Source organism: Harpia harpyja, chromosome 5, assembly GCF_026419915.1.
Source record: "Harpia harpyja isolate bHarHar1 chromosome 5, bHarHar1 primary haplotype, whole genome shotgun sequence".
NCBI lineage: Eukaryota > Metazoa > Chordata > Aves > Accipitriformes > Accipitridae > Harpia > Harpia harpyja.
Genome location: NC_068944.1, coordinates 5,703,912 through 6,857,344, shown reverse-complemented (window position 1 = coordinate 6,857,344; position 1,153,433 = coordinate 5,703,912). Strand labels below are relative to the sequence as shown.

Below are 1,153,433 nucleotides of genomic sequence, written 5' to 3'. Positions count from 1 at the left end.
ATGGTCTCAGCTCCATCAGCTGACATTACTAAGAAATACATGCCATGGTTTCCTTCACAAGACAAACAATATTGCAGCTACAAATTCTCTGTGTTTCTTACAGGCTTGCTGTAATCTTTATTTTCTTTCACATTCTATTTCCTAGGTTATAAACATATGCTTTGTCCCATCCTGCGGCACATCTACAAAACTTAACTGAACATTTTAATTATATTTCTGCTGAATCACCTCAGTCCAAACTTGCTAATGAAGCTTTGGGAGCGCCTTAAGGAGGAGATATTTAAACCCATCCATAACTAAGATTCTGTAAATCTAAATCCTCTCTGGCCATTACGGTCCCGCATTAAGACCCTCAAGTAAGAGCTTTTAGCTCTCTCATGGTTAAAATCAAAGCTCTGTTGACTCATCGACGACGTTATGGCTGATGCCGGGTATTCCTGCACAAAATGGGTTGGCCTCAGGCAATCAGTGCCCAGACAACACAGGATCTTGTATAGATGAGCCCAGAACTGGTATAGGAAATAAAAAAGGGGACATGTGATCCCCAGACAGGTTGTATAATGGGTTTCCTTTAAAACATTCTGCCCGTGGTCTCCATGTCAGTTCAAATACAGTTTATACAGGCAAAGGTCTGGAAGGTACCTCAGGAGGTCATCTTGTCCAGCCTCATTCCCTAAAGAAAATCTACTACCTTTATGTTATTCTTGACAGATATTGTCTAGGCTTTGGCACTTTCATCGTTGGAGGTCTTTACATGCAATCTCTTCAACCAATTTATTCCTCTTTCTTTACCACAAGGAAACAGCTCTTAACATCTGCCCTATATATTCCTTTCTGAATTTTAAACCCATTACTTCCTGAACCACCCACCACAAATTAAAAAAAATGAAAAATCAGTGCTTCCTTTGTCTCGGCAGAAGCCTTTTGTATATTTGAAGCCCATTCCCCTTCCCCCCACCCCCAGTCTTCTCTTCTTATGAGAGACTCTCTCCAAACTCCTAGGCCAGAACATGCTGTAGACCCTGCTTTTGGTCTTCATCCCTAGTTATCCATATTGTGGACCTGGCTGAAACACCAAGGACCTCTGTCAGCTTGCATGCCTGGTTTTCTTTCCTAGGAGTTGAGGCATCTAGGGGTTGACGAAAGAGGAGGGAGCCCACAAATGGCCAAGGTCCTGGCCAGACCCTAGGAGGGAGGAAGGACTTTCCGACTCCCACCATGTCCAGCTCCGACCTGCAAGAGCACACTCCAAAGGCACCACGGCACAAATTGCTGTGGCAAGGTCTGAACTTTCTGAGATAAATACCTGGTTTAAAAAAAAACAGTCAACGACAAACTATTAGCTTGTGTTCCTGGGTTGGTTTTCTTTCATTCCCACTACGTGAATTTAGCTGACATAAGGAGGACAGCAGGGCTCCCAGGTTGGAAAAGGACCTGCTCCTTGCATTGCTAGCAGGATCTTGGATTGACTCCAGGCACAAACTGTAACATCCCACAGGCTCTTCCCCTGTTCAGTGTAAAGACCACAGGTGCCAGATTTGGTATCTTTTAACACACAAGTCTACACATCAAATGCCCCTTCTCAAGTCAGGAACTTGGTGCTGAGTGTCCCAGCCCAGAGCCTTGATGGGCAGGAGTCCTCTAGTTAGACTGAACCTGGAGTCAGAAAAACGTTCATGTTTCTCAGCGTAGCTGATTTCAAATTAACGGAAATTACACTCCCAAATAGTTTTCTGAATCTTATTCCCCCTGTCCACTTAATCTCCTGTCCATTAGGCACTCAGACTTTTTTTAGTACATGTTTGTAGGAGTACCACCTACTTGGACAGCAGCAATTTCCTGACATATGAAGAGGGAAGCCCAGATTTGGAATACACACAAAAATTTTAATTTTAACTGATTAGCTGGCGGAACTAACCCCAAGCCCATATGAACAGATTCAAGGAACCAGCAACTGAGCAACAAGTGATTGTTGAGATCACTTGAGAGAGTTGTAGGCATCTTCCAATGCTGTGAGAGGAACATATGAAAATATTTCCCAGGAGGATAAGCATGATGGAAAACGGATGGACTGAAAGGAAATTGGAGTTCTGTCATCTTTTCCATGGTGCTTGTTATTTTGAACCAAAAATATAAGTAAGAGTATACAGATTCAAAAGCCACAATAGGAGACAAAGGACAGAAATTATTGTCAGTGTTGATTGTTGACTATGTTATTGTAACAGAGTTTTTTCAATGCCATGTGCAAACCATGTGCAACTGAGAAATTAGATGTGATTACCTTTCTGTTTCTAAGATTTATCTCACCCTTTTTTTTTTCCATGAGTAATAGGTCCAAAAATGTGTAAAACCTGATTTCTCCAATAAATTCTGTGGTGTCTCTAAAATAAAATAAAAGCAGGCATTAAGAGGTACAGCTACTTTTTATATACCAGGGACTTCTGATAAAACACAGAGTCCATACATGGAACAAGGCTCTGGAGATAGTCAAATGCATCCACCAGTCATTAATTAAATCCATTATGTAGTTGTTATAAGACAAATGTCAGGAAAGCAACAGCAAAAATGTTGCTGAAAAACCAGACATCAGTAAGCTTAAGAATACATACATCCAAAGAAATGCCTAAGAAAATCCCATAATATTGCCTGTACATACACACATAGCATTAAAGCTATAAACAGTTACTCCTGCTAAAAGGAAAATTTCAAATTATTTGTGTAGTGTCTAGTTTTACCCACAGCCTTTCTGAAAGTATATTCCTTTCAGCTTGCTCCAGTATGTTAGAAAGTGAAGAACACATTGCTGACTGCTGAGAATCAATAGAAGTTTTTACTGTTGAACAGAGATGCTTGACAGCTTCTCTTTCAGGACTTCTTGATATATGCTTGCCCTTCTAATTTTTTTTTTTAATCTTACATTTTCATAAACTCATTTGGTGAGAAACATTTGTTGTATGTGCTGAACATCTTCGTGGCCTTCATCAGTTTTGTTTCAAGAGAAGAGTATGATTGAGTATGGTAACTGTCAATGGAAGAGAAAAATGGAGTAAGGAAATAAACATAAATCTGAAATATTGATATAGGTTAATATATTAGAGTAAAATAATATCTTTCCCAGACTTCTAAGCTCTTTGCCATTATTTAAAATGCAATAGAGAAAGCTGTATCAGCAGAGACAAAATACTACCCTCCCTTTCAGGCATGGGAATGATTTCAGAAGAAATAAGAAGTAAAACGACAACAACAAAAATCTTTCTAGCTCTCAATAATCCAAGAAAAACTATCTCACTAGCAAGGGAATGCTTTAGTTCCTCAGTATCTTCTCAAAAACAGTTGGTTCTTTTCTTTTTCTTCCCCCCCCCCCCCCGGTTATTTCGAAACAAACTAGCATTGAGTTTTGGAAATATCTAAGGGACGAATTTCTCTGTGCACCTGTTTGCAAGATCAGTTTTGGCTATCCCAAAACTCTAAGGGGCATGCCCTTCCTTATTCTAGGAAATTACACTTACTATGTTTTTGTGCTCTTTTATTTTGATTCAGTAAGACCCTCATTGAAAGTAACTATCTAGGTCCATCTATCTCTATGTAAATTAATCGGACTCAGAACTTATACTTGCAAACACTAATACTGCAGAAAACTAGAAGCCTTACTGCAAAAAGGGCTTCCATTTGATGTTGCTGATATAGGAAGAGTACCATCAACACACTGCTCTACCATAGTGATGTCTAACTTAGTGGAACAGAACCCAAAATGTTGCCCACGAGCCCCACCAGCATCGCGCACACACAGCCCCAGGAAATAAAACTTTAAGATTAAGACCAGCAACGTGAGCGAAGTCTGATATTCTCCATTGCATGTTATTTACTCAGCAGCTTTCCTGAATGCTGAAAATTAAGGACCACCAGCAGGAAGTATTACCCAAAGAACTATAACTGGCAGTTGATGTCCCTCATCAGAATTTATTTCTTGTCGCTATGTTTATGAAGTACTGCGATGTCCCCAGCAAGGGCTACAGATCCGTCTGCTTCTTCTCAGAGGTAAACTGTGCGATGAACATGAAAGCCTCTTCTGGGCATCTCCACATGTGATCTGCCAGAGCTCCCTGAGCTAGCTGGACATAAGTCACCTCCAGTCCTAGCATAATACGGCTACATAAATCCTCTCAAAAGTCAGGACTGACTGGTTTGAGACAGGTTGATTAGTGAAGGTGCAATGCTGGGTGAATAGGGCTAAGGCGCACCTAGATCCCACCAAGGATCTGCACCAAGTACTGCTGCCTGTCATGAGGATCGTAAAGACTCAGGCATTTGCAGTTTAGCCATCTGCACATTACATCGACGACAGACATGGTACCTATATTCCACTGCATGCCTTTCTCTTTATAAATATCAATTTAATCAGGTATAGGACTAGCTGACTGTTCATCGCCACGCTAAACACGAGCAGCTTCCCATACTTCATGTTGCACAACAACAAAAAGAAATCTTCAGTTTCCCTGTGAAATTCACCAAATCCTCCCACCCGATCCATCAACCTTATTCCATTGTGTTTTTTAACACAGATGCCACCACTTCGTGGAGTCATAGCCTTTGAGGCCACGACTCTTCAGTGAACTACTGTGATATCCTGTGAATATGAATGTATATCACAGACCTCAGTTCAAACAGGTAGCTCCCTATGGAGAAAAAGAAATCAAGATAAAGTGGTTGGCAAGTGGCAGGTTCTAGACAAGACTATGTTGTCCTCATGATTATTTACCATTCCGTTAATCTAGCAGCAATGATCTTTTATTAGCTTCGTGAACACTGAGGCAATTGTACTGTGCTGCGCACAGTTTCTGTCCCTGCAGAAGACCACGAGAAACACCTACGCTCAACGATGGCTCTCCATTGACAACTACCTGCGTTACCTGTCAGCTAGCGAGATTTTAATCTATTTAACATGTGTTTATTGACACAGTATAGCGATACGTTTTTTTTTTTAAATCAGAACAGCATGTTGTACAAAGTCAAATGCTTTTTAAACGTCTAAGTGCACCACACCTACTCATTTACCATTTCAGCCATATATACCATCATCAAAGAATAAAAGCAAGTTTAACAAAGATCTATTTTGCATGAAACCACGCTGGCCAGTATTAATTTTATTCAGATCTTTGGGGTTATTTATGAACTACTATGACCACAGGGTGTTGGCTTAATTTACCACGGCGTGAAACCCACCCTACCATTTCCCAGGCCTTGTCACGCACCCTCTTGGAGTCTCAGGGTAACATGAGAGGCAGTCTTTTGTCCTGGAATTTTCCCCGGTTTACTAAAATTTATTGAAAGCAAACATGGCTGAGGACACATAATTTCTTTGCTCACTTTTTCAGGTCACTTGCATGCAGGTTTGAAGAATCTGCTGGAGGTGTGGTTTGTCTGGAATTTTTTTAGCTTTTGAAGAGAATCTTTAACCTTCTTAGTTGTAAATCGCAATATGTATCACAGCACACCATTATTTATACTCTAGTGTATCTAAGCAACTAAGCCTATTTTAATAGCAAAATTGATTTGGTCTAGCAAATTATGACGGATGATTAAAAAAAAAAAAAAACTGAACTATTTCTATATGTAAGGTCCTCTGCCATGGAATCTGGTGAGGGGGGAAAAAAAAAGTCCGCCCTCCCAGTAACACGGTTCACAGATCTAACACGCAAAGGAACTGAGCAGAACAGGTGACTACCGGATTTCTTCTCTCCCACTCTGGGAAAAGGAAGCAGTGCAACAATAGTAACTCTGTTCCTATCACAAATTAAAATTTATTTTTTTAAAATGTATAGGGAAAAAATGTAACCGAACAGTGTTGATTTACTTACAGATTATTTCTCTTTCCTGCGTTTTATATCAGTCTTACATAACTCCTGGTCTGAAAAAGTCTCTGGTCACATAAGTTTAACTTCAACATCAGAAGCAGACCAGCTAAAATAGAGGAAGCTTCTTGCAAGAGAAGAATTAAATATGTGCACAATTGTTTGAAGGATCAGGACGAGTGTTGTCAGTAATTGACTTTTCACTCACAAAACAAAGCAAAAAAGGATATGTATGTTTATTTTGTAAGATAAGTTAAAAATGTAATTTACTGAGGAGTTTTTAAACTCTAAATTTATTGTTCCATGCTGCTGCTCATCTTTTAATGACCTGAATTCTTTTTTCACTCAATTTTGACAATTTTCCAAATAAAAACTGTTTCAACATTGAAAACAAAGATTATATTAAAACATTGGAATGACACCTTTGATTTTTAAATAAATCATTTCTGTGAATAAAACAGACTCAAAACCTCTGGTATCTTTGGTTTCTTTAAAAGGGCTATATTTGGAAAACATTGGCTGTATGTTTGCACAGTACTCAACTCACTATAGCAATAACTAGGATGAGGGCATTGAAATCCAGCTATGATATACTTTGGGTATGAGCGATAAATAACTACTAATCAGCCATTATAGTAGCTGATATTTTCCACTTTACATTCTTGCAATACATCATGGATTGTTTTTTTTGTATTCTAAAACTGAATTCATAGCCAGCCTTTTACTTAACAAAAAAAAAAAAGAAATAAATAAATCTCGGAGACTATATTTGGCAATAGACAGTACAACAAATCCTTGCCTGATTCATTAAGGTTTCAAAAGAAATCTTTTCAAGAAGTGTGGCTTTCAAAAAGGTCTGTATTTCAGTAGGTGCAATTCTGAACATCAAGTGAGCTTCAGAGTATGAAGGCTCACTGTGCAAAATGAATCCCCAATTATTTTCAATGTTTCATCAGTTCTAGAGAAACGATATCATTAACATCAAAAACATTAGTACCGGTGCACATTTTCAAAAACTAGAACAATTACCAGGTTGTATTTTGTGATACTTTTCCAGTAAAGTACGTAATTCAAATGTACTTTTAAAAAGAAGCAATGGTCAATTCAAAAGCCTCCTTTTCTCCCTGTGAGCAACAAAATTCAAAACAAATACCATGTAAAATCAGCCTAGATACACTTGTAGTCATAAGAGTGTCTTTATTATTAAGCAGACAGAGCTCCCATGTATGAAATGCTGAGAGTCCAAAACCGGAGCTGCACACCTTCTGACAAAGAACTACTCTCCTGGTTTTGCTGTTGGTTTTGAGGTTGCAAAATCACCCAGTTTCAAGAATTTCCTATGAATATAAAAGGTGCTGTTATTATCAGGAAAATTACTTATGTTCTGATATTAAATTTTAAATTGTGGATGTCTTAAAGCAAATAAAGCTCTCTTCTCTTTCTCCTAGAAAAGAAAAAAAATGCTAGAAAAAATTGTAAACCTTATTTAGGTTCCTTGGATTTAATTTTTTCTGATTTCATGGGGGGAGGGAGGGGAGAATCCCACTAGCACTGGTAATTGCATAAATGCTATAGAAAAAAAAAAAAAAGGAATGGATGAATAAAATAATTCAAGCAGTGACGTTTACTACCTGGACCAGATTAGTTTGCTGCAAATCTAATTTGCATGAGATAACATTAAATATAGGGGAAAATGTAACTAATGCCCAGAACAGCTTATAGATATATAGCTACCAGTAAAAGAGTGTGAATAAGTGAAAATAAGGACATTATTATTTATGGGATTTATATTTAAAAAAGAAGTCATTTTGAAGATGTTACTTTTCATCTTCATTTAATTTCCTTTCCTCCTGTCTTGCATTCCTTTTACAGTGTGGAAGTTTGCCTCTTCCAGCAGATGATCTAAGCAGCTTCTAGGCACATATTTTGATCCATTATAAAGTTCTATGCACTTTATTAGAAATTAAAGTGATATTATGAATATTCTCAATAGCAGTGAAAACTCAACACCTCTAAGACATCGGCCAAGGTGTACTTCTGATGCACTTATAAGATTACTTATTCATCGTGCCGCTACTGAATACAATAAAAAATAAGGTGCATTATGTTAGAAAGCACTTTATTGTCTTCTTCTGTATCTCATTTTATGCCTAAACTAGTAAATGGACTTCTTTCTAATGACATAGCCATGTTATTATCAAAGTGCATATTGTACTGCCCAAGATGAAAGCAGCATGTTTGGAAATCCAATTACAAATTCTTTCAATCAAAAATACTGTGAATGCATTTGAATATTTTTTGACCTAAAAGAATTAAAACTACAGGTATACTATGTATTTAACATGTAGCTGCTTTTTTCAATTTTCCATTTATTTCTAGGTTCACCTGAAAACACAGCTGAGTCAAATTCAAGTAACTTTGGCAGTTCTGAACATAACATTACTTTTCCACAATAGGAAAAATTACTCACTTTTTGCATATGGTGCCCATGAATAAAACACTTGAGACACTAACTGTTCAACCCAGAATTTGAAATTTATCTGTCGTTGTCAGGGATGGTGATTCTGTATTGCACAAATCAAAGAAGAAAAGGAATAAAAGAAGGCAGGCATGAAGGAAGCTTGCTTTTCTTCAAATGCCAACATACAAAATTAAAGCTGAAGTGAACACCTATTTGAAGAAGTAAATGTGTAAAAGTAACAATGTGAACACCTAAAGTTTCGGCTTCAAGTGATGGTCGTATCAGTGTGTTCAGTCTTAGAGGAAAACCACAACCTTCCACCTGCCAGCCCTGTCAAATTCAAATAGGATGGATGGACAGGCCACACTCTTTTCCTCGCCAGTAATAATGCTCCTGCGAGCCGGATCAGTCTTTCAGTTACATTTCTTCAGCTCCTCATAATTCTTCCTGTTAAATTCTTGTTAACACCTTTGAGTCAATTGCTTCTTGAAACAGTTTGTCCTGTCACACAAAAAAAGGAAAGAAAACTTTTGCCTTGGTCCTGAAAATAGTAGCAGACTGTCCATTCGCTTTACTTTTCATACTCAAACTGGGTATAAAATAGGCATTTTAAGTCAGGATTCACATGACCTACTTTAGATGTCATTTTTAAAAGGACGTGATCTGAGCCCCTAGAGGTGCACATTTCTCTCCTTTAACTCTAAGAGAAGCCAGAGATGAGGAGTGCAGATGCTTGCATGAATACCATCCCATTTCCCTCTGATGACTTTGGAGAAGGATGAGGCATACAAAACCAAGCACTGAAGGAGTTTAAAAGAAGCAGACCAATCATAAAAAAACAAACCCCCAAAGAAATAAAGATCATTAGCTACAACATGGAACGGCAGGCAGAAGCAGGAGGCAAAGAAATATTATTTTGCGGATGTTGAGACTTTCAAAGACTCTCCAGCGATGCTTCCTCAAACAGGCTCCTCCGAAAAATGACTTGCTGTTATTAGATGGGTGCTTCAGCACAAGTCCCATCATGGGGCAGGCACATGAGGAGGATGTGGGAGAAGCCGTGAGAGAGGGAAATACATGCTTCTCTTTCAAAAGACTTGGCTTCTGGAAAAAAAGGAGGGAACTGGACCACAGGCTCCTCAATTCTCTGAAAGTACCTGGTGTTCAACCCTAGAAAGATGGATCCTCTTTTTGTTATCTGGAGAAAAAAAAAAAAAAAAAAAAAAAGACCCAAACATGGACCTCTTTTAAGAATAGGGCATAACTACATTTAGGATAGGTTTTCCAGGCTGCAGATCCTTTGTGAAATGTCTGCCAGTTCTTCTGGTGGCACCATGTAAACGACAAAGCCAACAGAAGGCCCTCGGTCCTCTGCATTTTACGCCCTCAGCATTGGCCTTCGTAGACATTTCCTTTTCACTTCAGTGGAACTGGTTTTAACTGCTCCCACTTAGATTTGTTCCTTTTTTAGGATGCACGTCTACATTTCTTTGCCTGATCTGAAAGGAAGATAATGGAGTAACCAGGGTATAAGAGTGCTCTGATTCCTCCCAGTGTGGTTTACCTCAAATCCCTCAACTGCTCCACACCTCATGGCTTACCTAGTTTTTCATAATCTTTCCTGATGGTAACTAATCCAAATAACTGTCTGCTACAGCTTTTGTCATCCCGCTACTCACCAGCATAAACGAATTTGTTAAAACAACACTGACCATTGCATTAAACCCTGGGGCACCTCCCTGTTAACCATACGCCGTCACGGAAACATGCTATTTTTACTAGTCAATTGAACGGATTTCCAAGCCAAGCACTATAGTTTCCATAGCAGAAGTAGTTTGTTTCTTTAGCAGCTCATAAGGGGCTTCTGAAAATCTAAAGGAAAAATAGCTGTAGCTGTGAAAGCCAAACACATCAGCATCTGAAAACTCATTTAAAAAAAAAAAAAACCAAAAACATGCAATGTAAATTAATTCTTGCTCTCTCCAAAAGCACTAGCTTAAATTTTTCCTTCTCCTTACCCACCACCAGTAGGTGCAAAGTAACCAGAAAGTCTAACAGAACCAATATCTGATTAATGTAAAATGAGCTGTTGCACACATCTCTCAGATTTTTCTCTCGATGCCTGCTTTCTTCTGGATATAAAAGCCAGCCACACGGCTGAGGGAGAAGGCTGTTTGGATGGACCGCTTGTCTCCTGAACTTCTCTGCCTACTACAATGTTTTCTTGAAAGCTGCTGCACCTGGCAAAACAGTGGGGCTTGGGCTGTTCTTTAAGGAGCAGGATGAGAGACGTAAACGTAACACAGTGTCAAGGTCCTCTGATGGAACAGACACAGTATCAATACATTCTGCATTTTGTCCAGTTCTAGTCACCATATCTCAGAAAAGAACAGTGGAAAAAAAGACTTGACAAATATAATCGGATGTTCAGAAGCAATCTCTTGTTCTTTTCGAACAGCCGATGGAGACCTTCAAAAAAATCCAAGCTCTGCTGAGGGCAATGGTGTTAGTGAGTGACAAAGATTTCATTCCAGCACCTTTTGTAGATTATGTTTGTAAAGTATTTCACAGACACAGCATTCCTCATATGCTGTGTGACTGTAATGCCATTCTGACATTAGCTGTATTTGGGAGACAGCAGGATTAAGTATTTCTACTATTTTTCAGTATTTGAGCAACACAACCAGTAAAGCATCATTGGCTCCACTAGAGAGAGCTCTTGTGCTAACATAATTATATTAATAAACATAATTACTTATTTGCAATCAGTGGAATTACCTATGGAGGAAGATGTGTTACACACACACACGAAGAGTTAGCAGAATCTGATGTTGGATGACCAGCGTTTCCATGACTTACCAAATACATGCTGCAAGACATTCCCTTTGTGCTCACCTTTGGAAAGTGTTTAGCTAGAATGTTTCCTGTTTGCGTGAAGATCTTGTCAAATCACCCTGGCTGTGGAAAAAAAAAAAAACAAAACAAAGCAAACAAAAAAACCCAACCAAAAATCCCAAAACACAGGCTCTGGCCCAAAACCAAACTATGTCCTCCTAACAGGCATTTGCAGCTTTCTTGACTTGAAGGCCAGTGCTCAGCATAAATTCAGATATTTCCAAGTTGTTAGAGTGACTGTAATCCTATTGAAATTCCATTGAGAATAAGCAATCAAAGGGGGGCATAATTGGGTTCAATATGCTGACGTGGGTCCTACAAAGCCCTAGGTACACATAGAGCTATGGCAGACAGGATCGGGATCCCCGCTCTGGGCTATTTCAAGGAAAAATGGATGAAATATTATCACTGAAGGAGTAGGAAGAGATTAGTAAAGTTTTGACCTAATCCCAGTGGGGTTTCGATTTTAGCTATAATCACTCATCTGTCTTAATCCTACAAAGTGGCTTAATACAGAAGAATTGAAGGAGAACTACTGAAGCATGCACAAAAGGTACAGAGAGGACTATTGATTGAAGGAACTAAGCTTCCTTTTCTACTCTGTTTCCCACTGCAATTGTTGTATCCAGTTTTATGCTTTCAAATCTTAATTTCTTTGTTGAAAATGCACAGATTGGTTTTGCTATTTTTTATGGATGTTTTGGGAAGAAGAACAACTGAATCGTAGCCTTACTTACCTGAAATATCCTGACTTCAGTAGTACTTTGATAGAGTACCAGATCTAAGACCTAAGGCTGAACATACGTGGTCTAAAAAGAAAATATTTTGCCTGCCTTCTTACCATATAGTACACCAAAAGTCCATCTGAGTCTCTCCAATAAATCTGTAACTTTTTGATCGATAAGAGAGTACTGTAGTATCAAAGGAAGCATTAAATTACCAGTGCACTTTACTCCCCCCCCCCCTTCATCAGTGCTTCCCCAGTTCTCACTTGAGGCATATATTGAGTTGAAAGGCTGCTTAACCCATGGCATCCCACTCGTTCTGTTATTTGTTCGACTCCTACTTACCACAATGAAGACTTTGGGGAGTCATCATATTACAAGCCTGTCTTCAAACTTAAATACACAAGTGCTTTGGGTATCTTATTTCCAATCGAATCTACTATGTTCCCCTAATAGGTACAATCACTGTAAAACAAGCTCTCTTACTTTTTTTTTTTTAAACTGAGTCATTAGAGATTTCTTTAGTGCATTGGCACAAAATACAAATTTATTTGGCTGATTGCTTCTGCTCATGTCTCCTCTTTTAAGAAGCATTAGCATCACATATCACATATATCAGTCCAGTGCCTTTACATTTATTTTATAAATCTAGTATGCAAAACATAGCATTTTCCCTGGCTTTGTATATGAACATAAAAGAATGTGACAGTAAATTACATACATCAAATTATTTCATAATTCAAGAATTAATAGCATTTTTAGTTTGCTTTGTAAGGAATTTTCCACAAGTATCCGCTAAAACTCAACATTTATTTATATTCCTGAAATATATATCACAGGGTCTTTCGTTCAGATACCTGTTAATCTGATGAGCTCTTCTAACCTACAGATCAGAAAAGAAAACCCAAAGTCCTTTTTTCTATGTTTCTACTATGCACTAAGCTGCATAATCTTGTTGCTATGTGAAATTAGCAATAAAGATCCCTGTGCAAAACAAACCCTGACACGTACTGTACGTGAGTTACAGTGAGACAGCTACCTAATCACAGAAAACCAGGTCATATATCCCCGGCTATATATACTATACATAGCTAAGATGTATGGATAATTCCTCCTTCACAGGGCTGCTTTGCTGACAGCTGTTACACAGACAGAATTTGCGACTTCCTTATTTAATATTTACCTTTAAGTGCTAATCAAGTTACATTAAATAGTAATATTAAATGCAACTTAAAGAAGAGCTTCGCAGAGAGGGTTATCCGCTGGAGAGTCAAATGTGAGAAGTACCAGTTTATTATTCATCCACTAAGTTAGTCCTTCATTTTCCAGTCTTAACAAATTGTTCTGGGAAACTGCAGAGGTAAAGGATTTCAACCTATGCAGTGATTCAGTACTTGGAAATAGGATATACTGACAAAGAAGGTAAACCAATAACAAAATACATTCAAAGACAACTACCCTTTTCTTTATAGATCCCAAACAGGGATTTCCCTATTTTCTTAGTGTTTAATTAGTTTCCTCAAGTGCTCCCTCAAATTTCACTGCAAGAATCAAAACGCTGGTACAAAGCAAGCAGTCAACTCACTTCCTAAGCCAAGGTAGAGCAGTTAACATTGTTCCAAAACCACTAAAGAAAAATGCTGATACCACATTTGATAAAAGTGACAGTGCTCGACCTCTTCCAGAAGTTTGTAACGCTGTCATCCTTTATTGAAGATAAAAGCAGGAGCAAAGCACAATACAGAATATTAACAACATGTCCATTCTTTCAGCTTCAGACAATAAACCATTTTATTTTAAGGCTTGGTTTTTTTGTTTTGTTTTTACATTGTGAATTATAGTTTGCCTTGGTTTTGTCATCTTTTTGAAGTGTGGTTTTTATGACCAGCTTTTTCCGATAATGGGTTGTTATAGAGTGGCTGTTCATGAGTTAGGGAAACAAACCTAGTCCTAACAGAAAATAGTTAATTGATTTCGTTGCATGTCAGGTAGATTGTAAAATATATCAAAACATATTTCACCTAAATGTATTTGGATGTTTGAAATAAGCAAATCCGTTGTGGTTTTACTGTTGTTTTTCTCCCAGCGGGACTCAAAATTTTAGTAAAACTTTATTTTCCCATGGAAACTAGTGACAGCGAAAGGTCCTTTGACATAAACATTGCATGTACTGAACTCCAAGACACACACTTATATTTTGATTCTTAAAACATCAGAATATTTTAAAAGTCAAAATTGTGTGCTATCTATTTATAATGTGAACTAGATACAAAAAGAGAAAAACTATTGGAAAGATTTGCTGAACCATTTCTGTATTTAAATGTTCATCAAACTGTTAAAAATAAATCTTCACTTCTTTTGAGTGTGAGTACTCTGAGCATGCCATGTCATCTCTAATGGAAAAGTCAGGTCATTTACTCAGGTATGATGCACTTGCTACTGAAAAAAACATGATGATTTGTCTCTTTTTATTACATATTATTCAGATAGTGCTAAATAATTAAGCTATTTAGAATTGTGGAACTTGTGACATTACCAGAGTAAACAGAGATGGTAATAGGAAAGGATTTGGAATATTTTTCCTTAGATTTTTGCTATCCAAAAAGATTTCACAAAAGCAGTTGGAGAGATACAAGTAATTTTCAAAACTCTTAAAATTCCATTCAATTAAACACTGATATTTTATCATGTTATTCTAGGAGCATTATAGGAGAAAAGACAGCATATGATTTAATTACACATCAGAATTAATTTCCAGATCCTTTATAGCTGAGGTTATTTTATAGTCTGGAGGTGACTTCATGATTTAACTATAGAAACCAGCTTGTCACAGAAAGATTAAATGAAAAACACAGCTAAGGCAGGATTCAGCTCTGGACTCTGAAACACCACTTTAGGTGTTTACAGTAGGTGTCTGCACGTGAGCCGGGGGTCTCGGCTCCCTCTGAAGTCGAAGGAGATTTTGCCGACGTGGCCGAGAGCTTCTGGAGCCCCACGGCAGGTTCCTGCTACCGAAGGCTGCCTGGCCACCAGCCGCTGCTCCGGGGGGGCACGAGTCTCCCCTACAACCCGTGCGAGATCTGCCGGACCTTTGGGATAAAGGCGATGCCCATGGCAACTTAAATGATCCTAGATGCCTACATATAGGCAAATGAACAAGTCCCAGAGCCCCACGGACTCTGACAGGACTGGGACACTCGCTCACATGTGAGCATCTCCGCTATCAAGAGACACTTCTGTTCATTGTCTGAACGTAGGGCTGAATCACAGCCACAGTCTCACCCAGCACATGTACCATAGCTTTCCTTAGGAGGAATACCCTCCTAACTTAAACGTTTAATCACGAAACTGCTTCACAACCTGAAGTCTTGATGTCACAATATTTTGTATACCTGGGGTTTTTTCTCACTTTCTTTTTATTGCTCATAATTGCATCTTCTTAAACCATATGAATTTCCTGAAGCTCAAAAACCTTCAGCCGTGATATACTATTCGTATACTGCTCTCTCTTTCTTACCACCGTTCCTCTGCAGTCACCTCTTGACAAAGCTGTGCGCACTTCACTTTTATACTCTGTCGCCATAAACCAATTTTGTCTCCCATTGTTTCCATCCGGATTATTTTTGTTGTTCTCTAAATTTCTCCCAGGGTCTTTTTAGTAATGTGAAATTCAGAACTGAAACAATATCGGCTGCTGCCAACAAAGCTGCGTAAAGTGTTGTTTGTATCTGGGAACTCTTCCAGGGCAGAAAACAAAATGCAGGAATTAGAAGTGGAAAAAAGCTGATAGTAACTGATGTGCCAACTGTATTACAACCATCTCTGCTCTGAATCTTTGTCTGTCCAAATTGGTAGGGTCTATAAGAAAGTAATTTTCATTCCTAAGAAGAATAGGTTGCCTTAAAAGTAACTTGTATGTACTGTCTGCAGGAAATCCATTAATGAATCTTCATTCTGTTCAGAGATAATTTTCCCAGTTTCCCTCAGTTTTGTTTACTCTCATAAATGGAAATTATCTGGCATAGCAAAAGGACTGTATTCAATCATTGCCCCACAATCTACTAAAGTGTCCGAGGTAAAATTTTAAAAGCTTATAAATAATTTAGAAACCAAACCCAAATATTCAGAAATTAATATGACACTACCAGTATTTCAACGCAGGAACATGCAAAGGGATGCTTAGTGGGTTTTTAGAAATTGCCTATTGTCTGTTGCTTTCCATAGGAATTCGGAAGCTTCAAGCTTTTGAAAATGGTGGCGAGTATAAATAGTCCCATGAGGAAATTTACAGCACTACCTTTTTTATCAAAAGGCCGCTACTTCAAAAATAGAGATTCTCTGCTATTTGGCTATGTAAAAGAAGCTACTGTGACCAGAGTCCTTTTTCTAGCTATATTTGGCTAAGATGTAACCATCTTACCTCTGAAATGACAATCACAGTACTTTATTGGCATTTCTAGATCAGAATATTGCAGTGAAATCTATCTGAAGCCACATCTTTAAATTTATTCTCAGACTGAAAACTCATGCACATATTAGAGATTTCTTTTTAAATGCTCTCCCTGCTCTTGTCAATGGGTTGCAAGATCTACTTCTAGGTAAATTTTAAGACACTGCTTTTCACCTGTGCACTGATTTGTCTTTTCTACCTGAGACACTGTATGTTTTCACAGGACATATTCCTGCATTTGAGACCTGTGGATACCTTTCCTTTCAAACAGAAGAGGTACAATCAGCATTTTCTCTTCAAAGGCAACATCACTTTGGACTTAATATCCTCCATTGGCTCCGAATAACCAGAGACTGTAACTTCCTTCTGTTTAAGGCAGGCCTAGAGTAAGGAATTACCTTTAGAATTTGCATCACAGTAATTTCTAATTTCAAAAATACCAGCTGATGGTTATTTTTATAGGCAATGACCCAGGAGACAGGTTACCAGTCCGGCTTTGTGATTATTCCTGTACTGTGTTCCTCACATAAACAATAGAGCTAATAGTGGAAGTCTTTTAAAAATGCAGGGAAATGATTAATTAATGTGTCTATTAATTATGTGGGAAAAGGTGAAGTCCAAGGTGGCATATTCACAGATGTCAAAATAATTTAGGTTACTGAAAACCAGGAAGAACTGTGTGGAATTCCAGAGGCACTTTAAAAGATAGACAACTGCGCAGCCTGACTGCAGTTAAAACTCCATGTTAACAAAGGCATGTTAATGTACAGTGGGAAGTAAAACATTCAATATGATCTGAGCTGATGATACACCTTCATGAGCTCTAAGCGAAGGGTAATCATTTGGGAGTCGGGCATAGGAGACAATGAGTCATTGCTGGCATCTCCATTAACATAATTATTAATTATTTGTGGATTTGGGGAACTAAATTTTAAAATATATAAAAAATTGGATTAAATAATACCTGGAAAATTATATAATGCCTTCATTAATCAGATTAGTTGGGTTTGCGTTAACTGCTCATAAACCATTTTATTTCCTTGCACACTTTCCCTTTCTTATTTCTATAATTTATTCACCTTTTTAACATCTGTTTTAAAATTTGATTGGAAGATCTTCCAGGCAAGAGCTCCATGTTTGCACAGTATGCAGCCCAAAGGAACCTTATGCAGTCTGGAGGCTTGCGGACACCAACACGCTACAGATTAACGCATACTACTAGAGACCAGTCGTATGCTTTCATTTTGAATGTTGTGCTTAAGTCCAGTCACCTCATTTAAAAGAAATAATAGAGTGCAAATGGAAGGTGTTCACAGAACATAAATGTGAATATAACAGATTTTCATGAAATGAAGGCTTTTAAGGATCAGGATTCTTTCCTTTAGAGAGGAAACATATCAGAGAGAAATAAAATGATGCATGCAAAAGCAAGAGCAAATTGTGAACTCTTATTCATCTCCTCAGTGCAAAAAAGCAAGGAAACAGCCAATAAAATTAAAGGAATATTAACAAACAAGAAGACGAATTTCATCCTTCCCTTGTGTGAAGGGGAGCAGAAGAACTCACTGTTATAGCATACAATTGAGCCCAACAGCTCTAAAATGAACAGGATGGAAGGGGGGCATTCAGTTGCCTGAACATGCCACATAGAGACATTTAACATGATCTAAAGTATCCTAAGAGGTCCGTGTGGCAAATGTGATGGAAAACCTACAGGAGACTTGCACTCTTCTGCAAGCGAGTGGAGACCAATGGGGACACTCAGGACATCTCCATAGAATAAAAATTCCTTAAGGATAGAAAACTTCATTCTTCAGTGTATAAACCAACAAGTGTCTGACTAAAATAGCCAATTTGCCTTCAAAGAAGGTTATTCCTACAGATTACATTTAATTGATAGATAACGGCCAGTGCCGTGAACAGGTTGCTCTTGCAGTAGCACAGTACTCTTGTGTACGATTTCTTGGGTTTCCCCCAAGACCCCTGTATGGGTTGCTCAAAATTGATCTGGCTTTTACTGCTTATCATACCTCATCATAAGATTGTGCCCAATTTGTTGACAGAAAATTGGACGGACAGTTATTTTTCCAATAGGGAATTTAACTTAACGTTGCCATCAAGGATCTGGGTGCAGATCTCTTCTCAAAGCCAACTGGGTAGAGTAAAACTGATTATCCTACATCACTGCCAGGAAATAAGCTTTAGGTTCTTACTACAGCAGAGGCTTAAAAATTGAGTGAGGGATTTCGGTATCAGATAACAAAGTGTGTCTCATGGTCTTTTTTGCTTTTACTGTTTATATATAATTATGGATATGGTTTGGTGTCATTCATTGCACGTAGAGACATCTGTTTCTTGGAGACTGGCATCTCAAATACTTAGTCCACAGCCCTCTGGTGAGTTGAATATTGGAAGTAAGGTTTCTTCCCAGCAGACTCTACAGGTTAGAAACATGGTCAGAATTTATCATGATTATTGAGTCATTCATAATAGTGGGGAGGAATGGAGGAACACGTCTGTAAATACAGCTTCTTCTCTGGTTGCATAAGCAGCCAGTAAAATAGGAGGCAGTTTTATGCCTGAGGGTTTTTCCCCTCCATTTGCCATTCACTAATATTGATAACGAGCACTATCTTCTATACTCAATCCAATCTATACTTGTCCCCTTAAAGCCTTTTTTATTTTTACATCTGAGGTCTATCTTTAAGCCAACTTTGCCAGTGGCTTCAAAGGAGCTGGAAAATCTTTTCAGAAACTGGAAAGGTCTGGGGGAGGTCGCTGGGAAGTACTGCACCGGAAAGAGAAATGACGTTTTCTGTCTTTTGGGAAGTGTGGCAGCTTTGGGACTTTCATTTAACATGACCTCAGTCTGGCCTGTGTTGTCTTGATGGGAAATATATTACCAGCCTGATTTGTCCTGATACAGTAGCCTCCATTCTTTTGTTATTAGATACTGAGTGTACTTTTCCAGTGAATGCCAGCAGGCAAGAATCACAGCATGAAATCAGCATGTGGCAAGTTCAAAACAAGCAAAAGATAATACTTCATACAGTGAGCTCACAAGTGTTGGAACTCCTTGCCACAGGATGCTGCAAATGCTGAAATGCAGAGCAAGTCAAAAAGGAATCAGAAAAATTAATGCAAGAAGAAAAAAAATCAGGGCCCAGTAAACACAGAGGTATTACCTTTATCACAGATCCTGATCTGAGAATGTTTGGAGCCTGGGAGAACATCACTATATTCTTGCCCTGGTGCTGCACTTTAGCAGAGGCATCCTCTGTGAACCTCTCAGAAACAAGCTGTGGATCTCGTGTTAGGGCTTTTATATTTATTTTTAAAACATTTCATTTTCAAAGCTGCTCAGAATTTGAAAAGTAAGCACAAGTTTCAGGCAAAATCATTTAATGTATTTTTTTCAAATAAAAGTGTTTCGTAAAACAATTTTGCCAGATGTGTTCACTATTCCCTTTGTTTCCCTTTTGTGATCAACATTTGCTCTTTTTTCTTTTTCTACCCATATCCTTTTATACTTTGATTTGTAATCGGTCTTTTCCTGAAAGTACTTAATACTCACATTGTAAATCTTTCATTGTTTGTACATGCCCCATGTGCAAGCAGGCCTCGAACTCTCTGAAGTCCTGTAGGCATCTCAATTTGCATAGCAAATGATTGATGGTGACAAAACCTGATGTCATATTGGTTTTCTTTTTTAAATGGTGTTCATGCAAGAGCTTTGAGGAAAAATGTTTCTAATGAAAAGAAATAAGAAAAAGAGTCTTTTAATAACCATCTCAAAATAATGCTTCAGCGCCGTTCTTATTGTTTGATAGCAGAATCCCAGAATTTAGGAAGAGATGATAAGCGTTGCTTACAAAGAGAAAGTGCAGTGAATTTTACCCTGTAAAGTCTTGCAACAGGAGAATCCATCTCGATATCCATAGGAAGGGCAGATAAGGTCTTACAGATACAAATCCTTACTCTAATGAAGACTTCAAAAAAACTGGAAAGCCTGATGTTCTCAGCGGTTGGGAACAGCCTCTCAAACAGATACATCTTTTATTAAAAATTGCAGCAATTTCTGTAAAAGGGTTGTACATGATTTAGGCCCCAGGGATGAAAACAATTTTCACCCAGTTTTATGAAACTACAAACTTAAAATCATGATTACAAAAGTGTTTCGAGAAATAAAAACTAAAAAAAATAAAAAATCTTGTCATGTCACTGTATAAATCTAAAGTGAACCAATATACTGAATACTGTGTACGGGTGTGATTCTGTCCTCCATCTCAAAAAGGTGGAAAATGTACATAGCAATGTGAAAGAAACATCAAAGTCATTTCACATTAGATACAATGGAGAAGGGGGAACCTTCAGGGCACCTCCCCGGGGATGGGCCGAGGCTGGGCATGATGTCAGCCCAGAGGTCAGGATTGGGATTGGACCCAGCGAGGGTAACCAGGACTTCATCGTCTTGGACTCAGAAAGTCCCTGAACCACAGATTGCTGGAGGTTGGCAGATTATTCTGAAGAAAAATTTCTGTAACCTCCTCCTGCTCATATACACTCAGCAGTCAATATCTGCCACTATCGAAGGGAGGGACAGGCCAGGACAGCCATCCTTACGTTATATTCCTATCATGAAAAAAGATGGAGAAGGGATGGAAGTGGAGAGCATGACTCAATCTCTTGATTGGGAGTGGCATCAGCTGGACTGCGCATAGACGGAGAAGCCAGAATCATTTAAACAAGGCTGTCTGTTTTCCAGATGGAAAAGACTGTCTTTATCCGGCACTGGTGCAGTAAAATGTTAATTTTGCATACTTTTAATGCTGAAATAGTCAGTTGGCTTAACCAGGGTGAGGTGATTAACTAGAGTGTGAAAAGGTACAAGAAAGGGAAGAAGAGCTTCTTAAGTTGTATAATGAAGTTATCCATCACATTGCCACACAGGACAGCTCTTCTACACCTCAGTATAAAAATTGGCTGGCTCTAGAGATATGATTTTAGTCGAAGGTAAACAAATTAGCAACTCACTGAGATGACTGTAAGTCCTTTTCACAGAATCACAGAACCACTTTTCTGTGGAAAGAATTACTTACTACTCATTCAGTCTATCATAATCTCCTCCTCTTTGCCAAAGTCCATCTGTAAACAACCACTGCTTATTCCTCACATTAGCTAAATAACAGTTCCATGGCCTGGAGACAGGGAGTACAAATGACTCTGAGGTACCCAGCTTCATAGAGAACAAATTTACAACCACCTTCTTCAAACCAGAATGTCCAAACCCAACTATCTGTTCCAAGGAAGGAAAGGAGGCAGAAAGGGATGTAGAGTAGGAAACAGGAGTTAATGAGAACAAGATGACGATTAGCAAGCACCTCCTTTTTAAAAAATTTCTCTTACCTTTCTTATCTCAAAAAACTACAAGTCAAGTCTTTCCTGTAGCCTAAAACAGACATCAAAATAAATAAAATAAAAAAATAAATCCTTCACATTAAGCTAATACAGCAGTAAGCAGCAAGGCTACCATATAGAAAGAGAATATCCCCCATTATGTAATTAGAAAACGAATTATCTGTAGTATTCCAAACATTTGCTTGAGTATACAGCCATATTCCTCAAATAGAAAGTAGAGGTTTATACATATTTTAGCAGCCACCTCTTAAAAGGCTTCACAGAAAGTCTCCTTGGGAGGGAAAAGAAATTCCCCCAAAATATTCTGAAGCAATCATGAAGAAATAAATCTTGCTCTCCAGAATTGTTCCCAGAGAAAGCGAATCAAGGGCAATTTCTAAATGGATTTCTCCCAGCTGCTTCATAACCTAAAAGGAAGCCTCCTTCATCGAAAAGAAGGGTGCACTCTGAATCCAACCTAATCCTGACACCTTCAGGCTAAGCAAATGCATGTCCTTTAAGCAAGTATTGGAACTTTCACGTAGAAGGGAAACGTCATCCTTTGTTATTGAGAGGTTGCTGGTCTACAGTGCATTGAAACTTTTGTACATTCTGCTGCAAAATGAAGTAGCCAAAGCAGAGGCATCACCTCTGTGCTTCCAAGTTCATAATTACAGTGTCTACCTTGTCTAAAAATGCCAGTGGCTCAGAATCTGCTTCTCGATACTCAAAAGATGAGAAGGGACCATAACACATGCTCAACCAGGAGGCCCAAATGCTAGGAAACAGTTTCCAGAGTAGTCTTCCCAAATGACAGTAAGAACCTCGGAATTATGTCTGAGCCTTCCAAAGAAAGGACAGATACTGCCTGACCAGGAAGGGGGTGGTAGACAAGAGATTAGTTTGATGATTCTTCAGGACTGTAAGGAGTCTACAGACCCTGATGAAGAGGAAGTCTTGACTGCAGAGTCTGGTACGATTGTCTGAGGAGGCAATCTATGCTGACAAAATACTCCTTAACTGCACGAGGTGGAATGCATGGTTCCCATCACGATGGAGAGGGCAGGTTTGGGAACTGTTTATGTCACCCAGTGAACAGAGAAATAGTGCCAAAAATTCTGTGGTTAGCTTATCAAAGCCTTATTGAACAACTTTCTGCTTTTGGTGGTAACAACTCTGGGCAAGATAGTAAGCCACGTTGCAGGGGTGGAACTGAATGCGCTCTTGCCCAAAAAGGAGAATGTATCTGGCCCAATCCTCAGCTAGATTCTTAGGATTCAAATATTCTTGGTGTTGAAATGTTGCAAATATAGATGCCATCTGATATTAGGTATTGTTAACGAGAATTTCCATAGAGCAATTATTCACATTTAAATGGATTTAAAGCTACTCAAAGGCTTTTCTTTTCCCTTGTGATTTTAAAGCACAATCTTGCTTTTTGCAAAAGCAGTTTAACGCAGCTATTACTAAACTTGCAAAAGATGAAATAGCATTGTGAAAATTACACATGCTCTAATGTAATACATAAACTTGGAACATATCAGAGTATACAAGAAGGAAATTAAAGAAACTGATAGCCCTGGAAATAAGATTTTCTCTATCTAAACAAACTGAAATCTGTAGAATGGTATACCGGTGTCTAGAGAAATTAAGGTCTAATGGGCACAGAGTACATGACCAAATAATCCATAACAATGCCTGGGTCAGTGGTTGAGAGTAAGCCTCTATTTAAAAAAATCCTGAGTCGAAGAGTATGAGTGCAAGTGAAAGTAGTCAGAAGTGTCCTTTACCTGGTCTATTTGCCAGATAGGTATAGATATATTCCATGCTACTATGACTTGTAAAAAAAACCAGCTGTCCTGGTTTCAGCTGGAGTAGAGTTAATTTTCTTTCTAGTAGCTGGTATAGTGTTATGTCTTGGATTCAGTATGAGAAGAATGTTGATAATACACTGATGTTTTCAGTTGTTGCTGAGTCAAGGATTTTTCAGCTTCTCATGCCCAGCCAGCAAGAAGGCTGGAGGGGCACAAGAAGCTGGGAGGGGACACAGCCAGGGCAGCTGACCCAAACTGGCCAACGAACGGGGTATTCCATACCATGTGACGTCATGTCCAGTATATAAACTGGGGGGAGTTGGCCTGGGGGGATGGCTGCTGGGGAACTAACTGGGCATCAGTCGGCAGGTGGTGAGCAATTGCATTGCGCATCGCTTGTTTTGTATATTCCAATCCTTTTATTATTATTGTCATGTTATTACTGTTATTGTTATCATTATTAGTTTCTTCCTTTCTGTTCTATTAAACTGTTCTCATCTCAATCCACGAGTTTTACCTTCTTCCTTCCGATTCTCTCCCCCATCCCACTGGGTAGGGGGGGAAATGAGTGAACGGCTGTGTGGCGCTTAGTTGCTGGCTGGGGTTAAACCATGACGCCAACCTCCCCCCCCCCAAAAAAAAAACCTAAACTGCAGTCAGCATTCAAGAGATATTTTCTTAACTTCCCTTCTAGGAGTACTCTGTTATCCCTGAAGTGGGCAAATAGATCTTTGTCTAAAGTATTGGATTCAGATTAACAACAAAGATTTAGAGGATTTAACCATAGAGGCATCAAGTGTTAGAAGAGACAAGAATCCAATTTCTATTTTTTGGTCTTCTAGTTAGGTGTGCATATCATTAACCTAATCTAATTTGTTCCCATTCCCAGTTGCTACCAGTAGCTGTCATTAGGCACTTAAAGGTGCAAAAGAAGTTTTGATATTTTTTTTTCTTCTCACTACTTAGCAGGTATTTCTAAGTTTTGAAGTATTTTCAGCTAAACAATGTCAGGTTTTAGTAACTGCAACGAGGTTTGCTTGTTTTTTCCAGTTTAGTACAGACTATATTTTCAAGGAAAGATTAAAATTTTCTGAGAATTTCCATAAAAAGTTAATTCATTTAAATTGTTTTTGAATCAGTTACATTCCAAAACTTTTAGCTCAGTATTTTCAAAGACAGGGATGAAGAAAAGTCTTTCCTATACGTACATATATATACACACATACACACATGTATGTGTCTATGCATATGTACATATATTTGTTCGAAATGTCTCAATTACATCTGGATTTCAGAAAAGAGAACCTTTCTGCCATACACCTCTCCACTCCACCTTTCTTCCGTCCTTGTTCAGGCCCCGTAGATCTCTAGAGAGTGCTTGTGCGCTCAATGTAACTGTTGAAAATCAGGCTGCGTATATGTGGATTTAAGTGAAAAGTTCCCTGAAGGGACCAGTTCTGTTCTACCTCTACTCTCAAGGTTTCCGATATGTAAAAAAAAAAAAAAAAGGAAATACTGTCAGAATTTCCACTTCAGAATTGAAATCTGAATGTTTTGACTGAGGGACATCATTGACACATGTTCAATCTGACTCACAGAAGAACCTGAATTCAGGTTCCTATCCTGCTCCTTTAGAGCTGAATCTTTCATCACAAATTGCTCCGACTTAAATGCATCAGAGGACAGACTGCAGCAGGTTTTTGCTGCTAAATCTACTGTCTTAGTCACAATTCTTACTTTACTTTTGCAACTGTTAAATGTCTAAATGAAATTTCCTTCCTAACTATGACTTTATGCAGCCTTTTTTGCAGACGTTGGCATGAGGAAATGAGTTCCATCCCTTGTTACATAAAAGAGTTAAGAGCTTTCTCCAAAATGTGACATAGTCAAAGAGATGCTGAGCATCAGCTGTTCCTGACCAGAGTGGAAGCTGCTGATGCTCAGAAACTCTGAAAAACGTATTTAGGTTCCTAAATATGTATTTTGACTCCTGGTTTGGTTCAACAGCTAAAGAAAGAATTAACACTGACAGATTACCAAGGAGATATTGCTGCCAGAAGGACAATTTCCTCTAAACTGGTTAACGGAAGTCCAAATAAATCTGTCTTCAATGAAAGTTTTAAAAACAAGACCGTGCGCGGTGCATTGGGGTAAATATCCTCGATAATCTTGGCAGCCAAAGGAGAAAGAAAAGCTGAATCTGGAAGAAATATGGGAATGGCTATTCTGGAACAGAACTAGAGTCTATCCAGCAAGTATCCTATTTCGGATATTGACCAGTACCGTCTGCTGCAGAGAAAGACTAGAAAAACCTCTCCTAAAGCAGCTCAAGTTCAGCAGCTGGCTTATGCCTTAAGACTTGATGGTTTATGTCTTTACAAATCCTGGGGGCAGATAAAGCAAGAGGGAATATTCTGGGCATTTTATTTACCTGCAGAATTACCCTTCTTTTCTGGAATCTTGTTAAATGAAGCTTCTAAGTACTTAGATGTAAAAGCTGGACTGCTCTTTATGTGTTTAAAAGTGTTTTGGGACGGGCAGTTTTACCACATCAATTTACTCATTTCATCCGTTGCAAACACTATGAAGTTAAATCCGGTAGAGGAAACAAAATCAAATTGGTTACGTACACAGAACCTGTACCACTTACACAGATCTATATAGTACTAGCATAAACCTTTCCTTCCAAAGGAAAGAAAAATATTAGGCTTACACAAGGACCTTTGATGGGATTCAGCTGCACTGGGACATGGTTCTGCAATGCACATGTAAAAGTGGATGAGAGAAGTCTTTGGTGTGAATGTCCTAGGCCGTCATCTGTCTTGCTATTTTTCACCGTAATCTCTTTTTTTTAATCATCTTCTGGGAAACTCCTTCCAAGTTTTATTCCAGCCAAGCTTCTATATTAGGCTGCTTTAAGTTTAGTTCCCCTTAGCATTTACTCTGTAGTGTGATCGCTACTTGGGAATGCCGTCATTTGCTTGAAGGTAAGTTCTTTGAACTTGATTTTGAAGATAAACAATATTCTTCTCATTCAGTTTTCCAGAGCATTTCAAAATAGCTTCCAGATCTGAAGTAATGAACAATTACTATCCTTAGTGGAATTCACTAATTGCGTGATTCATATGTAACACGAGATTCATTCTTTATTTGTATTGTTACAACTGACTTTATTTTTCCTAGTTCTATCTATAAAATTTTCAATTGTAAATTGTACTATTGAACAAATTTACCTTGGCACGTGCACTTCCGTGCAAATAGCAAAACTACAAAAAGGAAAAGTGGCATTCAAAATAGAAAAAGTTTTTATCATTATCCTGTTTCTCAGTGAGTTTCGTGTGGATTTTTTAATGCAACCGAGGCAAGACAAGAGTAAACTCATATGGCTCGGTGAAAGAAAGAAAGAAAATGAAGAGGGAATTGGGACTGGTCTCCTGAACTGCAGTTTTAATGACTGTATTTTTATAAATTCATAAAGGTCCCCCCTGCCTGTCTCTTTTGGTAATTCTGAATTGCCTTCAGAAAGCTGGTCTGAGTGATTTTAAGTTCTCTAAACTGCAGGTGAGCAATGCTGGGGATTGTTTAGCTAGCAAGCCACAGCGCTTTGTAATTCCAGGAAAAAAAAGAGACAGGTTAGAGAGCCTTATAAATTTATCGGTGATTACTGAAACACAAATTAAGCTGGGTTTCTTGAAAGTAAATATATCACATTAAGTAGGGGAAAAAAAAAAATTGCCTTTGGCTTTGTTTCTTCTCTCAGGCAAAGGTCAACCATTACAGTCACATGACTCATAATTTGCTCCAAAAAAGCTATTTAGGATCACCTGTCTCAAAAGCCAGCATAACATGGACCAGAGGAACAAGCTGCCCTCCCAGTCCTCCTGCGACCCTCTCTGCTTTCAGGAGTGACTGCAGTACCCCCATCTGCCTTTTCGCAGCAGTGTAATTCACACAAAATACTTTAAATTGGAAAAATTCAGATTCTTAAGTCTTACTTACATTTATGGAGTCTTCCCCCTCTATCTATAGCTTTTTCTTTTTCAGATCATCTCAGGTTTTACTCCGCCGTGCTTTCTGTTTCAAATCTCTAAGTTTCATGAAAGAGTAGTCGGCTGGGATTGACGCTTCCAGCCAGTCCTCCTCCCAAAGGCTCAGGGCGACTAGAAAGCACCGTCTGAGGCCCGGGAGCTGACGGATTTAGGAGATCTTTCTTTACACATTAGTGTAAAGCAGCTAACTGCTTTGGAGACCTTTGGCTCCATCGTGTCACCTCAGCTGAAATTTCCTCTGGGTGATGGACGGTCCGCCGCAGCAACCAGCTTCACCAGTGTCACCGCCGGCTCGGCTCCGTCCCTGACCACGCCGGGTCTGAGCGTGGTACTGACATTTTCTCGGTTCCTGGATAAGCAGCTCTTGTCCTGCTCCACTCCTCTTCCACCTGAGAAATCGGCTGGGAGCCTTGTGCGAGGCTTGAACCGTCAAAAAGGACACGCTCTCTGCGGACACGTGCGGCCGCAGGTGTCTGCTTTTTATCGTTTACCTCCTACGGTTGTCTCTGGGTATGGGCAAAGACAAGAAACAGAGTCATCCTCCCAAGGAAGGCTCTTCCTTCGACACTAACGAGGATTTTGCAGAAACCCCTCAGCTCCCGCTGTCTGTGTCCTTAGGACTGATAGCTCTACCTGCTATGAAATCAGATGCTTGGGAGAGGAGGAGGAGGAGGAGTGTTAACTGGAAAATACAGTGCAGATGAAACATAGCACCTTACGACAAACATGACTACATTTCATATCTTGACTGCACTGACTTTTTGCAAACCTAAAAATTAGGTGTATGAGCGCACTTTTTTCCTTTTTTAATCATATTTAACCCTGCCTGACATGTATTTTCAGTGAAATGATTCTACTTTCTAGACAAGTTATCCCAGGTTTACCCAGCTTTAATCTGAAGCCAATATTCTGACTTGTTTTTTACTTCAGCTCTTCTATATTACTGCAGTTCAACCATTTCACCACAGGTTAAAAAAAAAAAAAAAAAAGAGTTCAAATATTTATTGATTTTCAAAACAGGAGGGAGAAGAGAGGGAAATGTAGGAATGTTCTACCGTTTCTCAGAATTTATGGAGATACTATATACTCATAAATCCATGTGTTCCTTTATTAGAGAAACAGCCCTTTTGAGATAAACAACCTAACTATCCTGGAAAAAGATCTTTTGACTGCAAAGCCTTCAGAAAAGAAAAGCTTTTAAATGCTTGTGAACAGTGGATTGGAGTAATTGGTGGAACAAACATTTAATAGAAAGTTCAGGGGGGTTTTATGCAGACTTGATTTGAACTTGGCTGCAGGTCACAGTTGCTAATTTGGTAGATGTGAGTCTGTTGTGAATATTATGGGTATTTGCCCGTCAGAATAAACGTATCAAACTGTCTTCTACAGTCCACAGTCCCTGATTAAAAGAGTGTCATGGTTAGACTATTACCCTTATTAAACAGAGTTCTTTGACGAAACCTGAGTCTTATTGGTGGTTTTAGTCTTGTATTATATTTACTACATGCAATTTAAAAATAACTATTATATAACACATGTATTGTCAGCAATTGCATTTTTGCAACTGCAATCTACCGTGGATGTTTCCACTGCTCAGTGACCCTCCCACCCACCTCGCACCTGCAGGGTGCAGAATTACTGCATGGAGCTATATTAAATTGTTACTTTTTCATGACATAACATCAATATTAAGTGCTCAAGGATTCTTATGATATTTAGGATTTTGAATGACCAAGGAAAAGGTACAGAAAGGATAAAGATGCATTTATCTCTTCAGCATTATTGTCATTTTTTTTCCAGTCTCAGTTTAACACATTTGAAACATAGAGAAAATGTTAACATGCTACTAAGAAGATTATTAGTGAGTATTGAAAACAGGTATACCCATTGGAAAATATTGTACTTGGTCTTCTACGCAGTATTTTCAGTCTTCTCTTGGAATATAGTCCCTTCATCCAGTACAGACCCTTCTCTGCATCCTTTCCCTCTTGTGTGTGTGTGTGGATGTGTACATACAAGTGCACGGACACGGATGTGCGTGAACGTACATGTGTGCATAATTCTGGTTCCACTATTTCTAAACTTTCTGGGCTGAGGAACAACATATACGCAGTTTAATTATTTCTCATCGGTGAATATTTATAACAAGCAGGCATTTTGCAAAGGTTAGAAGTTAACCCTTATCTCCATGGTATGATGGCTGTGGGTCTGTGATCTGCCTTCATGGCCCAGGTACGGTCAGGAGCGTGGCTATAGATCGAGATTGCAGAGGGGAAGGAAGAGCTGCTCTGAACAGAGCACCTCTGCTAAAAAAAAATTGACTGGTAGCGACCGTTCAGCTTCTACATATTTCTTAACACTTTCCTGCCGTCGAGTCATGCCGCGTTATAAAATCCCCTCGCAACTCAGAAAATTGTGATGGTTTAAACACTTGTATTTTAAAACAGCCTCCGTTGCTCATAAACTACAGACCAAATGCCAAGGTATTTATTCATAGAGTCGGATCCTACTGAGCATTAGCTGGCATACTACCTCAGACTGCTACCCACAAAAGCTGAAGGCACGCTGTGACTGTTTGAGATGTTCAGCACCTTGCAAAGCCACGTGGGTGTTCAAGTTAGCACGATTAGCCCAAAGAGAGGAGGAAAAAAAAAAAAAAAAAAGAAAACCGATGTGGGCCACAATCAGATAGCTGGTCCGGTACACTCTTGAACACGATACAGGTTGCAGGGTGACGTTCTAGTTCGATTGAATTCAACAGAAAAATGCTTACTGGCTTTAACAAGGACGTATTTAATCCCAGCACCTGAAACATCTCCACAAACCAGTTAAATTTCAGTATAAAATGTCTAAATGTACGTTTTATCAAGCCACTTTTATGTTTCGCTGGCCCCTTTATCTTGTGTCAACCAAAAATTCATAATACCAATTTTGACTGAAGGCTGGCTTTAATTACAATTTCTTTTACAGGTCTCGACTGCTTTTTGTATCCTGGGAAATGAGAGCAATTCTTTCTATCATATTCAGAAAGAAAATGAAAAGGTTGGTAAACGTATAAGTAATTTTAACTGATTCATTGATCTGAATACTTTTAAAGTAATACAGTAAGTATTTCTGTCACACTTTGAAGTTAAGCTTGGAGCTCAGTTACATCCCTTAGGGTTATTTTATAGCCATTAAGAATGTGTACCTTTTATCTGGTGCCTTCAATTAATTGAATTTCAAAAAAATTCTCAAATGTTTTTAGAAAATCATTTAGTTCCTGGAGGACATTCCTGTGTGATTTATTGTTACAGTAATTAAAAGCAGTGAGTATTACACTGGTCACTGTTGGAACTCCCGTCTGCCTTTGGCTATATTTTGGTTTAAGTTAAAACATATAGTGCACTTGAGAGACTTGTGAAGGGAGGCAAGAAAAAAATTAATTCTTTTCAGATTGCTTCAGAATTTTGGCACACTTAGAAATAACCTCTTAAAGTGATCACAGTGATATTTACATGATAATTATATGCAAGCACAATTAAACTTCTATATTAAACAATTAAATAATGCTTTTCCTGCTATGGTAAATTATTCCTGACTACCCGTATTAGTATTCTGTAGTTCTAATCAGTGCCATAAATAATTTTCGGTTTTACACATTCTGCTCTGAAGCAATTATTAAGAGCTCTCAGGAAGAGTTAAAACAGCTAATGAAAATAATTAGCAGGAAAAAAACGATGGCTCATCCTGCATTGGAAGATAACCCTAAGTGAAAACTACAAACGCCGCTTTAATTGCATCTTTGTTTTCTGAGGCACACGCGGTTCTCCTCCGCAATCCCTTCCGCGCAAGGAGGGACGACTCCCGAGTAGCATTTTGCGGAACTACTCGCTCGCGGGAAGATCGATGGGATTAGACCCGTGGTCCACTTCTCTTTACTTGTAGAACATGGAGGAAGGAGTTTATTCCTGCCCCGCTTCCCTGGCCCTCCGCCTCCGTAGCATCGCTCACCTGGGCAAGGTGTGCGGGCTCCGGCCGCCCTCCCCGCTCAGGCAGAGCTGCGGTGCAGGAGGGAGAACTTGGTGCTGCTGACCCACTCGGTATCTTCTGCCTTTTCAGGGTCTTCAAGCAGGGTTGAAATGGCTAAGCTTTTAAGCATTTAAAATGATGCTCTTTTCCTGCGAAAAAAAGAATTCCCTCCACCCATGCCTGTATTGAGTACACGAAGACAGCCTTAGCTATTTCTCTAACCGCATCAACATTTTGTTCTGCCACAGAGTAAGTGTCTTCTCAAAAGCACGGGCTCACAAAAGGAATTACGGTAACGCTTCCTTAGGAAATTATTGAAAAAATAATGGTGAGCCTATACCTTTGTGGGCTGCCGAAGACCCCCAAATGACCACACAGAATCTGAAAATAAATGTGTTTTATTAGCGTAGGCATGCGTTTATGAATAAAAGTATAGTTGTACAGATTCTGACCGATGCAGGTCAGTACCAGATAAACATTTCACATTTAAATGTACACACTGAAGTCATTGTTCAAAGTAATAACCTATCCTTTTAATAAACCGTCCCTTTTACACTGAAATGCCTAAAGGTTTTCTAATGTGTATCAGTCTTTTGAACATCACATAATGAATTTAATGTGAGAAAAGGAAAAGAAATGTGCCTGTATGGATCCCTGCACATTAAGATAAACCTTGCTGCTCTGAGGCTAGCATAAAACTTGGCACCCGAACCAGAGGAGGACAAAAATAGTTTCAGTGAAAATCTGGTTTCTATCCATGTATTTACTACATTCTGAATTATATTGGCTTTCCTGTGAAATTATTCCAGTTACGTAAATTATCTCAGAGGTTTCATGATTAAGCTAATGTGTTTCTAGGACCTCCGTAGTGTGCGTGAGTTATGAGACAAGCATTAGTATATTATTCCTTGACTAGGTGTGATTTAGTAACCTCTACAGAAAACTAAAGGCCAAAACAGTAAGAGATCAAGCTAGTGTTTTCTCCCATCTGATCTCTTAGAAAGTAGGTCTCCAAAAAACAGCCAAGGTGCTGCAGGAATTGACACTGGCAATTAAATGATACTGGCTTTCTGAACGGAAATATGTGGTGCTATCACCAGTGCTGTCTGTCTAATGACATGGAAAATTAAGGTTTTTTAACCACTTGGTATCATTTAATGATGGCCTTTTCACAGCAGAGAGGGTGTTGATCTAGCTACAGAAATGGGAAAGAATGCCAAAGAATGCCAGGCTAGGCAGGACCAACGCCATTCCTACAGTGAAAAGAACACCTTTTAACAGTTAAACATTAAAAGTGGTTGAAACCTTAGCATTATTGGTCTTTTAAAAAAAGAGGGGGAGAAAGACAATCCGTAACAACATCAAGCAGAATCTACAAATGCCCTCCCAGCCGTGGGCTCTGGCCCATGACTTTTGGGGAGCGCTTCCCAAAAGCTCTCGCTCTGGTTGCAAGCACCTTCCCAGATTTATTGGTGACCGGCGTTCCTTCCCTCAGCGGTTTGTCCCCCTCACGTCACTATGGTTGACCTGCATGCATGTCCACTGGGATTTCAGCTCCGCTCAGCTCGATCGTCCTCCTGCCTGGCTAGGCCAGTCTTTGTCAGAAAGCCACCGAGCTTTCTGGTGCGTAGGTCAAGGTGGCAATTTCCAAGGTGCGCGGGTCGACACGAGCAAATTGGAAAAGACGGACTCGGGAGTCTGCCCGCTTCCTTTAACCATCACTGGAATAATAATAATAAAAAAATGTTGATCTCGCGGAACCGAGGTTGTTACGTTACAAAAGATACGCATTAATGTACTGTTACTGGTGGTGGCTGTACCTACAAAAAAATGATTTTTTTTGAACGATGCCTCCTGCCCTTGACCATAGTAGCAAATTTCAAGGGGAGGGACGGCAGCTGCACCCAGCAGCCCCCCAGCACCTCACTACGGCCACTCTGCCACCGGGAAAGGCAGGGGTGGCAGCTCCCCGCGCACCCAGGCCGGGGTGGAGGGTTGTGCTACGGGGTCCCGGTCGCCCAAAGCACATTTGTCACCTCCGGGGGGAGGATGGTGTCACCCCACCGTGTGATGAAACACGGCCTCGGGCTGGCGGGTGGCTGGACGGGGTCCTCAGGGAGAACCGGAGGGGTGTCCGTCCATCCGTCCGTCTGTCGTGTCCCCCCCCCCCCGGGCCGGCGGCTGCCCCCAGGAGCCCGGGCCCTGCTTCCCGCGGGGGCTGCCTGGCTGGGAGGCAGCCTGGGGCAGGAGCCCGGGGCAGGAAAGGAGGAAGGAAAGAAGGGAGCGAGGAAGGGAAGAAGGGAGGAAGGAAGGAAGGAAGGAAAGAAGGAAGGGAGGAAGGGAGGGAAGGAGGAAGGGAGGAAAGGAGGAAGGGAAAGCATCCCCGGTCCGCAGGGCCAGGTCGGGGGTCAGCGCCCACGGCTCCTGCGCTGCCGGGTGATTTGGGGAAGACGTTAAGTGTCCCGTGGGGTGGTTGGGAAGCGGAGCGGTGCCCTTGTCCCAGGCCACATGTCCCTCCGTCCTCCCGGCAAGCAGGCCAGCCCCGGGCGGGCAGCCCCAGGCATCCACGTCGCTGTGGGTTTGTTACTCTGCTTTAAAATGCAAAGGCTCGCTGCATGATTGGCTTTCTGTTTACAAGTGCAGATGGGGAGAAGGCTCACGTTGTCTTTCTCCGGGTGGTTTCCCCGCCTTGGAAGCTGCAAGGGCAATCCGAGGAGGGAGAAAGGGGAAAGAGAAGAGGATTTCCCAGCCTCAACATTCATCAGATTTACCCTGTCATTGCACTACAAGGTGCAGCGTGTGTCGAACATTACGAGCACGGGTCCATGCAAATGACACAGGCATGAAAGAGCTCCGGCAAGAATAAATCTGTCGATGTACAGATGTTCCCTATTAACGTTACTGTTCAGCCTTGGTGGTTACGGTGGGAAGACACCGGATTAAAAATTCCCATTGCCACCCCACCTCTCCCGAACCTTTCTCCCCACACCTCTTTGTCTTCGCTTAATTAGGTAGGGCATAATATTCTCTTTTTCTCCTCCTCTGTCTTATTGAGACGTCTGCCCAGGCTCACGCCTTTAAACAGGAATGATATTGATCCCTCCTCCCCGCTTCTGTCAATCCCGATTTGTCCCTTTTCCTGCCGAACAAACAATTAAGGAAAGAAAGTACCGACCGCGCCGTAAAACTTCGCAGGCGACCGGCCCCCCCGCGGGGCTGCGCGGCCCGGGGGCAGCGGCCAGGACCCTGCAGCCGGTCTTGGGGGGCCCGGGGGTGACAGAGGGGTGGTGGTGAAGGGGGGGCGGGGGGCTGCACACCCCCAAACACATTTAAAGCCGGGGGGGTCGCTGCCAGCTCGCCCAACCTCGGGCCCGGGTAACTTCTCCGCAGGAGGCAGCGGCAGCCTACGGCTGATACCGGCCGGGACAGACGGACCGACGGACGGAGAGGATAAGAGGGAGACAGCGTTGCTGCCCCCCCCCCCCCCCCAACCCGAGGAAGCCCCCCGGGGCTGCGCTCAGGGCGGGAGGCGACGGCCCCGGGGCGGCGGGGCAGCGGAGGGGGGGGGGGGGGGGGGCTGCGAGAAACGGGTCCCGGGTGGCGGGAGCCGCCGCGCCGCCCCCCCTCACCCCCTCCCCGCTGTCGGGGGTCGCTGGGCCAGGCAGCCCCCCGGCAGCTCCGCTTTTCCCGACTCCGGGGGATAGCTGTGGAATAGAGCTGAACCCGATGGGCGGACAGGTAGAGGTGGCCGTCTGGTGAACGTAGGGTTTAGAGCTGGCGTCCCAGCCCACCTCCTCAAACGGGAGGGGAAACAAAGACGGCGAGAGAGGCAGGGAGAGTTGCCTGTAAGTTTAAGCGCCTTTCTGTCGCGACTCGCGGAGATAAATGAGAGTTTGGAGGCGCGCGCAGTTAATCAGCGCTACGGCTGCCTTAACAGCGCGCGCAACCCGCAGATCATTAGGTTAAATGGAGGACGCTCGCGTCCTTCCCGAATCGATGCAATTATTGCCGGCGAGGAGGCCAACCGTCGGAGCGGCAGCACTAATTTTACTAACCTGCTATTAATTATGGTGTCCCCCACGCCCCAGCCGGCGTTTATAACCCGCGGGAGGGAGCGGTGCCGGCTGCTTCGGTTTTAAACCGGGAAAAGTTGGACAGCCGGAGCGGAGGGTGGCGTTGGGAAGCGTGAAATCGGTAGGCAAGAGTGTGATCGGTGGAGCTATTCACTGGAACGTCACTCTGGTACAGGGGGTTAGGGAAGTGGCCGTGGTGCCTGGGGACCCGAGGGCTCCGCGCTCAGGTGCCGCACGCTGAGACATGGCTGCGGTAGTTCTCCGCAGCTCCCTGCAAAGTCAGCCGGCGCAGGAGAGAGGAGAGAAACCCTGCCATGGCACAGCCGTCGCTCCGAGGTTTTAGCCGAAGCCTGGCGTGATCGCAGGTAAAAGAAAAAAAAAAAAAAAAAAAAAATTTTTTCTGCTTGTTTTGGTGGTGATGCTTGTGCGTGTGTGTCTGTCTCTCCCTACGGAAGCGCGGGGGGGGGGGGGGGCGATGGGGTTTATCCCCCCCCCCCCCCTCCTTCGGAGCCTGCTTTAGCAGCAAGGCAGCTGAAAACGAACTGCTGGAGGGAAGAGAAACTCTCTGTGATGAATCATTTGGCTTTGTGCAATCTTTACCTAGGACAGAGGGCAAATGTATTTTAACATATGTGTTATTTCTTGGGAAGGGGGTGTGGATATGGTATTCAGCGAGCGCTAAGGTAAGGCATCGAGTCAAACTTTCCGGATTTTAAGGCAAACTTTAAGAATTCGACCTTGCGAGTAGGAAAGTTTTTATCTTCGCAGGGAAGTATGCTCACGCTGGCCGCTGCCAGAGAGCTCAAAGGCGGTGGCGTCCGAATGCCCACCGGTCTGCGGCACTGGGGGTACAGGAGCTGCAAAGGGAAACCTTACCCAACCTTTGCTTTGCTCGTAAAAGCGTAGTTGCGATGCTCTGCACCGGGCAAGGCAATGTGGATATGCTGTAGGGTCCATCTAGGCACACAGCAGCTGCCCGGGTCGCAGCGTTTGCTTCTCTTGCGGAAAAGTTTTGCGTGCGGGTGGGTGGGTGGGTGGGTGTGAGAGCGCGTGTGTTGGCTCTAGTTCTTAAGTGTGAAAAGTTAATAAATCCAAAGAACAGAACGAGCATGTGAGGCCTTTCTGCTTTAATCTAGACTGTTTGCCAAGAGGATTGAAGACTTACAAAATGAAAGCATTGAAATGGACAGCTTTGAACAACTGATTTTGCGTGCGGTTGTAATCTGAGTAAATTAATTAGCGGCGCCTTCTTATGCAACTGTTATGTTTGTCATCGCAGCTCTACCGATGGCAAGCCATTGCATAGGTTCGTGCAGGTCGGCAGCATCGGCTCGCTGTGCCTCGATTCAGAGTGCAGGAGATGCAATTACACCTCAGATTGGCTCAGGAAAAACAATCGTATTTACTGTCGATAGCGAGTTTATGGGAGCTAATCTACTTGAAAATGTTGTAGGCTGCCCTCGGTTCCATGTCAGATCCCAAATGGGCAACGTGTAGAGCTTCACAGCGTTTGTCAGGCGGTGTCAAGGTTGCTTTAAATCTGTAACGTGAAAACAAAGCAAAGTCGACCGAAAGAGCTCGCTAAAGTCTGTTTAGCCCATAAGCAAATTCCGTCGCTGAAATATTTCCAGGAGTGGCAGTAACCCCTCCAAAAGAGGAGGCGATGAAAATGCAGATAGTAAAAGTGTAGCTGCATTAACTGCCTCTAGATCATGTCCCTGAAGACGTCCATCAAAGCGTTAGTCCTGAAGAGGTTCTCTGTTTTACCTGCTGTGGCCTGTTCCAGCATCACAGCGTTTCCTTCTCGTTTCATGCTTTTATGATAAAACTTGTATGAACGTTGGCTCCAGGTTCTCGGAGAAGAAACCCATAACCCTCGGAGACAGACGTGGTTGGGCTCTGGCTCTAAGATTCCTGCTCGTCTGGGGGTGCAGGCTGGCTCTTACAGGAGGGGAAGGAACTCTCCAGCCTTTCCTCTTGGTCGCGATGGGTTTACTGGCTCCAACTTTGGAGAAAGCGGTGTGCGTTTCTCTGTCTCGAAAGCTGTTAACTGCTTTGCACAGGAAAGGGGCTTTGACAAGGATCAATTTTTATTGCACGGCAAAGACTTGCATTTTCCAAATGCTTAAGGATATAGCCCACAGCAGTAAGCGTCTTTGCTTGGATTTGAACAGTGTTACGTTGTTTATGTGCAAGAACCACAAAGGTTGTTTTAAATCATTGTGGGGCTTATTGCATGGTTGTGCGCTGGCACCAAAAATTCAAGATGAAATATAATTGCGTTGAGTTTCTTATCAACAAAGGGCCATTATTTGTAGATTGTAAGTGAAACCAGACATGAACGCTGGAGGAAGGTGTAATGTCAGCTTTTAGCGTTTAAGGTTATTAAGTTTTTTGTTGTTGTTTTGGGGCTTGGGGGTTGTTTGTTTGGGTTTGTTTTGGTTTGGGGTTGTGTTTTTTTTTTTCCCCCCTCTAATGACTGCTTTCTAGGGAATACAGATTGGAACTGGCACAAAGCTGACCGGGGGTAAAGTAGTAGAGCAGGCAAGCTGCAAAGAAAAATGTCAAATAATTATCATGATTAATACAGGAAAGTTCAGCGCGAAAATGGGCACCGGAGTATTTGCATGGTGCAGTGAAAGACAACTGTGATATATAAATAGACAAGGACTATAAATATTGAATTTCACCTTGTATTTTAAAGTTTAATAGACTCATCTAAATATCAAAACCTGTAGTGTTCTGTGGGCCACTGCGGAGTTGACATCTGCAGTATTATCAAAAGAGGGAAAGAAGAAAAAAAAAAAAAAAACCCCAAACCCCAACAAGACCCAACCACAACACCAGGACATCTCCCAAACTCTAGCCTGGAAAACTGGGAGGACTTCTCCGGGCGGTTCTCTAGCTCTCCCAGCTAATTATAGTGCTTTACAGCGAGCCGCTCTTGAGATAAGTGCAACTGTTTTCTTCCCTAGCGCCGTTGAGTTATACTCCAGGGCTTAAATAAACATCCCCCAGCGCAACCAGCGCAGGAGGCAGAGGGAGCAGCACCAAACGCTGCGTGCAGACCATTGTGTAAACACCGGGTGGCTTTTCTTCCCAAACAATGCGATAGCCCGTCAGCACGTCGCGGAGAAGGAAGCTGCTCGTAAATAGTAGCTAAAAGTATCATTATATCCTGGCAGCACCGGGGGAGCAGGAGGAATAGAGGAGCGTTTCTGTAAAAGGAACCCAATGGCTAAGTTATTAATATTCCCAGAAAGAAGAGGGTATTAGCATTTCAGGTGGGGAAAGAAAAAGCACTTTCTTCCCCACCAAAAATCAATACAGAATTCAAACCCGATTATTAATGTCATTTGATTCCCTTTCTTTATACGTTTCTCCCGGCTACAGATACTGAGCTGTCAGGATAATTTGCATGTACCGTATCTGGTATCTCTTATTTGCAAACACTCTAAAACGCCATAAAACGCCGCTCGTCGTAGTCTAACTCAATCCGAGAACTAGTATTTTCATCTGTAAATTAAAGCAATTACGCAGCAGATATTATATTATGTGTACTGTGGTCTCCAGATAGTCATCAATCACCCTCAATCGAGCTGTCAGTGTGGGCAGATTCGTTTCTGGGAGGCAGTCTTCCAGCTGGGGAGAAGAAGAGAACATCATCATTAATTAGAGTGTGACCCTGGGGCTATTCACATGTCTGAACCCAGGAATCTCTCTGAGCAAGTCTGCACACCACGGGTGCAGCCTTCAACTGCACCAGCAGCCGAGCTTCAGCCTCGGAGCTGACTCCTCCGCTTCCTCCACCCGCCCTGCCCCGACGGTAGCTGGTCGTCGGGGGAGGGAGATGCCGGCAGCCCCAGCATCTCCCCCCCCCCGACGACCGCTGCCTCCGACAGTGAAGCAGAGGAGGGATGCTGTTTGGGGGGGATGCTGCTTGGGGGGGGTGATCTCCCCCCCCCCCCCCAGAGGAGAGGGAGGCTGATAGCAGAGGTGGGATGGAGACCAGACTCTTCCCCAAGCCCTCCGTCACTCGGGGGGGTCCCGTCGATAGCCCCACCGCCAAAAAGGTGTTTGCTCTTTGGGTGAGAAACAGCACTTTGGGAGTTGCACACCCCCTCCTCTCCCTAATTGCCCCCCCCCCCCCAACCCCGCTTTTACCCCCTCGGAGCACGGGCAGGCTGGATACGGCCCTCCGCCCCGCCAAAGGCTGGCTTTTCCAGCGGAGGTTTGCGATGGGATCCAAGTGGTTTTTAACGTGAAAAGTCACGTCCTTTCACTCATTCCCCCGGCATACGCTTGTAGGGTTTTCTACCTGTAATCACACGTCTGGAATAAAAGCCGAAAAGAAAAGCAGGATTGCATGTCATGTGCTTTATTGTCAGCGTTAGCGCTAATTTTAACTGTTGATTAAATCTTAAATGAAGACTCAGTCGTGTGTCCCTTCATACGTCTTGTTTGTAATTGAGACTAATTATTACTGTGGGGTGGGAAGAAGCAGCTGCTCATTAATTAATTTCTAATTAAAAGTGCTTACCAGCCCTTCAGTGACGAAGGAGGGTGGTGGTGGGGGGGAAATCTTAGCTGATACAACATTGATCCTTCAGATTAAAACCATTCATTTCCTCCCCTTCCCCGCAGAAGAGCACAGAGATGTTGGAAGCAGGCGTAGCCGCTGCCGGAGAGCTTTCCAAACTTTCGCTCCTCTCAGGCAGGCTGCGAGGGATGCTGGGGTGTCTCTTTTCCACGCCGGGGGAAAGGTTCCCGAAAAGAAAAGTTAAACTTACAGGCAGGTTAAGTTGAATAGGTTTTGCGTGACGTCAGAGGCTCGGCTCTTTTAAAACAACGTGCTTCTGAACTGCTGTATTTGTATCACTTTTCTTCGCCCCCCCCGATTTTTCCGTGGGTGCAAAGTATGTATTTCTGCCGTCACGTTTGCCAGCCTCGGAGCCCACACGTAACATTTTTTTTCTGTTTCCTAGCTGTAGAGGGGAAGGTGCTAAAATCACTATGCATCTCTTTTTGTTGTTGTTGTTTTCTTCTTTTTTTTTTTTTCCTTAGGTTAAAGAAAGAAAGTTTAAGATTTCATGTAAATAAATTAAATGTGGTTTTCTGCTTCGTCCTATAAGCATCTAGGGACCTGTGGTTACCAATCAATTGGTACAATAGAGCAGAGCCAGGCTGCAATAGCGTGCAGATCAGACGTCTCGCCTTGTTTCTAGATAACTGGGAGCCTCTGTACCATGTCATATCCTCAGTTTGGCTACCCTTACTCCTCGGCACCCCAGGTAAGACTTTTTGCCTACCAACGTTAATTGATTGAATTTCAGTCCTTATTGATTACTTCCCTCCAGGGCTGAGAAGGGCAGCGATCCTTTCTAGGATGCGGGAGCGGCAAATCGGCCGCTCGCTCCGCATCTTTCCAAGATGCTCAAGTTCTATCATCTCCCGCACATATTTTAAAATGGGAAGGAAGACGCGGGATTTAGGGTGTTCGGGGGTGATAATGACGCGTGGGGGAGGATTGCAGAGATGAGGGAGGTGAGAAGGGGAGCTAGGCAGCCCCCAGCCCCCACCCGCTCTCCCCCCCCCTTTCTACCCCCCCCCCCCCCAGCGCTTTTTTTCTCTTTCCCGATTAAATTCACAGTTTACCGATTAAACACGAAAGTACTGAGGTCCGGAGCGTAGAAACATAATGGGATATTCTAAACCAGCAGGTTAATAACAGATGCGTGCGTGGCTGCTACAAATCTGCAGTCAAAATAAATATGCATGAGTGATTTAGAAAAAAGGTTTAAAAACGCAGATGGGAAGCATTGTGCTGCAGGAGGAGAAAACCGGTGTAAACCCAGTCTTGTGAGAACACACCAGAAAAGTTAGTTTTTAATTGCAAAGGGCTGGAGCAACGTATTACAGAGGATTAAACGCCCACAGTCACGGGGCGTTTGTTTGCGGTGTTGTGGGGTTTTGGGTTGTTTTTTTTTTTTTTAAACTGATCAAATACTTGCACCTCTGCGTTTCTCCAGAGCTTTTTTTACCCCGATTGAAGTAAAATAGGGAAAGGGAGGGAGGGGGGCGACACCCCAAATCTGCGACCTGGTTTAAAAAAAAAAAAAAAAGCCAAACTTGGTTACAGTTTGGGAAGTTGTGTGTGTGTCCCTCCCCATCGCCCCCCCCCCCCGCCTCCCTCAGCGCCTCTCTCTTGCCCTCCAGTTCCTAATGAGCACCAACTCCCTGACGACCTGCTGCGAGTCCAGCGGCCGGACGCTGGCCGAGACGGGGGCGGCCGCCTCCGCGCAGACCCCCGTCTATTGCCCGGTGTACGAGAGCCGCCTGCTCGCCACCGCCCGCCACGAACTCAACTCCGCCGCCGCTCTGGGGGTCTACGGTGGTCCCTACGCCGGTCCCCAGGGCTATGGAAACTACGTGACCTACGGCACCGAGGCTCCTGCCTTTTACTCCTTGGTAAGCAGCCGCCGGGGATGCTCCCGCTCCGCCCGCCGGACCCGCGTTCCCCCCCCCCCCTTTCCCCGGGGTGGGGGGTGGCCGGTCGGCGGGAGCTTCTTCCTCTTCCTCCTCTTCTTCCTCCTCTTCTTCCTCCTCCTCCTCCTTCCCGGCCCCCGCTCCAGCCGAGCAGCCCGGCGCGTCCAACCCCGCGGTCATTAAATATTCAAGTCCGGCGCGGTTCTCACGGTAACGCAATTAAAAGTCGCGCCTGACGAGGTGCCGGCCGGGCGGGTAGTTTGGGGCGGCCCAGAGCCCGGCTTAGCAAAAAATGATGCGCTCTTCCCAGCCAGCCTTTTTTTTTTTCTTTCCTTTTTTTTTTTTTCCTTTTTTCTTTTTTTTTTTTTTTTTTTTCTGGCACCGTAACACCGCGAGTTAATGTCTCTATTGATCTCGCTGGCCGCCCAGGGGCCTCCGGGAAGGTCCGTCGCGACCTCCCCCCGACTCTCCCCGAACCCCCCGCGGTGGGGGGGGGGGGGACACGGACACGGGACACCGGGGCGGGATGCCGGGCTCCCCCCGCGGCGGGGGCTGAGGGCGGCGGCGCGGTGTCTCTTGCAGAACAGTTTGGAGGCGAAGGACGGGAGCGGCTCTGCGCATGCGGGCATCGCCCCCGCGGCTGCCTACTACCCTTACGATCACACCCTCAGCCAGTACCAGTACGACAGGTAAGCCCACAGACCCCCCCCCCCCCCCAAATTCCCCCCCCCACTCAGCGATCCCCACCCCTTCCCACCCGCCCCGCTGCGCGGCCGAGGCGCGGACCTGCCTTCTCGCCTCCCAGCATCTTCCTCCCGGTCCCAGGGATGTCACCTCCCCTTCCCCACCGAAACGTTGTCCCCCCCCCCCACTCCCGCAGGCACACGGGGGCTCCTCTGCCCCCCCCCACCCCGGACGGGCGGGGTGGGGGGCTGTCCCTTTCCACGAGGGCGGTAATTAGCTTTTCCTGCGCGGAATCAGGCTCAGGAGCTTGGGCATCACTGGTATGTTTATTAGTTTTAAACCAGCGCAAACCCACTTCCACACCGTTTACAAGCTCTGAGGCCCGTTGGGCGCCGCTGACCTTTCCTGGAGGATGCGCATTAAATATTCAGTCGCAGCCCAGTGTCATCTGCGTTAGGTTTCTACAATTTCAGGAACAAAAGGCTAGGAGAGATTACTAATAAAAGGAGTAAGAGGAAATATATTTCTATTAACAGTTACACCCTGGGGTCACCCAGATGTATTCCGTTTGGGGGGGAAGGGCTGATCGAACAGCAGGGCAGTGGGATTTCTGCGCGTTTGCAAGCTGCTAGGATCTCCCTGCTGCCCGAAACGTTGACATTGACTTTACCGCGAATAAAGGCAGGCGCTTGCTTCCCTCTGGCCGCCGCCACGGCACAGCGGGGATTTGCATCTCCCGGTGCTGCTGCTAGCTGAACCCTTCCTCCTTGCTTTCTTCCTCGGCCTGAATTCTCGAGGCAGGGCGCTCTCTTAAAGCCGAGCTGTCCTCGCCCAGCTTTCCCCCCCCCCCCCCCACCCCCGGCCGCTCCGGGGGGCTGCCGCAGGCAAGCAGCCGGTGCCCTGGGATCCCACGTCGGGCAGGATCGCGGGGGGGGTGTGGGGGGGGGGGCGAGGGTGCCGTGTGTGACCGGGGGTGCGCTCCCCTGTACCCGCAGGTACGGCACGATGGACGGCGGGACGCGGAGGAAAAACGCCACCCGGGAGACGACCAGCACCCTCAAGGCCTGGCTGCAGGAGCACCGCAAGAACCCCTACCCCACCAAGGGCGAGAAGATCATGCTGGCCATCATCACCAAGATGACCCTCACCCAGGTCTCCACCTGGTTCGCCAACGCCCGCCGGCGGCTCAAGAAGGAGAACAAGATGACCTGGCCCCCGCGGAACAAGTGCTCGGACGAGAAGCGGCCCTACGAGGAAGAGGAGGAGGAGGAGGAGGAGGAGGCTTCGCGGGAAGAGGCGATGAAGAGCGGCAAAGCCGAGGGTACCCTGCTAAAAACAGGCACTTAGCGGTTCGGCGGCGGCGGGGGCTCGGCCCCCGGGGCGGGCCTCGCCCGTGGGGGCGGCCGCCGGCCTCGCCCGTGGGGGCGGCCGCGGGGCAGCGCGGCCCCCGGGCAGTGACCGTCTGTCTTGTTTTTGCTGTCCCTTCCCCCGCCCCCACCCCGCAGAGCCCACGGGCAAGGAGGAGAAGGAGCTGGAGCTCAGCGACCTGGAGGACTTGGACGCCGTCGAGTCGGAGAGCTCGGAGTGCGAGCTGAGGCGGCCGTTCCCGCACCCGCTCCCGCTCCCGCACCCGCCGCGGGCCGCCGAGCCCCCCGCCAAGATGCCGCTGGCCGCCGGGGAGGAAGAGGAGGAGGAGGAGGAGGAGGAGGAGGAGGAGGAGGCGGCGGAGCGGGCGCGGAGCTGCTTGAAGACGGCGGCGGGGGGGGAGTGCGGCCCCGAGGTGCTGGGAGCCCGGCAGCGCGGTTGCGAGTCCAAAATGTGCTTCCAGCCGGGGCAGCAGCTGCTGGAGGCGAAACCCAGGATTTGGTCCCTGGCGCACACGGCCACCTCCCTCAACCAGGCCGAGTATCCCTCCTGCATGCTGAAACGGCAGGGGGGGGGGTCGGCTCCCCCCGCCGCAGCCGCAGCCGCCGCCGCCGCCGTCTCCGCCCCGGTGGGTGTCATCGATAGGCACCAGGATTCGCCGGTCACCAACCTCAGGAACTGGGTGGACGGGGTGTTTCACGACCCCCTGTTCAGGCACAGTACTTTGAACCAAGCCCTGAGCAACACGACAGTTTCCTGGGCTACCACCAAAGGAGCCGTGCTGGAAACGGGCGCCTTGGGACGGGCGGTGGGGAACGGTGCCAACGTGCTCAAGGGGCAGCTCTCCAACCTGGCCCACCATGACTCGAACAAAGAGTTTCTGGCGTTTCCCAAATCAGGAAGCAAAATGTTTTGTTCCTAACGGGCCCGCCCGAGGGGCGAAGGACTTTCTAAACGCGTGGTGAAGTCAGCTACACTGAAAAGAGAGACTTGCGAGAGTTTAAAACTTTTTCCTTTTTTCTAAAAAAAAAAAAAAAAAAAACAAACACCAAACAAAACCCCAACAGAAACGAGGATTTAAAGTTCAGTTCGCTCAGTTCAACGGACAGACTTTGCTCATTGCTGTTCTGAAGAATTTCTCCTGGCTGCGACTTTAAGGGATCAATGTCGTGAAAGTTATTTAATTCCATGTCCAAAAAGCACGTCCTATAGCGTAGACCTACTTAAAAAGTTTACATCCGAAAGTTTACAAACGGGAAATTTTAAGTCAGATTTAATTTAAGGCATGCCGACATTAGTTATAAAGACTTTTCGAGAGTTTTTCCTCCTGATTTCCTTGTTAGCATATAATTCACAAACAGCACTTCTACTGAGTTTACACCTACTGCACAAATTTATCTTGACAAAAAAGAGAATATGTTAAAAGCTATGTTCACTCCAATAAATTGTCTGTTTCAGAGGTAACACAAGTGGTGGCGTTTTACATTGCGAAAAAAACAACTTTTAGGTTTCAAAATTCCGCTTCGCCCCCCCCCCCCCCCCCCCCCCCCCCAGCCCGGTCCCGGTAATTCCAAGGACTGTCAACAGGCTGCCCTGGGAGAGGAGGAGGAGGGGGGGAAAGAGACTCAGCGGAGAGGGATGCTTGTCTGCTCTTTACCGGCAGCCCCCCCCGGGCCGGGACGTGTTGGGGGGGGAGCATTGATCCCTCCATCCCCCCCCCCCCCCAAGAGCTGCAGACGGACGGGGGTCGGCCCCAAAAAGCGGGGGTCGGCCCCAAAGGGCCGGGTTCGGTGTCGACGTCGCCTCCGCCTTGCGCGGAGCAATTGATTCCCATGGAAAATTGGATCTTTTAAAGAAACGTTTTAGCTTTCCGGCTCCTCTGCCAGGATGGAGAAATCGCTGATCCTCCATGAATATTTCAGCACTTCAGGACAGATGCTTTACCGTTTTGACATTAAATAGAGTGCAGCCAACAAAAAGAGAGAGGGAGAAAGAGAGAGGGAGAAAGAGCGCTCTCGACGTGTGATCCAGGAGCGCTCGCAGCTAATTTACCACTTTTAGATTACAGGCGTTTAAAAGATTTCCTTTCCATCCCGGCAACGGGAACAAACTTTACAGATCTCCGGACCGGGAGAGAGAGAAGGAGAGGGAGAACTGCTGGATGAAAAACTGCGAGGCAAAACCAGACCCCGGCTTACCCAGACCGGCCTAAACCCCCTGACCGAAAGCGCCCGAAGGACCGAGCTGACAGCGGACAAGCAGAGGAGCTTTTCTTGCCTCCCGCCTTCCTCACCCATCCCACCCCTGCGGCTCCCCCCCCCCATAAATAAATAAGAATACAATGCGCGTGTGTACATATATATATATATATATTTACAAAGGACAAACGCAACCGAGACAGCACCCTGCCACAAAATATAACGTACTGCACCCCGCAAAGTTTCTAGCGAGACCTGTTAGTGCAAGGACTGAATAAAGGAATCCGGGTGCGGAGATCAGATCAAGCCCTTCCCCTCTCTGCGAGCAGCCGTAATTGGATTGTATCCAGTCATATTCCCTGTCATTGTATTGACTTTCGCTCTCTTGGATGATATTATCGAGATCACTGAACCCCTCTGCTGATCTGGCTGTCAAAAGGCTCAGACAGGAGCCCCCGGCCTGGAAAACGTGCATCAGCCAAGATAATTTGAAGTGAAATTTTCATTTTGACAGTAAACCCCTCAATTTCTAAAGGCTCTGCACCCGGAGAGCTCGGTGGCAGGGGGAGGCTTTACAGAAAGCCCACGTCTTAAACTGAAAAGGGCAAAAGAACTCGAATTAGTTGTAATAGATAAAAGGGCAAAAATAAAGAGTCAAGGGTACTTGACAGTAATAGCGAAAGTGGAGTCTCCGGGGAGCCGCGATCTCAGCTAAAGGCTGGGCCGGCAGGAATTTTAATGCAGCCGGGGCGGCCGGCGAGCTTTGCCTCTGAAACCCTTTAGACAAAGCAAATTATTTTCAGCCAAACTAAGGAGGTGGGGATGAAGGAGGCGAGAAAGAGGGAAGGGAGTAAAGGCGAGTGTTTGGGCTGCCCTCAAACCACTGAGGATGGAGGAGGGGGGGGGAACACCGCTGCCTGCCTCCATGGTCATTTTAAAGCCGGGAGGTTGTGTTTTTTTTTTTGTTTTGTGCTGAGCAGCCAAAAATCTCCTTCAGCCTTAAAAGTGCCCTGACTGCTGGGGAGGGCCGAGCCTGTCCTGGGCAGGCGTTTCGCAGGTTCCCCCGCCCGCAGCCGGCATAAATCACGACCGGCCGGTGTTGGCTCGGTCAGTAATGGGATTTCGTCTGCCCGTCATTTGGGAGGCATATTCCGCCCCCCCCCCCGGGACTTAAAATGAAGGTGATAACACTGTGGGCAAAACACAGACGCTCTGAAATATCAGAAGCCGAAAGAAAAGCGGATCGAACCTTTCTCCCTTCATTTTCGCGTCATTGGCGTTATAAAACAAGTTTGAGTAAGTTTACGACTGTTATACAACAAGCCCGGCTCCCTGCGGAGCACGGGCCGGGCCGGGTATTAGACCTGGTGGGTATGTGTGTGTCTGTATGCCCTCACACCCATCAAAACATTACCGATCCTGAGGTGAGACTGTAGAAATTATGGGGGAGGGAAAGTAGTTTCTTGCTTTGGTACACGGATCTTATCTCTAGATCAGCCGTCAAATGCAGTCGTCTTTCAAAAGGGTTGTGTGGTGGGTTTGGGTTGTTTTTTTTTTTTTTTTAAAGTCTGGACAAAAGAGTGTGAGAAATTAATTTTGCCATTTGATTCAATAGCACAGATCAAAGATCAGGTTCGGCTGCTTTAGAGGAGGCTATGGGGCTGCAAGGGAAAGCCGTGCAGCTCCTATGGCTGTACAAAGCAGAAATATAAAAGGCAGACTGAGAAAGAAAGAGAGGAGGGGAAAAAATCATAGAGAAACGGCTTGAAACTGAGAGACTCTAAATCATTCAGCCATGGCAAATTCAAACACACAAAGGAGGGGATGCTAAATTAACAGTGCTTTTTACATAGAGCCCAAATAAAACTGTAATCAGCGACGCGTTACTTTTCATTAAGCGAGTTTGACAGCAGCATATTCAGCCTCGACAAGGGAACAGGAGCGAAGAAATATACGGCTCTCCCAGCCCGAGTCATAAGATAATTCCTTAAGCTCCATTAACAACTCTTAGCCGCAGGAAATGGGCTCCCTGAAAACATCTCCAAATCTAAAAGCTTTATCGACCTCTCAAACCTCTGCTGATGGTTCTATTTTTTTAAAAAAACTTAGAGGCGAGACGTCCAGCAAGGTAATAGACTTTGACACAACACCTTCTTAACTAGAGAGAGAGAAGCAGGGAAAACGAGACCTTAAATGATATTTAAAAGGCAGCCAATTAAGATTTAAAATGATTGTCTCCTGAGATTACGCATGCGATTTATGTCATCTACTTTTTTTCCCAGGCATGCATGCAAAATTGCAATAGGGCATATTGCCTGTTCCTTGAATAATAATAATAATAATAATAATGATAATAATAGAAGAAACAGTAGCAATCAGCAATCTGTAACTATCTCACATAATGGTAAATGCTAATTTAGGAAAGGGCTGGCATTTAGGTAACCTGATTATAGAGCACCTTGCAACAGCCAGCTTATTTATAGGTGCCTAATTAAAAGACAGACGAAACGATACACACATTTTCTACTAATGTTTAGGAGCACATTTCTTTTTATCTTGAGTGCATATTTGACTATTAAAGTCGCGTAATAGGCTCATAGTCACAGAACTCAGTGTAGCAGCTCCTTCCCATCAGCTACATGAAGAGAGGCGTCCAAGAAGACTTTGTCTTGGCAAGACTTCGAACATTACGTATTTTAAAGATATAATGGTTGAGAAGGAGACTCTGACTTACTACAGTCTTTTTGATACACATTTTCCCTTTAAATCTGACCTTCAAATAATATGAAGGCTTGAGAGTGCGAAAGTGTATCCAGTCAAATGCCAAGAAAAGAGTTAATGCTCACATTGTACTAGTTCACACAGAAATTCTGGAAAATGCAAGAAAAGATTACAACTTGCTGATTTTGTGAGGGATCAGAAACTGTTTCAATGAGTGTGATTCGTAGATGAATGAGGAGGAAAAGGATCATTCGAACACCAGTCTGTTTTGGCCAAAGTGTTTAGGTCCCCCCTTAGATGAAGTTAGTACTGACAACAAAGTGATGAGCTTGGGTCCGAGTCCCGTGTCTCTTGAGGTTTGTGCCTGTAACTTTGTACCTAAAAAAGTGAAGAATGGAAGGATGTTAATGGTCAAATTATATATTTTTATTTGCCTGATAAAAAAAAAAAAGGTAATAATTGTGCTTCCCCTTAAAGAGGAAGCTGTTTCTAATGGAATAGCTAATGGCCAAAACACGGGTCCTGAAAGTGTGACATCTGGCATGTTTTAACTCACATTTACTGTCAAAGAGGCTGTGAGGCGCTTAGGACTTGTGGGAAGGGTTCTCTTCACACTCCTTGTGAAATGGCATCACTGCAGAAGATAATTCCAGATTTGTAGGCCCCCCAAAAAGCAGTTTTAATATACACACCAACTACATAGGTCTGGGGTCAGTTTAGTACACAAGCCATCAGTCTCCCGTACCATATGACTATATAGCCAAATCTCAATTTGCCTCAGAACTTGAAGATACATTTAACGTAACCTGAAGAACCAAGGGAACAGGAAACACTTGGGAGCAACTCAAAAGCAAAAGACGATATTCGCTTCCCAGTGTCCCCCCACCCCATTGAGAAATGGGACTGGGTTCAGGGAGGAAAGAAAGAAGCCTCCGCTCGACCCAGAGAGAGTGCATATATGCAAGCCCCGCTGGTATCTTGCTTTCCAAAGTGGGGAACGTGGTCCAGGCATGAGAACTGCAATTGACCTACTTAGGATGCTCAAGAGCTATTTCTTGTCCATCCCAGTTTAAGGAGAGCATGAAAATGAAGAAAATATCTTGAAGGAAAGTGTTCTCTTAATGTTCTTTTTTTCCTGACACAAATACATGAAAAAATTCTTTTTCTCATTGATTTGGCTAGACAAAAATGAGGGCATACAAATCTTTTTCTTCTCAGTTTTACATCTATTTCCTTTGTCCAAATCAGCATGTCATTATTTAAATTTTGAAATGGATGGATTTCAGTTGCAGTTGCTGGGTATTTTGTCAGTGGTTTCCATGGGATCATAATCAGGCCATTTTTCAAAGAATACCTTAGAAATCCTTTCTGAAATACTGCCAAGGATGATGGTGGTGATGAAATGGAACCAAGGAAACACCTCCCTCCAACATTATTTCTTTGATTTATGAGACTCTTATGGAATGTCAAAAATCAAACAATTAAAAAAAAAATTGTACTTGAGGCCTCATTAAATACTTTCCTCCATGCATTCTATTGTGAAACAGGATTAAAACACTTGCTAGAAAATAAAACAAAGCTGAATAACAAACGCTTTAGCTATGTCCTTATGATGGGAGATGTGCTACGTCAAAGGCTGATGAGTTCTAAAGCTTTGTCCTCTGTCGTGGTATGCACTGATACTGGGCTTGTGATAATCTGACAAGTTATTCAGAGTAAGTTCTGTTGTCCTCAATCTGAAGGTGCCCAGCTACCTAGCTGGTTCACTATATTAGTATTTTTGCCAGGGAGAAAATTATTGGAACAGTAGGATAGTGTCCAAGCAATGAGCTGAAGGGGAACACTTTCAGGGTAGGAGAAGTGGCCATGAAATGAGTAAAGGGCAGAGTGCTTGGGAATCCTTTGTGTGCGGCATTCTTCTTCCTTCCTTCCTGCAAACGGGAAAAATGAGCAGCCAGGCTCATACAGAAGGTATATAAACCACGGCATAATGTTTTTCCTTCTGGCCCGGTTAGGTTACAGCACAGAAAGAAGAGTGCTGTATGTGAAAGTGATGTCATGTAAGTCAGCCCCGATGACATCAGCTGTTGGTAGCCATGTGAATAGAATGCTTTGATTTTGAGGCTTCATGCCATTAGGTTGCCCTCTTTCTGAACATACCATCGTCTTCTCGCTGACCTTGTGACACAAAGAGCTGATGGCATATTAAGCAGAGAAGGTAGAAGCTGGGAGCTGTTGCTGTAAGTAAAGGTGACAGATAACTTTTGGTCTAATGTCACACCTGTGATCAAGTACAGATAACATTATTTTTTGGGGGTCTTATTTGCCACAAAGTCTGGTGTATGCAATTTACTTCTTTGGTTACAGCCTTCACAGAGAAACAAGTGACAACCTGCTCACTTAAAGGAGCAATCTCATACTCTTACAGGTAAAAGTAAACCGGATCTGAACCAGCCTGGACAGTTTTTTAGTTAATTTACCACAGGTTTGGCCCAAACTAGCTGAAATAAACAATAACTAAAAAAAGTAAGGTATCCGTGTTGATTTTGCTGGGGAAGTAAGGTGGGAAAGTCCCACCGTGTCAGAAGCCTCACTAGAGAAAGAGGAGCAGGGGATGGGAGGTTTTCGTGAAAGGAATTGGAGCTTTTTATTAAGTCCATGCATCGACCCGGTACTGATTTCTGCCTTCCTTTACACCAGATTTAGTCAGCTGTAACTCAGACTAACTTCGTTAGAGCTTCTCCATATTTATGGTACCGTAACAGACAGCAGGAAGGATACTTGTGCATGAAGCTGACTTGGGAAAACCCTCTGCTGACACAGTTCCTGCATGTAAACCTGGGGGTTAGCAACACTCACGAAGTACGTGAAGGAATCTCATGCTATGCAACTGGTTTAGATTAAGGATTTTAGTCACGTAAATGGAATGCTTTACTGAAGCAGGCCAGTTCAAGTTATGTTACTTCTGTATTAAATTGAAGCAAATGGAATCAGCAAAGGTGGAGGCCAAAAGTCCGATTCCCAAACTTCTTGCCAGGTTTACCTTCAAACATTTCCACTAAGCGTCTCTCCTCTGACAGTAATGCAGGAGAGAGAAACATCAAGAGTTTTCTCTTCACCTTCCCATCTGGAGGAATGCAAAGCCTCTGTTGGTTGACAGATCTGTGAAGGAAAGAAGGACATTTGCTCTTCTCTCATCTGCTGCCACACAACCTAGTCCCTAAAATGTCTTCAGATATAACTATTGTCTTGCTATCCACGAACCTTTACTGCTACTCTTCCTTTGCCTGAATTTTTCTTTTCTAGGAGAAGTGAAGAAAGAGAGAGAAAAATCAGGTAGGAAGAAATGTCCTTCACTTGAACCAGGAGTCACAGATGCAAGCTCATGCCTATCACTATGGACGGGAGGCACTGTCAGTACTGGACTGAATTCTGCAATTTAGAGCAACCGTGTAATACAAAGGTATTCCTGGAAACAGCCACACCTCCATTCTATACATTTCATAAAATAAAACTTTGCCAAGATCCAAAAGTAAGACTTGTTAATTAAAATGAAGGACCTGAAGAACTCAAATTACAATGCACTACAAAAAAACCCCAAGAGATAGCGCCAATTTTGCAAGCTGACTGAAGAGTAAGGAACTTACTTAGTATAAGAAAACGCTGAGGTGATTCTGTGAAATGAGCCTTGTTCCATAGTAAAAGCAAAACAAAAGGACATGAACACCAAATCCTGATCCCAAATTATGCATGAACAAGATGCACAAACCAAGCCTGAATTTTCCCCTAATAAACGATGTCCCACCTTTTCCTGTTGTGACTCTCTGTTGCAAAAAAGAAAAGGTGAAAAGCAAGCAAGCAAACAAACAAGGCGGAAACTGAGTTATGCATCAAGAAAGGCTGGGAGAATGGGATTACACACGTATAGTATGAGTAGGATGAAAGCAAAACATGATAAACAAGTAATGCTGCAGTCTCTTGATATATGGCCATCAGTGCTTCCTGCAAACACCAAATTCCTGCTTTTGGAAAGGCTTTAATTAGCTATGCAAAGACGACTCCCATGCCATCCTTCTCCAATTAATAACGACCAAACAAATAAGCTTGACATGGTATGTGCACAGAGGTACCATAGAACTAATTTATAGCTGCCACTAATTCAAAACTGTAGTTCCTTAATCCTGAAGAGCATCAGTGGGCCAACTATATCACTGAAAGCGCCCAGGTTTTAATCCAGGCAAACTGTATTATAATATCAGCCTGGAAACCTTGAGTTACAATGCGTGGGGAAATCAGTCTATTTACTTACTGTCCTCTCTGATCAGCCTCCCGTCAGGATTGTTTGGGCTGAATTTGAGCCTGGTGCTCTGCCTTTCAGAGCTGATCTCCCAGCTGACTATAGCTAAGCCAATATCCCAACCCATCACAAACAAATACCCCAAGGTCTTCACAGCCTAACTTCAGGCTTGGACCTTGAAGACTGGAGAGCCTTGGTACTCCTGAGTGTGAGGGACCCACGGGGAGGGGAGAACGTGGTGTGTCTTGAAGTTTTCTCAGTGCCACTCCCAGGACCGTTAGAGAAGGGATGCGGTCTGTTCTTGGTCAGCTGCGAGCAACTGCTGACATCCTTCTCTCTCTAATCCCAATGGTAGGGCAGATAGTGACAGAGCGGATCGGGGACGTTTTATTTTGTTAGAGAGTGGTGAAATGCAATGTTCTGTTCACTAAGAGCACATTCCCAAATTTGATACAAAGCCAGCTGAGCACAGGAGGGGATTCTGCAGACCAAGAAATAACGGCAGCTCGTTGTTTCCCTGTGAGCAGCTGCTGTGTGAGGCTATCTGGATGGGAGAGCCGCAGAGGTACAGTTGAAGGATTCTTACAAAGAAGACAGCTGCAGAGATTCCCCTTTCGGGCATACCTCGCTTCAGCTGGTATGCCCCTGGGGTTGTTATTTTCAAGCAGTTGGGACTCTAGATGGCGAGGAGAATGTGATGGGAAGTATCGTTACAAGACCTTGATTGCTGCTGTCACAGAGGTAGCTGACTGGTAGACAGATAGCTCTACAAATAGGACAACGTTAAGAAAAGGATGTAAGGAAGTGTTTTATTTTCATTCCATTGCTTTTAACTACTATAAATTCTTCAGACACTGAGACAAGGTTCTCAGCCTTCATCTTGACTTATCCTGATTAATGCTCTGCCAGAAGGAAGCAATATATTAATTGTTTGTGATCTGGAAAAGGATAAGTCCCTGACTTTGCATATGTTACCAGAACTCAGTCAGATAATGCTGTCTTAAAGGCAGGCTTTGGCACAGCTCTCGCCAGTGAGGTTTCCTGAACTAAAGAAGGATGTGTGGCCATGATCATTGCATCCAGCTTCAAATAAAGGATACCTCCTTCTTCAAAGCTGGAGCAAAGAGGCTGAATCCACTCCACATGCAGATTCACCTGTGGGATAAAAATGGAAGATACTATAGTGTAGCACACACCATGTCACCAAATCTTTTTGTGGAAACGGTAAGCCCATTAGAGCCGTAATTTAAGAAATAGAGACCGAATACGGTCAGCGACTGCACCCGGCACAGAGACAATAAATGCTTTTAATCAGTAACACATTTTCTAACAGCTTCGGCAATGAGAGGTTGCCACATGTTTTGGGGGTTTGGATTAAAGGCTAGGCAATTCTCCGAGAAATGGAGTTAATCGCTTTTGACCGATTTGCTACCTTCACTTCACAGCTGTAGCTGCAGCACATTTCACTGTATGCTGCTGATGCACTGTGAAGTGGTTAAGCAGGTCTTTTATCCTTCTAGATCTGGGCCTTGGCACTTGCATAAATAATACTGTGGAAAAACCTTTTTTCAGACTAGACTAGGGCATCCCTTCCCTCCTTTGTTCCTCTGCAAGGTCCTGAAGCTTCTGAGTCAAGAAATTGGCAATGATGCAAACCATATCTATATGAAATTTGCTTAAAAACCCAGAAGTTCAATATTTTGTTCCTCTTGAATGCCGACTTCTCCCATCTGTTGTTCCTGCCCACCAGATCTTGGCCCTGCCCTTTTGAAGAGCATAGGAAGAAGTAAGGATCACAGAAGCTGCTCTCTCTCAAACTGTGACCCAGCACACATGTCATTTGCTTTAAATAGCTTGGGAACTGAACCTGCCTCATGTGTGCACACACGAATGCCAATCATGATCTACATTGTTCAGTGCAGTTTGCCAATATTAAGACTAAAGGCTAGGAAAAAGGTGAGCAAGTAATTCAGGGTGGGATTGCTGTGCACTAAGCAAGCTGCATGATAAATCATGCACAGAACTTTATATAACCTTGTCTAGTTTAAGCAATATCAATTTCTTGATTACCACTACTATTTGTATTGGTTATATGAAGAAAAAACCACTTGCATAGTCTCAGATATTTGCATGTACATACCTCTGTAAGCAGAAACAGAGGTGTTTCCACCAGACATACTAAAGGTTCTGAAATTTTTTCTCATTCTTTTCATATAAATATTTGAGCTTGGTCCCTAATACGCCAGCAAAAACTAAATGAATATCAACTAGTTAAGCTGCACATTTTAGCTGTGATAAAATTCAGTACATTATTTCATTTATTTTTAATAAATTTAAGTGTGGCATAAGTTAAAAACTATCTGTATACTTTAATACATATGGACAGACACATACATTTACAAAGCTTGCTTAAGTAGTCTTCTCATTTTCTTTCAAAGTCCCCAAAGGATTCAAATGACATATGGCAAGAATTCTTTTAAGGTAATCATATAAGAAAAACTAAGCAGATGGAATAACATGATTGTTGACTATAAGATGAAAGGTCCCCAGTGAGTCTGTTGTGAACACCCAGTCCATACTGAAATGGGTTTTTATTCTTTCTAATCTGTTTTCTCAATTTTGTACAAGAAGTGTGCTTTCCATATTAAAGTAAATGTGAAGTATGTGCACATTGAGTGATAAGATTATTGGTTTTGAAAACAGAGTTAGACTAAAAATTCTTACTTCCAAGTTTAGGATCAGGTATTTTAAAATAATAATTATTTTTCTATTAGCAACTCTCAAAAGTTATAACTGGAATACAATTTGTATTCAGTCATAATAGTCCCACCTAAGGCAAAGACACCAGCTACTTCAACTGAAAGTTGAGGCTCTCACTTTTCACAGTTGACGCACTTGCTTCCTTTTTTAGATTTCTTTGAGGATATAAAACAATAAAAAAGCAGATGGGCTTTTATGCTGCCGTTTCTAGTCATTTTTCATTCTTTACTGCTCATGTTTTAATAATTAGCACAATTCAGACGTAGCGATGTTTTTAATGCCTCCAGGAAAGAGAGTATTTACACTAAAAAAGTTTTAGATAGTTTAATTATAATGCAAATAATCAAGAAACCATTAAAAATTCACATAATTTTCACAGAAAAGCAATTTTACAGTGGACCAGTAATACCAGCAGTTCCACTATTATAATGTAAGGGATTGATAATGCGACACTGTGACCAAAATTGTTAAAGATCATTTACTCTTTAGACATTCTCACGTGTATAAGTGATTCAGAGTTTAGCCTATTTGTCACAACAAGTTTGATTTTCAAAACTGGCCACTCAGTAATTGCCTGCAGTTTTACTAGGAGTTTTGCTGAGCCCTGCAACAAAACCCCCCATGATGGTGCAGCCATCGGTAGTCAGACTACCGTTTCAATTCTACAGAAAAATAATCCTCATTAAAAGACTTCTTTGAATCCTGGCCCATCTTTTTACAAATACAGCCTGAGAAGCCGGAGTACAGCAGTCTGTGAATCCAAGGAACGTGAACATCCAGAGAAATTCAGGCTTTATAGAAATTAGCTGGATCCTTATATACTGTTGACTTTCCATTACGTGTTGTTGGTATTTGACAGTTACACACTGTACATAATTAATTTAGTTCTTTCCCCCATAATGTACATGACCTGATTGTAATTTGCCCAAATTAGATCATTTTTCATAATTATTCATCATATCATTTATGTGAACAAATGTCAGACTACGGTTTGTCTACAAACGCAGAGCTGCATCTTCTGCTATGTGTGACTGACCATGTAAATCAACTCCCCCGCCCCTTCTCTGGATACCCTTAGCTCTATAAACGTGAGCAAAGCCAAAAAATATTTCTAAGGCTTTGAAATTTTAAGGGAAAGCAGAGAGCACTTTAAGCAGAAAAAGGCAGCAGGCAGAGGAAATTTAGGACAGCTTATGCTTTTCCTGTCATTATTTGCAAAACTTTCCTTTTTCAAAGGATTCTGTTTGATTACATTCGCAGACAGCAGATTAACAAATAGTTTGGTTTCTCTGGGACACATTGAAGTCAATGGAAGCACATGACTTTAAGCATTTCAAAAATCTCAGGCTGCTTTGCAGTAACTTAAATTGCAAGGTAAGTGTCTCATCCTAAGCCAAAGAAGTATGTGGCTTACTGCCTAGCTTAGCTTCTTATTTTTAAAACTTCAGCTTTTTCATTGTGCCTCACAGAGAATTTGTTCCTGCGTAATGAGAAGAGTGGGAAACCCAGCTGCAGATGAGTGAAAAAATAAGGTGTTTCACCTAATCAGCTTGAACTCCCTGTATAACCAGTGGAAAGAGCTGCTTCCTATGGCAAGTCCTCTGACCTCCAATATCCGTGGTAGGTTAGAGGAATCCCACTCAGGGTCTTGCTGTGAATTTAGGCAAGTACTCTTCAGGGCTTTCCTCTTCACTAGCTATTCACTGGCTGTTACTTCACTCTAACACCTTGGTCACGAGTTCAGACCTGACAGAATGCAGGTTTCTTTATCTGAGTCTTTTTAATAACACCCTGTAAGGAAGTCCCAGGACCTGACATGTACAGGAACAGGAGATCTTGCCAGCATTTTGTTGACACTAAAGCTTTGTCTGAACTGAGGAACAGGCTTGTGCCTTCACTCTCCCACTCCCAGTCCCTTGACTACCCACAGCAGGGGATTGCTGCAACAGATCTTGACTCCCTCCTTGCTCGTTCAGGTTTCCTTCAAGTGCAGACAGGGTGCACAGAAGAAACGGTGATTACTGGGGATTTGTCTTAGCATTCAAGCAAGAGTGGCTAATGTGGTACCCTAACCTGGGGACCAGGACACAGCACCCATGGGTGACTCAACCCGGCTGGACCTTCCTCTCAGCAGTTCCAGCACCACTGTCAAACTTCCCCTAACCCGAACACAGAGCTCTTAGCACTGGTTCAGACAAAAAGTCTGAGTATGAAATAATCTGGACACATGACGGCCTCTTCTCCGTCTCTCCCTCAGCAGCACTCTCTGTTGAGCTGGTTTGTGTCTTGATCTGGACTTTCCACAAAGAAGAGTGAAGAGGGATCAGCATTAGTCTTCATAAGTAAAGCTGGGAGCTAAATATCCCACACACCCGTTGAAATAAGGGAGACATTGCTAGCATACCTCTCCATCCTGCAAGGCTTGCTATCAGCATCGTGCAAACCTAACTGGCGTGCTGCTACTTCTTCCCTTTCCTATTAGCTTGCAACTGCGGTGGCTGCTGAGGCTGTGTGATACAGTCTTTGCTTTGATACAGCACAAAAGGCTTCAAAGTGGAACACGCCACAGAATTAGGAAGGGTGGACTGGTTTGCTTCCATGCATCGTAATCTTCTCTTTCTTCTTCTCCCCCCTTCCTCATGCCTCTTAACTCTCATCCTAGCTCTGCACTGGCACTGTTCCCACTAGCGCTGCTGTTGTTTTTCCTCTCTCAGTCTCTCACCATTACTGTTCTGTATCCTCTTATACCTAAAGAAACTTCCCTGCCTCAACCTCATTTCCAACTTACTTTTTTTTTTCACTCCAATTCCATTCAGTCATAACAGTAGTAGCTGTAAATAGCTCCCAAAAGTTCCAAGTGGCTTCTCAGACGTGTCCATTTCCTTAAATGACCCTGCAATAAGGAAGAAAAAATATGTTTTATATGTATTTACCCTGCTCACCACCTGAGGAAAAGGGGTACTTTGAACCTAACATGAGGACGGATGATGGCAAGCAGTGATAAGTGGGAAAACCTGCTACCAGCTCCCGACTGGCCATGTTCTCTTGTGATAACTTCATGCCTCCTACTCCTCCAGAGTGTGTGAACAGCCACCCACTGCTTCTTATTGTCCACAGGCTGCATTCGCTCTACACAGATCTGCGCACCGAGGCTTTGGGGGATTGGCTAGAGCTTGTCGCGGGATATCTGAATGCGAGGAGATCACTTCACTGATATCTGGGATCTAGACTTGGCTCTTAGGTCAAAGAGTCCTGGTGTGTCTACTGCCTTGTACTTCCTTCTTGAAATGTGGGTTTTCTTTGTAAGATCGGTTCAAAAGGAACAGAAGTTAGCTGAATTCTGGGTAGTAATGAACATAAGCAGAGAGCTGGCAAAAGGCTGTACCAGGGCCGAGCAAGGATCACTACCAGGGATTTTGACTTTGCAAACCAGAATGTGGTAGGAACCCCAGAGTGGAAACGGTGACAGGAAGACTCCAATGACGGATCGTGGTACAACACCGACTCTTGCAAAGCTGGCAGAAATATCTGCCGTCGGAGAAGCCTGAAATTGCAGCTCTCTGGCCACTGAGGCAAACAGCTCCATCAGCTCTTCAGGTGAACGGCCACTGCACAGGGGGCTGTGATGAATTCGTCCTGAGCACCTCTCCTCGTCGCTTCCACCGCTCTGTTTAAGCAGCAGTCCTGTTATTCTGAATGGCTGACAGCAGGAAGAGCTTAAGTTCAAATGTAGTCAAGGATTTTATTCAAAAAAGCCAATTTAGCCCACCAAAACAGCAGAAAAGTAACTCATGAAAAAAAAAAAAAAGATGAATAGTTGTTTTGCTATTTTAGTGAGCTGATGTCAATCAGCAAAGGAACCAAGAAGTGGAAGAGCAGGCAGAGGTCTGCAGCTGGGAGCGGTGACAGGGAGGAAGGAGCAGGGGAAGGAGGATAGGAAGCAAGGATGGGGCATACGAGATTTCCTCCTTTTGTCTGCAATAAGACATTATGGGCTCGACCGCCTGTGAAACTGCAGCCTTGGGGTGAAGTTATACGCACATTTCAAGCTGATAGAATTGTTCACTGCTGCCAGAAGAAGGAAGTCCTCCCAGCTCCGAGGCCCCACCAGCTTTGCTGGATCCTGTCACGCAGTTGCTTGTAACCCATCTCTCCACTCCTCCTTTCCTGCAGGTTTTCTTGTGGAAGACTCATTTTCAGAAATCAGATCAGAGTGAATTTAATAACGGAGACTTTCAGAAAAGGGTTTTTGTGAAGGGGGTAACCTTGTGCACCCAGGGATAACAATCACTTAATAATTCTGCCTTGTTTGCTTTGCAAGGAGCAGACATGCTGACAGAAGATGACCAGTTAGGGAATGTGTAGGGGTGTCAGCATGAAACGGGAAGCCATCACTGATAAGAGCAAAAGGTATACTGGTTTTGTAATTTAAATAGAGGCAGAGACCTCCACAGTGACGATACAAGGTGGGAATCACACAAACATCATCTCAAGCTCCTTAGGACATCTTTTGTTTGTCTTTAAATCTGGGTCTTGTTCTTGCAATTTGGATATCTGTCTACGTTTCACTGCTTTGTAAAAGTCTTTATGGTATAAGTCTGAAACGTGAAGAAGCATCAGAAACGCGTGTCCTGCTCCTACAAGATGCAGTCCATGGCTGTGTGCTTGTTCCTGGTACTGGGCCAGACTCCCTGATGCTGCCAAGTTCCCAGGGCAGTCAGAGAGCTGGTTATAGTTTCCTAGTTATCTGAGTCAGCTGCTGCAATGTATATATACCAGATGACAATCATCCCACAAGGGACTGTTCCCCTAGCTAAGAATAGCTGGAGCAGTGAAAAGAGTGGACTATAAGGGAGGAAAGCTGTCCCAGAGTCTGCGCTGAATGGACCAGGTTGCAGCTTGTACAGCTTTATCATAATTAATAACAAAAGTGATAGGGCCGACAGGCCTGTAATCTTGGCAGCCCTTCAGCATCTGATCAGCCTCATTCGGTATCTTGAAGTAACTCAGATCTAAAGCACTAGAGCAATCAGGCTCCTGTCAGAGGTGAAAGAGGGTGTTTCTGAGTCTGATCAGAATAAAAAGTTTGGCTCCTTGGAACAACATCAAGTAAACCCACCAACTTCTGAGTACGAAGAGCCCACCACGCCCTCGGGGATGAGCTCAAAACAAAGGCTTGCATTGTACCGCCGAGACCCTTGAAAAAAACACTCCCTTCCCAAGACACAGGGGACAGACCTTAGGGACTTCTGCCCGTACAGGAGCCTTCCCGCTCCCAACTCTCACCAGCACTGGCGATACCTCCTCCTTTGCCAGCTCAGCCAGCACCGGCCACCCCATGGCGCTGGGAGATACCTGCTCCTCCTGCCACCAGATCTGGTTCTTTTGCTTTTTCTCTGTTTCCGTGTCAGGAGTAGCTGTTAAAAAGTTTTAACTCTGTTTCATTTAAATACCTGAAGCAAGCACACATTTACATTCAAGAAGCTTTTTGATAAGGATCTCCTATTTCTTCTTGATCTCTTCTCCCGTGTAATTTAGCTCAGTAGAACAACATGCACCATATTCAACTCTTCGAGTCATAAGAGTAAATACTTCTATGCCCTCTGTACTTTAGATAGTATAAATGGTAATGCTTAGTCTCCAGCAACAATTGTCATTTGGGTATCTGGGCAAGACAAAACAACCAAACTGTCAAAAGGCTACTAGTTAAAAAAGGCAAACTTGCACCTTCTGATTTTGCATTCCCTAAAACATTTAGTTTGCGTGGCTGAAGTCTACTTTGAGCTCTAATTTCACTGTGCAATTGTTGTGTGACACGTAAAAACTCTTTTTTTTTCTTTACCATTTTCAAGTTACTGGATGATATACAAGTACTTAACAGGAGTATGGCAAGGCCATCTCTCCCACTCTTCTTTCTTAGGTAACAAAGCCATTAACTTTCATACCGAGATGCAGCTGAAGTACTATTGCAGGCTTTCTAATCCACAGCCACCTTCAATTTATTGTGTTACATCAGTAGTATTAGCTATAGACTAATTTACGTATGGCTATAAATGTTCTAAACTGTCCAAAGTTATAATGCCTATTCTGAAGAAATTTATGCCTTTTTACAGTGTATTCTTACAGAATTACTTGTGAAACATGTAATGTGGCTCTTTAATACTTGGGGAACAAAATAAGCATTTCATAACACACATTCTCACTAGAGAGGAGTCGTTCTCTACAAAAAGCACAAGGAAGAAGTCTGAATAAAGACTGCGGTGAATGAGAAAAACAGGTAAGATCTCCTTTGAAAGATGGAAATCTTTAGCTCTGAGTGTAGATTCAGGCCTGTGGCCATTTGTAAGCCATTAGAGGCTTGAGGCAGGACTTATGGCCTGGGTTATGAAGCCAGTCATCCCAGAAACCTGGACTGGCCTTCCGGCATTACGGTCTGAAAATGTAAGCCAAAATATGTCCTTGTATATTATTTGAAGTTGGAAATCTGTTTTTCTTCACATATCCTGAAACGACTCATTTCTATCCAAAAGTAGTAGAAACAGATAATCCAGGTTTCAGTTTTATGGCAGCATTACAGCTCATGTCTTTGTAACTGTATGTTCTATGTATATCACAGTAAATATTTTCAGTAATTTAGGCATGAAACAACATACTTTTTCTGTTCCTTTGAAATAGCAGTGATTCTGTGTATTTTTCAGTCCTATTCTGATTTGAAGGCAAAAGGGTCTCATTTTCCTCTTGTTAGCAATCAGCTAGACTGCTCAATTTGTATCCACTTCCTAAAGTTAATATTTGCTCCTAACATGATCATTGGACTATCATATAAATAGACTGTCACAACCGTTCCTCAGGAAAGCACGAAGACTATGGGGAACATCTGCCGACCTCCTGCTCCTTCTGAAAGTGGAATTCTTGATTAGTCAATGGAGTTTTCACAAGAGACCAGCGATAGATAGGAATTAAAATCCCTGGCATGTGTGTTTAAGATCATTTTTACTGGACTTCACTCATAATTCAGCCTCCCCTAATCTTTTCAATAGTTCGTTATGTTTTCTTTCCCTTTTTCTTTTCATGTTTTGGTCTACTTTTCACGGGTTTCCAATTTTGTCATGTGCCAAGTGGAAAGTAAATATAAGGGCTTCTTTGTCCTGCCTTGGAATTGCTCAGATGACTCATTAAGATGAGAGCACACTCATTTTCCAACAGAAAAGAAGACCGCATTTTAGTTTTGATGTTCCCAGCGTAAAAATCTCAAAGTGTCATTAATGGTTCTTCCAAGCTCACAAGCAAGAACTATTAACAAAATTTTGACATTTTTGCGTTTTCTTTTGACAATTTCCCAGTTAATTGATCATTAAGGCAGAGATCACACTCATTCTCTGTCCTTGTCCCTCACAGACACAGATCTCTCTATGGCACCAGTCCCCCCAGACACACACACACACAGAGCCCCCCCACTCCCCCAGTGTCTTCAAGGCTTCTTAATCCCCACAAAGCCCCATCCTGGCTCAACCACCAGCTCTGGGGCAGCAGGAGCTGCCCTGCCTTCCGTGTGGGAGCCGTCGCATTCGGCAGGGAAGAGATGGACCCCGCAAGGTCCTCTTGGGTGCTCCAGCTGTCCCAGCGGGCCAAGTTGGATGCTGCGCTCCAGGGGACCGACAGTAAAAGCACTTAAACTAGAGCAAGGGTTTGAGCCCTGGCCTGTCCCAGTGTCAGACAAGGAGCCCACGCCGTGGCTTGCAGGATGCTTCTGCCGACAGTGACCGTGTGAATTCTCGCAGCCAAAGGAGGGGAGGCGATCTATTTCTTACGCCTGGGTGTGGGGTTTTTTTGCAGGTTACAATTCTTTCTTTCAAGTGATGGCTATAGTCCCAGTCCCTCTGTGTATCCAGGCTATAGTTTTCAGAATATCCTCCTTGAGGACAGGTAAAATTGTTGCTGTGTCTTCTCCCATCTAAAGGAAAAGCTCAAGGATTAACGGCACAAAAATGAGCTTTCTAGCATTTTTCAGTTGCATCACGGTATATTCACGATTTAAAGTTCACAGCCATAGAGAGAGCTGTGACAACTGTCATGTCTGAGCGTGGCTGCGGTGCCGTTGTCAGCCAAGCTAGTTTGCCGTGGTTAGGATATGGCCCTGTGTTTTGCATGCATTTGTGTTATTTTTCACATGAATGCTTCCTTTTATAACTATTTGCAGGTTCAAACAAAATGCACATGAACGTACTTACATACACACAAGCCAACATGCACACATGCATACATGTAAATGCCCCAAATACCTAAAAAAATGTTTCTTTTAAACAAACTATCATCACTACACAGTAACAGGATTTTCTGCACAGTCGATGAATATAAAATATCAGGTTAATGTGCTGTGTGCTTTATCCGTTACTGTGGATTTGACAAACGGGTTATTTCTACTGGTTTTGTTAAAACACAAAGCTAATTTCTTTGAAGTCTGTATTTTTTACGTTTGGAAGTAAGTATCCCTTGAAAACAATCAGCTTTTGCAATGATCTTATTTCATATCTTCTTACTACTCAGCGGGATGAATTGCTCATGCAGCAGGCAGCATTTAGCTTTATGTTTGCATACCCAGCAATGTGGCCAGGTTTCATAATGCTGTGAATACCAAACCATAAAACTGCTTTTCAAAAGCAAATTCATAAATGCACTCATGCATACCTTTTTGAGTTATGAGGTGGCTGCAGATTTGGCAGTGCTGACTTGATGCAGTTTTGACAGGTTAGGTTAAAGGATTAAGTCTAGTCTGTCTTCACTTTGCCCTGGCTCTGACACACTCTAAAAAAAGTTGTAGGCTGGCTCTGTGCCTAGTATGACCTCTACATCTCCTCAGAGTGACAACACTTCCCTTTAAGGCTCTCCAAAGGTCAAGGCAGATAACTTGTTGAGTCTTCCAGATACTTTCTTATCTGTGGCTCTTCCTCCTAACCTCACACAGTGGAAGAAATATGCAAAACCTTGGAGAAGAATAAATCAGGCTTCATAAGGAACAACTTGCATTAAATCAAATATATGCATCAACCTTTTCTTTACTATACAATCCTTATTTACAACGAACATCCAAGATCACAGGTTGCTAAAATCATATGAAGAGATTTCACCACCCCTCTTCTTTTTGCCCTGGCTAATTTGCAATTGAAAGCAACTTTTCAAGCACTTAAAATGAGAGAGCTGGGGAAATAATGAGACGATGATAGAGGAGTTCAATGTTACAAAAAAGCCTGTAATATTTGTTTAACAACTGTTCACCTTTGAGAAAAAAATAATGTGAACTAATAATAAGGATAAGCCCAGCCTTCTATTCTGGCATTATGCCAAAGACTTTTACAGAGAAGTGTTGGTGTATGCAAGATTCGTAGAGGTTAATAGATTTTTAAGACCAGAATATCATCTGGTTTTCTGTATGATTTAGCCATTTAATTTCATCTAGTATTGAGTTTAAGAACTTGTGACTGACTGCAAAATATCCTTTAGGAAAGACTAAAAAAACCCATTCAGTTTTGACGTAGAAGTTCAAATAAAAAAAACCCCTTTCTATACATAGTGTTAGCACTGTATATTCTGATTGCTGGAGCGGGTGCTTTTGTCTTCTGAATTCAAGTGCCCTATTAAAAAGAAACACTCTCGGTAGTTAGAGAACTATATACAGGGCACATACATCTCCTGGAGTACGATTCTTTAAGATACACTAAAAACTTTAAGCTTCTTGTAGGTTTGGTCATAAGGTGGAATTTCCTGTCTGTAAAATCATTCCTATAGCTCTTCTCTGGACACTCTTTAAGCTTTTACTATCTTTTTTGAAGAATAGATATCAGACTGCATTTTGGCAATGGTGTCAGTAACTCTGTGGACAGAGATAATACAGCTCTCTCCCCGTTTGATGATTTGTGTTTGTAAACCCCCAGACTTACACTAATTCTTTCGGCTGTAGCACCAGATGAGAAAATACTTCCATTGGAAAAGTATTACTGCCTTTTCAGGCTCAGCGCTTCTTAAAGTATTGTCTCCCTAATGTTAAATCTTGTACTTTTTATCCCTAGGTGTTTGGCCTTGCATTTGGTTATATTAAAATGCGTGTTATTTCTTCCCAGTTTACTAAATGATGCAGAGGATCCTGTACAAACGACCTGTCGTCATGTTTTTTTTACCATTCCATCTGTTTTTGTGGCACCTGCAAACCTTATCAACAATTATTTTATATTTTCTTATGTGCCTTTGTCAATGATTTACGGCTGCACTGGAGCAAGAACTGGTCTCTGTGAGACCTCAGAGGAAACACACTTGATTATGATTCTCTAGTAATTACTCTGTTGGATATTTATCATTCATATATCACGTATCATATCGTCTTATGATAGTGAGAAATTTGCATGGTAATATGTGGAAAATTGTACAGACATTCAGCCTGATCAGGCTAATAAATGTACCTTTAATCAGCCCATCATCTCTTAAGAAAGGAAATGAGGCCAGCAAGAACTATTTTATGTAAAAAAAAAATACAAAAAATGTCAACTGAAACAAATTATATTCTCACCCTTTATTTTTCATATCAGTTATCCCATTATTGTGGTAGACGCAGTGTCATCTTTACTGGTTTATTCTAATGACTGTTTTAAAATACAAATTTACTTGCCATCCTTTAGAACTTCCCTGTCATTCTGAAATTTTAAAGTGTTACCAGGAACAACCCTCACAATTATTTTAATACTCTTGGATTCAAGTGATTAGGACTCTACTTTGTAAAAAAAGGCCTTGTTATAGTTGTCTAACTTGTTTCTGAAGCCTGTTTAGTTCTAGGAGTGCAAATGACTTTGTGACCACTTTTCTTCTGTTAAAGAGCACATGAAGTAAGAAGTTACAAACCCAGTTACCAACTTACAATGTAGCTATAAGCTAAATTATTGACAAATTGAATTCCCCATATATTTCTTTGAAGGTACAAATGAGTGACATCAGTCTCAGGCCTGTTTGGGGCTGGTTTTTCGTCCCTTTTTAGAAGAAGAAATGCAAGCAGGAGAGAGGGAAGAAAAAAAAATCCCACGAGGTTCACCGTCCGCGTTTTCCTTTGCTTTTCTTTTTAAATTTTTTTTTAAACCATTGCCAAAGGTGATGGGTGCTTCATGGGCTGAAGGAGCATGGGGGTGAGAAGATGCTGGCCAGGGCAGGGTGCTGGGACAAGAACACCCCTGTCCCTGTCTGCCCCGCTCCCGGCCAGTTTGGGAGCCGTGCTGCCACCGCTTGCTCCTCGGCCAGGGGTGCAGCCCCAAAATCCCAACATCTGCAAATTCCACTTCTTGCCCTTTCTGTCTGTGTTTATCCTTGCATATTTCGTTTAATTATTTTCTTCCACCTCCATAAATAAAAACAGGTCCTTATTCCTGTTCAGTGCCAAAACATACAGTTTGTCACCTTTGGCAGCGCATGAGAAAATTTTGTGCCAAAAAGGCAAACCAAGGCACTCCAGTGGCTTTGCCACAGCACCCTGCCCCGCGTGAGCATATGTACCAAATATAGTACTGTATGCAGACTGCCCTCAAGGTGAGGAGTGCTTCCTTGAGTACATTTTATAGTCACTACCTAGCAGGTACATAGACGTTTAGTAAAGTACTGAGGTTCAATACCATATTTTCTGCTCTTCAGTCTACACCCAGAAAGATTAAGAGCGTGAGATTTAAGTTTTCTTTTTAATGAGCTTACACATCCTTAAAGCTAATTCTCCTATGGACCTGAAAAACAACGTGATGAACTTAAGTACCCATTGATTGTGATTTTAGACTAGCTTTAGCAGGCCAATTCCTACATAGTGTTATTATCCAGTGTGCATTGCTGAGTGTAAAGAGGACAACGGTTCAACAAGGAAGGAAAACGAATTTCATGTTTTAACATTAGAAAGAGTAAAGAAGATCATGTATTAATTAAATAAAAGACTAAACAGGACAAACCTTTGGAACAACAGACATAACATTTAAGAATAAAATCAACATGGCAGGGTAAAGGTCGGAGAAGATCAAGTAAGACGCTAATAGTTGTGCTTTTTCCATTTTCTTATCGATCAATATTATGTTTTTCCCAGTGAAAATGCAACAGCAGAGTTATTGCTGACCTTTTCCTCACCCTTCCATTGTGTATAAAATCACAGCAAAATAACAAACAACTTCATAAGCTGCAGAGTTTTTTGAGCCAAAAAGCATATGTCCAGAAAATAATTGTTTAAAACATGCGGAGAAAAAAACGTTCTTTCTATGGTAAAAGGTAATCTACTTCTCTCCTAATTACACATGTGAAAAACTTTGTGCCAGCTTAAAAGTCAATAGTTACACATCCTTTTCAGAAAATTCAGCAATAAACTTTGTTAGCACTTTAAATAATTGACAGGTCAAATACACTCTCAGTAACAAGAATAGGAATCAAGTATATATTTCAATAAGGAATAGAACTGGACACGTACATTTCAGTTGTTATAATATTTTTTCTGATTTTTAGTTTCTTCCTTTTCACTTCAATGCACTATGGATCAAAATCTTGTTTATTAATAATTATTACCCATATTGCCATTTTAAAAACTAAGAAAAAGCTTTTGTAAGAATTTTACGACATTACTCACTAATAAGGACACGGATGGCCACAGTGAGCAATTCAATAAGAAAATTGTGTTTTCTGTTCCAGCAAAATGACGCTTTCCACTTTCTGTCCCTGCCACCAGGAAGAATGACACAGAAATTGAGGCAAAGAATAAGAGAAATTAAAAAAAAATTAGGAAACAAATAATTTACAGTGATTTTACTTATTCCAGAACAAATAAAGTGAGTATTTTATCCCTTTTTGTATTTTTTTTTTTGATCAGTTAAAATAAGATTGGGAACAGAATAAAAGTTTACATATAGAAAGCTGAACTGATTCATCATTGTGAGTGTCAGCATAAACCACAGAGTTGTTATGACATAACATAAAGAAACACCACTTTCAAGTAAAGGAAGAAGTGTTTATATTTTTCTACTGTAAAAGTATTTGCAGATCCCTGTAATAATATCTCTATTATTTAGAGATAATAAAAAATAGCTAACTCATTTATTGAAAAATATTCACAGTTGTCCTTTCAAAAATATATACTGAAAACACCATCAGAAGTTAGTAGCTGCCTAGTAAAAAGTTTATTGCCATTTCAAATGTGCATGTAGTGAAGATATAATTGCTTTACATACAAATTAGATAATCACAGGATTACCTACATAAAAGTTTAGCTTTATAAACTGTATGGTCTGGTGCTCAATGATACAGTAAGGATATGTTTTCTTGCAGCATGTTATATGCTCACTAGATGTCCCTTTATGTGACATACAGGGTGTGGTGACTTTTGTAGACAAAGGAAGCCTCTTTGTCTTCATAAAAGTTATAGCTGTTTCCCTTATTAAAAGCCACCAAAGAATAGAAGCTTATAAGGTAACTTGAGCATCCATGAAAATCTCAGTATTACATCTCAGATTTCAAAACCTGAACATTGGCTACAAAATATTCAAGACATAAATGCTTTGCGGGAGATTAGAAACCTTTCCAGCTCTCACAGCTTTCTCTGGAGCAGTGATATAGTTGAAATTTACTCTGAAGCCTACAAAGATACGTGATTATTGGGGAATCCCCGCCTTTGTTCAGAAAAGCAGGTCGCAGCCAACCTGGCTGCACGAAGACGCTTGAAAATGGAACCTCACTGTATTCCAGAAGTAGTCTCAAAATGCAGATGGCAAATGCAGAGTCCCCAGATGCATTATTTATTATCAAGTCTCATAATTCATTTAATGATGTAACTGTTTTACAAGCCTGAGTCATCATCTGTGAATATCTGAGTGTAGTGACATAGAAGCTAACCTAATAAAATGTCACTATCGTGCTTTACTGTGCCACAGCAATTACTGTAGGCAGAATGCAGCTCTCACTTGCTCTCCTCCCGTTCACTATCCTTACCTTCTGCACTAAAGTGAAACTAATGCCACTTGAAGTTACAGAAAACAACCTCCAACAAGAGAGAGGATGTTTTCTTTTCTGGTAGCCCAGCAGTTATAACATTCCCTTGAAACACTGGAAACACACTGGAAACTCACCAAAACTCTGGAACTCCAGACTGGTTCCAGTAAGATCTGTGCAAAAAAGACGACATCTGAATACAATAAAACACCATGATGGAGACATAGGAAAATGCAGAACCTTCCATACTTCTTTTCTGCTATTTCTTGTTGTAGAGTTACTGCTTCAACCCCATTTTTCCATATTTTTAACAATCACTAGTACCCCACAACAATTCAAAGCTGAAATGAAAAGCACGTCACAATCCTCCATCTGGTGAGACACTGGCTTTGTGGAGGATATTACTGTTTGGATTATCAAATTCTCAAGGTGAATATTTCCCATTGGTAGGCTTCACGGCTGCTCCAAAATGGCTTTTTTTCCCCTCACAAAGGTTGCTGTTTAGGGACACTCCTCCTGGGATGCTATGGCTTTGGAATAAGCACACTTCTCTCTCTATTGCCCAAGATGCACAAAAAGGTATTTCTACAGCAAGGAACCACAATATTTCTATTGCAGTAGAGGACCTTTGGGTGCCAAAAGATTTCATGGGTTGCAGCTCACTCTGCTTCTTCTCCCCCATATCTTCTCATACCTTTTGGAGGGTTTTTAACTCACATTCCCTTTCCACTTCCTTCCCAGTTTTCTCGCTGGGGTCCCCTCTCTGTTCCTATGCTCTTCTCATTCTGCTTGATTGCCTCTCAAGCTGTCATTTTTTTCATCCATCCTCCACTTTTATCCCCTCAGCTTGCCATAATTTTATCACAAATATGGTGACACACAGCTAATTTTAAAAGTGTCTGACTTGTGGGTCATACATTTTCCTTTATTCAAATCGCTTGTTATCTCCCATAATTTTCTGTGGGACTCGGACTCAAGAAGGTCTCTGTGGCAGCAGCTGCATTTTCTCTCCACTTTTCGGTGACACTGCAGATCTTGGCTGCCTGGCTAAAGACGTCTTGGTACTTCTTTTATTTCTTCCTGGAAGGAGCCTTGGAAAGACAATTGCATTTGAGGTCTGTGCATAAGAAGCTGAAGAGATAGTACAAAGGAGAAAATGTTTGGGTTTTTCTAAGTGGAAGAAGAACATGGGAGAAAGAAAACTATGTTGCAAGATATTTGAGAAGTGGAGCCTCAGTAACAACGGCAAAGATAGGAAAAGTATGCACAGCGTATTGTTTGTTCTCTGTATTTTTCAAAGATGTGACAGCTGGACTGTATATTCAGAAGTCTTCACAGGACATGGACGGTAATCACAGAATTATCTTTGGTGACAGGACAGGGCAAGGCAGAGCATCACCTGAGCCTGTGAAGCTGGCCCAGGTGACCAGAGATCAGACTGGACCCAGCTGGGAGAGACCAGCTTACTTTCAATACTCATTTTTCTCCCTGCAGATTAATTAGATTCGTGAATACAGTAGAACGGGATATGAGGACTGTGCTGTTAAAAAGAGTCTTGGCCCTAACCAAACTATGAATTTGCTAAGTGGCCCTGCAATAGCCTTCCACGTTTGCTTTTTTGCAATTTTCTCTGTTATTTTTGTGTAATTTTATAGTTAGGTGTTTTTTTCTCCAAGGGATGCATGTGATTTTACATTTTCATGGAATTCCCACCACTTGACAGAGAAATGCCTGCTTATGAAGAAGATCAGTAGGAGATTTAAATTCCCCAAATTCTGAAGCGAATAGGGCTTTACTGGGACCCTGAACCAAGCATTTTATTTTGAAAAGGATCCCTTGAAATAATTGACAACTCTAGCTCTTATTACTGCTGGTGGTTTCTGCCAGAAGGGCTAATGTTTGGAAGAGGAAAGTTACAAAATGTATCTTGTGTTTAAACCTCAGGAATAAAGAATAAAAACTCATATCCTGGGAGGAAAAAAAAAAGCATTTTCCAAGAACAGAAAATGCAACGTAGCTGTTTGTGAGTGAGAAATCTAGCACAGTTGCTGTGCGCCCATCAATCAGTGGCTGAGATGAAGCCATTTGTAAAAGTTAATAGAGCAAAGTATAATGAAAGACAAATTGGTGTTATTAGTCTAAAGTTTATGGTTCAATTAAACTAATAATATGCAGTAAAGCAAAAAGAATAATTAGAAATTATGATAAATATACATGGGTTTGCAAAAATATGACAAAACTTTACATATTTTGTTCTTTTTTTTGACTATACTATCTTTTTGATAGCTTTATACACAGTTGCCTTGGGGCATACAAGAAAACTGCAATAGTAAGATTTAAAACAGATAATTACTTGAAACCAAATAGTATTAAATATGCAACATAAAATTTACAGCGGGAATTATCCTGAGAGCTGAACCAATTTGAGATTTTAAAAAATAAAAGGACATTTTAAATTGGTTTCATGAAATTACTTGTTTATCAGCTTTATAAATAGATAAATTATAAATATTTTATAGCTAAGGATTGTTATTCCTTTCTCTGAACCCTCTAATATTTACAAAATACATACGATAAACTGATCTATCTACCATGAACCAAACCTTTTATGTCCTCAATACTTTTCTCTCTGGAAATGCATAAAGGAAAAAGAGTCCTTGTCACTTGGCTAGCACCCAGCACTGTCCCTCCCCTCCCTGAAGCGTGCCAGGAAGACCAAGGAAACTTGTACCCTCTTTTCCGCAGAAAACCAGGTAGAGAGGTAGGAAGCCTGGCCGGGAGACTTGCTTACTGTTTAAACTGGCTTCTTCCCTAACCCTTCTCGGAAGTGTCCAGAGAACTGATGCGATCCTGCCAAGCCTTTTGGCTCTATCAGGCTTTCCAACAAGGCATGGCTTTGTCAGCGAGTACCCAGTTAGCCTGGGGATGCAGTGCTCGGTTCTGCAAAACGATGGTTTCCTCAGCTCAGGAAAACGCTTATTACTTACACATTCGTATCTTTGACAAGAGGGCAGATTGGGTGCTATAGCCATGAGCACAGACTGCTCAGACATGGCTGGAATCAGCAGGAGCAGCTGAAGTTGTGACTTAGATTGAGAGGGTGAAACTGTATAAACATCAGCCCGATCGATGTTACGCTTAGCCTCTCAGCCTCCAAGTTTGCAGTACAATTTTTTTAAAGTTTTTTTTTTAAAAAGGTTATTGGGATGCCAGCAATATATTTCGGTCATTGAAAGATGGATGGGGAATTTGCATGAGGAGAATCAAACACAAATCCTACAGAAATAACCCCTATTTCAAAATTTATATTTAATCTATATCTGACTCAATCTGCAGTTGGTGGAACATCAGACTTTCTTCTGTCTGATTGGGGAAGCACAACATCGGAAAGCTGCAGCAGAAAGGAAAGTGGGAAATAAGACAGTAAAAATTTCAGGTTCAAAAGAGGACAGAGGTCAGTTTTGAAATGTGATGTGAACGCACCTGTGGGATTTTGTTAAACAGACGAAGAAACTAAAGGGAACTTAACAACAGAAAAGTAATTAAACCAAGTAAAAAAACCAAAACAAACCAAAAAAAACCCCAAGAACAAACTATTAATTCAAAATTTTCTGAAAAAAACCAAGGAAGCCCACCCTGTTCAACAAGATAGTTTGATGTCTTTTATAGGCTTTGAGCACAGAAAGCACCATCATATCATCTTCTTGGGGAAGCTAAATTTCACACATCTTTAATCAATCAAATACCTTCCCTCAAGCCCCGGGGCTGTGACATTTCAGTCAGTCAAAGGCAGAGGACAGCAGAGACCAAGACAGTTCCAGGATGGGAACCTGATTAGATGTATAGTCCACAAATGCTCCATTACCCTCACAGCAAAGAAACAGTATTGTATTTCAAGAAATGATGTCTAGCTTCAGTAGGATCTCTGGATGTTTTTGTCAACAAGTTTGGAAGCCCCTACTGTCAGAGCTTTTTTCCACTATGAAATTCCTGTTGCCAGTGATCAAGTTACATCTTGGTCTTCTTTTCAAATAAGCTGAGCAACATGAGCTCTGAAAGCCTTATACCATAGGGCTCAAATATTTTGATCTCACATAGCCAAATATTTTGAAAGAGAATGTCCCAGAAAAAAGTTTCACACTTTTTCCAAAAAAACCCCTACATATAAAAAACATAACTTCCATGAAAATTGCTTTAGACTAGATACTATTTACCACAATTTAGCCTAGAAAGTGGAAAATGTTGAGAGGCTCTTACTACTTCTATTCAGCATTTCCATTTTCTTGCCTTTTAATTGGGTAAATTAATTGCAACAACTTGGTCCCTACTTATATTCAGAAACTGTCTCTTTTTTTGTGTATGTTTGTAATTTGAAATTTTATAACAGATTGCTTAGGCAAAGATGTTTCAGTCTACAAAGTAGCACTTGCCTACTGCAATCATTGATTCAAATATTGTCTCACTCAAACTTCTTATTTCCAGTTACGATTGATTACTTAAATATGGGAAGATATTGGGGTATTCTTCCCCTTCCTGTTAGTTGAAAGACTTAAATTTACAAAGAGTTTCCTGCAATGATTTAAATTTGAACTTAGCAAGTAGTCTCCACCTAACAATTCAGGAAATGCATTATTATCTTTCTTATCACTAACTCTCTGGGGAAAGATCCTCAAATAAAACTGATGTGTTGCTAGCAGGAGTTGTTCTTCCCCTTCTTCCCACATACATACAGTTTACAGATCACATACAGTTCCCTGGAATAGTTAATATTCAAAATTCAAAGTCTTTTGAATGTTCTCACTAATTTTCACTACTGTAGTATTACGCTGAATTGGTTGAACACAATGGCCATTAGGCCTGCACAACCAAAAACCTCATGGCAAGCAAACCTTGACCAGCTTTACCCTCTTCTTATTTGCTACACTTGCACAGCAGCAGAGCTTGAGGAGCACATATTTGAGATGACACTTGTCATTCTCTCTAATACAAGGCAAACCACTTTTGATGCCAGCCTTGGTCTAAGGGACGATGGTCACTTTGGACACCAGAGTGAGAAAGAAAAGGGAAGAAGTGAAAGCAATGTCTTTGTTTGCTTAGGCTTGGACAACACAGAAAATTCTGCCTTGCCCATTCCCAGCTAAAAAATGATCCCTCTCCCAAGACTGTCACTCCATTTCTGCCCTTACTCAAATTCCTTTACCATGTCCTCAGTGCTCCCACTTATTCAAGCTACAGAGGATCACATTTGTGGGAGAAACACTAAACATCGTGCAGAGGTAAGGATAACATGAGCAATAGACATGTGGGAAGGGGAAAATTGAGCCTGGAAAGAGGGAGCGTCCCTGAAACAGTTTTTCCTGCAGGAAGCACTGGCTGTGGTCTCCCTCTGAAATCATTCATTTTAATGAGATTTTGATTCTGCCTTGGAAGTTCTTTTCCCCCTCCCAGATTTCCTCTTGGAGAATCCAAGCACCATCTTGAGATCAGGCCTGCGGTGCCTTTGTTAGAATAACTTAGATAGTAGAGATTTAAATGGATGGGAGAAGAGTTTAAGTTTTCCTGTTGTCAATTATTAATACATTCTTCAAAATGTTTGCAGAGGGCATTTCTGGAGGGAGGGAAAAGCTTTCTGCTTTGTAAGTTTTTATTTTCAGTTAAGGGAGTCAAAATTACAACCCTTAACCCCTCGCTCATCTGAAACAACGCAGGCACACCTGCCTCAGCCTGGGAGCACCTGAAAGTCCACGGACATCTCATTCACATCTCTAACTCTATCCTCACTGCCAGTCATGTCTAAGAAAGTTCCCAGGATGTCTTTGGGGATCTCTGAGAGGCCTGAAGCTGCTATGTGCTATATGGAGGAGTTCCTCCAGCAAAGTTGTGCAGGACCAGATCCACCTTCCCTTTGCACAGCAGGGAGAGCGCTCACTGGGAGTAGGAGAGACCAGGGCTCAGCGATGGCTTTCCCTCAGCTACCAGGAAGCTTCCTAAATCCCAGGCTTGGGGCTATTCTGGAGCAAAACCAGCCTGACCTGCCTGTAGAAGGGGTCAAAATTTGAATGGTGGTATCATTAAACCTGAACTAAGACACAGAGAAGTTGGTGTGACAACCTAGCCCAGTAGTCAGAGCACTTGGTGGGCAGAAGGGAACTCCTGGACTATATTTAATGGCTGTTTGACTAAAATGTTTATTCAAGCAGAAGCTTTAAACCATGCCTTCTCTCTTCTTGCTGAGTGCCCCAGCTCACAGACTCAGGAACATGCCTGGGTCTTCACACGCCTTTTCTATCTGATCCAGTAGACTTCTTTTTTGTACAATTCGAAGCACCAGAGCATAAATGGGAAGGTACGGGCTGTGCTACCCTCTGCTCGAGGGAGCCCACAGCCTCCTGCTGAGGGCTCTCAGGTGCCAACTTTGATTTTCTACAGGCAGAGGAAGGGCTTCACGCCAGGCGCCCTAAAGACTCGGTCCCCAGTCATGCCAGAAACTGTCAGAAACTCCTAGCTTGAACTAGATGAAAAGGAGTGTTTGATGGGCAAAGAAAACCGCAGTACATTTCCACAGCCTTTCCTGGTGGATGCCTCCGGCAGGTCCTCGCTCCGTGCTCTGTCTGCTTGGAGTCCCCTTTTGTGGCACATACCCTTCCCTTCGGTCGTGCGGGAGGCTCAGGGACCTGCCCAACCTAAGATACAAACTATAGCTGTGGCATATAACTGCTCAAGACTGCATTGTACCACTCAAAGAAACAGAATTTCAGCCAACGCTGAAAAGCTATCCAGCCTCGGAAAGTCAGTCGCTGCTTTCCGAACCAGCAAATATCCTGAAGTCTGTGGGAAGCCTGCGTAAACACCACGACCTGGTATTTCTGAAGTGGCCGCGAATCTAAGTCAGCTGAGGAAACAGTGGGTGTGCCTTGAAGCTGGGCATAAAAACATATTTTGTAAGGGCTAATTTTCATGTTGTCCTGTACTTTGTTCCCTATTTCTTTTCTGCATTTCAGCCAGAACCCGAGTCCGTATGTCTTTTCAAACAAACCACAAATAATTTTCCCTCTTGAATCTGTTTGCCATTGTAGTGACACTATTTTACAGCGCACCAAGAATTTCCTGAGTTTTTTTAATACTATAACAATACCTCAGTTTTAATTACTTGAACAAAAGGGTTTCAAGTCCGTCAGAATGCCTTTCAAGGCCTGCGAAGATATTAACTGATTCCATAACCAATTACCTACATTTTCCTTTACTTATTGCAAATGTGACCTTTTGTTAGAATTTGATTGCAAGTTTCCTGCTGTGAGTATATAACTATCTGTGTGTCTGAGAACGGCTACGCTCCACTCATGTGATGACTGCTGTTAATTTTAATACACTTTGATGGCTGGAGAACAAATAAGTGTCTGTGACATAGAGCAGAGACATTTGAAGGTGGATAAACTACCACTTTAATGAGTAGAAATCAGCAAGTAAAGGGGCCTTCCAGTGACAAACCAGAAGACCTTCAACCTAAGCAAAGCAAAGTATTTTTCAGTCTGGAGGGGATTAAAAAAAAAATCCTACTTTCCATATAGAGATAGAATAACAAAACAGCCCATAAAAATGATGCAAATCAGAGAAAAGAGGAATACATAAATAAATGCTCTCAAGAGATAATCTATTTCTCTTATAAATGGAACTATGTGGGAGAAAATATTTCAGAGAAACTATTGCAGTTGTGTGGTTTTATTACCTGTTGATAGTAATTCTCTGAGATACAAAAAAAATTGGTTTGTAGACCTGTTTTCTCCATACTGGCACTGTATTATTGTTGTTTGTTTAGGTTTTTTTTCCTTGACTCCAAAGACAATCCTCAGGCTAGAATCCTACCTCTGAAGAAAAATATACTCACAGATTTGTTGGAGTCCAGAGGAGAGCAAGATGGAAAATTAGGAAGCTGAAAGGATTCAGCTGCAAGACAAGATTAAAAAAAGTTACTTACCCTAAGTAAGTAATGATCAAGGTGAAACATGTTAATTCTTTATAAATATTTAAATACTATGAATCCTTAAGAGTGAGAGGAATTAATTAACAATATTAAAGGAGTACTGGGATATCAGAAAGGTTGTAAATAGTCTAAAAATACGTAGACTCGATAATTTATTGTACAGAAAAAATATACAAATTCTCAAAGAAAATGAAGAAAAAATATTGCCTGCTTATGTAAAACGATACTGGACTGAAGTTTGGCTCTTGAAGCTGCATTCTTTTCTTTACTGTTATTTCCACTAAAAATGCACAGTTGCACAGAGAGGTTCCATTGTGCAAAACCAGGAGACAAACAGAAAAGCCTTGCACGTAGGTTCTTTTTTTCTTCCTTTTCTAGTTTTCCTCCACAGTTTGTGGGTGTATTCCGAAACCTAAATACCGACTTGTTATCACTAGTGGAAGAGTTTGCAGAGCACAGCAACATGTCTGATTACATGTAAAAAAGGAGAAGCAAGCAGAAAAGATTCTCTGAATATATTCTTTCCTACTCAGTCACTACTGAATGGTTCCCCAAATGGATGAAATGATCAATTATTAGCCTACAGAATTATCTTTCCTCTTGTTCCCAATCACTGATTAGAGAGTCTCATTTATTTTCAGGAAAAAACAGTTTTAATCTTGTTGCCTGTAGAAAGAAATCCCATCTTCACACTGACTCCAGAATCTACCACTTGCCTGGACCCTTACTGCCTTACTAAACACTCTATGCAATAATACGAAAAGTTGCAGATTTGCATGAGGACTTAGTGCGCTCTACAGCGTTTTAGTTTCACAGCCTATAGCTGACGTGTTTTCTGTTGTCATTGTTAATTAAATAAGCAGAGGAAGGGCATTGCCTTTGTTTAAGATGCAAAATATTTCCCATTATAAAAGTATTTTTCAGTAATAATAATTTCTGCCAATCTCTTAACATTTTGGTCTGAAATTGCCCATGCGGAGTCAGATCATTTTATTCTAGTTGCTGGAAGAGACAATTTCAGCTAAGATAACACAGCTGATTCCAAGAGTCAGATGAGCAAAATTACCATGCTGCTTATTCCAGCTCCTCCATTCAGTGACGGTGTCAGAGGATACCCTGCTGTAGCTGACATCCTTCTCAAAAGGCAAGAAAAAGCTCTTGGTCTGACCGCCCCCATCATCACTAGTTCATCCTTGCTAAGGTAAATTTTAATGGTCACTTGATGGTCACTATCATGAAGTGGTCCCACAGTTTACTGGGACTTGCACTGTTGGCACACACCATCCACAGAGTCATCCAAAACTCAGGGTGCTGCTCTCCTGTTTTTTTTTTTTTCCTATCTAGGTCACTAGGAGAAGGTTGTCTTTGTCCCATTGCCAGAGTAGCTCCATGGCTGGTAGGTAGCCGGCCTCCACCAAAATTGCCCTTCGACTCTTCTAATGTCAAAAACCTGCCATGATGCAGCTACCAGCTTGCACCAACCTCTTTTATTCTACTGACCCCAGGAGTGGCCAGCAGTCCTCCATAATCCACCACTATTATCTTGCCAACTAGTCAATGAGCTTTCTAAGCCTCCTGCCTTGCTAGCAATAAAGTTCTGTATCAGAAAGTGGTTTTTCAAGACATTAATAAATACTCTCTTTCCTTTAGTGCACCAGACTGGAGCCCTTGAGGTACCTGGTGCACGCATGGCTGGCTGTCTGGAAAAGAAAGCCAGTTTCCAAAGCAGTACTTTAATGGCAAGAGCATGAGGGCAAGCAAGGCTTGAGCTGTGAGTGCTACACTGATCGTAGCACAACACTTGAGTGTAAGCTCATTGCCAGCTTGTATCCAGACTTGGCCGCCTTCTACAGTGCAACTAGCTGACATACTACATAGCATTTTGGAATACAAATTGACACACAGGGGTTGAAAATGATCCTGAGGAGGATGAGCAAGGTTTGTGCTCAGCAATAGCCTCAGACTGGAACTAGCTCATCAGCCAACAGACACAGTCAAAAGAGGCCTGGCACACAAGTCCAAAGGCTTGGGTGGCATTTCCAAGAGGAATGACTAGTGACAAGTACTTCCACACAACTTCTTAAAAAATCAATGTTGAATCCATGTTCACACTGAATAGAACCTATCTGTAAAACAGAGCACTTTGTAGAACATTGTTCACAAAAAGGTTCGGTCAGTCTTGCCTTTTTGTATCAGTGTGACCTGTGATTTTTTTTTTTTTCCTGGTTCTCATTAAGTATTACTAAAGCAAGCAGGAGGGAGGAAGTGCTTATATTACAATGGATATTGTTTTTAATAAAATGTAATTCATAGCCAGATGTATGTCACTCAAGGTCATGAAACCTGGACTGTGAAATGCAGTGAAATAGCAAATCTTACCAAATCTGCTTATATTAAGGGCAAAGAGCATTTCAAATATAAGACAATCAAGATGAATCAGAAATCAGAATGATACAAGATGCAAAGCTGCATGTCTTTCAGAAGTGATACTGCTTGCTATTGGCACACACTGTATTTACACAACATCTTGCAGAATGACCCCGATCTGTATCTTGCCTCATTATCATCTTCCTTGTCTTGTTCTTATTAGTTTCCAATGGGAAGTTATTTATACATTTCTGCCTTTTTTGATCTCTTAGAACTGAATTTACCATATTTTTTTTTCTTTTTTACTACATCATAACCTTCTAAAATTAATTACAAAAATATTGATAAAACCAGTAAGGAAAACACTAATAGCAAGGGAAATTATGTATTTCCAATACACACTTATTAAAATGCAGTCAGTCTTTGCAAACCACAACTTAAAAGTTGTACTGTAGACTGTAAAGTTTCTTTATGAGCAATAAAAAGGAAAGCCCGATGCTTTGCATCAGTGAAAAAGTGTTACTGGACCAGCTATGCGATGACAAGGGTTTTCAAATTGATTTATTTTTTGCTCCTTCCTCTGCAACAACAGAACAATTTTAACCACTGTGTAGATTGAGATAGATTGTCACATTAGTAGCCACTGGTCTTGCTGGTGAAGCAGAATGATAAGAGGAATTACACTGCTTTCAGAGGCTAGAGGTATTTTACGTGCAAGATGGACAGGATTGGTGGGATTCAGTTGTCTAAACATTGTCACCTCATGCTATCTGAGATAGCCAGGGGCAGCCACAACATCTGCATGGGGCTGGCAGGTCTGAGGTAGGACTTCAGGGAGATCCACTCCCTAGCAAAACAGCAAGTAGAGGCCAGGCAGGCTTAAAATGTCATAGCCAATACCAAAAGCGATACTTGACACTTCTCTTCAGGCAACTGAATTTTCCCCTCCTCCTTGAGTATTCATTAGCTTGACCTCCTTGGAGTGCCTGGGGCTGTAGCTCGCCTTTCACTCCATTCCTACCAGGAAATGGAACTTCTTCAGAGATTTCATCGAAACTGAAACTTGCACCCCAAGATTTTGATTCCCCAGTTATTCAGCTGGAAGAGGATTGAAAGATTTCTGTCTGTTTCCTTTCTTCCTCTTCAGGAGTTCACAGAAATTATGGGATGCACTAGCTGGGTCCTCATACCCCACCATGGTGGAACACAAGGGAAACACTCCTGAAGGTGTTAGCGTTTGCTAACAATTGTCAATCTGTTTTCAAATGAAATCATAGAGTGGTTTGGGTTGGAAGGGATCTTAAAGATCACCTAGTTCCAACCTCCCTGCCATGGGCAGGGACACCTTCCACTAGACCAGGTTGCTCAAAGCCCCATCCAACCTGATCTTGAACACTTAGAGGGGTGAGGCATCCACAACTTCTCTGGGAAACCTGTTCCAGTGTCTTACCACCCTCACAGTAAAGAATTTTTTCCTAATATTTTGTCCTGGTTTCAGCTGGGATAGAGTTAATTTTCTTTCTAGTAGCTGGTATAGTGTTATGGTTTGGGTTCAGTATGAGAAGAATGTTGATAACACACTGATGTTTTCAGTTGTTGCCAAGTAATGTTTAGTGTAAAGTCAAGGATTTTTTCAGCTTCTCATCACCAGCCAGCAAGAAGGCCGGAGGGACACAAGAAGTTGGGAGGGGACATAGCCAGGACAGCTGATCCAAACTGGCCAAAGGGATATTCCATACCATTTGACGTCATTCCTAGTATATAAAATGGGGGCAGTTGGTCTGAGGTGGAATTGCTGCTGGGGAACTAACTGGGCATCAGTCAGCAAGTGGTGAGCAATTGCATTGTGCATCATTTGTATATTCCAATTCTTTTATTATTATTATTGTCATTTTATTATTGTTATAATTATCATTATTATTTTCTTCCTTTCTGTCCCATTAAACTGTACTTATCTCAACCCACTAGTTTTACTTTTTTTTTCCTCTCCCGATTCTCTCCTCCATCCCACTGGGTGCAGGGGGAAGTGAGTGAGCGGCTGCGTGGTGCTTAGTTGCTAGCTGGGGTTAAACCATGATATATCTAATCTAAATCTACCCTTATTCAGTTTAAAACCATTACCCCTCATCCTATCACTACACTACCTGAGAAAGAATCCCTCCCCATCTTTCCTGTAGGCCCCCTTTAGGTACTGGAAGGCTGCTATAAGGTGTCCCTGGAGCCTTCTCTTCTCCAGGCTAAACAACATCAACTCTCTCAGCCTGTCTTCATAGGGGAGGTGCTCCAGCCCTCTCATCCTCTTTGTGACCCTCCTCTGGATCTGCTCGAGCAGGTCCATGTCTTTCTAATGTTGGGGGCCCCAGAGCTGGATGCAGTACCCCAGGTGGGGTCTCACCAGAGCGGAGTAGAGGGGGAGAATCCCCTCCCTTGACCTGCTGGTCACGTTTCTTTTGATGCAGCCCAGGATACGGTTGGCTTTCTGGGCTGTGAGCGCACATTGCCGGCTCCTGTCCAGCTTTTCATCCACCAATACCCCCAAGTCCTTCTCCGCAGAGCTGCTCTCAATCCACTCATTGCCCAGCCTGTATTTGTGCTTGGGATTGCCCTGACCTGTGTACAGGACCTTGCACTTGGCCTCGTTGAACTTCATGAAGTTCGCAAAGGCCCACCTCTCAAGCCTGTCAAGGTTCCTCTGGATGGCATCCCGTCCCTCCAGCGTGTCAACAGCACCATGCAGCTTGGTGTTGTCGGCAAACTTGCTGAGGGTGAGCTCAATCCCGCTGTCCACGTTGCCGACAAAGATGTTAAACAGCGCCGGTCCCAATACCAGCTCCTGAGGAATGCCACTCGTCACTGGTGTCCACTCAGACATTGAGCTGTTGGCCTAAGACACATGACCTCTCACAAAATAAATAAAAGCTACTGAAATCTTTGCTGTCTTATTACATTGTTCAGTAGTGAGTGCTCTCAGTTAGGAGGTGAAAGATCTGCTCTGAGATACCTATTAATTTGGAAACAAGGAGCTCAACTCACTTCTTCTACTAGCCAGGAGACCGCCTGCAGCGGAAAACCATTGAAGAATTGCAGGTGCAGCCTTCCCAGGCTTGACAGAGCTGTTCCATCTCATGTTAATAATTAAATATTCATTGGAGCATGGACCAGAACCTGACTCTCCCACTTCCCAGGTGATAGCCCTAATTACATGCCTATGTCATCAATCTCTGTCTCCGCTATAATGAATTGTCATTATTTGTATATACTGGAAGAGTTTTAACAGGAGACAGCTCCCCTCCCTCTTCCCCTCCCCTCTGAATATCTGACAGCCAAGGGGTTGCAGCACTCTTTCTGGCACAGATGAAGAGCTGGGTTCAAGTCTTTACTCTGAATTACATGGAGTAATGAGTCTTGAGAAGAAGTGCATGGAGAATAGCCATAGTCACTGCAAGGTAGCCCCTGAAGACTCTTCCTTTGGCTAAGCTGAGGGAGACTGAATCTGGTAGGAATTCGACTGAGGTCATTATGAAGAAGGATCCTGACCAGGCTGGTTGTGGATATGTGTTCGTGCATGCCCATTAGCCTCTGAACTAGGGCTTTAACAATCTTGCTTGATCCTTGAGACTAGAGTTATGCACCAAAAGGAACTTATGGATGCTTAAGTCTCTTTGCACATCTAGCCCTTGTTATCTACAGGATTACCTGCGGAGGTATACATTGCTTCAAATAGTTTTCTAATGAAAGACAGTATCAATAATCAATATACTGGCTCTATGCTCCTCTCCCTTCAGGTGTCATTACACAGCCCTTGCCACTGACTCAAACAACATGAAGATTTCACATTAAGACTCACACAAAAGATCCTTCAGACTCTATAATCACATATTGCCTCTCCAGGGCATTTTCTACAGTGCAATACCATATTTTCATATCCATTACTCACATTCTTTGTAATACTTTCAGCACTAACGCTGTTGAAATTACTTGTGCAGGCTTTAAATAGGCTGGTTTTACTACATTAAATAAGCGTTTCCCCAGAGTTTTCCATAGCTAGGTGCTTCCTGAAATACAGCACAAGAGAATTAGTTTATCACAAGTTAAGAGTCTCTTAATGTTTACCTTTTCTTTAGGAAAACAAATGAGATTAGAACTGATACACTTAGCACTATTTATAATAGACTCACTAGTTCTGTGCACCCTCTGTGTGTGCAGAATTACTAACTCTATGGTGTAGAAAAGGTTCTATTACACTCCGGTCAAAAGAGAGATGGATTTTTTTTACGTGACATCTTTACACATTAACCTCTTTAATACTGTAGCCTCTCTCTTTAGTGTCTGAGTGCTTTGCCAAGTCAAGCTGCTGCAGGGGCCAATGCAGTCCCTACGTGACTGGGAGAGGTGAGGGACAGAAGATGAGTTTTACCCCTTGCACACCTGATCACATACTGAGGCATGACCCTTCTTGCCCCACCATACACTAGCCAGGACAAGGCTCCCACTTGCCAGCTACTGCGTGGTGTCACAGATCCCCTTCAATGTTCTGCATCTGCCTCCTGTGACCAAGATGCCAAGGAGAAACCGCAGCACATACCCAGGCTCCCAGTGCTGCTGCAAGGAGCTGGAGATGGGGACTACTGTGTTCTTGTCCCTTTCTGTACATCTGCACCTGCAAATACTGACTGAATTTTATTACAGATAACATGCTTATAGCCGATCCATGCCCATACCATCTATCTTTGGTCCTTCCCTGTTGCATCTATCATGTTTGTTTTAAAAGTAATTACGAGGTAAGGCAGCAGTAATTAAAACATTGCTTTATAAAATCTATTCAAAACTGTAATTTTCAAAATGGTCCCATGTAAATCTTTTGCACTCCAATTGTGCTTTTGTTAACAGCAGTTACAGCAGTTTTCCCCCAGTGAGTTCCTTGGAATTACTTCTAATTTCACCCTAACAGAAGTGACAGGAGAGTCAGGCTTTCTGAATCAGGCTTTAACACACTCAGAGGGAGAAAAACACTGAAGGTAAAACTGAGTTTTTGCTTTGTTCGTGCCAGCATTCAAACATCATGCTCGCATCCCAGCATGGTCTTTGTGAAGCCATACAGATGTGCAGCAGGACAGTGTATACTGATTCACAAGGTCTTTTGGGACCAAGGCGAAAGTTTCACCTGCAGTTGGGTATGAGGGAAGGAATGGCACACTGCTAGAGCCTGGATCATAGCGTTTCCACAGCAGGAAAGACAGGAAAAGCAGCGAGACCATCTATTAGGACCCAAGCGTGCTTTCTGAAATACAGCTACAAGTACTATTGATTTAATCTCTTTCATACAGGAGAAAGACAAACTTTACCTCTGCTTATCATTGCTTTAATAATTAAGAAACTAAAAGCCTAGCTGTGATCTCCCATATATAAGTAAGAAAACATGATGAAAAACATGAAGAAAAAGGGAAGGGAATAATGTTGCCTGAGCAGTTGACTTGGCTACTGTGCAGAACGTACTAGTACATCTGCCTTATCACATTATTATTATTGTGGTGGCTTGCCATGCCATCTAGCAGGGACTCAGGGAACTACCAGTTCTGGGGAAGAAGTGAAAAGGCAACACAAAAGCAAGACAAGGAAAAAAGTTCTGGAATATATATTTACCAAGAGTAAATATAAGCATTTGCATTTTTCAGATAAAACAATTTCTGAATGAAGAGTAGCTTCTACAAAAAAAATCTTCTACCTTTAATTCTGTAATATAGACTGAGCACTTTCACAAATTCTCTATACATTGTGTATGAAAATATTTTTCTTCTACTTTTAAATGTCTCATATTTGCTTATTTTTTCTAATATTAACAAAGAAAATCTGCAGCTGGCTTCCATACATCATGCAGCATTACTATTTCACTTCTGCTGCGTTCATTTTCTTAATCCCTTCTCTGATTTTTTTTCTGATGCTTCTTTGAGTTGAACCCCTCTTGTTTCTAGACCAATACTGAGACTGCATTCTCAGTGGTTTGTGAACATCACCGATGACCAGATAAACTACACGCCAACATCTGTCTAGTGTAGTTGCGCTTTTCTCTTTACTGGCACGCAAAAATGGTTTTTTAGACTTTTTTTAAAGGGGTAACATGACACTTTTTAAGTTAAAGTCATTTCCCATCCAAGAAATTACTAATCCCCACCAGATATACCAAATCAAACCAGTACATTAAGGCAAACTTCATCACTTCAACTTCCTACTTGAAGACTGTACTTTATATTGCATGGACAAAATCATATTTCTGTTCTCTTTTTAAGCATTTTCTGAAGCAGGAATGTTGAATGACAAACATTTTATTTGTTCTTAAGATAAAGCTACAGCCATTCTATCACTTGGCCACACAGGCAAAGCCTTTCCCAACCTGTACATATACCTTATGTTTGCCCCAAGCAACTCTTAAAAGGACAAGAGAATGCCCCAACTGCTGCCCCTCTATCTTTCACTGGAAGCCCCAGCCTCTGGCATTCTATAGACATTAATAACTTTGACATTTCTCCTTCATTTTCCCTCCCTTTTCCTCAATTTCTATTGTATCTATCTTCCCTCTCTAGTATGAATGCCTTACACTCCACGCCTTTAGCCCATATGCCTTTTCTCCTCACTTTAGCAGTTTTCTTTTGCTTTCTCTCTTGCAATGCATAGCAGATCCTACCAAAATGTGGTTATGACCTCTCCTGCAAACAGAAGCACTTTGGCTGCATTCTCCCCATTGCAGCTATCAGGATCACCCCAGACAGTTCAGAGAAAAAATCTGGACAAGCCAAGATCTGTTGATTCTACCACTGTGCTTCCTCCAGTCCCCTCATCCAGCAGAATGGGCTGATGGGGAAAACAAGGACACAAGCTCTGGCTAAGACCCAGCACATGACTCCAGCCTCACCCAGCCCTGCTGTTGGCCATGGACCTATTTTTTCTTGGTCCCCCTGTGAACACAGGGGCATCAGTCCCTAGAGCGTGCATCAAGTGTGTCATGTTGCTGACTGGCAGAGCTCATACCTGCAGCCACATCTCTTGGCATGTAGAAATGCCAGGGTCTCTACCCATCCTGACCCTGCATCTGTGTTGTCCTGGTTGCCAGTTCATCCCATTTGAAAACATGCATATGGGAATTAGAGGCAGGACCGTTGGCCATGGCAACACTCTCCAAGAGACAGAGAAATGCGGTTTTCTCCCTGTCACTGAAGAAACCCTGCTAGACACGAGAGAGAAGGGGAATCCAGTTGTTGGGTCATCTTTGTACCTTTCGGCATATGGGAAATCTTTAAATCCTACTACCCACCTGCCCCAGGATACTCATCTCCCAGCCTAACCCTCCCATTGGGCTGTACCAACCTCTCTCTCTGCTATCTGCTCTCCTGCCATTACAAGTTACAGACAATATACTGGTTGGAACATGGTGTCAGAGGGTCTTGAGTCTTCACTGACAATACAAGGACTCCCTCTACCAGCTGCATTATTCCACTGAAAAATTCCGTGATTTTCTTCTAAAACCTAAGGCACATTTGTAGGAACTGGTTTTGGTCTAGGGGGAAGGCCAGACTCACAAAGGACTTGCACACCTTTCTTTCATAATGCAATCTAACAAGTCAGTGTAGATACTGGCTCAAGTTTCCTGGCAAAGCACCACTGAACAGCATCTGTTGCCTCCTTGGATGACTACAGACTGCCAGGCACTGCCAGGAGGACTTCACTGGTGTCCATCTCTTGTTTATTTGCTTTGGACTTTTCAGCCTTGTTCCCATCCCTCCTTTTTCAGTTATCTTCCATAAAAAGCAGTTGTCTTCTGTAGCCCTGTATCATGTTCTCTCTCAGTCATCTTTCTTCCAAGCCAAAGAGTCACAGTCTGTTTAGTTTTGCTTCATGCAGAACTTCTGAATCTCTGACTAGTGCTGCTGTGAGATGCCTTGATAAAGGGTTCTGCAGATGCTAAGGACGTAATCAAACTTTTCACAGAATTATCCACAACTTCAATGTTCTTCCTTGCATAGATTCCTCCCTTGTCTGCATTATTTTATATTTACCAATACTGAATTCCTAAACCATTTTACAATTCAGCTAATCTGTACCTTGAAATTCTTCTGTGACTCTTAATTGTTAACGCCCTCAATAATTTTGTATCATAATTTTTTCACATAAGTTTTTAATCTCCTTTTCCAGATGATGCAAGAATACGCTGAATGCTATTACAGATTCCTATATGTAACCTGTCACAAAAACTGACCTGTTATTAACATAACTTTTCCCTTGTCTCCTGGACAGTTATTAGTATACAAGAGGACCACACAACAAATTCCTTACTCCACAGGCCTGTAGCGATGGAATCACTTGAATATCCCTGGAGCTCCTTTAAAAGATGTGTACTGCAATACTTATCTTCCATTTCTGCCACCAAGGCTAGCTTAGATGATATAGTAAATACTAGAATTATTAGTTCAGCAATATCTTACTTGGGTGCTTTTAAAACCTTGGGGTGAACCCTAGTTGAAGCAGGCTGTTACATCTAATTTAAAAATTTGCTATATGGTGTCTGGAACTCCTGTTCAAAATTCAGTTTCCCAGACTCATCCCTTAAAAAAAGCCCATGACAAAACAAAAGCAAGCAAAAAAACCCAAGCACAGAAAAGAGTCTCTGGCACGGGAATCATGATCTGCAAAGACTCTGCTTGTATGAATGACATCATTTTGATCAAAAAAGACCATAATTCTCTATTATACCCTCTAGAACTATTCTGTATAGACTAATGCTTTCATTTTCCGCAGTTTTCACAAAGAATCCAGTTAACCAAGACGCTTCCAGCAAATGAAAAGCAGCTCTATGGCATATATAAATGTTACATATACATACAGACACATCATTTTGTCTGCCTATAAGAGCTCTTACTTTATTTTTATATATTTTGCTCACTTGCCTTTCATTCACACCATCTCCTTTTATCATGTAAAAATGATCTTAAATAAAAATGAAAATGCAAGAATTATATCAAGAATTATCTAATGATGTGTTAGAAAAAAACATATTGAATTATTTGGATCATTTTACAAATTGATTTGACTATAGTCTCTCTCTGGCCTTTCTCTCGGGCAAGCAACACGGCAGGGGGGAGCGAGACCCAGGGAAGGGGCCCTCAGCCCCCACCACCCTCCTCCTCCTCCTCCTCCTCCTCCCATATTTGGGCGTCTTTTGGGCCACAGGCCCACCGCGCCCAAACCCGTCATATTTGCCCGCACGCATCAGCCGCAGTCGCAGTCGCCATCACAAGGGCCTGCCGATGCCGCCGGCCCTATATAAGCAGGGGCCCTGCAGCCGGCCCACAGATCGCCGAGCTTCCACGCCCTCAGACGCCAAGCATGCTTGGAAGGAAGAGGAGCCGGAGCAGCGAGGCGCGTGGCTGCCCACCTCGGCGTGGGACAGCACGCAGACGGTTCCTGCGACCGTCAGAGAGGAAGGCACCTCCCAGGAGCCTGAGGGACGACAGGCGGTGGAGGAGGAGGAGGAACAGCATCCCTCCTCGTGCCAGGAGAGCGATGGCCCTCGCTCACGCTACCATCGTCGTCCAGTGCGCAGCTGTGGGCACGTCGGGGAACAGCATGGGGCCCCGGCGTACCTATCTGCTGAGGCACGGTGGGAGGCCCAGGCATGGCAGCCCACCGAAGGACGACGTGGAGCCCGTGGAGGTGGATCCACCTCAATGAGAACCACCAAAGGCAGTGGGTGCACCTGCCACAGGGGTCACCTGGCTGCACCCCAGCCACCCAGGCTCCTTTGCCACACGCTGCCAACACCGTCACAGGAGCACCCGGCCAGCTCCCTGCTGGCGGCCCAGCCTCTGCACCTTCCTGACTCGACATTAAAGAACAACAAAAGAGTAAAAAAGCTTGTGTCCTGTCTTCTTTGGTTTTTTAGGCCCTAACATCAATAATTTGATAATACTTTTTGAAATGGATTACAATTGTCACCATAAAAGCCATTGAACACTAGGAATTTCTTGGTTCTAAAGACATTAGTCTGTTAAGAGATCTGACTTGTAGCTTCTAGACAGAAATTTAGTTTCACAGGAAACGCCATGCAAAAATGCAGTATTTTCTTGCCTCGACCTGTAAGTACCCAATTTTTGACAAAAGTTTAGAGCATCCTTTCAATGATCTGAAATGATCACTTTACATTTTCAGCACATAGCTGATACTATTCTTTGGTTATCTGTGGTTTTCAAAATTTCCTGCTATTCCCAAAGGGAAGAGGTACAGACACATTTCAATGAACTTAACAGGAGGTTTGCATCATTTCAGCATCCTTATGTCAACCCACAGGTTTTGTCTCTTTTACCCTTCCAATTCTCTCCCCCGTCCCACTCAGCAGGATGTGAGTGATCACCTGTGTAGTGGCTAGTTGCCAGCTGGTGTTTAACCATGAAAATTATGTGGTGCAGTTTGTATGGTTGAGGGAAAGGATGTAATCCAGAGGGATCTTGCCAGGCTTGAGAAGCAGGCCAATGTGAACCTCATGAGGGTCTACAAGGTCCTGTGTATATTCCTGCACCTGGATTGGTCTAATCACCAGTATCAGTACAGGCTGGGTGATGAATTGATTGAGAGCAGCCCTGCAGAGAAGGGCTTGTGCATACTGGTGGATGAAAAATTATATATGAGGCAGCAACGTGTGCTTGCAGACCAGAAAGACAACCATATCCTAGCCTGCATAAAAAGAAGCATGGCTAGCAGGTTGAGGGAGGTGACTCTCCCCTTCTACTCCACTCTTGTGAGACCCCACCTGGAGTTCTGCATCCTGTTCTGGTGTCCCTAGTACAAGATGTGGGCCTGTTAGAGCAGGCCCAGAGGAGGGCCACAGAGATTATCAGAGGGCTGGAACACCTCTCCTATGAAAGGGTGACAGAGGCAGGGTTGTTCAGCCTGGAGAAGATAAGGCTCTGGGGAGTCCTTATTGTGGCCTTAAAATACTTGAAGTGGTCCTACAAGAAAGATGGGAGAGAGACTTTTTACCAGGGCCTGTAGTGAAGGACAAGGGCTAACCATTTCAAATTGAAAGAGGGTAGGTTTAGATTCGATATAAGGAAGAAATTTTTTGATTATGTTGGTGGCACACTGGAACAGGTTGTCCCGAGAAGCTGTAGATTCCCCATACCTGGAAGTGTTCAAGGTCAGGTTGGATGGGGTTTTGAGCAACCTAATCTAGTGGAAGATGTCACTGCCATTTGCAGGAGGATTGGAACTAGATGATCTTCAAAGGTCCCTTTCATCCCAAACCATTCTATGATCCCATGACTGGAATCACTAACCTTAGCAAACAGATTAAAAAGAAGGGACGCATAATAAACCACATCAAGTTACATACAAGGGACTACATCAGGAGGTTGTTACTGAAAAGTAAAATACTTAAAAAACAATTCCACTGTTTCTCACACAACCAGCTTTCAGCCCCTTGATGTTTCTACTCTGGACACTAAATGAGGCAAGATTAATGAGGGGAAAAAATTGCATATGACCATGCAATGCAGAATCAGAATGCAGATGCAGAAGAGAGACACAGGAAGCACATGCAGACAACTGTAAGCTCAGCTCTAGATTTTGAGTGCTGAAAATTACAACAGAAATATTCTTCTAATATAATTCTTACCAAAAAAAAAAAAAGGAAATTCTTAAGACTGATTCTTTGTTTGCCTGAAGCTTAAAGAAAACAACCACCAAAACTTGACAGTACTCTAACAACTGTAGCAGCAGAAGCCACTACCTCCAAGCTCCACTACAGTGACACGTCAGTACTTTCAGCACAGAAGTAACCACTGTGGTTGTAGTTTTGGCTGCTGCTGCAGCATCTGTTATCGTCTTGGCAGTAGCACAACCTGGATTCTTCAGATGTTCACCAGTTTTTGATAGACTGGATATCCCTAAGAAGGGCAAATGAAAGGGGAATCCAAATTTTACCACTGTATAGGAGTGAAATTTTCCAAGATAATTAAAAAGGCACTTCTACAACCCAACACCTTTCCACTTGAAAAATATCAAAAGCTGTATTTCACACACACAATAGCAGAGTGCAGTTTTTTCAGAGAAGCACTTAAAAGCATCCTTTAAAATGTCAAGAAATAGATATCCTAAAATATAGGATATTTATCAATTCTCCTTTGCATTGTAAAGGATATACAAAAGATCTATCAGGCCCTTCTATTCTACCCTTCACAACAAAGCATTCAAGAAATGTAAAAATGGAAAATGCAATCTCCCCGAAAAGATCTTTTCTCCATAAAATGTGTGTGGACTGGGGAACATGCTGCTGCAATTCTTTGAAGATTCTTAAGGTCTTAGCAAGTTTCAGGAAGCATACAGAAATAACAAGAGGATCTAAAACTATAAATGTTGGTTAACAAAAAAATATATTGAATATAATAATCTTATTCTTTGTTTTTTAACATGGATTTAAGACATGATTAAGAAAATCTTATGGGTTGAGGTGCACTGATTATCCCTACACAGCACCTAAGTAGTTTCACAGCTACAACCTCAACCACTCGTTGGGATTATTTCTATGAAAAGGACACAAGAATGGAAATGGAAATCACTGTGGGTTTGGGGATTTTTTTTTTTTTTTTTTTTTTTTAGGCTATGCAAAATGCTGAGTGAGATCAGGTTCACCTGTCAATACAATTCCTGAGTCTTCATCCGTAACAATAAACAAAACATTTGGAAACAAAAGATAGTTCCAGACAACCTGCCTGTTTCAGTATTTTCAGTAACTATTGCAGAAGGAGCTGGGTTGACTTCCAGAAATGGCCATACTACTGGAGAGGAATGAAGTGTCTTTGAATAGCTATGAATTTTCACACCCAACACTTAAATCCTTTAGTAAGTTTGATACATCATCTAACCAAGATCAAGAAGTACAGATCAGCTTTTCTGTGTGCCATTAGCTGTTATCAGGGGGAGCAAAAGTGGTAATAGAACAAGGTATGTAGCAAAAATAAGAAATAAAACCAAATCTTAGAACACTTTCGCCCCACCCCTCCCTTCTTCCCAGGCACAACTTCACTCTCGAATTCTCCACCTCCTCCCCCTGAGTGGCACAGGGGGACAGGAAATGTGGGTTGCGGTCAGTTCATCACACTTTATCTTTGCTGCTCCTTCCTCCTCACACTCTTCCTCTGCTCCAGCATGGTGTCTCTCCCACAGGAGACAGTTCTCCATGAACTTCTCCAGTGTGAGTCCTTCCCACAGGCTGCAGTCCTTCACGAACTGCTCCAGCATGGGTCCTTCACCTGGGCTGCAGTCCTTCAGGCACAGACTGCTCCAGCGTGGGTCCCCCACAGGGTCACAAGTCCTGCCAGAAAACCTGCTCTAGCGTGGGCTCCTCTCTCCACGGGGCCACAGGTCCTGCCAGGAGCCTGCTCCAGCGTGGGCTTCCCACAGCGTCACAGCCTCCTTCGGGCATCCCCCTGCTCCGGCGTGGGGTCCTCCCCGGGCTGCAGGTGGAGATCTGCTCCACCGTGGACCTCCCTGGGCTGCAGGGGGACAGCCTGCCTCACCGTGGTCTTCCCCACGGGCTGCAGGGGAATCTCTGCTCCAGCGCCTGGAGCATCTCCTCCCCCTCCTTCTTCACTGACCTGGGGGTCTGCAGGGCTGTTTCTCTCACATGTTCTCTTTCCTCTCTCCTGGCTGCTGTTGCCCAGCAGTTTTTTCCCTTTCTTAAATATGTTATCCCAGAGGTGCTACCACCATCGCTGATGGGCTCGGCCTTGGCCAGCGGTGGGTCCGTCTTGGAGCCGGCTGACATTGGCTCCATCAGACATAGGGGAAGCTTCTAGCAGCTTCTCACAGAAGCCACCCCTGTAACATACACACACCCCCTGTCCCCACTACCAAACCTTTGCGAAACAAACGCAATACACTGTATCAAAAGTTCCAGAGACTCTTCCAAGCACATGGTTTCTCACTCAAACTCTCTTATATTTTATCATTTGCTAACCTAAGGACTGTACTAACACAACAACATTATAAAGGAACCAAGATACAGCTTTGTAGACGGATGAGCTGCCTGTTGACTACACGTGAAAAAGCAAATTAAAGTGCACAAGTTGAAACTGCTATGACATTAAAGAAAACAGTGGTTAATGGCATCAAAAATAAAGAACTGGATGTAGTACTAAAAATAATAGTAATAATAATTTTGATCGCATTTCTTCTCCTTGAACACCTAGACTGCTTTGTGGGTAGTTGCCATAGGGTTGGAGCATACAAGATGCATCTGCACAGTAAAGCTCCTTGAGTTTCTCATGGACTACCCAAAACCTGAGTTTAAGTGACCAGATTGGCTGCAATGAGCACTGGCAAGGAGGAGGTTGAAAAGCAGGAGATACGGATCCTTCCTGTGGCCTGGAATGAATCTTTACTCAGACAGCATCTAACCATGAACCTTACCTCTCTGCTCATTCTTAAAGACAGAGCCAACCTCCTCTTACTCCCACTCTCTGCCCTACCTTTATGTACTTTGTAATATTCTTGGCATTTTTCTGCCTTGCCTAAAATGTATGAGAATGTGGCTGCTCTGCCCCACTTCCTTTTTATCCATCCTGGCTGAAGAGCTGATATTCAAGATTATTCTGTGACTGCCTCCACAGTAACTAAGGAACTGCCTGCCAAGAAAATGAAAGCACCTGTCACATCCATTTTCCTAAAAATAAGAAAATAATCCTCCCCCACTTTTAACATTCTGCATTACTAAAATGCCACAAACTGGTACTTCCACCTACTCGTTAAAGTTTTATTTTTCCCACTGTCTGTTCAGAAGATATATCTTTGGATGTGCATGTCTGTAAGAGGCCATAACAATACATTTTGTTTTATTTCACCTAAACCAAGTAAACTTACATGGGGGCAGTTATAATACAAGGTTAGAACAAAAATTGGTTTCAAAATGCTTTGAGGATAAGAAAACATTGGAAGAAGTCTTCAAGAAGAATTTTATACCTGAGCAAACATAGCTACTTTGTATGAAGATCTCAGTAAGAGCTTTTGGTACAGATACAGCAATTACAGAAATCTTCAGTGAACAGTCTGGCCCATGAAAGGATTTACACAGGAAGTGGTATTAGGGACACATAATGAAAAATGAATATAAAGCAACAGTATAAACATGTCAAGAGAGTATCAGAAAGATAAGGCACAAAGCAAGATTTGGTTAACAATTAACATTGAAGGCAACAACAAGCAGTTCTATAGCTATACTGAAAAAAATCAACTCAAAGGACAAGATAGGCCCTAGAGGACTCTCTCAGAGTTTCTCTCTGCATTTACTTTTTAAAAACAATCAACAAACAAACAAAAACACTACTTAAGGAATTACATTTGAACCTTCTTTACAGTAATCCCTGGAAATATTAAGCAGTATGCCTCAATCACATAGAATGAGGTAATTTAAAAATAACAAATACCACACACAAAACAATCCATATAGTTTTACCAACAGCTCATCATATTAACTTCCTCTCTTAGCAGGCTGATTACCCTACTTCTCCCCCCTTATCTACTAGGCTACATATCACTGTTAGTTAGGCTGCATATTACTCCACACAATAAGCCTAAAGCAAGCTACGGAAGGCAGCCATGAGATGGTAACAGATCTCCACACAACCACCGCCTCTTTCTTTCCACTTAGTGTACTAATAATCAAGTGACAGATCTGACATTTCTCACCAGTTCAACCCACAGTGCTCTCTCTGACCACATGTGGAGAATTTTAGGATGTTGTCTCAGCTGGGAAAAACATAAGGCCTGCAAGACTAATTCATGCTGTGATATCCACCAGTGAGCAGAAGCAGCAAAACCAAAATTTCTGTCCAAAACCACTGCGTGTCCATCTAGGCCAAAGGCATATTTTAATGAGATTCACATCACAGTTCAGCTAAAATTCTGTTTTGACCATGGACCAATACTGCCTGCTCCAGGGGGAGGCCTGGGCAGCTTTGCATTTGACAGTCATGGATTGCTGTAGGAAATCTGGCAGATTGCAAGAATCAGTCTGATTGTACAGTACTACAAGGCAAGGTAGCTCATAGCTTTTTCCAACCCATTCACATTTTTGTTGTGAGCCTAACCTTGCTTTTAAAATCCTTTCATCTAAATTCTGTTCTTTCTTTTCATGTCACGGCCTCTTCGTTAAGCCTGTGTCCAGTCAGTAACCACAACTGCAGAAGTGTTTGGGTATGATAGAGTAGGTTCAGAGAGCTCAAAGCTTAAGGCAGCTATGGCTGGAACACTCCGAAAATTAGAAGCCAGCCATTTACAGGTCTCCTGGCCCACTGCAAAAGCATTATTCCCTGAATTTACAAATTTGCCAAAATGTGAAGACATGCTTTGGCAAGAGAGAAAAAGATCCCTCTTTCTCTCTGACAATGTAATTGTTTTCTTGCCAAACACCAAGAATTTTTAAAGAGCAAGCTATTTGTTAATGGTGGCACAATTATTTTTTGGCAAATTCACGGCTAGACTTTCTGTTCGAGCTTTCATTCTTAAAGGAAATCAGTTAATATATTTAAAACAGATGGTAGAAGGTTAGAAATGTATAGGCTCCAAGACGACCAGCTTCAAAGCAAATTCACTCCCTTTTTGTTTTGGTGGGGTTTTTTTAAATGCAAATAGGATGCTTCCTTTAGTATTGCATGAGGATGGTTTGTGTCTTAAGGGAGAGGAGTACAAGAGGAGAACAGCAGTCTTACAGTCAGGCTCTGGGTCAGATTTGAGAAATGCCGCAGTATCTCCTGCTCTGTCTCTAGCAGCTGCCTGGTACCTGTTCCATTCACTGCTCTTAATAGGTACACCACAAAATGCTAATAAATAGGTTTCATTTTGCTTGGCTAATTAAAAAACAAAAGCTAGAAATGAGTTAGTTGACAGATATTTGCTATTTGGCACCTTATGTATGTTTTGCCTAGATTCACTTTCTTTCGTCAGGCTTGTATTTAATCTGGTTTGGTCTACATATAGTTATACCAGAGTCTTACAGAGAGGGACTATTAACTCTGTTTTACTTGATCACAGCCCAGAACACCACTACCCTTGAACTTGCCACTTTTTCTATATCTGCACATAACTGCAATTGACCTAATAAAGGATTTTTTCCAGGCAAACTCTATTTACATAGAACGTTAATTTAGACTATTCATTTATCTTTTCTGATAACGTAATTTAAAAGATACATGAAGAATGAATACAATTATCCTTCTAGGCAGTGCTGAGGCATTTTATTTTTAGTTTCCAAGTTCTTCTATTTGCAGCTGGTATTGAATGTTTTCTAAAAATTCTTCCATGTAACGTGCATAGATATTTTCTGTATTAGGAAAAGAAATCGAGACAAAAATTTAGAACAAAGTTTGCTGCCTCTCAATTCCCCTTTTGTCCCTAAATACTCACTAGCTCTCATCTTTTCATCACTACTTCTTTTCCTATCCCATTAAGTCCCTCTGCCTCCAATTCTCCTTTGTTTCTGCTTTCATGTCACTTATCAGTGGCTTATGTCAAGACTTAAGTGCTTTTAAGATGAAGCAGATTATAATGAGGTACAGATTATATGATTTAAAATACTTTTTCTTTGTTGCCATTGTAAAAAGCCACAGAAGTATATAGAAGATGTATAGGAGCCATAGATGTACATAGCAAATCTATGTATCTGTAAGTCTTTCACACACCCAGACATGGACACACATGTTTCTTGGCATTTTGTATTCAAAAGTAATAAAGTTGGACAGAAAATATTTCACAGGTGACCTGCTGCCAAGAAAAATTTGTATTATTTTTGGTCATTTTGAGTTATGAGGTCTCAAGATGAAAGAAAAGAACATTAAGAATAAGCCATTAAGTCACTTAACCAAACAGTCCTAAAGGAGTTTACTGCTCAAGTGAACCACATTTCACTGTTCCTCTACCTGCTGTAATGAATGATACATGAAGCACTTCAGATAGTACCATGGGACATCAAAGTGATGAGCTGACAATGTGACTTTCCTCGGCTTCACTGGCAAGCCACCAAAAAAAAGTATTAAATCATTGTGGGTTTGTTTGGGGTTTTTTCCCCCCAACTTTTTCCAACTGTCTAATAAACACATACATATTTTTACCTGAATGACATAAGGCTCTTTTCCCCCCACTCTTCATAATAAACAAAGTACCGCATAATGTTTGCTTTGTAACTAAGTTAGTATTTACCAACATGGAATGCTATCCTTATATTTGTAAAAATATTTTACAAATATCTATATAGGGAAATCCTCAATGCAATGAATATGACTCAGTAAAGACAGTACAGAAAGTAAAAAGTTGGGATAAAAGAAAATAATCTAAGCCTATACCCTCGCTCCACCTTTTAAATGATATCAAGTAGTAATAAAGTAAAGAAAGAAAGGAAGATTATTCTATGCTTTTTTTAACGTAAGACGTTATTTGGAAAACTAGATAAGAATACACAGGAACATGGCAATTACAGAATTACACCACATAAAAATCACATGCCCAGCCTTAGTTTTGCCTAGTCTCAGCTCAGGCTGGCACCGCTAGCTCCTGATAAGAGGTGGCCTAGGCTCCTTCGTGCCCGAGAAGGTGCGGCCTAGCACGGCCCTCACAGGCCGCCCAGCCGGGCGGGTTCCAGCCAGGCCTCCCCGCCGGTCATGTCTGAAGCAAGGCGGCACGGAGCGGGGGCACCCATCGCCGCGAGAGACTGCAAGAGTTAACGCCTCAGACGTTGTGGCGGGGCAAGCTCTGCCCAACGACGAACCCCGCGGCACAACGAACCCGCAGAGCAAGGAACCGCGGGTGGAAAGAAGCCGATCAGCACAGGACATCAGCAACAGGACAACAGGACAGGCAGGTCCCTGTTCCGATAACGCTGAGCAGGGCAGCTCCTCCTGCACGGCCAAAGATCAAACGATGGTCACGTCTCCAGGGAAGGAGAAGTTACTCCCCAAACGACCCCCAAGCCCACCGACCCATTTCCCGAAGGTTCTGAAAGCACAAACCCCACACAACTCCTAATTAGCCTAACGAGTTCAAGTGCCCGAAGGAGGGGCAAGGATGATAAAAGGACACAAACTGAAGCCCCACGCACACGCATCCACCAGGACTGGACCCCTCGGCTGACTGGACCAACACTGGACCCAGGACCTGTGAAATCTTTCTCCTCTCTCTCTTTTTTTTCCCCGTAATCCCTACACTTTAACCCTGTAGACTTTACCCCTGTGAGTGAGCGGCCTTGTGGTGCTTTGGTGCCAGCTGGGCTTAAACCTTGACGAGATCTTACTAGCTTTATATCATCAGCTTCTTTTCAGCTTCCAGATATACTGATTTTTATCAGGTTATGTGAAAAATTAATAAAAGAGGATGGTATACAAAATTAATAAATAGGAGAATGAAATGGAAATTCCCTAAAATACCAGTAAACTACCTGCCAAGAAACTGTCATTGGCTAGTGAGATGATCTGTTTCAGCAACACAAGAATTTGAGCATTGAGTATGAAGGTTTGTTTCCTTTTTGAAAGAAGACGAAAACATTGCATAGATTATGACCACATAGGTCATCAGAAGTCGGGTTATTCATAATTCTGACCGTGCATGAAGCACAGGCAATTTCAAGACAGCAAGTCTGACATGCTTCTTCCTCTTTGACTTGAACGGGTACAGCATAGCAGACCAGGTTTCTTGATTCACACTTTTTATTTTCAAGCATTTTTTTTCTGTTCCAACAGCAATACAGTAAGTTACAGACTGTAACAACATAACAGTAACAACAGTCATAACAACAACTTGAAATGTGGAAGTGATTAACTTCACCAAATAAAGTGAACAACTGTAGCAACCTCAAGAAACCAACCATTTTTTTGTTCGTTAAATAATGAACAGAAGTGTTACTAGAACTGTTGGAAAAACCCTCTTAAAATATGCGGGAGAGGTTGAAAAAAATTCTTAATGGAATGGGACTTATTTTTCCCAAAATACTTTTTCTTTGCAACATATTTTTCAAGTATTCAGGTAGAACTCGAGAACTGAAAAACTCAGTCACAAGCTGGAAAATTAGGGGTTTCACTTGTCATGAATTAAAAAAAATAAATAAATCCTGGTTTGGTTATTCCTCCCTCCACCACAAACACACATATCCCAATATTTGCAAAGAACACAATCACAGAAAAAAAATATTATTATGAAATTTTCAGTACTTTTCAGTCAGTTAAGAACTTTGGATAAGAACCTGCTTTAAGAGGGAATAGTAGATCACAGTCACAAGTAACAACATAAACTATTCATGCATATGATCATAACACAACTGAAATAAAATAAAATAACAGGGGATACAGAAAATGTTCTACATAATCAAAACTTAAAGAACAGGGGACACAAGGAAAAAAATCTGTATTTTAAAAGATGTAAGGCTAGTAAATGTTTTTAGTACATTAAGAAAAGTTTTATGCTATTGTTATGTTTCTACCATTAGATGAAATTAGAAATAGCTAGGTGGCAGATTTCTAAAAGTTGTTCCAAATGAGGAAATTCATGTCAAACAAGGATGTTTCTCATTAGGCAAGGCCTGACACCAAGCAAAATTGTTATCCAGAATTAGAAAGAAATACAAACCCATGTCTGATTATGCAAATACTTGCAGAGAGGTAAAAAAAAGACACAGATAGAACTGCTTACAAAGTGATTTGAACCACTCAGCTGAGCACACCTAAGATCAACAGAATTTCATACAATCAAGTGCAAGGTCACACAGTCAGGAACAGAACTAGCACACAGAACAAGTCTATAGCATAGGAATTGCAATGAGAGAGGATCCAGAGGGCACAGTGGACAACCAAGTCTGCATAAGCTTCCAGCACTATGCTATCCAAGAAGGTGAATGTGCTCCCTTGTATACAAAGGGGATTCCTTCCCCGCTATTTTATTTCTGCATGCAGCAGCAATGTGCTTAATGTTGTTATATTCACTGTAGCTAATCATATTTTAAGGTGTTGAAAAATTGCGGAGTGTTGAGTCACAACCCCCCCCCCCCCATTCTGTGCATCTTAGCAGAAGAAAACAAAGGTTATAGGATACAATATATAAAAGCCTTCATGGAAGTAAAATAACAGACACTAATCACTCTCTCTTTTAATGGAGCAGGAAACAATAAGAATGAGCAGCAAGATGCTGCCATCAACAGCATCTTTAAATATTACCATAGTAGCTTTCTTGCAGTTTTCTGAAGGCTTACCTGTGTTCCAAGAGGTTAGATCTGTCAATATCAGTGACAGTGAAAGCTCTTCAGCCACTTGTTTTCAATGTTATCCAGTCCCACCAGTCTAAAGGTCTTTACTGGGAGTATATGCCTAACATCCTTTCCATTCAGTGTTGGAATAGAACATACTTCACCACCATTTAATATAAGTATCCACAGTTTTCCAATCACTAGACATTATTTATTAAATATTTTCTCTCTTTTGAATATTTCTGATATTTTCATCTTTTTAATGTAGACCACTATTAAGGATTATTGTTTGGGGTTGTCATTGTTTGGATTTTTTTAATATACTTTAAAAATCCTTCCAATTGCTCTTAGCATTAATAAAGATAGATGTTTCACTGCTATGTCTTAGGCTCCCCCAAAATGTCTCAATATGACGACTTTTAATTTATGCTAATTGGCATAAACATCAGACATTTCATGATCAAACAGTAAACACTTTATTCCATGGCTGTTCTTGAGGAAGATGCTATTATCCAACACAGGAGATGCTGAATGCTAGCTACTTCATCAAAGCCATGGAAAACCTGAGAAGCCACTGTAATCCAGAGTGGCATTGAAGAGGGTTAGCAAAGCTTAGAGAAGTACAAGCCTCTTAATTCCAGAATCTGGTATAGTATCAAGAGCACCACAAAAGCAATACTGACAAAAATAAAATTACGGTAACCTTTGGAAGCTGGGACTTAAGTTTGAATGGAAACAATCCTTTTTCATTTTCATCCCAAAAAGGAGTGCCGATTTCACATATGTTCTCTTAACTGAGAAAGTGAGAACAGATATGAAGTCCTCTAACTGTCCATGTCCTAAAGCGCTGACTTATTTCTTTATTTTAGTTTGTCTGGATTTGTTAGGCCCCAAACAGATGATGACAGTCCCTCATTGTGATAAACATCAGGAGGTGAGGTTTGGTCTTTTTCCACATTGCTACAAAGCCAGAGATTCTTTTGCAACAGCAGAGTTCAAGTCCCCATCACTCTACTGACTACTAGGCTATTTTTGTGGGAAAACAAAGTTCAAGTCCTTTCTGTGCCTTATTCAGAACAGGTCTGGAAGACATTTTTAACAGCACCACTGTTCAATGGAACCAGTGTCTCTGGCCTGATACATATTTCATTTCTACGGATTGAGAATGGACCACTGCAATGATCTAATTACCTTTGTAACACAGTCCATAATGGTTTACAGATTGCAGCCTTGTTTCAATTAATACACATTTTAGAAAATATCAACCTTATAAATAGAGTCAGGAATGCTGCAGAATCTACTGCAGTCCTTGGTAAATCACACTGTGAAGCCCCCTTTCCCCTGGTCTGAATCTGCTTGTCTATAGCTTCCAGCCACTAGATCTTAGCCTTTTTAGCCAGATTAAAGATCCCATCATCAAGGTTTTGTTCCCTGCATTTGTAGTGGTAGACCCTGATCAAGTCAGCCCTTAACCTCATTTATGAGGAAGTGCAAAGATGAAGCTTGTTAGATCTTTCACTACACAACACATTTTCTACTCTTGTAATTAGTGCCATGGCTTTCTCTGAACTTTCTCTAGCCATATTAATTAATAAACCACAGACCTCAAACTGGACACAATATTCAAGTATCAAATGCACTCATGTCAAATTCAGAAAGGTATGCCTACTCAATGCATCTCTATTTATTCCCCCAAAGTTCATAAAAGTTAAAGACACAGAATTGAACTGGGAACTTATAGCGATGTGATTATCAACAAAGTCCTCCAGTCAAATGTAATAGTCAATGTTTCCTGCTACCTGAAGTTATAATGGCTGCTACTCACACAGGGTAAATCGCAACTCAGGCTGTTACAGTTACCGCTTCACAGAAATACATTTTTAAAATAAATATGGACAGCATTTTATTTTTCCTGTACAGTTCATTGCGTTGAAACATATTCAGCTTTGTGCCAACTTTGGCTGGGTAAGTGGCAGCAAACTGTATCACTGCTGAATCCTCTTCCTTACTTAACAGTGCTTCAACCTTTCAATCCTCGGCAAACCATCAGTAGATATTACATGGGGTTTTTAGGCCACTGATAAGAAGCTAAGTGCCATAGGGTTGAGAAAGGATGCCATTAAGAGTCCAAGAGGAATGCATACTTTCAGCAATGAGTCTCATTTTACACTGACATTTTCACACCTAAGAATTAGCTACCCTTTAATACATGTAAAACATGTGAAGTGTTGCTGGTTGATTACACAAGACTTTCATTTCTGAATCAAAATATGGACTACTAAATCTAATCTGCACAGAAATCAGAGGATATTACATTTAACACTTTTAGCTTTATCAACCACTACTTCTAATTTCATCAAAAATACATCATGCTAGCTTGACATGGTCTGGTTTTCCTGTAACTCATGTTGATTGGCACTAATTATACAACACTTCCTTAATTCATTATTAATTAGGTCCCTTATTATTTTGCCCAGAAGTAATGTCAAGCTGACAGACATGTAATTATCCAGGTCATGCCTTTTACCCTCTTTGAACGTTGGCATGTTAGCCATTTTTGTGCTCTTTCTCCAGTATTTCAAAGCTTATAAAAAAATCAACATTAATGATCCAGGAAGCTCATTGGACAGCCCTGTTGAAACTAATTATCTAGGCATGCCACTTTAAAAATGTCTAAATTCAGCAACTACTAAAGAGCAACCCCTTGAGTCCCTATTACTGGAAATTATTTCATTGACTTCCTATTATACAATTACATAATATAACACACACATCTTTTAATTTTCCTATCTTTTTATATCACTTAATTCACCACATCCCTCTCACATTAGACCAATACATCTGTTAAGACTGTTTCTGATTCTGAAGTAATTCAGTGCTTCATGTTGGCCTTAGTTATGCTCACTATCAGTCTTGTTTCCCTTCTATTTTCTTCATTTTCCTTCAGCCTTTTACAATATACATATTACTTAATTTTATAGCTCTACTAGCTGTCCTCTGAACATGGGGATAAGTTTGTAATCCATGTGGCCTCCTTTCGTCCTGCCTCTAAGCCAACAACTAAAATTTCCATATAGCACACCCAACTTTTTTTTTTTTTTTAAACTTTTCTTTTTAACTTGACTAAATACTCCCAGAAGAAACAGGTCATCATTATCTTCTGGCTTTTACAAATATCTGTGATTTTGCCTTTAAAACAGACAATCAACCTTTTCCCCACCATTCAGAATTTTGTAGACCTCTATCATAACCCTAAACAGACTAAGAGACTCCCAGACTACTCGACCTGTCCTTCCTTCTACAGAAACCTTTATCATGTTTGCCGTTCTCTAAGCTTTTTCCCATTTTAATATACCTTTTTTTTTTTTTTTAATAGGAGGGCCAGAACTGTATGGAAAAAACAAGACATGGGTAAAAAATTAGTTTAGGCAGCAGCATAACTGTTATCTTTTTCACACTACTCTTTTCACAATAATTCCTAATACAGATTTGATTTTGCGACCGCTACTGAGCTTTGAGCTGATTTTTTTTTAAAAAATTGGAAATATGATAACCCTAGAATCTCACTCCTGTCTGACTCAGCTCAGATTCATAATTTTGTATGTGAAACTAAGCTCACATGCAACACTTTACATTTATCTACACCACATTTCAGTTCTTGGGGGGGTGGGAGGGGCACGTTGCCCAGTCTAAAAAGCTTCTTTGGTAATTCTTCAGAATAACTTTCTCTTTACTATCTCAAATAAACTGATAAGAAGATTTGCCATTTCACTTTCCAGGCCCTTTTCCAGGCCTTCTACAAATAAGTTGAACAGTGTTTTACTGGTACAGCTTTATTATACGCAAACAAATCACAACCACTTCTGGCTATGCTACCAGGACCTGTTGCCGTGATTCAGGAACCAGGCCTGCAGGGCTACTTCTCAGCCACAGGGCTTTGAAACCTTCCCAGACTCCAAAGCCCTGACCCCAAATCATTGCAAGATCCAGCTGTACCTTAGTCCCATTCTTTCTCCTGACCCCAAATCATTGCAAGATCCAGCTGTACCTTAGTCCCATTCTTTCTCCTGACCCCAAATCATTGCAAGATCCAGCTGTACCTTAGTCCCATTCTTTCTCCTGACCCCACACTTCTCTGCTTTGGTTACAGGAAGGCCATTGAGGAGCATAAGCCAAGCAAAATAAACGCAAGCATGTGTTCTGGCTCGACATCCAGTGTTAATAACTGGAGACCACAACTGTGGACTACATTGCAACATACATGTGCACAGGTAATGTCAGTAATCCTGCCAAGGGCTGCTAGGAACAATAACGGCCAGCTCAAATACCTCACCGTTCCTTCCCAAAAACCCAAGCAACCCATCCTTCTCAAGTATAAACAGAGCCAACTTGAACTCCCATCCAGAAATCTAGGAAGCTCAGTCACCAGATCTGACAATATCAGACTTCACCACATCCAATTCATAGGCACTGAGTCCAGAAACATACCTGTGCAGAAGGAACAAGAATCAAAATAAACTCAAGAAAGTTTATAAATCAATTAATCAACAATATTAGGTAAGAATCTTCTGCCATGTGTAGACAGACAATAGCCTCATTCCTGATCCTCATGGTTATGAGTGACTAGCAGTCGGTACATTCAAACATCAGCCCCTGTATCCCTGCCTGCGTATCACTTGGCGTGTTTTTCAGGGTGGGCACAAACTGAACATGGAGTAGGTCCAGTTCTCACTCCATGTGCTGCTCCTGAGAGTGCTCTGCAGGAGGCCACAGCTGATGGGATTTACAGCTCCAGAGCTGATCAAGAGGGCAACTGCCACAATCCCTCTGCCAGCTTCAGCCCTTATCAAAGCTTCATTTCAAATCTGTCCATGCCCTCTCCCCTCATGGAGGGACCGGGGCTGTTGGGGACAACAGTGGAATCCTTGCCACATGGAATATGTTTATGGAAGAAAACCTTTTTCCTTCTGACAATCTTTCATTTTCAGTGTCCAACCTCCCTTACACCCAGGCACTCCAGGTTACAATTAGGTCAGGCAGATACCACTCTTCAATCACACTGCTGTACTTCCAACATGCCTTCATTACGCAACAGGGATAATGGCATTCTATTATCTTAAAACTTTAAATTAAAAGCAACTTTACGTTAACCAAGATGTCTATCCTTAGCACCTACCTGATATGCTTTCCGTATTTACTCATATGCTGCCAAAGAAGTTATTTTTCTGTACAGTCTCACTACCCATGTGAAGCACTCAAAAAAAAAAAACAAACCAAAACCCCCGACAACCTCAAAGTTGTTTACCAAAAGGCACTGAAAGAAACTCCCTGTCCTTACTGTTTCAAGTCAGAGTTCAGGACATAATTTGATTAGGTTAAGATTTAGGACTGTTAACATGAAATCTGCAGTACACATCAGTCACATCAGAATTCTCCAATATAACGTTACCTTCTTCCCTACAGATAATGAACAGATGCTTAGGGCTAATAATCTTGTTTTGTATCACCATTTGAGGTTTTCCGCTACAGTCGCTGTTACACCAATTTGTTTAGAAATCCATTTTTTAGTATCTAAAACACATTTCAGCACCTGATGCCCAAGAACCAGGTTTTACATTTTGTAAAGGGGAAAAGCTTCCAAAGAGCACTTCACAGTCCAAAGATTAAGATATTTCCCCAAGTCTAATTAGGTACTAAATCATAAGTCTGCTACCAATCACAGACTATTTAGAGAGGAGAGAGAAGATGCATCTTGTGCTATTTTCTCCTTCCCTTCATCAACAATTCCTTCCTGGAAACAAAGAACCACCTTACTCCTCCAACTTTTCTTGAAACTGATTCTTTCTTACAACAAATCAAAGTTTAGTAGAGGAATATTATGGCTAGAATTTTTTTTTTTTTTGGTGTGTGTGTTCTAACTACATCTTTTGGAAAAAAAGATTAAAAATCATTCTGTCCCAAGTAAATATACTACAGCAGGCTTCTACACTAATTTCTCCCTCTTCTTTATATCTCCCATAGAGAAAACAAATTTACATCTTAGAAAGTTATTCACACCAACGAAGTCAGCGATTTCAATATTTAGACAAGGTTAACACAACCAGAAAACACCTGCTGTTAAGACGAGTCATAAGTGAAGACCAGTAGAGTTTATGCAAAATTTTATGAGGTTGCTATACTATAAAGTCTTAGATCTTTCTCCTGTTTGTAATTAGTCCAAAATAAAGAGATCTCATTTTAATTATTAATGACTGTAGTGAAAGCTGCCTAGATTTCTCAATCCACACGACATTAAGAGAAAAATCTAGCCAAATGACTGCCTACTTAGATCACTTTAATTTATGCCTTAGACCAAGTGACAGAGTTCCAGAAAGAACAGGCTTTTGAGTTAGGCACTCTTTTATTGAAGCAGGAGATAAGCATTAGAGGCTGTTCCAGAGAGACAACTTTATTATACGACAACCATTGCTTTGTCAAAGACCTAGTCCTTAATAAAGGGATTGGGGGAGGGCAACAGAAACAAGGGAGAGGACAAGAATGAGAACAGGAAAAAAGTTTAAAAATGTAAAGGAGAAAAATATAACCAAGGCCAAAGGTTAAAAAAAAGTAAGAAAATACCTACAAAGCTGCAGCTAGTTTTACAAATTCCATAATGTTTATTTTCATTTCACGACTGAATTCACACTGCTTACACTGCTTAGGGATAAGAACTTTTTGCTTGAATTCTAGCGCTCACTAAAATGACATCTCCACTAGAAAGTGCTGTTGGTAGCATTTGTCCTGGCATACAGTTGCCAGTATGTCAATAAAAATGTGTGCACAGCAGGCTGATGAGGAGGACTTCCTAAAACAGGATGTTTTATCAGCAGAAGATGTATAGATAAGTGCAGTTATGCATATTCTCACAGCATTTATATCACACTAAGGGAAACTAACAACCCCTTTAAAAAAAAAAAAAAGAGAGGTGCTTTAAGGCAATGTTCCCAGTGCTCCATCACATCATTTCCATATTGCACAGATTACATTCCTGGTTCCTCTGTTGCACTTCCATAATCTGTACTTCCACATGACAATTTTTGCTTTGTCAGCTCAATTCTTGGCACCTGAATGCTGAGGATTTTGGATGGTGAAATGAGCATCAAGTGATTGGATGGCAATGCAAACCTGGAATAATCAATAATGACTGCATAACTTTCAGGTGCAGAAAAATAAGTTCCAGTAACTGTCAGTTAAATTCACCATATCTCAAAGACATCTGAGCTCCACAAGCTGCTTTGTGCATGGAAAAATGGATAATCATCATGTTCCACTTGCAACACTCTGCTGCAATCAGCAGAAAATTATTTGGGATCTGGAAAGCCTGGAGTGAAAACTGAAACTACCTGGGCATGCGAGGTCTTCAACGCATATCTTGCTGCACAAGCTACTAGCACTGGGCAATGCTTGACAAAAATAAAAGCATGCAACAGGATGATCATCCACATCAGGGTAACATTTACAGCAACGATACGTACCACGTTTTTAATTCTACTTTTTTTGCTCTACTATATTGCTGCTGATTATGAAAACTGAAACTGCTGTTCTTCCCTAGTTACACAAGTTCTGATGGACCTCTGAAGAGGGAGACGCATGACAATTTGCACCATGAACTTTATGACAAGGTGAATGCTGGGTCATTTTCCCCTGATCAATCTATTCCACTGGCAAGACTGAATTGCCAGATGTGCTCCTCAAGGATCCCTGGCTTTAAATTTAGATGACATACTCAGAGACCACCACAGAAAGATTGAATTGCCTCTCAAAACAACATAGACCAATAGCAGGGAACACACTAAAGAATGCCAACAATGTGGATATTACAGAACCAAACATTTCTATTGCTATTACAGTATGCTGTATTTTATCTGATACTTGCAATAGCATTAAATAAAAAGTGCAAGAGAATAAGAAGCATAGGGATACTATTTGCTGATTTGGAGAAGCCTGTTATGAGAGCAACTTCCAGAGCACAATAAGATGGCATACAACTGAAAGAAGTTTTAAAAAAGGTGCACTTGCATATTATGCCATAGTCATAGTAGTTCTTTGTGCTCTTGTGAACAAAGAGGACTTGCTTTGTAGATTCATTTTAGTTACTTTTTAATTAAAGGACAGAGCTACTAAGTAATATGAGGAAAAGGATGGACGGTCCTATTTGTTTTGGAAGTTTAAATATACAGTGATTTTCACCAAGAAAAGCTTAATGTATGTGGCAGTGAAAAGAGCCTATCTGGTTTTAGTAGGTAAAGGCAAGACACAGTTGTTAAGACAAGCTACACAACAATGTAGAATACTTTGTATTTCCATAGTGACAGAGTATAAACCATGGTTTGTACTCTGGTAACTGGAGTAAGAGACTATAGTTCCAGCCTGGGATGAATTACCTACAAAGAACAAAACAGTGACTGATAAAAATTTAAGTCTTAAAGTTTTATTCCACGTTGCTTTCTAGTCTGAATTCGTTGCCCAAGAACTGTAATGCTGATTTGATACTGATGTGTTTTAGTCTATCTTCATACATCCATTCCCACAGGTATCTGCTTGCAACCACCACAGTGAAAGTTACTGCTTTTCCTCACCTCTTTTTCCTGAAGATCAAGGCCGGCCTTTCCACAGGTATGTGGATGGTGTGGCTCAAAGTGCAAGACTTCATATAAACAGCCATTCACAACTAGATACACAAACTTAGCACATAGGAAACGATAAGGAGCAAAGTCTGAAGTTTTCCTATGAAGGCCACCAGAGCTAAGTAGAGACCTTCTTTGTTTCACTGGTGTCAACAGCTTTACATATCACAATCACTTCAGGAAGAATATCAAAGAACAGCATTCCATAGTTGAGACCAGTGGGATGGCATTTGTCTGGGTCCTCAGCAGATGCCGTGCCAATTTAAACATTGTTAATTTATTATAAGCAGCAGTGATCCAAGCAGATATATTATTCATAAGAAAATCAAAAGCCCAAGGAAAAGGACAACATATGATTACTTATTTCAGGTCACTTTGCAGAGATGATTGCACCACGGGAGAACTGTGCCAGCCAAGACACTCTACAAACTGGTAAGAGCGCCAGACTAAAAAGCAACCAGGTCTATGCTTAAAAACAGACACTGCAAGTTCAAGTAGTTATTTTATATTTAGAGCATGAGATGGACTTACCTACCACAAGACCATTTATAATGTCACATTTATGCTCAGTTGACAGATCATTCGCCTAAGGTCAGACAGGCTGAATGCAAGTTACTGGGTTTTATGAAAGGATCCTTTGCCATCTTTGTACATGCTCAAGTGCCACCTGAAAGGCAACATACATTAAGTCTTCTTGAACTTGGCCACTGCACTAACATTACAAAACTACAACCATCATCACAGCCATCTAGCCTCAGTCAGACCCTGGGCTTATAGAGTCAGTGCTCAACAACCTACACTGAATTTACAATGCGTAACTCTAATACTACTTCCTAAATCTAGGTCATTACAAAGAATGAATTAAAGGCCAGTCAGATGATTACTGAAACCAGCAGCAATGGAAAGAAGAAAAAGAGAGGGAAGGAAGAAGAAGGGGAAAAGATAGAAAGGGAAGTTAAGCTGTTACAGGTGGAATGAATGAAAAAAGCAGAGGGGTGTACATGCATGTGAGTAATTGCAGTATAGCCTCTAAACACACAACTTCTACAGACAGAATAGTTCAGACCTTGCTTTAAGCCTGACTGTGTTGGTTCAACCTCACCTATAAATTGACACAAGCAAGTTAAGCAGCTGTAGGCCCACATAATTTGGTTCAACTTGATACCACCACATCAATTTAACTAAAGTGGTATGAACAGCAGGTTTAGAATCACACCCTGTTAAACTTTGGCCAAGCAGCAATTACTACCTGGGACCATGTTCCATCACCAGCATTTAAAAAAAGACAATTACTGACAACAGATTAAAATGCTCTCTGGAGCAAAGACCAAAGCTCAGACCTTCCTTCTCCAGACATGCACCCTGTTTAAGAGTCATGCTTATATGGCAGAACGCTACATAAGTGAAATTAAGAAAGAAGGTAAATGATATCCTACAACCAGCCTCACACAGCCTAGGTGGTATTACACATAGGTGGATGCTCTCATTGTCCGATTATCTGTATTAAAGGAGTAGAAGCTGCTACCTGAAATGGAGCAACCCCTACTTTGAGTCTGACAAGGCTCAGTTCCTAAAGAGGTTTCAAGGGTGTGAATTCCAAGCAGAATCAAGTATTTATACTCTGATCCTCTCAACTGGAGGACAAATGCTTACATCCTCACCTTTCATGTGTGCCAGCTTAGATGGTTCTCCAGCTCACACCGATTACCATTCTAAGGCACTGGCTGTTTCTTTTAAACAAGTAGCAAGTATAGCTACTTTAACTCAGGGATGACCACTTTGCTTCCAGGAGTAAGTGTTGTAATGCTGAGTATCATAATATCTTTATGCTTCCATTTGTGAATCTAGCTATAGATACTAGGCCATGAACAAATTAAGAGTGTCAAACAATGCCAAAAGACAAACACTTAGGATAATTAATCCCCCAGTAAACATTTACATCCAATTTAGTGTTGAAAAGAATACAAATCTACCCAGTACAAACCAAACTTATGCTGCAGCCAAACGCCCCTTCCAAGCCTATAAGAAATTTGCCAAACAAGGCAGGACATTTTTTCCATGAAAACCAATTAAGTATAAAGCAGATATTGTAATACCATTCAGCTCTCAAATACCCGACAAGCTGGGCTTTAGAAAGGTACAGACTGGACTTTCCATGGTTAAGATAAACACAAACAGTAATCTTGGGTTTCTAAATATATTGTTTATTTATAGTTAAATGTTAACATCTGAACAGAAATCTGCAAGCATGCAGGGATAATCTTTCAGTGATGTTTCTGTTTAAACTGAAGTCCACAGTAGCCACATGTTCCAGTCTTTGTATCTTTGTCCTGCAAAAATATAAAAATACAACAGCTGCTAGTTTCACTTTATAAAACTTTCAGAAATTACAAATCTTCTCCTATTTATATGTGCCATCTTAAAACAGATCAATATAGCTGAAGTACAGAGTTCAATCTTCTTTGAAACACTGGAAGTAAGAACGATGGTACGAGGTTTGTGCTTGATTTCTGTATCCTATGCAGTTTCCCCTCTGCCAGCCTTTTAACTACTAGGCCTAATCTCAACAATATAATTTTAAAGTCAAGCCAAGTGATATCTCTTCAGCAATAAAGTTCTTACCGAACTGGACATCTTAAGTCAGTTCAGTCATATCTGTTCCAATGTTCTGAAAAGATAATTTCACAATTATTTTAATACAGAATAGGATTTGGCATTTCCAAGTTATATTAAGACAAGGATTTTTGGCCAGTAATGTAACTTGACAGAGTTAGTTGCAGGAAGGAGGAAATTTCAGTAGGATTCTAGGGGAAACTCTGAAAGAAAATGTTTTATAGAAAAGTAGCAGTTACTACTGTATAAAATTTTATTCTTCTCTCCAAAAGATACTTTTTTTTTTTTTAAATTTAGAAGTGTGACTGACTGCGAGCTGTTGTTGTAGTCCTCCTTAACACGAAAATAGCCAAGAGTTACGTAAACACTAAGGGATCTTCTGCTATTTAACAACATGACTATTTGCAGTCATGAAGTGAAGTAAACTCATAGTTCCCCTTCCTTGATACAGGATTGGAAGTAAAAAAATCCAGACTACCCTCCACCCCCAAAAGCCTGGATTTCAATTATTAGGGCTAGGGGAAACAAGCTGGTCTAATACCATTCTCTCTTTGCAGACATTAGCTTTCAAGAACTAACCCACAGACATCTTGCAATTTGATTGTTAACACAAAAAGGTTTCAAAATTCACAAAAACTAAAGCATTCCTCAAGAAGTGTGGCACAGGTCAAACGAATCAACATAAATGCAACTTATCAACAGTGTGCTACGGAAGGTAACTGAAGAACACAAGCTTCCTAAGTTTTATAAATTAGAACCTCCAAGCATTTGACTTTGAATAATGTCAAATGAATCATCATAAAGTGCTTGCTTTGTTCAAAATAGAAATGCTTGTGATTATAGCTAGGAGTTGCAACAACATGACACTAAAGGACATCAGCTCTCCCCTGCCATTCTTTTGGGTATTAAGCAAACATCAAAGTTTAAGTGAGCAAGCAAAGATTTTAAGACATCTGCCATCAGGGTCTGCCCAAGAACAATACCTAAGCAACAGGTCGTCGTTGATTCCACTGAGGTCATATGACAGTAGCCTCAATATTCTTACTCTCTAGAATAAGAATACACTGGAAACTATCACTGCTGTCAGGGTAAATACAGAGATAAGAAGACATTTATTCTTCACTGATTCTCTAACCATGATGGAAACTTTAAATCTTCAGAACTACCAAGGTTCCCAAAGACTGAAAGAGTTTTGTTTTGTTTTTCTTGAACACACAGGATTCAAAATAAATTGCATATTCCTAAGAATGTTGCAAATGTATTCTCAACCTACATGGTGGCATTTAAATAATTAGAGTAAGTTTCTCCAAACACAGCAGGCATATTATTTTTTGCTCACAAGGCACTGCTTGTTCATATTAATTGGTAGCTAATTTTTTTTTCCAAAAAAAAAAAGATTGCCCCATCAAACCAATCAAAATCAAGAGCAAGAAATACCTCGTAACTTCAAATGGAAACGCTCCAGCTCTTCTGAATAAAAATCCTAATTTTATATTAAGCACCAAATAAGATTAACATCTCAGGTGGTTAATCCTTTTACTTTGTTAAACTAACCTGCCAAGAAGTAGAGGCTCTTACAAACAAGCAAAGCATGCCATACACAGATCAAAATATATTACCAAGTTTATGTATACTTTAGGATGTCCCAAAGCTCCACCACCACCATCGCATGATATCACTCTGCTTTCAACTTCACTCACAGGCTGCTCTGCTATCAAATCAATTGCAAAATTCTTGTTCACCTGTAAGAGAAAAAAAGGAAGCTTTCAGATACCTTCCCCACTCAAACAGAAAGCAAGTGCTGTTTACCATCTCTCCAAGCAATTCCACTACAGCCACTTTGAGAAGTTCCTGCATATGTTTCCTCCCACCTCCTCCACCAACTCTTAAGGCTGTGCTATAAGCCAGATCGGCGAACTAAGTACGTTGACTCTGCAAAAGTAATCCCCTTCCCCTGATACCCAGGCCATATCAGTGCTCAGGTTTACAAAGTGACCTAAGCAGAATCAGCAGAGAGGTCAGCAAGAACAAGCAGCCAAGAACAGAAGATATTTAACTGACACGGCCTCTGTATTGTGCTTTAGCAACTACATGATAAAATTGCAAAAGACTCACTGCGGATAAACTCAAAAATAATGGTGGGACAAGTAAGGTCAGGAGTGAGTTAAAACAACTGCTGGTAATTTAGAGCCTCTCACCACACACCTTATTCTGTCACTGCATAGGAATCTCAGGAAAACACAAACATGATGCGTAACAACAATCAGAAAGACAAATTGTTCAACATTAGAAAAAAAACAAAAAACCCTCTAAATGCCACCACGCCACTCTAAATCCATCTCATACACACTTCCTGAATATGCACATCCCTGGTAAGTATGGCTTTTTTCCTAGAGCACATCTACGTGGCCTGGCAAACATATCCAGGTCTAGACAGGCCTGCGACACAGCAGCTTGTGCCTCTGCAGGACCAACAGCACCCAGCCACAGCGCTTTCCTCCTTCATCCACACCAGCCTCTTCCAACCCAGTCTGCACCAGCACTGAGCAGACAACCATCCCTACCCCTCAGACAAACCTGCTCCAGGAGGGACCAGCTTTTTCAAAGGCAATGTTATCACGCAAGAACATAAAATAATATGCACACCCAAAGAAGGCACTATCGATACACTGCTCTGCGTATAAGGTTCATAAGCATGCTGGTATTTGAACAAAGATTAAATTCTTAGGAACAAGATACCTAAGTGTTAATTAAATTAATCCCCGAGAACTACAATGGTATTTTTATACAGTTCTAGTATACAACTTAGGGCCTTTCACCAAGCCTCCAACTAAGTCTCCCCAAAATTTGCATTTTTGGTACAGCAGTGGAAAAGTCAGTTTTGGATAAAGAAAATGCAGTTGTTGGCAAAGAAGATGATAGCTAAATAAAGTTAACAAAAAAATTAACTTTTGGTATTGAAGCAAATTAGCAACATCAAGAACTTCACTGCCTGGGGCCTGTGTCTGCAAGTCATATGTAATCTTTGCCAACCTGCAAGGATTTTTACTGCTGCTTTTAATAATGCTCAAAATGGTGCATCCTTCATTTCATGCTAAAGAAGGAGGGAGATAGCACCATGATGCCCCTCTGCTTCAAGATCAGAAGCGGAACTCCATTATTCCCAACATTTCTTAACCACAAAGGTATTTGTGGGGAGAGAGGGGAAGCAAGAACCTCTCATCCACTGTACAGCTACGACTTGTCTGTGGTTCAGCCTACTAAACAAGAGAATCTAGGAACTCGCAGGGAAAACATGCCAGAAAAAAAAACAGAGACTGAGAAAAACTGTGAGGAAAAAAAGAAGTTGTTTCAGTCACATTGTGTCCCTTCATTTAAAGCACAGCAGTAGCTAGCGGGAAGGGACCATTTCCCTCAGCACATCCAAACGCACCTTGCCCAATGCGTAATTCAATGAGCAATTTTTTTCCTGGCCATAGTGCCAGTTTGACAATCCCATTGCTGCTTCTGTCCACCTACTTGTCTGTGCCAATACATGGTCTGGGAGGCAGAGAGATAAAACCAAACTTGGAATTGACCCAGGTCCAAAGATCCAGAGGGAAGGCAGGAGGTTGTATTTAAACAGGACCAGCACTGAGGTCAGTTCTCCTTGCAGCTTCAGCTGCTGCATCAGCCCAAGGGAAAGCGTAGAGCCGAAGCAGGAACGGCAGCATCGAATTAGGTCCTGTGGCACCTTAGGGACTGTACAAGGGCAGGATGACCCTAGCTGGACCGCAGCAGATGCAGCAGATGACCAGTTGCCATGCTCGGTCTTCTCACAGCTACTTGCTTCAGGCCCTTGCCAGAGAGCACCAGTCCCCTGGTTCTGCACATCCAGTGCAGAGAACAGTGATTTTAGCTAAAACACATGGATTTCATTAGCAGTTAGGCTGGCAGAACTGAGGGGACAATAGCCACATACTCTGGGCTGTGCCCCCGGGCCTGGTCACCACCCGGAGAGGCCACCTGCAGCACCCAGGCATTGGCCCAGACGTCCTCACCGAGGGCACCTGCACCCAGAGGCTGCGTCCCCAGAGAAGAAAGCTGCCACGGCTGGACTGGGCCGATCACAAGGCACACTCGACCACCCGGAGCGTACTGAAGGTGAAGAGAAGAAGCAACTGAGAATGTACAGTCACCCACTTTGCAGGCTAGCTTTAGCTTCAGAAACAAGACAACACTCAGACTACAGACACAGCTGTGAAACCCTAATACTAGCAGCTGAAGCACATTGGGGAATAATGGCAAAGCCCCTAGAGAGACATCCCATTAATAAGCACAGATGAGGATCATTTCAGTATTTAACATGTAGGTTTTGCTCCAATTTCACAATTAAAACCTACCATTAAACCTTGCTCAGCAGACTTAAAGCTTGTCTTTTGCTGGAGAAGGAGAAACTGGGTTGAACTGAAAACGCTGGGTGTTCCTCACCACAGAGAGTCTGAAATCAGCTGCTGGCAAAGGCACATCAGAGGGACCAGTGCCCTGTGGAGAATTAGGCTTAAGGAGCATTTCCTACAAAGTTACAGAAGTAGCCAGAAACAGGCATTGCATTTAGGAAAGACCTACTTTGCCACTATCCTCCCAGAAGTAAACTACTTCAGCATTTTAAGTGACATTTTCATTTAACTATTTCCCATGTAGAATCCCCATTTTTGCCACACAGCATGAATTAAATTGCATCTGTGATACAGTCAGGTAAACTCAATGTGGAAATTCAGAAATCAGCATAATTAGTTCAGATTAATTTAGGAAGGGAATAATTACACACAACTACATTAGAAGTCTACCGCACCATACATTTAAGGCCTCTACTATACATACACATTTATAGCATTAACACTAACACACTAATCAGACACTCAGGCATTAAGGAAGACAATTTAGCTGAAACAATCTCTGCTTCTCTCCAAAAGGCCAGCAGACCCCTCATGAAGCTGTGCTGCTCGATCATTAGAGAGAATTCAGCGCTAAAGGACTTACAATTTCACAGACCCACTCTATTGATAAGCAGCAGCAGCAACAGGCCCACAAAATAACTTCACAGTAGCACACTTGGCTGATGCTAGTGTTACTAGACTTTGCCTTTGAGGCTTTGTTATTTCAGAACACTTTAAATTTTAGTTTTATTTGTCACATAACTGTTTCAGCAAAAGCTTCCCAGGGTCTGGAAATGAAGTGGCCTCATTAAAAACTCAGTTTGCGTAAAGATCAAGATTTTAACTAAGCAGAAGCAAATTAAGCTTCAAAACACACATTTAAACAGATATATAGATGCACAGTTCAGCAGACCATTTAATTATGTGATTTTTCTGAACTCAAATGGCACTAAAAACATGCTTAAATTTTCTTAAAACACATGCTTAAAACAAAAAGTGGTCCAAGTTTAAGATGCTCAAATATCTACAACTTTCACAGCCTAAATGTAAGTAAGCACTTAAGAAGCATAGGACAAGTCTTGAATTTTTCCAAATTTGCCAAAAGTAGGGAGGTACACAGAAGCTACTATAAGCTGTCCTAAAAGAAGACTTTTCACCGTAGTGAAAAACACACCAAAACCCAAAATCAAAACCAGTTTGGTTGGTTTTGGGGGTTTGGTTGGTTTGTTGGTTGTTTTTTTTAATGACAATCAAGTTGAGGACATCAATATCAGGTATTAAAAAACCCCAGAAACCACCCCCTCTCCCGTGAGTAAAAGTAGAATGAGTTACCTCCTTTTGACGTCCAACGAACCTAACTCTTCTATAATCCTTTTCTTCATATACCTAAAATATAAAATAAACTTGGTCTTATTTAAAAAGCAATGACCATAAACAACACAAAGGCTTACAGCACTGTCAAGACTAAATGGTTTAAATAGTTTCCTCGGTTTCAAGTATTGTCATCATCTTACAAGTATGTACTGCACAGAAAAAGTAGTTTCTGTTTCTCTCACCCAGGAAAATAAATTTTAGGTTGGAAAATAGAAAAGAAGGAGGGGGAGTATTAATCCAGTAAACAGAAGCCTTAGCTCTGACCATAGAGACGAACACAAGATTTATTACTTACAATGCTGTTCCTCGATCCCACACTGCCATCTGGAAGGTGAACTAAACTAGGAAATTCAAGTTCCATATTTTTTTTTTTACGTTCGAGTCAAGTAACCACAGCGAGGACCTTCCACCACATCTCCCTCTCTCCCACCTCCACAAGATACTACACAAGCCTCCCCAGCTCGCACGCTCGCTTTTTTTACACGAAAGAACAGGGAAAATGGATTCACGAGGCACTGACACAAGGACACCTCCTACCTGCCAGCTCCTCAGCTGTGTCAGACCCCGGGTTCAGACCACAACGCCTGGTCACGCCTAACGACCCTCTTCCTAATTAACAAGCCTCTTTTTTCGACATCGCACGTACCTTTGCGCCTACGTACCACGCAACAGCGTTCATTTCCACACCGCCTCGCAAACGAAGCGGTACACCAGCGTGCCGCTCGCAGCCCCGGCAGCGGTTTCCCCGCAGGCCCCGGCACGGCGGTTGAGGCGGCCCGGACGCTTCCACCCTCCCCGGGCAGCACCGACCCCCGGGCCTTCCCTCCTCCCACCGCGGCCCCACGCTCTCACCTGCCCCGTGTGCGTGACCAGCTCGCCGGTACCGGAGGCCCGCACGCCGTAGGACCGAACGGCGGCGGCAACCGGGCGGAACGGCAGCAGCAGGCGGAAGGTCGCGCCGGGCGCCGCCATCTTGAGGCGGCCACGTGACACACCCCCCTCCCACGCTGAGGCGGGCGCAGGCGCAGCTCTTCGCCCGCCCTTCGCCGCGCATGCGCGGGGCCGCCTGAGGCGGGGAGGTGAGCGGCCGGCTGCGGCGGGAAGAGGGGAGCGGCGGCGGTGCCGGTCAGTGCCCGGTGCTTTCCGTTCGGGGTTCGGGGGGGTCGGGTGTCCTCACCGGTTCGCTGTCCCCGTAGGGCTCGGAGCATGCTGTCCCTCCTGACCAGGGTCGCCGGCGGGCCGCTCCGCTCGCTGGGCCGCTCGCCCTTCTCTTCCCTGGCCCCATGGTGGCGGGCGGCGGTGAGGCGGGCCGCGCCGCTGTGGTGCGGGGCGGCCGCCCCCCGCGCCTCGCTGCTGGCCGCCTCGCCGCCGCCCGGGTTGCTGCTGCCGCCGGTCCTCCTCGCGGGGCTGAAGACGAAAACCTCCTTGAAGAGGCGGTGCAAGGACTGCTTCATCGTCCGGCGGCGGGGCCGGCTGTACGTCCTCTGCAAGACCAACCCCCGGCACAAGCAGCGAAAGCTGTAGCCCCCGCCGCCGCCGCCGCCGCCGGGAGCCTCTCCCGGCCGGGAGGGCGGCTGCGGGGCCCCGGAGGGGAGGCGTTCGCCCGTCGGGCCTCGGAGCCCTGCCTTCTGCCTCCCCGCCGCTGGGACCGCTGCCCCTTCCCCGGGTGACCCTCGGGAGCTGACCGCTGGGGACGCGAATCCCAAAATGGTGTCGGTGAGGGTGTTTCGTCTTAGCGCTGACGTAGAGCGAGTCAAGGTCTTGGCGGCCCTTGCCGTGACTTCGGACCGTGGATGGGGAGGACTGGAGTGGGAAGCCACAACTTTCAGGACCTCCAGTCGTCTTAGCCGTGAAGCCTTAAAAATCACCTCGCTGTTCAGTTAGTAAGGGCAAAGTTGACTCACTGGTACGCCGAGATCCATTTGTGTTTCATTAAAGCAAAATGAAAATAAACGCTGCCGATTGTGCATTATTACAATATACAACGAATCTTTCTTAAAAGAAAAAAAAAAAAGCCTAAATATGCAAAGCTGTGATAACAGAACCAATAGTTGCAAGCTCAGGTGTGCCCCTCTCAAGGGGCAAATTAATATGAAATATGTTGCATTGCAAGGTAATGTTCTAGCTTTTGGCTTGGCTCATAGGTGAGGTAAAAATTTCTTCTAACTATTGAGTTGTGCAGACATAATCCCACGTAGCTTCAGTAATGCCAATGTAAATAACCCTTGCTGCTTATCACGGTGGGTTTTGAGGGGAGATGGTGGTATTTTAATTAGTATAAAGTAATCCACACTTTTTAAAGTTTTAGTGTCTAAAGTTATCATTTAATGGTATATTGACCATTCACAGTGTATTCAGAAGAGTTCTTAGCCTCATCTTCCTTCAGAGAAGTCTCCTCTGATGTTTCTGGTGTACCTACTATTTCTAAGGTTTCCCAAACCTTAACCCAAATAAAAAGGCAATACCTAGGAATCATTGCCTTTTGGGTGGAGTTTGTAAACCATTTTGTGTAGGTGTCTACAGCAAAGAAGATAAAAATAGTAATTTCAGATTCCAGCTAATTTGCCTTAAGTTTCTGCAAAGCTTCAGGGTCACTCACATAAATCAGGGAGGCTTTAGAATTAGCCCCCCCCCCCCCCCCTTTTTTTTTTAATGCAACTTTTCCTCTGTCCCTTGAAACAGCTCTCTCCTAATAGAGGTGTGGGGAGAATGACTGGGAACACTAATGCCTCAGAGGTCACATAGCCAAGTATGCTGTTGAATGCAAACTCTAATGGACTGGTACCTGTGGATTACAATTAGACAGCCAAAATTGCTACAATCCCCAAAGGTGTTCCTCATGCTTGTGAATATGGTGATGCTTGAGGCAGGAGTGTTCAATCTTGTGAACTGCAAGTTCTCAACAGAAGGTACCAAACTAAACTTTTGGACAACTATCAAGTTTGTGCTACAAGTTTGCCAGAGTACTGTGAGAGAGTGTCCCCAACTTAGAAGAGGTGAAATTGGTTGAGCACTGTGTTTCGGGTTGCTGTAACATTGGATAGTACGATGACTTGAAGACCTTTTCTGCCCAGTTATAATCCCACAACTTTAAAATTTCAGTAACTTTTATAATTACATTTTTTTTTGCTAGGTGCTTGATGGACAGTGAGAAGCTAAGCCTGGAAAGCTGTGGCTAAGCAACCCAGAGGCAATAGTTACTGACTGCTTCCCATGTGTTGGGCAGTTTATCTTTTCACTCATGTGTCTCATCACTGGAAATGTGGGTCTGGAGAGAGAGAAGGAGGTTAGTTAATAATGTATACATCCATCTTCGGGGACACCGAACAAGTTCACAGCAACGAAGGGGGAGAGAAATGGCTAGCTTCATCTAACTAAAGAGACACAGACTGATTCAAAATGTAGAAGCCTCCTCAAAGCCAAAGAACCTTGAAGTAGTGGAAAACTTGCTCTACTTTCAGAAGGTTTGGTTGAAATGTAGGCACTCACGAATAAGAGCTTCTACTTTCTAAATACCTGTAGCTTGTGCATGTAAATAAAATGTAAGCAGAGAAAGCCCTTGGAAAAGTTTTATACCTTTAACACGGTTTGCAGTTAGGCAGAAAAGCTCTGATTCTCAGATCAGAGTTAATGGTACACGTTTCTAGGTGTGTGCTGTGTGTTTTCTTCTGGCAGAAGAAGAGACTTGTATGCTCTGAACCCCTGTGATACCTTAAAGGTGTACCAATAGCTACACTCACAAGGTAAGTGGTGTATGTATGTCCGGAAAACCCAGTGATTTCCAGGCCCACCCACTTTGCTGGAGGATGATGAGGACTGTGCAAAGACCGAGCTGTGGATTGAATGAGTTGGCCATCAGGTGAAGTGAGGGTATGCAGGGGGGTTTTTTTAGGAAAGGTGATTGGCAGCTGGTCTTATTGCCTCCCAAACAGTTCATCTAGCCCCTTGGTCCTGTCAGAAAAAAGGGCAGCTCTCTGGTACAAGACAAATTGTGCTGGCGGGTTGCTGGGGAGATGTTCAAACCAGGGCTCGCTTGCCAAAGAGCAACTTCAGATGGTGAAGAGAGAGACCTGCCAGTATGAGTTGCCAGGGCTAGGAGCAGCAGTCGATCTCTGGCCAGACTTTTTGAATGCAGTAGTGTGTGGGGCTTGGGGACAAATTTACCCATGCCAGGCTGGTGCCTGTTAAATACAGTCTACACTCAGCAACAGGGAGTGAAATTTAGGGATAGGATTACTGTACAGCAGAGGGGGGCACAAATTTCTATGTTTTCATCTCCGCTTTTAACCCAAGACTTAAGTTTTATGTAGTGCTGACTCAGCAGCCTATTTCCACAACTTATAATTAGGAAAAATTGTTTCACAATTAAAGCCATTGAATTTAGTGCTGCTAGTCAGAAACTTGAGATGTGAAGTAATTTGAATTCAAATGTTTAATATGTCTGTAAATTATTCCTGTGTCGTGATCTGAACAACGCATGTTTGTGCTACCTGGGGTGGAGCGTTCAAAAGAATGGAGGATTCACGGCCATCACTGAAACGGCATATTTGGTCGTGCTAATAGATTTTGGAAAGAGGATTATAGGATTAGAAACTAGAAGGCTCTGAAATGTAATTGTACTCTGCCATTGACTTGCTGTATAATCTTGAAAAAATAATTTTGCCTTTGTCTCAGTTTCTCCATCTGTTAGGCAGGAGTGCTGAGTCTCACACTTCTAAGTACATTTTTTTAGTTGATGTTCACAAACTGTTGCAGAGGGAGGTGTTCTAAAAAAAATCAGATTCTATAGCTTTCTGTAATTTGGATGATGTGAGGAAGGTGACTAGAGCTGGTGGTGATCCATGCTTTTTTTAAGTTTACAACAACTACAAAATGAGAAGCTGATATAATGTCAGCCAGTAGCCTAGTGGTTGGTAGCTAAGAGTTTACATCCTTCATTACAGACTTTCTGAATGTTGTGCTACTTAAACAACTGTTTTCAAAGGATAGGGTACACAACTGCTACTTAAGCTACCCAGGCCAAAAATTTAGTCCTGGAATGCTAAAAAAGCCAATCTGTATTAGTTCCATAATTGCATGCATTTTCTTTTTTATTTCTCCCCCCTCCATGGATGTTGTGTGGGCAGAAGATGAAAGGGAGGGGAATGATAAGGAGAGCACAGCTAGAATGTAAAATGGTTTGGGGGGGAAATAGGACCTGATAACACAGGAAGAAGAATCCATACACTGAAAACTGAAATAAGACTCGGGCTCCAGTTACATTTTCAGCTTCTGGTTTCCTGCTGGTTTTGTGTCTAGGTTACCCCTTCCAGAATTCCTTCATTCTTCTTTAAATCCCCACAGTGGAGTAGGACTGTGACAACTGATGTTTCCTGTGACTGTCTCCATCATACAGTTATGAAAATCATTTGCAGTTGTGACTGACTGAACTTGTTTAACTCCTCAGAACTGTTCTAGGGAATGAGACTGTCAGATTCCTGATACGCAACAGGTAGAGATGTATTTAGGTCAACTGGAGGATAAATCTTAGAGCTCATGTATATTAATGATTGTCAGACTTTGTCTGTGGTTGTGTGTATGGTAATTATGGTATTGGTTGCTGAATTCAGGACAATAGCTCCTCAATGATGACAGGTGAGGGAGAAGTCTTTGGGGACTGTAGTACTGAGGGAGCTGTGTCTGCTCGGATCGAGGCGGTACGTGCTGAAGTTAGGTGACTGACAGGTGACTTTTTCAGATTCTGACACCACCAAAGTCAGTTTCCCAGGCTCAGTTAAAATAATAGCTATTTTTTGGTTCTGTAGACACCATGTTGCTTTTCCAATTATTTTATCTTACCCTGTATGTAAGCAACAAAATATAAAAATAAGCACAAGAAAGAGCAAACCTTAAGAGCAATTGCTAATGCCTTTGCAAAGTATTAACAATCAAAAGCTTTCCTTTATTTGTAGAGGTGAAGTAGATGGCTCTTCTGTAATATCCATGAGTCCTTGACTAGGCAAAGGGGAATTAAAAGTTGGAAGTATTATTTCACAAGAGAAATAAAACGAAAACATAAATACTCTTAAACAAGGAAAAAGAAAGTGAGAAGCAGGCTGCTTTCTCTTACTTGTTTAACAGTGCAATTGGACACGACGTGCTGTTGCAGGCACGGTTCACAATATCTTCTCTGTAACGCCAAGGTCTCTCTGTGGTTTCAGTGAGCCCCATGCACCTGATATTAGAGAGGTTTCATTACCAAAGCTAGTTTACGTGTATCTGCAGTGTCACCATATTCTAAAGTTCTGAATCAGCGAGGGTGGACATAACCTTGACATACACTGCTGAAAACTGTCAAATGACTTTTAAGGTGCAAATTAAGGATACAGTAGTCCTATTCAGTTTAATAAGGTTGATCATACCTTTAAATACTGGCATTCATTCCATTGCAGCTCATCAGATTATTAACTTGGAGCTTGAAATTCGTACCAGTGGCTTAAATTGAGGGGGGCTGAACGTTAGTGCCAGAGGCTGAGAAGGGGCTGGGTTCTTTCCGACTAGCTGGGACAGTTTAACTCACCGCATCTATGAGGGGTCATGCCCTCACCTGTGTGGTCTCCTCTGCTCTGCAGGACTGAATTTGTCTTCCTGTAGGAGTAGCTGAACTGCCCACGAAGCTGTTATTGAACTGTCACACTTTACAGCCCAGTTTATTTAGGTAAGTGGTGGTGTTTTACTTCTATACCTCTGGGAGATAAACTGCAGCAGTTTTGTTATTGCTCCGTATCCCACTTGTAGTGGAGGCAGCAATTTTTATAAGAGCTTCATCACAGTGAAGACATTGAACCTGATCTAAAAATGATGAAAGTGGGTATGGGGAGAATATTGGCACCCAAGATAAAGCTGTCACTTGCTGGAGTTACCCACCTGCCTCCAGAAATGGAAAATTCACCATTTCACCTAGAAGCTTGTGCATCAGACTTTGAAGTCCATTGTCTGTAAATGTGAATACAGTGTTGAAAAAGAGCAGTATTTTTCAAGAAGCCACCTGTTTTTATGTGGCACGTTGTGCAAAAAGGAAAGAAAAGTGAACTTTGTGAAGTTGTTTGATCTAAAAATACGTTGATTCCATTTAGTGGTTGAAAGTAAGCAAAGGAACAGGCAGGGAATGCTGTAAGCCTCTGTTGCACAGGATTGAAGTTTGGTAACGGATAGTGCCTAAATGAGGAAAAGGCTGGGAACAAGCAGTCTCAGAGTCTATACGGTTTAAAAGGGGACTCATCACTATGAAGAAAATAACCTGGGAAGCTATTCTTTATAAAAGCGGTGACTGAGATATCTAAAATAGGTCGCTTTCATAGGAAGTTCAGGCTTTAGATGAGAACCATTGCATGTAGATTGTGCGCCAAGTACTTTGGTTTTCTTTGAATGCTCATCCTGCTATTAAATAACAAGTTGGTTTTAAGAAAGTTGTCTGGTCATTCATCCTGGTCACCGATTGCATAGTCACAAAAAGGGAACTTATTTGATGTATTTAAGTGAATGACAATACAGTAAATATGAAATGGTGAACCGGGGCTCAATCTGAAGGCCAAAGAATTCTGTCTTACCAGAGGTAAAGGCATGAAACCTAAAACAGGGCTGCAGCCAGAGATCACATAGTGGATAGGCGAGCAGCCTGTCATGCAACTACGGGTCTGTTCCAAAATACTGTCGCTTCACTGTCAAAAAGGTGAGCTTGTTTGCTTTAATTTGCAGTTACTGAATTTTGCCGTGCCTTTCTTTGTTAGGGTCCTGTATTTTTTTTCTTCAGAAGGTACAGAGTCACTAAATTTGCATCACCCTTTAGTCTTTTGATAAGCTAATCGGATTAATCATTTTAGGTTTGTCACTATAAAATATTTTTTCTAGCCTTTGGATATTTCTATTTCCTGTACCCTCCCCGCATTTCTTTCTAAAAATACAAACACAGTAACTGTAGACAGAATCAACCTTAGTGATGCTGAACACTGAAGTTAAAATGCTCCTGAATTTTGCACTCACCAATCTTCTGCTTCCTTCATCTGCAGATCGCATTATTGCTACAGCTTTCCATGGAGTCCATGTTTGTTGTCAGTTTTCTGTGGCCAGTAAAGGCTTTACACTGCTTAACACTTCACAGCTTTCTGTTCTGCAGGTGTAGGTGCAATGCCCGATTGCTAGATGCACGACTTTGCATTTTAATGTAACAAAACAAAATTGTTTTGAGTAGGTTCAGCGTGTTGAGCAGCATAAAATTTTCCCCATGACTTCATTATCATTATTACTACTTTGCTGATTTTTATTACCCTGAATTTATCAGTGGTTGATCTATATCATTCCCAAATCACTAAAAAATCCACAGGGTATCTATCACTTGTCCTAATACCCCTGAAACCACAGTGAAAGACATTCAAATTTCATGATGGTTCCCATTTCCAGTTATGTTTTGACATCTGTTACTCAAGCAGTTGTTAATTCATATATATATATAGATAGATTAGGATTTTTTTTTAGAATTTTGAAACTTAAGACATCTCACTAGTCAGTTTGAATCACTGTGGTTTTAATCCTGGATCTTGTTCACTTGATCATCTGGCCTGCATGCATGATGGACAGCTTCCAGGATGCTTTCTTTCCTCAGAGAAAACCCAGAAAATGTTCTGTGTCTAGACTAGTTGAGCTATTCTCATATACAGTGTGGCTGGTTCCTCCAGCCCATCCTGGGCCTCCGGTACTACTTCAGCTGGCCTTGCGGTCTCACATTTCTTCATACCATGGTCTTCTGCATGCAGCATACATCCTCGGCATCATCCAACAGAAGCACAAACATGGAAGGCTGCAAATCACCCATCTCATCATCTTGGGCACATAGTAAGGAGATGCTATTTTTGTAAGGATTTGTAACGTGATGTTCAAAGAGGGGTTAGGAGGGAAAATAGGCAAGGAAAGACAAGGAGATTGTGGTGGAAGATCCTTTCTGGTGAGTTTTGGGTGCATCCCTTGATGCTGCTTGAAAAAGTGAAGAGCAAAACTAAAAGCATCCCACATTAAGGCTCACAGTGAGAGGTGGTGTAGTTGGGCGCTAAGCATGAATCGGACAATGACTGTGTGTGGCGTGAGCAGCAGGTCGGAGAGCTGTGGCGGTAGGGCTAGTGGTAGGGGCCAAGGTAGAGATCATTGGTGTTAAGGCCTGTGAAATGTTCAGCATTTGGAGTCTCCTTAAGCATTATGTAGTTGTAGTGTCTCCAGGCACTTTAAAAGATGCTGCCTGTGAATAGTATGGTCACCACCAGCTCTAGGCCAGTTCGTTGGGAGAATGGTGATAACTGGAAAAAGTTGTAAGGGCAATGTACATACATAAACTCCAACTCCCTGCTATTCTGGCAACTACTTCATATAATTATTTAAATAAATTCATTAAGTTCTGCATTGAAAACTAAGTGTCTTTTGCTAACACCACTCTCTGAAAGATAGTGTAGAATTTCCCTCCTCTTCCGAATCTTCTTCTAACTCCAGCTCTACATTTATTTGGGACTTGTTTATACTTATGCCAACATTATCTTTTATGTTAAATAGCACTTCTGTTCCTGGGGAATTTACGTGCTTGATATTTGTTTCTAGGCAGCTATCATGTCCTTTCTCAATCTTTGTTTTCCTAAGCTAAACAAGTAATTTTAGTCTTTTCTCATGAAGCAGACTTTCTGCTCCTCTCATCATCCTAATAGCCCTTTTGTGTAACTTTTGAATTTGTGAGATAAGGTTTGTAAGGAGAGGTAATATATTTTATTAGATGACTGATGTAGTTAGAAAGAAATAGGAAAGCTTTTGGGTATACAAGTCATTCTCGCGTATGCCCAAAGCTTACCAGCTTTTTTTCCAACTATCTCAATTTTCTAATAAAAGATATTGCCTCTGCCTACAAGCATTTCCTCTCATACATTCTTAGACATTATTGGCTACACCATACACCTTTTGAGTTAATCTTTCCTGAAATATTTTATACAATCTTGTCCTCCCAAATATTTCTGGGTTTGCCAATATGACAGATGAATATCTACCTCTGTGTTTCTTGGAAACACACCTCACCCAAGGTATTTTAGGATTGCCTTTGAACAAGTCGTGGGACAGCTTATATTAGTGCTGCAGCATCTTTACTTGAGATACCAGTATGCACAAGTTTTTGTCCTACAAGTAGCCAGCAGCCTACTTTCCTTCATTCAGTTCATGGGTGTTTTTATTATTATATTTTCCCCCATGTTGGTTTCCTATTGCTACCTTGCCTGCACATTTGACTGAACATCCCAGTTTTTGTGATAGGCTTCTCAATAAATGTTTGGGGGTTTGGCACACCCATCCAACACCTCACTTTTAGCCACTTCCTTACCAACCTTAAATTCATTAGGTAATCCTCCTTTTCTCTGTTTTAATTAACTTCATAAATGAACTGTCACATGTTTTCTTGAAGTCCTGGTAGATTAGATCTACTGTGTTTTCCTTTTTAGAAAAAGTCAAAGAAAGATGCTTTCGTTTGACATGATGTACACATGCTACATTGTGTTTCATTTAATCCTGTTTTCTGTTTATTTTCACATCATTACTTTTGTTCCATATCAAAACCCTTTTACACTGTGGAATTTAGCTTACAAGCTTGTGGTACTTACTTTCTACTGCTACTGTTTCAGTATTTTAAAAAAAGTATGAAATCAATAGGCCAAAAATATCCTGAGCCAGCTCTTTAAAGTCTCCTTGTAAGTTATCTGGATCAGCTGCTGTAATGTATTTATGCCTAGGTACACACTAATTGTTGTCTGTCATCAAGTGGTTTGATGGCGTAAGGCTACCAAAAGATTGAACAACAACTTATGTTTTGGGTTTGGGTTTTTTTGTTTGAAACAGCAAATAAGAGCAAAAGCTATTTCGCTGTCTTTCCTCCCACACCGCCCCCAAGTGTAGACATATATAAGGGGTCATGTTTTCACCAGGGTAAACAACGTGCCTTTAAAATGCTAGCCAATGTGTACGCAATTCCTCATGAGGACAAGAAAAGTTTAGTTTCAACACATACTACCAGGGGTGTCTAAAACTGCAGGTGTTTCTTAGCCACCCAACCCATACACCGTAGAAGTCGCTGTGCTTACACAAGGGTTTTTGTATCCTTCAAGTAGTATGTATGACACAGTAAAAAGAACCCTTCATTACCTTTCAAAAGGTACATGTATGTGAATTCGGATACTGAAATACATTAATATTTGAAAAGAAATATTGCACACTATTTTTTTATTTTAAGATTTCAGAATTTCAGTAAAATAGCACCAACCTGACCTAATCCCCACTGAAGTTAAGTGGGAAGAAGCTGAGTGACTTCAAGGAGTAAGATGCCATGTATATGTTCTCCGCAGAGCACACCCTGTCAGAGGTCCCTCCCCAGAAGAGGGGATAAGGTGGGAGCTGGGATGTGTGAAGCCTGTCCAGTGATTCACGCCTGTGCAAAACAGCTGATCTAAGGGCTTGGAGAGTCCCTCAAGGACACACAAGCTGCATTTCTAATACAATTTCAAGTGAAGAGGGTTTCCTTGCCAAAGTCGTCTTATTCTCAGCTCCAAATAATAGATGATCCTACCAAAATTATATAAAAATGAGATGTCTTATAAAGATGAATGGCATGCTTTGTAGGATATCAAGTGTACTCCTCTTAAACAGTCTATTTTTAGTGATTTCTTAAGAAATGTTATGCATGTTTGTATATGTGAAGGTTTGACTGGACTCACCCATCTTCTTTTTTTTTTTAATAAACCAGCATAAAGTAGAATTTATTTACATAATGCAATGATCCATGAAGGTTACCATAACATCAAGGGACCATATTAACCGCTTGAATGGAATTCATTAGAAATTAACTACCACTTAAATTAATTTTCCCACATTCACAAGGCTGTAATGGTGGAAAAAGGAACCGTCCATCAGCATGTACTGACAGGAGAGCTGTCACTGCTTTTATTTATAGGTGAATACATTAACCCATGAAGCAGCCTTTTCAGACCAAATCTTGAGCTTCTGTACAAATAAGCTCCTTCAGAAGACTTTTCTTTTAATAACTAATCCAGCCTCAGTTCAACAGGAACACATACTGCCTAACACTTTTGCCACTGGCTATACATATTGTAGCCTTTTCATAAGAGCAGTAGAAAAATTTACTCCTAAAACCCCCAAACTTCACACTGTACATAGTTTATTTTCAATGGATAATATTATTGATTAGATCTAGTTATAGCGATATGATGTTATCGGTATTGGTACTGCACAAACAAAAGATTGTCCATTGATTTTTCTTCTTTTGTAGTTTGTTACATTGTTTGAATTTTTTAACTGTCTTACAAATGAATATATGTGCAAGTCTCCAAACCGTAGGATGAAGGTGAACGAGACTTGGACCCGTCTGTGATCTAGGTATGCTTTGGGCAAATTTACTGTAGTACATTGTGATAATCAATTTGAATAAGCTACAATGGGAAGGAGCTTTGTGGCGCCTGGTAGACTACCATAGTTGTGACAAACCAATACAGCGTTAGAGGGGGGTGTCTTTTATCTATGTAAACCTCATAGCTGAAATGCTCTTAGCACGATTTCCTGTACGGTTTAATCCAAACAATTTTTTTCATGAATAATTATAGCTCAGAGCTAAAAGCTGGCCCTTACCAATTGATAACATTTTTTATTTTCTTTTTAACAGAGAAAGTTCAGTAAAAAAATGATAGCATTTTTAGCTTTTAAGAAACGCCCCCTATCTATGACCATTAATACTAAAATAACTAAATAAAATCAATTATACATGTTTTTCTGTTGGATGCTACCATATGTAATAAACAGTGGTGACACAACAACATCAAATGAGCCTGTGTGCCAGCAGTATTTCTCACTGAAGTGGTTCACTCTCATTGCTGTCCAGAAAGAGGAAATACAGAAGTTACAGTGAATCTCATAGCGTTGTGAATGCTTTCTCTTACGTTCCTCCATGGTTTCCATACCAATGTCAAAGGAAGCTTCACCACACAGTTTCTCATAGGAGGAATTTGGAGGGCCAGTGGCCTTCTCAGGTATTTCTGTGAGTTTATTGCTGTGTTCAGACACTTGGCCAGCATAGCAAATAGATGAGCTTTTCCTGGGTTACCCACAAGTCCCTATATTCAAAAGGAACTAAAGGCTGTCCTGTTACTCCAGTGATAAAATTGCATGCTGTTATCTTTTATGTTGTCCCCTCTGAAGATTCTTTCCAACAGCTTCTCAGATGTTACATGCTCAGGGCTAAAAATATAAACTCAGTAAGTGAAGAGAAAATATTTTACAAGCCCGGGCCCCAATAATATATGTAGTTTTCCATTTCAATTATTTAAATGTGGCTGTACTATGCTATTCAACTATGCTGAATTAAAAACTCAGCGTCAGTATTACCCAAAAAGACTATCGTTGCAGTTGTGTCAGTCTCAGCCTGATGTCACACAACTTCACAGAGAATTTGTTCGTGTTCACTTTTCTTATTTTTTATAGCTATACTTTAACTAGTTAAAGTGAAAATCCCTAAGTGCTTCTACCAATGGCTTGGGATGCTATTTATTTAGAATATAGGCAAGTGATTCTCTGATGTTCTCATGGCAGCCTAAGGAAAGCTTGTAGCTGCAAACAGACTAGCCACTCTCCTTCAAAAGTAGCAACTGTCACCAGTACAACATATGATTTATTTATTATTTAATGGATTTAGAGCATTTAAAATCCTTACAAACACTATTTTGTCTAATTCTTCCACATTTTATGTGGCACTGCCTTTTAGTTTGTCTGATTTGTATACGCTAATGTACACACATAATGTATAATGTGAATGAGTCAAAGTAGAAAATTACACTATTCTACTTAGTTCTCATCAGGGACTATAGTTAATTTGGTTAATTGATACAATATTAACTAAGTAATGACTCTCACTTCTGTCAACATTTTTACATTTGTTAAATTCCCCTGCCTGATTCTGCTTTTCTGCTTTATTTCCTTTTAAAATTTAAACATCTTAAGAAAAGGCTCTTCTCAATTAATGCATTTCATGATTGAGGAACACTGAAATTAACTTTTAGCCAATTAAATTTTTACGAGTATTTGCTATTGTCGACAGTAGTAAAAACTTCTGTTTCAGCCACATCAATAATTAATTTAGAAGCACATGCCTGAAATACTTCCACACATGCAAAGGAGTTGTTACTCTCCCACAGCTTCCCTCACAGTCATCCTGGTGACTCCCTTGGCACTAGTACGCCATTATTTTGTTGGCAGCATTTTGATTTCTGCATGGTTATGATTAACCTGTACAATGTGTTCCTCTTAATGCAAAGCTGTTTTCTTATCCCTTCAATTCTACAAACTGGAAAAAGCATATAGCCGGAGGCCACACAGAATAATACCAGTGTCAAGCTTTAAAAAACATATTTGTTTTGTGTCCTCTAAGGACAAATGATAGACATGTAAAAATGTTTTCTCTGTTTCTCTTTCAGGGAATACTTACTTTAGAATTAACTTCTGTCACAGAAAACATAATTTGAAGCATCTACTATATATTATTTCTGACCATTTCTGCTATAAAGAGGGAAAATAGTACATTGTGTATGACATGTGTGATTACAAGGTTATAGAAACTCTTTATGTTTCTCTTGTTGTTATGGTTTCTCCTTAGAAAGCTTGTCACTGGAAACAGAAGAGCGTCCTTCCTTCAAAAGAGGCAAGTATATAATACTATTAAGCAGCGCAGTGTAATGAATGTAATTAATTGCTTTATAATACTTTAAATTCCTACATCTCTGAAGCGCTCAGTGCTCTTCATCCAATCCAGCCATGTATCACTTTTGAAATACTTCAAAGGAGAAAAGAGATTTTTATGATACATCCTTAAGTCTTCTGATGATTACACATGCTGTAACCTATTTCTTCATAAATGTATTCTGTCTTTAATTTTGTCCTCTTCAAGATACAATCATCCTAGTGTCCTTTTATTCATAAAGATTGTTCCTTTACATACTTTCTCTGTCTTACCTATTTGTTAATTCTTTTTCTCTGTGATATCAAGCATACTTCATTTCATGCTTCGTTGTCCAGGTTTTAGTTTCAGCTCCAGTATATTAAATATTCCCACCCTTTTGCTCCATATTTTATAGTCGACAGTACAGAAGCGTTAAAAGCCTTTCTCAAGCAAAGAGAAAGATGAGTGTCCTTAATGTGGAATTCTCTTCCTTCGGAAACTTGATTGACCCCAAATCTTATGACTCCACAGTCAAGAAACATAAAACTCATTCAAGGCAAAAAGTATCTCAGCAACACTTTTCTGAAGTTAAAATATTAGAAATTTTCACTTTTCTCCCTATTTCCCACCCTTTCCCCTTGAAATAAAGACAAAACCTATACATTAAAATGAAAAAAAAATGAGAGGGGGCCAAGCATCCCGAGATCAGGCTGACGGGAAAGAGAGGCCCAGGCAGCCTGCGCAAGGTCTGCCAGCGCTCCAGAAAGGAGTTGTTGATTGCCAAGTGTGGTGGGAGCCCTTCTTTCCCATTGCCCAGCCCTGGCCCTGGAGCGTGGAGAGGTGCCATCTCCTCTGCACGGAGCCCTGGGGGAGAGGGGAGGACAGGGCTTGTACATTCGACTCCTGCGTCCAGAGCGTTTATAAAAACATTAAAGAGCACTGGCCCTAAAAGTGAGTCCTGGGGAACCCCACTGGTGACTGGCTGCCAGCCTGACGTAACCCCATTTAGTAGAAGTCTTTGAGCCTGACCCATCAGCCAATTGTTCGCCTAACGTATTACGGACTTGTCTAGCTGTGTGCTGGACATTTTGACCAGCAGGATACTGTGAGAGACAGTAGCAAAAGCTTTGCTAACATCCAAAAAACCCCACATGGACTGGCTTGCCTTGGTTGACTAGATGGGTGACCTTGTCCTAAAATGGAATTAAGTTAGTTAAGCAGGACGTTCCCCTTGTGAACCCATGCTGGCTATGACCAATGACTGCCTTGTCTCTCGCGTGTTTTTCGGTAACTCCCAGAATGACCTTCTCCGTAATTTTAGCTGGCACTGAAGTGAGACTGACAGGCCGGTAATTACCAGGGTCTTCCTTCTTACCCTTCTTGACAATGGGGCAACATTTGCCAGATTCCAGTCAATGGGGACCTCTGCAGACTCCCAAGACTGTTGAAAAATAACGGAGAGAGGTCCTGCGATAACATCGGCCAGCTTTTTCAATACCCTGGGACGAATCCCTTTGGGCACCATAGACCTCGGTGTATCCGGCTGGAGCAGCAAGTCTCCAAAAGTTGAGAGTCATCTGGGAGTTGATCATCCCCGCAAGTCACGGTCTTCCAGCACAGGGCTCCAGGGTCCCAGGGCCCATCGTCATTGTTAAAGACAGAGGCAAAGCGGCATTGAACATCTCTGCTTTGTCTACGTCCCTATTTGCGGGGTGACTGAGCTCATCAAGCAACGGACCTGTTATCTCTGAACCTCCTTTTGCTGTTAACATATTTATAAAAGCCCTTCTGTTGTCTTCCACAGTACTGGCCAGCTTGAACTCTAATCGAGCCTTGGCTGCAGGAGTTTTCTCCCTACCATGGCGAACGGCATGTCTGTAGTGCTGCCACGTCACCTGTGCTTGCTTCCAATATCCATCGGCTTGCCTTTTGCGCCTAAGTTGTAGAAGAAGATCCCTGCTCAGCCAAGCCGGCCTTCTGTCCCGCTTGCTTGCCTTCCCACACTTTAGAATGGCCCGCTCCTGCGCTTTTAAGGAACGGCTCTAAAAAAGTGACCAGCATTCGTGGAGCCCAATACCTTCAAAAGCAGATTCCCAGTTCCTCCAGCAGCCCAGAGTCTGCTCTTCCCGTGCCCAGGGCCAAAGTTTTCCTGGCAGTTTTTCTCCTGTCACCAGCGACTTGAAACTCAACTCCTTGGTGATGACTGTGACCAAGGCAGCCACTAATCACCACTTTGCCCGTGAGACCCTCTCTGTTTACAAACAACAGATCTGGGAGGGCACCTTTCCTAGTCAGCTCCCTTAGTGCCTGCACCAAGAAGTTACCTTCAAGGTGCTTCAGCAATTTCCTGGACCTGTTTGCGCCCGCTGTATGGTATTCCCAGTTAACGCCTGGGAAGTTCAAATCACCCGTAAGGAGGGACGAGGGCAGGTGATCTAGAGATACCCCTTAATTCCTTACAGAATAACTCTTCAGTGTCGTCGTCCTGGCTGGGTGGTCGATAGTAGGCTCCCCCAACAACATCCGCTTTGCTTGCTTTCCCCTTCATCCTCACCCAGAGGCTCTCAACCGTGTCGTCGCCAACCGCAAGCGCCATACCACCCAACCCCTCCCTGACATCCAGCGCAGCCCCCCCCGCCTCGCCTGCCCTACCTATCCCTCCCGCAGGGCCTACAACCATCCATCAGAGCACAGCAGTCACAGCACTCATCCCACCAGGTTTCGCTTATGCCAATGCTGTCGTCGTAGCTCTGGGACTGGGCCAAAGCTTCGAGCTCCTCCTGTTTATTCCTCATGCCGCCTGTTCGTTAGTATTGAGACATGAAGATGTACATCTCTCTGGAGCAAAAATATTACATTTAGGTTGGCCTAACTGAGCCCGGCTCACTAAGCCTGACCTAGGCTTGGTGAATATTACTCGTCAAGACAGAGTCCTGGAGTGTACCAAAATGATGCAAACCCTCTGTTAAGTTCATGGGAATGTGTCTGTACCTCCTCCCTTTGGGAATGGCAGGAAATTTTGAAAACCACAGATGAAAGGAACCAAAGCATAGCATCAGCTATGTGCTGAAAATGTAAAGCGATCATTTCAGATCATTGAAAGGATGCTCTAAACTTTTGTCAAAAATTGGGTGCTTACGAGTCGAGGCAGGAAAATACTGCATTTTTGCATGGCATTTCCTATGCAACCATCTTTCTTTTTAGCAGCTACAATCCAGATCTCTTAACAGACTAATGTCTCTGGAACCAAGAAATTTCTAGTGTTCAATGGCTTTTCTGGTGACAATTGTACTCCATTTAAAAGACTAGTATCAAGTTTTTGGTGTTACAGCCTAAAAAACCCCAGAATGTAAGGCACCGCCAAAGCGCGCGGGTGGGCATGGAAATGGAAAGTTTCCAGAAAGAGCCTCCTACTCAAAGACAGAGAGCGCGAGGTATGACAGGAGTGCAGACGCAGTTGCCCAAGTGCTAAATAAGAGAGGACACAAGCTTTTTTACTCTTTTGTTATTGTTTATTGTCGAGTCAAGAAGGAGCAAAGGCTGGGCCGCCAGCAGGGAGCTGGCCGGGTGCTCCTGCGACGGTGTTGGCACCGTGTGTGGCAAAGGAGCCTGGGTGGCTGGGGTGCAGCCAGGTGACCCCTGTGGCAGGTGCACCCACTGCCTTCGGTGGTTCTCATTGAGGTGGATCCACCTCCACGGGCTCCACGTCATCCTTTGGTGGGCTGCCACGCCTGGGCCTCCCACCGTGCCTCAGCAGATAGGTACGCCGGGGCCCCATGCTGTTCCCCGACGTGCCCACAGCTGCGCACTGGACGACGATGGTAGCGTGAGCGAGGGCCATCGCTCTCCTGGCACGAGGAGGGATGCTGTTCCTCCTCCTCCTCCGCCGCCTGTCGTTCCTCAGGCTCCTGGGAGGTGCCTTCCTCTCTGACGGTCGCAGGAACCGTCTGCGTGCTGTCCCACGCCGAGGTGGGCAGCCACCCGCCTCGCTGCTGCTGCTGCTGCCGCCCAGCAGGCAGACTCGCTTGGGCTCAAATGCCCAAATGTGGGAGGAGGAGGAGGAGGAGGAGGAGGAGGAGGGTGGTGGGGGCTGAGGGCCCCTTCCCAGGGTCTCGCTCCCCCCTGCCGTGTTGCTTGCTCAAGAGAAAGGCTGGGGATAATTGTACTCCATTTAAAAGACTCTTCCCAAATTACTAATCTCTGAAGTGCGGCATTTTTTACTCTTTCTTTCAAATCCTTAATTTCCTGGCTCATTTGTGATATTGGACCTGATCACAGAAAAGGGTTTCCAGGACCTGAGGAATTCCTGCTAAAAGGGTGGCATCTTGGAAAGTTTTCTGCAAACCCTGTTGCTTATTATAGCAGAGCCTTTGGTGACTGCGGAGATGCTCATAAAATAGTCATGGTTCAGCCTGTCCAGCACTTTCTTTTGTCAAAGTCTATAATGGCCAAACAACAAATGATCCTGGTAAGTCAATTAGAGAAGATCTTGTAAGCAGCACAGATCATCAAAATAATTGTGGTCCAAGAAAGTACAGGTTTGGCCTTCATGGATCACATTCCCCAAACTGGATCCATGCTGTAGTGCAACGACTTCTCTATGATCTATAAAAATCATGCCGAGAAGTCCTATGTGGCACCCGGTCGGCTCTTGAAGGCTGGCCTTCAACTGCAGAGTGAGCACAGCCCACCTTCCTGGGAGAAGGAGCATGCAGTTTCCTGAGGACTTGGTCAGGAACAGGAGGTGCCCTGGGCTGAAGATCCACGGTCGGTACCCAGAGATTTACGAGTGAGCATCAAGAAATTGCCTCCAAGGGTTTGGCCTGAGAGGGAAGTAGTCCCTTCAGGTAGTCCTGGTCACTTTGAGTCACTGGGGAACCAAAAGCCAGCAGGGAGAGTCCTTCTTCAAAGTGTCCTCTTCACAGGACTCCAGTGGGGTAATTACAGCAATAGCTTGGCCGGGTGGATCTCATCAAAGTGTGTGGCAGAGGGCCCAGTAGCAGCCTCAGTTGTGCAGGATAATTCTCTCTCCAAAACGGAGGGAAACTGAGCCCTGGTTTGTGCTTTCCTTCCTTTGCTGGAAGATGAAGTCTCTGCGTTTGTTATCAGAGGGTCTGGAAGCAGTCAGCCGGCAACAGCATGCAGGGCAAAATGGTCTTCCCCCTTCAGACAGCTCTCATAATTTCCTACAGCCTCTTCCAGCCATCGCTGGCATCCTTGTGTCAGTAGGGCAGGCAGCCACGGGCCAATGCCCTCCCGCATATTTTGGGAGCCAAGCACTCCTCTGTGCTGGCCCTAGCTGAGGAGCCGCCGAGAGGAACAGCGCAGCATCCCTTTGCGGTGGTGGGATCTGCGTGGACCTGCCTGAGCTAAAGGCAGCTGAGAGGGGAGCTTCTGAGGGCAATACTGCGGAGAAGGAGTGGGGCAGAGGTGAGACTTCTTTTGTTGTTTGCAGAACAGAATGCTTTCTGTAGCTGTAGATCCCTATTCCCTCTCTCGTATCTGTTTTATGATGTGCCAGCATTTCTCCAGAGCGGAGGATAAAATACGCACAGGATGCTTTTGTCTGTTTTGTCGCCTTTGCCTGTCCCATAACATCTTTTTTCCCTACAACAATTAAATTATCCTCAACTTTCCCTCTTCGGTTGCAAAGCGTCCTGCAGATTTTCTGCCTGGAGTGGAATTGCAAGAAATTTCTGAATGTATTTGACACAGATGTATTTTAAATAAATGCAAAATTCCAGCAGTTATTATTGAAGTACTGTCTAAGTCTTGGGTTCAGCTGGGTTTTGGAGAACGTACTGGAAAATGATGACTAAGAGCAGTTAAACAAAGAAAGAAACACCAAGAATCCCAACAAGTAATGACTTAAAAATAGAGAAAAGTTGATAGTAACAGAAGTGAAGCTAAAATTAACAGCAGCGTTAAAAACCTAAAGTAAAATAGTTTTAATACAGCAGAATAAAAAAAGCAAACCAACCAGCTATATAGATCTTAGTTGTCAGTTGAAATGCTTCAAACAAGACTGTAGAAAATGGAGATTTTATCTTCATTTTGCCTTGTGAACTAATTGCTTCAGAATTAAAAGGAGATATTATCGTACTGATGGTACTAGGATAGAACAGAAAGAACCACATGTGTTCTCCCTGATCACGATCCCATAGTAGTGATTAAAAACGAAGAGGAAAGGAAAGATTTTTCTGTCTATAATAGTTGGCCTCATTAACATATCAGCTACGCCTTCTTTGATTTAATGGAATATCAAACAGGTTGTGCTCCCACTTACAGTCATTAGGCTTGAAGTGCTGATTGCTGCATATTCGAGGCCGCCGGCTTCTGTGGCACCGTCACGAGGAATACCCACAGGTGTCTTTCTTACTGTTCAACAGTCGCGTTTGAAGGTGCATTAAAAATCTGATTAATTTGTCAATGAACAAAGCTGATTTCTGGGCAGGCTCAAAGAATTTTATTTATATATATATATATATATACACACACACATGCATGTATACACTTTTAAAAATTCCTAGGTCAGAACTTCTCCATATAATATATTAATGATTTAAAGCCACACTTACACTTTTTAGCACACTTTCTTTCCTGTACACGTGCTGGAAAATTCTTATAAATAAAAAAGCAAGAATTTATTTAGGTTGACAATGACTTTCCATTATTTTGGGACAGCAACTAAGAAATTGAAGTAATTTTTTACTTATAATTATGGCTGCTCTTAGAAAAATAGAATTTATCAATGGAATTTCTTCACGGATCAAATGTTTTGTACAGGCCACACCACTGTCTGCTGTCCAGACATTTTAGTTCACTTTGACAGGAAATATATCACCCATTTTGCTGACAAAATGAGAGTTACTTCCCCTTAATAAAAGGGCTGTGAGCCTTGTTATGATGTTTCTGTGGTTTGTAAGATGAACTAAATGGTATGCTTTACTGTTTCTGCTTGGACCACCACGCTAAGTTGTGGCACAGAGTTTACAGCAGTGAGTGTCACAGGTAAATGGCTACTGACGAGCATCATCTGTCGGTGGCTCTAAAAATGCCCCTTCCTTTGGAGGCACAGCAGACTCTGTTGGGGAGCCATGGAGTGCAGAACCCTAAAATACCTTGGGCCATAACTCATGCAACTGTTGAATGCACCAGCAACAGAAAATTGTGGAAGTGCTTGGGTGGTGTTTTCATTTGCCTTTTATGTGATTGCAGTGTGGCAATTAGTAATTTTAGAGAATAAACAAGATGACAACTGCTTTGCAGCAGAAGGCAGAAAGAAAGAACTCATCAGTGCTGCCATACTCCCACTCCTGTTGTCCCATTCACATTATCTCAGTCACACACCGTAATTGGAAGTTAAGGCAGCCCCTCTTTTTTACACAGAATAAAGATATACAAATAACAAGCATTAAATAAGAAACATCGCACCACATCAAGATTAACAAAAGTAATAATGCTGACCTTGCTAGCACTCAAGTCTTTTCAACCGCGAATAATCTTCCATCCTGACAGGGAAGAGCAAGACATCTAATCCTCTAGCATGTTCATGATAGAAGAATTGCCACTCCTTCCCAATTAATCATTATGTGAGACAGTTCCCTTATACTTGAAAAGATTATTCCTTAGCCCTTTGCCAGCTAAGGTTCCCCTTGTACAGAGAAGAGCCAGCTAGAGGTCTCTTAACTGTGCTCCGGCGATAACCCTTGCATTTCAGATCTAGCATGTTGTATTTGTCTAGGCCCAAATGCCCCTTAAATGGCTGTCGGGTGCCTTTGCCCCAGTATCTTAAACAAAAGCATATCTAAATATTTTTGAGGTTTTCTACAGATCACAACTAATGTCTGTTTGCAGTTTTTGTAAACACACTTTGGGTAGAGCTTTAGCATGGTATGAAGATTAATGACCCTTAAGAGGAATCCTGCAGGTTTCATTTGTATTCTCTGTGCTATGTTTTCACACTTTCAGAGAGCAGTGCTGAACTTCTGAACCACTTTGTCAACCTTGTTAATTTGACAGTGATTTACATCCCTCTCAATTCATACTGGAATATCTTCAGCTGTAGCTATTTGTTAGTTATTCCACTCAGGAGGGGAAATTCTGGACTCATTGCTACAGCACAAGGTCTCAGCACACGCAACTGGGTAAATGACCTTGACTGAAAGCACCCATTTTTTCAGCCCATGTTAGTATCTGAGTGTGTGTATAATAGAAGTCAGGCACATTGTGTATTCTGCTTCCATTTCTCACTCGGGACCCCAGCCTCTAAAATCTTTCTCCTCTTCCCTGAAAAGAGAAGAAATGGGATCCTTCTTCCTAGAGAAGTAAATATGTACAGGCAGATGAGACAGTCAACAGTGTTTATATCTATATTCGTGTCATTTTTGTATAATGACTAGAAAAAAAGTTGGGAGTTCAAGGTTACGCCTGATGAAATTCTTGCAAAGGCTGACGCAATTGCACCTGTGGTTAAAATTACTCAGTGTACTCTGACAGTGTACACAAACCACGTTCAGCACCTCAATTCTGCAAAGTTGTACTTGCCCTTACCGGGAGATACTGACAGTGTCTCTGGAAGGACTGGCTTCTAACCCAGCAAGCGGCAGAAACATCTGCAACTGCTGCAAACTTTGCTGAACTGTGTTTCATGTTGGAGAAAAGGCTAAAGCAGGGGCTGACTGCCTCATAGGGCACCATCGATTTTACAGAAGCGATGTTTGAGGAAATTTCTATTGTTAGGCTTATCAACATACTTTTGAGACCATGGAACACTAGAATGCAGATGCTGTCAGCTGGAGGGTGGTCTCAATATTGCACCTCCTTAAACTTAGTGATTTTCTCTTCCTTTTTTAGATATATTGAAAAAGTAGATCTCTCCCTCCAAGATCAGATTAGCTGTCTGTAGGGTACCATTACATTCTATTTTTTTAGGCAAGGATGAGCAAGCTCAGCTCCACTTTCCAATGCATCTTGTGGCCACATGACTCTAGTTAGTACTTTGTTAAGAGCAGACAAAAAGCCTTGAGCGAGGCAAAATGTATCGACTTTGTCTCAGCAGTGCATTAATTCTGCTAACTGTTTTTTGCTTGGTTTGGAACATGGGCCAAGTGATATGGATAATATCTGTCTGTGAAGGACTATAAAAATATACTCTTAGCCTCAGCATTGGACAGTAGGGTTCAAGTTCGATTGTTTATTAGTAGTTGAGTATAAATGCTTCTCAATTGCTGCTTCCTAATACACAGTGTTTTTCCTTTCCCTTAAAATGACACTGTACTCTCCCCATCGTATTGTTGTGATAAGTGATGTACATTGTACTTCTCTGAACAAAAATGTATAATGATAATTTGCACCCAAATTTGTAAGAAATCCAGTCATTCCATGTAGGCACCTTATTATTTACAGTTCCATCAATATTGAGGTAACCTGTGCTATGGACAATATATCCATTTGATTATCTATTGTCATTTACAATTACCATTTGAGATCAACAGACTGTAATCAATTCTTTTACTACTGTTATATTGATTTAGTTTGATATTGAGCTTTTTACCAGAAATTGTGTCTAGCTGTTGCTACAAACAGCTAACTCATCTTCAAAATGTTTGGAATGCAGCACAACCCCCCCCCCCCGAAAGTTTATCACATCATCTGCTGCTTTAGGATGAAGTAGCCAAACCCTGTCATATCTTTAGCATGCTTTTATTCTAAGCAATCTGAAGCTTGTTAGATGATGTGATCGACTACAATATTGAAAACTTTCTGAGAAATTCTACTGTTACTTCAGATATGGTTAAGCTCTTTCACATTTTTATCCTTAATCCAGTGTATCTAAATGTTTGGGTTTGTTTTTTTTTTCACTTTAAGGGACTATTGGAGTATATGCTTTCCCTTTCTGCATACTTTGACAGGTGGTAGAACACCTAGAGAGGCCCAAGCTGCGGGTGATAAGGATTTAGGCATTTCAGTTTCCATCTATAGGAATTTATGGCACCTAGAGGCCTGTAGACTTCCATGAAGTTTGTCCTTAGAAATTAGGGTGTCCTACACACTTACAAATGTTTATGAGGACAAAAACTGAGGATACATCTGGGTGAAATAATTTTATGAACTTCATTATTATATGTATATTTAAGGCAAACTACATGTATACCTAGGGTGTTTTTTGGATGTCTAAGTTGCTGGTATAGATCTACCACCAAGACCGGTAAAGAAAGGTGATATGTCTTAACAGACCAGCTGAAATGATCGGAGACAACTGACATATTCTATCTCAAACCCTCTAGCCTGGTCTGACGAGAAGCAACAAAGTCCCAACAAACTCCAGGTGAGACACAATTGCTGTTCTGCTATGGTGCCTCCACTGGAAGTGCCCAGTGGTGGTACTGGTTTGGGGATCTTCCCCTTTTCTCTCACTTGCCGTATGCTGTCCTGCCATCTCCTTATTGCTGTGCTAGCCCAGCTGGTTTTGCTTATGGTACGTGAGCTCCCTTTGACGGGGAAAGATCAACAGGAAGCTTTTAAGAGGCAGCAAGAGTCCATATTTCTAAGTCTGTATTTTAAGACTGAGAATGATAAATGCAGTCATTTTATTATGTTGACAGTTTCCCCACAAAAGAAGATAAAATAACTTCTGAATTTTATATTTTTTCCGCTTGAATTTTCACAACAGTCAAATTCTGGTGGTACTACTACTGAGACTGTCAGTTAAAAATTCAAAGTGTGGTTCACAAAAATGCTATGTGAACCAAGAATAAGGCAAGGAGCTCTGGGTTGGATAAAGGCATCACCTTTGTAAGGTAATAATTTTTATTCTTTGAAGGAAGTTGCTTTGTTTTAACATTTTTTAAAAGTTTTTTAAAGTTACATAATGAGAATGTAGTATTTGTTTAAAGGAAACTGCTTTCCATGTACTCTACTGTCTGTTGTATTTCTCTAGAACAAGCATTGCTTTTAGTATTCAACTATTTACATTTCTGTGAGAGTTAGGGTTATTAGCACTAGTAATAATTATATGAATTGTAACAGAAAAGTAAGTTTTCATGAAATACACATTGCTTTCCTGGATTGTATTTTTTTTAATTCAATTAATTGTCTAAGTGGAAATTATAAATATTCCTACAGATCTTTTTCTTTATTCACTGGAGGTGACTTGCACATAAAAGGCTTACTTACATTATTTTTTAAATCATTATAATTTAAAAGAACTAAGTCTTTAATAAACACTTCTCCCTTTAAAAGAAAAAAAACAACAAAAGCATTAGTTGCTTCATGTGATTATATATTTCAAAACCATACGTGTATATGAAGTTGCTTACACTTACGGTTTATGCTTTAGCAAACTTTGCAGGAAAATGAGAACAGAGAAGACTGCAAGTTTGTTTTTATTTTAAACATTATGCTCTTTTGTATTAATCTTAATCAAGCATTACACAAAATCAATGACAATTTGAATTAAGAAATCGGATAGCAGAAGAAAATCTCTGTAAGGGCCCTTTTTCATCAATAGGAATCTGAAGGCATTTTCTAGTAGGCAAGAATGGCATAGTTGTTGTCTTGTCAGGTTTTTATATATTTTTAATTTATGAGAGAAAGAATCCTAGTTTCAGAGAGACTGCAAAACAGCATAAGCACTGATCACCAGGAACTGTGGATCCAGTTTTGAAATTCAAATACCAAACCAAAAATACTCATAACTTGAGAAAGCTTCTCTGCATACTTTCAAGGAGAAGTGAAAGACACATCCACAAGCAGAAAAAGGATAGGACTTCCAATATACCAAATCATCATTACTATTATTTTAATGCATTGCATCAGCACAGGCCAAGGATAGATCTAGTGTTAAAAATGGTAGTAACACCGTAGAAAAGGCAGAATTGTTCAGCAAATACTTCTTACCTGTCCTAACAGGTCCAGCATCCCAGCCTGCCTGTGGTTAGCATGGAGAACCCTACAATGTGTTCCTTCTTCGAGCTCCTCTGTATTTCTTCCACTAGCCCTATGAATTTTTTTTTTTTTTTTTTTGAGTGTAGGTTGACATCCCACTAAAATAGGAAGAACAAACTTGCACAAAATGTGGGTTTACAGCCTCCTGGGCCAGAGAGGGTACTGAATGCAGCTTCCACGTGCTGGATGAATGCTCTACTTGCCAGATGATTAAAAAAAAAGTCTGTAACCGAGTGATATTTTTTCTTAGATGTGGCTTCTTTTTGTCTGGCTATGTTTTAAATGGGTGGAGCTATATTTTTGGCTACCAAATCCAGTCTGTAGTGAGGCCCCGAAACTACAGCTGATCCATCTCCCATGTGGCATGGGCTGAGAAGCAGATAGTTTCGCAGTCCAGCTCAAGCATGAGCATAAACAAGCAGAGCTGGAGCAGAAAAGTCCCTCCTGCTCGGAGAATCAGCAGAATTAAGACTCTTTGCTCCTCAAAATTTTCAAGGTCAAAGAGGGGGGGTATCTAGGAAGTTTAATTGCTTCGGGAATTAAGGACACTGAGCAGAGGTTTACGGGACTGCAGCTTGGCTTGTCGTCTGTTTAGCACCTCTTCCAATCTTTTATCCAACTCGTGTGTGTGACCCAAACCAGCTAAGCTACAGTCGCTTGACTAACCTCGTTACAGCGACTAGTTTGCAGTATCACTGCTGTAGTCAACAGAGAAAGCAATGCCCCTCTATAAAATAGGAATAATGATTCTCTTTTCCCTTCTAAATGTTTTGAAACATACAGATGAAAGTCTTACACAACAAGCAAGTTCCTATTTTAAAACAAGCCTGCAATATTGTTTGCCTGCAAAGAAACAAAGGTTACATGTTTCAAAAGTTTGCACAGTAAGTACTTACAAGCTGCACATTGTTTTTCATTACCAATGATTTGTTTTCTTGCAGAACAAATTCTTCTAAAATATTAAACATAGTCAAAGTGACTAATGCATTTTTTTAATCTAAGAATTGCTCAATTAAAAATTTACAAGGCACGCAATTTTGATTTCTGCCGACAATAGTCAAAACTTGTGTATAAAGATTAATTACTTATAAAGTAAAACACATCTTTTAAAAACTGACATTAAATTTGCATCTGCGCTGTATGTTGGATTTTATTCTACTCTCTTTAAGCAAAGGACTTCTGGTGGACTTTTGATAGAGTTTTAAACTACTGATGGAAATGCATTGTATGAATAGAGTAGTGCTTGAAACAGCTAAAACCAAGAAGCAAACCATATTTTGTACTTTTGGTTTGATGCATTCATTCTACCCTATGGATATCCTACTTAACAATATAAAAAATATACTGCCTTTTTAATTACATTATTTTATTGTGAATTATTATCTTACGTCAAAAGGTATTCATATTTCATATAAAATCAAACAACTTTGTTAAAATCTTTTTTAAAAATAGTTGTGCTTTTTAAACTATGTTATAACATTTTGTACTGACTCTACATAATCGAGGTTTCTAATGACAGAAAAATATATATTTCTTTTACTATACCAAGACTGCCCTCTAGAGTCTCATTGGGCCAAATTAATCTCTGGTGTAAATCCTCTCCAGATTAGCTTTGAAATGTACACATCTTTACGGACCCCATTATGCAGTGCTCCGATTTGCATGATACAATGCTTGCTTGAAAAAGTAGGCAATACAATTTCAAGACAAAGATGGGAATTTTTTTAACTTACTATGAGCTCTGATAACTCATTACAAAAAATTACTTGTAGCCTCTTTACTGCACACATTTTTGCATTCCAATTGAGTCGTAAAATATTAGGAAAATGATGAAAAAGAGAATAGTTTTAACCTCTTCTTAAAACCACGAGAGATGTGTATGTCTATAAAAGATGACAGAGGGAATGCATGCAGGCAGGATAACTGAATTAGGCTGGTACTTGTTCTTTCTTTACAAGTGTTAAAAAGCAGCACTTCTCCCCTCTGAGGGTTGGATTAAGCTTCCACGAAGCCAATGGCAAACCTTGAGTAATCAAGGAAACAGAATTATTGCACTGATTGCCAGAAGCATTTGTATTCCGTTGTTAAATTAATAATGGGTATCTGGTTCAATAAACAGTTGTATTTCCCATTAAATTGTAGCTGCAGTGCTGCTTCTTATTACTTACCAATATATTATGCAAAAAAGGCAGGGGAAGGAGGATGAATGTGAAGTAAACAGACTCACACAGTATGGTTTTAAAATATAAGATGCGATTAAATGAACTCTTAGCACACGCTTTAAACCATGCACCACCTTATATCATTAAAAGACAGACTCATTTTCAAATTAAAAGAATGTAATTCTTAATTACAACTCTATAATTTAAATCAAAGAATATAATAAAAAAGTAAGTGGGGGATTTTTCCTCCCTCAAAGAACAGAATTTTCACTCTTTTCCTGTTTCCCAGCTCCCAGTAGGAATGGCTCATTCAAATCAGGTTGCGCTTTGCATTTATTATATATTTGGAGGCAAAACTGGGATAAATAGCCCCAGCAAGCTAACTGAAATTGGCTTCACTTAGATAAAGCCCAAAAGATTTGGCCCTACATTGATATTTACAGCAGTTGCACATGAGACTGAAACATGGCTTATTGAATTATTTACTGCAATCTGCATTTATTCAATAAAATTTTTCTTTATTCTGATCTTTCTGTAGGAAGTAACAAAAAAATCAATCTGGATCTCAATGAATGGTGCAGAACTCGTAACTGATTGTTTTTCACTATAATTTTGTTGAGAATAAACTCCAGTGACTTCATCATTCTGTATTATATGGTCCCAAGTTCTACTAGTGTAAATGCACCTGTATCTGTCTTAGCAGGGAGATCCGAGACAATTCTCTCCTGAGCAGCAGTGCACAGTTATTCTTGGTCACTGTGACTGCCACATGAAGAGTTACAGGCAGTCATTTTGGATATTTAGGACCCATTTCACATACTGAGGGCAGGGCATGCAGGAGAAACACTATACACACAGAATAAACAAGAATCTTTACTTTGTTTAGGTAGCTGGCATGCAAGCTGGGAAATATTTCGTTAGTATAACAATGCAAAAATTTACAAACATTACGTTACACGTTGTAGACCTAAATTGACAAAAACACCTACCAAATAAACTATGTTTCTTGCATCTAAAAGAAATGTTTGGAGTTTAATCTGAAGGCCACTGTGGAAATCTTTCCATTGACGTGAGTTGGCTTCTTACCTGTTCCTTCTTATCCTCTGTATACTTGAGATGGCAGGAATCAATTCAGACCATCTCCTAAACACATCTACACAATCTAATGATCACAGGACACTGGATGAAGAATATAAAAGCCTCATACATCTCCCTGCTGTTCCAGGAAACCAGTTTTGATATCACTTTCTTCTGTACTTCCTTTGGCAATAATGGGAAAATATTCTACATTTCTCAGTATCTTTTAAACTGGAATAGGTTTCCTATTATTCTTTATAGTTTGGATCCTCTTTTCTGTCTATGCCTTGGAAATACTTGCAGTCATTCCCAACATAAAGATATGCTTTTATCTTTTAGGCAGTATTGATTTTTTTAATCTTCTAATTTTGTTGCCTTCGAGCTGATGATTTTTCACTATTAGGCTGCTTTTTCACTAAAGCAGAAACCCAGCAAAAAAGAGGCATTTTAAGAAAAAAGCTCACTATTGATTTTTTTGAAAGTCTTATCAAACATTTTTCCCCACCTAGCCCTATTACAACCACGATTTCGCAAATAACGGGTAGTTCATTGGATTTGGATGCTAAATGAAAGAGGAGTTAGATTTGCACTGTTTAGAAAGATAAGAGGTATTTTATATAACCACCTGCTGTAATACATGCATGAAGGATGCAAGCTAGAGTTTGTACTCGACCGAAGAGCATCCTAACCATTAGCCTACAATTCACTTTGAGGCACTTTGACGCTTTCCCAGTGTCCCCAGTTATAGCAGTTTCACTTTGCCTGAAATCACTGTGATAGAGTAAGCTTGTGAGAATGACTCCACTGCTTGGTGAGGGTGATTGCCTGCATAGTGGAACTATATATAGTGTTCATAGCATTCTCACCTGCTTTTAAAAATGTTTGATTATGCTAGAAAAGGAAAGAGAAGAAATCAAGAATTCGTCCTTTCTCCTTTTCCCCAATATTCCCTCTCTTAGTGATTAGGACAGTGTTTAAGAGTAAGATCTGTCTGCACTCCCCACAGTAAGAGAAGGGAATTGTGTGAACGTGACCAGTTACCAAAGTGAACGACTGAACCGCTGCAGACAGGGGTCCATGGACCTTTCAACTCATCTGGTGCCGGTGCAGAACTGAGAGCATGTTTCTGTTCTGTGCCTTGCACTGGCACTAATGCAAACAGGCGACTAGCCAGTTCCAGCTGAAACCTTCCAAAACCAGCTATCAAATTTTGGGCAGATCTGCTTGCAGGAAAGGATCAGCTCTGCACGTGCAAAGGAGTGGAAGGGAATGCATGGCGTACGGCTGAGGTGGAGGGAGGTACCGTAGCCCTGAGAGATGGCAGTTTTAGTAGAATAGTGCCTGAACTATTTTGAGCAGATTCAATAGTCTGTGGTTGGTATAAGAGGAGTTCTAGTTCCTGCTCTTCTTCTCCTTCGTATTTGCCCACAGATGGTTTTCTAATCCCATATTTCAATACTGAAATAAGTAACTTGCCTTTTAAAGTGCTGATGATTGAGATGTCCTCAGGGACATGCTTGGACTACATTAATGATTTAACCAGAAAGTTCAGCTAGAAATTAAACTACAAATGTGGTATCCACGGAGAAACAACACCAAAACAGCTTTCAAAAGGGAAAATCACACATTCCCCCATGTTATAATTGCTTCCCCATATTCTTTTCAATACTAACATCTTCAGATTAACTATTTCTTCAAGAAGGGGATATATGAAGAGGAAGATAACTTGAACATAAGCCATAGAATCTCAGTTAATTATTCTATCAAAACTTTCTTTCTTCTGCTTACTTTTTTCCTTCCACAATACCTTTCATTTAACCAAACGTTTCTTTTTACATCTTGGCATTACCAAATTCATCCTCTCCCTCTAACATCTATTGCACATACAAGAACTGCATTGTCTCTTTTGGAAGGAAACTGCCACTCAGTGTTGTGTGATTGACTGATAAATTCCACTCCATCTCTGATTATTGTTTTAACTTTTTAAAAAAATCATATTTCCAATCCTAAATCCCAACAGTGTGAGAGAGGAAGAATCATAGCGTATGAGGTGTCTAAACATATCATCATATTTGAGCTGGTAGACAAGAACACTAGGTTTGTGTGTGTCCATGTGTGGGTGTATTCATTTCAACAGACGTCCATAGAGCTAAATTAAGAAAGAAAAGGGTCTATGCATTTTTTTTCCCTAGACTCTCAATTTCTTGCCCTTGCTACATAACACTGATGTCAGGTAAGGATTAAAGTTATGGTGTTTCTTCTATAATGCAGAGCAACAATGCTCTATTTAATCTAAAGTCATTTCTGAATTTGAGATGAATTCTTCACACATAACTGCTAAGGGCACAACACCATCCCGACTGCTGTCCCAAAGAGAAAACCAAAATACAAACTGAAATTTTGTCCCTGTGTGGTGGATGAGCCTTGCACAGGAGGTGCACGTAGAAGCCATATCTCTGGAGACAATGACATGTGCTGCATTGCTCTGACTTCCCTGTGAGTCTGCACCAGTGGTCTTGGAATTAAGCCAGATCTCAGAGTGATTAAAGCTTATACATTTGAAATTAATTTTGCAAAAGCAGCTTAAAATAGCCACTTAGAAACTCTCTAGGTTCTGAGATATTTTGTCGAGCTGGCACGGTCTCATTCTGAATTTATACAATCTCCCCAGTAAATTTTGAAATCTCTTCAGAACTTCCTTCAAACTTTCTTTAAGGATCTTTCTGAATTCTTCCGTGTAATTAGGGTTATCCAGATAACAGATATAATCTACCCCTTGCATTTCTTGTTCCATTATTCTTTGGATCCCAGAGGATGCACTGGTTACCCTCCTCAGCCAATATTGACTTTATAGCCCCACAATTTCTCACAATACCTTCACTGCGGGAAAGGCAAACAGAGTCCTACAAATAATCCTGAGTCTGTAGTTCGTTCTGGTGCCTTTCCACAGGCTGTCGCACTACATGTGTCACAGCTCTAGCTATAAAAGATACAGAACTGCATCGTCAGCCACAACTGGCCCCGAAGTTCCTACTTTCTACCAAATGTATGTCTGTACTAAATGTCTCCGTCTGACATTACACTTGTGCTCCCCAGTCCAGTCTTAACTTCGTAGCCAATTTTTTCTTCAGCTGGAACAAACAATTCTACTACAAATAACTCCAAAGGTAAAGAAATACATTCATAAGCTGCAGTGGCAGAAAGCATGGCAGAGACTGCATGCCTTTGGTAATAAATGCACTTTTTTTAGCCTCATTCCCACCCTGGAAAAAAATATCTACTTTTGTCCCTCGATAATCACAGGTGCTTATACTCCTAGAAACACAGAGGAAGGTGCATATAAATGCTGTTCTGTAGCCATAACTCTGTTCCTGTAGCTGAAAAAGATCTTAAACATGGTTCACTGGAACATAGGACTAGGACCTCCCTTGAGTCCTGGCCCTTGATATCACAAACAACTGTATCCTAAAACTGATTTAATAAATGTATTTGGTTTCATTTCAAAGTTAGGTCTTTTTAACAGCAATGACTTCTCTGGCAGAACTAGGATAATGCTTAGGAACCTTCTTCTAATTTCAGGTCTAAATGCATTTATAATCTTTTTATGTCTATTTCTTCTTATGCCAACATTGCCTTTTAATTTAAATAGTTATTTCCCCCCACTGTGTTTACACCCTTGATATATTTATAGCTTGCAATCATAATCTCCTCCGCACTACAATCTACTTAGATAAACAAGTCAGCCTTCTGCAATGTCCTTTCCATAAAGATGGGTTCTCTGTTTTTCTAGTCTTCTTAGTAGCCTCTCTGTGCACCTGATCCCGTTTCAGTTCATTGCTTCTGGGCATGGGTGAGAAGAATCACCCGCAGTACGCTAGGTAAAGCCTTGCAATGTCAACATGCAACATCCACATGTCATGTCACTAGCCCTTCTCCATCTCTACTGCCTGTCCCTGTAGTATTCCAGAATTCCTCAGTACTGATGGAGCTTTCGACTTTGTGCCAGTGTCATCAGAATAACTCCGACAAAATTGTGGTGTTCAATCATGAAAATATTAAATAAAGTTAACTCCAAAATCATGAGTCTAACTGGTAACATTTCAGCCTTTTATTTCAACCTGCCACTTTCAGCACTACCTGTTCCAGTCTTTGCTCACCTATTTTCCTTGCTTCCTACCTCCCTTACATTTTCACCAATAACTCCCATTTTCTCAATTTTGCTTGAGGTTTCCCACATGGCACTTCTTCAGGTCCACTAATGCAAATCAAACTGACAAAGTCTACTCCCTCTGTTTGTTTGTATATCAATCGCAAGAGGTCAGTCCCACAAGACTTTGTTTTGATTCGTTCTTATTGCACTTCATATCATTTTCTCTTTTCTTTCTATGTTTTTTCATCTGTTCTAAAAAGAAATTCTTATAGAGTATAATATACCCTTGAGATGAGGTTTCCAGGATTGCAATTGGTTTAGGTTACATTTTTTTCATTCTGTAAAACAGGCACTACATTCACTATTTTTTAATCATATTCTCAGTCATCCCAACACCAGTTCATACCCCAATATCCTTCTCCTCATCTGATTGCAAGACTGTTGAAAAATCTCTCTTGTGATGCTTTAACTGGAGATTCCTATGCCAGTTCTTTGAGACTATTTGATCTCCCCCAGCTTGAATGCAATAACATTTCTTGAGTGTTACTCCTATCTCAGTTGAAGCTATTTACGTTTCAATAACCTAATTAACATTTTCCATCTTCCTTTTGCTCCCACTAAAACATCACATTATTTGAAACTGAATCTAAGTATTCACTTAGTTTTGAGGCTAAACTGAAAATGCCTTCCATCTAGAGGTTAAATAGTCACTGTGTAGCAGCTTTACTTCTCCTTTAGTCTTTTGTTTTACTGTTCTTTGCAAGGTCTACTTCATGTTGAGTCTCTGCTTGTTCTTAACATCCTTCTTGAAATGACTATTCATCCAATTAGCTCTGGAGTCCTTTCCCGTGATTTTTTTCCCATTTGTTTGAGATAAATTTTAATAACATCAGCACCTTGGGTTTGATGTTGGAGGCCCTGAGACTTCATTCTACCTGGATTCACTATCCAGTTCCCTGTGTTTATTCAGGTTTACCTTCTTACTTAGCTACAGGTCTGTTGACATTTAGCCTTATATTTAGCTAAAACTGAATTGACTTGTGATCACTAAACTAAGTTTTTCTTTCTGTTTTCAATTTCACTTAAACGTCCTTATCACTAACTAAAATGAAGCCTAAAATGGTATCATCTCCTGTTTTAGCAGTGACACTTTGGTGGAGGAGATTGTTTGCTTCCATGTAACATGGAATATCTGTATCATACCATACTTATTACTGTTTATTTAGCTATTTCTGCAGTTTTGTTGTTTATCTTCTGCAAAACTGTTCAAACCTCTGCTTCATCTCACGTCTGTATCACATGTTCTTGTTCCTGACAGAAATCACCACTGTTCTGTTGCACCAGAATTTACACTGTAGCAGATGTGCATAGATACTGTGGTTGAGTAAGAAAATCTTATTAAAATGTAAGTACATTTTACTTTACTGTTATTAAAATATAAGCACGTTTAATTTACAAATGTAACCAGTAACGTTTTTTAAAAGATTCCCACTTCATTTGCGTAGGAACAACTGAGCTCCTCTTCAACTTTCTCACCGATATCAACCTCAGAAATGTTAAAACTGTGGGGGACTATGCGATGATCATGTTGTTCCCCCTCCACCTCTAACATAAGGTGCTGAAATTTGATCCTCTTAACTCTCTTCCAAAGTGTTTCCTGTCTAAAACCAGAATATTTTTAAGGAATCCATAAATTTTGGATGTGAAGATGGAGAATCCATTGCTTCCTATGGTAATTTGGATTTGCCTATTTCTAACTCCCATTTTTTATTACATGATTATACACTGGATTTTACAAAATCCTGTATTATTGGATATTTTCTCCCTTTAATCATACTGCCTTCATATCACTTCTCAGTCTTCTTTTTGATAAACTGAGCCCTTGAATTTTCATATTTTACAGTATTTTTTCCTGCTCTTGAATTCGATTGTTTTCTCCAGTTTCCCCACACCCTTTCAAAAATATCGACTGCATGAGTGGAAATAATAATTTGTTATGAGTCTTAGTGCTACTTCCATTTCTAGTGCAGCTTTCTCTTCTTTTCTTAATTTATACTGAACAGCCTTATTAGCTGGTTTCTTCTTGGAAGATTCATAGGAGATTAGCAAGTCATTACCACTATTGGCATGTGTGCGAGCGGGGAGCACTAGAGTTGTCAGCATGCCCAGATAAAAAGAGTGATATTATTTGAGCCTTGTCCCCTGACAAAACGCAAAATATCAGTCACAAACAGTGCTGGTGTGCTGTGCCTCCGCTCTGATCCACACTCTCTGAGATTTATTTTCAGAATGGTGTGTGCACACGCACACGTGTAATTTCACGCACATGCACAGACGCTACTGCTGCCGTGGGGAAAGAAGAGCAGAGTGGGAGTGGGGGGTAAATCGGGAGGGATTGTCTCTCTCTGTTGTACAATCTGAGAGTAAAGTTAGGAATAAGATTTAGGAATTTGACACTGCAACACCCTGCTGCTTGGCTGCACAACTGACTATCATATTCTTGGAAGAGAAACATTAATGTGGTCCCTGATAGGTGACTCACCTGAATGAAGGAAAAATACTGTGACAGTAACAGCTAGTGAGTGTGAGTCAAAATTAATATTGCAAGATGAGTTGTCTACTTTCTTGAATTTATAATTGCTTAGCAAGGAAAATATGAGATTATAATTGTCAGATACTCTGCTTTTCCTGACTTGGTCTTGCGATAATTTTCAGTGCTCACAGTTTGTTTGAAATTGAAATTCGGGAATTGCAAAACTCAAAAGTCAATGGAGTTTTAAACTGTCCTGTTACTAAAACTATATAAACTGTGATTTTAAGAAAGCTCAATAAAAAGAACATGACTTCTGGATGCACAAGTTTCTATCAAATAGAAACTTTTTTAAAAAAACAATTACCATTTATGAGAAGATAGCATTCTGGGCCTGTCTAGTAGGTTTAACAGGGTAAAATTATCAATATACGCAATAGCGTTTAAACCCTTCTGCAAGAAAGCTTTGTTTGCCACATGTATTTTTTATTGACCTGAGGTTTTTGTTTCAAAGATCACAAGCTCTATACACTTTTTAGTGCTTAAAACACTGTGTTGGCATGTTCTGGACACTACAGAAAGCTATCCCCACATTGAAAATGCTTAATCATAAACAAAAATCTTAACCCTGCCTAAGCCCTTCAAGTGGAAATGCTGCCTGGCAGGGCGGGTCATCGCAAGAGCTGTGTGTCACTTGCTTACCAGTACATGTACTGGTGCCGGTACTCAAAATAGGGCAGAATGATTTTCACTGGCCCTCTCTAAGGGCTTCATTTTAGTCTCTAAATGCACCCAGACAGCCTCAAGTTTTTCAGGGTGAAAGAGGTAAAGTTCTGTGAAGAGCCTTTTGAAGTTTGGGTAGGATATCACTGTTTTAACAGTTAAGTGATGTACGGCACCTTCTTCATTCTGCAGCTGTTGGAAAATCTCAGAAACAATAATGTTTTTGTCTGCTGCACTTTTCTATGTTTTCAAAGCAGCAACATGACTTACCTTATGTTTAACTGCAAAGTATAAGTGCAGTCTGTAACAAATAAATGTAAGCGGTGTAGGCTGGAGCCCTGGGACACATATTACTTATACATATCTTGTTGGTAACAGAACATAAATACTTCACTAAAGTCTCCATTTGTAATTTGTGCTGAACGTTTCTGAACATATGAAATATGAATTATATTTTGTAATGGCCCTTTGTGTTGAGGTCTAGCGGGAAAATATTGTTCTCCATGAGACAAAGTAAATTGCAATGATTCCTGAAGGGACTTGACTTTTGTACAAGAAAATACATTTAATCTGACATAGTTACTCTAATGATCTCTCATGTTATCTTTTATTGAACACAAAATGAGGTACAGCCATCAAAGTTTAGCATGCTACCGAGTGCACCATCATTAGATTACCAATATGGGGCTAAAGGGAATTTACTTAGCTCTACACAGTTTTAGGGACTCACAAGTTTAGTAGAAAGGTCTGTACCACCTGCTATTTAAAGGAGGAAGGCTTGCAAAATGTAGTTTTAGAAACGTACACTCGAAAGAAGTTAGAAACAATCATTCTCTCTTCACATATATGAGGCACCAAAGGATCTCTTAAGAATAGAGGGCTAAGAGGGGAACTATCGCTGTCTTCAAGCACCTACTGGGACGTTACAGAGAAGGCAGAGCCAGACTCTTCTTGGAAGTGGACAGCAAAAGGACTGAGCGAGCAGCTGTGTGGTGCTTAGTTGCCAGCTGAGGTTAAACCACGACAGTCCTTTTTGGCGCCCAATGTGGGGCTCAAAGGTTTCGAGATAATGACAGGTTTGATTGGAATGTCCCAGACTGAATTTATAGCTGTTATTGCTGTTTAGCCTTTTAATTCTGTTTTTTAATATAAATGTAATACTCTGGAGAAGATTAAGGAAAGACAGAAACCTTTCTATTTACATTGCAGTTTCCATTATAAAGCTGTATGTATACTTCTTTGTAATATTGTCTTTGACTATTTATTTTAGTTGAATGTTGTTATTTCTTAATCTGAAGGCAAAAGTGGGGAGTATTGCATATTTAAAAAAGAAATTAGAACATGGTATCCTGGTCATTTTTCAATGACGTTCATTTAAAAGCTTGACAAATCTATATGTTTCTTGAAGGAATTTGACTCATAAAATTGCTCATTAATAATATTCTGAACTTTTAATATAAATTACAATTACAGCTTTCTTTCATATTTCCTCCCGATTTCCCATGCCAATGGCATGCAGAAGAGGTTCTAGTTAAACAAAGAGTATAGTGTTGTTTAGTTATAGACAATTTCAAGCCCCACTGTGCTGCTACTGAAATGTTACTTGGACTTTTGTGTCTGTATTCCAGAAAGATGAATCTGAGCTGGATCAGGTGCATGCTGGGTTGTTTCAGGAAGCATAAAACCAACACAGTTTGGTTTTATGCTTAATCATAAACAGGCCTATAAGCTGGCGAGTGATCCCTGCCTCTTAGGCCAAGTAACTCAGTCTCTGCAGACTGTTCCTCTCCACGTGCCGTAGCTCTTGGAGCCTTATCTGCCTTGGTACATACCCCAGGGTCCCTTTTGCTTGCTCACCAGCACACTTGGGCACATCATTGTCAAGGTTTCAGCTGGGATAGAGTTAATTGTCTTCCTAGTAGCTGGTACAGTGCTATGGTTTTGAGTTAATTTTAACTATCCAGCAGTAGCAAAAGAAATCCCAGTAACCATTTCAAATCCATTTCTATCAGGTGACAGAATTTGGAAATGTCAAAGAATAGTCAGAAGTGTAACACTTAGGGGCTTTGTTTTAAAGGCGGAAGAGAAATACTTACCAAATTTTTGAGTTCGTGTCCTTATTTTTAACATTATCTGAAGACAACATTAAAAAATAGTGTCTACTGATCTTAAACATTAAATCAGCAGCTCTGTATAATTTTCACATATATTTTCAATGCACTGCCTGGAGAGCAATAGCTGACACTATTTTAATAATTTTAACTACTGAAACTGTAATGGAAATGCTGTGAACAGAGGGAAAACCACTGTTGTGTGGTTATTTTCAAAGGGAAAGTGTAAAGAATAAATACAGGCTAGTAAGTCTGATGTTGGTACCAGGCACAATAACACAGCCATCGGCGTGGGAGTATTATCAATAAGGAACGAAAGAGCAGACATATAGTGGAGACACATCTCTGATACAGGACCAGTCTGCACCACTTTGGTCTGCAGCGCTGCGCAGTTATGCCAACATGAACTCAACTTTCTTCACTTTGTAAAGGTTTTCCACCATAGGATGGTCAAAGCCCACCAGCAATCAAACAAAATACCCTGAAACAAAGCAACCTGGAAGGAGCCAGTGGCTCTACTATGGTTTTGGAAAAGAAATCTGGCCGGGGGGGTCTCAGTGACCCTGCACAGGTGCGTGTTGTGCACTGTGTGTTGCTGAAGCACTGCTTAACCGTGGCCGGTGGTTGGTCCGTGGAGGAGCAACGACAACATAAAGCAAATTAAATACCACAATAAGCGAAAAGATTTCATCTGCAGGTTAATAAAAAATTCTTTGTTTTTTTAACCTATATTAAACTACTAGAAACCAATGCTTCTGTTCTAAAATGTCACAGGCATGGGGAACTTTGTTACAGAACACAGTTGGGTCCCCAGCTATTTGGTAATATCTGACATTTCTACAAAGGTTCTATGCTTTTCCCCCTCTGAATGCTAATAACTGGCCGCATGGTAGCTCTTCTTACAAAGGGAAGGACTTTGGCTGTGAACACTTTCAAAGATGCTCCTCTTTCAAACAGGGAAAAGACAATGCAAAGTGATGGACTGGGGTGCCATATTTAAATTTTACCCATTTCTTCAGCTGTGATGCTTATACATAAAATCTGCTTTCAAAAATAATGAGATGAATACTGTTCTGTTGCAATATCTCCGCTTGTTATTTTTTTAATTTGAGCTAAAATAAATGTTAAGCTGGCTTAAAACCATGATGATGTTATTGGAGGTAGTGGGAAATGCTTTCTTTTATGGTGGAAAACTTAATATTTCACAGAATGATTAGATTACAGAAATAACAAAAAGAAGGACAACAACTGTAAGAATTTCATCCTAGTGCTGCCACTGGTACCAGGGTTACTCTAGGCAGGCACATTTTGTGCACTCTGCCTGGTGAGTTATGCTTTTGAACCCAAAAGTTTTGACCATCACTTTTCCTTAGTACTAACAGAAACTTTAAAACAATATTACAAGCATTATCAGAAGCAGAATTTGTCTCAAGAAACCCATCTGATTTGTTCAACAAGATATTCACAATGTCTACCCGCACTGCAATCAAATCGGGCATGTGGCTTATGGGGTTCAGTTCAACTACAGCAATGCTCAACAGAGTAAGAATTTGTTTATCCTTAGTGATAAATATGTATTCTGACCCTCTGTTGTCTAGCAAAACACAGAGAGGATGGATAACATTGCATGTAAATGCCTAATGACAAATGCCAGGATTAATGTGACTAAGCCTGGCGGTGAGATAGACCTACTTGCTGCATATTCTGCTAATGGATCAAAAGAAGAATTGTACTTGCACAACGAGTTGCAGCAGAGGTTAATGCATCTTGTAGAGAAAGGGAAGATCACAATCTCCTAACAACAGCTCATACAAAAAATTCCCTCTTTGACTCTTCCTAGGACAATTATATCTACAATCTAATTGTTGGGGTTTGCTTTAGTTCAAAATATAACATGACTCTCTACATTGTGTGCAAGCAGTTCGTTGTTCAACAGAAATATCACTCATTTTATTAATTGTATCTCATAAAAATCAATTGTAACTGTACCTGTGCATGTAAAGTTACCGCAAAGTTTTTGGTTTATGATTTGACTTGTTTATAGGCAGCCTTCAAATGCTATGTGTGAAAGAGGCTTTTTTTTTTTCATTTGTATTTGCTAAAGAGTGATTCCTTGATCTTTTAGTATAAATGAATATTCAAGTTTTTTCAGCCTAACTTTTTATTCAGGAGATGGTCCATCTCAGTGAGAGAACATTTGTTACATTTAAAATTTATTGCCACGTTCTTTGTGGGAAATGCAGCCCTGCTAAGAACAAACCATTCTGAGCACCATGCCAGATCTTTCTGCCTTTTCTTACCCCTCCCCATGCAGAAGGCGGCTGTGAAAGCATGGCATCCTACCTTGGCCACGTGCAGTGGTCTCAGGAGGGTCAGAGAGACCACATCACCTTCTGAAAGGAGAAAAAGGCCAAAGGTCTGTGAGGATGGGGATGAGCTCTGCAGGGATGGGGACGAACTCTGCACGGATGAGGATGCTAGCGTGAGTTTGGGGACTTTTGCTGACCCTGAGCATGCCCATCATGGGGGGCACTCTCTCATAAAAACGGCTCTGAAGATGACCTTCTATGAGTTTTTCGTATCACTCGACCTCAGCCGGAGGGAGGACTCAATTGGAAAGCTGGCAGCCTCCTGGCAGGGAAGGTCTGTCTGCCTGAAGGGAGAGGACCTCACGGGGTGTACTGCAGGGATACGCTGTATTTCCAAATGTGGGACTGCCCCCCCCAGACAGTAGCCTGGCTTCATGAACCAGCTAACAGGGCAAGACAGAGATGGGTAGGCTGAGATGCCATGGCTCTGAGACTCAGCCCTACATGACCTAGACACTTTGGGTTATGGCAATTCAATTTCCCCTCTTTGTCCCTCAGAGTACTGCATCTTTCTGGCCTAATACCTCTGACTTTCCCAGACTAAAACTTCTCAGTCGATGCTGATGTTAACTGCTGTTTATTTGGTCACTTCTACTCTGTTCCAGCCAGACCCTTCTCTATCACGGCATCTGCCAGCCAGTCAAGTTTACTGCTGGCATTTGCTGGCACAAGTGTATTTCAGCATTTTCCCATGACAAGAGCCGCTGTCGCAGAGCTGCGCTGGAGCTCGTACGGCTAAAGAAAATCACATTGTCTTGTGGTTTGATAATGCTTTCATACTGCCAGAGCCCTCTAACAGGCAGCATCTGCCTTCTCCACAGCTGACTAATGGAGCTCTGCTCTCCAGAGGAGTGCCAGCTCTTACTTTCCGTTTCTTCGGTCTCTTTCAAACCGCACATGCCTAAACCCCAGCTAACAGAGCAGGTGGGGGAAAGAGCCCCATGTCAGGTTATTGAGGTTGCTAATCACAGTATAGTGGAAATAGTTCTGCAAGCCCCAGTGCTAGCAGTTTGGTACACCGCTTCCCTGTACGGAGCAGGATGCACAGACGAACGGCTGCACTTAGGCAGCGTTATGAAAATTAATCCTGGAAGGAGGCCCAGTGTCATTGCTCACAGTATCCACAACAGCTCCCAAATACTCAGCATTTACAGAAAGATTGTCCAGTTGCTACCACTGAATATTGCCCTTTCACAGCATCCACACTTTGATCTGATCTCTTACATTACGTGAACACACGTTTCTCCTCACAGGTGAGGAAGGCTGTGCAACGAGACCTTCTGCTCATAAGAACATCTGCAGAGTTTCAGACCAAAGGCCCATTTCGCTCTGTATTGTGCCTCTAACTGTGGCCATGAATGGATGCTTAGAGAGAAAGCATCAAAGAAAATCATGGGGTAGTATCTCCCTGCAGTATCTCACCCAGCTTCCAACAATTTGCAGAACAAGGCTATTTAATCTCTTCTTGTATAGAAATCATTCCTTACTTCAGATCCAGTTCCTGTCACTGTTCTCTGCACATTTTCTACTTTTACAATATCCTTTTTTTATGAGGAAGAGGGCCAGAACTGCATACCATATCCCTGGGCACACCAGTGTTTTATATAATGACATGATAATGCTTTCTATGTTGTTCTCTATTTCTGTCCCAACAGTTCCTACCATTCTACTTGCCTTTTGATAACAGCTAAGTACTGAGCAGATGTTTCCAGAAATCTTCCACAAAATCCTTTTCTCACTAATACATATTCAAAAAATAAGCAACAAACCCCCCAAACCCCACAAGCAAAACAGAAGTTATTTGTGTCTAATTATAAAGGTGTAAATTTTCTCTTTCTCCAAAGAATAAAAGGGAAGTGTTGCACAGCACGGTCCTTAAAATACAAAAGAGTTAACATTCTTTCTGCAATATTTTTTCTGGCCATTCACTAAGGTTGGATGAATTCATTATATCCATCTACCAACCTCTAAGTCCTGAGCATTCAAGCTGTCATTCTAGATGTTCCACGTACACTGTCCTCTGTGTGCTTCCTGCTCACACTGTGAACTTACTGAAGTGAAACAGTCCAATTAAGCAAGAAAGGCTCTTAGCTGCCCTGCACATGTATTATTAGGGGTGTTGGTATTAACTTCATACTTATGATTTTCCATTAAAGAAGTACTCGAAACCTTTTCTTGAGAACTCCAACATTTCTGATGTTTGCAAGAGACCTTCTTTGTAACTGAGTAATTGAGATAGGGAAGATGCTTTTGAAATAAGTTAATGTAATTAGATCCAGTTTTGACTGGCTATGAAATATTGAGAAATTACCAGTCACTGGCTTTGAATAGCTTAATAGTATCAAGGTAACTATATATATATATGTAAAAATATCTTGTTACTTAAAGGAGCATGACTGGAAAAACAGGTAGCAGAGGTTCATCCTTGTAACTGCAGGTGACTTCAAGAGCATCCCCTGTCCCTCCCTCTGCATTTTGCTGATGTCATGGCGGGTGGGTTGAGAGGTAGTCTTGAAACTCAAATGAAGATGACAGCTTTCATCAGGGTTTTCAGGCTCAGCTTGACTAAATAGTCTGAAAAATCATGCAGCATCTGGAGGAGCCCTGGTAAGCAGAGGACAAACACAAAAGAGCTGCATAAAACAGATGAGATGTTCCTCATCATATGTTCTTCTGGTTCTTAAGGCGAAGGGGAAGTAATTGCTCAACTCTGTCAACTAGATGTGTAAAGTGCCACATTGGATATAAGTTAGTAAGTTTAATGCAGTTAGGGATACAAGATATCTTGACAGGGTATTCCACCTCCACTGGCATAGACTTCAGACACAGAGAGATTGCTGTGATCGTCGTTTTCTACTCCATGTGAAGAACAAGGCAGAGGACCAGCTCTTAAGACTGCAACGCTCTGCAATTCTTTGGCAACCAGACACGCAAAACTGATGAGCATCTGTGCCTCTTGGACTCAGCTTAGATTGGTCTGTCAGCATGGACAGTTCAAGTGAGTGCTTGGCCAAGATTTCCAGCACAATATAACTCCTTGTCCATCCCAGCGATTGTGTGAGATTTATCCAGTATGAGCTTTTGAAGAGCTCAGCCGGAGAAGATGGTGACCATACAGTCTGTGGCATCACGTTCATTTTATGAGACCTTGAGACATGACTGATGACTCTTTTTGGAAAGAAGAGGTCTCACTCCTTCCTCCATCAACATCTCATTTTTTTAAAACACCAACCACTCTTGTTTGCTGTCTGGATGTTTTGCCAATTAAAAAAGACAAAAAGAATATACTTACTCTACCTTCTGTTAAAACAGCAGCACCGAATCAAATGTTATATATGTTTTGCTGCATACTTCCATTTGTCTCTTTGCAAGGTCCAGCCAAAGTAAATCCATATTTCTGCCTAGACAAATAAGACTGTTCTGGACTAGAAATGCTTTCCAGAACAGGTTGTTTCACATAGAAAGTATTAGGACCTCCATCTACAGTATGCAAAGGGGAAGCAAGCAGTAATAACTCCAGCAAAGTGTTTAGGAAGAAAAAAAAACCTCTTAGGCTAGGCTTGGGCCAAGAGTCTAAAAAGGTCAATATTAAAAATTTGTAAGATCTACTTGGGAGCCATAAGGAAATACTGAAGGCCTCTGAGCATCACGTAACTTCCCAGAATAGCTGTCCCAGTACTTAGGTAATGTTTGGGTCCAAATAATTAACAAAATCAAGGTGTGTGTGTGTTGCAGGGATTTGAGCTAACATATTTAACTTTGCAAGTAAACAGGAGAGGAACACTCAAAAGTCACAGAAGGCTGGAAGGTGGTATACCACACTTTAGTGTTCTTTTTCTGACCTCCAGGTTGAATTTCTACGTAACTCACTGTCATTATGTCCATATTATATAGAAGTGTGAACAGATCCGAAGAGAAGCTGGCCCAGGAGACCTGTTTTTATTTGAGGCCTAAACCCCAATGCAGAGACACCGTAGTCCAGGTTTGGGCACCTGGAGGTATGAGGCCATGTGAGAATCTCAGCCTTAACTTTAAACAAATACATTTCTATGCCTCATGCCGTGGGCAATGAATTAAATGTGTCCTCAGTTCACCCTAAAGCTTCCAAAAGTAGCATGTAGCTAAACCCCAAATCCTTCTTGCATCCAGCCCCTTACTTTTTAAGCCAAAGTCACCAAGCTAACTCATTATTTGGGATTTCTGTTGCTAATGCCACAAAAAACAGGTTAGGGCTTGGTAACGAGCCTTTAGGAGTTGAGCAGAAACCTTCCCCAAAACAACAGCAGCAACAGCAGAAGGACCCAAAGCAGTTCCACAAAAATAAGTGGGATGGTGGAGGGCAAATACTTGACTTGTCCTTTTCTCCTTCTGTACCAGGCTGTTCCTAGAAGTGGGATCACACGAAACAGTTTTGCCTGTGGAATTCAGGGCACCTTCTCAGACATCTCGAATGGACTCTGCTACAGTATTCAGGGTGACGATTTACAGTGTCACCGACTGCAATTACTGTTAGAGCTCTGAAATTTAAACAACAACCCCCCCACACTAAAATGTCAATTATATGTTTGTGACTCCATTCAAGATCAATAATAGTTTAATAAAAGCAAAGCAAACTCAGATTGCCACTCAAGAAAATGATAAACTTTTAAAACTTCCTTAATTTCTTTTTTTTTTCTGAAAGTCATTGTTTCCATTTATTTGACTGGCAAAATATTCTTGTCAGAATTCTACTACTTTTGCCAAACTTTTCACTTTAAATGCAATTTTTTTGGACCAAAATCATATTGCAAGATTTCAGCCAGCTCTACTATTTTCTTTTTATGTCTCTGATGGTGCTTATTTGCTCTAATTACATTGCTCTAGGCATTGTACACACTCATAAATAACAGTCCTTTCCCCATGTCTGCTCTCCAGCTTCTTCTGTGCCCACCCCCACTGATGATCACCCCTGTGATGAGCACAACAAGGCAACCTACCAAGACTATCTAGCATTGTCATCCAATGACACTGGGTGATGAGAGAAGCAAAATATCCAAGCTTCTCCTCACCATTCAGCTTCCAACAAGCAAATAGAGTTCTTAGAAACCTTAAAAGAAGGGATGAAAAATATACCTAGGGAAAACTTGGTAGCAAGAATCTCTAGGGTTTTTTCCAAAGTAAAGAATGACTTCATAAAACATAGAATGCATGAAGCCAACTCCACTCTTTGGAAGAGAAGGATTAAAAACTCGCTCAGGCTTGACCCAGCCTAGCAGAGAGAAAGAATTGTTAAGAAAACCACACCATGATAATCACAGCCACCGCACAGAGGACTGGACCCAGAAGACCTAAGAAGTAAAGCTGAAATTAAGGTTTCAAGACTCACCAGTCCTTGTGGAGGCCAGACACCAACCCATATCAATATTGGGTGACCCTCTGTTAAATTGTTTGTCACCCTCTGCTAAATTGTTTACGGTATGGCTAGGTTTTATGACAATGTTGGAAGGGTGTCTGCTGCTGGAGAGGCCAGCAAGGCCCAGAGCCTTTGTCCTGTGTTGACGATCTCCATCCTGATCTTCCACGTAAGGAGAGGGCATGGTTTTACTGGGAATGCGTAGGTCAGGGAAACAAACAAAACTGCTGGACAAGGAAACCAGGAGGATTTATCTGCAAAGAGGTGTTACCTCAAAGGAGAGAGTAGCCCTCAGCAATTCTAAAGGCTACATTTGGACTGTGAACAAAACAGTCTGTATTTGGAGAAAAAAAATAGGAAGCAGAAGTTGCAGAAGTTGCTTACTCATAGTTTTATTACTAATCTTTATACACTTTTATTCAGAGACGTTAGACAAAGCAGCATGTTCTAGCCTGCAGTATTATGAATAAACAAATGATTTCTGATGAACTGAGCAATCTCTTTATAAGGTAGGGAAGACTGAAGGAAAATTCTCCCAGCTGAAGGAAATAGCAGAATTAGGGAAACTTGATGTGAATTTTAGAAGCTTTCTGAGTCCTGAGAGGCCTTTCAGAGATAAAAACAAATTGCCTTGGCATACAATATGCACTTTATTAAATTCAGATGACTGGAGGGAGAAAATCTGGGGTTTGATACCTGCATTCACCCAAAGAAATGTCTTAGAAAAGGGACAGCAGCCAACTTTAAAGGAAACAAAGTAAAACCAGCCATCCTATATATGTAAAATCCTCATGAGCTTGCCAAAAAAAAAAAAAAGACGCATTTTCCTTTGCATTTGTTTAGTTGGAAGCAAATTCCCTAAGCATAGCTTGAAAATGTGAAATGGTTAAGAACTCCATTATCATTCATGCTTCAGCAACTTCATTATGTACACAGGCCCAGTCTTTTACAGGCTAAAAGAGCAATCCTGATCCATGCTGCATGCCATCTATAACGTAGCCTTGCTGAAATACCCATACCACTAACATCTGTCTTGTGCAATGTTAAGTGAAAAAAAAAAGGGGGGGAAAGATTCCCATAGATAAAATGCACATGAGGATGACAAAAAAAGAAAATACAGAAACCTATGACAGACAAATTTTATTAATGGCTCGACCATATGCATCCAGGGCATAATTAACTATTCACAGGTGAAATTAGCAGATAGGAGTGTCTGTTGTGAGCAAATTGAATAGACCCTGATTATATCAATAGTTTTCAACCAGTGTCCCCTGGTTATCAAACTATCAAATAAATTTGTCCACTCTCCTCTTTTCTGGGAGGAGTGGGTTAGGAGGGAGGGAGAACTTTAATTATCCGGCCACGGTATATGGCAGGTCATTAATAAAACCTAGTTATCTGGCTGCAGGTTTTATAGTTTTACTGTTATCTATCTTTTATCTAAATAAACATTTGGAAAATGTCCTTAAAATTACTGGAGATACTTTGCCCCTTCTCCACCAGATATTTGAAAATGAAACTTTGCTGGATTTTACTATACAATACATGGCGTCACCTCAAAGACTCCCACTTTCTTCCTCCTACCACTATAATGGAATTATAGAGTTTGGCAGTACATACATTGATGGATCTAACCAACCTGCAAATGCAGATAAGGGTAAAATCACTTGATGGGTTAGTTCTCCTTAATGTATATTTACTCAGCCTTTATGTTATGTATGCATTTTTTACTTTCATGCCACATATATCAATGACAAATGTAAGAATTGAAAAGCCGGTAATAACATAAAAGAACAGCATTTTTTTTTTCTCTGTGGTGCAATTGCCAGAGACAGTATCTTTTCATTTAAATAAAGAATAGTAGGAAATTAACATTTTTGGGGTCCCGGTCCCGATTCTGTTCCAAGTAAATCCAATTTCTAAACTCAAACCCACTTCTACAACACAGTTTTCCAATATCAAAAGTCTAACATTTCATTTGCACTGTATTTTTCAACAATGAGTATTATAATGATGCTTCTTATAAAGGAATATGAATGTTTATTTGATATACATTTATACAAGCTCAGTATGGAAAAGGCCCATGTAAAAACATTTCTTTTGAGGATAACCAGTTCATAGATAAACTATCCCATCTGACAATTTTCAATATTTTCTCTTCTGTCTACAGGATACAATATATATTTTCTGATTTTTAATATTACCTATTTCCTTTTCCTATTGACCTTCAGAAATGTGGAAATATAACATTCTGTTAATTAAGAAAGATCTTGGTTATCCAATAACTTAAGAGAGGTTATATATTCCAGGTTTGCGGGGGTTTTTTGCATATATGATCTTTCATAATTCTGGGAACATTTTTCTACAGCTTTTAAGTTCCAAAACAAAAACAAAACAACAAAAAAAAAGAATCTAAATCAAATCACAGGTTGGTGAAAGCAACTTAATTCCCACTTTCAAAAACTGTAGGCCTCAAACACTTATATTGCAGGTTTCGTTAGTAGAATTATTAATTCTGATGAGTACTCTCCATGTGACCGGGAGTAAACTGACACAATGCACACTATTGGGATGGGAAATGAAAGGAAAGCTGATGTACTGAAGTCCCTTTAGAATAAATCGGGATTACAGAAACCCTATTTGTTAATCCTCTATTAGATTGAAAAGGAAAAACCATAGTGAGACCTTTTTATGATTTTACATTTACAGCACTACAATTCCTTTCAATACAATAGGATCACTCCTGATTTAAAGAGTAAAAACATTGACAAAAGAGTGAAAAGTCTCTCTTCCTGACGAATCTCTGTAGTAGCAAGAGCCTGTGTTCACAGCAAGTCCAACTGGCCTTGGTGGGAGTAGAAGGGGGGTCTACTTGGAGGAGTCATGCTCCTTTTTTGGAGTGGAACTTGGGAGAGGGTTTATATACCTCTTCCAGCTGGCATATGATGGTTCATATTTACCATCTAAATTACAGGCAAATATAAGTAATAAATACATTGGAATTAATGTAGTTTCACTGAAGTCAAAGGAACTGTCGACTTGTTGAAGGCTTAGCCCTTTGGGAGTTTTTAATCTACATAGTATAGAAATGCAGAAATTTGAAAAAGTACACGACTGTCACAAAAGAAAAGGAAAAAACATCCACCAGTAAAGAAATAATGCATTATTTACAATTTCTAAAGATTAATCTTCTGGTCAGATGTAGTAATCTTGGAATTCTTTGTTGGCTGAGGTAAGTTAATCACATCCCTTCACTTTTTGAAAGATATCCATCTGAAACACATCTTTAAATAGTGATTATATCAGGGAATTCACCCTTATATCAGTTTTACTAATTATATCTTGGCATTACTTTTATATTTTCTGTATTAACTGTATATTATAAGCAAAGATTTTCTTCCTTTGCAATTACAGTTGCTCCTTTTTCCATACATTGTGCTTTGGTGGTGATATAATTAAAAAGTGGTGCTTTGCACAGGCAGTATTGCACATGGTGAAAAATGGCAGCTATTTCCACACTTCACAGATCCAGCTGCTATGAGCATTAAAAATTACTTAAAATACAAATTTATCGCATTGTGATTACAATGGATTGTGTTGTTATATATTAATTGAATTGTAAATTGCTGCTTTAAATTAAAACACAGCTTATTAGGAATGGCAAGAGAATAATAAGGGATGAAGTAATGTTTCATGTAATTGCCAAAATAAAATAAAAAATCTGAAGAGAGAGAGGAAAAAAGTATGTTCCAGACAACTACCTCTGGTGAAAAATTGCCCTGGAGCTATTGATGGACTGAATGTTTCAGTTTCTTCAGTGAATAACTGAGTCTCAGACCTTAAGGAACTTTTTGTAGCAAAATAATAATTTTAGCAATAATAATAAGCCTGAAGATGAACTATCTGCAGATAAAACACCATTATTGCAAACATGTTATTTTCCCTTATAAGTTCCGTCTCTATAGGAAAACAGAACCACTGGCTGGCAGTTACAATTATGTAGGCAGTCGGGAAGATTATAGTAAAGTGGGGGGGAAATGCCAGCAGATGTAAAAGAAAACACTTTCAGGATGACATGTCCTCTGCAAGTGATGTCATCCAAGAAGAGGATGACAAAGAAGAGTGTCCAAAGAAGAGCAACAAAGCTGGTGAAGGGTCTAGAGCACAAGTCTTATGAGGAGCGGCTGGGGGAACTGGGGTTTTTTACTCTGGAGAAAAGGAGGCTGAGGGGAGACCTTATCGCTCTCTACAACTACCTGAAAGGGGGTTGTAGTGAGGTGGATGCTGGTGTCTTCTATCAGGTAACTACTGATAGGATGAGAGATATTGCCTGCTAGAGAGTCTTTCTTCAGAGCCCCTTAGAGTGTTGAAATACAGTCAGTAGATGCAGGGCTGTTATGAGGTGATACCCTTTAATATGTCAGTGCTCATCACAGGACCTCACTTCTGTGATGATGAAGCCCACTCAGGAATGGCATTTCAACTTCTTCCCTTCCAACAGATTCAAGGCTGCCATGGTGGATGTTTATCTTGGCTATGAAGCTACTCACTTGCCTTTTCGGCAGGGTCCTAGAAAGATATAGAGTAGTACAGAGGATACAGAGCGATGACCTTCTCCCTCCAGCCCAAATAAAACAATCCTGCCTCTTCTGTGAAGAGCCATGGTGACTGCTTGTCCATTTCAGCACAGAAATATGGATCCAGATGGCTCCCAACCACTGAACAGCACTCCTTAACACCAGGGTGGGATATTTTTCTTTATTGTTGGAGGGATTTCATGACACTCAGTTAATGAGGTAGACCTGCTTTACAATGAGATTTTTTCACCCTGAAGTGGAGTCTCCTGGATTTCAGAGAAGGTTATCTCTCCATTCAATTTACCATGCTGTAATCTCAGTCAGTCTCCTGCCAGTCAGTAGCTTTTGGAAGACAGAATTAGAGTGATCCAAATAGTGGCAGACTTTATCCTCCAGTCCTGTTTAAACATATTGCTCAGGATTCTGCTAGCACTCCTATGTGAGTCTTTGAAGACTTGCTTTCTGAGTTATCTTTCCAGGAAGATGGCTTTTTTAGTCGGCAGTACCTCAGGACAGCAGGCAAAATCCTTCCTACTGACTCTTCTCACTGACTCTGTACAATTTTTTTTGCCAGAGCTGCTGCTGAGTTTCATTTATGGCGGACGATCAGTGCCCTCCCATGTTTCATAGGTGGATCTGAGATGTCACACACTGCATGTGGAAAAAAGTCTCTCTTTCCACTGACTCAAGAAATAACCATTTATATATCATCCCATGTCTTTTTCATCATTAGCTAAAACCTCCTAGAGCCCCACATTCTCTGTGTGAGAGGAGTCTAACAGGATAACGATCTCAGCATATGCAAAGACACCTGACAATGTGGGTTGACCCTGTCTCAGCTCAGCCTGCCTTAGGAAGATCACGAAGAACTGCTCAACACCAGATGTGTCTAAGGAGGTACTCGCAAAACTAGTCATTCATGCACGTTTCAGGCTTTCACAAGGGTGTCTAGGTTTGACGCTGTATTCGATCAATCAGGCTGCCGTTCATGTGAAGACTTTAAAATCCAGTTGCAGATAAAGAAGGGATTATTTGGATTCCCTGTAAAGTGACTGTGCATCCGTTAAAAAGAAATTAAAAAACCCAATGACAACCCCCCTGCCCACCCAAAAAACAAACCCGATCAAAATAAAAATCTAAAATAAGAGCTGGTTTTGAAAAGAAAGTGATGCTATCCGAGATGTGGTTGTCCTTATGGATATTCATCAGCTATCCTCCTTCCCTATCCCTCAGAGTCCTTGTATACTAATGAGATTTGCATTTTTTTATAGTCTATATATGAGTCTCCTTAAGCACAGGAAGGATTTGAACCTTGGTCCCTTATATTTTGGGTGCTTTAAGATATCTATAATCTAAATCTAAAGAAGGAGATTCAAGCCCCTTCTTGACAGCGCAAGGCAGATGGAAACCCATAGCCTGAGTGGTTGGCACCTACTGCTACAGAAGGGCTATGAGTGTAAGGGGCCAATATGCATGTCTGTTTTCAACTGTTTTTCACATTCTGCTACATTTGAAGAGGCTTCTCCAATACCATAAATATATTTCAGGCAGTTGATACGGTAATGGCAGTAATGCGTGAAAAGCACAGGCAATAAAACTATACCTGGACTTACCTCTGATGAGCAATGACCCTAACTCATGCAAGAGTTCACTCCGTGCGATGCGGAACTCCTACACACCGCAAGATGCAGTGACTCCAGTGAGGATGTTTTTTCTCCTATAACAAGATCTGACCGTAGATACTAAATGCTGTGGTATTCTGTATATGTATGTTCTGTATACGTACTTCATGGAATGGATTGTTTGTTTTTCTGTTTCTCTGATTTTGCAACCCTCTAACCTTTTACTCTTTCTTTTCCATAAACACTGCTTCACTAAACCTATTTGGCTCAAGTATCTTGTGTGATGCATTTTCACACGAAAAACTAGAAAGAAAGGAAGAAAAGATCTAGTTGTTTACTATAGTCTATTAAGGTTTTATGTAATATTAGCTATATTTTTTACACTTTTTAGTGTAGAATAAATATTGGAGATTCTATTAAAAGGTGATAACATCAGTAATTCTGGTCAAGGAATGATTTAAAAAACAGGTAGTGTATGTAAAAAAATTTAGTCGCATTAATGCATTATACAACATAGAAGGCATTTGTGTTCATATTGGGTTTTTTAACATTTGCCTCCTAATCTTTTAAAAGTCAAGTCACCTTTGTTTAGCCCACCTTTCCCCAACAGTTAGTATAAACAGCAAGCCAACTCATTCCTCTTTATTCTTTTTATTCTTTTTCTCTAGTACTGTGTGGGTTTGCAACCAGAATGATAGGATATGCTTAAAAGATGCTATATCACAGACATTCTAAATAGATGACTGTTTTAAGTTCCCAGATTTCTTCACCAGGATATATATCTAGCACTGTAACCACATGAATCTACAGAATGATGACCCTGTAGTAGATTTTTAGAAGAGAGCTACTTTTAAGGGTAGCACTAGTATTGTCAGAATATGGCTTTATAATTTTAGGGGACTTATATCTGGTTGTAATACTCAAAACCAGGATTCACAGCATTGTGAGATGATCACGGAAAGAAAAAAAAAAAAATTTGCCAAACAAAATATTGTCCATACTGACATGGTTTAACCCCAGCCAGCAACTAAGCACCATGCAGCCGCTCCCTCACTTCCCTCACCAGTGGGGTGGGGGAGAGAATCAGCAGGGTAAAAGTGAGAAAACTCATGGGCTGAGATAAAGACAGTTTAATAGGGAAAGCAAAAGCCGTGCACGCAACCAAAGCAAAACCAAGGAATCCATTCCCCGCTTCCCATGGGCAGGCAGGTGTTCAGCCATCTCCAGGACAGCAGGGCTCCATCACGCCTGACGGTGACTTGAGAAGACAAACGCTGTAAATCTGAATTTCCCCCTCTTCTTTCTGCTTTCCCCAGTTTTCTATGAGCACGATGTCCTATGGTCTGGGATATCCCTTGGGTCAGTCGGGGTCAGCTGTCCCGGCTGTGTCCCCTCCCAACTCCTTGTGCCCCCCCAGCCTCCTCGCTGGTGGGGTGGGGGGAGAAGCAGAACAGCCCTTGGCTCTGGGTAAGCACTGCTCAGCAGTAACCAAAACATCCCTGTGTTACCAACACTATTTCCAGCAATCCAAAACATAGCCCCTGAGAGCTACTATGAAGAAAATTAACTCTATCCCAGCCAAAACCAGGACAAATACAGATTTAATTATGAGTGCTTTACATAAGGTCCTGGTGAAACCCTCCACAAATTGTTATACACATTTCTGGCCAGTGACTGCAAAAAAAAAAGGAATCATTTAAATATGAATAGGTGCAAAAAAGGTCAAGAAAGATGGCTAAGTGAGCAGACAGCCTAGAGTACCAGAGGAAATATAAAAGAACTTGCCTTGTTTAGCCTAGAAAAATGAAAGGTAAGAGGAGTTAAGACTGTACTGTATAAATTCAGCAGGTGGCTATATGCCACAGAAGGAAATGAGCTATTTAAGATAAAGATAATGTTAGCAAAGAACAAATTAGTATAAACCAGTCATGAATAAAATTGGACTGGGAATTAGAAAAAGGTTTCTAAGTACCAGAGAAGCAAGGTTCTGGAACAGCCCTCTAATAGGAGTTGTGGAGGGCAAAACACCTATATAATGTTAAAACAGAGTCTGAAATAAGTGTTAATAAGGGTATCTGGTGTAGTTGTCTAGAGCGTGGAGAACTCTCTCAGCGACCTGTCAGTTTTCTGCCAGCTTTTCATCCTATGTGGCTAAATTATTTGCTGAAAGGTCAAAGAGGGAGTCTGTGTAGAACTTGGTTCTCCAAGATCAAAGGTCAGCATTGCAAACTTGTTATTTTCCTTTATATTCCACTATGGTCTTAATTTTAAAGGTTCACCTTACAGAGGCTGGAAATACATAAGAAATCTTCCTTTCTAGAAGACAGGGGGGAAAAGGTGGTTGTTTCTAGCCCTCTTGGCTGCAGAAAAGAGTTAAAAACCTAAGTGTATCTTAAAAGCTTAATAAGACTGGGACATATAAAACACCTAATATTTTTAGTTAATCTAACAATTTGGGGCTATAAGTTCTCATTCTCATTCTCTGTTGGGATATAACATGTCAGGTATCGCCTACATGAATAGTGGAACCCCACCATGTGTCTTGTCTAGCTACGGTGATTGCTCTCGGCTACATTTTTGACCCAGTGCTCTCACACCACAGATGATAGACCCTCTGTTGTTTCAGCCTGCCAGCCACTGTTGGAGCTATGCTATGACTTGCAGTAAATCTGCGGTACGACTTACAGCTCCGTGGTAAATTCTTCAACAGAGTCACTCTTGGCTTTCTGAGAAAATATCGATTTTTCATAAATAATGTTTCAGGAGATCAAGTATTTACCACATTTTTAGCAATTCCATTTTATGGTTTTGATTCTTTAGTCACCTGGTTTAAAGCACAATCTCATCCCTCAAATACAGGGAAGTGTCAGTGTGTTCCTCTCCCAGTGTGCTCAGGCGACAAGTCTGAAAAAAAATCTCAGCTACTGCACACCTTTGCAGTTCAAACAGGTATCTTCCCAGTTGTTCTCAAAGCTCTGTCATCTCTGTGATCCCCATGCCATGCTGTCATCCTTTCAAGAACACTTAAATAAAACTTACCTCCACAGCTCTATCTGTGAAAGTAGCATTCATTCACCTCTGAGTCACAGGGAGAAGGGGGTGAAAAAATTACTTTCATGGAAAAGGAATAGGTAAAAATAGAAATAACAGCATTGTTAACTACGTGTTATCAGGACAAATATACAGTAAAGGTTTCTCACTCCAGAGTGGGAAAAAGTCTGAGTCATCCTATATTTGTAAAGAATACTCAAGAACCCATTAAAGGTATAGCAGTATCTCCGATGACCCAGGACAGCCTGTGTGGATTTTAGCTGTTTCCCATGAAAATCAGGCTTCTGGGATATGCCTGTTCATCGGGTCATTTCTCCTGCCACAGAACACATCACTCCCTCAAAACCTCCATTCTGCTGGCCCATTTCAGCCAAAACTGACACTTGAGAAAGTGGCCCATGCACATCTCTTCTGCTTCTCCAGCCTGCATCCCCAAGATCACCATCACTGTCTTTCCAGGGGCTTTTCACAGGACCACGGCAGGTACAGAGGAACATATGACCGGGTTCTGCCCCTCGCCGCAGTCCATGGAAAGGATCGGAGGGAGAAAGGAAGAAATCTGTTGGCGTCTGCCAACACATGGAGGAACCGCCTGTGATGGGTCCTCCTGCGCTGCAGGGAAACTGCAGTAGCACTTTGGAGGGTGTACGCGCTCTCTGCTTGTCCTTCTGGCTGAAGGGTGATGTTTCAGGCCAGCTTCATGCAGCTTGGCCACTTAGTCACACAGCTTTTATCATCACACCATGTATGAATATCCAGCAGAAGACCTCCGACACACACCAAAAGAAAAGAAGCAGCTCCTCCTCAGAGCCTGGTCCAAAACTTTATAGCTGAAGAACCACATTGCAATCGTGTGACACGATGTTTTAAATTCAGCTTTCCTTTCGGAGAAAAAAAGCCCAAAATATCCACTATGGTAGTTTTTAGTTTTGAAAAGGGGAGCTGCATAAAAATGGGAAATGAAAAATAAAAGCAGTCAAAAGGTTAAAATTATCATAAGTGTGTATCTCTTTAATATAATTTTTATATATTATATTATGTTATGTTATGTTATGTTACATCACGTCACGTCACGTCACGTTACGTTACGTTACGTTACGTTATGTTATATTATAGGCCCCCTATTAGAAAATCAAGGGTATAGTTAAACCATCTATTAAAAAATGGTCCCACCCCTAATCAGAGTGGAAAAACAGTAGAAGAAGGGGACTACTGGTTTTAAACTGGTATCCTTCAAAAACTGGAACTCGCATTCAAACAACCAAATGAAAATGGAACCTCAACTCTGGTGACCGAAACAATGCGGGCCAAAATAGACTGAGGCATAACATTAACAGAAGCTAGATTTAATTAATAATAAATTAATAGCAAATATGTAAATAAATAAAAATATTTGAGAATATTTTTAAACTCACCCATAGCAGGGATCTTATCAGAGAATCAACACTCAATAAGAGCATTAAGAAAATGAAGTCATAACAAGAAAAACAAAGCTCTTTGCTTCAGTGTTCACTGCAAAAAAAACTTAAAGAAGGTCACAGCATGGCAACCTTTCTTTTCAGGGAACATGCAAGAGGAGCACCATTAAACTGAAGAAACTTAGGAAAGATTTTTGGCAAATCAATAAAATAACTAGTAAAATGTTGTCAGCAGTAGACAGTACCCACTGCAGAGGTCTAAGAAAATTTAAACATGAAATTGCCAAACCATAACTGTGATATGATAAACTGTGTTTAAATTGGCCTCAGTATCAGGGAAACGAAAGCTAACAAATGTGGCATCAGGTTTTGAAAAGGATCCCAGGGTGATCCAAGAAACAACAGCCTGACACCTGTACAAGGAAAATTGTGAGGAATTATACAAAAGGATAGAATCGGCAAGCACGTGGATAAATGCAGTGCAACGTGAAAGGCATAGTCTTTGCAAAGACAAGCCGTGGACCCTGCATTCGGTGGAGTTCTTTGAAGGAGCAAAACCTATGTGGTTAGGGCTATCCTGAGGGACAAGGGGTTAAGATTTCCAAAAAGCTTTTGTCAAAGTCCTCCACCAAAGACTATCAGAGAAACTAACTGATAAGATTTGATGGGCTTCACCATTATGAGAAATAGCTCAAGGTCCTCAGCAGCACAGACAGCTTTGGATGTTGCAAGCCCGAGTAACTGTCTGGTCCGGGTGATATTTTGCCCCATGTACCAAGCAGAGCCCTCGGTTGTCCCCTGTGACTGAACCAGGACTCTTTCTCCTCCCCTCTCCAGAGCACAGATCTTCCTTTTTCTCCGAACGGTGGGCTCGACAGACCTTTGGACAACAGAGGAGGATACGGGTGCCACAAAGGTGAAAAAAAAAATTATCTTTCCGCTTCCTCCCATCTCTGGCACCGGGCAGAAGAAATTTAGTGGTATCGCTTCCTCCGGTGCCACAGCTGCAGCACGTCTCTGCTGCTGGTACTTTTTGGGATTTGGTCCCAAATGGGTAAGGGAGATCCGTGTCACGCACAAGAGCGAGGTGCAGAGGCTGGCTGGGGGTTGACTCTCAGCCGGGCTTTTTTACTGTCCTCACAAGTCTGCAGGCAAGGCACTGCCAGCTCTGCTGAGGATTAAAGCCAAAACTGGCCTGAGCGGCTCTGGTGATCCAAGCCGTCGGCCAAACTGAGTGCAGTTAGTGTGCTAGCGCTTGCGGCTCTTGAGTAATTACATCATAAGAGCAATTTTATAATGACATTATCACACATTAGGTGATGAGGTGTAATGAGCTTTTCTGCAAGGAGCCAGCAAATATATTTAGAACTGTAAAAGGTCTGTTAAAAAGCTACAGTTTTCTTCCAGAGACATTTACTGTAACTAATTCTGCAAGGCAGATGAACCTTTCCCCTTTTTGCCACATTTAAGCAGACGTGCTGAAAAGTGGTGAAGGGGAAATTCGGAAGAAAACACACAAAACCGAATGCGTGCTAGCATCACACGCTTGTCTCATCTCCAGTAGTACTGGAGTTGCAGGGTTGAGATGAGAGTCTGTACCAGCCGTGGTGGGGAGGGATGGGAGGGAGACTGGTCTGCGTCCCTCTGCTCTGGGCTGCTGGAGCAGGCTCCTTCTCCAGGGGTACGAGGCTCTGTCCCTTCCGAGGAGGATTGGTCCTGATGACAATTGTCTTGCCAAAGTATTAAGGGCTGTAGAGAGGAGCTGTAGGCAGGGAATAATCTTTCTTTCTCTTCCCCTTTTTTTTTCTCATCCTCATTTTGCATGTCACTCGCAATATTCTGCGGGCAGATGGTGTTTCAGCTGATGACCTACATACTAAAGCTGTGATGAAGACCCATCACAGCTTTAGTATGTAGCTAAAGCTAACGGACCCAAAGGCCATTAATTTTGTTTTGCTGCTCACATTTTTTCTATGCGCACTTTCTATTTGGTGAGGCAATATCTCTTCCACCGTAGTCAGCTTTCCAATATTTGCTTTTGCTGGTGCTCTCTGATGGACAGTGTTCTGAACTGATGTGTACCTGAACAGATAAAATGATTAAATGACATCAAATCATTTCACGAGAAAGCATCCTCCTGATTTGCATGTGATGCAGATCAGTCTTTTTACAGCTTAATGTGTTAGCGTGATAATACTGCAAGAGAAATCATCCATATATTATTAGGAGAGAGGTAAAGACCACCCAGTCTTTGTAACCAGGGTGTCATGGCACTTATCAGTGCATTCCCACCCTGTGCTCTGCATTCCTTCTTTATCAAGTGTTCATATTTCTGCTGCAAATCAGCAGATGCCACGTAAGGAAAAAAAGTCCTGATGATTTGATACAAGAAAAGATGCCTTTCTTGCACAAAGTGTAACAGTAACCTAAATACTTCTACAGTATAATTTCTACCTGAGCAGCCAACTCTCTGGTTAAAATATTCATATTCACAAACCAGTTCACTAATCTTTCTAGTGTGTTTCTGAATTCAAGAATTCTTCTTCAATCGCCTACAGCAATGCATTCTAAAATTTAATTGTGTGTTATGAAAAAAACTTTCCTTTGCTCTAAATTCTTTCTGATAACTTAGTTCGGTTGTCACCGGGTTCTCTGGATATGATCAACCAATAATTTTTCCGTGCTGTGCTTTGTTATATCTTCTGTTGTCCAAGCTGAGGATTCCTAGTTTATTTTTGTCACCCTTTACATGAAAGCTGTTCTAAACCACTGATTCCCCTTGTCACGTTTCTCTGGAGTATTTCTGGATCTCCTGGATCAGCCCCAGCATGTTTCTGTTGCCACTTTCCAGCTCTTGGGAACCAGTGCTCTTAGGAGTAAGAGGCAGGTGATATACTTATCTTACATAACGATGGTGAAAAACTTTCTTCTCTATCCATGATCCCAGAGGATTCTAACAGCAACTTTTAAAAATACCCACAGGTTCAGCAAGTCTGGAGCACATGGCTTCCAGGAGTTGTGCAAGGCGAAACTAAGGAATTCCCTGAGTCATTCTCAGCAGTAGCTGAAGCAGCAGCGTCCTCCCAGCCCTCCAGCATTCCTAGTATTGTGCCGCTGTTTAAAAATGGGAATCCAGATAGGTCAGTTAACAGGCCTGTTAGTCGGACCTTGTCCCAAGGAAAACAAAGGAGTGATTAAAACGGTCCTTTGAGAAAGACTTTTAAAAGCAGGCTGCTCTGGATAAATTTGCTTCGGCTCCTGGTGGCCTTCTTGCATCTCCTTGTTGAAAACAATATCCGTAATTTTTAAACCTTAGTTGTTGCTATGTACCACCTTTACGAGTTCTGTTAGATCATTGTAGGTGAGTTAAAAGCACTGTTTAAAACTGTGCTGATTGATGAAGCCGCACAACGTCCCATTCTAGGTATCTTTTCCTATTCAGAATTCGTCCAGTTCAAGAACGAGGAGTCAGTTGTGAAATCTGATCACAGCCCCAAATATTCAACGGTGCCTGGGACGTGGCTTTGGTTTGGACTCCTCTCTCATGTGAAAAATTGTCAGGGAAGAGCCAGTCTACAGAAAACCATTTTTGGTAGGAGGACGGCGAGGAGCCTTCAACCGTCAGAGTTCCCAGAAAGACATCGCTCAGCAGTTTGAAACCCTCAGAGGTGACGACAGCATCCCGAGCTCCAGATCGGCGTGTGCCAGGGATCTCTCGGTCGCCGTAGCTTTAGCAGCTGCAGTATTCACACAAGGTAACTCACTAACCAGTGGTTAAGCCCAGTGGCAGATACTAATAGCAGCAGCCTCTTTCCATTTCTCAAGTCCATTTTAAATTAATAAGAATGTTCCCCTTCTGTTTTTCATCCACAAAGAGACCCCCTTCGCATATTAATTTAATGTTAAATTGATGGATTAAATTATACCAAGCTCAAAATCAATTCTGCACATATTCATTAGAAAGGACTAAATCCCTTAGTAAGGATAAAGCACAGAAAATGCATTTAGAGACACTGATAAGTCCAGGTCCATTATATGTCATTTTAAACAAAGAGAAAAAAAAAGCCCCTTTGGAGACGCTCTATCAGCTATTAAACAGAGACATTGCATGCACAGGGAGATTGATGATTAGCATTTCCATTCTCAGAACGGCTCTCCCTGGGCTGATGATAACAAGTAAATGCCTCTTCATGTCTTTGTCACAGTTCACAGAGAAGCAGATGCCTAGACTAAGCTTTTCTCCTTTGTCTTTCCTCTTGTGCAATCAGTTAACAAGTGCAAAAGCACAACACTTTTCACTATTTGCTGGAATTCTTTGATCTCTGATAGGATCAGGTGGCAATTTTACCTCTTCTTCTTTTTTTCTGTACTGGCCATTTCTTTTCTTTAAGCCTCCCTCATTGTAAGCTCATTACATTGCTCACTAGCACTGGAGGTCTCTCATTTGATAACGTGGGACAGACCGTGTTTCACGTGTCTGCTGCCAGGAAAACCTTTTCAGTCTACAGAAACCCAAGCCCAAGCTGCACACCTCTCTTCAGCTTTCAGAGTTGCAACATTCAGCTTTGAACCTGAATCCAGGTTTCATAGATGGGTCCTGTTTCTGAAAACGAATTCTCTAAATCTGAATTCTCTAAAACTGAGAATTTCAGAAACTTGTCCACATCTACATTTGCACCTAAGGTCTGTTACCTACTTCAGTTTTACCTAGGTTGGGATTTTCCTTGAGATTTTGGCTCATCCTGCAGTCAATGTCTACCGTGAAAGAAATGCTATCCTTTTGATGAATATTAGGCTCGTTTGAGGAAAACGCCTTCACTTTCCAGGTGCCTGTCTTCTGGACAGAAGCAATTATCTGGGCAGGGCAGTCCTGCCTTTCTTCTGCTTGGCAACTAGAAGTTCTCTCAAAGATTCAAAGAAACGGAGAGGAGGAGCAGCACCCCAATGTTCATTAGTGTCCCGAGTTGTGCATTTCTCAGACACGGCCCCTACAGACTGCCCTGCCTTGGGCTGGGCTACGGAGGTGGAGAACGGAGCCGTGTCAGAGCCCATCTGTTAGGCAGGAGTCAATCTCAAAAGCAGGCAGGGCTATCTCACACAGAGAAGAGAGCAGGGAAGGAAGGTAAAATAATACCAAGAAATTGCCTAAGATGGTTCTTTGAGATTTTTAGGTCTTTCTGGTTTGGAGACAATGACTTTTTCTCTTTTTTCCTTTTTCTTTTCTTTTTTTTTTTGATTTTAAGCTCAGATTCACAATGTTTAATCTCATGAAACTGGCAATACTTTCCCTCCAGTCCAACTCACTACTTCAGTCCCTGCAACCTCTCCACAACAGAAGGCTGAGGGTCATTATCATAGTGTAACGTATGCTCTCTATTCATTTTTTTAGTTTAACCTGCAATGATTTCTAGTACAAAGGGGAAGAAAGGAGACTGTAACTGTGTACAAACTGACTTAATAATGACATTCAAAGGACGAAAATGTTTCTAAAATCCTGTGTGTTTTCAGAATATGTGTAAATTCAATGGATTTGATCCCATTTTACAGGTATGGAAGTTCATAGTGATCAATCTTACAGCTCATTCTGCATGAAAATAGATTTGATAGGAAGAGAAAAGCCATAGAGTGTTGTGTGCCTTACGTCAGATCACATAGTAGTTACAGAGATCTTCCTTTTTATGCATGACATTTTAAATTCATGTAAGGAAAGGCAGAACAGCTTTTTGACTAATGGGCCACTTTTTGGAAAATTGTGCGGTAGGCCAAGAATTGGGCAGTATGTGAGGTGAAATATCAAAATTGCTAACTCAGTTTTATGCCTAATCCCTGCTGTGGGAAGTGAAATTGTAACAGATGGTTGCCGTACTCATTACCCCTTTATTCACAATGAGTAATGATTTACCATTAAATCCCACTAAAAAGAACGTATCTATTCATGTAACAAGGTTTATTCAGTGTAACCAAAGAATCTAGTCTTTATTTTGTCAAGAGTCTTATATTTCAAATCCATAAAATTGAGCTAATAGTATTCATTTACCTATATGCCCAAGGCTGCAGACAACTTGAATCCAATACATTTTTACCTGTGGTAAATGTAATTGCCTCTCTTTTATATAGTAAGGAAGAACGTATTAAGTATGGTCTTAGGCAACGAGGCTCTCTCTTCTAGGCTTGGCTCTAATGTTAATTTGCTATGAAATAAGATGGAAGTCTCCAAACTTGACCTCAGTGAAAGAAAAAGGTGAACTTCTATCTTATAACTAAAAATGGGAAATTCTAGTTCAAAATATTATTTATGACAAAAGTGGGAAGAGTAACCTTAGTTCCATAAATAATCCAATAGACCATGGGGTTTCATGCCATGTTTGGTCTTACTGAATTGAAATGTTATTGGAGAAAAAAGCATTCTGATTTTTTCTATCGAGAAAAACTCGTAGTTTCTAATACATAAAGCATATTTTGTATTTTCCAATTTTTTATTTTGAGACCTAGCAAAACTAATCCACACATAATGTGTACTGTGTCACCACAATATTTAATACTTCTATTAATTATTTTTATCAATTGAAATATAGTGGAAAAGCAATTAGTTTTGCTAGAGGGTTAAATTTTGATTTACAAGAAACACCTACTCATGATTTTATGTCTTGCTATAAATATTTCAGTGTTTATTCTAAGTGAGTAAATATAATCTTTTTCTAAACATACAGGCTTTGTTGCTACATTGTAAGGGCTGTTAATCACTTGGAACTGGGCTTGCTTAAACAATTGCTTTTAAAACAGTTTGAGTTGAACAACAAATTTTCTTTCAAAGAAACAAACTGGAAGCAGACACATCGAGTCTGAAATGGCGTATTTCATCGGAAACTTCAGCACCTGACAACTGGAGAAAGAACTAGAAGAGGGCTGTTCTTTGACCCAAAAAAAAGAAATATATTGCTCGAAAATCTTACAGCTACATTTCACAGGCCTAGTAATTTGATGTCATGCTCCTATTTTCCTCTTCCTCATACACCATCTCCCGAGATGTACTGCGACAGACACAGAACTGCCTGCTATTTACCTCCCACGTGAAACACATACCACTGTAGAGCACAGGGTGTGAACTTTTGCAAGCAAACCTCAGCTATGAAGGAATTGAAAAGGCAGGAAATGCTCAATGTATGACACCCATCAAGCAATACCTCAGAAGTAAATTTTGATGGAATTTTTCTGAGTTTCAAGGAAGAGAAAAGAGGGAAAAGGTGAAGAAGAGAGAAAGGAGGGAAAAGAGAGAATGGAGAGAAAAGAGAAGAGAAGAGAAGAGAAGGGAAGAGAAGAGAAGAGAAGAGAAGAGAAGAGAAGAGAAGAGAAGAGAAGAGAAGAGAAGAGAAGAGAAGAGAAGAGAAGAGAAGAGAGAAAAGAGATAACAGAGAAGCTTTTCCTGCCTTACATCCCTGCAGAGTATTACTTAGTGTTCGGATTATTAGTAAGTACCTTGTTCTGGTTTTGATGAGATCTTTTCATTTGAAATTTACTATCATCTACTTTGTAAACAAGTAAATTGATAAATCACAAAAATTAAGGAAACAACCCCCCTCCTCCTTCAAACTTGGTATTTAAAAAGAATGTGTCAGTCTATTTAGGTGCACAGGAAAAGTAGTATTTCATGACCAGCTGTTTCTTCTCAAAGGAATAGGTTGTGCATTTTTAATTTCAGAAATCAGATCAATATTCAATGCATATGAAGGAGTGTATCTTCTGATTTTCTATTCGAAGGTGATACATTCTGGCTTGCTTCACAAGGGCCCTTAGACGTTGAGCGCTGCAGCATTTAGCTTCCAGGCAGTTTTGCCTAGTGAAGCTCACAGCTGTGAATTAGGCAGAAGCAGGTTCTTCGTAGAAAACACAGGGAGACTAAAGTGTCTGGGAATGGGCTTTGCAGAAACCAGCATGCCGAACAAGAAGCTAGAGATGCTGAGGAAGGAAATGCTGATAGAAAGGCTGGGGGTTAAGTCCTATTCCTCACAGGATTCTTGATATTTATCTCCATTTGATGTTCATAGCCATGGCCTGTCTCCTGGAATTAGGCACTGAGGCTTTCTTCCTAGCATTGAGGATAGTGTAGTCCCTTCTTTCCCAACAAACCAAGAAGTGGCAGAGCTAATACTGCAGAATCTCCTTCTCCTCTGCTCCCTTTCCCCTCCCTCTGTCTCTCCATTTCTGTTTAACCCAGTGTCCCTGTGGTTACATCATCTTCCATGATCAGCGTAAGCCAGGTTCAAGCCCCTCTGCACAGGGATACACCTGAGTCCAGATTTCTTGCTTTATGTGGGTCAGGCTAGCACATGGTATGAGCAGAGGATGTCTCACTTGTCAATCTTGGTGGGACCATGAGCTACACTAAGAAATTTGGCAATCCCGTGGCTTGGTTAATTGTGCACATCGCTCATGGAATTTCTGGTGATAACAGAATCTGCTATTCAAGCCTGAGCAGGTAATGTGATTTAACCCACCTGTTTTTCACTGGGAGCTGAGTTAATTCCAATTACCCTTCGTCTACCTAAAGCGAAGAGTAGACATGAATCGTTACAGCTATTTAGCTATTGTGATAATTTGATCATGTTTTAAAGCAATAGGTCCCCAGTCACTTGTTAGTGAAAGCAGTGGTTTTTTCTTGGTTTTGTGTTGTGGACTGGAGGAGGGTGGTTGGCTTCCCACATTCAGTTGTCAAACAAACACCAGTAAAATCCTGACTCTTGCTGATATATATCTTGTACAACACCAAGTAATGCTTTCATGTATTTGGGGGGGTTTGGTAGGAAGTTCAGCATTAACACCACTTAAGCAACTGTATTTGCATCCTCTGTTGAAATGGATGCTTCTGCTTTTAGTTCTTAATATAAAGAGAACACCTGCATCTTTCAATTACTTCTGAACAATTTAGCACCAAAAGAAATAAGAATTTCTCTTGTAACTATTCTCCTTTTTAAGTTGTGATTTTCCTGCAGGTTTGTCACGTAATCAGAATTGTTTCTAATGACACTTATGTCCAGCAGTGCCTCGGGCACATGGTTACCTTGAGACACTGCCAGGAGTTTGACTGGAGTCAGCAGGACTGCTTGCAGTGAGTAGAGCTCTTTGCAAAACCGGTGTCCTGGGTGTGATTTGCAAATACTTATCTTCTTTCTGCTTTGGTCTTAATTTTTTCCTTCTACAATTTATCTAATAATCTGCATGACAAATTGGTCCCATTTCACCAGCTATATGCAAACCAGTCATTGCATCAGAATTGCTGTAAGTATTCATAAATAAGAGCTGAAAAACTTGGACCAACATGTATAATTTTTACAGTAGCAGCAAACAAGCTTCTAAAGAATAAGTCTGAGTATCAGATTACTCAGCAAGTTGTCTAAATCAAGATTTGGGAACAAAACATTAAGCTGTTGCTTTTGAAAACATTAGTCTAACTAAAAGTCCTCCAGTCTCATGTAAGCAGCTTATACTACTAGAATACAGGAAAATGTGCAGAAAGGTCTTTATACACTCTAATACAATTAGGACTAGGATCTGTTGTGATGATCAGTGAATCCTGTTGTAATGTTAGTTCATTTTGTCCTTTGAAATGCCCATCACAGCTTTTTCCCCCTACCCAAACATCCCAATCATGGCTCAAAGCTGGGAAATTCTCTAACAGTAAATATTTTCACCAATATTTTATTTTTACATTGGATTTTTCCATGTTTTATAAGTAACCTAATTCTGCAAGCTGTAGTAGAGGTAATATTCTTCAGGCACATTAGTGCTGAACTCCTTTCCTGACAGTTGGTAGATTGGCCCCAATATATAGTCATTGATATCCACATGTCAGTTTTGCTGATTTTTTTCCAGATATTCTAAAGTCTGCTTAACACAGCCATGAACTGGCAGGTTCATGATGCTAGTACTGAAAAGTTCAAATTAACTTTTGAACACTAACTATCTCTGAAACCTTCCTCTTTCACTCATATTTTCAACTACATCAGGCTTCTTGGTATAGATCTCTCTCCTCTAACATCCCAGCAACAGACTCTGCAATGGTTGCGTTTTTACCCACAGGTGTCCAGTATAAAACATGTAAACCATCAAAGGAAAAGGTACCAAATCCCAGGACTTCCAGCTTCTAGCCAGGTGCCCTAACTGCTAGGTCATGAGACTCCTTCCTGCCATGCAACTTTACCTTCTGGGAAACGTGGTGGCCCAGCACCCATGGGAGGGGATGGTTGTGATCCTGGGCTCTGTAGATATATGGGATGAAGGTCTGGGCACAGTGCTAACATGCAGAAGTAAGCTTAGACCAGAACAGCATTTCAATCCTAGCCTGATGCAAAAAGTAGTCATCTTTTTCCCCCTGGGACTTGGGTGCTTCAGCCTGTGAATCACTGTTTTTTGAAGGCACTCAGATCAAGAGAGGACCCTTACTTCCATATTTGCTACCACCCTGGTGCTCCGTGACACAAGGCAGCTTCCATGTTTCCAGGACTACAGCAGGCTCCAACACTTTCGCAGTCCCTGGGGCAGTCTCCTCACCAAGTTTGTGGCTGCAGAGCAGACCCTGGATTGCCAACGGTGCTGTCCCTGCTGGGCCTAGGCTCCGAAAACTTGCCCTTCCTTCACCATGTGGTTTCCCTACTCAGGATGGTCATTCATCTGTCTCTTCGAGCTGTTTGCTTAAGGCTCTCTTTCTTCTGGCTTTTTCTCGAGCAACTTCCAGCAGCCAAGGTGAAGAAGCAGCAAGGGCTTTCTGCCAATTCATGCAGTAGCAGCCTCCTTCTTGCAGAACAGATCAATGATTAGTGAGGAAATAAGTTCCTTCCCCTGCCTGAGACCTTCCAGCTCCACATCTCCTGCCTCTGAGATAAGCACTGCACCCACAGGTCCCTGTGCTATGTGACAGGGAGAACACACTTGTTTGAGTCAAGAGAGAGAGAAGGAAAATGGACCGTGATTTTGTAGCCCGCTAGTTGTGTGGTGACATCTGAGGAAGAAAAGAGAGTTTCCAGTTCCTGCTCCAGAGATTATACATGCCATTTAAGCAATGCACATGTAAATTAGAAAGTTAATTCAGTTATAGCAGCACAAACTGGAACCCAGGACTCTCTCTTTCTACATGAATGCCATAATCATTTCTCTGCAGAGCCATGTTTCTCCTTCTGGCTCAGTTAACTCCTGAACAAAGTCATAGAATCATAGATGAGCCCAGGTTGGAAATGACCTCAGAAGATCATCTGGTCCAACCTTTCATGGGAAAGGGAGCCTAGATGGGATTATCAAGCACTCTGCCCAGTCACATCTTGGAAACCTCCAGCGATGGGGACTCTACCAAGTCCCTCTACTGAAGTCAAGTCACTTCAACAGGAACCAGTTAACAGTAGAGAGGAGAGTTAAATTTATGGAGGAAGAAAAGGGTGAGCGAGGTGTCCCCTGAGCCTCTGGATAAAAGGAGATGCAGCTGTATCTCCCCTTCCAGTCACGCTCTCAAAGAAAGGAGTTACCCAACCCGAAGGACAGTATCTGCTTTACTTGCTTGTTCTCAGTTTTTGAATTTCGAGCATTTCTAAGAGCAGCGTCCCTCTTACCCTTGCCCTAGAGCACTTTCCAGGGGGAGAAGCTTTCATGCGGTGGGATGTGGCAGGGAGAGGAATGGAAGGGCTGACGCAGGAGCTGGAGGTTGCCCTCACAGCGGGGGCTGAAGGGAGCGGGATGCTGGCCAGGCATGTCCCGGGGCAACACAATCTTTCTAGGGACTGGAAGGGCCTGCTTCAAATTTGCTGCAATTCAGAAAGCTACCGAGTTGACTGAAACAAAGACTGGAAGCAGCGACTGCTGCTGCAAGGACACGGTGGAAGGGCTTTCTCATCCTTGTATTTCTGCTCTGCTGTAACAGGGGAGCAGAGAGGAGCTCCCCAGACCGTTGGTGTCTAAATCTCATTTCCTTCCTTGTGTAACAATTCCGTAATACCTTGATCATTGAGGTTTTCTAACGTTTCCTGGCAATATTCTAATTCTCTGGCTATTACATAGACCTTCGGCGAGTACCTCAGTACTTGGACTGTAACAGGAATAGGATTTGGGATGATTAGACACTGCATTGGGAAGAAGCATTAAACCCATCTCCATTTGTGCTGCTGTCAGAAGCACAATCTATTAATTTTCTGCTGTGTTTCTTTTCCCATTTCTATGCCTGTGATTTAGATGATGGATTTATGAATCTTAAAAACAGGTTAAAAAACAGCTTATGTTAAAGTAAAGCATACACTATTTCTGAGACTGTGTTTGGTTTCAGATGTCTGATTTTTCATCTTCAGCAGCTCGTATGCATTTATTGGCCCGCTCTCTCAAGTCCATTTCTGATTGATGCAACTACAAATTTCCAAAAGCAGGATAACCGTCAATTGATTCTGACAGTTCATTTCCTGATTCAATCCTGACTGTAATCATACTGATTTGATGCATCACTTGTTGGCAGGAACATGATTCAGTATTCAATCGTAACGCAACGTTTTGATGAAAAGTTCTCCATACAGTAAAATATAATTGTAGTACAATGCATTTAACTGCCCATTGCTGTTGCAAGCATGTTTTGTCTTAGGATTTCTCCCAGGAAAACTACTTAGTCAGACATACTGAATTATAATAACTGCTGCTAAATCAGGACAGAGTTAAAATCATTGTCACTTAATGTGGATTAATTTAACCAGTGCTAATGCATGTAAAAAATAATTAACCAGAGGTTCAATATGTATAAACTGTATGCTTTAGCCTTTACAACAGAAGCAGCTAAGTAAAGATAAATCCTGTAAAGTTCACTCATTGTTCGATAGACCTCAGTGAAGAGTAAAGGATTTCTGAGGTTCGTTATTCAAGGACAGCTTGGTTATAATGATTCTATGATTCTATAAGAGCATCAGTCGAAAATTTTTTGTCCATCTTTGGAATGGCAATATTGATGAGGTTTTGTAACATCCTTCATTGTATAGACAAATTCTTTGCCTTATATTTTCAGTATCTATGTATATTCATTTGCAAGACACCTTATGAGAAACCAGAGTAAAAAAATAGAGCTCTAGGGTGTTGGTTACAAAGATACTGAGTACCTGAGAGTGTGAAAATAGCAAGTATTATTTACACAATTGCATTCTGTTTCTCAAGTATAGTCTGTCCAATAACAATATATTCAGCAGTGCAGTGTCAAAGTCTATATAGCCCATGCTGAACATTTTGATATTTTCTGATTTTGAAGGTCTTAATTTGTGGTAACTCTTTTTTTTCAGCATACAAAGAGAAAACAAACCAGATATAAGTGCAAAGCTAGGTTATGTCTCATCAATGTGGGTATTGCTTGTAGAAGTCTTTGCAAACTAATCTCCTTTTTGGCAGTTTATGGGGCTGCATCTTCAGTGGGAGCATACTATCCACTTTGCATCAGTGTAAGATCAAGCCCTATATATTTTACTTAGGAAAAAATTATGAAGTGAATTATCTTAATAAATGTTGAAGACACTAGAGAAAGATGTATCACGGGTTGAAAAGGCATAGCTAATGAGGTTTGACAGCCTAACTTTCCCAGAATATGCCTAGCGTATTCCCTCAAGAAGTAGATGATTTCAAAATCAACATCCTTGAGTGAGCTTTTGCATAAGCTTTACCTTTCTCCTCCTAAGTGTTACAGGGGGAAAAAAGTTAAGTGTCTGTAAAAGCAAATAAAGAGAAATTTTAAGGGCAGATGAAGAGATCCAACAGCACGTTCCCAGAGGAAATGTGAAAGGAGAGCACGAATGAATCTTTCTGTAGGCAAATGGAAATGAAATTTTGTCTGGTTTAACTAGCAGTGGGTATAGCTGGTACTCGTAAGAGTAGCATGGAGCCAGCTTGTCTATAGCTATCAGTACATATATATTGCAGTTAGCATGAATGTGACAGCCAGGGAGTGCCCTATGGTAGAAAGAAACCTAAGCCAGCTTCAAACTAGTTAGTTTAGTACCAGTAGCCATCTATCGTGGCAGAACACGCATGAATGGGGTCTGCAAAACCAACGTAACAGGAACAGAAAACTACCCTGAAATCAGAAATAACCATCCAAATTAAAGTTTTATAGAAAATTAAAAGGAAATATTTTCTGCTTTTCAGGAGGATTGAGCAATTCAAGCTGGCTGTTGGTCCCAAGCTTCTGTGGACCCTAATAGCTGATAAATGGCTTGGACCTGGCCACCAGCCATCAGCAGATTGATCTTGCTGAGACTTCCTACATGAGAAACGTGAAGATATTTGCAGAGATACTGGCCTGGCAAAATTCGAACAGTTTTTCCATCTACTTGCTCTGCTTTGTAGCACTGCAGCATTAGAGTAAGTTAACCAGCCATCTCCCATCTCTCAATCATTTGCAACCATTGCAAGAAGTGAGTTAATATGCAGAATACTGTTACAATAATTCATCAGCCTGAAACCAAAGGCTCAAGCACAGCCTCAGAAATAATAAGATATACTTCAGTTTAATATAAATTACACTTAGCTGCATTGAAATCTTCATAATCATCTAATTTAAAGCACAGCACCACAGGGGGAAAATCTTTCTAGACAGCTATTTAGACTGCTTTTCTCTGACATTAGCAGAAAGGGAAACTGATGGAATGGATCTAAATGCCTCCTTCCAAGCCACTGACTCTAATGAAGATCCCAAATCCACTTCCAACTAAGCACCTTCCAGTTATAAAGTCGAATTACATGTCAGTCATTTTTTATAAAAGATGAGAAATTTAATTGAGGCATTTTATCACTACAATATACTATCTTATCAAAAGGAGTTATTAAAACCATAGTGTGGTCTGCTCTAGTAGAAGATTTTGAAAAATTAGAAACTTTGGTGCATCTGAAATCCAGGGGCCCCTTGAGAGCGAGCCCTCCCTCCAGCATAGCGTCTGCTGCTCCTGAGACCAGTCCACAAAGTTTAAATGCTTTCCGAACTGCTTTTATTTATGAGATATGAATTAAAATCTTTGTCGCCAGTTCAGTTGAAGAACAGCAGCAACATCCTGATATCTACCCGGCTTTTCAGAAAGGATTCAGCAGTCATTTTCAAGTTCTGCACGTGTCCATACAGCTTTCTGGCAACATCTGATCATTTTTTAAATCCTGCCACACCACTTATAAAGTGTTTTCTCCCCCTTTGCTTCAGGAAACAGTCACAGAAGTAACAATTAAATCGCACTGATTGATAGAAACTGTTTTGCTGCAAGTCAATCAGAGACCCAAACTAAACCAAGCGTCAAAGTAAATCTATTCCGGTCGGCTTCAGGACGGCACTGGGGCTGACTCGCCGAGGTCGTTGTTTGCAGGGGTACACACTGTGTGCAAAGTGTTACCTGACTGGCAAGGACCGCAGTGCTGTGAACCCTGCAGCCCCTTTAACAGTGACCCCTTAAAAAAACCCCACACCTGTAGTTATGACTGCAGTAAGACTAAAGCACAAATTGTATGCCGCTTCAAATATAATGGCTTTTCAGCAGGTGATATAGGAAGATCCTATAGGGTCTGAGAAGACCTGCTAAAACCCCATCCGTTAGTCTTGCTGAGGAATAACGGAGGCAGACGTTATTTGACGACAAGCAGTCACTCCCACCTGAAGAAAAACAGAATGGCCAAGGGAGACACGGAGAGGGAAAGCTTTCCTGGCTGGCCAGCTTCCATACAGCTGCTCAAAACCAAATTGTACTGAAATCCCTCCTGCTCTTTGGAGCTACATGCAAGTTCCTTTGCAAGTCGAAAGGCTGGATTTGCAGGTGTGGGGGGTTTCTATTTTGTTCGGGGTTTCTGCTGCGTGGAACAATCCTCAGTCAAATTATCGAGCACGTTGTGCAATGGAAAGGCCAGGACATACTAGTTAATCTGCCACATAATTAGTGTTTTACTATTACATGGTGGTTGCATATCCCAAGTATAACTTACAGGCATATGAAGGATAACTCAGATCTTTTGGCCCCAAATCTGTAAGACTGTCAGTAGCTGGGGTGGAACTAGCTAGCACTTAGGCTGTGGCATTGGCACTATAACACAGGTTCGTGCTTTTGTATATTTATTGCAATGACAGGGGAGAAAGTCTGATCTGGGTTTTTCTCCTACTCTAGGCAGACATAGCTAGACAGATATGTAAACCTGCACACACACATATATTTCCCACAAATATACATGTTAGCATCACTGTGGTTAAGGAGCTAAAAAAAATACATAGCTCTAGCAGTCCCATACAATTTTATTCCCTATGTAACAAAACGGTGTCTGTGTGGGATAAATTACTTTTACCTCTTTTAACACTGTCATTAGTATCTCATTTGAAATGAAAAGAACATATATTTATCAGGAACAGATCTCTGAAAAGTATTCAAATAAAGCTTTTTACAAAAGCAATTCTAGGAAATCTAACTAAAATTCTGTTTTGAATGATGGAATAGTCTTATAAAAGCTATAATGTTTACACTTCCTTTTCTGACATAGTTTTGTAAAGTTCTAGTGAGTGATCTGAACTGCTCTGTTGAAAATACTACAAAAACTGAGTGCATTAGAAAATACACAGCCTACTTTTCTTTACCTTCTAAGAATTAATATTAAAATACAAAACTGATTTTTTGTCTTTACAAAATTAAAACATTAATTGTTACACATAAACAGAATTTTTAAATTTAAAAAAAATCCAAACGAGCTACGTTGAACTCTAGTTTATGACAATTTCAGAAAATGAAGATTATAGAATCAGGAGCATACTTTAGCCACTCTTTTCGATGTAGCTGCCTTTTAAAAAAAATTTTAGTCTTTTTAGCTGTCATGCACTTCTATTCTCCACTGGCATCTTTCTAACAGATAGAACTGTTCCTTCAGCAGTCCTACAGTTTAAAACAGATAGGTGCCTTGCCAGCTCCTCTTTTTGCATCAGTTTGGGAGCAGTGAAACGAACACCCCCATTTCTCAAAGCAACAGCTCCACCATTTGTTGGCCAGGAGCAGTGCATCCTATCGAAGGAAAGGCAGATAAGACCAAGCCAGAAAGTTTTACTAAAAGACAGGGTCACATTTCAGAGGCCATGTATATGAGTTTCCCAGAGTTAACTTTGCAATAAACAAGACAGCTGTAGAATTGCTGCTTCCAAAACAGTCTCACTGCAGGATAAACTCTCTTTTTTTCACAGTGCTGAGGGATGGGGGGGTGAAAATGCTGAGGAAGGGATGTAGGGCACGGCGACTTGCGTGTCGCTAAGCGGTTCACGCTGCAAGAAAGAGTCAGCAGCATCCTCGCCCGGCACCAAGGGACCGGGACCACGGCGGCACACGCGTGTACGCATCCAGCCCCACGCAGGGAGAGGGATGCTGGCGTGGCCATGCCTTCGGTAGCAGCAGCATTGGGGTCTGTGCGTACCAGTGGCAACGGGAATCGCCCCGTTTTGTGGCATTTTGAAATGTCTGTGTAGAACAGAACTGAAAGGCCAGCAGACGTTTCTGGGGTTTTTCTCTGTACGTCCATTCAGACTTCAACAAAATGTGCAGGTCGCAGAAACTGAGAAGTATGAAGTTTTAAGCAGAGATCAGAGCAAATATGGTGGTGTGGAAAACACTGTTTCAAAGGAAGAGTGACCTCAGGATAGCATCATATAATGTGCAATCAGTCTGCCTGGGTAGCAAATGCAACTGAAAAATGAAATGTAAACACTACATTATGCTTTGAGCAGTTTTCCATAGTCCTGGCAATATCATAATTGCCAAACTACAGACTTTGTAAATGAAACAATTGGGTTTGGCACTTAAGGAAGAATTTTAGTTTCTTCAAGAATAAAGGACCCAAAGTACACCTTCTGCCTTTCCACAATGTTTCCAGGCCATGTGCATCTGTATTTCAGGTTCCTACTTCTATAACCTCCCATTTTCATCAAAGAGCAGGAATTGATGCAGTGATCTCCTCAGGAACCGTGGTGATTACCAAGCCTTGCCCACACAACTGGAGCTACAGAATTTCCCTCAGTAATTTTTCCTGTCTCAAACAAAACATTTTCCTATCTATCTTATAGACTGTATGCTTGTACGGTGGTATAGACTGAACTTCATGTGTTATGGCGTGAAGTTTTATGGGCTGTGGGGCAGCGGGAAGAGAGAGATAATGGTCTTCTGATGTATGTTTGTGTATTAATGTGTATGTATAGATACTCCAGTGAGAAGCTGAAGAAACTCCAAAGAATTGCAAAAGCTTTTACAAGAAAATTAATGAGAAAATTCTTACTGAATTATCAGCTCCATAATTAAAGAAATGAGAAATGTTTTCTTTGGGCATTGACTAATGAAACAAAATTTATAAATCTGTAAAATCACAAAAGATTGTAATACAAATACATTAATAATTCAGAAACTTTAATAATACTCTACAAAGGAGACAAGTGTGATCAGCTTAAGAGTACTTACAGGTTTCTAAATATTTAAAATAACAGTAATGCCTGTAATAGGAATGAAAAAAAAAAAAATCATTCTTTTTTATGGACATGCCATGATCTTCTGGTATCCTGGAAAGACTTCTGGATGTCAATAACTTTTAGCAAACAGTGAATCTATGTGTGGACGCCTAGATTGTTTTGCCATTCTAGTGCAGGAAACATACAGCAACATCATCTTACACTTCTCATTCACACCTTCAAGCCATAGTCTTCTGTTTTTTTCATACACAGCAAGGATTCAGAATTTTTCTCACAAGACTGGCAGGTCACTTAAACTTGCATAATATAATATAAGAACAATGCATTTATTACCATAACTTACTAATAAATAAATCAGAATATTTCTAGAGTCAAATTCTGTTGTGCTTTTTTTTTCCTCTTGGGAGAATGAGAAGGGTGGAATGTCACACTGTTGTGACAAATGAAGATGACCTGAGCCCTTGTGCTTTTATGATCTGTCAATATCTTTCTGGTAATAAGATGCCCATAACTGAACACAGCATTGCAAGAGCATGTTGTGCATCCTAAAACCACATAAAGAAAGATTATTAGCTTCCTGCTCCAATATATGATGATAGGGTGCCTGGTGAATGCAACCCAAAACCACATTGACCTTTTTTTCATAGGCACAACATATTGGAAGCTCATGTCTAATTTGTTACTTAATGTCCCCTGGGATTTTTAAAATTGGACTGGAAGAAATACAAGGAAAACTATGAGTCTCACTTCAGCAAATGGATGGATTTTTTATTTCAAAAGTTCCTTTCCATTCTGGTTTCTATTATCTTTTATTGTTTTTTCAAAACAATAATTTTACAAATATAAATCCACACTGAATGCCTGTTTATTGTATTTCCAGTGGATTACTTTATATGACCCAAATCCTGATTGCTTTGGTAATATGAGGTGAGCCTTAAAATCAAAGTTACTAGTTCACTGTGTTAAGTAACCAGGAGCTGGTTGCAGACTTGCAACAAATACAGAGGTAAGATATAAGCAGAGAGTAAGTTATTTTTCAGAAATTACAATTTCTATTAAACATGTTAATTTTAAAAATCACAAATGAATTAAAGGGACAAGTAACATAGGTGAAGAGACTGTATTTTTTCTAAATTTAGCCAGCTGAAAGTTTTTTTTCCAAGTGAGTGTTCATCTCTATTAACTGCTATTGCTGAACCCTGAGCATTCAACACAAGTCAGTCGCCTTGTTTAATGCTAGGAGAGCCTGGTGCCCTAATTTTGTTTCCCTAAAGAGAGTGTGTAATGCAGCTGGAATGCTAATGGGTGACATGTTGCAGGAAAGAGGAAGCAGGTTATCATATTCAGGACATAGACAATTCAAAGTGTTGGGTGATATTAAACAACAATACTCACTTGACTAGCACGATAGCATTAGAAAAGCCAAGTCCTGGCCTGTAACTAAGATATGTTGTGCTCGGAAAGTGGATTAAGTTCAAAATGAAATGTCCTGAGTACAAAAAAGAAAACCTCCCAAACAACAAGATTCAGGTAGGTATTATAAATATGGAATCATAAACCAGTGCACCCATCTTATCTCTGCAGTTACAAACGCAGCTCTGCAACGGCCAGCCCCTCTACTTTCTTACTGGTATCTTTGTTGATACCTTCCTCTTAGCAAACAGAAGATAAAAGACACGGTTCTATAAGGTATATAAAACTGCAAGGTGTTGGTTTTAAGCATTCACGTACAGACAGAGTGGGAGAGCAAAAGCAGTGCCCTTCATCTCAGAGCTGCAACCGCCCTCGGCGGAGCAATCCCCCGCTGGAAAAAGCTTCCTGCCTACGGGAGGAAAATAGGTGCTGTGACTGATCCGCATCTTGTTGCACGTCGTGATTTAGACCTCTGCAACCATCCTGTGAAGATGTCCACCATGTACAAGCATCCCCTAGACACACCGCAGATTGTAATTGGCTTTTTAGTACCATTCATCCACAAAGACACTGCGCAAGAGGTAGAACAAAATAGAACATTTATTTTAACAGAACAAAATACTTTTGGGAGTTTTTTTTCAGGGTGATCTACTTTTTCAGTGAGAATATTCCTTCTCCCACAGAGACAGACCAGTCGTCCCCCCCTGCCTTTTTCTTTGTTATTTTTTAACCTTCTAATTACATAATTAATATAAGGAAAGGATCAGGACACAGATAATATGAGCAAAACTCTACCCGGAACCTGTGATTTCAAGGCCTCTGTACAGTGGCTTTCAGCTAGTATCATATTGCCTTAAGCTTTCATGTTTGAAAAGCTAGGAATAGTAGTATTTGATCACCCACTTCAGAAGGACATTTTGAGGCTTAATCCATCGCATTGCTTAATATTTTGTGAAATCTAAAAATATACATACAGAAGTTATTATTGCTCTAGGCTAATGTACTTCATATGCATTGTATGGACACAACAGTTCCTTTTTCATGAGACAGTAGTCCAGATTTTTATGTTGTTCTGCAGTAAAAGCTTTTACTTCATTATGGGACATGCACCCTCCTCTTATGCTACCCACGCTTGCATCAATCCAAACTTCAACCACACTTGCACCTTCTTCACATGTCCATCTCACAGAGCTGAAATGCACAGCAACAGTGACTAATTTGGACGATGACTAATTATCATTAGACCTCCATAGTCATTAACAGGAAAATATTATAGCATACATTGTTTTCCCAGTAAAGTAGAAGAAGGATCAGTGCTAAGTCTGATGCTATTTAACATTGTCATACGCTTAAAAACCAAAATCAGTGATGACAAAGGCATGGTGACCACAAACAACTTGGCAATGTGATAGGTGATACCGAGGACCAGCCAGTTGCACAGTAATCTAGATTGCTTGGCAAGATCATAAAACTCAGGACTAGAAAGGTTTTCAAATGGCCATCACCTAGTTTGTTCCCCACTCCCAAACCAAGATTAGGGATGCCTGTGTCACCCTCATAAAAGCTTGCATAATCGGAATTTAAATACCTCCCAAGAGGGAGGCTTTCTGGCATGCTGAGGGAATTTCTTCCAGGGTTTCTCCATCCTTACAGCGCAGAAGCTTTTCTTGGTGTCTAATCCAAGTGATTCTTGTGCAGTTCGTGCACCTGCTATCTATTTCCCCCGTAGCCACCTTAACTTATTTAAAGGCTGCCAGCAAAGTTTAATGCTGCCTTCTTTTCTTTAGGCTACCCCTGTTTGTTCAAACTTCCCTCCCAGGGGACATTTTCCAGACATCTGATCATTTACAGTTTCTTTCTCCGGTTTGTCAGGACTCTTATGATTTCACATTGTGCCTTCCTTCACAGTCCTCTCCTTTTCATACCCTCTGCGACCTTCACAGCCATCTTCTTTATCCCACCCTCTAGGTCATCTGTAAAAATACAGACCAGTTGAGGACACAAGATGGACCCTGTCTGTTTTGGCAGTGATATCAGTTGTAAACAATCTTTAGTTTTCCAAACAATTTCTACCATTTTATTGCAGCTTGTCCGGAGCGTGCTTCCCTATCTCAGCTGTCAGTGCATCACACGAGGCAGCGACAAATGCCACCGACTGCTTCTCATCCGCCCCGGAGATTCGTCATCTTGCTGCACAAGTTTAACAAATTGACACAACTTCGTTCTGACAAACCTCCACTGTTTGCAACTTATTTTATTGCTTTCATAGAGGAGCTCACGAGTATTGGTTCCAACGGGGTTTTTTTCAGTAAATCGTTGCCCTGGGGCAGGGCAGGGTTGTGGGGAGCTGGAGCCTGGCCCCACTGCGGAGGGTCCTGGGATGTGGGCAGTGGGGGAGCTGCAGGGGGCTGAGCAGGGACAGTCAGGGCTGGCAGAGCCCTCACGGCCCTGACATTTTGCTTACTTTGTTTCGGAACAATGAAAATCTCATAATTTAGCCACATCGGTCTCTTCTGAGGTTGGCCGCCTTTTTTTCCCTAACAAAAGAGTTTGCGCTGGTGCCATTAGAACTGCTTCTCACGTGGCCACTGCCATCTCTGCAACTAGCCTTCCTGAAACCACTGGTTGTGTTTTGGGGTTGGTTCTTCCTCCATCCTTTTTGAGGGACCGTGAATCCCACTGCTCTCAATGAAGTCATCTACCACCATCACACCCTCTTGCTGGTGAGGATCAGCCCTCAGAGACCCCCCCCCTCCACCCCCCCACCTTACCGCTTGCCTTTGCCAGCTCCCAAACCGAGACATCTCGCTCCTGCATCCAAGTCGCTCCGAGTCCTCTCCTGGTCCTCTCTCAGCAGCTGTCTGGCTTGCTGAAAACCCCTGTTATCTCCAGATTGCCTGCTTGGCTCGATTCTGCCAGTTGCTCATCCAGCTGTTGTCATTCCCGGTTTTGTCGCTCGCAGCAGATTTCTGCCGTGAAAGTAGACGCGTGCTTGGCCCTTCTGCCAACAGGCAGAGACTTCTTACAGAGGGTCACTTTCAGGGTAAGGGCTTCAAAGTGTTTCTCTTAAGTAAGTCTTTCTCTTATCTGTTCTTACAGGACAAGCCTTTTGTGTTAGTAGGCTAATTGATGCCACTGCAAGACAGAGACTGTGATCCAATACAGCCACTGCTGTTTACCCTTTTCTCCCCAAGCAGCTGCTCGGATGTCAACGGGAAGGACTCCTGCCTGTGCCCTGGCAGTGCCATCGCTGAGGCTTTCTACCCAGCTACTACCAGAGGCTGGACTCTTCCTCACCTTCCTCCCCACTCCCATAGCTCTCCCCCAGCCAGTCCCCATCCCCTCTACATGCCTCTTTCCCGCAGAGGAGTCCTCCTCCTTTTTCACCCCCTTCTCCAGCTGCTGCTCCGAAACCTGCCCTTGACCAGCACAGAGCCCTCTGCTCGTCACTGCTAAGAGGAGCATCAGAGACGGAGGCAGGTTGGGCCATGGCCAAGCCAAGCGCACCTGAAGCTGGTCTGTCCATCATAGACCTTAGCATTCAGGGAAGACAGTGGCAGGGAAACCCAGTCTGATGCTCTCATAAAATTGACTTTTGTTAACTCCCCACGAGTAAGGAAAAAATAAGTTACTTTGTATTGCCCTTGCAAATAGCAGAATAAGATTTTGCCTCTACTACTGAGGAGTCAGCTGGATCCAGTTCTAACTATGTGAATTATTCCAACAACTCTCTCACACCAAGTAAATCAGCATTTTGGGTGTTTATTAGAATTTTCACTATGTTTATGTATTCTTCAGATGTCTTGCATTAATTTACAAGTATCTTAAGATGACCCACTGTCCTTTTCCGTGTTCCTTCCAGTATTCTACTAAAATAAATACACGCCTTAACAGTTTTATACACTTGTCTGTCTTACTTATAATCTTACTTCCTTATAGGCTTATTGCAGCTATTCCTTACCCTGTGTGAAAGCTCTTCCCACTAGATTAGCTAGCCAATATGTAAAATTGCTGTCCTGATTTTGGCTGGGATAGAGTTAATTGTCTTCCTAGTAGCTGGTACAGTGCTATGTTTTGAATTCGGTATGAGAAGAATGTTGATAACACACTGATGTTTGCAGTTGTTGCTAAGTGATGTTTAGCCTAAGTCAAGGATTTTTCAGCTTCTCATGCCCAGCCAGCAAGAAGGCTGGAGGGGCACAAGAAGTTGGGAGGGGACACAGCCAGGGCAGCTGACCCAAACTGGCCAATGGGGTATTCCATACCATGGGACGTCATGCCCAGTATATAAACTGGGGGGAGTGGGGGTGGGAGCAATTGCCGCTCGGGGACTAACTGGGCGTCAGTCAGCGGGTGGTGAGCAATTGCATTGTGCATCAGTTGTATATTCCAATCCTTTTATTATTACTATTGTCATTTTATTAGTGTTGTTATTATCATTGTTAGTTTCTTCTTTTCTGTTCTATTAAACCGTTCTTATCTCAACCCACGAGTTTTACTTTTTTTTTCCAATTTTCTCCCCCATCCCACTGGGTGAAGGGAAGTGAGTGAGCGGCTGCGTGGTGCTTAGTTGCTGGCTGAGGTTAAACCACGACAATTGCCCACTTCTTTCGTGTGTGTTTGTGTGTGAGGCGGACTCTTATCTTTGCTCCTCAGCTTTTGGAACAACATCCCACCCACAAGCCTGCTGCCAACACTGGATATGAAACCATGTACTTTTCTCTAGGATGCCTCCATCCCTGCCAGTGCCTTGACTGCAGAGGGTGGCAGGAATGAATTTGTGCCCCCACATCTGCGCCCTGCTCCTGCCAGAGGCTCAGAGTCATTTTGGCAACACCACCATGCGTGTGCATGGGGATGTGCAGCATGGGCTACTGATCCGGTGGCCGGCTGAGCCTCGGTAACTGCTCAGCAACATCTCTGCTACCTCCTCCTGGGACCTCGTAGCAGCCTCCACCTGGTCCTTACACCCATTTCTCTGGGAACCCATCTATCGCTAGAGGGTCGTAGGACCCATCCACCACCATCACCCTTATTTACCTCTGGGGAATGCTTATCATCGTATTGTGGTGCTCGAGACATGTGTTATCTCCCTTTCTTTTTAATTGGGTCTGGATACTCACTGCCTCGCTCACTGCAGTGTACATGTGCTTGGTTTCAGCAGGAGACAACTATGGGTTAACATGGAAGTCACTTGGCCTCCTCTGCTGAAATAGGGAAAGAAGTATTTTGCCGTGGTGGCCAATAGCCACAACTTCCTAAGAAACTTCTACTTTTCTAAAGTTCTGGTTTTTTCAGCTAGTAGCTGTGAGTAATCCCAGACAAGTTTCACATTGCTCCAAGTGACTTTTCAGCTTCATCTTTCAAAAAAAAAGAGTTGTAAATGTAAAAGTTAGCTCATTCAGATTTCGAAAAGTAAAATAGTTATAAGAAGCAGAGGAGATGCACAGGCTTAGATAAATCTCATTTATCTTTCCAAAGAGAAAGGATAAAAGTCCATGAAACTGAAAAAAAGCCCTAAAACGTGAAAAAAAAAAGGTAACGATAACTTTTGGGTTTTAATCTTTGCATTTTTTATGTGTACTGTTAAATACAATATAAATTTATTGAACTGTTGCGTTTTTTAACAAGTCTTATTGTTGTGGTTTAACCCCAGCCAGCAACTAAGCACCACGCAGCCGCTCACTCACTTCCCCCCCCACCCAGTGGGATGGGGGAGAAAATCGGGAAAAAAAAAGTAAAACTCATGGGTTGAGATAAGAACGGTTTAATAGAACAGAAAAGAAGAAACTAACAATGATAATAATAACACTAATAAAAGGATTGGAATATACAACTGATGCACAATGCAATTGCTCACCATCTGCCGATCGACGCCCAGTTAGTCCCCAAGCGGCAATTGCTCCCACCCCCACTCCCCCCAGTTTACATACTGGGCATGACGTCCCATGGTATGGAATACCCCGTTGGCCAGTTTGGGTCAGCTGCCCTGGCTGTGTCCCCTCCCAACTTCTTGTGCCCCTCCAGCCTTCTTGCTGGCTGGGCATGAGAAGCTGAAAAATCCTTGACTTAGGCTAAACATCACTTAGCAACAACTGCAAACATCAGTGTGTTATCAACATTTTTCTCATACCGAACTCAAAAACACAGCACTGTACCAGCTATTAGGAAGACAATTAACTCCATCCCAGCTGAAACCAGGACACTTATATTTGAGGTCATTTTGTAATGCAGCAAGTCACTCCAGAGCAGCTAAGTACGGCGGTGAAAAATTGTTTCTTTGGGGACTGCAGTAAACAGCCTTATGCCTAATAAATCTAAGATAACAGAAAAACTTACGGTGCTCAGTTACAGCAAGAGATCAGCCCTGCGCTCCCGAGGTACCACATCCCACCCAGCCGCCCGGGTCCAGCCCTGCTTCCCAGCTCTCAGTCACGCTGGGCTCCGTCATTCGGTCATGATTTATTTACCCAGACTGTTAAGTTGTGCTGGCATTTCCACAAGAACTTGTAATGGATATGTAGCTGGCAGAGGGCATGTGTACACAGCGCAACACAGCGATACCCATCTGGCTGGGAGGGAGCCAGCACACCTACATGGAACAGCGAAGCACGCTGCAAAAATAACAAACCTGAAATCCCCAGCCGTGTTCGAGCGCGTAAGGGAATGAGCTCAGCGCTGCACATGCATGGCTTACGTCCTAGCAGGATCGGGGCCGGCAGAGAGATCTTTGTGCTGATCTGTGCTGTGCAAGGCTGGCGTTCCCCGCAGAGGTGGCTGTGCTGCCTTCTCCCGGTGGCAAAACGAGCTCTTCTCTCAGCCTCTTCTGTGTAGCAAATTCAGAAATATGACCTGTTCTTTCCCCCTCCTTTTTACTGAGCACGGGCTGCAGCCAAGATGACTTTTGTCAGAATATACTTATGATACTATTTATGTCTTGAATTGTTGACATACCTTGTCAAATAATGGATTTACATCCCGCCTGGTCGATGTATGAAGTCCGAACCTGATTTGTAAGTCACACCACTTTGTATGCTATTGCATTCAATTAAGAGCCATTGAACTGATTTATAGCTTGAGCTTTTGAATTATAAATCACACTTGTATTCTGCATTTCCTGTAACTTATTTGTAATCCAGCACTTTTTACTTTGTTCATAAACTTCGCTTTACTAACTTGTCTGTACAAACAGAAGAAAGGAGCCATGCCTAATGAGCTAAAGCTTTAAGGTGCACTTCGCAATGCACGGAGCACCTTTAGCACCACACGTCTCATCATCCCATGCAAAACTATTCCAGCCCTTGTATAACCACACCACACATGATCCCACAAACCATTCTGCAGCCCTGCAAAGGCCATTGCCTAACTCAAACCAGTACCTTTGAGGCTGGCCTGGTCTGAACTGCTGTTTCCCTAGGTGTGTGCTTCTGCCTGAGAACCCACATGCGACAAAAAGCCAGCAACCGTTCGTACAGGCTCAGTACATCTGAACTGAGCCCTCCCTGGGTGCCTTTTTCCAGGATGAGCTGAACCTCTTTCCGTACTGATTAAGTTTCATTGACTATTTTTCAAGCTTATTTTTAATTTCGTACTTTTTTACTTTGGACTCTGGGGTTCCTCCACTGTATCAAGAGCGCATCCTTGCTATGCTGGGGAAAACTTAAGTGCCACATTAATGTCCTGATCGTCCCCAGGTAAAATCTGAATTTTCTTGCCCCCAAGCACCATGTGTCTATCAGCTTTTGTCCCCAAAAACCCTGCAGTATGGCCATTGGCATTATTTCTACAGGCCGGTCTCTGTAGCCCTGCACACAGGGCAGTGGAGGATACAGCAGAGGAATGCCCTCGCAGAGAATAAGTCCCCCCTTTAGGACCAAGAACACCTCAGCATCCTTTTCTTGGCCTTTTGCTCTGTTTCCATCTGTGCCCACCCACTGCTAGCTCCAAACTTTCATCTCACCATGGAAGCAGGGAGCTGAGGACACTCTCAGCTAATCTTAAAGAGAAAATAAAAGGAGTGCTCACAGGCCATTCAGGTACAATTATCTTCCCTAAATTTTCTGTTTAAAACAGATGTAAACTTCAGCAGGTTACTGGAGGTGAAGACCTCTCTTCATGTTTGATAGTACAGTATCTCTTGGGAGCTAGGATGGGAAACCCAGGCATGCATTTGTATATTATATATTAACTATATATATTAACAGAGATGTCTTCTGCTGTTGTACCCTGAGTCTTTATAGTGGGCAGGAGTTTCCTTTCAGGAAAAATGGCTGGTGTCACTCATTTGTGGCTTTGTCAGCTATATTTGAGGAAAAGGTTGGAAGATTTTAACACCGACGGATTACAAAAGCAGGTTCAGCTACAACTAATCATGTTCAAAGAAACGAAAAGGAAACCTCTCTCATCAGTTTCAGCAACAACACGGTATTTCTTTAAACAAAGCAACAGAATTGTTCATATGGATGCAAAGTACCAAAGTCCTAAGGTAGGCACCTAGTCCCTACTCCCTTTGCTCCCTCTGTACTCGGTGTAGCATACAGCCCTCAGCTGTCCTTTTACAGCAGTTAGGTTTTGTGACCGTGTACTGGGCATTGAGCAAGCACAGTAGGCAAAGTCACAGAAAAGCCTTTAAAGAAGAATATATATTCAGCTTTTTATTTGGATCCTGCGACTGAACCAGATGTGGGAGCACTGACCAAAAAATAAAAGTGCCAAAACTTCTGTTCCAAAGAACAAAATGATTGCTGGGAGATCATGATTGTCACCACTCTGTGATTGACATTTCCACTCCCGCAGAGTGTTTCTGTGAATGCTTAACCTGTGTGTTGACTACCACAAGTTTGGAAGTAGGCAGTTTGCGTGTGACACATGCGCCTTCTACATGTCCCCATGATACACGTTAGAAAAATAAGCAAATTGTTTTAAGAGCACTGCCAGGAGCAAAGGAAAGGCTGCAGAAGTTCAAGTTGCAGTACTTTGTGTTACAATAAAATTTCCAGTCTATATTTTCCACCGTCAGCCAACTCTGCAGAGAGCTAAGAAGGAGACGGTCTCGCTGCTCTGTTGCCAATATTGTCCCCTCAACACACGCAGAGGTGCTCTGTGCTTGCAGCCACTGCTCTGAAATGCTCCGAGAAGAGTGCAGTAGCAAACTGTTTGATATAAAAGCCAAGGAAAGGCTGTGTTTACAGCAAACCAAGGATTCTAGCAATGAAAAGTAATGACTTTTTGGCGTATACATCAGCCCTGTTGGTACCACGTGGCTTACGGTGCGTTCTACACGAGAGAGATGTACCACGTACCATGTCTATCTCAACCCATGTGCTACTCCAGGGCCATGCTGAAGCTCTTCAGTAGGAACCAACTGGTGCATTCAAAAATGGACAGAGGACGCAAGGGACTTCAATACACATAAAAACTATATGTATAGCATATTTCTAAAAGGGAGGCCTTACCTAAGGCAAACAATTACCAAGGAGGAGATTTCCAGGGTAGAGAAAGTAGATAAAGCAGAAGCAGCACAGCCCTGGACAATTCTCCAGACTGTAGCAGACACAATATTTTATAGTTCTCTTTTTCTGCAACAGTGTTTGGGGGAGGGTGTTGCTTTGGGGAGTTTTCTGGTAGGTATTGCCAAAAGGCTAAATGGTTTGAATGAGAAAAGGATTTAAAAGAAATCTTCCTCCCATTCCTTTCTCAGCTAATGTTTCACATTCCTTTTATTTAGGTGCAGAAGGCAGCACTTGTAGATGAGGAACAGTACTGACATAAGAGCAAAGGTCGTGAGAGGCTTGTGACTTATTGGAGCAGAAGTCTAAGGTCTTTTAAGAGAAATTATTCTACCAGAAGAAGCATATTCTTTAATGATCGCACTGATAAATTTTATTCTCCATTCTCCATTTATATAAGCATTTTTTTACAAATCACAGTTTGAGAAGTTCAAGTAGAAATGTAAATTGTTACATACTCATGGCTAGCAATGTTCCTCTTCTGTGCAGGTGTCCCGTTTTCCCTCGGATACTAGTGAATTTGGCCTGGTGTTTGCTAAGATTACGGGAATATGCTGAAATGGTGTTTATACAGTCAACCTTTTTTTTTTTTTAAATAATAACTAGTCCAGACTTGCTATAATGTGTGGCAGCTAGCTTTGACTGTCCAAAGTCTTTAAGGAACTAGAAATAAGAATATTTTGCCTGCTTTGATCTCTTAAGGAGGAGTTGTTCCCTGGGAACCGTGCATTCATATGGATCTGAGATTGCTGAAAGAAAGCATTATCCAACAAGCTATTTAGTCACCACCAGTCCTGAGCTGGTGTTTATGGTTAAATAAATCAAGCTGCAAACAGGTTTGCACACCCTTTTTTCTACTTTGGGCAGCTGTTTGCAAGGACTCTTGTTGGGTGCCACTCTGGCTCAGGGGCAAAAATAGAATTTTTAGCTGATTTTTCCTTGTCTCTAAAAGTTCATTAGAGGAAAGATAGTGAACAGATGTTTTAAAACCAATAAGTTGCAGCCATGAATATTTTCAAAATAAGTATTTTAAAATTACTCATTGTATTACATCCATTCAGGGCTACTTGCAGCTGCTATGACCTCCAGGCTGAAGGTCAGCTCTTTTCTCAGATCTGTGACAAGCAGCAGAGAATTGGGTCATCTCCACATTTTGACACAATTTTTTCTGCTATGTAGTCATGCCCTTAAAATAAAACTGCTGGAGGTGCTCTGCTGAAGATATTTAACTCTCAATATCCAGAGACGATGACCACTTACATCACTTAATGTCACTGCATGGAGTAAGAGCTGGTCCCTAGAACAGAGAAATGGGCACACACACTGATAACACCCTGTATTGGGTTTGCGTGGCAAGGTTTTGGTAGCGGGGGGGCTACAGGGGTGGCTTCTGTGAGAAGCTGCTAGAAGTTTCCCCTACGTCCGACAGAGCCCATGCCAGCCGGCTCCAAGTCGGACCCGCCGCTGGCCAAGGCCGAGCCCATCAGCGATGGTGGTAGCACCTCTGGGAGAACAGATTTAAGAAGGGGGACAAAAACTGCATAGGAACTTGCAGCTGGAGCAAGGAGTGAGAACATGTGAGAGCACCAGCCCTGCAGACCCCCAGGTCAGTGAAGACGGAGGGGGAGGAGGTGCTCCAGATTCCCCTGCAGCCCATGAGGAAGACCATGGTGAGGCAGGCTGTCCCCCTGCAGCCCAGGGAGGTCCGCGGTGGAGCAGATCTCCACCTGCAGCCCGGGGAGGACCCCACGCCGGAGCAGGGGGATGGCCGAAGGGGCTGTGACCCCGTGGGAAGCCCACGCTGGAGCAGGTTTTCTGGCAGGACTTGTGACCCCGTGGGGGACCCACGCTGGAGCAGTCTGTGCCTGAAGGACTGCAGCCCGGGGGAAGGGACCCATGCTGGAGCAGTATCCTTGTTTGGTGCATTCAAAGAGGAAAATCAGGGCACATCTGTTGACAAATAAAAATAAGAATATATTTTAAAAGCAGCTTTAGTCAGCTAGAGCTATAATTTTTGTGCGGTAGATGAGGCAGTGGTCCTGGGGAAAAAACAAAGTGTAATTGTAAGTGGTACCATAAATCATTGCGTTAGGTACCCAAATTTAGCCTGCATTTCAATACAAATAAATAAAACTGCAAACCTTAGACACAGTACTTCTTAACATACTTAAGAGGAATTTTTTTCTGTTTTTTTCACTAGAAATTGTTTCATCTGTTGCAGACTTTTTAGGTTCAGGTGAGAGCCTTTGGGCCAAAGGACTGCCCTTCCATTGCCTCATAACAGTTTCTTTACCGCTATTAAGATACTAACTGTTAAATACCACCACTAGTCATATTTTTGTTGCCATAATAATTTTGACATTATCAGGCAGTGGTGACTGAACACCAAACATTTCCAAGGGAGAATCTACATCAGTGTTTGCATCATGGTACGATCTTTAATTACAGTTACAGCTGTATCACTCAAAAAGGATTGGGAAATTTGGCTTTCTATCCACAAGTGACTAAATTTCAGAAATTATCATTTTTCAACATTCTGGAGGTGATGCTTTTTGAAATCCAAAGTTGTTTTGTAGTTCTAATGATTCCAAACCTGTCATTAACAAGCGCAGATTTTACAGAATAAATGTTTAATGCACAATATATTATAACAAAAAATTTGCATTCTTACATGTGCTTATCACCAAAATACAAGATAATAGCACAAAATTAAAGATTTCACAGTCTGTGCCTTGCTGGGCCAAGAACAGCTGAAAAATATCCAGTGTTTGCAAATATTAGTTTGCTTGGCTGTCGCAATTGCCATCGTTCTGTTTTGCTGGACTGCTACAAACATATTCCTATCAGAAGCACTATTTCAATAAGAAAAAAAAATTCTTATTGATACAATAACTTGGTTTAATAATTGATACTTAATTCTCAAAGGCAGCACATAAAATCTGTGTGTCATACATTCACGGTGATATTTCATCCTCTTGGGCAAATCCAGTAGGATGCAAACTGTTGGCAGTTATGCTTCCACCAAACTCCAAGCTTGCTTTTGAGTTAGTTTGCTTGCCAAAGCTGGAACATCTCACTTACTTAAAACATTCTTCATCATCACTGGCTGACAAGACCTTCTTTCCCAGCAAACAGCAGCTGTCCCTGCCTACTGGCTGTAGTGTGAGGTGCTAAGAAAACAAATCCAAGCACTAATATTTGCCATAGAAGTTGCATTGTTAACCCCAGAAACACTTTTACTTCCTGAGAAGGCACCTGAACGTCAGACAAACACCCTGCAGACAGCACTGCCGGTCTGGGTCTTTTTATTTTCAGTGTAAGAGACTGGCAGGCACTTAGCTTTTCCTTTTTCCAAGTGCAAATCCTTTCCTCTACAGATCCCAAATTGTTTTCATTCATCGGTTCTACCCAGACGGGCAGTCGCTTCGCAGTTTCACCCGGTGGAGTCTGAGGTTTTTTGCCACGCTCAGTACTGATGGTGGGACCGAATCAACCAGAGCCTTGAGGTGAAACTGCTCCACATATCTCTGAAGTGAGCAAACCAGAAGATACCATCTGCCTCCAGCTTTTAAAGCAGGATTTATTAGAAGTCGGCATAAAATATTGGTGCAAAGCCAAACAACAAACGCTATAAGCAGCAAGCAATGCATTCTTCATCTCTCAGTGACAGCTTACTATTAGCTGGCATTTTATAAACAAGACCTGTCTTCTCTGCACCGTAAATGTTCCCAAGGTTGGATTCATGAAGGACTGAAAGCAACATTTCCAGCCTTGAACATCGTCCTCCAGCAGCGCTTTGAGCTCACCAGCGTGTTGCTTCAGCAAAGATTCATCTGCCGCAGTGAGAGTCCAAGGTGCCAGGAGGAGGACGAGGAGCCTCGCTGGCAGACCAAACTCCTGAATAAGCACGTCTTCACGCGACTGCTCAGTGCCGTATGCATTTTTTTCCAATCAGCTAACAAAACATTGCTTGGTTTTGCACCAAGCATGGGCATCAGGATGCTTTCCTGACTTCTCAGCAGACCACTAAAAGTTCAGCACGCTAGATTCTTTCATACATCAGATTGCTTATCCGTAGGTATCTCCTGTTCAGCTTCCAATTTCTTGCTCGGTGCAAGACTTTGCTTTTGCCTTTGCGCTCATCATTATTGCTGTTAAAAGGTTAAGTCCTTAGCTCATATCAACCCTGCTGACTGCTTGCCATCTGACTTAACGTGGCCACTGACATGGGGGCTTTAAATCCACAATGTGTCTCCAGCCTGTAACCCAGTGTTTAAACCGACATACCAGTCTTTTAACAACTGAGGATTCATTGGGAGGAAATTCCATTGGTTTTTAGTATGTGTGCACATTTATAATGACAAGTTCTGCTTTAACAAGTAACAAATAATGCTAAGTCTCTTCCGTACAAACCAGAAGGATTGTGGCAGAGACTCTCCATACCAAAGAATAAGGCAACAGTGGTGAATTATCCCAGAGACAAATAAACCAGATTTACTATATGTGAGTATGTGCAATTTCTCCTGAATGACTCCCATGTCATATACTGTACAGGTCAGAAGTGCAAGAGAGCTGAAATGAAAGCTAAACAGTAACTGTAAATTGGGCATTTCCCAACTTGTGCACAGCAAGCCAGAACTATTCTTTTAATCATTTTGGCATGTGAATTTATTGATTTAGCCTGACATCTTGCATTTCCCTGGGGAAAACAAGCTAGGAAAAATTCTTTTTGCACCATTTCATATCTCTGCCAAGTCTGAGCAGAATTTGGTAAGACAAAAAGAAATCGCCAAAGTTCATGACTTGAGCAGAGCAGAAGTTCTCAGCATGTAGAATGAAAGTGGTGCTCGGGAATTTGGTCTGTGTTGGGAGACTGAGGTGAGGAGGCGTGTGTGTTTGTGTGCAGTGGTACCTGGCTGACCATCTAGGTTTGTCTGGGAAGGCAGCGACTTTTTAACAAGCTTTTTGATTAGCAAAAACCCGAGTGATGATGTAGCTAGTTGCTGTATGGAAGTGTCCTTCCAATGATTCAAGGTTGTCAGGGTGCAGGAGGCTATATCAAGGACTTCTTCATTCCCGGTGGGGGTGAGTGGGGATGAATGGGGAGAAAGGGTCTTCTGTAAGCGTGAACAAAGCGTTGACAAAGGAGAACATGCACCAGAGGCATTGCCTCACTCCAAGTGTCCCTCTAATCCCTCCAGACATGATGGCAGGAAAGGCAGGTTGATAAGGCATCCCCCAGAAGACAGTTTTTCCTCTCCATCCTTGACTCTTCCTTCAGGGGCCAAGAGGATCAAAATATAGGTCAGGTTCCTCCAAAGCTTAGTACGGAGCACTGGCCCCAAACCTGTAAGACTGTGAAGCATGAAGTCCTCCTTTCTGTACTTGACCTGGCCACTTAAGCATATGACTGATAGTTCTGATTTCTTTAGATGACTCAATGATCCCTAGTGTTATTTCATGGGTTTAACACAAAGGCAGAAACTGAAAATAAGCCAGGTACCTAAGATCATAAGAAGTTACTGTCACGCTGTCGTGGTTGCATCCTTATACCAGGTGGTGGAAAGTATGTCAGAAATGTGTTGGGGCACGTTTGCGAGGTTGTATGGGAGTCTGTAAAAGTGAGATGCAAGTGACTGAGTGAGATGGTGCTGGAGGACCATTCTTAAAAATTTTCTACATCTGTGTCTCTGTTTTCTGTAGGGTGCAGAAATAGTTCAGTGAACTATTCTTGCAAGCATGCCTGAGTCAGAGGGACCTACACGGTTCACTACAGATGGGGATGTTACTATTCTAGCATGTATGCAGCATGAGCCATCGAGGAACCAGAGCCTTGGAGCAAACCAAGGGGCAAAACATGCCAGTATAAGGAGCAGTTTGCTGTTTGGGGAACAGGAGTGTGTTGCCTCCCACAAAGCACAATTAGTGGGAACACCACTTCACTGATATAACTGAGTTGTGGGTCAGGATCATAAAAGATAATGAGTAAAACGGGTGACACTGGTAAAACCACTCCAGTCTACATGAACAGATTTTGGCTCCATTACTCAGCCACAAGGCTGCAGAGTCTGTTTTATTTGAAAATATAAGGCAGCTGAAGAGTAAGACTCTGCCTGAAACGCCTTGTTTTCTCTTTAAGGGTATGAAGGATCAGGTGTAGCTTTCAAATACAAGTCCTTCCTGGGGTGGGGAAGAGTACACCACAGGTCACTCACAAAACTGTTATTTCTGAGTCTGGAGAAATAACCTTGCCAAAGTAAAACAAGTTTTATAAGACAGAAAGGAAAGAAAGAGAGAAAAACATAACTTAGAGCAAAGAGGTGGTGTACATGGTGGTGTAAAAGGAGAGGGGGAATGTGTGTGTCTGAAAAGGACTTGGAAAGTGACTTGATAGAAAAGTCCTTTTCCAAGAAAAACTGGACACCATACAGAATTTATCTGGGTAAATTATGTGTCTTTTGTGAAAAAGCAATATCTGTAACAATAATACACTAGGGAATATCATATTTATATCACTGCATTGGATAATCATCTATCATTGCTGGGAGGGAGGGGAGACTGAACTGGGAACTGATGATTTATACAGTGGCTGAAAGTCCACCAAGCAACGCAGAAATTCCAAGTTGAAATTTTATGATAAATTTTTCCAAAAACATCTGAATAAAGGTGCTTGACAAGACTCTGGGCATATGTAGGTGTGCATTTTCAAACAATTGTTTCTGGAAAGTTGGTTGGAGATCTGGGAAGCTTGGTTACAGACACATAGCAGCAATTCATGTTGTTAATGCAGAGAATATCGCAGATTCATGAGGAAACCCTGGAGCAAAACAGTTAATAATATCGTGTAAACATTTTCCATACAGAGGTCACATATGACTGACACACAGCACTACCGATTTGATAAAACACTTTTGTAGACTAAAACAACATAAGCCAGGCTGTCACTCATTTGAGCCTTAGCCTCAAGGCTTATTTAAGATATAGAAATGAAAACGAAGTGTGTTTTACTGATACTCTCTCCTGTTTCTCTTCCACTGGTGCTGGAAGGACCAGTAGGAGTTCAGTACATGTTGGAGGAAATTGTGGTACCTATTGGTGAATGACACTGCTATTTGTACTCTGTGCCCTACATGACCCAATCAATTCTCTGTTGCAATAAACACTACTGCCTGACTAAAGAATTTAACCTGAGAAATACTGAACCCAAAACAAATGTCATTTAACCTAGATTGGATTTTTTTGTTTGTTTGTTCATTAAAATTGTTCATAAGGTTCCATTTCCTGAGGCAAACCAAGGACAACAGAAGCAGAGATATGTAACTAAACATAATCCTTGATGATCTTATGTTGAAACACCAGTGCTCAGCTACTGCCATACATCTTAATTATCCTGCTCTACTTAAACATTCAAATCAGCAGTTCCAACCAGGAATTCATAAATCCCAAACCTTACTAAAAAAGCCTACCTTCTATGTTTCTCTCTATTGTATTACTATATATCAGGCACTCTACCCCAGCTCAGGATTTAGAAACGATGGGTTTGCATCTAAACTTAGGGTTTTCATTGATACGACAGCAGACTATTCCTGTCTCTTCATGCCCCTTTTGTAAAAAGGACCTGTTCCTAGAGGGAAATACATGGTGCTGTTGCAGTTAGCTCTCTGGGTGAAGAATTTCCTTGCTGTGTCTGTTACAATCAGCCTCTCAGGATGCTTTTGCTCATTCAACCTTATGTCCAAGATGAGAACAAAATATTACTAAACTTGACCTAGGCAGAGACTAAAACAAGGGTATCTTTCTCAGTCCTTGCTAATGTAGGTATCTAGAAAGGTTCAGGAATACTCCCCTTGATATCAGCCTGCAGACTAGTTGTCTAACCTACCATGGCGAAGGAAGCCATAGAGCTGGCTAACTGATCTGTGAGCAAAATAAATCTTTTGTCAACCTACTCCAGCAGTCTGAGGGACCATAAGCCCAAAAAAAGAAACCCAGGTATGTTCTAGAAGGCCAGATGGGTGCCAAAACCTTCCCAGGTAGAATGAAGCATATCATGAAAACTATCAGAAAATTACAGTTGTAGCTGGGTAGGGCCCAGGACCATACTTCCCTGGGCCTAATTTTGGAATTACAGCAGTAGTCCCAGCCACGCAAGAGGGATGGTCAAGGGCTTTCTACACTGACACCACTAAGAAGGGAGCAATGCCTACACCAGAAGAAGACTGTAAACTTTATAAGGTTGCTGTAAGTTGAGCCAACTCCCTCTCCAGATGAACCCTCAGCGATATTTGTGTCATCCCCCACCAGTGGAGGGAATCCCATCATGGTACTGAAAGAAATATGGTGAACCGATGACAATTAATGAAAATATTATATCAGATTGATACAGATGAATTAGTCCTTGTACAGAGAAGGTACATGCCATAACTGATACGCACAATGTATTTGCTGCTTTACTGAAAACTGGAGAAAGTGTCATTGTATTATCCATCAGAAGGCTGTTTATTCCAAAGACAGTGTCTTATTGTATGTTTCAATCTATGCTAATTGCCTCATCATCTGTTCCATTAAACCTTGAAGACTTTCATAATTTATTTAACAAAAATTAAGAGCAAAGAGCAAGAGGGTTCCATTGTAGGGCTCACGGATTCTCAGAGAGAAACATCATTAAAAGTCTTGAAAATTCAGAAAACCAGTGTTAAGGTGTTGTGAAAAAGAGGGGTACATTTGTTGATGATTGCCAGTTACTGAAAGACAAAGGCTAGCTATACAACCTTTCTTTACAGGCAGCACACACAGTGTTTTGGTGTTACGGTAGCTCTGATGCTCTAAGGACATAAGCACGGCAAGATCTGTAATCATCATCCTTTATTTGGGGATTTGGAAAAAAGTGTTTGGTTTTTGGGCACAGAGGCTCTTGTGTACATCAAAGCTGGTCTTCATTTTTCATCACATGATAATGTTGGGGATATACGCTATGAAAAACACAGCAATGAAGTTTCTTCAATTTTAGGCTCTTTGGAATCTGTATTTGAAGAGTCTCAGGCAAAAAAAGACAGTCTTTTTTTGCCAACCTCAACACTGTTACAAACACTGTGATTGACTCCAGTTGTTAGTTCATGTTGATCTTGGGGGTAAATCCAAATGAGTGGCATGAGTCCACTTTGGATCAGGACCTCACACCATTGTGAAGATTTGTCACAAAAATGGATTAGCCTTCACTTTAATCTTTGGCACGCATGATGAAATTATATTTGTGTTGTATATACAGCAGTGCAATTTTGAGTGGGGACTGTCTTATAAAAAGATAGAATCCCACGGTCACAAATTTTGTATTTTGGTGACTCCCTCTAGGGTCAACAAATCTTATTTCAGGGACTGATGACTTCATGACAAAAAAGACATTGAAGAATTCCCTCAGACTGTCATCACAACACATGGATTGTGTCCAATTTCAGTCTGCATTGAATTTCATTATATTTTTATTAGTACTAGTGTTAAGCGTAGCTATAAAAACAAGCTTTGCCCCTGAAGATTACTGTTTAGTAATGCACAGCATTTTAAGAAGAAAATCACTACAGAAATCATTATTCATATTAGACTGATTGTAAAATGGCTAAACGATGGTTGCCCAAATACAATTATTAGTGAGGACTCATCGATAATAAAGTTTTTCCTAATAGAGCCTCTAAGGGATCAGCTGTCAGGATAATATTCCTCAATATTTCCATGTCAGCTCTGAAGGAAAATACAGGAGGATTATGGCTGCGCAGGGAGCCCAAAGATCAGTCAGCAGCAAAAAGGAACGGTCATTTACACAGCAGGGACCATTACTCAGTCAGATGGTGGAACATGGGCAAGGAGAAAAGGGTTGTGTATAAACGGTGAACGTTTTTGCTGGCTCTGGGTTTGTAATTATCCTTTAGCAGCGATAGCATGTCTGGCCGGTTTGAGGTCTCCCAGGCAGAGGACGGGGAGAGGCATTGGCTTTTTGCTGCAGGGATCACTGTCGTGGGCAGCCTGGAGGAACGGTGTGGGCAAAAGGGGAAAGGGTGGCAGCTTCGAGAGCGGCCCCGGGTACACACGGAAGGGACAGGCTGGATGAAAAAGGCTGCTGCTGAGGATGGGAACCACTGCTGCCTTTTTTTTCCTTCTTTATTATCGCTCCCATCTCAATCTCAAGGCCTGATATTCCTGACAGGTCTAAAATCAGAAACACTTTTCCTTGTCAGTGGACTCAAATCTCAAAGAAGGATGTTTGGATGAAGAAGACAGAGATTGTTTCTGGTTTATAGTAAGAAATCAAGAAATCTCATAAACAGGGCAGACCTATCAGTGATAACAGGGTGGCAAAACAGCAAAACTCAAGCGCACTTTGAAAGAATAATAAGCCTTTCAAATCCTTAGCTTGTAATATTACAGTATATTGTGGTTAGATCACAATGATTTAATATGTTAGAAATATATGTAATTACACAATACAAAGTTGTACTAATGAGGATATATTCTTTCTAAAAGTAAAAAAAAACAAAACAAAAATGAAAACTTGCACTATCTGTAAGGTTGAGTTATAGGTTTTTTACCCAAATTTTGTAAGATATTTTGGAAAAAAAAATGGAGTTGACTTTTACTCATGCAAAGAATGAAGTCCTACAACAGTTTTCCAGAAAAAAGAAACCTGTAAATAAATAGAAGTTCAAATCTGAAAGAAACAACTAATAGTCTAAGGTAGTAATGAAAGCAGATACAGTATAATTTTTTAGTTGTTGTTGTTAATCAGAAAAGATCCCCACTTCACACAAAGTCATTTGGAATGAGGGAGCGGGGCTCTGAGGAGCAATTGAAGTCAAGTATGCTTCACTAACAGTAATTAACAACATGCGAGATGTAGTACGCGGCTGCAGTGAAACAGGATTAAGCAGGATGAAGGAACTCATTACATTACTTTGAGAAAGATTCCACTTTCTTTTAATGCTGATGTAAATCTGCAGGAGCTTCAATCGCTGTAATATAGTCCCTCATGTTAGACGATAGTAGGGAATAAGACTTAGGCCATTGTCCTTTATCAGAATTCACATCTCATGGACATTAATCGGAATGCTCATTTTCAAAGCTACTAATATCAAAATAAGCAGTAACTGCCTGGATACAAGAAGTTTTTGTGTATGTGATTATTCCGTATCATTTTTTTCCAATGTATAAATGAAAGCTACAATCCAGAGAAAGAAAGCTTCTTCTAGTAACTTATTTACATTTGTTATTAAATGTCTCCCGATGCCAGACAACTATTTATTTCTGAGAAAATGCAAGGTCCATATCCAATGGAAATATGTTTGCTAACAGACCACATGGAACAGGATAAACATTTAATTATGTCATTTTGAAACTCCAAAAGGATCAGCTAAGCTGTAATTTGTCATGTTATTCTGGTTTTGAATACTTCATGGTAAACTGTCTGATTATATAAATTCGTGTTTGCTCTCATGTTAAAGACATTTTTGCTTTTGAGTAATACAGGACAGAAAAAGATGTTCTCTCTAGAAATCGAGGGGCTGGAGTTTTTCTGTGGAACCAATCCTGCTTTGCAAAAGACCACCAGTTTACAAAACACTGCAGATGACTCTACTTGTGAACTAGTTTTGTTTGCCAAAAGACTAAAGTATTTCCATCTGCCTTCTGCCATTCAGAAATTATCCTAGGAATTTTTTTTACAGGAGATTGAAATGGAAAAGATAGAACTGTTTGCTAAGGAACATATAACCTATAATTGATTTTACTCCCCTTAGTTTGAATAATACTTTCCTTTATCTAAAATGCATGAGCCCATTTACATCTGTGGTTCATTTTGGCACAAAACTACATTAAAGCTTCTCTCTGAAAAGGAGCTGATTTCTGCCCACATTGTTTACTGTCTTCTCATCCTTCTTCAAATATTAAATCAGTACCACAATCAATTTCAAACTATTAAGTTAGAGACTTTAGTATTCTTGATGGATCCTTAGGTCATCCTGCTCAAAAGTGACACACAAAACCAAAAACCAGACAGACATGATAAGTAAATGTGTTGCGATATATTTAAGCAAATATGCTGGTGGAAGATGTGCTCAGTTATCAACTTTCATTGGCTTTTTGAAGTCTGTAATCATGGCTGACATATGTAAAGTCAAAGAAAGCTTTCAAGACTACCATTTAGATTACATGTACTAGTTTTCTGGAATTGTTGTAACATTGTTGGAATAATTACTGATCTAACAAATTTTTGAAGTTTCACATTTGGCACTTGAAAGCCTTGACTTCACTATAATGCAGAACTGATTTTTCACAAAAGGAAATCTCCCAGTGATTTTGTGTGCTCCCCTTGAGTCCCCAGCTTGCACCCTATCGAAAAAAGAAGATGCATGAAGGTCATTTGTGGAGAGAAGACTGATGTTTCTGTGTTTCTTGTATTCTTACTCCACCTTCCTGTCTTTGCAGATTCTGGTTCATACATACTGTGTTCATACACGTTCAGGAGATGATTTGCGTTACGTTATCAAAACAATAAAAAATTAATACAATTCAATGGAAAAAAAAAAAACACAAAATACCAAAAACCATAAACCAAACACATCAGCTCTGTCCTGAAGTTCTTAATAAAACATTATATGTCTTGACTGAATGGCTCAGTTCAGACCTCTGAATGCATAAAGACTGTCAGAGAGCAGTGGGTCCAACACAGATGACAGATGCATCTACAACGTGCATGGAAATACTGGACCTCGCAGAAAAAGCAAGTTGTTCGTGCTCGTGCTAATGAAGACCAGGCAGATCCATTATTTGGGGGGAACAGATCTCAAACTGACTGTCTGAGATCAGTTTCTGAGAGCAGAAAACATTCCAAAATAAATCCCTGCAATGGATAGTAAAAAATCACAAGGAGCACCTTTCCTTTTAAATAAAGAAATGCAGCGAAAGCATTGCACTGTCATTTGCAGTGCGTAATTTGGAGATGGTTCAAAGGTTCAAAAAAGTATTCAAAAACTGTGAAAAATGCCTCTAAGAGTGAGAGAGAGACTTTAAGACCTCAGTCTCTTTAACCTATCAAAGAGAAGACTGAGAGGAGAAATGATTACCCAGTATAATTATCTCCGTGAGGGAAAAATACTAATACAGGTATTAAGTAGCTTTTCAAACCAGCAGTGAAAAGTGCAACAAGAAGCTAAAGCCTGACTTATTCACATCATTACACAGGCAGAATATTTTAATGGGGAGGGTAGTGTACCTCTGAAACAGGTAATAGAGGAAGTAGGAGATTATCCATCTCTCGTGGTCTTCAAATTAACTATCCTGCACTAAGACATGAAGGAGCTACGGCTTCTTAATGAAGCAATTATAAAGAAAATGTTAACAGGTACAAAACAGGCTGCTGCTTGTAATCTCACTCTGTGAAATGACCGGACTATTTCAGGTGAAAATCAAACATGCACAAACACAGAGTCAGCTTGAAGCAGGCTCCTTAAAGGGGAAATTTTGCAAGGCTGTAGACAAATTAAATTAAGTCTTAATTATAATCAGTAGTACCATCTCATTCTTTTCAAACAACCCTTGGGTTTTACTGGTCTTCTGTACAGAAGGTCAAGCAGAAACGATTTCCACAGTCCAGACTACTAAGCAAAATTGTTGACAGCATCTAGTCATTGCTAAAGTGATCGCTTTCAAATATACACAAAATTACTGTAGCCTCATAGCTGTATTCATACGTATGTCTAATAGTCTTGATTAAAATTTCAAATAAAAGATAAGATTTGAGATTCAGAAAAAATATTTTATTCTTCATGAGGACAGTAACCTTTTTAAAATGCAATGTAACATTAAGACAATTATCTAGTGTATTGCTTAAACCAGAAACAATCTGAAATATAATGCAATTATAGGGCTTAGGTAGGTATTTTTTAACAGTGAAAATACATCAGGTTTTGAGAGCTTGCAGGTATTAGAAAACTCCTTTTTCAAATTTTTTCATCAGTGTAGTACTAGGGGTAAAGTGCACTATAGCCTTCAACTATAAAATACAGAGATAGTTCTGTACCAAAGCCAGACATACCCACGTGCATGCAGCAATGTGCTCTCATACATATGGATCGGATGCAAGTAACAGAGTTTGGCTTCATGTTTGCAAACTACATTTTTTCTTCCCCTCCCTCCCTCCCCTAAAATTCAACTGTTGTAATGTAAGCCTTATTAGATTTTCTACTTATTATTAACCTGGAGGCCCTCCAGCCTCCTCCCTGCTCTCTTTCTTATTCGTTTTTATACTTCTGACCTGATGCAATCTGCCTGCAGGGGCAAATACAGTTATCTCCTTCTAAATTAAAATTGTAACTCATTTGGTACAGTTTACACAAGGCCTCAGCTTTGACACATGCAATTACTATGAACATAGGAGGAACATGATTGCTGAGAGTCACCAGAAATGGAGTTTAATCAGAAAACATGGAGTTGTTCCAACAGATTTATAATTTCACCACTTGCTATTCTTTTATGTTCCTGAGTGTTCGGATAATTAGATACACTGGTTTTTTGCTTCCCAAGAGGCTAGGGAAAGCAAAATTCCTACTTTTACATTAACAAGATGAAATTATAATACACACAATCCATAACTTTTTTGTTGAAATGACAAATTCATACAACATTAATTTTAGTACTTACAAAATGTTACAAATAATTTGTTCCATAGTATCGGTGTGTATCTCATAAAGTAGACTTATGTGAACTAATTACCCATTCAGATGGATCACCCAGTCTGCCAGCTTTTATTCACATGAGAACCTCTAGGTAGCTCACCTCGCCTATCTTAAAAGGCAGCTTTTTTTAAATAGGTCTTTAAAAAAGTAAGGTTCACATTTTGTGCTACTAATAGGGAATGATCCTCTGGTGTGGTGGATCGGACTGCAGATCTGTAAAAAGATGGAGAAGTTATGAAGCCAGGTTCATAGCCCTGCCTGACCTCTGTGCCTCAAACTCATCTCTCAGAAAGGAAATTTAAGTGTATTTGATCAAGTTCAGTTAAACATAGAGTTGAATCAACAGAGAGACATCACTCACTGTAATTAGAAAGGAAGATGCGGATTTCAACTATATGCTGCCTTGCATGATGGCATTACGTTCTTCTGAGGATAGGGGTGCTCGTGACTTGATTGCTTTTACAAATAAAAGCATCTGAACAGTAAATATAAATGAATAGACATGTGCAACATTGAAGGGTTTTGCAGTCTTTTTACTGGGGTCTGAATGCATTCATTTTAATTATACTTTAATATCAAGTTTCCCAGGCTGATGGATGGGCCTCTGGGAGGACTGTGGGTCAAATAAGGAATAAGGTTACAGAAAAGGGTTACAGAAAATACTTTGGGTAAAGAAAATGCATGGCTGATGATGTGCTCTGTAGTACAAATGTGGTCCTGGAGCTCTGGCTGCTTTTTCAAGAGGCCACCTGCTTTCTATTTCTCCTTTTATGTTAGCCATTAATTTCACTGCCACAGGCACAATTCATACTTACAAGGTTGGAGGCTCAGACAGGAGCAGCTGCTGTTTCAAATGGCACTACTCCATTCCCAAGACAGCCGGCTCAGCTGCAACAACATCAGTGACCTGGATACACCAAACTCACCAAAAGATAGACTTTCCCATCCTTAACATACTCTGTTCTGCTGAGTACATAGCAGCAAGGAGAATCCATAAGGCTTGAAGGAAACAAACTGCAAGTATGACAATGTTATGGAAAGAAAGAGCCTGGAAGAGCAACAAAGAGAAGCAAAGGAGGAGGGGGGGAAAAAAAAAGGAAAAAAAGGGATTACATAAATATTAGTGCTGAGGTTGCCAGTCTGTCTCAAGCAAACTGTTTGGTCTAGAAGATTTTCTGTGTTAGTAAAAACCTAACTTAGGTAATAGTACCAGTTACCAAATTTATAAAGAGATGGCAAAATAGAGACGTGTGGTACTATCATGTTTGTTTAAGTCTGGGGTGGCCAAGTCCAGCTCCAAATGCAGATTTATTTTTTTTGGCTCCGGGAAGGCGCCCTGAGCCGTTGGGATACACTGCCATCCTGGCAGCCTCTGCACCCCCATCCCTCTCCCCAGGACCCCACATTCGGCGGGCTCTGCGGTAGGAAGGCGAAGTACCTGCAGAGCCATCTCACGTCTTAGAGAGTTTATGAGCTGAGTCATGGTCCTGGGCAACCTGTGCTTTTTTTTTTTTTTCCCCCAAGCCCATTTGGTTTCATCTCAGCCCGTTCTGGGAAAATCCAGCCCAGGGATCCCTGCACCACATTTCCAGAACTGGAAATGCAGGTAGTGCAGCTCAAAGCATCCCGATGCTGTTAGAGGCACAGCTCCTGAATTGCTTTGATGCTGGTACAAGGATACAAGGAGGCAGGAGCCTGCGGCCAGGAGCAGGGTCAGGGAAGAGGTGGGGGAGAGAAAAGGACCACAGCAGCCCTCAGCAGTCTGCCTTAGGTCGTCGTCACAGTGGAAACAACCCCTGAATCAGCTGAAATTCCATCGTGCCCCAGTGCACCAGGGAGAGTTAGAGTTTGGGAGCAGTGCTCCAGTAACATATGGGGACAGCGAGGGCTCACAGTGAGCGATTTTGCAATATCCTGAATGGAAAAGAGACTGACTGTTCCCTGTCTCGTCCAGTACGAGCAGCAAAAGCCATGAAATTAATTTAGCAGCGGCCACGTTCAAAACAAACAAAAGGAACTGGCTCACTACACAGCAGATAGAACTGAGAATCTCCTCGCCCAAGAGGCTGTGGCTGCAAGAAGGCTGGTGGGGCTCCAATGGAGGCTGCAGGACCGCTTAAAAGATCCGGATTCTTGTAAAAGAGACCACAGCAGACTCAAGAAATACCCTCAGCCGGGGAAGTTTTAAAAGGGAAGTATTTTATAGATTTGCTTTTGTTGTGCCCAAGCCATCTGCTTTTGGACACTGCTGCAGACAGAATAATGGATTAGTTGGCCCACGATCTGTACCAGTCCAGTCACTCCTCTCAGGACTGATAAATCCTACCAGCTTCCAGTTAGGAGCAGCTGGGCGATTTCCACGGTTGCAGCTAAACTGCTGTGTTCAACAGCCACATTAGGCTTATCCTCCAAAAATAGGCCTAATCCCATTTTTTAACCTGTTTCTGGCCTCCACAACATCTTGCAACAATCAATTCTAAACTTTATTTATAAATTGTGAATAAAGGCACTTCATCTTTCTTACTTTAAATATGCCACTTGGCACCTTCATTGAAAACGTTCTACTCGCCACATTATGAGAAAATAGTAAAAAAGTAGGGGATCTTTATTATATTCTTTCTCGTACATTCATACAGCTCTTTTCTAGCCTGAAGCAGTTCATGTATTTATTTATAACTCAGCACAAAATTATTCTCATAAAAAGTTAGAAAATACATATCTTGGGAGATAGCTTTGAGAGTTTAATGTCGAAATCTCCTACAGGTAAAGCATAGAAACTTAAAGGATAAACATTTATTTATACAGATTATTTGCAATTCCTATTATGGTCTTCTGTTGTGCTGATTTTTCACTGAACACAGACTCTGCATTTGTACCAGACTCTTCTGCACCCCTTTGCCCCAGTTCAGACATTTACAGGCACATAAATTGAGTCTAAGGGAGTTGGTTAGGACACTTGAGTGCCGTAATATGAACGTGAAAACACCAAATGTTAACTATAGCAGTGGGGAATCCACAGCACTTAAAAAGAAAGGCCTGTGTAAAGGGATATGCTGTATTTTTATGATGGCCATGAAAATTGATAGTAACGGTGGCTAGATAGGAACTAGGACAGAGTAAAAACACTTCTGTAATTCATTTGATTTGTGACACTAGACTTAAACTGTTCTCCTGTGTTTGTAAACAGAGATAAAAGCAAATGTATACACTTCCAGTGTAAAGACAAAAATCTCTGTTACCCTCTAGAAACAGTTTGAATCGCTTGCTGGACCAGCACAGGTTTCCACCAGGTGGTGCTCCGAGCTTTAGAAAAGCCTTAAACGGATTAACCTGCTGCAATGCAAGGGGAGGAACACGTTGTTTGACGGGCTGGTGAGCGAAGAAACCTGCTGCACCTTCTTGCAGATCTCAACCCACCTTCCTAGATCCCCAGGCTGCAGTAATTTTGCTCTTTCCTCACGCCTCCTAGAGAACTCACAAGCATAACATTTTCAATTTCGTTCTCCTTTTCCTATAACTTCTCGTCCCGGTAACCCTCAGCTCCTGCCCGTGACCCCAGCTAGGAGCTGGTGTCGTGCCTTGGCCAAGCTGCGTGAGTGCCCATTGCCCTCAGCCCACAGGCACAAGCCTGCTGAGCCCATGCTCCAGCCTTCCCACAGCACATACTGGCCTTCCTGCCTTTTCTTCAGCTGCAGAATTTCACAAAGCGTGTAAGACACCTCACAAACTTTTTCTGCACAGCAGACTTATGCAGAAACACCATCTCTCGGGTATATGCACGTATTGTGCAGCTTCTTTATCTGGTCATCGTTATTCTTGCTGCTATTCTTTTTACCTCCTCCACTACTGCTGTAAGGGTTACCATCATTCTTGACGGGTAAACACAAAAAAAACCCCCATTTTCCCTAAATAGTGTTCTACACAGACACTCACTTTTGCTATTCCATTGGCAGACATTGCAGTGTAGACTGAACTCCCCAAAAGGCGTTAATTTCTTTGACTTCTTGGGTAACACCTGCTGATACCTTCCCCTGTACCCTCTTCCATCTAAGTAGCAGAGCAGCTTTTTCATCAGTCCACCTGGTACCAGCAATATACATAAGAAGGTTGAAATACTGGAGACATTTCGGAGATGAGCTGCAAAAATGATTGAAGATAGGAAAAAGTATCTCCCAGTGAGAGATTCAAAGAGTTCAAATTTGTCCACTTTAGAAGTGCTTGAGCACCATCAAGTCCCAAGATGGGAAAAGAAAGGCAAGAATTAGTACAAAACAAAAAGATACAGACATAGTTAAGTCCAACACATGAGCAGCGTGCAGCAGAGTTGGGCTCGCGTGCCTTTGGGGATACCTCATGCTCACTGGGTGCATGAAGAACAACTGCAGCCAGTTCCTGGGAGCATCGCGCTTGCCGGGCCGACGCAGAGCAAGCAGGCATTGCAAACAGATTAGGCGGTAACTGAAAGCACCAGACTTACCATCTGTGTGTACAGCCACCGTGCACGTGGGCCACAATCGTACTGAGGCTTTCCAGACACACACAAGCCTGGTCAGAGCTGCTGTACAACTCAGGCTGTGCAATTATCTGAAGGGCTGATGGTATAGATTCGTAAGGTGGAAGAAGCTAAAACTGAGCAGGCAGGTCTATATGAAGTCTTCCCAAGGAGCCTTTTTTTACAAGAACTGCCTGTCTTTGGCTCAAAACAGCTACCACTGGTTGGTGGAACAGACTAATAGCTGGCAGCACCAGCAAAATTTCTGTCTTAAAAGTGTGCTGCTACAGTTCAGTAAAATGAGATTTCTCTTCATTCTTCAAGAAGGAAATCTTAAAAGCACAGGAGCAGGAGCTGCCGGCAGGGAAGAAGTCTGGCCTGGCTGAGCAGAGATCTTTGGCTGGAACTCAGGAAAAAAAAGAGAGTTTATGACCTTTGGAAGATGGGGCAGGCAACTCAGGCGGACTACAAGGATGTTGTGATGTTATACAGGGAGAAAATTAGAAGGGCCAAAGCCCAGTTAGAACTTAATCTGGCTACTGCCATAAAAGACAATAATTTTTTTTCTATAAATACATTAGCAACAAAAGGAGGGCTAAGGAGAATCTATAGGGCTACCTATATGTAAGCACTCTGTAAGAAACATCAAGAATTTTGAAACTTACTGAACTTGGTGCAAAAAAAATCAAATTCTATGCATCCTACCAACAGATTTGTGTGTGTAAAGAAATCCAGCCTCCAAAGAAAAAAGCTTGAAACCAAAACCTGCACACTCCATGACTTATGATGAAATGTGGTGGAATATAAAGACTGGCTAAAAAAATATACCAATAAAACAAATGCCTACTGTTCAATTTGTCAGTGCATCTTTACTGCAAAATACAATGAAGTTGATCCTCTTCAGGTTCTTTTCTGAGGAAAGAGCACTAAGCAGCAGTCCTGAGTGAAGAAAAGCAACATGCCATTGTAACAGAGGTTGGGGGGGGTTTCACAGAAGAATACAAGACATTGTGGGTTAACTGACCTGTATCTTTCGCAGAGGGATATAAAACTACAGTTTTTGTATGGGGTCTCTGGCAACAAATTACCTGCATGTAACCAGTTCCTATATGGTAAATGACACAAGTCCAAGAACAGAAAGTATGGTTTATGCATCTGTGTGCATGAATATATATAAATTATTATTATATTTTTATAAATATGATGCAGTTGCAAAGCTTCTGCTGCACTGGGAGGGTACTAAGCTATATTTCTTGCAAGAAATTCTTGGAGAATAACCCGATCACCAGGAATTTGACATCCATCACAAGGCAGAGGGCCAAGCCAAGAGGGTGTTCCTCACTGCTGTGGATTCTGGCATGGTTCATTTTTGGAAAAGCAGTATAGAAGTTTCTCTTCATCATGTCAGACATCAGAAGGCAGCGACTCGATGGCACAAAAGAGGCAAAGTTAGGGGAATAAAGTTTTCCCATGCTTTCTGAAGAATCCCAACGAGCAGTTAAAAAGGAGGAGAAAAAAATGCTTTACACCATAGCAGCAGTTCATCTGAAGAAAAAGTTGTCTGAGAAACCTCCTTTTAAGTCATTGTCATTCCCTGACTTCACAAACACTTCATGTGACAACAACAGCCTCACCGATGCTACCAATACGGAACTTGAGATTTTTAGGGCAGTTGAGCCCTGAAATTTATTTCAACTTGGCCATCTGTCACACTTTCCTTTTTCTCTCTGATGCTGACTGCGACCATTGCCCAAGTCCCTGGCTGCTGGCAGATCTCCTGCGCAGTTCATTAGTTTAACTTCTTAGCCAAAGAGGTAAAGTCCACCGCTTCTGGAGCAATGGCCATTCAAGCAGAACACCACATGACCACCTAAGTTGATCTCTATAAGTTCTGCCTCAAATCCCAGACAGTAACTTTTTCATTAATTTCTATTTCTATTAAGAAAGACATCAAATCTTTACTAAAAACATCTAGTGGGAAAGATGTAAGCATCTGAAAGAAAGCCTTTGAATGTTTAATTATTTTCTTTTCACTAGCCCTTCCCCAAATCTCCTCTTCTCCAATTTAATTTGAATCTGGATGCTTTTAGCTTTTACTTGCAATCATTGAATCTTGTTATGATATTGTTGTCTGCAGGGTTAGAGTCATCTACCACTAGCAATCTCCTTAAGTGCATGTAATTATGAATCCTACAGAGTACATCAGACTCCACATTTCTCACCAGCTGTTTTTTTTCCAGACTGTGGAATATTCTTTTATGTTCTGGCTGAAACCTCACTTAAAGGCTAGTGTCATTTATGAAGGGAGGATGTGATACTCTGGTAGCAATCTCACTCATGCCAAAAGCAAAGGACTGCCGGGGCAGACACATGCTCAATCCAAACAGGAGAGCCTTGTAATTGCATGCTTATGACATGAGTGGGAGCCTGAACATTGTGTTGGGAGGATCAGCTAATTCTGAGCTGATGATCCCCCTGCCCTCTTAATAAATTCATCATCTCTGAATACTGTTTCCCTTCTCTCTGGCTTACTATGATACGAGCCAGAGAACTACAGCACATGAATTAAAGGATACAGATGGGGTTGCTCCACTGAGGGGCTACAACCACCACGCAGGCATGCAACTACTGCTGCTTCCCAGGTACAGCACGTGAGTAGCTCTGTATTGCTAGCAACGCGCAGGGACAATAATCTCCCCTGCGACCTTAGCAAATCCTCTGCTGGCTGACCTGTGATTACTGGTGGCTGTGGGTGGAGTCGTGTGAAGTCACACAGATGAGCTTAAACCTCATGTAAGACATTTTGTTTAAGAGGGGCTGTTCAGTGGACCATCAGTATGACTATTCTTCTCTGCCACTGAGTAGATTTTCTAAGGTCCATCCATCCTTGTCAAAGCTTTGGGAAAACAATCTGATCCGGCCAGCAATAGCACACTATGCATGAAGCAAGAGTCACTAGCAGAGAGCTCCTGCTAACTAATAATTGCATACCTAGTATCATCTTTTTCCACCTTGCACAACTGACATAAAAAAAAAATCAATTACCTTTTGGCAAGAGCCAATGAAAAAGTGTTAAAATCCGAGTATAAGATTCATATAGAACAGGGCTATGCAATTTATAACTGAATCATTTCAAGTGATTATTACTACCTGACAGGGTTTTAAACTTTCACATTAGATTAATGCATTCAGTTTCGCCATCCTTATTGTTTGTCATCATGGCTCACTGTTGTAAAATATTTCCATTGAAACGTTACTAACACAAAATGTTGCATTCAAAGAATTGTCTTTTTATTGGCAAGATGATCTTGAATTTAAGAAAAGCTGTAGAAAAGTTAGGTACAATCAGTCATACTAACTAACCACTCCATTCTCCAGCGCCTAGAATTCATTCATAGCATGAACAGCTAAGTGATACTCAGCTCATACAAGAGCCTATCTAAATTTAACTGCTGTATCATGTTAATGAGAGATAAAATGCCCTGCATCCACAAACAGATGGTGTTAGCCCACATTAATAAACTCACTGGAGAACTTAATATGCTTAGATTTAGATGGGTTATTCGACTGGATGACGCAGTCGATGACGCATCCTGAAGAAACTTATCTGTATTTGGCAGTTCTTTATCGTCTTACTTGGTTCTACTGGCTACACCGTCTGCTCTCCCTGTGTCCTGTCCTGCCTCTGGGTTATCCTGACTGGCAGATATACAGGTGCAGCCCTTTGTCGTTCTTATTTGTGGAAGCCAAATGCAATTGGAATAAACCACTTACTGTTGCACAGCCATATTTTGTATTTTCACGCGATCCCTGGATTTTACTGACCCCAGGGAAGACCTGTGCATCCAAACCGTATTTGGAGAGCAGTCAGTGTACCCCTGCTCTCCCCACCAACACACACACACACGTTTAATCTCCCTTTTCCCCCAGCAGAGTGGGGAGGGGTATACAGGTAAGAAATAGATGGCTACCCGTTTCTGCCTTGCCTTGTCTCATTTGAGGGCTGCAGCTGCCAGGGAGCTGGCATGGGCAGGGGCATGAGCTGGGCATAAAGCCACTGGCATCACTGTGAGTCCCATATGGTCTCTTTTTCACCACAGGCTGTGATTTTGCCTCCCTATATTCTGTCTCCCAAGGTAACAGATTGAATCTGGACATTCTTGCCCAGGGATATTTTGGCAGCTCACCCTATCTGCACTTCCAAAAGCATAAAATGTTTGTATGTTATGTTTTGCATATTTAACCAGTGTTACTAGCTTATAGTAAATAAATATTTAAAACATATTAAATAGTGGGCTTTGCTACTTCAGAAAAATTAAATTAAGCATTTCATGTGATTGGAAAGTGGTGTTGCATGTGATTGGATCATGGTATTAATTTGATGAAGGCTGCTTCTGGTGAATTAATTTATATGAATTTGATCTACCTTATCAACATTCTCCATGATTCTTTTGTTATTTGAATAATGCAAAGCTTCCTAAAATAAATCTTTTGGATACTGCTTTACTCATCTTCTGAATAATGTTCATTTAGTGCTCTTTAAATAAAGGTTGCCTAATACAAAACCTCTGTAAATACATACAGTAACTTAGAAACGAGAAATCACACAAAGCGGGCGGAAGAGAACATGTGCAAACTGAATGTTCAGATGTATTGGAATTCAGAAGGTATTTTCATAAGATATTGTAATATTTGCACAAAGATACAAGTGTGGAGTCTGCAGAAAGCTTAAGATGTTCTTATCTACCTTACAGAGTGTGATCTGGAAGATGGAAAATCTCGGCTCAGTAGTTAGTATTCCAACTTGCAGAAATTACCATGACAGTCATATGGAGCTTTAGCTGCTGTATACCTGGGCACGGGCTTTAAATACGGGCAGAAAAAAATTGTTTCTTTTGAGGGTAAGTACATCTGTAGAGTTTGCATATTCTACTGGCAAACCACAGATGTACCTGAAAAGTCACAGAAAAGAACTCAAGGATTTCATTCCTTACCTTCCAAGATTATCTTATGTCAGGGAGAGACCATTTCATCTCCTTAGGATTGCTCTTTCTTGTTGGGACTAGAAACATAAAGTGTTTTCAGCTAAGACATTCAGAGAAAGAAGAGGAAGAAGGTGTATGAAGATGAAAAAGAAATTAACACAGATATAGAGGGCTACAAGCATATTAACACACTGAAAACATTTGCTACTTTAATTTGCACCTAGTCCCCTTTATCTGTGGTCTATTTTCACCTTTATGCACCTTGTCTGCGTGGCCATTTACAAGGATGTGGTTTTTCAAGTAAGAACTGAGAGGAGTTTAGTCTAGATCTGAACCATCTCTAAGAACCAATACATTTAAAGGTCAGTGAGATATTACCAGAACCACTATGGCCTCTTTCTTCTGGGTGTCAGTCTAAGAACAGTAAGGGAGAAATAAAATACACAAGACGAACTGGGATACTCTTGAGCAAGTGATCAAGTATGAGGCAGATCTCAGATCCCAGAGCAATTTGTTCCACAGTCTTGGATCAGCCTTTGAAAGAGTTGAGCAAGGCTCCAGCTGCCCAAAATTTCTTTTCATCAACTGGGGAAGGATGGAATCAGCAAGCAACGCTCCTTAAGTTCACTCACCCTCGTAACGCTGAGTATTTCCAGTGGTGTGCAGGGGCAGGGTTTGTGTAACAAGTGCGGACTGCTCAGCCCCTGGCAAAAACTCTGTGACACCTAGCACATGTGCCTCTCCTACTGCAGTACTGAGAGGCCATCGTCAGATGGGAGCTGATGAGTTTGTTTGCAATTGCTGAAGCCAAGGTCACGTGTGAATTGTAACACTGGGAATCCTGAGGTGAAAACTACGTATTAAGTGAAAAATTATTTCTTGATAACCCTGAATTATTTTTCCTAATAATTCCTGAATGAGGGAGGTCTCATCTTGTTTTGGGGTTTTTTTTTTTTGCCACAAGGGCCTCTTATTTCTTCAGGCTGACACATCCAAGATACTACAGCACCATCAAACCAAGAAACTGCTGTTCTTCCCACAAACCTGCCACTAACTCCAGCCACTCCTTTCCTGATTCAAGAAACGCAGATGGATTCTGCATTTCCTCACAAATCAGAAGAGAAACCTGAGCACATTTTCATTGCAAAATCTGTACTACTGCTAGTTATTCAACATAAACTTATTTGATTTTTCTCTTCACAGAATACTTTTTTTTTTTTCAAATATTCTTAAACTGTTTCCTGGTTTAAACACTGAATAGATTCGCAATGGGAGTCATGATGAAAAAAACAAGAAAGAAAAAAAAAAAACAAACAGAAAAAAAACCCCTACAGAACATGTGAAATCAACTGTAGAAAAGTTGTTTTAAGGGTGGAGGTGTATCTGAATTGTGCCTGAATAGGTATCAGCTGATTCTAGCAAATGGCCAGCGAGGTCAAGAACCATCATAAAAATCAAAGCAAGGACTTTTCCCAGGCAAGAATTTTTTTTTTTTTTTTTAAATAAAGTTCAGTGCTGTGGTCAATATATTTGCTTTTCATAAACTTTTATTTTATTTACTTTAGAGAAAACTACTTCAGTTTAGCTGTTAAATATTAAATACTCCTTTTCCTACTTCAAGGCTCACAGAAGAATATTTCATAATTAATATTTGTATGCTTTTTATACACGAGTCCTCTTATTTGTACAGCTCCCTATAAATCATACAAAAGTATGACAGAAAGGACCAATTAGAGCTATTGCGCACCAGGGTAGAATGGGACTTATATGTTTGTGCAGTCTCATTTTAATGGTTTCAGGTTCCACAGTTTCCCTGAGGAGATTATTTGAGAGCTTACTGCAATTTATTCTCATGATAGTCAGCTTCAACATTTCCTTTTCCAACTGTACACTTATATCGAATATAATGTATCACACATCTTTTCCTCTTGTGAAGCAAGGTAGATTCCATAAATCCTGCAATAAATTCATCACCTCTTCTTGTGTCCTTTTAAGTCCTTATTAGATGAGCTATGTAGCATATGCCAGCCTTGACAGCAACATCATAGTTACAGTTCTTTTGTGATTTGCACAAAAAAGTAGCAATCAAACCCCAGTACCATAGACTTACTTTATTCAATCTCCAAACTAATTCACAAAAAGAAAAATGATACTTGTTTTTAAATAATTGTATTATGCTATATATTGTAAGTATAAAATACTGCCCTTCTTTTACGCACGCTTGCAGTCTTACCCCCACCTTCTCAGGGTCATATAAAAACATTCCAGGAGCAAGTTTCATCATGTGTCTGTGAAAGGATCCAAACAAAGTTTACAGTTCACTGCACAGAAAGCAGTAGCATCCTGTAAGTGTGGCTTACTCTGCCCTGCCATGTGGGATGGTCCCTTCACCCCTCTTTTTTATCACACGCCAAACTGGTTTGCTTGCAGACTCCCAGCCTGCCTTTGCCATTCAAGCCCTGCCAGGGGATTGCCCCTGTTCCAGGGCTCATGCTCAGCTCCCTCACTGGGCGAATTTTCTTTCACAAGAAAAAGGGCTTAGATCCATCTTTTTACGACTACACATTAAAGGAACTACAGAGATGGGGAAACACGTTCCTGCGAATTTAAGAAAGCTAGGCTGTACATTTTAAGTTATCCGTCTTAAGTTATACTGATCACAGCAGAATTTTAAAGAAAACAAAAGAGAATCAAAATCCGGAGAAGCACCTCAACCTCCTAATAGTTCATGTATGTTCATATACACTCCACAACAACCTAGAAGATGGCCATCAAATTACAACTCATGGAATAATATTCCTACCCAACAAATGAGTTCTATAAAACTACAAAGTCTCCTGGAAACTCTTTCAGGTGGTACAGATGTGGTAATTAGAAAATAATAGACTAAACCCATGAAAGCAGTAATAAAAAGTTAGAATACTGCTTGTGCACTCAGTAATACAGAACGGGTGCTCTAATAGCGAAGGTTTAAGAGCTAAAGGAACGGGCAGGTGTCTAATACTCCACTAGATTTTACAATTGTGGAAGATGCTACAAATACCAAAATCTCTGATGCAACTAATAATAATATTAGATCATTTTTGGAAGCTGGTTTTAGAAAACTAATAAAACACAACTAGCGGAACTAAAGAAGCCTGCTTGCGTCTCACAGCTGAACTTGTTCCAATACCCTCATCGCATCTCATGTCCTGCGCCTACCAGACGGGGAAGGAGTGCATGCGCCGGAGCCCTCCGACCGGCTGCGTGCTGGGTAGCCAGTGGCCACCACTTGCCGCCCGCTGACCTGACAGAACAGCTTCTAGCGGCTGGCAAGCCGGGCAGATCCCCGTGGGGAGCGGCCATGAACTCCTCCCTGGCCACACAGTGTGCAGGCCCTGTTAGAGGGAGTCTCTGCTTCATTCTTCAAGAAATGTCTCATTTATTACTGAAATCAGCCCCGTATGCTTGAACTAATCACTGGCTTGAAGTCACTGGAGAGGGAGGAAAGGAGAGGGCAGCCAAGTCGTTTGAAATGCAGCTAAAATACTTCAGACAGTTTACAGTTGAAAGGGATAATTGGATCACACTCTGACCACAGGCCAGTAAGTCTTATCATTAGTCCCAAACCGAACCAAGGAGCTTGTTTATGATTAAAACTCTTACATTTGCATTAGGTTATCTCAGCTCCTGACCACTGATTCTTCTATGGTTTTTTCTACCATTTTAAAAAGCTTTAGCAGGCAGTACTTCTTCCTTGTGGAGGTATTTGAACACTGCAGCAAAGCCAACTCTTGCAGATCATTTTGACAAATTAAATTGTTGTAGCTTTTAAAATGTATTGTTGTAAGAGATTTCCTCCAGCACTGTAATATTTTGGCAGGTCTTTTCTGCATCACCTGATCTTTAACATCAGAGCTACACACCTTGTTCTAGTACCAGTCTCATTAATAGACACAGTAATTGATCTCCTTTACGCTACTAATCCTGGTAGTACATACAACAGTCATACTGGACACACTGCACTGGGACCTTATCTGTAGTAGTTTGTTCAAAATTGCTTTTAGACCGTCTTTTCCAAGACACAAGCTCTCCTTCCAGAAGCATGGCTTATATTCTTGGAAAATATATACACAGTTGGCTGTAAAAGCCTGTTTGAAAGTGTTAATTTTACTAAGCAGTCCAGATGACATTGCAGTTGCTCTCACAGTAGTTTACCAAGTTACCATTTAGCACATGTACAGATTTTATTAACAGTGAGTTTATTTTGGATCTTTGGCAAAAATCTTGAAAGACGCTGAGCCTGCAGAACCTTGCAAACCCCGGTATCGTGAAGACTAACCTCTAAAAAATTTTCTGATCTTTCAAAACTCAAAACCAATTTACCTGTTTAACACATTAACCACTTAATAGCGTTAGCCATTAGAAGTATATATGGTTTAACCATAGGACTCGGAGACCGTTTTGCAGTTCTAAGCCTAATGATTAGGAACTGTAGCGTCATGATGTTTTTGCAGTGACCGTTATCAATTTACCTTTAAATCTCCCTGCATAAGGCTATCAGAATCGTTTTACAAGACCTGTGAGATGATTAAGGGTATCTTACATATTTCTTTATCAAACTGTTTGCGTTATCTTTTCTACTGTTTTGCCCGTGGTTGATGTGGAACAGTCAAGAATTGTCCAGGTCATTCTGCTTAATCTTTTGAAAACGGGCAGAACACGAGTGCTTTTTTATTTCTGAAGAACTGCTTTTATATTTAAAGATTTATTAAACCCCAGGCTTAGATACTTCCTTAGCCAACTCCGTCAAGATCCCAGGGTGCAAATTAGCTAGACTCTTCATTAAAGAACGTCTAGGTTTGCTCGGAAGAGAAGATTCCCCACGGAGTTGGCAAACACCTCGCTTCTTCCCGGTACGGCGGCGACGTTCATTATTACCGATCGCCCGTCTCGTTACTGCTATAGCAGCGAAGAACCACCTCCACCTCAGAGAGATGCCCCTTATCCCTTTTAATTCCTCAATTTTTTTAAAAAAAGAAAAAAAATTCCCCTCAGCTGTCCCACGCCCAGCAGCACCCCCTCCCCGCGGCCCTAGCGGGGTGCCGGCCCCGACGCCGGGGCGCACCTGAGCTGCACAACGGCCGGTCCCCGCGGCTCCCCCCCCCCAACCCCCGACCCCCGGTGCTCCTTTCAACCGCCCCCCCCCCCCCCCGCGACACCCTCCCTCCTCCTACGGGTAACACGGCCTCAGCGCGGCTGCGGAGAACCCGCCTCACCCCCCCATCCACCACAGAGCCCGCCGTGAGGGAGCGAGGCGGGACCGCTCTCCCAGCATGCCCTGAGGGGAACGGTGCTGAGGGTGGGTGGGCGCGCGAGTGCGCGCGCGCCCCCCCCCCCTCCCCTCCCCGCTCCCTCTCAACCGACGCGGAAACCGGCGCCCAAGCCGAGGAGCCGCTGTAGCCGGCGCGCAGGGCGCATGCGCGGGCCCCTGAGGAGGGCGGGGGCCGGCGTCTCTCAGTGGCGAGGGCGAGCTGGCCGCCGGTGCTCGCCCGTCGCCGTTACTCGGAGCGGGGACCGGGGGGGGGGGGGGGGAACACACGACAGTAGCGGTCGCTAACGCAGCGTCCGCGCCCTCCTCTCTCGTTGCTGGGCCGCTCAGTGGTCTTGCCCCGCCATGAAGTTAAGCAGCCGCGGCCGGGGATGCTGCGTGGCCGGCAGCCGGGAGCGCGGGCCGCCGCCGCGGAGTCCCTTCGTGCACCAGCTGCGCCTCAGCCCCTTGGAGAAAGCCAAGGTAGGGGAGACCGGGGCCCGGCCCACCCCCGCCGGCGCCGGCGTCGCTTCCTTCCGCGGCGCACCGGCTGGCGGGCCGCGTCCTGCGGCGGGCGGAGGTAGCCTGCCGACGGGGCTTTGTGAGCCGCCGGGGGCGGCAGGACCGGGGAAAAACCGGTGGGGGGCTGTGGGGGGGGGGGGGGGGGCGGCCGTGAGTGAGGCGCGGGGCTCGCGGGGCCAACGGCCGCTGAGGCGCCCGCTGCTCGCTGGGCGTGTTCCTTAAGTTCTTCACCGCCGCTTTCTTTAAAAAAAACCCCGAAACTATTGTTTTGGGTGTTTTTTAAATACGGTTCTGTGTTGTTTTGTGGGGTTTGTTTTTTTTGTTTAATAAGGGGGGGTAGGGGAGCAGTCCCGTGGAGGCACTCTTTTCCAGCGTCGAGTTAAGGTATGCCTGGGCCGAGGCATCCCCTGCCTCTCAAGTTTGGCCCCTGGGTAAATATAAATAATCCCTGCGGCATAATTTACGCATTGTACAGGTAGCGTGAGATGACAGGAACTGGTATTAAAATGCAGATTTGCAGTTGCATGGCTTTTTGTTCACCGGTTTGTGTGTTTTTGTTGGGTTTTTTTTGTTTTGTTTTTCGTCCGTGCTGCTGCCTTGCTTATCTCGCACAGTGAGCAGTAGGTGGTTGGATATTCAGAGGGCATGGCCCTTGTCTTAGCCTTTTGGTAAGATCTGGGTCAGTTGCTGGATGAAGAAATACCATCAAAGGCTCACCTAATAAGGGGCCGGCCATTTCTATTACTTTCATCACTGTAATATTTCAGTTCCTTAAAACTGTTGTTTTGGGGGCCTAACAGCCTACAGTACCTATCAACGTGGAAATTAAGATCCGCTAATATTGAACCTCTCTGATCAAGGCGCTTTAGATCCAACTTTAATTTAATTTATGTTCTGAGCAAAGTTCATTGTCGCATTGCCCTGTTGCTGTCCAGATACTTAACACAAGACATGTATGGCCTGACTTACAAAACATCGGAATGTGCCTTATGTTAAGTATCTGGCAGCCAAGGAATTTATAGGAGACTCCAGTGGAAAAGGTTTTTACTTTTTTAATCAAGTTTCCCAGTATGTATTCACTGGTTACTGATAGATTGTTGTTTGAATGGGTGAAGAGGTTGGTGTCATTTGCCTCATTCAGTTTATACCTAGAGCTTCCTCAATAAATTGCATAGTTGTAATGATTTCTTTTCCATGTAACCTTACTTTGTTCCTTAAGTCATGTTTGCTATGTAATCAATGAGGCAGAAGTCTTCCAGGGAGCAGAGGGAAGCAAAGACAGCATGTGTTCATATGGACTAGGATTGTATCTAATTATAATAATAACAATATTTTAACTTGCAGTGTCAATTTATGTCTTTAATGTTGCTTTAAACTTGGTTATTTATAAGTAATTTAAAAAATACTGTTGGGAGGGCAGAGTACCAGTTCCGCACTTTTTGCAGTATCGAGTCTCATAGGAGCTACTAGCATTGCTGATCTGTTGTTAGTCCTAACAGACCTTTAGCTGCTTTACCAGCAAAGTGACTGGTTATAGAACATACCTGCCTTCTGTGTGGGCTGTCCTGTACATCTGTATGAGATGTGAGCTTTGCCACTGGATTTCAAGGATTTGTTATTTTCAATGAAAACTGTAAGATGTGTTTAAAGCTCCGTAGTTTTTACAGTGTGCAGACCAAAGGAATAGCCTCGCCAAGGAGTGTGACTTGGTCTTGCTTTTTAAGTGAGCAATTTTTTATTGATGTACAGCAGCACAGACTTCTTTAACCCAGCCTTTCTTGCAGTCTTCTTTTTGCAGTTTTATGTGAGGAAAAAGCACACAAGCTGACATACGGAACCGTGATAGCTTTTCTTCTTTGCCTTGATCGTGCTCTCCTAACCTCTTCACTGATTAAAAGTTATGCTCCTAGAGGCTGTTAAAGAAGAGCTGTGGAACTGTTCCACTTACGAGAAATGCTGCTCTCCCAGAGAGGGAGACTTCTTCAATGGGGAGGCTGCTTTACAGTGAATTACAGCAGTGTGCGTTCTCTTCCATACTTTCCTGGCCTGTTGCTCGGGGTTCGGTATGAAGTATTACAGCTGAACTCACTTCCTGTTCAGCTGTAGGCGCATACTGTGTCACAGGTTTTTCTATCTGCCCTGTGAATCTAACAGAGGTGAGTTCTGGGGTTGCAAAGCCTGTCGAGAAAGGTTAGGAACGTGTGGGGGCTAGAGGTATGTGAAGAAGTTGGTGAGCACAGGGGACTGGGAGACAAGACTGCTTTGTCTGACAGTCTGTTTTCTGTTGCTGATGGTCTGCCAGATAGCTCCATTATCTTCACTGCTAACTCATCCCTCCCTCATCCTGCACTGTGCAAGAGGTTAGATTAGCTTTTTTGCTCATTAATACAACTCAAAGTAAATGCATTTTAGAACATTTCAGACTGAGACTGTGGGAGTGAAAAAAAGGTAGAAAGTAAGAGGACAAAACAACCGCAAAGAGGAAGAACAACAGCGAAAAAAAAAATCCATTTGAGTGCTGAGGAATTGTTCACATCATCTTTTATTGGCTTTATTAAAACTGGGAAATAATGGGAGTGTAAAAGCAGTAAGACTATTTGAGAACTGAGTCTCATGCTTCCTGTAGAAATGATGGTTATTTTACTCTGATCTGAGGGTGACAGCGTGGGTCATTCTTGAAGCCACCTGTTTTATTTCAGTACTACAATAAAGAGATCCTTTCTAGAAGAAAGACAGACACGATTTCATTAACCGTTAATTTTGTTCATTCAAACAGCTTCTGGGCACCCATCACATAAGTCAAAGCTCTTGATTCTCGTTACCTCTGCAGAACAGGCAGAAGCATTACTGGAGCTGTCACAAAGTGTTCGCAGCTTTGTTTCCCTGCCACTTAAAAACACAAAACGATGACGTTTTCCTTGCTTCCAGTGTTTCTGGCCCTTTTATTGCACCAACACTGGTGTTCCTTTGGTGCCTTGCTGAGCTGATTTGGCTCATTAAACCAGCATATTATTGTGTTTTTCCGTATTGTGATTGTTTTCTTTTGCTGGGATTGCTTTTCTTCACTCTAATGAGCTGTATTGGCTCATTGCAAGTTCAGATAAGTGCTAGACCTGACTCAAGGGGAGGATTGAGGGGAGAGTGAACAGGACCACCCTCTTGAGCAGCAATGATCTGTTAGATTGTCTTAGTTGCACATGAAAATTTCTACTCCTGTATTTATCTCCATGATTGTGTCAATCGGGGAACTTACATAGTGGGAAAGTGGGTAGTAAGAGAATTGATGAGGGATGAATTCCTAGCTCCTTCAGTGCCATCTTTGGTGAATTGAGGCTATAGGGATGATAATAGTGAAGAAGTGAAAGTGTGGGGCAAGATGTAGTCTCTATCTGATATGTTTAAAAGAAAAATCAAAATCTCTACTGTGTTAAATGTGCAGTTAATTATTTTCTTTGTCCAATATGTGACCATCAATTTGTAATAAGTCATGGAAATTTTGTTGTGAATAAACTGGTTTTTAATGATGTTTCTCACTGTTTCGCTAATATCAGAGATGCATTTTTTTCAGCTTCTGTGTGCATGAGAGATATGATACTGACTTTGAAGACAGGAAATGGAGACATACAGAAGGAGAAACAAGGGTACTCTGTGATTCTCTCACTCAGTGCTTAGCTATGTAGGACCTGATGTTTTTGAGAACTTAAAAAGGACTTAAGTTCATATTATATACCTTCATTGTAAGTTCATACTCAAACCTGAATGCAGAGTCTCTAAACAAGGAGAATGTATGATACCTATTTAGTTTAAGTGGCTTGCCTTACATCAGTTTGAAGCCCTTCTGACAGAAGAGTGGAGTATATTTTCCCAGGGCAGCCTTCTGTTACAAGCTGTAAGACCATTCTCTCCCTTCCTGCTGTCCATGGGTCTTTCACAGCATACACTGCAACTTCTGAAAAACTTAGTAGGATCCTGTAGACCAGCAAAAGTTAAATGAGCTGTAGTCAAACCCCTCTTGAGAAAATTGGCCGTGAGCTGAACCTCCCAAGGTGCAGCTCCAGATGGACCTTTAGGGTTTTCTAAATGTATCTCAAAACACAGGTGTTTACATATGACTTATTACCAGATAGAATTTGTAATTTTAATAGAAAGCATGTCTGTGTGAATGTCCTAAATATGTAGAAATATGATCACCAAAATTAGATGTCTGTACAAGGTCAGACCAGGAGTGTATGTCTCCTGCATTCTGATCTCTGACAGAGGCCAGTGAGGATGGGATCTTCTCCCTTTTTCTGTCTGACACTGTTACTGTACTTAAGTTTTACAGGATAGAAGCTTTCTTACCCAGGAAGGTGTCTGAATGTAGATGTAGACTGAACTACTTTTCAAATGTTAGTGTCTTTGTTGATTCCTAACCTTCGTCATGGGCCAAACATACTTCTCTCTCCTACCGAATTTCTTGTGTGGACAGGTACTGCACTACCACCTGCTAAAAAAGAGGCTGGTGTCACAGCCAGACCCCATATACCTGTGTACTTGGAACTGCTTCTTGCTGGCCATTTCCACCACTGCTGTCTCTGGACACAGAAAACCAGGAAGCCTTTTCTACACATTTATGCCATCTTACACAAGCTTATGGATGCAACTACTGCTTCCGTTCTGTGATGTGGCTCTAAAGTGGTCTTGAGACAAAGGATTGCTACAGAGATGCAAAGGACTGAATAGCTCACCAGCAGTCACCAGCCATTCAGCTTTGCCCTGGTGTAGGGAGGAGACTTTGAAGAGTGGGAGAGAGTGTGAATCCCAGAGGATCGTGTCCTCGCCTGCATTTTGTTTCCCTTTTTTCTTGACAGTTGGTTCTTCTCATTTTACGAGCTTAGAAGGCAGGTGCTCTCTCTTTTCCGGTTTGCAGATGAATGCTCCCCTGTTTGCTGCCAGACATGGTGGTCTTGTCTATGGATGCAGAGTTGCATGAGTTAGTATGACTTCAGTGCTCATCTGATGCTTGCAGTTTAGGAAGTTGTACTGGTTCATCTGGGAAACTAGCCTATCTAAGAAAAAAGATCCTTTTTCTTTTGATTCTGCAGACTGAAGCAGTCTACCCAGGGACTGGAATCCTGTCTTGGGGAGTGAGACCATGGTTGTTATGAGATGATGGTGCCAGTCTGAACCATCACTGTAAAATCTTGACATTGCAGTGGGGTGGTAGCTTAGGGCTTGAAACTGGTAACTTGGGCTTTTCTCCTGCTATGTGTTCAGTGCCCCTATCCTAGACCTACAGATTTGTACAGCTACAGGGTGAGTTGGTTATTGAGCTGTTTTGGGAAGTGAGAGGAAGCAGGAACTGATCAATGGAAAACTGAGCTGTGTGATGACTAGATCTGCATCAGGGAAGAGAAGAAGAATACGAATAATGCTTTCCACAGCAGCCTGGAGATGCGTCAGATTAAGCACAACATGAGACAGCATCTTATGCCTCATTACTCATCCTTGCCCAGCCATTGTGATGCTGAAAAGTGCTTTTTTACCTCACCTGGTGCACCGATGAATATGTAGCATATTTCCTTTTGAATTCTCTTTCTTTACATGGCCCTTCTATTTCGTAGTGTTGTCTTCATCTTCTGCTAGCCTCCATTGTACAGCTTGAGGAGCTTTAGTGCTACCCCAGTCAGCTTCAGCCAGTTTTCAGTTCCCTTTCTCTCCCTTAGCCAGTCATCTGAAGCTGTACCCTCCTCCACTTTAAGAGCTTTTTTTTTTCTTCCTGTCCTTTGAGTGAGAAAGATGGGGCCTCTTGGCTCTTGGAACTGTTTCCTGGAGCAAGTGGATCATTGCACACATAGTGGTTGTGTTTTCTGGAGGACAGTTAGGAACAACTCCAAACAGCTCGGGAAAAGCCCTACTTTTGGGAGAATTCTTCAAAAGACTGTGGGAGGAGTTCCAACATGACGTGGTTTTTGCCAAAGTTGAAGGCAGAGGGCTGACTGGCTGGGAATGGGCTCTCCAAGAACTAGAGCGCTGGAAGGAGGTGCAGAGGCAGCTAGGTTCACCACGGCTTCCCAGGGGAGGATAACTTCTTGAAAACCTCTGCTTTCCAGGGGGTTGTGCTTGTTAGCGCAGACCTGGAACTTAAACTCATATGCGTGTCTGGGTATTTGTCGAGAGGTCTCTGCAGTGTTCTACCTGTGGTTCCCCACAGCTTCTGGTTCCAAGAACATACAGCAGAGGAACTGGTGTCTGCCCAGTCCTGGAAGATCTTTCTAGGTTGAGTCCTGTGTTGCCATGTGAACGCACCCTGCTGAAGAAGTGCACATCACTGACTGGGAGCTGCTGTGATGGACTGACTTCTCTGTAGTGCAGTAAGATTTACAACACACCCATACTAAATACTTACTTAATGTGAGGCTGCAGAAAGGGAAAAGAGCATGCGGATGTATTCACTGACAAACAGGGTCTGAAGAAGTATGGAAAGCTAAGACTGCATTAGCTTTAAGGAGTGTGCTGTGTTTCAGCTATAATTAAGATGGGTGAGTACAAAATTGTTACGTGTACACCACAATTATTTGTTTGGAATTGAAGTGTATTCTGCTGTTTTTAACATTAGATATTTTTAAATTAAGACTTCAGATCAGTTTCTAGGAATCACTGGCTTTTTCAGTCCAAGATTGTGTTGGAATAATGCATTTGTTTTGGATTTTGCAGATTGCCTTCATGACCTTGACTCTGTTTCCTATCCGACTCTTTTTTGCTGCTTTTATGATGTTGCTGGCCTGGCCTTTTGCATTCATTGCTTCAATGGGATCTGATGAGCAAGAGCTTGAAAAGCCCCTCTCCTGGTGGCGAAAGTGAGTCACTGCTGTGGTGAAATACTGAGAGAATCATTATTTAGTTCAGCAGTTTGAAATAGAGAAGATTGGAAATAACTGATATCTGTCCCACAGACCTGCTTTTCTCTTCAAAAGAAAAATATAAAAATTATTACTTAAACACTTGCCTCAGATGGGAAACTAAAAATACCTCAGCTATTTGATTTACCAGGTGACCCAAGAATTACAAGGAGAAAAACTGATCATTTCTGGCCTCTTATCTTTATTGAGGATGTAGTGTGAAGCTTCACTGTGGCATCCGTCAATTTCAATTATTCCCATAGTGTCAACTTCTTGTTATGAAGATTGACAGTACGGAATGTGCCCAGATTTTGTATTCTAAATTGTTCTTTTAAACTGCTTCACCCCATTGTTTGCTAGCCTGTGATGAATTGACAAAACTTCTGTTGATTCTCTGAGGGCTTGCCCCCTGCTTTGGTGCTTATTAATAAGTCTGTGCTTGCTTTGATATTGGAATGCTAATTAAGGTAGAATGTAAAACAGTGTTTGCCCATCCATGAAAACTGCCATTTGAGGAGCAAGAAATGAGGAGTGTATCACCTATTCTGTAGAGAACTTTAAAATTAGGAGCTGGCAGTAGCATGAGGGAAGCTGACTGTATTTTGCATCACAGGAGGGAAGGAGGTTGAGAACCACAGAGGCGTGTCACTTTACATTTCATTTGGAATGATATCAGTATAATAACTAAAGGAATAATGGACTGCCTTCAATCTTGCATACAGTTATTTTGAAGCTTTTTAGATTGTCCCTCCCCCATTTCATCCAGTTTTCAGTGTCAGCCTGCTCTCCAGCCTCCAATCCCTGTGAGTATAACAGTTTGTGTTGTTTGGTTTTTACACTCTGTTGGTTCAAAGTAAAAGTTTTTCTGTTCATGACTGTCAGTTTAAAAAAACAAGCAAACAAAACCCTACAAAAAAAAACCAAAAACCCAACCACAAGACACTTTAGGAGGAGACGGGGAAAAGGGAATAAAGTAAAATATTTCCGAAGCTCCCAGATGTGTTGTACAGGCATTCCTGTGTTTGAGAATCTCTGCCCTACATTTCTACACTGCTTTGTTTAGGTAAACTCAAACCCAAGAATCAGGGTTGTTGCATTTTAGCAATATCCTAATCGCATTTTTCAGGACTCAGTTTTAGAGCTTTTTTGGTGTTACTAGAAAGCATTATTAGACATTGTATAGGAGAAACTCAACAGTCATAGTCTGAATCAAAATTAATTTAGTGCTAAAATAAATCCCAATCTTACTGTGATTAAGAAGCATTCATCTTCAGGCATGAAATGAAATTGAATGGTATCTTACCTTGAAGGTGGTCTTAAATCTGCTGAGAAAGAGAAAACAAAGGGTCTATGCAATGTTCCTGCTCTGTTTAAGCAGCATATGCTATCTATACTTTCGTCATGCTTAGAAAGTTTTTGTGTAATGTTTTTCTTTTCACTATTTTAAGGTATTTGGTGACAGCATAACTGTTTTCTCAACTCTTTGCAGGATAGTGGATATTTTGCTGAAAGCAATCATGAGAATGATGTGGCTTGCTGGTGGATTCCACTGGATAAATGTAAAAGGCAGACGGGCATTGCCGGCAGAAGCAGCAATATTAACTGTGGCTCCCCATTCTTCCTACTTTGATGCCATTCCAGTAACTATGACCTTCGCCTCCATTGTGATGAAAGCAGAAAGCAAAGATATTCCTGTTTGGGGAAGTAAGTTGGTAGATACTTAATTTTTCAAGAACAATTAACAATGTTTACTTAGGAAGTTCACTGGTTGTGTATGAGAAGGCCTGAAACACAAAGAAAATTTTGCTATAATATATGGTGGGATTTCTTTTTTTAATGGTCTACTTTGAATGCCAATAGAAAAAATTTTGGGGGGAGCAGGGATGGATGATGTGGTTTTTGTTCCCTTTCTCCAAAGTTGAATCATTGTACAAAGTCAAAACAATCCTACAGAGCTCATGGTTAAACTTGCAGTGAAATTGCAACATTTTAAGACCCAATAAATAGAAAAGCAAGTTAGGATGGGGGTATAGAAGCAACGGGTGAGGCTATAGAGAAAGTCCACCAAAACTTCTTTCTTGATGCGAGTTGGGGTGCCATCCCAGAAATGTGTTTTAGGAATGTTGTCTGCTCTGAATGGTACCCTGCCTTGAGGGAGTGCTGCTAATCCTTCATGCATCAGTAAGTTTGTTTCAGGCAGGGTGTGAGAGAGAAGCAAGAGCAGATTGTTGTGTACTCAGATTTAGTCATAAGAAATGCAGATGTGCAAGTCAGTAGTGTTTGAATACTATCTTTGGAATTATCAATGCAGATTCCCACAAAGGCTTGAGACACCTGTGGGTTTTTTTGGTGCAGTTGTGCCAAAAAAAAGTGTAAGCTTTTAGGCTTGTAGACTTCTAACCAAAGTCTGTGTGGAAGCATTTTGGAGAAACCCACCATGTTGTGTCTAGGGACCAGCAAAGTTCAAAGAATCTTCCTGTGTCTCATTGTGTAGATTTTAAGGGTAGTATAAAAAGGACAAAAGATTTTACTTTGGCCTTGGGTAGGGACTCTTTAATTTAAAAGTCTAAACAAAAGCTTTGACTTCCTTCACAACTAAGTGGAATCAGGCTGTTGGTGATGACATCCTCCTAAAATTTCATTAGACAATGTGGTTTTAAGTAGAACCTATTCAAAACCAGAAGCTGAGACACGCCCACAAATGGTGAGTGATTATATGTGGAAGCTTCATGTAGGGAATCTCTTGGTATAAAGGTGTCTCCATATCAGGTAAAGCTCAGGCCAGAACTGTAGCTGTATCTCAGTTTCATTGAATACCTGACTAACAGAGTTTAGTAAAAGTTTGTGGCAGTGAAAAATCTCTGTAAAAATGAGTAGATGCTTTGAACAAAAGGATATAGGCATGTGTTTTTAAAAACAAATGTATACAAACAAGCAAAAGAAATTGAACTCCCTTGTCCAGTACTGAAAGAAAATGCTGTTGTGATACAGTATGTTGACACTTTTGTACAGTATAGGTGTATCCAGGCCAACTTGGGCTTTAGGAGCAGGCCAGCCCAAGAAGCCCATAGAAGCAGGGGCAGATTTATCTTCTTTCTGAGCTGACTTAATTGACTGTTTAATAATTACTAGCGCAGCAAAATAAAGTAGTCCATGTGGAGCTCTCCTTTACTTGCAGCTGGACTGTTTGGAGGACCCAAACTAGATGAGGTAACTCCAGGCCATGTTGTGTTACTGAAATGTGATGAAACAGCAGAATGGCATTTGACAATGCCCTAATAGCTACTTAACTATCCCACATAATAGATTCAGTGGGGACTAGTGGGAAAGCCTGAGGAGAATCTGTAGGGATATGGAGGTTGTAGTTACACTGAATGTAGCACAAATAATGCATATCAAGTAGCTCAAACTATTTTCTATATACCTAATTTAATTTTAAGGTAACTTTTAAAGGATTCAAATGAAAGTCTAGACTTAGTATGATAAATTTTAAAAATCATTCACTTGATTTTGTTCATGTGTGAGCAAAACCAGTTACAGAAAAACAGAAAACCCAGAAAACTACATATAGTGATTTGATGGAGTATTACTGGAATGTACAGTGCAGTCAAGTAAATGAGTATTTTGTCCTGTATACCTGTATTCGCTTTATGTCATACAGCCACAAAAATTATGTAGTCCCTTGTGAAGTGTTCAGAAAAATGCCATGGAAATGAGGCATGGCAAAGTTTGTAACTGGGATTCAGAGTTCAAAACCCTTTTTTGTTTATAGAGGAATACTTGTATATGAGTAACATTAATTACAGCAGTTTGTGTTATTAAAGTAAATGGACCTTAACAGAGAGGTAAGTAATCACTGTAATGATTAGTTGGGCTTAAAATGTAGTGAAAACTTTCCAGTGGAGTGAAGTTGTGATTATTTTTTTTTTTTCTTTTACTGCTTGAAAGAGGTTTTCTGTGAAGCAGATGTGCTGTGAACCACACTACCTGTGAAGCAGGTAGTGACTATCCTCTCCTCCTTTGATCTAGTATTTTAATTCCTATTTTATTTACACTCCTCTACATACACACACAAAAACGTATTTCATGTTATTGGACCACTGGTATTTCTCTTATGCTATCTGAAAAGGTGGTCATGTTTTTCTTGGATTGCGTGGTGAATTGTCAACACTCTAGACAGTCTATTCATCTAGAATTTACATTTAATTTTTATGTTCTTCAGTTTTGTAAATCTTGCAAACCTGTACAATCTCCAGTGAAGTTTTGGAGCCAGCCACTGATAATCCTAACCTTGCTATCTCTTAACTGAGTCTTGTTAATAGTGATTCAGGATCTCTGGGAAGTTTTGAATAAAGTACATTCATTTAACTCTGTGAGCAGACTTCAGCATGTTAAAAATGAAACAGCAGAGGAAATTCCAAGATAATTTCCAAAGATAAGGACTTTGGGTGAAGAATAGATCTTCATCCAGAGTATCCAAATATGTTATAAATAGCTGGCTTTTTGATGTTGTGTACCAGAGGGATCAGGTGCTTTAACAGGCACAAAAAGATCTGACTGCTAACTGGTTACCAAGATTGGTTCCAAAAGTATTTTAATAGGTTTCTGGAGCAGCTGCCTGTATTATCATACCCTTAGTTTGCCAGTCATGGAATATTAAGCTTTTGATCCACTTCTAAGTCCAGATGATTAAAAGCCTGTTCTTTAAGGGATTGGAAGTATTCCACACGTGTGTGTGTGTATATGAGTGTTTCATTGCTTTCTGACTTGAAGGCAGCTCTCCTGGACGACAAAGTCCAATTTCAGAAGCAGACTCGAGTCTTGTGACTCTTTCAGGCAACTTCCTTTTTTTTTAAGAAAACAAAGAAAAGAAAAACCAAATTAATAAATGCTCTTTTGGTCTGACAGAAGAGTTATGACCTCTTCAGTTAGTGGTCAGTAGTGAAAAAAATTACCCACTTGGCGCACACACTAGGTTAACAAACTCTGGGGAGGAACTGCTTGCCCAATATAAACAATTGTGCCTTCAACGATCATAAAAAAAAAAATCAGTATCTGGTAAGTAGAGAATGCTAGAACAGACGGAGCACATCACCATGATGCTTAGGAAGGACATACATTTCTGCACAGTAGCTTTCAGAGTTTTGGTTGGGTTGCAGATGTGAAGTTCGCTGGACCACTTTAAAGTTTGCAGCCCAGGGAAGATGACATCTAGGAATCTGTTGCACCTTACATTGGCTGAACAAGTTAGATAAATTCATTCATCAGCACAGGTCCTTAAACTTTCCTGTTTTGTCTACTGGACCCTACTTCAAGTCAGGACAAGCTCTTTGCATAAATTCTGGATAGTTACACTTCACTGCCTTATTTTTCACTGGTATAGCAACCTGGTTATAAGTTATTTTTCATTGCTGAAGTGGTCAGTGCTATGGCAGAAATACTTCAATAAAAAGGAAAAGGGATTTGTCAGTAAGTATGATTTGGTGAGGATTTTGTTGGACAACTGATTCAAACATCTTCTGTGGTCTGAACTTTTAAAAACTAAGTTTTAGGCGATAAGCTAATTTAAACTTTAAGCAACTTTTCGAGATCTGTAAGCTCACCCTCTAAAAAAGAAAGGAAGTTGGTACCTGTGATACAAATGGGGGGGATATGTTAGCTTAAGTTTATAAAGGGGAAGGAGGTCATTTGTACTTGGCAAAATACAGAAGAGCTATAAAAGGAGAACCATACCGTGCTGTAAAAACTATCAATTCTATTGTGGACTTCTTTTCCACATCTAGTAAACTTGGGATTTTTGGTTCGAGCTCATCTTTTGACAGTGCTTTATAGGCCTTTCTTGAGCATCATAACTAAAAGACAAGTAAGTAATTCAGTGGGAAATATTTATGCTGTGGTAGCTGGGTATGTTTTCATCTTGGAATTTGAAAGATGCCAAATTACTTACTCATCAGCTCTGTTATGCAACCTAATCCTCCAGTCCTCCACCCCAATTGCTTCCTGCTCCCCCCGCCCCATACCTGCCAGAGCACACAAGGAAGAGAACCGTGGTAGACCCATAGTTCTTCAGTGAGGATCTTGCATTTAAATGCTTCTGAGATTCATCAAAACAGTCCTTAAACCCCTTTTGGAAAAACCTGCTGTAAGGTGAAGGCGTCACAGATTTCTTTATACGCTGTAAATCAGCAGCTTAAACACTGTTAAGGTCACCAGCTTGAATGCCAACATCCTATGCTATGTTGGCATTGTAGACTGCCTTGAGTACACAAATGAGCTCCCTAATTCTGAGGAGCATCTTGGAGTTACTGCCAAGCTTATGCATTTCATCCTCTCCTTTTAAAAACTTTGGTTTCAAAATTCAATGTTTCCTTCAGGCTGTGGGCATCCAGATGGTCCTGCAATATTTCAGTCCTTACAGGACCTCTCTTGGAGAGACTTAAAATAATTGCACTGTCATCTGTGTATTATAGGTATGCCTTTATTGTTTGGGTTGGAATCCTGGACTCGTTGGATTATTTAATTTTTTTCACCATAAGTTCAGTAACAATTACTTGTCATTTAAACTGCTGCTGGAGTGCCTAAACCACCATCACTGTTTTTTAAGCATTCTAGTTAATATCATTTATGGAAGTTACAAACTACAGTATATAGGAAGCCTGCAAACCAACACAACAGCCTTCATAAAATACTTTTTGAACTGGCAGCAGAAAGCTAAAACATAGAGCCATGCCCTTGTACCCGTATTGCAGGTGTGAGAGCAAACAGCAATCTTTGTGATATGAAAAGGGTCTTTGTCCCTCAAGAAGTCCTTAAAGGAAATAGATCACATTTTTAAAGACCAGCCTAAATACCACAGAATTTACTTCCGTTAAAGCTAAAGAGAACACTGATTATTTACCTCCCACTACTGACCTCTCCTTGTCCTACAGACCGCATGTTTCTTGCCTTTCTCTTTGGAAATAGGGAGAACTTTCCCATTAACACTGCATCTATATTAGGAATACTTGGTATCTGTTCTTTCAGGTGGTCCATCTGCTAAACATTGTCAAACTCAGAGAAGTTGTTCTCGACACATATTTAGCTTTAGTGGTTGGTTCAGGCTTGGGTTTTAAAAGTATGTATTTCTGTGTATGATTGTTGTTCTAATAAGATACTACCAGTAACTTTACAAATCTCACGTAGAGCACTGTGACTACAGTAACACTATTTCTGTAAGAACAATATAATTCCAAGTGGAAAAGATCCTAATTTTGGTTGACTTCAGTTTTGTGCATTGATACAACTTTGTGTATTTGTGTGTGGGTTTGAGGTTTTTTTCCATTTTTAAGGTCTCTGTGTCCATATACACAGGAAGCCATTTTATTCTGGAACCTTAGCAGGTTTTTTCCCATAACCTTAAGAAGACCTCTGAGCCTCTTGCAGATTGCTTTTCTTCTTTTCTCTCCAGAAAAGAGCAGTTTTCATGTTAGATATTACTTCATTAGAAAAGGTGTGAGTTCAGAACTTTGTGAGTATGTTCATTTCAGTAAGGCAACTCTTAAAAACTAAGCCCAAGATAGCGCTTTTCAACCTTTAACCTTCATGGTTTTGTAAGTCCTAAATACAGAATGCACAAGAGGGCAACTGCTATTAGAAAAATAATCTGTATTTTTTTCCCCCATAGTAGGAAAAATGAAGGTGTAAATACTGTAAATAGATATCCCACTGCAAGGCTGCCTGTATTACACAGCCTACCTCCATGTCAAATGCAAACAGAGCCAGTTGTACTGGCTCTATAGGCTGTCATCTCAGTGTATCAGAGGAACATATGTGATGGGATTTTGTGGTGTTCGGGGGGGAGGCCAAGTGAAAGCCTCAGGTTCAGCGTTCTCTACTTTAGCAGGAGATCTGTCACTGATGCTGTTTCTACAGTGGTGAAAATTTAACTGCCCACTCAAAAATGTGTGTATGGATACATGTTAGAAGAACGGTATTTAGTGCCGCATTGCCATTCCATGTGTTCTCTGGCACCTTGTAGACCAATGGTGATGCTGTCAGTGTAGCTTTATCTACTGTATGGTTCTAACTGTCAAGCATAATTTAAACAGTTTGTTACAATAATTTTTTCTATTCCATGTTAAGTAGCACTTCATGTCTTGATTTGAAACAAGGTTTCCTCACCCACATTTGCCCAGAAATAGAGAGGTGAAATACCTTCTTTTTTCCTGTTATCCTGAGAAGTTCGTTGACACCGATTGCATGTGTTCAGCTTATCAGAAAGAAACTTTTTTTGCTTGTGCATCAGCTGGTGCTTGAAATGATTGCATGGGAGTTACGGTTCTGAAATCAGCTGGAGCTGCCACCCTGCAATTAATTAAAGCAATACTGAATTTCTGTAGTCTCTCTTAAAAAAGGCTGTTTTGTGCTAAAGCAACTTTCCATTGGTTAGCATATCTGTGGCATTCTGGCTGCCCTGCAAGGCAGAGGTCTTGATGAATTACTAGCAGTACTGTTTAAATTGCAGGCACCTGCCTAAGAAGGTGGAGCACAGCATGTGTCACCTGTCTTCAGGACTACTTGTAATGAGCTGAAGTTGGGTATAAGAGTGACTACATCAAGTAGGACTGACACTGCTAGAGAAAAAGCTGGAATAATCATACTGGCCAGGTCAATTTTGTGAATCGAGGGATTGTCTGCCATCACCCACTAGGATTTATAATTTAAGGGCGGTTTTAATGGAGTGAGAGAAGATGGGCAAGCACATCTTTTAGCATCTCTGAATACTTGAGCTGTGGTCTTCACTACCTGGTTACAATTGGTCTTGAACAGTTAAATTGATGAGCAGAGAAGGTTAAGATGTTGTGTTTATTAAGCATATTGCACAGTTCTGCTTGTTTCCTTAAGTTGTTCAGTATGCCAGCTGTCTGAAGCATTTTCATGCATCCTGCTTTTTGCTCCTGCCCTGACTTTGCTCTAGTCCTGCCTGTTCCTTGCCTCATACTACCTTACAGTACCGTCTCCAGGCTTCACTATGTTTTGACTTGACTTCTGACCGCAGTCTCATCTTGTCCACCTATTCAGTATGTTTCTCAGCTTCTCTTTACAGACCTTTGGCCCTGCTCCTGCCTGTTTTTTGCACAGATCGACTTGGTACAGCCTTTGAATTTTCAGATGCCTGTCTGTTTACTGAACGTGAAAATATGTGGTGGGAGTAAAGGTCTGTGTAGCCTTGTGCTCTGTTTTTAAAAGTGGTTATGAAAAGAGTATATGAGGAAAGGCAAGTACAGAGCTAGCCTTCCCTTGGTATGTACTTTCAGCTTCTTACTGATGACGGAGAGTTTCAATTTCACTTAAATTGTTGGACTTAGCCACTAATGGCCTGGTAGTTGGAGTCCTACAGGATCTTAAATTGCTGTTTAATGTTAAAACAAGAATTCTGTCAGCTTTTTAGTCTGACCCCTAAGGAATTAAGACTTAATGTGATCATCCTGTCTATTAGGCTAAGACTTGATGTGATGGGTTGAAATAGTGATGACTTCACACATATTTGAAAGCAAGCTGATGGTTTAAAAGATAATTAAGTTCTGCAAGCTGCATGAGAATAGTGTCTGAACCATGAGAAAAGAAATGAACCTTATCTTGCAGCCTGTTTTGTGTCATATAATTCAACAGGCAGGACAAATCCATAGGAAAGCAAGCTTTCAGTTGTCTCTTCTTTTTCAGCATACCATAATTGTTCTCCTTTGCACATGAGTGTGTTGCTGTTTGTGGTGTCATCCATTTGTAAGACAACTTGCAGTGTGTTATTTTGGAGGTTGGTAACGTTGCAGTAGCTTGCTTTTGGGAAGGTTGTAACAATTACCCAGGTTAACACTGCTTGCCTGTCTGGTTTTCAGATAGAGATTACATTGGTGGTTAGAGATTCAAAATTGGTAGCTTGTCTATAGTCTGATGTTTCTATCATACTGCCCTAAGTAAAATCTATCTGCTTGCTTAATTTCATGTGTTGCAAAGATGACCCTGCTTGCAGCATATCTCCAGATAAGAGCCTGGGAGCTCTGGAATTACTTTGTTCATTCCTTGGCCTGAAGTAACCTGAATTCCATCATTTGGGCCTAATGTAAAAGAAGCTTCGGGGTGAAGGCTGAGGATATTTGAGTCTTTTTTGCTTTCTTTTACTTGATAATGTTTTTGCTACGGAATAGCAATTTGCAGCAGTAGGGGGAAGCTCAGGACTAGCATCACTGAGAAACAAAACAGAGTTATGAAACCAAGTATGGTTTCCTTTGCAATTTTATTGCTTGTTCTGTTTTTTGTTTGTTTGTTTTTATGTATGGTTGTTTTGTGGTTTGTTTGGGGATTTTTTTGTTTGTTTTTTTAACCTTCCCACAGCAGTAACCCCAGCTGGCCCACGATGATCTTTGCTCCCCTAGCAAGCACTGTTCTATGGATACTGTCTAATAGCAGGCATGTAGGAAAAAGTGCAAGAGTATGGTAACTTTTCTCTGATACACTGTGTCCTAAGCTTCCACAACTTGTGGAACAAAAGCAGTATTTCAGAGGCTGGCTGAATATTTGGGAACTTGCTGTGAGGTGTGACAGATTAGTTCCACAGAACCATAGAAGGATTTTGGTGAGTTGCTGGCAAAACTGCCAGTGGGGTAACACCAGAACCAGTAGCTTTTGCTGAGTACAGGACTGTAATTCCTTCACTGTTTTTTTTTCTTCACACTTTAAGCACTGGCTGATCCATTAATGCAGCAAGTCTATCCTTGACAAAAGAAGATTATACAACTAGTGTTGGCGAACTTGTCTCACAGTGGTTAGAAATGTGAAAACTGTGGTTTATATTTGTATTTTAGGCAAATAGAATAGTTAATGATTTAGTGACTCTTGAACCTTCGAATAAGATTGCAAGATACAAAAATGATAAAAAGGTATTTGAAGACAACCTGCTTAAATAAAAACATGAAGTAGTATATTTGAAGGTGCTTCTTTTGTAGTGCTTTTTGACACTGCGAAAGAGTTGTATATGCTACTTATTATTTTGTAAGTGGGCCTTGGTGTTCTTTTGACAGACATGCATGGAGGGGATATTGTGGATTGATTTCTGATTCTTGCTCATGTTCATTTTGTGTCTGGCTGTGTATAAGGCTTCCTGGCTTCCACTGAGCCAGGAAGAAGATACCTGAGATCTGATTCATCTAGTATGAGAAATAGGCAAACAGGTGACAGCTTAGAAAATAAGCATGCTTTTTCTTTTGATGATGCTGATTCCCCAGAAAAAATAACATAATCCATGTATGGAATATCTTTGATGGTGTACCTTCAGTGAAGCTGAGCTGTCATAGAAGACAAAAGCTGTAAAGACAGTGGCAGTTTGACCCACAGGATGTCTTTTGGAAGCACTTGCACAGGGAGATTCCTGCTACTTTGCTGGGTTGGGGGTGGCTATAGATTTTGTGATTTTTGTGGGGGGAGGAAATGGCCTATAGTCAGCCACAGCTGCTTTGTTGCAAAAAACTATGCATGATACGTACAATCATGTTTTAAATTATCTCTATGTGTACTGGTCTATTAAAAATTGAACAAGTACCAAGTGCCAAAATCATGAAAATGGTTTTCCTCACAGGAATTCATGAAAATATTTCAATAAAACTGCAATAATTCAGCTGAGTATTTAAGTTTGCAGTGTAATATAGTAAAGTAGTTATGTACTTGTACCAAAATTTTTGTCCAGAGGACTGGGGGGGAATCTTTTTCAAACAAAGGGGAAATAAAGGCTGGTTTGCTTCTTTTTGTTTTCCCTTGTCTTCAGCTCTAATCAAATACATCCGGCCAGTATTTGTATCTCGGTCAGACCAGGATTCTCGCAGGAAAACTGTTGAAGAGATTAAGAGGCGTGCTCAGTCTGATGGTAAATGGCCACAGGTACTGTATACTACTACTGTGTGACAGATGGTATTTGGCATTTCCAGGCTTTCGATATGCAGTTTACTTTTTTCCTTGTGGAATTCTTTAGATGGTTTGTGGAGGGTGGGATTCCCCCCTGCCTTTCTACAAGATAGAATGTAAGATTCTTATCTGTACAAAATGCTAGCTTTTCATTGCAGTGTGTTTCAACAGGAGACTGGGTAAGTACATGGGAAGACAGCTCTATTAAGTGATACCAGATGGACAGACCACAGCAGATTTAGAAAGTCCTCTAAGAAGGAAATAATTAGGTGCTCAGCAGAATACCTGGGGAATTATTGTGTGTTCTTGCCCTTCTCAAGATTTTGGCATGCTGTCACTGTCAGAGATGCGATACTGGCCAAGATAGCCCAAGCAACTCAGATGTTCCAATAACTGGAGTACGCCTCTTATTGGACCACATGATGAAAACATTGCTAAAAAGTGGCTCAGGGGTTTTTTTTCTCCACCTGAAATGTGACTATTTATAATGTGCCTTGGAAGAGAGTAATGGGAGGAAAGGGATGACTACCTAAGGTGTCAGTTTCTTGAAAGCATGTGATTATTTTGAAAATTTGAAGCGTTCTTCTTGTGAATTTTTTTTGATTAAGATACGGTATGTCTTTTGTGGCATTGTTACTACAACAGTGGTTACATCCAGGTACTGGACTACAGAAACATTATAAACAGTTATAAACAATGTGACAGAAAGGTGATACATAGCTTTCACATCATGACTTTCATCAACAGATTTCAAAGCTCTTTAAAAAGTAAATATTCTTACTTACAGATTAAGAAACTGAGTTGCAGAGCTGAAGTGATTTAGAGAATATCTAGCAGGTTTTGGCTTTTTGCTGTCTGAAACTTTTTTTTACACAATCTAACCTCCTCCTCTGAATTAGGTTCAACTTGAGTATTTTTTGCCTTGTTAGAATTCTGTTTAGATATTTTCAGCCTCTGTCATTCTGACATCTGCGCACATGCCAAGTAATAAATGCAAAAAGAAAATAACAGTCTTCCTTTTCTTAGCCCATAGGCAGGTAGCTTGGGAGCAGGAATTTTGTTTTGGTGCAAAACAGAATATGATATTTTTACCAGTACCAAAACCTTTTGTGAAAATTCTCTTGTACTCAACTGTTTCTGATTGCTGTCAATGTTCAAATCGAATAAAATGATTATCAGAGGCCAAGAAAGAGGTAAATTCACAGATAAAGACAAATATTTTTAGTATTAAGACAGAACTTTTACTTCTTTATTGAGCACTATTTTTTATTACTCTGAACTGTTTTTGCCTGGAAACTTTTTTACTGTAATCAGTTAATGTTAGCTTTGAAAAGATGTGTTTGTAAATAAATCCACACTGAAATAGTTCTTAAAAGTCAATTTTTTTTTTTATTACTAGATAATGATATTCCCAGAGGGCACTTGCACAAACCGATCCTGTCTAATTACATTCAAGCCTGGTAGGTATGATGCTCATTTCTCTGTTCTCTACAGAATGTTCTTGTATCTTCGTTTTCTGAAATACCACTTGCATTGTAATTTGCTTGCTGTTGCAGAAGTTGAGTTAAAAATTGCAGTAGGGTGGAATTGGAATAGAAATTTTCTGATGCTACAAAAGGATTGTAGTTCCACTGTTGAGCAAAACAGTTTAGATAATTCAGATTTTTCTTTCTTGGCTTGTGAGATGCATATGAGCTGGAGGAGTAATGTTTCTTACTGGGTTTTTGTTTGTGGTTGTCTTTTTTTCTTTTTCTTTTTTTTTTTTCCTTGCCCCCTCCATTTCCTGTTTGGGGTCTGTCATGCAGCATTTAGATACACTATAAAACTTAAGGTATCAGTGTGTATCTATTTCAGGCTGCTGCAGCCTTTGTTGCTGTGTTGTACGTGGTTGATTCCTCTCCAACTCTTCTGTTGAGTTGCATTCTGGGGAAGATGGCATGAGAATCTTGCCAGTATAGCACTGTTACAGAGGCTGCCATTTTTTACAATATTTTTTTAACATCCACATTCTAAACTCTTTTCAGTTAGTATCACCCTTTCAGCTTATCACATTATTAAAGGGTATAACACTGGACATTGTTGCAGCTGTAAACTGTAGTTACAACAAGGAGAAATGCCAATATTGCAGTGAACCACCAATGTTTAATGTAAACTTGCCTTTATGATGTAGGTAGGGAGATGGTGAATGAGGAGACTACAGTGAGTGAGGCAGTTGTGAATGTGTTTTTTGACTCTTTCTAGGTTTCTGCCTAGCTCGTGTTCTGGTGTTACTGTGTGTCTTATATTTTGTATTGCGTACAACTTGCATATCGCTATTAGAATATCATGCAATGAATCAGCATTGTAATTCCTTGCACTGATTCATTTGGCTGAAGGAATCTCAGTATTGTTTCCTGAACAAACATTCAAAAAGCTTTTCTTCCTCCCCTCTCAGCTCTTTACCTTTTTAGATGCATGAGTGGTGGTTAGGAGAATATCCACTTCTTTTGCTCTTTACTCTTCCTTTCCCTCTCTCTCCACCTGAATCCTGGCCATGCTTTGAAAACCAGCCTGAATCCTTCATTAAACCCCTGATTTCCTGCTGTCCCTCTGCCATAGACATTCTAGGCATCATATACTTTCTGCCTCAAATCCCCACTCTATCTTCCTCTCCTGGTCTAGTACCTGCTGCTGTCTGCCTCTTGACTGTCTCACTTTTCCTATTGGAACCTGCTTCTGTATCCATCCAGCCTCCCAGAAATCCTTTGCCTCAAAATTCCTCACTTATATCAAATTACTTAGGTGTCTGTTCAAGTAACTGCTTTCAGAGTGCCTTTCCCCATTCTACTCAAGTGGTCTACACTCCTTGCTCTTACTACACAGTTTTTTGGTTTTGTGTTCGTGCAAGCTAGTCATACAGGGCCAGTCTAGTTTTGTTTAAATGGTGGTCTTGTCATCTACCACTCAGATTTTTGTCATCTTCGGATTCTTTCAAAAGTTGCTTAGGCTGTGGGTTTTGGAGACTGAACAGAAAGTACCACTGGGCCAAGAACCAAATCTCTGCAGGATCCCATTCAGACAACCTTCATTTAAAGATGTGTATTCTCCATTAACTATTACTTCTTTTACATCTATGCAAGTATTCTGTAAAGCAAATGTAATGCTAAGAATACAGTATACTTCCATCGTTCAGTTCTTAATTTTAATTGAAATAGTAGGCAGAACTTAGTAAATTGCTATAAAAAACATAGTTTGAGTGAAGACTGTCTTTATTGTTTTCATGAGAAAAAGATGTTTAGAGAAATCTTGAGCAAGATAGTTATCATGCTTACCCAATCTTTGTGCTAGAAACCAAGAAAATGATTAGCAAATGACATTTATAGATCTTGTGCTACTTATTTACCAGAACTATAATTCTCATATGAAATGAAGTGATACTTCTGTGCAACAGCTTTAGTTCAATAGTTTCTATTAGATTTTTCCATAGCTACAGAAAAAATAAATAAGCCCCTCTGAGGGGAATTAAGGTGGGAGAAAAAAGTCAAGTTAATTCTGTTACTTCAGAGATGATAAATTTCCTATAAATCGGTGTTGCTTAGCTAAAAATAGAAAGCTTCTTTTGCATAAGAAAGCTTAGGTTCTTCACCAAAAAATACTGTTGACCACAGAGAATATATTGACTTAAATATCTTGCACATACTCGTATTTTTTTAATCATTTATCAAGCTGAATTTGGTACTGGGCTTTGACTTGTGTACATAACAATTTATGTAAGTGGTAGAGGATAATTTAGAGAATGCAAGCAAGCATTCGTAATTATTTATCTTCTGAAAAGATGGTTATACATTGTCATTCTTTAGTGCTTGCTCTTTAGATTACTTTTGAGGCTACTTTTGGGTCTTATTTTTCCACTATCAATTAATTCCTATGCATATCAGCACAGTAATTGTATAATTTTTTTCTTTACTGCAATAAATTTCTTCTGCACCAAAATGCACTATGAAGTAATGATTTGTCATATGTGCCTTCTAGGAGCGTTTATTCCTGGAGTTCCTGTACAGCCAGTGGTTTTACGTTATCCAAACAAACTGGTAAGTTCAGCTTGCAGTAGGTATGGGGCATTTTCCTCTAAATACATTGGCACTTCTGTAATCTTTTAGGTTAGATAATTAGATTTAGAAGTTTGGCAAGCATTAGTAAATGCTTATTGGCTAAGTATGTGTTGCTTAAGCCTCTAGCAATATAAATAGTCTTAACTGAGATAGTTTAAATGTTTCTGCTTTTATTAGGTTACTCTTTTAAAACAGTGCTCTGAAAGTTACTGAGGTTGTTACAAGAAGTACTGTACAAATGACAAGACAAATGTCAATTTCTGTCTAGGATCTGTGTTCCCATGTGCTCCCTGTTCCTACAGTGTGTGCTGGAGAGTTTTTTTTTTAGTATAATTTATTGCTGGAAGATGCTTCTGCACCTCCTGCCTGTGGGGTTGTTAGTCACAAATTAATGCAACTAGATAAATGATAATAGAATAATGTTTGGGGGACCTTGTCACCTTTACAAGGTGTCTCAGTGTCTGGTTTACATTCACTATGCACTTGGCTAAGGAATGCTAGACACTAGCTAATTTGGAGTAGTCCTTCAATATAAATCAGATTCATGTAAATTATATGTGCAAATTATAGTGTTTATTTACAATATCTAAATTAAACAATTGTTACAAATGCTTGTAAGGATATAGGGAAACAAATGAAGATAAAGCTTACTTCATCTACTTCCAGACTAAGCCTACAGGAAAGCACAGAAGAGGTGGTAGTTTTTTTATATTATTATTATTCATTTTACCTGATGTAGATACTTTCCTGTCGTACTGCAGCCAGAATCCTGTCTGTCTACATTCCTCAGTTAAATAGAAGATGCTTCCTAGTGAACTTTGCTAGCTTTTATACTTGAAGTTTCTTTTTGAGCACTGTTAGACTATTTTCAGGTCCAGTCTGTCTCCTTCTAAAATAGAAGTTATTTAGGGGAGTGTGGGAGGAGTGTTAGAAGTAAAATAAGGACTACCTTGCCTCTTTGCTGATGCATGTCACATCAGAAGATCTCATGTAGTCTCTCTTTGACTAACCCTTTAACAACCCCTTGATCTAAGGAGTTCATTTCTTCTTGGTACCCAAGTGCTTATGTTTTAAAGTGTTTCCATCCATTGTTCTTTCTGTCAGTTTGCAGGTTGATATAAAACATATGCTTGATTAAAAAAGAAAAGAACCTAAGCAAAGTTAATACACATAGACCACCATTTGCTCTTGACTGAGACAAGGTGTGATGGCAGTCAAGTAGTTTGCAGTAACAAACCCCGACATTATCTTTGCGGATGCTGTGACAAGTATAGCAGTCTGCTATGCTCTCATAGTATTATGTGCATTGTAGCAGGTTGCCTGGAACTTTTCATTACATAATTGTTTTATTTTCAGGAAGAAAGATTCTTTTCTAAAAATATTTTTAAACCTTTATTGCACTGCCAGTTTAAATTGCAAATATGCACATGCCTTATGTCATACTTAATATACCTTGTTACTTTCGGTTAATATTAAACTTATTTATACCAATATAAAGCTATCAAACATTAATTTGCAAATGTTCAAAAGTACATCTTCATCCCGAAATGTCCTTATTGCCTGTAGTACGTAATATGCAATGTTTGTCAACTAATATTAAATGTTCCTAATACTCTATTAATGGAAATTGTGAGCTTTTTACATTGAAGTAAATCAATATAAATTTTAATGAAAATTTTCATAATTTTTTTATATTACTACAAAATGTTGTAAAAGAAACTGTAAATATTTATATAGATATCCATTGGACTTCGCCTGAATCTGTGTATGAAACTTTACTTTTTCCTACTACTTTTAATTGCTGTAAAACTGTTAGTTTTCAGTGCCTTACTGAGTCATTTAACTTCCTAAGGTCTACTTCCACTAAGCATTAATGGGGGGATGATAATTGCTATTACTATTTGATTTTTAGATTATCTTGGGGGCTGCAGAAGAGTTGCAGCAAAGTTAGAATGAGGAGAGGAAGGAGGAGGAGTATGATGTGATACATGAGGGTGAGATTTATTTTAGTTAGGATGCAGTTAAGAGTTAGGTAGCAAGCAAGAGTCGGGAGAGAACATTGTTTTTCATACACTAAGGCAGCATTTCTAGCAAACTTTAGTTGTCTCTGGCTTTCTGTTTGTTGTCTTGTTTGACTGCTGCACATTATAATTTTAGGTTTAGAAAGTAATTTCTTAACATCTTCGCTTAGCCTGTGAATTCCAGATATGCGTTGTGTGCAGTCACCCCACTGCTTTTAGCTTGAACTGCCTGCTCTGATGTACCTTCAGAGCTCTGAGTTCCACAGTACAGATGCAGTCTTGGACTTGAGTGCAGCTGACTGTTCTGGGAGGCTTTTTGAGATCAGAGCCTGGGGTGAGTGTAGTAGGTATGTGCACTCTTACATGTTTCTTTCTTTGTACTCTATTCAAGAACTAGGTAAAGTACTACGGTTTGGCAGTGGACTGAAAAGTGGCAAAAGTGATGATGATAAATTCAGTTCTTTTCTAGCAAATAAATCTAGTTCTGGTTGCCATGAAGAACTCTTTCTAGTCAGGGTTGCCCTCTGAATACCTTTCTTCTTTGGGCTTGGGATTGTTTGCAGTAGATGATGCCTCTAGTCCTGTATCAATGTTTCTTTAGGAGTAGTATGTTAGTATGTTGCTCCCCTTGATGCATGAGCTGAAAGAAATTGTAAGGTTTAAAGTGTTGTTTAGACCCGAAATTCAAAATTTGCTTCTGTTTATCTAATTTGGTAGTATTTTCCCTATTGGATGCTTGACAGCTATTACCTACATTTTAATTAAAATAAACGCTCTGTCTCCATCCATAGGTTCTACAGCAATCCTTTTTGCAATTCACTTGTACACACGAAGAATTTTAGTGTAAAGCATTTCCTTCTGTCAGAGTGCTGGTGATTATGAAAGGCTATATACCTGTTTAAATATCACAGAGCCATTTTAAAATATATTTTTATGTCCAAGTGTCTTCCACAGGTAACTGTGCTATTTGATAAGAGGTTTGGCAGCATCTCTTGTGCAGCTTTGTTGTGTCAGGGTTGACTGAGCATGTAACAACACAGCCTGTCTGCTGTTTGAAGCTTGGCATGATTCTCAGTATCTTCTTGTGTCAAATACAAATTATATAGAAGATATACTTCCACACAATTCAAAGGATTCATTATCTAGATACAAAAGTTTCAAAGTGTACTCAGAATGCTATCAAAGTGAATGCTGTCCATAAGCATAAGCCAGTAGCTGTGATAAAATATAAAAGGTATCTAAACTAGGTATAGAAAATACCACTTCCTCTCTTCTGCTTGCTGGTTTTTATCATTAAAATATTGGATATGCTGGCAGGAGTGTCCTGCAAAATAGGTCTGCCTCTTGCAGACCAGAATCCTGTTTTCCACTACATGGCATTTAGTTGTCATCCCTGCTGCATCCTGATGTTCTTGATGAGAAAAAGCATGCGTGTCTGCTGTGACATTCATATTAGGAATTTCTCACAGGATTGTTGATAGATACATGGCTTATTTGAGTTTGTCGTGCCAGCTAGCTAGCACAATGGCTGGATTCTGAAAATACCTATTTGCTGTGCAGTGATCCATTGCCCAGGCAAGGTACCTTTATAGAGCTTGCTTTTCTTTGTCTCTTTCTGCACTGTTGTAATTTAGAGAGCCGAGTTGGATATGTGTAGTGCTGTGTTGTTGTTCTGTATCGTAGTTTCTGATTCGAAAAATTATCAGCTGTCTACATTGCAATGGTCAGGGTTTATAAATGAAAGTTCCTTGTGGAAAAAACAAGCCCCATAACATGTTTACTTGGAGTATTATCAGAGACATCAAAATTGCCAAAGCCAGTTTAACAGTAAAACTACAGACATTAAAGTTCTACAAGATCATTACATGGAAATGTCTATTTTCATGCATGTATGTTGATTGCTAGAGATAGAATCATTCTTTATCATATTTTGTTTGATTTAAAATAATTGTTGAAAGTCAGGATTTAAATTTTTAGTAGCCCTTCATGATAAATTGACCTTACCCCAAGCTGTTGATCTATCATATTAGTCACATTTTTCACCTTTTATGGATGTGTTGCTTGCTCTCATTTTAACTTGTGACAGCCTTTTGCTCTAAATGGTAATTAAAACATGAGTTTGACTTGATTTTTCGAGATCATGGCACATGTGATCACCTAAACTCTCTAAAATGGTTTGGATGGTACCATAGAACTGAACTTGGAACACTTTCAGTAGGTTGATAGACATATCTTTCTGATCTGGTCTTTTAGAAACCTGAATTTACCAAGTCCTCTTGTCTTTCCATTAATGACTGGTACATTTTTTTCCCAGTTGTTCAGAACAGTAGCTTGGAACTCATTTTCAGGTTTTTGGATTCTTACTTCTATGCTTAAATCTCATCTCCAAGTATTGCAATTTTTTTCCTATGGTGTTTCTTAGTCTTACAGTTAAAAATGTGATGACCTTTACTGTCATATTCCTCCTTGTCACCAGTTATAAACTTCTTTCCAGGTCTCCATTCCCTTTTTGCTAGTTGGATCTTGTTCACTTTTTTCACTGCTATTTGTCCTCTCTTAGTATTTTACACACTGCTCATTGCAGCCATCTAAAAGTGCTGCTGGTCTTGCCTGAGAGTAAATTCATGGGTTTAGATGTCTTATGTGCCTTTTGATTCTTGGATCAGGCAGGTGGCTGTATGCTGTCTGTGAGTATAGGCAACTGGAAAAATACTGTTTTGAGGCCTGACTTAAGGTCTTACTTGTCCTACTGCTTCATGTCAGTTAAGGAGACTTCTTTTCAGTCATCTCCACAGGTCCCAAACACTTCAGAAGTGTTATAGAGTGTTCATATCTGTTGCTAGGAGGTCTGTGTAAAGTGTAGGGGGACACCCTGTTGAGCAGGATGGGTTAGGAAAATACACATGGACTATGCATATCAAAGAACATCAGCTCACAGTAAAGAACTTTCTTTTCCAAGGCTAACAGCATTTGAAGAATCCCTGGATCTTTAAATGTTTTATGAATATAGATATTCTGTGTTTAACAGCTGGGTTACTGGGTGTTTCCTAGCTACCTAAAAGGTAGGCTGGTTCCTGTTGGGGCTAAGAACTTTTGCAAAGAGGGCACTGAAGTTCTGTGAAACCCTTTTAGTCATATGTCATCAGTTATACTAACTATAATGTAACAAAAGTTTGAAGTACAGTAATTAATTGCAACTGTCATGCTTCTTTTCTTAGGATACAATCACATGGACGTGGCAAGGGCCAGGAGCGTAAGTGGTTTATGTTTAATTGCTTATACCATGATTGCTTTCCTTCATTAGTTTTTATTTACATGTCTTATAGGCATATATAGTCAAGTAGTAATTGCTGGTTATTGGCTTATTCTCTGGGATTAATTTGTCTTTTATCTATTATTCCTTAGTTATGATAATACTCAGTTAGAGGAATTCAGGTATAAACAGTGTAATTCTGCTGCTATAATTTTGGTGGTTTGCAGAATGGATTTTAGGTTTTTATTTCAAACTTTTTTTTTTTTTTAAGCCAAGTACATTGATTTGGTGTGTTTCTGTATAAAATCTGTACGGCTATTGTTTGAAATTGGTCTAGTCCCATGGAAACAGTCAACCCACTCAGGGAATTTGGAGATACTGTTTCCATTATCTTGCCTGAATGCAACTTTGATTTTTTTTATTTTTTTTTTTAAACCCAAAATGTTTTTCTAGAGGTTCCTTAGTAAGTTTATGTAAAATACTAAATGAAGCAGTTCTTGCTTGTTTAAAAAAAAAAAAAAAAAGTATTTTTTTAGCATTATTTTCATGTTGGGGTTGGACTAGTTCTAAAGTGTTTCGATGAAGATCAAAACAATAAATTTTGAACCCTATGTAACAGGGAGTTGGTTTCTATGGTTAATGGCTTGCCATTAGCCTTCTTGGGAACTATTGTTTTGCATGTCCCATCTGAGATGCTGTATTTTAGTAGTAATGGGGAAACCATTGGGATTAGCCAAGATTCAAGTAATTTAGAGTTTTGTGAATTAATTTTGCACCTTCAAATGGACTGGGAACCAGGTCTAATTAAGGACATGTCTAGATTTGGAGACTTGAGGAAATCATTGATCACTTTTAAAGGTTCAGCTTTCAGTGAAATCATGATGTTGGAAGTGGATGAATCCATGATAGTGTCTAAAGTAAGTAGGTACTGCAGCATTTACTGTATGCAGGGATTTCTTTTCTCTCCTTGTGAGTTCCTACCTCTTCCCTTGCATTTGCACTGCAGTTCATCTAGCAAATTAACTCAGCCAGAGGGGAGAAAGGTGAGTAGCTTACTTCCAGCTTAGTCTCCTACCTGAGGAGTCAAGAACACATAGGAGGAAGAAGAGGGAAGGAACTTTTAGGTGTGTTGCCTCAGATCACTTCAATGTGTACAAAACCCTTACTTGGAAGTGCTGACCACTGCTTAATAAAGTGAAATTAAATTAAAGCTGAATGAGAATCTGAGGCAGCACATGATGTTACGCAAATTCACTGGGTCAGTTTAAATTACAGCCTTACTTAATTAGGATTAATTCTCCTGAGTGACCTAAAATGTATTTCTGATGTCTTAGCAGAAAATACTGTTAAGACTGATACAGTCTTCACTTTCTCAGCAAATGTCTCTCTTCTGTCATAGTGTTAGCCAAAACTTAATCTGGAAATGCTGATGTATCCAGGAGTATTCTGTTTGTTCAAAGTTGTTGTAGCCTATAAAATGGATTGAAAACTTGTCACATGGAAACTATGCACTTCCACTTACAGAAGTTACTTACAGTAATGTTTATACTATTTTGACAGTATTCAGAGCAGATCAACAGATTCTACCTTGAAAACAAAGATTGACTATAGCATACAACTTAAATTTTCTCTACATCAGGCTTGAGTTAGATACAGGTTCTATCATTTTTTTACATTGATATTTATAATTTAAAGTTTAATCTTTGAGGATTGCAGAGAGTTGGCAGAGAGAAAAGTTTACTTGTAATTTATTAGAGTTTTTTAATGCTCTTGGACAAGGAGCTAGAAACCAGACTTTCATATTTCCTGTCAGCAACATGAACTTCAAATCACAAGTTCCACTGTTGTTCTTGCTCCTTTTCTTTGCTTTAATGTGTTCGAAGTTCAGTAGGAAAGAAGGGGAAAAAACTGTGTTGCAGCCCTGAATGAGTGTATAGCAAAATGAGCAGGGTGTTGCTTCTAGGAACTGCACTTTATCTGCCTAAGAGGATTTTGACCAGCCTGCACCTCACAGTGATTGATTGCTGTAACTACCTAGATACTGTATAAAATGTGGCTACTGACTCTGCTCCCTAATTTAGGTTTACTAAATTCTTTCCTGGATTTGAATCTTCCTGCTTTCTAAGGTCAAGTTTATTCCAGTATCTTGTGTCTTATGCTACTAAAACACATGTACTATTACAGACTTCTGAAGTATAATGAACTTTGATTCCAAACCAAGTTAATAATAAAATCTCAGTGATTATAATTAATCTTGCCAGCTCTATGCTGAATACAGCATTTTCTTGAAACAGACACTCTTTCTACACTATGTGTACATCATATCTTACTGTATGTATTAGTACCTGTATATCATATTACTGCTTGTCTCCCTGCTTTTGGGTATCTTTTAAGATGCAACTTCAGTGTAAATTGCTTTTGTTCCACCTTACAGAATGTGATGTATAGAATTACTCACAAAGACCTTTTCTGTTAATTCTGTATCTGAATATGATCATACCTACAAGTAGGAATGTTACTTGAAGACTTTGGAGCATAATGTACTACTGTTTCACTACATGTAAATTTTTTCCCTTATCCTTTTCCTCCCCCCCCCCCCCCCCCCCCCCCCCCCTTTCAGGTTAGAAATTCTATGGCTTACTTTGTGTCAGTTTCACAATTCTGTGGAAATTGAGGTAAGTAAAAAAACCCCAGTGTATTCTGAGCAGTATCAGAATACATAATATTGTACGTAACTCTGAAGTAAAAGTTTGTATTCCAACTTTATATGTTAACACACTCTAAAAATAGGTTAAAATACCACTTGTGTTTTAGACAAATGGCTTCTGTATCTGAAAATGTAGCCTAAAAATGGAGTAACAAAATATAGTTTTCCACTTGGCTTAAGACTTCACTTTCTTACTCATTTAAATTGAGTAGATAGATTTCTGACTCTGTTTAAAGAGTCTTTTGTGAACGAATTTCTTGTCTTTTAATCACCTGATTGCTCTTCCAGCTAGTATACCAACTGTGTATGTTAGATATCCAAGTGTGTGAATGCTGATGTACAAACCTAAGGACTCACTTCTAGAGAAAAATCATTTTAAGTGGTTTCTTATAGGCCAGATAGGTTATTTAATATGTCTGGCTAATTTTTTTATTAGGCTGCACTGTTCAGAATGTGAAATTGGAGAACAAAAAGAAAATTTAAGTTTATGTATATTCTTAACTTTGTTTTGAGGGAAACACTATGTGATCCTAAGGCTGAAGACTATCGTAGTGAAAATGTGAAAACAATTAAAACCTTTCCTTTTAAATTGCTATCCTCGTGCATTTTCCAGAGAGTAATTACATCTTTGTGGAGAAGTATGGTGTTTTAAAGGTGTTATAGAGGATATTTGACAGATGTTGTGCGGTTCTTTTGCTTACCTTTTTTAATAATGAGGTAGCTACTTATCTCTTACTGATGGCAGGGTAAATTAGTAGGAACTATTACATATTTACATACATGTACATGTTACTATTGTAACATATAACATGCTAATCATAGTATTTAGCATTGCTATGCTCTGTGTTTACTTATGCTATAAATTCTTCTCAAAAATAATGAATGCACAAAATACCAGCCACTGAGCAGTTGTATCTATTATAGAAATTCATGGTTTGTGTTATCACTTTAGTTGCGTGTTTGCAGCTATTAATAGAAAAAAAAAAAAAATCTTATTTCCAAAACAGTGGCCTGTTTTTGGTAGAAGGACAGGGAGCGATTGCCTCATGTAGATACACGACAAACCAGCTAATTGGCAGGACTTTTACTCTGTCTCAGGAACGTGGTTTTCTGCCCTCAGCAAGTAAAATGGGTTCTTTCACACAGAAGTGAACACTGCTGAGCTTTCTTGATTTTTGAGGCACCAGCTGCTAGCAGATGCTGAGTTTCTGTAGCACATACAGAACTTGCACAAGGACAAGTTATGATCTTTGGTCGTCTTTAAAAAAAAAAAAAGCAAGTGACTTTCTGAAATACTCTGTACTAAAGCAGGAGCTGGCAGAGGATAGAAGAGCAGAGCTGTTTGCAAGGCTGCTTGCAAGTATGAGGCAGAGTACTTGAGAGCTACTTGTTGAATCTGTTTTTATAAGGAAGTGCTGCAGATTTAGGAACGTAGAGAAAAAATGAGTTGTTCTGTGTTCAAAGTCATGTTTTTCCCTTGGTTTTCAGATTTTGTTGGCTTTTATTCCTGCTTTGTTCCATCAGCACAGGGATACTAGCTAATACCAACCAGTCTTGATACCAGAATTACTGCTGAAGACCCAATAACTCAGGGAGATATACAGCAAAGCAACACAATTTCAATATGGTTCTGATTAAATGATAGCTTGTAAGGTCTAACAGCCAGCAATCAGGATCCAAAGATTGTTAGTCTGGGCTTCTCTGTATGTAATGTATATTCTGGCATACCATATGTGTCATCCAGCATGTATATTGAGAAGCAAGCATCTATGTAGATTTTTATAATGGGTTACTATAAATATTGGCCTGCCCATCCATTCTGTACTTGGAACTGACATGCAAGCAATCTTCTGAAGAAGAAAGGGTATGTGATCACCTGCACATGTAGTTTGTTTTGGCTTGTGTCAGTTTGTTTTGCTGGCCTGTCAGTTTCAGCGTTCATACACCCATCAGCCTGCAGCAGCTGAGAGTTCTTCTCTTAGTTTTGTTAAGTGGTGCTGAAATGATAATGCTGTTTCTGTCCAGTTAGGTGCAGACATGTAGAACACGTCTGAAATCACCTCATATTCCAAGTTGTCCTGATAGCAATTTGCAACGCAAAGTAAAAGAAATAGAATTGGGCTTGGAACTTAAAGGAACAATCTTGCTGTCTCTGTTAGCTTCACAGTCTTGTCCTTTTGTATACTACATCACATCAGGCTGGTGCCACCTGCTTGTAAACCTAGAAGACAGGAGGCATAAGTTTTCAATTGCAGTGGTGCATATAGGGAAAACTGTAGCAAAATCCAAAATAAACTAAAGATTTGTCCATCACTGAATACTTCTAAGAAACAGACGAATAATGGCAGCATTTTGGGTACTGCTGATCATACCATTATTCTTTTCTGAAAATATAGCTAACTTCATAGTTACTGAGAAATATTTGCTTAAATGATAAAATTTATATTTATTCCCCAATTCTTATTTTCTTTTCTAAAGACCAGTGTGAAATTTCTGGGTCATAATTCCCATTTTGTATTACCGATAGGTAATTATATGAAATATAACTAAGCTTATTACACATTTGGTTTCTACTTCAGAAGCTTTCCACAGGATTACAAACATTTTGCACACTTAGTGCATAATTTATTTCATTACGTTGCATTACTAGGGGAATTGTCTGTCTGGTACTGAGCAGGGGTGGGAATTGGAGTGATCCTTTCTTGTTCCTTCTCTCTGAGAAGTTAGTTACTTGGCAGAAATGGGATGTTTGAGGGTTTTTATAGGCGAGACTGGCCATGATCTTGGGACTTGCATATTTCAATGAACGCTTAAAAACATAGCCAAAAGCTAGAAGGTCCGTTAATATAGGCCTTCCCATTTTGAAAGCTGCCTTTTCTGTTGCAGGTCTCCAGCAGTTGTGGTTTAATTTTCCCTTTCCAACCTCAACTGTTCTGTGGTCATCTGCATTTATTTAGAATTTTTCTTTCAATTAAGTATTAATATCCAGTGTCCAATTTGAAGGAGAAATTTTTCAAAACATCCAACAGCAGAAGATAAAAACACTTCTAATGTGTACATTAAGCAGTCATATATGATTCAAAATGTGCAGGGGGAACAGTAACTACCTGATGTCCTGAGAATCTGAATTCTTGATATTTAAGCTATAGAGCAGGTAGCAGGTGCTTTTCTTGGTCATCTGCAAAAAGCTGAACAATACAGAATGTAAGAGAAAAGTTTGTACAAGAAAATGCTAATACTTTTAAATAATTTAAAAATTCCTGGTCTCACTTATGAAAGGAAGGTAAAGCTCTACTTGGGTTCCATGAGGTAAGAAATGAGCAGAGTCACTGTTAGAAGTATGATGCATCCTTAAGCATTTAAGAGTTCAATTTTTAGGTTTTTTTAATAGTCCTTCTGTTAATATTATTTTGTAAGTAGCAACAAACTGTATACATTTTTCACCGCAGTGCTATAATCGAGGTTGTTTAAAATGTTAAATATTCTTGGTATAATTCAGTTCTCTGTATGCAGTTTCTGCCCGTGTATATTCCTTCAGAAGAAGAAAGAAAAAATCCAGTGTTATATGCCAATAATGTCAGACGTGTAATGGCAGAGTAAGTATGTTTTAATATGGAATAAAAATACATGTGTGATTTTAATTTTAGGATCAAGAAAATGTCATGAAATCAAGTCAGTGTAGTTGCCTGCTTGCAAAGAAGCTTGTAGTCTGCAGTAGTGGATACAAAACTTTTTATGTAGCAGTTGCCTTCCTCTCTGAGGAGGCCAGGGAGCCACAAATATAGCAGGAACTGTAGGAGTTGGTGGTTTTGGTTTTTCTTTAACATGTCTTCATATAACAAGCCAGTTCTGCTTGCTGCTGTGGATATTTAGTCTTCTGGGGTTAAAGGTATAGTTGAATTTTATGAAAGTTAATGTAACTGAATTTTGTGATATTGAGGTTGCATTTTAAGCTATGACTTTTTAAATGAGGTTAAGGATAGTTTCCCGTATTCATTGTTAGCCTGTGGTTATTTCAAATAGTAAAGCACAGGAAAGCTGCTTCTGTTGGAAATAGGGCACTGATACAATGCAAACTAATTGAAGTTGAATGTTAATGTGAGGATGCTTACAACACTTGTCTATAGTGTATAATAAGGCCAACACTGAATACACAGACCTTCATTCTCTTTTGTTCTATTTTTTATTAACCTCTCTTGTTCATTCATTTTTGTCCTTTCAGTAAGTCTTCCATTTGTCAGTAGATGTTCTTTTCAGTATTTACAGAGAACACTCAGGTGTATGATCATTAATAACTCTTGAAGGATTTATGAACCTTTCTACTCCTAATTTTGAAAGAACTTGTGAAATCTTAATTTCCTTTCTGTAACTTCTCTTCTGTTTCTAAGTTACCAGTTTCAACCAAAGGCCAGTTTGTAGACAAAAACTGGTAATTCTTCTCTGGTTTATAAGGAGAACCCAGCTCTGTGAGTTTCCTTGAGGATGTTGGGCCTGTAATACAACAATAGATCAATAGTCAATCTGTTGTATGAAAGGACAGTTCTCACAAAAGAAAAATAAAGGATCTGTTTGAATCAACCTGTCTTAGAGTTGCAGTGGCCTCAAAGACTTTTGTAGTTAATTTAAGACAGTCAGCTGGCACTACATAAAAGTGTTGTCCTCAGACTTTGGGTAGAAGAAAACTCTATTGTGAAACCTTAAATCTGAACTCTACTTCAATCAGATGACAGGGATTGTGTGGTATAAGGAGAAATTTTGAAAGACTACAGAAGTTTACAACAACTTGCATGTTGAAAGCCTTCCCTTCTATGTTTGCTTAGGAGGAGAGCAATGATTTTCCTTTTCCTTTTTGTTTCTTCCTCCCACCTGTGAAGAATTAGGCATTTGGGGTAACAGAAGTGGGATGCAGGTCTAAAGGAAACACTGTCAGAATGGGGACAGCAAATTCGGCTTGCTTTGAGATGAAGAAAAGGCTGCAGATGCTGTGTTGATGTGAAAGGAAAATAAGTGTGTTTGGATATTGAAGTTCTGAAGTTAAAATGCAGATGGGACTAAACCAGAATGCTGACTCCTGGATACCATGGATTACTGTAGACCAGTTAAAATAACATCAACATAGCCAAAATTTATTTACTTCTCACCACTTCCAGATGCTTACTTCTCCTGGCAGTTCTCCAGACTCTCCCAATTAGCTCATGTGGCTTTTGGTGTAGGAGATACCAACTCAGATGCTGCCAGTCTGTCTTGGAGCTGTAGCAGTTGCAACTGTAGCACCTCAGGTGCTATTTGGTGCTAGCATTGCACCCTGCATTGCTGAATAAAGGACAGTATTACTGCTTCATGTAGATTTGTCTCTCTTTCTTGAAGATTGAATTGGTGACAGTGTACTATTTTGATGTCAAGAGGTCAGTTCAGTATCTGTTTAGATGTCTGCTTTCCCCTTCATCCCCACTGTATTTTTCTGGAAAAAGAGTCTAATGCTACTGGATATTTTATAGCAGCAGAGGTGGCAGTCCCAGCTAATAATGTATTTGTAAGTCTAAAACCAGTGTTGCAGCAAAACCTTGTCTCTTGCCCCTGATTTCAAGGGGAATTGATAGAACTTGCTGAGTGCAACAATAGATATGATTTCCACTCCTGAAATCTGTTTGCCTTCATCATACTCTTGTCTTGTGAACAGCTTCTGTTAAGTGTTGAAGAAAGCACTTGACAGCATGTCTGCTTCTTATGCTGCTTCTACTCGCTAACTGTGGAGAATTTTTGGTTTAGCCTTACTTGTTTAGATTTTCTGTGGGCAGCCACAGATGCGAGTGATGGGAGTCTCTAGATAGTTCCTGTTCACTTATATATAAGCTGAATATTTGACAAAGGAGTTGCTGTCATTCACAGAGGTTTGCTTCCTTAGGACATTAGTTTCTTGCATGACAGATTAATTTACTTGCCCCAAAAGTGAAACTGAAAGTGAGCCTGGCCTTTTGGCACTCTGCTTCAGGCCAGGGACTTCAAGCATAACTGTTCTCCTATGCTTCAGGTTCCCTCAGGCAGCCACACCAATAACAAAGGAAATGCTGTCTTTTAACTGTTGTAGCGCTTTACACGTCTTCATTGTATTCCTTCTCATCTGGGGTAACAAGGATTGTATACTTTTGAAGATGCATTCAGGTGTTAACCAACCATTTGTATCATTCATCTTTTCTGCTGCCATATAGCATCCATTTGAGTATGAATACACTGGTTTGTTTTTCCTGGACCATGTTGGGGATGATCATCTCATTGATGTGAACGTTGTGACGAGAAGTTACTCAGGACAGATTACTATTGTGCTCTGCAGGCACCCTTTCCTGCTGCTTTTCAGGACCTCATCTCACAGAGTTTTTTTTCTAAACTAAACCTAGTTTACATTTTAATTAATTCAAATGTAACATGAGCTGATCTCTTCTTGATTGATGGTGTTTTTCAGTATTTGTGCACTGATCTGTCACCAAATTCCACAAGAATCCAGGTGATATATTTCTGTTTTTTAAAGGATAGTGCTGTGGTAGAAAATGAATTTAAGGCTCGCAACTGCTACAGACCTTTCAGTTGCGCCTGTGGATATTTGCTTCCTGCAGTGCTAACTTGCAGTCGTATCTTGTGTTGCAATCCTCCTCATCAAGAGGATGAGCAAGATCCAAGCCTTAGTGGTTGATTGCTTTACAGCATCTATAAAACCGCAAAATTTCTTTCTAAAAGGCTTTCTTAATCTCACCTATGCAATTGCCAGGTTTTAATGTCTGTGATCTTCAACCTTTTTTCTCATTGACAGATACTTACTCAGTAGCATTGGGCCAAAAACTAGATCATGTGCAGTCTTGTTACAGCCACTCAGCTCACTGTTTCTTCTGTTTTGGGGATTATCTGTGTAATCAGAACTCATGCAGGATAGCCACTGCTGCTGAATAGTTACTCCATGCTTGTCTTCCCTGGGATCATTTTCTTATTGTGCACAAAAGGTATGTGCAAATTAGATTAATCTACTGTTTAAAGTATGGACCCCTACTTATTCCCTGTCAATATGCTTTGGATTTGATTTTCTCATATAACGTATCTTGAGTGAGTCTGTCGTCTTTGGTCTTTCTGGCCTTGCTCTGACTTCTACTCTGTTTCGTCGATGTCCATCTCGTCCACAACATGCTGTCAGGAAGTGTGTTTAGAGTCACTTTAAATAACTGAAAAAGTTGAGTGCTTTTAAATATGGCAACAATCCATGCAGGTTCTCCCTTTAAAATAAATAAATAAGATTTGGTGATATCTTGAGTTTTAATTCACTTTATGTGTTCTTTATTGTTCTAATACAGTTCTGAAACCACCGTGCTAGTAAGTCATGCCATGTAGATACACATTATATTGGCTCACTTTTTAAAGTATTACTTAAAATTGCAAAATCATCATTTTGGTCTTCATGTGTGAGCTGTTATCACCTTACATTGATGGTAGTAAACATGGATTATTTTGATCTGTTAATTTATTAATTTCAGTACTTACTGCGTCTTCTATATATCTTCTAATTGTGTCAAGCTTTCTGGCCTACATTGTTACATTTTTATTTTTGCTTTTTAAAAAAGTATTTTCAAAGTATTAACTCATGATTTACTGGAACTACAGTAGTGTTGTAAAATCATCGGTGTGTAGACTTGAGGCTTCAACCCCAGCTCTTCTAGAATAGGAACAAATCATCTGACCTTGCCATCATAAGTATTTATTTTTAAAAATTTCTCAGTGATAAATGAAACACATTTACTGCTGTTAAAGCATTTGAAAGTACTTCATGTTATTCATAAGATACGTCATCTTAATTGTTTCTTGATGTAAAGTATTTATTGCATATGACATCTCTTTTTGCCTCTTGGCAATTTTACTGTCTTCAGTTAGTAATAGGTTATGTCACTGTTTGCATTTTTTTCTTATGCTTTAAAAACAGTCTTATGCTTCTTAGCTGCATCAGTTGCAACTTTTTCTCTGTCTTTACCTTTCCATATTGTTCTTATGCATCATAGTTTCTAATTTACTGATACCCATTTAAAATTCATTTGTTTTGTGGCAGGTTTGTATTTCCCTAAAAAAAAAAAAATATTAGTTGTCTGTCTTCATTGTGGGATTGTAGCCTTTTGCCTGTTGTATTGATTCTTCAACACCTAATTTTCATTAGTACTTTTATTCTGGAAGACATCTGATAGTTGTAAAATAATCAAAGTACTGTTAAGAGTATAGAAATACTGCTTTAAAGAAAAAGTAGGCAACTCTTCCGCTCCCACTTTCCAACACAAAATTTGTTAGTTTTCTTACTATCCACTAGGGCTCAAATATATTTAAAAGGAGTATGTCAGTAGCTCAGCTTCTAGTTAGTTGCATGTACCTAGCTCTGTTCATTTTGTACACAAATAAACCCATGGTAGTGCAGGCAGCTAATTGTGAAAATCTGCACTCCAGGCTTTTTTTGTGTAAGTAACCTTGCCCATAATTATAGATGAAGGCTGCTTAGATAATTATACAGAGACCTGTTGGACACTTACTAACATATAAACACAATTTGTTTTGCTTTAGTTTGTTAGTTTCTCTTACAGAGACTATCTTCAAAATAAAGAATAATATGGGTTAGAAGGTACAACTTGAAAACAAATGTGAGTTAAAACATTGCAGCTTTGTTAATTTTTTTTATGCATATGGCAGATGTTTAGACCGAGACCTGATGGAAACTGGACACCTTTGCCTCTTGGTTTTCCAAAACTGTAAGCACCTCAGAACTGAAGTTCTGTCAGCATCCCTGATTTGAGCATTTCATTTTTCTGATCTTTCTGGTGTTAGAACTCAGCATTATAACTACAGACATGACACTAGCCAGGGGTTTTGAAGTTTCTTTTGTGGTGAGCCTGGAAAGGCAGACTTCCTGTAGAAATACCAAAATGTCATTGTCTGGTTTGCATTTTTCCAATAACTTTGTTTTTCTTCTCCAATTACCCAAACACTTTAAGGCATGTTTTTTTATTTACAGTAGATGCTCAAATCAACTGAAGTGCAGAATGTTAGACACGGAACTTGAAAACATCTGTCTTCCTTATGTTTTCTCTGTCAAGTGCTTGCCAGGATCACTTTCCCCTTGTCGGAGCATGTCATGCTGTTAAAGCAGTAACTCTTATCAGCTTGACATACGAGAATTATGGTTTTGCTTTTGAGAAATGAATCCTTTTTTTCTAGCATGCTGGTGAAGGCCAAAGATATTACAGATAGTCTTGTGTGTCCATTTCACCTTTTGTATCTTCTACATAGTCAAAATGAGATTTTTTTTTTTTTTTTTTTTTTTCCTTGAAGGCTTTGACAGCATCAGAATGTGATCTCTGCCACTGTATGTGATATGGTAATGCTAGTTGCTGAAGAATAGCTTTGAGGATGTGGGTTTGCAGTAGCTTACTGGTCTATCTTGTGGCTATTTGTTGTATTTCAGTGGCCAGTTAAATCTAACTTTGGAAAAACTGCTGTCCTCTGTGCCTGTGCTGTCTTAAGTTTTATATGTGACTCTGCAGAAGCACTGCTTGGATGCATAGCACTCAACTTTGAAATTCAAGACTTCTTTTTGTCATTTTTGTATCATCAAAGGCATGAGGATTAGTGTAAGTGGAATTACTGAAGTGCTGGAGTTAACAAGCATCCATTTGTTTAGGTTACAGGCCATATACAAAAATGGAGATAACTACATCGTGCACTCTTTATTTCTGTGAATGCTGCAAGTGTGGCTATGAGGCAAATACAGTTGCTGAACATGGTTAACTCTGCGCAGCTTCTTGCTAAGTTTATTTTCTCAAGGAAGAGATAATATTTTTAAAGTTAAGTAAAATTTTGCAACAGTTTGGTTTGAACTAGATTTTTTGAATGCTGATAACACAAAGAGAATCCGCTTCATTTTTCACCCCTTGAAGATTTGTGATGTGCGAGCCTACAAGATCTTATCCAGACCGACAATTACAGGACCCATTTTCTTAACACAAGGGATAAGTTCAACTGTTAGCAGCTTCTTTTTCTGTCTAAAAATTAAACCATCGTGAGATACTATATTCTTGATGTTACCTCCAGACTCTTATGACTGGCCTTTCATTTGCTTATAGAAGGTCACAAAGTAGGAGTAGTCCAAGGAGAGAGAAAAGGGGCTATCTACCCTGGCCTTCCAAGGCTAAATAGGTGAAACCTCTTCAGCTTGGGAAAGAAAGAAAAAGAAAAAGAGGGGGGCAAAAAAGGTGGAGAGTTGTTTTGAAGGTCAGTAAAATCATGAGTGTTCTGGAAATGTGTAGTAAGGCAAGTCCTGTTACTCTCCATAGCAGAAGAGGTAGAAAGCACTCAACAGTAGATCAGCTAAAAGTAAATTGAAATACTCTTTAAAACATATACAAAATTGTGGCTTTCACTACCAGATGCATAAAATGAATCCATCAGAGCTGACATATACTGTAAAAAATTTGGTCCATCAATGATTCTAAGCCACAGTGGTACAAATAGTCTCTGGTTCGGGAAGTTCCTATACAGAAGACTACCATGTTTTGTATGTCTTTTTCCTAAACGTCTGATAGTGAAGTAAAATACCAAATTTGCTATCCTTTTAATGTCTTCAGCACCCTATAAAGATTATAGCCAATTTAAAGTGGTTTTTTTGAGTAGCCTGTGGAATATTTTTCTAGATTAGTTCACAGTTCTGCTTATTAACTGTGTAAAACATTTTGAAAATGTTTTTGTTGAAGCATAGATTCAGAGTGTCACAATATTGCCTGTACTATTTTCTCTCACTTTCTATAATATTACAGTAGTCACAGTCTGGTTTATGTTCAGAAATTTTGTATGTATAGTGGATTGGTATGCAGAAGATGAGAAAGTTGATAATTTATTTTTATTTTATGACTGCACAAGTGTTAGACATAGGGAGCTGTTTGGTGTGAGAAGTCAGAATATAGCAAGTACAACTGTTGCATGTAGCAGATTGGGTTTGCAAGAAGGCTTTTGGATTTTTGTTTGGTTTTGTTTGGGGATTTGTTTTGGTTTCGGGGGTTTTTTTGTTTGTTTTTTTTTGTTTTTTTAAGTGACTTGCTGATTTTGGAATTTCATGTAATGTGGTATCATGAAAGGTAAATAGCCAGTATTTCAGAGGTGTGAGGGAGGGAGAAAGTTTCAAGGTATGCCAAGCCAAACATGCACATCTGGCCATGTAAAATTGCTGAACAGTAAAAAGGCCAGGCTCAGGGTAACTGACTGTGAAAGCAGAGGTAGCATGAAGAAAAGAGGAGAAAAAATGCATCCAAATGAAGATATGGGACAAGCTGTTATATTCCTGGTTTATTAAAAACATTGGGTTGCACTTGCAATTTGCATCTCAAATTGAAATGATCTTTTTTTTTTTTCCCTAACAGTTGAATTGAAGTAGAGGAAGATTGCCCTGGAGATGAGTTGGGATAGTTTGGTAACTGGTTCTGTAGAAAATCCTGTCAGTTGCAGCTCTACCCAGGCTTTACAGTGAACTCTAGTATGCCAGTATTGTAGTATTCTAAGAAACTGAAAAATTCACAAGTCTTAGCACAAATAATGAGCTTTATATGTGCCCCAGCCTCAGTTTTTTCAACATTCTGAGCTGAAATCGAGGTCCTTTTGTGTTAAACTGCTAGCTCTACAGAGCTTGTGATTTACTTTCTGAACTCAAGAGCCCCTTGAACTCTTAATTTATCTGGCTTTGTTTGACCCTATGACTGAACTTCACTGTGAGCAAAAGGTGTTTCTTCCCCTTCTTTACTTCTCATATTTGTAATTCCGAAAGTCTGGATGTATATATAAACACACTGTTTCAGTTCATTTTGCTTTTTTTGGAAGTCCAGAGGCTGGAAAATTGCCAACAGGTGAGCAAGAGAAGATGCTTTTATCCTTCTCAATCCTGTTTTGTGTTTGTGTTGACACTGGGCATACCTGCAGGCATTAATTGTAGTGGGAATTTTTCCTGTACTAATAGCACTGTAAGTCTGGCCCAAATTCCGCTCCTTCTGTAAGGGGTGCACACAGCTATAAAAAGATGCAGGTTTTATTTTCCCCTTATGCTTTGGCCGAGTCTGAGATGATGCCTGCTTTTGTTTGGAATTTGTTTTGTATCACACGTTTGGGTTTGGTTGGTGATTGTTTTTTTTAATTCCTCTCTGGCTAGGCTCCTTCAGCATGTTTGGGGACCATTATTTAGGAGAAGTTAGTTATATCTGGCATTGGCTCTGGAATGGCAGTCAGCCAGGCTTCTACCCTCCCCCCAGGCTGAGTGGCCTGATCTTTCTTAGTCATCTTTCTTTTGATGTGTTTGAAAAGCTTCTAGCTTTTAGTTTTAACAAGTTACTGCTGCTTGCTTTAGCTTGCCACCTTATGGTTATGTTTTAACTTGTCTGTCTTCTCTCTTTTCCTTGAGAGAATGGGTTTTTTAAAAAAAAAAAACAGTCTTTTTGTTCTAATTGCCACCTTTAATCAGTTGCTGAGTCATACTGGATTTTTTTTTTGTCCTTTCAGAATCTTATTAAATAAGTGTCTTATCACTTCTCCTGATTCCCTAGTATGGTGTGTTGTTTTGTACCACAAATGAATGCTTTACCCTTTCAGTTTAACTTATTTTTAACCAGCTTCCCCTTTACTGTATAGTTGCCCTATGCTGATTGCCCGTAAGTTCCTGTATTTCTGTTGTGTGCTATACCTACTGTTGCCTTAAGATCTCTTGAAATTTGGTGTAATGTGCCTAGCTGGACAAGATCTTTGGTTATTACCACATTCTTTTATATAAGCTGCTCTGGATAGTAGTGCTTTATAGTGTGTCCTTGCTGCTCTAGGAGTTCAGCTATTTCTCTACAGTTGACAGGGAAGTTTATAAGGATGATCTAGTGCGCACGCAGTACAAAAGAAGGCAACAGGCAGTAATCTAAACTGGCAGGATAGACTCTCCTTCTTTCCTCCACCCCTTTTTCTTCTTCCAAGGAAAATTGATTTTTGTATTGTATAATACAACACTATATTAAATACCATCTAATACAAGTATTGACAAGACCTGTAATACCTGATCTCTAAGTCAGCTGGAACTTGGAAATAGATTTAAATCCCCTCAGCATGGGGGAGTTCTTCATCTGGATTTTACACAACATTCATTACTACGTTAACCATAAGTCCATGGGGTGAAATATGGTGTCACAAGGACCTCTTGTCTATTCCATTAAGGTGGGTTTACTTATTTGCAAATACTACTAGGACATTCTTCACAGGAGGAGTAGTGTGATGAAACAGGAACAGATCAAGAAGTGAAAAATTTGGAGGAACTGAATTTAATCGCTTAGGATCACCCATATGAGGCAATCTAGCCTTCAACAGTCTGCAGGATTTTAGGATGCCTTTTCTATGTACCTGTATCTTTTTGGTTTAGTTGGCTTTTTCTTTTTGTTCCTTCCTATTGTTCTTCTTCCAAGGGGGAGGCTATTCATCCAAAATCACTACTGTCTATGTCCTTCTTTTATTCATAAGTAGCTAATAAATAATACCTGATTTTTTAACGTTTGGTACTTTTGAGCTTGAAAATCTTAGTGAGGTGTTTTTCCTGAATATTTGACTTGCTCAACCTTAGGGAGGAGAGAAACCCTGATCAGTAGCTTTAATGTTAAGCGCATGTCTTACTAATGTATTAGAATTCCTGAAGTTTGACAGTTAATTGGTGGATAAAAGAGAACTGGCTTGTGTTATTTACATTGGCATTCAAAGGCCTTGCAATGAGATTCTAGGGAAGAGGCTACTTAACAGAAATTAAGTTGTTACTGCATGAGAGCTAACTGCCGTTACAGATCAAACTGTCTATAATAAGGTGTAGAATTGAATGTAGAGTTTTCATCAAAGCCAAAATGACTGTGGCATGCCTCGGGGTTTTGTATCAATCTTGCCATTACTGTGTATTAACTTCACAGATGAAAAAGGTGATTAGTAGTAAGGTAGAAAAACCTGTAGATGAAAAGAATGAAGGTAAGAAAAAAATTTTGCGAAGACTTCATCAAACTAGAAGAAACTGCACAAAGGAGATAGTGTTCCATACTGATATAGGTAAAATCAAGTATAATGGAAAACATGGCAGATGAGTAACTTGTATGGAGCAGTGTTTGCTTTCTAAATTGCGTCTTATGTTTGTACACTGAATTCTTAAAGGCCTCTTCCAAAGCAAAGTGTCTTTCTTTCAACTTTGGCATAGCAAATGCAGTGCAACTACAGTATCAGAATTTCCTTGAAGTATCTTTTGGTGCTGCTATTACTACAGAGCATCAAGTGAGAAGTATAGCAAAAAAATGAGTACTTAATTGTTTGGCATATGAAAACTTGGGAGTATTTTTTCTTCTACCATTCTTACAGCTGTGCTGGTTTTGGCTAGGATACAGTTAATTTCCTTCATAGTAGCTAGTATGGGGCTAGGCTTTGGATTTGTGCTGAAAAGTGTTGATAATACAGGGGTGTTTTCATTATTGCTGAGCAGTGCTTACACAGAGTCAAGGCCTTAAAAATAACTTGTGTTTGCTTGGAGTTTAACTCTACTTGCTTTTATACTTTATGTTCTAGCCATTCTTTGTAGAGAAATGTTGCCTGTTGTATAATTTTAATTACTTGAAGGTAATAGTTGTTCTGCTCAGGTGATTATTGATTTATTAATATGTTAGTGTAATAATAATATAAATAAATTTAACATAATTATTAATAAATATGTATATTTGTTCTAGATTAATTATTGTTAAACCCTTGTTATTCACTTCAATGAAAATATCACAGAATTTGAAAGTCTATGCACTGCCTAATTTTTCCCTTGTGTTCTTTTATATTTTCATATACTTGTAAAGTCAAAATAGATGCTCTGCAATGGGTAGAGTACCATATTTCATTTCACATTTGTATGTGAACTTTCTTTTATGGGCTCTTCCTTATTATGGACTCTTCCTTATTGTTCTTCAGAATAGAGAGCATAATTACAGGATTTCTTGTTATTAAAAAAAAAAGTTATGATTCTGCATAGTTTTCTTAGATTATCTAGCTTACTGTGTTTCTTTGGTTTATTCAAGGGCATTGGGAGTTTCAGTGACAGACTACACATTTGAAGACTGTCAGCTAGCTTTGGCTGAAGGACAACTTCGTCTGCCTTCAGACACGTGTCTTTTAGAATTTGCAAAGCTTGTGAGAAGCCTTGGGTGAGCATGTACAATATTTATATGTAAGGTGCATCTTTATTATATAACTATGTTGATATTATTTTCCCTTCATATAGCAATATTGGATTTATGAATATATATGGAACGTTGTCGTATTACAATTGGGAAACACTAATATAAAATTAAACCAGTACTGTTATCCACTCTCAAGCAGCACCCCTAGATCCTAACGAGTAGAGTAGATTGTAAAATGCATATTTTCACAGTCTGACAAGTGACCAGAGTGTGTCTGAAATGTTCATTCCTGAACAAAACTAGAAGACACCTCCTGAAGAGAGTCAGGAATACTGTGGGATTCCAAATATTTGATACAGTTAAGAGTCAATTGCCCTTTCCTGTGACACCGATGAAGGGAGAACAGTGCTGCCATAGCAGTCTTGTGACTGGATTAATGTTATAATAGTGAGGGCAGAGGAGTCACCCTTTCCCAAGAAGCACAAAGAAGTGGTTGATCTTTTGAGTATGTTACTGCTAGATGGACTTTCTAACGAAACCGTAGCTTAGTGTATGCAGTGTGGCTCCTCTCTTCTCATAGTGTCAGTTCCCTCTGGCTTTACCTTTCAGAAAAGCTTCAGCAAACAGTGAAAAAATTCACATAAACCAAATAGTAGAACTTGTTGCTGCTGTTTTCCAATTTTTCTCCTGCTTCTCCTCTCATCCTATTCAACAACCAGAAGCTAAATTTACAGCCTCATCCTATTAACTGCTTTAATATACAAACACCCTTTTCCATTTTTTGTCTCCTCACCTAAAGTACAGGGCATAGTTTCATGTTTCCATTCTGTAATTTATTTCCTTTCACTAATTTTCCCTTCATCTTCCAGCTTGTGTACACAAATGAAAAAAAGAAGAGAAAGATCTATTGGAGAATAAGGAATGTAGGACAGCATACATTATGCATTCAGATGACAAGCATATATTAATTCATTGTCAGGATCTCCATCTGAAAAGACTTCCAGTAGGATAGGAGAGACTTCTAAGGGGAAGCAAACATTCTTGCTTTGTTCCAAAGGCTCTGAATTTACAGTACTAAGAAAAATGAACAAACAAACAAAAAAAAACACCCCAAAAAACCAGCCACATCTCTTATTATGCAGTTGATAATCTCAGGATTCAGCTTAATCCTCTTGTTAAATTGTCTGTCTGGCTTCTGTCTGCTCAATTTAAAGCTGTTCTTTCAAATTATGTTTTTCTGGGTTTTTGTTTTGGCCTCTAAATTATGTGCATTTGTGAGTGAGGTTCCCCACAACCCAAAAGTTCTCTGTCTGTTTTGAGCAATTGTACATTGGTGAAATATTATCCTGTCTTGATTGGATATGTGCCAGTAAGAAGGCTATTACAATGGTATTTTCCTGGCACAATTGGATGAAGATTGTAATATGACTTCATCTCTAATGCATGTTTGATGGCGATGCAGTCATTTTGCTGTTTATTCCAAAGGTTTTGAGGCCAGGGAGGCATTAAGATCATCCAGTCACATCCCTAAATAACTGGAACAGTAAATTTTACCCAATGGATTTTGCATCTAGTCTTAATACTTATTTTTGAGCAATAGCATACCTTTAAGGTAACATCCAGTTTTAAATGCAAGATTTTTATAGTAAGGCAAATCCAGACTTGGTTTTGGTTTAGATTCTTTGAAATCAAGTGATACCTCAATTTGCTACACTGGAGAGTTATTTCTGTTTATGTTACGTATCTACAGGATTCTTTAACATTGTCTGTAAAACTTGCTTAGTCTGTGCTCAACTGGATGGGATCCAATCCAGAAGTCATACAGCCACAGCAGTGAGTTCTCATGCTTCATCTAATGAAGAGCTTGGGCTCTTAACACAGCTATACAGCTGCCAGGTCACAGCTGGCTGAAACTCAGCTGCCTCATACTGACCTCTGTGGTAAAATGATTGCTGTATCAATGAGATCAATTGATGACAGTCTCATCTTCTCAAATTCTGCATTCATTAGTTGTCAAGCAGTTCTGCTTCTGTTGAGCCTGATAATCTATGTCTGACCGATGAGCTGATTACTAAGCTATATGCAATCTTTATTGTAGCTTTCATACATTGTAAATCCTTGGCTTCATTTGATGATTTATTCCACAATTAATTACCCCACTGCTTAAAATGGTTCTCTATTTGTACTTTGAATCTATTACCATGTTCTAGACATTAAAGCTCGTTTGGATTTTATGCCTTATTCAAGACCTCTTGGGATATATTCTCCTTCAGAAAGTGTTAATACAGTATAAATAAGTTTCATCTCCATCTTTTTATGAGATACTTTTTATGAGCTGCTTTAGGGTAGTTGCCTGCAAGGAAATTGTTAAGTCCTGATTTGAATTGTTTTGTTCCTATTGTCTCAACCTTCTTTTCATTCTAATTTCTGCATTCACTTGGCCCCTGAACTAGAAGGACCTTCTAGCCTTAATTGTTGTTCCCCTTTCTTATGGAACCATGGCTTTTAGGCCATCAGTAGCTCCTTAAAGAATTCCTAGTTTTCAGTCAAGTGATTTTCTAATTTTCTGGGGTTGTAATTATTCTCAGTTTTAATTCTTTTATTTTCTGATTATTAGAGATATCTCTCCTCTCTTTACCAAAAAAAAAAAGCCAAATGTAGCACATACTGCAATCCAAAGTAGACTTTTCTTTTTTTTGTGACTGTGTTCTGCTTGCTGTTAGATGAGGCTTATAAAGTCAGGTCTTGATGTAACCTGAAGTTTTGCTCAAGTAATTGTAGTCGTTTAGGCCTTTTGCATCTCTTTGAGAGAGGGGGGAAGTATTGATAGCCTTGTCAAACTTCTAGCCAGATTAAGATCTTTTTGCTTATCCTGTGCTTGATTTTTTTTTTCTTTTTTTAAACTGATCTCTCCTCATTTCTCTTGCTTTCTGTCTACCCGTTGATTTGTTAACATTCAGTACTTTGCTACCACATTATTTACTTAATTGTTTCCTGGTTGTTTTTTCCCCAAATCTTTCACTTTTAAAACCCCAGGTATGATTTGGAACATCTAGCAAAGGTGGATGTGTCTCACATCCTTCTGTTTTAGTCACTGTTTTCTATTTCCCTATTCATTTGACAAGTCTTTGGCAAATACTATTTAAAAATTAAGACTTTTCATCATTTTTTCTAATTTTTTTTCTTTTTTGGGGGGGGCTAGGCAGCACTGATACTTGTACAAGATAGTACATTTTCTCTTCCAGTATGGTAGTTGGCTTCTACTTTGTGCATCAAAAAGCAATAAGTATAGAAAGTACAGCAAGAACATAATATGGTATCATGGTGAATGTGCATTTTATTATTGGTATACGTGTGGCACAAGACCCTTTGGTTTGGCAGGTTCTTGATCTGGTGTATGGATTTAGTACACAGACTCTGAGGTTCTTTGTACTTGTCACTGAAGACAGTATGGCTTTGTTGATTATGTCTACTTTTAAAAGGTATGGTTTGCAACAAATCATCTTTTTCAGGCCAGATTTTGGAAAAATCCCCTGTTCTTGCCTTCTAGATTTCTTAGCTTTCTCAGTAGGATTACTCTTAGTCAGTAACTTTTCTCTTTAATAATGGGCAGCAATTTATTTTGGAATTCTTTTTGAATCCTTAACCATCTCCTTTGCTTTCCTGAGCCTGAGTATTATTTTGTCTTGTACCCATGTGATGAGTACTAGTGATGTCTGCCTTGGAAGAATGTTCTACAACCTTAGCAAGCCTGCAAGGTTTGCCTCCTTACACATTCCCTGGCCCTGGTGAAATTTATTGTTAGTAAACCTGCTGTGTTGAATCAATTCTGCTGTCTCTTAAAAGCCATAGTATTTTGGTAAGAATGACCTGAATTAAACGGCAGTTCCATTTTGACCACTATTCTCCAATATTATCTCATCTAGTTGGCCACGAGGATCCTACTAGGCAATGCCTCTATAGGCTCATAAGATCTGCAAGAAGGTAATTACCTCACAGGCCTGGTGCCTGCCTATTCTTGCTCAACAGCCTTGACCATCCAGACTACAATGTAAACTTCCACTGTCCATGTGTGCCTGAAATGGTGGTCCAGACTGTAGGTAGAGCTTTGCATCCCCAAAGTAATAACCCCTCACGGCTAACTAACAGTGCCATGACATTAGAGTGTTCAGAGATCATCTATAACAAGAAAGAACCTCTGGAGGATGTTGTCAGTCTGCATTCATGATAAAAGCAATACAGTCCATTACAGGAGGTGATCACAGATGAGGCTTAACAAAGCAAATACCAACCATGATAACCCCTGCCTCATTGATCAAGGCAGGGTGTGCCAAAGTATTCGGAAGGTCGGTTTTGCAGCTGTTCAGTATCCTTTCTCCATTATGACAAGAAGTTGCACAGAAGTACATCAGCAGACATAAAACTGAATGTATTGTGCTTTTCTGGCTTAGGGCATGTTTCTCTGAGCTTGCAATTCGCAGTAGCTAGCTACAAGATCAAGCTGCTCTTATGCAACTTCCAGCTCTGTGAGACACTAGAAGTTTTTTGGCAGGTTCCCAGCATGCAAGAAAGGAGTTTGTTTTCAAATAGTCAAATACAGCTAAAACTAGCTTTAAGGAGGTAAGACATCTCACTTGCTAAAAATAGTGGCAATTATACTGAAAATATCCTACCTTCAGGGATCTGGTTTTCCTTGTGAAGTCTGCTGTGAAGGATTTAATGTTCAGAGCTGTTAATCTTGAAAAATGCCCTTTCCATCTTCAGGGACTCTGGAATGACTTTTTGTTCTCTTCAGTGCACAGTGGCCTAAAAAATGAAGCAAAACACCACAACAGCAAATAATGCTATGCATCGTAAAACCTAGATCCTGCATGGAAGCCATTAGGCAAACAAGCATGATTTCATGAGCAAAGACATCCACTGTTGGCTTTCTAGCTTTTATAGCCTCCATTGGGATAAAAGTAACAATTTTAAAGGATTTGAGACATTCAAACCATTTCATATTGGTTCAGAACCTATTGTGGGGATTTGGAACACTTGACTTCAAAAGACTTCTGCATAGTAGGTCATGGTCATCCACACATAAATTACTTTCTGATTCTGAAAGGGCTAGACAAGCTGAAGCAATTAAGTTTGCCTCGCTGATCCACATACTCATTTTGTGATTGGCTCACATCTCTTCCTATATTTATAAAACCCAAACCACAAGATGTCTGCAAGATTTGTGGTAAGCCATGCTACTTTCCGTACAAGGTTTTGCCTTAAAATTTTTAGCTTTTTGGACTTAATTAACTGGTGAAGAGATCTCACAAGTCTTGAATACTACTCACCAAACGAGTAGTTGCTCAGTTCTAAAAGGTGAATTTTGAGTCAATTCATTGCAAATCAAATCTCTGATTTAGAGACAGATGTTAGACTGCATGTTCTGTGTCAGTGGTGGCTTATCTCAAGGGAGGATTCAGATGCCAGCTGTCCTTCATCCTACAGTTAAAATCCATATCGGCTACTACAGTGGGGATGTGTTATCTGTGGACACTTATATGTAATCCTGCATGTGAGAAGTTGAGTTCTGTGTGCATCTCAAATCTTCCTTGGATTCCTTTGTCATTGTTCCTGCTACTTTTCTGCTTGATCATGGAAAAAGAATGCTTGCAGAGGAGAGTTTGCTGCTCTTTTTTATACTGTCTAGGACCAAAACTTAAAATAGGTGCTTTAATGCCAGGATGGAGAACATATGAATGTTCTGCAGGGCCCATGGGTCTCTGGAAGAATTCTTGCATGTTCAGGTCTTGCAATTCAGAAATACAGGGCTTGGCATTGTTTAGTTAGTACTAAACACTGTTTAGTACTCACTGTTTTGGTGAGTCAGTTTAGGTAATGGCAGACAGCATAGTAGTTGTGGTTTTGCTTAAAAGCAGTGATGTTTAGGAAGGGTCATTTCAGCAAGCAGGCAAGGTCTGGAGCTGACATATTAGATAATCTTCCTTTCAGAAATGCTCTTATCTTTTTTCAGAAGCTCCTGAGAATGCTGATATTAAATATTTTATTCATTCTTGTCACTGAAAGGAAGCTGCAGAGGAGTTCCAGCTGCAGTCTGGGAACAATTCTGGTGTGAGCTTGTGAGTTCTGTAAACAGCTGCTTTTCCTTGTCTGCAGCAGCAAACAGCAAAACAGACAACTGCAGAAGAATATTGTAGAAGACTTTATTGGCTTCTTTTGTCTTCAGACTGGAAAGTTTGGATGCCCATGTTACCCTAGATCGGTTCAGAGGAAACCTGCTGATCATGATTTTGTTGATGTTGTAATAGGGAGGGAATTTACTTTTCCCCCCATAACCTGCAGCAGCATTTATTATATTCATAGTAAGACTTATTTTCACAAAACCAGGAAGCTTAAATTAGGGGAAAAAAAACAAAAACAAAAAAAACCAAAACCAGAAAACCCACGCAGTAGATACCTGCATAAATATAAAGCTGTTCATTAATCAGTCAAAATCTGGTTTTGCAATCGGAAGGACTGAGGGATTTCTGTAGCTGTATTAACTCCTGTAACTTTGTTTGGGTCACCTCGTAATGGTGTCCAACTCTGGACTGAATGTGAAAAATGAGGACTGACAAACAGGATTAACAGTATAATCACTATTATGTAATCCCTGATTTCTTTTAGGCAAGATGCATTAGGTCTTTCCTGTTCAGTGACATTAGTAAATTTGGAATCGTAATTGGTTTATGTTACTGTCCTACAATACAGCCATATTCGGGTGACCTAAATCCCACCTAGTTCTCCATGCCTGGTATTTCTTATTAGCTAGTTCTAGACTGTGTTTCTTGTTCATGTTGAACTGCTTACACGTACGGCTTATAATCAAGGTAGAATAAAGGACACAAGTTTATGACCAGGGTTCCTATGCCCTTGCAGTAATTTCTAATACAGTTCAAGAACTAATGGGAGCCTTAAAATTACAGGAATACATTATTTTATTATAAAGTTGCTTAGTATTTCTGAGTCCAGATTTTGCAATGTTTTACACCATTATCATCCATCGCTTCATTTGGTATATTGAATTTTGTATTGTTAAAACTGGGCATATTTTTTAAATGTGCAAAAATAATATGCTTTCTAGGCTGAAGCCAGAAACACTTGAAGATGATCTTGATAAATATGCTGCAAGTGCCATGAAAATGAAAAAAGAAAAGGTTGATCTTAAAGAATTTTCAGCATACTTGGAATTTCCAGTTTCTCACACATTAGAAAGTATGTTTGCGCTTTTTGATGAGGTAAGAAATAACATCACATTTAAAAATTGTACTACTTTTGGTAAACTCTGCTTTAGCTAAGTTTGTTCCAGTTGAATTAGCTGAGGTCTGATTCGGGCCTAAGTGCTTTTGAGCGCTTCACCATAGTATTTGCCTACTGCATTTCCCTTTCAGCAAGGTAAGAGCACCTATCATCAACTAAATAAAGCATTCATTCAGGTAGAAGTTAAAAGGAGTATCAGTTGGACAAAACTGATTTTCTTTCTAGGTGCAAAATATGAAGAGGAAGAAAGATGGGTTCAGGCTAAAGCTCTGTTGTGGCTTGTTGCAACTGAATGCAATGCCTATTAGCTGGTATTTCACTTACCTTGTAAATAAATTTCTTGTTCTTCTAGGGTGCCTGAAACCTGAAGGACCTAGGAACTTGGCAGATGAGCCAGTTTTTCATTCCTCTGGCAATTAGTCAGGATGGGGCAATGACTATTATCTTTGTGTGGATGAGGTGCTGTTTGGACCAGGTGGTGGATATGTCCAGTGTTCTCTCTTAGACCAAAGAGCAGATGTCATGTATTCAGGGCTTAAATTAGGCTACCTTGCCCTCTAGTTCTCTGACTTTAATTTCGACACAGTAATTCAGATGGTTTAACGTAAAAATCTTAAATATGCAAGTGACGGGTCACAGCAGCAGCACTGTCTTCCAAGAATATTTGAGTTATGACTTCTGAGCAAAACTCTGAGAAGGGCTGCAGAGCTTTGATGACCCAGGTTCTTGCCCTGAATTAATTCCATTTCAGTGAGACTTTTTTTGCAGTGGCATATGTACTGATCTTTCTGAATATTCTCCATCTTTAGCCACTGTTAGTTATTTATGAAAGTTCTCAGACAGATTGCAGTATTTTGAGGTGAGGTTTTCCTTCACAGAATGAAGATGGTATAATTGACATTCGGGAATTTGTCATTGCTCTGTCAGTTGTCTGTAAGCCATCCAAAACTCTGGAAACAATTCAGTTGGCATTTCAGGTAAGCAGCATTTTCTTCCTCTATGTAGTTTACTTTTTTTTTTTTTTTTTTTTAGAAATTATTAATACTGCCATTAGACTTAAAAGAAGCTTGTTTCACATGCCCTTTTAATACTTAATTGCATTTTAAAATAACATTAGTGGAAAGTTAGATTAAGAGGTCATTTCAGAGGGAATGCACTGCAAGTTTAAGTCATGTAAAACTGTGAAGTTTGCAGTTTGAAATTTTTCTCTGTGGAACTCTGGTAGAATCTTTTTCAGCACATTGAGTCTCAAACCTGAAGCCCTTTGATTCTTCTAAACTAAAGGCTAATGAGTTGTGCTTACTACTTTTTTAATGTTTCAATCAAATCTTATTTTTCAAGTTAACATATTTTAAAACTTTTCCTACATTTTAATAGAGATTAATCTTTTAAGCCCCTTTTGCCTTCTTGATAAGATTTTCTTCCCTCTTAGTTCTTACCGTGTTTCTGTGTTGGTCCTGCAGTCTGAGCCCAGACTTTATGCTTCCCAGAAGTGCTCCTGATCTTGTTCTAGCCTCAGTGGTTTGTTGCAGCGTCAGCATAGGTAGTTATTAATGCAGGCTTTTTGGGAATGTGACAGCAGCAATACTTAATGTTTACCATTCTGGTGGGTTTGTCTGACACCTTGGTTTATTACTCTTTAATTAATTTCTTTAATATTGCTATTTCAACATGCAAACTGCTGCATCCTGCATCATCTTTCCCCTCTGCCTCAAACTCACATGGTCTTTAGTGTTACTGAAACTGAAGAGTGCTAACTCTTGATGCTGTCATCACTGGTGAATGCATGGAGTTGAGAACGTTGATTTGCAGGGTACTACATGGTAGCCTTATTTTCTGAGTAGTTATTTTTAGGTTCTTCAGCATACCTGTATTACTCTCTTAACTATGTTTTGCTGAAGAAATGAGGCTCCTGTGAATGTTTAGTGTTCACATCTATCATTCTTACCCTTTGGCCAGTATCAAACAAATTTGACAAAGGAGGAAGGAACAAGAATATTTAGTTACTACAAATATTGGGGGAAATATACCTCTAATAGCTGCTGTTGCTGCTACTTCTGAGGGAAAAGCGGAAAGGTCTCTGCCCTTACTTATTCCATTTGATCTATGTAATGGCATAGAGAAATGGTCAGGTGCTGTTTGGTCAGCTCTGTGTCTTCATACTAAAATGAACAAGCTTGAAGTAAACTTGAAGGTGGCTTTCGGGCAGTATTTCAGTGAAATTTAGCTGTTGTGATGCATAATATGCAATATACTTTTACCATTTTAGAGGAAGAAAAGCTCAGATTAGGCAATTACTTTCTTTTTGGAAGTATCTAACTTTAAGTTAATAGAACTGTTTCTTTAAAAAATTCTTTTCTTCGCTGTCTGCTCTATTCTTCAACTCATAGTACGTAATTTTGAGTTTCCTGGTTAATTGCAAAATATAAAGTTAACTGTAGAACTGCAGAGAAGTACTATGCATGCATGAAGAAGGGGAAGCACTCAGCAAGGGGAAGCAGGTAGGGCTCATTTTTTCCTGCTAGTGATGATTGGAAGGGTTAAGAAAAGTCTCGAGCTGAGGAAATTTTGCTCACAGTATTCTAGAAAAAAGGGAAAGAGACCTTTTTTTTTTCAATATCCTTTCTTCCCCCTCCTTTCCAGGGTTTGTGCACAATAAGATATTCACACAGTTTACTGGGAGCCATTGAAGGATCTAGCCAGTTCATGAATGTGTGACTTTGAACAGTTGCTGTCCTCTGCCATGTGCTACTTTTTGCAAAACACCCTGTCATTTGTTTTCAGGGATAAAGTGCAACATTTCACATAGCTGAACAAGTTTTCAAAGTGGAAGTGTTTAGTATATGGTTGAAGAACTTGAGAAATAGGAGTTACTGAGCTGCTAGAGTTCTAAAGTGGTGGACAATTAAAAGAGAAGGGGTGGATTATGGCAATCATGTCTAAGAGCAGCACTCCAGTCTAAGTGCTACGCATCCTCCATTCCTAATTGTTAGGGAAACAAAAGGGTGTTGTAAATCTTGCCAATATGATGCTTGTGAGCCTCACCATCAAGTATCACCTTCTGACTACTTGATCTGTGAAAATATAGCAGGTTTTATTAAACAAGTGTCTTGTCCTTGCCCCTACTGCTTGTGAAACTGTGTGCAAGTTAGGTGCTAGGGAGGAAAAGGCAAGATTCCTGATTTGAGCATGAATGTTGTCTTCCATGGTACTTCAGGTTTTTTATTCTACTGACTTTTTTTTATCCCATTGAAGTGTGCTGTCTTGTGACAGCAACTTCTGCTTGTGTGAAAAATACATCCTTATGCCAGTTTTGTTCAATCTCATCAGTTCCCGCCTTCTCGATGTAGAGAAACTAAATGGAAGTTTCCAAAATAGCATTTTTCACATGGTTCAATATTTGCAGTGTTGTCGTGCTTGAAAATGACAAGGATGTTTCAAAAACGCTTCTGTCTCAATTTCCATTGCACAGGCAAATTGAGTTATTTTAGAAAGTTAAATGAAGTTGTATTTGTTACAGATGTTTTGAAATACTCAGGTCCTTTTTTCAGGGGAAAACACTGTATGTATACAGAGATAGAATGAGACTATGAACAATTACCTTTAGTTGTCAATCTCCTGTCAGTAGTAAAGCTAACTCCTTCTGTGAGGAAACTCTGCTTCAGGACTTAAGAATATGCAAATTATTATTTTCTAGAATTTTGAATAAGTATTTGTAGAAAATAATAGGCCCATCACTTTATGGGGTAGGATTCTCCTGATTAATATAATGCCATTTAGATGTAGGCATTTTATGCAAACTGGCTGTTGAATCAGTTGGATGTTGGTCAAAGGAATCTTGAGGTTTACATCTGACCAAGTGGAAATGGTATCTGCTTTAGGCTGACCTAAATATATCTCCTGATTCCACAGACTCTCTTGGAGTTTGGACACACAGCTCAATAGACTAAAAATTATTCTCAGTTACATATCTGCAAAACATGTTAGTGTTAAATAGCCTTGTCTCTGAATATCACTGAAATGCCAGTGCTTAGGCATGTAAACATAGGTTTTTTTCTGACTATAGCAACTTTACTTTCTAAGCCTACACAGGTGAACTACTAATCAATGCTGTCTTTTACCCAGACTAATCAGAAATCCTTAGTAGATCATATCAATCTAAGCACAACTAGAATTTCCAATACCAAATTTTAATTTTGCATAACTTCTTAGTGTGGTGCTGTTTGTAGGAGTTAGCGTTCAGCTTTGCAATTATTTATCTTGCTGTCTTGATTCATAGCTGTACCAGTCAGAAAATGGAACTATAACAGAAGAGGATTTAGCTCATATTCTGAAGACTGCCATGGGTGTGTCACAGATTAATGTTACGCATCTTTTTAGAGCTGTAGATGAAGAAGAAAAAGGAAAGATTACATATGGTAAGTATTTTAAGTGGATCTGAACTGTCAAAGTTGTATAAACTCATGTTGATATACAAACTGGTTATATTTTTATTAAACTTAACCATTTTTCGTTGACTTTAACAGTGATAAAAGCACTGCAGACAAAGTAAATTTACATTTTATTTGGGTTTCACCTTTAATATCAAATGTCAGGTTTACATGTTTTCAGATGTTTTCCCCTCCACATTAAGTCAGGCAATTACATAGATTAGCTCTTTCAGCATATTCTGTATGTGAATATGTTTTTTAAGAAAGCTATCTTAGTTCTGTCCTGTTGCTTTCTCTCTTGTATCTGTCCCCACTGTTTCTGCCCTCCCAGAATATAGGGGGATGTAAGATTTTCTGCTCCCATAGTAATTTCTCAGCCTGTTTCAAAATAAGTCACGAGTGTGTCTGCGGGGGAAATGAGGGGGTATTAACCAGGCTGCTCAATATGTAGTCTGTAATGCAGGTGATATGGAGGCGAGAAAGTTGCATTTGAAAAACTGAGAGATCTGGGTGAATAGATTATGCTGGGAACCAAAGTACTTGTGTGTTACTTCAGATTCTTCATCTTTTATGCAGTAAGGTTCTAAATTTAGTTGTATCATTTAAGTATTAACCACGTTGTTGATAGCCAACATATCACGTATCTCCAGTAGAAGTGCTTATAACATGCCCTGTTCCAGTGGTTTTCCTTCAGGATAATCAGTATGTTTTTCATTTGTAAAAATCTTACAAATTAAGACATCAGTGTTAGTAAATCACAATTTCTACACTAGTAATTCCTATGTTTCAATCATACAATATGTGTGTAAAGCTTCAACTACAGAACTATTTTAGAGTTATTGGAATGAGTATCATTGCCATTGTGCTCCCCTTTTTTCCTGACTGCTATGTCTTGCCTCCTTGATTCCTGCTGTACTAACTCTTTCCTTTCTGCACCTCTCATCTGTCACGTCCCCAGCATTTCCATGTCCCTCCGACGCTATTGCCTTTTTCCTGCCTGTCTTTGTTGCTCCTTGTCTCCTAACTCATTTGGGCGGTGACTCAACTTTTCCCCCTCCCTGCCCTGCCCCATCACCAGCTTCAAAAATACCAGCACAGAAATTTAAGCTGGTAAGCCTAGCAGAACTCTAATTTTGGCATACTTCATTGTTTGAGAATAGGTAAATTTGAAACGGTGTACAAGTGAACTCAGACCAGTTCATGTGAGTTGCCAAAGAACTCATATTTTAATATCCATCTTCAATAGTACTTAATTGCATTTACATCTGCCCTTTTCCCCTAAGTGGTCGTGGTATATTCCCATCACAAGAAAATCTGGACAACTGAGCCACAGGAGTGGCCACTGAAGTGCTTAGCTCTCGTTTTCACTATTTTATTTCCTGTAGTCAAGACTAGTCTTTTGTGAGGCTACAGAAAGTAGGATGGTGTTTACATAATTTCTTTGAAACTTTGCTTGGATCTCTTTCTGAGAGAAGTGCTCATTTTATAATATAAACATTGCGCTGAGATTTTAACATATCTGAAAGCTTAATAGAAGAATAAATGTCCAATTTATTGCGGTAGAGAATTAGAAGTTGAAAATAAACTTCTGGTATTGCATTTCTGTCTTGAAAGTTCTTGCTGTAAATATTCAATCTCTTGCCTTTCCTGAGAATGTGTACAACTTTCCACATACTCAATTCGTTGCACTTAAAATACTGAGAAGGGAGGGGTGGAAAACTTGCAGACTATGACTGTTTCTGAAGGCGTTGTCCAGACAGGTTCTGAGAAATGAAAACTTTGTATATGGTGGAAGAGTACTGACATTACTTTGGATACGCAGAGCAGAGGGGTCTGCTCACAAGCTCCTCCTTTCTAGGGTACTGGAATGTGAAGCAGAAATACTAAGTCTTCAGACTTACTTGTAAGAACAAAAAATAAAATATCCAAATATCAAACCTAAATTGCTGCACATTCTGTCCTTGAAGCCAGAGATGATATCCCAAAGAAAAAGCTCAGGTTGCAGGTAAACAGAATAACCAAAAGCAAAATTAAGATTGTGTAACTAGATTGATAGTCTTGTATGTGACTTGTTAGAAGTCTGGATTTTTGTTGCATGTTTGAAAATACACTAATTGCCAAAGATCTGTGTCAGTTCTCTTAAGCAGCATGCTGTTGGCTTAACTGTTTAGATGCACCTTGATTCCAAAGCTCATCCTTTCACTGTAATCTAGAGAGGCAAGATTTCTCAATCTTAAGACATGATTCTGGAGAATTTGATTAGGTTCTGTAGGTGGGCATCACAAATTCTAGGAAACTCTCCACCTGCTCTTGATAGACAAATGATGACTGTGAGTGTTCTGAAGACTGCCTTGCTTGCTGGTAACAAGAAGAAAGGGGGAATTAGCAGTATTGTGAATATCTGTATGGATGAATGCTCAGAGGAAGAATTATTTGTTCTTTAAAATGTAGTACCCTTACCTGTGTTAACCACAGGATTATCCTATTAGGTTCCTGTACGCTGAAGTAATTATGTAGTTGAGGGGGAACAAAAACTAGAGGAGGTTCATGAACACAGAGCTTCCATCAGGAGCATCAAGTAGTAGGAGGGTATTGCAAAGGCAGGAGAAAAACCTCTTGCAGTTCTTGTAGTACATATGCATACTTAATGCAAAAATATAGACAGGAGTCTTAAAGAACTCCACTTCGGATTCTTCCCTTCTTCTTGTCTCTTTCTTCTTAGTAGGGATAGGAAGCAAAATTACTTTTTTCCTAAGTAAATGGCTAAGGTGATCTTTTCTTCCAGTCTGATGCTTCACAGCTGCTTTAAGCTTGAGTTCCAGGATGAGACATGCGATTAGAAGTAATGCTGGAATAGCTCAATTCTTCCTACATCACCTTGTTTCACATTTCTGATGAATGAGGCAAATGGGATCCCAAGCACTTTTCCTTGGGCTCTGCTGTGTACAACTTTGAAAAATATTCCTTAATATCTTCAGGACTTGTTTCTATAATACCCAAAATGTCTACTTACTGAGATCTATCAGCAACATCATCCTGTTCAATTCAATCCTCCTTGGAATCTGAGGTTTTTCATTTGGATCCAGTACTGATAAAACATTGAGGAATGGATCCTAACAGAGCTGTCAGGATGCCAATTTGGATATAGACTATCGTGCTTGTGTGAACAACTACTTCAAGGGATTTTCTGAATTTATTTTCTGAAAGGATACAGCAGCTTTTTGAAGAATTACTTAGAATGGCATCTACAGTGAATATTCTAGTCTTTCCCATGCAAAAAGGATTATGCTTAATGAGACTGTAAGAGCATCTTTGGTACTGTTGGTTGAAATTTTTATACTTATCTTACCTTAGTTGGGCTAACTATCAGAATGACCTTTCCCAAAAAAGGCAATTTTTTCATGGTCTTCAATATGGTGCACATACATGTATTGTTACAAAAAGGAGTAGATCCTTGGGATGGGCTTAAAGTGTCCATGTGAGGAGGAAAAAAAAAAAAGGGGGGGAATGCTTTCATGTTCCTGCTGCAGGCCAGACCCAGTTAAGGCTGATAGCTGATTGCTCTCTCCTTGTTAGCTGCAGAAAAATGATATACTCAGTTGGATTCACTGAATGTACTTAACTGTTTTGATTCTGATGAATGAGTTTGCACTCAAGTGTTTCTAATATATTATTGCAACTACTACCACTGTTAAATATTTTAAATATGAAAAAGTTCTATGCTTCCTTCTTGAGAAAGGTCAGATGCATCCCATTCTTTGCTATGAGATTATTTTTTTAAAAAGTTGAACTTGCATTAAATATTATCAAAAGAGAAATTTTTGCTGTATGCACTTTTAAACATTTAAGATATCCCCCTCACCCCCTGAAGACTTTATCATTTACATGATCAATCAGCCTGTTGTACATACATAGATGGTAGTGTTGGTTTTCATGGCCTGAACATCATCAGCTTTTGTTGAAGTTACAGGGTCCAAAATACTTCAGATCCATATAAACTGTAGATAAAGGATACCCACTTTTTTGTTTGCGGAAGGATGAAGTTACATTTATTGCATTCTCCCCACCTATCCCTTTGCAACAGTTCAGAGGCAGGGTTGACCTACAACTTCAGTGCCCCTGTGAGCCAAATGACATTCCCTTGCTCTTTGCAATATTGAGAAAAACATGCCATCTCTAACGGAGAAGGGTGGCGGAGGAGGAAAGCTGTGGTAGTTCCCTTCTTCCACACCAGCCCGGTTGTGCCAGGAGGAGCTGGGCTTTACTCCTCTGAAAGGCTACTTCAGCTGTCATCTGCGCTGCACTCCAGGGAACTCGCAGCACCGTTTGACCATGAACTCTTCTGGGATAACACAGTGAATTTGAGTGGGCTGTGTGTGATACACTGTAGGTGACTGAGTTAGTGATAATGTTCGCATGCAGCTTCTTCCAGTGTCAGTTTACGTTACAAGAATAGCTTCTTATGACTTGGATCCTGTACAGTATCTTGTGTTCAAATCGTGTCTGAATAAATAGTCATATGGGCAAATTGTGACAAGGCTTCGATGCCTGATTTTTAACACAAGATGTAACTTCTTGATGTTAAGGATTCCCCGCTCCCCCAAGAACTGATCTTGCTCTTTTTATTGTCTTATTAGTATCCAACGTTAAAATCAGATTTTCATAATGTGTTACAAATTAGTTATCTTCTCACAATATTATTCTCTAAAATATTAGGAGTTTTGAAATGCTGAAATCTTGAAAGCAGAAGGAAGCAGTGATAGCTGCTGTGAGGTTGAAGAGAATTATGAGTGCAAAGCATTAAAGGGCATGTTTGCAAAAGACTTCCCAGATTTTAAGAAATTACTACTTTTGCGGTTCATTGTTCCTCAGCTGGAGGGCTTCTGCCCTTCCCCCAGTGAACAGTGAGATGCTGTGTCAGGGCATGTGGTGCTTCTCATGCATTTTAATGCAAATCTGAGCCTGTTTACCCCTTCACCATACAAGCTAAGCTCTGGTCTGAAGTGTTTTAAGAGGGCCTAGGTAACTCTTTGTGGCATCTTGGTTCTGGGCATGTGGTAAACTTCTGCTGAGAAGCTAAAACAAGCTATGGGGATAGCATTATGTTAACTGCTTCTATTTTTCTCCGAAGTGATCATGTGATTATATATGTGTAAGTACTCAAATTTAGCGTCCTTCTGTTTTAAAGAGCTGATTCTGTGTAACAACAATTTTTTTTAGATGACTTCTACAGATTTGCTGAATTGCACCCACACTTTGCAGAAGACTATCTCTATGCTGATCAGATGGGAGCTGAGAGTGGCTTGGAGACTTCATCTCTTTCTGCTCCTAATGGTATCTGTACTGACTTCAGCCCTGAAAATGCTGAAGATAAAAACAAGCCCCTGCAGAAGAAACTGAATTAACACTACAACTGTTACCTTCCTCTCCTGGTGAGAGGATTGTCTTTTCTTGGGATTTTCATAAGTCACTCCAACTATACAGCAAATACCAGTTTTGTGTGTGAAAGTTCTTCTACCTTAATACTGTTCTTTGAATCGTATGTGCTATATTTAACAACATGTTCCAGGTTACTTTGGGGAAGGTGTTTTTATTTTTTTCAAAAAGGTCTTTGAAAGGCAAAAATGTGAATGTGCTTCATTATTAATGTTCATATTTAAAAGGAAGCGGCACACTTATTTATATTCCATTGGCTAGTTTCATGTACAAAGTGTCGCACAAACTGTGCATGTATAAAGAAACTGTAGCTACTATGGTGTTAAGTGCACTTTGGTGATTAGTGTTTTCCCTAGTTATGGGGATGTTTATTTGGGGCCAAACTTTGCTGTCCATATTTGCATAGTCGGTCTTGTTGGTTTCAGTGGGATTATTCTCTCAAGCAAGGCAAGCATATTTTGGCCCTTTGTTTTGGTTTCAGTGAACATTTTGGAAACAATAATGCAAAAACTTGCTAAGGATTACTTTTTATTTTTATTGTTGAATGACAAAATTGTTTCTCTTTCAGTCTATTCCATGGTAGAATGAAAAGGAAAGGCTTTTTATCCCTCACCCCAACACTTTTCTACTGTAATCTTCTGGATGCAATTAAACGTGAATTTTTTTCCAAACTGACATGCCACATACTGTTTGCAAATACATGACAAAACTGTTTGTGCTTTTCTCTTATAGTCATTTCAAATCATGTTCACCCACTTAAATGGGAGACGTTTACACAATTGTACTTATTCTAGATTTATCAGGAATCACAGGTTTCTTTTGTAGCAAGCCTGTATATACAGATAATTTAGCATGGAACACATTATGAAAACTTTGTTGTATCAGCACAAGTTTGAAAAGGTTGCAGTTTCTTCAGAGGCCAAGCCAGCAACAAGTTGCAGAACATCCTGAAGAAATGCTAATTAAATCTCTATAGCAACATTACATATACTGCATATAATGTATATGAAGCTTAAAATAGTCTAGAACTGTTAAAAAACAAAACAACAAAAAAACCCACCAACCTAAATCACTTGTCTTAGTAACATTTCTTATCTTTCCTTTTGTAAAGCCACATGCCTTAATTACCAGTGGAGGTCTCAGAGAAAAATTTAGATTATTATAAAGTCACAGAGCTTCACTGATTAGGAAATGTGACAAAAGCCTCAAGGAGTAGGAAGGAGGACTCTGGCACAAAATAACTGTGATGGCAACTCTACTTCCAAACAAAGAAAAAATACTTTCAGATAATTTCTATGACTAATTTTGTAGGGCTGCGCTAAAATATGATGGTTTTGTGATTGGAAAACTGTTGAGATTTGAATTTTCCACACGTTACAGTAATTTAAAACTACATTTGAAAGGGAGAAATTTTAGCTGAAGGAAATCTGTTTGTACCAAATGCTTTTATTACTATTTTTTTTTTAAATAGCAGGAGGTGTTTTAAAGCTCATTAGGGTATTGGAATGTGTCCTTAGAAATCCCTAACTGTATGTGGCAAGACTCCAAACTAAAACTGGCATTAATAGAAAGGGTATGAGGAAAAAAATGTAACAAATTATGCTTTCTGTGGGGTATGTGGAGGTAGGTCCTCATTTGGAGGTAATAATTAAATTTTTGATTTATCTAAGTAGCGCATGCCAAGCTGACAGGGCTGCAGCAGACTTGCAGACAAGATTTGAATTAAATCTGATCATGAAAAACAGGAGAAATGGTTTAGAAAAATAAGGCATGTGAAGAACTACACTTAGGTAGGAATAATCAGCTGCACAAACAGAGGAGGGAGTGGGTATTGCTGCATAAAACACCCTGGGGCAGGGATGTTATAGAGTACGACAAACCGAGCACTGTTAACTCATTGCTGCAGAAAAGATACTCATTGTAGTGGGATGCATCAACCGTGTAGCCTGTGAGAAGCGTGGTGGCATTTCTGTGTTACCGAGGTGTGATAAGGCCTTACCTGAAGTACCTGTCCATGTTGGGGCACCTGAGAAAAATGGGGAGTAGCTGGATAGGGTCTGGGGGACAAAGTACTCAAAAAAAGAGATCAAAAGTATTCTTTAATCCAAAGAAGAGAAGACTGAAGGAAGGTGTAGATCCAGGCTATTCATTTAAAAGGCAAGTTAAGCATTAGGAAAACTTCCTTGCAATACACCTAGTCAAGCTAAGGAGAATGGGTTATTCCAGGTGGGGTGAGGAGCCTTCCTTCACTGGAGGTTTTGGAAACAGAACAGACAGCTAAGGTGGAGACACTTGATTTTGTTGATCATGCCCCAGGGTCATAGGGATATGTCCTGAGGTCTGCTTGCTGTGATTATACAGTATTTTAGTCGGTATGTGAGGGACGGCACATGAACTGTAGTCTGGGAGTATCGCATCTCCTCTACAAGAGTTTTTATGGCGCATGGCTCAAGCTTGCTGTCTGAGATTAGTTATCTTTTGCTTTGTGTGTGAGCTTGGGAATTTGAGAATTTCAGAGTGCAGTGGACGAGAGAGAGTTCCCTGAGACACATGTCTGAAAAGAAAAAGGTAAGCTTAGTATCTCATGGACGACTTTGAGGTGAGAGAAGCTCCAGAGGCTACTCTGTCCACATCTGTGAAAGAGCAAAGCAACCTGATTGAAGTTGGCTAAATACAAGTGTGCCTAATTTGCATGTATGGTGTAACTTGGGGATCTGTCTTCTGAAAACCGAAGGGTTCTTTTGGTTCATATTTGTTTTGGTAAGGGAGATGTTTTCTAATTGTGGTGAGTGTAATAGCTGCACTTGTGTGCAGCTAAGCTGTGCAGAGTGTTTGGGTTGAAGGGCACTGCAGCCTACAATAGATGAGCCCTTAAACAAACACCACGTTGAGTGGTGAAGAAGCACTGAAAGTCATGTGCGTCAGTGAGTTCAGTCCAGAGCTGCTGCTGAAGAAGGCTGGTGACCAGCACATTGTTTGCTTGGTGAGCAAGTACTCTTGAAGGAAGCAACCATTTAAAAAACAAACAAACAAACAAAACCCCACACCACCACAAAACAACACTTGGATTCTGTAATGAATTGCGATGCTCCCTCTTTTGTGAGATTGTTGAATGAGGTAGAGGCATAATAGGATGAATGATAGGGTGAAGTCCTGATCAGCCTGCGTGAAAACATTGTTAGATCACACATAATGTCACAAAAGCTGAGATTAATGAATATAATTCAGATGATTTTAGCATCTGTAGAATATAATGCTATAATATTAGACTGCCTTGTAGTGAGAGAAAAGCCACGTTACTGCAGGGTGGTAAACTCAGACTTTATTGTAACACATTATAACACATTGCATTACTGCAGCAACGTTCATTATAACTCGTCTATCAAACTCTGACTGCTGAAATGTTTTAGTAGTTCCACATAAGTAGCCCTTTTAAAAGGCACCTGACTGTGGAACAGCTAGGTTGTGACAGTCAAGTTTCAGTGGCTTGCTGCAGTGTCAGGATAGAAGTGAAAGCTTCCTTTTCCCCTTCACCAAACATTGACGTGTAAATGCTTTCAATTAAAATATTACAGATTTTACAAGCACATCATTTTAACTGGTGATATCGACAACCCCTAATTTATAGGGAGACATATGAAGACATGACTTCAGTTCTTTGCGACACTTTAACTTATTAAATGATCCTTACACAAAAAAAATGCAGGGGTGTGAAGGCATTTGACATGTCTGATGAGCATTATACTACTTTTATGTAATACTGCCATCCCTTGCCAGTAGAGCTCTTGCATCAGACTGAATTTTTATATATTGTATGAGATACCCACCCAAAGCTTTGCTATTCTGATATGGTTGAACAAGTATACTCTGTATTTTGAACGTACTTAAAGTAACACAGAAAACCACGAAATCCAAGATACCTAAAAAGTGTCTTTTTTTTTTTTTTCCCTTCATCTGTATTTCTTCAAACATAATAAAGCCCCAGTAAAACCAGACAGATGTTTAGGAGGTGCAAAGCATGTTTAAACCACGGTCTCTACCACAGTAAGGCAAGTGCTATTACAGATTTCTCAGGAGTCCATTGCTGTAAGCAGATACGCTTAAAAGGCACTATAGGCAACTTGTAAGCCTTATGGAGACATTAGGTTGTACACTTAATTTTATACCAATGAATTGCACTATATGTTTCAATGCATTTATTGTAGCTAGAATACTCTTACTGTGATAAAAACAAACCAGGCTCGTGTGTGTGTTTGCTCATCCCACTTTGAAGGTATAAATCCTTAGGTCACAAAGGTTGAAAAGGAGACGTGTGTGCAGTAGGGAAGTGATGCAACCTCTTCAGTGGCAAAGCTGCCAGAAGTAAATAGTTAAGTTTTGTACATAGCTGTTTATTAAAATTTTCATGCAAACTGAATAGGCTTGTTAGCTAGTTTAAGCATTTTGCTCGTTGGAATAGTTTTTACTCATAAAATGTAGTAAACCTTTTTTTGGAAATAGGATTGTTGCACTTCAACATCTGCATGGCTTGATAAATTTTCTAAAGCAGATATGGTTTTATTAATATATGAGTTTTATTACAAGGCTATCTTTGGTATTGCCATTAACTTCCTACTTTTATATTACCACGCGGTAAGTACAGCTTTTCATGTTAACTGTTGTAGTCACATTCTGTTCTCTGCTCCTTCAAAAATGGTATTCTCACTTAAAAAAAAAAAAAAAAAAAAAAGAAAAAAGGTCTTAAAGAATACAAGTTGCAGAACTTGAGCAGCATGTGCTATAGATCCCATGATCTCAGAAAAACACTAAGTGCAGTTTTGCATATATTATAGGACTGAACTAGGATGGAGAGAAAGAAAAATTCTGATTAAAAACTCTGACCAAGTCAGATTAATTTTCCTTTAGGTCAGAGTGTGGGTCATAAGACTTTCTGAAATGTTGCATTCTGCTTTATGTGAAGCCTCTGTTTTTTCCTAGCAGCACTTTCATGAGTGTTCTAGAATTAAGAAATAACAAATATGTTGGTGTCGTGGTTTAACCCCAGCCAGCAACTAAGCACCACGCAACCACTCACTCACTCCCCCCCACCCAGTGGGATGGGGGAAAAAATCGGGAAAAGAAGTAAAACTCATGGGTTGAGATAAGAATAGTTTAACAGAACAAAAAAGAAGAAACTAATAATGATAATAAAATGACAATAGTAATAATAAAAGGATTGGAATATACAAATGATGCACAATGCAATTGCTCACCACCCGCCAATCGATGCCCAGTTAGTCCCCAAGCAGCGATCCCCCCACCCCCACTCCCCCCAGTTTATATACTGGACATGACGTCACATGGTGTGGAATACCCCGTTGGCCAGTTTGGGTCAGCTGCCCTGGCTGTGTCCTGTGCCAACTCCTTGTGCCCCTCCAGCCTTCTCGCTGGCTGGGCATGAGAAGTTGAAAAATCTTTGACTTTAGACTAAACACTACTTAGCAACAACTGCAAACATCAGTGTGTTATCAACATTCTTCTCATACCGAACTCAAAAACAGCACTGTACCAGCTACTAGGAAGGCAATTAACTCTACCTCAGCTGAAACCAGGACAGTTGGACAAGAATTTTACATTAGCAAAACTTAAGTTCAGCTCCTAAACTCATATTGAAGTGCAGAAGTTCCCTGTGAACCAAGCACTTCAGATGGTTTGTTACTTGTTAGGTATCTGAACTTCAGCTAATTGGAAAACTTAAATTACTTACTTAATATGGCTAGATCCTTTACAAAAAAAAAAAAAAAAAAAAGGAGGAGTAGGTCCAACAGTTCAAAATGGAAAGTAAGAATTTGACATCAGTGCCACTGATAATTAGTTATTAATTAAATTAATTATTAATCAGTCCACCAAAACTGCAAAATCCATTTCACAGATGAGCAGGAAGACTGAGATTGTCATTCAGGCAATTCTGCAGTCCCGGCTAGGTAGAAATGAAGCCAGCTCTTCTTCAGTCAGAGGATGATTTCTTGAAGGTACTGCAGCATCATGTATCCAAGTAATGTCTAGGTCACTGGCAGTGCAGCCAGCGAGGTTTCATCTGCTCTCCCTGCTTATTTCTTTTGAAGACTGGAAAAAAAGTACTCAAACCGTGACAGGAACCTTGTAAGACCTCCTTAGAGGTAAAATCCTCCAGCACCACCTCAGAGGAACAACCACCACAGTTCTGTGCTAGAGCGAAAGCAGTGAACTGGGTATATACGTTAGTCACGAACACGCTGTGATCAAAATGTGCATAAATTATATAATATTCAGGTAAAACTACTGAGAGAATGCAGCAGCAAGCAGATCATCCATTAGATGTGCCTGGACTTGCATCCGTAAGTATTTCTGGCATCTCAAGAGTGATCAAGTTAAGACAGTTCCTTCCTCTAGGAAAGCCTTCAGGTTTGTTTCAAGTTAATAATTACTTTGATTTTCACAAGTGGAGAAGTGGTTTGTTTTGTAGCTAACTTTTTCCCCAGATGGTATGATGTGCTTTATCATGTAATGGGATTAAACTGGAGTGGGTGATGCCAAGAGCAGAGGATTTAAGAGGCTTATAAAATGGAGGGGTTATGTTTCTGTGAAATACGCTGAGACCTTTTTGCAGCAGTTGACGCTCTGCCTAGGTTGTCTTGCGAGTTCATTAGGCAAAATAATTTTACTAGTTGTGTGATGGCAGTGGCTGCTTATTCCATTTTCTGTAGCAAAGTGGCAGAGCAGAGTGCTCCTGTGCAGGCTAACTGGGGGAGGCCATCTGTAACTGGTAAAGACATACTTGCAGTTTTCAAATGATCAGTCTCCGGGAATGGAAACAGTAGAATCGCCTTAGCACAGATTGCACCTCAGTAAGTTATTCCTGTTAATTAACTTATTTGTTTGGGGGGTTTTTTTACCAACATAGTTGTCATGCTTCTTTATTCTGAGCTAAATTGCACAGGGCGTATGAACATCAGAGCTCATTTGAGGTTAGTTTGGGGATCTCGGAAAAGGTGCTGTATGATAATCTGTTGATCTGGTGTTAAGTTTCAGTTTTTTCCACTTTGACCAAAAATGTTAGAAGCAAGAGAAAAGCCATAATGACTTTTGTATTATTCCGTTTAGATATTATGAATGGGTTGTTATTCGAGAGTGCCAGTTTTGAGCCAAAGAGTCAGCTGGAGAATAATCAGGCTGAACTTCTGGTCCTGAACCAGCAAGCAGAAAAGCCTGTCAAGGCTAGCATGGCAGCAAAGCTTTCGCTGCGCAGCTGGCCTTTCCCCACAGTAAAGAAAGATCTTTCCTGCCTCTTGGGCTGGTGAATTCAGTTTTCTGTAGCCCTAGCTCTTGCTTGCGCTGTCGGTTCTTCGTAGGTGCGTTGCAGCCTGAGGGAGACCTCGCTGCCTCTTAAGCTTAAGTGACATTCGTGGACTTTTCTCCCTGAGCCGTAAGCAGCAGGTGAGTATTAAAGTCCTGTTCTGGTAATGCCACCCAAAACGAAGGGCCCGTGTACTGCTGTAGCTAGTGCCTGCTGTTAAGTAAAGGATTGCTTTTTCTTTTCCCACACTTTAACCATTGCAGGTGTGTCCAGGTGACAGCAGGTGTATGAGATTCTCCTTCTTCCTATAAGCAGTAAGAAATTAAATTTAGGAATGTAGTACAACGAAACCTTAAATTGGATTGACTTCTGACTCGCTGTGTCACTTTCAGTGTTTGCCTGTTTACTTCCAACTTCCGAATGCAGCATCTATAAATGTGATAGCAAACAAAGTCTCCTCATGGATACTGAAGAAAGCTGAAGCTCAGACACTTTTCATCCTACCATGGTACTGGAAATGAAATTCATCTGACGATATAGGTTATTTCTAAGTCTATGAAAGTATATGGGCAAAACCCAAATACATGTCTTTTATTCACTATCCAGCATGAAGACAATTTTGTATTTTAAATGCTAAAGAAATAAACTTGTAAAGATCTTGTATGCCCTAAGTATATATTTTTGTCCTATGTTTTCTTTTATAATGAAGTTCAAGCAAAATATTTCTTATATTTCAGAAGGGAGGTTTAGGTTAACCAGTGCTGTACTTTCCAGACTACAAAAGCAGTTTTTAAGTAAACATCTAAAAATGAAATTGTATTTTTAAATATGTGGATTAGAATTCCTTAAGTTAAACACCTCTCCTTAGCAATTGTATATACTTAGAGAAAAAGCAAAACCGTTGCAGCTGCTTGTCTGTATGGTTGTTTGTGTTTGGTGAATTGTTTATATTGCTTTCTCAAATTGCTCTAAGGGTATTAAGAGCTCCATGTAAATCAGTAACGTTAGAAATAGAAGTCAGAAGGAAATTTCCTTAGAAGCGATAGATTTTGTTTCCCGGAGGAGGACCAAGCGTAAGCATCTGCTAACCTCGCATTATGTACTGTACAACTTCAGCGTTGCGGCATTGTGCTGAAAGTATTGGGCATCTGTTCAATGGGACCACTTTCTAAACCTTTTTGTAATTCCCAGCATCTCTCCAGGTGTCCAAGACATTCCTAATTTGATCGCAGGTACTAGTTGATCTTTTTGGAAGAATAAAATTATCAACAAGCTGAGAAATAATTCAGGAAAAAAAATGGTTTTGATCTCGAATTATTGTTAAAACTTGCATTGAGGATATCATTTATATATTTTGGAAAAAATACTGCTACGTTTCTGAACACACTTGACAATTTAAATGCAAAAGCAAAAATGTTAACCTTTTAAATGATCAAATTTTGGAATTTTCTCTTACTGCTACTGAATCCGAGTTAGGCACTGCCATGAAGAGGATGCTTTTAGTTGAAAACCTGTGCTGACAGAGCAGGAAGGTGTTTCGTAGGAACTCACTTGCAAGGTGTTACGTGCTTGTTCCATCAGTGGTACAACTTCTGTTGACTTCAAGGCTGCTCAAGCAGACCTGGTGTGTTTAAAGATGCATATTGGCTGCAAGCTTTTAATCATAATAGCCCTTGGATATGCAGTGTAAATCTGTAATGATATATAGTGCTACTGGATAATAATAATCTGAATGCATATTTTCTGCTGTAAATTTCCCTCCTATGACTCCTATGGTATGTGTACATAGACTATTACCTTTGCACTGAAATGACTATACTTCATAACTGTAAAGCAAAAACAAGTAGTGTACTAAAGATGACTGTAGCTTGTGGTTCCAACTGTGGAAATACTTTTGCAGAACAAAAAGTATAGCTTCAGTGCTACGAATTTGATTTTTATATTTTTTATTAACATGCATGGAAGACTAAGGATAATATTTTTTAAAAATGAACTTGGTTTTGTACATTTTTCAATGTTTAAAACTATATGATTTAACATTACCTCTGAATACCAGTGATCAGTCAATTCTTAAAGGAAATACCTCAATTTGACCATTCTTTTCTTGTTAGTTGTCTGATAGGTTGAAACGGACTATAGCGTGTGATGAACTGAGCCAAGTCATGTAGACACTTAAACTATGCTATATAAGTCATATGATGATTTACTAAAAGGGAACTAAATGATACACTACAAGTATTGATGTGCAGTATACAATCGCGGCTCGTTCTGCCCAACTGGACGTTTTCCTTATGAATGGCTTGTAAATTGAATTTTCAGCGTGAAGCCAAATTAAAAATGAAACAAAAAAATGTTTGGTTTCCTCTGGATTTTTTTTTTTTTAGATTTAAGGTTTTTTTATAAACAACAGGGTTTACAATAAGGAAAAGGATACAAATCATAATTGTGAATAAGTACTGAGTCCATATGTGTTTAGGTGTGCTCTGTTGATGTATGTTCTCTGTGGCAGTGTATGTAGGAGAACGGTGTTTGTTTACGTGACAACTGGGAGTATGAAATACAGGGTTTTAAGGGGGTTTTGTTTGGGTTTGGGGGGTTTGGGGGTGTGTGTTGTATTTGGTTTGGTTATTGGGTTTTTGTTTTGTCTTGTTTCACCTAAGGATGACAGAGATACTGACTCCAGTTCTATTTTTGGTGTTTAAAGAAGAATATCGAATGATCAAAAAAAGATTCAGAAAAGGGGCTCCAGAAGTCTGGAGAGCCAGTCTGTCTAAATTAGACTAAAGTAGCTCTGGCTACTTTTATTTATTCAGGAAACAGACAAGAAGTGATCCAACACTCCAGATACCTACATAAATGAGAAATTCATAACAGAGGGTGGAAAAGGGCATAATGAGGTCCAGTGGATATAAGCTGAACCATTAATATGAACATTTTTAAGAATACAAGTGAGACACTGGGGAATTTTACTGGAGAAATGACGTACATTCATCGTGATATGAAGATTGCAAGGGAAGACTTGTTAATGTTTTTTCTTAATGTTAGTCTCTAATTTCAAGTTACAGGTTGGATGCAGTTTTTGAGTATGGTCTTTGGGCCAAGTCAAGTTAGTCATGCTGTGGTTTGTGTGAAAGAATAGACATCTGTAGGTGATAGCAAACGTGTGTAATTTCATTCTGCGTAAGAAAAAAGACTGAATACTGTATAAGTCCAAAACAAAATTTAATTTAATTTCTTCTTTCAGTGGAGTCCTACTAGTCATGCAGCAACGTGGCATGCTTTCTTATGAAGAAAAGCTTTAAAACCTGAACCACTTTTTGCTTAAATATATTTTTCCTTTTGTCTTCTGCTCTAAAATGCAAATGACTTATTTGCTTTATACTTATGAAAGTAGTTTACACTAGAAAATGTTTTAAGTAATGATAGAGGATGATACCAGAATGTGGCCCAGTGAAGAGGGCATATTGCCTCTCATTTTCTGGCAGTTTATTATACAGTGGGGCCTCTTCAGCATGCGTCACCTCCTCCTCTGGCAATATTCCGAAATCTTTGCCTTCTGGCCAGTCTGTGATCACTTCCAAAATTCCTGAGCGACTGGGGTTTCCTATTCGAGCCCGTTGTGTGATCAGTGCGACCCACTTACTCCACGTGGCATCAGCTGCGTGATGTGTAGAGGAGACTTTCCCTTTGAACACCCAGCCCAGCACCGGCAGTCAGGGTGCTAAGAGGAGCTGTGTTTCAGTGCCAACCGCTTCTGAGGCAGCTCGAACTCCTTCATATGCTGCCGATATCTCTTTTTCAGTTGGAGTATAGCGAGCCTCGGATCCTCCGTATCCCTGACTCCAAAACCCCAGGGGTCGGCCTCAGGTCTCCCCCAGTGCTTTCTGCCAGAGGCTCCAGGCAGGGCCGTTCTCTCCGGCTGTGGTACAGAGCACATTTTTAACATTTTGTCTTGCCCAGACTGGCCCAAGGGCTACTGCATGAACAACCTCCTGTTTAATTTGTTCAAAGGCTTGTTGTTGCTCAGGGCCCCATCAGCAATCCAGGGAACTACAGGCCTGTCAGCCTGACCTCGGTACCAGGGAAGATTATGGAGCGGTTCATCTTGAGTGCGCTCACACGGCACGTACAGGACAACCAGGCGATAGGGCCCAGTCAGCATGGGTTTATGAAAGGCAGGTCCTGCTTGACCAACCTGATCTCCTTCTATGACCAGGTGACCCGCCTAGTGGATGAGGGAAAGGCTGTCGATGTTATTTTCCTAGACTTCAGCAAGGCCTTTGACACTGTCTCTCACGGCATACTCCTTGAGAAGCTGGCGTCTCGTGGCTTAGACAAGCGTACTCTTCGCTGGGTGAAAAACTGGCTGGATGGCCGAGCCCAGAGGGTTGTGGTGAATGGGGTGAAATCCAGTTGGCGGCGGGTCACGAGTGGTGTTCCCCAGGGCTCAGTTTTGGGGCCAGTTCTCTTTAATATCTTTATCGATGATCTGGATGAGGGGATCGAGTGCACCCTCAGCAAGTTCACAGACAACACCAAGTTGGGAGGCAGGGTCGATCTGCTTGAGGGTAGGGAGGCTCTACAGAGGGATCTGGACAGGCTGGATCGATGGGCCGAGGCCAATCGTATGAAGTTTAACGCAGCCAAGTGCCGGGTCCTGCACTTCGGTCACGGCAACCCCATGCAGCGCGACAGGCTTGGGGAAGAGCGGCTGGAAAGCTGCCCGGCAGAGAAAGACCTGGGCGTGCTGGTTGACAGCCGGCTGAACATGAGCCGGCAGTGTGCCCAGGTGGCCAAGAAGGCCAACGGCATCCTGGCCTGTATCAGGAACAGTGTGGCCAGCAGGAGCAGGGAGGTGGTTGTTCCCCTGTACTCGGCACTGGTGAGGCCGCACCTCGAGCCCTGTGTTCAGTTTTGGGCCCCTCACTACAGGAAAGACATGGAGGTGCTGGAGCGTGTCCAGAGAAGGGCAAGCAAGTTGGTGAGGGGCCTGGAGCACAAGTCTTATGAGGAGCGGCTGAGGGATCTGGGGTTGTTCAGTCTGGAGAAAAGGAGGCTGAGGGGAGACCTTATCGCTCTCTACAGCTACTTGAAAGGAGGTTGTAGTGAGGCGGGTGTTGGTCTCTTCTCCCAAGTAACAAGTGATAGGACAAGAGGAAATGGCCTCAAGTTGCTCCAGGGGAGGTTTAGATTGGATATTAGGAAAAAAATTCTTTACTGAAAGGGTTGTCAGGCATTGGAACAGGCTGCCCAGGGAAGTGGTGGAGCCACCATCCCTGGAGGTGTTCAAAAAACGCATAAACGAGGCACTTCAGAACGTGGTTTAGTGGGCATGGTGGTGTTGGGTTGACGGTTGGACTCGATGATCTTAAAGATCTCTTCCAACCTAAATGATTCTATGATTCTATAATTAATGGTACCCCACTTAATATGATCAAACCTGGTAGTTCGGAAAAGTACCTGGGACCAAAAATAGACCCATGGACTGGAATATCTAAAGCTGAACTCCTGGCAAAGATGAAAGACTGGTTACAACGGATAGGTGAAGCTCCACTGAAACCATTCCAGAAGGCAGACATCCTGAAGGGATATACTATCCCACAACTGATCTACTTAGCAGACCAAGCCGATGTAAAAGTAACGTACCTAGAAACACTTGACCTGACAATTCAAACAACGGTCAAGGAGTGGTTACATCTATTGCTAAGTACCTGCGACGCCATTCTATATTCCAGTACGTGTGATGGAGGTTTAGGCATCACGAGACTCTTGGGTCTGATCCCCAGCGTACAAGCTCAAAGACTGCATAGGATTGCGCAGTCTTCGGATGAACTAATAAGATCAATTGTGAAAAAGGTAACAGCTGGAAGCGACAAGAACAAAATTCCATCTATTTGGGACCCGAGGGTGGTTAGGGTAAGATCAGAGGAAGTGGGGCGACGAGGAACCAGCTTCAGAATGGGAGCTACCGGCCCCCAAAATTATTTTTCCTAAACCACGTGACTGGAGAAAACAGGGATTTACAAATTGGACCAAGTTACAGTCCTAGGGCTGTGGAATTACCAACTTTGAAAAAGATAAAATCAGTAACAACTGGATCGAACATTACAGGGGCATCCCTCACAGAAAACTCCCCACCACGCCACAAGTGAGAGCTAACGTGTATCCCACTAGGGAATTCCTAGCAAGGGGGAGGCAGGAGTCACAAGTTAAACCCTGTCAACCCTGTCAGGTGGAAAATGAAACGTGCTCACATCACTGGCTACTGCCCTGCGGTACAAGATGCCAGAATTAAAAGGCACAATGTGAAATATTGATGAATGAAGCTAAAAAGGATTGGATTGGATTCCAGGAACCGGTGTGAAAAGATAAATATTTCATTTTGCTTAAGCCCGATCTTGTGTTTCTACAGGGAGATCAGGTGATAGCTGTAGATGTTATGATTCGGTGTGAAAGGAAACATCGTTGGCAGGCGCGGCGGCAGGAAAACTGAAGAAATATCACCACCTTAAAGATCAAATCTGTGCGTCAGAGGTAATTTCCGGGTAGGCTGCTGAAGGATTTTTTAATTATTATCATCGTTAATACCGCAGGCACCGAAGAGACCGCCCTCTTCCCTCCCAGACGAGCCGCCGCCAGGGCTGCAGGGAGGGGCCGACCCCCCCCGCCTTCCCCTCATGACGCATCCCCCACGTCACGCCCCTCCGCGCTGACGTCACGCCGCGACGCGCGCCCCCCCCCCCCAAGCCGTCCCGTCCCGCTAGGCCGGAAGTGACGGAGAGACGTGACGGTGGGCCGCGTCGGGGATGCGCCGGCGGCGGCAGCGGCGGGGCTGGCGGCGGGGCGGGGGCGGCCCGGTTGATCCCGAGCGGGGGGGGGGGGCGGCGGCGGCCGCCGCCATGTTGAGCCGCAGCTCGTTCACCAGCCTGGTGGTGGGGGTGTTCGCCGTGTACGTGGCGCACACCTGCTGGGTGATGTACGGGATCGTCTACACGCGGCCCTGCCCGGCGGCGGCGGCGGGAGGAGGAGGCGGCGGGGCGGCGGCGGGGTGCGTCTGGCCCTACCTGTCGCGGAGGCCCAAGCTGCAGGTGAGCGGGAAGCGGCGGTCAGCGCCCGGTCTGAGGCGACGGCGGCGGCGGGAGCGGTCCCCTCACCGCTGAGGGAGGCGAGGGCTCCGGGCCCGCTCCCCAGGCCCGGGCCCGTGTCCCCCGTGGGTGTGGGAAGGGCGGCGCTGACTGACGGCTGCGGTCACGCGTGGCCTGCCCGCAGCTCCCGCACCCCACACCTTCCCTCACCTCGTAACGCCGCGGTTTGGAGGGGGGGCTGGTGGTCTGTGGAGGGCGGATAACGGCCGCGGAGGGTGGGATGGAAGCGTGTGGTGGGTCTGTTTGTTTGTTTGTTTGTTTTTTTCCCCAGCGTATATAACCATCCTGCCACGGGGGAAGTTGGCGAAGCTGAAATACAGCTCCGTGCTCTTAAGCGTGAGCTTAGTGTTTCCGTACCCTGATTTCTCTGTGCTGTGTTTTGATTTCAGTTAAGCGTGTATACGACCACACGGTCAAGCATTGGTGCCGAGAGTAACATAGATCTGGTTTTGAATGTGGAGGATTTTGATATTGAGTCCAAATTTGAAAGGTAGGTGCCCAAACTACGAGTTCTTCAATTCCAAAGTATGTATCCTAACTAGTAGTTACGCGTGTGGAGGTACGCATGAAGTAAGGTAAGGTAGACTGTTCATAATACTTGTGTTGAAAGAGTAGAGTTGTTGTTCTTACATTCTTTGGGGGTTAAAGCTATTTTTGCATTCTGTACAGGCTATTCGGTTTGCACTTGTCTTCGAAAGTAATAAACATATTTGCCACGGTAAGGCAGTAAAGGTATTAGTTGGATTTCAGCCTTAGAGTTGAGGACAAAGTGCCGCTGTTAATGAAAACAGTATTTTTTTCTTTAATTAAAGGCTTCTAGAATATTTCATGGATTAAACATTGGTAAAGTGCCTGCCTGGATGGAAACGCTGTGTCAAATTCACCTGATACTGAGAAACAGTCTCTTAGACAAACTTTTCTTAACGTTGAAAGTCATCTCGTAGTTGCAGGAAGCAAAGCTTGCAAAACAGGGCTATACTAGTAAATACAGAATGCCTGTTTCTCTCATGTAGATTCTGCAAATCTTGAATGCCGTCCTGTGTTGTCTGTTGTAATTTTCAGATACCGCTCTAAACATTCATCTCACTAGCTGTGCTTGATCAGTAACATATGTATGATGTGTGCCAAGCTTAAGCATTGATCAGTTTGGATCAGCGTACTCTTCTCAGCCATATAGGCAAATGTTTTACAAAAGTGTGCTTTGCTTATAATAGTAGAAATTACTTTCCATTGTGAAAATCTAAGTCAAAGTGCCTGCAAACGCTTGCGACTTTCCTCTAATAACATGTGTAGCCAGTCTACTAGCTACATGATGTTCTTAACAGCCACGGCTTCAGACCCGGAATAGAACTTGCTAATAATCGTAAAAGTAAACCTTGTTTTCCTGGTAGTTTAGGGTTTTGCGATCTTCTGAAGGGATGTTGGTGCTAAGATGGAGTAAGATTGTGCCCTTAGACAAATTTCTGAGTATAACACTGCGCTCTGTGTATGCCTCTCTACAATTAAAATGATTAGAACTGCTTGTTTTGTGCTTCATATTTGCTGCCTCACTTTTTTTTGTTTAAAATAGTCGCCTTATTCTTGACTGTCTTGTTGCAGAGTCTCCCAAGTTCTTTCGCATTCTGCGTTTTCTATAATTAAAGAATGCGTTGGTCTACAGTCAGGTCATTTTAAACTTCATCTCTGACAGACTTGAAAATATAAGAATTGTTTTACTGACACAGTCTGCTAAGCCATTGGAAGTATTCAGAGAAAAATAACCTGAGCAAATTTACAGGAATAGAGGAGGTATTACGCAAGGTTGTACGTAGGGTGATTTCTTGGCTAACACGAGGGGAGTGACTTCATGGTTTGGGGCTCCAATCTGGAGTTCTATACATTGGCATGCCACAGCTAAGAAGATATTTTATGAATGCAAAGCGTTCGGCAAAACTTCGTGATTTTCTTTTAAAACTTTTTATCGTGTATACAATCTGGGATACATATTCAGCACACAGAAAGCTATTTTCTACAAGTGCTGTGGTAATTTTGGCCCTATGACCTCTTGGCAGGGGAAAACAGCGAAAGAACTGATGATGCAGTCCTGTGTTATCTAGGGTAATAAAGGATAAATTGGACAAAGATTAAAGTATCTTAAGATAACAGTAAAACTTTGGAAATGCAAATATTATGATACATTCTGGAGTATATAAATTGATCCTATCCACCCACAGCTCACTGGGACATATTAGCCAGAAATAACTGTTGTGTGCCAGGGAACCTAAATGTCTTGTCTTTTTTTTTTTTTTTTTTTTTTCTTAATGTCCCAGCCTTTTCTAGTTTGCTCCCAGAACATCTTCAGTGATCCTTATATGTATAGCTAAGTATTTCAACATGTGCTATGCCATCTCATAACGTATTTATTTTGTATTTTAGGACAGTGAATGTCTCTGTACCAAAGAAAACCCGAAATAATGGCACGTTATATGCATATATATTTCTTCATCATGCTGGCATTTTGCCTTGGCATGATGGTAAGCAGGTGCATGTGGTAAGCCCTCTGACCACGTACATGGTCCCTAAACCAGAAGAGATTAATTTGCTCACTGGAGAATCAGCCACACAGGTAGGTGGTTTTTCCATCTATAGATGAACAACTGCAAAAAAAAAAAAAAAGTAATTTCTTTTATAGACACTTCTAGTGTTAGCATCCGCTGTGCTTGCATCTTTACGCTAATGATGATACTAGGGGAAGAAAAAATTAAACCCCCTCTTCTTGATTATCAGCTTGTGCACTAATAGTAGACCACTCAGCACAGCAGAGGTAGAGCACTCTACGACACTGGCTGCTATTAAAACACTTCCCTAGTTAACATTAATTACTTCTTTAAGGATTCATTGCTTTTGATAGAAACAGTGTATTGTTCTGTAACAGCATGATGCTGCTTGCTATAGTGAATTGGATTAATGTGAAATAATATGCTTTGCTTTTATAAAACAGATATGAACTTGATTTTGACATTGGTGAGTGACCAATGTCAAATTGCTTCTTTTCCTTTAGGACGTTCTTACTTTCCACTTCAGTTCAAGAGAATAAGATAGTATCCTTTGACAAATGCTGTGATTACTCACCGGGGGAAAAAATGTAGTGTTATCTAATGAAATACTTGTGAATGGCTGTTGTGCCTCGTATTAAGTGGAGCTTGAGAATTTCACTCTGTTCTTCTTTGGAATCTGAAATACGCCTGTAGCCAGCAGTGCCGTTTCTAAATCCTGTCAGGATAAAGTTGAAAAGGAGTTGAGGCTAGAGTCCAACGCTAAAAGTCAGAAACAGGTGGTGTTCACCCAAAGAAAAGCAAATAGAACACCCTTTAGCCTCTACTGAAAGCTAAAGTCGTACTTGGTTTCAGCACTGCTTTACGCAGCATTTGGAAGCTCAGAAGTTCAAAACAAATGGTCTGATCTTTTTACTCCCCAAAGTCCATATGGTTGATCATCCACATCCTTCTGACTGTTTTGAAATAACATCTGATTACTCTACAGTCCTTATTTCAAAGTGACTTTCTCTGACTAGTATCCACATTCCTAACATATTAAGATTAATTAGCTGAAAATTCATTCTTGATGAACAAGGCTGTAAATGGGCACTGAAGTTTTTCGGTGTCAGATTATGGTGGGCCTTTACAATCCGTTCTGTCGTATTTGAGCAAAATACTTGACCTGGTCAAAATTAAGGTAAAGTGTTTCTTAGGGGGCTTCTGTTTTGTGATATACTTAATGATTCCATAGTTTCTGCAAGTTAGAGTATTATCTTCTTCAGAATTCTGTATTGTTTAGCAATATGTATGTTTATTGTATTTTTAAAGCAAATTGAAGCAGAAAAACAGACCAATGCTCTAGATGAACCTGTCTCTCACTGGAGGTCAAGATTAACCTTAAATGTCATGGTGGAAGATTTTGTGTTTGATGGATCATCCCTCCCTGCTGATGTTCACCGTTACATGAAGATGTAAGTCAATGACTTAGCTTTGCTAGATTTGTTATTTATAAACTCACTGCACATTTCTTCAAAAATCCTCCCTGGCCTCCTTTAGTATTTTACGTTTAATTGCCGCTTAGGAGACAAGAATAGATACTCCTAATGCTTGCGTTTCAGTACTGACAATTAGTAAAATACTACATACAAGAAAACCTTATTGGAGATGCCTCGTTCCTGGGCAGCTCAGAGTTTAGAATACTTTTTTGTGTGGAGTTATCATAGTAAGACAAAGCAGAACTACAAAGACACAAATAAAATGCTACAGCAGACTTCATACCCCTTTGTTCTCAAATAGTACTTCTGGCCTTTAAAGCAATTACTGTCCCTTGACCTTTCCAGTTATCCTTCAACTGCAAATTATCTGTGCAAACTGCAATTGCTGAAGAGGCACAGCTAATCTCCTGTGGCGTCTTTTTTTCTCCTTTTACGATTGACTTGATTTTACTTTGACAATGTGCATTCCTACATTACGTCACTTTCTCAAGAAAATACTGAAAAGCAGGGATAGGTTTTTAGGCCACTAAATGCAGGCAGTAGCTTCTGGTCACAGCTTGCTTAAATTACTTTCAGCATTAACCATAAAGATAGTGCTGTATTGGCTTGTGCTGCTGTATGTTGATGCCTTTCTCTACAAGTATCCTGTTAAATCCAGAGATAGTTGCTTAATCAGCAGACCCTGGGGTTCCGGGATAGCTTCCCAGCCAGAATAGATAAACTTAGTAACTCATAAGATAGGCCCATAACGAGAAGGGGTTGGGCTGGGGTTGATGAACGAGGATACTTTTTCTGGTCATGTTTAGATATACATCAGTGCTGTTCTGTCATTGCATTCTACAGGAAATAGTTTGGATACGAAATAACCTGCTGCAATTCCACTAGCAATAGCTTTAATTGTAGTTACTGTATAGAAATCTAAACCTCTTCAGTTAAATAACCAAGCAGTACTTCTGAGCCTCGATTTAGTACTTTTCTGTATTACTGTTGCCCCTTCTGTATTTAGTATGCAGTCTTTCTTAGCATGCATAGAGACTTCTTTCTTTTGTCAGCAACTAAAATTCAACTTTCAGGTTTTAAAAAACTCCGTTACGCTAGTTCCATAGATGTTTACTGAGAACATCACAGGGGAGGTAACTGCCTTTCTAATGAAGAACTTCAAGAACTTGTCTCTTAGGGCATTAGGCTAAATACTTTCCTAAGGTATTGGCAAAGCAATTGCATATAGGTTGCAATTTGCTAAATAACTTTTCAGTAGTCAGTTCTGTAGAGGGCTCAAAGGCTGGTAGGTTTCTGTTGGTTTCATGCAGGTTGGTGAGGTGGTAGAGCAACCCAAATAAGTGCTTCTGTTGAGGAGAGGACAGAGCAGGTTTCTGCTCCTTGTTCACTCTGCCCAGTAATATCGAGCCTTCTGGTGTGCATACCAGCCATCGTGTTCACAGTCCCATGCTAGCTAGAGCATGTGCTGTTGCTGACCTGAGAGATGTCACTGGGGGTGCAGAGGAGTGGGGGAGATGGTGGAGGGTTGTCATTGTTGCAGTAGGAGAGGGATACTTGAGACAAAGGATACAAATACATGGCAGTAAACTTCAGCACATTTCTCTTCGAACTTTTAATTTTCTCTTCGAACTTTTAATTTTCTCTTCGAACTTTTAATTTTCTCTTCGAACTTTTAATTTTCTCTTCCCTTGATCATGCAGCAACTTCGGCATCATCACAGCCAATGTCATTTGTCTTTCTTTTTTTTTTTTTTTGCTTATTCTGTCTTTCTACGGAAAAGTAAAAACAAACTAAAGAGAGAAGTGTGACATGCATAATCTTTTATACAGACATCTCTCAGTGAAAGACTCTAGGCTAGCTGCTTCTTTCTTGCTGGGTGTTAAAAGAAAATGTGCCTGAAAAGATGGTGGGAGATATCTACATGGGTACATTTGAAAGTGATGAATGAGTGCTAATTTGAATAAAAGTAGTTTTCTTTTTAGATCACTATAGTCATAAAATCCATGTTTAAACATCCTAGGGTTCAGTTGGGGAAGACAGTGCATTACCTTCCAATATTATTTATTGATCAGCTAAGCAACAGAGTGAAAGATTTGATGGTGAGTAATAGAATACCTTTAATTACATTTAACAGTTTTAACAGTAATCTTCAATGTTGTTTTAATTACAATTTTGTCATAGGTTGTTTGCTGTAATGAAAAAGTACAAATTCACAAAAGGACTCTATCAATGACTGTTTAACTTAATGTGGTCAACTGTGGTAACTGCAGAGGCTGGATCTGGGTTTTGAGACTCCCGTCTAGCAGAATTCTCTACCAAGCACTCCCTCCTATTCCACCAAAAGATACTTGGATTCCATTGCTTCTGCCTTTTGGGTGGATACGGAGGACATCACTGCAGCAGCAGCTGTGGTGGGAGGAGTCTCATGAGCAATTTGACTCCCTAAGCTGAAGAAGTTGTATTAACATCCCAGAGCTGCTTCTGATATCTTCTAGGCAAGTGACCATACTGAACACAGCTGATACTGGAGCTACATTGAGATAAGTCAGCAGTTGTTCTCTTACCTCCAAAAAATTCACTTGTGGTTAAATTTTCTGGTGGTGCTCTCTATCATGTTAGAGTAACTTGAGCACCTGAAAATTTGGTGTTGCAGTACATCAATGATTTTGTGCACTGAAACAAATCAGGGCTTAGAAACATCAATAATGGAGTTACAGAAGGATGAGATCTCTGGAGGTTGCTAGTCCAATGCCCCTGCTCGGAGTAGGGTCACCTAGAGCGGATTGCTCAGGATCCTCTCCAGTTGGCTTCTGGATATATCCAACGGCAGAGATGCCATAACCTCTCTGGGCAGCCTGTTCTAGAGTTAGTCACCCCTGCAGTTACAATAAAGGTGTTTTCTTACATTTAAATAGAATTTTCTGCATTCAGTTTTTGCACAGCTCTTCTCTTGTGGGAAATCATGCAGTTCCTTTGCTACAAGTTGCACGTGGCATCTAAACTATGTTCATCTTAGCAGCTCTTAGTTAATCCCTACAGTTCTTTTCAGTTGCACTGGCTGGAATTTAGCTGTCAGAGTTTCTGAGAGCTAAAGTTTTGGAGTGTCTCAAAACTGTTAAACGAGTATGTCTGGATTCAGCATCTTCTAGATGAAAGTCTTGGTAGATCTAAACTTTTCGATAGACCTTCTAAATCGTCTTTCCAATTCGTTAACTTTAGCTCAGACAAAGAATTTTGTTACTTAGTTAAAAACTTGTATCCCTCCCCCCCAAAGCTTCTTCAGCAAAATAAACTCCTGAGCATTTGTTACAACCCTTGGTAGCAGATAGTTTTGTCCAGTATTTCTTTAGATACGCTTTTGTGGTGTCTTTATCAGTGGTCATTGTCCTTTGTTTTAAGTTTCTTACCACAGCTCATTCAGTTCAGTACATTCATATGAGCTTGTAACTGGTCGAGTTGTGTACCCTGTTTACAAATAAACTCAGCATTCTCATGTTATTAATAACATTCCTGCAGTTGTCATACATGTCACGGTTAATGCTATTGTAACTCACAGCTTTGAAGTCGATAAGGATCCTAAGAAGTGCTGCAAAGGCTATTCCATCAAAACTAGCAAACTTGCCCTTCAGCACTGGCTTATGTGACTCCTCGGTAGTGACTTGCCAAACTGCTTGCAAGCCTTGCAGAAAGAGTGGTCTAATAGTATGTGAGATAACAAGGGGCGAGTGAAGAGCAGGAAAGAAGAAGGGAAGAAGGTGATACAGCTTTTGTGGAGCACGGTCAGCGTTTGACTGTACATAAGGGTATGGAAGCTCTCTCTTTGGTATGCCCAACCTAAAGTCATGGAGCTGAAGATGTGTTTTCCCTGCTTGTGCTAGACTCTGTAGATTTTGAACTGACTTGTTTTGACCCAGATGTAGGTCTTCTATGGTAACCACTGTAGTCTAGATGTTATGTGTTCCTTGTGTTCTTAAATGTTCTTGCCAATGCCGGGGGTTTGGGGATTGCACAGGATTCTGATTTAATAAAGAGAAAGCTTTAAAATTCATACCGCTGAACTTACTTGCTTTGTTTACACACTGTTTTGTAGTACTGACAGAGTGCTAGAAGTAACATGTGCTGTTCTGAGGCCATACTACAAGAGTAGGTTGTATTGCAGAGGTTTGGTAACTTCCTAGTTTTCAAAAGCTTAACAACCATCACACTCAACTAGGTTGTGAGGCAGCGCTTGTGGACTTCTAATTGTTCATTGAGGAAGAGTTCATTCTTCTAGTCTTTGTATCTCCATTTAATTTGCTTTTGCTGTTGAAGAATTCCTATCTCTGTCTTGTATTACAATCTGATTTTCTTGCTACGCTACCCCTAACTCCTTAGTAGTGCTTTGTCCGTGTAGAGTGCATTTGCTGCGTGTTACTTACCCATGCATTTGTAACATTTTTGTTTCCTGTATGTCCTGCACAGGTAAAATTTCTTTTCCTTTTCTCCCATAAATGTTGATGCTATCTTTGATAGACTGAGAAATTGGAATGGGAATTGATGGATTACAGCCATCCTTTAAAAAGGAGAAGAAGCCTGGAAGATGTTTATGTAGCTTTTGGTAAACAGCTGTAGAATCTTGCCAGCATTCTCTACTGTCAGCTGTAACCACTTTGGTTTCACGCTGGTTTTTTGTTTGGGTTTTTTTTCTTTTTTCGAGACAGTTCAGAGATCCCTGGCACCCTTTCAGTTTCTCAAGCTTTCTCCCTGCTGTATTTATAAAACTTTCTCAGCTTCTCTTCCTCTCCTGTGCATGCATGCATGTTCTGCCACCGTCTGAAAAGCTGATAGGGTCTTGGGAGAGTGGTGAAATTGAGAATTGTTTGTACTCAGTGGAGGAAAGAGTGAATGGGAGAGTGAACAGAATCCGCAGTTCACATCTGACTGACACGTGGGGAGGCTAAAACCATGTAACATGAGAATCAGAAGCCCATTCATCTCAGATAGGTGTCAGCTAACTAATTGCTGTAGAAACAGATACAGTGTAGAGTAGCAGTTCTGAGATGGGAATTACGATTGGATAGTAATTAGGAGCCAAGAGCAATAGATGTTGAACTGTTGCCGTTCAGGGTGCCTGCCTATCTGTAGTCTTGAGCTGTTCTTGAAGGTTTGAAACATACTGCCTGAACTTGTACCTGGGTAGCTGTGGAGAATTCTGACATCTGTGAGGACAATGTTTTTTTTCTTTGTTTTAAACCTATTTGAGAGAGAGTCAACTATCATGCAGGAGGAGCTGAGGCAATTTAAGGCTTTTTTTTTTTTCCAGCTTAAGGGGGCCCCAGGTAGTTCTCATCACAACTAAAGTGTGGATGGTACAGGAGGATTAGCTGAATTTTATTTCTCTTGGAGCAGGAAGATTTCTGTGACACCCCATATCCTAGGTTTTGCAGGCAGGGTAGTTTGCATCATCTTGCTTCCCCACATTTTGTTTTGGTATGAGGTGTTGTAGCTTTAATTTCTCTCAAAACCAGCCTCAATTTAGTTCTGACTGTGGCCTTTGATATTTGATTTTTTTTTTTTTTTTAATCTTCTAGCTTAGGTAATCTTAGCATATACATTCAGAGAACTGTCAAAAGAGAGAATTACCTTAAGCACACTTTTCCCACTTGAGCTGAGACCAGCAGAAGGAATTTTATGTGAATATCTCAGAGGCATCTGTATACAGTAACAGTGAGACTGAGAACTTGAACAGAACAAACTGCTAATTTAGCATTTCTTGGGATAAATTCCCACAGACTTCAAGCATAGTCTAGAAGTCTAAGATCTTATTCCCTTTCAAAAAACAAACTGATCTCTTAAAATTGTGTGATTAAATCATAATGTGATATAATCATTTTCCTTTATTTAAAAAAAAAATAGAAATAATTTTTGCGATTTTCCTGCTATTAAAAGAAACTATATCTTTGTGAAATACAGGTTATAAATCGTTCAACAACAGAGCTACCTCTTACAGTTTCGTATGACAAAATATCTCTTGGAAAACTCCGATTTTGGATCCACATGCAAGATGCTGTGTACTCCCTCCAACAATTTGGTATGTTTTTTATTTTTAATGACTTTAGGCCAAAAAAAACCCCAACAAACCAACCCTCAATAGTGTAGTCCTTTTCTCATTTTTCAGTTTTCAATGTGAAGCTCCCTTTTCTTACAGATCAAATAAAAGTTCAGAGGCCAAGTTGAATAATCCTTTTTCTTCCTACTCGGGCCAGAATGACTTCCTGTGTCTCGCCATTCGTGTCTCTGGTGTGTAACTACAACCTAAGCTGAACAACATGTTAAAGGCATGTCAGTCTGCTTGCAACTGATGGGTTTTGTTTAAGGCAAGCCTTAACTCGCCAAAATATAGGTAGACTTGGGTTTTACCAATAAAGCTACCGTCGTGTTTCGGGTTTATGATTTCTTGACAAAACGTGTGCAGGTGACATAAGATTGCTTTCATACTGGACTCTAGCATAACAGCAATTAACTGTCTAATACTTCTTGCATAATTACGTGTTCTTTCTCTTAGGGTTTTCAGAAAAGGATGCAGATGAAGTAAAAGGAATTTTTGTTGATACTAACCTGTACTTCCTGGCTTTGACGTTCTTCGTAGCAGCGTTCCATGTAAGTGGAGAAACTTTGGGGTTTAGGAATTACAGCATATGTAATTAAAAAGGGGGGGTACGGGACACGACTGAATTTCAACTCTTTCATTTATTAAGAACTGTTCTTGGAAATAGTAGTTTCAATAGGGCAATGGAATTGTTTTCTGGTACAAGTCAGCTGTATTTCCAATACAGAGTTAATATAAAAATCTCAAAGAAAACAGAAATTTGAGATAACTAGATAGAAACTAACAGTCTTGACTGAAATATAAAACATTTAACTTCATTATCACTTTTTTTTAGTTGTAGTTGAACCAAAGCCCCTAGAATTAATATGCCTGTCAACATCAGTTTAAATTTTGTTGTACTGTCACAAGGCTTACTGCTGCAGTGGTATAGCTGCGGCACCAATAGTAGGGTTTGAGTCTCTGACTTCTGATCCCTGGAGAAATTTAGATCAACTGATCTAAATTGCTTCAAAAAATTGTTGCTGTAAAGTGCAGAGCTTGTGGCTCTAGTCATGGTTATTTGTTGTTGTTGTGTCCCTCTCTTAGCATTGTGTATGTCTTGGTTCATATATGATTTTTTGTTTTAATGAACAATCTTTTTAGACTTTATTGTTCTACTGTGAACATTTTTATCATCTACAATTGCACTCAATACAATTTCCATATTCTGGGAGAGATAAGAACTTGCTGGGCATGTTATGTTTCTTTATACTTATATTACGTACAATTAATTTGGTTGGAAAGCTGTAGACTTCCCAGTCATACTCTTTTTTTTTTCCCCATTCTGTTTATCAGGTTGTAAGATTATCTGTAGACTGGGACTAGCTCTTCTGATACTTTTTTCTTTCGTGCATCATTTGCCTAAATTAAAAAAAATATATCCATTAAAATTCTCTGACCCAAGGGTTTCTTGAATCTGTGCTGCTTTTTTTAAGACAGTGAATGCTTAAAGGAAATACTGGAAAATACATTGAATGAAAATACTGAAAAAATTACTCGCTACAAATAAATTTAATGCTAAAATGTCCCTGAAGTTTAGGTCAACTTCTTAGTGATGAAACAGAGATGAAACCTGACTTGCTGTATTGCAGGATTTTTTAAAAACTTTAGTACTATCCAAACCTAAATTGACTATCAATCCAATACAAAAGACTTTGAATCTAATTAATTGTGGCTTTCCCTGGTCTGTCAAGGAGGTGAGCAATTCCTCAGGGTCCTCATTCTTCATCCTCTACCATGTGTTACCCTGTTTTGGGTCACTAACTTTCTTTACAGGACACTGCAATGTGCAGCATTGTAGTAGTAGAAGTATTTGGAATTCATCCTGTCGTTTTGCACTGCTTTTAGAGCCTGGGCTTCTAAAACAGTTTTTCTTTTTAGCTTTTATTTGTGATACTTAATTTTTATTTCTGAAGCTTCTAAAACAGGTTTTTCTTTAATTCCATCTTAAATGCATTTTTAACAGTTCAGCTGGCAGTCTCTAATTAGTGCACGTTTCAAGCAAGTGAGTGTGTTTTTTGCTATTTGCAGCTTCTCTTTGATTTCCTTGCATTCAAAAATGACATCAGTTTTTGGAAGAAAAAAAGGAGTATGATTGGGATGTCTACAAAAGCAGGTATGGGCCAGAATGCGAAGTCTTGTGCACGTGCTGCGTAACATATACTGTGTGTTTTCAATCTTACTCTAAGTTGACGCTTTGTAGATGGACCAAGATGGCAAAATGAGATGTTTTTGTCTATGAAAAGAAGGCGGCTAACAGGCTGGTTCCAACTTCATTAGCATTGTGCTCAAGTATCACTTGCTTTAAAGCACTTGTCACTTCCGAGGTTTGACTGTCTTGCAATTGAGAATTAGTTTAGTATTAAGTCAGTTACCATATTTCCCTTGCTGAAGGAAAAGAAAAATATTTGAGAAAAGAATGAGGACCAGAAAAAACCCCGTGGGTGGAGAGAATGTGTTATCATGGGTCATGTTGTCCTGTGAGGCCCACGTGTTCCTTGTAGGTAGCTACAGGTTCCAAAATAGTTGGGGGGCGAAACACTGTAGTGTAATGCCATTATTTGATTTGGGCTTTGATGTAAACAGGAGCAGTAGAAGCTCCTGTGGTGGGACAGGGGGAAGAGCACGGGAGGGTTGAGTTGGCTTGGATGTAGGAAAGATGAGAGAGAAACATAGTGGTCTGACATCTTGTCAAGCCTTCCTAGAGACAGATGAAGGTAGTAGCCAGCCCTGGATGCTTGAGTTTTAACACACCAGTCCCCAGCCTTGTTTGTTGTGCTAATGCTTACTGCTTGTTTTTTCTAATAGATTTTTCCATTCTGATTATAAACCAAAATGATAAACCTGGAGTCACTTGACCTCTGAGACTATCCCTAATTCTATCATATTTACAGATTGATTAAAACATGTGAGGAATGTATCAATATCAGGAACAAAATCAGGCGTTCTAAATTACAATGAACAGCAACATGTTTTTCTCATGTGGAGAATCTGTTTATCATCTTTATCAGGGTGCATTTGGTCTTGTAAGGCATTTATACTGCTGTTGGCATGTATACACCAAAAAGTAAAAATTCAAAATAGTCCATGGAATTTCAGAATTAAGCATTAATTGCCAGTTTAAAAAGTGAATAAAATCAAATTGGAAAGACTGAGTGACAAAGGGTTTTCTAACCTTACTTTCAAAGTATCAATCTTCAGCCTCCAGTAATTGACGGTTCCCATCGTCTCTTTAGCAAGCCTTAGTCACCTTTCTGCCTGTATCTCCTTCTTTCCCTGAGGGAGAAGTGCAACCGGCAATTGCTCTGGAATGGTACAGTGTAATTGTTGTTGTCTGAGTGTGTTGTATAGCTCTTCCCTCTTTCTGTCCCTGCTTAGGGGGATGGATATTCGAATCTAAGAATTACTTAGTAGGCACTTACAAGCATTTAAGGCTTTATAAAACCTGAAAAATAACCCTAAAATATACTTAACATTTACAAACATTAAATTAGTTGCATGAGTTTCAAAGACTGACATTAAATTACCTCACAGCCTTTAGGCTTCCTTGAGACAAGAATCATTAATGTAGTTCATAATAGTACTCATACATTGCTGAACTGCTGCAGTACAGAAGTCTTCCTTAAATATTCCGATTTCCTTGCATCTTTTGTGATAAGGATTTCATAAAATGTTTTTGTTCCTTATTTGCCTGGAGGTATATAGATCACTGGCTATTTCTAGGACTACTTGATATATCAAGATGTATATAGAAGTTCATGCTTAAACTGCGTAAGACAGAATTATAGTAAATAGGCCAACAGTCTTCTATCATCTCAGCTGTTCATTTAAATATTAATAAGCCTTTTGTTTTCATTTTTTCTATCTAGTGCTTTGGCGGTGCTTTAGTACTGTGGTAATATTTCTTTTCCTTTTGGATGAACAAACAAGTTTACTGGTACTGATCCCAGCAGGCATTGGTGCAGTGATTGAGGTGAGTTCTTAAAGCTCTAGAACCAAATACCAGTATTCGCAGCGACATCCATAGTTTATTGTAGAAAAAGAATGCTAAACTAGTTACTGGAAAAATACTGCTGTAGTGTGCCGTCTTAGCAGCATTGTTTAACTGGCTTTCAGTGGTAGAGGAGATTGTGTGCCTTTATCAAATAACTAAACTGGAAGTATCAGGTTTTTTCTGGGATGGGCCAGCTGGTATTGTGGAAACCAAACGTAGAGCTATGCTGAGATTCCTTCCTATCACATCATCTGATAGGCATCACTCCTGACCAGGCATGTATAACCATGTCAACAAGCCTTCACAGAAGCATTTGTCAAAGAGTAGGCTGTGTGCCATCAAGACAGTGCCGCAGCTCTGCAGCTTTCTCCCTGGCCGTGACTGAGGTGCTTGGGGAAGGAGGAAAAGGAGGAGACTGCTGGCTGTGTTCATTATTCCAGAAGACCATGTCCAGTCAGTGGGTTGCAGGTACTGCTTAGAAGCCTGCTTTATATGTAGTAAAGCACAAAGTCAGCAGTAGTGGGGAGGGGAGATCTCTCTACCTAGCGCTGCTTGCAGATCTATTTACGTCTCAGTATTTAAAAATAAGTTCAGGAGTCTCATGTGAAATTTTTGACTACGCATCTGTTATAGTTGCAGACAGTCCCTGTGGAAACAAAACAGTTCAGAATTTTTAGTTAGTGATTAAATTGTTGAATAGAAAGTCATGAAGTGATCCTTAAATTTCAGCTTATTGTATAAAACAGATTAAGCTCTCGTGAAAACTACGAACAGTGGTGTCCTAAATAGTACCGTTTCACTATTTTTCAGTAAGTTAAGATTTTTAAGTCTGATGTATTTCTGTGTGTTAAGTTTTTTGTATCAGATTTTCCAGTGGTTTTGTTCCTATAAATAGCAATTTAGTCTTATATTTCAAACTTTCTTTAGCTGCCTGAAATGTTAACTGAGTTTCAGGGATAAATATATATCCCTATAAATATGCTACTTCTTTTGTAGAATATCTTTTATTTTGATCCTTGAAATCTAAATAACTAAATTCAAAAAAATCTGAAGACTTAAGAAATTCAAAAGTGTCAAATGATTTAAAAGTGAATCAGGTCATGAAAAGTGATGCTTTTGTTCAGTGGGGAAGAAGAAATAGTCCTGGTCTCTAAATGACTTTTTTTGTTACAAGTTTTAGGGGAAACCAGATCAGGCATGTATGGTGGTAGGGTAACAGGAATGATCAGCTATGCTACAGGATTTAAGTGCAATTAAAACTGTTAAGATTTTGCATTTCTCTTTTATAATGAAGATGAATTTCTTGGTTGCCACTGCCTAAGAACAGGCAGATTCAGATCTCATTTGGTTGTTGTGCCTGTCTGAGATTCTTCTTTGAGCTGTGCAGAGATCTGTTAAATAGATCTCTCCGAGATCTGTAGTTCCTATGACTGTTTGGCTCCTATCATCTCTCTCATGCACCTTATTTTCCGGTATGTTGCTTCTGGATTGCAAGCTGGGGGAACTGGGTTGAAAGGATTATATAGGAACACTCTGTGGGACACTTAAATTGAGAGGAAATGTTCTGTAGGTTCTGTTGAAGTAATGTATCTCTCCTCTCAAGTGATGGTGAGATAACATGGTTGTCTCAAGGTGAGAATGAACATATGGACTATACATCTCAAAGGAATGTGCTGGGAAGAGCTTTTTCACAACTTGTTCTTAACACCTGTTTCTCATGCAGTACTAATAGTGACATTGCTTCTGTAATAAGTAATTTCCTTGCTTGCATCAAAGATGACAGTAAAGGATTGTCTTTACCGCATTGCCCTTTTTTGTTTGGAAGATATGAAGGGTGAGAAGACAATATTGGTGTATCTAAAGTTAAACAAACCAACCTTGTCCACAAAAAGCTTCATGGAGCATAGCTCTCCTGGTGAGCTTACTGCGTTGGCTGAGTTGTTGAATCGGTATAGCAGAGTGGGTACATGAGTAAATTTTCAGGTGAACAGAACCTTTGGTTACATTACAGTCAAGCTGTTACAGCTGTACAGTAAGTAGCCAAACAGTTCAGTGAATTCACTGACTTTTGCTTGTAGCCCACTACTGAAATGTAATGACCATGTAAGTGTCCATTTAATTGCTGTTAGGAGTTCTGAGGCACCTTCATCTTGCAGACTCCAGCTGACCTCAGAGGCAGGTAAAAACTTGCTTGGCAGGTGGTTACTGGAGAATTCTCTAAATGCCTGACCTGGGTTGCATGCTGGTGCTGAGAGCAGCTAACCCCCACCAAAGTGCTGCAATCCAGATATCCTGGAAGGACTATATTATTTCACTTAAAGTATATAATCTGATACAGAGACTTAATAGTGGAGGCTCCCAGCATTGTACTTGTCTGGAGACAGGTTGTTTGGTTTATATAGAGACGCAGGCAGTGTGCTGCAATGAGGCTGTTCCTGCTTTATGCAATGGGTGCTTAAAATAGATATTCTGGTGTCTTGATTCTGATTATCTGAATCCTGCATAAGACATTCCTTTGGATAATCTTTCGTGTGCACTTTTTTTTTTTTTTTTTTTTTGGCTAATCACAGCTCTGGAAAGTGAAGAAAGCTTTGAAAATGACAATCAAGTGGCAAGGCTTAAGACCCAAAATGCAGGTATAGTAGACATTGGCCTGTTAATGATTACACTCTTGATTTGTCCATCTGTTTCCACATTCCTGTGCAGCTTGGCTTTTAGTGAAGTGAAGATCTAAAAAAAACTATAAAAGCTTTGTATATACATCTTCTCTTTATGGATGGCTTAATCCAAAAGTTGGATGAGCATTTTCAAACTTATGAATTTCTTTGAGTTCTGTAGAAGAAGCAGCTATTTGTATGTATTTATGGTGTGAGAAACTTCAGAACTCCTCTGTTAATCCTGCTAAATCTTAACAGGTGGGACTGTGCTCCTGCCACTGTATCACAAAGGCACTCTTAAGTGACATTGTGATTTGAAGTAAGAAACTGAATTTTTCATGAAGCTGTAGGTATAACTTCTCCATTGTGGAACTGGTAGATGTGACGTGTTCTGGGGACAGGACGGTCTTTGACAAATCCTCTGGGTAAAAATGAAGTCTCGAGACTGTTTGCAGGACATGCAGTGGCAGCAGGGATTCAGATTAACTTTTTTTTGACATGAGCGTAATCTTTTTAAATTACAATCAACATTGAAAGTTTCTCCTGTTGGTAGGAGAAACAGTTGTCTAATCTTCAGTGTTTACTTCACAAGAAGTAGTGGGGTTTTGTGCTGCTTGAAGTCTCTGCATCTTGAGTGGCTGACAGCTCTGGTTGTTCCTTTGTCAGTATTCAAGGCACTGTGTTTAAGCAGTCACAGTCACAATTTCTGGAGATGTGGCGATAATCCATAACTGAACTCTTCGTGCATGAAAATGGTTATGGTTTTTAATGATGGCTTGCTGTATCAGCCAGATTCTTAGCCACTTGACTTTGCTTTTGCTTTGTGAACTCTGCTGTCTCAACAGCATTTTCCTAAGCAAAGCAGTCCTGGATGTTTGGTGTAAAATATGAAGAGAAAAACTAAACTTTTTGCCTACCTTGTGTTTAGCAGGCTGCACAGAACATTTGTATGACTCTCTTGTATAGAAACTTATAAGAACTTTTGTATAGAAACTTATAAGAACTTTTGTATAGAAACTTATAAGAGCTTTGAACTGTTACCTAGCTTAATGTCTAAGCAGTTTAGCTTGCAGTTTAAATTTCTGTTTAGGGACTTGGACAGCAAGTGCTTTTCACCCCAGTCCTGACTTGATTATCTTTTTATATGTATTGCAGTTTGGCACATACAGTGACTCTGAAAAGAAAACTGAGGAGTATGACACCCAGGTAAGAGGGAATCCTGTGACTTCTGATCTATAAAGTCTATTTGTGTGGCCTGCTCATTGACTTGTTTCGCTCTTTTTATTGCTACAAGTATATTTTCCATGTTCTCATAGTTGTCAAGTGGATCATCATCATGTGGATGATCAGATAGTGAAGATTCGTTCTCATAATTTATGAAAAGAAACAGTGAAAGAGTTGTTTTGTTAGCTGAATCTGGTTGAAACATTTCTCTGAGAAGCAGAATTGCAAGTAACTTATCTGAAGAGAAATATCTTAAAGGGTTGACATTTACAAATTTGAAAATTGATACTTTTACTTGCTATTTATAGTGGGGCAATATTCATGTGCTTCCTGATTTCTGGAAGGAGTTGAACATAGGTGGCAACATTGGTGTTAAGTAGAGAGCTACTCTTAAACTCTGACCTTTGTGCTGCCTCTTGGTGCCTATGCTCTAAGGTGCTTGGTTGTCTGAACTGGGCATTGGAATTTTCACCACTTTCTCTAGAACTGGAAGCATACTAGAAAGAATAGCAGATATTTGGGAATAGGAAAAGATTTTCAGGAAAAATATTATGTGGCTGTCTTCTACTTAATGCCATGAAAAGTCTGCTGTATATAAAATGTGAACTAACAAACTATTTTCCTTGTCTATTAGGCTATGAAATACTTGTCATATTTGCTCTATCCACTGTGTATTGGTGGTGCAGGTTACTCCTTGCTGAATGTCAAATACAAAAGGTACTGTAAATCTACAAATGGTCTTGTACAGAATTGAAACATTGCCCATTTTTTCTATATAAATTAACTGGAGATGATGGGTTATGGAAATCAGTTATGTTAGTTTGTTTCATTCATAAGCCAGGAACTGGAAACTTCCTCATTCTATAGGATCTAAAGCTGAAGAATCTACCTGGTTTTTTAGTGTCCTGTAAGCTACAGGCTGTTGGATTTCACAAGTAACCTGATATTACTGTAGTATAGAATTCAACAGCTTGCAAAATGAGTAAGCTGTCAATCAGAAGAGGAGGAAGAAAGCTGCCACTGATGTTCAGACAACTGGTAAGGTGACAGGAGAGATGAGAGGAATTCAGTGGTTGAATGTGTCCAGTAACAGAGAGAAGCAAAAACTGTCCCAAAATTATTTGCTCTGACCAAGAGGTTCCTGTGTTCCCAAATATGATAGCTAGATGTCAAGCAAGCAAAAGCATTTTTAAGAGAGGACTCTGTATTCCTTTAGAGCCATGGACTTACTGCAACATATTGATGCTTCAGCAAGAGCTGAAGACTCAGTATTTCATGAAAAGGTGAAACTCTTGTCCACTTTCACTCAAAATAATACAACTAGTTCATTTTGTATTGGAAAGATGCAAGGAAGTATGCAGCTATGAGACTTTGTTGTAGAAAAAAATCTGCAAATGCAAGCATGGTGATGGCCATGTAGACATACTTTTTATAGTCTTTAGACCCAGAAGGGATGGGAGGGAGAGCAAGCAGTAGCTTAAAATAACATCAGAAAGAACTACTCTTGCTGCATACATGAGCCATAGCACTTGTACTGGAAACTGGGGCAATTTCTGGGCTATTAGAAAAATAGTTTTTTCAAAAGGTTCTTGTCTTAGTAAGGGGCTAACAAATATGCAGCATTTAAAAATTTTGCTTTTCTCACAAAATTCTTGAATTCATTCAGTACTGCAAAATACTATATGCCAGCTGTTCGATGAGCTGTAGCTTAAGAAAGTGAAAACAATTCATATCATAGAATTTTTATCATTGTTAAGTCTGTTTGTAAGGAAATGTGATGGAACAAGTAGTCTTAACAGTGGCTTATCCTTTAATCTTGTCGGCATCTTCTGATGCATTTTTTAGATGCTTGTGGATTAGTGAAGTGCTGCTACAGCTGTAATGTTGCTATTAACATGTCACTAACACAGCAGTGGAAGTTTATTTTTAAATGATGTAACCTCAGCATCACAGTTATTAGCTGTTCTTGCTATCGCAAGCAGAAGCATGGAATTTGACCGCTATCTGTAGCACCACTGTTGCTTTGCTAAGATTGTGCTCCAATGAACATCTGGGAAGGGTTGTTAGATGTAAGGAGGCAAAAATGTAGTTTCCTTGTATCTACTTTTGTTTTTTAAGTGCCTACTATAGTGGTTTGCACTGAATGGTATTTGTTGTTTGAAATTTGATTAAGTCCTTACAGTGCCATATTATGTGTCTCTTTAGTGTTTAGAATACAGCGTTACCTCTGCAAGCCTTAATACAGTCAGCGTTCAGTGCTCAGTATTATCTGGTATCAGTTTGTGTGCAGAAGTCTTGGAACGTTCTGAAAAAATGTAAAAGCAGTTTATAAACTTGTTGTCCAAACTTCTTGTATGGACTGATAAGCATCCTTTGCTTAAACTACCTTCTCTGGAGCCCTGCCTAATCCAAGGAAGAGGCAAGGTATTTAGTTCTTGTGTAATGTGCAACATAGCCTTCTCTTGGAGTAGTCAGCATACAGTCATGTAGAGGATGTATTACATGTATGTATATTTGGCTGAAGTGGAAAAATAACTGGACTGTCGTCTTTGTTTGTAGCTGGTACTCCTGGTTGATTAACAGTTTTGTCAATGGTGAGTCCCTTCTTATGTTTTTTTTCTATGTGCATTTCAAATGGAGGCCAAGACTCAAAAGTAGAAAATTAACTGCTATCAGCTGGATCAGTGTACTACAGAGCAATAACTTGACTGTAGGTTCCAAAATAATCACAGTGATTGAGAAAGGGAGAAGAATGAACCTGAAGTGAACAAAAGGGATTAGATGTGTCTTCTCTCTTAAGGAAAATGACTGTAAATCTCTAATTGTGAAAGTACAGTTGGTGTGATGTACTTCTGTTGTGCACTTGTGTATAAGTTTTCCATATTTTATCTTCAGGAGTGTATGCTTTTGGATTCCTGTTTATGCTGCCCCAGCTGTTTGTAAACTACAAGGTAAGATTTAAAAGTGATAAGAGACTAGAAGTCTCTTCTTCCAGACTTTATTACAAATTGATATTTTTATTCCTAGATGAAATCTGTTGCACACTTACCATGGAAGGCTTTCACATACAAAGTAAGTAAAGCTCTAATTTAAAGATTGGTGCAGTCATTTTGGAAATAATTTTCTGTAAGAAACAGCTTAGTAATATGTAGCTTAAGGCTGACAGTGCTTTTTTTGTTCAAGAACTAAACTTGTTTGCAACTGTCCTTTAAATAAAACACATTGATTTCCATTTTTCATAATGACTTCCATATGACAATACTTGCATCCTTGTTTTGATTGTAATACTGCTTTTTGTACTGTCGGCTGTCTTGCATGGGTGCAAATGTTGGTCCTGCAAATAAATTAATCAGTCTAAATTTAATGCATTATTTTAGGAAGAGAGAGATTATATTAACAAAGGATAGTTCTCAAGAAACAGATAGGGCCACTAAGAGACCTTATTTTGGCAGGTTCCGGGAGCTACCAGAGACTGAAGCAATGTACACACTGTTTTGTGCTAGGGTGGTAATTCTGAGCTTCTGGGTGGTGTAGTGACAGATGTGTGGTGGGTTGTTACATGGAGGAAGATGGGCTGCGCTGTGGTGTCCCCACTGCCTAGACTGCCCTTGTAGGAAATAATGTGATGCTGTAGCAAAGCTTAACACCAGACCTTGGAGGAGGGGAAGGCGAGTTTATTTCAAAACAAAATCAACTTAGTAACCCTTTGATACCTGCATACCCACAAGCACCCACTTGTGTGTCCAGGTGGTTTGTATAGTATGCAGGCACCAAGATGGATGTACCCAAGTATCCCAGTCAGGATTCCTTGTGCCGATATGGAGGACAAGGGACACGCACTGTTGAGTTCCTGTATCTCCTGTGTTCTTCCTCAATTGGCGACTACGTGCTACTTTTGTTCTCGTACCCCTAAAGAGCTGATAGTGTTTTGACTCCATCCTTTGCCGCCTCTCTGAGTCATTAAGATTTTTGTACTGTCCTTTGTTTTCCCGATCATTATGTCCAAGAAACCCTGGCTGGATGTGCTGGGATCATCAAGACCTTGATGCCATAAACGTGCACTTTTTTTCTTCTGCTTCCACTCCTAAATGCTTTCATTTATTCTTGCTTTGTGCCAATGTATTACAATTCTCCAGAACGTCAGTACTTTAAAAGAAACAGTGTTAAAAAGTGCTCAAGACATGGTGTCCAATTCTGAACACGTGATCTGGGATAAAAGAACTAAAATCTTAAAATTTGAAGTGCCTTTCATAGCTTTTTCATTTCTGTGAGCCTACAGCAATAGCCCAACTTTGTGCTGCCTGAATATTTTTAAGGAATCGGGGGCATTAGGAAAACAGGTTGAAATCTAGCTGATAGCAGAATAGCAACTAAACAGTGTTTGATATGGACATATAGTCAAAAATAAACATCTAGTGTTTCAGACATATACTAGGCAAATCAGCATGTTTCTTAATAGAGGGGAGTAAAAGGTACATTAGTGAAGTAATTTCACAATTTTACTTCAGCAACAAAATACAGTAACTGAGCAGAGACATCAGCAGTTAACTAGACAACAAAGGGAGAGTATTCAAGCAAGTAACCTTTAAAGCAGTAGAATTCTCTTACTGAATAGCCTTTTCTTACAGAGCATTTATGGTTCCTGTTAAGATGCCAGAGGCTACCCACAACAAAGGCTTGTGTGTATGTAGAAAGAAGTATATGATGTTTTCAATTATGTTTAACTTATTGGGCTTTGGAGGGGGTAATTTACTTTTTCCTAGCAGATACTTAAAGTTGCTTGCTCTCTTCTGCACTTTGAAGAGTGGAAAGAATAGTCTGAGGTTTCATCTCCGATTGTTGTTTTAGAGAGCTTTGGGTTTTTTCCTTAATTTGAACTCTTTCCTGTGTTGGAAGACCGTGGCAAAAATGAAGATTATTCTAACTTTCCGTTTTCTGTAGTCTTTGTTTATGCCCGTTATACTTTTATGAGGAGCACCTTCAAATGAGGTAGTCTCAGAAGAAAACTAGCTAGACTGAATACTATTAGATGGGCTGCCTTGATGCATTCAGTTTCAGTGGCTTATGAGGGCTGCCTAAGTGCCTGAAGGATGGAGCATGTAGCTTTTTCTTCCTTTCATCACTGTAGGATCACTCACTTGGGTGTTGACTTGGAAAGGCTGCCTTTTCCAACTTGCCAAGTTTGGGTTTTTGTTCCATGACAAACCTTCTTTGCACAGGCTTGAGAAGTGCCATCCATATTCTTTGATCGCTTTGGATTGATGTATTTGTTTTGACTTGCCAGAAAGAGCTTTCCTGTTGTAACTAATCAGAACTCTTTCCTGTCCAACACCCCCATCTTCTGCTAATGGTTTGTTTCATCATACAAACGTTGGTTCATTGTGAAGAGTGAGTCCTTGTGTGCTTAGAGAATACATCATTTTGCCCCTTATGGTATGGATTAATGTACAGCTTGCTAATACTGAAAGAAGCAGCCATGTTAGTGACTCAGTTTATTAACCCAAGAGTGAATATTCTTTGCTGGACTTGTTTCCTGCTGGTTTTAGTGAGTTTGAAACAGTTTATTGCACCATTTGAGTACTAGAGCTGGTGCACTGTAAGAGTTGATTCCTAGTCCTCCCTGTAGGCTAGAGCCAGATCCAGAGGAGTTGCCCTTCTGTTTACTTTCTTTACCTTCTCTGACAAAATATTGTTGCCTGTTGTTCTCCCAGCAGATGTCTGGAAATTTAAACTTTCTCACTCAGGAAAAAGTAGTGAGAAAATATTTCATTATTGCTTCAGAAACAGAACCTATAGTATGCCTAGTTGAGTGGAAATGGTGTAGAAAAATATGTCTCGAATAAGGGATGGATGATTACTTCCAGGAGAGCACCTAACGTACTTTAAAATGTCTCCAAGGCTGTCAAGTTAATGCTCTTAAGAGCAGTAAATTAACAAGTTTTTACACAAATTTCAAATTCCCACAGAAAGTGAAAGTGAACTGACATTTGTAAATCTTAAATCATTTGAGTAATGAATGAATAAAAGTTTTTTTTTCCAGTTTCTTTTAAAGACGTCGCTGAAGTTGAATCCATGTTTTTCCCCTCACATGACAATACTCTCACTTACCTGAAGTAATCCTACTTCCTTTTTACTTGTAACTGTAATAGCATGGTCTGTAGCAGACAGTATGGTCTTTGTTAAAAGAAAGCACTTCAAAGTTTGCATTAATTAGTTTTTCAGCATAACACTTAAGTATTGTTATAAATATGGAAGCAATCCATATTCCTACTGAAGAATACAGTTCTAGAAAGCCTGTTTCCTGTAGCTTTGTATGACAGATGACTTCCTTTCTTCACAGCTAACTGAAGTATACTTTTCTTTTATTTGTAGGCATTCAACACCTTTATTGATGATATATTTGCTTTTATCATCACTATGCCAACGTCTCATAGACTGGCGTGCTTTAGAGATGATGTTGTGTTCCTGGTGTATCTTTACCAAAGATGGTATGCCTTTCTCTAATATTCATCAGAGTTTTTACAATGCTGTAGATGGTTGCAGTCTTACTGCTATAAAGAACTATAAAATAGTTTGGGATAGACCTCAAGCAGAATTTTTATACTATAGCAATATATAGTATGGTCTGGATAATGGTAGTTGTGTGTATGCCTAGTGAAGGGAATGGTGAGCAGGGGATCCTGAAAATGAGATCTCAATACAAATAAGAGGAGCAAAAGAGCTTTCCCATAACTGACAGCATTCCTGCACCCTTTTTAGCATGCTAAGAGAGTAGTCAAGCAATTCCTTTTCTCACAGCACTCTCAGAATTTTTGTCAGTTACCCCTTCTCCCTCCCCAAAACAATCCTCCTTTTCAGCAGATAGTTTCACATTTGCCAGTTACAAAAAAGATTAACCTGAGACATCAATACCTGAAGTAAGGTGAAGGAGAGCAATTCTGAAGCTTGTATTCACAAACCCACTTAGGAGTTCTGGGCTTCTAATCCTTGCTGAGGGGCTACATGTCTACATATGCTCGGTATCTGAGGCATGCTTTCCAAGTTACTCTGCAAGGCACTAGCAAAGGATGTTTTCTGATGAAGGATTGCCCTGCTGTGCTTTCCTCTTTATCTAGTTTCCAAACACAAGTTATCAGGTTCTTTTGTAAGTTGAGCATCAGGCAAGTTTCAGATGCTTTAAGTAGCTAAAGTCGGATGGGGAAGAAGGCTATATGCAGTTATCATTGAAATGTCATTCATAAGTGAAGCTACAGAAAGTGTATTCTTGTTCCCAAGAATAAGTATTTATATGTGGAGCAAACATGAATTTTAAGCCAAGTTCACATTATACCAGAATATATGGATGTGTACATCTAACTAATCAATACTAAATGCGGACTTCAGTTCTGGGTTTATATAGTCACACATAAGTATAGTAAAATAGGTCCCCTTCCAAGGTATTTTTCTAGAAGTTAAGAGCTCAACAACTTCTGATAGGGGCTGGGCAATGGTTTCAAGTTTGAGAGGTACCCTGGATGGCTTGAGAAGTACTCCAGCCAAGCTTTAGGGGACCTAATACATCTCTTAAGAGGCCCTGTTATGAGACAACTGGTTAAGTCTTAATGTGAAGAAGGTGATGTGTCTGTAGTTAATCTTTAAAACTGTTGTGGTTTTTGCCACAAATGGGAATAGAGAATACGATGAGAAAGAAGTTCACTTTTAAAATTAAGTATCACAGAACTGCTTAATTCCTTCAGGTAGCAGACAATATTGTAACTAATCACTTGTTTTTTCTGCCAGGCTTTATCCTGTGGATAAGAGCAGAGTGAATGAGTATGGAGAATCCTATGAAGAAAAGCCAAAAAAAAAAGCTCATAGAGAATAACTTAAGAATTGAAGAAGATTCTGACCCCTGGACTCTTACTGGCTTCATGTATTATCTGGTCTTAAGGAAAAACTTATTTAATAAGAGTATTTTTAAAGCTTATGACAGAACTACATGGACAATACATCTTCTATATTGCCAAAATCTAGTTTTGATATCCTCCTATTTCAAGACCCTCTTTTGTCCTCACAAGGTCCACAGTCTGCCAGATGTTGTTGAATAAACTTCCTGCATTTAAACTTCTCTTCGGTGAAAACCTAAATGTCCTGACTGTTGTAATTAATATCTAAATCTATGTTTTGAAGGCAACTCACTAACTCAAAGTGTGGTGCCCATGCCACTAGGCTATGAAAAGTGAAAAAACAAGCCAGTGTGTTACAGCAGAATCAAGCATTATTGCCAAACTGGAGGCTGTCAAAAATAAAATGTATGATATTGGATTCTATGCCCATTACAAATCAATCTTGTTTAATAATGGAAATTCCAGAAACAGTGATTAAAGCTGTAAGTTGTATGTGGGCATTTTTCATGGCTTAAAAAAAAAAAATTGTTGGAAATACAGGATGAGAGATGGGGTTGTTAGAATTCAAATTGTGCCATGTTCTTAGCCCACAACGTGGCAGAGGGTTTCAGTTGGCTTAAACTGAATGAAGATGTGAAAAAACTGTAATATTATTTCTTTAAATATGTATCCAAGTTTATATAAATCCTTCTGCATTGTTGACAAACCTGATTTCTTGGCGTAGCAGGTATTCATACAATGCAAATCATTGTTATGTGCTAGGAAAGTCTCTTAACACATCTTAAATTCTTCATCATGTGCTATCCCAGTGACCTATTAGGCCAATTCTCTCATCTTTCAAAGGGAATAATTCCTTCATCTTTCCCCTCTCCCTCCCTGCCCCATTCTATTTGTAAGATGAAACACACATCATTCAAGTGGAATGATTTTGCTCAAATACAGTACAGATTCAACAAACTTCCTGGATACAGAGAAAAAAACCCAGCCTGGTGAAGAACAGGTATCTTCCTTTCACACAATTTAAAATCCATATTCCATGGGAACAGTTCATTAAGGGAGGTATTTTGATCTGTTTCTTTCAAATTAGTAAAAATAATTATTATTATTTGGTTGAATTATTATACCAGAATTCAAACTTCACAGCTGTATCTAGAAAACCATGGTTCTAGATTTTTAAAAGCAAGTTTCTTAGGAACGGTAAGTGAAATACAGAGTGCATTCCTTTCAGCAGCAAATAAAATGCAGTTAAAAAAAATCCAAAGGGCAAAATTGTAATTTCCAGTTCTAGTTTTGCTTTGGTCAGTAAGTTTACAAGTTGACCTTAATGATTCTTGAAGTTTCTTTATTAAATTGCATGCTGTTTGTGCAAGGCTATTTAACTCTAATTTGTCATTGATTGAAAATATTAATTGAATAACCTTGAAGAATATAAATCTACTCCTATAGTCTGTAACTACTTTATGAAGTAGATTTTATCCAGTTCTGATACTGCAGAAGTCTGAACGTATAAATACTTGGGTCCCAAAAAAATACAGAAATGTGCCTAACTTCTTTTGTCACAGGCTATAGTCTTTCTTACGCTGAAGTCCTCCTTACATGCTACTGGCAATGGAAAGGAGTCTTGAATATTTAACTCATGTTCGTGTTAAGGTCTCGTTACGCTGTTAATTGTAACTAAGGAGGACTGTTGATTTTAGCATTAAACATACATAAATAAGTCTATGCAAAACTGGGGTTGCATTTGCTGTATCTTGTACCTGTTTTGGATTTATTTGGAAGGAGCTCTTTGCTGTTAAGCAGACTAATTTGGGGCTCCTATTTCATAATAATAGTTAAATGTAAGTGGAAAATTTTTCCTGATATAAATAATGCATATAGCACATTCCCTTTCTGTGCCATTTCAAAACAATCTAGTCATTGGTTCTTCTAGAGTAGCTTCTGAAAGTCCAGAATACTATATTCAGGTATTTCTAATGTTTCATCACTCATTTTTGTATGTAGCTGTTGAAAAATCACTCTTGCACCTTTACATATTGTGAGTTTATTGGTCTTCTGTCTTGTGTTTCTGATGACAATGACCTCATAATATCCTATACAGTAGTCATAAAGAATATAAAATTAGACCATTTAAGTCTTCAAAATGAGTGAGACTTTCCTGTTCAAATCATTGTTTTATGCATTCCATTTCCAAATAAAAGACTTGGCATACGAGATAAAGAGTTACCTTTTGTTGTTGGAAAGAAAGGTGGTGAAAAACTATGTAAATAGTGTAACTTTGGAGATACTAAATGAAATGTTTTAACTTTCTAGTTGTGGCAATGCCATCAGCTTGAAACAGAAATGTGGTTCTGTATGCAGTTAATGCAGAAGAAAAACTTCTTATATATAAAATTTCATTGAATGTCTTGCAGCTCATGCTGGATTATCAGTATCTGTGATCTATTTAAGAGTTCAAGAGTAACTTAAAAACTTCCTCACTTCTAATAGGATTAACTGTGTTAAGCAACTAGGTGACCATCTCACATTCTCATCTTAGGCTTGTAATGAATGGCTTTGGAAGTTAAAAAAGATTACAGTGATTGGGGCTGGGGCTGTTTTCCAGTTAATTGGGAAAGGCCTCATATGCTTCTGGAAGATACTCTTGCACAGTACTTATTAGTTCATAATAACATAGCAATCATGATTCTCTAAGGACATAAGTGAAGAAAAGCAGCTGAGTTGACTCTGTGGGTGTACACGACCTGTGGCTCCGTGCCTCTTGGCTGTGTTACAGAGACCGTGCTGTTCTCCTACACAGTTCTTCCACTTCCATTCCATGCAATTTCCTGCTCATCTTCCCGTGCTGCTGACTCTGTTCTCCAAGAGGTGACCTTCTGCCCTTATGGCTTTTTTCCCTGGAGCCACAGGGCTAACTGAATTACAAAATGGGCAGCAGCACAGTTTTTCTGTTACCAGCAGAGCTTAAGAAGTCTGCTCTCCTCTGCTTCCATTGGTAGAGCGGGTGCTGTATCCGTTGCTGATATACAGCACCAGTATATGTTCCCTTTTAATACAGCATTACACTCCAGCATCTACAGCTTGGTGCCAGAAGCATCAAGACAGATAATTCTGTAGTTTGTCTGCAAACACCATGTTTTTCCATCGGAAGATAAATCTCACGTTGAAGAAGTGAAGCATGATCATGTATTAGTAATGCTGGTCCTCTTTACATGACAGCTTACAGCTTTTCAGTATCGTAAGATCTAAAACAATGCAGATGGGAAGGGACCTCGGGAGGCTATCCAGTGCCAGCACAGCATCTTCCCCTCCTTACAGGCTAATTGGGCTTCCTGATAGTCCTGCGTAAAACCCTCCGAGTGAATAAATCTAGCTCTAGGAGTTGAGAAATAAAGCCAGGAAGAGCCCAGCTTTCCCAGATGCCCAATGACAGTCTCTGGCTGCTTCCCCTCTTGCGCTAGGAGAGGTTTGGTCCTGTATCTGTGAGGATCGATGCTCTTTTCCAGTGGTTACAGACACATTTAAGAATTTCCTCTTAGTACAGAGGGAACTGATGTCTGCCGTGTTTTCATCCATCTGTGTTAAATACCACTGCACCTTCTTAAGGATATCTGGAGCTAATCGGTTTGCTTCAGCTGCTTTACGCAATTCTATTTCTTACTGCTCCTTTTAATATTGGGTCCCCAAAAATCCTGTATTGTCTTTTTTTTTTTTTATCCTACCCCCACTCACCCTGATGAGTACACCCGTATCAAAAGGAGCACCATACTTCAGATTCAAAAGACAAACACACTAACACTGGGGAATTCTGGCTCACGTCTGCCTATGTTTGGTTAAAAGAATAGGATAGCTTCTGCCCTTCTCCCCCCAGCTTTCTGTTTAGCCATACTCTGTCCTTTTAGTCCTTGCCATATGGTACCCATAAAACTTCTCTCAAGCTGTTTTGGGTATAGCATGTACCAGCCTCTCAGTTTCTCGACCCCAGTGTTCTCCTTAGTCATCCACAGCTCCATAGTCCTTATTAAGACAGAGTTCTTTCATGGTTGCCTTTATGATGATTTGTCCCCCTAGTCTTGTACGCCTGCAAAGACTCATGGGCTGTCTTATTTTGGACTTTGAAGAGCGCACTCTGAACGTTTTTATTAGGCATTAATTGCCTCTAGCAGTCTCTAGCCACAGGTTAGTCTGTATCGAGCAGCCTAAAGCCAGGTAGATGTTTCACTGCCATGGTTCATCTGCATGCTCTGGTCCAGCTAACCACCTGGCCACTGAAGCAAGAGCCTTTGAGCGTGTACTTGGGAATTGCAGCTACGCTCATCGCTCCGTTCAGAACACCTGGCCTGGCACAGCTCCAGCTTAGTGCCGCGTAACGCTCGATGCCTGGCTCGTGGCCAGCCAGCAGCGGCTATCCAGCACGCTCTGCCTCCTCGCTGCCCTGCAATCTCCCGTCTGCATCACTTGCAAGCTTCAGCTCAAAGAATCATCATAGGTAACGAGTTTGACTGACTTCCACAGGATCTACTGGAGCATAGCCTCTACTTTTCCAACTGGACTTAGCAATTTACATTTCCCGTACTGAAATTCTCAGCTCTTGCTGCATCTGCTGTTTAGTCTCCATCATAAGCAGGTGTTTCATTTGCCTAGTGCTGACGAAGAGAACAGAAAGGAATAAGCAGTGTTTTATTTGGTAAAACCAACAAACCCTTCATCAACTTGCTTGAGAAAGAACTGGTTAGCCTCACCCTCTCTGCCATCCCAGAAGCTGTTACAAAGATACATAGGAGAAAAAAAAAAACAAACCACCTTGAACCAGGAATTTGTGTTGTTTCAAGCCAACTCTGATTTCATAAACTTGGGGATCTCAGATTAGTGTCAGAGGACCAGGCAATCTGAAAAAATTCCCGTCACAGACCTTGACTCCATTATGCTTGGAACACAGTAAGCATTCTCTGCAGCCTCATACAGGCTACCTCTGATCCTCTTTAGCTATGCCAAAAGTGCAAGGATCAGCAGTACATTATGGATCTGTTTTCTTATTACCAAAACCCTTCGCTGAACAGCCATTCAAAAAGCAGACTTGAAGATACAAGGCTCTGCAAGCATCCATGTCCTTCACTACCGCTTTCTTCAACCTGTAACTTCACAGAATTAGAATTTCAAGAAGTAGCTTACAAAAAGGGAACAGAAACACATTCACTCCTTTTGGGGTTGGGAGAGAGGAAAAGAAGAAAGTGTTCTTTGGTTAGGATGTGTTTTTAAATGATTGCTTATAAATAACCTCTAGCTGGAGTGCCAAACAAGTCCCTTAAACTTTCTGGTTTTCTATCCCAGGAATTCAGAAAGGATTGGGGTCTTCTCCTGCTAATCAGCTACAGCCATTCTCAGTCTGCAACAATCTTTTTTAAAAAGCTGCTTTTTTCTGCTGACCTCTGCATTCCTAAAGGAAGCAGTCTTTGACTGAAAGTGTCCCAGTGACAAAGGCTAATTTAGTTCATACACAAAACAGGTATTCATTCTGCTGAAGATTTGACCAACTGAAGGAACTGTTCTTACATTCAGCTACCAGCAGGATCATATATTTTACTTCTTTCAGATTACTCCTCCCCAGCATCTTTTTCCCTTGTTAAATGTAGTTCCATAGTTCTTTCTTGGGACTGTATTCTGGCATCACATTACTGGGGCAGAGCTCTGAAGGACTCAGCAGAGAAGTGAAAGGCTACTCCCTTCTCTAATGAAGTTGCCAACTACCAACTCTTTTTAGGGTCAAGCTGAAAATTTCTTATCAGAATGGACCATCTTTGAAGTGAGATAGTTAACACCTAGGTTTGCCAAGGCCAAGAGTAAACGCTAAGAAAAGTGCTTTCTTTATAGGAGCAGAATTAGATTCTTCAGCATGCAAAGCTTTTTTTCCACTGGACCATTTCTGGACACTACTAAGGTTTAGCGCACGTGGACTCTCATCCTGCTGCCACAGGGGCAGGACTTGCTTTACACCGGGCTGTCGAGCAGCCTACGCTTCTGTCTTTTGGCACAATGAGTCACAAACGTGAGCTAAGTAGACTTGGAGCACTTGTACAGCATTTACTCCACACAATACAAATACAACCCTGTGAAGTCAGGTTTTTTGCTAGTGCTCCTGGTAGGTGGCAGGTACCAAGCAGCCTCTGCAGGGAAATACTGGTTTTCTTTCTCCTTTCCTCAAATACCCATGTGTAGTGAGACATGTCTTTTCTTATATGGTAACACCACGCTGTAGTTTTGTGAGCTTGGATTTAAGTGTAAAGGGTTAGGATATGAAAGCTGAGTTACTGTTTCTTACATAGCAAGCCCCCTCTGGAGTTACAAGCACAGGACTGAGAACAGAATTCCCACCACCCAAGGATAGATACATGAACTACAAATGGTCAATTAATGGTCACTGGGGAATGCCATCCAAAGGGACAGGTAGAACGAGGTTCTCTACACAAAAATGAAACAACCCCTTTGAAAAACCTCCCATATATGGTGAAAATGCAGAGGATTACAAGGCATAAAAGATGGTCAGAGCCCCCTACAAGAACAGGAAAGGAGTTACAACAGGGAGAGAACGCTCCAGCATTAACCCCGGGTAAGGACACTATGTCTGATCAACACCACCTCTTCACTGCCAGCAGGTTCCCCACCCCTTCAGTACCTGAAGAGCACTGCTTTTTGATTAACATTTTGCTACTGCAGACTCTGCAATCACATAGTAAAAAAATAACCCACTGAGGTGTAAAGTATGGAGTAAATAAAAATTTTAGGGAGCCAACTGTACGCACGTTTTCTGCTCTACCTTTCCCATGTAACAAGGTCACAGATGCTGCACTTAGGCATAGTAAATCTAGATGCAGACTGGTGGATGATGCAGGCATCCTCAGCACTACAGTAGCAGTCAAAGCCTGAAAGCAACTGGACAGACCACACCTGGGCTATGAAAAGATCCGCACCAGAGGGAATGAGTTCGTGTGGGGGTCTCAAAACTTACAAGGCTCATCTGCCTGAACAGCGGCATGTCAACACAGCATGAGCTTGCAGAAAGTAGTAATTCAGTAGGGACTGAACCCAAGGTGTCGTGGTTTAATCCCGGCCAGCAACTAAGCACAGCTGCTCGCTCACTCCCCATCCCTGGTGGGATGGAGGGAGAATCGAAAGGGTAAAAGTGAGAAAGAAACTCATGGATTGAGATAAAAACAGTTTAATAGTTAAAAAGAAATAATAATTTAAAAAATAAAATTGTAAGGAAAAAAATTAATTACAAAGAGAGAGGAAAATAAAACCCAAGAAAGACAAGTGATGCAAATGAAAACAATTGCTCACCACCAACCGACTGATGCCCAGTCAGTCCCCGAGCAGCGGCCCCCCTGCCAACATCCCCCCCCCCCCCAGTTTTATTGCTGAGCTCGGTACCATATGGTCTGGAATATCCCTTGGTCAGCTGGGGTCAGCTGTCCTGGCTGTGTCCCCTCCCAGCTTTTTTGTGTCCCCCCCCCAGCCTCCTCGCTGGCAGGGCAGTATGAGGAGCACGAAAGACCTTGGCTCTCTGTAAGCACTGCTCAGCAGTAACCAAAACATCCCTGTGTTATCAATACTATTTTCAGCACAGATCCAAAACATAGCCCCATACCAGCTACTATGAAGAAATTTAACTCTATCCCAGCCAAAATGAGCACACACAGAGAATTAGTTTCCCCTCAAACTCTCTAATACGGAAAGGCAGTGTGAAATGTGAGGAAGAGCAAAGTATGACGCACTTGGGCATGGCTGGCTGTCAGCCAAGAGGCTGAGAAAAGGATCAAAGAGTTTCTGGAGGAAATATTGGGACTGAGAGGCGAAAAGCAGCACTGAACATGGATTAAACAGAATTAAAAAGTTCAAAGTTTGACTGGCACGGGGTGTGTCTGATGCAATGAAGACCATGACTCTGAGGAGGCAAATGTAGGAGGAGAAGGAAAGGCTAAACATTTGCTTTAAGGAGCAACAGGCAAGTAAGGAGAAGCTGAATCAAATAGAAAGGCTGGGGCTGGTGTGAGAAGAGAGACACTCAATTCAGGGACCATCACACACAGTGCGAGAGACACAGTGGTGTGCAAAAAGCAGTTAAAAGGTGAGGAAGGGACCACTGCAACTCTCAAGGAGAGTCCCGATCCAGAGGATTGGGATGGAGACACATGGGAAGAACCAGACCCATGTAAGTCTGGTAACTGTAATAATAACAGTGCTAAAAAGGGCTTGTTCCCCCACATCACAGGCCTCGCTGCAAGATAAGCTCTGTAACTTGCAAAGCTGGCCAGAGAAACAAATGGCACCTCCAGCTACCAAGACCACTGTAAAGAAAACCAAGGCTGCAGATGCAGCCCAGCAGAGAAGCAAGTCCCTCACAACAGGCTTCATTCCACAGCAAATAATAGCTGTGACAGGTGATGGGTGCCCTAAAAAGGGATTCCGCTGAGTAGCTGGTTAAACTGGAGGGATGTCCTTGATTAACAGCGTATGACTGTATGGATCTAGCTCAAGCAGCAGCCTCAGGGTGAGACTGGGACCAAGATCGGCCACATTGGCTGAAGATCCTCTAGTCAGTGATGACTCAGACTGATGGATGTGATGGATCATTAAGGGGTCTTACTCTGGCAAACTGTACTGGGTCTGCTGGGAGGGAGTTACCTTTCTTCACAGTAACCTGTATGGTGCTGTGCTTTGGATCTGTGACTAACGGTGTTGACAACACACCAATGTTTTGGCTATTGCTAAGTAGTGCTTGCACAGCGTCAAGACATTTTTCCCACTCTGCCCCCACAATGAGCAGACTGGGGTGGGCAAGAAGTTGGGAGGGGACACAGCCAGGACAGCTGACCTGAACCGAACAAAGGGATATCCCATACCATATAACCGCATCCTCAGCAAATGTAATGTTGACTCCTCCAATATGCCATAGTTATCAACATGTCCACTAAATCCATTCCCTATTACAGAGTTAGTTAACTTCTGCAGCAGAGTCCTCAGACTCACTGCTAGGTAGTCCCCATGATCTCCTTTGAAATCCTTGGTGTCATGTTATGTATTTTCATGTCTTGTGATATTAAAACATTCTGGCATGATATAGGTAGTTGTTCAGTCACTGAGTTCCTTTAAACTCACTGGTAAATACGATCTGATCACAGAGACTCACTGATTTTTGAACATTTTTTTTCCTCCCTCTTTATTGAACAACCTAATTTGTAGTACTTGCGCTTGAGACAGATCATGCTGTGTGCAAAGATTTCACAGGACCCCCCTCAAGTTCCTCATGTAATTTCCTCAGTATTGCCACAATTGCCCTACGTGTTCCTTCTCTACTTTTACATTATGGACTTCCTGGCAAGCTGTCCCACTTCTGATGTTTGATATTTCTTTCAGCTTTGGAAAGTTATTCGTCAAACTATTCTGATATTGTTTTATTAGGTTTTTACTTTTCTGTTTGAACACAGCTTCAGGTTTTTGAAAGACACCTTACTTTTTTTCTTCTTCTGGTGACACTTCTCATAACAGTTTCCTTTCAGCCTTTTCAAAGGGAGCTTTAAAAAGAGAGACACATTTGCAGTAAGCTTTCATCTTTAAATAGTAATTTCTGAAGCTAGACCTAAACATAACATCTTATTTCCTTTTACTTCACTGTTGGACTGTAAAAATGCCGATTTATTTTTATCACTGCACTACCATCATCCATTCCCAGGGTAACTCCCTTTCACAGAAACTGGTTGTAAAGCAGGATGTGGATAAGATTAAGTCTGCCCTGAAGGATAAATTTTGTTGAGGAGAACTGTGACTTCATTATTCGTCCAGATCTGGGTTCCCAGTACAAGAATGACATGGATACACTATGGTGGGCCCAGCGAACTTGCCACTAAGGGCCACTAAGTTGATTAAGCAGCTGGAGCATCTGACACATGAGGAGCTGCTGAGGCAGCTGGGATTGTTTAGCCCTAAGAAGGAAAGGCTCAGTGGGGATCATATCAAAGTGTATAAATAGCTGATGCAAACAAGATGGATCCAAATTCTTCTCAGTGGTATTCAGTGACAGGACAAGAGGCAGTGGGCACAAATTAAAATACAGGAAATTCCACTTAAACATGAAAAAAAACTTTTTACTCTGAGGGTGATAAAACACTGGAGCAGGTTGCCCAGAAAGGCTGTGGAGTCTCCATCCTCGGGGATATTCAAAACCTGATTAGACATGGCACTGAGAAATCTGCTCTAAATGACCCTGCTTTGAGCAGGAGGATGGACTAGGCACCTCCATAGATCTCTTCGAGCCTCAACTATTCTGTGACTCTGTGATTCTGTTCTCTTCCTTATTCATCCTCCTAAAAAATAACTTTACCCCCATTTCTGTGTCACGTCATTCCCCTGTCTCCCTCCTGAATTTTCTCCCCAGCCCAATGGTAGACACACAGAAAATCATGTGGTACCTGTGAAAAGAAACAGGAGGAAAGAGACCCCCCTTAGCCTGGCCACAGCAGCCCTCCTGTCCCCTTCCACCACTGCCGTGGTCATTGCCACCAGGAAGGCATCAGCAAGAGGCACAGGTAGGGACTTATTGAGGGACTTACTGACAGTTGGTAGAAAGGGTCAAGAGACCTCTTCAGAAATTCAGCCTGCAGCAACACCTACAACCCAACCATCTGCGACAAGCGTGTCAATCAGCTTTGAGAACATCGATCTGCCACTGCCAGAGCTAAGGCCAAGTAGTTGCAACCTCACCTGCGACCAGCATGTTCTCAGCTGCGTGCACATCCTTCGCTACCACCACAATCCAATTGCTTCCTTGTACACTGGTCCTGGGGCTGCACCTCCTAAGGAAGACCCACTGATAGAAAGACATAGACCAATGTCCACCTCTTCAAGGAGACCCTAAACATCAAGATCTCACAGATGGTCCTCCTCACCCTCATGCCCTTGCTTTCTCTAGTGTCAACCCACTGGCTGCTGAGGAGGACTCCATTGTGGCAGTCAGGGATCGGGTTGTCATTTTCAAGATCAATTAACCCCTTTCTCTTCCTCCTTCTCCTCCTCTTCCTCTCTTCCTCAATACGTTCCTCACAGGAAATGGTGAACCTTGTGTTTGCCACATGCCTAGCTGCATTAGACACCGCCATTGGATTCTACCTTGAGGGTGCCGCCACCTTTGGAGCAATGGGGAGAGGGGAGAAATACATGGAAAATAGACTCACCAGAGGTCAGACCAAGGGCATCAACCTTACTCTCCCCTAGGTGCAGATGCTGATGAATCCAGCCCCATCTCCAAATCCCCTGCTCTTCTGTATGCAGTGGCAGTGCAATAATTCAGTTACAGCGTTGCTGAGGTCCCATGAAGCCTTCTGGTGTTGTCACTCTCCCCACTCTGGGAGTGCCACCTGGTGTCTATCTGTGTCAAGGGATAAAGGAGTCTGGCAAGCAGGCAATGCTGAACTGGGAATGATGTAGGAATGCCTCAACCTGAAGGTCACAAGGTGCCAAGGACTTGACTTCTCAGCCATGCTGATGACAGGAGATGAGCTGCTTTGCTCCCTGGAAGAGATTCATTGTTTTAGAAGGAAAGTAGGCCAGTCCTCAATGAGCAGTGGGATGCTGACCTCACTCCCTAGTCTGCAAAGGCTTCACATGAGGAAGGGAAGGTACACATTGCTCTGTCTCAGAAGGCCCACAACTTCTACACCTCTGTCCCTGCCATTGGTGAGAATTACTTGCCGCATGGCACCACTGCTACCAGGAACAGGACTGTCCCTGGCCACGGGGTCACTAACATCTCCCTTCACTTAGTGACACACCTAAAAATACCCCTTCTCCACGATGGGATCTGGTGGATGATTCCTCACAAAGACGAGGTACTCTCTAATCTTTGGGAAGGAGAGAACTCTGTCATGCTCCTGCAGGAGACGCACAGCAATCCAACTAGGAAGCCTAGCTAGAAGACAGTCATCTCACCAACATCCCTGGCAGAGTGCTGACTCCGTCTTGGCTGGACCTTTACTTAAAGGTCCTGGGTTTGCTGAATTTATGCCATGTGGCATGCCACACCCTCCTCTGTTCTTAATCTTTAACACCTACAGCCCCCTGGGCCAGGAGTGCAGCCTTACCAGCAGACATGTCTTGGTAGTCAGAGCCCCAGAGTCTTTTGCTGTGACTGCATGTGAGAGATCAGCAGGACAGGGCAGCTGGAGCAGGAGAGTTGGATTTGGAGAGGAACTTGGTGACCCCTGCCTTTGCAGCCTGTTTTGAGTGACCTGTAAGACTGCCAGGCTCCAGGGCACATATCCAACTGCATCAGGAGATGGCTCATGGCGTGCAGCATTTGCCCTTCCCCACCAAGTTATCACTTTTCCAGTTCCATCCTACCATGTCATTGCTCATACAGGACTGTCCCATACATATGATCATTCCTCTTTGAACCTTTTCTCATCCCAGTACATCCTTTTTGAGATGCACAGACCAGAACTGCGCTCTGGGTGTAGGCAAACCATGAATTTATAGAATGGCACAATGACGTCCTCTTTATTCCTTCCCCAGTCATTCCCAACATGCAATTTGCTTTTTTTGCCTGCTGCTGAGCACAATGCCTATTTGTTTCATGCGACCTCACTCCTGAGTGGTTCTAATCAGCTCAGAACCCATCATTTTATACACGAAGCTAGGAATGTGTTTCACCTCTGTGCCATACTTGATTTAACCAGCACTAAATTTCATCTGCCATGTAATTGCTCAATCACTCAGTCTTGTGAAGTTCTTCTGCAATTTCCTAGTCTGCTTGTGTCCTTGCTGCTTTGAATAACTTCATCCCATCAGCAAATCTTGCCACTTACTGCTTATCTACGGTACTTCTGGGTCATTTATGAAAGCTGCACAGTGCAGACTAATGTGGAACTCTGGTGGGGATCTTCCTCAGTTGAAAGAACTGACCATTTATCCCTACCTCTATCTCTTATCTTTTAACAATAATATCTCTGGACCAGCACCTTCCATTTTATTTATTTTTTTTTAATTGATAACATTTCCTTGCAAAGGTTTTTGGAAATTCAAGTAGAATGTATCAACCAGATCACCATAATTTTCATGTCTTCCCAACCCTTCATAGAACTCAAAGAGTTTTCTAAGGCAGGACTCCCTTCTACGGGAGCAATGTTGACTAAGCAACTTGTATTTCTGCCAGCACCTCCTAATCCTATCTTCTGTTATTTCTACTAATTTACCTGGAACAAACATCATGCTTAGAGACCTACAGTTCCCCAGAACTCCACTGCAATCCCTTTTACCGTCTGGCATCAAGTTTGCTACCAGGAAGTCTTCAGACACCGAGAAAGGTTTTGAGTAGGAGGTTACACTCCACAGTAAGCGATTCGGCTTTTTCGTTCATGAGTTTGACGAGAAACCCAGGAGCTGCCCATTTGTTATTTTTAGGGTTTACGCTGTTCATCTCCGCCGTGACCTCTTCTACAGTCGCTCTTGTTTCAGACAGATCCTCGACGGAGCGCTGACCCTGCAAGGGGTTCCACGGAAGGGAATCTTCCTGGTGTCTTCCAGAGGAAACCCACCTTCACAAACAGTTACAAACTTCTTCCAACCCCTTTCTTGACCGCAGTTCCGCGCCATCCCAAGCACCCCGAAAACGCGCAGCAGGAAATCATCCACCGAAAAGTCGCTACAAAGCTGTCCCAAGACAAAAGCCCAAGCAAGTTTGCCTCACAGACTCCCCCTCCAGCCCTTCCTTCGCCCCTCCGGGCCGGGCCGGGCCGGGCTGCCGCAGCAGACGGCGCCGGAGGAGGGAAGGAACGCCGGAGCTGGACAGCGGCCTCCCGCCCCGCCCCGCCCCGCCTCGACCGCCGCCCCTCCGCGGCCACGTTGGGGCCCGGCGGCGGCCGCAGGGGCAATTTTGCGAGGGTGTTTTCCTCAGTTTTTCACTTTTTTTTAAAAATTGATGCAGTTCCCGGCCGCCCGCCGTCGGTGGTGGGGGAGCGTAGCGGTGCGGGAGGGAAGGAGGGAGGGGAGGGGAGGGGAGCGCGAGGCCGCCTCAGGTGGCGGCGTGCTCCGTCTCCACAACATGGCGGGCGCGGAGCCCTTCGCGGCGGTGCTGGCCGCCCTGCGCGGCTGCTACGCCGAGGCCGCCCCGCTGGAGACCTTCATCCGGCGGTTGCGGGAAAGCGGCACCGGGGAGACCGAGGTGCTGCGGGGCGACGACGCCCCCTGCTACCGGACCTTCGTGGGGCAGTGCGTGGTGTGCGTCCCCCGCGGGGCCCGCGCCATCCCCCGACCCTTCACCTTCCAGCAGGTAGGAGGCAGGGACCGAGCGGTGGCCCGCTCGCACCTGCGTCGCTCCCGGGGCGGCCGCACCAGCGCAGCCCTCGCCGAGGAGCGAGCCCCTACCGGGGTTGGTTGTGGGGGGGACCGGGCGAGAACACGGACACCCCCCCCCCCCCCCCATCCCCATCCCCATCCCCATGCCGGTGCCGGCGGCGCGGGGCTTTCCCCGGGCGGCTGGGGCGAGCGGTGAGGGCCGCTGCCGGCCCCGGGGGGCCGCGGAGGCGGCGCTGGGCGCTGCCGCCCGGCTTGGCTGGGTGGCAGAGCGCTTCCTGCGTCCTCCATGGCTGCGCGGGGGCGGCGGACCGTCGCCCCTCGTGGCTGCTGCCGGCCCGGCCTCCCCTCGCCTCGCCTGCCCCCTTCCAGCCGCCTCGGCTGGCGGCCCTAGGCAGCGGGGAGCGGTGGGGGATCGTTCCCCCCCTCCTCCTCCTCCTCCTCCTCTTGCTGGGGGGTGGGCGAGCAAAGCGCTGGCGCTCAGCGGGTGGGTGGTTAGACAGGGCAAAAAGCCTGCCGGCCTGGGGGCTCCCTGACTTGCGCTATGGGGTAGGAGTGAACAAACTCAAATGTGGCCGGGGAGCAGCTGGGAAAGTGGCGTTTTTCATTTCCACTCTTGAGAGGATAGGGAAGAGGGGGGAACACCGCTTGCAGGTCGGCGTTTAAGCAGAAGAAACTTTTCAGAGAGGAAAAGACTGCTTTTTCTCTTGGAGCCGCTAAGTGCGTGAGCAAAACCGTGCTATGGTAGGAAACGAACTTTGCAAGCTTGTTGAGCGGGTTTTAGAATTGTGAACCGAGTCGTTTAGTTGAACTTTTCTTTACGTAAAAGGAAATGGAGGCCTCAAGAAAATCGGTGTTAGTTCCCTGGAGGTTAGAGCCTGCGTGAGCACGTATCTACGAGCACGTATCTACGGGCAGAGTGACCCGAAGGCCTTGGAGTCCAGGTTGCCCAGGGAGCCGAGGGGAGTAGTGTAGGGTGTTTCCTGGGCATGAAAACGAGGATCAAAAGGGCAGACGTTAAAAAGACTTCCTTAAAGTCGTAGGCCCGTGTCGTTGCATGTAAACATGTTCTGGTACACTTGAAAACCTTTCTTTTTGGTTATGGCACTTGTGAATCGTTAATATTGCTTTGAAAGGGCTTGATCTAAAGCTGATGGCTAGGACTGTGTATCTTGCACATCTGTTTATTTGAAGTGTATATTGTGGTTTATGGAAGAGTTGTTGATAAAAAGCTCATTTTCTTTTTTTCTTTCTTTCTTTCTTCAGTTATCTAGTCAGAGTGAAGTCATCACAAGAGTTGTTCAGAGACTGTGTGAAAAAAGAAAGAAGAATGTCCTCGCATATGGATACTCCTTACTGGACGAAAACAGTTCTCATTTCCAAATCATGCCGTCTTCAAATATATACAGCTACCTACCCAATACTGCAACAGAAACTATTCGTATCAGCGGCCTCTGGGAAACACTGCTGAGCAGGATAGGGGATGATGTGATGATGTATTTGTTGGAACATTGTGCAATCTTTATGCTGGTTCCCCCTAGTAATTGTTACCAAGTTTGTGGGCAACCAGTTTATGAACTTATTTCACATAATGTAGACTCATCCCCAGTGTTTGTTAAACAAAGGTTTTCAAAGCATAAACGTAGTAGCTTGCTTGACTATATGCAAAAAAGGCTTATCTTTCATAGAAAGTATCTTTCAAAGTCGCATTGGTGGAAATGCAGACAGAGACTTGAAGCTAATGTCTCCAGCATGGGAAATAAAAAAAATAACAAGATACAAAGCGTCGTGTCCAGTTACCAGTATTCTGCAAAAGCCGTTTCTAAAGCAAGCAAACAGATCAGAATGGTTACTGAACATCTGGAAAAACAGAGTAGCTCTGGTTTATATTTGTCAGCTACGGCACCATCTTTAAAAAGGAAGCTTGATAGGGAACAACTTGAAATTCCAGCTAAGAGAGCAAAAGTAGAGGAAAAAGTGAGAGAGGAAAAGGCTTGTAATCTCACTCCTGATGTAAACCAAAGTAGTTCCAAGAGATACGCAACTGGGTATGTAGAATCACATTCTGTAAATCTCATTAAAAACCAGCACGTTTCTCAAAGAAGTAACAGTGATATGTCTGGTCCTTCTTTAGTTCACACATCTTGTGACGGGAAGAAGTTTGTGGCAGGTGAAAGGTCTTTCCTGCAAGGAGTTCAGAGTAACAAACCTTTAAAGCCCAGCATTGAAATTCAAGCAGAATCCCATAGGAAAGGAGTAGAGATGCATGTGTATAAATCTCAGTTGGATTCTGTACAGATCAAAGCCATGGAGGGTATTTCTTCAAAATGTGGAAGGCGGGAAAGTCCCCTAGCTCATTTGGCAAAGAAGTTACCAAACACACTCCTGCGTTCTGCAGTATACATTGACAGGAAGTTTCTTCTGTACTCTCGCAGGAGTTTCCAAGAATGTTTTCCTAAATCGTTTTTATTGAATCGCTTGCAGGGCTGTCAGGCAGGTGGAAGACGGCTTATAGAAACTATATTCTTAAGCCAAAATCTGATGGAGCAAAAGCACAGCCAAAGTCTGCCACATCACAACTGGAGAAAGAAGAGGTTGCCCAAACGCTACTGGCAAATGAGACACACATTTCAGAAACTCTTAAAGAACCATGGAAAGTGCCCTTACTTAGTTCTCTTGAAAAAAAATTGCCCTGTCTGGATATCTGAAACCAGTGTGAGACAAACTGAGCTGCCTTGTCAGGCAGCCTTGCCTGGGGAAGCAGAGGTTCATGAGCAAGTGGAACAGTTTGGGAAAGAGCCTACTAAGAGTGTGACAAGCAGCAGATGTGAATCTGGTCACACTGATGCGCCAGACAACTTACGCGCTCCTCTTGCAAAATCTGTGCGCGGGGAGTCGCAGAGTGAGGAGCAAAACCCGGGAGAGGTGTGTGATTCAGCCCTCGGGGAGCTCCTCAAGCAGCACAGCAGCCACTGGCAGGTGTACATCTTTGTGAGGGAGTGCCTGGAGCGGGTCATCCCCGCTGAGCTTTGGGGTTCTAACCATAACAAGTGCAGGTTCTTAAAAAATGTGAAAGTGTTCATTTCCATGGGGAAGTTTGCCAAGCTTTCGTTGCAGGAGTTGATGTGGAAGATGAGAGTGAATGACTGCATGTGGCTTCGTCTAGTCAAAGGTACTTCTTAAAGAACTTAAGTGACGGGGGTGTCAGATGACTGGTGTTCACGTTTAAGGTGGGAAGGGGAGGGTACTGAATCTGAGTTCGGAGTTGTTGGGTTCATTGATAATAACCATAGCCGAGAGAGCAAACCTAGTAATATTTGTAATTGATGGTGGAAGAACACTTAAGCCTGTCTTCCTTCCAAAACTTCAGTTTTCATCGTTTTCATTCACACTTTTTGTGTTTAATAGGATGACATTTTCACAAACATGAATTCAGAACCTGGGCCTTTCAACAAAGCTCCTTTCCACCCCTACCCTCCAAATTGCAGTAACTCTAAAAATTCCTTGAAGTATGACCTAAGCACATAAGGAACAAATGCAGTCTGCCTGTTGGTTACCATAAGCCTTCAGAAAGAACTGAAGATGCTTGTAGCGGCATGTGTTCCTCTGCTATGGGAGTGAACCTTCATTCCACAGCGTGTTTCCCTCCCCCCCGCCCCCTTCATCAACCTTGCGAGAAAGACATGAGTATGGGAGCTGTGCAATGCAGGGGTTGTCCACTATCTGTCACCGTTCTAGAGCCCCACTCTAGGGACAAGAGACCCGTGCTGAGCACTACTTCAGGCTGGGTCGTTGATGGTACAGAGGTCACCAGACCGAGTGGTCCCTGGCTGAAAGCTGTCGTGAGGGCATCAGCTGATTGCTCCAAATTCTGTATGAATCCCTTCTGCTTAGTCCTCTTTTTCAAATGATGTCAAGTAAATCTTGCTTCCCTGAAGAAGTCTTTTTTTCAGACACTATCCTAGGACTTAAATCTAGGCTGCAGCTGGCGTTCTGTGGTTGATTGCTGTAGGATCTAATGCATGTTGTCATTTTTCTGTGCTTCCATTCTCCACCTATACAATGTGGATTGCACTTCCTTAACTGCTATGTTTGCAGTATTTATTCTTACCTGGTAATGTACTTGGATCCTACAGTAACGTGAGCTGAAAATGGTATTCCTTCTTAAAAGGTGCGATAAGGTTCTGAAATTACTACGGGTTCTTTGTAATGTAGGAAGAAAATAAACAAGTCTGATGTTTGAGAACTGATGTCAAAAATAGGGGAGGTTACACTTCCGTAAGAAACTGTTAATTCTAGCAAATACATTGATTCTTTATTCAGAAACTCTGGCTCAAAAACATGCTTTTCAAAATGCTGAGGAGTTAAATATTTTAAAAGGTTTTTATTGTAGAATATATGTTTGGTTCATAGTCATTTGGAACATCTTATCTGAAAAAAACGTAATACCCTCTTACTCTCTGGCCTTATTCCAGGAAAAGCAACACATAGGCTTAATTTTAATTTTCATGAAAGTACTCCCTTGTGCTTGAAGTTTAAACACACATTTAATTGCTTTGCTGCACTGTAGTTGGTTTTTTTTTTCTCCAAAAGTGGTAGTAGTGGTTTCTTGTTAGTTCCCTGAATTGTAGCCATCATCTACATCTGTTGTCAAGCACTTAGAAAAAAATGATCTAGTTCCAGGACAGCTACTTAACAACATGCTGATTTAATTTGTGTATTACAGTGGCATATTGCAACTCTTCAGTTAGAGGATTTTCTAACAATCACTGGATTTTTTCATTGATGTTAGCTGGCTTCTGTTGAAGTGAACACTGTTTTCTCTCTTTATGGTAGTCTTTTCTTAGGTGCTGTAAATACATGAAAATGTCTCCTCCCTGAAGCACACAAAAACCAAACAGGGTAGAGAACTGGCAACTTATTTCCATTTCATAAGTCTCAGTTTTAAGCCTCAGCTCTTTTGTGTCAAAATTAAGCTGTTTTTAACACATTTGTGCCATAATCATTTGTGCTATGCAGCTAAACTAATATTTCTCTATATTTCTTTAAATTATCCTGTTGTATTTTGCTAAATTCTACTCTTAAATTTAATTAGAAAAAATGTAATTGAAAGTTGGCAAAAATTCAGTATTGTAGCACTGGGTTTTATTCCCTACTCACCCATATTTCAGCACCACTACTGGCCTTAAATTTGACCATAGCTAGGAATGTTCTGGGTTTGTAATTTTTGTGCCATCTAAATATTAGAAGTGCTGATAGACTTAAATAAGGGTGATTTTTTTTTTCTTCTTTTTTTTTGACTGCAGCAATAAGTTTTTATATAGGATGTCTGAAATAAAGCCTAACCCTGAAATTAATTTTCATGTAACTGGGAAATCTGAGTATCATTCTTATCCCCAAGTCAGCCCAGTTCAATTCTGTTATTTTTACAGTATACCTAAGTATTTTCATTCTTTTGCCTTTTTTTTTTTTTTTTAAAGTTTTATATTGTCGTAGGCTTATTTCCATTTTGCCTTTCCCTTCACAATAATTTTGCCATTGTGCGTTAAAGATCTTGCACGATCAACACTGGGGAAAGAAAGTAAGTCTTTGGGCTACTAATGGCATGTATTCATATCCTGTATGTCAATTTGTCACTGCAAATTAGTTTCTATGTTTGTACTTTAAGCTTGGGTCGGTCACTTTAATGCCAGTGAAAATTTGGAGTGGCATCTGTGCAATTGTTTGTACTTGCTTTTTTTCTTTCCATTAACCTCAAGCTAAGAAAAGTGTTAACAATGTGTGGGTTTTTTGTTTGTATGTTCTGTTTCTTTACTAATACAAATAGTTGATATTCACTATAACTACCTTTGAATTGTTTATTGAAGGTGATCACTTTGTTCCTGCATATGAACATTGTTTCCGTGAAGAACTTTTGGCTAAATTCCTGTACTGGCTGATGGATACCTATGTTGTTGAGTTGCTCAGATCATTTTTCTATATCACCGAGACCATGTTCCAGAAAAACATGCTTTTCTACTACCGAAAGTTTATTTGGGGCAAGTTACAGAACATTGGAATTAGGTAACATTAGAAAACTAATCAAACATTAATGGAATATGTAGAAATCTCGTGTTTTGTAGTGTAAAGTTATAATTCTGCTTTCATTTATTGCCCATTTATCCTCCTTTTATTTGCTTAATTTCCCAAAAGAAAATTCAGCCTGTGATTGTAGTATGCACAGCTTCTAAATTATGAAGTATTTTGTGTGAGAAAAGTGATTCAACTTTAGAGTTCTTTGGTAGGAGAAGAGAAACCTTTGCAACAATAAAATCCATTTTAAAGAGGATTTTGTTTTGATAAGTCAATTTTTTACACCTTTTAACAATGAGTAGAGCATAGTGACAGAATCCCAAAGTAACCTTGGGAAAGTTAATTTTAAAAATACTCAATTTGCTTCAACTGCTTTAATTAAAAAAAAAAACAAACAAACCCCAAACCCCCCAAAACAACCCAAACCCAAACCTCTGCTGAAATGCTGTAATACTCTAGTCATAAATTCAGACGGTAGCCTTGTGGTTTCAGGTTTTTTAAGGTTGAAGGATTTAAAAGCTGCAGTTTCTTTTTTAGTGCAGCTGTGGAATTCCATGCTGCTTTTTTGGTCCTAAAAATGCATGCATGTATTTAAGTTAGGGCATTATTTAAGATCAAATTTTAAGCAATTAAGTGAGAAAATAGGAAAGATCTGAAGGCAATTTTAATGAATGGTATTGTGCACACATCTCCATAGTTCACATCTTTTGGGGTTTTCGTTATAAATTGTTGGTGTCTGAGAGCGCTTTGGAACTGTGCAAAATTAGCATATTTTGTCTTGTGTTTTAATGGCTGTGTTATGCAGTCAACCTTTTGCTTTTGCAGTGGTCTGTTGGTCTACAATGTTACATGTGTGATTTTATTTTTTTTCCCCTCCTGCCCCGCTGCTCCCTGATTTCAACATTGGTATCTCCAGTGTAGCTCTTCTGCATGTGTTTGCACTTAATGGGGCCTCAATCTTCCTTGCAGTTGTAGCACAGAATATGCAATTTAGTGGTAGTAGAATATAATTTTCAGTACCACATATTGTGTTTGTTTTGTCTTCAAACTAACACTTAGTTTTGCAATTAGTGTTCTATGTAGTTTTAATGTACTTTAAAGGCTACTTTTTGGCATAAAGTATCATCAAGTACTAATTTTACATATTAGATATAATGCTGTTTTTAGTGGGGTATGTGATTAAAAGAAAATTTGGTTTTAGCCCTTTTGTCCCTATTCCCAGTTTCCCAGAAAAAACAGGTGTGTAAGGACAAGGTGCTCTGAACTCTGAAGACCCTAATCTGGGCTGATCCCGTTTCTTCTAATTTCCTCCCCACATATTTCCCCACTGTGCAGGAAGCCCTTTCTCACCTTTGGCTTGGGAAGTCTCTGAAAAGTAGATTACTGGAAGCTGGGGAAGCATCCCAAGGAAGTACTGCTGCGTGCTTGCCAAGGGTGTGCTGTAAGGGCAGGGTGTTTGCTGTTGCCTACAGGATACGTAGCTATAGGGACTTTTAGTCTGATCCCAGCAGCTGTGCTTAAGCTTCACTCACAAGGCTAGGGCTTTCAGCACTGCTTTTTTAAGTGTGCAATGTAACGAGGTCTCCTACTAATCCAGCTTACTGCATTCATACAGGTGGCAAGCTGCCTGCTTCACATGGAAGGAGAGAAATTGGGGTTTAGAGATATTGGGAAACAGCTGTTGAGGGCTGCCTTGGCCATTTTGAGGCTCTCCAGGCACCATCCTCTCTTAACCAGCCAGTGTTTTCAGGCACTGTTGGTGAATTGGTGCCAGAGGCTGTTGAGCTGCTTTCATCTTACCTGGAGAAAGACTATCTGGCTGTTGTGAGGTTGTCCTGGTTCTTTTTCTCAGCTGGAGCTGCTTGTGGCCATTGCTTTGAGCTGGCTTGCAGGAAGGTGTTCACAGCCGAGCGTGGCCACTGATGCCTTTCCAGTTCTTTTGCATCCTCCTTTGGGAGGAAGAGAGTGGATGGAACAGGCTGGACTGAGTGGACCTGGACTTTACTCATGAGCTTGTCTTTGCACTGCATTGATATTAGGGAGTAAATCCCCATGAGTAGATCTTCCTATGCAGAATCCCACTCAAGAGTACAGACCACGGTTCTGAGAGGGGACCTGAATCTTCATGTTTGTCTTGCTGTATGGGTGGAGATGAGAGTGTGCTGGTCATTGCACACAGACAACTTTCTATTAACTTTTGAGGCTATACCAAACTTCATACCCCAAATTAAAAACAGTACTTACTAAGAAGAATTCAGTATTTCATGCTACAGTTGCTTCAAGTTACATGGCCCACAGAATGCAAAGTTATGTTTTAAAAATAAGGTACCCAATGTTGGGGTGACAGCATCTGTTTTCCTAAGGACCGTGCCCTCCCTGCTCTTGCCACACCGAGTGGCTGCTGAGGATTAGAAAATGCTGCAGAAGTTCTGAATCTCCCCCATCAGGTTGTGGTGAGGTGACAAAAGACAGCAGGGCCATCCACTCAACTTCCTCCAAGTTCCCATGCTTAACAGCGTTGTGAGTGTGCAAATGAGAGCAGAATGGTTCAGTGGCCACTAGATCAGTGCATATTAAAAATCATTAGCACTGCTATAAATGCCATGAAATAAGCAATGAATGTTGCTGCAAGCAAAATGATGTCCAATTCTACAGCTGGCCAGAGGTAGTAATGATGAAGATCTGCCAATAATTGGCCTTTGTCTTCACTTTCAAAGGAAGTAATTTTTTTTTTTTTATACGGTGGTTGAGGGTTTTTTTTTCCTCCAGACTTAAATGTGAACTGTAAAGGGGTGGAGATTTGATCATTCAGTTGTTTCTGTTGAACTGGAGTTCTTTGTTTTGTCTTGGTGATCTACCTAATACTGTAGTACATGACGAAGTTTTATGGGTTCAGGAAAGAATTTAAGTCATTATGAATAACAGTGATCTCTAGCTGTGGAAAAGGGATGTCCTGTCCTTTCTGCCTTGCTTTAGGCAGCATCTCTACCAGGAATTTAATTCCAAAGTTTGAATATAAATCCTGAAAACACTCGCTCAGTAATAGCTCAACTTGCTGGCCCTGGATGCCTCTATACCTTCTAGGTGTCATGCACTGTATCGCTTGGACCCCAACAGTCCCAAGCAGCTGGATCATTACCTTGTGAGTTGTGTTGGCATAGAGAAGTATTTGTGTGCCTCTTACCCGCATGCTTGCTTCTCAGGTGTCTCCTAGAGCATGCTTACCAGCTTTCTACCATCCATCCACTGCCTTTTGTGATAGTGTGGCCGCCTATTGTTAAACCAGCTGGTTGGTTTGTGTGGGATGTGAAAAATCTGCATGCAAGTTTAGATACGTGTCCCTTCTTTTGTGAGGATTTGAATTGTCTTGCTTCACTTCCCAGGGCAGTAGCCTAACCACTAGGCTGTAGGGCTTTTTGGAATGGCACGTTTTGTCCATCTGAACAATACAAGCAGTGCAGGAGATTGATCCAGGTCTTTTATGTTGCAGGTAGGGCACTTTAACAATACATCTTAAGTAAAAGCAAGGGCTTTTGCTCCACCTCCTTTTCCTGCATCATTGCATGGGAAAGTATTGATTTGGACTAAGCTACACTGAACTGTAAATCCTGAGGGGGAAGCACATTTCCCGGTAAGATGAATTTACGGAGCTCAGAACCCGTGACTTGGGAGCCTTCCATTCTTCATTATTTTGTGCTGTTCAATTTAGCTGCAGCTAAACACTTGAATCATGTTACTGGATACCTAAATGCCCTTATGTTGTATATGTATCCTAGTAACTCAGTTCACTGTAACTTTTAATAAGTAATAGCTCCCCTAAATGTTGGGAGTAGAACAGCCCATTACAGTGTGCAAGTCCTTCCCTGGATCTTTGTTAACATAGTTTTCTGAAGGTTCTATTCAACTTTGTTAATGTCTTTCAAGCTTCTGAAACCATGAGAAATATCCAACTTCCTGTTGTCTTGCATCAAAAATATTTCATAATGTTCAAAGGTACTCAGCTAATATGTGCTTAAATTTTCATTTGTGTTAATTAAGATATTTTTTTAATTACCTTAATTTGCATCAAGCAGAAATGTGTACTCTCTTATTATTGTATTACATTGTCATTAAGATACTGTGAAATTGTTCTGAAATTCAGACTTCCATGTCACTTTCTGCAGAGGTTAGTATTTGTAATTATCTTAGAAAAATATTTGGTTTCAGTTATCATAAAGAGATTAAGTGTTTTAACTTTACTGCCTTTCCTGTTGCTTACACTAAATGTGTATTTGTATTTTAGAAACCATTTTGCCAGAGTACACCTACGTGCTTTATCTTCAGAGGAGATTGAAGCTGTCCGTCAAAAAAATTATGTTCCTATGGCATCAAAGCTCCGGTTCATTCCCAAAGCGAATGGGTTGAGACCCATAGTAAAAGTGAGCGGTGTTGTTGAAGCACGAGCATTCAGCAGGGAAAGCAGAGAAAAGAAGGTTTTTATTTTCTTCATTGTTTTATGTGGGTTTGATGTAGGTAGCTAATACAGTGAGTAAGGGTTTTTGTTACATAAAACTAGTTTTAACATGGTGAACTGGAACATTCAAATCAGAATGACTGAATGGGTCTACCTGTTGCAACTTAGGTTCTCCCTTCCCAGTGCTTAATTGCCATTAGCCTCCAATTCCAGAATTGTGTACTTCTGTTTGCAAGCCTGTCTTAAGGAAATGAGTCTTAACAGAATGGCAATGGCCTGTCAGGTAATCATGTTTTCTTTCTCTTCTCTTTCCATCCCTTTCCCTCAGGCTTGCTAACTGTGTCTGGTTGTGGTAGGCATTGGCCATCTATGGGAGCAGAAAGACAGAAATCTCAAAGATGCTCAGTATTCTGAACTAACATGTCGTATTTGTTTGGCACACCAGAGAGTGAGGGATGGATGAGTCCAAATCCCTGTTGGGATTTAGCTGAATACTGATTGTGCATGTTGATCAGCTAGGTGGCTGTGGTGCCAGGTCTACTCAGGGGGCTGAACAGTGGTGCATTGGGTGTGTTACAGGAGAAGGTCTAAGAAGGGCGAGTAAGCTGGATCAAGGATAGTAGGGAGATAGGAAGGAGGCAGGGAATTACTGCAGTGTGGGAACAAAGACAGAACACGCAGTGCACGGAGTAATCTGTTTAACAGGCCAGTTAACCACAAGACATAGTGGGAACCCAGTTTAACTATCTTGCATGACTGCATTAATTGTTTTTCCTTAAGACTGAGTCCCATTTAGTGCACAAGATTTAAGTGTTCCCCAAATGGGTGAGAGGTCAATGGCTTCTTAGTACTTACTGTTCAGTATGTGATCCCAGCCCAGATTTACAGGGCATCAGCTAAAAGCTGTTCCGAAGTGTTATTTCTTCATAGTCTTTCTGTGACAATCAGACTGTCAGATTTGAGAGTATGCACACAGTGAATCTGGAAATAGCTGCAGTGCTTTAAAGGTGCTATTGCTCCCGTACGGATCTGGGATAAAGGATGACATGAATATACTGAAGAAGATGAAAGTTCAAAGTTGACCATGGTAGCTGGTCAAGTGATTTGAGCTAACCTGGCTGCTCTGGAGCTGAGAGGGAATATCTGTCAGCTGAAAAGTAGGAGCAATAGACTCCTGTTGGAGAGTGCTGACAAATAACTGAGGACGCTAAGGTCTTCAGCTTTTAGACAGACCTCGTCTGTCTAAACTGATCACAAAGCATAGCTAATGATTTTCATAAATCCATGAAAGAGAAGGTTGTAGTAGTGTTACCTTTCTTCTCGGATAGTAGGCTGAGACAGAGAAAAGAGGCTAGTGCAAAATGATCGTCTTATTCATCAATTTAGGGCTTCCAACCTAATGGAACTGATGTAGTCTTCTCTCTCTTTTTTTCCTCCTAGCATTTAAATTGTAGAAGGAAGACAATCTTCCAATTCTTTCTGTCTGACAATATTCCAGGTTTTGGAATTTGGAAGGCAGGTTAGAATTGTAGGAGTAGTCTTGGCCAGCTTCTGTAGCTCAACTCTGGAATGTATCCAGATGAATTGCCAGAGAGAATCTCCCAAATATCCAGCGAACCAATTTCTGATTCTTGGGCAACTCTCAAACTTTGCTGCAAAATACATGGTGGAATGTGTCCAGTTCCATGAATTTATCCTCAAATCAGTGTAGATTTTATTTTATTTCAAAGGTTTTACGTATTTGCTTTACACCCTTCTTCCTTTTTCATTTGAACCAGTATTTTTTTTGTTTTCTATTTTTTATTTTTAATGGGAAGCTCAAAGCACTGGGCAGCAGCAGGGTTCCAAAAGATCTGATTTGTCTGAGAGCTCATAGTCTTTTACTGCATTCTGGAGAGATTCCAGCAGATCTTTAGGTTTTGCAAAAATGTTAACAAATCTGTGGATTAGACCTGTTCTGGGGAATTAAGAGGCTCGAGGGAATTCCTTCCAACATGAAAATGAGGAGCTACTGTGACTACTGCAACTCCAGGTCTCTCACGTCTAGTTCAAACAGGGTTTGAAACCAATGTGAATTTTCTTTTATTGACTCACCTGCTAACACCCATATGGCCATCAGCTTTGTGAGAAGGTGAAAGCGTGCTTTTCGTGAAAAAGCAACCATCTTGGGATATGCTTATTAAGAAGGGAAGGAGGAACTTTACTGGTGATTACTTTGACCTTGCTGCTTCTATTTACCTTTGAGCTACATCTCTACCCTTTCGATTGTTTTTCTTAGGAACTTGGTCTATAACAGAAAAGATACCACTGCAATAATTCAGGAAAGCATGTTAATTTTCAGAAATCTTTGTTTTATAAACTTGTCAAAAACATTTTGCAAGATCAGCCAGTGAATGAACATAATTACTTACCTTACGTAAAACAGTGAAGTTGGATTAAGTTGTTCTGGAGGCAGTGGCAGTAGTCCACTGAACATTTTTGGTGTGCTTTAGTTTTGCCAGCTTTTCACTGAAACCTGTAATTAATTTTTTTCAGTGCAAAAATAAATGTTTTCAGATGAATTGGAATGCTTCTGTAATTAGTAGTTTCAATGTATCCGTATCATGATCATAATACTACTGTTGATAGTAAGAACGCTTTTATGTATACATTTTGGAGGATTTCTCTGAAGCTCTAAACTGATTCATAAGTATGCTACGTGTGTGCTTTGTTTATTTTCTTCGGTAGTATGGCTTGCCCTTTCAACATTCGTTTGTTGCCAGGTCTGTCAATATTTTTTTTTCCTTAAGGTATTTACAGAGCTAATCAACCTGCACAACTTCACTGCCGCTCTGGTGTAGTTTACTATTCCCATAGCTGAGAGTTAAATCTTTGCTAACGTACTTGCATAGAGTACCTCCAGAGGCTCAGCTGGCGGTGCAGCTGGAGGTAGCCTAAAGTCTCCGGGCACATGTTCTTTTTGCTGTTCTTCTCTCCAGCAGAGAGAATGAAAGGCATTTAAGAAGACACCTTTTAATTGGTGGCAGTTTTATTTGCTGGAGTTTATCTCCTTAACTATTACACCTTGATTTCCAAGAGTCAAGTACAGGAAAAAAAATTTTTCCATAGGATATAAATCTACAACCCCCCCCCCAAACCTCTGAGGCTGTTTTGACACTTCCAAGTAGTTACTGAAGCTATATTCATGCTTTCTGAAAACTGCAGTTGACCAAAATAATATAGTAAATATACAAATTTAATCTCATACTTCATCTGAATGTGAAATCGATGTATTGCACAGAATTTAATATGTTTCACCATACTTTAAGGTGATTCTCTGTGGTCTCTTTTTAGATGCATCACTACAACACTCGACTAAAAAATCTATTTAGTGTGTTAAATTATGAACGGACTATAAACACCAGTTTTATCGGCTCTTCGGTGTTTGGGAAAGATGATATCTACAAGACATGGAAGAAGTTTGTTACAAAGGTTCTTGAATCAGATGGTGAAATTCCTCATTTCTACTATGTAAAGGTATGTCTTTTTAATTACATATTCAGACTAACTTCAAAGTCAGCTTGTGCAGATATTTTTATACCTGTAATAGGTGTGATCTGAGTGCATGATTATTTCTTTCTCAAAATAAACTTTTGTGCATACCTAACACAGACTCTGGTTGGTTTTTTAAGGGGGGGTGTCCCTGCAGTAGTGCTTCCTTTATTTGGATATTTTTCTGTTAATCTTTCTGTCATGTAGCAGCTCTTGCTTCTGCACATGCACTGGCTTTTTCAGTTACACTTACTTGGGTGTAAAAATGGGACAAAAATAGAAACTCAGATATGCTTTTAGGGCCATCTTCCCAAAGGAAAACCAGGAAAAACTCGCTATGCATATTTGGATAAATTCAGCATCTTTTTAAAAATAGGTCTCTTCTGTCTCAGTATCATTAGTTTCTGTTGAAAATGAACACTTGAACTCTAGTGTGTCTCCAACAAGTTTCTTCTCCCACTTGAAAATAATGAGTGCTTGTCATATCCCACTCTTTGAAGGAGTTTCTTCTTAACACTTTTGTTTTTCAGTTAAGTCTAGCAGGCAACCTTTTGTGTTTGAGCTCAATTCATAGCTTTGAATTGGAGCGATTTACACAGATTTATATATATATATATATATATATTAGGGTGGGGCTCCTCTCCCATGCTCTCATATGTCAGTTGTCATCCTGTCCTGAAATTACTTTCAGTGATTGTCTCGTTAACTTTCAAGCCAAAGAATCATGTCATTGATGTAGTTCTCCTAAGGTTGTTGCTTCTTCAGAAGGTTTTGAATTTCGACTATGACAAGTAAAAGCAGAGGTAAGATTGCAATATGAGGTTTAGGAAAGGTGAAACACTTGGGTTTGCAGCTTTTCAAAAGCCTAAGATGTCACCTCCATGATCACATGGAGAGGAGCGTTTCTTAAAATATTTAAACATAAAATATTAGCAATAAACTTCACTTAAATGATTGAAGGTTCAGTGTTAGATTTAAGGTTGCATATGGTATCATCTTCTGTTAGTAACAAGAATTGTGCTAAAACTCATGGTTTGGTTATCCCTTGTAAGGGAAAACTCATTGATGAGTGAGGAAAGGTTTTGCAGATAAGCAGTGAGTTTTTTCATACTACCACAGTGTTTACAGTGATACTGATGAATATATAATGGAAGATATTTCTTCTGTTTCAGGCTGATGTGTCCAGGGCTTATGATACCATTCCTCACAATAAGCTTGTGGAAGTGATTTCACGGATCCTAAACCCTGAGAAAAGAACTGTCTACTGCATACGGCGCTATGCCGTGATTATGATTACCACAAGTGGAAAAGCCAAGAGGTTCTATAGGAGACATGTATGACTTGCTGATTTCTTCTGTTTGCTGCTGTAGATATATTTCAGTCCAAGGAATATTTTTGTTTGTAGCTTTTTTTTTTTAAGTCACAATTTGAATTAGGCAATTACTTCATAAACCCTTTTTTAATAGTGTTGGATATTTTCCAGAGTTAGCAAAGCTTCTTTTTACTCTGTACTTTTTACACTTTTTACTCAACGTTAGTAAGAATAAAGATAAATGTGTTGTGGAAATAGAGATATGTGAGGGAGATATTTCATTTTAACAATAGCAGAATTGTTGGATTAAAATAATGCAATCAGGCTGGCCCTTTGACCTTCACTGAATAAAAGAGTCTGGTACTGAATTTTCTACTGCTTTTGTTATTTATTTCTTTACACTCAATATATAGGTTTCTACTTTCAAGGATTTTATGCCAGACATGAAGCAATTTGTGTCCCAGCTTCAGGAGAATGCCTCATTGCAAAATGCAATAATAGTTGAACAGGTAAATATGGGGAGGCTTCTTTTCAACTGAAAAAGCAAGCTACAGAAGAATTGGAGGAAGATTGGGATTTTAAATTGAATGTACATATTATGTGCTGACACCACCTCTCTTCTAGTTACCCAGCACCTTCTGTAGAAAGTTTTTTGTCATCTCTTCTTTGATGTTTATAACAGGCTGTTAGTGTTCAGTGGAGGAAATGCACCAGGCAAGAAATCTGACAAAATGTCCTGCTAGACTTTTTCCAGATTTTCTCATTGTTGTCTCAAGCTTTCATTTTAACCAGTGTTTTCTTTTTCCTTTCCTAATTCCATTGTTTGTTGCAACAGGTCTCAAGTGAGAAATTAACTATCTAGTAAAGAAGGGCTTCAACCTGCCAAGATTGATAAGAATGAGCTCTTCTTTAGAGGAGTTAAAATGCAGCACAAAACAAGAGCAACTCCTGTATTTTTTTGTTTAAAGAGATTTCTCACTTTCAGTGAATTAAAGTACGGTTAAAAATGATATGTATTTTAAATTTACTCCAGCCGACGCTTTGTTACAAGAAGCAAGCACCTTGTGTTCTTTTAATTCTTGTGCTGCAGAGAACTGTGCTAATTCCAAATGTTTGTTCTCAAGACTTCCTTCTGTGCAAGGAGCATGACAGAGAAAGGCGTTAGAAGTAGGTGGTATGCTCAAATCAGTTTCTTAATACATTGTATTGCTTGGCATCATGGTCTTCCATGATAACAACCTACGACATTCCTGAGCATCAGATGATCAGACAGGTATTTTTTCATAGGCTACTTCCTCTTGAAATTTTTTTTTTTTTCCTAAACTTGTCAGTGGAAAATTTTGACGTAGGATAATCTATGCTTCTAACATGCAAGTAAAATGATCTTGTATATCTGTGGACATAGGAGTAGAATATACAGTGTGGGTGGTGCACAATTCCAGGATCCTACAAGGTGCAGAGAGCCTAACGAGTACATGGATGAAAATGAAAACTAGCTGGATCTCTGATGATGTGTATGTAGGGTTTTGTTTTGTTGTTTTTTCCAGTGCACAGCTGATTTTGGTAACTATGCTAGATATTACATGAACAGCAGCATTCTATTTCAAAGTATTTTACATTTGAAAACGATTTGTGTGTGTGTGTGTGTCATTACTTTAAAAAAAAAAATATTCTGAGAAAAGTATCATGTCAGCCTAGTTGTCTGTACCACAGGTGCATCGCATTAGCTGTTCAGTACAAATAACCATGGTCTCACATGGCTCTATCAAAAGCTGGGTGCATTTGTCTGATGTCTAATCTATGCAAACGGGAAGTAATTTTGCTTTATTTCTCATGAAGTCATTGTTAAAGGGATTTAAACTGCTCTAAATGATTTTTTTATTACACAGTTTTTAACAAAAAGCTTCATAAATATTGGGTGGACAGTCATGCATGGAATCGTTGGTAATACGTGGCAAAGAACGTGTTCTGCAGCAGAACTGGGAAGTGAGCGTATCTATACTTGCGGAATCTTAAAGAACATGACAGTTACAGAAATTGCCCTACAGGATAGAAAGTAGCCAAAAGAGCAAGGTCTCATACATCGTAATAATCCAACGTAATATACCTAGCACTTTAAAAAGTGGGTTTAGATGTTACATTTGACTATTTTCCTATGTAACGCCAATCAAGACTGTTTTTCTCCTAAAGCAAAACAAAAAAAGGAACTGCACCATTTACTTGTTGGATGTGAGCAGCTTTTTAGCATGTATATTCAGATCTTGGTTTTAGGTGTTTTTTTTCTTACCTTAGGGGGTTGAACTACTAGTCTTAACTTTTCATAAAGGTTTCTGTGTATCTTTTAAGTTTATACTGTATTTTTAGTTTCAGTACGTTTCTGAAGTACAAATCTTGTTTTGTTTTGTCCCATTTCTAGAGCTTAACTTTTAATGAGACAAGTTCCAGCCTGTTTACTTTTTTTCTTCAAATGATACAAAACAACATCCTGGAGATTGGGAGCAGGTAAAAAAGAAGTTCATTTTTCTTTGTATAGTGTGTTTGGTTTTTTTGGTTGGTTGTTTTTTTCTGTTAAGCACGATACTTTTAATTGGCTCAGGGGATTTTTGATAACTGCCTTCTAAAGATTTTTATTTCATGTTAATTTGAAATCTGTTTATCAGTTTAAGATCTGTAAAAGCATGAAAAGTTTGATATCAGATTTATATCGAATAAAATCTCTCTTTCCCATCTAGATGATGTTAACTATACACACAATGCATTATTCTGTGAATATGTAACCTTATTCCTTTGAAAGTGCAGATGTAGAGCAAAAGAAAAATACTTTAAAATGTTGGGATCCATAGTGGTGAACAAAAGCAAGGTGACATCCAAGCAATCATGCAAAAGCCTTGTTAGTCTTTTCTCCGTAGTGCAAAATTAAACCTTTTCTGCATGGCCTTGCTATTTGGCAAGTTACAATAAAAATAAAAGGCAATAAAGTAAAAATTAAATTACTGGCAACTCCAAAATTAGGAATCAGATGTTATAGAGAGTAGTAATGCAGATTTCTTCTTGTGTTGCTAGAGATACTGATCTGGTACTTAACGTTTTGCCTCTAGGTGGCAAATGTGTACCAGGTCTCAAAAGAAAGTACTTGTGTGATCTTTGTTTGTAAATTCAGAGTGAGGTATATTAGAATGAATAGCTTCTTGCTCTTGAAAAAATACCTTTATTTAGAATACTTAATCTCACAGAATTGAGAGAGGGGGAGAAAAGCTTTCAAGGAGGCAAATAGAAGAGCGTTTATAGGTTTTTCTGGCATTGATGCTTACACTCCCTTTGGCAGGATCATGAGAATGCTGACGTGGCATGCCGTTAATAAGGACTGACTAACATCAGTACGTTTAATAAAAGTTTAATGGTTTTAAAGAAAGCACACCCTGACAAAGCCAACCTCACATTTACTTAAATTCAGTCACAGCTTAGCTGAAAAAACGCTGTTTGTCCTGGAATGAATTTGCCCTTTTTAAGTAGCTCATTCTCATTTGCAGTTTTGGGGGGTTTTTTTGGAACAAATGAATTTAGTAAATGAATACACTCTTTACCTGATGGTTCTCAAAAAGCCATCACAGTTAGTTATCATTCACTTGATGTTTTGAGAAAAATGCTGATTGTTGAGCTGGGGACCTAGAAGGAATCTTTTAATACCATTTGATAGATTTATCAAAAGCCTGGAAAAATGTAAAATTACTACTAGAAAAATTTGCACAGGACTCAAAACATAGCTAAGTTCACTGCTAGAATGTAGTATGTGGCTCTGGTGTCCAGTTGCATAATTTCATTCTCTTCAGTTTCACTAAGCCATTCATGTAGTAATAGTAAAATGGACATTATAATATAATATCTCACTACTTCAGAGGAGTGTTGTGAAAATAATTCCCTTGGGTTTTGTGAGGCACACTCATTCCGTTACTGCCAGCATGGAAAAATCCACAAGGTAATGGGGAACTCTGTCTTCAGTAGCTTATTTATATTTGATACATTACTATTACTATGTGTGGTTTTACTGGCTTTATACAAGGAACGGTGTAGGGGAAGTATTAATGAACCTACCCTTGGCTATGTCTATATGAGTTATTTGAAGCCATGAGAAACAAATCAAGATTTACTCTTCTGCAAAATGACAACTGACAACTTCAGTGAACTTTTCAAGCGGGGGTTGGGGGGAGGCTGAGTATAATTACAAATAGTAAGGGTTAGCCTTTCACAGGAGGTAGTGGTTTTTCCTGATTAGAAGTAAGATAGCTTCATGCCTGAGCTGTTAAATGAGGAAATAAATGTGTTTTACAGTACAGCTGGGATGTATAAAACCAGATCACATGCTCTATTGGGCTAAGCCATCAGAAATTTCCCTAAAATTAAAGTGATATTTATTTGTGGGGGAAAAAAACCCCACCAAACCAACCAACCAAAAAATACCCCAAAAACCAGAAACCCAAGAAAATATTTTACTTGACCAGATCATGCTGTGCAAGTATAAACAAAGAATAAACACCTCAATAATAATTTAAAATAAAAAATTATAGTTTGAAAGATTTGTCCAGTGCACTTTGTTTCTTGTACAAGAACACTTGTTTTGAATCTGTGTAAGATGTAGCATAAAGAATTACAAAGCTTAAATGAAGGGTGGCTCCGCCGCTGAAGGAGGAAGGAGGCATTGTGGTTTGAGATCAGTTATAAAATTTCTTTCATTTAATGACAGTTGTCTACTGGAGTTTGATAATAAGAAAGGAATAAGTGTATTAATGGGTTTTTTCACTGTTTAACTTAAAACTTCTGGAGCCATATGTAGATTCTCAGAGGAAAGAACAAACAAATTTAAGTAAGGCTAAATAGCAGGCATGTAGCATATTTCTTATTGAAACACATACGTTATACTTGGGGAAAAAAAAAGGTAAATTTTTAATGGCTATTGCAATCTTCTTGCTGCATGTTTTGATTTTTTTTTTCTTTTATTCTTTACTAGGTACTACTTACAGTGCTGTGGAATTCCACAGGGCTCCATTTTGTCAACCTTACTTTGCAGCTTATGCTATGGCGACATGGAAAACAAATTGCTCTGTGGAGTACAGCAGGATGGGTAGGGATGTTTTGTTCTGTGCTCTGTTACAGTAGTGCATAATATAGGGTATATGTGTTAGACATTTTCTCTGAAGTTTAATTTTGAATTTCAAGGATTTCCCACTCTCCAGTAGGAGTGTGGTGCAGACAAACATCTCTGCAGCTTCAGTGTCACCGTGGTTGTTTTGTGGGGGAATTTCCCTAAAGCGCTTAAAAGAAGCTTTCCCAGATCTGTGGGTAGGAGACTTGCTCTTACAAAGAGCACAGTATTTAGAGATGCTGTAAAGAGCCTGACAAGCTCTTCTTGTACATCTAGGAAGTTTATGGTTCTCCCACACTCATTCCCACAACATCTGTGGTCTTCTGTCCTCAGACAAGATAGGATGTTCATTATAGGCTTTCTGATATTCCAGGTTTCTGCCTGAGGGTTTTCCAATCCACTGTCTGTAAATCTTAACTTTTTATCAAGGTCACAGCTTTATTGCAGATTTTTTACAAGGCAAAAGGCATGCTGGTTCTTGTTTGAAGCCCTGTGTGGCTGTTGGTACATCTTCTAAGTCTTTGTGCCCTGCTTGTGCTTGCTGCTTAGGAACTTGACAGAAAGCTCGCCTGATAAAAGCTCTACCTCTTTATTAGCTGTGAATACTTCGGGGTCCCTTTTACCTCCATATGAACTGATCCCCAGGTGAATCCCAGATTAGGGTCTTTAGGCACGAGCTGGACCCTGAAGCTTGTCTGTGTTCACACATCTCCCTCCATTGCTATGAATTCTGTCCTAAGAAAGAAAAAAGAAACTAAGAAGTGTGTAGGAGGGCTCGAGATAAGGGTATCTGTCTGGTGTCTCTTCTTGGGAGGCTCACTAGTTAATGGAAAGTCTCAGAATTTTAAACATTTCTCTACACAAGTAGTAGGGTTCTTCTCATAGGCTTTAGGATGATGTGATGATATGAGTCTAAACAGTTATATTTTGCTTTTAAAGGATGTTGCTTATACATACTGAAATTATGAAGGTGATTCAGAAGAATGCACTCTTTAATTTAGCAGCTGTTTTTATATAGAGGAGATTTTAGAATGTTACTTAGGTGTCTGATGAATGATTTTGATAGTTTCATTTGACCTTTAAGTCAAAAAAATAATCTGGCTATTGACTTGGCTAGGCGAAGGTGCAGCTGATCTGATCATAGTGATGGCAATACTCCTGCTTTGAAGAGGAGACTGGACGAGATCATCTTCAGAGCTTCCTCTCTATGATCTACTAGGCAGGATTTATCAGAAAAATATGGGCATGCCTGGGGCCTGTATTCTGTTGAAAAAGAAAATTCCAGCCTTTACAGTGGTAGGTGGTGGTGTGTTTTACATTCAAGTTATAGCTTCACAAACAAGTTACTACATGGTAAACGAAGATACAGAGTTAGAGCACATCAAGAATCTGGTATCTGCTTGTGTACCTGGTATTACACTTCCTTTCCTTGTCTTGTGGATTAAGATACTGCAAATTCTCCCTTGGAAAACCCTGCATCCAAGAAGCTGCTATGGATTAGCTTGTGTGCTGTAAATTCCTGTCATGTTTTGTGTAGCCAGCCCCTTTGCTTTCTTTTTTTCTTTTTTCTTTTTTTTTTTCATTTATTTTTAGGAAAGAAGCAGAACTGAGAATTTCTTTGTGAGACTCGATTTGGAGATCATACTGGCCTCTACCGTCTTGTGAATTAAAATGGGCACGTTGTTGCTCTGAAGAGTATGACAAAAATTTGAAAGGATTGCATATAAAATAAATCTAACAATAGTTTCTTCTTGATTACAGAGTCCTAATACGTCTCATTGATGACTTTTTGCTGGTTACGCCACATTTAAAGCAGGCAAGAACTTTTCTAAGGTATGCTATTAAAGACATAGTCTTCAAAGTAATAAGCATTAACAACTTCTAGGTCATTCTTTTTCATCTTTATACATGCTTGTACATATAGGTGTATTTGTTTTATGGGTTAATAATCAAGGGCTTTTTTGGAGTCCTTGCTGGTAGCCTGTGCCTGGGAAGAATCCTAATAGCTACGTTCTTGATGGCCAACTAACACTATGTTGCAGCTCAGATGGTGGGGGATTCCTGCTGACGTTTAGTTAGGGACCTAGCTACTGACCTTGATGGAGCTTCTAGCAGCAGTTAGTAGTGCAGACTAACCAAAGCAGCTGACAGTTGTCTAAGACCATTTTCCCTCAATTTTTTAAGATGTCTTAGTGACATTCTTAAAATATATTTGTCAGGCAGGCATGCTGCTACCTTCTATTCCCGAGGAAAGAATGGAGCTTTTCTCTGATACAATATTGCTAAGAATTTTCTGGTCATTAATATTCTGGGGTGAGTGTTTGAAGATACTGATAGCATGGCAGCACGCAGCTCACAGAAGTTTTCAAACAGTAATTCTTTAGAGTGCTTCAGAACTACCTTTTTTTTAAAATTGGGCCCCAAAAGAGGTTCCTGGTTACCATGGATATGAATGTACAGTCAGTATCCAAGAAGAGTTCTGCTGATGCCAAAGCCAGTTTAAGGATCTAAAGGAGAGATCTTGAAGAAAAGCTTAGCATTTGCAATGCAGTCAGTTGCATCGTGCTTTTCAATAGTCAGAAAAATGCAGCTCTGTTGTGAGCCTGAAAGGTCATGGGGAAATCAATTAAGTACAGTTTGAAGTGTGAATTGTACTAATTAGTGGATAGTGTACTTTGAAGACTTCATTTGTCCTCATTTCCTTATCAGAACAGAAAGAAATTTCTAGGGATATGGAGATTTACTGGAAATGATAAGTTGAACTAAGAGGCTGGGGATGCCTCGAGCTATTAATCTCTGTAACATCTTTTCAGCATAATGTCACTTGAAGTAGCATTGCAGATACTGTCCTACTTGCCCTTTGAACTTATCTGCATCTTTATTCTGTATCAACTTCTGCACTAGCTGTGTTGATTTTCTGTAGACAAGTAGCCTCTTCTGTGCAAGTTTTCCAGAACTGCTTACAGATCCTATGAACTCTCTGCCACAAATGGAGTAGTAACGGTTTTTTCTAATGTAGTATTAGAACTGGCAGACTCAAGAAATAAATTTTGAGGAGACAGCGTTATGACTATTAGTCCCCAACAAGAAGAGCCTACCTCTTCCTCTCACTCTTTAAAAGGATGAAGTGTGCACATGAATACATTGCCAAGTAAGACAAACTGCTGCTTATCCATGAGATGACACTGCTGATCCCATGTGCAGTAGGTAATCAGCAGGCATTCTGGCAATGAAAACATCCTTAGGGAAAACTCTGTGGAGAAGGTTCAAAACTTTTCATCAGATAAATGAGGTTCCTGTTATGTGGATTCTCCTTGTTTTTATTAACTTTCAAAAGCAATAACTCTTCATCTGTGTTTTTCCAGTGATTTTGGTCTCAATGGTTTCTGTGAGTGTGGTTTATGTAGCTTGTCTGAAATGTTTCATGGCTTAAGTTCCTAACTTTTGCAGATTAATGCAAATTTTTCTCCATTATCCTCATATCCTTAAGCTTATTTATTTTATGTATTTATCTTTAATATCTTCAGTTTTGTTTATTTCTAGCTGTGTTCCTTAACCTAAAGAGTTGGCCATGATTCCCTTTATTCTTTGGTTTCTGTCCTTTGATGCAAGATCATATGAGTCTTGCAGCATGGTGGGCTTTTTTGTTTGCTTTTGCAGTGGGAGTTAGGCTAACTGTTTATATCTGTTTTAGGACTCTAGCAACAGGTATTCCTGAGTATGGCTTTTTAATAAACCCCAATAAGACAGTCGTGAATTTTCCTGTTGATGATATCCCAGGATGTTCCAAATTTAAACAGCTACCAGATTGTCGTTTGATCCCGTGGTGTGGTTTATTATTAGATATACAGACACTTGAGGTTTACTGCGATTACTCCAGGTAAATAGTTGTATACTCCAGTGTCAGCTTTACAGTATATTGTACATAGTGTGGGAAGCACAAGGGTGTCTTGTGAACGGTGTAGTTGAATTAACTGCAAAATAGATTTTACAATTCTGTTTCTTATAAAGTAATCTAAACATTCTATTCTTTTGTGGAGCCTGCTATTTTCTTCATTCCATTCTGGTGGAATGTACATACCACTAACGCCATTGAATGTGGCACAGATCACTAGTGACCAGAAGTCATATACTGTATGGTGGCTAAATGGTTCTGAGAAAGTTTATTCAATCACCTCAGTTCAGCTTCTTTCACCATTATGCACTGTATTGTACCTGATATCATATAACTACATTTATTGTTCTGAAATTGTTATTTTTTTTGTACCTTCCTAAAAGAAGCAGTAAGGATTAGATGAACAGATTGGGATTAATTTTGTATAGACTAGAGGGACTAGTAATCCTTTCAACATCAGAGGTGTTCCCTCTGGTACACTTCAGATGGTAGTGTAGGGGAGAAGTAACCCGTCTTTAAGCTAGCAGCCTTGATTGTTTACACAAAGCAGTCTGAAGTGGCATAGAACTCAGGATGGGACAATATATCCTACTGAAAAGCTCTGTAGACCCTTTACATGGTCTACTAGAGATGGCATTAGACTTTTGCTAAAGATTAACAAGAACGAACAGTTTAAACTGAAGGATAATATTGCTGTGTTATTGACCATATTTAGTATAAACAGCCCATGCATACATTTAAGTGGGAAATCAGGAGGAGGTTTTCCATCACCAGAGTGGTGAAGTTCTTCAGTAGTCTTCCAAACCAGAAAAGCTTGGTCAGTTTAGGAAAGCAATTTATATGACATGATTTTCTGTAACAACAGAGGACTAAAATCAACAGCCACAGAGATTTATTCACTAGCTGTGTTTCTAAAAGAAGCAGCTAACACTGGTGAAGGCATTGCTGCTGCTGGTCTGGGAGACACTCATCAGAATCCTGAGGGTGTTTGTTACAAGGCTGCCTTGCTTTTGATGAGCTTGACTTAAGTAACTGGAATGCTAGGGTGAACTGAGGTGGTGTCCAGCCTAAGCTCCTGCATTGCATGGATCACAGCGTATAACCTGGTTGTCACTGGAGTCATTAATAATGGCCTGGCTAGACCACGTGTTTTAGAAATATATCTAGTTTGCGTTTAAGGTTATTGGTTTGGTTCCTTTAGCAGGGTGAATTATTCAGCCCTGGGGTATTGAAGTCGTTCCTTAGCTAATAGCCTTAATGCCACAATGTCTAGTCTCTCTCTAAATTGAATTTAGTTACAGTAATCTTGTAGCTACTGGCTCATTGATTAGCAGGCAATCTCTGTAACATGAGAAGTTAAATGAGGCTTACTTTACAGAAGTTAATTTAGTCTATTAGCCCATGGAGTTTGTTTAACTACTTTTTTTTTTCTTTTTTTTCTAGTTATACCTGTACTTCCATCAGATCAAGTCTTTCCTTCAATTCAAGTAGAACAGCTGGGAAAAACATGAAATACAAATTGATTACAGTCCTGAAACTGAAATGTCATTGTTTATTTCTTGATTTACAGGTGAGAATATGGAAAGAGATGTTTGGAAATACTGTGATTAGTGATACAGAACATTAAAACAGCCTTGAGTTCTAACATAAAGAGTTGATTTTGAGAGGTAATTCATATTACTTGGAAATGTTGACATCAGCTAAAATGTGGGGTCTCATCACCTTCCAGAACTGAGCCTTCGCAACATTGTTAACTTGGGTACATAAAAGAAATCTTCAAAGTTTAGCACAAAATTTTTTTCTCTAGATCTCTAAATCATCTTATGCTCTTGAACTTGAACAAATCCTATCGTGACACTAAAATATTCCTATAGCTCTGTTTCTGTTCTGTTCTAGATCAACAGCCTTAGAACAGTTTTCATTAACATCTACAAGATATTTTTACTTCAGGCTTACAGGTAGGTCACTGTCTTCCGCAGTAACTGAATATCTCATTACTCTTTCTTGACACATGGAGGAGCTACGGATTAGGAAGAAGTGCGCCATATAAATGTGCAGTGGCAAATGTCAGTAGTAGGTCACGTTATTCTTGTTTCAACACTGTTCTTATGTAATATTATTAGATTCAGGATACAGGATTATATTGATGTGTGTGTTTAAGTGACACTTCACTAAATGGATTTTCAGTGTCTCTTGGTATTGACAGCTGACCTCAAGAAAAACAGTCTGTTTTGCTTCAGGAGGATGACGAGAAGCCTTATCACTCATTAACCAGTTAATATTTAGAACTTTGTATCTATTAAAATCATATAGAACTTTGACCTGTATAACTTTAGGTAAAGTGAGGTTTCATTCTACCAAGTTAATTGCAGTTTCTTAGCTGCTGATAACGTCTTAATTGCTCCTTAGCTGATAATACCTTGGGTTTTGTGAGCTCTTCTTGACCAGCAGAGGAAGTGAATGTTTTCAACAATGATAAGGGAAAGAAATCAAAACTGATAAGCAAGTTGGGAGAAAATACTAATCTCTGTGCATCGAAAACTTTGAATGATTGGCAGCACCAAGTAATTGTTTATTGCTTTAATGCAAAAAATGTCTAAGAGGTGCTTCCCTCTTTATAGAAATCAGGTGTTGCTCTTTTGCTAGGCTCATACTTGTTAGGAAATGACATGTTAGTTTTGTTCTTCAATTCAGCTTGGTCCACATTTACCCTGTATTGTTCTTGTGTCCAGGAAGTGTAATTGGACTTGTCTAGTACAGCACTGATGTGTCAAACTCTTAAACTTTGTGTTGTGAGTGACTTACAGTTTTTCTCTGATGTTGGACATGATTAGTTAGTTACTTCTGTTTGCTTTTATGGTAACACTCTAACAAAGGTCTTTATGTTAGGGTACCTTTAAAAAACTGTCCACCATGCTAACAGCATGTCAGGTTAATTCAGCCAGAGCTCTGTGATGCAGTGTGGTAATTATGTTTATCCTTTAAATATTTTAAAATTTCAAAATTTCTTGAAGCGATTACGCTTATGCTGTGTTAATTTAATAAACAAGTGTATACATTGTTGAGTAAGTAAAAATCAGCATTGTAGTTGTTGACTGTGTTCAGCATAAGCAGGATTATAATGCCAGAGGCTGAAGAAAAAAAAAAAAGGAGAGAGAAAAAAAAAAAGGAGAGAGAAAAAAAAAAAGCCAGCTGTTTTAAAATACGTCCAAACAGAGGAGTAAGGGAGAGTACAATACAAGTAATTTCCATAGAATTGGCTTCCAAATAGACAAAAGAGTGGGGATCCTGGTCTGTGGAACACTACGTCATTTGGAGGTCTGTTTTCCTGAATTTCTGAACAGAATTTGTTGTGGGGTTTTGTTTTTTTCTTCCTCTCACACTCTCTCATGTGGATGTTCTCTGGCTGCATGGTCCATGATACGGAATTGCTGAGGATGTGTAATTTAACTTTCCCTGCACATAAAACGGTCATTCTCAGAAGAGAATTCTATTACCAAGGCAGATGGCTTCAAGATCTTTCAGCACAAAATTTACAAACAAGCATCATATGTGTCTGATGCTCCAGGGATTTGTATATATAGGAGAGGTGTCGTATGCTAACAGTGTTGATATAGCTAAAGACTGTTGGGTGCTTTTGAATGTTGTAATAGTGCCTAAGGTATGTAATCATAGTTTCACTTGAAGTTGCAAATGACTTGTGATTAAGTAGGCTGGTTTTGTGAACAGGTTCCACGCCTGTGTTCTCCAACTTCCATTCAACCAGCAAGTTAGAAACAATCCTTATTTCTTCCTAAGGATCATCTCTGAGACTGCATCATGCTGCTATGCTATCCTGAAAGCAAAAAACACCGGTATAGTATGTTAATGGCTATGAAGTAGCATGTTTGGGTTTGGTTGTTTTTGTTTTTGTTTTGGTTTTTTTTTGGCAAATAAAACATCTTGAATGTGCAGTCAGATCGTGTAAGTTTGAGATAAAGATCAAGAATGAAAAATAGGGAGTGCATGATAGGAATCACTGTGGTTTTTTTCTTAAACTCAATTTGCTGAAGATAATAAAATGTTTCAGGTTTTAGTTTTTAGTTCTCTGCTGACATAGGAGACTTCATTGACTATATAGGTTTTTAGTAAAAAAAAAATTTTGGAGTGATTTTGTAGAAAGAGAGGAGAGGTCAGACATGCTTCTTAATGCTCATCATTTTCAGTGACATTATTTTCCTGTTCTGTCTCTAGGCGTTGCTTTAGGTAACAAAGGTGCATCTGGTGTGTTCCCTTCTGAGGCAGCAGAATGGCTCTGCTACCATGCCTTCACTGTCAAACTGTCAAACCACAAAGTTGTTTACAAATGCCTGCTTAAGCCCCTAAAAATCTGTAAGTACTCGATTATTTTTACAATTTGAAATATGGTTAATTGTAATAAAACTTGGAACCTAATGGATTTTTTTAAGTTTTCTTATCATAAAATGTTCTAAGATGTACACTAACGAGCTTTCTGATTTTAATCAAATTTACTAAGTATAAGTAGACAAAATAAAATGGTATGTTTTTCAGCACTGTGTGTTCTAGAGTCTTGTTCTTATGGGACAGTTGTTGATACTTGGCACTCAGTAAGTTTGTACAGTTTAGAAAGCTTAGTAAGATTGGGTTAATCATATAAGCATTCTCAGCAGGTTTACTAAATGAAATATGAATGCTCAGTTTTTTATTTTTAAAAATGTAGATTAACTGGCAACTAAGTTAGTTCCTCCTGCAATATAAACTCTTACCAAAAAAAGTGTCACCGGGGTCACTTTGACACAGAAGCACTTGCTGCGCTGCATGTGCTATATTGTAATAGAGTTGAGTGGTGTTGGCAAATCTTTGACTGTTATACTCGGTGAAAGAAGCTGTCTGTGTACCTGGCCTCTGGGGAGCTCTCTCTTTGACCGGTTGTGCGGTCTGTCCCCAGGCCAGCCACAGAAATAATAGCATTTTCAGTTCTAAGATATTAAAAGTGAACAGCAGTAGGTTTTTCTGAAGCGGTCAGTACTGTTGTTGAATTTAGCTACAGTGAAGGCCAGACTCAACACTGACTCGCTAATTCGTACTCTAAATGAGTCATTACTTGGGCAGTTTCATTATACAATACTGAGAAATTCTTCAGTCTGGTTCCAGAATAACCCTTATTTGATTCGAAATGTATTGCAAGCTTCCCTTGATACCTGTGCTGAGGCCTAGTGCCCCCAAAAAGAAAGTGGCTCTGCTTTGGAAGTATTTCCTCCCATATCAAAGGCTTGCAGCAACGCCTGAGTGCAGTCTGATTTTTGGTGGTGCAGTGTGAATGTATCAAAGAAGACAAACTTTTACAGGAAACAAACTGATGGTTGGGATTGCACCAGGCGTGTTCCTGACAGCAATGGACTTTCTGTATGGAGCAGAACTCCAGCAGTCTCTCCCAGAGAAGCTCCTTCTCTCAGAGTTATTCAGTGACACCAAAACCAGAGGCACCATGTCTCATCACTGCTGCTGAGAAGCCAGTTCTGTTCAGCCCTTCTAGAAGTACCAGGGGAAGCAGACCTTCCTCTGGGAAGGGAAGAGATGGCTGCTTGCTTCACTTGGCAAGGACAGAAACTGAAGAACTGAGCAGAGAATGCAGTAGTCACACCCAGTAGGATAATAGCTTCTCTGGGAGCTGTGTCACTTCTCTAAGATCCATAATAGAGCACATCCGAGTTTTCATCTCTAATGCTGAAGGTTTTGCTCTCGGCATCTTTGACTGGCAGATCACAATCCAAGCCAAAGCTCCCCCATCCTTGTCTGTGCATGCTTTGCTGTTGAATCTGATAGTATGTTCAGGGTGGAGGTGCAGCCCCAGGTGCCTTTATTATCCAGCAGAATCTCATCTTCCATGGGTGTGTGCATCTACCGTAAAAGTGGTCTCTGCTGTCCGCAAAATTACACCACCACAGATACCAGGGAAAATGGGCTGGGAAGTAGAGGTAGAATTTTTCTAGTCTGAGTAATGATTCTTGTTAGGTTCCTTCTGCTGTACCCGTACAGCCCCTTGCCTAATCACAATACTGACCTGAAACTTGGTGTGTGGTCCACGTCTAACTCTGTATGCACAGTTTCTAACCCAAGAAGGGAAAGCTGACCATCTATCAGTTGGCTTCTCTGACAGTGAGAATTGGCCTTGCAGAAATGGAATAACCTCACTTCCTAAATTCCTGGGAACTATTAATGTTGTTCTTGCTGAATATTGTGAGGGTGGAGCAGGAAAAGTCCAAAGGCAAGTAGAAAATTAGTAGTGACGTTCTCTTGAAGAGTAGTTTCCAGCTATTCTTTCATAAATCGTACCCTCTCTGAGGCAGAATCTGTTCTTCACGTCCATAAAGTCAAGACAACTTTCTCTTTTTATCTACAAGGCCCAGTTTCCTTTGGAAATATCTGAAACTTCAAGTACACTCCTGAAAGATCAAGGGTTCAGAGATTTTTGCTAAATGGCTGCCTAAACAATTAGCAGGCTGTGACTTGTTTTTACCATGAAACTTTTAAGATGGAAGATTTTGCTGTGATTAATCAACAGATCACTGGGGCCCAAATAACTTGAATGCTGTCTCTGAGAGATCTCCATTTGCTTATAGCCCCCTGAGATCTTACCTGTACTTCCACTAGCCCTGTTCCACCTGTGCTGCAAGGGTTGATACAGTACTTGGTGGAGCACTTCTGTAGTTGCTGTTTTTATGAAAAGCTCTCAAAACATCTACTAGGTAATTTGGCAGGAGGGTAGCTGTTTGGGGTCAGCTTGTCATGCAGCTTGAATGCTTACCGGTGACTAATTTTGAGAGGTGCTTTGACTGACTGCGTATTTGTTTCCCACCTGCCTTTCTCCTTCCTTTAAGAGTTGGTTGAGGTTTTAAAAATAATTTCAAACTGTTCTTGAAAAGGAACTGGGAAGGCACCAGATATTCCACCTAAGGGCTGAGCAGGAGGGAAGGTGAGGCATCAGTGTGCTGGTACTGTAAAGCTGTACAAAGGCATCTTGTGATCTGTAGTGATAAGTCATATGCATACCCTTAATGTGAACATGCATCATTATCGTCATGTCTCCAAGATCTCTGGTCAAAGATGAAGGCTATTTTTCAGTCACCTGATCGTACATGGTATTTATATTTGTATTTTCTTCCAAATTTAGTAAGATGCTAAGTCTTCCAGTCTTGTAGGAATGCACTAAAATCTATTTAAAGAGACATTGCTAGGTAGTTTTCTATTCAGTCGTATAAGTTAGTTTTGTTTGGCATGCATCAGACTTATTCCTGGGTAATGTTACTGTAATCAGAACATTATGCTGTAGGGTGGGTTACTACATAGCTGAGCGTTATATAGAGATGTCGGAGCTAATTTTAAACACCGTATTTTAAGTTTTGTCTTACTTCTGGAAATCAGGTAGCATTTGTGGGTGTCAGAGTAGCTGTGACAGGGAAGTCACTGGTTCTCAAGTGTATTCCCTGTAAAGTTAGCTCAGTATCTTTATATGGCACAGCAATCTGTAGCACAGAGATAACCAAGGCTGGTAATAGCACCTGTGTTGACTTAACTACACTTTTTGTTGTCATTTTGGAGTTTGTATCAGCTATATAAAACCTATTACCCCTGTATGATCATGTTGTTGACAGGAATTGATATAAACTTAATTTTTATTCTTGTGTCCTTGCACTTGCCTTTCCATTACTCTCCATGGGAGAGGTTTTGGGGAGGAGGTTCTTCCCTGTATTCCAAAACCTGTTAAATATCAACAGCAGGGGCTTGTCAGTACGAGTTGTCGTCATTCTTCAGAGTTAAGTATTTAAAACATAGTTACTGTTTAACATCCCTCCTATTATTACCAGTGGGGAAAGGAGCAAGAATCTTTCCTTATCATGATAAGATATCATCTTATATATTTATATATATATAAATACCTCATCTGTCTCCTTTCCAAATACAGAACAAATGTTTATTGAGCACTTCTGCCTTTCTGCACCATTGACAATTTTACCAACTCTGTTTAGGTAACGGACTTAAACTGTTGCTAGGATTCTACATGTTCTTCCTAATCTCTAAAAAGTCCTTTTTGTTGTCTATAATTCTGTTGACTATAGACTCAATGACCTTCTGTGTTTCAAAACTGTTATGTCCTCTTATAAAAATTTCATTCCTGATTTAAGAGCCTTGTTTAGTTTCCAAAATTTTCCACCTTAAGGGTGGCTTTTCAGTTAGTCTCTGTTCTCTTACAGAGAAACACAGTGGGGAGAATTGCTGTTGCCAGTGTTATAGCGAAAGGTGCATTTTCCACATGATTTTATTTTTTTTTTATCTTTTTGTATATGTCGGTTCCAAGCATAGGCTACTTTGATGTCATATCTGAAAGTAGAGGAGAAAAGAAACAGTCTGGGAATACCTTCCTGCTGTAGGTAAACGTTAGCAACCAGATAAGGACCTGTCCCTTGTCCTTAGCGTTGTTTAAAATACGGTCTTTCAAAGTAACTATGGCTTGACAGAAGGCCTTTTTTGGTGGATCTAGTTATTGAATAAATGGTCTTATACTTTTCAAAAAAATTTTAAAATTCTTAAACCCAAACAAAGAAGTGTTACAAGGACATAATAGGACGAATTTGCTCCTTGGTTTTCTTAGTTTGTTAGTATTTTAACATATGATTTTTAACCTTTTTATTTATTAGACTGATTTAAGGGCCAAAGAATAGTAGCATATTTTATTATAGCTTTTTTAATCTCCATATTCCAGGTGTTCCAACTTTTTAATTGGATTCAGCTAGTATTGATTTCATTACTTTATTAGCATTTTCCCTAAAACAGAATAGTTAGTTACTTGCAGTAGTAATGAATTGTTTCTCATATTTTGGTAGGTAAGATGCAGCTATTCAGGAAGATCCCCAAGGATACTATGGCACTACTGAAGACAGTGACAGAACCGTCTCTTTGTCAAGATTTCAAAGCTATCCTGGACTGACTGATTGAAGTTTATTTCATAATTTTTCCAGGTTTGAAAATAAATGCTATGTCTTTAGATGACTTTTCTCTGTAGTTTATTTTGGTAGAGTCGACCGAAAACAACTTCACTCTGAAGTTTTCCGTGTTTGTTTCTCAGATACTACACAAGGACTTAAAAAGAGCAGACAATTTTGTTAATACCTTCTTGTTGGTGTTTGCCTTTAAATTCACAAGCTATTCGAAGTAATCGACTTGGTTTCGTTCAGTAATTCCCATCTTTTTGATGAAGGCATCATTAAGCTATGTTCTGTATGAACAGATCTACTTCCTTGTTTCTGTGTGTTGTTTCAGAAGAACTGTTCTTTGCTTCTCTGTGCTGCAGACTATTTTATAATAAATTGTCTGGTTAATTGCAATAACACATACTTGTCTCCAATACCTTTATTTTATAGTAATCTTTAACATCCTGCCCAGCTGGGTTATGTCCTGAAAATCAGTTACCTGCACAGGGCAAGTGCATTTCATGGCACTATCTAGCAAGACGTACAGGTCAGATATTTTATGCTTTGGAGAACACAATTAATATATGCCAAAATTTAAGCATCAAAGCTGGTTATGTTTAGTGTATGTTTCATATATTTTGAATACTTGGTGATATTTTCAATACAGTGATGTACAGAACGATGGTGGTGCTTTTATACCTACAAAACAAAAGTTCTTGATTAGATAATATCCCGAGTAGATGACTCTTCTGTTTGTATTTCCTGTTTTTTATTTAGGTTTATCTTTGGCACTGTAATGTTACTGAAGTACTGTCTAGCCCTGGTGTTGGTGTGTTGTGCACAGCTGAATTTTGCCCTGTGGGTGCTCTAATAAACCTGCCCGTATGTTGGGGTTTTTTTCTCTTCCAGGCTTGTGTGTTGAATTTGCATTGCTCTAATGTAGACCTATTTTATTAGGATTTTTCTGTCTCTATTATAGGCTAAATAGCAGCTGCTGGGAGGTTTTGTCAAAGCGGATGGAGGATATCTTGCTGGAGTGAAACACTGTACGCAGTGTTACTCAGTAGATGTTTTCAAAGGATTGACAGACCACCACCACACAGGGATTGGTAACACAGCTCCTAGAAGCCAATTTGCCGTATTGCAGTCTTTCCATTAACATCATAACTCAGTTCAAACTGTCAAAATGTACAGAGTGTCAGTCATACAGCTGTGGTTTTTTTTTTTTTTCTTTCTATGAAGTGGCACTGTTAAAAATAAAATTAAAAAAAGCCATAGAATAACTGCTCCTATGAGAGTAGAGAGCAGATGAAGAACAGCACAGTTGCTCCCCGGCCAGCAGCTCAAACATTTAAACCCCCCCATCCTCCACAATGTTCTGCAGTGATACTGGCGTGAGGGAACACTATCATGGATAACGTCACATAAGAGATGCCTGGCGGTGCAGGAAGCTTTATTTTTTTGGATCATGTGGCAGGAGGAGGCAGTGAGGTGCTCCAGCGAGGGCCTCTGCAGGGACGAGACTTGAGCACTTGGAGAATTTCCTACACTTCGGCTGGAGCTGTTCCTACCTGTGGCCGTTCCCCCTTTACATTCAGCTGTGCATTCCTTCCTTCCTGCTTCTCTTCCCCTCTCCTGCTGTAGTAGGTGTGGGTGACACAAATTTTGACTCTTCACCGCTTACTGCACAGGCCCTGTGCATTTTGTGTGTCATGTTGAAGAAGCACCATGTGCTGGTGGGCAGCAGCAGGGGTGAACGCATGCTCGCTTTGTCCTGGTCGCTGTGTTCTGCATGAACCTTCAGAGCAGGTTGAAGCAGAGGAGCCCAATCATTTCCTGAGAGCTAACGAGCATGCCTGTTTTGAAGGAACGGTCTGGAATAGGGGTTGGGCAGCCTGAAAGGATACCTCATGAGCCGGGATCCTACAGCACAAATCCATACAGGGAGGATGGGGCCCTGGGAAGAGCAGGGAGCCTTTCTGCAGTGAACAGCTGTGCCAAGGCAAACTTGCAAGGTGTTCAAAAGAGTGTCCTGGATAAGTGGGGTAGATAACTGGAGCAAGACCTGTGCTGAATTGGTCAGTGTTTCAGAAAGCATTGCAGATACATGGGCTTAGGAGGACTAGAAGAAAGCCTTTCTGCTCCCATCCAGGAACAAGGTAGTTATGGATATGTTTGCTTCTAAGCATTTGAACTTAGATTTTTCCATGTGAGCCAAAACATGTTTTATTTTATAACTTTTAACATTAAAGACAGAAGTTTTTAATGTCATTCAGCATGTTCCCTTCTAGAAAAGGATGGGGCTGTTTCCACCTTAAGGCTTAGAACAACGGGTCTTATTTCCAGCATCGTCACTGCTTTATGTGGCTTCCACAGGATGCTGTAACATGGAGAATGGAGGGAGTGTAAACTTCACTGATAGCTTGGGTTAGCCCATTTTTGCTCTGTATCACAATGGATACTGTGATAATATAAACTGCCAATGTGGTCTCAGTTGAAGGTGTAATTTTATAAAAATGCATAAAGTGTAATGCTTGCAATTCTCTGAGCCAATGTTTGCCTTTCCTGTTAACTACTTGCTGAGTCATCAGTTTTAAACAGTAACCTGTTTCTGAAAGCTATTTGTAAACAGATGCAAATACAATGCAGAAATCACAAGAGAAGACATTTTAAAATATCTCCCATTCAAGAAGGCAAGTGAAAATAAGGCTGGAACTAGTATGTGTGTTAGCAAACAGAGAATTTGGAAATTTAAAGAGCTGGCAGTCTGTACCGGAAACTTGGACTTGCTGCTGCGGCTTACGACGATTGGAAAAAAATGCTGTGAGCATATATGTAAGGAATAGATTAACCATAGCAATGGCATAGATTTAATGCTCTAAAATGAGATGTTTATACTGTTGGGAAGGTAGCAATATTCCATAAAGCTACTTCTGTACGGAACTGTTTTAAAAGAAATAGTACAATATATTATGGTGGTAAAATATTTGCTACTTGATTGGTAGCAGGGTAGTACGTTAAACAGCAACTGCTGGCAGGAAACGTTAGGGTGGATTGAGGAACTTGAATCTGGAAATAATAAAAGAATTAGCTTAGGAGCATTCTGAACCCATAATGTGGATTTTCAAAAATCAGTGGAAAGCTGGGAAAATTGCAAAAGACTGGGGGTTGGGGGGAAGGTTAAGATTGTCTCAGTATTTAGAAGGTAAGTAGAGAGATTGAGAGCTAAGCTGCTCAATGTAACTACACCGTGCAACCTGTGTTGCAAGTTTTGCAAACCACTGTGCAAGTGAGCTTGCTGGAGGCTTTATGTGGGGAGAAAGAGTGATAGGGCTGAAAATTATTTTTTAGTGTCTCTGTGCAGGGTCGGAAGAGAGCAATTTGACAGAAGCCCCTCTAGAGGAAATCGTAGCATCTGGATGCATCCATCAAAGACATCCTTCTCCCCACTGCTTCCTTTTGGCGGGGGATTATGGACTGTGAATCTCAATTTGAGGTAGGTATCAAATTTTGCAATGTGGGGAACTGCCTGTGTTCCAGAAGGAATATGCTCTTCTCTCTGCAGCTTTTCTCTGTTTTTATTGTTTTGTGATAATTTGGATGCTTCCTTATTTATAGTGCTGTTGCAATGCTCCTTCTGAGGCTTTTTCCTTTAATAGGTACTTGAGCTTCTTGTCTTAGGGCTATCGATTCTGTTTAAGGCTGAACATCACCATGCCTGTGTCTGTGTCCTCTACAGACTTACCCCCAAAGAATCCAGGCTGTTCTTACAGCCTCGACAATTCCAGAAAAGTCTTGTCCGTCAGAATGGTATGAGTTCACAGCAGAGTATTATAGCAAAGAAGATCTCATGGGATATGCAGATAAAAGACTGGGAGGAGAGGGAGCTGAAGTAGAAAGTGCTTAGTATGTAAGACTTCGACACAGATTCAGTTTCATGTTTGCAAGCACATGCTTACTCAAGTAACAAAGTCAGTCATGCTATTCAAGAGAAAAAAGTACCTATAAGATGCTGTGCTTCATATGAATAGGAAGGGAAAGATTGCAACACTAATTTTACTGGAATAAGGCTACAGTTCTGGCACAGGAATTTTAGTAGAGGTCACAACAGAAATGCACTGAGAACAGAAAAGCAATATTCCTGCAAGAGTTGCTCAACACATTTTCTACATGCCTACTTCAGCTAAACAGTAACTTCAGCTAGTGCATTTCCCTGCTGTGAGTTGTAGTTGCTGGAGCTGAAAATTGTCTTTGCCGAGTCCCATCCCAGACTGAACTGCGTGTCTGACGACCCACAAAGTCTCCCTTCTGGTGGATGGGAAGGGGCAGCTCAAAGTCAAGAAGTCTGTGTCTGCCATGACAGTAACTCAAGATAGATTTATAGACTTGAGAGTCTTGTATATGTAGTTTAATTCTTTTCTCAGCTTGTGTCTGTATTAGTTGGATGTATTTTTCTTTAAGAACAGATCTCTGGCCAAGTACTTAAACCTGCTGCATATACTCTGCATATATGATTTTAATGAACACCTAGCTGTCTGTAGTCAGAGACATGAATATAGAGTGTACACTTTGGTTAATTAAAAATTCTTATTTACGTATTTACAGCTTTTATATGAATATATGCTAAAAATTATAATTATATTGGGTTTTTTGATTATTCGGTTTTTTTGGAAGCCTTTTTTACTCATAACCTTTCAAGTCTAATTTGCAACAGGCAGAGTGGCAATTTAAGTCTTCCCTGTCATTGTCAAGAGCCTTTACAGAGCACAGCTGCAGAACATCTTGTGATATTTCTGCTAACAGAAGCTGTGTTTCCATGCTGGGGTATCTGCTCCTCTATTGACTTGGAAGGGCTGTGGCTGTTGGTAGGCTACCATGCGGAATTGCTGGACATCATCACGCAGACCATTGGGCAAGCCCATGGCTCTCAGAAATAAAAACACGCGGAGCCCAGGCACTTAACTGTTTTGCAAGTGATACTACACATCCCACATAGTGGAATGGCCAGGAGGGTCTGGACTGGCAAACTGCTGTGCACACAGACAGTTTTCCAGTGCATTTCCTTCCAGCAGGCAGAGGCGCAGTGTGCTTTTGATCTTCTGGTGGATCTGGTGTGGCAGACTGGATGCTGCTGTTTCTAGTACTGTCACTGCTCCAGGAGACTCTTACTGTCCAGGCTAGTTGCAGGACAGGAGGTTGCAGCAGCAGCTGTGTGAGGGGGATACTAAATCTAAAAAAGAAAAATCTAAAAAAAACCCCAAATCTCTTTTTCTTTACCCTGCTCTTTCCTTAAGCAGCAAGATAAAAATCATCCCCTCCTCCCTCCCAGGCTTGTAGTTCCCCTTGTGCCCCTTTCAAGGAGTCAGGTAACTGCCTTTGCTCTGCAGGGTTTGAGTTGGTTTCATTCACCTTCACCGTGTGGCCAAATTCCTGTTACCCATTATGAAGCCCTACTAGTGTGTAGCCTATCACAAGGCTCAATACTGAAATTGCCTCCATTTTCCTTAATCTTCCTCTCCTTTCCTTGACTCTCTTAATTACTCAGCCTAAAGGTTATGTCACAGCTTATCCTCACATATTTTCCCTATATTTTTTCAGAGGCTGCTGGTTGCTCTAGTATGTCAGCAAAAGGAATCCTCATCTCCCATCACTGCAGTGGCCAGGGTCTGCAGGCAAGTACATAAAAACCTGTTTTTAAGTAAAGATTAACTTCATTGTCCTGTCCTGTGAGGTTGCAGCTCACTGAGAGGCTTCCATGCATCTGCACTTCTATTACAGTATTCAGTTACTGGGTTCAGTATGAGAAATTAAGGGGAAAAAGTTGGGGACATATGTTTTCACCGCATTTTCCACTACAATAAATTCTGGAATCTGCTAGGGTAAGAGATTTGTGCAAAATTAATTACTCAGATTTACTTAATGTACATTCTTTTAACTGCTGATGCTTTATTTTTGCTCTTTGCAGTGTTTGAGAATATGAAATAATCACAGAATAACTGCTAACTGCTATTTAAATGTTACAAAAAGTAGAGTGCAGTGGACAAGAGGAGTCCTTACTCTTCAAGAGCTTCCATTCTACATCTCTCAGAGGGCAGGGTCAGTGAATGAAAATATAGGTGCTTGCGTTCCAATTTTTATGTTGCTGATCCTTAGGAACAAACTGGTTTTTTAGAAGAGAAGTGAAAGAAGACAGGGCACTTGCAATAATTAGCAGGCTTTCCAAGTTCAAAGTCTGGCTGGAGAGAGACATGAAGTTGGTAAATGCGTGAAAAGGGTTAAAGCAATGGGGCTGGTACTTGGTCGGTGTGTAGGATTCAGGACAAGGATGTAGATGGGACAGGATTAATGTAACTGTTGTGAAATTGGTTGAAAATAAAGGAAACATAGCAGCACTGTTTATAGAGGCCTACTGATTGGCTGTAAGCATATGAACTGCATAAACAGGTTGGTTGGATGATACCATGCTGAAGCTAATTGTGTCTTAACAAAGGCTGTCTTATTTTCACTTAAAGGCAGATAAATGGGTATTTATTCTTTTGGATGAGAAAAGTTGCTATTAGACCCCTGACATGAAAACACTTCTGGTGCTACAAAGCTTGGTTCCTTGTTTCTGCACATTCGTTTGATCAGATGGAAAAGTGCTACCAGAGGCACAAACACACAAGGAAGGACAGCTAACAGCACACAGATGGCCAGTACCCAAGGTGGATAAACTTTCTCCTCTTTCATAGGAAAGCCTTCCTATGGAGATAAAAAAGCAAGCAAAAGAAATAATTGGTAGGTACACTTACGTTTTGCTGTGATTTCCATTTCCATTTTCTTATGGTGTTATAGTAAGTATAGCTAAAGTTTTACTCTTATACTGCAATAGCATTCAGTGGCCCTGTATACATTTCTCACGGGTCTGAAGATGGCTGTAAATGTTTTACAGTTTCAAAGATTTATTGCTGAAGTGTGACACATTCCTAGGGATGCAGGCGTTGCCCCAAGAGTTACAAACTTTCACCCTCGCTTGGTTAAGGTCTGATTATTCTTGTTAGTACTCAAAGCTTACCTGGTTTCAGCAATTACTGAGCGTGCTCTTTGCCAAATAGGAAAGATTTATATGAGAGATTTTGAGGGAATGATGATAATGCAATTTCTGCAAGACTGTGGCTATGAGTTTTATTTTGGGATAACAGATACTTAATGGCGTTTGGAGGAGACACTGCTGCCGTGTAGTCCTCACACAGTTTAACACCAGAATCGATCTTCAAACCCCTACGCAGGGTGTATTTGAGAGGAATCCAAGAAACTGCAACCGACATGAGACAGTGACATCCAGATCAACTGTTCTCAACATTGACATCTCTTTGGTGCTGAATTAACCAACACTGTTCTTGGACCACTGCCTCCCTCCCTCCCTGCCTGTCAAAACTACACATTCATATATTCATCAAGGCCCCGGTGATATTGGTAGTTCTCACTGAGTACTGTTTTCATCCTTGGCATCTGTTGTGCAGCTCTAAAGCTCTGCCCATGCATTTGTTCCACCTGTGAACCCCCTGTAGGTATGGAGTGTCTGAGACACATTTCACTTCAACAGTTCTCTGCATTACACATATCTGTAAGAAATGTGGAGCATGGACTATGCAGGACTCCTCAAGAAGATGCTCTGTTAACAGAAATGCATTTTAATATGTGTAACCTCTATGCATACCAGAGCCTTCTCATTCTGAGCGTTGCATCACTTCAGGCTGCATTATGTAGGTAAGCAGTAGATGACAGTGATTTTAAAGGATCTGGTAAGGGAGAAAAATATACAAGTCTTGCTTTTATTAGAAGCTTTGAAAATATTTGGGAACATACGTATTTAGGGTTCCAGGCTGCATAGCTTGCCGGCTTCTGTATCTGAAGAGTAACAAAGGCCACGAAGACGATTAGCAGGAGCAGAGGGCTAATGAACCTCCATGTGATCTGCCAGTAGAGATTGGGTTTTCGTCCAGTCATCCATTTCACATCTTTACTGAACCTTTCAAGAGGAGGCATGTTTATGATGATGTCAGATCTAAGTGGTAACAGTTTCACTTTTTCATACTTCTCTATAAGTTTTAAACACATGGTACAGCTCCCTAAATCTTTGCTATTGCATACCCTTTTTTAATAACTTACTATAGATTTAAGTAAATAATAATATCAATAAATTGATATAATTGATCCCTACCAGGGATGAATGGTCAGTTTACATTGTCAGTTTACATTACTTGAGCACCTGGTCTAAGGTTTCTAAGCACAAACGAGTGAAGAAAATATTACAGCAGTTCTGTAGAACTATTCAAACATTTAAAAAAAGACAAAATTGCCAAGGGAACAAACATAGCTTGTTAGGAAGAAGTCTGAATTAACCAGCACCAAATGAGTCAAATCAAGTCAGGGACAAAATTATTGCAGCCTGAGCCAGCTTCCTCTGCAGTCGGTAGTGGCAGTCGTTTGGACATGGAGCTGATCTTTTACATATACCTCTTGCAGTTTTGTACATTGAATGGGCAGTAGGTATATGCTTCTGGGTTTGATAGTGACATGATAACCTGTATCTATCAAGTTGGAAAGTGTTTTGTAATCTGGAATAGGAATTGTGATTGTGTGTGTGTGTGTTCAAACACAAGCTTTGTCTTCAATTCTGTTAATCTAACTGAAGATACTAGAAGTTCTCTTGAGAGCTGGGAAAAAATGATTTGACTATGCTCGTATCCCCATAGTAACAACGAGGAAAAAGTATATGTATACTAGCACAACAGAGAAAATACAGGTGCTGTGGAATCCAGAGTCTGTTGTAGCATGTGAAACCAGGTTTTGTTGCCACTTCTGCGTCATGGAATATTGAAGCTAGCTGTTCAGGCAGCAAGAGGGATGTGTGAAATTCTTTTATGATGATGTAGCCTGGAGGATATCACCACTTAACATGGGAAATGCTCCAAGGATCTTAACAGTGGATCTAAAAAATTTTTAATCAGTGTCTGTGACTGTGGAGATTCTCAGCATGCAGGTTGAGCCTTTTAGCATGGGCGAGTTACTGTGTTGTTTACTATGAAGTTTGAGGGGAAAAATAATGATATACAAAAAATGCAAGAGTATACAAAACAAAAGGGCAGTAACAGGAGCATATATGAAAGATGGTGTAACTCCTCTTGGCCAAAGAACTACAATGGCTGTTGACTTTCTAGCTTTAAACTTAGGATCCTCCCTTCCATAAGTGCTATGCAGAGATTATTCTTCCTGTTTTACACATATAGGAGACTTGAAGCAAAGAATAACTACATTCACAGAACTGGTAAGTACTACAGAAGTAAGTTAATATTGTATACCTGTATGTAACATACATGGATTGAGAGGAAAATATATTTGTCTCTTATAAGAAAAAAATTCCGTCTGTTTCCAACGTACCTTTTCATTTTATAGACATATGCAACCCCAATCACTTCAAAGAAAGCGATGACTAGAAGAGGCACAGAGCCTGCATAGCTGTCAAAAATGTCGATCCAGTAACTCCCTGAACCCAGTGTAAAACACAGAGCAATGAGGAAGGAAATTAGACATATTATACCTGAAGAAAAAAAGGTTTGTTACTGGAGTACTGAACCGAACTTGGTGAGTATATTTTTGTTCTAAATTATTTTTGCTCTTGTTCTAGTGATTTTTATCCTCTCTCCCTCTATGGAGCTATGACAAGCTGTTTTTTCCTCAGGGGAGCCAATGCCACTTCCCAAACTCCGTTTTCCCCTGTGTATTGGCCAAGAGGCACCAGTCTGTTGCAGGAGGAATGCACTGGTGTGACTTGGAGCATCCTTCAGTTGTTAGTACTTCCAGCAGATAACCTGGGCTGTGCTGTGCTATTGCCCTGTGTTAATTTTTGACTGATGTAGTGAGTTTCAAGTGCCCTTATTTCCATGCAGTCATAGGCTCAAAGCACAGGTAGCCAGCACCTGGGAAGTTGTAAGGGCTCCCTGGATTTCTGCCCCCCACTTCCTCAAAGAACCCAGAGCTTCAAATGTGTATGTGCCTTATGTCACAGCGTGTATGGTTTAGGTTTCACCACACTTCTGTACAGTCAGTTCCCCTTTAGCCAAGATATGGATTTGGGGTAATTGAGAGAAAAAGTGGGAAGGAAGGAAAGTGTTGTTGGATGCAGACCTGGGCTACAAATCAATTTATATGTCCTTGTGCTGTGTCACTAACTGCATCTGACTCTGAGATGGCCTTTGGTTCAATGCTGTGTAAAATTGGCTCCAGATTTTTTTTTTTTCCTAAAAAAAAAAAAGCTCACGATTGGAAAATCAATTTCAAAATAATATGTTTACCTCATTAAGTTGTAAATAAATTTGTTTCTACGTAAAAAGTTGTAAAATGAGAAGGATATAATTTTGATGCCACAGGAAGACTCTAAAAAAGGCACAACAGCAATATTCCCAATAAAAATTTAAAAGGACACATTGCAGAAGTATTAATCCATTACTTCAAACTGCCAGAAATTTTTCTAGACCAATTTCACAGTAGGATCTCTCAGACTCTCACTGAGTCTGGTTCTTGAGGAGCAGGTTGGGTTCAGTAACTGTCTCTGGTTGAAAAGATTCCGGTTTTGGTGCAAGAACAGGATCGCACGCACTAATTGCTGTGTTTCCAAGTGGTAATTTTCTACTCTGGCATGTTCACAGTAAATGTGAAATAATCTGTAGCAGCATAAACGTGAATGAAATGGGGGTGAATGACCTATCTTACAGTTGTGACAATGTGGTATGTTTGTGCACAGGTGGTTATGTCAGACCAGCTGATGTCACTGTTTGCATTAAAGTGACTTGTTTAGGTGCCAAAGGCTTAAGTGAAGACAAGGCTCTTCCTGATGTCTACAACAGCTCAGAGTGAACTTGGCTCCAGGAATAGCAATTTAACAAGCTTTCTCAGACTGAAACAGCTCTTGCAAGCTAAGAAAAAAAGATGGCAAGGGCAATATAATACTGTCATCTGACAGCTACTGCCATAACTGCTACTTCATCTATGTACTTATCTTCTGCAAACACAATCCACTCCCCTTACTAACACTGTGAGATAGCTAAGTTAATATTACAAATTCTTAATCCCTCTACAATATTTATTAAGGTAGTTTGCGCATCTATAAATAAGCCACCTTCTTTGAACAAAGCAAAGCAAATACCTTACCAGATAACAGCTCTTTGGGTATTGATTTAGGTATAATTCGAAGCTCTAAAAGAGGAGTGAAGACTCCTTCGATGTTCCCAAACATAGAAGAAAGGCCCAAGCTGAACAACATTACGAAAAACAGGATGGCCCAGGCCTGGGAGCCTGGCATGAGAATGATGGCTTGAGTGAAAATGATGAAAGCCAAGCCAGTTCCCGATACACTCTGCAGAATTCACAAACAGATAAAAATGCGTATTTTAATGGCGTAAATACAATTTCTCATGCATATAGAATTATAACGGGCTTCTGTCCTTCCCTGGAGTCAAGGGTGCTGGTCAGCCTATGGGGGTCTGTGGCAGCCAGCAGTTGAGAAAACGGAGAGCGGGGAGCGTTTGTGGGGATTTTAATTGTAAATGGACTATCAGAGATATGTAGACAATGATAGAGCAGAATTTTAGCTTGCACAGAGAGATGATTCCAGAGTAAAGCAGATCTGAGAGTTGTAATTGAAATAGCAATTGTTTTGCCAATACCATCTCAAATTTGTTTTTTAAAAAATCTGTGTTGACTACAAAAAGACCCATAATTACCAGGGCAGGAAAGGCTAATAGGGAAAAACACAATTTCAGCCAAATTTCTTTGAATTCGCTATCCCAAGGACAAGGATAGTTAAATCTAAGCATTGAAAAATGCTAATGTTGCTCTAATTTGGAAGTAAAATGTGTCAAACTGTAAATCAGAAACGGGTGCTATCAGAGGAAGCCAGACAAAACAGAAACTGAGTCGTGTAAGGGCTGGAATGTTGTCCTTTGACTTCTCTGTCGTGTGATTAAAATAGCTTATTTTACCATTGTTGCGTGTTAAGGATATCGTGCACTGGCACACTCTGTCTCTGACAGGTGTGTCCACCCTTTTGTCCTAATATTTTATTTTATTTTTTCCTCAAGCTCCTTTCTTTCGCATTCTCTCCTCCAACCATGGCCCTATTCTTTTTTCATTAGGTGGTAAGGACTTGTAACAAGGGAGTACAAATGGGTGAGTAGTAAATGAGAGTTACAGTACTGGAGCAAGTGGAATGAGTTTGGAGAAGTAAACAGAGAAGAAACATCTGTGTTTAGTGATAGGGGAAATGCTTTAGGAGGATTGGAAAAGACAGAAAGGGAGAGGATGTATTTTGGCAGGGGGGAGGGAGGTTGGGGAAAAAAAAAAAAATTAAAATATTGGTGAGATCCTGTGCAGAGATGGGGAAAAATAAAAGGCAGAAGTCAAAAGGGAATAGAAAGATGGGGAAAGGAAGAGAAAACAGAAGACAGTGATAAGATACCTTCCTGGTGGTCATACATGTGATTGAAAGCAAACAGTGAACATTTTAATAGATTTTTTTATACTTTCTTAAATATGGATTTAGGAAACTCCCATTCAGCATCCTTTTTCTATAATCTTTCAGCTAGATGTGTTTCCTCTGTTGTGTTTATTCCTGTAAACCAAAGTAGGACTGAATCTAGTGTCCATGGTAGGCTCCAGGTAGGAACCCGTTTGAAGATAGGTTTTGTGATAATAATGTGTAATTTTGCATGCCGTACCAGACAGCTTTGAGTTGAAACTGTCCTACAGCAGTGTTATTTCAAATTTTGAGAAATCATTTTGTTTCATCATTATGTATAATATATTCATTACGAGTAGAGTAATGTACAAGTACGTATAAGAAAAAGGAAGATACCAGTCCTTCTACATATTTTGTTTAAGGGTTACTTTGTTGAAAGCAATTATGGTACCTGATCAAGAAATTCTTGAAGGTCACAGCTTTTCAGTTTGAGTCCAGCAATTTTTTCTGGATGTGATGAATTTAGGTAACTAATCCAGGCTGTATAGTTCTGTCGCATGATGCTTTCTTCCGGAAGATCAAATTCATTGATGACATTGATAATGTTCCTGCCAGAGAAGCCAACATACCATTAGTTTAAATGTTTGCAGATGATGTGGCTGGAAATGCTATGCCATGTATTCAGATGTTAACAGAAAGTTGTGTTTACTTTCTGTGCGGTTATTTACAATATAAAGGAAAATGTTAAATAAGAACTTTATATATAAAATAGTTGGGAGAAAATATTCAGACTATTTAATGTCTTCTCTTTCAGATACAAACTTTGAGTACTTTACGCAGATGCAGTCTCTAAAACATTTCTATTTTTATTTTATCAGCTCTCCAGACCATTTCCACCACTTGTGTTGAATAACTTAGTGAATCTAGTGGAATAGGGAAAAGTGTCGGGTTTTTAACTACTTCTAATGCTAGTCTGAGACTGAGATGTGACCCTTGATGCACTACTTGCAATGAGTTGTTTTATAATTTGTCTTGCTTCTTACAAACACTACCTCTGGTCATTCTTGCCTCAGTGCCATAATACTTTCCATTTTTATATTAGACTTCTCCATACAGATGCTTTTCCTTTTTAGTGAAAATAAATATTCTAAATGCATGTTTGTCAAGTAACACAGTTTCTATTGAGGCGTTGAAACCACAGTATAACACTGGAAATGCAAGTTTCTCACCTGTCCAAGCAGTCCCAGTAGCCTGTCATTGCTTTAAACCCCAAAACAGAAAAGACTGGAATGGAAGCGTAGAGGGATGTCACGCTGTTCACAATTGCCACTGTCACAGCATCCTTTTCACAGTCATTTCTAGAAATAGTGTTCAGACAAGTGAAGTGACTAAAAAAAGGCAATGTTTTATCTGTCATTCTCTCGGGTATTTCTGCAAACATTTTATTTTTTTTAGATTTTTTTTTTTTCCCCTTCCTGTTAGAAAATCTATTTGGCCTTTTAGAAAGACAGCAGCTGTTAAGATCCTTTAGAAAAATTAAGATCCAATTAAAATTTGAAAGCTTTAGAAAATTGCACAAAATGCAGCAAGAAGTTAGCCAATTTATAAAGGTTGTAGTTCTACTTACTTTGGTGGATTGTAGCTTGAGAATGCAATAAGCCCTCCAAAAGCCAAAGAGAGAGAGAAGAAAATCTGGGTAGCTGCATCAAGCCATACACGGGGATTTTTCAAAGCGTTCAGCTGAAATAATTGGAATAAATGCATGTATTAGGCTGAAATTAAAATTTCTTTCTCTCTCTTGGTTCTCATAGCTCATCTCTTATTTCACTTCTGAAATTGAGAGTCGTGCTGCCATGTAAATACACTGAAAATGGAAATTAGTACAAAACGTGTCAGTAAAGCAGGTGTTTCTGAAGACATAATTTGGTCTATTTAAATATATGTAGTAATTATAGAATCTGCTTCATTGTACACCTCTTCTGTGTGACAATAAAAATGTGTTTCTAAATGGTAGGCATTAGGCACACACATTTTTCCTCAGTTTATTTCTTTTTGTTAATCCACATACTGGGTAACTTCCAGTTTAAGAATATTATCTTCCTAAAACTGTATAAACAAATACTAAACCTTCATTGTTTTAAGACAAAGTGATTCCATAGCTTTCCAAATTTGCTTAAAAAAAAGACTAAAAGCCCAAGCAGACAAGAGGAGGCTCTTCATTAAAAAGAGCATCTTAGATTCAAAGTACTGTGAAAACAGCCACAAAAGATAAAACGGCAACATAGGAAAAATAAGAAAAAAGGAGAAACTGACAGAGTGAAATTTGAATTTTGATGTAAGGGCAACATGATAGAGGAAGCTAAATTAAAGAGTCAATGACTGTTGGATTACAGAGAATAATACGCAATTTTAAATAGCTGTGCTAAGAAGGAATCTTACCATTAAAATCAGTCTAAAAGAAAAAGATAAAACATAAGTAATGTGCAAAATGTAAATGTGCTCAATGAATATTAGTTTCCTGCAGAAACTATGAAGTGGCATGTTATATTCATACCCTACTACGTGAATTACTTTCCTATCCGTTATCAAGCAGGGGAAATAGAAACCAGTATTAGTTAAGAATGAGCGTTTTAAAAACCAGGTGGCCCAAAAGTAGTACTGGGGCTGTAGAGTATTTCACTTTGGTTTACATCCGTCTGAGTCAAATCTGTATCCTAGTCATGCAGGGTGAATTGTGTGTTTTCTGTGTCGTGTCTATGTGCCTGTGCTATTCATCCTAGTGCGTGACTAGGAAGATTTGTAGGAATGATCCTACTAGGAGCTTTGGTAGGAATGAGAGGTAAGTACACCAGAAGACCCTTAATAGCACTTTGGGTTTCTCTGAAGCTGGCGTGAGCTTGGAAGAGCGAGAATAATGGGTTGACCTCGGTGTGGATGGATGCAGTGAATGCCATTACTGCAGATGCTTTCTCCACAAGTATGCCAGTGCTTTGACCACGGCAGAACTGGTATTACGTTTTGTACAACATAACACAGCCAGCAGATATGTGTAACTATTACTGGCCGAAAGGCTTCAGCTTAGGCAAACCTTTCTAGAGGTTTATTTTGAAAGATCATAACCAAACCCTTCAATGCCAGAGTGCTCACTGGTAGGACCTTGTGGAGGTGCAGGACTAGATGCAATTGCAGTGCAGAAACTCGGCATTCGCATTGCCACATGGCCTTCACATTGTGATTAAGTGCTGATAGATACAACTGTTACAAGTCTGGCTTTCTGACTGGGGACTTTGGCAAATGAGTCTGGAGATAGTTTAGTTTGGTGCTAGATGCAATGCATTTATTGACTCTAAAAGACGCTCATCAACGTCCAAACTTGAAGAAACAGCAGACAGGCAAGCGTGCTGTGGCAATGTCATTATCTGGTTTTAAGCACATTATTAATCTAAATGTTATTTTATATTTTTCAGTAATATGGCATACAGATTTCATAAGAGTGTCTTCAGAAGAAAAAATGTGCTGGAGCTAGAAACGTGTGGATGAAGATACACAGCCAGAATGTTAATGAATGAACACGGGAGTAATGAGGAAAGGAAGCATAATTGCTTCCCCCTGGGTGGTAGGATTTTTGAATACTTGAACACATGAAACACAGACAGAAACTTTCTTAAAACAGAATTAAAAAATACTGGGATCCCTGTGATGTGTAATTTTGGTGTAAAAACAGCTGTTGCTTTTCTCATAAGCAAGTGGCTAACAAGTAATATTGCACTTAAAGACAGCAGTTCATTAAGGTAATGCTTTTGTTCTCCTTAATACCAGAAACAATGTGGACAGACCAGGTACCTTGAAAGCAGTTTTAAGTGTCCGTTCACAGTAATACATCAGGTGTAAAACTAAACTGCAAAATAGAGGAAAAAATTACAAATTGCCTCTGTGATAGAGGACCTGGTGCCTGTGCTACCTTTTTCTTGGCTATTCTCACTGCTCATTAAATAACTCCAGAGCTCTGAGTGCAGGCGTCAGTTGCCCAACCAAGTTCCTGAAATTGTTTGTTGCCAGAGAACCTCCAAATATTTACAGTCTCTGAAGCTCTTTCAGATGTGAAAGAGACTGGAGAAGGAGGCATTTGTGCTCCCTGAGCCGACACATATGTCCACAGAAGCTGAATGATGTAGATACCATTGCTGATGCTTGGTGGGATCCCTTTTCTGCTGCCTCTGGTTATTTTTTTTTTCCCAAGAACCTTTCCAAAAGTCTCTGTTCCAGCTCCTGTGTTGTTTCATCTTTGCACAGCTTCTGCTTTCCCCTCAAGTGCCTGTGAGCAAAACTTCAGTATCTTTTTTGTTTTCTTGGCAGCTTCACTTTCCAGGTAGCCAAGGATTTAGAGAGGGTGAGTACATAGTCAGACTTCTCCATGTCTGAAAGTCAATGAAAAGAAGTATTCATTATTTGTTGTAGAATTTAAGGTGTGAACGTGTGTCAGATGGCAAAAAGCCGACTATGTATTTCTGCATGAAAATAAGACCACAGCCTGCCACTTTTAAAATCCATATGCATGCAGTTATTATTTGTGATATTTATTAATAAGAACGAAAATACAAACTTGGAAAGTGAATAAACTTAAACAATGGTGGTTTGAAAAAATAAATTCAGTTGGGTGATTATGATGTTGAAACTGGGTAAGATGTGACTTTTAGCACTAGGTATTTCTTTCACAGATTTTCAAAAACAACAGTGAGGTGTAACAGTTACCAGAGAGTGGATGTGGCAGCTGTTACAGAGAAATTACAATTTCTGCTGCACTGCAAAGTTGGAAAAAAGTTGGAAAAGATTGCCTCCAATAAGTGGAGAACATCAGGAAGGTTGATTTATTTATTTATTTATTTATTTATTATTTAAAATTTTCTTTTTTTAAAGCAAGGTGAAACAGGCAGTAGGTGAGCTAACTCTTACTTTGTTTTGCTAAAACTTTACAAGCTGCCTGCAAAAAGACAGGAAAAGAAGAAAACAGCACACACTTAAGAAATATGCTTTACAGTTTTGTAAGCTAATGTGGTTTGGGTGGGCCAGGTAAATCTTTGCCAAAAAAAGCCCACAAACCAAGAACCCCCTTGTACAACTCACTTTGGGATGTCCCCCGTGGAGAAGTGTACCAAGAAAAACGCATGTATTTATTGATGGCAGTGGTGGGAATAGTTTCTCATTAAACAGGCTAACAGAAAAGGCAATAATGGTACTGCAGCTGTGGGCTAAGGGGAAGAAGAGAGAAAGGAAATGTTGTTGCAGTTGTATGCTTACTGTCTTTTTCAAGTCCTTGAAGTGCCAAAATCCTCCATAGCAGTTGGTGTGTTAGTTTAACAAAGCCATCTCTCTGTCTTACACTGTGACTTCTATGCAATAGCAACACCCATAGCAGATATCACTTACCAGGCTGTTACATCAGCTTTTCCATGTTTGTAGAAAAGTTTCATCACCAAAACCATCTTCAGATGACTCTTCAAGGACGTCCCCGGGATCTGCTTCCTCAAACCAACTAATCATTAACTGCAGGTTGATTGCAGCTGGATTTTCATTCTGACTTCTGGCGCTGGTCTACAAAACAGTCCAGCTCTTCTTTTCTGGTGATCCTCTCCCCCTCAGCACTGCAATACCTCCGGGCTTTGTGGATACACACAAATCTAGTTTTTGCATTAAGTTCGCTATGCAGCCTTTGTAAGTCCCAAAGATGCCTGAGCTCTCCAGAGAAACCTGACAGCTGGGCAGAGACCAAATGACAACAGGCCAAACCCTGTTCTGGTTGTGTTGTCTAGTCTGCTTTTGAAGAAAGCATTAAGGCATTGCACCAAGCATTTATTGTCCTGTCTGGGCCCTAGAAAAATGCAAGTGCATGTCCTGATCTCCTGTAAAGACCAAGGTTGTCCTTTTTGAGCTCTGACAGTGTTCAGATGGGTGCCCGTACCACTGGGCTTGCAGGGGGAGGGATAGAAGAGGTGTCTCATCTGAGCTTTCTCTTGCTGGTGTCCCTTTCCAGGCTGGCACGTAACGTATCTCCGGGCTTCTTGGCTTACATTTTCCTTAATGCCTGTATGCCGGTTGTAGGACGGGAAAGGGAAATACCCAGTGCTCCTGTGGTGGGAAGCACTGCTGTTGCTGTGGAGGCAGAGCATGCTCCGAGACCATCCATCAGTGCGTGCTGCTTTTCCTCCTCTACACTCACCGCTTTGTGGAGCTTTTTAGCATGAAGGCAGAGCTGTGAGGAGCCTACAATTAATAGCAACCACTTGGTAGGACAATTTCACTTTGCATTTGGGAAGGCAGCTAAGAACAGTGTAAAGAGGTCCTTCTGAAATGGCCTGCATATGAAGGGATCTGGGACTCCTGTCCCTTTGAGAAGATGAGAAAAAATGGGAGAGGGGTATTCTCCAGCAGTTCTGTCTTTTAGGGACAGCTACAGGGGGTGAAAAACTTCAGCTATGGAGAAACGGGTAGGAGAAAATGTCTTTCAACCTTAAAAAAAAAAAATCACTTTGCAGTATAATTCCTCAGTCATTTTCCTTGCAAATTCTTAAAAGGTTAAAGTTGTGTAAATTCTGTAGCATTGGCAGGGAAATCCCATCTTTATCATGTGTAAAAGAAAGGTGATTCTACTCACGAAGTGCATCAGTTTCACTTACACATTCAAGACTGAAGCACCCATAATGTACTCAATTTTCCAGTATTTTCTGATATGCTTATTACTGAACTGTTAAATACTTTGCTGCTTCTTTTCTTGCTAAAGTATATTAAAATACTGAATCACTTCATCTCGGAAAAAAGAGCTTAGCTGAGATCTTGGATAGGGAGCTAGGTCAGGAGTTGCTGGAAAATGAATATACAGCATGAGATCTGAGGGGGAGAAAAAGGAAAAATAACATTTCTGACTATAGCAGCAATACTTACATTAGGGGTGAAGAGGTAAGCCAGACCATCAGTGGCTCCCGGTAGAGTGAGTCCGTGGATAAGGAATATAGTTAGGACCAGGTAAGGAAATATTGCTGTTACATAAATTGCCTAAAGTGAGAAGGTAAGAAGACAGACGGATAGTTACTAACATTGAAAAATCCTGTTTAAGTTATTACAAGAGACAATCCTAATAATATAGGGTAAGACAGCTACAGATGAACATTGTCATCTTTAAAAGAAGCAGAATGTACTTTTGCTGAACATATTTGTAACAAAATTGCTCTTAAAACTGCTTGAGGGGAGACTGGTAGGGCAGAAGCATTTGCAATGGGAAAGAAGTGTCATTTTGAGCCACCTGTACCGCTGTTATCACTTCCTTGGACAAGGAGCACACTGAAACGGTGCTAGTGAGGTAAACGGGGAAGGCTTTCCTTGGTGGGGAAACTCAGTATCTGGAGAGCAAGACCCAAAGTGTGGGATAATGCACTTCTGTATCCTTTCCATACCTTTCCTGTGGTTTCAATTCCTCGGATGGTGCAGAGGTATACAATTGCCCAGCAAGTCGCTAAGCACAAAATGAGCCACCACTGTAACGTGCCAGTCTCAGTGACATCAGGTGTTATGTTCAAAGTTTTCCTGTACCAAAAATAATTTACTGCGGTACTTTTGTAACATTCTTCGTTGAGCCCTGGAAAAAAATGTGGCAAGCATAAGAATAAATTTTAAAATTGGTAATATTTTTCCCCACTCACTGTAGGGTTAGGAAGCAATACTTTATAATAACGGAGAGTGGCAGCATAGTCTTGTTGTGGGTTGCCAAATGAAATACAGAGGTGGACTGAACTGGCCTTTCTGCACTGTCTGTAATGTGCAGCAAGACAAACTCTGTCACGACAGGCTGAGACTGCGAGACTTACGTGAGACCTTCACCAGAACATCACCAGCATTTCTACAGGTGATAACTTTCTAAATAGAAAAGGTGTCATACTCAGTGCAAGGTAAAATCTAAACTGTAATTGCGGTGGGGACTACGAAGTTTTTTAGCTATATGGCTACAAGCTGGTGGAGCCTTAACAAGGTTAGGCACCTGAGGATACATCTAAGCCTTCAGATCTTCAGGAAACCCGCTGACCTGCTGTCTTTAGCTGGAAACCTGAGTTCCCTGGGTGCTGCACCTCCTGCCTTTGCTCCTAGCCAGAATCAGGTGTGTCCCGAGAGCACGAGGCAGTCCTGTGCATTTCCAGGAGCTGGGGTTACACAGCACGGAGCCGACAGAGGCGGCACTGATAGCAATCCCTGTAACCACGAGGTCCAGCACACACCAGGACTGGGAGAGCTCGCTCTTCTTTCCCTGCCTGGTGAGACCTGAATGTCTCTTCCTCTGCCTAGGAGAGCACGCTAATTTTCTTGCAGTGTCTCCTGCTGAAGCTGCTGTTTTGCACACAATCCCACTCAAGTTTAGCATAACTTCCCCCCCCCCCCCCCCCTCCTTCCCCAATTTCAAGTCCCTTTAGCTTTTGGCTCCTGCTTGGATGACCTAGTGCAGTGAGCAGAGCAGCTCACGCTGGGCAGGTTGCCGCTCTCAAGCCTGATTCTGGGAAAGCTGGCCTAGCTGACAAAAGGCTGATGGAGAGGAGTAATCACAATTGTGGTCATTGTGGCTTTACAAAATTTTTCAAACAAAACTTGCTCTGGTGAGATTGCAAGGTGGAAAATCAAGTAACTTGCAGGTATGTGAGGCACTGATTTAGCCAAGTGGCTTTCCAGTGACAAATTTACACTTGCAAGTGTGGTTGCCACTGAAATGTCATTACACCTGAAGCTGGTGATCCTCTTTCAGTGCGTGAGGACACTCGTGTACTCAGACTTGCTGGTGTCCTTTCCTCAGCTCTGAATTAAAAGAATCGGACATGCACCCGGACATACACTGACCAGTGCAATCCCAGTTACCTCTGAATACACAGTCTCTGGCTGTTGAATGAAAGTCTGTGGGTTGTAGCACGGTGTATGAGTAACAAGCTATGTAGTGAAAAGCTTTGCTGCTCTTGTCCCTTTAGCCCCAGCTTAAGTACGTGAGCCTGAAATAATGCCATTTTAGTCTACGTTCAGCTAAGCCTGGTGGATGGGAACAGCTGCTACTTGGCTCGCTTAGGAAGCAGCTCCCCGGAGAGAGCATTGCAATCGTGATGGAGAAGTGCAGGTTCTTCCCATCTTGGCACTGGTATTGAAAAATCTGTCCTTAAAGGACTTCTTCAATATTTTCTAAAAGATTCTTAACTAAAAATGCAGTTTTTCTGTATACCAAACCAGTTGATTAAAAAGCTGATCTCCAAAGCAGGTTTGGAAAACATTTGTTTAGCTCACTAGTCAGACCACCTGTATCCTGAGAAATGAAAGAATCCTATTTCTTAAGGCCCAAATAATTTTCTCTACTTCTGTAACAAAGATGGGGGATGTCTAATTGTCTTCCTACTCCAGAGTAGTCCTAAGGTCTCCAAAAGAAAGTTGACTTCTGCTATGTTTTGTTCTTTTGTCTTTTTTCTTAGCCTCTTACTCAGATTACGTTTCTTGCTCTGCCCTGGAACTTGTCATCTCTCATGTTCTGAACAAAAAAAGAAAGCTGAAAAATAATTTTAAAGAACTGAGAGCAGTCTTCCTTATCCTGCTTAGGTACACTGTCTTTGGTCTCACTAAAGGTTTTGAACTGGGTAAGGTGAATTTGGTCTGAGCCTCAAAGGTTCCCTCTTTAAGTAGTTCTCTGCTACCTCAAAACTGTTTTGCTTATTTAGTTGCTCCTTTTTCTTTTTTTTTAAACACTGTTATTTTGTTTCCCTTTTAGAAATCAAGCAAAAGGGGTCATGGACTTTCTGGCTTTTGTTGTGCCTGCAAGGATGATGAATTTGAGAAGGCTATCATCACTCTCATAGCTTTTTGACAGGAAAACAAACCAGGTCTTTTGCACAACTCGGGGCCAAATCAAGTGTGGCTTCTCTTCTCAGGGGTTTCTTGGCTAGCTGCTCTAGGAAGCTGTCTTGTTGGATGTGTAAAAGTAGTCTTGGCAATCTACAGGCAGAAACTAAAGTTCTCCGGTAGGGTTGTGTTTCCTGCTCTGGCAACTCAGCTGATCTTTCTCAGCACATCATGGCAAATGAGCTGAAATGTTATGAGTCATAACCAATGCATCACCACCCAATGAAAACTCGAGTCTCATTTAAAGCAGTTACCAAAAGATGTAGTCATAAATTGGGTTCTTAATTATGCTAACAATCTCATATGTGTCTTGATATGTAGTTTATGATAACAGGCACGTGTGTCTTGATAAATGGCTATTTCTCCATAGTCAGAAAGCAGAGGACGCTCTTTCAGACTGGTATTTGTATCATAGCACAAGCACAAAAAATAAACAAAACTTCCCTTTTCCCCTTGCAAGCCCCGAGACTCTGACATTTTTGATCCTCCTTTTGCTAGCAGTGATGCTCTAAGTGGTAGTTACCTGTTCTGTTTTCATTTAGAGGGCAAACACTCCAAGGAAGAGGTTCTTGGAAGGAATTTATGAAATACCACATCACCCAGGTTAAAACAGTGTTGTAGTATAAGCTCACCAGAACTGACACCATCCACGAACCAATCCCTGCAGAAAGCACAAGATCTCAGCTTAGAAAAGCTTTTGAAAAAATTACCAGTCACAGCACTTGCTCTTAGAAGCTCACATTTCCTAATTTTTCAAGATTTTCTGTTTTGCCTCAGAGATTTTCACATGAAAGATGGGCATTTGTGTCCTCAGTAGCCAAACACTGGTCCACAGTCCCCCAGCTCACCGGCCCTGCTCCAAGAAGGCTGACAACAAAGATTAGGGTTGAAATTTTTGCTCTAGTATATAATACATTGTTTTCTGCAACACCGAACAACTTTAATAGCAGAGACCAAAAGAGACTGATGTTTCACAGCATGCTACAGCTGCATGAGGAGCACTTTTTTGTCCCAAATCATGCACATAAGCATGTAACAAACACCGGTAACTGTTTTACTCCTACAACAAGGAAGGAAGAATAGCAACACCATGGCTTCTGCTTGCTTGCATTTTTGCAAAGGGAGGATGGATATGCCTAATTGTAGGAGATGAGTTTAGCTGGCGGCACCACCCTGCTGCTTGGCATTTCTTCCTGGTTGCCCTCTGGCCCTTAGATAACTCCTCTTACCCAGCCCTTCTCCCACACCTGCCTGCAGTCACAGCTCTTGCTGCCAATCCCATTTTCAGGCGCCTGCTTAAAGCAGGGCATCATCCAGCAGTCCTGGCTGGAGCATCCGAGGGTTTCTCCTTGCCCTGGCAGGCAGGAGGATGCCATCTCAAAACTCGTAGAAGCCGATGGTTCAGCCCTCTAACAGTGGCTGCTCCCGTTCACTTTTTGCAGCCTAACAATGCACGCGGGACACGAGATACATTTTTTTTCAGTCTATATTAAATTAAATAAATAGAAAAAAATTGCTGGCGCAGGACTGCAAACCGGTCTTATACAGACTGCTCTGTGGATTGTCCTTGTGCCCAGCCATGTTGTTAATGTCCCTTTAGTAGCCCCACCGTGCCCCTCTCTCATGGAGGGGAACTTTCCCAGGTGCGTTAGGCTCCTTAGGAAGTGCCAGGATCCCGTTCCTGATTTTCTGTCCCCCCGCCGGTCCAGCTATCCCTGGACAGAGAAGACTGGCTCCTGGTGAGGCTGTGAGGGAGGAGCGAGAAGCCCTGTGGGCAGGCAGCTCTTGTGTAAGCACCAAGATATGGTGGGAACGGGGCAGTGTTGGCTAGCAGAGCTCGTGACTATTCCCACAGCAAAGGTTATGAGGTTTGCATTTAAGGCTCCTGTGTCCCTAGAGTAACACCTGATGGGAGCAATATAGAAATACAGAATCATGGAATGGTTTGGGTTGGAAGGGACCTTTAAAAGTCATCTAGTCCAAGCCCCCTGCAATGAGCCCCTCTTCAAGTAGATCAGGTTGCTCGGAGCCCCGTCCAACCTGACCTTGAATGTTTCCAGGGATGGGGCATCTACCACCTCGCTGGGCAACCTGTGCCAGTGTTTCACCACCCTCATCATAAAAATTTTCTTTTTATATCCTGACAAGCATTTCTTCTTACATCTTAGCAAGCGTTAGGCACAGGTCTGTAGGAAGATAGTGCTGGGTGGGAGCACAGCTGCAGTTTCTTGAGCTGGGACCCCGAGAGACATACCGACTCCTCCAAGGTAAGGCGAGATGGTGTTCCAGACACCGATGCTGCCTTTCCTCAGGCACTGTCCTAGGGCCAGTTCGAGATGCAACAGTGGGATTCCTTCGAAGAGAAGAGCGATGAAGTATGGGATCAGGAAAGCCCCTGAAAACACAGTTAAGCGCAATTGAGCCACATGATTATCTGCATCTCACTGAAATTACTGGTTTGTAATTTGTCTGCTTTATGACCCTAACAAAGTCCTTGTGGGGTGTGTTGAGAGAGGGAGCATTGCTAGGGATACCTGCCAAGTAACGTCTGTTAGTGGTAATTTTGTTGGTGAAGATGTAGGAGGAAGGACCGGGATGTTTAGTGCTGCAGGACACTTCCCCTCAGGCACTGCTACAGCCCATTATAAACAGCTTCGCTATTTCCTCCATTTCCCTTTCTTTTAAGCATCTTCTTTTCTCCCCCTGCTCATAAAGCACAGGGGTTTGCCTCTCCCTTATACTGTCTCTTTCCCATTCAGTGTATCATTTCGTTTCCGTCCCTAAAGTTCTCAGGCGCGTGCTCCTCCATCTTCCCCTGGTAAAGCAGGATTTTGCACTGGAGACCCCCAAGAGACCGGGTTACTTTACTGCATAAAGTTCTGCTCAAAGCACAGAGCCTCTGGCTAATGAAAAACTGAAAGCAAGACAAGTTGTTCCGTGAGACGTGGGAGCAACGAAACCCTATTTCCTCCCACTTTGTGTCATCTTCTACATCTTCCCTGTTTTTTCTCACAGCAGCTGCCTCAGCCCACTCCCAATCCTCCTACCAACTCATACCGACTGTGCTCCTCACCGCTTTGTCAAGAGACCTGTGCCTTGTTATACCATTTCAACTTTGCCTCCAAATCTCATAGCTGAGTCTGCCCAGCTCTTCCAGCCCTGGAAACCTTCTCCCCTCCCTCCAGGCTGGCAGGGAGAGCAGCTTTACCATCACCTCCATCGGCTCTCTGCTGCGTCTTCGGCCCGGAGAGGGAGGTGGGGGAATGCGCAAGGATTTCTGGTCTCTTCCTGGACTGGCTCCTGTGTTTTGCAATCACCAATTATTCAGAAAGGCTGGGCAGATGAATCGAATCACTTGGGCTAGGTGTTGCAATAACTTTGCTACCTATTGCTAGCTGCTGCAATAGCTACATACAACACCCAGAGAAGGTGTGTTGTTTAATGGTTTAGCCCTTTATCAAGTAGTACATAGGAACAAAAATCAGCAAAGCTCTTCTCAATGAAGGACTGTTCTTAATTTGCCAAAGGTGGAAATGAATGTCTCTCCTTATGATCTGATTTCTTACGATGTTTTTAACCGCTAAGAAGCAGATTTGAAAGAGGAGTCTCACAGTTAATTCCCATTATGTTAAATCCTCATTATGGATCCTCAGTACCCCTGCTCAGTAGTCGCCTTGCTTGGAGGATGCTCTAAAGTGGCTGTTATAAACCTCCTCCCCTCCCCCAAAGAGAGAGATTTACAGAGAGACTTAAGGACCACAACAGTTTGTTTATTTTTAAGTTTTTTACCACCTGATGAATTCTCACCTGGAGCTACCTACCAAAGCTCCCATGTAAATACTAAGGAATTCGCAGGTCCGTTCCGCAAGAACTCAGAAACCTCTCGCCACGCTCAGTCCTGCGCTCTCCTTCAAACCTGCTGCGATATGGAAATCCCCCTCCGCAGCACACCTGGGGACGCCCACCCAGCCCTCCTGCGAGCCCCATGCCTTGGGCTGTCTCCTGGGAAAAGCAAAATATTCGCGCGGGTGACTGGAGCACGGCAGCGCGGAGCACTGGGCTCGTTCGCCCGAGCTGTTTCTCTGCAAGCCACGCGATGCTGAGCCCTTGCTAGCAGAGTGCTCTATAAGGGACCAACCTGTCTCCCGTATCATATCTCCCTGGAAATAACTGTGTAATAATTAGTGCAAACTGCCCTCTGTTATCTCTCTCCCATTTTCTGTTTGCTAGTTGAACCATCGATAGCAGAGCATGTTTAGATATTCTGCTGATAAAAGCCTGTTTGCTTTGTGCTGGCTTGTACGTTATCTCCAATGATATTTATAGCATGGCAAAACATAATGTCGCACGTGGAAAGAAAATACTGGTTTTCCATGAGAACTGTATAAAAAGTATGCTATCTGCAAATATGGAAATATGGCAGAATATTGGGCTAAGAAGAAATAGTTAATGGAGCTAATCTTTCTTGGAACTAATTCAAATAAATGGCTTGTAGTGTAAAACTGTGTTCAGTTATTCATTCCTTTGCTTTACAGTATTTTAGGCAAAAAGGAAATAGTCATGAAAAGCATAGACAGTCTGCTCAAGCACTTGAAGCTTACTCTTTTCCACAATAAAATCCCCCCCCCCCCCCCGAAAGAAAAAAAATACTGGAAAGGTATCAGATACTCTAGCACTATATAGATAAGGGCTTTGTTTAATAGATAGGGGAGGATATGCCATAAGGCAAATTTTAAATACTTTTTAAAAAAAAAAAGCCATGAAAAATCTAACTGTGAAAAAGGCAAGAAGAAAATCCAAGAAGCAGAATGAAGAAGGAAGCTGGTACCTGACACAGAGCATGTGTCACAAAACAGAGCATTCAGACACAGGCACAGCAAAACCCAATTGGCACCCAGGTGATGTGTGGAACAGGTATGGCAGAAACTCAGTAGGTTTGGCTTCCACGAGGCATGGGAAAAGGAAACCTTAGCAGAAACAATCATAAAGTGCCAGTAAGGAAATTATTCTATATCTGAATATTCTAGGTATATGTATATCTAGATATTCTAGCTCTGTATGGTCCACAGTGAAAGGAAAATAAATGACATACGTAAGAAGCGAGCCCGGGGGGAACCTCTAAAAATAAAAGTTTAGCTTCAGTTAACTTTTTTCCTCTCAAAAAACATATAAGGAAAATGACAGTGATCAAGCATTTGTAAGTACCTTAAAAGCCTGGAGAAATGCCCATAAAAATCAAAAGTATCACCAGGGCATGCTTTAGTTGCATCCCTGAGGCATGACCTAGGAAAATTTCAGTCTACACAATTCCTTCTGTTAGAAAGACACCCAAGATGCACAAAGCATCCATCCTGCAAGTACGTACATGCACTACTAAAAGAAGGTCAAGGAGAATAAAACCCCAAACCAGTCCAAAATCTACCAGAGTTAAAAGTTATGTTGGAAGGAGATCCTGCACAAGGATATCACAAAGCCAAGGAACAATCCCTGTGCACATGAGAAGGCACAGAAAGCCTACAAGAGCTTTTCCAAATGAGGCTATCTACAATTACAAATGCTGCACATATTGGTAAGTTGGTTTCGTTAACGATAGAGTCCCAAGTGACAAGGAGCACCAGTCTGTAGCACGATCGGTATCACTGCTAACTCAGAAGAGCCATTAGAGTGGAGATAGCTCTGTAGTCATGGCAGTAGAAAAGAAAATACCTGGTGCACTCTAGATGCACTGTGGGTTTTTAAAACCTGACCCCTCGATTGCAATGTACAGGCAAATCAGGTCAGAAAAGCAACTGCTCGAGCATATTCAGCCCTCTGCCTGCAAAATGACGCTTGAAGGGCACAATCTTTGTTGTATCACCTACACATGACAATCTGGAAGAGAAGTGCACGAACTACTAGGCAGCCTGTTGAGAGTTGCTGATGCACCGGAGGGCAGAATGACCAGGAGGCTAACGAAGGAGCGCGGTCTAAAGCTGAATCATGGCAACCGGCAAAGCAGAGTGAAAGCACCAGATTGGTTTTGTCACATCTTAGAAAGAGAGAGCAACAGGTCTGACTATGGAAATGTAAAGCGGTTTGAAGTATCAGCCAGGTGACCTCCTAATCAAGACGTACCAAGACCTGCAGAAATGCATAAGCCTCAGTGAGAAGCAGACGTGAAAACCCAATAGCTTTGCTTGATGTTGGGGTACCAATGAAGACTTCCTAAATGGTGGAGAAAAACTTAGAGGAACTGATCCATGTGCTCAGTATTGCACCTGCAGATCAGCTAGCAGAATTAACGCAAGTAACTTGAAATGACGATCTAAAGACACGACAGCATCTGAAAGGCCAGAACATGAATATCAGAGATTTAGGAACAGAAAAAAGTATTTATAATGAAGACGGAAATGACCTGGAAAATGGCAAAATAGTAATTCCAAAGGAAACACGTGTAGAGTCTGAAAAATTCAGAAAGCCCATCTCAGTATGATACAATGCAACAAGCATTCAGAGCTCCACTTCACCGGTTCTGTTGGTACATAGGAGAAATGGTGATGGGTGCATTTTTCCAAAAGACTGAGAACTTAATGGCAAGATACCTGCCATAATTTATGTTTTACCTGCAAGAAATTGCAATAGGTGGGAACTACTTGTTCAGATACAGAGAAAAAGCTATTAGCTATTGAAAGGGGATTATCAGACCTGTCCCCCTTTCTCCATGGGAGTTCAGCTAAGCAGCGTAGTAGCCAACACAGCAACGAATCACATCAAGACACCAGGTAGGGAAAAAAAGCAGCAACTTAACCATATTCACCCCTCTCTCTGGAAAACAATCCTTCATGATCTTTGTTATGTCTTATGCACATGCCTTAATCCAGGTGAAAAGTGTGAGCTACTATAAATGTCGTATTTGTGCAGTATATTTATGGTGGCACTGATTTTGACTTACAGGCCCCATTGCACATCTTACGGACACTGAAACTTTGCAGGGTTGAGTTTCCCATGTAAATGACTATATGTCCTTGAGCAACAATGAAGCAGCTAAAGCCGTGTCCAGAAAAGCAAGAGGGCAATAGCCATTTCAAACGAAGATGGGTAACACCTGTAGAGTGACTTATAAAATAGCCTTGGTGATCTTCCCTGTGAAATACTCATGACTGAAGGACGCAAGTGAGCAGCACCCATGTGCAAGCACCAACCTGAGCTGTAAAGGGCAACCAAGTACAACAAGTTATGAAAGGATCAACCCCAAATGCCATAGTTTTTCACCAGGGACTTGAGCAGGACATGGTAACGATCCAGAAAACGAAGTTTGTTACTTGTTGTAACATAATTAATTTTTCTATCAGAGAGTGAACTGTTCTGCTCTTCCCAACACATATATTTTATTTTTTTTCACAGTATCTTCCAGGTATACCTGTTGTTCCGCTCAGATTTTATTTTCTTTCTGAGGGCGCAGTGAGCCAGGCAACTGCATTTCGTACCAAGTTGTAGTTCAAATTCTAGCAAAAGGTCAGGTAGGCCACAGGTTATGAAAGTCTGTAAATCATTGCCCCAGAAGTAAACAGCTCTCCCTTTTTAGCAGGACTTTAGTGTTTACATGTATTTATTTTCCTAGAAAGAAACTGTATTTTATATTAAAGATATTTTTCAATCATCCTGTAGGCTCGGGCACTATGGACATTTTTAATACCCATGGATTAGGCAAGCATATGTATATGCTAGCTATAATCAAAAGTAAAACGCTGCAGTAAGTTCCAGCTAGAACTGGGTTGGGATTTTTTTAAGTATACCGAGATGACTGTATGTGTACATATATAGCAATATGACTTGTTTGAGTCTCGGTTTTAAGTGACAAACTATATACTGGGCCATTTAGAGACTTCTTTTCAATCCCAGTTGCCTGGGAACCTTTGCGTTTGTCTCCACTTACTGTGGCAAACAACCTTCATGTCCATTAGTCATGAAAAGTAAATAACTAACTTAACTCAGGCAATAAATCCAAATAATCAGTAACGACAACGGGTGATAAATGTCAGCAAAACTGATATTATATTAGATCCCAGTTACTGAGTAACACTAATGTGCGATGAATAAGGTCCGGAGGTCTGATGAGAACAGCTGACATGAGGCAAATATACAAGCACTTATTTTTATCTCTTGTTTTTTAAAAGATCTAGGAATGAGGTAAAGTGCATTGCCTAACTCTTAAAACACTTGGCTATCACCTGAACCAGCTGTGAAACTGTGTTCTGTACCCCAGAAGCCATTCAGCCTTTGAGAACGTCTGTTCCATATCCCTACCAGGTTTTGCTGCACTTGTGGCTGTGGCTGCCGGCACAGAGCCACTGCACCTCTCAGGGCTCCTGGTTAACCACGATGCTGCTGGTCTCTCCCATCTTCACCTCTTCAGACGCACACAAGCGGGATTTATGCTCCAACAGCCCTGAAAAGCTATTGGGCTTTTGCATCTGAGTTGTCTGCTTTCAAAAATGCAACCCCAAAGCACATCACTGCCTTAAATTAGCAGAAGAAAAAAGCAGCTGCATTATACACTGCTGTAAACCCAGCAGCTCTGTCTCCTTGGTGGTCTTCATGACTCACACAAACTCTTCCAACGCCAGCTTTCTGAGATAAATTATTCACAAACCCCACAGCACTTTGTTACAGAGTCCGTCCTGCTGTTGAGCTCTCTGAGCCCTTCGTTAAAATCCAGCGCCCAAACACTGGCCCTACGTCCATACATTGAACCTTTATTCACCCCTGTCTTGTGATGCTGTTCGTAGTGAAGCAAAGTAGCTACATGCCATTACTGAGTCTGCTAGCTATTTTAAACTGATTTTTTCACTGGCAAGATTGCTACTCGTGGAGCAAAGGAACGACTCGACCTTTGTCCCTGCAGCATTTTCCTATTTTTATTATCATTAAACCTGCTCTAAACCCTGTCTTTTTTGTCCCTAGCAGCTCCTGTGGGATATATCAGTGCTCAGAAGCTGGATACACAAGCAAATAGACTTTCGGAGTAAAACAGGTCACCGTGGGTCTCCTTGCTTCTCCTGGGGTGGTAGAGGTCTGTAGGGCAGGGATGCAGGACATCCCGGAGGGAAGGATGGAAGGGAGAGATCAAACCTCAATAGGAGGTGAGTGTTGCTGATCTTTTGAAGTGAGGCTGGGATCTGAAGAGATTGAAAAACAGCCAACCACAGCTAGTCCCCCGCCTCCAGCACAGAGAAGCAACCCTTGGTGCTTCACGGGAAGGTGTGAGAGCGTTTTTACAGTCAGCAGAACAATATTTCATCTTAATCCATAATAGAGATTTGCATGAAGCCTTGAAGCACAAAGTTCATGCAGCCTCATGCAGCTGGTGGCCCCAGAAGCAGCTCTGTGTAATGAGATGTGCGGAGGAGCTGCATCTTGCTATGGTCCCGTCTGTGAGTTTCAAATCTTCCACTGAGCGCTTTGTGTTAATTGTTCATTATATTACAAAAATATCACTTTATGTTAGTTTTATTATGTTGTTTGTTAATACTGAATGCTTGTTCCCTTGCTCTAAGATAGAAAGGCCGCCTGAGATGCTGTAGGGTATTTTTCCGACCTACAGCTCCTACGCCAGAAGAACATCTTCCTTGCAGGCTCCATGCCATATCTGCTATGGGGATGTCTCTCTAAAGGTGTTTATCATATCTCATTAACGCAGGTATCATTAACTGAAGCGACAGGCTTTTTCCATGGGCAAACGCAGAGACACAGCGTGCTCACACCTATGGCTTTCTAACCACCCAGTTACGGCACTCCTCTGAGAGAGTTTCACAGGGTTTCACATCTTGTAAATAAATAATGGAAAATGTTAAGTCTCCTGGGAGGAATCTAACCTACTGCTTCTTCTCTTTTCTTATTTGATTTGTGTAATCGTAGCTTCCAGCTGTTACATGTTCAATGTTAAAGAGCTCCTTGCCACCAAAATAGTTTCCATTTGCTTCTTTATAGACTACGATAAATGTACTCTTTCATTTTCAATTTCATGAGCTGAATAGATTGGATTCTTAAGTCATTCCTTGTCCCATAAGTTTTCCAGACCTTAAATAATTGTTGGTGCTTTTCTGCATTTTGGCTAATTTTTCAAGTTGACTTTGAAATTTGGACTTTCAGAAGATGTCAGAAGTTCAGAAGTTGTCTTAGTGTCGGTAGCAATATCTACACCTACTTCCTAGTGCTCTGCTTATATATGCCGAGATTCTTTTTGTTCATACCACCTGCTATATCTCATTCATTCAGCTACTTACCAGAGTCCCTAAGTGGCTACTTCTTTCTGAAACACCTCCTTCCATTAAAGGCAGCATCCATTCTTGGTTCTTTGGTTGATTCAAATATATGTAGTTCATCAAATAATACAGATACCTTGGTAGAACAAGCTTGGATTTAATATTTTTTCTGTCATTTGACAGTTTCTCCAGGTTTGAATTTTCTGTTTCTCCCATTAATGGAAAGATAATGAATAATTCTGGGCTGAAACAATTTGCTATCTGACTCTGCTTTAGACAGCTTACCATGGCAGATCTCAAAAGCTACTGTGAACGGTGAGTTATCAAGTACTCTTTCCTGATCCATCTATATTTACTAAATCGGCTGCTTCTAAGGCAATTCTTTGTGGGACTGGTGCCCAGGGACAGGCTTGGGCAGCTCTTCGCACCGCCTGGCAGGCTCCTGGTTGGTGTTCTATCAGCTGAGCATTTTAAACAGCCTCACAGACATCAAAAAGTGCGATTTAGTTTTGCGCAGGGGCAGTGCCAGACGATGAGGCAGCTCCTACGAGCATCAGAGAAGGGAGGGGAACGACTCGCTCACCTTCCCAAAGGAAAGCGCAGCAACCATTTGTCTGGGAGCCGGTTCTCTCGGGTCTCCCCAGGACTTCTCGCTTTTCCTTAAGGTAACGACCTGCAGGTTCAGTCTCCTGCTCCCGGCGGGACTGTAGCAGCAATGTAAGAACTTACAATGGTTTTGCTGAGAGTTAGCGTCAGTCTGGTCTTAATTCCTAAACGAACGCATCATTTTAAGATGAGATATACTCTATAGAAAAAGCTAATCTAACTAGCTGGTGCAAAACATTTATGAGAATGAGACAGTAAAAAAAAAGAAGTGATGCAAATATATTACTTCCATGCCCATCATAAGTTAGTATGGTTACGTTAGGATTGTAGTTTAATATTTTGGCAAAGTCCCATTTCAGTCTTACCGCCTCCATGTATCTGACACAAGTATGGAAATCTCCACACGTTCCCCAGACCGACGGCAAATCCGATACAGCTTAAAATATACTGGAACTTATTGTCCCACTTGGGTCTGCCATCTTCCTTAGGGATTTCAGGTGGCACTGATAAATCTTTTGACATTTTAAGGAAATATCCTTAGCTCCCTATAAATGGGAAGATCCTTCAAAACCCGTCTCTCCTACAGGTTTTATGTGGGGTGACTGAAGGATCCTGGAAAGGGAGGTGGAGCTTTCTTTTTATGTAATGCAAAGGAATGTGTCATTGCAGTTTAAAGACAAAACCAGGAATTATTATTATATAGACAGAGTTACCACTCTTGACTCTTTTGCGGCTCCTTCTATAGTTGGAGAATGTGGGAATATGTTGTTAATAGGTAACTCGGGATCAAACAGGGTTTTATTTTCTGTTCTCCTTCTGTTCTTAGGTACTTCCAGAGAAGTGTGACACTGAATATAATTAAAAAGAAATCTTTACAGCAAACTCATTAAAACCGTAGAATACTTGGAAAAATCTGTGAATAAAGCAAGTGTTGCCATTTCCTCTTTTAGTTCGTTAATAGAGCTAAATGATTGAAGACATCATTTGCAAGTGCAAAAAGTAAATAAAAAAAAGGCAAGAAAAATTAGACTGTGTATGCTCAGACATTAGAATCTGGTCCCTTTTCACCATAGCTGCTAGAGGTTAATCACTTCCCACCTGTCAATGAATCCCAAGTGACTATTTTTACTGTTCATTAAATAGTTACTGATGAATGCAAGAGCTGAGTGATTTCCTTCAACTGAAAGTGTGTGAGAACATTTTTCCTGTTACCTTTCGGTTATACCAGGGTTTTGCTATTTTGCACTCCAAACCAGTTCAGTCCACACTTACGAGATCAGCCAGGCAGCTTCACTAAATCGACTAGCATCGCCCTCGCTGCTGCTGCGCTTCGGACCGGGAGGTGCAGAGGCCGTTCCAGCAAAACGCTCATTTCCATACCTGCTACCTGCAGCCGACCGCTTCGAACTCGGTTGTACGCGTTCTCAGTGGGTGAGGTTTTTCTCAGCGGGAAAATCTGACGAAAATTGTTTTCCCCATTACAGAATAACATCTTTAAATAGTTTAAATAACTACTCACATTCAAATAATTAAAAAATTGAAATTGGAATGCAAATGAATTTAATCATTCAAATACACATACAATGCCTGGTACTTTGCTCTCTATTTAGAGCAGCTATACTACTCCAAAGATACACTCTAGAGTAGATATACCCTAAAAATCCCTATTTCTTGTAAGAGAGCATTTTGATTATAAGGAAGTGTCAGGGTATAAACTGGATCAATTCTTAAAAGGTGGGTGTAGGAAGAGCTGCAAAGTGATACAAATGTGTTGCCTGTGTACAGGGACAGTTGGATGAAGGGGACCACCTACCCAGAGGGGACATTTACACTGTCTTCTTCTGGCAGTCAGCCTGGGTGCTCTAAAGGTGCTCCTTTCTCTCTCCAGTGACCGCATACCTAAGGAATGGGACTCCTGACTGAGCTCCTCTGGGTCACACGGAATTTGGAAGCTTGGAACAGTTGTAAGGTCGGCGTCCGTGTGTCTGTGTGTACGTGAACTAGAGCTACCCACCTTGGTTGTGACAGATGAGGGCAAGAAGCTTTGCACCACTTGGGTGCCTTGGATCCCCCATCAGCGCGGATGTCCCAGGCAAGCGGTGCACCCCTTGCTCGTGGGTGCCAGAGAAGGCAGATGTTTGCCATTTCCTGAACTGCTGCTGCCCCATTGCAAGATTACTACTTCTGTCGTCAGCGAAAGCAGCGCTATCTGCTGGGAACTTGGAAGGAATAGGCAATTAATAAAATAGCCAGAGTTATAAACGAATCAAACTGTCATTCTCATACCTAGAAATGTTTTTATTAAATATTTTAAACTTCTGCATGAGACAAATTATATTGGTGGCTTTGTGCAACACAGTGGCATGTAAAGTAAAAACAATTTAATGTGCAAGAGAAGTCAATATTGTTACCCTTCGTATTGGTCACCCAACCAGAATGATTGCACATGGAAGAGTCACTTCTGGCACGTCAAGCGCGCTGCATCCCCCAAACGGAGAACTGCGAGCCAGTTTCGAACAAGCTGGCTTCAAAACCAGAAGGAGGACAAATGATTTGGGCCAGTGCCCCAATGGCTTGCAAATGTGGCTGTTTTGCTTCCAGGATCCAAGCCACTAACTCTTCACGGTGCATTGCATTGTTAAGTAAACAAATGTTTACCTGGAAACAACACATAGTTATCCTTTTATGAAAAGAAAATTAACTCTGGATTCTTTAAAAACAACATTTTTACTTTTCTCACTGACAAAGCATTCTTCCACGTGTTTTTAAATGGTTTTATGCTGAATACTTTAAGTTTCCATTAACAGACGTCTCAGATGTGGAGATCATAAGGCCCGTACGATCACTTTTTTTCTGACAGAAATTTCTGATCGCTTTGTAGATGGCAAAGACAGGGATGGCCAAACTAGGCACTCCAGCGAGAATTACAATAATAGCATACACCCAGCTGGGATATTCAACCTTCTGTGTTTTGGGGAACTCCTCCTGAAAGAGCAAACCATCAAGTTGTAGTGAGGAGCAAATACTTGGGAGTATGCACACATTCAGTAATTCAACAGATCGAAAATGTATATCAGAATAGTAGCTAGCCACAATGGCAGGGGCTTGGTGGCCAAACAGCTTTTGGGTAGGAAGGCTGAAATCAAAGGGTGCAGGAGGGCTGGAACGTTATTAAGAAGGAAGTGATGTTGCCAAGGAGGAGAGAAGAAAGCAGACCCATTTCCCCATCTTCCTTGCTCTCCCTTTCTGTCTCTGTCTTATGAAAATAAAAATTCATCTTTACAAATGAAATGTCCTGCACGACTTTTTCTGCTTTAAGGATTGCGATCACAGCTGAATTTAGGACTCATTTTTCTAAGTGTTACTTTTTATTATTACTGTATGTCTTGTAGTAAGTTTTTTTACCAGAAAACTGTTTCAGATGGGAGATGAATATAACTGACTATGACTCTTAGATTAAAGAAGAATACATAAACCAATTCTAAATAATATTTTGGTTTTATATACTTACATAGCTAGGGTCCCAAATGCTGTAGAGCAGTTCTTCGTTGACTTTCACCACAAAATAAAAGAAGAAGATAACTAACATAATGAGAGGACTGATAACTCTCCAGGTAACCTGCCAGAAAATATTGGGCTTGTGTCCAATCATGAACTCAATATCCTTGTTAAATCTAGAAACAAAAGCAGGAAGTTCAGGACAGTAAAAACTGGTCAGGATCAAAGAGTGCCCACTCATAAACAGGGAATTCCAAACTACCCCTAGCTGGGCTTCCCAGGACTTTGCTAATGTCAATGTGAAGCGAGGACTGGTAACAACACCAGGAGTGAGATCTAAAAGTAGTTCAAATTAGGGCAGATATCGTTGCAAGTCAAGAAAATTATTTTTGGAAATGTACTTTCTTCAAGAAGTCTGTGAAGCATGTGCAAAATAGTTTTGACATGAAAGGGCCAATGCAGATGGACTTTCTCTATAATATACTGCAGTATTGTTTCACGATTTTTTGGTAAGCCTCTCAGAGCTGCATAAATTAAAAGGAATGACATAATATTAAAAACGAGCAAAAGCAAATTGGAGTAATTTTAAAAATTAGATTCTATGCATAATGTTTGCTTAATTTGGGTTTCTACCAGTTTTCTCTGGTTGAGTATTGAAACAATATTTAGCTTTACACATCATTAACAACACCTAAAAATGTGTTATTTGGGTTATTCATAGAGCATGCAGTGGACAATGGGGCAAAAATGTCTCCACAAAAACCCCACAACCAATCCCTGCGTTGAGAGTGATATTGTCTGCATCAGTCCCGAATCAATTCATGACCTCTACGTACGATGCAGCGCCATGTGCACACACTTCTTAATAATTATTTTGGAAGTTTGAGGCTTCTATTGTTAGTCCTCTTGTCTGGCTTTCCTGCATATCGTATGGGGATAAGTCTGATGGGACTATTCAGTTGGTCCTACAGCTATGAACAACACGCAGCATTCAGCTGACCCTCAGTTACTGCGTAAATTTATTTTATCTTTTCATCCCTAACTTCTAAGATCTAGGTGTCATTCTTAAAATGATGTGGAGCCCCATGTCCCGACGGCAGAGCGGGTCCAGGTGTAGTTCACGTGAGTATCATGGATAACATGCCTGTTCTCCTTCAAGGAGCAGAGCCACCGTTTTACCAATGCCCCTTTCTCAGAAAAAGGTCACAGAAACTCATCTGGAGCAGATACCATGACCTTCGGGCAGCCCTGATAAGCTCTGTACTCAAAGAGGGCTACAGCGATTTGTACTGGCCAGAAACATGAAAGTTTGGTGTGAAGCTCTTCTCTGAATCAGTCCCCACCCCTCTATGGCCTCAGCCCATGTTCATGTTGTGGGAATAGTTTTAATTTGACTTTGTAAAGTGTTCTGAGATTTTAAAGGGAGGGGAAAGTGATCAACACAGACTTTTCTGTCCTTAACAAATTAAAATAAGCCTTCTTTCTCTAGGGCACTGCCTCTGCTCGTCTAATTTACCTAGGTTGATTCATGCCTCCTCAGGTAATATAAAACTTATATTACTTTTACTTATAAAACTTATTAAGTATGGGAAGATGGGCCACAAGGGTGTTCACCCCATTGCCAGGAGCAGCACAGCTGGAGGGTCTGGCACAGGTTCAAGCAAAACCTATGGGTGATTGCAGTCCCCACGCTTTTTTCATATTTCTTACGTATTAATTATGAGCAGAAAGATGGTGAAATTTGATTTATTACATCTCTAGAAGGTTGATAGGATAATTACTCACTGCTACAACTGATAAAGTCCTGAGTCTATCAGCTAAGAACGTATCTCAGTAGCCTTGGATTTGCATCCTGCTGTAAAACAGTATCTGCATTCTGCCTGGAGACCCCCGCTTTGGACAGTATCATTTAGCATTCATTTTAAACACTCCTGGGATATACGTCTGTTCTAAACTTTCAGCTCCGTGCCAATGTGCTTGTACTTTGCTTCTGCTGATCAAATATTGAATGCAATTACCTTGAAGAAGATTTATTGTAAATGTCACCGTATTTAAAATGTAAGTGAGCTACAGTGGCACTTACGTAACTGTTGCAAATACGTACGTTCTGATGCCTACTTTAAAAATAAATTATTTGCACTCATACTATTATACTCTAGGCACTTGCTAATGCTTAATATTTTCGTGCAGTATCTTAGGGATGTGTTTATTTTAGCTGTTGTTATAGAGCACTATCTATTATAACGTATTCATAAAGTGGAAAGCTTTCATGTACAAATAAAAATCCCCACTGCACTCTTCACAAGCATTTTTTCTTTTTGTTGAGTACTATTTTAGAAACCTGAATCATATAAGCAACCCTAAACCACAGTTGCATAATTTCAGTGATTTCTAAAGCAGAAATTCTACACACTGAGATGTAGCAAGATTGCAGCTATATAACTCATCGATTTATGCGCTCGTTTCTAGTAATATTTAAGTTGTATTTCATACCTGTCTATTCCATAAATGTAGACGACTGAAAACATCTCAAAAAATGCAATTATTAGCAAGGGAATAGAGCCGGCAAAACTGTCAAATAGAGCCAGCCAGTAATTACCGGAGTTCAGCAAAAAAATAAAAGCTATCAAGTACGACCCCACACAAACGACACCTGTGAAAAAAACAAAGCAACAGCACATTTAGGCAAAGAAAGCAAAAGAGAAAAAAGTAAGATGTTTTCCCAGTAGCTAGAAAGCTTTCTAAGTCACTTTTAATTCACTTGCAGCCTGAAGGTAACTACCTTATTTTTAAATGGTACTCTGAGAAAGCCTGCTTCTATGCAGGTAAAATGGTAAAACTCTCCTAACGTTGCACGGGTGGGAGATGCTGCAAACAAAACGGGAGAAGGCTGAGGAGAAAAAAACCAGGTCCTCTCCATCCTAGTCGGGGGGGACAACGTTGCCCTGAGAGAAATCCTGCCTGGGTGAAGAGCTTCCCCATGGAGGAGATGATAATCATCATGAGGAGGCTGACGGGCGAGCCACGGGGTGAGCAGCTATCTGCAGGCTCGGAATGAACCTCACGGGAGCTGCCCCGTTGGGAGACACGAGAAAAAACTTCAGTGGGTTATCTAGGAATCTTAAGACCATGCCAGATCCGCAAGTAGACGGGTTGGGTTTTCAGCATACGAGCTATTCCCTGGGGAGGGGGGAGGTCACTTGTCTCTAAAAAAGCACTTACCAGTAACAAGTTCCTTAGGCACTTTGGGGGGTATAATCTTAAGATCTTGTAAAGGTACGAGCACACCTTCCATATTTCCAAACATAGAGGACAAACCCAAGCAGAAGAGCATGATGAAGAAGAGAATGGACCACAGAGGGGAGACGGGCATTTTGGTGATAGCTTCAGTGAAGACAATAAAGGCTAGGCCAGTTCCTTCAACTCCCTGTGGAAGATTTCAGAAGCTCCAAAATTAGGCTCATTAATGTCGCGCAGCACTTAAATTTACATTGGTATTCACTGGACTTGGTGTATGTTACAGCATACCACAGTACTTATGCTTTTTGTTTCCACAAAGACCTTCTAATACAGCATTATATTTACTGTAGTTACAATACAAATTCTATTTCATGGAATTTTATGGATCCCTATTTTCACCTGTAATTCACCACCTTTTTAACAAAAAAAAAAAAAAAAAAAAGGTGCACCCATTTAATTCTTCTTGTAACTTTTTTCACCCTGGTGTCGAGGTCCATTCTTTCTGTGTTGTGACGTACTCATCCTGATCGGGACAGGGCTTGCTCCAACTGCTTCCTCGCTCTGGGATTCTCTTCCCTAGTCATCTTGTCCCACCACGGCTGCAACCAGCTGGTTCCAGAGAAATAAATACCTGCTGCTATTTTGCCAGCTACATGAGGCCAGCCTAGAACCCTGGTTTTAGTTACTAGTCAGACAGATTGCCTGGTTTTAGTTACTAGTCAGACAGATTGCCAATACTTTTCAGAGGAATTAAACAGTTTATCTCTTCAAAAGCAAAATGGGGTAAGCAGAAGTAATTCTTCAATCCAAGATAATTCCAAGCCAATTGCAATCAATCAGTGGAAAAATATAAAAAAACCAACAACCCAAGAAGAAAAAAGCATTAGGCAATTAAAAAATTGCTATGCGTTCCTACCATATTTATGGTATCAATATGAGTCAAGGTGTTAAACTTACATCATTCAGGAAAGTTTCCAGATTACAGGTTTCAAACTTCAGGCTTGCAAAAATTGTCGGATCGGTCATGTTACATAGCTGCTGCATTTGTTCAAAGTTATCTTGGGTTACATTACCTTCTGGCAAGTCAAATGCATTCATCAGAGTAAGAATATTTCTGAAAAAATGAAATACAATTAATTTGAAATTATTTATTTGTAAGCATCCTCAGGATTCTTTTTCATCATCAAGCAAGTTATTGACAGCACAATGTCTTTTATAAAGATACAAAGGAAGCAATGTTTCTCTTGCCTAAGGTCAGATTTTGAAATTGGGAAGTCCAGCAGTTTTGTGCATGTGCAATTCTTTCTTTCTTCTTCCAAGGTGAGTCTGATACTGTCTTTCACGGCACAGATGACAGCTAAATGGATGGGCACTCGAGGGAACCTGTGCAGAAGTTAGGTGCCCATCTTTGCACTGCAGACTGGGCACCAGTTCCCAGACTGGGCAGCTTCTGGGAATGTGTGAGGTCTCTGCAGTTATGTGTCATGCACTTTTACAGCTGATGTGGAGGAACTTGGCTGGAACCTGCAGGGTCTGGCAGCCCTGGTTAGAAGGGAGTCCAAATTGCTCTGGTAAAATTAGGTACCTCTGATGAGACCTAAGCATTTAAGTTTTCCAGGAGGCAATCTAAATACAGAGCTGACACAGGGACAGGGTATATTACATTCGTGCCATATGTCAGCTCAGCAGGCATCGATTACTGTGAACTCTGCATTATTTTTTTTTTTTGCAGAGTTTCTAGACAGTTTTCCAGTGCTTGGTAGAGCTTCATCTAATGAATTAAAATGGGAAGAATTCCATGAATTAATTTGGGTAATTTCCCAGTGTAGTACGCAGAGCCACCAGCAGTACCTGAGGTGCCTACACTGTGATCCAGCTGCGGCCAGGATTCTGCAGGACTGTCAGAACTGCCCGGTCACAGGGAGATTTCTTAAAATGGGCAATGCTTTCAGTGGCTCATTGCAAGCGATCTCTGAGGCACAACTGCATAGTTTGGCCACTATGTCAGGAGGGCTTTGAGGATTTGACATCAGCCGCATTAGAAATAGCAGCAGCAGCAGACTAGTACCCTTTGGTTGGTTGGTTGTTTTTGAAGTATGTAATGTAAAAACCAATTTTTCACAGAACCAGTTTTACTGAAACTTGCGTTATCCAGTTAAGTAAATACATTCCTTGAGAACGTTTCATATTCATGTTGCAAATGATTCGTTTTTCACATTTACCTCTAAAACTATAGATATTCTAGCATGTTTTAGTGAAATAACATATCATGAACTGAACCTACCTTTATGTAAATAGAAATTGTTACATAAACTGCAGTTATATTTGCAAGAACTGTTTGAAAAAAACACATTAAAACAGGGAATATCCTCTTCCTCCCTTGTTACTTTTTGGAAACATCAGGGAATAATGTAAAATATAGTTGCTTACACAACATCTATCTAGGAAATAAGGTGGCTCAAATAATTCTCACTCCCTGTGGGGCTGACATCACATGATTTAAATATTTTGAAGACACGAGTGGTCTGATACCATGTAGGTTAGGAGCTGCAATTGTTCAGCAATAATAAATCCATTACCATCAGGCTAACAGAGCTGTCTCAGCCAAACAAACAGCTGTATAGTCTGGTTTTTTTTTTCAATAACTTACTTGTCGAAACAGTCATCATATCTTTCTGTGGCTCTGAATCCAATGATGGAGTATATGACAGTTGCTGCATAGACGGATGTGAAACCATTGATCACTGAGATAATCAGGGCATCTTTCTCACAGTTATTGCTGCAATTCAAAGAGAAAAAAAAAAAAGAGGATTTCAAACACATTCCCCAAATAAATACTAAAAACTGGCTACCAAGACTGATAAAAAGTAGTCTACAGACACATAGGTACATCAGTACGCTCTCTAAGAATATACAAGTACAGCTGTTAAAGATAGATTTAGTGAATTAAAACTTGGTGCCTTAAGCAGTTTTGGGTTCCACCCCCCACCCCCCCCAAATAATCCTATTTGTAAGGAATAACTGCCTGAGTTGTTTTCATATCTGGCTCATGGAAAGTAAAACATGAAGGGCAAAAAAGTATGTCTCCTCCTTTTCATGCCTGGCATGCATGTGTGCAGACACACATTGGCATAAACTGTATCTTAGCTGCTGGGGTTTTCTGCTGCAAGGTGAAAAATTTGGGTTTGAATTCGGACAGTCAGAAGGGAAAAGTGACCAAAAGTTTCCACAGCACTTTGGTATGGTGAAGTTGCAGTAGCCAAGAGCACTTGGGACCAGTTTTGTTTGATTGTTGGACAGAAGATGGTTCAAAATGTCCTCAAGTTTTGGAAATATGATGGAACATTATGCTGATAAGGTCAGACAGACAAGCTATTACATTGTGAAAATTAAAGTGCTTTGTAGAGACTTCTCTGCTCTGGGCACTTGTCAGCATATGTGTGCTAAGATGAAAAAATTGCAGAGCGAGAAAGAGATTTTCATCTGAGAGGGAAGATAAAGAATCAATATTAAATTAGTTAATGGTTTTATGTGAAGGCTAAAAAGTTCTCGATATTGTATTTGTCTTGGGCAAGAGAGCACTATTGAGATTAACTTGATGCTGTCATATTTAATTTTCTGATCACCCTCAAGAGGAGAGGAAAGACAAGCCTGCCCAGCCAAGACCTGTGACCTTTCCTAATTTACAGCATTGCAAACAGGTCTCTAGTGGGTGGAAGGCATTGAATTGAAGTTCTTGGCTGTACCCTCGTGTCAGTTTTTCCACTCTGACATGAGATTCTCAATGACAGGCTTGATGAAAATATTTCTTCCCTTCAGAGAAAGTAAGATGCTCAAGATCCTCTTGGTTATGAATGGGTGAACCCCTGATGGCATTGAAACCTCACGGTATTTCCTGAGATGTTTATAATCCCAAACTATGTGGGAGCAGAGTCACTCACACCCGGTCCAGCTGGTGCTGGACTGCAGGTGGCCCAGCACCACAGTGTAACATGATGGTATCTGCATGTTTTTTTCTTATATCTCCACGGGAATTTCATTACTTTCTGCAGTTTCCTCCTTAAGTCATGAATGATTGAGAATCAAAGGAACGTGGCCTGGTGCTACAGCCCTGTGTGTTGGAAAAGCAGAAGGACACTGCTCCTTTTCTTTGGGTCTTTTGGAAAGATGCGGAACATTCTCAGCCCTGCTCCTCACGGCTGTGGGAACATTGACTTGGACCTGAAGTGGGGCTGGTCACCTCGCACTGAGACTTGCAAGCACCAAAAGTTCCAGATGAACTTTGGAAAAAATATCTGAAATCAAGAGTGGTGGTAGGGAATTACATCAGTGACTGAAATGCCGGTGTGGTGTGGTCAAACGTCAGCCAAAACTGAAACACAGATTTCTGAATGCATGACCAAACCGGTTAAACAAAACTTAATTCAGAGAAATTTATCAAAAATACTAGGTTCAGAGAATGCTGCACAGTTTGTCTTTCAAGAGGACAGTGCTGAAGGATTGGAAGGCACCAAGAGGCACTGGTGGTCCCTCCAATATTTTGGGAAGGTGAGTGCAGAATATAGCACCATGTCGTAATTTGCTGACTGGGTCATTCCCTGGGTGATGGGAGTTTGTACTCCATCTCTTCCCTGGCCCCATCGCATATATATATAAAGAAAGGAACTGAATTTGAATTTCAAAACTCCTAGATAAATCTTCTAACCCCTAAGCTAAAGATTTAAACTTTGGTCTGTAAATTGCTTTGAAACGTGTATACCACCACCCAGCTCCGACAGCGTGGACACAAAGGGCATCCCTGTGCCTTGAGCGCTCCCGCAAAGGAACCTCCTGCCCATCAGCCGGTGGCGGGCAGCCAGTCCCCTTCTTTCTAGCCTGTGCCACCACATCTTTCTGCAGGAAAGCACTGCGACCTGAAATCTTGGCTGGCGAGACCTAGGATCAGTCAGAGATGTGCCTAACGTGACTGAGGGGATGGTGTCCCGGTCCCAAGTAATTACTGTGTAGAGATAAGGCAGAAGTGGACACGCTTCATGTGAAAGAATGGAATATTCATATAAAATTTGGCTTTTGCTTGGCTACTTACTGAACAGAGTTGTAACTGGAGAATGAAATGAGGCCTCCAAAGGCCAGGGAGAAAGAGTAAAACACCTGAGCACCTGCGTCCAGCCACGTCACTGGGTTAGCCAGCTCGGCAACCTGAGGCATCAGACACACAGCTTTAAGCATCTGCAGCACTGCTATTTAGACTGAATACCAGGGATTTAAAACAATAATTAAAACAAGAACATTAACCATGCAGAACTCACCATTTTCGAAGAATGTTAACAAATAGGTCAATACTTTTGTCAAACTTACTTTTTTTTCCAAAAGAAAACCTATGTGTAGGTTTTCTACAAGTATTTTGAAAATTGATAAACAAATTACTTTCCATAGCTGACAGCTACCACGCCTGTTTCCAGAAAAGGTGTTTATTATTTAGTATTAATAATGACCATCCAGAGGTGTTCTCGTGGAAAATGAGACCCCTTTTCATTTTGTTTAAAAACTGTTGTGTAGTTAAATCATTCTCTTAGATCTTTTGTCCACATAGCCATACAGATTAGATGGGTTCTACTCCCAGCTGCACGATTTGTGCTTTAAGGTTAGACTTGTCCTTAACTAGTATACAGGAAAAGAAAGCAAGCCCCCTTATGGCAATCCCATTGCATTGCTCCATGATGATCCTTCCTTTTTTTATAACAGATTTTGTTGAGGGGTGGAGAGAGGGAATGTGTGTGTATATATGTATACTTTTTACATCCGATGCAAAAGATCCACCCCCCAGAATCAAGATTTTAAAGGCGTCTTAGGGATAGTGAGAAAAGCACCAGCGGAGGGGACTAATTTTCAATTGGTTGTTAATTGCAGAGAGAAAGAACTACATCGTGTTTCACTAAGGGACGAACCATGCGGTGACTTACGTTAGGGGTGAAGAGATACACAATTCCACTGGTTGAGCCTTTCAGTGTCAAGCCACGGATTAGAAAAATGGTGAGCACAAGGTATGGAAGAGTTGATGTTACATACACAGCCTGCACAAGAAGCATGTAAATAAAATACTTAAATAAAACAGAACAATTGAATAAAAAATAGCACTGCAGGGAAGAAAAGAGGGGAATAAACAAGGTACTGTGACTAACAATAATGGCAAGTTTTAAGCGAGTCACAATTAACATACTTCAGAACACCATGTTCAAGAGAAACAGTATGTGCAGTACATTTTGATAATAAACATTTTCACAGTTATAGTGCTCTATTTAAGACAAATTGTCATTGTTGAAATTCAACTCAGATAGTTCAAAAGCAGTATAAAAAGTAATCTACACCCTGAGATCAGGTTGATGCTGCCAATGCGAGGATGGGCTCTTAGGGCTTTGCTGGGCAGCAGAACGTTGGTCACTCTTTTAGAGAGATAATATTAAGGACTAGCACAAACCCAAATAAATTTGAAGGGAATGGCCATAGCAAAAAGACCAAGTCCCTCGAGCCTTCATTAAAGGTTAATATTAATGTTAAGGTACTAATAGCTAAAGAATGTTTTACTAGGACCTATGAGGACAAGGAAGCTGAAGTGCTCACAAAAAGCTCCACATAAATCAAATCAAATCCCATTTCGTTCAGCTTCCTTCTTCAAAAGCAGCCTCAGTGATGACACACTAAGTTTTAGACATGCTTTTACTCAAGGAACAGGCAGTTTCTACAATATGATTAAGTCAGTATGAATAAGGAATCACAACAGCATAATGAATATCATCGCATAAAAACCCAAAATAGAGTACCTTTCCTGTTGTTTCGATGCCTCTGATTATGCACACGTACAGTACACCCCATGCACATGTTAAACATAACAAAAGCCACCACTGTATACTGCCTGAATCGCCAATGGAAGTGGAGATGTTTAATGTTTCTCTGTACCAGAAATAATCTACAGGAGAGCTCTTGGCACACTCTTCTACGTAATCTGTAACCACAAAATGGTTGTCATTCTGTATGTCTTTTATTTACTTGAAAAAAAGGAAGTTAAATAATAAACACCGGTGTTCTAAATTATACCACCTAATGCCAACAATTTTATTGTTGGCAAATTTCAGATACTTAGAGGCTGGTTTCATGGGAAAATGAGAGATTCAAGAGAGTTTTGTTCAACAGAGATTTTAATACAAATTTTGTTGTTATTTCTATTAATTCAACCATGCAGATAAAATCTTTGAAGCTCACTCAGTGACTCTTCTATTGTTATAATTTTTTTTTTTTCCTACAAAAATGTGAGGTTAGAAGCCTCTTGTGCCAACGAAAGTGTGGAGAGGATTTCTGAGCATAAACGTATGTATATTGCATGGACTATTTTTTTTTTTAGTAGAAGAAAAGCAGTTAGGCAGATGTTTTTCAATGATAGCATGCTTCCTATTTATTTCATTGAAAAAAACCAACCAACCAAACAACTTTGGGCTTTCCACACGCATCCTGCTCTTTCTTGCCTGATGGATTGTGGGCACTTGCTCTTCCCCTTCGGCTCTTTGGCTCTTCCCCTCCCACACCTCCTTCAGATCAGCAATACTTTGTCTTTCTGTTTCGTGGGGCATCGTTCAAGGTCTTGACAGTTCAGGTTGGATTCTCAGCTCCCTGCAATGCGCTGACCTGTGCAGTATTCTGCCCTGGCCTGCCCTTATATGAGGCTTTTTATACTTTTTCTGGGAGGAGAGGAGCAAAGCTCTCTGAAGAGCTGTTCATTGACCCACCAGAAAAACCTGCTTCATACAGTTTCATGCAGGACTAGTTACAGAAAACAAAGCTGCTCTCACCAAGCAGTCCCCAGGGATCTATAGACTGCTGTCATATTGAGAGATACAGGTGTTTCATATGGATTATGCATCTCCTTTTTTTTTTTTTTTTTTCTTTTCAGTATGCTAACAGACGGCTGTTGGTGAAGAGATGGATGAAACATGTTGTCTAACTCTGGAAAGTGTTAGTGTTTATGCTAGACTTGCACTTTGTGAATATTCTGTATGTGAACACATCTGTCAAAATCAGCCCTGAAGTTTCATATAAAAAGTCAAAGTTTGTCTCAAAGATTAAGTGTTGATCACGTTTTATATAATGTGAATTTTTACAAAACACAAGTATTAAAATAGCACAATGTTCCTGACAGGACTGCCATTCTTTACTGTTGTTTTACAGAAAGAGGCTCGATTAGGCTAATTGCTAGAAACAGTGTGCTGCACAACAAAATACAATATTTCATAAAATATACCTGTTCGGCTGTCATTGAGAGGACAGCTACTCCAAGGCAGGGGCTCTTGGAAGGAGTTGAAGAAATACCACATGACCCAGGCAATAATAGTGTTATAATATAAACTCACCAGGAAGGATACAAACATTGCTGCTATGCCTGAAACAAATAAAATCAGAACACAACGTAAATTTCAATACTCTTGTCTTCAGGACATATCAAAATATATAGCGCGAGCCTCAACCTTTCCCTACTGCCCTCCCCACCCTAATTCCATGGTTTACAGCCTTTCCCCTCTCCTCTCTTTATTTTGGATGTAGGTTTAATCACTGTGAATTTGTCACCTAAAGGTTGGACAGGTGAGACCTACACAGACGTACAGCCTAAAACTACTCTAGGGCTGATGCTGACACCCACTTAGGAGCCAACATTATGGGTGGACTAACTCCCCACAGATACCACACAATCCTGTTCACAGTCTTGCCACCTGATACGCAGGGAGTTTGGGGTGCTGGGGACATGTGAAGCTCAACTGACTTGGGATTTTGCCTAAGTGAGACCCAGATTTTCCTCCTCTTCCACAATGTCACTGCAGAGGTCAGCAGAGGTGTTGGTGTATAGGACGGATGGCTGCAAGGAGGCACAGTCTGTGAAAAGGTGCAGGATTGAAGCTGCTATCTCTCCTTCTCCACTTGCTCCCAAGTAATCAACCTCTGGTGACTTCTCTGGTGGACAGCAGATGCTAATGATCAGCTCTTGGGGGCTCTTAGGTTCTAAAGAAGTTTGAAAAATTCCAGATGCAATGAACAAATATCTTTTGTAATTGATTTACAGATGCAGCGGATGCCAACAACAGTCCTAACTGGCTGTGTTTCTTCCCTTTCAAGTGTGTGGTAATCACAGACTCACAGCGTGGCTGAGGTTGGAAGGGATCTCTGGAGATCATCTGGTCCAACCCCCTGCTCAAGAAGGGTCACCTACAGCCGGTTGCCCAGGACCACGTCCAGGCAGCTTTGGAATATCTCTAAGAACGGAGACTCCAAACCTCCCCAGGCAACCTGTGCCAGTGCTCGGTCCCCCTCCCAGTTTTTCCTGATGTTCAGATGGCATCTCCTGTGTTTCACATGTAATGAGGTATCTGTAGAGGGTTTTTTATGCTGTGTGTATAATGCTGCTTTTACTACATTGTTAGATGGAGTGTTTGAATACTCAGAAGTCTGGTACAGATGTGAAGAAGAATTTTCTGCAAAATTCTGTCTCCGTGGCTTTTGGCATGGTACCTCTCTCAGATGCAAGAAAGTTACGTTACATGGAGCTGAAGTCTGGTAGACCAGCTTAGAGAAAGACCCAACTATTATTTATCCACAGAACAGTTACAGAACAAATTTTTGGGAGACTTAAACATTCATCCTAATGGTAAAAATAGCCAATATTGATAACACAGAAAACATCTCTGAAGCCCGAAATTGGTCTCACGTTAGAGAAAGGTTTTAACCGGACCCACAGTACCTGGGTATGTGGACACAAAATTGTCGTAGTGCCTTATCATGATTAGTTTGACCTATCAATGGAGAGTTAGTGAGAAGGGAAAAGTAATAGATCCTGGAATCTTTTATGGCACACTGGAATAAAATCCTGAAGATTTGCTCTTCAGATTATCAGTTCAGAGACTTGTGCTTTTTCAGGGGGCTTTTTGTACCCTCTTCAGACTTACCAACCCCTTTCAGGGTAGGGTGGATAGAGCTCCAGACGCCCACACTGCCTTTCCTCAGCCTTTGACCAATGGCAAACTCAAGATGAAGCAGGGGGATACCCTCCAGGACTAGCAAAATCAGGAAAGGGATCATGAAGGCTCCTGTAATGGATAAGAAAAAAACACGATTCCCATCAGCAAAGTACTACAATAAAGTACAAATGTTAGATTTGTGGGCTTTTGACATAGTAAGCGACTTGTAAGCATACTTGTGGAAACCTTTCTCTGGCTTCTGAGCAATGCTTTTGCCTGATTGCCCAAGCAGGGGACTTGATTACATATGTGGTTTCAGGTAGGAATTTTTATTCTTCCCGAGTGACAAACATAAACACAAATTATACACTCCCGAGGTTAAACTTTGAAGAAGCCACCTTTGGATTGCAAGTGGAGAAAAGGTAGGCACTTTCCTGGAATGAGTTCCTTTTTTTCCTGCAAAACATTATGGTTTTATAATGGTGAATCATGCAAATTATATGAAGTAGCTGAATGAACTAACCAACATGCCTCTAAAGATTAGGCAGGAGCCTGGGGCTGTCTACATAAAACAACCAGTAACTTCCTGGCAGCCGTGTTCAACAGCTTTTCTGTTTGAGTAGAAGAGATCTGAAGTTCAGGGTTCAAACCTTGTTAATTATGACAAGGCTGGTTAGTATAGGACAAGTTTTTTAAATTAATTTTTTCCTGAACATGGTGTACCTCGGACATGGGAGATAACACATAACACCACACTGGAATACCAAAGTGCAGAGTCAAATGCTTAAATATTGCTATATATTAGAATTAGGGTTATCTGTCATTACAAAAAGTCTTTAACTTCCTAATCATAGGCTGTAAATAATCTAGAAGTGCATTTTAAAAAATGCAGAACAGTATGTGAATGGTTCAGGTTTGGGTATGTGCTGACTTTTTTCCCATGTATGCAATGAAAATCAGGTAGCGAGTGTAAGAGGAAATTTGAAGAATAGAAACTATAGTTTTGAATTCAAGGCAGTTGAATGTTTTTTGGAAGAGCTGAACTGCATGCTTGTCTGCTCTGTGGGGTATCTTCTTGATGATGTCGTCTACACTGGAGTTTTAGAAACGGTCATTACTGCAAAGTCTTCATTTTCTGTGTACTTCAATAAAGTCTGCTAAAAACAATACTGTTGTATCAAGTGGCCACTACTATAATGAAATCAGCCAACTGTACTTTTTGCTTTCCACGCCTATGGAATTCAACTAATGCTAGCTACTCACCTGTCTTTCACTGATATTTTTAAGATTTGCTAATCAAAATCAGTAGTTTTGAATATATAAAATGCTATTAAAAATGCTGGGCACTTTGAAAATGCACATGCCACACGTCAGGCTGAATGACTAATCACTGATGCACCAGAAAATATATTTTTTGTTGAAGCCAGTTGCCAAAGGTAACTGTATAGACATGATATTCTCAGACTTCTATAAAGCATGTCATTTAGCAACACAAAAACTTCTTACTAAAAATGTAACACTTTCTAAAATCAGTGTAGCTCATCTTGCATGCATTAAAAACTGGCAATCACTGTAAAAATGGAGACTGACAAACTGAAAAGGTTTCAGAGGAGAGCTGGAAGAATAACTGACTCGGGACATATTTTTTTGTCAGTTAAAAACTGAAGGACTCATTATGAATTATTATTTGTAGAGAAGTTTGCTAAACTTCCAAATTTGTTCCCAAATTGTCCCAAATCAGTGGGGCAAATTCCACGCACAGATCCTCTGGCCTTTCACAGAGACGAAGTTGCTTATCAATGTGTGGAGCTGCAAGCAGCCAGAAATATGTCACGTGCTCCAACGTCATGTCAGGCTGGCACACAGTTTCCCTCCTGTCGCACTCCGTTCAGGAGCTCTCATGAGGGTAAGATGAGATAAGGACAAGATAATTGTGTTTATACCAGCAATTTTTAGTTCCAGAGCATTCTCTGTTTTAAGCCCAAGACACTTCCTAAGAGTCTGAAAACCGACCCTACAGAGTTTGTATGGATGCTCCATCAGGATCTTTTATTTTTACCTCCCCTTTCAGATGCCGAATAGGTCTCTGCTGTACCACAATCTCACTTCTCTCTGGCAAAGCCCTTCCTCAGCAATGGTAGCAATTCAGCCCGCACAATGGATCCGTACAGCTACCCGATCCAAATACTCCTCCTTTGCACTCAGAGTAAGTCCTTGTCACCCTTGTAAACTCAATTAGCAGTGATTTTAGATCATGTCTTGAAACTTAATGGACTGGCAGTTAGTTTTGCTAAGGTACATTGCTTAACCATCTTTGCTCCTAATGGAGACATGTCACTTTTTTGTCATCAGGTCACAGTAAGATTGCTTAAGGACTTGATTAGAAATTCTCCCCCTGGTCAAAGATCTAGTTGCGCAAGGAAATACACAGCCTTTATAGTCCTTTCAATCTATGACCACTTGTTTCTTATCATATCTGTCAAAGAAAATATTTTCTTTGGTAGTTACCATCTCCGTTAGCAGAAGGGAGGGAAGATCGCGCTGTCTCCTATGAAGCATTAGAAGCATTTGCTTTAGAAAGCATTCAAAGGTGGTCTCAACTTTTCACTTTCAGTAGAAACCAGGCTGATTGATATCCTAAATTCTGCTTGAGACATTCTTGCAAACCTTAAATGCAAAGTGCACCTCCACTCGCACAGCTCTAGCAGTCTGGGTAGACATCATGCCTCACCCTCCCAGGTAGCGAGATTCAGCGACAGCACTGTCCCTACGCCACAACTCTCCCCGTGGACAGCGTAGCGCATCAAATTTGCTGCAAGACTCTCAGAATTGAACCACCTTCTGTGGTGGACGTGCCACGAGCGCTCTATCAACCTCAGGGGATTCCCTGAGGCCTCAAGATACTTGCAGAGGTACTTCTTTTATGACTTTAAGATGACATAAAAGATGTCATAAAACATTATGAGATTAAGGTGTCATAAAAGAAGTCTTTAAGCATGACACATCTTTGACAGAGCAGTCAGATAAGGGGACTCCACCACCTTCCTTGCGCAGCCACAAAAAGGGGAAAGGGTGCCCTTCGCAGAGCCGTCTATCACATGAAATAGGTGTGCTGTCCAACTGTCTGCTCACAGCTTCCTCGCTACCTTGGAATCACCGGGAAATAAATTTCACGTTCTGGGATAGACACGAATGGAGAAGGTGGGTCTCTGTCCACCCCTCTTGTTGTCACAGACATAAAGTACATGGTGTGTGTATATACCTGCAGTGCAGAATCTATATCCCTGCGCAAACAGATAAAACTGATATAGTACGGTAGCTCTGAGGAGTTAAAATTGCAGGGTGTGCCATGTGAGAACTGGACGAATAAGTAAAACTACCTATATTTAGCTGTAGGAATATTGGTATCTTTTCAAGAGAAATAAAATGGCAGTTCTCCATTATGTATGTCGCTGCTTTTTTCTCTTTCTTGGGTTGTTTCCTTTCCAGGGTTAAATTCTAACAGCCAGCTCAGAAATCCAACTCTGCTGTATTTGTAATTTCTCTCAATTTCTCCCCAACCTTTCTGAAAGAAGCTATAATGGAAAAATAAGCGATAATGATTCTGCAAAGCTGTTACATGGGACATAAAAAAAAAAAAAATCAATTCTTTTTAAGCTGTCACAGTTTTGTGAACCTAACAAATAAACCAAGGATCTGAAGATAAATGCTGTATAGATGTATGAAAACAATGAGTAATCTCCCAGACTGAAAACCTTACAGCTGAGATATTAGATTCTCATCCTGTTTCAGTACTGTATTTCAGAACACATAATATTTGGTTTGAACATCTGTATAGCTATTACTCTCTCTTTAAGAGTTTCTAATGTGAAGTTGAAAAAATTATTATTGCTTTTATATAATTCCTCATAAAGGGAAGGCAGGTAGACTTCAGATGGAGATGTTTTTCTATACTATCATATTCTTAGACCTCAACTGCAGTGAGGGTACCGGTGCCAGCAAGGAACTGCTGATGTCATTACTGTCACATCATTCAATGTGGCATGCACAGAGATGAAAAAGTTCTCCCTCACGCAGTGGCAAGGTTCACTACAGACATATGCAAGCTGTAGACTTCAAGACTTTTTTTTTATCAATGGTTTAAACATTAAATATACATCCTCTTTTTTATAATACTTATCAGGGATGAAACAAAAGTGTTTAACAGTTGATTAAATGACATGTTGCTCAATAAAGATTAAGCAAAAGCTATGTGTAATGTCAGAGATAGCTATCAAATGAAAGGAAATTTCAATCATCTCATTAAGCTGGTGAAAGCACCAAGGCAAACATGGTCGCTTTTACACTGTGTGTATATTGAAATCTAGTTCACGTGTGGTAATGATGTATTTTACAACTTTTAAGATGTGAAAGGGATAAAATGTGCTTTACTTTACTAAATTTTACTGGGGTAAATATTCCATTTTTTAAAATATAAACTCATAATCTATGACAACAAAAGTAAATTATGTAACCCCCCATTTCTTTTTGTATATTTGGATATCACAGTCTTAAAGCGCTATCATAGTGATGTGTTTAGGAAGAAGCAGCCCGCAAATAATTCTAGAATTAAGTTCAAACGTCTGAAAATAAGAGTTATCTATAAACACAGGGTTCCTAACTACCTTCACTACAGTCAATTTGCAGAGAAAAAATCCACCTTCCTTGAAGTCCAAGTTCTACAAGGGTAAATTTTATACTTCACTATAGTCCATTTACATTTCATGAGGGATATAAAATGTGCAAACACTGATTCACAAAGTAGGTGGACATCCAGCCTCATTTGGGAGTGTCCTGGCTGAAATACTATCTACACCCTTGCTACCAGACCTCACCTGTGCTAAATGACTCCAAACGTTCATCCATATAACTCATATTTCAAAAAGAAAGAAGTTAAGATAGCAAAGCCAGCCCTCAGAAATTAGAAACTATTTTCATGAGGTAGTCTATGCAACCTTGATTCTGCATGCACCTTACGAGACAACCTCTAATTATGTGATCACATAGGACTGTTTCTCATCCCCTGCAGATATTTACTGTGTGATAAATAGCTGTATTTTTTTCTATCTCTTAATGCACGGCCATAATCCAACATCACATCCAAAGTGAGCTTTAGGACTCTATGAAATAATCACGCCAGGGACAACCTGAGGAGCAGCATAATCCCCATCTCCAGTGAAAGAGAGCAGCAGCAGGGATTCCTGCTGCTCTGCACCCAGGATTCAGTGAAGACATATCCTGAAGACACGAAGTGTGAAGCCATACACCAGCCAGAGTAAAGGCGCTGGACAGATATGGGGAAAATGGAGCTTCCTCAGTGCACTCATGAGTGTGGTATATGCTTTGTATTAGCTAATTTGGAAGAAGGTGCATAACGTTGCAGTTTTCCCCCTCTGTTACAGAGGCACATCTGTGTCTCTGAGGGGGGTTGCACAAAGGCAAAGATGAATGAATCATCTTGACCACCATGTCGAGTGGCAAAGACTAAGGCAAAACTTGTCCAAAATGTCTCCTAAATACGTATTTCCAACTGGAGGTAGCTGAAGCCAGACTTAAGAGTGTCTGTGCAATCCAAGATAATGCAGAGTGCTACATCTCTTGGGTGTTTGCTATGCTGTGAACACGGCTGAATGGGAATTAGAGAGGCAGGAGCCAGAAAATGTCTCAACACCAAAACATCTTCCGAAATAAGAACTTCAAGATCTGCTTTTACAATATGGATAGCCACACGTTCAAATTCAAAGCCATCCATCCAAAGAACAGCAAGAGCCTTTTTTTTCTCTGATTGAAGGGAGAAGTTGGAGAACAGGCGCTGTAATAAGAGGATGGTAGTGGTGGCAGGAATTGGATTTAGACCTACCAGAAGAGGCTGAGGTGCACTTTGCAGCAGGGAAGGAGGAGGGATTGCACAACAGCTCTCCACCCTCACGTGTGATATGGTTAATGAGTCCTTTCTAAGAAGCCACGGGAAGGCATTGCTGCTCACTCTTATGCATTGATATGAGTCACAGAATTTGGTGTTATGCAGAAGAATTGATAGAGAAAGTAGCAAGTCTGGCTACGGGGACACGTATCTGTATAGTGGCTCTAAAGCCCAGAGCCAGCTATGTCATTTCTTTGCTGTGTGCTGCCTTTCAACTTCTGTCTAAAATTTGAGTGAGTCCCAGGGAAGCAAGAAGCTGGGGATAACTGTTGTTAGTGTTCCTGAGCGAGGACAAGCCACAGGATGATAAGAAAGAAAAATAATTGCTGCCAAAGGATAAATTAAAACACAGTACTGACAGACACACACGAGCAATTCATAAATCTTCGCTGACATCAGTCAGAAAACCATCATCCATACCAAGTTCTTTGTGTCTGTTGGATGTTCATCTTTCAGCTGCCTTTCATACAGCTAGAACACAAGGGAAAGGAAACATAGATGGAAAAGCAGGAAAGTGCCTATAAATCAACCCCGGGAAACAGGGCATGTCCCTGTCCCCTAAGACTAAATAGAAGAACCTGAGAAGCCAATGAGTGCCATGAATTTTGGAGATATCCATCCACTTTTTCAAATTAAAATTGTCACACATGGAAAGGGGGTTATGATTTTTGTGTGTCTTGTAACTTTTTTGTTACAAGAGTTGACTGAGCTGCAAATGACCTCCAGTTTGCACTGCAAACTCTAAACACCAGCCCATGTTAGAAAAATCTTAATGTTAGAAGCATCTCTTCTTGCAACCGAGTCATCTGTTGTTAAACGTCCCTGAGTTTGTACCAGCAACCCCCCACAGAGCCCTCCTTGGTCCCTAGTCTAACTAGGAAGAGCAGTTTTTAAACATCTCGCTGTGTACATTTAATGGATATTACTTTGAAATACTGTTCCTTAAGCCAAAAATTTTCTTTCAAGATCAAACATCACAAAGGAACAGACACTTTTTACACATATCCCAGAGTGAAATGGAGATAACAAGTAAATAGTGGGCAGAAAAGACTGTCAGGAAATGAGAAATTTATGTTGTCATATAATATTTAAGCAATGGTTCAGCTCAAGAACATCTTTAAAAACAAACAGCAAAACAGTGAAACAAAATTTTTAATATAGTCATTCAGTCCTAACCTGAACCCTAAGGAGTCACAGTAAATTACATGGTAAATAGCACACATTCGCATTTTAAATGAATTAATAACATGAACGGCTAAAAATATATTCTTAACGTTAACTACTTTCACGCTGTTACTCCTATCATAAATTACACACACATTGACCCTACGGCTGATAGAAAGATCAGTCCAAAACCAATGAAAACCCTATTATGAAAAGGTCATTTGGGATCATGATCAAAATCATAACTCCCAATATACATTATATAAATGTAAAGTAATTTAGTTTTAGATTGAGAAAATATACTACGTACACGACAGCGCAAGACTGATTTGATCAGTCCTGTGTCCTGAAATAAAAACAGTCCCTTCCTTTTCTTCCATCACTAACAAGACTTCAGTGGGTGTTCATAACCTGTGAAATAACCTTCTCCATTAGACAGTCTTCTAGAGACGAACATCGCTGTTCTTACAGGAACTGACCAGTTCTAAACACATTCCATTATTTGTTTCCCAAAAGAGAGATTAAACCTAGTTTATAGCCAAAATTAGTTAAGATATATTAAAGACATACCTCCTCCATGGTTCTGGCAGAGATAGGGAAACCGCCACACATTTCCTAAGCCCACACAAAACCCTACGCACGTCAGCATATACTGAGCCTTGTTATCCCATTTTGGTCTGGAGTCTGCCTCTTCTTTCTCAAGGACCTCAAGCGCTGCATGGGAAGGTATCCTGTCCTCCAGGCCAGGATTGGGCAACTGTAGCTTCACCATATTTTAAATTTTCTGACTGAAAACGCTGCCCCAGTGAGGAGATGATGAAACAGGCAGCTAGTTAGAAATCTGCACAAAAAAGGAACATCTATTTGCTGTCTTCAGCTATATATAGTGAACCTTTGGCACTAAACTTGGAAGTGCAGGCTTGTGGTAAAAAGAAGCGTCAGCAAATCATTCGATTGACCAAGTCAGCTCTGACACTTATTAATGCTTTATCTGTCAAGGTTTTATGGAACAGTCTGTTCATCTAGTAGAAGACATTGATTTCAGCTAATGTAATTCAGGAGATGATAATTTGGCTATAAACTGTAATCGCCTATAAGGTTATGAAACACCCCTTGCCACTCCCCTGTTTAAACTCACTTAAATACATATACAGCCCTAGCAAATATGGAGTAAAAAGATTCCACTGGCCTCAGACTGAATATAGAGGTTTCATACTGGTTTTTGTCAGGAAGATAAACTGCTTGTGAATCACCATCACAGTCAGTTTCCCATAGTGTATGCTTACAATATTGTATGTTTCGTGATAATTACTGAAACATGTTCTTCCTTCTCTGTAAGAGATCTTACTCTACTAAATGCTCTGACAAAAAGGATGGAAAATGAAAGGGATTATAAAATCTGACCTTTAAAATCATAATCGTAATCTCCTTACCCTAACACCTCTAATCATTATAGAACAAGGTCTGAAGAACATAACATCTTTCTTGTAAATGGGCTTGAAATCAAAGGTCCCTTCACCTTTTCAATGACCCTATGATACTACTGGTCAAAAATGAAAAAGAAACACTGGTTAACAAATATCACAGATACTACTCACATCCTCATTCTTTCAGTACAAGCATAACAAGACTGTTCCGTTTGTACCTCAGTGTTATCAAAAGGTAAGTACTTGCCACTGAAAACTGTGTATAAAATCTAACACAGTATATGTCATAAGAAAGAATTTTGTCAGCTAAGCTCTACAGGCTCATTGCATACAATGATACAGGGTGGCCAAAAAAAAGAACTAGAAGGGATCTTGTAAGTCCAGCCCCTGCCAAAGAAGGTGAAGACATCACAGCATCCCTTTGCAACCTTATCATATTGATTCAAATTTGATTTTTTTGTACTCCCTATTTCTAAAAGGCTGGTCTAGAATTGCAGTCCTCTTATGCCCCAAGAAGGCCGTTCATTATCTTTTGTATAGAAGAGTTATGAAAAAAGTCTTCATCCTTGACATGGACAAGTGTGTAGAGTAGCCGAGATGGATTTTCCCTGTGCCTTGTAATCAGGTATTAATATTTCCCTAACTTGACTTGAAATACCTCTATCAGTCTGCCTAGCGATAGCACTTGCCTTTTTCGTGACCCCGACAGTTCAGTGAATGAGCTGTCTCCTGATTAACCACTGGATCAACACCTTTCTTCTCCTTTGGCGGTTCCAACTAAGGAGTTCCTAGCTAGCAGCACAACTTCTTTTTCTAAGTTACCAAAAGCATACTTTACATTTCACCCAGTTTCTGCTACTCCAGTTCATTGAGCTACTCAGTTCTTCCTGAATGACACTTTTTCAGCATTCACAATACTTCTGAGATTGTGTCATGAGTATTTCACTAAGATGCATGCTACTATTTTTTGTCCTTAGTTATTAGCGGAAGAATGACAAAAGACTGTTCCTAAACCAATCCTTGAGGAACTGCATTAGTAACCTCCCCTTAGACCATGATTTCTGCTTGCAGCAGAGCTTACCATCATCATCAGACCTTTAGCTAGTTCTTTGTTCATGTTATATCTCCTGTTTAGCTCAGCTAATACATCCAGTTGTGGTCAAGTGGCAACTGGTCTACTGAAGTGCAAAAAGACTACATTAACTGTACTTCCCTTGTCTAGAAGAATGAATTTTCACTTATAATTGGCAATAGAGAACTTTCAAATTGCAGCTCTTCAACTTCCAATTTTGCAGAAGGACATTGACCTATTGGTCAATAGCAAGAAACTGCATGGTCCAGAAGCTCACAACTCATCTGGGTTATTAATCCGCCTCCTGAATCATGGGAAGATAATCCTAGTATTCATGCTGTAGGGAAAATGAGGCAGTAATAGAGCAGACAGAATACAAATAGGAAAACCCAACATCCTCCCCATAATAATTCTATATTCCCTGAACTGTAGGCTTTAGTTCTAAATCTTTGCAAAGTCATATGTAGAACCTCTTTCAGTAACTGAATCAGATCGTGATTACATGCTGTCCACACAACACATCTTACAGCTACGATCTAATGACTCTTTGTAATCAGAAATCTTTGATAATCGAGATTCTGTATAGAACTTATTGAACCTAAAATAGCATGTTTCTCTTTAAGCACAGTGCAAGCTGACATGGAAGGAACGAATATAGCTTCCTTTGGGAATCAATTTATATGAGGACAACTTGCTACGATAGGAAACAAACTCACACTTGTGTTAGGATGATCTGAAAATTTCTCTCTGCTAAGTTTCATGTGCAAGCAGTTTCCATCAGGATCCAAAAATACATTCCAGACTGCTTTCTGCTGCATATATCCCAAATGTCTTTCTGGAGAAGTTTATCTTACCTTGATAATGCCAGGTTCCAGTGGTTGTTACTTATCTATCAGTTGTTAAATATTTGCAGAAGCAAATATGCTGGTATAGCATCTAGCTCAAATTTCTTTATCAGTGTAATTGCATGCCTAATGATCTTGGGAGGCACAGCGCCTTTTTCTGAAGGACCTGAGGTAGCAATGAGATCAGCTCGAACGTGACCCACAATTGCACAGAGGGGTTGTCTATATTGCCACCCTGTGGATTTGAACAAACAAGCTGGGGCTGCTCTGCGATAGTCACAGTCACTTGCTTATTCAACAGAGCCCTTTCCTTTGCTCCAAGGTAAACTTCTCCTTCAAGGAACACAAGGCTTAGGTTTGGCACATCCCACGGGGTTTGTTATGGCTAATAAACCTCTACAAAATCAATCCTTTCACGATACAGGCTGCTAAATAAGATATGTTTTGCAAATTGTTAATTATAAATGCAGGAGAAAATGGATCTTACATTTAGATTGGATTACTTGTGTTAAAACATTTCTAATGACACGTTTGTCTTTTTGTCCACTACCCCCATATTTTTAATGTACTATTTTTTCAAAAGTTAGAAGAGGCTATACAAAGAAGTAAGCCAACTTGTCCATAAGTAACTCACAATTTTACAAAAACTTGATTAAAAAGGAAATATCCCCTTTCTTAAAGTCATATATTTTATTGGAATATACACACATACACATTCGTGGAAGAATATGGGCATATTCCTTTTCTTAGATGAAAATGCCCCTGGAGGGGGGGGTCTCTTTGTGCTGGCGTGGGCACTCCTGGTCCAGCACAGCTCGCTCACCCCGCCGGGAGCCATCCCCATACGGAGAAGGACAGGTTCTTCTCCCGCGAACGAGTCGAGTTGACTGAAGGACCTGGCTGAAGCGCTTGTCTTCTTCTGCCCTCCATCATGGGCTGGAGGGGACTGCACTGGCTGGGTCCTGTGAAGGGGAGGACAAGGAGCAACCAGCAAGACAGGGCAGGGGTCTGTTCTTTAAGAAACCCAATTCCTTTCATTTAAAGCCAGTGAGAAAAGCAGAGAGCAGTGGCAATATACGTGGTTTGCATCCAATCACAGTTTCAGGAATGAAAACCAGTATGGTCCTCTCCTTGTGATCCCATCATCCCTGGTATGACATAGGACAAGTCTGTAACTCTCCAAATATTTTCAGAGTGACATTTACAGAGCATTGCAGCTAGACGCAATTAATCATACACACCGAGTTTGTTCTCTAATCTTGCCTTACAATATACCACGTTATTAGGATTAACTACATTATTTTCTGACCCTTTTTAGTACTTTAGCAGATACTGGTGTGAAATCCCTTACTCTCGTGATTCTATAGCAATATCTCAACAGCATTAATCATATTTTTTTGCAGTTGGCTTCTACGTTGTAGTCAAAGCAACATATACAGCGATCACAATTACTCTTGGTTGTGTGATAAGCCTAAAACAGGAAAAGATGGAAATGTAAAGATGGTGGTAAGTATACAGCCAAATGCCTAAAGCCCAGGATTCTCATTTGGAAGCGTAAAGTGGTAAAGATGTAATAAAAGTGAAGAAGAAGAAAATTCAGAGGTTAAATGAAATGCTCTCTCTGACAGCCTGTCCCTGGCAAAATCTGCTTGGACCATCTTTTAAAATATGCGGAGAAAACATAAAATCCTTTCACAAGCTGCCAATGGGTAAAATCCTTGACCAGCTATGCATAGAGGGAGCACTGAACCCCAGGGTCAGGAGGAGACTCAAGATCCCCAGCCTAGGGGACACTAACGGTCATATTAGAACAGGAGATATGCAAGCAAAATGTTTCGGAGTTGCTTAGTTTTAAGGCTAATAATCAACGGCAGCTGGTTATGAAGTTTACCTTGCCAAGAAATGTTCTGTAGATCTTTAACTTGATCTAAGTTTTATGCTCTGTTGTTCTCAAACTCTGCTGGATAAGTAACCAAAAGACACAGCTCCTCAGCTGGCATGATTTGATTTCCCGTGTGTGTGCTTCAAGGCTGCTGTCGGCAGCCCACAGCAGTTCAAGCAGGGATACCTTGAAGGCTTTGGAGAAGTTCAATAAACTTTGGAGGCTAAATCTCTTTCCATGCAATTGTAAACTTCTCCAAATGGGAGAGAAGTCCTTTTGTGCCAGCAAGTATCACTGCAGAGGAGAAACAGGACAGCACTGAGCTGTCACTGAAACTCTCTCTTGGGCTATTGGGAATGCAACAGAGGTAGGACGTCAAATACAATGACTTCCACAAGCATCCCATTCTGGATGGTGTTTTTATGGTGTCAGGGAGTTTCCTTCAGCAATCTGACATGCCTAGAAATTGCCAGTCCGTGTTTATTGTGGAAGTAGCAGTGTCCTTAGCCACAGAAGAATTAATGAGAACAAGCTATGAACGTCATGTCTGCTGTCGTTCATCCAGAACTGAGCTGACGCTGATGCCCATGTGGCACTTTTCTCCTTTTCGTCTTGCAGAAATAGGCACGATCTTTATTTTTGTATATACTGGTAGTTTGTGCAATACTTATTTCAGCTTTGGATATAATTTCTCTTTAGTAATATCAGCTCCAGCAACATGATTCTTCTTTGTTTTGTTCTTAGTGAGACCAGGGAGGGAGATGTGCTGTCCTTCATGTTGCACTGCATACATTCAGAAGACCCCCAAAATATTGTTTTCGTCTTTGAAGAATACATTTCATCTTTGGAATCACTTTAGGAGGGAACTACAGGTAAGGTGCATAGGTGTAGAAATGCTTCTGGGGACAGCACCAAATTACCTGATCTCATGACAGCCAGTGTCGCCCTAAATTTCTTAGCCAGTAAAGTGCTATTGCTTGGATCTCTCCCACCACAGGCATCTCTTCTCTAGGCAGGGAGCAGAACATATTGATGGTTGTAGGTTGTTGCTTGCCATGTTCATTAAGCAATGAACAGTGTTCTTCAATCAAGGTTGTTACTGTTTCCTTTTCCAGTGCTGTAGTATAGAGTGAGATGCTAATAGGATGCTGAACTCCATCCAACTCCTGCATGCCACCTTTGCATAGAGGTCTACCGCAATACCCACTTTGGTGGAGACAAGTTCATTGGTCACCGAACACCACGTTTTTTCTCAGCTGTCTTGTTATTACGCTCCAGTCGTGTTTGGACCAGAGAGCTCTGACCGTGCAGCATCGGAGATGCGCTCCAGAGGAGCTGATAGGAATGGAAGTTGCTGCTGAGGCTGCTGGCTGGAAGACCCATTAGCCAGAAGGGGTGGGTAGTCGTTAATAATACAAAGTACCAACCGCTTCAGCTGAGGATTTCGTTCTGATGGCGTAAGTCAAGTTTAGAAGTCAGGTGTCTCATAAATACAAACTCGCAGGAGCAGGTATGAAAAGAAGGGGGAAGAGGTGTTTTTCCAGCAGCTGGACGGCTCGGGCTGGGATCAGCCTGGAGCACGGGGCTGTTGGGGGTGCACGACAGCAAATGGCCATCATGGCAGGTCTCACAACCCCTCTGCGCTCTTCACACTATTCCACAGAGTCTTTGTTTCCAGAGGCACCATTTACTTGAGTTGTTTGGTTGTTGCCATTAGTATTATACACAGTAGCTAGCAATTTCAGGGCTATTTTACCAGCAATGTTTCATCTTTTCACTTTCCCTGACAGCTATCCATAACCTGTGTGTAATTAGTCTTTTTGCACAACTCCTTCCACAGTAATTTCTCAGACAGTGCTACCTTGTGAGTAAGAATATATGCTGTGACTGCGCTTGCCCATTTGGCATAAAGCTTGCCACACAGGTGACTTGTCAGCCACCACCCTTAGTGTTGTTGTACAGTAGGCTATCAGGTGTACAAGCTGGGAGGTGTGACCGTTCTTTAACAGCCCTTCTGATGTTAAGGTCCAGGTTGCCCCCTTTGCACCTGCATGATTCGCCAAGTATGTGAGTCTTGGTACTGTGTAGGTCTTCAAAGTTGTGAGCTTTCTGTAAAGGTTTTGACAGAGCTTTTGCCATGTTAGAAAAGCAAGAGTCAAGTTTCAATATTCAGATTTAGAAGTTCCTACCCAGAGGTACATTTTCAACCCGGGGTATTATTCAGAGTCTCCCGGAGCAACTGTGTTCAGCTTATGTTGAACACCTTCCAGTGGCTGCAGTCACTGATCGTGTAAGAATCATGGGTGGGATTGATGAAAAAGCCATGACATTTCTCCCTCCTGGGTTTTTAGATCAGCGCAGATGCAGAAAGGTTGCTACAAGGGAGATGGTGGTTTGCATCCCCTCCCATGTGTGGCTTGGCATAGCAAGCCTAGCACATTGAATGATGACTTGGAGTGATTGTACACTCTCAGAGAACCCAGGTTCAGCTGTAAGGCCTCTTTGTCACCCATTGGTCATTAATAGGCCAAGCTTTTGTTACCCTGGTTGTCAGAATTCATGGAAAGAGTATTAAGATGGTTGATCAGATTGTGACAGGTCTCTCAGTTTTGCCACGTGAGTATCAAAATAGTTCTGTCTTCCTTGATACTTTGACCATAAGTCAAAGTTCTGCTAATACCAGTCCTTTGGGGGTCTGTCTGTACGAGGTCTTCTAAACTTATTTGGTCTAGGTCAGGTGCTGAAGTTTTACTTGTTTCTTTTATCTCCTTCAAAATGGATTTAGGTGTTAGCATTTTAAAAGGCCAATTTGCCCACTTTCCAAGACTTTGAAACTTCTCTGTGCTGAGAAACGGTTTCTCACTCTCCCACTTGGACTTTATGGACTGAATATACTGCTGCACACATTCACAGACAGAACATTTATTATTTTTATTGGGATATTTTGCATAGGGTAACGCTCACAGGGGGAATCGGATCTCTTGACAGAGACGGCTGCCTGGATGCCGATGTCGCAAACATCCCTCAATGGTGTCTTCAGCCAGATGGACTGAGGGTCCCCAAAGTGTTGTTCCAGTGAATTCTGTGTGATCACTACAGTGTATGCATCATCAGTTCTTGTTGTTTACCTTAAACTATGTAAGAAACACATCTTAACTGTGAACAAAAGACAGCCCCAATGTGCCCATCCTTCGATTGGCAGGAACGATTTCCACTGACTATATAAAATTATGCGTGGTTTGGTCAATTCCTTAATCGACAACAGGAACTGCCTGGGGAAAATCCCTGGCTGTGCACTGGATCCTTCACCCCAAGTGGTTAAGCAATATATCTAAACATACAGATAGTGTCTATCAGCTTATGGAGCAGAGCTCCTGCGTATCAGGAGGAGCTCCCTGGGGGAACCTCTGGCGTGGCCCCAGCTGCTGGGAGAGCTCCTGCAGCAATCAGTCGGTTGTTTTGTTGTGAAGTGGCTGGCCGATCACCTCCTTGCCAAGCTACCCTAAATTTCAGTGAGTTATTTCTTTGCAGATCCATCTGTTGTCTCAGCTATGCAGTGATTAGCTGGAGAGCTCCTGGACCAGGCAGTCAATTAAGGACTAAGTGGCCTTGGCATGCACACAGGCAAAGACTCCATATCCAGCTGCACCATGACTAGAACTATAGAGTAAACTTGAATTTCATCCTTTTATCACAACAATAACTTAGATTCCTTTGATTTTGCCACAATACCTGAACTGTTGACCGCTGTTTCTGCCTTGTGTCCTCCACAGAGGAACACTCACTATTTTCTCATCCTCACACGGGAGTGCTCAAAAGCATGATTTAAAGAGCAAGAGGCAACGGGTGGCTTCCCAAGAGCAAGACCTGTTGTCATGCCAGTGGTCTTCTGGCAGCTCCTATTTAGGCAAAAGGAGTGAGAGAAGGCCAGACCCTCTGGGCTGCTCCTCTTTACCCATGCCCCTTCTGGAGCGTTTCATAAGATTTCCCTTTTCCAGCACCCAGCCCAAGTTCTCTGAAGTCCAAAGTGTGTTTTGCATTTCTTTTTGTGTTGCATGCACCCGGGACAGCAGCTGTGTCACCCAACAGACAGACCAAACAGAACACATTTTTTGCTTTTATTGAAAGCACAAGACGTCTTGGCGTGTTTCCCTACCTGTGTCTACATGTAGAAAGTCATATGAACACAGCTACTGCCCTGCGGGGTAGGGACTGGGGACAACTTAGCTGTGATGATGCCGGATGGGTAAATGCGAAGGATTGTGTCAAATACAAAGAGATTAAGGATCTTTTTTATGGAGGGAACAAGGACTTCCAGAGTGTCTGAACACTGTCCTAGAGCAGCTGGATTGTAGCTCTTCACAAAGAGCAGGAAGACAAGAAAATCCACACAGGGAAACAAAAAGGAGCTGACGTGCAGATGAGACATCTGAGAGATTCTGGAGGAAGGCAGAATACCCTGTGTAACACACAGACAGAAGGCATCACCCCAGTCTTTCAGTGGGATGGTCATCTTTAACCACTCCTCTTTAGTTAAAGCTGGTGCACTTATCCGTTTAACGATGCTGTTCTTTCCCAAGAAAGAAAAAACTTTCCAACATATTCTCTTCTCAGCACCAAGACCAAAGCTTTTTACATGCCAATTTAAAAATTGTCCTATTTGTAAAACCTTAAAATTGTGCAGTTTGCTTGGAATAAAATAGGAAATTCCACCCCTCCCACCCACCTTGCCCAAGTTACAAAACAGTGCAGAAGTATGCAAGGCTTTTTATTAATTGTTATTGTTTAACAGGTGAGTGACTGTTTTCGTAACAAAAAAAGTTCATGAAATATTTTGAAAACAAATTATTAGTGCATTTAACATATATATGGGCATTTCCAAACAAATAACCAATCCAGAACAATAGCTGTTGGGCAATATAAAGCTCACAATAGAACTTTTAACATAACAACCTACAAAGGGGGAATGTTGCAAAAATATGTAACACACCAACAAACATGAGTTTTGGTAGAAGCTAACAGGACTGGTGCTTCTAAACCAGTTACACGCTTTTAAAAATCCTCCTGAAGTAACTCTTCGGTCTTAATATACTGACCTGCAAAGTGTCCATGAACAATAGTTCAACAATTAGTTGTGCAAATAATTGACACTTCTAAAAAAGTGAAAGCGAGTATCAAACATTTATTACATTGCACCCAACCCTGTACAATCGAGCATATGATGCTTCAACTTATATATTTATACCGAAAAAAGTGTTTTACTCTCTTGACTACATTTTCTTTAAAACATTTTGAGTGATCAGTGACAAACTATGAAAAAAATGAAAAAGCATAAAATGTTTGATCTTTTAATCCTAAGAACTCATGAATATGTACAAATTCAAGGCATGAATCTCAAATACATTGGCATTGATTCACTGGCTGCTGTTTGTCATCCGAGTTGCTTAACTGCCTGTACGTATGTACGTATGAAGTGTGCCACAGCTGTGTGGTCAGACACTTTCCACATCCCGAAGGAATTACACACAGGGTAAGTTATTCAAACTAATTTGTTCTACTGGGCATTTAGGGCATGTACATGTGGCCAGCTACAGCGGCTTGGCTCAGGCTGTCACACAATAGTAACTCGATTGTGTTCTCACCTCCCAACTCGCACATGCTTGGCATCCAGACAAACTTTGGCCTTTCTGGTGTTTGTGATGGTGTCTCCTTTTTTTTTTTTCCCCCCAGGTCTGTCTATCTACTACAACTTTATTTAAAAAAAAAAATCAGTACATAACAGACTAATAAATCAATACAACAGTATAAGTAGTACCACCAAGGCGAGCAAAATCACAGCTGGAAAAATGAGTAGTTGGGAAACATGTATTCTGTTTAGGAATTTTATTTCATGTTAGATACTTTTGCTGAGTAACTGGATTAGGTTGCACACGCTACTTCAAAAGATTTATCTGCTGTCTTCTGTGCCCAGACTGAAATGAAACCAGGAGGAAATACTAAGAGAAAAACCCGTATCTGCTGTAGGTCTCTGTTAAAATTGGATGGGCATTCACTTAGCTGAATTGCTTCCGAGCCATGCAGTAGCTGATTGCCTAGAGCAAACATGTTTGTCAAGTCTAGCCCTCGGTAAATAAAGAACTGCTAATTAAAGAACTGACAACCTACCGACACTAATCAAAGTCAAGGAACAGAGAAGACCAGATGTTATAAACAGAAGGGTAAACACTGCCCCTTTGAGGTCTAAGGCTGGATTAGAAAGGAGGAAGAAAAAAGAGTTATTCTCCAAAATACACGGCACATTTGAAAAAGAAGGTGGTTCCTACTGCTACAAGGACCCAAAGAATACTCAAAGTTTTAAGGGATTTCAAGCATGGAAATGCACTGTTTTCTTGGTCTTTTTTTTTTTTTTTTTTTCATCTAGATCTGTTTATTTTACTGCACTAACAAAATTTAAAAGCCCCCTGTCTTTAAAGTTTGCAAAGCTTGTGTATCTGTAGACTTTCATGGTCATGTGTATGTGAAGTGGTGAACCATAAGCTCAAACTTTAAGAGTCGTGGAAGAGTATACTTCAGTTCTGGGAGATCTGAGACGGTCAGAGAGGGAGGTAGTGGCTACCAGTGCAGGTTGCATTCAGGTTCCTATCTGCAAATAACAAACGGGACCTGTTCAGGGAACAGAGCCAGGTACAATGGCTGTAACCCATGGAGGTTCCTGCAAGCTAACCGGGTAGCAGCCAGTGCGCTGGGATGCAGAGGCAGCAGCACAGTGATGTCTATAATGGAAGCACACTGTTGGGTTACAACTAAAACCTTGACTAAGAAAAAAACCTAAGTATTCTTAACATATCTCCAGTATGATGAGAATGTAACTTTGAGTTTATACACCTCCTAGTATTCAAGCATAGATCCCTAGCTCCAATGAGACTTTCATGAATCTGTTTCTTCGTGTGTTATTTTAATTAGCATCTTTTGGATGTTTCATTCATAAAGTACTATTTCTATATTAAGCTGGAAGACAATGCAAGACTGATTAATTTGAAACAAGATCATACTATTCCTCCCCCTCAGAATACTAATACATACATTTATACACACACACATTCACACATACATAATTTATATAAATGTATGTATATACACTTAGGATTTATGTGGCAAGTAGCTTGCTCAAACACAGTCTCTTCCAAACATCTGCTTCAGAATCAGTCTTGCTTAAACAAAACAAGAAAACTTAAAAAAAAAAATAAAAAAAAGATAGCATTGAGACATCATGTAAAACATCAGGGATAAGGAGTACAATGTGCTACCCCACTTGGGGGAGACAAATCACACTTCTCTGTTGATGGAGTATCACCATCAACTAGGTAAATCACTCTAAATTCTGTTTTGCTGCTTCTGATACCTATGGAAGCTGGCATCTCTCTATACTACACAGCAGCCTGGAATACAAACACAACAGAGTTTAAGAGCATGCATAGCTCACTGGAGCATCTGTTGTTAGACAGTGAAAGGAAAGGCACCAACACTGCACGTCCCATGCAAATACAAGTGCAACAAGGAGGAGAAACGGAAACGCAGTAGGAGAATTTAACACCTTCAGACTACAACTGTGATTGTCCCTACTGTGCATGGATCACATAAAATCCCATTACTTCCCCTACTTAGCGTTTGCCTAACATGGCCTTTTCTGCCCTCTTGAACTTCTGTAGTTCAATAGCTAGTTCCCAATATCTCAGATACAGCCACATAAGTCTTCCATTTTGACTTTTGTTTCTGTTCAGCAGATTGCCACAGTAGTTATCATGTTTGAAAATATCTTTTAAGCCACTTTCCATATGTAGAGCCATAGCAACAGGATCAGTTGCTGCTTTAACTAGCAGATTTCTCTCTATTTCTAGTCTCTGGCCTCTGGGTACAACAAGGCTGCAGTAGATGTCCTGTCTTTCTTTGAGTCCCTCTTCAAATTCTTTTAGTACAATATTGGCTCTCTTTTGCCACTCTTCTTCCTTTGCCAGACAACTTTGATACAAGTTACCTTCTGCTCCTGAGCGGAAAAGGACTTGTTTTTCTCGCTCTAACTTCTCCTGCTCCTGTTCTAGGATCCTTCTTTCTTCTACTAGTTTGCGACTCTGGGACACAAGGGCTTCACGGTAACTCAGGGTTCTGTGGCGTTCCTTTTCAAGCTCCAACTCCAAATGAGCGACCGTGCGACGATTTTCTGTGATTATATCCCGGTATTTGGCTTCCAGCTCTTTTTGTAAAGATGAATGTTTTTTATAATATTCTTTTTTTTCTCTTTCTATTTCTTTTTGACATTCTCTGGTCCAGATCCAACCTATCACATATAAATGAGACTTCAGACATGAGTATAACACATATAACACTGATGGGTATGATTAATTAAGTATGATTCTAAAGAAGCTATTAAATGGTAAAAAGCTTCCTTTCCTGCCCTCCCCAGTGACATTCACTTCTATTCACATGTCCCACAAAATGTATTTCTGTGGGTCCATGTTTCACAGTAAGTCACTTTAAATGACTGTTTCCTTTGAAGTAAAATCTCCCCTAGTCTTTTATTGCTAATACACACACTTCTTGGATTAAAGAACGAAAATAAAGTTATGGGGAAACAAACCGGAGGCTTCCAATGCAGGAACTACACTGAGGACTTTTCAGGTCCAGTCAATAAATGTACATCCGCAGCTCCTTGGGTTGTTACCTTTGGGCTCTCTAGCACATCCCATGCCCACTCTTCTGAGAGAGCTGTGTAAATTGGAGCTTATTCAATACGGATTCAATTCCGTGCGTGAAAAATGGCCGTTGCCCTAACGCTATAAACAGTGCTCACCGTTACAAATGAGCAGACCAGAGGCAAACCCTAGATGGGGCATTACTTTATCACTGTACTGCTTCGGAGGTACCCCTTTGGCGGGCGGGTGAGACCCCCGAGCGCGGCCGCGCACCCCAGCTCCGGCGGCCAGGCCCGGGGCGCTACTTACGGAAGGCGGCCAAGCCCAGCATGGGCACCAGCAAGGCGTAGTTCCATCTGCTGCCTTCATCCCCGGGCTCTCGTTGATTTGGCAGGATGTTCCAGTTGGGAGGGTCATTTAAGTTATTCATGAAGGCACCTCAGACGTACGGGAGAGAAACGGGGCGTTACTTGGGCCGCTCCCACGGCCACCTCGCACCCGCACCACAGCTAACTCCGGGACGGGTATTTCTGCCCCAAGACCCTCAAACGGCGGCCCCGTCGCTCGGGGAACTCTGCACGGACGCTCCTTCGTCCAGCCACAGGCTCCCCGGCCTGCTCCCTAACTACCGGCCACCCCCCCACACACCCCCCTCCACACCCCACGGGCCTCGGCGCTGCCGCTGTCACCGCCCACCCCCTTCCCCGTCCGGCGGCACGTTAGCCGCTGTTGCTGCCGCCGTCCCGAAGGCCTCCAGGTTTCCTCCGCGTTGCAGGCCGCGGCCCCGTCCCCGCCGCCAGCCCGTGGCGGGGCGGGGGGGTCCCCGCAGCGGGACAGCCACCTACCGGGCCGCGGCGGAGCGTGGCCGCTGTCACTTACCTGCCGGCCCCGCCCCCTTTCCGGGCCGGCCCATTAGCCTAGAGAAAGAGGGGGGGAAGACGAGGGGGGGACAACGAACCGACTCGCCCGACCCCTAAGCGCTCCCGGTCGTCTGGCCCCGTCCCAGCCGGCTCAGGTGGCGGGATGAGGCGGAGGTTTGGCGGGGGGGGGGACACACACCGCATAGAAGTACGCAGGCTCTCAGCCTTTGAGCTCCCTCCCCCCCCAGCTCCTAGCACCATTGGTTTTTCCCGCCGAGCCTTGCGGGTAGCGGCGCCGTCTGCGGCGCTCTGGCGCATGCGCCCTTGTTGGCGCCTGCGGGCCTGTGCGAAATGGCGGCAACGGTAGCGGCTTCGCGGAGCTTGGCGAAGCGCTGGCTGCGGCCGGCGGCGCGGGCGGTGAGTGCTTGTCCTCGGCCCGCTCCGCTCCGCTCTGCCCTCCCGCCGGCGTCCCGGCGGAGGGGAAACGGTCAGGCCGCGGGGCTGGCGCGGAGAAGCCCCCTTCAGGAGGGAGACGGGCCGGCCGGGCCTGGGGACCCCCCCTCCGCGTCCCTTGCCGCTCCCCTCAGCCGCGGCGGGGGAGTGCGCCTGGTGCCGGCCGGGCTCCCCCCTTGCCTTGCCGGCGGCGGTCCGTAGCCGGTGTCTCCCCCGTGACCTTGGCGGGGGAGCACCCGCCCCGGGGCGGGGAGCCGCGGCTGGGTTGCGGGAGCGGGGCAGGCAGGGCCGTGCGGGGCCGGGTGCCCCCTCGGCGGGCTCGTTCGCACCGGTTCTTTTTTTTTTTTTTTTTCGAAGCGGGGCCGGCCTCGCTACTCGGCTCCTAGGGCGGGTTACGGGGTGGTAGCTGACTGTGGGCAGGGCAGGGCCGCTCCTCCTGGCTTGGGGAGCGAACGCCGTAGCCTTAGGCCGTGAGCGGGCTCCAGGAGGGATGGGAGAAGGCAGCGGGGACGGGACGTGGTGGGGAAGGGCTCTGGAAGAGGCCAGCAGGTGCAGCACCTTCCAGCCCCAGCACCTGGGTAGAAAGCTTATTGCTGGCTGCTTCTGGACCTGTGTGGGAAGCTGGTGTATCTCTGCATGTTGCTCGAATCTGGCTAGCAGTTGTTTCCAGAAGCAGTGCTTCTTAAACGTTTGACTGTTTTGTTTTAGCTGATCTGTAAGCAGTCCTTAGCGAAGGCTTGTTTTCCTCCGTGGTGAAGTGGGAGCTTTCAGCTTCTTTCCACTGTTCTCACTGTGTGTGTCTGTAATGAGCTTGGGATTGCAAAAGATAAACGTGTGGGAAAAGGACCCTGTAAATGCAGCTGTAGTTGTCTCTGTCTTATAAAGCAAGTGCAGGAAAGACAACCTGCTGAGAGGGAGAAAGACTTAAAGATTGTCATTATGTTTTAGATGGCGGTGAACTGGCTCTGGTTGGACCTTTAATTTCATAAAGGCAGTGATGTCCCTGGTAGCATAATGATTTAGGATTAGCGTGATCAGCATTTACTTAAAATTTAGTGTAATGTCTTTTTCTGCTTTGTGGAATTCTGTTCAGACTCATTCTGAACAAAACTTATGGCAGCAGAAATTCATATGTATAACTTTAACAGAAAAGTGTATGTGGATGGGAATAGCAGTTCTGAAAACTGTTTTCTCAAAGCTTAGATGTGAAAAGAAAAGCAATCTGCTAAACAGTTGCGTGGTTTGGGTTTTTTTATAATGTATTTCCAGAGTCCTCTGATGCAAAATATATTTGATAACCGTTTATAGCAACTTCAGAAAATAACAAAGTTTTTTCAAAGGAAACTAGTTGCAAGGCATTGTGGCAGAATTCTGACTGGAGATTGCAGCAGGCTGTTTACTCTGAGGGGAGAAAAAAAAAAGGGTCAGTTTCTTTTGGGGCTTTAGGGCATAGTCACAGGGGAGGTGGTTTGTGTTGGTTTTTCCCCCCTCAGTCATTTGCACTTTAAGCAATACTAAGTATGTACAAACCTCTTCGTTATGTGCTGCCTTTACATACAGTGAAGATTTTCTTTGAATTGCTTTATGCAATTACCAAGTGTATTGTTGCTCACCTATGAGAAATAATTTATTGCAGTAAAAAGAGCTGTACTGTTGCTGCAACAACATTTTGGAAAAAAGCATTAGGAGTATATGCTAGAGAATGCATGGTTGCTACATTTAAAGTGTGCACTGTAGCCTGCCAGGTCAGTTAGAGTTCTGCTAGTCTAACTTGGGTTGCACTTGGCCTGTGAAAGCAGTTCTGCTGCAGAGAGGAAACCCCATTTTAGCTTGAGCTGTAGTTGTTGGGAAAGCTGTTTTGCAGATAAATTGCATCTGATGCTTAGGTTTCATCTGGCTGTCCGTGAACTAGTTGATCTGATTGTGTATGTGAAATGTTAATGAAGATGATTAATACAGGAATTAAGATGGGCATGGAGTTGCCCCAAAGCGTGGTAACACAGCAGAGTGGAAGGGGGAGAGTAACTGCCTGGAGGAGGGTACTCGCAGAACTCTTTGTGAATAGGTGTTAAGGCTGATCTTACTTGAAGATGGCTGTAAAAACCAGAAGTGTGTTAGTAAATATGATGACGCATTAGATTCACTGTTATGCAAGACGATAATTAGAGGAAGGTAGTATGAGAAATGATAAAACTAGGTTGAGGAAGGTGTACTGTAGTTCAGTTCTGGTATGGAGGAAGAGGGGAACGTTTGGAAAGGATAGGGAGGAAAGATCTGCTTGTTAGCATATTATAGGGTGATTGAACCATGAATATAACAGTTGCTGGAAAATACAAATGTTACTCCAGTGCATTTTAGGACATATTTCAAATAGGGAAGTGCTGATGTCACTGCATGGGTCACTAGTGTGGGTTTGTGTTGCTGTTCTCATCAACCATACATTCTCAGTTAGATGTGTTTTTCTGAACAGTGCAAAGAAGAAATACCAGGTTCCAAGAAATTGGGTATTTATACTGTGGAGACTAAAATTCTTATTCTTTTAACCTGTTAAAGCAAAGACTGGATATTGGGTAGGTTTGTGTGGTAGGGTTTTTTGGTTTTGGTTTTGAACATGCCAGGGGAGGGGGAATAATATTACAGAAGGGGAAAACTGCCCTTGTGCTTCATTTAGGTATTAATAAATGGTTCTAGATTGGCCACTAATTAATAGAGAATGAGAAAAAGAGAAATATATCTGACTTTTGAAGCAATGATGAGCTGGAACAGCTTTCCCTACCACCTAATTTTTTTATCTTCAGTACTCTTGACCACCTGAAGTAATTAAAATTCTGAGGATTGCTTGATGTGAGAGGTATTTTCCATTAGTTCCTGTGGTTCCCATAAAGCTGTCTCCATCTTTGCTTACATATGAAAAAAAGTGTAAGAATACTACAGCATTAATTGCAAACATATTCTTCTGTCGGTGCAGCCTCAGATAGGTCTGAGAGACTGGTTAGCTTTAGTGATGTAAATAACATAGCCTGCAAGTAGCAGGGTGTCACAGACTGTTCTCTCACCCAGTCAAAACTTTTTTTTTTCTTTTCTGGTTATGAATATAGGAAAGCTGGAACTTCATTGCATGTAGCTTTAAAATAAGTTGATACAATATTCTCGTATATGTGTTATCAGTGGTGAGTAGAAGTTTTTTATAAATGTAGGGTAGCTGAGAATGCTGAAAGTCATCTTTGTGGAGACATTTGTTCTATAATAGTTGTCTTGACTTCTTTCCATAGTGGCCAGCGGCATGCCAGACTCTTGCACGCAACTTACACTTCACAGTCTATGGAAAGAAAAATGCTTCTACGAAGGTTTCTGATTCGGTATGTTTGTACTTCTTTATGTCTTAAGTAACAGGTTAGAAAATACACATAATGCTTGAGACATGTGAAACAACCTGGTACTTGGCTTTTAGTGGAGTGTTGTGTTCAAGTATGTAGTGAGATTGAGTTGCTGAAATGCATTGCTTTTTTTAATGATAGTTTCCACCCAAGACAGTACGTAACAGATGTAGCATTTGCTGCAAGAGTCTATTAAGAACATGAAACCTATACTGCTTGTGTCTCCATGAAACTTATGTTTGACCTACCTTGAAATATTTGTGATCATAACAAACTGATTTATTTTTCCAGATTTCTACACAATATCCAGTAGTGGACCATGAATTCGATGCAGTTGTTGTGGGTGCAGGAGGAGCAGGTCTGCGGGCCGCATTTGGTTTGTCAGAAGCTGGATTTAATACAGCATGTGTTACAAAGCTGTTTCCCACCAGATCTCATACCGTTGCTGCACAGGTGAGAAATGAGGTAGAACAAATGTTTAAAAAATGCCTGCTGTCAGAAAGCTGATTTGAATATGTACACAAACATCGTGTTTCAAGGCCACGCTTCCTTTTATAAATATTGCATATTTAGCTGAAACTACTTTGGAGGGCAATATATGTGTAGATTCTATTCAGTGCTTTTTCACTGCATTCAGTGTAACTTTGCAATTCGTTGTGTTACACGAAACAGAATAAGATAAGAGTGAGCGTGAAACTGATAAATTGTGCAGGTTTTTCACAGCCACGTTAAATCTGACTTTACTGTATTTCTTGTACACGGAGGCATAAATGGTGTGTGACTTTTAACAGGAATGAGGAAAACCTACTAAGGCTGTACTTCAGTAATATAATTCCAGGAAAATGGATTTTCATTTTCAGGGAGGGATCAATGCTGCTCTGGGAAACATGGAGGACGATAACTGGAGGTGGCATTTCTATGACACAGTGAAAGGGTCTGACTGGCTGGGTGACCAGGATGCCATACACTACATGACCGAGCAAGCCCCAGCTGCAGTGATAGAGGTGAGACTCACTGGAATTGATGTTGGCTCTAAGTATTTATAACACAGACTAGCTTCCAAAGAGATCTCCTTACTAGGAACATAGTAACATAACTTGTTGGATTGTTATGCACAAGAGTTTCTGATGTTTGTGTTTGGGTTCAACAGCTGGAAAATTATGGGATGCCGTTCAGCAGAACTGAAGAAGGCAAAATCTATCAGCGTGCATTTGGTGGACAGAGTCTACAGTTTGGAAAAGGAGGACAGGCTCACAGATGCTGTTGTGTTGCAGACAGGACAGGACACTCACTCTTACATACTCTGTATGGCAGGGTAAGCAGCTGTGAAGCAAACTTGGTTTGGGTTTTTGTATTTGCAATTGATGATGTTTGGTTTTTTTTTTCTTCTTCCCCTGGAGGTTGTGGGGGGGAACCACCCACGTGTACCTCTTCACATATGAATGAGGAATCCTGGGGAATGATTGAGAACAATTCTGGATTTCCTTCCTTTGGCAAAGTGGAAGGATGTAGCCTAGGTGATGCTTGGTTTTTGTTAGGAGTATGCAGAAATAGAATAAATTGAAAGATCATAATTATAATGGCTCTCGTGAAGACAACGAATGTTAATTAGCGTACACTGTTAGCTTTGTGGCCTGTAGTAGTTCTTAACTGTTAATACTTTTGTGTCTGTGAACTAGACCCAAAGACAATTTATGTAAACCTTCCCCAAAGAACTTCTTTCAAAAAATCTGACACAGCAGCATTAACCCTGAAAAAAGGTACAAGGCAGTGTTTTCTTTCACTCATCTTCAAACAGGGAGCAGGGGAAGCAAGAGGTGTAAATGCATGGTGGCGTACTCTGCATTTCTGAGCTTGCTCTATGGCAAGTAAGTGGCTGGTGTTCCAGCATCTGTTCCTATCGATTCTACAAACCATAATTAAAGAAAGGTTTGGTTATTTTAAAATGGTAGTGAGCTACTTGAAACCTGAAATTAAGTAGCTAGTAGCTAATGTTTTTTTATTTACTTAGTAGGTAGCTAATTGCTCTCCTTCAGGTTCACACTATATATGCTGCTGCAATATGAATGTTCAGTGCTGCCAAATGCTGGTCTGATCCTTGAGGGCATGAAAGAATGTTTGACTCGATGCCCACTGCTTTTGCTGGTATACTAGGCTCCCGGAGATGTATTCTGCTTCTGTTCAAGAGGCTAAGTAAAACGTGCTTGTACATGTATCAAGCACCGCAGCTGACTAAAGTGTTGCCAAATGTAGAGGGAAATAACAAGTCTTGCTGACTAGCTATGACTTCTCAGAATTAAGTGGTTTGATAACTACTCGTGTCTCTTTAAGCTAGAATAGATTCATTAGCAAATTTTTATAAAGATTTGTGAGGAAACTGGCATCCCTGAGAGTAGGTGGGAGTGGTTTTTATCCTGATACAGCCTGTATGCATTGACAGTTTTGAAGAGAGGTTACTTTGGTTTCTGGATTTTTCTTAAAGTTCCTTTTTTTATTTTCCTCCAGTCTCTAAGATACGATACAAGCTACTTTGTTGAATATTTTGCCTTGGACCTCCTTATGGAAAATGGAGAATGTCGTGGTGTTATTGCCCTTTGCATAGAAGATGGCACTATACATCGTTTCAGAGCAAAGAACACTGTCATTGCCACTGGGTAATGTAATGTTTACGTTGAAGGACAGAAACTTGAGTGTGCTACTAGTTGGAAGTCTGTGTGTTTGTACATGTGTTTGAATCCACAGTGTAGAGATGACATGTTGGCTTGAAAAACATAACTTACATGTTCATCTGCTTTCCCCACTTTGATCAAAAGTAATATAACTGAATTCAGTCGTTCCCTCTGAAAGAAGGCAGCTATTACTTTTGTGACCAAGTATAAATTTAATGAGGTCTAACTTTGAATTCTAGAACCATGACTCAAAGACGAAATGTGCAAGAGCAGTATGTGTGATCCAGATGGTCTGAGATTTTTAAAAAGTGCTGTTTAAAGCAGAGATTGTTGCAATGCTACCAATGTGTATATATCTGTAGGGTTCTGAGTTTCCTGTAGGAAACAACTTTCTTCAAAATTTGGGAGAATCTGTTACATTAAGATAGCAAAATTGTAAGTCTGATTGTTGTAGGATGAAATTGTCGGATAAGTGTAACTTAACATTACTTGGTTGCAAAAGTGGGTATACCTTTATTAGAATGCTATATGCATTAGACGGCAATAAGCAGCAAAAGTCCCTTATCTGTTTCACTGTGACAGATAAGTTTATAGAGCATAGCAAAATAATGGAGTTCGGTTGCCTATATAATTTGGCTTTATTAAAGCTGACGCTGTTTTCGTACTTGAGTACTTTGAGGTACATAAAATATGTAGATTGATACCTCTTCTGAGAGTTTGTCCTGAAATTGGGGGTGTTTGCAGCGCTCAATAACATTGGAAACTAACGTGTTTGTTGTAGGCACAAGAATTCTCTTTTAATACCTAATTTTGGGCAACTAGGTTTTGAAATCTAGCAATATAAAATCAGGGCAGTGTTGAGGACTTAAACTATTGTTATATGCTATTTTTGATAAAACTGCTAAGTAATAGTTCAAATCGAGTTTAATGCTATTGGGTTGTATTGAGAGAACTTCCTGAAGTAACTTTTTCTGGCAAAAAGGCTTCTGATATTAACCTAACTATCCTGCTTTGGAACTGTTATTCTTTTTCTTGGACCTTCTGTCACCAGCTGTTTTTTAAATACAGTTGAGCATAACAGGACAATACCAATTTTCTTTTCTTTTGTTTGAACTTAGTACAGGTGATGGCAAAACTTAGGCATCTTGCTTATTAACCCTCTCCTCTATTTCCACTATTGTGCAAAGAGCATAGCTGAGTGGTATGTTCTGGTGATACTTTTTTGACTGCTGTTAACTTTTGTGTCCCGTAGTGGGTACGGCCGCACTTACTTCAGTTGTACATCTGCTCATACTAGTACGGGTGATGGCACTGCTATGGTCACGCGAGCTGGTCTTCCTTGCCAGGACTTAGAATTTGTACAGTTTCACCCTACAGGTACAGAATATGAAATAATACAACGTTATTTTTAATGATTTGAACAGATTGGGGTTTTTGTGTTGTTTTAAAATGTGCTCAAATCAGTTTGCACTTTCTGCAGCACTTCATTAGTTGCTTGTGACAGGTGTTCAGACTTGTCTGCAGCTGCTGTGGAATATAAATCTGAGAGTAAGACACAATATGAGAGAGATGTCTCAGCTGTTCTAATTTAAAGGCCAGTGTTAAATGTTTTAAGTTGCTGTCTTTACCATACTAAGAGGTTTTATGAATTCCAAGTTGAAACCACTTCACCTCTTTAAACTTACATTTCCTCTCGTCTTTAATATTTTGAAGAGTTTAATATTAGATACAGGAGCAACAGGATAGTTGCAAATGTTAAGGAGTTATATACCAGAATCTTTTGTGGAAGTGGGGTAGTTGAAGTAAAGGTATATATTTAGGACTGCAGTTTTATAGCAGAGGATCAGGATCTAAACTGTGGACAACAGTGGTCATGGACTAAAAAGTGAAGATCTGCTTTTTTGGTTGTAGCTAAATAAATGCTCAGTTTTAACTTGTGATAAGTGGTGATTTTTTTTAATTGTTCACTTAGTTTTACAATGTTATCCTTGTTATGTCATAGAGATCCAATGTTCATTCGACTTAGCTAAGGTTTTTCTAGTCAAAGAAGCTTCATTACTTGTCTGAATTTCATAGCTTTTCACATAATTATCAAGTGCATGAATTGGTTAGCATTTTTGTTTTCTATGATGACCAGTGCTGAAGGCTGACAGGTAGGCCTTCCTTCTCTAAACGAAAAGAAGACTTATTGAGTAGGCTTTGACATTCCACACAATTGGAAGCTGTCTTGTACTGCTTTAGCACAGGAGAAGAAGGAACAAAGATGAGCAAACTGGCCTTGAGATAATCAACTTCTGGTTTACTTAAAGATCTTGAACAAAGTAATTCCTGAAGGTCTACAAAATCTTTGTAAAAGTCTCCTTACCTATTGCCGGGTGCAGATCTCTTCTAGTTCTGATATTTTAGATACCATGGGTGTTCCAAATCAACTTGCTCACCTTTCAGGAAGAGCGTTTGAAAGGAATAACAATACTTGTGTCTGAGCAGTCTTGAGTCTTGGGAGACAGTTACTAGTGATATGATTAAGGTGGAATAAAATCTATCCCTGTGACTTGTTTGCATTATTTTAAGGCAACCTTGTTTGTTCAGTCCTGGTCATCCTGATTATGAAGCTGTTGAGAGAATATCTCATTTGATGGTTATTTACTTTCTTGACAGGTATCTATGGGGCTGGCTGCCTTATAACAGAAGGCTGTCGTGGAGAGGGAGGTATTCTAATTAACAGTCAAGGTGAAAGATTCATGGAGAGATACGCACCTGTTGCTAAGGATCTGGCTTCCAGGGATGTAGTATCTCGTTCTATGACCATAGAAATCCGTGAAGGAAGGTTAGTTAAATATTCTAACAAAGCTGCAGAATGAATACTTAATCATACTAGACTATATGTGGTACAATGTGATAAACACCTCATAATTCATGGGAGTGAGCTTTAATAACTGTTAGCTGAACACTGCATGTAGGGAAAAAATTTTGTTTGTTGATTCCTAATGATACTAAAAGGGAACACAAGATGTTAGGAGTATCCTGTTTGAATTTGGTGCATCTAGAGACAGTTGCTCAAACAAGTTTAATGTATATGCTCTTAACTGCAAACAATGGAAATAATTTGGTGCTCTGTTCTCTTGATTAATTATCTTCAGTTCTTAGATATTTCTGCAGGGATATAGTGGTTTAAAGTCTGAAGTACTGTGAATTATTCTGAAAAGAAAGCTGGGAGGTGAAAACTACATGTAAATTCTGACAGGTTCAACACTTTTTTCAAATATGCTAGATATTCATTTTTGTCAGATAACGTTTGAAAAAATTAAAGTTAAAATTTTTCATAAATGAAACAAATTGGATTAGAAATATTACTGGTGTTTGCAGAATTCCTGTTATGTGTTCCAATGTTGACTTGGGTTTTTTGTGTGTTTTTGTGGTAGGGGTTGTGGTCCTGAAAAAGACCATGTGTACTTGCAGTTGCACCACCTACCACCACAGCAGCTAGCAACCCGTCTCCCAGGAATTTCAGAAACAGCTATGATATTTGCTGGAGTTGATGTCACTAAAGAGCCTATTCCTGTTCTGCCTACTGTGCATTATAATATGGGAGGTATTCCTACTAACTACAAAGGACAGGTAAGTAATAGGTCACTTCTAGGATTTTTTTTTTTTTTTCCCAGCCTGATAACAGGAAATGATTTTCCAAACACAAAAGCATTAACAATGTTTTTCATAAATGTAAGGATGCTGAGTAAGATTAGCTTAATAATAATATTATAATAATGATGTCAGAGTACTTAAAACACACAGTCTGGTTTGTTTTTGTCAATAACTTGAGAGCCATGTTACAGCCCATCTGGAGATGAAGAAATGTCTAAAATGAAGTTACTTTCATGTCTGACAACAATTCTCTTGTTTATCAAGTTGGTGATAATATATAGTTGAACAGGGATCAAGCTAGGGCTCTATTACAATCTGTAACTGCAGTTAATGTATATTAATTCTCTGTACCTCATGTAATCTCTACACTAAAGCAGATTGCTTCAACTCATACTAGTTAGAAGTCAATGTGATGGTGTCAGGTGAATTTTTCTGTTTCAGTGTATTGTACTTGTTAATTTTTAATGTAAAATTTTGCCTTAGAAATGTGTGCAGATCAGACTTCCTTCCTGTGCTTTTCTGACTTGCTGCAGAATTGTGATGAAGAGTACATGGTTCTGTTTCATCAGCATAACTAAAGAAATCTTAGGTTTTACTGCCATCTGTATTTACGTAGCATTGCTACTTACACTTTAGAACTAAGGTATTTATTGTTTTAGAGTTGGAGAAAACTTCAGATTGCTGTGTTTCATCCTTACATGCACATGGCCTTTGCAAATAAGGAGGTTTGTGCTGTTATAAACTGTTTAAGAAATGAGTATTAATTGACTGTCTGAAATGATAGGTGATCACACATGTGAATGGTGAGGATAGAGTGGTACCTGGTTTATATGCTTGTGGAGAAGCAGCCTCTGCATCTGTCCATGGTGCAAATCGACTTGGAGCAAACTCACTTCTGGATTTGGTGGTCTTTGGCCGTGCTTGCGCCCTTACTATTGCGGAGACATGCAAGCCTGGTAAGTCTCACTTTATTTTAGAGACGTTTGCCTTTATGATTTCATTTCTGCCCAACAAAGAGTTGTTGCTACCTAATTCAAATTCAGAATGCTAGACATACACTCTTATTTGTTAGAAAAGGCGGAAATCAGTGTTTATGCTTTTTATAGGCATGTTCTTTGTGATGCAAATGCTTGTTACTAACATTTGCTTTGTGAGTTGATCTTCTTAAAACTGGAACTGGGTCAATGCTATTGGCAAAAACAGTTGAGTTTTTTCACAGACTAGCAAAACAGAATATTGAATTATGAAGACTGATTTCTCTACATGCTGCACTATCTTCTACATCAAAATGTACAAAATGTATTATAGTGGTATTTGCTGCCACCTTGTTGATATATAAGGTGGACTGCATATGCAAATGATAAGAGATAGATACTAAAAATCATACCATCTCATCCCCTATATGTGGATTATTACTGCTGAATGTTATTTTTAAATCTGGTTCAGCAACAGTTAGTGAGCTGAAAAAAAAACCCCACCCAACCAACAAAATACCGTGAGAGGCAGTTATATTGCCAGAGCAGCTGAAGTCCAGAAGTAGTCATCTGTTTTCTCATTGCTTAATGTCCAAATTAATAAGACTGGTTTTTTTCAGTCTGACTGTGCACAAGGTACACAGGGTAATGGTTCTTGATGGAACCAGCTTGGATCTAGCAATGCCAATTGGCTCTGTGCAAACATTTATTTGGATCAGTCTTACTGTGACTCCTTTGAGTTTGAAGTTGCAGGAGGGTTTTTATTAGTCTGAATGCAAAGCTACATGAGAGATGAAGTGTGCTGGTAAGATGCTGTGTTTGGTTTGTTACCCAGTAACAGATGGGTTCCAGCTTATTGACTGGTCCCTGGTCCCTTAATGGGCCCAGGAGAGTGTGGGAGGTCTGGGGGTGAGGAGACAAAGTATTAAGGGAAGGTGGTAAGGAGCCACAAGCATGAGCTTATTCTATAGTCAGCATCAAGTACTGTTTTTAAGGAATTAACAGCAGAATTTAGCCAAACCTATAAATTCCCTACTAACTGTCACAGGAAAGAATGTGATTCATGTATTCCACTGAGAACTCTGTTTCTAAGTGTAAGGATACCATTGGTGGGAGTTCAGGAAAATTACAGTTAACCTGTACCTCGGAGGAAGAAAACAGATTCTGTTTTAGTCAAATCTGACTTTTAGTAGTTGCTAGTCTATGAAACTGACAGAAACCAAAACCAGTCACCTACTAAACTTACTGAAATTTTCTTATTAGGAGAGCCAGTTCCCTCCATTAAACCAAATGCCGGTGAAGAGTCAGTTGCTAATCTTGACAAATTAAGATTTGCTAATGGAACTGTAAGAACTTCAGAAGTGCGACTTAACATGCAGAAGGTAAGCCTGGTGAAGCTCTCGAGTATGAGGTGTGAGAAGCTGCAAGCAACAGGGGGCTTGGTCCCTTTACAAAGTACACTTCAGGATTTGCTTTGCAGAAGTAAAAAGCAGTGTGAGAAGATTGGCTGTGTGCAGTAAAGGCTGTATCAGTTTTGTTAGTTTCTTCTTCCCTTCGTGTCTATTCCTCTTGCATAGTTTACCCACTGTATAATAGAGCAGGGTTTCCTCTGGGATGAGCAGAAGAATGTTTTTAATTCAGGCTGCAGATGTGTTTGAAGTCAAAACAGCTCTGTACCAAGCTGTTGGAACTAATGAAGTCGTGGGATATTATGCATACGTGGCATATGAAACTGATTTTGTTTTACTGCCTTGCAGACAATGCAAAACCATGCTGCTGTATTTCGTACTGGTTCTGTACTCCAAGAAGGTTGTGAAAAACTTAGCCAAATTTATAGTGATCTGGCTCACCTAAAGACATTTGACAGAGGTAATATGATAGCAAACAATCCACCTTGGCCAGAGTACTCTCTGGGAAAACTGTTGTTTTTTGTGGTGTTTTTTTTTTTCTTCTGTAAACCTTCTTATGTGTTTCTTGAAACTTTGGCTAAAGACTGACCTCTTTGAACCTTTCAAAATATTTTGTAGAGCCCTACTTGCCAAACATGGTAATCAGTACGTACTAGATCTTACTGGTCGTTTTCTGACTGCATACTCTTTCAAAGAAGCAGAGACTGAAATCAGATTTAACTGTATAAGGTACTAACTGCTGTTCTTTCATAACATGATATGAAGTTGTTCACATACTAAGATGAACTTTGTAAGTGTCGTCCGAAAAGACCAGGGAGTTGCAAAAAGATAAGACTGTTCATAGGCTGAACACTTCAGTTTTCACTCTTCAGCTGAGCAGATAGTGCTGCATACAGATACTGGCATATCTTGCAGTGTATCTTAGGAGAACTTGGTTAATTAAGTACAACTGGTGAGGTACCTTTTTGTCCACTCACGTTGTGTATTTCTCTCCAACTACTGCTATTCGACATGTATCCTAACAGGCTTGGGGAAGAGTGGCTGGAAAGCTGCCCGGCAGAGAAAGACCTGGGCGTGCTGGTTGACAGCCGGCTGAATATGAGCCAGCAGTGTGCCCAGGTGGCCAAGAAGGCCAATCGCATCCTGGCCTGTATCAGGAACAGTGTGGCCAGCAGGAACAGGGAGGTGATTGTTCCCCTGTACTCGGCACTGGTGAGGCCGCACCTCGAGTCCTGTGTTCAGTTTTGGGCCCCTCGCTACAGGAAAGACATTGAGGTGCTGGAGCGTGTCCAGAGAAGGGCAAGCAAGTTGGTGAGGGGCCTTGAGCACAAGTCTTATGAGGAGCGGCTGAGGGATCTGGGGTTGTTCAGTCTAGAAAAGAGGAGGCTGAGGGGAGACCTTATCGCTCTCTACAACTACCTGAAAGGGGGTTGTAGTGAGGTGGGTGTTGGTCTCTTCTGTCAGGTGTCTGGAGATAGGACAAGAGGAAATGGCCTCAAGTTGAGGCAAGGGAGATTTAGGTTAGATATTAGGAAAAATTTTTTTACTGAGAGGGTTGTCAAACATTGGAACGGGCTGCCCAGGGAAGTGGTGGAGTCACCATCCCTGGAGGTATTCAAAAAGCGAGTGGACAGGGTACTCCAGGGCATGGTTTAGGGGGCATGGTTAATGGTTGGACTTGATGATCTTGAAGGTCTTTTCCAACCGAAATGATTCTATGATTCTATGATTCTAACACTGAAAGTAGAACTGGCTTTCTTGGACAGCTCTCACCAAGCATCAAGAAAAGTGTTACAATAGCTTAGAACATAGGGATCAAAATGAAGATACATTCATGTAAGTGAACTTGGGTCCACCTTGGAGATACTTAAATGAAGAAGAACCTTGTATAACTAGCAGGTTGGTTTGTTTGGTGTCTGCCCCCCACCCTCTCTGAGGGTGGGAAGGAAGGGAAAGCCCTGTTGTCTGGATCTGCTAGGGATCTGCTTAAAGAGCTACTATGTAGCCAGATCTTGTGATCCCAAACCAGGTATGGGGACTGAGTTGTAGGTATGGTATAAAGCAGGCAAGAATCTATGGTGTAATTTTGTCTCAGTAGTACACATGCAACAGGGACACCTGGTAGAACTACTGAATTTTTCTAAGATTCATTATGACTGTTAGGGTGTAGGAATTGTTACTGAGCCCTGCAGGCAATAGTGAGTAATTCAGTACTGCAGAGTACTGTGACTGCAGTAGGTAGAGCATTGGCTAGTTTGATTCTAAGTATCAGCAATAGGACACAAGTAAACTGAGGAATAACTTGTTTGTAGAACATCTTCCATAGTATTTTAATATCTTACTAGGTATTGTGTGGAACACTGACCTGGTGGAGACCCTGGAACTGCAAAACCTGATGCTTTGTGCTCTACAAACCATTTATGGTGCTGAAGCTCGCAAAGAGTCCCGGGGTGCTCATGCCAGAGAGGACTATAAGGTATAAACATTTTCTGTGACCTGGATGTAGGATTGAATTTTCTTGTTACGTGTCCTCGGATGGATTATTTAAAAGTTGTAATTTCTTCAAAGTATAGTCTTTAGAGTCTTAAGACTAGTGTAGTATTTGTTTGGGGTCACATCTGTTCCATTTTATCTGTTCTTATTTGTTATGTATAAAATGGACCGATGCATGCAACATTGGGTGACAGTCTTGAGAGAAGAGTTGTTCATCTTGTTCAGATGTGTGCATCTGAATGATTAGAGAGGTCTAAACCAGGACTGTAGTAATAATAAGGTCATGAATGCATAAACAGGACTTCAAGCAGAGTAGTTGTCCTATGCAGGGAACATTACCTTAAAGCCCTTGTTAAGCCTCAGTATTTAAGATTCGACATAGGCAGTGTTAAGATAAAGCTTGCTGGCTATTAGGAGACACATTGTATTACAGTTGTAATTGGAATGCAACTAATCATGAGGTTGTAAAGTGATTTGCAGATGTAATTTCTGGTCTATACCAACCTAATTTTCTCCTTAGTTACGGATAGATGAGTTTGACTATTCTAAGCCGCTCCAAGGCCAACAGCGGAAGCCATTTGAGGAGCACTGGAGAAAGCATACCCTTTCGTATGTGGACATCCCATCTGGGAAGGTATGTTGAGCCTGATGCTTGAGGGTCTTTCTCACGGTCAACAGACAGCTGCTTTCATACACAGCTCTTGATACCATGATAATACTGCAAATGATTGTCACTGTCTGAGGTACCTGGTACAGTTTAGTGTACTTAGAGCAAGTACACTAATGTGGGAGAAGTTACTTTTGATCTTTGGGAAATGACTTTGCAATTTGAGCTGGAATTGCTTTTCCCCTTGCATCGGGCTAGTTCAAAAGCTTTTTTCTTTTCCTCTGGTGGCAAAACGTGTTGTTGGTGTTTAGCATAAAGTTTTTGTGGTATTTCAAAGATAGAACTGAAATCTGACCCTATAAAAATCTTGAGTGTTTTTTTGGTTTGTTTTATCCCATACTCTGAATCCTCTTTGTTTCCTCTCTCCCAGTTTCAGCTTCCTTGAACCTAGTTTGAGGACAAGTGAGAACACTTTGCTTCCTGAATAGCTGCTGAGGATGGAAAGATAGAGTGACACAGTTTTGTCTCCTAACTGACCATTGGGTTCTCTATGTCCAAGACTTGCCTAGCTTAAAGAACTAGGAACTAGCAATCTTAGCCAAAACTTTACTTTTGTCTGGAAGGAAAAGAATAATGGAGAAATTAGCTTAACATCAATGCAGTCATTCGGTTATCTGTGTTGTTTGGTCATTCTTGTTAGCTAGGCTGTCTTGTTTGGATACAAGATGTTTGTCTTAAAGTTCTTTGTTCTCTTTTACTTTAGGTTACCTTGAAATACAGACCTGTGATCGACAGAACTTTGAATGAAGAAGACTGCTCAACTGTCCCGCCTGCTATTCGCTCATACTAGTAACTTACATTTAACTTGCAGTCCCCTCCCAGAGGGGGTTAGTGTATATAAGCATAGCACAAGCAAATCAAAATAGTATTGTCACTCTCAATTAATGGAAAATGCTGACTAAACTTTTCTCCAGCTTGTGTTCTGCTGTGGCTTACTGTACAGTTATGAAAACGGAATGCAGGACAGCTTATGTTCTTTCACCCATCTGTCAAAACTGACAGGGAAAACACAGAATGTGTCTAAATAAAATGATTGGAAGTCTTGTATTTGTATTTGTTTGAATGTGCTTTTATTTTGAATGTATAATTATTTCCATATTTTAAGAACAGGAAATGCATTGCAATAGTTTTAGACAAGATTGAGATGCTGAGTTTTATGATACGGGGACTTAAAATTAAGTGTCATAATTGCTGACTGTAAGTAACATGAAAGAAAAGGAGATGATGCACTAGTAATTACAACTTTATTGTTTCTAAAGTTAGAATTGTCATATTGTTGTTTTATTGAAAGAAACAAGATACTTCTACTCCAGTTACTTCTTCCAAAATACACCATGAACAGAATATATTCTTAATAGCTAATCTCTGCTATCCCTGGAACTGCTGAAGCCATTTTAGTGGTGTGTCCTGTGTGTGTATTTCTTTGACTGTCTTTTCTCTTAGAGGAGCCAAGGGCAGTTTTGCAGAAGACTTACCTAAGTGTTAAAGCTTGCCTAGCTCGAACTTAATGTGCTTTAGTGCCAAGATGTAACTTGTAAGGCATCAATAGAGCAGTTTCTAGCAGCGTTTCTGTGAATAACTCCCCATTCTTGGAGGACTGAAGTGTAATTCAATGGAGCGTTTAATTTTTGACCATTTTTTTGTTTTCTCAACTGCTGACTGTTGTTGGAAAAAATGAATGTTGGAAAAACTGGAATGTTGCTGGCTGTGGTTGGAAAAATTGAATACACCATATTTCACTCTGGCAGCAGTGTTTCTGTACCTTGCACCAGGGAGTGGGGACTGGACTCTGAGAAATGAAGCACTATCCTTGCCTGGGCTGGAAGGGAAAAGGGCCCTGACTGTTGTTAAAGGGGGAGGAAGTAACGTTCCATACATCTGTAACAAGATTACAATAAAGCAGAATAAACTAACGCCATTCTCTCCCTCCTCTGGCAGTTGCTGTTCCAGGGCCTTCGCCCGGGGGGTCCGGCTTTTCCTCAGACCGCCTGGGGGCGGGAAGGGCGCGAGGGGCGGGGCTCAGCCCGGCCGCTGCGCAGGCGCCGCCGCCTGGTCCCGCCCCCGCCGCCTCGGCGGTTCGCCGGCAGCAGCCGATTGGCGCGGAGGAGCCGCTACGGTGATGGACGCCCTTACCGCCTTGACGTTCGTCCGGGGTGGGCCCGCGCTCTCGCTCTCTCTGTCTCTCTCTCCCCTCCCTGCGGCCGGCCCCCCCCCCCCGCCCCGGGCGGTAACTCCCCGCCGCCGTCACCATGCACCGCTCACTCCGCGCCTGCCGCCGCCTCGGCTGCTCCGCCGGCTTCCTCGCCCGTCATCCGCCCCCCTGCGCCGCCCGCTGGAGCCCGCCGCTGCGCTCCGCCATGGTGAGCACCCCGACGGGGGCGGGGGGGGGGGGGGGGGGAGCGGTGACCTCTAACTGCCACAGCCAGCCGCTGCCGACGTGACTCCTCCCCCTTGCGCCCGCCGGCGCTCGCGCCCCTCCGTCCGCCACCGGAGGGGAGAGAGGCCGGGGAGCGGGCGCGCGCGCTGCCTGAGGGAACGGCGGGCACCGGGGGCTTCAGCCCTAACCCCGCCATCCCCTGCCGAGCTTCCGCGGCTCTTTCCCCTCTTCCGCCGGGGAAGCCGCCGGGGCCCGTCCCCGCCCGGCGGCGGAGTGCGCGGTGAGGGCCGGGGCCCGGCTGGTTTCCCGCTGGGCAGCGCTGGCGCAGCCGGTTTTGGAGCCCCGAGGCGGTGTTTGGTCCCAGGGACGGGCTGGTGGGCGTTCGCGGCGGCCGGCTGTCCCGGTGCGCTGCCCGGGGGATGGAGATTGGCGTCGTGAGCACGGCCGTCAGCTGCCTCGGCATGGCCGCGGAGGGGAGGGGTGGCATCCGACCGGGTAGGCGGGAAAGGTGTTGCTGCAGGACCTGCTGTGACAGAGCTGCGGCATGCAGCAGCTTCTTCCACAGAAATTTCAGGTCCTTTCTTAGAGCCGTTGAGGTACAGATAAGACAAAGCTGTGTCCTCGCAGAAGTGGGGCTCTGTGGAAAATCTTTGGGGCTGCCTGAAAACTAGGGGGCTTTCAGCTGAGAACTGCCTGTGAATTCTAGCGGGCATCCTCAGTTGTTCAAGCGCGGTCAGTTGGCTGTCAGGCTGAAACGTGAGTGGAACTTGTTTATTGCACGTGGCTCAAGGCAGAAACGAAAATGCTGTTTGAATTAGGCACTCTGAACCTCAGTACGAACAGCTGGGGTGTTGCACGGAAGCCTCAGTCGCAGGCACGTCTCTGTAAGTTCGCTCCTTAAAACGGGGAGGTAATTTAGACTGCCAGAAGAATTTCCGCAGAAAGTGGGGTGTCTAGGATTCTATTAATTCATTCGTTTACTAAAGTAGTTAGTAAATTTCACTAGGACGGTTTCCAATCTGTGAAACTAAGGTGTAGAAAACAGCATTTAAAAGAACAGGCTTCCCAGTGAGTGAATAAACTGCATGGTGAATGAAACGTACCTGTATAAGAAAACTGGTGTCGGAGCAGACTACGTAACTCAAACCATTGGTCTGTCAGATGGTTCCCTCTTTCATTTTTCTGTTTGTCATCATCCAAGAAAGACATTATAGGTCATGGCCTTCATTTACTTGCTGAAGACCCGGTATTTATGAAAGGCTGCAATCTTACAAAAAACATGTGTTTTGATCTTTGCTGGTCAGAAATATGACCTGTCCTGTAAATAGGCGTTATTAATTGCTTGGGTTTAAACAACAGCCATAGTTATAGCAAAATGTCCCTCAATGAATTTGCAACTCAAGCAGCTGTTGAATTTTTACAGGAAAACTTTATATGTTTTTATTCCAAGGCGACCACCAAAAAATGTACCAACCAGTATTTAAATATAACCCCCCCCACCACCACTTTTTGATGTATGTAGAGATTTTTCAGCAGCAAGAGTTGCTTTGGAACACGTCACGTAGACACAACCAAACGTGCATGTTGTCCTACGGTATGACTATTGTGTTGCCTTAACTTAAGAGCTAAATTGCACAAGATGTTTTAAATGGAGTTGTGGTCATAATGGTCCTTCTTCAGCTGAATGTTGTGAAGTACTTGGTTTTAGTTTCTAAAGAGTAAATTTCAGAATTTGTGACTCAACTGATATTATAAAGGAGAAATGATGTTTAAAAATGGAAACGTTCTTCATCTGGTAAAGGAGAGCAGTTGAACACAAATTCCATTTTCTGCTGGCCTTGAAAGTTTGGTTTTGCCGTGCTAAAAATGATGATTCTTTGAATTGAAATACTTATATCCAAAAGTTGCTGCATCCTTAAATCAGAATGTAATTTTCCACGGGAAGCATTATTGCAGCAGTTCTGCCCTGTGAATCTCTCCAGCGTGTTGTGGTGCAATCAGTTCTAGCTGATTAGTTCCCTGCAACAAGGCAAAAGTACAGTTATATTTGCCTAACTATGTAAGCTTTGGACTATGGGTTCTTGGGATTTTGGAGGGCAGAGTGCACTTTGTCAGGCCTCTCTTAAAAAAAAAAAAATATATATATATAGATTTGTTTTGTAAAGGTGAGGAATAGTAGTTCTGAGTTGAGACTTGCTGTGGCTATGATGGAAACTAAGTGAGCATAGGAGTTTGCCGTAGCCTGTGGCAGAGTTGCTAGGTCTCCTTTTGGCTTCTGTGGCCCACTGGTGGGGGAGTAGAGGGTTGGCGCAAGTGTGCTGCTCTTGTGTCATTTTACAGCAGGTTCCCTAGGTCAGGGAGTGACTGCAGAAAGCGCTTTAGGTAGGGGAACTGGGATCTTTGGCTCAGAAAGCTACTCAAGAGGGTGAGTTCTGTCTAAGGAGTGAGGGAAGCAGGGTTTTCACATAAAAATTCAGGCAGTGACTTCTGTAGGCTGCTACGTTAGTCTGAAGGTAATGTTGAAGTTTAGTTTAGTATGTATGAAAAATATCACTTTGCTTTTTTACCTAATGTCACTTGTTACTCTATTAATCATCAAATGACATTCAGCTTAAAGCACCTTACCCCATTAACTTCACTGGAGCTTGTGAATGTGTGTAACGTGGAATTGGCTAGGAGTGTAGTTTTTCTTTAATAGTAGGATTTTGTTGTTAAAAGGTACTTGTACGAGGAGGCACTGATCCTATTTATCTTTGTTTCATCATTGTTGACATTGGAATTATGTAAGTTTGAGGAATCAATTGTGCAACTGCTAGCTTTTTTGTCTAAAAGGTTACAGGTAGTTTAACTTTTTGATATTGTTTGAGTGTGGATACTTTCAGTGATTGAACCACTGATGAGATCAAGAGCTGAGCTTGGAAATGAATTGGTTCTGCTTATCCAGCTCTAGGGAAAGCTTGACATTGTCTGCCTACTCAAGGCATCCAAATACTAAAAGCAGGGATTTCAAAGATCGTGCATCAATGATCCCTACTGTTGGAATATTAATATGTGCACGTGTACAGTAAGACCCACAAGCATCCCTATTTTTTTGGTAGTAAGATGCTAAAGAAGTGTTGACTATGTTCTGTTTCTTGTTAGCATGTAAATGAACGCTAAGTGACTAAAATTGGATAAAGAGGATTAAAGAACATAAGGGTGGCATACTGGTCCACACTAAGCTTTGTATTCTTATGGGGTCAGTGTCTGGAAGAGGATCAGCCAAAACACAAGGTGTGGGGAGCAGGACAGCAATGCGAGAGCTAACCCTTACTGTTTGTGGGCTGGGCTGCAGTTTCTTTTGGGTCACACGCACCACCGACTCTGCAAGAGCGCCCTAAGCAAGCGGGGCTGGTGTCTCTGGTACGTGACTGCTGGAGTACCTGATGGCAGAGCATCTCCACCTGGCTGGGAATGCTGCTTAGGACAGTGAAAAGGCTGGAACAACCCCTGCCTGCCACCACCGCCTGCAGCTTGCCATCCATGGTGATGCAGACCTGGGCAGGCTGCTGCAGAGTCAGTGTTGCTGAAGAGGCTGTTCTGCCCAATACCCAGCTGTGCTCCTGTCCAAGAAGACCGAGACCCACCAAGCAAGGAGCAAGTAAAACGGACCAAGAAAAGAGAGGAACGGTCTGCCTTCAGAAGTGGACACCTAGGGAAGAGTAAGAACTGTGCAAACATATATCATGCTTTCCTCTTATTCTGACCCAGGCTCTTCATTTTCACATCAGAGGATTTCCTGAGTCTGTGGTTTGTATGATAACCCAATTTAGATCTTTCTTCTGAGTGCTTATCTTGCTTTCCCTCAACTCGTGTGGGCTTCTTGCATCTGCAGCATCAGCTGGCAAGGAGTTTCATCAGTCTGCTACTTGTGTGAAGAGCTGCTTCCTTTTACTTGCTTTGATCCTGACTCCTGCTAGCCTAATGTTACGGTTCCTGTTTCTTGGAAGAGACAGTGAGCAGCTAATACCCATCACCCTTCTACTGATGCTTTTATTGACCTCAGTTTTCCTTCAATCCCCAAGTTGTCTCTTTTCTGAACAAGAAAGTTGGTTGTCTTAAGAAATCTGTTCCTTACCTTTCATCAACTTTATTGCCTGCCTTTGAACTGTTTCCAATAATACGCTTTTTGGGGATGAAAGAACCAAATCTGCACAAGGACTTCAGAGTGTAGATGAACCGTGGTGGCACAGCAGTGTTTCTTTTTGTATCCTCTGCTTTTCTTAATAGTTCCTAACATTTGATTTTCTTCTTTCACGGCACTGCAACACTGACTTGATGCTCTGATAGAGCTTGCCCAAGGACTCACCCCTGAGGGTCATGGTTAGGTCAGAGCCCAGCATTCTGTATGTATATACCCTACCTATGGAGCTGGGATTGTTTTACTCTATCTATGATTAAGAATTACAAAAGACTTCTTCCCCTTCCTGAAGACTCTGCAAGAAGGTAATCTCCTCTTCTGGGGAAGGATGAACACCTTTCTCACAGAAAATGGGACTTTGCTGACCAAGGCGTGGGGAGAGCAAGAGTAAACTGCTCCTGTTTCCTGTCCACTCCCATAATCTTTGTAGAGCTGTATGTGAATGTGATCACATCATCACAAATGAATGGGTTGTTTCACAAAAAGTAAAAAAATTACTTTTTAGTTGGTGTACGTCAGCTAAAATTAACTTACCTCTGGCTGTGTTAGATAATAATAAATGCTAGGTGTATATGTGATACAGAAATACTGCCTTACGAAAATATTGCACAAAATATACCTAGATGCAGTTTCTTTGTATTGCGCAGCTAGGGCAACTGTGTTTCTGGTTTTAGGCTTAAGAAGGTAATTAATTGTCAGTAACTCAGTACTGGATTAGTCAGTTGCTCCTTTCCAGTATTTTATGTCTCGTGCAGTGTGGATTTCAAACAGGGATTCTGTTACATGTATGTTGACTGGGCAGATGCTGCCTGAATTCTTACTGTGCTAGTTCTTCAGTTTGGTTTTAATAAAACACCAGTTCCATAAATTCTAAGATAAGTTACTAATTCTTCGAAAAGAAGAAACCGAGTCTTTCATCAGGATGACGTGTTTCGTACAGTGGGCAGCCGAGGTCTTAAGTCTTGCAGTGCTCCCTTTCACCAGTGGGTCTGCTAGGCTACGCAATGTAATTAGTTGTGACTTTTAGTGAGACAGGTGCTCAAACTAGAGAAGTGTCTTAACTTTGAAGATAATTAGAAGAATACCTATGACTAGCTGCGTGTCTTTGTTCTGTTTTTTTCCCCCTTCTTGCACGTTTTTTCTTAGCTGTATCTGCTTTCAAAAAGGATGTGCTGCTTACCAATGTTTGAAATGCCTTTCTTTCCTTTTCCATAGTCCACTCAAGAGGCTTTTAGGATAGAATATGATACCTTTGGTGAACTGAAGGTCCCAAGCGACAAATACTATGGTGCCCAGACTGTAAGATCTACAATGAACTTCAAGATTGGAGGTGTTTCAGAAAGAATGCCAGTAAGTAATTGAAAGCTCTGTTCGTTTCTTGTCTTTAAGTATGTTTTGGATTTGAGAGCGAATACCTTCTTCTTAGACTTTTGCTGGGAGTATGAGCAACTTTGAATTTTAATTAAAGTTAAAAATTCCTTGGCAAGATATTGTTCTGTGTTAGAAATACTTTTTGTTTTATTTAAATAAATTGAATGTTGCTTTTGAATAATTATTTTACTGTGTTGCTTCACTTTTTTTAACAACCGGGATGAATAGAAATCTATCTTTAATTTTTCTGAAGACAAAAGACTGAATGGAATAGTTTGTTTGCTATAGCTTTATGTAGTTTGTTATTGAAGATGTTTAGTGTAGCTTGAGTTGATATGAAGTTACTTCTTCACGTGTAGCTGTGCATAGAGCATTAGTGTGCACCCGCTTTGTCATGCCCTGGCTTTCTATGTGCTGAAACGTGTGTCAGTTTGCCTTCAAAAAGGCTATTTTAGAAATAGAAACAGTTCTCCTTTTCCGTTCATTTTAATGCTTATAATCTGTTTCGATACACAAAGCATACGTGGACTTACAAAGAAAGGATGAGCTGTGTACTGCTTTCTGTACTGCTTAGATAAATGTTTCTGTTAATGGGACCATAGGTCATGTGATCTGACTGCTCTTTGGTTTGGTTGATGGACTACTGCTGTACTTAAGTTCAGAAGGAGTTTGGTTTAGAACTAGACCTGTGCTATAGTTTCCTAAAATGTCCTTTGGAGAAGAAAAATTACGTATTTAAACTTACTCTTGTGTCTCAGGTTCAAGTTATAAGGGCTTTTGGCATCTTGAAGAGAGCAGCTGCTGAAGTAAATCAAGATTATGGTCTCGACCCAAAGATTGCTAATGCTATTGTAAAGGCAGCAAATGAGGTAGGAACAAACTGTTCAAAATACTAGAACTGCCATTGTATTTTTGTTAAGCTTTTCACCTCTTGCGTTTCTCAAGTTGTCAGAGGAAGGCATTTATTGTTAGTCAATTTTGTTTTTCAGGTTTAGAAATAATTTACTTTACATAATGTTTTACTATTTTACTTCTTACATTTATAGAAATGATAGAATGTTCAAATACATTTTGATACTTAAATTATAAAAAGAATGTAATTTTTCCCCTCTATTAAGACTACTCATTACTTGCATAGTGTTGACTCTTACCAGGTGAACAGTATAAAAATACCTAGGAGGGGAATGGAATGTCTGTTCATTCAGCTAATGTGAAGTCTGACATGCCAAGCAAAGCTTTTTCATTTTGGAAGTCTCCAATCTCTTAAGCAATTGCATTTTGGTAACGTGAAGACCATCTGCAGTCTGAAAAGTTCCTCTGTTACTAGTCTATTTGCTCTTCAGACTTAAGCTTACTAGTAAATCTGTGCTCTTAAAGTATCACTTTTATAGCTAAAGAGGACACGATGTGACACGCAGGCATCTCTTTCTCAGGATAAACGCCACCAAAGTGCACAGAGTTGTGAATGACCATTATTTGAGGTACGGTAATACCAGGTGTGTTGCTTTGTGTAAATCAATAGATACATTTATCTAGAAGCATTGTTTTACAGAGCTTTCTTCTTCTGACTAGCTTCAGAATATTTCAGTGTTTGTAGAAGGCCTTATCCTCTCTCTACCAGCTGTAGCACCGTAAGTCCCAAGAGCTCTGGAGAACTCCAGAATATGTGCAGTCTCTTCTTGTGGTTTCTAGGGTTCTCCTAGTTACAGGTGGATCAGAAGTTTTGGTGGCTAAATGCTACTTAGTTTAGGTTCATGGGTTCTGGAAGTTGTTTGGGGCTTTTTTGTTGTGTTTTAAAAACACCCATGCAGCGCTATCCTTTCCCTTACCTCCAAAATAATTTTCTAATATAACTGAAAAAGAAAGATACGGCAAGGAATCAAGTTACTCTCGGAGGTGGGAACTTTGCCCCTGTATAATATGGGAAATACGTAAGATCCTTTCCTGAAAAGCATGATGTCGTGGTTTAACCCCAGCCAGCAACTAAGCACCACACAGCTGCTCGCTCACTCACTGCCCCCCAGTGGGATGGGGGAGACAATCGGAAGGAGAAAGGTAAAACTCATGGGTTGAGATAAGAACAGTTTAATAGAACAGAAAGGAAGAAACTAATAATGATAATAATAATAATATTATGACAATAACAATAATAAAAGAATTGGAATATACAAAACAAGTGATGCACAATGCAATTGGTCGCTACTTACCAACCAATGCCCGGTCAGTTCCCGAGCAGCAATCCACCCCCAGGCCAGATCCCCCCAGTTTATATACTAGGCATGCCATCACATGATATAGAATGTTTTTTTGGCCACTTTGGGTCAGCTGTCCTGGCTGTGTCCCCTCGCAACTTCTTGTGCCCCTCCAGCCTTCTTGCTGGCTGAGCATGAGAAGCTGAAAAATCCTTGACTTAGTCTAAATATTACTTAACACACTGATGTTTTCAGTTGTTCTTATCAACATTCTTCTCATACTGAGTCCAAGACATAACACTATACTAGCTACTAGGAAGAAAATTAACTCTACCCCAGCCAAAACCAGGACACATGATTCCAGGAGGACTGATGTATCTTCATAATCTGGAGATAGTTATCTAGCCTCCAAGTTGTGACAACAGATCCTTTGCTTTGTGTTCTCGACTTTTCTGAGGCTGATATGCATGGGGGTGATACTTCTGAGCACAGATTTTGATACTATCACAAATACACATTTTGAAAAATCTGTAAATGCATATAAGGTTCGGCAGGCTCAAAAAAATACAGATCGAACAGGACAGTATTTGTACCTGTTGTTCTGTTTTGATTTGAGATGGTAGTTGTTATAGCCTACCTACAGAAGATGTAAGTTGGTATAGCAATTTTTCGCTGATCAGGACTTTGTTCCCATGGGTAATCAGCAAGTCAATACCTGTGAATCTTTTTAAGTCCATGTGATGCTCTTACTTGTTTATATGTGTAACATACTCAGTCACACTTGAGGTACAGTAAAGACAGTCACAAGTCCCTTATAGGTACCTCTCAATATAAAGCCATGTAGGTCCAGGGCAGTATTAGGGAAAGCAGGACTTACAGGAAGAAGGTGTTTGATACCAGCAACCATCTGCCGACTCATTTTGTTGATGCAAAATCTGATGTCTGCAGGTGTAAGAGATCTGGAACTTCCTGGTATGAAACTTATTTCCGGAGACATTTCAGAATCCAATTATACAAATACCATGTACTGCATGTTGCATGACAGATGGCCTTTGGCAAAAACACCTTCTCTGGGGGACTGTTTCCCATAAGGAATGGACTTCTGAATGCCTCTAATTCAAATTGTTATATAGTTGTGATCAGTGTTCATGATGAAACTGTGCTGCTGTTGAACTTGATTTCCTAGGAGAAAGCAGTGCACCCATGCTGATCAGGAGTTTGTAAACAGATAAGCACTGTCTGAAAACTGATGTTTCTGACACCCAAAGGATGGTCATGTCCCAAGGAGACATAACACTGAATCAGTACCCTGAAGCACCTTATGTGCTCTGCTTGAGAAACTATTTAAGGTATTTTCCTTCCCCAGGAGATCTTACTGACCTGAACAAATAACTGTGGCAGGGAGAACCAGCACGTACTGCCTCTAGTCCTACCCAGGAGGATTAGAATCCACATTGCTTTAAAATTTGGGAAGGGGAGGGATGTTTTTGGACTTACACAATCATCTGCATTGTTTGGGAAACACAAGATACAACCTAAAAGACCTTTTAAAAATGTTTTATTTCTATGACTGTAGAACATGAAATCAAATTTTATATTTCTCTTGTGTTTCAGAATTCAGCATCTTCAAAAAGCATAGCAAAAGTTTTTTGCCCTTTTAATATCTGGTATTACATCAAATTCTCAATTATTCTGGTATAAATTCACAATTGTATGTATATTTACAAGTATAATGGAGAACATTATTTGAATTATAGCTAGAAAATTCTCAAGTTTATGCTTTTTAATTGTTTTTGTTCCAGTAGAACAACTTTTCTCTGTCTTTTTCCATTATAGGTAGCTGAAGGAAAATTAAATGATCACTTTCCATTGGTGGTGTGGCAGACTGGTTCTGGAACTCAGACCAATATGAATGTCAATGAAGTCATCAGCAATAGAGCCATTGAGATAATGGGGGGCAAACTGGGGAGCAAAACCCCAGTACATCCGAATGATCATGTTAACAAAAGCCAGGTCGCTATACTTACATTATACTTCCTTTAATGTCAAAAGTATTTTTTTTGGAATTGTGAATTTTGAATTGTCTTATAGCACTGTTTAGATTTAAAAAAAAAAAGGGGGGGGGGATTTTTTGCACAGCTTTGGAAACAATTTTCCAGGTTTTACAGTTTAAATGAACTTTAAAATCTTAGTCAGTGACAGTATGAGCTTTTTAGATTAAAAATTTTGAACTCATTCATGACATGAATTCATACATGATGTAGCGGGCAGAGGTGGCCTGGTGACAACCGCTGCTACTACAGGCAGTCTTAAAGAAGTTAAATAGAGATCCAGTTTCTAAAGGTTGGATGCTCACAACTGTTATCTCCATAATGCATTGCGTAAAGCATGTAGAAAGAATAATAAAACGTCTGAAGTCCTGTAATGGGTAAATGAAATATCCATTTCATTTTTTTTCCCCCAAAGATCACGGTAGACGTTTTTATTGTACTTTGCTCTTAATATTTTCTTCAGATTAGCGGAAGTTTAAGCCACTGACTTGGTTGTATCGCTTCCTGATATTTTGTTCTTACTCAGTATCCTGGGAATGGATTTAACATTACCAAAGCAACACATAGGTGTTTTAAAGCCACCTACAATTGCTTTGACATCATCCATCCATTTGTTACCTGTCTCTCGTACATACTTTAACAAGTCTTTTTCTTTTTTGGTCCCAATGTTGTTGTGAGTAGTCTACTCACGTAGTTAACTTTCTGTGGGTATAGTTATAAAAAGTGGCCTTTATCAATAAGGTGCTGGACTGGAGTTTAGCAGATTTGATTATTCCTGCAGATTGACTTGTGGAACACTGCTAAGTTGCTTACTCTTAGTTTAGTTTCTTCATGTTTATAAAATAAAGAGAATAAAGCCATATGTGTACATCTTGCAGCAACAATGGTGAGAAAAGCTTGTAAATAAATTTCTTGAACTTCCTTCACAGAGTTCAAATGACACTTTCCCAACGGCAATGCATATTGCTGCTGCCCAGGAGGTTAATGAGGTGTTGTTACCTGGCCTAAAGAAGCTACAGAATGCACTCGAAGCAAAATCCAAAGAGTTTTCCCAAATCATAAAAATAGGGCGCACTCATACACAAGATGCTGTTCCACTTACGCTTGGACAGGTAAAAAAAAAAAATAATTATGCATTTGTTTGAAAAAGTCTTGTAAATATATCTGAGGAACCTGAGGCAAACTTGAGGAAGCCTAAATTATGTTGATAGCTTAAGAGAAATAATAGGAAACTGGCTGAATCTTAGTCAGGGTATTTTCATCTTGGATTTTGCTGGATGCTGTAGTCTAATTACTGCATCATAAATTTTCTTAGTTTTTTCCAGGTGTGTTTTACTTCTAACAGTAGTAAGATATAAATGATTTTTAAATCCTGTTCCATTACCAAATAACATGATGCGATATTTCTATTACTCTGACATTGGAAGGAAGAAGGTAATTAGTCTCTAATCTGTAAGCTTATATAAAAGAGGTTTTGCCAACACACAAGGCTACTAAGTATTTTGAATTAAAATCTTTGATATATGATCGTGTGTGTGTATATATATATGTTTATATATATATGATAGGAAATCTTTGTTGTCATATTGTAAAGAATGGCTAATATTACATTAATCTGGTAATGAATTAACTTAAACCAAACGGATGAAAATCCATGTAAAATTTATGGTTTTTTTCCAAGAATGCACAGGTGGGTTTTTTACTAACCAAAATTAAGTGAAAAAAGCCCAGGATCTGTTTCTCTAATTGTACCTTCGGAACGTTAATTTAATCTGAGAGCTGATTTACCTTGGATTCGGATGCTGCTGAGTACACAACTGAGATAAAAGACAAGAGAAAGATGCATTGTGAATACGTTTTTATATGTTAGGTTGTTTATGTGAAGTTGTTCGTACTGTGAGAGCAGTCTTCTAATACGTGTAAATTTTCCCTCTTAATGAGAACATGGTAAGATTTAGCATCTGTGCGAAGTTCAGTGGCTTTAGGTTTTTAAAGAAATTAGTCCAATTGTGTTAAAAACCTAAATAATTCTAGGTGCTTATTCTTGGTGGTTGTCTTTGTTCCTTTATTTTGTCCTCCTTTCTTTCAAAGGAATTCAGTGGCTATGTGCAACAAATTAAATACGGTGTGGCTAGGATTGAGTCAACCATGCCAAGAGTGTATCAGCTGGCAGCTGGCGGGACTGCAGTTGGTACAGGATTAAACACAAGAATTGGCTTTGCTGAGAAAGTTGCTGCTAAAGTGGCTGAACTGACAGGTGAGGAATGATATTTCAGAGTTACCAGTAAAGCAATATATGTAACACGCACCCAAATTCAAACTAAATCTTTCAGTTTCCATACTTCTCGTAAGCTTCTCAAATTGTCTTTGTGTTTTAACATGAAACTTTGTTAATGCTGTATTTTATATGCCTTATACTTAGGGTTTTTCCTGGAATGTATTTTTGTAGTTACACCCGATGCATTGACAGTGACTGAAATTACCACGTTTTTCTTAGCAAGGCTTATTGGAGATGGATATAGTTTCAAACTTCTATTATTAGTCCAGCTTCTGTCTTGATGGCTGCTCCTCTGACTTGCTTAATCTACAGTGACTTGGCACAAAAGAAGAAGAAAAAGACCTCCCAAAGCCAGTACATTTTTTCATGTGAAAGTAAAAGTTAGCTGTCTGATTTTTGATGCTGTCTTTATAGATCTTAAAGCTTAGTTTACAGAACTACTGAGTTTTTTGACCTGTGAACCAGTTCTTCTGTGTCACAGTATCAGTTTTAAAAATGCCCCCAAGATGGATGCATGTATCTTTCACTTAAGTTTGCTGTAAAACCTGAAACTGCTTATCAGCAGTATTTTTTTTTTTAATGGATCAATTATTCACCATCTCACAGATGGTCAAGATTTTCTTGTACCCTGACAGGCAAGAAGTAACTTGTCATAAGCAACAGCAGCTGCGAAGCAGTACAGGGCTTGTTTTGGTGCTTGAAGAAGCCATGGGTGGTGTTAGGAAGCTGTCCCATCTTAACGCTTGTTAGGTGTACCATATGGGCAGATTGTACAAGTTTAAAACAAGTATGGCAGACTACTGGAAGTTCTACGTGTTCTTATAGGGGAATTTTATTGGCAAGGGCAAAATGGAAAGATTGGAATGATATCTGCAACTGAGAAGGCAGCTATGCAATTCAGAAGCCCATGCAAATTGGGTGGGATTTCGTGTTTGGCAGCAACTGCGAAACATAGTAGAAATTCTGCTATTTCTCTAGCAAAGGTGTTATGCTACTCTTCTTAAAACTGGCAGTGTAAGCTCAGACCAGTAGTTTTGTGGGGCAGAAGTCCAGCGCACAGTCAGCATCCCTGTGCACATCCTTAGTGATGTCCATTACCACTAATAAAACTCTGCTGAGAATTTTCTTCCAGGGCAAAGCCCAGAAGAAATGTTTTTCGTGTTGGAACCTAGCCTTAAATCTCAGGCATTTAATTAACGTAAACAGAGCTGTTGCCTCCATTGATCCTGTGCTCTTGCTGTTGGCAGCAGTTGCAGGCATCCTCCTGGGTCTGAATCAGCTTTCACATGTTCTCTCTGGTTTGTTGTTCTCTTCCAGTGCTGATACTTGGATGCATCTTTTTTTCTTTAAGTAGCTAATTCCATTGTGATTACTTTTTATTTATCCTGATGTCTGCGCTGTGCCGCAAAACCCTCTATTTTCATAAGTGAGAGAAAGCATCACAACAATTGGCAATCTAAAGAATCTAACTTGATTTAATGGAAGAAATACATAAGTTTGGGCTAACTTGTAACAGATTATTGACATTCACAAAATATTGTGGTGCAAAGCAATGTTCAGTATGCAACACAGTATGAAAGTTTGAAAATTATACCTTTCTTGTGGGTACATGCTCAGATTTCATATTCTTCCGTATTTTAGTGACTTTTATTGTGTTTTTTGTATTGAATTTAATCTATTGTAAGAAATATGTTTGTGTGGAAAGGTGTGGAGAAGAGAGAGAACCTTACAGCGTTACTAATTTTTCTTACTTTTATTCAGCTAATTATGTGTTTGATTATCTGGTTTATATCTGCAAGGAAGTGCCTCACAGGTTTAATATTTCCCCCACCTCCCTGTAGGTTTGCCTTTTGTCACTGCTCCAAATAAGTTTGAAGCTCTTGCGGCTCATGACGCTCTAGTTGAACTCAGTGGAGCTATGAACACAGTGGCATGTAGTCTGATGAAAATAGCTAATGATATTCGTTTCCTGGGTTCTGGACCACGCTCTGGACTAGGAGAACTCATCCTGCCTGAAAATGAACCAGGAAGCAGCATTATGCCAGGTACAGAGAAAACATACGGAGAAAAATTGCCTGTTTCTTTTGTTTTGAACCACTAACTCTTAACAGATACTTACCAAACACCACCACAAATGTCAGAAAGCCCATGATTCAACACTCGTGTCAGTTTTTATCTTCTGCCATATTTTACCAAAATTTGTGTTCATAGAAATGCTTGCTTGCACAGCTCTGTGTTGGCAAGTATGTGGGGGAGAGTAGCATCTGCAAACATATGACTTTATTAATACAAGCATACTTCTCAAAACCTTCTTTTAGAATTGCAAGATCTCTACAATTGTTATGTAAAGGCTTTTCTGAAACAAGCTTTAAATGATTAATCTACGAATTGTAACAATATTGTGATGTAAATTGACTTCTGTCTTTACTTCCTAGCATGAATAGTGTTATGTACTCACATTTTCCCTTCTGCAATGATCCCATTGTATGGTAGGATAAGAAAGGAAGGAATAATATTAGTAATCATTCCTTGCCTCTCTCCTAAAAAAGTATGTGTATGTGAATATTGCACATCCAAAACTATTCTAAGCATATTCTTCCTGTATGATAAATTGTAAAAGCAGCGGGTCGTGAGCATATCTGGCTTTAAAAAAAGCAGATAATGAATGTTCTTATTAGGATTATTTCTAGAAATGAAATCGACTATGAAACTTCCTTGTTAGGAGGCCACTAATTTTTGTTGTTTTTTTCCTGACAAAGTAAACATAGTGTACTAATTTTATTACAAAGTAATTCTAACAAATTAGTAGTACTTTACCAAATCTCAGTCAACTTAAGAAATGATTTACCAGAAATGCCTACTTGCACAAGTAAAGACAGGTTATAATCTCTTGGCTATTAAGAACTGTGGTAATTAACACCTGCTTAGCTCATGCACATTTGATCCAGTTCACAAAAGCCTTAGTAGATTGCTGAAGCATCCATAGCTGTCTTAAAAATCCTGGCTGAATTAGTAGACTAGTACAGTCAATTTAGTATCAGTTATCGAAATTATTTCTTTTCTGTGGAGCACAGATACAGATGAGTAAGACGTGTTATCTCCTATAAAACATCTTCTGTTGAATGGGATTTGGTAAATGAGGAAACTACTGGTTTTTGGTTGGTGGGTCGGCTTTTGGGTTTTTTGGTTGGGTTTTTTTGTTTGTTTGTTTGTTTGTTTTTTTCCCTTCCTCCTCCTTCTTTGGTAACCTTTTTCTCTCCCTTCCACAACCAGGAAAAGTGAATCCTACCCAGTGTGAAGCTGTAACCATGGTGGCAGCCCAAGTTATGGGAAACCATGTTGCTGTTACTGTAGGAGGTAGCAATGGACACTTTGAACTGAATGTTTTTAAGCCCATGATGGTAAGTTCATAGAGTTTTTTAAATACCTAGGACTTTTGAAATCATTGTTGGTACAATCAGATAACTCATGGGAAAAAACCTCAGTGAATATTTTGGTCAATATCAGCACCAGAGAAGCTAATAAATTGTGAGAACAAATTTTATTCTTTTGTATGGTAAGTCTCTGTTATTTTGACAGGCAGTCTTTTTTATGTGAAACTATCTTATGCAGATTAGCTTTTATCTTAACAATGTATGCTTATCATCAGTCTACAGAAGTAGGGAGAGAGGAACACAAACTGAGGCAAAATTTTTTCCAAAGCCAGAGAGAATTTGGTGTTTTAGCTAGAAATGAGGATTTGTTTTTCCTTAGCAACTATCTGTTACTAATTTCTGTTCCTGCTGAATACCAAAGGATTACATGCTTTTGGTGAGTGAGTCATGTAAAATTGTAAATGATTAGTCTTAAAATTCAATATTTAAAATAATGTCTGCCTTCTACAGTGTGAGCAGGACACATCAAGACACATACTGCTGCTTCTGTATGTTTAATTTTAAAAAGTCAAGTTAATTGAGTGTTACAAATCACCTTGTACTGAAATTTGGATGTTTTGACACCAAGTCCTAATTCTTATTTTCTTCTTTGGGCTATCTACTTTTTTGTTTGTTTGTTTTTCTTAAAACCAATCAAGAAGGAAAAAATAAACAGAGGAGAAATTGAGGAAAAGAATATAAACAAAAGCATCAAATCAGAAGATTGTGGAGAACTGTGTATAAGATGTTGAAGGAATAATATAGAGGTTAGGGTAGGGGTGATAGTTTAAAAAGAATTAAGGTGGCTTGCAGAAAAGATCCTAAATAGAAATAAAAGGAAAGTTTTTGAGTTTTTGTTGTCTTGTTGTAAGAGGCACAAAGGAAGCAGCATGTCATATGTTACTTTTCTGCACAGCCTGTACTGACTGATATGGCTTTTTTGTTATGCTTATTAGAAATGATTGAAAGAAAATTGAAATTTTATAATAAAATCAGTATTTGTCTCTTCCTTACTGTGTCTGCTTAGGGTAATCATTTTTTTTCTGCTGATCTGAACATACTTCTTCTAAGTGTATAGCACCTGGTTTTGAAGAAGAAAAAAAAAAAAATCATATTGAACAGCCAAGAGATGTACCTAGCAGAAGATAAATTTTGATAGAAACAGACACCTTTCTAAAAAAAGAAAAAAACAAACCAACAGTGGCATGTTATGGATTGTCAAAGTAGAGGACTAATGCCAGACATTATTGTACTTTGTATTTTTAGATGTCCTCTCATGATTATTACCTGAGGGGGAAAATGATAGTGAATCAAATGCCTTTGTGGATTTTTTACTTGGTTATTTGTGAACTGTTATGACAAAATGATTATACATACTGGGTCGTCTTTATGCAAGAGTTCTGCTATTGAGTGCTTCTCACAAATTCCTTTAAATAGAAGTGGCTGAGCTTACCCTGCTGAAGTAGGAGGGTGTACTATTTACTGTACTTCTTTTCTACAAATAGCCTGATAAGGAAGTGGATATTGCAAGCGCGGCAGTGGTTATGAACAAAAGTGCCAGACTGTACAGCTATTAGTGTCAGAATATAATAGTTGGTATTTCTTTCTTTTTTTGTTAGATTAAAAATGTTTTAAACTCTGCAAGACTTCTTGGAGATGTTTGTGTTTCTTTCACTGACAACTGTGTAGTTGGAATCCAAGCCAACACGGACAGGATCAACAAACTTATGAGTGAATCTCTGATGTTGGTAACAGCACTGAACCCACATATAGGTAGGTTTAAGGCTCAGAAACTTCTCAAAACATTATACTGAAATATTTTGCAGTAAAGTTATTTTGCGCACATTATTCGTATTGTCACAGTGTTTAGGAGACCAAGTCATGGCTCAGGCCAAAAGTTAATTTATGTTAACATCACCAACTGCTATTACTGTTGAAAAAGATGTGTCCTGCTTGCAGTGGCCATACCAGTGCATTATAAAAATAATTCTGATGAGAGTCAAAGAGAGAGGAGATTGGGAGAATCTGTGTACCTGTCATCCTGATCTGACTGCTAATAATAATAATGAAAAGCGAAAGATTACTATACGGGACTTTTTTTTCCTAAAGAGAAAGTCACATTTGATCTAAATGCATTAAGGCAGAATAACAGAATTTACCTTCACTTTAAGTAAGGAGTTGGTGTAAATGTTTGGCGTGCGTTTACTGCGAGTTAAGCAGTAGTGGCAGCATCCAGCAAATTAATTCTCCGAAGGCCAAACGTCCCACTTTTTTCTCACCTCTAACAAATCTTCTGCAACTGCAAATGGCTAACTTGTTCGTTTTGTTTTCTTACAGGATACGACAAAGCAGCTAAGATTGCCAAAACTGCACACAAAGAAGGGACAACGTTAAAAGAAGCCGCTCTAAAGCTGGGATTCCTTACGTCGGACCAGTTTGATCAGTGGGTGAAGCCTAAAGACATGTTAGGTCCTCAGTAACTTCTGTGTGGGGAAAAAAAAAAAGACGTGTTCTTAACACGAAAAATAAATAAGTACAATATGCTTTTGTTTCACGTGTTTTTGTGGTTGTTACTTTTTAACAGATTGTGTGAACTGATCTTATGGGGGACGATTCTACAGCTACGGTTTTTTTATATTGGAAAATAATAGAATGTCAGTAGTGATGTACCTTAAAAGGTATTTTTGTAGGCGGCGGTGTTGAACAGGCGGTGCAAGCCCAGTAGCATAGAAATGATGACACAGTGTACGTGTTGAGGGAGAAAACCGCTTCCTCTACGTCATCGCCGTCCCTCACCCGGTGTGGCCCCACGCAGCCAATAGCAGCCCGCCGCCGTCGCGAGCAGGGCGGAAGTCCAGGGGCGTGCCGCCGTACCAGTGCTTCGGGGGGGCGGGGCCCGGCCGGCGGTGGGTTTCCGGGTCGGCGGGGAGCTCTGTTACCGGGACCGAGGCACCGCCGCCATGAACCGCTTCTTCGGCAAAGCGAAGCCGAAGGCGCCTCCGCCCAGCCTCACCGACTGCATCGGGACGGTCAGTGCCCTCCCCGGGGGGGGGGGGGGGGGTCGGGGGAGCGGCGGAGCGGGCCCGGCCCGGCCGGCGGGGCGAGGCCCTCCGCTCCCGGCGGGCCCGGGGCTGAGGGGCGAGCCTGGAGGGCCGGCGGCCCGCGGGCCCTGCCCGCCTGCGCTGGTGTGGAGCTTCGGCCCCGAGTTTAGTGCCCGTCTTCGGGCCCGCACCGCCCCGGAGGCACGGCGGGGGGGGGGGGCGGCGGTGGGCGTACGGTGGTTTGGAGGCCGAGCCCGTGAGTGTGCCTGTGGATGGACGGACAGACGGACGGATGGCCGTGCGTGTCGGTAGGCACCTGTGCACAGGTGTGCGTCTGGGTGTCCGGGGGTGGAACGAGAGCGGTGTGCGGGCACCGGGCCTGCCGGTCTGCGTGTGTGTACTTGAGCGTGTGTAGCTACACGGCCGTGCTTTGGCACGGTGTGTTTGGGTGTGTGTGTGCGCGCAGGTGTGTTTTAGCGCGCACCTGGGCGTCGGCGCTTGTACAGATATCCGCCCATGCCTGTGTTTCTTCGCTGCGTGTACGAGCGCATCCCATAAATCGATGCACACGATGGGCGTGTAAGGCCTGGCTCTTACATCCTCGTGGATATTTCCAGTATTTCCGTCTGAGGGCTTCGCTGCTCTGGTTGCACGCGCTAACTCCCGCCATGCCAAGTTGCGAGAAGGCAGGGACAGGAGCAAGGGAACGAGCCCCTCTGTCCCATACAGAAGGTGGGAGGGCACATCCCACCTTCTGATGAAGATTGTTCCGTCTGCTACGGACGAGCTTGCCGTAGCGATGGCAAAGGCGTGTGCAGGTGCACAGTTAAGCCCAGACCAAGTAAGAAATGCTGAGGAAACACGTGGTGGAACACTTCACAGCTGTTGTAAGGTTGGCCTGCCTGAAAAGAAGGTTAAGGAAAAGTTTTAAGAAGGTTAATCTTGTAATTTCATAGTCTTCTTTTGGCTTTTAAGTTTGTGAAGAAAACCGGGGTATGTTTTTGCCGCTCCTTCTGTCGTAAACTAATTTTGAGGGGTGAAGAAAGAATACAGAGGTCTTCAGTATTTGTCCGAATGGTTAACAAAGTCAGGTGAAACGTCAGTAATGGTTGTGGTATAAGTAGAGGGTAACTGAGCATTGTCCCTGGAACCTGGCAACAAAACGTGTCTGTGGAAAATCACCATTTTCCTCCCAGGAGACTTATTTTGCTACCCGGTGAAGAGACTCTTTCAGTTAAATACCTAATATTTGTCAGTGCTGCCTACACAAACCCATGCACGTCAGTCTCTTGTGTATGCCAGTGGCTGGGACGAGGAGAGAAGTGGTCACAGTTACTGTTTTTCCCAGTACGTTATTTTATTGGCGAAGAATCTGCATTGCTTTTTAGCGGTATTGAACCCAAACATAGCTCCAAGTACATTTAGTTAGAACAGTAAATAAAGCATATCCTCAAAAATCAGGGTGAGCTTTCCCATTGTTACCAGTGAATGCTTTGGTGGATGTCTGGAACTCCAAAATCCATCTGAGATACTGTTATTAATACTTAAGTTTGCCATTTCAGGGCTATAAGCAGAAGATCAGGAAATCTCTTCCTCACAGCAACCAACTCTATATTAGTCAGTCAGATTTTTGAGGGCTGATTTTGACAGTTCCAAGTTAATGTGCGTTTTCTAATGTTGAGACAAATCATAACAAAACCGGCCAGATTTCGATATGCCAGTAGACTGTCTTCCACTAGGAGCTTGTTCAGTCCCAGTGGATTTTGGGGGTACATAAAAGTGTAATTTAAACGGCTGCTTTGACTGGCAATGCCAGGAATTTAGGATTTTTTTCCCAAAAAGGTGGTCGTCACCACTACCCACCAGGAGCTGCATGCAGTTTTGATTGTCTTCTAGTCGTCTGTAATGCCATTATCTGAAAATTTGGCTATAGAAGACAACAGGTTAATGGAAATGCAGACTTTCAGATTTATTTTACATATGTGGTGACCTGGCAACCCATGATGAATTACAGGGTGGCTTTTAAGATACGAAATCAAGAGCCTGTGTTGGTCAGCTGTTGAGAAATGAAGGGCTGGGTCCAAGCACAGCTCTTGGTACGAGGAAGTCTATAAACCACTGTTAACGTTACTGAGCTCCATGTTAGCTTTTTGCCCTGTTTTGACAACTTTCAACTTCTGTGGATGGAACTAAAATTTAAGACAGTTCTGTATACTAGTAGGTGTGGGCAGAAACATACTTCTTTTACAAGTTTGAAGTTTATGCATTAACTTTTTGTGCCAATTTACATGAGGTAATCTATCTGAGCCGAGAATAACTTGCTGTGTTTTCAGGTCATTTTCGCAATAGTGAGGTCTCTAGTACAAGTCCTGCTAAAAGATGAGAGAGATCATCAGGTTTTTTTTTTTCTTAAATTGCCTGTGAATTATTATTGAAGAGAGTTGTGTGAGATGTTAAAAACTTGCACTGTTTCTTTAGAATGTTAAATTCAACAGTTTGGAGACACAAGTAATATCACTTCTATGTTGTTTCAATCTTAGACATATTTTGTTATATCTTTTGAAAGAGTCAGATTGCTTTGTAAAATCTCTTACTGTGTTACTTCAGTGGTAATTAGCCATTAAATGGCAGTTAGGAGTTATTGTATTTGGCGAGCAATGATTAATGTTTAGAGTTACTATTTGTTAAAAATGTAGACAACTCTTGGGCGGTAATTATGCCTGTGTTTTGGATGTTCTTTCCTGTATATGCAGAAGTAGTGTGACTGAACCCAATAAGACCAGCACACAATACGCTCTTTTTCCTGTGGTGAGAGAACAAGCATCACCTTAAGATATCGAAACAATTCAAGATTTTTGCATTTAAAGAGCTGGTTCTGTGGGATCACTAATCTGAAGTGTTTACTAAAGCCCAGGGAACACTTCTCCCTACTTCTCTTCGGTGGCTGGTTACTATCGAGTTTTCCGCCTGGCTGTGTGATGCCCTCCTGTCACTTGTTCTCCATTGGTATGTTCCCATTCTCCCTTGCAGTTTCTGCTCGCTGTCTTGCCCGCCTGCCGTGCTTGCCTCAACATTGCACTAAGTGGCAGATTTTTTTTATCCTTGCTGGCTGAGCACAGTCAGATGACTCAAAGCTGTCATGAGGCTGGTAGGAGGAAGGATCTGTGGCATTGGTATTGTTTTTACTTTGTCTTCTTTGAAAAAACACTCCAAATTTACGTTTTTTCAGAGTAGTAAGTAGGAAACATAGGAACAAAAGACTAATAGTTGTGACAACAGTGTTAAAACTCAGTCTTGTATGTGATGTTCTTTTTTTAATTGAAATAAAATGTGATTTTGCTTAATAGCGATTTGGGATACCACGATCACTTTCTTTTGTTTAGATTGGGGCCCTTCTTTAGCAACGAAACGTACCTCGGTATGCCTTATTTGTCAATAATAGAAAGCAGCTCTTCAAGTCCTAATACACAGTCTAGTTTTCTTTTGGATAAATTAGATCCGTTGTCCCCTCTTCTGTCCGTTCTCATTTTTAAAAGCTGTGTAATGTCCTGTGTAACATGTGTGTGCAATTTTTATGTAGTTAATCGAGGTGGGAGGATCTGTCTCTGTTTTCTGCTAGTACTGCCTAAAAGAATCATTATATAAATAAACCAAATAACCGGGTTTCCCCTGTGAGGGAGGTTGACCTCAGAGATACATTTAGCTGATGAAGATCTTGAGGAGGTGCTACACTTTGAGCCTGCAAGAGGTTTGCAATCGCAAATATCTCTTTTTCTTGCTGTTAGGAAAATATTTGGCCTCATAGAAAGCTTAATACAATTTTTTCAATGCCAGCTGTGCCCAGGCACTTTAATGTCTTGTGTGGAGTGTTCATATCAAATGTTCTGCTCCGGATGCCTCTGGCGAATGCATGTTGCTGTCCTAGAGCAGAGATTCAAAAGGATCACTGAGGCACCAAAATGAAAATCTGCATAATTACACATGTTTAGCCACACTATTAGCAAGTCAAAATTGTAAATTTGCACTGATTGGCCTCACGCTATAATTGGAATGTCAGTATATTCTAATCCCTAGAGAGGCTCCTTGGAATGAGAAGTTAATAAGCTTTATTTTGTTGTTTCCAGAGAAATGCTGTGATAGTTGGTTCATGTTAAGGAGGCTTTCTTTGTCTTTTTTATGAATTTGTCTATGCTGTTAGAATGATCTATACCCATGCTTGGTTATGTAATTACCACTTTTAACCTTCTTATGCAGAAGGGTTAAAATATTTCCATGATGACAGCTCTGTGATATGCTTTGCAGCAGGGCTGTTGGGCTCGACTGCTGGAGGTCTCTTACTGAGCTACGCAGCTACTATTGGGATTTGAAGCAAAAGTGCAGTAAGAATTCAGAGTAGCTACCAGGTGGAACTGCTGTGTCCTGGCGCCTTTTGTGGGAAGTGATGGGGAAAGTGTCTCTCTGACAAATAAGTTAGGCACCTTTGAAAAAATGGTTAAGTCTGGGCTTCTTAAACGTAACTAGTAATCCAGGTATTATTCTGAAGGATTATTGTTCTCTCCTCACCAGAAATAAACCTCTAGCCTTGCTGAACACATCCCTGTCCCTTTTGCATTGCCCCCCCTATCTGCCAGCGTGGTACACTTAGGTTTTTCTTTCTCCGTTCCAGTATAGTCCGTGGCACTGGAAGTTATCAGAAATTCCTGAACAGAGACCTTGACTTGAGTGGGTGTGCAAGGGAGCATCTCAAAGTGATGACAACATGTTACAATGGCAGATCTTCCTGCAACCTCAGAAAGTTTCTTTTGCTCCTTGTAGAAGGCGTTTCACTTGATTCTGGGTTTGGATTCTCTACAAACTGTTTATAAAACCACTGAGTGAAGAAACAATTCAGTTAGAAGCATAATAAAACTGAGGCTGTTCTTTTTATTGTCCAATACCTGAATAAAACCTTAATGAATGGGTTTTTTTGTTTGTTTTCCCCATTATGTATTAAAGGTGGATAGCAGAGCTGAGTCAATTGACAAGAAAATTGCTAGGCTTGATGCAGAACTAGTGAAGTATAAGGATCAAATGAAGAAGATGAGAGAGGGACCTGCAAAGGTAAGAATCTTCTGTGGGATTTAAGCATGAGAGGATGTGACTCATACTTCTTGGCACCTAGTGGCGTGATTTAGCCAGTTCATCAGGTTCTTAGAATTGCATCGTGCCCTACTGATGAGATACAAAGATCCTTCAGGATTATTTTTATTCTGAAGCATCTCTTAGACATGCATCTTTGAACGGTGTTTTCACTGGTCTTTATTTCTTCCAAAGTGTAATGTAATTCCTCAGTCAGAAGTAAGTTGCTTCCCTTCTTCCTTCTGTTACCTGAATTAAGTCTAGTAGAGAGGCTGTTTTCTTCATCAGCCAAAACAAAAAGGTCTGCACTATGCAGAAAGGGAGTAGGAAAACCCATTTTTGAAAGTGGATGAACATGTAATATAAAATATATCTAATAATAAACATATCTAATATAAACAATATTGTTAAAGTACCTTTCGCAGTATTATTTGATGCTGACCATTAAAATGTGTTGATGAAAGATGGTTCTGGTGGACTAAGTTTGACTTTGTATTCTGCTTGTCAAAAAAAAATTTAAAAGCCAGAAATTTTGAAAGTATTTTCTATTAGAAGCTTTACTTACAAGCCTATTTGGTTAATCATTAATGCAGGACAAATGCTGAATGTGACTATTGTTAAACTCTTTGCACTGGTAACTGAGGAATCTTTTGGAAAACTTAAATGCAATACATTAGGTTTAAACAGTATAATCAAGAGTGAAGTCAAATATTTTTCCTAACATAACGATATTGTGTCTTTCAGAATACAGTAAAGCAGAAAGCATTGAGAGTGTTAAAGCAGAAGCGAATGTAAGTTTAAACCTTTCTCAGTTTGGGATTAATGAAAGCCTGTTTTCTTTAAGGGGGATGGCACACTTTCATTTATCTTTCCAGTACTCTTGATTTTGAGCATTCTTTAAAGAAAAATGCTGAACAAGCTAGCTGGCCTTTCAGAAGCGTCTCCTTACAGATTTTGCATCAGCATATTTATGCCTTACTTGTATGTGAGCATATAAATTTGGATTGGGACAAGCTGACCTACATCTGCTCATTATTAAAGCTATGCTTGGGTCCTAAACTTTCTGACAGTGCCTCATTTTATATTATTAATTGAGTACTGTAAATCGTGTACTTGATGATCTTGGTCTGGTTTACTGGAAATTTACCTGTTCTCTGTGGACACCCTTTAGGACTTGAGCACATGTAGCACAGGTAATTGTGTCTATGCAAAAAAACCAGAATAGATGGGATAGATGATCCTGTGGTCTGGTCTAGTCTACTATACTGTCTTGAAAAGTGTCCAGCAACAAATACAAAGGAAAGAATGTCAGAACATGGCAAGTGTTCAGGGGTGCTTCGCTGGAATATCTTACACTCCCTGAACTGCAAATCTCTTAGATGCTATCTGAGCCAAAGCTCCTTCGTCTTGTATTTCATATCCGTCAGATGAATTGTACCTCTGCAGCCTTGCTCAATTACTTGTTAAGTATTTGTGAACTCTTACCATCCGAAATAGCCTATGGTAAGGAATGCAATAGTTAGATGTTATGAGAAGGACTGCTTGGTTTTGTTTGTTTTTTTGTTGTTTGGTTCTGGGTTTGGGGGTTTTTTTCATTTTTTTACCTATGCTGCCTGCTAATCTTACTTGATAGTTGTTCCCCTATTTACAGTCACTGGGCCCCTCATAATAGGCTATCATCATATCTTTTCCATCTTGTTGAACAGTAATTTATTTAGTCATTCTTTGTCCAGAAGCTGTTCTGTATTCCTTATCTTGCAGACGTTCTGCCTTGGGTTTGAAGAAGGACTCACTGTTCGTTTTTATGCTTTCATTTTTATATTTAACTTGACACACTTTACATTCTTGTTTGGATACAAGTTTAGCTTTGAGAAGGATGATTTCTTGATTTTTAAAGTCTCCCTCTTCTTTTTGGTTAGCCTTAACAGTTTCCTTTTGCTACCCTATCCTCCCCCTCCTCCCTGCCCTGCAAAGCTCCAGTGCAGAGCCATTGTGGTTTGGATAACCTGCATCTCTTCCATTTTGCTTACAGCGTTAGTGAGCAATGACACGCATCTCTAGCTCATAGCGATTAAAACTTTTGCTATATCCTCACCTACTGTGTTAGCCTATACAAATACGGTGTCGCTGTCAGTTAAAACAGAAGCTTAGTTCAGGAGTCGCTTTGTCCACTTTAAATGCACATAAATGCGTATGGCCAGATTTTTATAAAGCTGTTTATTCTGTGATTGTTTATAAGAAATTAAAAAAAAAAGCCCAAAACCGACCATCTGTTCCTATCTTTAGACTACTGCTGCTGGTTTTTCAATTTTTAAAAAAATTAAGAATTTTTGTGGCAATAAATAGTGTGGTGTTTTAAAGCCATTACTTGCATTGTTTTTAACAGGTATGAACAACAGAGGGATAATCTATCACAGCAGTCTTTTAATATGGAACAAGCTAATTACACTATTCAGGCACTGAAGGATACAAAGACAACGGTACCAGTATATTAATCTCACATTTGTTTAATTTGTGTATGCTACATCAGATACAAGCATGTTTTTGGGCTCTATTCCAGGTTGATGCAATGAAACTGGGGGTGAAAGAAATGAAGAAAGCTTACAAGCAAGTCAAAATTGATCAAATTGAGGTGAGCTTCTATAGTTTAAGTTATTAAAGCACAGAAACAATGTACTAAAATAGTGACAAGTGGACTATGTCACTTGGAGGTAAGCTGACTGTTTTAGTTCACATGAGTTTGCCTCCCTTTTTTATGGGAACACCATCATAATCCCTTCCCGATTTCTCTGGTACTGCACGATCAGTTGTTGGCCTTACTGCACTGATTGTTGTTTCCTTGCTGGGCTAATCTTTAACCTCTCCCTTTCTTTCCTCTGCACTTCAGCGTAAATGTTGGTGAATACTTCCTGCTATGGCTTTTTTGTCCTCTTTTTTTTTTTTTTCCATGTTAGCAACACGCAGATTAGTCCTTTGCTCCCCCAGTTCAAGGTAGCGCCTGATTAAAAAAACCAAAACCCAAACCCCAAAACAACCAAAAAACCACCAAAAACCAAACAAAAAATTTAATTTCAAGAAGTCTGCAAGGCCTGAGCCTGTCTTCAGAAAATGCATAAAAAACCCTTGTAAGATCTCTAAATATAAAGTATGCTGTACTTAAACTCTTATCAAATGCCAGTGCTGAATTCCTTTAAGTCCTCTTTCCTACGCTGTTTTTATATATGGCCTGCATTGTAAACCTTTAGGCAAGTATTGTCTCCTTAGTTTTACCAAGTATAGTGCCAAGAGGTATGCTAAAGTATCTTCTAAATTTTGCTGTGGCACAACTCAGGTTAGTGCTTATTCTCCAGATGGTAGATTTAATTTCTCTAGATTTCAAACTCTCCTGCTTTTCAAGATGATGCTGGACTCTGGGTATTTTATTAGAGGTTTTCAGTTTACCTTGAAGAATACTTAAAACAAGAGGATTTTGCAGAGATGTTGTTTCAAGGTTCCTCTTTTTCTACCTCATACATTTATTGTAATTTTAATAGTAGTTAAGGCCACACTATAGTCCTGAATGCATGTGTCTTGACTTGTATTAATGCTGCTTCAAAAAACAGTTTATGCATTAACAAATTTGAGTGCCTTGTATGTTGGAATTATTAAACTGAATTTGATTAATCTCTGATAAGTTTAACTAAAACTATAAAATACGGACCAGTTGAAATTGTTTCTTGCTTCAGGACATACAAGATCAGTTAGAGGATATGATGGAAGAAGCCAATGAAGTCCAGGAGGCACTGAGTCGCAGCTATGGAACACCAGAGATTGATGAAGATGACTTGGAAGCAGGTGAGGAAGGTGGAGGATGATTTTTACGTTACTGAATGTAAAAATCATCATGCAGTCATACAGTGATTTTTAATTTCATTAGTCAAATACTTTAAGTGTGTTTAAAAAAAGAAGTTTTAATCACTTTTTTAAACATAAAAGCTGCATTTCCTTTAAGAGCAGTAACAAGAGTATGAGACAAACATGAGAGATACACTGATGGAATGCTACAATGACGGAAAGAAGGTTCTCTCCATTGTGTGTGTGTGTGTATTCCTGACTGATGACTAAATAATGCTGAATGAGTATGAATGTAAGCATTCAGTATGAATCCTGTTTCTCTGTAAGAGCGACTTTTCTTTTGCAAAAGGAATTCCTTGCATAATTTTTCAACCGACATAATTCAATTCCAGAACTGGATGCATTAGGTGATGAGCTTTTAGCTGATGAAGACAATTCCTACTTAGATGAAGCTGCATCTGCTCCAGCAATCCCAGATGTCACTCCTACTGACACGAAAAACAAAGTGAGTCCTTTCCTCTTTAAAAGCAAAATACCTGTATTTTTTTGTTTTGGATTAGTCACATTTGTGTTGGTTGCTTGATATTTGGAATCCTTAATATTTTGAACAAGAAAATGTGCTTAATGTTTTACATATTTTGGATGCTATATATGAGACAGTACAGTGTACTGAATGCTCTTTATTATGTTTTAAAGAGCTAAAATGGCATTTTGTAACTCCTGTTAGATGGGATATTAGAAAAAATTTCTTTACTGAAAGGGTTGTCAGGCATTGAAACAGGCTGCCCAGGGAAGTGGTGGTGTCACCATCCCTGGAGTTATTAAAAAACCACGTAGACGAGGCACTTCAGGACATGGTTTAGTGGGCATGGTGGTGTTGGGTTGACGGTTGGACTCGATGATCTTAAAGGTCTTTTCCAACCTAAACGATTCTGTGATTCTAACATTGTCAGACTGCAAGTAGAATGAAGTGTACCATTACAGCTCCTCCTACAGTTATTCTTAAAAACGTAAGAAAGTCTTCTGTGTGTTTGCTTTTGGGGCTTTAATACAGCTTCATAGTGAGGGAGAATACCGTTGCTCTTCTTTTGACCCCAGCTGTCACACAGGGACAATTACAGATATATCACTTTATAGAAATTGTAAGGAAACTTTTGTGAAACGTTCTGGCTGGTGGAGAGTTGTTAACCTGTTGCTTCTTTCCCTTTCTTACAGGATGGTGTATTGGTGGATGAATTTGGATTGCCAAAGATCCCTGCAACATAAATGTTTCAAAAGCACAATGGATATAATGAACTACACTTTACAAATCACGTTAAGAATTTTTTTTTAAATCCTGGAGAACTTGTCCTTCCAGTGTAACCTTAATATCACTACATCTTAGAAGGCAATATCAATGGCTGGTGGTGTTCTTTCTTTGAAGAAAGTTGCTCTGCTACTGACTTTTCTATTAATGGAAAATTCGGCACAGTTCCCTTCAGTGGAAGCAGTCAAGTCTGACAGGTTTCGATTTCCATGTCTTCTGGACAAAGTATGATGTGAAGAGTAGTGGTGGCTGTTGATAGCTGAGGTTTATTTTGACTCTGTATTATGTTTCTCTTTCTTGAAACCGAGACTGTGCGTCGCTGCTCACTCTCTGTAAAATAGCTCCCTTATTACTATGCTCATTTGATAAAAGAATTGAAAGCAATTTTTAAACTACCGCAGTCGCGAGACTTTTACGCTACCATCCTTGTAACCTCCTCGGAAGCTGTAATAAATAGGGTTATCGTTAACTTTATGTATTCTATGGAGACATAAAATCACGTAGATTAGCTGACGCCTTCGTGTGGTGTTTCTGGCCGTTAATTTGGGTTTCACACACACACCCCCCCCCCCCCCCCCCCGTTCTCATCCGTACCCGGTGCTGCTCGAGCAGAGGCCTCCCCACAGCTGGCGGCCGGTTCCGTCCCCTTCACGGAAAAAAAAGAGCCGCCCCTTCCCCCCCCACCCCCAGCAAAAACGTCATCGATGACGCCCTGTCAACAACAGCCCCCGCCGCCTGGTGGCGTCACGTCCGCCTTCCCCGCTAGAGGGGAGGGGCGTGGCGCGGAAGTGACGCGCTGCCGGCGCGCGCCCGCCCGCCGCACGGTTTCCTTACGGCGGGGTGAGATGGCGGCGCCCGGAGCCCCGGTTACCGTCACCGTCACTTACAGTAAGAGCCGAGGGAGGGGAGGGGAGGGGAAGGGAAGGGCGGGCGGGGGTGTCGCCTCCTGCCGAGCCGAGCCGAGGGCGGCTTCCCCCGGCGGGACCGTGCGGGCCGGTCCCCGGCTTCAGCGGCCTCCTCCGGGGCCGGCCTTCCCTGCCGCCCCCGCCGGCCTCGCCTCATAACGGCAGCCGCTGGCGCCGGGGGTGAGCGGGATGGCGGCAGCGGCCGGGCCGGCCTCGGCCTCCGCGTAGCCTGGTCTCGATCCACTCGAGGTTTCACTCCTCTGCTGGCCGCGTCTCCCCACCGTCCCTCTCGGGCTGAATCACTTAAGCCGATGCAACAGAAGGGGGGAAAAAAAAAAAAATAAGAAATGGCTTTTTCCATATCCACCAGGTCATCAAACTCTCCACGCGGGGTTAGATCTACTGTAAGGATGATGGTGGGAACAGGCGACGAGGCTGTCCTTGCCAGAGAGCACAGGGCAGACAGAGGTCACTTTTTGGGTAGTAATCTTCATTTAGATGAAATCTGCCACTGAATTCAGCCCTGTGCATTAAAAGCAGGCGCTACCTGCTGGGCTCTCTTCTTGTTGGTTGAATAAGCTTGAAGTTTTGGCGGTTAGCGAGCTGCAAGATCGCAACAGAAAGCGGTGGTTTCTTCAGTAGGACAGGTGGGTGCTGACCTGATGAAGCAGGTTACTCAAAGGCCAGCTGACACGGCTGAGCTTTTTTTTTCCTCAGGGGAAAAAAAACAGGAGGAGGGAGAAGAAGGTGGAAGGGAAGATGTCGTTAAGTCTGCAAATAAATATAAAAAGTTACTGCAAAGAGGTACGAATAGCCTGGACTCCAGGGTTCTTAAAAATAAGATGGGAAATACCGTGGTTAAATTTTGATGAAGTGGATCTAGGTGAGGCAGTAGGAGGAATGGGAAGGATAGTAAGGTATTAAATCAGCAAGGTATTCATCAGCTGGTTTTTGTTAACAAAACTTTTTAATTTTTTTATGGGTTATTTTTTAATTATTGAATAATAAATTCTGCTCCTGCTCCTTTTGCACTATGTTGGTGACGTTCTTTCCACCTTTAGAGCTTACTGCTTATTTCTGCTTGCTCATTCATGTTTTCAAACTGTTAGATTATTTTGTGAAAATGTTTCCTTTATCACCTGGCAGTTTTATCTAAGAGTCTTTGGTGAGGAACTTTGTGGAATAATCTGTTTGAATCTTCATGATGCATGTGCTCATCGATGCCTTCAGAGAGCTCCATTTGATCTGAGGCGTTTCCATTTACAAAGATGACAATAACTTAATGATATTAACATATTTATAATTCCAACATCTTGCTGTTTGCCAACAGTCTTATCTGAGAAGGTTTTTGTCTTTCCAGGTGTTTTCTTATCTGGTAATTACAGTAGCAAATAGAAGGCATTGTTCATCTTGGACTTCAGCTGTCTGATTTATACCTGTTGCTGTCAGATGCTAGTTTACTACATAGCACAAACGTTTTAATTAAAGTTTTGCATGCATGAGTGAAAGTGGAGAAAGATTGAAATAAGGGTCAAGAAAGAGAATGATAGTAGACCCACATGTATCACTAGACTATCTTCGAGAAATTGAATTGACCTGTTTTTTAAATGTATTTAGGTTTTTTTTTTTTTTTTAAAGACTTTGGAATTTTGCCCTAGTGGTTACTTTAAATTAGTATTGTCATTTACTGAAGCAAACTAATAAACTGTGATACCAGGTCTAATCTGTCAGGTATTTTTCATGGTGATTTCACTCTGCTGTGAATTTACAGTAAAAATTTTGTTACAGTCTGCCCAAAGTGGTACTTGTAATTTGTAATTAAAGCTGTTTCTAGTGCTAGGCAAGCTTCAGCTGTTCTCTTCCCCATTTGCTGTTTGCTTGTTTGTTTTTTTCTCTCAGCTGCTGACAGGCACAGCCCTTACACAAAGCAGTTGTATATACCAGAACAACCTTTTGAAATATATTGAGGTTAAGTCCTAAATTTGGGGGTTTGGTTGGGTTTTTTTTCCCCAAAACAAATTGGGAAGAAGGTCTGTTTACGGAAAATGCTTGGGCGGTAGTTTGTATAATGTGATTTTGAGCTTAGAACCATTTTGGAATTAAGAAATGTTGTTGCAGCTGCAAGTTTTTGAGGCCACAATGTCACTTGTCATGTGAGCCTTGGGAGCTGGAACAGGCTAGACGTTTCTAGCACTCTCCTTCGTAAAAGATACACGCACTTCAAATTAGTGGCGTGAGAATAGTTTTATTTCTGGTATTTGTTAAGGAGTTCTCTCTTCTTGCAAAGTAAAAAATGCCTGTCTTGATTTCCCTTGCAGCCAGTGGTGGCTGATTCCTGTGAGTGCTTTTGGATTGACGGGCCTTAAGTGAGTGGGAGCAGAGGGTTATAGAAAGGGTTTATTGCAAAGCAGAGATGAATAGACATACTCCTTTTTTCTAAGAACTTCCTGCTGTTTGCATGCAAGTAATCTTAGGGAGTCTGAATAGGATGCTCCGTAAGTGGAAGGTAACATATAGGCTGAGACTTCTCAAAGTGGTTAAGGCTGCGTATCAGCAGTATTATGGGCAGAAATAATTTTTGGACTGTGAGAATTCTCTCAGGTGGCTGTTGGAGGGGAGGCAGGGTGGGCATTGATCACTTGCTTCTCGTGTATGAGGAGTAGGGAATAAAGGAAGTGATAAATTGTCTCAGATTCCCCATTATGCATTCAGATTCCCTCAGCTTGCCATTAGAAGTTCCTACAAGTAGGAAATGGAATACATCAGGAAGGTGTGGGCTTTCATGCTTTAGCTTGTGGGATGTCTGGACACCGTCTGCACTCTTAAAAAGAGGTGGGGAATAATATTTAGCAGGAGCATTATGCCAGTAGACTACGCCTGATCAAACTCTTCAGGTTGTTAGAATGTAAAACAAAATTTTCAGCTGAGGTAAGTCACTCCAAGAGGAAGGAAATGCAATAGAATCCTTTGGTTGAAAATTATGATTGTACATGAGAATCGGTGACTTGAGAACTTTCTGCACTAATGGAAATAAATATTAGAAATGGATTCCCTGTAATATTTTCTAGGTAACAATAAGTATTACTGTTACTCTGTTTTTTTGTTAGGTAATGAAAAACACAGTATTCAGGTGGCTTCTCAACAAGAAGATGGTGAACCTACACTACAAGACATGGCTGTACTAATTGAACAAGTCACTGGTGTTCCGGTTCCTTTTCAGAAACTGATATACAAAGGTAACTTATAAATCTGTCAATGTTTCTTATAGATGATGCCTTTCATCTTAGTCACTTTCAGGTGTCCATGTTCTGAATGTTTTCAAAAAGACATTCTTATGCCACTAACTATATTTTACTTGGGTTTTTCCCTCTCTTGTTTTCCATTTAGGGAGGTCTCTGAAAGAATTGGAACAACCATTGTCAGCACTTGGTGTTAAAAATGGTTGCAAAATCATGTTGATTGGGAAAAGGGTAAGTGTTGCCTTTGGACCCTTTTTTTTTTTCTTCCTTAAATTATTATCATTTCTGTCAGTGATTCAACTGCGGAACACAGAAACAGGTTATAGCATAAAACCTAATCTCATGTACCTACCCACAAAGTTGAGTTCAGTCTCATGGTGTACTGCATTATAACTCTGCAGTTTATACATTTCTGAAATTACATTGTTGACTGACTTCTGCCTTACATTATTGACAAAATTCTGCCTAATCTGTTGCTTGTCACTGCTCCTGAACCTTCTGTGCACTGATGACCTTATCCGCTCATCTTATTTTTCTGTTTAAAAAAAAAAAAAATAAACCCTGTAGCTACTGAGTCTGCCGGGTTATTTCTAGTGCAATGAGCTGTGGCTGGCTTTGCCAAATAGAGAACAAGGTAATATCTCATGATATAAATGTTACCTCTACTTTAAAGATGCTAAGCTAACAAAAAAAAAAGTTTTCCTTATTCCCTTCAAATTCATCTCATTTAATGTGTTTATATACATTGCTGCTTTGACTGTATTTGTAATTAAGTTTTGGAAGAAGAAGCTTATTTGATAGGTATTAAAATATGGAAAGAATGACCACAGTGTAGTATGTATTTTAAATCAGCAGAAGCCTTTATGTCTGTATCACCACTGTTGCTGCTTTTTAGCTGCATAGTGTCTCTATTTGTTCCATGGTTGTGAATGTTGTACTTTTGAATACACAGAATAGTCCAGAAGAAGAGGCTGAATTAAAGAAGTTAAAAGATTTGGAGAAGTCAGTGGAGCAAATAGCTAATAAGTTAGAGGAAGTTAATAAAGAGTTCACAAGTATCCAGAAGGTATGCCAGTTTTGTATCATTTTATATCTTTGCAAAACAGTTTTGTAGGTATATGTATTTAAAAAAAAAACCGTTTAAAGGTTTTGAGTAGTCAGTAATAGGCTGCCCCTCCTAACCGTCCAAGGCTCCTGTAAAATTCTTACTGAATTTCAAATGCTATTCATGAATTTGCAAAATAGAGACGTGGCACTATTTGGAAGAAGGTAAATATTGTTGCATATTGGATAAATCATATTCTTTAGATCTGGAAAAACATAAAGAGTTCTCTCAAAGTCCAAAGGAGACTGGCTGTTACTTGTTTAATCTTTTAAGTAAACCTAGCTGATCGTACGTTTAGCGTTTCAAGGATTGATAGAATACAGATTGAGATTGGAGTCCCTATCATACTTGAAACTACAGAAATTGTAAAAGATGTTTTCTGCTGTGGTGGTCTGACAGACTTTCTAAGCTGAGTATTCTATAGGGTATGGAATAATTTTGTCTTTCCTTCTCTCTTTGTCCTCCTCAGGGGTTTTTAGCAAAGGATCTCCAAGCAGAAGCACTAAAACAGCTGGACAAGAGGATAAAAGGAACTGCAGAGCAGTTCATGAAGATCCTGGAGCAGATTGATGCCATTGTAAGTAAATAACCACAGAAGAGGGTCAAATCCCAACAGAAACTTACTGCTAAGACTATATCTTTCTTGTAATTTATTTAATATTTTAAAATAGTAAAAAATGTATTTTGGCTTTGAAAATTAGTTAATTGGTTTGCTCATTTTTTCTTTAATATCCAGCTCTTGCCCCTGTATGTCTCCAAAAGACTACTTGGCAGCATCTATTTCTAAATGGTGACATTAATGCCTGTGCATGCATCCCCATTCTACAGAAGAGCTTCATTTGGGGCAGCAGCCTGTTAAGACTACATGAAATGGGTATCCTTTACTCAAGTTTTACCCTTTTAGTTTGTCTTGGCAAACTTTTATGTTAAACTTCATGCTAACAGTAAAGGTCTGGAAAAAAAAAAAACCCAGATACACTTTGTATTCTATATCGCATAGGAGCAAGGAGGTCCTGAAGAGTGAAGGATTTTCTGGTCAGTCGTATGTGGACTGGCAGTACTTTTATTTGAGATGCCTGCATATTGAGGACTGGATTCTTTCTTTGGAATGTACTGGGGTATATCCAAGTGCTTCACAGTCATTAATGGATCATAACCTTACAGCATATTTCCAGAGTATAATATGTATCTTCCTGCATCATGTAGTAGCTGAGAGCTAGGTGAGAATAAGGGACTTGCGCAGAGATAAATAGAAGATTGTGGCAACTAGGGTATTTCCATATTCTGTTTCTCTGTCTGCTGGTCATTCTCTGTAAACTTCATTGTATAATTATGTTGCATATCACGATCATAATATCCTGTTCTGAAGGAAAAATGCTGCTTTTCTGTAGTAGTGATGTCTTTGGGTCTACTCCTTTACACAGTGACCCTTTATGGGATTGTTTCAGAAAGATTCCATGCAAATACCTATAATTGGTGAACCAAATGTAGTTTAATTGATGGACACTTTGAAAAAGTTTAGTAGCAGACTAAATCAAAGAGTAATAATTTGAATTGGCCATCATCAAATGCTATACAATATGGATGTGTTCCTAGGAATGGTGGGGAACTCATTAACTTATTTCCTCCTTTCGTATTGTGCACCTTTAATGGTAAACTAGCCTTTGTTATTTGTTATACCCAACAGTTCTTAAATACTTTTTTTGAATTGTAATATGCTAAGTGTGTTAAAGTCTTAAAATTTCTCTTTCCTTTTCTGCCTCATAAAGAGGAAAATATTTTGCTGACAGTTCCTGAATGCTGTTAGACATACAGACTTCATATAACCGATTCCCTATTTGAAGTGGCAGATCTAATATGTGTTATCATGGAAACAGCATGTGTGACAAGTGTTACAATTGGATGGGATTAAAGCTTATTTCTGATCCCTTCAACTTCTGATACGAAGTCCTATCTAGAAAAAAGTCAGTACTTGTATGCTGGTGTACAGTTCTGGAACCCAGCAAGCAGCCTTGAAAAACCCTTTCGCTGCTTCCTAATTAATCCAAACTGAATTTCCCAAGTTCATTTTTGATTCTGGTACTTTTTGCATGGCTTAAACAGAAAGCATGCTATTATCTATCTCCTTACCCAAAATACTCTAAATAGTACTGGACAAGGGACTTTCAGGTTTAGTACAAGATTTTAGAAGACTTACAACCTAGAGGCCTCATGTTTAGATTTAAGAAATAATGGAGTCCTTGTGCCTCAGTTTTGTCTGTTGTGGAAGTGGAGCAGCCAGAGCTAAAACTAATTATAACTAGTATGTTGTAACATTTGTAATAGTTGTTTGCTACTTTGTTGTATAAGAGCCTATGACATTGATGAGCCTCATTTTTTTTAAAGCAAGAAAGAAGTGAGGGTTTTCATTACCAGTGATTGAAGTTATGTTACACATACCAAAGCCCATATTTATTTGTTTTAATATACGAAGGCGGCTGTGTTTTTTGTCATGCAAACTGAACTTCTGTGAAATCTTGCAGATGAGATAAATGTAGTTGGGTGGAATCTTTACAAAAAATGTAGCTGTTCAGTGTACTGGTGTTACACCAGAACAGATGAACAGGCCACCAACTTCCTGAGGTATTACTTAGCTGTACTGTAGTTGTGCAATATACAGAGTTAGCAACACAGAAGGGTAATGAGGTATGTATATGAACAATAAATAGGTTCCACTGAAGTAAAAAATGGTAAATAGAAATGCAAAGCAGAAAAACGTAAAGCTTCCAGAAAGTATTTTGCTTGTATCTCAGAATTGTTTTATACAGTATTAGTATTCTTTTTGTTTAGCCAAGTAAAAAGCAAGTTCTGACAAATCTCTTAAATGCTGTTGACCATGTAGATGTGCTATTGATGCAATCAACAGCATGTTAAAAAAAGATAAGGGGGGAAAAAGTGACCGAGTGAGCTGTTTTCTGCTAAGACAGAAGAGTGGATGCATTGTAGAAGTGAAACATACCAGCAAGCTCACACTGTAAATGTTTCAGTTTGTTTCTTTGGCAGAATTGTTGTGAAAGCTCTTTAAAGTGTCTGGGCTGACACACATTGTTTGGATCAATCAAAACCATCTAGCTTGATACAAAATGAGATTTGTATGGATATAGAGAGCTAAGGGTGAGGAAGCCTGCATATTGTTTTCTATCTATTCTAGGGGTGTCACCCTTTTACTGTTAGCAGGCAAGTTCATTAATTAGAGCAGCTGAGTTTGGAACTACTACAGTTTTTTTACTAGAGCCCATGTGTTCAACAGCTATGAATTTAAAAGAAGTGGTTTAGGAAGTGGAGAAGTAGGTCGGTAGTTATACAATATTGGAGTGGGAGAGAAAAAAAACAGTGTTGTCACTGCCAGAGGTGTGAAAGGAAAGTCTTGAAGGGATGCTTTTGGGTAGAGTAGCTGTAACTTAAACATTTTAACATTAAATTGTTTAAATAGGTACTGCTTCCACAGCAGGAAGGGTGGAAGGATCTTATGAGCATCTTAGAAATTTTTGAATGCTGTGACAGTCAGACATTCCCATAAGCCACAGATCTTTGAAGTTTTCTTCAGGTGGAATACAAATTTAGTCTTGTTCAACAGTTGAAGATTAGTGTGTGCGCATCACCAGAAATGCCATTTATTTCAGCAGTTAAAACATTTTGTCCAGGAGTAAAAGCCAAAGTACACTACTTATTACAAATCTTAGTGAGTAGAACACAGAAAATCCTTGACTTGATCAGCTGGCACAGTCTTTTAAATAACTGAAAGGCTTTTTCAAGAAAAAAGGGGGAGGAAAGCTTTTCTGAGATCAGCAGGAAAATTTAAATCCACAGTCATGACACTATGTACTTTTTGTGAGCCTGCTCTAATTTACATGAAGTCTGTCACCAATATTGCAGTCTGAGAGATTACTTTGTTCTCATGATGATTTCTTATTAAATGCCAGATTGTTAATCTAGAAAGACAATATTGCAGAGAGCAGAGTGTTCCAACAACTGAAAAAAAAGCTTTCTCTTCTGAAATACCAGTCCCTGATTTTGTTTACATAAATTCATGACAAAATCATCTGTCAAATTGCATGTATCAGTATTGAGGACATTGATAACATTACTGACTCATAATTATGTTCTGGTGGCCCATCCTCCTTTCTCGAGGATTTGTTTTGGCTATAATTCCGCTGTAAAACTTACTTAAATCACTGTGCTGTTCTGATGAAGCTTTTTTCACTGTCTCCTTGTCCCTGCTATACTTGTCATCTGGTAAATCAATACCAAATTAACATTTCAAGGACTAAAAGAAAGAAGTATTCTGAAAACAACATCATTGTGTCTGTAACAGACATTTCCCAGGCTTCTGGGAAGTTTTGCCACTTACAATAAGATGAGAACTTATTACTAAACCTTTGAATTTATCTGTATAAATAAACATTTGATAAGTATTTCTTATTATAATTCTTAAATCTCTTAGTATGAATCATAAATATAAAATCAAAGCTTCGGGGGAAAATTTTTCTAAAGCACAAGGAGAATGAAAATACTATCATCCCTCAGTGAGGGCAGAACGCATAGTTACCCCTTCTGTATTCAGAAAACCCATTGACAAATGCTGCCATTTAATAGCTGCTTCTAAAGAAGCTGCTCAGACAGACGTCTACTTAGACGAAAAAGATTCAGTGTCACCATAACGTGCTTACCGAATCTACCAATCTATTTAACAATAAGTTAAAAAAAAAGTGAAGGGCTGGTAGTCAATAAAAACTGCACACTAAAATACTGTATGTTGTTTTGGATTTTTAAAAGAAACTAACAAAAAAGCTTCTTGTTAGATGGATGGGGTGTCAGCAAAAAATCCTTTTTTGCAACTGATTAGCATTGTTGTTGGTTTTTTTTTTTTTCCAATTTGATAACAAAGGAGAAATGTTTCTAGCTGTTACTGCTCGTAACTGCTAGTTTAGGAGATTGCCTGTTTTAAGAATGGTGTCCCTTTGGTTCTGATAACATAATCATAAATAATAAATTTTACTAGTATTTGATTTGTTTATTAACTGACTGCACTGCTATAAAGTGGATTCAGGCATCAGGTATTACCTACTGGGGTCTATGGTTTGGGAAATAAGAAATAGCCAAAGAGGAGAACAAAGATGTGGCAGTAACACTAAGCTTAAAAATTGTTGTTGGAAGCGCTTCCAAAACAAATGGAACTTGAGCAGAGCTGAAGGTGATGTTCTGTGGCAAAGGGAGGTGGTTTTATTAGGAGATCAGCTGTGAAAGGGGAAAGAAATGACAAGAGAGTCTGTATTTTCTAAGCAGCAGTGCTCAGGAGAGAGGGATGCTAGGTCTGTAGTTAAAAGAACACTCAAGAATAGAGAGAATCTAGAGGCAGGAAAACACACACATGAATTTATTACTGTGTAAATGGTGATTGGTTTTAAGGATTTCTTGTACAAAGCATGAGTGTTGTGCATCCAAAAGAGGAGTCTTTGAGGATGTAACGTGTGTGTGTCTGCAGTGCATCTTGTCAGTGTATCTGCAGGGTGAGAACTCGCGAAGAGATGTGGTTAAGCAACTCTGAATTTGGGGGTGTGGGGTGGGAGATAACCACTGGTAACAAGGGGGACTCGGGCTCTGTTTCTGGGTGTATGGGGAGAGGATAAAGAACCCGTGCCCAGGAGTTCTACAGAAGTTGCTGGGGTGAAGCCAGCACTGCAATCACTTTTGAAAGTTTAAGACCAAGGACTGTGAGACTTGAGCAGGGTTTTGTCACAGAGAAAGTGCAATGCAGAGAGGAGACCTGCTATAAAAGTAAGAATATGCTGTGCAGTAGAAAGCCGTATACTAATCCAAACTACTGCTCTGCAAGCAATGCTAGCACCAAAATGTAGATTTGGCAAGAGTTTTGCATACACGCTGCCTAGGCTTAAGCTACTCCTTCTTTAATTAAATTTGATTTTAATTAAATATGGAAATGTTATTGTGACTTAAGGTTTATTGCCAGCTTCACCTGTTAAACCCTGAATAGTTGGACAACGTATTCCTGGAGAGGAGACGTAAGCTGACTAAGGTAAAACAGAGAGACTGTGAGATTTAATTTGATGTTAAGATTTATAAACTTTACTAATTTGATTGCAAAATACCTTTTGAGCAGCTTGATAAGTTAGTACGTTTAGGCCTTCCAATTCCATGTCTTTGCCAAGGAGATTACAAGGTGTGATTTGAAAAAAAAACAGCTATGATGGCATGCAAGCAAACATAGGAGTTTGCATGCACAGATGTAATTAAAAAGAACAGTTTTGAAAAATGTTGTCAAAAATAGAAATAGTCTGAATGTCTTCCCTACACTTAAATTTCAAATTTTCCTCCAGTTACCAAGACGTGTTTTAGAAACAGACTTTGTGTGGTAAGCCCAGCTGGAGTTCCGTGTCTGCTATTGAAAGTTAACTTAGGCCTGTTCTGGTGATAGGAAATTGTTTGTTAATTTGCTATTTCAGATTGGTAGGAATATTTGCATAGGCCAGAATCTCTTTCAGAAAGCACAGCCTGAAGTAAGTACTCAGCAAAGGGAGATGGGCAGTGTAACTGAGCTAGTGCATAATTTCATTTTTAATTTGATTATTAAGAAATTCCAAGTCATGGAAAACTTCAAGGCATAGAAGAATTTTTGTGACAGTGAGATAACATCTTCATTTTCTGGTGAGAATCAGCTATTAATAATTAGGCCTAACTGATCTTTGTTCTTTCAGGCTATTACATATATGGATTCAAAATAGTACACATCAAATACTCTTTATGCTAAATGTTTCTTGTCATATATTATTAATTTTAAAAAGTGAATTGTGTTGTTGAAAACCAAGGGGAAAATAGGAATGTTTTCTCGTGTGGTTACACGGTCCTATGTTTAAGATCCCTTAGAATAGTTCATATAACTTTATAATATTTTTTTAAACTTTTTTTTCCCTGTGACAACTATAAGTACTCTGAAGGCTGCCTTTTTCATTTGTGAACTAGAACTGGTGTTTGAAGAGAATTCACCCACAGCTTTAAACTAACTTCTCAATTGTTTTGTAATGTCTTTGGAGCATTCAGTTTCTGAAAGAAAAGCATGGAATACAACCTTTTCACAGTGTCCTGCTTATTGGGAGGAGACATGCAGGTTTAGCATGCTACAGTGAGCAATGGCTTATTGCAGTAGAGAGTACTAGAAAATACGCTTTGTAAAGAGCAAAGTAGCCTCCAAAATGAACAATTTAAAAAAAGCTGTGCTTTGGAAAGTGGATATATGCCACCTAGTGAAAAAGAGTTTTCATTTTAGGCAGACCATTGTTGAAAAAGTAATAACAGCTTCTGAACCTATCCTGTGCTGTAAATCCAATGAAGTAAGGCGACATTACATAAGTGAACAAAGTGACTGGTGTAGAACAGGCTCCTGTCGGAGAATTTACGTTGTGCATGACAGATTCCTGGCATTAACCTGGTAACTTACTTTCAAAGCTACTTCTTCTCCTCTTTCTCACAAAATAAGAGAATTTGGAAAGGATAGATAGGTGATGGAATGCATCTTAGGACAAACTGAAGAGTGGGTTTGTCCACTCTTCAGGACATAATAAGAGGATTAATATCAATTAGAAAAAACCCAAAGCTGTAACTTTTAGTTTTTAGACACTTCTGTCCCTGTGTTTAAGGTAACACTGCACCAGTTTGCAATTGGAAGTGTATCTCCTTTAATCTGCATACTGATCTCTCTTGTGTCTCTGACGCTGATAATCATTTTTCAACCTGAAAGAAATATGACCAGTTTGTGATTCTGTTTCAGGAGGTGCAGTGTGACATAAAAGCTCTCTGCAAGGCAAATACCTTTTCTGATCTTGAAGGGAAGTGTTAGAAGTTGGTATGAGTTTTATCCAGCTTAACAATGCTGCTGCTTGGAAAAATTGGTACTGGAACAACAGAAATGGAAGCTTGGAACTACAGGAATAGAAGATTCCTTCTCTTACCCATCTTCCAAAAGCAAACTAACAAAATAAACCAAAAGAACTGACCCTGGGAAGAGGTTAGTGTAGTAGTTATTACTCCCACTTCCAACTTCCATACTCTCTTAGGATACAAGAAGCAGCATTGTGCCAGCTGAGTGTAAGAGTGAGAAGGATTTTAAATCTGAAGTTTATGTAGAAGTAATAGTTTGGGTTTGGTTTGGAAGGGACCTTCAAAAGTCATCTAGTCCAATGCCCCTGCAATGACATCTTCAACTAGATCAGGTTGCTCAGAGCCCCATCCAACCTGACCTTGAATGTTTCCAGGGATGGGACATCTACCACCTCGCTGGGCAGCCTGTGCCAGTGTTTCACCACTCTCACCTTAAAAATTTCTTCCTTATATCTAGTCTGAATTTACCCTCTTTTAGTTTAAAACCATTACCCCTTGTTCCTATTGCTACAGGCCCTGCTAAAAAGTTTGTCCCCATCTTTCTTATAAGCCCCCTTCAAGTATTGAAAGGCCACCATAAGGTCTCCCCGGAGCCTTCTCTTCTCCAGGCTGAACAACCCCAACTCTTTCAGCCTTTCTTCATAGGAGAGGTGTTCCATCCCTCTGATCATTTTTGTGGCCCTCCTCTGGACCTGTTCCAACAGGTCCATGCCTTTCCTGTGCTGAGGACTCCAGAGCTGGACACAGTACTCCAGGTGGGGTCTCACCAGAGCAGAACAGAGGGGTAGAATCGCCTCCCTCGACCTGCTGACCATGCTGCTGACCATCTTTTGATGCAGGCCAGGATATGGTTGGCTTTCTGGGCTGCAAATGCACATTGTTGGCTCCTGTCCAGCTTTTTATCCACCAGTACCCCCAAGTCCTTCTCAGCAGGGCTGCTCTCAATCCCTTCATCCCCCAGCCTGTATTGATACCAGGGCTTGCCCCAAGCCAGGTGCAGGACCTTGCACTTGGCCTTGTTGAACCTCCTGAGGTTCCATGATCTTCCCAGGCACAGAGATGAGGCTGACAGGTTGGTAGTTCCCAGGGTCCTCCTTTCTACCCTTTTTAAAAATTAGTTCTGTGTTTCCCTTTTTCCAGTCATTGGGGAGTTCACCTGACTGCCATGACTTTCCAAATATCATGGAGAGTGGCTTGGCAACTACATCAGCCAGTTTCCTCAGGACTCTGGGATGCATCTTGTCAGGTCCCATAGACTTATGTATGTTCAGGTTCCTCAGGTGATCGTGAACCTGATCTTCTCTTAGAGTGGGACAGACTTTGCTCTGCCAGTCCCTGTCTTGCGGTCTATCCACTCAAGAGGTGTGGGAGGAGAAGTTGCCAGTGAAGACTGAGGCAAAAGAGTTGTTGAGTACCTCAGCCTTCTCCTCATCCGTTGTTACCAGTTTGCCAGTTGTGTTCATCGGGGGGGTACACTTTCTTTGATGTTCCTTTTCTGGCTGACATAGTTGTAGAAGCCCTTCTTATTATTCTTTTCGGCAATCCTTGCCATGTTCAGCTCCAGCTGTGCCTTGGCCCTTCTGACCCCGTCCCAGCACAACTGGGGATACCTGTCCCTGCTTCCACTGCCTGTGCATTTCCTTCTTGGCCTTTAGTTTGACCAGCCAGTCTTGACTCATCCATGCCAGTCTCTTGCTTTCCTTTCCTGATTTCTTACACTTGGGGATCAAGAGCTCTTGTGCTCTATGGAAAGCGTCCTTAAAGTTCTGCCAGCTCTATTCTGCTCCCTTGTCCCTGAGGGCAGTTTCCCAGGGGGTCCTATTGACTAACTCCTTGAAGAGCTGGAAGTTTGCTTTCCTAAAATTCAGGGTCCTGACTTTACTCTTCGCCTGACCCATATCCCTCAGGACTGCGAACTCCACAAGTGCATGATCACTGCAGCCTGGGCTGCCCCCAGTCTTGACTTCTCTTATGAGCTCACTTGCATTGGTGACCATCAGGTCTAGTATCTCATCCCCTCTGGTAGGGCTGTCTATTGCCTGGCTTAAGAATTTATCATTAATGCATTCCAGGACTCTTCTGAATTGCCTACAGCTCACCATGCTGCTTTTCCAGGAGATGTCGGGGTGGTTGAAGTCCCTAGCAGGACAAGAGCCTGCAAGTGCAATGCCTTCTGTAGCTGGAGTAAGAAGGTTTCATCAATGGGTTCCCCTTGATCAGGGGATGCATGTAAACACCAACCACAAGGTTGCTTTTATTGCCTCGGTCTCTGATTCTTACCCATAAGCTTTCAACCTGCTCTTGGCTATTCTTCAGAGACAGCTCGTCACACTCTATCCATTTCTTGATGTAGAGGGCAATGCCTCTGCCCCTCCTTCCTCACCTCTCCCTTCTGAACAGCCAGTAGCCATCGATAGCCGCACGCCAGTCATGGGACTCGTCCCACCAAGTTTCAGTAATGGCAACTAGGTCGTAGCTTTCTAGCAGCACGGTGTCTTCCAGCTCCTCCCGTTTGTTGCCCGTGCTGCGTGCGTTGGTGTAGAGGCACTTCAGCGGGGCTGTCGGCTGTGTCACCTTCTTAGAGGAACACCCCTTAATTCCTTTGAGGTATTTCACTGATGTTTCCCTGTTGGCTCCTATTACCTCAGGAGCCCCTGGCCCATCACCGTAAGACTTCAGGCATGCTCCAGTGTACCCAGCATGTCTCAGAGCAACAGGCTGAGGGCCCTCGCTGGCACATCTTCCCTCTAACCTTGGTGTTTCATCCCACAGCTTGTCAAGGGCAAGGCTGATATTATCCCCCGTCCCCCTTCAAGTCTAGTTTAAAGCTCTGTCAATGAGCCCTGCTAGCTTGTGAGCAAAGACCGTCTCCCCGCTTTGAGAAAAGTGAATCCCATCTGACACCAGCAGGCCTGGTGCCATGTAGGCCATCCCATTATCGAAAAACCCAAAATTGTAGTGGTGACACCAGCCACGGAGCCATGTATTAATAGACTGGGTCTGCCTGTTTCTTCCAGTGTCACTGCCCACAACTGGAAGGATAGAGGAAAAAATTACTTGTGCTCCAGATTCCCCTGCTAACTGTCCCAAGGCCCTGAAGTTTCTTTTGATTGCCCTTGGAAATGTAAGAATGCGTCCCAGCTCACTCTGTTGCGTGGCCCTTTTCTCATCACCCGTGGTTCTGGGAAAGCGTACTAAGCCTGGTGATTATTATTTCTTTGTCTGATATCACTTACAGTGTGCTAATTACTGCACAAACACTGGAGCAGTGTGATCCCTAGGATCTCAGGGATGCCTATGGTTTCACTTCCCATGATGGACTGTTTTTCTGGTGTGGAGTGTTGTGTATTTTTAACTCCTATATTAGGTTATGTATGAGACTCCTATATTTAAGACCATATGTGTTTGGCTGGACACTAAAAGAGCACCTTTTTTTTTTTTTTTTTGACTGTTATAAAAGATTATGTATCTAAACCTTCCAGTGGGGCTTGCACTTTAGCTGAAACGAAACAGAGAGTAGTATAGGGAAAACTCTATTCTTGATATGGAGTTAGGGTGGAAACTAAAAGGTATACCAGCGAGAAACTCCAAAATTTTTATGCATCTTCAACAGTGAGAACACAGTGTTTCTAAGAATGTTCACATAAACTTTATAGAATGATTAATCATTTGTATGGGTGTTTTACCTGTTACAAAAAACATCATAAACCTGAGCACCGTTCCCCACCAACACCCCAATTTCACATAGCTCCAAAAGGACAAAGCATATAAGATTTGCTAAGATGACACACGTGAATATATTGGGTGGTAGGAGTACAGAAAATGATGCAGTTTGAATTAAATTAAAAGCTGTCAGCGTGTAACGCTTCACATCTGTTGCCTTCCATGACTAGGTTGCAGAGAAAATCAGATGCACAGCTTAAACTGGCAATGCCTGCATTACTGATGATACATTCTAATGATGGCGAGTGATTGAATTAACTTGTTCGTAAGAAATTAAATCATCTTATAGTCTCTGAAAAAAACTGAAGTTGAAGCTCAGCAGAACAGTTAACATACACCACAGTAGACAAAAGCAGTGTATGTAGTCTATTGCTGTATGTTACCTAAAGACATGTGGTAAATTTGCTAGCTCAGTTCTTTGCGATCAGCATGCTGCATCCCTGACTTTTTGAATTTATGGCTTTTTCTTTTAAATTCTTTCTTGTGTAATCATCCTCACTGAGCAGGCATGGCATTTGCAGGATGCCTGTTCAGAGGATTCTTTGATACATGCAGTTTTTGCTGTGAGTTTAACATGTTAATTTCAACATGAAGCTGCATCAACTTGTTTGTTTATTTTACTGCAGAATCTGCCAGAGAATTTCAGTGATTGCAAACTGAAAAAGAAAGGGTTGGTGAAAAGGGTTCAGGTGAGTTTTTGGGGGTTTTTTTGTTTTCCATTAATGCTGGGCACTTGCATACCAAGAGTTTGTGAAAATGAGAGCTGTTTAGATTTCTTTCAGTGTTTGTTCTTACCTTGGTATTTCTTATGGCCTCCCTTTGAGAGGTATTTAATAGCTTTATAATAAACAGTATACAAAAATACAGATTTTCATAGTTCATGCTGTTTTCAGATAATGTTTGTAATTTACATTAGTGGTTGGCCTTATGGCTGCCTGATGATGTAAAGTAATTCTGATAACTTGTAAAGAAAACAGGATCATTCCTCCTTTCCCACTCCTTGGTGGGCTGGAGTAACGAATGAGGTCTGGGCACAAGGATGCAGTCAACTCTAACTCCTGCTGGACCTTGCTAGAGGTGTTCTTTGGAAAATTTAGCTTCTATTGCAATGTTCCAACTTTCTATGGAGAGTAAGTCTCTAAAGTAAAATCTGTACAGAAGAGCAGCTTCTCTGGGGCGTGGGTTTTTTAATTGCTTTGCCATTGTATGCTGCTTATGAATTCCTAGGCATTGTTTCCTTAGAGACCTTGAACTGAAGGTTTGTTAATAAATACTGGAGTTCGTGTTTCTGTGTGTTGTCCCCCCCCAAGTCAAACTTCCATAAATGATTGGTAATGCTACTCATATTACTGGTTTTATTTGTATTATGCTAGCTTCAGTCACAGGTTAGAGTCCTGAAAATTTTTTGTGAAACCACCTTGCATTCATACATGGAGTTGAAAGGTTTTGTCTTATACTGTAACCTTATTAAATACTTTCCATTAATGTTTCCCAAATTTTTTAAAATAGCCATCTATTTAGAGGAAGCCCTACCAAGAAGTACTTCATATTACAAATGGGTTTTGTTACAGCTTTAGGGACAAAGCACTTTGTACTCAGTTACAGAGGTAAGTTCAGATAATGCAGATTGAAATGAAGACGGTTGCTGGCGTAGCTATGTTGTATGGGGCTTTGAACGTGCTCTTGATTCCATGTGCCTAGCCAAAGCAGCAAAACTTTGTAATAGAGGTATGGCTATAAACCTCATGACAAGTTACTAGAGCTCCACTCTCGGGTGAAGTTATTGCAGAAATAAGTGGGGCTTTGTATAAGAACTGCTGTTTAAATCATAAAACAGACTCTGTTGAGCAGAGATCAGAATTACTGATGTGCTGTTATAGGCACAGTGTTCTGCAACTATGGGTTATGAAGCCTTTGAGGACTGAGAAGAATCTAAGGGGTTTCAGACCAGAGCTGTTAACAACAATTTGTTTTTCCAGAGCAAGAAAATGATGGCAAGTTATGCTTATTACTCTTAAGTATTCATGAAAGTGAGGGGGAGCTATTAACTGCCTTCTGTTGCTGGCAATCACATATCTTCTGGAATGGGGAGACAGTTATAAAACACTTGCAGCCAGCAATCGCAGTTGTTACCACCTTGACTTTTTCATCCCTCCAAATCGTTACAGAAGCGAGTTGATGCCAGCTCAAGGGATTGGTTGAAGATAGACGATTCAAAACAGTGTGATGGTTGAGAAACCTTTACCTGGCACAACAGTTTGCTGCTCTAGAGGGAAGGAAGTTTCTTAATGTCATTTTAATGTAAATAACATTAAATATCTGGTTTGACTGTTAAAATCTAATGCAGACATAGCAAAACTGAGTGCAAGATGTGAATAGATAGTGGGAGAGTCTGCTCAGAAACTACAGCGTACTCACATACATTGGAATTGTCATAAAAGAATTTATTGGCTTAAAGTGCTGGCGCGTTGTGCTGTGTACAGCACAAGCAAAGTGACTAGTGGCTGCTGGCTCTTAATTGCTGTGTGTGGGTTGTTATACTTGTAAGAACTCATGGACAGGTTCTAAGAAAGCTTAGGGTGCTGTGGACTGCCCCTTTTGGAAAGGAGCCTTCTGTCTTTTAGGCACACCAGCTACTTACTGGGAAAGATGAGGGTTCGTGTTGCCCTGTAGTTCTGAGAAATAGAAGCCTTGGTTTAATGAAAGCTTGTTTTAGGTTTGACTGAGTAGGTTTGTCACTCCCACCCTCCGCGACAGAAAGAAGTATGTGCTGTAGAAAGGAGTTTAAAAGTCATGTTCCAAATTGAAGCACACACTTGTCTGAACCTTTATGATTCTTGTTGTTCGTGAACTTTGGATCAACTCAAAGTACTTCAGCAGCAGGACTGGTGAGGATGGGCAACCATGTTATTGCCTTATCAAATATCGTGTTTCTGTTGGATTCTGGGTGAACAAAATTGTGAATAAGCTATTGTCAAAACTGAACCGGAAGGTGGTTGTTGAGTTGGCTTCTTCAAATTCGTGGTGGAAACTGCAGTTTCTATTCTTTAGAAGTATCTACCATTGCTATAATTGCATCCCCAATAACATTTATTTGTTTCTTATTCTCAGGTTTTTCTTGCCCAGTGTGATACCATTGAAGGAAATATTGGTCAAGAAATGGACAAGCTACAGTCAAAGAATTTGGCACTGGCAGAATGAGGCATTGCCCTACTTAACTAGGAAACATAATTGCTCTATGAGCAAGAAGAAAAGTTTGCTCTTTGTTTTGGAGCACGTATTCAGCTTTTTTTTTTTCTTTTTTTTTTTAAAGCCCAGTCTGTTAGACTGGTACCAGTCAATCATTTCTTGCTGGTTGTCTTGTTTGCCGCTTGGTTAGACTATTATTTTGAAAAGAAAATCCTTCCTGAAGAATGGCAGAAATAATCTTTGTGGTGAATTGTTATGTATCTTACGGACGAATGTTTAGTTAACTAAGTTATAAAGTTTGCAGTGATGGGCAATTTTGTCTGATATGTCTTTGAATTTATTTACAGCTCAAATCAAAGAAGGTCTATAATTGTACAAGTGCCATAAGTTGCAATTGTAGGACTTCAGCTTGATTGAAAAAGGCAAACTGAGACGACATCTGGGAGAGTCGAACGTTCTAGTAGACGGTTCAGAGCAATAAAAAAACCTACGCATTTGTATCTACTTAATGTTTGTATGCATTTATAAATATAAGAAAGCTTGACTATAAGGGAGTCGTACCTATTTTAGCCTTAAATTGTCATAATAAATGGAATGTACTGTAACATGTATGGTACTTAATTTTGAGTGGTGCTTTAAGTTGTTACTAAGCTTGATACAGACGTATGTCTTTTACATAGATTTCTGATGTACTGTGTTTTTTATAGATTATTCTTATTTTTATTGTTTGTGTTCCATCTGGAGTTATGGTGGGAAATGAAATGAGATTACTCATGCTGCTCATATACCAAGAGTTCAGTTCAAGCAAGGTATAACTAAGGAGCTATTTTGAAAGTTTTTTTATACTTTTTTTTTCTGATTTTACTGAATTCACGATGCTATATTTAATGAAAAATTACAGTGATCATTTCTAGTCTGTTAAGGTAATCGGTGAATTTTTATAGCATGTTACAAAGTGACAGAACTTTATTTTAGCAATGCCGTGTGACTGAGGGTTATGACTGATTCTCGCAGTCGGATACGTGCCACACTTAGCCTTCTGTGTTAGGTGAAAAATAAGCTTTTGCAGGAGATACTTACTACCTGTCAGCAGGTGCAGCCAACTTTGCGGTTGTTGGTCAGAGCCCATAGCTAATGTACCTATAGTGGGAATTGCTTTTTCACTGATACTTCTGGTCCGTAGGTCAGTCATATACGCAGTGGCTGCTGCAGTAGTGACTGGTAAGGAGCCTGTTTCTGAGGGGAAGAAAAAGCTCTTTTGTCTCAGATGAGTCAGACTGAGGAGGTTTAGGAATGGCCCTTAGGTAGTGAGCTTTTATCTGTATGTGACTGTTCTAAGATTAGCTTTGCTTTCCAGATAAAAACAGGGAATGTGTGTAAAAAGACGTTAACTTCTAGTAAGTTATAAACCTTAAATAATACCTAAAGTATTGTTATTAAAGTATTATCTCTGATGTTTGTAATTGGAGGAGCATTTATTTAGTGAAAAATGCCATTGGTCAAATGAAGTGATAGCCCTGCATTAGAAAGGGTCACTTTTATTCTAAAAATGCCTTTTGACCATACCAAGATTGGAGTTGCCATATTTTTTACTCTTAACCAGTTTCTTCAAGGTTGTATTTTTTCCACATGTAACTCTCTTCTCAGTATCTGTGGAGGATTTTAAGGTCTAAACTCCTAGGAAGCTTGTCTATCATGTTAGGAAATGGTATGTTTGGTAGGACCGTGGATATTTTTTCCTAGGCTGCTATAGTCTGGTCATGCTGCATTTTCCCAGTGCTTTAGAGGTAGGAGAAAGAAGAGTTGGTTGTAGCCATTTTTGTGAAGCCCTGCCTAGCTTGGTGCTGCTTCTGGACCAGATTCAGCTGACTCGTAACCACCAGCAACGCTGTTGCCTAATTCAGGGGATGCAAAATTACCCACTTGCCTGTGATGGAAAGGATCCTCACTCTCTCAAATGTAAGTCCTCTAATGCATTGAAATTTCACAGGTGCATGTATAATAAGCAAAGTATCCTCTTGTGCCCATGAAGAGAACTGGGAGCTGTGGTCATGGCTAGGACTGTGTCCATTTCTGCTGCTCCTTTGTATTTTTCTCTCCTGGGCAAGAACACTAAGGCTATAGGCAGACATCATCTTCCCAGCACTCCCTTCCCAGAAACTTCTGCTTCTTGAGATGTGCCTGTGTGAGTACATCCTCAGCCTGTCTCAAAGCCAGGTGGATTCACTTTAAGATGTTCTATAGTAGGTCTTCTGATAATCTGCTACTTTGGGGCAGAGAGTGATGATGAACCTCTCCCACCAGCACATCTGGATTCAGCAAAGAGTGGGTGTCCTGAGCTAAAGTTACCTTACAGTGGTAATTCCTGGTATCAGAGTGTTTGGTTTCTGTGCCAGAAGTACGTATGTGAAGATGAACTTTGCAGTATAACTGTTTTTTGTCTTCCAAATGTAAAAATGAGTTGATTTGTTTTGGAAAACAGATGGTTGTACTTAGAGTTATCTAAGACCTTCTAGAGTGGGTTGACTTTTATACTTAGTTTTGAAAGAAGAGTCCTATACTTTATTTTTTCATAATAGCCTTAAATTTCAGTGAAAGCAAACCTCTGTGCTTTTCAAAAGTGCAGCAGGCTACAATTGTGGGAGGAAGGGGAAGGAAGAGGAGATTTTAAGTATTCTTCAGAATTTATAAAGGTAAACATAGATCTTAATCAAGCTTAAACTATATTCTCACTGATTCTGTAGTCTGGGTGTACTGTGATACCTATTTTGCTACTGAATCATTTCTGCACCCCAGCCATCTGCCCTGATCATGTCAAAAGAGAAGTTACTCCCTTTTGCCTTAGTTGCACTTGCCCCATCGTCTTCCTCCAGTTGCTGCGTTGCTCTGGCTGTGTTTACACATCTCAGATTTGCCACATGGGCAAAATATCTTACCACAAAGTTTGTCTTTTTATGAAAATGGAAATCAAATCACACACTTCCTTGCCCTGTTTTCTCCCCCAGCTCCTGTAGGCTGGTGTGAGACGAACCAAACCCGACGTTTGGGGAGCGACGGAGTCTGGAGCCGTGGGACGCCTTGGGAACAGCGTAAAACACGCTGCTTGTAGTGGCGTCCTGTGACCGAGTCCTCCTGAAGGTAATGTGGCTGTAAACCTGGAGTAACGCTTCTTTGACTTTTAATGGTCACGCGTGGTTTGGTGTGGAGTACTTGACGCTGTGGAACTTGGGGCTAGATTTTGGGGGGGTTATTTTATTGTACTATCATGAACGAAAAGGTAAAAATAAAATACCGAAAGTTCTCTGCTGTCCTTGGTCATGGTGCACTTACTAAATGTTGTAGATGTGCTGTAGATGGGCTGTATTTTAGTGGGGAAAATGCGTGCTGCTGTCCGTGTCGCAGTGTGCGCTGTGTGGGCGAGTGTTTGGGAGCTGGAGCTGCCTGTGCAAGGTCTCCCCAAAGGGAGCGGGGAATCAAAGCCTGAAATGTTCCCTGAAATGATCTGCAACAAGCTGAAAAAGAGGAGAGGGGAAAAAAAAAAAGCTGGTTTTTTTTGTTTTGTTTTGTTTTTTTAAAGCGCTTTTCACAGTTGTGTTGCACACTGAGGTTTTCTGGATCTGGATGTATGGGATGTACTTATTGTTATTATTTTTTACTTATTTTGGGCAGGTCTGGGGGTGCGTTTTAGGGAACTGATTCAGAGATGTGTCCCACAGCTGGATTACCGTGCCCATCTAGTTCTGATGGTGCTCCAAAGGGTTAACTTCTGACAAACCTGATCAAGCCGGAGAATTTAATTCAGCTCCTCTGTTGAGATAATTTTCTCTTCCTCCTTCTCCTCCTCCTCCTCCTCCTCTGGGGGCGGGCCTGGGCCTTCTGGCCCCGCCCCCCAGCCGGAGCCCCGCCCGGGGCGGGGCTTACCGGCATCCCCCGCCCTCCCGCCGTGCGTGGCGTCGCGGGGCGGAGCCGCAGCCTCACTCTAGCCGGCGGCGCCGCCCCTGCGCTGTGCTCGCCGGGAGAAGATGGCGGCGGCCGGGGTGGGCCCGGGTCGGAAGCAGGTGCGGCAGGAAGAGCTGCGGCGCCTCATGCGGGAGAAGCAGCTGCAGAAGGCGGGAAAGAAGCGGATCGACTCGCCCTTCGCCAAATATCCTCGTCGCCGGGCTCCCTAGCCCTCGCCTCGGGGGCTGGCCCGTCGCGGTGTGAGGGAGGGAGGGAGGGGAGGGGGTGGCCGGCCGGTGAGGGGCGGGTGTCCGCGCCGCAGCTCCCTGCTTCCCTTAACGGCGTCCGCCACGTACAACAGCCTGGGACACCTCAGCTGCACGCTGTGCAACGCGCCCGTGAAGAGCGAGCTGCTGTGGCAGACCCACGCCCTGGGCAAGCAGCACCGTGAGGTGAGCTGGGTTCCCGCCCGGGCGGGCGGGGGGGGGGGGGGGTGGTTGGTGCTTTTTGAGGTGTGCGCTAATAGGTCACCGTTGAGCATCTGCCGGGAGAGAGTTGTGTGAAAACAAGCCTGGTTGCTTCGTCTTGTTTTGTTTTCTTAACACCTATGTACCGATTGAAAGGCCAGCCCTTGAGAGAGTCGGCCCGCGGCTTTCAAGGGGCGTGCTCGTGGGATGAAGCTGTTCCCACGTTTAGCGACAGCTTTTAACTGTCGCTTGTCTGCAGCTCGGATTTGGAAACCCTCCTTGGGATTGCTTTGCTACCTGTATGTTACCAAGTGACAGCTTACACGTGGTTGAGAAAATACGCGCTTTTTTCTTCATAATTTAGCAGATAAGAATTTGTAAAACAATTTCAGCGAGCTTTTAACTTGGATGCAACCGTAAATGCGTTTTTTTATCCTTTTAAATTCTGCTGCTGCTTCTTAGCAGAAACTGAGAGATTGCGTGTAATTTTACAAGTACTGAAGAAGACCAAAAGAACTGAGGGGGTGCCTAGTTCATTGCCTGCATTCTGAGTAGGTCATCGTAGGAAGGCACAGTGACATGTCTTTAATACTACTGCTGTGTTTTAATTTTAAAACACTTAATATTCCAGGACCTTAGGATGAGTCCAGCCTTCCTGCTCTTTCCTCCAGTGTCTTACGGCTGTAAACGTTACTGGTCCTGGTCTTTCCTTTCTCACTAGTACAACCTCCCTTGTGCAAGTGTCAATTCCTCTGCCCCCATGTCACATCATTCAAGAGGCTGACAGAAACATCGGTCTTGGTTTTGGTATTCATGATGTCTATTTCAGTGATCTTGCTCTAGAAAGATATTAGCTCACTTTAATAAACTGTTCTAAAAGCGCTGTATTTTAAGCTGCAATCCTGAATTTTGTACTTCTTTACAGAAAGTTGCAGAATTAAAAGGCACAAAGCAGACAGCAACTGGTTCAGCTGCTAGCACGTCATCTCATCCTGTCAAGAGAAAAACTGTTGACACAGAAAATACAGAGTTAAAGAAAGTAAAAGGTAAGGAGAGAAAAATACTTATCTAGCACTTGTCAGAATCTAGCCATTTTACACCTTGAATGTCTTTGGTTTGGTTTTTTTTTCCCGTGGAAGTGAGTGTGAATACACAAGGCTATTGAGTTAATGTCAGCCTGTTGCTGCTGAAAAGGGAAAAAGTCTGTCTTGCTCTTTCTCTGTGAGTTTGCTGATCTGCACTTTTGGTAGTTTACCTAGTTTTCTTCTGGGTTATTGGGTTAAATTAGGTCATGGAGCTGTGGGCTTGGTCCAAACAGAACCAGAAACAGTGCAAGTTAAACAGTAGAAGCACTTGCCCAGAAATGGTGTTAGTCCTTTTTAGTGGGATCAAGCCACTGGTTTATCTCAAACCATGCATAAAAGTTCATGCTAATGATAGCTAATTTTTTTGCCTTTGGTGCTACTAAACACGTAAATATAAAATATGTGGAAGTGTGCATTTGTGAACTTGCTGCTGTAGTAGGAGTTTGTTTGAGGGATGTTTCTGTTAAAAGCATGGATTGTAAGAAGTGACTCTTGGCTGTTAAACAGGTACAGACGAAAAACCACATACGTCTACATCTGGGTAAGTAGATCTTATTACGTGTGAGTTTTTTGTAACTGTACCAACTGCTGCATTCTCTGTTGGTAAAAACTGCTGGTTTTCCTCGTCTGTCCTTCCTAGCCAAGGGTAAAGATTCAGAGAATCAGCGGATCCCTGCTTCTGCTCGTTTTCTAACGTGGGTGTGTATTCCTGAACATGGCAGCATCTTCCTCAGTGCAGATGAGAAAGTCATGGTATTAACTCTAGAGTCTCTGACAAAACAGAAATTCTTTTACTGTTACTATCAGAGTTTTAAGGATTAATATGTGGTGGTACTATGCAGTTTGCTAGAATGAAAATGACTAGATCGTGGCATGCACTCTAATCTTTAATGTTAGCATACTGCAGAAGAGGTGGTAGTCTGAAATTAAGACAAATTTTAAATGTGTACTTAAATATACATTTAAACTATATTTATTCACAGAAACTACTAACAAATGTCATCAACAGATCTTTATTAAGATGGTTTTGTCACTTAAAATTCATGTAAATGCATGTCATGCAGTTGGAACTCTCACAAATATAGGAGTGTATTTGACTTCAAGGGATTCGGTTAAGCATCTTACTGCCACTAAAGATTTCTGGTGGTATTTGGACATCTTTGTGGGGTTGGTAGATGTCACAGGAGGCCTGCAGGTCTCCTGTACGCTTCTTCACAGGATAAATTATTATTATCTTGCATAGCTATTACATGCTGTTTACCTTGATAGTAGAAAACACTTACCTTGTAGAAATTCTGAGTGTGTGTGCAAAATTAACAGTTGAGAGATTTGTTCAGTATTAAACTGATCGGTATGATTATTTTAAAATATAACCTGGAAAAATGTTTGCCTTGGAGGCTTGCAGCTATTATAAGCAAATCTGGGTTTTCTCATTGCTGAGCCTGTGTGGCTCTTCCAAGCTGGAGTTCTGAGCAGCAGTAGGTCCCCCAAGTAAGTAGTTGTGTTATACATGAAGGTTATCAAGGTTTATATGACGTTAGTGTGACCGCTGAACTATTAATTTTGTATTTAATGTGTTCACAGCAGGTATACTGATGCAAGTTACTTTGAATGCGGAGATAGAATCACCTAAGCTGCCATTCCTCCAAATGCACTTTGTTTTTGGGATATTTTTATTAATGTTTCTGATATTGAATACTCAAATACAAAAGTGGAACTGAATTGTGTTTTCAGAATTAACCTGAGCATTTCTGGGGAACTTCAAAAGGCGGCAACAAGCACGTGCTGCCTTCGGACAGTGGTTATGTGGGTAGCTGTGCAGTTTAGGGTATTGCACTGTATCTAAAAAACTGTATTGCTCACAGGCTTAATAGGCTTCGGATGCTAGACTGTAACTGATTCTTGTGAATTTTGAAATAATTATGTTGTGTGTTCTTTACTAGGCTACCAGCAGATTTTTTTGATGAAACAGAGCAAGATAGGGCAAACGAACAGCTTTCAAAGGGTCCAGGTCCCAGTTTATTGTCAGGAAATTACGATGATGATGATGATGATGATGATGATGAAGAGGAAGAGGAAGAACAAGATCAATCAAACAAATCTTCGGTTATGCATAAAACTGAAATTCCACCTCTAACTCAAGAAGTAATAGCTAATTCTCTGCCTGCAGGTAATGCTGACTGAAATAGTAAGTGATTCAGTAAGGAGAAGTAGTGTTTTAACTGACGATGGAAGGGTTTTCATTTATTTTTCTAATTATTGCTATTAGCTGGTTAGTGTGTGTAGAGAAAGGAGATTCTTTGCTAGTTTTTTATTGTGTGGTGTTTTCTTAGCATGCTTATTGGTTTTATGTTCTAATTGTTTGAGGCTGTCAGACGAAATAATGTCTGTCTGTTCTTCCCTTGATTCAGTAAGGTATTAATTGAAATTCTTGTCTAGTCAGAATTTTATAAAGAAGCTTGAACAGTTGTCCTTTTTGTTCATAGGCTTCTGTCCTTTCTTATAGACTTCTTTGACAGCAAAACTACAGCTGCTCCTATAGTTTCCCATTCAGGATCCATACAGAAAGCAGAGATACAAGAGAAGATAGTGGAAAGGTAAGCAGTCAAATCAAATATTGATAGATTTGGGAACTGTAAATAAACATTGTTCTTCCAGGAAATGCAGATTGTGATCACTTAGAAATCTGTCATATTGTTAAGTTGTATTTGGAATAGTTTGCGTGTATGTCAGCCTCTGGCATTATTTCAGACGGGTATTTCACACTGTAGGGGCAGGATAAGAGGTGGAGCAATGTCATACAGTGTCTGTTAGACATCTCTATTTGCAAATTTTAACGCAGGGTACTTTGGAAGCTGAATGTCAACCACTGCTTTTAACTGTTTAAAGAAAGAAAACCACTTGCTTGTTCTGTACTAATGGTTCAGCTCACTTGAGCACTTTTTTAGACAGTGGTTTCAGCTTTCAGAAGTAGACACTGTGCTGTTAAAATGTTTGTGTGCTCAGCACACTGGAAAGAATAGTTTAAGAAGCCTAAGCTGTAGCTCTTTTTTTGACAGTGAGATTTAAATCTGTCTGTGCAGTTCCTTTTAAGTTAGTTAAGACCAAACTGAAGAAGCAGGTTTTGATGGTTGTAGGTAAAACTTGGGGTGTAAAAAACTTGCTCCATTTCTAGGTCCTTTCATAAAAGATTATGGATTTTATTCTTGACTATTTTTCAACTCTACAATAAAGCAGGTTGTGAAGTGTTAACTTTAGGATAATAGTAATCAAACATTTCAGGAAAGAAAACACTGCTGAAGCTTTGCCAGAAGGTTTCTTTGATGATCCTGAAGTGGATGCAAAAGTAAGTGATCTGCTCTTTTTATGCTGTTGGATTTATTTCTGCCAGTTGTAATGATTTTCTGAGTAGTGAGGATGCTTTTCCAGATAATTAGTCATACCAGAATATAAGGAAGGGACCGAACTATTTAGAATAGAATAGACTATATCGGTTGGAAGGGACCTACAACGATTATCCAGTCTAACTGCTTGACCAATTCAGGGCTGACCAACAGTTAAAGCATGCTGTTAAGGGCATTGTCCAAAAGCCCCTTAAACACTGACAGGCTTGGGTCATCGACCACCTCTCTAGGAAGCCTGTTCCAGTGTTTGACCAGCCTCTCGGTAAAGAAATGCTTCCTAATGTCCAGTGTAAACCTCCCCTGGCGCAGCTTTGGACCATTCTTTCTCTATTAGAAAACATGAAAAGGGATGGAGGTGGGCAGGAAGACCTTGTTAAATCATCTCTCAGAAGGTATTTTTTGATTGTGGTTCCTTTGTGGCTCTTAAAGAAAACCAAAGAAATGTTATTTGTTGGTTAAAATGCTGGACTGAGATTTGGACAATCCACCTGTTACTTTTATTTCTTTGAGTCATCCCAGGAAAAGCATTTCACCTAATTTGTACATCCAATTCTGCTTCGGAATTGAAGATATAAAAATAGTTCTCTAATGTCCTTTGAGAGATCCTGTTGAAAAGTATTAAGAGTTACTATGTGACTGATACTATACATCCTGTTAGAATGAAAATAGCTAGGTTATGGCATGCACTGTAATCTCAAGTACTGGCATACTACAACAGTGAACTTGGTCTTCAGCCCTCTTGTCTTTTACCACTGTAGGTTTTTCAATGCTCAGAAAAGAAATATGGGCATTCGACGTGTTTCTCCAAAAAAAAAAAACAAACCAAAAAAAACCCCCACAACTAAAAATCTTGAAATTTTGATCAAAATGATGCATACTTCCTTCAACTTGCACAGTACAGAATGATGACCAAAATAAACACTGATATTTGAAATACAAACTTTTTTTGTTTGGTTTGGTTTGTAAAATTTGCCACAGATTTGATGGCTCTCCTGCTTGCTTTATTGAAATAATAGTGTTGTAGGCTCAAAGTCTTTTTTATTTTCCTTGAGTATATTTCCCTATTCACACTGTGGAAGGCTGCTGGTGTATTTAAATTCGATTGTGAGGTCGAGCCATGACTTCTGATTTGGAGACCTTCCAAATAATGCCTCTTTATGTTTGGTTAGTCCCACTGTCCCAATCACAAGCTTGGGTGTCTCTTACTTGCTCTGGCAAGATTCTTTTGGCACCACTCATGCCCATGTGTTGGCATATGTGAATAGTTTTGAATAATGACATTTTGAATACTGAAATATGTAGCTGAAAAAGCCATGCCTTTTTGTTGTTGTTTTGATTTTTTTTTTTTTTGCATATGACTAATTGGAGTGTTAAGTTTTTTCAAATACTTAGTTTCACCATGAGTTGGGAAGCTTGTACAAAGTGGGAACACCTAGCAGGCAAAGGAGAATCTGCTTATATCTGTGAGGACGCTGGTTAGTGATCTTTGTTCTGGTTATCACCTCAGCTGATAAAATTTACAAGTGGATACATGTTCCAATAAGCTCTTCCTTGAATTGCTTCCAGGTGCTGCTCTTTTTAATCAGTCCTTTCTAAGTTTAGCTAATATGCAGGGGCAGGAAAATGTTTGTGACTGCTTACGTTGAGTAGGCTGCAGTGATTCTGTGTTGGAATCATATGCAAAATAATTATTTTCAGAATTAACAGTGAGCATTTGGAAGGGAGATTTTGGGCTTGAAAAATGTTGATTCTTTACATCAGGAATTTACAAAGCATATAAATTCTGGATTAGATAAATATTTCAAGGAAAAATAATTTCTTTAGTGTTTAAATTTATTGTAAGAAATACAAATAATTATGAATTACAAAAGACAACCACAATGCGTAATAACACAGTACATACACATATGATAGAAATAATCACAGAACAGAAAAATGAAATGATGACTATTACTTCCCAGTATGTAGTTTGCTTGGAAGCTTCTGATTTATTCTATAAACTTAATTCATACTACTGGATTTTGTATAATCGTTCAGGAACAAAACATACCAAACTCTTCTTTACCATGATGATGACTGATGTGTTACCAAAGGAGAGGAATGAATAAAGGAAAAATAAAACTAATGCAAAAAGATGGTGTTATGAATTATTCTGTTCAAACTGCTTAGTTCTCCTAGCTATATAATTTCCACCCAGTCCAGAGCCAGGCATCATCTGTCATCTAACATATGTTATATGCCGCATCTTCCACTCTTGAATTATGGAAGTTTTGGTTACACAGGTAGGTTATCTTGTTTATTTGCTCGTATTAAAAGCACAATCTGGTTTTGATTACCTTAGTTGTAGATGTTAAACACGTTCTTACAGCTATTACTTTTTCCGTCGTCTTGTCTTAGTACTTACTGTAATCTACCACAGAAGAAAAAGCTTTGCATGTCATTAAAATTGGTATGTAGGTGTACTATTTCTTCTGTTAGCCAACAAAATTAGACTAGATTTGAAATATAGTCAGACTATCTAACACCAGTCAGAGTAGTGACTGAATCATTTGATATGTTATGCCAAAGGCAAATAATTCACTGCTTTTTGGCTTGTGAGATAGCTACTATATACGATTGAACAGGCAGCTTACAGAATTTAAAAGTTATCACCCAACATAGTGAAATTACAGACCATCAGATTAACAGACTTAGTCACTTGTGTTACTCTGAACATTCCACACCATCCATTCTTAGTCAATTATTATTTAACGTTACAGTCAAGGATGTTGTTTTAATCCAGGAATAGTCAGATTTTTCCTCCAAAACCATTGTGCAGCTGCACTCTCTTATACATTACTTGAATGGAAGTATGTTGACCAGACTTTTCTGAGAACACAGCATAATTTGTGCTATTTCTCCAGGTGTTTTACAGTGCCCCAAAGAGTCACTAGACATAAATTTTTAATAAGCCTGTTTTTTCATGTTCCTTAGGTGCGAAAAGTTGATGCTCCAAAGGATCAGATGGACAAAGAATGGGATGAATTTCAAAAGGCAATGCGACAGGTCAACACAGTAAGTAATGGAATCTATTTTTATTGATTCTAAATACTATACACAATAAGGAAAACAACAGTTTCATGCAGCTCTGCAAAATGACTGACATCTGCATTTGTCAGCTGTTTGTTGCAATGCAGTGTGTGGTTAAATGCACTTTATAAATGAGCAAAGGGTTCCTTCTATTTTCCGCTCAAGGGAAATTAAGTTGAAAAAAACTTTTGATCAGGATCCAGTCATCAATATATATCTAGTTACTTTTGTTAAATTGTATTTAAATAAGATAGCATAGGACATAATTTGGGGCTCTTCTTTAGATGAGATATTTTAACCTTGAAAAACACAGAACAAAACACCAACCGTTCGTCTGCCTTTTTCAAAAACGATCTATAAAGTGTAGGTAACCTGGGTTTTATGGTTAATTTAAATGTACTGGAAAGGAACCCCAAAATTTGGGAGGGACAAAAGATTTTGTGTGTGAGACACATAAGCTGGCCACAATTTTTCTGTACTTCCATTTTTTACTGTTTAGCATTGCATGGAAAGTCTTCCCGGAACAGGTTTTTATCTGCCCTTTTGTACAACATAAAACTGTGACTAACGATACCTGGTCTTCTCAATCTTCCCCTAGAGTATTTGCTAGTTTTTTAACTTTAATTGTAAAGAATTGCTCATATGTCAACTGCTAAGAAAAGTGGTGAAAAAAAATTTATCATTGCTCATTTTAAAGCAGTCAGCACTATAAACAGAGCGAATGTTCATACAAAAGCAGTGGTGGATACATTTTGCTAGCATTAGCCATTCAGATAATTCTTCAGCTTAGAAGGAATCTTCTCAGTTATGCGTGGACCATTGATTGCATAGCATCTCCCAGACATTCAGATTTGAGAAAGTATATGCTGAAAAAAATAACAGGTTAGAAACACTTCGGGATCTAGTGGGAATATTTAACCAGTATTTTCAGTAAGTGTGTGTAATTAAGTCCCAAGCATTGGGATATAGCTCCTATTTCAACCTCAGACTTTGGTGTGCGTAGTTTGTTTATGCTCCATTTCAAATAATAGTATATTGAAAAATTTGAAAAGTTAACCCCAAAGCAGCCAAACTACTTTTAGTTTTAAGAAAAAACATTTCCATTTCAAATTAAACCAGATCAGTTTTTTTTCTGTATTTGCCTCCAGAGTCTTTTGTGAAGGTGGGAGTATACATATAGGAGACTAACATTGACTTGAGGTAGAGGGGAGAAAGGGAAGACACAGACATCAAAAAGGAACAACAGCGGAATTCAGGATGAAGGTGAATTTTCTTAGCGGTTTTCTGGTTTAGATTTCAGAAGCAATAGTGGCAGAAGAGGATGAGGAGGGACGACTAGATCGTCAGATTGGAGAAATTGATGAGCAGATGTAAGTAGATCAATTTTTCCTCAAACTTTCTGTTCTCCAGCAGTAATGGATCACTATTTGACTAGAGCGATAAAGACATTTTTAATTTGAATCTTCTGTGATACTACCTTTCATTAATCACCTAAATAGACAGACTCCCTCAAATTGCTTAATGATACCTAATAAAAACATGAATTTTTGTGCAAATTTATTTGCAAAGAGAGAATGCACTAGAATCACTGAAAGTACAGCAAGCAGGCGTGGGCAAAATAAAGCAATAGAAGGCAAATTCTTTGAACAAACTGTTGCCCTCCCCCCTGTCAAATGTCTTAATTTGTACTTCTCTATGAATTCTGATTGATGTAGAATTTATGTGAACATTTTTTAAAAACAAGGTCTGATATTCTGCATGCGATTAAAATGTCAATAATGAGATTTTGGTGGTTTGACCATCTGTTTGCTGTACTGAAAATGTCCTGTTATGTGACTAACTCTCCTTGTTTCTGATGAAAGTTTACTTAAAGGTTTTGTTGAATGATGGCCTTTATTACATGAAGTGGGTTTTTTTTGTTTTGTTTTCTTGAAATGGTAGGTGTAGCAGTTGGATAAGCATTAGCTTAAACTCTAGGTAACCTGAAATACAGCTTAGTAGAACAGATTGTTCCCATTACCATGTAGCTTAACACGTTGATTAACAGTGATTGTGGCAATGGTAGCAATTGAAAAGAAAAACATTAATTCTGATTTTAATGAACCTTGCAACAAAAAGAAGACACTAAAAATTAAAGCAACACTTAAGCTCTCTGTACAGTTTTACATGCTACAGGTAATCAGCATATAACAGCAGCAGCATTGGGTTCAAACTGAGCTTTGGTAGTACATGAATGTCTTTTAACAATGTTCGTGTAATTTTGGAGAGGGCTTGATCTAAACCTGGCTGTCCTTGAGCATTCATTTTTCCCAGTAGCTTAGGATGCTATAGTACGTAGAACCAAATTCAGAAGTTTGTAGAGAATTTGAAGTTTGTTAGCATAATTATTTTTCCCCAAAATAAAAGCTCCAAATAGACTTTTAAAGACTGTTTTTGTAGCTTTGTCTTCTGAGTGTATTTAAACTCGGGCTACTTCAAATTAAATTCAAAATCAGATTAATTCCAGTGACATTCATGTTTTCCTTTAGCCTTCAAATCTTCATCTGCGACTGCCTGTAAGTAATCATATTGCAGATACGCAAGGGGAAACAGGATCCAGATAATAATCTTTCCTTGTTGACTCTTCTAGCAAATAGGAATGAAAGAAGCAAAGATGTATTTAAATCTGGCTGACAGTACTTGGCATTTTCAACAAAATAGCCTGTTACAACGGCTAGAATAATTGTTATAAAACATATTTCCAGGACAGAACTTTTTAAGTAAATGGAAAACTGAAACTTGTGGATTGTGTTTACTTAAAATGTTCTGTTATAGCACACAGTAAGCAGATAAAGAATCTGAACACTTGTGCTGCTTTTCTTATTTTCAGAGATGCCATCCCTAAGTTATCAAAAGTGATAGCCAGTTGATACCTCGCCTTTCTACCATATATGAAAACCATAAGTGAAGCAAAGAATGGCATCTCTTCCTGTGTGGAAGTGGATATTGGTTCTGTGTGCTTTTCTAAAAAATGATTTGTGGTGGTATTGCAGTTGTTAAATACTTGGATTAGATCTCATTGCTAGAGAATTGACCACACCTCTCCTCATCTGGTCTGTTTCTACTTGATGAACACAGAGAAGGTGCACAAGCATATTGAAAGCTTATTTTTTCAATCGATGGGAAGCTAGCAAGTTTTTTTTATCCCAAGTTGGAGAAGCAAAATCCAGCACTGTAGAAAATCCAATTAATGTGGAAAGGCCACAAATGTTAATAGGTGGTTTACTTTTCAACAGTGAATGTTATCGCCGTGTTGAGCTTTTGCGTAACCGCCAGGATCTGATGAAGGAGAAGTTAAAGGAAGCCATGAGATTAAGAGCAACACAAGAGAAAGAGGATGAAGCTATTGGTAGCGAAGATGAAGAAGAATTGCAGGATTTGCTGTCTCAAGACTGGCGGGTGAAAGGGGCTTTGTTGTAGCATTTCTGCAACATGGTTGATATTCTCTTTACCTCTCATGTTATTTCCATTGTTAGAAGTGAGATGCTTTTGTTGAATATTTATTTAAAGACGATTGTGAGATGGTAAAGAGCCAAGCGTATTAAAAACCCCCAGCTTTGTAGATCTACAGTGGTGTATTACTTGCTGTAAAAACTGTATATTGCAAATGTTTTACAATATTGAATGCACCTTTCCTATTAAAATTATTGGTTTCCTACCAGAGGTATTTTAATGGGATTAATAAGTAACTGAAGAATCTCTAAGGTTTTGGAAGCATTAGATATATCTGGCAATTTTGAGACTTAGGTTATTGTGTATAGAAGTAAAGGACTTGCAAAAATGATAGTGTATGGAGTTTTCCCAGATTGGGGGGGGTTAGGGAAAGGAAAATATTCTGCATTTATGTTATCTTAAAATTTATAAGTGCTCTTCCGTCCATTGCCCCAGCTCCCAATAAAATATGTACAGTTTTTTCAGGATCTGTTACAGTTTCTCTGTGTACGTAAGGACTAAGCTCAGAAATGTTGAGCTACAGCTTTTCCACAGATACTCTGTGATGTGCCATAGGCAGTGCTGAATATTTTTCTTTATAGGATCTTGTTTTGCTTAGTGCAGCCATAGTGTAGCATACCTCATATTTCTTGAACCAGAGGGGTGAAAACACGATGGTTTACATATTTGCATAACTAAATGAAAGGGTCACAAAATGCCAGAGAGGAAGGTACTGCACTGGAAACTGATGAGGTAAAATTTATCTAGCTGTAAGTACTGGAAATTTTCTTAAGGTATCTTAGGCACAGAGAGCATCTAAAATTGGTTTCTGTTCTGATAAACACAGATGAAGTAAAATCGAGAACCAACAAACTTGAGAAGTCTGGGACATGGCAAGCAGAACTACCCTGAGCTTTGGTAAGTCTCTCTCTCTCTCTTTTTCTTTTTAATGAAGAATTTTTATTTTACTTTTGCAAATCTTAAAACATTTCAAATTTGCTGAGGACTTTTGAAAAAATAGGAGAAATGTGTGGTTTGAGATTTTTATCAAAAAAGCAAAAAAGTAAAGTTGTGAAAGAACAGCTTAACATTTTCCTTTTTTTTTTTTTTTAAAGATTCTAGTTTTAAAACAAGTTCGTGAGGTTTTAAAGGGAGAAACCAAGCTTTGTTCTTATGAGAGCATTCTAAATACTTGCCTCAAAGATGTTTACTAACCAACCAGTAAAGAGAAAAACTAAAGCTAGATGTTTGATTTGCCTGTTTCGGAAGAAAGACTTGATATGGTGGGAGCCCTTTCCATATTGTGAGATGCCTTTTTACCACTCCTGGTTTCCGTGATCCTTGGGTTCGGCTCTTTCTTTATATTTCTAAAGCTGTCAAAATTCAAGCAATGGTCCTTAGCAGTTTGGTGCATCCATTTATTCCTGCTCACACATGATGCTGGCTTATACCCACTGTTTTTTGGTTGCTTTAATAACCGTAAGTGTAAGTAGCTGTTACTTTAAGTTGCTAAAATGTTTGACGCAACGCTGCGGTCTTAGGTGAATTAGTAGTGTTGCTGAGACAGCAACATTCAGAGAGTATGGAAATACAGAAACATTCAGAGAGTATCGAAACAAATAATGAATGTTTTGGCAAGTTGGAGAAAACTTAGTTGGGCCAAAACTGAAATAAAATTTGCTTATATAGCATGAAACATTTGAATATCAATGTATAAGGTGCCTATCATGCTGTGGTGAAAGATCTCTAGACCCCTTTATCACTATAAAGAGAACTTTCAGCTGAGAGGGTGATACAATATTAACAGGTGGACAGTTTTTGTTTTGTTTTGGGTTTTTTTCAAAACAAAAGACACTCCCCCAATTTCACGCTTGAGAAGGGCTAAGCTGAGTTTCTAGTTGTTCTACTTATCTTTGCTTTTCACTGACCTCATTCACCAAAGCATGCTAGCTTGTTAACACTGAACTTTAGAACCACTCTGCATTTGGCTTAATGTCAGAGAAACAGAGGTGACTAAAGTCAGGTTACGTTGAGTGTCATGGACATACATAGATGTTTTTATAGTATAAAAATGTTAATTTCTGAGCTTATAACTTACACTTCCATTTTGTACATGAATATGCAAATCATGGTTTCAACTGCAGATAAATAGGAAAGGAACTAAGCATTAAAACAGTTCAGCTGTTTCAGTTCAGTTGCCCTCCTCTTTAGAGATATCTAGTGGCAAGAACCTAATCAGTGAGTTTAGTTACAGTGCAGGGAGCTTGTACATTCAAATCCAAACCAGTGCAGCCTGTTGTTTTAATTAAAAGAAATAGATGGCAGGAGTAAACACCAGATCACTTATTACTCTATTTGTTATCCTTGCATAACTTCTGTTGAAAGAGTAAAGATGATGAACAAGCCAGTGGGTGTACGTATTGCTGAGGAAGTAACTGACAGCATTGGTCCCTCTTGGCTGTTGCTTGTTCAGGAGTTGGTACTTTTTTCCTTGGAGGAATCTCATAGTTCCACAAATAGTGTTGTAAGTTTATACAGCTTATTGTGTACAACTGTACATTTCTTCAGCATTTGAAACAAAGCTTTTAGAGAGCTCTGTGAAGAAGATAGGAGTGACTTTGCTATCTGTATCCTGTGTGACCATTGGTGTACATGTGCTGTTGTGTCAAGAAGGCAAAAAATCACCCTGCTTTTTAGCAATGAAAGTAGCATGGCTGTAAGGGAGAAGAGGGCATTATCCCAACCTTACTGAATAGTCAAGCTAATTTATCAAGGTAAATGATCTCCTGTGTCTTTAGAAAAACATAGGCATAATTAATTTATATTTTAAGTCTGTCATCAGTTTTAGAAAACAATTTTAAGAACTTCTGATGAGCTATTCAGCTAGACGATTACCCAGAGCAAATAATTGTTTTTAAAAATACGTACTTCCTTAATTTCTTTCTAACTTCTTAACTTTCTTGAATTCTGTTTTTAAACAAAAAAAGATGAAAGCAGTCCTAATAACTAGCTCTGTCCATAGCCACTATTAAAAATGAGGGTTTAGTATCTGGCACAGTGGAATTGAGAAGAATATTTTAATTCTCTGATCTCCAGGACATCCAGAAAAGTGAAGAAGCAGAATTAAGGAGGAAGACTTAGCATTTGTAATCCTTACTTATTGATAAAATAATGGAGAGTGTTGCCCAAATTTAAGAACTGTGGAATTTCATGCCACCAAAAAATAGTTGCGATTCCCCAGCTCAGTGGTTTTGAAACTGGTAACTTCCAGGGCCAAAATGTGTGTGCACGTGTGTGCATGCGTGTTTGAAGTGGAGTTCCAAGTAGCAGCTCTGCAGGGAGCAGCTAACTACAGCTGCAACTGCCAATTGTTGGTAGTTAGCTGTTCTTTGGCAAGTGCAATCACAAATGGTAGTCTGTGTGCTAACTAACTAACTTCTCTCCCACCATGGAAGAAATAAGCTGCTGCTGTCATGACTGCGAAGTAGATGTGGAAAAAGGGCTGTATTTGGTACAGAGGAGCCCAAAAGTGATTGCGCAAAAACAACGAAAGCAAACCAAAATAACAACAACAAACAAAACAGCGGTCTCATTTGCTAACATGATTGTTTGTCATTCCTTCACTAAAGCATATAAATATAAAATTTGCTCTGAATTACAAATACTGGTTAAAGAGCACATTAACATTAGTTTTGGTCAGGCCCTCTGCCAATAAATTCAATCTGAGGAGAGACAAATTTTGCTTATTACATGCCCCTGTGATTAAATTCTCTGCATTTTATCATCTTAAAAACACTGAGCTAGAAATAACTCTAATCAGAAAAGTCATATTACTCAAATGTTTTCAGCATTTAAACAAACTTTCTTTTTTCTTATAATCAAGAAAGCTTGCACTAGGAAATCAGACATTCAACCAATAGAAATCATGCTGTAGCTGTCATTAGAAACCATAATGTGAGTATATGATGTTTCAGAAATTCCCTTTTGTTAAGTACCATCAGATGAATTTGACACTTCTCTTTCATTTCAGTTACTGTCTTGAGACATATGCCAGTCTGTAGAGTGACAGGACACATGCATTGATGCAGAAACTGATTTAATCAACATTACTGCATTCCTTTCTGGAACCAAGGAGTAAGTACAATTCAGTGGCAAGAAAGGCACTATTACTTGTATCCCTAGAAAGTGTTGCTTAGGCCAAGAGATTGAAATTTTCTGGTGTGAAGCAGTTTTTCAGTGTCTGCCTTCATTTATCCTCTGTTCATCACTACTTCACTTAGAACTATCCTGGCCTGTCAGCTGGGAAAAAAATGCAAGCAGTTCCCTTATGTAGACATCTAAACCAGGTCTTTCTTCCAAAAATATAGCGGAGGGACTAACGCCTTGTGTAATTGGTGGTTACAGCAGTTAGTTACAGAGGATATGAGATATCTCTCTCTGTTCAAATCCCTCCTCTCTATGCTGTCCTTTGAACTAGTTGAGCAGCCTAACAATTTCAGTCTTTCCTTTAGAAGCTGTGTCACTGTAAAATGATTGAATTAGTGAGCATATATGTGACTTTCTTGTTCGGTAATTATGACACTTGCCTGAGAAGGGGAAGGTCCTGTTCCAAGTACATAAATAGTGCTGAAATACATTCAGCGGAGATTGAGGCTGTGGAATAAACTGGATTTGGATCTCTCCCATCCCAGAGAAGCGCTCTTGTTTTCATGCTGTTGGGTATTTAAAAAGCAAACCAGGGATGCTTCCATTTCTGCCTAGTTCAGGTGGGGAAAGTTCAGCATGTGGTCTAAGACTGCCCTGTGAAACCTCACAGAAACACCTTGCCCATGCAACCTGGTGAGGCTGAGGCACTTACCAGGTGCCTACATTCATGGCATCAGCGAAATTTATGCTGTTAGCTTCCTAGGAGCCTTGACTGGCACAAATATGCACCCTGGGGCCCATAGATGACTTCTGGCTATGTCTGAGAACAGAAGGCACTCTGGGTAGTAGCAATGGACTAGATTATGTGGCTGAATACATCTAACTTTGCTTGTTTTCCTTCTCGTTGACTATTTTAGCCAGCATTTGTACTTTCTATTTTTTTCACTTGAGAAACATTAACAGAGCAGCTTGAATTTGAGACGTTTGCCAGAACTCTGATAATGATTTGATGATGTGAAAGCTGCAGAAATTGTGCTGTCTTTCACTTGGAAACTCACAGTTGTGTGGGCAGTGACCTTTTCATATCAGGTGCTTGCTTCCTCTTGTCTACCTTTGGGCATGAGTGGTTTAGTTTTCTATCATCTATCTTGGATAATACTATTTTTTACTTCCCCCCCCCCCCCCCCCCCCTTCAGATGTACCTTCTTGTGTTTTGTTTGCCTGTTTTGTATATTAAAGCTATCCAGGAACTTTTTCTTGCCATTCAAATCTTTTCCAGCTAAAATAATTAAATTAAAATGAGTCCTCAATTAGCCTAGCTTTTATCACATTTCTGCCTGTATTTTTTGCAAAAGCCCTCTCAAAAGACTTTTTTTTCCTTCCTTTGTCCGTATGTCTTTATTTCACCTCTCCTCATTTCACACACAAACGTACCCCTGCACTAGTTTGTTTAAATCTCAGTCTTTTCTAGCCAGTTCTGCAAGGCACATGGGAATTATTTATGTGAAAGATGCTATACGCGACAGAGCTGCTGCTGCCCTTTACCTAGCAGGTTTACTGGGAGAGTAAAGCCTTGACCTACTTAGTGTTGAGCTGCAATAATGTTCTATTTTTTTCATTTACACTAGCCAGGCTAGCCAGAGAAATAGCTTTTGCTGTTCAGGAAATGAAGAGTATGGAGGTCTCTGCTGTGAAAGCGGCTTCAGCTCTCCTTTCAAGAGTAAGAAGTTAAGTATATTTTAAGTAAAATATATATAGTTTAAGTAATAACAACACATAATTTTATCAAGGTTAGTACTACAGCCTATAGTTCTTCCAACCTAAGGCTTGGAATAGTTAATTCAACATTGGGTAAGGCTTCCTGTGTGCTGGGATGCAATGAGGCATTCTGTAATCTTCCTCAGCAGCCTTTATTGTCAAGAGGTGCTTTGTGGCTGCATCTGTATTGAAAAAGCTGGTGACTTCTACAGGTTTCCAAGTCTGGATGCACGTCTTGGTCATACTGTAGTTCCAGGCTCAGACTCAAGACCAGACACATAGGAGCTCTCTGTACCCTAGAGTCCATGGAAAATAGTAGTGATATGCCCCAGAAGTATTCAGCCGGGGCAGTGAGGGGAACCGGGACCCCAAGCTAAATACCTGGAGACAAGTATAGACCTTAGTAGAGTAGGGATGGAGGTTGTAGAATTAGTCTCACATCATGAAGGATGCTACTCACTTGCACTGCCAAAAACTCTGCTTTCTCATGAGGATAAAGCAGTAAATGTGAAAGTATTGCCAATGCCCTAAGAGGAGAGGTGGCCAGAGCGCAGCCAGAAGTGCTGTATGCAGCAACAACTCGGGGCCAGCCCCTTTCTTTCACTTCCATGTGAAGAGATAATTTGAGGCTGTGACTGCAGTGCTTCAGCAGATCCAAAGGAGGAGCTGAATGGCTCAAGCAGAGTGTCAGGGCAGGATGAGACAGTTCCCTGGGCCAGCTATCCATTTTTTTTAATGCAAATTGTCATGCTCCTCCCAGCTGCTGGGCTGCTTTCCTGGCAGGGTGAAAGGTGCTGTCTAGAAGCCTTGTCACTGAACAGTGCTGCTGGGAATGGGAAAATACAAAGGGTCTTAGCAATAACGTACTCAGTACCTGAGTTTGTTCTTTTGTTCCTGTTTTTCTTTTCCCAGTATCTGATCTTAAAATCAGCATGGGAAAACACGGGAGATGATAGATACAAACCAGTGGCTTCTTGCAGCAAGAAGCAGAATTGTTTCTTTTCTATGCAGTGTGAGAAGTTCTCCAAGAGCAACTTTGTTAAAAAGCAAATAAGGTTTTGCGGAAATACTGCTTGCCCTGCTAATTACATGATCTGGTTCCATCTAATCATGAAAAGACTCATCATCCCTGACAATGGGCTAATGTACTTTCTAATGTTGCCAGTATTGCACAGTTGTTACACTCTCCCAATGAGCACTGGGACCTTAAGCGTGATGATATGAAACCTTTAATCATTAATGAAAACAAGCAATTTGTCTATGATCTTAGTTTGACAATCCATAAAATAGTGTTTCTCAAATGACAAATTAGCAACTTGGTTACAAAGAACAAAGTTTAAACAACACAACAGTTGTATGCACAAAGCTACCACGTCTTTTTTTTTTTTAAATCAGGAAAAAAATTTATTTATAAAAACGTCTCATTTAATTTACTGTCGAGTCTCTAGCTGAATACAGTGGTTTAGAACACTAACGGCCCATGCTTTTATACAGATTAGCCAAAGCATGAACATCAATGAAAATTAACCCCCGAAAATAACTTTTCTTTGCTTTGTTATGAGCCACAACAGTGTTAAAACTGGAACAGTAATGAAAGCAACACAAGAGTTAGGAAGCACAGTTGCTTAAAGAGTAAAGGAAGTATTTTCTTTTGATGTCTCAGAATAATAAGAAAGTTAGAAATGGCAGAAACTCCTCTGTAGATTAGTCCATAGAAAGCATTGTCTCATGGGGCTTTGGAAAAGTCCTGTCTGGTGGCTAATGCACTAGGGCATGATGAGATACATTACAGAGCCCCCAGGCCAGTAACTTCTGAAGACAGCCTAAAATGTAGGAACAAAAATGAGGAAAAGAAAAGGAGAAAAAAAAAAAAAAAGGGCAAAAAAAAGAAAAAAATCTTCTCACTATTAAAAAAATAACACTTGAGTACAACCAGCATAGAACAGCATTTCAATGCAGGCAAGTTTTCTCACACAGAGGTTGGTGGTTTGGTTTTTTTAAAATGTCAGTTACTGAAACAGTTACAATAGTCCAGAACAATTTTACAGCAGGTTTCTAGAGCTGTTAAATAGCTGAGGTACCTTGACATTATTTCCAGTTTCTCCTTCATTATATACAAACAAAAAAAAAAGCCCAAAACAAAACAAAAAAAACCAAAACAACAAACCTAAACAACAAAACCAACCAAAAACCCCATTTGGATAAGTGCAAACTGTAACAATGGCAGTTCTACAAATGGTTACAGTGACAAAACTTAGTGCAAAGGTACTAAGGTGAAGAAAAGCCCACAGAATACAGAAATGACACAAAATACTGAGATAGTACTTAGCCCTATACAATAATAATAACACACTTTGAAATACCATGTTTTAAAAAGTATTGCATTTGCATTGTGTTTTTAGTTTATATTAAAATGCACTGAATACAGTTCAATTGTTAAAGCTTTGTGTCCAAGGAGTGCAAAGTGTATGAACATGGCGGGCTAATGGGATTCTGGATTCGGAAGTGGTGAGGAAAACAATATTGCATTACTGAGTTATGCAACAGAAATTAAAAAGAAGGTGGATGGACAAACAGAAAATGCAGTTAAAAACTAGTTCCAACAGCTAGCAACCAGCCATTACATCACCCAGCTCTCTTCGGTTTGGCTGCAATTAGGTGTCTGGTTTTTACTTAATCTGAACATCGTTAAGTTCCTGTTAAAGGGATGTTATCTGTTCAGGCAGCAACCTTTGAATGTCCTTTGGTAAGCGCTAGATTTTATTCGTAATTACAATACAACCCGATTGCATGATTAGCGGTGAGTTAAATAGGGATGTATTTTGTACAGAAACCTAACAAAAAATGGTCATTTTGGCTGAACAAAATATATGTGGGAGGGGGTACCAGAATAGTGACTGTGCACGTCTGATTTGTACCTACTCTTAAGTACTTACAGAAGTAAGTACTGTGTCGGTATATAAAACATCTGAGTGCAAAAGGAGGAGCCTGCTCTCCTTCTCTAAAGCAGAGTTCTTAAAATTACATTTTTCCAAACCAGAGAAAGATTGTTGCGCCCTTTAAAAGAATGAAGTGGAAAGGCTCAGGTGCCTGATAGTTTTTTGTTTGTTTGTTTGTTTGTTTTTTTCTTGGTTGTCTTCCAATCGTTTTAAGTTAGCGGTTTTTCTCAGACCAGAAAGCTTCATTTGTTGTGTGCAGAAGTACCTGAGCTTTGGTACTTTCTAGCCCCCATCTCCTGCTTGCAGGCAGGTGTCGGGGCAGGGAAGACGGGAGTCTTCGGGCCTGTGGAGAGCAGCAGAATGACCGAGGGGGCCAGCACTTCACGAGTGGATTTCAGGGGCGCTAGCCATCGCCAGAAGTGCCAGATTTGCAGGCTCTAGCAATAGAAAAATTCCTCAGAGGTGCCAATTTGCCACAGAAAATTGTTCTGCGGTTGGAGGGATCCCTTCAGATGGATCTAAGTGTATTGATATGCCAGGCAGTATTGCCAGAGCAGGACCCGGCTGTCAAAATTTTGCCTCATTTATGTTTTTTCTTTCTCTCCAGGTGTCTCCTTGCTGGGGTGGGGGCAACCCTGCCGTGCTGCGGAGCTGCCGGAGGGGCAGCCCTGGCTGCGGCCCCGGCGGAGGGACGGCGTCGGGGGGGAAAGCCCGCTGTTGGAACTAGTTGGTAGGTGGTGCCCGGGTGTTAGTCGTTATGGAGAGCGGAAGACGACTTGAGTCGGCAACAGTTAACACTAGCAATTTAACAGAAAATAAAAGATGCCGTATTGTTTCCTTGATAACTAGGATCTACCACAGACTCTTGGTAGAGCTGGCAAAGCTTGCATTGTGTCTCATCCCTTCAATATGGAGCAAACTTCTGGCGGTCAGATTTCTTAACCCCGCTCGTCGAAGGAATTTTGGCAGTGTAAGCGGACAAACTCCCCGTGGCCCCCGCGGCGGCCGCGGCATTTAGTGCCAGGAGTGGGACAGTTTTCATGCCAAGCAGACTGGAGACAGGAACGGCATAGTGGGTGGTTGGCAGAGTTGGTAGGGGAGGGGGGGGTACTGACGGTAACGGCGGAGGCGGCCGCCAGCACGGCCATGGAGGTGGGGGTGGAGGTAGGGGTGGCAGACTGAGAGAGGTTCATGTTGAGGTCAACAGGGGTCGTGACGGAAGCGGTCTGGGTGCTGACTTTAGCCATCTCTAAGCTGCAAACGAAGAGAGGAAGAGGAACAAACAGGTTGGGAGGGTCCAGCCAGGGCGGTGGGGCCGGGAGGAGGAGGAGGAGGAGGAGGAGGAAGGGGTGAACGGAGGGAGGGAGGGACAGCAACCACGAAAGGGCAGGATTAGATCGGTGGACGAGGGGGACAGACGAGTGGGAGGGAGAGGGGGGAGAGAGAGAAAAAAAGGGAAAATGAGGGTCAAAGGAGGAACATGTTATGTGTTAAAGAAGAGAAATAACAAAAGGGTTTTTCATGATTCGATGGTGAAAACGTTACTGAGACTCTAAAGTTTTTTCAAAAAAAAAAAAAAAAGAGGTTGGGAGGGGTTGCTAGTTCATTTTACGTATGAAAAAAGAAATCTAAGGAATGCAGGTAATGGCAAAAAGATGGAAAAAACGAAACTTAAAGAAAACTTAAAATAACTATGAAGTTTACTCCCCAGCACTGATATGGTGAATTTCGCTTTTCAAAATTACGGTATTTTTGAAAGGGGGACGCGGGGGGTTTTGGTAATTTTTTTCAATTTGTCAATTTTGTGACAGAAATAGTACCCTTTGTCATTTTGCTAGGATGAGAGGAGACTGAGCAATGATTTGCTGCTTCCATCTAAGGCAAAGTTCTGGTTTGGTTTGGTTTGTTTTAGAAAGTTAGTTTTTCGTTTCATTCATTGTGAGGTCAATGTGCATTTTTCATATAAAACAAACCTGATTAGCCAGTGTGTTCACTTCGGTTTGTACTTTCCCCAGACTTTTTTTTTTTAAATCACAACAAAATATTTATGCAATCAAATTATAAGGAAATTAGTAAAAAGGAAGACGGAAAAACACCCCGGCTTCTACAGCAGCGGTATCCTTTCTGAGCTTGTGGCAGTGGTTACAGTGAACATAAAAGAGTTACCAGCTGACAGACAAGGTACTACTACATGGATACAACATACACATCGTCAAGACGGACCCCACCAGCACGAGGAAGTTCAGATTGACCCGACCTCTGAGCCCAAGGCAGTGATGAGCTCTTTGGAAGATGCAGATATCAAACCACCTTCACTTTAGTCTAACTCCACCCATTGGCAGGTGAGATGAGTTTGGCCCATGTACTTAGGCTTTTCTGTACATTTTTAAACAGTAAAATACAGTAATTCCAAGGACGCGTTGTTTTTTTTTAGATGACAAAACGTTTACTTAGATAAATCATCCCTTTGCTGTTTGTTGCAGCTTGTGCACTGGCTCTCTGGTCGGAACAACCTAAATACTAATTTCAGGATGCGTTTTGCATGGGACCAGCTGGGAGGTGTGACAGCCTAGCGTATAAATAGGACTATGGCTTAGAAAGTCTTTGCTAGCTACAGTTATATGTGTGTTAATTCCAAGTTTGGTGGTTTTTTTCAGTAATTACTAACTTGTTGGGCTCCTGGGCTTTCTCCTGAGGTGAGCCGAGGAGCTGCAGCAGCTTCTCCCTCCCAGAGTGGAGTGTGTGCCAGCGAGCGAGCGGGCGGCTGGCCGTGCAGAGGACCTGCTGTTTTCCTATCAGATCCCGTCAGGCCTGGGGAAGCTTCCCAGCACAGGGTTTGTGTTGGTCCCTGTTGGCACTTGGGGCTGGCTGTGCAGGCTTAGAGAGCAGCAGCTGTAGCCAGGCTACAGGTTGGGAAGGGAGCGCGGTCACCCTACTCGGGGCTTGGAAGAGCCTCGCTTTTCCTCACCTTAGACTTAGATGCAGTTTTGAGAGTAACAGCCCCTGGTCTATTCCTGGCCAGAGAAAGGCAACAACCAGAAGGCCTGCCTGCTTTACGCAAGGGCAAGGATGTAAACGATCAACCAGTGCTCTACAGGGGATGGGGACGTTGGACTAGAGCTTCCCAAAGCACTGCTGCTGATGGTGAGTCTAAAGGGTGCCTGAAGCGGGTCTGAGCTGGGGAGAGGAGCGTGGAGGAGAGCGAGAAAGGCTTGAGCACCGAGCTGCCCTCTTTCCCACAAAAGAAAGAGGGCTCTCGGAGTATTTATTAACTCCTCGTTGGCTTTTGCCAATGTTGGCGCATGTCTTCTCCGAGGGGCTGGGAGGGGAGGAGGGTGAGTGCGTGAAATGCAGACCCGTTTGTGGGAGGTAAAGCTTTTGTTTTCCTACCCCGTGGTGTTCATCTGTCCCCATGGATAAGCAGCTCAGAATTTTTTTAACCCTTGCAGCAGAGTTGTTCTTTGCAGAGAGAAGAGCATCCTTGTGCTGTTAGCCGTGCTACTTGCAATCTACTCGCACAGCAGGATTTACATCAAGAATACTGAATCAGTGAATACAACTCCACTGTACGTCCTCGACTTGGGGTGTAGGAGTTACATGGTGGTGATACCTTATTAGGTTTTGAAAAACTCAGTTTATAGAGTTGGATTTTTTAAATATTACTAACACAGTATTATTCTGGGAGGGAGGCATATAGAAAGATAATGCAGGATTCATGTTTCAGTGACTCCAAATTTGCCTACCTTGCATTTTAACAAAACCAAAAAAATCTGTACTGATACGGGGGTATTTGAGCCTGAGTTTTTTCCTGCACCAGCAGGGAGAATAGATCCCACGGGCTAAATGCTGGTGTTGGCAGCAGCCACTCAAACTCTCTGTCTCTGGTGTACTCGCACAGGTATGATTAAAGCAGTCATTTGCCCTGCTTCACATTTATTACTGGTGGTAACGCGCAAGGTGAAAGTAGTCAGGTTAGCTATCGGCTGTCCTGTGACAGCGGCAGTTTCCCAAACCAATTGTAGATGCAACAAAATTAAATGTGAAGGCGGATGAGGCAGCCTTCGTACAAAATTTCATGGTGCCAATTCTACGCCGTCCCTTTGAAGACGTACACTTTATGAATATATACATTGAAGGCCGCATCCTGCATTACCCGAAACTGGTGAAAGGAATAAAGCTCGAGTGTGGCTTTGGCAGTCCTGTTAGCTCTGTGAATGAACCTCTTCTCAAAATGGCAGTAAAAAAAATATCTTCAGGAAACTGCTTTTCAACAAGGAGCAAGTGCTGCTGGCTACAATTCATCTATAATCCAAAGTCAAATATTACACAGGAAACCTAAACTGCAGTTCATTCTTAATAAAAGCTAGAAGATGGAATTGGATAACGAAAATCCAGTTACTACAGTGGAGACCAGTTAAGAGACAGAAGATTTTACAGGAAAAGAAGACACTTGGACACATTCTACTCATACAGAGGTCAGCGCTCAGGTAATCAATACAAAATCAAAACTATTTTAGAAAGATTTAAATCTCTGTCTTGATATTTATCAATGTATTAATATATCTATAATTTAGAGTATATTGTGTACATATTCGCCACCAGATTGCAATAGAAGTCTTAAAACAACCTCATAAATTATTCTATAGATGGCAGCTTTGTTTGGAGGCTAGTTTAAAGATACACACAGAACGTTTCAGGAATACTGTGGATAGATAGTTTTTCACATCCTATGCTGCTCTGAGGCATTGATTTATGCAGAAATACTGGCCCTGGAAACCAAACCATGAGAATGACAGATCTTGTGGGGGAGAGAAAAAAAAAAGTCCACCTTACCCTGAATGCTTATATGGCTTTTATTTATTATAATTACTATTTTGATATACCAGAATATACCTTGGGCAGTCTAGGTACTGTACTCGGCTCTTCCCCAACACTGTTTATTTCATGCCACTCTTTATTTCATCTTTAAAAGAGACGGCAGTACTTGTGGCAGGTTCAGGACTGACAAACACTGAAATTGGCTCCCAGCGTGCACAGGCAGCAGCAGCAGCCTAGATCTGCCTCTCAGAAAACTGCCTGAGCACCTAAAACCCAGCTACAGCAGTCCTCCCTCTTGCCTGAAAGTTTCTCGGTTCTTGCTCCAGTGCGACTGTGAACTAGCACTGCTGCTGTGGTGGCACCTAACTGGACGGGAGTTTCTCTTGTGAAAGGAGAAATCTGGAATAGTGTCACTTTTTAAAATGAAAAAGCCACCTTAATGTCCTATGTTACCTTAGAGCTTAATTTATTATACATTACTTTAGGAGTCTTCATTTACAAATGAAGTCACTTTATCTAAATACAGTTTCAACACATGGTACATAATAATATATGATGGTTTATTGTAGATGATGGTAACAAATGACTTCTATCTAGAAATTCAACAGGAAGAAAATATTTTGTTTATGGTTTCACAGGGTATAGATAGAGTATCCATGGTATATGACTGCTGAGAAGTTTTCTTCTTTGCAAAAGTATGTTAAAAGACCTCATATATATCCCATTCCATCAAAAGAATCATTAAACAGTAATAAACAGAAGTGTGAGAGTTCACAGGCTTTTCTAAAGTGAGTCAAACAGGTCACTAGAGTTTCTGTCTCTGGTGAGCGGCTCACTGCAACTCCATTAATAAGTGCATTATTTTATTTGCATGCTTTAGCTGTCTTGAAGATCTTAAATTGTTATCTTCTGAGATCCAGATGCATGCCATATGGTGTTTGAGCAACTAAAAATGAAGGGGTCTATTCTCATCTCGATGTGTGGGGAATCCCTGAACACCAAGAGAAGAACATATCCTTAAGGGTTAAAGGAGGGAACACATTTTTATTTGATTACAGGGCTTACGGAAGTGACATATTTGCTACAAAGAATATAAATCAAAAGAGCTGTAGGTTGTTTTAGGATTCTGGAAATGGCTTATCTTAAGCTTCACGACGCCACCCCTCAATATAGTTTTCCCTAGGAAACTACTTTCAAACCGAATTATAAAAAGTAATATTTTTGTTTGCTGTACCACAGAGCTGCACAAACATCCTTTTCCTCCATTAAGACATTTACAGTGGCTTGCAGTGGTGCACTGCAGAACTGGGCTGGAGAGGAGCTTGGACCATAGGAAGCTGTAGACCTGGTATGACTACAGCCCCCCCCTCCCCCCCCATATAAATCACATACTTTCTACTACCTTAACAGCAAACATAGTTAAACACAAAGCTTGATTCATATCACAGTATTTTGGGGGGGAGGAAATAAAAGGGGAAAAAAAAAAAGGCAATAAAATACATAGATACTCCCCCTCCCCACAATATATTGCCTTGGTCCACCCTTTACAAGTAGATCTATGAGCACTGTATGCTTTGCACTTTCTTCTCACGGCAATTGCAAATAAATGTGGTATCAATTTTAGTATTTTTTCTAAATAATCATATAAAAACTGATAGAGACTTAAGCTGTTGCGATGGTTTAGCTGAACAGCCAATGCTTTCATTAATTCTGGCACCAAGAAGTGGAGAAGCAGATAGTCTCACCCCATCTCATTAGGGAATGCTTTTCACAAATTTGTGATGCTGTCTCTGAAAAAATAAATCCTGTGCCTCTATCAGTTTAATATCAACTCTAGGTGGCAATTTCCAGTTAGTAAATTACACCTGTTTTGCAATCTGTTTCACTATATTTGCCATTTAGGACAGTAAAATGGGTCTGTGAAAAATATTTTCTTCTAAAGAATTTATGATTGTCATTTCATTTAATTTATCCACCTGTATTTTAGGTGGATGCTAATGTTGAGTATTCAGATTTTTCAGCTTTTGTCATTCAACATGTACCTGGAATTGCACTGGATTAAGCTCCTTTCCATATAAACCAACAGCAAACACAGGTTCTAATGACACAGGCTTTACAAATCATTAGGAATTGAATAATACTATGCAAAATGGACACTGCGAAGCAACTTTCTGGATCTATCCAAGACAGACATTTGCTGGAGAGCAGACAGAGCAATCTTGCAGAAGCGTTATCACTTACAAAGCAAACTTACCTTGCATTAATGAGGTACTGTGCTAAGCTGATGTTTGCAGGGGATCCTGTGATTGTAACTTGTCGTTCTGCGGAGCCTTCTGTGGCATTAGCAATCTTGATCTGCGCTCCTGACATCTGCCTGATTTCATTTATCTTACTGCCTTGTCTGCCAATAATGCAGCCTATTAACTGGAGTGGGACAAAGACTGAGATTAGTGCCACAGACACAAGCAAAAACCACTTAACTGCAATTTGTAGTATTGCTAAAAACATGGTTATGAAAAGCTCAATATCAAACCAAAAGATTTTTGCTGTGCTGTTTGGAAGGAATAACTAACTAGCGCAGTGTATTGGCTCTACGGTGATACGTCTCTAAATTGAGTTTCGCTGCTACATGATTATCAACTCGATATCAGATTATTTTGCTGTCTTCCGTGGCAGGGAAATGACAGCGTGCTGTGGTGCTGACGAACACAGAATAGAGCCTGACTTGCCAGTGGCAGCAGCGAGCCAAGAACAGCAGCTGGAAGTCACGCTGACCATCCAAAGCCGCCGCCGTGCAGCTCCGCACCGTTCCAGCGCGCCGCTAGTCCTAGACCTGCCTGGGCACATGTCCTCGCTTGGCCAGGTACTGTGCTATTAAAGTCAGTGGGATTTACAGCTCTGTAACTGCAGGCAGGCGCAGGCATAGGAAGAGACTGAAATTTGTCTGCGTTCCTTTGCAGAAACTTACCAAAACTTGTATTTTTGTGGGTAAAACTGAGCCTGAGTTGTGTGTGTCCCTAGATCCCCAGGTTTTTTTGGTAAAATTGCATTGGTGTTATCTTCAATTAACAGTGTTCTAAAGGTTGTTTAAATGCTCTTGGTGGAGTCACAAGCTTTTGGAAGCTGTGTGCAAGACCTCGAGAGAGTGTTTCGCAGCACACCTAACTGGTGCAGCTGGGGTAAGGGAGTGGGATAGTCGTGCCAGGGCATTGCTCCTTCAGCACAGGGACCACCCCCAAGAGCAAGTGGGCACCAAGCCAGCAGCTGAGGCTGAGATATTTTGGCCTCTGTAAGGGTGAGAAGGGGGGACTTCTGTTTTGTATTAAGGAAGGGCTGGGTGCTGAGAAACTCAGCAGTGGCCAGAATGGGTGGGAAATGGAAACTTCGCTCTACAGGTCTGTTGACACTGGGATGATGTTGCCAGTTTGGCAGAAGGCTGTGCCAAGATGCAGAGACTGCCTTCCCCTCCCACCCTTCCCGCTGCTTCAGGCCCTGACGTGTTACCCTTTCTGGTACTGTAGTGCTTGGAGTATCTTGCCAGAAACAGAGTCACGTTGTCCAGACATTTTATCAAAAGAAGGGAAAAAAAAACCCCAATGTAATCCTTGCTTCATGCTCACGGACAAGCAGAAAGCCGAAGTGGGTACCCAGGTAGCTGAAACAGACACCGAGCACAAGGGGAGCACCCATGAAGGGGAAAAAATCGGGTTTCAGGGAATGCACACAGGATTTCCTGTCCTGTTCAAACAGGAGGGCCTCGCTGAGCTCTCTGTCCTTATCCTGAGGACCTTACTGTGCTACCAGAGCATCACTGTACAGCAAAGCTAGCAGTACGAGATCCACTTTTATCTGTTAAAACCAGGTGATGGACTTCATAATTTTGTTCCCGTGAATCATTTGCATGCCATACTGTAGCTATAATTTACCCAAATCTGGTCAGAAGCGTTCACTATTGCAGAAGCAGAATGGAGCACAGAGCAGGGAGAAACTTTGGGTTGTCTTTACTTGACTGCTAGCCAGAGTTGTCCCCCCAAATACTAGAGTGGCTTGAAATAGCCAACAGGAGTGGAGGCTGTCAGTATTTCCTTCTGCCACAACCAGCATCTAATTGTTTCTGTGATGATGGTCTTGAAGCGACTGGTCAAGAATCCATCTGTTGCTACTGATGATCTCATGAAGCAGTGACCAGAATTTAGGCTCTGTGAAGTAGCTGTTATGGTGCTCATCACGTCTTCAGATTCCTCTGATACTTTTCCCGCAATGTACAGGTCTGAGTATGCCTCTGGTTGCTTTAATAATGATGTCCTAAGTGTCAACAGGAAAATGTAGACTGCACATATTCCCTCAGTCTGTCCCCAGAGCAGGAGTGGAAAGCTGATAAAATTAGTTGGTGTAAAAAAATGTGCAAAAATATATAAAAATGTATTATTTAGAAGAATTTCAAGCAGTCCAGTTAACAGGTGTGGTTGTCATTATGGCATTCAAAGCAGAGGAACTGTGTGGGACCGTTGGTTCTTCAGGCACGTTGGTGAGACAGTCTTAGATGTCTGGTTCATCAGCTCTGAGAATGCACTGGCCGGGTCACTCGGGAGGCTACTGCTTGTACACGCTGAGGGTCTTCTAACAAGGCTTGTAACCCGGGTGGGTCAGTACAAAGAATTTGCAATTTCCTAGCTGACTCTGAGTTAGGGAGTGAGGATTTGGTCCAGACACCAGTCAAGGATATTGCTGATGCAAGCATCTGGAAGAGAGGTTTGGTAACCTTCGGTCTGAAGCTCTCCAAAGTCATCCTTTGTTGCCGTGACAACGGGCTGCTTGAACAAGCTCTGCAAGCCGTGACATGATGTGCAGCTCACGCAGAATACCCTTCGTTCGCTATGCAGGTAGGATGGTAGTGCTGGGGTGCTTGGGCTCTCTCTGGGGTGCCTTTCCTGTTATGTATTACTTACGCCGAAATTTGTGCAGTATCTATCTGAATAGTCAAGAGCTGATGGGTTCTGGAGGAAGTTCAAGGGACTGGTTTTCATCTACAAAGCTTTGATCAATCAGGCCATGGACATTTGGTTTTACATAAAAACACTTGCCCTGCCTTGCTTTGAGATGAAGCCAAGACAAATTGCATCCAAACACGTATCTCCTTTTGAGAATGACCTTTCTAACGCCATCAGCTGCCCGTGCCAGTTGTTCTGTAGCTGGCCATTTCACACCATTTGGCAGGCTATGTGTAATTCAGACCCACAAAAGTCCCTCACCACAAAAGCAAGCTTCCCCAGACTTTGAAAGTTGCTACCTTGCATGCGATGCTGCGTGTTTTACAGACATGGGTTCGCTGCTTTTCCACATTCGGTAGACGGAGTTAGTTAGGGAATGTCAAGGACAGTAAATATATAGCTGTTTTTAAGGACTTTATGTAAGTGCTGCATTATTTTTAAAGCTCACCTGCTTTCTCAACATACAGTGAGCCTTACTCTTACTTACAGAATAAATCAAGAGGAAATTCTCCAAAACAGAAGTGATAGAGCTGGCCCATGTGAGAGAGGAGCCGAACCTACTATAGACAATACCAAGCCTACTATGCACTATAGTATAAAATATATACTATAAATATACACATATGTACATACAAACACACATAATATGTGTATGTATATGCATATATAGTTTAACTCTCTGAAGACATGAGCTCAGATCAGATGTGCACCAGCCTGTCTCTGACTGTGGCAGTAGCACATGCTTACAAAAAAAAAAAAAGATAAAAACAGTGTGAGGTATAAAACAAAGTTTCCACTGGTGTCCCAAATTCCCACCTAAGGCTTACAGACCACCTGAGCAGCAGCTGGTATCTCTGCCTTTATGCTCAATAGTCCATGTGTCTGACAATTTCTTTTTGAACCCATTTCTCTTCCTGCCCAAGAAGGGTCATAGCAGTGACCTGCAGAGCTTGCTTGTGTGTGTAAGTAAGTAAGTATCACTATTTGTCCATACACCTCAAAATTTCAGCTGCCGTCCCCTCCTTCTTGGACTGTGAGCACCAGGGGAAAACTGTTCCCTTTTCACTTTCTCTGCATGGCTTCCGATCTGGCTTCCTCTACCTCAGTGTGCCTCATTTCTTCTTATGCCAAAAAACCCCAAACAAACCAACCCTAAACCATGGATTCTGCTTTTTTGCCTTTTTCTAGTTTTATTCTGTCCTTCAGTAGCGTTCTGCTGGTACCAATGTAAACAAACAGGACTGAATCAGGAGTCTGGACTCTTCAAGGGTGGGACTGGAAGGTCTACTGTGATTCCTCCAGCCCCAAAACTCTTGATGCTGATGGTTTCTTCTTATATGCTATGCCATCTCTCATTCAGGTCCCTCTCTTCCTCCCCCCCCCCAATGCTAAATATAAATGCTAAATATATATATATATTGTTTATATATATTGTTTTCCCATAATGCTATAGTAACTGACAGAGCCTAATAATAACAACTTTCTGCTGGGTGTTTCCTGCACGTTTGTTCCTCTGCGTCCATCACACTGTGTTACTTCTGTGCAGTACTGGGAGTAATCAGACTTTTAGTTTTTGGTTTATTATCTGAGGCCAATGCTGCAGCGTATTGCTTGTCGCAGGCAGTGGCATGGAGCTCACTTTCTTTTTAAATACTGGTAAAAAAAATCAGATTACTTTCTTATAGTGAATATAGTGCTGGTAAAAGGGCTAAGGAATTAGCCTCTGCAACTTGGTATCTGCTGTCCGGAGCAGAGGGGTTGACCATCCCTGTCCACAGGTACACCGCTGCCAACCCAGAGCAAGTCCATTGGCTTTGGCAAAACCTCTGCATTAGTTGAGCAAGCAGGTGCTAATTTTGAAGGAGACTCTTCAAGCACTTTTTGTAAAGATACAGGCTTTCTAAGTTCCAGGTTTGGGTTGGGTTTGGTTGGGGTTTTTTTTTTTCAGTCAGAAATGCTGGGGCAGAGTACTCTGTATGGAGAAATAATCTCCTGAGGTATGATTACAGTTCTTTACAGGCTTACTGCAGGGCTGGGAAAGAGATGCTTAAATACTCTGTGCCTCTTAAAAACCAATAATAATAATAAACTTCACTTCCCTTGCACCAGGATAATGCAAAATCTCAACTATAATAATTTCACAGGCTTTGCAAGAAGGCATATAGAAAACTGAGAAAACATGTTCAGAAATGAGCCTTCTTATTACTTGTTTTGTAACCCAAGTGACTCTGCAGATTTGTGTGCATTTCAATTTGTTGTGGACCCAACACCAGTTCCCATCCTGTTCCCTAAATTGGGCAGCAGTAGGTGGTTCGGGGGGGGATTACTTTTAATGCTAAATAGTGCCTCGTCCCACAAATGGGCTCACTTTGCTTCTGATGGATATTGTCTGCAAAATCTTTCTACTGATTCTTGAGCTCATCTGGACAGGTCTACCTGAGGAATCAAATGCCATTTTTTTAGATTAAGGGGAGACAAAAATCAGGCCATGTGCAAACATATAAAAAATGATTTAAAAAAAATTTTTTTTTTTTGGATAACACATCCCCTTAAACATTGCTAATTGATAGAATCTGGTTAATTCTGTATTTTGGCTTTGGGCATTATTTCTCTATTACATGAGAGGCTCTCAGCAGTAAGGTAAATTTATTGAGGTTGAATCCACAGGTCCCTTGCCTTCAGTAGAAGTGCTTTGATTTACACTACTGCAGGATCTTTCCCAGCATGTCCTGTGTGGATTATTAAGTCTTTGCCTAACCATTTTTTTTAAACCCTCTCATATAGCTGGAAAGTTTCTGAGCCAGGGATGGACTTAGCCAGCAGCTTAGTTCTATAAGACCATGGCCCTCGTTCTCAGGACTTTTCTGGAAGAGGGCTGGAGGGAGGGAAGGTGCACTTTTCCTGTAACGAGTAGGTGGTGGGTGGCCTTGCTGGAAGTCACAGCTCGGGTCGGATGCTGCCTTTATATTCTCCTTAAGGGCTTACGGTGATTCTCTCCACTGCAGGTGATGGATTGGGGATCTGCAAAGATGAGAGCTCTGTCCCCCAGTGACTGCTGGTGGAAGAGGCAATGCCATGGAGACCTCCTTGGAGCATCACATGGAGGTGACGCTGGATTTCACTGTGAGCGGCTCCAAGAGCATTTGGCACATGTGGGTCCCCTGCCATTGTTTGCAGGGAAGTACTCCTGGCTCCACAGGTAATGAAGGCACTTCTTCAGTATGCCATTTCCAACTTGGATAGACTGACATTTCTGTTTCTATGGAGTATTGATCAGATTTATAGCTTGCTTAAAATGTTCTTGGTGCTTTCTGAAGGGGAAGTTGTTTTCCTGTTACTTGTTTCTACCTGTCTGTCCCACATATATGCAAAATATGCATAATTTTTAATGAGACGGGTTCTTTTTATTATTGGTTTGTTCATTTACTCTCAATGGGCATTTTGGGGGATTGGATCATGAAATCTTAAGACATCTATTAGCTGTGCCAAATCAGCCACACCCAGAGATACCATCCCTGAAGGACCTGCCACTGTTAACACCACTTTATTCTGGGATTTATGTGAAACACACTTATATTGTGTAACTTATGCAGCAGCGGAAGGCCAGGCAAGATCTGAGCAAGGAAAGAAAGGCAACCAAATGCCCCTGTGAGAGGTTTTGATGAGGACAAGGAGATACTAGAGAAAGATCAGAGTGACTTCTGAGAGGGACCTGGAGAAATGTCCTCTCTGTTCTCTTTTTGGAGATACCCGGAAGTTATGAGAAAACCTAGAAAGGCAAATCTTCTGAATTCAGTATCTGGAGAGGAAGCTTTGGCTTTTAGCATGCAGAAAATAACTTTCTGTGAAATGCATTTCTTTGTTCTCTGGTATCTCTTTGTTATTGAGCAACAGGTTAGTTGCGATTATCAGCATACCGTATGAAGAAAGTAGCATGATATTCTTACAGGAATTATTAATAACAGAAAAAAAATTTCTGTCACTGCCTTAATGCCAGAGGGAGTGAGGAAAATTTATTTTAATATGAAGCTATGCATATTGTAAATGGCTATTAATATCTACTTTCTGTAGACTAGGCTAAAGTCTGAGCTCCTTATTCTCTTTATATCTGATTTTGCTCCATCAGATTCTTACCGAGGCTTTGGCTTTATGTGCTTATCATTATCTTGGTTTTAAAAAATCAGCATAGCACATGTAGATATACACTGACTTCTCTTGTAGCTGCAGAGCATGTAGATATTTGCAAGTCTCATGTTCTTCTCATGCGTGCTGGACTTTTGCACACATAAGCGCATATGATAAGAAACCCGTGGGACTCCTGCAGCACCGGGGATCCCTGGAGTGGGGGCGGACAGGAGACTGGCCACATGCAGCCAGCCCTGTGCCAGGGCCTGCAGCTTCCTTCACCTTCAGCCAGAGGAATAATCGCCATACCACACCGACTGCCTAGCTATCAAACCTGGGACTAGGAGATGCTTAGCAGGAAAGCAAAGTCAAATTACCCATGCAGGCTTTGCTGCACAACTGCTGTTGCCTCTCCTGCCCTGCCCTCCCTCTGTGCACGGATTTGGACTGACAGGGCGCACATGAAACACGGGTGCTGGCGTTTTCCCCCCTGCAAAATTCCCAAGCAGCCCCCGATGCCCAACGGGACGCGAGAGCCCTTCCACGCACACACGCAGCGCACGTGGGCAGCACTAATGCCTTTCGGTCCTTTAACGCACACCTTGACACCACATGAATGTCAGAACTCCCTTTCACCACCTGTAGAGGTCCTAACCCCATTTTGGCCTTGGTTTTGCACCTTTAGCAACAACAGCAAGACATGCACTGCATAGCCAGAAAAATCTTCTATTAGAAACAACGCATGGATGTGTGTTTGCTTTTCAGAGAATAGTGCTGAGGGTGGGGCATTTCATACCTCCTGCATGAGAAACTGATGGGTTTTTTTTTAATTTTCTACTGCACTACAGGACACAAGGCCAACTTTCTCCCTCCCCTTCTCCACTACGAATCCTGACAGAAGTGAAGTCAGAAGAGTGACCTTGGATTTGTATCACTAATGGCAAGAACAACATCTGCCTGAAAGTGGGATGAAAAAACTTGCACTGTAAGGATAAATAGGGTGCTCCCGTAAAATTCTCAACATACAATACATCAGGTTGTAAAGCAGGTACTGATAAATCAGCAGGCCATCTTTTAAGTAACAGAAAGCTTACAAAATCACAGCACTCACACCTTCACTTCTTTGTTATTCTGTGGTTTTTTCTTACTGTAAATCATTGCCACTGAGTTTAATAGGGCTTACACGCTATTGTAAGTATCTCTTAAGTAATATAATTGCTATTTGTGATCCCACTCATGCTTGAAAGCTTTTTTTACTGGAGGGGAAATCTTCAATTTTCCAAGTGACTCATTTGTAATGAGAACTGAAAAAAAATCACCCCTGTTTGCAATGAAAGTGAATAAAATGGGAAGGCATTTTTATATGACACACAGCATATCAGTTGGGCGTTTAGAGTAGCTGTTTGAAGACTCAGCACCATATTGCTCATGTGAGTCTGTCAATCACAGCCGGTCCAGAGTTGCTGGAGCAGGAATGTTTTTAGCCCTTGTTTTTCAAGTAAACTCTTATATTGCACCTTTACATAACTGAAGTAGCTTTTTTTTTCTCAGGAAAAAAAACCTGTCCCAGGTAAGTGCAGGGTGCAGCGGAGACTGGCACAGCACAAACCGTTGCACGGAGGATTCCAGCCCAAGACAGCATGCGAGGCTGCACGTTTTTCCACCCCCTTCAGCCCTTCTGCTGAGACCGCCCGTGCTAGTGCCACCTGAGAGATGAATTTTGGTAACTCATCTAAGACCACTGTAAGCAGCAGGCACCCAGGCTTTAACGAAGCCGGCGCAGCGCCGTGGCACCGGCACCGTCGTGCAAGTAAACCGGCATCGCTGGAGACCTGACACTGCTGCTTCTGCCCAGCGTTTCACTAACCTTTAATACCCCCTCCCCAACAGACTAAATGGTGTACAGTTTATTCTGGGGACTAGTGTTTACAAATCAGCCAAAGATGAAAGGTTTCCCTGCCAGTGGCAGAGGAGCAAGAGAAGAGAAAGCGATACTGACTATTGGTCCACTTACATCATTGGGAATAGTAAGTTCATGGGAACTGGTTGGAGTAGTGGCATCCAGTCCTATTCAGGGGACAGAGGGAAAATGTTACGCCAGTTGTTTGCAAGACGGGCAAGACACAGCAAATGGTATTTTAAAGAAGGAAACATACAGGAGGAAGGAAAAAAAAAAAAGAGGAGCAAAGAAAAATAGAGAACTGCTAGTGAAACAGAAAAGAAAGCAAGAGATGCAAAACTCAGAGGGCTGGACTAATTTTAAATGAGTCTTATTTTAATTAACCTTTAAGCCACCAAAGCAACAAATGTCACATGAGATTCCACAGGGTCATAGAAACCTTCTAGAAAATGAAGGGTTTCCCCTAAAAATAGTCTCTGACGTTTGTTCTAAACACATCAATTGAGAAATTAATGGATGGCTGAAATTTGACCTGTCTACCTGGAATTCTAGAATACGGAAAATGGAAGTGGAAGTCAAATGAACAATTAGCAAAACAAAATACATAGATACGAAAAAGAAAAATTAATGAATTAAAATAAGGATGAGGAAATTAACCTAGGAAGATTTGGAAATTCTATGTGGGATTAGCTGCTGAAGAAATGTTGGGAAGGGTAATTTTGAAGGGAAATGTACAAAATACTCTAAGCTGCATACATTTGTTTGTAAATTGGGTGGACAAAAGGAAAATGCTCAGGAAAAATGCAATTACTGCTCTAACACAGAGTAACAGAAACATACATGTCACAAATACAACCAGGAAAAGATTAAGGAGCAGCATGTTAATGACAAGAAGGAAAATATAAAGCTAGGAAAGGCAATTTAGTATTACTTGTAGATATTTTATCAGATACATCATGAAGAAACAAAAGTGTATTTTGGATGTCATGTCTCTCCTTTTCTCTTTTTTTGGTGTTTTTTTTATTATTATTATTATTATTATTGGCTGTAAAGACATGCCAAAAATACTCATTTCCAACTAGAAAAGATGGAAAAGAAATACTCTTACAAAAAAGTGACTCACCTACATTTTACTTACGTTTACATTCAATTAAGAGTTGCATATGCTTATTTTACATTGAATATAAAACAACCAGGTTGCTCACAGAATTTGATGTATGTGATAAAATGTTATTTGCCATACAAAGCATGTACCAGTACCTCTGTAATTCTGTTTTGTGAAGTTTTTAGATGTCAAGCATGTATGAAGTGAAGTACAGTAAAAATGATTTATTGCAGGGTTAACTGACTTCTCACACTTGAATCAAGAATTCAGCTTCAGCTTTAGTAAGTATAGACCAAATTTGCAGTCTTTAATCTAACTAAATTTCCATTGCATTTTGTGGCTCTATCTGCATATCTAGTAGGAAGAGGCACTTGTCCCAGCAGTGATGATTACAGATGATCTTAAGACATTTGGCTCTACAAGGAATTCGAGTTTCAGCGTGCTGTAATTTCTTTAATCAGTATTTCTGTACCATGATTACAGACTGTTTTCCTATGTTTACTTCTTTCTGAAGCATGTTACCAAACTGGAAATTTGACAAGACGCATGCCCAAATACTTCACTCGGGACCAGCTGGTACATACTGTATGGTCCATAACAACTTTACAGGGACTGAACAAAAAAAACTCAGGGCTTTTAGCTAATGGCACAAATGAAGCGGTTTTGATTAATAAATGTACCAAACAAAGCATGTTTTAGTGATGATGAAAGGAACTGTAACAGAGGTACGGGAGGGAAGAACAGAGATTAATGTGTAAAAACAGAAGGATTGCTGGTCATTGACCACATTTATTATTAAAATGATGTAATGACCATGGGAAACAAAGCTGTTAAGAAGAAGGACATCCCCAGGGGGTCATGGGTACGTACCAGGGAAACCAGGGGTGGTCTGCCCAAGGGGAGTAAAGGGGGGATGCTGCATAGCCAACTGGTGAAGCTTGGTCAACTGCAGGGCAGGATGGGAAATTAGAACTAACCAATCAAATGGAATTATTTCAGAGCAGAGAAACCATCTTACATGTTCTAAAACTGGATTAATTAAAATTATATTGAAAAAAAAAAAAGGTTTAATCATTCATTCTAATCTAACGTAGAGAAAAAAAAACCAAACTGGTTATAAATGACATCTCTACTGTTATTACATGTAATGGCTATTGTTAATATTAAACTAATTACTGTAGAATTACATATTAAAAGAACTCAAATATATCACATGCAAAAAAGACCGAGATAACTGTCATTTGTTCCTGGGCCATTGTACTTTCTAGCAATTATTACACGAGGTAAGAGATGCAGCTGAGCTAACATTTGGCTATACAGGGCATTGTGCAGGAAAAGTGTCCTTAGGCTGTGTCTTTGTTGCTAACTATAGAAAGCAAATGTTGCCCGGAACAAATAAGAGGGAGAGGAAGAAAAAGGGAGTAATTTACATGCGCTGGACTCACGTCTGGATGAGGGATGGCATACTGCCCCTGAATCGTGAACGCCTGGAAACAACAAGCACAGTTAAGACACGGGTCAGTCACGTGGGACAAGCAGCATACCTGTTCTCATCAGAACATCTCCTTCTGACTCCCCAGGCAAATGCCACCCACATCGCTTTCAACACCGAGTGAAGCTTAATTGTCTTGTGCTGCTTGATAACGCACGGGAAGGTCGCTGTGGGGCTGCCCACGTACCCCTTGCAAGCAGGGTCCAGCCAAATGCCGCTGCCTGAGCTCTGATGACCTCGGTCCTCAGGACGTCTCTAGTCCAGCTCCGTCTGCCAGGAGCAGAGCTGGGGACACCGCAGGGGTCGAGGAAAATGGGGGGCGGGTGGCGCTGCCCCATCCGCCCAGTGCCACCGATGCGCACAGGGAGATGCTGATGCCGAAGCGGCACGAGGGGCAGCGAGGATGGGGCAGACCTGCCGGGGGGATGCCCTGCTCTGCCATCCAGCTCCCGACTGCCACGGGCAGGGACGCCCGCCAGCCGGCTCTTGAGCCACCTCGGCTGGCTACCCACAGACGCTAAGTGCCAGCAAACGTGTGCCCCCGCGCACCCCACGGGGCTCGTGCCCCGCGCTGCCATGCCGGCGAGGACGTGAGCACGCGTGCTGGATGGCAGCCTGGCCTACAGGGCACGGGGGGATAGTTTCTGGCATCGCTTCTGGCAGCACTGGGGAGAGGTGGGGGAGGCAAAAAAAAAGGACGCGAGCGGGGAGGGATACGGTGGCATGCCTGGCACTGGCTAGCGCAGCCCGTTGTCTCTCCTGCTGGTTCCGTTCAACTCTCTGTAACGGCCTCCAAAGCAAAAACTACAGCGAGTTTATAATTTTCTAGTATATCCTGTAGGGCTTTTCTGAAAGTAACAGTATGTGAGAAAAATTCTAATGTGCTTGCGCTTAGACAGGCAGGAAAGCAGAAGGACAAATTATAACATATAAATATTTGTAGTGAGAGAATTATAAACAGGAACAGAGCTGATTAGCTTAGTTTGCAAAGCGCTTATTTGACAAAAGGCCTCTTAGAAAGTAATGAATCCTCTGCAAATGATAAAACAATTCATTTAATGGAGTTTGGATATTAAAACCTTTAATGCCTCAACTGCTTGATGCACATTTCTGCAGCAGAATTTCCCTTCCGGAGAAGAAACATTTCATTTAGTTTTTAAATCAGTTATAAAGCAAGGCCACGATCCGGCAAACATTATGCACATGAGCAGTTTTCAGGCAGAATTGTGTGCTGCTGGGCTCGATGGGATGCTCATGGGCAAGCATACTCGTGCATCTCCGGGGGATGGCCGTTATTGACGCTTTATAAATGACAAGAAAAGGTTCCAGTCCACCAAAACACCAAAACAGGCAATCACTGCCATCAGTGGGTCTTAAGCAAGCACATATTCAAGCAAGCAAAGCATGTGTTTAAGTGTTTTACCCAATGAGGACAACTTTCAGGAGATGTTACACTGCTTTGCTGAGTGGGGGCTCTGTGCGCAGCCAAGCACTGGAGCAGCCTCAGGGAGGTTATAGCTGGAAACGGCGCTGGGTAGGAGCTTAGGTCCATGAGCAAACAGCGGGTTTGGAAACCACGCTTTGGTCTCTGAGCCTCTGTGCTGGATCACAAGTGTCCTTTCTGATCTTGGCTTTACTTCAAACGCAGCTGAGAGAATATCTTTTACATGGGTGCTTCCCAAGCAATGGTCTGCAAACCAGCAAGAAACCACTACAAAAAAAATCACCAGCAAACCTAATAGAAGTCAACCCTTTCCTCATCACTCCGCTTCCCTGTACTTCCATCTATACATACGAGGAAGCAAACAAACTGGAGAAATAACAAAAATAATGAACATTCAGAGCTCAGACTAGCTTTTACCTGGTTGTCACTGAAAGCCATCAAAGCAGCATGGACAAGACGGGTCTTGAATTTTCTTTCCCAGTAAAAAAAAAAGCTCTTCAGTTCTTAGGCTCCCAAAAGGTCATTTGATTGATTTAGGTTGAGAAAAACCCGTCTTTGACTGCTTTACCCTTTGACAGAGGAACTGTGCCCTTCTGTGGCTGAGACATGCTAAGTACAAGCCTGGCAGAGGCTACTGAGACATCTGTACTGTAATGTTTCACTGAGGACCTGAGCTACGGGTCTGCTTCCACCAAAGTCAAGTGCAGCTTTCCTACTGACGTACTGACATTAGTAAGAGCGGGAATGACTTGGTCTACAAATATTCCCCAATTTAAACCATAAAACTGCTATGAGACATAAAGCAAAGCTGTACCCTGTGAGTACCCATCTAAAGAGCAATGTAGCACAGTGTGTAGAAATTTCCAATTTGTTTCCATCAGGCAGGAGTGCTGGATTTATTTATTTTTTTTTAACCACTGCGTATGCTAAATGCTGGTAAGGGGCAGAACAGGGCAGGACAGTGTTCATCTTCCTTTTAGTTCTGTCATGCAATACAGTATCAAAGAAGCACAAGAGAATTAAAAGCAATACTTAAAGCAGAAGAACCCCAACTTGTCAAGGAAAACTAGAAATTTGATTTTGCTAGTGTTGCTTGATATGCAAGCATTAAACAAACCAAAACCTTTCAAGATAGCCATGATGTAATTTACAATGGAAAAATAACTTCTGATAGCATAGCCAAAAGGTTGGATGGAATTAACACTGCTGATAAAATTTTGTTTTCAGTATTAATTTCCACTTAAGAAACCTGGTTAACGTGTCTTTCCGTACTGACGCCCAAACACACCTTAAGCATTTTCTTAAAAAGTCTGCTTAGTCAGAGCACACAGAAATTGAAAGCACACAGAAAGCGTCTGTCTCTTACACTCTTTCTCACATCAACAAAGTTGCATTAGAAAAGTGAGAACAGTTTTTTAACTGATAAAACTGAAGATGACAAGAGCTATTAGACCTTAAAATAGGACACTTTCAATTATTTATACAAACTGCTCAGAGCGCTCTAGCAAACAGTTTCAATACTTTTGAGTAATCACATACAAAGACAGGCACTGAAGGTAGTGGCAATTACAATACTGGTAACATGGGCTGCTGCATATATACACGCTTATTTCTTAAAGGAAAGCACTGCAGTGTAAACTTATATACGGAGTAAATTGTTCTGAACTTTCAGTCATAGACCAATTTCTAGCAATTTATTTTAAATTTCAATTCAATTTTGGTCACTAAGGAAGCAGATTTCTTATTTTGAAGACAACTACGAGTAGTAGGCTTGAACACCAGGAATTCCTCTAGGCCAGATTTAGTAGATCTATTTCCCCTTGAGTTGGACAGGGCTTGCAGCATCTCACTCCTCCACCATTGCACATATCTGGGCAGCTATATGATAGCACATATCGGCTGTATGAGTCCCCTTGTGAGCCTCCTATGGTGTTTTTAGGGTACCTACCAGCTGCGTTCATTGCTGGCTCATCAGTTATTAAAACTGCATTCCCCCTGCAACGGATGATGGCAGAGCAAATTCCCGCCACGTCCCAGCGGCACGTTGCAGACCCATTTCAGAGCATTATCAAAAGACAAGGAAGAGTCACGTTGCACACGGGGTTTTAAAGGCAGATGAGAACCCTGACTGATATAGCTTAAGATGAAGGGGGAATCGTCAAAACTTCACTTTATAAAAAAAAGAAACAGGAACAACACTGTTCTTGTTTTATCAATCAGGTTGTTGCACGCCACGGTTGGGAAGGTTTACACTTGCACGTATGTAGTTCTGTAACCTCAGAACCCCATTGCTACTTGGTCCTGAGGGACTATAAGCAGCAGAAATTACGTGTGTGTAAATTTTTGCTGCAAAATGCACTATTTGGTCCTAAAAAATACGAAAACTGTGAGAGAACAATTATGCCTTTCATGAGCAGAGACATCCTGCTGTTTGATCACCTCTGAACACTGACAAAACTGCTTATACTGCTAGTGGAGCTGCAAGTGTGAAAAAACCAATCCCTACAATAAGGAGTTTTGGCCCACTCAGGGAGCATCGGATTTGGACACCTCTCAATACGCAGAAGGGCAAGCTTTTCTTAATTATATCAGTTAATTTTAAATGTAGGTAAACTACCAGTCATCACAATTTTGCATCAAGTTTGCAATGCAGTGTTCTCCTTTCCTGCAAACTGTAAGCACACAGAGTAGACAAAGCACATCAATACTGTACCAGGCAAAAAAGAGTAAAAGTTGAAAACTAACAGGCGCTGGCTGAGGTTGGGCCAAGACGGTGTGGTTTCCAGCTGAAGCCAAAATGGTGTCTGCTCTTACCTGGCCACCTGCAAAAATGATAGGTGCAGAGGCAGGTTTGGGACGGTAGGGGATGGTGGCACCTTTGGGTGGGGACTGCAGACAAAAACACAAAGCAATCAAAATGCAGAACGAAGCAGAGCTTGTATTAAAAAAATCACTCCTTATCTTGGTCACCTCAGACAACAAGGCATGCAGCTAACCCAGCCCAGCCCACCCTGCCCGGTTGTGTGGGCTTTGAGGAGGAGAGCCGAGGTCCCGACTGCACAGCCGAAACAGGCAGTGCTAGCACTCGTGGCTTCATTACTGCCATCGTCGGATGAAGCTGTGAAGCTTCGTTAAGCATGTCGGGAAACATGGGCACAATTTTGAAATTTGTCAATGTTTTGGAAGAGTCCGGCCCGTGCTCTCGCTTTGTTAACACGGAGCACATCTCCTGCTTATCGATCTTTCCTACACTGCTACACATCAAGGTTTCTTGTTTTACCAACTCAATTAAGTCAGCTCTTCAATTGCAAATGACCAGCCTGATCCTGCCTTTCGTCTGACTGAGCTGGAAGGTTGGAGAAAAATCCTCCCGGCTTCAGCAGGAGCATAACCACGGCCTTTGTAATGCATGAAAAGGGATTTTGTTCCCTGTAGCCCAAGGCAAGGACCCAAAGGGAAAACCCGTAACCAAGGCTAACTTTCTCCTCATAAATAAAGCAGGAGCATGTGTCTGTAAAAAAGGCTTCAAGCTGTCTGTGCTACACCTAGCAGGATGGTGCCCTGATTTCAGTGCATTAACTACAACCAAAGAAGGTAACAACAATATCACTTCCATTAATTAATACCATATAAATAGCTATTTCATGTCAATGAAAGTGTTTGTTGCCAAATTAAATATATGCTGCAAATAGAGCGCATTCATTTTCTTGAACGTTTGAAGCAGCAAACTGCAGTTAAGCCAGTGTCGTCTTAGTGCTGCTTGCGACTTGCCTAGTGCTAAAATTAAGGACTACTTCTGTCAAAACTGGTTATTTAATAAGTGGCTCTACCTGCGGGAAAATAGGGCTGCGTCTCTCTGATTTTGAGAAGCAGCTTCTCTCATCTTCTTTAACAAATAACTATTTATTCCATGAATGTCACTTGGACAATAGACTACTCTCCGTATTCACAAAGCTGATAACTATTGCCATCACGTACTCCATCTCTAACAAACTAAAATTATTTTTTAATATTCTCTTTCTGTTGTCTTGCATTTTATAAAGAAACTCCTTCCTCACAGCAGTCCAGCAAAAACTGAAGCAAAAGTCACTTCTCCCCAGTAAAACACTGGGGATTTATTAGTTTTTATGCTTTTATTTGCGTTAGGCTGTATGACACTGATGCAAAGGCTGTATGTCATTTTGATGCATTGCATGCTTCTGAACAGCCAATAGCCGTAGTGCTGTCTCAAACGCTCCACTGTTTCTCCCCTCTTGAAGGAATAACAGAACAGTAGGGTGTCAGAGATCGTCATGAGACAGCCCTTGACTAGACCAAACCAAAACAAAAAAAAAAATCACAGAAAATTTTTCAGCAGAAAATGTGATAAAAGCAGAGATATTTCATGTTCCTTGTCAAAAATTACGGTTACTAGATCAAAATATTTAATTTGCTGAATTTTTTTTTTTTCAGACTTCTGTTCAACTTAATCAGTTGAGAAATGTACTTGCACGAAATTATGGGCATTTTCAGCAAGGGTTAAAACGCCCAGATTTTTATATAAATTAATTTTGTATCATTTAATCTAAGAGCTAAAAAACTGCCATCAAAATGACACCTTCTGGCCTTACACAATGACCTGACCCTAAGGAAGCAAAAAGTCCTGGTAAATCTAGATTACTCTAGTTGGAATTATTTCTATTTAAAACAAGACCTAGATGTTTTCTGCCCTATTCTGCATCAGAATAAAATACTTTTCTCTCAGAAGAGGCTGCAGCTCCATGCTGGACCTGGTTTGTTGTTTGACAGTGTCGTGACAGCCCTGGTCTTTGATTGCTAACCCCTGCTGCGAGAGGCTCTCACACACCAGGCAGGGCACGGTCTAACAGAGTCCTCTTGAAATCCCTGATTTCAACGGTAGGCAGCACCCCTGGGCACCCCAGGGCAATTGAAAATGAATAACGTGTTTGAGCATCTCCCGCGTGAGAGGTGAGAGGCCAAGCTCTCGCTTACCTCCAGCATAACCACGCATATTTGTTTCACGCACTGGATGATGGCGTCCGGAGTGCCCGATATGGTCACGGCGCGCTCCGTGGAGTTCGGCAGCATATCGCCCGCTACCTGCACCTGGGCTCCTGTGGACTTGAGCAGAGACAAAGCAAAGAGAGAGCGTCACCGTCGGGCAGGCGACGGCCCCTCTCCAAAGCCAGCGATTCACTCGTGATGGAGGGGACGCACCTCTCAACTTTTTGACTTTTCTTTGCTAGACGCGTGGTAGAGCGCGTCTGTAAACTCGTGCCCAGACAGGGTAATTGGAGTCTGGCAGGACATGGATTCGCCTGTTCAAGCCAATTTGCAAACACTCCTATCCTAGGAAGATTAGTCCGCAGTAGCTGTTAACGAATCAAACTGTGACCTGAATTTCAGGACAAGTCTTTTAACCCTCTCAGAGACAGACAGTTGCGATGCTGACTAAAAAATGAAAGAGGTGAAGTGAAGTACTTTTCAATAATTAAAAAAAAAGAAAGGAAAAAAGTGCTGATAACTGAAGAAGGTCTGCTAATCAAATGAGCTGCAGATAAATGGCTCTTTAATCCACTGATGGCTGACTTGTGTCTCTGGATGAAATTTGGGGCTGCCTTATGCTCTGGAATATCTTAGGATGGTACAGAAGCACTTCTAAATTATAATTAGAGTTGATTAAATATATGCACATCAGCAACTTTTAGCTCATTAATGAACCCAAGGAGGTAATGAGCCAGTTTTGGTTTTGTTTTTTTTTTTTTAAATTTGATCTTGGCACTAATGTATCTTAGTTAACCAAAAAAAAAAAAAACCACAAAGAAAGGAAAAAAATACATGAGACCAAAACAATCCTTGGCATTATTTCACAAACATCCTGGAAGACCTTTTCAGTCAATAGAGAAAAACCCAGGCATTTCATATTAAGTTAGCACTTTGGCGTATTACAAACAAAATCTATTCCTGACTGTTATTGCAATGCAATATTTCGGGCTTTTTAAGAAAAGTATTTTCAGTAACCACTGACTTTGTGTCAGTCAGCAAGGAGTTAATTTGTTTTCCTGCTGGTTAGATACAACACATGTTATTCTTCTTTCCAAAGACATTAAATTACGTATTGCATCTTCTGTTCACTAGTACTGTTTAAGGCCAGAATATCAATTCCTTGCTCTATAATAGGCTTTGGAATTTCACCATAATTTGATCAGTCAGTCATGCTTTGCTTTTCTTTCTTTCTTTTTTTTTTTTTTTGTAACCTTATCTTGAAAACAGTACCGCAAGCCTACATGTTGTTCCTGGGTACATCACTGAACGCAAAAGACCATCCATCGTGCAATTGCTGCTCAGTGTCTTGTGTGATGAGGAAATTAGACCACATCTCGAGCTGGATACTCCTTTTTTTCTGTTTGATTGTATTTGCTGTTTAACATACGGTTCTGGGTATCTGTACATCTAGCACAAAATACTCTGCCAAATACTGCAGACATTTATGCATTTGCTTCCAGTGCCAATCTTGTTTATTCTTTGACTTTGGTCATATATCAGCAATAAAAAAATCAGTAATATTTTCTCCATTATCCTTATGCTTAAGAAAACGTGCAGTGTGACTTCTCACTACATTAGCCTTATCAAAACAGCTATTTGGCCAAACACTATCCTTTTACTTTCTTGTACTAGACTAGTAGGTAATTGCTTTTGAAACTGTGCTCACCAGAAGAATCTCTTCAGTCATTTAATGTACACAGACCAACAGACCAATCTCACCTTTAAAAACCTATGTCCTAAAAGCACTCAGTGCTCTGGATGAGATCACCAATATTTAAAATAAAATCAAATCCAAAGTACCAACAGCTGCAAAACCTAGAGCTAAGCACTTACCAGCACACAGTTCACACTCACGCCTGCTCCTATTTTAACACAACTAAGAAATCAGCTGGATTCCTGCTGCCTGACAGCTCTCCTGGACACCTAAGAGATCTGGAGGACCAAGAGAAATCATGTCTCGTGGTTGAGGTCGCCTCTCACTTTTCTGGGATTAAACAAAAAAAGAGAGAGGGTTTCCTACGACCCTGACATCTGCACAGAAATAATGCTTTCTTCCCCTCAGTGTCATCAAGCGACTCCTTTCTCCCACATCTCAAAAGCTGTTTTTTCAATAAGGACTACTGAGAGGCATCGCTCCCGGACTCTTTGATGAAAAATAAAGTAACAGCATTTCAACCAAAAAAAAAAATCTGATTTGTAATTGCCTTTTATTTGCAGTTCTCAGTAAGCATAGAGACCCCCTTCAAACGGCAGGGCTCTGAATTGTTTTTCTGCGAGTTTACAGCAGACAACCTACGCATGTTTTCATGAACAGAGTTTACAAAGCAAGAGGCGCATGGAGGAAGAACAGGTTGTTTGCTTGGCAACAAAAACTCTGAAACAGCTTTGGCAGCTCTGTTAGCTAATGGAAGCGGTACACGCTGCTTTTACTTCCCTGTATGCAAGGAGAGAAAAGACCCTTTCAGTAGCGGCCAAATCCTGAAAGGTAAGATAAGCCTTCAGAGGGATTTGTTAAAAAAACTCCTGGGACAATCAAATTGGAATTGAAATGAAATAATTTGGAAGAACTTGAAAGTCGAAAGCATGGGACCCTTAACTGTCCTCTACCATCACCTTTCCTTCCAAGGCTACCATAAACTAACATTTCATAGCAAATGCTGGATATAAAATTTTGATCAAAGGATTTTCCACTCCTTTTTGACATTTGATCAAATTTTCCTTCATAGAAAAAATATCCATTAACTTTTTTTTCACATTTGAAATGAAACATAAAAGCTCACTGAAACCTACTGTCTCAAATCTACATTTTAGATAAAAAAAGGAGGTTTCACTTCGGTAAAGCCTGTCAAAAGCTTCTGTTTTGACATAGTCAAATGAAAAAAATTGATCAGCATGTTATCTTGATATTCAACACCTCATCCCATGTTGGAATGAATACAAATTTAGAAGGAGTACTGTCACTTTCTCCGGAATAAAAATCCATTTTTCCTGAAATGTCCTATTCAGATTTTCTCTACATAACTGAGCATGTACCTAATTTTCTTTTTTGACTGATTACAGACATTGGATCCCTGGCTTGGCATGTGCTATGTTGTTACAGTCATGCATGGAGGAATTAAAACTGGCACTGTATGATAATTTTTGCATTTTCTGGTTAAAGGAAAATGAGGCTGATAGCACAGCACATTGAATGAATAACCTTAGCTAAAGTCTGGATTAAAAAAAAAGTCAATATGGGTTTGGAATACACGAAATCGGGTCACCTGTGGCACAGTGAGATTAGGGAGAAACAGGAAAGGAGTATGAAACTAAATTTTTTCTAAAAAGTAGATCAAGCTTTTGACCTACTAACCTGGACTCCCCAGTGCTACTTGGGTCTTTCTCTGGCTGCGAGGGTGATAGCTAATTTGGAAGTGGCTGCAACGCTCCAACTCGGGATCAGCCGAGTATCGCTGAGGAGGGGACGAGCCATTTCTGCCACTGAACTGTTGCTTTGCTAAATTGTGCATCAGAGACTAACGCGTTGTAAAGCTGTTTATTTCACGCGCGGTCTTTAGCTTCGAGGAAGGTAGAAGGGTACAGTCGTGCTGAACCCCGGCTTCCCCCGGAGCAAGGCTTTTCCAGGCTTTTCACTCAGCACATGCTCACGTTTGCGTGAGGAGCAAAGCGCAGCGGCCGGCGGTGGCTGCGGTAGGACACCGAGCTAGCCGGTGTTCCCAGCAGACATCCCAAGACTTACCTCCCTGATTTCTTTGATTTTGGAACCTCCTTTTCCTATAAGGGATCCACACTGACTTGCCGGGACGACGAGCCGCAGCGTTACAGGCGGTTTGCTTGTCACCGTGCTGTTTGTCATTGAAGCGTTTATGTCCTGTAATCACAACGTCAGGGAGAATTAGCGGAGGATTTGGCATTCCTGGTAAGCACTGAAGGGCTCAGAGCAAATGCCCAGGTCTGGTCGTGGAGACCCGGGGAGCGTGCAACCAGTTGTGGTTTGTTTCTATTGCAGGTAAAGCCGCCGGCTCTGCCGGCGATACGCCGTAAGCACGAACCGCGCAAGCAGCTTGTGCCGGAGGAATTTTTTTGCTGTCTGGTGTTGCAGGTCCACACTGCGGGACCAGAGGCCAGTCTCTGAGGCAAGGTTAGGAGGAGGTGGTATCTGTCATTAGACCAGATGGAAAAGGCAAAGAGGCTTTTTTGTTCACAGGCCCCCAAATCCCGATTTGGTCTGTTTTCCAGCATCTCAATTAGAACACTTCTACTAAATGATACGTCTTTACATTTCACGCAATTTCTTGTCAGGTTTGATACAAAGAAAAGAGGTTAAAAAAGGGAATGACAAAGAATCCGTCTAATAATCTGAAGCAGAGAAAATCAGATTATTTTGATAAATATTTTGCTGCCCCCCAGGTTTAATTTCTCTTTCGCAGCAGATCCGTAAGTATCTGTAGTGTTACATTATTTCCAAAATCTTTTCCATCACAGCTATGTAACCAGAGTACAAAGAGCTCAGCAGAACAACAACTACCTGTATCCACATAATGTAACCTGTATCCGTGTATCTCATTATCCAATGAGACTACACTGCAGATTTTCATGAGCATTTCAATATACTACTTATCGCAAGGTTTACGTTTTTTTAAATATATTTTGCTAGTTCAAAACCTTCTAGCCAAGACAAAACAATCCCTCTAATATCGTCATCACAAAGGAGAAGATAAAGCTTATTTTCCCACCGATCGATGGGATGCCGTTGAGAGCACTTAGAATCACCAAAAAAAGCCACAAGCTGCATAGCACTTGTGCAACAACTCATGTGAATCTCGATGTGGTTTGCTAACACTAGCTGTGAGCTGAAAAGACCATCTCGTCCATCTGTGAGGTGGCATGGCACAGCTTTTACATCCTTCACAGAAATGCGACCCAAAAGATTAGGACAGGATGACAGAAAACATGTATTTCATTTTCATTTAACTCATTTACGATACAATAAGAGTTACAGCAGACAGAACTGATGTTTCCCTACATTCTTGCTTACCAAGATTACCACTTGGGGGGGCGGGGGGGGAAGTGCCTATACTGTGTGATCAGGACGTCAAATTAAAAAAAAAAAAAAAGTACTTTAAACAACTCTGCACGCCTTGTTGAACCGGTGCGGGAGCTCAGTGACACCAGCACTGACACCTGCAGTAGCTCTGCGTTTGTGATGGCAGCATTCTTCCGTCCAAGAAATGGTTCACTGTGACCTTGCTTAGCTTAAAAGAGAAGAAAAAAAATCTTGAACAGAATGAGGCATTGCTGCATGCCACAAGAGAGCTATCAAATCATTCCTCTGCCAGCCAGTAACTCACATTTTGTTTAGTGCCCGTGTCAGTGAGAGATTGCAACCCAAAACAAAGCGAGAGGGATAACAGAATTTTGCAGCACCCATGTATCTGAAATAAAGTGCAAGTCATGACAATTTTTCAGCTGGAAGATGCCATCTCACTATATCACGTTTGTGTCAGGTGGAGGCACACGATCATCCAGATGTAGGTAAATAACCCTCTTCAGCCACGACCCTGATAATGTCTCCCACTTCCACATTACGTGGCCTGGCCTCAAAGCCTTCGCTGCGCTTACTGCCTTCAGAAGCACTTCACAAAAATTGGAAGCCGTTAGTCTCTTTATTTTCTCCTCATCATTTAAAAAGAACAAAATCTAAACACGCAGGCTCAGCAGCGTGGAGCGCATGAAGGAGTTAGTCCAGCTTAAAAACACAACAAAAAAGAAATGAGCAGAAAAAAATCCCTTCCAGACCTGCAGGCTCCCAAGTAGGGCTGCCTGGAGACTTTCTCACAGAACAGTTGTCTTTAGCAGCAGGAGTTAGCATTTGTCAAAAAAGCACCATCTCAATTGCTTTTATCACCTCGCCTTTCTCTTCTCCTTATTCCTAGGGCTGAGCAATTTCTTTGTAAATGTTTGCAAATAAACAAGGGTTCCACCAAACTTTTTCTTATTTATTTGGAGAAGGTTTGACCACTGAGCTCTGCCTGCTGGTTTTTCGAGCGCTCAACTACCACATGCTTCCAGTAGATTATGCATATTTATGCCCAATACCAGAGCTGCCCCATTCACCAGTGAATTTAGAGCTGCATTTCTTGGGTCTCAGCCTCCAGTCTGGAAATCACTGCTCTAAAATGTTCTCTCTTGCAACTTCAGCGGTCTGCCTGGGTTAGTGCCATTTTTTAACAAGTCTCTTTTCCCTCTGCAGTAAATACTTCAGTTATTTATGTAATTACCTACCTAGCTTGTAAATTCATCATCAGGCTGCTAGAAAATCAACTTTTATTAGGAAGGCTGTCAAAGCAGAGTGATATAAGGCTGCAGAGCAACCACACAGAGAACACTCCTCCAGATCTTTCTTTTTTATTATCTGATGCATTTTGAGCTTTTTGCTAACTTTAGAAAAGCATTGAGGGCTCCCATGTCTTCCTAGATCTGCTTATCCCCAGCTATACAGCTGTAGGGTTGAAATTAAGGGTTCAAGGACTTCATGTCAAAACGCTTCATGTGGGCGTGCATAACAAATACCAAAAAATCCCTCAAACTATCAGTCTCACGCATGCATCTTTTTCGTTCTGTTTGAAGGTAGGTGTGATAACCAGAGCTGGGCCAGGCACTGTCTGCTCTGGGATTTTCAATTTTTTAAATGGCTGAAGAAATCTCCAACAAAAAAATATGCATGAAAAATAACATTTGGTACCTAGCTCGCTTGTAATTTTGGAAACAGTACTTTATGTTGCCTCCAAAGTGTTACAGGTACCTCATTTTATTGACAGGAGTAATTATAGGAAACCTAACTGATTATATGAGACATTTTTCTTTACCACTGTTCCTTTAAATATACCAGAAGCCAATTATATTAAAACTAAATACAGATATTTCAGAATATAACTGGAGTCCCTTATCTGCAGGGAGTGCCAATACCCCTTTAGAAATATCCACATGAAAAGTCCAGATGACCCTCTGAAATCTACAAGGGTAAATACGCATAAAATCCAGTCAGATGCCTGAATTTCAGATTTCTTTCCCTATTGCTAGCTACAGCACTTTCAAAGACAACGTGGTGTTGGGTGGTGGGGTGGGGATCTGATGCTGTGCAGTGTTCGATGTTTTTATGAGAAACGCAAGGTTATTTCCCCTGGGTACTCATTTTGGTGGGAACTGGCAGGGATTATCTCTGTTAATGATTCCCTTAGCATTTTTCAGGATAAGGCCTTAAGCAGAGCATGTTTTTCATGTAAAGAGCAGAGAGACTGCTCTCTCCAGGTATCCGTGGATTGGAGGGTATGGTACCATACACGAAGCTGCTTCTTAAGCTAGAAGAAACAGGGATTGGTACAAGTTGGGTAGGAGATAAAGCTGAGGAGGAGGTGACAACAGGTGGTCTTAAAATTGGGCTGCAGAGAATTACTTGTGCGGTGCTGCAGGATTCAACCTCAAAATCATGATTATCTCATTAAAAACTGGTAAGGAAGAAAAATTAGCGTTCTTTTAAAATATACCATGCCACAAAACCAGAGTACTTTATCAACATGTTGGAAGATTGGAATATCACAAAGGAAGATCTGAAAACCCATGAAGGATTGGAGAAATATAAACGGGATTAACATTTGCAGTATTAAAAAAAAGGGTCATTTGTCTGGGGGCTGACAGGAAGGTTCTCACTGCAAACATCTGAGCGGGAGCTGGGGATGCCCGCCAGGCACAGCATGCTTGTGTGCAAAGCATGACACTACAAGGAGGTGAGGCATTTCCAGCAGCAATAGGGATACTATAGCACGATAGCCAGGAGAAAGGACTGTTAGCGTCATTAAATAAGCCCCGTGGAACCTCATTTGCAACCCGTCCACAATTAACACATGCATTTAATACAAACTGCAACTGGGAAAAGGTAGAAAGGGACTGCTAGAGTCAGGACGGGGTGGGGAATGCATCTTCTGAAAGACTGAGCTTGGCTCACTTACTCTGGCAAAAGCAAGGGTGTGAGGGGATAAAACTGTTTTCTGAAGATAGGTCTAAGAGGGGAATCGTCAGGGATGAAAAGGCAAGAATTACTTAAACTAATGGCCAGTGCTGACACAGAAGCAAAGCTGCATAAACTGTTCATGGATAAATTCAGGTGAGGAGTGAAAAAACGGTGCCTAATTATCAGAGAACTGAGATTGTGGATCTAATATCAGGAAACAGAAAAAAATCAAACTAGTTTTTGATCGTGCCGTGAAGATGCAAGTTGCAAGACATACTGCTTATGGTAGAAGACAACTGCACCTGATGACCCACAAGCTCTTTTCTAGTCCTGTTGCTCTAAATGTGAAGAATCACCATGGGTAAATAAAGGCACACGCTAACATTTCCCATCAATTCCAGCATCTCCCAGTGCTATGGGGAGATGTGGAGACTAACCTCACTGACTTGGAGAAATAAATACTCTTAAGAAAGGGATTCACATCCCTCTAGTTCAATCACGGATGGAGAGACACAGGCTCTTTCTCCTGCTGCAGGTGATTCAGTCTCCCTGAAGGCTCTTCCTTTGGGAGAAGGTGAATTGCCTTCTGCAGGGGCCTCTGTCTCTCCAGAGAGGACAGGAGAGATGCCTGGACTAGATGTATGATTTTCAAAAGTAGAGGGAGTTAAATCCTCTCCTGAGTGACCAGGGTTCGTGTTCTGTAGTCTGCTGTCTGTTCTGTGAGGTTTCCCATTAAAGTGGTGGCCATATCTAATTGTAGTTGGTCCAAGAAACTTGAGGAGATCCCAGCACTTTAGGCGCATATCTGCACAGAAGAGTTATTTTACAGTAAATTGAGCTCTTGTCTCACTTACTCTTAGTGCCTTTATTTTAATTAATTTTAAAAGCCAAGTTTTAAATATGGTAATTGGTAATCATATAGTTTGTTTTTAAAATAAAAATTTTCTAGTTGAGTTATATATTCATTTTGACATATATAAAATTTACATCAATACCAAATAGAGTCATATAAAAACAGAGCTAAAAGTTAGGCAATTATTCTTTTCAAATCAAACCCACAATGGGACCAGAAATTTTCCAAGACATTTTTCCTACCATTAGTGCACATTGCTAGAAGCAATTGCTTTTCCCTGAAGCCTCCAAAAAGCAAAAGAAGTGATCAAACAGCTTGTAAATCGACCCATTATTTTTCTTCAGCGTTACTGCCAAAAGCATTTATAAAAATACCACCATTTTCATTGCTATTAAATAGAACATTAAACAAATCATATTTAACATTAAAGCAAACATGAGAAAATTCAAACAGTGTTTGTATTTCAACTTGAAGAGAGAAAAAAACGTATTTTATTTGCTTACCTCTTCAAATTTTAGTGCAATCATAGAAAAAGCTTTAAAAATTGCATCTGTTGGGCCTGTTATCGTCACAATTCTCTCTGGACAGGAGCCTTCTGAAATATTGATTCGAGCACCACTCTGTCAAAAAGAACAAACATTTTTCAAATTTATACTTCCCAGGGAGGAAACTAAGTAGGATTAGGGATATAGTTTGGGAAGGAATATCGTGAGGCATCTAATTCCCTCTCCTACAACTGCAGCCCCAACATCATATAATTTCAGCATAAACTGATCTCACTCCAAAAATTCATCTAACTGCAGGAAGCCGGATTCTGCCTGGGTAAATACTTATACAGCCTTCATCACAGTGTGCAAATAGTGCCTCTGCAACTCAAAGTTGCAAATAATTCCATAATCAAGTCTTTACCCTTCCCTCTTGCAGGGTTAACCTTAGATAGGACTGGAGCTGCAGAATTTCAGACGAGGTTGTTGTCTCCAGGGAGCATCAGCATCTCCCAGGAAAGATGCAGCTCTCTGGTTTGCAGACCCAAAGGCAGGACTCGACCTGTCCATCTGGGGTATTGCTTTGCGCTGTGGAGAAGGTTCCTTATAGACATGTCTCGTGTAAAGGCAGTCAATTAATAGGCACTGAACGACCCTTCGAAGGAGTAGCAGTAGGACAGGCAACAGTAATGGTGTTATCTCCTTAAGGCAAGCAGCCTGTTGGAAGGAGTTAGAAAACCATAAGTCTTGGAGACAAGCCAGGGTGGCTCTCAGGTATACTTAGTCCCCTTTATGCCACTGTGGCAGTGCAGAGAAAACCCCTAAACTAGATGTAAATATATTTAAGAGGATCTTGGTGTAGATAATGATCAAAGCCAGTTCAGGTAAGACCCACCCTATGCTTTCCCTGAGGTTTCAGGCATGGAAATGAGTTAATGCAGTCTAACAAGTCAGTGGAGCCTCATCTCATCCACAGGCACTGACCTTCTCGAGGATCTGGGCCTGTAGAAAACGTGAGATAATCTGGGTTAATTTGGCCCTTCGCCTTCAGGGTTACCACCAATCGGCTAATGTGCTGTGTGTCCGAGCCCTTGTTCACGTGCTGCTCGACAGCAAGATATCTTATTTCCCTGTACAACAGCAACCAAGCACGACAACAAAAAAAGCCCCAACGCTGCCGGCGGTAGAAAAATCTTGCTGCCACGACCTCGGCTGTCAGACATACTCGGCGTTCATAGGTGAGAAAGGGCAGCAGGCGCTTCTTCGGACAGGCCGACCCGAGCGGGACTTTGCCCTCCTCGTCAAACACCAGCACTGGATCAGGAAGGAGATGGCGGCCAAGGCCTCGCTCGTGCTGGTGGCAACGTCTGGCCACCGCCAGCACAGACGAAGCCGGGGCGGCGGGACTGGGCCCGGAGCACGCGCGGTGCCATGTCGGGCAGAGCTGCCGGCGGCAGGCAGGCCTGCCCGTCCCACGGCCGCCTTGGCGCAAAGCACGGCTCTTCCTTTGAAACCGGAGCCGTGGGAGCTTGTCTGGAAGATCGCTCCGCCGTGGACCGGCGGCAGCCAAAATTCACAGATGTTACTCCTCCAATAGATGACCGGTCAAAGCAGAGCTACGGCAATTCAAGTGTTATGTGGCGGCCTCCGTATTTGCGTAGGAGGTTGACAACTGCAGGGCACAGAACCGAGGGTTTTGTACTTTTCTTTAGGCCAAAAGTTGTCTCTGATATTTCTCCAATGACAGAGCAAGACAGAGTTGCATTTCATTCCATAAAGATGGCATGCACTTTGCCACATCTGTCAGAAAAGTCAAAATAAAGTTGCGTTTTGCTTATAAAGAAGTACTGAAGAAGGTAGTCACTTAAAGGAGGACCGAGTTATCATCGTGTGGAGACATAGCCTCTAAGTCCTGTGCTGATGTAAAGATGCATATAATTCCTTTCTTTTAAAAAAAACGATCAAACAAATAAAGTCTCTTGTGACCATGTGAACATGACAGTAGGTTTTCAGGAGTGGAAGAAGAACATTTGATATTTATCTTGAAAAACTAACCAGGGATGATAACTCTTCTCTAAGATGTTTAACTCAGAAGTCAGGAGCGCTCTCCAGCGATGGCTTCCCTTTTGTTCATGCAATTTATATCCAAAGATATCTGCCCATGATCATAATTAATAATTAAACTAAGATGTGTTTAATCAACCGGCAGGATTACCTAGTATATTAGAAACATTTTTTTCTTGTTTTTTTTTTTTTTTAAGTCTTAGCAAATTTACTTATGTGTGAAAACATGGGTGAAAACTCTTATCATCAGAAAAGGAGCTCTGAACTCAGTCAGCCTGACAATGAACTCCCTGTTGTGTATATTTAAAGATGGATCTCAGGAATTTTCTCTACTGCAAATACTTAGAGATTTCCCTGCCACAGACCTTCTATCAGTGTATAAAACAACAAAGCAGCTGACATAGTAACGTACTGCAGATTTACCAGAACCAAACTGACTTTTCTGGAGGCATTCCCTATACACTTTGCATTCCTAAAGTTTTAAACAGTAGGATTTGTCTTTTGACTTATGCTTTTAGCACTTGCTTCAAAGAAGGAAAATTATATGCATCTCTAGGCAAGATGTGCTGCCTTGGAGGACAAGCGTGGGTCTGTAAGCTCCACCTGGGCACAATCCTCTGAAGACCGTGCAGATTGCTCTGTGGCAGGGAAAGCAGCTTGGGGAGACTGAGGTTTATGCAGTGCCCTGTTTTAGTTAGCTATTTTGTGTTTACAACCTTTTCAAAGGATGCGAGTGGTGGGCGTGCAGCGCTACCCTGTCCGCATCCTACTCACAGCTGCAAAACGATGAAAAGTTAAGGCTTTGCCAAGACATGGAAGAGGGATACTTTTTGACTTATGCAAGTCTGGCTCCAGCTCTGATGAAGCTTGTGTCTACCCTCAAACTTTATGCAGCATCAGTCCAATGCTTGGTTTCAGATTTTGGAAACTCTACCAGAGGCCAAACCACGTGCAGGACCAGTGTTGGTATGCTAAAGAAAGATACAGTGATTTTGATGCACAGAATCATGCTGGCTAGGCTGTTCCTGAGATAAGACAGCAGCAGGCATATTGCTGTGGGAATGAAAGGCTCCAGACTGCTGTGGCGATAAGGAGGTTACATTAACAATAATGTTTAATTTAGGCCAGAGCATTTATATACCGCCACTTGCAAAGAATGGTGATGTTAAATTAACTGCCCACTTGATGGCAGTGTCGGTCTGCAAACGCTCAATTTCTCTGCTCTCTGAGCTGGAAAGAAAGGCAAGTAAAGACATCAAGGCTTGTCTTACCTCCTCCCTCATCTTCTTAACTGTCTCACCTTTCTGTTAAAGAAACAGGAAAAAAAAGTTAGCCTGGGCTGATGAAGCGAACCGATATACAATATTTTGTCATGAAAATAAAGAAAGTAATTTCCTGACCTTTCCGATAATGCTTCCAACCTCCTGCAACAGAAAAAGAAGACACAATGAATGATACGATTCACTACCGAAGAGCATTTGCTCTGCTCCTAAACTGTTTCACTATCACTTATTTCAAACCTGCAATGTGAAGCATGGCCCCCTTCCATTGTTGCTGTATACAAATATGCCATGTTAGATACAAAGGGGCGGACTAAAAATGTGGCTTTGCAGCTTAGTGATTGTAAAAGAAAAATACCCTTAAAGGAAACTGATCTTGCAGTTACAGATCAATCTTGCTACTATAAACACAGATCAACCCCTATCAGGGAATGAAAAGTTCAAAAATAATATAACTGCACAACCTGCTAAAGAAAACAGGATATAATGCAAGCATCAAAATAATTGCTGATCTCTCTGAGGGCAGGCATTTACCCTCTTTACACCATGTAATAGCTAGAGCTGAATTTCCATGCTACTGAGTATTATTGTGTAAACACCTGGTGGCCTGTCTTAATCTCCCTATTAAGCACTTACAGAACAATAATTGCTAATCACTCTTTAGGGATTTGGGAATTGCTACTGGGCTCCCACAATCTTCCATGAAGGGACAGAAAATACTGAGAAATGTGACTGTGAACATACACTAGGGGAACAATTCGGCAGTTCTGGCAACATCCCAAGGGTTAAAGCCTTGGTGAATAAAACCAACAGGTAGCAAAAAGGAAGTTAGTAACTCTAAAATGAATAGTCTGGACACGTAACACAAATCACACAGGTGTGACTTCAGGCTGGAAATCATCTGATGGAGAGGAGACCAGCTAAAGGAAAACAAACTCCTCTCCTATGCTCACATTGTGAAATCTATTTAAACAGTTAAAGACTGTCTCACGTTGCCGATCTGTCCCAGACATATGATATACAGTTCCCGCCTCCTGCTCCCCCAGTCTATACACTGAAGTCTGACCCATGCTGAAACACAGTCCAAAGAGTAAGATTTAAGAAATTGTCCTCCATTGCTCTATTCAATGACGGACTCATGATAAAGTGGTACGAACTTCACTCTGCAGTGACCTTGAGAGAGTTATTTCTCACCAGAAGGTTATTTATAAGCTCACATCCTTCTCCCAAGACATAAAGACTTTGCAGTGAGAAGACCTATCTCAATGAAGAACTTTGGCATATGGTTCCTTTGCGCTCTCTGCAAGTCTGCACATAACACCAGACTGGGGGGGAACAGTCAATACACTGCTGGACAAGGCTGCTGCTTGGAGTCACCTAGACAGGCTGGAGAAATGGGCTGAGAGAAACCTCAGGGAGCAGAACGAAGTCAAATGAAAATTCCCATGTCTGGGATGGAACAAGCGCAGGCAGCAGGACAAGCTCGGCAAAAACTTGCTACATATAAACTGGCTTTGCAGAAAAAGTCTTGAGGGTCCCGATGCACAACTCCAACATGAGCACGTGAGTGCATCAGCTGTGCATTCCTGATCAAACAAATGCTGGTCTGTATTAGCAAGAGCATAGCCAGCAGGCTGTGGCAAATGATTCTTGCCTTCTCCTTGTGTTTGTGAGACCACACCTGGAAGATTGCGTCCTGTTTTGGGCTCCTAGTACTAGACAGACAAGGTCACGCTGAAGTGAACCCAATGCAGGGCCACCAAGATGGTCAGGGGACCGGAGCACAGAACACATGAGGAGAGGCTGAGAGAACTGCACTTTTTCACCCTTAGGAAGAGAAGGCTTGGGGGGGATCTTACTGTGGTGTATAATAAGGAAAGCAAGTTGCAACATCAAATTCCTACTCAATATGAGGAAAAAAGTTTTTACCATGGGGATGGCTCGACATTGGAACAGGCACCCGCAGAAGCTGTGGAGTCTCCATCCTTGAAGGTCTCCAAACCCAGCCTGGGCAAGGCCCTGAGCGACCTGCTCCAATGGGATCTGCTTGATTCAGGAGGTCAGACTGGAGGCCTTTGGGGGTCCCTTCCAACCGCCATGGGTCTGTGATTCTTCAAGCATGGCCTCATACCCACTGAAGTCAATGCCTAACTAGCCACAAAGTTCCTCAACCCAGTGAGGCCCCTTTTCAGGTTTATTTTCAAACTTGACTTTTTCAGTTTCCCATTTCCCTTTTTTATTTCCCTTCCTACTTCTCTTCTGAGATGGGTTTCTGCTCTCTTGTACATGCTGACCAGAGAACAGATATTGTCCAGACAGGCATTGCAAATCTTCCAGAGGTATCTGCTTTGCAAGCCTATAGTTCTGCACAGCTGTGTGACTGTTCTTGCTAAAGTTCCTTTGTCCATCTGGGACTGTGAAACGTCTGTACATCTGCACATACAATGCAAAGAAGCAGCTCTGTGAGAAGAGGAATGAATGAAGCAGACTCGCTGCAGTTTTGTGCCTTGTGACCAAAATATCCCGTGTCTCTTAATATGTGGGTTTATGTCACGCCTTTTCCTGTGGCTGAGACAGCCGTACCAGCATGCTATGTAGGCTTTCTAACGAGGTGCAGCTTTTTTGTTAGCAGTGACACAAATTTGGGACAGCCATTCCACACAATTTTTAAGTTCTTACTATTTTTTTTATATTATCACTGTCACTGCCAACCTTCCTGTAACTGTTGAATGGGATTAAACAATACAGGGAGTTAGACTCTGAATGATGATAAGCCTTGGGAACCCCTCATGCCTAGTAGTTCCTATCTGCCCACTCAGCACATTCAGCAGTTTTACCCTGAAAACTTTTGCCATTCTTCTCAGTCCCAGCTTTCAGAAATAATTTCTTTTGTAAAACAGATTCTTAGGAGGTATAGAAGGACCTTTTGCTATGGGTGAGCGTATCGTGTTTCAATTGCTCTGGGCAAGCAATAGTATTTCAGTCCGTGGTACAATTTCTAGGTTTTGTATATCTGAAGTTTCATTAGAAGCTGTAGGCCTGGTCTTGAACCTGCAAGGCTCTGCCAGAATACACTTAGTACGAAATCTGTCCCAATCCATTTGATCATCCTGAGACTTAATGACAGATGCTTTTCTTCCAGAAATGTGTGGATGGGTCATGGCTAATAAGCACAAAGATATCTTCCTTGGAAATAGGAAAAGATACTTTAGTTTTGGAAACAGAAAAGCAATATACTGTTTGTAGCCTTAGTAAACAACATGGTCCATTTCAAACAAGGAAATTAGGAGTATGTAAACAAGCAGAGTAGAGCATAAAATATTAGGATTCTCAAGCTGCTTGTTCCACTGAAGTCTGTGGGAGTTTTGCTATTGATTTCAGTGGGGATAGGGATTCTACCTGACTGATCATCACCTTGTTATTACCAAAGAGTACAAGCTGCTGAAGAACTGAGCAAATGAACAGTGTGAATCCCTCTGAGAAAAAATATTTCAGTCAGAGTGGTGACTAGTTCCTTGCAACATGCTAGCAAATGTCACTGTAATGCTGTGGAGTACTTCAAACCTTCCCCTCCTCAAAGGGTGAATTTAAAGCTTATTCCATAAGAAGGTAGTTTCAAAATATCCAGGCAAACGCCACCTCTCCCCCTGCACTGGGAGCTGGGATACTGCTTGGAAATGTGAGGGAAGGGCATAGCGGGAGAGAGAAACATTAACTTTACATGGATATTCCTAATTTTTCCAGAATTTTTGATCCATATAAATTACTAACCCCCCCCCCCCCCCCAAAAAAAAAAAAACCCAAACCAAACTAGAATGGTTCTAAACGGGTCACTTCAGACTTTTGGGGGGGCCTCAGCTGTTTCTAGGAAAGCTCTCATAAGTACTGGTGACAACAGATCGTGTCTTTAATTCTGATGAGAAACCTACTTCAGCCACAGATTAAATCAGAAGACTCTTTATACCTCATTCTCCAAGCTACCAATGCATCAAACTTTAATGTTTCTTTATACAGTCCAATATTTGTTTCATATAGATTCTTATATCACCCTAAATTACATTTTGTGCTCAGTGAGATACCTAACATCATTTTTATGACACTCAAGTTTTACCAATATCCTAGCCAAGGTTACTTTGAGGGCTTTATCTTCTTCAGAAAATGTTTCTAGATCTGCCAGACACCAAACTGTGCTGTAGTTAACTGTGTAAGACTGAAGGGATGGGATGTCTGTCACCTACATCAGTTCATTAGAAGTTCGGAATCTAGCGTAAGCCAGGCACACAGCCTCCTCTGCAGTCCAGGGAGAGAGAGAACGGAGGATGTTTTGTTCCTAAGAGGAGGGAAGAAGCGTACTCCCGAGGGTTTCGTCTTTCTCCATCTGCAGTAGAAGCAGCCTAGACTGACACTAACATTCCTGATGTTTGGTGAGAGGAATCCTGCAGTTGATGTCAAATTCAGCCTCAGTGCAGGTCAGACAGGAGTCTGATTTAGCTGTCCTAGCAAATAATTGCCTACTAGAATATACTAATAACTCTTGAACTATTTGCTGTTTTCCAGTGCTCAGGAATATAAGCTAAAGGTAAGTATTTATGATCAATTTCAGACTGATTTATTGACTAACCGCCTACGCATAAACACAGTGGGAAAATAAGTTATATGATAACAAGTACTGGGTTTCATATAATCACATTTCAACAGCTGATCGAAAAGCAGGGCACAAGAAAAAAAGACGTTCTAAATGGGGGAACTAAAGCTCAGAGGGAAAAAGACAGGTCCAAGGCAACCCAGCGGACTGATGCCAGAGCTGAAAGTACTACCCAAGCTCCTTGGCTTCAACATATAAACAGCCACCTGTCAGAAGCAGATATGGCACAGCAACCGTGCTGGATGAATAGGATGTCTCCGAAAAGCTGCAAATGTGTGCGTGCCTACATGCACTGATATACATGCATACACACACACGCACATTTATATATTTGTGCATAAAGAAATTACAGCAATTTGGGGTGCCTAAGCTGCGATTCATCAAAGAGGCCTGAGTTTCAGATTATGCTGAGTACCCAGCCCAGGTAATGACTTCCAAAGGGCATATCTCCAGGTGACATTATCTCAAGCAGGACAGGGCGGGTTGAGTTCATTTATGACTATGATTTTCTTTAGTACGCCATTTCTAATAAAACAGATAAAACGACAAAAGGTGAACCTCACCAAGAAACATTGGAAGACTGCTCGGTATCAATAAAGTATATTGCTAGCCAACCACCCATTTCATCGCAGATAACTTGAGGAAAAGCAATGGTAAAACCAGGGGATGCTTTCTTTCATGCTGAAATGCAACATATAATATTATTTGCACATTATATTCGCATGAATGGGATGAGTTTTGCTCTTAACGAACACTTGGGGAGCGGTGGGCCCATCAAAGAGCAGAAAGCTATTTTTGCAGGTTTTGCATCGTCATCTATGGTGAGGGCAAGGCAGCACCAACACAACAAAAGGTGGCAGCAGAGAAGTCTGCAAGCTAAGGCTTTCCCAGGGCTCTTGATGGTGCGAATGACTACACAAAGACATAAAACAGGCTGTAAGAGAAAGCTATTTCCTAATCAATTATCTGGTGTGCCTTTTGAATAACAGGAGAAAGAAATTAGTCATGTTAAGAAAACAAGAGGCTTAACAAATGGTAACAAACATTGGTTTAAAGATTAACCTTTGATCTGTAAACATAATGCGTGAAATTCCATCATTTTTCTAAGCGTGAGGCTAGTTATATAATTACTGTGTCCCAGGAAAGCAAAACAAAACAGGTAGCTATTCCGGGTCCATAGAAAAGCACAGGCCTTGCCCTATTACTGTGGGGCATGCAGCTTCTATAGTGTGGGGCACTACAGGGCGAATGGAACACTAACCTCACAGGAGCCCTGAGATAAAGCCACGTCTAGAAGGAAAACACATTTAAGAAAGAATATAGGAATATTGTATTTCACCCCAAAGCATCTGACAAAGCACAGGCCACATCCTAAAGCCTGCAATTCATTCAGGCAATGCTTTGATTGCATACGCTTACCTGCTTTCTATGAGCAAGAATAAGGTAGAACCAGTAGGACTCTACAAGCAAAAAACCTTGCTAGAAAAGCATTGAAAGGAGAGAAATACAGCCTTCCATGGTGGGGAAGCACATGCATCACAAGACAAGGAGGGATCCTGGCAACAGCAAACAACATCTGTGCTGATAAAGTTTTCTAGACCAGCACCGGTTGTCGTTACCTCATCCATAAAGAGGCATAACATAACCCAACTCTCTCTCTTTGCCTTGTTCTGAGGATAGAGCTGCCAATACTTGTATAAACTCATGAATACGCTTGCATGGAAGACCCCAGGAACACGTTCCATGAAGATGTTCCGAACAATGTGTTTGCATGGAGCACGTGGGGCACCAGCATTTTTCAAAGACTGGAAGAAAAGTCAGGTTTGGGAAACACGATGTAACGCGTCTACCTCAGGGAACAAATGGCTGCCTCGGATAAACTGAGAGTCTGATTTGTGTTCTGGGATTATGTGGGATTAGCCTCACTGACATGGGAGATCTCATCTCATGTTCCTAGGTGGTGCTTCAGTAGTCACCGTCTGATGATAACAGCCCTAATTTAGCAAGGCACTGCAGTCCAAGCCCTTACTGAGACAGATCTCATGCTAACAAATGTGGTAGTGTATGAGGACACCTTCAAATTATGTTCTTTCTGATGGAGGTGCCAGAGTTATGAATCTTCCACAGGTCCACCGACCATTTTTGGGGCAGTTGTGCCAATGGGCATGTCTCATTTGCCTTTTGATAGCAGATGGGTAACCAATTTACATTCGGTTTCACACCAAACCTCCCAGCCTTCCCCCCCCCCAAAAAAACAACCCAAAACCCAGTTCTGTTCCTTTGCTTGTCCCTCTGCCTGTGATGCTGAAGCACAGCATGTGCCTTCTGCAATCTCAGTTCATTACAGCTGTGGACCGATAAGGAGATTCTGTTTGACACGAGTTGGGAAATTTGGCTATGGAGATCGTTTTGGGGGACACAGAGTGCCCAGGGGCTGGGGGCAAAGACCTTTGTCCTTTCTGTTGATTTTTTAGGCTAGTGAGAAACTCTCAGCTGTTACTACAAACACACTAAAGGATATCCATCTTGTATTGTGTATTTGCACACAGAGTATTGTTCCATAACTAGAGCTCTTAGGTACCACCGTAATGCAAACAAACAAAACAAGAACTGTAATAGCAATAGGCAGGACAGTCAATCCTCATAATACCCTGACAGTGTTCGTGGAAACTAGAAAGAACAGAACAAACATTGGCTTGGTTGGCATTTTACTGCTTGGATTAAATTACTGACAAGGTGATTCTTAAAGCTACTTTGTTGTATTCTGTATTTTAATAAGTAAAAAATAAAAGAAAAAAATGGGGAAGGAGAAGGGCATTACCTTCAAGATGGGGAAAAATTATTTCTATGCTTGCTTTACAGTCTTTCAGGGGGCTATTAAGCAGACACAAAAAAAGTGGTCACTAAAAGAAATCCCTGATGCTAAAACTGTATTATCTATACTGATGGAAAAGGCAGTTTTCTCCATGATTTTATTCTGTCTATATTTGAGCTGTTAAGTGTGAGCAATCACCTTAATAAGTCTGAATTTTCTTTCTTGCAAAAAATTCTATATATAGCATCATAAAATAATCACCAACATGTCTGAAAGTGACCACTGAAGCTGGATGTAAGTCCGCCGTAACCAGTCCTTCCAGTGCCACAGGGCACCCACTGATCCTGCTGAAACCATTGGGAGATAGAGTTCCTCAGGGCAACTAAAATTAAGCTTTAAGTACTGGAAGTTTAGCACCTAAAAATCAAGGCACTTGCAGGGTTTTGTCCAAACCTGAACATTTGACTGAAGGTATATTTTTCTAATTCACTACTGCTGAAACTATGAGAAACACATCATCGAGCAAATGGTATCAGGGAAGGAAAAGCTCCACTCAGTCATCGTATCTTTCCTCCATCAATGCAGATTATACATTCTACATAATACCTGTGCTGCTCTTCCCCAGACATGTTTAAAATCTGCTTAGGAGACTTCTAGAACCTCATAAAAGTCTCAATGCCAGGAATTTCTCTTGGGATTCCCTTATTAGGATTTCTTTTCAAAAATATATTTTATCCCATTATTTCCAGCCACAAGCACTTGTATCAGTCAAAATAACGACACCCCATTACACTCGTATTTATTCTCTCCAGGTATTTATGAGAATGTCTGAAGAAAGCTAGACACAGTCTCCTCAGCCTCCTAAAATTTTGTTATTTTTCTGCAAATTCCCTCTCTGCTCCGTCTTCAACATCACTCACACACGTGGCACCTGCTGCTGAGCACAGAACCGCAGGTGTGATTTTGCCAGAAGAACAGTAAGGTAATTACCCTCTCTTTGCCCCACGATGCACCAATGCTATACATCCAAAATTGCATATGCTTTTGCTGCAATAGCTTTCCTCTCCAACTCAGCGTATCCCAAATGTGCCACTCTCTAGGCACTGCCGCATCTGATGCCTTTCAGCCTTTTATGCTTTCCAGATTTCCTTCTCTCACTGCACATGTATCTTCTAAATTACCTTCTCCAGTTAATTGCCTCAACTCTCCAATTTACACCTCTCAGTATTTGGCAAGAGTCCTACTTCCCTGCCAGTTTTCCCTTCCCTCCTTCGTCCTACCTGTAAATGATTTCCTCCTTCTTCCTAACCATCTGACTTTATTAATCCATTTTGTTTCCTATTTCTGAACTCCTTCCCCTTTCTCTAAAAGATTCCTCAGACTCAATGTATTAATATAGTCTACACTGGTTTCTTGCAGACTTCACTGCACCCAGTATGGTTTCACTGACGCACACCTTCACACAGTGTCTTTGGAAATGCTGCATTTTTACTTCTGCAGGTTTGTACTGGAGGGAGGAAACAGAAACTCCTGTGCCACCACTACGAGATGGAGACCAAAGTGGATTCGTGACTCTGCTGCCCTTTCCATGCTGGCACATTTGAACATTTTCTCCTGTTCCACCTCATAGACCCAACTTTTAAATCTCCATTAAGCTGCTTTCCTGAAATGTAACATCTTTCTACCAGCACAGTCTCTTTACCATCCACATCCAAAATGAACCTTTAATGGTGAGTCTTTAGGGTCTTAATCAGCCTATTACCACTGGCTGTATACAAATCCAAACCAGTCCAAAATCATGTAATCGTTATCCAGTATAGTCAAAGTAGGTGCTTTTTCAAGAGTTATTTCTTTCTGGGTATGAACTGACCAAAACTAGAAGAAGAGCACTGTAGATGTCAATTACTAAGGTATGTTGGCAGACACCTGTGGGCAAGGCTACAATTTTCTACAATCTTCCAACCTCATTACCTGTGGCAGTAAGCAAGAAAAAAAAAAAAAACAGCCACAAGCCATGGGAATAAAAAATTCAACACACGGTGAGCAAATAATTATAAGAAACATCGAGCTCCATCAAAGACCCTTTAACATGCAGGTAGCCAAAAGAAGTTCGATTTTTATAAAAATTAAAAAAGGAAGAAAAAGTGAAAGGCACATTTCTCTTGGAGCCTGAGCTCTGCCTCTCCTTACAGAGAGATCTGACAGCTGGGGACTGTTTGCCCATGAATGCACATACACTCAATTTGTGTTCCTTAAGCCCTTCAAAAATGTTGATCTGATCTGGGTAAATGCTGCCACTTTTGCCTTTGCTGGAAGCAGAAATCTTGCAATCCCTGCAATATTCTAATCCTGCCCAGAAATTATACTTTTAAAGCAAAGGTACTAAAATATCTGTACCCATTCACTTGTCTGCCCTACACAGTGATTTTACTTATTTTACTTCAAGAAACAGCATGAATTAGATGGAAAATACGGAAGTAGGGCAATGGAAACAGCCCCAGTCCATATTCCCTGTTTTTCTCTACTGAAATGCATGAAACAGTTTTATTCCTGAATGTGGTGCATCTTTCTCATTAATAAAAGATGAAAATGCATCTCTGCATTATTTAATATACCCTATATACCCAACTCCTGGACATGCTTCAAAAGGCTCTTCCGTTCCTGCCCTCTCCGGAGCAGCATTCAGGTAACTCGGTCAGAAAGGTCCCGAGCAGCAGAGGCTGCAGTGCCATGGCAGCTTTACAGGGTGTATTCGTTTTTGTCTAACTTGCCCTTAAAAGCCTCCAGTAAGGGATGGCGCGGCATTCCCGGGCTGCCTCCTTCCCTCCTCACACATCCACGTAACAAATTTTTCCTAATTTTGCTGTTAAAATTCCCTGCAGAGACAGTTGCTTCTCTGTGGATGTGAAGAACACCTGAGCACTGCCTGCCCTTGTTGCGTACTCCCTAACACCTGCCCTCTAATTCATGGCAGGAAAGTACGACAAATGTTCTGTGTTGCTCCTGGTTTCTCTTCAGGGCCGTCACACTATCATATCGTAACCTTTTTACTGATGTAACACGGCGTAAAATGAAAATTAAGCTTTTCATCTTACACCATCACACACTCTCTGAAGTCCTGGCTCAGGAGGACACCTTTCATATCAGGCCCTGGAAACATTTACCCCGAGGTTAACCTTTTACACCTCGCAGTGGTTAGCTTTTTGCTGGGCCTGCACGAGCTTTTTTTGCTGCTTCCACAGGTGAAAAAAACCCTGGTGCCTTCCCTTAAGATCCCATTTTCTGCCCTGAGAAAATCAAGGCTGTGCCTTCCCTCGTTGCCAGCCAGCTGCTCCCAAATCTTGCTACTCTGCGGACGAGCGGCTGAGCTGGTCCTCCAAGCGGCCATCCCAGCCTCTTCCGTAGGATGCTGCACAAAGCCCTGCCGGAGCTCAGCTGGACCTACGGCCGCTTCTTTCCCCAACGCACGATAAAGCAAAGGTGCTGAAGGGAGGTGTCCCACCTGCAGGGAAGCACTGATCCCGGGTTGCTCTGCAGCTCGGGACTGTTCCCATCTCTTTTCCTTTCACCAGACACTAACGTTGCCTTTGATTTTTTGCCACTTGTTTTGTTTGTCGTTAAAGATGCTTTTTTGTTCCCCACCCTCTTGCAGAGGTCTGTCCGTTCATACAAATCCCAATTTTTCTGTCTGCAGGTATAGAATTTAGCTTAATTGCCTAATTAAGATGTCCATCCTTGACTTAAAGCCCCTATACAAATCACAAGAAAAATACATGCCAAAAATTCCCTAAGTCTGCAGGATTTACAGCCGAGATAACTAAGCACAGTAGCACAAGTTATGGACTTTCAATCAAAACAAATACAAATATCACAAAGCACATAGACCTTCTCTATGCAAAGGTACACTGGTAATAAAGGTTTAGAGACAGAGTTAAGGTCAGTGGCGATAGACCCTCATATTTCCATGAAACACACTAATAAATAACTAACTTTAAAATAATCTTACTTTAAAATTATCTAACTGAATCCAGTTTGCTACTGTTATTTTTAAAAATCACCTTGTAATTCCCCTCTTTCAAGTTATGACCAGTTATTTACAGCTCCAGCTCTGCTTCAGTTAATTGTTTTGTCTAGAAATACTAATTAAAGATCAGCAATTTCCACCGATGTCATTACCACAACAAATCTTAAGGAAGAGCCTAGAAAAATGTTTCTTCTTCTTTTTCAGAGGCACATACAGCTTTCAGAGTGACCTTCTCACACTGAGTTCATATTGACTCAGACATCCTTCATTCTTCCGTATTATCATTTCTAAATCACAGAAATGACATCAAAGAAACCATAAGGGTCTGACTTCTATCACCAAAATAAATTCCGATTTAACGTACTCTTTGCAATACTTAGGCACAATAGGATACGTGATTAGAGCATAGTAGAGTTAACAGTATACCCATTGTGCCTTGTTAACTGAGGATGCATGGTATACTCCCGCTTAAAATTTGAACTTCATAGCTTTTATGGGTTTAATTTAGACACTTGGGGCTACATATGCATTGAAGATTGGACACATAACATCTGTTATTTTTAAAAGTGGTTGCATACCCAACCATTGTTGTTTAACACAGAAAAGTAGCTTTTTCTAATTTCATTTCTGATTTCAAAAAAATTTTTTGTTTCAAAAAAACCCCCTAGTCCGCAGTTTAACTAAAATGTCCTGAAAATGACAGATATTTGATTTTTGCTTTAAAAGCATGATTCTGAAAGAAGCAGATGTGTCTGACAGAGGCTGAAAAAAAGCACGCCTAAGCACATGGGAATTTGACTGAAACCAGTAGGGCTACGTGTACCTGCCAGGATAAGGATGTGTTCAAACATTTTTCTGGATTGGGATCAGAACCTGGTAGAATCAACCCTTAAGACCTAATTTTGAGTGTAGACATGCATACAGATTTTAGGTGGGTTTGGTAAGAGAGACTGTTATTAAATTTGTTTGACAGATCCCTATTTAAGATGCAGATTTTACACACCAGATGCCTGCCTGAAGCTGAATATTTCAGGGGGAAAAAAAAAAAAAAAATCAAACAAAACAGATTATTTCTGAGAAAATACATAATTTGATCTGACATAACCTAATTTCTGACTTTCTTCATTTGCAAACTTAAAATGTACCCCCTCATACTTCTTAGCAGCTCCATAAGTAAAATACAAAAGGAGATACCTTAGTCTCCTATTTTTGCTATGGGTATATCGTATGTGTGTTCACGACATTGGTTGAAAGCATGCACTGTTTTAAAATGTAAATGTATTTTTAGTTATTAAATTAAATTCTAGGAGTAAAAATACTTTTTAGATTTATATATACAAATTTGATCTCCAGAATGAGATACATATATATATATATTTTCACTGTTCCTTGTTAAGAAAGGGCCAAAACCACCTCCTTTATATAACATTCATTCATTAAGCCTAAAAATGCCTGCTGTTGCCTGATGCAAATAATACAAACGAACCTATGAATTGTGTTTTTTAATTAAAAGCCCATTTTGTGATCTGGCAATGTGAAATAAACGGCTATCAGACTGTTAAGTCTGACAATACTGAATTGGCACTTTGTCCATGGCACAGATTTCACACTTATCTGCATGCTTAAGTGCTGCGCTGGACAGAACCGAAATGACAGTCAACCTTCCAAAACAAACCCGCAGGGGACCTGAATGAATGCTTGGTATATCAGTTCGCTCTAATAAGATGTTACATCGGAATAATGAAGAACTATCCCGTTTGCGTTCAACAGAAACAGACAGTAATTCTGTGTCAGTTATTTCACACAAGTCAATGTTCTGGTATCTTAAAAAAACCCTGCAAAATCCAGCAAATGATGAGAAAGGCAAACCGTATGCAGGTCAGCCTTATGCAAGGGTTTGCCACATTTGGCTAACTATCAATGAAAGAACTCTTTTTTTGCCGTCGGATCTGCTCAAAACAGGTTTTTTTACCGCAGGGTTTGTTCCAATGAACTCGGGTTGCAGTGCAAACTTAAGTGTGATGCCTTGGAAGGCAGCGGGTGATTTTTTGGTGATGGCAATGGTGGTTTTGACTCAAGTGGGAGGAGGAGGAGCAGACCCTCTGTTAATGGCACTGTGAGGTTCTGACGGTAACTGCACACACTCGCTCAATACACAGGCAACTGCTGTGGCAACAGTAAATGCCTCACCTTGCCATGCATGAGAAGGCGTATGGTAAGCGTGACATTGAGACCTCCTTCAGTCACTTTTGTGTCCTTTGTGTTCATCCTGGCCTTGTATCTTCAATACTTGGAAGCAGCTTCGTTTTTTCTTCTTTTTTTTTCTATTCACTTAATCAACCTACAAAGAAAGGGAGAGAAAAAGAAAAAGTACCATTGAGCGGCTGAAGCTACTCTGAACTGAGAATATCATGTTGTACAAACCAATTAACATTCCTCCCTTTGATTTTCTGGACTACAGTTTAGTGCTGAAAAGGCTCCTTTGATTATTATCCCTCCCTGACCAACTCTTTAGCCCTTCACCAATTACAAGATAAACTCCCCTTTGAAACCTTAAAAATTCTCTTAAACTTCCTGTATTTTGAAGCTGAACGTACAGAGCACAACAGAGTGAAATACAGCGTTTTCTTCTGAACAGCATTTTCTCTTTGTTAACCATATATATATATATATGCATTTTTACACATGCCTGGTGCTGTTTTCATTTCTCTCCCTGTTACTACCTCTTTCTGCTCTTGCAGACAAGATATTTTTGTTTTCTCTCCAGCTAGAGAGAAACTAATTCTGAGCCTAAACACTGATCCCTGCCAGCAACAGTGGATGACACATTATCAAAGACATCTGAGTAACTAAGAGCCACTTGCTGCTGTAAATCTGGGCACTGTCTGACTTTGTTTTTGTCTACCAGGCCCAGAGGTGGCTCAGACCCTCAAAGACCAAAGCTGAGCTTTGGTCCTAAGTAGAAGAAAGACTTTTCTTAATTCCTAATGACAAATTGCAGATCTTCAGTCATTTACCAAGTCCTAAATATCCTAAAATGCTAATGAAAGCTGCAAGGACTGGCTTTGAAGGGATAAACAAGATGCGTTATGAGATTACTCATGCAAGAACATTTATCAGTACAAACAAAAATGGGGGCAGGAAGGAATAGTACCAAGGGCAGGCAAATTCCACAGTAGAAAAGGCTTAGAGACTCCTTATTCGCTTTTGTCCTTTTCAGGCCTATCTTATAGAGCACAAAACCCTTAAACAGACATCACGCCTCTCAGTAACCATCCCTTATTATTGACAACCCTATTAGCTTTGCACCTTGGAGCTTCCCAAAAATTTGTCTGGCTTGGGCACTGGCTAATGAGCACCTTAGGGACAACCATTTTGTGGCTCGGAGCATACAGCGGTGTCTCACCGGGGTGACAGGCTATTGTCCCCTTGTAGAAACTGCTCAGGCATGGGACCAAATTACTGGAGGGACCTATGAGATCATTCCCCTAAAAACACCAGAGGTAGTATCATGCAGACTGTTTCATCCATTGATTAAAATCCATCTTAAGAGCCACTAAGCACTGACATACTAGACCAAGGTAAAGCCCATCTTAGTTGAGCATGAATTTGTCTAATCCCTTCTTGAATCCATACATCTGGTCTCTGAAAGTTCTGGCCTCACAGATTAATTATTAGTGTGGGAAAAAGTGCTCCACTTTATCTGGCTTAAATCTGCCGACTGTCATTTCCCCTTGTTACACATTTTGCCCTCTGTGCGTTATCTGAAGACCATCCCAGACAGTCACTCCTCTGATGGCTGATGGTTCTCGCTTCAGCCTGAGCCTGCGAGTGGCCAAGCCACTCCTGATATTTTTGCTGCTGGGAAGTACACTGGAAGATGCCGAGTTTTCTCTCAAGTCTCTGCAGGAGTACTTAGGGCCACAGAGAGCTTCTGTGCCTTCAGTGACTGCAAGAATAAGAGGCAGACATGCTTGAAGAGAGGTGAAAAGAAAGAGGGAGAGAGAACAACTTAAACTCCTCCTTCCTAAAGGCAAATTCATTAGTTGCTACCACAGAGCAACTCCTGCCTACCTGCTCCATTGCCAAGGTTGATTTTCCCTAACCCAGCATGGACTCAGTGTATTTCATACCATACGCTCTACCACGCAGACCACAGCCACTAAAATAAATCCCATTTATTCCACGTTTCTAGGCTTATCACTTACATTCCATACCACCTATCCAGATGGAGAAAAGCAGAAGAGAAGCAAGGTGCCTGGGTGAGAAGGCAGAAAACAGAAGCAGCCTGGCCATGTCTCTGATGCGCCATGTGTGCAAGAGGGTGAGGGGAAAATGTCCCAAGGCTCTGTCAAAAAAACCCCCAAACCCAAACCAAAACGCCAAACAGGAGTACTTTGGTACATGAACAGTAGAATACATTGCAGCATTCTGGACTTTATGGGAGGAGTACTGGCCATCTGAGATCTCTAGAAACTCATGGTATCTTAGGGTATGCTTGGAAGATTTCACATAATGGCTGTGTTTCAAGTAGAAGCAAGGTATTTCAGACCTTCTGTGGACCAAAATTTAGCGATGAAGGTACAGCTATGTTTCTAATGAAATATATTCCCAAGTGGGAAAAATAATCTCAGACTAGATACAGGCTTACAGTTGCTATGGCCTTTTACTGCTGTGATGTTACAGCAGTATGCTCACTTTGCGAAAAATTTGGGAGGAAAGCCTTTTCTCAGAAAACAAACCCACCGCCACCCAAGCCTGACCATTTCCAGAGAAAACCTGGAAAAAAAAAAAAAAAAAAAAATCTGTGTTTTTTAGCTAAAGCCTTTTGGGTTCTTTTTAAAAACAGAAGTTAAAAATGAAATTCCACCACAAATACTGTTAAAAATATCACTGCCATCTAATTTTTTTAAGGATTTTGTCTTTGCCCCACCTCCCAACAAGCTCAAACTCTGGCACCTGGTACTGAGAAACAGAACAGATGTCTGGGGGAGGGCTGAGAGCTTGTGTGCCTGCAAGGAGTTAGGCAGCTGTGTGAGATACAAAGGGAATGAATTAAAAAAGGCAACCTCACATGATAAGGAAGAATACAAGAAACCTATACATATACCATGAAGAGAGAAGAGTTTTTACTATGCCAGGTCATTTACAACTGCCCCAGTTGTCCCGAGAGTCCAAGTATTCTGGTAAAACATTTACAGATTTATAAAGTAAACCTACACGACTGTTAATTACCTGAGTATTTCAGTTTTAAAGACAGATTAAAATAAAATGCATTGTTGTACTTTATTATTTTTAACTAATTACAGCAAATTTTTCCGCAGGCATCGTTGCAACATGTGCCGGGCTAGATCTCTGCGTGCATGCCAATGTCAGACCACGGCACAGGGAAGAGAATGGTTTCCTCTACAAAGCCTCCTACCAGCCAGCAATACATCTATGTATTTATAAACCCACTGCTGTAATATATGAGCATATCGTGAATATTAAATCAGTAAAATAATTTCCCTCTCCTTTGCAAAATCAGCGTTTTGAACAATTTACTATGTTCCTGGCTTACGCGTGTGTCTGTGTGAGCGAAGAGAAGGCTAAATACATAAGGCTTTCCTTTCTCAAGCTCTGTGTGATGAGGTCTCGTGGCTACTCTGGGGCCTGGGAGCGTTGAGTCTCAGACTATGAAAAAAATCAATATGTCACGCTTTTCCTGATGCCAGAGGAAAGTCAGGGGACTCCACAGGTGAGCAGAGAGTATCGTACAGACAGATACAGTCAATGGCATAGCTGAATGTTAGAAGTGAGGGTTTATGCATTTTACTCTGCCTTCAGCAGAGCTGGCAACGACAGGAGGACAGCTGGACAACATCCTCCTTCTGACCTTGGGAGAGGATGGACCAGAATGCACAAAATCCAAGATCCAGGGCTCTGCAGCTCCAGGTAACAAGCAAAAAAAAAAATCATGCCCGGGGAACGAAGGCAAGTAGATAACATCAGATAGTTCCCAGCAAACAGCAGATCTTTGCCTCCTGTGGGGCTGAGTGTGAACTTCTGAGGACATTTCCACTGCTGTTTATCATGTAAAAAGTGAAAATTTCTCTTTAGGTAGAAAAAGGCATCCATATGCATTAAAAAAAAAACCCAAACAACCTTTTGAAAACTCCAATAAAATGGACATGTAGTCTTCTGCAAATGCCTTTTGTCTGTAAGTATGTGTTTCTATACACTTTCAATATTAGCTATCCCAAGGTGGCATAAAATGGCATGTCCTATATGCTCACTATTCATTACATAAGGACCACCAATTTTCCAACACGGCTTTTCAATAATTATTGGTAGATTAAGCGACTAAAACAACAAGCACCTAAGCCACGTGTTCATCAGACTACTACAAAGAACAACAGTTTCTCAAGGATTTCACTGAATTAATAAAAGCTACAAGATGAACTATACAGCCAAAGGGCAGTGCCACAACCCACACGCACGCACACACATGGAGGTTAGGAATCCACGTGGCTGAGGGGGTAGTGTGAAATTGCTGCCTGAAGCCATGGAAAGTCAACCTCATGACCCCCTTGCTCCCTACTCCTCATGCCTACTAATCCCCTCCCAAGAAACTAAGCAGACCATTGCAGAGAATATGGCTGCACGGTGCTGGAAAAAAAAAAAAAAAAAAAAAAAAAGTTTTAAATCTCTAAGGTGACCACTTCAGGCATGCAGGATAAGAAAGCCTTTGACTCCACAACAGGCAGGGATGCCAAAGATGGATAAAATCAACATAGTACCAAGGTAGACATGAGGCAATTGATCTCTGAGTTTAAAGCCACAATAAATTATTTGACATCCATGAATCTGCCAAGAAAGCTACTCATCTGGAAGATCCAGAGGAATGAGAGGGAGGAGGGAGAGAAAGAGAGAGCGTGCATGTGGTGAAATGGGATGGAGCTGCACAGCCACAGAGGTGTGCTGGAAAGGAAAAAGATGCGGAGAGGAGAGAAGGAGAAAGGCAGGGAGAAAGAGAGAAACGAAGCTTCAGATAACTGATATGGAGAATCACGCGAGAAGAATCAATGTGGAAGTAAGAACCACCTGAAAACATCGAAGGAGGAAGCCTGCTCTGATATGTGAAATCTTGATCGTACGGTTGTTAAATCTGAGCCTGTCAGGTTAAGATGAAACTGGTCAGAGCACCCAGCACAGCATTCCCTGTGCTTGACCTCAAAAGGGACTCTTGAACCTAATTATGGTGCTTCATCACCATCAACAGAAAGATGTAATTATGAAGAAAGCAAGGAACAATCTACAGATGAAATTCAAAAAACCAAATTCCAGTTGTTCCACTGGAAGAAAAAAATGTTTCTAACAAAGAAAAAAGAATGGGGGAAATTATAGTGACATTCAGCAGAAGCCATGTCTAATTTAAATGAGGACACTTAAACTCAGTCATCTAGTTCCCGTGTATTGGTAGGTTTAGAAGAAGTAAACTTCAATAAAGGAAACATAAGAACATCCAGCCTCTCACAGTAAATCTGTCATTTCCATAATACATGGAAACATCCCAAAGGAGGGGTAGCTAAGCAGATGATAAACCCACAGGGATGGGGGCAGGAAAAGACAGGAGCTGAACAAGGAGACTAAGACGTCAGCAGAGTAACCTGAAGACAAAGAGAATTATCATGAGTTATGAAGAATTGGAAGTTGGACAGTAACAGACTGATGTTTTGAAGAAACAGTTCAGAGTTTGGTTTATTTAGCAAGAATTCTTTAAAAAAAAAAAAAAAAAAAAAAGGCGTTACTACCAAAAAAGAGGAAAAAAAGATAGTAAAAGTGAACAAAAAAGAACAGAGAAAACTGAAACACGGTAAGCCATGAAAAGGCTGTAGCTAAGTCCTCTTGATCAGAAGCCTCCAGGTGGAGGGAGACCTCCTGAGAATTGGAAGAAGCATACTGCCAGGGATCATCACGAGAAGAAAGGACCTGTGCTTTCAGCAGAGCAGAGTTCTTCGGGGACAGATTTATGCTACTTACATGATTTTAGTCTTTCATTTAAACTGGAGGGAATATAGGAAAGGAGAAGGAGACTGAAAGGAACATAAGAAAATTACTACAGGACAAGAACTGATGACATTATCAATAGAAATTGACAGATTCAGCTGTATAGGTAAGGTTTAAAATTAAAAATAAGCTGTCTGCCACAGAAAGGTTCATGCTATCAAATGAAGAAATAACTACTTTGCTTTCAAGTTCTCTGATAAGCTAAGCATTTATTATCTATGGCTTTTCACTTGAAAGTAGCATCTCTGGATGTCAAAGGACTAAACAGTGTAATTATACAGAAAAACACTGGCAGAAGTTTAAAAAAAAAAAAAAAAGGCACAACCCAAAGTGAAATCAAAAGCAAAACCAGCTCCAGTTGTATTATTTTGTTTCAAGGAACTCCTTCTCAGAAACTGTGAAAAGTGATAACAATCAGCAGCTATTTATGGTCTCAGCTGAAGCAAAAGACGACGACTGGCCATTTGCTAAACATATACATCTTCAGTTTCTGTGTCAACTGAAGGATGAAGACATTTACTGTTACTAAACCATATCGCTGTGAGGTTACTAAGAACAAAAAGCTCACAGGATGCCCGCAATAACTTAACAGTAATAACAATGACAACTCTTCAAAGGATTTCTCTCCCAATAATAACTATTTCGAAAAGGAGAAATCACACTTTGAAGCACTCCATTTTTATACAGAGAGCTCACCAGGGGAATCTGATTAATGAACAATAGCTAAGGAAGCAGGTGCAGTATTAACCTTTCTATTTTACCAGTTCCGTCTCCCAAATTATTAGAGGACGGTACACACAGGAATGAGATTATACATTTTATTCACTTCTTGATCATTTATATCCCAAAATAGATTTAATGTTAATCTCTAACTCCTTAATGAAGTGAACAAGATCTGCAGAACCTGGCTCCATTAAATTGTCATATCATGGCCCATTTTAAGTAAATTGATAGTTGGGATGGATCCAAAAATCCAGAACTGAGAAAATTAATTCTTTGTGTTAGCAGACCAAAGCGTGTGTGTGTGTGAGAGAGCTGGTTTTCACTAAAAAGATAAAAGAAGTTAAAGGAATAGCTCAAGAACGAAATTTGAACAAACACTAGAGAGAACGAAAGGAAATTCATAAATCACATGCTCAAAGAGATCTAAATAGACATTAACCAACAGGAAAGTAAGCTGAACATGGACCACTGAAAGAACAGCAAGTGGGTTTACAAACAGAAATAGAAAATATCTGTTTTACAAAAAAAGTAGTAAAATAGGAGCTCAAAAGTCAAAGGGCATTAGAGCAGCACATTATTCCATGAGTTAGCAGCTACCAACAAGACAGTTACACACCTTAGCAAGCCATGTGCTCCTTTTACTAATTATTGTAAAAGTCTCTGTATCTCTGATATGCTAAGCTCTGTAGTTACTACATATATCTGGAAGTAGCAGGTTTGGCAAAGGAGTGAAACTGATAAGGAAATAACAGGTTGAAAAAATACCAGAACAACTTTTGAAGGCAATAGCAAGTGTAAAAACTGGCAAGACTCCAGGAGTGCTGCCTTTCGAATGTAATTTTATGAAGTATGTACAGTGGTACTAGTTTTTCCTTGAGGGATATGTTAATGCTATTTTGTGAGAGGAAGAACCTATCCTATCTATAGAAGAAGCTGTCTTTGTGTTCTCCCTAAAACGAGAAATACCCTTACTCTATATAAATAACGTCTCATTTGCTGAAGATCGCTAGATGTCAAATAATCCTTTGAAGAGAACAGCAAAAGATTAGAGACTTATTTTTTCTGTTCTCAACTGATGGATGTTTAGCTGCTGGACTTGACATATATATGAACCCAATTCTTTAAATGGACCACTTTTCCTCATGCTGGTCAAAAAGCATATGCTTCAGCCAATGACACTGGTTGCTGCCTTTTTGATTAAAGGAAATGAACAGCAACATATTTATTGACGCTTCTACTTACAATACTTTCTGTAAAGCCTTTTGAGTAAACAATATGGCATCATGACTTTACTACAGGAAGAAAACTCACAGAAGCACAATAAAGACTATTGCCTCATTGTTCACAAAACTATTTCCTAATATCAACATTCGATGATGAAATACTTATCTAATATAAATTAATATAAAAACATTGTGCTGTGTGTGAAGAGACAGCTACAGACTTTGCCAAAATAGAGAAAGTTATCCCTTCAGAAAACATCACATGTCAAACAGGTAACAAATACTATCAAATGCCTGGAAATCAAGTCTCAGGAAATCTAGAAAAGCTGTATAACGGCCTTCAGCAAATGCCAAACAGATCTGGGATCCTGTGGGGAGTAAGTAATTTCCAGGCTATGGAAAACACAGTAATTCTTTTGCCTTTCTTCTATCTTTCTAAGTCTTTTTTTTTTTTTTCCTTTCTGTAATTATTCCAGAAAGAATTACCTTAGCAGGAATGCAGAGAGCATCTTTACAGTTTGCCATGAACTAAAAAAAAGCAGCAGGGTGTGCATGTCAATATTTTGTACAGATCCACTAGCCAACTAGCTCTTCTGCGTGAAGAGAAGATGTGAAAAAGCCAGGCAGCTAAAAGCTCTTGTAGATGGAAGCTGCCACGTTAGACTAATGAAACAAAAAATCCTCCACAAATAAGAAAGTTGTGGCAGCCTGCCGTAAATTATTCTGTACAAATATTCTGCAGGAGGATTCAACAACGAGTTCAGGATGGACCAGAAGGTGCTTTCTTTCCTTTCCTAATGGCACACAATGCAATTAACTGTAAGCTTTATCATGGACCTGGCAGTTTGCAGGATCAGGAAAGACAATATATGCGTACGGTAGACCAGCTATTTACTAAAGAACGATTTCTAATCATAGCTTTGAGCACAAAATCAGCTTCACCTGCCACTTTATCCTGTGGCTCCAAACCCCGCAAGTTAAGCGTCGTGTTGCTCAAATCTTTGTTTTTATGTTGCTCAAGTTTTAAATAAAAATGTTGCTTTACTTACTTATGTTCAACCAAGAAACAGACGCTCCAGCTAACTCGCATTAATCATTCCATATGGTCTGAGATAATAAATCTAACAGAGAAACGTACACATAAGTCACAGTGAAGACGGGGAGAAAACTGAACAGACCACCAACAGTAGCAGAGTGGTCTCTCCAGCACAGAGATGCTTATAAAAATGGCCTACCACGTAAGAACAGATTTTCAGTCCGCACCTGCTCCTGGAAAAAACCTAGATTCTGATGACCCAAACATTGTGAATGTGTGTTCTATTTGTTAAATTATCTCTGTGCCCCGAAGTCAAATGTATGACTTTGACATTTCATCAATTAAATATTTTCATTTTGAAATAATGTTTGAATTGTAAATTTACCTTAATTTAATTCAAAGCAAATAAAACGACTAAAAATGTTCTGGGGCATACAAACTTTGCTTGTTGATTAAAAAATAAATGCACTTGCACCAAAGGAAAGAGAGTCAAGCCTAAACAGATGTTCTTTTTTCCATTTTTTAAAATCTCAGAGAATAGAGAGATCATTCGCATCGTCTATTTCCAAGATATTTTAAGTGAGCAAGATTTATTTACATATGTAAAAAGATATATTTATCTTTAATATAGCACGCATATATGCATAGAATATGGTCAAATGCTGGAAAATAAGCAAGGTACATTTTTTACACAACAGATGTGGACAAATGTTAAAATATTGCTGGGGCATAATCCAATAAGCAAATATTAAGAATAGCATGATTTTTTTAATGACATTTTTATCCTTAGTAAAAACAGTCTCACAGATGTAAAGAAGAATTATAATTTTCTTTGCTATTACATACAAGAGTACAGATAGCTTCTTATTGATCAAAGGGAAAAATGCCCCAAACCAGTAGAATAGTCCAAGAAATATGGGAGCTTCTTTAATGGGAAACATTAACCCATCAAGTATGTTCCCACTGGGCACAGAATAAGCAGATATTTAAATATATTTATGTTTTTATAATTCCATCAATGTTGAAATGACATCTGCCCTAGAAGATACATTTGTCCAACCTATTTGTAATTAAATTTTTTGTAGACATATCCGGTTCGATAAACATGAGTCAGTTGTTTCACTCAATCCAGTATAAAACATGGCTGTTGGTTAGGGAAAAGAGGCTAATGATACTAATACATTTCACCCTATTAAACAGAAAAATATTATATATTGATATAATTGAATCTCTGACACAAACAAGCAAAAATATCACTTTGTAACCACCTTATGTTATTTACAAGGCTGTGATTTGAAAAACCATTCAAACTCCCTAGATGGATAAAATAAATATTCATTAAAAAAAAAGGAAATTCATACAGCAGCTAAGGGAGGGAAGAGGATGAGCTCCCATCCTTCTGTTGCAAGGGGATTGGTACTAGCCTCCGGAATGTGGCTCCCTTCTGGGATACCACACTCGTGCTCGCTTGAGGCAAGGGTGGATTTGGAATTCTCTGAGAAAGAGAAACTGATGCAACAGGAGGAGCACAGCTGTAACAGCTGCAAATATGGCTGAGCACTGCGAAGACTTCCAGTGTTTACTGGGATAAAAGGGAAAAGAAGCAGCAGAGTTGCAATGTCCTGCCAGGTCGCTGGAATTGTTGCCTTCAAAAGTCATGATCACAAGGCAAATATTTAAGTTCTCAATCACTGGTGGTTAGTCAAACCATACAGCATTATAAGAACTTCACTGTGAAACTCAAGACTATGCGGTGGGTAAAAAAAAAAAAACCACTAAGTTCCCAGAGCTTCATCTGAAACTAGATTTAACAACAACAAAAAAACCCCCCAAACCAAAAAAACCCAGCAACCAGCTCACAATAAATGACTCTTTATGGGCAGTCAATACTCAGAGTAGAGAAGCAAACACATGCCAAGGTTTAAGTCACTTAAATCAATGTTTTTGTCACTGATTTAAACCAGGAGAATCTTTAAAACTCAAAAGCAAGTCTAATTGATGAAGTATTCAAAAGCAAAGAAAAATCAAATAGTTTATTTATTAATAACTTCAAAGTGCCATCTATAAAGTGAATCACTGCATCTTGCTCTAGCACTGGGAAAAAGCAGCGCTAAGGCTATCCATTTGCTACTTCTGTGCAACCTTTACAAAGAAAAGAGCCTTTTTTTGCATAATCAACTCATTTGCTTCACCAAGTTACTCAGCTGAAACAGCGCTTCACGAAGTACCTGTCCTTTTGTCTATCCTTCAGTCCCTCTCCTTACAAATACCTGCGTACATACACACCTATACATATACACGTACGCATTCCACCGCAGGAAAAGCTTTGGTCGGAACCCAGGGGTGAGGGATTCCCAGTCGGGCTGGCGGCAGGTGGGTCGGCAGCAGGAGCTCACAGCCAGCCACGCCACGCGCTCGCCCCTTCTCACAGCGAGCATCACGAGAGAGCAAAGCGAGAGGAGGGGGCTCTGAGAGTGAACTGATACAATCGCTAAAAAAGCCCCCGTGTTTGGAGGAACCCCCTACAAAAGGTGCTTTAAGCAGACTTAGGATACACGTTCTGGTTTTTTTCCCAGCTGGTCCAGTAACTTTATTGCTCGTACGCAACCCCGCTGCCTTCAACAGTTTCACGGACGTAACTGGATGTGGAATTTGGTCCTATGTTCTTTATGAAAACAAGACAGGACCTGTGCTAACGCGAAGGATTTGATGCTGCCCTTACCTTCCCAACTTTGACTTGGGACCACAAAGCGGTCCATTTGCTCATTTGAAAGAAAAAAAAGTAAAGATCAAAGAAGGTAATTGCTGGTTTATTGCAGAGACTCCAGAGACATACTGAGAAATAGGTTACTATTAAATAAAAATAAAAAATTAAAAAAGCATTACTGACGTTTTGGTAGTATCTACAGCAATAACTAGAGGAGGGCATTAGCAGCACGAGTGACAGTCCATTGGAAGGACTGTGGACATTATAAAAGAGAAGAGCAGGAAGACAACAACCTGAAAAGAAACACAGTGGAAAAAAATGTATGCCAATATATTTACAATACTAGGAGAAGAGGAAGCAACCACATTCACATAACCATATCCTGTTTCATATTTGGATCTGGACGCTCCATAAACACAGAAAAAAAACCAAAACCCACAAAAAAGAAAAAGTGGGAGTTCATTGAGAGGAGAGTGGAAAAAACTACTAACAGAAAATGATACAAAGATGGGGGTGGATCTTAGCCACCAACAAATGAGGCAGTATTCGAAAAAGGCTACTGATATTGGAGGGAACCAAAGAAAACGAGAGAAACTAGGATGCTGCAAGTGAGGCTGGCCAATGTAAGGGTGACTTTACTACCCAAAAAAGAAGAAATTAAAGCTAAATCTGTCCCCCAAAACCTGTTTGGGGTATCTCTCAGGCTGAATGACATGTTCCAGAAGCGGCAATGCCTCTGGTGTTTCCATGTAGAAAGGTCGCATAAAGCTTCCTGGAAGCCTTATAAGAAATACACTGCAGTCAGCCGAGACGCTCAGCACTGGGAATGCCAGATCAGGTCTTAAACAGAATTTAGACATAGCATGCCTATTTTATAGGAAATTCCACCTTGCAAAGTTTGCTTTCATTCCAAATGGAACAAAACCATCAAATTTTGAAACAATTTAGTGTATGAGTCTGTGAGTATGTGTGTTTGTGTATGTTTTAATATTTTTTGTCAATCCAAAGAAGTTATTTTTCTACAACTAAATTTTTGTACAGACTCCAACTTGCTGGTTTTATATTCTATTACGTATAATACATCTCAAAGTAAAAATATCTCTTTGCAATGGAAAACCAAAATGCCACAATTTTACAATTTTGCGAAGGCAATATGGACAGTCACTATCAAAGTCTTTAATTTAATGTTTTAAATAAGGAAATCAACACATCCCCACAGAACATTTAGATATTGACAATCAGGAAAAAAAAATTTTTGAAAAATTTCTATCTGCTCCTCTATTGACTCACTTTGTAATAGAAAGGAAACAGAGCTGAGTGAACAGATGAGGTCTTTTTAATCTCCAGTTTCCAAGACTTTGTACATTTTCTGTCTCTTTCCTGTTTTTATAAGAGCCCTGGCATTATCTTTATTGAAGTTAGGGAGAGGAGGGATGTTTTAGAGATTTTTTTTTTTTACTATTATTTAGTCAATAAGTAAGTTAACTTGGTAAGAGAAAAAGGAGGTCATATAGTATTCAAAAAGATACAATACTTGTTTTCTTTTTTCCCCTCCAGTGCTCTGTATTGAAATCTGAAAAGCCCTGTTTCAGATTCTGCACTTTGCTATTGCACACGTAATAATAGGACACACTGGCCTTTGATACAATTCTCTTCAGGGAACAAAAGCTTCCTTTGGCACAACTACAGCCACTGCTTGTTGTAGGTTACACATGTCTTTCCAGTCAAGCATGATTAATAACTGTTAAAAAAAATGCTTATGACCCATGGCAAGTATTCTTTCAACTATAATACCAGCATTATGGGCTCTGAATCTCAGTAATTTTAAAATGTGCTTCTACAATGGAACTATAATTTAATTACTTTTTCTGCAGCCTGTTCCATTTTGTTTCATCACTTTGATTGCACCATGCGCTTGGCAGCTTATGGAAGACTGCATCTGCCTCCAGGATTATTTCACTGGGCTCTTTCGACATCTGTTTCTGAAAATGACTTTATTTGCAGTGGCATAAAGAATAATCAGAGACTTGTTTAATCCAGATAAATTGGAAAAGAGAGAGACACAGAGATGGAGTTGGAGGCAGGGAAGAGACGGGGGAAAAAGAGAAAGGAAATCTATGTTGCATGCTGCAGAAGACATCAAAATAATCTGACCTGTTCCTGTGCTTCTGAAATGCTGTTATCTGATGGATGATATGATACATGAAAAGATGAGTCACTAAGTTCCTTTTAATGTTTGGGTGGAGTTCGTAGATGCGATACATAAGACATTCTAGCTAAAGCTTCGTGTTTTGCTTGATCAGTTTAATATAATTTTCATGAACTACATTTGCAACCTCATCCCTCGAGAATCACAAAGCGGTCTGAAATGATCCGTAGCAGTTGACGAAAGTCCCTATAATAAACGAGCTAAACCCAGGCTCCAGCATGACCTGACATCCTTCCAAACGCGGCTACAGCCAACACCTGTTGCAGAGTGCCACAGCACGGACCGCCGAGCACACAGTTTAGCACTCACCCTGATGGATAACTTCCCACACATCAGCAGACATCAGCTGGGTCACCTGCGTCTCAGATGAGCAAATGCAAGGCATCTATAACATGCCCGTGCTTGTACCAGCTTGTATTCAACACAATGGAAATCACCACTGGCGACTGCCGTTTATTTTTGTGTCATGGGTGGGTTTGTTAACCCACAAACCCGTAAGCCATCATAAGCATTTAAAGAAGTGCGCTCTAACAGATCACGGGTGTTGGTCAGGTTTGGTTTTGCTCTTTATTCTTTTTGTTTATCTTTTGCAGGGAGTGAACAGATATTTGTCAAGAAGCATCCACTGCCTCAATAAAGAAGTGCTGCAGGAAGGCACCTCTGGCAACAGAAGAGTAACGACCGAACAAGCCATACAACGTGGCTTTAGGGACCAGGGCCGCTAAAATTTGATGCACCAGAGTGGACAGACCCCAATAATAACAAGCAAAACAATCCCCAACGTGCTCTCACTTTTGAGAGTTTAAAATCTTGCCTGTCTTGTTGCTCCTTTCCTTTTGGAGATTTTTTCTGTGTTATTTGCTGGTCTTCTGGGCTCTATTGCTGTAGCAAGCACATCAGGAACGGTCACACTGAACAGATTATCCAGCTGGTTGGGACACATGTATTTTGCTAGGAATTACTTAAAGACAATCCAAAAGGAGGTCATACAGTTCTCAGAACAATAATGAAGAAAAATCATTGTCCCCAAAAGTAATAGGTATCATGCAAACACACAATAGCTGGAGCTAAACAACTTAGTAATAGCCTGACTCCCACAGTTGTGTAGCCTTAATTAACTGTCACAAGCATTTGGACTTTCCTTTCCCATATGGCCAGACTGACTCTTGCCCCAGTCAAAAGCGGTCCCAGCTTCCTTCTGGGATTTCATCCATCCCGGGCATGTAACTCCCTGCAACCCCAAAGACGTGCTCTTAAGAGGTGCCTATGCACTATGCTGCTGTCCCCGTGGGAAGGTCACTAAAAGGAAAGACAAAAAATTCCTCCTCTTCTGTATTTCACTGCCTCACCTTTCCTCAGCAAAATACAGCAGGGGAGCTGAGGACACTGAAGAACTCAAAGCTTCCACATTGCTGATCTACTTACAGGCAATATGAGAAGCAAAACTCCTCTGGCAACCTGCATGTCTAGTAACTTGGCAAGCTTGACAGACCGCATTTGGAAGCCTGGTTATTTTCATAAAAGACATAATCCCAAAAGCAAACATCTCAAACTTTTGGAAGGAAACACAGAGCAAACCAAAAATACACAGCTAACAAAGGGAAAAGTCATCAGTGTAGAGTATTTTGCTGAAGAACTATCTGAAACCCAGGACAACAAGGTTCTCTCCCCTCCTTCCTAACCAACCTCCCCGATATCTCTCTGATGTCTGAAGAGGTGAAGATTTGATAGAAGATATCACCTATTCACAGAAGGTTTCTATTCGGCTAAAACAGGAGGGGAAGCTGCCCTAAGAGAGATACGTTCCGATGGCAGGGCATGCCTGTGAAAAATCCTATTAACAGAGATTATTAAAAATTATTTTCTTTTTTTTCTTTCTTTTTTTTTTTTTTTAATTTAGATAAATTCACTTCCTCCCCTCATTTTCCACCTCACAAGCGTGGGCTGTAACACAGCAGTTGCACAGGGCCAATGGACGTGCAAAGAAATTGCTCATTGCTTTTCTAGAGCTTCAGAGTAAACTGTACACGGCAGAAGACACGCAGAAGGTCATTATAATTTGACAAGGCTTTGTCGTCTTGCCAGGATTACCAAAGAACAAAAGCCATCATGCTTAATTAGAAATTCTCCCTAAAGAATTTATAAGAATTTATTGCTCAACAGCCAAGGTGAAAATAGTTTGCTTCTGAAGTACCAGCTAATGACCACTATTGGTCAATCAATAGATGTCTGTGCAGTCAGATGTGGCTCGGTAGCATCTCTGTCCCCAGGATGTTTCATAAAAAGCGTCCTTAAAGACAGGGTAAGTGTTTGAACATACAGATGTTTACCTTAGCTTAGTCACATGAACCTGGGATGAAGCTTTCAGACTGCTGGTAGCAACTGAAGAGACAGAAGGCAACGTAACCCCTTAAGCACTGATAAGAAAAACAGTTTGTAAGGTCAGGGTTGAGTCAGGACAGGGCAGCCCAGGGTAAGTGGCTCTTTACTCAGGTTACTTGGGAGAGCAACACAGTTGTAAGCTTGTTGCCTGTGCTAATGCCAGTTTGGATGCTGGTGCTAGTACCAGCTCAGTCATTCAGAGGTTGGGTACGTGCTTCGGTAAGCCACTGAGCCAGTGTTGGACGGAGTCTCCTGCCAGCAGTTCACAGAGAGGGAAGGCTGAATGAGGAAAGAGTGGGAGCTGCACCCCGACCCCAAGGGAGCAGAGGGTCATGTGGAGCTGACTCGTTTTCCTACCGGAGATGATGGGAGAAGTCAAAGGAGAAAGGGTGGAAAGGGGGCCTGAGTCAGAGAAGGGTAACTTTGCCATCACTTGAGGAGGGGCAGAAGGTGCCTGATGCTGCAAAAAGTGGAGGAGACAGCAGCCAGTTAACTTGGCTATATTTTTTTTTCTTCAAGGAGGTGATGAAGGTAGCATTGAGAGAGACAGGGAAAGAGTCAGTGGAGATGGAGCAACTGACAGGAGGGAAGAGACCGGCCAAACTCGTGCTAAGAGTCTGGGATTGCATCAGCCATGATCAAAATTAAGAATGAAGTAGGCGTAAAAGTTAACAAAGCACCAGGGTGGGTGCTCCTGGCACGGCATTCAGAGCCCTGGAGACAGGGTATAGGTATGGTCACATTTGATTCATACACACTTGAGACAGGCTGAACTCCATCAGGAAAAGAAATTCAGTTTATGCAAAAGCACAACCTGCCTTGTACGCACTCCTCTGTCTTAGGCAGGGCACAGAAACATTTTCTGAAGACACTTTAAAGGCTATACTGGTAACAGGGAGCAGCTCCTCCAAAAGTGAAATCAATGTATGTGAGTGGAAACAGCAGAGATGCCTCCTAAGCGTCTAGATGCTGGCAGGTCCTTAGTTATTTAGGTGCAGCTGACTATATAACTGAGTGATTTAGGCCCCTTAATCCAAGCACATGGAGGATCCCAGAACCTGCCCAGTGTGGGCACAGCTGCAGCCAAACCACTATGCCACCAAATCTTGCTATCATGAAAAAAACAATGTCTGCAGTCATTCTATCTTAAAAAAAGATCATAAGTATAGGACAGTTATCCCCCAGCAACTACCCACAGAGACTGTCCAAGACTGCCTGGAGTCAACTAGTTAGACCCAACGATGCATCTGAAGAGCTAACCTGCATGACAGAGTTGCTCTTAGGTCAGCACAGAAGGAGGACCGCACTATATTAACTGTATTAACTATTCCTCCTCCCTTTCCCCTTGACATGCTCCATACAAATTAACCATTTTTCTTGCAGCATTTAAGGAAATCTACTTGTAAATTGCTTTCTGATGCTCCATTTCTCAACTATGTAATTGATTTTCATCTACAACTTATATATACATCCTTGAAGTGAAATCAATTAAGAGCGGCTGAAATGAAAATGGACCCTGTTTGTAACGGGCAGATCTAGTTCCTCTCTGTAGCTATTCTCTACCTCAACAGGGGAAGTAATAAGATACAGAAGGAAAATAATCTGTTTGGGAGGCTTCACTGTGCTCTGCTTAATTAACCGCTGTTCAATATGTGGAACATGCAGCAGTGTGCACCTTCATGTCCATGCACGTACTTACATATAAAACCAATGAGCAGTGGTAACAGGGTTGATGTATTTTCTATAAACTGGGATATGACACCAAAACATGGCCAAGAGGAACTAGTCTGCATTAATTTACAAAACAAGTCGAGGTTCTCCCAGACTGCAACAGCTCTGAGCCTATTTAATACTGAGTTCACGAGCAGGATCACTTTCTTCAGGATCTAAGTCTTCAACAGCTACCATAAAGATGAAGCTCTGTCTTTGCAACAGCATGCAGTCAAGCTATCTAGAGTTTTCCCAACCTGTACTAAAATATAAAATCAAGGTAATTGAGAGATCAGCCATGCGATACACATATGCATATATATGTATATTCGTTCTGATGGAGTCTTACATGCATTAAGCTGCCTGTGTTAGCCCCAGTGCTCCCTCAGCACTCAGAGATAATATTCTGATCACATAAAATGCGGCAGCAACCACTGTTTTATCACACAGTCGTCCTATACACAAATGTCAGATTATGTATTGTTCTTGCCAATGCAAATGTCAGTTTGGATCGTTCATAGGCTACAGACGTGCCCCAGGTTACCCTGGGTCCTCTGTGGAGCTGAGGCATGAATTCTCAGCACCTCGCAGGACGAAAAACCTTTGCCGCAGTGATAGGCTAGGGTACATTGGTCCTGCCTTTCTGGCATGAAGGAGGCCCAAATAAAATGTTAAGTCCATGCACTTCTGACCCCTAAAATGCAGCATCAAACAAAAGCACGGCAGGACAACTTCTGTGGATATGTAAAATTAATGATCCGGTTTCTCCGGTCTGTGAGCACAGGTGAATGGGGAGTGGAAGGTCACAGGTAGGGCTCTTCTGGGCACAAACTGGACCTTTAAGGAGCAATGTCAGGCATCTAAAAACCCACGGAAAGGAGAACAGCACAACGCTTGGTGGGTGACTTCTGCAGATAACCACTGCTTTGCTGTTTCTACAGCAACCTTTTGATTATAAAAGGCTGCTGGGGGATGTCTGTTAAGATAAGAGGGTGAAAAAGGACATTTTAGGGAAAGGAAATATCAGACATACATGGCGTGTTAAATGTTTCCCTCTGTTTCCCTTGACTGCCCTGTGCTCTAAACAGAAAAGGTGGTGAACCACTCTGAAGGATTTCCTGGGCTTTACCGATAGCCTCCAAATGGCTCTACTTCACAATTTCTCATCATGACAGATTTGGTTAATGACAAAATTGAGGAAAAAAAGATGTAGACAGCCTGAAAATGTTGAACCTAATCATTTTGTGTGGGTTTTTTTTTTTTTGTGTTAAAGTCTGAGAAACATAAATTCTGTTGAAGTATTAGAACCTTGGAGAAGAATTACACAGGTAATTTGTTATTATGGCTAGCTGAATAAAAACCCCCAACACCTCCAACAACACATCATTGCCTCCCAGAGTATTTCTTCAAGGATGAAGTTTCAAACGCTACATAAAGCCTAAGGCATCATGTTTTATATGAGGTGTGTATGTGTTAGTAGAGGGATATCTGTGATGATATCCTCAAGCCCTAGGCAGGCTAACAGTGCCTCTCCTCCCTCCGAGCCACGCTGCCTGATTCCTTCCCTAAATCAGGTCTCTGCCAGCTAGTTTAAGAGACTCAAACCCAAATATTCCAAATTTCTTCAAGCTATTTTGTTAAGAACTCCTAAACGAGAAACTAGTCTGAAAGTCCTATTTCTGTTACCTAAACATTTGTCAAACATCATCCATTCCCAGACATTTTTGCTATTAAAAAACAGTGGAAGCCAGCTCTCCCGGGAGTACAGATAACTGAGATAACCACAGTACTGTACTCTAATAGTGTTTGGGAAGTCTAGCAAAAATAATAGCAAAACAGCAAAGGAGTTGTAAGTATGAAATGCAAAGATGACTAAATACTTAAGCAGTAGCTTTCAGGTCATGCGAATACATAATGCAAGTCATTCCCTTTCTGTTCCATGAATCACAGAAGCACAGCAGCTGATGTAGAGGAATAGTTACAGCTGCATGTTCTCTTCCCCCACGCCACCCCCCACCCCAGTTGCTGCCATCCTAGCACTTCTGAAAACGACAGTTTTGCCATCCAGCTTTTGGAAATACATAATGCAAAACTCAGTGGGTCTTACCTCCTCCTTAGTGATGGACTATTAATACAAACTGGCTTGACTTTACATGCAGACAGAATATACCAACAGCTGCACTCTTTCATAAAACGAGATACAGTTATTAATTTTGCCACCAAAGTCATCAGACCAGAGTTTCTTACTTGTGGCCATGAAATTCCTTTCAGATGACATACTTAAAAAAAAAAAAATTAAGAATCCATGGAGGGCAGGTTAAAATGACTCATATATTTTAGCAAAACATAGACTTGCAACTCCGAGACATGTAGGTTGGCAGGAAGCAAATTTGTACACAGCCTATTACAAAAGGCATCTTGTTGATGTCTCCCACAAATGCATAAGCAACTGACAGGCTACTTGAAAAACTTTCATGAAAACAGCTTTTTCATGGGAAACTGAGTTGTTCTGTTGTTGGGCTTTTTTTAAGTTTTAAACAAAGAGTCTTATTTTTTGCATGAAGGACATTCCAAATTCCACTTTCCAACTTTAATCACAAAATACCTTTGCAGCATGTATTAGAACAACAATGGCTCTCCACAGGGAAAAGTCTCTTCTGGATGAACTAGCAGCTAGCAAATATCACGGAGCTGCTAGAACACCAAAGCGTGAAGCCCCTGGCCAGGATCTCTCCCTTTCCCCTTTTCAGATCTTGCCCAAAGCAGTTGCAGTCTGAGCTTTGAGAGAAAACTCCCTTTCCTCATCCTCTTCTCCCTTGCTTGAATGTGAATGCGCTTCTCTGGGCTGTGACCAGGAGCGAGGACTTCTGTCTCGGTGTGGAAGAAGGATGCTCTGCTCTCCCCTGTCCACCCACTCCACGGGGGAGCCGCTCAGCATGAGCAACAAAACACAAGCGTGGAGGGATGGCTGGAGTAAAAATGCTAGCAATGACAAAAAATGAAGCCCTACGCTGACAGCACGCGCACTACAGAAAATGGCAGAGTTACGCTGAAGTCCGGGTTCAGGTGGGTGAAAGTCCCTGTGCCCCGTATTTCCTATTGGGTAGGCGCCTCTGGTGGGTGCAGCCAGAATTATAGAGAAACTGAGTCCAAGGTCTCAGGTGCAGTTGAAGCCATCGGAATCCAACCACCTACGGCATTTCCTACGCCGCAGCCGTCTCCCAGCTCCTGCAGGAATTCTGGCCAAGCACAGCCTTGCTATTTAGACCTATACGTCCTACGATTGCAACCTTAAGACTCAGGAACGTACAGCCCTGCTCTCACTGTCAAAAATGATGCTGCAAATTCTGCAGACATTTAAGACGGTAACATCCCATGGACTATCTGTGGGCTTACCTAGCTCAGAGCAAGGGGGCAAAAGCCCTCCCCACTCATTGCAGGTAGGTAATAATTGCGACAGCTACGCAGGACCAAAGCAAATGGAAACAACATCTAGTTCTATACGTAGGCTTAACTGTGAGAGCATTAGTCTACACAACAGGCTTTCTAGTAAGGGCTAACTAGATCTATACTACAAGTTTCTGCCAGCATGGGCTACCAAGGGACAAGAAAATGTAATTTTGAGGTGCTAAAGCTCTGCTGATACAACCTTCCAGGCTAATATATGGTCAAAACAATGTACCTACCCGAAGTAGTTTACTGTGCTTGGAGACTGTGTACAATCTATGGTGTGTTCACTCACTAGTTGAAACTGTTAACACACAAGGGGTGCACTGGTGGTACGGTACTGTGGGTTTACAAAGCCACGCTAGTGTTTACATCACCTGAGCACGTGCCCTTAATTTCACTGGGACTGCTCAAGTGATCGAAGGTATACCAAATTGGGCCTTATCCTTGTGCTGGTAACATTACCTTGAACTCTGCAAGGTGAACAGCCATTTACATCTTGAGTAGATTAAAAGTGTTGGCTTCATTTGAGTTTGCTTTTCAAACAAATTTAATTTGGAGGATTTTGTGTCCCTTTTGTTCCTGGTATGTAAAAAGCTAATCCACTTATTTTGGTACACGTCCCTACTTTAAGGTGCTTTGTGACTGCACACTTGTAGTGTTACAATTTATCATATGCTGGCACTGAAGGAGATTAAATCCAAAACCTTGTAATACTGTGGCAGTTAACACTGGAGCTAGTTCAACCACTGCTTGTCAACAGTTTGATAAACACAATGTTTTTATCCTGCTGGTAAATTGTCTGTAAAGAAAATAAACTTTTTATAAATGCGTTTGCCATTCTCAGGTGTACTGGGATTGATTTATCTGGCTACAGGTTTATCCTGAACTGTTCACAGTGAATAACAAATTGACTGGACAACATACGGCATTTAGTATTCAAGGACGGTTGTGCATACAACAAACTTGGTTTATCCATTTTGTGCCATCATAGGGTGATCTGGTTCAAATTAATATCACAATAATAGTAAATTTAATACAACCTGGTTTATACATACCTTCAAAAGGTATTGACAGATCCACATAAACAGAGTTTCTAATTTAACAGTTTATTTAGAGGCTGTTAGTTTCTGACTCTGGTTTCATGCATAATGTAACTAGCCTTTCTAAACACTGATAGCTCTTTAAATGTGTGCATGAAGCCGAAATAAAATTTCCATGGGTTTGGGAAAAAAAAAAAAAATTTGAAATGAATCAAACATTCTCCCTCTATCTATGTACATATGTATTTAAGAACTGTAAGTGACCCTGAGCCAGTTCAGCTCAGACTCCCAAGCTCCTGGTAACACAGCAGACAAGTCCACGTGCACATTGCACATCCTTATCTCCAGTTTACACACTATTACTTTCACATCCTTTGCAGCTCCCTAGGTAACCTGACAGATAATGACGAATATTTCATTAGAAGATGCTGAAATTGCTTTGTTTCCATAAAATATTTGGGTAGTGTCAGATAATGCTATTTCTGACAATTCTCCTTTCTCTTTCTTTCATTAGGAAACTCCCAAGAAGGTGTTGCCACACCAGAAAAATGAAAGCAGAGTTACAGAAACATTTTATGTGATGACAAATGCACTTTAAGAAGTCTCCATCCTTTTTTCTTTATATCTGCTTCTTTCCTGAAGTCCTCTATCCCCTCAGTCATGCTGATGCAACTGTAAACCGAACAGAACTGTACTGAAGTGATTTGACTTGAAAACCAAACCAAAAAAATAAACCACAAATCTGGATCTGGTTTATAGCACAACCCTACAAATAATCATCTGGCACAACATGGAAGTGGATGAACAACGGTGCGGGAATGGTGACTTATTAAACTGGCTTTGCTGACTGAGGAAATGTTTGTGTAACCATACCTAGCTATATAAAATAGATGGTACTGAAGAATCAGATGTTACATTTTTTTTCCTAGCAGTTTTGCCCAGGGTTAAAATTTTCTGCTGTTTCTCAGGGACCGCAAGACAACTTGGTATCTGTCTGTAATTCCTTGCTGTTTCTCAATCATGCTGTCTCAGGTCCAGGAAGGGATGTGTTCGTGGAGCTGAATTTCTCAGCAATGTGCAGCGTAACTGCCTCTGTGTTAGCAAAACACGAGGAGTGGTCATTTCTTACTGTTGCTACCTTCATCAGTCTTAGAGCTGCAGTGTTGGTAGTTAACCAAACTGGAAAGATGAGTCAACTACAGAGGCTAAATTAACCTGCAAATTTTCTTCAACCATTTACACATCACATCACAGGTGTGATCTTTTTTCTTTTGAAAAGAGCAGCATACATTTTTTTTCCAGTTAGCTGTGACAACTAAATGCTCAGTACAGACTGAAAAGTCCAAAAAAAAAAAAAGGTATTTACTGTACTTTCTTATATATTAATTATAACTTTTTAAGAAAATGAAAGCTTTGCTGCAAACACATTTTGATCACTGAATGAAAATGTTCTTTCACATTTCTGAAATGTTTTGAGATCCCCAGAGAGAAGATAATATGTAAGCCTTACTGTTAAAATCACCACCTCCTCATCCTTAGAGAAACAGTATGCAAAATGCTTACAGTGAATTTTAATGCAACAGAAATGCAGACACTATTTCTCCATGACAATTTATCTTTTCCCCCCCATTTTAGAAAAGTATTTGGGCCCAGATGTTATCAGGTGAAATTCAACAGCAGACGTCCTGTCAAAGGCATGCCAAGCAAGCTGAATTTATTTTAGTGATCTGCTGGCACTCCAGTGTAAATGGCTCAGTGTTATTAACTGAATTCTCCCTGCTCACCTGAAGTGGATTTAAACTCATTTTTGTCTTGCAAGAAGAACCACACAAGAGTAATCTGATTAGTTTAGAAGCTGCTGGAACGATTAAAGAAGATGCTTAAAGTGAAGTGTGCGGCAAGGAACAACAACTAGTACCAGCAGGTTTCTTGCTTTTCCCATCAAAGACCCAGAAGCAAACTTTACCATCCCATTTCTATGCCAGTGTCCTGGCACGTCTTTGTATAACCATCTTATTCTGACAATTTCGCTAATGTGATTTTTGGAGATGGGTTGAAACCGAGACCCAAATGAGAATGCCGAACTCTGAAGTGGCACTTCTTCCTAACTCTACCCACAAGTACAAGTAATTCCACCAAGCCTCAACAGACAGATCTAAGCTTCAAAACCGGGCCTTATCTTTCTTTTCTTTTTTTTTTTCCCCCTCCATTAAAAAATATAATTCCTTATATTACATTTTAATAATCTGCAGTATCTTGCCCAATGACCATAAGGCTCTGCAAAATATTTGCAGTTCCTCATTAAGCCTCTCTACATCAGGAAAGGATTGTTGCTTCTGGTTAGCTGGAGGGTACCTGCCAGTGACCACAAAATCACAAAGATCTAAGCAGCTAAGGGTCGCACGCTCCTAACATCTCCCCGGGGGTCCTGCTGTCCTCAGTAACTCACTGGTTCAAGCTCATGATCCACATCCTGCCCGCTAAACCAAAACCTGCATTGACACTTGCGCCTGGCTCTCGGCTCCAAACTTTCCTTTGCTGTCTTCTGCAGGCCTGGTAGCCTGGTGGCCTCCTGCCAACACCGTCTTTGGACCGACTTGAATTGTTCTAAGTCTTCAAACCTGGACAGACAACCCCTCTCCCTGCGTAACAAACCACAGAGAAAGACCATTTCTCACCGTTGGCTTGCACCCTCCAGACCTGGGATGACACCGTGTCCAAAGCTCAGGCTGTCCCACAGCTGGGTCCCCCCGCTGCCCTTGCAGCTGCGTACACTCTGTTGGAAACCTTGGCGAGCAGATCAGCCCGGCTCGCCCATGGCCAGCAGCCAGGAGGAAAGGATAAGCCTGTCTGGACTTCTCCTTTCCCAAACACTGCCCAGAGCCGGTTCCTAATCCCAACGCGTTCCTTCTCCCTGCCACCCTTAGGCAGTGCCAGCAGTGAAGTCTCCTGCCTCAAGTTCATCTGATTCGGACACAAGACTGTCATTTCCGTTCCTGAAGTCATCCTCCCTCTTCATCACACAATCATCAATTCCTAGATTAACTTCTTCGACAACATCCTCATTCATTACGCCAAACTGATTCATGCCCTGAACACGGCTCATCCCGTGCCCAAAGGGAATGCTGCTCCTCTGGAAAAACGGCTGCAATGATGTCATTCATGACTGTAACACAATATGTATGTATAATAAGGCCAAATTGAAGGCATAGAAAAAACCAAACATCTGGCTTTTCCTAACTTCCAAGAGCTTGTTTCTGCCACTTTAAAGTTCTTCTCATGTTGTTTTTCAGTGCGATGCTACGTACTCTTTGTTAAGCACTGACAGTGGGGTTAGTGCCACAGTGGAAACGGATATAAATAGAGTCTCTGTCTTGAGGAATATCCTTTCAAGCAAAAAAAGATGCGGAAAAGAAAAGAGCCTGAACCCCTTTGGCCTCACAGAACTTCACGGTCGTCGCCTCCCACCACCAGCAAAGTGAAACCTACAGCCATCGCAGCCCTGCACCACTACTAGGGGACACGCAGGGGAATTCCTTCAGATGGAAATAAAGCTAAATACCACCTAAGTCTGTATTGCTACCAGTCTACAGTGTGGCAGCATTTACAGCACAGATATTAAGTCCCCAGTGTCCCACCAACCTTCCTTCGTAAGCACAGTCTGGGTGGTTTTTTGGTTGGTTGGTTTTTGGGTTTTTTTTTTTTTTGAGCAAACAACTTGCACTTTGAGCCTCCTCAGTATGGAGGCTATGCCTTAACAATTACTACATTAAGCTTCATTGTTCTAATAAATATCACGCCCACTTTCGTTCTGCTTTACAACTAACATCACATAATGCATAAGTCATCACACATCGTGATTTTTTTAAATGAGAGTCAGAGCTGTACCGCATGCAAGCGACCAACACCAAGAAAAAGCAGCACTACCTTTAGTTCTGCCCTCTCCTTCCTTGCAAACCACAGCCCTCTCCCTGCTATGCTCAGTCCGTTTCCTTTTCTAAAAAGTGCAATTTTAATATGCTGAGAATTTTAGGCACTCCAACAATTTGTAGACACGTTTGAGCTTCTGACTATAAAGGGTCACTCTATGCTAAATTAAAAAGGACTGAATAATCATTTATTTTAAACAAAGACTCTTTTGTTCCCTGAAGTTGTTGCTATGCACATTGATGCGGGAATATAACTTGATCACAGGGAACAAGAAAGCTTTGTAGTTTGCATTTTTTTGGCTTACAGATGCAGTCCTGTTCACAGTGGTCACAAAGACATCACTTGATTTTTCACCAGGATTAGTAATGAAACAATCTTTTCTTGCTAACGTTTAGTGCTGCACAATTAATACGCAACTGTAATACAACAGACCTGTCTTTATGGGTTTTGCGGCTGTAAAGCCTGGTTTTTGCACAGTGTTTCTTAGTGTTTCAGACATTGAATGGTACCAGTGATGGGCAAGGGGTGACGGCTTGCAGTCAGTCCAGCCGTGCCTCTGCGTAGCCAGTTCACACGGTTCAAGCCAGATCCCAGACCTGCTCACGTTGTCCCCTGCGGCTTTTTGCTTTCCATTTTGGACACGCCACGAGGTTCTCCGTAGCATAAGGCAAGGCTGCCGCGGAGAAACAATCCTCTCGGGGCAGATTTGTGGCAGGAGTGATAAAGTTGGAGGCAGAGAAGACCGACTCAAACCCTGGAAGCCGTCAGAGCCTGCTGCTGCTGTGCAGTTGTGAGCACAGACAGGCGGTCAGAGGAGCAATCTGGCCTCAGACCAGGCCTGGGACAGCTCTGGGCATTCCAACAGCACGGGCTGTTTTCATTTGCGGTCCTGTAGGTTTAAGTGCTCACTTGCACATGGGCCTTTAGCTAAGGAAAATGAGTTTACAAAGCATATTTCATTTAAGGATAAATGAAACGGAGCCACGGATATGTGAAATGACTTTGGGAGCCGAGGCAAAAAAAAACCCAAACCCAAACATTTCTTGCTGTTGAGTGGGTTTTCAGCAAGACACTCAAAGCCTGCAAACAATATTTTCTCTTCTTTGACCGCAGCAAACTGCATCTTCACTAACCCTGGCATCAGAGAAAATCAGCTATCGCTGCCCTTCTCCAGTTACAGCTGAATCACTCTTGGCTCTGCAAGCAGGGCAAGGATGGGAACTTGAGGCTGGAGAGGCGGAAAAACTTCCTCAATACCCTTCCCAAAGAAATATTTGTGCTAAGAGTCTGCTTTAAGACTGTCAGGATGAGAAGGTATTGTCTTGTTCTCTGCTGGAGCACGAGCATATATGACGTGAGGCACCAAGTAGTTTAGCAACTCAGGAATAGCAAGCAATGCAAATCATTTCATAAAGCAGCACATAAAGTAATAGTCTTTTTGCCACTGCCTGATATCAATGGCAACTTGGACAGAGCACTTTTCACCCGTCTATAATTCTGATCTATAATTCGCTTGATTTTGTCACGCTGAGTTATCACACGGTCTTACACTGAAAGCAACTTCATTTATCAGTTAACCTCACCTGACAAGGGGAAACTGTAATATTATTGCATTTTACATGAAAGAAAATACGGTATCAGTTAAAAAATCGGAATAGACTGCCTATTTCAAGGACTCTTCTAATGAAATGAGTTAGATGTGCTTTTCTGGCACTGCTAATACTAATTTTCACTGAGTGTATGTATTTAGTGATGTTCCGTATCGGGAGATGTCACAATGCACCTAATTTGTTCACAACGATTCAGCAAAACCATTAAAACAGGCAGACCACAACGACCTTCTTTGGTTCAGTGGCAAAATTGCATCCTCTCACTTTAACCTCAAGCACACTTCCAAGCGTGTGATGGACATGATGTTAGGTGAGCGTTCACACACGGGTTTGCTTAGGCAGTGGGATTAGTGCAGGACAAGAGTGAATACTCTGTCGTCTTAACATGACGCCTTCACCCTAGGGAAACTCCCTTTCCTTCTTATTTCCTCTGCAAAGAAAATCTAGCTGTCAAGTGTCAGTCTGAACTCAGACTAAAACGTTGATAAGATTTCAACAACATAAAACTGCCTTGTTCATTTCCAAGCTTCGCAACAACTAGAAATAATCTCAGAAAAATAGAAGTACCTACTTATAACATATGGAAGCTTGAATTAAAATCAACATTTCATGATTTTCTGCACCCTACCCTAATGTATGGGGTCTAGAATAATGTAAAAAGTCAAATTCTCAGGATGTAAAAAAACCACCAACAACAGACCTCTTGCTTGCCTGTTTTTTTGGCTCTTCAGTTTGGTTCTGCTCTGTTAAGCTAGGATGAAATCACAGCAAACACTACACTAACTCTTCTGTTAATTAACAACCTGCTTCGCAACTGCACTTTTCATTCCCACAAAAAGTGCTGCATTTTCACAAAGTATCACTTGTAGTAAGGCATTCAAACATGCTAATGGCAGCCTTGCCTCCCAGGGAGATGTATGGGCTTACTCTGCATTAAAGACTTCTGAGTTGACTTCCTTTTATTACTGTTGTTATAACTATTTGAAAAAAAATAAATAGAATTTGTTTTGGTTTTGCAAACTTGCACAAGAACAGATAAAGTGATACCCTGATATGCTTTTCAAAGATACGCAGAACCCAGCTAGGTTTACAACAGTGTCACAGAAATGCAGATCGGAGAGGGGCTGGGAACAAAAATTCTTGAGACATCCCTGTTTTTTTCCACATCACAGAAATGGAAGACAGACTACTCTGCATTGGCTATGATGGGAATGGGACAGAGAAACAACCGCAGACTGTGCAAAACAGATGTGACTGTAAATTGCAACATATGCAAATTGTTCAGTGTAGGTTCCTATAAACATTTTTTTTTTTTTTTTATGATCTTCACTTGTATTGTTATTGAGTATTTCAGGCTTTATTCCTTTGCTTTATTTTTATCCGGTTGCTGGGTAATAATAACAACGATTGAGAAGTTTATTCACAAGACAACAGGATCCAGCACTTGGTTATTGCAAATTCTTCTTTACTGTAAACACTGACATATGCGAATGAAGAATCTGGGTCAAAAAAGCACAACAGAGGATGCTACCTGCCTTTATACTGAATAGCAGGCAGCTGGGAAATTGGCAAGCTTTAGTACAAAACCAGTAGGAAACTGCTTCAATGAGATGATTTATTTTTTTGTAAGGGCATTTTTAGATGTTCAGCCAAAATGAGAAAAGTTGGTGTTTCCTCTTGAATTAATGCTTCACTTTCCAATAGATCTAGGCGTCTGTGGCTCCTATTTCACTGTCCGTGCAGCAGTGAAATTTGTCTTGCTAGGCACCTCTGCGCTGATTGTATTGCTAAACAAATTAGGAGAGGACTGGAGGGTCTGGGAAGAAGCACTCTTCAGAATAGTTGTCCACTGCTAGACAGGGAGAGAAGAGATGCCTTGGAGAACATGTTATTAGGAAACTGCCTAGGAAGAGAAGCCCCAGGGATCTTGCTCTATCTTGAAAGCAGCTGCTATACCGCTAACATATGATAATCTGCCTGGAAGATTCTAGGGTAATGTTATAACTAGAATAAAATCGATGATGCAATTTTTGACCACGTGTAAGTGGTGGAAGATTGTACAATATTAAGAAAGAGACAAAACCCAGGCCACTGCATGAAGACAACGTCTGGAGTGCATCAGCAATAAGTTCAAAGGGCATGGAGAAATGAACACAATGGGGCCAGAGAGCCCCAGACCAATTTACAATGAGTCATGAATCTCCAAAATAACACATCAATGTAGACGACATATCCAGTCGTCATCCAAACTATATGGCTCTTTCTGAACCAGATCTTGAAAAGAGTAATTTGTCCCTTGAAACTAAGCATTAGGATGAACCTTTTTTCAATGAAAAGTGCAACTAATACCTTATTTTTTCCTAAAAAAAAAAAAAAAAAAAAAAATCAATAGACAAACACATTTGATTATATAGATGTTACTCGTTGAAGGTGTGGCCCAACTTGAAAATGTCATGTGTCAACACATAGCACATTATGCATTGTCAGTCTTCTAGTTGTATTTGTACACAAACTTAGTCAAACAAAGCTAGCAGAATTTTTTTTTTTACACCATTTTTCTAAAAATATATATGCAAATCACATATACTAAGCCTTTACTACATTGATCTCACTAGATGTTGTTTTCAGTAGGACTAATAAAAGTCTAGAGTAAATTAATTTAGCTTATTGGTATTACTGCGTAGGGAAGGGCAAGGCAGATTACGCTCCAATTTACAACGCTAAAAATAGTTAGATACACTCACTGTAGGTGTTTTAAAAAAAGGATCTTATTTTAAAAGAAAAGAAATAATTTTTAAAAGTTCCTCTAAATCCATACTTACCTGCAAAAGTTAAGTTCCTGAAAACTAACATTAAAAGCCTAGGACTCCCCTTGTGGAAACCACCAGGAGCTCTGCCATGAGAATAAATGGCAGCCACATCAATGGCAGCAGAAGTGGTAGATAAATTAATTGTCTACAAGTACACCTTTATTTAAAAAAAACCCCATAGGCATAAGATCAATTTCTTACAACGTAGATGTTAGGTGTTACAGAGTCAATTAATGAAATGAAAAGTTAGGGTAAATCCATCACTGCCAATTAAGATGTATTAAAGATAATATTGTCTCTTTGGTGTTCTTACAAATTTAAAGGCATTTACCCTTAGGCTATTGTTATTCAGCTCTTGTACGTGAGCATTAGCCCGTGTCTTAATGATGCTTGATAATATATACACTGTAATGGGCTGTTTTCTTCATTTAAAGGTGAACTGCCAAGCAAAAAGACTATGTCCCTACAGTTGCTTTAGAATGTATTAAAGAACCGCAGCAGCAGGACTGAGTATTTTTGCTCAAACATTGTGTGCTAACATCTTTTGTCTTGTCTTCTCTTTCAGCCCCTTCTTCGGGGAGGGGCTCTGAGCAACGCAGCATCTCGTTTTGTTAAAAGTTTATCGTCCGCTCCTTTTGAAACGCACAAGCTGCTTTATCTTTAGCTTTGAGAAGATTTTGAACTTGCGCGCTGTCTGGATCCGGGCTTTTCCTCCATCGCCAAAAAAGGGGCAGTTGGTTTTGGGAACTTGCACAAAGCCTGGACGCCTGTTGTCTTCCGCTCCCACGCACCTCGAAGAGGGGAAGCGTAAGCCCGGGCTGCTCAGTGAACAACCGTGCTGTTGCACTTGAAGGCATGTGTGCTGCCGGTCTGGGAGGACTAGGGAAGGCCTGCGGCCACCCCGCAAACTCAAGGTGGGCCCGGTCCCTGCTGTTGGGTTTATACTTCTGACAGTCCCTAAAACTTCTTTGGATGACTTTGTTTACTGTCTTCAAGAATCCCACTGCTATTGCTTAACCTCCAGTGACAGGCAGACTGTTCCCAATGCATGATTAAATATATACGGGAGCACAAAGTAATGAACAAGAACCTATATTCTCCCTTAGGAAAGCAGGACCCGTTATCAGCACTAGCAGTGATGCAGATGGACACTCCATTGAATGGTTAAAACCATTTGAGATGAAGGACAAGGCCTAGTTTTCCAAGACAACACCCCACAAAAAGTGTCAGCTTCTTGAGTGGGAACTTCTTGGTTTAGATAAAGAAAACCTTTGAACTAAGCTCTTCCCTGGTACACTCAGAGAAGGGTTTCTATTGCACTATGCTTACACAGACTGCTAGCCCTGGTGGGGATGGCCAGAAGGGAAGACTAAAGGTGTCCTTTGCCTCTCTCTGAGATGAAATGAGGAGCGGGACTCACCCTACAAAGAGCAGGCTGTGCCCTTTGCGGACATGGTAGAAGGGCTGTCCTAGGCATTAGCATTATAGGAGGCAGGTGAAAAAGAGAGTTGTCAATCTCATGTCTTGCTTGTTGTATAAAATGCACTATGTTAGAACTAAATAGTGTTGCTAATGAAATCATATTGTTAAACAAAGCCATTTAACATGGACAAGGATTAATCAAAATTAATTACTTCGTTTTTAAACACTGTCCCTGTTAAAAATAGGAGATCATTGAACTCTTTCCTTGTTGAGAAAACACAATTAATAAAAGACAGTACTCCCACTCCCCTTAGAAGCATCACTGAGCTTCCATGGGAGAAGACAACTGATGCTGTGGAGAAAAAGACATTTTCCTCTCAATGCCACCCTGCTGTCCTCTCCCATCCCTGTCCATCAGCTTTGAAGAGGGCAAGACACAGCTCTCTGTTGATTCACTGGCCACAGTTTAAGCCATCTCAGTGAATGAATCTGAAGGTAGAAACAAAAGAATTGTAACATTTTGTTCTATACACTGAGCCTCAAAGGTCTTGATCTTGAAATGTCACTGGTCAGAGATGTCCAAACAAATATGCTTCAGCCAGAATTGTAACCTTTAATAAAAAGGTACAAGTACTTCCTAAGGTTATATGTCTTCAGCACAAATACAACGTATACAAATAAAAACAAATCCAACACCACAGCTGGTCTTTAATGGCACTTAATTTACATGACAGAACCAGAATTGAGTGTTTATGGAACTGGCAAAGGATTGAGACGATGGTTTTACCTTCAACCTGCTACTAAAAAAAGCCTCCCTCCGTTTCCATAGATGCTTCCCAATGCATTACCTTTTCAGTAACGAGTGCTAGGAGATCTAATCAGAGATGGGTGTTTACTGAAATACAAATCCACAGCCAGTTGCTCCTTCAGACAGCAAAATTCACCTCAGAGTAATTTCCCTTTTGCAGAGGACCAGCAAGCTTTAAGTCCCTCTTGAACTTTCAAACTAGGGTTTAAGACTTAGGAGAGGTATAGTTCTGATGTTGACCACCTGCCTGAATCCTTAGCTTAGCTGCGAAGCAGAGCATAAGGAAAACGAGTCGACAAGCCTTGTGTTCAGTGGTGTTCAAGGCTGACAATACACCTAATAAAAACCAGCACAGGTACCTCCATATTCATCATCCTTTGCTAGGAGTCAATTACCCACCATCTATGCAAATTCATTTGAGTCTTACTTGTGTTGAACATATAATTGCACCAGGTCAGGTCAGTTTAAAAGGCTGGATTTCTTGTTGGCTGAAGTCCACATCTCTCTTCTTGCTGTACTGCAATGCCAGCTGCAAACTTCTAGTAAAGCTGCAGTATTCTATCTATTTATTTATTTATTAAAATTAAGCCTCACATTGACACTGATAAATAATCCACGTTAACACTCACGGAGCTCAAAACTCCTTGGGACCAGTGACTCTATCCCGCCTTTCTTTTCTAAAGCACAAAGGAAGTCCCCAGCCACATTTTCACCCCATCAACCCAAGCTCAAGCTTTTAAGAGCAACTGCATCTCCAACGCTCTGCTACCACCCTCGTTTTCAAACTGTTGAGGTTTGCCATCAACCTCAGCGAGATAAGTCCAGGACCCCCAACGCGTGAGCTCCAGAACAGGGAACACTGAGTGAGCTGCTCTAGAAGCGCTTTCAGCAGGCTGTCATCCAGCTTTGTTCTCATCTCTTTCTTCAGTTTCAATATCCTCATTCTGATGTAAACTCCGCATGATTTCCCTGCTTTTCTCTTCTTATTCACTTAGATCATAAAACTGGCTTTTCATTTCAACTGCTCATAAGCTGATCTGCTACATCACTGTCAGAAATTAATACTCCACATAGCAAATTGCCACAATTACATTACTAGTAAGTTTTGATATTTCTATGATGACAAAAACCACATGAGAGAGGAACCACTTTGTAAAGAGAAAATTGGCACTGTTATTTACAGGTGTGTCTGTGCAAAGGGCAATTTTCTGACACCCTGTTTTATTCAGTAAGCTGAAAAGAATCTCCCTGCCCAAGATATGCTTAAGAAAACGCATGCAATAATTTGATTAGCTACTGCAATTTTGTGTAGTCCGTATAAGGTTTTCTGTAGAAATCCCCCAGTTCATGGGACTTTACTGGAAGGACTCCAGGAGTTTTCTTCACGCTGCACAAGAATGCTTCCACCTGCAATATTAGGTGAAAAAGTGTCACCTCCTAACATCATACTGTTCCAGTACTATTTGTGCTTAGCATGGGAGGCACTGGTGGCACAAGTATTTGGTGCAAATAACCGTATGTAGAGACAACGGTGTGGATTCAAACTGCCATCCTGGATTCTGGCCGAACGCCTCTAAACCACAACCTCTCACGCAAACTTCACATCAGCTTACACATAGTGTCTGCTACCAAATAAGGCTATATCATTTCTATTTAGCACAATAACAAACAAAAATAAAATTATTACTACGCACAGAAGTTAAAAACATCTACCTGTTTATACTACCCTGGAAATATCTTTATGCAAGTAACCATTCCACCAGGAGTGGAGCATGATACCCATCAAATAAAGAATAATGGCATTCTGTCAACGAACATGGAGGTATGTGCCCAATCCATGTAACATGTTGAAGAAAATGTGGTATCAGAAAGGGGAAGGACGGCCAGCTGAAGAGAAACTGGTGCAATTTCCTACTCTGCCATAGATCTGCTGGGAGATCTTGAGTGACCACTGCTCAGTAAGCATGGCTTAACAGTCTTGATGCTTTTCTGTTCAAGGCACTGAGAAACCTCCTGGGGAGACATACTAAGACATCAGTTAGGGTACAGCTAGGGATGTCTCATTTAAAGGGCCATAAAGAACTGAAATGCTCAGAAACCTCTGAGAGCCTCTCCATGACATCAGGTGGTACCTTGCCCTGTTGTATGGATAAGGCCATTTTGATGTGAGTAGCTGAGAAGCAGTTGTGTCGATACCTTTGAAATTCAGTAATAAATTCTAGTTTGACCATCTTTTCACCACTCCTTCCAGGGAGGCAAAATTTGAAATCAAGGATAAAACTTTGAGGTATCTTACATCCTTCCCCCCTCTCCCCCAAGAAAGTTTAGGAATGAGTCTTGGGTGGGTGGATGCTGGTTCAGCCATTTGTACATTTGTATTGAAAAACAAAACAAAACCTACATTTATAGTTAGGAAAGTCATTCCAGGAAGCTGTGAGAAAGCAAAACATCATTGGGGAGCTCATTTAGAGAAAGCACAGCAGGATATGCAGTCACAGAAAAACAATATTCAAAAAATCTGACCTAGATAACAGTATTTCCTAGTGACTAGAGTTCATTAAAAACATCAGATTAAAAATGTACTGCACTGGATTCTTTGAAGCCCGAGTGTCACATTCAGTTTAAATAACCCAATCCAGCTAAAAATAAAAGCAACTTTTGTTTTTTTCCTTACAAAAAAACAACAACAAAGCAAGCTGAGAGTTCTGCTATTAAGAAGAGGCTAATAATAAGTCAGTATGAAAGAGAGCTCTGACTTTGTAGGGTTTTATATGAGCGAATGCTTTCTTTGGCTATGAGCGACGCTGATAAGCTCACAGTCCTGAGTGTTGGGTTCAAAGGGATTCCAAATGGAAAAGCAAAACTCAGCAGAAAGTCTCAAAGTTTCCACACTATAAAACTAAAGCATTTTCACGTAATTTTAGTGGAAAATCACGATGATTAAATTATGCTGTCTCATGTGTTAGCACACGTTAGGAAGTCTCCTTCAAGCCTTTCCTACTTCCCTGCTTCTCCCCGAGTGCTGCAGTGAAAATCCTTCTTACAAAAGGAGGCTCAGTTGTGTCCCTCACAGAGACGAAGAAGGGAGAATCGAACCCTTTCCTCCTTGAGAAAGCTTTGGAGTTGTGTTGAATACAGCCCCAGGTTACCGCTCCGTTTCAAGAAGCTACTCACAAGCTTCTATACTCAAAGTGAAGCATGTGCTTAAGCACTATACTAATGCCAAAGTGCTTTTCTACATCAAGCCTATATTCACCTTACAAGTAGATGTGGTTTACTTTAAAAGCTTTGCTGTCGTGTCAGCATGAATAAAGAGATGAGATTCATGAACTCGTCCATATTTTCCTGTAAAAATAACATCATGCATCACAAAATATTTTCTAGTGTAAATTCAAAACTTTAGGGTCCTGCAGAAGGTCCTCTGGACTTCTCCATGTCTGAAAAAGACACTCTCCCCACCCAACAAAAACCATAATCTAATCTCTAGTTTAAAATTTGCTAAAAGAGAAGAATCACAGAATTGCAACCAACATAAACACACCTTCATGCTTACCACATTCAAGGAATCTGACAGTTTCTTAAAAATTACTCCAGAAGCAGCTTTGAATTGTACAACTGCTTTATACCTACTGGCTGCATGGTTAGCCATTTGTCACTTGATAGTATTTATTTTTGCCCTGAAACAGTTACAGGAGCCAAACTAAGATCTTTTAGAAAACACTAAAATAATGTAGGTAGATGAGCGTGCTCCATTCTAGTCATTATTTACTTACTAATCAATCGTATTTGATATTCACTTCTTATCCATCAAGTCTTTTCCAAGCAAACCCATTAAAGAAGGCCAATTAGAAGATGACTACAGTTACTAGCTAATATAGGGCCCATTCATCCCCTGAAGACAGCAAAATACCAGTCAACCACGTTGCAGGAAAGAAAAGGTTCATTGCAAATTCTGCCACCTGGACAGTAAGCACTGCGCAAACCAATCCCTACCGGATTTAACCGTGGTTTACTGAAGGGGTTGCCGGTGCTCCCATCCTCTTCCCACACCACCCCATTGCCACAGTTAAATCTGATGAGTTAGTGACTCAAAGTCCCCAGCCACCTCAGCTCACACGCTGCCTCAACACCAAATAAAACCTGAAGGTGGATTACACTGCCCTGGGCTGGGACCTGCAGTGGCTGAGGAGCAGGCACATTACTTTTTGCTCTTTTTACCTCAAGGATAAAGAATTCCAGCAGAAGCAGGGCAAAGTAATTGGCACTAACTTCTTAAACCGTCTTGGCCTGAATCAACAGAGCCCTTCAATCACAGCCCATGGAGCAAAACCCAGCCCTGCTCCCCATCCGCTCCATCTAAGTTACCCACAAAAGGATTTGCTAAAGTATATGGCAATTGCTTTTCTTTTGTTGCCCCAATCACTGACAAATCTCTGGAATGAAACTTGTTATAACTCATTTCACCAAGAAGATGAAATTTCTTCTCAGACAGGCAGTTCTGCCTAGTAAGGCAGCTCAGCTACCTGCGTGGCTTTGGACCTCGGGCAAATTTGCAGACTTACCAGAATGAAAACTGAGCAAAACAGCCTCCTGTGTTTTAACTGATTTAACTCTTGCATTTTAGAGTTACTATTTTTAGGCCTCGCAGGCTGACATCATCTCCTTGCAGGGCCAGTAATCAGAAGTTAAACTTGGTACCTTGGAGTCAGTGCTCTTCCACCCGGGATTTTTGCAGATCATCTCAGAAGTCCTAACACAACTGGCGCCTGTCCAAGCGTCTCTAGTGACAGTGACTGCTTGGCAGTCATCTGCAAGACCCCCCTAGCATTTTCTTTCTTACTCTCAAGAACAACACGTTACTTCACTGTATTCAGACTTTAAGCCTATCTATAATATAAAACTGCTACAAGGTCCTCCTGCTGCTTCAGAGATCGCTGGCAGCAACCTTTTGCTGGATGTTGATTTACTACATTTGGTACGTAGTGTTTCTGCATCAGTTTCCATCATCTCAAAGTTCAAAACACGGTTACAGGCTGAATGGCTAACACAGGCTATGCTGCTCCCCTACTGCCTTCTTCATCCCTCTGCCCAAGAACTGAAAGGTAAGGTTGCTCCCAGTTTTGACCTGATCCCTTCCTACTTGAGAAGCCTTGAAAAAAAAAATGGTCCAAACTATTTTGCTATTTTACTGTTCAGTCAGAATCATGATGCTTTTTTCCTGTAACTGGATTGATGTTTCTCCTTTGGAGGACACCATTTCCATTGAATAGCACACAGTGAAATAATCCTTCCTCCCTGCCTGATATTCTAAGTGACTGATTTGGGACTCTACATTAACCTTGGCAGCTAAAATTGTCTAAACTGTTTAATGCTTAAGAAGGGAGTTTCTTCTCGCACGCATGAATCTGAGGTTTCCACTTTCAGCCCCTCGAACTCCAGAAAAGGGAACGGTTTGCTGTTCCTTTTTATTTATTTACTTCTTACTTGATCCCCTTCTTGTGAGGAACATTTCAGTATGAGTTTGGATCTTAAGAATTAAATTCTAGGAGAAGCTGGCAAGAACAGTAGGAGACAGACAACCGCAATGTGCCACGACACTCATAAAGTAAATGGACTTATATTAGGCAGGGGTAGTGCCACTTAAGCTCTGAAACAGGAGTTCATTCTGTGGGGATGTGTATCTGATCTCTATTACACTAGGGGCAAATCAGGAGCAACTTCAGGACTTTGACTGGATTTACATCAACGATAGAGGAGAAGGAGATAACTGGTTTTATAGAATGTACTCCAAAAAGTTGAAGCAGCCTGTAGGTCTGTCATGCTCCCCCCAACCCTGAGTCTATACAGACTCGCAGGATGTAATTCAGGGGAAAAAAAAGTATCCTGGTTTCAGCTGGGACAGAGTGAAGTTTCTTCCTAGGAGCTGGTACAGTGCTGTATTTTGGATTTAGTGTGAGAAGAATGTTGATAGCAACAACTAAAACATCAGTGTGTTAAGTAAGTCAAGGATTTTTCAGTTTCCCATGCTCTGCCAGGGAGCAGGTGCACAAGAAGCTGGGAGGGAGCGTGGCCAGGATAGCTGACCCGAACTAGCCAAAGGGATATTCCATATCATAGGACGTCATTCTTAATATATTAACTGGGGGGAGTTGGCCAGGAGGGGTGGATCACTGCTCAGGGACTGGCTGGGCATCAGTCAGCAAGTGCAATTGCATTGTGCATCGCTTGTTTTTCTTGGGTTTTATTTCTCTCTCTTTTTGTTATCTTAATTTTCGTTACTATTATTAGTATTATATCATTATTTTATTTCAATTATTAAACTGTTCTTATCTCAACCCATGAGTTTTACTTTTTTTCCTGATTCTCCTCCCCATCCCAGCGGGGGGGCAGGGGGGAGGACTGAGTGAGCGGCTGCATGGTGCTTAGCTGCTGGCAGGGGTTAAACCATGACAAAAAGGAACTAAGACTCTCACCTGCACCTTTTGTTTTTTTCCAAGATATTGTTCTGGTCCTAACAAATACTCCATTTTCACACTAAGTTCAGCAAACAGTTACCCAAGCATCTGCTGTATTTCCTTGAATTCTCCTTTATTTTCTCCATAGGGAGATACCGGAAAGCCTGTCCTTACGGAAGGCTGCCCAAAATCTGTACTTAGGCTGTGACTAAGCATTGCTTTGGATCGCTCAAGTCCCAAATTCAGTAAAACAGTTAAATTTATGCTTAGGTTTATTTCTACTGAGCTAAAGGCTTACCTATATGCGTAAGTCTCGTTGAAATAAAAAGGATTTAAAATATATACTTGCATTTACGCAAGGGAGATGGATTTAAGCATAATGTTCAACTGCTGTATGGAGATCGGACTTAGGCAAGTCAAAGCAAGTAACAGATTAAATTTAAAAGTACTGCTCTGTGCTCCTGTGATATCACAATAATTAAGATGTGACTGTGGAAGTAGCAAATCACACTCAGTACCCTTAACCTACTTTGCAAAGAATATACTTATAAATTAATGTAATTAAGGTGTTTTAGACATATCATCAGTTGTACCACGCTCTTGCCCCTCTCTTTTTGGATTATTTTACTATCTGTCTGGTTTACTTTGCCAGGAATAGGAGATTCCCAATTTTCACATGAAGACTTGCTCCCATCACTGGGAGAGAACATATTTTCGAGTTCAGATAAGGTAAAATTATTGTGCCAAAATGCAGGTAACTCACCTGAGGATAAGCCCCCTCAGACTAATGTCATAAATTATCATTATTTCAGTCCCTACTCCAGAGACATTGGAAGAGGCCGTGGCTTAAGCCATTGTCTGAAATACAGTTTTGGTGACTGTAAAATCCAGTCAGATCCACCAGTACAAATCCAAAGTGATTGATAGTTACACATTTTTATCCAGAGCCTTAATATGTCTCAGAAAAGCTGACGTATGTACAATTTACAATCAGAAATAACTTACTCAAAAGAATGAAAATCTAATTGCAGATGGATACAAGTAAATGACTTTCAAACGATTTTAGAAAAGCTCTTTTGCATTTACCAAAGCAAAGAATTTTAAGTCCCACATCTCAGGCTTGAAAGCCCACAAGTAGCTGTTTAGCAAGGTAGAGTAGCAAGTGGAGATCCAGTAAGCAATTGACACATTTATAACATAATTCTGTGATGACCAACACATGATGATCCCCACATACATGTCTATACATACATAAATTTTTAACTGTATAGTGTATATACTTTATAAGGGCATTAAAAATACATACACAGATTATGTGTAACAATATTAAAATTGCACCAACATGTATATTAAATTAATGGAATTTCCAATTACACAAATATTAATACTTCTTCCCAAAAAGTAGCAAAAAGGAATTCTCTCTTCCTTTTAATCTTATAGTTTAAATTAAAAAGATACTGAAAATTACATCAATCAAAATGCAAGCAAGCACCAGTTGCACTGGAGATTTTATAAAAGTATTATTCTCTGCTTTGCCTGTGCTCCTCAGACTTACTACTGCAGTTCTCTTGCAGTTCGGTTAAATGTCAATGCTCCAATTACTTTAATAGTCAAACTGTGCGCTATTCTCACCACACAGTCATTCAGGCTTGTCATGTTTGACAAATCCAGTAATTGAGATGAACTCTTGGAGAATACTGACATGCAACCAGTCATTTCCTACTGCAAAACATTGACCTCTGCAGCGTAAACCACAAAGGATTTATTCAGCAGCTTGAAAAAACAAACAGGCTTGTTAAGTTTAAGATCATCATTTCACACATCTCCACTCATTTCCTTGTTTATTCACTTTATGTTCCATTGGGCTGGGAATTAAAACATTAGGAGCACTTTGAATAAGCACGGAAAAAGGACTCGAGCAAATATTCTGAAAAACTATTGTTAATTAAAAATTGCCTAGCAGATTACTAGAGGCTGAGTGTACTGTCAGAGAGCTTCAAATCCCCCCTCAATCCTCTCCTGCCCCCGAGCAGCTACACCTCACCCCAGCTTCAGCTCTTTAACAGAAGAAGGTATTAAACAAATTACATAAAGTATTTATTGAACAGTGCTTGTTTCCGTCAGTGATTACAGCATGTTAACCCTTCCTGGGGCCTTTTTATTTTTACCATTCCTCCACCGTGATGTTCCGCAGCTAGTATGTAGGCAATGCACTGAAACCTCAGGACTATCCCCGTTTACTTCAGATTCACTGAGCCAAGCGCAAGCGCTGCAAAACCTACCAAGTGCGTACTTGCTGGGCTGGCAGGTCCTTGGGTGATGCCTTTGGGACGACTATCGGTATTTGACAGGTCTGGACAGCTACAAGCCCATCATGTTCATATCGAAAAACAAACAAATATTTTGCAATGGCAGCTCGTTACAAAGAGAAAAAGCAACAAAGGTTGGGGATGAGGATGCAACCTAATTCAAATGCAATTCCGAAGCCTCCCTGTGATTTACATCCACTGGGGACCTGATGGTACTTTTGTTATAGATATGAAAGTTACTATGAACCTTTCTACCAGAATTTAGCCCTTCTTTGGATGAATTGCTGACATTTTATATAAAGAATAATGAAGAAAAGAAAAAGAAAAGTTGTGATCAAAAGCAAACGGTAGATAAAAACGTAAAGAAGAAATAATCCACACAGACAATACCAGCTTCCAAGAAGTGACCTTTGCAGTTGCCAAAATTAAACATCCCTTTGAATGCTTCTGACTGCCTTTATCAGAGACCGCGGCTGGTCTAGGACACGTTACCAAACTGGGCTATAAGAGACCTTGCTTCATGTTCCCTCTCCCAAAGACTTTTTGCTTGATCTTGGGCAAGTGAATTCATTTATCTATTTTACACACTGATTGATTGCTCCTCCCTGGAGTCGTTGAAAGAAATGCGTTAACTACTACAGGTCACTTCTGCAGGGAATAAAGACCTCTTAAGTACCGAAGACAGCCTGTCCATATAATTCTTTTAATGCATATTAATTTGCAACCAAGTGTATGGCAACCACCAAGGCTGAAAGGGCAACAGGAATCATCTCAAAAGGCAGAACTAAGAGCAACAGACTTTTGCAGGAAATGAAGAGCTAGGAATTACTTGTGCAAAAGTCTATCTCCCGGAAAAAGAAACGGTTCAAATACCCAATAGAAGGGGAAAGTAACTAAACAGCTGCACTCCGATTAAATTACTATATGTTTATTTTCATACTGTTTCCTTCCAGTAGTACTTTTTCAATTAGGCAGGCATTGCCCACCTGAGAGATAGAGACCAGAAACCTACGAGGCTACTTAGAGTATGCGGTGGTGTACAAAGCCTAAGGGCTGGTAAGTGAGAACAATGTCCTCTCTCACTGCTGAGATCACTTAACGCTCACCGAGGAGGAAGGCAGTAACTGTCCCTTCAGCTGGAGGGGGAAGCCAGATTCCGGCCTTTTCCACGGGAACGCACAAGTTCTTCATGAAAGCCAGTGGTTAGTTACTCATATGTCATGCGTTCAAACAGAAATTACCTTGTGGTACAGCACGCAGCTGACTGAAGCAATTCACTGCGTTTGCCTTGAGGAGTCAGACTCAAAGAGGAATAGAGGACAGTCCTTTTCACGGTCTCGCAATCCTTAGCATCTCCATCGGTCACGTGCACTGTGTGTCCATCCTTACCAAGCAGCGTATTTGCAGAGATCGCGAATTAGCTTTCTGCCTATTCACATGACACAAACCCAGTTGAGTCTTGTGATGAGGAACAACCAGTAGCAAGAAGGTCCCAGGGGGGACTAAGCACTCTCCCAAGGCACTACAAACCGAGCAGCAGTGTTCCCCGAAGGCAGCGCGGTCTCTTGCACCGTCTCCATGCGACTGCAGCTGCCGAAGGAGTTTCCATAAGTGTCAAAGCACTACACAGTCCTAATCCACAGAGCATCTGTAGGCACAACCACAATGCAGGGGACAACTCCTCGGGTTTAGCTATGAACACCCCTGGCTAATGAGTATTAGGAGGGGAGGGTTGCTACCTCTCTGAGGCAGAGCCACAAAGCCTGAAGAACCGCAGACGTGCAACACAGGGGTCGGTGCTCTGCCCTCCTCCCCACCATACAGCAGCCCCCTGCTATAAGAGTCCCCGTCAGTCTTCCCGACTGAGGGAAAGCAAGTTATGTCCTACCTGCCACTATGTGCTGGATTGATTTTTTTTCTTCCTTCTTCCCCACCCGCCCGCTGGTAGATGATATTATATCAGTAGTCCAGACAACTTCACACCACATGCACCTGAGCAGGAGATGAACCTTTTCCATCCAGAGACACCAGCCTTGCTACTCACCCTCCATAGCTTCACCACCTCCCAGAACAGTGGGGCTCTGGCAGAAAACCTTTGCCTTTCCATTAATAAGGAGCAAAGCAACATGCTAATTGAGCATACCTAGTGCTTTAAGGTCTGCACTGGGCTGCCTACTGCTCAGCAGGTAGAGTTTGAGGTGGTGGTTATCATGTCTGAAGCTGTAAACAGGCATCAGACAACTGCTCAGCCCAGTTCTGGGAAATGGGGGAAAAAGCATTTTCCCGTCACAGGACACAGTAAATCCAAACCTGTGAACCCCCAAAACATCATCCCCCTGCCTTCCTCAGTAAAGCCAAGCCTGGTCTGATGTATCTAAGCGACCGTCCCTCTCCCTGCACCTTCTTGCCATAGCTCCAGAGTGGATTCTCACTGTTGTACAAAAAAAATGGGATTGCAATTCCAGTACTCTTCATAAGGGCAACAAACTGTAGACCACAGCAGGGAGCAAGTTCTTCAAACTGGAACATGATGACCCTCAGGGTATGATTAAGGAAAGCTGATCCTTATGGCAGCGGGTCTGCACTAGATGACCCTTTGAGGTGCCTTCCAGCACTCTTTGCTATGACTCTGCTTGCGAAGCCCCATTTATTAGACAGCATTTGTGGCAAAGGCAGAACTTGCGTTTCTAGGTGGTACACACAATGTATTGGTTTGCTAACTTAATTTGTTACCTATGTAAGGTTATCTATGTTATCTGGTCACTAATACACAACTGAGATTAGCTGCCAATAGTATTTAAAATTTTATTCACAATGCAATTTTATTGCATTGATAAATCATGCAAAAAAAATAACAGTTATTAGCCCGTGACTAATAACTAAGGAAGTGTCTGAGAAACTGCTTTCCAACATTTCCCTCTTGCTGCCATACAAAGCAATCTACTGTACAAGAGATGGTTGCTAATGATTATATGAGAAATAAACATGCTACGGAAAACTCCAGATTTACATGATTTCTTCTTCTGCATAAAAATCCAGGGAAAAATATGTTCACGATATATCTGCTCCTGATACTTGGAGGGGGAGCTGTCTCATGAAATTAATCTTTTCTTTTAATAATCAGTCATCAGTATTTCTCAGGGTACATTTTCAGGCCCCAGAGCCTGTCAAAGCGACTTTTGCTGACTGTTTCAAAGTCAGCCATATCTCTTTTCACAGTCTGAAAACAGATTATCACATCCTGTAATTTTTTTTTTTTCAGGCCACATGCTTCTTCTCTGCAATCAAAGTCCCAGCCAGCCAAATGTCTGAGCGTCTAGTCCGAAAAAAAGACTTTGCTCTTGCAGAAAGAGGCAACAAGGAGGCAGGAGCAAAGGGGCAGGAAGAAAGCGTTATTTATGGCTCTAAATTGGGAAGATGGGCAACTGAGAGGAGCAAAAACGCATGAGGATCGACTAGGAGGATTGTGGCTTATACCTTCCTAAGATGCTACTTTGCAGACTGGCCTGCAAGCCAGGCAAGTGGGTGTCTTGGCAAAGTATCAACAGCTTTTCATCAATAATTAGATCACCAAGGGGCAGGGAAAGGCAAGTTTATTTACAGACCTGAAAATATATGTATGTTTGTGGGCTATTGATCATACTCAAATGTTTAACCACAGTGTACTTAAACCGTGATTTGCTCTCAGTTATAAAATTAACAAACCTTCCTTTCCTTAAAAATACATTTGCGTTTTCCTCAGAATGTTATTTCAGGTTACTTCATGGATTTTTTGACTCACAGATAGTTCACTTGATGCTGGCTTATTAAAAAAAAAAAAAAAAAAAAAAAAAAATGAGAGCGCGCCCACATGATCTTCTAGATGTTAAAATGGCACTGCCTTGTGAGAAAATTCATGACCGCCACGATGATCTCCATTCATGTCTCCAAGCTCCCAAATTACTTAAATTTGTCTGTAAAGCACCCTAACATATTCTAAGTGGAACGGTTACATCTATGAGGAATGCCATAAATTGGTGTTAATAATATCTAATAAAAGACTTATTAACACATCTGGAATGGAGGAGTCAAAGGGCCTGATGTCCCATAAACAACCACATATTCTTTTGAAATCACAGTAACCATTTCAATCTCGGAAACAATTAGTTTTGGTTATGTACTGAATATGCCGCTCATGCTAATAAGAGTGATCTTTAACACTCCTTAGATTTACATTGCCAACAACTGTACTAGGTTCTTTACAGAACAAAAGATGAAAGCCTTGCCTTGGCAGGCTTACGGTCTTCAGAGACGAGAAGAGTGAGGGTGTAAAGACAGCAGGAAAGAAACGGGTTAGTCTGTGTCTCCCAAGCTATAGCTTACTAAATATTGTGCTTATGTTACTAAACACATCTGTGTGCAATGCAATTACTAGAGTGCATTTTCTTGAAGTGCCACTCGCAGCCTCACATGTAAGAAGGTCCGTTCACATCAGTACTGCATCCCACGAGTTACAGGAAAAAGGGAAAATCCTTTGGGAATGGTCCTAACAGGATACAAAGGGCTCCCATAACCATGGAAAACTGAGATAAACCACACTCATTTAGCCGTAATGCTGCTTTCATAAACTTACTGATGTAGAAGAGACCAAAAAAAAAACCCAAAGCCAAAAAAACCAAAAGAACAGAAACTAAGTCAGGGCTTTTCTTGATGCTAAACGAGACCTCCTTTTAATCATGTTTGCTTTATAAGGCTCTGGGGATTATTATGCTTTTGGTAAAATCTCGTTTGAGTTACTAAAGCATAATGTCACGGCCCAGATGGAGCTTTTTCATTTATTCTGAGAATTTAAACCATTTTGGCCATTCTAAGACAATACATTCCACGGCACTTGTATTTTCTGTCATAAATTCTGTGCATATTGTACAGAATTTTTAACATATAAACATACATAGGTAGATGTAATATGCAGTCTACTTTTTATATGTACACTTGCATATAACTTACATAGTACGTATTATATTATATGTATATATTTTATTATATGTAGTATACTGTACTATGCCCTTTTCCCTTAATACATTGCAAAGCTCATTGTATTGCCTAAACAACAGGTAACAATAGAGGATGTTTATTATGCATCTTGGGCTTGATACATAACTACGTTTTTCCCCTTTTACACCTATTTAATTAAATTGAAATGCGAGTGCCACACAGTTCTAAAACTGGAAAACCCGAACAATGAACTGTACCAATAGCTGTACTGTACCATGACTCTCTAACACCTAACCTCAGTATCTTAAAAGCACTTTACAGACTTGATCTGCATATTTATCTGTTTCCCTTTCAGTGTGGAAAAGTGGAGTAGCTGTTGAAAATTTTCTGTTGATTGCCCTCAAACATCTGTTTAATAACTCTGAGAAAATATGAAATCAAAAGGGTATCTTTAATAGATGGGTTTTCTTTATGTCTCTTTCATATGCACATTCATAAGCGTATACTAATATATCAACCCCTAAAAACCAATAGAAAACTTCAAATTACTTGGAGTGGAAACTGAGTTTTATTCCTAAACGCACAAACCTGCAGATGCCCAACTCTGCTGCCTACACTGAAAATGAAGCTAACATAAAAGTTTCCAAATGAGAAGAAAAAAAGAAAAAACTCTTCACACAATAAAAATAAATAATAAGATGCAAGAACACACACATACACAGAGGAAGCCTGTCTTGGTTCTACAGTAAGGAATCATTTGAACTTATGTTTCTGGTTAGTTTTCATCCCACCAGAACCCTATCAACAAAATGATAACCATGTATTACAGGCTGCCCACTTACCGTTAACACACACTTAATCCTGCCAACGCCGGTTCTACAGAAAACATTATCCGTGTGCAACCATAAATGAACAAAATTACCATCTGCACACCGAAGAACAGAATTGCAAACGTAATTATATCTCTTACTTGTTGTAAGTACACAGTTGTTTTAAATCTGGACTTACAACCTGTTTTTCAAATAACAGCTTCAGTCTGCTTCCAAGTCACCAAGGTAATGGCTGATAATAAGTAGCTATACCTCCTAATCAGCGAATGTCACAATAAGCATAGTGCATCTATCTATCTAATCTTTTTTGGCCATGTTATTATGGTTTATGAGCAGTTTTACCACCCATATGTTATGCTGTCATGTTCTTCTAAAAGCTGGTTATTAGGATTAACTGGAGAAAGTGAAATATGAATGCCTGTATAAATTACAGAGCTGAATGCTGCTGAAAGCAAGGTGTCCTAGGTCAGAGGAAGACGTGTTATGCATTGCAGGGCATGCTACTTATTTTAGTAGGAAACCCACAGAATCTGCTTTGGCCTGTGCGAGGTTTTCTGACTCGTTGCCACAGTTGGCTTCATATGGAAAACAACAGCTGACCCTCATTTATTTCTACTCTGCTAATATGTACCATGGACGTCTGTACAAAACAGTAGAATCAATCCTTCTCCTCACCAACTTTAAAGCCAGATGCTGTAATGACCATGTTATTCATCCCATTAAGACCACTGTACCTTATGAAGAATTATTGATATCCCTTTTTTGACCTTAACAATACATCAAAATGCAGAGGACTACTTTCATTAGGACAAAAAGGTCATGATGAAATCAGATATCCTTAGATGCAGAGACCTTCATTTTTGGTACAAAATACAAGACATACACAATGGGGTATAAGTAGAAAACAAAAAGAACCCCCCCCAAATCAAAACCCACAGAACCCCTTGGGGATCTGTGACTCACAACAAATTACTTGTATTATGAATTATGATTTGCAAAAGAACCAATACTGTAAGGCTGTTTGAGGCGGGGACAAATCTCATTCTGTAACATATTAGCAGAAGTGCTATATGCAAAAGATGGGAGGCAATTATTGTCCTCTGCTCAGCACTGAGGCGGCCCCGTCTGATGTTTGGGGCATTGCAGTTGCGGGAAGTGTGGAGAAACTGGAGAGAATCTAGAAGAAAGCAACATATTTAAGAGAGTTCCTAAAGCTCTGACCAGGAAGGAGAGACTGAAAGGTGGGGTTTCCTAGTCTTTGTAAAAGAGGAGAGATTTCTGAGAAGAAAATGTTCGTATAAATGAGGACAGTGCTGTTTTTCTCCACATCTGTCTGGACAAAAAAATTACTGGTTTAACTTGCAATTTAAAAAAATAAATTATTCTGTGATTCCAATTAATGAGGGCAGACCTCCTAACTAAAAGGACCACAAAACAGAGAAGCAGACTGCTGCATGCAATCCCGTTCACTTTAAGAAAAAAATCCCTTAAGAGATAACGTAATTATAAATAGTTCTCCAACCCAGCGGAACTAAGTGACCTTTCGAGATCCCTTCCAGCAGAAGCAGTGTAAGAACTGTGGTGTTCTGCAAAGCAGAGGGGAAGAGATGAGCCCCTTCCCTCTGTAGCACAGCTTCCCATCTCAGCTGAACAAGATGGGCTGGCAGGGCCCGGTGCTCCTACCCAACGGCCTGGAGGAGTCACAACGGCCCACATAGCAGCACACTATGATGTATTTATCAGTAAAACACTAGCTAAGACATTTCTGTGACATCTCTTCCTACGTTATTAGAATGGCAATTTCAGTATTGGAAGTTCACACGCTTCTCCAAGGTGGACTCTTCTCTATTCCCAAGTTTCACCATCCTTCCTTTCTGACATACACGTCTTTAAATGTCTATTCTATTACTATAGAAGGATTCCTGCAAAAGAACATGAAGCTTATAAATTGAGATGAGACCCTTTTCGTAACTGCCTCCGAGATTCAGGAAAGAAAAGGTCTTTGGCCAAAGTTGCCCATGTCCAGTGCCAGGGAGTTTAATTCTGCAGACGATCAGCAGCACTGTACCAGAGACATGAAGCTAGCGTGGCAATCTGTAGACAGAACAGCATCCATACCAGTACTTTGATGACCTTATACGTTGAATGAGCCCACAGTTGGCTGCTAAAGCAAATGGGATGCCAGCTGATGATGCACAGCATAGGCGCTGTGTGTTCGCAGTGCTGTCCCTACTAATGAGGTAGGCTGCTGCGCTTCGCAATAGCTGGAGTTTCTATGGAGCTTTTATCTTCAGCTTCAGTGAGTTACAATAATCCAGCCTGGTTGTGCAGAATGTGTTCATCACTACTGCTAGATTCATGGCAAAGAAAAGGAAGCATAGCTTCTTGAACAGCCAGAAGAAGAAGAATTAATTTCTGACTATTTCTAGCATCTTGGTATTGAAGTACTAGCTAGAGTAGAAGGCTGCACAGGACTCATAATGTGTTGAAAAATGAAGGTCAAGTGCCTTCCCAGAGAAAAGGGGTCACTGCCTCTTCTAGTTCCATCAAATCACTCACACTAGATACATTTCTATGCCGCGGCGTGGATACGACCTGAGCCAGTCGCTCTTGCTGAGTAATTTAACAGTATTTTGTGATCTACATGTCAAAAAGAGTAGGAAGATCAAGTATGGATGTTAATATGATTTAAAAGGTACTTTGCAGTAGCAACAGCTAGAGACACAATTAGGTCTCTGTCTTTGCTAGTCACGGAAATATAATGAAAGATTAGTATAAGTAATTACATTACAGTGGTCAAAATAAAAGAGCTAAGCACTGCATTCTCTTTGGTGTCTGTACTCATTTGCAAGTTTGAAGTAGCAGTTCCTTAATGTCTTAGCCGTGGTAATATACTGCGGAGGCTGTATTGCAGATGTACCTTTAGCATTCTATTCGCTTCTTATGAAACAAAACTAAATAAAGGCAGCACATAATGGTACTTTGCAATATATGTTGGATTAAACACTTCTCTGATACACAACAGCTGAACATTACAGTGTAGATGTATGAGAAGATGGGCAATGTTCCGTACTCTGCATTAGAAGCTGCTAGTAAAGTAGCACCTCATAGGTGAGGTGACAGCTTAAAATGTTCAATATAAACCATCTTGGTTGGGGGGGGGTGGAAATCCCATGCCAGCAAATTAATTCTTAAAGTGGTCAGAACCCCCCAGTGTTCCAACACTGTTCTGAAACAGCCTACCTTGTTAGTTAGTACTAATGCTTTGGAACAAAGGGAGGTTTGGCAGCAGTCGGAGGTAGCTTTTTACACCAAGGGGAGGAAGGGAGGGAAAAGAGGGAGGGACTGGCTTTTCCCAGTGACAGAATCTAGAATATGGGCTGAAGAGTCTAGAGGGCATATGCTCACAGTGTTAATGACAAAGAGGGATTACCAGGATGTTTTCCCATCTGAGGTAATGCGATGGAAAAGATAGAGCTGCACATTAAGCGAGATAAACATCTGACCCTCCACGGAGGCCCCAAGACCTGCAGTACTTTCTGCAACAAATAACACATTGTAATGCAAAGACCTTGAGTCAGTGAATGTGACTGATGGGCACATCTAGGACATGGTACCCATGCAACCAGACATTATCAGAGCGTGAGAACTTTCAACCTGAGAAGATGCCAAAGCATGCCTCGGCCTTATTCATTCATGCCTTGCTGGGATAACAAGGACTTGCCTCACAACGCGGTTTTGCATTCAGAGAAGAGACGTGACCTTTTGATTTCTCCATCCATTGTGGCCCGTTGCTTTCTATCGCCAGCTGTAACTGCACAGCTGGTGGGAAGCTACAAGCAGGTTGGCAAGGTAATGCCCTGCAGAAGATGACTGGACAAATGTGAGCAGGTAAATGTCCATCCCATTCCCACTCCAGTGGAGCAGCAACCGTGATTTGCAGGCTCAGCCATCGGCACAGAAGCCCTCAAGGAGCAATTTCATTTTAGAGATCCCAGGCACGTCAGGAGAGCATGCCTTCTGCTATGCCCCTTGGGTAGTGGTGGGATGCGCACCTTCTCCCTAGGAATACCCTTCTCCCCATTAGGGGATTACAAACGAGCTCAGCATAACGCAGTCCTACTGGCGATGGTCCGCCGGACATCACTTTCTTACATGCTGCCAAAGTTTAAAAGAGTTCAGGTTGCTTCCTCAGCCCACGAATCTCATGTAGTGTCACCAAGTAGTACTCAGTAAATCCTCAGCTGCTGCTATAAAATGAAGTAAAATGACCAATAAGCACTATTTTTAACCACAAAACTTGTTACTCATGCAATATATGCTTCTGTCATTCTCTGAGGGAAAAGTGCCTAATTGCTTACATTATATCTCACTGGAAATGTAACAAAGACGACAAGACAGGCTACTGAGGGATGAAAATAACCATCGTGGCAACTTGTGGTACAGGGGCTGACCCCAAGAAAGAGGTATTTATTCTGAAGACATGTAGATTATAACAGGAGTTTTGAGAAAAGCACTGCCAATTAAGGAAATTGTCTGACTTACATCAAGGAGGTCACATTTACCTAAATACTATTTGCTTAATCTTAACCCATATGGTTTTGTTCCTGTGTGCGGGGGTGGAGAACAGCGGCATACGAGATTGATGAAATCCTGACTGGCCCCCCTCCCCCCCAATATCCTTTCTTCTGCTCTTGGGACTATAGCTCAGGGTAATACAGAAAGATAGTTTTCTGAAAAATTATAGTGGCCATCACTTACCTTTGAACATATGGTCATTTTGACAAAATCTCTAGCAGCCTTATGGCTTAATACCTTGTTTTTTGCCTTGACAAGCAATGGCATAAACCTGTATCTTTTTTCCTTTCTGCTGACTGCCCATCACTCACACACTTTTACACAGAGGAGCATACAGGGAACAAATAATAATAATAATAATAATAATAATAATAATAATTAGTGACATTACATTTCTGCAAACGCAATGGGTAGCCATTTCTCAGGAATCCTGTATGTCCTCTGCGCACAAAACTTGCAGACCTCCAGAACAGCTGCTACTTATTAGTAGTCTATAAATCTGCACACCCATAAATGTGTTGGATGTGCTTGGTTATCTATCAGATATGCAGAAAGGTAATGGTGTGGCACACATTAGAATTCATGAATGCACTTTTTGTAGTGCTTTTTTTTCCCCAGAGTTATATTCAGGCCAAATCAATGGCCTCCAGAAAGTGGTGTTGATGCAGTGCACGGCTTGGAAATCCATTCATGAGGGAGGGTGACATGAAAGATTAATTAGATATTTGTACTTTCTGGGGCCACAGTTGTCACTTTTGCGGAAAGGCACCTGTTACGTGCAGGTATGTACCAGGTTTGACAAAATGGGGCATAACTGGACACGAAGCCTTAAAAATTCATACTTGCAATTGAAAGTGTAAATGTTTAAAGGACACCACAGCCATTGTTCTACACATGCAGCGTGCCACGTGGAAGAAGGGGGATGCACTAACATTACCGTTAAAAGGTTTGTAGCAATGACTACCTGCTAAATACAATGTAATTAGAGAATACTTCCCTATGAATTAAATGCAAACTCTTTGATATGTGACCGAGTGAGCACATTTAGTTACTATTAGCATATTAAATACAATTTAAACCCCATTCTCAAGGACCTGATTTTTTTTTCCTAAGATGGCAGTCAGGCAGAATACAGTATTTCCACACCAGGGGCAGGAGCGGGACTGGAAAGCTTGGTGAGGCATGAAAAACTGAATTTCAGCGAGGCAACGGGAAGGACGTTGTTGGGCAATTACAGCGCGCCAGCGTTTGCAGTCCGCAAAGGCTGCAATCATCTGCAACGACAGCGTGGTGTACGACTCCCCCAAGGCAGTGCACTCTAGTTAAATCAATTTGTCAGAAGCAGGGCTGCTCCCTCCCTTCTGCAGAGGAGGCCCACCGGAGCGGAGGACAGCTGGGGTGCACAGCTGTCTCTCTGCAGCAGATCAATTAGAACATCAAAATTCATCTGCTAATTAGCAAGCATGTACAGAGGGGAAAGAAACCTCCCTTAAATGAATCATTTCCATGTATTAATGAATTCAGTGACATCCCAAATTTAGAGCCTAGCCCAATGAGAAGAGACATAGCCACGTGAGGCACTGGCTAACACGATGAGACAATTTCATTATCGCAAAAGTTGAATCTGCTGCTGAGGTGAAAATAAAGCTCACTAAACCTAAAAATTTGCACTTCCAATATCAGTGAAAGAAGACCCACATCTAGTAGAGCTACTATGGTGTAAACAGTGATCACTGTAACGCGGCACTGAGAGTAAATACGAGCGGGACCAGGAAAAATACTAAACCCGGTCAGCCTGACATACCGCTTGCGTTGAAATACGCTGAAAAGTCACTGGACTTCTGTGGTTGAGGACTGGGCCTCAGGTCAGCAATTTTTGTACTTGCTTTTATTTATCTTTATATTCAACCTTTGCGTCATTAGAATGACACTTATTGTTTATTCGCATGTTGTGATGTTGCTAAGGGGTGTTTTTACAAAAGAACTTGGCCAAAGTCAGCTGCTGATCTAATGCTGTTTCAAGGCTTAGCAGGACAAGGTCACTATTATTTTTTTTTTTCCTGTCACTTTTAGCCTGGTTAGAGAAAACAAAAAAAAGAAAATAAAAAGTCATACTACTTTTTGCATCAAAGCTCAGAGTGTAGCTGTTAATTCTTGCATGTGCAGTTCCCAGCCCAAAGAGGAGCCAGGCACATCGATTGATAATACATAGAAAATTAATTTCTTCAGCTGGGACACGTGCCACCAGCCTCCCTGGTTACTTCCAGTGCCTCAGCCATCCCAGCCTAATCACAATGGACTTGAGCAGCTCTTCTCAGGATACCGAGCACAACCCCTTTGTTGTTGGAAGTTTGTCTAAGAACACTCGTACGTACGATGGGCATCTTGTCAGAAATGATTAAGGAAAAAAGAACATCGGTGTGGGGAAGAATAAGACAAAATCATCTCTCAGAAACAGTAACATAAAAAGGGAAACGGTAAAAATGGTATCAGCAATGACCCTACTGCTCATGTGAAGCAGTTGATTCACTACAATTGAATCCATTTCTCCCAAGGTGTTTATTTTGTAAGGCTCCATTTTCTTACAATTGTATGTAGATGCGACTTTTAGGCCATTTGACACCAAGTGACCGACTGTGAATCATTATTTTAAAATACATTACCGTAACCTGCAGCATGGAGAAGCCACAACACATGATACCTACTTGGAAACTATAGTCTTTAATCTGACGCACAGGTGCTGACTGCTTACCTTGTTCTTAGTCATATATTTGCCTCACCAAGATTTTTCCTCTTTTGTTCTTTTAACGGCACTCATTAAAACTAAAACTGCATTAGATGACTGAAAACACAAAGCCACACAGCAATGCCAGTACATGAGGAGCTGAATTCTCTAAGGGGAGGCTATGAAATGTTATTGCTAGCTCTGCTGCAGTAAAACAAACGGCCACAGAGAGCTGTGTCCATTCTCATCTATTGAAGGAGATGAGCTGAAAATAAGTCACGGAGGAGGTCAACCACGATACTACAGTGCCCCACTTGCCCTGCAATAACGAAGAGCATGTATGAAAAATGTTTAATAATACAGGGAAGTTTTACCACCACCCTCACTTCTTTTCAAATCCTGCACCGGACTTTCATCTTGCACTGATTTCCATTACACCCAACGAAGCTTAGGCATGATCAAGAAGAGTGTGACCCACCAAGTTTTACAGCTCTAAGCTGCCATTTAGTTCTAAATTTCTTTAAGTGAGGACTGCTGAATACGGCAAGCACCGAGCTGTAATATATACTCCATTAAAAGCAGTCTAGAGAATGTGACATTCTTCTTATCGTATTACCTCAGTTACTGGCAGAATAATATAATTATGATTCACATTGAAGTGGCCTACAGAATGAATTTAATCAAATTTTAATATAAAATATGGCCACTCAGAACATATTCCATTCAATAGCTTGTTCAGTCAAGATTCTGTGTAGGGAGGGGAAGTGCAGTTGTCATTCCCAGTAACAAAACAACAATCCCTTTTAAGTCAAATACAGCATCAGGATGTTTAAGCAGACAGTAGAGGATGCATTGGTGTCACTGATATTGTGCTGTACTCTGTATATAATTTGGCATGGATGACTGCTGCATCACTTTCAGTCTCTTATGCTTACAATACAAAGACATAGTGAAACTTAGTATTTGAGTGCTCCTAGCAAGGAATAAGTACTTCATTCGCTGAGAAAAACCTCTTCTCCTACCTATATTCATGCAGACCAAGTGCCTGGATTCTGTGCTGAAGGACACCGGGGCAAATTCAGAGAGTAGTCATTGAAAGCACACCAGTTGTTGCAATTCTACACCGTTCTGACTGAGCTGATATCTACTGATTTAATTATAACTAAATGACTTGAAAGTCGAGTGTGTCCCATTGATCAGATCTTAGGTGACTCCAAATGCAAGGAGATACTGCATAAGTGCATAAAATTCTCATAGATAGTTTTTCAGAGAATCCACTCGGGAACTATCATTGCAAGTGTTCAGATATAAAACTAATGCAGAAAAGACACAAAAGATACTAGATATGAGAGGTATTAGGTACAAAAAGCATTGGTGCAGGAGTTTAAGTTGATTACTGGGGACATCTGCAGCATATAAGCTCGGGTTTGCTGCTTTTCAGTTTTAAGGCTCCAGCAAGGCCCTCACACTCTGGTAACACAGGAAGAGCTGCGATGGGTTAAAAATTCAGTGGAGAGCTACATTTTCGTTTACAGCATCTGAAGATCCAGCCATGCAGTTTACAACTATTTACAACATTTTAGCCATTTGACTATGATTTCCTAGCTGTTAATGAGATTTTTCTTGAAGGTGTCCATGAATTCCTTGGATGTCATTCAGGAGTTCTGTTGTTTTATTTTGTTAGGTTTTGGTTGGGTTTTTTTTTGCTTTGGGTTTTTTGTTGTTGTTGTTTGTTTTTGTAAAAAACTCTGTCCATCTGCTATTCTCCTGGGGCTCCCACCACATCCCTTACTGCCTCACAGCATCTGTCTCCTTTATCATTTCCTTACACTAGCTCCATTTGCTCTTCTCCCTTTGCTGTTTTCTGTTATTTTAACTTCTTTTTGGTTCCTATCTGCTACATCTGACATCTTTGTTTATTCTCTCTTCATTTCCCCCTCTCAGCAACCCTGTGATCCCCCATCCCCACTGTCCTGCTTCTGGTGACATTCTCCCCCGGGAGTAACCTTCCTGCCATGTCCACCTTCTACTTCCCACCCCAGTTTTGGCACTACTTCAAGGCCTTTAATAAAGTTATTCCTGCTTGCACATCTCATGTCTCAGCCTCTTGCTTTCTCTCTGTCTCTGCTTTTATTTTCTCTGAAACTCTGTATTTAAAATGACCATAATTAGCCACAGCTTCATTACAATTCCCCTTTCCACCTCTCCCTCAGAGATCAAGATGCTTTCTTCTGAAACTACTCCTTTAACTATACTTTGAGTGATTTCTCCTTCTCCCTACCACTCTCCTTACTGCTCAGATAGCCATGGGGATATCGGACTTTCCCAGCTACCTTTCCCAAATGTTCTCTGGTCTGGAGTTTTGTTCAATTATTTCGTTTTAGGTCTATTTAGTGTCACATCCAGTTCTACTTGTATCTCCCCTCCATGTTGCTCTCATCTACAATCCACCAACTCCTTCCTTCCCTTCTTCACAACTAACTGAACTAATTTTTGATGACTTGGTCTTCCACTCCTTCAGTTAGACACTTCATCACCCTCCCATCTTCATTCAGCTAAGAGCATTGATCCAATTCTTCCACCCTGCCAGACTAACCTTTCATTTTACTTTGTTCCAACTAAGCAATAACATGTTCCCTCTTGCTGCCATGGTAGCCTTCTCCTATCATGTTCTGGTCTCAGCCAAAACAGAGCATCAACCCCTCCTCATCACTCCCTATCTGTGATTTCCAGGTCATGAATGCTGATGACTTTTTGCATCTTCTCAGTTTACTCTTGCATTCTTTTGCTTTCTTTGCCCCTGTGCATGTGCCTGCAGATCATCTTCCTTTTCCACATTTTTCATCCTCAACTCACTTGTTCTTCTGCCTCATTACAAAGCATGGCAACTGTTTGGATATCTCACTTCCCACAAGCATTTTTACAAATACTGTCTGAAACTCTCCATTTCCATTTTTGACCTGCTGCAGTCTGGCTTCTATTTCTTGTACACATTCCTTCCTTCACTGAAGGCTTTAGTGTCTTCTTTTTGGTCAGGTCTTTTAATCAGCACCCTGGCCATCCAACTGCCTTCCACAAAGTCAGTCAGAAGCTTTTTCTCCAAGAAGTTTAATGGGGTTTTTTTTTTCCCTACCCCTCCAATCATTACTTAAGAGAATAACCCTCACCTTCCCCCATGATTTTCAGAAAAGACCTGACACAGGCGTGTCTTGTGTTCTTTTACCTTCTGCATCTTATTCCCCAGGTAACTTTACCAAGAAATTGGACTACTGTGCTGATATTATTGATTTACCTCTCCCATGCATAACCATCTCCTTTTCTCCAGTCTGTATTTTGATCTTTCATTCTGATATCTCCTGTAATGATCTGCAAGTTCAAGAAGGACAGGGACAAAGCACAGTAGACCTTCCTGCTATTTCTTTCCCTGAATACTGCAAGGGCTCTATCATCTTTCTTTATTACCAATCACACAATCATCTAACAGGATGCCATCTTCAACTCTACCCTCAGTGTGACTTTTGTTCTCTAGTTATGTCCTAATCCTGCAAATGTGCCTGAGAGATGACCTTTTCTATTCATCCTCATTGCCAAAACTTGCATGTTGTGGTCTTCTTGCTAGTTTTTACAGCTCAGTGTTTCTCAGTTCATGCAAGAATTAAAGAATTGTGATCTTCTTGTGGTCATAGTAGACAATATTAGATGCATTTACTGCCAGAAAACCCTTGTTCAGATCTTTCAGGTTTTAATCCCTATACCTACCTAAGGAGTGAAAGAGGCAGGCAGGTGAACGGAGAGGGACAGATTCATACGCATCTAGAGTGTGGGACATGAAGTCCTGTATCCAATCTAGGGAAGTGAAACATGGAGGGAAAAAATAGAAAGGCAAAAATAAGGAAGATGTGGAAATAAAGAAAAGGACAAAGAATCTAAAAAATGCAAGCAAAGTTAGAAAGACGAGAACAAATGAAAGGAAGTGTGTGCAATAAATAGAGAAACATAGAAAATGAAAAAAAAAGTAAAAAAATAGTGGGTGAAGTCTTTGATACTTAAAAGGATATTCAAAAGAAATTTAAGTGAGTAAGCTCAGTTATAATTTTAGGAAAAGAAATACAACCACCTCATATAATCAGACGTCAACCGAAATCACTTTGGCTTAGCAGGAAGTATATAAAATCCAAAATATTTCCAAAGTTTTCATTAATTTTTAACTTATTCTTGAAAATGGGGAAGGAATAAGTTTGGTTTGAGAAGATATTCCAAGTTAATAGCGCAGCTCCACAACCATGGCAACAAAGAGTTGACTTCACGCTGCTGGGGTCTGACACGGGAGCTGCAAACACAGTACAGCGCTGGGATCGTGAGCAATACCAAGAAAGTGCTGTGGTTTCACTACTCTGCAATAGCACAGCTACTTCATGTGTTTCTTACCATGCATGCAAGTCATAATAGATCCTCACTTGTTTTAGGATTGTTTCCAATGAATTTAAACTCATAACAGCTTTTTAAACATATCAGCATCTTAAATTAAAAATAAATGTTTTCGTCTTAGAGCTAGGCAAAGACCTTAGGAAAACTGGTTGCGTTTATAAACATGTATCTTACCTCTAAACAGAAGATGTTTTTCCAGGTTATTCAAAATACACAAGAAATCCCCTATATTTTAACTGAACAGTGGCTTCAGAAACAAACTCAAAACTACTATAGATTACTCTAAACAAAATATTACCTGTTTGAACTGATTTCTACACAACTTCTAACTGATAAAAATTATGCTGAGTTGTGAATGTCTAAACATACTATTTGTAACGAAGACAGATCACTAAATACCAATTGTTGTCAGAAATACTAAAACAAACACCAGAAATGTATTGTACAAAATTAAAATATTAGATAGGTCATCTTCACAGTTAACGCAGGATATTCCATTCTCAAGATCACTCTTTTCTCAGGGAGAAGATTAATTTTTGTTTGCCTCCTAATCTACACGTTTTAAAATAATCTATGGTGTAACTACAGTACTTCCATCTGTTCCAGAAACATGCCCTTTCAGTACTACCTTTTCATTTATCAAGACCATGATGAATATAAAAACAAAACTATCATAAATTATCACAATCAAGCCACTGAACATATTAGAAGTTGAGTAAAGAGAGATGCTGAAATAATTTGTCTTGCCAAGTGAAATGATGGAAAAGCTAGCAGTGCAGGGGGCAATGCTAAGCATGGAAGAAAAATAAATGGAAGGGTCTCCATTTCACTGACTGCTCAGTGTATTTTTCTGTCCAGTTCTCTCTAGTAGGTTAATAGCTGGGCTGTCTTAACCATGATAGCCTTGATGACTGTACTGACAAGAAATCATGATCTACAGCAGATCTGCTTTTACAAAATGGCTGGATAAGCCCTTCCATTAACAATACTAATCAGATAAAGTATTGCTAATGGATGACCCTGCATCTGGTTAGCATGAACTGTTCTGTTTAGTATGTATATGCTGTCTTTCTCATGCAAGATCAAGATGTCACTGCTATAAATTTATACATTATGTTTGGAAAATTGTTTATAATTTATTCTCTACATCTGCTGCAACTTTGGAAAACAGAGAGCTGGTTCTTTGTTCTTGTCATTAAATCAGATTATTCTCATGCACTGCTAAGGGTTTTGATGACCCAAATAACAAACAAGGGACCAACATGTAAAGACAGACTAGGAATTAATTTATATACTCACTTTTCCCTCCTGGTATAAGGGAGTTATCTATAAAGTATGTCCTGATAATCACATTTCTAGGTAAAGCATATTACGAAACTGGAAGCATAATAGCCATTTGACAGATATGCTGCATAAAGCCATAGTGTCCTGAGTGCCAATCCCTTTATGTAGCTATAAAATGTTTAAAGTACACAGTGTTTATAGGCAGTTAATAGATAGCAGTGATAAATCCCTTTCAGAAAAAACCTTGTCCTGTGAGCTTTATAGAAATGAGAAATCTTAAGAGGTGCAGCATCCACAAAATTCACACGCCAAGAGATCCCCCATGCTCTTTCCTATGAAAAGAGCGGCATCTGTGCCAAAGTGTGTATGAAAACGATTTTCCTTCAGTCCTGTGATGGGTTTACCACCAGATCAGTGTATACTATTCACAAAAGCTTTTACAGCATTTGTCTTCAGTTAGTAAAGATCTCCCTTACCGGCAGCACAGGTAACAGAACTTGGTTGGCTTTGTTCTCTTTTGCAATGTAACATGCAAAAAGAGAGCAAAAAATCACCAATTTATATAACAGCAACATTTTGTACCTATCTTGCAGAGTCAGTGCAAAGTCAGTTATAGTCTGGACATGAGCAACAAGTTGGAACTGAAGTCACTTACGTTGTTTTGATCCTTCCAACTTTAACATTTGTTTTATAGAAGAGTGTCACAGTCCCTGCAGATTGTGGCTGGCTTTCATTTTAAAGCAAAATTTAGACTCTTCCAATTTGGCCCAGAAAACAGATTTTTGCTTCAAGATTGCCAGGTTTACAGTAAAGATACAGAGGATTGTCTTTGTAAAGGCTAACACAAAAATTGAAAGTTGCAAACTGTTAAAAGGACCTATCCAATTTAAACTTACTGGTTTTCCCCCTAAAGTTTCTTTATTTTCCTCTACATCAAAAAATCACTTGTCACTCTACTAGGTCAAACTAGCAACATCCTCTTGAAAAGCCAAACTACAGAGGAAAGCTTAAGAGAGTTCCTAAACCCCTATGCCTAAGCAAATCCTCAGTTACGAGCTTCTTCTCCTTAATAAGGACCTTGAACGCAGAGGGACAGGTTCTTGTCAGCAAGGGGCTTGGGAGGTCAAAAGCTCCCCTCCACCCATGGATCTCGTTTGTTAGGTGGAACTGTGATGCTTCACACATTTATGAAAGAACATAAACTATGTCCTAAATTTCCATTCCTTTGATATTCAGAACTTGAGCTGCATGAGCTGGGAAGCAAATGGGCATTTAGAATATTAGTGATTTTTAAAAGCATTTTACTTTGCCCCCCGAAGTTCTGGCACTTAAATGATTTATACCCAATAGTACTAGCAATGCTGAACATTGCACAGCCAACTCATAGCACACACTTGTCAACTCATATATCATACAAAGAAGCTAAAAGACATTTTCATACCAGGTTACTAATAATCACTCCATGAAAATGAGCAGACAATGCAATTTCAACGTTTAAAAGTGGCTTTTGCCAACCCGCAAAGCGAAATTTTCACTTTCAATCAATGCAAACCTATTTTTTCAAAAGTTATTTCCCCCTCCCCCAAAGGAATACTGTGCCAAAGCTTTTACAAAGGTTACTTAATTATTTTTTTTTTTCCCCAGCTACAATAAGGTTTGGATGCCCTTTCAGCTTTAAAGCTTTGATCTAAATATTGTCATGCCCCATATGATTTTGAGGTGGTCTAGTGCCACACAGAAACAATGCCTGGGGTTATTTCTGTGCATCTTTTTGCCAAATTATGCAACCTTCCACCTGTGGATGGAAACAGATGCCAGATACTATCAACTGTAAGTGAACTCCTACATCTCTTCTCTATAATTAATCTATTTTTCTTTAAACATTAACCTCTACTGCTGCCAAGTCTGGATTCCCTCAGTGCTGTTCTTGTGCCTGCAGTGAGGTTTGCCCAGCTTGGTCAATCGTCTTATAGCACCTGTCAACTTACTGTTACGCTTTACATGCTTTCCTTAACCCCTTCACTGTCACTTTATTTTTTTTTTTTAAATCAGGATGAAAATCAGGATCTAAATCCTCAGCTTTGAGTCTTACAGAATCCAGTCCTATAGGACTATGCCAAAAAGTACAATAAAAAAACAATCTTAACCCAACACTGTTTGGTTGGCTCCTTTAAGGTCTGGGACAGATCCAGACAGTACAAGTGTTTGCCCTTAACTTGCTCTTGTACTTTCCAGCCCCACTGCACATCAGAAGGGATGGATAAAGCAAGAAAGAGGAGAGTTTTGGTAAAAGGAGGAATCGAGGTGCCAGTTCCTACAGTTTTAAGGATTTTTTCCTCCCTAAAATATATATAACAAAGCAACGAACCCTTTACAAATGAGCCAAGTTTCTCTTCCATATCTTTATGAAGGGCATCAAAAAGCACAGACTGGAGGAAAGCCAAAGGGCAGCTGCAGCTCGGCGGCGGCTCAGCAAATCTTGCCCGGGCTTCTGCCTGAACACTGAGCCCAGGAGGACCATATTGCAGAAGGCCAAGTGGTCCAGACTTTGTACAGGGTGATGGACGGAATTAGCTTCAACATGCCAACTGCTGCAACGATGTTCTTCCATGAACGCTCTTCAACACTGAGGTCATACGTACAGAAAACTTTTTCATGTGTGTTTTGGGGGTCATATCGACACTGCATATGCTTTTGTAGTGGATAGGAAAGTATACAGTTGAAGAAGTGCCTCTCACAACCCATAGGTATCTTTTGGCCATTGCTTAAAGGCAGGTGCTTTCATCAAAGAGCTGAAAGCAGCATTTGTTTCAATAAATTCATGGGTGTAAATTGTCGGGAATCCCTGTGGTTATTCTTACCATTAAGACGGCATCGCAACATTACCGAGCTGCTGCTTAAGCTTTAATGGGTCTGTGACTTAACCATGAGAAATTCTCAGCATAGCTCGTGCTGCTCTCCTGACGTCATAAGCATGTACCCCAGAGTTCAATTACTCAGCTAAAACGCAACAGTTGCCTTATACAACATAGTGTAAGAAAAAGGTGCGTTTTCACACAGGAACCGATCTATCCATTTCCTTTCAGGGTGGACTTTAATTTGTTACGCAGTTGTCCTTTTCTTTTAATCAGGCCTGTTTGCTGTGTTAGCAATTGCAAGATGATTTGAGGTTGGGGATTTTCTTCCCCCAGAAATAAAAGGTAGCATGGTGGTAGTAGTGGCGGAAGGTTAAAGGATCGTTAGGAAAGAGGGACGGTTTGATGTTTTGCTTTGAGACTGGCAAGTTATTTGGATAACCTGGTGGCTTCAGGCAACATCACAAAATAAAACGATATGGTGTCAGATAAAGGAAAGGAGGAAGGTCATAAATATCACAGCAGTGCTCCACTAAAATGCAGTACAATTAACTCCATGAGCTGCAGCTTCCCTACCTGCATTAAGAGTGGTTTGCAACAAATACAAGCCCCAGTTGCCTGAACTGGAAGAATGTTTTCCTGCTCAAGACTGCTGCCAAAGGCTATGATCAGACATGAGCATATCTCATGAAGATGACAGTTACTTTGAGGGAAATTATGTCCACCCCAGGCAACCCTAGTGATTTCAGCACATAATTTAGGTAACAGCAACCTCCTACACGTTCCATGCTGAAAAAAACCCCAAAGCCGGGGGGGTGGTGGGGGGGAGGAATCCCAAACACCAAAAAACCAATGCCATATCCCTTAAAACATCACCCTTCTGTCAGAACGAAGCCCGATTCCAACCTAAACACCTTTTGGGGTAACCTCTTCCTCCAAACCTCCAAACCGAAATACCGCTTGTGTACGTAAAATAAAGAACTATAATGTAAGTACACATGAATGAGCTCTGACCTTTCCTTCTGGCTTGCCCATATGACTAAAATAATGATATCTGCTTAAGGTCAGAGGTCTGTAATATATGAATGCTGTGCCTGTAGTACATGCGTTCCAAAGGCAGGCTGCACTGTCATGGATAATTATGATATCTAGTGTAATCACAACTCAGTTTCATTTACAGTAGTAATTTTTTAATTTTTTTTTGAGCATAAATAGGAATAAGCCTTGATCCAGAACTATAAGACATCATTGTTATAATAGGAGATCTCTTTGGCAAGACTAACCATTTAAAATCGAGAAACTTTTTTTTTTTCAAACTAATCTAACTTTTCATTTGCATTTAATTTGCAATACATCAGATAAGTGTACAAGCAGTCTAGAAAAGCTCCATGCTGATGTTTCAACACAAAAAGATCTCGTTAGAAAAGGTTTTGACCATAAGAAATGAAAGGCTATATTCTGGCTACAAACCACATGATCCATTAGTAGGATGGGGGGGTAGGGGGGAAAGGCATCAACATCACCATAGAGAAATGTTCCGCTAACTCAGTCTTGCTGGTTTTCTGAAAACAAGGGAATGTATTTTCAGGTCAGTGATTTTCAACTGTTTTCAATTCACAGATCCCTAAATATTTTCCAGCGGAGATGCAGACCTTTGAATAGCAAAATTAAGCCCAAGGCAAAGTGCCTGCTTTTCATCTTTACCTGCCATGGGTTTGTGAGGTATGGTTCACAGACTATAGGTTGAAAAACATTTTTTTTAAAACGTATCTTTTTATTGCAATTTAGCTGTTTTGCTTAGAATACTGCTATCCTAGCTTCGCCTAAAAGGAAGGGGTGAGAAGAAGAGACACATGCTCTGTGGACAAGACTTCTTTGAACTGAAATCACAGATGCTTATGTTTTTAGGTCCCTTCATTCTAGATATGTTTAGGTACAAATTACATTGCAATCCTTCTTTCTGTAGTTTATCAGCCTTCAGTTATACGGGAAAACACCCATGTCTAACTACCTGAGACTGATCTTCAGCATGCAAGATCTGCGCCTGGTCCTGGTTCAGAGCCAGAATGTCTTTGGCCAGAACCACAGACTCAATTTACAGCACAAAGTGAAATGCCGATATACTACCGGGGGCCCAGGGAGGTGCATACGTGCCGCCCTGGAAAAGTCCTATGTGTCATCTCCATTCGCCCAAGAATCACCAGACACGGGACAAACATAAAGGCCTTTTTGTTTGTTTGTTTTAAAATATCTTTCTTTTAGTTGCCTGCAGAATTCTTTCCTTCCCTCAGTTCCACTGGAGCAAGGGGAGGGCCCATTGCTCCGATAGAGGTTTACACTATGTATAGTCCTCTCCGTATTTCCTTCGGGAGCATCTCGTGCATCCACTTAGCAACAGATATGATTCACCCAAAGGGCCCAGCCCAGCATTATGTGGCCTATATGAAGAGTCCTCTACGTGACAGATATCCCCCCAGGCACAAACTTGGAAACAAAAGCATCTTTGTGCCCACTGATCATTGAAGCCCCTGGAGCGCTTCTTTCAATCCATGTTTTGTACACATGTTGGTTTTGAAAACACGCATCCCTTATGCTCTTTATAGAGTGTTCTTGGTGCAGGCATTTAAAAGAAATATTGATTTGAACAGGGTTCTTCTCTTCCCCAATCCCCTTCCAAATTTTGACTAAAGGTTTGAGCACTAAGCATCAGCTCTAACTCTGGCGTTTGGCAACGGCACATCATGGCTTCTGGTGATACACCGCATTACAGAGAGGAAAGAACAATATAGTCACCATGCACTGGCTGAGGCCCAATGTAGACAATTATGCAGGCTCTTTCCAATAACGGCATCCCCTCCTCTCTCTCATTTATACAGGAAATAATGATTAAAAAAATCCTCAGACTAATTTGTATGTGGGGATTGTGCAATTTGATAGAAAACATGACAAAACCTTGATAGAATCACCAGAAAAAAATCTTATGAATTTATACAGTGCAGACAACAATAATCTAATTTTTTTCCACAGTGATTTTGATGTTACTTATTCCCACATCTACAGTGTGTTAGCAGTCTTTTTCCCTGCTAACACACTGTAGAAATCCCTTTCCTGGCAAACATCATCATCAAGGGGACAATTTCCCAGAGAAATCTGGCTCAAATTCAAGATGCTTTGGTAGGATCAAAGATGGATCAAAAAAGGGGGAAGGGAATTCATGAACACATCAACCAGAAAACATGCATGCATCTACTCTTGCACTTGATCAAGAAAAATGAAGTAAAATTGTTTTCTTTTAGTCTCTGTACGACTGATTAACATTGAGGCTGTCAACACCTCTGATTTGCAATTGGGAGCAACCGTGCTTTCAAAAGAGATCCAGATCAAGTAAATGAAATATAAACAAAGATGAGTTAACACCAGAAACCTTCCCTGTAAAACAAAGACACGGAACAGGGACTTGCACACTTTTTTTTTTTCCAAACAGGTCATACATGTAACATCCTGACAGATTTAATGTTCACACTTGCATTACTATAAATCTGCAAAGCACTCCACTTCAATAAAAACTTGATTTTGATGAGCTAGAAATCAGTGGTCCAGAATGGCTTCAAAGAATAATGGACTACTTCAGAAAAATCCTTCAGATTTTTGGATGAAATAAAACATAAGACTCCTTTATGCGGCCATGAAAGCTTACTGAATATCTTTGTTACTTCACACAACGGCAATTGAGCTGCTTAATTAGAGAAAACTGAAAGTAATGTTAATAAAACTACTACAAAAAAGCTAAATAAAATAACCATGTTGTTGAAAATTGCACTGAAATTTATTATCCTTGGTTCATAAGATACGAAAAATGAAAGTGAATTTGAAATATATAGGCTTATCTTTGCAAATAATACTGCCAAACATGGAGTAAAATAACTCAGGTCACACTAGAAAGGGCTTCCTTACCATTGATAACTGCCTGATCTGTGGGGACAAAGAAATTGAGAGTTAACCCAAGTGACTCAACACTACCTTGTATTGTTATATTCTGCCCAAGCCATCCTAGCATTAGCAGCTAATACACTTGCCATTGGTCTTAAACTGTGATTGTTTAACAGCACTTTGCAACTTCAAGCTCCTAAGCTGATCTCAGGTGCACGTCAAGAGCACACAGAGTGATTGCTACTCCAATTTGTGCGTTGCATTTTCTTTGGCAGATAAGGGAAAAAGAGAAAAAAAAGGGAGGGGAAAAAAAAAAAAGAAGAGAGCGCGAACAGAAGGGATAGCAGAACAGTTCCTGCCTCTGTAAGCGTCCCCTGTGCCATTCCAATTTAAACACAGACCTTAAGACGAGCATAGCATCGTGGTGCTCACATTGATCACAAGCTGAAGAACAAAGCAATTAAGGTGCAAGGACTACCAAGGCACAGAAAGCAGTTAGGAGACAATATGCCTAAGCCCGTAGTGGTATTACAGCATCAACTTCTGATATCCTAACTTTCCACAAAATTGTCCTTTCCGATCTCTGATTCTCTGTCCAGATGGATTAATGCACCGTCAGGGAGTCCCAGCTGCCTGACTCCCAGACCAGTGCCAGCAACGTTTGGTGACTTCATGCGCCAAATGCAGCTGGGTCCCAGCTCAGCCCGAGGTGCGTGCCACAGCCTGCGAATGCAGAAGGCGCAGCCTCAGCTGAGGCAACGGGAAGGGGAACATTACACCCAGCAGTCACTTATGGCTTATGATCACCTCATCTCTGGCTCTTCTAATGGCTATAAACTTCCCCCCCAGACACCAGAAAACTGTATGAATAGGAGCCAATTTTCCTATTTAACCTTGCAAGGATAGTTCTTTACAATGCAAGCAAACTTAGTACAAGTTACTGCTCAGCCCTTGAAAATCTGGTTCATTTGCAAAGGGATCCCCCCCCCCCCAAACACACACACACAACTGCTGGCTCAGGAGTAGCTGTAGTTGCATTTCCAGTGTCTGCGAGATGAAGCTGTTCAACAGCCACTTCTGCTCATCCCAGAAGGTACACAGACACTCAGACAGCAGCTAGTCCGTGTGGGCCAACTCTCTGCACTCAGCAGACTAATCAACCTGGGTGGCTTAGATAAAAAAAAAAAACCAACCAAACAAACAAACAAAAAAAACCTCCCCCAAAACCAAACCACCCCCCACACCCCCCCCCCAAAACCCAGAAAACCCCAAACCCAACCAACCCAACAACCCGCCCGCAAAAAAACCCAAACACACATCTATTCTCTCTTGCTGACAACACGACCACAAGCAGCATGACGGCACGCTCCCTGCCTCTCTGCCTTGCCTACCAACAGCGCTGTAAGAGCCTATAAATACCACGGGGACGCACACTTGTGGTGCGGAGCCCACTCACGCTCTCTTTCCATTCTCTGGCCTCGCCACCAGATGCCAGACAGCTCTGCAGGGCTGCAAGGGCACTCCTGGGCTTTTGTAGCCGACCGGAGTAACATGGCAGCATCATTTGTTTCGGAAACAAAACAATACAGAAAGCTTCAGCTGTATAAGTAGGAAGCAAATGGTTTCTTTTAATCTCGAGAACCTGTTATCTGTACATATCTGACTTCCACCGCACATTTTTCTTTAGTTATTTATGCGCTACAACACAAACTCCCTGAACAGGCTACTAACCTTAAATGATAACAAGCAAAATTAATAAATAAATAACCCCTCCAATATCCTAAACTCAGGCACTCATGGCAAACCTCCCCAGCTGCCCCTCACCACCCTTCAGTTAACAGTAATGCCAAGGGCATTCAAGAGAGCTGCTCTGAGGATGGGGGAGGCAAACCAGGAATAACCATCCCGAGCTCCTCTGCTCCCAGCACAGTATGGCAAGATGAACTCCACGTCTAATAGCCCGAGACAGACATTAGGAAGGAACTAGTCATTTACCGAGGAGATGGTAATCGAAGCCAAGTCTCTGCAGATGCTGTGGCAATGAGATATGAGACAAGATTCCAGCTCCGGGGCTAGAAAGATGCCTTCAAATAGCTTAAATTTTCTCCCTAAAGCCCGTTATTTTCTAATTCCAGTTCAATTTTTGCAGCAAGTCCCCTCTCCTTGGGCTTCCCTTGGGACAACAGGACTGCGTTTCAACTTTTCAGGACTAACACTGCTCTCCCAGATCTCAGTGACTGCTAACTTCAAAAGGGAACACACTTGGTTCATTAGACTACTTAATGACATTCATTTTGGCACTGATCTTAAAGCACTTAATGCATTTAAAATTTTTTTTTTTTTTTTTTTTTTTTTTTTTTTTAATAACCAGTATAACCTAGCAGTCAGAATGGATTTGCCAACAATTGGCAAGGACCTCCATCACGGGAGGAAGCAGGCACATTTTAAAGACAGCTTGCCTTATTCAACTTTCACCTGAATTATGATAACGCATCATCCAGAACCATGCATCAAAATCTTTCATACAGTATTACAGCAACATTTAAATTTTTTCCAACTGAAGATAATGAAACAAATTAATCTCTGGCATAGACTACTATGGAAGCAAATAAGCAACGTGGCCACTGATGCCAAGGATAAATCTGGATGGGAAGAGTAAGAACCACCAGTGGTGATACAATCAGTACAAAGTCTTTAAGTGTTTACATCCGGATGAGTAAAAGAATGTGATAATCAAGGAACAAACTGCTTTGCTACTAATTCTGAAATTCTAGCATTCACTCAGGCAAGAACAATACAAGATGCCAGTAGTGTGAGCTATTTCACACAGATAAGCAACTCTGGAAGGAAGCAAAAGGTGCTAAATGTTACTCAAGGGAGGAGAAACAGCAGTAGAGAAAGAATTAGACACACAGGATAAATTTAGCAGAAAAAGACTACTGACTTGGAAAATGTACATTACTAGAAAATTACAGAAAGTTAAAATAAAGATTTTTTTTATTATAAAAGTTACTACAGATGTCATTAATAGAACCCCATGATATTTCTATGTAATTTCATTTATAAATGTAATTCATTGTTGGATCACACTGAAACTGAAAACATCTTGAATTCGAGAGAGAGAAATCAGACACGGTTCAGAGGCTTGATGTACTGGGGGGGGGGGGGGGGGGGGTGGTGTAAGCGTGGAGTGGAGAACAAAACCAACCAAGGCTGTAAAAATTTAGAGGCCTCCTAAACACAGAAACTGAAGTTGGTTTTGTGAGACTTCTGGTATGTCCAGCAGCTGGTCTTACATGCCCTTGGTTTCTCTTTATTTTAGAACTATTACTTTGTTGCTCTCTTGAAATCAGAAATGACAGATACACCTGAAAATTAACCAAAACCCAAATACATATCAAGTAAAGATGAATGATTTTTTTAAATGCTTTTTTAATAATAATAAAAAAAAGTCCATAAGCATTAAGTTCATGCATTTTGGAGGAAATATTTTGCATCTTCCCATTTGATTTGCCTTTGTCTACAAAGCCAAAGAAGATAGCAATCCACAAACATTTGAAATGTGCCGACACAGAAAACAAGGCTACGTTTACTCATAAAAAATAAAGCTATTCCTGCTTTAGGTTGGAATATAAGCGGCACCGACAAAAACTGTAGTTATCTAAAAGCATCGAGCGTGATGCCATCTGAAAGTAGGGTCAATATTTGATCGGAGATCGAAGATTATTTTGCATGTTTGATCTGCTTGCAGCAGAAGCAACTGCTGGTCTTTGATGTGTATGTATCTCCTATAAATCCAAGGAGGTAATAATTCCACAGTACAAAGCCATGACGTGACCACAAATGGAATATCACATGCAGCTCTTACCTCAACGGATTGCAAAAAAAGATATAAAATAACTAGGCATACACAAAGAAGGCTGACTTAAATGATACAGGAATGGGAGGATGAGATACTGAATATGAAGACAGACTAAGGAAGCTAAAGTTACATAATCCAGAAAAGAGGATTGAGCAGAATATGATCATAGTCTATAAATAACTTACAGGTAACAATATAGATGAAAGAAGAGAATTATTTAGAGTCCTAGTAGAGGATAAGATGAGAAGCAATTTCCTTTAGCTAAAGAAGGAAAAACCGAACAGAATAATGTAGGCCAAACATTTGCAGAACCTAACACCCCACAGCAGTATGCATGAGACTGCATTTTAATCAAGGTGAAGCCATTTCACACACGTGGCAGTTCTAACTAAAACAGGTGAGTCTTGAGCCTAGCAGGACCCAGCTCAACCCTACAGTCACCTGCCAACAGAATGGACTGGGGTTTGTTTTGCTGTCTGGGTACCCAATAGCAGAGATGAATTCAGAGAGACGTCAAAATTGAGCATAGTTTTAAAGTTAGAAGACAGGCTGTCTGGAAGAAGTATTTTTAATTTCCCCTGCAACTTATGGGAGACAGGTTGTTAATACTAACCACAGACAGGAAAAATGGCATTAACATGGCAAATAACCCGTCGTAACAGTTAAAGGCGGACATAGAGCGAGTGCCCTGGATGTGTCTCGAACAGCAAGAGAAGACTTGCTCTCAATTAATCCCACTTGCAGTTTTCAAGTAATGTCAACATAAGCAATACCTGCTCATAGCAAATAAACTGGAACAAGTAAGTAGAGATTTACCTCGAAGACTGAAAAAAAGTGAAGTTTGACTTTGCAAATACATTCAACAGAGCAGCAGGAGTCTACAAAAGACGACAAGAAGCTGGCCTTAAGATTAATGAGATCCAGAAGGCTGCTGCTGTGCCCCTCACGCTGCTGTACAGCGGCGTGGACTGAGCTAACGTGAGAGTAATTATTTCCTTGGGCACTGCGCAGGCAGCGTAGCCATAACCACGCAGACGTAAGCACAACCTGCAAACCCATGTGTGGATGCCGGTAAAAGCTCAGGCCCTTCCCTGGTTTTGTGCTGCTGCGGCTACATCGCCGTCACTAGGCAAGTAGCGCGCTTAATGGTAGTTTTAAAAGATCTGCAGGAGGACTGCGGTGATGCGCTAGTCTGCACCGCAGGCAGCTAAATACTGATGTATCCAAGCGGACTGATGTTCAGGGGTTAAATTCAGCCCAGCAAGGCTTCCCAATAGCCAGGGGAGAAGGACTGGCTTCTGAGACGGGCAATTCAGAGCTGCTCTGCTTGGAGGTGTTTCTCTCTCCACTGACTACAGACTGAGCCAAGGGTGGGGGGAGGCCTTCTTAGGCAGCTTTGGGGAATACTCCCGCCTTGCATCAGACATACCATACTCATAACCAGATGTAACTCTGCCCACTAAATTCTTGAAACAGCATTTTATCTTGGATTGCACGCTTCTAATACTGTTAAGTGTCTGTCTGATAATCCAACTGATTTACAATGGAATTAGAAGAAGCAAGCAAGAATTTTTTATACTTAATAGCATTGCTGTACACATCTTGGGAAGATTTTGTTACTTGATTGCCAACTGTCATGAAAACCCAAACGAGCAGTGGAACAAGAATACACCCCTTTGCCCCGTAAACAAGGCCATTTGAGATATTTTTTCTGCTATGGAAATGTCACAGGTTCAAGAAAGGTAATCGACTGCAGTCCATTTGCTGAGAAACATTTGTACAATGGTGTTTTTCTACAAACACATCCAAGATGCACAACCACAATCAGCTCAGAAGAGAAACATTGCAGTAGTTAAAACTGTAACTAGAGCTACAGATTGCCCCTCGCTGCAAGAGAGTTTTTTGTTTGATTTTTTTTTTTCATTTTTACATCACGCCCTTGTGTCTACAGTACTATGACAGTAAACTAGATAATACACCAGTGCTTACTAGGGAGGCTCAGACAACAACCAACCAAAGCCTACTTGTTCCATCCCATTAAGAGTCCCTTGCTAACGCAGACACGCCGACACGCACAACTTCACACAGAGGTTTCAGATGCACTGGATGCCATCCAAGACTGTCTGCTCACGCACCACCACAGCACCTTCTTGGGGCATTCAGTCCCATTTCAGTTGGTATCAGAAGTACTGGGGCTGGGACAGTTTTGAATGGGGAGGAAAAAAAGAAAAAAAAAAGCCTGCCTAGAATATGATCTTTTAGGTATTTCACCGCTGAATGTTCCAAGTGGTTGAAATAAAAATGGACAACTTTTGGAAAGTCCATATTCCTACTGAAGCAAAGTGGTGGTGGATGTAATACAATAGGCGTTACAGTGTAGTGTTCCCATGCTAACGACTAGACCTTTCCCATATCGTTAAAAATAACATCTCCTCTCAGGGATGTAGAAAAAAATCCACATACCAAGGTAAGCATTTTCTACCCAAATGTATTGCAAAGACTTTCCCTTTCCAATCTCATGCACATACCACTCTCACTCTCCCTTTCCATTGGTCCCATGACTGAGACAAGTTATCTGCGCAAACCCATTTCTTTCTTCTTTTACCCCAAACAGAAGGTGCCATCCAGGCTTAAAACTGAGAGGACCTTCTGAAGAGGGGAAGGAAAGTCAGGAGAAACGGTTGGGAGAAGACGACAGAGCCCGTGAAAACACAGTTTCCACGGATCTTAGAATCATAGAATCATTTAGGTTGGAAAAGACCCTTAAAATCATCCGAGTCCAACCATAAACCTAACACTGCCAAGTCCACCACTAAACCACGTCCCTAAGCACCACGTCTACACGTCTTTTAAAAACCTCCAGGGATGGTGACTCAACCACTTCCCTCGGCAGCCTGCTCCAGTGCTTGATAATCCTTTCAGTGAAAAAATTTTTCCTAATATCCAATCTAAACCTCCCCTGACGCAACTTGAAACTGTTTCCTTTTGTTCTGTTGCTTGTCACTTGGAAAAAGCTCATATCTTATTCAGATACAAGCTGGAGCGGTATCACACATCACCTTCACAATGAGATGCCGTCTTGCAGCCCAAGTCAACAGAAGTGGCTGGTAACATCTTTGTGTTGTCACAAAGATGGATGTTCCTGGGATGTAGGAGCACAAAGGATCCCAGGAGCCCCCGGGGATTAGACAGAAACCTGTTCTCATCCTACTGCTCCAAAAGAATAATCGAGGAGAAATTCTTTCAGGGGCTCTGTGGACATCTCCTCCTCCTCAACGCCTGCCTTGGATGTTACAACAGGACAGGGCTACCTCCAGCTCAGCCTTTTATCACATTTGGTCTTCTGCACACATGTTAAAATTCAGGACAACCTTCACAGTCTGTCCCAAAGCATTAAGGCAGCAAATGAGTAGAAGACGTAGAAAGAGCTGTTCCAGTTTGTAAAAACTAACCAGGTAAACTGTGTTAAAATATGGCTTCAGTTACAAATCCAGGACCATCATTGGCTAAGAATGCAGATCAATGGCACTTCAGATTGCCAAAAAAGAGAAACAGAAGATGATGTTTACGGCTCAGAATCCCTTCTAATACCATTTTTGCCACAAGGTCACTACATGTATATACAAGCTACAGATAGGTACGTAAAATAGGTGTCCAGTGCTTACACAAAACTACTGACTTTGACTAAATATTAATTGAACACCACAATTACGTTCAAATTAATGTAGATGAACTCCATACTTTGTTGATTACACATCATAAATTAAAAAGAAATTTATCTGAACAAATACAGTTAAGTCCTTTTCACGAATAAGAAGCGTGAAGGCAAGAGAGACTGTTACAAGCAGCAATTATTCAAAGCTGCAGACACGAAAGCCAGTCTCACAACATGAGCTGTGAACCCATTTTTGTTTATTACTATAGCCTACCCATTTGACATCTACCCTAATAAATGGTTCTCAATGAAAAGCATGCAAGTACACACCATTTTCTCTGGCTTTCCCCAGAGTATTGAGGATCATTAGACAGATCATCGGCTTTCTGCAAGAGACATCTGCATAGTTTTCAAATTTTGACTAATAATCTCTTGAAATAAGGTTTGCAGCAGAAGACATGCTGAGCCAAAGTCATCAGTAGTCTGAGTCTGTGAGGATGTGATTTTTGAAGATGACTTTGCCCTCAGCTTTAGACATATTTGCAGGTCCAAAGTGGTTTTATTCTGTGGATATCCCCACACCCCCAAAAACTGCAATTACTATCAAGAAAATAAAAGTATCAATCCAGAACTACTTCAGCTGAGATGTTTCTGTGACTATTCCCAGCAACAGACTTGTTTCTCAGAGTTTTCTCAGAAAGCAGAGATAAGAGTGCAAATTAATTTCCTTTTAAACTCGGGCAAATATGTGCACAAATTTTACTTGATTTGCCCAGATTCTATAAACAAAAGCATGCAAGAGACTTAATGTAGTATAAACATGATAATTTTCTTTAGAAAGTTTCCAGGCATGGTTTAAAGTTGTAGTTAAAGTTCCCATTTAAGTGTTTCAAGTGAGTAAGAATTAGTATCTTTGAAATCTACTAAGGTCCACATAAGATAATCCCCCAATATAAAAATATATGTATCTGAAAAAATCTGAATTGCATTAGCAGTGTAGGAACTAGAAATGAAACCTATTTTAGGTGCATCTGCAACCTTTTATGCTTGTCCAGTAGATTTTAGGGATATTATTTAGAAATACATTTCTGTATCTGTCAACTCAGCCACATTCTCATTGAGAGCATCAGATTTTGATGTATTTTTAAGTCTAATCTCAGAGGCATGCAGAGCTAAAATGAAGGTGACATTTTATTAGTAGCCGTAGGCAACCCCAGTTCTGGCTACTTTCGTTATTATTTATCTCCCAATGTATATACGATCTGCTGCTTTTAACTTTATTGACTAATAATAATATTCACTGGAGATTGGGTCTTTCCTGTCTAGCGATGGGAAAGCAGAAAGGTCACAAGGTAAAAGAAAACTCCATTTTCATAGGCACTTTAATGCATTGCTCCTAAGGGAATTCAAGTTGCTTTAGAAAGGTTTAGATATATATTGGTGGGCCCTTTACTCCCGCGCCAACTAAAAGCCCATCCATCTGTGCACAATCCAATGTAATAAAAGCACAGTAAAAAGGATAGTTTCTGTACACTTTTTTTCTAAAGCCTCGCTTGCATTTTATTGCAAACTCCACAGTAACTTCGCACACCCACTCCAAGTAGGATCAGGGCTGTTTCTTAACAGGAGGTACAACAGGCAAGGAAAGGTCACAGTGCTGTGAGATTTCCTTTCAGACAATGAACAGGATTAGAAGTGAATAGGTCTCAGTGAGCAGATTACCCTAAAACGAAAGCCAGGGATGACAAGGCAAAACCCAGGGTCCAAATAGTTTGTCAGCAATCTCCTCCCAGCAAGTCTGGGGTCAAGAAGTGGCTACCAAAAAACCTGGCATATATATATTTATATGTAATCCACCACAAGGGGCGTTGATATATTTGCCCAGACAAACAACAAAGCAAGCAAACTAAACCCTCTAAAAGTTTAGTGTATCCAAAAGTTAAGGCTACCTTTGTCAGAAGAAAACTAGTATCGGAAAATATGGGAATATCAAGATAGGCTGCCTAAATGGCCGTAACTCTGCCTTTTATCACCTTTGCATTGAAACTGAAAACCAAGAGAGCAGGAAGGCTGTTTATGAGAAATCAAAAAGCATCATCCAACCACATTAAAGTATGTTCACACAACTGCAAGGAGATCGTATCACCCACTGGCTATAAAGTACCACTCATCTATCACTCATCAGCTGACACTCAGTAACTGGCCATGGATGTGATCCTATGCGGGGGGGCAACACGAAGCAAAACAGGTGAGCTACCCTTACATTCAGTCGTGGCAGTCTTAATAGTTGCAGAAGGAATTTATCTGCATTTCTAGTGTTTAAGCTACTGCATTCTGCTCCACAGCCAGTACCAGGAACAGGCATCCCTGAAGTTACCATGCCACAGCTGAAGATCAGTGTCTTCTTAAAGCATGCTTTTTAAGACATGGGTGAAATTACTCACAAACGCTAATTAGCTACCAATGAGAGGTTGAGTACTGTGATGTCACGTATTAAGTTACGATAGGATATGCCGACAGATTAATTGGTACTGTAGCTCCCAGGGAGATATAGGCAATTATGGTTCCTGTAACCAAACAGGAGGCCAAGAGTAATGCTGGTTAGAAGTGTGCGTGTTGTGGTTTAACCCCAGCCAGCAACGAAGCATCACGCAGCCGCTCTATCACTCCCCCCCCACCCAGTGGGATGGGGGAGAAAATCGGGAAAAGAAGTAAAGCTCGTGGGTTGCGATAAGAACGGTTTAATAGAACAGAAAAGAAGAAACTAATAATGATAATAACACTAACAAAATGACAGCAGTAATAATAAAAGAATTGGAATATACAAATGATGCACAGTGCAACTGCTCACCACCTGCTGATTGACGTCCAGTTAATCCCCGAGCGGCGATTCCCCCCGCCCCCACTCCCTCCAGTTTATATACTGGGCATGACATCACATGGTATGGAATACCCCGTTCGTTGGCCAGTTTGGGTCAGCTGTCCTGGCTGTGTCCCCTCCCAACTTCTTGTGCCCCTCCAGCTTTCTCGCTGGCTGGGCTTGAGAAGCTGAAAAAATCCTTGACTTTAGACTAAACACTACTTAGCAACAACTGAAAACTTCACTGCTATCAACATTCTTCGCATACTGAACTCAAAACATAGCACCGTACCAGCTACTAGGAAGACAATTAACTCTATCCCAGCTGAAACCAGGACAGTGGGAAAGAGTCACACCCAGCACGTGACGGTCACAACAGACACCCCCAAATGCCGATGCATTTCTGTCAGCATCGGAAGCTGTTTGGGGAGCTGCTCTAGTTAGTCACGGAAAGTACAGCTTCAGGAGGCTCCATCACCACGGATCACGTTGGAGGCTTTTGTCAGAGATGTATCGTTCCTGCAGAAACAACAGAAGCCTCCAAACTTTCAGCAGTCTTTTAAAACACAGGGTCAGATTCAGAGTATCTTTCTTATCTGACGCTACAAACACTGAAGGGACATTAGACTTTGTCACGAGCAAGGTTTAAGAGCTCTTCTAATTTTTATTCAGCCTCCGCTACCTCATCCCAGTCCACAGTAAGCATCTTGGGATGCTCACAGCACTTAATTAACAGCGACAGTCTTTCCGTTACCTGCCGGGCATCTGTATTTGTACAGTGGGAATGCTGATGGGGGAAGGAGGGAGGGGGAAATGAAGTCTATCTCTCTCTCTCAGTGTCTGCCTGGAGCCCTTGCTCTTCCCAGAGAAATCTAATGGTGTAACTTCTGATGTTCCCTACTACTCAATCAAAATCCAGAGATTTAAACACCTCTGAACTGAAAGGAGTTGAGACTCCAAACCTGATTCTCATCACTGCGAATGAAAACTCTGAACTTGCGTATCAGAACAATGGTGATCTCTCATATTTTCCTATTTGCAGGAGCAAAATATTTTATTTTAATTTACTCTCATAGGTATGACATACATTAATAAAAAAGACAAACAGTCTTTTTAATCACTTTGATCATATGTAAGCAAATCTCCACCAGATCCAGGCAGCTCAGGGACTTTCAGTATTTAATCCAGTACTATATAGTAGCTATTGAGTGGATTTACAGTATTTACAAAAGTTGCGTCTGTCCCCAATGTTTTTACAGCCTTTTCATTTAAAAATCTCTGCTGTTCTATAGAATGTTTAATGTTACAAAACAGCCGGCAAAATTCCCATTAGCTCTTCTGACGAGATTCTGGCACGTAGCCACAATCATGCTAATGAAATCCTTGAGGTACGCACACAGTTTTGTTAATTGAATGAAATCACAGAAAAGTCATTTTATGGTCTTCAAAGCTCACATTCTGTCTTTCTATTCATTTAAATCAGGCTCAAATGCTGAATAGGTGCTGTACTGCCCACCAACGAGAAAATACAAGCCAACGGAGGTAAAGGCAATAGACCATCATAAATAAATACAGGACTAGATGGCGTGGACATCGCACCAAGCACTTCATTGCCATGTAGCTACATTCAAAAGTATTCTTTTCCTGGGAGACGTACCCCTCTGCTTTTCTGTAGAGTGCTCTGCATCTGGGATGGTATTCCACTTCCCTTGTTGCCATTGGGACAACCAGACTGCTCAGATTTCATTTCATGAAATCCTCGGATTAGCACTAATATCTTATCTGTATTTGCTTACCAACAAATGCATACCTATTTGTATATAAAGGATGATGGGAGTCTTTTTCTAGAGCTCCACTTGCTCTGTACGCAGCTGCCCAGACTTTCGCTGCATGCCTGGGACTGCGGTTCTGACACAGCCACCCCCGTTTTCTAAAACTTGGCTGAACCTTCATAAAGCCTCGTTTTAAAGCATCACAGTCAAATGCTTTTGTTTGGGTTTGGGTTTGGTTTGGGGTTTTTTTTTAATTTTATTTTAGTGAAATTATTCTTTGTTTCTTATTACAGACATGTCCCTAAACTAGTCTGTAAGTATAGTCAAAAGTTTTTCAGTAAGCATACTGTGAATCTAACAGAAATAAAGCAATATAGAACAAGGCAGAGAAGTGCAAACAGTATTTTTCTAAACATTTTCATTGTTTGGGGTGGTTTTTTTAGTTATTTGAAAAATGTTTGTCTTAAACTGTTCCTGAGGTCAAAAGGAAACAAAACCAAACCTACACATTCAAGTTTTTCTCTGAACCATTTCGTAGAAGTTTTCAGGTGTCACTGCAATAAATCCTACTAAGAAATGCTGCAGCGTCCTCCTTGTGTGCTTGTATCAAGCCACAGGCTGTCTGAGCAACTAGATTATGCCAAAAACAACAGGTATGTGGACTCTTTTTACTCATTTTATAAGTCTGCTGCTTATTTATTCCATACTGTTACAGTCAAATCCTGCCACCGATGCCCACGTCCTTCTCAGAGGGAAAGTCTGTTGAGGTCACTGGGCTGAGTCTTGACAGTCTTAATCACTGCTCAGTGACTCCCAGCAGCATCTACCTACGACGTCAAGCACGGACCTCTGAGGGGGTGGGCGGAATAGGAAAGTTCATCTGTCTCTAAATGACCATTACAGCTCTGGGAAAAACAAGGTCTGATCTGAGTGGGAGCCTGGTCTGTAGGGGAACAGAATTAAAAAAAAAAAAACCAACCAAAAAAACCCCCCACGTACATTAACCCTCTTGGAAAAAAGATCCATTCATGTTGGTTTGCATTTTTTTTTTTTTTTGAAGTAGAGATAATAACCCTTTATATTTTAAATAACAATGACTTTCTATACTAATTGTTTTTTGTGTCTCTGCGCTGAAGGCTTTCAGGGCTCGGAAGGCAAGTCAAGATGCTGAACAGCGTGTGTGTACACAGGATGACAGCCTTTGGCAGGGGACACAAAAGCTTCAGAATACGGGTGAGCCCAGCAAAGGGCCACCCGTGTGCGTCAGGGACGATGGGGCTGTCTGCTAGAAATCTGGCATACTGCTCAAATGGGAGTTTGTTAATCTGAACTTGATTTCTGTGCCTGATTGATGAATGTTAACATATAATCGCACTTGCTGAATAGTTTCATGGCTTTATAACCATTTTATAGGCGCTTGCATGTATTACCGTCTCCCTCTTCCAGCCCCCTAGCCAATGGACACTACGCTCCATAAAAACATACACCCTTAAGACTAGGTGGATGTCTGTTACAAAGATTTTCTGCTTGATTTTAATCCAAAAGAGCTGGCATCGAGCTGGTATTTTTTTTAATTACAACCTCCTTCGCTCAGTTCTTTTTTGTCTTGTGGAGCACCTATCAATCAGGAGGAGTCACCGCAGGATGCACCCAGTGGCAGGAGGCTATTTCATCCCCTCCCCCAACCCCAGACACTGACTTTTTTTTTTCTCTGCCCCCCCCCCCCTTCATTAACTAAATGCACTGAATAAACCTTAACATCCCAGCTAAATCCTATTGGCCCTGGATTTGCTGCTTAATGCTAAAACCCGAGCGACCCATTTTTCTCCTGTTGATACTTCTATTGCTGATGGCAGCCAGCAGAGAAAAATATCCAACCTTAAAATATTTTAATGTAAGGAGCAAAACCCATAAAATTCATCACTCTTTCTGCTGCTGCTCATGAACTTTACGTAAGCTCTACTTCGTGTGTCAAAGCCTCCCTTGCTTTTGTGCTTCATAGGCAACACAGCGAGTCTGTTGCTTAGCAAATGAATGCAACAAAGTGCATCTGTTATTAAAAGTGCGGCAAGGTCTCTTTTAAAGAAAAATGATCTTGCAAAGTCTATGGAAATAAATTTCTGTGCATTCTACAATCTCCAGTCATGACGCTGTTAGAAACGTCAGAAGATGGAGACCCCGCTAACTAAAAATCTTTGGGAAAGACTAACGACGAGAGTAAAGCGTTTCAGTGCCACGGATTCATTTGGGGTTCCTATCCTTACGTTTTGCTTTAAACTGTAACAGTTTGTCTTCCCGATTTCACGTACGCAACAGAAAAGGCTAAAGATTATTCACCACCCCCCTGCATCCCGGCTGCCAGCCCTTCTGCTGCACCCCAGTTATAACTGCTGTACCTCATCTCACCTCGGCTCAGCTGCCCCACGCTTCCTCCTCGCTCCGTGGTGAGGAGCGGGAATCCCGACGGTCACTTCCCAGCTCTTGACTCTTTATTCCCAAAGCGCCCAAACCGGGTTATCCATGCAGCTGCAAAGTCTCCCTATGGCAGCATTAAGAGCTTTGGCTCCTGAGGCCATCAGCCCGCCTTTACTCCTTGCTCCATCAGACCTCTGACCTCTCTGCCCCCCTCAAAACATCACCGCCATGACCACCACGTGTTTTGCCGCAGCATCTGCCGCTCCAAAACCCTGCCCTCCTTCAAGGGCCTCTTTCACGCTTCTGCCACGCACATATCTGCGGCTGCAACCACGTCCCCCGTTAGCTTTGCAAGCTTTTCCGCAACTTTCCGCCACAGCGATAACACCCTTGCCCTATGGCAGGGTCCCTTCCCAGTTGTCCCAGCCTCCCGAGCAGGAGGGCCAGCTCACCCTCCGCTCCCCCGGGTCCTGTCCCGCTTCCCCCGGCACGGAGCACCGCGAGGGGTGCGATTCGGCTAGGAAACCTCTCGCCCCGCGACGGTTCCGTGGCGAACGGCTTCGCGGGGCAGAAAGCCGAGCGCTTCCCGCACGGCTTGCAAAAGTCGCTCACCGCATTTGCAGTAATCCACCGGAGAAGGCTATTCCAGCTTGCTCTTGGGTATCCAACCAACACAGCAGTCTTGGGATTTGACTTCTATTTTTTAATACCGCGTTTCACTCTACGTGAATATCAGACCTCAATGCCCCGCAATACCGAGGCCGGCTTCTGAGAAGAAGGGCTGCATCCTGAAACGCCTACCACATGCACACCCAGCCCTTCGCCTGGCAAATTCCTGTGGCATTCAGAGACTGCAAAGGCTGAAAAGAAACAAGGAGCCTGGACATCTAGTAGAAATTCAGTTATCCTGAATAAACATTGTATTTACAAAGAATCCAAAAGCAAATCTAATCTAACGCTGAAGATATGCAGCACAGGTTACACATTAAGATTATTAGTACGATGTCCGTTATGAGAAGGCTTTCAAATAAAAGCGCTTTCTCACTGACTGTGCACTTGCGTTAATGTATTTCTTAGCAATACCACTAATGGAGCATTCATCATGTTTCTAGCTTCTCTGAAGTAACAAGAAAAATATATTGAGCCATGCAAGAACAAAATCAACATATCCACTTCGCTAAGCGTTATCATAGCACTCACACTCTACAGATGTGCGTAAATATGATCCTTGAAGGAAATAATGGCAAATGACTTCAATATTACAGAAATATTCAAACCAGCATAAATTGGAGACCAAGAGTGATAAGGAACGGAACCAGTAAAACAAACAATTATATTCTTGAGGACCTATTTTTGCAGCATGGACACAGATGAGAGAAAGAAAGGGGGCAAGGTCTTTTGTAAGAAATTGGCTATTTCAGACTGTAAGGAAAGTAAAAATGTTTTTGTTCACCTGATTATAAGTTAAGAAGGTATGGACTAATAACCACATGATCGATCAAGTCTTTCCTTTTCTTGAATACAGCGAGTAGAATGCTAGATAGATAATGTATTTATTAAGAGGTTTATGAGTAGGCAATCCCCAGTTTTTCAGTTTATTTTATTTTTATAAACTCTTGCCTGATTTTAGTATGGCCGATTCCTGGATTCCATTTTGAACCATCCTCAGTGATAGTTCATGAACTTTGCACCAGGAATCTTTGTAGGCATAAGTGGTGGACAAATGGATTACCAGCTGCCGAACTCCATTTTTCCCTATTGTTCGGCTTCTAAAACCATATGTAAAAGAAACAAACAAAACCTATGGCTAGACTGGATGGTACGCACACTTCTAACAGCAATTTATTTTTTTTCTTTTAAGATTTGAAGACAGGCATGCACAAAAATTTCCAGCTATGGCTGCATTTTGCTGTCTGTAATCTACACAAGAGCTGTTAAAATACGATTAGGTAACACGTGTTAAGTGAGTGTTTATTTTTCCAGTAGTACCAGTAGGTTATCAGAAACACAAACAGAAGTTGTACACTAAACATGACCGTATCCAGTGTAATAGGACATTCTAGCAGATGTATCGAAAAGATTAAAGCATAGTTTTTGGCACATAGTAACGAAACTTCTTGCACCTTTCAAAATAATAACAATAATAATAATAATAATAATAATAATAAAGAGGCATGAAGTTCAGAGTCCTTTCTTATTACTGTTACCATAAAGCTATCATATATTTCCTAACTTTTCTTTAAGAAACACACACTTTGAAGTTCACTTTTTCCCCCATTGCACACCACACAGAACCACGATACGCTTGTTTACTTAGGCTGTTTACATTAGCAACTTAAAAGCAAAAAAAACCCCCCAAACCCTCCAGAAATGTTAACAGCTAAACGAAAGGAGGTAATTTCCAGTGCTAATACCCCCCAAACACGGGACAACATTCCAGCTCGGTTGCTTTTGACAGGGATGCTGGTTTCTAGCATGTCAGAAACTTCTTCGCCTCTGCCTTTCTAATCCCCCCGCAGCCCCTGCGGTTTTCCTTGGCCTCTCTCCATTTCACGTTAAACTTGCAGGAAACTATTAACCGGGACACACGCACACACACACATCATTTCCAGCTGAAATTACAGCATTTAAACCCTGGAGCTGCCGGCTCAGGCGGGGTTACTCACCCGAGGGAAGCCCACACTTTCCAACTGACAGTCCCTAAGAGAGAGATTTTAGCGCGGATGATGATAAACCAGCCCCGTCTCCACACAAATCCCTTCCACGGCAACTTGTTGGTTTCCATCTTTTAACGACTTTACCCATCGCAGCCTGTCCCGGGCAGACAGAGGAGCAAAACTCAGCCCCTAAATCACCCGCAAAAAAAGCAGCCCTCTCGGCTCCTGCAAGCTCAAAACAAAGCAACCCACCCCCATACCCCCCCCCCACCATCACCCCCTCATCCTCCTCGGCCGCCCCACAACTCCAGCAAGCGGGAGAAGGTTTCTCTTCGCCCCTCTCCCTCCGCTCTCTCCTCCCCACCCGGGGCCGAGGTACCCACCTGCCGAGCGGGACCCCGAGCCCCACGCCGTTCCCTTCCTCCCGTGGGTGGGCTGCTGCAGCCCCAGCCGGCTCCCTCCCCGCCGCCCGAGCGGGGACAGATGGCCGGGAGCCCTGAGCCCTACCACAGTCAAGCAAAGCTGGGCTTTTTTTTTTTTTTTCTTTTTTCTCTTTTTCTTCTTCCTCTCTTTTTTTCTTTTCTCCTTTTCCTCCCTTCTCCCCGTTTTTCCTCCCTCCCTCCCCTGGCTTAGCCCCTGGCAGATAAACCCGAGTCAGGCAGAGTGTGCTCACAACACCCCCTCCACCAATCATTTCAATTAGTGCCACATGAGAGGAGCTTCTGCCCAAAATCTGCTTAAGAAAGGGCCAGAGGGCAGGGCAATCTCCTTTGCTCAACAATGACCAGAAGCTGCTATAAATATCCAAACAAAAGCACTGTCAAGGCCAGGAATGTCACATCCTAATGTGATAAAAATTGTAAAGATCCCATGTATACCAGAAGTACAAAGGAGGAAAAATAATTTAAAAAAAGAGACAGGGATTAAAAGCAGTCGCCACCTTCCTACCCTCTCCCCCAATACAAAACCTGGTAATACGTTATCAAAGTTGTATATTTCTGGGTGTCAAGCTATTGTGTTTTCCAGGTCCTGAGCGGCTCGCTCACAATCCCTTTGTGACAGCTGCACGCTAATATTTATAGGTACCCGAGTCTGTAATATATATCTTGTATAACCAAGTACAGTGACCAGGGCTGGTCAGAGGTAGCCTCCAACCCCACAGATACATTGCATCACACAAATAGTACAAGCAATGACTTCGCTAAATTAAAACATTAACAAGAGGTTCCCAATATGTCAATAAGTAAATCAATACATTAATAAAGTACAGACTCAGGTGCATTTGTATCAAAACTGGGGGATTTAATCTAATTTGACTTACACACATTTTATGCCAGCATATTCCAGCGCTGGGAGTGAGGAGAAACTCCAGCCGGAGGTTTCTAACTCTACAGTGAGTTAGAGCTGAAAACTAACAAAAAATCCCCGCAAACACCCTCGACCAAGCAGAGTGCTTCCACCGGCAGTGCCCGGACCTGCAGTTGGTGCACCACGGCAAACCTCCAGTTTGCACCGTGCAAGTAGCTGGATGCTGCCTGCTCTGGCATGGGGAGGGCAAGCCAGGAGACGGGAGGGGTTTCGGACCCATTTGACTGCTTGTAAACCCTGCAATGCCTTTGAGACAGTAATTTCCAGTCTGTTAATGGCAGGATGACAACAGCTAGGTTCATCTGAGGAGAAGCCGATAGTCGCTGTCACCTAATTCCCCCCCGAGACATTCCCAAATGTAATCATTGCAAAGGGAGGGTGCTCAGCCGATGTCCCTCCAACTCTCCTGTCTCGATGTTTATGTACAAATCTATGTAGAAGTAGTTAATCCTATTGACTAACCTCATGCTCTTTTAGAACTGAGATAAAAGCCGCCTGAAATTATCCCCGTTTCCTCTGTTTGGTTTCCACCAACTCAACAATAAACTTCTCTTCTACTACAAATAAATGTTATTTTTTCCATTTCATTCCCATGCCCTCCTCTGATCATACTTGTTTGTCCCGCTGCAGTGAACACTGCTTTCTCATACTAAACCCATTCACATACGGGCTTATCCTCAAAGCACCCTTATCATCAGAGGATGTCCAGAGATGGGTTTTGCTGCTTTATTAATTCCCTGAAGTTAAGCATGTGTCCTACATAACAAAGGATGTACTTTTAGAAGATCATTTGAAGAAACGCATTGAAAAGAGAGAATACTTAAGCGAAGCTCCTGCAAAACCCTAGTCCAAGAGTTACATGCGCAGGCTCGCAGGAACAAAACCGCCCACAAGATTTCCAGACTTCCTAGTTTGAGCAGGGACAGAAATATTCTTTCTTTCGACAAAGAGCTTTCAGTAACCCAGAGCGCACAGATGCAGAACAATAACACCAACACAAACAATACAGACTAAGCGTTGTCGGGCCACGGCCGCCGGCCCGTGGGCTGGCAAAGCCCTCCCCGAGGATGGGGGGAGAGCGAAGCAGAGCCCCCCAGTTCTGGCACCGGCAGGGTGGAGGTCCATGTAGCCCAGCACAGCAGCTGGAGGTACGGCAGGACATTCAGCTGTGCTTGCAAGGTATTGCAATATAGCTAATAAACCCTGGCAGTTCCACTGCCTGGTCTTTACGTAGCGTCCTGCTTTTATTTCAAGTGGGGCCAAGCTGGGTGTCCGCAGCAGCAGTACAGACACGCATTGCAAAGGAGTGGACAGAACCTTCGCTGAAGGAAAAAAAAAAAAATCCTCAACAACAAAAACCCCTCCAGGTAAGCAGGAAAAGATTTTTAGGCTAATGAGCTTACCTGGGAAAAACATCACCTATGACTTAAATAGCTGCATAGTTGTAACTGAGTAACAAGACAGCAAAAATAAGTCACTAATGGAGTGAAATGAAAGCTTGTGTGCACGGTATAAAAATCTAGCCAGCCAGGCAGATGAATAAATCGGCAGAACTGAGCCACTGATGCCAGAAGTGAAAGAAAAATATCTTTCTCTCTGAATTTTGGGTGGTTTATCTTTCACTTCCTGGATCAGCTAGCATTACAGAGTTCAAAGAGGAAAAAAAAGGTTACAAAAATAAACAGTATTTTCTCATTTTGCCCAAAGTCCCTGTTTGAGTTGATCTGTCTTGACCTGGTCCTCGTTGTTTTGCATGCTGCTTTCCTACACCAGCTTTTCCAACCTATGGATAGAAATGGTGGAAGAATCTTGCAACCTCCCTTAAGGATGCTGAAAATGTAACATGAGGAAAACTGCGTGTATGGAAATATTCCTCGCAGAGAGGTATTCAGAACGGCTCTCCTTTGTAAGCTTGAAAGTATTCAAAATGCCATTTGCTTTACAGATCAAAATGCTGTGTTTGATGGTAAATCTAAGAGACAGATGACAGAAATCTCCATGAGCAATGTCCCAAAAATAAAATGTATAAAGAAAAGATACTGCTTAGTTTGTAAACAATTTAGTGTATATTTGCAATTTTAAACTGTTTATAAAATATTCCACCAATAGATCAGGGTAAGACTTCTTGTTTTATAGAAAATTATGACTATTACCTGGAAGTGCTTTAACTTAACTCGTTATGGAAATGGAAACCCGGATCAGATACATCGGGTCCTCGCGTTTGACATAATTTCCTGGAAAAGCAAGCCTATCTATGGAAAGCTATCCTCAAGCACTGAAGTTTTCCCTTAAATACTGTTTTGTTTGATAAGTGAAAACTGACAACACCACCAAATCATCTACTATTAGTGTTCTTTTCTTTTACATGTCCCTGCCCTTGGAAAAAAAAATAATAATGGATTATGCTATTTCTTTGTCTGAATAAAATGTTGCAGTTCCGGAGATAAAGACGTATTCAGCTGAGCAATTAAATAGCTAAATAAATGAATCAGCAGAGCAGAAGTGACAGATTTAATTACTGCTTAGAGCTAGGAAGGGGGACTAATTATGGGGTTCATGAACCACATGCCATTCTTCTCCTTAAGCATGTGCTTCGAGTCTTCTGGATCAAGCTCTGCAAATGCAGTAGCATCATGCACCATATTTAAAAAAAAAAAAAGGAGAAAAAAACAAAAAAGAGAGAGGAAAAAAAAAGCCATCCAAAATTTGGAAATGAAGTCTAATCTTTGAAGAAAGAATAGTCAATACTCTGTTTTAAAAGCCCATGTTCAATTGACTCGATACCATGAGTTAGAGGAACTTTCTTTTAAATAGATAAACACTAAAAATGTAGTTCTCCAAAAACTGAAAGCACAATGAAGTTCACTGGTTGTGAATAAACCAAAGATTGCAACAGAAAGCTGTGGTAATTGAGGCATAAAGCATACAGCTATATCAAGTGATTAGGAGCCCTATTCATCAGAAAATATCTGTAACTGGGAAGCCTGAGAAAGCTGTTGGTCCTACCTCTCTTCTGCTTTGGTCAGCCCACCTCAGCAAGCAATACAGTTCAAAAAGATGATTTTGTGGCCACCAACTGCAAAGCCACTAGCTGTGGAAAAAACTGTTCCTCGGTTTCTGCCTTCTGCCCCATTTCTCTACTTTGCATTTACTTTACCATCCTAATTTTATTCTTGTTTGATAAGACTGTCAATGCCAATTATTTGAGCTTCATATTAACATCATGAGCCTTGTGGTATAAGACCACAAACATAGAACTCCTTCCCTCACTAGTGGGAGGGAGAAAGAGGAAAAAAACCCACACGTACTGCATTTGAATCACATCGTTCACTGAATTGCAAAATTTTGGCGAGTTTATGGCTATCTTATACAGATGAAAAGAGACAGGTATCATTTCTGAAAAGAAAAGAAAAGAAGAAGGCACCAAGCAATATTAAAAAAAAAAAAAAAAAAGAATTAGCGGAGATAAGAGAGAAGTCTTTCATTCATAGCCAGTGGTTTTCTAAAATGAAAATTTCATTCTGTTGTGATGTCTGTTTTAGCATAATTTTAAAAATCAACATGTTTGCCTCTTTTCCTAAAAATACTGTGAAGACAGACATAAATAACTCTGCACAGTTGACTTCCTACACCATTCTGAAAAACAATCAGACCTTCTACTCCACTGACTTTGAAAATTTTTAAAAAGCAGGACACGATACAAAAAATAAAATATCTTATGGCTGGGAAAGATCTAAATCTACCCCAGCTATAGCCATATTCTCCTTCTACACGACCAGTAATTTTGTCAAAATTAAAATAATCATGTCCAAACCCAGAAATGCAGGCTGATCTCTGGGAAAGCTCACTGGACAATCACAGGTGCCATCATCTTCCAAGATTACAACATCAGCTCTGCTTGGCTGAAATTCTGTTCTCTGAAGGCAGCCAAAACCAAGGTCTATTGCATCAATAAAGTCCAAAATAAATCCAATCTTGAAAATCAGAGTCTGGGCTTCTGTATCAAGGGAGACTGTATCTGCAGGGAACCAGGAGCATTGTACATCCAAGATAAGGTAAAAACAGGATTTTTTTTTTTTTTTTTTTAAATGAAATTATGGTATAGCTCTATAAAAGTGACATCCCTTGCCTGGAATTCCAGTGCAGTTAGATCAGAAAAAAATGCACCTTGTACCTAGACACACAGCAAAGCAGAGAGGAGGTGATCTTCAAAAAGGACACTAGATCTGAAACATTACGTACAAGTTGCATTAGCACTCATAGCATACGAATTTTAGAGCATCTGTTATCCATGTTAATAAACTATGATGTCTCTAGAAAGCCACTAAGGTACAAGTGATCACAAACCTTGCAGAACACATGCACAACTGATATCTCATAATAGAGATATTATGATTGTATAAATAACCTCAGTGGAGCGTGAGGAGTTGAAAAGCATCCCATGGGCAGGGGCAGCTAGTCAGCAGACTGCCGAAGGACAAAGGTGGTGCACAACTCTTCTGGTCTCAGGAGGCAAAATCAGCTGTATTTTTCTGACAGTCCCTGATAGCTCACATGGAAACAACCGTTTACGTATCTGAGGTGTCCCTCTCAAGACAGGACATGATCGACATTTGCATTTGCATCCAAAAACACAGCCCCAAAGGAATACAGGGCGTTTGGAAGTGGAAGTCACGCAGAAGTGAGCTTGCCACCTGGGAAGAAGGCTGATTCCATGAACCCCCCACCTTCTGCTCTCACCGCAGGGCAATGCAGAAGAAATCCCTCGCGGGATACTTGAAACAGGAGTCATGGTTAAATATAGACCAGAAGCTAATTTGTCATTGTTTTATTTATACCCTTTTGCTCTCAATCTTGCACTTCGATGTTTGCCCTTAAGTCCCGCTTAACATAATTTTGCAGTTTTTTACCACCCAGCCAGTGTGGTGCAGTGGAGACACAAGATGAAACAGATTGAAACCAGTAGGTTCTCAGCAGAAAACAAAGAAGGGTGCACAGGGTGTCTTGAGACATGAGTGCCTCCTCCGGCAGGGTCATAGAAGACCAGAGCTGGCAAGTATTTCCCTCCTGTTTTCAAAGGATCACTGGGGGATGGATGGGAAGGGAGGAAGGACTTCGCTAGCAGGGAAAGGATTAGCCCTAACAGGCACGAACTAATTCCTCTCCTGCGAGAAGCAGATGGCAAAGCAATACTCCACGGTTCTGGGTGAGCCCTGGGTTTTCAAACAGGCTCCGACACCGTGTCTGGTTGTTACAGGGAAGGTAGAAGGTCATTTTTCACTGCCATGGGGAGCATGACGGTTTATCAAAGCTACCCTTGGGTAAGTTTGCTTGTGATGATTTACAAAAGAGGTGACTAAGTATGCCAGTGGGTGTAAGAGGAGTTGCTAGTTGACTGGTACAAAGAAGAAATTACTGTGGTTTTTGTATAAAGTCTAAATAACATTTATACACTACTAATCACAGAGCTAAAAATAATTTAAAATCACCCGCCGTTTCCTTCTTTTAAAACTCAAGTGATTTGTTGGGGTTTTTTTGAGTGCCCTATTGCATTTTCCTAATAGTTCATTGAAGACTAGAAGCAAACATCCAGTCTTCACTGAGGACTACTATAAAAAACAATCAAGCTCCTTGACAATAATGACAACTGAAATAACAGGAGCCACTGTCCAAACCAAAAGCTGAAGTAGGCATCCAGCCATGATGCCCAAAGGGTTTTCACTGAGAAGGGCAAGGATGCCTGCATACAAACGTCAGAGCTTGCTTACGGTTGGAATAAATTGTATCCGAGAAAAAAAACAGAAATATGCCAGAAATAGGGGGAGCAAGGAAGCATGTGAACTGGCTAGAGGGCAGCCCTTGAAGACTGAGCCTGACCAAAACTCAGAGACAGTTCCTCCTTTCTCCTACTGCAGTGGAACATGAAAGAGGAAACAGCCATAAGAAGTATGAAATAAGGAGTAAGAAATCCAATCCTCACGCGCCTCACAATACAACTCTTGACCTAATACAGAGGACAAAAAGGGGGATTATAATACAGCGCACTGTGACACTTTTTGAACAAATAGAATAAGAAGCTGTCTTGATTTGTAAAAACAGAGAAACAGTTACGTTGTAAAATTCTGCCACTTTGAAAAACACTGGCTGCAACGTGAGGGAATATCACAAGCACAGGATGGACCAAGAGAACAATTAACAGATCTAAAGAAACAGATCAATTCCATCACTTAAGGTCTGAGGTTTGCCAACTTGAAGGAACAGAGCTCCAGGGCACGAAAACCAGTCAGACAGTTGTGGAACAGACTTGGGAAGTTCCACTTCTAGACTCTGAATTTAGCTACTGAATTTGTAATCTCTGGAAATTCCTACGGCAGGAGGTATAGAAATAACCAAGCCAAACATCCCCAAAACACAGGGAGGTTGAAAAGTTGAAACTGAGCCACATTTGTGGTTCAAATCTCAAATGCAGACAGTGATGGCAGAGCACCCGTCCATCCATCCTGAATGAAAATTTTTTTTAACACTCACCTGTAGAATTCACAACAAAGAACTTGAGGTAGAAAAAGGAAAAACTGAGATAGCCAGGAGTGGAGAATTAAATGCTGATAACGTCACCTGCATTTTGGAACGAGTAGCATGGTACATACAACATTGAGTCCAAGGACGCTCCCTGAAATTCTAAATATAAGTAATGCTGTGATAATTCCTCATTTAAGGCCATAAACATTTTGCATGCCTTTTATTCTAGAGCTATCACAAGACTTTTCAACAGCTCAGACAAAATCGAGAGTCAGTCCTCCCAAAACAACAGATGGGACAGGGCCACCCCTGCCTGTCGCAGAAAAGTGGGGAATTGCAATGGAGGGATCTAGAGGATCCACGCTGCTAATCTGGCTGCCTCCCGGGACTGGTACCAGTCAGCTCTCACAGCTGCCAGCACTGGGCATTCTACCAATAGTTTCCACTCCTACTTTAGGGGCAGCAGCAGTTTCAGACAACCTGTTTTTCCCTGTCCTAATATAGACAAAATTAGGGGGGGGGCAGATGTTAAGAGACATGCACTTTGCCTTCCCAGCAGCCTGCTACCTTAGGCAATTTCTGCTTTGCCTGTGCTCAGAGCCAGTCCAGTTTGCTGCTGGAAGCTGAGGACTCAAATTAACTTTGCTTCTTCTGCAGTCTCAGGAGATTCGGCAAAGACCATGTTCACCAGCGTCATCTCATAATTCTTCTGAGAGTCAGGGGCCTTGACCCTAAACGTGTGAAATCCACCTTGTGGCAGTCTTAATTCTGTCTCCAGGGTCATGAGTATAATATCATTCTCAAAAAAGCAAACAGTTCATCTCTAATGATCAAGAATTTTTTAATATGCTATCTGTATTGTGCGCTTCAAGTTCCTTATGAAAGAATTTGTGTGCAGTGAAATTCTTGATGTAAAAGACTACCGTGAAATATTTCAATATGCTGGTGCAACATAAGAGTTATCAGTGTGCCAGCACAGAGCTTGACTAGTTTGATCAGGAAACTACTGAAGAGCCGTAGAGTAAATAATAGATTTAAAACCAGGAACAGCTTTGAAGTGTGTATTGGCAGTTGCTCATTGTACAGTACCATCAGAACATGCGTTGCATCAATATTGGCAGATAACACTCAAATTTCAGTAAATATTAGTGTTTTGAGCTAGAGTTATTAAAGCCTTATGCAGGTATATTTGTTACAGCTTCTCTGAGATTATACCATTGTTGGCCAAGTCCACTAGCGTAGAAACAACAGGAGAAAAATGCAGAACAATAGTTTTGGTCAACATAAAATTATACTTTGCTATATCAAAATGCCTTTTTATATCCAACTTCATATCCTACTTCATTCCATTATTCTTTTTTAAATGTCTGAAACTTTACTGGGGGAGAAATGCTTCAGCGGTGCTCACCAAGTTCAGACCCCTTCTCCACCTGCAGATTTCCACTGCACCCTCTTGAGATTCACTTTGTCTTTCAGTGCCTTAGCTCCATGGGTGTAAAATAATAACCTTGTCCTACCTCACAGATTTGCTATTAGGACAGCCTGTTTAGATTCTGGAGCATTGCAGCATTATGGGAGAAAAAAGGTTTAGCTATGTACCATTTTGTGTGTACATTTTCTACTGAGCTTTTAAAAAAAACCCCAAACCTAAATTTGCCTCTTGAACACTTGTTTCTTCATGTTATTTTCTAACTTCCATCACTTAGTTTTGCTTTGTACTGTGTTGTGTCTTCTCGTAGAGTCTTCTTTCTCCTTCAGTCACTTTTCTGTGTCATGTAACTGTGATGAAGTTTCTCTCCACACTTCTCCACCATTGCATTCTTCTTATTTCTCCTATATTGCCAGGGTCTCTAGACTGAGAATAGATAACTATTCCCAAACTTATTCACATCTTTGTATCTTCTTCCTCATTGCTCTGAGCCTTTCTTTTCCTGTCTGTGTATCATCCTGCTTCTCCTCCTGAAAGAATTTTCTCCCTTTACAGGGGTAAAGGAGAACCCTACACCAGCAAGCATTCATTAATGAGGAGGTAGGGAAATTAGAAAGAGTGACTGATCAGAGCGCTTTTATTCAGGATACATGTAGGCCTTTAGCTATGTGTAAAACACCTCAATGAAAAAGATAATGAGTGCTTCAGGGCAGGGATGGTATCTGCCTGAAATAAGCATTTCTCCAGTGCTCAGTTGGAAAAAGCTGCTAACCTTGCAGAGGTCTTAGAGCTGCTACAGCTCAAACCCCAGGAGGCTTTAGAGCTAAAATCTTAGAGTTAAATCTTACATCTTAGACCCAACTGGGAAACAAAATCAAAGCTGCTGCATGCTATAAAACACGTGGTTTATGGGCTGATCGCAGCCCAGGTGCTGATGGCTCCCAACTGCTTATTCCCCTGTCCTGTGCAGTGGACTTTCAAAAAGTGCAGGTCAGAAGCAACCAGTGCTGTCGTTTACCTTGATTTCACTCCTTTGGAGGATCTAGATGTGTCCTCAGAAAAAGAAGTTAAAAGTCTCATTGTTAAACCCAGTTAAAACATGATGCTTACAACTGCAACTACAATTTGGCCTTTCAAAGAAGAACTCAGAATCCAGCAGAACTCCTAGAGTAAGAAGAGATAATTTATTTTTATATATAGTCATATTAATTTTTATATTTACTTCCTTCTCAGGGGTGCTAAGTGCATTTTAAAAGTTTGATAATTGCTCGATTCCAAAAGGTAAGATGTCTCCTCTCTGTGAATCTGGAGAAATGTTAAAGTTGGCAATACATCACTGGAAAGCCTTACGTTGTTAGGGCTCAAAACAGACCCACCATTTCTGTGCAGAGCAGCAGGCTCGGGGAGAAATCAGCACCTCTCCTTCTGGAGTGGCTCCTGAGCAAAAGCTCGCAGGACTCAATCCTGCAAGGCACTGACATAATTTGGTACCACATTTTTCTGCTTCAGGGTGCAGTGCTCAGCCACTGCCAGGATATACCCAGGAAACATGTCTGTATACACCTGGAAGTTTACCAGAGATGGAACCTACCATTTGGAGTCTGCTGATGAGTGAGGAAATCTGGGCAGCTGCCCAAGGATGAAATTTGCCTCTGGTTTGGGGGATCTGCTTGCTATTCAAATCCCATCAAAGCATCTGGAAGCTTTGCTGTCTGTCTTCCTCACCTTTGGGGCAGGACATACACACACACGCACGCCTATATCCGTATCTAAACCTCTGTCTATATCTGGGTATAATTTTCAGAAAACACACAACTTCATAATTTCAGACTATTCCTAGGACTCATCCCACTGAACCGTAGTGCAAGCTGCACTGAAACCTTTAAAATTTCAGAGGTGATTTTTTTGGTATGATCACTTTTTCATTTGTCTGTGTAAATTTTCCCAACCTGTTCTTTCCTCCTTCTGCTCCTTCTCTCACACCAACCCTTCCTTTCTCTATTCATTTTTGCAGGTGGTTTCCCTTTGATTTTTTTCCCCCATGGTTTGAATTTTATGAGCATTCCCTTCCTATTTTAGTGCCTTTTCTGAGGGAACACAAAAGAGAAAGCAATTCAGAAAAAGAACCAATAATTACTTTATAACTTTAACTACATACCTAATGTCAGGTCATTTTGGGGGGGAAGGCAGGGAACATGGAAAGAGAAACTCCCCAGAGTTCTCACTTTTTTTCTAGACCATTTCAATACACAGCACAGTAAAGGAGATTACTAGAACTTCTTCTGAAAGTGGAAGTCATTTCCCAATCAGAAAAATAGAAGACAGTATCAACTTTGGCAAGTTAAATTTAATAAGCCCGGCCAAAAAAGATTTTGAAGAGCAATTTGCTAAAGGCATAAAACCAATAATAAAATGTGTTTTAAGCACATCAGAAACAGGAAGTCTGCCAGAAAGTCTGTAGGGCTGATAAGTAACTGGGTTATGAAAGGGGAGCTCAAATAAGATCAGACTGTTCACCAGCAAAGTGAAAAGAATTCTTTACACAGGTGTTCACTGCAGAAGAGACTTTGGAGGTTCCCGGGCCCAAACCTTTCTTTCCGGGGCACAAGCCCCTTAAAACTGGTTAGACAATAGCAAACACGTAGTAGAAGTAAATAGTCACTCTTTACAATGCAGAGAGATTTCTAGTGGATCAGTGCAGGGAAATACACAACATAGTCGCCGGTACTTTGGATAAGGCTGAATAGTGAGGTGACAGTTAATCACACCAGATATTTAGGGCAGTAAAAGCCAAGGGTGACTGAAAAAGTGCAGAAAGGTCTCAATTCTGTATGATTGGTGATAAAACTGTGGATGAGATGTAATGCTGACAAATGCTGAATCCAAAATAAAACCATAGCATCCTAACTATGCATACCCAGAGATGAGCTTTAAGTTAGCTGTTACCACTCTGAAATATGGCTACTGCAACTGGAGAAATCACGTACCATTCTATGAAAACATCAGCCTAAAGCAAATGGAATATTATGAACTATTAGGAAAATGAAATGAAAGAGAGCAATCTTACTGCCACAGAGAGAATGTGCCTTATCTTCTAAGCCCCAAGGGACCCACCTGAAGTAGAAAACAGAGACAAGGACGATAAGTAAGATAATTGACGGTAAGGGACAGTATCTGTGTGAGGAACAATAAGCAGGTTGGGATAACTCTGGAAAAGAGATAGCTCAGAAAAACATGCCCAAACTGCTAACATCATGTGCCACACTGAGAAGGGTAAAACAGGAGAGGCTCTTCACCCCTACTAGTAATACAAGAAGGAAAGAGCAGCAAACGAAACGGTGGAGTGTCAGATTAAAGCCTAAAAAAGCGAATACGTTTTTTTTATAGAATGAATAATTAAGTTATGGAATAAAGCATTAGAAGATATTGCAGATGTTAAAAGCCTGAATAAAATAAAAAAGCAATGAAACAATTTCATGGGACATCCCTCTCCCCCACCCAAGATTTATTAGAAACAAAGGTATAATTTCTAGCCAAGTCCCTAAACTTCAGAGCAGGAAAGGCTGAGAAAAGTACTGGAAAATGTATTCCCCTAAAGCTGCCGTCTTACGCTCTTGAAATATATGTTATTATCTATGTTCAGAAAAATATACTAGGCCTATCAGTTGGGTCCAGCAGAGCCGTTTTTCTGTTCTTACCCTAGGGAGAGCTGTTCTCTGAGCAGAAGACCTGCACAGTTCAGCACAGAGGCACAGGGTTGCCCAACGAACCACTAACAACGCGTGTCAGGATGGCAAAAGGGAGCCAGAGGGTTTCTCATCTTGTGCTGGGAGCTCTATGGCATCTGTACCCAAGCCTATGAGCTCTCTGAGCCTGGATATTCACCTGGTACAGTCAGAAGCTCTGACTACCGCTCTGGCTGTCACCAAAACTAGGTGTTTATTTCGCGCAGTAATGTAGGTTTTCCTCGGAGGAGTTCTGGAACCATAAGAGGAAGGACAAAGTCTTGCCCTCTTGAGAAAAATCCCTTCTGCTCACAGATCCATTGGACAGTAGAGTCCCTTATTTTTAGGTAGGTCTTGATACACAGCTAGTGAAAGATTTTGAAAGAGAAATCGCTGCCTGTATTCTGGAATGAAAGATCCCACCAAACTCCACAACAATTTCTTCCCTTCGTTTCCCCAAACCCCAAGGCCTATCAGATTTATTCTCTAAGCAAAAGAATATTTGCAAAGACTGAGAAAACTGGTGAAGAAAGTTGTGTGCATTTTAAGAAGAAGAAATAAGCAAGACAGAAAAATATTAAAATATATTTAAGTTGGATTTGCCCAGGCTAGTAAAGCACCCAAACTGACCTATTTTTACCTTATACTTGTTTACAGGGTCTGCAGAACTCTTCACTTGTGTAGATTAAACATGCTTCACTGAGTTTTTTGTTCTATTTAACAAAAACCACAATCCATTCTGGCAGCCTGGTATACATGACTACTCGTACAATACTTCCTAGCAGCAATGACTTACATTTTGGTAATAATAATGATCTGCATTTTTGCTGTTCTTTTTCTTCAAAGTAGAAAGTGCCCCAGGAATATTATTTAAATCCTTAAAGCAGACGCTTAAGTAAGCAAAACCAGATTCTGTTGGAATTATCAGGTTGGAAGGGAACTTTGGGGCTCATCTGGGCCCACCCAAGCAAGATCAGCTTTGAAGTTACATCTGAGTTCAAAGGTCACTCAGGGACTTGCACAGTCAACTTTATCATATCTCCAAGAATGGAGATGCCACAGACTCTCCGGGTACCTGTGCCAGTATTTAACCTCCCATCAAGGCAGGAAAGATTTTTCTGATACTTAGACAAAATTTCCCATGTTGCAATTTCTGGCTGTTGCCTCTTGTCCCATTATGGTGCACTGCCTAGAAGAGTCTGGCTTCACTTTCTCTGTACATTGCCAGTATGTAGTTTAAAACAATTAGATTCCCCCCTTATTCTCATCTTCAGGCTGAACAAACCCAGTTCTGTCAGCTTCTCCTTGTACGTCCTGTGCTCCAAGAGACTCTTTCCAGTATGTCAATGTTGATCTTGAACAGGGGAATCCAAAACAGAACATAGTCCTCCATGCAGGGTCTCACACGTGCCAAGCAGAGGGCAAGCAAGAATCACTTCCCTCAACCTGCTGGCCACACTCTTGCTAGTACAGCCCAGGATGCAGCTGACCTTTAGGATGCACGGCTGGCTCATGCTGGAGCTGGTGTCTGCTGGGACCCCCGGGACTTTTTACGCAAAGCTGCTTTGTAGCCAGTTGGTGCCCAGCCTGTTCTGCTGCATGGACTTGTCCTGCCTCAGGTTCAAGAATTTGCATTTGCTTGTTCCGAACTTCCAAAAGTTTCTGCCAGGTTACTTCTCCAGCTTGTTAAGAGTCCTCTGAATGGCAGCCCTGCACTCTGGCATATTAATTGCTCCCCTAATTAGGTATCATCCATGAGCTTGCTGAGGGTGCATTTCATCCCATCCGCTATGTTTCTAGTGAAGACATGAACAAATGTCAGCACCAGTATTGACTCCTGATAGATGTTACTAGAAACCACTCATTAACTGGACTTTATACAACTGATCACAACTCTTGAAGCCTCATGATGTGGCCAGCAGTGCACTCACCTTGTAGTCTGCTTCTCAAGTCCATGTCTCACCAATTTGGCTGCAGGAATACCATGTAACAGGCCTTGCAGAAGTCAAGGTAAATAACCACTGCTCTTCCTTCACCCACCATACCAGCCATTTCCTCAGAGCAAGCTCTCAGATCGACTAGCCACAATTTGCCATTTGTGAATCCGTGCTGGCTGTTCCCAATTGCCGCCTTGTCCTGCACGTGCTTGGACATGGTTTTCAGGAGGGTTTTCTCCAAAATCTTCGTGGAGACTGAAGGGAGCTTCACCAGCAGATAGTTCCCCAGATCTGCCTTCCTGTTCACATGCACGTAATGCTTGCCTTTTCCCAGTCCTCAGGAACCTCTCCTGATCCCTAGAGACCTTCTGAAGAAGATACAAAGCAGTCCTTGCAGTGACCTTGGCCAGCTCTCTCCACATCCTTGGATCCGTTCTCTCTTGTCCCACAGACTTACGTATGTCGAGTTTGCTTATTTGGTCACTAATTCAATCTTCCCAGATGCTGCCTGAGAGATCGGAGGACAGAACTTGCCAGTAAAGACCGAAGCGAAGAAGATGCTGAGTTGCTCAGCCTTTTCTGTGTGCTTTGCTACCAAGTCTGCTGCCTTGTTTCACAGCCCCACGTCTTCCTTAGGTTTCCTTTTGATTCCACCTCTAGAAGCTCTTCTTGTTGCCATTCCCATTCCTCACCAATTTCAAATCCAGCTGAGCTCTGGCTTCCCTAATTCCCTGCCTACATAGCCAGAAAATGGTCTGCACTGCTCCTGAGTAGCCCTCCTTAGCCTCCTCTGCCCTCTTTTTTGGCACTGGAGACCAGGCTGGAGCTCCCTGCCCGCCTGTTGTGCCTGGGTGACCGCCTGGGCCACGGCCTGGGCTGAGCCCAGGTCTAGGGAGGTTGCCCTCAGAGAGCAGCATCCTCTACGGGTCCCCGTCCCCTTCCCCTTCAGGGCAGTCTCCCCATGGGAACCTGCCAAACAGTTCCCAGAATGAGCTGTTGAACCCTCTATTTTCATTTGCTCTGTATCATTCTGACAACTTCCCCTTTTTGCTCAAAGTATTGGTTCATTTCAGACAAAAGAGCTGCAAAAAAGGAAGTTTAAATGTAAAAAAAAAAAAAAAAAAAGAAATTGAAATTAAACTTTTTCTCTATCAAAGTCAGTTTTAGATGGATCTGAACTTTTACAAGAAGCTGTAGTCACTACATTGTGTTCACTAAGCTGAAATAAAAAGTAATGGATTGGCGATGCTTAATGATTATTGACTATAAGTAATGTAAATTATTCATAATTTTAAATATTGATTTGCATACAATGATCCATGTCTAAGTCTGACAATATAGCTGGAAAATAAAATCAAGAGAGATTACAACCCCTCCCCCCAGCATGTCACAAATTTTTCTTGCTACCTGTCAACATCCGTTTCACTTTTCACCAACCTTGTCTCGCCTCCTTTGCAAATCACAGCACTGCCTAATTTGAACATTCCATGATCATGTTTTTTAGTCCTAAATCATGAGCCTGTGAGATGTCCAATTACTGCCTCTTTCATTTTATTCACAAAAGACAAGCAAGAGGGAAAAAACCGGGTTTTTTTTACTCCCACCTGTTATGCTAAGAGAAACCAAACAAGTGTTTGACAGGTAAAAATATAAATGATGAACCCCCAAATTAAAACACTATTGGAATTAAATCCACATACGTTTGTGAGAGTTTGGGCAAGTTCCAGAAACTGACAGCATTTTGCTTTTTCTTTGACATGTATAGTATGCTCCAAAAGCCTCCATTAAAATGCCATGTAATTAACTTAGGATACAAGAGATAAACAGTGAAGAGAACAACAAAGATAATTTGTCATCAGGATTTTCATTAAACCCCCCAGTATTATAGGAATTAATTTCAGCAGTGCTTTGCCCTGATTATTGCCTGTCAGACAGTATACAGGGACCCAAAGGGATATTTGAATGGGAAGCCTTTGCAGAATCTCATCCTGCATCAGCTTTATGAAGGTGAGTGGTTTATCTATATTGACTGTAATTCATCATCTATATTTTAATATTGCAAAACCTGAAGACTTTGCTCTGGTTTTAACTTCCCTGAGCATTACTATTTTCCAGTAAATGTTACATTGATAATAGCTTTTCCTGACACACATTGCCATCTCCATCTTAGACAGGGAGAAAGATCAACGTGTTTCAAAATCACAATAGTCATTAGTTTGTCACTTTTGTTTCCCAGACCTTACAGTTTGCTACATAGTGTTGTATCACACAGGCACACAAACCTTGTTGGCCAGGGAAAGGAGAGAACCAACTCTGATTTCAGATTCTGAATTGTCCTACCACCTGTACAGCATCTAGGCAGTGTTCTTATCCAGCCTTCGCTTTTTTTATTTTTTTCAAAACGTTCCCCTTGTAAAACAGACAACTTTGGAGTCTGCAACACATTCTAAAATAATGACTAAACACTAATCCACTAACATATTAAAGCGGCACTTGAGAATTTGGCAGTATCACTTTAAATAACCTCTCAGCCTACTGATGTCTCTCTCAGTATCCTGTGTTTCTACACATAGTTGATGAATACAATTATTTGAACTAATCCGTGCCTATACTTTGCTTCACGCAGTATTTCTTGCATGAAAAGCAAATGATGCAACACATATGGCTAACAGTAAGGAAACCTGTAATGCAACATATAGTAAAAAATTCAGTTTCTATAACATTTTTTCCTTCAAGTTATCTATAAGTATTTTTATAAACAATCTCACCTTAAATCTGAGAGTGCCATTGTGGACTGTATTACAGGAATTACTTTGGTCACTTTTGGCCAAAGCAATGCAGGATTTCAATGTCACACATGGGGGCAAGGAGGGGGGAGCAGATAGAGAAATCAAACTCACCCCTACAGCATACACAAGATACACAACGTTACTGAGGAACAACAAGCTCCGATATTGTACAGTGTCTTATAAAATCATGTTAAGTGAACACAGAGGTAATTGGACATTGCCTTGAGTTCTTTTTGCTCATTGGCAGGAATTTATGATTTATTCTCTGTAAAAACTTGACTGAATAATGTCTGTGGTGCACACAGCTGCCTATAAGGCTTGTAGACAAAGTGTCTTTTATGGCTTAAAAATTATTAGGGGATCAAGATCCGCCTAGCTCCTTGAGCTGAATGAAATGTGGCTGAAACCAAAGGACTAAGCTTTCGATTCTCCCTCTTTGAGTGGGGAAAATTAAGGCGGGGGGTGTCCTGATCCTTAAGCAGTATTTCAAACAAAAAAGCAGCATTCTCTAGCATTGGGCTTTAAAAGTTGTGTTGGTTCCCTGATTTTCCAACAGTTCCCAGCTTTCCTTAGAGCTGTACCAATAGGCTACAGGTATCGGGTTCAAACCTGCTTTGCTTGCATCTTCTGTCATAATCACATTATGAGATGACGCATACATTCATTTGGCCATAAGGGAATGCTTAGAGAATTCAGGTTAAGAAGATGACTCAGTTTCCTTATTTAGATGAAAAATTCTGAGTTTCTGGCACATGAAGCCATTCATTAAATAACAAAATGTGCCACCTCTCCTTCTTCTCTCTGTTCTCATTTTTCCATTCCCAGTTTCCTGGTCCTTCTCTCATTGCATGTTTCTCCCAGTCTGTTGATCCCTTTTCTCCTCTTTGCTACTCCTAGACTTGCTCTTCCTCCTGTTCCTCTTTAGTCTTCCTATACTCTCTGCTATCCTACTTCTACATAAAACTGCCAGTTATTCCCAGCTTCTCCTTTTATTCACATCCAGCCTTCTTCTATTTATGCTGTTCCTTTTCATGGAACATATATACATGGCAGGAAACCAGCAGCTTTCTCATTTTCCATTACTTTATGTAGAGAAAATCTGTGCCATTACATAGGATCTAAACCCAGTCTATAGCAATGCCCCGTTCACCAGGTGCCCCAGAAGCAAGGAGCGACCATTTATTTTGAATGTCCTGCAGCCCACAGAGCTATTCTAGCCAGGAACAGGTCCCGTAAGTGACATGCATGACAGTGGCTCCATGCTAAACAGTAGGTCTTGCTCCTCCCTGAAACTCTTCAAGACTGCTGGATGTGTAAAACAAGTTATGTTGGGTCAAACAAAAAGTGTTTTTCCCCTCCTCTCCCAGTGCTAGATTTGCCTTTTAAATTATTAAAGCTACTCATCAGAGCTAGTTCTACTGGGCAAGGCCTGGGGCTTCTGAACACAAAGATATCACAGGCATGAAAGCATTTCTTTTCTGCCACAATGGAGCCATAGAATGGAACCTAAAATAAAAAGTAGAAAATCTACACACAGAACATTAGATTTTTCTCTTTCATTTTTCTTCCTTAGATGTAATACCCATTAAATCAGCCAGTATGTAGGCAACCTCTTATTTAACTAGAATTATGGCAATTGCATCCACTCCACATGGAAACATATTGAGTAGTAATGGCTAATTATTTCAATGGACTTTTTTCCAATCAATAATTATTACTCCCAGATATTGATTATAACCCATATCTTTAAAAATATCAACAATTATTGCTAAAAGACTGGGTAGTTTCTATAGCGGAAAACATACACATTAGGAGAGAGGAATTAGTCAAAACTATATGCATTCTGCAACACAGAAAATCTATTAGCACACACAAATTAACAAGCTACTTTGTGTTTCCAGTCAGGGCACCATGATAGTCTGTGACTGGTAATCTAGAGCACAAATAAAGCTGTGAATTTGCTATGCTAAAGTGCCACCATTGATATTCCTACATTTACTGCGTCTTGCATAAATGAACTAGTCCAAGAGGAAGGTGGTTGGATGACGGTTACTTACATTTGGATATTACCCTTTATGTACCAACTATAAGCCGTTGTCACAGGGCCTATATGAGGACCCTAATTTCTGTGCCTAATTCTCTCCGCTTAGTTGGCTCTAAAAGTTTAGGTAACATCTGACACAGGATCATACACAGAAATTAGGCCATCTGAATATGACCTTCTCCCCCCAACCTGTTCTCTCAGCCTCTTCCCAAGGCCAAGCAATGGGATAGCTTAAAAGGATAACCCAATTGCCAAGCACGTCCAAGAGTACGTCTAATGCAAAAAGAACGGCGAGAAGGACTTCCTCCAGATTCATCTCCCGTTTTCAATGCAGCCACACCGGTTCTGCATTCAGGGCAACACCATGGCTGCAGGGACATAACTTGCTGAAATTACCTTAATTATGCTTTCTCTCACCTTTATGGATGCTGCTGATACCAAAGACGACCCTTTGAAATCCTATCCTTGGAAAAGGTACAGAGAAGGATTTCCACACCACACTTTTTTAACAAATCTGTCTTGCTAGACTTTGGGTTTTAAGAAATCTGAAACAATTTCTGTTCACTACGTAAAACTAGGGCAACAGAAACGTGATTGTTAGCAATGTGACAAAATACATTTAAACCTCTGGCAATTAATGAAAAGCACCAGTTTCTCAGTTCAGAAGTATCACAAAATCACACTTTCCACTGGCTTCAGTGGGAACTGTCACCTGGATGTAATTCCGCCCTTGCTCCCTCCGTGCTGACAGACTTCTCAGCACTTAAAGTCATCTGGGCAACAGGGAGGCTTTGTTAACTCCATGAAAACCTGGGAGTACCTTAAGTGTTTTTTTCTTTTTCATTTTTTTTTCTTTCTTTTTTTCCTTCTTCTGGCAATCAGCGCAATTTTCAGGAATTAGAGTGCATGGGCTAGAGGAACACTGATGTGCTTTTCTATAAATCTTCCGGTAATCAGGATAGGAATGTCACACAGTTGTGTCTCCCCTTTCACAGCAGGAATGTGAGGAAACTACAAAATATTGCAATATGCACCAATGTCACTGTGAGTAGAATTTGACTCACAGGACTTTTTTTTCAACTGAAAAATCAATAAACATCAAACAATTACAATACAAGTAACTTTTCCCAGCACAGCCTGTAATGAAATTGTGCTTTAGACGTAAGGCTAATGCAAGCCATATTTTAGCCATGTTTTGGAGTTAGCAAAAGGCCGAGTTCTCTAGAATTACCCACTACCACCACGGCATAACCTGAAATTTTTTTCTTCTGTCTTCCAGATGCATTTCCAGTTATTCTTTTATTTATTTACTTATTTTACTTCTTGCCACATTCTCTGGATAGGGTGCAGTTTAAAAACATCTCTGTTTTGATTTACAACACAAGTCCAATAAACGCTTATATGCCTCTTACCATGAAATATTAATCTTTTAAAATACACACTGATGCTTTGAACCATCACAGAACTGATTGTGAAGGTGTTCAGAGCTTGTCTGAACCTGAGCTACCCAAGGCTGGGTCCTACTGTTTTACCCAAGGCAAATGTGTAGATGAAAGTGCAGTTAAATAATAAAGATAACATATTTATACTACTTCGAATTGTTATTTCACTTGGCACTGCTCATTTGGAGTGAAAAAAGAAATCCTCTGGGCTTGTAGACATGCTTGGTACAGTAATTATGAGAAAGAAAAGAACAGCAGTTTGCTCTAGGTTTCAGAGTCAGTTCAGGCTGCTAACATCTGAAATCGGGAAAGCAGAACAGTGTCCAGCAATGAGAAAAGATCACCCTGTGTCTGACTTTAAAAAAAGGTATGCAAAGCCCGTGCTGCCTACAGCGGGCCATACCCATTGTCTGGATAGTGAAAATAATACAGCCCTCCTCTTCTGAAAAAGCAAAGCTGCACACATCACCACCGCCTGGCTCTGAAGGGAGACGAAGGCAAGGGATTGATCTGGAAAAGGAAGAAGGAAAACTACTTGCTGAGAAGATGCAGAAATACACACTCCTGTTGCCTGACACAGGGAAGAAGAACGGGTGCCGAACGCATATATGCACGTACATCCTTCTACTTGCAGCACTACCCACAGCCAAGAAAAAACAACCATCTCCAGAGAAACAAAGCGGAAAGAGATGGAAAGTAAAATAAAGCCAGCCTATCCAATGCAATAAAAGCTGAGGCAGATTTTTAAAGGAGTTCAGCACCAACGATAAGGGTTCTGCCCTGCTAACAGGTCTCCTGAGCTCCTAGAGATGGCGGGGGACAGAAGAGGAACAGGAGAACAGTTTTGAAAGCTTAGTGAGATTGCTGGTGCAGTACCTTATGCTGCATCCTAACGCAGTGTCTCAGCCTTTGTACAGGGCCCCTGAGAACACCCTTGCATGTTTTCTGGTGTCTCATGTTGGGTATTTATGTAATTCACCAGACTCTCTGGACAATTCAGAAGCAACTTTCCTACCTGATGTCCATGTGTATTTTGTGAGCATGCATGGAGAACCAGAGATGATCTATTTCACTGTGTTCATAGGTTCACAGCACTAGAGGTTTGGGCCAGACACCCTTATTATTGTACAATACCACGTGAAGCACTTCATAGGGTGACACAGCTTACTGTAGATGTAGGGGTTACAATTTATGGAATCCAGCCCCGGGCAGCGCGAGTCCTGAACTGGGTTGCTGCGACGCTGACCTGAGCACTAGTACACAGGCAGGACTGAGCACTACGGACACTCATTCTCTGGCTTAGCTACTTGGGTTCCTCCAAGTAGAGCGAGAGTCCATAAATCTCTACAGAGAAGACATGCTCAGCGGGGAATTCAGTGGCTGACAAACAGCTGAATGGAAACACCCCACGGAGCGGCTAGCGCATCTATGCGGAGCCATATGTGGGCACAGCAGGGTAAAGGCAGCGTCATCTCCTGCCACGGGCTGTATTAGCAACTATGTTGGAATCCTTTGCTCCAGAAATACCCACTAAATATCCCAGTTTAAAATATATATATAAGCAAACATTACATGGAGGTGCACTCTTACAACATTAATGCAGGGTGGATTTTTCAGTAGTATGCCTTGGCATTTCATAACGTTATCTGACCACTTTCCCAAAAGAACAACAACAACAACACACAGAAATAAGTGGTTTTGCTAAAGGTACAGTGATCATGAAGGAAAAAACCCATAAAATCCAGACACATAACAACTGCTTGGGATGTTTCCTGGCCTAAATTGCAGCTCTCCTCATGTCTAATATCCTGGATGCAGAAGATAGTTAATGATGATCATAAAATAAAATACTGAAATGACTATTCAATTCCTATTCTCTGGCAGAAAGCCTGATGTTGGTTATTACTGGCCTTTCATGCTTCTATAAGTCTTTAAAATATCACCTCTGACTTGACTGATGTGCTTTTGAAGTAGTTTGTTGAATCAGAATACCTCCACTACCACTGGACTACCAAGTTCCCTTCAGAGTTCCTAGCTTCTGTATTAACAAGTTTTCTTTCTTAATGTTTTCTTCTCTCCTGTGGTCACGGCTTGGAAACGCTACTCTATGCACGTGTGCAAGGGCACAAGGTTCCTCTCGGTGATTTTATTCGAGCTCCCTTATTTAAGAAAACAAACACTGGGATTAATTAATTCTCAGACGTGACTTCCCAGCTGAGAAACTACATTTCTTCCCCTACTTCTTTTGTTAATTCTACTAATAAAGGTTATTGTCATATACTGGTAGAGAATTTAAACAGTAATTTTGTTGACGATACAATTTGCAGCAGAGAATGGATCTTCCTTTCTCGTTGTGACCGTGGTGCTGCCATCCTTTCGTGGTACATACACGGTAAGGCAGACAATCTGTTTGGATATTGCAGCAACAGGCTTCTGACTCCCGAGGACAAAAAGAGACTAATCAATCCTGTTCAGTATCTGGATTCCTCCTCAGGTGTCCGGGCTATGTTATCTTCTCCATATACTTAATTTGTCTTCTGGAGGAATCGTCAGGGATTTCCTAGCAAATTACCAAACTGAACTCTTCAAACTCCTTAGGCCTTTCTGTAGCTGGGATTATGGAGCATTAGTTATCAACTGCCAGGTTAAGCTCCATGAGCTGCTGAGAGCACCTCCTAATCAACTCTTCTGTTTCTAACTGGTCGACTTAGAGACTATGTTGTAGTCTAAAACAAACTTTTGTCTCCTGTGTAGCAAAGGTTTGACACATCCTCATTGATCTCTATTTACTTAAATTAACCACCAATTAACGTGAAGTAAAAGAAAACCAACCTCAAAATGCTAGCATAGGCCAGCTTTAGTCTATAGAAGGGGGGGAAAAGGTGAACAAATGTTTAGATATCAGTGTGAACAAAGAAAATTTGCATATAAGTTTACATATCGTTGCACGCTTAGCATCACACCTGAACGTAAGTCTGCTGGACGCAACCACGCTACAGCCACTTCTGCTGCCTTCTCTTGTGTTTAAAGTGCTTAAGAGTTGGAGAATAGCAAACACTCACTTTGTGCACAATATTACGCTGGCTTGACAATGTTACTCCTGCCGGTTTTCCACACTCTGCCCCATAGCTGCGCCAGCGGAGGGGCTCCTGTGAACACTCTAAAACGCTCGAGGCAAAACAAGCCAGTTTATTTTAAGTGGTGTGAACTGTGGATCTGGACTGGCTTGGCTGAGTTTGCAAGTTTCAGGCTAAGGAGCAATCATGCGAGCCGCTCCGCTAGCAAAACCACAGGGGTAGCACTGCCAGCTGGTGAGTGGCAATGACAGTGGAAAGCAGGAACGTCTTTAAGCAGAACAGCTGGAGCTTAGAAGATGCCATCCCTCTGCAGCTGTAAAACTTCTGCCTCAGTGTCCCTTAGATGTAGGAAAGACCAACCCCAAAAGAAAACAGATGTGACAGGGAAAATTTCTATTAGTATCTGGGGAAAAAAAGTTACAATATGTTACTTCTATCCACTTGATATAAGCTATACTTGAAGAAAAAAGAAAAAAACCCAAGCCAGCTAGTAAATCAGAAAACTCTTAGAAGTATAGAAAGTAAAAATTTCTTATACCAAATCCTCAAAGATACAAACTACACTTTTCTGTGGTGTAAGTGCACTAACTTAGACTTTTTCCTAGCTTTTAGCATTAAAAAAACTCCAAACTCATAAAACCTTTAAATATCAAAAGCTAAATCTATCCCTAAACTTTGTTCCTGTACTGGCAAAAGTTTTCAGCAAAGATTTGGTTCAGAGATAACACCATTACTAGTACTTAACCTTAAGCGTGTCTATGTAGAGTTTATAGGCTAAAGCATCAAGCAAATGGCACGTCTTAAAATCCAATGGTAGTTTGATGGACAATTTTTTCTGGCCTGACTGAACCAAAGCAGTTCCCTTCCCTGATGCATGTTCAGTTGCACTGGGTCAATGATTTGGGGTCTACCCTGCAAACCAGATGAACACATTGCTTTGCTTTATAAAGGACCTTGAGACAAAGAGAAAGGAGATGGGTAATTTTCCAAGGTTGTTAACCCAGTTCAGCGTTCAGTCCTACAAAAAACTATGCCAGCACAATGGGAAGAAAAGAGGCAGAGATAGGTAGAAGGTTGTGGACACAGGTGGGAGCTGCTTAAGGTCAACTTTGCCACCAAAAAAAATACCCATGGAAGTCTAAATTGGTGTTTGGCATGAGTTCTGCACCCCACTCAGAACTACCAATTAGTATTTATTAATTTATATTAATACTAATATACACATAAATTAAATAATGTTAAATATTAAACATACCAAATAAATAATATTAAAAACCTTGATTTGATAGTCCTTTAAAACTGTAATCAAGTAAAACTAAAATTCATGTATATATAACGTATTTCTATTTTAACACCTTTAAAGAACTTCACCTAAAAATATAGTATGAATTCTTATGCAGGAAAACAGTCACTTGTGATTCAATGTGGTTTGTCTTTTGCATTTGGAAGGAACTGTGGGATGGCATCATGGATGTGTATTTTCTTCTCATTCTATCAGATACACCATAAAGCTTTCAGAATATTTTTACGTGTCATAACAAAAACTCTATAGGAAGCAAAAAAATAGCTGAAAATCACAGAAGTCTATTTTCTAAGGCCTGCCTCTGACCCCAGACACAACCATTAGCACAGAAACTGCACTTATCTTATGGATATGGAATATGGACTTCAAGCAATGGCTGCCAGAACCCACATTTAATGAAGATAAAGTAACAGAGCGCTGGAGAATACCAGCTAGTAAACTTCTCAGGATTACTCATGCAAGCCATCATCCTTTTGCGTAAACACACAAACACGCGGCGCCAGCCAAACCCCATGTTAATCTAACATTGAATTAAAGGCAGTTTTAACTTCTGGACTTCACATCATGGGCTGAGGGTGACTCTCCCCCCCCTCAGCGCTACGCCAGAGCTCGGAGCCGAGGGCCAGGTTAGGAGCTCCCGGAGTTTCCCAGGCTGCACCACAGCTTGGGTTTGTATATTAAAAGTATATGGCACTGCCTCTGAGGGGGTGTGTGGCATATTAGGGCATAAAGGTCAGGAAAGGAACTGAGAGAGATTGCCCCAAGGGCCAGCCCCCCCCCAAAGGTGACACATTTTGTGAGAAATGACATTCTAAAGGACGGTCGGTCTCACCATCAGCGTAATGCCCACCGCAGGGGTAATGATCGTGGCTGCAACACTTTAAGGGTGACTGTTTAAAGACACCCAAGTCTGACCTAAAGGAGGACTTACATGCTTGAAACTTGCCTGCTTCTCCCAACTATTCTGGTCAGCACAAGAAAGGACAAACCCACCTCTCTTCTCTCACATGTGTTTAAAATTAAAACCAGCAGTCTGAAGCTGAGAAAAATCTGTTCGTATATAACAGGAAAAAATTGCACACAAACTTATCCAAAACACTGACTTATGAGTGAATATGAGAAAACTATGAATTGTAATTAAAGTTACACCTCTTACTACCTTCCAGAGCAAACATAAACTAGCTGAGTGGCTGTATTTAATTCTTTAAGCAAAGCTGTAGGACTGGATCTTTGGGTCTCAGCTTTAAACAGAGAAACATGCAAGTTTCTGCAAGGGTTAAAAGCAATATTCTGCAAAGGTTAAAAGCTATATGAAGTTGCTGTTACATTGCACAACTACTAATCTGGCTTAACTTTTAAGAGAAGTGATCGGAAGTACAGGTGCAACAGACTGTCTTTTATCACTCAGTGGGCAGTATTGAAGAATAGTGCAGAAAACGGGGTGTGTTCCAGTCAACTGCGGAGAAGCTGTTGTACTCATTTTATAGACTAATAAGACATTTGGACAAAGATTTTAACACCACCAGCAGTAACTGAAACAGTAGCAGGCACTACTATCTATGAGAATACATTATGGAAGTCTTTGGAGCTTTTGTTTTATCAAAGAACAGTTTAACAAAGAAGCTTTTTCATTTTTCATTTTGTTCCCAAGTATTTAATGACAAGCACAGTTCCAGAAGACATCTCTTATCCTTCTGGACTCTGATTTCTCATGCAGAATGAGCGTATTGAGGTTTTAATATTAAATAGTTTACTCACAGCACTTTCATTCAGACTCACATGCTAGTTTTCCTCCTTCACAAAAAGGTATTTTTGGATACATGGCTGAAGAGCCAATGCACAAAGTTGCCTTCCGAATGCAGCAGCTGAGCGCAACGCACAATCCCAGAGTTATCCCTCTCGCTACACTCAGAGGAACGCATGGGTAACGCTCTGCACGTCGTTCTGAGCATAATGGGAAATGCCATCCATGCCAGCAAGGCTGGAAAAACCTTTTTCCTGATTGGCTGCTCATCCCAAACTGCCTGGCAGAGGTTCGAAATATGCAATGCAGGGAAGTGATATTCTGTGGCATTCATTCAATTTACCTGCACTACACTCCAGGGAGCCATGCTATTAAACAACAGCTCCAACGGGTCAATAAAGTTAACTTAATTAAATTGCTTTCCCTCCCACTCTTCCAACTAGCAAGATTTAGGGCACAGGGACACAGCACTGCTTGTAAATAAAAGGATGATTTAGCTAATCATTTGCTGAAGAAAGGCATATTTTTGTCAATAATTCTATACGCAAAGCGGAGAGCTAGCTTAAATTAAAACAATCATGTAGGATAAGGGGAGAGACAATACCTACTAATGAATGGCCATTAATATTTTTCAAGCAGTGTCAATTAAATCCCCTACTTAAAAGTTAAATCTCAGAGATTGCACTTTTTGCTCCATAAAACTGAAATTACAATTGCTTGAGTGTAATGTTATAAAACATACCATCATTATTACAAGCATAATGAATGCACATTCCTAATTTGCTGGGGACTGATCTAGTCCCTTTCTGGTCATTTTGGTACATACACTCTCATTGCCTTACAAGAGTCATCTTTTAGGAGTCTCTAGTCTGTCTTTTTCAATAGCAGTACACAGAAAATATCACCAATAACTAAGGATAACAAACATTACAGTTAAGCCAATGTTTACAGATGATTTGCAACTTTATCATACTTTCAAATCCTCAGTCTGAAACCTCTGAGGCTGCTTGTCTATTTGAGGCTAGATGTTTTGAAAGGCTACAATTAAACTGATGTAGCTGTTTTGCAAAATGATATTTAGCTGTTCTTATTCCTTTTTCCTCAGAAATTCTACTACTTTCTCAGTCAGAATACAGACTTACATTTTGGCAGGAGTTGCCCTGATGTTACATGTGCACCCTCTGCTCTGCCTCTTGAGTCTTTCCAGCTTTGCCCCAAATCTCCCTTTGCATACGCTGAGCAAAAGCATGACAAGCACTAGCAGCTAGACTCTCTAAAGATTTCTTCTGCGCTGTTTATAATCTATTCCCTCTGAGCTTTTACCTGCAAGTAAATGCGTCTTTTTTGTTTCTTTGCTTCAAATACCTTTACTGTTTCCTATGAATAGCAAGACCTTGGAGCTGGTTTGAGTTCTTACAAACAAGTGAAGAGGGAGGGATGCTTGTAAAGGCACGTAGGCACAGTTTAATATGGGAAGTATGAAAATACGCTACAAGGCAGAAAAAGGTGCCTTTATGTCCTCATAGCCAGTTCTCGCAGTACAGGCGGTCTCTCCATAAACCTGTCTGCTGTTGGGTCTGAGACCGTCCTTTCTTCCTAGAGCTCAAATCCTCCCCCAGCGCTGGGTTTGCTGCCCTTTGTTCTACTCTGACTCCATCCATCCAGTGCAAGTGAAGGTCTCTGACCCCAAACCAGTGAAATCACCAAGCTGAGTAGCCTTAGGATAGAGTCCTTTCTCTGTTTTTCATGCTGGTTATTTTGTCTCTTATTTCTTCACAGCACAAGCTGGAATGGCAACAGCCTTCCTGCACATCATCTCCCAGTATTACAGAAAGAAGCCCAGGGAGAGCATTACTCACACGGATTTGAATGTCACTCCCTAAGAACTCCCACCGAATACCATAAGACAAAACTAAGATTAAACATATTTACTGTGATTAGGAGTGTCAGAATTCAGTTGAAATGAACAGCCATTTGACTGCTTCATATTCCAGAATGCGTTACTTCATCAACGCCTTGTCAAAGTCGAGAGTCCACAATGAAAAATGCATATACAAATACACACATTAAATAACCAGGCTGAGAAATTTAACATAAAACTAAATATCGCCTATCTAGGGAACTATCTGTCAAAGAGACTGAATTAATTTAAATTAATGGCACAATGCAGTGGAAAGGTGGTCAGGGTGCCAAGCGCTGTAGGGTCAGAGCCAGAAGATCTGGTGGGGTCACCCGTCCCTTTCCTTGCGCAATTTCTGCAGCACCCAGGGGTGCTGCTCTTGACCTCCAGGAGGGGAGGGTGATACTCAGCTGCTCCTGGTGCACCTTCCCACTGACAGATCTCAGCCTCAGAGAAAGCGAGCTCTATTCACAGCATCCAGAGGTGCCAGGAAGGGGAGGGAGGACTTGTAGGACAACAGTGACCTTTTGGCTAGGACTGAATACACTGAATAAGACCCTTCTGGAAGTAGAGGGGTGAAGAAAAGGGAAGATTCTATTATAAAACAAATAGCATTGAAATGGAAATTCTTCTCTTTTTTTAACCAGTTTAACTCCATATGGCAGCATAAAATAATTCAGTATTATAGTCATGATATTCACATATTTTCTTTTCCTTTTTTCGCCTCAATTCCCCAAGCCAGATAAAGTTGATAGGCCAGGAGACAGATGCTCTGCACTTCTATTGCAATATATAAATCTCAGTAAGATTTATATAGTATAAATAGTAAGAAAACTACAAGCATTACCAAAAAAAGGAAGAAAAAGAAAAAAATAGGAAGACAGTCTTCTTAGGATAATTAAATGGCTTGGTTCCTTCCTAATGAACTGTACTTCTGGCTCTTTGCTCATTTGTACCCTGACAAGACAGGCAAAGAATGCGTCTGTAACTGCCTAATAAGCATTGTTATCTTTTAACTGGTTATTAGTACTACAATACAAAAATAATATTCATGTTGAGCTACACAGGACTGCATTTAGCCAAACCTGCTCTTAAGCTGGACTGGGTCTTCCAGAATGGGGTAATCATAGTTTGGTAGTGGCATGCCTCCTTAAAAAGACACTAAACGCTCGCTCTCTGCCCCAAATTCTTTGGGCTGTCAGGAATTTGCAGCACTTTGCCAGAGCCCCGGGGAGTTGCAGCTGGAGGCAGGGTGTCACAGACATACACCATAACCCCAGGGATCCCACAGACACATTTTTGGGGAGGAAGGCAGAGCTGCGAAGAGTTTCCCACTGCCACGGTGGGGAAGGTGCCGCCCGGAGGTTCAGCATCAAGGGCGAGCGGCAAAGACAGGCAATACCTGCTCTGGTGCAAAGTCTCTGAGGGAAAAGGTAACCCCTGAATACTATTTTAACACACCTGAACTGGGGTGAATTTCTGCCTTTTTGTGTCCACTGCCACTGGCTTTTGTTGCCTGATTAAAGGCTCCCGAAAACTGAATTCCTCATTCAGCTGTTCTCCTGCCATCCCCCCAACGAGGTGACTGTAACCCTTCATTTTTACTCATGCACTCACCTGAAAAACTCTGAATTAGCAGACAGGTGCCACAGGTGCTCAGCATCTCCTGTGGCCAAGATCTTTATTTGTTATACCTGTCAGCCCAGTAAATGAGTGCTTTATCTCACTGCAGGCAAGCATATTCCTTCCTGACAGTGTCAAAAGCATATCTATCTATTCAGCAATGCTCTACGCCGAGCAACTGCCGTGCTGTGGGAAAAGAAGATTGTGATCAGCACCGTTTGTCTATGTAATTGCACTTGTTACTGGACAACTGTTGGGTCAGAGGCTAATGTTTTTTATTTATAGTCTTTCCACATTCATCTGAATTTTCCTGTGCCTTTTCCCCTAACAAAGATTGCGATGCCATTTGGCCTCATACTGCAGAAAGTCTGCTAGAAATCTGAGAAAAAATATCTGAAAGTAAATCCATCACACTCGACTGAACAGAATTTTATATTAAGGAGCTGGAGAAGCACCTCAGGTTCAAGGTGCATTTCTAGGAAAAAAGAAAGACCGCGTACATATTTAGCTTCTTTTTTTTTTTCATATTGTGTAATTTCTAGGAAAATATATTGAATTCTGCTAATGGTATACACAGAATTATATATATGGAAGATGAAGATCTATACATTTTCAAGGTTAGCTTTCAATTAGCCCTTTATTAACAACACTACCAAACAAAACTCAAATATACTTGCCTGGATGCTACCTTATCTTTAAAAACTGAAACAAAAAAATCTATATCCCCCTTATATCTCAGTGTCCATATAATCTGGTTCTGAAATGCACTAAATGAGAAAAAATATTTGTTTTCTTTATGATAAGAATTCTGTTTATTTTCACAAAGATTATGCATAGCATTTTGCCTTTTTGTTATGCTTATTAAATAAACAAATCAACATCTAAGTGTAACACACTTATTGCCTTAGGCAAGCCACTATTTCACTTCTTTAACACCTCAAGGGTTTCCAAATAATCATGCAAAGTAGAGCCGCTTGCTTCATTTTCCATTGTCATGCAGGCAGCCTGTATAGAAATTCACACATCATTTTTTAACACAAGAATGGATTTGCCTCAAACTGCTTTTTTAACTAGGTGCATTTTTTCAGGTTAAATATGTATTTTTATTTAAAAATAGGATCATTTACTATTAAACATGAACTTTTAAGAAGGTAATGCCAAACTTCTTAAATTCCATAACTTGATTTACATTAAATTACATGCAGTATTCAAGCATTCCATATCTGTTGGTAAAGATTTGCTGACCATCAAACCACTGAGCTGGGAGAGTTTGAGTGACTGAAGAAAATGGTCTCTGACAAATTGTTCAGCCCAGGTTTGATAGGTGTAGCTTCCTCTGCAGGTCCAGAGAAGGTATTTGCTTCACTTCATTCAGGTTAGCTCTGTTCAATATCTAGTTCATGCAAAGCTATCGCTTGAGAGCTGATAAAGGCAGAAAATCTTACTTTCTACTGTAGGTAAAAGCTCCATGGCAGAGGCTGAAATCTGCTAATTCTAAAATCTTGCAGGACACAGTAAACAGAAACACACACACAGTTCTGTTTACTCAGTACAAAGAACGGTTAATTTGACTAATAGATCACCTTAATATAAGTAATAAATAAAACAAACATGTAGTAAATGTGAAATGTCATTCATTGGTTTCTAAGATAACAAAAAGTAAAAATCAGGAATCTGAATAAATATATGAGGAGCTTTTATATAATTCCTTAAATGCAACTTAATACAGTTCCACCTTTACACACAAAAGTACCTAATGTAAAAAAAGCAGCAGTCAAAATAATCCGATGCATGATATTCTCACAACAGTGGAGCAGGACTGATTATAGTGATCAAGGACTTTTCTCCCATCACCACTTTGACCATGGGAATTATGCTTCCAGTCAACAGTACTGTACACAAGGAGAATATGATGTAAAAGGTAATTACCTACTCTTATTTGGGTAATAACATATTTCCCAGTCTAGATTATCAAACAAGTGAGGTCACCCACTGTATTATTTACTGCTACACTGTGGCAGAAAACCAGAATACTTTAATGATACCAACTGAGAAGAACCAACCCTTTTCCAGGAAGGTAATTAAAAAGTAAATGCACGAAAGACAGAATGATGATTTCATTTACGCTCCTTGCTTGCTCTTTCCCATAGTAAGACCATCAAATCGGGTCTCAGCTTCTTTTAAAAAAGCCAAAGCAGACTAAGCCCTTCAAAGCTGTTGCAGACATTTTCTTCAGCGTACTAATGATTTCTGTGGCCCTCTTCTGACCCTGGTTTTTTCAACATGCTTTCTTAAAGCAGGGACACCAAAACACAGCCTTCTAGCATCAGTCTTACCAAAGCCAGACTCATGACCAAAGCAACAACCCCTGTTCTATGTAATCAATTTTCTCACTGGAGTTGCTTATCTGATGGGATTCCTGCAATCTTTCCCTCAAAGGTTAGGACTCCTTAGAACACAATTCTTCTTTCTCTCAATGAAGCTAGTATTCTTCAACCTTAAATTAAGTATTTCGCTTTATATAGATGGACTGAGGTTACCAAGCAACCCAGGTTTCCTGCTATAGCAAGGGGCCTGGACTGTTTGTATGATTTGCAAATTTCATTGACAGTGATTCTGTCAGCTTCCAGGTTGTCTGAAGAAACACTGAAAATATATGTCTAACTGTGAAATTTGTTGAAACCCACTACAGACACCTTCCCTCAACCACGACTCATCATGCCAAGTATTTTCTGTGGATGGGCTAGTTTAGCATGTGCTCTATTGTCACTGTGTAGAATTAATTTTTTATCAGAACATTGAATAGATTGCAGTAAACTCTAACAATCTGCCTGAGAATATTGTAAAGCCAAGACAGCTGAAAGGTACTGTAAGCAGAGGCGAGGGTTTTGGGTTCCAATACTACTCAGTTGAAGAGGGAATTGACCCTGTGAATATTTCACTTCTGTACTACAAAATAAAAGGAGATACAACCACCACTACTTCCGCCTATACTGTGAACATGATTATCCTTCTCCTTTGCTTTTGTAACATCTGCCTCAAAACAAGATGTTGTTAATTAAAATTGATTAATCTACCTAAACCCAACTGGAGCCTCTTTCCCACCTTCCACCCCCATCTCAAAATGAAACCCTCCCTTTTCTCCATTCAGATTGACTCACTATTTATTATTTATTCCCTGGGTTGATGAAGTGATAAATCAGGTGTGTGCACAGTCCTGATATGCTTAATGCCACAGAGATTGAGTAATTCAATTATTAGGCTTGAACTCATTGCGTCAAAGGGCCTCAGCTTCCTTATCGTCTGCTTTTCACGGTAAACAGGACAGAGCTTCAAAACTGCATCTTAGAGACAAATCCAAGCAGAATTGAAGCTGTTGGCTCTAGCCTGTCTTTCCTCTTAGTAAAATTCAAGTGAATGGTCAATTAAGTAGATACGGAAGCTCGTATTGTTATACGCATCTCTGACATGTTATAGTCCAGACAGCAAAGTGAACCACACAGAAGTACAGATAATTAGAAGAGACATCACTTAGTAACAAGTGATGTATTCAGTACATCTGCTTTCTGGGGAGACAGAAATATAAGTAGTGACCCTGTGTTCTTTTCAGACCCCAAATAAGACTCAAAAGTTTGGCTATGTGCTTATAGCCAAAACACCTGAAAAGCAACCAAGCAAGCAATAAGAAGGAAGGAAGCTGGTTTTTCACTTGTAAAAACAATGGAAACAGAGAAAAACCTTACAATTTCATCTGCTTGTGTAGAATGTGAAATTTCAGGTGTTCAATCTATACCTTCTAACATAATTACATTTAAGTAATATAAATAATATAAACCCAAAGATTTTTATTCCTGTATTTTCACTAATTGATGTGAGCACTTATTAAATGGTGCAAATTCTTTATATCACTCTTCCTTCTTTTATGTGAAATAATACATCAGAACTCTTATTTTGGAGGCTACTGGTAGCTAAACTTGCTTATTTATGATATACAAGGTCATGAAAAATTAGATACTGTATCACTTCTGTTCAATGTATTCTCTTCATCTTCATCTCAGAAATATGCAGTGGCAAAAGGTGATAACATGCTAAAATTTCATCACCTGTTGTCCATAGGATAATCAAATATGACTGCCAAAGCTGACCCAGCTTGTAACCAGGCACTGAGTTTCATAAAATCCTTTGGGTACACTGAAGTGGAACATATTCCAACAAGAAGCAAATAACATAATATTTACAGTAGCTGTATGAAATTACAAAGAAAGATGAAGTGTGGTAGTGATATGAGAATCTTCATTGCTATTTTGGTGGAGCAGTCTCTGGAAATATAAGATCCCTCACTTAAGAAGCTAGGACGAGCGGACTCCATTGTTTAGAAATAATTCTGTGTTTTAAAATGTAGTCTCTTATAAACGTTATTCTTTATGAACAGGAAAACTTTAAGAAGTTCTGAAGTTCTCCTTCAATAAGTCTGGAACAGAAAAGAGCTTTCTTTTCTGTTCCTCTTAGTAAGAATCCTCTTCCTCTCCCTTCCAATGCAAGCTGTTCCTTTTCCTCTCCGCTTTTCCCAAACCTACTAGCCCTTCTAACACTCTTTCCTTTAACTGTAGAGGCTATCCTCAGACACTATTATTTCCAGCAGTTTCCAAATTTTTCCAGCTTCCTCTCACTAAGTCCAGTAATGACTTCCAAGTTGTTAAATACTTTTATTTTTCCTTTTCTATAAAATCTCTGCTATTTTTGAGAGATACTGTTGTTATATTTGTCTCAGAGTTTTCACCCTGGGCTTCACTCAGATTGGGAGGAGTAGCAACTTGTAGATTACTTTTAAAAGCTTAAAAAACTTTGAAAAAAGCTCTTCTCTTGTTCCTTTAGAATTGAAGCCAAGGGTCAGAGAAGCACCTCTTCCCATTTCCCAGTATAACCACAACAGAGTCCAGAAAATCTAACAATTATGGAAGAAGAACAAAGTCCAAAGACCCTTTTCAAGGCTCACGTTCCCTCATTGTACATCAGTTTACCTTTGGGGTAGTACGTATCAAGCCTGAACAGTGGGGTGGTGCAGCCCTCCCAGGCCACGTTGCGATGTCGGGACCAGCCAACACTGTGTTCTTGCACAGTAAGTTGGGACAATCCAGTACTTTCTTATCCTGGCTATGGTACAGTGAGTCCGGACAATTAGGCACCCCTAAATGCACCCGAAATTCCTGTTGCCTAGAACCATACTTGAGTCTCCTCCTCCTTGGATCATGACTCACTGTTGTGGTTATCTGACAAGAATTATGGCTGGAATGAAATTACAATGACCAAAGTCAACCATCTCACAAACCTACAAACAGCGGTCCTAAGTGAAGCCCTTTGAGCTCTCCTGGACCGCAGCGGGCTGTAACCAGCATCTCCCTCTGAGTGGGACGCCTCTCAGAGCTCGCAAACTCTCTCATGTGCAAAAATCAGAGGACCATCACCGAAAGCTGATGACAGAACCTGGGCTGATGCCCTTCACTCCTTGAGGCTCAACCCTTCGCCCACTGAGAAATGCTGAGACATTTCACGTGAATATTCCACTGAATTCGAGGGAAATTTTTAAGTTATACCTCTGTTTATATATTTTTTTATATATATATATATCTGTATCTATATCTATATATCTTTATGTCTGTGTGCATGCATGTGTGACTTGACATAGGTATATTCTATTTAATCGCTTTGTAAATGTCAAAATTAGCCAGTGATTTTTACTGAATCTTGTGACTTACCTCAAACTGTAAATGAACATCAGACTGCTGCTACACACATAATCCCTTAGACAAAAACTGTTACCCAAGTCTGGGACTAGGAGCGGATCCAGCCACACCTAAGCTCTGACAGGAGTTTAGAAAGCAAGGGGGTCTTCTCTGAACCTGGTGACTCAACAGGAGGGTCTCCCCTACCCTTCTGCGCTCCCCATCTTTATACAAATCATGAAAAATCAATTCTAGCTTGATCTTTCTTTGTATGTTTCTCCCTTAATCTTCTGCATTTTCGGTCTCTGATAAATCATTCTAGTTTGATTCTAACTTGATTCTTCTTTGTACGCTTCACCCATGTATTAAGTAATAGAGTGAACCTTACCATCAAACTCTGTGAAGTCATGGTTTTATAAACTCCTATTAAATCACTTTTGCTAATGTGACAGACTGAAAGAGTTAACTTCTCAAACATTGTGGTGGGACAAATTCTGCCTAAGGACGAACCCCGCATCACAACGAACCCGCAGAGCAAGGAACTGCGGGTGAAAAGAAGCCGATCAGCACAGGACATCAGCAACAGGACAACAGGACAGGCAGGTCCCTGTTCCGATAACGCTGAGCAGGGCAGCTCCCCCTGCACGGCCAAAGATCAAACGATGGTCACGTCTCCAGGGAAGGAGAAGTTACTCCCCAAACGACCCCCAAGCCCACCGACCCATTTCCCGAAGGTTCTGAAAGCACAAACCCCGCATGACACCTAATTCGCCTAACGAGTTTGAGTGCCTGCCCGAAGGAGGGGAACGATGATAAAAGGAGACAAATTGAAGCTCCACGCGCACGCACCCACCGGAATGGGACCCCTTGGCTGACTGGACCAATGCTGGACCCAGGACCAGTGAAATCTTTCTCTTTCCTCTCTCTCCCCTTTTTTTTTTCCGTAATCCCTATACCTCATCCCTTAAGATATAAACCGCTGACCAAGTCCGGGACTAGGAGCGGATCCAGCAGCCCCCAGGCTCCTCTCTGAGAAGGAGTCTAGAAAGCAAGGGGGTCTGCTCTGAACCTCCTGACCCAACAGGAGGGCTCTCCTCATTATTTTCCCTGAACTGATCCCCAAATAAGCAAAGCCTGTAGTATATGCTTAGCGATGTATGGTTAGCACACGTTACACAGTTTACTGATGTAGTTTCATGTCAGTTTTTGTTGTGAGCATACCAATTTTTGTGGTGAGCATGCCAATTCTTGTTGTGAGCGAATAAAAGTTGAGTGTTGTGAGTTAAAGGATCCTTGGTGTCGTTTCACCTTAATCCTGACCTGGGAATCAGCAAACCCGAGTCGTCATCCTGAGAAATTCGGACGTGACAGCTAATACCTTTGACAGTAATTCTTTAAGCAGTCCTAACCACTCATTTGTGACAAAGAGGCGTGAGAAGGTTTAAGAGCAGTCAGAGGTCTAAATTTTGGGGAATGCAGGGGAATTTGAGAAAGAGAACGCAAAGTCGCTGGGAGAAAGTGAGTCAGGTATTGCTGCCATATAGATAATAAGCATAGTTATGGAAACGAGTTGTATTAAAGGGCTATTCTGGTATAACCTGCTGTACTAGGTGGACTGCACCGTGTAAGGTACTCATTTAGATGCAGTGTTAGCAAACTCCTGATGTAGTATAAATCTGAGACTAAGCAGTTCAACCTTTCCAAGAGTAAGACAAGCAAAGGGAACACAAGAGACTAAATGGGCAAAGGAGGCATATAAAGACAGTTTTTGTATCCATGTGAATCCTGGCAAATTTTAGGGTCCCATTTAATACAATGAGTAACCTCTGGAGGCTCCCAAGAAGAAAAAGAAGAGCCCAACTGCAAATGAGCAAGCATTTCCTGACCCTGATGCCACACAATTCCAGCGACAGAAAAGAAGCTTTAACCATTTAACCTTTTACCAGGAAAAAGCCTCAAAATGTCCAGAGATATGAGTACAGTCCCACTGGCATTACCAGTTGGAATAATCAGGTGAGCAAGTACTTCATCTCAATTCTAGCTGTAATACCGATACATTTCATTCTAACTGGGAAAGATTAAGATCAGTTTCATACTATTCAATTTGCACTCACATTCAATTGGCCCAGAAAATGAATATGGTAGTCCATATAATAAATATAAGGATAAAATACAAGTCAGGGCTACAGGGAAGAAAATAAAACTGAGAATGAAGAACTTACTTGTCAGAAGACCAGTGATATTTAAAAAACTGCTGCTGTTGGTCAGTTTTTGCAGTCACTCTGCGGTCTCAATGAAGATATCTAAAGGTGTTGAGTATGCTCTGAAAAGAAGAAGAATCAAGAGCTTAGTAATTATATCACCTATCAAATACTAAACCAAAACTTGTCCAAAATAACTTGCTTATGAGGTTATTCATTCATAAAATAATTTTTTATTCCACCACTGAATCTGCAGAGAGTTTATGGGCTTCTACAAGTTGAACTGCTCAGATCAGGCTTCCTGGAGTGCACAGGGAATCAGAACAATGAGATGAGTAATTATTTAATTTATTCTCTTGCATACCTACATTTCTAAGCTGTTCCAGTTGTGAGAGAACAGTGAAAATGAAAGAGGTCCAGCTCCTTTCTGGTTTAATAAACCAATATGCTGGAGTAAATGATTTTCCAAAACAGGCACATAAAATTATGTCCCTAAATGTCTTTCAAACGATTGACTAAAGTTCATTAGCTATCTTTTGGACTAGTTCATGTATTTAGCCTCCTTATTTGTGATCTAATAGCTGAGGATGTCCGTTTGTACTCACAACATTATTCTGCATTTTAGGTCTAGCATTATAATTTCCAATTATCCTTAATGGACAGGACAGTTAACTGAGTCAAGGAGCCATCTCAGCTCTCCAAATCAAAATGAAACCAAAAGACTGGGAGATGACCAGTGCCTCCACCTATGCAGACTGTGGGGGGAAGAGGTAGAGGAGTTGGGAATGAAGGAGTGAAGTTGAGCCTGGGAAAAAGAAGGGGTAGAGAGAAGGTGGGTTTAGTGTTGTCTTTGTTTCTCACTATCCTACTCTATTTTTAATTGACTATAAATTAAATTAATTTTCCCCAAGTTGAGTCTGCTTTTTGCCCATGATGGTAATTGGTGAGTTATCTCCTTATCTCAACCCATAAGATGTTCTATCATATTTTCTCCCCCTGTTCTGCTGAGAAGGGGAAGTGAGAGAGCAGATGGGTGGGCATCTAGCTGCTGGCCAAGGTCAACCCACCACCGGAATGGAAAAAAAAAGCCATACAAAGAAAACTCTGCCTATAATGCATAGGAATAAACAGAATTAATAAGGAACAGAACTCCTTCTCAGAGAAAACTGCATTAACAGGAAATCTTCATACACCTCTAGCTTCTCTACTGTAGTGCAGCCACAAATTTGAAAACAAGTGCTTATGTTAACAAGTAAAAAGTCAAATAACTCATACTCTATAAAAGGAGAGTGACGAAAACCTCATTTAAAAAAAGATCTCTGCTTGTGATATGATACTGAGGTCTCTTTGGCCCATTAGGGAATTTTTGACAGTGATCACTGAAATATAACATAGCAAGTGTTTTAGAGTTGGAGATGAGACTGATTGACTTGCAATAATGTATTTATTCTGTCAGCATTTCTTTTAGAAACAACTATTTAAAGTTCTTTCGCAGCTAGCTTTTAACAATCCTGAGGTGATTTATTTAATTCCAGATTTCATTAAGCTCTAGAACTTCATCTTAGCAACCATTATGATAGTAATAGCACATTTCAGCTACGAAAAAACCTGAAGGGCTATGCGTCTCTATCTGATATTGAAGACTATGGAATGAAATCTCCATCGAGTTAGTACAGCAAAGGATTATATATTTGTTTGGATTCCCTTGGTTTTGGTGAGGATATGCCTTACAGTGGCAAAATTAGCAAAACCCTCTCAGATAAAACTCATTGAATGCACTCTTTCCTGACTGAGTTTCTTAGAATTAATGTTCTGTTAAAATAATCAACAACCCGCTAAAAAGATGGGGTCCGTGGGAAACATTCACACTGCCTCACATACTTGTTGTGAGGAATCTCTGGTATAACAAAATCTGGAACAATATGAATTGCCAGTAGAACTGAGCGAATATTAAATTCTACCAACAATCTCCTGTTTACAGCCTAAAACACTCTTGTAATTTAGCTGTGTTTTCATGGCTAACTAACTAAGGTCTCAATCCTGTACCCTGGGAAATCTATAAACACACAGTGAAATTAACTGTTAGTTGGGAAAGAGAGCTTGGAAACAGCTTTATGAAAATGTCACCTAAATCCTCATCAACTGTCAAAAAAAGAAAATAGTATATTAGGAAATATTAGGAAAAGAACAGAAAACAGCAGAAGAAAACATGATAATGCTGCCATAAAAATCCATTGCCCACCTAACATTTTGAATATTGAATACAGTTCCAGTCATCTCATCTCAAAAATGACAGGATAGCAATAAAAGGATAAAGAAAAGGGTGACAGGATGATCGAAGGTATGTAATGGCTTCTGTACCAGGAGAGGAAAAAAATGGCTTTAGGATTTTCATATTGGAAGAGCGACAAACAAGGGGAAGGACTGTGACAGAGCCCCAGAAAATCATGAACAGTACCCAGAAAGGGAATAAATAATGCTTTTTCACTGTATTTCATAGCACAGGAAGCAGTGCCAATAAAATGAGCAGTTAGCAAGTTTAAAACATGAAACCCAAGAAAGGATGCTTTCCCCAAAGATCATAATTAAACGGTGGAACTCATTGCCACAGGATGCGGTGGATGCCACATGCAAGTGTGGGCTTCAAAAAGCAATTCACTGCTGTGGTAAAACATTGACCAGTCCGTATTTTACACAAAGATACACAATACAAGCCTTCAGCTTAAGAAACATTATGGAGTGCTGTGGGATGATATCAAGGGAAGTTATCTTTTGGTCTGATTTAAATACAGCTGTCACAATGTCCTCATTCATTCTGCACTTCTATTGCATTCTTGGTGTTCTCTTGCAACATGCTGATGTTAGAAAGTGTACTGTGCCTCCAGCTAGTGTGCAAGGAAGTTTTTGAGGGCAGGAAATTCCTAGTTTCCCTGGTCCCCCTGTGCGGCTTCACAGCCTAGGGTAATTAGAATAAATGAAGGGTTTTCTTTCTGGAGACCTTACAAGCCCATCCATAGTTTTGGAAATAAAAAAATTAATATAATGATAATTATAATAATACTCCATACAGACCTGTGATAATCTTTTAGTGTTTTGGTACCTTACACAAACAAGTAAATAAGAACGGCTATACTAGGTCAGACAGAAGATCTGTCTACCTCAGCCAGTATCCCAACTACAACAGTGGCCAAAATACAAAGCTAGCTTTGGCTAGCATGACATATTCAGCTTTCAGGATATGATACACTTTAGAAAGCCATGAAAACCTTTTTCGTCCTGATCAGAAACTGAGTAACCACTATGAAAGGAAAAATTCTGGACAAAAATCCTCCTCAGGCCCGAGTCCTGGTTCACTTCCCAGCGATTGCGATCACACCAAGCTATGCCGCATCCCTCCTCTCACGCTGGTTTTCACTGAAAAATAACAGGGGCATGTAGCAGGAGGGAACAGCAATGGCAACCAAGGTTAATGATCTGGGCAACCAAGACTCTGGGTACACGTGCCCCACAGCTTAGGTGCCACCTGCACAACCAGCGATCTAGTCAGCCAAAGCTAGTCAGAACATTTTCATTGTAGTGTTATAAAAGCATTTTCTGAACATAGCCTTTTATTTCATAGGAAGCATCAGCCATCCCGTGGCAAGCCCTTCATTTGTAGCATGACAGTGAGCAGGGTAAAGTCTTTTATGAAACTGCATCGGATGAACACAAGATGGATACAGAGTTGAAGCAACCTTGCTTGTTCACTAAAAATAATCATATTTTATCACCACAATAAACGGAAAGGGACAATTCTACATATCCTATGTCTATGCATTTGTCTGGAAAAATCTCTATTCCTCCATCATGAGTTAGATTAAACAGTTAAGATGAAGATCACTAACTGCACAAGAAGGACCATTTTCTTCTTTTTTTTCTCAGGGGAGAAAAGGCAGTATCATTACTTATTTCCATAAAATGAGAGTTTTGTTTATGAAGCCCTTTAATCTTCAGTAACAGCTGGATGCCAGTCCTGAGGCTCCTTAGAAAACCCCAGCCTAAAACCTGCCTCAGTAGGCTGCACTATTTGAACTTAAAATTGTATGTAAGCCCCTCTGCAGATATGTTTATATCAATCCAATATCACATATTTGGACTAAATTTAAGCCAATTCCTAACAGTCTTGCCCCAAAAAGGGAAACTAGGCCCAAAAGATATTGCAGAAAAAGCTACTTCTAACTACCCACATTGGAACAGTGACTACTCTTGACATTCATATTCTCTACAGAGAAATGGCAGCCATTCAAAACTGATGGGAAACGAATGAGGTTTACATTCAAATAAGTGTGTCGGCATAACTTTCTTCAACAGTTTACCTAAATTAACATTAAATCATTACTCTGGCCAAGCCAAAAGACTTTCTTATGCAGGCATGTGTTTACCCCAGTGCCTGTCCACTCAATAAGGGTTACCGTTCAGGGGAACCACATGAGTCAGAAGGACGTGTTCCAGTAGCACAGAAGCTAACTGCCACGAGCCCCAGGATGTTACTACGTTTATGCTGGTATTTCAGCTAGCAGAGTTGTGTTGGTCGAGGGCAAGGTATCCAAGTCCCTGACTGGCTGACAAATTCCCCAGTAAAAATCTATGTTTTTTTTTCTGGGGGACAGGAAACAACAAAAACCTTTCCAGGGTGATTTTATCACCGTGGCATGACGTGGGACTGCTGGTGTGGCTGGAGCCCAGCCTGAGGAATGCTTTGCTTGTGAAGCACAGTACACCTATATTTCTGAGTTGATCAGGAAAGGACTCCTGCTGTGGGTGTGACTACAACAGACCACGCTGTCTCAATCGCTTTTATAGCAGTTTACTGCTTTGTCTACCAGAGCACATCTAAGAGAATTAAACTTTGCAGCGTAGAAAAGATCCCAAGTCAGCTGGAACCCCTGTGGAGACGATGAAGCAGCTCAAGGGCACCTGCAAACTATGGCTTAGTCTACTGGACATGCTAGTCCCCCCCATGTTAGTCTCACCCACCCACCTACATTTAACCTTGGCAAAAATAGTAGGGTTTTGTTGTAGTTTGTACCAGGCCTAGAAATGATATGAACTATGGTATGCTTACAGGGCTTCCCCCGCTGGTACAAGAATCAATGTTAAACCTTCTACTAGCCCAGCAGCACTGCAATAAACACATCTCAGATAACATTGGTGTGCCAACAGCTCCTTGTATAGTCCTGGCCTTATTTTTCAATGGAAAACAGGAGTAATCAAAGAAATAATGAAATTAATAAGAATAAGTTAAAGGGTAAAAAAAATTATTATTTTTGATAGCTTAATTCTTTGCGTTGGGTGTAGGTGTCAAAGTGTTGGCACTGGGGGGGCTGCAGGTGTGGCCTCTGTGAGGAGCCAAGCTGGTGGCATCTCTGGGGAACATATTTAAGAAAGGGCAGAAAATGCCACGCAGACAGAGGAGGATGGAAAAAAGATGAGTGAGAAACAACAGAGGGAGTACCAAGGTCAGAGGCGGTGCTCCAGGCACTGGAGCAGATATCCCCTGTGGCCCATGGAGGACTCCGCACCAGAGCAGACAGATATTTCCTGAAGGACTGTGGTCCATGGGAGAGAGCCCAGGCTGGAGCAGGGGAGAACAGTGAGTGGGAAGGAGCAGCAGAGCGAAACCACTTTGTACTGACCATAACCGTCATCACACCTACACCGCTGCGGGGTTGGGAGGAGTTGGGTATGAAAGAATGAAGTTGAGCCCGGGAAAAGGGATAGGAAAAGTGTTGTTTTAATGTTTGTCTTCTTGTTTCTCACTGTCTGAATCTATTTTAATTGGTAGCAAATTAAATTAATTTTCCCCAAGTTGAGTCTGGTTTGCCTGTGACAGTAACTGACAAGTAATCTCCTTGTCTTTATCTTGACTCATGAGCTTTTTCATCCTATTTTGTCTCCCCGTCCTTCTGAGGAAGGGGATTGAGAGAGCAGCTGGGTGGGTGCCTAGCCACTGGCCAAGGTCAACTCACCACATCCTTGGAGCAGGCAACGTGTTTATGCTACTCTGCTTTCAGTGAAAAGGTCCATACTGTTGCACCTCAATTATATACATGAACTCCATACCTTCAGTTAAGTTAATGTGAACTGCTCTGAGCAATCCTTATATAGACAAGGAACGATTCTGTTCTCAGGGAGCATGAGGATGCAACCCTACTTTCCTACTACATCCATTGTAGCTAGTTTGTAAATGCATTATCCAACCCTATTTCCCATTTGCAAACTGTTAATGATCAGATTTCTGCAAATGCATTTGTTAATTACGTACTGAATTATTTGGACAAAGTGTTTTTAGCGTGTGGGTTGTTTGTCAGCTGTTTGCTATTGGCTATGCATTGTTAATAATTGTTTTGACTTCTGCCTTACATGCTTTATGGTGCAGGACAAATGATATTTTTCATGAATGGCCACCTCATAGTAACAATAAAGCTTCTGCTTACTGAACAGATGAAAACAACTTTCCCAAAAGACACAGGTGAGTAAGGAATGACTAAATAAGAAACAGCGAATAGCTGCCATCTTAGTTTGCACCTGGATATTGTTGTTTGCATGCGAGTACAAAATATTCAGCAAAGCAAAGCGCTTCCTCACACATGTAAGTAAATATTTCTCAGTTCTTCAGGAAAGGAATCGAAATGTCATCAAACCAAATAGCTGTTTGAATCTAACAGATGTTTTTGTCAAATGTTATAGCAGTAGTGAAACAGTTTAATCTATAAGAAAACAAGTTTGCTGTGACCAACATGTAATCTGTAATGCAAAGGTTGCCATATTACTGAAGGAGTTTGGAGTAAGCTATGGGGGCAACCAATTAGAATTATTATATTTGCTGTAAGTTTGGACAACCACCTGGAATGATTTCATTTGCTTTAGGCTTGGTCAACCCAAGTGCATTCTTTTTTCTGATTTTCCTTAAAACCTCTGTGTCACCTGAAAAGATCACATCTGGTAGGGTCAGTGCTTTTTCTTTGCCCTTCCAATACACACACACACCACTTTTTAAGTCCCAGAGGCCTTTGACATCGCATTACAATGGATCAGCCACCTCTAATATGCTGAGAAGGAAAAAAGCAGACTCCCCAAGAGAGGGGAAGCAGACAATCTGCCCTGAGGCTTCCCTATTGCTATTTCATTTGGAGAGACAGGCAATACCACAGTATCTATGACAAGAGAGGAAAAGATTTCAAGTCCCCCCAGCTGTCTCCTCCTTAATTCGATACTGATTGTTCAGTTGGTCCCAACCCTCCATAAAACACAGATTTTTCATGGCTGCTGTGCTAGAGAAATCTCCTGCCTGCTTGTGATGTGCTGTTCTACTTTGAGCAATACTCCAAAACCAGTAAGCACATGAGTAATCATAGGCAGCAGACACTGTGCTACCTCAAGCTGGGTTTTTATTGAAGATTATCCCGGTGTGTCAGGAAGCAAGATTCATGCTTAAACTTCTCCAATTGCCTCCGCTTAGTTTCATAAGGACACGCGCAACACAAAGATAGATGTGAAGGACGTTGCACAGTTCAGTAAGCATTGCTTTGGGGAGGATGGACAAAAAAGAATGTGGTGGTCAGCATAGTATCCTTGTTTGACAAGCTTGGACTGACAGCTAGGGAAGACTGTGCAGATAAGAAAGAACAAGGGTTGTTTCACTGACACTCTCTGCAGGAGATAACCTCTTCTCTATGCAGTAGACACTGATCAGTAATGGTTAAGAACAGTGAATCTCTGAGAGACGGTGTCTAGTTAATATGCCATCTCAACTTAGAAAATACAAGCATGTTTATTGTGCTATATTGCTCAGTAGAAATATTAAGCACTTCTAGAGTTCGCATTCTCTTCCGCAGTAGGTGTCAAAATCTTTTACTAGCTGAGAAGCAGTATTATGCAGACTGTACAAAGAGGCTGAGCCACCTGCCTCAGGCCTTGCAATGAAAGCAGTAAAACTAGAAATAAAATTCATGTGAGCTATCCTAGATGCTATGCAGGTTCCATCACTGCAGGCAGACTTACACAGATGACACATCTCTGACAGGTAAGGGCAGAGAAACGACATAACTTGCCCCACGTCACATAGGTGAGGCTTACTTAACCTTCATGGTAATGCATTATCTCCTAAACTGCTCTACCTCTGTAATTAGCTAAGGCTAATGAAATGGGATGCTATCAGAAGGCAACCGAGAAGAAAAGACTCACTGTGAATTACTGACAGTTATTGCTTACATCACAAAAATGACACCCATTAAAGTACTACTCTCCAGCAAAAAGAAACTGAACAATCATAGCACAAACATAGCAACTTACACAGAGAACTAACTGTGCAGGAGACATAAGTATACTAGGAAGAAAAACTGTTAACATAGTATCAATTGAATCAACTATTTTTATTCCAGGACTAGAATGAATGGACACATACCATATTATAAGAATCTGTGAGCACAATCCCATTTCACTTAGATATGAAATCAATGGCCTTACATTAGAAAAGAATCTCATTCAGGGACGTCCTCGAAAACATTGACATGATTAAGATGAGCAAGATTTCACTTACTATGGTCAGCTGACATCCCTGATGCATATCACGCATTACCAATTATACTGTTATGTTATCCTTACTCAGCGCTGCAATACTTAAAATGTCATTTCATCCATTCAAGCATCAATATTGATCTCTGGTTACATTAAGTATTTCCAGTTACACAGTGTGAAAAATCCCACCTTTTCAGCTATAGTTTTAGTGAAATAACTCAGCTGAAAACTACAAGAATAATTCTTATTCAATTTCCTCATTCCACATATGAGAATGATTGGCAGTAATCTACTTCATTCAAACAGTGATCTCCCATAGTTTTCCAACAAGATATAAACGGAAACAAATAATTTTGATCAATCTACAGCTTATACAGACAATAAATAGCATTCTGGAATCAGTAAGCAAATCTGTAAGGGTACAGTTTATAGCAGCAGGTCATTTGCTTGTACTGCAATTTAGATTTCAGTTTTCTCATATCCGCTTAGCAATTTTACCTGCTATGTTTCCCAGAACACTGTGGTGTATCCTATCGTCATAGGCAATTTGGCCATGCGGAAGCACAGTAATGTTACTATAATTTAACTTGCATGCAGAGGCCCACCTTACCCTTCCTTATGCCAAAAGGAAAGCCCTGGTTGTTTCCGTTGCTTACAGATTATGACCCCTTATGGGTCAGAGGATCAGCGGGTCCTCTTTGATCACTAAGTGTGACCTCCCACAGAATATGTGATGCAGAATCCCACTTGGTTTGTAAGTCCCTGACCATGAGCCTAAACTACTCCCTTCTCACCTGTATACCACCCTGTTTATTTGGTGTCAGTGTACAAAAATGAGATTCCTCTTAGAAATTACATTTCCCTTGCCTTCCATGGCTGTCTCAATGTCCTCCAAAGAGAAAACAGACAATAAAGAAAAGGTGATAGACAGAAAAATGGCTCTACAGAAGGAAAGAAGGTCAGAGACAGCAAACTGCGGAATTACTGGTGGCCAGCTTCGGCTGTCCACCTCCAGGGTAGGTTTGTCTGCAAGATAAGGAAGCGCAGTCTATTCCACCAGCCAGATCATTACCAAAACCACTGAATAGTTGGGGGAATTGAAGGACTGCATACTGGAAAGGGCTCAGTGGGTGATTTCAAAGCCCAGGCACTCCTGGGAAAATCTGCAAGATAAGCAGGGGTTCAGCAGAGTTGAGAAAGTCTAAAAATTGACTTGGAGGCTGAGCCGAGGGGTTTGCAGCAGAGGCAACTGGTGGGTCAGGGGTTGAAGGACAACCCAACCCTCAGTGCAGATACTGGACAGTGGCCTGCATAAGGCACAAGAGCCACGAAACTTGTCTTGGTGCAGCAAAAACCTGCTGGTGCTCATGGCTGCTGTCCTGCAGGAGAGCAGTGTGCCACTCTGGCACAACATATGCTAATGCAGGCAGACGATTAAGCCCTTCGATCAAGTATTTCTTTGTCCCCTTAGTTATGCAGTTTGCATAAACTCTAGCAGGACCTTGGTTATGTCTAGCAGGCACAGGAATAGTTTACCTGCTCTTTATTCCACTTTTCAAGGAGGGACGATGAGGCCTAAGAGAAATCTGACCCTTTCTGCACCAATCCGCCACCATTAAGCTTAACATTTTTGTACTTACAGCTGCAATAGCATCACAGTCTGTAGACTGAGATAGATGCTGAATTTTTTTTATGAGTACCCATTGCAGTAAAAGTAAAAACTCTTCAGAAACATAAAAGTTCTTTGAATCACTACAGTATTTATAATGAAAAGAGAAGTAAGTCACCATAAATATTTAAGTGTCTTAAATAAAGATTAATTAAGAGCTAGGCAGGAAGCTGCCTTTTCTTTTTAAGCAATAAATTTTTAATTGCAAAGTATGCTTTAGTAACAAATTGGTGCTTAAAGGAGGTATAAAAGGAGAAATCTGAAGGTCAGGGATAATGATCAGATACCTGCATATGCCTCTGCACATAGAACACTCTACTATACTTGAGCAAATATTGCAAAAATTATTAAAAGATATTCATTTGAATAAAATGCTAAGTTCTGTTGAAGCATTTGCCATCCTTTTTATTTGCAGGAGTTCATGCTCATATGCAAGAGTATCCCTTCAAAAAATACAAATTGCAGACACCTACTTCTAAAAATTTTTCTGTGGCTGACATGCCATTGATTAGGCAAGTAGGGAACAAACAGAAAGATGCCATTTGGAAGAGATGAAAACATCTGATTTTAACTACATGGAAGAAGCCACGTCTATGGAACATGAACATAAGCAAAGAGCTTCAGTTTTCCAGTAATCAGGTAATAAATAACATTGTTAGCCATCTGCAGATAGACACAGGCATTCCATGTGTGATGTCATGGCCTATTTTAAGGTGTTCTCTACCTGTTTGAAAAGAAGCGTAGTTCTTTGGTCTTTTAAGACAAACAGAAACCAGAAAGGTACCACGAGTTCAGTTATTCTCAGCTACTCAGAGAACCTGGAAAAACTGGCTTTGGAATGCATGGGCAAGGCATACTTTGGTTTTGTTTTAGCATAGTGCCTTGGTTTGTTTTGTTGACTCACACTTCCCCTATTGAGTGAGCTTATTTTATTTATTTGTGCAACTGCACACGTAGAGCTTTATACATTAGTTAGGGTATTGCTATCCATCCAGGTTCACAATACTCAATTGCGAGTATTGGGTACTAAGCTGAAGTAGCAGCATTTTATAGACACCATGCATCAAATGAAAGTTAATTCCTGCAATATTAGTTGCATAAAAGCAATTCTGAAATGCAGTTTTGTAATGGGATGAGCAGAACTGAAAGGAAAAAACCAAACCGCAAGAAGAACTTGCTGAACTGAACTGAAATCTAGCTCTTGATACAAAAAGCACAGATCAGGCTGAAATCATGCAGTCTCCCTTCATGAGAGTGTGGCCTCCTAGCATGCATAGAAAAAGTCTCTTTCCTATATTCTTGCTTGCCCTTTGCACATTCAGAGATAAGAACACAAGAACGATAAAAATAAAGGGCCAGAGAAAACATCAGAGAGTTTCCTTCAGTTACTCTCTTGGTGGGATGTTCAACAGAAAGGAGGCTTCTTATTTTTTTCCTCTACTGTTTGAATTTCCTAGATGCAACCTTCCAAACTTATCTCAGGCCACCTGCAGCAGGATATTGCTATGATTTTCGGGTACTGACCAGCTCCCCACCACCTCCCCCGCTCCGAATACTTTATTCTATGTTTACAGTGGAGCTTTGCATGCTTTCCTCCTAGCCACTTACCAGTAAGCTGAAACTGAGAAATGAACACAAGCAAGGGTGAGTGGTTTTCCTTTTGGCAACTTTTCAGAGTCTCACTTGAAATGGAAATGTTTTATTATTTTGTTTTGGGAATGAAGTTCCTAACCAGAAACACAACAACAGCAGAGAATATATCTTCTTTCTCTGGTATTAGCATAGCAGATACCACTACAGTTAATACAAACTCTTAGCCTCCCACACTGCAATTGTACCAGCTTCTCTTTTCCTGGTGCTCAAGCACTGGTACTTCTTATGCTAATAATGGAGCATTAGGAATATCCCCTATGCCCTACTGTCCCATGGCAGAGGCAGGAACCAAGCTCCTTCTCTGCAAACATAAAAAATTCCTAGTGAATCCTAAAGCAGAGAGTATTGAAGTGATGCATTGAAATGAGAGAGTCAAAAATGGAAAAAGTGGGCAGTTAAATACAAGAGATTTTGAACTGCATGATCAAGACATATCTGAACACACTGGGTCACATCCTCAAGTGGTATAAATAACCTTAAGACCATTAATGTCAGAGCTACACTGATTCTCCCCTTGCTAGTGATATAGCACAAGTCAAAAAGAATCCAGTGCTGGGCTCCCACCTTGCTAAGCTTTGGTAGTTTGCATATTTTATAAAACAAGTTGAGAAAACCACCACAAGGGGTTACTAGCATTTTACAAGCTGTCCACTTAGAGAACTTGAGCAACTCAACTGGCACATAGCCTAGGAGCTGCTCTGCCTTCCACAGGGTGGCCTATGCAAGCTGGCAGGACAGTTTGGGGTAGCCTCCACAGCATCTCCCCAGTTGTGCATAGACTGTGCATCAAATGATGCCTTCAGCCTCCCCAGTATTTGCTGAGGCAGCTTTCTGAACACCAAGAGACACTATTCCCTGAGGAAAGCATAAAATCTTCTAAACCTCTCTAAGCATTAAAAAGAAACGCAGGGAAAAATACAAATATTTTTTCAACAATTTTGAGCACTGATTTTCCTGGTAGGTATATTGAGGTATAGACTACATTCTCAAATGCTTCTTCAGCTGTAATGATCTTTCCTTTAAACCTTGTCAATTTAAAATGTTCATGTTCTGCGATAAGGACTATCTCTCACTGTCTATAAATTTGCTTATGTACAGCATAGGCTATAGTCTTGGTTGGACCAATGAGAAACAAATCCAAGTGAATCTGACATCATCTGTAAGATGGGTCTCTATTTTACTGTAATAAATTTACACCATTCACTCCAATATATTTCTTCTCTCATAACAAACATTTGAAGAAACCATGACGCCCCTTACTTTCCTCAATATTTTGTAGGTGTGAGCTTTTGATAGAGATTACATTTTAAGGATGCTTAACACAGTGAGAAATTAATATTAATGGCACTGATCACTGGATCAAGATATTTATTGATTATAGTAAGAGTTTAAACTGTTTAGTTTTGCTAGATTTACAAGATCAAGAAAGAATAATCAGAAATGCATCTATACCAAGCTAGATTTGGAAATAAGCATCACTGCTGGCAAATAAAACCACAGTGCCTTTCAATATTATTCACAAAGGTTGTCTTGGCTGCCTAATATAGTGATTTGTTACCAACATAACTACATTTATTTCAAAAGATCTATAAATGCTGGGCTTACCCCTCCACGGAAGAACACATTTTCTGCCGAGGATTCCCCAGTGAAGCCCGTAATTACGTGGTGCCATTCCAGTCTAGCTGAGTGCAGAATCAGGACCCGCTCACGTTTTGACCACCAGAGCCGTGGTCCTCCGCTTGCCCACACAACTCCTAGTCACTAACTGATGTTTCCAGGGATTTCAACTAATGGTCAAATCTGGCTAAGAGAAATCAAAACACAGAGGTTCTTATCTAAACACTTGTAATTTGTCTATAGCACAAATGAAACAAGCATGTCCCTTATCATTGAGCTTCTCCTATCATTTGAGCAACAAGTATGTCGAAGCACTGCTGTAAACAGGGTGGGAATACTACTGCTGTGCATCAGGAGAAAAACAAATAAGACAAGACAGTAAAAAAAGATGCTTTCTCGCTGAAACAAACCAAATCACAGCATGGAACTTTATTACAGAATCTGACAGCAAAGCACTAATTCGCTGCTTCGAAAGATGCAGATTCAATCAATAAATCTCCAGCTATCAGAGTAAATCCCTCAGGAAGATAAACCAAACCAGAAAATCAGAATTCACTCTTCTTTCCACTGAACATTTGAAACGTTTAACTTTTTCTGTGCTGTACTTTGTTGATAAGGTATTTGAGTCCATACCATATTTTCATCATATAAGCATATCAATGTTCCTGTGCTCCCATTCCTTAAAAAAATACATTAATAAATTAAAAAGATAATAAAGCTTCAGTGAACCAGTGAACTATTTCTGCACAGCTCTGATTCTACCAGGTACTTCAGTAGAAGCCTTACTCACTAAGATCAAGTCAAAGCTGAATACATATGTTAAAAACTATGGCAAATCAGGGATTAAAACCTATATCCTGTATCCACAGCTCTACATACTCTGTGGCTTGTGTAGTACACGTTTTCTGAGGTCCCTTATTTTACTGGAGGAGAAACACAGCAATAGTCTACTCTCTAGAACTTTAACATTTGGTTGTCAGCTGAAGATGGCTTTAAAACCAAGAGTTGTTATATAATTATAAATTAAAAAAATGAACACCAGCAGCAAGACCTCCTGGGTCTTCCTTCCTTTGAGACTGAACTCAGGTCTCATTTTTGGCTTGTTTACCAACATACTAATTTCCTTCATTTGCTCCATGTTTTCTATTTTTGTATTGTCATGACGTATTTACAGATTGTGGTGGTGAAGGAGGAGAGAGGAGAGAAGCTTCTGGTAGGGTAGTGGCCAGACCAGAGTAAAAACCTGGGAAGAGGTGACTAATATTTATGATACTTGGCATAATAACCATGAGAGAAGTAGAGTGCAGCAGAAAGATCTACACTTTTCCTGAAGGGCTCCTGTTTTCTATGATTTTCTTTCTTGATGAGCAAGATGTAGGCTGACTGAAATTTTGGACTGAGTGGGAAATTTGGTCCCTTGTAAGTTCTTGCAGGGATGAGAACAACAGGAAGAGAAGATGAGAATTTGGATCTTCTTTACTTTATATTCAAGACATTATTAAGATCTTTATGAAGTAAAGCAGAAGAGAAAGAAAGGATGGGAGAGAGGAGTAGGCTTTAAGGAAGGAGACAAGCGTGACAGAAGTGTTTTGAGGAGCAGGGTTCAATCAAAGCTAAAAAGCAAACCTGCTTGGCCAAGAGCACAGCAGAAAGGGAGAGGCAACACTTCGCAGGAGGAAATGTGATCCCATAAATGGTTTCAGGCCAAAATCCGCAGATTGGGGATAATTGTACCTAAACCAAGATCACTTACCCACAACATTACATAATTATCATTAATACAATAAAAGTAGTGTGGCTACAAATAGAGTATAATATGCACTAAGGAAACTAATTACAGCAGATAAGGTTGGCAATTTCAAAGCAGATATTTGTGTTCTTAATTGACATAGGTTTATCTACCTCTTATGGATGTTCTTAAGTCTACCTCAGTTCCTGGAGTATCAGGACTCCAAGATATATATAAGAAGGAAAGCTATTTTATGACTGGGAACCTTTCTGGATGCAAAACTGTCACTCTGGTTACAATGTTTATTTGCTTGAGACAAGATTCAGATTCAGGAGCACCAAGGCTTGCATCTGGATGACCCTTCTTAGTTCAAGTGTTAAGATGCCACTGCACCATTATACCTCCTGCTCTCCCCTTCTGCTCAGAGAAAGGGTAAGGGGTTGGGTGGGGGAGTGAAGGAGGCAAAGGCACATCAAGGGAAAACGACACGTCCTCATAGAACAGGCAGTACGTTCAGTGTTCAGGGGATAGAGGCCAGTAAGAGAAGGAAAAGAATAACGAGCACAAAACTGAATTTGAAACGCATCATTCTATCATGTCAGTGAGGAAAAGAGTGCCCCTATCACTACTAAGGAGAGACTCACTCAGCTGCATTTTCTGAAGCTCTTACTCTGCATAGCACTTTTTGAATCACTAGCTGTGGTCGTTAAGCTGCAAAGTACCTCTGTTCGGACAGAAAGAATTGAATCTGTGTAATACACCTGCAAAGTTAGAAATTATTAAGTAATAGGTATCAATTTAAAAAGAAACATTTTTTTATTTCAGATGGCATTACCTCAACCACGAACTACTAAATCTGAATTTTTCAAAGAAAAATATTTTAAAGATCTCACATTCTATTAGTCACAATGATATCTTAAAACAATTTATTTGAAGAAGCAGCACCTACATTCATCTAAAGTTTGAATGGAGCAGACGATGAAATGCTTAAAGGAATGGAAATCCTCTTACATACCTACTTGTTGAATATTCAGCCACACATCTTTGTGCTTTCTCCAGCCCTCTGCTTCATACTTAAGATGAACTTCACACAAGCACTTGAAGTCACCCAATTATCCTTCTACAAATCCCTTCTCAAAATTCTTACTTCCCATGATGCTTATAAATACAGAATACAGAAAAGGAGATGGAAAGGTCCACAGGAGGTCATTTATCCATCTTCCTAAACCAGGATCAGATTATTCCTGAAGACTGCTACAGTCTCCACAGTAACAGAAGGTCTGCCTGGATCAAAGCAATCTATACCAGTACTTTCTGAATATTCCCTTCCCATCTTTCACACCTTTCCTTTAAGGAAGGAGTCAAGGATGATGTCCTTTACTCCAGTCCACTGTGGAAATGAAAAACACCATTTTCTTCCTCTGCTGGTGAAGCCATCATAATACTAGACCATTAGCAGTGCTGACCAGCTACCTCACACAGGTTTCACTGTTACCTTTTATCTCCCTTGCCTGTTTCTTCATCTTTTACTTAGGCAGTAAACACCTAATGCTAGTGACCAACCTTTTGCTCTGTGTATGCCTAAAATTCAGATTAGGACTTATTTAGTAGTATCTTTACACGCGTTTATGGTAATAAAATGAGGAAAAACATAAAAGATTACAGTTGTTAAAAGATGAGAAAACTGTGATCTTCTACTAATTATTTCAGAGAGTTGTAAAGATAATAGATGTGGGTTAAGCAATGATTAGCAGCCAGCTTGGGTTTGCCAAGAATATTGTCAATCCAATCTAATTTCCTTCTACAACATGATAACAGTATTTTTAGAAGAGAAGTGTTAGCTGCTTAGATTTTGACACTGTCTCATATAGCATTCTTACGTGTAAAGTGAGGAAAACCAGGTCCAAGTGAAATCATAGAATCATAGAATCATTTCGGTTGGAAAAGACCTTCAAGATCATCAAGTCCAACCATTAACCATGCCCCCTAAACCATGCCCTGGAGTACCCTGTCCACTCGCTTTTTGAATACCTCGAGGGATGGTGAATCAACCACTTCCCTGGGCAGCCCATTCCAATGTTTGACAACCCTCTCAGTAAAAAAATTTTTCCTAATATCTAACCTAAATCTCCCTTGCCTCAACTTGAGGCCATTTCCTCTTGTCCTGTCTCCAGCCACCTGACAGAAGAGACCAACACCCACCTCACTACAACCCCAAATGTTCATACAACAGATACAAACATGACTGAGTTTATCAGATTAGTTAATGAAGCACTGTATTTACTGCAAAATCAAAGGATGGAATAAGCAGGGTTATCCAGGGGTCCCACATCCAGTATTACCCAATATTTTCACTAGTCATATAGATGACAGGATAGGAAGTGTGCTAGCCAGGTTTGCAGATCACAGCACGTTGTGAAGGACTGCAAAGATGTTGAAAAGTAAGATAGCAACCAAAAAGAATATCAATAAATTAGATCATTGATTTGGAAACAAAAAAAAAAAAAAAAAAAAAGACCGTTACTCAGCATGGAAAGAGAGAGTTACACCATTCTTAGGCAGGAAAAATCAACTGCAGAAGTATGGCATGGCGAGACTTTTAAGTGAGTTATATGTATGAAAATCAAGTTTGCTTCATACATATAATTGGGGTGTAGGTGGGTTAACAGGGCCGTGGCTTATGCATACCCAGTGCACTTCACTTATTCCTTAGTCCAGGAACTCCCCAGCTAGTCAACTGTATAGATGAGATAAAGGACTGGTTTGAGACCAGGGACCAGCCTGAAACTAGGCGATGGCCTGATCATTCACAGTCAAGTGTTTGACTGATGTTACAGAAGCCCTCCGGGTGGGAATTTTGGACAGTTCTGGAAATTACTCCCTTCTCCCAGGTCACACTGTGTCTAGTCCAATTTGTATAGTGGGATGTGTTAACACTCTGGGTGGAGTGTCCCAAAGACTGCTCTTGGTGGTTCTTCCTGCAGAATTTTGCATAGATAAGACATTTGTAAGTAATCAATATAAATGGTTCCTGCAGAAATGGTCATGTAGGACAGTCTTTTATGTACAGTTCAGATATTTAAGAGATATTTTGTATGTATGTTATAGTTTAACCCCAACCGACAACTAAGCCCCACACAGCTGCTCGCTCACCCCCCCCTCCCAGTGGGATGGGGGAGAGAATCAGAAGGGTAAAAGTGAGAAAACTCAAGGGCTGAGATAAAGACAGTTTAATAGGGAAAGCAAAAGCTGCACATGCAACCAAAGCAAAACCAGGAATCCATTCCCCGCTTCCCATGGGCAGGCAGGTGTTCAGCCATCTCCAGGACAGCAGGGCTCCATCACGCCTGACGGTGACTTGGGAAGACAAACACCATCACTCCAAATGTCCCCCCTTCCTTCTTCTTCCCCCAGCTTTATATGCTGAGCACGATGTCCTATGGTCTGGGATATCCCTTGGGTCAGTCGGGGTCAGCTGTCCCGACTGTGTCCCCTCCCAACAACCTGTGCCCCCCCAGCCTCCTCGCTGGTGGGGTGGGGTGAGAAGCAGAAAAGCCCTTGGCTCTGGGTAAGCACTGCTCAGCAGTAACTGAAACATCCTTGTGTTATCAAGCCTGTTTTCGGCACAAATCCAAAACATAGCCCGTACTAGTTACTATGAAGAAAATTAACTCTATCCCAGCCAAAACCAGCACAATGTAGTTAAGATATATAAGTAGCAATGAATTACACAGGTGCTGGGTGGTCGCTCTGGACCACGTCCAGCTGGATTATAAGAAGCGGGCAGAGAAGTGGTTCAAGGGCCTCACCCCATGCCGCTGCAAGTGCCCTTGCAGTGGAGACTCCTGTCACCACCAGACAGAGACCAACCATTCTGTTCAGGAGATCTGATCCTCCCTGTGTGTATTACCTTATGCTAAGATCCTCAATTTATTTTTCTTTATCAAACACTCTCTCTGAGTGTTCATGCAACAGCAGGATGGAAAACAAGTGTCTGCGCAAAAGTACTATGGAAAAACGATTTAAGAATCATAGAGGACCGCTGTGTGATTTTCACTCTGCTGTAAGAAAAGCAAATTCTGTCTGGGGATACCTAACAGAAGCACAGCCTGCAAGAGAAATGAAATGATTCTTCTGCTGCTCCCAATACAGCAAGACCCAGATGAGGGCCTAAAACTGAATCTGTTCTTCGTGTCCACAACAGGCAGGACAGGAAATAATAAGCATAGACCAAAGCAAGGAAGATTCAGGTTAGAAACAAGGAAAAACTTTCTTTGAGGAAAGGTCCTGAAGCTCTTGGACAGACTGCTGTGGTGACAGCATTTCTATTGCTGCCTAAACTGTTCCTTAAAGTTTTCAAACCTCTGTTAAAGACGAGCCTGCCACAGGATGAGGGAATTGTCTAGGTGACTTCTTGTGGTCCTTTTCAGGTCTATGACTCTAACATAATGTAGCAAGTGAAAGAAAAAACTACGTTTATTTGATACAATTACTCCTGAAGTGGACAAATACAGAATGGTGGAGTAGTCTATTAGAAAGGTCACCACATAATCTGCAACAAACTTGTGTTTCCTGATCATCTGAGTACTTTTACTCTTAAGACCAGTGAAAATCTTTGTTCAGCTTTAACCCCAATGAATTCCATGATATGCGAAATGAAAGAAGGAGTTAAAACAGATGTTTCTGTGTTACTAGTAGGTCCTGTAAGACCATTAAGTTCACTGTGACTGAAATATGCTGTTATAGGAGCTTTAATACCTCAAGACATCATCTGAGTAAATAGGCATTTTTACTTCTAGACACATTAGCAGATGAATAACCAAGCTCATAAATGCGTAATGAATGAATAACTCATTTCAGTCCCTGGAGGTAACACACAGACTAGATACCATGATTTCCTACTGAAGAAGTGCCCGTTTCAAGGACAAGCCTATGAATTTCCTCTAGTGTGAATCAGCACCATCATGGTGTGCTTACCTTTACTCGGGTATATTTGCAGCAGGAAAAGCCCTTTTGTTTAAAGAGAGCCGAGAGAGCTGCCAAGTATCATGCCTCTCACACAACGCTCGGACATTTGGCAGCAACGACGGTGACTCCTGCAGCCTGACCACCCTGAGGGAGCTGTAAGAAATGCCTTCCAGCGTGGCCCCAAGTCCGACAGCAGGAACCTGTCTCTGGCCCATCCTCTTGCCTCCAGCTCACGTGAGCTGCCAACAAGGGGGGGACGCTGTGCCAGCAAAGAGACGTGGGCCAAAGCTGACTCCCTTGGCTCTTTTCCCCAAGGCAACAGGGGAAAAAAAGCTGCTGAGGGGAAAATAATTAGTCAGTAGAGATGATAGACAGATGCATTTTTCCCCATTCCCAGGAAGGCTATAGCAAAACTGAAGGTGAAATCATACCTTTAAACATACCCTTTAATCAACTCAGCCTGCTTGCCAATAGCACAGTAGTTGTCATTAATGAAGGCAGAGGAACACAACGCTCTGCATGAGACACCCTGTGAAGGTCCAGAGAAGGTCTGTGAAGTATATGCTGGTGCCTGTGGAACCACAAACTTACTACTCTTTATGCCCGAGAAAGCCTACGGCCCTGAAAGCACTGGCTGCACAGCCTGAGTCTTAGAAACCCATCTCATACCACTGTAAGCACTATCCCCTTGAAAATCAGTCCCTCTTGAGCTCTTCCTTACCCATCAGTTTACTGTAAGAAGATTCAGCGCCATCTCTGGTAACACATTCCCTTCCACCTGCACCACATATTTCATTATGTCCAATATCTCCCTCCTTCAGACTTCTCTAGATTCATGTGAACCCACGTGAACGCCATTTAAATTCCTTCCCAGAGATAAGCATCAGCCTTTCCCACACTGTTTAGAGGAATATAGCCAACAGCTTACCTTTTTAAACATGGATTCAGCTACTGAATTCTTATTGAATAATTATCACCAAAAGATACATGTGACTCGTAGAAAGCTACATGAGAAAAACTGAATCTTGTGAGACTCCAAAAATTTTGAGTGGCTTCGTGCTCATTTGCTCTTAAGAAGTGACTTTTATTAGCAAGTACACATAAAACCCCCCACTCTCAAAAAAAAAAAATATCCCTGAAGAGTGATAAATAAACTATGTTATTAAGATTTAACACATATAACTGTCAGGTTTTGGGAAAAATGACAGCATTCAATAAAGAAAAAGAGAACTACATCTTCAGCAACTACAATCACAAATTAATTAGTTCTGATATAACTTCAGAAATACGTTAAGAACAGCCATTCTGATTTATTTATGACTTAAATGCTTTTGCTGATGGGAAACATTACACCTAAGATAGCACAATATAAAATAGTACCTATCAGCTGCTGCGTTATCTGTGGTGGTGTCCACCCACTTTATTGAGGAAAGCTACAAATGAACCTCTGACAGAAGGAAGATGCTGTGTGTGGGTATTGATGCAGAGCCCGATGGAGTCAGAGGACCAACATGCTCCAATGGCACGTGAGAGACTGAACATTCAGAAGCAGAGATCGTGTTGAGGGAGGAAGGGATGTTTGCTTGTTTTTGCTGGGGTTTGTGAGTTTAGTTTTTTACCTCCTGATCCTTGTGTATTTTTCTCTAAGTCAAAGGAAATAAGTTTTCTGAATGCAGGATTTTTCAGAAGAAAATCTGTGCTGTCCATTCCCTCACTGACCTGCGTCACTCGCTATTCCTCATTTTTCAGAGCTCGGCATCGACATCAGGCTCCAAATCAGCACAGCCACATTCCTATCAATCAATCTTTTCTCCTTAGGAGAAAAACACATTTCTCTAGTATAACTGCTACCTATGTTGGTTCTTCTTATTACAGGCAGATGACAAAACACAGCAGCTGAGACTGTATGGTGTAATCTGACTGACCTACATTTCACTAAGTATCAACCTCTACAGGCTTTAAATGCATTGTTCCCTACTTTGAACTCATTTCAGCATTCAGACTAAATTTTTCCAAAAGTCTCCCCACAGATGAGGAAGATTTCATTTAAGGGTCTCTGCAGTCGGACAGAGCCGTGGCTTTCTGTGTTTATTTACCATATGTTATATGTTTGAGTCAAATGTCACCTAGCAACTGCAACGTGTCCCCTTTTTCACTCTTGCACCTAATCCTAAAAAGACCAATGCACACGTGCAATTTGCTTCCTGTGAGTAGATGCTGTTGAAGGGGATGAAGTTACTCATGTTTAGTATTTTACAGGCCTGAGGGAATGAAATGGATCAAATAGAATAGAAATATGTTATTTCTGATCAGTGTTATAATAAAATATTATTGTATCATATCTGAATTGTTGAAGTGCATTCAAAAATATTCAGTGAAATCTCATCCAGAATGAAATTCTATTCATCTTACATTACAATATCTTAGGCACAAATAAATTATTATTATACAACAGTTACTTTGTTTAGAGGATAGATAGAGATACTTGTATATGTAGACGTGCAAGACAACATAATAATAGCTCTAGCCTATTCAACTAGATTCTTCTTAATACAGTGATTTTTAATAAGAACATACTAGAAAGGTTGTAACACTGTACTAGCTAAAGGGACACTGCCTGATCCATATTTCTATGTATTGATCTACCTTTAAAACATCCTGCTGTTAAAATATTATTAAAACATCTCCCTCCTCTACTAAGAGGGCAGTCTGGATGGAGGGAGACAAAACCACCTTGAAGACTGGGCTTTTTTCTTCATAAGGTGTTGCTATTAAAAGAATTCTTCTGAGGGACAGAGGATTTTAGACATTTCCAGTATGTTTGCCAATTTACAAGGACACTGGAAAACACGAAAACGGCGGTGACAGAGAGTACATGCCTTGGCTGCAAACCAAGACAAAGCTGGCTGATCTGATTTGAAGCCTAAGAGGTTTGATGGCATCTTGTCCGCAGGACTACGGAGTGGGCTGTGATGAAGGTGCTTCCTCGGCACCGTAGGTCTGCTGGGTGCGAGCCCTGGATTACCAGCTTGCAGCGCTAACCCACAGCCAAGACTGGCGCTCGCCATCCTCTTGTCAGGCAGAACTATGCATTTGCATTTTAATTTGCTCACGGCCACTGTAAATGCTAAAACATAGAAAAACCAAGGCCACTAGCATACATCTCTTGCAGTCTTCTGCAGTGATTCTCATTGTTGCTTCTTTTTGTAATTCAACTACTGTTCTCCACTGCTGCTCATTTTTTTTAAGATTAGTATACCTTTATAGCTTCTTAAAACAGATTATTTTCTTGGACTCCTCTATAGTACATGTTAACCTTCTTTCTTCTATATGCAAGTAATAATTACGGAGCTTTACCATAAACTTAATTAAAAAAGAAAAACCCCAAATCATACTACATGGTGCTAATACCTTTATTTTAACCTGGATCTGCTCTTATTTTCACTGACAACATTACTACTACTGTGAAGAGATGCTGTTCTGTATCTGAAGCATCTTGATCTGGAAAATAGTTGTAGCTATCCCTGATAAATTAAAAAACCTCTATCTTTTCAAAAATATTTATTATTTTTCAGACTCTGAGTGCTCAGAATGTTATTCCAGAGCAGCACCTGTGGGCATGTATCAAGACAAGAAAGCAAAATCAGAAGACACCATTACTACCGTACCAATTACATTTGCCACGCAAGGCTGCAGAGAAGTGCGTTCCCTGGAGAGCCAGAATTACACACTAAAAATCACTCAAAGGGATCACCCATCACTTGATCCAAATAAGTGCTGAGAACTCATTTTATCATCATTAACTGATCACAGCAAAAGACTGTTGGTTAAAATCATCCTTCTGGTTATAACTCCACACACTAATGTCATCCAGACAGGCTGTCATTAGCCCATAAACTCACACGCCGGGAGAAAAAGCTCACGGTCTTGGTTCAGTTCTGTTTACAGCGACTGCTTGTCACTGTTACAGATATTAATTAAACACCTCTCATTTTGAATATCCATAATTCAACTTCTGGACTATTTTTGTTAATGAAAGCCTCACGCCCACATGACACGTGAAAATTAACGTGCTACGACACGTCTTTTTGTAGGTACTGCCGGCCTGAGGCCCCTTGTACTGCTCTTGCATCCTTGCTCTACGTAGGCCAAACTCCGCTATTCATCAAGCCTTGTTTTTCACCCTGCCTTTGACAAGCCAAAAGGCGATATTCATTCGGTCTGCCCTACCATCACGGTCTGATTTGTAACCTAACTGCTCAGCTGTCAGCTTCACTACAGGTCGCGTTTTATTTTAATAAAACCGTGGGAGTGAGACAACTTCTTTGTACCAGCACAGCAAAGGCCTGGAGCTTGCCTAACTGAATCCATTAAGGCTTTATTATTAACTGATCTTCAAGATCTATTTAAATATGAAGTGTTAGTGATCTGACACTACGCTGAGAATAAGTTTAATTGACTTTTGTTATTTTTTCCTTTTCAGGGTCAGAACTGAGTGGTGTTAATGCTCTGCTACTAGAAAGGGCCCTCTACTCATTACTGACCACACAAGAGGATACAAACCTACCGTACCAACACTCAGAACTAAAACCCATCCCACTGAGGACATTCACACTTCTTATTAAAACCTAAACATTGCAAAGCATTTAATTCAAACAGGTGAAGTATAATGAGGAACACAGTTAACACACAGCTAAACTTGACAGACTAATTTTTTTTAATCTTAAATTTCCAAAGAATTGGTGTACAGACCCCAAGTGTTCTAAAATAGCTTGCACCTCCTCAAAAAACTAGGCACCTGGGTTCGTGACTCCTAGAACTATGCTAAACTCACATCAGCCAATTCACTTGCATTTCTCAAATGGAAAATGCAAGCTCCTGGGTTAAAAGGAAGATAAGGCTCACTCAAGCTAAAGGAATGCAGAATCCTTGCAAAAATTTAATTCATACAATAAAATAGAGTAAAACAAGTATAACTAAATATATAGGAAACAACTAGATTTAGATTCCCAGGTCAGTGACATTACTGGTTCCGACAAGGTGAATTTATCCAAGCTTTTAAAAACAGGATGTCCAATTTACCTCAGGACACGCTTATACTTTTCTGTTCCATCTTTTCAATTTGATGACGTTACTGCTGCACCATTAGCAAACAGGTTGCTACTTTTTAAAAATGTTTTTGCCAAGCTCAGAATTTAACAGAGAAATACAGTTCGGATTCCGTAACACCTATGTTTCAAAATTCACTATCAATCATCAGGTTAATTATTGCTCTAAGAAAATCAGGAGGTAAACTTAAGCCAAGGTGCAAAACACCCAGGAACAACTTGTGCACTCTTTTATGCCCTGTTTTGCCCCACTGACCTAATCAGGTTGCACAGAGTAAGAACAAGGCTGAAATTCTTTCCATTATAGAAAAAAAGCTTTGTACAATGAAAATTTCTTTGCAGGTCTTGTTAGTTCCATAAATGTTTCTGAATGAAATTTTGGTCTGATTGAAGTTTTCTATTGACTTGCATAAAGTTGCAAATCGTTGCCTGTCTTCTGCTTGTAGCAGGATATATATACAGGATGTGTTACTAATTTCATCTATCTGCAAGAATATTAGAAACTTTTCATATAGTTGTTTTTTTAAAGGTAGAAAGTAAACTACGGGTCTGATTCTGCAGCCCTGATCTTGCGTTCCAATGTCTTAGACATACTTAACATATATTACAAATGCTAAGGGATGATATACAATCATTAATTGCCTTTAAGAAACATTTTTGCCTTTTTAACACCATCTCAAATTGCACATAGGCCAATAACAAAAGAGTGTTTGCTCAACTTAAAATTAATTTCATTTACTTTAACTTCTGTGATAAACAAACACAAACAATAACTGAAATAAACATGATTCAAACCTCTCAAGGGAGAAGCTGATTTACTGTGAAGACTGCTTTCTGTGTCCTGCACTGCCCCTTGCTGGAGTATCTTACAAATATGACACTGTAAATTCTAATAGCAGCACTAATTAAAACTTGCATCTGTTTCTGAACCACAAAATAATCTTAAAATGTAAGGACTGCACGAGTTTATAATCAGTCACTTAATCAACAGTTCATTATCACACATGTGGACTTCTTTTCTGTAAAACTATTAACCATTCCCATTTGCAAAGACTAATTTTAATCCATACAGAGTTGATGAACACAGTTAGCTTTTTCCCTGATTGCTTTCTCATAAGAGATTACTATTCAAAGAAGAAAACCATAAAATGAAACACCCAGAAATATTGCTACTTTACTGCTAATGAAAAGTGGCAAGGAAACCACGGCAAGCAGATGCTTTCCTAAAAAACATAACATGTCTAAAATGTACACTAAATGTGAACACGATCCATATACAGAAATGAGAATAACAAAAAAATTAGCACACTTAGCAATATCTCTTACATCTGAAACTTCCACAGCGTTTCCTGTTATCCTTCAAAAATGCATCTGAAAAACTAGCATCTGTTCCCTTTCTATGTGTTATTGGTCATAGATTCACTCATTCTCAAAGTTGTTGCAAACTTGACAAACTGAATACACTTGAGTACCTGTGTCTGCGGCTCTGTATTTTTCAGCTTTCTGGTTCTGGTGATTATTTGATTTCTTTTAAGTTTTCCATCATGGATACTATTCAACCTTAAATGAAGAATGCTTTTTGACAAAACTTTGAAAGGTCGTTTGTACAACTGTGTATGTAGAAAAACTGAATTACATGTTAGAAGATCAACGAACACTTTCCTGCATTAAAGCAAATCCTACCACAACACATCTTCTAACCAAACTATTTGTAATACCCCTCGGCTAGTCATAATTTATTCAATTTGTGCTGGTATTTTTAATTGCGTCCTACATGCACATATTAGCTTCGGAGAAGCTATTCTATAGATCCGATTTATGTAAGCCCAATGCAAGTTACCCTCTCCTTCCCTTCCAACGGGGACAATCCTCTGTTGGTGAAGGAAGCCAAGGACTGACTTTGCTTGAGTTCTGTCTATGAAACCACACGCTCTTATTTGTCAACAAATAGTAAAGCACTTGATGGTACACTTGGTCTTTGCACTGAACTGAGTGACATCACTCTCCTGAAAGCTGGGGGCAGTGTCAGGGTCAAAACAACTAGTCTACACTTGAAATGTTACCTTCAATTTAAAAACGCACAGGAGAAAAAAAAATAGCAAGCCATAGGCAGCTAGTTACTTAAATGTCCGTCTTTTAAGAGCTTGCGGGAAGAGCCTGAGGGAAGAGCCTAGCCCTGGCCATACTGACAGCAGAGCACCTTTTCTGACTTCATCAAAGCTGTAACTTCACCCTCAGACTCTTAAACTGACCTGGGAGTTTGGCCCAAAATATAATGGGGTCAAGTGACAAGAACAGGAATTGAACCCTATCTCTTAAATAATCCTCCATGCTAACAGATCTATGGGTGGTAAGAACACTAAGGGAAGAGAAAAGACTGAAAAATATGAGGCGATCTTGGAAAAGAACACCACGAAGCACCTGCAGCTCCTTAGAGAACTTACAAAGAAAATAAAGACTAAAATATTGACTTTGGTCTGTTCCTGTGTGCCATCCCAGGTGTTGATTTAGCCAGTCCTCCACCTTGGGATGTGAGGCTGACAGAGGTCCAACACACAGTGGTTCTGTTTTCCTACTGTCCCGATCCAGGAACACATCAGGATGCACGAACAAAGCTGCAACCAGCTTAGGGTGCTGCCTTTTCTTAGCTCACGCATGTCCTGCTACTACAGGGAAGCTCAATGTGGCTATTTCAAATGTCAACTCACTGCCACAGCTGATTACACATCTGCTCTAGAATAGAGTGTCATCAAAGAAAAAATATCTTCTGCATTGTACAGAGCGGAGAGCTCTATGTGAAAGCTAAATTGAAGCCTGCCAAACCCACCAAGCCCCTTTCCAGCAAGTCTGCAGAAGAGCAGCACTGTGAATAAGAATCAGGATGCTACCACAGACGTAGCATGGCAAAACAGGTGACAATAAATCTCAAGGGTAAGATGGTGTCTCTGTGTTTCATCTGTATAAATCGAGGCAGGCCAACTCCCAATTTACTCTTAAGATTTGATTGAGGGGGACAGAAGTACAATATATTACTTCTGTATTTGGCACCAGTGTAACTGTGGCTGGAACACTGTGCCTATTTCAAGCATCCAAATTTCAAGAAGGATGCTGAGAAATTGGACAAGGTTCATAACAGAGCCTAGGGAATGATTAAAGAATTAGAAGACATGCCTTCTAGTGAAAGACTCCAGAAGGTTAATCTACTTAGCTCATCAAAGAGAAGGTTAAGGGGTTGGGACTTAATCATAGTCTCACATCTAATATGAGAAGCAGAAGTTTGACAGTAAAAGAGTTTATCTCCTACCTAATTACCAAAGGTCCAGTGGTTGAAAGCTGAATATAAATAAATTCAGAAAGGACAGAAGGCAGGTTTGTTTGCTAATGTATTTAATTTTAACCAAGGAGAGTAATTAACTACTGGGGGGGGGGGGGGGGGGGAGTGCTACATTTTGCCACTGATGTGAAATCAAGATTGATGCTTTTCCGAAAAACCATGCTGCAGTTCAAGCACAGTTATCGGATACAGGCTGTGCTCTTTACTGAAAGATATAAATAACACAGAATGAACTTACAGAAACAAAGTCATCAACATATTGTACTGAGAAGTGCCATAATTTCTAAATACAGCAAGTCCTTTAGCTCAAAACTAATTCTGCCTAAACCTGAATTTAAACAGATGCCCACAGAAATCTGAATCACTAAAAGGACATACCTAGCAGCAAATTGTAGCTAGAATTAAACACGTGAATTTAGCCAACTTCAAAAAACGTACCCAATATCCACTTCATTAAGGGCTATGTTCTGAGAGACTGTTTTGCCACAGTGTTCCCCAAATCATTCCCAGTTATTGATTTGCAATGTCCAGGTGGATGAATGTGACTCTGATAAGGACGAACACTTCAAAGCTGAATGATTCTCCATAGCTGTCTAACAGATAAGCTTCTGAACACATCTGGCCTTACTGGGAAAATACAATATAAAAATTAAGCAGGGATTGTTTCCCCCCAACCCCGCTTTTCGTAATGGTAGAAGATACTTGCAATGTCTGTGGGGTTTTTCTAGGTACAAATGAATCAGCTGTGTCAGGAACTAATTTTGCCATAACATAAATTACCTTTACATTTTCTCTTTGTTCCGGTGAGACAGGCCTGCTGGTGAACAACCTCTTCCATTTATTCATACAAGCGTGTACGAATACAAGACATTTATTCATACAAGCGGTAGCACGAATTTTGAAAGATGCATAACCTCTGACTCAAGAATACTAGGGTATATAAGATTTAGCTTATTAGGTGATTTTCATTAAAAAATAGAAACATAGAATAAATACATTGATAAGTGTCTCAACCCTTGAGCTAAAACTCCTTCCTATATGCCTTCACCTTCACCAATAGCCCACAGGCCTAAATTTCACAAAGAAAATAGTGTATTCTTTAAATCATATTAGCTAGCACAAGGTAGCCAACTTTTTGGCAGACCAAAGAAAACATTACAGCAACCTGACAGTCCTTACATTAACCTGGATGTATGCCAAAATCTGCCTATTTATTATTCAGATTAACTTTTATTATCTGCTTATCAGATGCTGAAAATATTGGTGTTCAAATTGCAGAAATGTCCATTCCTTTTGTGTATCAGGCTTGGAAAAATAATTGTCAGCCAGGAGTCAGACTGATACTGTTGCCTTAACACACAAAAAGTAGATTTTATGAGAGACAGCCTAGTGCTTTCTTCATTCAATTTTTTATCTAGTTTCACAATTTGTTGCCCTTGGAAAAGAATCTAAAAGTATCTTAGAAATACATTATTTCTCATTGAGGCATGCATATGTTCTTGAATGCTTACAGTATGTTTCAATATCCCCTTAAAGTTAATGGTGAGAGCAAGATTCTTTTCTCCTGTTTGCTGTGATGACTGGATTAACAAGCAGAAAGGTGCCACGAGTAGCAGGATAATAGTATCGCAACCCAGCACTGCCTAAAGCTGATGCCCAATTCGAGTCTCCGGAGCCTTTCCAAAAGGAAAGGGAATTGCATGTTGCTATAGGGCTCAGAAGAGGTTCATGGTGCAGGTCTACACCCCAGGCAAACTCACGGAGATGGGTATAACTGCATGCAACGTAAACTAGCGCAGCGCTAGCCCATGCAAGGCATGCTGTCCAAAGCATTCAGACAGCTGCAGGTCCAGAACACGTCCATGTTCCGAAGGACAATCCTTTTTTCTTTTCAACATACTGTGTTCCTTCTTTGCTATTGTTGTTTATTAATTTGACCTTTTTTTTTTAAGTTTACTACTAAATCACTATGTTTTCCCACATACTAATAGGATAGCCTTATCAAGAGAGACTTTAAAGCAGCTGGTACTTTATGAGCAATCTGCATCACTCCAGGTTAGTCAAAAAATATACCAGTTACTACAGAGCTTAGGAAATGAAACATTGATCTAGGCAGTAGCACTAAGAGCATTAGAGGTTTAATGTTTTACAGCTGTGGAGGTGTATGTTTGTGTATTTCTAAACTGCTTAAATCAGTGGGATGCAATATTCTAAGCCTTGAGGATCAAGCTTATTTTTAAAAGTTCAGGGGACAATAACAAATGCTGAGAGAGGTTCTCTATATTATTCTGAACTACATTTGTGAAAGTGTAAGGTGAATTCAGAATTTTTTTGCATTAGACGGTTGGACTGTCACAGATTTTTTTCTTCCAGATGGGCCTGGGACAAATGCTTCTATCTTCCTAGTTTGCCATATTTTGCTAATTTTTTTCATCAATTATTATGTGCACAACCTAGCCTCACAGCATCATGGCAGGGGTGGAAAAGGCAACTCGCCAAAAGTCAGAAGCCCTTTGCTGAGGTGTTATTCACAGAGGGATGCATGCAGGGAACTGTGCAAAGGGTGAAGTTGCAAGGTCTACCTAAGCAGATTTTACCAAGTTAGTTTTGTGCTATTTCAGTGAACTGAGCTGGCTTGCTGTGGATGGCACTCAAGTTGGCACAAGGTGGGTCGTGCGAGCAAGGCATTAGGAGGTTGGCTTTGGGGGGCAGGAGGTGAAGCTCTGCATCTGAGCAGTAATAAACTGATCAGTTTGGATCAAGCCATACCTTGAAACTATGCCCAGAAGAGTTTTTTTCTGCTGCTGAAGTGAACTGAGCCATGGGGGAGTCCTCCTGGAAGAGTCCAAGGAACACCAGAGCCAAAGCAGAGCTCAGAGATAATATGTGGCAGAGCCGTAACATAAGAATATAGATAGCAAACAGGTAAAGAGAAATAAACATTTCATTAAGAGGTTGGGTTTTTTTGTTTGTTTGTTTTTTTGAGAGGTTTCTGTTCAGCCTTACTCGGGAATAGAAACCAGAAAAGCCTGTTAAGGAACAGCGTCAGTAATGTACACAGAGGCTAGGCATCCCTCCTGGTTCAACCCCAGCCAGCAGCTAGGCACCACACAGCCGCCTGCTCACTCCTCGCACCCCCCACAGTGGGGTGGGGAGGGGAATCGAAAACAAGTAAAACTAGTTGAGATAAGAACAGTTTAATAATTGAAATAAAAATTAAAAAAAAAAAAAAAAAAAAACGACGAAAAGGAAGATAACAAAAAGAAAGTGGAGTACTACCCAAGAAAGACAAGTGATGCACAATGCAATTGCTCACCACCCGCTGACCAATGCCCAGTCAGTTCTCAAGCAGCAAGCTGCGCCCCTCCTCCCAGGCCAACTCCCCCCAGTTTATATACTGGACGTGACGTCACATGGTATGGAATACCCCTTTGGCCAGTTTGGATCAGCTGTCCTGGCCGTGTCCCCTCCCAACTTCTTGTGCCCCTCCAAGCCGAAAAATCCCTGACTTAGCATAAACACTACTTAGCAACAACTGAAAACATCAGTGTGTTATCAACATTCTTCTCATACTGAACCCAAAATATTATACCAGCTACTAGAAAGAAAACTAACTCTATCCCAACCGAAACCAGGAAAACATCTTTCTGTAGAAGGAAAAATGAAAGATAATTATGAATTTGGGCATAGGGATAAAAACATGTGATTGGGTGACTTCGCGTACATTGGTTAAGCTACACAGAAATAGACATATACATCATAGCTGCTTAAGAAGCAGCATGAATGTATGTCTTCCATTCTTTCCCCACCAAGTTACACAAATATGCAAATTTAATAGCAAGTTATTGATTTTAATTATTTATAGTGGAAACATTACAACTAGTATACTCAAACTAATGCTTTGTAAACTACGATTGCTAGAAAACAGTCAACCAAAAGCCCACATACAAATTCTTGTGCCAAGAGGGGCAAGCTCCATGTATGTAGACAAGCGTGCCATACAACAAACTTGTTAAACCCAAGTTCTCGTGAAGAGTATACTAACAGGAAACCTCATTATAGAGAGTAAACTAGCTACTACCTAGCAAAAAAATATATCTGACAATACACTGTGAAGAAGCCTGAACATTGATATGCTATGTGTAAATCTAATAAAGGGGAAGACTATCAAAAGGTTCCAATTTTCAATAATACCTGTGCTAGCTGAGTTAATTGGAAGTCTTACCCATAACTTTTTCTGAATATTTCCTCTTCTTGCAATGATCTGTTATTTCCTCGCTTGTTAATGGAACAACAGTTAGAAATTTCCCAAGTGACAGCCTGCTCTGCAGGCTGCTTGTAAACACAGAAGAGTGCATTATAGCCATCCTCTGTTAAAGCTATTTGTTCTGTGAATACAATTTGCAATCTTCCTGACCAACTCGAAATAACCTCAAATACATTTTTTTGCTATTAGGAAGGCAGAAAAAAAGAGCATCAATTTGGGTTTTTTCTTTTCTTTGAAGGAATTCTTGGATTCTACAAAGACCTGTTTCAATTTTTCTAAAACTTCAGTAAGCTGAAAAACAAACACTTGGAGATACTGTGTTGTAGAGCTATAATGTAAGGGAATAGAATGATACAGTGGTAGAAAGAAAAAAAACATTTCATTAGGAGATTTTCTCTGTAAGGTTTCCATTCAGCCCTACACAGGAATACAAAGTAGAAAAGATTGTAAAGGGAGAGCATACATACAGTAATGCATACAAAGGCCAGACATCTACCGTCTAACACATGTTCAGCTCAGCATCTTAATTCCTCATATGAACTTTCAAGGTGAAAAATTCTTACACTTTCAATGCAATGCTAACGGTTATCCTGGATCCCTACAATTTAACCGCAGCTTGTGATTTTAGTTTGGTGTTACTGTTTTACATTGGTGATGGTCTTAGTTCTCAGTCTTTAAAACAATGGTATTTTAATCTCATGAAGAGAAAAGTTAAACTAAAAGTTTTTAGTTGGAATAAAACTTCTGATGTAGAAGTTTTAAACCAAAACCAAAAAAAATTGAAAGTTAAAAAAAAATCATAAAATAAAAAATATAATATAAAAAGAACACTCCATCTTCAGCCTGCTGTGACAGCGTGGCTGTGTACACCTGCTGATCTGGATGTTGCACAGAGCTCTGCCTGGGTGTGGGTACACGTGGGAGAAGAACATCCTACATACTGCCACGAAGGGGGAGGCCAGATGCCAGGGTTGGCCCCAACAGAGCTAAAGACTTTCCTGTGTCCTGCACTCGCTCCCTGTGTGTATGCGAGCATGCCGTAAAGCAAACTTGCTAAAGATCTAGGGTCTCAACATGCACCACTGCAGCCGCCTTACTATGAAGGGCAAGTTTGCACCTGCAATACTACAGTGTAAATATCAGAAGTCCCATGATACACTGTACATGTACAACTGCAAAACAGGGTAAAAGAAAATCTCTGCCTTACACGGGCCATGCAAATATTCCTTCAGAAAATATACTTTCTCCTCTTAGTGACTATCTTTTATTGGTTTGGGGGCTTTGCTTTTATGTTTGGGGTTTTTTTTTAAATTTTTTAAATTAAAGTGAGTAGAGTATGTATATGCCCATATATTAGCTTTTAATATATTAATATTTGTTTGCCTTGCTTTTTGGCATAAAAAGGAGCTCATTTTAAAAATAAGAAACATGACAGGATGTTTTCCTTTAATTCAGAAGATCTTTTGTCATTCTCAGAACTCCTACTATATTTCAGTCTTTAATTCACAGTAGAAGCCGCTTCAGTTCCTCATGCCATATTCAACAGAGGTATAACGTGATCTTTGCTTCGCAAGAGGAGAGGGAGCATGACACAGGAACATTCTGCAAACTCAGAGCAGCATTGCAGTGCTAGCGAAGCAGGCAGATCGAGTTCCTTTGTTGGAAGTCAGTTTTGGTCCCAATTGTCATATGTTTAAGGTGAAACTTGTAAAACAAATTAAAACTGAAGCATTCCCATGCAAACTATAAATCTTATGATTTAGCATTAAGCCTAAAACTATTAATGGATAAATCTCCAATGGCCAGGAATGATGGAAAACCTGCTTAGCATTACCTGTTGTGCATACTCGTTTGGTATTTAATCCTTCCCTATGTTTCCCTGCTTTCACTGCCTTAGGTTACAATATTAATATTCTTTTAATGAAGCTTGTCTATGTGAATTAAATTATGCTTGAGTTCTGACGGATTCAGATGCGGCATTATTTTTTCATATTTTTTCCTCCAGATTACTTATTTTTCCTTAGAAAAAAATGCATCAGCAAGAAGGCGTTGCCACTAGCTCTCAGCTGCATGAAGAAAAGCTTTCAGAGCAGCACTTGGAGCATCCAATTTAGATAAGGATAAGTTCTATTTGGAAAATTTTGGAGAATTCTAGGATAAGAAGGTTATCTGCTGACCAGCTGAATGACAGTCAAGAAAATGTAAGCATCCTCCACAAAGGACGGTTGTATCGGAGAGAGTACATTAAAAAAATGAATAAGAACCTCCTATTCAGAATCATTTACGAACTTATTGTACCAGATAAGAAAGAGCTGGAGTTCAGGAGTATATCTCTTATAAAACATGATTAGATTCCTTAATCTTAGGAGTGATGAATATTTACTCTTGAGCTTTTAAATGTATCTGAAGATTTACATACATTTATTCCAATAATTCGAGTTTTGACAAAATACTGATACAGTTTGTACGCCTTCCCTCGTGGAGGCACAGCTGAACTGGCAAAGCAGCCTTCTGCCAATGCGGATGACAGTCAATATATCAAGTCACATAAAAGAAATCAACAAAACATTTCTATTTCTGCTAGAATGGCTGCTGTACACCAGGGTTCCTGCTGCGACAGGGAAGGTATCAACCAGTGGCCTCCCCATCCACACCTCATGTTCCTGCTGGGTGGCCCTAGTAAAACCCCAGCACAGAGTCGAGGCCCCAGCACAAGGGGAAACGTCTTAAACACATAGCTTCACGAGCAAAGAAACTAGGACAGCGTGGTTTCTGGAGGACCTGAGGCACCGGACTGACTCACTAAGGAGGTGCGAGTTCCCACGGGAATCTCTCTCAGGCTGCCGGCGCTGACGAGGATGCCCTTTCGGAGCGGAGTCTCTGCTGCTCAGTAACGGATCAGGAAACTATCAGAGTCTCCCGTTTACGAAACAAGGATAAATGAAAAAGGGTAACCATGTGAATGACCAAAAGGGTGGAAAAGGTAGTGGCCATAGCAAAACCAGAGAAAAATCAAAGAAACTGAACTCATTGACACTCCCACTGTCCTCCCCCATGCAGGATGTGGTAGTCCTTGCAAATTCCTCCTGAATTCCTTTTCTTACTTCTTTGATTATTATGGTTGTTGGAATGCATTTATATAATTTTAAAAACAGCATATGATACCTAATATGCAGAGAAAAGAAAGAAAAATAAATTCTTTAACTAAAAGGTACATTCATAGCTCTTATTCCAAACTGGGCCACTTCAGCAGATCATACGATTTATACTCAGATTTGCTTAGATCCTCTTTGAGGAGGAAACACGGGATCGCAAACATAAATGTCCAACTATGCTCCAGAGGTGGTGCATTTCTTCTAGAACAAAAATGGTCAGTACCTTGGTAGTTTTATGGTCTATGAAATAAGAAAACTACGACCTTGATTTGCAAGCCAGAGACATACTCGGAGCCCCCCTCATCTGTGTTACTACTTCTGAAGAGCTCAATTCCATGCAAGCGGAGGAGCTTTTTCTTTTTTCCCTAAATACCATTTCCTTTTCTTCTGTATTTTATTGCACAGGATTTTTCTGCCTCCTTATTACTGATCTTGCTGTAACACTTCACAAGGTGTGAACGCACATCTGTGGGCACAAGAAGTGCTAACACTTCAGTATCTACGTTTTAGCAAATGTTACCTTCAATAACCATGCTTCACTGGAGACAGCAAGAGTATGTTTGTGTAAAACTAATCTTCTGGAAAAAAGAATTGAGCCATTTTGATAATTCCCACTTAATATTTGATATCTACAATGCAGATGTCTACAGCCAAGCTAGTATCCTGCACTTTCTTTAGAGTCAATGAAGAGAAATAAAAACTTGTAAGGTATGATTTGTGTGACCATTTTTAAACACATAATTTAGAATAAAATTATTTATATCCTACAAGTGCTTATTACTCTCTATGAACTAAAAAGGTGCTAACTGAGAAGCTTGGCTACATCAACAGTTATACTGTAAACACTTTTTTTTGGCATTGTGAATCCCACCTTCTGTACAGCAGAACAAGTAGGAAAAAAAAAGAAAAAAAGTAACTCATGAAGCAAATCTGATTGGCACAGCTGTGCCTCAAAGGGCTGGAGAGTTGGTTAAATCCCTTGCATTTCTGTGGTTGTGCTGCACAACTTCATAATTTGAATCTTCCTTCCATCTACAACTGGATGCTGTGGTTTTAATTTCACACAGATACTAATTCATTAAAAGATCAATTTAATCAACTAAGCAAAATCGATGTGACTCCAACTGCAAATTTGATTTGTTGATTGCACTAGTTTCCTGTAATCAGTTTTGTAAAAGAAAAAAGTTTACACGTTAATTGATTTTTGCTCTACTGGCTTGCCATAAAATGCTAAAAAGAACATTGAGAGCTCCTGCCCCCAAAACGAAAGGCAAGTTGTAGCCCTGCAAGAAGAGATATAAAGCTACTGAACCTTTTTGCCACTTTGCCGTGCTTTCAAATTACAACAGTCGCTGCAGAAGATCAATAAGTAACATAAGGAACTTCATGAAAGCACTCTGCAATGATAATGAGATTCTCCCACCAACAGTGATAATTCTTATGGAACAGGTGAAATGTGATACAGAAGTATTTGCCTCACAAAGAGAAGAAAAATACAGTCTAAAAGACCTAGCACAGAAATCCATCTTATCTTTCAACTGGTAAATATATTTGAAAATACAGAGGCTTAGAGCAGAGCACTGAAGCCCTTCCTTCTTCCAGATCAGAAAATTATGCTGGAGAATTATTTGCCCTAGAGTTTCATGCTCTCAATTTCCACTACTCCAAATTACAGGAGTTGTCTTCCTTCCTGGACAAGAACTTATGAGAAGGGGAAGTTCTTAAAGGGACAACAGACAACAGGGTAAGGAGGTACTGAAAATCAACTATCTTTTGACTATGATTGCCAGATTAAGGTCATCTAGTTTCACATGTCCTGAAATACAGAAACAAAGAAATAAAACTGGTTTCCTTAAAAAATGGGGAGAAATTCGAGTCTTCCAGAGGAGAAATAGCTGATACCAAAGGATATTGAGTACAAGTGAGATGAGATCTGACATCTCCAGGACTGTTCCACCTATGTTTATGGTCCCTCAGCTTCACGATATTCAGGGTAAGAGATGTAATAAGTGCACTTGTGGGCACTGGTTCTAGTATCAGCTTCTTGCCATACAGTGTGTCAATTCTGTGCGGTTTAGTGCGCAATCATCGACAGGGGGGTTGTCAGCGGTACCCACTGTGCATGAAGAACTTCAAAATGTATTGAGGTTGTCATATGATCCGATCTGGGCATTCAGCTGCAATTTGCACAGGATTTGCTCTGTACTGGGGATAGAAATCTGTGAAATTGGTTACCGTATCACTGCTAAAAGGTAGCAGATGTTTTTTTAGACCTCATCAATCAAAATACATTTTTTATCGTCTAAAACAAGGTTCTAACACTGATAAAACCATTCTACTACCTACCTAAGCACTAACTAGAAGAATTAAATCACAAAGTGGACAACAATAAAATCTTTGCCAGTGTGCTAGCTCCATAGCTATAAATAATAAGATAGAACTGAAGGAAAATCATAATTTTTCCAATTTTCAACTCTTGTGAGTAAGGACATCAAAGGTAATGCAGAGTAGATATGTAACCTCACACACTGGAAGCGAGATATACGTGGATCACCACTCAAAGGTCAAGCAACATTTCATAGCTCAAATTCTACTCCCAGTAAAGCAAGGTGCAAGTGGAAACATTTCTCATGTGTTTACTGGCACTACCTCAGATCTGCACATGCGTAGCTGACCAAAGCTCAGCTCTGAACATCTAAGATCAATATGTAAGGTATTTATGCACATAATTGATGGTTGTACCCATTTAAGTAGCTTGATCAGTGGGCTAGAGTATATCAATATGAAATTGCCTAAACTAACAGCTTTGTACCTGAATGGGATGGGGAACACGTTGTGTTGGTATAAGGGACTTCTACATCAGCATAATGTTAGAGCTTTCCAAATAGAAATATTTTGATCCAAAAAAGAAAATAAATCTCCCAAAACAAACAAACAAAAAGCCCTTGTACTCAACTGAAATAGTGACAACAAGAAAAAACTGTCAGACCTTAGTGATTAGCTTTGGATGTATTTCTCTCCCTCCTAGATTTTCTACCCTCACAAAGAACTGTGCCAGTTTTTTAAAGGATATAAAATACAACTGTAGTTACTTAATTTTTGAAGGCATACAAAAGAAAAGAGAGAACAAGGAAATGAAAGGCTAAATCGCTAGCTGGATTAAAGCAAGCTGTGGTCCCCATGTTGTCCTGAGCACAGACAGAGCTCCTCAGTATTTCAGAAAGAAGGAAATTACCTTCTGACCTTGCACATGAAATAGCCTGGGTATCTAGTCATTACAAAAAGAAGCTTATGATCCTCTCTTTGATCTGAACTGATGTGGAAACTTGGCCTGTCTTGGATTAAGCTGAACATGGAAATTCAACAAGGGAGGTTCCCTTCTGTCCTTTTCGCATCCATTTTAAATCTAATTTATAAAGCAGCACCCTTAATCTGCTTGTAAACTTGTTTTTAACTGTCAGACTTGAGTAGCTATCGAGCAAAATGTTACACATTTCAAACAACTGCCTAACTGGGAATTCACTCTAGAGACATGACTGCATTCAAATAAGGTATTCCATCTTCACAGGCAAATATTTTTCAATTTATATAATTTCATAAATTATTTTTAAAGAGAATTTAAATATTCCTCAACTACTACTCCTCAGTAGCCACCACGATTGTAACAAACATTGGCAGAGAAAAATTTGCAAAGTAACACTCTGTCCTTCAGTGCCTCAGCAGTGCCCTTGTTTTGTATTTTTACAGCAGTAGCTAATAGCTTACTTGCTAGTTCCTCCCTTGTGTCATACACCTGACTGTCTTTTGTCACTTCTGTGACAGCCATTCTATTATTTAAGCATATCTTTCCCTTGTACCTAATATAAGCACAAGCCTATCTGCAAAACAGAAGCTGTGCCTTCTTGCTTTTACTCGAGCAAAACTCCTGTGAACTTCAGTGAGAGGATTAAGTCCTGCTTGCTAACTTTTCTAGTGTAAAAGCCCTCAGCAAATGGAAGAAACATGCAGACATCAGTGGGAACCTCCTACCCAAGATCTGCCTCCTGCCCCAGGCAGAGACGATACCTCTCCCAGCCTGCAAAGGGGGCTGGGGACTGCATGGAGACTTTACGGGACGCTCGAGGAGAGCCATATGGAAGCCTGAGACTTCTTGAGAGCTCTTCATGCTTCTCAGCCAGACAACACAATGTCATCAGGTCTTCAAGCCAAAGTCCTCAAAAAAGCTGTACTCTAGAGAACAAAATAAGTGGTTTGATGGCCAACAAAGTCAAGAGCCGGGATCTTCCAGGGGGCAGGGTATTCAATGCTTTTCAAAATCAGAGGACTTCATTAGTTGTTTCAACTCCATGCCTTTCACCCTTCGTCAGATTCTCCAGTCTATATATCAGCAGCTCTATCCTGTTGGTCACTGACTTATCTGAAAGCACCAGATCACTAAGACGTGCGTGACTTTTTTCACTGCAGAGTTAGCTTCAGTTAACATATGTGCTGTTGATAACTCAGGTCCCATCCATGAAAAGAAAAAACCAAAACCAAAAACAAACCACCCACCAAAAACCCAGCAGCTCTTATTCAGGAATAGTTACACCTTTAACTGAAGTTAGCTGGCCCATCAGTGGAAATCAGCTCAGGAAACACACCACATCAGCTACTAACACAACTACTTTATATTGCTATAGCGTTAATTCACAGGGTGGCTTTCCTCATTCAAGCCACATTAACTTGAGGGGCATTAACTTGAGTGTATGCAATTCAAACTAACTCTTCAGTAAGGACAAGTTCTGTAAAGTAGCTTTTACCATAACCTTATAACCTTTCTGCCAGTAGTTCCTTATCAGGAATTCATTTTAAAAGGAGAGCTTTTCTCCCACTCTTAATGTAGTGTTGCACAGGGCAAAGCAACCAACCATCTGCCTGGTATTTTAGCATGCTGGACTAGCCGCTCTCACCTAGGACAGAATAGAGTCACAACAAGCCGCTCTCACCTAGGACACAACAGAATCATTTTTATTTCACTTGTTGTTTTATGTGCTTTGACCTCCAGGTTTTGTCATTTCTACCAGAAGGACCTATTATTATGAGTGCTTTTCGCTAGCCAATATAAATCCTTGGCAGCCAGTCCCCTCAGCCTGACTGAAGCAATCAATCTGCCAGAAAATCACAACAGTATCATGTGCTATGAATATTTTATAGTTTACTTACTCTAATTGCCCATTTCATGCCCAAGCACTAAGGTCATGCTGGTCACACCTGTTAGGATATTTTGTCCTCCATGAGACTGAAAAGCAGGTCGAACCCAAGAATATTTTCATAACTCGTAATTCAGTTAAAGAAAGATAAACTGGGACTAAGAAACAGATGAATCGACAAGCTTCTCCAGACCACAGAGCTATCAAAACACTTTCAAGACACCTGACCTCTTTTCACCCTGCACACATATCTGTCAGGCACTTTGTGAACCTACTCTGGGTCTGCAGCCACGCAGTGCCCATCTCAAACCACTTGTGCAGTGGTTTCTGTGGTACATGCTGATGTGGCAGGCTGACAATTAACCTCTACTTTAACACGGGATGCCCTTAGGTTCAAAGTCAAGCTCCTGTCAAGAGTAACACTAATATAAAACAAAACAAACCAAAATAAAATAAAAATTTACTTTAGCAGGTTCTTTTAGGATTTTTGTATCCCAGGACCCGATTTGCATACCAGGCTCTGGAACACCAGACAACCCCAGTACACTATTGAATATGTAAATGTGAAAATCATCCTGTACTGGATTTTCCTGCATTCAAGCTATCTGAAGAAATACCTGCACTATATCACACTCCCAGATTCAAGATGTTCTGTGTAGCTGGCAAAGTTATGTCCTTTCCTCCTTCTGGTGAGGTGGAGATAGATGCTGCTGCATATAGGACTTACAGTGCAAAACGTGTATTGAGCACTGATGTATCAGTAAAGATACTCAAGAAACCTTTAAGGAATTCTACTACAGTAGGACATCCCCCCAAATACAAGCACAAATACAGCGTATTAGGCACATTAGGGACAAGAGCGGTGCTTAGGGAAGAGATCATAAAACACCTTGTCTACCATACCAGGGAAATTAACTTGATTCCGGTCCTCTTTTCCTAAGACAAGATATATAGAACTGGAATAACGTAAGCGGCTTTGATTCAGCACTGCTTCTGGGTTTTACTGCTTAAAGACAAGCATGCCTTCACAAGTACACTCGGGTTATTCCACAGTTCCAGCAAGAGATACATGACGTCTGCAGCATGTACTGCCGTGGCAATGCAGCAGGCGATTAGAGATTCAGACAAACCCATCTTTCAGTGCAGGTCGTTCTGGTATTCCACAGGCTGCGATAAGAGCTGCTGGGTGGAGGCCAGGTTTGGATGTAAAGCAGTGCTCTAAGCACTAAAAGCACTTGGGAACCCTGTTATGAACTTTTGGAATGCGGCATTCTGGTAAAAATAAGATTATTGCCAGCAGATTCAGAACAGACGTGATATTCTTCTGCCAGAAACAGAAAACAATGACTATGGTAGCATTTCTGTCCAAGTACAGGCGGTTCTCAGCTGTCATGCACATTGACATTCGACAGGAATCCCTAGAAATGAATGTTTGCTAATTGTTTCCGTACCCAGGCCTAAGCAGAAAGCAGTTTACCGGATTTGTCAGCATATTACTTCATACACTACCTGTGTCTCATATCCCTACACCTCGCTTTCTGTTGGGATTCACTGCTAAAAATTAGAAAAAAGCAGAACTGAGTAAAGAAGCCATCACAGTTGGATAAATCCCACAAAGCTGTCAATAGAAAAGTAGCCTGAAGTAGGAAGACCACGTATCAGACTGGTCTATTACACATTTCAGAAAATGGTGGCTTATACGTTTCCTGGATTTCCTGTAAAGATTTTGTTTTGGCAATGTATAGAAATTACAGGTCAGGCTGTTCCTCAGCAATGCAATACCTGGCAAATACAGCCTTTTAAAACAAATAAAGAAGTGCACACAAATTCACACACGCAGAGTGGTGATTTTGGTTTTGTGTTAGGCTTCTGCTTCAAAAACTCTCCTATTATCGTCCTAAAAAACCGTACAAAACATATATTGTTCTGAATAATCTGTAAACAGCAAATGATTCTCAATAATCAGTTTCAGTGCTCTATCATGGTTTTGTTGACACTTAATAGGATGTAGTTTCACCTCACTTTTTCATATACTTTAGAGGGGGAAAAGGGGCATCTTGAAAAGTATTGCTGAATAAAGTCTAAAAAGTATTTTCAGTTTGTTTGTATTCTTCCAAATTTTTATGCATAATATAGTCTCACAACTGCAAGTCTTGAATAAGTAGGATGCAAAATAATTGCTTCAAGTACAAAGAGCTCACATGTACAATTTCAGTATTCAGAGACTGGGCAAGAACTTTTTTCCTCCATCTTGCCATGAATACTTCCGTCAATCCTTTAAGTTCTCCCATTCTTTCAGACCTCTTCAATTTCATTCGGGTTCTGATCGCTGGCAGATTCCAAATTATTTGCGTATCTGTATGTCCACTTCCTGTGCTGGTATTTTTAATGATGCATTTATTCCATTTATTTAAATAATTAACACCAGAACTAATAACTTCAGTATGACTACCTCTGATGATTTGGTAGCTTGAATTTGCCTGAAAATCTGGTCTCCTCAAAAGCTATTCTGATGGTGTATGGGAAGATGCAGCCGTAAATATGCTTGCCACATTCAAATTCTTGATGAAAATAAAGCTGCATATAATGTTTTGCATTTTTTGCTGATTCTTCTGCTGGTGAATGACTTTTGATATGTAATGCAGTAATACACCCAGGATATTTCTTGGATATGTTAGTTACAGTCAGCTTTTTTAAAATAAAGATGGAATCAGAAAGTCCTCTACCTGGTTCCCCTATGATAAGGATCTTTGTAAGTACACAGAAATAAAAATATGATATTTTTCCTAAATCAATTCATTATCATGCTTTACCAGCTGTTGAAGTGATTTGAAAAGTTTACTGCAAACCTGAACTGGCAGTTAGTTATACCCAGAATGATTTGTAGAGTACAGTTTTGTGTCTATCCCATGTTCCCAACTGTACTGAAATAAATTTAAGACTGTTTAAGCTTATTTGCCTTAAAGTGATGTGAAAACCCTTGGCCACATCTAGAAAGTAGGTCATACTTCTTTTCTAGGAAAATCTTTTTTCTTTTGGGGAGGAAAAAAAGCCTTTGTATCACAGGACAAAGCTTTGTAGCTTGTTCTTCCTTTCAACAGCCAAATACAACAAGGGGAAGCCCAGTGATGGTTTCGTCTCTGGAGGAAGCTCTATGCCACATAAGCCTTACATGACGGCATGCATAATATTCTGCTAAGATAATACCAAACAATAGGAGAAGCCTGTATCGGACAAAAGCTGCTACTGATAGGAACTGTTCATGTGTCTTAATTGCGCATTGTCTTGACCTGGAAATACTGGACATGGATAAGCTGTCACATCTCCAGATGCACGTGAGAGATCAACACCACTGTAGGGCCTCGACTATCCAGACAAACCAGTAGGCTATTATGCAAAGAATATAAGTCACTCCATCCAGCACAAGCCTGCATGAAGTCATCCTTCTGCTATTTTTCAAGTTTTATTTAGTAGCAATACCTGAAAAATGCCAAGCAGTCTCACTTCCAGTTAAATCTTTTCAGCAGCAGTAATGCACACGTTTCCTAGCACAGCACATCTAACCCTAGAGTCTCTGTCCTAGAAAACATTTACGTAAAAAAGTTCTGTTACGTGCACCAGCAGCTGAAGAGTCAGCAGTGGTGGCACTACAATGGATACTGCCTACTTTCTTGTAAAAAAAGTTAGAAATTCTTCAGTTCAAGGAGCTTGCATTAGAGCTAACAAATTAAACAAAAGTGTTGAAGCTGCTACTTCAGTGAAAATCTCTGTATTTACTAGATGAGCTACAAATATGAGCACTGAAGTGTGGCCAGTGGGGATATCTGCCTACCAGCAACACGAATCACTGCATATTTCTACTTATTTTATTACAACACTAAGCTTATACACTACAATACTAAGTTTCTACACATGGGACATGTCTGATAAAGAGATTTTGCTTTTGAGATACGCTTCATGTTTACTAAAATACTTCATCATCCTGTTCTTTCACAAACAAATCTGTTATTTTTTCAAATCAAGTTTCTTTCTTTTAAGTCAATCTTATGGTAAGCAACTGTACTGTTCTTGCTGTGGATTTTCCCTGAATGGGCAAACGAGCCTGAGTGTCAGAAGACCAATTCTGTGCTTATGGCAAGTGGATAGATTTATAGACAGTGACTGAGCAAGCAATGTACTTACAGCAACAGTGGATAGTTTGAGAATGAAAGGCAGGTGTACAGGGTATTGGCATCTAATTGAAACCAGCTAGTACAATATAAAGCAGTCTCAGTTTTAAAGACTGAAATGGTTACCCAATCCTTAATATGAACACTTTGCAGGAGTCAGTGGAAAATAATAATAATAATAAATCAGTAAAAAAAGCAGATGAAGGAAGGAATAGGCTAATACATTTGCATGTTTGGTATACAGGACCTGAGCTGCTGTAAATGGCAGTAAATTACATGCAATGGCTGAGAGTCAGTATTGCACATCAAACTAAACACAAGATGGTAGCTATCATTCAGATGAGACAGCGTCTGCTGTAGGCACTGGGCATCTGAAAGGGAACCTGAAGCAGGGGACGTGGGATATTATGCTTATGAACACGAAGAATACAAAGGCTGAACCAATCTTGGGTTTCCAGGGCTGTTTGCTTCTTCCCACTGGCTCTGAACACTGGGCAGTGTTCAATGGTATGGAAAGTTAGATGCTCAAGGACAGCTCTCTCTCACCTATGATTAAAAAAGCATAGTACTTTCTGCTGCTGACAGCTGATTTCAGGCTGAAGGCTATATATTGTCGCCTTGATGCGGTACGTCCTTGAGTAAGATTTGAAACTTGATTTCGTGTTTGTTTAAGCGGAAGCAGTGGACCACAAACACATCTGTCCTTTCCTTCAGCAAAGGAGCAGCAAACCCTTCATTAATCAAATACAATGAATGTTAAACACTGACTCTATTAACTCAGAGTAAATAAGCTACATGATTACATTCATCTTGGAGGTCAAGCCCAAGGGGATTTGTCAGAGACCACTTCGTAACAGGCTACCCTTCTGCCCTGCCGCACCTTTTCCCCTCTCCAAATAAAGTGCAGAAGGAGATGGGCACAGGCCGTGTGGTGTCCATACCGTACATCTGCATTGCAGCACAAGGATGGGAGCAGTAACTCTGGACACCTTCAGGTAACTGGACTGGATTGTTTAACAGCAACAAAGTTGCCCGTGAGGATGAATAAAGCCTCTTTATCCAGGATAAAGAAGCTGCAAGGAGAAACTTTTGTTTTCTCTCCTGGCTTGGTCTATGCCAAAAGCACGAGAGTAGAGAAGATGCCCAAGACTCCCCTTTGCTGAGGCGTCTGCGCGGCAAACTGTGCCGGAGACCAGGAGATGACTCGGTACCCCTCTCCGCTGCCACCTGAAGAACGGGTGGGAGGAAGGGCTGAGCAAGTCAACAGACCGAAGAAGAACCAGGGCATCAAATCCATGAGTAATTCATCTGATTTCCGTGAACTACCTTTGCGATATGCTCCTAGTTGGAGGCTTGAGGGAGTAGCAGAATTTATCCTCATATGAATAAAGAATTTATTCCATACGGATATAATGCATCCACACGTTTACAGAAAAAGAAACACAAGAACATAGTAAAAAAAACCTGTAAGTTTTCCAAAACATGATTTCATACTTACTAATATAAACTCCTTTAATACATTTGCAAGCAACCTCCTATGAAATGATATGCATATTCACAAATGCAATGAGTACCTTTCTTACCTTTAATTAGCACGGCAGAATTTCTGCACTCTGATAATTTATCTCTGAAAATTACGTTACAGATTTTGCAGCTGATATGAAGACATTACAGTAAAAACACCCAGTAAAAAATATGAACTAATTACATAATGAGCCTTGAGAAATCAAGTTCTCACTTGGTACGTCACTGGTGGTATATCAGATATCTACATCAGTGGTACCCAAGAGCAGTAATCTGCTCTATAAACATTGGTGATTAAACTTAATAACTAGGTCTTAATTCTGCTGAACTGACTATCCAGGATTAGATGTCTGCAGATGAATCGTTCCAGGCACTGGAGGCATTTATGTCAAACCAGGACAGGCAGCTCCCTACAGCACATATTTGTGTTTTAAAAATCTACCTTAAACTATCCATACTGTAAATCTTCCTTGCTCTTCCTTAGGTCATACACATCTTTTAATGCTGTACCCTTTGTCCCAGCATATACTGGAGTAAATTATTTTCTATTACTCAGACAGAAGTCGGGGCAATCTCTGCCCACACGAACAAACTGCACACCTGAGATCGCAAGGGCTATCCCTACCTTAGCCCGTTGTGCACACCAGCAAGAGCAGCTCCATGGAGCAAAACACTTGTAACTGGAGATCCCACAGCTGCATTATGCCCATTTTGAAGCTTTTCACTTCGGACTAGCCCTGGTCTGACTCCGCTGACCAAATACTTGTTTACAGCTGGAACATATTATGAACACCTCTGCAGAAAATCTTCCAGCCTCGTTTCCTCCTAAAGGAAAGCATCTCACATGTTCAGAGACAGCTCCGCACTGCAAACCAAAGCACAGCGTGTAGGGAGAGTTGGGAGACTTGCCTCAAAAGTGCCCTCCTAATCTGAAGTAAAAAGCTAATGTAGACATACCCCATCTGACCACATCATGCTTATGCTAAAGGGTGAAATTCTCTTTCCTCCATCTCACCTTTCAGGAAAGCTGAGGAGTTAGTAGCAGGGAAATTCAAATGTAATCACAAAACTTCTCCTACAAAATGGTAATATATCACTTTAATGTGAAGCTGCCTCTCCCACAAAACCTTGTGCAAAAAGTTATGTGCTTTTGCTGAGTGGCCTTCCCAGATTTAGTTGTCCAAGCAGATGTAAAAACCTATACTAATCCAAGATGACACGAGACAAGGTTTCTAAAAATGTGTGTTCTGCTTAACTGTTCACTTGCAATATATGCTCAATGGTAAAGAGGATTTTCTCTATTAGTCATGACTAGTTTGTGGGTCAAGGTCAAACAAATTTAGAACAGATCTCTGCATGTGCTTTTGCCTCCTTACACTAATTACAATCCAGTTTACACCAGGGCAAAACCTGGAGGGCCCACTATAAGCATCAGCAGATGCTTTGGTCTGTCAAGTAGACATGCTTCATAGTTGCAGTTAGCTTACAGTCAGTGTGAAAAGCATTCAGTGCTCTTTGCTCTTTGTGTTTTTGTGCGTGTGTGCTTTAATTGGATTTACTAGTCTTTTAAATCTGGGAATTACTTTTAAAATGATAGGTTCACACAACTGTCCACAGCTACAAAATTAAGACCTTCTCTATGGGAGAACAAGGAAAACTATGAAAAATCAATGAAAAATGTGACCAATTTAACGTGGATTAAGCTGTAGAGACTACAGCTTCTGAATGAGATTGTATTTTTAAGTTACATAAACCAATCATTGTAAAGACTTCCTAGATCACGGGGATGGAAAGGACTCAGTGCTCTCATTCACCTTATATCAGTGTTCTCCAATATAATGTGCTTATTATCCACCCCCTAAGTTGCCTTCAAAGAAAATACATGCGCAAAAATAAACTATCTCTACGCATCAGAATGAAGGCAAATTGAGAGAGGACAGCAACACCACACCACCACCACCACCGAGCTCCAGTTCTGACTCAGTCCTGATCCTCTAGGAAGACCTAGGAAATAACTCCAAGAGACCAGCCTGCAAAATACCTGGGAACAAATATACCTCTATAAGGAGCACGTTACGCTTTACAGTGCAGTACAGATTTCCCCATACCCAGATCTTGTTAACACATGCTGTTCCATAAGTGACACGCACGTGTCTGTCTGTCCCTTCTAGAAAGAATAACCAATGTCACTTCACCCTTCTGCTTCACAGGTGCCAGCTATTTTTGTCTTTCAAATTATCTTATTAGACAGTATAATTAAGTTAAATTCACAGAAATTGTTCCTAATCTGCATTAGATGCTATTGTATCTGTTTCCAGCCTAGAAAGAAGAGCTTTTCTTCAAGTCTGTCTGTTTGTATTTTGTTGGTCAGATGAAAGACGTTTACTTTCCCACTTTCTCAATTTGCCTCCCTTGTAATTGTAAAGGACATTTCCCAGGCCCGTTAGCTGCTTCCTGAGCATTCACATGATTACGGATCTCCATCTATAGCTGCTTGCCAGTAATGCACCCACAAACATACCAATAAAAGAGAACTGTAAGACACTGAACAGAAAACTTACAGCAGAAATAAATTAGGCAAAATACAGAGATCTATCTAAGGAATTTCAACATACGTATATATATGTATTTAGTTCTTGCTTCTTCACTGTCTGCAATAGCCACTTATAATATTCTTCATTCAGACTCTAGAAAAATCACGTGCATAGTTCTCAAGAAGATTTACTAAGTGCATGCCTGAAGTTTGGGAAAGCGGAGTTACAACAGCATGTTGTCTTTGAACTTTGTCTCTGCTACTGATACTGGTAATAAATAGATTTACATAGAATTTGATGCCCAGGAGTCATGAACTGAAGGGGACAAGCCTGTAGTAGATGCTTCTGACACAGTGCTATCAGATTTTGACATCCAAAAGAAAAAGCCTGAAGTAAGGTTAATAAGACTGCATGTTCCATTACATTTTCCCAGTAATTCTTGAAGACAATATCACCTCTGAGACTCTTCCAAGAACTGAGAAGACTAATGATATATTTGATCTTAAGTTTATTTCTCTCTTTGGATGTTTTCTTTCTGTCTCCTCTCACATTGATTAGTGCTGTGTTAGACTAACTTTTTTTGATTATTGTATCCTGTGATATTTTTTCTGAGATGAAATTAAACTTTTAAAACATGCTTTACTATTTTGAAGTGTTTCCTTTCTCCCTTTCTTCTTTGCACTTTCTCAGTAAAATTAGGAGCTCTTGGGAAATGCTAAAACATCCTTTAAACATGCCAGCTATGCTCTTTAAAAACAGTTTTAATTCCTGTTCCAGAAAAGCACAGGAAAGAAAACAAAAATGGGGTGCAGCCAGTGTAGCCTCACCACTGTTCAAAGTGGTTAAGTCATCAGTATGATCTGTAGTGTAGCTCATCCTTGAAGTATTTTTGCCATTGCTCATTCTGTTTTATAAAATAGAAGGATATGTATGGAAGCTAGCTTTACGCTATGTGGCCAACATTTATAGAAAAATCAGAGACTCTACCAAGGCTCAATTCATTGGCCAGTGCTGCGGATTGACATAATCCAGGTCTCTAAACAGATTCTACAGCAAGACATAAACATCTATTTTAGAAATACAGCAATAAGTTTCTGAACTTTACCTTCTCTTATTTCATCCCAATAAAGTCCAAAACAGAATGTCAAACGAGAAGAAAAACAAAATGGGAATGTGTTATCTAGCTAAGATTCTTACTCAATGCAATTTCTCTATGGACTCTCAGTCTTCAACTTGCGTGCTTGTGTTATTTTCAAAAATTATCATCTTTTAATAAAAACCAAAGCAGTACAGTCATGAAATGGGAGATCCCACTGTGGCAAATGTTTATAAACAAAAAGACTGTTCTTGCGCTAAAGGCTTTATGATTGTTCCCATTATTCTAATTCATTGAACAGTTAAACTTTACTATGCTGCTGGTTTTATAGAGCTTCTGACTCATCATTGCTCTTCTTACTTCTTGGCAATCATTTAAAGAGTAAAGTTTGACCCTTAATCACACGTGGGAGAACAAAGATCTTCACTGGAGTGTCTGAGAATATTGTGTTACCAGAAGTTCAGAGACACAATCAGTGAGGGCTCAGCAGAAAGAAGCAGCAGGCACTGTCAGAACTGCCTACAAAGAGAAGTCCAAGGACATGGTAAAGGGCTGATGGGTAGCTGCAGGAACAGAAAACATTTTTGGCCAAGAGAAGCCAAAGATGGGAAGGGAAACCAAGAAAAAGCATGGTCAAGAACAGGGCTGAAGACAATACAGAGCAGAAGCAGCCATGAAGCTACACGACTGATCTGAGGAAGTGGAAAAGTGAATGATGAAAAAGCAGGTGCAGCATGGTCAATGCTGAGAATAACCACAACCTGATGGAGGTAAGTGCAGTCCATTTCAAAGTATGCAAGGTGACAACTGGACTATCCTGGAAAGAGGTATCAGGTTCCCGAACTACCAGTAACTCTGGAAGAGAGTGAGGGCAAGAGTGCAAAAGGACTCATGATATACCAAATCTATTTTGTCCATAGGTCTAGCAGACTTGAGAAGTATTGAGCTGTCCCACCATGATCTCCAAAGCAACTACCATGACACGAAAGAATGGAAGAGGCGCCTTGGAACTCCTCAGTTTTTCAGGAAAAAACCTATCTGATGAAACATAGCAAGAAGTAACTCACTGCAGTCAAGGCAAATCTGAATCCTGAGCTTGACAGAACTAAAATGAGCTATTTTGCCCCATTATCAGTGTCTTCTTTCCAGAGTGTGGTATAGGATTTTAAAAGGATGAACAGTTCTGCCTCCTAGACACTTATGGGAAAGTAGTCGGAGCTCTTTGTTTCTTGAAATAGTGCTTCCTGCTCATCATTTCCACTGTGATAGTGCCTCAGAGTATTACCTTACTGTAATAAGGATTGGAAAATTGTATGCTACTGATTCTCCCAAGAGACAAGAACACACCTGAAGTAAGTGCCGAGGCTGAAAATATTTTATGTTCACTTCCTCCACCCAAACCGCCAAAGTAATAGGTGCCGTGACAACTATCAATAGTAGGATGATGCGTAAGAAGTCCTTTCTCTCCAGTATCCTTCTATCAGAAAACTGATCTCGCTTCAATCTTTTATTAATACTTGATGTTAGATTTAACAGCATAAAATATATGCTAATAAACCAAAGGGGTATTTATAGTAGTGCCTATACATGATGAAATTATTTTAGTGGCAAGGACACCAAACCAGAACGTGCCATGAACTGGAGATTTACAGCTGTATATACAGGACTTTGTAAGACAGCAAAGCTCTTCACTCTGTAAGTTAGTTTTAGTATTGATTTCAAATCCGTTTCACACCTATACTTTCAGAAACTCTAGCAAGAGTCTATCTGCTATTTGTAATTTCATTTACATAGCAAATATGTGCTAAAGATTACTGAAAAAGTTTCTTGCATTGATAACCTTAGTGGAAATAATATCCAGGCAGCAAACCAGAATTTTACAATGCAGACTCACATAGATTATAAAATTTCTTTTAATGTACTTAACCAAAGTAAAGCTTGACAATACTCCCCTGCCAGAATAAAACTTTATCATATGAAAGCTGCCCACGTAGCTGAATAGATGGAAATCTTTCATACTAGTTAAATAATATATGCAGCTTCATGCAGAGCAATAAAGTGACTATCATCAGAATTTCATATTGACAATGGGGAAAAAAAGAAGTAATAGGCCCCATTTATTCCTGGTAAGATTTTATTATCTACAGTAAGGTTATACCTTGAAGTATAGTTTGGAGGCTTGGGCATGTCAGATTTATACTGACTTCTGCTTTTCAGACTACCTAGGCTTTGATTCGATAACCCATTATAATTGCAAGTACTCAAAAGGACTGCTTAACAGGTCCTGAGGTCCAATGGTTTGGAAAGTTTAAAGTAACATCAGGGACTATCAAGTCAGAGGGATCTCTGTATTTGGCTTGGTGTTCACATAACACTGATAGCTTTACACTCTGCATTAGATCTGGCAGTTCAGCTTAAGTTTATTCACATCCAACTTCCACAAAAGTTGAGTGAGGAGACTCACCACTGAAAGAGGCTTCGTGGCCCCTCCTAACTTATTAAACTAAGTACCATATACAGAGTAACAAAATTATAATAGGATAAGCGTCAGTGAACTAACTGGTGGGTGCCTACAAAAATTCAGATATTTCAGTTGGTACCTGACAGACTACCAGACATTCTTGTCTTCCAAAGAAATGCTGAAAAACCTGTGAAAGGGAGAATTTCCCATAGGAAAAGTTTGTCTTCCTTTCTTATTGAGTGGTGTTTTGGTTTGGTTTTTCAGGTGTGGGGGGGTTTTTTTGTTTGGTTGGTTTGTTGTTTTTTTTTTGTTTTTGTTTTTGTTTTTTTATTGCCATATGCCACTCCAGCTTCATGGAATGTCTATTGCCCCAGGCAAGAATTCAGTCAAAAAGAGTATGCCAAGGACGGTGTCTGTAAGGATCAAGAACACTGTCAGAATTTCCTAATGGGGAAAAAGGAACATAATCTTGATTTCCTGCATGGGGTGAAGACAAAATCAGGGATCTCTGCTTCCCAGCAAGTAGTGAAGGAAAAACAATCACAGCATCTTGCATGCACACAGCTAGTGTCTAGCTGGCTCTAAAAGAATAGGATGTACTGCAGCCAGGATTTGCAAGCACATTGGCATAGATCCCCTTTCTGATTTTTCCACTAAAGAGAGACAGTATAAAGTGGCATCACAAGATCTTCTAACACTGTTAATTCTTGCATACTCCTCAATCCCTCTCTCTAAACTCTTGCCATTACGCACTGAGCCCATCTCGGTGGCAGATACATGGGATATTCCAGGAATACACACAGTGCTGAAATAAGGTTTCTTTGGGCAACAGCTGTGCTACACAGCTCCCTCTCTGAGTGTCTCATCATGGCTGTAAATGCGTTCGAGTGGAGAAGGATGTCTTAGTTCAAGGTTTGGATCTTCTCCATTTCTGATCTAATCTTTGGTATAGCTGTTCCCGTAGTTTCATGGTTTATTTTATCTTGTATTAATGAGTAAGCCAGTAACCATAAAAAGATATATAACAACAATGGAACCAGTAACATAAAAGTCATCGTCATTTGGCTCCATTAAACTAAACAAAGCGTGATCCAACAGTTATGGAAGAATCACAGTAAAAGACAGCAAAGTCCTGTATCATCAACCAGAACACATCTGAATAATTTTAGAGTTGTGTTATGTCTTAGCAGGTGAGGAGCTATTACACAGATTTATTGGTTCACACTTACTCCTGGTATAACTCAGTTAAAGTAAATGGTGGAACAAAAGGAATAACTTTGGTCTATTATGTAGTAAACGGTTTTTATAGCTTTGCTGAGTGAATAAATAATGATAGATAGGTTTTGTTGTCGACTACAGCACTTATTTTCTGCATTGTACATTTGTATTCATAGCAAATACACTGAATGTGTTTTAAGAGAAAGCAATCATAAAGAGTTACACACTAAGTTATATATCCAGTGTGAAAATTAAAACAACAACAAACATACCCAAAAGGGACATAAATGTTTAGTCATGATCTTATAAGCAGAAGAAACAAGTCTACCAATGTTTCTAGACTGTGGATCTGATGTCCTGCAGTGTTCCCACAGACTTATTCTGTGGGATTAAAATGCTGAAACTTAAGATATTACATTCTCGGACATCCACCCTCTTAGCAATTACTGTCTCCACAGCAAGGACAGCAGAAACAGCATGCAAAGAAAGCAATGGCTCTCTGGACACTGAAGTTCACAAGTTCAGTGCATTAGTTTAAACTACTCTCAGTCTGTTGGATTTAGCTGCAGGGTTTAACCAGTCCTCAGCAGGATGCTGAGGAGAGCAGCATTCTCTTCTGCCTCTCCACCACGTATCTGCTGGTCTCTCACAGCTTGGTGCATGGACACCTGGAAGCAGTAATGTCATCATTGTAGCTTAATCCAGCACAGCCCATCCCTCTGAACTCTAAGCTATCTGAAAACTTCCCCAGAGAAAGAATAAAGATTACTGTATAACACTTTTCTATTGTTTTCTCACACGGTGCATACTGCTGAATTTTAATGGTCTCAGACATACTAAAAGCTTGAGCATCCAAATTTAGAGGGTCCATGGAGTTTAGACAAGGTGTGAGACACCCTGAAGTGTCCCTTGGACAGTAACATTTTGCAGAGATTAGATAAGGCATCTTAGTACAGCTCTGCCTTCTTTACCAAGGAATAAATCTTGCTGCCCAGAAACTAGTGGCAAAATTTGCTTTTACCGCAGGCCACTGGGGTCTCGCTCCAATCCAACTCTCAACATGTTAGCAGAAACATATATATTTTGATGTAAAGCCAAATCTTATACCCAAAGAAAGTAGCCTGGCCCACTGCTTTGCTCCACTGTACAGAAGGCTGCTCCCTGTAGCTCCTCAAACAGTGAGGGAGACAGTAAAATAGTCCCTTTCACTTCTACTGGAGGAAATGTATAGACATAGCTATGGGATGTTCATTGACGTCGTTTACCACAGGGTGCTCTACAGTATTGTGTAATCATGTGGCTTTTATTGCACAGGACAGAAAAATACTAGCTGTTAAAATATGATTTCACAAAGTATTAGTAATTAAGCAGGTAATGAAAATTAACTTGGAGCAATTCTTCTTTGCCACTGCTAAGAATTCAACCCCCTCCTGTTTTCAGTCCAAGAGAGGGAGGGAGGAATAGATTTTTATTTTTTTAAGTGAATTTAATAGCTCATTGCAGCTGATTAACAGGAACTCAGACAATTTTATTAGTAGCACTGTATTTTCATGTGTAAAGCCTTTGCCCTCAGATAACCTCACATACCTCTAAAAGCACTACTCCTTAAAAATACATGTTGCACCCTCAGATAACTCAAAATAAGAGGTGAGGAAGGTGAAGGAGGGGTTATGGAGGGAGAGGGAACAGACAATGGAGGTGCTCCCAGGAAAATTTTCCTTTTTATTACTCACACACATATACAACCCACTCTGCTGCTGAATGACATTCTATTTTTCAAGCAGGTAACCTGCAGGTTAGACACATAGAAATACAGGTTATTATTATTTGAGCTGCAGTATACTGAGGAATGGACTTGCACCCTAGTGTGCTGACTGTATTACAAACAGAATTTAAAAAAAATGTTTCTGTCCCAGTAGACCTTCACAGTCCCATAAAATTACAGAAAGGTCAAATCTTGATGGTAAGTTCAACCCAACTCTTTTCTGGTTTCAAGTCACTCAGAGTGTTTTATATTACACCCTTGGGTTCTTTGTAGTTTTTTTCAGTCACAAAAGCATTTGGCAATCACATTATAAACAGTTCAGAAAAATTCAAAATGCAGGAGCATAAATTACTTGAGACACTCTCAACCTTTAGAGAGAGAAGCCAAAGGAGGGGAGGGAGAGGTAACGTGAATGTGAAATGGGGGACAAATAGAAAGTAGTAACAACATTTTACTTCCAAACTTCTGTCTGACATCCAAGTAAGAAGGGAGGCATCGGGGGAATTTCCCAGGAAGTTCAGCCTCCAAGAAAGCAAATCGTAGCCATGATAGGGAGGGAAAACATTGTCTTAGGCAAAATTTGCCACCTTACCTATAGGTACAAAGTGTATGTTCAAGATAGGTTGTGCTGTTGCATATAAGCCCTTTTTTTCCCCTGACGCCCGGTAAATGGGAGCATGCCAAGCATGCCAGCTAAGCATGCTCTCCATGCAACCTGTTCCTGAGAGTTGCACAGGGGAAGGCAGAGAAAGTTCTCAAAGGCGAGTGGGACACAGAGGCAGAGATCATGAAAACCAGGATTTTCTTCCAAGAAAACAAAAAAATGTCCAAAAGACATCAACAACAATTACCACCGGTCCCAGGACTATATTAATATAGGGACATGATCTCTTCATTTTTTCAGAGGTGTGCCTGAGTGTGCAGATTCTCTACGTTTTCGATACAGCTGAGATCAAGCTATTGAAATTCCATCAGCCTTCACATTCATCCTCCGTAAGACTGATTTTTATTAGCCCTATTTGTTATTTAAAAAGCAGTCTCACTAAGAGGCCCCTCTTGAATCAGGAGTCCTGTTTTGGGGGAAATTGCAAAAACGTTCAGTAACAGATAGCTGTCACTAAGAGAAGAATTTTCAACCCAAATAGGCAGACAAATGAAGAATAATTGCTCCCACAGGCACAGAGGAATGAAGACTTGACTGCCATTGGAAAAAAGGTTTTGGAAAGACATGGGGTTTAGTGAGTCATGTTTTTCCCTTTCCAGCTCCACAACCAACAAAGCATGTCTTCTTTTTCTTTTAAGCAAGCAAGCCAGCCCATTTTAACCACATTTTCTTCTAGGCAAATGCTCACCTAGAAGTTGCCACCTTATTCCATCCCCCAAGCCAGCTCCTTACATCCCATATTTGAGCAGTGAGAAGTATGAAAAAGGGCCACTTTTTTAAAATTTATCTTACAATATCATCAAGGTACCTTTCTCTAAGGAATGTCTAACAATATATTTTGTATCCCTTAAACAAAAGTAGTAAAGTGACATATTTTTATTGTAAGCACCAATAGAGTTACAAGAGACATTGTCCATCACTAATACAGAAGAAGGAAATATGTATGAATGTTTCCCTGCCTTGGCTACTTTTAATATCTGAATGCTGAACATGCTGCCAGATGTGATCCAACTCACCTATGCTAGTGAAACAGAAATAGTAAGAATATTTCAAAACAAGCCCCAAACCCAGAAAAGTAAAGCCATCCAACAGCTGTGACAGTGGACTGGAGTCCTTCTCCTGTGGTGCTGGATGTGGCTGGAGCAGCAGTTAATTACCAGTCCTTTTTTGCATCACGAGGAGAAAGCCTTCAGAAGAGGATCACAAACGAAGGATAAATTTTTTTAACAACCGTAAATCAGAGCCTAAAGAGACGGCATAACAATATGTTGCTAAACCATTCAGAATGCTTGGTTTGCCCACAAACAGCAAATCTGAGATGAGCAACCTCCCCCTGCATTAGTTACAGAGATCAAAGACGCAGAAATTCAAACGTAGAGGTTTGAAAAGCAGGTCGGTGGATGTGGTGACATGGCACAGGGAGATCAGGCCAGGGGGCTCGACTTTGGCCCACCTGGTCTGCAGGTACAGGCACTTTCTCTCAAAGTGTGGTGGTGGTATCGGGTCCTCTGGTTCCAAACAGCGAAGGCAGGCGCGCGCAAGGAAAAAGTAATGCAACTACTTTACTGAGGACACTAAGAACTTGGGCGGGGGACTTTGGGATTATACTATGTTGCCCTGGACTACTGACAACTCCTTGTGTCACCAGCTTTCCTAACAGCAACAGGACATCTCACCAATATTTGCACAGTTACAGAGTAGGCTAGGCTTGGCTATGCCCTAACAGTCAGTACCATTCCATACAGAAGTCACACACTTGACTGCTTCAGCAATCAGTGGATAATTTGTCAAATGGGACCCCAGCAGTGAGGTCAGCCTGGCCATAAGGGTACTCAAACCAAACCGCTGCCAAAAGTGTAAGGTCTCGCTTCCCACCTCTCCTCTCCTGCTCCTCCGATCCGCTATCCCCCACACAGCCCCGTCAATCTTCTGCTTTCCTTGTACTGGGTCTATCTACCTTCTCTTTGCTGGGTGAGTTTCCTAACAGGTCAGGGGAACGAAGCATTTCAAGGAGAGGCTGGACAGGCACCAGAGCTGGCCTAAGGTTCTGAACAGAACTGTGTGACCAGGACAGCCAGGGAAGATGATGGAAAGAAGCACAATAACGTCCCCTCTTGGTGGCTGTGGGAAGCTGTTAGATCAGTTCAAGGAGTATTTCCTTTCACGCTTTCAAGTACACTCCCATTACAATGTAAAGGTGTGACTTGTCTTGCTGTGCTGACCCTGGAAATGCTTGAGGGCTGTGGAGCAGGTGATGCCCATGCACAGGTGGCAGAGTTTTAAGCTGATAGAAAAAAAGGCAGGAGAGGGCTAGTAATCCATGTATCCACAGCATAGATTTAAGATGCAGTATAAAGAAAGGTACCCTAACTCTAGCAGGGGCTAGAGATGTGTGCAGAGCTAACGTGATAAATTCACACTCAGATGCACAGCTGGCTGATCAAGAAGTGCAGGGAAGAGAGGAAAGTATAAGGGGAAGCAGCAAAGAGAAAAGCATTACAAAAGCATACATACGTACAAAGGAGGAACATCTGAAAACTAAACTTCATGTACCACGAAGCTTCTGCCACCAAGGTAAACTTTCAGGTACTGATGCCCTACCCTCCTTCCCCTTCTCCTCATGCCAGCACCAGCTAACATGTAGCAGTACGATGAGTCTGATTCAGCTGAAAACTAAGCCCATCCCCATCTTACTTTTCAGCTGGATCCCCCTGAATCTAACTGACCACATGGTTGCATGATCAGCAATGGTACTAATGCAGTGGCAGCCTGTACTTAGATGAGTTCAAAGCACCCATCGCCCTGCTACCCAGTACAACCCTGCAACACGTTCACAGCACAAACCCGTGCCATCCATCCTGGGATGTACCAGGCAGGTGTACTGGTCCAGGACAGCTGGCCAGTTACACGACAGCAGCTCTCTGCCTTGTTCCCAGTTGCCATTGTCTCATTAGCAGATAAGGAGGAAGTTGCATTAAATCCCTTGCTTTTCATTTTCCTTGTGAGCACACTGTTCTAATCAGGAAACTGAAGCCAGAGAATTACATGGAAAGTGGTACCTAGGCACAGTGTTCTTACACAGCTATCCACCCTAGGAAATAAGGAGAAAACATGTTCTTTAGAACCTCATCATCTTCTACTTACCTACGTGTCAACTGAAGCCCTGTTAAGGCCACAGAGACTCGGAATAAGCAAGACTAGAGGAAAAAAAAGAAAAAAGTGTGCAAATATAAAGGGCTAACATTTCACTGGTTTTGTGAAACAGGTCTTAAATAAGTACCTTTTAAAAGACTTACTGGATTTTTTAAATGACTAGAATTAAGGGAGGTATTGTTCCTGCAAGGGGTATTTTGAGAAGTGGGTAGTTACGGTGCACACTGTTACAAGCAGCGAACCACCCTGCCCAGAACCATGAACCGAAGGACACCTTCTCCCCTCATGTAAAACACAACTTCAGCATCTGGTTTCCACTGGAAGCTCATTTACAGAGTGGCAGCTCTGATGTCGTAATTATAACGTTAACAGGTAGCAAGCTGTTAAAACGTGGAATTAAGATGAATATGGTTGATACCCAAGGATTATTTCGCAGATTAAATACAAGGGAGAAATATTCATGTTTCAGTAATTACGATAACATTGTATGAATAGCTTCCCTCAATTAATTACATACATTCTGAACCAAATAAAGCCTTAATGTGGCTGATGACAGCAAAGCTGAACGTGGTCTTCCTTGCCTAAGCAATAATGGTTCTGTTCACATAGTTGGCACTTCTGAAAGGAAGATGAATTCTGGCAACCAGATCTATTTTCCTTAACAGATGTTTCAAAATATGATAATGAGGTGTGGGTTTCCTAGGCTGTCAGCTGGAATTCACTAACCAGGAAAGAGAACAAAATGGATTTGATGCAATCCATCTTTTCCCTTTAAACCTTTAAAGACTACATTAGATTTTATATTAATTTTACAAAACACTGCTTGCAATAAATTATGTAATAGTACATCCACCTCTGCTAACACAATTTACTCTCAACCTTTCCTTCACTAATTCATAACTGTGCGTGACAGACACCATGTCTATTTGAAGGGTTTCAGAGTGGCTCTGGCACCCAGAACACTATCACATCCCCCCAAAAGAAAAAAAAAAATTAAAAAAACCCAGAAGAAATACATTTTTTTGTGACATGTTCAATCGAACTCCATAGTTTGAAAAATGCAACACATTTTTAGATAGCAAACAAAATTCATACTGAAATTGAATCTTAAGTAATTTCTTAAATACAGCTTTATCTTCACATTGATGAAAGCTGTACTAATGAAGGACCAGCTAGAATTACATGTCTAGCAGAGAGATGAAACAGAATGACTCTCTTAATTAAAAGCTGAATCACATTTCAATTTTCCACTTACAGTAGTTGCCAAACTCTTCTTTCCTGTATTTTTCTAGAATAACTCTCACGTACATCTCAGTATAAAGGAGCAAACTATATCATGACAGCGTAGCATATTAAATGTTTGCATACCCACAAAGAGTAAACAGTTGAGAAACACATCAAAACCTTCAACTTCCAGCATTGCTACTCATGTAAATGATAAATTTACGTGCCTGATGTTACATGTTGGGCATCATTAAGATTGGTCTTTGGTTAGCAGGTAAAAAACCTACACTGAATCCTGACAACACAGAAAGAACAGCACTAGTCATTTTTAGCCAATGTGCACTGTTAGAAAGCCAATAACATTGGTAGCTGTATCAATAACATTATCGCTGGCAGAACTCGTAGCTTCACCAGTTATTAGGGCTACCTGCCAATTCTTCTTAGGAAGCCCTGAAAAGAAGGGAAAATAAACAACTGGGTTGACATTTTCCTGACAGTCTGCAGATGGATTTCCTATACATGGTCACACCACCCAATTTCAGACACAACTGTTTAGGCATTTCCATGAACGAGGTTAGAGAAAAACCCAGTGGTCTGCAATTTCAGATAATTCTGGCGATCATTCCCCAAGAAACTGTAGCATCTCACACACTGGAAGAGTAGCGTGAAATTTGGAAGACTGGTGAGTAAGGTTTTGCGTCAGAAATATGCTCCTTACTCTTATGCAAATCCTCCCAAAGTTGGCCAAACTATGAAAACGTGAAGTACTGCTATGAAAAACACTTACGCACTTATGGGAGGTTTCTCAGGGCTAGCTAAAATGCTTGGACCTTCTGTTCTTGCTGAGGAAGCTCCATCTTTTCCCTGTCCCTGTCTATGACTGGACTTATCACCTGACATATCATCTGCCTTGCAGGACTCGGACTGCTCCAACAGGGAGAGAGGAGGATAAACCTTCATCCCTGCTACAGCTGCAGCAGTACAGGACAGTGGAATGGAGGACACCAAGTCTGCCTTCTCCTCACCATCACCTAGCACAGAGAAGGAAGCTGCTGGACTTAAATACAGAGAAAGAACCAAATTTAACATAGTTATAGGTTTATTTGAGTCCCATTGTAAAAGTTTCTTGTGCTCTTCATCACACTCTCTCAGGTAGTTTTTTTACATTCTTATGAGTGGCTGGGAAGTGTTACTGCTCCTGTATTGCAAATACAATACTGAGTATTAGAGATTCAAATCAGCACCCCCAAAATGCCAGTTATGTTGTAGAGCAGAAACTGAATCCAAGTTTCTGATTTTTCTCCTTTTCTGCTAGCCTGGGGAGAGGTTGGGGTAGAAGAACAGTGACTGAGACTTGGAAAAAGACTAGAACTAATATCTCTGATAGTCTTTGTCTAGTTAATTCCCACCTGTAAAGCGGAAATATGTGTTCTTCATTATCTTTAAGGACTATTGTGAAGATAAATCCACTGAAAACTTTGAAGTGACCAGAAGGAAACTGCAAAAATAAGTACAACAGCAATTTCTAATAGACATGTTAGTTCTAGGGTGAATATGACTTCAGAGTAGTAGGATTTATTTATACAATAAAAAGAATTTTTTTGTTTTATTTTGCTTTTTTAACTGACTATATATAAGCAAGTGTATGTGCACACGCATATTTAAAGAGAGAAGGATAACCTATATCAAAAATTTTACTATAATAAAAACCAAAACTTTGATGTCAAGCTAGTAGTTTCCCCCAGTCTCCCATTAAATAACTCCCTCTGCTCCCCACAGAGAGAGTTGCCCTTATTATGGAGAACTTGAAGGACAGTGGCAAAACAGGTAATGTTTTTTTCCCTCTGCTGCTTGCGTAAAAGACAGTAAAATGCAGTTTCATTATCACAAGCAAAACACTATAGCCATTTTCTGCTGAGGCATTGCTGTATTGACCTGGAACAAGCAAGTAGCCAAGCTTATGTCTTAAGTGTGATGTGTCCAATAAATAATAGGTAACCGTAAAATACACTGAGATATGCCTCATAAGCCAGACTTCATATTTATTTTCTCTGAGTAGTTCAAAACCTATTATGTTAGTCCTATTGCTAATGGCAGAGCTTATATGTAGTAAGGGTTGTTTCTACATCAGTCTTTGCCAAGTGTTCATACCTAGCAGCCATTCTCTTCTTCAGACTATGTAAAGCTATAAATCTCATTCCAGTTTTAGATAGTTTTCCACACACAAGCCTACAAACAGGCACAAGACATTACCCACGATGACATCAAAGCAGAGCATCGGGAGGCTGAACCAGCACACTTTTCAATTCCATCATGTGTAACAGTGGTCCTTCTGAGGCAAGAAAGTTCTTGAAGTGTCTCATTTCTGCAGATATAAAAATACTCTTTTTGGACCTACTAGTCCACTGCCTCCTACAATCACTGTAATATTTATACTGAGCGGAACTCCAAAGCCTTCCTAAAGAAACCAAAATCAAACTGGGTTTTCATCACCTCCTTAAACAATAGCTCATTCACTAACAAAACTTGTCCATACTTCACTGTTACCTAGTGTTAAAGAAAACAGCAAAATACAAGAAAAACCTCTGGACTTGAGCACTTTCAACAGTAACCATCACGGAACAACCCACAGCAGGACTTGCTTAAGCTCTGAAATCAAGAAATGTTGAAGGTGTTAATAATTTACACTGGTGTCATCTTTCATTTGCTATCCCCATCCATATTTTACACATTCATCAACACCGCTTCACTTCAGTGGCAGCTGCACTTTCATGAAAACACTAGAATGAGCTGACACTGTGGTTCAAAGGCACTCCATTTTACAGGTGTTTTACTACCATTCTTCTGTTTCAATTATACTCGTGTGCTCATCTCCTCAACATTCTGAGGCTTGCAGTCAAAACATTTACTTTCACATTCACTCACCTCTATCTTTCCCAGCTGCACCCTTTTCTTGGCCATTTTACCAATAGGTCATTCAAAGCCACCATGGTCTGTGATATTTGAAAGAGTACTGCCAACTTGCTCCATGCTACTGTAGCTGTCAGAGCCACCTCCTGACGCCTAGCTCAGGGCAGAGTGAGAATTAAATCCAGCTTATTTAGAAGAAAACCCATTTGATTTCCATCACTAGCGCCACAGCAGAAACAAGCAGCCCAAATTCAGTTTTGTTGATTTACGTACAAGGAATCATAAAACAGTCACTACCTTGGACCTGATTTTAGGCAAAGGATCTGTCTGCCACTGCATGCCTTTAGCCTTTCTGCATGTCACCAGTGGTCCCTGCTGTGCAAAGCAGCGCTCTTCAGTTCCCTGTATCCCGAAGGCTATCAAAGAGATGTAGTTTTTGTCGCTCGCTCTTCAGCTGAAAGTGAGATGTGATCCCCGTATTAGCGTACTACCGTTGCACACAGGCATCCTGCACAACTAAAAGCACTGGCTTGTGCTCTGACAACATCTGCCAGAGGCAGTGTCATGTTGCTAGAAATTTCCAGATACCTGCCAAGGACCAACTCCAGTGCCAGAATTTCCATTCTATCATATCAAATTTGGGAACAGCCAGAGCAGTCAGCATCTGGGCTGCAGGGCTGTCTACTCAGTGGCTTTATTTTATAACATAGCACTACCATTCTCATTTTCCTAAAGAAGGATGAACCTCCCGACTCCATGCTCTACCAAGCTTCTAAAAATTCACTCCCTTCTCCAGGTGAATTTCGATATTCTGGCAGTTCTCAGGGACGTGTCTCACACCCGTTCTCACTTCCTTTCATTCAGCAGTAGGTATGATCTAGTATTGCTTGTCTCGTATACAATGCCATGCTGTCCTGGTTTCAGCTGGGATAGAGTTAACTGTCTTCCTAGTAGCTGGTACGGTGCTATGTTTTGAGTTCAGAGCGAAGAATGTTGATAACACTGATGTTTTCAGTTGTTGCTCAGTAGTGTTTAGACTAATGTCAAGGATTTTTCAGCTTCTCATGCCCAGCCAGTGAGAAAGCTGGAGGGGCACAAGGAGTTGGCACAGGACACAGCCAGGGCACCTGACCCAAACTGGCCAACGGGGTATTCCATACCATGGGACGTCCCATCCAGTACAGAAACGGGGAAGTGGGGGGCAGGGATTCGCCGCTCGGGGGACTGGCTGGGTGTCGGTCGGCGGGTGGTGAGCAATTGCACTGCGTATCATTTGTACATTCCAATCCTTTCATTATTGCTGTTGTCATTTTATTAGTGTTATCATTATCATTATTAGTTTCTTCTTTTCTGTTCTATTAAACCGTTCTTATCTCAACCCACGGGTTTTGCTTCTTTTCCCAATTTTCTCCCCCATCCCACTGGGTGGGGGGGGAGTGAGTGAGCGGCTGCGTGGTGTTTAGTTGCTGGCTGGGGTTAAACCACGACACATGCAAATGCACACATCCAGATTTTAGTACCACAAGACAAAAAAGTGTAATTCTCAGAGTCATATACTCATTATTTCCTATAGTAAACAAATAGACACCATCCCTATGCCACAGCTGAATTTGCCAAAGGATTTCACCATGGCAGGAGGGTTGATATGGAGACCTCTCCTGGCGTCTTCCCAAAAGCTAATGTTTAAAACACGATTTTAAATTACTTATTTTGTTGTTCTCGTTCACAACTCCATTAAAGGCTTTCTTGTATGTGACCATAAATATTAAACAGAGTTCAGTCAGCACATTCATTTCTGATTTCGTCTGTGGATTGTAACAACCAGCTTTTCATACAGAAATAATAGGGTTCACAGGCACATATTTTATTTAAATTGCTGCTTTATTCCTTACACCTGTATGCAGAACAGAAGGAGAAAATTGGAAGCTCAGTTTCCTATAGTAGGTACTTCAGGCCAAGAGGAAACTGAGATACAAAGAGAAACGAGAGCAAACTTTCAGTCTTTCTTTTAGGTTACGATTCTTTAGTGTTCCCAATAAGAACCGAGGTATGATCTACTAGTGATTTTCAATTATAAGCTTTTTTTTTTTAATTTAAGTAAGTATTTAAAGTTTCAAATAACTTGAGTCAAAAACGAACTAAAAAAAAAATTAAAAATAAGTTGCTAGCACTTTCCAACAGTGCATTAAATAACGTGATTAACACCTGACACATGCTTTCATTAACTTTTCTTCTTCCCAGTGCACGGGTGTGTCCAGATTAGAAACAGTTTTTCTCTCTTTAGATTATAATATAATAAGTATAGAATTCACTGTTTATTCATTAGAAAAAGTGGTGTCAAAGACATGTGCCCATATCTGGGGGCAAGCATGATAAGATTGTGATTGTTCTCAATTCCTAAGAAATCTCAATTGACAACCATTTTCTCCCAAATTCTGTCTCATCCAGCTATGCTTTATGCATATCATAGAACAATGTTACTCAAGCAGTGACTCGGGACACTTTTGAAACTGGTCCAAGAAGTAATCAAAAAAACTTTTGGTTTTAACCAAAGATTTTAAAAAATGACATGCATATTCCTGTTCATTACAAGCAAGCAAACAGAAGCAAGGAAATAAAAATAATGTAAAGGAACTTCAATAACCTTTTTTTCTGTTTGGTTGTAAATTAGATTAAATATGGCAATTAATACTCTGTCCATCTGTTGTTTTCAAAAACATCTGGGTGGCCCTTGGATTTGTTTGAGAAAGGGCAGGTTACCTACTTTGATTTAAAAAGAGTGAGAAATTGCATCACAGAAGGAACAGTACTTTTGAGACAGGTTCTTGCCCTAGGATTGAGCATCCCAAATGCCTCCAGGGGATCACTGCAAGAAAGAAGGACTGCAATTTTGAATTTGATTTCAAATTCTCCGCGAAGTCTACTAGAACGCAGAGACAGTTTTACTTTGCACTTGGCATAGCTTGTATCATTGAGGAATCATGTTAAAGCACTGTATGCTGTTTATTGATTTCCAAAAGTTCAAATTTCTGTGGTATTCTGAATTGCAATACTGAATTACATATTGAATTGCTACAAACTAGCTAAAAGAGGATATCATCTAATCTGATCACTTGCTAGCTATATATGCTTGATGAAAAGAACAAGGGAAAAAACATGGGGGTTTTGTGATACCACGCAAAAGAGAAACTAACTCCTAAGGAGAGTTTTCTTAATTACATTTACTCTGCAGACACATTTTCCTAAGCTGAAGTGACACATATACGGATACCAAAAACGAAAACTGATGTCTTCAGATATGAATGAATTTGTATATAGCTTATGGTTGCCCAGCACCTAATTAAGCACCCTCAATTCACCTTGCCTGATTCAGCATCTTCAACCTTTTGTTGGTTAAAAGGTGCCAGCAAACTTCTCATTGTTCAGTCTATTCTTCTACAGCCTCTTGTTGTGATTCTTGGTAGAGATACTTCCCTGAACCCAGCAGGATGAAAAGAAAGGCACATTTTAAGGAACATTGCCTCCTGCCATGAATGGTGTGGTAGTAGGATTGTTTAGGAGTTAAGAAATTATTATCAGGGCTTGAACTTTCAGTTCCCTTTCGGGGAAGAAAAGGGCAACTGGGTTTGACCAGTGCAGCAGAGGAGCTGCAAGTCCTTGCTAGGCTCTTCTAGTGGTGAGAACTGCCTGTCAACTGACTGAACACGTTACATATTCCTTCAGTCATGCCCACGAGGCTGCTGGTGCTGCACTACGCAAGAGCTTTTATCATCCTTTCCAAGCCCAGACCTCTCCTAGGTCCATGAACACCACGCCAATCAGGTCATGCAAATCACTGTCCTGAACAAAACTGACCCAATTCCGCAATTCTTGTTCTCTGAAGTACTCTCACTGACTTCGTTACAGCATTTAGGCCTTGACTTTTCCATCCTGCACAAGCAATGAAAACAGTATGGATTCAGTTGAGATGAAAGGGGGAAAATCCTGTGAGATAAAGTGACATGAAAACTTCTGTCCAGCACAGGAATTATTAATAAGCAGCAAGATGAATGTATGACCTCTGTGTCTTTGAAAGATACACAAACACACCCACATGCCGATAAACTATAAAAGCCTTACTCTGTAATCTAACTCAGTTTCCAGCCCATAGCAATCTGCACTCTTCAATGGAATATTTTATTTTTCGGAACACCTACATACGTAGACTCAAATATGAGAAAATATTACATCCTGAATACGTACATTCAGCAAGGAAGTCAGCATGACTGCTCTTGGTGAGAAGGCAACACAATGATTACACTGTGAATGCGTCTGTCATCCTGACCTCTAGCTTTGCTTAATTACTTGTATATCATCTTTACCGGACGGTTTAGAAGTATCCCATTTCATCCAAACTGACATTTTCTCAGAGCGAGCCTGTGTTATTACTATATGGGAAATATAATAAAAGGACAGCGTTAGAAGCATTGCTTCACATGTGAAGTTACTTGTGGTGTAGTTTCATTACGTTTCACAGTCTGGATTAATTCAAGTGACTGGTACTCTGGTCTAACCATCTTAACATATTCATGTCTAGAGTAAGAAGAGACATACTCTGAAGCTATATACAAATGGCTGTATTTTGATTTGAACCTACCAGTAAGCAGAATTTCTGTTCAGCAACAACCCACAGTTTTGAGATAAAAGCCAAAACTACACCATTTTAATGGAAAGAAGAGCTGCAACAGCTTGTTTCAGAAACATCAAGTCATTGCCCGAACCTGGAGGCAAACATACAAACAGCAGCATGAGCAAGGGAAGTAACATCATTAAAACACTTCCAAGTTTCAAAACTTTCTGATCTGAAATGCATGTGAATTTTCATGGATATAGGCATGACAGGGTAGTCTAAACCATTTTAGCTGACCTATCCCTAATAGAAAACTGAGATCTGGAGATCAGTATTCTCTGAATATGCAGTTAAAATTCCCTACAAACTTAAATAGAATCCAAGTTTCAGAACTGAGTAAGAAATCTGTTTGACTTTATGTCTTTCTCCAATAATATATGTACAAGCTGTTTTAGCTTGCAAACATGAGTGCATCTTATGAGTAAGAAAAAAATTATGGTTTTAGAAAGAAGGCACGTTGTTCTGTGTTTAATTCTTTTAGTCACATGAGACTAAGTCAGACTTAAGTCCTGTACTTTGATGGAGGTGTTTACACATATCCTCTTAAAAGCAGAATTTGATACTCCGTCACTTTAAGACTATTCCTAGATGGATGGGTATGTTTATTAAGACGCAATCCATTATCAGAAATATTATAGACACAAGTTTTCTCAGAATAGGGAAAAACAGTGATACCTTAAGTACTAAGCACTTTAAATTATATACATTAAAATTTATTCAAACACTTCAAAAACGTAAACATCAGTAAATACTTATGAAGTGCTGTCCCCATCTAGGCCAAACCATTTGAGTCAGGTGAGCAGTGCCATTTCCTCAATAGCACTGTTCATACAAGTCACTGCTTTAGAATCATGATTCCCAAAGGGATTTCACAAGCAGAGCTTTCCTACAGGTCACTATTAGCTTCTACAGGGCTGTGAAAAAAATCCTTGATTTTTACTTCTATAAAAGGCAAAATAACTGTCGGTATTGATGACGACAAAATCCTCCGCAAGCAACTATGGTTTAAGACCTTCAGGGTGTTATGATCTGTTATACCGATCCATGTTTGGGATTCTCACAGCACAGCTGCGCAAAGCCCCCAGCCCCTGGAAAACCAGTCCTGCTTCCAGACCAGAGCCAGGGTGAGACCTGCACTGGGCCCTGCCGAATGCCGCAGCCAGAGGTGGGCTCAGCCCAGAGCTCAATCCTCAGGCTCTGCCTCCAATTAAGTTATGGGTTAAGAGATCCACTGCGTGATCCTCCCTGAGGTACTGTGCTGCTTGCACTTCTCTCGTTACCATACGGTATCGGAAGTCACCAGGGCTCTGGTTTACCGTACCGCTTTAAAACCCCTATGTTTTTCACCAGGTTGCAACCAGTTTTTAGTCCCAAATCCTTAGACTCTCCCACAACTCTACCAGGAGAGGGGACTCCCCATCAGCCTACTCATTAAGAACTTCCACTCATCTAGGAAACACAAAACCTGTGCTCCTGCATGTAGCAAAACGAGAAACTTTGGAGGTTTCCACTGCACCTCACAACCCAAGCAATGAATCCCAAGGGGAAAGTTGGGAGCGTTTGCAAAATCCTCAGCAGCAAAGTCGCTGCTGCTGGAGGTCACCACACTCCTTTAAGAAGTAAAGCTACACTCTCCACTTTTAAGCCTATCACCATGGAATTTACTTTGACCAGTTCAGCAAAAGGACTTTAGTGAAAACAGTAAAAATCAATGATGGGGAGCTGCCATATAACTGGAAACAAAGCCTGAAAGCCCATGCTTACCAAGTGTTATTCAAAGTCTGCTAAAGCACCCTCTGAAACAGAGCTGCCATCTGCCATGCTTAAGGACAAGAGTAAGAAAGCAGAAGCTAGTTTTATTTCAAAAGATTTCCCACTACATACACAGATAGGAGAGACGGGGAAAGTAAACGAAACATGACGAAGTGCTGACACAACACAGCCAAAGACCTGGCACAGCGATGAACGCCACGCCACCTGCAGAACAGAACATGACCTTCGGGCTTTGCTTCCCATCCAGCTCTTTGAGGAAGCTACACGGCAAAACACGTGCGTCAAGGGAGCGTGGTGTCTGCACAGCACCTCGGAGAATTCCCAATTCCCTGGTCCATAGATCTTTGGGTGTCCAGCACTGTCGTATTGATTTCTCATCAGTGTTTTAATTCTGCTACTTGTTTTCTTTCTACTGAATTCTGAAAAATCATAAGCATGCTTAACTGCAACCACTTGGAGGACCTTTGTGAGAGGTTGAAGGTAAACGAGAAGGGTGTTGAAAAGACCAGGCATAGAAAATATCTGCTGCAAAACTAACAGACCGTTTGACACAGTGAACATCATTTAACAACAACAAAAAAAGATGCAGGATCAGATGGAGTATAATTTTAAAATCTTTCTGTAACAATTGTTCTAATATTAGAAAAACATGAAGAATAATGAAGATGATCCTGGTCAATGACACCTTGAGAGAGAGGAGTGACTAGACACATGAAGACACTTGTTATTTCCCTTCTGTATTTACCTCTTACTTGCCATTTGCATTGCTCTGGGTCACAGGATTGGCACTGACCACTGAAGAATATCAGAGTACAAGAATGGCTGGACTGCCAGGGCCTTTCTGGAAATACTACATATCCCATCCAAATCAGCACTTGAGCCTAAGTCCGTTTTTTTCCCAGCCTTATATGTTTAAGAAAATAGCTATAGACTTCCTTTTTTTTACTTTGTTTAGGTTTCTGTTTCTGCACATCTAGGGTACAGCTAAAATTGTACCTTTCTGTCCTGTCAACAGGCTGTAAAATGTATGCATGTTTCCATAGCTATCAGAATCCTGTAAAATTGCACTGGGGTGCTGTTACATGCAAAACCAGGTAGGGGCCATATAGGTGCAAGAGGGTATTGAAAAAATGAAGCTATTAGATGATATGGTTCTGTCAGACAGAACAGGATGGTATTCTGCCTTCGCTTAAATGTCAGCCTACTAAAATCAATGGATACAAAGACAAAACTAAAGCGTAAGACATCTCGCTACGTGCAGTCCTTATTGCACACTCATTTGTATATATGACATAGATAAAGGACCATGTTGCCAAAAGCCTGTCCACCTTTCTGACTTTATTAGTGATCTAATGAAAGATATTAACCCTGCCTGGACACCTTGCATCACTCATCTGTGCCACATCATAAGTACACTCCTTATTTGCTTGAAAAGAACACAGGATGCTTAAAGACCCAACGTAGCAGCCACCTCAAATTTAAATATTTAGTTATGTTGAGCGGTTTTAAATATTTTGTTGCCTAGTTTCTGAGCTTACTTCAGACTTGGGGATAAAAAAAAAATAGTAGATAGAGATCATGAAAGCCCCCACACGTCCTGTGGTCAGAGACACAAAACACCTCTGACGACTTGTCACTGCCCAGCCAGTGCAAGGAGAGGAGCAGCAGGAGACAAGGAGCATTACAAAGTCCTGTAACAGCTGAGCAGTTCAGAGGGGAGCTTAGAAGGACCAGTAGAACCAACGCAGATAACTTTTACACCTAGCACTCTGTTTCGCTATCTTGCTTTAATCTAGTTGTGGTTTGCTGCAAAAAACCTGAGAGACAGCAAGCCTCAGGCTGCTACAAAAACATGAATCCATTGGCTGGACATTCAGTCCCAGATGATGAAGTGGTACACCACACACAGCACATGCTCTCTTTTGCCTCGTAGGGGTATCAGAAAGGACATGGGAGAGGAACTTGAGTTACTGTGGGGTGGAGAAGGGGTACAGGACAGATATTAACAGTTCAATGCTTGCTTAACTGCTCCAAATGGATCAGCTTCTGAAGCCGAGGGTCATAGTGGCGAAGTAGGGCCAAGGCAAGACAGCTACCTGAATCAGCAGCCTTTCCCCCTATCTAGATATGTACAGAGACACATACAGTCTTTCAGCTACAGCTTCTGTGTGAGCAACAAGCTTCAGCTCCATTATTCTGCTTGCAGAACATGTAAGCAGTTTTCAATCAAATGGAAAAATAACTTCAATTACATATATTCACATAAAATTTATTTAAGAATCTCCAGTGATAGGGAGCAGTGAGGGATGAAGAAAAGGATGCACTACACATTAGCATTCTCACCCCTCTTACATGTTTGTATTTCAGTACTTTTAAAATTAATTTAAAATTAAAAATTCCCAGTCATATCACAAGGGAGTTTCAGCTATGTATTGTGGCTGGGAAACTAAAATGCATAAAGACAACAAGACCCGCTCAACTATATGTCTCTTAGTACAGAAAGGATATTTGAAGCTGCTTTTATCACTTGTTTTATTATTTATAAGGCCATCTGCAGCCAGTCAGTTCACCTAAGCCTGGTCACAGCTGAAAGCCCTTTTTTTGTTGTTGTTGTTTCTGCTGTTTCTGACATGGAACCTGCCCCTTAAAAAGACACGATATGAGATGCACTACTCACTCACAGCTGTCCCCTCTTTTCCCCAGTAGCTGTATGATTGTTTGATGTTAATACGATCAAGGTCTGTAGGATGTTGCTTGTTACTACCCTTATAAAAAGCAGCTCATGTACAGGGAATTCAAATTGATGGGTTGACAACTAAAACTAGCATACTTATGCTCATTTTGTTCAGTTGTTGCAATTTTTCTGGGCCTTTTTTCATTTAAATATCATTCAATAACAGGAAGTCCTGCTGAATAAAATATCTGAGAAACATATATTAGAGGCATATTAAGGTATAACCAGAGCACATTTTTCTAAGTCAAGATCTAAGCCAATCTTCCCCCATTTAGTCTCACATCTTCCCCATACGCTCAGCAATGCATAATCTACTCTATGCCCCACACCTCGTTAGGTCAGGCTCAGGCACTCAGTTTTTGTACAGACAAGCTGCCATTCCCCAAAGAGCAGAAGGATTCCTGAGTATCTACTTCCATTCACTTTGTGAGAAGTCACCCCTTGAAAAACACGGGAAGAAGGATAAATGTTGGACTATGATAGCCACCACAGGTAATTCGCTTTTAATGTTCTGAGGACACCACATCACAACTTACTGTAGCTATTATTGCTTATCTCAAAGTTGCATTTACAAATACCAACCTGCAGTTGAGGATCTCATTTCTATCACCAACTACAAACAGGACACTGTTAGCCAAGCACAAGCTGGCTAATCACAAAATTGGAAGTTTTAAATGTGACTTTGAACCTCCAAAATGCAGTAAGACCATATTTTCACACTTTCCTCTGCAATCACGAAGACTATCAAGTTTCTTCTACTGGCTTCTCCCAAGAACTACAGAATTAAGGAAAATGTATGACTACATGTCTTGCGGTAAAACTACCAGAATTAACAGCACTGTATCGTACCATTTAATCATTAAAAGTTTGGGTATGAAGGATGAAAAAGGCAGACTGTGTGGCTGTGGCCATACAAATAGATGACACTGTGCAGAAAATTTGTTTCATGTTCTAAACAGTGTCTCAGAGTTATGGTTAAGCAGATACAGTGAATTAAAGAAAAAAATAGCAGTAACCCTTCATCTACATAAGTGCCCAGCACTTCCCAGTATAAGTACTATGGCCATTTTCTGAAGAGCTGCAGCATTTCCACAGCCTCTAGAGGGGATCTCTTATCTGCCAGAAGCATTTCTCTAAGAGTGGACATGTAATTTTTTCAGGCTCAATAAAACCATATGCCAGCTTAGGTAAGGCTTTCCATACAGATTTTCCTTGGTAGGTTTTTTATTATTGTTTTGTTTTTCTGACAGGCTTCTTGAACACTCCAGCAAGTAGCACTCTGTCCATCTTTCCCTAATATCTGAAAGTTGAAATTTCAAGCTGGACATGGACAAATTAACTGTGCTACTGTCTAAAACATTACTTTGTCCTAAGGAAAATTCCACTGGGCAAGTGATCAGAACAGATGATAACATTTCTCTCCCCAAATCTTCTAGATGCATTTACAAAATCTAAGGCTGAAGAACTAATGCAAAATGTCAGCTCTAATTTAGGAAGTTCAGTATCTAAAATGTTATTCTACCATTTCTCAGATGTTCTGTAGCTAAACTGCATTCAGACAGAATGATCTTTGTTAATGCTCTCTCCTAACTGAAGTTACCATGTCAATACAAATGATCATAATTTTACATTTAAACTCTTAATCACAAACAATGAAGCAGGACCTTCTGCTTGAATTACTAGACAAGCAACCTCAGACATCTATTGGCAATGAAGTATGAGCAGAAGAAGCTTGTCTTTCCAAAATACTTTCAGACACCTTGCTCTGTGTCAGTGCTGGTAAAATAAGACATAAGAGTAGAGAATTTACACAACCTATCATCTGTTTTCTCCAATTAAAGTATACATGTTGTTTTTCACGTCTACTCTGGAATAAATGAGCTTCTACCAATTCCATGGGAAATTATTCCACAAGGTATTTATTTTGGAAGTCCCCGAGTTCCTTCCTGTCAGAGTTGCTTCCATCCACAACCATAAACAACTGTTTTTTAAATTTGAAGCCACATTCTGCCAAATTTGCACCAAGAGACAGCTGAGGGCGAAATTAATGAATGTATTTTATCACCCTGTATTCCTTTGTGGATCTGGCCCTTACTTCAGAAATTGCCTTCAGTTAAACCAGCAAGCATCTTGGGGGAAATGAGATCTGGGGAAATAAGATCCTGCATCTCATAAATAAAACTGGAAGAATCTGGTTCCATACTTGCATCCACGCATCTTTCCTCCCTAATACAATCCAAATATTGATATAAGCCTGTCATGGGCAGGCAATAAGCACTTGGCAATGCTAAAACACCTGTATCTTTCTTGCTAAGCAAGGCCACGTGCACTCCAGAAGAAAAGGGACTTGGATTTTGTTGCACAATCATCGTATTTTGAGCTTGACAGAAATTAAAGATAGAGGTTAGTCAATGAACGATAATATGATTCTGAATAGTACAGTCAGCATAGGTAGTGTTTGCTTCTTATCATCTCCATAGCACCTTTCACAGCTTGTGGGTGAGTCTCATACCTTGCAAATGCCTCTGGTAGAATGACTAGGAGGCAAAGAACTGAACAACCACCCTCCAGCGGCTGAAGACTCAACACACCAAAGGGGTGAACTGAGGCAGTTTGCAATTTCCACACAGTGTTTCAGTCTGTTGTACAACAAAGTATACATGAATAGATGAAGTTTATACTTCAGCCTATTTTTTTCCCAGCAGCTTGCTACCCTCTCATTAATACCTATTCTGCAGACACATGCAATACTTTTGTACTGAATGAATTTCACTAGCCCTCTTTTTCAATTAGCAGCTGATGCTCTAAAATACACTAGTTTTTAAAAATGTTCGGCCTTGTTATCTTGCAGCTTGCTTCTTTAAAAACACCTCTCCTCTACAATTTCTACCTGCACCTGTTATCTCTTGCAAGTGATAACTTTTCTTCATTACCAGGCACACAAATTTAGACATTAATCCCAAAGGAAGGACCATAAAATTGGTTTCGGCCTGCCTTTAAATTTCCTTGCTATTTACCTCAGCTAAATCCATGAGCCAATCTCCAGCTTTGCAGCTTTGCTTCCTGAACTCATGTATTAATGATATGTCAAAATCTAAAGCTCCCTGAAGAAAAGAGGTTGCCATGGGATACTGAGCGCTTAGGAGCAAAGTGTAGAAAGACATATCCTGCTAAGAAAGGCTCCAAAGACCTTGCTGTGTCAGCCAGTATTGCTTTTTATCTCTTTAGATGAAACAAAAATCACTGCTCTGGGAGTCACTGGGCATCTGTCAGCTCTGATTGCTCCATCGTACTGACCATTTCAACAGGACTATAGGAATCCATTAGTGGAAAGGAAACTCCTCTGGTTCTGCAAAAGCTCTAACTTTACTGCCTGGTATCGGGGCTGCTCTCCTGCAACATATGTAGACAAATAATTTTTCTTCAGCAGTACCTGTCTGTAATCATCCTTTTTCCTCCTAGTTTTTTAAATGTCTCCAAAAGCCATATGCAAAGAAGTCGCGTGCTAAAGATTAGTGATGCTTATGAGGGAGGAAAAGAGAATAAGGCGTGAAGGCTTTAGGTGGGGTTAGCTAGCCAGATGGACGTCATTTCCTCAGAGGTAAAGCTGACTTTTGAAAAAGACAAAAGGAAAAGAAGACGTGAAGACTAGAATATGTGACTGCTGAAGGATAATTTCCAAGATAGAGCACAGCTTCTGCTAGAAGTGTGTGCTTGGTGAGAAAAATAGAAGTCTGAATTGCCCGAAGGCTAACAAGAAAGAAGGCATTTGTGACAAGTTCCCTGTGTGCATCAAAGAGCTTGGTCACTCATGTACTTGCTAGCATTTATATATTCCCACAGTAACACAGTCACACTAACATCTTTACAATTTCACTTTTTCTGAACATAAATTGCTGCCACAGAGCAATAGTACATACACAGAGAGGTGGCTTCTGACACAATCTTTAGCAACAGACAAGTTCACAGAAATTCAGGTCTGTCTGCAAACGATTCATGAAAGAGAAGAAAGGCTAAATTTAAGTAAAAATTTGCACCTTTTTTTTTCCATCTCTTGTAGCAAACTTACTCTTTGTAAGGGTAGCTGTAAAGATTTGATTGCAAATGTTGTGCACTGTAATTTCATTGTTTTAAAAAGCTACCTAAGAGCACAATCTTCAACTGGCAAAACCAATTATGCATTTACATGTCTCATATGTTTCTAATTAATTTCTTTGAAGGAAAACAACAAAATTTTGCCTCTGGATCAGCAATGATGTTCAGTTGAAATATAGGTGATATTGATGATTTCCCCACACAGCTATCTAAAGATACAGTGTCTACAGCTATCTAAAGATACAGCTAACATACAGGCTCTGGTCTTCCTCTTTTGCAGTCATTTGTACAGATAGAAGTGAGGCAAAACAATGCATTGCGTACTTTCCAAGAGCGTGTCTGCTCCACCAGCCAGTGACTGGTGGAGGTAAGAGAAGTTCCCCTATCATAATGGTTTCCAGTTGAAGACCATGCTAGATTCTGTCAGCAGGACCTATTTTATATCACGAGCATCCAATGCTAAAAAGAAAACAAGAAACTGAATATGCATTTTAGCTATACAGGACAGATAACTTTTCATGGCAAAACAAGGAACATGGTGTTATTTACCTCCAACATGAGATACAAGAAAGATCCCATCGAATATACCAATGAGATGACATCTAAAATATTGTGTTCCTGTTTCTGAAAAGCCTGTATCACAAAAAATACAGGGAATTTACAGAAAAGGAGAACAAATTATTAAAGAAAAGGACATTGTGATTTACAGGTAAAGATCAAAAGATTAATGCCTGGTTAAATTAAGACTATGGTGAATGGGCATATGAAAATCAGTTTGAAGTATTGGAATGTCGTAAGCAATGAAATGGAGAGACGTTACTTTCACTTAATGGACAACATAACAAAAAGCGAATTTGGTATAATAATAGATAAGGAAACATCTCCCAACAGTGCATTTTACTGCACTGCACAGGCTTTCCTCAGAAACATTGAGGCTCACACCTCTTCATGTAAATGCATGTGCTAAATCATCAAGCTACCCACATGGGCAAAAGAACAGTCTAAGAGAGCTCTCTGTGCCAGCTTTCTCCAGTGAACTTGCAAGACTAAATTAAAAACTAAGAAACAAAAAACTGTCTTGAGTTCAGAACAGCAAATGAGAGCAGATTCTATAAAAATATGAGCTAAAAATTACAGTTCTTGGTTTTACTTCTTCTCCTACTGGAAACCTTTGAATCTCTTCAAAAAACCCAAGACAGAATACAACAGTAATACAAAATTGCCTTTGGTGAAACATTTCTCCTTGAAAAATATTTTTAGTTCAACAGTATTTTAAGTGTAAGGAATCTCTTACAAATTGCAAAAATCTTTCAAATGAAAATTTTTTATTTTGAAAAGCAACCACAGTGATTTTCTGTCCACTGTATTTCGTAATAAACATTAAATCCTCATTAATTTTTGACTGTATTATCATTAATCCACTGACTCATTGATTTTTAAATTTAAAAAATAAAAAAGCAGAAAAAACCCCAGGAGATCAAAATTATTGAAACAAGCAAAAAACCCTATTCAAGCTGCAACTAGTACCCAGCTCCCATTGTAAGCTTTTGAAAACTTCATCCTCCCTGGTGCGAGTGGAAGCACAATGACACAGTGGATTCAGATTGGACCAATGGCCTGGATAACCTGGACACTTAACTGCAGCATCAATTCCCACTCATAGACCGGGATAAAACCCACACAATGAATAGCACGTTCAGGCAGACAACAGCCTTGGATCATTAATGAAGAATAAAGTGCACCCTCATGTATTCAAATTTAACTTTCTGATGCAAGGCATCACTTTCAGGTATAAGTCAGAGCTCTTGGGAGTGGGGTTTTGAAAGCTCCTGGTTTAAGTCAGTGGCAAAACCTCCACTGACTTCTGTGAAATGTTACGAGCCCTTCTAAAAAAATGTCAGCAGTCGGAGGGACTGAACACTTAAACTGTTATGAAAGCACAGCATCATGGTCAGTTACTCAGAGTGGTAAAATGGCATCTGTAAATCTACAGTCCACTTGGAGAGTAGTATATGTTCGGGCCACGCGATGCTAGCCAACTAACGTAGACAACTAGTTTTCCTAGGCTCCTTCCATAGTCAAGTAAGAGTGATATGTAGCACTTAGCTACTTCCTATTGCTGTCACATTTAGCAAAACTGTCAAAAATTCAGCATATTCAGGCACAGTCCAGGTTCTCTGCTGCTTCCATCTAAAAGGGCTGCTGGGGATGGGATTTAATTCCCCTAACCACAGACAGCTGTAGTATTGAAGTATATCTCTGAAACATGCTTCAGCTCCCTTACAACATGGGGTGCAGCAGAGAACTATCTAGATTACCATTCATTTACCCAAATGCAGACATCTTCAACTACAAGCAGCCCTTTCAATTAGAAACTGACTCTTGGAAATATACCCCCCCCCCCCCCTTTGACCCTGCACTGAAAGAGAGATTGGTGTTTATTTTAACATAACCTGTGTTGAAGACAAAGTCAGAGCAGCTGCAAATTTTAATTCCTGGCTATAGAGCTGCAGTCAGCTTGCTAGTGTACAACATATTCAGGCTCGACTTCCCATAGGTATGGGGGAATCATTGGCATTTTGCATGTAAACAAATAACCCAGGATAGCCATTAAATCTTTAAAACCTCAACTTTAAACAATTATTGAACCTCCTCAAGGTTGGCTTTGTACCTCAGCTCGAGGATGACCTCAAACTGCCTGTAACAAAGGTAAAACTACCTTACTCTTGCCACTACTGTCATAGTAAAGCAACACCGCTGCCATCTCAATGTATTTAACGCAGTGTAAACACATCCCTTTTTTTCAGTGAAGACACAGCCTGAGGCTGCTGCTTCTCCTCCTTTCTCTGTGTGTTGGAGCATGGATGTCTTTTGAACTTCCTGAAGTCAGCAGGATCCCCTGGGTAATATCATGTTTATTTTAGAAAAGACCTATTGTTCTGGAGACTAAGACCATTTCTGAGGCTATTTTGAAACTGCTCTTTCAAACCGTTTATTGTTCTAACCTTCAATTTTAGGGACATCAGAGGAAAAGTGATTAAAGACCCATTTCCCCCAACAGATACACTATTTTTATTCAGTTTTGATGCCCTATTTGGCTATTTATTGCCCTTATTGTTCCTTTTGATGGTTGCTAGGGAGAAGGAGATTAAAACTCAATGTGCAGCACAGCTCATTCTAGGGTATAATTTTTCTGGTATTTAAAATAATATATGCTAGATAATAGATAAAAATTACTGTGTTGAGCTTAAAAGGGGATATTATTGTGCCATATTTAGTTTTATTCTTTCCTAGTCTTCAAAAAAATGTTTAAGGGATACACAGGAAGAAGACAGATGTGATAAATACAAACAGATTTCCTCTGTGAATGCAAGAGAAGAAACATAAGCCCCAGAACAGCTGACTCTGTTTTCCTCCACAGAACAAAGAAAAAGTTCCTCTCTAGGCAGGACCAATTTACTTTAATTATGGTATTTTTACTGAAGTATGTGCTGTCATGCATTATTTGGAGCATATGATAGAATTCTGTGAATAAAAATAATTTCTTAATACGGCTGTATTAGTGATACAACTATAAAAAAAAATGGGCGAATATCCCCTACTCGGTGGTCAACTACATTGGGCAGGGCAAAACACAGGGTCTCTCTTGGAAAAGCAGAAATTTAGTCAGCAGTCGTGTTTTGCTCCGGGCCTCTAGTTTCTTCCAGAGACTCTTGATTTCTTTGGGAAGGTTGGTCCTTCCAGACATGATCAGCAGTGAAGCGACAGATTCTGGGTAGGTCAGGTGAGGCATCAGCTTCACTGATAAAGCTCATTTTGTGAAACTGAAGCAGGTGGTTGTATGCAGGAGATGGACTTCCATCTGAGCACTGCTAATCTGGAGTCAGTGTCCAGAGGAGGAGGAACAATTCACCCACTTCTGAGCCTGCCTGGACCAGAGGGAGGAAACTCCGTAAGGGGAGAACTGTCCCGTGCAGAAGAGCTGCACAGCTACAACCAGGGCTGTAGGAACGGCTGTGCCATCCACAACGAACCGCTTGGCTTGCGTTATTTTTCAATTTAAGTAAAACAAGAGGCAACAAGTTTTATCAAGTAGGAAGAAAAAACTCGTTCAAGGTAACTGACAGATTTTTAAAGCTCCTAAAACCTGGGAATGAATAGAGACTTGTGAGTTTGGACAAAGCATTTACGTTCTTTGAGAAACAATATCTGAAACGGGGTAGCTGATTCCTGTTGCTGACACCTGTCAGGAAGAATTCAGAGAGGAATTTCTCTGCTGTATTAAAAGAGAAAACATGCCCGTGGTCACAGCCTCTTCTTACTCCCTCGGGCTCAGTTTCTACAGCTGACTGCCTTTGGGCACATGCCTGTGTGCTGCTCACATAGTTTTAACAGGGTCCCACGAGGAGGAGAACTTGGAAAGAGCGAGGTTTGATTCCCAGCCCCACCAAAGGGCTTCTTGTGAGCCCTGAAGCATCTCATTTCATCTACACAGTTCACTTCTTCATTCAAAAATGAATATAGTAGCACTAACCTATTCTACCGTAAACTATAAAAATATTAATGTACCTGTAACACTCAAATGTTACACTGATAAGCATCACACAGAAGCATGCCTAAATATTCACAGTGAACAACGGATTGTCAGATCAAAGTGTTTGGCTATCTGTCTCCCATGAACTTCAGATCTTTCTCTCACAGAGATTACAGCACGCCTCAGTTGTACAACCAGAACTGTAAAAGCTGAACATTAGCTACCAGTATCACTGATTTAAAAAGAAGAAAAAAGTCTGATCAGCACAATTTGAAAGAGCTCTGAAAGACGCCAGTTTGGATTTCACAACTCAGCCTGTGATCGTTAGGCAGCCTGTGACTGTTGCACAGGACATCTTCTGATTACCCAGAAGCTATCTGCACAGAGTGGTGGAATTGGCAAACATTGCAAGTACCAGGAAAGCTGTTTTTCTAACAGAACCTTAATTTACCAATGCCTGTCAAGATCAATGAACAAATGACCTCAGGAGTTACAGCTATTTTTTCAAAACAAATTACAAGACCCAGTGGTAATGGATGCAAGAGAGACTCATGTAAAATACTAACTCAGCTGCTTTCCTCATGGATCCTTTAAAATCTGTGATCCCTGAAATTAAGTATTTCTAGAGATTATAAAGTGTGTCATTTACTACAGCAGTTCATATACTCCATCAAACTCAAAATAAAAGATTCACAGAGATCATAAACTTGCCAAATACAAGACCTGGCATAGATATACATGCTTTTCTTCTGACCGTCAGGTTCCGGAGAACTTTCATTTATGAGAATATTTTTTTCCCAGCTTTCTAACTGCTCTTGTATGTGCGTGCTACTCTGACTACAAGTGTTCATATAAAGCCTGAGAACTAATGTAACAGAGTAACAAGAATTTCAGCCTCAGTACATACTACAGGACAGAAGATGCTTCCTTTGAAGTAGCTTCAGTTTTATAAGCATAAACATTAGAAACCTGAAAAATACATAGAGAACCCAATGAAAATAATGATCACATAGAGGTCAGCTGATAGAAGAGCTGAGAATATGACTGACCGCACAGTTCCAGGAGAGAAGGAACTCAGGATACATAAACGGAAAAAAAGCTAGAGAGACAGTAGCCACTTGGAGAGTCAAGATTTAAATTAAAACAAGAGGTGTTTTAGGAGGCAGGTGAACTGAGCTGACATTTTATGGAATTAAACACAATCTAAAAATGGAAATAGGGAATCAAAAGGATGATGTAAAAGTATGGTTTAAAAATAGTTTTGGAAGAACAGGAAGGAAATACATAAGGTGAACTTTTACTAGATTTGAAGATCAGCTATCAAGGGAAAAATGAAAATATTAACATTTAAGGAAATGGTGAAGGCTACAGAAAATGACTCCAAAACAGTATGGGCAATGTTAAAAGTCATTAGGAAGATGAAAAGGACTTCCCTGAAGATGTGAGATGAAAATATCACTATACTGCTGTAGCACCTTAAGTAAACAGTTGCTTAGGGTCAAGTATAGCAACTGCATCGGCTACACAATTTTCAGATGAATCGTTTCAGTGGTCAGATGTTAGCCCAAACTGGGACAAAACCGAATTGACTGTGAAGCACTCTAACGTGTGTGTGTTACTGCCACTGCCCAGAAGGAAGACTTATGGAAATATTTGCAACTGAAGTCTCCCCAGATGGAAAGAATTACAAATATATATCTACAGTGTACACCCCTTGGCTAACCACAGTAGTTTCATTCACAGAAATGGCACGGAGATTTCTTGTCGGAGTCTAAGATGTTAGATAACCTATTTGATGTCAGATACATTCAGTTAACAGCTGTGGTTTCTATGAAGAATATAAAATACCAGCGTGATACCATACTGGATGCCTCTTCTATTCCAAAAGTGCGTTTCCCCCTGCTTTACGTTTTGGCAAACATATTCCAACTTCAAGGAGATAAACATCAATTGTCCTGAAGCGCTTAGTTTTAATTTAGAAGAAAATAAAGCCATATAAAAATTGTAACCTTAAGTAGGTTAAAACGACAGCTTTGTCTGAAGGAGAAACAAACTAATTTAGAAATCTTCTGCACTGGATATCAACTACAATTTTGTTCAATCTTGACTTAAAATGTTTCAATCAATATGGCTTCAAAGCATCTCCCTAGTGAGATCTTACCGTCAGCTATTCAGCACATCAGCTCATCTAAAATCCTAAACCCAACTGCATGATATCTAAATGGAACTAGTCCCATTTTTTTAAATCAGATGGGCACATTGAAATTTTCAAAGGAAAAGAATCAAGTCACAGCAAGAATAACGCAAAAACATATCAAAATGAACTACTGACGTCTTTTAAAATATCAGGCTCTCAGAATGAGCAAACTTGATCCTATTTTACTATAAAGCCAGACTATACTCAGATGTTGCTTTTTTTTTTTTAAATCTGAGCTTCACACATTTATACAGCAGAATGGGTCTCTTAAATTATCGGATTCAGAATTACTTAGGCTCCTTTCTTCATCTCAGTGTATTTTCCTTCTTTCTCATTTTGACTGGAAGAGCATGTAAACATGTATGTACAAACTACTATTCACATCAGGTGGACTTGCTTTTATAGGGAAGAGTACAAATAATAAAGTAACAGGATATTTTCTAATATAAACAATCTTACAGACAAAAGAAAAGACTCGATTAAGACAAAGAGAGGAAAACATAGAAACCTAATTAGAAGGTAAGTGTAGATACAAAAGCAATTACAAACCTCAGCTGTGGGAAGCAATTTTCATGACAACAACAACAAGAAGCCATTTCACCTCCTCTCTGGGCCCTGGCCCTTACCTTCCCTAACATCCTATGCAGTGACTCTGCACGCTGCATAGTGAGAAACAGGCCAAAATTTAACATTTCGGACCTGTAACTAGCGCTGAATCTATTTAACCTCAAACTGCAAGAGAAATGTTTGGATGCAAAATAAATTACACTTCATTACAGTTACCTCTTCTTTCTTCATAATCTAAATCCAGATACTAAGCTCAGGAAGTACTCACAATTCAGAGTCTCAGGTTCATCTCAATATTGCAACCAAAACTGAGCTTAAGTCTCTGTTAGAGGAGCTTATTACTCTAATCAACTAATGATGTCACCGACTACAACGCAGACACGGTGCCTGTACTGAGACTGCTTTAATTCCTGTTTGAAGTCCCATGCAAGCTGTGATAAAACACTAATCATCAGAGATTTCCACACCCTTAAGTGATAATCTGCAAAGCTCTACGAATTTTGTATATAGCTGCTCCAGCATAAAACCCAGAAAGATAAGCCCAATAACTCACATAGCATTATTCTTGATTTAAACCAGTATGACAAATATCACAAGTTTATGGTTATAGTCACAAATTGTTAATTTTGCTTAAAGGTAAAAAAACCCCAAAATATGTAAATTTAGCTCAATGTAGTAAATAATAGGTGAAGAAGGTTAATGATGTCTAATTGAAATTTTCTTTTTTTCATATTTCAATTATTTTTTGCATAAGAAAGTATTGTTGGGAATGCCAAATAAGCCAAAAAGACGTTTATTAGCCAAATAAGACTACAGAAGAAGATAAACAAAAATGAAAATGAAATGCTTCTAAACTTAATTTGGGCATAGGGCATAATAATTATGAAACTTAATAAAGGGTAAACAGAGTTTTAAGAGTCATTTTTCAATTCAATTGACATGTAATGTGCTCCATTTACATGCAAAACATATCTTGGCTATATAAGCTACGCACAGCTGGCAGAGGTTCAATTTTCCAATTCTAGCTAATAGATATTTTACTGTAAGTTGAGAGAAAAATTATACACAATATAAAAGCGTGTGATGACCAAGTAAGTTGAGGAGTATGTAATCAATGACAAGCAAGATTCGGAAAAGGAAGAGCAACTCTTGCTTCAAATGAGGAAAAACCATTGGAGATGCAACGGGTCAGAGGACCAACTAACTAAATTAAAGTTAACTAAATTAGGACAGAGGGACAGATCCTGGCAGCTGCTGGTGTATGCCAGGTGCATGTGCATACAGGATGGGTGTGTAAGAAAAAGTATGAAATAAGATGAGAATCATTTACCACTTGGCTACAGCTAGGAAGGTGCTATTTTGCACCTTTTCTGCTGCTCTTCTATGCTTGTACTTGACTCTTTGTAGAGGCACTGAAGCCAGAGACACCACGGCAGGGTGAACAAATGGACACACAACCACGTGCTGATTTTCCAAATTTTAAGTGTGTCTTCTTAGAGAGGGCAGCAGGCAAGCGCACCTAAGCAGCGTAAGATCGTATGAGCCTTTTTGGAGGACTGCTTTTCAAACTGTACAAAGACAGAAAATCAGGAAAGTATTCAAATATATCTCTATGCACCTTATACCCATTAATTTTTACTGACAATATGGGTGTTATTTCAGCTCTTCTGCAGCATTACAAGGGTTCTTCAACTAGCTTTGCTTGTTAAGGAGCCTAACCAGGTAGTCAGAAGGAGTCAGGCCACCTCGCCCAGCTGGTGTTGCAGGGGTGATTCTGGCTGGTGCTCTGGTTCCAGCCCCAAGCACACATCTTCCTCCAGGCCCTGGGAACCTTCTCTCGCACCATCCACCCTTATCTCCCTGTCTCACGCTGAAGCCTCAGGGATATATTCTGCCCAGAAAACAGAGGAACAAAGGGAAAAGTGGAGCAGTCCATAAGGCATTTCATCCTAAAGTGGGGGTGGCTGCTCCCACCTGAGCAATACGCAGAGACGTCTAGAAGGAAAAAGCCCACTGCATACAGATTTACAGCGTGTTGCAGGAAGGCCAGGCAGGATTTACACCTGTAAACACTTGCTGTTGTTTGCACTGTTCTGTAGTAGGATTTCACAACAGGTGAGAAATGCAGCAAATGCTCTCAGATGATGATTTTTCAGTTTTTCTAAAATGACATAAGTTTTTAGCAGCGTTAATTGTGTTCTGCACTAACTTACAGGGAAAACCTATCCAAGAAATATCTTAAAAAGAGTTAATGGGAGAAAAGAACATTTTTTCATGCTACTGCTACTGTTTGCAGGCGCAAGCGCAGAATCTCTGTAGAACAGGAGAGAAAGGGAGGGAAGGATGGGGTCTGCAGCCAGAATAAAGCATTCACAACTGGGTTTATTTTGTGGTATTATGTATGCAGCAAATAAGCCATTTTGTTTGTATTTTTCCTCCTTTTTTTTTTTTTTGAGGAGTGGAGAGTAAAGGTGAGATGTGAAAAAGATTGTGAAAAAGATAGTATTTTAGCCTGTACAATTTATACATTCAGCTATTGTCATGATAAAAAATGGGAGAAGCAGCAGCAATAGAGGTAAAAAAAAAAAAGAACCGAAAACACAGGAGGGAAAGAAAGGGTAAGTAGAAGGAAATTAGGGCTAGATATAGCACCATATCTTATTATGGTACTACCTTTTGATGTAAAGGTTTCCACTATCTGCTTCAACAAAAGACTGTCTTATACAGCCTAAGAAAAGGTTAAGCCACAAGACAAGGGCAAAAGTGGAATGTTAATACAGGCAGAAATATATTCTTTTGTGAAAGAAGTGAAAAGCTTTCCTTCATTGTTTTATTCTAAGAGAACTTTGTAAAAAGTGCATTTTCACGTGAATTCATGATTTCCTCTGCAGCCTGTCAAGTGGTTTTCTCAGCATTTAGTATCAGAGTGAGTGTGTAGATAGATTACAAGCTCACCCAGCCTATTATTTCACAGGATTTATAACTGTTGTTAGTTAAATAATATTTTTGTGTAATACACCTTGTATAAGAAATCTGAGGTTTTCAGTATTCAGTCTTCACTTCAGCTCTGATCTGAAGGGAAAAGAAACCTTCAGGCTGGCACTGAGGACAGAACAGAGAAGTGATGTGGCCGAGATTAAAGGAGGAATGATTTCAGTGTGTAATCTGAAGAGCTCACAAGGAATCCCTTCTTGCAGATGTCAACACAAAAGACGTCCTGACAGGAGGCACTTGGCATTTTTGCATCGCTCTTCATTCTGCACACAGGGACAGGGGCCAACGCTTGGGATCCTCCCAGGCTCTGTTAGGGCCGACATCACACAAGGGTGTACATATTAATGTCATCGCTGACTGAGCTCCAGCTGCAGAAATATTCATTACCTTACTATGTCCTTCCTTCCCTTTCCTGGCCAGTGTTATGGGATCCTGCATTTTTTTTCTCAGGGTGCTCAAAGGAGCTGAAAACAGACCAGTCCCTTGGCAAAGACACCTCCAGGGAACGGCTTCTTCCCAGTGGCCAAAGAATACCGCAAAGAAACATACAAAACCCAAGAAAATTGTTCTGAAAATCTTGCCAAAACTTGACATATTGCATTTGCAAATTTTCTTGTAATTACTGTATTTATTGGAAAGATACACATATAAACACATATAGAGTGAATGTATACATGTGTGCATATGTACTGCATATATTACTATATGTGTGTGTCTAATTACACCTACGTTATATATGTATTTATATAATAGAAAATGAGGTTTTATTATTGCTGAGATATATTGCCAGAGCCGTAGGGTGCATTTTAGAGAACAAATGACAGGAAATCACCAGATTACTAGCACATTGGCAGTATATAGCTTGACAAGGTCTATTTCAACTATTGTTGCAAATAAAAAAGGAGACTGACAAAACACTCATCCATTACCAAAGCACCCTTCAGCCCATGCTGTCTTTCATCCTATTCTTCCATTTTACATACTTCCACTTACAGACATGCCCCAGCTTATGCTGTTGCTACACAGGGTATAACTAACACACATTGTTTATTGGAAAGAATAACATTAAGGAGAAGAGCATGGAGACCTCAGGAATGCCATCCAGCTCTCGCGCTATAGTTAATGAACAAATCATAAATTCCTGTTCAATTTTACTAGTGCTCCCTCTCCAAACTGTTGAATATATACAGCATTTCAAAACTACGGTTGCATGCTAGAGACTGAAAAACACGAACACACAGGAAAAATTACTTTGAAAAGCCAGTTTCAGGCTGCTCTTATAACTAAATTTCAGCTGGCGCCATGCTTAGCTTAATTACACAAAATGAAATAAAGGCTAAAGATAAAAACAGAAAAGCTATACCACAAAGGCAGTACCCCTGCATGGCAGGCAATGGAGAAGAGGAGGTGGGCACAGAGGACATGAGGAGTACACCAAAGACAGCTGGGGGCAGGGCGGGGAGCAAGAGATCCCAAGTCCTGCTGAGAACTGGCCTAAATTGCAGTTTAAGATTCTAGGTAATACAAATCAGTGTATTTAAACTCACTTAAATAAAGCTATACTACCTTACACCTGTTGAAAATCCAGTCCAATGTATTTCAGTTGATAGCAATGATAAGCTGAGTGGATTTAAATTACTACTTGCATTAGATGAATCAGTAATAATGAAAATGCAACCACTGAGGAAAATATCCCTTCAAATGAGAGCTTTACGATGCTAACATTATGTTGCACACATTATTAAAGAATAGTTGAACAGGTTGATTAGCCCTTTCTAATGGTGCCCATCCATTATTAATGAAGCCATCATACTTTTAAGGCCTGATTCTCAATTATTTCATTAGTTGAATGAAAAATTAAACAAAGATGAAGAGAGAAACATTTTAGCTTCCTTAGCAGCCCTGGAGAAGAAAACATTTTCTCCCACAGTGTATTTACTGAATTATTTGACAAGCGGAATAACCAACCTTTATCATCAAGGATTTTTGCTGGTGAACATATGCCAACGAACCCACCAGATTTGTTCATTAAGTCTGACTCATGGAAAGATTGAAAAGAGTGCACCATATCAGCAGTAGGAAAATGCCAAAAGATTTAGATGCTTTGCTTGACCTTTGTTTATGAATTGGCTTCCTCTACAAATGGGGCCGAAAGCCTCATAAAAATCCTTCATCTTTTGAAAAAGGGCAGAAAGGAGCCTTCTTGAAATACAAGCTCAGTAATACTTATGCACAAATCCATTTGTTCCAATTTATATAAAACTCGCAATACTTTTTTTTCCCATTCAGCAGATCACTCAGAAACAAAAAAGTCCTGTTCAGGCCAACTGAGATGAAATTCATAAACAGAACAGCAGAACTTCTAAGAACAAATCAATGTTTAAAACTCAAGATGCTTCCTGTTCTTCTGCTCATCTTCCCCATACTTATACAAGCTTACTAGTCACCACATTTCCATTTTCTAAGAGATTAATACCCACTACCCTATGTGAGAGCCAGAGATTCAGCTAATGTCCTACCATATAGCAAGAGATACATACTGATTTTTGTAGACCAGATTAGCTCAGCCCATTGAATTTGTTTTCCATACACAGGCAGTAAGTGACGCCAGCCTCTAGGCTGATAAGCAAGCCATGGTTTGCAAGCATTGTGTGTGTCTGAACTATAGCCAAAGGGGGATGAAACCTTATTTGTTTGATCCTCTTAAATGTTTTGTACCTATTCCTTAATTCTTTCTGAAAGCTTCCATACACACTGCAGACCTCCTAATAGTTACTCTGAAACAAAAACTGCCCGCAGAACGTTGGTCATCAAAGACTTCTTTCAAACGACATAGGGACAGGACTGAAGGAGAGGCAATCTACAATTGTATCATGCAAGAGTTGACACAGGGAGAAATGGACGAACAAATTTCCCCAATGATTCCCCAAGACACAAGCAGATACGGCAGCTGCTGTTGCTACATCCTTGCAGCTAATGCACCATATCTGTAATGAAGTTTTCTGGTATTTTGGAGGACAGAATTAGGGGCCATTTCCTTCCCACATTCCTGGGGCTGTCTCCCAGCCTTAGGAACACAGGTGATCAGCAAGGCATGCTTGCTTGTCAGAAATGAACTCACCTCACACAGTCTCACTGCTTAAAGCACAGCACTGTCACCCAAAGCTGAACACTTGAAAAAGCAGAAAAGTGCAATTTTTTTTAATGTGCAGAGAAGGCGGAGCAGGGCATTCAAGAAATATAATTGTAGGAATGTTCAGCTAAGCACTCATTTGTCTTGGTGTTCCAAGTATCGTCTTATTTTCTTTTTTTCCTCCCTTTTTTCCTTTGACTTAATGCAACTCTACAGTGTTAAAGTTCTTTTTATATTCATGGCTGATGCAACAGAGGGAATATTTGGAAAGTGAAGTGAAAGCAGAGCTGTAGTGAACAGAATTTAAAAGGTTGCCCTAAGAACACAAAGCAACAGAAAACAGAGATGTTTCTGGGAGAAGATGATGAAGGGCGTGGTGAGATTCATCTCTATGGGAAAACAGACAACAGGAATATTATTTTTTTAAAAAATAAATGATAGCATTCTTCCAAAAGAATTTTCTATCATCAGACTAAGCCTAACATAACATTTTCCTTCTTCTGCTGTTGTCTGAGAATAGCCTATTTAAGAGTTTATACTATTGGCTTCATACTATGGTTTGAAGCCATATACTATGGGTTTATACTATGTACTCAAGCCTCTGCTCCCCAGACACACCCAATCTCTCTCCATGTGTCGATCCACATACACAGCTGCAAGCTCAGGCCCAGGGCAGAAAAGTACACCAAAACACTCGCCTTCATCCAGGCTCCAAGCTCCCCTGCATCCAGTCCAACACCGGTAATAGGAAGTACCGAACACCCTAAAGCTTATCAATCAGCGTGGCTCTCCCGGAGAACTGCGTGGATGTCAGGCGCTGAAGGTCCAACCGTGTTTCCACACCTCATCGAGAATGGAAACTGCATGGTTCGCAGTACACTGCATACACACGTCTGCTCCTGCACCCTTGTGTCAACTGGAAGAGTAGCCAGAAGCACAGCCTAAACAGCAGCTGCCTGAGCAGGCAGTCCCAGCAAACGGCCCTCCGGCTCTGGGAAAATGGCAGGGTCTTTTTCGTTCATTGTGTAGGATACCTAGCACAATGGCGTCCTTTGATTACTGTTCCTGTTGCTATTTCTTACTAGTAAAATTTTCTGGACTACATGAGACATCATTGCCACATCTCCTCTGCAAGCTTTTTAAGTCCAAAGCTTATATATAGCTTGTTTCCGATATCGATTATAAAGCAGTGCTTTTTGGGTCTCCATTGTATAACACTGCGATGACCCAGGCCTACTAAATGACTGCAGAGTGACCAAGATATTAAAGTCATAGGAAGGGAGGAAAGGTTTGCTTCTATTAGCATTCTGTTAATGTGCTTCATGTTGCTAATCCTTGACCTCAATCTACTAATACAATATTTTCAGATTTGGAGTGCCAGGATCATTTTTGAGTTCATCCATTCTGGTGCAGGAAATTTAATTTGGGCTTACAGTAAGCGACAGAATCGAAAACCGACGAGGGGATAGTACAGCATATTATGGTATTAGAGTATCTGATTTCTGACTTACTTTTTGCAATGCTATAGAAACAGACTAATGTGCAGAGATTAGAGGTTTGAAAGGACTGGAAGACCATATCCATATCCAGTAAATCAGATGCTTAGTGCAACGAATACCCACTGATTACCTGTTATTAAAAAAATGAACTAAAACACATTCATAATAACATGTAATGTTACAAGAAAGGAAGTACAGTATAACAAACACTGATAACCCTGTGAAAGACAAAAGAGATGCTGTGTATTTTTGAAGAATGCTGGTTGTGTTTCTTTGTAGTCATTCTTTGAAATAAGTGATATATTTGTCATTTCAGTATCTCAGAAAAGGCTGAATGAACTCCCCTGCTCTCTGTTGTTATGAAAGAACTCTAATCGTAACTCCTGCATCATTACGTTATCGGAGAACTAGATTATGAATCCTAATCTTTCCACTACATGTGACAAGAGCAGTTTTGTCATCAGATTTTGCAAAACAGAATCAGCCTGAATATTCCAAGTAAGTATTTCAGGATGAAAAAATGGGCTTTGTGTAAACATTGACAAGCAGAAAGTATTACTGCTCCTGCATGTTCAAACGAAATGTGGATGAATAATCATTAGAGAGCCTATCTACTCATGAAAATTTGGAAATTATTCACAACCTTGCTTTCTCCATTAACCTGGTTTCTAATATGTAATCAATGTATTTCAGGATATCTCCTGTCTAAGCAGTACTTATTTAAAAAAAAAAAAAAAAGGCACTGATAAAAATGTAGGGGCCTTCAACAACCATTTGACTTAGAGCAGTAGTCCCTCTTTCAGCAAATCTGTGGAAGATGGATGCCCTTCTTTTCCCACCTCTATCAGTACCTTCCCGGGGGAGTTAGGGAAACTGCATATTTTCCCCATGTATCCAATGGGTTTCATGGGACCCTTAGTTAGCCAATGTTTCTAAGTCATTCAGATAACATTTACAAAAATCTTTATTCTTACCAGTGTAAAAGAAAGAATATTGAAGGTTTTTTTATCATTTGTTTAGGTTGGGGTCTTTTTTGCATTCAGTTCCCTACAGCTGAGATTTGTTTACAATTTCTTAATCACTTTGAGCTTTTTGGGAACCAGACTATGACTGAAATTTTGAAGTAGAAAAAACTCTGAGACAATGGAACAAAATCTGCATCAAGTAAAACCTTTGTGAACTCCCTTGCAAAGATTAGGCTTCAAATCAATTATTCAAACTCCTTTTGTTAGTTCGATGTTTACATACACAAACTTAACAGGCAAAGTAGCTTTTTTACATGGGAGGATAGTTTGATTGGTTTCTCGTTTTCAGCGGAAGTGTTTAGTGCGAGGAGGGATTCTAGACTAATTTCACTAGTTTTCAGTGTTGGCACCATTGTAAAGTCAAAATCCGAGTCTTGCTCTAAATAGGTATTTTAATGTCTAATAACTAATTAATAATTTAAGCTTCTCCTCCCTTTTAAATAATGCATTGAGAATTCTTTGTAGCTGCATCTGGGTTTTGAGTTTCTATAATTGCTTTAAAAATTTCTCCATGCAACCACCAGGGCTATAGACCAAAATCACATAAGTTACTACATACCAATAGGAATCTGGGAAACAGAGCTGTAGGACACTGGTGAAAACCACCAGCAAACAGGTCTTACCCAAAGTACGCCTGGGGGAAGCTGAATTTTTCTTTTAAGCCATCACCTCTTCCCAGCCAGAACGATCCTGACAGATTCTTCGTACACCTTTCTTCTTCCTCCCTCTCCTCCCCCTTTTTTTTCATTTAGTTACAGAAGTTTTGGCTAAAGAGAAAAACAAGTTTATCTTTACACATGACAGTCTAAGCCACTCTTAAGAAGCAACTGACTGTCAGTGGCACATGACATGGTAGGGTTGTAGACAGGCACCTTCTTTAGGATACCAGGGAAAGAAGGACACACATGAATAGACACTGACTTAAAAAAATCCTTCCCCTGCCCCCTTTTAACAGCAACAAAGAAATTTTTCCTTTTCAGAATAGGACACTGTCTTTCTCTCTCATCCTCCCACACTGCAGTGCTCTGTTCCCCTAATTTCAATTATTAAACTTTGCTTAGACATAAAAATGCCAATGAAACAGCACAGAGAAACATTATAAAAAGAACTCCTTCTGGGAACTACAGGCCTCCTAAGATATGGATATGAGTAAATGTAAATTTAGATCCGTGAAAAAGAAAAGGACCTTGTGAAAAAACACATTAATAACTGAGGAAAATTGAGGCAAAGCTACAAGAAAGCAAGCAGTGCTGTAACCCCAAGAAAGACTTTGTGTGAATAACCTGCAGAAATAAAAGTTATATTCTTCCTAAATGGATTTGTTTGTATACTACAGCTTCTAGGTGTTCTAACGACACAGCTTTGCTTTCACACCCCCCCGCCCCCCAAATCAAACCCTAAATGGTGACTCACAAGTGACTCTATTTCTTTATAACATAGCAGTCACAGTTTCTCTCTCACCATGGCTGGTTTAGCTAAGGTTCTTTTCAATGAGTTACTGGTATTAGAATTTTCTCAGCCACTCTCATACCCATAAAAAAAGCACTATAATTTCCCATCTCAGTGTCAACATGTCATTTTTTCTAAGACACTTGACAAGCCCCTCATTCCCAAATCCAAATGCTCATATTTTATATTTGCTTCTTGTTTCTGCACAATTTTTTTCAGCAGCTGTTACTACTTTTCCTGATTTTACTCACTTTTAAATGAATCCATTTGGTCCTCGTCTCTTAGCAAGAGTAGCCTATCCTGAATCATAATAATACTTAAAACTTTTTTGAAAATGAATGAATTTGTTTTCCTAGTTGCACCACACACAACTCTATTCTGCTTAAAAATGCCCTTAAAACCCCCCGAACGTCAGCTGTTTCACAGATCAGATATTATATAAACAATTTTCATCATATTCCAATTGTATAAATTACGAAAATTTGGAAATTAGACTTTGATCTAGTTTCTACAAAAATTAAATTAAGATAAAATCTTTTGAAAGAGCATTAACAATCAGAACCAGACCTACCATTTTATAAATGAGACGGTGCTTTACTTCATTACACAAACATTTACGAACAGATGTAAACCCCTGAGCTTTCATTCTGCTTCCCACAGGAAAAAGCAAAAAGTCTTGTTACTAGCAGTCTTCATTTCTGTCAGTCGTCATTCTGATTATCAATAGTACCAACGTCATATTAGCTGGAGTTCATCTTCCAATTTTATAAAGTATAAGTGAAATTAACAAACTTGTAAGGAAGTATACAAATAATGTAAGATATACTCTGCAAAATGCTGATAATCCTAGCTGAGACACAGCAGAGCCTGTGTAATGACCAACATTACAAGCAATCTCCAATAAGCCTCTTGTCTAAGTATTTTTCCAATTTCTTGTTGAGCCTGCTTTTTGCATTCGTAACATCCTCCACTGAGGAGTTGTATGTCTACAACACTGTGCATGAAAATCACCCTCCATTCGTTTGTTTTGAACGTGGCTTCTACCAGGATCACTCAATGGCCTCTGGTTCTTGTACTGAAAGAGATGGTGAGCAATCAGGATTATTCACCCTCCCATCACACTTGCCATTTCATAGATTTCTATCAGATCTCACCTCAATCATCCCTTTTCAAGGAAAAAAAAAGTCCCAGCCTACTCAGTTGTTTCTTATGTGGAAGTCATTCCACATCCTTCTCTCATGACAGTTTAATTCTCTCAAAGACTTCTACCGAGGGACTTAGAGTCAAAGCATACTATATCAGTTGAGTCACCCATCTCCACATACTTGCTGACCACTTAAACTAGAAAAGATCTGAAGACAAAAATTCCTTTACAGTAGCCATTCTGATTCTTTCCAAATAGATCATGTTTATCCAGGTGTCTACTAAGTCTATCTTTTGTTGTAATTTCTACTAATTTCTCAGGATGAATCTCAGTTACAGGACTGCCATTTCCAGGTTTCACCTAAAGCTTTCTTCAAAAATAGGCACCACACCATCCTCCCGTATTCAAATACCAACAGGGTTTTAAAACAGGATATTACACTCTGCTACTATTAAGCTATTTTATCCCTAAGTTATTTTGGGACCCTTTGTGAATACTATCCAGTCCTTGTATTCTGTTAGTGATCATTTCCTCTATTTCTACTACAACCTCTTTGACATTTATTTCAATTCCACAAAAAGCCACTGTTGTGCCCTTCCCCAAAAAAGGTTTTGCTGTGGGACTCTCCTTGGTCTCTTCAGCAATGAGCACTGCTGTAAAGAGCTGATTCGGCCTGTCAGCAATGTACTTCTGCTTCTTTTATGGTTCTACCCCTTCCACAAGTGTTTTTTCTTTGTGCTTGACCTTCTAAACCCTCCCTGAAGGGCTTCTTGCTCCTGGGTATGAATAGGGATCAAAGTTAGTTCCAATTCCTTTAACTACTTGCTCTTCAAACTCTTCTTTCGTCTGTGCCTTTGTGCAGCTGGCCAGAGTTTAAGATCCATTCTCTTTTCATAATTTGGATTCAATTTCAGTTCCCTGAAGGATGTTTTCTTCTAGTAACCTCCATTACTTTGCTGATTAGCAATACTTTTATCCTTTTCCAGTCCTTCCTCTAGTGCTTTATTTCCAGGAGGGTGTTCCTTGCTAATCTTCGTGCCACAGGTAAGGATAACTCTCTCGGCTGCTTCTTGTAGGCTCTATTAATGATGCTTGCTCATTTTTTACACAGCTCACCTTTTGAATGGAAACAGGTGATTTTTTTGCAAGCTGTTGCTCTTGAAGGGATGCCAAATCTTAATACAGTATTGGTGACAACACTGATACAGTGATGCTTCAGCTGTAAGATTTCACACCAGGCCCTTCCTTACATTGCTAAATACTGATTCAAGGGCTGAATTTTCCTTTGTATGCTGAACAGCTGCTCTACATGAAACAATCACTGATAGCACCTAAGAATTATGTCTCCGCTTCATGCCCTTATATAACATTTGCCCAATTCACATGGGAAAACTTTAAGTTACCCCATACTAATTTTCTCTGCTTTCTGCTTCTCTCAGAATATTACACTGGTTCTGACATTCTGGTCAAGCAGTCAGTAATGTGGCCCAAGTATTATATTCTTCCTGTTCACACCTGGAATTTCAATCTATATTGATTCTAACACTACAAATTGCAGTGGTGAGTTGACTAATGTGATTTGAATCTTATCTCCTTTAACTTACAGTATTATTATTCCACCTTATCTTTCTTGTATATTTGGTATTAATGTCTCTTTGATTGTCTTCTTTCCAGTAAGATGTTGACACATACTGTTACATCCATGTCTTCATTTAGGTATGAATTCCAGTTCCATCTTAATTCTTAGATTTACGCAATTTCTTTAGAAGTACACATGCCACTATCCTAGTTCCCTTCTTGGCAGGGAAAGAAGATAACCAGTTGCTCACTTAAGGATATGAATGTTTTCTATCTTGCCTTAGAAGCATTATCCCAAACTGCTATTCTTGCACCCAGCAAAATGTCAACAGCTCGGTGCCTGATTGTCCTCTGGACACCCCGATCTGACCAAGGACCATTTGGGGGAAATCTTCTCTGGCTACTCCTGTTAGTTTTGTCTTACTAAAAATGTGCAAGGTATTTCAATGGAGGCATAATTTCTTCATCTTGGCATACTGTTTTCTCCAAATGCTACAGCTGGAGTTATCTACTGTTATGTACGTCTGAATAGCATACACTTATGACCTACAAGAGGCTCAGTTCTTCTATGCTTGGTATTATTAGCAATTTTACAAATAATCTTACTAAAGTCAAATGAAGACATAAGAGCCTGCTACAACTGCCAGCAGTATAAGCCTAGAAAATTGTGAAAAAAGGCCAGACATACTTGTCCCAGATTCTAGCAGCTCAAGGACTTCCTGAGCCAAAGATGCTATCTTCTGTTTAGCAAACCTTGATAATCTTATTCCATTGATTTCTCCAATCACATTCTGAATCCACGTAAATAAAACACTAGCAAAATTGTAGATGGAACACAGGATGCAAAATTTTTCATCCTTGGCCTGATCACTCGTCTGTCAGATTCTTATCAGGAGCAGTACCTGCACATTGTGCTGGAGCATCTATGGATGCCAGCTATACATAAAAGACAAGGAGAGTTGTGTTTCTTCCTTCTGTATTGACTAAATATAGAACAAGATTGAGCTGCATCCCTGCTGAAGTGAAACATGGCTCTAATACCTATGACTACTCTTTACAGTTGAAATTTGGGAAGAGCAAAACAAAAGTATTTCTGAAGTGCCATGCCACATCCTCCCCACAGGAAAATCAACACAACTCCACAGAATTTCAGTGGAGTGACACAATTAACAGTGTCTCTCCCCAGTTTCTGCCCCCACCCTCAGTGCATTGTCAGGTACAGCATGCACCTGAAAAGAACACATTAGAGACAAAACCTATTCTGTTAAGCTGAGAGCCTCTCTAATGCAGCTTAAGCTATAAAACCCACACCTTTAGGGAACACTTTAAAAAAAAAAATCCACCATCTGTTTTTATATGAAAGAGGAACACCAAACTGCACATTTTACTCTCTTTCAAAAAAGCTACTTCAAAAGTAGATGGGATGTGAGAGATGCACCTTGCCCATGCACGCGGCCCTTGCTTAGCTCTCCTCACCCTTTGAAAGAGTTCTGACCTAGCAAAGTTCAAAGCACTTGAACACTCTATGTTGGGCATGTTCTGCAGCTTTTTTACTAGCCAGGAGGTGTACCCTGAAATAGAAACATGATGCGTTTGTGAGCAGCTGTGAAGTGTTCTGCTTTCGAAAACTGCAAGAAGCACCAGATGAATTTGCCCAAGTGCTTCTTCCTAACGTACAACTTCTTATCATTTGCTCTAGTTCAAAACTGTGTTGCTCTAAAATGTTGCATCTGAAAACCTAGATGCTATAAGCAATTAAAGCCAAACTAATGCACCAGAGCCTCATGAGAACCTAAATTCTAGCTCTTTATATCAAGTTCAGCCGGCAGAAAGAAAGAGTAGTAGTCTTGAAGGAAATAGAGAGCATGAGAGTTGTGTATGGATATTTAAATAGGTATAAAAACACGCAGGTACAGACATCCATGTACAGAAACTGTTACTTATCCTGAAATTATATCAAGTGGTTTCTTCTATTGTCTGAGACAAAGGACTTTTGCTAAATCAGCTAGCTAGCATACCATTAGCATTGAAACCAAGCAAATCTAACCTTGACTAACTAGAGACAGTTAATCTCCAGAACTAGGGACTTCTCTAGTTCACTAGGAAGTTGAACTTACATCAGACTGAACAATCTATGATTCTGCTGGAACAACGTCTATTGGTGTGAGAAGCAAAAATATGTCCAGGGTTCTATACAACAGGGAGGGAAGTAAAATTGCCTGTTTATCTATCATTTTAAATGTACAAGCTACATTAATAAAGCTCTATGAAATAACACTAATTAAGGAGACAAGTCATCTTGTAAAAATTCAGTGGACTTCTTACGGCTTGATAGGGGTTTTTCTTAGACTTTGTGTACTGTATTTAGGTTCCTGAAGCTTTCATAATCAAGACATAAAAAGAAAACCATCCTCCACACTGAAATATTTACGTTCCTTTAGCACCAACTTCACTAACGATCTCTGCTTCTCCGTCTGAAAGCTGGACTGCCCCAACATGATTTCCTTTCTAAACCGAGTCACTTGTTCCCCTTCATGCTTTGGAACTCCCTGTTGGCATTTCCAGTCCATATCGAAACTGGGAAATCTGATAGAAAAAAGTTTGTTTTCCCCCAAATGTTTTACAGGAAGCGTCATCAAAACCAGATACCCTCAAGGGGAGAACTATCTATTCTAATTTTGCCGTGATGCATAGTCCACGCTGGTTTTACAACAGCCAGCCACGAGACACGGACCTTACTGTAGGCAGAAGTAAAAGATGCCTGTGACAGCAGACTACTGAGGTGACCGTGGCTAGAGAAGGGATCCAGCAACATCAGTATCACATGCAGCTTCTCGCCCTTGAACAGCCCTTTGGTCCTGCTGCTACCACAGAGGGTGAGGTTGAGCTGGAGAACATGGCAGCTACTGCAGGGAAGAAATGGAACTGCGGCTGACACCTTGTCCCTGACAGCATCAGAAGTAGCAAGCTCTGTCTACGCTGTCACAAAGCCTTGAGCTGGCTCAGAGAGAAGAACTGATGTATTCTTCACTGTCTCTTCTTTCCACTCCTGTACTCATTTTGTAATCAACCTTTCAGCAGATGAAATGAAACATCGTTCTGATTACAAGTGCATCTTTAAGACATTGCTCCTGAGCATAATTTCCCAGTGACTAGACAAAGAAAACTTCTGATTTACCATCTGCTTTTAATTCCTTTCTGAGTGAAGATTATGAGTAAATAGGCCATCTTTATGTCTCCTCAGTCAGTCTACTTAGATTCTCTGAATCCACCCACACATGACTGAAGGCACTACACAAAAAAATCCACGCTAGCTGAGGTTGGCGAGCAGCTTGTCTTCCAAGTGTACTGCAAGACAGATACATTAATACCTCCAGCAAATACCTATGCAGTATGGTGATGGGGAATCTTTCCCCATTGCTTGCATTTTTATATCCTGCTAGGACTGAATCATAACTGCGTAAGGATGCTGAAAACTATTATTCAGCTGAAGATTATTTTTCTCTATTAAGATGCATTAAAAAGGAAACACTTACAATCTCTCACGTTCAAACTTTTCACATTACTTTCTTCAAGAGCAAGGTTATTAAACAGCTGCTTATTTTGACCCTTTGAAATGACCGCAATTTAGTAATGGAATTACAGTTCTTCACCTGTCACTGCATACCAAATTGTTAGAAGCTTTGGAATGAATTTCTGTGCAAATGAAAATGATTGTCACTATTGTTACCGGTCATAAAGAATGAGTTCAGAGTGTTTCTTAACAGGATGCAAATGCTGTGAGTTGTTTCTGATAAATTACTTCAGTCCTCAAAAATAGAGTTTAAAAAGGTGAATGTGAAGATACAGTCAGCAAGACAGTAAATGTTAGAGGAGGACAGAGCTGTAAGTGTGGGCACAGCAGGATGCCAAGACTACAGAGAACTACCAAAAATGCTTGCCTGGAGTATGGAGCCTTTTTTAATTAGCATCAAGCTTCTCTGAAACAGCCTTCCAAGGTAGCCTTGCACTTTCTGTAGAGGTGGGACGGAAGTCAGTTAACTGCTTCTTCACAAACATCTAACGTCATTGTGTAACTCAAAGTTTCTCATTTTGGCTTACAATACATTTCTCTATTACTAGCCAGCTGGAGAAGTGTGGTCCCAAAATTGACACCTGGTCTGCTTAATCACACTCTTCATATTTCAAAACTGGCCACATTCAAAAGTCCTCAGTCTAGCGACATCTCAAGTAATCAGATCACTGTGAGGACTAGCACATTAGTGTGCTATCCTAATGCATCACTGATATACATTACTGTGCCTAGTCCTTTTCTGGCTCAAAAGGACTGGACAGCAAGCAAGGAAAATGAATCAGACCCAAACTTTGTCTACATCTGCCTAAATTGCCTTCAGGAAGCAGCCAGAAAATACGGTGCCTGGTTCCTCCAGCACATCCAGTTCCAAGTTCTGACAGGCCATCTTGGAGATAGTGTTTGTTCAGGCGTACATTTTAAAGACCAGTTTAGCTGTCTACATTTTTAGTCTATCTTAAATGTGGCAATAATAGAATACTGATAGGGCAACTCAGATTGCCAAGAAATGGCTCACAGGAAATTTTAAAACTGCCTGCAGAACTCTTATTTTACAGAGTCATAGGACCAGTCAAGTTGGAAGGGACCTCAGGAGGTTTCTAGTCCAACTTTCTGCTCAAAGCAGAGTCGGCCATGAGGTCAGACCAAGTTGCTCAGGGCTTCATCCAGGTAGGTCTTGAAATCCTCCTACGATGGAGACTGCCCAGCACCCCTGTTCCCATGCTTAGCTGTTCTCAAGGTGAAAAAGTTTCTCCCTGTATCTGGCAGTCTGAATCTTCCCTTTTCAGTTTACAACTATTGCCTTTCATTCTCCTGCCATGCACCTCAGTGGAGACCCTGGCTCCACCTTCTGCTAATCTCCTTATAGGAGTTGGCAGGCCACTGTTAGCTTTCCACTCTTCCCCAAGCTGAACAAGCCCCTTTCCCTCAGCCTTTCCTCACAGGGCAAATGCACCGGTTCCCCAACCATCTTGGTGACTCCAGTTTATGATTTTTCTTTTATTAGCACCCAAAACGGGACAAAACATTCAAGAAGTGCTCTACAAAGGCCAAATAAAGAGGAATAATCACTTCCTTCAATCTAACTGCAGTCCTGTTAACGTATCCCAGCATATTGCCAGCCTTCCTTGCTGCCAGGGCACGCCTGCTGACTCAGAAGCAGCTTCCTCTGCACCAAAAGTATGCTCAAGTCACATGCTGCTTAGTCCTCTTCTAGCCCTTTCGATGCTAATCATTTCTTCCAAGAACACAGTCTGTAAGAGTGTGGTGCTCCTGAAAGCAGTGTCAAGAATGGCATCACCATAGCAAAACAAGCAATTTCCTAAAGAGGACCAGGAACAGCTTAAATACACTAACCCACATATCTTTGCTATAGCCATTCAAATACTGTTCTTAAACAATGAAAGCTTACTCAGTCCCAGGCAGGTCAAAAAAAGACATAAATGATAGATTAATGTGATCCATATTTGTGATGGAAAAAGATGTTTAAAAAGTGCATGCTCACAGAAGTAAAATAATGTCTACATCCAACTGTAAGAAAAATTAACTACACTAACTACTAAGGAGGAAAACAAGATAGTTACTTATACCTCAGGCAATTTTTAATCTTTAGTATTAATGTTCAGTTTCTACTGACACTTACTCCTAAGATCTTACAGTTGACTATTTCAACTATTCTAACAGGACAAGTTAAAAAAAACTCATTCACTCAACATGCCACAGGTTAGCAGGCTTATTATTCTGCTGAAACTAGGAGCCATTGGCTGCTTTTTTTTTTTTTTTTTTTTGAGAGTGCTAAATATACACAAGAGGCACTGAGGAGGGAAGGGTAATCAAACTGCTTAAATTAACATCACTGAATCAGAGGCCCAGGCATCTCTGATTCCCTGCCCTGAGTCATCTTTAATAAGATGATAATTTTAAGAATCTGTACCTTCAGCTTGGTCACAAGCAATCCTACATAAGATTAGATATTTTATATTTGTCTTAGGACTTCATGTTTAGACCATGACCATAGATATCCGTCTAGTAGTAAAGAACACTTCGTAGGATTTGAGGGTTCAACATTGATTTTATCATATCGTAAGGCACAGATTCCTACTTAGATCTTTTAGGAATTCTAAAAGCTGAGTGATCTTCACAAAGCCAGTGCTGCATATTCCATTTCTGTTAGGTTCAAGCTAAGCTAAACCCAAAGTGGGTTGATGGTATCAAAGTGGGCTTTCATCTGAAAGGTCCTTATTTAAGGTCATAGCAACCAGGCAATTTCTCATGCGTTTCTCCTTACTCATACTGAACTCAAAATACCTACTTGATCATGTACATTTCTTCAGGGACTTCCACATTCTCCCCCGGCCTCTACACGCTTCCTTAAAAGCATGCCCATTCATGGGGTACCTCCAGTCTCTGAATTAGATTAACTTCTGCAAGAAGGTGGTCACCATTATTCAGATCTCATTCTTTTAGTGAAGGCAAATGAATTCCAAATATGTTCACCTTCACACAGCATATATTAAGTGAGTGCATCTGCACCTTACTCATCTGTATGTCAGACTTCTCTCATTTCAGAGACCTTCCTGAATTTTCTGTCCTTTCCCTGTTTCTTTTCATGGGTTCCTGGAGAATCAGTTGCTAATGGCTTTTGTAGACAGGGACATGAATTTGTCATTTTTCTGTTTAATGTTTCTAATAAAGCGCATTATGAATCATCATAATCTCAGGCCAAATTGTACTTGAGTGAAGGAGGAAATGAGCAGGATGAAACCTCCTGTCTCCTTGTGTGATTAGATGCATGCAAGCTGCAGCACTATTTAGAGTGAAGGGATAAGACTCAATTATGACAAACATAATGAAGATTCTTTATTCAGGACATTGGAGACTGTCAAATCCCCTGCTTCTTCCTCAGTCTTATTAAACAAACTGTCCTCTCTGCTGCTACCTGCCCAAGAACGCTTTATGCCCGTGCATGCTCTGCAAAGCTCCAGAACAGATCTTTGTCAACAGCAAGTACGGCATCTTTTTTGATGACTTGTCCTGTTCCTGATAAATACCTCTAAATCTTCTCAGCAGCAGCAGTAAAAACTCAGTTTAATTTCATTAATAATCACTTACCTCTCAGTTATTTTCAAAAGCTCACGTAATAGTCCCTATCACTGCTTTAGACACTGCAAAGCTCTTCTGGCATTATTTTACTGTCAGTACAAGTTTTGTCAGCAACTACCATTTTGAACATCAGTATTCCTTTCCAATTTTTAACATTTTAAAGCTGTCTTGTTTATATTTGCTCAATTCAAAACTAATAAAAAAAAGATTTTGCCTTCATAATATAAGCTCTTTTTTGAAGGTACATATGTATCATTTATTGTTCACAGAGTTCCAGTAAAATCTATAAATAACCCATAAAGTAAACACTACCTCTAATCACTACTTTTCTTCAGACTTTGTGCCATTCAGATGTGAAATTCTAGCTTGAATTGCATTACAATTATTGCTGTTTATTTGACTAAAGTGCCAGGGGAAGTAGAGTCAGATCTCAGTCATATCATGTGTGGAGAGCAACTCTAATGAAATCTAGAGTTATTCCGCTTAAATACGTGCCAGTGGGATCAGAGCCTACTTGCACTACATCTAGCGGTCCTGCTTGTCCTAGTTATTGTTGTGGTTTGCCAAAAGTCCCGCCTGTAAGATAACCAAGCTGGGTTAAACATACTGGCTGGGTGGAAGTTGTACAAATGTAAGTAAACAGTAGCAACATTCCAAATGCTAACAAGAACCATTACTTCATCCACAAAAGCATTCAATGCTGCTTAGCTAAAAATGTCATTAAATACATTTCATAAGCACTGCAGCCTGCATGTAATACTAGAGGTGGACTGACATAATCATGAATTATTCATGGACAGTCAATGGCATTGTAAAAAATCAAGATTCCTCTTCTGAGAGACTGACTATCCTTTTGAGAATATCAGTTGAACAGCTACTGCACTTTAAGACAAAAGCCTTTCAGTGAATACAAAATATAAAAACCTGTAATGATATCTATATCTATGCAACATAAGTCCATGTCTATAGGCACAAGCCATCAATTATGTATAATGAAAAGGGTATAAAGTGCCTAGCCTTGAGAAACAAGAGTAACATATGGATGCCTAAAAGTATCAGGGTGTAATGAGTCCTAGAACTCTCACAATCAAATGTACAGGACCCACACAACCAGATACATTGATATTTATATGACCAGGAAATTAAAAAAATATTAAAAAAAAAAACAAACCAAACACCTAATGCTATGTAATTAGATAACAGTATAAAAATAGATTATTAACTACAACAAAGTGAACCTAACAACTACTCAGTGTTACTGTTTAAAGAGGAATAAGCACTCAGCAGACTGTAAAAGCTTACATGCAGAAGTTAGTGCAGACAACTGGTATGTCTAGGTGTCCTGGTTTCGGCTGGGATAGAGTTAATTTTCTTCCTAGTAGGTGGTATAGTGCTATGCTTTGGGTTTGGTATGAGAATAATGTTGATAACACACTGATGTTTTCAGTTGTTGCTAAGTAGTGTTTATGCTAAGTCAGGGATTTTTCAGCTTGGAGGGGCACAAGGAGCTGGGAGGGGACACGACCAGGACAGCTGACCCAAACTGGCCAACGGGGTATTCCATACCATGTGACGTCATGCCCAGTATATAAAGTGGGGGGAGTTGGCCTGGGGGGAATCACTGCTTGGGAACTGACTGGGCATCAGCTAGTGAGTGGTGAGCAATTGCACTGTGTATCACTTGTTTTGTATATTCCAATCCTTTTATTATTATTATTGTCATTTTATTATTGTTATTGTTATAACTTTTAGTTTCTTCCTTTCTGTTCTATTAAACTGTTCTTATCTCAAACCATGGGTTTTATCATTTTCCTTCCGATTCTCTCCCCCATCCCACTGGATGCGGGGGGAGTGAGTGAGCGGCTGCGTGGTGCTTAGTTGCTGGCTGGGGTTAAACCACGACACTAGGCAACATCACATCCACAAGATCCACACCTTTATCACTGTCAAGGGTCCTAGCAATTCTGCTGTGCAGCATGCCACAACAGCACTCAATTAAAGCAAGAAAAGCAGACTACTTAGTGTTCTTCATGTTCAGGCACAACTTTAATAAATACATGCCATGGCACTTCATGATGGAAAGAGAAAAATTAAAATGCTCAAAATGTATTACTACGCCAAAACCAAGTCTGTCACCACGTAGCATGGCACAAAGAGCTTCGTCTGTAACTTTCTCCCTGTATTTACTTAAAAACAAGAACTGAATGGTAATAGGCAATTATTAAAAGTGTTAATATCCAGCAATGTTTGTCTGAGCAAAGGCCTGACAGATTTGTTCAATACGGTAGAGAGCTTCCCAGTAGGCTTTGGCATCTCTGAACCCACAGGTCTAAGGCACAGGGTGGGGTAACCTCAGCCATCTCATTGGAAATGCTAGCAGAGGATTTGCCATCCCCTGTAACTTGTTCTGCAGACAGCAAATATTTTTGCTTTCTGTACAGTAATTTCTAGGTAGTCCACTTGGGAGAAAAAGTCATGTCTGTTACTCTAAGATAAAAAGCTACTTCATGCTACTTTGCTTTTATCAATCTCTTTACCAGTTGAAGGAAAAAAAAAACAAACCAAGGTTCCTTTTATTTTTCCCTATTGCTTTCTAACAAGTAAGGGAAGGTCTATTTTAACTCGCATATGATTTTATTTTTTCATGCATTGTGAAGCAGATCCCTTTTTAGTATCTCATAGGTTGCTTCCAACTTCCCCGATCTTCCTATCTGACACTGAGAAAGACATTGCCATTAAATGTTTCTAGGTCAAACCCAAATTGAAGTTTCCTGTTTGGCAGCTGAGAAGGACTGATCCTTCACTATCACTGGGTAAACACAATATTGCTTTTCAAAGAAAATCATAGCAAGAGATGAAGCAAAGTAGATAGTAAACAAACAAACAAAAAAAGAATCCATCAAAACAGTGGCAATGTTTTCCAAAACAAAACACAAACCTCCAACTCCTCTACAGCACTTGCTCATGTAATTTTTCAAGACAGACAGTTGCAAAGGGAGCTCATCATCTTAATAAAACTTGATTCATTAAAATCAGGAACCCAACAGTAACTTTTTTCCACTTCAATACAGGCCTTACTAAGAAGCGCTGCTACTGCAGTCATCTTAAAGCGAGGCCAACATGCTGCCATAAAAAAACAAACGTGGATCATAGAGTCTTTAGCACTTGTTTAGTACACATTTCATTTCTTTTCATCCTGCTCATGAAACTGTCCCTGGTTTTCTGGCCAAACTGCCTAGGACAAGTGACAGAGAAAGCACCATACTCAAAGGTGCAGAAACTTATCCTTCATCTCAGCAGTCATTCTTTGTTTTCACATTTAAGCTGTGCCCACAAACAAGGGGTACACTCAATAAATCTATTGCAACCTTGGAAAGAACCCACTGCAGATGTTTCAAAAACTTGAACAGGAATCTCTAAAATGGCTGTAAGAATTACCCATCTAACTACTACTGAAGTGAAAGCCATCTGCCTGTAGGTAGTTTTGTATATAACAGCCTAAAGGTTGGACAAGGGACAGTGACTCATCCTTTAACCAGGAAGAGTGGGGAAAATACTGCATTTGCTTTTCTCACAGCATCAACCTGCACATTCGCTGTGTCACATGAAGTACTGAGTCAGACAGAGCAATGTGTCCAGCTCAGAACGATGGCTTAAGCAGAAGAGTGGCATCATGTAGCAGAGAGCTAGGAAAAAGAGGGCACTCTCAGTGGAATAAAAATCCAAACAAATACATCCCTACAATGAGAGATTCACTGTGAGGTGCCTCACAAGAAGAAAGAAAAGTAATAGCTAGCTAACCCAGGAAATGGTTCTGCTAAGTAATTTTCTAGAACTGTGAGTAACAAAAGTAAGCCAGTTAGATGAGGGATCAAGCTTAAGGATGGAGAAACATTGTATGTCCACAAACTCATAGTTCTAAAGTGTCTGTTTGAAATTACTTCATCTTAAGGAAGCTTGTAGGGGAGGTCTGTATCAAAAAGCCCACTGCAGTGTCCTAGGACCACGGTCACGGCTCCGTAACTTGAGAATACAGGAGACACCACCTGCAGCCCCACTTCACTAGCCCTTCCTCTCTACAGCCCAAAGATTTGTCCCTGCATCCTGCTGGGAAAGCCAGGCCAATCCGCTACTCCAGATTCCTAGGTCCACTCCCCGGAGTCTGAGGCATTCCTGTTCCCCACAAATCTTTCGGCATACTCAGCTCAGCTGGCTGAACACCATCACCCACCATCAGGTTCTTTTAGAAGCATGAGATTTCCCCAGCTGCCCTCATATCAAAAGGGCAGCTCCCACGCTAACCTGAGGTGTGACACTCCCACTGCTGTCTAAATAGGGAGAAACTAGAAGTGACAGAAAGACAACAGGATAATGACATAAAAAGGAGAGAACCTTATAAAATTTAAACGGAGCAGACAATTACCAAACCTTCTTGGTAGTTCCTATGTGAATCTTGAAACGAAAGGCAATTTTCAGGTGACTATGACATAATATGGTATCCCAGGAAGGAATAGTTTAAAACAGAGAGTTTAAAACCATCTAAGATAATTGGGCTTCAACTTATTTAAACATATATTGGTGCTATTCTCTGTTCTTATGTAAAAAAGGAATACCTCCAATAGTAGCTCAAAACCTTGTCGCCTTTTGATCTTCCCAGCTGACGAATTATTTAAAGTACAGTTAACAGGGAATGCCACAATTACAGAACCTGTGGAGTGGCATATTTAGGAAGTGATTTACTTCCTCTCCTGTCAGAACAGCTGCACAAGCCTGATGTGTACAGTCTATCAGACAGCTGGCCTAGAGGCACAGAGGCTGCACACTACCTGACAAGTTGGAAACTTTAATTGGGGAACAAACATCAAGCCTTTATCTTGCGTAAATGAAAGCAGCAGATCTATCGAGAGGATAGAGTCATTGCCTTTGTATTGTTCAACATTCCCTCGGTAACTGATTTTGCTGCTGGAATTTGCATCAGCTTGGCAGGGCTCTGTTCACCTGCTCTTCTAGTTTAATGCAAGCATCAAGTACGACAGCGCTTGGTTCCTGTGTGCAGAAAAGGAAGAGATGGTCCAGAGAGAGAGGATTAGGACGAGCTTGTTTCAGGCACAACAAATCAAGGAAACTGCTCTATAAGTTGAGATCAAGCCTGATTCCTCTTATGAAATCACATTCAGAGGAACAGTGATTATCTAATGTTAATTTGAATTACCAATTTGAAATTGGTGTCACTGAGATCACGTCACGGTTTGTGAATCTGTATTGCGTTTAGTGATGTGGACTGTTTGCTTCACCAGACTAGGACATCAGTTTGTTTAAAAGCCACCAGCTGTTTTTTGATGACCTTGAAATTTCTGGTTCTGCAAGAGGGATTCAGCCAAAGCTATGTGAAATAATACCCTCCCCCTCTCCACGCACACTGGTTCGTCCTGAGCAAGGATACGATCCCAGAGAAGCAATGCCTGCGAACTTAGTAGATATAACACATACAGCCAAACCCTTTAATTTCTACCTGGGAGCAGTGCTAATGGAAGCCACATTCGGAAATCTTGTAAAGCAACCCCACCACTCATTAATGCAAGAGCACTGACTTCATTATAAATGTCATCTTCTTGTTCAGCCTGAAACTTGAGAAGTAGTTTAAAAAAATCTCAATCTAATCTTCTACCGTTAATTAATTACTAATTGGAGGGATACATGCTAGAACTACTTTGTTTACTGCAACAGAGGTTGCCATGCCCTTTGATGCCTTTCAATGAAACAAACCACAAAACATAATCCCAACTGCTCCATGTTTTGGCAGAAACTGGACCTGCCCCGGTAAGCTTGGTGTTCTTGTCTTCTGTAAAATTTTGCCTCACTTATAATCTTTTCGGGTTTGGATACTTTTAGATGGTAGTTTAAACCCCATATAAAGCAACTGTCCCATTGCAGTGATTACTTAGATGGGAGAACTATGAGGTAAATTGGGAGAACTAAATTCACTGTCTAAACCAGATCAAATTCTACTCATCTTTATACCTCTTATGCAATCTTCTGTACTACATTTGCTTTAATTCAAGCTGTTAAAAGGTGACAAAGCCATGAAACATTTCAGGAACACACAAATCACTGGAGTTTTACATTTGCTTGTAAAACCCAACCACAAAACACAGATCGTTTAATACGTGCATGATCCCATCCTTGCTTGGAAAACATCTCCCTTGAATCACTTATAAACCAAGGATGCAACAACGCTGGCAAAAGAAAGGCTTTCAGAGCCATTTGCAGTGTTGTAACCTTCCGATTTTTCTGCAAACAAGAGCGTTAATATTTTGCTTTCCTTACTTTACTATGAAAACAAAAAATAGGCTGTGTGCATGCACACACAAAAAGGTTTTTTTAAACATATAGAAAAAAAAAAAAGTAACTCTTAAACTGTTTTACCCACTGATCACCGAAATATTTTGAAGGTCTGTCAAATCTCATTTTTTCCACAGAGACACAACTTCCTGACTCAGTACATGTCAGTGATTAACAAGTACAAAAAAGAGCAAATTTGAACTCCTGTCCATCTTCCAGAACTCTTTTCTTCCCATGCTTGGCATACTAGTCTGGCAGTTTGCACAAAGTCCTTCCTGCTTTTAGAAGTCTTGGTCTTGAGAATACTACCTCTGGGCAGTATCACCACTTTTAATAAACTACGTCTGAGATAAAGAAATTATGGCAGTTTATAATCAGCTGGAAATGAAAACCATAGTTGTTCTTTATGGAGGAAAAAAAAAAAAAAAAAAAGGAGAACATTATCCAATATAGCACTACTGCCGCAGAGCTGCTGCCAAAAAGCAAGGCACTCAGGTCTGTCTGCACTCTGTACCCGAGCTGTGCTTTTAGACCATACAGTAAGCAGGTACCACACCTGTGACGCATCGAACCTCAATCTAACATAGGGTGCCTTAGATCCAGAGGATGTGCATGTGATTCTTCCCCTGTTCTTTATTTCTAGACAGTGCGTTATATATTTGTGCGTCTTGCACAGGGTTTTCCACTTGGCCTGCCTGCCAACCTCTATCCCATTTCAAGCGCCTCTCCTTTATACTGCAAATGCATCCTGGCATCCATTCCCTTCCACTAGCCAGAAATGTTAAGAACAGAACCCAACCATGTCTAATTCTGTTCATCCTAATATACACCACAACGGTTGATAGATATCCAGCCATTGAATAGCTTGCACAGCTCTCACCCTTTTCAGTCCATGGCTGGACATGCAGCTGCAGTTCTCAAGAGTGCCATTAGCCTGCCAGCTTCAGAGATTATCCACACCATGCACGAGCAGTTCGAATAGGTACGTGTCAGCAAGAGGATGAACTGTGTTCAGCAATGAGCCAGTAGAAAACAGAAACAGACTGTTTTCAAATGTTCACCGACCCAGAGGGTGGGATTCAATCGAGAGCTAGAAATCTAGCAGGCAAACCTTCCCTTAGACATCAAGAGAGATTCCTGCACCAAAGGTCTTGGGGATACTTTTTCCGTTCTAGAGGCTCCTCTTCCAGAACGGCGAGTTCAGTGTATTGTTACAAATACAAATAATAGATAGCAAGTCTATTCCAAAACATGCTTTATTCTTGACAGGCTGCAACAGAAGAGTTTTCATCTGACTGTTTTAATAGAGCTCAGACATATTCTCAGGGATTATTAATTACCTTTCAACCTCCAGCACCCACACAGTACAGAGTTAATTCTACCAGAACTACAATATAGGTTGAAACACAACAGTTACTCAGGCCAAAAAAACTGCAAGGCTTACAAGAGTGCTCTACTGTTCAGTAGTCATCACTAAGTGAGAACAACTTTTCAATGGCTTAAATAAAAGAAGGTGCAGCAAATATTGCCATCCAAGCAACTCTGTTTAGGCTGTACTTCAGCATTTGAATGGGCAGGTTACAGAAATCCCTCCAAATTTTAGGTTTTTTTTTCTTTTTCTCCCATCACCACCAATGCTTTTTCAGTGTAAGTATTTCTATGCTATTAGCCCCAATATTTTCTTGCCAAGAACACGTTAGTTCAGTCATTGTAATAACACCTGTCATACCCAAACCACTGCTGTTCACATGGAACCGTACTTAAACAAGTGGGATGTAAATAGGCAGCTCCTGCACAAAGCAGTTGGATGTAGGATAGGGTTACCCAGTGAGGTCATGGAAAGCTCATTAGCTTCCTTTCAGTCTCAAAACTAGAAAATTTATTTAAAGTATGTATATCTGCAGTCACAGGTGAAATAGGATGGATTTTCCTGTTTTCCGACTATACTTTGGTCAGGAAACATAATATATATGTATGCACGCATATGTAAATTCACACATGTATAAAGCACAGACGGCACTGATATACAACTGATAGCTTGTCTGCAACAAGAAAAAAAGTCCAGTGAGAGCAATATAAAAATCAAATCAAATGAATCAGAACCAAAAAGCACAGATTTCTCAAGGTGACTGACTGTGTGCATTGTCTAGTGTTCAATATGGACTGATATTTTTGGGTTGTTTTTCACTCAAGAAGAGCACAAACACAGCCTGGCTGCCTGTTCTTATGACAGTCCTTGTAACTCAGTAGCTTTAGAAATCCACCCCCCTGTCAAGTTTGGCTGAAGTTGGTTTAAAAGTTATTCAGAAGAGGACTTGCAGATACATGCAGAGAATGTTCATGAGAGTCTTGTTTCCTTAGGAAATTAGGTTGGGGGGGGGGGGTGTGGAACGGGGAAGGGAAAGAAAAGAAGAAAAAAAAATTAAAGAAAAAAAAAAAAGAGGGATATAGTTAGAATGAAACACTACAGAGGATTTCTGGGTCTCTGACTCCTGACCGTATATTCTTTCTGTGTTCACAGGGAATGACCCCACTTTATGTGTGCCTTGGTTCTCCCTTAATGTAAAAATTACACTTCCACACTCAAAGGGATGTTGGGATGATAAACTCCCATTAAGGATCGTAAACTGTTCAGACACTACAGGTATAAAACCATACACAATGACCACAGTCAGAAAGTGGCTACATTGCTGTAAATCAGAAGCAAGTGAAATACATGCCCACACTAATTATGTTTTAGAGGCCACAAGTTTTTCATTTCTGAAGGGATTCAAATTTGCCCAAAGTTTAAGGGTACTCTCCCATGAACTTACTAATTCTGCACAGCATTGGTCACTGCCTCCATTTTCAGCTGTTGTTTCACCACCTAATTGGCAGTATTATGATTGCTTCTTTCCTTTTTACACAGAATTCTCAGGGAACATTATACTAGATAAAATTTACATAATGGGGGGGGAAGTTATTTTTGTTTATGTTCCATTTCTTTCAATATGTATCGTTTAACAGAAGTGAAACACATTTTAATCTCAGATTTATTTTTTCAGCTGCTGCTCCTGCAGGGAGAAAAAAAATCCTTGATTTTTAAGTTGATTATTAAGATGATTATTAAGAAAAATATATATATTTTAGGCCTTTTTTTAAATATTCATACAATGCTTTCATTACTGAGAAAATAGACATCATCTTTTCTTACACCACTTGCAACTGTAATGCCAAATTCAGTGAAAGAGCAAATAGGGATAGCATAGTTTGTGGAATTCTTTGAAAAAAACTAATACTATTGCATAGGGTTATTACCTCACAAGTCAGCGCCCAAAGAGTCAGCAGATATACTAATATTTTTGAAGTAGCAGCTTATTGCGTTGATTGCAGGGAAGTTACTTGTCAGAACACTACCACTGAAAGATGTCATTGTATTAGCTGGACCAGAATTATTGTGTCATAAGAGCCCTCAGAAAATATTAAACCTTTTATTTCCAACATAAGTAATAAAGGATTCTAAAAATATGTTTTTGTATAACTATGCAACCAGGTAAATCCAGTGAGCGTATGTGTGTGGAAAGGAAGGAAATATGGCCAAACTCCACATAATCAATATTTTATCACTAACAATTCAGACCAAAGCCACACCCTCAGAAACTCAGCTCAGAAAAACTGTATGCATTTAAATTTTATTCACTTTATAAACTATTCAATGTTCAGTTGCTTATTTTGCTTATCTCCTGCTATTTTCTTTCCATTTCAGAGCAGAGACCAGTTTATGCTTTGAAAACAGGGTATTCACTTGCATTTTTACACCTGAGGAAAGCAGCATATCCTCTGTCCAGGCAAAGAATGAGTTTTTCTGAGAGTATGAACTACTAATACTGATTATAGCTGCATGTCTTAGAAGTCATTAAAAAGACATTTTGCAAAAGCCACAGAAGGAAAAATTGGATAGAAAAGCCCACCCCTGTGTCATTAAAAATTACTTTAACAAACATTATTATGCAAAATTAGGACTGTACGCTTAATAAACAGCATTACCGAAGAACAGAAGTAGGTTTATGTGAGCGTCCTGCAGTCACGGTGCCATGATCCTAAGGGCTGGATCTGTGCACCGTTGGCTTACTCAGCAGTAGGAGCATGTTCCAAACCAGGCACAGACACACCGTGGCACTGTGCTGAATTTCACCAAGGCACACTGTACGCTGTAGATGTGTTTATGCTGGCTGCAGAAGAACAGCTGATACGCAATGAGGCATGAAGCCTGCTGGAACAAAGCTCCTGTCAATGTTTTGTGAGCTTATCTAAGTGAGTTTAGAAAATGTGTCATGTGGTTGCAGTGGGCTTGATCTGGCAGAAGTCTGAAAGCTAGGTTTTCTATACCACAGTTTCATTGAGTGTTTCTGGCATAGCTCCTTTCATTTTAATTCTAACTAAAACCTTGGCACAATTACTATGAAGAATTATTTGCTTCACCTGCTTTACTTAGCACAAAAGCTCAGGTTTTCAGTAGTTCTGATCCATCGTAACAGTAAACCCAAACAGCCTACTTCTGATGTCACTTGTGCTAATGTAACTCTAGGGAATAACTCCTTCCACGCATCACCTTGTGACCAATCCTAACACTACCTCACAGACAAGTATTTAGGACCTTTCAAGTGTATTTGTTAATTAACTAAGAGCGTGTCTACAATAGTATCTTAGTCCGGATCAGGAGTGCGCTTCTGAAGCAGATCTCCCAGATGTCCTCACTTTGCACTTTGGTGCACACCACAAAGGAGCTTACAAACTGGATTCCTCCTGGTTGAAGCTAAATTTTGGACTTTGCATCCAAAAAAGAGCAACAAAGCTGGTGAAGGGTCTAGAGCACAAGTCTTATGAGGAGCAGCTGAGGGAACTGGGGTTGTTTAGCCTGGAGAAAAGGAGGCTGAGGGGAGACCTTATCGCTCTCTACAACTACCTGAAAGGAGGTTGTAGTGAGGTGGGCACTGCTCTCTTCTGTCAGGTGGCTGGTGATAGGATGAGAAGAAATGGCCTCAAGTTGTGCCAGGGGAGGTTTAGATTGGATGTTAGGAAAAATTTCTTCACCAAAAGGGTTATCAAGCTTTGGAACAGGCTGCCCAGGGAAGTGTTGAGTCACCATCCCTGGAGGTATTTAAAAGACATGCAGATGTGCGCTTAGGGACATGGTTTAGTGGTGGACTTGGTAGTGCTAGGTTAACATTTGGGCTCGATGATCTTAAGAGCCTTTTCCTACCTACATGATTCTATGATTCTATAAACCAAAAGAAGTGCTCCAGGAGTGCACGTAATGCATCCTGCTGCTAAGGAGGGTTCAGTCCAAGGGATGACACTGGAACAAGACCTGAGTAAACCTACAGACAGCTGCTGTGACTGCTATTCAGTATGTTCTTCTGATTCTCCTGACCCATCGTCTTCCTGTTGGGATGAGGCTGCTACAATGAGACAGCCTTATGCCATTTCTACACCTAATAGACTGAAGTGTTGCCTAAATAAAGCTAAAACACACTAAAGAGACTGTGAAAGAAGCTTCAAGCCCAAATTTGGTGGAGTGATAAACTGTGAGCTAAGAAATAGATGCCAAATACAGTAATTTTTACCACATCTATATTTTGAGTGCATCCAAAACAAGTGTAAAATACATAATGCAGAAGGGTAAGCAAGGTTAACCAGGGTAAGGGAACACGTATAACCTGCAGAGTTCCTACGTAAGCGGTAAACATGTATTTCTCTTGCATACACGAGAGGCTTGCACAGCTCAAAGTAAAAAAAAAAAAAATCATAAGGGACTAAATCCTAAGAATCCCCAGATGATGCCACATGAGAAATCCCACCACAATGAACTGTTAGGAAGATGGAAATAGTACACATTTTATAGATGACCCCAAGTAACATGATCTAATTCTGAAATTAGCTCCAACTTTGAAGTTAGCCCTGTTTTGGGCAGGTGCTGAGGGGGAGAATGGCTTGGACCAGATGGCCTCCAGAGGTCCCTTCTACCTTAAATTATTCTATGACTCCACGATTTTTAATATTTGTTAACAGAAATGTAAAACTGCTTGATAAGGAGCACACAACACCAATGAGGTCTCCTCTTATTTCAGGGCTCAGTGTTTTCTTCAAACAGCATTTCACATACTGGAGGAAAGAATTCTGTTGGCCAAAAAATTACAGTGCTTCACTGGAATGAAAGCAAAGGAGTTTTTATACAAATACATAAGGTTTATCTCAGAGCTTGAGCCTTTAATTTAAAAAAGCTTACACCGCAGGTGAGTCCAAGTTATTTATCACCAATAGAGCCTTGCAATTACATGGAATAAATGATGACTCCAGAAGAACCAAGTTCTGTTCCTAAACTCCTTCTACGCTGTGTCACCTTAGGCAAAATACTAAAAAAAACCCCAAACAACCCCCAAACGATTGATACTTAACAGACGTGAAATTTTTTCACTACAAGTAAGTCAGTGAGCAGTTAAGAGTAAGTAAAATTTTATTTATTCTAATTTGAATTACATGTATATGTAAAGGTCTGAAAAATCAGAGTTGATTCTCCTTCAGCTTTAGTTCTCCCGTTATAAAACAGGAAATGCAATAGGGCCTTGGTGCAGAAACTACTAGAAGAAAATTCTTTGTCTTCTGTTTTACAGGAGTCAGACTAAATTATCATAATAGTCTGTTTTGGCCTTAATCTGTACTTCACTTCCTCACACAGGTTTTGTGAGGATAAATTCACTTGGGTATTATCGGTGATAGGAGCAATTTAAGTAGATAATAGATAAAGAATGTTTCTTCCAAATGAATGGATTGGCAATTAAAGATATAAATAGCATAATCAGTTCTCCAGTTTCATTATTAATTATCTGCACACACAGGTAATCACACAGATATACACATAAACATTTGATTTTTTTTCTTTTGTTTTTAAATTGACATTTTTTAAACACTAACATTTTAATCATAAACATGTGCATTAGCTAATTCTCCAAATACTCTGGCAAAGTAGGGGAATAAGTATTAATATTCCTTCTTCAGCTGAAGGAAAATCAAGAGACTGTGGTGAGCAGTAAGTGATTTTTTCCAAGACCATGTATCAAATTAACAGAAGAACTTAGCTCCCCGTTCTGTGCTCGTTCCCTCTCTCCATGTTGCCTCTAACTTGATTAGTTTCTTATGACTAACCATTAATAATTCTGCATTATGCAATCATCCCTAGGTAAAAGAGAAGTTTATTCTTAATAAATGTCAGGGAAGCTAAACAATTTGAGAGTACCACAAAATGTATAACAATCAGATTAATTAAAGTGGACTCTGTTTGATTATGGCCATAACCCGATATACCCAGCCAGTCAGTCTCTCATAGGCTCTAATTGCCAGACAAAATTACATTTCAAATGTATCAGGAAAAGAGAATCTTTTCCTGCATTTAGAGTAAAGTCATTATTTGTCTTCTCTGCAAACTGTGTAAAATCCAAAATAACCCTTTCTACTCCTTAGTAAACTAAGTAAATAATAATAAAAAAATATAAAAATCTGTGTAATCAACAGAAGCCTTGGTGAAGCAAAGTAATAATTTTCAGTGAACAGCAAAAAACCTGCCACTCGACAGTGAAGCAGAAGTGATTCGATTTCAATAGATCTGATCTGATCACCCTGGACAGCATTTAATCAATCAGCCTCATTTAGCAAAGTACATAAGTGCATGCTTAGTATTCATTCGATATCACCTTCGTGGTCATCAGGTTATAAGGACATACCTGAGCAATGTACTGAAACTGGATCTCTGCTATTACACTGTGCTTCAAACCAACCAGTGAAGTTTGTATTTACCAGTGAAGTAAATACAACATGTGATGAGGTACATGGGGTCTATCAGCCTTCCTGTAAACGGGAATTTCTTACTGGTTAACCTCACAGAGCAGCATATAGAGCAAACAGCTTAAGAGAAGGTGCTGAATACAAGTCTACCCACATTCTCACGAAAGATGATGTGAACAACATAAAGGGTAGCTAGAAACATAAGTTTCAAAGATGACAGAATTCCGAATTCGGTTATTTTAGGCACAACCATCGCTTCTGTTTCTTTCCTGGTAGGGCAAATAGGTTTCCCTGTTCACTCTCAGATTGCAATCATTTTGCTCTTCCAAAACCCTTAAGGAATCATGGAGGAGAAAGCATGGAAACTTTGAAAAGTTAAGAAATCTTTACAAACACCACATTATGCTGGGTAACTTAAGATGTTTCACATCCTTTGGGGTTTTGGGGGGAAAAAAAAAAAAAAAAAAACACACAATGAAATGCCAGGTTCTGTCTTAGCACAGCAAACTCCACCAGCTCTTAAATCTTCCTGACTGGCTCCATGGCCAAAGCCCCCTTCCCCTGAGCAATTTATGGGTGGAAGAATCCTGCAGCAGCAACTCTACGGTGCCAGGCCATGCCCCTGCCTCTTGACACCTCCTGATGCCATGTGCTTCTTCCCCCAGCTTTCTCTGAAATGGAACAGGAAGCAGGAACGACTGGGTATGGATGTGATCAGACCTGAAATTCCAGGGCAGCTTGGAAAAATTCTCTAGCTTCTTTAGGATTGCCCTTTTAGAAAAGGGAAAGGATCAGGTTCACATTTGGACTCCTTCTCCTGGCCCCAGGCCAAGTGATTCTCTCTGCCTTGAATGATCTGGTCTGTCACTTATGTGGACAGCAGCGCTGATGGACTGCTAGCACTGCCTGTAAATTAAATTCCAATTAACTGCACTATCTCCTTGATAGTTAGCACTAGCCTCCTCCTTCCTTTAGTCCTGGTCCTAGTGGCTGTGCCTACAGAAACTTGAGGTGCCAGCTCCAGACAGAAAATCAAATTAGGATTTCAGCTTTTTCTTCATTTGCTTTCTCTTGAGCTTGGTCTCAGCCCCGGTAGCTGCTCCAGCCTCAGCATTTCACCGTTGACCAGTAGGGCCAGAGCTTTAGCAGTCCCCTGGAGGCTGAGGTCACGTTTGCACTGTGGATCAATTCGCCGAGTTTTTCAGTCTAATTGCACTGCTAGCGTTGTACCTCCACATAAGTCCAAGGCGAGATTTTCTCCTGAAAGGGCCCCAAAGCCCTTACGCACCTTGCACATTAGGCACATTGTCAGTAGCACGTATCTAACACTTCAGCAGCGCCCACAAATTCAGTGCCAACAACCGTTCGTTCTCAAAACGCTGCCACACAAAGAATACAAAGGAAATCTGCAATTTGGAAGCTTTAGTAGAAGTGAAGAACTCCCTGGTTTCAGGTGGTTATGTGAATAATCTGGGATCCTAATTTGCTGTTTACTCTGTCTTCTTCTAGTACACAGATTAACCCTTGACTCCAAAGACTTCTGTCCAGAGTCTCTGCAGGGTTTCAGCCTTTAAAATGATGCATTTTTGAGTAAGCATAGAGAAAGAATTTCCATTATTTTATAGAAATCTGACTTCCCAGAGAATGGCATTAAATCAAAATGAGCTTGGATCACTAAAGGGGAGATTGTATAAGGCACATGGGTGTTTGACAAGAAAAATGAAATGACTTTGTGAGAAAGGAATTCCCATGGGGTTTTGACCAAGTCTCTGAAAACCTGAACCTCTTCACCAGAAATGTCAAGCCAGTAAACTGGGATTCTTGTGGAGACAGTGACTCAGGAGTAAGAAAAGCTTTCAGCTGTTCCTTCTTCCACCTAACACCACTACTCATTAATCTACAAAATATAGTATAATTCTGTACTATAAACATTAGATTGGATATCAACAAATGTGGCATAATCTATGAATAAATAAGAATGTTCTTCAAAGACCATTACCATAACTGGAATGAATACATCAGACACAGTCCTCCTCCTTCCACATTTAACCGACTCGAATATCTAAGCACTAACAGGAACTGAAAAAGGTTTTCCTTGAAAATGTTCATTGTAGAAAAGATAGCATACACTGTAGGTAATGCAGTTCAAGAATAATGATATCATATTCCAGGAATAGACACAGGTTGCTCAAGGTTGAGATAATGGAAACAATTTAGGGCACAATTTAAGCTAAATCTAAATTATGTCTGTGTGAGAGAGCTGTAAATTCAGGCAGGAAGGGAAAGGAGAAGGTACATGACTGCGGGTTTTCAGTGAAGTAGAGCTCTTTGGATAATTGTTGAACCTGAGTTTTTAATCTATAATTGAGGTGATTATTTAATTTGAATTTTATTAGGAACTGTGCACTGTAGCAACATCCTCTTTCAGTTTACAGATACCAGCTGGGTAACATAGGCGTGAAGAACTAGGATGAAACATTACACTTCACTGGAAATTCAGCACATCTAATTAGTCACCTAAAGGACTGATTAATTAAGTTTGGGGGAAGGGGGAAGGTTGCTTCCATAATACTAAATCCTTCCTGAAAATGTACAGATATTCCAATAAGAGCAATCGGAAGGAAACCAAATTATAGAAGGCTACTACTACTACTATTTCTGAGCTTGCAGAAATCCTTTGCTAGATGCTACATACCATAGTGAAATACTGGAATTATAAACCTAAGAGGCATTCAAACTCCAGTTTCAAATATCAGAGGATTTTCATTAAATCATATTGTACTTCCTGTTAGATAAGATTTTAACAGAGAGAATGATGCTACTCAATTTTCTTGAAAACATAGTAATAACTTTCAGAACTTGTACTTTTGCTAACACCTCAAGTAGCTAAGAAATGCCTTTGATTTTAGTTACAATGGAATATTTGCAATAGATACAGATCATATTATCTGGCAACTGTTAAGAACTTTTAACCTTTTTAATAGTCTCTTACAGCTTTAGGTTACTTACTAATGGATTACCAAATTCAGCCACAGAACCTGATAGGTTGAGAACTAGGAACTACGAAATAAATGAAGTTTCCATACACTTATTTATTCTCGCCTTAAAATAACAGGTAAAAACCTCAAATGTGGCCTTTATTAGAATCATAATGACCACCTGTTTTTTTTGTTGTTGCTCTCCTTTCCAAGACTGGTACACTCAACAGACTTTTGGACAGCCCTGCTTTTAAAAAGCAAGACTGTCAGGCTACAACCATGTAGTTTCCATCCCACTTTGATTTTCTGAGCATCAGCCACAAAGTCTTCCCATGATGGCACATAGTATGTTTTTCCTGTTAGTACTCTGTACCACGGGAACAGAGTTCTGCTGCCCTTCTTTTTCCTTACTCAGGGAAAACCTGACTGGCTTTCCAAGGAGCCGTGCCTCAGCTGGGAGAGCTGATCTCATCCGTATAGCACATGAAAGGGCAGAACCTGGAAAATATTAGCTGCACATTTACCTCTAATTTAATATGAGTAATGTGCACTGCAGTATTCCCTAGCAGTCAGACACTGCTGTGCTTTCATCCTCTTCATACCACACAACAGACAGAAACGGGCAGTTTATAACCTGCAAACAGGAGTCCTTGTAAACATAACTAAGGGGAACCATCTTGGATTGAAAACCATAGTCAGGATCAGATGTCCATGCTTATCCTATGTTGCATAAACATACAGAACACTGAAGGAGTAATTCATTTCACAATATAAGATGTAGCATTATCAGACACACAAATATGACTGTATCTGAAATATAACAGCTAGAAAAATATGTGAGTATTGACAAAACTATTAAGGAGACATTTTTGCCTGTAAAAGTTAGAAATAGGTATTCTTCAAAATGTTGCAAGCATTTACATTTTTGGTACTATAGTTCTTTAAGGACATTACATACAGCGTCCTCCAGTACTTCTGCTTTAGCTAACAGACTTAAATACATCAAATTGAAAGCATCAAAAGCCTGGACAGAGAGAGGCACAGCTTTGAACTACTGTCCTCACACATCAGTTATCAAACTTGGCTGGGACGTTTTTCCTTCAAAATACGTTTCAGCTTCCCATCAAAGATGTTTTCCAAAGGAAAAAAAAACATTAACAAACAACAGCCTTTCTCTCTGTCCCTCAACACCTTCCATGGGGAAATATTTGAACATTTTTTCAGCAGGGAAATTTTTACAAAACAGTACCTTCCAGGCTGCTTTGATTTGATCAATATTCTACTTGCTTTTCTGTCTTCTGCTGCAGCTATTCCACTTGGCATAAACCACTAAATAATCTTCCAGCCATAAGCTAAAATCTCAGAGAAGAATAATCACTACCATAAATTCTCTGTTTTCTTCCTTTTTTCCATCAAAACCAAAAAATATTTAGAGTTTTTACCAGTGCAAGGCAAGAAAAATGCTGGAGCCACCTCCCACTTCCAACTCAAATACCATCCAACAACTTCCCAAGTAAGTAAACACCTACAGGCCAACACACCATATACAGATACCTAGGGAAAGGTGCAGAAGAACATAACTCCAAGTAGACCAAATCTGATCACATGAAACCAAAGACGTAAGCAACCCACCATCCTGCACCCTGAAAACAGTCAGTAAAAGGAATAAAGTTAAGAGAGGTCATGAATATCTGCATAGTATACATACCCAAGAGGAATACAAGCAAGCAAACTCCAGTTACCAGCAGAGCCCTTCGGGTAGTTCTCCAGCAAATTCACCAGATCTCAGCAACCATAACAGAGCTCCGTGGTCTGCTGCCTCTCAGGTGCAGCATCATCTTTCACTAACAGCCATCAGTCCAGACCTACACTCTGATGTAATGTTGACCCACACCACCACACAAACATTTCATGTATCTGCTGCTCCCATTTTCAGGCAGGTCATGCACTGGGAACGCCCATCATTGGTAGCAACCTATTTCAAAGCAAAGAATCAGGGATGTCAAACATGGCTTGCTGACACTGTACCCCACTGAGTCCAAGGTGGGTCTGGATGCACACAAAACCAAAGAGCAAAACACAAAACACAAAAATCCCTTTGCTACTTCTTGCCTAACATAACAAACTTTGCTGGTTATCGGCAAAGAAAAGTTGAAGACAAAGTGCCCAAATTAAATTATTTTTTCCAACCATTTTGAGATTAACAGACCCTTAAAAATTTCTCAGTAGAAGCATTGTAAATTCAAGCTCATTGACAATAAACTCGCTTTTCTCAGTCAGGCTTTAGAAGTAGCTCATGGATCTCCAAGGCCTGAGCAAACCATATAATGAAAAACAATCCTAGTAAATAAGGAGGCCTTTTTCTTTCAAGTCCTGTCACATGCCTTCTGTTTTTTATTAATACTAAGCATACTATAGTTATACTACTAATAAAATCAAATATAATGATACTATACATACAAATTCTTTATCCAAGAGCTCCTAAAATAGAATAAAAACTTCAGTTGCCTCACTCTGAAGCAGGAAATCATCACGATTATTTGCTTTGTAGGATTAGAATTTAAAAAACAAAAAACACTAACACTGAAAACTCAAACACACCCCTATTTTCTTACAGGGTTGTTTCAGACATAGTACTCCTTCAGTTCAAAATAAACAAGGAAGATAAGCCAGCAAGCAAGTTCCAAACATTCATTGCTTCTACCTTGTACATGATTTTTTTTGCACTGCTGTTTTCCATTTTAAGAAGTGAAAAGGCATCCTCCAGGGATTGCTCTGTGCCCAAGTAAAAGATGCAATTAAAAATCAGTCTTGTAAAACGTTATTGTTTCTCACAGACAGGTAGAATAGCACTTGCAGCCTTGTGCAACCTGAATGTGAATGAGCTCCTACTGTATCCCATACTATTTGGCCTTGTTCATCAGAACTGCGGGTCCCTTTGTGCTCAAAAGGTAAAACAAGGATAGTGAAGCTGATAATAAAGAAATCAGGACCTAGACTGGCAGGCCAATAACAAATATTGCCTAGCCAATAACAAATAATTTCTATCTGGACATATACTTCTAGTGTGTGTCTGGTTTTAAGAAATTGTCATGAAACATATATAGAGGTTATATTTTTAAACAAAACCAGTTCCCTTAATCTACTAAATCAACCACCTAAGCACTGTAAACAACCATTAAAATATATTTTTATTTAAAAGACTTATACATACATGGTGTATGGCATTAGTAGGAAAAAAACCCCAAAACCAAAAAACAGATGCAATGTACACTATTCACTACTCCACCTTTTGACTACCACCATCAGTAACTGATGCTTAAGGAAAGAGTAAATGAGCAAGGGAACTACAGCAATATTTCCTCAACAGCAAAGGGACTTCCCAAGCCAAAGTTTGTGTCTATACCTTTGCTCTGACAGCACTTCAGGGGGCTTTTGCCAAGAACTCATTAAATGATTTCACAGCCTGATTGTGTAAAAGAATTCCTAACAGTTTTAAATTTTTTTCAAAGCTTTGAGGTTGAAAAATTATGTTTGATACTCTGTTTCCTTGCACCATGAGAAAAAGAATAAATAATCTGTGGTGTTCTTTTCCACACGTTTCAAGGTTAGATAAAACTCTGGGTTATTGCTCAGATATGTTTATCGTAAAGTTGAAATGTGTCAGTGAACTTCATCTCCTCATATATGGAAGTTGTCTCTCACTCTTGATTGCTGGCCTTTTTATTCTTTTCTAATTTTCCTCCTTCACTTTTGAGAAAAGTCCAGACCAGCATGAAAATTTCAACACGTGAACACACCATGAATTTATGCAAGTATATATATAACACCACAATGACGTTTTCTGGTTTGTTCACTATTCTTGCTTACTAGTGCCCAGTTTTGACTGTTGCTGAGTTTGAGGAGATGTTTTCAAGGAGCTATATACAGCATTGCTCCAAGACCTACTGTCTAAATGCTAATAGCTAATTTCAGGACCATCAATGCAATATGTATACTGTAGGCTCTTTCCAAATATGAATTACTTATGTTATTTGAATATGAAGTTTAATCTGCTATTTTACTAAAAAAATGCTCTATGATATAAAGTTTTTCTATAACTTTTTACAGCAAGAGTTAGTTCTCATTGCCCTGAATCATTTGATTTCATCAGCCAAGTTGGCCATTCCTGTGTTAACCACATTTAAAGTACTCATTTTAATACCTTGCTGAACCTAGTGAAAAAAAGCATTAAGGCTTGAAGACAACAAAGAACTAGTGAACTAAACATTTTGATAGTAAATATATGGGAGAATGATTTGTCTTCTACATGGAGAGCATCTGATTTCTGCTGATCAAACTGTAGAGTAGGAAAACTGCTTTACACATTTTGTTAGGACTACAGTGCTTTTGTAACTAAGTAAAACAGAAGAAAACTGATAAAAACATTTTCAAACCATTTGTTTGGATTTAAAGTAAATAAGTATTTAATCCTGCATAAGTAAATACAAAGAAGGTAAGTAAAAATAATGTTGTTATTTGTAATGTTCATAAAGTTATATTAAATCAACAGAATATTGTACCTTGCTTTTACTGTAGGATTGTGTATACATACACACTTAAAAAATGAATGTACAAAGTACGTGCTTTATGGATTAAGAAGGATATTAAAGAACTGGCTCTTTGACACTTTTCCTACAAGGTACCTAGAAACCTGGCATTTATCTTGTTTCTGTCATGATGGGGTAGCACATCTGAGAGAATGTGGTGGTTAGAATTGACTTGATTTTAGACAAGTTCTCGTTCTATGCACAAGTACTAAATAACTGTGTGTGACTATTTTAAGGGGGTGAACCAACTATGCACAAAAAAAGGAAACAAAATTTAATGGTTTAATCTTAATTCGGGAATTAAATTTAGAAGCTACATCACTCTCCACCCATTTTTCCAGGTCATGTTTCCAAATGAAGTCCTAGATGGCATAAAAAACCTGTAAAGTTAAACATGCAGTCCACTTATGCATAAGTTACAACATACAATAAAATCAGCTGTAAGCATGAAGAGACAGTGTGTTCTCACTCTAAATGCAGTTCTAGGAGGACTATGTAACAGAGCAGAAAAAGTAATTTATGTACACACTAAATGATCATCAGCTTGCAGGAGGGCCCCCATTGATTTTGCCATTTGATCTTCCACAAATAATTCTAGAGAAAGCCCCAAGTTAATCCATCAAGCAAATGCCAGGGAAGGATCAAGCTAAAACACTACCCGGTATTCTTGGTAAACACAGGAATGCCACTGCCGCTCAGATCACAGTATGCAATCGCACTGGGAAATGTGAAAACTCTCAATAATAATGTCTTACTACAATTAAGTTTAAAAGCCAGAAACCAGCACATTTTGGCCAGATAAAGGCATGTGGTTACAGTCCAGATCTGCAAACATATCTGAGCACTTCACTGTTATTTAACACTCTCAACATGAGATTGGCTTTGGAATGCTTTTGTTGGAATGAGGGTCTCAGTGCTTCCAGCTTCCAATACCTACTGCTGGCCCACAGCTCCTACACAGCTGGGCAATTTCATTCTACTTAGCAAAGAAACTGCAGCTAATTAAAAGCAATGTAGTCTTTTGGAAGGCCAAGAAAGGAGGATATTAAACCTTTCCATCACTTCAAAATGCTCAGATTCAGTCTCTGCTAACAATTTTGGAATAAACAAAGCCATACTGACTGCAAAATGCAGGCTTTAAAAATATTTGAAATATACTGAAATCATGGATATATTTAAATGTCACTTTCTTCTTTCTTAGAACAGTTCTATAGATATTTTGAAACCTGCAAAGGAAAAGAAACTTGCCATAAACTGCAATATCTCCAGCCTTTGAAGTACATGTGGGAGAGAACTCTGGCTAAGAGAAACGTTCCTGGTAAAGACAGTGTACATTTAACTACAGTTAGGCTGCAATACATCCCTTCTTCAGATAGGCAACTGTTGTTTTCCCTACCACTGATCATTCCCAGCTGGGGGGATTTTGTAAGTGGATCTCCTGCAGATACCCAAGTCAGAACAAAAGACACAGATGTTCATTGCTACTGACGGCTTTCAGTAGAAGTGAGACGACCTGGATTAATTTAATTCATTTCACTAAGAAAAAAAGAAAGGGGAAAAAAAAGAACAGAAAAAAAGTTATGCAGGTCCTCTCCTTCCCCAACTATATTAATCTTAGGTGAATGCTACAAGTAATTAGCCCTGACTTGCTTCCAGCACTATCCTTGCCCAGAGAAGTCAGAGACTTTATTAAGGAAATCACATAACTGCTGTCAACCACTTCATTTTATTGAGCTTTACTCCCATTTTTTTCTCCTGGAAAACAAATTTGTCAGTGCATTCAGACTGCTCCAAATCCCCACACTGCTGCATTGCCAGTCACTGGAAAAAGAAGGTTTTTCAAAACTGCTGCTGTCATCCCACCCAAGCCAGTCAACGGGTGACACTACGGGGGGGGGTAAAAGGACCTAGCTCTTATTCAGATACTCTGTCATTTGGAGAGGTATATATGGGAAAGATGTCAGAATCCAGACATTTCACAAGGACAATATTGAAAATATTTCTAATTGCTGCTCGCAGCTTTGCAGTATGGTATCAGTGAAGAATACTACTACATTGCATATTCAAGAGAATGATAAACTGTAAACACCTGATAACAAAGAAACAGTTACACTGTTCTTGTGTGTGTCTGTGTGTCCCCTTTTTTCCCCCCCAAAACACAATCCCAACAATAAAAAAAAACGTTTCTAAGTTCTTGTTTTATAGGTACAGGAAACATTTTTGAAAGGTGGAAGCTCATTAATGTACTGACGCTAATCCTAAATATTTCAAGATTCAAAAGAAATGTTGGAATCAATTAAACTATTTTCCACCTCAGAAACTCTTATTTTCATACAAAAGAAAAACATCTTCACAAAACAAAGGCTTCTAGGGTGTTTGAGGCTCCACTCATAAAACAGGGAATAACTTAAGTTGCTTCAGATAAAGACAATCTGAAGGCGTATGCTTTGTAAACCACAAAAACCTCAAGAATGTTTGGGTTTTTTGATGTTTCCACATTACATAATATTGAACTAAAATGATGTCTTCAACAATGTGAAAAGTAGGAGGGGAAAAAAGACGTACCTTGAACAAGATCTGATTTTGACTTTGCAATCATGTTTAGTCTCTACAGAAAGAAAGAAATACATACTTTTTTATGAGAAAGTAAATTTTTGTTGGGGATGAAACAACACAGAAGAGTAGCAAACGTCTAACCAGGAAATCTCTCAAAAGCTTTTTCAGTTTCACACTAATCCAGTACCCTTTTTATCTGAACATCTTGTCTGTACATTTTACAAATTTCCTAGCTGTTATAATTCTCCCAGACTGATAGCTCCCAGCAGAGCCAGGTACCAGCGGGGCCTCATTGTGCCGGCCACAATACAAAGCACAATGGCAGATGTTTTATCTGCCCCAAATTGCTTATAATCCAGTGGCCGTGACACAATGCTGACTGGTGATAGCGCAATCACACCTGTGAAAAGGCCCTTCTCCAGTAACGTTCCGACTATTTCACACAAAGGGTTAAAGTAATATTTGTCAGTCCCGTGCAGAAAGGTTTCATTCTGTAGACAATCAAGCATTTGAAATCTCTCCAGCCACTGACTACTCAGAAAACCAACATGTTTTCCAGGCTCCAGCCTCTACTTTCACCGGCGCAGCGTACACAGAGCCAGCGTGCTCCACAGCCCTCTGGAAGCCGTCTAGGCAGAGTCCTTTTAAACACAGTTATTTCATTTGGTTAAAGCAGCTGAGGCTTTTCATTCCCTGTGCAGTATTTCTGCTCCAAAATTGCAAGTGATCATAACTTCATGAGAAGCAGATTAGAAAGGGGAAAAAAAAACCCCAAACCCAGGTTGGCTACTTTCTTTACGCAGAAAATTGTAATCTTGCTACAGAAGTTGCTTGCCGAATAGCCGAATTTATTGCAACGCTAAATAAATGCACCGGTTTAGTCTCTCCCTTCCATTTTAAAAATGGGATCAGAATTTTTGCACACTTGCTCATCTCAAGACTGGGACCTCCAGATAATATTTTGTTTGAATGATCCGCGAACTGCAGTCTCTGATACACCACCGCTTAACCACAGGGTTGCCAGTTTTGTCTCATAGGCGTAACTAAAAACGGATTAACTAAAAATGGATTTTAAATTACACTGATACAGAAACAGTACTTTTTCCATCCATATCTTGCATCCAGAGAAGGTTTTTGCCTCTTCAAAGTTAATTCGGCATTCAGCCAAAAAGTGGAAATTGCACTGCCTAGCAAGGAGGAAGCAACTCCTAAAACTGACTTGCTCTAGAGGAAACTTCTGCTCTGCTGATGGTGGGTCCCTTTCAGAAGGTTTGTCTCCCATCACTCAACCCTGCCCTTCAGCAGCTGGAGATGGTGTTCGGTCAAATCTCTCTTCAAGCAGTATTAAAAAGATAAAGAAGTTACCATACAAAAACCTGACACATTAATAATGGGCTGCTGCTTAACACCTGCTTAATTATTACATTGAGGCTATATCTTTTCTATAGACATTTTTAATTTATCTCTAAGAGGATTTGTGGATGGATACGCTACCTGAAAAACAGATGACGAGGTCGGTGCAACCCAAGGTATTTCATTTCAGCTTTTACAATTAACACACACACTGGAAGTGCTGGAAAGGTCTCAGAAGAGCAGTGGATTTGTCAAGTGCTCTCCCTCTCTCCCACATGCATTTGCAAGGGGAAGTAATGGAAGAACAACAGCAAGTATACTGATACTGTGCAGATTAGAAACCCACAGATAGACAGCTCTGGGAGAGAACAGTACAAACATGCCACAAAGAAGCACCAGGTAGAGAATTTTTTATTTCTTGCAGTAAGTTTCACCAGTGAGAAAGAAAGTCTCCAGAGTACAGCTTTGCTAAACGCACCTTGTTGAGAATGAAGTGAGCTTCACGCTCTCTTCATAGTTAACTTTCAACTTTCACACTTTGATAGCAGAATTCATTGAACTTTTGACTGTTTTTAAAAGAAATACCCCTTAAAACATTACCCTTTGACTAGTATTATTATTTCTATCTGCCTCAGCAAACACAAAAAGAGCAGCTCAGATGCTATGTTATTAGAAACGGGGCTGTGTAGGATGAACGAGGAAAATACTAGGACATCCTATTAAACCTAAACTCCACGCGCAGCGCAGCATCGACCCGGAACCGGAACACCGCTGTGGGAGCTGGCACTCTCTGGGGAAGCCACTGCTCTTTTGAACTCAAGCTTGGAAACAAGCATCTAAGGTGAATTGAAAGCCTAAGGATTTGCACAGATCTACTAATACATGTATAAACTACATTATATATAGGATGCATCCCGACGGAAAGGCAGCAGTATGTAACTATTGTTAAAGAAAAAGCAGCACTGAAGGGGGTAGGGGGGGAAGAGGAGGAAGGCATGGAAGGAAAAGAAAACCAAAAAGGAGAAACCCAGAAGATGAATTGGTAGAGAAGAGAGGGGGTTCATTTTCACTTGGCTCCCCAGATCTTGGTAAGGCCTGTAGCTCAGCTTGCTATATTTAGAAATGGATGTCTTCCTGTAGGTTTAGTCGGTGATTTGAACTGGAAAACATTATCTTGTTGGAGAAAGAGAAAGGGAGAGGGCAGAACATCCTCCTGCTCCACTAAGACTGAAACTACATTTCAGATTCAACTAAGTCTGCACCAGAATAAAAGACACCCAATTTTGAATCTGAACTTGGAGTTAAATACACTTACATAATTTCACCATTAGTGGTTGGACATGAAAAAGCAGTCATTTATTTCCTGGTTTATTAGCAACTCCAGTCTCTGAAAGCTAACTTGATTTCCCAGACACAGTTGGCAGGAAAGTTGAATTTTCAGTTTGTGAGATACCATTATTCTCCTTCCCACCACCCACGCCACGTCTTTACATCAGAAACAAACCAACAACTGTTTATAAATTACCAATAAACTAGAAACTCAAACAGGTTTTTAACTCCAGAAAAAAACAGAACAGAGTTTCTGACACAAAATACCCTCCATTACTTGGCTGTGCCATCTTTATGCCAGCTGAACAAGAGCAAATTGGGGTCAAATTAAGAGGTGCTCTCAGCTACTTGATACCACTTCAAAGGTAAAGCATGGCTGGAACAGACAACTGCTTATTAAGTCTATGAAAAGGAGAGATGTATTCTGAGAGGGAGAGGAGGGGTTACTATTCAACAGCATTAAATCTGAGTGGTCTGCCTGGAACTTTCACAGGGAGAGCGCTGAGCAGAAAAGGCTGTCCAAAATGGATACAAATACATTGTCAAGCTGCTGTGACAGATCCATTATGGGTGAGCAGCTTAGCAAAATGAACTTGATCTCAACTGTCTCACAATATAAATGCCATAAGCTCAGGAGGACTTGAGCTTCCAGTTCCCCCATCCCTTCCTCTGAGGTTAGCAAGAGAGAGCTGGCATCAAAGAGAAGCAGCGGGTCAAGGAAAGCTTTATCCACAGGAACTGCCACCCCAGGAAAGACCCTCCTGTCACCTGCCAAATCTGCCATGCTGTGAAACTACATGCTTTCAAACACATAAATTCTCACAGTTGCTCTCTCTCCTTGTCTGGCTGCAGAAAGGAAATTTCAACAAATGATACATCTGTTTGCATATGCTGATTTCTCAAGTTAGACCAAAACGTCATAGTAAGTGATGCTTTTTTCCTACGGTGAACTAATGAAGGAGCACAAAAAGGATAATGACCTAGCGTTGGTAGCAACTTGAAACTGGTTAAATGACATTTCCCCAGAGGTATTAGCAGTAATACTTCCAAACTCAATCTATGAGGCATATATGTGACATATATGGGTAAGTGAAAGCTAGAGCTTTTAAAATGTATTCGATTTTCAAACACAATATTTAACACCAAATTAAGTTTTATGATAAAAGTTAAGGCCACGTTACAATTTTTGCTCACGATTATGTGATTGTTCAGCAAAAAGCATTTCAGCATATGCTTAAGTCTCATTAAGGTCACAAGAATGTGGGCCTGGTGATTTGCTAAGCTACAGCATCAGCGAGCAACTCACCAGCCAAACTCAAAGGATCTTCAGAATACCTACAGTAGCAAGTCAGCAGGGTGGGGACTGAGACAAGATGAAGTATGTTATCTCCACTCTTCAGGAGGATTTCTCTCACATTGTGATGAACTTATTATGAAATATAGTCATTTACAAGATTTCCTATTATTTCTTTCTTTTAAAATAACAAGCTTTGCCACTCTCTTCAGGTCCATCCACTCCAAGAGAACTGCTAGAGCAGACACCAAAGTTTCATAGAGGATCTTTTGCTAATTCAGCATAGTACAAGCATTGCCGCATGTTGTAGATCTGAGTGCAGGGACGTGGAAAAGCGTATCAGAACAAAGTCTCAGCCAAATATGCCCTCCTAGCCAACATGAAGAGAGACTGAAGTGCAATAGGTCCCCTCAGTGTGGAAGATACAGACTACTCCACTTGTTTATTAAACACCAACCCTGGCCTTGCTCCAAATTGCATGTTTGATGCCACGAAATAGGAAGAATAGCAAGGATTCCCACCTGGCTGATGATCAGCTAGCTCTATATGTTGCTCCACAGGACCAGGTACTGCTGAGAAAACACACAAATGGAAAGTTTCATGCATGAACCTGATCACACAAAGAATCACTTTTATCTCTTTCCTCTCTCTTTCTTCTCTTTGTCCTCCCTCTTTTCCAATGCTACAGCACAAAAGTGATCCACCTACCAGTGAGGCCTTACTGCAGAAACAGTTTTTCAACTCCATTCAATAAACAGACTGACAGCTATGGCTCCTAACCTTAGCCAAGGTCCAAAGGTGAGTTTTCTGCCATTGCAGCCCAGCCAACACTGCGTGGCTTATTCATGGGGCAAGGATTCCCCCGTCACATCCAAGAGTTGGTCAACACTCATCATGCAAACCAAATACCTTCTCATGTAGTTGCCTAAAGGACTCTAAAGTCACCTGAGTAATTCAGCAACCACTTCCACTCCCCACCCACCTTTTTTTTTTTTTTTTTTAAAGCATGCAGTCTAGCATTTACTACAGTACTGCTTTTTAACACCTATGTACCATGATACATGCAGGAGTGAGTATACTAGTGCCAATTTTAGCTTTAGAGGGTTTTTGAGATGGAGAAGAAGGGCATTTGCTTTTCTTAAACTGGTCAAGTCCTCGCTGGCCAGGTTTTTTTTGTTTTGTCTGTTTTTTGTGTTTGGGGTTTTTTTTGGTTTTTTGTTTTTTTTTTTTTTAAACAGAAGGAGTTATATTATTGTCATGAACTCTGATTAGATATCCAATCTAATAGACTGAAAATTTTGCACATAAATCTCAAAGGACTGCATTGGATTATCAGTACCAGTTGATGAAAGTAAGTGCTCTCCAATTTTTTAGTGTGCCCATATTAAATGAAAAGAGGTATCAGCTTATGGAAACATTTATCTGAATGAAGTTACCATCATCAAATGATGACCTTATGAGATTGGCTAAAGAAAGAGCCAATAACATAAACTGGTAGACTGCCATGAAACCAAATAATGAGACATCAAGCAGAATAGCATTAATGATAAAAAGACCCCAACAAGCCCTACATAAAAAAACCCCAAAAACCAAAAAAACCAGCCTCCAGTCTTCAATATTTGCTGCACATATAATGCCAGGTGGTTATTTTTACTGACATCTTTCCGAGCCTCTGCATGTTGCAGTGCCCCCCCCCCAATAGAAACAACACTGGCACAACAGAAATAGCCTCATTTTCAAGAGCTCTATCTGCACTAAAATTTTCTTTTAGTTTTCCTCAACTCCCAGTTCATCTCTGTGAGGAACAGTACTCAAACACATGGCTGCTGAAACATAAATACTGACATCACTACAATAAACAATTCCGATAATCAATTTAAAAGCAAAACAATATAGGAAAAAAAAACCCCAAACCCTTAAAAAGTACCATTAAGAATAAAACCTGGATACGTCTAAATCCCTGCAACTGGTAATTAAAGCAGAATGAATCAAGAGAGGGAGCTACCATCACAACAAATAATGAAGCACGAGGAACAAGAGAAACCCAATGCACTGAGCCAGGGATAACAAAGGACTTTTTAAATTGTATTTCTTCACTTTCCCATCCCCACAAGCTTCTCATTGTAGCTCCTCCACTATAATCTCTGCCACTGAGCTCTCACTTTTGGGCTCTTCACCTCCCTCTTAGCTCCGTATTTCCAACTTGCTGGAATTTCCTTCCCAGAATCAGCTGCCTGTGCCTGCCTTCTCTTTTCAGCAAAGCGCTATTCCTCTTACAAGAATAAAAGTCTCCCCATCCCTCTCCCCACATAATGAGCTATATACACATCAAATCCACTGGCTGACATCTATTTTCCTGGGGGTTTTTTTAGGACATCAATAATGTTACTTTGCAAAATTTTAAGTGCGTTCCATGGCTTGACAGCATTGCGTGTGTGTCACAGACTGTTATTCTGCCACCCTTGTGTTTCCAGTTTCAGCTTGCAGCACAATTTGTACTCCATTTCCTCTGGATCAGACCTTCCAAAACATTCGAGGCTTGCTCCTGATGCAGTGAAGGAAAAATTGACCCTGTAAATGTAGCCTCTTTTAAGGAAAGCTCTATCTGTAAAATGCCTAGATCTTTTATGATATAGAGGAGATACTCACACACACACACAAAGAAGAAAACCTCTGCTGAAATGATAAGCTCATGGAGTGTCCTCTGCTGAGATGAATCTTTCCCTTTCTGCAAGGAAGGAAAGATCCACATATTTCTGCAGCACCATTTTTCCTTTTTCTGCCTCCCACAAGCAAGCAAGAATTGATTTATCCAATCCATAATAAAAGGCAACATAGCAACAGAAAAATATATCTGTTTGATCCAGTGTTACCAATGACACTTACACAACACACACCCACCACCAACTTCTCTCATGCACTCTTGCAATATGAATGCACCTCTCATTTGAGGAATTCATGCTCAGACCACATTAAGTGCCTGCCTGTATAATTTATCACAAGGTATTAGACACAAATGAAGTTAAACTAAGGTTCATTTTATCTAGGAAGGGATGAGTTTCTGAACTATAAATCACAACATACTGACATTTTAGAAGCTACTCAACCCATGTGTGATCCATAGGTCTGGCTGGCAAACTGTTCTGGTGCTAAAAATACAATAATATGTTTTACACTCCCTATTATTAAATTTACTGTTACTTCATCATCCCAGTGTTGGACTGGTGCTACCAGTTTGCCTTTGATTGTCTGTACCAAAAAGCAAGTTAAAAAACCCCAAACATAGTTGATACCTTGCAAAGAAGTGATAGAAGTAAAACAGACCAAATGGAGTTAAAACTCCTACACAGTTTCATAAAAAGAAAACTCTGAAGTATCAACAAAGTTCTTGAAATTTATCATGATGTTCAGACTAGTAGAGAAAGCACTGACACTTCTTCCTACCTTCATTTTTAAATCTTACCCATAAAAACCTGAATGTAGACAACAACATGTATTGTAAATAGGACTCAAAATCCTACCGGGAATATACATCTTATCTAGATTACTTCAGGAAAAGTTACCCTGCAACTTGAAAAATGACATCATTAAGCAGTCTCCTAAACTGGATTTGAGAGATGACAAACTAATAGTTACTTGTTGTTTCCTTTTTTTTTTTTTTTTTTGCATACTTAGAAATTCCTACTGCAAGCTTCAGTTCAACTGTGTTTGTCAGATCAACTCTATCCAATTAAATACACTCCTCCACAACGCATCTGCTTGAATGACACAAGTAGTGCAGGACACCCCCAATTGCCTAACTGCTTCTGACTGCCACAACCCTTCCAGTAATCATTTCTACAGCAGATATCCCTGCAACAAAGGGTTTCTAGAGCCTCACACAAGCTTAAATCAAATCCTTTCACTTTACTCTCCACTGTTTCTCTGGGACTGGAGCAGCCTCACATACTCCAGCATAAGCTGAGCTCCTGCTTGGTCACACCACTGTTTCATGATTCTAAGACCAAACAGGTCTGTAGATCTATGCCCTAAGTATTAAACAACTGCCATGAATAATAAAATTCAGTGAACAGCACAATATAAAACTCTACCCTTACTTTCGTCTCTCTTACATACTAGCAACATGCTGGGATACCTTCTTTACAACACTGCCCATCTGATTAAATAGCTGAAGAGAAAAGAGAAAGAGTACCACTAAGTAATTTCACATCATTGACTATTACTATACCCAAACAGTTATTTATTACTCTATGAGCATGTGGACTATGCATCAATTATACCAGATTTTCTGAGCTGTCTCCCCATAAGCCCAAATATCCTTTTTGACACTGAAATATCTTACCACCTTATTTCAAGAAATAAGGTATATTGAAGTTACTTTTTTTGTTCACTTACCTCCTCCTGTATATTGTTTCTGAATAAAAAGGTAATAATTTAAACCTTGTTTTTGAGTGTCATTTGGGAGAGAGGGAAAGGAGGTAAATTTTCATTTCACTTCCACCCGTGTAAATACAAAATAAGTAAGATAACACATCTATAAGTAAGATAATACATCCATAGTTTGCACTTACATTAGCATAATCAAGATCAATGTTTGTCATGTGGCAGTAATTTAGTAAGACACATCAAAATCAATTTACCCATCATATCAGATGTCCATGAACCACAATTCCACCTCAACCCAAAGAAAACTTGACCTGTTGAATATGAAGCGATATGTTTTCACCCATGATGAAGTCTCACCCTCTTTAGAACAGGCTAACAAGCCACAGATTTTTGTGGGGAAGAACAAAAAGCACTTTGTCACAATAACTTAGAATCCCACAACTTTCTTTTTGCTTTCATTACTATTCAAATACTTACAGATAACTTAGGTTTCCCAATCAGTAGCTTATCTTGTTTTAATCTTTATACAGAGCATTCACTGAGGTTCAGCATTTGGTTCTAAGAAGTATCTCAGAAAGATTTACAAAAACCCCTGAAGGTTACAGATTGTAAAAAATTTGTACAAACAAATTCTTATGGTGCCCTTTGAACAAATCCACAAAGACCAGAAAGCAAAACGTGCCCTTATTCCTTTACTTCCACTCTTCATCTTTGCTCCTTTCTACATATTTATATCTCTCTCAGAGTAAAGTCAAAAAGGGAATGGAAAAGAACAGGAATGGAAAGAAATAATGAGGACTCTCAGGGAGATGAGGGGGCTGTTTTCTGCCAACAGTACCATTTTATTAATTGCACTTTTATAAAATCAGCTCTCTGAAAACCATAGCTGCCAAGTATTTAGTTTTCTTATATTCACACAACCTCACTGAGACTTAAAACAGTTTTGCTGAAATTTCTTGAGCTATAAAGCAAGGCAAACAAGACACTCTAGCAGCCTGCGTTCACTAGAAAGTAAGCAGAAGTTAGAGGTGTCCAACCCTCATTAATGTATGTAAACCATATTGGTAATGCTAATATTGTTCTTGAAAAGAAAACAGGTCAAGTTTCAACTCTCTACTGGCATGACAGCAGTATAAACATGAATTTTTATTATCTGACTGTGAGTTTGAGATGATAAAATACACGATCTACAACTTTTGGTGTACAGAATTGTAGTGTGCTATATTAATTGCCCCCAAAGTAAAGCACAAAACATGAATCCACCATTACTGACATAAATTGTTTCATTGACTCCCCTTAAGCAGTGCAAAAGATCTGTTTTCAGGGTAAGCTGGGAAAAGATACACAAGTCAGGAACATTTAACCCATGACACCCAACATTAAAAAAAAAAAACCAAACACAATCTATATTAATGTTGGCCTTCCTATTTTTCCCTTGGTTGTACAGGTGCAGGAAACTCCACTGCATCAGAATGAGGTCAGTAAGCAAAGGCTCAATCCCATTTCCACTCAATTGAGTGGCAGAACTTCCATTAACTTGATAGGGAGTAATAGCAGCGTCTGAATGGCAAAAGATATCCTGCAGGCCCCCTTTTCTTGCCTTGGGCAGGGATTATACGCATCAGTATTTCAGGATATAAAAGAGGGGAAAAAAAAAAGTGGTTATTTGGGAGAGTTGAGAGAGGGGATTATTTCCATGGTTTTGTTTGTTTTGTGGCGAGCCATGTTGACACGTAGCCAAGTGCAAACAAGAAAGTAAAAACTAACACTGTGTTACATGCCGCAAGGGAAAAAACAATCTGGTTTTATAATGCATCAGGAAATTTCCTCAGGAATAATGCTGTCACAGCATGCTTACATGATATAAAGAGGAAAGAGATGCAGAAATGAATAAGCGATTGGGGGAGGAGAAGATTTCTAATGGACCAGTTAAAGACCATCAAGTCTCTGATATTGCCTGCAAGCAAATTGCCTTGTCACAAACTTACACCTTCATGTGAGAGGAGAGTTACACAGTTAGCCCCTTCTGCTGATTTGCATCACTTGTTTGCTATTACAACAGTTTTCCTAGGGAACATTTCAATCATCAAAACAGACGAGCTTGAAGCCAGCTGGACAATGCTCTGCAGCTCAGCTGAATACATCCGCTGCTTTCAAACAAATAATCCAAAGCTGATTCCCCCCCACCCAGCTCCCCACATTTGTGAGCTATACCTCACTATGTTTTACATTTCCTTAGTTCTTTTAGGGTGTCTCTCTGCTTTTCACTGAAGGTGAGCAAGTCGTGGGGCCTTCAGCCAGTGGTCCAGGCATGTGAGCAGGCTCTGCCCTAGGAACAGCCATAACTGAGAAGAGCTTGCACAGCTTCTTCCTATGAAGAGCTTAAAACATTTTAAAAGGATAAACACTGGCACATCTACTACATCTTTATCATCCATTTGCTAAAGACTCAAGGGAAAAAAAAAAAAAAAAATCTTTTTTTTTATACTTTAAGATCCATAATGTCTTTAGGAATATTACTCAGTACATTTTTAATCTATAGTGCCTTTCTCTTTATTTGCATTTTTAATTAGAGGAAGGTTTATGAATCAACCTCAGCATAATGGAAATATATTAGCAACATATTCAATCATCAATATGTATGTTCATCTAGATAAAAAAGTACCTTGAAAATTCACACACTATGTTTAATACACAACATTTTTCTTTTAATTTCAAACCTTGTGTTTCCTCACATACAGAACTGAAATAACATTTCCTTTTTAGCTCAAGATGGAGTTCACAACTCGATCTTCTCTTTGCTTCTCTCTTTCAAAAGACCACCACCTTTCAGTCCACAGCACGCAGTTAAGCAATACTTATGAGCAAAAAGGTCTTTGAATGAATCCTATTAAATGTGCTCAGTGCTGTTTTTCTGCAGTACAGCTGTATACAATAGGGAACATTTTATCTTTGGACTAGTCCTTAAGAATAGGAAATGTACTATATGAAAGCCGATACGAATACAATTAGAAAAATGTGCAAGTCGCAGAAACCAGCATCCAATTTCTTAAGAGTCAAAGCTTCCAAAAAGAGTAATTTGCTCACTAAGTAACATGAACTATTTGGCACGCAGTGTTATTCCATTTTCCTCTTAAGGTTGTTTTACATTTACATTATATTTGTTGTTTTACGTTTACATTATATTTGTTGTTTTACGTTTACATTATATTTGTTGTTTTATACTCCCTCAAGTAACAACTTAAAGACTCTCAACTTTATCACTCCACGACGTCTGAAACAAGACATTGATTTCCTGTTTCAAGAGTGGGACACAGCAACGGTTCACATATCACGCTGCCTCTAAAGACACAGATTTGGACAGCCACCGCTCTGCCCCTGTGCAGAACTTCCTAATAAGCTGGTCCTGATGGGCTAAGCAGAGCAAAACTAGATGCCCTGGAGGACAAACTGCTCCCTCTCATGGAAAGGACAGACAGACACCAAAAGTCATACAAACCAAAGACCCTGTGGGATCCCTGTGGTGGAGATGCCCCTAACTGTGGCTTCTAAGGGATGGGGAACCTTGGGGAGATGTTGCTAACATGAATTTTAAGAGAAATCCCATGATACTGCTTCTCTTTTATCCCAGCCCATAGGGTGATAAAACCCTGTGACATAGCGATTCCTGTGTCATAGCAGTGGTGCATCAGTAGACAGTAACTGAAAGCCAAAACAAAACCACCCAAAACACATGTGGAAAGATGAGTTCTTGATTTGGGGTCTAACTTTAATTTTCCATACAACCCAGCACACTCTGCTGTAGTGATCAACCAAGATAAATTTTCACTTTGCTCTGCTTCCTAGCCATGAAATGCCATAAAGAACTAGATAAGGATTATGTCTTTTATCCAGCACACCAGGAGACTAGTGGCAATTTATTTGAAAGGAGAGGACTTTCGATAGAAACAAAAAAGGCAATGTTGATTAACATAACTCAGTATTTTCTTTTAAAATGGAGTTTAATATAATTGAAAAGTTGGGGATCTGAGTTATGCACTGCTTATGCACTCAGAAGGTACAGAAAGAACAAGAGCAATACAAGCTTTTCCAAGGCTGTTTCCAGCTAAAGTTCATTATCTATGGTCTTCTGAAAAAGAAAAAAAAAAAAACCAAAGACACAAACCAAACTAACCACCCAAACCTAACAGATCAGCTAGTTAGATTATTTAAGCAGTGGCCACTCATTGTGCAGAACACACAAATGAGCTTGTAGTTTCAAAATATGAATATATGTCCACAAAGAAATGAAATCACACAGCCAAACTAATTTCTTGAGGCACTCTTGAAACTTATCAGATAACAATAATTCACCACTGAAGATTTAAACCTCAACTTCTTTAACTTAATAAGCATGTGATCTCCATTGCTTTGTATGTTGTGTAGGAATTTACATTTGCATAAAGGACAGAAAGAAAGCAAAAAAACCCCCTCTATCAAACCATTGTAGTAATGTTGTAAGAGCATTTTACAATGGAGCCAGTGAAGACTGCTAGAGCATCTGTCCTTATATTACTAAGAAAATACTCACTTTCTTTTTTTTCTATTTCTTTTTTTTCTTTTTTAATTAAAAAGCAAACAAAAGCAGCCTTACCAAGCAACATTTGAATTTCATGGCTTGCATTTGGAAATGCTTTATCCCTAAACTTTGAAAAGACTGCAGTGATTTAGAATGGTGTTACAAGAAGCTGGACCTTGTTAATTCACTAACATGACTCTTAGAAACACTGCGAGTTAACACATTTGGATAAATAAGCAAACAAGGCAGAAGCGGGGGAAGGAAAACAGCTCTGAAATACAGCTCTGCATCGCCATTACCAAAGGCTGAAACTAAGATACAGTTGCTAAAGGCATCAACACCACAATACTTTACATGCATTCAAAACATTTAACTACAGTGAATCATACTATATTAATTAACATTTTCTAGTATCATCAGTGAACTCAAGTAAACTGCAATTATTGTGCAGACACATTTCTGACATAGCAAAGTGAAAGCTAGCAATGTAAAATGCAGTAACTTCTTAAAAGGCTGACAGCCGCAAACTGCTAATATCAGGTACGGTATGCTGGAAACAGTGATGCAGCGGCTGTATCATGCCAGACCATTTGTGTAATCAGAGGCATGTCGAAACTCATAGGAGCCTCGCATCTATCAGGCTCCTGCGAATCACTTTAAAAAAAGGAAAGAAGATTAAGCGCACTGCACAGAATTACAAAATGAGACGGGAGCTAATGACATGTCAGGAAGAGCATTAAAATGGAGCATTTAAAAATTCACATGTGGATTGAAAACAAATACAAAAATGTCTCGAGCACATACGGGTCAGAGAGCTTGTAGTGCTGAGCTGTACTCTCACAGAGCCGTACTCCGATCTGAGGCCTGCAGGCTCTCCTTCAAGAATGTTTCTTAGTCATTTATATTGCTGTTTCACAACTCTGTTTACAAGTCAGTGAGAGTTCTTGATACTCAAAAAAGCCTACCAAAAATATTTAAGCACCTAAATTTCAGTTTATATATACATTTAAATGTACATTTACATTCCAAACTTCCGTCAACTATTAAAAGTTTGAGTCAGACTGTACCACTACATGTGTTGTAGATCTCCACACATTAGGAGGTTCGTTCTTCTGTGTTTTTTTCCTCTTAGCTCGTAAGATTCTCCTCCCTTTATTTTTTTAAGTAAAAACTTATTTTACTTCAAGTAACAAAATTAACTATGTTAAAAACCCCCACCAAAACCCTAAATGACTTGGGGTAACAGCAACAAAGTGTCAGCTTCTTAATTTTCTTCCCCATAAGCTCATTCATCATTTTGGAATTATAAAATTTTAAAAGGGTTAACATAGGCCCAAAATATTGATGATTTTTAAGAGATCTTCATTACCTTTCAAAACACTTTGCCCATCTGTGGTGTCCCTGCTTGTCAGATTTCAAAAACCAAGACCACAGCTGCGTACGCAGGCTCTTTAGCCTTCCAAAACGGACATACAAAGGAAGTCACAGAAATAATACCTTAAATAAAGGCAAAGGGCTCAGAATTGTCATACCTACTGAACAACTTCATTTACAACCACTGACTAAATCCATTATAGATGCTGACAGCTTTAGATCTATGTATTACGTTTTGGGGAATAAATGCCACTACATATTTAGCCTTTATAGAGCAAAGCTTTTATTTTGTGTATAAATCTGCGTTTAATGAGCCTTGAAAGAGATGATTGCTAAATAACAGCCTGCTGCATTCAAGCTCAACTGCCTCCAATTATATTGTTTATAATTATATAATTGTACAATATAATGTGTGTCCAACAATCCCTGTGTTTTATTACTGCACAGCACTTATGACACCAGCGTAAATCACCTTTTCACTTTCACAGTCAGCCTCTTTCATTTTGCTTACTCAGCCAACACAAATGCACACGGAACTGCACTTTTGACTGCTGAATGCATCAAACCACCTTACCAGCCTCAGCAGAAATAGGAAAGTAATGGAAGTGGTCAACTCGCAAAGATGAAAGGAGAAAGAAATGTACTGTCCATACAAGAAAGTGAGGGAGAAAAAAAAAACCAAACTGGTTCAGAATCGTACATGATGTTTGTGAATTCTGTTTCTTAGGGTGTTTTTTGTTGGCAGATGCTTCTGGATATATTGCCTAAGCAAAATTCTCATGAGAACTAGTGCAAAGCAGCTAACATTGGCAGGTAACGTTCTTCGCGTTGTTCTGACTCCTATGTGGATATCGCAGCATTTGCTGTAATGGCGCTAAAATTAGCAAGAATCTTATTAGCAAACACGCCATTATACTGTTAAAAACCTACACAAACCTCTCTTCTTTCTCCACCTCCAAAGAACAACATTTCTTCTCCCTGTTCCATCATTTGAAAACTAACCCAACTTTTAATCAGCAATTTAATACACCGGCACTCAGCATATACTTGTAACAACTCCTGCCGCAGAAATTTAAGCCCCAAAGTCATCCATAAAACTCCTTTCTGACTTAATAGGGACAGCATTGCATGGTTTTGACATGACTTGTTGGGCACACCTTCCAAAATAATAAAATTCTTGTTTTAAAATGTGACATAAAGCCCTCTGCCTCCCTCTTCCCTTCAAGCACACTCTCCACACAGGATTTTCTCCTTTTCTCTTTAGCCCCAGAGTCCTCACACGCATAACACCTGGCCTTTTAATGAGTGAGGCTCTGGTACTGCAACCCCCCCCATCAGAAGGGCTCCCATCGATCTCCCCATCAGCAGAGGGCAGCTCACACCTGTATGCTTTTTGGTCTTGGCTGCCTGTAAAACACCGACTTTGAGTGGGGCCATGCTGACTTTTAAAGCCTGCAGCTTAGCCTTACTCCAAATCAATACACTAAATTTTGACAATTTGAAACGACGACAACTCTTTTAAGGGTTTTGGTGTCATTAGGTGGCTAGCAGGTGAGCCCTTCAAAGGGGACTTTGGGTGTAGGGCTTCACAGCCTCTAAACTACCCGAGCCTGTCCTCCTCCCTCATCAGCATTTGCATACCTTTAAAACTGCTGCACTTGGAGGCATGTGTACAGCTAAAATCTACTGCTATCATCATTTTAACAACTTGGACAATTTCCCTAATTGGGAGAAGTTGGTTTAAAACTATGATTAATTTTTTCAATGTTACCAGTAAAATTACTGCAAACACCTTTTCAGGTCAATTAACTTCACTATTGCACATCAGTTCCTAAACAGTCCCTTAACTAGAGTCAGTGACTGTAGAAAAGCAAGGCAGCTGAACTTCTCTTAGGTTTAGATGTTGTTTTGGAACTGAAGACTAAATTAGAAGTTAAGATGTAATTACACTTATGAAATTATTTTAAAATAATAGCTGTATCACTTTCTTTGATCTTGAGGAAATGTTTCCCCATTATTTATCAAACAACCTACTTTTATATGCCATCTCTTATAAAAATTCTTCAAACTATGACCTTAATACAAACATTTGTATTGTGTTGAATAGAAAAGCATCAGGTAGTGAAAAACATGATCACTGTCTCAGTTTTGAAAAACTGGTTGTCACAGCAAGAAATACCACACAAATGACAAACACACCGATATTACCTTGCATTTAGATTTAGCAAATCATTTCCTATAGCCAGGCAAACTTGTTAAACAAAATCCAAGCAGAAGCCAATTAAAGGAAACATCCAAGGGCAGGAGGGAAAAGGCGCAGTGGAGAGGCAGCCCACGCAGAGTGTCACGCAACTGTGGGTCCTCTTGGTCACTTCAAAGCAGCCTGGGGCTGACTGTGGGACCACAGGGAAAAGCAACGTGCTGCCAGCACAGGACATGGCACCATTTCCATTCTCAGCACAGAGACCTCCCACGGCTTCTAGATCCCCAGATGTACTCAGAGGTACTGACCCAATTTCCAACTGCTGTACTTTTCTTGCTAAAATAACTGGCAGAGTTTCCCACAGCATCCTCCCCAGGTTCTCAGCCTCTCCCAAGGTAGGTGTCTGTGCACCTTGCCTTGAACACCGGTGCTCATTACAGCAACAGAAACAATACTGTTGATGGAAGAGATGCTTTCTGCTAAACTGTGAGAGTATATATACCTCAAATTGCTAAAGTTGTTAAGATATTTCTAAAATTCAGAGCCCTTTGATTTGCCTTCTTGTTTCCAAGTCTCTGGGATTTGCTCTCCCATCTTTACAAGCTTTCCTCAGCAAAAATAAGGGCTACATCTTTTGGCTTTTTCAAATAAATGCCAAGGTTTCAAGTGTTCTCCCCATCCTTTTCCATTTCACTGCAGGGGAAGGAGGGGTGAGCATAACGAGATCCACAGTAAAGAGAAATAGCCATTCCAAGTTCAGGTACCTTGGGTACAATACCCAGGAGCAGCTCCGTAGGACCCCACTGTTCATAAGCAGCTGCCTGACATGTGAAGTGATGACACCCTGTGTGTTTCAGCATTTTAAATAAATAGGCATCTAAACTGTTCTCACCTGGCTTGATTTCAAGCAGAAAATTAGATACCAGCAACAGGGAGAGGAAGCACTTGTTGGCTGGCAGTGGAAACGTACAGCAAGGGCAAATTTAAAACTGGTGGGCAAGGCAGAACAGACTACATAAAACTTGTTACCAGCTGAAAAATAGATAAATTAAAAAAAAAAAAAGCAGCTTATATCTTACATTTTGGGTCAGTTTTCTTTCACACATGTACTACATTACCTTTGAAAGGCTTTTCAGTAGATCTATCTATTGCACTTGGTTCTGCTTCACACTTCTGTAAAGTCAGAACTGTCGTGGTGGTTTGGGTTTTGTTCATATGCTTTAAGGGTTGTTTTCCTGACTGCTATACTTAGACTCTTCTCTAAAAGTTACTGAATTTGTGTTGCATTGCACCTTCAGAATATCTACATAATACAAGAAATTGTCTGCTATAGAGGAGCCGCTTCAGAAGATAATTTTTTCTTTATTTGGTGGGGGTTTGGGGGTTTTGGGGGTGGTGGTGTTTTGTTTTGTTTGTTTTTTTTTTTTTTTTTTTTTTTTTTTTAAAACCCTCTCTGGAGAAGTGGTATCATTAACTGAAGTAGTCATGGCTTTAAAAAAAAAAAGTGTTCATAAGCAAGAATGATTAAACAATAGTGTATGTTTCAATCCAAATGGAAAAAAACCCATAAGGTAGAAACAAAAAGCAGACACACAAGTATGTCAAATTTAAGAGGAAAGAATGTCTTGTCCTAACCATTGATAAAGGCCACTTTCCACCCCTCAGAGGTACAAATTGACAGTAGATAAGTAAGCAGCAGAGAAAGAATATGCATTAGATACCAGAATTTTTGCTGAGAAATAGAAATCTTGCTACTCTGTAGATGCTAAATGTACCAAACACTTCAAACTGATCTTAGCTTACTACACATACATGGATGAACTGTTACTTCCACAGTCACTGCTACCAGGTGCAGCAATTTTCCAGCTGGTTCTTCCAGTTACCCCAGGAAAAAAAGGAAAAAAAAAAAGTCTTCCTTTGCCATTTGCAAATGTCCAGGAAAATGTACATGTTAGGCATGCCAAATTGCATGCACTTTAAGCCCTGAATTTGCAAAAGGTTAAATGAAGTCTGAGCAATAAAAGCCTTGCATAATTTACTATTTTTCCTAGAATATGGGGAAGTCGCACAAACCAGCATCCAATTTCTTAAAGGAGTTAAAGCTTCCAAAAAGAGTAATTTGCTCATAGAGTAATATGAGCTATTCAGCATGCAGTGTTATTCTGTTTTCCTCTTAAGATTGTTTTACATTTACATTATATTTGTTGGTTTATACACAGTTAGGTATGGTGACACACCCAGCAACAGTATTGCTGAGAAACAGCTGTTACTTTGACTTCCAGCTGAAACAATCTTTGAAAAAGTGCTCACCTGTTACCAAATTTTACATACATTAGCTTCCTTCACAAAGTTGAAGTATTATGAGGGTAAAATAATCATGCTTCAACAACTTTATCACAAAATCTATCTCTATTTAAGAAAAAAACCCATGCATGTCAGTGCATGTGAATGTAACGTTTTCAATTCTCCCTTCCTTGAACAGTTTTGCATCAAATCTTTGCACAATAGGTTGTTTTAATTTACTTATTTTTACACAAAAAGATTTTGAACGCATTTTTTCCATCCTTATCCCTCAGACAACCCAGCACAACTGAAGGAAAAATGTGGGGTTTTTTCTTCCCCCCTTATTTAATGGATATTCATTGATTAAAACAGTGGTGAAGGTAGAACTCTTTATTTACAGGTTCATCAAGTATGGTATGTCTTAATTTGATTCTGTCAAGAGCCTATAGATACCACTATGTATTTGAATTCATAATAGAATATGAAAAAAATAAGAAAAAAATAAAACCACAAGATTCATTTTAACAGAACATGCTAAAGCATTTCTTGAAAGAAATGGAAATGAATAAAGAAAAGCTAAAGGCAGAAGAGGAGTCATTCCTCCAATATTAGATTTTGTTCTGTACTGAGGTTCATGTCCTTGCTGACAGCTCGCAGGTAATACATTATTGCAAGTAACCAATATACATTCCTTGATCAAACACCACAAGTCTACATCAGGAATTTAAAAGTCACATGTTCATGTCTTTTCATAAAGTACACAGATATACGTAAAAATTATGTTTGCACCTGCCGAAAATGCTCTTCCCTCCCTGCTTTCTCCCCACAATCCTTTCTTTCCTTGAAAAAAATGGTTTCACTACGCAGTGAAAACATTATTAGTGTAATTTTTAAGGCTGTAAGGCATCAGGCAGTCATTCATGATACCATAGATACCATAAGACACAAAAATACATATTTCAGCCATTGGTCACACATTTTGACTGTGTATGTCATGCAAGGATGGGTTTAAACATTATAGAACATGAAAATGAACAGAATAATGGCTTTTCCATTTCCCATGTGGGAAAAATACATGGCTGATTCCAAAGCCTGAATTCCTGGGTGTGGTACTGATATCAGGTTCAGGTAGCTTTCCACATGGGATTCATCTGCAAGAAGCCTCCAAGCGTGTCAACATTAGTATTCCAGGATCTCAATTTTCCACAGTGACATATTTTAATTCCATTACCTATTACAAAAAAAAAGTGCGTCTCCTGCCATCAAAGCGCTAAAAAGAGCCATTCTTTGGCCATGCTTTCTGAGCTCTCTGCTCATGCCCTGAGCGAGCGAGAATTACTTCACAGGTCGATGATTGTTCGTAGGACACTGTAACACTAATTTCAAGCTTCACCTATGCAATCAGGTCTTGGGTTATCCGGCAGCTATACAAGAGCCCAAAATGCCAACAGCCATATATCTGGAGCCTGTCCTCTAAAAGGGTCTTCAGCTCTTCAGAGGAAGTGCTTGCTTCTTGCGGTAACTGAGCCCCATCACTGGAACTCCCTCCCCTCACGTTAATTATTTGCCTCCTAAAGCAATTTGTCAGCTTACTGGGAGAACAGGTTCCCACAGGTAACTCCCTACCTTACAGAAAGGAGAAAGGACAACCTAGTTCCCTTCTGTGAATTCACATAGCCTCTTTAAACTCCTCATAAATCCCCACTGGAAAGCTTCTCTGAAACATTTTCAGGACTCTAGAGTATTGTTCTCCTTTCCAAAAATGCTGATATTATTCCTGTGTCTCCTTTCAAAGATTTTGTCACAGTTAAGACAGGCAGAGTTTCCCTTCTGGGCCTATCAATATTCCTCTGGGCTGTCAACCAGGGAAGTTTCCAGTTCTAAAAGCGTAAGATAATCTAAAAAAAAAAAAAAAAAAAAAAGAAAGAGGCATTTGCCTTAGCTGCCTGTTACTTTCCAGAAGTTCTTAAATTCTCATACTTATTCTTCACCAGTCTGCTAAAACCATTCCTCTGATGCTTGTTTTCATATTAATAGTACTGATTAAGCTTTTAGCTCTGCCCCCTCGTACCAATGTTTCCCTGCCTGAAGTCTTACAGGTTCTGGTTTGAGTTTTTAGCAGGACTCCTTTGTATGAAATAGGATGCCTTTTTTTTTTTTAATAAAAAACCCAAAACAAACAAAACCACAAACAAAAAACCGTGCTGCACCTCAGCTAACAGCTACTATGGGATCCAGCCTGGTTTTGCATAGGAACTGAGATGTCACATGTACCTGGCAGCACAACTCATTCCACGAATGGAAAAAATATCAAGAAACAGCAAAGCTAGGAAGCATGGTGCCTATGTACTGAAATAGCTCTTGAGGAGCAAGGCTGCATCCAAACAGGCAGCTGAGATGAACACGAGCTGCTCAGGACCACCACTATCTCATACAAAGCCACCTCATTATGCTTATACAGACTTCCAAAAACAAGTATAGTGCAGACACTTGCCATGGAGCTGCACGGAGCCGGCTTGGGTCCCAAGCGGATTTTATTTCCTCAGGCTTCACACTGCAAGACAGGGACTATACCGCTTCCACCCCAGAGCTGGCCCTGGAAGCAATCTGTCCACATCCACACATATTTGAACATGATCTGTCAGATGGGAGCTGACTTGGCACAGAGCTGGCTCCCTGTTGCCCACCGTGGGTAACAACAGTGCCCGTGGGCAGCACTGCCTCCCACCCTGCACCAAAGCTTTGTCACCTTGAGGGAGCACGATCCCGTGCGATTGACAGATTAGCAAGAACAGGGATGTGCACTACTTCTCAGCCTTAATGGTGGGAGAACATCACAAATATTACTGGAACTGGAAAAAGAGACCATTTTCCCATTCCCAGACTGCAACTGCACCCACACTGCTGCTTCAGATCCAAGTCCCAAATTTTCAGGAGGAAAGCAGGAAGAAAGGGAAAGGAATCTTCTTCCTCGGTATCTGATATATACTCATAGGTATTGTCTCTATGAACATTCAGTGAAAGAAAATACGAAATGCGACGGTCTGATGAGGTCATAGACTCCATTAATTTATTACAAAACAGGATAGGATTTCTGTGCCTTGAGGTAAACTACTGCATGGGAAATGGTGATCCAGGATAATGTAGCACAGTTATGGTATGCTTAGAAATTCTAAATACAAGTGTGTTTAGATTTTTTTTTAATGGCTTGGCTTAAGGGGATTCTGAATCCCCTAAAAACATGCTATTTTGCTATACTTCATGTAACAGCCTAATTAATTCTATTTTGAAACATATAAATTGATCACATTTAGATTAACACACAAATTCTAAGACAAACAAGGTTTTATGTGTCTCAAATGTTTATATATCAGGATGTTTCTTGATGGAATATCCTTGTCACTCCCACACCTCCTGCTTCAAAGAGATAATAATTAAGCTAAGAACCTTCAACAAAGTATAAAATTTGGAAACAAGACCTATAAGAAAATCCGAAATTTCTTGCTGTCCTTTCCAAAACAAATGCATTCTAAGAAATACAAGAGAAAGATGAAGAAAATCTGGCACTGTTAATATAAAACCTTTTATGTTGCACTAAAAATGAAGGCGCTGTAACCTGTATGCTAGCCTAACAGTCACATGAGTTATTCAAAAAGTAAAAGCAGGTCTTTAATTACTGAATTGATGCTAGAGTATTTTTATTTTTTAAACACAAGTGACAATAATATAAACCAATTTATGGGATCAATATTGAAACTGTTAAGAATAAGAGGCAATTCTTATCCCTATCCACAAAGCAATCTAGTCCCCCTACATCTCATCATCAAACATTATGGTTTTGATCTTTATTTATTCTGACATTGGCCCAAAAGAGAACAAAAGCTGAGAAACCAAGGGCAGCAAATTCTGCCATAAACAAAGTAATTTCGTGTTTGCTGTGGGGAGCTAAACACATCTGAAAATACAGCTCTGTTAATGAGTGAGTTTTCCAAATAACTGCTACAGAAGTGCTTTATCAGGTTGATACAAAAACACTAGACAATAATTAAGCAACCTCAAGTGGTGTAAAGATAGTCCCAAAGCCTTAGGTTAAAGCCGAAATTTTTCCTTTTCCCAGGAATGTTGGAAGACAACTTACAAGCTGCCCTCCACAGGTGCTGCTACAAGCACTGGTGTATGGAGAAGGCCACAGCACTCAGCACCGTGAAGACTACAGCTTGCTTAAAGCCAAAAAGGACAGTTCCAGAGAGACTACCACAATTTACAGAGGTGCCCAGAGCTGGACAGTTTACCCTAGGGTCCCTTTCTGCCTCCAAAGCATCTCTGCATCAGGAAAACATAAAGATGCCTTAAAGCATTCTTACTTTTCATTTCATCTCCAAAACCTGCATTGTGCTTCTGAAAAGGCAAGAGGGAAAGAAAACATCTATCAGGATATTTCAGTACAAATTTTCCTTGAAAGAAAGCCTGCAACATCAATTGTGGAAGATCAATTCCCTGTAAAATGTTAATAATACATAATAAAGGTCTTTCTACCTTAGACTTCAAGGGCAAAACCGATGCAAAGATTTTAAATATGTTATAGATGTAACATCTTTAAGTGAAAGAGGACTTTAGATACAGTCCAAGGATGTTTCTCTCAGCAGTTTACAAAAACAAATTCTTCATATCCAGAGGGCTCTTATTCACTTTTCTCCTAATCTGATTTATGAGGTCATTAGTAACAAAATGATTAGTGTTAGTACTTATGGTGCCATAAAAATATTAACTTCATTTAAAGTGAGTTCTGTCCCTTCCTCTGTCCTATCTATCCTCTAGCCACTATTTGCATTGGTTAGTATCACAAAACAAAAGAAAAATCAGGAAGCTTTTCAAGCCAAGGGACTACAACTCTATAAATTGTACACAGTTGCACTAGCAAGTTACAAAGCCGATAAAACATCTCCTAGAACAGAAAGTTTCACAAATAATTTTCAGGCATCAGAGACATGTTTGTGAAAGTAAGGTGAATTTTGATCCTTATTCCTTTTGAAAATTGTAGGTCAAAACCTCTGTTATAAGAGTCTCAGTTAAAAAGATACTATTCTTTTTGATGCAATTTTAAACAGCTACAAGATGGGGATTAGGAAGACTCTCAAAAGTTAAAAGTGTTTGATTTTAATTAGCAGTTTCTAAAAACTGTGTGAACTTCACACTTGTATGTTTTTGCTGGTGACTAAATCCCACCACATTAGTTATCGGTAAGGTCATAGCCCACCATTGCTGCAGAGCAATGAGGGCACTACGACAACACCCGCGTTTGGAACACCAAGCCACGTAACTGCTTTCTGACAGTACCCCTGGGGGATTTCAAGATTTTCTTTAACCTCACAATAGTACACTTTGGGTTACTGAGTTGTAACTTTTTGTTGTTGTTGTCAAATCACAATCCATAAACCTCAAGACAGCCTCTCTCAGCCCAAACACAAAGATCTAACTATAAAAAAAAGCATGGAGATGGGAGATGTCAAAGAAATGCAGTTCTTTTCTTAGTCAACAGTTTCTGGCAGGTTTCCATTAAAACTTCAAAAGACATGCATAGCTGAAAGTAAACCAAGTAACATGGCTGATGCTACTGGGAAAGGTCTAAGTTCACAAGGATCACTCAACAAACCACAGCTTACGTTCTGTGTCTTGCTAAATAGAACTCTAGAGTAATAGATTATTCATTAAACAAAACAAAAAAAAAGATGACGATAATTGGAACAGAAGTCATCAGAAGGAACACCATGTGAAACGTACATAGTAAAATCTGAAACAGGTGAATCTATCTGTTGTGGGCGTTCTGGTTTAGGCTTTTAAAAATAACCATTGTGAATCTGTACAGTTCTACCTCTGGTCAATGAACATTGTCCGTGGATTATGTAACTTTGTGGTCTTGGGGAAAAAAAATATTATTTTTTTCCCATGTTTTCCAGATCATCTGAAATCTGCTCATTTTTCCTGAGTTTGGTTTAAATATTTTGTACTTTAAAAAAAACAAACCAAAAAAACACACAAAGGTTTCCCTGATCTCATGTAAATTCAAATCACTGTTCTGAGAAGCTTAAGTTCTGACTAGTTTATCTTTCTTAATGATTCCTATTAAATCAGAAGAAACCCCACTACGCCTACTTAAAAAATTCTTCAAGACATGGCAAGCAAAATAAAGGATACTGTTCCAAATGGCCTCAGCCCTACACCTTTTAAACTATTTGCACACCTCAATACTGAGTCAAGTTGTCCCATTGATTATTCCATGTGATAGAAGTGAAAGTTAAAATAAATGTAGCAACAAAGTGAAAAATTATGCTTTCTGGTGGAAAAGCCTGCCACTGCACTACAGTCAGTCATCACCAACACTAGGTTTGACTGGGCAATAATTTTTTTTTTTCCTCCAAGCAAAGTGGAACATTTCCAGAGAAATCATCCTGCCACACTTCATGTGGTGGTTCACCCGTTTTACACTCACACTTGTCTTTGTCAGCCTTGCTCTGCAGCCCTGGCTATGTAAAGGCAGAAAGGGAGCTATCATGGTTTCAACCCCAACTGGCAAATAAGCCCCACACAGCCGCTCGCTCACTTCCCTCACTAGTGGGATGGGGGAGAGAATCAGAAGGGTAAAAGTGAGAAAACTCATCAGCTGAGATAAAGACAGTTTAATAGGCAAAGCAGAAGCTGTGCACGCAACCAAAGCAAAACCAAGAATCCATTCCCCGCTTCCCATGGGCAGGCAGGTGTTCAGCCATCTCCAGGACAGCAGGGCTCCATCACGCCTAACGGTGACTTGGGAAGACAAACACCATCACTCCAAATGTCCCCCCTTCTTTCTTCTTCCCCCAGCTTTATATGCTGAGCACGATGTCCTATGGTCTGGGATACCCCTTGGGTCAGTCGGGGTCAGCTGTCCCGGCTGTGTCCCCTCCCGACTCCTTGTACCCCCCCCAGCCTCCTCGCTGGTGGGGTGGGGGGAGAAGCAGAACAGCCCTTGGCTCTGGGTAAGCATTGCTCCACAGTAACCAAAACATCCCTGTGTTATCAAGCCTGTTTTCAGCACAAATCCAAAACATAGCCCCATGCTGGCTACTATGAAGAAAATTAACTCCATCCCAGCCAAAACTAGCACAGGAGCAAAACATAGGGGTACCATGCTACAGTACAGTCTAGGGAGCGCTAGCCCACTTACAGAGCAGAGTCTGTAGCAGAGTATAGAAGCCAACAGAAAGACTCAAGCTGCAATTCACAGGGGACGTGGCAGTAGCACTGTGAAACAAGCACTTCAATTTGTGTCCTGATGAAAAAATAAAAATAAAAGAGAATTATACCTGTGGCCATCTGATTATTTTTTTCCTAAAATATCCTGAAGTAGCATGCTTTTTGGGGGGTGGGACGGAGGGGGGAATTCATTGAAAACCCAACTGAGACAAATAACATCAAAATGTAGTCTGAACTAGCCCTAGTTAATTCCCTCAAACAGATAATAAATCCTTTGATGAACTTCCAAAATATCCAAGGATATGCAAATTTGTGAACAGGCTAATTTTTCTGAAGGAAGAAGATGCTTTTATATACTTTATACTATGCTGCTCTTCAGTTACATATATTTTTGCTCTCAGTGTGGAAATACAAATACTTCAGGCAAACAAAACCAGGGAGACAATTATTTTGTTGTTTCAGGTTGCATTACCACATCTGTATTGTAGAAGCCAAACTGCTTCAAGTCTCTTTGAATGCATATGTGCCACTCAGTACATTTCCCAGAAAAAACCCACATCTTTTTTCACAGGTTTTCCATTACTTAGCAAAAGAAAATGACAATAGGAGATATATATTTTTTTTTTAACTAGGGTAAATTACAAAGTCACCTACAAGGAGAAAACTGGAGCATTTGCTCAAACAAAACCAAGCTGACCCGTGTAGGACAGTGGGCTTAAATTGTTCGTAGATGCATTGTGAAATACCATTCTTCTGAGGTAAGAAAATGGGAAATGGTAAGAATTAAGATTTTTAGCTGTGTACTTCCTGAATTATCGTATTAGCAGTTAATGACATGGTAGTACTGTATCATTTTGAAGTCAGCTAAGCAGCAACAACTAGAGTATAAAGCGTGAATCATCACAGCATAACTGAGTTGCAGGAGATTAACATTCTTGCAAATGGCAATGTTCAGTACAACTTAATGCTTCAGTTCTGAAAATATCAGTCACTCCCATGTGCAACAATGGAGCATCAAGACACCATAAATACCTCTAATCATCATTAACAAACCCCTGAACAGAAATGGTGAACATACCTCTGAGACAAATTCAGAAAAGTTTGACTGCATCCTGAGATGCTGGTAACTTTCATTATTAGTCCACCTGTAATTCACCTGCAGCAAATTGCTCACATATATGCAGAGGCACACACAGCTTCACAAACGTTAAAGCAGTTTGACTGTACCCCAAAAGTGTGACTGAAGCCCTCTGTGGACACACCTGTGCTAACTCGGGTACCAGTAACCACACGGCCACCACTGCAGAGCCCTGCCAGCAAACCCCAGGTACCTTACAGGGAACAACGCTGCTGTCACCAGACTGCAGCCCCAGTCTGCCCTAGCTGACACCGCTCCACGCTAGTGCTCCTGGAGCTGGATTGTACAGAGACAGCTGGAATATCTTTGCACATGCATCTTTTCACCAAGACCTTTTTTTTTCCCTGCAGCTGAGCAGTAAGGTAAGTAAGTGCTGAGCAGACAAATGCCCATAGCAGGTATATGTAGTTTCTCAGTCCTCATGCAGAGCAAGCATTACATTCCTGTTTCCCAGCACAACTGACTGCAAGACAATCAGAGACATAGAGAAGTTGTTTGTTCACTCTGATCCAGGTGTGCAATTTGAGCATATGTCAGTGAAACTGAAGATTTGGGTTTGGACCTTCTTAAAAATGAAAAGACCAGTTTCTGCCTTGTGATGACGATGAAGCTGATAAATCCAGGGATGGGAAGAAACTTGCATCTCTATATTCAGCAACTAATCAGGGCTAATGAGGAATAAAGTGCTACCCCTTACTGAAGGGACCTCAGTGGACCGCTACAGGGATCCCAACTCAGTGAGCATTAAGACCATGTTAGTTACACAGCTCATCATCCTGACACACCAGCTCTAACACCGAAACAGCTTGCAAACATATGCATACCTTCCCAAAGTCACCACCATATCTTCAGACCTCATGGGAGACAGCGCAGTGCTTTTCAGCTACCATCTTAGGCTTTAACTTATAACTGTGCATTTCTTCCTCACAGATCTGGTTCTTCTAAGCCTTGCTCTTGTATACATGTTTATGCAAAGGCCAACGTGGGTAGCACAATGATACCTTGGCAGAGAAGTAAGCAGGTATACACGTTGTAAGGAGACGGTAAATCAGATTCCTAAAACATGGTATTTTGAATTGCAAATCCAGAGGATAGATACCATCTTTTGCCTGTTGAGAGTCAGTGTTAGCATTGCTACACAGCAGAAAAGGTGGGAAGTGTGAGTGCATATGTCTGTGTCGGAAAGAGAGACCATGAAAATAGGGGAATGGATGTAAATACCAAGGCCTAAATATGGAGGTATCACAGTAGGGAATAGGGATGGTAGTCATATTTAACTATGCAATACATAGTTGATAAGGTGGCTTACTTAACAGCTTACCCATTTATCTGGTTTGGGCAGCCTCCTCCAGAGCACACAGAAAAGTCCTAAACTGATTTTGAACAATGTAGGTATCTTCAAAATTATTTGGTGCCAGCACACAACAGCTGGACAAGAGACAGGAACTTATTCTCTTTCCCAAACCCTTTAAAAAGAATTGCCTTTCATATTGACATCTCCTTAGTTGCAAAAGACAGGCAGATTATCAGAAGTGAGGGCATACACCTCAAAACGACTGTTTCAAGTTCTTGGCAAACTGCACAGATTTATTCCTTTTACATTTCTGAGGCACTCTCCAAACTCACATGTAAGTACAGATTTCAGTGATGAAAATGACAGCATGATCCCCTCGCCTCAAATAAGTAAAACAACAACAAAAGCAAAGATCTTCAGAAATAGTTAAGTAATTCAGTGTAGACCCATCTGACAGCTGGCCACCTGTAGCTATAATAAATTATTATTTGACATGCAATCATTGACTTTCATTAGTCAGATATTCCCCCCAAGATATCATGCTACATTTAGTTTTTAAGATTCAATCTCATATTTCTTTCCTCATTTTTATGTGATAAACTTAAAAATCATCCAAAATTACTTTAGGACTGAACCTTGACGAGGAAACTACAATCTTACATTCAAGCTGCATCCTTATAATCCTTCATCATTTAGAAATGTCATAAACAGATGTATAAAATAGAAAATAGTTATTCCCAACTATTTATTATAAAGCAAGAAAAACAGAAATCTAAACAAAGTACTTGGCAATTTATTTTTAACGTGGATGCTTTGATTTTGTACAGCTCCATTACGTGTGAATTTCTGAAAGCATTACAAAATTAGGATTAGTTTGTATCATGGATGAGATGCCTGGCATTATATATAAATAACTATTCATTGGCTTCATAGTCCTCTAGGGCGTATCACACATCTACAAGGTATACCTGACTGCTAGGCCTGAATTTTTTTTAAGCCAGCAAATGAGTAAAAAAGTCTGCATAAATCCGACAACTCTCAGTTGGATAAATTTCTCTGAGGTTTTTACAAAGAAAGTTTTATTCCCACTAAGAGCTGAGAGAAACGCATACCTCATTAAATTTTTGCCAGATAAAAAGCAGTCCCCTCCCCTGTCCCTCAGATTTACCACACAGACAACTGCTGAGTCAGGCAGAAAATGGTATTTCAAAACAAAATGATTCAGATTCACAAAAATGAAAAAAGAAAAAAGTACAGAGACCTGCAGGATGTAGAAAAAAAATGTATACCCTGGAATTTCAGTCCCTCGCCCAGTAGCACTAGGGAAAGCTTCTACTAGATATGAGGAAATAAAATGTCTTCTCTATACTGTCCTTCTGGAAGTATATGCATGCAGGTCTGGTCAGAGGCTGGTATTTCTACCTCCTCTTTTTTTTTTTTTTTTTCTAAAGTCCATAAAGAAGTTCTCACAGAACTTCGTATGACCATGGAATGCCAAAGTAACTACCAGGTCAGTAAAAGCACTTCAGCATGAAGCTACTGTCCCTCTGAGGGGCATGGGATGTGGTGGTTTCACTTAGATGGTTTCACTTAAAGAGTTTCAAAGTGTTGGCTCAATAAATCACTTCTCACTGGTGATACTTCAACCATCACTCTTCTTCCAAGCATCTTTTTATTAAAGGCTGTTACTGTCTAGAGATCACCAACTGGCTTTTGTCCATCTAGTTTCAGGACGGGGACATGGCATAAAGACCACTTTTTTTCTCTTGGCTGATAAATCTTCACCTGCAGAAGGTAAATGTGTAACGAAGGAACATGACTTTTGGTCTACCAGCTGATTCTCTGGGACTGTCTCTTTTGGCTGAAGTAGCAGCAAACCCAGAACAAACGCAAGAGCGCAAACCTCTCCCCCTGTTGTTTGCTTGCCGTGCCCAGGGGGGGCTTCCCTTTGGAGGGAGAAACCAAACTGTTCTCACAAACGGCAGAGCAGGCTGGAAGTTTCCTAATGAAACCACATCCACATCAGCCAGCCCTCCCTGCTCCACTGAGCCCCAAGCCAGCGAACGTGGCTCCTGCCAGCCTCCAGCCCCCACAGCCAACCCTTGTTGAGACATTTCAACTGGCAGCCTACGCCTTCCATGCCGCTCCTCGCACCCTCGGCACCCTCGAGGTGCCGACCTGGGGCCTGGAGCAGCCTCGTCCCCCACCATCCCCATCCCCATCCCGGCCTCTGCTCCCGTGCTGGCTGGGCACCCAGGGCGTGCTGCCGCAGGCGGCAGCCCTCACGAGACCCTCTCCCGCTCCGAGCAGCCCCAGGCCTTGCAGCCCAGGGTGGCTCCTGAAAAAGCTGGTCCTGGAAGGATCCTGCTGACTTTGTACTTATTTTACTCAAACACTGGGAGGATCTGGCTGTTATCCTGACACGGGGTGGAAGCATTTTTACGCCATGGGATAGGACAGGCAGGTGTCTGGTTCAGGACTGTTGCACGCTCCCAGTGAGATTTCCCCCATCCCCGCTGCAGCCCTGTTGTCACTTCATAATTAATGCCATCTCTTCTCCTTATGTCTGGACAGAAAGTAAATATCAGAAATAATTATAATACTTACTGACTTCGCAGTTAGCTCTAACTGAATAACCTGCTGCGGTGGTATTTCTCCTGCTTTAGGCAGGACAGGCCAGCTATTGTTTTTTAATGTCACGGAATACAAATTGTGCGCTTCTATGCTATTTGTTTCGTTGTCAGTCTAGTCAATTTGAAGAAAATGGAATTTATTATTTTAATACCCAAAACCCGATTTCTGCCCACCATCTGCAGGGCAACACAGAAATACATCAGAAGGCAAGGAGGACAGTCACTCAGTGACAAAATAAACCCAACAATTTATAAATGCAACTGGATGTGAATTTTTGCACCTGTAAGCATCCTTTAGGATAAGTTAAATATGCTAGAAGGTGACTGACAATTTTCATCAGTCCTAAAGACTGAATAATTTAAATGCAGGGCTTCTTCTCGTCTAATACAAAGTGCTGAGCACAGAATCCTAAACAAACACTGTCAAATTTAAATCTGGTCTGCACAAAATCTGAAACAGAGAAAACCATTTAACCCAAGGTGAGCCTGCACACTCTGTGACTGTAATACCATCTGATTACTGAGAAAGCAGCAGGAAAATCTACCCCAACTGCAAAGGAAAAAAGGATGGAGCATGTTAAACTCATCTGAAAAAATCCAAGAACAACAAAAATTCCAAGTCCTGTAACTGTGCTAGCGTTAGATGGTGACCTGTGTCTGCCTTGACTCTCATTGCAGCAAAGTGCTGTGTTAGTGGGAGACAAGCCCAAATCCTCACGTGTCCCAGTAGTCACCATTTTGCTGAAGAATCAAGTAAGAGCCTGATGAACCCTACTATCATTTATAGAAAGCCTCAGAAGAGCTTCAGAACTACAGGAAAGTAGCAGAGCAAATCCTTTGATTTGGAGAGGAACCTACATGCACACGGGCAGGCCAGCTGTGCTCGGGAATCAGTTGGTGCCAAGGAAGCTATGGGAGATCTGCTTCCTCCAGTGTCCCAGTTCATTCTACATTGTATGATCTGTTGTTCCACGTCCGTCAGCCAGTCCTTTTCAAAAGCCCTTGCATAAGCCAATAATTTCATCTGCTCTTCCCAGCAATATTCACAGAACTGAATTTCCATAATTTTGTCTGCAAATTAAGCCAATGGGTGCCTTATATGGGCATTCTTTAACATCAGCATCACTGTCATCAGCCAGTGACATATTAAGTTAACTCCGGTGGTGGGATGCTCTGGGACTTAGCCATTTCACTCTGCTTTGGTTTTTCATAAAACCAGGGCAAACCTCCGAGATTTCAGGACACCACAAGTTTTTATTTTTCCTTCTCTGTCTTTTCTCATGTCTGCAAGACCCTTACAACTCTGACACTGGTTTCTTAGAGTCAAAACATCTCAGCCTTCAGCCCTGCAGTACACGCAGTGCCAGCAGTGATATAGCCATGTTGCACTGGTCATGTGCTGTGGTTTAACACAAAATGCAGACTGATGTGCCACTTTTTTTTTTTTTTTAATTTAAATAAATACTTTAGCATTGTAATGAATAACCTGCCTACTTATTAGGCTAGGATTACACATTCAGTTTTAAACTTTACAACAGCCTGCTTAAACATGGCCTATATTTTTTGTAGCACAATCCTGAAAGCTTTACACAAAACCACATCTAGTACAGGCAGCTACTCCTTCCATTAATGATAAAGGGTAGAAATATGCTGTTCTGGGCAAGCTGTCCAAATAACCCTAATTGCTTTTTTCCCAGATGTCATTCTCAGAAGTAACTCTGACAGTCCCATTCCTGCCCCTTTCTTCCCTCATACCCATCAAACTGACATTCTTTATAATCTAGCTATGATTAGCTAGAAATAGCTAATTTCCACAGCTATGCTTTTGACAAACGTTCAGGAAAGAATGTTTGCAATCATTCAGTTTCTCCTAGGTTAGTATTCAATTTGCAGCCACCAAAGTGCTCTCTATCCTTGTTGAGAAAGAGGTACAGGACTACTAGTCAGACTGCTTTCAGGAAAGGGAATCCATTTCAGCCAACTTAGCCTCCTGTAAATAAAGATACGAACTTTTACTTACTAATTTTCTGTCCAAACTACTAATGTACACTTAAAGAGCATTCAGTTTTTCTTAGGAGTGAGATAAATAAGCCACTGCTTGGTTAAAACCATAATGGTTTACGACACTGCATCAATGTGCTCCTAAGACATGATCATAAATAAAACTGTTTTGTGTTTGTGGCTTCTGGACAAAGTATTCTGTTCTTCCATCCCAATTTTCATAAAAACACATCAAAAAGCGTGATAAATTCTTATGAGGATCAGAAGATGCCTCAATATGAAAAGTGACTTATGTGCACATCTCTAATACTTGAAATATCTCCAACAACATTAACTTTAAAGCACACATTTAATGAATATAATTACTGCTTAAATAACTATAATAACCAAAGTATGAAACATTTATCTGATTATGAGATTTCACTGAAGCCAATAAAAGCTTGTCTTTTTCTTTTCACAATGTGTCACTACATTTTTCTTCAGTTTTTAATCCAGATGCAATCTGGCATGACAAAAACGGCTGGCTTCCCAGACACAGTCTGATAAGCCAAATTCCATGCTGATTCAAACCCCGCTTCAGCAGGAGCATGTGGGTTTCAAAGACAGCATACAACAGTTGTCATTGTTGAGAAACTTCTGAAGAGGGATGAATCACCACAGCCAAAATAAAATTGCAGATTACTGGGATTTCTTTTATGGAACAAGGATCTCGCCCATTTCCATTTTTGCATGTGCTTTTCTGTTTGTTTTCTTTCTGATATTACATGAATTCATAGTGGTCGGTTCGTGCTTTTTTGCTGCTATATCAAACAATTTCCTTTCCATGCACAGAACACATTCCACTGGAAAATAAAAATAAAAAAACCCCAAACAAACCCAAAATTACACAGACAATTTTTCTTCCGTATAATCCTAAGTGGAACCAATGCTTTCTTACACTGCCTTACTTCCATTCCTGATAATGAAAGGTGTGGGGTTTGGTTGTTTTTTTTTTGATTTGGGATTGTGTGGGTTTGTTGTTTTTTTTTTTAAATTAACCTTTCCATTTTTGTTGCCATAGTCTAGACTGAAGTTCTTTGCTCTATTACAAATGCAACAGAACAATAAAACAGATTAAGAGTCATACTCTGCTTCTCTCTATTTCAACTGTGAAACCGAGATGCATTGCCGCTGATGCCAGAAGAATTACCCAGATTCAGATATACCAGAATAAAAGACGGAATAATCTAAATATAAATTTGGACCAAAAATCAGGCTTATCTTTACATAAAAGCTTCTGATAACATTGCAATTGGCAAAGCACATTTAGCAAATATGTATGGGTACAGATAAATATGTATATAGGCTATGCTTGTAGCTGCAAAAATGCGAACAGAGATAGAGATGAAACCTGTTTAAGAGAAAGCAAGTGGGGAAATCAAATTGGAATCTGGAACACTTTCACAAAAATATTCTTTTGGATCATAAAATACTCTTTTACAGACATAAGCATGCAGGAAGACTTACTGAAAACTAGCTAATAATGCTTCTGTCAGCACCTGATACAACAGCAACATGTGCCTATTTGTCAAGGAAAATTATTTTCCCCAGTAAGTTAATGTCCTCAATTATAGTTTATCATACAACACTTGTTAATATTCACTCTGAACAGAAGAATAGCTCTGATTATGTCTTCATCCATTTGATTTTTCTCTACGCATACAGTCCACATTGGCTTACTGTGTTTGCTGCTGATTAACAGAGAACAAGCCTTGGGTATAGCAGTCTATATTAAGCATATGTTTTATAGCAACTAAATGAATTTGAGGCAATTAAAAAAAAAAAGGTCAAAACTATGGTATTTCCAGCACCTATAACAGAAGATCCCAACAATGCAAGTTGAATCTTCCTTCAAATTTTCAGATCTGGAGTCATGTCACTCAGCTTAATCCTTAAAGCACCAGGGCAAAAGACAAGGGCAAGGTGTAAAGTACCGTCTTGGGAGAGGGAGAGAGGGAGGGAAGGAAAAAGAAAGATTATAGTCCTCAGAAGTCCTAGAATAGTAATTCAACATCTGGTCAGATGAAGCAGATGATAGCACAGCAGCTGATGCAGCTAGTGAGCACAAAACCCCAGGGATAACCCCTCTTTTCTCCTACCCCTCCTCCATCACCTTGAGGAGCAACATCTTCTAGAGACTTTTAGAAGAAGGAATCACTAACCCGTCCTTTCCCCAGTTTTCTGGGGGTGCCCATGGCAGGGAGATCATTCTTACTAACCTCCTCAGTAGGGGACTCAGCAGTAGAAGGCATAAAATACGTCCTGGGACTTCTTTATACCAGCGGTAAAAGCTTGAACTTTTCCTTCCTTCCTGTCTTGCCTGACTACAGCTAGGTATACGTGTACGTGCTGGAAATGGAGAAGAGGAAGGAAACTTGTCCAAAAGGATGTAGAGGGGAGACAATTTACAGAAAGTTGGAGAGTTACAGTCGGATCACATTTAAGACTATGTCTAAGAACCACCATACAATTTAGAAAGAGCAATGCCCCTCCCAAAAGGCAGTTCCTCTAAATTTAGAGGTTCATCGTCCTAGCTGGACACAGTCCAGCTGGACATTAGACCTCTATCTCCACCCCCATCACCATGTAGGCTATTTCATTTAAACACGCTGAGGCTTTTATTAGCATCCTTTGTGCCCAAATTTTCAAAGCAATTTGAAAAGCATTATTTTCAAGTCATGCACAAGAAAGGCAGAGAAAAAAACCTCAGTGATCTGTCCAAGGCAGCTTCTCAAACTGTATCTGCTCTCAGTGCAAACCAGTCAAGGCTGGGCACATCTATGTGCAACAGAAAGTCTGACACAGATACCCCAGCTAGCCTTGCACGTGCCAGCAGCAACACTGCCAGCAAATATAAAGTTATCAGCACAATGCTCAAGGCTATGCTGAGAAACAGGGAATAGCAGCCCCCAGAGCACTACTCTAACATAATCATGCTGTGAAAATATGCAAGCAACGTTAGCTGTGGGCACAGTGCCCACATAAACCTACCCATTCTTAGACATAGCATTAATTTGCCCGTAGGTGGAGCTCAAGAATACATATCTAGTTCCTGCATTTTGTGGGATGAATACTGTCTCATGCACTCACCCTAGCTCCCTCTCTAGAAGCTTCACAAGCCTTACATCAAAAGCTAACACAGAAGTTTTTAATAGAAATGACTATACAGGGTCAAAGCCACATAAGCATATATTCAGAATAATGCATACCTGACTGTAAAGATGGACTATTCTTGCTTTAAGTTACCTAACACTCAGTGATTTTAATTATCCATCCTGTTAATCTATTCATAGAAGCAACCGTATCTCCCAGAAGTCCTTTCTTCCCTTTTCCCTACCTAGACTCAGACCCTTCCCTGTAAGCCACGGGGAAACAGATCACAAGGATGCCCCCCCAAAGAGCTAACACCCCAAGCACTACCAAGCAAGTCTCCCTTTTCATTCATCCTAATTTTGCAGCAGCAAAACTGTGTTCTTCAGGGGTCCTTTTACCATGAACAGAACCACATAAGCACCTCTTTTTGCATTTGTTTGATTCCCTGATACCAGATAGGAAGGAAGCCATTAGAAACATTAGCTTCTTCAGATGATGTGCTCTCTCATTGAGAAGTGAGATTTTAATAATCCACTCTGTTGTTAATTGCTGATATTTAATCTTTCAAATCTGAACAGGTTATTCAATCATTGTTATTTTATTGTTTACCCATGCTAAATAAAAATCATGATACATTAGGAGGCATCCTATAGGAGTTCACAGATAGTCTGTTAAATATTTCAAATGACAATTATTAAAATAAATTTCTTTGTCTTAGTAACACGATAGTACATCTCAAATTCTGCTCAAAATTATACACATTGTCATCTCCGAAGAATGGAGCCAAATACCGCTCCAAGTTACTTGTCTACAATGCTATCTGAACATCACTGGGAACAAAATGTAATCAATGTGCTAAAACCACAACTTCACAAGGTACATAAGCCAGGATCATATTTCCAAAGGCAGGATCAGCCAGCTGTAACATAAAGGAATGCTGCACGTTGTCACTTTCGAACTTCATAAGGCAAATATGGCCAGAGTGCTCCCACCTGAGAAAACTTAGCATTGTGAAATCTCTTTTAGTCTAGTAACACCATTTAAGATGCAAAGCTAATATGTAACTGGCCCAATCCTGATTCCATTTAAAAAGAGAGTTAATCTATATTAAAGCCACTAATGGATATAAAGGGATTCTGGATTTACACCAACACAAGTAAGACCAGGGTATGTCTTGTTGAAGATCTTGAAGGGCAGACGGTTGCATTACATATTTTTATTATAACACAGTGCCTGAAATGATTCACTAAGCTAGTATCCACTAAGGATTAGTGGACATATGCATGATCACATTTGGATGGTGTATACGTTCAGGGGTGTTATTCTAAGAAGTACTTGAGAAAATCAGGAACGGGACAAAAAGCAAAACCTTGGAACTTACGCAAGTAAAATCTGAAAAGCGATGGCCAGGGAAATCAGAACAGCAAGTGCAACAGAAGCCAGCAGAGCACAGCATCAAGATTAATGATTTTCTGTTTCTTACATTCTTATGACAAGTTTCTAACCATTTCACAGAAATCGCACCATCACTTGTGGCAAAAAAAATATGAAGGAAGCCCAAGGTGGGCATAACCACAGAACCAGCTGCAGAAGGGAATGGCTTGACAGCAATCCACAGCTCACTGGCAAGTGCAAAGGAGGAAATCCACATTGAAGGAACCAACATGGCAGAGTGTTTGCAGAGCAGGGTGCTTGACCTGGTTCAATTTACTTTGTATCAGTGAGAAGGTTAGCCAATGCCACAAAAAAAAAATAAACAAAAGACAGGAGAACAATGACAGTAGCCAGAAAGTAATAAGACAAAAGCCTAGGAGGTTCCATGGAGAGTCCCCAAATTAAAAACAAAACAGTGACATTCAAAAATGAAATTGCAAAACAGCTCTCAGAGTGGCATCCCTCAAGCTGTCCTCCCACAATTTAGAATCTGACGTTGTTGCTGGGATTTTTACAGGACTTTTCTGCATGCAGTTCAAATTAAAAAGTTAAGGGCTCAAATAAACACATACAGTGCTTCTTTAAAACATATAAGGGCCAGATTGTGAAAGGTTTCCCTTTCTTCTACATGTATACCCCTTACAACAAAAACACATTTCATGGCAGAGCTCTCTATTTTGCATATTAGTTACCTAATTTTGAATCTCTCAATTTTATAGAAGTTGGCCCAGTAGGCAAAAATTTGGAACTAAGCTTAGAAAAAGTTCTCAACCCCATAACATGATTTGTGTATCTTACAGAAGAAGATACACCACACCAGTTCAACAACAGATGCAAGACTCATACATAAAAATATTAAAATTATGGGAATGCTGCAATATCACTGTTGCCCCCTGTCACTTAAGTGGCAATAACTCCAGGGGTTCTGGTAACCTCAATGAGCTAGTAGAATAAGCCTATTTTCTAGTTTGTGCATGCCAGCAACAGCACAAGATAGCCAGAAGCAATGAAGGCTAAGGAGTGGGCGTAGACCATAGTAATGAGCAATAAAAGTCTCTGCAGCCTTCCCTCTTACACCAAGAGGGGAAGAGGGAGAACAAACCAAGAACAGGAGAGGGCATTGGCAGGAAATGAGCCTGGCACGTTAGCCAAAATGCCATCCCCTGCGTAATGCTAATGGGAGCACTTATCCGTGCACCCCTTCAAGTCTTGCTTTTCCCACTACACAAAAGTAGCAGCAGAACTTCCATTAGCACAGGATGGGGTCCTTCTTAGCAGCTGTCTCAAAATTTGAAACACATACTCATCACTCTGCATTTGCGTCATGCAAAATTAAGTTTTCATGAGTCAAAATGGAGAGACTCAAATCCCAGACCAGTTACCAGTAACTGAATTAACAAAGTATGAGTTAGCTCAAAATAAACAGCACCTCGCTCACTGGCTGCAAAAATCCCTGTTCAGCATTTACTCCATTGTAGTCCATTTGCCACTTTGTTTATGCCATCCCTCTCCCCCACCAACTTTATGCACTAAGATTGAGCCGTACAGTCTGTTAAATAAATGCTAACTCAAACTCAAGATGTTTCATGCAGACACTTCCATTTCAACAATGTTTTCAGTGAAATTATTTTTTAGGAGCAAGAAAAGCAAGCAAAGGCAAATATCATAGGCTAGGATGCTAGAAGCCCAGGTTCCAGTGTCCGAGCTCTGTCTCAGTAAGCGATACAGGATGTAAAACTATTTTAAACTGTGCAGGGAGAAAACGTGAGATGGGGTACCCCATATCCTACCAGCAGCCCCACATCACAGACCAAGCTACTTCTTCCTGAACCGAGACTCACATGCTTTCTATTTGAAAAGGGAAATGCAAGGACATTCAGACACCAGATCAATGCAAAAACCTTAGAAATGTTTAATTTTCCTTATGGTACCTGAAAGAAACAGATTTTAGAAGTCCTGGGGGATGAGGTAAGATGGCAGCAGCATCCCCCAGCCAACCAGAGCCTGCCCTTGCACTGGAGGCAATGGCAGATGCTCAGAGACCTGCTCTTTCATCCTGCTGCTTTCCTTGTCCCATGTTATGCCAAAACACACAGATGTGAGAACAACAAAAACAAAACGAAACAAAACACCCCCCCCCCCCCCAAATCCTTGAATCTTTGGGTTTGGTCCTGCCAGTGAAGCTCCACTACCTTTTCATCAGGCTCGAAAGAAAAGAGCATTCAAAATGAATTTTCAGAGTATTCCTCAATAAATAGCTGCAATTGATCTGCAAATTAGAATTGGGGATAAATTCATTGATGCTAATTAATAAACTTTTACATTGCTTAAATTGCTATGGGTAGCTGTAATTGTCCCTCAAAGCATCCTGACAATGAACCACAATAAATCAAGTTAAATATACCAAGTGAGCTGCAGTATCAGGTGGCATTGTTTTAACATTTACTGTAATAATAATTTGAATGACAGGAACAACTGACCAGAAAAACAATGTGGAATTGAAAGGGCCCCGAACAGCAAAATAGCACTTCACTTCATCAACCACTGACACATCACAGCCATCACTTCAATTTCATCCACTGTCCAACAGCAACAGGTTGAACAGAGAGAGAAAGCAAAAAATAAACAAGGGGAAATTCAAACTGTGGTTCTTCCCCCCACCCCCAATTCTGCAGCAGTCAGTTGCACTAGGCAACTTGTCACATTTTATTTTCTTCAGGGAACATAGTTTTTTATTTAAACTAATGCAAAACAGCAAAATCATTATAACTTCTTAGGTATCTAGCTACTCCATGTATCAAAATCATAATTTTTATGCTGTAGGACATCTGTATCAAACATGGTATGAATGGCCAGTTAGCTAAGATAAAAAAAAAGAAAAAATCATGGCCGGCAAAGAATCTCCTCCTACCCCAAGTTTTAAAGGGAAATAAACAAAACAAAGATAAAAATAAATTTTGCATTTTTTAAAGCTACTACAATCCATCATTGACATCTGTGGGGGAGGATTGGAAGGAGCAATACACAAGTGCAAGGAAAAGGATTGGAATTTACAGCTTGCTGGGGGTTTTTTTGGTTTTGGGTGGGTTTTTTGGGTTTTTGTTTTTTTTTTTTTAAAGAAGGAAAAAGAGCAAAATAAGCATTCAGAAAAGATCCCATTCCTGAAAATGTTAAACGAAGATCACTAACTTTGTTAGCTTCTTCAGTTTACAACATTTATCAGATGAAGAAATGCAATAGGGACACTTTTCCAACAGTCACTCCAACATGAGTCCTTTACAGGATTTACTCGGATCATCTTTCATTCACTTGAAATGAGGAGGAAAAGAACATTCACTAACCACATAAAAAGATAGCACATGCAGTACTTTTAAAGACAGAGTCGCAAAAGATTCGAAAACAAAGTATTTTTCTTACACTAGCATGCCCACTCACAAAGGCAAAAAAAAAAAATACAGGAACCAAATCAGAATCAGGTAGCTGATCCACAAGCATTGCTGGGAGACCTACTTAATGCTGTAAGTACACTCACTAACTTCAATGGAAACTGTGGTTCTAAGCACCACTGAACATTAAGCTATTTCCAATTAGTAATAATTTATGAAAGGGGAGTTTGCAAGAGGTACCAGGTCCCTCACATATACCGTAGCTGAATTCAAAGTGCATCAGGTAGTGGAGGAGCAGGTACCACTATCATGTATAATTTATCACAACAGGACTTCTCCAGTATCCAGCAGCACTGCTCTGTGGGCTACCCTTGCAGGCAGCTGGAAGAGCTGCTGAACAAGTGGCCTCTGAGAAGTTTTTTGGATATCACAGTTCCCCTGAGCTATAAGCTCACTGCACTGCTGGCGAGGACAGCAAAGGGACTTTTCATTCTTCTTTGATGTCGCTTTGGCCTCAGAATTAAAGTCAGAATTTGTGGTGCGGGGCCACACGAATCCCCTCCGAACTCAGCGCTAAAGAAAGAAATGAAGTCATTTAAGTAATTCCCTTGGAATATAAGTCACTTTCTGCATGAGTTAAGTCTTTTCAAGTCACTTGTAGAACACAGCTGGAAGTAAAATCTGTCCTTCCAGAAGATATTTTAATTGATATTGATGCTGGGAAAGACACTGAAACCTCCTGGCAAAACCAAGAGTAGAAGTCTACTGGGAAAGCCAAGATGTAACAAGAAAAAGAAAAAAAAAAAGCAAAAAAAAAAGTGCCTCATGACAACTGTTATTTGCAGCTACAGATAGCATTTAGGAATGTGCTAGTTTTGGCTGGGATAGAGTTAATTTTATTCATAGTAGCCAGCATGGGGCTATGTTTTGGATTTGTGCTGAAAACAGGCTTGATAATTCAGGGATGTTTTGGTTACTGCTGGGCAGTGCTTACACCGAGCCAAGGGCTGTTCTGCTTCTCCCCCCACCCCACCAGCGAGGAGGCTGGGGGGGGCACAAGGAGTCGGGAGGGGACACAGCCGGGACAGCTGACCCCGACTGACCCAAGGGATATCCCAGACCATAGGACATCGTGCTCAGCACATAAAGCTGGGGGAAGAAGAAAGAAGGGGGGACATTTGGAGTGATGGCGTTTGTCTTCGCAAGTCACCGTCAGGCGTGATGGAGCCCTGCTGTCCTGGAGATGGCTGAGCACCTGCCTGCCCATGGGAAGCGGGGAATGGATTCCTAGTTTTGCTTTGATTGCGTGCGCAGCTTCTGCTTTGCCTATTAAACTGTCTTTATCTCAGCTGATGAGTTTTCTCATTTTTACCCTTCTGATTCTCTCCCCCATCCCACTGGTGAGGGAAGTGAGCGAGTGGCTACATGGTGCTTATTTGCCAGTTGGGGTTAAACCATGACGGGGGGGGGGGGGGGGGGGGGGAAGGCAAACACTGTAATATAAAGTACAGATTTTTCCTTATTATCTTTTCCACACCATTTTTGATATAAATTACATCTTGGAAAAGTGTAAAAACATGTAGTAAGACACAGAGTAAAAGGACCACTAGCTTTAATTTCTAAAGATATTAATAAAACCAATTTTGCCTTGAGATGGCTTCTTCCAGTACTACCATCTCCAGCACTAATTACACACACGTATCCAACAGCAAAATTTTGCTGGAGTATTTGAGCCAAATCAAAGCACAGGGTAATTAGTCCTGTAAACTAGAGACCTTACTCAGCATCGCTTGCACAGTCAAAACTCCTGCTGAAGCCCCAGGGAATTCAGCATAATTAAGGCACAAGGAAAGTGGCTCTAGAATTGCATCTGAAGAAATCTGGCTAGAGATGGACTCTTTTTAATTATGGAAGCTGGCTCAGAAGTATTACCAGTATTCATCTCAATGATATGTTGCAAATCAGAAGGTAAGGTTGGGTAGATGAAGCTAACAGGAGGACAACTAGTAGGTAAAAGAGGACTTTACAAACATTAAAGCTCTCTTTTGGGAGAGATTAGCCCTTTCCAAGTAGGGCAGGATCTTCTGACTTCAAGTCCTAGATGTTACAGTCCTAAGGGGGCTAGACCGACCCACCTGCCAGTTGTTGTCCTGCCTCCTCAGCACTGACACAGGCATTTGTCTGAGCCACTGCCTGCACGTTTTACCTCAATAAGCTAGCAAGAAACAACTTTGGTTGTTCTGGATTTATGCTGCCTTAGAGGTCCATAATACCTGTGAAAGGATGGTAGCACAGTCCCTAGCTGATAGATCACCAGATACAACCGTGGGTTTGCAGCATAAGGGCAGAGTGGCACAAGACAGACCCCAAAGCAGACAGATCAGGTGTTGCTGCTCCCTTTTCTCATCTCACCTCTTCACAAGCATCCCTCCTCTCTACCTTGAATTGGCTCTAAGTGCTTAACTGACAAGAGAATAAACCACCTCCATCGGCTAAGACAGAAAATTAAACTGGTGGGGAAAAAACCCCAAACCACTCAAACAAAAAAACCCCAAACCATCATTGCCTGTTTTGTCAGCAAAGTGCACTGGCTGACCAGTAAGTAGGAGGATCAAAGCAAGGGAGAAGGCAAGACCACATAGCCACAGCTTTGGTTGGAGCGGGGAAGAGGATTACCAGTTTAGGTGACAGCCAGCTATTGGATTAGGTCAGCTTTTCAGGTTGCAAAACCTTACTATTTCAAACAGTGGGGTCTGCTTCTGAGCATCACTGTTGAAAAGTCACCCAAAAAAGATTAGGAAGCTCGTTTATCCTCTGCAGGACAGGTAAAGACATGATGATTTCTTGCCCCCTCAGTGCACTTTTACAGAGCATGCCTTCTGCTGATTTGTCTTTCCCTCAATAAACATGTTAAAAAAAAAGTCCTTTTAATTTGAACAATTTCCTTCTCTTTAAAGCTGGACATAGAATAAGTCAGAGACATAAAATTAATTTCAGATTAAGCACACTTTAATATAACAGACAGAAATGGAAGAAATAACAAAGAACACCTTTCTTCTGGGCTGTAAAAGACTGGCTTATTCTTATATCTTTATATCCACATGGAGTACACCTGTACATAAATGGGAGAGAGATGTCAAGCCTGCTCATACAGTCTCACAAGACATCTAAATATATATATTAAAAAAAAAAATCCCTCAAGCTGAGAGATCTTCTCTCCAATTAATTTTCAAAGGGATGAGGCACATAAGTAATTTCAAATCTTTAAGAATTTGGACTCATTGAAACAGGTGAAGTACTGTATTTAAACAGTAATTTTAAAATTGAGATTTTTTTTTTTATTTACAAGTAAAAGACCTGCAAAGCTTGGCCACGCATAAGGAAAATGTAGAAAGGTAAGTGGAAAGTGAAGGAACGTTTAGAGTTGACAGCAAAATCCTTCATTTCTCTGGGCACATCCTAATGGAATGAGACTGCGGCAGGGGCAGTTCAGATGGGACATTAGGAAAAGGTTCTTCACTGAGAGGGTGGACGATCACTGGAGCAGGCTCCCCAGGGAAGCAGTCATGGCACCAAGCCTGTCAGAGTTCAAGGAGCATCTGGACGACACTCTTAGTCATATGGTTTAGTTTTAGGTAGTCCTGCATGGAGCAGGGAGCTGGATTTCATGATCTTTATCGGTCCCTCCCAACTTGAGATATTCTATGATTCTATACTTGCTGAAGTCAGTGGAAGTTCTTATGCAGAATTTTCATTATTGCCTCTAATACAAGTATGTTGGAAACACAGGGAAATTAATGAAGTAGTCATTTTGGCATTCAGAAAGTTGAACAGAACAGTGACATATGTTAAAATGTGACAAACTGTCTATATAGTCACCAAAGGGATTAAACTCAGCACAAAGAAGAAAAAAAAAACCAAACAGTACTTCTCATGTAAGAGAGACATTCAAGAAGAAATTTGTATCACATGAAAAGGTATGAGAGGAAATCAGAAGTTTTAACTGCAACCTTCGACTAACTCCAAGTTTTGGATCAAGTGTAAAGAAAAAAAAATAAAAATTATCATCTCACTAGACGAAAGAACTAGCCAGACTAAAGTAACAACTAGAAAAACAACTTTATTTTAATAGTTACTGTTCATAAATTCTTTGCAAGTACAACTTGCAATATATGAATTTAATATATGGGTGGCTATATTTTATTTTAATACTGTAACAAAATGCATACATATGTATACAAACACACTTCTAGAAAACCTACAAGACACAGTAGTTACATCAGCGTGTGATGAACTAGCATTTCACTAGGTTTGAGTACTTACGATAGAGGGATCTCAGAAAGACAGACATTACTGATAATGCAGTTACCAGTTTTGTTGTGCCTGATTACACTTACGTCTAGCACCAAGGCTAGAAAATAAAGAGGGCAAGGGGAAAGCAAAGTAGATGTGGCAGTTTTATAAAAAATAAAGCTTCCTAGGATGTGCTTAATGGCACTAAAGAAAGTAGTATATGGAGATGAGCAAGGATTATGGAACATAGAGGAATGGAAGGTGCTCTAACTACATTAGAAATGTGACTAGAAAGGCCACCTTCGGTGTTATTGCATTCTAAGAGGCAAAGTCCCTGTCCTGCTGCCAACTGATGCATAGACTTCATTCCCTTTGAAGTTAATTATAGTTGTGCACATTACAATAGCTACTGTTTGATGATGATTCTCATATCCATTTCCAAGAGCCATTGCTCTTCTCTAGTTTGCTCTGATAAAAAAGGGTCAGGTTAAAAAAAGAGTAAGGCTTGAAACATTGACACAAATGGTTAACTTCTGTTTGTTCATTAATGCAGTCCAGGCATTCTCCTTCCTTTCCCCTTAGAGCAGACCATCGACTCAGTCTAATGGGTGTCCTGCTCACATTCAAAAGGTATCAGTTTTGGTCTAATGCCATGTTCTGGTAAGAAACTCTTCAGGTTATATTCCACACTCCAAATATGTTACGTGTCAAACTAAGCACACCCAAAAAGTTACCCAGAAGAGCGCCATGCTCCTAAAAGTGAAGATTGATTTATGCCTCTTCTCTTCATATAAAAATGCTGTGCATTTCAAACAGGGTAGAAGCTGCATACCTAGAGCGTTTATGGAAATGATATGTTTGTTTTGCAGGGGAAGATAGCAGGCATTTGCCAGAACCCCTGCATAAGCAAATGCTTCTGCTGCTTATTTTTGGATAAGAGAGTATGCATAGACTGACTCCACAACCAGAATTCCTACACCACTTGATGACAAAGGGATCAACTTGACAAATAGCTGGTACTGTACACAGAGGAACACAAATAAGTGTGATGAGCTGTGTTACTGGAGTATAAATTTATTAATAAAAATTTCTAAAAATATGAGATTCCTTAATAGACACTAACCAAGCAGGTGATTTATCCAGGCTGATGGATGCAATATGCTAATCAAAACCAGTCTCAGTGAGAGATTGACCATTAATTAGACACTCATCATTAGGAGAAACAAACTCTTGAGTAAGAGCAGTGTTTGAAACCGCAAGATAAAAGCTTTGCACAATATTCATATTTCTGTTAGGACAGCAGCTACAGGGGCCAGTTGGGAATCTCTGCTTTATTGAGCAAGATGCTGTACTGCATGCACGCAAGAAGAAAAAAACTCTCTTGGCCAAAGACCTTTATATTACTCTCTGAAAGAAGAAAAACAAATTAAATCAGAGCTCCTGAGAATAAAAATGGCAGTGTTACAGGACAGATTTCCTCTTTGCCCAGAGAACAAAGACAAAAGTTTGAATAGGGAACATTTTGGAAGTGGTTTAAAAAAAAAAAAAAAAAAAAAAGGCAAGCAGCAGCATCGCCCTAATGCTGCTGCTTCCATGGAAAAAAAACTTCACCCCTCCTTGCATGTCCCTGTTGCCCATTTTCTCTGATTGTACCAAAGAGGGTCACCAAATGCATAATGTTAATGAATGCTCCTTAGTGTTAAAGACAAATAACTGCTCTCTAGCTTTGTGCACAAATTTCAATTCCTCCTGGAACTGGTGAAGCCCTGCATCTCCTCAGGCCTGCTCTCCACTCCCATTCACTGCAGGAATGTCCCTCCAAGAATCTCCAATTAAGAGATGATGCCTGATGAACACTAATGTGGAAAAAAGTGTCTACCTCCTTCTACTTTATTTAAAATAGCCATAGAAACTATGCAAAAGCAGAAATGAAAAAAAAAAAAAATCAGTGTACCAGCAACAGAAGAAATTGAACAAAAGATGACTATCATGGAAGACTCCCAAATATAGTGTTTGAGAAATGTACAGCTCTTTGGGGGCAAAAAATCCATCTGTATATTATGTTTTATTGTTGTACAGCAGATGCAATCCAATACTGAATTTATTAGAATTGTTGAGGGAACAGAAAGATACAGTAGGAATTAAGCACCAGGGCTCAATGGTGAAAAATCTTTTTGATGCTGTGCGGTGAACTTACTTTAGAAAGCATGGTAATTTACCTAGTTTCAGTTCATATCACTCTTAGGATCAAACTTGGTACTGAGGCCAGTGATTCACCATTACTACTCAAGACAGTCAGCAAAAAATTATTCTGGGAGCACTCATTAGTCTTGTAAGTCTAGGTCTTGTCCTTAGACCTTGAGGACTAAGACAAAAGTGGCAAGATATTGCTCTAGATCAGTCTAAAAAAAGCAGTAAGATTTCAGAAGAGGGAAGAAAATTAAGAAACTCAGGAAAGCACAGAACACTTGCAGAGAAGAGAATTATAAACTACAGTATAAACATTTTGGTATTTTCCCCTGTTGTGAACTTCAAAAAAAAAATCAATTAGACAACAAGAATGTTAAAATGAAATACTATGACTTCAAAAAGGCTGGGTCATACCCCCCCCAATTCTGCTATGCCAAACTCACATTTACCAAAATTCTAAAGTATATACTTGGAATGAAAAAGAACTACTAGGACTCTTAGAAGCCTTAGGTATTATTTCAGCACCAAAGAAGATTTTTTTTTTTCTTTGGTAAGCTGAAATTGTGGTGCCCCATGTATTTACTTGAGGGCTGAACATACTGAAAACCAATGAAAAAGATGGAGACTTTGAGGTAAAAATCTTTTATACTGCTTTGTAGCTTAAAAAGAAAGAAGCAATGGAAGTCATGCAATAAATACAAACGTTCCTACAGGGGTGTCTCAGATGTTGCCTCTGAGGTCCCGTTGAAAGTGAAACCAGGAAATAATTCAAACAAGCTGTTTTCCCGACTACTTATGATCCCTTAGTTATCATATCCAGCGAACAAAAATTAAAGCAGCCTTCAGGCTGCTCTAACCTTAGCTGTGACAGTGAATCGCAGACACTGTTGGATCTCAGGTTCCTCTGCTTACACCATTCCTGAGCTGCTAGACAAGGCTACCTCCCAAATCAGCTTTTTCTAGGCACATCCTTTGGCTCACACAGAGCCGTTGAGTTTCTACCTAATCCTCCCCAAGGTCTCTCAGGGCCAAACGTGTCTTATGCTCAGGAACACTTCAGTTTCAAAACTGCAAGGAGTTGGAAAACAATGCTTCCTTTCACAAATCAAAACGTATACGTTTTCGCAAAATTATCCAAAAGCCACAGCGTAAAGCCTCAAGATCCAAAGCCTGTTTGAAAGCCACAGGAAAAATTACCACAGGCTACAAATAATTTTAAAGGTAGGAGGTTTTTTTGTCAGGCTTTGTATAAATTGCAAACTCAGTTTTCACTGATTCTTGCTCATTTGTGAGCAAAAATAAATGCCTTTTCAACATAATAATCACCCATCAAGTTTGCTGCTTGTGCTAAACCTGGATTCTTCAGAGGATCACAAACACTCCTAATTACTGCGAAAGTCAAAACCAACTCCAGTTAAAAATCTCTGTAGTTTAGCTCCATCTCTCCTCTACCACAAGTCTTCTCAATATAAATCCCAACTACTTCCAACCTAAAATACTACCATTGAATATATGGCACTCTACTCATGACACCCTCTCCTATCAACAGGTAGAAGGCAAAAAGTAATTATGCCAGGATTTTTGTGCTCTATTTCCACTTCTTTACTGTCTGCACAGAGTTGCTATGGTGTGAAATACTCTAAATGTGAAAGTAGCTGCATCTGTGAGAGACTTACGCACATCACCGTGCCAGAGATATAAGGGCATGGTCTCAGCTAAATGTGTTATGGCAAATACTTTACTCTCTTTGTTGACATGTATTACAACAGCATAACTCCAGGGAGCGAAGGGGACTGTGTATGGGATAGGGAGATGTTGAAAATATGTAAAAAAGAAAAAAAAATTAAAGGGTTTTATTTTTACAGGTGACTACATGATTGATTTTCACCTTTTACCCTTTACATACTTCTCTCCTTTAAATTCTTGTTACAGTTTCAACTGCAAAGCTCCATGCTGCAAACAAAACATTACACAAATAAATCAATTGACCCTAAAATTACCTCAGACGAGAAAGTCTTGCTATCCACATTTTACACATAAGGGAACTGAGACTATAATAAGGATGAAGAGTCTCAAAATAACACTGATGGCAGAAGTAAGAAATGAACCCCGACTTAAAGTCAGACTGTTGTGTCATGATTACTGAATCATCCTACTCTCCCCCTAACAAACCTGAATGCTAAGAAGGGATCAGAGGAGTGTTGGATCTTTTTGAAATAAAATAAATAAAATCAGAAGCATGTTCATTCTTTACTCCCTGTTCACTCTTCACTACATGAAAGTCTTACCTTCACACTGCACCGTGTAAGGGGCAAACAAAAACCACAAGGCAATGGAAAACAAATTCTGCACTGTTACTGTATATTAAACTTACTAATGAAATCAGTTCCCATGAAAGCAAAGGGATGACAATACTAACCAACCCAGAAAATGCATATGCAGTGGGTACAATACAAAGCTGAGACTGCAGAAGGACGATGGCATGATCTCATTTTTACTCAGAGTTACTGATGTAACTCTACGAGGTTCAGTGGAAGGCTCTTGATTTCATACTACCAGTCAATCAAAACAGAGTTCCAGCTGCTAATAACATCAGCTCTCAGAATTGCTTTTAAGCTGTTTATGAGCCTGCAGGGCATCTGCAAAAAGGTTTATTCTGGGGTGTAAAAATAAGCATATTTTCATGCAGGCTTACAGAATTTTAAGAACAAAATATTAGAGCAAATCCTCAGCTGGAACAAGCTGTCCATTCATTTCAGTAGAGCTGCCTCCTCATATTTGCATATTTCCAATTGACCCTGTCAGAAACGTTGGCAACTATTGCTTTTAAAAGACAAGCATCTCAAACATTTTTTTTGTGTTTTCACTGACCTTAAATTTAAAAAAAGCCCCACATTCCCCCCCCCCCCCCCCCAATCCACTACACAAACACAGCAACCCAGAATAAAGTCACAATACTGGTATTTCCTCCCCTCCCTAGTTATGCATCCAAACCACTGTGCTCTGCTCCAGAAAGCAGAATAATTAATTGAAATATCTTGTGAATATTTTTTTAAGGTCAAGGATCTCACCAATCACGCTTCCATGACAATCGGGAGTGGGGGGTGCAGGGAAGGACAACAAATAACTTTCAACAGATTTCATGAATAAACAAGTTAAGGTAAGATTCCTTTGTAAACCTGCTAAAATTGAGAGCATCACAGTCTGCAGATTTTTTTTTAAAAAGTCCATTGTCCCATTTTTCGGTCATGCCCATTCTAGTTTAAACTTAAAATTGACCAGACACAAACAAACCCATGTTTTTCTCTGTCACATACAAAGCCAGTAAAAAGCGTGGTAGTCCCATTCTGGGAAGGATAAGCTTTTAATTTTGCTGGCTCAGTAGAACTTCATTATGCAATTGTCTTGTGGTACTACCTGAAGAGGCTAAGTCTGATATTTTCACTACTGTAAGCCAGTACTTAGTTAGGTTGCACAGGAGCTTAAGAGATCAAGGCTATGAAATACTTAGAATTGACCATAGCAAGCAACAGGTGAGGTTCAACATCCTTAGGAAAGCAAAAATCCTTAACAAAACTTCTGTTAGTTTTTTATTTATTTTCCCACTTGAGCTCCAGAATCTCTCCTGGCCCCAGCCCCACACGAGGGGGCACTACCTGAAGAATCTCTGACAGCCAGGAGTCACTGAGCAGTTCCAGAACCGCAAGGCCAGTGAGCATGTCTTGGTTGCAAGTTGCGTGTTGCCTAAAAAGATATTTTGTAGTCCAAGGAAAAGGGTGCTTTGGGATTGGGAGAGGAATTTGAGATACCACAGCCATTGTTCCTGTTGTTAATTACCAGAGACGGTAACATATTTTTAAATATGGCAATGTAAAAAATAAAATTACCATGATACATTTAAAACAAAGGGATTAATGAATAATTCATTAGTATACGGATGGTGTAAATGCATCCTTGCACTTAAAGTAGATTAACTACTATCTGAAATAAATCATTACAAAAATGCAAATGAGTTTTCCACTGCAATCATATTTTATTCGCATTGTATGATATTTATAGCTGTGTTCAGTATACAGCAATAAATACCTTTATGAAAACAAAGATATCTAGATTAATTCCATGCTATTCAAGTGGGCTTTGGGCTGTTTTCTAGATACATGCGATTTTTAAAAAGCACTTCTCTCTGGAAACTGAAAAAAGCAAGCTTGACACACAAAGACGAATATCTTCATTTTCCATTTTTCACAAGAACCTTGTTGCCTCCATGATGCCTACGTGTAGCCTGCTACGTGCAAAACTAAACAAGATCCTGAAATTGGCCCTAAGGCATAAAGTTTTACAATATTGGATAAGTGTTATTTTGAAGACCTAAAAAAACTCCCAAAACCCAACCATGAAGACAAATAGGTCTCTAAGCCTTCTACTCCAAAGATTATTCTTTTTTCTACCCCCCCCAACAGTTTAAATGAAAAGGCAATTTTTAAGCAGCTTTGCATCTTTCGTAAAACATGACTGAATTCTCTGGCAATAAGAACAAAAAAAAACCCCATAGTCTTGTAATAGATATTAAAATAAGGATATGGGTTATTTTGGGTGAATTGAAATATCTGCAATCAATAACAAACACACATAACCATTTTACACTTCCTTCTCTCTTTTCTGTAACTTCAGTATCTGAACCTTCTCCTTCTCCCAGTCCAGAGTCAGGGAAGTCTATTTTCAGCTAAGTGATCTTGTGCAAGCACATGTACACAAGCAAGTCAACATGAATGTTCAGTAAAAGCTCTAACAGGAATGTCTGCACTCTCGCTCTTGTCACCACAGCGAGGATTCTTTAGTTATTGGGCTTTCTGATATTGCTACAAACTAATTTCTGTTGAGATCTGTAACTGCTTCTCTCAGCTTCCCTATGACCATCTGCATCTTCCTTCCACAGAATTTAAACTGAACTTGTATATAGCAAGCCCAGAGATGAGCCAGTCTGCTCAGGAGCACCTAGAAACTCGAACCATAGTGTTTCGACTTTACCAACAATTAATTCCATACAGCATAGTTTCTCAAGTGTAATAGAACCCCCAAACCTGTTGAAACCTCATTATATAATGATAGTAAGGATTTTCAATAGCATTCAAGATCCATACCTTAGAGAAATACATGCTTAATGCTTGGTTTACATATGAGATTTCTATTTCTCTTCCATTTATTTTTTCCAAGGTGCCGCAGCATGTTCAGCTAATTCCTGGCAACATAAGTTAAGCTTTGCTCCTATATTTCCAGTGATGCTTAGTCATGTTTCACAGAAAACATACCTTCTAGACCAAGTTTCAGGCAGTGGTAAATCTGAAATGAGGTTTACTTTATACTGAAACTATGCATTATAGTAGAAGTGTTGACAAATTATAACATTATTTCATACATATAAAAGCTTACATTGTTTCCTGTTTGTTTTTTTTTTTAATATACTCAAGTAGGTGGGAATACACACAAATAGTCTGTTAGACTGCATGACTGTCCACACAATATCACAATAGGTTTTGTCCTTTTCAGATTTTTGCAGACAGATACTTCAAGAACACATCCAAGACTTTAGAAGGAGTAGTCAGGTTTACAGAAATTATCTTATGCTGACCCAGTTCTTGTCACCTGATTTCCAAACTGGGGAGTCCATGGGAATTGAATAGGGGGAAAAGAACCAACAGCCCTCAAAACCAAGAGATGCTACCTTTACTCATGAGAGCAGATTTAGCCCATCTCCCTTCTCAAAAGGACAGAAAAGTAAGAGGATATTTGTTAGAACCAAGAGACAAGAACTTCTAGCCTTTCTCCCTACCACACTACCTACAATTTGGGCTCTTTCCTCAAGAGCTGGACCTTGCATGGACTTCTTGAAAGCAAAACATCCAGTATCTGAAATCATATTCAAAAAGTATAGGAGGTTTCAGTATCTGGAGTGGATACCTTTGCCTTAGAAAGAATAATACAGAAAAGCTTTTCTCATGAAGAGTGTTTACTTTGAGCAGTAGCAAAAAATACAGAAACTCATTGACACTTGCCTCTGTTCTGTATCAAGGACATTTGGATTCCGGTGTTGGTGTAAACCTTGGTGGGAAACTAGCATCTTTAGGGCTGAGGGAAAAACCTAGAATCTCTCTCAAGCCTTCACAAGACAGCAGCTAGCATCCAAAATGTGAAGTTGTTAAGAGGACCAATGGCATTGTGTGAAAAAGCCATGCCTCCAACTCGTGTATATACGTGCAAGTATGAAACAGAGTACTGCGAGATACTGAAAGAGTTAACAAACACTGTGGTGGGGCAAGTTCTGCTTAACAATGAACCCTACATAACAACAAACCTGCAGAGCACGGAACCACAAGTGGAAAGAAGCCGATCAGCACAGGACATGAGCAACAGGACAGGGTGGGCAGGCAGGAGGTCGCGCAGCTCCCTGTTCTGATAACGCTGTTCTGACAGGCTGAGCGGCGCACCTCACCCTGCACGGCCAAAGATCGAACAATGGTCACGTCTGGAGGGAAGGAGAAGTTACTCCCCAAACAACCTCCAAGCCCACCGACCCATTTCCCGAAGGTTCTGAAAGCACAAACCCTGCATGACACCTAATTAGCCTAATAAGTTTGAGTGCCCGCCCGAAGGAGGGGAAGGATGATAAAAGGACACAAACTGAAGCTCCACACGCACACACCCACTGGAACGGGACCCCTTGGTTGACCAGACCAATGCTGGACCTAGAACCAGTGAAATCTTTCTCTTTTCTTTTCCTCTTTTTCACTCTTCTTTTTCATAATCCCTACACCTCATCCCTTTAGACATAAACCCCTGACCAAGTCTGGGACTAGGAATGGATCCAGCCACCCCAGGGCTCCCCTCTGAGAAGGAGTCTAGAAAGCAAGGGGGTCTGCTCTGAACCTCTGGACCCAATGGGAGGGATCTCCTTATTCCCTGAATTGATGTATATGGTTTACCACGGTTACACAGGTCACTGAGGTAGTTCCATGCCAATTCCTGTTGTGAGAAACCGCACCACACTTCCCAAGTTCAGTTTGCATCTGCCGGGAATAAAATGTTTAACTGATCATTTGGTGTTGTTTCACCTTAATTTAGCGCAAGGGAATTCCGAGTTCACCACGACCCCTCCCTGGTCTGTCCAGCCCAGGTCATCACAAGTACATAATCTAATGTATGCACATCCATACAGTATGGAAAACTACCATAAAACTGTAAAACAAAACAAAAAACCCGTTACCAATACCTTTTGATAGAACTAAAAATTTATAGTATCACTGAATTTATCTAGTCAGCTTTTCTTAATATTGCTAGCAATCAAATCCTATACTTCTAACCCTAGCATACAAGATTTGTGAAAGATTTTTTTCCCCATTTTAGGACACTAATTTCAGCACAGTTCAGTTGTCACCATTCCTGGTTACAGACACACAGCCTGTACTTCAAGACCACTGTTTCTCAACTAAAGCAGAAACTGGAAGATGAAAGAACTCCTTAAAAGATTTGCCACTGAAACCTCAGGTTTCTCATGACTCCGATAGATGTTTTCTTTCTGCCAAAACTTTCCTGTCTCTTACAGAACCTGTACCATCTTATGTATGGCTTCTCTGTATAAGTAATTAGAGGAAAAACATGTAAGAGAAAAAGGCATACTAATGGTAACTCTACTTCAAAATTAACAAAACTTGCAATGGAAACAAGTCTAATCAATGACCAAGAATAGGGCAGTAATAGGTGTTAGCCATCCCTCCCCTTCCCAAATCTATAGGGTGTTTGAATCATGCCTAGTTTCATACACCTAAATAAATGAAAGATCTCTTGCCTTTACTACTCTCTGAAAAAAGAAGGGATTGAGGAAGAGTTTTATCATGCAGATATGAAGGCTGACTCTAGTCATCACATCTGCGCAGATGCGCACGCTCTCTGGACCAACTCTCTGCAGTCTGAAGCCTTGTGTAATTCCTTGTTTGCACATGGGCAAAACACCTGGCATTACACATGGGTATCATGCTGTACTGTGAATTTATGCGTTTTTGATGGGCAGCTCAGTCGGAGATGCTGGGCGACTGACACCGGGATGTGGATTCCCCTGTGACAGTCTGGCAGGCACCAATGCTCTTCAGGTCCCTTTTGAATATAGCTGAAAGCACCTTCCAACTCCAAAAAACCAAACAACAAAAAAATCCCCCCCAAACCACCCACACTTCTGAAAGACTTTACGATTGTTATATACAATATAGAAAAGGTCACGATTAAGAACTACTGACATTGAGATGAAACTCAATGCAGAGGTCACCAACAAAAATCCTTAGAGAATTAAATTAGTCTGATGCCTTGAAAGTGATACCTTCTAGGCTTTGATAACCTCCTTTAATTAAAGTTTCCCTCCAAGCCTCTAAACAAATATCACTGAAAGAAGTTGTGTTAAACTTCCTCAGGGGTTGTGTTAGGGAACGGACACATTGCAAACAAAATGTTAAATGAATCTTATGAGGCAGAAATAAGACTTCCTAATTTATGTATATCCTACCTTATTTCCTGTTTATATTATGATGAAATGGTTTAGCTTCCTTCACTGTTGCTGTTTGCACTAATGCATTTTTTGGTAGGAATTTTTTTTAAGCAAAACAAGAAAAGAGAATAAATATCCAGCTATTCTTCAAACTACATGCATGATGAAGGGCACACTAAAAAAGTTTAATGATCAAACAACACAATACGAGCATAGAAAAAAAAAGACAAAAATAAATGAGCCACACAGTTGTGACTTACAGGAAACATTTCTCTGGTTCAAGTTTGTTTTAATGTTACTATTTCTAACAATCTTTTCTCTGACTTTTTGTTCCCCCAGATATTAATTCTTCTCTTAGATTTTTGTTCTCTCCCAGAAGTTTAATTAAAAAAAAAAATAAACACCCCCTATAACATTTTGAAACATTTTTTCCTTGCCTCAAGGAAAGCTGAACACAGGGTTTGTTCATGCTTGCATTAAGTGGACACTTGTAGCAGTCACCTCAGTTAGCTTATTTTCTGCATTCAAATGCCACAAATAGATGGCATTAGGACTAACCAGATCTGTCTTGGATGAAGACTGAAAAGTACTCTGTACAATATTTATTTTTCTCTCTCAGCTGGGGGCTTGGTTTCAATAGGCAGCTTGTAGCAGTTTCTGAACTCCAAGATGATTGTCCAGTAAGTCCTGAGAACTACCAACACCTTCCCATGGTCTCACATCCCTTGGGCTTTGCAGTTAAAAACATTCCTGACTTATGCTGGAACTCTGAGATCACATTTGTTATAGGAATATACGTTAGAGGAAGTGGAATGCAGCTGAGCGCCTTAAGTCAACTAATCAAAGTGACAACACATCCATAACAGCAACAGAGCATCCCTAGTGCTAGCTGAGAACTTGATAATGAAGTAATAGATATCCTGTAACTCAGCAAAATTAAAATATTTTGTAGCTATGCAACAACTCAACTTTATGGAGAGAAGGTCTTGTAGTTCAGGTTGACCAACAGCCTTTTGGATGCCACGACTGCTTGCACCAAAACATTTCCAGCCCTAATATCACCAAGCAGGGAGCAGGACCTGGCTCAGAGTACCTCCCTCTGAGCATCCCACATTCAGGCCACAGATGCAAGCACTCCCTAGAGAACAGAGACTATTTTTTGCCTGTTTCTCACCAATGCACAAATACTGAAGGAAGGAATATTAAAAATGAAAGGGGAACAGGAATGGGATTAAAGCTACAGCTAAACTCAATGGAGAGGAAGCTGGTACCTCTAAAAACTTCAAGCTTCTGCCTCCTGTCCATCTCCAAAACAGAGAAGAAACTGTTTAAACACAACTGACTCAGGACTTTCACAGGGGAGAGGCCAATAACTTACAAACAAACAAAACACCAACAAAGTTCATTTGAAAGCATGGTTACTTGGAGATGAAGAAAGGGATTAGAAACAAACAAACAAAATACCTTAATTTGGAAACTTTCAAATTTCTCCTGGAAGAGGAAGTTTTTCCCCCCCAGTGGCTGTGTGCTGGCTGTGTGTCCAGAAAGGACTGGCCAGTACCCATCTGTTGTGGGAGCTGGCTGCACTCCTCCTACCACCCTCCGTCCAGCTCAGGCCTGAGCTCTGGTCCTGCATCCTCCCACCCACACATGCCCCAGCCTCCTTTGTCCCCACACTCCCAGGAGGGAGACCTGGGCAGAGGCACCAGCAGGACCTGCAGAACTCCCCAGCCCTGTGGGGACCCACAAAGTGGCCAGGCAACCAGGACAGGGGTATTCTGAACATCAGACTTTCCACAGGACAGCCTGTGTGGAACCAGGACCTCTTGCAAAAGCCAGTGATGGCAGCTTACATACCATCCATTGTCTAAGATCTTCACATAAAGGTCCAATCTTCCCCCAAATGAATGGCTCTGTGCTTAGAAACTCCCCCAAAAAGAAAGAAAAGGCAACTGAGATAATTGCCTCTGTTTTCCCGTGTTTTACCTTTTCAGATTTTCCTCTCATCCTCTACCCAACCTCCAGCTTGAAGGGTCAGAAACAAACATCACATACGGTGTTTGTATTGTCTGATTCTACACAAGGTGGTATCTTCAGATTCCACACATACACATTTTTTAAATGGTACAATGTCTCACCTGATTGTTGATAATTGTGTTGCAGATATTTCTGCGAGAGACTGAAAGACTTAATGCCTCAAACATTGTGGTGGGGCAAGTTCTGCATGACAACGAACCCTGCATAACTACGAACGACAGAAGTTGATCAGCACAGATCACCGCCGGACATCAGCAACAGGCCGACAGGGAGGGCGTGCCAGAGGATGCACAGCTCCCTGTTCTGATACACTCCCCCTGCACGGCCAAAGACCAAACGATGGTCACGTCTGCAGGGAAAGAGAAGTTACTCCCCAAACAACCTCCAAGCCCGCCAACCCATTTCCTGAAGGTTCTGAAAGCACAAACCCTGCATGACACCTAATTAGCCTAACGAGTTTGAGTGCCCATCCAAAGGAGAGGCAAGGAGACGATAAGAGGACACAAACTGAAGCCCCAGGTGCGTGTGCCCACCGGGACTGGACCCCTCGGTTGACTGGACCCCTCGGCTGACTGGACCAACACTGGACCCAGGACTGGTGAAATCTTTCTCTTTTCTCGCTCTCTCTCTTTTTCCGTAATCCCTACACCTCATCCCTTTAGACATAAACCCCTGACCAAGTCTGGGACTAGGAGTGGATCCAGCCGCCCCCAGGCTCCCCTCTGAGAACGAGCCTAGAAAGCAAGGGGGTCTGCTCTGAACCTCCTGACTCAATGGGAGGGATCTCCTTATTCCCTGAATTGATGTATATGGTTACCATGGATTACACAGTTTACTGAGGTAGTTCCATGCCAATTCCTGTTGCGAGAAACCGCACCACCTACTGTTACACCTTCCAAGTTCAGGCTGCTTCTGCCATAAATAAAGTGTTTAACTGATCATTTGGTGTCCTTTCACCTTAATTTAGCCCGAGGGAATTCCGAACTCACTACGACCCCTCTCTAGTCTGTCCAGCACAGGTTGCGACAATTTCACATCCATAAATATTTTTTAAAACCTTTAAATAGCCTAACCAAATTAGTAGGACAGGAGAAACACCTCACAATTTAATGCTTACTGCCGGGGATCAAAATACTGCACTGCTGCTTTTATTTCACCATTCTAGTGCACTGTTTATATCTAACATGGAACAAAACAATGTCAGAAAGGAAATCCGTGATCATAAATAGCCAAGGAATAATATTCTAGACAGTACTACCCTGTCTGTAAAGAATTGCTTCCTGGGCAGTATCATCCTCACAGAATCATTCTAGAGCGTTCCCTCTCATTACTTATTTTTTGTGACTATTAATACCACACACACGCAAGCTGTCTGCCAGCAGAATCTCACAAGTGGATGTTGTATTGCAGATACATCTAAGAAACAAGTTCAGCCAAATAAATAGAAACAGGCAAATTAATCTCAGAACGAACTTCATTAGGATAAACTTTGCTGTCAGTTTTCTGGTATCAACTGGAGCAACTTCCTTCCCATAACGGTATTGCTCTGAATAGGGCTGCTATAACAGAGCAGGAATTTGGTTAACTATGGATGAGCAACAACTAAGATTCAGTTCCTGCCACAGAAAGCATTTTTAATAACGTGAATGTGCAAATGTTTCTGCTGGATTTGCGAGATCTCCCCAAGAGTTTTAGCAATTAGTTGGCTAAGCCGTGCCACGCTGGGCAGCACAGCTGGGGCTGTCCGGTGCTGCCTGACAATCCCATTGCTCTGCCCAGAGGATGCCACTCTCAGCTCTGCCACTAGGTATTTTCATCCACTTACTTTAATAGGGGGAAAGTAGCTTTACCAATGAATTTTATAGCCTGATTTGCAATGCTGCCCTGGGAGAAAAAGCTGGAAATTTGCACAAACTGTTAGACGAGCTTTAATAGCAATACATTACAATAAGCTTATTAAATAGAAGCCTGTGATTGAAGGCGATTGCACAGCTTCTGTTGTCTAGGTAATTAACAACATTGCATGGAGTGACTTGCTTGCAATACATTTAAGACTTTAAACATTCACAAAGTATTCCCCCTCTTCTTACCTGCCTAGACCTAATCAGTTGTTATTGCTATTCTTTATTACTTGTTAAGCACCTTCCCTGTGCTTGGTGCCTGCAGGATCCTTCCTAGCAGAGTGAAAACAGTATTCGAGTTGTAAGGAGCATAAAGGAATTCTTTATTCAGGCTATGGGAGACAGAGAGCCTCTCACCTCCCCACTCCTTCAGCACAGCTCTTGCTGCTTCATGTCACCAGGCAGGGCCTCCCCCAACCACGGTCTGACCCCCATGCTCCTGGAAGGGGCTGAGGACCGTGCTGTGCTGGCTCCCCGTCAGCAACAGGACATCCGACGGAGACGTGGCTCCCCTCTGGCCCTGGCAGGTGACAGCTTTGCTGCCTTCTCCTTGCGAGTAGGTCCTGGTGGGTGCAGCCTTACCGGGACAGCTGAACATGGAGTTTGGCAGAGAGCTACCCCAACCCTGTAAGTGATGGTCACCTCTCATGGATTACAGTCCTACATATTCAGATTTTCTCCTTTCCACTTTATTACTAACATGGGTGACTTCAGACTTTTAATTGGTAAACTCTAATAAATCTCTTACCTGTTTAAAGATACTCAAAGCTTTCTGATGTCTCAGCCATTTTGCTGGACATATAAGAAATCATTTTCAACCCAACGTTTAGTCAGCTTGTACAACTTTATTTTCCAATAGAAGAGAGGTTTATGGGCTTCCATAAAACCAGGTGCTTCTGGCTCTTCAGTCCAAGACTGAAGAACCAAAAGACTTAATTTCCTTAAATAAGTAAGCAAATAAATAAGTGATCAGGCATCAGAAGAGGTTTTAGTTTTGAGTATCCCATAAAAGGGCTATTAGAACCTTTGAAAAATTTTTATTTTTACCTTTAGATCGTAGAATCACATAGAAATATATTTGCAGAAAACACATTTGAACCCATTAATAACCCTTTATTTTTAAAGCTGCTTAGAGCAATGCCAGACAAGCTTAGTCTCCTGCTCCTGCTGCAGGAACTAGTCAGCCAATATTGTGGGTACAGGGAGCACTGCACTACTTTGTGGGCAGTGGTGCTCAAGGGAGTGGAGCTTGGGCAGAGCCTCTGGTAAAAGAGCCAGTAGCAAAGATTCACACATACAGCAGAGGAGGATTGCTTTGGCTTTAAAAAGAGGGACATTCACTTCATTGACTCAGAAGCAGAGCTCACTTTCAGCATACCATATATATTCTTGCACCCATGGGTGTAAAGTAAGTCTAAGACAGTTCAAATAACCTGCCGAGATTAGGTTTTTCCTTGCATTCCTGCAGCTGCTGCTTTTGCTCATTGTTCCACATGAAGCCCTTAATTCTCAAAGCGCTAATTGAAGGGGGAAAAAAAAAAATCTGTCAAAAAACTAATCACTTCAAACAGATCATAGAACCATTTAGGTTCGAAAAGACCTTTAAGATCTTCAAGTCCAACCGTTAACCTAGAACTGCCAAGTCCACCATGTTCCTAAGTGCACATCTACAGGTCTTTTAAATACCTCCAGGGATGGTGGCTCCACCACTTCCCTGGGCAGCCTGTTCCAATTCTTGACAACCCTTTCAGTGAAGAAATTTTTCTTAACATCCAATCTAAACCTCCCCCGGTGCAACTTGAGGCCATTTCCTCTCATCCTATTACTTGTTGCTTGGGAGAAGAGACCAACACCCACCTCACTACAACCTCATTTCAGGTAGCTGTAGAGAGTGATAAGGTCTCCCCTCAGCCTCCTCTTCTCCAGATTAAATGCATCCAGTGCCCTCACCTGCTCCTCATAAGACTTGTTCTCTAGACCCTTCACCAACTTCACTGCCCTTCTCTGAACACGCTCCAACACCTCAATATCTTTCTTGTAGTGGGAGGCCCAAAACTGAACACAGGATTTGAGGTACAGCCTCACCAGGGCCAAGTACAGGGGGACGATCACTTCCCTGGTCCTGCTGGCCACACTACTTCTTTTACAAGCCAGGATGCCATTGGCCTTCTTGGCTGATATTCAGCCAGCTGTTGACCAGCACCCCCAGGTCCTTTTCCACCAGGCAGCTTTCCAGCCGCTCTTCCCCAAGCCTGTAGCGCTGCATGAGGTTGTTGTGACCCAAGTGCAGGACCTGGCACTGAGCCTTGTTGAACCTTGTACAGTTGGCCTTGGCCCATCGATCCAGCCTGTCCAGATCCCTCTGTAGAGCCTTCCTACCCTCGAGCAGATCAACCCTCCCGCCCAACTTGGTGTTGTCTGCAAACTTATTGAGTGTGCACTCAATCCCCTCATCCAGATCATTGATAAAGATATGAAAGAGAACTGGCCCCACCACTGAGCCCTGGGGAACACCACTTGTGACCTGCTGCCAACTGGATTTAACTCCATTCACCACAACCCTTTGGGTTCAGCCATCCAGCCAGATTTTTACCCAGCGAAGAGTACACCCACCAAGCAATGAGCAGCCAGTTTCTCCAGGAGAATGCTGTGGGAAACAGTGTCAAAGGCTTTACTAAAGTCTAGGTAGAAAACATCTACAGCCTTTCCCAATGTCACAATAAATTAACTACTACTTAATCATTCTCTGACAGTCTGTCACACACCAGTACAGGATACACACCTGACTGCAGTAGACTGCAAAATGCAAACCTGAAATTTGCCTTTGACACAAGCAATTCCCTAGGATTTTCACTTTTCAGAGTTTCTCAGCACAATGGAAAGGGAAATAACAAGCCTGTATTACTACATCTTCATCAGAAGATTAAGCAATCTGCTTTGTCACATCCAAGAAACAATATATCTGTGCTGTTCCTCTTTTTGGTCATATACTGACAGACAGACACACACACACAAAAAGACAGGAGGATAGGCCATCTCTTTCCTCCTCCATACTTTTATTTTTCCAGAGCACCCATCTTAAGGACCCTTCAAAGACTTTTTATTTCTTTGTCTCCATCTGCTTCTGGTCCCCTTGACAATGCCTGGTTCTCTTCCCTCCTCACTTTACATGTGCCTCACCTTGGCCTCAAACACAGTCTTTAATTTACCCTCTAACCTGTGCTCCCCTGTCACGCAGCAGAGCTTGTGCCCTTTCCCTTCCTTATCTCTTCCCCCTACAACCATTTCCTGGGAAAAAAGCTGTGATCAAACTGCTGCTATTTACAGGGGTTTCCAGTCCTGCCTCTTTCCTTTGCTTTGTGGCCAGAGGAGACAGCAGACAGCATTTCTCAGTCGTCATTGGAAAAGATGCTGAGAGCCTCACCCATCTCCTGTCTGCCAAATTGCATCTGTGAGACTGTTCCTAGCCCTGGGCATAAAACAAAAGCATACTTCTTGTAGGTCTGGAGGGACAGTAGACTGGTTAATATAAGTATAACTCAATACGTTTACCACATGCCATATAAAAATAGCTGCATCAAACACCTGACTTGTGTGACTGCTATCTTGAGATGTGCTTCTTGCAAATGGCTTTTCAAATCATATTTTATCAATGCTTACTTTTTCTTAAAAAAAAAAAAGTTTAAGCCTCTCACATAATAAGTTCCTGAGAGTAGGCACTATCTATACCTAGCTATTAGTTTATGACCTCAAGATCCTCCTGAATGCCCTTGAGCAAACAATCCCACCCAAAAGCATGACATTTTGGCTTGAAACGTGAAAGACCTTGCAGGGTTCTCCATAAAAACTTCAATATATTGGACATACTATAACAAAGTTTGACTGTCTCCAAGTGGAGTACTTTCAAGGTATGTCCTATTTCTATGCATTGCATTTTTATTAATTTCTTTTTGTAGTTTGACAATTAAATCATAATTCAGCTTCAAAAAAAAAGTTGTCATGTTTTTCTGGAAAGGATTTACAGTAACAAATGACAACTGTCCCACCATTCCCTCTGTCATATGCATTCTTGCTGTTGCTACCATACGTACCTCCCCCTTTACCATCAGGCCTCCCTAAATCTCTCGTGCATCTTTCAGTGCAGTTCAATAAAAACATCTCTGAACAGGTGTCATTTCTGACCAGCCAGTGCAAAACAAGCTCTGCAAGGTTCTGCTTCTCTAAATTGCCATAAGATGCTCCCAGGTCTCACTCGTTACAAATCTTCCTTTCAACTCATTTATGGCCAAAGACTAGTCAGCCATATGGTTTTCATTACCTACATGCTCAAAAAGATGTATATACACACATACTTGCCCTGCTCCCATATGCCCAGTCATGTCAGAGCACTTCAGCAACCCATGCACTTTTCCACTTACTTCATGTATAATACAGATTCCAGCAATTCCTCCTCCTCTTTTTCAGCACTGGAAAAAAACTGCAATGCTAGGGTTTAGTTGCTTCTCTCTAAAACCCACAGTAATACATAGCAATCTACTTTAAAAAATGGAGGTCTGTTTCTAAGGTGCTGTGTAAATTACATTGTAATCATCTCCATATTTGAAGATAACATACAAAGAACAGAGCAACAACAAGTGAAACAAAACAACATATCTGGCCAAGTGCTAACTTGAATAGCATTAATGCCAGCAATACATCAGAAAACATTCAAAAGCAGTGTGCTGTTACTCAAGTGTCACTTTCTGTTGTGGCAAGGATCAATAAGTCTTCCAAACGGCTTGACAGCCACACAGAACAGATTAGCATGGAAGTTAGTTTCACTTGAAAGAAGACCACAGAAGATTAATTCGCACCAGGGACTCCTGTGCACCTTCACGTTTCAGAAAAAGAGCCTAAACACAGAATAGAGAGCAGAAAAACACTCTCCTTCAAAAGAATATAGGAATTTCATCAAGTTAGAGAAACTAACTTGACCTACAGCTAATGCTACTTGGCTGAGGGGTAACAGGTGCATCAAATAAAAATGTTGCAGCACCATTTTAGTATGGCAGCAGTGATGCCAGTACCCAAACTACCTTGGTAATTTCGGTAGTCCTTCATTATGACATCTCTCTGATTAGCAAGAAGTATGCAACATGGCCAGCTGGAGTCTCAGAAGTAAAGTTACAGAGCTAGAATACAATTGGTCAGCTTGGAAACCATCACTGGCTTTTTATAGTTTATTTCTTCTCATAAGGTTTTTTTGTTGTTGGACTTTTTTTAAAGTAAAAATAAATTATGAAAAATTTTAGAAGTTTAGGGTGCCTGCTCCCAAGTAAAAAAAAAAATATAAAACCTTTCAAAGGATAAGTAAGTATTCGGCTCAAAAAAGAAAGAGAGGGCAAAAATCAAGTCAAAATGCTTTATTTAACTGGGACCCATCTAGGAGGAAGTCTTAATTTCAAAATGTTATTTCAACTTTTTATCCCTGCTTCAGGTAAGGATTTTAGTTAAGTGATGGGGAGATGCATAAAAATTTGCAAAGCTGACCTATGTCAATCTTTTATGCCTGTAATTGTCAGCATTTCACAGCAGAAATAATCCTTCTTTCTCTATATGTCACTAAACTGATGACAGTGTCAGTCATTATACATTTTGCAGCTCTAAAATTCTGCTCTCAGTAAGAATACCAGAACACCAATAATTCTCACACAGGAGAAAGTCAGTGGAGAAAGGAGCTAATTCTCTATAGCCAGCCTTTCAATTTCCAGCTGACTTCCACTGACTTTCAGCCTCACTGCATCAGATCCTTCCAGCTACTGGGCTGGTCTGAGACATTTAACAACCATCCCTGCTTGAGCTTGGAAGAGAATTACAGGCTATTTCCAACTTCCAGAGAAACAAAGTCCTACCCTCCCCTTCCAACACAGGATACTGGACAATAACACAAAGTCCTCAAGCATCCAACCCTTAATTTTAGCATTCTGTAGACTTCCTCAGGACCCTTCCATGTTTGTTTTAGGACTCTATAGGAGCTCTAAATGGGTGCCACATAACACAGCATATAAACACAAAGTGCACATAGGGTCCAAAACAATGAGTTTTGCTATAACCAAGTCTTGCGCTGTAGCAGGACTTTCAAGTGTGGATAATGCACTGAATTCCTCCCAGCTTCTCTAGGCAAGAACTGCATTGTGGGGAGGGAAACAGTAACAGTTGTGCATTTTTATCTTTACTGTAGATTAAATTTGTCACAAAAGAAATGCTTTATGGCTCCTTGTGTGCTGCCCACATGCAATAGATACTATGGGCTTCACAGCAGTTGCACAACTGCCTGTGATTGCAGAGGACTGGATGGGGACTGATAGGCAGTCCCTTTCATCACCTTGTTCATATGACTATTGGTGTAAACAAGCAAAACAAATATATTAATCCATGTGTTTTACAAGTTTTCATTTGTAATGCATGTGCAGTTAGGATTAGTTAGGACCTGGTTGGGTTTGATACTGAAGAACTAGAGTAGCTGAAAGCATGGACAATAGCTGATTTATCTATGAAACACAAGCGAGACCTGCACAGGACTGCCATGAGTACACTTGTACCTGCTTTGTTGCAGGTCCAAATTTGAGGAAGAAAAGTACTGGTTTCGCTGTTCCCTGCACCATTTTTGACATTGACATAGGTGTGCATCATACAGCATGGTAAGTCTGATACATTGGCTTGCCCTGCTAAAAGGACAAGGAGAAAACCTTCCTTCCAGGCATTCCCTTTTCCATCAAGGTACAAGCAGTGACCAAGACATTCTGGTAGAGGGAAACCAAACAAAACTGAAGTTTGCAAAATGAAACATTTGAAACATTGGAAAGGGGTATACTTCAATTGCTACTACCCAGTACCAATCCAGAGTGAATAAAATATGACTACTTTGGTAAGTAAAAAATTTCTTAGTAGTTCTACAAAACACATTACAAAAATTCCAAATGCACAATGAAACTGGTACCTGTAGTGCACCATTTATAGGCAGACATTATCTTCTATAATACTGTTGTTTGGCCATGCTTTTTACCTGCTATAAATTCACCTTTTAAGAGGGAATAATTTGAGAGAACCCAAAATATCTATGAGAAGAATCTAAATGCAAATTATTTGGTAGTCACCAGGTCAGAACACACAAAAAATTTAAATGCAAAGCAGCAGCATCTAGCACTTGTAGGTCAAGTAGACATTTTCTCCCTCCTTAATTTTCATCCATTCCTTAATTCAGGGAGTGGCTTTCTTAAAACAAAATAAGTTAGGAAGAAAGAAAAAAAAAAAAAGAAAAATTTGGGGTTTTTCCCCAAGAGAATATTTTAAAGCAGTGGGTACATATTCCTGCATTTCAGAAAATTAAGGTATTAACTTTGGAATACATACTTTCATATTCCTTGGGTCAATTACTTACATTAGAATAGTTTGTCAAGTTTTGCTTTTTAAGGGAAGGATCAACACTACCAAAAAGTCCCACTAGAGCTAGAATGCATCAGAAACTATTAGTCTGTATTCAGAAAGGCTAGAAGTCACAAATGAAGACATTTAGAGAGAAATCTAGTGCTCTGAGTGGGCAAATATGTCCTAGTTCCAACCGTTTTCCCAACTGTGACATTTCCTTCACTGGCAGGGGAGCACTAAATTCACCTGTAGTAAGAAGAGAAAAATTATTACCTTCTGGGGAAAACCAGTTTCCTTTTTTTTTAACATACGGCCATCGGACTTCAATTTTGGAAAATATACAGCAATACAGTATATATAGTACTGTTGGGTAGTATTTTAGTGCCGCTCTAGCATGTTAAATATTTAAGTAATATAGGTATCATCCTGTTTTGTGTATGTTTTCACAGAAGACTTTTATCAAACTCAAATTTTCCCAGAAGACAGTTGTCAAGTATACACACAGAAAACAACAATAAGCACAAGAAAAGTCCAGCAGACTTCAGTATGTGCTCTGCTGTTTCTCATGACTTACGTACATATTGCAGATCAATACAACCATTAACCTGCTATACAGCTGATACCATCAATTAGTATTACAGACCCACAGCTATGTGCATCAGCTAAGGACCACTCCTTCACTTTTCCCCTACCTAACTTGCCCCCCAGGATGCTTGACCAGCAGGACATAGTGCCATTTTCAGTTGGGAGATCTGATTTCCACGTGAAGAATCATCACTGCATTACTACATAATTCTCAGGTCTTCTATCTCCTGCTGCGTCCTTCAGATACACTCTACCATTTGAGGCTCTTCCCCTGTACAGGCACATAAAGCACCCTAGATTCTGCTGTCTCATGAAGAGCTCTCCCCAACCCAGACCTCGCAATGATTGTCACTCTAGCTCTCAGCCTGCAAGCTAAAAAGCTTCTCCAGATTCAGCCCAAAGGTGGACAAAGATTCAAGCCCTCTCTTAATTACCATATCCATATGGTACATATATTCTCTTCTACTGCAAGAGTAGTTAAGCCTTTGATATAAAATTAGTGACACCATATTCCATACCTGTCACATCCCCAGAAGCGACATGATTGTCTATATTCTTTTACTTTGAAAAACCTTAACCTCAATGCAATCGTTCCATTAATCCAAACTTTCTCATTGGTGAAATATTGGTCAAGCCTTTGTGTATCACACTCTGTAAAATGCAAACATTTTGTTATGTTCTGATTCTTAAGGAATAATTTTTTTTTCCTCACTGCTGTACACAAACAGCAGATGGAAGTTAAAGGGGACACATTTAGATACAGGGTATATATCAGTGCCTCTTACAACGACTTAATGATCAATTAATATTTTATGGCTTGGGACCATTTTCCAGCATGATTCGCTTTTTTAATAGCTTGTATTTGCAAACAGTACTTTAAACATTAAACTGCCTCATGCACATATTCTATTCCTTTGCCTCTTCCTATAGACCAAACATATTCTTTATTGGCTACAGACTGCAATTAAAGCTATACCTATAGCTAATTAGGCAGTTGCCACAGTTCCCTAAATGAATCCTTATCTGGAAGCTACTCTTCAGTAATTTTAGCTGTGCATACAAATGAACTGATTATACTCACTTTGGCCAAACTGTATTCTGTCTACAACAGAGTTGTGGAGCACATGCTTGCAGTGTGCTTGTTTTTCCAATTTTGACATAAGCGGGTAACATATTACGTCCTGCAGCAACGTAGCAAGTGGCACCAATTATGTGTCAAAACTGGACCCATGATGGGTACCGACCTACTTGCAAATGAGTAGAAGTTCTGCCATTTATGTGACATCTTCTGTGCAGGACCCAACCTCAGATGACTTCAGGATGTGCAGGGCTGGCCACTGCTTAATCTTTTGTAACTGGTCTTTGGAGACAAGGAAACAAATCCCAAGAGTATGACAGCCATATCTCCCCTATGCTATGGCCAAGAACTAGATCCTTTTCTAAAAGTATGTATCCTTATTATTTTCCCTATAGTCCAGGACACCATGAGTCTTATTCTTTCTGTGCTGGAACAAGGGTAACTCCAGGGGCCACAGCAGATACTGTCAGAGGGCAAGGACAAGTTCATGTCCCTCGTATGGAAAACTCATCAGGAACATACAAACCACTTAAATAAGAATCGGGAACAGAGTATTTGCCAGCATGCAACATCCTTCCTGGGCTACTGAAAGGTTGTCACACTCCTCTGTTTTTCCTGAAGGCATACCACTGCTGAGGTGGCATGTCACAGCTGAAAAGCTTATGGTATTCCTTTCATTTCACTTAGAGGCATGCTATGCAATGCAGCAACCCTAACTGCAAAATACCATCACAGATCCCATACATTGATCAAGCATATAGTATTACTGGGCTACTTACAATTGCAGCAGCCATGAAAAGGCTAAGAAACTGGGGGAGGGAAGAATATACATATGTTTGTACTTTTTAGGTCACACATATGGTGGATTAGCTGTGTTTGGCGTATGAACTTTCAGCAGAAGGTTGCTTATTTCACACTTGCAGTTATGTTAAGCACACTTGTTTCTTATGCCTACTAAAGAATTGTTTAAAAATCCTCTTCCTGATTAGGCAGCCAAGCTGAGACAGGAAACCAGAGAGCTTATATAGAAAACTTTATACCAAGAGTGCTCAGGTTAAACACAGGTCATATACAAGCTAAGTACAAAGACAAAGAACAACAACTGCAAAGCCAGATCTCTCTTTAGAACCACATGGAAAATCCTGAACTGGGCAGAAGTCAGTGACGAGACTCCTATTAGCATCACTGATGCTTTAGATGTGTTTGTGCAAGGCCTAAGCTGATGTATCCACAGCACCCAACAGGGAGTGCCCTACTGCTGTTAGTAAATCCTGGCACAAGTCTCCACAAAAGGCAGCACTTCAACTCAATTATCTGGGGTAACAGAATAGGATAACTCAGATCATAAAAAAAACCCCAAACAACCAATATTCCTCCCCCACCCCACCCCAAACCACACACACTGACAGCACAAAACACAGATAACATCAGGTGTGAGACATATTTAATACATTCACCTTTGAAAGTATCCCTTTGCAGCCATCTGTAAAGAGCAGAAGAAACCCCAAGTGCAACAAGGCAAAGCAGACTTGATGCCTGCTGTGTTCCACAGCTAGCAACACCCCACTGCAGCTGGTGCTGTTGGGGAAAGGGTTAGTGAATATGTAACATCAGAGGAAATAGAAAGCTGGGTAGTTGCATTAGACCCCACCCCTGCTGTACACCCCTCTTATTCCACATGTGCCTGCTTCCTGCGAAGGAATTATCTGTTGGGTTTCTGCCAGCATCGCTTCCCATGTGGGTAGCTGCTGTTGTACTCAAGTCCCCCCAGGGCAGGAGCAGGCAAGAAAAGGTGGCAAGGGTAGAAGAACTTCAGGTCCTGGGGATAGGGATTGCTGCAAGGAGTTGTGTGGGCAAGAAATCGTACCCAACCCAAATCTAAACCTGCTTTTACAGTGTGCCCTGTCCTGCAGCCTAAAACAGGAGGAGCCAAAGTCTTTTCATGTCCCTGATCATGAAAGGACCACTTATGAGGCCAAGACAAATAACAAAAGCTTTGCTTCTTTGCTCCAGTGACATTCAGAGCAGGAACACCTAGCAGCTTGACCTGTCTCACCTACAGTTGCCCCATCCTCAAAAGCAGATAGCCAGCTGGCAGACAACCAGTGGGAGAAATGATACAGCTTAAAGGAAGGGAAAAAAATATCACAGGCAAAAGGCAGAAAAAGACTAGAAGGGAAGGTGAAAAAGAAAGAAAAAAGTAGCAGAGGCAGAGAGCATAAAGATGTGGAAAACATCCTTTTTGTTTTTTTCAGTCAGACCATGCAGGTGCATAGGATAGTTTCTACACGAAATGAGGGTTAAATCTTAAAGGCCCTCAGATAGGTTCACTTTGACATACAAAACCAAACTTTTGCAAAATATCACTTTTCTTTAATATTGCCAACCAATGGTTGTTACTACAGCATATGAAAGTTTCAGAAGACTTGCACCCTCTCCTCACAGAAAATCTTCAGATAAAACACTGACAGATCTAGCAGCAACCTGTGTTCTCAAACACAAACACACACCCCTGAAGCCTACAATCAAAACCACTTCAGTGTCATTGAACGCGTTCAGATGAAGCACAGCTCAGTGAAGAATTCCTTGCTCACAGAAGGACTTCCACCTTTCAGAAGAAACAAGCCAAGTGAAAGACAGTACCTTTCAATTCCAAGAACAGTAGCAAGCATGACTGATTGTCATGCTCTTCAAAAGTAGCACAGGAGAGAAGCTGTTGATATCTTAAATAGTGCATATATGCAGATTTCAACAACTTCTCTACAAAATATTATTAACAAACCCACTCAAACTATTAGAGAAGAAACTCCCTATCACCCAGCAGCAGCAGCCCTGAGAATCAGCATGAACCACCACTACTTAGAAAGAAAAATTACATGCTCCTTTTGCCATAAGAAAAAAAAAATCAATTTATAATCCAAGTCACCTTTTTTCTTCTAAACCCCTCTTCAGCATATTATATCAAATATAACCATTACATCTCAACTGCCTCCAAATATTTTCAGAGAAAAAGGAGATCCACAGTCAAACTAATATATTTTTACACTAATTAACAAATACCTATTACTAGTTATTTTTCCATAATGGCACAAATTATGTATAATCTGTGGAGTCCTCACACATTCACTTTCAAGCTTAGGAAACTTTCATGAAGAGGAGGTCAAAACCATCTCATGCGTCAGTTAAAGTCTGCACAGTCTTCCACCTCCTGCTGCTTAGCTGCAAAACCTGTGTTACAACTCAGAAAATTTAAAGGAGATGAGACTAATTTTAAGGATAGAAACCCATAGATACGGTTACTTGGAAAAGTAATCGAAGACGACGTGGGCTAATCCAAAAGAAACATAGGGTGGTCTTTTTATAGGGTAAGAAAGGGACCAGTGCTTCTCCCTGCCGGCATGCCTGCCTGCCTCCCAGAGCAGAAGGATGGAGAGAGCCTGCCACCAAGGCAGGCAGGGAAAGACGAGATCCTCCCAGGAGGCTAGTCACCCACTTTCACAAGCTGTTAAGCACCGCTCAGAAGTAGGGTGACAGACCCACAGAAGGTCTTTCATTCAGTGCTGCATCCCTGTGGTTTCTTGCAAGGTATTACAGAAAGGTTACAGAATGAAGAAGAATCTGATACACAGCACTGTGGGACTAGACCTACCGATAATCATTATCTATGATACATTTATATCTCTCTTGTAAGCCCCCACTAATGGAATAGAAATGTGCGAATTCAACAATGCTTTTCAGTTTAAATTTACATCCAAGTATCACTGACTATGGCAGTAAGGAATGAGTTTTAGAAGCTTTAGCATAACATATTAAAAGCAGAGCCATGCTCTCCCATAAGTCTTACACGTGCATTTAACTGCAGCATCCCAAATCTGATTTGTTTACATGAACTCTAGATCAGATTATTAATGTCTTCAATTCCTTGAATTGAACAGAATCCTAAACATTATTAGGTATACTTCCACTCTCCTGCCTTTTTTTTTGGTCAAGAAAATGCCCACATCTCTTAAAACAGGAAAAGTAAGTACTATAAAGTGTAACGATCAATTGAATGAAAAATCTAGATATTTTCTTGTATGATGGAAAAGGTATATAAAGCAAGTGTTGTGAGTACACCAGTGGGGTGTTCCTTATATCTAGTCTGAATTTACCCTCTTTTAGTTTAAAACCATTACCCCTTGTCCTATAGCAACAGGCCCTACTAAAATGTTTGTCCTCATCTTTCTTACAGGCCCCCTCTCAGTACTGAAAGGTTGCAATAAGGTCTCCCCGGAGCATTCTCTTCTCCAGGCTGACCAACCCCAACTCTCTCAGCCTTAAAATATCAGGGTTTTTTTCATGTAAGTGTCTCATAATTGCTGCCTCAATGGTTTATATATTTAGTAATAGTTTGTGTTCTAGCTTAGTACATTTTCAATAAATAGAAAGTGTTATTTATTTATGACTTGAGCAGCGTATAATACAGCTGAAAATAAATCAGCAAGATATATTTGGAGATAAAGGAGAACCAGTGAGATTTCTCCGAGGAATTAATTTTAACTACCATCTTAAAAAATCTCATCAGTTCTATACATGGGTTTCTTTCACTTTTCTCAGAAACATCTGGGAGTAGCTAGTAGCAGTGACAGGACACTGAACCTAACAGACCACAAAGCTAGTCTAAATGCTCATTCATAAATCCCTGTTACAGTGACTAGTTTTATCTAAGAGATTAACCTTACCTTCATCCCTGCTCATATACCTCTGGTTTTAGCAGATTACTGCAAACAAGAAGGGGTTTTGGCAACAATATTCTATACAATTTAGCCTTTGCCACTCACAAATCTCGTATGTCGTAAAGAGAAACCATGTTTAGCTTTAAATAATTAATCGGATACTCAAAATAGCACTTCATATGAAATATTTAGTAGCTGCACAGGGCAACCATGACAAGTGCTGTGTTCAGTCTTGCACATGACTTTACAAACAGAAGGCATGATTCTCCTCCTCTTTTCAGGTTTGTAAGTCAGAAACTCCAGTGAGTTCAACAGCTTCACAGCAATACAAAAATCAGTGGGATTCAGACAATACATCTGGTATTCCTAATTTACATGGGATTGGTTATAATTATTCTTTCTACATTTACAATGATTCCTCCTCAAAACATATGTTTCCTTTTAGGTCAAATTGTACATTGATAAGCACTTGAAACTCCCACCTAGCATCTGGTAGAAGAAATACAAGAACAGGCTCTTCAGTTATACGGGTTTGCATCTCATCAGTAAGGGATAGCCACCAAGGCACTGAAATACAGCATTTGGAAGTACACTTAAGTCTCACATTAAATTTTGCAGCACCCTAAACAATGAGCTATAGTTTCACACAGTTTGGAACCACCCATTTTATGTTATCTATTATGTTTTCAATATGAGCCCGTATACGCAAGGTCTCCTTAAAACAACAGCTAGAGATTCTGGATCAAACCCACATCATTTATGATGATTTGCATTTCTGGATTGCAAAAGAGCAAAGGCTAAAAAGGAGACTTTCTTCAACCTTTTTTTTTTTTTTTCTGCCAGCAGAAAGCAGGCTAGCCTTTATCTTGGGCAATTTAGACCCTTTCTTCTTCTTTGCCTGGCACCAGAGCTGCAGCAGCTGATAGGGCCAGCTTTCCGGAAGCTCTAGGGCAGCTTTGATTTATCCTGCCATGGATAAATCTAGCATGTACCAGAAAAGCATAGTCTCTTCCCATCTACGAAATATTCTATGTGAAACCAGCCTCTCCTTGCTAACCCAGCACCAAAGAGACAGGCTGCTGTGTCTCATAGGTGCTGACTGCCACAAAGACCCTTCAGAGCTCTCTGAATCCACCCTCCAGCCATCTCTAATCTCTGTGACAGGAACAGTCTGGCACTAAGAATGATGAGGAGCCACTAAGCACAAAATCACTTTGCACAAAACACCTCTCCCTAATCTGTTCTGAGTACTTGATCTGGTCCACAGACTATTTCTGCTCAGCCTTCCATATTTTTTTCAGTGCCCTATCAGCCTGTGACATCTTAAATGTATTTATGCTGCTTACATACATGCAAAGTCTGTAATTTGATGTGCACTTATCCTGAATAATCAATATAAATTCAGTCACCTAAGAAACATTCCTGAATATATCCTTCTAATGATGCACCAGACTGCAATTCCATGCTATTCTAACACAACACTGACAGCATAATCCTCTCCATGGCAGCACATGGTATAATCACAGATCACAAAAATACTAAGTGCAGGCAATACCTAAGCAGATACTTAAAAGTGTACTACACATAACAAGTGTGCAAGTGATCCTAAAATAAAAAAACTATAGCGTAGAACTGTATGTTACTGAAAGATCAATTATTTCATACAATCGCTCACTACAAGGAGTGTCTGGAGTCATTCATGCGTCTTTCCTAACAAGGGTAAATATTTCTTCACTGTTCAGGAAAAGCAGCACTGCATGAATAATTGATTTTTTTAAACAATTGGTATGATGTCCAAGTTCATGTAATTAAATTTCCCTTTGTCAAGACATACCACCAGTAAATGATTCCTAAAAGGGGATGAGAAAAGGCAGACTTGAACATCAAAATTTAACTGGCATTATAATCTCAAAAAAACCACAGTGAACTATAAAATTCTCCATCACCAGGCCAGAGATACATACTGCTTATAAATCCCCTCTTCGTCACCCAGCCCTAATCATAAGTAGATACTATTGTCTGTTAGAGTCCACATACAAATTATGCAAAACAAAAGCAAACAGAAATTTTGTCAGCTAAATCCTATCCCAACTGGAGTCGGTGGCAAGACTCCCATGGACTTCAAAGGCAGCAGGATTTGGCAGGGGTTAAGCGTTCCAAATGGCATGCAAACAACAGATGGACTTGCACTGTAGTTCAAAGGCACAAGACATAGCTTGTGCCTGACTTATGTTAAAATCTTATCCCAGCTTATATAATTGTGGAAAGACCACTACTTCTAAAAGTGGTGGATAGGCCACAGAGCGCCTCATGCAAGCCACCATCCATCTGCTGTGAAACTGGGGTGAAAGTCAGCTTACTAAGATGAAGAAGAAAACCAGTGAAGGGTGGCTGGAAGTGGTCAGAGGATGCCTATGCTCAGCAGCAATCCAGCTGTCTGCAGCAGATGCAGGGGAGCAGGGATACATGCCCTCCATCCCATGTTTCAGTTCACTCCAATCATGAATTTATGCTCAGCATTTCACCCACACTACAAAAAAAAAAAGTGCACTTGCTCACAGCCAGTTCTTGCTTGGCCTTAGCTTACCATTAAGAGACTTGCTTTTATTTTGTGAACTTGTAAGACTTGTTCTATTCTACAAAAATGAACTATGAGGATCTACATATTATTAATGAAAATTTGATGCACAAGCATGTTCACATCCAACTGAAATGGGAAATTCAGAAGTTTAAAAGAAAGCAACCACTTCTTACTGCTCTCATTTAATCTCCTGGCACCTCTCCAATTTATTCCATTTTACTAGCTTTCCTACACACTCTGAAAACATTGTTCATGGGTGTGTTTTCTCAGTTTCCTCCAAACAGTACTTATATACAATCATGTGTATTCAAAACTAAAATCTTAAGATATCACCTATCCTGTAGAAAGCAATGCCATGGCATTTCTAGGAAAGCCACAAATTTCATCCTGAAGACAGGAAATCCCCTACTGAAGAGGAAGAGTTTTATAGCCTTACAAGTGAGTTAAAAACACTCAGATGGGACTAGAAATATAGTGCTAAAGGACCCAGTAAAGGTTTGGAAAATACATTTACATCAAACCCAGCCAACTTACCACCACCCATGGACAGAGTACCCAGGTGCTGGACTACACAGGCTACAGGCGAAGAGGCATCTGTGCTGGCTCCATGCAGAGCCAGCTTGGACTCAGTACCCAAATAACCAGGCTCACATGGCAAGTGTCCAACTGGCTCAGGTGAGTATTAGCTCACCGACATTTCATCTCCATTACACTTTTACTGTGCATTTTTATAGTGTGATTTGCATATGTTTTGCATTATCTGTATTTGTTTTTCACAGCCACCCAGTATCATTGTCCTTCCCTGCTCTGTCTCCTACCACCACAGATAACCAGGAGTCCCTCGCATAAATGAATCAGCATTTGCAAAGCAGCGGGGGGTAGGGTTGAAGAAAGCTCTGTAACATCTCCATGGAAGAAAAATACTTCACTGAAATTGAGAACCATTCAGTGAGCATAAATATGAACTTCAAGCAGTTCTTTGCTCTGATATTCACATCAGCTTTGCTGTTTCCTCTTTTGTAAGTCTATTCTCATATTCCCAATGCATGGAAGCCAGTTCAAAGGTACTCCAGGCTTCCAAAGAGTAGCCCAAACTGCTTCAGAGTTACCATTCAGCATCTTGCCAGAAAAATAAAACAAAAGGGTCCTTTTGTTCTGGATGCCTCTGACTGAGAAATGACTTTGCTTTACAAGTCCCTATTTCACATTCTCTCTGAGCACGCATAGTTTGGAAGCAAAGTGCTCTAAAAACAAGAGAGTTATTAAAGGCTCTTTGGCAAACTGACAGATTCTATGCAAGCAGCCCTGACAGCAAAACATTTTACCAGCAATTTGACGATTACACTTTAGAATTGAGGGCTAATGCAAGTTTTCATTCAGAAATAGTTACTCTAGGCATTTTCCTTATAACGGTATATTCCAAAATGTAAATTGAAGATGAGTATTAGAGGTTTATCATGCAATAATTTTCCTGTCCTTGTAGGTAAAGTATGTCTTAGACAAGCTGTCGAATGAGGTCTTATTTAGGATGTAATGAAAACATTGTTAGCCTAGAGTTCATGCCCTTGTGCTTAATGTAACATGGATCTAAGCCACCTTTTGCCCCAGAAGCTGTCTCACACCTCAGCCGGATCCACTCTGGCAAAAAAAAAAACAACAGATATGTTACAGCAGCTTAGGATCTCCTACAACACTGACTACCAGTGAAAGACCACAGTGAAAGAGCTCTCATTTCCTGCATATTTCACCACTGCCCCTGCAAAGAAAGACAAATTTAAGGCTGCATAGATAACATATTTCTTGGCTTGGCCATTGAACAAAAGCAAACATGAATGCACAAAACCTCACAATGCTTTTGTTTGTATTCAGATCAAATGAAAATTTTCAACAAATCCAAAATTAGATATATGGGTTTGAGCACTTAGAAAGAAATGAAGGATGCACATAAATACAAAAATAGAAAGCATCAGTCATTCTCTTTTATCCAATATCCTCCCGCGCAGAGCCTTTCCTTAGTCCAAGGTAAGTTAAACCCATTACATCCCAGTAGAATGGCTCTCTGCTTGTGTATCAGCTTTTCTAGGGTGGCATAAAACTTAAGACAGAGTTCCTAGTTTTGCCATTACACATGCGCTAAAGTAGATCTATGAATCAAAATCTTCATCCTCTCAGACAACATAAACACTTGCTGTCTTGCTTGATAAATATCTCAGTTTTCAGTGTGACAGAGCTGCAAAACCGGAAAGATAACCCAGCTCAGAATATTCCATCCTTGCAGTAGCAGAAGGCAGACATGGATTCAGACCTTTCAGGCAAAAGAAGTATTTCAGCTAATGTCTTTTGTACCTCAGAAGAAGGAAGTGTTATCATCCTGATATAGTTAGTGGAATTGTTTTTGTTGGTTCCCCCCCAACAGAATTATCTTGGAATTTTTCTGAGCCAAACCTATTAGATCAATTTAGTCCAAATTTACAAATAACACACAAGTCATTCACCAAATATTCAGTCTCCTGGATTTATTTTGCACCTATCTAATAGAAAATAAGCAATGCCTCTTCTCTCCCCCTTTCCTCCCAACAGTTGGAGAACAGACAGCAGAGTATTCCACTTCTTCAACTTACTGTAATATTACCATTTTAAAATAAGTCTTGACGTTCAAGGATGATGATGGGAAATTACAGATCTACAAACTCCACAACACTGTAATTGCATTTTTAACGTTCATTCACAGAAAGTAAATGGAACTGGAAGGAGATTTGCAAGAGCAGAGGCATTAGCAAGTGGCTATGAAAATGGATTTTATATTGAGAATGCTAAGTTTGGTAGTGGGGTTTCTGCAAAGGGACTAAAGCAGCAACTTAAAGGCACAACTGAGCAAACCAGTTTCCATTTGTCAGTGGTTAGGCCAAATGGTAAGGCACAGAAGAGAATAAAGGTTAGTCTTTAATGGCTTTATGGAGATTCAGTACTTTTCCTATGTTGACTTCCTATTCTGTCCTCAGCAAATGACATACTTGAGCACTGAAACTTCCACACATCTACTCATCATCTTTTACTCTTCACCTGGAAAAAAGATCTCAGTCCCAGACAACCAGTTACACTACAGTTATTCAAGTACCAGAATATCATTCAATGAGGACCAGTTTTTGCATAATCAAAACTGAATCCACTTGTGATATTTATGCCCTTTAGTTCTTCCAAACTGCCTTGAGGAACTGAAGGATAATTAGTATGACCAATACCAAGAGCTTCTATCATCACAGAGGAAAGCAAGCTATAAAATTCATCTTTATACAGAGGCTGTAAAACCTCCATATATCACAGGTACAAGCATCAAGTAACAACGATGGTACAAGGTACACAAGTGTAAAAACAGCCTACATGAACTGTTCAGTATCATTTGGCCATGGTAGAGTGTGCATTGTGCTGTCCATGGGGGAAAAATAGGAAATTGCATCTGCATTGAATGATTTCTCCTCCTCAGATACCCATATTCAACTTTATGTACTCAGGTTGTTCTCTGGAGCACTGTATAGTAAGTCCTCTCTCCTCGAATCCCCCCCCCCGCCATGGGAACAAAAGGGGCACGGTTTAATAGCAAGCTCTCTGAACAGTGAAAAGTTTTCATGTATATGAGGTGAGGCTGTGGGCCTCAGGCTCTCCTAAACATCACAGAATATCATGAATCCTAAAACAAGTTTTGGAAAGATGAAGAGAACTGTTCATTATACTGTTCTAGACTTTGATTTTGTTTAATTTCTCCTGCCCTTTCATAGCATACATGAGAAACACTGGAACAGAGGAGAGACTGCTGACAAGGGCCAACACCGATGTACAAATAACTTGAGAAATGTAAAATATTAAGAGAGAAAAAAAGGAAATGAAAGGACTTAATGAGCTGCAAAAGGGCTTATACTGCCAGTGGTCAGATTCAGCATGGCAGTGATGAGGAAAAATATGTTCAGCTCTCTGCTCAACAGCAGTCAGACATGTGGAAAAAAATCCTAGAGGATCTGAGAAAAAGCAAAGTCAATCAAAACTAATGATAACACTGTGCCTGACAGTGAATGGGAGCAATTCTGTAGCACCATCCACCCTTTTGGGCTTTATTCATGAGCTGAAAATGAACAATCTGGGTCTCTCAGCAATAATTACCTGCTTGTGATGTGCTGCATACACCCTGTGAGGAGACACAGAGTTGGACAGGAGAAGGAGAAAGCACCAATGGAAAAATCCCAGTGTTTCTTCCATTTCAGCACAATTTCAAGCTGAAATCTGATTCTTTTCACGCTGAAACTTTTTTTTTTTCAATTTCAAATTTACAAAAAGTAATCTAATTGGCTACCACAGTTATGACCGATTTTTTTTTTTTTTTTTTTAAAGCACTAGATTGTTTTGGTGACATCTGTGAAAGTCCTTTCCACAAAATGAGAATGTATGGCACTGGAGGAACATACCCACCTCCTATTAGAAACAGTATTTCATACACCTTTATTATCATAGAAGGCCTGTACATACACTCATTTTCAGATTATCTTCAGCATATCAGTGTAAAATTGAGATATTCCTTATTCTGAACCACTGGCTTGACTTGGATCCACTTCTATAGAGTTGTTTGGCCAAAACACACCTGCATAACAAGAGGCAGCTATCCTCAGCGGAGGGACACCCTGCCCCTGGAAATGTGACATGAAGCAGCGTGCCTGCCGCTCTGGATGTGTGAAAGCAATGTGGCACTTCAGGAACCCTTACAATATTTCTGACCTTGGCCATTCCACCGAAAGGCACTGTGTCAGACGCAGCATGAAAAGAGTTCATGCAGCTGCATAGCTTAAACAGGTTGTCCCCTTATTTATCCCTGTACAGCCTCCCAACAGCAAAACACATGCCCTTGCAGCCACAAAGACCAGCTATTGTAATTCTCTCCGTATTGAGTTTCCCCACAGGGTTTTCCTGCCTCGCGTGGTTAGCGCGGCATGCAGCAGCATGTTGGCCATGGGGATGGAGCCACAGCGATTGTGTTACAGCCACCCAGCACAGTGCCCCATGCTCGGGCAAAAAGAAAGCCTTCAGAAGAAAGGCATTGTACAGTTTTGTTCACCACTGGTTGCAGAATTACCTTTTCTTAACACCCCCTCATTCCTGCATTCAAACTAACACAAGGAAACATTAAGTATGTTTTCCTCCAGGTAAACACCTTCCCTGTAAGAGGCTCTGTGTGCCTCAGCAGGTCACAACTACCCTACACGCAGCTCCTGTATGCTCAGCCAGCCTTCCAGTCTACAAACATTTTGCCTTTCAAAGGGGTTAAGCTTTAACATCCTTTACGTATCCTCTCTCCTCTCCAGCCTCCTGCCTTCAGAAATCAGGTAGAGAAAACCTGTAGATCTATTTCAACACGACTTACCTTCCCTACATGAAAAAACAGTATGCAAATCAGTATTAGTCCCAACCACGGTATAATTGCCATTACTCCTGGATTTATTGCGATTAGTCAGTTCGAGTGGGTCCAACATTCACGCATTTAGCATCCAAGGCTCACAGCAGTGAGCGCACTATGAGCACACAGAAATTAACACTAAGAACCGTCAATACAGCACCCCTTTGCCTCTCTGCAGGTCTCAGATTGGAGTGTTTCACAGGAAAAAGTTGAATGCAGCTCTGAGGGCTCATCTACATGAAAAAAAAGCTGCTTCCACAGGCCTCATGTAAAAGCCCCAGCTTGCAGACCATGCCAAAAGCTAAGCCTCCTGGCAATCTCTGCAGTGCTCACTAGCTCTGTTTAAAGTAGCAAGGAAGTTAGTGCAACCCAAACAGGGTAGAACATCGAAGCAATTGGCACTGAAGACACTACATCTACCTGTAGCTGGGGTATTTTACTTGAAACTACATTTTGCCTGGTTCCCTGGACAGGCGTTCCCAATGCAAAAGCGGTACCAAGCTGTTGAAAGGGACCACCAATACCTCCTGTCCCCATTAGAGGCTGAACCACACTTGGAAAGAAGTTTCTTGTACAGCCCTCCGTCAAGGAATCTTGTTTGTACACACCAAAACCACTTTGTGAACCAAACCAATTAGCAGTGTAAGTGGGGACAAGGAGGGGATTCAGTTCAAAATTGCACTGCAGCTCCAAACAAAAAACTAAAAAAGCAGTCTCGGGCACTCCAACTATGTAGAAACATCTTTTTGGGGGAACCCAAGTTCCCCTAACAGTTAGTCTGGGTTGGGAACCCACAAACCTTGCCAAATGACAGCCGAGAGGCAGTGCTACTGGATGCTGCCTTTCTGGACCACTGCTATCTTTCTTTCAGAGACAGGTGCCTGAAAAAAGGAATTATTACTCTTTCTCTCTTCAGCTTCAACTCAACAAGTCATAGGTTTAAGTGCTGTTCAGGTGTAAAACCTCAGGCTACTGGAGGTGACATCCATCCTAAGGCAGCTGCCCAAACAAAGTGTTTATGTACTGTGGGAACAGATAAAGATCCCGTAGTGCATGTAGGGAAGCGGCTGGGAAAAGCAGCGTAGATTGCTCCTCCCCTGGGAAAAGCCAAACCCATTCCTGGGGTTGCCTTCTGTCAATGACCCAGGTGCACTTGGTGGAAAACACAGAAGGATGGAGAAACCCAGTGTGTAGGAAATTTATCCTTGAGGGAAAAAACCCCCATGATTTGAGTTGTGTGTTATAGGAAGTACTGCAGTAGGAACCACTTGAAACACCAGAGGATGAGACTCACAAGGAACAGGGCAAGCATGGGGATGACCCAACACAAGCCGGTCTTGGCAGCCAACAACCCAACACGCTGTCTCTCCTGTTTTGAGTGACCACCTTGACAGACGAAGCAAGTCGTCAACTGTTCTTATGGACATTTGAAAGGGCCCCATGACGTGGAAATCATATCTGTATATACATCAAGGAACAGAGGATAGTGGTTAATAAGGACATATAAACCTGACTGTTGGATGTAAAGATGGTTTTAGCATGTAGTGTAAATTGTGTTGGTGAGAGGGAACTTCAGGCATAAGAAATAAATAGAATGGCAAGAAGAAAAAAAGGTATGGGATAGAAGGATCAAGTGTTGTAATGCAGCGTAGGTTAGGTAAGTAAGTGGAAAAGCGTGATTAGGACACAACTGAAACCATATATGAACAGGGCAGTCAGAGGATACTTAGATGTATCAAATAACATAAAACTGGAGCATGACGCAAACAGTATGGAATAAGGGGTGGGGATTGTACTGGGTCTGACTGGGATGGCATTAACTTTCTTCATAGTAGCCCATATTGTGCTGTGCTTTGTATTTGTGGCTAAAACAGCGTTAATAACACACCAATGTTTTGACTATCGTTGAACAGTTCCCCTAATGGAAGTAAGTTTTATCATAGACTGATTATTTTAAGAGACTTTTAGGTCAGGAAAAGAGCACATAAAGGCCTTGAAGAAGAAAATAACGTGAATCAGTACCTTCATCAGCTGCATATCGTATACCTTTCGGATCCAAATTTTCAAAAAGCCTCATACTGTGGGACATAACCAACTAAGACTTACAAATCCCCCAATGCACACACACATATTTTGCATTCATTGGAGGACACACGACTCATTAGTGGCATTGTTTCAACAACCAATTTCAAAAAACAAATTCAAAGATGATCTGGGAAAAAAGCCTGCCATTGTCCCACAATAGTTACTATTCTTATTAAACACAATTCTTTAAAAAATGGGGCAACTGTTGTAACACATTGAACAATGGATCCCTGGCTGTCTCCTCCTCTCCCCCTCCCAAACATCAAATATTGAGGAGAAGCTTTTGTTTAAATTGCTCAGTTACTGCTGAGTTGTTTACTGACCTCTTAAATTTTATATTACAACATGCTGCTGTGGTAAAACTGCGAGCACAGACAAAATAGCTGCTTTAAAAGTTTCTCCCCCCCATTGTATAAGGAGAACAATTCACCGGAAGAAGACCTCAATTCCATATTTGTAAAATGAGGAACAGCTACAATGGGCTAGAAATGAATTATAATGAGGCACAGTGCTCCACTTGAAGGGTAGCTGCCTTCGAGTACATCAACCTGCCAATTACAGCTGCAGAAAACATTCAAGACAGACATGTGAGAGCCCGGAACAAAGAGGAAATGAGGATATCTCACTGACCCATTGCCACCTCTGCAGCAGGGGTAACATGCACACTTAGGGGTAACAACAGATAGGGCAGGAGGGTCAGAACAACCTGTTGCTGTTTTTTTTTTTTCTCTTGGAAGAAGAATATGCCATAATGAAGACAGGAATGCCTTTTATCGTAGATAAGTCTGTCTGCTTCTCTATATATGCTTGCAAATGCTAGGAACCACCAAAATCCCCTTCGGTGGAATGCCTCCCTGCTCCCAAACTAGATCAGCCCACAGTGCTCCATCCCAGAGCAGAATGATCAAGCCTGAAAAACATGAGTCACTACACTTAAATTCTTGATAGTTATTACTACTGTTATTTTAAGTCATAGGACTTAGTGCAATCTGTGGTTTGTATACAGGAGGAATTATTTAATGCGCTTGGGAGTGGACTTGGACTCAGTCTAGTCAGCTTCACCTTAGTCCCTGGGAAGGTGATAGAGCAACTTATCATGGAAACCATTTCCAAACGCATGAAGGGCAAGAAGGTGGTCAGAAAAGGTCAGCATGTATTTATGAAGGGGAAATCATGCCTAACCAACCTCATCACCTTCTACAATGAGGTGACCAGCTTGGTGGATTTCATTAGAGCAGTGGATATTGTTTACCTTGACCTCAGTAAGGCTTAATAAAGTACCAAGCTGTGTGGTGCAGTCACCACGCTGGAAAGAAGGGATGCCATCCAGAGAGACCTTGACAAGCTTGAGAGGCAGGCCCATGCAAACCTCATGAAGTTGTCCTGGTTTGGGCCAGACTGGGCAAATAAGAGGACTCTATGAACACCTTATTAGCCACATAAAATGCATCAAAGTTGGAAGCAAGTCACAGGAGTTACCTCCAATGAATGCCACAGTTCAGATCACATTGAGACTAATTCATTGCTCCATTCTAGAATAAACATGAGCAAATATTCAGAGTTAAACCACTGGAGCCACAAGACCATGGGAGCAGAATCAAGACTGATATATCCCTTTCCAGAAATATTTCCAAATAACTTATAACAGTAAAATACTGCAGCATCAGCACTAATAATTTCCTTCTTCAGAATCTAATGTTGATTTGTCTTATATTCTGCAAGCACCCAAGCTGCAATTCATCAAGAAGTTTGTACTAATACATTGTTATACTCCCTAAAACGATCTGAAATTACCTTCATGGAAATTGTTATGTTGCAGCGTTAAGAAACTGATTTTTTTTCTCCCTGTTTGAGATAGAAACAAATACTCTGTTCATCGGTGAGAATGTTATTGTGAGGCCATAAAACACCTGACACCACATACCTGCTAAAGGGGAGGTAAGGAGAGGAAGATACATCCCTACTGTGACTTGTAATCCCACTGAACTCCAACCCAGGCCTTGTGCTCACAGCTGAAGGCAGATATCAGGCTGTTACTCCAGGGCTAAGCCCTTCAAGAAGAATGAGGAAGGAAAGGGAGGGGGTTAAAGCCAGGCTTTTTCTTTTCTTTTTTGAGGAGCACACATTTGTTCTTTCACTGGACAGTTTACACCAAGTTTACCAGAGAAGTAATTGACTACTATGGTTATAAAGGAGTCAAAAATGTATGCTGAAATCACAGTATGAAACCTATTTCCCTGCAGCTTATGCTAAATACTGTATCTTAAAACTGCTGTTAAGCCCACCTAATTTTTTTTACAAAATAATGGTATGTCCAACTGACATAAAGCAGACTGCTCTGATCTCTGCAGGTGCAGCAGTGCTGCACATCTGACTAGAGCAGATACAGCTACTGTCAGGGAGATGAGGGAAGAGTCCATGTGTAGCGGTATGGCTCTACAAATTCCCCAAATAAAGCAAACTATGAATAAAATCACTTGCTTTGTGAACAACAGCACCCCACTCCACACAACATCTGGCCTTAAACAATGTGTTAGGAAAATGCAAAGATGTACTGTGGAATTATTCAATTTACTATGGGAACACTGACTTAAGAAATTCAATTCAGGTTAACCTTGTATTTGGTTTCAGTAGTACTCACATTATTCCCTTACAAAACAGTAAGGGAACATGGCTTTAAAGCTTCCTGAAATGGGGATTATTAGTAAAATAAAAATTCTCCTTTAAAAATTTCAATGAGTATCTTTTTTTCTTGACTATCAAGGCAGAAGAGAACAGGAAAGCAAGAAAATTGGGGAGATAACTTTGAGGACAACTGTTTAGCTTGCCTGTAAGAACCAAAGCACTGTAATAAAATATCATCTGTGGATCTGAAGATGCAGGATGAAAGAAAAAAAACCACCCACAAGAGTCTTCTGATCTTCAATTTAAAAAAAAGCTATTGGACACTTTCACATCTACTAGAGACTTATTTTTAGTGGACAATGTTTTTTAGGAAGATTCACTTAAGTGAGAGGAAGATATGCATGTGTTTGAAGATACAGCAGGACTAAGTTCCTTATCCCTGCTGCCTTAAAAAAATCACATCATCTCTGTAGTAGAACTAATAAAAAGGAAAAAAAAAAACCCCACACCACTAAAAAAGCCTCAAACTAACATTAGAATGTTTCCTCTCCAAAAAATGTCATGATTTATAGACAGGTGATTTCACTGAAGAAATAATCACATGCATTGCATTATACAGATTAATGGGCTAAAAATAATAAGTTACTGTGTACACGATAGAGAAAAGACACTGTGCGCAAGTGCGGAGCAGATCTTGCGGGGGGGATAGGTTTTAAACAGTGCAGGGTAGAACAAATTCTAAGCTTAAACCAAAGTCAATAATAATTTATACTACCAAGTACAAAACATGATTGAAACAGCACCTGGATTCTAGATCTCATCCTGGACAAGTATCAAAATTAGTATTGAACAGCAGAGGTTGTATTGAGTCCCATGATGAAACCATAAAAAAAAAAAGAGGATTCTATTATACTCTCAGTTGTGCATGCATGAATCTAGAGTAATGGCTGACATTGATGTTATTTTGTACATTTGAGGCTTAACAGAGTGGAATGGGAAAACACAGAATGTGAGGACTTTCATATACCTTTGATAGATTTTGTAGTTAAAAGGTGCTTTATTATGAGGCTGCAAATGGACAGACAGGAACAGCTATTTTGCAGTCTTAGAAAACTTAATAGCTATGTGCTAACACTTGTTACATTTACCTCAGAAGATGCCCAGGAAATATATTATAATATTGCCAGAAGGGAAGCGAGAAAGGATTACAATTGTTTTCCTGGTACTTCAGAATGGGAACAAAAAGAGAAATGTGAACTGTCTATTGGGGCCCTCAAGTATACTATATAGCACCTGTCCAAAAAAAACCCCCAAAAGACAAAAAACAAAAAACACCAGAATCCAGAACATCCACCCCCTCATCCCCAAATGCAGCCTGTCCATATATTTTGTAAGAATTGCTCTGTTATCTAAGGTTGTAATGAATCTACTTCTTTCTCCTTATGTCTTGTTCCAGGGTCTTTTGGGAAAGCCATAGTAAATTTTAATAGTTTTGCCTCATCTCCCAGGCTGCTCATTGAAAAGGCAAAGACTGTGGTAGTGTGGATGCAACTTACATCTTCAAAAAAATAATTTATACTTATTTATTGTAAAACAAAGGATGTTGAGGGCTCTCATGCCCTCAGCAGAGGGAAACTGGCAGCAGCTAGCTTGAGAAATAACCCTAGACTGTCTCTTCAGACTAAATGAACACAAAGCCTGCTCTCATACGTCATCTCCCTTGCTTTAGGTCTGCTGACTGCCACTGAGCAAGTCATTAATAGTTATGATCTATGCAATATTAGAATCACATGGATATTTTTCACAAACACAGGATAAACTCTTTCAATAAGCCATGCCATTAGGAATGACACCAAGTTACAGCCAGTTTTGAAATTTCTACTTAGAACCATTTTTGTTGATACACCACAGCATTTAGAAGTCCTAATCACAGGCCCAGACCCCATCGTATTTGATGCTGTGCAAACATGAAACAAAAAGATGCCAAAACTTCAGTCATCTTTTGTAGCTGAAAGAACTTTACACTTCCAGTTTTAAGAGCAAAAGGTGGCTCTTGTTGCTACACCAGAGCAATGGAGGTATCAATGCTTGCCTTCCTCCTAGCAAAGCAATGCTAATCCGTTCCTGTTCAGCACAGACTGCCATTTAAGTAGCATTCCTAAAAATCAGGTTTTGAAATTAAAAACTGATATGGGACCAGACCATATGACTTAGGGAGACTTTTCATACAGCAACATTTATGAACTAAAAATTTCAAGGTCACTAGGATCTCCAAGACCTGGTATTGATAGAAAAGATTTCTTTTACACAAGGAATGGCATGCTGTGTTTAAAGTAGCAGAAGCCTGGTACTAACATTCTTCTGCCTGGTACATACACTTTCCCCAGATACCACTTTCTTGTGCACTGACAAAAAACGGAGAACTACAGTTCCTGTGGTGATGGTCACAGAGCTTCCAAAGGAACAGGGAGGAATTACAGTTTTTGTTTGTGGATATATGGTTTTGGCTGATGTAGGTGAGGACACAAGCAGGTTGTGAACTTCCAGAAAACACATTTGACCTGTACTAACACCAACATATGCACCAGCTGAGGGTTTACATGGCTCAGAAATCCACATACATACATTACGCCGCATTGGCCTTCAGAAGCCTGAAGTGAGTTTATTTTCTTAGAAGTTGAAGAATATTTTGAATTTGAGCACTCCAGCAATGCTCAAACTGCTGTATCCCATGCCACACAGAACTGGACAAATTCTCCACAGAGCACTACAGAACAGCTGCAAACTGTAGTCTTGCATGGTAATGGGAAACTGAAGGAGAAATCTGGAAAATATTTTGTTCACACATCTAACGTAATAAATTTCTTTCAAGATTTTTTTACAATTTCTTATGTGACTAGCTTTTCTCTGCACTCAGACAATAATTTTTTATTTTACTCAGCAAAAAACTGGATTCAACTGATTGCCTGAGTCTACCCAAAATACATCTTAAGGTTCCAATAGAACACGTAAAATATTTTAGTCTGAATAAAGAATGCAAAAATTACTGTTCTTGGGTAGTACAATAGTGTATGTAGGACAGTAAGAAAAAGGACTCCAAAAAGAGTTGTAGAAAAGTTATTAAAAATGCAGATTCAGAGAGTTACAGTCTGAAGGATCAGATAAAAACAAAGCAAATGAGACATGTACTAGTCTGATAGCAGAGAAGTTCACATATTCATTCCTAGTGCCCTCGCTCAATACACCTCCATGTTTGCCACTTTGTTCTCTGCTTCCTCTATGTTCCTGCTCCCACCATACAGAGTATCCCAGTCCACTTAGGAAGTAAGACACAAGAAGCCGGAGGGCTCCACTTCAGTTTTTCTCTTGCTGTCTCCATCCTTCCCTTACTCCTACCATACCAGTCTCATGCTACCCATGTCAGAGACTTGGCCTATAGCAGCCAGTGAGAGCACCCTTGTAACCCAGGTCAGCTGGAAGAAAGAGTGGGTACATGTTCTAAAACCTCCTATACTGGAATCCTACACCAAAGCTCCTCCCGTATTAGGTCTTCCATCAGCTACTGCAGATGCCATGCAGAGGAAACAGAGCAAGGCATTGCAGGAGATCCAAGGTGCTGGTGAGAATAGGGAGATTTGTGGAAGAAAACAGCAGAGAAAGTGAAACACAGAAGTATGTGACCCTCCACCTTTTTTTGTTTGTTTGTTTCCAGCCCAACAGAGTCATGATCATCCTAGGTTGACAGCCCTCTGCCACTAAACTCATGGGGACCTCATAGCAAAGTGGTTTTGGGGCATGGAAAAAAGATGGAAGTCCAGTGGATCATATGGGTCAATCTTGCAATATGAATGTGGTCCTTTGATTTGCTGCTGAAGAGCCCCATTTTTAGAGGCTTTTATATGACACTTACCACACTCTTACAGAAGCACCTATCTAATATATTGTATTTAAATCTTTTCCCCTCAAAGTATACACGTTCTAGTAAAAATCTTGTATTTTTATTTCAACAAAATCTGCATTTAACATTTTCAAATGTGGGATTTCCTTGATTACAAGCAAAAAGTAGCATGCATATTTTCATGAGAAAGTACTATTCTTGCTAGGAAGTTTTCATAGATAGGTCCCATACTCCAATCCATCTTGAGGACATTATTCTCCCTATACATTGTCAAGTTTTATTTAATGTGTTAAAGTTTATCTATAGTCACATCACAATTTATAAACAGTCTTTCATGCGGTGATCCCTCAGAAACTTAAGACAGTACACATAGTTTCATGTACTACAATTAAACCAAAACTTATATTCTACTTTGACATCAAACTTAGTGTTCTGATATTTTTTTTTCTTACTGCCAGTTATCTAATGAACCATTTTAACAAGGGACTCATACTGTCCTCAGCTGATGTGCAGTTTACTACTACTAATTCCATTTAAAAGTTAAATCACCTTTAAAGTGTCAGCCTGGATATCAAAGACCAAGAGTGCTTTCTTTTATAAATTTTTGTTTCCAGCATACTTGAGGAACAACAACAACAACAACAACAAAAAAAAAGAGAGAAGAGAAGGGGATTAACACTTGTTTACATTTGTAAACCAATTAAAAATAAATCTTATTAACATGTTAGAATTTTATCATTATATACTCAGATCATACTATTGTCTACAATGGTTGCCTAATATTAGACAATTAGTTGGTCTTATAACCACAAGGTTCTGGGTTGAAATTTTTGAATAAGTGTTCTGGCAAACACACTGTTTTCTAGAAGTTGAAATCCTTCAGTAGTATGATAATATTTTGTCCAATAGCTTTTGTGGCTTCAAAATTCTATTTAATCAACTGGACTCAAGACTGAAAATTGACCTTTTGACATGAACTGATTTTGCACTGTCCAAAGGTGTGTTTTTCCTTCAAGCACAAAATGACAAATTTCAAAACCTCTACAGGTTTCATAAAGCTGAACTAGAATCATCCACATTGCTCCCCTGTAAAATGTCTGAAGAGACCTGATTGCAAGTAGGTTTTCTAACTATTATATCTCCTTAAACTCATAACTTGAACACTTCAGCAGTCAAAACATTTTACACCTGAAGCAGGCATCTTTGCTCCTTATCCTCATCTCTCTCAGTAAGAAATTACCTGTATTTTGTAAAGGAACGACTGTGTGGACTGGCCTCCTTTCTCTTCCCTAGCTGCATTAGTTTTCACGTTGTTCTTCGTTCTATTGTTCCAAGTACTGTCTGAGGAGGATCAGCACCTCTCCAGCAATCCAAGAACTGATAAAATCAGTCCACAAGAGAGAAGCAGAGCAGGTTGTTTGGGGGAAACTACTAGAGGAACAAAGCGAGCAGCTCACATGGTCAGATTTGAGATGTCTTAAGAGACCTTTAAGTAACTACAGATGTATCAGTCTGCATATCCAGCCTGTATTTTTGCCTATGTGTATACAGACACGATTCTGAACTAACACACACAAGCTGTGGGGAAGATTTTAAATTTTTGAAATGCTACCAGTTTGAAATGAAGCAGTACTGTAGTACCTAAATGAGTACATTCTGAGGTATGCATTTCAGATTTGAGAGTATCCAATTCCCTTTTCCAGATACATGCTGTCTGGATTTTTTTTTTTTTTTAGTTGTTTTTACATAGATTAGTAGGATTTGTGGCAATTCCAATACAGCAAGAAGCTCAAGTTATTAGTTGCACTTGTTCACAGGGGTGGGGAGGAAACCTCTTTTGTCATACCACAGAAGAAGGGATTACCAATGAGGCTAGGTTTACATAAAGCAAGGGAAGTATTTCATCTTTCAAGAGCGTCACACAAGCCGGTGATTATAAATTGGACTCCCAATGTATAGGATGACCCTCAAACCAGAGCTAGTTTTAAAACACACCCCACAACTTCACTAATAAGTCTTGAAGGGAAGCAAAGTTTAAGTGCTTTAAAAGCCAGCAAAACAAAGCCAGTATGTTCCAAACACAGTATTCTAGGTCTGGAAAGGGCATCAAGGTCAACTTCTTATCACCAAACGCAAACCCCCAAGGTAGTCTTCTAAATGCAGATGGTGATCCTTAGACTGCAGCCACAGATGATACTGCAGAAGAGACGGATAACACAAGCATTATGGTCCTATGAAACTCCAGCCCTGACAATACTCATAATTACAACAGATATTATTCCAAGGTAAAAGATGCAACAGCACTGTGGAAACCCACAAGGCTAGGTTATAAATGAATGAAATGGCCTAAACAGTTGCTCTCAGGCAACCCCTACAGCTTTCCTGCCATGTCAACAGGTACAGCCAAATGAGACAAAATGAGCTCTCACCATTTGTAGTTGGCTTACAAGGCTTCAAGCAAGGTGGCAATAGAAGGATAGTGAAAAGTGGGATATGAAGTGATAATGAAACGTGATATGAATGGTAAAGACTGATATTAATTGGGAACAGCAGCATTAGACTACATAGGGCAGTGCTGTTAATTAAGAAGTAGATCCTACACAAGGTGTACACCTTGAGCAGGAACATAGTATTAGATGAGCCACACTGCCCTAAAAATAATTCCTCAGTCCTACAACCACAGTAGCAACTGCAAGGATAAAGAAGTAGAGAAATTCTGCAGTGACATCAAAAGGCTCTGGTAGCTGCTTCTCAACAGGAACAGACTCTGGATGGCATCCATCAGCTCTGCCCCAGAGAAGCACAATTGTACAGCAAAGTCCATGCATGCCAAGTCAAACAGCAGAGTGACTTGTGAGTAAGAATAACACAGTAATAAAATTGGTTTTGTCCATTCGTAAACCATCAAGGTGATGCACAGCCATCATATCGGCAGATGTAAACTGGATGAATGTTATCATCATTTCAGAAAGTGCAACTCTGCTAAGAAAGTAAACAAATCAATATTGCAAAACCTATAAAGTAGCAACACACAAAAGCTAGACACTTCGTTTTCTTCCTCGGAAGACAAACCTCAGTGGGACTTCCATTTACATGAGATGGTGTGAGCAAGACATAATGCCTAATCCAAACCTCTTTCAATATCCTCCACGGAATTTCATTCCCCTCAAATTTCACAGCAATAACAGCATCTCCATTCATTTTGGATGCACTTACCAGTGAACACAACTGTCTACCCCACCCTCACCCACACAGACCACCAGGTCATCCAAAGGCTTTGGACTGTCTCAGCTGCATTTGCTCCTCTTATACATCTCACCTCTCTGTGTATCTGAGCAGCTCTGAACAGATACCGTCTGCAAACAAAGGAACATGTTACCCCTTTCCCCAGCCTACACTGCCCTCCAGCCCAGGAGGACCATATTCCTTGGTTTAAAAGGCCCGTCATTCTGGATGAGAAATTCCAGGGCAGGGGAGCGGTGGGGGGATGTGTGTGTGCGGGATGTGGGCTGCAGGTGTGCAGCAGGCTAGACACATTTTTAAGTACAAGTAGAATCATTAACTCTTATGATCATCACTGACCACCAGTGTATGTGTTGGAGAAGCCACTTTTTGATAGTCTTGTACTAGCTTTGAGTATATTTCCTGATACACTGCTTACAAGGCTTGTGGACAACTGTGAAGCACTTCCAAATAGGCTGTTACAAATAATTCTGAATAACTGTCATTCAGCAAGCCTTTACAGACATTGTTGCCTCCTTAGAAAAGAGATTGACTGAGAACATTAAATCGATACAAGCCCAAGCTGATCCTTGGCTTTAGCGCAAGATTGAAAATTGGCCTTCAAGCAGTTTGAACACTTTTGTACTTCCTTCAAGGTCTGTGTAGCACTGACCAACCTTGAAAATTCTTGATCTACTCTAGGTCCTCCATATTACTTGAATATTAATTAGTAGGTCAGATAGCAGAAAGTGTTTTTCTACTGAAACCATTAACAACAAAGTTTTACGCTGTCTGAGGTCCTCTGTCTGCCTTCCTATACTCCTTGGCAGCAGCCAGAGTCCCACTGCCGTGTCTGACATCCAACAGCTTTAAGCAGCTGGAAAAACCATCTTTGACTGAGAGACTTCTGCTTTGCCAACAATGAACGTCTGCCTTCAAGTCTTGGAAAGAGTTCAAAAATCCATGACTTTAGCAAGATTAAGTGCAGAATCAGCCCTCCATGTCTACTATTCCAGAAACATATAGAAAATAGGTCAATTTTGTACAAGCAGGTCTACAGCAGGTCTTAGCTTTTGTCTTCATTTGATATCATACATTAAGAACAGAGAAGCAGTACCATTATATTCTAGCATGTTCCCATTATATACAGAAGTAAATGCACTCCTAGACAGCAAGAAGAATTACCACTATAAACCAGGAGCTAATCTGTCAATCACAAGAAGTAGGATTATTCTGATTAAATGCAGAAATTCTCATCAACACAAACCACTTTAGGCTTCCATGATTCTCAAAGATTTAGGGTATGATTCCTTTCATCCTAAATTAGATGCCTAAAATAGGTCAGATTAATCTCACCCTAGCTCTACCTATTTCTATGTAGTAACTATACAGACAGCCTAAGGTGACTAGTTCAGACAGATAAACGAAGCTAGGGGAGATTCATCTTACTCAGGATGCCTACAAGCTACCAATAAGCTCTCTCTCTGCAGGAGAGCCCAAGATATATCAAGAAATGTGTTTACATTAGGAAGCATCAATCCTGTAGAAACTGGTGGAAAAATCATTTGAAATGGTGAGTGATCATAGCTTTACACATCCTAAAACAGGAACAATTTAAAAAATGGATAAAAAAAGACAGAACACCTAAACAAAATAGCAAAACAAGAGCAAAACCCACCTCCCCACCCCACTTACCTGAAGAGACACATTTCAAAGGCCTTAGTTTGTTAATTCTCACAAAAACAAAACCTGAGAAAGTTTTGCACACAACAGAGGGGCAAAACCCTTTAAGCTAAGGGACAATACTGGCAGTAAAACAAATACTAATAAACTGGCTTTGAACTTGCCTTCGCTAAAAATTAGAAGGTTTCTAATTTCCACAGGAACTCAGCTGGAGAACAACCAGCTTATAACAGGGCAAAGAGCCCTGCTAAATTGAAGACTGACTATGACAGCCTTCTCAAAGGGATTTATATACTACAGCAGCTGTGATGGCAAGAGAAAAGACAGGATGACTCAGGAGGTCCCTTCCAATCCTATATTCCTAATTTAAGTTTCTACTAAATAGCAGAGGTCACACTGATCAAAGAGCAAATAGCACCAGTGTTCATGTAATTCAAGAAACAACTTCAAATCTCTCCTCTTCTTCCCCCATCTCACCCACATCTCAGCCCCCTCAGCCTTCCTCTGACCCTAAGCCACTAGTGCCAGATAGACTAAGCAGCCCTATTATTTTCTTCAAATAAATCACCTCTGCCCCGATACTGAAGAAGGGTGAAGAGAGCTTCCAATCCCTCTTCGTTCATTACCACAGAGAAGATACTATACAGCTACGCAACAGAAAATAATTTTAATTCACCCCATCAGCACCATTATTTATGCACTATATGATAATGCATTTCAAAGCAGAAGGATAACACAAATAAACCACTCCAGTAAAACACTTCATCCAGGAAACTAGATATTATTTTATATATTTATGATATCTAACCACAAGATATAATCTAGGAAACACATCCGACATCCATTTACAAAGCAGGTATAGCTTACCAGAAGAGTTTACTTTTCTCACTCCAGCAGAGCTCCACAACATATGCAAACTCTAGTGCCAACTGGTGGGCACCAGCTAAGAACTGGCTGTAATGAGAAGAGAGCTTTCACCTGGGCCTTTCAGGAAGGTTCTCCTCCTCTTTGGGAGGGTAATCAAACACCACAATTAAGAAAGCAAAACAGCAGCACCTGTGGAGGTGGTACTGACACTCGGAAAAACAGATCCCTAAAGAAATTTTCAAGGGAAGCCTGCGTACTTTTATGAGACTATATGTTACCTAAGTAAAATAAAAAGCATATAAAACAGCTGCAATGTCTGCACTGAGGTGTGAACTACCGTGAAAGTGGAAATACTTACAGAAATGTTTTAGGAAAAAAAAAAAGAAGGTTGAACATTCATATAGCAACATTTAAAAAAAAAAAAACCAAACTCAGACCAGCTCCCCTCTCTGGCGAGCGGACAGCAACCAGAAGCACGCCTAATTCTCAAATCCAATGTGGCTAGCTCAGGAGAGGGGTGCCATGCCACCGCCATTCGTTTTGGCACTCCCCATTGCACTGCTTTACACTACATTCAGGAGGGAAGAGGCAGGACTTGAGGTACCTGTGGCTACATGAAACCTGCACGTTAGGGAGAGGCATGTGCAAGGGTTGCTAATAATAGTGGTAGAAGATGTTCTATGTGGCAAAGTGCAGTAAGTGGGTCTGTGCTGTCTGGCAGGGAAAAGAGGAGTGTGATGGGTTGAGGGAAATGTGTGTTGGTGTTGGTGGGTGCAGGGGAGTTTTGTGTAGTGTGTGGTGTTAAGGTGGAGGATACTGGAAGGGGATGTGTTTATGCAGTGCAGCAAAAGGTGTTTGAAAGTCCTGTTTGGGCCTGATTAAAGGAAAAGTTTCTTCAGGCAATTACTGAGGGAAAAAAAGTCATTATTCAATGGAGTAGGAAGTGACTCAGGAGAGCAGTCATATCCTCTAACTATTTTTGGTGAACCCAGATTGGTTTCAATGACCAAAGTCACTTTTTTTTCCATTAAACTCTATGATGGAAAAACTACAACCATTCAGTCCCTGCTGTAGCTGGATCCTGGACTTAGTGCTCTTGTGAGAAGATGATGAAGGACAATTTGCATGAGTTGTTATTGCAAGGGGAGCACTATTAGCATAACTAACCTTTCACCTGATTAAGCGCTAAGAGACTCATGGAGGTAAATCACTGAACCTAAGCAACTTACTGAAAAAGTAAAGAAAAATAGGAGGCAAAATTAAGTGGCTTTATATGGTCCCCTTACAGGTTGAAGGTAGTCCAGAACTCAATGAAGACTGTACTGACCACAAGGGAACCTCATTATGAAGAACGAACATGATGTTATAAATGGGAAAGGACAAGTAAAGTGTTCCCTCCAAAATGCTGCTGACCCTGGTGAGAAGGTATATACTGACTATATAGGTTATTTCTGAACAAATAATTTTTCCAAAAATACACTGTTTAAAGTTTTCTGAGATGCTAAAAAGAATCAGTGCTGCTCTTAGCCAAGCTCTTCCCCACTAATTGCAATACAGCTGCTGTTAGCCAATTCCCCTGGCCTCTCCAGCTTCCACAGTGATTTGAAACCCTGATAATGTTTTTTATTTTGTTTCTTCTGTAGACAGAGGCAAAAGCATTTCCTTTCCAACAGCATGACACAGGCTACAGACAGCCTGACGCCAAAGCTTTCTGCAGATCAATATATTTAATGCATTTGAACTCAGTAAAATCTCCCAAGCTAGTCCAGGCTTGCTTGAGGAAAAAGCAAGCCAAAAGGCTAGAGAGCTGTGTGGATATGGATTTAATATTCAATTTGCTTACTTAAAGATCTCTCCATTTTAACAGAAACCCATTTAAGTTACCTTAGGTTGTAATTTAGAGTATTTTTCTCAAAAAGTTTTGGTGAGTATGGAGAAAAATTTAATTTAGTAAGTTGAGTCAGATACACTCAAACCCCGGCTGGCAGAAGGTATGTTTATATGCATAAAGACACAACAGTGAATAAATCCCAAAGATTGTGGGAACAAAAATATTATCAATCCCATCACACCAATTCTCTTTCTCCCCATCTCCCAGATTTATTTTGTGCACTTGAATATTGCTCCAGCCACTCTGGCCTTTCCCACAGGCTTTCCTTGTTTACTTAAGATTCCTCTCATTTTCATTAACCTTCAATCTTTATTGCTACAAAGCATCTTTCTTGCCCATCAATGAAGTTTTACTGCCTCTTAAACACAACAGCCAGAGGCAATGACACAAGTGAGGAAGCCAGTCGTTTTCCTATCAAACCCATCAGAATTGTTTTCCATCCATTCAGCCTCAAAAATTCCCCAGGGATTCCTGTTCACTCTACCTTCTTCTCCTCTCCCACTCCACAAAACTGTAGATCACAAAAAAAGGAATAAGCCTCACTAAAACAGCTGCCATGCTTTTCAATCTTATTTCATATCCATCAAAAGCATGATTATGTATTAGGCTAGGCTGTAAAACTCCATAATACCACAGAGCAATTGCTACCTTGCTGTCAATGTTTAAAAGCTGCTAAATAATGGTACCCCAAGTTCACTATTTGTCTTGCAAAACAGAAGCATTTTTATTGCTTACAATTGGAAGAGCAATTTAATAAACTTCAGCTCTAGGTATAACCTTGGGTTGCCAGAAACAGTGAATAAAATAACATCTTCCACCTTAACACAGTATTAACTATGATGCTCAAATACACATTGCTTGAAATGCAAATATTAATTATTTCATGCTAATATTTCAGCAAGAATGAATGCAATTATTTCATCAAAGCAGATGCAGTGGGAGGTAAGCAAGAAAAGGTAGCTGTTACTGGTTTGTGGGAAATAAATTGAGTCTTTCTCTCAGTCATTTTTTCTTGTATGGATTAGGTGATTAGAAAGAGAAATGTTGCCTTTCTGTCACATCAAAAGGTCTGGCTATGGAGTTCCAGACCACTTGTGCTGCTTTCCTGAATACTAACAGTCCAGGTTAACCTAATAATATTTGCAAAGTGTTTATAGTAATTTTTATAGGGTTTTTATTGAAAATCTGGAAAGTGAGAATCAGGGTATATGATACAATCATTAAATTTAACACCATTTATTTCTCTCTCTGAGTGCATCCCATTCTGCTACAAATCTTCATCCTGGTACATTACAGTGTTACAAGAAAGTAGGGTCCCTGCCACAAATTCCAGGACAGCCTGACTCAAGCAGCTCTTGGGTATGGCACTTAATTCCTCTGTAGCAAATACATGAGGGGAGCAGGTGAATTATATCATCTGGGCTCAGCACAGCAGAACAGGAGAAAATTACAGGAAAAGCTTCCGTGTCTGGTTTTTGCACAACGTTGTCCTGTGTTTGAAATGGCATAAACCAGCTGTGGGTATTTCACCCTGTGACCAGGTCTGCCTGATGCCATGTCAGAGGCATTGGGCAGCAGCCCAGCTCTCTGCATGTTCTCTGCTTACCAAGTCAAATTGCAGATGGGCTGCTTTAGCCAGAAGCTTTGCATGATGCCTATCAAAGTTCCTAAAGAACTCAGTGATCAAAAAAGTGATAATCCCCTCCCAGAAAAACTGTCTTCATGCAGGTCCTGAGGCCTCTCTTGGCTTGAGGTTCTTGTGACGGAAAAGTTTAGCCTGGAAGCAAGTAAGCAATAAAAATTCACACATCCATTCACATCACAATGCTAACTCTCGTCTGCATAAACTTCTCATTGAATCAACTGTTCCTAGCCGCTTGCCCCCTCTATTCAGCAATGCATAACAGAATATATGCGTTTTAGAAAATAAGTCTATTGTTCCTTGCGATCTACAGAAAGCAAGTTGTGCCCATGCTTTCTGAAGAAATAGCCGTAATGTCACATAACAGCTGCGTGCTAAAAAGGCAAAAAGATGGCAAAGAAAGGCAAAAAGCAAAACTATGAGATACAAAAAAAGGACCTTTTCTACCTCAACAGGACTGCCATCTGAGCAGCAAGGTTTCTGTTTTGAACTTGCATTGTCAGGGATCTCAACTGTAATTATTGTATCCTACACTACAGGCCTCAAAATTTGCACGTCATTTCCCAGTCCATGAAAATGTCTACTCTGTCTCTTAAATTTAAATATGCAAATGTAATGCAGTAGCATCTAGAGAGTCCAACCCATACTGAGTCAGGCAGAAGACAGAAAAAATACTCTGCCTGCAAACTTGTACTCTTTCATATGCCAGTAGCGTAGGTAAAAATTCCAGTATAATCCATCGGCATATGGACCAGAGGCCAAATTCCTCTCTGCTGTATATTGGAACAGCTCAGCCAGTTGAATTCAAATAACCCGTGCCATTTCATTCCAGCAAAGAGTTTGCCCCAAGGATCTTGCTAACACTTTTGATCATAAACAGTAAAAGGGCAGTAATACTCAAGCTCAAACGAATTAACATGCTAGGTTTCTATGGCTCAGAAGAAGCAAAAGCTGTTCAATTTACTGTGAAAAGAAGGCATTTGTCTGATAAATGAAAAAAAAACCCTTGTCAAAATAAGCGTGTATATGATGGTTCAGAAATACAAATTATTCACTGCTAAGAACATGCAAGGCCAAATATTATGGATGGCAGGACATAGCAATGCTCTTCTGGAAGCTTCTCATGAGGCAGGCAAATGCTGATCTCTTTAAACTCCGACTCACACAAGGAAGCCCACTGAAATCACCGGGACCATTCACCTCGCTGTGAGGTGACCTACACCTGCGCTTCCCAGTGCAAGACTAGAAACCTCAACCATCCTAAAGGGTAGCTGATACTACACTTATTTTTTGTACCTGTAAAATGAGTTACACCAAGAGACTTTCAACAATAGCAAGAGGTGAATAAGACAGTACAACACAATACTGCTGTAGGCCTGGATTTGTTGCACATATTTAATTATTATTCTGAAGGAGATGTAATGACCAACTGTTAATTAAGTTAGTCAGATCTGAAGAAAGCTGTTAGGAAATTTTGAGGGACCTCTGATTCATAATAGGGACTGCGATGGCAGGGAAAATGCCAGGCTGCCAATTAAAGGTCTGGTGATCAAGTAGGGTAACAGGAACGTCTCATGCGGATTGCTAGATCTTCAACTAGCTATTATCACTCAAGGAAAAATCACAAGTTTCATGTGAACAAGTCTTTCCCTAAAACAAACACACATTTGCTCAAAAAGCAGTGATATCATCCTCAAAAAATGTTAAGAAAGGCAGTACTGGAGTTATGACTTCTTATAACTTCCTGGAACAGCATGTTCGTGTTGGTTTCCTATCTTAAAACACTGTACCAGGCAAAAAACCCACAATCCCCATCCCCTACTCCCCCACCCCAAAAAAACCCAAATCCAAAGCAAAGAAAGAAAGAAACAACAACAAAAAAGAATAGCTGAAAAATATTAGGGCAATGAAAAACTTGCCCAAAAGACAGAGACATACTAAAGAAAGACAAAACAGAAGTCCTTTTCTACATAACCATTTCTTCAGAAAACTCACTTTTATGCTCTTTTATTCTGCTACAATTCTGTAAAGATCTCTTCTTCTCAGAAGTTTCTACTGTAACTGTTGCAGACGATTTAAACAAAATGGCCCCAATATTTTCAGTGAGACAAAGAATAAGAAGAAACACAATAACATTATACAATAGTATGGAGAATGTAAATTACAATACCTTCAACAGAGCGTAATTAAACTGTATTAAACATTGCTGTGAACTGTCAATAAGTGCACCTATAAGCCATATTAAGGTTAAAACAGTGAAGACAAGACAACATATTTTTCTGCTCAGGTTAACAGCTCTAGGTGAAGTTAACATGGGTGCGAATTCAAACTCCCAACCAGAAATAAAACCTAAGCTATATTATCCTGCAATAGTCTGGAAAAGAACAGCAGCCCTTGTGTGAAATGACTCCAAGAGAAGAATCTTAGTACCATACGTTGGTAGGAGAAGAAATCTCATTTCTTTAAGTGGTTCTTGGTCAAGAGGAAGTTTGGACCACCTACAAATTTATGTGTCTGAATATGAAAACTGTGATGAGAAAATGCTTGTTCAGTGGCTGCTGAAGCTCATTTTTCACTCTAATAAAGTCCCACAAACTGGCCCACCTCAGCAACAAGGTGCTCATCTCAAATTCAGGAGACCCTGCAACCCTGAAAAAACACCTAAGCCCCAAAATCTCAGATCTGCTCAGCGTACATCTAACACGCACAGGCAGATTTGCACTCCTCAGAAAATACCTAGTTTTTTAGGTCACGGCTGGAGGAGGTAGTATCCCATATTCCACAAACGTACAGCTGGAGCACTCGAGTGTGAGGGATCTCGTTTCCAGGCTCTCCCCACCCTGAGGTGGTGTGGACACCCCCCTCCTAGTAGAACTACAAGATGGTCTGGAAAACAGGAGTAGGGAGCAGTCCACTAGTCCCGCTACAGCCCTGCCAGAGCAAAGTGGCAAATTTCATGCAGCTGGCAGAAAACGTCGTGAGAGGACAGCACAGCCCAGCGACTGGACTACTTGGTAAGGAAGGGAAGAGCCCTCGGTTTCACACAAGCAATGAGATCCCACATATCTGTCAGGCTGCAATGATGACCACGAAGCCTGATGAGTCCTTTTAAAAAACTCTGCTGTGGGGACCTACCTCCATAGAAGAGCCTGGACTCTGCAGCCTGTAGGCACTGGGCTCTGCTCAGCCTTTGCTATGGGCTATTTCAAGGCAGTTTCTGCTGCGTTTGCAGGTTTCCACCCAATTCTGGCATGCACTACAGAGGGAGATTGTGTGTCCCAGCCCTATGTCTTTATTGAGCCTTCCTGGGACTGGCTACTGAAGACACCTGTTTCAGCCCTAAATATGACAGCAGAGAAGCACAGAGATTACATCCTGCCCTTTGTTCTTACACGTAAAGCATTTCTGGCCCAACATTTTAAACACTTCACAATTCTCCCACCAACTGCAGTGGGAAGTGTATTGCATCTTCTATATTTTGATTTAAGTCTCCTCTGTACTTTGCAGCTGAGGACAAAAATGTTGTCCTTGTGATAAATTTCCTTACCATAAGATCAGAGACACTAACAACAATGAAGGAAAGAAAAAACACTAGAAAAAAAGAAGTGCATTACTTAGACAAAATAATGGAAACCATAAATCACTGCAGTGACAGGATTAAATGTGAAACCTTTAATTATACATTTAATCATTTACCAACTTCTTATTTTCCCTGTAGTAATGCTCATGAAGCTTCAATAAGATCTGAGTTTGAGGACTTTTTTATTTTATACCTGGATTGCAAAAGCAATACACATAGAAAGGGTTTTAAGAATAAAGATAATATTAACTTTAACCTTCAACTATGCTGACACCTTTACTGAGCACCTTTATTGTTCTCAGTCTTACTGGCCCTCACTTGATGGCATCACTGTGTCAATGCATGTCAAGTCCATCTCCATTGCACAGATATTATATGAAACAAAGTAGAACTAAGGGGGAAATAAGTGGTGGTTCAGAAAGTAACTACTGTATTAAAACAAGAGAGTGTAATTACATTGTTGAAGAAGATGTGTTATTTATGAAGTACGGACAAACCTGTGCCCACAGGCTTTGTCTGCTCCACTGCCTTTTCCACAAGGAGGCAAGAAGCAGCTGCTAGAGCAGAAAAGTGACTCTTCAGCCCCTGAACACCTTTCCCTATAGATTCCAGAGTCCAGCAACAGAGAGCAGGGCTGCTGTTGCTGTTGCCATCGGGTTCAGAGTGAGCAAGGGAATAACCCAATTTCTGTAAAAATTCTGTGCACCAGAATAATCTTTCAGCACACTCAGAGTAGTACTTACTGAAAACAAAAAACCCCAAAACAAAACAAAAAGCAAAAATAGCAAAATTCCCGTTTTTCTAACTGGAGAGTAAGGCAAAGTCCAGACAGCTTTGGTGTTTACACAGATCCCCTCAAAGAATGCGCAGTAGGAAAAAGCAGACTTTCATCAAAGTCGAAACATTGCTTGGATGCTAAGAAAAACAGCCTAATATTATACTAAACACATCATCTAGTAGCAATTGTAAAGGCACTATTATACTGCTAGATATTGCATTGCATATCAGAGAGCTGTTGGCAGGAAAATACTTGTCTGCTGGAGTACCCTTCGTTTTGTTCTATCGTGTTGCAGGCTCTGGCAAATTGCCTTAAGGTTCCTAGCTGGGGTGGGCTGTCACACAGCTAAAACCGTAATTCAGCTGCTCTACATTTTCCTTAAAAAGTGTCCAGTGGGCCTGGGTTGCAGTGAAGATGGGTTTGCTCTACTCATTCAGCTCATGCTTTTTGCCCCAGCACAGAAGACAGGAGCAGATAGGGCCTTGTCAATGTTGATGGTGCAGAAATGGGCAGGACCAAATACAGTGGGGAAGCACACGCTCAGAGGGAGTTTCAGCCATCCCAATGGAGGAAGGCAACATTTTATGTCTTTTGTAGAGACACAAACCACCAGACGGGGAACTCCGAGGTAATCTTCAGGTTGGTTTTTGGTTTGGTTTTTTTTTTTCCCCTGCCATTTTAGTCATCTGTTTTGATTTGGACCATCTTTTTGGAAAATAAGTTATCCTCTGTACATGGGACTCTTGAATCTATTGGATTGGCTTGTTCGTACTTGACAGACCTCCTGGCTCACTGCTATGAACTGGAGAAAATGCTCCAGACTCTGCTGTGGTCTCTACCTCTACCACATTTTGGAACAGGTGAACCCAGAAAGAAAAGGGGATCATATAATTAGGTTCTGACTATCACATAGGTTGACTACACATTTGCTTCTCAGCTAGGTAATTTTTTCCATTGCATTTTGTAAGCAAGAAAAAATTGCCTAGGGAAAGCAGGGAACACAGGCCCAGATCTGTAGGAGTCTAAGTACAGTCAGCACCGGGAAAATGAGTTTTCTTCCTTTCTTTCCTCTCTTGGATCTCTTTTTGAGTCATGAGGAGTTTGGACAGATTCGGTAGTTAGATATTTCTTTGTCACCCACCCAATTTGAAAAGGGCCTTAACAGCACAACTTGCATAAAAAAACCCACAACACAGAACTGCCTATTCTATTAAATCCACGTTCAAGGCTTAAACTGAAAATACAGGAGGTGTCTGGCTTAGTACTTCTGAACGTATGTGGGGCACCAGTGTCAGAGACCTGGAAACAGGAGACATTTTTATCATCTTTTTCTCAAAAATTACTGGAGAGGAAATTCCTGAGGCAACGCTTAAGGCAGGATCACTCGTTGTGTACCTGACAATGCAAGACTGAGATGCCGGGACATTTACTCACCCTGCCAGCAAGATGATCTGTAGGTCTTGGGACTTTTTCTCTCCTTCCTTTCTCTAGTCCACTCATGCATCAGGTCCCTTAGAGATATGGGACAGCCAAGTGAATTTATGTTTCTTGCTCTGGGTGTAAGATGGTTTCCTGCGACAGAGAAGATATAGAGATCATATGTAGCATATGAAGGCACTGGGACAATCATCTCCAATCATAGTATAATTCAAGTAGGTCCTACCTCCTGCCTTCAACAGTAGCCAATATTGAGGAATACAACCCCCAAGAGATGGTTTCCAAATAAGCAGCCTGGGGGGATTATTGCTTAGTAAGTGCCAGAATCTTTTATGCTGCCCTATTTAGTTGTAGAGAAATAATATGTGTGAGACTTTCCAATGTTTTACTCAATAGAATCTTATATCAATCAATTCTACTAGTTAACTGGGCACATTTCAAATAAGTTTTTCTTTCATCAGTGTTAAATGCATTTATTTTTAAAGTTTCTATCCCACTGTTCAGGTACTACAGCAATGACCATGATCCCTTCTGAAATATTAATTCAGTCCCATCACCCTATGCATATTCTCTTTCCTGTACCTTCTCTAAACTATATTTTCTACTTGTTTTTCACCCCAGAATGTCTTCCTTAAAGATTATTCATTGGTTTTGTGGGGTTTTTTAATACCTATAGACTTTTCCTCTTTAAAGATGAACTGGCCAGACCTAAATATATTTCAGAATGGTGACCAAGAATTTCTGTTTCCCTCTTTTCCTCCCTGTACCACCAAGTGAGCTGTGGGAGACCAGTTCAAAGTCAAGCATGATAATCATCTATGGCACTTTTCTGCTCCATCTCCTTCAGAAAATCAGTGCATCTGGTAGAGAAGCGGAAGAGGAGAATTCAGAACGCACACACAAATCACATCCTCTACGACCACTGGGCTGCCATGGGTCAAGTGGAGAAAAGCAAACATGCAAACCCCCAAACATACTGCACTTAAGAACATTATTAAAAGCAGAAACGGGCAAATGCCTAGCTTTGAGGATTTCAGAGCTTCCCTGCATAATTTTTCTGATTTGTCAACTGAACAGCCAAGAGACTGGAATAATTCAGAAAAAAGAAAGAACCCAAGCAAGAATGGGTAATTATTTTAATTGCCTCATAAAGCCTAAAATACAAAGGACTTTCACTAGGGGTAACTTTGGAGGTGAAATTGGAAACTTCTCTTTAGAGATTTTTCTATTAAAGGTCATGGGTATCAAAATCTATCATCTCACTTTAGATCAGTTATAAAGCTACTATAAATAAAGTCTCCTACATGGCACCTTGTCATTGATTCCCACTTCAGTGTAATCAGCACTGCAGACACAGGAAATTCTTGAAATAAACAGCAGTATTCTCTACTTACTGCACTTAAAATGGAGTCAGGAGTTCTGTACTTTTATTTTAAGATATTTATTGTAATTGCTCATTGAGCAAATTATTTTATTACTGTTTAGATGAACACAACTACTATATCAAAATACAGTGTAACTATGACAACAGTAATTCATAGTTTACCACTTTCTTTACCACTAGGCAAATTAAATCATTTTGCTGAATTATTTCTTAATAATAAAAATATGATAATTTCCAAGCAGCAGTGTTAACATTTACAGTTCTTAGAACTAATCCAATATCTTCTATGGCAATTGAAAATACATCAATATATCTTCCTTGGATAAAACCAGACCATACAACTGGAAAATATAGTGCCTATTCTACTGAAGCTGTTAGAGAACTCATGGTGACTGTTCCAAAGTTCTGGCTAATAAAAAAAAAAATTCCAGAAAAAAAAGTCAAATACTTGGCAACTTCGAAACAAACAAACAAAAGTATAGTAAATTTACTTACATACAAATGAAAAATCATGCTAAAAAAGAAAAACTTGTGGAAATACAATGTTTTTATATCCTTCAGATTACACTTCTATATCTCTCTAAAAAAGATTTGGGGATGTGAAGATGGAAGAGTGGGAAGTAAGAAGGATGACCTGAAAAATCTAAACCCAATATTTGCATCAATTCTTTTTGACAGCTTAAACTGAAACGTGACTCCTGAAAACCAAGACAGCAAAGGGGCCCAGAAGAGCAAGCTGCTTGCTGAACACAGCCTCCCCGGTTCACAGGGACTTCCCAGCTCGCCATGTGGAAAGTCGTGCAGGCACAGCAGAAGGGCAGCGTGGACAGAGAGAGGATGAAGAGGCTGGGAGGGTTACTTGGGACCAGTGCAGAACTTCCTTGTTCTGGCCTGCTTGGATGAAATTGGGGAAGCCAGACCTCAGCTGGACTTGAAACTGGTGAGGGACACGAGGAGCAACCAGATAAGCTTCTCGGGGAACATCAGCAGCAAAAGGAAGACTGAGGAACAGGTAGTTGGGAGAGGCTGGTGAATCTCCATCCTTGTAGATAATTTACACTCAACTGAACAAGGCTCTGAGCAACGTTATTTAAGCTTCTCTTACTTGGACTAGGACATTGTTGATGGCCTCCAGAGGTCTGTTCTAACCAACATGATTCTGTGATTCTACGAAATACTTAATTTGCCTGCAGTTTTCTTCCCTCTGAATAAAAGAAGGGTGGAAGTAAAAAGAAAAACCAGGAAAAAAAATAAAGGTAGCAATTTATCTCATATTTAATACTTTCCTGAAAGAAGAGATGCTGAATTTGAATAGAAAATACTGTGAACGGGGTAAAACTGTTAGACCACTACTAATTGCATTTCTATTTTTTATTTTATCTTTCACTCTCTATTACTTACATGATTTTGTAAGCCATTCACCTTGTTCTGCTTTTTTCCTTTTACTGAATTAATGCAGACTGATAAAAGAAGATTAACTGACAAGCTAGTTCTCATCAGACTCTTGACTGATCTAGGTAAGCTCCAGGTCTAGGTAGGTGCTAGGATTGATTAGCGCAGTTTGGTAGACAGCTTTCCCTGTGCCACATACTGGCAGTTCACAAGTGACACTACAATAAGTGGGAATAGATAGGACATGGAGATCTTGAGTCCAGCCTTCACAAAAGGACTTATAGGGACCTTTCATGTTACCAGATGTTTCCCTGGGCAGAAAGCTTCCAGGGACCATCTGGGACACCAGAGTGTAGGCATTATCAATTTTCCAGGTGCATGCTTCATCTGTTTCTCCCTCTTTGCCTCTTCATGTTTACCCAAGAAAAAGCAAGAATTTAGCACCATACACTTTTCAAGCCTGAGTAAGCAGCTTAATTATTCAGACAAAATACCATTGATTTGAACATGTCTGAACAAATGAAATTCAGGCTTGCCGACCTCATTGAGAAGGACAGCCAAACTTCTCAGGGAATTTCCAATTGTATTACTTACAGTTCTTGTTCCTTTCTTTTATTTCAGGGGCATTTGATACAATACAACACAACTTCCAATATTGCACATACACAGCTTCTTTTAAAATCAGAGGAGACTTTGCTTAAGATGCAGACCTTCAGCTTCCTCTGAATTCAAGAGCAACCACCAGGAGGGCTACGAAGATGATCAGAGAGCTGGAGCACCTCCCCTATGAGGACGGGCTGAGAGTTGGGGTTGTTCAGCCTGGAGAAGAGAAGGCTCCAGGGAGACCTTATAGCAGCCTTCCAGTACCTAAAGGGCGCCTACAGGAAAGACGGGGAGGGACTTTTTACAAGGGCATGAGTGACAAGACAAGGGGTAACAGTTTTAAACTGAAAGAGGGTAGATTTAGATTAGATATTAGGAAGAAATTCTTTACTGTGAGGGTGGTGAGGCACTGGAACAGGTTGCCCAGAGAGGTTGTGGATGCCCCATCCCTGGAATTGTTCAAGGCCAGGCTGGATGGGGCTTTTAGCAACCTGGTTTAGTGGAAGGTGTCCCTGCCCATGGCAGGGGGGTTGGAACTAGATGATCTTTAAGGTCCCCTTCTACCCAAACCATTCTATGATTCTATGAGTCTATGTGCACCCAAAGACAATATATGAATCAGGGAAGCTGACAGAAGTGATAAAAAAATCAAATGGCAGGCTGAATTAAGCATCCACTAAAATGAACGGGACCATATACATCTATGAATGTGCTACCCTTAAACATGAAGTGTATCTCACACTCCGTCGCTGACTTCTTACACCATAAATTCAAGTTCCTCTAATGTCATTCCATAGGGTCATCTTCCAACAAGCCACACCTTTTTTTCTTCAGTCTTTCCAAGTGTAAGCATTTAGAGAATGGACAATCATCTTCCCCAGTATTCACTTTTATCACAGTAGGTGTGCTACAAAATAGAGATCCTATATACTACATTTACTAAATGTAGGTAGGAAGCAATTTCCCAGGCTATAAATTGACCGTATTACTCATTATGTTATTTGCTATAACAGTTGAACACCAATGAGTTGCAGATCCAAAAAATATCCAAAAACAGCTACCCAAAAAGCCCTAAAATTAAGTTCTTGACAGATAATAACTAATGCTGTACACCCTACTCTTTATATTATGAACAATATGTACACTATATTTATGCAGAAGAAACCAATATTTAAAATTCTTACATTTATCATAAAAATAGATTTTATTACAGAAAACAGTGCCTTCCCACAAGAGATTCACAATTGATTAAAAAGGATGGCTTGTCCTAAAACACTTACATGATTGCATGCAAAGAAAACAGATGGTCTCTGTAACAGTAATTTGATTTCTTCCAGTAAACATTACTCATGATATAGAAAACGCTTATGTTGATCTCTTCCAGAATGATGTGTGCGCTTTGCATCTCTCTTTAAATGAAGCCTGTAATTCCGTTCAAGAAACAGCACAGCAGCTCTAGTTTCCCAACAAATCAAATAAAATCAGGTAGTCTAATGCATCATTCCTCACTTAAGAGCCTGACAACACAGAGATTGATTTTAACTTTTCACTCTTCCAGAAGTGCTTAACATAATGCCATGCTCTTTCTCATTTACTCCTTTTGTAACAATTCTTCATACCAAAAAAAGAACACCATTTCTACCCTCATCTCTGCCTAAGAGAAGTATCATAAGCCAAAATACAATGTCTATTCTCTTCTGATTGCATCTAACATTCTTCTCCTTTAGATAGCTGCAGCTGTGTAAGAAGGGAAAAAAGTCTTACTGATACGTCTCCATCTGTCCACCTCAAATTTTGTTCTATCCCTTGAGTCACACCAAGAATGCTGCTCAGGGAACTTCAGCACACAGATTTCCCTGAAATGACTCTACTCAACTTTTATGCTTCCCAAACACTGGATGAAATGTGTTTGCCTTTGTAAGGCAGACAGCCCTCATGAGGTCGTCTAAATCACTGAAGTCCTTGGGACGGAACTGTGGATGGGAACTCTGTCACTTGTTGCCACAGGATGACAGTCTGGGCTGATAAAGGATTCGTGTTGCCTTTCACACATCTTTTGCACTGGATGAATACAGGGGGATCTTTCTCAAAGGTACAAATTTAACCCCTAAGAGTGCACCCTTGAATCTGGCCCTAATTTTTCCAGGGACTTCACACCGGGGTATGTTCCATCATCTGCAAGTAATAACATTCCTGCTGGGATGTAACCTTATTTGTCATTATCTTGTCTTGTTTGATTACTGTCCCTTTACCTGACTGGCCTGGACTTAGCCCAGCCACATGAAGTAAGGGCACAAACCTATTAAATGCCTGCTGGGAACACCCTAAGCTGCCACTCTTGTCGGTGGGAATTAAGGGTTCTCGGTACATTGTAACAGGTACTCAGACCCTTGAGAAATTGGGCTCTTAATTAGATATTCCCTCATGACATCATTGTGTGATTATTTAATGTTCTGACAAGATGCCTCAGCAATCTCACAGGCCCTGAATTAACTATCCTAGAAGAGCTCTTTGCCAACTGCAATTCTGTGAAACCTTTGTCATGCTTGGCCATGGAAGCAAATTGCATTTCATGGAGCATATGAAATGATTTACCCAATGAATTGGCTGAATTATATATAACACGAACTACTGGCCAGGCTTGAGATGTCCAGTTTTAAATAGCTGTTCTTTCTTTGTCTCTTTCCTAATCCCTCGCATGTGCCCTCCCCTCCACCCTTGCATGCACACTTTTTATTGTCCCACTTGCTGGCAGAGCTCAGCAGCAGCAGTCCTTGTGGCAATGTGGGATGATTCATCACGCAGTCTACATGAGGCAGATTAATACTGCCAGAGCAGTCCCTTATAAATTTCCCTTTCTCCTGTCTGGCTCATCTGCATTATAATATTTGTTACTTACACGTAAATTTCCAGCTCAAGCCTATCCATCCAGGGGCTGCTGAAGTTTTTTAATCTATACTGAAAAGTTTAATGAAACCCCAACAGAGCAAACATTTCTGCCTTGCAGCTGATGCCATGTTATCAAACACATTAATAAAAGCTACAATAAGCATGAAAAACAAAGTGTAAATAAACAGAACAGTGCTGAATGACATAGTATCACCTAACAAATGCACACAACAAATAGTCATCTTTCTATCATTCCTTACGCATTACAGTTTTAGGCACAATCACCTCAGGGGAAAAGGGCATAGCATCAAATGTTTTCCATAGGATTTTAGCAACAATCCCATTCTGGTTACTAAACCCTGGCTCAAGTGTGCAAAATTGTAGTGCTTAGCAATCAATATTCATCTCCCCTCCACTTTGTAGAAATGGAAGCTAGAGAAGGAGTATTCGGACCACCTATCCTAACTCCTATGACACCCAAATACCCACCTCAGACCCAAGGACTGTAGTCAGAGTATATCAGCTATAGGGAACTGAAACGTGTGCTGCAGGTAAAGAACAATAGAGACAATGACTGTCACGAGAGGTATTAAAGTACACTCCAAAGGTTGTATTTTTAGGAAAAGCTTTATTAAACTTTAAACTTCTCCAGCCCTGCCGGGTTGCAACACACTTTCTGAGACCACTGTGCAGAAATCACAGCACTTGCATGCTCTCTGCTAAGGCTTGTAGTTCCTACGCTTGCAACTGCTTTTCAAAAGGTGTATTCAACTCCACTTATCTGTGGTCACAAATTCTACTAAGCTCAACTCAAAGAATTCACAAGCATGGAGTCTCTCCCAGCCTCCTCCCTGCCCTCCTACCCAGGCAAGATTTTTGCTTGACCTGCTTACCTTTTAGGGAGGCTTTTTTCATCCTTCTGTTGTTAACAACATTTCCATTGACTACATATTTTTTAATGAGCCTTCAACACAACCTTAATTTGTGTCTCACAAGCACCATCAAATCCACTTCCACAATGAGGAGTCTAACTTCAGATAAATCATTCTACCAACTAGTTTCAAGTACAACAAAAAGAGTTCCTTGAGTGCTTTGTGCATTCTGGCAAGCATCTGCTTTGCCAGGAGTGGATTAAATAACACTACCTCTATTATTCTAATAGTGTGGGAGATCATATAAAATATTTATATCATGAACTGCAGGCAAAATGCCTACTCTAAATTATGCTCCGGAAGCTCAGCAAGATCTTATATTGATAGAAAAATACCTCAGTTTAAATAATTGGGCAATTTTAGTTATTCCTTATTCTACGGATCTCATGTCATTTTGCTGTTCCCCCATGGGAATGTGATCTATTTTCTATGTTCAAGGGTTTCCTGTGTACTAGTACAAACATCTCACCCACATCATACTGAATCACAGGGACAGCACAGAGGTAACACTAAAAAAATACAAATGCTGTCAGCGCAGATCAATGTTCTGCCTGAGCTTCTTCATTGAGGGCATCAGACAGTTTTTAGTATATAGCTATGAAGAAATTTGCTTAAGGCTCAATTTTCAGCTGACTTCCAAATTTGCAAACAAAGAGTTTGCATATGCAGTTATTTGCAAAGACTGTATTCACAAAAGCCCATCAATGTGGTAAGCTGGCACCAATCTGCAAGAATAATGTTTATACAAACCAAATATCCTCTCTCCCCAGAGCTGTATTCTTGATTTTATTTGGGTTACTCCAATTCACTAGGTGGGTATGCATGACTGCTTTAGGATCACAAGCCCATTCTCACAAAAGTCACTTGTTTCTGCAGGCTCAAGTTCTAATTTAAAGGGGTTGTTTTTTCTTAAAACATGGCAAAAACTATGCTTTCCCCACATTTCATTATTATACAGTGCAAGATGGTTGGCATCAGATTCTGCAACCAGCTAAATGCAGTGTACGCATGCTTGTGTTTTGTACAGCCCCAGGACAATGTGACATGAGAAAGAAGGGCATGAACCATTCCTGTGCAGAATTTTCCCTGGGTAGCAGCATTTTCAGTCACTCTGGAGCCAGTTAAGGCCAGCTCACTGAATCCACACCAACTTTGTCTAACCCTGATGATGCTTTGCTAAGCATCAGCAAGGAGAGGAATGAGGACATGGGTAGAGGGAGGGCAAAGTGGCACACAACAGGGAGTGCACTGTGCCTGTTGTGTGCCACTTTGCCTTCCCCTCCATTGGCAGAAGGCATCAAAAGCAATCCTGCTGCACCTCCCATGCAGCCTTGCACATGCTACGAGCAGGCAAGCTCTTTAAATGCGGATATCTCAGTTAACAGCTGAAGTCAGCTGTCAATCAGATGTCCAAGCTTATGGCATTTTTAGTGGCCTTGGAGAATCTTCTCTGCAGACTGTCACATGTGGTCCTCTCTACGCTTAGATTCAGAGATTACTCTAGGTTGCCCATGCCCAGCTCAGCTCCCATTGCACACAATTTCCCCGACAAAACCAGCCGCACAGTGCTGTTGATATGTGAGGTTCACCTCCTCGAGTGAACAGAAATGCCTTGCCCTCCAGCCTTTCTCCAGTTAGTGAGGGCAGGCATGGGCAAGGGCAGCACGAGGAAGGGAAGCTGGCAGGAGACGAAGAACAGGTTTTCCTTGACTGTCTTGCTCTTGTCAATTCTGCCACAGCTCCAGCACTGCCACTTGGCAAGGGCAGAGATGGCGCAGCAAGGCCCACCCTTTCCAATGAGAAATGGGGCATGAAGCAGTGCCTGCTTTCCCTGATCCCTCCCCACTGCATGGGTCTGCTCCTTTATTTTGTAGGCACCTCGTACTCCAGTGTCCTCCAGCGCTCTCTCTCCTATCTATCTCCCCCAAGGACTGCCTTTCCCCTTGCCTGAACAGGAGTGCCCTGAGAGCAGCTCCCAGCCCTCTGGTTGCCAACTCCTTCTGCCCAGGCTGCAGCTGGGTCATGGCAGCCACTGGGATCCAGTGCAGCCAGAGGAGTAACTGGTCTGTCCATTCATCCTCTCTGCACTGGGCAAAGGACTTAGATACCCAGTACTCTCAATTTCAGTAGATCCAAAAGCATAAAGTCAATCCCACTCAAAATCAGGATGATTTTCCAGGAAAAAAACACAATCATGGTATTGTAGCCTGTCTTGTGACTTGTTAACTTCCTTCTCTTCAGCCAGCGTATGCAAAACTGCAATAACTTCAGACTGAAAAGTCAGCCTTGAATGCATTTAAAATGCGCACATTTCCTTTGCTGTTTATCCAGACACCACACTGACTCTCTGCTCACATCTGTAAGAAAACCTATGCATTTCCCATCACTGGTCTGATTTCTTCCCACTTTCTCAACCTGACCGTCATGCTCCTGCACTCCCACCAGTCCTTTTCTCCTTTTACTGTCCCCAGCAGAGCAAAAAAATACAGCTAGAAAAGTGAACATGAACATCCATAACCCAGTAAGCACTCATCCCATGTATTAGGTTTTCAAATGATTTTTCAATAGAGATTTATCAGCTGCCTTGCTAGTGGATAGTAAAGCACTCAGCCAAACAGCACCTTCTCTAGCTTACTACTTTAATGATACTTAAAATTCTTAAATAAAACAGAATCAATTCTCGATCATTCAAAGTATGTAAACCAGTTTTGCACTGCTCTTTCTTTGCAGTTACCATCAACTATAAAAATACAGAAATTATCCAATAAATTTTGTTTATTGCTCAATAAATACACTCAGTAATATACTGCTCAGTAAATAGTTTTTATGAAAGACAACAACATGACAACAGAATTATCCAAGTACCTAATGTAATTCATTTCAGATTTGTTCCATGCCTGGGACCCTAAAAGCACTTCCACAAATCTGTTCCTTCACTATCTCCTTGGACGCGACCCCAGGAACAACAGAAATCCCTCATCCCTGCTTAAGCAGTCACATCTTGCCCTACAGCAAAACAGAAAAGCATCTCACATTATTGAGAGAACCCTTCCCAGTATTCCTGCAGAAATAGCAAGGTGTTTGATTTTCACTTCCATTTTAATCTAGACACAACCTTAGCATCAGACACACTGTTGACTATTTCAAGGTGTCTACCCCAGACAGTAAGCAACTAAGGATATGGCTGGAATGTCCACAAGGCTGCAGCCTACATAAGAACTGCATTTAGCCTAAAATTTCAAGTAGACTCCAGCAGTCTGATACTGGGGGAGGGAAATATTTCAGGTAGCCCGAGAGGGTCCAGTCCCACAACAGGATTGCACTCAGATGTGAAGCTGAGCTGTTTATTTTATATTTAAACAGCCTTGCTGACATTTGTATACTCTGCAGGAGCAAGGAGGCAGGTAAGACTTCAGGTCAAGCCAGGCATTCACCTACTTAGCAGTATGTCCCAAGGTGACAAGGAGGGCTGAATTTTTGCATCCTTTCTTTTGGAGACCTGGTCAACAAATGCAAAGAAGCAAATACAGACCAACTATTTGAGTAAGAACTGCCGTGTCCAACACAAAGAGAAAATCTATTGTGCTTTGAATTTCCTTGCCCTAAGATCTTCAGTGACAACACGTTGTCAGCAAGTAGGATTCTATTGATGCAATCCTCCTCCCCCTGGCAAAATAAGAACCAGGTTCCCCAATACTGATTTTAATATTAAAACATGTTCAGAGAGAGTCTTTTTCAGGTTCTCACTGAAAGTCTTGCTTGGCTTTATGGCTTGTCACAGTTGACATGATTCTTAATCAGAGCTCCTTTAAAAACACAGTGAATAAATAATAATATCTGGAAAACTAGGACATTCAAACTTTGATTCACATAGCACATCTCTCTAGTCTTATCATACATTATGTATAGCTGTACTATATTTTGAAGGAAACCGCTGTGACGTGTTTTCAGTGGGAGATATACGCATGACTACAGAGTCTACAGTGTCTACAGTCTACATATCAAAAAACAGGATTCTGATCTGTGGAAGATGTTCAGATAATTAGGCAAAACTCCAATACAGGAACTTTTTGCCCCAAACCAGAAATATTTTGGATTGATAATGAAACACTTAGATTCTGTATTACCATGAAGGTATCTCATGGGAGTTATAGTTTAGGTGCCCCAGCAGTCCAGTGTCAAGGATATTTAGTTTTCCTAAAACTCCAGTTTGCTATGTGAAGAGTATGTCATTAGAAATAATCAGACTCCAACTGGTATACAATAAAGACCCATAGCTGCCTACTTTTATCATGTTAGTTTTGCTTTTTAAAGCAATGGTAATTATTGACAAATTGGTATTGACTCTGATCTCTTTAACTGTTATGTAGATAAATTTTCATCCTTATCATTTATTTGACAGTGCTAACATCATAACTTTAATGATGTGACTGAATTTAAAGATTCATAAATTCATTACTACAGCACATATCAAGGTTAAAAGAGGGAGAATTCCCTTATGAGTATGAAGGACTCGTACAGTTTGCAACAATCCTAGATGAAATTACCCTTTTGTCTTTCAATAAGCAGAAATCTCCTGCAGTGGCAAATGTTCATAATGGACTGTTTCATCTTGGCAATCATCTGAAAAGCATCTAATTTAATTAAAGCTTTAGGACAAAGTGATCTCTCCTTTAACAATTAAATATTTAAGTTAACACACATATCACTTAATTGGCATAACATATCAAAGGGTATTAATTGATTGTATAGAGTGTAAGGACTGACAAAAAAAGTCTAGCACAGGTTTAAAAGCCTTTTCTGTATTAAACACTAAATAAAAAATTGCAAGGCAGAGGAAGGGCATCAAAGATACCCTTACCCCAAAGATAAGACAACTGAGATTTTAATGATCATTAGCTCTATGCTACCACTATGCTAACTGCTGGCAGTACAAGCTGTATGACAAGTCACCAGAAATGCTGTGTTCACAGAAGCCGCATTAACTAATTCTGGAATTGAGAGAAAGAACAGGAGCAGAGATTAGAGAGATCCTAGACTCAACAGTAGGTCTGTGTATTCTTGGTCATTAATCACTGTTGAACACTTGATTCCAGAGCTGCGCCAAAGAAGCTATAAGTGGCATAATACTATCTATGTCAACATGAACTGTATAACAAAACAGTATCTACAGCCTACATCATCTCGACAAAGATCAAAAGAATGTATCACATTTTATTCAATTATCTGGCAGAGAGAGACAGAATTTAAATATGTAAGCCACACTAATTGGAAACATCCTTTTCAGGCTTTTTTCTGCCTTTTTCCTAGGGAATTAGAACATATCCGTGAAAGGGAGGAGGTGAGAATTTGTCTGAATAGTTGCTAAAATTAACTTAAATGTGCAGTTACAGGCCATCTCTTCAGCTAACAAGCACTTACTGATACCATTTTATTTAGTAAGAAGCTGACTTCTACACTAACAAGAAGCTCAATGGGGAACATTCAAGCAACTTCATGGGGGGAAAATCAGAAATTAACCTCTTATATACTACTTTTTGAGGCCTTACAGGCTCTACTGTTAAAGCCACATTTATTTATTTCTCTATCAAAGGTCAGAATAGGAAACCCCAAATTAACAGGTTTAGACTTTCAGTACCAACTCAAGGGACTAGTTCTGACATAGATATGTGTGATTACCCTGTTACACAGTCATTTGGAAGTGTAAAAGTTGCTCATTGAAGTTGCAAATATTAGCAAATAAAACCTGTTAAAGCTGTAGTGTTGACACTTTAAGCTGGCATGAACAGATGCTGCTACCAAATGTAGTCCTGGATCTCTGTTAATGTTGCTGCCTTTGTGGGTTTAACCCAGGCTGATTCCTTCCAGAAACACTTGTGGCAACATCAGAGAGAAGCAGTGGGGTGGAAGGAGGACAGGATCACTTCCTTCAGTGGCAATAGAAGTTTACAGTGCTTGATCTCATCTCCACCCTCTTTCCTAAAAGCGGAAAAGGAAGCAGGAGGGAGAGAATATCTCAACCCCAAACCAGGACTCTTCACTCTACATCTCAGAACTAGCTGCAAGACCCAACCAAGAGTATACTTCCATTATTTGCTAGTGAAAGAAGAAAGTATGACAACTTGCCAGAAATTCTAGCAACAAAAATTTTAGAATTGATGCATTCCTAATAGGAAAGCATACCAAAGGATGAGTAACAAATATCTAGCAAATAAAGCAAATGATGTCTAGGAAAAGACAAGGGAGTTTTAAAAATGGAGTGGTCCTCTGTGTAAACAAAGAAGGGAGACACAGGGTGTAAATTTGCTATGTGTAACATCCCCAAAATAAAACATAAAGTCATATAAGCATTACTAGTTATTTCAGCCATATACTGCTTGAAATACAGTGTGTGGACGCTCCCCAGCTTTTATTAGAAAAACTATGTCAATATCTAGTCCCAAATTTCAGTGATTTTGAAAAGCTTGTTTCTTATACATATCCTGATCACTACTACACTTAAAGCACTTGTATAGGAGCAGCTGCTCATGCATCTTTCCAACACAGTTCTGTGCACATTCATTTGGCAATGAACTTTCTCACCGTGATTTCCGTCTAAATAGATTACATGCTATTCATCAGTTTTCTAGGGCTATGTTTTACAATTAAGAACAACATTTGGTTCCCTGAGGGCCTTTAGAAACAAAAGGAAGTAAACATTAAAGAATTGTTCAGGAAACTTCAATCTAAGATGGACTGAGCAGTTGATGAAGGTTTTCTTCAGAAGTGTAACATGAAATGGCTACACTAGATCACAACATATAGTCCAGTACTCTACCTTTGACAACAGCTAAAAACAGATACTCATGGTGAAAAAAAAATTAAGAATCAATCACGTGAAGAAATTTTAGTAATCATTGTGTTTGGGACTTTCTGAGCCTGGACTGTTTTGTCCTTAATCAGTGTGGAGACATCACTTTTAAATATATTTTTCCAATTTATACTGAAATCATACATACTTTCAGCATCTAAAATAGTGTAGAAAGAAAAGTATTTCCTTATGTTTTAAAAATTCTGCAACTTTTTTTGATGACTTCTGTTTCTTGAATTGTGAGAAACACTGAACTTTTTTTTTTGTTTAACATTCCCATTTCATATTTAACCATATCCCATCTCAGTTGTCTCTTTTCAAAGCTGAAAAACTAGGCAATAAAATAATAGATGATATTCAGTGTTGATAAATCCAAAGGAATATATATGGAGAAGAAAATGCCCTCTTACTATTCAAATACACTGCTGGGTCTGAATTAACTATTGCTGTTGAGGAAACAGATCTCAGAATCACCATGGACAGTTTTATGAAAAATTCCAGTCAGCTGCAGTAGTGGTCAAAAAGGCAAATATAATATTATTGATAACCAGTAAAAGAACAGAGAACAAAATAGAAAACAAATTATAACAAGCAGATAATAACAACTAATAATAATAATTAATATCAGCATAATTGAACATTATTATTATTATTATGTTATTATTATTTATTTGTTATTATTATGCTATTGCGCAAAACTAGCACGGACCCATACCTTCACTGATGCACACAGTTCTGCTCCACACTCTGTGAGAAAGAATAGAGTAAGGCACAGCAAGGTATATATTATATACTACCCCACACAGAGATCTCAACAGGCTGGAAGATGGGGCCAACACGAATTGAATGACGTTTAACAAAGATAATTGCAACATCCTGTACCTGGGATGGAATAATCCCAAGCAGCAGTGCAGGCCAGGGACTGACTGGATGGGGTGTGCATCCCTGCAGCAATGAAACCAGCCTGGGGCCTCGACTGCATCAGCCAAATTAAAACCAACAGATGAAAGACTGTCACTGTTTCATTTGGCATTTGTTAGGTCACACTTGGAATAATGTGTCCAGTTTTGGACCCCCACTTCAAAAGAGACATTGAAATATTGGAGATGGTCCAGTGAAGGGCCACCAAGTTGATTAGAGGGTTGGAGACCTTGATGAATGTTGAAAGGTCGAAGGAATTCAGTTTGCTCAACCTAAAGAAGAGAAGGGGCAGAGGGAAGTCTAATCACATTCTCTCAATACCTAAAAGTTAGTTATAGGGAAGAAGGACACAGCGACAGGACAAGAAGCAAAAGGCATCAGTTGCTTCAAAGGGAAATTTTATCAGTCTATATGAAAAACTTCTTCGCTGTGAGAACAACCAAGCATTGGAACGGGTTGTCCAGAGAACTGGTAGAATCTCCCTTGCTGGAAGTAATTCAGGACTTGTTGGGCCAATGGATAACCTAATCCAAGCCCTTGCTGTCAACTGTAGGTGGGCTCAGATGATCTCCAGAGGTCCCTTCCAACCCAGGCTTTTCCCTGCTTCTACACGGGAGGGCAGCAGGCACAATGGAATTTCTGAAACAGCTTCCACAGCAGGCAAGAAGTGGCAGACTAGCACTCCTTAACAATGAAAAAGAAATGACAGAGGACAGAGAGGGGGAAGACAGAGGTTTACAGCATCATAAAAGACCCAGAGAAGGTAAGTATGGAACAGATATTCAACCTTTTTCACAATACAGGAAGGAGGGGATATAAGATGAAATTTTCAAAGGGAAGACTTGAAAGAAACCAAAGTACTTTTACCAACAAAACATAAATGACCAGTGAAACTCACTGACTTATATTTTCTGGGTATCAAAGAATAAAGGGAATCAAAAGGACATTCTGAAATGAGTCCATCAAAGGCTGTTAATAGTAGAGATGCAGAATCAAACTCTGGACAGGAAGTCAACAAGCACCAAGCTGACCGAACATGGGAGAGTATACCATGGCAAGGATCATGGTATGTACTCATGCCTTTTCTGAAAGGATTTTCCATATTTGGAAACCTAGAGTTCATGGGAGAATGAGAATGTTTTACCTACAAAAATCTCAACAAAAATAAATTCTGATGCCTTTACTGCCATGGCTGAATCAGGAAAACATTCACCAGCTCAGTGGCTCAACACTTTTTTTTTCTCCCCCCCCCCCCCCTTTTTTTTTAAGATTTCCATTGAAAAGCTTAATTCTTTTCCTGAGGACAAAATTAAATCCTGCAAAATATACCAAGTTCCTAAGCTTTTGGATAGGTGACTACGTAACAACTAACATTTGGCCTATTTTTCTTTTTTAACTGATGCTGGGAGCACTGAGATGGAAGAAGGATCATGCATATGATTATAGCAACAGTGGGAATTCTCCTGGCTTTACAAATGAGAACCATGGCTTACCACAGGGAAGCCACAGAACGCCTTAAGGCCCCAACTGTAGCAGCCTGTCTAAACCTGCTGTGCAGCAGGATTTGTTTCTTAAAATTCACAATTTACATCTTTTTGCCAGAAGGGAGGTTGCACATTCTCCTGTTACAAAAAAAAAAAAAAAAAAAAAAGAAGAAGAAGAAGAAGAAGAAGAAAAAGTGTAGATTTTATCAGTAGCCTTTGGTAAGTATTTATTTCTTTCTTCTAACCAAAAGGCTCCAAGGGAAACCTGACTCATTTAAAAGTGAAAGATGAGCTCGCATGCATTTTCTCATAGCAGTCTCAGAGCATGATGCTGCAATGCTGCCCCATCACAGCAGAGCTCTGGTTAGTTATTCCAAGTGTTTATAGGGACTAATGCAGGGTAGACGTACTGATACCAAAATTTCTCTAGGTTTTCACATGTTACTAACATTAGAGGACTGAGCACTAAAACTGTTACTTCTTCAAACAAAATCTTTTTCTGATAGCTCCAAATTTCACTGCTGCTTTTTGCTGTGATCAAGTACCAAAACCAAGTGGCAGTACCCTAGGATGATACACATCTTTTAGCTATATTCACAGGCATCCTGGCCCACCATTTTAACTGATTTTAAGGCTGTGTATTACATCCATTCTGTCAAAATATTGATAAGAAATTCAAACATCCAGATTTGAGTCACTTACAGCACATGGCTCAAACACTCGCTTCCCAAAATGAACAGCAGAGCATTAAATTTCTTCCTACTTTGCTTTTCAAAGTTCTTCAAAAATCAGAGGTAAATCAGTGGGCCTGTTCATGTATAAATATCACATTTATGAGATCCATTGTGAAGTATCATTTCATTCTTTTGTGATCAAATGCAGATTCTTTAAAGGATACGATTATGTTTATATAAAAATCTCTGTACATTCAATGTCAAAGAAACAAAATTTTCTTTTGCAGATGGTGGTAAGCAATTGTCCAAAAGTGCTGAAATCTGCTTTATTCCAAGCCACTACATTAATGTCCTATTGCAGTGATTTGCAAACTGTAATTTATCAATTTGTTTTCATTTGTTACAGTCAATTGTGTTCTTCAGCAGAGACATTCTTTGGGTTGCCTTGGTTTCGCCATAGAAAGGATACATTTCTGTTTTCTGGTGTGTTTTGACAGATTAGAAGGCCAAGGAACTGGAGCAAGAATACCCAGCAGATTATTTGGATTTTAAATACAAAGAAAGAAAGCAAGCCATCCAACCGTACCCACTTGAATAACGATGTTAATCTGGTGAGATTTAATGAGGAAGTAGCAAATATCAAGTTACATGGATGACTCTGAAATATTGGTGTGGGGCAATGGATTTTACAAGATTTTTAAAAAATCTAGGAGAGAAAAGCTTAGACTCAGTAGATTAAATAACATTAATTGAATGCATGCGCTGTTTTAAGATGTTCCTCTCATTGATGAGAAAAGGCAAATAAAACTATGAGGCAATGCTAGAACCCCCAGATAAATACACTCTTTAGACCAGTGAAGAGAACAATTAATTTCATCTAAAATCAGGATCCATTTAAATGGATCACAAGTTACTCTTTAAATATTTTTTTTCAGAATAAATAAAGCAGATTATCATTATTCTAATTGAATTTCAAATATATTTGGCCCCATTTTGCTACTATTTGGAATACATTCAGCAAAGTGGAAAAGGTTTGTTGATCTGTTCCGTCGAGACAATGAGCTATTATAAGCAGATAATCAATGAGTTTCAGATATGGTTGTCAGCTTCTTAAACACAAACAGAAAGTCAAACTTTGGAGAAGAACAGAATTGATGTTATTATCCTGTGACCCTAACTGAAGTTGATTTTTCAATCACTATGAATATGAAAAATACAAAATAAAACTACAGAGTGCTCTACAGCTACTGCATTTAAAATACCCCAAGGTGTATTTTTTGTCAAAAGGCTTTTAAAATCCATCTACATTGCAGTAATGAAAGCATGCAGCAATTAATCACAAGTTAATTTTTTAAATGGAGGGCCTAGAGGATAAAATACTGACTCCTTCACTGACATAAACCCCACATACATATTAGCAAATGGCATCCACAAAATTCAAAAGCTACAGAATGTTACAGTCTCTCGTCATTTTTTCCCAGGCTGGCAATCTGCAAAACACAAGCACTTATGAGTCAGCAGTTCATTTGCACGTTACCCCAGAAGATGAGAAAATTGTTATTTTTGTTTGGGTTTAGGGTTGTTTTCAAGGAGACTAAAAAGGGGAAATTATAATCAGGTTGATTACTCTAAAACAACGGGTGCATCCAGATCATACACAAATCAGTATATCAGACCTGAAATGAAAGCATATAAAAATGTATGCATGGTTAATGTGCAAGATTTCTAGGTATTTTATTTCCACAAATCACCTAGGACACTATATTGTGAATTTTGAAAGATTTCTATATTTACAATTGCAATATCAAGTTGATAAAATTCTGATCAGTGTAAGTTAAAAGCCCTAACACGTGCATTAGGTCTGTTCCTTTACCCAACGTAACTGGAGGAGCTAATCTCTTTCCAGGACAGGTCTTACCTGCACATGCACAGAAATCTACAGTATCTAAACTTCAGCTTCAAATTGGCCTGTTTGTAACTCAGTATCCTGACATTTCTTACGGGATTTCAGGTTTTCAAACATGATAAGGTCAATCCCCCACTACATCCATAAATCAGAGGAACAGATGAAGTAAATAGCCTGAGTGGGAGCACTCAGCTTCCCCGATTCCTGAGCTGGTTCTTTGCAGTTTCTAGGACAATTTAATCCAGTCTTGCTGCACAGCGAGAAATGACCATATGAAATAAAGTGCTGGCACACTGGCTGGGAGTGCAACATTTCTCCAAACGTGGAAGAGACAAGAGCTCAGTTCCCCAGATCTCCCAGGCCAGAAGCCATTAGCTGTTCGACTGTGCTTTTTCTTCAGCACTTCCCTTCCCTGGCAATCTGAGGTAGAAGTAAGACAACAGGCTAACCTGGTCACAGCTATCAAAAAACATGACTGGACTCAGACTACTGCCTGAGACATTAATACATTTTTCTGGTCAGATTCTCCTGCCTGCCAGCCCTTACTGTGTTTTCAGACCACACAGTATTGCTATATTCCAGTTACAAATACATTTTTGGTTACCAATCCTTGTAACAGATAACTCAATGCCCTGAACTGTAAACCACTGCTTTTCCTCACCCCAAATCACATCACGTCATGCTTTTTAAGCCAACACCTGCCTTTCGCCTCAAATTCAGTTCTACCCTTCTTCCACGGGCTGAGCTTATTCCCTCCTCCTAGAAGTGAGGGGGAGAAACACCAGAGAAATGTTCCTTTTCTTCCTTTCTCCATTAAGGGACAGAAAGGAGAGCAGGATACAGGCTACCCTCTGGGCCAGGATGAGGGAAATCACAGCAGAGCAGTGGTAGGCTAAACACAGCCTTTGGCTTCCCTTCCCTCTAAATATGTTTTGCTGCTCAAGGGCAGAAGAATACCTATCAATGATGTCATTTAGATAGACGACTCTGAACACTGTATGGTAACCCCATTTTGCAGTAATTCTGAGCTCTTCTTCCAAAAGAAGAGGTGATCCTCATCAGTGTTATCAACTATACCATGCTGATTTACATGCTAAAGTCAGTGAGCTCCTGCTTGCCAGACGGACACCACCAGGTCCCACCTTCTCACTTGCAGATGCTGTTCACAATTTGGCTAATAAGCTCTCTTCTTTGTCTGTAGACAATTTGTCAATAATACTTGGAATTATTTTAATTCTCGATTAGGCAGTCATCGCGCTTGCCTTTTAGAAAGAAAAATATGTTTTAATACAACCCAATCTATAGAAAACAGTTTGGTTGACTAATTTTAATAAAAACATCATTTATCTTGTCCCAAGCACCTCACACTCTACTAAGAGGCTCTCTTTTTTATTAATGAGGAGGAGGAAGAGAGGGCTTTGTCTTCCTTTGAAGACATTTGTAAGTACATTTACTTTTCCACAGACAGAGAAACAAGCAACACACCGAACAAGCAGACCTGCTTCTGAAAAAGTTACTGCCTGCATCACCTTCCTCTGTCCCAAAACTAGCTAAAGGAAGAGCCAGTGTCAGCACTGAGAGAGATGAATTAGTTTTTAAAAGAAACAAAAAATGGACTATATGAAGCTAAAAGCATTGGTGGACCACAAAAATTGACTGAAAACAACTGACTGCCCTGCAGACATTGATGCAAAGATGTGAAACATGATAAAGTTGGAATTGTCTGGTTTTCAACATTATATGCCCACTGGCCAAACCCTGTCTGTTGCTCTCCATTAAAGTTGATGAGATGGATCAAATAAGAAGGAGAAGTAGTGTTTGGTCATAAATATTCCATTCCAAAATGGAAAAAAGGAACAACACTTATCATCTGTATTTCAAGAGTCAATAACCATAACTTGACTCAACAGAATATTCAGGATTATGCTTCTAAGATATGAACACTAAAAATGTGAGTGTCCTGAAACTGCCTCAAACTGCGCGTGAATCATTACTGACCTAAAACCTCGCTGAGGTTTCAAGATGGAAGGATGGCAAGACAAGATGTCAGGATTGAGCCCCTACAGACATGTTTAAAAGGATATGCTGAAGTGAGTGTTTCTATCAATAATTGTGATTAAATTATAACAAAGACAATACAGAGAATGATACTTATTCATTCTCCAGTGGCAGTAACACAGACGGGAGTTTTGTTTGAGTAAATAATGTTTTTGATTTTGCATACAAGATAGTACTGCAACTTTAAGAGTTCCTGTTTAGCGGGATGTGTGGTTTTTTTATTGGTGACATGAAGTGTTGGGATTTTGTGCCATTTAAAAATCTTATTTCAATTTGGATTTTATTTCCTGCTAGTAAATCCAGAATAACACTTTTATGTTGTTTGACAAAATTATAAAAGTGCTCGCACATATATCAAGTGCTCCTCATTAAGAGGGGCTTTCACATCAGCATTCCTCTGCCCCCATAGAACAGATGTCATGCCATTTTACAATATATAATTCTAATTTATCAACATGAGTAATGCTGAATTACAAAAACAAGTAATTGTTGGCAGACAATATAAACAATTCATTTAAAGCATTCTCCCACTGCTATACTTCTAATTCCTGCCTCAAAAAAACACTTAATCTGTGACTGATTCTCCAAACCATGGATTCAAAATCGATGTATTAGTCCATTTTGGGAACAGGAGTATTGCTCTTGCAGTGTCATTTAATTTTAAGGAATTTAGGTCTTAGTGCTGCTTCTACTGAAGTCATTGGGAGTTCCAGTAAAGACTCTGGTAGGAGAAAAAGCTAATTATATATGATTGAGATGGAACAGGTTCGTATTTTCAGACTTAGATTCTTTAGTCCTAATAAATACAGGTAGAAAGAGGTCAGTTCCTCAGAGCACTTCCATTGCACAGCAGCATACAATGACATGTACATACTAAGCTGGTCATGAACAGAAAAATATTAACTATTTATTTATATTAATATCTCTGTGCACTCTTTTCTCCCATCAGCTTTCTTTCAGAGACAAAGTGACAGTGTCACTTGGTGTTGTATTCTGTTTTGGAAAGGACAACATTGGAATCAGAGCTTCTGGTGAAATAGAAATTACAATTTCTGAAGAGTTCTAGAGAGGAATAACTGCCATGAAGGCTTGTCTTGGACTGTTAGTGCCAGTCACTTATGCTGGGGAAGGAAACTCTTATCTTTCTTAGAGAGGCAGAATTTCATACAGAAACCCCACCAAAACCTCCATCTGAAAACAAACTGTCATTTTTACCCACAAGTAGGCAGTCTAGTTGCCCATTCAACACCAAGCTTGAAATCAAGATTCCTCTTTCTTTTTTGCCAGGCTCTGGATGACTTTCATATACAGTACAAAAGAAGCCAACAGTCACTACACAGCCTAATAGTGTTTGGTATCTGTCCCCCCAGGCCCCTTGCTTTTTAATTCATTCACTATGCCAAGGACAGTTAAAAAAGCGTGGCCTGGGAATCCATCTCTCTAAGCTCTAGTGCTACCATTTTATTTTCTCGTTTGAGACTCATTACTTCATGTACTGTCTTTAACTCCTCATATATAAAGGGCAACAAAACTCTCTGCCTCATATTTTGGTGCAAATATGTGCTTACTGAATAGCTCCAGGAGGGCTCATCAGCTGCACTGCTAGCATTTCTCAACTACAACAGCAAAAGGACAAGTGCTTCTCTGGCTGCTGCTTCTCTGAGGCTCTTCAGAGATGCAGGAGAAAGAACTGGATTTTGCCACATAGCATCCTATAGCTGCAAACAAGTAGAAACACCAATTTGGAATTCTACATAACACACGGTTCAGCCCAGCCCATACCTCTGATATGTAGGGCAGGGCGAATCGAGGACGTCCTGCAGTGCTCTTTTGATCTAAATGCCAGAAGTGATTTATAAGTAACTACACGGTAAATGTTTTTCACAAACTATTCCATAACTGTTATTTCTAAAAAAAATTAGCACATGATTACTATTTAGGGATGTGAATTCTGATGCTACAAATATGTTGGGAGAAATGGAGTTGGACAGTTTTGATGTGAGGTGTGTTATTGATTAAATACACAGGCGTTTACATTAATTTCAAAATGCATAGACACTTGTACAGCTGTATATGCATTAAAAGTGATTTTTTATATCCTCCATGGATTACTGATAACTATGCAAATAAGGAACATTATTGTAATGTTTTTGTTTTGTATTTTGATTGCAATCAATTGTGTCTCTTTTTCACTGTCTGTTGGAGCAGCACATACTAGACCTAATAAATGTTTCCATCCAGTAACAGGCAACATCCACTGTAGGTAGATTTAATTTGTGCTGTCAGAAGCAATACTGCACCTAATGAAAGATCCCTCCATGCGTTTTTGAAGCATGATAATGAATGCTATGCAGCTGAGATTAAGAACAAGCTCTCTACATAACATTTCTTCAATCAGTTCTTTTAATTTTGTAAGAAATACTTCAGGTTTTAAGGACTTAACTTACAATATGAATAATTCGCTTTACATTTACTAATGGGAATGTTTCCTTTGACATACAGAAGACTATCTAGGAAAGTAAACAATACATTGAGGAAAAAGATTTACAGAACTTCCCTTGAAATCATGTTTTATCTGTTTTCCCTTGGTAAGTCTCCCATTTACAGAGGACATACTTTTCCAAGGCTTGCATGCTCACCTGTAACATTTGCTTTCATTTTTTCTACTCTATTTTTCATTCTTCCAGACAGAATTAATTGCATAACATTAATTAAACTAATACTTGAGCTAATCTTTTTCCTACCTTTCAAAAAGTATTCTGATTTTTTTCTTTTTACATCAAGATAATTTATAAGTTCCTAACTTAGCAGGGGGTACAACTTGTGACCTGTGATGTGCATAAATAATTTTGGAAACAGTTGTAGATCCCAGCTCCAGAAAACGGTAGAGCAAAGCTGGCTTTCTTCCTTAGTAAAAGTGGAAGGCTATTTCAGTAAGTAGGTTGCAACTATCTGCTGCACTGACTGGCACCACAAGCATCTCCATATAGGTAGCACACAGGCACATTTTCATGTCCTTGTGCCAGGCTTCTTCATGTGGTAGCCCATGAGCCAAACTTGGTCCACGAGAGAGTGCCATTGAGTAAGATCACTGCTTACACAAAGCCGAAGTTGGAAGAACCTACGGAGAGACTCATCAAACAGCCAAACATATCAAGGCTCAGCCTCAGCACTACATAGTGCATATTTTCTTTCCCATCTGCCTGTCTTCCCAAACCAGTAAGAGTCCTGCACTATGCTCTATATTTCTCTTCCTGCACGTCAGCTTTCCTGTTTCAGCTCTGTTCTCCAGTTGCTTCGCTATACAAGTGATACCACCTTGGAGTCTCTAGCACGAACACAAGAGAGTATTGCTTACTCCCTCTGTCTGCTTCCATTTATGTCACATCTGAATTGGACCAATTGTATCTGTTAAGCTCTATATGCTATTTTGGAAACATCCCCTACTTTGCTGAGTTCAAGAAGCCTGCTGTAAAGTATCCACTGCAGAGAATGCTTCATTCACCTTTCAAGCAGACTTCTCACCACCCCTTCACTAACACCTTTTGCAGTCCTCTCTATAATACATGGCTTTTGACAGAGTCAATTCTTACCTTTACAGGTAACTAAGTGAAGAAAGATCTAAGAGGCACAGAAAAAAGCAATTGTACCATGTCATCCATGAGGATAACAGTGTGTAACAAAGTGTCGAGAATTTCTGCAAGCATCCCACTTAGCCACCATAGAGGAAGAGGTAGTCCATGGGAAATGCATGGCCAAATCCAGTTAATCTAGTCCAGCTTCACATGGTTCTCTTCTTCACCCGGTAGTCTCCATGACCATGAGTCTCCAGCTTTGCAAGTACCAGAGGAGGAAGTAATGAATCATCTAGTGTAAGACTTCATCTACCATCCTTTTGTCCTCTGATGTTATTACATGCTATACTGGGAGGCAAGGGAAGTATTTTCTTCCTGGAGCAATATTTAACGAGTGGTGTATTTGTGGTTTAACAGTACGTTTTGGCTAATTGATTCAAGAGGAAAAGAAAAGGTTTCAGTTTTTAATATTGTATCTTGAATCATTATTCTTCAACCATAATGAGTCAGGTTTGTGATTTTTTTCTCCTAACTCCCTGTGTCTACTCATCAATTTTATATTTGACTGCTTCATTTGTTTTCATTTTGACAGCTGTTGTGTTTATATGTGTGTGTTTGTATGTATGTGTGCGTGTGTGTATGCATTTATATATAAAAATAAATACTGTTCTTAAGACTTGTATTGTTAGCCTAGATTACCAGATTATCAACATATGATTTTTCATATGGTAGTCTTTCAGATGTTTAAAATTATGTTCTTGAATAGAAACCTTAGAAACAATGGTGGCATTTTTCTAGCTCTATTAGTATTGTCACTTGTGTAAAGGGACAGTATCATCTTTAGTATGTCACATGAAGGAGGCATTTCCTATTTATTAGTATGTATTTGATAAAAACAGTCAGACTTTTTCCTAAGTCATAATTTTACATATTTTGTATCTCCAGAAGCCAGATATAGACTCATTAGAACACCATTTAATGAATGTATGGTATGTGTACAACTACATGTAGTGAGAATTTTATATGGCCAAACCCAAGGAGAAATAGTTGCTGCTGTCCACAAAGGCTTTTGGGGCTACTGTTTATCCTGTGGAGGAACTTTCTTCCATCAGAAAATGCTTCATAATTTTCACTGACTTATGATTGCCAAGACCATCGCAGTTATGGGACCCAGTCACTGGCTTTACTTACCCTGAAGGGGCAGAATAACAATTGGGTTAATTGTACATGAGTCTGAGTGCTTTGATGTGCAACGATAAAGCTTAGGTTCTTTGTTCACTGATTCTTGAGAAAAAGACATCAAGCTTTTAACGGTCAGAAGTGGTATAAAATGCAGCTATTTGTTTCACAAAATGGTGAGATAGTACATGTCAGGTGCTTTGATCCTGTAGCTCACTGAGGTCACCTACTCAATCATTAAAACCCTTTTTTAGATACCTTAGTTTCCCCTTGAAGATCTCTTGTGCAAGCTGTAGTGAAATCTGATCTTGTACAGTTAGTAGCAGGTTCACAGCCCAAGGTCACATTTTATGTTTGAAGGCTAAGATATAGATGGATAATAAGACATTACATTTAATGAGATGGGCCCAGTAGGGCAATTAGGAGTTGACTATAGAGCACATATTTCCTCCAGGTTCACATGAGTGTTTCTATAGAGGTTTGAAAAGCAGCAGTGCCAGGGAAATGGATGCACAAAGAATGAAAAGAATCATGTGGAAGATTTTCAAAGACCTAGAGGATACTCAGGAGTCTATTCACTGGAAACATCAACTCAGTGAAAATCAGAGAGAGACAGAGGCCTAATTCTTCTTTCTGTCTTTGAAAACCTCCCATGATAATGCAAAAAATAACTCGAAGTCCAGACGACTCATTGCTTGGGAGAAAGAAAATAATTCTCTGGACTTTGTCAGTAAATAATTTTGTGTGAGAAATATTTTAGATTCACAGTGATAAGAATAATGTCTGGCCTTATAGTCTTGTAGAAAATAAAATTGCCTATGACAACACCTTCTGAAAACTGTAAGTGCAAATGGCTGTAGTCACACTAGCTAGAGAACAGACTGCAGCTGGGCTACTTCAAAAGGCAGGTTTTAAGTGGCATGTGAAGAGTTATGGAAAAGCACTGCATCACTCTGGTTTAGCAAAGAACCTGCCTTTCAAAGATTTTCAGTGTTTATCCTCTGATGCATAACTAAACTGCTCCCTTCAAGAAGCGATACTGACTTGAGACAGAAATACAATCTTAGAAAATAATGATTTATAAGAGATGCCATGTATCAAGCTATCATATTGAGAGCATCAACAGCCAAGTCACATAGGTAAAGAAGTCTGCTGTGAAGGATTTCAACACAGAATTGCTCCTGCCACAAGAACTTCTTAGTCTGATAGAGCAGCTAAACCAGAGAAGGCTTTGGTTCGAAACACACCATGAAGAGCAATGCCCATTGTAGAGTGTGGCCTCTGTATTCCAGATTAAGCTTATTATATGAACACCTGAATCCATATGCTTGCCAGTGGCTTACTTTTAGAGAGAGATCATTTCACATCCCTAAATTACCATCTAGGTGGACAGAATGACTGTTCTGCATAAGTAACTCGGCCCCTCAAAGTCTTGGGAATTGTGAAATTTCAAAGGCAGTTGTCACTGTATGATCCCCCTCCCTGGCCACAAAAGAGCCATTCATTTGAGAAGCGCAGGTAGTTCAGATTCTCTGAACCAAAGCATCCCATTGCAGCAAAGTTTACTTTGAAGGAAGATGAACTGGATCAAGACTTCTGCTTAGGCTTACTTTGTTTGGAATTGCTAGCAGGGGACCTCAGCTATTCTGAGGAATAGCTCCAAAAGTTCATGAATTAATTTCAAAGAAGCCAAAGCTAAAAAAAGAGGGAAGATTGGAAAATGATGTCTGGAAGCTACTCCTCTGCTCTGTGGAGTTAATCTTAAAATATAGGTGGTGCATTATGTGCTGGAAGAATGTATAATAAGTGGAAGAAATTTTGCAGATATCCAACAAGGTGCAGGAGTTGAAGATCACCTTTTCTTTGACATGTGGTGGAAAAAATAATGGCCATTACTAAAAGGAACTGAGTATTTTCACTGAATTCACTCACTGAATGAGAGCATGACTGAATTACTGGCTGTTACCTAACCAAGAAATCTCAGAGGGAGAAAAGACTGGTCACCCTTTCACTAAGCATGCAAGGCAAGGTATAGTCAGGCAATAAATGTAGCCCCATGACAGGTCTGCTGTACTGGTAGCCACCTCAAGAGTATTATTATCCCTTTATGAGGCTAAAGGCTCAGTAACATATCAGATACTTCTGGGAGAAAGGGGGAGAGGTGTTGCCACAGTGTGCAAAGCATCAAAGGTAAGACAACAGGCAAAGTTCTTGGCTCTGTTTCGATTGTGCAGGAATTTGTCAGCTGACACAAGCTTGACTCGCAAGACCTTTTCCCCGCTAAACCCTGTGGGCTTTGGAAAGCTTAAATTGCTCCATACTTTTGAATGGAGCAAGTTGGAGTGAATCCTTTTTTGTCTGTGCCACTTGGCATCTGGGTAGCTAGAGAGTGGCTTTCACGGCTCCCTGTGATTCTGAGCAATTATTTAGATGTTCCTATTGCTTTCCACCCAAAGTGATTACAGACAGTGGCATACCATTGTTGAAGGCTGAAGGCTCCCTGAAAGACTCAAGAATGGACAAGAATACAGGTGATGGGTTTGCTGTATTGTCACCCGCAACAGAGGGTATGGTCCTTTCCATCTCGTTTGCATTCCAGGAAAAAAAACAACTTTAAATTGAGATTAACTTGTTAATTGTAAATTGTCCATCTCTTCTCTGTGTAATTCAACATGGTTGTTTTATAAAATAAGACTTTAGATCTCGCTCTGAAGAAAAATACGTCCTTTAGTTGACAGTTCCACGTAGATCAAATAAAGTGTTCTTCTAAGTCCTAGACTTCTCAGGTGATAAACACTGCGCAATGAGGTCTGTGAATAACAAATGCTATATACCACAATAAAAGTACAAATCACTTAGCTGTGTAAAGAGGCAAAAGGGGAAGTGAATATCGATCAAGCATTCCCAGAACTGTTCTTAAACAAAGAAGAATTGATTTGGCTCCCAGTTACAATGGTCTGACAGGGACAAAACTACTGAATTTGAGTCCTCAGCTACCCCAGAGGAACACAATAAAAGTCCTCCTGGCTCACAAGCACTGTCCTCGAACTATTCATTTTCTGTACCTGCCTTTCAAGGCACCAGTTCTACTCGATACAAATGCACGCTGTTTTTTCAGACTGTCCTCAGCCCAGCCCCATTGGATCAGCACATCTATTGGTCAGCATTTCTCTGTTTTGGCTCCTGTTTCTGAACAAAAAAAAAAATCTGCTTGTGTTTTCCCAAGCAGTCACAACGCCCAAATAGGCCAGTTACCAATGGTTACCCTGGCAGGATTTAAATGTGGTCTTTTGCCATCTTACCTTATCACACCATTTCATGTTGAGGTCCACAGGGTGGAAAAAGCATACCTTCCTGAGCAACACCAATCTGCAGGGCTACGAGCTATTTAACAAACACAGAGCTCCAGATATTTTCCTCTGATGCACTCTGTTATTATCTGTATATTCCTTTCAAAGTGGAGCACAATGCACAGCACAGATCTATACTCTAATTATTCAGCAAGATTAAAGAATATCTTTAAGGCACTTACTTAGAGTTATAAACAAATAAATATTGGCTCCTCGAAGTCTTCTACTTTGGACCAGAGGCTAGCTGATTCACACTCATTGAGCGGCATACTTCTCATCTAAATTCAGTGAGATTATTTATAAGATAATGTTTTTCAGTCAGAGCAAAGTTTTCCAAATGCAGCCCCTGGGTTTCAGCTATTGTGTAGACCTTCCTGTTCCTCACTTCAGAGACTTACTCCTAGAAGAAAGGACTGGTTTCATCTTCTTCAATAAAACTCTAATGTCATTCAGTGTAGGCTATTCAGATCTGATCATAGGAGAGATTTTCACAGATGTGCAGTGGCGACAGAATTATTGTTATTGCTATTATTGGTTTCTTGGCTTGAACATTACCCAAAATTGGGGCCTTTATAATGTTGTTTCTACTAAAGTAAGAAACAGATTTGTTTCCACTAAAGTAAGAAACAGATTATAAGCATTTTGGTTAAGCGTAATGCTGCTTACACACATACACACAAAGGGAAAGAGAATTTTAAAAAAGCAACAAGTCCTGTTTCCCTGAATGCAGCAGAAAGAAAAGAAGAAAAACAAGCAGGGTTTTCTTCTGCTCAGGTTTTCTGTTACAACAAGCCCTGTGCCCAAGAAGTCCTCCCTTTTCCTCCTTTTCAGGGTCATACTCACAGATTCCCAGACCAGCTGCTTCTATAGCCTACAGCTGGCATTTCTGCTACCAAGCACAAGCCACAGTCTTCGTAGCTTCTCTCTAAGATTTCATTCTGCCCAAAGCCTCTGATCAAGCTTTCAACTAGTACTGTTTAGCTGCATGCAGGAGCTGTTTATTCTTGCTTCCACTGAAAAGTATCGGTTTGTACACCTGCAGACTAGTGCATAGGTGCACTACTGCCCTTGGATCTGAGATTGCCTGCCTAATGGCTGGCATACAGCCATGAATTCCCTCCAAGGTTACCCTTTCGCTGGCCACATCTTCTTGGATCACCTGCATAATCCTGAAAGAACTAGTCTGAACAAAATAAAATGCCTGCTTTTGAAACACGTGCTCGTTCACCTTTGTCCCCTCTAGAGAGAAAGAATTTTCCCTGGTTTCTAAGACACTTCTGGTTTTGTTTATCTTAGCAACTTTTCACATTTTCTGTTGGTTCTTTCTTCTTGTTGCATAACCTAGTTGATGCTTGCAGTCCAATTTTATAGACATAATGCCCACATTAAATATTTTATTTTAGCAAAGATTTTACCATCTGTACTTATAATGTTTACTGCCCAAATGAATACTTCATTCTTTGGGTTTAGCATGTTTCTCTTCAGTATATATGTGTTTATTTTTCATGTCTCACAAAAGACACCTGGTACCCTGCAAAATTCCATGTATATTTTTGTCATTGGTTTCCACCTTGACATGTTCACACACGGACACAAAGAATAACCTAAAATTATCAAGTAAATTATTTTAAATTAAATTACATTTTCTTATTTGCTACAAGAATAATACAGCCTATATATCTATCATAGAAAAGTATTTGTGGATACAGTTCACGGGCCTACAATCTCTAGGGAATGTTACAAATCCATACAATGTTCCCAAACATCCAAACACCTTTAGGAATTGAAGGATATGTAAAACTGATTGACATCAAAGAACTCCTTATATTGCACACATCAGTAAGGATGTTCATGTAAATTGTTTATTCACATAGTGAAAGAAATATATGTGAAAAACCAACGTAAATACTAGGGGAAAAAACCAAACCTTCACACAGGTAAAAAACCTCTCCCATTCTAAATCCCACATTTTATTTTCAAAGGAATGTCTAGAGCTACTATGTCTTCCAGCCAGCAGCAAAACCCCAGCTCTGAAACCACAGGAAATGTAGATAATGCAAAGGAAAACAATCATCTGTACTTCCATTATACTTTATAATCCCTTTTTTGAGAGCAAGGTAAGGTTCAGATGTACAGTTTTTTATGTATAGTTTCCATCAAGTGATCTTGCATGCATCTGAAGACATTATTTCTTAAGTTCAAAAAAACCCCCTTATATCTTAGCTTCACTCTTACCATATGTTGTACTACATTATTTAACAATTGATAGCAATGGGTATTGCTAAAAACACTGGAACCAATTGCTTAGAGAGGTTGTGGGGTCTCAATCTGTGGAGATATTCAAAACCCAGCTGGACAGGATCCTGGGCAACCTGCTCTAGTTGAGCCTCCTTGAGTAAAAGGGGTGAACTGGATGATCACAAGAGGTTCCTTCCAACCTCAATGGTTCTGTGCTTCTGTGAAATAAAAGTATGTATGTTTACTGCTGTAAGCCAGGCAAGTCCTTCAGTACTCCCTTTTTTTAAATGACATAAGCAAAACACAAGACTGCTTTTGCACTTAAAATTAGACAAGCGATTAAACGATTTGATATATCCTCATATCTCATTTCAGTGGAGAGGTTTAACCTGCTTCACTTTGCTGATGCATGGAAAAATCCCAAGCTATAACAGCCCCTTCAAAAATAAATCTTGTTAGCTGCACATTAAACATGATCAATAATTAAACATGGAAAATTTTATTCTTAAATTTACCAATAATCTATGAATGCTTATACATAGATACAAGCTGAGATAACCACCTTCTTGTAAACATATACATATTGTGTCATACTGCATTGTGTGGCTGCAATCAACTGAAAGCAACAAATATTCATTTGGAGAGAACTTAAACAGCTTAGACTAGACACTGAAAGTTGGGTGAGACAAGCCCCAAATTAACATACTGCAGTCAGGCAGTCCTTCTAAATATTTACAGAATTGGCTGGATTCTGTAATTCATATATTGAGCTGTAGTTGTGCAACAAGACCTGTTTCACTCGAGAAGCTGCCTGTGTAAATAAAGGCAATTCAGCTACTTCATAGGGGCCCCAGCATCCTGCCTCCTTCCTGGAGCTGTCCAAAGGCAAAAAAATACATGCTGTAGAGCTTAGTGAAAAATGCCTTCTGGCTCATATAGATTACCACAGGAGTTGAAAAATTTGCCCATCTAGCAGCACAAAAGTGGGAGGACACAGTAATATAAATTATCTTCGGATTATTGTTTGTACTGTAATTACTGAGGCTCTTGTTTGCTTCTTATTTTATTAGTAGAAACCAGAATTGTTGTTACAGTGTTAAAAAAAAGTCTTCCCTAAATGGAAAGGTTTTCAAGCAGTAAGCTTAGTATCTTCATCAGTGCCAGAGGTATAAATACCAGAAAGAGTGACAGCTAATCCACAGAAGCAAAAATGAAAAGGCCAGTTACATGCGCTTGTCAGTGCCAGCTTCATCTACACCTACTAGCCTGCAAGACCTTCAGACAATCAGTAATGAAATAAGTAGAGGGAAGAGAAGAACAGAGGAACAGGACAGCAAAAAGATGGAACACCAGCAAAACATCATTCCCCATTCATGTATATAGGAACAGGACATTTTAAATGGAGCTTTACAAGGTGGCTTAAATAATTTCAGGACTAAATATCTCTCTGTACTGTATCAGCTTCTCAGGATCACTGTTTGTTGGGATTTTGTAATCCCCTATCTCCTTTTCCACCTCCCCTTTCCTACTCCACACCATTGTCAGCATTTCTGTCTTGGCAACATGAGAGTAAACAGAGAAGGGACTGAAACAAGAGAATCACATAGAAGAGATTGTTTTGGCAGGGCTATGCAGGGCTGCCTTACTAATCCAGCACACGCAAGGTATTACTGACTTGTATTCTATTAAAAAAATATTAGCAGAGTGAAAAAGCATCCCATGCCAAATCCAAGGGCTGCTGAGCTCCAGGTGAAGTTCTCTCTTACACTCTCACTCTGCAAATGAGACAAAAAAGGAGAGACTGTAGTTTTTGTTGCCTAATAACAACTTCAAAAAAGGCAATATGCATATGGAGCCAGTGTGTTCAGTAATTTGATCAGCCATGCCTGACTGACATATGTGTTCCCCCAAACTGTGATTTAAGTTACAGGGCATCTATGCATCAAAGGGGAGCTTTGCTATCTTCTCTAACAGCTGTGGGATGAAAGTACTGATTGACAATGCAATTTTGCACAGATATATAAACAAGGCACTTAATTCCTTTAGGCTCCTTGAAAAATCCCATCTGAACATATTCCTATGGAGGAATCTTTCCATGGTTACATGTGAGGGATCCACTGATTTTTCCACTGAGCTTTCTGAGTTCACTCAAGGCAGAAAATATGGCCCTGAAGCTTTCCAGTCACAAAGCTTGGCAGTGTTTCAGAAATACCATTTTCACAAACTTTGTCATGATATTAATATCCACGAACAAAGATCAGCATGCTGGTATTTGCAAAATGAAAAAAAAAACCCTGTCTTTGGTGAATTTGTCAGTGAAAACGTTGCATTATCATTTTGCTCAGGCAGGCTATTATTCGGTGAATCTGAAGGCTAATGTAAGGCTTCCAGAACTGATCTTCAAATCCTCATATATTTATTGAGTAATACCATATAGGTAAGATGGAAATTTAAGGAAATATTTAGGGATAGCCATATTGTATCATTAACTTCTGACGTTTTGTAAAAAATATGAGCTGCTCAGTAGTACATATATGCTGGATATAATGGTTGGACTGGCAGATAGTGGAAGAAAAGAAATGTCAATTGTCACCTTGTTCAGCTTTATCCTTTAAATTCCCCTCTCTTAAAGCATGATGGACACACAAATTTTCTACTGTAAAAGGTCTGTTAAAGTTGCTTTATTAAACACTTTTCAAACTTCTGGGAATTATTGTTCTGGATAGCTGTTTTCAGTTATTCCTGGTGAGTGTATTCTGCAGCCTTAAAGACGATGGTACTCCTCTAGCTATTTATGAAGAATATACAAAAGATTCTTGTGGGATTAAATTTGCTCACCAAACAAGCAGAAGTTATGATAGCCCAAAAACCATTTGTCAGCCTTTCCTGTGCCGAAACAACAAAAAGCGACAAACTGGGGGGGAGGGAGTGGAGAAGGAAAAAAGAAAAGGAAGCAGGACATCAATTGTGCAACTAAATTTCAGCACCATGCTTATTCTAGTCTTGGCCTTTTACCAATGTCTCAAGAAGAGATGAACAACAGAGATTTAAGATGCAACCGCCAACTGGTTGAACCCTCTCTTTTCCCACTTCTCCTGGAAGTTCATCTTCCTGTAGCAAAGCTGCCTGTTCTTTAGAGGCTCCAGCTGACAGCCTGGTATATTAATGCAACGGCAATTGAAGCAGATACGTTGGACTGTGATCTGCAGTAGCTGAGAAGCTGATACACGCTCCCTTCTGTTATTTCTGCTCTAGGGCCCTTGTCCACTGGAGGATAGATGGCACAGACCACAGGACACTATAACCTTTTACACCGCTGGAGCAAGGTTCAGCAGAGCTTGATCCACTTGTGACCTTATTAGATTTGTCATTTTAAGCATTAAAACCTACAGCTGGACCAATCGTATCTAGCAGTTTGTGATGGTACCCTCCAAAAAGAGGAAAAGCCCCCCACCTTGAGGAAGCCACAATTTGTTGGCAGAGGCTTGAGCAAGTACTGACAAATGGGTTGTGCTTTGCTTTCTACCAACTTCTCAAGGAGCTGTGTTTGCTTGAACATGTTATAGTTTGCTACTGGCACAGATCAGCATGGCATTATGACTCCTCAGAAAGCAAAAAAGAAGTACAAGATGAACTAAGCTGACAGGACACATCAAATTCACACTGACTGAAATTTCTCCCAATGTCTGCCAAACACACTGACCCACTGACAACAACAACTAGTCTTAAGCTCTTATCATCCTCTTTTCTTCAGTCATCCAACCTTTTCTTTTAATTTTAAAGGGGTATTTGGACCTGATTTGTTTCTTAACACTGCAACACTAAAGACTATTCACACTCAGTGAAAAAAAAAACCAAACAAGGCAAAATACTATAAACACAAGGCAGGCTGTGTGCATATAAATGTGCTATTTTATTGTTAGACAGAATGAAAGACCATCCCACTGAGGAAAATAAAGATATTCCTCAAAACCTCACAGTGATTTTTCCAAGATAAAATTTTCAATGCAATGTATGAGCATCGTATGATGGCTAACTGCTGTACAGGGAAAGGCAAAGGGGAAAAAAAAAGAAGAAATTTGGTTTTTTAATATGATTTGATTAGTCTCAATGGCCCACATGAGGACATCACATTAGAAAGACATTTGCTTGGTTTTGCAACATGAAACAAATCTGTGTTGCAAAAATAGTCAGCATCTTTAAGCTATGCTGCAGAGAAACCTACAGTAGTATAGCCATCTGTTTTAATTCAAAGGTATTGTTGGGTACTGCACTACTGAGAATTCATGGAACAACTGAGTATATTGAAAAGAAAAACATGAGTCAAAGGATGATAACAAAAAGCTCGTACATTTTGTTAAAATGTTTACCCTCTTTGGGATACCATGTCCTATTGGTAAAATAGCACTGCAAGCTTTCTTCATTACATTCTAAGAATTATTTATTTTTGGCTGATTTTTCTGCAAGTCAGCAGGAATAAAGGCATTTGTCATTCAGTACTTTTTTTTCTGTCTGTCTCCAAAGTGGTTCAATGCCCATGTAGCTGTGCCACTCATAAAAACTCAAGAAACAAAACATAAATCTGCTTGTCTAATTTAGTGGCTCAGAGAATATTTTGAAGTTTGATTCAAAAAGGAAAATAAAACGTTCACAGTTCATCTTCTGTTTTCTTTTAAATAATTCAATCTTTCAAGCATTATATTCCACTCACTTGCTCTAATCCATTCATTTACTTTTCTTATTTTTATTGCTTATGAATGTAATGATCATGAACTAAGCTGGTATGAAAGCCCCAGTGAATAAAACTCACTGTTTGGGTTTTCTATCAGTGTTTGGTGCAACATCCTCTTTTTATCCATACTGGACACATCAAGGGCAATGACAGCAACAGATCGCTCTACCCCTGTGACCAGTCCAAATCCAGCAAGAACTGGATCTGTTTCAATTATGCCTTTTGCCCTTTGGCGTCATTTACCAAACAACGTACCATTTATCTATGCAAAATAATGATAAATTCTTTCTAATTATACTTTTTATAGCTATCTGCTAGCACAGATGTAAACACTTGGGCCAGATACCAGAGAATCAGGTAACACCAAAGCAAAGGGGAATCAGGCTCCCATCTCTGAGCACAACGGAGAATTCAGGCCCCATAGCACACAGCATGCTCACAGGTCCTAGCAAGAAGGCTAGCAAGGGTACTAATTAGTGCTAGGCGTAATCCCCTTTCTGTGGCCTGGGTATCTCTGTGTTAGGAATGGGAAGAACTGCGTCAGATTCCACAGGCCCACTTTTCAGAAGAGCTCAGCACCTTGCATTACACGCTCCTGGAGTCCAAAGCAAGTTCATCCTCCCGAGCATGTGACTGTGTGAAGGACGCTTTCATTTAAGCAGTCAAAGGAAGGGCCTCCCTCTGCTTCCATTACAGCCGCTATTCACCCACTGGAACCTATTCCCCTGGTCTAAGGGGGGAACAAAGCTCGCTTATTCACATTTCATCTCAAAAGTATTATTTTTCCTTAGGTACGGAATACATTTTTCAAGGGTTGAGGGCAGCCGTGACATTGATCAGGGGCTATACTGAAGAAATGAAAACCTAATCCTCATCTAGTGATGAGTAGGTGCATGCCACAGTAGGCAATGCTAATAGGAAGCACAGATGGTGTATGTCCAGCCCAGAAACAGCAGTGGGAAGGTTAACATTTTCAGCTATCAGACCATTCACCTTCACTACAACATTTTTACAAGCCCATGATCTATGTTCAATAAGAAAGGCATGCTGTCCCCAGCATTTTGCCAACACGACCAGCAGTTTGATATCTGCGAGGCTATCTAAAAATTGTTACCTTTCACTTTTATTTAGAGGGAAAATATAGCTTCCTTTTCTAATTTGATTTAAAATCAAAGATTTTGTGCAGCATTACTCTACTCAAATGATGTCTTAATTGCAAGTCTTTTGATGCAGTATAATCTCCCTGAGAGTACTTTAAAATGTAAATGATGAAAAATCTCTATCCGTTTCTAAAAACTAGAGACCCACGGTGCCTAGCTGGTGTAGGGTTTCCCTTAACACCTGATAGATAAATGAAGTTTTAAAGTCTTCCTTATTCTGATCAGAGGACACACCATATTTACATTCAGATAATCCTGAATGGGAGACTTACTTGCACAGAAAAACAATCTGGGTCATCACAGTTAGCTGTGTGCTTCCAATTTATATCCCCCAGTGAACATAAATAATGCTCACAATATATTCAGGAGAGTTACCCTAGAAAGCGGCACAGTGGAGGGCAGAAGAAAAAGCAGTGCAATTGTTAAAGATGCCTGGCAGTTGCATCCTCATCCAGGTGACAACACTTACTCTCTTTCCCTCCATTTAAGTCTGAGAATGAAAAAGGGTATGGCTTCCAAACTGAGGTCTGAGTCTCCTCTTACCAGTATTACAGCTCTCACCTTACCCTCTGATAACATAAGAGGTAACCTCATCTTGGTATATGGCTTGACATATCTTGTAAAATGAATCCCTGACTGACCGAAGACACTGGATATCTGGTAAGGTCACCACACTTACTCATGGAGCTGGAGTGAATCAATATCCTCACAGGAATACACACTGTGGGGCAGCAGGAAAATCCTATCCTGGTGGTCTAATACAAAGCGTGAAAGGATTAAATTAGGAGTGAGAAATGGCTGGCAGGAAAACCACCCATACAGTCTTAGAGAGTACCAAGGTGGTTTTGGAAGTTCTTGCACAAGGGACAAATTAAACTAGTAATTAAACTAGCAAACTAATGCAAATTGCTACATCTCCTGCAGTTGGCATTAATTGTCCTGTCCAAAAAAAAGCAGCTTTTACAGATGTGCAGGCCAGGACTTCACTGCAATGAGCACTCCATGAGAGAACTGTATCTCAGTGATGATGATTTTCACGTGTACATAAAAGCTGGACTCCAAAGGTGATTTCAGACCCTAAAGATGCACATAGATGCATGTGCAGTTTTGTGCCACTGAAATCTGCCAACTTTTTCTTCCCTATGCACGCAGCATGGAAGCTTAATTTCAAACAAATTTGCATTAATGGAAGCTCTTTAATTAACTTAAGATGGGGAAGCTTTCACATCTCAGCTGAGCAAGACATGAGAGAGAAGTGCAAATCCAGGGATCTCATTTCAAGCCCAGTGACTCAGTGAGTTGCAACACAATGAGAATAAAAATCTACTTCCTCTCGCATACTTTCACCTTTGCTTTTTTTTGTTGTTGTTGTTGTTCTTATCCCTACCTCTAGGGTAATCTGGACACATCGTTACCAGCACTGGCATTAATGGCACATTGAAAACTCTGGCAAATGAAATGATAGACAGGGGGATACTTGGTGCACCCTAATGAAATAAAAGAGTTATTATCCAGACATGAGTACTCTTCTTTCCAAGGTGTACTTGAATGTTTATGTCCCTCAGTGCTGCCTAACAAATAAATGGCATCCTAAAAGCAAGTGCCTGGTAGGATATATGGAAACCAAGTGATATCCTATACAAGGTCTATTGTCCCTCTAAACTTTCAAGATGATGTGTGCCAAGGTGTCTTGCGAAGCCTTATAAACCTAGCTCCCACACTTCCTATAGATCTGGCAACACAGCAAGTCCCAAACATTTAAGTCCTTTTTGCTTATTCATGATGAAGCCGTGGACTAAATTGTCAGTATTGCACTTCTTTTCTACCCTGTCTTATTCCCCAGAATTCATTTAGAATGAAGAGGTCTCTTAAGAATTAATATTTACAAATAGTGGAGAGCTCAAAATGTTAGAAACCTGTTATATTAAGCATCTAACCTGTTATAATAAGCATCTAAAATGGTGGGTAAGCATATAACATGCATTGCTCTTTGTGTTTGGCAACCTGGGAGCACACCTCTCTTGTGTTTGCAAAACTTTCACACACTGGTATGAGAGGACCTCCTTGTCGGTATTTGTCCCCAGTCACCAGAAGTCACCATACGTCCACAGCAGTGGAATTAGAGTCTCAGTCAGCAGTCACAGTCTGCAATTATGTCTCAGAAGTAGCAAGGAGGTTAGTTGTTCTCCAAAATCCACCCACAGGCAGACTGCAGCATACCTAGAGAAATGCTGTAGACATTGGACTGCCCAAGCCAGTCTATATTCTGGGTCCTGCACACTCTGGAGGGAATATTCCTCAGGAAATATCTAAGACCTTGTCTAAAAGATCACCATTTATCTGGATCGACAAATAATTTGGCAATACTGTGTGCTGACTCAGGGCAACTTTCAAAAGGCAGCATAGGTGTACATATTCTTCTTTACAAGATATGAGGAACTTGACAGTAATTTAGTGGCAAGTACAGTTCCAACACTTCTCATACAGAAGCAATCTTAGCTGTAGGCTAAGGTATAAATATAAACTATCTATTAACAGCTGAATGCAATTTTACACTCTCTTTTGTTTCTGGGCTATCTGCTGCAAGATGAGATATAATTCAGCAAACAGATTCATACAAAAAGTAACCATGCCTAACAAAAGAACTGGACAACAAATAGGTCTTTTCATTTGTCCTCTCAATTTTACGTGGGCTAAGGTTGGCAATGCAAGTGAGGACTAATGAAATAAAAGATTTAACATTTAATTAATCAGATCCATGTGGTACTTCTGTTAATGAAATGGTGAGCTCAAGCTTAGTGGAAAAAAGAAATAATCAAAACAATCTATCTACTCATCCATCTATAGAAACTGAATGCTAATTCTCCGGGTACAATGCCCTGATTTCAACAACATCATGATACCCTTGTGCATTTGTCTCCACAAAGGAGTCACACAGGTCTCTCTAGAGCAGCACCAGACTCCAGCTCTGTCTTGGCAATACACTTGCTGAAATACCATGTGAGAGTTCTCCCCACAGCTAAGGTAGCTGGCAGAGAAGAAGCATAAAGAAGTTACAGAGAGATACTGTGGAAAGCAGTGTATGTCTAGAAGGAATACATAAAGAACAAACTTCAGGTTTTTATTGTTGAGGAAGAAGTTCAATACACATTAACAACAGATGCAGAAAAAACAAACAAGAAAATTCTTGCCCTGAAGATAAAACTAGGAGAAAAACTAGCCCATGGCCAAAGCCCAGGGGGCTATTTTGAAGCCTGATGTAAAATATATAATTTTCCAACAATCCAGAGTCAATCGGAATATTCTTCTGTAGATATTGTGCTAATAAATATTCTGATTGATCTTTCTAATGCAAACATTGTGCTAATAGAGAAAGAACATGCTGTTACTTCAAGTCTGGAGCACTTTCCATTAGCTAGCTGATCATGGGTGGAGGATTTATTGAATAATAAATTGCCTACTGGCAATAGGCTTGCAAAAGCTCAATACGTCCTTATTAGTGTCTCAAAATTCTGCAATACAATAATTAGGCTTTGAGTGGAACAGAGATATTTTTCTGCATTCTGCAAAGTGTTGACTAATGATTTTGTGAAGTTCTGACTGTTCTCAGTTGCAATACATTCTTATTTGTTAAGATTCACGGGACTTACACTTGCAAGTCTTGACGAGTCCAAAATGTCCTCTATGGGAAATTTTGACTGAGTAGAGCATGCAGAATTAAGACCATATGCAGTGTATTACAGTGAATATATAAAATAAACAAACAAAAATTTCTCATAAAAATGTAGGATACCTCGAACAGTCTCTTAAAATTATAGTATTTCTCAATGTCTCTCTGCCAGGGAATAGAACAGCACATTACATGGAGCTTGCATAAGCTGAATAGGTCTGAAAAAATTGTATTAGCCAACAGAGTGAATGCGGACCGTAAATCCCATTTCTAGCTACCTCATAATTTTTAGTGAGTGGTCCTCTCAAAAGACCCAAAAGGGCAAAACTGTACTTTAGGTTGGAGGTGTAAATAAATTTAGCACACAAAAGAAATCATTCCAGTATTACAAGCATGAAAACATAAAATCCAACTCAGTTCCAAATTTCTCTTGCACAGTACAGCTATAGATTACTTCAGCTTCTACAAGGATTTATATTGGAGATGCTGGTAGATGCTGAACTGATGTGTAAGGACAAGACATAGCTGATTTAAGCAAGAGCAGATTACTTCTTCCTCTAAAGATATAGAGAGCATCCATAAGCATATTCTGACTCAGATAGTCTTTCTACTGATATAACACGAACCTAAATAATGAAGAATATTCAGACTCAGCCAGTAATTAATTGCTTTTTAGGGGGTGGAAAAATGTCTCCAATTCCAATATCAGCCAGAAGAGAATAGCGACTGGTGATCTGAAGACAGTTCCTGCAGGACTCTTGCTCATACCTTAAATCACCACGCAATGTGATACCACAGAGGCTGTGGTCACTTCTACCTGAGATGCACTACCACTCTGTTGTGAGAAAAAAACCACTCCACTCAGTTCCTGGCTGTGTTACAAGTAGCCACAACCACTGCCATCAGTCCGCAATTTTAATAAAAAATTCTATGCATGTTGACACCACATCCATCCCAAATCTAACCACACCCTTCCGCCCTGATTCTGTATCTCCATCAAATCATTTGCAAACTATTAAAGGTTAAGGGATGGTGTATCTCTTTTCCTAATTACTGAACCCTATAGCATACTACATACACACACACACACAAAGGCATGCGGTTCTGGGTTAGATGATTTTCTTTCCTGAATTTTCCTCTCTCCCCTAGATTTTCACTGTTACTGTAAGGATTATAATATCTAAATAGCTTGACTGGGTAGGCAGTGTATGCAAATTAAAAGACGTGAAATCTTTTGCTGCCTTTAACCTCTACATCACACAACTCCTCTAAGCCTTATTTTCTCTAAAGATACAATGTCATTCTTAGTAAACTGGTGTGACAGCTACAGATGAATCATGCTATTTAAAAAGCAAAACACAAGGAATGAACTGTAGAAACATGAACAATACAGGAAAACGATGAGCATGACACACACAATCTGAATAAACTACTGCAAGATCAGAGTAAGTGGGCAAAATTGGTTGATATCCAATAAAACTGGGGTTGCAGGATAATCAGGGAAAGTACAGAAGAATGTGTTGTTACAGCTAGTTTTATTTACAGAGATGAAACTGTAATTGTGACTAGGTAAAAAGCCAATGCTGATACTAATAAAAATAAGCTAATCTTATAAAATACGTGCCATGCTGCATAAATTTAAATCAATCCTGAGGCAATGAACACTATGAAGCTATTCTTTCCAGCTTTATCATTTCCCCATTTTATCAAAACCAGGTCAAATAGACTATGCACTGCATGCCTCATATCTGTAAGTAAAAGGTCTGAATTACCATTTATAACAAATGCTCTGGCTTCCTTTTAACACAAAATTGTTTTCGAACTGTTCTCTTTCCAACTTTAAGGCCTTAAAATAGGTAGCGTAATAGTAGTCTGTGTAACATCAACAGCGTTAACTTCTATCCATTTATCCATTAAATAGCATATTTATACAGACTTGCTCTAAAGTACAGTTTCTGGGAGAGTACATGAGTAACCACCAGAAAGGGTCCAGTCCAGCAGATATTCCACAGAAATAAAAGGTCTGGTTTGTTCACTTCAATGGCAGAAAGACCCACTGAAAAATGTAGATTTCAAACTGCATGGATTATTATCAGTGGTGATTCGTTTTGAACCAATCATAACTTTTTATTGTGTTGTATTTGACACCAGTGCAGTACAGTACCTAACCAATATGCATTGTCCACCACCTGAGAGGCAAAACACAAATGACAAATCCTAATCCACCACATTTTAAGAAACCAAACTACGACCAAGGCTGGATGTGCAAGGGAGGCAGGGAAGTTTTCTGCAAAACCTTTTAAATTGGATTCAAAGTTATTCTGGATGCCCTCTAATAAATAAAGACCTGCCTGTAAAGGGGACCAGCAAAGAGCATGGAATTGGGCTGGTATTTTGTCCTGTTTCTTTGCCTTGTGTAAAAAATCAAGGAGCATGAAAAAATCTTTTTTTTTTTTTTTTACGAAAAATAAGTTCTACTTTTCTACTTTTTTCCAATTAAAATTCAACATTTATTTACCTTAGTAAACTACAATGACAAGGCAACTCATGAAAAAAAGGACAGTATGAAAACCAGTAAACAAAAGTTGGGTAAATAAAAGCATTTGTTGGTGTTGTTGTTAGATACACAAATTCTTTGTTTCTTTAAAAAATTCTACAACTCCAATGATTGACATTTTGGAGAAGAGATTTTTTTGTTAACACTTTTGTCTCTCAGCTTAAAGTGTGAGAACTTGCAATATACATCTTTAAGATTTCCACTAAGTATTCCAAAAATAAGAATCAGAACAAGTGTTTCTGACATTTCTTATTTTAAATAGCGGGGGAAAATTCAACATTTCTAAGAACCTTTCCAATCTGTCTTATTCACTGCAAGAGAACAAAGAGGGGGAAAAGTTCAAATGGTTAAAAATCACCTGGAGGTCACCTTGTATTGAGTGAGCATTTACAGAGACAGTAAATGCATTTTTTTCTGTTATCCTGGAAATGGATTTCCAGAAGTATGTACAGAAGACCTGGGTTCTCATCTGAATTCTGGTCCTTAGAGTAACATAGCTACAGCAGAATTAGACTCTAAATAGTAATTGTCAATATCTGAATATTCTGTGAAATAAAATAATTACAGTAGGGTCTTTTAAAAGAGGTGATATTTAAAGTGCAAATGTAAGTAACTGAACCAATTTATCCTGTTCATAACTCATTTCTAATGTTACATGAACTAATACTTGAAAACAGGGAAAAGTACTGCTTGAAGTTATTAACATGTCCATCAATCCGTATGAAACTTCTGAAGCCTTGCTTTCTATCACTGCTTATCCCAGAAAGTGGTGTCAGCAAACATGCTGGCGTACATACGTGACCACATAAGCTGACTGTACATCACAACGGTACATCTTACCTTTGCTCTACATAACAGAATTTTGCCATGTTGCCACGTTATCCCCAAGCAATAAGCAGTATTCCTTACCACCCCCAGAAAGTCCAGATGCTCTTGCCTGTGGTGACCAGATTAAGTTCTTGCACCTACCATTCTCTAATGTGAATGCAATGTTTCCCTTATGATGCTTTATGGCAGTCCACGGAAAATATGTGCCTACGGCTTTATTTGTTCTGATAATGTTGGAAAAGTGTGTCAACTTTCCCACACATGGTTGTGATGTTTCCCAGTTAAGCCTTTTAAGTATCTATGCCATATTTAAAGAGGCAATTGATCTTAAGTGGCAATTCCTTAAAATCATTGTTATCTACAATGCGATGAGAGTTCCCAGCCCTCAGGAAGCTGATGCAGGCTTTGGCACAGACCTGAATAAGGTCAGGAGATTATTCAACGTCTCAGTTTCATAGAGTATCCATATAAAGCTTGATTATTTAACTCTGAATACAGATTCGTATGCCAAAATGCACACTGAAATAACCTCCAACAATCATTGTTACACTGAAGCTACTGAGTCATTGTTGATTCAACTGAGAATCAAGCAAACCAGACAAAATTAATTAGATATTCAGCCTTTGCTTGCTCAAAATCATACCACCACCCACTGCCACCACCACAAGCCAGTACAAATATTCAGCAGAGTTGGTCTATGGCCATTTCTGTGGCAAAATGCCAAGCTATGTATTAAGGCAAGCTCTTAACTCTGTAATGGATGTACTATCATCCCACCCAAATCAGATGGAAGAAAAACATGATCAGCAGTTCTCATCTCAATGTTTCAGTCTTTGATGATCTACTATGGGAAAGGCATTACAGGCATTTCTGGAGTCCCTGTGGCGCTGAAGCCAGCTTCACAGTAAGTCATTGAAGACCAATGGACAGGGCTTGGGAAAAAAATAGTCTAAAATTCCTTATTCAATAAAAGGGTCTTATTTTAAAAAGCCTGGACAATATCCTTGAATTATTATATTTCAGCTGAATGACTGAAAATATGAAGTCAGTGGATGTTTCTTCATTTTCGCTTTCTGTTATTACCTTGTTCTTCTCTGATAAAAGGAAGGGACACAGTAAAAGGGAAAGAACAGTGAACAAGAGCTACTATCATTATTTCTAATTGAAAAAGTGAAGAATTTTAAGGATCTGTAAGTTTAAAACAAATACATGAGAATGCACTGCAAGTCCAACTTACCATTTTATTAACTGCTCACAACCATGAGTGAAAAATTCATCATCTAGTCCCATACTGATAATATACAGTGACTGCAATTAAACTTGACACTTGGCTGTAGCCCCACATGTTGAAAAAATGACCGGCAATGTGATATGTTTGAAATGCTAGGCTGTGAGCACTATTTTTGTCTGCAGGTTATTCTTCCATATCCAGCTATAATAGTTTCATCTATAAACTTAAGCCTTCCAGGCTACATATTCATAACCTTTAAAAATCTCTTTGCCCTGAAGGTAGTTTTCTTAAAGCCTCTGCTTCACCACAAAGGAAGATGCGCCAGGTCTGAGATGCCTAGAATCAGTAAAATCATAGCTTTTCATCCTACCAGCTTACAACTGATGAAATAGATTACATATAGCCTGCCCATGTGTGAATGCATCCATATGTATTTAAAACTGCATTTCTTGCTTGCTCTGCAGCATTTTTCTTTAGAGGTTTATGTCAATATCTTTGGCAAAATTCCCCCTCCTTCCCACTGTTTTGCAGTATGCTATGAAGCTGTTACCTACTGCCCATCTGTAAGGTGGCTGAATCTGAGCAAACTTGCAAGCACAGACAGAGCAATGTAAAGCAATGAGTGTGCCAGGAATTTGCAAAATGGTATATAAATTAATGATATTATTCTGCATTTTCATTTACAAAGTCACATGATCCTATTTCAGCCAGTAGAAGAGCTTAAACATTGCTTTATGACAACTATGTGTAATTTGCTATTCATTACTTCTTTATACTGCTGATCCTCCGCATTTACTTTGCTCTTCAGATCTGATTGAGAACATCTCCAAGTCAAATCTTCTGTTGCCTTCTGGCATATATAAAATTATATTTTTTGCCTATATGTCATCTATCTTCAGTTCCCTATCCACAATGCTGGAGCTCTGTTTTGCAGCTGAAAAGTCATACAGGCAAAAGATAGAACAAGAACTGTAATTCGTGAGCCGAGTGAATCAAATGTAAACATTTCAAACAGACGTTCCCAAGCCATGCTTAAACTTCAACTCTGAAAAGCTTTTTTTTTTTTTTCAGGTGCAACGGGCAGAGAAAGACCTTTCAGTGACTACAAGGAACACTGAATATATTGCAGATGGCACTGCAAAGGAACTGACCTTGTGACAGCAGGAGTAATTTTTCATAAAATAAAATAAAAAATAAGCCTAGTGTAATCTTAACAAACAGGCTGCTGCATGAGGCTTTGCCTGGAAGAGACTATTCTTCTACAGCCTCCTACAAGTATGACCCAAATTCCGCCTGATCAATACCTGCCTGAAAATATCAACTTTCTACCATTCATGCAAAAGTGCTCAAGGCCACATTATTAATTACTAAGAACACCTAGTGCTGTTAGAAATCTCCATGTTTTCACAACATTATCTAGACATTATAGGTAATAACTTGATCCAGATCCTGTATCAGAGAACAAAATTCTGTTAGAGATCAAATTACTCCCAGGGAATAATTTTGCCCCATTCAAGGAATTAAGTGGGGTTTTTTCCCTTGTTTTCAGTAGCTGGGATTTCACCTGTAACAGTTGAATGATTGCAATGGTTAGAATACAATGGCATTTGATTTTAATAATTATTACTGTTAGCCTCCAGTCAGTCACTCTGCATATTTAGAAAAAAACAAAACCAGTTCCTACCTCTGCATATAAGACATGGCTTCAGACTGCAAGTAATTTGTTTTATTTTTATCTTTTCAGTGTCACACACTTTGCAGTTAGGGCATACTACAGTTAGGAGTATCCACACACACCCCCGCCCCCCCTTCTCCTCCAAAAAAAAAAAAAAAAAAAGAGAAATTAACTTTCTTTGGTATTAAAATTCCTAGTGGAACTCTCTACCCCTTGACAAGATTTTGTTTCCATGGAAGAATATGAGTTGAAGATTTTCCGAGATGCAATGATCATTTCACTTGCATGAACAAAATGGAATTTACCCATATCATTCCTTGTGACAGTATTTCAACATTTATTTTAGGAAAATTAACAACAGAGAACAAAGAAATATGTCCCTGATGCAGTAATGGATGCACTACATACAAATCAAGGAAGGTTAAACAAATGCATATACGAATAATCAGTATTATCCCCTACTGTAGGAACGTGGTAAATTTTACAACATGGAAACATAATTTGTTACCAATTCCACTAAAAATTTCAGTAACAGAAGGATCCTGTCCAGCAATAAAATAAAACAGAATGTGGTTCGTAGATTAAACAACTTTAATAGAGTAACTACTACATTATACATCAGATTTGGTTAGTTTAGTAGTAAACATCTTTATACAAAACACCTGCTAGAATTGCTTTCATTTTAGCTTTCCCCTGGGTTCTTCTATAAGGATAACGCTACTAAAAGGATAAACTGTATAAACCACAGTTTTCTCATCGGATTTGGACGGCAACATGACCTGAATTAAAGCTTTCTGTTGAATGCAACTTGCAGAATTCCCTGTTTATTTTCTTGATGGACATGTACTCTACGTATGCATGTGAGTCTCATCCCATCTGCATTAATTCCCGTTAAAGTGTAACTAAACTCCACAATTGGAGACCAGCTGGAGGACGGGACCAGCTGCTCTTTTGTCTCAGGGCCCCCGGGGGGGGGACGACCTTTCGCTGAGAACCCCCAGTGAGCTCCTGTTGCAGTAGTCAGCGCTGGGCAGCAATGCAAACCCACCAGGCAGATGGGTGGCCGAGAGCCTGTGAAGGACCTGCCCAAGACCAACCAGACATGGGGCCAGATTCGGTCCCTATCCCCCACCGTCACCCTCTAACCTCGTGGTCTTTGGCAGAGGGGGCTGGTATAGTCTCCTCTGAAATGAACATGCAAACGGGGTATGCACGTGCACCGCTGGCTATGGGGATCCTGAGATAAGTGTGCATATTTACATAAACAATGTCTTCTTAAATTTTTGTCTTTTCTCTGTAAATATAAAAGTTTTGAAAGGAATAGCTCCTTCCTGAGTAAAAACTACCAGCCCTCTATTTTACAAATTCACACATACGTACTACTTAAAATGCGCAAGCTCATTTTGGAGGGTAAGAGTGTGTGGTGCGGAACGGGGGAAAAAATGGGCATATTTGAAAATTATTTCACATGTTTCCTTGGCTATTCGTCATGCCATTACATTCATTATCCACAAACTTGTAGTCATCCTTCTTTGTCATTCTAGGCTGCTCACAGATGTCACAATTTATTTAACATTCTACAATGATTTTGACAGTGCACATACACATCTGACAATTTCAGTATGAATACTGAGGTAATATTATATTGCATTCCGTAGACCAATATAAAATGAAAAACAAATACTTTGTTTTCATCAAACTAAAAAAAGTATTCAAGCTAAAGTATTACCATTATATTCACAAAGTATAGCAAAACTGCCAAAGGAAAAGAGCAGGTTGCAAAAGTAATCAAAACAGATGCAATGAATTACAGTACTTGGGGGAGGGAAAAAAGGGTTCTTAAGATCATTTAAACATATAGTTATTAGAACCATTTCTTCTTTTTGGTAATCGGATCACTTAAAATCATTGAATAGTGCTAGATTACAGTTCTTAAGAAGAACACACCACCCTCAGGAAGGTTTTTCCATCTGTTTCCAGCTTCTGGTCTTTTCAGACTCAATTTTCAATACTTCGTATCTCCAACTCCAGTCATTATTCAGGAGCAGCATTAATATAGCCAGTGATAAAACTGATTAGAAAAAGTGGGCAGGGTTGGTAAATACATTAGGAGTGAGCAACAGAAGCCATGGGGAACCAAGTTGCTTTCGTTACACATGCCATGGGAGTTAGGACCGTACACCAAGGAGGATCTTATACATCCAGCTCACATTAATGCAACACTAGTGGCTAATGGACGTGGAACAGGATTAAATCCATATGGTAATGGCACTGAAAAGGGAAAAAAGGGAGTAATAAGAAAAGAAAAATCATGAAAAGGAACAGTCATCTTCTCTCAAACCATTTTAAACCTAAGTCCATCTTCTGATGAAGTAGACCAATTTGCCATTGGTTTTGATGGGAGTAGCACTGGCCTCATTATTGGTATCTGGCATATTTACAATGTATTACATAACCCTCCATAATGCACTCCGAGAAAAAGCGACTACCCAAAAAAACCCCCCAAAATCCATTAAGGGAAAGGCTTGTGTCAGTGCCTAGTGTACAAAATGCAGCTCAGTTCTTATGTCGTCTAAAAGGCAATGGTCAGGGGCCCTGGTCCAACAGCTGATCTCTCCTTTCCATTCTTCCTTTCAACAACAAATGCTTGGATTACTCTCACATCCAAAGAGGGTGCTGCCAAGTGAAAAGAAGGATTAACAGAACCCTCCCCATGGCACTTTCGTGGTCACTTAAGTGCTCATTCAGGCTTGATGCTCCTGTACTTTCCAATATACCTAACGTTAATCAAGAAAATTCCTCTGCCTGGATGAACATGACCACTACTAAGCTTAAGAGTTTAGTAAATGTGGAATTAATAGTAGGACTGAGACAGTTCAGGCTCCTCCTCTTCTCCTCCTTGGTCAAAAAGTTAATTTTCCCATTTTCTCACAAATTGTGATCTGCCAGAATGGAGTTGCAATGCATGGAATTTACAGGATAATTTCTAAAGTGATTTTAAAATGTAAGGAAGAAGAGCATTTGCAGTGTATTCCCAGTGCACACAAGAGCTACTGTTTACAACAGCACTCAAGACTGGGAGTGCCTGATATTTCACTTCCACAGCCCAGAAAAATATTTGAGTGCCACCCACAAACAATTAGGACCTTGAATCAACTGAAATCCTACTGCTCTACATTAGGAAAGTTTGGAGGCACAGCACTTATGACCCCCAATGGTTTCACAATGTCACCCTGAAATCCCACAGATAATCTTGTACTGTTTCTAAAGGTAGTGAATTAATGGCATTAAAAGGAATGAGGGCATGCATTTCCCTGTAGCGTTGTGTTAAATGTAATATTGAAACAGAGGGGACAGGAACAGGAGACACTTCTGCTGGGACGAAGAGGAGCACTGCTACAAGTTATGAAGAACTCTCTTTTTAGCCAAGGAGTTTTGCTGAGCTCTCTGTTGCTCCCACTTAACTAATCCCCTCTCCTGACAGATAGACAGTAAGTTCTTCTTTTTTAATGCAGCTGCCAAAAAACTGATAGGTCATTTCCCTTAAAGGCTTGAGATGGGCACTGACAAAGAGAAGTCTTAGTCCTAGTCAGGGGAGCACCTTATGAAACAAAAACGGTGGCACACAGCCCCATGGTTCTTCTGTTCCCCTAGGACTAGAAGCCTGCTTGTCCTAAGCCCCACAGATGTCTGAAAAAGCCCTTGTTGCTCACATAGGAGAACGACAAAGTGAAAGTGGAAAAACAAGCCCAAAATGAAATATCTGGATATCAATTATTTCAGAGCTTAAAAATATTTGGAGCTAGGACTTTGATTCACATCTGCCCATACTGAAGAAGCAATGTGAAACTTCTTGTATCAAGGGGATGGCAAGTTTGCTGGACTGAAATTTGCCTTTGGCTTAGAGGTTTGTAATGACTGACATGGCAAAATGCAAACATTAGTTATAAAGCAAGCATAAAGAATCCAAAACTTCAAGCAATGACTAAAGAAGATCACAGAACAAGTGTGACAGGACACCTAAATGTCAGAAGTATCAGGCACTTACTATGCCATTGAATATTGGTACTGATTGATGGCTAACAGATACAAAGCTGCTATCTCCAAATGCTTCAGAGATTTGGGAAAGCTCTTATTTTGGGAAGGTTTCTGCAGAAAGAGCAGCAGGTTCTGCACAGTGTTGTCTTCCTGACCTGAAGCTGTACCACCAGCCTGGGTACAGAAGCGCATGGCTACCTCCACCGATACAACTGGACTCTGAGATGTACCAGGGCTGATAATCTATGGCTTCTGTAAATATGCTCACAACTCTGTTCTCCTGTCCTGTCCTGCTCAGTATATTTTACTGCTGAATCTTTCTCTTTTTGCCCTCTAATGAGTGCCCAGTTTGGCACACTCTGACAAATGTGTCCTTGCTTTGCTTTTGTGATAAAAAGGTAAGTGAAAACCGACACTTCCATCTGATTCTCAGCCACAGAGATAGTGTTAAATTTTCCTCAGCTGAAAATCACACTTACTATACTGCCATCATACCCACCATATTCTGAGACCTCCTGCCAAAATGCAACTCTGACTCACAAGACCAGAACATAAATATTTCTGTTCTTTAATTTTCATAACACACTTTAAAATGCCTTTTTTTTTTTTCTTGATACAGTTCCATGGCCTGTTAAAGAAGCAAAAGTTTGATCTATCACACTAAGAACATCACCACTTGGGCTAGATTTATAAGTAGCCTACTCAGCCACTCTACTGGAACACAGAACTGCAGGAAAAGACACTCTCTCTCCCCAAATCCATGTATTTGGAGAGGTTCCTCAGATGGCTGTCAGCTGCTCCCCCTTTGGGGAATGGTGTCAGCAGCTGTGACACTGACTTCTATAACAAGATCTGGTGCAGCTACACTTTTGCTTTAAATGAGCTTTTTGAGTATCAGAAGAATTTGTACTAAGCAGCACAGACTCCACACATGCTGAAAATGGAGTTATGACCCTGAACTGAGCTCTGTGCTTTTGTGATGAGACTGCATTGACTATTCAAGCTAGCTATTTAAAATTCACTCTGGTATCTCTACACAACACTAAAATCTATAGCACAGATGTGTACTCAGGTCTTCACAGGGATCAAGCTCTTCCTTACAGGTAAAGCTGCTCAACAGAAACCAATTTTTTGCACCTGTGAGTAAATAACTATTTAAAATCATTAAAAACCCACCCTAGAATATAGGTTTAATCTGCTTGTTTTATACAGGAAGGACTCCCAAATGAAGTAAACAAGGGATACTAGTCTTCCTTGCTGTTGAAGGCAGCCCAGAAAATCTGAAAAAAACCCCATGGTAGGGACTTGTATGATTTATGCAGCAAAACCCAGCAATTTTTTAAAATTATGACACAGGGAAAAATATGTACGGCAGGCAAGATTTTCCATCACCCTTCAGCTTATATGCTACTGTAATGATAGAAGCTAGTGAGTTACTCCTGAGCTATGGTGGTGTGATTGAGCTCAGCATCAGGTACTCATGAAGTGAAGACATCTATGCTCTCTATTTAAAATAAGAAAATGTAGTAGTTTTAATATTTTAAAAACCCCAAACAAACCACCCTCATGTTTCAACGGTATGCAATAAATACTTCAGCAGGTCAGCACATTTTAAATGTCAAGTGGTGACATGCTCACTAACAGGAATAACAGGAACAATATTACACCATTACAGAATCACAAGACTCACAGCATTGCTAAGGCTGGAAAGGACCTCTGGAGGTCATCTGATCCAACCCCCTGCTCAAGCAGGGCCACCTACAGCCAGTTGCCCAGGTCTAATCCAGATAGCTTTTGAAGATCTTCATTAAAGGCTTACTAGATGTTACACTGTTTTATTCTGTAACACATGTATAGCATTTTGCTAACTGACAGAACAGAGGAAAATTATCTCTGAACCTCCTAAGGAAGTACTTGCTTATTATAATTATCACTGTGTTTGGGTGGATATCTTAAATTATACCTGTGAGTGAATATTAGAATCTGCAAAACTGTGTAAAACAATGACAAAGTTTATCCAACAGACAATTTGGATACTGCTGCTCATTTTTAAACCACATCTCAACTGAGCAAATTGACTATTTTAAAGTGTTTGCTAACCTAGCCAAGAAACTTATAATTTTGGAAAAAAAATAACGATTAAAAAATGGTGGTAGGAAGTTGGTTGAACAGAAAATTTCAATACCCACTCATTTTAATAAGCGGTATTTAAACAGACCTTCAAGTCCACTGCAAGGGGAAGACATAGTTTTAAAAACCCAAACAAAACCAAACGTGGGTGGGGTAGGACTTCCCAGTTAAATTACAGATTAAAAACATGAATAGTCAGTGTTGAACCTTTATGTCTTGTCTAATAGTTTCTTTAATACGTACTGCTTAATAGATGAGAAAATGTGTTTTAAAACATTACTGATTTTTCCATAATCTAAACATAAAACCACAGTCTGGCCATGGAAAAGTATGTCTCTGGTTGTCACCATTCTTCATCAGATGCAGCTCTGGTGTTTACATTTTCTGTACAGTAGTTCTTTAAATGGTCTACTCCAGCATAGGAAGCAATTACAGCTACTAATAATGCCTTTCTCTGCAGGATCTGCACATCTATAGAAGATAGCCTGATAAGTAGCTGGGACTGAGATAAGGCTGCAAACAGATTGCTTGCGGCTCCACCAATACGCTGCCATATGTTGTACCCTTTTCTCAGGAACTGCACTGGATCTTACACATCCTGCTGGAAGTACTTCATGCCATCTTCTATGTAAAACTAGGTGATCCCTTTATGATTATTGCCTTTGAAAGTATGTATGTCTAGGAAAGCACTTAATTCCTCCTTTGGTCTGGGAACAAATGCCCAAAGCAAAGCTTTTGTTTTCTGTGCCTCCGGGGTATCGGGTGTATGTGCAGACAGATGACAGTGCCAGGGTAGTGAAAGAGAACAAACAATGAAGACCATCTCCTGAATGCCCTATTTTTGTTAAGACATGTATTTATAGTAGTCTAAAGACTGGGCTAAATCACAAATTACCTGTCGTATGCAGGACTTCATGACATGGGGCTGCAGTACCATCACCTGAGATTAATGGTGGGGCACGGAGCTGTTTCTCAACTTGAATGCTGCAGTTGCTCCGAGAAAGAAAATACCACCTCCTTTTCCCAAGCTTTTGCATTTCAATGCTATCTTGTCCCAGTTACACTCAAATGTGTTAGGCATGCAATAAGAAATACGGAGTTGTTGAAACTTTTATTTTGAGATGGGCAGGATGGCAATTCAAAGTCAAGTTTAAAATAGAAAGCACGTTGATTCATTCAGTGTGGAAGCATTCCTGTGACTGTAACAGAGATTGCTCTTATTTGAACAAACCTTACTGGTAAAGAGCCAAATTATGCCATTGGTTTAAAGCAGACTCCCCGGTGAGATCAACGGAGACGTCTGCTTAAAAACCAGTGGTACGACACGGCAAAGATATTTAATACAATGAGTTTCCCATCTAAGTATCAAATCCCCTAACGGGGTGTTTCTGGAAAGGTACTTGCAGTTTGAAATCAATGAGGTGGAGTGCCTAAGGAGAACGGGAAGATGCTGACTGGCTCGGGAATCGAGTTTTTTCTGAGCAGCAGTGCAGCGGCCTTCCAGCTGTGCAGGGTGTGCTGCCAGCCTAACCTTCCTCGCTTCTGGACAGAAGATTGCTCGCAAGCGGTGTTCTGTGGCAGCTCTTGAATATAGATACAGCGGCTGTGGTTTAAATAAAAAGAAGCAGCACCGTGCTGGATTGCTTGCTCTTTTGAAAATAAAATTGGTGGTCTGAAGCGACTCCAAAGTCCTGAATACTCAAATTATGCTGAGGAAGATGAACTGGTAATACATGAACACATGAGGTGGCTATAGTAAAAAAATACAGTCTCTTACATAGGTCTGTAATTCATCACCTGGACCAGCACCAACTTCCAAGGTGTTCAAGACACCATAGAAGGAAGGAAGAAAGGAAGGAAGGAAGGAAGGGAGGAAGGGAGGGAGGGAGGGAGGAAGGAAGGAAAGGAAGAAAGGAAGGATGAGGATAGTATCCAACACACCCATGCTTAAGGTTGCTGTTCTCTCTCAGCTGTCATCCACAGTTAATGGGGACAGAGACACTTTTCCAAAGGACTGTGCTGGCCACCCGGTTAAGTTTCTGCTCTACACGATAACGCAGAAGCACAGAGCACTGTAATTTAAGCAGTGTAAAATACCCTGTCCTAATTTCTCTTTCTGCCAAAGAAAGGGCAAGGGAGTGAGACATAGCCTTCCACACTTCCATCAGAAGCTCTGCTCTATTTCAACAGAGTCGCTATGGAAAACAGTGACTAAAAAAAAAGAAGCGATTTATTACTATGAATCCAGCTTCTGAAAAGACCTCTAGTTATTTTCCTGGACTATATGCCACCCCAGACTACTGCTATAACTACATAGCACAAGTAAACCACAAAATAAGACAGGAATGCCATGTACCTCTGTCTCTCTAGATACAGCAGTGATATTACTGTGATTCCACATTATTCATCTTGACACCACATAACATTTCCAAAGTAGCAAAAAGCCACAGAAAAGGAGATAATGTCTTGAGCTGTAAAAGACATTTTTTACTTCCTAAAATAACATTAAAAATATCTAAGAGATATCTAAAAATATCTAATAGATATTTTTATGGTCTTTTTAAAAAATGTATGTGGAATCAGTTTTCCAAGCTTTTTTCTGTAACAGGGATGGCTAGAAACGTGGTTTTTCTAAAGAAAGCTGAAGTTACAATGGACATCTGAGGAAAAATCATGAAACATGGCAATACTATGTCAGTTTACAGGACTTAGACACCAGTGTTGTCAACAGGAAGGTAGGAGAACAAACAGAATGCAGTACCTTTACAGAAGATGCAGACAGGAGAATGGTAATACAGTAAGAATGAGGAAAAAAAATCAGAATATAACAGACAAAATAAGCTGTTTGGCATGGGCCAAATATTTTAAAATACAGTTTGATTCAGTTTAATTAGACAGAATGTTTTGAATTAAAATGCAATGATTTTCTTCTTCCCATTATGCCAATGGTGGGTTGAAAAAAAACCAGAAACAGCAATTTCTGGCTGAGCTGAGGTCATGTTTTGCCTTTGAAATTTTCTGGTTGGAAATGCAACTCAAAAGAAAATCTCTCTTATCATAGCTTTCTAGTTGATGGCCATGAACGAGACTTCCAAAGGTAGCTTCTCTTGACCCTGTCGTATTTCCTCACTTCCCCTTATCTTATGCTCTTCAGTGCATACAACAGTGTTCAGTATTCAGCCCTTACACTGTTAGAAAAGATGCTTTTTTACTTCAGGATACAGAATTTAATTTATGTCATTATTCTCAGTGTTTCTTTTACAAGATAATCTAATGATTCAGCAAGTAAGAGAATCTGTTCCACTGTATGTCACAAAGAGTAATATTAGCTATTATTGTTTGTGATATGTTAGGACTTTATCTTACTGGATGTACCTAATTCAACATCAGGCTGCTGCCTCTCAGGAATTCTGCAGATCTCTTCTAAACATAACAAAATAAGTAAGAATGCTTCCTAAATCAGCATCAATCCAGTAGAACATACATCTGAGGCTTAGGCTATCTCTGGTAACTTTTTTACTTGCTTTTCGTTTTATCTACCCAACTTACAACCTTTCTTGGGAGTACAAAACAATTTTCTTTCTTAAACACATAATGAAACATACAGTTTATGACAAGGCTTTTTTCACCTTATTCCAGAAAGCAAATATACTCCAAACTATATACTCCAGATACGTGAGTGAAGGACTAGCTGGAGTGTAGATAGGACTCTTTGCTCCATGGTTTTGGGGGAAAAAACCAAACCAAAACAAAACAAAAAAAACCCAGAAAACAAACCACAACACTAAATAATTTCTAAATCATAGCCCGTGATGCTAGTGTAGTGACAAGTGTTGGAATTTGCAGAAATTCTGGAACAATTGCTTTGAAGTCTGAATGTCCTAAATTCTCTTAATAGATGCTAACTCAAGTGTTACTGATGCAAAGCAACCTCAGTGCTTTTTTTCATCTGGGACTTGTACAATGAGGTGTCAAGAAAAATAAGAATGGCTAGTATTCGTACTCATACATAGAGCACTGAGTTGTCTTTTCTTTAGATGCATCTTTTTACAAACTAGCAATAGCATGATTTTTAGTACTGCAAAGTATTATTATTTCTCCATATTTTCCTCGTTACCCATGTAGGTGATTTTGGATTGTGGCTCTATCATCATGACAGCATTTTTTCCTATGTATCCGGTATGTGAATTCCATTTTGTATTATCACCTTTCCTTTTTTTTTGTAAAATAATCACCTCCTCTCTGTCACAGTTTGTTCACACCTGCAGGGGTTGTAACTCCCAGAAAAATGAGATTAACCCTAATTACTAGAGTTTTTAACAGAAGAGAGTTTCAGAATTTGAGTCCTTCTTCTGAAATCCTTGTTTAGCTGTGGACCACAGTATCTAAAAGACAAAACAACTATAACATATTTTATTCCCCTTCTGAGGTAGCTTTAAGTGAAATTGCAATAATCTTTTTGGACTATATAAAGTCTTTTTGATCTACCAACAGTACTTGAAAGCTGGCTTAAATCAACAAAGTCTTTTTACGTCTCAGAAGGTAGTCAAAAACTGGGGTATACAGTGTGGAATGCCATTGGGTTAAGATAGCTTCTGAGCAACTATTTATTTACTTCCAATGTATAAATGAAAGAGAAAAAATAACAAGGCATCCAGGAAGATGGAAGAGAAAAGAAAAAACACGGGTAAAAAAAGAGAAAAAACACAAAATTTTACTGGGAGGAGGGGGAAATATTTTAGAAACTGTAGCTAGCAAACAGCTACAAGGCAAATGACCAAGGCAGATCCAAACCCTGACATAGCAATTACAAGATAAAATGATCTGCTGGATCTCATAACATCTTTTAGCTGATGAACAGACTAACTTCTTCGTGTTACACATAACACAACAGGGCTCCTACCAGTGGTACTTCAAGCATGCCCAACACCAAATTATTTCTTCAGTAGAAACAACTGAGCAATGACTAGATTGATCAGTGACTAAAATACTTACAGACCATGGATGGGACATGCCAGTAGAACACACTAGGGAAGCCCAGATTACATTCATAATTTTCCTGGGAACTCGGTAGATGATGATCATGCAACAGGCAAGCATAAACCTTGAGGTCAGTAGTCCTAAATAAATGCTATAAATACAGATTCTAGTGATGAGTACGTATACAGACATCCATCAAATTTAGAAATACTCACTCTTTAATAATTGCAAATGTGCTAAAACTAACATACTAAAATTTAGTTTTAGCCACTTAGAAGTTTCTTCAAAAAATACATTGGTTGAAATGTGTCACACATTATGATTATCCATGTTGCCTTCAACAACAATGACAAAATAACAATAATAACAATAACAACAAGAATAATAATAACAATAATAATAATAATAATAATAATAATAATAATAACCACCACCACAAACAGAAAAAGTCTATCCATTTTTTTTAAATTAAGATGGGTTAGTGTTTAAGGAGAATTTTGCTAAGAACTGATTTTATTAACACTTTAAAGCCTATGGTATAGTACACAAAGTACTAAAAAGACCTCAAGAATTAAAAACTCTAAACACCTCCTACTTCTCCCCTCCTGGGACATGAGTTCCACCCAGTAACACCAGCCCAAGCCTTTTATAAACACCATAACCTCCGTGTTAAAACTAGCTGGGCTTTTTCCTGCTCATATTGGAAGGCTTTTGCAGAAACCCATTCCTCTGATAGTTAATAATCTTTAAATTTGTTTCCTGTTCATACCCACTTTTTCTTTGTGCCAATGCAGTCCCTTACTTAGTTCATTCATCTCAAAAGTTTACTTTCTTGGTGTTGTAACAGAGAATAATAATGTCTGCTCTCAGCCTTTTGTTCTTCTAGACTAAGAAGCCAGGCTCTTTAAACCTCTCCATAGAAAACAGCTTTTTTTTTGCTGCCACTTAGCCTACTATCTCTTCCAGACAAGTTCAGATCTTTTTATGAGGCCCTAAATGCATAACCTTGCAAATCTCACTGTTAAATTCCATTCCACTGATATTACTTCACCCCGCAAGCTGATCCCATTTTCCTCCTGTATTGTGAGAGTATCGGGCCATTTTTTCTGTCTCTCTTTTTTTTTTTGCTAAGGTCACTAATAAAAATACAGTAGGATAGACATTTAGACCATTCCTTAGCAGTTTCTAGCATGATTTTAAGAGGTATTTATTTCTGCCAAAAGAAGCATGTAGGTGCTTGCTACAATTTTTAGCAGTATTTAGATACCTAACCTGGACTAAATTCTGTGACTGTTGTACCTTGGATTCCCATTACAGGCCTACCAGCATCTTTAGGTACATAACATATCTTTACAGTGTGACTGGTTGCAACTTGAAGTTTCTCTACAAACAAATTTTTAGCGGTTGATCTTCTATCGACTTATCACCAATCTATCTGAAAATCTGATCCTGAACAACTGGAAAACTGTCTTCGAGTATTTTCTGAAATGTTTTGGGTTTTTTTAATGCATTCAAGTACACTATAGCAATTTTCCCTGTCACTAGTGTGTTTCATAACCTGCTCATCCAAGACTTAACATGTACAGTTTTCAAATGATTAGCCTGTCGCATGCAGCAGCCAGAAATACAAAAATTAGTTCTCTCTCCAACAATGTATGTGTTCTGAAAGGAAAACCTTTCCTTGAAGACTGCAGCATGCAAACAGGGGGACTACCACAGCTACTACTCAGAAGCAAGGGGAGCCCTGACTCCACAGGGCCAGAGCAGAAAAGACAGCATCTCTTCCACAACTGAAAGAACAACCCTCTTCTTCCCTCTATGTTCTCGAGATTTTTCTGTGAAACTAGAAATTGAGTCCCCTTGCTTTTAGGTGTCAGAGTGCTACATCAGTCTTTGACTTGCTAAATGGATTCTAGATTTAATGTGAAAGACGACTAATTTTTTTACCCAGCAAACATGTACTCTTGTTTTATTAAGAAAGAAATTGCCTGAATTACCCCTCAATAGAAATATACTTAGTTAACCTATCCAAAACCCAAAGGGAAACAGTCAAAGACTGAAATAGGAGAGCTTGCATTCCTATCGATATTTTTCTTGTTAGTACCATTGTTATTCCGATGGTCATAAAAGCGAAGACTGCTAAGGCCCAAGCTGCCACCAAAACCTGCAACTGTGATAAGGTACTGGCTTTTCACCTGCTTTGAATCTGCCACATTACAATTGTTTCCTACATTTTCATTCATCATCTGTTCTTCACTTAAAGACAGTGACAGACTTATGAAATTTAATGAATTTTCATATAGTATTATTTGCCTTTTTTCTGTTTGTGCCAGAGTGCACTTATCAGTGATGCTGACAAACTGCAATCTTGGAATGATGCCAAATTTGAGTTTACAGGGGAGTTTTTTTAAAGGCTCACTAACAGATAGGTAACATGAGGGGGTTAGACTGCTACTCTTCTTTTTGGCAAAGTGAATTTCTTTGGCTTTTCATCTGGCTGATAAACCAAAATGGTTTGAACCCCGTTAACTCTTGGGCGAGAAGAGCTGTTACTACAAGGGTGCTTGCGCCTGTGTTACAGTCATGGCATTTGTCTTTCATAACAAGCCTTCAGCACCCTTCAAAGAAGGAATGAAGAACGTTTCTTCTATTTAATCCTATCTCTGAGTTACTTTGTTGGCCGTGGCTTTGACTGATAGGCATTTGAGAGGATAGCAGTGGTGGGAGGGGGAGAAGCATGCGAACAGAGGGTCGATTTGTTTTCATTTTCCAGTCTGTATTGACTCTATTTGGTCTGCCACCTTATTTGGACACTTGTAATTTTGTTTGTAAAACACTGATAAAGCCACAAAATGCCTCAGATATGAAGCAGCAAGAGGGGGAAAAGTTTATTACAAAAATTCTTATTTTCTTGTACGTTTTCTAAGGAAAATTTACTCATACACTGTGTTTATTTTGTTTTTCTCCTGACAACCCAGTGCCAGTGCTCTGTAATGTTATGTACTTGACCTGGATTTTATTCCTCCTTCTGTTGTGTCACCCCCAGAGGTTTCAAGTAATACAGTTTAAAAAAAAATAAATATATCAGTACCAACCAAGCATACAAAACCAATCTAGGCTTTAATCTTTTCAGCTCACACAAGCAAGGGAAGGTTGTGTCTGACCAGGGCCTCAATAGAGGCCCTGGAAGGAAGAAAAGGAAAGGAGATGTATGTACCATCATTATGCATCCCGAAGGAGATGTTCTTTGCCCTGCAGATTCTTCCTGCAGTTTTGGCAAAACTGCTTTTTCTTTGCCTCTCTGTTTCCTCACCAAAAAAAAAAAAACCAAACACCAAAACCCCAAACTGGTTTGCAGCTCCCTCCTTCAATTTTAGTGAAAAATTAATAGATTACATAGGTTGCGTACAGACAACAGTATACTAACAGTATCTACAGTAACTCTGACTCAGCCACACTGGAGAATTCCTGCATGAACTTCAGATACCTAGTTTAGATTGATAAATGAGGTTCCCCCTGTGGCCAGTGGAAACCCATAGGCTCCTCCAGAAGATTCAGAACATTTTGCATGGAGCTTCTCTCTCTCTTTTTTTTCCAGTGACTGAAGAGATAACCTAAATGTCGACAGTAGCAATGCTCTTCTGTCTGTGTATGTATCAATCACAACAGCTCTTTCCTTATCAGGCAATTCCCACTGATCATGACCAGCCTTGTGGGGTAGCTTTCACAAAGGACATCACACCTTGGTGATCAAAGAGGCTCCCTCCAGTATGTCAACAAGGCAACTCCTGAAAGGCAACCAGTCTTTGATATTGCTGAAAGGAAAAGGATACCAATCGGCCACCAGCCTGTCCCTACTACATGATTTAAAACAGAAGCAAACTAAAAAGTCCCAGGCTCAATCAATCTGTTTATGCCTCAAGCTCGAAGGGGCCTGCAGCTCTGGGGAAGTTGGAAAGTTAAGAAAAACATCTGATTACAGCTGCAGAAACCATGAGCTGGTGCCTAATTTTAAGATCAGTATATCTCAAGCAAATAAAGGAACTCCTGGGAGCCCAGCACTTTGTAAATAGAGCCATTAATTTAGATGCTTAATTATGAATTTGGAGTCAACCACGGGCACACGGTTCCAAATCTGCTGGACTGCAAACTGCTTCAGCATTTCTAATTCCTTTTCTAGGACTCTGTAAGTGTGTGCAAAAGTGGGTGACATAACAATTATGTTATTCAAACAAAATACTGCACACATGTAAATGAGCTCTGCCAGGACAGTAGGCAGACATTGGAAATCCAGAGCTTAAAATGTAACAGCACGACTCTGTCATTTATAAAAGGAATTTTCCTTTGCTATCATTATCCATGGTTACTTGCCAACAGTCACTTGATAAAAATCTGAGGTACTAATGTATACATAGCTTGATTTAGAAAATCTAGCAAGTCATTAACCCTAAGCAATATATGCTTATCTTTGCTGGTGATGCTGTCAGTGTTTAATTTCCTGTAGATCATAAATTCAATAGAGAGTTGACAGTGCTGCCTGGAGTAAGTAGGGGAAAAATTCCCTTTTTAATATCTCATCCTATTGATTATTTTCTTTACTAGTGAAGCGCTCTGTAAGCCATTTGGACAGTAAGATCATTCTTGAAAGTGTCAAGTGGCGTATGATATATAGGGTCTCTCTGGTCAAAATAAGTGGGGGAAGGGAAGGAAAACAGTTTTCTTTTCACTCATCCCCCTTTCTCAGATTCCTTGAGTTTTCCAGTATTTTTTTCTTATGAGCAAGTCCTGCATTCTTCTGAAGGATTTACCTGTTTATGAAATGTTTTTCTCTGAGAAATCAGCTTACTAACATAGTTTCTCCTTCATTACTGGGAATTTAATGCAACATTTTTGGTTCTTTCTTTGTTTTATTCAGACTGTTATCCAAACAATCACTTCTACTCTGCATATTTTAATGGCCCCTTAGATACACTACAATATTATGTAAGACCTGATCCTGTTCTCAAATAATCAGATGACTACCACCAAGATGGGGAACAACCCAGGCAGATGGTGCCTGAACAGTAGTCTGTGGAGGTGAACAGAAGTCACTCCATTGACTCAGCCCCCAGGAGGCACGAGCTGCAGCCTCCTATCAAACATGTGCTCCACAGAAATATTAGGGAATGGTCCATATGTCTAATGCTCTTGTGCTGGAGATCTTGGCATATGGCTTAACATGGAGAGTGGATTCAAGTTTTGCACAAAGTTATTTACGTATATCCTGTAAAGTCTGGCAACTTCAGAGCAAATAGCTTTAGAGTAACTTATTTTAGACTTTTAGACTAAGCAATGTGCATCAGCCCTCTCATATTCATATTCAACTGGGAACCGTCTGGCTACTTTTGAGTTGATTTATCTGTCAACTGAAAAGAAACATCAAATAAAAAAATGCTGTGTTCAGAGACATCAGAAGTATTGTCACATTCCTACAGGGCTATGTTTATAAACCTATGAATTGTTTATATTTAGCAACATATGCAGTTTTAAAATTTATATAAAACAGCACTCCTACTGCAGCAGTCTACTTCAGTATTCAGTACCATACACAAAAGATCTCACAGATTTTGGAGCGGTTCTGTTATGCTGAGGCTTAGCATCTCCAACATTCAAAGGCTTGCAGGTAAAGTAAAATTCTGTCTGGATGGCAACAGTCAGCTGTTCTCCATGGGCAATGTAGCGCCAGGTAGCCTTATTAGTTATGGTCTATATTCTTTGTGTTGCGTGAAACGAAAACCTTAGTAGAAATTCATCGAGAAGAGGTTTGGACCATTTCGCAGTTTGCTACAAAAGCCTACAGTCCAGTTATACTCCTGGGGAGAAAAACGTGTATTATAAGCTTCAGTGGCAGGACAGCAGTGTTTAACCAAAAGCAGCTCTTACTGCATCATCCCAGTGTGATTAGTAGTTACGAAACTTTTAGACAGGATCAAGATTTTCACTGTAGGAGAAGAACTGCTATAATGATCCAACCTGAGGATAATATCCTGCAGGGAACCCCAGATCTGCCTCTGGAGCTATGTTTATTATGTACTCTACCTTTGACTAGAACCAGAGTCATCAAAACATCTTTTTCACGTGAGTGAGCACCACACACATGAAATGAATACAAAATGTCTTGAATACAAAATAACTGGTTCTTGCAACTTCAGAGTGATCACAGGATGCCTGTTGCAAACGTAATGAGCACGTCCTGGGTAGCTCTGCATGGATCTTGCATGGGTCTAGCCGTTCCAGTTCTACAACTGGTATACATTGACTAACCACACTGATTAGAAAATGTTGACAAATAATATCCATATGTGCAGCTAAGAAGAAAAAAACCCCCACTTTTAAAAGATCACATCATTTTGGTTTTTCCATCAGAACTCACAAAGCAAACGTGCAACTGATCCACAGGAACCTGAGGATCAGACAATCTGGAAGAGAAAAAGACTTCCTTGGCAAGAGGACATACTGGGAGTTCTTCAGAGTGTTTTTTTCCTCCAAAAAATTACTTCAACAAGAGTTAAAACTTTTTTAAAAAGGGAAGGATTCAGGAGTCAGTCTAAAAAGGAAGAATATAATTTCAGATTTCCAAAAAGCTTATTAAGTAAAAAGGGCAAATGCTATTTATGTTACTCAGCTGCTGGAGTTGGGAAATGAAAACCATAAACCTCATCGCTGGTATAGCTGGGTAGTGGGGGAATCATCCCCTTTATAAATGCTTCTTGTTTGTTTAGGCACTACAGATCTAGGGTCGCTGCTTTCAGAGGAACAGCAGAGCAAAGAGACTACGCTCTATGGGAACTCTCCAGCTTGGAAACGGTTGCGAAGCTGCCTGGAAATGAAGGACAGGTTATGTCAGCCAGGAAAACGTCTTTCTCTGAGGACTCTCCAATAACAAACAACCTACCATACAGGACCGAAAAAAAATTGATTGTGTAATCCCTATTCACCATTACTCCTATTCATCCGCCCATGATGATGGTGGATTGTGTGTATTGCCCTCCGCAGTGACTCTTCACAGATGGCTGGTTATGAAAGAGCTCTGTTCACTGCTGCAAGCCCCACTGTCCTCTGAATCATGAATGAAGACAACAAGCTTCAAAATCCCAGAAGCTAGAGGAGATAACCTCTAGCACGAGAGATCACAAGGGCAAAGATTTACTGCCACAGCAACAGAAACATGTGCAGAAAGAGTGATAAAAATTAAGGTAGGAGTGATGCTGCCCCTTGGTTTGTAAGAAAAGTTATATCCTTCATTTTTTAAACTGATAGGTTAGGATATATCTTGCTGCATGGCAATTTGTTTTGGTTTAGGGTGATTTTTTTTTTTCTCCTGCTGTTTTTAAGATGGTAAGGTATGAAAAATGGAAGTTATGTAAGGAAAAACATCTTATCATGGCTTCTACAGCATTTCTGACAAACAGATTTTAAACCCTAAAGCAGTCCTGAAAATCTAGAAGGGACCATCTACATTAATACAGAACAACTGAATAGTTCCTGTCAAAAAACCCACAAATCCTCCATGAGCTGTAACAGATGTTTTTAGGACAACAAACCTAGCTGACCTTAATTAAAGAAAACAACACCCTGCCACACCCACAATAATTGGTAGCTCAGGATTACTGTGTTCTCGTATTATCTGGTCATTCTGTATTTCTCTTCAGCCTATGGAAAAAGTCACCAATGCTCTGCCATGATGCTTACATACAACGAGTTTGTAGATGGTGTGAATGATGCCAGCTGAAATAAGTAACCATAATAATAAGCTGTAGACAAGCGTAAACCACTGTATTTTAACAGAATGAGTGTGCAACACTTTCTCTACTTGGTGGCACATGCAGCCACTTCTTTTACTTACGTATGGTTTCCAAAACTGACACTTCTGTACATAAAAATACAAGAATTCTCCTTATCCTGTGAATAGTTGCCTCTTCATAAAACTAAAGCAAGCTCAGGGATCTCATATAATTGTTACTAATTTTTATGAGTGATTTTGGTACATCAGGGAGTGTTTTTTCTTCACAGATTTTGAATGAATTTAATTATAATTTTATGATTTTTTGTTAATACAATTATAACTTGGTTATGCTTTATTTCTTTTGAAAGAGTCTATTGCTAGAAGCAATTGTTTGAACTCCCTACTTTTTTAATGTGTCCAGTTGTTTTAGGATCAGCAAGTTATATTAGTAATGCTCTCATCTACAAAAGAATTAATCCTCCAAGAAAAAAATTGTTCTAAACTAGTAGTTTAACAGCTAAAGAGTCTGTAAATTAGAACACACGGGAGTCTTACCCAGCTATCAACAAAAATAATCTGACCCACTACTGCTTTATGCTCTTCTGGTAAAACTATAACTCAACATGTCTTGAGTTTTCTTTGCTCCATAATCAACAAGAAACAAGTGAAATAGGAACTGAATTCCATCCTATCCAAGGGATGGCAAGGGGTTTTTTTTAATTAAATCAATACTGTCTTTATTAATTGAATTTGAAAAAAAAGGTTACTCTTTCCATAAAGAATGCTGACTCTTCATCCTACTAATGATTCATTTTTTTAAATTCAGAAAACTGTAGCCCTGTCAACCCATCAACTGATTAGCATTGATTCATGGACACCACTGAACATAAGCTAAAAATACTACATTCAAAGTTATTATAAAAGCAGCAAGGTATACTACTATTATTGTGATATTTAAATTTTTAAAATAGCACAAGCTAACTAACCCCCCACCCCATGGCTCTGTCTTCACCACGTATGAGGCCTGAAGTATGCCTGTAGCTTACATACAAACAGCAATAAAGACGACATTATGGGATATATTCCCTAGGAGTAGATTCCAGTAAATCTATTTTCATACTCTCCTACTCTCCAAGATGGGCCACTGAGCTGGAAATGTCCCTGACAGAAATGTGGGTTTCTGTCCATAAGATTAACTAAATAAACATATTGAAATGTAAATAAAATCTTTCTGGATGTTTTGAAGAGAAGGGGGAAAAAAGAGAATCAATACATTCTGAACACTCCTTTTAAGGGCTTCTCTAGTACAAAAGTAGCAGTGAAAGACTAGTAAGGGTTTGAGGAGGAATGGTTCTTACTGAGCACAATGGCTCTGGCTTGTCTAGGGGTTCTGAAAAGAGGCAAGATACTGCAGAAATCTTTGACAGACTCAGGGGCAAGCCAAGGTTTTTAACAGAGCAGTCGGCATGTCTATTATTATAACCTCTCAGCATGCTCCCTCTGCTTATCCATGGGCTTGAGGACTGCTGCACAGCTTCAGCTTACTCCACAAAGGCTTGTGTGGGGCAGCAATTAAGTGACACATGGAAAAGATCAGCAAAAGATACAGAAGACACAGGTTCAAAAATGAAAATCCTCAATCACTAAGAGAACACATCTTTTTCTATGTCCCCTACATGGTCAAAATGCCAAGAACTAATTGCTTTTTTAAATGTTTGAGAAGATCTAAATTAAGTATTTATCTCTACCTTCACATTGTACCTTCCTGCAGTTGTCTATGGCGAGACTACACCTGAATAAGCATGGCACTTTGCTCTGAAGGCCAACCATCTTGAGCAATGGGGAATGTCACATTTGCAGCCCATTTGCAGAAAAGAAGGCATGATGGCCTCTGCCTACCTGAGGCTCATGTTTGATGGAGTTACCAAAACACACCCTGAGAAAAGGCTATGATCACTCAGGAACCATGTTACTCTGAGTAACCTGGGCCTGCTCTGTGAAGGGTTTTTAGATCAGGACCAATTAGTACTAGAAGACCAACGGCTATGACTTTTGTGTATTACCCGCCAGCCCTGGATCTTGGCCCACTGAGAGACCAGCACAGCCAGCTCCCAGGTCTGTGGTCAGCCAGGACTAAGTCAGCTAGCAGTGGGCCTTCCCAGCATCCCATTGCCAAGAAACAGTCCTCCCCACCACAGATAGCAACCTTCAGGACAGCTAATTGTCTGTTAAAGACCCTACCGGTCAGAAGGTGGCTGCAGCTGAGGCATGTGCCTCCATCCCTTTGAAGATTCTCCTTCATGACTATGCTTGATGAAGCACAATTGTCTGGCTTATCTGTTTTAGACGGTCTCATCTGCACCTCACACAAATGTTTCTACAAGCTAAGCCTTGAAGTGGAGCTCCTAGGATCTTATTAGAGCTTTTCTACATATATTTTACAAATTCAATATTTACATATTAAAAAAGAACATTTTTCTCTCATGAATGCAAAAGCATCGCAACAGGAACACACACTGCTTCCTGCTGCTGTATGAAATATCTCCTTAAGCACTTTAAAATACATTTGGTCTAGCCATTTAATGACAACTTTTTGAAATCATCATAAAGGACTACGTTTCACGGGAGAGATTTGAAAGCAAACTAGCTCCAGATTGTATATATTTCATAAATAACCCATGTATTTTTTTAACTAATTCTGGCTGATATTGTTAGACAAATTTAATAAACTTTAATGGCCCTCATCTTGGTACTACATTGGTCTTAGTCCTAAATGAAGCTGAGTTCATAAGCTGTTTTCTCATTAGATTGGCATAGATTTCTGGCTCCTCCTTTCCATCTATTACTAGAAAATCTCTTTGTCATGCACAAAGAGCTTTGCTTGACAAAATTTAGCTTATATGATGCACCTAAGCAATCCACTCAGGAGATATTTTGTAAAGCTACTAGATGCTTTCTGTACATAATTCTTTTTATTTAATATACAGCTGAGTCTTGGTCCTTTTCATTAGCAAACAAACAAAAGAACAGAAAAAAATTAATATTTTCTGAACTTCTTAATGTCTCATTTTGAAGACAGCTCCAGTTTTTGCGCTATTTACAGTTGTAGTTCTAATTGTGACTTTGACTTTAATGCGGTAACTTTTGCAAATTGCCACGTTATGTATGCTAATTATCTGTTAAAGACACAATAGCCCTTAAGTACCTTCCCTGCATAGGTATAGAAATGCTAAATCTTTCTTTTGCTTCCCCACTCCCAAGTAATGTATTTGAATTTAAAAAGTACTTTATCATTTCAAAACATTTAACCCCACTAATACAACAGAATATTCTCTTTAAAGGTTTAACAGGGACAAATTTACTTTCCTTTCTAGTAAGGAATCTGCTGAAAAGATAGCTAGGTAGAACACCTAGCTCCTCCATTCCGCAAAGTAAATTGGCCACTGATTTTGAATGCAGACAATGCTCTTGAGTAGCACTTAAAAATGCCATATGACGTCTTTAAACCATACAGAAATTTGTATTTGTTAGTTTAAAAGTCACTATGTCTAAAAAAGACAAACTCATAAATTAGTTTTAAAAACCACTGCTAAAGTAGCTATTTACTGTAGTTCTGCCAAGCAGTGTCTTTGCAAGCACTTAAGAAAAGTCTTCTTCCCATGCTACCCATACATAACCAATTATCCACAGTGCGAGCAATGTGCATGTCTGAAAGGAAAAAAGTCCCTGAACATGGATTTCATAGTAATGACAGCACTGCAGCAAAATGGACAGAAAGGTGCTGAATGGATCATGCTAAATTTCTCATACCACATGAATCCAAAGGTTGCTTTGCAAGACCAGAACCAGGACGAAAATTACAAGTCTTTTTTCTCCAGTTTTCATGCTCAATTCAAAAGCTCATTCAATTGTTTGACTTCTAATGAGGTCCTAACTATGCCTTTCTTTAAATATTCTATGTACAAGACATAATGAAAGGCAATGAAATTTGTCTGTTAAAATACAAACCAACTTACTGTAATGCAAAAGATTTATCATAGAGTGTGTTAAATATACAGTGACAGCAACCATTTTTCCAAGACACTTTTCCTGTGAATTCCTACAAGAACAATAACTACTTCAGCACTAAATGACTCCTTAAACACCGAAACACCAGATTGCATCACAGAACCCTTCATGTACAAACACACGAAGAATCTCTCAATGGTATAAAACAATTAGTTAATAGCCAATAGCAGAACTGAGCTGTTTCTTGCAAGACATACCAGTCATCACTTATCCCAGTCACCTGGTAATAGATCTTACAGAAGAAGGAAGGCAGCGAAAGAAAAGCTCTACTAAATCTCTTATATAGTCCCCAGAAAGTGTCAATACAAAAATCTTCCCTTACAATTGTTTTGATCCTGAAAGAGATTAGGCGAAGCACATGGGGCAAAAAAGAACAAGGCTTCTACTTTTCAGTGCAGTGTGACAGGAGAAGCAGTACCACTACAGCTGGACATCCGGCCTAGCGGGATGTTGAAACCACTTGCACATTCAGTCCTTTGGAATCCGGAGTGCAAAGCAAATGAGCTGTAGTAGGGCTACTGGCAATTAGTGGTGCTTCTGCATCTCAAGAGATACTAGCTGTAGTGCAATTCAGAGCACGAGCCTTTCTCAGGCCCCCTGGGAACTGAACGGATGATAGCAATTTCCAAGGATTTTATACTCTGGCTTTGCTCCAAATTACAGCAAAACTGAAACACTTCAAATAATCTTGGAAGGAAAATTCCATGGCTCTTTTGTGTATTTGTTTATTGTTTGCACTTATTTCTAAAGAAATCAAAATAGATAAAAAATGAATCGAAAGAATCACTTCAAAACTAAGAATTAAAAAAGATGTATTCAAAAATATTAAAATGTGTTCTGTCTGACAGTCTTTTTTATTTTTTTGAAACAAAAGTCTACTGCAGTTGACCTGCTTTTGTGAAGTATTTTGATTTCAACAGAGCTGCATTTTCCAGGAGAGCTTTCACACCCCCAAAATTTGTAGATTTCTTCCATCTGTCTCTCACTTAGCCAAGATAGGCATTTAAATTTTATTCATTTTTTATCTTCAGCTCATTAAACAACCTTCATCATTCCCCATCTGATTCTCATTTTTCCCTTACCCACCGCCAATCTATTTAACTCTTGCCATGTGAAAGTGCACAGGTACAGGGTCTGCCAGAGGTGGTTTCAGTGTGATACCACACTTTGGCCCAATAAATACAGCAATATATGTAGCATACTTACAGTTCTGCAAACTTCTTTATAAACAAATATCAAGGGTCCAGGTCACACTTACCAGTCTCAAATAACTCCACTGCTTTGTCAACATTGCAGCTGGCATAGTACAGGAGAAACCCCAGTGAACTGAGTTCCATGTGTACTGTCCACTGCTACCACTGCTCTCCAGTTAGGCAATTTCTTTTGTTCCTGTCTGCTATTTACCCATCTTATCGAACTCACAGATCTGTGCACAAAATGTGATGCTTTTCAACCACTGAAATTGATCTGAAGGAACAATTTCTCAGATCTCCCCCATGACTGTGAGTGTGCAAGGATTCTTTCCTGGGGGAAAGATCAGGCACCAACTACAGAGGGACTCAGATTTTTAATAACAGCACATGCCATCTGAATGTGGCATTCCCTGCCACTAAGAGGAGTTTGTGTCTCTTGGGTATCTCAACGTGCTGTTGAGCAGCAGAATACGACTTCCCTCACCATCACAAGCTTGTTAAGAAGTCACAGGAAGCATATAAAGTTAAGGACACCTTTGATACACAGAAAATGAATGACTAATACATGATGAATCATAGAAATGATGGTTGGAAAAAAACTCTGGAGGTCATCTAGTCTAATCTCCCACTCAAAGCGAGGACTATCACTGACATGAGACGATGTCAGTTGTGACCATGCTTAGCTAACTCTAAACCTCCAGGGACCAGAAAAAAAAAAAAATCTGTCAGACGACAAAACCATCAGACAATTCAGAGTTAAAAAAAGGACAAAATATGGAAAGCATAATAACGTGCATTCATAATAAATATCATACAATCACATTTGACACAGCACTGCCAACATTTACAATTAGGCCACTTCATCATCAGCACACCTGAAACCCCACCGTGCTAAAACCAACATGCCTCTAAAATGTCTAAAACCAGGAGATGTCATGGAGGGAGGTGGAAAATGTCCAAGAAAATAACAAAAGCAATGAGAAGGAGACTGGGTGGCTTAGGTATTGCAAGATGATACGTACCTCTTTTTATCTGGGCCACCAGTTTAAAACCATATGAGTATCAACACATTCCTCACCGTGGAATAAAGATGTGATAAAATAATCCTGAAACACGGTGAGCAGACCTTCCTTTCTTTTTGCCTACCTTCAGAAATAATGTGCCTCATGGAATTCACTCTGGTATGGCTACACCAGTGCTCTCTGCATACAACCAGGACACCAAAAAGTTCAGTCTGGAGTTACATCTTCCATAAATCTGCCTGGAAAATACTTCTCCTGGAAATAAAAGGAACTGTCTACCTCCGTATCTCAATCCACAGAAATTGACCCAGATGGGAGAAGGTAAGACACCATGAGCAGGGCTTCTAGCTTGTCAAGTGTCTTCTCTTTGCAGCAAGATCATGCGTGTGCCATTGTTCTTATGTGGAATTCTCCATTCAGAGGTTCCTTGCATTTCAGAGGTGTTTTATTTGTCCATAGGTTTATCTGTAGGAGGGTTGCAAGCAAACAAAGCCCAGAAGCAAGCTGTCTGGTGGCTACAGATACTCTCAGAAAAAACTCTATAGGTAGCTGGTGGATGTTCATTTGACAGTGAATTGTAGATCCAGTGTAGAAAAACACTTCATGAAAAGGTGCATAAAGGAGTTTCGAAGATAGAAAAAAAATGGAGCTTATTAGAAAAGTTTAAAACATGTTACTGATAACCTTTCACATTTACAGAAGGATCTAAGTGTTGCATCTTGCAAAAGAAGATGTGAACCAGAGGTCTATGCATGTGTTGGGAGACTGGAGGATCTTCAAGCACCCAGCAGCCAATAAAGATTGCAATGGGCACCATAGTTTGCAGGATCTGCTCCATTCTGAAACCTTCAAAACTACTTAATTCTGTTCCTCCTGTTTGGTTCACGCTGCAGATGAGAAACACTCAAATCTTCACATCCACCTCTCTCCTAGAATTCCAGCCCATTAGCCATATTAACAAAGAACTGGTGGCCACTCCATGTCCTAGCAGGCGTTTCCTCCTGCTTTGGCGTTACGTGGCCTTTAGTCTTACAGCTTATTCCGAGGACAAGGCCTGTGAGCAGACAGCGACATACCCACTGGGCTCTGGTTTGGGTTTGCGTGGCGGGGTTTTGGTAGCCGGGGAGGGGGCTGCAGGGGTGACTCCTGTGAGAAGCTGCTAGAAGCTTCCTCGGCTGCAAGTGGGACCCGCCTCTGGCCAAGGCCGAGCCCATCAGCAACGGCGGTAGATTTAAGAAGGGGAACCTGCAGTGAGTAGGGGGATTGGATTGTGAGAGGAACCCCTCTGCGGGTACCGAGGTCAGTGAAGGAGGAGGGGATGCCCCCGCAGCCCGTGGTGAGACGGCAGGCTGTCCCCCCCCCAGCCCACGGAGGGGAGCGAGGGAGCCGAGGCCGCCCAAAATGGCCGTGACTCTGTGGTAAAGCCCGCGCTGAGGCAGTCTGTGACTGAAGACCGGCCCGCGGAAAGGACCCGCGCCAGGGAAGTCTGTGAGGAACTGCAGCCCGCGGAAAGGACTCACGCTGGAGAAGTTGGTGAAGGGCTGTCTCCCGCGGGAGGGACCCCACGGTGGAGCAGGGGACGAGTGAGGAGGAGTCTTCCTCCCCCTGAGGAGGAAGGAGCGGGAGAGACCAGGTATGACGGGCTGCGGCCCGTCCCCTGCTCCCCAGCGCCGCTGAGGGGAGGAGGTGGAGAGAACCGGGAGCGGAGCTGAGGCGGGAAGGAGGGAGGGGTGGGGGGAAGCTGTTCTAAGGCTTGGTTTTACTTCTCATTACCCTTGTTTTGATACGATTGGTGGTAAATTAAATTGATTTTGCTTCTTCCCCAAGCTGAGCCTGTCTTTTGCCCGTGACCGTAAGTGGGGAGTGATCCCTCTCTGTCCTTGTCTCGACCCACGAGCCTGCCTTCATATTTTCTCCTCATCCCACCGTGGCCGGGGCGGGCAGTGAGCGATCGGCTGCCCGGTGCTTTGTTACCGGCTGGGCTGAAACCACGACAGGCTGCGAGGACAGTTTCTCTCAGTTAGAGCCATGAGGCATCAGTGAGGCATGCCTGGGTGAAAGCTTGTAAGGCAGCTGGTGATCCTGTCCTATCAAGAGATCTAAGATCTCTGCTTTAAGGGGGGAAAAAAACCCATCACGTTTTTAATCAAAAGCATGTCTTTTAAAGAGAGTAAATAGAACAAACTTTCAAAGAACGAAACAGAACCTGATAACATCGTGAGCAATTGTCTTGAATGTGTTAGCACGTAGGGTATTCTGTTATTTCTCACAGCATTTTGAAATGTATTCCATTTTCTTCTGGTTAGAATAGAAATCTTAATCACAGGACTGGGAAGTGCTGATTGTGTGATATCTGCAAAACTGCAGCCATGCTCTTCTGCATAATCTCTCAGTTAAAAAAAAAAAAGCTTTCAAATATATATTAAATCATCTTTAAGAAACACTAATGTTAACCAACATAAATGAAGAACTGTCCTGAAGACACTGAATTGTAATGACATTTCATTTACATATACAAATGAAATGCTTTTCTCCTCTCTAAGCTTAAGTGTTATTATGCCTGATTACATTTTCAGATTTTTTTTCCCCTCTTTTGTTCCCCCATTGGACTGTCTGTTTTACAAACAGGTTTAAGCAAAAACAGTTAACATTTCCATCACGTGGACGCTCATCTCACTTAATTGTGTGGAGTTCAAACATTTCTGGGCTAACTAAAATACATATGGCTTTGCTTAGCAATGCAAACTTCCTTGATCTGCTTGAGCACAGCCTAAGACACAATAGTGTTTTTGTTCTGTGCTTTTAACGAAGACAAAAAATTAGACGGATTTAGGTCAAAGAAAAAAGAGCATGCTAAAATGCTGTAGAGTTAAAATTCAGCTGCAACGGTAACAACATATCCTAATTAATTATAAACTTCATGAATACTAACTCAAAAATAATGCCAGTTATCACAGCATTTGCAACATTTTTCTTCAAAATAGTACCTCACTGTTCTTGTTGCCTAATGCTGCAGTGAAATTTCCTGTTTATCTTACCTCCCGAGAATTTTTCCTTTCCTCTTTGTCACAGTGAGAAGTGAAATTATCATTGTGGTGCTGTGAAGATGTCCCATTTTCTGCTAGTAACAAGGAGGTTGACTTCAAACATCAGGGGCTATATATTGAAAATATTTATCCGCTTCCTGTTCCATTACTTTACTGTCAACATGTAGTTATTTGCCAAAGTATTTAACAACAAAGAATCACTGTACATGCCAACTTTTACACTGGTTCTCCCACAGAAGTTTTTCCTATTCAAATTCACTTAGCCAACGACAAGTCCAGACATTCCATCATACAAAGTTTTGTTACACGTAACCATACAAATGATGGTGACAAAAAGAAAACTGAAAATATTTTCCTGACTTTTTGATTTGGGATTTGTTTGTGGGGGAAGGGAGATACAGCATTTAAAAAAAAAAAAAAAAAGGAAAGTAAAAGAACATTGATTTCTGCTGGTGTTCATACTGCTGAAAATTCTATTTTCGAATCAAACCAAAGTGGGAGGAAAAGTGTTTATTCAGAAGCTTTTTCCTGGAAAATACCAGCAGTATTTTTTTCAAAAAGAAAAGAAAAAGCCATTATGGGAATGGAAAAGAGCGTCATGCTCTGTGCGATACCTGTAAATCATACATCCTCCAGACACGTCTGTGGGCAGCCAGGTTGCCAGCAAGTGGCACAAGAAACAGAACAGGAGTTGATAAGCTGCATGGCTTATCAGTTTAGGAGCCAGGTTGGGGTTAGTGCCCTGCTGTGGCCACAGGCAGGCAGCTGGAGAGGCAGGAGGGAGAGCACACCAAAGCGAGAGGAGCCAGCAGCAAGGCTTCTGTTCTAGGGGAAACTGCAGGAGAGAGGAGCTATTGGGGAAATATGTGGTGGGATGTACTGCCTTCATCAGGGCAATGATGACTGTGCTGCAGAGGAGACCCTTTCTCTCTGCTGGTGAGACGGTGAGTGCTGCAGAATCAAATCACTTCTTGCCCCCGTTACCCAAGTGCACTGATTGACGGGCCAGCCTTAGTCCAACCAGCTAGTGAAAACGTGACTAGTATAATGTTCTGGCCATAGCAGAAATTGTACCCAACCTGTAATTCCATATTTTAGCACTAGGAAATACATAGAAAATCAAAATATGCTTTAGTTAAATACAGTGAACATTTAGAGGAAGAGCAAAGAAAGAATTCAGTGTTGTTCCCTTCCCTCTCCCAAGATACTCTTCAGATCTCCAAAGACAGATTCACGCATGGATCTCACATGTGACATCAAGGACTGCAGCATGCTCTTAATCAATCCAGCCGACAGTGTTAAATTCTGGACAAATCAAAAGGCAGATAGATTTCACGTTATGCTACACACCTAGGAAATTAAGTTGCTAGTGGTTACAGTAAGTACTAAATCCATGAGATAGGAAGGTGTTGTTATTAACTATACTGCACTGTGATGCTCCTGAGTTTCAAAAGCATCACTGGTGAGTTAAGACATCCCCAGAATGGCAGATGAAGAAGTGCTCTGAGTAAAAAGCATCAGCAAGCAAAGAGATAGGCGATGAAGGATAAAAGGGAGGCTACGGTTAACATTCATTCATTCATTCATTTCAGCAGATAGCTAAGGTTTCAGAGAAAGGATGGAATTGAAACTCCTAAATCAGTCAACAACTCTATCCAACAATACATCTCACAGAGGCTTCCTTCAAGAAAAGGCCATGCTTTCTACATCATTTAAAGCACAGGTCATTAGTAATAACTTGAGCATAGTGGGCAGGAAGAATGAGTTTGACAAAGCTTGTGTCAGAGGTTCAAACAACAATTTAATAGTTAACTTTTGTATTCTTGACAAATAGGATACCAACTTCCTCTTGCAAGTTTTAGCTCCAGTATATAATTTTCAGTATTTCTCAGAAGTAGATGAAAAAAGGAAGAAGAAAATCAAATAAAAAATACAGGAAAGTAGTAACCCTATCTGGCTGCATTCGCCAGGGGAGTCAATGCAGACCAATACAGAGGTATTATTAGCTAGCCACATGAACGAGGTTAGTGAATCAGCTCATTTATCATTCCACTGTTCTAGCCTCTGGTTCACCTAAAATACTGTTTTCCAGGATGAATCACTCAACCTAAAGTATCACAACTCTGTACTGCAGCAAAAGCTTATTCTTAACCAACAAACCCACCATAGGTAACTGATACTGTCACTACACCCAATAAAAAATAAAAGCATTATTACACATAAAAATAATTAAGAAAAAACTTTTAAAATAAAGACACACTACGTCTTTACACTTTATCTCAAATATCGTACTTAGTTGGACCTGATCTCTTGCTACATTAATCTGCTGTACACTGCAAAACTTCTTGGAGTCACTGAAATGGTATCTGGTAGCACAAGACTAATGCAGTACGGAGACAGGTTGTAAAACCTCAGATGAGGTACCTGACCAGAAGTTAAATAAAACTAAATGAGAGTAAGAACCCTAAAAGCCGTATCTAACAGCTCTTCTTGAACTGCCGGTGAAATCTACAGCCTCAGCATCACTATCACTACGTTGTGCTACTGAGCCAAATGTACACAGAGAGAAAGCATGCTGGCATGAATTATTCATAGTCAAAGTGGTGTCCTAATATACTCTGTAACCATTACTTTGCCTAAAGATTTGGAATAGTGTAAGAATATGAAGAACAAATATTTCTCCTTTGAATAGAGGGTGGACATAAATTCAGGACAGAATAATACCTAGTCAGGTATACAAGGAGAAAGTCACTGTTACTATGAAAGTAAGAGCAGTAATAGTAGTACGGAAGATGGAAGAGAAAGCCCATGATGCAGAATTGTAGAAGGGTTAGTTTGGGAAGGGTAATAACAGCTTAAATTTACATTCATTTAAATTAGACTCTTCTTAAGATGTTAAAAATGAGAAATGTATGAACAGAAAAAAAAATTATTCAAGCCAATGAATCATTTTGAAATGTTTTTAGCAAAAAAAAAAAATTATGATTCCTATCACCACCTTTGTTCTGACAGAAACAGTCAACAGGACACATACTTACCAGCTTGACTGACAGTTCAAGACTGGACATGCAGATTTTGTGCATTGCAAACATGAGCTATCTCGATTACATGGGGTTGAACATGTGAAAGATTAATGTTCTGATGTAAAGCAAAAAAACCCCAAACAACCCAAACAAACAAAGCATCAAAAACCACCTATATCTTCTATAGGTCACCTCAAAACATATTTAACCAGATGTTTTCTCTGCTGTGTTCCGCTTTATGTTCCGTACTACCCTTTGAAGACTTCAAGACAAAAGTTTTAACCTTTCCCTCCAAAATAAGTTTCAAAACTTTTAAAAGTTGTGTATGTACACTATCTCATGGTGCAAAAATATTCACTATTCTTGAATTTGCCATAACTTTTCTTTTTTCAAAATTCTATGAAGGGACAAAACAAAGCATTTATAGGTAATAAGTTAAATAAGTATCTGAGTCTAGGTGTTATTTTTATTCCCATATGCTTATTTTACCAGGTAGAATAATTTCATGGTTCTCATGAACTAAAATGAAAATTAAGTGTGAAAGCACCAAATGAGAACCAACATGAATTCGTTTGAATAATGATGATAGAGTAATAATTTTCTGAAGACAATTTACTATTTTAAAAGACTGTGCTGAATGTGTTTGGAGATAAAACTCTACAATGTAAATGTAGAACTAAGGACTGAAATGCTGCCTTTCTTCATTAATTTCCCCATTCAGTTTTGTTTCATTGGCTTTTTAAACTTACTTCTAATATTTATCTCGGTTCTGACACACTACTTACAATCATGTAATCCAAGCCATTCCCCCTAAAAATAAATCATACAATCATTTAGGTTGGAAAAGACCCTTAAGATCATCGAGTCCAACCGTAAACCTAACACTGCCAACTCCATCACTAAACCATGTCCCTAAGCGCCACATCTACACGTCTTTTAAATACCTCCAGGGATGGTGACAACCACTTCCCTCGGCAGCCTGTTCCCCAGTGTTTGATAACCCTTTTGGTGAAGAAAATGCCAATTACTATTTTATTGCTAGAAAACTAAGACATGACGCTCATACAAAAAACAACCTGTGCCAAGAGTAGACCTCAGACCAGTAATCACATCTGCCAAAACTCAGAGTCTGAACCATGAAACCATCTCTGGTTATTTATGAGACATCCCTGATGCACCCTCCATCCACTAAAGAAGCAGCAGCACCGCCACTATCATAATTCACTCCTAAAGAGTTCTAGTGATGAAACATCTAATGCAACGGATTCATAAAGAACTTCACTACAAGTGGGAAGATTCAGTGCTCAGAATGGTTAATGTTAACTAGCATTGTCAATGACCTTCATTCAGTGGATCCTGGAACTGCTTACTGAAGTGCCTCACTTGATTGAAATATACATATTAGTTGTTTGGTCTACAGTGTGCCTTCCCTGTAAGTGAAACCGATTTGGAAGGGGAAAGAAAAAGCTTGTCATTTAAGATGTCCATTGACTTTGTTAATACCTGTATACAAACCTACACAGGTTTCAGAGGAGACACACTAGAACCCAAACCAGAGTAGGATTTGCACAAGAACAGGTAATCTCCAGTGAGTTCATCATTCAAAATGTTAGCATGCTCCTGATGTCACCTGAAAGCTTGCAACTGCTGCCATAAATGCTGACAACCAGCAGCCCAGACTTAGTCTTGAACCCGAATGTGGAACTCCTTGCCTATGTAGGGATCATCATGCAGCAGAGAGATCAACTATATTTTTTTCCTGCCAGAACTTCAGTGTAGCAGCACAGCTATCCAAACATTTCTGTAGGTTTAGGATAAAGAACTGGAGAATCATCTCACAAGTAGGGAGATTTCAGAAACTTTCTGGGGGAACAACAAATGACTGCAGAGGTCACATCTTATAATCTATAGACATGGGGATAGAGAAGAGGTGAGCCACATGAACTCTGACTTTACTGTTCTCTTTTTATTCTAGCATTACACATTGATGCTCAAAGAGAGGTCTCCGAGAACTGAGAAGGGAAATTGGCCAAGAACAGTTCGCTGATTTAATAGCTTACAGAAACCACTTCCATGAAAATCTAATGGCTTGCTAAAGTGCCACCCTGGAGGGAAGTATCTGCCTCATGAAGTTTTTCCTGGGTCTATTTCTGCAGAATCAATCTATGGAGCATGCTTTCATACCAGGTGAGACCCCAGTTTGACTGCTTTCTTTTATGTCCAGCTTTTTATAAAAGCTTACCAGAGTGAGCCCTGATCTTAGTCCGTGACACATAAAGAGGCTTTAGGTCTTGAGCTCCTTTGAAGAACTGACCACGTGCCCTTCAACCTTGCAACACACACACACGCACATGTGGTTAATGACTTGCTCAAAATTCAAGCCTGCTGACTACTTGTATGGCAAAAGGAAAGGAGGAAAAAGTCACCACCAAAATGACAAATCTGTCACTCCCTATTTTAAGAAAATTCGGGGGTTTGCATCATTCTCTTTCCTCCATTAAGTCAAACTGCTCACACATAGCACAGGTTTACTCCCAAAAGTGATTTCACTGAGGAAGTCAGAGTAGCTGATAAACATTTAAGAGAAGAGATTAACAACCTGAAGAGGACCTGTTCCAAATGACCAATCTCATCTTCCTCCACATACTTTTTCTCACATAATTAATAAGGTTTTATAAAAAATGATAAGACTACTCCATGGTGTTTGGTTATTATCAGATTACCATACCCCAAGAGCATTTCATAGCCAAGGCAGTCTGCAAATTTTTGCATAATTTGAATGGCATATCCATGTGCTAACAAGATATGAATTTGAAGGTCTCCATTTATTTCTGTACAACTAAACAGCCATTTACAAAGCATACACAAAGCCTGACTCAGACTATAATATCAAATGTTCCCCATTTTCCAGTTACTAGATATTTGACCTCTTAAGACAACTACAGTTGCATCAGAAATGTTTTCATGCCCCTGAAGAAAAAAAAGAAAAAGGAAAGAAAAATCATAGACCTTTTCAAACTTAACACTTGCCATAGTCTAACACTGGAGATGCTGGGTCTGGGCATGCTACCCTGCTGACCACCTAAGAAAAAGGCCCATGGGCCAGCCCTGGCAAAATTCAGCCTGAATTCAGTACAAAGGCTTGGCTTTTTTGGCCTGTGTATGAAAAAAAATCTAGGCAGCTGTAAATTAACCATTCTAATGTTTGTTTCTGAGTAAACTAGCTGTATTTCTATCATATTTTTATTTGTAAAACTAGCTGTGTGTCTATAGAGAAGTTTAAAACCCCAAATGCTGCATAAGCACAATTTTCACTTCAGATTAAACTAAATATTGGGGTGGGTGTTTTATTTCCCTTTATAGATTTTCATTTTCTGAACAAAATCCTTTTGTGTGATTTTTTTCTTATTCTTCTGATTCATGCAGTCAATAACATAAATTGACTGCCTGCATCACTCTACCTGCACAGTTCTCTATAAAGTTGCTAATGTAAATTGTTCTTCTTGGTTAGTTATGAGAACCTCAGGCAGGGCAATTATGCACAAATCTGAATGAATACAAGTAGGAGAAAGGGGAATACTCTCCAAATGCTGCTGGACAGTAAATAAAGGTGAATCAGTGCTCCCCTCTCTGACAGTATGCCCTCAAAATAAAACCTCCTGCAATACTTGTTTAAATGTTCCTGTTGCTTTCACTGGCTGTGGTCTTCTGAGTTGAGCTGCTTCTGTCTCTTTATATGGCTTTTTACTTGTATTCATTGCCATCAGTGTGAACAGAATTAGCTCAAAGAGTCAACCTCCTGAAAAGTTTCACTCTACGTACTGGACAATCAGATGCTACAGGCAGTCTTTTGGACAATTACAGCACCTCACTTCAAACGTCCTATTTCTCATAGATATAAGACTGGAAGAACTGACTCAGAATCACAGACCTATTTCAGGACAACTGGTTTTAGGAGAAATGCGGCTTCAGTTAGCCCTGTGAAAATGTAGTCACATAGGAAATAGAGCTCCCAGGAGGAAATGGTGTAAGATCATTATTGTCTATAGACATGTCGACAGGACACCTTATCATTTTGAGATATCTAAGGAATATCTTTGCATCATAATTTAGCATGTTTCTTCAACTGCTAATATCATTTGGCTCTGATGCAGCAGCTCTCTGTTTTTCAATGTTTTTCTGTTTATATTCCCCAATAATTTTCTGATCCCTAGATAACAGAATAAAATTTGCTACCAGTGGGTTGCTGTTGTTAATTACCTTTCAGAGATCCCTCAGGAGCAGTCCACAGATGCCTGGGGGTCTGTAGGATCATATCTGAAAACTATTGTGATCCATGTAACAATTATTATGTATATTCCCACAGAAACGTTACTTAAGTCTTTGCAGGACAAATTAAAACACTTCATTTACCAGGGGGTTATCATCCTCTTAAAACTGAGGGTAACTCAATCCATTTAATAATTGAATGGCCCTCTGGAAGTTCCCAGCTCTCTACATTGACTAACGGATGTGCTTAAGGCAGCTGCTCAAGAGCTTAAAGAAGGGAAATACATGATATTTATCATCAATGGTTGGCTGAAGAGGCTTCCGATCCTAAGTTGCATATTTCATTGATGCTAAAAGAAGCCTTATTGTGATAGATGTTGGTTCACAAAATAGTATTTCAATGCAGTGCTTGCTTCAAAGCTTAGGTACATCAGTTCAGGTTGGGTTATCAAAAGGGCAAGACTGAGATCCTCAAAGGTATTTATGTGAAGGCTCACAGAAAACTTTGTGGGAGTTTGGTGCCTTTGAGAGCTTGGGTCCTGTACGCATCTTTCTAAGTCACTCTAAATGGGCAAAAGATCTGCATTTGTCACATGGGTTATGTTCAACACAGGTTCCTACACAGATTTCTGTGGGCATCATGGTAATCAAAATAAGCAGTTTATTTTGTATCAGAAAGTTCAAAATTAATCAAGAATATTGATGGTTGTACATCAGTCTCTTAGAGAACTGGCTGCTTGACTGCTCATGGCACATCCTTTGTGAAAACACTGCTAGGAACTGTGCTTTTACCTGGGAGGAGCACAGAGCAAGAGCAAGGGTATGAAAAGCTACAGCCTTATCAGTGGCCCGTGTCTCCAACTGTTCATGTTTAACATCTTAAGTCTGGGTTGTTTGGGGTTTTTACATTTGTTTTAGAATATTAGTTTTGTTTTTGAAGAAGGGAGCAAAGCGCTTTCTTTTTCTAAGTGTTTTCTCCCCCTAATTTCCTCAGATGCTGAGCACCAATACATAGCAGGAAATGGATGCTGAGCAGTACCAAGCCAAGACTTTGGAAAGGAGGAGATTGGGGTGCACACGTGCTGAGAAGGTTTGAACCAATAGTTATCAGTAAGTCTGCTTTATGTATATATATTTTGGTTAGACATTTAATTGCAAATATTGTTTTAAAATGGGAATGAGAAGCTGCACTCACTTATACTGCAGCAAGGCAAACCTTGCCCAATGTTTGTCAGCTCAGTAAGTATTTGCTTGTGGAACTAACAGTATGTGCTTTGGAGCGCTAATGTGTTCTCTCAACTGTTTTTCTTCCTACTAGCTCTATTGACAGGAAGATTTGTGTAGTACTGCCATACCCCAAAGGTCATTATTCAAAACATTTTTACACAGCCCCTACCTTCAAAAATAGAAAGTTATCTCAAATAATATATGCTGAAGCAGCTGCTTTGCTAGCTATTGTGCCACAAATAAAAGACAATTAAAAAGTTAAAAAATGAATAAATAGTGGATGGAATCTTTAGCTGCAATTATTTTTTGTCTATAGCCACACAAGTATTTGCAATGAAAACAAGCATCACAACAAGGTTACGTAAGCTAGCAGCACTTCTCGTATATGAACCCCTTGGCTTCTTGAAGGATTAGTTGCCAGAAATAATGCAAACAGAAATGTAGAATCCTAACTTCAATATTTATACAACTATTGCATTATTCAGAGACCGGACTGATAACTGTTGTAAGTTGTTATCCTAGATTTCTTGCACTCCTACGAATTTGACAGGAATTTGGGTTGGGAAAGGCTTAAAGGATTAGGAAGACAGTTATGGAGAGGCAATATCTTCATCTTCTTTGAGATGGCTAGCAAGGTGGTGTTTCCCTATAGTAAAGTTGACACTTTCAGTGACCAAAGGAACTGCAGTACATTAAACTATAAAAGAGCTGTGAAAAGTCAAGCCTTCTTTATGTCCAGGTACAATCCAAAGGGAAAGATGTAAGACCCAGATTCTGACTAAATAAATTGCATAGCAAGAACATTCGCTCCTAGCTATGGACTAAAAGGCAGATAAAATTGCCACCACTGCACCTGTGAAGACATGCTGCACAGCTAGAGTCAGATTGCTGCCCCAGACAAAGCCTGCAGTTGAGTCACGAAGGCACTGCAGCTGAGTGTGAAATGCCATGATGACGATGAAACAGGAAGGCATGAAAGCCTGGCAGAGAAAGGAGAGAGCTAGGAGTGGATGCCCTGCTGCATAGCTTCAAAAATAAATATGAAAGGAACAACATTAAAAAAATAGTGGCTCCGAGCAGGGTGTCTTGACTGCCTTCTTGCAAGTCTGAAATACTGGGATTCACTAGTGCACGAAAAGCTGCCTGACAGTAAGCCTTGAGCTGGCATTCTTCATGTAGGCAAGACTGTGGGAGTTACTGGGGAACCCTATGGATAAGCTTCCAGGGCTCACAGGGTGAAAAACCTTACTTGGCATGGAGTGCTTCATGAGACTCTCCAAAAGGCTGTAGGAGGAGGACAAGTGCAGACACAAGAATACTTGTTTCCCTTTCATTTCCCATTCCCCCCTTGCTCTTTTCTGTGTTTGTCAAACTTGTGGTATTTGTGACAAAAGCAGGAGATATTATTGGGTGATATGAATTGCTGTGTTCACTCTCCCCGAGTTTCTTTCCACAACCTCTTAGGAAAACTCAATGCAATGAAGACAATGTCTTTCTTGTATTTGCTGGGGAACACCATCAAGTCTGCATTCATCAAGTCTGAGGCAGAGAATACCTGCCCAGTGTAGCTGAAATGTTGCTACCTGGTTATATCATATGACTGGTGGTACTCATCAACTCTCATCTGAATGTACTTGAAAGAAGAGAAGAATTGTTGGTAAGTCAGAGGTGGCTTTCCACACCTTACTATCAATGGAGGAGGAGTGAGACACACAATGCTTACAAGGAAAAGGAAAAAAATTTCTCAAAAATAAAAAAAAGGAACTTCCTAATCTATGAGCAAACCCCCCCCCCCGGGTTTGATCAGAAACTTTTCCTAGTATCAAATAGCGTTGGTAGAACTGCAGACATAAAATATGCAGACCTGAAAATTCAGACCATCTCCAGCTTTGATGTGGGTTTTTTTCTGTAGTAATCAAGCATATATTTGGGACAGTAGCAGTTTCCCTGATTTATGAAGCTGAGGGTTTGGTCCACTGGTTTCAGGAGAAATTAATGGTGGCTGAGCAATGCTCAGCAACCTGCAAAACTGAGCTTTCAGAGAAGTGTTGAAATATACACCAGTAAGGCTGATTTTTCACATTACCAGGTATCCTCTATCTGTAATCTTTGCAAGCCTGAGGCTGTTCTCATTCTGGTTACAGAAGTGTTTTCCAACTGGCTGGAGTTCTGAAGTCAGGTTCACAGGAATAGGAGCAAGGGGTTGGTCACCGAGCCACGAATGTGGCTTCTAGGAATCAAATCACACAGCTTGAGCCCAAGGTTCAAAGTGCAGTTTTTCCATGGATAATTAGCTTTAAGGCCTTTTTATGAAAAGCACTTTCACTGGATCAAAGCATGGGACCCTTCCCAGGTTCTAACTCATCCTTGGTTCCTAATTTCTTGACATGCTGAAATCTGAAGCTGAGTGGGCCCTGCAAAATCCAGTACTTTCTAATGAGCAATAATACTTATGTTTAATCTAAAGTTACATTAAAAGAATTGAGTAAACTGCTATAGGAGATGCATCAAAAATAGTTACACATATCTAACAGAATCAAGTGCTTTGATGATTTTAACTTGAATCCGTATGTAAATTTTGCATAGCTTGATCATAAACAGCCATCTGTGGTCATTTTTGAGGATGGCTTTCTTAAGTAACAAAACACATCACATCCAATCCAGAATACCCCAAACAGACTGCAGTTAGCTGCTGGGATTAAATGGTCACTTTATGAAACAAGCACATAGTTTTTAGGAAGGTACAGTATTTTATTTCCTTAAAGACATTTATTCAACAAAAATGCTATCACCTTTGAGTTAACTAACAAAACCAGTGAGGTACAAAATCAATATTTATACACTGAAACTGAAAACTAAAGGGTTTCTAGTGTGCTGAACAGCAGAATATAGGTCCTTTTTATAAACAATCCCTACTGAAAAAATGACAGCTCTGGCACAACTCACAGTAGGAAGGTGGAGAGGTAAGACATTTTTTTTTTGTTGTGGAGAAATGTAGTCTTGCTTTGAAGAATACATGTCAGAGAGCTCATCCTTTGAACTTGCTCTAACAGAGCCATTTAAAATATTTCTGTGCAGCAAGAGACCTTGTGGTGGAATATGTTAAAGTGTTCAAAATGGTGAAACAAATAAGAGGGATTTCAACACTGAGTTTAACACACAGTCACAAACCTCAGTGCTTGTGCGTTTTAGCTACTAGGACGGACCCCAAAGCAAGCATACCAGCTAAACTAAATTACACTGAATGGCAATATCTTAGTAATGCTTTATGTTTTATCCCACTGGTTAAAATTTCAGTAAAAAGGAAACCCAATATTATTTTAAAGTTTACAGATGAGATTAGGCAGAAACAGATGAGACTAGCAGACTACCATGACTCATAATAAAACCCCAGTAAAGCTGTCTGTGAGAGAAGTTCTACAACGAAAATCAAAACCACAGACTATAACTACATTGAGGTTTGAATAAGGAAATTGAAACCTGATTCTCTACACAGAAAATACAAGTGTATTTCCATGCATAAATAAAATACACAGTGCCTGTACACTATGTGCATTTCTCAAGCTTGAGTTTTGTGAAAACTGTGAATATCTAGGCAGATAGCAGATTGAATAAATCTCAGTTGTAACAGAGCAATTACCAAATACTGGCCTGGATTATTCTTCCTCAAAATAATTCTCACAAGAGTGAGGTCAGGAGGAGGAATTTTCTCTAAGCATCTACATGAGGCACTCTTATTCATTAAGTCCCCACTTCATATGAATTTGACTACCCAACCTACTCTCCAACCAGCAGAAAATATGCTTCAGGTATTTGAGGATATCTCTAGGATCCCTGGCAGGATGGCAGCCCTCCTCAAAAGAAATGCTAATGAAAATATACTGAGGTGACTCCTACACTCTCCCATACCCTACTGTATTCTTACACCAAAAAGGAGGGACATTGCAGATAACGTTGCTTATTACACAACAAATATTTGAGACCAGGTTGTCTTACTATCTGCTTTCTCAACCCCAGCATAAGTATAATTTGCATCAGCAGGTGAAAATAGTGATATACAACTAGATTTTTTGAGTGATCTCTCGTTTTCTGCATTTCCTTCTACTATTTCTGTTTGAGAGCTACTTAATTAAGAATAAGATCTTAGCCATTTTCTTAGTGCTTATTCCAGTTTGTAGTCCAGCTCTTTAGCCTGCAGTAAGTTGCACTGCAACAGAGTGACAGAGCTTTAATAGAGAACTGTACATTTGGCACCTTCAAACGATTATCAAAAATCGGTACCTTCAAAATTGGTACTGGATGAGAAAGTGTGCCTATAAACCAGCTACTGTAGGATCCTTTCAGAGTCACCTGCCAGCATTTTTTAATTTTTCTTCAGCCAGTCTTTAGGTCATGTGGCATAAAAAATAACTAACTGGGTTTTTTAACAAGTGCTGTCCTCTTTTCTGGTAAGAACACCATATAAATTCTAAGCTCTTGTATTCTATTTTTCATATATCCACCTGTATGAACACATATATAATGGCTTAACGAGGGATCATGTTCTGTGAACCCCTGCTACCTGCTGGCATATAGTTCTATTACACTCAAAATATTTAGTGATTTTTTTCCTTATTGTTCTCAAGTATTGCACTTGATTCAGCTCTCTGTTGCAGCTACAGATAAGATCCAAGGAACCTTTAGTGCCTACTAACAAGTGCCCAAAAAGATGTGTAGCTGGGGTTTTGGCTGCTCATCCTTCCTATCAGGCTCATGTGGTGCTATGGCACATCCTGCTCGTGTGGTGCTATGGCACAAGGGCTAGACTGAACACTTTGTATCAGAAATTCATTTCAATAGAAAAATACTTTGGTGTTGCTTCCCATGAAAAAGTCCGACAGAAAAGCTTTTCCAATGTTAGTCAAAGCTGGAACACTTGCACTTGGAAGTGTTTCCCGCATGTGGTTTGAAATGTATGTACTCCCATTCCTTTCTCTAGCTTGCCTAGATCTTCCATGATGCTGTTGGCCATCAGATTCCCATGATCCACTAAAAAAGGGATAAGGCTGCTCCTTATACCAGGGGACACTGGTTGGTCAGGAAGTCAAGTTCATTGAAAAACGTAAGTCCCCGGAACTTCAGGCTATGGAAACAAGGTCCCGTGCAAACATCTCCAACCTGCCACATTAGGTTTTAGCCACATTTGCACTTTTTGACCATCAGCTTCTGATTTTCAGTTCTTTTTTGAAGAGTGATCATTTCTGAAATGGAGGAAGGAACTTGAGCATAAAAACTGGCTCCTGTTATCCTTTTGGTCTTGTACCATTGTCTGGGCACTTGAGAAGGGTAGAAAAGAAATTGCCTGTATATATGGTCTTTTGTGCTGATGAGGCAAGCAGGACAAACAGGAATGGAACACGTCTTTGCTGAAGATGGAATATCATTCTATAATTAATTCAATTTCACTTGTGTATCAGGAGTGATTTAGAAAGGATATGCAAAAAGTCGTGGTGTATGCCCAACATGAATAAGCATGTAGAGTACCAGTGTATTCAAAACAATGTTCTTCATGCTTTCTAATGTTCTTTTGAGCAGTGAAATCATTGATGAAACTTGAACACCAGTCACAACATGAATAATACATGTCAAAAGTTAGTCCACAAATGAACATAGTATACTGCAAAAAAGCTAATGACCCACTGAAGAGCAGAATCATTTAGAAGGATAAGAAAGGAATTTTATATAGTCCTCCTTTATGAGATCCTCCCTAGAACCATATATTTCAGTTCAGTGGAAATTAAACTTTAAAAAAACCTCAAATACCCATAAATAGAATGCTTTAAGCATGCCTTACAGGGAAAATAAACTTAACTTCAACACCAGGTGATCTAAAGTCTCTCTCATCATTCTAATCAGGTTTCTTTGATTTTTAGGTGTTTGCTGCTGGGGGAACAAATAAATGACAATTTGTGGCTTCCTCTCCTCCTTTCCTTTCTAATTCCTCCCCAAATCCTGGCACAAAACCACTATCTTTTCATTATTTAGGAAATTTCTGATATTTCATGGAAATAAGATAAAGACTTTATGATACTTATCCACAAATTTATTAATGTATGCATATTCTAGATACCATTCTACCATCATCATCTGTGATCTTGAAAAAAGATAAATAATAGTTACACTGACCATAGAGTTAACAACATACTTAAGTACTTGGATTAGCTAAAGCCTAAAACTGTAAAAGAAAGAAATTTAAATCCAGCTGTATGTCACGCAGGATGCTCTATAAATGAGATCCCTCAGCATCATACTGCTTCATCCTTTCTGTCTCTTTGTAAAGAAATCGATAAGGAAAATCCAAAAGAACAACAGATATTCAGAAATACACCTTCATATCAGGTTACTACATTTCTCCAATTTCTGACATCTGATTTTGCTTTTACAAACATTTCATCAGCAGACCTGAAGAGCTGCTTTGCCTCTTTGCTGTTCCACAGTGCCACACTATGAAGAGATAATTTGACATGTAAAATAGAGTTGCGTCTCCCGTAACACCTGTACATGCCTTTAAGACATTGATCTACTCTCTGAAACATTTGGATTGGTTGATAACACAGAATTTCACATGGTTGATCACATTTCACTTTCTCCAAGGCATAAATGTTTTTGGGGATAGTTCCTTTTCTTTAAATCAAATTCCACTTTACTTTCAGCACCCTTAAAGTGCCTTGTACTGGAATTATTTATTAACTTAAATGAGGTCTAAGGAGAACAGAACCTAGCTGCCTATACTCTCCACCAAGCCTACCAGGTTTCTCCAGAAAGCTGCAATAAATTATAGTTCCATGACAACAAACTCCTGCTGTGTGTTTAAAAACAGGTATTTGTTGAAACTGATCCTTTCCCAGGAAACATTTGGTGAATTGGTAAATTAAAGTCAGCAAGCAAGCAAAAGCCTCTCTTGTACACTTCTGATTAATTCTCCCCATAACCACAGCTATTTATTTTGACCCGAATGCTGTTTGACTGGATGAGATACAACCGCTTTAGTAAGAAGGGCTTGGTTTCAAGTGGTGTATGCTCCCTGGTTAGATGAGATGCTCTTGATCACTGTCCCAGAGCAACTGCTTTCGGCCCCAGCTTAACAAGTTTCCCCCAGAAAATGTGTGGCTGTCGCTGGACTGCCAAATCTCCTTTTATGCTGTTACTCCTGATTTTCACTGCCTATGTAAAAAAGCATAAACTGAAAGCTTATCTGCAATAAAGGGACACAGCACCAGGGAACTGTAATTGCTGGTTTATTCTCTGTGCTGGAGCGGCTCAAGGGCCTGTTAGCAGACTTCTGTAGAACAGAGCAGCAACGGTCTTTTGCACCACGGACCAATGCAGTTGCAGGCCCTAAATCTAGCATACAACAGTGACATTTCCAAGCAGGCAGCCCATTCAAGTAAGGCCAATTCAGTACTGCCTGTATAAAATTTGCTGAAATGGCATCTGAGTGTTCCAGCAGAAGTGAAAGCGTTAACCAGAAATCTTGTATAAATCACATTTTGCAGGAATCACTCCGTTACAACAGATTGTGCAGCACTATTTTTTCCCACTCTTTCTGATACAAGCACCCTAGGCAAACTTTCTAATTAGAGCAGCAGATGTATGCAGTGCCATGTCTCTGTGAAGTTATTATGCCCAAACCAAATTCTGTCACTAGCAGCCAATAATTCGTTTGTCTACTAAGGGCTTGAAGTGGCCGTATCAATTATTTAAAAACATACTAAGAAGAGGAATCCATTTAAAATCTTCTGGGAAGGCCAGTTATAAAACAGTGCATGTTCAGATTTCATTCACAATATTGTCTTTTTAAAAATACAATATTACTAATTAAGGCTTAGTGCATTAGGCCATTAGAACTTGAGTGATTCATGACAGCATAACGATCTTGCTTATCATTTGTGCTTTAATTTATGGGGTAGTAAGAAAAAACAAAGAAAAAAACCTAAGCAATTTGCAAAACTGAAACTCATCCAAAAATTGCTTGCAGTAATTTCTCCTGAAAAGTGATTTCACTGTGTGTAAGTGCTATGCTGGTAAGAAAATGCTTCCCATCAATAATTAAAGTATAATGAAAGTTTCATGTGTCAGAAGACACCCTCAAAACAGGGCTACGAAGAAGAATGTTGCTTTTCATTCAGACCTTCCATACTTTAAACCTCACAATAACACCCTTCTCAAAGAAGCATTTTAAATAAACTATTTAGTGAAATATATGACTATTCAAAATGCACCAGAAGTTGTAACAACAGTGAAAATTAACACAATTCTAACAAAAGTTGCAGCAGAAAACAAAGGTCTGCAGAGTGCCAAGCATCCCTAAATGCCAAGGGTACCATGAAAGATGTGGATGGTTACCATATGTCAGGGTTATGAACAAAAGCATTACAGAGAGGGCATTAAAGAAGCCTAGTTTTCTACAAACTTGTGTAGATTTCAAGTGTCTTAGTTGTCTAAGAAGGTCCAGCCATTGACTGACTCCTATGGTTGGAGTATGTCAAAAGTCTCCCTGGGGCCCATCACAGATAATCTGTGGTCTCCTCCTCATGTTCAATGTCCTCCTCATCTGTCCAGGCACATATTTGGAAGAAACTTCTAGGGACTGGATTGTATTTTAAGCTTTTCAGCCCCATGGCAGACATGGCTGCTACCAGCAAATGGACACAAGAGTTGGAGATAAGAGGAGGAAGGCAAGCAGCAGACTGCCATCAGCCTTTCAGAAAAACAACAGAAATTCTGCACACTGATTTAAAATATCCACATCTAATACTGACAAAGACAGAAGGTTAGCAGGATTTTCAGAGAGGTCCTTGGCATAAAATCCTTTTTAATATTGATAGAAGTTAGAGACTGAAACCTGTTAGAGGGGGATTTTCCAAGGGGCCTAAGTTTTCAGCCAGCTGATCCCCCTGCTTCCTCACTCTAGTTATTCTTGAACTCCACTGTCTTCACACTATCTGAAAGCACTTATACTAGTAGTCAGGAGGACCATCCAAGCTCAGGATGGCAAGGATTGCTGGCCTTCAGCAGCATCCCTCAGGAGGAATACAGTCCCTCCTCTGCCAAGGGAGGCACCTTCACCATGACTCTGCTGCTTGGGAAGTTTGCAAACCAGCCTGCGAGTGAGATCTGGTATGTTGGATGAAAATATCCAGCAGGCTCAACAGCAGAAAGCTAACCCTTGAAACACGTAGGTGGGTCTGAACAAGGTTACTGTGAGCAAACTGCAGCCAGGACATTTGAAGGCAAGCCTGCCACACTGCTAAAACACTGGAAACACTATTGCAGTGCAAACTCTGCATGATTCCGAAGGGATGCTGGGCTCGGCGTGAGGCCACCAACTCTGCAGCTGAGGAGGTGCCTGCTTCAAAGTAACTGAAGTCATTGTAGCCTGAAGACTTAACTAAACCTCTAACTAAACATTTTTTTGTACTTTCCATTTTAAATGGTTTAATAGTACAGAGCTACTCTTCTACGTGGCATTTAGGTGATAATTTAGAGCCACATCTGTATTGATGGGACCATTTATATAAAAAACCCCTCAGGTCTGTGGTGAGAAACATTAAATTTGGATTAAACTCTCTTGGCCAATCCCTCTAGTTCTGGCTATCTAATGGACAGAGATCAGACTGGAGTCTCCTATATTCAAAGTCCATAACTCAGGAGGGGACCAGCAGTCCTCTCAAAATTTTTTCCCCAGCATCCTGCTGCGGGACTGGGAGTTAGCCTTGTCACGTGGCAAACCCACTCTCTTCCAACGCTGAGTAAAGACTCTCTTTGATCTCCTGATCTTCCAGCAGAGCCACTGCCTGTCATCTCCTGTGGCTTCAGCTACTCAGACAAACTTGGAGTCTCCGATCCCCTCTCCACTTCTTCCCATGCATATAACCAATCTGTAACTACAGTTACTATTTTAAAAGTGTACTAAGTAGAGCTTCATCTCATGTGATAAGATTAGTTCATCACATTTTGAAATGTAGGTAACTTCTGTTCAGTAAATTCAAAACTCTTCAACAGGATCTCTGTTTAGCAGGCTGTGGTACACAAGTACACTCGGTAATGGCGTTGCAGCAATTAGGTCTGGAACCATCTGAAGATGCCACCTGTTTTTCAATACTCAAATACTTTGATCAATCTTTACCATGTAGGAGCTTGGCATGCCATTATAGGCCACAGCTGGTATTTCCAAGTTCTTGTACTCATCCAATTTTATTATGACTTGATTCATAAAAGTCAAATTGAGTAAACCTTGGGCTACATCTTCCCTCCCTGCCCCCCCGCAAAAGCTGGAAATCTCTAATTTTGCTTTTCTTAGCTTCATCTCCATCTCCATTACCCCATCACATTTCCTTCTGGCTTTTTTTCTTTATATTTTCCCTCCTGATTTATAAAACACCTAAACTTTTCTAAAGGAGGTGAGAATTTGTTTGTAGTTAATAATAACCTTATTGATAAAAAGGTTGACTTTCTTGATTTGTTTCGGCCATGCAAAAGTAGTCCATGAATACAAAAAGAGAGATGCTACCCACAGTTTGAGAACTCTTTTGACAGGGCTTCACTTGAAAATCCAGACTGACTCTGTGCTGTCCCAGGAAATGCAAAGCTCTTACATGTTATTTGTTATGATATTATTTGTTATGATACCTCTCCCTGATGTGTTGATTCTTACCATAGCAACAGCATGTGGAAAAAAAATTTGAAAACCAAAAAGCATCGAAAGCATCCTAGGAAAACAGGTCACACACTGCCATGACATATTATTATAATATTTTTTTTCCAGATCAATAGTTCATTTTTTAATAAAAAAAAAACTGTTGGTTTTTTTTTAATAACAGTAACCTAAACAACACTTCTGCGTACATTGCTACATTCTTTTCAGCTAGCATAAACATTCTGGTTTTCTGAATAGAGTTAGTGCAAAGGACTCCAGGCTTCTTCCCAGCCCCAACCTTTGTGCAAGCACATGCTGGCAGTCTATTCCCCTACAGATCTTGAATCCCTTCCATGCCCAGGTCTGAAGGACAAATATGACTCAGAGCTTACTCCTACAAACAGTCAAATGAGAAACTGCAGCCCCGCTAGGTTAAATGGGACAAATCCAGTGAGTGAAGTTATTTGCCCATGTAGGTATACTTAAATCTTAACGGTGTGACACACACCCTTTTCCATGAAAAGGATGCCTACACCAGGATTAAAGGTTGCTCATTACTAATGGACTAACACCTTGTAGATAACATGCATAGTCATTCTGCAGGCAAGGCAAATGTCAACAGGCCCAGGAGAAAGCAGAAAGGAGTGTCTGGTGTTGGGCAGCTGATAGGAGTTACAGTTCCAGCTGCTGCGTTCACTGTGAGATTTTACTGTTTTAGATAGTGCTTATTGTAGTATTACTGTAGCATTGTCATTTAGATACTACTTATTGTGGTACTTTTAAATATCTAATAAATAACAGAACTGTATCTTATCTACCCATATTAATCTTCCAACAGAAGATTAATGACAAGTAATATAGGTAGGTGGGGTTTTTTTAAATGACAGATGCAATAATTCCACATTAGGGAAATACTAACCTACCTGTATAACACAGTAATGTATAAAATAGTTTCTATATACCTGGATAAAGACAGTGACGGTCATATCAATCTAACTATAGAGCATTCACCCTTCCAGGTGAAATGTTGGTTAAAATATTTCACACATAGGGGCAATGACTTTAAAGCTGCAAACAATTTAAAAGCTTCAACATCATTACTTTACTCCTTGGTTTTTGAGAAAGAACAGAAAAATCAAACTGAAAATATCGTGAATTAATAGAATAGAATATTTCAGTTGGAAGGGACCTACAATGATCATTTAGTCCAACTGCCTGACCACTTTTCAAAATAAAGCTATTTCAAGTAAATTCTTGAAACATAAAAAGGCCAGCCACTTTTATTGCCTGTCCTCTGTTTACATTATACTTCAAGGAACAAAAATAAAATATACACGTTCCTTTTCCCAGTAATTTTAAAATTAGAAAATGAGTCCAGAATCAAAACTTACTAATTTCTATCTTCCCAAATGAAGTACAAGTGGTAAATCCACATGAAATCCAATGCATTCTTGATTAGGACTATGTCGTGGTTTAACCCCAGCCAGCAACTAAGCACCATGCAGCTGCTCACTCACTCCCCCACCCACCCAGTGGGACAGGGGGGGGAGAATTGGAAAAAAAGTAAAACTCATGGGTTGAGATAAAGACAGTTTAATAGAACAGAAAGGAAGAAACTAATAATGATAATAATAACAATAATAAAATGACAATAATAATAAAAAGGATTGGAATATACAAAACAAGTGATGCACAATGCAATTGACCGATGCCCAGTTAGTTCCCGAGCAGCAATCCCCCCCAGGCCAACTGCCCCCAGTTTATATACTGGACATGATGTCATATGGTATGGAATACCCCTTTGGCCAGTTTGGGTCAGCTGCCCTGGCTGTGTCCCCTCCCAACTTCTTGTGCCCCTCCAGCCTTCTTGCTGGCTGGTGATGAGAAGCTGAAAAATCCTTGACTTAGTATAAACACTACTTAGCAACAACTGAAAACATCAGTGGGTTATCAACATTCTTCTCATACTGAATCCAAAACATAGCACTATACCAGCTACTAGGAAGAAAATTAACTCTATCCCAGCCCAAACCAGGACAGATTATTAGACAGTGTGATCTGAAAATAATTTTGCTTAGACCATAATGGCTACCTCCTATTTGAAAGATTAATGCTTAGAATTTTGTATCTGTTTAAATGTTAAAGTATCAACTCTCATCAATTGAAATTTAATCCCAAGTAGAAACAGGATTTTTTTTTCAAACTATAAACAAAGGTTCCTTCTGTCTTACTTGAACTATTTATAGTGAGAACTCAGAACTAAGCCAAATGAAAATGAGTCTGCAAAAACCCCATAGAGCACTATGCACTGGAAGACCAAACCTACTCCCAAAGAGAAATGTGGGTAAGGCACTTGACATATCACTCACTCTCTGAAGGTCAGTACTGCAGACTGGTTTAAGGTTAGTCATCACATGAACGAGGAGCATGACCAGAACCCTATTATGTCTAACTTTACACCATTGTCTATCCTTTACAAGAACTTAGCAGTCCTCACCAGAGCTGAACTCTCTCAGGCAAGAACTTTGCTTTTTAAGCCTAGCACAGGAAGACAGCGAGCAGGACGGCTCCGTACTTTGGGGCAGTAAACACTGTGCAGAAAAGGCCACTGAAGCTGAAGTACAAGATTAGACTGAGAACAAAGTAATATAAGCAGGCCACGAACATATTTAAGGGGAAAAGAAACCAGAATATCAAAACAGCCTCCAAATGGTAGTATGGGAACTAAAAAAATCCCTGAGTAGTTCTAAGAAGGAGTTTGATCAGCACATGAAAGGAATTATAAGATATCTTGGCTGCAAGAGCAAGGGACTGAACTTGATAACCCAGAAGAATCAGTCATATCTTCTTATGATTATGCAATTCTCCATAGGTATGCTTAAAGGGAAAAAAAGAAGCATTTTAAAAATATGTTACGAAAAGACACCAGAACCCATAGAACATGATCAAAGTAAAATCTAACATCATCACCTAGCACTTCTGATTTCTTAGAATTTTGAAATATTTTATTTAAATAAGTTAGCTAAGATTTTTTAAAATTCAACTTTTATTCTAGTCTAGACAGCATGACATCATCTGCCAGCATCTTATTTCTCACAGGGCTGGGTAAACTGTTCTTTTTCAACCCTTTCCTTCAAAGAGTGGAATCCATAATGTGGTTTTGTGTGTGTGTGTGTGTGTGTATTTGTGCATAATCTAATTTCCCCATTTAATATTTTTAAAAAAATAATCATTAAAATATAGCCAAGAAGACCTAAGAGCTTTATATTTAATTTATTACAAAACATATTCTAATCTTTGCCTCCTTTTCTCTGAAGGCATTTTATAATTAATTTCTTTTTATTTTTCTATATTGTTTCTTCTTATTCCAAGAGAAACTTGAAGCATACATTACCATTTAAAAGTAAGCTTAACACATGCTGCACATGTATAGCACATTGCAGGTGCAGCTATGAGGCAAAAAGAGGTAAAAGATGTTTTGTTTGGGAGCCATAAATACTGGATTAATAAAAAGCAGTACAAGTCAGTATGAAATACGCTGGGGCCCATGAAGGAGGTACATGAAGGATGTGAGAGGGAAGCGTGGAGCTACCGGTGGGACTGCTGAGCACTGGACTTTGTCATTCATGATCCAAAGAGGTGAAGTAAGCCCCAAGTCACAGGCACTGCTCTGCTCAACAGAGGTCACGAGGGACAGGGTAGCCACTCGTGAAGGGTATGGTACTCCTGGAGCCTCTGCCACCCTGCCTCTCTGCAAGCTGTCCCGAGGGAAAAAAGCCCCACTTGATCATGTAATTAAAGACTGCATCAGCAGGCGTGCCTATAGATGCTGAATTAAATATACAGGCAACAAAAATACCGGCTCTTTGTAATTTTTAAATGCTTGATTTTGCCTCCTAAGTGTTTTGAGCATCTTTTTTTCCTTTGCATGCAGCCGCCTAAACTGCTCACTATAAATACTGTCCCAGGGGGCTTCTTACTTTCTTTGTGTTACCACTCCAAGTCTTCCTAGCCAGCCTCTCTTCTAAATAATTTCTAACTCAGAATCTCACCGGGACTTTCAGACCAAGAGCACAGATCTGTCATCAGCCTAAGTCAATTTTATGCTGCCCTTTCCTATGTCCACCCCCCCAGCCTCTTTGCCTTGAGGCAGCTGTAATGTTAATATGAGCAGTTAGTCAGCTGGATTAAGGATCTGTTCTGGATGAATTTTTCTTTTTTTCATATTACCAGTTGCAGCACATCATTCGGAGGAAGGAGTGAGTGTGCAGGACTCCCTTTGCAGAAGCAGCTGGAATTTAGATCAGCTTAAGCTGATCTTGAAACTATACTTTAAATTGATAGTGTACAGCTCCCTTTCAGCCTGTCTTTTCGCCTTCTACCATTAGTTGTGCTGTCTCTCTTCCAGTCCAGCCTCCATCTCTTGATATTTGTCTTGAGCTTTTTATCTCTCGCATTCTGTTAAATCTTATTAATTCCATCTCTGTGCAATGCCTTTCTCTTCCATCCTCTCTTAAGGACACCCCCACACTTACCTTTTCACATTTTTGCTCATAAATGTACTTTATTACCCTTTTGCTAAATCCTGTCCTTGATTCCAGCTACTTTCCTATCCCTGATTCTGCCTCCCATCGCTTACATCTCTAGGCTGCACACACAGGTGCAACACACAAGCAAAATCTGAGTGAGAGTGCAAATTTAGAAGTTGCTTTTAAGATTTTGGCCTTGAAGATCTAGCCTGAGCTTGCCTTTGCAATATGTACTGGAAAGATCTCAGAGGAGTGGATGATCTGATATTATCCATATGGCACTGCAGATTTTACCTTCAGACTTGAAAGAATCACAAAATCCTCCCCTTCCCAGATTCTTCCGTATTGCCAGGCAGGGGAATCCTGCCAATCCCAAATGCTAATACAAGCACCGATCCCCACTCAAAAAGATGTAAGGAGCCTTAAAACTAAGCCAATGGCTGGGAACAGTCAAATCTACAATTCTTTTCTAGTCTCTACCCCACATTACCACTGAAAGCTAACTATAAAAAGAGAAGGAAAAATAAATTATGCTCTCATGGTCTCTCATTTTACTATTACTGCTGCTTAAAATTTTGTCTATGTACTACAAAACCCAAGGTGGAGTTGCTGTAATGGCTAATTAGTTGAAATCTGTAACATAGAATCATAGACTGGTTTGAGTTGGAAGGGACCTTTAAAGATCATTTAGTCCAAGCCCCCTGCAATCTGCAGGGACATCTTCCACTAGATAGTTTGCTCAAAGCCCCATCCAAACCGAGCTTGAACACTTCCAAGTATGGGGCATCCACAACTTCTCTGGGCAGCCTGTTCCAGTGTCTCACCACTGTCTCAACTCTGACATGTCTAAGAACTACCTATGAAGTATTTATCTGCTTCTAGAATTCATGAGGTATTTTTATATTAGGTGAAAATCCAAAAATAATTTCTTGCACATAGATGGACATCCAGAAACATACAGCTAAACATTAAATTTGAACTATCATATACAATTAATATATTTAAAATGTTCCTATATTTAACATGTCCTTTATTTAGATCTCAGATTTTAGAAAGGACTTTCAATTAATTTCATCCTGCCACAGAATTAGCAGTGATGCATTGCAGAAATCAAGTGAAAGTGCCAAGGAATTTTGGTCTAGTGATGCAGACTGCCCGGAACATGAGCCATCTCATACAAGCGTCTCTGAGATAATAATAATGATAATAGTAATAATAGTAATAGTAATAATAATAATAATAATAATAATAATAATAATACTTCACACCTTCCCTGTTGTCACTGTTCTATGAGTCTCTCGCTTAGGCAAGCAATCCCACAGAAGTTGAGGAACTATTTAACATGAATAGGAATTGCTGAATTTAGCCTTAACTATGCTATCCCATTTTACAGGTAGGAAAAGCATTACACAAATCCCACCTTCAGTGCCACTTTGGGAGGTGTTTGTCAGAGCTGCAACAAGCACTCCCAAGACATAGACCATGCCTCTGTAATGGTTAAGTGCAAGATAAGCCTTAACTATGAATTTCCATATTCTTCTGGTCTAAATCATTTCCCATTCATTACTATAAGTTAAAATGTATAAACCTTTTCAAAAAGTACACAAATGAAACAGAGCACACTTCTCCATTGGTATCACAGCAGGAGAAAGAACCATTTACATTCTTATCTAAATATAAGTACTACACTTGCGAAGTTCTCCGTTTCTGCTCCCGTTACAGCCTCTGCTGGATTATATAAATTTCATTAGGATTCTGCACTGCTGGTAAACCACTGGGATTTTGTCATGTATAGAAACAGCCCTTAAGTCCAAGGAAGCTTAGAAGTACATCATGGCCACATGCTGACTTCTCCTCCAGAAAGACAGACTTTTTTGTTTTTCCTGAGGGGCTTTCTAAGCCCACCTCAGGGCCCTATTTACTTCCCAGCTGATACTCCCTCTCTTTCACCACGTTGTCATTGAATACTGGTGTATCTCTGCTGGGATTACTGAAGCAGCCATCATGACCTAAAGGTATTGCCCCAGATTGCTAAGGCTGGCTTGTAAATGTTTTATACTGAACTCACCCAGGTGTAAAGATAGCAATGGTATGACTGATAAGGGAACCATACATTCATGGCTGTTTTATTCTACCAGAGCTCAAATAACTACTACTTTGATTTGCTTAAAATTTTCATGCTTTCACTGCAGATCAAGAAAAAAATAATCTTTATGGGACCTCCAGATGACTCATTATAAAAGAGATTGTTGTATGCAAAGTGCCAGTAAGTTTGAAAAAGACCTTGTCACTATATATGTCATTTATATTAATGAAAGTATGATAACAACCAGTCATTAAAAGGGCTAAGTTCTCATCACACCTCAGTGGCCTACCCCAAAACCTCATTATGAAACTAAACATTTTTTTAAATGCATACAGAAGAGACTGTCTAAAATTAATAATAATAAATCCTTTTGTAACTATTTTTAAGCAAACTAAGAGACAAATTTTAATCAAATAAGGGGTAGTCCCGAACCATCCACACCCCCACAATAACAAATGAAATAACAAATTAAGGATTTTATCTGTCATTTACAGAAGATAAGCATTTTGCTTCCTTAGAGCCTATAAGTGTCCACAGCATTTTAATATATCTAATGCGTAGATGAGAAAGTCACGGATGCTGCAAGGTAAACGGATCCATAATCAGAATGACTGGATTCATAGACCCTGTTAAAAGCATTGCCTGTTAGCAGAAATCAATAGTGCGTTATATATTTTGCCCTATAAACAAAGCTTAAATTTTGTTACTGATACCACTGCAGCGCTGGAATAGGTACCCAGTTACAAGCATGGAGTTACAGTAGTGGATCGAATGGGAGAAACTGGCCCCACCCCACTTTAACCAGGAATTAACTGGGCTGCTCCAAACAGATCCCACAGGACAAGGGTGGACATAGGGACTTACTAATACCAAGTCTCATCCTGAAAAGAGCATTCCTTTTGAATTACGTTTAAAAATGTGTCTCCTCTCATGAAGTGTGAAACCTCGTATTCATGTCAAGCAAATTCTGAAAGTTTTACCTACAAAGCCACAGGTATTCTTGCATTTGGTTGGACTTGGTGCAGCTGTTACATTGTGTTGTCTGAAGTTAACAATAATATTCTTTTTCCCCTTCCTACAAACACTTTCTCCACACAAAGCAGCCTCCAGCCTACGCAGGCAAGTAGGGTATTACAGCTGGATGCAAATCCAGGGAAAACTGGTGTAAATGAAAACATACCACAAAGAAGAAACACTGTAGCTAGGGACTCCCCTCCACAATTATTTTCCATTTGACCTCCTACAAACAGCTGTCATCAGAGAGCTGTGTTAGCACTACCAGACTGTAATTAAGTCTTCCATATCTACTCTAATACAAAGGGAAAACCAAGCAGATCACTGAATGCAAACCGCAAGATAGAGGAGTTTAACACCGTTAAGGGTGGGGAAGCGACTTGCTATTTTAGCCCTGGAGCACACAGCCACTCCAGCACCGGAGAGTTAGATAGTCTGCTTTCCCAAGAGCCACGCTCTTCCTTTCCCTGCCATGCCCGAGCACTTGTTACCCCTGACACTCTTCCACATTCCCCAAGACTGGGAAGGTAACGGCTTGTAGCTCTGTTCGGCGCCTGGCTCTTCAGAGTTACACATGGTTCCCAGGAGGAAAATACTTATTTGCTTCTATGTGTAATCAAGTACAGCAGAAAAAAAAAAACCCAAAACCTATTTTGTCACAGAAAGTATATTTCTAGCAGACAAAACGCAAATAAAAAGTCAGCTTTGCATAAAGTAACCTCATTCATCTAAACATTTTAAAATTACAAATATACACTCAGATTGAAACACACACGTAGTACCATTTAAAACTAATAAAGAGGGATTTACAGAGAAAGACGTATTCATTTGTTTTCAGATGGATTATGCTACTGCTTTTTAATGTATATTGTGATTGCATTCTGCATGGATGTAGATAATACCACTGGACCCCCAAAATCCCAGTCAACACTGTGATAGTTTTCGTTTCCTTTGTTAAAAACTTAAGAAAATCCGGGATCGAGATAGCTTCCTCAATAACTGATGGGTTAGTTGTAGTTTAGGACAAGACAAAATATACACATTCTTCATTTGTGGAAGCACCATATCCACAGAATAAAAACTCCTTGGACTAAGTATTTTAGACTGATATTGCAGGATAATAAAGTGCAATAATACAAGAAAATCATTTCAGTTGGCTAACAGTAGAGAGAAATCCCACCTTACTTTTACAGCAATAAGCTCCACAAAGTCAGAGTGACTTCTGAAGTCTCCCTCCATTACTTTGTTTATAGCAGTTCACAGCTTTATAAGGCTTGTTTCAAGAGCAAAAATGGCTTTAGAGGGGAATAAATCCAAGGTTTGAGGTTTTATCCAAGCATCAAAACATAAATGAAAGGGGCCTTTAATCTAGGTTAGTACGTTATAGAATAACCTAAGTGTTGGTGTGCTGCCATTCGCGTCAGTGGGAACGATCACCAGATCAAACTCAGTGTTAACCTTGCTTCAGCATTTTCATATCCAGCTGAAAGCACTCTGGTCTTTCAGTTGTTAACGATAGAAAAACACATGACTTGCTCTTTTTTTTTGGTACAAACATTCCATCCATATTTTTTTTTCCTTCACCAATGTCAACAGCTAATCAACCGGCATAAGGAACTTAGGGCATAGATTTGTGAAGTGAACGCTGCTCTTTCACAAACAGCTAAAGGATACCAAGAGAATTCTCTTTAAAAGCCCAGGAGAAAAACAATGCTAAAAGTTTTCCATTTCCTGACACATTTTAGTCTTGCTGCGGTAAAAGAAAACATTGACTTGTAAACATACTATATGTACCCAACGTAAAATCTAAACAAAATGAGACATTACAGATCTGTTGGCAATTGTATCCTTTGGAAATATCCTAAATCCTGACACGTTGACATGAAAAATGCTAACGAGCGCTGAACACAAGTGACTCCTAGTGACTTCAGTAGTTGTGGATATTTCAGCCTTCTCTGGATTAAAATGAGGAGGCATGATTTTTATCAACAGAACAAGACCTGTCCTGTGCCACATGTGATTTTAACAGCAAACTCTGTCAAATCAGAAAAATTGTATCCCATCGCAGTGCTTACCAAGAAAATGCGTTTAGCCAGTAGTCAGAGTTCAGCAGAACAGCAGCTGACAAGCTAACATGCATCACCCTTATTTATTTATTTAAACTGCTAGTGCACTGTGCTGGTTTTCCATCTCGTTTTCTCACTCCTGCATACCTTCAGGGATGATGTACAAAACACATCAGGTGTTTCTCCCCTCACTGCTATCAAGCATTAGGAATGGCACAACTCGCTCAAATCATGCTTCCTGCTTTCACAGCATCAGCCAGCCACAGCAGAAAAAAAAAAACCCAAGGCAAACTTGTGTAAAATATTTTAATTTAGGCTAACAAGAAAAAGAAATGATGAAATGACCCTTGATAGCACAAGACTACTTCCGTGACTGCTCATTTTTGTTGAACGTCATCTACGCAGCATGTGAAAAGATCTGTTATTTTGGAATTGCATTAACTAGACAGGCAACATTAATGTTCCTGTATCCACAGAGCACGAAGGCCTCCAAACACAGACGATAGCAACCTTTTTAGTGCATTTGTAAACTTTTAGATGCAAAAATGATTCAACCTGTTAGAAAACTATGTATACAAAGTGCTCTTTCGTGTACTTTGGATCCACTAGATTTCATAAACAAATTCAAGTTTCACAGTCAGACAAGTGTAATAATTTTGAGCTCTGAATATTTGAAACTGTATCATTGTGAAGTCAGTTTTCCTTCCAAGTTCTTAAGCAAAATCACCTGCTTGTTTTGAAACAAACAAGGGAGATGCGAAAAATCCATGAAAAAGAGCTAGGGGCTGTTATTTTGCTTTACAATAAGTGACACTTTGCAAATGGCACCCTGCAAGTTATGCCTTAACTCCTTGGTAAAATGCAACTAAAATCTATATTACCCCACTTCACACACATAGGTAAAATACATAGTTGAAAGCACACTAAGAGACTGGGGGAAATCTATGAAACAGATAAATTACTTGATTGTCTCTGAACAATAAATCGTTCCCCAGCAGATTTATAATAGACTGTTCTACTGTAGAAACACATTTCTGTTGTCAAAAGGAACAGTTAGCTGAAGAGCTGAAGAAAGAAAAACAGTCCAAAACAACTTTGGAATTGGGAAGTAAACCGGGCTGCAATGCTTCTGCTGGCTGGCCAAACTAATAATGTTTCATCTCTCTTTTTCTCACTGAACACTAATTTGTGACAGCAAATGATCCATTTGCTCTGGATCACAGTGCTGTTTTCCCCACTTATCCCTGGAATAACACTGTCTCGGGCTGCTGAAGGAAGAGAAATGCTATCAATTCACGTTAGCCCTAAAGTTTTCCCTCTCAGCACTCCTCTACTGAGAAGCCAGGAGAGGAATGAGAGCCATCACCTTGAAGGTGCCAGTAATGATCTATGGAAAGATGTCCTGGAGCACAAGGGACCGAACTCTGTGGAGAGCTCTGTAGCTTTCCTGCATCCCTGACCGATTTCTCCATCAGCAGTCTCTGCCGTGCTCCTCACCCTATGTACGGTGGCTGTTTGGAAGCTTTATCAATCATCCCATGAACACAAAATACAAATGCACTTCACACATACACATGCACGCATACACACACACTCAAGACACACGTGCACACGCACACTTGCTCCCCCGACATCACATGCAATTCTTTCCAAGTCCCCTGCGTATTGCTTAAAAACAGAAACCAAGCATACACACACACCAAAAAAACCAACCCAAAACAAAACAAAAACCCCCAACCAAACAAAAACCACCCCACAAAAAAAAAAAACCCAAACCACAACAAAACACAGAAAGGAGGAGGGAATGGGGGGGACGGAGGGGGGCGAAGGAAAAAAGAGAAGGTTTTTTTTTTTCCTGCTGTTGCTGTGGCTCCCAAGCATGCAGTGCTAAGGAAGAGTAGTTCCCCACTTTCATCAGCTAGCTCCATCCTTGGGATAAAAGGGAGCAGTCCGGAATGATGCTGAGGCTGCAGAAGGGAAAATAAGGCTTTGCAAACATGCCTGACTCCCCACGAAATTCTCTCCTCCACATCCCCTCCTCCCTAAAACCTGCCCTAAAGGGGAGGAAGAAAAAAAAAAAACCAAACCGAAAAAAAAAAAAAAAACAACACACAAGGAAAAAAGTGATGAAAAGACACAACTCACCTTAACAAGGGGTGTTGGATGGGGTCAGAGAGGAGGAAGGGTATATAAAAAGATCTATTTTTAGCAGAGGTTGTGATAGTATTGAAACACACAGACACAGGGTTTGGAAGCAGGGAGAAGAGTATAAAAAAAACGAGGGGAAGAGAAATTATCAAGAAGGTGCAAGTCAGTCTGGCAGGAGAAAGGAGAATCCCCAAGAAAAAAATTAAAAAAAAAAAAAAGAAAAAATAATAATAATTAAAAAAACAACCACCAAATGCCAAGAGGAGAAGGAGGGAGAGCGTGGCGGTGCCGAGGTTTTGTTTTGTTTCTCTTCGCTGGGGGGCGGGCGGAGGCGGCGGGGCGGGAGAGGGGTGTGGGGGGGTGTTCGCTCTTTCGGCGAGGGGCCCCTCGCTGCCTCCCGGCGGGGCTGCCGCGGCCGCGAGCCTCTCCCCGGCGGCTCCGGGCGGCCGGGCTCGCTCCTCGCCCGGCTCCGGCTCCGGCTCCGGCGGCTGCGGCGGGCGCGGCGCGGCGCTCGCCGTTCCCGCGGCTCGCTGGGGCTCTGCAGCCGCGTTCACGCCGCCGCCGCCGCCGCCGCCGCTCCTCGGCCACCCCCGCGCCCGCGCTCCCGCCGCCGCCCGCGGGCGCCCCCCGCCGCTGCGGGCCGGGGGAGCGGGGACGCTCCGGGGCAGGGGCTAGGGGCGGAGCGGCAGCGGAGGGGAGCCGCCCCCGCGGGTAGGAGTCCCGCGTGGGGGGGGTGGGAGGGAATCTCCGCGGCGGTACCGCCGGCTGCCGGCCGCGGAGAGGGGCCCGCCAACGGGGAGAAAGTGCCGGTGCGGGGTCCCCCGGGTGTCCCCGGCAGGCATCTCCGTGCGGGACCCAGGCTCGCTTTCTAGGCTGCGGGGGCCTTCCCCCACCCATCCTGCGCGGAGCCCTCGCGGGGCACCCGTGGGGTAAAGGGAGTTCAGGTCGGGGGAGCAAAAGTTGGGCGTGCTGAAAGGCCACCGGCGTTTTGTTAGCGGAATGCTGCTGCGCAGCGGTGCGCACGTACGCCTCGCGCAGTAGCGTTGAGGAGAGCACCAGCAACAAGCTGGGAGGCTGAGAACCCTACTTATTTTCATTAAAAGGAGTAAAACTGCATCCGGCCTTGCCTTTAATACAGAAGCGTGGCTCGCAGAGAGCGGTGCCAGCAGACGATGTTCGTTCTTGATCCAAATGGAAGCTACTCGCAGCATTTTGTTGATGAGGGCTATCGGAGGGTCACATTTGTCTTAAACAGCTGACAAAATCCGGCAAACACTTAGATGTTACAGAAGCAAGCTTCTACCCGACTTATCACCCCCAGAAATACTCTGCAACTAAGAATAAATCCTGTGAAAGTTGTTCTTAAGCAGATAAATAGAAAAACTTCGGACACCTCTTTACATTTTCATTGTCTAGATCGAAAGAAGTTGGGAAAAAAAGTGGAGAATTTAAGTGCAGAGAAATAAGCGAGCTTTTAAAAAGTGTTTTACTTCTATCTACGGTGCTATTAACAATTGTAAGTAAACATGTCTGTTTATGACTTGTGATTTTGAATTGGCATTGCCCCATAAATGATGAGAGCAAATGCAGGCCAGGCTGTTGGATCCGCAACTTCAACTGGTATACAAGCTGTGCTTCAGCACCACTGTTACACTGAGATAAGCAGGAGTACATATAGTAAATAGTAGAGGGATACGCTCCAGGATGTAAAGCGATGCTAAGACAGACACTTACTCAAACTAGTATCGTTTGCTGATACCTGGCAGTAGACGAAGCCATCTGGAATGAGAGCTGTGGAGGTACCGGGCTTTGTAATGGTAGCTCCTAAACACTGGCCTTGGTACCCACAGGGAGGATGGTGTATGAACCAGCTGTCTACATGGAGACTGCAGGCAGCCTAGCTGAACACGTCATGATGGCCAAACTGCCTGATACCAGAATCATCGGTGTAATACGGCAGGGAGTGTGGAGTGCCCAGTTCCATTCTCTAACATTTAGAGAGCGGCTCTGGTCTTGCAGACACCTTTGGAGCACTCCCACGGGGGCTCTCAGGAGCATACCAGTTATCTCTGTGCTCTAGCTTCCCAATCACTATCGGCTGAAAGAGAGGAGTGGGTAAAATGTTTTGAATCCAAGTGTTGGTTGGAACTGGAACATCTTTGCTAAATTAATCATTCATTAAAGAGAAAAAGGCATTCTCAGAACCAAACAACAATTTCATTATCCTGTATTTGAAATCTTTTTCCTCCTGCAGAGAAAGAGGTGCTTCCTACCGGTTTACAGCAGAGGAACTGGAGGAATAATGAGCTTTCCAAATCTCTCATATGAAGTAGAAATAAAATAAGAGGATGTAGTTCCTTTAGTGAGCTTCTCAAAGGACTCAGAGGAAGAAGATCCTCTTCTCTCTCTGTGCAGGCTCAGCTTCTGCACATTACTTCTCCAGTTTCTTCTGTGAACCGAATTGTTCAGCAGTCTAACGACTGAATCTGAGTTTACAGGATTTGGATCATGTCTCTCATTTTTAAAATTAAATATATACAAAATTATTCACAGCCACACAAAGGGGAGTAAAGACATTAGAAATAAACTCTGTGCTGCTTGGAGCCTTGATTCCTGCAATAACTAAGTTGGGGAAATGTTTTATACATTAAAGTGGGGGTAATGTTTTATACATTATGTTATTAAATATTTTCTTTAATTTCAGTTCATTTTCAAGAAACTGCATCTCAGTTAACATGTATTTACATGAACTCTCATTGGCTTCTAATATTTATGAATCATTTTGCACTCTTGCAGAAGTGCCAATTTACCGTAAAAGACAGGTCCATCCAGTATGCAAGTGCGAGGCTCTGACCACTACCAGTTCCCTGAGCCGATCTATGCCCAGTAATAGCAGGGCAGTTTTTACTGTCAGTTACAACTCTGTGGCCCTATTGACTTTCCCAAATTTGCACAGACCTATTATTTTTAATTCCACTTCTCCAGAAGAAAAAAGCCCTTTGATGAATGGCTTTATAGTTGGATTATGAAAAGCACACACACTGGTGGTATTCGGGAACACCTAAACACAAAATGCTTAAACGCCAGTATGTCTTTTGAAATGTACATTTCAGTTGCCATGTCATGGGATCTGCATATTTGATGTCTGATTTACAAGCATAACTTGGCACTCAAGTCATTTGCATACTGGGAAACAGTTAGTTTTACAGCTTGAACATACATTTAAATGGATGGAAATCATGACAAGGGTTAAACCCAGGATTTTTGTTACTTGAAGAGCTCCCGTAGAAACCCTTTTTCCAGAAGACAGTATATATACATTATAAATAATTGTCTAAATCAAAAAACAAAGGTAGTCAGAAAGGTTATCGAGATAACAAGACAAAGCATCTAAACTGACATAAACAAAATCACTCTTCACAGGTCATTATATTGCTTCAGGGTGTCACTGTTGCTGCAAACAGTTAATGCTGGACAGCTTTCCTCCAGTTTTCATTCAGGAGGTCCAGAGGAAGACATACTTTGTGTTTGGTTCATTATGAAACACACAAATCATGTACACTGACAGAGCAGCAAAGTAATCTTTGAGGCAGAGAGATAAAAACTTCAGTTTGGGTAATGCATTCAATGCCCTTCTACTGCTGACAGGTATGAACCAGGTCACCATGAACCCTTGCCTGCCAGTAGTATCTCTCTAAAATTTCTGCTGCAGGGTGGACCCAGCTGAAGAGCAACTTGCTTCCCTCTCAGCCTGGTGGGATGTTTGCAGATCTCCGCTGCCGTTTAGTACCATTCCCCCGAAGCCATGCTGTAGCCAACATGAGATGAACCTATAATAATGGCCTTGTCTTGAGTACTGTGTGTGGTTCTGGGCCCCACAATTTAAGAAGGATGTGAAGGTCCCTGAGTGCATCCAGAGGAGGGCAACAAAGCTGGTGAAAGGGCTGGAAGGAGTGTCCTGTGAGGAGCAGCTAAAGACTTTGGGCTTGTCTAGTTTGGAGAAGAGGAGCCTGAGGGGCCACCTCATTCCTCTCTACAGCTTCTTGAGGAGGGAATGTGGAGAGGGAAGTGCTGAGCTCTTCTCTCTGGTACCCAGTGACAGGACAGCATGAGAATGGTTCAAAGCTGCATCAGGGGATGTTCAGATTACACATGAGGAAGCATTTCTTTACTGAGAGGCTGGTCAAACACTGGAACAGACTTCCTACAGAGGTGGTCAATGCCCCAAGCCTGTCAGTGTTTTAGAGGCTTTTGGACAATGCCCTTAATAACATGCTTTAGCTTGGTCAGCCCTGAAGTGGTCAGGCAGTTGGACCAGATGACTGTTCCAGGTCCCTTCCAACTGAAATATTCTGTTTTCTCTTCTTTCCTCTTCTCTGTCTTTACCTGGATAGGGACGTAATGAAGAAATCCTTTCTAAATCACCAAGCATCAATTGAATGGCTCATGTTAGTGACATGCCTGAAAGAAGCATGATGCCAGTCTTTCTGTCCTTGCTATTGATACATGCAGATGCTGTTTTTATTAGTGTAAGTTAGAAAGTTAATTTCAGGCCAACAAGCAGATTTTTCTAATAATATTATCTCACAGAAATTGAAATATATTTATTGTTCCAATAATATATTAATTGTCCATTTGAGATCCTCTGACTGTCCCTTTTGTCCAGGCTTTTGTCTGCTTCACCTGGGAATGGTAAAGTCCATGAGTCATGCCCAGGCGTGATGGGAGTCCACTCACCACTTCACAGGTTATGGACATTCTGGGGAACTTTTCACAGAACTTATCAAAACATTCATTTAATATACACTCTTAAATTCAGTACAGATGTGCAAGCAATAAATAGTACTTCAAGATGGTTGGAAAGTCCCCAGAGATCACAGATAGCCCAATGACTTCACACTATGCCTTTTGAGAAATGATTTCCTGATTACCTATTACTGTGTAAGGGCTGTAGCCTTGCAGCTTTATTTTCTATTGTACCACACGATAGAAACCTGTGTTCCATGGGTTTTAATAGTATGATTTACTACATTTGTGAAAGAAGGTATTTCACAAGTGTGTGACGTTAGAATTCCAAAAATGTGACCAGGAAATAAAAGTTAAAACAGGCTTTTGAATCGAAAAAATATCAAACACCACTGAAATGAAACACTTCAGACTAGATGACCAACCTGAATAGTCTTATGATCTTATATATTATCGATAGTTTTATTAATATTTTATGCATTTTGCCAATTGTTATCAAAGGCATCATAATTATACTAGCCCACATGTCTTTAAAAAGCTAAACATTCCTAATACTGTGTGATGTTGAATGAGTTTTGTTTGCTATTTGATTGCAGTTTCATGCAACCGACAGCAATTTTAAATATCTAACTACAAATTAATAGAAATCTGACATGCATTATCATATTTTTCCTCTAAAATTAGCATTGTGATAGATCTGGATACAATTTTACATACCAATTTGAATTAACATAAACCAGGCTAATAATGTGCACTTGTGAGCAAATCTTTTGTTCCACACTGAGGCAGAGCAGCTGAGCTGGAAACCAGGCAGACAAATGATGGAGTTACAGAGGGAAATCCCTTCTCCTTCAGCAGAGAAGTAGCTGTTATCTTAAGTTCCCTATTAATATGAAAGTTTCTACTCTCTATCAGAGGAAATGCCCATTGTGATCACTAGTCCAGAGTCACAGCTGTATTTAAGTGCTTCCTGTCAAAACTGCTCAAAGTATTAAGGATTACTTGTGATACCTTGGCTTGTAAGGGGTTTTGTGGATGGACGTCATACCTAACTTTGTCAACATTCATTTATACTGCAGCCACTTAAGTTGTGAACAGTCCTTTCTGGGATAAATTGGTAAATATGTATCTCTAGATGACAGTGATGAGCACTTGTTTATTTTTTCCAATTAACTGCTTTGTACTATTGAGTAACAGCACCAGTCTATTTCCTGCATCCTTCCAAGGATGTCACATAGGCTAGGAGTGATGGGCTTTTGTGAAAGCCGTATTACCCCCATTGGCTTTCTACATTTCAACAGCTATGTCACAAACTTACCAGGAGCTATGCAGAGTGACTTGTCTCTTGCCACTGAACGTACTTCTCCCAGAAAACAATCAACAAGTTCTCAAAATGACATTCCACTTCAATGATTTCTGAAATTACAGTTACATTTTAAAAAGTGAGCATGCTTCTTATTTTGGTACCTAGTACCATACATACAAGGCTGACCTCTACAAGCTCTTTCCAATGCATCAGAATGACACTAGCTCTTCCCCCATACTATTAGTTTATTTATTAAACTTTGGTAGGCTATCTGTTCAGACTTATTGGTAATTCTTATCTGACTGAGAAGATTACTGACAGGTTCATCCATTTTAAAAGGAGACTAGAATGGATTTCTCATTTGGCTGTCAGTCTGTGTTCTTCATTTGTCAGAAAAAAGTCGAAGCTCGCTCTTCATTTGTCAAGTCTGTGTTTCCCATCATATACAGTGGGTCAGAGATTACAACTCATCTCAAGTACTTATAGCAAATACGTTGTGGACAATAAGAATAGGATTGCTTGACTTTGGAAGACATGTACAGTAGCTCATAGCAAGTGCTACAGGACACCATTGGCAGGATCAAGCCAATAAAATAGAACAGCAAAATGTAGCAGACTCCTGCTCCACTCACAAGTGCACAAGCTTTCTCTTTTTGGTCTTGCTTTCTTTCTCTGATGCTTGTGACAGAAAGACATGAAGTTTCCCCTGTTCTGACATCGTGCATGTAAAAAACTATCAGCAGGATTTTCTTAAGGAAGCAGTTGTTTTTTTTAAAAATTCTGGTGAGCTTTTTAAATTTTTGCATCCCAAGGATATTAATTAGTCAGAAGAGGGGTTTTTGTTTGGTGGGGGTTTTTTTTTAATGGAACCAATTCCTTAACTTCTAGGATAAAGCTAGATTTTGTAGAGTGTAAGAAATATCCTAGACCTCAACAGACCAGGTGTCAAGGAGCAGCAAGGACCAGCAGCTCCCTCAAGGACAGGGAACAAGGAACCAAGGGGGATAACCCCTTCCAACATTGCAGCACTCATCCCACAACACCTAAGTGAGGTGAACAAAACAGGCCTAGAAATCATGGTCAGGTTCAAGCAAGAGTCCCGATCGTCACGCAAGTTTGCTGTGAAATCAACCTGGAAGTCAGGGACAAGATCAAGTCCAGTGACTGCTGGGCAGGTCCATCATGACAGAGCAGGTCCGAGATTAAGCTGGAAGATCAGACTGCAGATCAGAACCATCCATGGCCAGGCATAACTGTGGCCAAGCTCAAGACCAGCAGTCCTACAGCACAGCCAAAAAAAAAAGAGATTTGAAGGCACTGGGCTGAGCTTAAAAAAGCCTCTGTGTCCATGGGCAGTGGTGTGGGTTGAGGCCCCAGGTGTGGCTGGTTAGTAGCAGTAAGGCTTATTAATGCATTCAGAGCCAAGAGGTAGTGGTGGAAGTAACAAAAGAAGTCTCTTAGCTTGCTCCTTTGTGTGGTTTTGTGCTAGCAGGAGGGGTCAAAGAAAAAAAAAAGAGAAGAGATGCGAACTAGGTATGTAGCAATAAGCCAGTCTAGAAATAAGAAAAAGGTGGGGAGGGGGAAGGGTGATTACAAACTAGAGAAAAAGGAAACAAAAACAACCCAAAAAGGTGTGAGAAGTGGATGGAGAAAAGAAAGGATGGCACAAAAAAAAGTAATGTAAGCAGAAAAAATGGGGTTCCCATGAGAACAATATAGTTATAGAATACTAAGGCTTTTATGGAAATAAGGGAAGAAGCTGGAGAATGTGTTTATTTTAGGTATTTTGGAGGCAGCTAGAGCTTTGCCCTTATGATTGTGCCAAAAAGGGAAAAGAAGATTTTGCTAAGTCATTATATTCCATCTTTTTGTTCTCTCCTTCAAGTTGCCTTCATTTTTTCTGTTCCTTCTTATTCTCCTCCATGGTGCAAGGGTCTCTGCTTTCCATGGGTGTCTGTAGGGTTTCCTATGAAGAAGGCTATTTTTCCTTTTGTTTCTACCTTCTCTTTTCCAAATTCTGTGCCCTGAGCTGTGCCAAGAATTACCTATGGCCAAACTAGGATCAGGTCCATAGCTGACTGTATTTTGCTCTCTCTTTACTTAAGTATGTATTTGGCTGACTGTTTATTAGGAAGGGACTACTGACTTATAGTGGATCAGAACTTACTTGCAGTGATGTGAGTGTGGTTTTTCACCAGGAGAGCTTAGATCATATCATCGTTAATTGTGTCTAGTAATTTCTCAACCCATGTACTCAACTTAAAATGCTTCTTTCGGCTTAATGATGTCAATTCCCATTTCGTGCATCTTCAGCCCTTCCATCATCAGCTCTTCTGATGTTTTTCTGTCAACTCGGATTTTCTTTCTGTCATTTTCTTCCTGCTTCTTAATCACAGATTTAGGCACAATTCTCATTGTCCTTGACAACCTTGGACCAATGAGCAATTTCACAAAATGAGAATCAATTGCAATATCATTTTATGCTTCCACGTTCAGAAGTATATTTTAAGATAAATGCAAATTCTTATTACTCTGTTGTGTTAAAATATCTGACAGCGCCTTAATATTTTACATTATTGTACCTTTTTAGTATTTCGTGATCTAAATCCAATTAATAAACAGAATATTAGGAAAAAATAGAAAACTTATCAAGTCCTTTGCAACAGAACAAATTATTCCTAGCTCTGATCAGAGATTCTTTTTGCACTGGATTTCACATCCTGCTTTCCAAATAATTGAACTACAACATGAACAAAAATGTTACTTAGCAGGACAAGCAAAGTGAAAACACGAAACAGAAAAAAAAATATCTCAGTGGAACATACATATTACTTAATGGTTGTGCACTTACCTCATGTCCACTGCATGGACAGTCACTTCTGACTATATTTGAAAAGAGATGGCTATCTGTGAATTAATCAGAGTCAAATTCTGCTGTATTAAGTCTAGTTTACCCTTATGCTTATAAATCTGACCCATAAACTAATTCACTCCCACTCCTATATTTAAATTCATGCATGATCTGACAGATTTGATAATCTAAGTTACCATAATGAATTTCTCCTTTCAGAAAATAATGCATGAAGCATCAGATTTCTGGAATTGACCTAAAAATTTTAAATCAAGTTTCATGTAAAGGTTGTCAGGAAAAACATGCCTTTTTATTTTTAAACTGACATGTAGAAGATGTGTTACTATTTCTGGTATGTGATAACAAGAACAGACAGGATGTAGTCCTTTAGCATGGAAACGGGAGGCACATACTCAAGTTACTTTGATTTTAGTAATAAGAAATTATATTTATTATTTGAAACATTAACTATTGAGTACACAGGGAATTTGCCAAATGGATTGAATTAGTGGATGTATTTGTATTATTTGATTATGTCAGCAAGGAAGGAGCAGATTCCTTCCGTGAATAATTTGCATCTTCCATATTTTCACTTCAACCAACAATGAAAATAGTTCTTGTTTTCCACCTGATATATCAAATTCCATCACTCTTGCAAGAGTCTTTCCATCCTGAGCCCCATTCCACAAGAACCTTTATCCACCAATTTGACCTCTTCAGAAGATTTTTGCTGGCACTCAATACCAATTATTTTCACCTGTGACTCCTCAGCACAAACTGCCTTCAGGCAGGTGGATCAAAAGTCCAGTGACCTTTGAGACAGGGACTGTCCTGTATCATTTAGGAGTACTCCCAAGAGTCTAACTCACACAAATACAGGCTTCCAACCATGTCCCAAACTTCTTCCACTGTGGCCCTGAGCTAGTGGCCTCTCCCAGTCACAGCATGGTGGGACAGGGTGGAGGAGCAGCCACCAACAGCAGTGAGCACTCCCTAATTTGCTTCAGGCAAGGTCAGCTAGGTTAGTGTAAACAGTTTAAATGCATTTTCCCTCAGGTGAGGTAGAGCCTACTCTCGTGAACTCTTCTACCTGTAGATTACCAGCTGTAGCAATCTCTGACAGGGAGGCATTGCTGCATAGTGGGGGTTAGCAAGGAGCAGTTCTCTCCTCCTCTGGCAAAGAGGGGTCTAAAGATAAAGGTTACTCATGAGTAAGTGAATGCACATTGGCGCAGTGTACTTGTGCAGGCTTCTAGATAGGATGGGATGGCTCCTACTCCTCTTACCTTAGATTGTACTAGGGCTCTTGAGTCTGCCTTCTGAGATTTTGACACCCAGATTCAGGGATGGTAAGCAGCAGGAAGCAGCTCAACACACCTTCAAAATCACCACAAAGATAAATCATAATCAGCATTTCATCTACTGAATCTGATAAAACTTTGAAAATCTAATTGCCATTCTAGCTTGCCTTCAGTCTTTGCTCAGCAAGTGGTAGGTGTATTTTTTCCCCTTGCCCTGTGTGGGTATAAACAAGAGATGTTAGCTACCTCCTTTCTTTGGAAAATTCAGTGGTGGGAAAACATCAAAAGCTCCTGAGAACGCACAACACCTCAGACTTGGATTGAATAGAGTGACATTTTCTTATCTGGAAGAACCCTTCGTGGAATTTCTGAATATTTGCATGAAAGCTATTGGGGGGGGGGGGGGAGTAATGAAGCAATAGTGAAAAATTGATTTGAACATTTTCTTAAGACATTTTCTGTGAAGTGTCCATGCCTTTCCATTTCCCATAGGAAATGTATTAATGGTATCAGTGGAAAGGGTAGTATTTGAGGTGAAGCTCTGTATAAGAGTGTTGTGGTTTAAGCTCAGCCAGTAACAAAGCACCACGCGGCCGCTTGCTCAGTCCTCCCCCCCGGTGGGATGAGGAGGAGCAAATACAAGGAAAAGCTCCTGGGTCAAGACAAGGACAGGGAGGGATCACTCACCAGTTATGGTCATGGGCAAAAACCAGACTCAACTTGGGGAAGAAACAAAATCAATTTAATTTACTACCAATGAAATCAAAATAAGGATAATGGGAAGTAAACCCAAATCTTAAAAAACCCTCACCTCACCCCTCCCTTCTTCCTGGGCTTAACTTCACTCCCCATTTTCTCTACCTCCTTTCCCCTAGAGCAGCACAGGGGGACAGGGAATGGGGGTTGGCATCAGTTCATCACACCTTGTCTCTGCCACTCCTTCCTCCTCACTCTTCCCCTGATCCAGTGTGGGGTCCCTCCCACAGGAGACAGTAGTCCATGAACTTCTCTAGTATGGGTCCTTTCCACGGGCTGCAATCCTTCATGAACTTCTCCCATGTGAGTCCTTCCCACGGGCTGCAGTCCTTCAGGCACAGACTGCTCCAGCACAGGCTTTCCCATGGAGTCACAGCCATCTTGGGGGACCTCTGCTCCCCTCCATGGGCTGGGGGGACACACACAGCCTGCCATCTATACCACAGGCTGCGGGGGCAACCCCTCCTTCACCAACTTCCATATCTGCAGAGGAGTTCTTCTCACATTCCAATCTCCTTCCCTGCTGCAGGTTTCCCCTCTTAAATCTGTTCTCCCACAGGTGTTACCACCATCACTGATGGGCTCAGCCTGGGCTAGAGATGGGTCTGACTTGGAGCCAGGGAAGCTTCTAACAGCTTCTCACAGGAGGCACCCCTGTAGCCCCCTCCCCTGCTACCAAAACCCCACCACGCAAACCCAAAACAAAGAGCTTTAAAACACCACCACCACCAAACAGCATAGAGATCAATTCAGAATAGTTTCAGAAAAAAAAGTAATAAAACTGCAGCAGCTCTACTATTACAGAGCTTGTAGGGAGCCTTAGAAGTTTCTGGTATGAATTGGTCAACAGGTTATTGTTTTATGCAGAAACCCATAATATACTGTGCTGGTGTGTTAGAACTTGGACATGGTAAGAAACATTTCTTTGTTAAAATCTTTGGCTCAGAGTGATTGATGGACAGCACGTGGTGCCAGAGATAAAGGAGATTTAAAAAACAATGCCCACCAGTATTGAAACTCTAGAGAGCAGCACTTTACTCCGTATCTCTAAGTAGGGGCTGTAAGGAAGGAGACAGGTGGAGGTAGCCCTATTTCTGATAATAGCAGATTCTGAAGCAGCAAATTTTCTTCATCGTTTTCAGATACCCCAGACACAGGAGGCTGACTGTGAAACTGTATTGCAGAAATCTGAGGAGTATTGTGTTCCGTCTGAAAATGTATGAATACATATATAGAGAGATGCATTTTAGCAGAGATTACATAAAGGAGAGAAAAACATAGAGGACTTTTTGACTGATATAAGACTGAAGAGCTATGCTTGCAATTTTGAGTACCTGTATCTTGGCTAAGAGAACATAACTTAAAAGGAGGAGGCACGGAATTAAGCTATGATTAAAGCAAATAGAATTTACCAAGCAAAAGAAGTAATGTAATACAAGCCTTTAATTTGTGGATGGTTTGCAGTCTGGACATGACAGAAAATCCAAAACATTAAAGGAATGGAGGGTTTAGCTAGAAAGGCATGAAAAGCTCAAAGAGAGAGTTCACAAATAAATACCACAAGAGCAGCGCAAGCTGAAAGCAAATGGGACATTTCTTATTCCTAACTGCAGTATAGGAGACCAATTAATGAGCTGTCAGAAACAGTTACTTCCCAACTGAAAGAAAAGCCATAGGTAGTAGAAGGTAAGGAAGTGAAATTCAAGGCTTGGGGAAGGAGAATTACCCCACTAAGGGAACTTGTTTTCTGAACGTGTGGGTAAATGAATTCACAAAGATACAGATTTTAATAGTACAAGGGAAATTTGATATGCCTTCCTGTATTAAAAAGAGCTGAACCCTCAACCAATACTTGAGCTAGTTCTGAGCAAGATATCCCATATGCCCTGTAACGTCTTTGTACAGCAACAAACTGGGGTCTTTTTTTTGTTTTTTTTGCTTTCGGCAATAAAGCAGCTCAAGGCCTGTGACCCTGAGTTGGTTTGATACGGGTGGGTGGTCTGTGGCATAGGCTTGGGAGTCACTGGATAATTAGTGAAGTTGGGGTTCCTGCTTTGGCAAGTACGAGACCCGAGGAGGTGGCACAGGGCTGGGCAGTAGGAATTACAACTCAAGGCCAGGAGGTGAGCAACGTCATTTCAAGGGAAGCTTTCACAGCTTCTGCCACCTCTGCATCAGTAGCTTTACCTGGATGCCTCTCCTGAGCCCATGGACACAACCAGGGCTGCTTCTCCCCTCCTGCACATCCATGCCATGCTCCCTTCTTTCTCTGACTTTCAGAAGGATGGAGGACCCAGAAAGAGGGGATATTTATAGCTACTTCAATGTACAGGCAATGGCATAAGGTCTTAGTGAAGACAGACCTTCTTAGTCAGTCATTGTTTTCTTTTGCAGAGTTAGTGTTATTTGCATGTTTAATGCTGTTTTCCAGGTGTTTTACAGACAAATGCATTAATAGGGAATAGGATTTTATAAATAGTGGGATAATGAAATCTATGAATAATTCAAAACAGCACAAAATATTTGTTCATGCAGTTTGAAACCAAGCTTCAAACCTATGGCCACCACAGGAGTCAATGCCAGGACAATAGCAAGATGGGAGTGAAGGCGCACATGGATTTCAGCTACCTAGTGCTAGTCTAAATCTTCCATCCTGTATTGCTGCCACAGGATGGAGTTGCTACCTAAGCAGATGTGGGAGTGCCACACTGGTTTGGAGAACATTCAGTAGTCTCAGGTCAGGAGAGAACAGACGTTCCTCAGGCAGTGACCTGTACACAGGAGGGTTGCAGGCCACAGGCTTCCCAGTTACAAATGGGTTGGCAGAAACTCAGCAGGCTTGTCCCACAACCTGCCTGTGCTCAGATGCGAGCCAGTCCTGTGGTCAATGTTATAGCAAGTCAATGGAAGACACAGTCATGGAGCTGAGGAGCCCAGAGGCTTAACTGGGGGGCATCGCTGCTTAACAGTTATTTGTAGCAAACAAAAGCAGTCAGACACAATGCTGTGGGGAGGACAACTTGCAAGGACTGGGACCATCTTTCAGGTGATTAAGCTCAAGAATGGCTTTAGTTAATAATTCTGTGCTGATTTCATTTAGAAAATGCCAGAAGGGCCCAGCAAACTTGCTCGGCTGCCTTGAAAAAAGCCTGAAATCTTGCTAGGCTGCTTGAGGAAGATAGACAGATCAAGGCAGAAAGCAGGTCTCCCATTGCATAGAGCAGTACATTCCCAGGATGTTGACCTAAAATAACAAACTGACTATCTGCATAATAAAGACAATCCAAACTCCGGTTCTGACTCATTACTCTCACTTCATATTTAGCATAGTTGCAACTTGAGGCATTTTTAAGAGCTGTTTTTCTCATTTGGATTCTCACTGTTGAACGAAGGGTGAGGTCCCACTGTCCTCCAGGTCCCCTTGCCTTGTTCCAGGACAAAAGGCAGTGGGCACAAATTGAAACACATGAAAAGCCTCCTGAACATCAGAAAACACTTTTTTTCATGTGAGGGTGGTTGAACACTGGAATGGGGTGCCCAAAGAAGCTGTGGAGTCTCCATCCTTGGAGATATTCAAAAGCCATCTAGACACAGTCCTTGGCAATCACAGCTCTAGGCAGACCTGCTTGAGCATGGCTTTTGGACTAGATGACCTCCAGAGGGCTCTTCCAACCTCAACGATTCTGTGATTCTGTATTTTTTCCCTTGGGGCTTTCTTTCCTAGATGGCTGTTCATGTACATGAAGCTTGTACAAACTTTTTTTCCAAGTTGTCTACATTTCTGTCAGATTTGGTTGGTACTGGTTGGTGCATTCAAAAGTTAGTAAGACAAAGCACGTGAGGTTCCTGTGGAGGAGATAATCACAACAGTGTGATTATATAAAGTGACAACACTTAGGAAACCAGGGTAGTAGACAATCAAAGAAAGAGTCTGCTTTAACCCAAACAATGTTTGCACTTCTAATTTCCTCCCTATGCCCTTGTCTGGTCACCTCTGTCTTACCTGAGTCAGAACGCCCGAGGTCAAGTTAGAAATGGAGCGCATATGTCCAGAGCCCATCACTTCATCTAAGCTGGGAGAAGTGCTTCTTACACCACTGCTGTGCCACTGCTATGAATCATGGGGGGTTTTTAAAATAAATTGTATTCAGACTCGAGATAATGATCTTATAGCTGCAACTGTTTTTTTCAAAATGACGATTCAAGCATTTTGTAACCCACCTATGTATTCTCCCCAAACTACCTCAGCTCCTTCAGTTTATACACCTCAGTCAAGTGTAAAATTAAAACCAGGAAGAAAATTATGCTCAAAGAAAGAAAAACACATCTGGAAAAATAAATCATTGTATTGTCTTAATGCATTGTAGTCAAAGGCTGAGAAGTGGAAAATAGAAATCACATTCCATTTTGTGAAAGCTCCACTGCTGGCAGAGGTGAAACTAATAAGGCTGGTAAATCTTTATGATAAATATTTAATAAAACTTCATAGGTGTATGATTTACTGCATTATCATTCCTTGAAGAAAGGAAATAACTAAGACCCTATACTTGCAAAGACTATGCATTTCCTTTAATACTGCAAACCACAAGCCTCCCCACTGGTCACAATCGTGTGGATGTAAAATGGAATTTTCCTCTAGTTTTCTGTTGGCTGTAACCCATACCTGAACAGTACTTCCTAACCTAAAATGCTGAAAAATAATGAGAATTTCCCCAAATGAGAAAGAAAACCAAAAAATTCCTGAGGAGAGTAGATGCTTTTTGGAATGTGAAGAAGTTTCTCGGTGGAGAGGACAGCTCGCTTGTAAGTCATAAATCTCATTGCTTCTCTCAGAGCAGTCAGGGTTCACGGAGTCAGCACGGGGCCTCATTCCTATTTTAATAGATCTTCCCCATATTCTAGAATGTCATTTGCCTAGATAACATCACTTTATTCATTTGATGTGTATATAAACCTATACACTTTTTTGCATGTAATTAAAGAAATCAGTGAGCAGATTTATTAAAAAAAGCTACAAGGTGCTATATCTCTAAGTAAAGATGTTAGAAGTTGCTGTTTTAAGCTTCATTAAGATTTTTATGAAAAAGAAAAGTGCTTCTGGCATTATACAGTTCCATAGAAAAACTTTGATATGCATGTTAGCATCAATTTATGGGTAGGTTTTAGGTGTCTCTGTATTTAAAGGAATATTTCATATGCTCTTTTGGAGAGGAGAGTCTATTTAAAAGACTAACAGGGAATTTTGCATGGAAGGAAAAATCATTTGGTACCTTTGCAAGACGGTCTGCCTAAAAGGGACTGCTCTCACTAGTGATTAAGTGCATGAATTTGCCAAAAGTGCAGTGATTCATGGAAATGGCTTGTATTGCTTTTTTACCATACCACTCATTTCCATGGATCAATTTATTGATGGTTTTGAGCCCATCATATATATGGGTATGTTTGAAAACTGCTGCCTTGTGTGTATTCGCATCATATGTCTTAAGCAGGGCTGAACTCCCACAAAAAATCATCCTCTAGTTACTTCCCAGCAAGATAAGGTTTGTCACGTTCCTGAACAGCCAGAATGCTGGGGCGAAAGTAAAAAATACTATAGGAAAAGAATAAATGCAACTTACTGCTTTTTTATCACAATGTTCATGGGGAACAAGACTCAGTATTCTGCTACAACCTTGAGATACTGTGAGAGAAAAATATGAGAACTATAAAACCAATGCGAAGTGACATTTTCTCCCAACTTCCACAATAAATATACTGGTTGTGCAGTAAATATACTGGTTGTGGAATAGCTAGGTGGGACAGTGCTCATCTGCTGTTAAAGAAAAGCCTATTTTTGTCCTATAGAATGGAGAAACTGTTCAAGAATAGTTTATCTATTGGAAAATATGACCCAGGAAGGCCCGAGCAAGGTCAGTACATCCTAAAATGATTTGTTAAATAAATTCAGCCCTAGGGAGGCTAAGGTGCTGACAGCTACTTTAACAAGCACATCAGGTGTCTTTGCCCAAGCTTTCTGAAACAGCATGGGATGGCACAGGCCATGAGTAAGCACCAAGTCCTTTCCCTGTGTTTACCTGGGGAGACACCATTCCTATCCTATTCCAGGCAGTTCTGCACGTCACACTGGCATGAAGAAGGAAACAGAAAAGGTGTAAAAGAAATCTTCCAGAAACTTTTCCTGGTTTAAGATGTTGATAATCCAGGCCCAGGTTTTTAAGAGAATACCAAATTAGTTGGACTCTTGACTGCTCTTTTCCCCTTTTCCTGAAGTTTCTGATAGAAAATATGTTCCTTTTGCTCCCATATGGATTTTGCTTCAGCTGTTAAAACTCGCATCCTAAGCTTAAAAATAAATGTCAGCCTATGCTGGCATTTGCGACAAGGCAGCGAGTTTGGAACAATGATCCATAAAGTTCCTTTTAGCGTTCTTTTCCTATTTTAAAGCAAACCTTCCCCAAGAATTATGATGAACAAGTGGAGGGCTGCATTCAGCAGCAGGGAGTTACTAATGAGGATTTCTGTCCTCACCAGTAAATAGCACAGTAGTTAATGGAAATTACTTTTGAGTATTTCTCAAGACAGCTGAATGAAGAAACCAGCCAAAGACGCATTTAAATATCCTCTCCCTTAATCAACATGCATCTGGCAAATATATAACACTGTAAATACCGTATTATCTCTGATACTGTAAAAGAAGAACAGTGAGTGGATTGATATTGATACAGATAGGGAGATAAATTAGCTTGATAGATGGTCTCCTGGTGTTTGTCACTCCCAACCACCATAATTACAACTACATTTGAATACTTGGCAGTATGCAAATCACAATTTAAAGTAAATAGTTTAAAATACATGCGTCTGAAGTAACTGTTCTAACAGCATATTCCAAGAGAGACAGAGAAAGGAAAAGAGAGATTTGATGCACTCACCAAAAATCAATTTGTTTTAAAAAATGGGGAAAAAAAATTACTGTAGGAAAAACAATGAGACAGTGCCCCAAAGTTTTCGGTCCCCTTCCCCTTTTCATTTGCCTCTTTTTCTTTCTTTTTTTTTTTTAAACCATTTTCTTCTTTCTGTAAGAGTTGATTTCTAAGGTAGATCCTCAGTAGTTTCAGAGAAAACTGATTCTTTACAGCCTTTTTGATTAAGCACCTGTAAAACTGAAAACTCCAAAATCATGTCACTTTTGGAAACACAGGCCTATGACTGCTTAATATAAAAGACCTTCAGACATGACCTTCAATGCAGTGTAAAACTGCATTGATTTTCCAGTCCAACATTGCTGAAATGCCCTGGGCTTTAAGAGAATTAAGTATGCCACAAAGTAAAGCTGGGATGGTGCCATTTTTGGAAGACTGTACTGCAGGTTTTAGTTCAGGCATGTTGTGAGGAACTGAGCTGGAAACTTAGCGTTGGCATGGGACTCACAGCAGTGTGAAATCAACTCTGTGTGGTCGGAAGTAGTCCTGAGAAAAGGAAAGACTTGACTTGAAAAAGTGCTGAGCATTTCCAAATCACGTGAAGTGTTGCCTTAGGTGGGTGTAGATGGACATCGCACTGACGGAGAAACTAAAACTCTGAAATGGGACTAAGCAAGGCTATAGGTAACTGATCAACAGTGCACTGTTTAGGAGAAGGAACAGACAGCTTGCAAGCAAATAATTTTAAAAATTCCTGTGCTCTTTGTGGACCAGAAAGGACATAAAAAATAACAGGCTTTGATTTGGTGGTTGTTTAATAATGATTTTTCTTGTGTCTACCAAACTACTCTGGGCAGAGAAGTCCTTCTACCCTTTAGGTATGTGTAGTGTCTGTCAAAATGGAAACAAGATCTCTAGACCTTGGTGTCGTGGGACTGAGGGTAGGTCTGAAGAGCATGTTGGTAGGTACAAGGTGATGACAGAGCCTGTGATGTCTGAGACCTGCTCCCAAGCCTCCATCCAGGAATTCCAGCCAGTGCCTTCCTCTGGCTACAAATCCTACAGAAATCCCTCCGACTTCCCCTTTCTACTGCCCTGCTATAAATGGCTTGCTATTCCTGCACAAGCAATGCTGCCATACTGATGGTCCAACCATTGACCCCCAAGCCCCAGCCTAACCAAATCATTGTCTGGGGCACAGTGGCATTGGATGAGTGCATGAACATCTTTAGGTGCACCGTGTCTTAGCAATGCCATTCCCATTGTATTTTCCCATCTGCAATAACACGGTCCTGATGATGTGCTGTTTTCTTCCACCTTACACTACCTAAAACTTCTTTGTGCCCTGTGCTGGGATTTTTTTTTCCTTCTCCTCAATACAGAAGCTAGAGCTTAAGTCATCTCCATTAAAATAACAGTCTCCTAGGCTACCTCTTCCTCTAGCTGATGTCAGGACCTGTGTAGACAGGTATTTTTGCACAGGATTTGCAATGCATTCACTTTTGAGTATGCAATCAAGCCCTGGCAGATCAAGAAATCTTCTTGGAAAAGGAAAGGCCAAAAATCACAACTCTCGGGCAATTCGCGTGACTCTGATCCATAACTGAAGACCCTGTGTCCCTTGGTGTTCCTAGCTCCTTAGTAGCCTTCCTGGCTTGTTTTCCCAGATTCACATGAGAGTTTGGATTGCTAAGGAGCCAGGCACTTAGCAGTCTGCAGGTCAGTACTCTTTGAACTTCCAGGTTTCTGGCTCTCCGCAATTTTGCTGGAAGGCTAACAAGGCAGCTCTTCTCCAGCTGTCTGCTGGCATGCTATAGGTGAGGTGGGAATGCCAGATCTTACAGAGGTCCTCTCCACACAGCCTGCCAGGAAGTCTTCAGAGAAAACAAACAAACAAACGGTTGAGACGTAGCTCCCAGTAGGAACCTCAAGACAACAAAAATCAGCTCCTGTCTAAAATCCAAGTTACATGGATGTGCTCCTTTAGAAACACCTCACTTAAGGAAGCAGTTAAGCAGCAGTGACCGGAGTATTGGTAGTGTGGGAACTATCGCAGCACCCTCGTCAGCACAAGGCTTAGCTGCATCATCCCACTGCTGGAAAAGCACAGTTCTGACAGACCACTTTGCCTTTCCTGCATTAAGCGGGATAAGTCTACCACCTCCCCCTGCACTGAGACTGCATCGTTGTTGCAGTGTCATTCTGAGTTCAGCCCAGACAGAGGAGAACAGAATTTCTGTCTAAAAAACAATGGACTGACACTGTTTTCAGGATTTCTTTTGTTCCTAGTTTACTTAAAAGTCTCATTTGCGTTGTTTTTAACTCTGCCAACTAGAGGTTTTTCATCATTTCCCTTTTTCCTCCTTTTATATATTTTCTATAGCACTTAGTTTCTAACTTATATTATTTATATTCATTTCATTCTGGTCATAGAACCACACTGCTTCACTTAAAGGCTTACTTTCATTAAGTAAATGCTTATTTCATAAATATTAAACAGAGGAATGAACAGTATTCTTATCAAAATCTTGTTATGAGCACTATGTTGAGAGTTTACCCTGTGTTTATACACATTTAAAAATAATGAACCACAGAATACTTGGAGTAGTTATGGATATATTCCCTCTGTTCCATTTTTAAAATACATATACATACATATATAAAATGAATATAGTTTTGTACCTGCTTTTTTCCCTTACTAAGTTGCTTTTTAGGCAGTGTGGATATTTTTCCACTTTTTTGGACTGTGGATTTTGAATAGAATACGAAATAGTTCCAGTCATCTCTCAGATGCTTCTGTTTATTTTTTTTCTCTTGACTGATTTAATTCATAATTATTTTCAACATTTCTAAGTTGGCCCTATTAAAGCACCAAGTCTAGAACATACTGGTTACATAGTTATATATTTGATTCTGTTTCCACATAAGAAATGTAAATCAGACTCCATCACTTCCATTGAATTAGGCACCTCTAGCCTGATAATCAAGCACTTTCTGTGGTATGCAATGCCCCCAGGTCAAACACAGTTACAGGTCAGGAAATATTCATCTATAGTTTTACAAGTTCCAGGGACAGAAGTGTAGTTTTTGCTGAAACATCTGTCAGTCGGAGAGAAAGGCCCCCTCATAATTAATTCCCCCCCCCCGCACATTATTAAAGAGTACTTTTGGAGCTCACTCTGCACTTAGATTTGATGGAAGGATGAACATGCTGGCTGTATCCATATTGTGATTTTTTCTGTTGGAATGCTGCTGCATGACGATTTAAGACCTTTTGGTCCCAGGCAGTCAATGACTTGGGAGTGGTGGATGAGCAAGAACACCCTTCCTCCATTGTTTTTGCTGTTTCATTCCTTCTAATATATCAAGTTTTTAAACATTTGATTAATATGCCCCCTTCCCGCTTCAGTGAATAAGTGAAACGTGTGCTCATAAGCAAGCAGTCTGAACATCTCTTCGCCTGTATGCCCAGCATATTCTTCATTTCTTCTGGCATTTTGATTCATTTTGTTCTCAACATTTAGATTTTGAACTAAATAGGAGCTGATTTTTTCTGTCTCCTTTTGTTGCCTGTTTACTGTCACTGGCTGTAGCTAGGCTATTCTCCTGAAGATCAGTTTCCTCTGTGCTGAGTAGATCGTACTTGGTTGCCTGTGCTTACAGAAGGGAAAACAATGTTCCACAAACCCCAAACCCTCTACTTTCTCATTTATTAAAATCTGTTAAAATATAAAACCGTGCTGTTTCCCCCCCCCCAAAGTCATAACATATAAAGTACGTTTCTATATATGTCTATTGTTTCTACAAATCTGCATACTTGCAGGGCTCTAGATCTGTATTTCATGTGCTTCCCAAACTTGTATTCCCTCCTTATAATTTATGTATCCAAGGAACAGGGAGATACTTGTATGCAAAAAGTGCCAAGTGAGCTTCTAGAACTCAGTGAACTGAGTATTACCTACGTGGGGCACACATTCAGGACACCAAACCCATATATTTCTTAGAAAACACAACGTTTTGTATTTAGGCTTATTTAATTAAAATCTCCTTCAGACTGTTTACAAAATGTCTTCCTAAATGCAATGAAGTCAGAGAGAATGGATAATGAAGACCAGGGACACAGGCAGCTTTCCTCTATGTTGACAAAACGTTAAGCTAAAACTGATTTCATTCACAATAGCATGATACTGTCTCTGTTCATGAAAACACCTTAATCATTTCACATTTTTGTATTTCCTAATAAAATAAAAATCCTTGCAAAATTCCAATTACTTGGGCTTGAAAGATTTTCATAGCCCAGGTCAGATAGATTAACATTGATGATTTATAAAACATTAAGCTTTAGTAATGAAATGATGTAACAACTTGCAGTCTGGGGGCTTTCTTATGGGGCATTATTTTAAAATGTGTATAAACACAGTAAACTCTTAACAGTACTTAAAATGAGATTTTGGTGACATTTTTACTATACACTTCAATCTTAATATTTATGAAATATTCATTTACTCAATAAAAATAAGTCTCTGGGAAATGCAGCGTGGTGCGGTGGCCAGGATGCAGACCTATGAGTCAGAAGTTTGCGTTCTATTTCTGGATGTGCCAGAAGGCTTTTTCTATAATTATCAGCATCTATATTTGTCTCTTTTTTCTCACTCTTTTTTTGTCATATATTTGGAAACTCACAAGAAAGACAAGAAATTATTTTAGAGAGAGGGTGTTGCCATCCATTTTGGACTGTATCCTGACTTGGAGAAAGTAGTACAAGTTGCCTCAGTACTTTCAGATTTTGAAATATTATTCCGTTTTGAATCCTGTTCATTCAACTCTATCCACATAGAATAATGGTATCGGTGAATAGATACCCAACACCCTGGCTAGAGATACAATATTTATGAAGAAATTTAGCCAAAATACAGAAAATTCCCAATGTTCCTCGTGCAATTCTTCTACTGCATCGCCAATTTGGACAAAATCAATCAATCAATAAACCAGTCAGGCTTCAGATGAGATTTTTTTAAACCTGAGAGGAAAATACTGGGATTTGGGTTTTCCTGCTGGCTCCTGTACCTTCAGCAACTACTTCATGCCTTCAAAATTTTTTAAGCCAGTAAGATTCCAGTAACTGATGGTACAGTATTGCAAGTGAGAATCTAAGAAAGTCTTCTATTCATAAGTCTCATAATAAACATGTTTTCACCACTAGTTTAGAGAGGGAGAAATTTGCATCTATTCTTATTCCAGGAGAGAATGAACTGCTGAAAACTCCAATGAATTCAATTAAATTCTATTAGGGATTTTTACAAAGTAGTACTCATTCACCATAAAGGAAGTCATATGATTACGATTTTTAAATGGGGTATCTGGTGGCAGGGGAACAAAAATCAAAACATCAGCTAAAAGCAATAAACTGCATGGCGCTAAACTGAAAAAAAAATATCTCTATGACATTACAACAATCAAATATCTTTCCAATGATGCCAACACAATAAGAACAACAATGTTATACCCACTGTTGCATGAAATAACACAATTTATTGAGGCAATTTGTCTTCAATCTGTGTTGTATGAATAATATATCTATAAAAAGATGAGCATAGGCAGCATAACTTCAGTTATATTTTGGAAATTTTAAACATCTATACTAGGACTAAACAACCAGACAGGAATAATTTACAGTGAGACGTTCAAATACCTTGGTTTACTTTTGGTACCCTAACCTTCATATGCAGCAAAATTTTCAAGATATTAGTCCTAAAATCAAGCTCAGTTACATAGAGTGGAGCATAGGAAAGATGACCAGAGCCAATTTACATAATCTTTCAGGATTTTGCTTCTCTTAATAACCAACTCACAAATATTTACAGTAGAAGTAGGCTTTCCAATGTAAAATGTTAGATTTACCACCTGTGTTCCACATGACTAGGTTTTCTTTTCAATTTTTAATTGTAATTTTGATGTGGAACTGGACCTGATGTCTACTGTCCAATTTAAAATTAACACATGCTCCATTTATAGTCAAGGTACTATTCAAGTTGCTGGACCTAATTCTTCCACTAGGAAATCTTTAGTGATGCTATTATAATGATCTTGATTGTTGCTGAATCTTTTTCTTTCTGGAGGATATATACACTTCTGTTCTTATCAGTCCATTTTATTCTTGTTTACAGCCTTTTGGAAAATTATTTTGGTTTTCACAAATATAGCAACTCTGTCCAAAAGCAGGTTACTGTTTTGGTCTGCATTTGCTTCCACACTATGTGTCTGCTCTATTTTTCGCTCTGCATATTAAAACATGTTATCATTCTTTGCTGTGGCTCTACCCAGCTTCACAAAGATATCAAATTCTTGTTTGGATCTTTCCCTGTTTACTCCTGCAGTTGTAGGTAGTCTAAACACACTGGATTCCTTAGTGGCTCTGACTGTTCTATCACCTTTTCCTCTGTTTTTCTGTTTCCAGGTACCCAGTGTAGTTCTCCAGTGGTAGATAATGAACATTTTCTGTTGAAGCCCATGGATAAGATATCTCCATAATCTTAGAGCTAAAGCTAAAAAGCAAAGAGCGAGAGTGAGATTTCTGGCAGGATTTTCCATGGATGCCAAGCCCAAGCTCTAAATGCCTGCTTTGTCAAATATCTCCATCTTCCTGATGGAAGATATACAGTACTTAGAACACAGCGGTCTGAGTCAGTCTCTTCAGCCTTGTATTCCTTCACAGTAAGTCCCAGGTTTTAGTTTCTGGACTGTTTTATGCAGTTCATTCCCTGATGGTGTCTAATCCACTGGGTGCTTCTTGGCCCATTCTGAATTGCTATTTGTAGGCTTAGAGTGCAGGTTTTTTTCCTCCTTTTGGAGACATATCTGAGAAGGCCTCCTATTTCTCCCGCTGATCTACCTCTACTTAGTAATTGCTGCAGTAAGTGAGCAGGTAACATCTTCCAAAGAGACACTTGCCTTTTGCACCCATGTTTTGCTATTCTTTTTATATTTTATAATATAATATTAATGTATTATATTATTATTCTGTTTTATGGATGAAAAAGCTTTAACTTACATTACCTTTTATCACATAATCTGCTTGATTTTCTCACGGTTAATAAAAAAATTCTATACTCTCATTGGCAATAGTGACTACGTAAGAGACTCTCAACATCCTACTGAACTGCACAAAAGTATTTTATGCAAGTATTATAAACATTCCCTGGAATTCTGTGGCACCAAGCAGGGATCTGAATTTCTTTGTGCGGATCTTGAAGTTTTGTTTTTTAAAAAATTTAGCACAGCTTTTATAAGGGCAATTCACTGTGGGTACCCCAGACACTGGAGCGTTTAAAACCGAATTCTTTAGCAGAACATCAGAAACACTCCCAACAAATCATATTGTGGTCCATTATTTGTCACTACCTCACTTGGTATGCCATATTTGGCAGATATTGATTTTATGTGTGAGAAGCAATTGAAACAGCACAGAATTAGTGCTCAGAGTGCTATTTCTGGATAAAGAAAAAAAAATTTAAAGACAACGTGTAATATTTTCCAGTGTAAACAAACAAATTAATGCCAGCCTTTTACACAGATCTGAAGTTTCCTTTAATATGCCTGAATTATAAGCAGAGTTTCTAGCTTCAGTGTCCTTCTTTCTTTAGTCATTTATTGTTACAAGCTTTTCTTTGCTGTCAAGTTTTTTAACAACTGTTCCACAGCACTTCACTTTGTTTACTTTATGGCATTTTTCTATTTCCTGGAGAATCTGGTTTTTGCTGTGAATGTCTACAATTTCTCCTTGTCTCTGTTTTTTTCTCTTTAACTTTTGGGCGCCACTTTTCTCAGTGTCCTGCAGTGTAAATTCTTTCAGGAAAAAATAGTATATGTGAATGCAAATTGTTATCGTACAGCTGGCTTTCAGTGTAGACATGCTGATTCTCTGAAGATAATCCATGCTGAAAGGTGTGTTTGGCTCTGCCAGAGTTAAGAAGCCCATTTCTATGTTTATAATATCATTTAAAATGTGTATTTAAAAGGAAAAATATTTGCAGCAAGGGATGAATTAACATTTAAATGTAATTACTTAGTTGTATTTTTGAAGTTACCTTTCTAATGAATAGATGCCACAATAAATTACATTTATTTTAAAAAAAGAGTCAGACTACTCTTCATAGTGGAATAATGGATGCCTTTAATGACAAGTCATTTAACATGTGCAATCACAAATGAATATTCATGCTGCAAGTGTTCACAGATACCGATAATATTTCACTTATTCTATGAGGGAGCAAAGTAATCATGTACCACATCTAGTGAATAATCAAAGAGCAAGTAGATCAGAGACAACTCAGGGGATGAAACTTTTTCAGATAAATCATTTGTTAAACAATTACAACTAACGAGCATATTCATAAAAATCAGGCTACTCATTGATAATACATAAAGTGACTAAAAGTCTATGTTTGATGGCTACATTATTTGCTATGAATAGTTCATCCATCTTCAACTGTAAAGCTTTAATTTTTCTTTTAAAGTGTGAACAAATATGGCTGAAATTATCTCTGAAATTTGGAAAAACTGAGCTTTCTTCCCTTTTGTGCCAACAGGTTTCCTACTTGACTTTGAACAAACCATTTATAGTCAGAGCCTGCTGTGCTTGTTCACAGTGGCCAAGATTCCTCCACTGTTTTGACACTATTTGTGGTTTTAAAGGAGCCCAGGGGTGCGTGATATCCCTCTGATGGCTGTGCAGGAAGGTGGGCTTGAGTTTCTTCAGATGCTTGAGCAACTGGCATGCAAGCTGTCTGCTCTAGCTTCTGTGGGGTCCTATCCAGTCTTGTCTACTCCACTGTCCCAATCAGCCTAACTCTCCGAGACCCTTTTTCTCCTGCAATGGAGTCCACTAACATTCTTGTCTAGCTCAGTTTATTCCAATACAGGGATCTCATTTTTGTGGTGAGATGCTAAGAGTGGGATGTTATGGAAGAAGGGGCCAAGCCTGCTGGGCCACCCTTTGAAGACTGGGTGATGAGTCATTTTGAGCATGGCCAGTGCCAACTGCTTGCATCCCCCAGCCCTGCATGACCACCGGCTGACACGTGCTAGATTACAAATCAGCAGGTAAGCAGTGTGGGTGCTCAGCAGGCTGGGGTTCCAGTTTGTGTTCTGGCCCCAAATTAAAATGGTAGCACTGGTGCGTCCTTAAATCCCAGCTTCAGCTGGAAGATGGATCATGTTGCCTTAAACTCGCTTTTCAGAACTATGATCTTGTCCTCAGTTTCATCTGGTTTCTGTTAAGTGTCAGCTAGAGAGCCAGCCTAAGAGCCAGAGCTGTGAGCCATGTCCTTCGCAGCTGCATTGCTGCTAGCCTGACTGCCACTTGCTTTGAAAACATCCCTGCAAGCCCTTCCTTTGCACAGAAAATTAGTGGTGGAGTAGGTGTAGCTAGCTTGCTTGAAGCCCTGGAGCCAATTCACATCAGGGAATAACTACAGGCAAGGCTAGCAGGAGAACAGGACCATCTGGGCACACACGTAGGCTTGGACTGAGAATCGCGGGTTGAGGACAAATTAAATAACCGAATTCTCTGGCCTTGGGAGTGGGATTCTCTCTCCTCCTGTGTGAAGTGAGGCAAATGATTGCTGACCAGGGGCTACTCACTTTTTCAGATCCTACTTCAGCCTGTGAGATCTGGTTTGCAGATGTGCTGAATATTTTTTATCGCAGCTGAATCAGTGGTTCTTGATTTTGAACATCTGCAGAGCCAGCTAATAGATACCGGCCTCTATAAGGAGGATGGGATGTTTAGTACAGGGTCAAAGGCAGGATGTGTAAAGGAGGTGAGAGTTCAGAACTGGAAATAAGCTCATCTGAACTGGAAGCAGCATACAAAGAGCACAGTGCACTTGAGCCACCGTGGTCAGATACACCGCATGTTACAGAACACAGAAAGAATTGACACACGAGTCTGGAAGATTCATAGCAAGGAGTTTGAACAGAGCTATTATGTTGTGGGTTTGGACCGTATGACAAAATAATAACAAACACCATAAAAATCTTTGAGATGAGTGTGGGGTGGAGGGGGATGGGTGTTATAATGAGGTTCATGTGTTTCCCTCCTAGGCATGGTATGTCTTCGCAGAAATGTTTGTGGGAAGAATAACTAAAAGCATAAAGTGAGTGAAAAGGGGATAAAATATAACTCGATTCTGCTGAAGATGCCTCACAGTATACTGACTTCACACCTTTCTTTGTTAGGGAATTGGTTTTACACATTAGAGATACTGCATTTTCTTAGTCTGTCTTTTCTTCAGCCGGATGTCACATAGGAAACTATTAGTTAAACTGTAGAAGATGCAGTTTTTATAGAAGAATTATAAGATTAGTAAGGAAAAAATGAGAGAGGGAGCTCCAGATTGTCCTGAAAGCGCATCTATCTGACTGTAGAGTGATTACTCCTAAAACATCAGTCTTGAGACAGAACTCATTAAATATTTTTATTAATGACCTTGACACCAAAAATGGCAGTGTGCTAAATGTGCTGATAACAAGCAATTGTGAGGCACTGACAATATTCAAGAAGAGTTAGGATACCATTCAGGGTACACTTCAGAATATCACTGGCAACTGGGGTGGCACAGATAAGGTTCAGTACAATAGCTGGAAGTGGGATTAGGGATGAATAACACAAATTTCATCAATAAATTTGGAATTTGTCAACTCTTAAGAATTGATGAGGATAAAGGAACTGGGAGTATTAGTCTATTATAGGAATATATGAGACATCAGTCTGACATATATAGCCTCAAAAATAGATGTGAAAGCTTGAGAAGTAGCATCTCCAGTACAGAAAAGAAAGTAGTAGTGCTAATGTCTAAGACCGTGTCTGCAATATTTTGTTCTATTCTGGATGGTTATGTTTAATGAAGATGAATCCAGACTTGAACAGGTGCAGAGCAGGAGGATTAAACTGAATGGGTAATGTAAAACTTTACCTAGAGGAGGGCGATTAGAAGAGCATGATCTATTTAGTTTAGAGCATAGTTTATTTAGTTTAGAGAAAAGGACATGCTTGCTGGCTGTAAGTAAATCAGTTAACATGGGGTGTGGGCAATGTTGGCACAAAGGAAAAGGGTATAAACTGAATCTGGTTAAGTTTGGTCTGGAAGTTAAAGGAGGTCTGGAACAGACAATATTTAATTTTTGTCTGGAGTTTGATCTGATTTAGGAAGTAGTTTCCTACAGTAAAAAAGAAAGGCATCTGGACTGTAAGATCCCATCCCTTTGTTCCTGTGGGAAGACATTAGATATAAAATCCTGCGGGACACCTACTTTGGAACTGGGCATCAAGATAAATTCTGAGGAGGCAAGGACGTCTCATGAGGCTTAAAAGGGACATTGCTCTGAGGTGCTGTCGAGGCTAAATAGCAGAAGGCGGCACATGGATAAAGGCAACAACACATGGAGGGCCAGACCCTGGAAGTCTGGAGGAAGACTGAGATGAGGTTGAGGAGACTGGTTGTAGGCAACGAGGAGGTGGATAAGCAACCTGACGACAGAAATGGGTTGTGAACGAGGAACCAGAGGTGGGAAAGAAACAGGGAGCAAGACAGACATAATAGGCTGTGGCCAACATAGACCAGTTCTCCTCGGAGCCCAGAAAGGGACCGGCAATTCCTAAGTCGTGCCATTCCTCTGTTGACACAAAATATCTGTGAAATCTCATGTTGTTTCATGCTGTACTACAGGTCTACATCTAATACAATTTATTATCACCCTTAATCCCAGAGATCTGGCCAGGAGTTCTCGTTATTCTGTCCCAACCAGTGAACACAACAACTGTCACTGCAATGCTCATGATTAAAAGCATGTATCTGGGTGATACTAAAAACCAACAAAAGCTAACAGGAGACTCACATTAGAAATTAACACTAGAAACCCTGTAGTGGCATACTGAATAGTTGTTTCATTTGCTCTGAAGTCAGGATGCTCTGAAAAAGTCCTAGAGGCTGGGGAAAATCTGGCATAAGAAAAACAACTCTCAGTTAATTCTGGTCTAATTAAAGAACTGTGTAAACTATCAGTTTGTTTTTAACTTAATTGTAATTATATTAGCTCAGGATAAGATCTTTCTTTCAAGACTGAAAGAGTTGGGCATTCTGGTCCTATTTTGTTTTCAAAGCAAAAACACCACTAAAATGATCTAGCTTTCATTTGCACTATTTAATGTTTAGATTTCTTTAGCACTACACTGTGTCCTTAGTTTGGGGCTCCTAAAATAAACTTAATTAAAAACTGCACAGTTTTCATAGGGCAGTTAAGTTCTATAGATGATTGAAAATGAATGAAGTCTGGGAAAGAATAAGACTAGCTGCAATTTAGTTCAGGATTGTGTTCAGAAAACACAAATCTACTGCAACATAAAATGACTGAGATTAAAATATAAAAACCAAATAATTGGAGGGATAAAATGATGCTGTAAAAATTCTGAACATTCAGTTCTTACTGCATTTTTATTCACTGCTTTAAAAAACATTTGAGACGTGTAAGGAGGTTTATTTTTTTCCACAGGGCAGGCAATATCAGCAGGTTGGTAAATCTTCCTAAATTCCAGCATGACTATAAATAGCCACAAGAGAATTACTGAATATCTCCAGTAAAATGATGACAGTTTATCATATGTCAGCATCTACCTTCCTTATATTTTCTGTCTTGTAAAGAAACACAGAGGTTTTAGCGAGGTAACAACTGACAAATTACTTGATGGGCATTTGTCCTTCATCCAGCAAGGCAATTTGTGCTGGTAGCAGGCAAAAAGGAATTAACATTTTTGAGATCTAAAGAAACTATAGCATTTGTGCTCAGGCAGACCAGGTTCTGATATTAAGAATCAACTTTATGTATTAATTTTCCTTTGAAGTTATTTAATCCCTTTTATAATCTGACTAGGACTTGACATCTTGCATAGAGGGTATATTTTAAAATAATTTTATTTTTGTTCCATTTCTATCCTTGCACTGTTGCGTACCATTTTAGTAATCTCCACATACTTATGTGAGACAGTTTTAATTTTTCTAAATGATTACCTGGAGCAGAATGGGAATATCTAGTTGCTATAGGTACCCATATTACCTTTCTGTGCTTAGAGAAACATTATGGATGTCTCCATTTTACATGAAAAAGGCTCTATCTGTTATCCTTTTTCTTCAAACTTATCTTCATTTTGGAGAGGGACACTATTTTGATACTGCTTAATACAGAGGGCACACCGTACACTTGTGTTTCTCCTGGACACCTGCTCTCATTCAGTCTTGCCATAATGCTTTGTCAGCCTTTGATTAAAGCAAAGTAAAATTCAAAGGATCAAAGGGCAAATCAAAACCATTGCTGCTTTTATGCACACTAAAGGGAGACATACAACAGACATCTGTCATGAGGCTTAGCACAGAAAGGAATAAAGTATGGGCGTAAGCGTGGTACTGAGGGATCAAAGAATACCATAGGGTGCCCAGGGTAGTACTTATTATTAAAGAACGTTACCAAAGGTGGGATATCAGTGAGTACAAGTGATATCCTAAGACTGGCACAAACATAACTTGAGGCACAATCCTAAAGATATGTGAATGAATTTATTAAATAAGGCCTTAAATATAGAGGGGAGGGAGGAGAAAGGGGTAAGAAACCACAGGCACATCTGATCTGTTTCGTTTCTTTTAGAATTTATCTTTCATGCTTCATCTCAGGAATAAGTGTAGGAAATAAAGGTGCAATTGCATGACAAGTAAACATGCACATACAAGCTCTGGTCCAGAGGATGCAGGTAATATTACTAATGATATACTGGGAGGGGTTGCTCTGTGGGTTAGCAAACTAAATACAACCCCCCTGGGAAACTTAGACTTGCACTTTGCTTGCTAGCCCATATTTTCACTAGTGTGACCTGTGCTAACCAGCCAGAATCTGTTTAGTTGCTTTCAGCCTGAAAGCTGAGTGTGAAATTGAGTAAGCTTTTTGCAAGTAGCTTGCCCTGCCCTGCCCTGCCCTGCCCTGAGTATTTATGCCCACGTACTAAATCCATATAGCTTGGCAATGCTTTGTAACAGAATTGTTTGGCTTCCTCCCTCTCCTTATTTTGTATTTTTATAGCTATAGGATTCAGTGGTTTAAGATTAGGATGTTAGTTTTGGCACTGACATCACCAAGAGGCAAGATCAGTTCCTAAAAGTTCTCATTCCTGGCACTGGGTTGTGCTGTTTTAAACCATGTCTTCCTTCTACAGCTAGATGATTAAAAAAAAGGTACCCCCTGTGCATTTAGGTCATGAGATTCAGCATAAGTAGTTACAGACAGTGCCAAAGGCACAGAAAATTGAATGGGAAGGGCATCTGGGGAATTGTCTTCTTCTCGCTCTCTGTGGCTCTGGTGCTTAGTGATTAGCTACAGCCATGACTGCTATTTTCCCTGTTTCTTGTTGTGCATTAAAATTCAGGGCAAAATATCATCATGCCAGGACCTGATCACTGCTTTCTGGAAGGTGTGGTGTGCCCTCCTTCTTGGTACAATCTGTTGTTCTGTTGCACAAACTTCTAGCTATTTAATGTTACAAAAACAATAACAAAAGGCATTGAAAAACAGCTATGCATGTGATGACTTTTCAACATAAAGATTTCTATTCTCACAAGGTTATTATTGGCAAAAGCTTCAGTTCTGGCAATATTTATTTCTTGGTTAAAAAAAATCCAATGTTCAGCTTAACAGGTACCAATTTCTACTTAGTATTTAGACATACCCATTGGTGAAATCCAATAGTTCAGAAGAGAAAGCATTATAAAGACAACAGCAATGATCATGTTTTGCGTTATCATTCCTACTGCATAATTTTTCAACAGTGAAGGCTTTAACAAAGCCTTTTGAAAAATTAATCACTACTTCTATTCTGTGCATAGATAGGATAAGTTTGGGAAAATTAAACCCTGTGAGTGTCCCACTATTTAAAGAATGGTTATTGAAGAGTATGGGATGGAATAGGTAGTCATGTCAAGGGAATATCCTTATCACTACCACTCTCTTTGTAATCACATGTGGTATGGAAATACAATTAACTGTTGTGGAGTTCTGCTTGGTTTTATCAAAATTATTCTGTTTTTCCAAGAAAACAGTAAACATGAACCCCATACTTGGATTCAAAATATAAATTTCAGTGCAGAGGGGAGCATTTGAGGGTGGCGATATTGAATGTGTATTTTTACATCAATTTCTCTTTAATGCTCTCATTTTCTTGCTTTTAATATTGATCTATATTTTTATGTTCAGTAACTTGAACCTAACTTCTTAATATTTTATCAGGGAAAAATGTGCAACTCTAATAACCTCAGAAATCTTGGGGCTTGTGTGATGTTGGAGATTAGATTATGAATTTAGAAGTGATGGCTTGGCTTTTCTATGGGAATAAACAGGGATGTGTTAAACAAAACAGAGCACCACATGCATCTGGCTGTTTAGTACAGTGATGTTGTTCAGACAAAAGCTTTCAATAACTCAGTCGCTCTCAATGCTTCTTATTCATATGAGCGAACTGGTTAGTGCATGCCATAAAAAGCTGGAGACAATGAGATTAATATACCTATAGAAAGTGAGCTTTACCAACAAGTTTTATATATAAACTGCAGAGAGATTCACATACATTCACTCTGCAACATACATCATCAGACACCCACTGGAGTGGGACAGACTCTCAATGTGGCTATCAGTTAAAGGGCATCAATGGCTGTTTTTTAGCAGTTGAGGATCTGTTTCATTGTCCATCCAACACACATTGCCAGGTTTGAGCGGAGGAAGTAATTCAGGAAGTTAGTGACAGAGATGGAAGGACTGTCCGCTTCCTCCTTCAATATTCGGTGAATCTCCTCTTGAAAAGTCCTGAAAAGAAATAGAGCAAGGAGAGACAGGCGTGCTCACAAACATGCACGTCTTACAGAACCCAACTTCATCTGCAAGGGCTGGTTCCTAAGCATCTGCCTCAAGATATGCCTCCAGGGTGTGAAAGCCTTTACAACATGTAGCTTGCCCCTTGCCCAGATAAAAAACATACTTAAGAAAAAAGAAAAAAAGAAAAAAACAAACCCAAACAAAAAACTGTCTTCCATCTATGTCCTCTAAGAAAGGAATGTACAAAAGTAATTTCTGCTGTTCGAGGCTTGAAAACAGCTTTTCAGTCCTAAGCACAAAACAGACCACAGAGATTCTAAAATATGAGACTCTAAGAGATCACACCCTTTTTCCTATGTAGCTGGTAAGCTTTGATGCTATGCTTATAAACTAAATCACTGAGGCTCGTGCAAGTAACCTAGTAACTTGAAGAGCTGAATGAATGAATGAATATAAATGCAGTGGTAGCACAGCTTGGTAAATTCACCTCAACACTTCAACTCTATTTATTTCTTGTATGGTTGAAGGTTTTTGAGAAAATTACAAGACAAGCCAGTGTTGGGTTAAGCATCTGCTGCTGAAGACCCCTGCACTCTTGAGAAGGTTGTGATTCTCTAAGGTGAAAGAGTCTGCAATAGAAAAAAGAGATACAGATCCAGAATGAGACGAATGGTACCAGTGTAGTTGCAGCACCATGAAGTATTTTCCAGTTCCAGCTGTCCACTGTAAATAGTAGTCTCCTGTGTTAACACAGTACAGTTAGTGTGTTCAACTCATTCTCTGATAAACTGCGTTGCCACGTCTCCACAGAAAGCCATAGGGAGTGTGTTATGGTCTGAGCAGAGCCTGAAGACTTTCTTCCAGCTGTCACTTGCAAGAAGGTAATAATTCATGGCCAATGAATTCAAGAGGAGTGACCACTCATTTATTTCTTTTAATCATAAATTTTGCCACAATTTTAATTTTCATCCAGGCCAGAGCCTGAAAACTTCTGTCTTGGTTTGATGAGAGTTTAGCAAAGAGCTTGTTAAGACTGTTGGAGCTCTGCTTGATTTTGGATCAGAGTCTAGTTTATCGCTGAGTCACAGGTGACTAAGGATGTCCAATTCTGTCTCACATATTTAGGTTTTACTCGCTTGCTTTAATTTATGCAAAAATTGAAAAAAGCAGCAGACAGACTGAGCACAAGCATGCTGACATACCGTGGTTGTGTCTCAGCACAAATTCTGGAATGATGCTTTTAACCACATGCAGCTATTTTTCTGTGACTGTTCTTCTTTCTACAAAAGAATATACAATACAGTTCAGGAAGACAATGTGCTGCAGTTTATTGCTGAAATGGAAATAACACTGGAAGTTCAACAGCTAATTTAGCTTGCTACCAGTTAGGAGTAATTCAAGGTTCTTGACCTCTTTTTTGGTAATTGATGTATCATCAACAAAGTGTTTGGGCAAAATGATGGCCATCCCCACTGGGGAAAATATGTAAATGATAGATGTTACTTAGATACATCATATCTCCTCTAGACAAGACAAGCTGTTAGGTGAAGGACCTGTCATGCTGAGGCTTTGCACTGTGCTGGGCACAAGGGTCAGGTTTGAGCTCCAGGTAGCAATGCAATATGAACAGCAGCAGTAATACATTCTTCCTTTTGGTATTAGAATGTGAAAAAGTCTGGTTATTTTCCGAATCTAATCCTGAAGCGGAGCATCAGCAAGACTTTCAAAAGTCCCAGTAAACTTAAGCCATTGGGAACATAGCTAAAAAAATCCCATTCCTTATTTATAGCTTCATATGTCTTACTGAATAAAGTAAAAGTCACTTTAAGTATGAGAAATCACATTCGGTATTGCTGAAATACAGAGTCAACACACTGGCAACATACCTTCAAAGTAAACTTTAATATGTATAGAAGTTTCAGGATAAACATCAGAGCAGGGCTGAGCTTTGCTTCACTCTGAAAAGTCATCCATCTAATGGCTGTGTCTCTGAATCAGATATTTTAATCCTCTTAGAAGACTTAAAATGATCCACTCTGAGAGTTACTCTGCCATTTCTATATTTAACTAATGGCAAAACTTTAACAGGAAATTCACACTGTACAAAATTCTGATCGTGAAGTCTTTTAATGAGAGAAATTTGTCCATTTTACTGGGAACCAAGGAAAGAGGACTTTTAAAGTTTAGGTTAAGACTTTTGAAGATGGGTGATGGATTTCGTTACCTTTGAAAAATCCAAGTGATTTGATTTATATGTAAGAAAACAAAATATAAAACTTCATGGACTTCTCATTCAGATATCTCTATGCTTGACAGAGCAGGCTCCTAGTTTTATAAGCTTTTTAATTTCACTGGTATTAACATGGAAGTCACAAATGCAGTGACAAATATAGAATAATTACTATGGCAGCCAATTCCACGATCATCTCTCTTTGCCCCCAGAGCCAAGTGATAATAACTAGACACAGGCATGCTACCTTGCTCGACTAACAGATTTTACTCAAGTACCTGTTCACCCTTCGTCATGTCCACGTTGCTTGTGAACATTTACATGTGCATTTTTTTGCCAGAACGAATACATGGCAAGTAGGGCACATTCAACCTGCAATGCACACAGCAAGCCTTGCAACTAAAATTTTCCTCCAGTCCCTGATGTAACAGAGCAACAATTTTTCTAGTAGCTTTTTCTTAGTTACACTGTCACTGTAAAGACTTTATTACCACTTAAAATAGCAGTGTATGCCAGACTCCTGACCTACCAACCAGGACAGCGGTCCTTTGATTTTGCACCATTGATACACTAATGTCATACTGTTATTTTAAACACTTGGAACGTACCATGCCACCCAATCTGGTATCAGCAAATCTTGCTTAGGCAATTTCTTTTCTTCTGCTGCTCCAGTGGAGCAGTTCATGCTGCTTTTTCCTGCCTTTATCACAGATCTAGCATTTGAGATACAATCAGGAAAAATGTGGTTTTATTTAAAAATGGACTTGAGTTCTAGATATTTTTAAGTATGGTCATTAACAGTTTTTAGAAATAGCAGATATCTTTACTAGTATAAAACAAATAAGGTCAAATAAGTTTAAAGGAGAACAATTTTCCCCTCTTTGAGAGAGTACCAGCTTGGCAATGGAAACAGTACAGCATTCAAAGAAAAGATGTAGCCTTTTTTATGTTATTTCCTGAAGCCTGAAGATGCTGCAGAGATTTTACATATCAGTCTTTGAAAGTAAAAAGTACGTGATCATTCAAATACAGACCCGCGATGCATTCACATAATTTGAATGATATACCCAGACAATTTCTGACCATTGATTCACGGCCAGATCTGGTTATGTAATGACTTTAATGTGTACACAACTTGTAATGACTTTATCAGCAGAAGCATAATACACAGCCACCCTTTCTCTTCAATTAAAGAAGTCAAATAACCCCAACACCTAGAACTAGTGTGTGACTGATGGGGCTAAGGCTACGCCTGTTTAGCAGGCCTGACCTCAGCCCCATCTCTGGCACGAGAAGCATGCTCAGCTTGGTTTCCAAAAGTAGCATCCTCAGATGCACTGAGTCATCTCTGAACCTGTGGGTGAAGATGGCAGTGATGACAGTGCTCCTGGAAACATTTCTAACTTCCCACTCAGTGAACAAAGTTCCCTGTCTTGTTTGGCATACAATAAGCGGGGCTACATTGAACCTCAGGGGAAGGAAGCTCTGGAAGGCTGATATTTTCAGCAAAACAGTGTGTTTTTCTTCCCATCTCAGAGAGGTTTTGAAGCTTTCACCCATTCATCCTGCGTGCAGCTCTGCCTTCTGGCCTTAAGTGACAAAATGACTCTCTTGCTTATGCAATAAGAGGTTAGTGCTCCTGCTGAAAGAACTGCCTCCTTTTTGCACTGACCTATGCTCGTGTTGGGGTCTGTGAAGGGGATTTATCAGGCAAAAAGTCCAACAACCCCTTTCTTCCCTTGGTCTGTACCCCCCACGCCCCATTTGCAATGCACGGGAGGCACATCACGGTAAACAGCAGCTGTTCAGGGACCACGCGCTGCGCCTTGCAGGAGATGAAGATAGGGTATCTGCATGTGACGGGGCAGATGATAGGCATCTCAGGACAGGGAGAGATGAGCTGCAGAGAGAGACCTTGTTACCCTCCCTCACAGCCTCCTACAGTCCTCTCAAAGTCATCCCTCCCAAACATCCCAGGAGTCTCATGAAATGGCTAGCAGATCTCATTACAAGTAACCTTGGACCACAGTAGTGGCTGATCTTTTTTCTACTCTCTTGGTGAGGATGGCAAGTCCTATGTGGTGGCTATTTCTACAGCAGCAGTAGTTCCCTTTCTCCCTTCTTCTTGTATTTCTGGTGATGCTTCTGCCTGCTGGGTGTGATGATGGCTCTTTCTAATGCAGCAGTCTCATCAGCGACAGTTCCAGTTCCATGCTTTAAGGCATTCTTGCCACCAGTATCATGGAGCTGCTTGGCTCCCTACAGACAAAAAAGACTACAGTTTGCAAATGACTGTTGTAGGTTTTAATACTGCATTCATGCCACTCGCAAACATGGGACTTGTAAATGAATCACTGAAGCACTGTAAAACCTCCAGGGACTGCAGAAATCTAGGCAGGAACTGCAGCAATAAAAAAATCACATACTCTGCCATTTTACAGTCTCTCCAGTTTTTGTGGCATGGTACAATACTCCTCAAATTGATAAACTTACTTTAAAAATGTTTCCTGATTTTTGTATAGACAAACAAGCTACAGCCCTCATAGATTTTTCTTGGAACAGAGCTTCCCAGTAAAAAGTTTGGAATATGATCCTCTCACATCAGCTTCACCTCAGCTATGTCTGACTCAATTGTGAATCTTAAAGGGTCAGTTTTTTAGATGTCTTTTTTTTAGACATCTTTCCAATGAAATAATTGTATTGAATGAAAAATGCTGTGTTACTGAAGTTTAGGTCATGTATGGCTCTACCATGCCAGTAACTTCAGTATCCATCAATGCGTTGACAGTGGATATCCAGATAAAATTTCAATATACAGATGTGCTCTGCTGGCTGAGACACTGAACAAAATACTCAGGGCTATGTCTCCTCTCTCTGAAGTAGGGAGCTTCTCCATTTGGTCAGATATTTAGTGCTGATAGAGGGATTACACAGAAGAATTAATGTAAACAGACATATGGCAACTATAACTAGGGTTCCTGAAGTAAGTGTTGATGTTTAACGTTCCCTGTGAACTGCAGAAATGTAGGTTACTCCAGATAGAGTACTCTCAGATGTTCTCCACTGTGTGCAGGAAAACACTGGACGACAGAATTCCCACTCAGCAAAGCGAAAGGGGTAGAGGACATTGTATGTAGCCTCCCTTTAGAAAATATGACATGGGTATAAAATTTCTCAGTGCTTGTGCTTTCTGCACAGGGCTTAATTAAATCTGATGAAGGTTAATAACTAGGAATAGGTAAATCTCAAAGTTTACAACATCTAGATTTTATCTGAATGAGCACCTTTTACTTCAGAGGCCAATTATTCTGCTCTCCTAAATGGAGATTAATTGGGTGACCTGCTCCAGGGCATATGGCCTAGTGACCCCTCCGCTCAGCTTCGAAAGGGCTGTCTTCCAGGATGCATCATGAAATCCTTAACTGCAATCTGCTGCTTTTTAGTTCTCAGGGGAAGGATTTCACAGCATTGCTGCATCTGGTGAATGAGTTTTCTCACACACCTAGCAGATTTAAAGCATGTTATTTAGATGGCAAGGGCTACTGTGTCCTACTGCACCAGAACGAGGGAATGGACTGTCCTCTTTCCCTGTGAGGAGCTTTGCCTTTAAGCATTTCACAAGTGATTTCTTTTCTAATCAAATGGGTTTTAGTAAACCTGTTTAAATTCATTGCTTCCCTTGCATATATAATGCAGAATGCCAGAAAGCAATTGGTGTCAGTAGCCTCTGTCCTGGACACTTAGTACTTTCATCCATAAAGCACTTCACAAACATCAGCTAATCCTCGTAATGTTCTTGTAGGTAAAGCATTAGAGCTAGGTAAATAACTCACTACCAACAGTTTAAAGAATTAAACTCCTTTTTGCATGTAAACTATTGCCAACCTGCTGTGATTTTTTTTTTCTCTCCAGTCCCCAGCTGCCCGCAGCACTGTTTGCAGAACATGTGGAAGTGGGGGCTCTGGGGCTCTTCCTTAGGAGACATGGCACTATTTGATCCCTTGACCACATATGGAAATTTTATCCAGCAAAAGTGGATACTGCCAGTGTCTCTTGTTCAAATTCTTCGGGAAACCTGCACCATCTTAAGCATATGGTTTTGTGGATCAGTTGAAGAGCTGCATGCTGTTCAGCGAGGGATTTCCCACCTCGCCCTCCCACTGGCCACCCTGCTCATGGCCATGCATTCCCACCAGTTGTCTTGGGCTGGCTCTGGTGATCACCAGACCTGCCCGTGAACTGCCATGGACCTCCCTGACAGCAGAAAGCAAAAGCAGTGACAACTCTGGCTAGCCAGCTGCTGTGTTAGCACATTAAATTGGCTCATGGAAAAGAGTGAGGAGTGCCAGAGCTGGCACAAGGGAGAACGGGAGACCTGGGTGGTGAGAAGAGAGGATGGCAGGGCCAGCAGTGGGCAGGAAGACGATGGCCCTTCTGAAAGTGTCTCCCAGTCAGTTCTCCTGTGTGGCAATGGGAACAAGCGATGCTTTTGTATCACTTCCTTTACACTGATGGTGTTGAGCAGTCTTAGTGTTGAAGAAAATCACGGAGAAAGAGGGAAATAAAGTAAGAACAAAAAAGGGAAAGGATTATTATAATATTTGACCAACGGGTCTCTTACCTCCTTTGTTGGAAGCAGGAAATCGCGTTGTACATTTTTTTTTAATTTAAGGAAACATTGGCATCTGCTGATTTCCCATGATCAATCAGTGCCCTCAAGCCTTTGCATTGCACCATCGCTGGTAGTCCTCAGACAGAAAATTCATGAATGCAAGACAGATGGGACAGTCCAGAGCTGAAGAAAGAAGAAAGTAGTGAAGTGAAGTGGATAATTTCCTAACAACTCCTCATCATGTTGTGAATATAATTGAAAATCAAAAATGTAGCTATGCATAATGTGAGGCCAAATAAGTATCATCTATTGCTCTCTTTAGGTTTTTGCATGGAATTTTATTTACTTTTCTAGCTTATCAGCATAAATGAATGCAGAAAATAATTTTGTAAATCCTACAGCCATTGCATGACAGAAAAATACTCAGTTAATTATGTATTACTGCAAATATGTTACTCTGGATTGATTGCCTTGTTTTGGAAAGCACTTGTATATGAAATATTTGATGAACAATAACAATAGGAAGCAGGCAAACCAAAACCCAAGAGAAGAAATAAATCTGAAGGAAATAGAGTGCAGCAAATAAAGTACAGAAAAATAAAAGAGCTTTTGTCTCTGGGAAAAAATGGTGAATCTTGTTAGTCAGTTGACTCATAGTCAGATCAGATTGTTAGGGGGTTTATTATTTGATTCAGCAAGTTGCTTAAACATGTCCCTCTGCATATGAGTAATCCCACTGGGAGTACTTACATATTTAAGTTAAGCATGTATTTAAATTGTTTGCTGAATCAGGGCCTTCTGAAAGATATGGTACATAAGTAGTGAGTAACACTTCTTGGTGTGATGCTGAAACAGCCGCATGTTCTGTGCCAGATGCAATTCTTAGAATTGCCGCATCTGGTCACATATATATGTTCTGTTTTTTGTCTGCATTAGCAACATCTGCAAGTTTTGCTCCTTTTAGCTGGGAGTGAATCCAGTACTCTATTTTGGGAATTACTTTGCTGCCAAAACACCCCTAGCAAACTACCTCCATTCATAACAGGAGAGTTCATATTCTGTTCTTCTAAACTTTTTCTTAATTATAAAGAGCTTAAAACTCTTTGAATGGTACTATTAAGTCATTGAATCTCACTCTTTTTTAGCTAATTACTAACATTATTTCTATTTTGGGGGGGTATATTTTCATCTTTGGAACTCAATCAGATTTTCTCCTATAAAGCCAAGTTTCATCATTATTCTGTGCTAAAGGCTGAATTTTCAAGCATGCCAATACAGCTGGCATGACATTGGCCTTCCTAATTCAAGGACACAAAGGATTACCCTAAACCATAAGCAGGAAAGATCCACATTTGTTCTATTAACCAAGGTTTTTCTTTTTTGTCAAAAGTGATTCGGACTTCCCTCGCAGCTACGTCTCTGAGCAACTCAGTGTTTCCTGGAAGCCCTTTGGTCAGTAAGAGCTGAGCATCGAACCATGCAGTTCGTCACCTGCACCTGCTATACTATTTACAGAGCCAACGGATGGGAACAAAATAATGCAGAGCAGTAATGGTCAATAATTCACCCAGAAGTGACCACTGACATATAAGATATCACCAGGACAACTTCAGCAAAATGCCATCGTTTCAGTTCACAAGCAGTTACAGGCTCTCTTTCTCGCAGCTCTTGCTTCCTCCACAGATTTTTCTCCAACTATTAAAAAAAATAAAGAAATAAAAATAAATCAAAACGAAGTTTTGGAAACCAGAAGGCACTCTGTTCTCTATAAAGCACGTGGAATTGTAATGGTTGGTGTGGCAGGAATGATGGGGGTCCTGGTTTCAGGAATAGAAAGAAACAACGGAGAGAGTAGTTCCTTGGGCAGAGGAAGCAAAAAGCCTGGCTTTCAACATATCTCCCTCTTTCTCTCTCTCTCTCTCTCTCTCTCTCAACTGTTTGAGTCTCTGATTGCCTAAGAATAAGATTGTGATCTTACTCGTCTTCTTCACAGTGGGGAACTAACGGCCCTTTAGCTTGCTGCCTCGTTTTCACCAAACTCACAGAATCTTTGTCAAATTTGATTGAAATTCAGCAATGGATTAGAAAGCAGGAGACCAGCTTGTACCTACATGTGCAGAATGAGCGATGAAACAAGCCTCATTTCGGTGGGAGATTAAGCTAAAATCCTCCCACTCAGCGAGATGTCTCTGAGATTTTACTCTAGGAATTGAGGCAGTCAGGTCTGTCATAGAGAAAAACTCCAAAATCAAAACCAAACAGAAAATGCCAACAGAGGCAACCCTTTAGTGCATAAGTTGAATATTATGGGTGTGAAAATCAGGTGGTGAGAACAAACGGGTCACCTCACAGTGCCTGCAAGAGCGTTTGTGCCACGTTAGCGGGGGACTATGGGTGAGCACGGCTGAGGGCAGCAGGGTATCTCCTCCAGGGTTGCCCATGGCGGGTGTCAGGTTGGAGTACGGATGCTGGAATTGTTTGAGGCTCTGTGCAGGAGCACAGCCCCTTACTTTCACACAAGACTTCCCCAACCTCATCCTCATTTTCTGACAGTCTTAGTTTCATAATGAATTTTAGACAGGGCTTGAATGAAAGATGCTTTATAATATCCTGCAAAGTCCTGAGTGACTCCACTGAAGGTTTCATGATGTCTTTGATGAAAGATCCCTGGCTATGTAAAAATCTTTCTTGATTAGTGAAGTCAGCTGCTGTTGGGATGATTTGGGTGGATTTATTTCTTCTTTTAAATTCAAATTACCTCCAAATAAGTTTTCAAGGCACTGCCTATAGATTAAAGGATAGGAGGAATGTGACACAGAATATTTCAGTAGAAGATTTTCCTCAGAAAACTAATCACTTGGGATTCTAGTTCTGCTAAATGAGTTATCTGAACAGGCCAGAACTTTTAGCTGCAGTATATATCTGACCCAAAAAGTTACGGAACAGCCAACATCCCACAGAAAGCAGTGCTCAACAAGGGCACGCTGTGCTTCGTGAGGAGCATTTGGGATCTTGGAAATCAGACCTTTTGCTGCCTCGTGCCTCGTCGACGGTCCAGCCTTCCTCCTGCAGCATCCATCTAGGAGGCATTTTCTCCTTGACGTTCGGGGAACAGGAGAGGCTCGGCAGGACTTGGGAGGTGTCACAGCTGGTTAGTGTCCCCCAATCCCAGAGGCTTGCTGGGGTAGCTGGGCTACTGCAGGTGTAAAAGGGAGGGCTCTGCTCCAGCTGGGGGGATGCCTGAAAACGAGAAAGATCCTTGGCAGATGTAAGAAAAGAGCGGTGGCAGAGAGCGGGGGAGATACACATGTACCATGGAAAGGCAAAGAAATGAAAGGAGGGAGACTGGCAGCTTGAGATCTCAGAGGGAGAAGATCAGGCAGAGGAATAGCCGAGGAGCTCTGCAAGCACCTGAAAAGGAGAAAGCAGGTTTACAGATTGTCTCACTTCTTCGGGGACCTGCATATGCAAGTCTCAGTCTCATTTTGATTTTACATCTTTTGGAAAGTCAGAGCTGCAAATAAATTGCTATAGGACGCTCTTCTAGCCTCTTGATTTATTTTCTTTAAAGGAGAGGTTTGAAAAGAGGCATCTCTTTCAGCACTTTGATATGAAATTGAATAATTTGAGTATATGGGAAGGCTGCATTTAAAAATATATTTTAACAGAAAGGAGGTAGTAAATAATAAACACATCCATAGGTTTGGGCTCCCTTATATAATAGAAATATTGAGTACATTTTTGTATAGGTTCAAAAAGAGCGAACTTTTTTCTATAATAAAATTCTCTTCCACCAGTTTAAACATGTTTTATGAACTGACTTTAGGGCTCTATGTAAATCTGCTCAGGATTCTGAGAAAGGAGAGGGTTATTAATCTGGAAAAAGTGTCTTTGCTTAGAGCCAACTTTAGAATCTGTTTAAAATAGGAATTTTTAACAAGTGAATAGTATTCCCCCAGTTGCCCTTAGATTAGCTTCCTTTCATGGGTACTGGGCAGAGTCAGTACAATTTCACTCCTGGAAAAAAGTTTTTACATCCCTGAACAGATATTAAACATGATCAGTATAACATCAGTGAATTTGATGAGATTCAGCCCACACGGTTTGTTCCTCCAGAGCTGACAGAGCTTTTACTAGCCCTTATATCCCAAACTAATAAAAAAGAAAGACTGAATGAACTCCCACGACTGAAGCAAATAAAGCCAAATACCAGACAATTTTAACAAAAATAATAAGGTTTCAGTCATTAGCGAACACTGCAATTCTGTTGAAATGAAATGTTCTCAGTGAGCCAAGTGCGAGGCATGTTTAATTCAATATTATTGCCAAATCTTTACTGGCTATGGAGAACCCTATCTTCAAATGTTTGCACCTTACTAGTCTACTCCAGCCTCATGTAGGGATACTGTCACTTACATTATATTGCAAAAGTACCCACTTTTAAGGGGTGCTGTCTGTGTCAGGTTAGAGTTTTCCTTTATAAAAATGAAACAGTTGTCATGAATCTAAGTACACGTTATACTGATTCCGTGATTTCAAATTTGAGCCTATGGATCTACCAATTTCTTTTATATTGTGGCATGATTTTAAATGTTTGATTTTTTAATTTACTAGGTGAAATTGAAATAAATTGGCTTCATAGTATTTAAGTTGAAACATTATTTTAATTGTTTAATTCATATAAGGCAGGCAAATAAATGGCCTTTAGCTGTTCTTTTGAATCCTTGCCATTTGAGCCTACTAGTTTCCCACTCCTGACAGTCATGCTGGTAGCTCATATAATGTTGGCTGTTGTATAATGTTGCATTTTCCTTTTAGTTTTGCTAAAGCTAAAGGGTACGCAAGAGGTAGAAGCGTACCAGGTCATAGCACATCTCCCTGCTTTCTTCAGGCCACAGCCACCCTGATCACAGAAGCCACCATGGAGTGGGAAGGCACCCAGCCTTCCTATTAACATCAGATTGTAAAATCCTGTGCAGAGTCTGACAGACTGGTTTATGCTATGTATTTTCAGCACTGGCCTTGAACTTAAGCCCAATAACTGCTTTGCATAAGGCACGTGCAAGCTGCTTGGGTCCAATTCCATGTGAGACCCAGGTCCTTTTCCCCTTCTTTGTCTCCCATGCCCATCCTTTTCTATGCTTTTGTAGAGCTCTCATCCTTCATACCTTGCACTGAACCAGAGGAACCACCATGGTTAGCATACGTTCAGCTGTCAACCTCACTTTTCTGGCCCTTCCACGTAGCCATCTTATACCCGTATTCAAAACTTTACACTGCTTTCCATTCCCAACGTATCAGTGTCTTCTGCTATTCTAAGACATTTCATTCAGGTATCCCTTTCTGTTCCAGTTCCACAATGGTGGCATCTGAGACATTTATGTATTTACTGTGTTTTAACATTTAAAGAACACGTCTTACTTTGTGTTGCATCAACTTCACAAAGAAGTGTAAAATCTAATTGCTGCTGCTCTACGCCACCTCTTCCTTTATCAGATCTTTACAAAGGCTATGGCTAACATATTCATCCTTGCTGTCAAATATATATGGATATAGATAGTAACAGTGTTGTTTTGTCTAAGTCTTATATTGCAGAAAAAACTAATTTTAGGGTGATGCTGCATCTGTTAGGGTTAGCATTTCCCTTTATACTAAAATCCATAAAAAAACCAGGTTATCATTAAATTGTTGAAGTTTTGCACAGTGGACAGGAATGATGGGGTTTTTTGCTCCTTTGTTCACAGTTGTAGGATGTCCCTTTATGAAGGCTAGGTCAGGTGCAGCCCCTTGGAGGGTAAAGCAGATGGTTCCTGTCTATCCAGCAGCTGGGCATACGTGGGTGGAAAAACTTTGCAAGACAGCTGAGTGCGGCACGTAGAAGAGTTACAGCATAGAGCCGGGAGCCTGCAGCTCAGGAGGAGCAGACAGACAGACTTCGGAGGCTGGTGGAAAGGACATCCTAGGGATCAGGGGGGATTAGTCAAGTTTGTGACAAACTTAGAAAGTCACTGAGTTGACCGAAACCAAGCCTATAACTGAGGAAGACATGTTTAGGAAACCTTTTTATTTCTATTCTGCTTGAATTGGTCGTTTTGAGCTTTTTCTATTCATTTTTTTTGTTTTGGTTCAAGCTCTAGTAAAACGTTGCTTACCGAATTTCAAAGTCTTTCGGTCTTCTTTGGGGATCTCATTATAAAGAAGAGGTCTAGGCAGTTCCATTGCAAAACATTGGCTGATTTTGGCTTCTGCCACAGTTAGGTAGTTAGGAGACACTAAATATCTCCCTTGCTTATATGCTTCAAACTGCTGATCATAATGAGTTATTTCGGTGAAACAAAAGACAGAATTTGGTGAAATTCAGTATTTGTACCATTTGCACAACTTAATTATACTACTTTACAAGGCCTATGTGGACTGAGCTCTATTAAAAAATCTGCAACAAGCAGTAAATACAGCAGTACTGGGTTTAGACTACCGGGTCTGTTTGGGACTTGGAAGTTTCTGCAGTTGGTACCTCAAGAGGAGTCTTAGATCAATAGTTTATGTTCTTATCTAGATTACTAGTCCTTTGGGGCTGGCAGTAGCAAGCCTTCACTGTCTTCTTCCCTAATAACTAAGTGTAGGTAAACCTGATCTAGTTAGGCATTGCCTAGTGATTGCTCGTTGTGCCTTCAGACGGTAAATTTTCCCCTGATTTGGTGTTTGCTCCTTGTCCTGGATCCTGCAGTGTTGATTTAATCCCCTGGTATTTGAGTGCTGGCCACTCCTTTGGCTTGCTTTCTGGGTTCATGTAGTTCCTGATATTGGTAGTTGGTGCTGATGGGCCAACCACCACCAACTCCTTCTTGTCATGCAAGCTGGTGTCTCCGCAAGGGTGTCAGGATCTTGGCATGTCACGCTGAGCTACACACTTCACAGGCTAGTGGGTGATAGGTAGACTTAAATAAAATAAAATAAAAAAAAAAAATAAAATAATACAATACAATACAATAATAATAAAATAATAATAAATAATACATAGTAGAAGTCTGTGTTGTACATTACAATGAAACTTCCCCATCTGGTTCATCATTATTATATTTATGAAACATATAAAGAGTATTTTCAAAATAACATTCATTTCATTATGCACAAGTTTTCCTTCCCTCTTTGGAGCCCAACCCTATGTGTAGTTGCTGATTCACTGGGAGAAGGATCAGTTTCTCAGATTGAGAAGCCATTCCTTATGGGTTGACTTATCTTCTAATGTGCTAGTGAAAAAAGAAGTGACCAGCCCTGAAATAATTAAACCAGAGTTTGGTGCTCAAGCTCTCGGCACATGGTAAGAAAGGTGATCCACAGAGACTTTGTAAACATCTGGTAAAGAAAGATGTGCAATGATACAAAAGTGGGAAAAGATAACAGCAGTGATAATATCCAGGTGGCTCATCTAAAAATGATATGTTTGCAGTCTGCTTTTATGTGAAGCAGCCCTTAACTGCAGGAAAAATAATCCAAGCTAGGGATTCTGAGGAATAAAAGCAGCAAATGCACCATGACTGGAAACAAAACAAAACTAAACAAGTAAGCTCACCTGCAGAATAAAAAGCTGTAATTGGTGTTTAATACATCCTGCACTCTAAGATTGATGCTGGTTGTGATAATGGAAGAAGGAAGAGATTTCTGACTGAAAGATGCTCGGAACACAGAGATGGGCTAAAAAATGATAGGGAGGTAGGTATGTAGGTAGATAGATACATACATGTATACATACATGCACATGTACATACAGATACATCTGGCTATATTTCTTATTAAGAATCTGCTGTAGTGATGTGTCAGTGGTCTGCACTGTATCAATAAAGTCCTACCGAGATATAAAGTCCTACAAAGATATATGTGTGCTGAGAAGCACAAGATGCACTGTGTGCTGAGCTTGGAAGTGTCCATATCTTTGGTTTGAAATATGAATACTTTGTGCGTTTTTCTTGGTTATGCAAAAACCTATGAAGAGCTGTGCTGGTTCAGACCAAAGTGCTAGTCCAGCATTCCGTCCCAGCAGTGGCCATAAGTTGACTCCTAGGGAAAAGAACAAGGCAAGAGCATAATATTTACCCTCATACTCTCCCAGCATCCAATTATTTGCAGCTCTGAAGATTTCTTGAGCTTGGTAACCTTCAGTGGAGTTTTATTCCAAATAGTTGTTCAGCCTCCCCTTGTACCTCTGTAAAATTTTTGGCATCCAAAATATCTTTTGGGAAGGAGTATGAGGACTCTGCTGCATTCTGCGTGAAGAGCTACCTTCTCTGGTTTGTCTGCATCAGGCTCCTGTCAGCTTTGTTTCATGACCCCAGTTACATCAGTGATGCACAATACTATTATCAATTTTTATACTTCTTTTTTTAAATTTTTTATTTTATTTTATTTTACAGTAGTGTTGTGTTTCTTTAAAAAGCCAGAATTGAGTGAAATTCCCAAGAGGGAGAGGACAGTGATCCAGTGTGGTAGGGAACTGAGCCTCAGTTCGGACCCGCTGCATGTGGCAGAGAGGAGGATGCAACTACGGAGCTGGGAGCCTGCGGGTTGTTCAGGCAGTGGACGGTCAATTTCTCCTGAAAAACTTCCCGGGGACCAGGAGTTGCTAGGCGGATTTTGCTGCAATTCAGAGAGTCACTGAATTGTCATTGAAAATAGGTTTGAGGGAATGACTCATCTGCAAGGACACAGTGGGAAGGAGGAGTGATTTATGAACCTTTTAATTTAATTGTTGATATTTATACTCCAGCTGGCATAGTCACTTTGGATTTTCTCTCTTCAGAAAAGTTAAGGATCTTAGTTAATACTACAGTAAAACCTGGCTTCTCTGACTTTAAAGCCTTTTGTCTTGGGGGAAGGGAGAGTTCATTGGAGATGAAAGCCTGGGCAGATCCACCTCAAATCTGCGGTCAATGTCTATTTCCTCAATAATGCTTATTAGTCATGCTGCATCCTGCTTTACCGAAAATTGCCCAGTGTTGCCCACAAGGAAATCCCTGACATCTGTTGCTTGTAGCTTTTTCTTATGCCATCTCTGTGAAAGTCTGCTCATATTAACCAAGTTATAAGCATTTTAAAAAGGCCAGTGATACATTCAGAGTGAATACTAGGATTTTTCCAAAGGCTTTTTTTGTACAGAGTATGCTCCCTTTTGAGATTGAGCATAAATTCCCTGCACTTGCATTTCTCCGTTAATGAATCTGAGTGGCTGATTAAAGATTAGAAGTGTTATTTTTTCTGGCTTCTTTCATAAAATAATGTAACATTTTCATGATTTGTAGGGGCCAGCAGGCATTTTGTGTCTAGAGGCAAAACAATCCTTCTCATCTGTGATCTAGCAATTAACATAAATGTCACTGATGACATTTTAAGGTTGCACAAATATTTAAAGTGAAAAGTAATGATTAGGTGGTGCCAGCCCAACAGAAAAGTTTTACTGTTCAGTAAGCCAGGCTGTTTCCAAAAAACCTTGTCTCCCAAATGCAGACCCCACACTTAATCTAGAGGAAGGTGAAAGGCCAGCCAAAACATATGAGAATTTAAAAGCAGAAACTTTGCAGAAGATGTAATGGTCACAGTGGATGAGTATTCAATAAAAGATTCCCCCCAAATTCTGCGACTAAAAAACCCTAATGGGATGCTTGGTTATATAGATGGGGAAATAAATGGGCAGTCAGTGCTATTTCTATGTAATGGGAATACAAATTGAAAAGCAGTTCACAACTGTTCCAGCACTAAGAGATCTAAACCAATCTGATACCAGTTAATTTTTTTTTTATTTATTGGATGAGTAGTATCAAAGCGACACTTTTAATATCTTTTCTTTTTCATATACTTCTATGCATTTTTCTTTGTTACCAAGCTTTCTGAAACTTGAGAAAGCTTTCTTCCCTTATTTGGCCACTTGCTGAAACCAGGGCTACTCTTTTCCTTTTTTTATTGAATCTCCATGTTTGCCACCTTCTTGACTGCCTGTTCTTCTATAAAATAAACTGTAATTGGTATTCAGCACCTTACATATATTCAGCCCTAGAATTTTTGAAACAATTCCAAATGTTCTGTTTTCAAGACTGTGTCTTACCTTTACGCCCCATTCACACCCACCCACTCTGGGAATAATTTCTGCAATGTATCATTGTTGTATCTTTCCTTATGCCTACGTTTTCTCTTCAAACCTTTCACTCAAACTTCAAATATCACACTCACTTGTGAGATCTGAGTGTTGATGCTTCCAGGTAGTATCCCAGTCAGTGGATGTGACTGTTTTGAGCAATTTCTACAAGTTACTAATCTATTTCCTTACATATGTATACCTTTTTTTCTCCTTAGGTACTGTCAGTGAGGCTGTGCACTAATGGTTTTATTTCTTTGCAGAGAGAGCAACTCTGCCCAATGCAGGTTAGTGCTCAGTTCTGTGCTTATCTCTGTCCTCTTCGCATTCTTTGTTCCAACCTGGAAAACACTGTTTCCTCTTGCAGGTTCACTTTTACTTTGTTTCTGCATATTCCTGGGTTTTGTTTTATTTTGCTTTTAAACTTAGTCCACTGTGGCACCGAGGAGCAGAAAAAAGAGAAATCACACTTGTAATCTGATCTCAGTACATTCTGCAGGCTGGCAAATTTTGGTTGCTTATTCTGTTATCTTTAAGCCTGTTTTCAAAAGTATTTTTTATCTCTGTTGCATGTCTCTGAGGCCCATTACAATCTGATCTTACATTAGAGATTGTACAAACCATCCAAACAGCATGTCAGACTTGCTGCACTGAAGTCTGCTATAAATGCTTCAAAAACGTCTCCCTTTTTGATTTCACATATGAAGCCAATTATCTTGCAAACAAGTCATTCTTCCTAGGAGTGGAGTATTTTCTATATCTCTGTCGTGGCTTGTTCTTTTTCAGTAAGTTTTAGGCTGGTGAGTGAAACGTGTCCTGGATCCTGCAAATATAATTTGTTTGGCCCCAATATATTAAGATAAATATAGACCTTCATCTTCCTATGCCTTTCCATAGTTTCACCTCCTTTTAGAAGAAAACAAATTCTTGCCTGAATGACTTCTAATAGTCTGTTGTATCTGTGGCAAATTCTAGATGCATTAGTATGTTAATATGCTGTTGCATTTTGTCATTTAACACCCTTTGTCTTATTTCATGATGCTCTTCCCCCTCCCTTGAGCATGCTAGCTAATAATTATTGGTGGCAATTTATAAACAGTCAATGTCAGACCATGCAACTAATATTAGCTGAGGCTGGAGCCGGGGCCGGAGCCTGGGCTGCAGCTGCTTCATGCGTGAATTCACGTGCAGCTCACAAATTGGCTTCGGGGAAGATGGACCACTTTGTCAAAATTCACTGGCATCCCAAACCACACACCTCAGTGGACTCAAGAGCACAGGCAGTAATGACTGCACTAGTCCACAGTCGAATAGTGTAAGAGCTGCCCAAGATCTGTAATTAGCTCAGTGTGAGGAGTGAACCCCATTATATCCCTCTTTCAGCCAAATTAAAATAGGACTTTTTTTTCAACAAGTGAGCAGAGGATTAGGCAGAGTCAGGAGATATTCACTCCTCCTTAAAAATAAAAAACAAAAAGGAATCAAAAGAAAATTTTTTTCCTGAACAGATATTAACCATTATCTGCATAACCATGATCAGCACAATGGCTTTGATGAGACTCAGCCCACACAGTTTGTTCCTCCAGAGCAGACCGAGTTTTCTGCCAGCCACTCTGTATTTGTTACATCCCAACCTAATAAAAAAGACTGAATGAACTCTCATGATTGATGCAAATAAAACCAAATGCTGCTACAAAAGAAATAAGATTTCAGTCATTATCAGTCACTGTTATTCTGCTGAGAGGGAATATTGTCAGTAAACCCCATGCAAAATATACCTAAGCCACAATTTTTCCCTTTTTTTTTTTTTTTTTTTAAAATAATTGCTAAGGAGAGATACAATGTTGGCACCTTTTAAAGCATCCTTCAGGAACTCTGTCCAGACTGCCCTGTAACACAAATTATTTTGTAGTATGTCCTGCTCACTGCCGGTGTCAGTATAGCCAGTTCCTTCATCTCCGTGGGTGTTTTATCTGGGTTTTCTTTATAAATTGTAACATAAATACCTAGGCATTTTAGCTGCCTCTGTACAGGTCAGCTCAGGTTCAAGCAGGGTTCATATTACCAGTGGAAACTCAAGCATATGCTTGTGTGATTTAAGCAAAAAAAGGGTAAGGTAACTTTAGAAGCTAGAAGCCTCTAATTCAATCCCAAAGCATGTTGTCAATTGTTTTCTACTAGCCTGTAGGTTTAATGTTGGGCCAGAAGGATTTGACCAGAGGGAGACTAATATCTGCTAACACCGTTGCTAACATATTGCTTTACTCATGGGTTATTTCACTTTGTATTTTATTATCAGTGGAGCAGATAGCACTGCCTATTATTAAAATTGGTGGATGTTGCCCTTGAAACTCCCCTCAGTTTCTTATAACTTTGTCAAGCTTTTAACTACTAATGTCTAAAATTTTCATGCTGATAAGATGCCTGCCTCTGACTGCTTTTGTAGGGTTTATTTAGGTATTTATTTTCAAGACATTGCAGCTGTTTTGAGGAACAATGCCTGAGAAACATAGGTTATTTCACATAAGTTGAAAAACAAAATGGTACTTGACAGTCTTTTTCTTTAAGCATCAGTAATTTTTATTTTCCTTTCCTCATTACCTGAAGCAAGGTCAAGAAGTTTGGTGGGGAGAGACTGTTATGACAGGGAGGTACATCTTGTATTTGTACAAGGAATAAGCTGTTTAAAAATGTCTGTTTAAATATGGTCATTGCTAACAGGTAAAATTCCCCAAACTTCCTATCTATGGTGAGCACAATCCAGTGTGATGCTGTACAATGTCTGCCGGCAAGTACAGCTGTAAGCAGCAGTGTTATCGGCTTTGTTTGGCCAACTGGACTATGAGTAACAAAATGGTTTCAGAGCTCTCCGTGCCATTGTGCTGGACCTCAGAAGAAAAATCTGCTTCATCTGAAAGCAAGGGAAGAAAAAAACAAGCCTGTGGAGAAAAGAGGAGTTTGTCAAGGAGCTCCTTATGAAAGAGAAAGAGGGGAGGAGGCTGGCGAGCAATCAAAAAAAAAGATGTCATGAGTGAGATGGGAACAAAGACTGGAAATAAGGACCAACAGAGCTGGATGAAGATGGTGAAGGAAGCTGGAAAATAAATACAGTGACATCTTAGGATGCAGTGAGGAAAATGGAAATTGATGAGCAAAGAAGCAGAAAAAAAGAGCCCAGAGTGCCCAACTTTAAAAACAGAATTCGTATATCTGTGTTAAAGAGCCTTGTGACATTTGCAAAACCTGAGCTTTCCAGTTTGTAGGACATTCTGAAATTCCATGATTGGGGATGGAGGGAATGTTCTGAAAAGGCAAAGGAAACCAAAGAATTGAAAAAAAATCACTTTTCAGACTAAAGTGTGAAAAAAAAGTCAAGTCAGGTGACAGGTTTCTCACTCATAATGTTCAAAAAATTGGATATAGTTTTGACATTTATCCCTTTGAACTTTGTTACACCATAAAATAAAATACATCTGAAATAAGTGATATAACTCATAACTGTATTATTCTGAAACTATGACAATCTAACATTTTGTAGTTAAGCAAAAAAAAAAAAAAATTCAAAGCACTCAAGCCAGTACATTCCTCAAAAATATTTGCTTTCAATACATCACTGATTTACAAGACAAAAATTTTCGTATAGGAAAGCATCAACCAGTTTTAGGTTCAATTTTCAGTTTCCTGGTGGTGTGCAATTTTTAATGAATGAGGCTTCTTTTTCTGCAGGATACCAGCCACAGATTTTGGGAGACATGCAGGATTTGGAAGAGGTGCAGTTAATGAATAAAGGCATTGCAGAAAGAAAATGCAGAAAAAGACACCGCGGAAAGAAAATCATGTAAAGCAGGTATTTCACAGGTGGTCTTTTTACTATGTTTTCTTCATTTTCTGGCTATCTGATTTGATATCCATTTGATCTCATTTGCAGAAATAGTGATAACTTTCAAATGCTGTTGAAATCCATGGAAGCTCTTTTGATACGCTAGCTGCTGTATACAGTAAATCCTTTAAAAAAGTAGGTCCAAGGTATTTCAAACAGAGCAACCAGAATTAGTGGGTATTTTTTACCTTCATCTCTCAGTGTTAGGATTTCCCATCTGTAAAACGGTGATACTGATAAAGTGATGCTAACGGGTGGCAAATGTGCTATCTCTTATTGCTGGAGTGCTGAACTGTACAACTTCAGCAGTTTTCTTTCAATGCAAGTGTTCTTTTCTGGACTGAGTATGAAAAAGTAATTGCTTGCTTTCTGTGATCGTAATTCTGTGGGAGAAAGTCATGTGAACAATCTCTAGCCTCTCACAGAGAAGACTTGGAAAATATTTTTAAACTACTGAACTCAAGTCACTTAATCTTTCCCGCTTACTGCAGTGTATTGAATTTTTGAGACCAAACAGTGTAGACTTCAGCTAGCTTTATAGTCTCGGCTGTTTATAGAGCATTTATCTAAAAAAAAAAAAAAAATAATGCACTATAGATGCTTCTTAAATTTACCATAAAATGAATAAATTTACAGGAATATTAAGAATAGATATGTGGATCTATTGTGTAATAGTTAATCATTCTCCATGAATGACTAACACTTATGACCTTTATTCTCCAATTAGGTGTATACATGCATAAAGACAAAATTGCAAGAGTTCTGCGAATAAAATATTTAACTTAAATATGAAATAAGAACCTTTCAGATATCTAACAATGGGAAATTAGAGTCTACTCTCTGAGAAAATGTAAACCTGAAATATGAGAAAACATTTCAGCTTTGTATTTTCCCCAAATAAAAGCTTCTGTGGGTTGATAAAAAAAATAAATGATACCAAATGCTGTTGCCATCATTTTTCTTCTTATTCTATCTGTGTAATGCATTAAAACTATCAATAATGACTCTGAAATTGTAAGAAGCAAGGCTAATTTGTGTTTATCAGGCTTCTCAGTTGCACAAATTGCTGTGAGATACAGCTTAAAACTTTTCCAATTACAGTCCATATTTTCTACAGTAAGCAATGAAGCTGGAGGCTTGATTGCTTCTGACTTAGCTCCCAGCCCTTATCTTTTTCTTCTGCTGTATCTTTGTGGCTGCCATTTAAAAATTTCTTTTGGATTTGTGTCAGCACTCCTGGTACCATGTAAAGATTAGTAATAGCTCGGAGCAGCCATGTTACCTAGAGCAACAATAAGGGCTCGTTCTTCAAGTCTCATCAGCTAGGAGGGGACAATGCGGCAGCAGCACTTTACCCTAGAAGTGTCCACCTCTCTCAGCGTATTGCAGCACACTGCTATTAAATCGTCTCCCCATCGTCTCCAGGCCTGGCTGGTGTTGCAGCGCAGTCAGAGCACTGCACAGATTGCTAGTCCTTTCTCACTTGATGCAGCCATTCTGATTCACCCAGTGGGAGGATGACACCCATCTTAGCTCACACGTACTTTTCCCCTGGTAAAAGTGCACAGGAGTGCCCTTGTTTTAACCGGTCTGCTCCTGTGTTGCTAAGACACTTTTCAAGAGGTGCCATTTATTACTGTTTTTTTATGTATTGTGTGGTTTGGACAAGAATCTGGAGATGCAGACTCATTTGGAAAGAGGACCATCTGAGCAGCCAAAGCAAAGGAAGAGTCCTGCAGGCAAAAAATGCACAAAGTGATAAAATGGCTTGCGTGTGGTCCCAAAAGAAGTCGAGGTCTGGGACAGAATCAAGGTTGTCCAGCAGCCATCACTTTTATTTACCGTCACACCACTCTACCACTGGCTAGTTTCAGAGGATTTGGACCTCTCTGTGGTTTCTTACGTAAAACTACAGTGGAGCAAAACAAAGACAGCTGAATAAGTCTATCTGGGAACAAAAGTTTGTTAGGGCTGGCTGCTATGTTGATACAATACCTATTGCAATTGCTGCCTGGGGAGAGTGCGTTTGCGGAGTGTGGCAGCAACAGATTCTGCAAGACAAAGTACTGCACATTTGACTGCTATGGCTGGCAGTTTTTCTGTCAAGTAAGCACTGGCAGAGAATATAGGGTGCTTCACTGAGAGCCAGACTTGAGACATTTTGTTCCGCTTCTGGGGGGGGGGGGGGTGTCTGTGTTTCTCCATGAGCTGTTCAGTGCCGTCCTGTTAAATTTTTCTTCCATTAGGATACTGCCTGTATGCAGTAAAAGCAAAACACAGTTCAAGTCCCAGCCGAAAGACACACTGTCTGTTTCAATTCATGCTGTGACCCACTGCAGCATCCTAGCGGTGCCAGAGAGGTATGAACAGATTTATTTTTTTCAGGTACACTCTGAGGTCCATTCACACATGCAGCAGAACATAAAGCAACTCAGGGCAAATGAGACTTGGGGCCATTACCTCTGTCCACGACAGTCCCTCCATGACTCATTTTTCATCTCTCACTTCTTTGTGGAGAGCCTCCATGTGCCTCAGTGATTCTGGGAAAAAAGTGGGGATGCCCTGCCAAAAAAAGAGACCTCTGTAGTCATCTCACTGTGACAAAGAGAACTGGTTAAGACCAAGTCATTCTTGTCTTGCCCACATATTTTGGTACGGTTGAGGCAATTTCTTTACAAAGGCAACTGGTTGGAACTGGGCTGGAGCTGATCACTAAGATGAATCTTTATTACTTTCATAAGGAAAACTAAGAAGTGAGTGAAGCAGAGATAGGTGAGGGAGAAAGAGAGGATCCACAAGTTGCCTCCTCCTTTGGCAATTTACACCAACTGACATGAACAGTAGCTGCTTCATACCTCAGCTCTTTGTCTCTCCCTGACTTTGCATGGGAGCTGCGAAGGCAGAAAACAGAGAAAGGAGGGTACCCCACAACACCACTGGGATTGAGGTCAGTCAAGCCTAAGCAGGAGGCAAGTGACATTCTGTGAGCTGAGCTTGCCCTGGGCTCAGATGTGTGCTCCCAATACACCAGGCTCTCGTTCATCCACCCTGGCACCCGTTCCCCTTGCAACCAGGCTATGCTGTAGATATGTTGAGGATCCCTTTCTGAAGAGCTGCTTGTTTAAAATCCTTGGTGGAGCTTACTGCTTGTAAGCGCATAAGTATTGCTCATTTTTGAGAAGCCCCCCGTCATAGTTTAGGTTCTCCGGCTTGTGGGACATAAGCTGAAGTTTCAGTCTCAGTGAGGACCCCCCAAAATTGAGCTGATCTCCTTTCTTATGACCTAGCTGTTGTTCTGGGCTGTTGTTGGTAGAATTTCAGGGGCTGATTAGACTTCAGTGGATAGATTCCAACTAGGACAATGTTTTCTAAACTGCCTATATATATGCAAAGATCATTGAAGGTTTTTTTAGCCTCTTCCAATCTTTCTGTTCTGTTCCTTCACCCCATCAAACTTCTATTTCTGCCACTGTTCTTCTGCATCTTTCCATCATTTTGACACTTCCAGCTACAGAAAGGAATTGAGTAGGATGCTTATCTCTGAACTAACAGGATCACAGAACTCTTCTAGTCAATTCTACTCTTTTACAAATGCACTTCATAGAAAACAATACAGGAAAAAAAAATGTGCAGGTGCATGTTTTCTGATTCCATATGAGAAAAAAGAAGCACATTTGCATGGTATATGATTGCTGATGAATGCCTTCAGAGGAGAATACACCTGAACACAAAAATTAATGATGTGGGAAAGCATCAGTATAATTCCTTCCAGTTTCCTATGGACCCCCTCTAGATCATACTGTATTTCTCTGTCCGCTTCTCTACATTAACGCAGTTAATAATCCTGATCTCACATTTATCTTTTGTAGAAGAGAGTAGAGATCTCAAGGCCATACCTGCACAGAAGTGCAGCTGATGCATTAGCAGGGTTTAGCTAGAGTACCTCCCCCTGAAAGATTTTCCTGCAGTGGCACAAAAGAAATTACTCCGTCCTCCGACAGTAGGTGATTTCCTCTGAGGAGTTCTCGTTGGAACTCCTGTGCCTAGCATGGAAAATTTAAATATTCACCTTACAAAGGGGCTTGGGCCTGTCTCTGTTGTTTAGTAATGTGGGTCAGGGAAACCTGAGTGCCATTACCCACACCAGTAAATGCTTTATTTAGTTTAATACTAAGTGAAACAGCGTAGCTTTCAGAGCTAAACAGCATTCATTGTGATCTAGATATTTTAGATATGTCACACGAGAGGGAGCAGTCCCACCAGGGAAGATGACTAATGCTCCATGGTTGACTACTGTACGGTATAACGGCTAGAAGTTGCCTAGAGGTGGACTCAGATCCCTTTAACAAGAGGATTGAATCTAACCCAGGTCGCCTACATCCAAATTTTCTAGCTGTTTTCTGAAAGTGGAGGGCTGCCTCACATCCCCTCTCATTTTGTACAGAGCCCAGCCGATCAGGCAGGATCAGCAAGGCAGCACCTGGTTTGCAGATTACAGCTGCGCAGGGCATCACTGGCAGATTTGTGGGACCTTTGCCAATGAGAACTTGAGCACCTCTGGTTTTCAGGTGTCTTCAGGGTCAGTTGGCAACTTAAGCAGGATGTGTGGAGCTTCAGTTATGGCCATAGATGCTCCTTAGGTAGCTTGGCAGACCCTTTTGTAGATTAAACAGCATCTAGACCTCGAGAGGCTTGCCCATTGGTGACACCAGCGAGCTTTAGGACATGCAACTACCTTTGCACATCTGGGCCATAGGCTCAGGGGTGGGTTATGCCTTGCCAAGGTTGTGGGCAGTCATCCCGTCAGGGCAGGTTGACCCTGCATGCGTCACGGCTCATACCCTCTGCTCAGCTGCTCTTGGGGCCACGATGTGGTGCCTCTCTGGTCAGGGAGGCTTGAAACTAGGAAGAAAATACCAAAGACATGCAGTATTGTCACTTAAGTTTCAGTCTTTCAAAGCTATGGTCATTGTAATTCGGTTGTATTTAATTACGTACCCGTTCCCATGCTCCCATATATAAATCAGCCAACATCAGCCAACGTGGTAGACGCTGCCGGTGAATAACATAACTCCTGACACAGTGGAGATTTTAATCTCCTGTTGATCCTGCAGATCAAGGTCTCTGGCTTGGCTGTACAATGTATAACATGCAACAACAAAAACAACGGCTTTCTTCTCCAGGTAATGATGCGCAATACTTTGAACAATTTAAATTTATAGCTGTATTTTCAGCTTTGTCAGATGCATCCTATGCTTCAAAGACACATTCTCACATTTTACATTTTCCAGGGAAGTTGCTCGTCAGGCATGTTGGCCCCAGCACAGGCAACCCGTGATAGAGAGAGACCTTTTGAGCTAACCAGGACTGCAAAAAAAGGAAGTGAAGGCAAACCCCTGACCCAAAAGACTGCTAATGGATGGAAAGAGGGAGTAGTCAGGCAAGAGCCCTCTATTTGCACAACCCAATGCTGTGTGCACTTTGTGGCACATGGGGAGGAACAGCTGAGCTGGGCAGTCTGGCTTTATCTGACTGTGTCCAAATAGACTTCAAACAAATCCCACACTTGTAAAAGCTGGCTCGACTTCCACTGATCTTAATAACAGCTACACGAGAACATCAAAAGAGCAGAATTTGGCCCCATGAAAGGCAAGAAATAACCCATTTATGGGTCTCATTGTAAGGTATTAGCAGTTTAAAATTACAGTCATTGTGTGGCACAAAGAACATTCTGAACAATCCATTCCCTTATGGATGTGATTTAAAATTAATTCATTCTTCCGCCTCACTCCATTATTGCCAGCAAACCAGTGATGTGGAATTACTTACTTCTAAGCCATATGGTCTTCTGAGGACAGATACCTCCTTAGCTTACTCTAATTAATACATTTCATGTATCAGAAGTTCACTCTGGTTTTTAATTTTTTGTTAACTAAACTGAACAAATGGAAAAGTTGATTTAGCAATTAGAGGTTAGGGATGCTTTTTGTTGTTTTTCTCATTTCCTATTTACTTTAAAATCAAAGGGGCTTGCATCCTGGCATGTCAGTGCTTTCTAGCAAAGCATTAGATTATGTTGGAGAAGAGATCAAATGGTGTTAAAACCCTATTTTTTTATTTTCATGCTTCTACCTAAAAATGTAATTCTTTAAAAGGATTTCTTGTGACAGAGTCACTTCTGCACATGACCGTGTGAAGAGCAAGGATCTAGACCTTGCTGACTCATTTAGCAGAGATTTCTTGATTTTCTTAACAGCTAAGGTTTTTGTTTTGTTTCTTTCCCTGCTGTTTTGTTTCCTGCTGTCAAGAATACAAAAAATGTAGCCCACTATGCTTCATCTAAGCTATACCCAGCTGAACAAAATAGAGGCAAGCATAGGAAGAGGGGCAAAATACTACCTTAGCAAGTTAATTTGTAACATTTTCAAAGACAAAATTCAGTGTCCTGAATTGAGGAACATTTAAAAAATTATTTTCTGCAAAGTATTTTTATGTGAAAAATAATAAATCTATGTGATACTTGGGTGGAATTTGGTATTATAGTAATGGACCAGCAATACATCCTGTTAAAACATCAGTGAATGTGTAAACCAGATCAAATAGGCCCCACATGAATTCATATGTTCCCCTTCAAATGTATTTTTGCTACCTTTCCACTATTTTATATCTCATTAACCGAGTACTGTTTCCATCTTCCCTTTTCTTTATCTATGTAATTGCCCTCTGTGGGAGTATATTGTTCCACCGAAGACCTTTCCCTGCCACTGGGCAGTAGTGACATCCCATTTTGAAGGTTATGCCAGCAATTAGAGGGGGAAAATGAGAGGTCCTATTGGAACTGCAAATGGACTACTAGTCTGGATTCCCTCCACCCCTTTTTTTGCCTTTAAAAAAAATCATTTTGATGTTTGTCTGTATCAGCTAGTTCTATAATAAAATGTAAACTGGAAGAAAAAACCTTCCATATAAAATCTGTTGATCTTCACTACCAATGAAAACTAAGACTCCTGAAAGGCCATGAGAAGTATGCAGAGCTCTGAGTGTGCAGACAGACATTTCGGACCTCTCCACAGTCCCACATCAATATTTATTTACTGATTTATTTACTTACTTATTTATTTTAAGGCAATCACTAGTTCTGCACTCATGCAGAAAACCTTGAATCTGTGACCCAAGTGAAGATAGGAGAGGTTGCTTACCAGTCACTTTGTCTAACTTTGGCAATTGCACTGAAGAGGATTAAGAGCACGCACTCAGTCTGTTAATGCAAGTCATTCCTGCAACTCATAGCATCCTTCTCAGAAGAAGGGGCTGCCGATATCACTCCTCCTAAGTCCCCAGCAGCTCTTCTGGTTAATCCCAGAGCCAAAAAATTCTCACTTACTTCTGAATATGGATGCCCACAGAGAGAGTTAAAGGACAGAAATAATGCAAGCTAAATTTGCATTGTACCTGATAAAGGCGTAACCTCCCGACATAGACATGACTCTATAACACATCCTCTTCCTTTCCTGCAAGCCCCGTGCAAAGATTTTACACCCTGTGCCTTTTGGCTATCATCCCTGCCTCTAATAATTCATTTTCCCATGAGGCCTAAGAGAATACTGATGAACTTAGTATTAAGAAAGAAAAGTGCAATATCAGAACCTGCAGGGAAAGAAATCATATACCTTAATGTGTGTTTGGATGCCCCAAATGACAGTAATTTGGTCATTCTGCTAAGCTGCATACATGTGCATATTTATATTTGTTAACATAATTCCCTTAGCTGTTTAAAGGTTATAGTCAGTGTTCCACATTTCCTTAAAGAATAATTTATTTCTAGCCTTGAGGCAGGCTGATGAAATAGCTGACAGCTTTCTGTATATCTGCAGCACACTTAGATCATAATCCCATTTTTAGGAAGCATCTGTACCAACCTCAGTATGTTCATAATGATGAAATAATTATGGTAGTATTAAAATTCATCCTTTGCTGGTAACAAGCTGCAGCAATCTTGAATGCTCCCTAGGCTAAGGTTCACAATCTGTTTAAATTGGCCTTTCATGGAACAAGTAAACAGCTTTAATTATCTGGGCAAATAATCAAAGTATTCTTAGATCTGGGGGTGAGGTTATATTAATCATATCCTACCTCTAGAGAAGGTCCAATTCTATCAAGCACTTCATGAAAGGACAGGAGTGCTTACTCCATAGTAACACTTGTTAGCCTTCACAGATTATGAAAATATTATGGGTATCATAATGTCAATTCTGTGAAGCTGGAGCTTCCTAATAACAAATTACTCAGGGTCAGTTTATACCAATCAGAAAAAAGTACTGAATATATAGGTGGACCACCTGCATTTATCACAAACAAGAGCTGCCACTGAATAATGTGCCTACGGCATACACATCTGTGATGCATATCACATGCCAGAGGCAGGTAGAGCCCCAGTGTAACTGGTAAAGTAGCTTTGGACTTACCCCGAGTCATCTGAAAAAGAAAGAGGGCATTGCACCACTAAGATTAATAGTTGGGACTAAAAACCCTTTCTCAATTCTCCCCCTTCCCCAGTAAATCTGCCCCAGAACTCATTTGCACAATATTTAAGCAGAGGAAATGGCATTGGTCAACAGGTACTATACCAAACCTGAGATTTATTGAGGACTACATTTATAGTTTTGCCTTGTCACAGGCTTCCAAATATCTTATGCAGTGCTGTATTTATTACATTACAGGTCCGCTATAGCTTTCCAGTTACTTCTATTATGTGAACACAGAGGAGAAATAAGGTAGAAATAAATATACTGTCACTTTTCCAGATGAATTGCTCAAAATGCTAAACTTGCCACCTGAAATTTATGGCACTGGGAACTAAATTACATAATAATATAAATTTGGCAACATGGCTTTTTTAACTTCATATATTGTAATATACTGCCTTGACAACATCCCTGTGGAGTTAAAACAATGACCATGTTGTTATATTACCTGTAACAACCTTGAAAGGAAATTAAGTGAAATGTAAATTCAGTGTGTTTGAATTAAGTTGATGATTTATTAGAAGATGCCTTTGTGATTGATAATAAATGGCTTGGTGAAACCTCTGTTCCCCACCCCATTTTTTCTTGACTTATTCCATGGAGAGGCTGGGAGACAGAGATCCTTATTTCTTTTACTTTACATTTTTCAAAGGACTTGTACTCTTTGTCAGAGACAGATCTTCAAAGTATTTCAGAGCTTATCTGAACAACTGAGAGAGTTGCTCCTTCACAGGCGCTTCGATCTTATTGCTTTCAATTGTGGGGGAAGACTACATGTGGAGATGGGAACAAGCATGGAGTTAGGAGGGTGTTGACTGGCCCTGAAGATGCACATCTTTGCCCTGTCAAGCTCTATAGCCCGCCTCTTCTTCCTAGATTTTCAAATGCATTTGCCACCCAGTAAAAACTGCTTTTAGAAAACACTCCAGTGGTTAATTTGCAGCTGGATTCTTCTGCATACCCAACCCGACTGCAGGCACTGAACACTTATGAAAACCTAGCAGAAATGGCAGATTGTAGTAATTTAGCCTACATCTCTAGTGGAGCCAAAACAACTGATGACTATATCTACAGCACTCAACCAGAGTGGTCACCAGAGTGGTCTCCAAAGTGGTCAGGAGCACAGCCCTCTCCATTTCAGGCTGCCCATGTAAATGGCATCGCCTGTGGGGTTCGTGTCCCCTGTGTGTAATGGGGGCACGTACAGCCTGTGATTCGAGTCAGACCGATGGGTCAGGTGCGTTGCTGGTCCGTGTGGCTGTTCTTGAGCTACTTTCAGCTTGATGGACGGTCAAACCCATGGAAGAAGGGCACCTGGGCACCTTTGAGCATCTGTACTTTAGCCACGGATCAGAGGAGCAGGAAGCAAAAAGCCCAAAGAGGGTCTGGGAAACACATTCCCTCCCGGTGTGACCCTCCTGTGCCAGGAACCTGGTGGGATAACAGCCACCTTCGGGAAGGCTGGGGTGTACAGGTAGTCCGCTCCAAAGAACTGTGTGTGGATGGGCCCACTGCTTCTGTTTCCTCGTCTACCCCAGCTTAGGTCCACAGCAACTCATGGACACGCGATGAGATCGGTCCCCTTCATGCCACAGGGGCTGTGGTTGGGAAAGGCCTTACCCAGGCTTTCCAGGGCTGCCTTGTCCCCATCTCCACTTCCATCAGCTATGTACCTGCAGCAGCACCACCACAGTGGCAACGGTTTCAGTCCAGAAATAGAAATGAGTGAATTTTTGCAATGTCAAGAAGTCTATCCTGCCTTCTTAAGGTTTTCTCTGATCTTTTACTGCTAAATACCTGTTTGTTAATAAACATATGAACATATCTTAAATATGAACCAGAAGAGTTATTAGTTTTGGACAGAAAAATCTTAAGATCTAGCTCAAAACCCCAAAGAGGCAGAGTGCTTTATTTAGATAGGAAATCTCTCATAACAGGCCTTGTCTTATTAACTTAAGATGTGTTACGTGCTTCATGATGCTGCTTGTGTTTCGTGATATTGCTTGTGTTTCATAAAGCATCAGTAGTCAGACGAGTGCATACAAATGTCTGCTCCAATTCCAAAAGACTTTCTAGCTGTCACAGCTGCAGATTTTGAAAACTAACATTCAGAAGTCACAAAAACGAAGGGTAAATATATAAAGAAAAAACACTGTCTGATTTGATTTAGATTCTCATGATTTCAAAAACAATCTCATGACTGATTTAAATCTCTTGCCATTTGAATGCGTAGGGTTGGCACTTACTCAGGAGATGAACAAGGTGCCACACAGATCAATAGAGAAGAGACCTGGGAGTTAGAAGTAAGTTTGGTTCACAGTGATAAGAACATAGATATTAGATTAGTCAAAAGTGCCGCATATGTCAGACGTGGAAAACAAAGACATTATATAGATTCTTAATCATTCAGCTTCTTGCTTGTTCTAATGACTTTCCTTTGCCCAGTACCAGCCCAACCTTACTGTGCTGTTGCTTCTTAGTCTTAAACAGTGAACTGTCCTGAAGCAGAGGGAATAAGGAAATTGAGCCCATCTATAACACATTTCAATAAAGCATGAAGGTGGTATTGGTTCTGTCACCTGCGGATTAAAGTAGCTGGTTTCGTTATAATTTGATAGCGTTTTGTTCTTGTTCTATTATTTCACCGTATTTTATTTAAAAGAAAAAGAATTGAAGATATTTAAAAATACATTGCCATTGTAGAAAAAGGCAATTACATTAGCTTTCTGCTGCTGTACCTCTGTCTCAATGTTAAAATTTCTCAATTTTAAAGTAGATTTTACTTTTCACTTAAGAAGCGTGGGTATAGACTTTCCTTAAATCACCTGTGGATCCTCCTCCTTTTGTTTCTGTGTTTGTATGTTGCCACCATAGGAAATTAGTCTCAGAACCAATGATGAAATGCCCATTTATTTCAGTGGGACAATAATGTCTCGCTTGGGTTTAATGTTTGCTGCCTGACATCCCAGAAGTGTCTAAATTTTTGCGAATGGACAAAGTGAAGCATTTCCTCTTTGAAGACTAAGCTGATGATTTGGTTTAGTACTTTAAGCCTCTTGAGAAATGCCATGAAGGGCCTTATTGAAAAGCCTCTTGAAATAAATGGCAAGACTGTCCCTTACATCACAGACTTGAGACCAACCCTCACATCTGTTAGCAGCATCAGAAAGAGTGCTAGACCCAAATTTACAGAATTTGGTACTTCAGAACTCACTGCAGTGTATCTCCAGTTACCTGAGTCAATTTATTTCCTGTGGGACATATGAGAAGTTGAACCAAGCTATTGTCATTATCTATTCCTGTAAATTATTGATGTCTGAAACGCTGATGCTTCAGGCTGTGGTTACAGTAAGCATTAAAGCTTCCTGCAGTATTATTTTTCTTACTGGCTCTTGTCCCATATGTTGGCCTCGTCCACTTCTAGAACAAATAGTGATGGGCTGTGATTGACAGATCATTGTTGTTTGTGTATATATGAGTATTTGTGTTCATTTCAGGAATGTCAGAGAAAATGCAATGTTAATTATTGATTTCAAGCAGGAGAAGGCAATGCTTTCTTTTAAACAGCAAACATCTTTGCAGCTACAGTAAATTTTACTTTAAAAATTTGAAAGCATGTGTTTACCTATTTGCACAAAGCCAGAAATGCTTTTGCTAGGATTCAGCAGCGTCCCTCCCACTCTTCTCTCTGCTGTTCCGTTGCCCAGAGAAAAGCAGCAGCTATGGCATTCTCTGCTGTTAGTGTGGAGCAGCGAGCAGTAGGTTTAAGCTGGCTGTCTAGGTCTGGAAGGAAGGAGCTGGATTTTGTTCTGCTAGGAGGAGAACAGCCACTGCAGATCAGGAAGGATCCTCCCTCTCACAAAAAAAACCCAACAAAGGAGAGCAAAGATTTCAGAGCCTTTCTGAAATGTGCTGTTGACCTCATATGGCAACACCAGAGCTCTGACAGAGTGCATCAGTACTGTTCCGCGGGGTGGAAGACTGTGTGTCTGAGAAGCCTGAAAGCACAATAGGAAATAATTATTGTGTGTAAAGCTTCTGGGATGGGTTACTCAACCCTATTTTCCCAAGGAATTTTATCACCTCCTGTCAAGGAGAACATATTACAGCAATCCAGGGCTCTGTGTGTCTGCAAACCCCTTCAATAGATGTAAATACTGAAACTTTGGGGATGGTAGGATATTGAGCAACCCATTTCATCCTGTTCACATCAAGAGTAATTAAGAGTGCTTGGATCTCAAAAGCTTGAGGTCTTCAGTAATTTATTTGAGGTCATACTGAAGCCCGTAGGTGAATTGATCCGTGACATTTTTATGAGGCTAAAGCTGGTGTTATGTTAGGCTGTCCTTTCCCTGGTAACCCATGCTCAGATGGCAGGGAGCTCCAGCCCCCGCCCAGCAAAGGATTTAAGCACAGGGTGGAGCATGAATATAAAGCCCATAAACACAGGGTTTAGTAATTCCACGGGGATTCAGATTACATGTGAGCTTTGCTGGAACGGGCGTGTGATGGGATCTTCTCTCTGCTCCCTGGTTATGAATGAAAGGAGAGATATTTACCCTCCTGGGAGAAAGCATGAAATCAGCTCCACAGTGCTGATAATCTCCCTGGATGTTTTGAATGTTTTGGGGGAAGCAAGTTGTCCATGCACGTTCCTGAAGCCCCAGAGATGTCCTTGCAAATATGGCATTACTGACTGTCTGAGGCTCTCCATATTTTCTTGTTTGAAGCACACTGCTGCCAGGGCAGTTTGGATCCTTGCCTTGGCATCACCCTGCCTCCCGCTCTCCCGCATCTCTGTGCCATCTATCCTGATCCAGAAACCCAGTGAGCTCTATCTGTGGGCTGCAGGGGAAGGGGGAACATTGCTGTGGAAGTAACAGCTCCTGACATTCAACTCGAGGAGTGGGAAATCTGCCACCACACCTTCTGCTAATACAGAGCGAGCTTTGAGACTTGAATTACACTCTCAGTCCTGAAAGTCAGGCTTGAGCATCCCACACAAATCTGACCTGGACTACCCCATGGTAACAGTACAGGAGGACATCTCGCGATGCAACCATATGCTGAAGTTGATGTAGTGGCTTGTGAGGCAGACTTCTCCCTAAGGAGAGTGGCAGATATCTTGAGTGATGTCTGACAGTAGTCAGTTTTTAGTTTATTTATCTTGCAGAACACTCATTAAGTCATGTGTTCCTTTATTTGATGTAACGGAGCCAGCCTTTAACTCACGCTGATGATGCCAGCTGTCTGGATATGCTAGTCTTCCTTTTGACCACTATTTAAAATACTCCACGCTGTTCTTTTCCTTTCCTAACTTTCTCATCCTTGCTCCTGTGTATGATTATAAAAAGAATTTCCTTCATCTTCTATTCATCTTTTAACTTACAAGAGCCAAATATACTTACAAGGATCCAGGTCTTTGAGCACTAAAAAGGGAAAAAAACCCCAACAGATTATTATTTACTACTTTTCTCATATCAGAATTAAACTGTGCCTTGCCAGGCTTGCTTAGCTGGCACTAGGAAGATTAATACACCCACATTTGGCTTACTCAAGTTACAGACTGTTTACGCTAACAATTTGGAGAAAATGACACCAGTGGTCTCCAAGAAGTAAAGTGCCAACACAACAGATTTTAAAATCTGCAAGAAATAAAAAGATGGGCCTCAGTAAGGAATGAAAGCCTTGCATGCTGGATTAATAAAGAGGAAACTGTTCACGGTATATAAAATACAATGTGTGTGCAGGACCTGCTTGCTAATCCAAAGCTATACCGGAGCTAAAAAGTTTGGCTTTTTCCATTGCTAAGTATCTAGGAAACCCAGACACACTAGTGTATTAAAATGTTCCTTCAAAATGGCATTTCCTTGCATATATAAAGGTCCTTTTCTAATCAAATCTCCATTTAAATCCACATACTGCAAATGCTTCTGCACACGCCTAATTCAACTTGTGTACCTAAATACTTGCAAGATTATGGCCTGAAAGTATATCTTTTTTAACCTTTTAGTCCTGACCTTGCATGAGTGAAGAGTGGGATTTTCAACCATGCTTAAGAAAGTAAGGTATGCAGTTCTCCTCGCTTCTCATACTGGGGACCTGATCCCTAAAGATCTCTTAAAAATTCTGACCAGAATATTTGAAGGAGGTAAAGAGTGTCCACAACTGCAAGCCTGAAAACAAACAGTTTTTAGAGAAACATGAATGTACTGAAGGAACCATCAAGAGAACAATGACTAACAAACAGTTGCGACTGCAAGACAGAGCAGACTTGAGTAAATAGCACAATTGTACATGCCAGGTACTCCAATGTAGAACATTTGTTTTTATATCCACGTGGGGAGGGGAATGTGTAGTAAATGGCTTACCCTCACTACCAACTGCTTACAGACCTCACACCGTATTTTCGTCTGAATGACTATGGTCGTTCCAATATTCTATAAAGAATATGTCCTTTGTGCATGATGATACAACTAAAACAGGAGGATGCAAAGGATAGTTATAGAGTTAAAGATTTGTAGTAAGTTTTCATCAAAATCCCAATGACCAGTTTATCAATAGTGTCCATATCACTTACCCATGTTTCAACATGATTTTTTATTTATGGCCCAATCTTTAGCCCACTGGAGACAGTGAGAAGATTTTCACTGAGAACAACATGGGCACAATCAACTCCTAACCTTCCAAATCAGAGGCTGAGTTGTTTCCCCCAAAAAGTTCCAATGGGGGGCAAAAATAACTTTCCTTCCAAATTCTCCTCTCAAGACCATGAAAACCATAGGTACATGCAATAACATGCCATGAGCCTGTTTCCGAGATTTCTAAAAAAGTCGTGGAAATCCATGCCTCTTCCAAAAAGCCACTCACAATTTTTGAACTGATCCAACGTGCTTTGGTAGCAATTATAGGCTTGAATCTGTTCGGGCTAGGGATAGAAACTTTCTCACAAAACCCTGTGACTTCCAGCTCTTTTGTGGTCTCAGTCATTTCTGAAAATTGCCTTCAGTTCCTCTCCATCGTGCTGTCCACAGAGTGACAGTGCAGCCCAGACTGGGCGTTAATGCCCCAGTGAAGCACTGCCCAGACAGAGGTACCTGGAGAAAGGTAGTCCTTAAAACAAAACAAAAGAAAACAAAACCAGTTGTCTCTTATAATGGCACAAGCTGTGATGTTTGAATGATTACTGATAAGGTGAAATGGGATGGTGAGTATGGTCCCTTAAAATCTGTTTTTCTCTGAGCAAGTCTAGTAAAGATCAGTAAAACATTGACATTATGTCCAAAAGCTGGCAGAGAAGCTCAACAGGGATATGTTAGCTGGAGCGAAGCCTTTCGCCACAGAAAAGCACTATATGAGACAACAGTTCCCTTTAGCGCGTTAGCTGGTCATGACAAATGATTCATAACAAGAAACCGAAATAAAAACATAGGTCTAAGCCTCTCCCTTGTGTGTTGAGGCCATCATAAATTTTATGGAGAGAATATTTCCAATAAACTTTAATTCAAAAAAGAGCTGCTTTTACTAATTCTCTTCTTGCTGACCCAGATAACTCCATGCTGTATGAGGTGGTGGATCTTCACATGCCAACAATCCGTTCCTGACTTTACTTGCAGGAAACACTATCATCTAAACAATATGCGGTGGATGGCCAAAAGGTCTGAGGTGTGATTCTCCACATCGGCACACCTGAGCAGCAAGCGGAGTGCCCAGATGCTCTCACATCCATTGTGCAGCCTAGAGAATGCAAAGACAACAGAAAATGAGCTCTCTTCTCTTTTTGTTTAGCATCACCTGAGGAATGACAATTAACTCTACACAAATTAATAGTGACTGTTATTGATCCTAATCAAGACTGTGTCTTATGGAAATCAGCTACTGGCAGTTCCTAGATCAGTGGTGGTTTGCCTCTGAGGGAAGAAATGACACTTGGGACACCTGGGAGCTTGAAGCTTCTGCCACTCATCGGAGAAAAGACCTTGCTTCCAGGCGTGCTGCGTAGAGGGCTTTGGCAGAAGAAAAGCAGTATATTCTGACTGCAAATCTGTCACGCTTGCTCCTGCATTAGAGCAGAACATAACTGTAGTTGCTTAAGCATGCCAATATAACTTTTAAGAGAAGAGGCAAGAACTTTCTGCAATGAATTATTAGAACATTAAAGATTTATGCACATGATTTTGAGCTATCCCATGACATGGTCAAAAACAAGATACCGAATGTCTTGAAACAGTAGTAGGAATGCATACCTGTCTGTTTAAACAATATTGAAGTGGAAGAGAAAATATTTAGAGAAAAACCCACGGCATCTGAATTTCAGCAGCATCTTCCTGAAATACAAAGTTGGAGAACAAAAGGAGGACTGAATTCAGAAAGTAAAATGGAATCTTCAAGCGCGCTTTTGTTTGGAAAAATGGGAGCCTAAAATGCTCCCTCTTCTTCCCTTGATCTTTGCGCAGATCTTTGCATTGAAGTCTCTATCTGCTACCTTCACTAACAACAACAACAAAAATATACTGCTTTATTCTCCTAATATTCTGGTAGGGCTGGGCTCCATTGCACATAAACAAGACTTACTAACTTAGCTGCAGCTGTAAATTTTGCTCAGTGTCACTGAGAACATAACTTGAAGACAATGGAGGCTCTGTGGATATGACAGACATCTCAATTTATTCCACAGAACCTTAATTTCCTTGGTTAGAACCCTCAGAAGCTGGTTGAGTTTACAAGACTGGCATTTAATACCCATAATATGAGTCATTATTTTGTAAGTATATTTTATACTTAAAATATGGAAATTGAGAGAAAATAAACATGAATGTCTCCCATGCCATGTTTGAGGTTTATTTTACAAGCACCCGTACTCTGAACTCCAGAGGAACAATCATACATACTTATATATGTAAATACAACATGAGTGAGCAGGGATGTTGGCACATTTGGATGGAAGTTCTGGGGAAAAGGTAATTAATCAATCTAATAAGCCCATACAATTTGTATCTTATCTCCCAAATTAAATTTGAATTATTACCTGGTTTAGATTTGTTTAAACTTTGCCCTTTCCATTTGGTTTTTTCCTTCCTTCTTCAGTTTTCTTTTCTACTTCCTTCCTAAATAATCTCATAGCTAGCAGGTCTCCCACACCTTCATGGTTCTTGATGAACTAGCTTACGTTTTCCATCACCCTTTCAGTTGATTTATACGACAGAGACAGCGCGCTCTCTCTAGAATCAAATCCTGACAACCAGTTGCTCTGACAGCTCTACCTACAGTGCACATTTGATACCTTTTGAGTTTCAGTCAGCCATAAGATGTACAGTGAAAAGATGTTTGAGCAGTGAGGATGATAATGGATCAAAACAACACGCAAATACTATGTCAGCATAATATGAAAAGCAAGAGTGACATTATGCTACACTGTCACTTTTACAAGTAAGAACTCATTGCTCTCACAGAGTTCCTCACTTTATTATGGGTGCCACATTTTTTGAAAGACAGACGAATTGAAGAAAATTTAGAGATAGCAAAGCATTAGTAAATGGTCTGGAAAATAAGAATGTACAAGGAAAAAAATCAGAGTTGGGCATGTCTGGTCAAGAAATAAGGTGATCAAGGGGAGATGCAATTTCTACATTAAGCACGTTACAGTCATGGGTGATTAATCTACAGAGGAAGATAAGAAGCCAAGGGCTTCAAGTGGAGGGTGGAAATGTAACTTTGGTATCAGGGAAAACTTTCCAGTACAAAGCAAAACTGACAAAGAACGAATCGTCAGGAAAGACTGGGTAATTGCTATCATTACAGAAGCTCAAGGTCAGATGAAAGACCCTCATCTATCAGTTAAGGAGAACTAAGTCATACCTGCCCTTTAGGAGGACGACCCCAAACCCCATCTTCTTCCCAAAGGTTCTCAATAATCCTCACAGGTAACCCGTCTTGAGTTTTTGTCTTAATGTAAGCCACAAGCTCTGTTTAGCATAGGATTAAGTGTTGGGATTTGTGAGGCTTAAAATAAATTAGAATATTCTCTCTATGGGTATGCAGGGACCAAAGAAATTCAGATAAATAGGAAACTCCATAAACACTCAAAAAGAACACTCAGCAGTTGATGAACATGCCCAATAGCAATTCCTGAAGCTGCTTAATGGGTTTTAACTACGGGCAGCCTACTTGATAGATCACACCTGACCACCCTCTGAGCTTTAATAAAATGCAGATGCCTGCAAGAATGTTATAAATGCTGGCAGTGTTCTCTTTTACCTTCTCCGCTCTGTGGGTCTGGCAGTAGGTTTTGATAGTTGTGTTGCTTGGATGGAAGTGTTGCTCTGGTTTTCCTTAGTACAGCAGCTACTCTTCTGGATAATGTTTGGTTTACTTTCCCCCTTCAGAAGGTAATAACTCTCTTCCTAATTATTTTTGTCCCTTGTTCATTATGACCTGACTTCAATGGTCTTATGGGAAAAGGGTAATATTGTCTTTATATGTGACTTCAAGTTTTCTGGTTCTGCTTAAGCTAAGTGATCCATGCTGTGTATTGTTGTCACACTTTTGTGGTTCAGATACAGCTTCTGAAAGAGGAATGGAGAGAAATGTGCTCTTATAGAAGCAAACTATACAGGTACAAATGTGATTCTAGCATTTAAATATATATGACAAGTTATGAAGGACACGGACAGAGGGATTGTTTAATAGCTTTTGCATAAGTTATTCAGAGGATTCCAGATATTCCTTGTAATGTTATCTTTGTGCATTGAAAACTTGTTTACCAAAAAGCTAATCCAAACCAGGAGGGATGTGGTCTCATTTAAACTGACTATGAACAGTTAGCTAGTTAGTACAAAGTCTTTCTAGCCCTGAAGTTTATCTCTGCATATGTCTTTCTGAAAAGACAGAAGTCTGGCCTGTGTCAAGTTAAAGCAAAAGGTTATATGTATGCTGAGTGGTATGTAACACTGTCCTGTCATCCTTTCATGCTAATATGGAAAACAAGCTCTCTGTCTAGCTTTTCATTTTACTTGGGCTTGAAACTTTGAGTCAGACTACACATGGTGTTTCAGGGCTATGTATTTACAACCAGCTACAGCAGGACAGAGTGTAAATTCTGCAAGGGCAGAAGAGAGTCACAAAATGTTAATGCCCCAAAGATGTTATAGACCCCCTTCCAACTGAACCCTGCTGACTTTTTGAATGAAGGTAGGAGGAGCAGGGGTAAGACAGGTGATGAGGTTTGTGGTGAGTGGGAATGAATGTGGATTTGCCTAATCAGATGGCTGTGTATTTCAGCTGCAGAGATATTTGAAAACAAGCTGCTAGAGGTTGTGCAGAGAATTAACCATTTCAGAAATTGAATTAAGGGGTAAATCCTTCATGCTGAAGGAAGCATTTTTAGATTGCAAATGAATGGTTTGAATCTCACCTGTGGTGTTGTACATCATGTGCTCAGCCTCATCACCCCTCCAGTGCTCTGCCCACCCTTTCAGGGTTAAATGATACTGCACCTACTGCTGTGTCAGAGTTTAGTGCTGCAGGCAGGGTCAGCATATTTAGGACATAGTGCTGTTCACTGATAAGACATATGCTGTACACCTGCAAATGTACATCCATAAGTGAAGTGAAAAGTTAGCGTGACGGCACCTGTGTGCACACAAGACTCCCACAAACTGATCTATTTCTTCTCCAGAGAGAAAAAGGCAATTTCTCTTCAAAACTCTCAAATTTTCTGTTAGGTTTATGGGCTCTCTGAGATCTTTTCTGTTCCAATGTACTTTTATGAACTCCAAGGTCAAATCATGCAGGCTGAATTAGGTAACAGTGTCTAGAGAGAGGATGACTCAGTTTATTTGGGCGGCACAATATGAGCTGCTCATAGTCCCAAGAGGTACTCTCAGCATGTCAGGGATTTGCAGGCAATATTTATGCTTGTCTGTTTTCTCTCATAGATTTTCATACTGGAAAAAAATTCTAAATCTTCACCTGGTTTATTTGGGGAGAGAGGGTAGGATTTAAGCAGTTGTTAATAATGCCGGAGAGACGTTTCTGTCTTCTGGAGATGAAGTATTTCTTTTACTTATTGCTGATTTCTTAATGAGCATATCTGACGCATAACTCAATACTTCAACAGTCTCATAGCATCTGTCTTTTGAGTAGTGGGTGATGGAGACCATGGGATGGGGATTGGGGGTGATGCCAGGTTGCAGGAGTGGATTGTACCTTGTAGCAAGGCTCCCTTGAGTTCAGCCTTTCCAGGCAGATGATGCAGCCCCGGTGGGTGCACAGCAGCAGGGTGCCTCTCCCACAGCCCCAACCAGACTTCCCAGGCTGCTGTGCTGGGGGACGGTGGCCTAGCTTCCAGGGAACTGGAAAAGAAGGTCTGTGTTAGTGCACGAGGAGGGTGGCATGCCTTCTTTGGGAGACGCGGCACTGCCCTGCGGCAGGGACACGGACGTAAGCCACCTTAGGTACATCAACTGCATTTGCTGTAAGCAGGGCCTCCTTAAAGAGGGAGGTAATCTGCTTTAATAGTGGCTAAAGCATTTTATCGCCTCTCTCGGGAGACAGACGTAAGCACATATCTTTCTTTTGTGGTTCATGGTTGCTAAATGCAGAGCAGACTTCAGCTGCCTTCTCGCATGAGCCAACCTGGAACTTCCTTTTAACTGAACCTAACACAATTAGAAGCTTGCTGACGTTTTTGTTAGGAGACAAGCATCCCAATAAATAATCCAGAGAGTTGCTCTATGATAGATTGAGTCACTGTTTTCTGAAAGAGGCCAAAGATCATCTAATTTATTCCATCTGGCTGTCTTTTAAACCCTTTAAAACTTAGGCTGCAAGAGAAAATATGCCTGATCGTGTCTCGGTTCTGAGCAAACAGTTTTGATTCCTGGAATTGGTTGCACCATTAAAAAAGTATGTGATATATTTTTTTTATGATAGGAACAGAAGAGGTGGAAGGGGGTGGAAAGGGGGGCATAAGTTTATTGTCATATGTTTGGGTTTGGTTTTTTTAAATCAAGAAATGCATGTCTGTTGATGTGTATTCACAAGTTATCTAGCCATAGGAGTAGGTGAAATGAGAAAGCCTGTTAATTCAATAGTTCATTTGCAAAAGCTTGTCAATGAGTCTTCAAATGTCCTTTTCCACTACTGACAGTCATTTTTCTTGTGCTCGCAGTCTGGTTTCCTTTTGTAAGGGGAGTTAGAGTCTCCGCCTGGCTTAAAATCTTTACATGTCATCAGTTAAACATCCTCTATCTCATGCATTTATTGTGGCCCTGTGATTGTCTTTACCTAAAAAGGTTTGTGTGTAGAACTGGATTTTTGTCAAAGAAACCCTTTATAAAAATTTTTCTGGACCCTTTCCTCAAACTTCTTTGGCCTGTCCCACATTTCCTCTAGTAACTTCTATGACCTTGATAGGTATATAATGAGGGGCTGCTTGTTTGTTTGTTTTTTAAAAAAACCCAAACCACGGAACTGCCCCCCCGAAGTATCATGAGCTTTGGAAGCTTTTTCTTTGAGAAAGACATAAGTAGTCTGCCATGGTCGTGACATTCAAGTCCCTTACCACAACCACCAGTTCACATCCTCACATTCAGCTCCAATGGGGGTTTTCTAAATTCAGATATAATCAGCTACTTTCAGAGTGGAACCTTACCAAATAAAGAAGTTGGTCCTGTTTTCCAAATTAGTCAACTCTATCATGCTTTGTTTTCCTCTGGTAACCAGAATAATTTACTTAGACCTTTTATTTCCCTCCTGTTAGTTTATTTAGGAATATGAATTTAAAACTTCTCTTCATACACTTAGCAAAATGAATGCTTTAGTTTGATTTTCACAATTTTACAAGTGAAAGAACCATTATCATGAAAACAGTAGGTTGTGCTGCATTAATAACTGGTATCCTATATTAAACAGGAGGTAATGCAGTGGTATCTTACTGACTCCTGGATCTGCCATGGAAAGCTGTAATCCTTTTCCAATAAGCAATTTCCACATTTTTAGGACATTGTGAGGGTGGTTTCTGAGCTACAGACAAACCTACACCCATTCTGAACTCCTTAGAAGGTAATAAGAAAACTGAGTTTTTAGTTCAAGATGAAAGTCAATAAAAAACCTGATAGACTCTGAGCTCTAAATGATGATGGCTGTTCTGTTAGTTTGACTTTTGGCTTTCTGATCTGTGCAGTATGGTCAACTTCTCCCTACAGAAAATATGGGGGAATGGAACTTTTATCATTTTGTTCACTTTAGCTCCTGATTAAATGAACATAAAAATATAACATAAAAGCTAAGAAAGGCAGCTGCAGAACAGATATTATAAAATGTACACAAAACACAATAAAAAAGAGAAATTGAATGCCTAATCATACCTTTACAGAATTAAAGGAGACCTTTAACTAGCGGAGCTAGCTCTCATTTTGTCCATTTTCTTACTATGGAAGTTAGGCAAAATGGATTTACTGGAACATGTTTGATGTACTTGCGATCAAAACCCTAGTAACTCATCTCAAAAAATAAAATAAAATAAAAAAAAAAGGTGGGGGATCTTTGCTAAATCACTGTTTTACAGGATTTACTGCCAGCTCTGTGGATCTTCAGTTCTGCACTTCTTTCTCTCCTTGACTTACTGAAGAAATGGATATTCTGTGATAGTTTATCTCTTAACACTGGCAGCACAAACTGTACCATGTAACTTACACAGGTACATTTTCTAACTGTGTTTTAACTGGGGTAACATTTGCCTCCAGGCTTATAAACTCAATCGGCACTTCTTTCACTTGCAAAATGCATTGTAGGTACAGAATTGGATTTGTTTTACTCATGTGGTTAAAAATGCCATTCCCAAAACTTGAATAGATAAATTGTGTTGGCAAATACAGAAGGCATAAACTAAATTAAATGTATGTCCCACTTTACCTGTGGATACAATAGTGTCCTGGAAACTAGCCATTTTAAAATCTAGGTTAGGGTTATGTTAGATTTTGTCCACTTCAGTTGTCCAGTGACTCTTCTGAATAGATGTGTTATCCCCGTAGGCTGCTTCATAATTGGATTTGCATCATGAAACTCAAAACATGTATGATCTGGCAAAAGGAAAGGAAATGAGAAAAATAGGAAGAAGTTGCTTTTTAAATACTGCAGCTTGAAGTATGTACCTTTAGCACTTTCCAAAACTGCAAAGTAGAATAAACCCAGGTTTTAAACAAACTGATTTATTATGCCAACAATATGTCTGACCTAGTTGTAGAACTTCTCTTTTTCTTAATAGTTCTGCAGTGCCAGAACACCAGCAGAAGTCAGTAAAATGATTAAAGCATTCTCTCTAGATTTCAGGGGATGACTGAGGTATATTGCAGCTGTGATGGACAGGAATGATTTGTACCAGCTGTGATAAGCTTGATGTGAAACTGGCAGGCCACACTTTCATTGGCTGAAATAAACCATAAGAAAGATCTTTGACAATACTAGTGTGGTCCTGAATGAGAGAAAAGGATGTTTTTTCCCATCTTTGTAACAAAGAAGAATAATTTCCATGAAAGCTAGCAAAGAAATGTGGTATCTTAAAAAAAAAACCAAAACAAACAAACAACACAAACTTTGGAACTGCACTGTTTTAAATTAAGATTGCTTTCCCTCATGCCAGGTAGGCATTTTAGACACTGAGCAAATCTTCTCTTTCCTGTTATTGGCAGAGCTGCTGCAATGTCTAACACCATTTTTTAATTCCACTTGGTAAACTCAGAACTCTTTTTTATGAAGGATCCACAATGCAGTGCAAACAAACATGTGTACACCATAATCTTTTGAGAAAATGAAACTGGGAATGAACTAAAACAGATTATTGGTGTTTGCATTGCTTCGTATGTTTAGTGCAACCTTAAGCAGTTAATACTGGAAGACTCCTCCTGAATTTCAATGATAGTTTGCATCTGTGTTACATTGTTTTAAAAATTGATTTGGTCAGTTGCATAAGCAGTCGAGACATGGACTAGCAAAATAAATATCCAATGATATGTTCCATAGATTTTTTTTTTCCCCCTGAAGTGAGTTAATTGAAAACAGTATATCGGTATTGACTGGGACACCTGGCCACTATATGTTTTCACAGAACCCATAAAACCAATAATGATTAAGTTTAATAGATCGATATGAAATTTACTAAAGCTCTGTTAAACTTTAAGCAGTTAAAATCAATAGTTAACCTACTGCAAACAGATATGGAGAAGCCCTTGATTCCCAGCAGAGTTAAATACCTCCTTTCGAAGGAGCGGTGGGTAGAAAGCTCTTGTATGTCAGCATACTTGTCAGTGTCATGCTGTTTCTGGAGATCTTATTAGGAAGAAATGCATTTGAGAACGACTATGCTAATTTGATTTTACAACAAAAGCGTATTCAAAGCTGTGGGCATCACCAGTGTTTTCAGGTTCAAACACAGATGTTTTACCCTGCCTGCTGCTCAGCGTGACCCGGCGTACAGCTCATGTTATGCTGTGGCTCCAGGTCTCTGGTCAGCTCCCCACACTGTCACTTCTGGATCTTTAAGCTGAACCCAAATCCCAAACTGACACATCAACAGAATTTGAGAAGGCTTCAACCTGGACTTGAACACAGTAGCTTAAGCACATAGCTACCGTTTGTGCTGTTTCTTCTTTCTTCCAGACTTTTTTTTACACTTAAAGCATTAAATACTTGGAAATGCTCACAGTATAAATAAAGCACTGTTAGAGCTGCACTTTTTCATATGTTGCCACCTGCTGTACCCGTACTGCTGTGAAAGGTGCTGTATGCCCAAAACTAGCTTTGAACTAGAGTGGATGCTTGTAACACAGCATGTCGCAACCCAGGCTTCACTGTGGTCTGCAAAGAGCACTCTGAACGCTCTGCTACCGCTATTACACCACTATCAGTGCCTGACCTCCTTGGTTTAAGGTTGGTTTGGGTTGGTATACAAGGCTTGAAGGAGTTCTCGCCGTGGGTTGCAGACTATGTCCATACTGACAATTTAACTTTTCAGTAATTACACCTATAAATCATAACTTGTGAACTTTCAATAATCACAAATGCTGTCTGGGTTGCTCAGATTAATTTTTTTTTTACAGCATTTTAAAAATCTGTTTCTCAAGGTCTTTTAGTTAAGAAACTGCCAGGCAGTTGTTCTTTAATGCTAAAAGGTAGGCTTGGCTTAAAGCAATGAATAATATTGGAGTCCCTTGTCCTAGAATCTACTCAGTGCTGGCGGACCTTGCAATCTTTATGGAGACTTGTATGTTTCCCTGTGGGTACAGATCTGGGTGCAGGATAAGGGGATTAAATTAATAGTGAGCCTTGAGCTGGATCTATACTAGACTGAAGGAGAATGGGGAGGCAAGAGATACAGTGCCTGAAACGTGTATGGTGGGGATACTGTTAATAACTGAGGAATATCTAACTCCAGTTATGTGAAGTAACTCATTCAGAGAATTGGCAGCTTAAAGTGAGAAGGGCAGTTTGGATCAGCACAGCCAAACCAAGAGTCTCCGGTGCTCCTGGTTGGTGTAATCAACCTTCTGCTGTGCTGAATAGCTTAATTCATGGAAACACTGGGCTGTAGGAATAGTGGGGATTTATTATAGGGACTTCACCTGGGGACAGCAATGGTTTTGGGGTTTTTTTAAGGTTAGATGAGTGAAGCTAAGGATACATGTTGTCCTATGCCTGCTGGAAAACATGGGTTTGCATAATCTGGCTAGTCATCTTTTTAGGGCTTCACGCCCCCGGAGATGTACAACGCTTTGGTAGCACAAATACTGTTCTGTTATGCTGTTGTATTGCTGAAAGACAGCACGAACTTACCAACAACGAAGAAAGGGTGGGTTGTAACAAAGCGATAGAACTCTCCTTTCTCCCTTGGTGTTGAGTGTCTTACAATAACTGGAAGAGAAATTCTTATTCCCAGATGCGTATTAAATCTTTATAATAAAACCATTTTTTGTGGTTAGTTACAATTTAGCTCTAAAACAAAGCCCTGACACTAATCACTTTTACAAATCCTTTTTCTAGGGCTTGAGTCAACTCCCTTTGAAGTCAGTGGAAGTCTTTGAATTTACCGAGAGTTAGTTGAAGCCCCTATGTTATAAGCATGACTTGGTTGATTGGATTTTAAAAAAAAAAAAAGCCCACTTATATTAACTGCACTTACAGCACTAAAACTTTCAAATAACAGCCTTCTAATAAAAATCTTAATTTCTAAAACATGTGAGCCTAATTATTATTCATCTGCACTTGCATGCTGTGCTACCTCTCGCAAGGCTTTCTGCCTCATATATCATGTTGTAATTAGTAAAGTGGGAAAACACATTCATCTCTTCTTCAAAGAAAAAAAAATCACACTTTAATCTTAAGTACATTATAACTGGCAAGAGGAAAAAGGGGTGGGGGAGGTATCTGAAGAGTAACTCAAGAATTTTGCATGGGTAACCTTTTTGGTAGGGAATCATTGCTGTGTAGCTTTTTCCTGTATTATTATTTGTTGGAAAAAAATAAGGGAGAGGGACAAGGAAAGGAGCCCAAGGACCAGCCTGAGAATGGAGCATCAAAACAGGGAAAACCTGCTCTCCCCCTCTTTTAGGAATAAAAACTTGAAGGCTGTCAAGAATGCTAATGCTATTGATCTTACTCTTAGTGGTGTCTCCCTGACAGAGCCAGCAGGCTGTGGTAACATGGCTTATGGAACCACACAGAACAGAAAAAATTGATTTTTTTAAATCAAAGTTTGGATGATGACGCTACATTGTGGTCCATGGGACATTCTGAGGGTAAGAAGTAGTCCATTGGTCTAATGTTTGGGAATCTCTGGTTGAAGAGTTGCTTCTTGGTGAAAACTTCCAGTAAGACAAAAAGGAAATGCATATTTTTACAGCAATGAAACAGGAGGATGATCAAATCTGTCACTGTAATAGGCTTGAATATGGTCAGGAATTCAAATGTATAAATCACTTTGGGCTGCAATTTGATGTTATTAATTTCTCTGATCTAAACACAGTACTGTAAAATGATCAGTTATCTGTCTAAGGAATATTCAATTGGGCTGAATATTTAACAATAAGCACATCAGGGGATATATATTTTTAAATACTGTAAAATGAATGCAAGCTTAAATATCACCAAAATGGGAGTAAAGAACGATACGGCACGCTTCCCTAGTGTCAATTTACCGAGGATCCCAGAATACTTTAAGCAAACACCATCTGAGGCTCCAACCCACAAACTCATTAAGCTTTATAATGTGTTACTTAGAAAAGTTAACAGTATTAGTTTGGATTTAGGTCTAACCTTGAAACCACAGGAAACTGCCTAGGAGCCTAGCTTAGCTCCCAAGGACCAACACTTTTGTTTCAAGTGTCTTGCCCAAACTTAAAGTTGTCTCAGCTGGAAACAAGATCTAAGTTTTGTTAGTCTTCCCCTTCCATCATGTCAAATCCTGGAACCCAAATGTTATGGAATAGTGCAAACTTTGCACCTGGCTGTGGTTAGTGAGGTTTATTCTGGGCTTTTGCAAAGAAGCAAACTGCAGCAGACGCAGAGTTGAACGTCTCCTTAGCACAGTAGATGAATCATTCACATCATAGTGAATTGAAAAAGCCCCCACTTTAGACATCTATTTGTCTACATTTTAGGTCTCCAAGTCAGCAATTACAGCAAACTTCCACCCCTTATGGATCTGGCCCAGTGTTCTCAAGCTCTTAATTTTCCATCATCTTTTAAAAAAAAGAAAAAAAATCTACATTTGCAATCAGGTTCTCCCTGGAAATATGCCAGTCTTCCACTTAAATAGTCTATGGAGCAGAAAGAATTGGGTGGAAATTCACCCAGAGGGAAAGCCTCAGCAGATGAGTCCCAAGGAATTGGCTTGTTCATCCCCCTCTGCATGTTCGGTGTTTCTATATTATAATCAGGACATTGTGATTTTAGGGTTGACTTCTCCACATTGGGATTAGGATGCTTTCTTGTAAATTCTTTGTTTAGACATCTGTGACTTTGGGCAAGCTACTTAACTGTTCTGCAGACTGTGAAATCTGTATAACCCTTCTGCTGCTTAGCTATAGTTTACGAAGTGTCAGAAATGCTTGGACAATACTCCAGTATGGAAGTGGTGGGTGACATAAATATTTTGCTGTACCAGAGGGCACACTTCTGTGAAGGAGCTAGCATATGGTAGGTATTAGCTGTGCACTGAGGCGGATAGGAAGCCCTGCTGCCTGACCTCCAAATTTCAGGTATTATATTTTGCCTAGTTTCCTTTTGCCGTACTGAGCTGAATAACTTGTGTTTGACGAAAGATAAGTTGCTTTGTCGAGCAGCAGACTGGAGTTTGCTCTACCTGTGCTTTGAAACTGTTCAGGTGGGTCTGCAGCAGGATGCTGGGGTGTGCTTCGAGGGCAGCAGCACGTAGCGTGCAGGTGGCCTGCGTGCTCTCAGGAGGGTGGTGGGCACTGGGGGTGCCTCCAGTTGCCCCTCTGAGCAGCAATGTTCTGCTTGACAGTGATAACAAGTGAGGGTGAAGTCACCTCTCCTTGAAATTTGTTCCAATAGTCGATCAATTTTCAAGGAACATCTTAGTTCAAATACAAATTTGTTGAGTATCAGCTTCCAGGTATTGGCCCTTTCTTATCTGATAAAGAACCACCTCCTCAATGCTTTACTTTCCGTCCAAAGAAAAGATTGTGTTGTGAAGCCATGTCTTATGTTTCTTTCCGATAGTATAAACTGATGGAGTTCTTTCACTAAAGGGCATTTTCTCTGGTCCTTCAGTATTTTTTTGTGCTTCTCTGTCCTAAATTTTTCATTATGTTTTTTAGCAAGTGGACACTAGAATTGGAGAGAGAATTTTAAAACAGGAAATGATAGCTTTGTGATTCTAATTCAGTATACACTATGTGCTGTGGTCAGGAATGTAGGTGCTAGGAAAGAAAAATAAGGTATATGTTAAAATATGCAGCACTGTTTTTCCAGCCTCGCCACTCTCTGCTGTCTTTGTGAGAGTTAACTAACTTTGACCATATATCCATAGAGCAAATGCTAAATTACACTGCAATGCACATAGCCTTTAGTTCTTGGCTCAGTGAATCTTGGTTACCAGGCTTACCCTTTTAACAAGAATGTTCTCACTGCATACGAATATCTTCGTTCAGTAAAATAAAATGAATCAGTAAGTTTTAGCTCATTAGGCAAAATGTTGCATAAATGAAGGGAAAAAAACCTATTTGCTGCTATAAATATGTTTCAGAAGTAAATGTTAAATTGGATCTAATGTTTAATAACAGTAACATCAAGTTTTTTTAAACTGTGCAGTATAAATATATTGAGAGACAAAATGAGGAACTTGGATTTCAGTCCATTGTGGGGTGTAGAAATGTGAAGTAGTGTCAACAATGTACAAAGGATAAAGATATGCATACTGTACACCTGTGCTTGAAAAATGCAAGGTACTTTCCAGCAATTTAGGGGAGAGAACTTTTCCTGGATATTTAAAAAATGTTGAAACAATTTGCAGGGAATAATATGCTAAATGAACCCCAAGCTCAATTCTTCACTCAGATGGCATGAATCTGTCTTTTCAGAATGTTCCATGGGTTTACAACCACTCTGTAAATCTGTCTGGGCTAAAATAGTGATGCTTGCAGCTTCCTCAGTCTTGGGGCTTCTCTAAGTGGGTTTCAGATCATGTCAGAATTCAATGGTCATGGCATGCACACCTGGAAACCCTTACAAATGGCATTTGAGATCAGATGAGGTAATGGGGGTGGACAGCCTTGACCTAACTGTGATTGCAGGAAATATTCCCAGAGAATGCTCTAAGATAGACCTAAATCTTTGATAACATTTTCCTGGAGTACTGGCTCACTGAATCAAGTCTCTTCCTAGCAGCGAATGTGGATGTTGCTTTTGTGTGAGGGGAAACACTCAAGTTCCATCAGACATCAACTCCCTGCACAATGCTGTGAGCTCAAGGAGTTTGGAGTCTGGGGCTGTTAGGAGTACAGCCCTTCAGCTTCACAACTTTGTAACAGGTATTTCAGACACAGGATTTCTAGATTACAAAAGTTATCAAGGAAGTTATCTGAAAGCAACAAAACAATTCAATACCCATAATATTGATTTGATTAGAGTTAATTTATCCCACATTTTAAAAAAAACAGCAAATGTTTGACTGGGAAACAAACCAAATATTAACACAAATCATAATGGCATGCTAATTTTCCCCAGGGTACATAGACACTATAGATTTGTCATCACGCAAATCTTTTCCTAGAGTTGATGAGAAATGACAAAAGTGCGATTGTTGTGGGAAAGCAGCACATATATTGCTTAACAGATTGTATTTTTTTAGAGGGGGAGAAATTTTTTTGGAAGATGGTACCACAGAAATGTAACTGAACACTTAGTAAAGCTCAGCAATCATTATCTAAATCTTGACTGAGCTGTACCATCCTCTCTTCTATAAATGAAGTTTTCACCTTGCCCTTACACCTCTACTAATTAGTTTACCTTCTAAAATATAAAATTATATTCCCTCATCCTTCCTGTGCCTTAACAAGGCTTTAGAGTCAGGTAGGCTGGTAACTACCACTAGTTCTAGCTCCAAAACCTGGAGTCAACCTAAACCCTGAAGTGCCTATATTTCTCTGCATTTGCTGTTGAATGTAATCAATCAGTCCTGCTGGCACCAAACAGCTCAGCAGTTATATTTGTATTGAAACCCCCAAACCAGGCAGGGCAATGCTGGTGTCACCTGTGAGGTCTGAGTGGGAGCACAGCTGCTGGTGTGAGCCTCACACAAAGCCCAGCAAGGAGGAAAAGGGCCTCCCAGGTGGAGTGTTCATCCACAAGACAGGAGACCAGGCTCCTGTGCTGCCCTTCTTTTTAATCTCCATTTGGGATCTGGATCTAAGACAACCATCTATTTACACCACAATCATCTGGCTAGAGTGCCCCAACAAGACCCCAGGGACTTGGTCTCTCCTGTTGAAGCTCTCCCATTTTGAGCAAAATACTTACCAGGTCAGATGCTGGAAGCCTGGATCTACCCCACTGGCCAAAACAGAACCAGTCTGTTTTTATCCCACTCAAGCTCATTAACATGGTATATGAGCAGGAAGATCTTCCACACTGGGGACTGAGAGTGCAAACTCAGTGCTCTCCCTGTTCCTTGTGGTTAAATAACTCCTCTCTGAATTTCAGTGCTTAGGGTTAAGACCCTGCTCTAAAATGAGCATATGCTCTCACAGCTGGCTCTTGGTATGGGTGTGTAAGAACAGGCTAGGGTCAGCTCTGCCCCAATATTGTGCAGAGAAAGCCCAGAAAAGATGACTTAGGGTCACAACCTTATCACCTTTACTCTGGGAATCCTAAAAATACTTGACTATATAGTAGGAGCTATGGCTTGGACCAGAAACACCAACGTATAGCTGTAACTTCAGATGAGATTCCCATAGGACTGTCTAAGAAAATGGTCGCAAAGGCAGCAGCATCTAGTACATCTGTCCCTTTCAATCCCCAAAGCCACATTACGCACAGAGGGCAAGCTGAGATGTTATTTTCAGATGACTGACAAATCATTACATTTTTTGGAACCTAGAGTTTTAGCAACCTGTCCTTTGTTAGTCACTAATAGTGATGCCCCCCAGCTGGTTGCTGGAGTTTAAATTTATTCTAGTGAGAGATATAAATCAGTTGTGAGGCTTTTTTGTCTGTCAGTGAGTTGCTGTCACTGAAAAGGATGGTAAATGATTATTTCTGTTGACAATAGAAGATAACTAGAGTGCTAATCAGATCCCACATTCTGGGATCAATACAGCATTTCTCACTAGCCTGTCTTTTACACCTCTGTGCATAGTCAGCTTCCTGCTATCCCAGACATCAGTTGAACATACAATAACCAGTATCCCAGTGAATTAGTGAAATACTAATGTTGCTTCCTTGCTCAGTGAACGCTTTTGAAATGAACACCCCTCTCCCTAATACAAACCTGTATAGAATAGGACATCACACTTTTGCAGGCTTAATATAGCTAGAGATAAACAATCCCCTTAGTGATTTTGGAA

General features: G+C 40.5%; 15 protein-coding genes and 2 long non-coding RNA genes across 35 annotated transcripts; 11 read left to right on the top strand and 6 right to left on the bottom strand.

The window, feature by feature from the left end:
• Positions 1-35,355: 35,355 nt before the first annotated feature.
• On the top strand, positions 35,356-45,725 carry IRX4 (iroquois homeobox 4). 4 transcript variants are annotated; one of them, XM_052788589.1, is made up of 6 exons: positions 35,356-36,092; positions 40,953-41,018; positions 41,944-42,195; positions 42,796-42,902; positions 43,893-44,218; positions 44,403-45,725. In XM_052788589.1, exons 2-6 carry the CDS (start codon positions 40,974-40,976, stop codon positions 45,182-45,184), a joined length of 1,512 nt encoding a protein of 503 aa, XP_052644549.1. In that variant the 5' UTR covers positions 35,356-36,092; positions 40,953-40,973; the 3' UTR covers positions 45,185-45,725. The 4 variants fall into 4 exon arrangements, with proteins under 4 accessions (XP_052644549.1, XP_052644546.1, XP_052644548.1 ...); XM_052788586.1 differs by having other exon boundaries at positions 40,860-41,018; XM_052788588.1 differs by having other exon boundaries at positions 40,792-41,018.
• Positions 45,726-112,689: 66,964 nt separating this feature from the next.
• NDUFS6 (NADH:ubiquinone oxidoreductase subunit S6) lies at positions 112,690-119,915 on the bottom strand. Its single transcript, XM_052788285.1, has 4 exons — positions 119,764-119,915; positions 118,870-118,923; positions 114,739-114,861; positions 112,690-112,836 (listed from the first exon to the last, which is right to left on the bottom strand). The coding sequence occupies exons 1-4, from the start codon at positions 119,881-119,883 to the stop codon at positions 112,771-112,773; spliced, it is 363 nt and encodes a 120-aa protein (XP_052644245.1). The 5' UTR covers positions 119,884-119,915; the 3' UTR covers positions 112,690-112,770.
• A 33-nt stretch (positions 119,916-119,948) lies between these two features.
• Positions 119,949-120,864, top strand: MRPL36 (mitochondrial ribosomal protein L36). Its single transcript, XM_052788286.1, has 2 exons — positions 119,949-120,036; positions 120,108-120,864. Exon 2 carries the CDS (start codon positions 120,118-120,120, stop codon positions 120,433-120,435), a length of 318 nt encoding a protein of 105 aa, XP_052644246.1. The 5' UTR covers positions 119,949-120,036; positions 120,108-120,117; the 3' UTR covers positions 120,436-120,864.
• Positions 120,865-122,042: 1,178 nt separating this feature from the next.
• On the top strand, positions 122,043-134,076 carry LOC128142180 (uncharacterized). Its single transcript, XR_008235289.1, has 3 exons — positions 122,043-122,197; positions 125,523-125,608; positions 133,625-134,076. It is a non-coding gene; the product is annotated as an uncharacterized LOC128142180 (long non-coding RNA).
• Positions 134,077-235,995: 101,919 nt separating this feature from the next.
• On the top strand, positions 235,996-300,202 carry LPCAT1 (lysophosphatidylcholine acyltransferase 1). 3 transcript variants are annotated; one of them, XM_052787057.1, is made up of 14 exons: positions 235,996-236,176; positions 242,912-243,054; positions 244,586-244,800; positions 254,894-255,006; positions 256,430-256,490; positions 259,042-259,100; positions 264,361-264,395; positions 267,016-267,070; positions 270,616-270,698; positions 282,222-282,347; positions 289,447-289,600; positions 290,501-290,599; positions 293,902-294,040; positions 299,273-300,202. In XM_052787057.1, the coding sequence occupies exons 1-14, from the start codon at positions 236,060-236,062 to the stop codon at positions 299,455-299,457; spliced, it is 1,584 nt and encodes a 527-aa protein (XP_052643017.1). In that variant the 5' UTR covers positions 235,996-236,059; the 3' UTR covers positions 299,458-300,202. The 3 variants fall into 3 exon arrangements, with proteins under 3 accessions (XP_052643017.1, XP_052643019.1, XP_052643018.1); XM_052787059.1 differs by lacking the exons at positions 235,996-236,176; positions 242,912-243,054 and adding an exon at positions 243,286-243,899; XM_052787058.1 differs by lacking the exons at positions 235,996-236,176; positions 242,912-243,054 and adding an exon at positions 244,066-244,159.
• Positions 300,203-313,648: 13,446 nt separating this feature from the next.
• Positions 313,649-340,266, top strand: CLPTM1L (CLPTM1 like). The gene is made up of 17 exons (XM_052787314.1): positions 313,649-313,891; positions 314,338-314,438; positions 316,364-316,553; positions 317,794-317,936; positions 319,981-320,059; positions 323,913-324,030; positions 324,505-324,599; positions 326,119-326,203; positions 327,957-328,060; positions 330,652-330,717; positions 331,894-331,944; positions 332,597-332,679; positions 334,522-334,556; positions 334,858-334,913; positions 334,990-335,034; positions 338,335-338,450; positions 339,742-340,266. Exons 1-17 carry the CDS (start codon positions 313,703-313,705, stop codon positions 339,824-339,826), a joined length of 1,641 nt encoding a protein of 546 aa, XP_052643274.1. The 5' UTR covers positions 313,649-313,702; the 3' UTR covers positions 339,827-340,266.
• Positions 340,267-353,886: 13,620 nt separating this feature from the next.
• Positions 353,887-388,267, top strand: TERT (telomerase reverse transcriptase). Of its 4 annotated transcripts, none has more exons than XM_052788395.1 (16): positions 353,887-354,165; positions 355,455-357,360; positions 360,098-360,251; positions 364,543-364,732; positions 368,047-368,229; positions 369,417-369,578; positions 369,970-370,065; positions 371,973-372,058; positions 374,562-374,675; positions 376,458-376,529; positions 378,391-378,576; positions 380,035-380,161; positions 380,488-380,549; positions 382,321-382,445; positions 382,825-382,962; positions 387,477-388,267. In XM_052788395.1, exons 1-16 carry the CDS (start codon positions 353,938-353,940, stop codon positions 387,578-387,580), a joined length of 3,933 nt encoding a protein of 1,310 aa, XP_052644355.1. In that variant the 5' UTR covers positions 353,887-353,937; the 3' UTR covers positions 387,581-388,267. The 4 variants fall into 4 exon arrangements, with proteins under 4 accessions (XP_052644355.1, XP_052644357.1, XP_052644354.1 ...); XM_052788397.1 differs by having other exon boundaries at positions 360,056-360,251; positions 364,543-364,678; XM_052788394.1 differs by having other exon boundaries at positions 360,056-360,251.
• Positions 388,268-394,091: 5,824 nt separating this feature from the next.
• Positions 394,092-421,346, bottom strand: LOC128142044 (sodium-dependent neutral amino acid transporter B(0)AT3-like). Its single transcript, XM_052787641.1, has 12 exons — positions 421,190-421,346; positions 412,229-412,369; positions 410,498-410,635; positions 407,511-407,692; positions 407,002-407,112; positions 401,690-401,802; positions 401,292-401,420; positions 400,514-400,670; positions 398,757-398,961; positions 396,987-397,146; positions 395,412-395,574; positions 394,092-394,304 (listed from the first exon to the last, which is right to left on the bottom strand). Exons 1-12 carry the CDS (start codon positions 421,344-421,346, stop codon positions 394,092-394,094), a joined length of 1,869 nt encoding a protein of 622 aa, XP_052643601.1.
• A 1,706-nt stretch (positions 421,347-423,052) lies between these two features.
• On the bottom strand, positions 423,053-445,458 carry SLC6A19 (solute carrier family 6 member 19). Its single transcript, XM_052787555.1, has 12 exons — positions 445,257-445,458; positions 437,549-437,689; positions 435,856-435,993; positions 434,384-434,565; positions 433,526-433,636; positions 432,649-432,761; positions 430,213-430,341; positions 428,520-428,676; positions 427,545-427,749; positions 426,816-426,975; positions 424,336-424,498; positions 423,053-423,809 (listed from the first exon to the last, which is right to left on the bottom strand). The coding sequence occupies exons 1-12, from the start codon at positions 445,456-445,458 to the stop codon at positions 423,600-423,602; spliced, it is 1,911 nt and encodes a 636-aa protein (XP_052643515.1). The 3' UTR covers positions 423,053-423,599.
• Positions 445,459-454,663: 9,205 nt separating this feature from the next.
• CCDC127 (coiled-coil domain containing 127) lies at positions 454,664-459,469 on the bottom strand. 2 transcript variants are annotated; one of them, XM_052788223.1, is made up of 3 exons: positions 459,448-459,469; positions 458,912-459,040; positions 454,664-458,247 (listed from the first exon to the last, which is right to left on the bottom strand). In XM_052788223.1, the coding sequence occupies exons 2-3, from the start codon at positions 459,030-459,032 to the stop codon at positions 457,574-457,576; spliced, it is 795 nt and encodes a 264-aa protein (XP_052644183.1). In that variant the 5' UTR covers positions 459,033-459,040; positions 459,448-459,469; the 3' UTR covers positions 454,664-457,573. The 2 variants fall into 2 exon arrangements, with proteins under 2 accessions (XP_052644183.1, XP_052644182.1); XM_052788222.1 differs by lacking the exon at positions 459,448-459,469 and adding an exon at positions 459,299-459,432.
• Positions 459,470-459,758: 289 nt separating this feature from the next.
• On the top strand, positions 459,759-476,193 carry SDHA (succinate dehydrogenase complex flavoprotein subunit A). The gene is made up of 15 exons (XM_052787669.1): positions 459,759-459,879; positions 463,188-463,274; positions 463,584-463,745; positions 464,153-464,296; positions 464,443-464,607; positions 465,798-465,946; positions 467,214-467,338; positions 468,620-468,788; positions 469,384-469,579; positions 470,388-470,559; positions 471,841-471,959; positions 472,335-472,446; positions 474,332-474,462; positions 475,000-475,113; positions 475,850-476,193. Exons 1-15 carry the CDS (start codon positions 459,814-459,816, stop codon positions 475,934-475,936), a joined length of 1,998 nt encoding a protein of 665 aa, XP_052643629.1. The 5' UTR covers positions 459,759-459,813; the 3' UTR covers positions 475,937-476,193.
• Positions 476,194-477,352: 1,159 nt separating this feature from the next.
• Positions 477,353-495,514, top strand: FH (fumarate hydratase). Of its 2 annotated transcripts, none has more exons than XM_052787580.1 (10): positions 477,353-477,506; positions 482,919-483,053; positions 483,833-483,943; positions 487,103-487,279; positions 488,247-488,429; positions 489,409-489,574; positions 491,437-491,640; positions 492,869-492,996; positions 494,628-494,781; positions 495,346-495,514. In XM_052787580.1, the coding sequence occupies exons 1-10, from the start codon at positions 477,396-477,398 to the stop codon at positions 495,486-495,488; spliced, it is 1,512 nt and encodes a 503-aa protein (XP_052643540.1). In that variant the 5' UTR covers positions 477,353-477,395; the 3' UTR covers positions 495,489-495,514. The 2 variants fall into 2 exon arrangements, with proteins under 2 accessions (XP_052643540.1, XP_052643541.1); XM_052787581.1 differs by lacking the exon at positions 477,353-477,506 and adding an exon at positions 481,090-481,224.
• A 335-nt stretch (positions 495,515-495,849) lies between these two features.
• On the top strand, positions 495,850-506,821 carry CHMP5 (charged multivesicular body protein 5). Its single transcript, XM_052788158.1, has 8 exons — positions 495,850-496,037; positions 501,045-501,149; positions 501,912-501,958; positions 503,554-503,647; positions 503,728-503,799; positions 504,893-505,001; positions 505,394-505,506; positions 506,217-506,821. Exons 1-8 carry the CDS (start codon positions 495,969-495,971, stop codon positions 506,265-506,267), a joined length of 660 nt encoding a protein of 219 aa, XP_052644118.1. The 5' UTR covers positions 495,850-495,968; the 3' UTR covers positions 506,268-506,821.
• A 246-nt stretch (positions 506,822-507,067) lies between these two features.
• On the top strand, positions 507,068-527,655 carry BAG1 (BAG cochaperone 1). Of its 4 annotated transcripts, XR_008235241.1 has the most exons (9): positions 507,610-508,016; positions 510,320-510,448; positions 510,600-510,682; positions 511,404-511,517; positions 512,026-512,133; positions 512,293-512,430; positions 517,567-517,632; positions 523,841-523,903; positions 526,326-526,408. XR_008235241.1 is itself a non-coding variant. In XM_052787485.1 (7 exons), the coding sequence occupies exons 1-7, from the start codon at positions 507,153-507,155 to the stop codon at positions 526,413-526,415; spliced, it is 630 nt and encodes a 209-aa protein (XP_052643445.1). In that variant the 5' UTR covers positions 507,068-507,152; the 3' UTR covers positions 526,416-527,655. The 4 variants fall into 4 exon arrangements, 2 of the variants coding, with proteins under 2 accessions (XP_052643445.1, XP_052643444.1); XM_052787485.1 differs by lacking the exons at positions 507,610-508,016; positions 512,293-512,430; positions 517,567-517,632 and adding an exon at positions 507,068-507,195 and having other exon boundaries at positions 526,326-527,655; XR_008235242.1 differs by lacking the exons at positions 517,567-517,632; positions 526,326-526,408.
• Positions 527,656-530,367: 2,712 nt separating this feature from the next.
• Positions 530,368-542,326, top strand: ZNF830 (zinc finger protein 830). Its single transcript, XM_052788449.1, has 10 exons — positions 530,368-530,547; positions 530,695-530,794; positions 531,735-531,855; positions 532,402-532,435; positions 533,838-534,064; positions 534,401-534,491; positions 535,177-535,240; positions 538,272-538,352; positions 539,661-539,737; positions 541,643-542,326. Exons 1-10 carry the CDS (start codon positions 530,426-530,428, stop codon positions 541,824-541,826), a joined length of 1,101 nt encoding a protein of 366 aa, XP_052644409.1. The 5' UTR covers positions 530,368-530,425; the 3' UTR covers positions 541,827-542,326.
• Positions 538,631-687,025, bottom strand: LOC128142387 (poly(rC)-binding protein 3-like). Of its 6 annotated transcripts, none has more exons than XM_052788444.1 (13): positions 686,861-687,021; positions 601,970-602,120; positions 588,416-588,439; positions 588,287-588,319; positions 584,970-585,086; positions 579,342-579,473; positions 575,549-575,677; positions 573,302-573,445; positions 569,051-569,107; positions 568,491-568,566; positions 566,630-566,682; positions 557,754-557,923; positions 538,631-539,233 (listed from the first exon to the last, which is right to left on the bottom strand). In XM_052788444.1, exons 2-13 carry the CDS (start codon positions 602,045-602,047, stop codon positions 539,173-539,175), a joined length of 1,074 nt encoding a protein of 357 aa, XP_052644404.1. In that variant the 5' UTR covers positions 602,048-602,120; positions 686,861-687,021; the 3' UTR covers positions 538,631-539,172. The 6 variants fall into 6 exon arrangements, with proteins under 6 accessions (XP_052644404.1, XP_052644405.1, XP_052644406.1 ...); XM_052788445.1 differs by lacking the exon at positions 538,631-539,233 and adding an exon at positions 548,956-549,565 and having other exon boundaries at positions 686,861-687,022; XM_052788446.1 differs by lacking the exon at positions 538,631-539,233 and adding an exon at positions 548,956-549,565 and having other exon boundaries at positions 569,066-569,107.
• An 11,833-nt stretch (positions 687,026-698,858) lies between these two features.
• On the bottom strand, positions 698,859-1,066,751 carry LOC128142390 (uncharacterized). The gene is made up of 4 exons (XR_008235378.1): positions 1,066,186-1,066,751; positions 959,615-959,752; positions 725,323-725,423; positions 698,859-698,907 (listed from the first exon to the last, which is right to left on the bottom strand). It is a non-coding gene; the product is annotated as an uncharacterized LOC128142390 (long non-coding RNA).
• Between the last annotated feature and the right edge of the window lie 86,682 nt (positions 1,066,752-1,153,433).

What these genes read in the sequence shown, in the direction of transcription:
- MRPL36 (XM_052788286.1), top strand. Translation starts at nt 120,118, where the DNA reads ATGCTGTCCCTCCTGACCAGGGTCGCCGGCGGGCCGCTCCGCTCGCTG.
- IRX4 (XM_052788589.1), top strand. Translation starts at nt 40,974, where the DNA reads ATGTCATATCCTCAGTTTGGCTACCCTTACTCCTCGGCACCCCAG. An exon ending in CTTACTCCTCGGCACCCCAG is followed by an intron (nt 41,019 to 41,943) that starts GTAAGACTTTTT and finishes CTTGCCCTCCAG; the next exon opens with TTCCTAATGAGCACCAACTC. An exon ending in AGCCAGTACCAGTACGACAG is followed by an intron (nt 42,903 to 43,892) that starts GTAAGCCCACAG and finishes CTGTACCCGCAG; the next exon opens with GTACGGCACGATGGACGGCG.
- SLC6A19 (XM_052787555.1), bottom strand. Translation starts at nt 445,458, where the DNA reads ATGGTGAAGCTACAGTTGCCCAATCCTGGCCTGGAGGACAGGATACCT. An exon ending in TGTATCTCTTCACCCCTAAC is followed by an intron (nt 432,762 to 433,525) that starts GTAAGTCACCGC and finishes CTGATGCCTCAG; the next exon opens with GTTGCCGAGCTGGCTAACCC. An exon ending in GCATTTGGGACCCTAGCTAT is followed by an intron (nt 423,810 to 424,335) that starts GTAAGTATATAA and finishes TTGCTCTTTCAG; the next exon opens with GAGGAGTTCCCCAAAACACA.
- SDHA (XM_052787669.1), top strand. Translation starts at nt 459,814, where the DNA reads ATGGCGGCAACGGTAGCGGCTTCGCGGAGCTTGGCGAAGCGCTGGCTG. An exon ending in CCCCAGCTGCAGTGATAGAG is followed by an intron (nt 464,297 to 464,442) that starts GTGAGACTCACT and finishes TGGGTTCAACAG; the next exon opens with CTGGAAAATTATGGGATGCC. An exon ending in CCTAAAGACATTTGACAGAG is followed by an intron (nt 472,447 to 474,331) that starts GTAATATGATAG and finishes ATATCTTACTAG; the next exon opens with GTATTGTGTGGAACACTGAC.
- CLPTM1L (XM_052787314.1), top strand. Translation starts at nt 313,703, where the DNA reads ATGTTGAGCCGCAGCTCGTTCACCAGCCTGGTGGTGGGGGTGTTCGCC. An exon ending in GTTCACCGTTACATGAAGAT is followed by an intron (nt 317,937 to 319,980) that starts GTAAGTCAATGA and finishes TAAACATCCTAG; the next exon opens with GGTTCAGTTGGGGAAGACAG. An exon ending in GCTTAAGACCCAAAATGCAG is followed by an intron (nt 330,718 to 331,893) that starts GTATAGTAGACA and finishes TATGTATTGCAG; the next exon opens with TTTGGCACATACAGTGACTC.
- FH (XM_052787580.1), top strand. Translation starts at nt 477,396, where the DNA reads ATGCACCGCTCACTCCGCGCCTGCCGCCGCCTCGGCTGCTCCGCCGGC. An exon ending in TTCCACTTACGCTTGGACAG is followed by an intron (nt 488,430 to 489,408) that starts GTAAAAAAAAAA and finishes TTTCTTTCAAAG; the next exon opens with GAATTCAGTGGCTATGTGCA. An exon ending in ATGTTTTTAAGCCCATGATG is followed by an intron (nt 492,997 to 494,627) that starts GTAAGTTCATAG and finishes TTTTTTTGTTAG; the next exon opens with ATTAAAAATGTTTTAAACTC.
- ZNF830 (XM_052788449.1), top strand. Translation starts at nt 530,426, where the DNA reads ATGGCGGCGGCCGGGGTGGGCCCGGGTCGGAAGCAGGTGCGGCAGGAA. An exon ending in ATCGACTCGCCCTTCGCCAA is followed by an intron (nt 530,548 to 530,694) that starts ATATCCTCGTCG and finishes GGCGTCCGCCAC; the next exon opens with GTACAACAGCCTGGGACACC. An exon ending in AGAGTTAAAGAAAGTAAAAG is followed by an intron (nt 531,856 to 532,401) that starts GTAAGGAGAGAA and finishes GCTGTTAAACAG; the next exon opens with GTACAGACGAAAAACCACAT.
- NDUFS6 (XM_052788285.1), bottom strand. Translation starts at nt 119,883, where the DNA reads ATGGCGGCGCCCGGCGCGACCTTCCGCCTGCTGCTGCCGTTCCGCCCG. An exon ending in TGGTCACGCACACGGGGCAG is followed by an intron (nt 118,924 to 119,763) that starts GTGAGAGCGTGG and finishes TTTATATTTTAG; the next exon opens with GTATATGAAGAAAAGGATTA. An exon ending in TCGTTGGACGTCAAAAGGAG is followed by an intron (nt 114,862 to 118,869) that starts GTAACTCATTCT and finishes TTTCTCTTACAG; the next exon opens with GTGAACAAGAATTTTGCAAT.
- LOC128142387 (XM_052788443.1), bottom strand. Translation starts at nt 602,047, where the DNA reads ATGAACACAAAGGACACAAAAGTGACTGAAGGAGGTCTCAATGTCACG. An exon ending in TTGCACTAAAATTTGAAGAG is followed by an intron (nt 579,474 to 584,969) that starts GTAAGCAAATAA and finishes TTGTGATTACAG; the next exon opens with GACATAAACGCTTCAATGAC. An exon ending in CAGTACCTCATTAATGCAAG is followed by an intron (nt 556,491 to 557,753) that starts GTAAGTTTGCTT and finishes CTTGGTGTTCAG; the next exon opens with GGATTCCCCACACATCGAGA.
- BAG1 (XM_052787484.1), top strand. Translation starts at nt 507,875, where the DNA reads ATGAAGCAGGTTACTCAAAGGCCAGCTGACACGGCTGAGCTTTTTTTT. An exon ending in TAAAAAGTTACTGCAAAGAG is followed by an intron (nt 508,017 to 510,319) that starts GTACGAATAGCC and finishes TTTTTTTGTTAG; the next exon opens with GTAATGAAAAACACAGTATT. An exon ending in AGTTCACAAGTATCCAGAAG is followed by an intron (nt 511,518 to 512,025) that starts GTATGCCAGTTT and finishes TGTCCTCCTCAG; the next exon opens with GGGTTTTTAGCAAAGGATCT.
- TERT (XM_052788394.1), top strand. Translation starts at nt 353,938, where the DNA reads ATGGCGGGCGCGGAGCCCTTCGCGGCGGTGCTGGCCGCCCTGCGCGGC. An exon ending in CAGGCAAGAACTTTTCTAAG is followed by an intron (nt 376,530 to 378,390) that starts GTATGCTATTAA and finishes TATCTGTTTTAG; the next exon opens with GACTCTAGCAACAGGTATTC. An exon ending in GTTTACTGCGATTACTCCAG is followed by an intron (nt 378,577 to 380,034) that starts GTAAATAGTTGT and finishes TTTTTTTTCTAG; the next exon opens with TTATACCTGTACTTCCATCA.
- CHMP5 (XM_052788158.1), top strand. Translation starts at nt 495,969, where the DNA reads ATGAACCGCTTCTTCGGCAAAGCGAAGCCGAAGGCGCCTCCGCCCAGC. An exon ending in GTGTTAAAGCAGAAGCGAAT is followed by an intron (nt 501,959 to 503,553) that starts GTAAGTTTAAAC and finishes TGTTTTTAACAG; the next exon opens with GTATGAACAACAGAGGGATA. An exon ending in TCAAAATTGATCAAATTGAG is followed by an intron (nt 503,800 to 504,892) that starts GTGAGCTTCTAT and finishes TTCTTGCTTCAG; the next exon opens with GACATACAAGATCAGTTAGA.
- CCDC127 (XM_052788223.1), bottom strand. Translation starts at nt 459,032, where the DNA reads ATGAATAACTTAAATGACCCTCCCAACTGGAACATCCTGCCAAATCAA. An exon ending in GCTGGGCTTGGCCGCCTTCC is followed by an intron (nt 458,248 to 458,911) that starts GTAAGTAGCGCC and finishes TATATGTGATAG; the next exon opens with GTTGGATCTGGACCAGAGAA.
- LPCAT1 (XM_052787057.1), top strand. Translation starts at nt 236,060, where the DNA reads ATGAAGTTAAGCAGCCGCGGCCGGGGATGCTGCGTGGCCGGCAGCCGG. An exon ending in TACGTTATCCAAACAAACTG is followed by an intron (nt 259,101 to 264,360) that starts GTAAGTTCAGCT and finishes TTCTTTTCTTAG; the next exon opens with GATACAATCACATGGACGTG. An exon ending in AAGCTTGTGAGAAGCCTTGG is followed by an intron (nt 282,348 to 289,446) that starts GTGAGCATGTAC and finishes TATGCTTTCTAG; the next exon opens with GCTGAAGCCAGAAACACTTG.
- LOC128142044 (XM_052787641.1), bottom strand. Translation starts at nt 421,346, where the DNA reads ATGTCAAAAGATTTATCAGTGCCACCTGAAATCCCTAAGGAAGATGGC. An exon ending in TACTGGGACTGCTTGGACAG is followed by an intron (nt 400,671 to 401,291) that starts GTGAGAAACTTG and finishes CTTCTCTGGCAG; the next exon opens with GAACATTATCAATGTCATCA. An exon ending in ACCCAAAGAGCTGTTATCTG is followed by an intron (nt 397,147 to 398,756) that starts GTAAGGTATTTG and finishes TTTTTTCTTCAG; the next exon opens with GTATAATATGTCTAATTTCC.